The sequence below is a fragment of the Miniopterus natalensis genome, chromosome 2 (genome assembly GCF_054644295.1).
Source record: "Miniopterus natalensis isolate mMinNat1 chromosome 2, mMinNat1.hap1, whole genome shotgun sequence".
Classification (NCBI taxonomy): Eukaryota; Metazoa; Chordata; class Mammalia; order Chiroptera; family Miniopteridae; genus Miniopterus; species Miniopterus natalensis.
The window spans coordinates 28,928,123-30,081,555 of NC_142082.1; the positions used below are offsets into that span (position 1 = coordinate 28,928,123).

General features: G+C 37.5%; 5 protein-coding genes and 1 pseudogene across 7 annotated transcripts in view; 2 read left to right on the top strand and 4 right to left on the bottom strand.

Annotated features, from left to right (window-relative positions):
- MYO16 (myosin XVI) overlaps window positions 1–10,113 on the bottom strand; it is a 385,194-nt gene extending 375,081 nt beyond the window's left edge. Inside the window, exon 1 of the mRNA XM_087814233.1 lies at window positions 9,878–10,113. Coding sequence (XP_087670359.1) covers window positions 9,878–9,905 — 28 coding nt within the window. The 5' untranslated portion in view covers window positions 9,906–10,113. The remainder of the gene's footprint in view (window positions 1–9,877) is intronic.
- A 104,941-nt stretch (window positions 10,114–115,054) lies between these two features.
- Window positions 115,055–115,367, bottom strand: LOC107530157 (ATP synthase F(0) complex subunit g, mitochondrial pseudogene; annotated as a pseudogene).
- Window positions 115,368–202,959: 87,592 nt separating this feature from the next.
- On the bottom strand, window positions 202,960–233,494 carry TNFSF13B (TNF superfamily member 13b). Its single transcript, XM_016203869.2, has 6 exons — window positions 232,977–233,494; window positions 232,787–232,874; window positions 219,360–219,416; window positions 207,683–207,795; window positions 207,445–207,595; window positions 202,960–204,309 (listed from the first exon to the last, which is right to left on the bottom strand). Exons 1-6 carry the CDS (start codon window positions 233,325–233,327, stop codon window positions 204,197–204,199), a joined length of 873 nt encoding a protein of 290 aa, XP_016059355.2. The 5' UTR covers window positions 233,328–233,494; the 3' UTR covers window positions 202,960–204,196.
- Window positions 233,495–254,620: 21,126 nt separating this feature from the next.
- On the bottom strand, window positions 254,621–270,259 carry ABHD13 (abhydrolase domain containing 13). The gene is made up of 2 exons (XM_016203866.2): window positions 270,123–270,259; window positions 254,621–257,963 (listed from the first exon to the last, which is right to left on the bottom strand). Exons 1-2 carry the CDS (start codon window positions 270,136–270,138, stop codon window positions 256,930–256,932), a joined length of 1,050 nt encoding a protein of 349 aa, XP_016059352.1. The 5' UTR covers window positions 270,139–270,259; the 3' UTR covers window positions 254,621–256,929.
- A 390-nt stretch (window positions 270,260–270,649) lies between these two features.
- Window positions 270,650–279,421, top strand: LIG4 (DNA ligase 4). Of its 3 annotated transcripts, XM_016203863.2 has the most exons (3): window positions 272,970–273,046; window positions 273,622–273,723; window positions 276,649–279,421. In XM_016203863.2, exons 2-3 carry the CDS (start codon window positions 273,699–273,701, stop codon window positions 279,408–279,410), a joined length of 2,787 nt encoding a protein of 928 aa, XP_016059349.2. In that variant the 5' UTR covers window positions 272,970–273,046; window positions 273,622–273,698; the 3' UTR covers window positions 279,411–279,421. The 3 variants fall into 3 exon arrangements, with proteins under 3 accessions (XP_016059351.2, XP_016059350.2, XP_016059349.2); XM_016203865.2 differs by lacking the exons at window positions 272,970–273,046; window positions 273,622–273,723 and adding an exon at window positions 270,650–270,666; XM_016203864.2 differs by lacking the exon at window positions 273,622–273,723 and having other exon boundaries at window positions 272,961–273,046.
- Window positions 279,422–443,311: 163,890 nt separating this feature from the next.
- Window positions 443,312–972,635, top strand: NALF1 (NALCN channel auxiliary factor 1). The gene is made up of 3 exons (XM_087814235.1): window positions 443,312–444,295; window positions 939,611–939,782; window positions 972,340–972,635. The coding sequence occupies exons 1-3, from the start codon at window positions 443,423–443,425 to the stop codon at window positions 972,633–972,635; spliced, it is 1,341 nt and encodes a 446-aa protein (XP_087670361.1). The 5' UTR covers window positions 443,312–443,422.
- The last annotated feature ends 180,798 nt before the right edge of the window (window positions 972,636–1,153,433 follow it).

The window sequence follows — 1,153,433 nt, forward strand, 5'->3', positions numbered from 1 at the left end:
TAAAACCCAACAGTTTACGAATCATTTCAATGGACTTTGCAGCTGTATGATGCATTCTCCTTAGAAAGGAAAATATAGTTCAACTGTGGTTTGGAACAGAAGTTTTCAAAGCCTGGTACAAAAGGGTGACTTTATGTGCAATCATTCTTACAATATGATTTAACTGGTACTATTCTCACATGAATTTATTTATGAAAATTGTTAAATACCAATGTTTCTTTTATGTCAATGCTTTCTAAAACTGCACTGTCAGTATCATTGTTGTCATTTTAACTTCTTAAAAAAATGGAAATGTCAGAGATTAAAAGAAAACAGTCCTAAAACATAGCTTTTAATGATGGTGAGTGTGGAAGAATAAATGGGATTGAGTTTTCAAAGATTACGAAGTAGATGCAGTAAATTAAAAACTATGCAAAACTTTACACTTAAAAAAACATTTTTCAGGACCGCATCTCTCTCCAACAATTGATCTTTCTCTCTTTTTCCTTTTATTATTTTTTTCAGTGTATCCACCATTACCATTATTTGCTGCCATAGTCACATCCTTCACAACTCCTAAATTCGTCCCAAAGCCTAAGGTTGCTGGTACTCCAGTCTCCTTCATATTGGTCCACTTTCATCTACTCTCAGATAACTCACCAGAACACACTGCCCTCCACGCAGGTGTGGACTGTCACACGGGCCACCCACCTGGCCTCCCGCACTCCACCGCTGCTCCCTGCACTTGCTCTCCATACTTGATCTTAGTAACATAAGTCTTTGCTGTCCATTCTTTTGTTTTAAATTTTTTTTTATTTTTTTTTATTTTTTTTGAGAGAGAGAGAGGAACATCGATTTGTTGTTCCACTTATTTATGCATTCATTGGTTGCTTCTTGTATGTGCCTTGACTGGGAATCGAACCCATAACCTTGGCATATCAGGATGACACTCTAACCAACCGAGGTACACCCGGCCAGGGCCTTGTTGTCCATTCTCCCAGTTAAGAGATTTTAATGGATTCCAAATGCTCTCAGGAAAAGTCTACACGTGGCGATATGGCCTACAGGCCCTTCACAATCTGGACATCCATGTTTAAGAAGAAAAAGCATAAATTCAGTTTGGATATTCCACGTTTGCAGTGCTGACAGGGTCAGCTTGGGTTTGACAATATGTACCTGGAGATCCTGACAAAAACCCAACCAGAGATATTTTCCTGGAATCTATGTGCAATGATGTCGAAGATGAAGTAATGAGTCTAACGAGGATACGTATTTTTTAAAAAGCAAAGCACAACTTTCTCACTAATCAGACAATAGCGTCCATTCATTCTATCTTATAAACGTCTCTCAAATCAGACCGTGCGTCATCATCCCAACTGCCACCATCCTGATTTAAGCTGTCACCTGGCCTAGCGCCTTGACTACTCCCTTTTCAATCACTCCTGTCATCCATCCTCTACGTTACTACCAGAATGACAGTTCCAAACACAATATTTCCCTCACTCTTTCAAATCACTCAAGTAGCTCCCTCACACGATAAATAACATTTAAAAATCATCATCCTGTCCAAATATCGCATTGCTCCTTCCCCACCAGATGGGGCTCCTTTTGTCTGTTCTCTGAATGTGCCTCTCACTCACCACACTGCTGGTTTTACACACGTCTCTCCTCCCAGGTTCCTCACCCCTTGACCATGAGCAAATGCCTCAGGCTGGCCCAGCTCCCTGCACGCCTTCCCCACTACAGAACGGGGCCCTCCTTCTGCCTTCGCTCATCACAGTGACCTACAGAAACGCACCTAACATGTTTATGCACTCTCCAGTCTCCCCTCTAGACTGTGAATTTCTTGCAGAAAATAAGTCTATTTATACATATAAACTGAGTGTACAGCATAATGTCTGACATGAGGGGATGATTAAAACATTTGAAAATCATGGGTGTAAAAAAGACTAAGCCAAGAACCTGGAAAGGAAGAGTAAGTCGAAAAGATACAAGGACGCTTTTAGAGGAAAGCTAAACGGGAGTGGGAGTCACAAGATAAAGTCACAGTGTTAAACTATGCAAACACAGGAGTGGGCAAAAGGAGGTTTACAGTTGTTCGTATGGAAAGTAATACAATGAAAAATAAATACTAATACACAAATAAACTGTTTCATGTACTCACAACTATAAATCTACTGTTGCCAACCCCTGTATTTTGAGATAAATGGGGAATTAAAAAAGGGAATTTGACATTTCAATACAATAATAGGTAGAGTGGGAGCTAAGATGCAGTCATTGGATAGTAACTGGAATTTGAGAGGCATATATAAACAACTTTTGAAAGAAGTTTAGAAGCAAAAGTAAATGGAGCTATAGAATACAAGTTTGAGTAAAGAGAACATTAAAATAAAAAGTAATATTTACTATGAGTTTGGAAAGTATTAATAAAATAAATATTTAGTTTTAAAAAGCTAAGTTCTGAGAACTTAGATTCTTTAAATTAACATTATGAAACATGCTCATCCCTGCCTCAGGGCCTTTGGACATGCTGTTCCCACTGCTTGTCTTCCACACTTCAATTACTCAGAGGTCACTTCTCAAGAGAGGTCATCCCTTAATAACCTATTTAAAATTACCCCCATCCCATTTTGCTCTCAGGTGGCTCATTAAGTCTTTAAACTCCTTTATTTTCTTCACATCAGTTGCTACTATCAAAAATTTTATCTACATCTCTGCGTCAACTTGTTTACTCTCTGTCTCCCCACTAACATGGAAATTTCAGGATGGGAGGGGTGTTAGCTTGCTTGCTTATCCTTTTAAACCAGTGCTTAGAAAAGAATAGGAGCTCAATAATATATTTTTTAATTAATCAATATGTATATGAATTAATGAGACAGAAGAAAAATGAAATCAACTTAATCCATGTGACTCACTTAAGTTACCATGGCATGTTTATGACCCTTAAGTGACACCAAGTGTAAGCCAACCATTGAAAGCACAAAGATCCCCCTTTCATTCACCAAACAGCCTACAGAAAGAGAGGGTATCATATTAGAATAACAGATGTCAAGTAAGAACATGGGTGTGGAACCCTCCGGATATAATGACAAGCCTTTAATAATGCAATGTCAACACTGTAGCAATACACAGAGATCTATCCCTGGATGGACCATCAGGACAAAAGGAGCCATGACATTCCTAAGAGTCTGTATAAAAGTGAACTATACGAACATCACAGTCAAATCTTGAAAAACAGACATGTACTACAATAATTTTATCACTTTATACATATTCTTCTATTCTGTTTCTTCACTTCACAACTGTTAACACAGGAAGAATAGATATCAATATAATAGATAGAAAGAAAGAAAGAGCTGTCTATGCCCCTCATTAGCACAATTAATTGTTTGTATCATTTTTTAAATTCTGTTAGGTTTATGAGTCCTGGATTTATCACTAGTGTGTGAGCTTTACTTATTTTCTCTTTTATTCTATTAATATTCTATAAAATATGTTTAATACAAAATAGACCCAGAGACATTGAAGCATGCAACAGACTGTTGTATCTCAGAGGGAAGAGGGAAGGTGGGTGGGAGGTGGGAAGAGATTAACCAAAGAATTTATATGCATATATGCATAACCCAAGGACACAGACAATAATGGGGTGAAGGCCTGGGGAGGGGCAGGAGCAGGGTGGAAGGGGTCAATGGGGAGAAAAAATGGGATACCTGTAATACTTTCAACAATAAAGATAAAAATATTAAAATATTCTTATAATTCTTATAAATATATAAAATGCCAAATAATTATCAATACTGTTATAAAGATAAGTTTCATTTTGGAGCAGTTGTGCTATATATTGAAACTAATTTATTTTGTAAAATTATAGGTACTATTGATCTACAGATCTTATTCTAACACATTATTAAGTTTAAATTGTGGGGTAATTTTTTTTTTTTAATATATCTTTATTGATTTCAGAGAGAGGACAGGAGATGGAGAGAGAGAGAGAGAAAAACATCAGTGATAATGATGAGAGGGCCATTGATCAAGCCCGCAACCCGGGCATGTACCCTGACCCGGAATCGAACCCCGATCGCCTGGATCCTAGGTCGATGCTCAACCGCTGAGCCACGCCCGGCTGGGGGGAGGGGTGTAAATTTTTTAAGACCTGACTAGAATTTTTTTTTCATTTAAGACAAGTTCATTTTAGTTTTCAATGGAAACAAATATTTGAGAATATCTAATAATCAGAAGAGATTAAAGTTAATATAAAGCTATAGTCACCAAAACAGTATGGCCATAAACTAGACAAACAGATCAGTGTAACTTAACAGAACCCAGAAATAGATGCAAGTACATTTTGGAATTTAAAATGTAACTAAGCCCAGCTAGGCATGACTCGGTGGTTGAGCGTCGACCTGGGATCCAGGAGATCAGGGTTCGATTCCCAGTCGGGGCACATGCCTCGGTTGCGGGCTCGAGCAATGGCTCTCTCATCATTGACGTTTCTATCTCTCTCTCCCCCTCTCCTTTCCTCTCTCTGAAATCAATAAAGATGCATTTTTTAAAAAATAAATAAACAAATAAATAAATAAATAAATAAATAATAAAATGTTTCTAAAATGGAGTTTCAATTTGGTGGATAGGATTGGTGTATACAGAAACAAAGAGGAGGAAAAAAGTTCCTTCATCTCACATTGTACATACAACTTAATTTTTCAAGGACTAGAATTTAAAATATAATAATAAAGTTTAGAATCATATGTTAAGGACTAATCATTTAGTTTTAGGAATTACAGACAACTCAAAGCAATAATAAAACTAAAATCCATAAAGGAAAAAAAGAGACATCATTTCTATACAATTATTAGAAAATTAGGTGCCAAAAGTTCCCAAAACAAAGACAAAAGAAAAAACATAAAAGTGATATTCAGTGAAAATCACTGTATTTCCAGAAAAATACTGATATTTCCTATAAAAGAATATACAAAATTGATTTTTAAAAGGATAAACAACAATTCATTATAAAAACAATGATGACAGATATAAAGAAACAGGAATAATAAAAATGGGGGAAACCCCTTAATTATTAGTAAAATAAAATTAGGGCCTTGTGAGAAGCTACATTTCAACCATAGAGTCGACAGCATTCGGAGACAGCATCTCAGGCTGGCAGAGACGCAGGGAGGAGCACTGTCTGCTGGTGGTGGGAACCTGAAGTGCTATAGCTTATTGGAGAAGAATCTGGCAGTTGCTATAATACTTAAAACTACATATGCCATTTGATACAGCAATACTGCTTTTGTGAATCAATACTTTAGTAATATAAGCAAAATATAATGCCTATCAAAAAAGAGAAGAGTTTATAAGTAAATGGCTTAATAAAACCATAGAATATTACGTAGCTATCAAAACAAGAATAACTTGATATACCTTTATTGGTCAGAAAAGGTGCCCATGCTGTTATAGGAGACAGGGGGACATCAGAGTTTAAGGTACATATTAGGGAAAATACATATGGCATTTAAAGCCACAGAAATGAATGAGGTCAGCCAGGAATTTGGCAAAGTGTCAGGGCCATGCTCTAAGAAGGAGAGAAAGCCAACCATGAGGCACAGAAAAAGTTGCTAGCAAAATGAGAGAAAAATCCCAAGAATTGTAAAAGAGGAGGCAGTAGCCAAGTGAGAAATTAACCTGAGGAAGGACTCGTATCCATAGGATTTTGCCACATAAAGGTGGTTTTTACTTAAGTGGATTCAGTGGAATGGTGAATGGGGCAGTGTTTTGAGGAATAAAAAGGAAACGAGGGTCGTAGATCATGTGTACACACAGGCAGTTTTCCCAAGGTGAGATCTGGGGTGATGGCCAGGAAGAAATACGAGGTCAAGGGAGACGGATTATGTGAAGGTGGGCACGTCAGGCCATGTGCTTGCGCTGATGGAAACGTGCAGTAGAGAAGAGATTGATGTGCAGGATGAGAGCGCGCTGAAGGCGTGAGGCAACAGGGGACAGAGTCCAGAGCGCACTGCCTTTGGATACAAGGAACAATTCATGGTTACAGAAAGGAAGTGGGCAGAGTTTATATGCAGGCAGCTCTGTAGATTTAATGATAGGAAGACACAGGAGTTATTATCTGATGGATTCTGTTTTCCCAGGGTGGGAGATTTAAGGGGTCTCTGGCATGAACAATCACACCTTCCGGGCAAATGTAAGGAAGGTGAGAGAGAGTTTTGTCTATCTGAAATTAAAGTGAGATTAGTTTGGTTTTGCTCTGAAAGTCTCCTTCAATGATCATCCCTCTGCTCTGGTATAAGGACAGGCAAGTCGGAAAGTTGGGTTCAACCAGTTAGGCACTTGTCCCTTGAGCGTCACAGAGGGAGAGGAGGGCGAGGGAGTGGAATGGCTTCAGTGGTGGACCATGGATCTGGTTTGGGCTAAGAGTGGGGCTAAGGGGGAGTGAAGCAATCGTGGGACCACTGTGTTGGTGTTTCATTGAACTTGCAGACTTGCTGCAGTGGAGTTTTAAACAAATAAACAGCGTGTATAATCTGAGAAAGATAGATGAAGGAATTTTTGTGGGAGTAGCATGATTGAGCATGAGGGATGAGAAAAATATAAGGTGACCTTGGTATTGTAAAGTTTGTTTAATATGAAAAACAGCAGCCTTTCTGGTATAATTCATCCATAGTTGGCTGTGAATGAATTAGCAGTTTTAGAATATATTCATTTTAAATAACTTTAACCTTCATCCTACAGTAAACCATGCTTCCCAACCCCAAACAATTAGAGAAAAATTAATCAAGGAGAGCTGTAGGCCAGGCATAGTTGTGGCAACACTGATTCCCAACACACATAAGGGAACTTAACAGGGCAGCCCTCAAGCTTCTGCCCCAGTTCCTTAAGAGTAAACCAGAAATACAGTTCCAGGTTTTCACACGGCACTAAAACTCCATGAGCCCCTGCTCCCTCGAGTTCCATTTCTCATTTCTGCTTGCGCCTCAGTGAGGCACCCGGCCAAGTTCACATGTCACTCTCACCGGGCACTCAGAGACAGAATCTCACTGCAGATCCATCTGAAGATACTCTCGGCCAGCCACAGAGATACAAAAACATCAGCACTTTTTGTAGCAATGTTCCTAAACTTTCCTGCTACATCTTGCTTCCATGATAAATTTTTATACTCCAGTGTTTAACATGTCTGTACAAGATACATGACACATGCAGAAATAGGCCAGTTTCCAAGGAGTCAGAAAGGTATGTGGGCAGTGATACAAACCTAAGCCATTTCTTTCCCTGAATATTCTCTTACACGTTCTTAAAAGTTTTGTTTTCCTGATTGTAAAAGTAAAACATGCCCACTGGAGACAATTTTGAAAATATAGGGCAGTTAATAAAAGTGACTGATAATTCCATGATTATAACTAATTAAATAATTATATTAAATATCTATTCAGGATTAATAAATATATGAATATTTATATTTTCTATTTATATACAACTAATTGTAATTCATAGAATTGTGTTATATACTCCATAAGCCAAGATTAACTAATGTTGGAATTTGAGTCTAGATCTTTCAGTAGATGTGTACTTGAACAGTAAATAATGACTAGCTCCCTAGATGACTGAAAGTTTTTGTAAGCATTCTTCATTGGTCTCTCAACATTCTGCCAGAGGCTCCCTTACTAGTGTTTCATTGTTGCACGTTTTCAGGTTTTACTCCTGCTCTGGAACCTGCCTGCCCCCTTCCTGCATTGTTGCCTGGCTTGGAAGTGGAAGTAGTGCAGTGACAAGCTAGGGTCACAATGCGGAAGAAAGAAAGAAAGCACAGGTGAGTAAGAACTGGATGCAAATAGTGTGGGCCACTTACTTTGCCAATAGAACAACCCAGTACAAGGGGCAAGGGAAGACACTATGAGGACATCTAACGCATCCGGAACAATTAAACTGTGGATTATGATCCTTAGCAATAAATCCTTCTGATTCTGTCAATGCCCTCACTTTTCATTCTATATTCTATTCATCCTTCAATATCCAGCTCAAGACTATGAAATGGCCCTCGAGGAGTGGCACACGATGAAACGTAATTTCTGAACTCCCTTAGCACATTGTACCATTCCGCCAGAGAAGTGAGCATTCAACAATATTAATGCTTTTTTTCTATTTTACACATATTGCCAAACACAGAGCTTAGATTAGAACATAGTCAGATCTTAGTAACTAATTGGTAGTTACTTTGATAAATTCATAAGAAACATTTTTTCCAGGTATTTGGGGCATCTCGCTAGTCATTCATTTTCGATTTCATCTGGATTGCAATAATTATCTCAAACACTTCCATTTACCAGACATCATCACTTCCTCTAATTTTCTGAAATTCTAAACTCAAGTAATTCAGCTGTTACAAAAATAATATAAGGCAGAAAAAGGCAGCCTCATGTTATATTTGATGATCAAATGTGCCCTGACTCTCCCAAGTTGATGCCACTCTCTGTCCCCTTGTGCTTTCTGCCCATGCTCCATGGCTGCCTTCCACCAGATGTGTTCTCTGCCTGACGAGAGCCCAGGCGCCTGTGGAAATGGTGCAGAGGGTTTCGGAATTTCCTCTGCAGAGGCACAGAAAGGAGAAATAATGACATTCTGCTGGTGCAGTAAAACATGAGGGGCAACGCAAAACCAGCCAAGAACACTCTTACACATATTTCACCAAGATAACAGCCCCAAGATTTCAGGGGTTAAAACAGAAAATTATTCTCATAATTCCTAAATATGCTGCCTGTGACCAATTTCTGTTCATTAAAGAGCCAATTTTCAAACTTACAAGCTGATCAGTAAATTCTTTTTGAGTTAAAATTGTTCTGCAAGCCAAAAGCATGCTTCTTTGGGGTATGCTGAAGAGTAAGCCATTTTTATTTTCTTTAATCAGAGTTTTAATTTCTATATACATCCCCCACAAAGGACAAGAGGAAGGCAAATATTTTCTCAATCATCATTACATTTTTCAGTCTCCTTTAGTGTAAAACTCAAGATCCTTTCAAAACACGTGTTCCCTTTTAACATAGTTAAATGTAACATTATAATGTCCTTTGCTAACAAAATCCTCATTCTAAGAGGAAACCATTTTCTATAAATGTCATGTGTAACTTTGAGATGACATAAATGTACAGAAGTTTTCAGGAGTATTACTGGAAAAAAATGTATATCTAGCAAACCATTTCTGCTATAGACATATCTCCCTCTTTATTAGTACCATCTGGAGAAGGTTTAGATGCCGCTTTTATCTAGCTGTTAAAATTCAGGCACTGAAGAAACCCTTGATGGATCCATCAGAAAAGCCGGCAGCAAACTAGTTTTCACCATCCTAGCATCAGTGTAGAACATTTGGTATAGTACAGATGTCATTCGAGCCCCTGAGCACTGCAAGGTGAATGGTGCAAGGACAAAAGTTTACTGCCAAGGATAATCCTAAAAATCAAGCTTACAAACTGAGCATTTGATGTAGGCACAGTCACTAAAACTTGAGAGTAAAATAGTAACTGAATGGCCTCAGCCATACATAATAAGTTTTTATGCAAACACTTTATTAACATACATTGACACCCAGACATATTCTTATAAATTCCTTTTTTTTATGAATTGCTTTTTTTGAAGAAAAAAAAAAAGCAATGTATGTATCTTTTTCTTAAAAAGCTAAAGTTTTAAAGATTTCTATACTATCAGCATTTGGCTCACCCTGGAATTATTTCAGAACCTGAAATTAAGAGGAAACACATTCAGCATGTAAAACACCCTTCAAAGTCACTGCTCTATGTCATTCACCCAGATGTGGCATACCAGCAGACCTGCCTTAATGTTGGCATCTGCAGAAAATATTTCAAGCAAACCACCACATGAGCAAAATAAGCTTACTTACAGCACTTGATAAAATGATAGTGAGACATCTTTCCATCTCAGAGGGAAATCTTGCTACTACGGGCTCCAGCATTCTCTTCTGCTACAACTGTTGATCGCAGGAAATGCATTATTTAGAGCACTGACTCAGGTAACAGTTCACCTCTGGATGCATGACTGCACGGGGGCTCTGTGCCATGACCATGCAGAAAGCGCCCCACTCATTCACATGCAGCAGCTGGAGTTAAGATAAAGCCTCTCGCCGGCTCTGGAGCTGCCCTGCTGCACGTGCTCTCGGAGCGCCCTTGAGTGACAGGGCTCCTGGTGCCACGGTCCCGGGAATAGTGGGCTCTAATTGGTGCTCCCTCGCAGCCACTCGCAGCCACACTCGGCGGCGAGGAGGTGTGCTGCAGTGCGGCTCTCCCGTTCCTGCCTCTTAATGGCTTTTCAATAGCTTTCAAATGGCAGCAAACTAGATGATGAGTGGGCTGGAGGGAAGCAACTAACGAGGGATCCTAAATCTTATTTGTGCACGTTGTCCGCGAGCCAAATGTGACCAGATTCTTAGCTGGTGGCAGAGCTGATTATTTTTAGTTGCCACCAGTTGCTGTGTGTGAATAGGAAATGGATAGCAGGATCTCAAAATAGCCACTTCTTAGAATCAGGGGTCCTTTGATCTACCTCTAGCAATGAAGGAACTGCATTATATTTCACAACGCATATCTTTAGTTTCCTATGCAGAATGTAAAGCTGAAATTATTCACAGAAAGCTTTCGGTTTGCACAGCTTTACAAATTTAGGATTCCGCTACCTCTGCAGACTGCAATGAATTTCACTATACAACCACGTGAAGTACGTCTGACCAAATTGCCATCAGGAAGAAAGAAACATATGGTTTTTGAGGGTTATTGCAATAAAAATAAAAATCATACTCAATGCAATAGCCATGTTAGCCAAAGGAAAAGGTCACATTTAAGTCCCTTACAAATGCAAAATTCATTTGCCCCCCCAAACTGATACATTTTGATGATCTCTGAAAATGAGTTGACATCGTCTAAAATTATTTGTGCTTCAGATTTTGAGGGCATTGCAGAGGCAGGTATGAACAGCACGCTGAACCTGCATATCATACTACGGTAGAAGCCCAGGTTTTAGATTACCTTACTAAGCAAAACTCAAAGAGTAGTCCCCTTATTAAACACGAAGATTATAAATTTCAAACCTATGCAACAGAGGGTCAGGACTTAAATTTTCACTAAGGAATTACTCTAACAGTGTTAGTAGTATGATGTATACGAGTTCAAGGTTTGGGATCAGAATGGCTTGAGTTCAAATCCAGATTCTACCACTTAACCGAGTAGCGACTTGGAAAGTTATTGAACCTCTGGGAGCCTCAGTTTCCTCATCCACACATGGGAATTACAATTCCCAGTCCTCATCCTGAACATTAGAACGATGCATATAAAAATTTTAGCTTATGTTACTGGTGTTCAATAAAAAAGTTGCTACTAACATTCACAAGGAAAAAACATTTAACATACATTGAATGATTGCAACGAACACTTTAACTTCTTTTTCCAAGGAATAGAATGAGGATTTTCGGCCTTCATCAGTAACCTTCAATTCAGTAACCTTCATTCTTTGCACAATTAACTATTGAGAGTCGTCATTACGCAAGTCACCATTTTAAGTGCTTCTCAGGAATAAAATTATGTCGAAAACACAGCCTTTGTATACAGGAATATCCACTCTAGTATTTAAGACGTGTGTTTGTGTGTTTTGAAATGTTACCTAATAAACTGTAAGACACAACTATTTATGCCTGTTATCCAGAAAGCAAGGGTCTCTCCTTTTACCTCAATACAAGCCCTGCATACATGCATACAGTAACTATGAGTTTATGTGAATGTTGTCCCGTGTCTCTTTAAGGAAGGTGCTATCATCTAGATATCCCTCCCTTAACACACATGTATGTTGTCTACACACCTTTCTTAAATACATGAATTTCTCAGTTTTCTGCAAATTGCATGCCACTATGTAATTACCTCAATAAACATCTAAGACAACTGAGTTCTAAGACACCATTTACTCTTTGAACTGAAAAAAGAAACTATATGAGACACAGAGAAGCATGGTGTGTGCTTGGCAAAAATTTTTAAAAAGTTACTGAAAATATGATTGATCTGTACCCTTAAAATGTTATTAAATGATTAAACCCTGCTCTTGTAAGAACTCTGACCAAAGTCCCCTGTGAGCTCATTACCATATATGTTTATTATTCATTTACTCATTTCTTCCATAAATACTTGACAAGTCGTTATTTTTGCTGTTCTACATGACATACATTAAGAAGGATGACTTTATTCCTGCCCTCACATTGCTTACAGCCTGGTGAAATATGTACAATTAATGAAATTTCCACAGTGAAATGTGCTAGAAATTACAAGTAGGGAAACAAAGACCTCTAAAACAACAGATAGGAGCTAAAGGAAGCTATCCAAAAAAAATTATTCTTAGCTTTATGAATGGATTTAGAATCTGCTTCATATGTGAGAGATGTATATACATGTAATTCCCCAGATTAAGAAGTTCTCTCATCTTTTTGTCTCTAGAAACCATATATTCATGCTCAAAACACTGATAAAACTATGTTTAACCACACAGAAATACATCTTTCTACTTTTCATCATTATCAAATAAAAATTAGTTTAAAATGCAGGCATTAATACAGGTGGAAAATAATTTTGGCTCTATTAACTTCACTCCCTTTATAAAGTATAAAAATAATGGTAACTTAAAATGGATTAAAAAAAATTTTTTTAATATATATCTTTATTGATTTCAGAGAGAGAAAGGGAGAGGGAGAGAGAGAGAGAGAGAGAGAGAAACATCAATGATGACAGAGTCATTGATCGGCCGCCTCCTGCACGCCCCCGACTGGGCATTGAGCCCGCAGCCCGGGCACGTGCCCTGACCAGGAACTGAACCCTGATCGCCTGGATCCTAGGTCGATGCTCAACTGCTGAGGCACGCTCGGCTGAGCTGATTAAAATTTCCTGATCTCTGCCCATCCCTACAAAACTCAACTCAGTGTTAGGACATTACACTGATCATTCCAAAGTTCTTAAAGTCTGAAATGTTAAATAATAACAGAGACTGTAATGAGAGTAGCAATGAAAAACCTAGACTGCATTATATATTGTTAGCAATTCAAGTATTTTGCAGAACATGATCAAGTACAAAATGAAATCATGCATTTGAAAGAAGTGGTTGGTTTCTTTTGTTTTTGTTATTGTTGTTATTTGTTTGTTTAAATCCTCTTCGTAGGACATGCTTAGAGAGAGGAAGGGAGAGAGAGAGAAGCATCGATGTGAGAGGAAACATCAGTTGGTGGCCTTCTGTACATGCCCCAACTTGGGATGAAACCGGCATCCCAGGCATGTGCTCTGACTGGGAATCGAACAGGCAACCTACTGGTGCACAGGATGCTCAGCCCATTGAGCCTCTCTGGCTGGGCAAAGGAGTTGTTTTTAATTGCTATAAAGCTCACATACTAATAAGGCACAAGTATTTTATTATCTCTCAGAATTACTACAATGAAAAATTTTTCTCACTGAATATCACACACAATATTTCAAAAGCAATTTCTAATTATAAAGAAATTCCTTCTTTTATAAACCAAACAGCTGCTTACAATTCAGAGTATTTCTGATAAAAACACGTGATTTTTTCCTTTTAAATGTTAGCATCATGAAGCACCAGATTTCTTCAAATAAGGCTAAATTATTTCCCAGTCAAAAAAAAAAAAGAAACAAATGAGTCCAAAGACAGACAAGTATTTAAGAATTATATACTCACTTATTATTAAGTATCTTTTGAAATTGGATATGTGTAATATATAGCTTCAAAACACTTTTTCTAATGAAAGCTCATAGGTGAGATACTACTCCATTTAGACCTCTATTTGGAGGAATCTATTATTTATGTCAATTTTTCATAAATTACTAAAGCTAACAGTCCTGCATTTTTTCACACTTTATTAAGTGATGGAATTAAAATTCAAGTTTATAAACACCACTAGTTTAGGTGGGGTGCACATACGTAGGTAACTTATATAAAAATTCCAAATGAGGCTATAAATCACATGTACAAATTGTTTATAATACATATTCAAGCTCTGTGACACAAGCCTCTTTGCCTCTACTCTGGGAATAGGTTGGGGTTTCTAAATATTAGACTTTGATGAAGCAAATCACACACAGGTTTAGGGACTTTAAGCCACAGGTGACCCACACAAAATGGATGGAAATTAAATCCACAGATTTAATCACCTCTCACAGATACTGACTGCTTCTCGGTGGATGGAGTCAAGACCCTCTCTCCTGGGAGTAATGCTCTGGTTTAATAATTTAAGGCCCTGTAAGGCTTAAGGGGTCTTTTTCTGATGGCTACAGAGAAGAAAAGATCTGAGTTGTCAAGAAGAAAAAGGCATAAATAAATTCAACTCTTGTTAGAAAACCAGCCTCACTGGTCATCCCCCAGGTACCACAAGATGCTCAAGCCTGCCTTGCCTGACTGCTCAGGTCCCTACTTTTCTGATCATGTCCCCTTGCACTGTCTGCCAACTGCTGGGGCTGATCTCAGGTTTAGCCAGTATATTAAAGCCCTGGCTCTCAGATTCAGTGCTCCTCATCTTCAAACGGCCTCACAAGTCTCCGACCAAAACAAGTGGATATTTAACTTGGTTGTAGTCAATTGTGAAGAGGGTGAAGAGAGAAGAAAACTATAATATAGATCAGCACTGCTAAAAAAAAAAAAATGGATTGATCTCTGTGTCAGCAGAGCAGTGAAGATGCTAACGGGGCTAAATGTAAATATATACTATAAAGGCTGGAAATTACTCATCAGCATTTATACTAATATTTTCACAGACCAGCAATGTAAAGGTAAAAAAAAGCACACTTTTCAAGTTGTTCCAAAAACTATTGAAAATTGCTCTTTATATAATGCAGTACAGCATAATATGACATGTATATTTGTGCACTGATATGGATTCGTATCTACACACACACACAATATGGAATGCTCTGTCATCTGGTTACCCACATTCCCTTTGTGATTTTTCTTCTCCCTAATCAAAATGAAATGGTTTGAATTCTAATGAGTATCAATTAAATTAAGTACCTGGGACAGAAAATTTGCAAAACATTTGCAAATTTATTCACTTGAATGTTAACATCATTTTGAAATATCTCTAGCATATGTGTTAAAACGCTCTGGGATGGCTTTCCCATTTGCAGTTACTGTTTTACCTCCCCCCAGAAACTCTGACCTTGAACAAGAGGTTGTGTATCTTTACTGTAAATAAAAAATGGACAGGATTAGTTTATGTTTGTATGGCTGTACCTAGGGTGTGTGTGTGTGTGTGTGTGTGTGTGTGTGTATGTGTGTGTGAAATATGATACATTATGTAAACCATAAATTAAGTATGGTCTGCCTTGTTCTTCAATCCATTTGAGGGAGTTTTTTAAAAGCTTTATACAACTAATGGGGTAATCAAATAATGAACTGTGATTGACTCTGAAGATGACTGTAGAGATCAGTGATGACCTAACTAAGAGAGAGAGCTGAGACGTAAAGCCCAAATTCTTGTGCAGATCCCTGCACAGCTGTCACCTAGAAGACAATATCTGAGGCACTTTGATGACCTAAACAATAATCTCTATTTTCCTCAAAGGATGAAAGCAATTTTAAGAGAGCTGCATTTGGAGCCTCTCCTTGTCCTTAGCTGCAATTTAACAATCCATGCACTTAACTACATATACACTAGCTGTTTATTCCATTTCTATGCATTCTTTTATATTCATTTAGAGGTCATTTAGCCTACAAACTCTTCTCAACTTAGAGATAGTGATATAGTTCTGGAGAGATTTAGAGAATTTCTGCTCCAGACTCATTGATTTATATTTCTGAGTGATGAAGCTGGCAACTTTCTTCTGTCTTCTATGAAGATTATTTGTTTACGTCATATTTATCCCCCACCCCCCTCTCTCTTTTTCAAAAAAATGGGTAGATGCGCCAAAAGCATAAGAGCTTAGTTTTCTAATTCTGTGCTTCCTCCCCAGTGCCACAACCTGATGCACTGAGAGCGTTACGATCCTATGGTCCCTGTCCTCCCGTGGGGACTGGGCTCAGGAAAGTAGTGCTAGGAAGCTCTGTAAGTAGAAAAGCCTGTTTTCTGATTCATAATCTGTGACCTCATATTTCCTATTAGAAGTTTCCTCTCCTCTCCCCTTCACTCCCTTCCTCCCCTCTTTTCTTATCTGTATCTCTACCTTTCTCTCTCCTTAACACTCGTATGGGTGATTGGAGGAGCTTCTCAGAATGAAGCAATAATCACAGGTAAATTCTGCCTGTATTGAGGGAGGCTAATGAAACCTAGAAGGACGGCACAACCTTTTCATCATCAAGGCTCTTCCAGTGGGTTGCCCTTCTTTAAGTTCACATCAGTGAACATGCTTGGACAGTAATTGTTTCTCTGCCACTCCCTAAAGGTCAGGCTACCTGTCTGAGGTTGAAATTACTCAGATAAAAAATGGAGACACTAATACCTACTGAACAGGATTCTTATTCACAGACTCAACAAGTGTATTTCCAACCATTATTTTAAAAACACTTTATGCGCTCCTAATGTTTTATGGATGTAATACTATTTTTGTATTAGTGAAAATAGTTATGATGTGATTTTCCCTGAATATACCACCAACCTTTGGTACAGCCTTGCATGTATCAATGACATAGAAAACCCATTCACAGTAAATATTTACTCCATGTTTACTATTAAAAACATAACTCCATAAAATTCTATGAACCCTAGAAATAGTTGTGTATTGTGCATACAACAGTCATGAACCAGACTAAACACTGCCTTATGGGGCTTACAAAGGTTATAGACAAGGAAATAGAAATTATGGAAAAGCTATGCATGGTATTATAAATGCATGGTATTATGGGGCAGACAACCAACGCTTGATAATTTGGAGCATGCTCCTGAAGAAGTGGTACCGAAGCAGACACCTGCCTATGAATAAAAAGAAATCAGGTAGCCCAGCCGGGCGTGGCTCAGCAGTTAAGCGTCGACCTAGGATCCAGGCGATCAGGGTTCGATTCCCGGTCAGGGCACATGCCCGGGTTGCGGGCTGCAGCAGATCAATGACTCTCTCATCATTGATGTTTCTATCTCTCTCTCTCCCTTTCCTTTCCTCTCTCTGAAATCAATAAAGATATATTTTTTTTAAAAATTTAAAAAAAAAAAATCTGGTACAGGTGGTAAAGGAAGTAGTCAGAGGGGATACGGGGATGTTCATGACATGCTCAGATACAGAAACCTGTCATGTGGCTAAAGGAGAAGTACATGGAATGGCCAGGTGAGAGGTGAGTCTAGAGAAGTCATCGGAGGCTAGATTGGGGGCGAGGGGGAGGTGGGTCTACTCCTTATCATGTGTCCTAAAGAGACGGGATATCTGAATGCCACAGAGGGAGGTGATTTAAACTCATGAATATCTCTCTGATTGCAGGATGTGACTGGAGAAGGGAACAGGAAGAATGACAGTGTGGTTGGAAGCTGTGGGGAAATCCAAGGCCAGGGCAAAAGCAGCGATAAGAGCAGAGAGCATGTCCTTCTCCAACCAAAATATACCTTCCTCCAATACCTATGTGGAAAACCCCTCCCTGTATTTCTGTTTCCTTCTTTACAAGCTTCATTCCTCAGACCTTTCCCCCAACCCCTTCCCCAGTGTTCACACTCGATCTGATCGAATGTGCTATTTCTTCCACTTATCTCATGTCACCAATCCTCTCTCTTCTCCAGAAGCCCAAATTCCAAAAGTTCCAGACAGAGAGCTGGCATCAGAAGAGTGAGTTCAGGATGCCAGAGAAAGTCACTTGAATGACTCCTCCCTGGTATTTTTCAACACTCCTTCCTTTCTTCCTCAGCGTGGCCTCAGTCTCAAACAGAAACTGAGGCCTAAAATGCAGGTAGTCAGAAAATAAATATATGTACTGCTATTCCCTTTAACACTTCCAGAATACTTGAACATTTTTAAAAAACTATAAATAAACTTCTAAGTGAACAGTTCTAGAAAATTACTTCAAAGCGTTCTTAAGGCTTGACTTTATATAGGAAATAATTAAAAATTGCTTACTATGTGCCAAACATAATCTAATCACTTCAGAGGTATCAAATCACTTAATCCTCGTAAGAGACCTATGCAGTAGGTAGTATTATTTTTTTAAACAAATGAAGAAACTGGGGCACAAAGACTAGGCGAGATGTCCAAGATCACACAGCCACGAAAGCACGTGACCCACCAAGACTTTCAGGCCACAGTGTCCACCATCCTCTTAATCACCTCCTGCTCTGTGGTCATGACTGTTTAAAAAAAAAATTTATTCTTGAGCCTGCCGGGGACCCTCAACCTTAGCACATACTTCTGTCTGGCACATTCTTTCCTGCCTTTCTCAGCCCCCAACCTCCTTTGTCTGACCAACTCCACCCTATACATTACATACAGATGGAGGGAGAGGAGAGGGAAAAGGAAGATGCACTTGGAAAAGACCTATAGGAAAAAGGGGTGCAGCAGGGAAGAAGCTGGGTAAAATGAGGCGGGAAATTGGCACCCAATCATCAAAGGTGAGTAAGCTGCCTCCCCTTCTGGGTCCCCCACCCCCCATGTTCTTTGCTTAGGTGAGCTGCACTGATTTCTTGCTTCAATGCCTCCTGCATCCCATTATGGTTAATTTATGTCCTTTGTGGGCTTCCTCTCAAAATGCTAATATGATGCTAATACAATGATGTTTTACTCTTATGCCCTAGATTATCCATCACGGCAGAGGTTGCAATGTGCAGTGTTAGTCAACCATAAATGTAAAAAGAAGGGAACTTTTAACACAATATTTACAGATAGAAAGTAGGACTTCACAGAAGGAAGACAGATATATTTTTATATATGGAATTTAAGAGGGGTAGAGAGAAATGGAATTTTAGAGTCTCATTAAATAAATTGCTAAGCTATAGCAAATGGAATAGACTTTTTTTTCAATTTAATATATTATAGCTGCTAGCAATCACATGTAAGCTGATAATATTATAGGATCATTTCCAGAGCACAGAGGATGTTGATATACATCTCTAGACCCCAATAGGGAGGTGTTAATTAAGTGATTTAAGGCTGGCTATAGTGTAATTGGCTGTGAAGAAATATCATCGAAATAAAAGTCTTACATGAACCTGATGGGGGATATTTTGAGGCTGTCAAATATATGATTTCATTTGCATGAAATACAAAAGTAGGTAAGACTAATTTATGATTATAGAAGTTTTAAAAAGTGGACTACTGGTGAAAAGGGGGCACAAGGGAACTTTCTGGAATAATGGAAATGTTTCATCTTTTGATTTGGGTGTAGTTACACAAATATAAATATAGAGAGATATATAAAGATTTATTGAAATGTAAGATCTGTGCACTTTACCTTTTCCAAATTATATCTAGCCCTGGCCTGTTTTGCTCAGTGGTTAGAGCATAGGCCACGCACCAAAGGGTCATGGGTTCAGTTCCCAGGAAAGCGCACGTGCCTGGGTTGCAGGTGGATCCCCGCTCTGCTTGGGTCATGAGGGAGGCAACCAATCAATGTGTCTCCCTCACATCGATGTGTCTCTCTCTCCCCCTCTCCTTCCCTCCCTTCTGCTCTCTCTAAAAAAAAAAAAAAAAAAAAAAAAAATCAATGGAAAAAATATCCTCAGGTGAAGGTTAATGAAAACAAAACACAAAAACAAATTATATCTAACTTTTATAGTTTTGCAAAAAGTGACATACTTCCGAAGACAGCAGCAAGAAGCGTAGCAAAAGAAAGATTTCCAAGGTTAATAAAATTAAGGTAGTTCATCCTACAATCATTCATTCACTGACCACTGACCGATGAGCTACGTGGTTTGTGCCAATGTATACATACAAATATGGAACTCTCTGTGCCTTTAGAGTGATTTCCTAACATGGTAAACAGACAATTATAACACAATATAGTCAGTGCAAAGGTAAACTATAAACAGGATATCATGGAAGCATAGAAGAGGTGAAGAAAGACTGTTCCCAGGAGGGGGCACCTCCAGAAAAGGCCTGGTGCATTAAGGTTACTATTAGCCAGTCAGTATTCTGGAAGCTTGTATTGCACTGAGAAGTGCCTAGAGTGGAACTGTAGAGATGGATGGGGTAAATCACAAAGCACATTGTGTCATAAAGAACTTCCTCATCTCTGCCAGGTTTATTTACTCTGGAATCCCGTAAAGTCCTAGAGACTCTCAGGAAAGGGGCTGTAGCTTTTTAGAAGGGTCCCTGACCCAAAAAATTAAGACCTCTCTTGAAGTTAATGGAGAGTGGCTAGCAGATTTTAAACAGATGAGTTAAATCATGGGGCTCTGCAAAGGACAGATTTGAGGAAGGTAAGATGGGCAGCAGGAAGTAAATTAAAAGCTCTTAGAATAGTCTAAGCCAGAGATAATGAGGGCTTGAAATTGGGTACTGGTAGAGAGGACAGAGCAGACTGGATAAATCCTCAGGAAGTGATGACTGTGAGATTGCCAGATGGGAAGTGAGGTGCAAAAGAAGAGGAAAGGGGAGAAACTGACTGGCACCAGATTTTTAAGGCCGTGTGTCTGGTGAGGTCATCCGCAGGATCAGACAGTGGGAGGAAGCAGCAGAGTGGAGGCGAGTGAAGTGGTTTGGGGAAAAAGCAATGTTATTCTTTGGCGATGATAAGCCTAGGTAATGTCCAAAATAGAATTTTTAAAAGTACATACAGGAGACATTCAAAATATCTTGACCTTGGATCCCTATAAAACAATCATTCATTAATTAAACAAATATTTATAATGCTCCTACTGTTCACAGGGCTTCTGTTGGTACTGGAGAGAAGGCAGGATGGCATGGACATGGTTTCTGGTCTCCATTTATTTCTTCTTTTATTTTTCTCAACTCTTTTTATGGAGCCTGTACATGAGGCACATGTTCACCAACTCAAAAGCTCTGTGAACCCCATCCTTTTGATTTTTTATGGGGGCTTTACTACATAGGTATAATTGATTAAATCATTGGTCACTGGCAGTGGATTCAACCCTCCATCCACTCTCCCTTCCCTGAGATCACAGGGGTGGGACTGACAGTTCCAACCCTCCAATCACATGGTTGGTTTCTCTGGCAACCAGCCCCCACCCTGAGGTGCTTTCTAAAAGTCACCCCAATAACATAGCAAAAGACAGCTTTATATATTTCATCACTTGGGAAATTCCAACAGTTTTAGGAGCTCTGTGCCAGAAATGGGAACAAAGACCAATATATATTTCTTATAATAGTCATAATATAACAGCTATGAAAGCCATGGGTGTGGGTAAGATCACCATGAAAAATGTGTCAGTTAGAGAGAGAAAAATGCCCTAGAGGCAAATCTTAGAAGTGGAGATACCACATGTATACAGAGTAGGAAGGACTATACACCAAAAAAGATGGAAGGAGGGAGAAATACTTTTCCAATGCTCAATTAGTTTGTCCTAGTTATCTTAGATCACACACACACCTTTGGTAAAACATAAGTTTAGATTTCTTCATTTTCCTCCACTGAACTATGAATACATGGTTGTGTAATCAATTCATTAATAAAATAACATATATGGTTTACAATTAAGATATAATAGCAGTGGTGTTTTCATTAATAATAAGTCCATTAGCAATACTTTACCTTCCCTGACATCTTCCTGTATTTCCATACCTAATTAAATTATAAGGAGATAACAGATTAGGTCTTCCTAATAGCACTTTTCCTTCTGCATTTTTCTCTTGCATTGAATTACTGATGGATTCTGATCACTTTCTCAAAACAATAAATAATCTCTAAAATAATATGACATGTAATCCTCTTAGGGCAGTAAGTAAGGAATTCAGATCCCACACAAAGAACTTCATACTTCCCTGGAACCACGTATGGCTTCGGGGGACAGAGAGAAAAATCTCTAGCTTAACTCATTGAAAGATTGGTTTACACGAGAACCAGGGGAAAAGTACAGCTGCCTATGGTTGGATCCCCAAGTCATTATCATCATCTAATCCATCACCAAATGGTAAGATTAAGCTAAAAGAGGAAATACAATACATGCTATTCACTAAATGTGTCCTCAACTATCAAAAGCATACACTATAACAGTGAAGACATTAGAATCCTCAGGACAAACTGGAGTTGCAGTTAGTTCAAAACATTTTATTCTGTTCTGAATGCCTGCTAACTGGTTCTGTTCCTTAGATATAAAATACAGATGGTAAACGGGTCTTCTTAATGTCCACTACATCTTCAATTTTCCCTTTAGCATGTTACTCTTCAAATATTCAATTTAATAAGCAGTTAAAGACTATTATGTGAAAAACTGTTTCCCAAAAGTCTAACTAGAGTAGGATGATGAAGGAAAGTGCATGGGTCTCATCTACAAGTAAATATAGTTTCTTGGGGGAAGAAGGGCAGACATGAAAATCTTAGCTAAATTTGGCACAATTGTTATGCCAAATAAAAGTTCTTTACACAGTGCTGTGAAAACACTGAAGAGGGAGTAATTCACATTAATTAGGCATATAAGGGATCCTTCTGAGCTAAGCAAGAAAGACAGGAAGTCCAGATGGCAGAAGGGTATAAACAGGTCAGGAAGAGAGAGGGGCATGCTTTATTTTTATAATAAAATGCCCAGCGTGGAAGTATATAGATATTAATTAGGCTATTTGGAAAATACAACCAGGACAATCTGAATGCCACTGGCCACTAATCTTATTTCTGTCTCTTTGGATTTTCCAATTCTGGACGTTTCATAAAGGGATTCATACCATAAGTGGCCTTTGTGTCTGGCTTCTTTCACTTAGCATAATATTAGCATAATATTTTCAAGGTTCATATGTTTTGTTTGTACAAATCTTACATTTCACTTCTTAATCCTAAATATTTTATTCTTTTTGACACTGTTTATAAACGGAATTATTTTCTTAAATGCATTTTTGCTGGCTTATTGCTATAGAAATCTAGCTGATCTTTGCTTACTGATCTTATATCCTGTAACTTGCAAAGCTCATTTATTAGTGATATTTGTGTGTGAGGAAGGTGGGTTCCTTAGGATCTTCTATATGCAAGATCATGTTATCTAAGAATAAATCATTTTACTTGTTCCTTTGCAATCTCAATCCCGTTTATTTCACTTTCTTGCCTAATTGCCCTGGTTAGAGCCTCCAGGGCAGTTTTGAATTTAGTGATACAGACAGACATTATTGTCTTGTTCCTGATCTTAGGGGGAGATCTTTCAGTCTTTTGTCATTATATATGATTTTAGCTGTGTGTTTTCCATAGATGTACTTTATCAGGTTGAGGAAAGTTTCTTCTATTCCTCATTTGTTGACTGTTTGTATCATGAAAAGTTGTTGAATTTTGTCAAATGTTTTTTCTGAGTCTATTGAAGTAATCATGTGGTCTTTGTCCTCTGTTCCATTAATATAATGTGTCTGTTACACTGATTGATTTTCATTAGTTAAACCAACCTTGCATTCTTGGGGTAAATCCCACTTGGTCCTAGTCTATAATACTTTTTATATGTTTCTGATTTGGTTGGTTAGTATTATATTGACTCCCTTATTTTAATATTCATAAGGGACATTTGTGTATCATCTACTTAGAATGTCTTTATACTTTTAGTATTGGGGCAATCCTGGCTGCATATAATGATTTGGGAATTGTTCCTTCTTCTTCTACCATGACTGTTTTGAGGGTGGTTTGTTACACATCAAAAACTAACTCACATGAGCAGAATCAGCAGGCATGTTAACTAACGATGTCAAGAATTCAAGGCAGAGAAGTAAAGATGAATTTTAGGATGTCTCAAGCATATCCAGAAGTGAGGGCACATTTGGATGCAATTATTCCTTTACATATTTCCAATGTTTTTAAAGAACAGAAAGTTTACATATATTTTTCCAGACATATAAATATCTGTGTATATTTAGAAAAAGCTGAAAACAAGTATTTTCACACGTTCATGAAATTTAATTAAACTTCAGCTATCTTTAGACAATGTATTCCAGTTTGCTTTTTTGACCTCTAAGTGTGTCAATCCCACCTCTCCAAGCTGTAAACATTATTTTATCACTTCCATCAAGTTTACTTACTTGTCCCTTTGATCTCAGCTCCACTCCCTAAATACTACAAGGTGGGGCAAAAGTAGGTTTACAGTTGTGAGTATGCAAAACACAGTTTATTCTTGTATCATTATTAATTATTGTATATTTTTCCATATGAACAACTGTAAACCTAGTTTTCCCCATACTGTATATTACCTTCAATCATTCAGTGCTATTAGTTGCTTCAGAGTCTGTCTTGAAATAATCTTCTCTCCTCATCCTGGCTGTTTCTCCACAAGTTGCATCCTAGTTTAATTTCAAGACCTAGATCAAACAAGAACTAAACTTTCTTGGTGTCTTTTCTCATTCAGGAAGAGAGGGTCTACTAACAGAGGAGCAAGGACATGAAACAGGTGTCATGTCTGATGACCTACACCTGTTCTCACACCTGATAGATGGGGCTCTTTCCTCTGAGCTCCCCGAATGTGATATAGGGACAATCTAAGCATCTGTCACTTAATTCCCATTTATTCGTTTGCCTGGGTATCTTCTGTGAACTCCAAGTGGGAAAAGACCAAGTTTTACTTGGCTTTTTAACACAGTCACAGTACTTGGCACATGTTAAAGATTGAATCAGTAAATAGTGAATTAGTATTCTTAAAACTGAAAATATTCTTCTGTCAAGATTGTGCAGAGAGTAACTAGATGTAACTCATTAGTGTCTACTACCCAAATATGCCATCTCATGGAGAAGCTTATATAGTATCATAATGATCAGTTTCAGTAAAACCTTGTTTATAGCATATTAATACTTCTTTTTCTGGAATCAGCACCTTATTCATGTTTTCTTTTCTTCTTGAACATCCCTTTTTTGGTGCTCACTCAGTTATTGAACAACAATGTGCAGTCTAGAGGGAGCTTCAGAAGAATCAACAAAATAGGCCATTAAAAATTGTAATATTCACATATTATCCATACACTAAAGCTTGCAATTGACTAAAATCTCTACAGAGGTGCACACATGTATGTGTGTGTGTTGAAAGTATATTAAAGCATATACTTTGTCAGCACATCACCTGCCTGTTCTCTAACTCACCTTAATATATAAGGAGAACATGAAAATTTATCAAATAATTTCTGTTGCACACCTCCTGCCTATTTTGTTTCTTGTTATACCCTAAAACCAGCAGTTTATATAATCATGGGTTTCAATTCCATCTTTGAGCTATTTACAGGTAAAATGAGTATGGCCCAGTTGCTTGCCTTCTCCGAGCCTCCATTTGCTCATCTGTTATACATGATAGAAGACTGCTAAACTTTGGTGTGGTTTTGCAGGAGCAGAAGGTCAAATGGAATACTTGAGTGCCTAAATACGGATGCAATTTATCTTTTCAATAATCACTAAGTACTAACTCAATTCCTGGACAAGCACCAACATTCTTTATTCTGGTTTTATGTTCTTTAAATGGCCTTTACAAAAGCTGTCCTCATATAGGAATCTCTAAGGACTGTAGTATTCAAATTTTACAAGGCTCTTCAAGAGGCAGATGGTAAAACATAAAAGTTGTTCTGATTTTAAACTGAACTGAATCCAATACTGGCTACATGTCATTTTGCTAGTAGTTCCAAATTAATTCCTTTCTCATTTGTTTCAGTGTGACTTCCAACTTAGAATTGTTTAAATGATTAATTTGATTCATTGAATAGGTGCTATTTTAAGGTTCTGGTTTTTTTGTCTCTTTACTGTAGTTTAATGCAAGTGAAAACAATAGACAAGGTCCACCACCCAGGTCTGTGAAAGTAGAAGGCTATAAGATGTTATTATGCCAGTGTCTCTTTATAGTTTATGCTGACTTACTCTTCCTTATGTATAACTAAATTAAATAGACTTTTAGATCACTGAAATAATACTTTTTTTAAATTTAGACAGAAGATATGACATTTTCAAAATGATATATGTGATACTTAATGGATATCTTTAATTTTTAAAGATGACGTACGAATTCATCATTCTGAACATCATGGTTTGGGGCCAGTGAGGGCTTTTTGATCATTTTATTATTTTTTTTAAATTTCTCTTTATTGTTGAAAGTATTACAAATGTCCCCCTTCCCCCTCTCTCATTGATCCCCTCCACCCTGAATCCCCCCCCCCCCCCCCGAGGCCTTCCCCATACTATTGGCCGTGTCCATGGGTTATGTATATAAGCATGTAAGTTCTTTGATTAATCTTTCCCACCCACTTCCCACCCTCACCTTCCCTCTGAGATCCCTCAGTCTGTTCTACGCTTCTCTGTCTCTGGATCTGTTCTGTTCATCAGTTTATTTTGTTCATTATATTCCACAAATGAGTGAGATCATGTGATACTTGTCTTTCTCTGACTGGCTTATTTCTCTTAGCATAATACCCTCCTAAAAAGAGTCAGCTTAATTTTTTATTGAAGCATCTAAAAATGAACTTCCAGCAGACCTTTATTTACCTGGAGGAAAATAAAGTAATGCATTCAAGGCGAAAGAAAAGGTGAGTACTCCTTTTTTATTTTTTTCCCAACCATTCTCCAATTCTGTCTACTCAGTCCTCTTAGCTTGTCCCCTCCCTCTGCCTCAAGGTCACCCGTTCCCTGCCAGGCAGCAGCGCTCCGCCCTTTGCTATCAAAGCCTCTGCCAGATCCAACAATACAGAAGCCAAGAGTGAAGGAAATCTAAAAAAAAGGAAAGAAGATTCACTACGAACTGCAGAGTGAATGCAGCTGGAACTTAAATGCTAAGACAATTTCCACATACAGCACCTCCGTCAGCACCTTCCCATCCACATGTGAAATCCTCCTTAGAGCCCCTTTCATAAACCGCTGCCGAGGCCTTATCTGCTTATTCCACCAGGCGAACCAGCATGCAGCAGGATTATAAGAATAAAATAACAGGAAAGTACTCTTCCCCACAAAACACTCAAGGTCTCAACCATTCTGATGAACAGTCCAAAAAAATAAAAAAGAATTCTAGCGCAGCATAATCATTAAAATGGAATCTAAAGCAGACAAATGTCAGTAAATTTGGCACATTGACATAAAAGCCTCAATCTAATACCACCCAAGAGTTAGCAAGCGCATTAAATTCCCACTACACAGGTCCAGTCCCTGTGTGAAGACCTTCCTGTACATTTGCTCTTGTAATCCTCACCAAATCCCTGGGAACCCCATACTATTATTACCTCTATTTTACAGATGAAGAAACAAAGCCTAGAGAGGTTATTGTTCAAGGTCAAACAGAGAGCGGGCCCTGGATATCTGTTGCAGGCATAGCAGTCTGTCCCAGAGCTTGACTTGAACTCCATTCTGCTTAGGCTAAGTCCTTTCCTACTTTCACATACTTCATGAACTACATTAATGACTATTTGTGAGAACGTAGTCAATTCACTGACTATCCACAACGTTCTGGCTTGCTATACAATTTCCCCTCAAGCACAATATTTTTCAGCCTAGCATTCCTTCACATACTGATCATCATTTCCGATTACTGTTAGTGGTATTAATTCTAGCCCATCTGTTTCATGATAGAGTGCAATTTCATGAGATTTCTACTCAAATGAAGATTCATCTTAGAATATCAGCATTCCTACATTTTTTTTTTTTACAGATGGTAGGAGCCATCATGGCCTCTATTAAAAACAGAGAGAGCATTTGTAGCAGATTCAGTTCAGATTTCACACCATTAAAAAAAAAAAAAAAATTAAGGCAAGGCGGGAGGAGTAATATTTCCTTCCTAGCAAACACAGCTGAATCTTGACTTGTTATAATCATTTCAAAGTCCTTCTCTGATCTCCCTCTAGTGTTTTCAGTTTAGTACTGCATTTACTCATCAGCTTAATGATGCCAAAATTGCTCCTTCAGATAATCATTCAACTGACACCCCTGAGCACTTACTGTGGGCTGAGCCACCACACTAGGAGATGTGCCAGTGAACAGAACAGAAGTGGCCCCTGCCCTCGTGGGGGTGGCACCGGTCATCTCACACCACCACAGACATGAAGGACTCAGCCTCCCAGTGACCCCAGAGCGTTCCCCACAATCTTCCCTTGCTCTGAGCTCTCTCTGCCTCTGCCCCCACTTTTAGCACTTTCTCCCCTGTGAAGTGCCTGCCGCCTCTACTATTTACGTTGTAGAATCAGAAAAATGAGCAGGCCTTGCAGGTACAAAGCACCTGGAGACGGACACGTAAGAAAGGGGGGCAGTCCTGAGTGGCTGGCTCCACAGCACTTTGCTGGGGGAAATTCCAGGAGGCAAAGCAAAAAAGAAACAAACAAGAGCATGAGAAGCAGAGTTCGTCCCTGTGGTCAAGACCTACGAGATCAGAGACACAGTTCAGTGTGAGGTTTGACGTCCAGCAAGTGAGGTATACTGAGCCTGCTTCCTGGGAAGATCAGTAAGAACAAGGCAGTAAGGACAAGGGGTTGGGAGGAGTGTGCTAGGAGTCGTCAGTTGGATCCCTTTCTATGTCCTTTAATTAATAAAGATAAAATATGCTTTACACTGAGTACATTTCTCACATTGATTTGGGGTATGAAGATTATCATTTTTTAAATGACATTTCCTGCAGAGAGTGGGCAAATGGGTTCAAGGTTTATTCAGGTTATACACAGATAAGTATGTTTGTAGATAAAATATGTGCAAAACACTATAAAAGTCAGAAATAAGATAACACAAAAATTAAAAAAAGAAGCCACACAAGAAAGTATTATTTCATTGTGGAGGAGGGGGGTTGGCCAGGTTTGGATGAGACGCACAGTGAACAGGTGTCAGCTAAGGTAGAACTCCTGGGAAGAGCGTGAGCCTGGGCTGCTCGTGTCCATCAGGCTGGAAGGATCATGGAAAATTATTAAGAGATGAGCCGGAAAAACAGCCATGAGGTGCAATGGGAGAGGGTGTGGGAGGAGGGTAGGTTAGAGGTCAATCACGCAGGAACTGCAAATACTTGATAATAAGCATCTAATGTATTACAGTAAATACAGGGTCACATTTAAACACTGCCTGAGGCTGCCTTACAGGAATAAAATGTTCATGTGGACCTTCCAAGCCAATGATGAGAACCAACATCAGAGTTTCCAGAAATCTGCAAAACTGAAAGTGATCATTACCACTCGTTAGAATTACCGAGTGCTGTGGGAAAGCGATCCCGACTAGCTGAGAAAGTCAAGGGAAGCTTAATGGTGTTTACACAAGGACCATTGTCAACATTCTGAGATTGAGATGAGGAAGACCTCTAAGGCTCAGAGAACTGAGGAGAAAGGCAGCAGAGAGAAGAAAATGGTGAAGCGCACATGAGGACAGCCAGGAGTTAAAGCCTGGCGAGTAGCATGAAGCTCTGAAGGACAAAGAGGTAACGAGCCGTTGCTGTCGTTGCATTATTGACCAGCGCTGGACAACAGGTGGACGTGTAGAGTTCAGTCCTCAAAAGTTCCACAAGAACAGTGAAGACACGGAGGTTTCTTTCTTTCCACACCAACACCTCCTGTCTAGGAGTTGGGGACCAATCTTCCCCAACAGAGAGATCCTAGCACATCGTGGGGCATTAGAACATTGTAGGGTATTAGAACACTAGAAAGGACCTGTTTTCTTCGCATAAAGTAAGTCAGATGTGGAACATTCCTGCTGGATAAACAAAGGAAACATTCTTAGATATGTTACTAAGACAGGCTCCTTAGAAACATAGGTAATTATGTTCTTGGCACTCATGGCTATAATTTTCACAGGAATCTACATGAGGTCAATGATTCAGTCTTTTAGGAAATGACATTAACATGTAACTATGATAAAGGACTATGACAAAGGGTACAAGGGCTTTGCTTATAACCAGAACCAGATATGGTTTCTTTTCCACAAACAAGTCCACTGATACTACTGGAGTAGAAATGTTTACACACGGATTGCATGTTTCAAAAGTGCACCGTCAGGCTGGGGCATTGTAAACCCACTCATCTATCTAGATGCCAACCAGTCCATCTCTAAACACTACCTTCACTGCCTCAACCTCGTTACTGCATTTTTCTTCCATGTTATAGTTTGTATTTTAATCATCCCCTGGACTCTCAGAAAGGGAGTCTCAGAGTTAGAGCCTTGTTACGGGGACGTTTTTCACCAAAATATCTCTAGTATCCCTTAAACAGCCACACACAGTAGAGGCAGGTACTCAATGCATTCACTTTGTTCTATCACTCAGGGATCACCAGTCATTCAAAAAAAAAAAAAAAACACTTAGAAAAGAGGAATCCATTAAGGTTGTCTTAAAGACAAGAAAATAGTGTAAGAACATATGTTAAATTTAGTCAGATGGTCGATTAACTGCTTTTGTCCTTTTAATCCAGTTAAGTCATAGCCACTGAACTGCAAAATATAGTCGGTGCTGTGAAAAGTAAGCCATTCAAATGAACTTACAGTGAGAGAAAGTTTAAAAATTAATCTGAAGAGGTTAATAGCGTTATTTAAAAGAAAAGAATGATAAGTAGTTTCAACTTAAATTTAAAGATATTGACCAAGAGGTGGAAGAGGGCATAGGAGGGATAAATGGTGATGGGGAAAAAAATAAAATAAAATAAAGAAAAAAATAAAGACATTGACCAATCCAAACATCAATAGAAGATACTGTCATTTGAATATTTTTTAAAATGTGTTTTTATTGATTTCAGAGAGAGGAAGGGAGAGGAAGAGAGATAGAAACATCAATGATGAGAGTCATTGATTGGTTGCCTCCTGGGGATTGAGCCCAAAACCTGGGCATGTGCCCTGACCAAGAATTGAACCCTGACCTCTTGGCTCATGGGTCAACACTCAACCACTGAGCCATGCCAACTGGGCTATTATTCGAATATTTTAAATTAAAGATTCAACATCTAAAACCAGAAAAGAAAAAAAACAAACACCAAAGTTGTATATTAAATAAAAGAGTAATATTTTAGGGTAAGCCCATGAATTTTTGCCACCTTGGCTCAGTTTAGAAATATAACTAATGCTAGAGCAGAAATAAAATATAACTAAGCCTAGACACATTGACCAGTCTGAACACACGCACTGTCTCTATTAGGAAAAGCAGTCCATTTAATGCTTCACAGATTGATTACAACATCGTAAGATGAGGTAACTATGTCCAAAATTTTCTGTAATTAGCAAAACTGGCCATTTGTCCCACTCCTCCATCCCTCATACTATCGTTACATACTTCAAATCGAACTGTCTCAGCTAGTTTTTAAGCAAGATGTTCCATGATCTTGCACAATATCCTCTTAGAGTATATCCTCTAAAATAGAGACAAATCTTTGGTAAGTTACTTTAGACACTGAGCCTAAATTCTCATTTACAAGTGCTTCTGGACATCACTTTTTCCCTTTCAAATCAGGTTTGAGTTAATCAGGGTTTAACTTGCTGTTTGAAAAACATAAAAAGTGAACATTGGGAATCTTTCCAGATTCTTTCTCTGGCAGAATTCCCTCAGTCGAGGGTATTTTGTGGTTTTATCCCCCATAACTATGGTATAGTCTCTCCAGGTTTACCTACAAATTTGACAGAAAGTTTTCAATCAACCATGGAGAGCTGCAGAATACAGGGAAAACAGGTTCCACTGGTGGTGGTTTAAAAATAAAAGTTCTTGCCCAGCCGGGCGTGGCTCAGTGGTTGAGCATCGACCTAGGATCCAGGAGACTGAGGTTCGATTCCCGGTCAGGGCACATGCCTGGGTTGCGGGCTGCAGCCGATCAATGACTCTCTCATCATTGATGTTTCTATCTCTCTCTCTCCCTCTCCTTTCCTCTCTCTGAAATCAATAAAGATATATAAAAAATAAATAAATAAATAAATAAATAAAAATAAAAGTTCTAAAATCATTTCATTATTTTTCTGGCCAAACAAATATATATATCACTCAGTTTTCTCCAGACTGTCATTCAATATTGCAAAGTCAAAACAAATTGATTTCTCAAAAGCTAGACTCTAGGCCCAAGTTACAATATAGCAAGTATTTTTTTTCCATATATGGTGACATTTTAGTGCTTCAGCTTATTAGTGACATGTTCTATGATGATTTCGGTTTTTGAAAAATACTCTTGATTGTGGGAAATTAAATTGTTGCCAAAATATAACAAAATCCCTCTAATATCTTATAATCTAAACACAGTGTTTAAGGTTACAATTACATATACAATGACTAGCAAAAAGCATATCAGAGAGGGGGGAGTTAAAGAAAGCATAACTAGGCTGGAAAGAGGTAGACATCTCAAAGACACTGATGAAATGTTGTACGGCTGTGTGGTACAGAGGATCAAGATCACCAATTTATAAAAAAGGTCACACTCTCCAAAATATGAGAGGTCTGAGAAAATGTTGACTACACTAGAGCTCTTGGTAAACTTCCTCAAAATGACTTATAGGGCAAGTAACCAAACACTAACCAGTGTTAACCTGGTTCCTGCCAGCATTATTCTAAATGGTGTGGGAAATATCAAGGGAAGACTCAGGGCAAAGCCAGGGGAGTGGGATGCAGAAGAATGCACTAAGGCCTGTGGGTCCTTGGATTGCCTCTTAATTTCTCTGGTATACAATCTCCAAATACACATGATACAAAAGAGTTTAGAATCATCTCAAAACTTGAAAAAATTAGTATATTAGTATTATTAACAAATAAATGAATTTTAGATGACCATATGATATAGTTTTATAATTAAGGAAAAGTTATTTTCCCCCCTTTGTCTTTTATACATGTGACAAAAAATGATGCCCTTTCTCATTAAAAAAAACAAAACAGTCTATTGCAATGGAACCTACTGAAAGTTCAAATAATGTATTTTTATGATGGGGTGTAGCTACAATAATTAGCAGAAAATTCTTTAGGGTTTTCGGAAGTTTTCTGATTTTCTACTTTTTCTCGACGCAGTCCATAGTCCATTGGATACTAGTTTCAAACACTTGTAATTCCATTGCCATGCTCCATGGGGTACACATCTCCAAAGGAAAAAGGTATGCTGAATGGAAACTCACATTCACAATTACCCCTGACCTTCCTCTCAGAAAAGTGGGGCTTTTTTAGAAAGGTTTTGATATGGGTCAAAACACCCTACACGCTGAGTTCAAAGTGGTCTAAGAATCACTCAAGCAAAAAGGACCTCTTATTACATTTTTCCCTTCTCCATATTTCTTTCTGCAAAGCAGGAAAAAAATCCTCATGGTGAAAATGTGTCACAGGATCCCAGTGGGTTAAAAAACACACACCAAAAAAACCCTATTTTTAATGAGACCTGCTGGAAAATGTAACACTGAGAAAGCTGATTGACTTATAAAAACCATAGTAAAATGACTAAACTGCCAGCCTTTAAGGCAAGACTGATTTCACGGTCAGAGATGTCATGGGTCACATGTAATAATTGCCCCAAAGCAGCTGTGAAATAAAAGAAAAAAACAGTGCTGTAGTTGAAAAAGTGGTTGCTAAGTTTCAAAGCATTTTCACTTCAAAGTACTAGTATTTCTAACAGAAAGTCAAAGGTCCAGTCATGAGAGTAAGTCTAATGGACCAGTTTTTCCTCTACTGTTCACAATTAGTTTTTCGATTTAGATAGACTCCCTGCTAGCTATTTTTAAATGTCGTAAATTTTATAGTAGCAAAAATTTCTAAAGATGATTGATGGAACTTTACCAAACACAAAGTCTTCTGAATGCAAAGGAGTCAAGAGTAGGAATATAAGTACTACGGTGTTAACAAAAGAATGTTATTGGCTGCTTACTGGGTGCTGGACACTGTCCTACACACCTTACAGAATTATGCTCACAACTCTAGGAGGCAGGTAAAAATGCTATAATTACCCACATTTCATAGGAGGAGGCTGAGGCTTAGAGAAATTCAGCAAATTAACCAATGTCAGATATCAGAGCCAAAACACAGACCCAGTTCTGTCTGACATCATTGCAAACTCTTGAGCAACTTTTGTTCATCAACCCCCCAACCCACTCTCTCAGGGCAGTGCTGCCAAAAATTTTGCATTAGAATCAAAGTTCGAGAAAATGTAGTCCCTAAAAAGTCAAGAATTAGGATAAACAGGAGTAATTAGAGAAGTGCTGACTTTGTTCGCTTGAAAAATTTTGTTTGTAAAAATAGGTACCTGGGAATGCGTCTAGACAGAGGAGACTATGCAAATGGCTGGGCAAAAACTGAGAAAATGTCCCCAAATTTTTTATAAAGTCTGCCGCACTTAAAATGGCTTTTCTTTTGTTGACTTTTCCTTTCATTATGGACAAGGGTATGAAAAATCAAAAAAAGAACCTCATTTCACTATTGGACTCTCCCACTCCCAAGCTGGGAAAGCATGGATAGTTTTGTGAGACAATTAGAAAAGTTTACTGACTGGTGTAAGAAGTCTTGAGCCAAAAGGAAATGTAGTCATTTTAGCCACATACCCCTGGCCCCCCCAAAGGAATTCACAGAAAATATGAGAAAGACCTTTTCCATTTACATCATTGAGTGGGGTTTCATTTCATTTCATTCATTCACCAACTCCAGGCATATTTATTGGGCACTGACTATGTGTTAGATCCTGCTCTATGTGAGATATCTCTAAGATGTGAGTGGGCTCTGAACTATGAGGGACACTTGCATCACAAATTCAGAGCCCAGGTGAACACCTTTGTTATTTTCCCAAGGTACCTGTGAAGAGCAAATGCCTACATGAGGAGCAAATAAGCCACAGGTGAGTTTGTCTTCCAGCTGTTCATACACTGGTTTTGCTCTCAAGGCAGTGGACAGTCAGGCCAGCATGTTGTTTTAGATTCCAGTGAGTAAAAAATGGTGTAAACGGAGATCATAAGTGTCTCTTCATATTACCCATTAAAGCCATTTTTTTCTATGAAATACCACGTTCAGCAACAAAAAAATGGATGCTTTCAACTCATATAAGATAGGAACAGTGAAAAGACAAAATTTTAACAGCCTCAAACTATCACTTTAATAACAGCCTTTAAAAATGCTTATCAACCATGAAAAGACAATTCAACTTTGGTTTGTTATATAAACTTGAAATTTAATTATTTAAAAATTATGCAAACAGAATATTTCCAGACCAATTGATACAAATGAGAATTTTACATCCCAAAGATAAGAAAATTAATATTAGAGTAAAATGATTATTTGTACTTTATCAGCATTCAGTAAAAAAAAAAAAAGGTCACAATTTACAGAAGAGTCTAAACATGCTCTAACATCTCAATGATTATGGGCAGAATCCTAACCTAGGTCTACATACACACACACACACACCCCTCAGTCACTCCAGGGTGTATTTTGTAGAGTGCCACAGAACACCAACACTAGAGTGTCAGCTCCTTGAAGTCAGGGGTCTGTGTCTGATTTATTCTTTGTCCTGTCACAAAGTATCTGGTGCATGGTAGGTGCTCAGTAAATGTTTGCAGGATAAATAAATGAAAGAAACATTGATATTGATCCCTGCCCACCTTTCTCGTTTATCTCACTAACACAGCTATCTCCAAAATGCTAATGACTAGCCTTGCCAGTACTAAAGCAGCAGTGAATAAATACATGGTATTTTCAGAGGAGGAGCATCTGTGTCTCCAGATAAGAGAAATAGTGGACTGCTCAAAAGGAGACTCCACTCTAAAGAATGTAAAGGGCTCGTAAAGAAGAAAGAGTTCCTCTTTTTCACTGCGTTCCTGTTTCTAAACACATTTTTATAGTCATAATGATACCACTGTAATTAGCTAGTTATTAATAATAGAAAAGGAGCAAAAGGAGAGGCCAGATGTTATAAGCATGTCATTTGGGCAGCTTCACCAGGAAACTCAAACTTTGCCCTCCCTAGGAAACCACCTATCCTCTGCAAAACACTGGGGGAAGGGACCCAACAAAGGGAAGGCAGACGCATGCCCAGTAAAGATGGGGTGACACAGGGAAGGTACTTCCCTGTCAGTCACACCTGGGAACAAAGATCATTGGCCAGAATGGGCATGGCCACTGCAAGCATGTAAAAATTTGAGAATACATGATCTCCTAAACAAAGAAGTTCTTCTCTTTTGTGCTTTGGCTCACTCTTGGCTTCCTCGCACTCGCCCATGTTTCCTCCACAGCCATGTGGACTTGTGGACCCCACATGCAATGGACTGATGGACTGTAGTGTGAAACACAAACTAAGCTAGGCTGATGCTGGACTGGACACTGCTCCAACATGGGATGGAAACTCTGGACACAAACTCTGATTTTAGCCCCAGCTACAATTCTATGACCAGGCAAAGAGAAATGGAACTTTGGAAACACAGGGATATATTTCCACAGAAATAAAAATCACTCGTTCTCCCATGCCAGTCTCAAAAAATTCTTTTTCTTGGGCTACCACAAGAATTTCACTCCCACAAGCAACTGGGAAAGACAAGGACCTCTCCCATTAACAATAAGAATATAAATAATAATTGCCATTCCATTTAAAACCATCCCATAGATATGGGAGACAACAATGGTTATAAAATGCAATGTAATTTTGTCCATCTTGACCTCAACCATATGACACTGCCATTTTTGTAGGTCCAAAGCAATCCCATATCAGCAATTCCATATGCGTCAAACTAATCAAAATCAATGTACGGCAGATAGAGATTGGAAAGTGGAGCAGAGAATAGCGGTGCAGGAAAGGGTGGGAGAGCTAAAATACATTTTTTAATGTATTTTAAAAAACGGGGAGTTAAGAAACACTGCTTACCATATTTACCAAGTAATACTTACCATATTGTTCTATGGTAAATAGAACAATAAATACAGGTTTAGGTATGTTTTTGAGGTTACAAAGGTGGCTGAACAAGACAGAAACTAAAAGTAACAATATATGTATATTCAACTAAGGGAGTGAAAGGGAGCCAGATGGCAGATGGCATAAAGGAAGATGCAGGATAAATTTAATCACATACTAGGATATCAATAAACAACATCTAAATAAAGTAACTGCAGCAGTATATTGTTAGGAATCTGGAGGTAACTCCCTAAAGAACTAAAAACAAAAATAAATATGCTTGCCTTTGGGGTGAACACCTAGGTGGACATGCTTTGGGGCAAGAGATAATAGGTTTCCATTATGAGCCCTTCAGAATCATTTGGTTTATTTTAACAATGATATGTACCCCTTTGATATAAATATATTTTAAGGGAGTAACAAAAATGCCTAACTCATGAGTTGGTTGTATGTAGTAAGATGATGCATATAAAAGACTAACAGTGCCTGACATATAGGAAGCGTTAATAAATGGTAGCTATTACTTTTTTAAAAGTCATTGTCAAGGTTGAAAAATTCAGCCAATCTAGATATAATGAAAATACACGATGTTTTGTGAAAACAAATAAAAGTATGTGCAGTTTTAAGTTATATTTTATATATATATATGTATTACACACACACACACACACACACATAACAGAGACATTTAAATGTTTATGTGCACGTGAATAAGAAAACTATTTTGCAGTACAAGCTTCAATCTTAGATTACACATAAGAATTTGCTAAAGCACGTATAACAGAGAAAAATCACCTTCCTTCCTCCTTTGTCTTTTAGAATTTGGCCAGCATTTCTCTTTTTTTAAATGTATGATTCCCTCAGGAAGACTTTAGAATTTAGATATATTTATATTCTTTTAGTTTTCATTAGAGCTAAGATTTTTAAAAAGAATTATTCCATTAAACTAAGCTGAATCTAAAGATCAAACGGCAAAAGCAAAACAAAAACAAAAGAACAGGACAAAGAAAAAGATCTGATAGTAAAATACACACCTTCTAAAGTTCAAATAAGGGAATTAAAATTCATGTGTGGAAAACACAGGGTTAAGTCTGCATGGGTTTCCTCTCCTCTCCTACACGGAAGAGTGAACTAGAGCTGACCCACTTACCACAGTGTGGACGAGAGGCTCTGACCAGAAGGAAAATACAACCTTTGAAATCTCTCCTCTGCGCTGCCTCTAAGTCCCCGCACGCAGATCCCATCCACACTCGAAGTCTGAGGCATCCTTACGCCTCCCCCACCTCCTCCCAGACAGCTGATGGGCCAATTCCTGTAAGTCAAAGCCTGACTTTTTTCCCAAAGTCATTCTGGAAAACAAAGCAGCTCAGGTTGACCTGAAGGCAGCCCCAAATTCAGCTCTTCAGCAGTTGGCCACTATTCTTTTGTGACTTGTAGTGCAGCTCTTTAATTAATAAGAAGGGAAGTCTTAAGTTTAGTCAAGGTAAGAAAAAAAAAACGTAAAACTTAAGTGTGTGAAGAACTCTGACTTGTGCACTACTTTTTTATCTCTAGAAACACTCCAAGTAGCCAGCATGATGAACATCAAAATCAATACAATAAATAAAGTTAAAGGTTTACCAGTAAGACTTGTCACACACAAAGAATTGGAGGGCGAGTTCAGGAAGGGAAGAGGTGTGACAATCAGCAGCTTTATTTATTGGAGGGATCAAAGGCTGCTTAGGGCTAAATCCTTGTTTTGTGTCAAAACACTGCCCAGCAGGTGGAGAGGGGCTTTGACAGCACAGTGATTAGAGAGCCCAGGCTGGCAGAGTATCTGTGGGGAAGCAGCCAGTTGGGGTTGTTAGAGACTGGATTAGCCTTCTACTAACAGAATGTCACCCCCTTAACTGCAGTGGTTGTTTTAATCACTTGGAAATGTTACCATCCATAATATTCAAAACTGTTTTTGAAAAAACAGCAAGCTCTGAGTCTGGCCCCTTATAATACATATTAGATCCAGACTTTTTGCCAGTCATGTAAGGGTGGGGAAATATGACCTGATTCCATTAATTCATTCAATTTTGTAGTATGAATTAAACAAGCCCAATACTCCTATGACAAGATGTAGCAAAGCTAATGAAGACAACTGATTTTCCGATCTGACAGCCCAGGCTTCTGTGACTGGTCACTAAAAAATAAGTATCTCCATGTAAAACAATTAGAGCTCATTAAAAAGGAGAGATGAAATGTACAGAAAGAACAAATTCTCAAGAGAACTCAAGATTTTGACATTTTTATTTCAGAATTTTTCAGGCAGTCAAAATATCCATAAAATATATGGGCTGAATATATTTAAAAGAGTTCAAAGCCTGGAAAGGAATAAATTATTTTTATATATATATGATCCAAAAGTCATCATGGCTTACCTATCAGCAAAAGCAATCTACAACAGATCATAAAAGCTCAAAAAGATTCCTCTTCCTCAATTTCTATGAGTGTAACATCACAGAAATCTTTATTTAGAAGGACGCTCACTAACCACAGATTCAACATCCTTCCCAACACAAGGATCCCATCCAGCATATGACTGAATATTCTTAGGAAGCTCACTACTGTCATATATCAGGCAGGCAGTGTACAGGACCTATCATTTGCTCACCAACACAGGGCTGGTGGGGTCTTTAAGAACTAATCCAGCGGGAGGCCTTACCCAAGGTGTGCAATGAGGTGTGTACACACTGCGTTCCAGAGTTGTCTGAAAGTGTTCAGCTTCCATGTGTCCCAATATGGCACAGGTAATGGGGACTTTCAGCACAGGTAAATTGGAGCCAAGCCTCCAGTGAAGAGATTCAACATATTTGTTTTAAAAGGTGGCAGAGTACTAATCCCCTGGCCAGGGAGGAGTGTGGCTAACAAGAGTAGAGTAAAGGAGCAGGAATTCCAGGAGTGGCTTAATGAGTCAGAGGGTGAGAGAAACAAGGAAGCATGAAGGTGAGAAGACAATGTCAAAGCCCTCGAGCCAAGACCCTCCAGGAACACTCCTGAAGTTGAACAAGTCTGGGAAAGGCTCAGTACAGGTGGGAGAGAAGGCACACCCTGTGGAATTATGGGCATTTCAGTAAGAGGGACTTGTAATAGGATAGGGCCTGCCTTAGGTAATTTTGCAGTGGGTTCCAGGAATGAGGCCTTTTCTCTGGATCATATGATGTCAGAGCACTGGGTTAATTCTATGATTGGGCATCAATAAATCCATCTCTTAGAAGGGAAGACTAGAGTAAGGCTAAAGCTGAAATTGGTCAAGAAGCAACATCACTCATATTGACCAGGATGGGGGTGTTTGGTAACTTCTGTGCCTTGACTAATGGTCATGTTTTTGTCTGTACTCATACAGGATAATGGAGGAATCTCATTGTTGTCTTGACCTACCATAGGCACAGAGCATCTAATGTTAGCGTTTGGCAAAGTTGTTCATGTTTGGCTGAAGAATAGCACAGACTAGCTGTGCATTCCAGGCAGCTCCCAGATAGCAGGGCCTACTCTCCTCAGAGGATAAGTTGGGGTGAAGTACTTCTACTGGACAGGAGGCCCAAGTTGCTGTCCAGGACTTGGGAGCCTTGTGGGAATGCAGCAGACATCTCGGTGCAGAAAAATTCTGAGTGTGACGTTATTACAGGTGTTTGAGGAGGAGTGGTGGCCCCTGACTTTGGGTGGGTCAGTTTATGGGATTCATAGGTAGAGTCCAAGGAAGGCAGGGGGTTGGGCTGGAGTTATCAAATCCCTCACTAGCTAATGCCAGCCCACACTTGTTCACTATTCTAGGTAACAACTTCCCAGTGTCATAGCTCAAAATATACCATTATGTCAAGCATAGTCAGTATTCCTCATTGTCATTAATGATGCCTTGGATATGCCCAGGTCAAGGAAACTGCATTCTCAATAGTAGCTCTGCCCCCAAGTAATTTATTCCCAAAATACTTTGCCAGCACTCCCTGTACTGTTGGATTAACACAACTCCAGCATTCCTTTTTGCACCTGTTATACAGTTTAAATCATACTCATGTTGAATCTTATGTTTTGATCTTAAGCTCCTCTAGAACAGTTCTTTGAGTATTTTAGTTTATCTTAATCTCTCTATATGTTGTGTTGATACTAACTAACTGCTAAAAATTTCCCCCATCAGGAGGAGTTGTCAGTCTACATCTTAAGTATTATAGTCACCTCTAATTAACCACTCTCATTTACTCATAGGTTTCAAGAGAAAACATATTACCCTATTAGGTAACATTAAAATAACAGTACAAGTGTGAATATCCTTATGCTACAAGGGGAAAAATGTTGTATTCCATCCATGTTCACTAGAACTGACAGAAGTTTCATCAAACTCGTCCCATTTAAGCACAACTCTCTAGAGAGTTAGGGTATTTTATTTTGAAGGAATTATAGTTATTATTTATTGTGGAAAAGAGCACAAATGCTTAAAAATTCAAATAAACAAATATTTATGTAAAAGTCTTCTATTTCAAAAGCAGCATACTTTGTTTCTTAATTTACAAACAACCTTTTGCCATCAAATCCTATTGAGAATGACATAGTGTTGAAGACAGAATAAATTCTATGTAGCAAAGGCAGGCAAGTACAGCACTCCAATACACATGACTGCAGGAACTCAGGTCATGCCACCCCGAAAATATGCCACTTTGCTATGTTGACTATTTTGACCTTTAGGTACTTGCAGAACAGTAGAACTCCCCCAATCTGCTTAAGACAGATCCTCCAAAAAGAATTCAATTGTTATAACTAACCAGCTCGACCCCCAACCATGGGTGTTTCATCAACCAGAAAAGATTGACTCTTATCACAGGTAAGGAGACTAGAAGTAGACATCACATCCAAACAAACTTTGTCACAAACTATATTTATTTCGGATTTATATTTCTTCTATTAAAACCCCATCATGGTCAGCTCCTTGTTCTGCCAGAGCAGCAATGTTACCCATGCCCATGGACTAAAAACCTTGGGTAAAATCAAATGATTCATCAGAACAGACTGTGAGCCCAGTTTAGTCATCTTCAAGGCATCTTTTCCTGTTTTTCTAAGGGCTCATTCATCATTCCTAAAACTCTCTTACTCTCTCCTGAGAGACCTACATTCTCCCATCCCTCCCCCTATTAAGATGGTATTTAATCCTGAATTCTAAGTCAGCTTTTTGGGTGACTAATTTTTCCCTGGCGTGCACATGAAGTATACATATTAATCAACTTCTGTTTTTCTGTTATCTGTCTTTACTTTATTACAGGTAAGAACTCAGGGGGGCAGAGGAAAAATTATCTTTCCTCCCCTATGGTAGCTAACTAACAACATGCACAGACACAGACACACACACACACACACACACACACACACACGGTCCCTTAATGATTTGTTAACCTATGTTTCAAAAGCAGGTAAACATCCCTTATTTCTTATTTTTTTCAGTCAAAGGCTTCTTTTCATAGAGTGCAAACATTGGCAGGTTCGCCGCTGTCCCTGAGCTAGGAACTCTCGTGGGTGCAGCAGACAGGAAAAGCTCTTTCTTGTCTTCTCTGCTCTCAGCCATGTTATACTCCAAGTCAGGACCCTTTCCAAATTGGTTAGAAAAAGGCAGAATCAGGAGCCAAATAAAAGCCTATTCCACTTGTTTTTATTTGAAACTTCAAAGTAGGTCATTTACACAGTGAAAAGGACAGGGAAGAAGACAGGGAAAGCAGTTAACATACAAACGAAGGCGACAGCGGGAAAGCCCAAACCCAAAGACACTGCTCGGAGGCGCACTGTCGGGAAGAAGGGGCCGCGCCATTGGTTTTGTTATGTTTCTTTCCAATCATTATGAAAGGCCATTGACTAAGCTAAAAATGGAAAGAGAGAAAAAAATAGCCTAGCACTCCAAGAATGGAGACATTAACCATTTATGAACCTGAATGCCAGGTTTTTCTTTTCTTTTAAAAAGCAATTGAATCGATATTTTTTTGTTGATCTCGATTTACAACCGTATTTTCAAATGCTGGATTTTCTTCCTTTATGTTTAGGAACAACTACTGTTGTTATCAACTAACTACATTTCCTGGGAGACTAACGTCCTGACTCATCTTAAAACTTGTTTCCTTGGCAACAGCAAGGAAGCTCGGGTGTTGGGGGGCCTTGGTGTCCCCTCAAGCCAAGGCTTCTCAAACCGCAAGGTGCACGGGAGTCACCACAGGGGTCCTGCTCAAATCTGGCTGAAGACCTGCCACAGCCTGTCCGACAAGCCCCGGGTTATGCCAACGCCGCCGCCCACACAGCATGAGGAAAGGAAACTAAGTAAAAAATACAGTGACCCATGACCCACCCCCCAAGATTCAGTCAAATGCTTATACAGTAGGCCTGACCCTCGTTATTTTTAATAAATTCAACAAATGAACGTGATGCTCAGCATCAATTTCCCAGGGGGGCCATCACTAAGCGCGGGGTGACTCACAGCAGCAGATCGCTCCCGGTGTCCCCGAGACCAGAAATCTGACTGAGGGTGCCGGCAGGGCCATGCTGGCCCTGGAGGCCCTGGGGGATACGCCTCCTTGCTTCTAGTTTCTGGGGTGGTTGGTCGTCCTTGGTGCTCCTTGGGTGTGGATGCACCACTCCGATCTCCACCTCCAGAGCAACTCGGCCTTCTCGCTTGTGTCTCCTCCGTCTCTGTTGCCACAAGACATTTTCCTCTCTGTCTGTCTCTGTGTCCAAATTTTCCTCTTCTTATAAGGACACCAGTTATTGGACTAGGGCCCACCCTACTCCAGAATGACCTCCTCTCAACTAATTACATCTGCAAAAATCCTATTTCCAAATAAGATCCGAGGGTACTAGGGGTTATGACTTCAGCATAACTTCTTGGGGGACACTACTATATGCACACCAAAAATTGGGATCCACTAAAACTGTGTTTCTCCATACTGATGATTCATTAAAATCGCCTGGGGAAATTTCGAAATTACACCAATGCTGGGCTCCAACCAATTAAATATGACCCTCTAGGAGTGGAACGAGGCACTAGTATTCTTTATAAAATTCTCGGGTAATTCGAATGCATAGCAAGGGTTGAGAGCCACTACACGAGATTCAGATTTTACAGCTCTTTGTAAAAATGTGGATTATTTGGTGGGGAGGGTATCAAGTCACTTTATTTAAAGGAGTGGCACAAATGACAGAACCTAAGTGGATGATTTGGTACAACTTATAGAAAAGGTAAAGGTAACTCCAACATGCACATACTGTTTTGGTGACCGGGGAAGTCACCAAAGCCAGCCTAAGGCTTAGCTCTCTTCACTGTCTCCCAGGGTGTGCTTGTCAAAGAGATACACTTGCCGGGCCAGATTCGGGGGTCCCCATCTTGCACATGTTGGTTATGTGGTCACCCAATTCTTTGATGGACCTGCTCATTCAGGTACTGAGTCTCAATGAAGTTACACAAATGGTGGTCATGTTTTCAGTGGCCAGTTTGTGCAATTCCAGTAGTGACTGATTCACACTTTTTTCCAAGTGTAAAGCACATTCAAGAAATTGTGGAGTATTTTTAAATGAAATGCTTACATTTTTTTCTTAGTATGCATTGGAAAAAATATACTAGTAATTTAGTCTGTGCTAAAAAAATGCTGTCTGGGAAACAGGCATCTATTTTTCAATTACAGTTTACATTCAATATTATTTTGTACTAGTCTCAGGTGTACAAGATAGTGGTTAGACAATCATATACTTTACAGTGTTTCCCTCGATATTTCCAGTATCCACCTGGCACCATACATAGTTATTACAGTATTATTAACTATATTTCCTATGCTGTACTTTACATCCCTGTGACTAATTTGTAACTACCAATCAAAACAGGCATCTTCATAATGGTCTTTAAGAACCCAAAAGTTTCTCATCAATATGATTGCAGATATTTGATAATTTTTCAATGGGCATTATGTAGATTATGAAATATTTACTCCTCTATGTAGCAATTATAGACAATTAGAAATAAAGGTAAAGAATCAAGGAAGAAAGTGTATACGAGAAAATTAAATTAAAGAAATCTGAGCTGGAGAAATTAAACTGAGTAAAATCTTGATATTTTAACACTGTTTTCAAGTCTTGCCCACAGTGATATCTAATTTTACTCCAAAGGGACTATAATTTAGGACTGTATTTAGACCAGTTTTTCTACATTGTCCTCAATTTTTTAGAGTTGTGATTCAAAATACTTGGTAATGGCTTCTAAATGTTTTGAAATAGAAAGAAGCAATTTCTGCATAAAACATAAAAGCAAGGGAAGAAGAGAAAAGAAAGAAAGAGATGTTCAATATATGCAGTCAGACCTGGAGTCCTAGGAAATACTTTGAAAAGCTTACATATTCGGTTTCATTTTCTTTTGGGGGTTGAAGATAATTCTATATTGGTATTTGCAATGTTTTGTTACAGTGATTGCTGGCTAAACTAATAAAAATTGTATGAAATAATAAGTGTCACTGTGTTTATTACAAGTGGTGTAAAGTAAGGAGCTAAAGAAATAACAGTATATTATAATCCACTGGCGAATAAATAGTGTATTAATGAAAACACTAGGAGCTAGTAGTTGAGAGATCTAGCATAATAAAATGTGAGAAGGAAAGTGCTAATATGGAAGTGTACCAACACATATTAATCAGGTTAGTCATAATAAACAAATCAGAAAACCTATTCAATAGGAAAAGGTATAGATAAAGAAGTCAACACGTGGCTTTGTGGAACTATCATCATAATTCATCATCTAAACCAAGACCCTTGAAAGGGAAAGAAGTTACTATTAATAATTATGCAAGGCCAACAGCTACAATCAGGAGCTGTCCCCGAAACCTAGGTCTGGGGTAACTAGAGTTGTACTCCCTCTACCAGTATTCTTTGCTCCACTTTAACTGGGCCTCTACTTTGGCCCTTGAAACACCTTTCTAATGTCTTTTCCATGATCAAACACGAAAGGGTACACATTTAGCCAATATCTATTCCAAAATGTTGTACACGAACCCATAAACACTAAATAACTTAATGAGTAAGAATGGGCTAAATTACACTGTGGTGAAATCAACCGCCAATCTCAGTGGCTGAAAACAACCCAAGTGTCTCTGTCTTTCATGGTACACGGCCTTCAGAGGTGGGCAGGGGGTCTCTATTCAGCTCAGGCCTGAACACTGCCGGTCACTGTGCCAGAGGAAAAAGAGTGGCCAAGGCCTCACACCACAAGTGAATGGCGTTTCCTGGAAAAGACACAGAAACACTTTCTCATCTAATTTGCCCAAACTCGCCACATGGTGCCACCCAACCATGAAAGGCCTAGAAAGTGCAATCAATCCTTCGTTGTGTCTGGAAGAGGTGAAGTGGAACAATTTACAAATATAATTCGTGACTGCCATAGAAATATCTTTATAATTCTATACCGTCTTGAACCTTGCTCTTGTTATAAAGACCTAGTTCTTTCTTTGGGGGGGGGGGGTTGTTCTGAAAGGGAGGCACATTACCCTCTCTCTTTTCTTCAGTATATTTTACTCTCTGATTTCTGTCTTGCTTTGTGTTGTTTTTATAACTTCTAATAAATGTATATAAGTCTGCTCCTGTTACAGACATGCTGCAGAATATGCTATATTCCACTTAAGCCACTTTTTGTACTAGTTATTCTACTTAACACTTGGCAAGCAATGAGGCGTGTCTGCACAGTCTCTGATCAGTATAGCCAGAAAACAGACACATTTTTCAAAATACAAATTAGGAAAATGTCCCTTTCCCAAACAGGCAGAGTGGTGACTGGAACACACAGGTAGTGTTCCTTTCAAGACAAGAATATCTGAGCAGACTGCCTTTAATACTCAGGGATGTAGAGCACACACAGAATCCCATATACAGAATGACCCTACCGTGTTAACTTAATATGTGTGGGTAATATATAAGCTCTGCAGAGGGGCTTCAAAGGTTGTTATTCCTGAGTAATGGTATTACAGGACATTTTTAAAATTACATTTCCTTCTTTAGATTTTTTTCTTTGTTTTCCAGATACCCTGCAATATACTTGTATTTGTTTACATTGTTATATAAGGAAAAATATATACACTTCAGGTCCTGGCAATATGAGGATGCGTTTGTTTCTTCTAGGAAGGCTGACTTAAGGACTAGATGCTAATCTCTGCCTACACGTGCATCATGACTTTAAGCTGTTTGTGAAACACACTTTGATTGTATGGTTATAATAACCTGGTGTTTTAGAAACAGATTGAAGCGCTTTCCAACTTACAAGAGAATTTTAATGTGAAAAGTTGGTTATATATATGAAGTTGCACGGGGGACAAATATTACATATGAACCATTATTCTCAGTGGTGCCAGAATTAGCAAACACTAACTTCATTTTATGCTTCCTCGAGGACACCTTTAGAATCTTAACTCAAATCCCATTCCTAATCTATAGAACAAATTATCTAAATATGATGCTAAAACTTGCTGTTCGATTCAAAATGTATAAAATTTTGAAACACTTGTAACCCTTCTAGCATAACACTGTTTGCTAATTTAAGGTGGTGAAATATCAAATTGCCTTTATAACTAAGAGCCTTAAACAGGACCATAATTTATTAGCTATATAATTTCTATTACTTAAAAAAAAGGGCAGGTGTTCTACTGAAAAAGAACATTTGCAATTTGTTATTTATTTCTAAGGAGGGAGTTGAGAATCAGACTGCATAGAGCCAAATCTCTATTTGCTGTGGTTTTTTTAGTAAATTACTTAATCTCTCTAAGCCTATGGAGTTTTAAGAGTATCCAGCTTATTCTCTTATATTTTTTTTTCTTAACTTAAAATGTTATAAAGATGAGAATATTTTCTAAAATGAAAATATTTTTAAAATAGGTAAGATTTTAGTTTTTAAAAAGTTTATTTCTTCAGTTACAGTGTAAAATGATCATTTATAAAATCATTTCTGTTAATTTTAATTTAGTTCAAATTGATGCATCACTCAAGTTAGTATTTTTTCTAATAAATCTCTTACTATATCTGGGATATGTGTTTGTATGTTTCATGTATGAATCAGATATATAAGTATATAACTTATTATATTTCTTAAATGTAATATTGTTTAAAAGTTAGTGATAATTGAATGCTTACTTTGTGCCAGGATCAACTCTAAAATTTCTATGTTAACTTATCGAATCTTCCAAAAATTTATCCATCTCAATTTATAATCTCAGTTTGTAGGTTGAGTCTTGGGGAATTTAAAACAATTTGCTGAATATTATGCATTATTATAAAGAGAAAAAGAATTATTGCTCACTCCTCCAATTTACAATAATTTTGAGAAAACAATTATTTAGATTTTTATCTAAACATAAACCTAAGCTCAAATATATGTGATTAATTATAACCCTTAGGATATCTTCCCAGTGATTCACTATTACTCTCAGTTCAAAATGATCTACAAGAGAAAATTAATCTCATAACTAAATAACAAATGTATTATACGGCTAAGGAGGGGGGAACCCACTGAACCTCAGACTTCACCTTAAATATATTGATAAACTGTACCTCTCCCAAGAGAGGTACACACCAGAATTCAATTTATTATTACTCTGTAAAAATATAACTTTAAAAACATTAACTTAAGTCATAATAATGATAATTTTTATAGCTGTGAAATAATTTTTTGTCTAAAGTTGCTCTAATAAGCATATACCTGACTTTGAATAATAGTTGATCAGAAATCATAGACAATGCAAAAGTGTTATCTAATTATGTGTATTAAAATTGATTCAGAAATAATTTCAATAAAGCAAATCTCAGAAGTACATTTTTTGCATTAGATCCTTAATTTTTATTCTTTTAAGTTCTTCTCAATACGATTTTAAAGTATTGTTAAATTATATCAAACGACAGCACAATAAATAATGTGAAAAAGCAAGTTGCCAAAGAGTCTGATTCCATTTTTACATAAGGTAATGTGTGCATCTTATATGTAAAATATCTTAACCAAAAAAAAAAAAGGCTGGGTAGGTACCAAAAAGCTAGCAGTTACTGTTTTCTGCCTAGTGATACTGAGCATGGTTTTAATTCCTTCATTTTTCTTATCTTTGTTTTCCAAATCTTCTATGTTGTGCCAGAATCAACTTTATAATTTAGAAAAATTACAGAGCAATACAAAATCCAGAGGTAAGTAAATTATCATCGTTCGTCATTCTAACACTTTGTCAATGGATCCATTTCATTTCATTCAATTCTCTTCCATACTTATCCATACACATGCCATGATACCTGCCACAATTTCATTTAAATTAACTGTAAAATTAGTCTCTGTGAAAAAAATAACAACCAAAAAGATTTACCACCTTTCTAACTATTCAAAAATACTGACATATCACTGGGTTATCCTATTTCAAGTCCACTGTGCTTATATGTGATGTTCATCCTGAAACACAAGGTTCAGATCGGCAGTGTACTAACATTTAAAATTTTAGCAACCCTAAAGAGTATTATAATCATGTATCAGGAAAGCTTTTCGAAGCAAAGCCTCTTCTAGAACCCTCTGCATCTGAATACAGGAATTCCCCATGAATAATGCCTTCAACCCTGTCAGCTTGATGTATGGGTCCTTTTTCCATCTCCGGGATGATTTACGGATGTGTTCCCAAAAGTAGCTCTCATATTATACCCTGAGTACCTCCTTTGATCAAAAAAATGAAGACAATAAATGTGTACAAAAGAAAAATACTGCATATAGCTTTTACAAAGCAGAAATGAAAACAAGACCATCGCTATTGCTCCTTTCATTTTGTTTAAAATATAACAGCCAAAACACATACAATTTTTAAAATCTTCAATTATTACTTCTTTTTGAATGTTTTTTAATATCTAATCTTTACTCATATAAACTTGACCTTTATCATTTTCTGAATCTATAATACCAACATGAAAGCTAAATATTTATAGTAATATTACAATTTAATGTTTTTTAAATGATTTTCAACATATGATCTCCCATTGGGGTGAATGACTGACCCTCTAATCCTGGAGATCAGCAGAAAGAGTAATATTTTCATCATTCTTCACCTGCTAAAGCCATTCATAAACTTTCAGGAGATAACTGCATGCACTGCAGTGTTGCTTCACGCAAGCCTGTCTTCCTCCTGTGGGAAGGGGTCTTCATCCCCTCCCCACCGCCCCACCCCATTCCCACCACGCTCGTATCCTTCCTTTGGTCAATCCCCAGTCATCCCTCAAGAGCCACCTCAGTCTTCACAGGCTGCAACAGCAACTCCAAAACAGTAAACAAGAACGCTTGGCACCTGTCCCTGCTGTCTGTCCCCACAGCACCGTTTCTTAATATTTATATTATGAATTTCAATGTTCCGATTAAATATCGTCCTTTGTACCCTTGACTGGGTTTGAGTGTGTGAGGTGGGTGTCACCTGCTTCTCCTGGTTAAAATATCCTTCTTCTCCTTCAAAAATCCTCAAATTTAGAAATTGTATCGACTTCACTTTGTACTTCCAGTGTCTCTGTAAATGCCTCGTGTGGAATAGGTTTAACATATAATTGTGAGAATGGACAGAAGAGAAGCACACTGAGATCAAGGTCAAGGGTAAGGAAAAGCCCTGGCTGGTGTGGTTCAGGGGGTCGGCGCATCCTCCTGTGCACCAAAAGGCTGCAGGTTCAATTCCGGGTCAGGGCACATACCTAGGTTGCAGGTTGGATCCCAACCCTCTCCCCTCTGGCAACTCTCAGCCTGTTCTCTGTATCTATGAGTCTATTTCTGTTTTGTTTGCCTATATTATTCTGTAGATTCAACATATAACTGAAATTATGCGGTAGTTATCTTTTTCTGACTGACTTATTTCACTCAGCATAATGCCCTCTAAGGTCCATCCATGCTATCTGAGTGTATATCCAAAACACTAATTCAAAAGAATATATTCATCCCCATGTTAACTGAAGCATTATTTACAATAGCCAAGCTATGGAAGCAACCTAGGTTCCCATCAATAGACGAGTGAATAAAAAAACTGTGCTACATTTATACAATGGAATATTACTTAGTCATAAAAAAGAATGAAATCTTGCCATTTGCAACAGCATGAATGGATCTAGAGAGTATTATGCTAGGTGAAATAAGTTAGTCAGAGAAAGATACTAAATTTTTAATTGTTTCTAATTTTAGTTATTTAGTTTGTACCAAATGCAATGGTGATTGGTGGAAAGACTCCCAAGAAACACAGTCAAAATATACAAGCCACATCTACATAAATGAGGACACACAATCTTAATTGCAAATAAATAACTTCACGGAATGTTGACCACCGCTGTGTCCCACAGTGCCCAGCAGCCTATGAGGACCCCACTGGGTCTTCCTCCCCTTACCTCTGTAAAGGGTGGAGTTATATCCATGTGTGCTTTCCTCGCTAGCCACTCATCTCTCACTACTGACTTTTCTAGGCATCATAACTCTGTACTCCCTGCTATAATTCAAACACAGTACGATTTTCTGGGGAAGCACAGCCCTCAGCTCATTCCTGAATGTTCCCTAACATTCCAGACAATAAATCCTCAACTTCTTAGGTATCACAGCTCTACACCCATTTGAGCACAGGTTTTCCTGAGATCCATCTCAGCACTCAACAATATCTAACTCAAGCCTTTTGCTTTGATGACTTTCTTGGATATGATTCACTTTACTCATTAGCACATTTCCTCAGATATGAACCTACTACTATAACCTCCAGTCCTGGTGAAAGATCCTAACCTTTCGTCTCTCCCCAGCTCCACAGAGCATAGCAGGGTAAGAGAATGCCATGAAGCACCCCTGTAGCCCCATGATGCAAATGTAGGGGACAGGAGAGGGTGGGTGTGTCAGTCAGCACCGATCAGGACAGAGCCACACCAATTGGTGTCTCAAGGGAGTCAGATATGAAAAACTGATCATTCAACATCCAAGAACTGAAAAGATAAAAGGGAAATACAAAGGTATCAAACAGAGATAGCTACCGTAAGATGTAACTGTGACCCCTAGAGTGTGGGAGAAGCTATGTAGAGGGTGCTGGAGCTGAAACCGAGGTCTCTAGAGAGAAGACACTGCCTTGCTGATGTTAGCTTGTTGAAAGGAGCATGAAAAAAAACAACCGAAATAATATAATATGCCAGGAAAGAACTGTCAGAGCCAACATTTCTTTTTCAAAATCGACTACATAATTTTTAAAAGAATATTAGTATTTACACTCTAGGACACTCACATGAATGAAATATCTTTGTTTTCAAAAATATAATACCACTAGATTCACTACTGAGTTTTGATTGAAGAACATAAACCCATGGAAACGCAGGTGCAAGGTGACAAACCTACAATGGTGCACCTTCTCTATTCTTCTATGTCCTGCACATTTAAAAATTTTTAAAGATATTTTTTACTCTCAAATATGACTAATGCCAACCTTAAATTATGATTTCCTGCAATGCTTGTGATTAGGTTTTTATTATTTCAGACATTTTTCAAATTAATTTCAATATCATGATGAGAAGTTCTGAATCCTTTGCAGATTTGCCAGCACTTGTTTTATTTTTTCTACTCTCAACAGTTCACCAACCTTGACAATTTTGTCTTTTTTTCCTCCTGGGGCTAATCCCCTTGCTTTCATCTTCACTGGATCCTCTTATGCTTAACCGGTGAGCCAACTCCTACACTTCTATGGTTCACAGAGATTTAGTCATCAAAGAACTATTTTCTTATAGCCTGAAGAAAAAAATAGTGGGAAATGCAGCACCAAGTACTTGTCATTTTATATCTTTTTTCCCTCCTTTTGCCTCAGTAATATTAAAGCTAAAATAATCAGATCTGTACTTAACCATATTTACTTATATCAAAAACCAAAATTATATTAACTTGTCAGTGTTAACTTAGATCTCCAAAAAATGCACTTGATAAATGCTTTGTCTTTAGACCTAATTTAAGTAAGTGCCCAATAGACCCAAGAGATGTTTTAATTCAAAATAATAGTCATCTCAAAGGAAAGCCCTAATCTCAGTAGAGAATCACTGAAGAGCATAGCTGGAAAACAGAATAATAGATACCTTAGACCAGAAAAGAGGCAAATCTTTAGCCACAACCGTAGCTACCATTTATAACCCTAAACAGATTTGGTAATTCTCAATGTATTTTTTTAATTTTCACAGTCCTGAATTAAATAAACCTTCCCTATATTATCTCAGATATATGCATGGACTTGGTGGAACCTACGAAGTATTTCAGATTCTTGTGCTCTGAGTAGACAAACAGTAAAAAAAAAAAAAAAAAAAAAAAAGTCTTAAATGTTAACTTCCCATTGACTGTTAGAGCAAACATTTATGGGAGAATTAATATCAATTTTTCACAAACACTTTCAAAACATGGAAGATGAGGAAATGCTTCTCAATTCATTGTATGAGGCAAGTATTACCAAAACCAGGTAGATACCACACACAAAAAGCTATACACAGGTGTTTTCTAAATATAGATAAGAAAAATCCTCAACAAAATATAAGCATATCAAATCCAGAAACATATAAAAAGATTTATACACCATTACCAAGTAGGATTTATCCCAGGAATGCAAACTTGGTTTAACATATGAAAAGCAATTAATGCAATGCACCACATTAATAGCATAAAGGACAAAAAACACATGGTTATTTCAATAGAAAAATAAAAACATTTGACAACTCAACACCAGGAAGAAAAACAACCCAGTTAAAAAATAGGCAAAGGACTTGAATAGACACTTCTCCAAAGAGGACATAGAGATGGCCAATAGACATGAAAAAATGCTTAAAGTCACTAATCATCAAAAAGATGCAACTTAAAACTACAATGAGATATCACTTCACACCTGTCAGAATGGCTGCAATCAACAAGTCAACAAATGACAAGTGTTGGCGAGGGTGTAGAGGAAAGGGAACCCTCATGCACTGCTGGTGGGAATGCAGACTGGTGTAACCACTGTGGAAAACAGAATGGAGGTTCTTCAAAAAATTAAAAATGGAGCTGCCTTTTGACCCAGCGATCCCAATACTTCTGAGAATATATCCTAAGAAATCCTAAACACTAATTTAAAAGAATATATGCACCCCTATGTTCATTGCAGTGTTATTTACATTAGTCCAGATCTGGAAACAGCCCAAGTGCACATCAGTAGATGAGTGGATAAAAGAGCTGTGGGGCATTTACACCATGGACTACTACTCAATGGTTAAAAAAGGAACTCTCACCTTTTGTGACAGCATGGATGGACCTGGAGATTATTATGCTAAGCAAAATAAGCCAGTTAGGGAAAGATAAATACCATATGATCTCACTTATATATGTAATCTAGTGAATAAAGTAAACTGATGAACAAAATAGAAACAGAGGCATGGATACATGGAACAGACTGACAGCTGTCAGAGGGGAGGGGTTTGAGGACTGGATGAAAGAAGATGAAGGGATTAACCAAAAGAAACATATATACATAAAACACAGACACAGACAATAGTGTGGTGATAGCCAGAGAGAAAAGGGGTGGGGAAGGTGGAGGTAGGCAAAGGAGAGGGAAATGGGGGCAGAAAGAGACTTTCCTTGGGGTGACTGTCACATGATGCAGTATGCAGGTGATAATTTATTGAGTTGTACACTTGAAATCTCCATGGTTTTGCAGACTAATGTTACCCCCAATAAATTTAAAAAACATGTGACAAAATCCAACTGACACTTAAACTGAGAAGGGAACTTTCTCAACTTGATAAAAGGAATCCATTAAGAACTCTTAGCTTACATCATACTCAATGATGAAAACCTGAAAGTTTTCCCTTTAAGATCAGAAGACAAGAATGTCTGCTGGCATCACTGTTATTCGACACTGTAATGGAGGGTCTGGCCAGGACAGTTAGACAGTAAAAAGAAAATAAATAAAAGGAATCCAGATTGGAAAAAAAGAAGTAAAGCTATTTCTATTAACAAAAGACATGATCTTGTATACAGAAAATACTAAGGAATCTACAGGGGGGGAAAATCTACTAGAACTAATAACTGAGTTCAACAAGTTTGGAGGATATAAGATCAACATAAAAAATTAATCATATCTCTAATTACTAACAACGAACTAATCAAAACAAAATTAAGACAATAATTCTATTTTTAATATAAATAAAAATAATAAAATTTGAAATAAACTTAACAAAAGTTTAATACTTGTACACTGAAACCTACAAAGCATTGTTGAAAGAAATTAAAGATTGAAATAAATTGAAAGACATCCCATGTTCATGGATTGAAAGCCTTCTTATGTTAAGATGGCAATATTTCCCCAGAATGATCTACAGATTCTATAAAAACCCTATCAAAATTCCACCTGACTTCTGTGAAGAAATTGGCAAGTTGATCATGAAATTTATATGAAAAGACAGGGGAACAAGACTAGCCTAAACCACCTTAAAAGAAAGAACAGTGATGGAGGGCCATCATTTGCCAATTTTAAAACTTACTGAACAGCTACCGTCATTAAGACAGTGGGATACTAGCATAAGGTTTTTTACATACAGATCAATGGAACAGAAATAATTCCTTACATTTAAGGTGAACTGAATTTGGACAATGGTGCAAACAGATAAAAAAGAGTTTTCCAACAAGTGATGCTGGTACGACTGGGTATCCCCATGCAAAATAATTCAGTTGGATTTCTCCCTTACACATATACAAAAATGATCTCAAATAGATCATAAATTTAAGAAATAGAATAATAAAACTCTTAGAAGAAAACATAGGGGTTAATCTTTGTTGCTTTGGATTTGGCCAGGTTTTTCAGGATATGACAGCAAAAGCACAGGTAGCAAAAAAGCCAAAAACAAAGATAAACTGGACTATAGCAAAACATAAAACTTTTGTTGTGCAGTTGATACCAACAGTAAAGTGAGAAGACAACCTACACAATGATAGAAAAGACTTGTGAAACCTGTTATAAGGGACTTGTATCCAGTATATAAAGAAACTTTACAAGTCAACAATAAACAATAAAATGATAACCCAAGTAAACAATGGGCAAAGGATTTGATTAGATATTTTTCAAAGGAGATATATAAATGACCAATAAGCACATGAACATGAAATGCAAATTACACCCACACAATGGAATACTACTGTTAAAAAAGGAAGGGTGTTCTGATAACAGGCTATAATACTGCAAGAATGAACCTTGAAAACATTATGCTAAGTGGTCATCAGAGCTGGTCATAAAAGGTTACACATGCATGTTTCTATTTATATGAAATGTTTACTATAAGCAAGGAATCTATAAAGAGAAAAAAGTGTTTTAGTTTTTGCCTAGATATGGGGGATAGAATGGTTGGAATTGGGACGGCTAATGGACATGAAGAAGGGAAAGTAATGAAAATCTTCTACAATTCATTGTGGTGATGGTTGTATAATTGTGACAATATTAAAAGTGAATGAACTGTATACTTTAAAGGGGTGAATGTTACAGTTTGTGAATTATATCTTAATATACATGTTAAAGCGAAAATCAACTTAGCCATGTCTTTTCATGTTTTAATATGCTCCATGATTTCAGAATATTATTTAATTCACTAAGTTCTCTTCACTTATTACATAAAGTTTGTAGATGCCGTAAGTACCCTCCTCTGTGGTTCTCCTAGTAGTTTTCAAGTCATCACAACATTTCTTTTTAATCCTCCCCCAAGGATATGTGATTGTTGATTTTTACAGGGAGAGGGAGATGAGGGAGGGAGGCAGGGCGGCAGGGAGGGAGGCTTCAACATGAGAGAGAAATATCAATCTGTTGCCTCTTATACTTGCCCCAACCAGCTATCGAACCCACAACCTAGGGATCTGCCCTGACCAGGAATTGACCCCGCAGCCTTTTGGTGTATGGGACAACACTCCAACCAACTGAGCTACCTCCTGTCAATGACCGAACTGAGTACAGACTGGTAACAAAACAAATTTATAGACCAGCGCTGGCCCAGGTAAGTTTACCAAAATAGTATCACAACTGTCTACAAACCCATTTTTAAATGCTAGTACCCATTTAGGCATTAGCAGATAATTTTCCTTATTATCACTAATAAATTGTCACAAACTTAAAGCCTGCGTCTAATGATGTGCCTGTGTGCATATTGGAAGTGATTTTAAAATGAATAATCCCTTTTTCTATTCTTCCTATCTCTTCTTATGTCCTCTGACAGTTGGATACCTTCTATGAAAAACCTTACATGGGCAAGTAAAACTAGATCTAGCAGAATACAACCCAGATTCAGAAATGCCACAAACACATTAATGAAGTGAGGTTGTATTTAAGGGTATTTTCCTGTCTCCTGAGATTCTGTTTTGAAAAGGCTTACTCCCTTCTTACCAGAAAATATATCATTATTCTAAAAGTGCTTTGTGTTAGAGAATATATTTTATTTACTTGCTTGAGAAGCATGTCGTATTTAGTATTTTGAATACATGTTTTTTTCTTAATTACGGGTATTTACAGCTTTAAATAGGTTTACACATAAGAAACAGGTGATAGCACTTACGTAAGAATGAATACATGTGTGATTCAGATAAAACTGAAGAGCAATTTCATCTACAGCATCATGTTAACGTGCTAGTGCCTCCAAACATCAATGTATGATCACAGTTTTAGGTCATGAACCAACACAGAACACATTTTATAATACCTAACCTCAGTTTTAGTTAAAACATTTGTATCTTGTCACAACAAAAATCAGTGGAAAGTCATAAAAAAAATACTCAGGCAGCATTGCTTTGGTTTAGAGAGTTCCATTTTATCTCCCAAGAAGAAATGCATCCTCAGCAAGAGTTCTGCCAGGATCTGGCAAACGTTGCCCTTGGAAGTCTATGCCACCAGAACAAAAGAGAGTAAATATTGGTTTCTGTTATGTAAACAAGTCATGCTCTTCTGTTCTACAAGTCAAACTAACGGGAAAGTGGACAGCTCTTAGCACATAAGGGTCCCCTGAGATTAGACATCTCCTAATTTCAAATTGATTATGTCTGATAAATATTTTTTGTTAATATAAACTGCATTTAATATTAGAGGCATTTCAGTAGCTACCAGATCACAGATAGATCCTTCTCTGTTCTATACTATTTTCAACAACTTTATGAAAGAGACAAAGCCTAGTATGTGTATTATAAGAAAAGAAACCAAGCAAATCACATCAATTTTATCAGATTACTCAGAATAAACCATTTACCATAAAAGATGACACTGACCAAGTTCAAGACATACTCTGAACCTAGAGCAACACTGTACAGTAATTGCATGCTAAAAATGAGTTCTGGACACAAATAATATGTCATGTGAATAAATTATTTTTAGAGAGCCTGACTGTAGGCTTCTAAAGTATTAAAATATGAAAACGTGTTTAGTTTTTGACTGATTTGTACTACTTATATTTTACACTATTCAATGCAAAATGCAATTTATAAATGTTATTTAAAAATAAAAACATATACATAACAACTTTCATTTGTGTTTCCCTAAAAAGTCATTTCTCTAAACATGTTTGTCTAAAATGAGCAAATAAAAGCAATTTAACATCGAGTACAGAACATAATATCATCTCAAATGTAAAATTCTGCTTTAAATATCCAAATTTAAATGACTGGAAACAAGATCAGTGTTGCCTAAAATAAGTGCAAAGCATACATAAAAAGCACACAATTTCTATAATTCGCTTAATTTTTAAATACTGTTTCACTAGAATATCCAAAGTAAATATATAGTATCACATTCATCACGTCTATGTAAATAAAAATGCAGTTTCCTACCAGAAATTTTATCCTGACAAATTTGGCTTGAGCGTATTCCTGTGTACAACTGAATCAATTTCACACTCACTCACCTCCCTGTGTCTGGGAGGTGGCCCATTCATTGGTTTGATATTGCCATAGCAACTCTGCAACATGCTAACATGCCAGCTAAGCTCTGCTGTTCAGGTCCCAGGATATGGTGAACTGCCTCATGCAAATTGAAACACTGTTCCTTTAGAGACAGGACTTTTCCATTTATTCTTAGCCTGATAGTCTAACACTGATATTTTAATTCCAATCAATAATTCAAGAAAAGCAAATCTAAGGTTAATTGTTTCTGCTAGAGAGTACATTTTGGTGCATGTCTAAAATTTTCTAGAAGCCCTAAAGAAAAAAGCATGTGCTAACAGCATTACCATTGCTCAGGGTGTTAGAGGGCCTGCGGTTTACCTGAACAACGTTTACGTAACCTAATTTCTAGGCTGAATATCTAGTCATAACATTATACTTTCAAATACAAGGTAGTTCTCTAAAATTAAGGCTTTTAATTGACAAAGTACCACAAACTAGGTGGTTTAAATCAACAGAAAACTGTTCTCTCATGATTCTGGACACTAGAAGACCAGAATCAAGGTGTCATCAAGGCCATGGTCTAGGGGAGAATCTGTCCCACGCCCTCCTCTAGCCTCTCGTGGCTGCCACCGGTCCTCAGTGTTCCTGGGTTTGCGTTACCCCAGTTCCTGTCCCTGTCTTCCACATGGCTGTCTTTCCCGTGTCTGTGTCTATGTCTCTTATAAGGACACTGGTCACTTTGAAATAGGACTGCTCTAAAGACTCATCTTAATTAATAACATATGCAAAGAGCCTACTTCCAAACAAGGTCACCTTCAGAGGTGCTGGGGGTTAGGACTTCAACGTGGCTTTTGGGGTGACACAGTTCAACCCACACAGTGCCATTGAGGTGCCATGTATACAAAGTGAAGGAAAATCAGACGTCCCCTCAGTCCACTGTTTCATCCGGCTGCAAGCACTAAGCTGTGCTCACCAATATATGCACACGTGAGAAAGTGGTGGTTCAGTTCACTACCCGGGACCACAGGCGACACCACCCTTGGAGCCTGCACTGTCCTCTCACAGATCACTTCCCTCAAGGGCATTACCAGGGTCTCTGTGGCAGGTCCCCCCTAGGGGGCGGCGGGAGCAGAATGGAGGAAAGAGCTCTGCCAGCCAAGCGGGCAAGCTCCCCGAGGGCACAGGCATTTAGAACCCATTAGCTGAAGCTGGGCTGGGGGTGGCTCTAGCTGCTCAGCAGTGGGAGCCTCCCACTCCTCCTCACTCCCCCCCCACAGGTTTCATCTGCCAGCACCTCCCCTGCGCACTTGTCCCCACAGCTGCAGTTCTCCTTCAAGCGGACCCCTAGGCCCCTCCCTCAGGGTGGTCAGCAGCGCTGCCCTCTGATTCAGAATGGAGCTGGGGGCGCACGACAAGGGACACCTGTGCTCCCGCTAGGCCGGCTCCCAAAGGCGAGGGCAGGCGACGGAGGAGGCTTTTCCTGGGGCAGAACTCAGCAGGAGTCAGGAGCCAGCAGGACGCACGAAAGCCAATTTGACTTCAAAGAAAGATGGACAAACTCGGCACAGTGAGCACCTTGAACAGCAACAGGGAGAACACAGGCATGGGAGCCCCGGCGTGGCCATCTCTGCCAGGCGCATAAATCAAGCTCGCTCTGTGGAAAACTGAAACCTCTTAATTTTTTCATTTTACTGAAAAGCTCCTAATATTTGGAATGCTTCTTTAGGAAAATTGAAAATATGATTTTAATTAAAGATTACCTCAATTATTCTCAGGGGATGCTTGGTGTTGGTCGCTTGGCTCAATCCAATGATCATGTAGCCCCACTATGTGATAACATATGCATGTATCTGTCATCTATCTATTTTTATATGTACATATAATTTATATTTTTTTATCACTATACAAAAATAAATTTAAATGAGAGAAAATGCATGTGTAATACTCAAGTTTTAGTACTCTGCCTTTATAATAGTGCTGTATAAAAATTTCAATTCTTTCTTTTGAATTATTTGCCTATTTTCGCCCATCCTATTTACATAATTGAAAACTTCTTCTCCTCTAAGGTTTTCAAGTAAACATACCATTTCCCACTTTGAGGATAGAAATCAATGACAATTGTCCCCAACTTCAAGTAAGCCACAACAATGCTGTGCAAACTGTGGCTCATGAAACCAATTTAGTGGTTGGCAACCAGCATTGTTTCTAGTCTTCAAATGGGGACCATTTCCTATAGTAAGTTTGTGAAACTTTTGTTTCAGTTACAAGTTATACTTATGTTTCAGTTATAAGTGTGTATATATGTGTGGTGTATAAATATGCTGCACTGTTAAATGTATTACTTAATGTTCATCATGATAAAAGTATCTGAAATCCACTGTCCCTCAGGGACCCTTCCCATTCTTCTTGTCTCTGGCAGACATCATCTGTGTTGAACTTAACTGTGTACTTGTGACTCTACGTGAATTTTAAATGAGTTTTAGCTCACAATGAGCACTCGATAAAAGCTTCTTCAAGGACTGGGAAAAAATTGGTTTAAGGAATACATACATTTAACACGTGTGTATACACACATTTAAGGTCCAAACATTTAACAATCTTCTTTTGAGATTAGCCAACCAATTAAAAACTTATTAAAAGTGATGAACAAGACATCCAAAACATGAACAGGATATTCAATGCTAGCAAATAAAAAAGAATACATACATAAATTAGATTTCTGCATTGTCAGAGAAAGTTGTACTTGTTAGATAATATCCAGATCTCTTCAACATTTATGAGAGACCATCACCAAAAGATGAGTAGAGGCACCTTATTTTCAAGAAAAGATGATAAATATATACTGGAGAAGCTAGTGAAAGTTGGAAAATATTAAAACTTCCCCCTTGACACACACACAAAAAGTAGGTAATAAGAACATGACTAGTACTCAAATCAGATGGCAAAACTTACCATTTAGAACAGGGAGCCAACATCATAACGGGAACAACTAAGGCAAAAATGAACTCTAAGATTGGTGTCTACAGAAAAATTTGGGAGATGAGTTCTGACATTGAGCCAAATAAAAAAGGTCCAAGTGACATGACAGGGCACTATCACAGAGGTCACATAAAAAATTTTTTATAAAGGAAATGTATTAGCATAGTATATAATTTCTGTATTTTGTAGAGAAGTCAAGAGCATTGAATTGTATCCATGAAGAGAGTATAAAATACAGAGAAAATCTGCCCCCAAATGCAGAGAGAGACATCTCCCCAAAGGGCTTCGCACGGTTCATCAAGGAAAACCAATGTCACAGCAACTTTGAAAGAGCAGTGTCTTTGGGGCACTGGAGTGTTTCAGGGATGATGCACCTCGATTTCAGAACTAGCACCTTCAACATAGGGGTGGTTTCAAACTGTGCTGCTTCTCATTTCACGGGGCACTGGAGTCTTAGGCAGCAGGTGACATGAGGAACTGGAGGAAGAACAGAAGTGCAACAACTGCACACTCCCAGGGCAGCTCAGAAGACTGCGCTCTGAACACCATGACATACCCCTGCGGGTGGAAGGGAGGCAGGCCGGCAGGAGGGCGGAGCCAGGCCACCGGGGCCGTCCCAGCGCCCAGCTGCAACGTTCCTATGCAGTGGACATGCACCTGAGGATATTTAATTCTGATGTAAGGAGAAGATACACAAGCATGTTGGACGAACTTATGAAAAGGGTTCAGTGTAAAATGTAGGTGAGCAGGAAGTTCGCGAGATAAAGGCAACACGCGCAGGACCTGTGAACTGCAGGGAACGTGTGAAGGGGAACCTGCGTAACAGGCAGCACTGAGCTGAACGGTAGTGAGCTGTGAGACCTGCCAAAGAGAGAGGAAATAAATAAAAATAAAATATGCTTCAACCAACAAGAGTAAGGTATGTAGTAAAGATGGCAGAACTAAGCCATTATCTTGTCACTCCTGGGCCGACAGCTCTTTCACCCAAATTGAATCACCCACTGGTGACAATATGCTCCCATTCTGGTCCCCCATGTATGCAACCCAAGAAAAGCACAGAAAACCCCTATCTGTTCACCAGGCTAATGATCTAGCGATAGTTGTAGCCAGATAAACTGGCTCTCAGATACAGTAAGCACTTGGCATTGTCCCAAGGTACCTTCTATCCACGGGCTCTTGGCGCAGACCTCATAACAATAAGATCATCATCATCATCATCATCATCATCAGCGTCCCAGGACTTAACCAGGATGGCGTCTGAACCCCCAGTGTCATGATCTTCGCTAGGAGAGTAAATCAAGCTCACTGTGGAAAGCTGAAATCACTTTTTTTGCCATTTTACTGAATAGCTCCTAATATTTGGAATGCTTCTTTAGGAAAACTGAGAATAAGATTTAACTAAAGATTGCCTCAATCATTCTCAGGGGATGCTTGGTGTTGGTTGCTTGGCTCAATCCAATGATCATGTAGCCCCACTATGTGATAACATATGCATGTATCTGTCATCTATTTTTATAAGTATATATAATGTTATATATGCTTTTTATCACTATATAACAATACATTTAAGTGAGAGAAGATGCATGTGTAGTACTCACGTTTTTCTTAGCATAACCTTTTGCCTTTATAATAAATAGTGCTGTATAAAAATTTCAATTCTTTCTTTTGAATTATTTGCCTATTTTCGCCCATCCTATTTACATAACTAAAAACTTCTTCTCCTCGAAGGTTTTCATGTAAACATACCATTTCCCATTTTGAGGTTAGAAACCAATAACAATTGTCCCCAACTTCAAGTAAGCCACAACAATGCTGTGCAAACTGCGGCTCATGAAACCAATTTCGTGGGTGGCAACCAGCATTGTTTCTAGTCTTCAAACAAAGACCATCTGCTATAGTAACTTTTGTGAAACCTTTGTTTCAGTTACAAGTTATACTGATGTTTCAGTTGTAAGTATGTATATGTGTGTGTGGTGTATAAATATGTTGGTTGCAGTGTTAAATGTAGGACTGCTGGAAACACATTTAAAAGACGGCAAGTGGGCAGGGCCAGGTAATGAGAAAATTAAGAATGAAGCATCAGAGCCTTAGCCAGGCAGGGCAGGTTGTTCGTACGTGGAATAAAGCAGGAGTTCAATCTCAGATCTCAGCAGCTACCTGCAGGAAGAGGCCCTCTAGACGGTGGGTAGATCAGTCTGAAACTTACCAAAAAACCATAGGCTGGCATGTAGATAAGGAAGTGATCTGGTAGAACTGCAAGAAGAACCCAAGAGAACATATGAAATTACTCAGGGGGATTGTATGGTGTGAAAACAGATGAAGATGGAACAGATGGATTCTTTACAGAACCCCAACAGTTAAGAAAAGTATAGAGAAAACCAAGCGCGTGAAGGTAAGCAAGGAGTAGATGCTCCATCAAAGGTGACAATGTTCTTTTGGTTACAAAAGCCAAGGAAGTTTTCGTAAAAAGGCACAGGCACAAAGCCAGCGCTACAAAGCATGGACTTCCTGACACTGGTATTTATCAAGTGCATAAAATATTCGGTGCATTTTTTATCATGCCTGTGGTTACAGTATTTCACTTTCAGATGCATTCTCAAAGAGCAAGTTAACATTTCTGGCAAAGAAGAAAAGAGAAATAATGGGATGCATTTCTCCCAAGTGCAATAATTCATTTTCAAAGCATTAGCAGGGACTCAATAAATGTTTTTTAATTGAAAGAGCAAGTTTAGAAGAGAGGAATAGCTTTGCTTAGTATAATAAAATAGAGATAAATGATAATCATTACTTTCCTCTTTCAATTTAGTTTATTTCTATTACAGATCCACAAACATAACTTAAATAATCTCTAAGTGCTATAAATGTTTCAATATTATTTGCCTTAGTTAAAAGTCATGACAGAATACAAACGGCAAATCTAACATCGCCAGCTTGCTTTCTATTTTAAATGTTGTTTGCACTTTAGTAGGTGAGAAGAAAACGATTTTTATAATTTCTTCGAAGAACAAAAGACTCAATTTTCAGGTCCCAGGTGTTAAGTCTTAGTAAAGTGTCAACCTCACTTGGAGGATAATTTTCTGATGTTACCTGAGCATACATGCTCTGTGTCTTTACCCACAAGAGATATTTGAGTTAAAAGCCCAAGGGGACAGTGGGGCTGGACGACCAGGCAACCCCAGAGACTTTCGTGCTTTCCAAGGCCATGTGCACAGCTGCCAAAGGGCCGACGCCACTGGAGGTAGCACCCCCAGCAGCTCTTGTCAAACAGCAGATGGAGAGGAATGCTGTCGCCAGTGGCTAAACTGTCCCCGAGGCTCGCTGTCTCCTCATTGCTCATATGCCCCACTCCTTGCCCACCCGCAATCGAGGTCATGGATGCACAAAGACAGTGAGACTGTGTGCCAGCCAGCTGGCCCCATCGGCATCATGGACATGAAAGAGAGCTGGATTCAGTTCCAAATGCACAGGGAACCATCAAAGACAGAAACCCAGAGTATCTCTTGCCCAGGCTGGGGTGGGAGACTCTGTCCCAAAGTTCACTGCAGGAAATTTCGGCTCATGACTATTCCTTCTACTTTGCATATTACCAAAATCAGCTTCTATTTTAAATCAGATTTGTTAAGATTTTTTTTTTTGAGACTTTATTATTTTTAGAGCAGTTTTAGGTTCATGATAAAATTGAAGGGGTAAGAGATCTCCTATATGTCCCTTACCCCCACAATGCGCAGCCATTATGAACATCCCCCATCAGAGAGGTGCATTCGTTTCAACCGATGAGCCTATGTTGACACGTCATCATGACCAAAGTCCATAGTTTACATTAGGGTTCACTCTTGGTGTTGTACATTCTACTGGTTTGGACAAATGTATAATGACACATATCCACCATTAGAGTATCAGAGAGAGTATTTTCACTGCCCTAAAACTCCCCTATGACTTCCTATTCATCCCTCCCCAAATCCAAATCGTAGCAACCACTGATGTTTTCACTGCGTCCATAACCCTGCCTTTTCCAGGATATCATATATTTGGAATCATATAGTATTGTGGCCTTTTCTGATTGGCTTATGTCGCTTAGTGATATGCATTTAAGGTTCTTCCATATATTCGCATGAGTTAACAGCTCTTTTTTTCTTAAAGCTTCATAACAGTCCCTTGTCTGGATGTACCACTTTTTATCTACCCATTCGCCTACGAAGGCACGTCGTAGTTGCTTCCAAGTTTTGGCAGTCGTGAATAAAGCTGCTATAAACCTTCACTTGCAGATTTTTGTGTGGATAAACAGCAAGGAGCGTGATGACTGGCTATACGGTGAGGGTATGTTTAGTTTTGTGAAAAACAGTCAAACTGTCTTTCAAAGTGGCTGCAGCATTTTGCATTCCCACAGCAAAGAAGGAGAGCTCCTGTTGCTCTGCATCCTAAAATGTTTCTGAACCTTTAAACACGTTCTCATGTCTTCTAGTGCAGTGGGAGTTGGGTTGGAATTTTACTGCCATTTTTAATATTATTTCCATTACTTCAGCAGTCTAAAAGTTTTCAGTCTCAGCATCTACGAGCATCAGTCTTCTTTCCTCTCTCCCAATTCCCATAAACCCACCAATAGGATTTTCCTTCTGTCCCCTAAGGGTGACTTCCCATCAAGACTTCAGTACAAAATCGAACATGCTCCATCATATATATGCTCCATCCTATCTTCCATTTACTTACATATCAAATATTTACTAACTCTCTCCTCTCCATATTTTGTATTGGTTTCCCACTGGTATTATAACAAATTATTACAAACTTGATGTAAAACAACACAAATTAATTATTTTATATTTCTGGAGTGCAGAAGTCCAAAATGGGTTTTACCTGGGGGAGAGGGTCCAGCTGAAACAAGTGTCAGTAGTAGTATGTTCATTCTGGAAGATCCAGAGGAAAAGCTGTTCCCTTGCCTTTCCCAGCTTCTGGAGGCTGCGTGCATTTCTGGCTCTCTGACCCACCTGTCCATCTTCAGAGCCAGCAATACAGCATCCTCTCATCTTTCTCTCACTCTGACACTCCTGCTTTCCTCTTATAAGGACCTTTAGATTAAATTGGGACCACCTCTAATCCAGATAACCTTCCCATCTCAAAATCCTTAATTTAATCACATCTGCAAAGTCCCTCTGCCACGTAAGATGACATATTCACAGGTTCTGGGGATTAGGACATAGACATCTTTGGGGGATATTCCTGCCTGTCACATATGGGAATCTAGTCCTCAGTAAGATAGTCCTCAAATTCTTGCCCCTCAAGAATCATACAGTCCAGTTGGAATATATTGTTGGAATATATATATTCTAATAAAACTGGAATTTTTCAGAAGCATGAAAGTGAAGCCCATAATTCAAGTTGGAAAAAGGGTGGCAGGGTAGTCAGGTCTTTCTGGATAATGGGGTAAACAAACTGATTTTCTATGGACGAACAATAACCAATTGTATAAACAGTGGGGATAAGGAATGAACTGAGGACTGAATAGTTTGTGTGGGAAAACTAGATATAGTCCATCTCTGACGAAATAGAAAGTATGAGGAGGAGGGAAGCCAGAGAGAAGGCTGGACTGTGGCTGAACGATGCCTCTCCTCACTGCGGAGTAAAGAAGCTGGGGTTTTAATTTTTAGGAAATAGAGTCATCGAAGGCTCTGAGCAGGAGAATGGTCTGTCTTTAAAGTAGATAACCTTCGTGGTGGACAAATTTGAAACTAGAAACAGAAAAACTAGTTGGGGAGCTATAGCTATGTCTAGGTACAAGACAAAGATTTGACATAGAAGCTAGACAGTGGGAATAAAGTGAAAAAACACATGTGGGCCTATGTTTGCTCTAAGCTGCTAGCGCTAAGCCAGAGCGCACAAGAGCAACTGGCTTGAGGTGGAGGCTGGCGAGCGCAGTGTGAATGACCCGTGGAAGCCGCGTCAGTACGAGAGCACGCCAAGCCCTTGTCCTGGATGCCAAGGTAAGGTTCAAGTCTCATGAAAACCTCACCAGGCTCATTTGTCTGAGGCTGAATTCAAATTCACTTAGTCTCTCCATGCTTTCCCAGCTCAGCTGTTGCTGCATTTTCTTTATGCCCAGACAACTCTTGTTTTAAAAAAGTTCATATAATGGAAATAATAAGCAATGATGTGACCCACAAATTTTCATAATTTATTGCATTTTCAGAATTAAAATGCTTCATATATCTGCTTCCTGTATCATGGAATAAGCGCCAGCACCTCTGAGTGCACGTAGCGCAGAGAGAATTACACTGGGCACTGAGCATATAAAGAAACATAAGAAATAAATGTTTTTGAGAATTTACAAGGTTTTCAGAGACTAAAAAACCCACTAATTTTGTAAGTAATGAAATTATTGCCTTCAGTTACATTATTAAGCTACAGCTATGATTAAGCATAAAGACATGTTATGGAAATATGCCCTGGAAACAGATCCGGGTTTTGTTTTGTTATGTTTTGTTGTGTTTTTTATTGAAAACAGAGACAAGAAGGCCCACTCTATTGAGTTATTGTGAGAAATAAATGAAATAATATTGAGAACTGTTTGACCCCTAGTACACTCTCAAAATATGATAGTTTTTCTTTCTCTTGTACAAACAGGGAACGCATTGGATTCAAACAGATAATCCAAATGCCTTCAAAGGCCAGGACGGATAAATGGTTAGTAAAAGAACCCAGGGGAAGGGTCAAAGGAAAATAGGGACAGTGGCTGTGCTGAGCTGGGAGAGGCCTGGGCCTTGGGCTGCACCTGGCTGGTGGTCATGCTCATGGGGCAACAGGGGCTTGGGCCCACCTGCTCCGCCAGCGGGTTCAAGGAAGTCAGGCAGAATCACAGAGCTCACGTGGCACCACTTAACTAGAACAGAAGTTTAAGAAACCTTATTCTGAGAAGAACAAAGACATCTGCTAAATCCACCATGAACTGCCAGTTTACAATTTATTTGTAAAATCTGCTCTAAAATTGATTTGTTCAGTGTTCAATATAATAAACTTTACTAAAATGTAAGTAAAGAAAAATTATGAAAATATTTAAGAAGTTGTCTAAAGGTAGAGATGTGCTTGGGAGTGAAACGGTTAGGGAGAGGGAAGACACTTACCTACATCTGCTTTTATTTATTCCACAAATATATTTTCAGTATTCATTATGTGCCACAAATTATAAATAGCACTGGGGATCCAACCATGAACAGAACAAATTTTCTCCTCAGAATATAAATTGTTATGGAGAAAAACAGACCAAAAAATGTACTATGTTTCAGTGGTTCACAAGGTGTGAATGGTGGTTATACACATATATATATACACACATATATACATATATATCCATTCACACCTTTAATATACATATATCTATATATTTATAATTATATATAAATATAACAATAAATTCCCAACCTATATAAGGGAAGTTGTAAAACACTTTTGATGGACATAAAAGTAAACTTGAACTAATGGAAATGCATGTCATGTTCTGAGAATTTTAGTATTTTAAATCCTCTGAGCACTAAAATAGCATTTTAAAAAGTATAAAATTATAGGCTTATTTATATGCTATAAATTATATAAGATAAATACTATTATACTAAAATCATATTATATAAAATATAATCCACCAGAAGTTATCTTCTAACTCAAAAAAATAAAGAAAACTTTCAAGCTGAGATACTTACATTAAGGAAAATGTTTTGTATGTTAAATGTTTTTAAGGTAAGTAGATCAGCCAAAATTCATAATTAGAATATACAGTGTTTATTTTCTTGTTAATAGTTATAGAGTCCCTGGTTGATATGACCCCAGAAACACATCAAATTTATAACCATATACTTTAGACAATATTAGTTTCTCACAAGAGCTCTGACTTCACCAGCAAGCCTGACCATCTGCGTGAGGAGAATGTAAACCCTGGCCAAACAAAAACCAGTTGACAGCAAATAAATTGGAAGCAATAAGTAATCATCATAGCTTATCATTTAATCTTTGTAAGGAAAAGGAGAGACATTCTGGGCCATTCCTAGACCACAAAAACAACCATTTAAAACCCTGATTTCTGTTATAGGGTGTACTTGGCACTGGGATGTACTGTCATAGTGTAACAGTTATTCTGATTTATTACTCTCTTTGCCATTTTCTCCTAAATAAAATGAATCATTGTTGATAAAGTGTATGTATGTGAGGTTGCGCACACGCACACATGGGCACACACACACACGCACGCACCCCACATTCACACATTGCCAACCGAACCTGACAGCACTTGTGGAAATAACAAGAATACAATTCAGTCTTTTAAAAGTTTCTAATGGAAAAAAAATAGTTTTTCAAAATTGTAGTTACATTTTTAAATGAGATTGTAATAGGGAGTGAAAATAAAGCATAATTATTGCATAAAGTATAAATAAAGTTCTTACTTGGTAAGAAAGGCATGTGTAACACTATAGACATATACTGACTACAGATGCTATATAAGCATCCTTCCTCACCTTAGTTTCTTACCCAGGTTCTGTTTATTTAATATTTCATGTGCCTGGCATGGAACTATGTTAGAAATGGTAGGAACAGGATCTATGTAAATATTAGGTAATTCTCTTCTCCTGCAAAACTGTATTTTTCAGTATAGAACAGAATCTCTTTTCAGATCATTCCTTTCCTTTCTTTTTGACCTTATAAAACTATTTACCACACCAAGGATAGCTGAGAAGAGAGAGAAGTAGAGTGGTTGGTAAATCTTCAAATTCTATATGAAATCACTCTGCAGTTGGCCTGGTGCCAGCCAAGCTTCCTCCGAGAAAAAGGAGACTAGGTCCTCAGGAATTGTGTACAAGGAGGAATACATATGTCGGGATCCCTTGCTCCTTTTATTTTACTAATCCATACTAGTGCAACAAGTTATTAATAAATCTGCAAGAAATGGTATTTTCTAAATTTGAACCTAAAACACCAAGTGGGCAGCTGAAATGAGATTATTAAGATCCCCATCATCATCATCACCACTGCTGCCTTCTTTATCAGCAGCACCACCACCATCCCCATCCCCGTCTTTATCACCCACGTCACCATCCACAGCATCATCCCCACCGGCATCCACATCGCCATCAGCATCATCGCCGTCACAGTCGTAGCTGTCAGAGTCGCTGTCACATGCAGCAGCATCCCAGCACGGGACACCTGTAAACCGCTCATTTGAATACACCGTTTTTCCTCAAAGCTTGCAGTGCAGAACACACCTTTTGTAAAGGACGCCTTCATATATTCCAGATACGAAGAAAACATGGGCTCAGGTAAGTGAGGACATTTAGGAACCTGCCCGACACCTGCTGCTTGAAAGTAACAAATCGGCTCGTTAACCTAGACCTCTTGAGGACTCAGTACTTTCTCCTCCAAACCCTGCCGTCTCTTGGAAAGTTTAAACGAAGTGGCATCTGAACTAGAAGGGAAGGTGGCAAGTTCAAAATAATTATCCAGATTAAAAAAGGGCACAGGAACTGCCCTCATGACTCAGTCTGCACACTGAGGATTGCCACTTATTTCAATTCTGCCTATCAGTCAAAAGCGCTGCTCATCCAGCCTTAAGCGGCCTTGCCCGCCTGGGCATTTCCATGGAACCGTCAGACAGCCCGCGTCTGACTGCATCCTAGGCACCGCTTCAGGCTTTTACCAATTCCCAACTTTATTGTTAAGCTCTTAGATGACAGACACTGTACATCCTACTTTATAACTGTGGTAGTACATCGTGCTGCTCTTGAAAATGCCCTAATAAAGATCCAGTGAATGACTCACTGAATATCCAAAAAGGCTGGCTTCCTGGGTGTGGAGAGGGGTGAGAACAGCCACCTTTCACAGGCACTCGAGAGTCACTGGTGCACCTCTCTTCCCACCTGTGTGTGCGGTGACATAGCATCAGTAGCTTGAAACAAGCCAAGGTGGGAACAGTCATACTTTGGAAAACTGGGAAATGCTACTATCACGAGCGCCTCTGCGTATGGACACGGCTGCTTGCAGACACGGGTTGCTGCGAGCCCTGATATGAGCTCACCAGCTCTGATTTCTGTCTTTATCCTGAGGAGGGATAACATTTACCACTTACCAGCCTCACGTGATCATCTCTCCTGAGTGATTTGAAAATCAGTTCTGAAATGTGTACTATAAATACGAAATCCTATTATTTTGATTATACTAAGAAACAAAAATGAGGTTAGAAGGGAAACACAAAGTCCCCACCTCCCCTGGGGGTCTGTGTTGTATCAGTATTGCAATGGGAGGAAAAGAGATTCTAACATTCTTGTACAATTAAGCTCTCTGAGCCTCAGCTATCAGTCAAATGGCATTGCAGAGAGTATTTTCTTTGCTGAACATACAGAAAGCAATGAAGAAAATAAACATTTAGCAACTGATAAAGTGCCAGCCAAGCTTTACAATAAGCTACATGTGGAGCTCAGTGTATACGCGTGTGTTTGTGTGTGCGCACATGCGCGAGAGAGATACTCCTCTGAGATAAATCTATTCTCCAGATATCTTACACTGTCACATTACACAATAAACAGAGATTATTGTAATTAAACTTTAAAGTTCTTCTTTAAACTTTAAAGCACCTTCAAGGTCCTCTTGATATAGTTTCAACATCCTAAAACTAATTGCCCTTGAAAAGCCTATTTTCAGAAGAGCTTCCTAAGAGAGCAGTTTTCTTATAACAAGAAACTAGGATAAAAGATAGGTAGCTTCCTGCTGGGAACCATGTGCTCAAGATGTAGCACCAAGGACTTCTGGCCAGGAACTGCAATAGTTGCTTCTAGAACTCTCAGGCATTTAAATGCCACTACTCTAGGCCACAACTAGGCTGCCTCAGACCTCACTTCTCTCTGCACCCCCATTTTCACATACAGTCAGGACACACTCAGGCCTGGGTAGCTTGTAACTATGAGGGTCTGCTCATGCAGAAAAATGGTAGCACAGCACAGTTAGAAAGAAGTTCTTCCATCATGACCAACAGCCACAATCCCACCAGCATGACAAGCCTTACCAAATGCAGTACAAATGCATGTGAGAGACTACGATGCAGCAGACACTATCCACACTTTCACACATGGTCCTCACAGAACCTATCAGGTAGATATGTACAAAAGCTAAGGTTGTTCAAGCACACAGAAAGTGGATAAACCAGAACCCAAACCCAGTTCTGACTCAACAGGTCCAGGTCTTGGTCACTGCCATGCACCACCCCAAGGTATAACCAACTCCACCTCCTTCCACTGACCCTTTCATCTAAAACATGGCAACATTTCCATTTATTCTCATCTGATCTCTAAGGTGTTACCTGACTGGGAAACCTCTGGAGCCTTATGCCCTCTCGAAGGAAGAGCAATTGAGAATGAGAACTGATGTCCACATTCTTCTAGCAATAAATTAGGTCACAAATTGGAAAATTAATTTAAACATATTAATACACACAAGTGCTTCAAACCATTAAAAATCTAACACTGTATACTACGGGATGTAAAAAAATAAAACTAAGGGATGATTAATATTCTTTTCACACAGTGTATGATAAAACCATTAACCAAATCAAATTTACCTGGTACATTTATTTTCGTCAAATAAGAGAATCTGGCTTCCTGTTTTGCTAAAATAAAAAATCTTATTTTATAAAGGTATATTAACCTTAAAATATGCTGAAATTACTTACTGGGTATTATTGTGCATTTTATAATCACAATAAACACAGATTATTGTAATAAAACTTTAAACACCTGAAAATCTCTCTTTCTTCAAACAAACCTTCCTTAGAAATAATTCTTAATTTTATTCACTAAATAATGAATTTCCTTACTCTTCCCAAATATGCATTTGATACTTTCTATAAGGAGAGGCCTGTGATACTCAATATTGAAAAATGCTTTGTATTAAAACAAGCAAGCATGGTATTTTAGGATAAACTCAAACATCTGATATCTGTGGATACAAAAAAATGTTTTATCCGCACACATCCATCTTCAGGTTGACTTTAATGTACCCATAAAGAAAACGTCACATCTGCTACGTAACAATAAAATCTTATGCGACAATTAATAGCTTGTTTGAAAATTAATTATGGCATAAAATGCAGATGATCTTCACCATAATTTTCCCTGGTTCACTCTAGCTTTAGAAAACTGTCTCTCAAGAATATTAAAAATTATAGGAATAATCAATTTTCTCTCCACTGTTATTATGGAAAATGTTCTGAAACCTTGTCAAAATATCAATAGTAACATTTATATAAATTCCAGTGTGTTTATTACTTTCTGGTAATTTGTAGGTAAGATTTCAAAATGAAGACTTACCCAAGGATAAATACGTGTATTCAACCCATTCCGAGAAATACTACAGGATTTGAGACATTAAGAAAGTGACAGCCCTAGCCTGTTTAGCTCAGTGGTTACAGCATCGACCTGAGGACTGAAGGGTCCTGGGTTCGATTCCTGCCAAGGGCACGTACCTCGGTTGCAGGCTCTATCCCTGGCCCAGGTCAGGGCTCGTGCAGGAGGCAACCAATCAACGTGTCTCTCTCACATCAATGTTTCTCTCTCTCCCTTTCACTCTCTCTGAAAAGCAACGGAAAAAATATCCTCAGATAAGGATTAAAAAAAAAGTGACAAAACCAAAAACCCCAATAACTCTTCTGTTAAGAAAGAAATATTAATTGTTGAAACTAGAAGTATCTAAAGGCTTGCTATACTATTATCTCTATTTTGAAATATGTTGGAAATTTTTTCATGGTAAAATGTTCAAAAAAAGATGAAAGAAAATGTTTAATTCATAACCTTTAAAGTATACATTAAAAAGTATGGAATAAAATAGCTGAGTAGTTAAATCAATTGTCTATTAAATATTACAGTGCATCAAAGAACATAGTCCTTATAGAACACTGTGCATACACCTATACTCATTTAAATATTTACACAAACACCTATGTAAAGATGTATAATAAATAAATATATACCATAGGTTTTTAAAGCCACCTGTAGAAAATACATAAATTTTTGTTTCCCAATTTTTGTTTGAATAATATCATAGCAAACAGCCAACGGTAAGGGGTCACCCAGGGGTACTGAGGAATTTTGAGTGACAAGCATTCACAATAATGCTAACTCTCCTCTGGAAGTCGTGTGGTCTTCTTAGCAAGTAAAGTCTCAGGCTACGTCAACTGAAAACAACATCCTCTCTATCTCAATATTTATCTCACCTAAAATTGTCCCTAACTTTCAAATTTCCACTTATCACGTGTATTTTGAGTAATACAACTAAACTTTATCATTTTAAAATGTGAAAAATTAAACTGTTGCTATAACTTTGTAAGACAGAAGCTCTGTTTGGCTAATTGACTTTGAGGCTACATTCTTGGAAAAGTTCTGCTCCTGGAGAAATACAACTTGACACTTCTGATACAACTTTACTTTCTAAGAGTGGCTCTTCAGAACAGACACCCTACAACATGCCTGTGACGAAGCGTATGGAAACAGGTGAAGAAACAGGAACAGTATATTCCTAACTAAAGTCACACTGCAGCAAAGAAACAATTATTACGTCTCTTTTTGCTAGTGGCAAAAAAACCTCCAGTGTTCTAGCCTTTAACAGAGCTGAGCATTTCAACATAACTGTTTCCAGTCACACAAGTTCTAACTGATTTCTTTCTTGCGGAGAGGAACAGGTACTACTGTTGACTATAACATGTCCTACTGTCCTCCAATCAGTCTCTTGGTCATGTCAGGCTCATTTCTTGTGGATAACACCCTCAAGTACAATTGTTAGCAAAAAGAGGTGTTTTCCAAGTGGACAAAAGAAAAATTTTCCAGTGCCCTTTTTTTACACAGGAGCCATTGCAATTTAATTGTTCTGCAAAATACTTGCTTTGCCACAAAGTAAAATGAATAGAAATACAGCGTTCGAAATTCACATTGCAGACCCCGTGGTACTTCTACCGTTACGTTGACCACTGCCAGCCTATGCATGTTGAATATGACATGAAATAGGTCCCAGCTTTGTCACTTCAGTCTAGTTGATGTAGCGTCTGATTCAGGAATTGTACCAAAGAAGGGCTGGATCGAGCCGTGTAGTTACAGAAAACAAGCTGATAGTTATCCCTAAAACTTGGAATCTTTTTCTTAAGAAGGTTCTGTTGATGATGTTTACTTCCCATTACAAATCTATTAATTTTAACTTTAGGGATAAACACTGTTTGCATAATCTTGGCACGTAGCTCTCATCTTGCAAGGATACAAATGATCTCACAGGCATTCTCCAGCTCTGCACCCCCTTGAAAATTAGGCAAGTATAAGGCCAAACAAAAAGCAAGGAGAACGCGTGTGTATTTCCTCCCCCTAGATTACCAGCGACAAAAGGCAAAATAAAATATTGATCTACTCTTTTCACTGAGCTTTCTGAGTTTTACCACCATCCTCTTCTTAGCTGTGGACAGAATAAAATCAAAAATTGATTAGCACTCACTTCTAGATCTGAGCTTCATGGATCTTCAAAGGCTGACTGGTTAATTAAATACGGTAACAGAATCCCAGATGAGAACTTTCTTCATAAGCATGCCCTTAATAAACCCATTTTTCAATGTGAGAAACATCGGCACGTACCTGCCATAACATTCCTTCTTAACCATAGCATTTCATTCACTATGTGACAGATCATAAGATATTTGACCCACAGGGAGGCAGATCATCAATTCAGAGCTCCTCGTCCTGGTTTACTGGACAAACCATGAAGTTTAATATATGTTTTAGGTCATTCATCATTCATTTGCTCACAGGATGAAATGCCAGTTCTAAGAACTAAAACCCAAAAGAGAAGGGGTCCACACCCGGTCCCTGATGTCCTTGATGATCCAGTTGATTTTACCCAACATTTTCGTCCATGTGCATGAGGAACATTGCTGCTTCCAGAAGAACAAAATATATAAGGAGGTATTGTGCTAACAGTGAAACAAATACAATGCAATACACAATTAATTGGCAGTTAAAGTGTAGGCATCATTAGTGGCTGGTATTAGGGTTTGGAAGTACAGAGGTTATTTCAAGTTAGGGTGAATTAGTAGGAAAATCTTTCTGGAGGTAATAGCATTTAAGTAATGTTTTGAAGGATTTGGAAAGGCAGAAGGGAAAAATATAAGGAGATTTTTTTTTTTTAAATATGGATGCCTGCCCAGCCGGGCGTGGCTCAGTGGTTGAGCATCAACCTAGGATCCAGGCAATCAGGGTTCGATTCCTGGTCAGGGCACATGCCCAGGTTGTGGGCTCGATCAATGACTCTCTCATCATTGATGTTTCTATCTCTCTCTCCCTCTCCTTTCCGCTCTCTGAAATCAATAAAGATATATTTAAAATACATACATATATATATATATATATATATATATATATATATATATATATATATATATATGGTGGCCTCCATGGTGACAAAGAAACAATAATTTGCATGAAGTAAATCCAGCCCTTTGTTCTTCAATTAAGGAAACAGAGAGTGAGACTAGTTAAGTGCACTTCTTGCCCAACTAGTAAGTACACACCTGAAATTAAATCCTGCCTTCCAGACCAAGGATGTATTCATTCTACCATGGTGCTCCGAAGAGCTGGCCCAGCCAGTGCCTTAAAAAAAAAGCAATTCTCTGATTCTGCACTGTTCATCTTCTCTCTGATCTCACAGGTCTCCTGGACTTCAGACATTGATATTGAACCATCTCCTCTGGCTTGGCACCTTAGACGGGTTTAAACCCTTGACTTGTCTTCTTTCCTGTTCACCTCCCCTTCTCTCCCTTTGGTTAAAGTATTACCATTTTTTTATTCCATGTCTTCTGAGAAAAAAAAGTCAAAAGCAGAAAGAAAGAGAGAGAGAGAGAGAGAGAGAGAGAGAGAGAAAGGGAGGAAAAAGAAAGGAGTAAAGAAGGAGGGAGGGAGGGAAGGAGGGAGAAATGAAGGAACAGGGAAGAAAAAAATTAAATAAAATGTAAAAAAAAGAAATAAAAATAAAAATGGAGGAGTCTGTACCGTCTCTTAAACCTAATTTCCTCCTTGCCCATGTCCTACACTCCCAGCCATGAAATATAATTCAAAGAACTAATATTTCCCAGTTAATACAAGAATTTGAATTTAAATCTTGCTGTATTTATTCAAGCAGGATAAATCCACCTCCTCATTATGTTAGTTTCTTGTCTTATTCTTGGCACTGGACTTAATGTTTCTTGTCCCAATTTCCATCCTCAGATCTTGATAAACAGCCTCAAGCAGGGCCATCTGGCCAAGAGGTTAACTGTTTGTAGGGTCTGTCCCTTAGTGGGACTTTGCCCTTCACCTCATTCATCATGCTTTCGCTTAAAATAAAACAACATACTTAAAAAGCTGTCAGATATGGTAAATACATGCGAACTCGGTTCCATGAAACATTAGTAACAACTGCTTAAAGCTTCCCATCTGTAAATGTTTATCACTCCCCTCCTCCTGTTGACGGTAATCCGCTTCCTCGGGCTCAGTGGATGCTTGGGGCTCCCACGGTTACCAGCTTCCCGTGCGCCAAAGCAGAGTGGCCGTCACCGCCTGAAGCATTTGCCCCAGGGTCCGTGGACTACAGAGGAATCCCAGAACAAGGAGCACAGTTTGGAAGCCCCTGGCTAGGTACTAAAATGAACACCCCCGGTTTCAAGGGCCTTGCACGGTGGACCTGTTAACACAGAGACAACCTGATAGACAGGCAAAACAAACAGGATGGTGTCTGAACTAGGATTCCTGTGTCAAGAATCCTTATAATTAGGACGAATAAATTGTGACACTGCCCTCTCACGTTCAAAGAATCCCTTTATTGGTATATGTCAAAACAGCCCCCTACACTGATTGATGGCTCATATACACTATAATTCAAACTGCCAAACAATTCTGAGCACCTAATGGAATCTGTTAATGATTTCTTTAATGAGTGGATATGAAAACAAAAATTTATAAGCCCCATATTCTTTGATTCTTTGAGCCTTTTTACACAAAATTATAACTGAAGCCAGGGGCTGCAAGTCTTAATGAATAGCTTAATAAGAAAGCATAAAAAGAATTGATATTGATAGAGAATGTGATAAAACAAAGCATGCATTTATCTATTACATCATATTAAAGAATAAGAAAAAGGTGTTGAAATTTACTTACTATTTACCATAAAACTCAAGTTGACTCTACACTTAATCTGTAACTTATGCCTGTAAACTTGAATTTCTAGAGCAACTCACTTGGTTTGATTTGGGAAAACTTGTTTTATTATAAATATTGAAAAGTATGTTTAGATAATTCAAATGTTCCAGGGACTGTATTTATGAATGCTTGTTTAATATGCTACATTTGTTAGAAATTTGTCTTTGAAAGCTGTGCTTGTTCACTTAAAGTTATGGGCCATTTTGTCATAGTAGGTTGATTTTTATCAACCAACCTCATCATAATTAACTCACCATCTGCCATCTCAGAGTATTCTGTAACTCCATCCAAATGTAATAACCTGACCTTAATTGTCAGTGAGAGAACAAGATGGCACCTTGTAATGGCTTTTTCCAAGATCAGACTATTGCAGAACAAATTCAAACCCAGGCAGTTTGACAGTAAGTTTGTACTTTTAACCCTGACACTATACCGCTTCTTCATAAAATAAAAAAAATAAAAAAAATAAAGTGATGTACTAGAGAGAAATATTGACAGTCAAATCAGCAGCGTGATGACTAGGAAAGAAAGGCAAAAATAAAACAGAATGTTTACAGAAATATCCAATGGACTAGTTAGGAAAACTATTTGGCCTAAATTAAAATTTAGTGGACCGAGAAGTAAATGGGGAGTGAGAAATTGAAAACTGTATGTAGATTGTATTTTTGAGACTATTAAGGTCCTTCCTTTCAATTATACAATTTAAATTGAAATGCTTTAACTTATATAAGATTTATTAATATTCAATATTATTGCAGTAATGATTCAGTTAGTTTTATCCACCTGAATTTTTTGAAAGGCTCTATTGCAATGCAATTAAACTATTAACTTATCAGCATTTTGGGAGGGGGACTATCTCCCCCAAAATGGTTTCCATGAATTCAGAACATTTTAAGAGTCATTTAAATATTGTTGAGATCATTCTTTTTCAAATCCAGAATAAACAGAAAGATCACCCTTCACCTATCTGAAAGTTTTGTGCTTTTAAGACACGTATGCTTTAATTCTAAGTCAGTATTTTTTTAAGTTTATTTATACATTTGTATTTAACTGAAATTCAAGTACTACCCAAAGTCAGTGAATTTATAAATTTTATACTGGATTTCTGAGGCAATAGCACAGATAATCTAAACTTTTCATCAGATGTGACATCTGTAACAAAGCTTCTAATGTCCAAATCCCCCAAAATTGCAACATATGCTTCCAAGAAAAAGAAAAAAGTATCTGTCCAGTTACTGGTAATCTTAAAAGGGCAGGAACAGCTGCCAAAATCATTAGAGGTTGGTAATCCATGTGTGTCTTTCTTTGAGGGAAACAATCTGTAATTAATTCTGCATTCACCAGCTGGTGTCACTACTGCCCCCTCCCTGTCCCCCAAAAGAAATAAATCACACATAGGAAGATGAAGAGCAGCGTCTATTGCCAAACTTAAAAAAAAAAAAAAAAAAAAATTGGCATCATTTGCTCAAGCAACACACACAGTAGTAGATGTGTAAAATGAGTAAAAAGTAATTAACTCTACATCATTTAAGTTACGTGTAATACACACAGAAGGAATTATAAACGTATGGGGTTTAGTTTCAGGACTCTTGTTAAAGCCCCTTTAATAAGGTAATAAGCCTGCCTGGCATACTCAGCAATTACATGGTGATTCACTGAGTAGGTGTTCCCCACAAAGCGTTTGGTCCTCAACGTAATGAAAACTAAGATAATGAGGTCGATGCTAATATCCAGACCAGTGCTTTGCAACCGGGAGGAATGTTTGCTCCCTATACCTTTTGGCAATGTCTGGAGACGTTTTTAGTTGTCAAGACTGGGGAGGGGAAGGACGCTTCCAGCATCTAGGGTGGAGGTCAGGGAAGATGCTAAACATTCCGCAATGTGCAGGACAGACCCCAAAACAAACAATGATCTGGACCAAAATGTCAATGGTGCCTGAGAAACCCTAATATAGACATCTCCCCCAAAATCGTTACCAGAAACACAGCGCATTTTAAGAGTTATTTAAATATTGTTGAGATCATTCTTTTTCACATCCAACATAAAGAGAAAGATCATTCTTCACTTATCTGAAAGTTTTCTACTCTTAAGACACATGTGCTTTAATTCTAAGTCAGTATTTTTGAAATTTATTTATACATTTGTATTTAACCAAAATTCAAGTACTACCCAAAATTCAAGTACTATCCAAAATTCAGTGAATTAATAAAGTTTATACTTGATTTCTGAGGCAATAAATAGCACATATAATCTAAAATTTTCATCAGATGTGGCATCTGTAACAAAGCGGCTAATGAATTTACCACTTCATATTTTGCTATTGATGCTTCTAAAGAGTCAGAAAACATCAGTTGGATCAGGATGTGCCTAAAAGTTACACAGCCAGCCACCTGACAGCCAGGCCACTATTGTCGGCAGGGAAAATACGAACAATAAAAGGCTACTGTGAAACAGGGACAAAATGCCATTCAAACCTGCATGCAAATGAAATTATAACACATGGCAATTTCTTTCCATGGTCCAAAGACTGAAGGCAGAGCACAACCTTCCCAACATTTGGTAAATGGTATTATTTCATTAATTTAATTATTTCCATTATAAACAAAAAATGCCTGACACCTGATGATTACTTCAAAGTTGGCAGATCCAAGTAATTTAGCTATCACTTTGATTGCCTCCTAACATACATACTAGGTAAGGTTATTTTTGAGGCAATAATTCTCCACTATGGAACATATTCATGAGAAAGGGAAGAAACTGGGGTAGCACCATCTGCACTCATTTATATTTTATCTAATGGCATCCTAAGGTGATTTTGGTTTTTATTCTCAGTGGGACCCAGACATAATGCTTGCTGTGCCTGCTATGTGTGTACTTTTGGTCCCCACACTGAACCCTTCCACTCTAACAGTTATATCACTCCTGAATACAGACCAATCATATCACAGTAGTTTGAGTTTTTAAAATATGGGTTATTAATATAAATCATAGAGTAATCATTTTAACTTGAAATCAGAAATAATATTAAATACTCCAGTTGATTTTTTAAATTTTCATAAATAAATTTTCCATAAACATAAAATTTCAACAAAAACCTTTACATCCAAATTCCACGTACATTTTACATTTTTTTCTCCTATATTCTATTATCATCTCAATCTTTATTTCATCATTTTGCTCATATGTGTCATTTATCCCCTGTCATCATGGCACAGTCCTCAGTTGAGTTGTTATAATCTAAGTGCCACAGTCATTTTCCATAGCAGTGTTCACATCTCAGCCAAGTCTGGATGATGGGACGAACATGGGCAAAGATGTAGGTGTCTCAGAAAAGAAAACATAGCATTGGCATAAATAATGCAGAAGTAAGACAGCACACACACATACACACACATAAACATGAGTCAGCTCTGGAACTGGGGACAGAAGTAAGACATGACCACCTTGCTGAGATGTTGTGAAGGGTTCATGCATGCGATGGGGGGATAAACCAGATGGCTTCTAAAGTCCATTGCCAAGCTGAGATTCTTTAACCCTTCTGAATGTTGACTTGAGCAATGTAGGTTGGGGCTGGGCTGTGAAAAGATATGACTATTGGGGTGAAGGGCCTGAATGAGGCTGGGAGATATTGGAAAGATAATGAAGGTTTTGGGCCTGCAGAGGAACGACCAAGTTGGAAGGAAAGAGATGAATCGGGTAGTGATGTGCAGGATGGGTGATGAAGGGAAGTGAGAAATTAGGGCTATCACTGACTTTCCGGCAGCAAGGCCTGACACTGGGGAGCAGCAGTGAAATGGGAAGGGAGGAGAGGAACACAGTGATTTTGAGAGGAGAGAGGAGACAAGATTCATGGTCTAAATGGAAATGATGGAGGATAGAGATTAATTCCATTGACTCCATTAATAGAATTAGACGATTCAGGAGACGGTACAAGTTTAGTTCGAAAACGGTGTTTCCTTTCAGATAAGTTAAATTTGAGATTTGCATTCGCTGGACGAATTCCAGCACATTCTTCAACTCTCAAACCTACCTCTGCTGTTAAGACCTCCCTGACTTTCCTTAAGCAGACATGAGGCTTCTGTCCTCATTATTACTGCCACACCTGAGACCTCTCTCCACTCTAATATGCATCTTACTAAGTCTCTGTCACAACTCCTATTCTGTATTTAATCTTACCCTCTGTCTAGGTAACTCTTACATAGGAAAGACTGGGGCCTTCTTTGACATTTTTTAAATTGATTGATTTTTGGACAGAGAGATCAATCTGTTGTCCACTTATTTATGCATTCATTGGCTGCTTCTTGCACGTGCCCTGACCCAATACTGAAACTGCAACCCTGCTGTATCGGGGCAACGCTCTAACCAACTGAGCTACCTGGCCAGGGCAGACATTCTTTCTTATGGGTTGAACCATGTCCCTGGCAACACACACACACACACACACACACACAACATATGCTGAAGTACTAATGTTCATTACCTTAGAATTTGACTTTATTTGGAAGTAGGCCCACCGCAATCCAATATGACTAATGTCCTGATAAAAAGAAAAGATGTGGACACTGAGACAGACATGCACAGAGGGGGAACGCCATGTGAAGATGAACACAGGGATCTACAAGCCAAGGAACACCGAAGTAGCAGGCTACCAACCAGGAGCTGGGCGAGAAGTGTGGAGCAGTTTCCCTCCGCACCCTGCAGACACCCTGGTCCTGAACGCCTCGCTCCAACGCTGGGAGACAAGACATTTCTGTGCTGAAGCCGCCCAGCCCTTGGTACTGTGACATCAGCCTTAGCAGAGTGACACCCTCATGAAAAATTACATACTGGTATGTTTTTAGAATTTACAGGATTAAAAAACTGGACTCTCCTGAAATACAATTTTAAATCCATGAGGAAAAGAAGTAACATATCAAATGTAATCTTTTATATATTCATTTGTTCATTCATTCAGTAAACAAGTATGATTTCATTTGCCAGAGGCCCGCCTGCCAGCACATTACTGGCATCACATAATTCATGCATGCCATTGCTTTCTGAATGGGGAAGGATCTGAGAGTCTCCAAAGCCCTGGCGCAGTTCTGGACTACATCAGAGCATATTAAAAAGGCTGTTTTTTCTAATATATAGGTATCTTCAGTAGCTGTGCAAAATAAGTCTCTGTACTTAGGTTTATTTTTTCTTCCTTTCATGACTTCAATTTTGCTTTTATATTTGGAAAATAAGTAATAGCTATTTATTTAGCATTCTTTGTACACAACTCTGTACATATTCCATTGCAAAGAAAGGTTGGAAAAATTGCAAAGAAACATTTCCATAAATCTAAAAAAACATAATATTTATGTTGTTTGAGATGAATAATAATGAAGTTCTGTTTCACATTAATCTAGAACAAAGTAAAAAATGTACATAATAAAAGAAACATTTTCCGGAATGTGTAATGCTCACATTTCTTGTCTTTATTTTTCCACATTCACATTCAGTTGACTAACCACAGGAAGGAAAAACCGTTGTATTTGTAAAACAGATCATTAAATATAATTACGCTTACAAGCAAAACTACTCCAGGTCCCACCTACCAGGCTCAGAGGCAGATTATCTGATATGAGGACAGTCAGAAGTCTGCGGGTGCAGCTTACCAGGCAGCTGCACAGGCGATGCGAGCAAGAAGCATGCGGACACCAAAGATGCTAATACCACGGTCAGTTACGTTTGGGATAGAAGGAACCAAAACACAAGACATTGCTCCTCTAATGGCTGTGTTAGAAATAAACATTATAGGTAATTAAAATAAGTTGGAATCCATTTTAAAACTTTCAAGTGTTTGCTCTATTTGCTACCCAACACTGAATTTCAAAAAGTAGTTAGTATACAACAAAATCTTACCATATAACCTTTACTTTATAATCCACATAGCTTAACTGTATCTGTCCTTCAGGCATGTAAGAGTCACAACACTGCCCGGCCAGGTGTGGCTCAGCGGCTGAGCATCGCCCTAGGATCCAGGAGGTCCTGGTTGGATTCCCACTGGGGGCACATGCCCGGGTTGTGGGCTGGATCCCCAATCGCCAGTCGGGCCTGCAGGAGGCAGCCGACCAATGACGACTCTCTCATCATTGATGTTTCTATCTCTCTCTCTCCCTCTCCCTTCCTCTCTCTCAAATCAATAAAAATATACTAGGAGGAAAAAAAAAAAAAAGATGCACAACATTTCCATGAAATTTCCCCCATCCGCTGCCCCTTTCCTGAATTTCTCTCGCTGGTACTGTTCACCCAGCTCTTGCTGGGTCAGGCTGTCCTCAGGGGCTCGTGCTCTGCCTTGCCTTTTTCCTATGTTTATTTCCCCTCTCTTCCTTTGATGGGAAGTTCCAGAACGTCACAGAACATGTCATGTGCTGTTTCTATCCCCTATCTAGCCCCCGATAAGGACACAGACACTTTGGACAAAAGGGAGAGGGAGGGAGGGAGGGAAGGAGGCAGGGAGGGAGCGAGGGAGGCAGGGAGGGAGGGAGGGAGGGAGGCAGGCAGGCAGGCAGGCAGGCAGGCAGGCAGGCTGGTGTGGGTCCCTGGGTTGAGCGTTGAGCCAGGAGGTCGGCGGCCTGTTCGATGCCAGGCAGGGCACATGCCCACCGCCCAGGTGCGTGCGACTCGATCCCCACTAGGGGGCGTGCAGGAGGCAGCTGATGTTTCTCTCTCATCGATGTTTCTCTCTCTCTCTCTCCCTCTCCCTTCCTCTCTCTCAAATAAAAAAAAAAAAAATTTATAAAAGAAAATGGAGGAAAGGATTAAAGAAGAAAAAAGGGAGAGAAGGAAAAAAGGAGAGGTGGGATGAGGAATGAGGGAGGGAGAGAACATATGCAGAGTAATCTGAGTCCACTGGCCCAAATCCTAACAAACGCCAGTCCCTGCTGACTGGAAGAAGAGTGTCAGAGCATCTGTTGCTAGCTAACACTGGGGGGGAGAGCTCATAGCCACTTGTAATATCTTTATTTCGCATAATACACACTTTTATTCTGTTGAAATCTCATTTCCCTTCTATGTTTTTAAGTTGAATGTCCATATCACAGAGTGTGTTATGTTTATTGACTTAAATGCATCTGAGACTGAAGAGAATCTCTATGTATATTATAATTTAACAGAATTGTAAAAATATAACAGATTGTCAATAGATTTTTACTAGCCAATTTTCTCCTTGACAAATTTCAATTTGTTTAATGGGACTGCCATATTTTATTAATTCAAGATTTCAAGATTATTCTCTCAAACGAGTACTTACTGGCAATACTCTAAAAAACAGAATCTCAAATTCACAATGCAGATATAAAAAACTATTTCTAACATCCAAACAACAGATACAGTCTAATTATATATTTACTCATGCATACAAATTGAATTTTTTCAAGTACAATGATGTATGATTACATTACAATTGTATTGCATTTTTACTGTATGTTACATATATTAGTAATATATATATTGTGTGTATAGAGTACATATCATAATTTTTAAAGTGGCTTTCACATGCATCATTTCATTTGATTCTCACCAAAACTGAAGCAGACCAGGCAGATGTTATGATACTCACTTTATAAATTAGGACACCATTACACTAATAATCAGTGACTTGCTAGGTCATATAAGAGTAGGGAGAGAGGGAAGGAAGAGAGAGAGAAGGAAAGAGCAATGAAAACCCAAAGAAATTTAATATGTTTAAAACTGTATCCTCACTTTTCCACTTCCTCAGTCACATTATATTCAAAATTGTTACCTTGTAAACTGATGTTGAGTTACCATGTCAAGGTATACCTGTATTAAAATATACAAGTACTTAACTCTTGATAACTTGTGCTTTCAGTTAATTCATATAATGCCAGTAACTTCAGTTTCTTTTTTTAGGGAAAGAGGAGACAGGAGAGCCATTACCTAGTACATTTACTTTGAATCTCATGAAAAGCTTTCCTGTTGTTACTTTTACATAATGTCCATTTAGGAGATGGCTTTTGTAAATTCTTAACAAAACATTTGGACTTTGGTTAAAAGTTAGATTTTTTTCCCCTGACATACACTGTGTGTGATATTTTGCATACAACTTATTTTGGCCAAGTATATCTTATTATACTGTTATTTACAGTGTTGAAATCTGTGTATGATATCTAGTCAAGCATAAATTTGCTTATATATGCAGTACTTTTACCCAAACAAGAAAACAACTAAGTGTAGTTAAATCCATCATGAGGGAGGGAGGGAGGGAGGTTGGGGATAAACAGAGTTCTAGCCTACAGAAAAAATCACCAGCTTGTTTTATTTTTATAAAGCAGGTTGCATTGCAAAGAGAGAGCTGGCTTCCTTACATTATCATTGCTGTGTTACAAATTGTTATTGGCCACTGACCTGGAGCCATCTGCTATGCAAGATTAAACTATTCTATGCTCACCTGTATAAAATCTGGACTTCTTGCCTCCGGTAAAATGATCATGATGCAGATTTAAGAAATTTATTATGCTACTGATCTCTTGAGAATACGAAAATATCTAAGCAATTGGATTTCTCTTTTCTATTTTCTTCAACAGTTTTAAAACAGCATGTATTCCAAGATGCTCAGGGATGGTGTTGCTTTTTCTAAGTCTGTCCATTTCAGGACACATCACTAAATTTATGTCCATCCTTTAGCCTGATATTTTTAATTCTATTAAACTGTCTTAGTAAGTTAAAATAATCATTGAATTTGTAAAGCATGTTGAATTCTGATATTCTTTTTTCTCAACAAGAACCCTCTCCACTGTAACTCCTGCTTCTCTAAATCAAGATTGATCTGGGCTAGGTAAGGGAGAGCTCTAAAGAAGGCCACATAATCACTGTGACGTGGTTTTGAACAACTTTATTTTTTACATATCTATCCTTAGAAGTTACTTTTTCCTTTCTTTTGACATTAAACCTTTTCAAATAGTAATTAGCCCGGCCGGGCGTGGCTCAGAGGTTGAGCATGGACCTAGGATCCAGGCAATGGGGGTTCAATTCCAGGTCAGGGCACACGCCTGGGTTTCGGGCTTGATCCCCAGCAGGGGGCATGCAGGAGGCAGCCGATCAATGACTCTCTCATCACTGATGTTTCTATCTCTCTCTCTCCCTCTCCTTTCCTCTCTCTGAAATCAATAAAGATATATTTTTTAAAAAATAGTAATTGTATGGAATGCAGGTGCAACTGTCTAAATCACATTACACGTGGTGAATGGAAGCTATAATTTAGGACTAAGAAATGTCTCTCTGTTCAAGAAGTAGAGAAATGCTTTGAGCAAGAAATTTAAGGTTCCCAGGATTTCCTTGTCTGGGGCTGTGAATTTTTCCTACCTCTCCTGAAAGAGGTATAATGAGAAGACTCTAAAAAGTGATCATCTAAACCCAGGACATCTAGACAACTCCTGTTTTTATTTGAAACTTCTTTGATGGTGAGCTCCCTTTGTCTTAAGATTGTCTTTTCCTTCCCTTAAAATTTTTAGAGCCCAAATTTATATTAAATTATTAAATACATGAAATATGCCTTACTACAGTCTTGTCCCACTCCTCCCAGTGCTTCAAGGTTGACTAGAAAGAGATAAAACAGGTATGATAGTTTTTCTACGTGAAAGGTACAGCATTCTCTCTATGCTTTTCCTGGATAAATCTTCCCCAGGATAAACTTTTCACATTGTTCTTTCTCAGATTTAACCATTCTAGTTTATTTCCTCTGTATATATTCCAGTTTATCAAATCCTTAATTATATATATATATAATTATCTATTATATATATATATATATATATATATACCCACAAAATGAATACACTATTCTAAATGTGAACTCATCTACTTAAGATATTAGACATTAGGTTTCTATTTCAATAGCATATCTTCATTTATTATGGTGAAACTTGGCTTATGATGTTGAGTATTAATCAAACTAACAGCCACATATTTATTTCAAATGTTCCGTTATCAAGACATGTCTTGGACACTCTGAACCTGTACCATTGATATTTTTAATCTAGCAATAGGCTTACAATTCACCCTAATAGATTCCCCCTTCTTATTCTTGGACTAAAATGTCAACCTATTATGAACTTCTAAATGTTGATCTAAATCATACAAAGTATTCATATTCCTGACCCAGCCCTTCCCTCCCAGGTATACCCCATACACACACACACACACACACACACAGACACACACACACACACACACACATCTAGGAGGCAAGCCAGGACTTGACAAAGTAGCATTATTCATAATATACCCAAACTAAAAACTAAGAAACTAAAAACCCACCTGGCTTTCCTGGGACTTCTCGACCTTTATAAACATGTGAGCTAATTCCTGATTTTACAAGTCTCCTCTATCCCAGTGGTTTTGTTTCTTTCAATAACCCTACCTAGCTATACAGTCCACTATCAATAATAAAAAGGGAAAAAAAACCACAAAAGTTCAATAAGAAACCAGAGGACACGGACAACACCATAGACACATTAATCACAGACATATACAAATGTTTCATGGAGCAATAGCAGAATGCACATTTTTCTCACGTGTACATGGAACATTCCCCAGTAGAGGGAACATATGAGGACATGGTAAGCCAGAAAACAAGTTTTATATATTTTAGAAAATTGAAATCATACCAAGTATTTTTTCTGACCACAAAGAAATGAAACTAGAACCAACTGCAGAAGAATAATTGGAAAATTCACCAATATGTGGGTATTAAAAAACACATTCCTGAACAACCAACCAATGGGTCAAAGAAGACATCATAAAGAAAATTAGAAAATACACATACAAATGAAATTGGAAACACAATGTAACAAAACGTATGGGATGTAGTAAAGTAATACCCAGATGGAATTTTGTAGCAGTAAACACCTACATCCAAAAAGAAAGATTTCAAATCAACAACCTAACTTTACACATTAAGGAACTGGAAAAAAATTAAGCCAAAAATTAGCAGAAGGAAGGAAATGATAAAGATTACAGCAAAAGTTAAGTGAAATAGAGAATAGAAAAAAATAAAAAGAATCAAGAAAATCAAGAGTTGGTTTGAAAAGTTTGAGAAAATTGACAAGCCTTTAGCTAGACTAAGAGGGAAAAAAAGAAGAGTCTCATAAATAAATCAGAAATGAAGATGAACTATTACAATGATGTCACAGAAATAAAAGATTGTTAAGAGAGAACTATAAACAATCATATGCTAACAATTTAGATAACCTAGGGAAAAAATGAACAAATTCCTAAAATATATAACACACCAATATTAAAAATAAAAATAAAAACTCTTAGCAGATTTATACCTAGTAAGATTGAATTAGTAATCAAAAACCTTCCAACAAAGAAAAGCCCAGGACCAGATGATTCATTGTTGAATTTTACCAAATATTTTAAGAACAAATACCAATCCTTCTAAAATTCTTCCAAAGAGCTGAAGAAAAAGGAACACCCCCAATCTCATTTTATGATACCGGTATAACCCTGATACCAAGCCAAAAATACTACAAGACCATAGACCAATATCCATGATAAATATTGATTCAAACATCCTTAACAAAATATTAACAAACTGAATTCAACAGCACATTAAAAGCATTATACACCATGACCATGCAGGATTTACCCCTGGGATGAAAGGATATTTCAATATGTGAAAATCAATTCATTTATACACCACATTAACAGAACAAAGACTAATTCATGATTATCTCAATTGACACAGATACAGCACTTGACAAATTTCAACATTTTGTGATAAAAACATTCAGGAAACTAGGAATAAAATAAAATTACCTCAACATAATAAAGACCATATTAAAGGCCACAGCTAACATCATACTAAATGGTGAAAAACTAAAAGCTTTTTCTCTAAGATCAGGAACAAACCAAGTATATCAATTCTTACTACTTCTATCAACACAGTACTGAAAGTCCTAGCCAAGGCAATTAGGCAAGAAAAAAAAAAAAATCAAAGACATCCAAATTGGAAAGAAAGAAGTAAAACCATCTTTTTTCTCTTATATGTAGAAAACACTACATTCAACACACACACAAGAAAAACCTGTTAGAATAGTTGTGTTTATTATACACTATGAATAAACAAAAATCTTAAAAGAAAAAAATTAAGACAATAATCTCATTTACAATACATAGCATCAGAAAAATCAAATATTTAGGAATAAACGTAACTAAGGAAGCAAAATACCTGTATGTTGAAAACCACAAAATATCAATGACAGAAATTAAAGAAGACACAAATAAATGGAAACATGTCCTGTGTTGATGAACTAAAAGACTGAATATTATAAAATACCCATATTACCCAAAGGGATCTATCCAGTGCAATCTCTATCAAAATCACAATGGCTTTCCCACCCCCACCAAAGTAGAGTCTAACCTGAATTCACTTAAAAGAGCTAAATTTTTGTTTTAATTTCTTTGCCTATGTTAAACTTTAATCCAAGATTCTAATTTGTTTTCCTTTTTTTAAACTCATTCTCCTTGATAGAGTGGGAACCAAAATCCTGATGAATACACCCACTTTTACAGCATCTTTACTTTTTATATCATCAGTCCTAAGCAGAAGCTGACCACGGCCTTGCTCTTCTTACTCTAAGTAGGACAAAAACAATCCTGCTTGTTCTGGTTAGCACTTTTTAGTACCTGCATTCTTGATAAGATTCAGTTCTGACATTCTTCTTATGGGTTTACATTACTCTTTTTTTTTCACTTTGCTTGGACACTTGCCTAAATCTTCATCTTCTACACATGTCCTGACTAAATGTCACCTCGCAGGTGGCCCTGGGGAGTGACATGACATTTCTATGTGACCGCAAAGTCATTATTTTGTTTTTAAAGTCTCCCATTTCACTTATGTCATATCTGATTTTACAATTTCTGTCCTCTGGGATAATAATTATCTTTCCTTATAACATTTCAAAACCCACTCTCCTATGAGCTACTAAGGCAGGGTAACAACAGCGGAAGTTGACAGAGCTTCTGCTCAGCAGTAAGGCCTGAGCTAAGCACACACAGACAACTGCACCACATTTAATCCCACATTTAACCTACAAGGCAGGCACTCTGCTCACCCCATCTCACAGATGAGTCCTAGAAAGGGTTTTTTTGTGTGTGTTTTTCATGTATTTGTGCTCCCAGAGATGTATGAAGCAGAACTAGAATTCCAACCCGTGCTTGTCCAGCAGTGCTTGACAAGCTCACCCTTCCATCGACCACTTACACTGCACAATCTCCCTGCACCAGTGCTTCTTCTGTCCATCTGTATTAGGAAAGCTCGGTGCATCACCTTTATTTCAATTCTTACCTATCTGTAGCTTTAGAAAACCCCTTCCTGAGAAATAACATGTCTTAGATTTACTCCAGAAAACTATTGTTTCTTCCTATAGACTGAAATCGCAAGCTAAAACCTATATATTTTCTCAGTATTCTTTTCTACTAAACTTCTTTATTTCTTGTGCCAAAGTTCCTTTGTCTTGCTCTTGCATTTAGTTTGGAATCACTGAAATAAATGTAAAGTTAATGACTTGCCGTTCCAAATCATAAAGATAAAAGGCATATTAATAGACTTTTTGAAAGAAGATTTGGGAGCTCATGAAGCAATTTCTACCCAGGGACTCCCAACCACATATTACTGAGCTGCTTATAACCAAGAATCTAAATTAGAAAGAAAATGAGTGAGCCTGAATAAGACTTTATCATTCTTAAAGGAACTATTTAATATTTTAAATGTGCTCATTAAAGGCATACAGTTCCACATGCTAGAGGCTTTAACCTCCCAAGTTTATTTTTAAAATGCCAACTGATTCCAGTAATAAAAATGAAAAGAGAATGCGCTCAGTGTTTATTTATAAAAAAATAAAATATTCAAATGCCTATGTTTATGTAAAATTCAGTTCAGCTTGTGAGAACTTGGACATCAAACTCACCCTTATCCATATCTTGAAATCACATTTTCTTAACCAAAAATGTCCATAGTAATTTTTATAAAGATTTAACTGATTTATTTTACTTATATAACTTAATACTAATAATGTCTATTACAGTAATTATTTGTGGATAAATGAGAAGCATCAAAAACTTAAGAAATAAATACAAGATATCAACCATCCGAATGACATATGGGCTTTACCTTCATTTTTCTTCTTAAAAATTCAGTATATCTACAACTTATTTTATGTCCAGTTTATTTACCAGTCAGTTTCCACATAAACTGCATTGAACTTCACCTTCAGGTCCCATTGTTTCTTGCTATCAGGCTCAGCAAATACTTTCTGTAAAGGGCAAGACGCTAAATATTTTAAGCAATCAAGGCCGCGGGGTCTAGGTAGGTCACACATTCTTTGTTTTGTTTTTGGTTTGGTTTTGTGTTTAGTATCCTGTAAAAATATGAACATCACAGTTAGCTTACAGGCAGTGCACAAACAGGCTACAGGTTACATTTGTCCCTGGGCTATGGTTTGCTGCCCCAGGCTGCACTGGTATTCTATATTATTCTACATGGCACTTGTTTTAATACACGCACACACCCATACACATATGCATGCACGCACGCACACATTTTTTTTCTCTTAAAAAGAGAGAACCTGGATTTTTGCTCAGTGATAAGAGCACAGGATTAACAATCAGACCTCTATGCAAATCCTGATCTACCCTAAGCTAGCAGTGTAACTTTGAATAAATTATTCAGTCTCTCTGAGTTTTCTTTTCCTTAGCTGTAAATTGAGCACAGGATTTTCATGGGAGGCAGAAGGAAATAGTCAGAGGAATCAATAGAGTAAGATCTGGGGTAATGGGAGAGAGAAGAGATTCAATAAAAAGTGTGGACCCTGAGAAGAAAATTCACTTGATATTGTGGACCATGAGAAAGAAGACACCTACCGAGAAAGGGGCCTGGTGGCTAACTGGGTTCAAATTTGAAAACAGCAGCTGCACATCAGGAGAAGCCTGCACTGAACTCCCCGCCTGCGCTGTGTTCCTGCCATGTGAGCCAGGCCCTATAAAGGAGTTCCTGGAATTGCATTTCAACCGAAAGGATTGAAATAAATTGAAGCTGCAGAGCTATATCCCCATTAGCATCTCCACTGGCCAGTCAGAGTGGCTCCATTCTGACCAATCAGGACAGTGCCTTTGGGGCCAATCAACCTGGGAGGATTTGGAGTCTTCATTTGCATGAGGAGGAACCAATCAGGGGCCAGGGGCGGGGACCTCTCTATATATATTGGCTCCCCACTGGCTCTGGGGGCACCTTTCCCTTCCCACCAAAGATAGAAGACTGGGTTTCCCCTGCTGCAATCAGGGCAGAGCAGGTGGAGAAGAGCAGGGCCTGGCGCAGCGGACACCTGCAGAGCAGAGCAGTTTAGCCAGAGAGGGGCCTCGCCCCGGTGCCACCCCACAGCCCTGCTGTTCCACAGCCGCGCTGCTTCGTAATTGAGCTGTAGCACTATTGAGCTCCTCTGCAGGCGCTGTTCTAGCCCTGCTGTATCACAATTGAGCTGTCTGCACGGAGGAAAGTTTCCTTCTCACACCACCCCAAACTAGGGATTCCTATCAGTGTTAAACTGGCACCAACAACCAACATTTGACAGTGTGAACCCTGAGAAGGAACTGATCTGCTGAGATGGACTCCCCATGGTCAAACAGGGGCCCAAATTTATGACTAATAAGAGTCTAGTGGCCACGTGCTGCCAGGAGATCCTCGCATATTCTGTATGCCGGGAAGAACCTCACACCGAGCCCTCGCTCCCCTCACTGTGCCAGCTGTTCACACAGTCTGCGCCAACCACTGCAGGGAAGCCCTGGTTTCCTCTCTCCACCAACAGACTGAGACCTGCCCTGTGTCATCCAAACTGCACAAACTGCATCTTCGTTTACATCTGTACTGGCAAATGGGAACTGCATAATTTGACAACCTCATTCACATAAAATTGGGCACTTGGGCAGGAACTTTCTCTACAAAAGACAGCCTCCCTTTTGTCTCAGTTAAACGCAATTTACGCTGCTACATGAATCCTGGGCTGCAGCTCCTTTTGCTCAAGTAAATGCCTTTGATTCTTTATTCCAGTCTAAAATTACTTTTGGTTTACAAAAGTGAGGTGAAAGCTCCATGAGGTCACAGTGCAGGGAACTGTGGGGCAAGGATCTCCAAAGGATATTTTTGGGGTCTCTAAAGCTTCTTGTCTTTTACCTATGCAATGCTTATATTCATTCATATAACATCTAACCAGTCTAGACACTTACACAGAAACAAATAAGGAAGTAGTAATTTCAGCACAGGGGAAAGTCAGATATTCAAACACAGCAGGAAATACTAAGAATTAAGCACAAGATGCTTGTGGTATAAAAAGAGATCCAAAGAGGGTCATCTATGGGCCACAGGTGTTTGCGGAAAGATGGTCTGCATTTGACCCCAGCTGAGCAAAGTGAGAAGCAGCACATCCCCAGCCCACAGGAGCACAAATACAGTGTCCACCTTGAGAAATGCTGATTTCCACTGGAGAACTCCAAGCTACTCGGTGCTGTCCAAGGCAGAGATGTAGGTCAGGAGAGCTGAGAGGAGGCGGGAGGGTAGAGTCAAGAAGGACCTGCAGAGGAGCATGCACTGTGTGCTAAGGGTAACAGGAAATCACTGAAGTCTTTTCCACAAGAGGTCTCAGTGCCAAATCTGCATTTAAGATAAATCACTCAGGCAACTGTAAGACTGGATGTGAGGGGAAGACTAGAGCAGGAAGATGAATTAGAAACTGAGCCCTTAACCCTGGCAGGGAGTGATGAAGAGCTGACCCAGGGCAGCCACGAAAGGTCAGGAGAGAGAAGACCAATCTCAGCAGTATTTACAAGATAAATTGTAAAGACTTGATGACTGACATAAGATGGAAAACGGGGGGAAGGGAAAGGAAGAGCAAATACATGAAAAGAGTGTGGATGGTTCTACTACTGGGGCAGGAAAGGAAACAAACAAACAGGAATAACAGAGGGAGACTCAGAGTCAGTAACAGAGATTATGAATCCAGTTTGCATGTATGAAATCAGACTTGGTATGTGTCAAGTCTGCAAGGTAATGTGTCCTGCAAGCAGATTCCGGTCTAAAAATGCAAAAAAAAAAAAAAAAAAAGTGAGCTCTAAAGGAGCAGGTCTAGAGCTCAGCCACAGGCATACAGAGAACAAAGGAGAAACTCAGTGCAATGCCGAAAGCAGGAGAAGCAGGGCCAAAGGAAAGAGCTTGGGAGAACCAATCTGAGGATAAGAGCAACAGCAGCAAAGCCAGAGAAGGGGGCATAAAGGAACCAGGGGCAGTTAAGGGGTCAGATGTCAGCTTTCAAATGCTGTTCAGTGAGAAGACAGAGAGTGAGAAAACAAATTCAGCAGCAGCCTCTGAATAGAAGCTGGGTTACAAAGCCTGAGGAACAAACTCTAATAGTAGAGTGAGTGTCAGCACTCTACCCCCAGCTTCTTTCATATCCACAGAAATAAACACATTACAGGAAATAAAGAGAACCTGTCATTTAAAGTAATTCCTTATACACAACTGTATACAAAGTATTGTATCCTGCGTGGGATATAAAATAAATCAGTTGATATAATGCCGCCACTTAAAGTTTACAATCTATCTGAAAATAACAGCATTTTGTTGATATATAGTTCTAGTTATAGTTAAGATGTGAATCTAAACTTCCTTAGAACCAATGACCTGGTTTATTGTCAAGTCTCCCTAGTAACTATAATCAAACATGAGAATAACCAAGTAGGAAAACCTTTGCAGATTCCTATATAAGGCAGGAAAGAGAGGCGATTCCACCTAGGTGGAGGAGACTAAACGTGAACTCTCGAATGATCATCACGCTGGGCTCTCAAATGCAGTACTTATGAATATCAGTCAGGGCTAGCGGAGGGAGACCCCTATGTCCCACTTCAGGTCTGGGATAGGCTGAGGAAATCCTCCCGTACGAGCAGCTCCAGAGTTAGTAGCCCAGGGAGCACACTGCCCCAGTCCTTACAGATGTATATATAATCTTCTTTTCTAAGTCAAGTTACTGTGAACTTGAACGACTGCTCATTCTCAGGAAATGTCATGACAGAACTGATAATAAATGTTCATCATTTTATCATCTAAAAATTACTGGCACATTCCCTTAAAAAGGCCCATGCTTAAAAGAGGCCAGTTGAATACAAATGCTTGATTTAAAATTAACTCATTACTTCAACATATTCTGAAAGCATCACTGGGTCCTCACCGAGGACCACATCCTGGGCAGGTGATTGGGATATGAAGGTGAAAACACTTGGGATGGTAAACATGCAATGTGATAATCACCTATCTACAGGGGAGCTTCAGAAAAGCATCTAATTTTGCCTGGGAGGGGGTTGTCCATGCAAGGGAGAAGAGAGAGATTTCAGTGATCTGAAATGGGGAATGGAGAATGAATGACCATGCCCACCTGCATCCTTTCAGGGGCAGTTGCGTCAAGGGAGGTCTCAGGTGGAAAAGCAACTTATAAAATGATCAGGTGCGGTTATTTTGAGTTTCTCAGTTTCTAAGGGTAAAGACACTTTACTTCCTAGAACTGTTTCCTCACCTCATTGCACTTCAGGAAAAAATCTTTTTTATGCCTCATTTTTTAAAAAAAATCCACATGGGTAAATTGTATGCATTTTTAATTTTTTCTGTTCTCTTGATAGGCTCACTTTTTGCTCTTTGGAACTCCTACAGAACCTATTATTCCTAGTACAGAGGAAAACAGAACAAAGGAGTGGCCAGAAGAGGGAAGGGTTGTCGAAAAAAGAACCCCAAGGGAAAGGAGTGAGAAGGGGAGAGAGATCACTGTTGAAAAAACTTACCATTTACCAAAGGATTCACCTGTGTGCCTTCCTCTCAGGGACATAACCAAACCCCCTACCTCCCACACATCCAACACTCCCGTTCACAGGAAAGAGTAAGGACCTTGCCAAATCTAGCTCTGTGATCTTGGGGAAAAAAAATGGCCTAAGTCCTCTGGGCCAACCCCCTCATCTGTAGCACGGGGAGCTGGAGCAGGTCACTCTACAAGGTCCTTTTCACACTGACGTTTTCTCATTCTAGGAACGCGTGGTGTGCTGTCATTGGCCCAGATTTGCCCTGGCGATAAGGTCCCCAAAAGGCAGGTGTATTGAACTGAGCATTTGAAGTGCTCAGCTAACCCACCAGGGTCTCGAGTTTAAAGAAGTATCCTTTTCAAATATCCCAATTCCAACGCAGTGTCTCTTCTCACTTATGCAAGTGTTTGGACACAGTTAATGATCTGAAAGATCATTAAATACACAGATACATAAAGATACATTCACATATTATGTGCATTATATGTATAATGCTTTCACTCAATAGATTTTATTTTCTGATTTCTTAAGGAGTAGGACACATTTCTTTAATATCCTTCAAGAAGATCCGTGTTCTGCAGTGGGCTCATATTTATCTTCAGGAATACTGACTTACCCACAGATCACATTCACGGCCTGCCACCATCGCCACTGGAGCTTGCATCTTCAAGCATTCTCAAATCAGAGGGGAAAAATCTTTAAAGCATTCATTGCACGAGCAAAATAAAATACTTCAGCTATTTTACGGAACAAATCATTTCACTCCCCCAGTTCTCATAGGACACAGACAAGCTCAAACATAGCACCATGCCCTCTAGATGAAATTTTATTGATTAATCTTATTTTTCCTTTTGTGAGTAAACATCACATTCTGGATGATTTTTACAGCAACTAATATATCCCTGAGGCATATTAATACTGTTTTCTAAGCAATGCCATATGTTCTGGTTTCGAAAAAGTCCATCAAATATAAACCTCCTGTGCTCACAAAGACTGACTAGGTGTGGTAGGGAACCACGGCTGTTAATGTTAAGGACATGTCACTTCCACGTGTAGAACTGTAATAAACTAAACAACTTCACACAGACAGACAGACACTTTTTGGAGGACCCTCAACCCAGGATGACAAATTACCCTCAAAGCCTTTAACGATATCAGGAGCAACATTTATTTGGGCAGTTGCTCCATCAAGAGGAGTTTGCGGGTCAGGTCGGGGGGCGCAGCTCTGATGTCAGGAGCTCGCAGGTGACCGCGGGGTCTCCGGTTCTCCGCCTCCACTCTACGCAAAATCACTAAGCGATGCACGGAGGGAGCAGGGGCTCCGTACCTACGCCTCCCCCGCCCACGGCAAACACGCGCAAGGCATTGTAACTTTCACCTGAACCGAGACTCCGGACCTTTCACGAAAGCCACGGCGCGGGGGGGGGGCGAGCGCTTTCGGGGCGCGGGCGCCGGGGCGGGGGCGCGCCGCCTTCCGCACCCGCCGGTTCCGCTCACTCGCCCCTCTGCCCAGTTCAGAGCAGCTGAGTTTTCCTTGGCCGGGTTTAGCAAAACCCAGTCCCCCTCCTCCAAGCGCGAAATAATCCCTTCAAGCGGCAAACGGCGCGCACATCGTTACAATGTATCGGCTCGCTCCCCAAAGCGGCTCTGCGCCCCGAGCCGGGATGCAGCTCGCTGCTCAGTGAACCGGCCGACGGCTCTGGGAACTTAACGAAAACCACCCGCACCGCCGCTCAGGGGCGCAAAGGCTCCCGCTGCGCGCAGCACTCGCGCCCCCCGGGCTGGTTCTACCCTGCGGGGCACGGCGAGCGGGGGCCCGGGGCGGGCGCCCAGCAGGGGGCTTGGCCCCACGCGCGGCCGCCGGCTCCGAGACAATGGGGCGGACACTGCCCGGCGGGGTCGCGGCCAGGGGTCAGGGGTTCAGTGTGCGAGGCGGCGGCCAGGGAGCCCCCGCCACCCCTGCATCTTTGTTCTCTGAAGTAGTCGCCCCGATTCATGCCCAAAGGAAAAGAGGAGGCCCCATCCCGCCCCCGCCGCCCAGCCGCGGCTGCAGAGCTGACCACTGCGCCCTCCCACCCCCTCAGCCAGGTCCCTCTAAGCGGCCCGTTCCGCCGGCTCGGTCGGGCCAGACCCGGAGTTCGCACGGCTTCTGCTCCCCGCGCGCACGCACACGCCTCCCCGCGCCCCTTCCCGGGAACCGGACCGCCGGCCTCCCCTCTGTCCAAGCGGGGACGCGGGACGGGCGCCCTGGGCACCCCGCGACGCAGGTGCGAGCGCCCCGCCGCCTCCCGGGTGGTCGGCGCCGCGCGGGGCAGGAGAGCTCGGCGCCCGCCGCCCTCGAGAGCCGGGGGCGAGGCTGCGGCGCCCACTGCCCGCGCCGGGGACCGCGCGGCGCCCCCCTCGCTCCTACCTGCTGGAGGGGCGTCCGCGGGAGCCGGGAGCCGGGAGCCGGGAGCGCGGCCGAGCAGAGGCGGAGCGCGGAGCGCGGAGCGGCGGGTCCTCGGCGTCCGGAGCGGCCCCGCCCGCGGGGGGCTGTGCGCGCTCGGCGCTGGGAGCGGGGCGTCTGCCCGCGCTCTCGCCCCTCCCCGCGCGCCCCGCCGGCCGCGGGGCCGAGCTCCTCCGGCTCCCAGGGGCGCCCGCCGTGGCTCCGCGGCTCCGTCGGCCGCCTCGGCCGGGGCGCGGAGCTCGTCTCCCCGCGCTCGCTCCGGGCGGCCCCTCCAGCCCCCCGCCCCCGCTTCCCACGCTCTCGCGCGCTGCTGGGAACCGCGCCCCGCTCTCCAACTCCAGCCCCCTCGATCTCCCCCTTCGGGTTCTCCCGCCTCTCGCTTCGCTGCGAATCTAAGAACCCGGCTCACTCTCCAAACTTTTCCGCCCAGACTTCTGCAAGCGGGGGAGGGGGAGGGGGAGGAGTGGGGGGCAGACGTGGGTCCTCTGCCCAGCGGCCTGGCGGCTGCGACCTGCGCGGGCAGCCCCCCTGCACCGCCATCCCCCTCGTAGGACCCGACCAGAACAAAGGCCGTCGCGGGGACTGCGGCAGATGAGGGGCCCCCTTTACCCACACGGGGGCCAAACAGTCCTCCCCCCTCCGGTATTGAGAGCCTCTCAGATTCTCCTGAAATCCCCGAAATAGGAACTTCAGCATGGGACAAGAGCAACACGGACAAAGACAAGCCTTGCTCTGGTCTAGGGAACTGTGCTCTGTTGAAATTTCCAAACAAAGTAGAAGGCTTCCACCCCATTCTCCCAAATTTTGTTCTTGGTTGACTCCATAAATATGTTTTACTGTCCACATTTTGCCATGAGGGCCATATGCTATATGAATTCTGGGGTTAATGTGATATAGATTCACACACACACATATAATAGTATATAATAGTAGAGGGCCTTCTATATAACACATACTCAATAGCTGTTTATTCAAATTAGTTTATAGCCATATTAATTATTGGATATATCTAAATAAATCATATGATAGGTATATGAAAAATAAAAGATCTGGCATTCTCTGCATAGACCGTAACTTTCATACTTAAGTGATGTTATACCACTGCATGTTCAGGAATGGGTTAAATAATGATTCTAAGATACTGTTTTAATTTTCTTTTTTTTTTTTTTTTGTGATTGGAAATATATTTTGTGAATTTTAAGATAGGATTAATTAAATGAACTAATTTACCCCATCATTACCATAAGACTATATGGATATGTTTTCTATATGTGATATGACGAGAGTGGAGTCCTAAGTCAAATTTAATTCTTATAAAAACAATTTACAAGATTATTGAATTTATCAAAGCAATTCAACCATGATACTAAAAATAGACTAGTAAGAATGACTATGAAGAATTAAAAGTAAAATAATATTTGGACACCTCATTGTTTTCTTGTTTTATACATTGGCACCAACAAACAGAAATGGCCTGTGAGGAATAGTACATATTTCTATGTTTATTGTATTGCACAATATGTGAAACTATTTCATTTCTCTCTATATTGTAAGATTTGTACGGAAGAAGAACCTCGCACAGATTTACTTTACCAAAAGTCAGCTCTGGTAACCAGCACTTCAACTCCGCAGACATCAAACAGAAGGTGTCTATTAAAATACTAACATGGGTTTTTCAGCAGGAGAGTTCAGGCTTTATATCACTAACTTGCTTATATTTCTCAGTTATAGGTTATATATTTGATATATTTTTTATTTCTATCGTATATCTAAGTTTCTACATTATCAGCTTAAAGTTATTAGAAAACATTCAAAGAAAAAGAAAAAAACCCACACAAAGAAAAAGCCCATAAATCACAAACCACCTCAGGTATGTATTCTAGCCATTCCCATCACATTCTGCTCATGTAGTCATCACGGTGGCTCCAAATACACAAGAGATCCTGATAAGGTTTTAAAAAATGATTATGCTATTCAAGCATATAGGCAATATATTATTAAGAATGTCAATATTGGTTCAGTTCCCAAAGGTAATTTTCTCTTTAAAGTGAGATATAAATGCCGGCTTGCCGTCGTTGAGCACTCTGTTTACATGGAGGCAGCCGATTCTGAAATAGTAATTCTTTTGCTGTGACAGAAGCATGCATTTTCCAGATCCCCCAGCCCCGTAACATACATCGTAGTTAAAGAAGACGGCCTTAATAGAAACCCCAAAGAATGCAGCTACTTTTACATCCTGAATTAAAGTTTAGGTCACTTTTCAGAACATACATGATTAGCTTCATCTTCTGGAAAGGCGTGTGAAATAAATGCTTTCTATTTTATTTCACTCATAATCTAGGGTACCACTTATATACTTTTCTCAAATAAACAGGAAATTTAAACACGGAAATAAAGTAATGTGCCAGTTCTTAACAGTTATTTGGGAAACAGAAACACTCATTCCTCATAAAACAATACTTCTTGGTTAAAGTCGTGTACCTAAAAGGATTGGTTTGTGCCAGAAAACAGAGAATTCCATCTGTATTATTGGGAAACACAGCATCATTTTTTAAAATTGATGCACAGTTATAACTCCCGCTTCACAACTGTTTTAAACGTCTGGTTTCTCTATTTGCTATGGGCTGAATGTTTGTATACCCCCAAAATTCATATGTTGAAATTTCCAACCCCCAATGTGATGTTATTAGGAGGAGGTGCCTTTGATGGGTGATTAGGTCATGAGGGTGGAGCCCTCATGAATGGGATTAGTGCCTTTGGAAGAATATAGCTGCCATGTGAAGATACAAGAAAACAGTCTTCCAGAATCCAGAAGAAGGCCTTTCTCAGCAGGACTGTGCCAGTACCCTGGTCTCAGACTTCCAGGTTCCAGAACTGTGAGAAATAAGCCTGTGTTTTAAAAAGCCCCCCAGCCTGTGTTAATTTGCCATAGCAACCCCAACTAATAACAGGCTATCCCATCAATTACTGAGGGGGGAGGGGAGTGTTGAAATCTCCAACTAAAATTGTGAATGTTTACATTTCTCTGTAGGAGTCTGTCAGTTTCTACTTCATGTGTTTAGAATTTCTGTTTTGGTTGCATAATGTTCAGAATTATGTACTCCTGATTAATTAACCCCTTTCTCATTTTGAAATGATCTTTATTCCTAATAATATTCCTTGAGATCAAATCTGCTTTTTCTAACACTGGTGTGCCTGCCCACTCCTGTTTTGTTTTGTTTTGTTTTTGTTTAGTGTTAGCATGGTATCTCATTCTTTCTTTTCACTTTTAAAATATTTGTGCCTTGCTCAGCTGGCATGGCTCAGCAGTTGAGCATCGACCTATGATCCAGGAGATCACAGTTTGATTCCCAGTCTGGGCACATGCCCGGGTTTGGGACTCCATCCCCAGTGGGGGGTGCGCAGGAAGCAGCCGATCAGTGACTCATCATTGATGTTTCTATCTGTCTCCCTCTCCCTTCCTCTCTCTGAAATCAATAAAGATATATTTTTTAAAAATAAAATATTTGTGTCTTTATATTTAAAGTGTGATTATGCTGGAGGAGGTCATTGAGAGGGTGTGATTGTCAGTGGACCCTCCAGCTGCAATTCCCTGGAATCACCAGGCTCCTCCCCTTCCCCTGTCTTTAGGATATATGTTCAGCCCAGCATTCCCACACGAAGAGCCATTTTCAAGGACACAACCTTGAGGGAGCAGTGGGTTTTTTAGACCATCTGGACTGGAGAAATGACTGCACCTCCGTTCAGTCGTCTCTAAAACGTAAGATTCTGGCAGGCGAGTATGGAGAGGCACTCATCTTGCAGCACCCAGGACAAGCCTCGTATTTAAGTTTCCTTGCTCTCTAGATCTGCCACCTACCCGTCGGGGTGGCCTGCCCATTGCTAGCCCCTCTCCTTGCCCTCCATGTCCTGGAGTCAGTTTCTAATTTCACCCTCAAACTCCTGAGGTCCTGGACCAACATTAGCATGCATTAGTTACCATGGAGACACTAATGTCATTTGTATGCAAAAGCTTATTGACAAAAAGATGAGGTTTAGAAAACTTTAGACATTTATAGTCATTATCAAGATCGCATTTGTGGTGTAAAATCTATTTATAAATCTATGAGTTGTTCACGAAACGTTTACAATTTTATAAATATAAAAGTGATCTGGAAACATTTTACATTTTAAAATATTCTTTCTAGAGGATAATTGTTTTTCTTGTGATTTAAATACACTTGTTCATTTATAACTGCCCATTCTTCTCACCCCTCACTCCTTTTATTTCGAACAGTCAGGGTGGAGTAATAGTAGTGGCCCTGACAACTCCTGAGGCAAAGAAGAGAACACAGGCTTCTGCTAAATTCCCTTATTAGAAGAATGTTCAGCACAGCTACAAAGAATAGGGTACAGTTTACATGAAAACTGTTTCAGTTCCATCAAAGGGTCGAAGACTGAGACCCTTCTACTTTATTAAACAAATGGCAAACTGCTTTCCTAGTGTGAGTATCACGCTGTCAGAGCTGGGGCTCCACTGGTGTGTCTGTCACCCAAGCTCCGCAGCCCAGAGATGTCTCACGAAGCCCCATCAGCTCCTTGTCTTCGCAGGGCCCTTGCTCTGTCCTACACACTCATCTCCTGGGTCTTGTTATCTTAGACTTAGTCCCACTCAGGCTTTATGGCCACATAGACTCTGATTCCAGTTTAATAACTCCCTCAGCTACCACTACTTTTTTATATAAATAGACTTTTTTACATGCTGACCTAAAATAAAATGCACTTTCCAACCAAGACTCTGAGTCCTGTCTTTATTTGTAGTAAAACGTCCTTCCCAGATCAATGCCATCATGTTGAAAGTGATTCTGTTTCCAACTTTACGAATTCTGCTTAAACTGTAACCCTTGGTGCATTTCTGTCCTTACACTGGTATTTTACTTATTATATTACCTACCAACACCAGGCAGCGTGGCTCTTCTGCATCCCTCATTAGTGCTATCTACATATTTTTAAAGATGTGATTAAATGCTAGGATAAGTGAGCAAACAGCCTTATTATAATTCCAACGATTCTTGAGGATTGACATAGGTATATTGGCTTTCTTATTGCAATAAACACTTTCAACTAGCTGAATCCGACAGAGCTAGTGATTTATGTAATTATTACTGTACTTTATGCTAATTAGAAAAGAAAGGTAAGATATTCTAGTGGCCAAAACAGCTTCAGTTTCTTTTATAGGTTTGTTTAAATCTTACATTTATAACTAAGTTCAATAGGACATATTGCTATAATAGATACCATTTTATAATTAAAATTTTGTCTTCTAGAGTTTTACAGGTAAATGGTTTAGATTTTTATTCTTCGATATCTACATGCCTCTTTCATGATCTTAGAGTCTTAGAGGATCTTCGAAGCTCATCCATGATAGTCCATCCAATCTCCTCCCAGGCTCCCCAAATACATAACAGACAGACACGTAAGCTACTGTTGCTGTGCCCTCTGGTCCTGTCGGGTATCCTAGAAGCTGGCAAAGCTGAGGTCCTGAGAGCAGCATGCCAGGAAAGTGACAGCACCTTTGCTCTGTGCCACCAGTGGGAAGCAAAGGCTCCAGGCAGAGGACAGGCTTCTGTAGTTAAACATCTCAGGGGGCTTGGAGAGTGGCGTCAGAGGGTCATTTTAGGAAAGCAGCAGAAGAATGAAAAGTAAGAGGAAGCAACAGGACGGTCTCAGCTGTCTGCTCACAGTCTGGACTTTGCCTCCTCCTTTCTATGGAGCCATGAAACAAGAAGCATGTTCAGTGTCAGGCCGGTCCTAAGTACAATACGGACTTAAGTAAGAATATCATCCACCTCCTATTAAAAAAATTCTTACATTTTTATATTAGCTAAAATTTCTTAAAACAAATTATTTTCTTCCAAAAGTAAAAAGAAAATATTTAGAAACAAAAATGTTTGAGAGCATTGGCGCTGACATACAGCAGGGAGTTTACAATCAGTGTAAACAATAGTACAATTTCTTTTCCATTTGTTGAAGGTCACGAGATACTCTTAAAGAATGTGGAAAAGAAAAGATACCACTGAAGGATGGAAGGGAGCTGAACAAAGGCTAGAGGTTCCCAAAGCCAGTTTTTCTGATTCTATAATTTACTTGTTTCTGCTTAGTCAAGAGATGAGGGAACACAGAAGTTCCCCTTGAAAGCGTTTCACATCTTCAGGACTCTTGGAAAACCAGCCCCTGCCTGAGGGCTGAAGCACCCCAGGCCAGCTTGATTCTCACAAGGTCAGGCCTCTCTGAACTGTGCTTACATCTGAAATGTGAATGCCAGTTTGCAACCGAGACTCCATTTGTTTCATTGTTTGATACTTTTGTAATCAATCATTTTGCTTTGTTTCAAATCAATTGTGTAAATGCCATCACCTCTGGGCATTTTAGATATTTCTTTGTACTAGAATACATTTGCCAGAGAAAATGAGGCATCATTTCAAATATCTCTCTAGAGACCAAAGTGGTTTGTTTTAACCATTAGATTTTCATGGAGTTGTTATAAATTTCTGTTATATTAGAAAATCACTAAGAATAAAAGCAAAAATATCATTGGCTTCTGAAAATGCAATGTTCATTGGCTTCTGAAAATGCAATGTTCAAAACTTGAATTGTTAACAATTACATCTTATCTCTTTAACAATACCAAGTACAATTGATGTTTGATTAATATCTAATTCAACATCCTCAATTTGGTTCCATCATAAAAGGCATTTTAAAATCTACATAATGTGCATGTATAATGTACATATAGATAATGTATATTTATTTCAAACATAACTTGCTTATGAACAGTACTCTGAGATACCGATTTATTTATTTATATTTAGTCTTCTCATCTTTCCAAAAGGATATAAGATAGCTTACAAGAAAAAATATTATAAAGTAAAAACAGATGAATGAGTTTAAAATAGAGGCAAAAGCCAAATAGAAGAAAATCTTTAAGATGAGAGAAGAGAAACAAATGGTGCACAACACTGAATATTGTAAAATCTTATGGGATGGCATCCATAATAATTGATTAATAATATAGTGAGCATGAGTGGCCACTAAAATTGGACCTCATAGTTGTTTCAGTCTAAACAGTAAATGTGAATGTAAATATAATTTTTTCAACATTGGCATTTTTCACAAGATACTTGTGCATTACTTGCTATGGAGAAGCCACACCTTCCTTTCTTATTTTGCTCTGGGAAAAATGCCTTCCACGGGGCAATTCATTCAGAGATACCTATAACCAGGTTGTCTAAAAGGCAGTGTTTCAAGAACGACTGCAGCTAATTTTACCTTTTAGGATACACAGGATTAGAAAATGGCAAGCATTTCAAAACAGAAGCAACAAAAATAACAATTAACATTTGTATATTACTAGACAGCTTACAAATCACTTTTATATTCAATAGGCCTTATAATCTTACCCTTCTATAAAAACAATTATCATCACTCCCATTTTACGTATGAGGCCATTGAGTTTCAAGATTTTGAGCAACTGACCTAATTAAGTGAGGGGGAGATTTAGGGCTCAAACCCAGATCCCATGACTCCAAAGTTTATAATCTTTTTATTTACCTCTCCTGAACTTGAGGCATAAAGTTATACTTTTATTCTAAACTTATCATTTATATTTTTAGTTTACATTGAAAAGGTTTTTCCTGAATTTTGATCAGAGGTATGTATATCTCAATGTATTGGAAAGAATTCATTAGCATAGAAGCTTATCCAAGAAATTCTCTTGAGTATGAAAAGTAAATTGACTATCTCCTATCTACCTAGGTGATTTAAAGACTGTTTCTGAGTCTTTAATTGCCTGGGAATCCTGTGAAAACGCACTCTGCCTCAGTAGACGTGGAGCAGGGCCCGGCTCTAACATCAGCACTTTTTTTCATCATGCTGTGTTGATCTTTGGGGTTCCCCCACTCTGGGCTTGTGTGTAGTTCCTTCCCATTTACAGATTTTCATATAAAGTATCTCCTTTGAGAATTGCCCAGCAACCTCATGTAACGTGTAAGCTTTAGATTGCTATTATTGATCTTATTTTACCAATGAAACTGAATCTTCCAAGAAGGTCAATGGGTGCTCAAAACCATTCAGCGGGCTAGAGTGACAATTACAAGTCACATCAGGGTCTGTTTTCTGATCCCAAAGCTGCTTGCACCGCGTCACCACCACTCCAGAGGAAGGGCTGCTGCAGACAGGGCCTGCCTGGCGCATCTACCCGGGGTCGCCGGGCGTGGGCGCGGGCAGGAGCGGGCAGCCTGGTGCGGGCCCTGCCCCGACGGGCCGGCAGCCTCTCGGAGCCCTGCTGCAGGAACTCCGGCTCGCCCTCTGCGCTGCTTTCTGCGCTGTGCTGTCCCCTGGCCCCCGAGGGCGGTTAGAATTGTGCTAAATCCACCAGAGCCATTGTCCTGAGCCCACTTCCAGTGCATGGCCCCAGCAGCCGCTCTCACTTCACTGCCCACGTGTCCCTCTCCTGTCACTCTTCATTTCGCCTTTATTCAGCTTCATCTCATCCCTCCCTGCCACTTAAGGACACCCTCAGTCCTTCCTCATCTCTTGCCTTCGCTTCCTCTCCCCTCTGTTCAAGCTGTATCAGAGGAAAATGTACTGCATCTGAGCAAAGGGGCTGAAAATCCATTCTTAGGTGCTTATTTTTTTCTTGTGGGGGGGAAAAAAGCAATCTGGCAAGTTTTTTAATGTTTTGTTCTTTAATCTCCTGTTTTAGGTTTTACCACCCATGCGATTTTCTTAGAAGATTGCCCTCATCACGGTCGGAAGAACGTATGACATTTGGCTGACTGACTCGCAGCCAAGCGCTGTACCTCGGGGTCCCATCTTCACACTGCGCGACCCATAAACGTTGAATGATGGTAATGGTGCTTACAGAGTCATTTCGTGGCGAGCTCAGGGGGCGACTGGCAACTGCCTGCAAGAGAAACTCTATAGATTTCAGGGAGAAAGCTGCAATTACACACAACGATAGCAAAATGGTGTCCCAATCCAGAGCAGGAAGGCTCGCAGAAGCCTCCACTGTGAATCTGCTGAGAATCTCGCCATGTTCATAACTAATGTCATGAATGAAATGGGGCTCACGAGTGAGGGCTGTCGCCGCCAAAGACTTAGAAGGGACACTAGATGCTGCAAAACTGTCTTTCTCTTCTCAGATTATGCAACCAGTTAGCACAACAAGCATTGAGGATACAAAAAAGAATAGCACAATTCCCTATCTAAAATAACCTTACCCAGAGTAATTTTATTAAAAGCAAGAGCAACTGCTCTGGCTGGTGTTGCTCAGTGGGTTGGAGTGTCGTCCCACACACCAAAAGTTCTCAGGTTCGATTCCTGGTCGAGGGCACATACCTAGGTTTCAGGTTTGATCCCACAGTTGGGTTGCCTGCAGGAGACAACAGATCGATGTTTCTCTCTCACATCGATGTCTCTGTCTCTGTCTCTCTCTCTCCTCCCCCTTCTTTTCTCACTAAAATCAATAAACATATCCTCAAGAGAGGATTAAAAATAATAATAAAAGTAAGAGAAACTATATACATTTTATATGTGTATATATGTAACTGCATGTATACACACGTATGTATATGCACTTAAGATGTAACAGAGCAACTATATAGATAGTTACACACATATGTGTTTTAAAATATGGATGGTATTATTCAGGTATGGTAAGACCACTATTCAGGAGATGACTCATTGAAAAAAAGAGTTGCTATACTCATAGGTCCTGAGAGGAGGGGGCACGCCATGCCTTGCATGGCCTCATGGGGAGCACCAGGGTCCTTCAGGAGGCAGAAGGAAGGAGGGAAAAACATGGGCAAGAGCCTTTCCCGTGGTTTCTGCAGGAAGGAAGGGACTAGGCAGAGTAAGCAGATTTAGGGTTGGTGAGTCTGAATAATTTCAATGTGCTCTGGGGTGTAGGGATGTTCTTAATTGTCTGGTACCTGGCCCCAGAGTGATTAGGGCAGGGGAATAAAACGGGAGTATGAGAGCCCCATAGAAGAGATGGTTGGGTTATGGGGTCGGATTGGTTGATTTGCATATGAAAGCACACTTATAGACAGAAAGTGAGTCCTTTACTATTTCTAGAAATTGGCTAACCTGTGGGAGGGGCAGTTCCCAAAATTCCAAAGCCGCAAAAATACAGAAAATAAAAAGACATAATCAATACAATATATGATAAATTAAAACATTTATGCAAAAGGTTCTATCTTTCATTGTATGTAGCCACAATAAAAGGTGCTAAAACTTATGACATAAAGCATTTTCACAAATAGTTTCTCACTTAATTGATGCAAAAGCCTGCAATGAAGATAGAGAAGTGTTATCCTAATTTTACAGGGGGAAAAATATCTTTAGAAGTCATCTATGTAGTGCAAAAATGCATTCCAAACAGATTAAGCATAAGATGAAATCATAACAGAACTAGGATAAATTATAGGTGAACGTTTCATAATGTTGAGTTTAAGGATTTCTTAAGATAGCCATTATTTTAGTTATTTATTGATATATAACAAATTGCTCCAAAACTTAGTAGCTTATAAAACAAACAGGTATTGTCTCTGTTTCTGTGGGTCAGGAACTGGGAATGGCTTAGCCTGGTAGGACTCACTCATCTTCTCTCAGGAGGCTGCAATCAAGGCATCAAACAGGCTCAGTTTGGGGACCTCTCCACAGAGCTTCCTCCTGGTTTGAGAGAGAGACACAGAGAGAGAGAGAAAGAGAAAGAGAGAGAGAGAGAGAGAACAGGCCCAGGACAGAAGCCACAATCATTTTGTCACATGATCTGGGAAGTGACAATCCATAATCTTTGCCATGTCCTGTTCAGCAGGAGGGAGCCAGTAGTTCAGTCTACAATCAACAGGGGCCAGGAACAGTGAGTCACCTTAGAGGACACAGATCACGCCGCAAAGTCAGGAAGCATACAGGAAAGGATGAATCTTTACATTACCACTTAAAATGTTATACATCTGCAGGTTAACTGTAGGACACAGACTGAAAAAATAGAACAATTGACAAAGAACATGTTAGTGGCCTAACTATGCAAACAGCTCTTAAAAATTAATAAGAAAATCATTAAATTCAAAAGAAGAGCTCCCAGGAGACTAAAGAGCTGTTCAGGAAAATAGGAATTCATATTTCCACCAAACATATGAGAAAAAATATTCAATCATAGTCACAATTAAAGAAATTCCAATTAAAAAGTGAGAGTATACTTTCAAATATCAAACAGGTAAAAATTAAAACAGAATTAAAGCACCTAGAGAACACGAAGGTCTTTACATATACCACTAATGTCAGTATAGCTTGGTACAGCTTTTCAAAAAAGCAACTTGCCGATGTGCAAGACAAGCTTTAAAAAATGTTCACACACTTTATATTGAAATCCTCATTCTAGGCATCTGAAACAAGAACATATAAAATGTCGATGCAGATTTATCCATTAAGGTATTTATCATACTTGTATTGGCAAGAACATGGAACCATTTTAAATATTTGACATTAGAGGAATTATGCAAATGGAAAAATGACTCCTTCCCCTAAATGAGAAGTGAAAATGGAAGGAGTGAGAGAAAGTTTAAAGAAAGTGCCGCAGCTCAGCTCAGGGACAGACATTGCTGAAAGTGGAGCTGTTTTCTGAAAGTAAAACAGAGAAGCTCAGTTTTGCTCTGGAGAGAAAGGGTCAGAAAAGTGGACAAGCATTCAGAAGTGGAGGGAAAGGAGGAAGGAACCAGACAAGGGCTGAGAAATAAAATATAAAACTGGGGCCTTTAAAAAAATTCCTCAACCAAGAAATATACGCAGAACAGTGATGTCTGATGTTAATACTTGGGTTGTTTGCATAGCAGCAAGGTGGACCCCTCCATCTCCCCAGATCCTCAGTGAGTCATCCATGCATTTGCTTTCTGTGATATTTTTATTAAGGAAAATACCTGAAATTCATATCTGGGTCAGTGTACAGACCAGGAGATCTTCTGTGAGACAGTGAGAAGATTCTAAGTGAGAACTAATTTAATGGAAGCCTGAGCATAGAGTCAGGATTGATGGTGAGAAAATAACACCCTTAGTAATTTACAGAAATCCTGGTAAGGGCATTGAACTTTCTACTATCTATTATATGGGGATTTTGAGCCAATCTTATCTTCGGCTTAGAAAGTAGTGTGACCCCAATTGCTACTTTGATTGTCCAAATCGTAGAATTCCATTCAGCCTCTATAAATGAAGCTTTAGAAGAAAGTGTAATGGCAGGGAAGGGTGTCTAAGCTCTATTGTTTAGGGACTATAGGATAGCTAGTGTTGGGATTCAATCACACACACTTTTTTATACATGGGGGGGAAAAAGACATAAAATATATAGAAATGTTAATAGTGGCTGTAAGTGGGTGGCAGGGTGAAAGTGATTTTTATCTTCTGTGTTCAAAAAACAATAAAAAGCAGTGCTTTTTTTCTGAGGCAATCAGATGTCTAAACCCTTAGTAAGGCTGTCCGTCTGTTTACACGTCTTAGGTCAGGCTCCCAAGAAGCAGAGCCTGAAACAGAGGTCCTTGTTTAAGTGATTTGCGGCCCTTAACCGAGGGGGAGGGAAAAAAGCTCTCTAGGGCAGGTGGAAAATCTAAGCAAGAGGGTTTAGGTGTCCCAGGCATGCAGCCATATTCCCATTTTCCCTTTAAAATTAATTCTTACATGGCTGTTAAACTCCAAAGTTAGAGGAGTTAATTTACAAAATGAATGCACATTCATATTTGGTTTAAACTCTTGGAATATCTTTTTCTGTGAACAGTCATATAAAAACCCACTGCATTATTTCTAGGGTGGGACCCCTTCAGATTCTAGGGTGGGACCCCTTCAGCACTTTGCTCTGCTCGGTGATGTCTGTTTTCCTGCGCTGCAAAGGAAGTCGCTGGCCTGAGATTAGGTTTAATAAAGCAGACGAACATTTTCCCCATAAGAAGTGAAATACCAGGACACAAGGCGTCTCACACCTGCTTCCCATTCGCATTTGCTCAAGGCTGTTGTGCATCACCCTCCAGTGCAGGGCAACCTGCTTTTCCCACTTGCTTGGGGCGCACGCCTGCGAGTCAACCCGGAGCCTGCTTTTAGCTCATGTAACCCGTGGACAAGCGCTGCCGGCTTTCCCTTTAAATCACAGACAGGAGCCACTCGCTTTCTGTTACTTTCAGTAACAAAGATGATGGCTGTCCCCTAGCCCAGGCCATCGTCATCTCTGCCCTGGGTTGTGCTTTAGCCTCCAAAATGGAATCTCTGCCTCTTTTACCCTCATTACAGTCCATTTTCACACAGTAGCTGGAACAATCCTTTTAAAATCCAAGCTGGGTTGTACGTCTCCTTTGCTCAAACCCCTTCAAGCCTTTCATCCACTTGGGGTCTGGCTGTAAAAACAGGCCCTATTCCCGGCCCTCGGTGAGCTGTAAGCGCTGTTCCCTCTGGTGCTTCCATCAGTTCTTCCCCCCCTCACACCCATGTGACGGTCAGTACACTTCAGGACATTCAGTGGGGACCCTCTGGGCGTCTCCTGAACTCTTCTTCTCTAGGGCCCACCCCCGTGAACTCCAGCCCCTGTTGGACCTGACTCTCAGCCGGGTGTCCTGGGTCCCCTCAGGCGCAGGAGCCCGCAGGCTCTGCCTAGAGCACCCCGCACTGCAGCAGGGAGCAGGCTCGCCTTGTTCCGTCTCTCAGGGATCGCTCTCCTTCATTGTCTGATGCTCAGTTTCTGGAAAACCATTCTTTCACATGTTTTGTCCAGTTTTTTTTAGTTGTTTTATGTGAGAGAATATATCCAGTCCCTGTTACAATTTCTTAATTGTAACCAGATTTTGACCTCCTGTAATTTTTCATATTGGCCAATTCTCAGCCCATGTGAACTTTCAATATATTTTCCAAAAGCTCTATTAACTTCTACATTAATACAAGTTTTTTCATTGTAGGACTTTGTAAGTTAAATAATATCTTAGCCATATATATATAATTTGTCTTTAGGATATGAGAAATTCCTTGATTAGCCAAGCTCAATTTCTTTGTGTTTTTTTTTAACCTATCACTTCTATTTATTTTAAGATATAATATATTCTTTAGATCCATGGATGATACTAAATTATAACCTTGTTTAAATATCCATAAGGTATCTTATTTTAGCAAAGATAGATTCTAAAAATCATAAAACCAGATAGATTAATAATGATACACATATCAAAATTAGATTGAAAATAGAGGCCATGGCTCTCATTCACTGTCTTAACATTAAAGATGTTATAAAGAAAAAGAAAAAAACCCACCAAATACCCCAGTCTTTACAGACATAGGTGTTGTCAAAAAGGTCTTTCTCTGATTTGAGCAAAGAGAAACCATCCAAATTTTATTCTGTAGCTACGGATATGCTTTAACTCTAGTACATGGTAATACTATTTCTCTTACTGCAGCAAATTCCAGTTTTCTCAAGGCATTTCCCCCAATGTTTCTGGAAATAAAGTATTGTATTTCCAATCTTCAAATTAAAATGCTATCCTCATAAATATATGTACCAGGTTGGTATATTCACATACATGCTTTCCATTTTCAGGCTTAGCAAAGACGTACATTTAGAGCTGATTAGCATTATTAAAGCGACTGAATATCAAGAGAAATTATGACCTTTCCATGCAGTATTTGGTATAGAAAACAGTGATTTTGACATATCTTTTTGTATTCAATACCATTCTGACCACTCACGGTGCAAGAACATTCAAATAATAAGCCAAAAAGAAACAGATGTTAAAGACTGGCCTCAAACCTCACAGCCAATGATGCCACCACGCTTGCCTAAGATCTCGCCGACATAAGATCACACCTGCACCTCAGTGACCCCCGGACCACGCAGCAGCGCTTCCTTAACGGTGAGCTGTTTGAAGCTGCCGGTTGGAGCACTAGGGACTATTTTTTTCAGCTCTGAATAGCTGTGGGGATCTCAGCAGGGGTTGGAGGAATTGGCTAAACCTTAACATAGTGCCAAAATGTGGCCCATAGAGGCTTTGAATAAGTCACAGAACGTTCACCAGCACCAGGGCCTTCTCTGCGAGGTTATGGACCAGCTGGGCCATGGTGCTGGGATGAAAACTCTGTGGCCCCAAAGGACATGCTGAATGTCACCCCTTATAAGGCAGCATAGCTCAGTTTCAAATTCTTTTTCCCTCATGCCTGGCATTCTTCTCTTCTTCTGATAGAAATGAAAAAGAGAATGAAAGATAGTCACAGAAATCTATAATTCTTCAACAAACATTGTTTTTAAATAATATTTATCATGGCAGTGATTTTCAACCTTTCTCATCTCATGGCACACATAAACTAATTACTACACTTTTGTGGCACACCCAAAAATATGTTTTTTTGACGATCTGACAAAAAAATAGGTATAATTTTGATTCATTCACACCGGGCAGCTATTGTTGTGTCGGCTGTTGTCATTTTTTAAATTTTACAATCTAAGGGAAAAGACGTCAGTGCCCCTAACTAAGTAGTCAGGTATCACATGTTTTAAAAATTATTATGGAACACCAGTTGAAAATCGCAGACCTATGATATAATACATCCTCTCTTGAGTAAGATTTAATTGATCGTGGATTTAATCCGGCTTGTCACCTTTTAATCATGTTGCCTTGATCAGATTATTAAACCTCCAGTTCTCATTTGTGAATTTGCAGAATTCTAGGGATGTTATGAAGAACAAATGAAAGTCCTTTAAAAGTAAAGTGTTATCATATGTAGGACCACTCATATGCTTTTACACTGAGAGAATATAAAATGTGCCCTCTCTAGAGAAGAATCAGAAAATTGCGTCCAAAATACTAAAAGATCTGCTTTTGGGAGGTGCCATAACTCCAAAGCACAAAGCTTGGCGCACAGATCTTACCAACCCACCTCCCCTACCTGCTGAGCGCCCTTGTACAGGGCACAGGGGGTGCAAGTTAACAGGAGTGCAGGCGGCCGGGTGCGGAAGATGCCTCTTGAGAGCGCTCGCATCTGCCTGAGCTGTGTCCTCCCAGCGCTAAGGCCTGTTTCTTCACTAAGCCTCCCTGCCTTCCCTGTGACCTAACTCCCTGAAAGTCTCAGTTTCCTCGATCTTCTGCCTCTTTTCCTCCACTGGCTATTTTCTGTCTACCTGTAAATACACTCAAATATGTCCCAGGAAAACGCAACACTATTGAGTTTTCTCTTTCTGTCATTTTAACTCTTTATAATTTAACTCTGTATATCTCTTACTTTGTTTTCTGTTCACTCCTAAAGACATTGAACTACTGTGCCTGTCTCCACAACTTCATTAAAAACACACTTTCCCCAGGACTATTTTGTAACTACCAACCTATATTTCTCAAGCCTTTCACCTTTTTCACTCAGTCCCCCAACGCCTCCCTCACGTCTCCCAACCATCAGTCTGTTCTCTGTATCTATAGGAAATATAGTCAATAACATTGTAATATCTATGTATGGTGCCAGATGGGAACTGAAAATATCAAGGGGAATACTGTAAAGTGCATGACTGGCTAAGCACTCTGCTGTACGCCTGAAACTAGTATAAAATAATATTGAATGTAAACTGGAAAAAAATTATATGTTAATAAATCCATTTAAGAAAACACAGTTTCCAAGGTTACCAATAATCTCTATGCTGTTAAATCCAAGGGATAGCTATTTTTGCTCATTTTATGTGATCCTCTGTTGCCCTTATGACCAGCAACCCCTTCCTCCTTCCTGAAAGTCCTTCCCCCCCTTAGTAACAGTCCCCTGTCATTATTTCCCTCTTACCTCTCTACCTGCTCATCATATTAATGGACTTCTTTCTCTCTTTCTGTTCATTCTTTAGTACTTATGTTTGCAGGATCTATTCTTAGTCTCCTATTAAATTTATTCCTTGTGTTATCTCACTTTTTCTAAAGTCAGATCAGTATATTCAACTACATATAGTCGTTTTTGGTTCGATACTGTCCCTCTAAAAAAGGGAATTGACCCAAACAGAAATCATTAGCCTCGTCGCTTCCTCTCACACCCACCCCTGAGTGGTCCCCTATGCCCATGAAGGCACCATTACCACGCCAAAATTCACAGCTCTTGTCCATATTCAATTAGTCAACAAATCCAGTTGATTCTGCATCTTAAATATTTCTCAAATCTTTATATTCTGATTCACCCCTTCCTACTGACTTAATTCAGGTTTTTTTTCTATTTATTTAGATTACTGCCATAGTTCCTCATTAGCCTTTCTGTTACCAGTCTTGCCCATGGTCATTCATTTCTTCATTCGAAAGATATTTATTAACTGCCCAGTATGTACCAAATTTCAGTCTCAGTGACGGTCAAACAGACATGGACCCTTCTCTCATGGAGGTTTCATTTTAGTGGGTGCAGGTGGTCACAGCACAAACAAACAAACAAAATAAACAAACAACAAGTTAAGGTGAGTTTCTGGTAAGTTCTATTCAAAGAATTTTAGGTTGTATGGAGAGGGAAAGCTTCTCTAAAGAGATGATACTTGAGATAATATCTAAGTAGCCTGAAGGAATCCACTGTGAAGAAAAGTGGTGAAGGTAGGGCCAAGGCCCTTTAACATTCTATCAGTTATTTTTCTAAAATAAATTTTTGTGCCATATCCCTTAACATGAAACTCTTCATTGCTTGGCTTCTGGTAGAGTTCAGGTCAAGCTTCTCATCTTAGTATATGAAGTCCTATAGACATGGCTCTTGTAGGCTCCTTTGGCCTCATTAGTCTCTGTCTTAGTCTGTTTGGGCTCCTAGAACAAAATGCCACAGACTGGGTGGCTTATAAGCAATAGAAATTTATTTTTCACAGTTCTGGAGGCTGGAAGTCTGAGATAAGGATGGCTGCATGGTCGGGTGAGGGCCCTCTTCCAGGTTAGACTTCCCTCTGTGTCCTCACATGGCTCTGTGGGCTCTCTTTTATAAGGGCATTAATCTCATTTATAGGGTCTTTGCCCTTAAGACATAATTATCTCTTAAAGGCCCTACCTCCTGACACCATCACATTGGTCATTAGGTTTCTTAACACATGAATTATAAGGGGACATAAACATTCTAACCTGAGCAGTCTCTAATGACTGTTCTTTATTTCAGAATAGGCAACTGCTTGCTATTCCTGAAATTCATCTTTAATTATTTTTTCCATTTCTCATGTATTCTCTCTCCCTTCCTTGAAAGTCATTGCCCATTTCCCAAATGTGTAAACATTTACTGAATGACTCAGTGAAGCTGGGAATCACTACAGTTGTATATTACTAATTGTTCCATACTCTGCCCAGAGCCTACTTTAAGTCAAGTCTTTCGTTACCTGAAATGTAGTGGTGATAGGGCCTGTGCCTTCTTAGTGGAGAGTCAATCCAGCTTCTGACTCCTATAGTTCCTGTGAATACTCTAATAAGTATGTCTCACATGAAGACAAATCCAAGTGCAAAACTAAGTTAAAGTTGAAACTCATGCAGGAGAATGTTTAAATTTATATTAATGGACGAAACAAAACAGAATGTAAGCTTGTCCTTTCTTTTGCTCTTATACTTAAATTCCAGTGAAGGTTTAATATTTCTAACACGAACTTGTGTCTACACACAACTACAACATATAGATGGAGAGCTATATTTACAAGGATATTAACCTGTTCAGGTTCACATACTGGATTATCTTGTCTTTATTATACTTAAACTTTGTTTTATCTTCTGGTTGAAATAAAATAAAAACCATGTATCCACTAGAAATGTACTATTTAAGTTTTTGTCCTTAAATATACAAGAGGTAGGATGACTGTTATGGATGAATTGTGCCCCCTCCCCACTCCCTAACCAAATTCATCTGTTGACACCCTAAGCCCCCAGTGTGATTGTATTTAAAGATAGGGCTTTCAGGGAGGTAATTAAGGATAAATGAGGTCATAAGGGTGGAAATCTAATCAGACAGGACTGGTGTCCTTATAAGAATAGAAAGAGGCACCAGAACTCACTCTCTCCACCATTCAAGGACCAGCCAGAAGGCAGCTGTTTGCAAGACAAGAAGGGCATCCTTACCAGAAACCAAAATTTCCAGCACCTTGATCTTGGACTTCTAGCTTCCAGGTCTGTGCAAAAATAATTTGCTTTTTAAGCCATCCAGTGTGTGTTATTTTGTGACAGCAGCCTGAGCAGATTAATGCAACACTATAAACCTACTGGGCAAAGTAAGCTACCATTGAATGGTGACCCTTGCTATATAATCTTCCTGAGTACACGTGGCATTTTCAGCCTTCTTCAGCAATCCCCTCGGCGGGCTTTGGAGGACTGTGTGGGGTGAAAGGGTTAAGTAATGTTTAACCAGTATGTATACTTAGGTTTTTTATCACCCTGAGACTTATTAGCACTCTAAGTATCAATTCACTGGGAATGAATAATACCTTGAATGACATCAGCTTCCGCCAACACGCAGAGGTTACTATGGTAATGGAGAAAGTTTTTCAGAGCACAAAACAAGTACCAGGCTTGATATATTAGTCAGCCAGGGAAAGCAGGCACATATAAGCTGCAGCATTCACTCACTGAATAGTCATTTATGCCCCATGCATGTTAGCAATTCCGCTGCGTTTTTCTGAACATCAAAACTGTGTCAGTCGTATTGAGAATCTTGGCAGATTTACAAAAGTGTTAGCACTCATTTTCAGAGCCTCGTTTTTTCTTTCTGTGTGGGTTTTTTTTTTTTTTCATTCTTTATTTCTTGGAACCCATATTTTCAACAGATTCACAGGATTTCCAATCCGAACACCAAAGTGAAAGTTCTCCACGCGGGCCCAGCTCCACTGTTCACTATAAAATCAGCCATTCTCCCCTCTTATAGTCATTTTAAAATTACTGTTTTGTTGTTAATTACACTTGGCATTTTATAGTACAATGTTTTGTTACATGGCCACTATTTCTACATATTTCCTTAAGATTTTAAGTCCACACAAATAAAATTGTCTGATTTTATTAATTTTTAAATTCCTCTTAATTGCTCTTTTCAAAAAAGGCTATAAAACAAAAGAATGAAAAACTTTTAAAAATACAATAACCAACCTGATGTCATAAGGCCAGATGAAGGTTTTATTTCAATATGTAGAAAATTATCAACTTCTTCCCTGTGAGAAGATTACTTGTAAAAAGGGTAATCCTTAGAAACCAGAACCAACAGATTCTCTAAGACTGAGGCATGCCACACTGACAATACTTCCTTTCTTAATAATGTTATTATACTGAGAGTTCAGGACAAAAACCATACAGCGTTCTCTATTTTAGCAAGGCATTCGGCAGTCTCTCATATGATTTTTGTGCATATAATTCCCCAATCCTAGTTTCAGTAGGAATTCCTTGCTCTGGGACATCCCAAGCAAGTTGATGCCAAGTTTCACAGGGTCCAGGCCATATACTGAGTCTTCAGAAGAACAGAAAGTTAATAATGCCAGCAATCCTGACAGTAAAACCTGGTCACACCTGACAGTGGCAGGAGATGGGCAGGTTGGCAGAGCAAAGCTGGATCTGCCGAAGTCGCTTTATTGAAAGTCCATCTCTCTGCTTTGGACTTTGTGATTGTTCAAAATTTGAGGGAATGCAGAGACATCTCCTTCCCCACCACACTCTCGCTAATGGTTTACTGATGGAGATGAACCAAAAACAAATGTTTCTAGAAAGTCTTAAAAGCACTTCCATTGAGAGGGATATTGCTGGATGAGAGGGAACCACACAGTAAATTTTTCCCCCCCCAGAAATTTATTCAGTTTGCAATTCACCAATTTAAACATTTTGTCAGGAATGAGAAAGGAGCACAGCCTTTAGCCTGCAGTCACACACATACACACACACACACACACACACACACACACACACACTCAGTTAAGTGTAATGAAAGAATTCATACAATTACATGTTTGGACTTCCTAATTTTTAAAAATCAAAATGTAACAACTCTTCTAAAGACATGACCAACTTCCTGTAGTAGTCAGGCTCTTTCTTGTCTCTGGTTGAAGCACCCATAGTGAAGTCAGTTTTGCTTTTATTGATCATTTAATATTTAAAATAGAGCAATTTAAAGGAGATTTGGTGAGGCAATTACTCTGATTTTAATTTCACAATGATAGAGCCCATTATTCTGTATTTATATACAAAAATGCTTTTTAGAATTTGCAATTTGTTGTACTTAAAGATGGAAACAAATGTAGTAGAGTAATATTTTAAAGATATCATCAATGATGTCTGCTAAAGACCTGCCTGATCTTTGTGGTATCAAAACACTTAACTATGTTCAACTCAGAGTGAAAATAAGTAGAAATGGCCTATTATTGAGGCCAAACCACAATGTCTGGTTTCACTTCAAGGACCGGCAACAACATAAACTCAAACTTAGCCATGGTTGCTTCGTGCTATAATCAAACTAGTGAAAATATAGTGCAAAGGGACCCCCCCCCCGCCCAAAAGGATACGTGGCACTGGATGTGAGCTCTCTGTGGCGCTCACCTTTTCACAGATTCTTAATATGCAGAGTAAAGTGCTCAGCCTCTCTGAGTCCATGTTGGCCAAGCCTGCTTTGCTACATGGCCTTCAGGTCAACAGCTTCTGCTTAGTCTTGCATATAGAAATGCTAAGTAATCATTAAAGGTATTCTGCTTGCAGCTTGAGTTTTACAAAAACAGCCCCTTACAAGAAAGTGCCTCTCTCTTGAGGAGATAAGGGAAGTATGTAAAAAATAATGATTGATTATTGAAGATTTGCAGGACTGGACTCACATCAACTAGAATTAACAGACTAATAACAAAGATGTTTCACCATTTTCCTCGGATTGGTGCCCAATGTCTGCTGTCTTCAATAAACCTCAAACACCTCCCATTTTTCTCTTCCTTTGATGTAACACAAGCCTGAATTCTGTACTTTTAAAAGATACTTCTTTAGGATGCTGGTCCTCCATCTTCTCGGATTGTTGGCTTTCTGAATAAACTTCCTTTCCTTGCCCCAACACCTTGTCGCTCGACTTATTAGCTGTCCTAGGGCTAGTGGTATGAGCTTGGACTCAGTAACATTACCTGATACAAGGTAGCACCCGGAGTCCACAGGGAGTAGTTAGCCCCCCAATCCAATGCCCTTTCAGTGCTTTAGCTGAAGTTATGGGGAGACATGGCAGGTGCCAAGCAGCGCTCAGGTGGCTCCCTGCTTACCACATTTGCACAACCTGGTAACTTCTGTAGTTCACTTCTTACTGTGCCTTTAGGCCTATTCTCCTTGTTAAAGAAAAAGGTCTGGCTAGAGCCTCTTATAGGCATAACATTTTGAGAAATACTTCAAACAACTATTAATTTAAAAATTAGGGAATTAGTTAAACTACCAATCATAAAGCTGTCAGGATATAGTAATGGGGCAGACACAGAATAGACTAAATTATGGAGTGGAGGAAAAGCACTATATGAAATTTTCAATTTTCAGAAGAAAAATAAGATATCACAAGAGTCCCATAAATGTCATGATGCCCTTGAAATACTTTGAACAGAGAAATATTCTGGGTTAACCTGTATAAAACCCATGTTTGTAAATGCATGTCTTTAGCTGCAGTGTGCTGGTCATGGGTATTGCTCTATTGTTGCACAGTCCTGCTACTTAAAGTCAGTGTCCTTGTGAAAGTAGTTTGAACACGCTGTGCCTCAGTTTGCTCATCTGTAAAATGGGTATAATAATAGCAACTGCCTTGCAAATTTGTTAAGAGAGCAAATGAATTAATACTTATAACGTCCTCAGAACATGCCTGGTGCAAGTTAAGTACATAAACTAGTATCATCATTACTGCAAGAGTCCTGGCCTCTACAAAATGGCCTTTAAGCTCTATAAGGTCAGTTTGAAGTCCACTGCTATCTAATTATGCATTACAGAAAATGTTTTCATTTTCACTGGAATAGTCTCACTTTCCTTAGCTCTTCCTTTTTAAAATACATATAGGGAGGAAATGACCACTTTCCCCCTCACTATGAGTATTGGCCACCTCAGCCTCTACTGGTACGTGAGGTAACATTAGTGAGCAGGCTCGGCTTTGGGAACCATGAGGCGAGAGAATGTCAACCAGAAATGAGACAGGAAATCCTGGAAGCGAATGCTGAGACAAGGCCATAAATGCAGCTCACCTCATGTGCTCCTTGATCATCTAGTCAGCTCCCCAGGTCAATGGCAACTTCCTAAAGAATAAAATAATAATAATTAATAATAGTCATTGCAGCAAGTGCAGAAGCTGCGACATTAACACATACTGGTTCTGGTGAATTGTACCAACAAAGGTCTGCACTTAACCCTCACACTAGCAGCCGTTATTGCTAATCCCCATTTATAATAGGAAGATGAAAACTGCCCAAGGTCACACAGCTCCAGCCTGGGGTGGTCAAATACCAAGTCCATGTTTTTAAATAATACCCCAAACAGACGCTCAGTAATTACTTGAAATTGAGAGACACAGCAGGAATTTTGTTAGAAATCCTAGAACCACTGATGAAAAGAATCCCAAGATGTGGAGATTCTGTAGACACATTGCTTAGCCTTTTAAAGAGGAAATAATTTGAAAGTGCAACAATTTCCCTGCCAACAATTTCAATGTTTAGTATTTGTTTCATGAAAGGAAATAAAAATAACTATTTGAGAAGTTTAGAATAGACTCTGTATTTCAAAGTCAGAATAATACAATTACACACTTCTGCTTTCTCTATCATTATTACTCTTAAAATATAAGTACTATTATTACCTCAGTAGACTAAGAGGAGCTGTCAGTTTCTGGATCATAAACAATTCTCCCCTGGGATTTAATTTATAATTTCACTCACAGATAAATATGAGGTCTTTGCCTTAGATTACTATTTTTGTTAGAACAAAAAGTGGAACAAAGATTATGTTGTCGAAATCATATACTTCAAAATCAGTTTTCTTTTTCTTGTTACTGAAATTACTTCTCCATTGAAAGGATTAAAATAATCCAGTTATACATGTGATTATCTGAACAGATTTTAATATCACAGACTGCAAACATGATCGTGAATTTCTTCTTTCATAAACAGGTATGTGCTGAGTACCTTAGGACTCATAAGAGATAGACGAGCTGTCTTCATGGATTAAACATCTTAGTGGGGAGAGAAATAAGAAAGAGAGAAAGGAAAGAAAGAGAAAGGAAAGAGAGAAAGGAAAGAAAGAAAGAGAGAGAGAGAGAGAGAGAGAGAGAGAGAGGGAGAGAGAGAAAGAAAGAAAGAAAGAAAGAAAGAAAGAAAGAAAGGAAGGAAGGAAGGAAGGAAGGAAGGAAGGAAGGAAGGAAGGAAGGAAGGAAGGAAGGAAGGAAGGAAGGAAGGAAGGAAGGAAGGAAGGAAGGAAGAAAGAAAGAAAGAAAGAAAGAAAGAAAGAAAGAAAGAAAGAAAGAAAGAAAGAAAGAAAGAAAGAAAGAAAGAAAGAAAGAAATCTTCTGTTTCCTGGGCGTAGTTCAGTTATCATCTGTTGACTTGGTGCATCATTCCGGTTGACAATGACACATGTGTGCTGAGAGATAACGGAAAGTTAAATATTTAATCACTGTGGGACACTTAGAAGATTTAGACAATGTATGCTCTGGGAAAAAAGCAGCTTTAGGCTGCTTTCCAGGCATTTGTATACAGCGAGTTTATTCAGGCTGCTTCTTCAACTGGGCTTATTTATTCCCACATATTCTGAAAAATGTTTATTTCCCTCTCTATTATTCTAAATTATATAAATAATGTAAATAATATAAAGATAAATAATGAATTAATAAAGCATTTGAGAAAAAAATAAAATACAATTGATCTAAATCTAATTTCTTCTTTTCACCTTCAAATATGTTATAAGAATTTTCCTATATATCTAAATATTCCCCAAGAAGGTAAGTTTTAATGGCTTGGTAAATATTTTTAGAATAAAAACCCTGGCTGCAGAATATTCTGTTGTATGAATGGTACCAAAACTTATGTATAACCGCTGTGCCATTGTTGGACATTCTTGCTGTTTCCAAATTTTGCAAGTAGAACAGGAATTGTCATCCTCGTTATATAAAGTTCTTTGTGCAGCTCTAATCATCTCAGGATAAATTTGCAAGTGCGATTGCTGAATTAAAAGTCACAAACGTTATCATGCATTTTAGATGTACAACCAAATTAAAAACGAAACCATAAACGGGTTGTCCCAACTCATCCCCACTGGCCCAGGCTGGGGAGGGTCACCGTCATTATTTCCAGGGTCCTGTTTTCCTTTGCCGGCATTGGAAGGACATGCAGTGTGTGTGGTGAACAGCAAATCTGAATGACATGATACAAACTATAGTAATGTCGTAGAGCTCGTTTCTCTGACTTTTTAGTGAGTCTGTTGATATAAATGCATCTTGATTTTTCCAAATTCCCTAAATTTCCTCAAGTTATTCCTCTGCCTTGGAATTTTCTCTCGCTTGTCACTATTCAAAATCCCTTTTCCCTGCAAGGAACCCCAGAATTTACACCTCCTCTTAGAAGCTCAAGCTCATTTCTCTAACCATCAGTGATCACAGTTCTTTCTGATTCCACAGGCTTTTGTCTTTTAACATAATTTCATCACATTCTATTATTTTCACATGTAACTGCGGTCTCCACTGGCTTGTAAGTTCCTTAAGAGCAGGGTGAATATTGCTTTGCTTTTTATAATCCTCCGGAGTCTGACAGAATTCTTTGCACAAAGTAGGCACTTAATGAACGCTATTTAAATTAAATGATGGGGATTTCAACCTCAGAATCACCAAGTTAATAGGAGATTCTTGATTACAACAATGCTTTCCAGGGCAATGTTTCAGGAACTGTGCTAAGCTTTTCATATGTTAACTCTTTTAATCTTCACAATGATCTTTTGTTTAAGTATAATTAATATCATCATTTTGTAGACCCTCACATGGAGATAAAGTAAATTGCAAAATTGAAAAACATTGTGGTGTTAACCACTGTGCTATATACTTTTGGTGGTTATATATATTGAGAATGCATTTCCCCTGATGCACTGACATGTTGAGCGAGAGAGAGAAAGAATGAACTGTTTCTTTTAGGTAATTTCTATTATTTTAATTTCTACTAATTTAATTTCTATTAATTTCTATTCAGTTTATTTTACCCAAATATGAAAAGATCTTTTTAAGAATCATGGTTCATTTGAGTGAATTAACCATGTCTAGGTGCATATAATGTGTACAATGTAGACAGCCCTGGGCAGCTGGCTCAGTCAGTTGAAGTGTGTCGTGTACGCCCAAAAGGATGCGGGTTTGGTTCCTGGTCAGGGCGCACACCTCGGTTGCAGATTTGATCCCCAGTCAGAGTGCTTCCTGGAGGCAACTGATCAATGTTTCTTCACACTGATATTCCTCTCTCTCCCCTTTCCTCTCTCTCTAAAAATCAGCTTACATGATACATTATCCTAGGTTGCCCTGAATAAAGTAATAACACCCAGCTCCTTAGCTCTGTAGCTGTTTTATTAGCATATTAAAAAATGCCCATTCATTGAATGAATGCCTTGATTGAATACCTTTCTCTACTCTGGGAGCAGATGAGAGAACCAAGACGGTGGCCAGTCTGCTGTACCCCAGAGTGGTGCGGGAGATGTGTCCCTTCAATGGCCCCATTCTCCAGCCCTCTGCAGTGTCCTCCCACTCTCACTCTTGGTTTGTCCACCCGACTTGCTTTGGCTGATGATGTTTAGCAAAGCGACGCAAGCAGGGGTTTGAAAAGCTCAGTGTGTTGAGTCTTGCTCACTTCTTCTGCCACCACCGTGAGCCTGTGCCCAGGCTAGCCTTCTAGGGGACAGGAGACATATGAAATGGAATGGAGTCGATCCTGCTGAGGCCATCCTGGATCGGCCACAGGCATTTGACTTCACACATGAGCAAGGCAAGCTGAGACCAGAAGAAACACCCAGTTGAGATCAGCCTAATTCACCAACCTGCCAACTCAGGAGCTAAATGCATGGTAATTATTTTAAGTCATTATATTTCAGAGTCATTTAACTCAGCAAAGAATAATTCTCTAGAAATTATTTTGCATAGAAGTTGTATATTTCCTTGTGCATCTCACTAGATGGGAAAATCCTTAAAAAATTCCTACTATCCAGTTCACTTTGTAGCCTCAGTGCCTAGCATGTACTAGCTGTTTAATATATTTTTGGAAAATAAATGAATTCATGAATGAATGAGAGAGAAGATATTCTTTGCAAGCTGACAATAGGAAGAGAATTATCTGCTCTCAAGCTGAAAAATAACACTCTCCTTCAGTTGTAGGTCAAGTAGAACAGAGTTGCCGGCCCCTTTTATGGCCTTTTAACACAGATGAATTCCATGTATTCATCATCCACTGTGAACTATTATTTACATTTTCCAGTCTTATTTCATCTGCCTCCCCACACTGAAAGCAAATACCAGACATCATGCCACTTAATCTCTGATAACTTTGTCACCTTCCTAACTTCCAAGTAGATTGCCTCTTATGTGTCTGTACTGGAACAGTGGTTAGAATTAAGGAGCAGAGTGCAGGATGTTTAAAATGTTACATGTACTTTTTTAATATAAAGAACATGCATACAGTGATTTTTTTTCACCCATGCTGCTCTCAAAGGTAACTGAAGCACTACAGAATCTGCTTATTTTAAATCTTAGTTCATTTCACCATGAACAAAGCAATCAGTCAAGTTTTATGTTTGGACCTCACTAACTTGATCAACTTTATTTTAGAACACTTGTAAGCTGAATCTGTTCACCTAAAGTCAAAACCATAAAATAAAGAAGAAACACTCAATAAACTTCTGTTAATAAAGACTGAAGTGGGTAAGTACCTGAGGCTCGTGCAGAGTCAGAGTTCTGGGCTCAGGTCCCAGCTGTACCTACTCTTCAGTACGGAGGTAGCAGCCTCACGACTCACATCCGTGGAAATGCCTGTGTTAATTTGCCAGGGCTGCGACTGCTTAAACGACGAAATTTATTTTCTCACAGTTCTGGAAGAGAGAAGTCAGAGATCAGAGTGATCCTTGGAAAGCTCTTTCCTTGCCTTGTGGGTGGTGGTTTTCCCCCCTGTCCTCACATGGTCTTCCCTCTGTGCGTGTCTGTGTCCTGATCTCCCCCTCTTACAAGGACACCAGTTATGTTGGATTAAGGCCCACTGATACGACCTCATTTTACCTTTTTAAAGAGCTTATCTCCAATTTCATAATTACCTTTTTAAAGAGCCTATCTCCAAATTCAGTCACGATCCAAGGTAGTGAGAGTTAAGTTTCAACATATAAATGGAAAGGGGTACACAATTCGGCGCATAACACTGTCTAGCTGAATGAGCTGTTGTGAGGGTTAAATGAGATAATGTTTACAAAAGTTATGGGTAAATCATAAAGCATTACTCATTATGTGTTTATTATTTGGTCATAATGCATATTTTAACCCACCAGAATTTAATTTTATAAATCAAGTATATTTTGTACTGAACTAGCTGCTTTTGGAATCCTTGCATTTTAAGAATCCATTTTCTTAAAAAGAAATCAAAACTAACACATATTAAATGAAAGGCATATACACTGGCCAGATTTGCAATAGGTTCAATATTGAGTAACCAAGTCCAAAGAAGCGAGCTCTCCAAAAGGGAACAGGATGACACAGGAACAGTGTTTTGAAGGATACTCGGATTTTATATCATGGGATGAAGAAGTGAGAACATATCACTGAAGACGTATTGTCTTCCTGGTATAGAATGATGTCTGGCTAGACTCTAGACTCTGCTAAGAAGTAGCAGAAAATAGTTAAACAGGTAAGACAGGGCCAGATTAAAGGTGGCTTTAAAAATCTGGCAGGTGAGCACTTTGGTGTAGTGAAGAAAATTATGTCTAAGCCTTTGATATAGTTATTTCCATGTGAAATTGTTCATTTTGATTTCACCATTTCCTAGTAGTAAAAACAGACAACTCTAAATAAAGAACACAAAAAAACAGTTATCTCTGGATATGATTTTATTCTCTATATTTTCTGTTTACAGTAATAGTGGGTCATTGTAATTATATACTGCTGTGTAACCAATTACCCTGAAATCTTAGCATCTTAAAACATTTATTTTCTCACACAGTTTCTGAGGGTCATGTACCCAGCAGCAGTTTAACCACATGGTCTGGCTCAGGCCCTCTCATGAGGTCACAGTCGAACTGTCAGATGAGACAGCAATCATCTAAAGTCTCTACTAGGCTGGAGAATGTGCTTCTAAACTCACTCACATGGTTGTGAAGAGGCCTTGGCTCCTCACTAGCTTTGGCCAGGGACCACTGACTGTTTCTTGCCACACAAGTCTCACCATGGGCTGCCACAGTGTACTTACAATGTGACAGCCGGCTTCCACTGGATGGAGTGGTCTAAGAGAGAGTGAGAGAGAGGAAAACTAAGAGAGAGAGAAAGAGAGAGGAAGAGAGAGGGGTGTTCTGTAGACCAACTGGGGGCCATCTTGGTGACTGATTGCCACAGTCAATAATAAGGACATGCTATTGCTGTAAAATATTAGCTTTTGTCAGTATTACATTGAAATTTATTCTTTATATTATCAAGGTAAAATAAGTTTTACCTGTTTCTTTTCATTATAAAAAGAACTCCAGGTTAACCTGGCCGACATGGCTCAGTGGTTGAGGGTCCACCCATAAACCAGTAGACTGAGGTTCGATTCCTGGTCAGGGCACATGCCCGTGTTGCTGGTTTGATCCCCAGTAGTTGGTGTGCAGGAGGCAGCCAATCAATGACTCTCTTTCATCATTGGTGTTTCTCTTTCTCTCCCTTCCTCTCTCTGAAATAAAATATATATATATATATATATATATATATATTAAAAATAATAACTCATGGATAAATTATTTAGGAGTTTTGTTTATTATTCAAATACATTATTTTTAAAATTTTTATTTATTGACTTGAGAGAGAGGATGAGAGAGAGAAACACTGATTTGTTGTTCCACTTATTTATGCATTCATTGGTTGGTTCTTGTATGTGCCCTGACCTGGGATCGAACTCCCAACCTATCAGAACAACATCCTAACCAACTGAGTTACTCATCCAGGGCTCAAATACATTCTTTTGTGGAATTAATTTGGAGTATTTGCATTATCTTGAAGTTTGTCAGCTAAAATTAACTACTTCTGTAATTCTGTAAGTAAAATTTCAGGTATAGAATGAATATGAGATTTACATAGGTGTAGGGATTAAAAGTATACATGGGGAGGAACACACTTTTAGCAGTCCATTACATTAAAAGCAGATGAAGAAAAGACTGGTAAAATACTCATTAATTTTTTACTTTAACAGAACAAGATATAAATAATTATTTAAACACCACTTAGCACACAAATTAAGATATCCAAGGAAATTTTAGCGTAAAATAATAGTCCTTGTAATGCAAGTGATGTTTATTTCTAGCACTGATGGCAGGAGCAATTAAGCTGTGTAGTAAGTGTTTTGGTTACACTGGTAGGAGGTATCCCGAAATGTTAGTTTAAGGGGACAGATGGAGAATTCATGATGCTGTGAAAAGGAATAAAAAATAAAGAATCTGGAGCAATTATCACTTTTAACATTTTGGATATGAGATCTGAATTGGATGTCAGGCAGAAACACAGCTATCCAATAGAAATAAACTAAATATTTTTCATGAGAAAAATTTCTCAAAATATACAAATAAGGAAAGAATAAATTCAAAGTTTTTGATTTGTAAAAATTAAGAAATAAATATGAACACAAAACCATCAGTTCTCTGTCACTGGTGTCCCAGAAAAAGATAAACCATTGGAAGCTCTGGAACAAATGATTTGCCAGCTCCTGTAAACGATCTGCCAGCATAGATAATTCATGAGTCTCATCTTCCTTAGAAAGGTGCAGGTCTTCATACTTAGGGAGAAAAGCATCAGACTCATTGTGACAGTGGCAATATACATTACGAAAAATGGCTGGGGGTGTGTGTGTGTGCAGGTACACACAATAAAGGATCAGCCACGACAATTTTGGGAGTCCCATATGGATACAGGATATAATATAACCACGTAGCCAAATTTTATCTAAATGAATAAAACAAGTTAAGTATTTGCTGTGTTAAAACCCAAACCCTGCAGCTAAATAAACAAAGCAGAAAGACGCATTTATTACAAGGCTTTCAACCTGCAAGCCAGGAAGTTAAGGCCACAGGAGCAAGGAGTTTCAAGTTGCTCACAGAATGAGGGATTTTTATGGGATAAACAGAACTTATTTGGCTTTTTCGGCTGATTGATTGCTGAGTGGTCTTCCCTCTTATGTGGATGAGGGAAGCTGAGTCAGGGGGAAAAGGAAGAACAGAAACAGTGTGAACAGAATTGGCGTTTGGGAATCGGCTGGTGTCCTCTGCTGATTTCTGGGAACAGCTGTAAATTCCTGTAAGGTTAGGCGAAGTTTCTTTTGTGTGCCAGCATTGGCCATCTCCATGTTGTCCTTGACACAACCGACCCCTGGTTGTACAGGCCATTCAGGAAACACGGATGCCTTTCTCCTCTGTTGGTGACAGGCGTGGGGACCCGGGGAGGAGTGCTCAGCATCACAGAGCCATCGAAAGCAAGGGTGCCTTGCTGCACTGGCGAGGAGGCTGAGGCCTGTGTGGGCGAGACGTAAGCCGCTGCACAGGGCCACGGAGTTAGAAGGACCAGGCACTTGGTTCAATGCTGCGGTTACTGCTATGAAATTTGTAATCAGTTTTAAGCAAGGGACCACTTATTTCATTTTGCACTGGGGCCTGAAAACTACGCAGCCATTTGGGGTGCCTGGGTTAATGTTCTTCCTGTGGTTGACATAACAGGGCACTAAGAGCACCTCTAGTTCCATCTGGTGTCTACATGCCTTGGGTGTGTTTCTGAAGCTCTCTGTGCCTCTGTCTACTTATCTGTAAAATGGGGATGGTAACAGGCCACTTCATAGGGTTCCCCTAAACTAATATGGGCAGTGCTCATTCACTATTCCTGGCGTGGAAACAACATGCACATGATAGCTGCTCTTTCTGTTGTTGTTGTTTTTATATTGTTTGGTTGCTATTATTGTGGAACTGTTAAGAAAAAAAATCTAACCCAGGCTGCCAAAAACACTGTCCAATCAACACTCAATTCACCAAGTTGCCTGTGTAAAGTGACAAAAGCAATCAATCAAAGACTCAAGGTCACTTTTTACACTTTCAATGAAATGACTGATTCAACCAGTTGGTTAAATACCTTAGATAAATCACACACACACAGAGGAATATTTAAGGCTCAGCAAACTTAATATTAGTCATATCAGTGGATGATAGGTGTTTGCTCTGTTCAAAACAAATACTAACCAGTGATACTATATTCATTATCCAATTATGGGCTATCCTGAAGATAAGAAGGAATAAGTCTTGGAGTGTTTGGAGGAAGGGGGAGGTAGGCTGTAGGAGGTGACAGGGGCCAGGAAAAGGACAGTTGATAAAAGGCATGTGATGGTGTGAAGATGAAATTGTCCTCTCTACCCTTCAGTAGTAATATTTTTATTCAGTGAAGTCTTAAACCTACTATCCCAGCAAATATCCCCAGGTGAGTAATCTAGGTAGCCCTCTTTGGCTCTCAATTTCAAGATAACATTTTATGGAGATAACCATGTTTTTATGAAATAATAAAACAGTAAGTTTAAAGTCCTCTTAGATACCTATGTAAATTAACAAAGAGTTTATGAGAAAAATTCCATATCCATTGTGAATATATAATAAGGCATTATTTTTTGCTTCTGTGTAAAGGGTAAAGCACATTTAGAGTTCACCTTCTTTAAATCCATTCATTGTCAAGGTGCAGTTTAGTAAAAAATTAAAATATAATAATTAGATACACCATGAATCAATGTGTAGGGAATTGTGAACCCAATTATTATACAAGATTTTTTAAAAATTAACTAATTTGAATCATAATATCAGCCAATTTACACACCCCTAATATGATTCTTTCCTTGCAGAGAGTAACAAAACAGACAACCAACCTAATGAAATGTTGCATGTAATGAAACTCAAGGAGGGTCATGAGTCCCCTGGGTGACAGGTGTTATTAAAATTTGAAAGGCCATTATTGTTACAGTTGGTCAGGGAATTTCAGATATTGGTGTTGTGGGCCATTAAGGCCATCTGTCTTGCACCATGCGCCTAGTGATATTAAAGAAAACAGGAATGAGCCGCTATATATCTGAAATAAGGCAGAATACTTAAACCACTTATCTTGAAACACACGCACTCTCAATATGATGCCATTTTTGAATTTCAGACTCTCATTCTGCCTTTACACAGATTCAACCCACTTTCCTCCTTCCTGTTTACATTCTCCCAATATTTTCAAGTGGTAGTCTCAAATCCAGAGATAGGAATGTAAATCACTTATGCTCTGAGTCTGAATCTATCATTTGCATGCAATTAAACGATTCACATAATATTGTGCTCTTGGAAAACATCCTCTGAAAAAATATCTTCACTATTTTTTTCATCACACATAAAGTATGAGGCTAGAATATTCATGTAGACTCCATTCCTTGAACATATTTTCTAAGTGAATTCTTTCCTTCCTCTGATATTCAACTTCTCAACTCCCTCAAATTTTATCACATCTTTATGACATTGGGTACACCGAATGTTGTAGAGCTTATTTCTGTCTACTTAGAATTCTCCAGCTTCATTGGTATGACAGACGAAAGGATTATATATACGGCAAGCATAATGATTCCTTGGTTATAGCTGGAGTCACACTGGATTTGTCTGCTCTCCAATTGCAAACGCCTATCTATTTTGCAGTCTAACAGGTCTTTTCCAACACTGTTGCTCAAGGCTTTCTAAGCATTTCCCCTGCTGACTGACTGTGATCTGGATTGCTGGTCCCTAGAGCTCTTAACTCATATTATCCAGGCTCAACTTTACCTTATTTTTCCAATGTACATTTTTAACTTCTCTAGTTCTGTTTTAAAAACTAGGTTCTTTTCCTTGGTGGTGTTTACAACGCTTTCCAAATCGGGATCAGTTCATAAATAGCAAAGCGGTTGCTGTTTTTCTTCATTTCCAAACCCAAAATAAAGATGCATAACAAACTGAGTGTGGTATCAATCCCTGTAGGCTTTCCATAGTAACTTGTCTTGAAATCAGTACATCATAATCTGGTTGCATCTGCCAGTGTTTGGTTCTTCCATGCTAAGTAATTGTAAACTAAGTTCAGTTCTTTAACCCACACAGGATAAGGCAGCGTGAAAAGAAGAATTTTGTTTTCACCTGGAAGGGTACTTTGCATCATATTTTTGTGAAAAAGAGTGAATTCAGAGTCTTGACAGATTCCTTTAAAAATTAACAAAGAGCTTACGAGAAAAGTTCTGCACCAAAAAGGTACCAGCTTGACTGACTTCTGTGTTCATTTTTAATGTTTTGCCAAAAAAACAGGTGCTGGGAAGGTGTGTAATTAAGCAAAATATTCAGTGGTCTCCCTAAAGAACCCTGGCCTAATTAGTGTACGCGGGGCTTCTGTTCTGGGCCACTTCACACTGAATTTGACAGGGGGCAATGTGTCTAAAGGAGGGTGGTCCAGCTGCAGAAGTATCTGAAAGGGGGTTTTGCTGGGAAGAGCTGAAGGAAAGGGGGGTGCTTAACGTGGAAGTGGAATCTGAGAGAACCGTAATAATTGCCTTTTATATGTTAACCTGTCATACTATAGAAAAGTGGTGAGGAGCTGTAGTAACTAAAGATAGTGAAACTGGAAGGGACTCCCTTGGCAGGTCTAGAGCTCCCTACCGTGAAAAATCGAGCAGAGACTGTGTGGATGTCACAGAGCTCCTTTTTGTACTGTGTTGCTAAAATGTGTGTCTGTGGGGGGGGGGGGGGGGGCTGTTACTTCTGGGATGATTCTTTATTGTTTTTTCTCAACTGAAGTTTAGAAAATTTTAAATAGACATGGAATCCATCAGAGTAGGAACACCGACAGCGACAAGAAATAGATAATTAACGGAGGAAAAGGAACGGAATGCCCGCTTCTTAATTTTCCCCATGAATTGTTGCATGTTGTGTTCTTGTCATCTGCACTTCAAGTGTGGAGACTCCAGAAATTGTTTCTCAGGGATTACTGTGTATTGAAGGTGGTTCTGATCACCTAATTCCAATGTGTGGAGGGGGGTGTTTCCCCTAAACTACCAAGCAATTCTTGGAGATACCACCTGGGTGTCCTACAGTTCAACTCTATTCTGACACTATCTGGAGATAGCATCAGATTCCACGGGTTAAGGGCTCAGTTCCACAAAACCACCCTCCACTTCAGGTAGCAAGCTCTTATAGTCATCACCTGTGCTTCTGACCAAATGGCTCTTGATTGGAGGTTCCAACAACCCTCTCCTTGGCTTCAATTAATTTGCTATAGCGACACACAACTCAGAGAAACATTTTACTTACTAGGTCAACGTTTTATCATGAAAGGCTACAACTCAGGAACAGCCAGAAAAAAGAGATGCTTAGGGTAAGGTATGGAGAAAGGCATGGAGCAGCTCACCACTCTCCCCAAATCTGCAGGTGTTTATCAACCAGGAAGCTCCACTAATCCAGTCCTTTGGATACTTATGGAGGCTTCATTCATAGGTATGATAAACTCAATGGCCATTGAAGATTAATTCAACCTCCATTCCCTCTCCTCTCCAAGGAAATCAGGGCTTGGGATTGAAAATTCCAACCCTCCATTCCTGGTTGATTCCCTGGCAACCAGCCCCCATCCTTAGGTGCTTTCCAATATTTACCTCATTAACATAACCAAAAAACCCTTTATCTTTTCCATGGCTTAGGAGCTTTGTTCCAGAAACAGGGATAAAGACCAAATACGCATTTCTTATAAATCACAATATCACAGTGTGTCGCAGCCCAGGCATATGTTTATCCCTGCCCAAATTTATTCCCCTTAAACCAGCCCGTGGTTTTAGGTGAGTTGGGGAATGAACCTAAGACTGGCTGAACACATCAATAGGGTGAGCACTGGACTAAGATTCACGGCACCTGTGCAATGAGTATACTTACTATGTATCTGCAAATCTGAGAAAATATTAGTGACTGCATCTACTTTCTAAAGCAGATGCAAATACAGTAACAAACCTTTATCTGTGGTTTCTCTTTCCATGGTTTTACTTTGTGAGGTTTCAATTACCCACATTCAGCCGTGGTTTGCAAAGATTAAATGGAAATTTCCAGAAATACACAATTCCTAAGTTTTAAATTGTGTGCTATTCTGAGTAGCGTGATGAAGTCTTGCACTGTTCTGCACCATCCCACCTGGGACACAAGTCATCCCTTTGTCCAGCACATCTACACTGTAGGTGCTTCTATCCTTCAGTCACTTAGTAACCATCTATTAGCAGATACATTGTCCTGATGGTACAGTGCTTGTGTGCAAGTCACCCTTATTTTACTTAATAATGGCCCCAAAGTTGTAGAGTAGTGATTGGGCAATTCTTATATGTCAAAGAGAAGCCATAAAGTGCTTCTTTTAATTGAAAAGGTGGAAGTTCTCAACTTAAAGTCGTTTTATCATCCCACATCATCACAAGATGAAGGGTGGGTACAATGCAATGAGAGAGAGAAACCACATTTACATAACTTTTATTACAGTATATTATTATAATTATTCTATTTATGAATAGAACTTTTTTGTCTCATTTATGAATTAAACTTTATGTAAGGTTTACTACCCTTTGCCATTTCAGGCATCCAGCGGGGGTCTTGGAATGTAGTCCCCACAGATAAGGGGGCAGGGACCACTGGATCATGACCTTATATACTATTCATTGGTGATAACAAATGGTTTGGTTATAAGAAAAGGGGCCTACAGACAGTTTCTGATGATAACAGCCACTATTAACCCCTCCCCCTCAGCAGATATAGTTCCCTCTGAGGAGCGTGGGTCACAAGGTAGCAGCACCTGGTGACATTTTCTGAGTTGTCAGAACACAAAGGGACCCTTGTCATTTATTAGCCACCCAGCTGGCATAGCCTGTAGTTCAACTCTCATGAAGACACAGACAGTGGAGATCCGAGGTGCCTTTTGGCAAAGCTTTGATGGGGACAATTGCAGAGAGTTTGTTCTGTATCTAGACTGACTCAGTTGCTGCTCAGAGCCCTCTGCATTTGTAGCCTGAAGGCAGCCGCAGACAATACCCAGGCAAATGAGCATGGCTGAGTGCCCACAGCACTGTAGTTGTGGACAGTGGAATTTGAATTTCACAGCAATTTCACGAACATTGAAATATTCCTCCTCTTTTGATATTCCCAACCATTTAAAAATGTACAAACCACTTGCACCTATGGGCCATAAAAAAAACATTGGGATTTGACCTATATAGGCTATAGTTTGACAACCTCTTATCTAGCATGTTAAAAAACAACAACAACAAAACCAAAAAAAATTATTGCCTTATTTTAAAATTATTTTTGGACACAACATGGTCATTCTCCATATTCAGAGAGAATTGTAGTGATTATTATATCTATTATGTATGCTGTTAGAGGGTGATTTTTCAAAGCATAAGCATAGAGCTTATTAGAGGAGTGCCAGGACTGGTCATTGTAATTGCTGTTCAACAGTCAGGCCCAGGACTATAACCTGAGCTTCAGCGTCTCCCCCACAGCCCCAGGCCTGTCGCACAGCCGCCCTGCCCCCTGAAGACCACAGTGCTGAGCTCAAGCACCTGCGCCACGCAGTGCAGAGAAGGCCAGTTCCATTTGGGAGAAGGGACATTTCAAACTTGCAAAGTCCAAATTAATTAGAGGAATGGACTCTAAGCTATATGACAATAAAAAAGCTTTGGTGATCATTTTCAATTTCACACAAAAAAATCTGAGACTAGCTTATCAATCTTCTTTAAACAGAATCGGTGAACAACCGAAGGCAGTGTGAAATGGCACAATTCAGCGTTTATTTTCCTGACATTGGTATAATCCAGGAAGGACAATGGGGGCTTTCACTTACTCATAACTGTTTAGAATTAGGTAATGGAAAGTGACAAGGTTATCTAAATACAAATTCAACGGGGCGCTTAATCTCATTCGGGGATAGTAATAGAAATTTCTGCCAGGAGCTGGTTTACTCGGAAAGACGCCTCCTCCTAGGGCTGTGGCTTCTACTCCCATCTACGATTCAAATAGCAAAGAGACAGAAATGAATAAATAACTACATCTACAATAACACTTTGTTTACAAAATAAAATGCCCTATGTAAAAAAAATGGCAGAACATTGTTGAAAATATAGAACAGCTAACATTTCCAAGCAATATAGAAAAAGTTGTGATATGCTTCCAAGTCAGATAGGGCCCGTAATTCACCTGCCAACAAATCAATGTGGTCCATCGAAGTTTCAGGATATAGATGAAAACTGAACTCATTCACAGGCAATTTATTCAGTGACGATTTAGACCCAAGTCAGTAATTCTCTCTCAAAAGATTTCAGTCTTCCTTACCAACGGCAGAAGTTCAAGTTGAAGAACATCCCATTTCCAATCGCAAAACAGCCTGCTTCAGATAAATGCTTATTAGTTTTTTTCCAGAATGCTTACATTTCTTTTTGTTTTTCGAAATTCTTACCAGAATCTGTTGTCACTGTTATTTACTAACTCTCTTCCTCTTATACTCCTAAATTTTGTGCATCTGTCTACTTTAAATTAAAGCAAAAATGGAAACATAAAAGTTGTACTGCTAAATCAAATGTGGGCTCCCCCCCCCCCGCCCAGAAGCTATTCAATGCAGTGATCAAGGAGAGGATGGGTGAATAAGGCAAGCACAGGAGTATGGTTCGAGGAGTGGGCTCTGTCTTCCAAAAGAGGTATTGAGAGCTGCTTATGCAGCTAGTCAGAGTATATAATATTGAAATAAAAAACCCGGTTCTTATTTTTGTAAGAGAAATATCAAACTGTTTACCTTTGAGTTCAGTTTTCAGTTTGATTAATGGTAAAAATGTAAACCTAAATTTCAGTACTAGGCCATTTACTTGGTTTGTCTGAGCATCAAGTGTTGTGATCAGTCTACATCTGGATTGAATTTCCCATCTTGTGTTTCAATGATGGTTGGAGAAACAAGATTAAAATAATGCATGAGCTCAATAAGGATACCTGCTAAAATTTTATATGCATATAATCAGTAGTTTTCTATATACCAACAATAAGTAAAAAAGTATTTAGCAAAAAAGGCTAAGTTAAAGTAGAATAAAAATAAAATAGAAACAATATTAACATTAAAATGTTTGACTAATACTGTGTGACATGATACATTTTCTTAGAATGAGAATTTATTAGATGTATAAAAGAATATTAAAAATAAAAATATCATTTTATTCCCTACTGAAACCTATACATTTCCAACAATGCCAATAAAAAATACCAGTGTTATTTTTTTCTAAAGTATATGCTATGATTCTAAAGTTCTGAAATAATTCACATGAAAGAAGAGGAAAACATATTAATGAGACACATGCCCTATAAGATGTCAAAAGATATTATAAATATGCAATAATTAAAACCTGGACTAGATCAGATCCTGGATTACTGGAACAGAGGAAATATTCAGGAATAGCTTTGAGCATGTTTACGATTTAGTATATGATAAAAATGTCATTTCAAATTAATAAGAAAAGGATAGGTTATAAACAGAGTTATAAAAACTAGGCCATTTGGGGCAACAATTAGATACTAATATCATCTTTATACCAAAATAATTATAAAACTATCTGAAAAATATATGAGTTAGTATTTATATACCATTTTCATGGGGAAGAGATTATTTGAGCACCATTCAAGCCTGATAGACTTCAATATTTAAAAATTTTAAATCCTTTATCTCTCTCTTATTGCAGAGAAAACCATTAAGAAGCAAATAAAAATATTTACATCATATACAAGGAACAATGAATGAATTCTTTTAATAAATTTAAAGCTCCTTCAAATCAATGAAAAGAGAAAATAAGCAACAATTATCTAAAGAAAAGTATCTGAAGAAAATATAAAAATAGCCAAAAATATATAAAAAATAATAAAAGAAGTCCAATAATGAGATACTATGTCATACTTAAAAAGTGTGAATATTTTTAATATGAGAACACCTAATTGTGAGGACAGCTTGAACACACTGGAATTTTTATACACAACTGAACAATTAGTATTATATTAGTGGAGTAGAATATACATCAAAGACAATTGATTAGTATAATCCTTTTGCTTCAACATTTTATATCTAGAACCTAATGCTAATGAAATGATAAAAACACAAATTTCTAGATATAAGGATGTTCACTGAAAATTTGGAACTAAATTTAATATCCATCCAATTGTTTCCAATTTTCAAATGTGTTACATTTGTAAGACAGACTAGTTTGCAGCACTAAATAATATGGTAACATATTTCCAAGGGAATATTTTATATGGAAAAACTAGGTTCAAAAGCAGTATAAATGGGATCTCCCACAAGCAGACACAGAGATAAAGATTCCTGTGAAAATGTTTTCAGGAAAAAACGGGTGGTGCAATAGGGAATTGGGTCTGGAAGGGAAAGAGGCCAACCAAGGGTGCAGTATTGGGCAGTCACTGAGGGTCCCTGCAGGGCCACCCTGTAGGGAGCTCTAGCACCGTGACAAGGCACTGCGTCATCCCTTTCAGATACAAGGGGACTGCAATGGCTCTGCTTCCCGCCCCTTCAGTCATTAGTTACAGGCTTGCTCTCAGGGAACTTGTAACCCCAGGCATCCATAGTCTCCCAACACACAGGCAAAGCAGCGTCCAGTCAGCTGAGGGCAGTCCTACTCCAGAGAGAAGGGAAGGCTGATTGGGAGCCAGTGAGCAAACACTGGCAAAGGGACAAGAGGGTACATGGACTACGCATTGACAGAGACGGCAAAGCATGTATACCATCCTACGCAATATACATGAAATGTTATATGTGTGTATACACAGTGTCCCAAGAAATGGTTACACGCTTTAACAGCTGATAGCTCAATTTTGAAAGTGAAATGTATTTTAATAAAAACTGCCTTTGTAATTATTCAAAGTGTGTGTATTCATTTTTGGGGACACTCTGTATATATACATACATAAATTTATTGGGTGTCTAGTCTCTGTGAGGCACAGTTGTATGTGTTCTGAATAAATATATTTAAGTGTGATATATAGATATATATATAAGTATATAACTCTTCTCTCACAATATGGTTCTTTATTTGCTTTGCTTTTTAATATATTTTATAGTAAAACTGGTATATTTTAGGGCTACATATATAGATATATGTTCATATATAGATATAGACATATATAAATACAGAGATTTTTTTAAAAAACATTCACTGTTAGAACCAGCGATTTATTTCATTTCTAGGACTTTAGGGAAATTATCAGATTTTTCTTACAAGAATATTCATTGAAGCATTGCTCGTCAAGAAAAAAATTGGAACTAACTTAAGTAACTAATGCTTTGAGTGAGCCTCTTCAATGTGAACACCCCCTTAAGAAAAACCTAAGGAGTACTTTGCTGTTCCTGAAATTAGCCGTTAAACCCACGAAGGCATATGGCTATTTCATGCTTCACTAGATTAAGCCAACTGAGGCCCTTTAGCTTCTACAAGTGTAGAAATACTAGGGAGTTTTTTGAAGGGCAAGCAAATTAGAAATGAAATCCCTGTGTCTCTTATTTCTGCTGCTTAAAACTGCTTACCAGGTCTCCCTCTTCCTCCTTCCCACCCTTGTGCTGAACAACTTAAGCCTAATGTCATCATGTGAACGAAAGCCTAGAATGGGGGGCCGCGGTGGCCCAGAGAGGGCGCTCAGAGCTGGAGTGTGATGGTGGGGCTCAAATGGGAGGGAGCTGTTTGTCCCTGAGTGTCAGAGCTCCAGCAGTGGAAAGAAATGATCTCCCCTGAGTGGTGGCCTGGCCTGGAGGCTGAAGCCCAGGCAGGCTGAGGAGGGCTTTCCTGCAGGGTAGAAGGTAGCCGGAGAGAGGGGAAATTGGCAGTACCATCTCTAGGAGAGTGATCAAAAAATAAATATTTTAAGAATGATCAGAACTGGTGATTTAAATTTTTTTTATTGTCAGAGAAGGGAAAATAAGAAGACTAGGATAAAGCTCTTGTAATGATGGGTTGGAGTTGGATGTATTGGTGTCAACTCATGGTTTTCAATCTACGTAGCTAGATACAGAAACAGATACAAATGCAAATGCATGTGCATGTGTATGTTGTCCTAGCTCTGTCTACTGAGGCATATTGAGAGTAGTGACAACCCAGTAAAATGAGCAGACCTAGCACCCATTTTCTGCTATAAAGAACCACGGCTCTTTGGAGAATTGGTTAGCTTCAGGGCTGGAACCAAAAACTTACATGATCAATGTGCAAAATTTTTGTTTTGACAGAAGGAAAAGAAGAAAAAGGGTTGTGCTTGTTTCAAAGGAAAAAGAAACCCTTCTTTATATTTTGTGTAAGCTTTTCATCTTTCTAAACTTTGCTTCCTTTTGTACAGAAAAAAATAAGATAATGCATATGAAAACTCTTTGCAAACCACAAAGCATTATTGAACACAAGTTATTGCTACACACCATCACCATCACCATCACCATCACCATCATCATCATCATCATGACAACAACAACAATTTACTGCATTAACAATTGTGCTTGTTTCAAAGCAAAAAAGAAACCCTTCTTTATATTTTGTGTAAGTTTTTCATTTTTTCTGAACTTTGCTTCCTTTCGTACAGGCTGAAGAAAAAAATAAGATAATTCTTATGAAAACTCTTTGCAAACCACAAAGCATTACCGAACACAAGTTATTGCTACACACCATCACCATCATCACCATCATCACCATCACCATCACCATCACCATCATCATCATCATCATGACAACAATAATTTACTGCATTAACAAAACCATTGACCCACTAGTCCTTCCACCCGTTCAACAAACAATCAGCAAACACATAATCCATGTCAAGCACTGTGCCGAGTATGGAAATGACAAAAAAAGACACACCGGAGCCTGAAGCACAGGGAGGGAGAGAGGAAATGCAGGGCGTTTCTCCAGCAGTGTATGAGAAGGGCCAGAACCAAGTAAACAAGATGATGGGGGAAGGCCGGGGGAGCACATGAATCAGAGTGTCGTGTCAAGAAAAGGCTCATAAAATCATAATGCTTAGATGGAGTTTTGAAGGATGAGATATAGTTGAAGAAAGGGAAGGAGACCACCCTGGGAATGTTTGATTCCTCAGTGGGGAAACAATGTATCGGGGGTCAGCCGGAAGTACAGTGGGCATGGGGTGAACGGTGCCTGTGGCAGGGAAGGAGGAAGCCTCCCAGGGGATGCGGTGTAGGAACTCGGCATGCAGGGCACCAGGTTCTAAACCAAAATTTAGGTGACTGGATAAAAAGAAATGGTATGAACTGATCTTTTTTAGGAGAATAAAGGTCTTGCATGAAGAGCACTCTGTCTTTTTTTTTTAAGTTGCCTAATTTCCTAGATTTTGCAAAAATCCCCAGCTGGGGTCCTCTGGTTGCAATTTCTTTGGCACAAGCCTCTTTTACTGATTACTTAAAACTTGCCTTTAAAGTCGGGCTTTCCAGAGGCCTGTCCTTCTGGTGGGGTCGCTTTCTTCCTCCAGGCACCGTCTCTTGAGTGGGATCCCTTTTTAGCTAACTCTAAGCCAGCCCCCTCTGCAGTGTCCATATTTGACCCCAGCCGGAAACTCAAACATTTCCTCTCACTGTGAGTATGAGCTGGTCCCCACACAGCCACTTCGCTTTGCTTTTCAAGCATTCAGTTGGCAGCTCCTCTCCCAGCCTCTTGTCTTTAGAATCTGGATGTGAGCCAAATATCAGTTGCTCTGACTCACACTCCAGGGGCATGTGCCAAGTCCCCAAATGATGCTCTTAGAGCCCCTTGTCTTCTAGCCTGATGTTAAGGGACAGAAACCCCACTACCCCCTCACACATGTAGGGGCTCCAATGATTTTCTCACTTTCTAGTATCTTCCATTTCATCTCAGCAAGGTGCATGATGGGCTGGCAGAAAAACCGACAGTCTCTAAGCATTCCTGCTAGCATATGCATGTTCTTGGCAACTGTTATTCCTGTATTATGCTTGGAGTTTAGGGCCTCTGCCAAAACCCAGCAACATCCTGTTACAAGCACACTGACCTAGGCAAGAAATGTCAGCTTGGGGGCTAGTGATTCCAAAGAAAATGCTTGATTCTGAAAAATCATTGTGACATAGTTGTGACAGCTGAACAGTTGGCATTTATCCACGAGTCCTAGAAAGATTCTGTAAGTTGTTTCTCTTATTCTGCCTTCACCTCTGGTTAGCTGCCATCAGGTAATCACCAGCTATCAATGAGCTTAAGGCAAAATCTAATCAGGTTAGGTACCCATATAGTATAGGTAAGCCAAGAAAGGTATAGAAATAGCCCTGCACACACTCACGCACACTTTGCACACTAGGCTCTATGCTATTTTTTAAAACTTTATCTTTACTGTTGACAGTATTATAGATGTCCCCTTTTTTTCCCCATTGACCCTTTCTGCCTGGAACCCAACCCCACCCCAGGCCTTCACCACACTTTTGTCTGTGTCCATGGGTTATGCATATAAGCACATAAGTTCTTTGGTTAATCTCTTCCCACCCCCACCCCCACCTTCCCTCTGAGATTCGTCAGTCTGGTCCGTGCTTCTATGTCTCTGGATCTACTTTGTTCCTCAGTTTATTTTGTTCATTAGATTCCACATGTGAGTGTAGGCTCTATACTCTTATTTGCTTTGCTTCGTCTAAAAACTAAAGGATTTCTGATTCATTTCACTTGACAAGCAAAAACTAAAGAAAGGCTGTGTTTGTCAGCAGAACAACATCACTACTGACACATGAGGCATAAAAAGCCCGGGCCCACGCCTGCCGCTGGCACCAGCTTCCCAGCGCCTCCCTCCTGCACAGGAGCTGATGAGTTATGTTGGTGAAACTCACACGTTGACACAACAAACTGTGAGCTCAGCTCCATCAAGGATTCTAGTTTGCTTTTCCGTAACATGGGAAATGAAGACAAGGAGATTTTTCCCCCCTGAATTTTATTTCGGTTTTATTTTGAAATAGGTTTACACTTTTAGAAAAATTGGAGAACAATACAAAGAACTCCCAAATAATCTTTAGCCAGATCCACCAATTTTTTAACAATTACCACAAATTACATTTGTCTTTTTTTTTTTTTTTTCAGAGTTCCTTGAGGGTTAGACAAATACATGACGCTCCTTCATTGTTTAATATTTTAATGTATATTTCCTAAGAATATGACATCCTCCTGTATAATCACAGGACAAATTCAGAAGATTTAATCCTGATACAATACTTTAATCTAATCAACCAAATACATTCCAGATTTGTCCGATGTCTCAATAATGTTCTTTTGTTTGTTTGCTTGGTTTTTAATAATGTTCTTTATAGAAGCTTTTTGTTTGGTTTTGTTTGTCCTTCTGTAGAGCCCAGTCCTAGACTTGGCCAGTAGAAACCCCATCAGGCATGATTGACATGTCTCCATGGTGTGTGTGTGTTTGTTTTGAGCATTTTCTTCCTTTGTGGTCATATAATTTTTTTTAATAGACTTTACTTGTTTTAGTTAACTATTAGATGTAGAGCAAAACTGAGTGGAAGGTACAGAGATTTTCTACATAACCCCTGCCCCCAGATATAAATAACCTCCTCCATTTAATGACATGCATCCACCATTATAGTGTCATAGAGATAATTTCACTGCCTTAAAAATCCTCTGTGTTCCTCCTATTAATCTCTCCATCTGGCTTACCTCTGGCAACCACTGATCTTTTTACTGTCTCCATGGTTTTGCCTTTTCTAGAATGTCATCACACAGTATGTAGCCTTTTCATCTTGGCTTCTTGTACTTAGTAATACACACTCAAGGTTTTCCCGTACCTTTCATGGCTTGATAGCTCATTTCTGTTTAGAGGTGAAGACTTTTCCATTGTCCGGATGTACCACAGTTTATTCATTCACCTGCTGAAGGACACATCACTTGCTTCCAAGTTTTGGTAATTATGAATAAAGCTGCCATAAACCTCTGTGTGCAGGGTTTTGTGTGTGTATGGACATAAGTATTTAAGTAAATACCAAGGGACACAATTGCTGGATCATATATTAAGAGTATGATTAGTTTTGTAAGAAACAGTCAAACTGTATGTTCTGACATAGCTGTGTCATTTGGCATTCCCGCCAGCAGTGAAGGAGAGTGCCTGCTTCTCCACATCTCCATTGGCATTTGGTGGTGGCAGTGTCCTGGATTTCAGCCATTCCAGCAGGTATTTAGTGGTGTCTCATTATTGCTTTAACTTGTATTTCCCTGATGACATATGATCTGGAGCATCATTTCATAGGCTTATTTGCCATCTGTATACCTTTAGTGAAATGTTTGCTAAGGTTTTTGGCTCGTTTTTTAATTGGGTTTTAAGGTCCTTGGTCCTTAATTTAATTTTTTAAATCTTCCTTCCTTCCTTCCTTCCTTCCTTCCTTCCTTCCTTCCTTCCTTCCTTCCTTCCTTCCTTCCTTCCTTCCTTCCTTCCTTCCTTCCTTCCCTCTCTCCATTTCCCTCCCTCCCTCTCTCTTTCTCTCTCTCTCTATAAGTATATGTGTGTGTATGTGTATATATATTTATATAGCTACCACCCAGATCAAGACATAGATCATTTTCACAACCCAGAAGACTCCTTTGTGCTTCTTCTTAGTTAATATCTGGACCCTGAAGGCAAGCAGGGTTTTAATTTCTATCAATATATATTAATTTTGCCTGATCTTAATCCATCCTACAAAATAGAATTGCTTAGTATATTATCTTTTATGCCTAGTTTTTAATAAAGATTCGATAGGCTTTTTTTGTGTTGATACCCAATGATCCTCTTTGTCAATATTTGAATACTCACTTTTATATAGTTTTATATATTAATTTTTCAGCCAGGCATCTTACTAAATCTTAATATTTCACCTAATACATTCAGTTTATTCTTTTGGATTCCCCTTACTTTTAGCAAATAATATTGTGTGCTCCTGCTTTAAAATTTTATTGCATTTCTTTTCATTTTCTTAAATAAATTACTTTAGCTACTTGCCCCTAAACAATTAAGAGCAATAGTGGTATTGAGTATCCTTGATTTGTCTTTCTGACTTTAATAAAATGTTGCTTATATTTTACTAGTAATCATTATGCTGGATTTGATTTAAGATATACATTTGTAAACTCCTGATTTATTAATAATTTGTGTCAGGAATGATGTAGAATTTTATCAATTTGGTTCTCAGTCTCAATCAGGATGCTGCATTTTTTTTCCCTCTGATATACATGGTGGGGCAAAAGTAGGTTTACAGTTGTGAGTATGCAAAACACAGAGTTTATTCTTGTATTATTATTTGTTAATTATTGTATTATTTTCCATATGAACAATTGTAAACCTAGTTTTGCCCCACCTTGTTTTAATATAATGTGTTAATTTATTTCTAAGAGGAAGCTATTTGCCTATTTTCTTAAAATATTTCTTTGGTACTTTCTTTTTTAGATTTTATGTATTTTCTGAGGTCAACACTAGACATTTCATTTTTCCTAGATAATCAAAGCACTATTAGATAAGCAAGAAAAAAGAGCTCACAGAGAAGAGTTTTGGAATAGTTATCTTTAAAAAAATTGCCTTGCCCCAAATAGATATTATTAATTTCACAGACATTTTCTGAGATTTTAATATGTCCCAAAAACACTTTTCTAGGCACTGAGGACACAGGGGTGAATGAAACAGACAAAATATTTCCTTAAAAATCTTACACTGTCCTGTGAGAGGGCCTGAGCCTGTGTGTGCTGACCCAAGGTGCTGGGACATCCCCAAAGCTTCTCTTACTGCTGACACAGTGCCTGTTACCAGAGAAGGAGATACATTCAGAGGCTCCAGCCCAGCTCTCGAATGACTTTCCTTATCTTAACTTTAATAAACCAAACACATAACAAATCTCCCCTGGACCCACCTTTTTAAAAATATGGTGTTTTCACATTATTTACCACCAGGATAATTATGTGAGCAGACAATTCTGATATAAGTCAAGCCTTCTTATTGTGCATATACACTGGCAACAATGATTATTTTTATGTGGTGAAAAGACTCTCAAGCTCAAATGAACTGCACCACTCACTTATTTTTAGCATTTCTTAAATCGATAACCTTTTGTTGAATTATTACTTAAGCATTTCTTTAAAGTATTCTGTAGCAGGGATTTATCTATACCTATAAACAATTTTTAAAAAATATGTTTTTATTGATTTCAGAGAGAGGAAGGGAGAGGGAGAGAGAGATAGAAACATCAATGATGAGAGTCATTGATCAGCTGCCTCTTGCATGTCCTCTACTGGGGATCGAGCCCCCAACCCAGGCATGTGCCCTGACCATGGGATCAAACCATGACCTCCCGGTTCATAGGTCAACGCTCAACCGCTGAGCTATGAGGGCTGGGCTATAAACAATTTTTTGAGTCAATTTATTAAAAGGGGTGGTTAATACAAGGTAACACCTGATTTTCGACTTTAAAGCTCAGCAGGTTTGTATTGGTCGACACAGGTGGACAAGACCAGGAACAACATACTCACCTTGGCTCCCCTGAGAGACCAAGAAGGCGAGATAGAAAATTCAATAGCCTGTTGTGACCATTATCAATAAATTGCTTGCTTGTAAATCATTTAGAAAACACTGTATTAACACTGTTACATTCCCATATTTAAGGACTTTAACTAGCCAGGCATTTGAAATATTAATTACAAAATAATATAGAAAAATAAAAATAAAACCATAAAAAAGAACACTTTAAACATTAGCATGTTCCTACTACTAGATAAGATATTTCTGGCTTTCTGTTCACTGGAATTTAAACAAGGATTTTAAAGTGTATATAAAACATTCACACATCAAAGCCTAGCTACTGCAATATAATCAGCCCCTTTTACACAGGGACTGATAAGGCTTTTCTTACGTGAAATACATTTTAGTTTAACACTTTGTATAAGCTGCAGACAAAACGGGGATTTTATCATAATCTGTCTGGCTATAGCTATTAGTTTTTGTAACCTTGGATCCAGAATTTAGCATCTATTCTGTCACCTTAAAATAAAAAAAGAAATGATAAGAAGTAAAAAGAAATGTAAATTTGATTTATTGTACAAAAGACAATGATTCCTTTATTTTTATAATGTATTCAAATTCCACATGGAGAGGAAACTAATTTTAGCTAAATTCTTAAAGAAAAGGCTTTTTAAATTAGTAAAAATCCTGCAATATCCAACTTCCCTCTTTAAACAAGAATTGATTGGGCTTATCTGTGTGATAATACCAAATGATCTTCTTTGTCAATATTTGAATACTTTACTTTTTTATATGGTTTTACTCTTGTTTTGCTCACAATTTCCTCTGAATTAAAAGAAAAAAATATTCTTTACCGACCCAGTGGTCATTTCCCGCTATATTATTTATTAAGGCTGAGCATGATCAATTTCTCATAATAGGGGAGAGGCATTTATTCTCAAAAAGACAGAGCTAGCAGGGAAGCCAGTGGTGTTTTCTTCAGGTGTGTGAAGGTCCTTGGGAGGAAAAGATGCAGAGATAAATTCTGCTGGGGAATCTGGAGTCGAAAAGCAAATAAGACAGCACTTTGCCAAAGATTTGAGAGGGGGAGATAGTGAGATAGTGAGATAGTGTAGCAGAGGGAGGGGGTCACATGCAGGTTCCCCTCCCCCCACCTCTGCTCCAGGCCCAGCCAGGCCTGACGGTGCAGCGGCAGACAGAACATACTTTTCTCTTTTAACTTGATGTCATGACTTTATTTAAAATTTGATAACAAGGTTCTGTTTTCTCTGATGCTCTCTTGCCATTAGCACTGTGAAAAATAATATAAATGGAGTCACTTCAAAAGGAAGTCAGAGCTCCCCTTTCAGAGGAATTGACTTATATGTCTTACTCCTCAATCTTTGGAATGTTTGATCTGGACAAAATAGCCTTGGGCCTTGGCAGACCGGCATTGTATTCCAAAGTGTCTGCAAAGCTAACAAGAAAGCAGACCTTGCGACAAGGCTGAGAATTAAAGACATTCTTTAGAATTAGCACCACCATGTATAGCTAGAGAATAATTCAGCTTATTTGCTCCTATAGAAATTCCTTTCTTCTTTTCATGTAATCATTCCCCTCTCCTTTCTCACCAAAGCCCCTTGCCTTCACCTCCTGATCAAACACTCTTTGGGTTTCTGCCTGAATCTGTGTTGCCTGCATAGCTCTGCTTTTGGATCTCAAACGCTTGTTGCCTCTCACTTTGGCCTTTTACTTTTAGGTTAACAGCACATTCACTGTGGTTCAAATTTGACTTGCTTAAATCTGCTTTCTTTACGTGGCCAAGATAAGTTATTAAAATAGTGCATTGTTTCGGTACTTCCTGTGATTTTCACTTTCTCCTCATTTGGAGCAAGCAGCCAGGATTTGTAATTTTTTATAAATCCCTCCTCCCGGGGTTTTGGCTGGGATGAAAGTGAAGGCGGTCTGTCTCTCCCCATCAGTTGTAAAAGCCTAAACCCACTGGAGAGATGACCTTGACTTCTGGAGGGTCCTGGGTAGGAGGAAAGCCTTGAGAGACAGGAAATAGAGTGGAGGGAGTCCGGGAACACCTGGAAGGGAAGGGGGATCTATGTGTCCTGAGAGCAGGCCTCCTAGCCAGGGGCCTGCTGCCACCTTCCCTCCTTGCTTGGCATATGGGACCCTTGCAGGTGGCAAGACTCACGTGGAATCGCATCTGTGTACCTAGGAAGGTGGCAGTGTAGGTCCTCAGCATCCCCTAGCATGCCCACTGGGCTCCTAAGGGCCAGGAAAATGTGTGGGTTGGCATGATTCAGGCAGGCAATGAGTAGAAAGCCTTCCCCGTTGCCTTGATGCTCAGTAAGACACGAAATACACACCCCCTTCAGGGCTGGAAAATAAATAAGGGTGAATTTTCTATTTTCTGCTGGGAGTCAAATTTTTTTCCTATATATTTTACCTTGCTTACCTGATTTGGTAGATTGAGATTCATGCCATAAAAAGTTTAAATTTTGTTGATTTCAATATTCTATTTATACACACTATTTTACTCATAGCTTCTTCCACTTTTTTCAGTGACAGACATCTTTTCTCCCAGAATTATTTTCTTGAATAGAGTTTAATATTCAGTGCTTCTGTCACTGAAAACAGGAAAAGGAACAAGGACCACCAGTGATTTTCATCATTGATCTTGATTAATTTGAATTCACCAAAATATCAAACAGAAGAAATTAATTTATTTTAAACTATTAAAATGATCATTGCAATCATATTATAAAATGGCATCTACTCTTTCTAAGAGGTAACCATGCTTTACAATGGGGTGTATTTTAAAATTTATTTATTTGCATGGGAGCACATATACACTTATTTAGCAGCTTACCCTATATTTACTTAATGCTCATTGGCCATATGTCATGATAGCACACCAGACTCGATTCTTTATTAGCTGCCGATTATTTATTATTGTGTAAAATAATAACTCAATCTCCATAAAATTAACTCAATTGATATATATACAGAATTAAAAGCACCAGGTGGTGTGAATTCAGTCCCAACAGCCATGAGAGGGACAACCTGTGGTTGAAGATGCATTTTGGCAGAGATATTTGATGTGTGCTCTTCCCAAGGCAAGGTGTTTGCTCACCTTTCTGGGTACATGGTCTTGAAAAATTTGAAAATTGAGAAATTTTTATATTTGCTCAGTGCTTAATCATGCATTTAAAAATAATGTCTGAAAGTATTATGCAGCTTTTTCCCCCCAGTATTTTATAGTGGGAATATTGTCTAGCTTTTCGGATTGACCAGATTGTCATATCTGGAAGCCATGTCTTTTACTTTGTTTCTAATGTCACTTTCTATTTAAAAAATTTAAATTTTTATGCAATCAAATTTGTCAATATTTCATCCGGTTACAATTGGTGGCATTTGTATTGGCCAGTGTGATATTTTATAAGACTAGAATTAGAAATTATGGGACCCTGTCCTTATGATTTTCATGTTCTTTGTCATTGGGACTTTGGACTTGAGATAAATGTTGCTTTGTAAGAAGAGGTATGGATTTATAATGTATTTTATATTAAGCAAAAAAGTGTTACAAAAATATTTAAGAATTTGGAGGCCTTCTCTTGGCTTTTTAAAACTAAGTTTCAATATCAGACACTATTGATTGATTTCTTGGTAGAAATTAACATACTTATATTTCTTATAATGATTACCATTCTTCTATTTCTTTCTATGCCCCTCTGTGAAGCTATACTTAATTTTATTGTTCTATTAAGGCTTATAAAAGTTGTTTTTTTCTAATTCAAAAACCATGGTTCTTATAGGTATTCAATTTTAGTTCTATATTTAAACAATTGTTATGGTCACCAGCATTCTTTATCCTTAGTTTCTCTTATTCTGATTTATATCACAATATCTATCTTTATCTCTCCATCCATTGATCCATCTGTTATATCTATTATTACTTGTCTATCTATCTATCTATCTATCTATCTATCTATCTATCTATCTATCTATCTATCATCTATCTATCATCTATCTATCATCTATCTATCTATCATCACCAATCTATTATCTAGAGAAGTAGTTTTCATGTACAATTGGTAGACATGCATTTGCTTGTTTCTCCAGAACTGCTTCTAATTATTATTAAATACTACCTTTTTAATGCTTGGTTATTTTTTCTTTCTAGAATCATGTGCCTTTATTATTTTATTAAATGTTACAAATTCTAAAATGGAGTGTCAAATATCTCACATATTCTCTTTTCAGTATAACTTTCTCGGAGACCTCTGTTCTCTCATTGCTTTCTAAGTCCTTTATGTCCACTACCTATTTGTTATTGTTTATGTTTCTTTATTATTACTCCAAGATGAATTACTATTGCATGTATCAAATTATTGATTACATTTTGAGTGATTACCACTGATTTTCAAATAGTATGTTCTAAAGTAAAGATGAGTAGAAATGAACTTTCTGAGTCCTTGTCATATCAAAATTTTTTATTCTGTAATTTTATTTCACTGAGAGTCTTGCTGTAACAAAATTCTAAGTTAAAAGTTATTACTATGTACAATTCTGAAGGCCCTAATTCTTTGACTTGAAGTTTGTGTTGTTGCTAATGAGAAAATTGGGGGTTTTCTGATTTTTATTCTGGAAATTTTAGAAATCTCCCTTTAAACATACTGTTCTCAATGAGAGAGCCTCAGGTTTTTCCAGCAGAGGGGTAGGGTTGAAAGTAAGAAGTGATTTCTGAATCTGAAACATTGTGTATACAGTCAGCACAGTTCGTGGGCCACACCTGCACCACTTTATTTATATCATATTCATTCTTTGAGATCATTTTAGTGAAAGCTTGGCCAGAAAAGGAGATGACCACCTGTTGTGAGTCTGCCTCGTTTGGGAAACATTTTTCTTTCCCTATTTTATTTTTTGGTAAACATTTGAAGGCTTCTTTTTTCTTTAACCTAATCCATACCTTCAGCTGAATTGGTAATCTTCTACAGTCTTTCTGTGAATCAACAGTAGTGAATTACAGTGGGGAACATTCAATTTTATTACAGGACTGAAATCTGAAGTCAGAGACTTCAGAAATTGTGTCCTTTATATCAAATGGTGCCTGTTGTCTCTGCTTTGGGGATTAACAGTTGGATTAGAGTGAACCTTAGACTGCGGCGAAGATCCAGAGAAAGTAAATTCAGTAATGGCCCTGTTGTTCCTTCTTGCTGGCAGCACTTGGGTTCACCTCAATATTAGATTTCCCTTGATCATGTACAGTGCTTCCCTCCTCACTTGAATCATCTGGTAAAATAATTCTAGATATTTCCTTTTTTGAACGTGGATAATTTTGTCTCATCTTCACGGTTTTAGCATTCTGCACACTGTTTTATCTCTTTTACTCCTATTTGCAAAGCAATTTTCTTATTAAGTAAGCTTTGACACACACTTCTTTTGTGTAAGACCCCTCTTCGTCAGCTCCAAAACTGTCCTCCACACAGGTTTCGTCTTCCTCAGGAATCATCAGCAAATTTCCCATTTTGTTTCCTGTGAGACAATGTTGACGTGACTGTGAGTCTTATGGCGCATTTCGAACTGATTGCTCATCAGCAGACTTCACAAAGACCTCCTATGAACAGCTCTCATTTCAGAATCATCTGTGGCCTGTAAAAGCTGACTCCATCAGTTAAGAAGTCAGGTAACGAGGAATCTTGCCCTTTTTCTTACTCGTCAGTTTTTTTCTTTTTTTAAAAAAAATTGTTGATTTGAGAACAAGAGAGAGAGAGCCAGGGAGAGAGAAGCATTGATGTGTTGTTCCACTTATTTATTATTCATATATGTCTGTTTGCTTGTTTGTATTTTGCCTCCTTGTTCTGTCAAAGTCCAGATAAAATATTAGTTAAGGCTTTGTGTTTCTAATATTTTCAGATATAAATATTTAATGCACTTATTTGGTGCAATAATAAGGTTATATATTGGCTCTCCTGGGTTACGTGTGATCCACAGACATATTTTGTTTGGCACACACAATACTACAAATGTTTTGTGTAACAGCTCCAATAACTATTTGGAGATTCAGTATGAAAAGCCTCACTGGGTACCCCTGAGCTCATATCCTGTCCAGCCCCATCAGCGAGGGCCGATTTCCAGTTTCCCTTTGGGACAGGGTATGTGGGCTTCAGATTGTTACTATCATCTGCACTGCTGATTGTCATTCAGCCATTCACACTACCTCCCTAATATTACCTGTATAATTCTGAGTTTATACTCTTTGGAGTAAAGGTTAATCACTTAAATCTTCATTATAAATTTACTCTTCCATTTTACCTGCTCTTGTATATTTTGTAGAACTTCTTTATAGATCCTATTTGCTGTGTGTGTGTGTGTGTGTGTTGATTTCTATACTAAACTTTCAACAAGAAATATTTGATACACATTGAAAAGTGAGCTTTTGGCCCTGATTTTCTATCCAATCTGAGTTGAATCTTTTCAAATGTACTGCTGGAAAGCAGATGGGTGTGCAAACACCCTGGTTTAATTTGCAGAATCAACATGCAATAGGTTTTGATTTTCTATATCAGGGTCTTCTTTCTTTACCACCCATACACAACCCTCCTAGTCCCTCTGTGGGGAGCTGCTGTGGCCCCAGGCACAGAGGAGCTGCCTGGGTGAGCTGCAGATCTGCTCTCCTGCTCCGTGACCCAGACCTTGAGGCACCAAGGCAGTACTAACTTAGCTTGCAGCCAGAAATTCCAGAAAGGCTTATCATGAAGTTGGCCCCGGCCTGAAGGGTCAAGGGACAGTCAAGCCACATACCAAGCCAAGGACGCAATCCTCCCCAAAAGTTCCCATTAGAAGCTGAGATAAAGATAGTTACCAAAGTCTGAGCTCATGCAGGTGGCAGGGTGTTTACTCTGAAAGAGCATTCATGCGGCCTTGAAGGAATGCGGGGCGGGGTGCTATTCAGCAAAATCAACAGTGTCTGTATACATTGAGCTAGGAAAATAAACTCGGGGCTGCAATCACGAGCTGCAGTCCTCCCCATCCCATCTTTTTTGTGTCTGTCTTTTCTCAATCCTCACCCCTTCCTCAGGACGATTCGACTTTGACAGCGGGCTCCGGCATCCCCCAAACTCCTCCCCACCACTGGGACAGGAAACAGATTGGAGCACATGGAAACAAAGATTTACAGCTGCCCTTGCTGCTAGGCTTCTGCCTGTCTGCCTCTTGTGGGTATTTTTCACTTTGGGGTCCTACACTCGGTAGGATGTTCCACTTGGCATCATTTTCTGTAGATTTGTTAAGTGTTTACAGTGTTTCTAACTTCATTGCTGGTCCTGAGAAGAACTTTGTTATTTTCTCATCATGTCTCTGAATCACAGTTAAGATGTTGCAAATAATAGAAATTATCATCCTACCTTTTCTCAGGTGTTACCTGCTTCCTGAAGAGAAGTCAAAATCTCACATGATTGAATAGGATTTTCCCAACCCTCCATCACCTACCTTATCTTTAGAATTAGTTCCACCCATATTCTAGCATTGAGTGGATAGCCTGTCTCAATTCCCAATGGTGATAAAAGATTTTTACTTTTTTATAGATATTTATTGGTAAGTTGATAGTGGTTACAGACCAAACAAGGGTGGAGGTGATGAGGTAGCTGTGAGGGTGGCAGTGATGTTCATAGTATGAATTAACACTTGCTCTGCACCAAGCGCTGTCCTGAATGTGAACACACCTAGAATCCCCCGTGGAACTCAGGCTCTGTTTCAATTCCCTCGCACATTCATGCATTTCACTTTTTTATGACCATGGTGCTTTGATTCTATTTGGGTTATAGAACTTTGCTTACCCTGAAACATTGCCGAATTGGAATCTGGTTATTTTGTGCCACTTGGAAACTAAAATAGAAATGTGACACTATGCTGAGCACTAAATGTGTCAAGCATCATTCACTATATTCATATTAAAGATTTCATTTAATTCATATAACTTTTCTGAGGAACCCATATTTTCATTTAATCCAAATAATACCAAACACATATGAAGCTGCCTCGCTTAATGCAGGAAACGCATAAGAAATTTCCTTCAAAACATTAAAGTCCGTGTGTGTGTGTGTGTGTGTGTGTGTGTGTGTGTGTGTGTGCGTGCGTGTTCTGAGTGGGAGCTAGATGAGCTAACAGATCCTTTAACCATTTTAAGTGCAGTAAGAGAACTCTGCGAGACACAGAGCAAAGGATGAAGGTTTGTCTCTATCTTTGGTGGCCAAGGGGCTCCCTAAGAGGCACATCTGTCTCAGGTGCTGAAGTTTGGTTATCCCACTTCAAAGATAAAAAAAAACTGATTCAGAGGAGATAAAGAACTTGGTAAAAGCCACGGAGATACAAAGGGATGATCTTATGCTTCTTTTACATTTATTCAAGAGTCACTTCTTACTTTTGCAATTTGGATAGCAATTTTAATACTTTTCACTATTTTAATGTCTCTCATCACTTTTAGAAAACCAAGCCTCCCAAACCACTCCCAGGATATTTTGAGTCATTTTGACTACTTTTTCTTTTCACTCTCATGCAAGTGAAAACCTGTAGCTCTGCTAACAATAATCCATGTCTTCAGTTCATGAATTATTCTAATTATCCCAAACTTAGCACTATCGATTTAATACCCTTCATTGAGTTGGATGTAACAAGGGATATGTGTGTGTGTTATATATAGTGTGTACATTTAATATGTAAGTTCTTATACTACATAGGACACTATGGTGTCTTGTCAACCAGGCATATTTTAATAAGATATGTATGCCATTCTTCTCAAAAAGTTGATTCACGTTTGCAAATAACACTCACTATTAATTTTGCCTATTTGAAATTACTTTTACATAAATATGAAATACAGTAAATTGTTTGGCACTAAGATAAACCCTGTAAAGAATTATTTATGTTTTTATAAAATATGTTATTTATATTCATTTTTGATGATCGATTAGCTTTAAATTATATTAAAAACACATATAAGGAATTTCATTAATTTAAATGAAGCCATTATTCTATATAAACTAATTTGAATTGAATTGCCTTTCTAAAAGCCAAAGTATTCAATTGTAAAATGCCTATTTAATGCATGATATAATTCATTCCTAATATCCAAGTTAGAAAAAGAAGAAAAAACAACTGTGATCTCACATCTTATCCTTGAATGTGGACAGTATGGTAATGAATTAATATAATAGGAAAATGTTGACTTAATTTGTGTAGCTCAATTTCACTTTCATTGTTCTGATTACCCAATAAAAGCTTCACCATAGCTATCTGCTCATCATAGTTGTTTCTGCTTAAAAAAAAAAAAAAAAAATTTTATGAGGAGAAATCGAGCTTCACTAGTGATTGATTGGATTTTTTTGGTCACTCAGACAGGGAGCATCCTTAAGGAAGTGCTAACCTGCTATGATCACCCATTTCCAGTTCTGGTGCTCACTTTTGCAAGCTTAGAAATTTGATTGTTGCCCGGCCGAGCATGGCTCAGCGGTTGAGCGTCAACCTAGGATCCAGGCGATCGGGGTTTGACTCTCGGTCAGGGCACATGCCCGGGTTGTGGGCTTGATCAATGACTCTCTCATCATTGATGTTTCTATCTCTCTCTCCCCCTCCTTTCCTCTCTCTGAAATCAATAAAAGGATATTTAAAAAAAAGGAAAAAAAAGAAATTTGATTGTTAGTGCACTCAGAGGTTATCACATTCTGACAGAAAGACATCATTGAAACTCAATCTTACATAAAAAATATATTTACCAAGTGGGTGGGATACGTGGGTTCCCCAAATATCAGTTTTGCCCCACACATGGAACATCATGGAAGTCAAATTGCAATGAGAGTGGTTAGTTTAGGACCAACGGCCTTGGTCATCATGCAGCGATAATGAACTGAGTCATCTACACTTCCATTACAACCAGGTCACAAACCAGATACTTACATTCATGCGCCACATCCTTTTTTATACACAGTGAAAGGCTTAAATACTTAAATACCTTAATACTTTTAAATACCTCAAATAGTTTTTGTGTGTGTGTGTGTTTTTTTATATATCTTTATTGATTTCAGAGAGAGGAAGGGAGAGGGAGAGAGAGAGACAGAAACATCAATGATGAGAGAGTCATTGATCGGCTGCAGCCCGCATCCCGGGCATGTGCCCTGACGGGGAATTGAACCCCGATTGCCTGGATCCTAGGTTGATGCTTTAACCACTAAGCCATGCCCGGCCGGGCACCTCAAATAGTTTTTAAGGTAATTTGCATAGGCATTCTTGAGTTAGTATTTATTTTTTTATTTAATTCTCAATATTCTTACCACCAATCCTTGCACAGCTTACAAATATGTTGGTTTATACCTCATTGTTCTGTATGAAATCTTTAAGTTAAATAAAAAATAGAAACTCTAAGAAGGATACAGTTTTCATATAAAATAGACATTAAAGCCCAACTGACCAGACTCAGCAGTTGAGCATGGACCTGTGATCCAGGAAATCGAGGTTCAATTCTCTATCAGGGCACATGCCCGGGTTGTGGGCTCCTCTCTCTCTCTCTCTTTCTCTCTCTGAAATCAATAAAGACATAGTTTAATAAATAAATAAAAATAAAAAATAAAAATATACATTAAAAATGGTAAAATCAAGGTGATCTTCTTCCTGGGAGTAGGCCCAAACCTCTTCCTTTTCCACCCTTTCTTCCCCCCAGGTGCAATACCTTTACATTTCTTTCTTACATTTCTTTCTCTTAAGCTCCAAAGGCCCTTCTTTTGCTTCTGTAACTTGTTCCTGAGGCTATACCACCCAGCTGGCTCACTTCTACTACCTCTGTAACTTTCTCGATACATTTCCTCTTATCATTTGAATCTGGCTCTGAATTCTTTCTCAGCCAGAACTCAAGAACCAAGGTCCAACTTCTCCGGTAACAATATTAGACAAGATATAAAATTCCTGTCATTGACAATCTGGGTGCAACCTTAGACCGATTTGATGCGATTGATTTTTCAGACAAGGAAATCAGGGTGTGCAACCTTTGCACTGGGGCAGCCAAGCTTTGGTTCCCTGCTTGTAAACCAGGACCTCTGTCCTTTTCATGATGATACTGAACCAAGGGCAGGCCCTGGGGGCCTGAAGACAAATGTGCCAGTTAAGGACTTGTCCCAGAGACCAGACATTATTGGACCCTTCCTGAATTGTGCCTAGTGATAGAAAATCAAAACACAGTGGTTCTTCCGGAAAGCTTCTGATTGGCGGGTGAGGGAGGGAGGTCTCACCTGAGAGAGCCAAGCAAACAGCAGGATCAGATCTCTAGAAGAGAGAACCCCTTTGCTTCCTAATCATCAGCACTGTGCTATCTGCTGGGGTTGGGAGCTTCCAATCCACCGGGGAATAGAAGAGCAATGGGCTTTCTAACCCTTGACCTGCCTCAGCATGTTTGAGTCTGTGATGGCACAGCCTTCCAGACTGATCCAGAGGCAGCCATTGACCTGCTTGTAACATCATAATACCCTACACACATAAACTCTGAACCCTGAAGTTGCTTCATGAGCCACAAAAATGAATCCTCATGTGTACATGGCCTCGACAGCACTGATGCAGGTGCCAAAATTTAACAGGTGTCCTTGGAGAAACATGAACTCATAGCAGTAGTTTCTATGGTGCTGTGGGCCAGGGAGCCTCAGTCCACAGCAGGGGACACCTAACAACTTGAAACATTTTACTTTGTTAATAATAATAATTAACACTTGTTGGACCATTACTGGTTGACAGTATTCTAAGACTTGTGCATATGTTATCCAAGTCAGCCACACAAGTACACTGTGTGACAGGTGCTATCTCCTTTTTGTATGTGTGAAAACAAGGCACAAAGATGTTTCATAGCTTCCCAAGGTCACACAAGTGCCTGCACCAAGACAGTGTCTCCAGAGGCTGTAGTTTTTGAGCACCAGGACCTCATGCCTCATAAGTATAGTTCTGCCTCTCCCTGCAAAAGTCTAACCCATCTCTAGAAAGAATGCTTATTACATAACCAAATTGTTGTTCATAGTAGTTTTTTCCAATACTGCATAACTGGAAACTGATTGCACCCCTTAATTTCACGTTTTAGTCACTATACCTGGGACTTAGGAGGCAAGCAGCAGAGCTTTCTTGGGCCTGTTTTTCTCTAACAGCTGCAGCTCCATATGTTAAGTGAAATTTGGTCGGATTGCTCTCATGTGAACACTGAGTGCTAAAAACAGTGTAATTGGAAGCTAGAGTTAATTACTAAGACTTGAAAATTTTTTGAAAGGAATGCTGGAAAAAAATGTTTGTTTTTTTTAAAAAAGAGCATTGTTTTATTGTTAGTTGGCCTTAATTTACAGAATTCCTGATCAGCACCAAGACATAATTTCTGGGTAATAATCTAGCTGTGCTTTATAAATAGAATTATTATAAATGTTTTTCAAGAGCTATAATAATCTAGATTAATATAATCTTCTCACAGATAAGTCATAGTAAGCTAGTGTAATATTCAAATTCTCACAGGCCATCTAACATTATATGTTTATCATGATAAAATTGTACATTGTACTTAGCTTTATGTATTCTACCTTCTTGCTTCCAGCCGGGCTAATGATGGGAGAATTGAAGAATAAGCCCCATTTGTTTTATGAATGAAGAAGTCAAGACCAAGAGGCAGGTTGGCCCAAGGTCACACCACTTGTCAGTGACAGAGAATTAGAATAAGGGTGATGTAGAGGCTTCAACACTAGCCCCAACTTGATAAATCAGCAATGAATTGGCGGCCCTGGGGCTGCTTGATGAAGGTCTCTGATGGCATCCCTCGCTGAGGCTGGGGCAGTGATTGATGGGTGCTGTCTGCATGTGCTGGGGTAATGTCTGCATGTGCTGGGGGTAATGTGTGCATGTGCTAGGGGTAATGTCTGCATGTGCTAGGGGTAATGTGTGCATGTGCTGGGGGTAATGTGTGCATGTGCTGGGGTAATGTGTGCATGTGCTGGGGTAATGTGTGCATGTGCTGGGGGTAATGTGTGCATGTGCTGGGGGTAATGTGTGCATGTGCTGGGGTAATGTCTGCATGTGCTGGGGGTAATGTCTGCATGTGCTGGGGTAATGTCTGCATGTGCTGGGGTAATGTCTGCATGTGCTAGGGGTAATGTGTGCATGTGCTAGGGGTAATGTCTGCATGTGCTGGGGTAATGTGTGCATGTGCTAGGGGTAATGTCTGCATGTGCTAGGGGTAATGTGTGCATGTGCTGGGGTAATGTCTGCATGTGCTGGGGGTAATGTGTGCATGTGCTGGGGTAATGTGTGCATGTGCTGGGGTAATGTGTGCATGTGCTAGGGGTAATGTGTGCATGTGCTGGGGTAATGTGTGCATGTGCTGGGGTAATGTCTGCATGTGCTGGGGTAATGTGTGCATGTGCTAGGGGTAATGTGTGCATGTGCTAGGGGTAATGTGTGCATGTGCTGGGGGGAATGTCTGCATGTGCTGGGGGAATGTCTGCATGTGCTGGGGGTGGAGGAGGGATGACTGACCATGTGCACAACCCTACAGTGTGAGGGGCTGGTGGCTTTTTAACAGGGCCCAAGGATATTTCACACCTCCATCACAGGTATGCTGCCAAACATAATCAAAATGTAAATTCCGCTTGCTTACGCTGATGATAGGCTAGCCGAGTTCCCTGAGCCGTCCTGTGAGGCAGCAGGGCCGTCACCGGCTGAGAGCTCGGGGGGCAGAAGCACTGTGGCGCAGAGTGCGCAGAAGGATCGCCCCTTTCCAGGGACATTTCCGAATCGGGCCGTGGGCCTTGCGAGAGAACAACGTGCGGGCACGAAGCAGGTCACCTGAGCAGTGGACACCGTGCCCGGTGGAGAGCGACGGTTTCTGACCTTGAGGGTGTTGCGGAGACTCTTGGGCCCCCTGCTGCAGAGCGCGAGCCGAGGAAGGGAGCCCGCGGCGCCCCTTAGCCCCTGGGGGCCGCGCGGCGTCTGCGCACCTGCGGCATCAGCTCTGAGCGCGGCGGTGCACCCCGCCCGGCCGCAGGGAGCCCCTCTGGGCGGGGGGGGGGGGGGGGGGGGGGGGGGGGGGGGTGTGCATCGGTCTGGGCTGCAGGCAGCAGAAGTGATCGCTGGCCCCTCGTTCCTTGCAGCCGGTAGCAAAATAGGAAACTGGTGGCTCCTCCGGTCCTCATTGCTTGCCCTTGGTGTCAGGGGTTTCTGAAGGACTTTTTTTTCCCTCTTGAAATTGCAGCTCTTGGTTGCTCCTTAAGGTTCTCCACTTATTATTGAGCCATACTTTGCAGTTTTTCAGGTTTACGGTGGCAGCTGTCAATTGCTCCGTGATGCACTAGTTGCCCTTTAATGATCTTTTTTTTTTTTTTTTTTTTTAGGAAAAGTGTGTCTTCATTGGTTTCGAGAGAGGCAGAAGCATCAGTGATGAGGGTCATTGACGGGCTGCAGCCTGCAATCCGGGCATGTGCCCTGAACAGAGTTCAGCCCCGATCTCCTGGATCCTAGGTCTATGCTCAACCGCTGGGCCGCACCTGGCCGGGCCCTTTAGTGATCTTTATGTCTGTATTTATGCCAGGATGATCTTTGTGTGTGTGTGTGTGTGTGTGTGTGCACCAAAGACTTTTTTGGCAACCCCGTCAGGCTTATGGACCCCTTCGTAGAGCAATATTTATAAACATATAAAATGAAATATTACAGAGGAAGTTATGTTAAAATATAGTTATCAAAAATATTAAAAACCAACTTTGTTAAAGAGCAGTATTTTTTATGTATGTATATAGTTATATGTGTGCTTCAAATAACAGGAGCCAAATCTAATAAATTCCCACAACTTCAAAATAGTGATGAGCATAAATTATCTTTTGAGACACCTGTAACAACTGTGCTATAAAAAGTGGATTTTTATTGGTGACAGAGGAACAAACAGTACTGCTAATACTGCTCTGATTATTGCCTACATTCCTAACTGAAGGAAACTAATTAAGAGGTTAGTAGAAGCCCACTCCCACTAGCAACTGGTGGAGACAAGGACCTCTGCCCACCAACAGCACTTGGGGCTGTGCGCTTTGTTTCTGTTTCGGTAATCTGGAGCTATTAAGTACAATTGCTTGCTGTTACTGGCAAGTCAGTGTATCTATTACAGTGTGAATGTCACCTTCACCAAGGTAGGAGAAAGATGAATTATGCTAATAGTGACAAAACCTAGGCAAACTGTCAACATACTATTTACAATTCTGTTAAGGATGATTTCCAAAAAAGAAGTGACCATTTTAGCTGGCGTTTCAGTATAATAAAGGTTTTATATTAATGCCATTTCCCCCATACCATTTAATAAACAACTGTTAAAAAAGAACTGATTAGAATTTTGTATTTTTAAATATATTTAAATTATATTGTAATGGGGAATGCTTTTTGAAATTATGAAAACATTTCTCACTACTAATGAATTAGGTAAGGTTTACGTGGGAATGAAAATGTTAAAATATAATTTACATGGCATTGTTTAAAATATTTTACTTGCTAATAAAAAATTATCATGAAATAAATCATGCTATCGCATTTCAATTATACCTTGAATGTTAAATAGCTCTAGTATGAATGAAAGATTTTGTTACTACCTCAATTGAATAATTCTATTCTCCACTTCAAATCTAACAAAAATAAGTCTGAGTTTACCTAACACACAATAGAAAAGAAAGGAGATAGATTAGTAGTCACTAGTCTCTTTCAGGAAGATGAACAAAGTAAAACAGGGGAAGTAGTGTGCCACAATTATTAAAGACTTCCTGCTGAGGAATCTTTGAAGGATGGAAGCAAGTTCAAAACAATGGGAAGAATAGATTCATTTCATAACTGAATTGCATGAAATTGCAGCACTGAATATGAAGATGTGTGATTCTAAAATAAAATTATTCAAATATTTCCATACAATTCCACAGATAGCTGCTCTATAATTGTCCATTGAGTTCAGCATAAAATAAAAATATCCAGCAACCAGAAAAATAAACTTGTCTGTGCAGAAAAGTAAATATTTTACAGAAAAAATAAATCACAGAACTAAATTTGACACTAATGGGCAACAGATGATTTTCATGTAGTCCATACTTCTAAGAAGATATTAGAAGGTTCAGAAAATTAAATGGCATTGAGATATTTCAATACATCATTTAATATAATTGTCAATGCATTTTGTAGCTCACCTTCATTAAGCTGATTTTAACAAAAATTTTTTGAGACATGATTTTTTATCTTTAGTTTAACAAACTTTGCTTCCAATTTGAAGTCACAAACTCTGTGCAAAGGTAGGTTTCAACTCAGTGCTACCATTATCTAACTCAGTCTCAGCCTGGGAGTATAGTGCTCCTCACCCCTCAAGGGCAACTAGCAATGTCTGGGGATATTTCTGATGGTCATGACTAGAGAAGGAGGGAGGGTGCTACTGGCATCTAATAGGTAGAGAGACCAGGGATGCTGCTAAACATCCTACAATGCAAAGGACATCCGCATGACAAAGAATTATTAGATCCAAAATGTAAATACTGCCACAGTGGAGAAAACTTGATATGCCTTACAAATCTAAATGGAAATATGTAAGATCTTTCAATTTCTTAAAATATAAACTAGTCCTCTAGTTAGTTAATAGGCTACAGCTTACTTAACATACTCTCTAAATACTCTAAATACACTTAGCAAACCAGACAGTAAAGATTTCAAGAGAGAAAATTCTAGGAGAGGATGTGAAAGTTGGGGCAATCAAATTGCACGTGTTTTACATCCAGTTTTCTGGCTCCTATTGTTATGGTAGTTAGCTAAATATTAATGAGGGAAAGGAAGCAAAGGGTGTGGGACATTAAGCCTGTTTCTTTCACCAGGTCAACACCCTGAGCCGTGACTCCCAACACTTTTCTTGGGGTTCAGAGCAGGCCACTCCAGTGGATTATTTTGATTTAAAAACAATGAAGGCTCAGCAGATTCAGGAAGAGCATTTTACCTCCCCCTTAACTGCCTAAAAGAATATAGGTAGGAGGCCTGTACCAGGAAGAGAGCTTTTACCAAAGCTAACTTTTTATATCCGAAAGACTTACCTGCATGAGGTGGCAAGAATTTGTTTACCAAACATCTGATCTCCTTGTCTTCCTATGATTGTCTTTCTTGCCTTTGAGATCCCATACCGTTAGCTCAGGATGGCATATAAGCCTTGAAGGGGAACCCACTTTAGAGATTTAATATGGACCAGCAGTAAAGGTGTCTGGGGAATATTGGAGTCTGTTTAACCTCCTGTGACTGTTTAACTCTCTGTAGCCTCAGGTTTACGTCAGGCCCCCAGGAAGGAGGTTAATGAATACAGAGTGTGGATAACTGCCTGATTTTATCTGTTAACTTAGAAATCCATCGTTCTTTCTGGTGGTCTACATGACTACCCACCTTACCGTTGTACTGTTAACCCCCTATAAGAAAGAGGCCCTGTCTTGGAAGGGATGTGGATTTCTTCCAGGCCAGCCACCGCTGGTAGCAAGCGGTTGCTTTGCCTCTGTATGTAAATTTTTCCCATTAAAGCCCTTATGAATTTAAATAAGGCTACGTGTCAGTTCTTTGGAATTGATCCTAAATTTAGACTTTTGGGGCTTTCCCCCAACAAGCCTCAATTACATGACTGCCGGGGGAGCGTCTCATGTTTTGAGAGGCTCCCGGACATACAAAATTAAATTTGCTCTTTTCCCCTGTTTATCTGTTTTATGCTAATATAATTATTAGGCCAGTCAAAGAACCTAGAAAGAAAGGAGGCCTTTTCCTCCCTAACAGCCTCCTGCGAGTATCCTCAGCTGGTCCTCCCACCTGCCTACTTCACACTATTGCTGGCTTTGCTCCTGCTTAGAAGCCCCATCATTCTATTTCAGATTTTCTCAGCCTTGTGTTCTGTCTGAGAAAGTAGCTGATTATTTTGTTATTGAACACAATTTGCATTAACTCTGTGTACGTTTTCAGAAAAGAAATACAGACTACTCCGTACCTTTCCTCCCAGTAAAGAACCCCAGTTCCCTCCATTGCCCTCCGCCCACGTGCTCTCATAGGATGCATCAAAGTTAGGATTTCAAATACAGCCATTTCCTTCCCTTCCCCTTCCCCTTCCCCTTCCCCTTCCCCTTCCCCTTCCCCTTCCCCTTCCCCTTCCCCTTCCCCTTCCCCTTCCCCTTCCTTTCCTTTCCTTTCCTTTCCTTTTTAATATTTCCGTGCTTCCCCAAGGGTTACCCAATCGATGCTATCAAAGATAGGACCTAATTACTCAAAGTGACAATGACAAGTGATAAAACTTGGCAATCGGAGAGTCTTCCTCAATTATGGGATACGGATTGTTTAAATAAGTTTTAACTATATGCTTGTTTTATTAGTTTAGGGCAAAGGGGGATTTTCAGGTTTGTGAATGACAAGTAAGCAGAGGATATAAGATGGACTAATTATAGCCCAAAAGCCTACATTGCCTTTCTTATGGGACATATGTAAACAGTAAGTCTTAGGCACTCAGCATTTACTACTATCATTACTGTGTTGTTTACTCTTCCTCAACATAAAACTCAAAGATTAACAATAGACTTCCTCCAGATTTACATCCTAAAATTGACAAACCTCTTTGGTCACATCTATGCAGTATCCACCCTTTCTATGAATATTGTTGCTGTAGTTGATGAACCATGACAGGCGGAAAGCAAAGCCTGCATGAAAGTCACTTTCAGGTGATTCAGATGGACTGTGAAATAGCATTGTTCAACTCCTGTCTTGTAAGATGGGGCTGCTAACTGTTAATTGCTCCATTGATGAATCGGTAGCTGCTGGCTGACTCCACAAAAATAAATTGGTCTCTTTAAATCTTTCAAGTACCTTTAAAAACTCTTCTTGGATTACATGGACCCTCAACAATTGAGTGAATAAACACTTTTTTCCCCCAAGAAATAAAATTTTAAAACTTCTAATGCCATAAAGACAGCCTGCTATAGCCATCCAAAGAATAATTTACTTATCTTAGTAAGAGCACAATTATAATCAGTAAATTCATATCTTAATCTAAATTCTACATTTGTAGCATAACTATCTCTACGTCCTAAATTTGGGATTCTCTTTTTAGAGCATCCTCCATATTAAAAAAGTAAAACTGAAACTTGAGATGGGCATATAATTGAATAAATAGCTATTTCTACTGTGGGTGAGAAACATTTCATTATTTATATAATTTGTGTTCTGAACTGGCTTTTGGGGGGGAAATTGTGCAATATGTGTTGGTCTCGAAAACATTATGTTCTACCTCCTTTGTATCTCATTTCTTTAGGTCTCAAGTTGCCAATTATTTTTTGATCTGTGCTGATCCCTTAATTAGAGGGAGGGCTACAGCATTGGGTATGAGTAGTGATACATCTAAACTGCCTCATAGTCCACCATCCGTGAGGAGGACAGCACACTGGGCATTAGGGGTACACCGAACATCCCCCGATGCTGTTGGTCTCAACCTTGGCTACACAGGAGAATCTCCTAGACTGCTTTTGAAAAGTGTTAATGCCTGGATCCCACTCCCAAAGTTTCCAATTGAATTGGTCTGCAGTGTGGCCTGAGCTTCAGGAATGTTAAAATCCCTACAGGTGACACAAATGTGCAGCCAACGGAGAGAACCCCTGCTTATCACACCACCCCTCAGAGACCTGAGTCCCACCCCATGCTGGTACTCCCTCACTTGACTTTCACAGAAGTACTTTCTAGACCCCCAAGTGGATGCCTGAAAGAGGAGATAGTCCCAAACCCTATATGCTATGTTTTTTCCCCCATACGTGCATACCTATGATAAAGGTTAATTTATAAATTAGGCACAATAAGAAATTAACAACAATAATTAATTATAAAATAGAACAATATAACATTAAATTAAAGGTTACTTGAACACAAGCACTGTGACACAGTAGGACAGTCAGTCTGGTAACTGAGATGGCTACTAAGTGACCAATGGCAGGTAGTGTATACAGTGTGCTTACCCTGGACAAAGGGGTGATCCATGTCCCTGCCGGGAGGGAGCAGGACAGTGAGGGGTTTCATTATGCTACTCAGAAGGTGGGGGCTTTAAAACATACGAATTGTTTAATTCTGGACTTTTCCATTAATATTTTAGACCATAGGTAAATGGAACTGTGGAAAGAGAAACTGCCGATGAGGGGAGACTACTATTTTCAGGACCCGTGACATTATCTACTTTCTAACCTAGTGAGAAACTTGGCCGTAGAGTTTGGGTTATGGAGCTGATAGCACAGGGTAGGTGCTGGGAGCCAAATGTTAGGACTCAAGGTGACCCTCTGCCACCCTGCCACACTTGTCCCAGTATGAGAGGGGTGACAGTGAGGGAGGTGTGGTGTGCCCAGCCTTGGCTATAGGTCAACCATCTATTATGGATGAGAGATGAGCTTTACTTTTCACTTTAAGAGCAGTTTTTTAGATGTACTTCTTTATTTTTTTAAATTTATTTTTTATTGTTGACAGTATACAGATATCCCCCATTTTTCCCCACTTTCCCCCTCTCTGTCCGGCCCCCCCACCCCAGGCCTTCACCACACTACTGTCGGTGTCAATGGGCTATGCATATATGCATATAAATTCTTCCATTAATCTCCTCTCGTTCCCCACCACCCCCTCCCCTCTGAGGTCCCTCAGTCCATCCCATGCACCTATGCCTCTGGACCTATTTTGTTCTTCAGCTTATTTTGTTCTTTAGATCCCACATATGAGTGAGATCCCATGATATCTGTCTTTCTCTGACTGGATTATTTTGTTTAGCATAATACTGTCCAGGTCCCTCCATGCTGTTGCAAAGGGTAACAGCTGCATAGTATCCATGGTGTAAATGTCCCACAGCTTTTTTATCCGCTCATCTACTGAGGGGCACTTGGGCTGTGTCCAGATCTCAGCTACTGTAAATTGTGCTGCTATGAGTGTCGGGGTGCATATGTTCTTCCTGGTTGGTTTTTCAATTTTTCTTCTTGTGTGTCGTCATTAACACCAAATCCATTAAAGTCAGGGACAACGCAAACGTGAAGGAGCTCTCAGTGAAAGTCCTTGTCATTGTGTTATTCTGCATCACACCTTTGCCTCAATTAAATACATCACCATTCCAGCAAAATAACATTAGCAGGAATTAGTTCAGTACAAATATAGGGGCGCCCTGCAAAGAGTGCTGTTCTTTTTTTTTAAATCCTCACCTGAGGATATTTTTTTCCATTGCTTTTCAGAAAGAGTGGAAGGGGGAGGGAGAGAGGGAGAGGAACATTGATGCGAGAGAGACACATCGATTGGTTGCCTCCCACACGAGCCCGGACCAGGGCCGGGGATGGAGCCTGCAACCGAGGTATGTGCCCTTGGTCGGATTCGAACCCAGGACCCTTCAGTCCGTGGGCCGACGCTCTAACCACTGAGCCAAACCAGCCAGGGTGAGTGTTATTATTCTTAACTTTTTTGTTGTTGAAATGCCTTCTAAGCATACACTTTTCCAGTTGCCTAATAATGTGCTACATAGGATGTCATTGTCACCTCCATTTAGAGGAAAAAAATAACAGTGTCAGTCTATTTGTGATTTTAAAATCACAGTGTTTTCATTTAAAGGTGCTGACCCTCAGAATGTCGATGACGTTTCTGACCTGCGATTGGTAGGGTTTGTACTGAGAGGCTATCCCATAGGGTGGGTAGATCTGCAGATCACGGCATATAAGTTTCCTTTGCTTCTGTTGTCCTTAGTTTCTACTCCTTCTAATTTGATTTTTAAATTGTATCTCTTAGGTTTACATTTTGAATCTACAAGAATGAATGGCTGATTTGGGGCAAGTACTTTGCCCTGTGTGAGCATAGGTCACCTGACCTATAAAATGTGGAAAATAATACACACTCCAGAGAGTGCGGCGAGGATTAAATGAGATCATGGGTGTGAACGTACCCTGCAATAGGTGCTCAATAAATATTTGAAACTCCTCAATCAGGGCCCAGTTCATCTCAGTAAGGCTGAATTAGGATCATCAGCACCTGTGTGTGCCGTTATGTATTTCACACTCTTATAGATGTAATTTATAAATCTACTTAATATATTTGTCCTATCTTACTGACTTCATATCTATCTCTACTAATTTATGCAATTATGCTACATATATTTGGTTTTCCACTGTCAATTCTTCTAGTGGCACTCAGTTCAGGCACATTACTCATATACTTCATTATATTATAGTATCACTCCATGAGCATTTTTGAAAATAGCCCAGGCTGCATGAAAGGCCTAATTCTGTGGCTTTCATTTCAGTTTCTTAAAAGAAAAAGAAAACCTTTGCGGTGGTGGTAATTAACAACTGACAGTAGGATGGCACTGTTGAAAAGTTTACCCGGAACAGCTGTAGTTTCTGCAATCTATGACCCAGCTGTCTCAGATGGTATTTTTAGCATTACGCTCTCTAAATACACAGGCAGGAGTCAAAATATAGTTAAAGATAATATTATTATGGAAATTCTAGTAAGGGAATTCGGTGTCTTCTCTTTCTTTTCTTTGTTTTAAATTATTGTTTTCTGTAACTAAGTAAACCCTAATAAAACTGACAAGTGTACTTTTATGGAAGGGTCATTAAATAACTACCAAGATACACTTTTGAGAATTGAAATAATGAAATCATGAATGCTCTCAGGAGTCTCATCTCTACTGGAATTCTACAACAATAGTCTAAAATTAGGACTGTGATTACTTCTAATAAAGGAAAAGATCATGATTATAATTTCTATCTCTTAAAGGGAAGTATTTATCAAATTAACAATCTTATAAATTGTGCAAAAAAGATCAGTTCTCTAAAGAAACACAAAAAGCCTTTACTATCTAGTTGGTAATCTAGTAGTAATGAATAAAGCAATTAAGAGAAAAAGAAAATGCTCAATTGTGGGGTAAACAAAGAAAATAGGAGCTCGAGAGGGGGAAAGGGCAAGTGAGGCATGGATTTATCAGTGAAAAATCTGAAATGCTTCTCTGAACATTACAGGTTGACCACACCTCTGCTCAGCTGGTTGGTGTTGTCTTGTGTACCAAAAAGTTGCCGGTTCTTGTGGGCTTGATCCCTGATCCCAAGTAGGGGGTGTGCAGGAGGCAGCTGATTGATGTTACCCTCTCACATCCATGTTTCTCTTTCTTCCCTTCTCCCCTCCTCTCTCTCTAAAAATCAATAAACTATTTTTAACAATCTTACTAATTCTCTACTTGATATCATTCAGTTTCATAGCCTTAAATACTACCTGTTTGTTGATAAGTCTCAAATTTATATCTATAGCTTGGACTTCCGTGAACTCCAGAAACCATATGTTAACCCATCTACTGGTCCCTCTATTTGGAACCATACTAACATTAAAATCTTATGCCCAAAAGCAAATTTCTCTATTCCCAACAATCTGATCTCATCCCATACGCCTTCCCAATCTCATACAATGGCCACTACGTCCTGCAAGCCTTCTTTCTTGGGCAGTCTCCTCCTCTCACACCCTACATTCCTTCTAACAGTATATCATGTTGTCTTTTTTTTCCTTACCTCATGGCCAACTCCTGGCCAAGGTCACCATTAACCTGGGTTTAATTATTGCTCTAACTTTCTGACTTCCTCCCGGCTTCTGCCACAGTTTCTCTATAGTATATTCTCAACACAACCATCAGTATAAACCTATTTAAAATATAAATCATATCTTGTCACTCTTCTATGCTCAACTCTACAAGGGATTCTCATCTCAATACAAACTACAATCCTTTCCATGCTCTACATCGTCCTGCAGTAGTGGACGCCCCATTCAATGCCCGTGTGCCCTCGCCTCCTGGCACCCCCCTTCTCATTCCCTTCACTCCAGGTGCCCAGTTCCCCAAACACTCCGGCACCCTCCCACAGCCCCTTTCCACTTACTGCTCCCTCCCTTCTCTCCCTCCTGTGGGCCACAGGACCAGCTTCCTCACTTCATTCAGTTTCTTAAAAATTAAAAATATATTTTTTTCAATTACAGTTGACATTCAATATTATTTCATATTAGTTGCAGGTGTATAGCATAGTGGTTAAACAATCATACAGGGGTGGGCCAAAAGCAGGTTTACAGTTGTGAGATGGCAACAGTTTATTCTTGTATTATTATTTATTAATAATTATATTATTTTCCATATGAACAACTGTAAACCTCCTTTTGCCCTACCCTGTATACTTTACAAAGTGTTCCCCCCAATATTTTCAGTACCCCCCTGGCAGCATACATAGTTATTACATTGTTGACTCTATTCCCTATGACTATTTTGTAACTACCAATCTGCACTCCTCAGTCCCTTTACCTTTTTCACCCAGTCCCTCACCCCCTCCCCTCTGGCAACCAACAGTCTGCTATGTTTCAAAAATACCTGGAACTTCTATGAGTTTGACTATTTTAGATATCTCTTACAAGTGGAAAGTAGAATGGTGGTTCCTAAGACATGCAAAGGGGGGAAATGAGGAGTTGTTAATGAACATAAAGTTTCAGTTATGCTAGATGAGTTAACTTCTCTTCTATATACATTAGGCTTATAGTTAATACTGTATTATACACTTAAAATGTTGTTGGTAGTAGAACTCAGGTTATTTCTTCTTAACACAATAAAAACAAAAATGTATCTGGACCAAAGAATTACATGGGTTTGCCTCCTGTGACTTTAGAATCACCTTCTCATCAATGAAAGTTCCAAAAAATTATTTGGTTGGTCAGAGAAGCAAAAACACTGCCTTTCCTCAGATGGAGACTGGACATATGAATATCCAGTGTCAGTTCTTAGGACTAACAAAGCATCCCTATAAAATAAAAAGGCACAATGGAGCTGCTCACTGCCAAAAGCCCTAAGATGTAACCATTTCTCAAATGTTTGAAGAAAGTGTTTGGTGACTTTCCTATGAGCGTCTTACTGACTGTTGCTCAGTAAATGTGTGAAATACTAACAATGAGCAGTTGATTGCTGGCACTGGATGTCATCATGCCCTCCTGAGATAAATATTCCCTTCTACATGACCCCTCCTCTGGTTTCACCTGTAGCAGAACAAAATCTTTTTTAAAATTGACTTTTCAGAGAGTGGGTAAGGGAGAGGGAGAGAGACAGAGAGAGAAACATTGATGTGAGAGAGAAACATTGATCGGTTGTCTCTCGTATGTGCTCCAACCGGGGATTGAACCCACAACCTGGGTATGTGCACTGACTGGGCATCAAACCCGCCACCTTTCATTGCTCAATCAAGCAAGCCACACAGGTCAGGTCAAAACAAAATCTAATATAAACATGTGGGGAAGTCAAATAGTACCATAGGAATCACTACCTAGTTGTTAATCAATCCTAATTGAGGAGCTAGATTAAAATTTAATGAATTCCTACCAAGTTCCTTCTGTGGAGATGGAATCTAGCCCCCCACCCCCTCCGCAAAGAGTGACTAACTATTATTTGAAAAGAGGGTCTATGTCTTTTTCATTTTGAATACATGAGTGAAACATATATCTTTCATGCACTCAACAATAATTGTTGATGGGATGAGATGTGAAGCTTTTAGAAAAAACTATTGCATCCTAAATTTCTATTTAATATTTTAAATAAGAGCTGATGTGCCTTCAAGGTAAACCCACTGGAACAAAGCAAGTAAGCAGACGTCACCAGTGTATCTGTCAGCCTTACTTACAATTTTTCATCCAAGAGCTATATTGTTAGGTACCCTGTCAATATTATATTGACGAAGAGGACCCTGAATTCGTCTTCCTGTCTCTTTCTGTTCGGGCTTCAACTCGGTGATTCTTCAATTACCTAAACCCAGTGACAGGACATTTTTTACTACCTTATTTCCTGTACATCAAAGTTCAAAATATGTCAGTTCTTTCCAATGATCTGTCTTCTTTGACATTAGGTAGTTTTGAACATTTATGTACATCACTTTGGACATAAGTGCCTTCCTCACTCAGCTGTGAGAACTGTTAGAATCACCAGCAGAAGGTCAAACGAATCCGTGGCTCTGTTTAGACTTTAAATATAATGGCTTTCAGAGGATTTTCTGAGAAAGAGGTGCACTTAACAAAGATTTTGAGTTCTATTTGCTATCTAACAAATTGCGGAGCCACAATGACATTTTTTCTCCTATGGTAGTCATAGAATTTCAGATTCTTTGAAACACAGCAGAATAAAACTTGGGCTCCTTAAAAAAAGGATTCTAACCCCAAAGGACAAGAGGAAGACCTGTGATAGATGGTAGGGTAGTAGGGTACTGCATTGTTTTTTGATGGAACCACACCAGTGCCTCTGGAGAAAGAATTACACAATCTCACTCAGCAGACAATTGCAACGTACATTGCTCGCTTTCAAGGAAAAATGGAACCTGAATGCTGCATTCTCTGCATCTCTGCTTGTTCTACTGTCTTGTGGCAGTGAAAGCACCCAGCTTTTGCACCTCAGCATTAAAGGTCATCCTTTATTTTCACTCTAGCTTTCCCTTCTCTGACTGAGATAATCCATAGTGACTGCTGGGTCTATATCAAACCAAATGGATAAAAAATTATTATTAACATTATGACCTCAAGAGACTAAAATGTCAATATTAAACACCAGCAATATTCAAAGCTTTCCACCAAAAGTGTGGTTTGTTTAATGGTTTATTTCTCATTATTTCTTCTTCATTTTATTACCAGTTTTTGTATGCTTTTATTTGAAAGATTTCTGTCATCATCTCTCTGTGTACTTGTCCTGTGCTTGCCCTGTCAAATGCTTCTTCTCTTCCTTACAATGCCTAACTTTTTAAATGAATACTAGCCAGCACTTACCTTTCCACAGCTCTTTTTAAAGAAACAGATGCCAATTTGATGAGATCTGAGAATGTTGGAAGATCTTACAACTTACTACCATTTTCTTTTCTGTTTACCATAGTTCTAAAAGTCCACTATTAGATATTTATGAATTTTTCACTTCCTAGCTCTGTGTCTACAGAAAAGTTATTTAATCTTGCTGATAAAATACGGTTTAACAAAATGACTTGAGAATAAAGAATAAAATGAGAATAAATACTCTTATTAGAATAACTGGCACGAAGTATTTACTGAACATAATAATAATAATAATAATAATAGAAAAAGCAGTGATAGAAAATTTAAGAAGAGAAAAACAGCACTGCCTCCTAGACCTTCCAAGCTTATAGTCATGGTATGGTTTGAATACCATAAGGCAGAAATCCTCGTATAACATGAAGACCTTTATTTTCCCTATTGCTTTCATCTTAGTTTATGCTCCGTGTTTTCACAAAGACCTTTTGCATTATGAAGCTTGGACAAACTTGAACTTTAAATTGAATCTAGCCCTTGTTTTGCAAAGGATTTCCACCTCAGCCACCCTCGCCCAACAGCTGTAGGTCTGCACGTCCCAGCTGGGCTTCACCTGCTGCGTCACAACCAGCAGCTGAGCGCAAGCTGCACACAGAACACAGCCCGCAGCTGGCGCCAAGGCCTGTTGACCTAACGCAGTACTTTGATCACATGTGCTCTCTTAGGCTTGGGAACACTCCGGCTTGGGTTTGGAACCACAAGATCTTCAGTTTCCCTTAAGTGAGCACTTTCCGGCACTCCCGAAGGCTACAAACTGGCTACGATGATGAGGAAGAGAGGTCAGTGTGATGAAAGCTGGTTCCAGAAAATGAAAAAGAGCCTCACTTTGGTGTTAGAGAAACTGCCGGTGGCTAAACATAAATTCTGTACTCTTTGGATTACTATAAGTGTAGAACAGGAGAAAACAATCTTGAAACCAGGAATATGTGTATTTGAAATGGATATGGCACTGGAGACGATGACACAGGGTGAAATGGTAACAGGGGCCACGTTTGACTCAGGGGTGAGCCTCCCCATTGGTGAGAGCTCCTCACCTGATTCACAAACCCTTCAGCTTTGCACTTCTTCCCTTCCCACAGCCTCTTGTCTTAGACCTCCCTCACGGTTTAATTTTCTCCCCTCCAACAAATCCTTCATATTCTGCCAACTTTTCCCTAAAACATCTATATGATTATCTTTCTTCTGCTTGATAGAAAAAAAGGGTTCCCTATTTTTCCTGCCAGGCTGAATTTCACACCTCACTTGCCAGCCTTAACCCCTTGTCATTCCCTTTGGCCACATACACACAGACACGCGGGATATTGATGGGACTTTCAGCTCCCGTGGTCTTAAATATTCTTTCATATGGCTGAGCAGTTGTTCCAGCACCATTTGTTAAATAAGCTGACCTTTTCTCACTGAGCTAACATATCACTAATATTTTATCACATGTAAGCTGGGCTGTATTGCTGGATTCTGTCAGGTTAAAATTATTTGGTTTACTATTTGTTTAAACTAATCTACTTACCTATCCCTAAGCCAATACCATACTGAGTTGATTCCACTGGCTTTATAGTATTTGCTGACATCTGCTAAGTAGGTTTTAAAATGAGTTTTCTTGGCTATTCCCAGAGATTTGCATTTTTACATGAATTTTTAGTTAATTTTATCCAATTCCAAATTGGATAAATTCTATTTGACTTTTAGTTGTAAATTTCATTAAATTTACATATTAATATTTAGAGAATTCACTTGTGGTATAAATAATGCTCTTTATTATGATTGGCTTTTTAAAAATGTCAGATGTATTTTAATTTCTTTATTAAAACCCTATTAATTATTTTACAAAAATCACATAACAAATCAAAGTAGCCATTTTGGACATCCCAAAGCTATTTTGCCTTTTTATAGCTCTTTTTGAAAGCAAGAAAGAAAGACAAAGGTTAAAGGGAAATATTTGTGGGGAACCTCTGGGGAACTGAGGCACAGGCAGTCAAAGCTGGAACAATTTAAGTGACAAAATAAAGAAGTTGTGGATTATACCCAAAGTATAAACATCCATTAGTCCATATGGTATAAGTAAATAAGTGAATACATAAATAAATATGGGAGAAACAAATCTCCCATGATGAAGAATTTCAAGTAATTTGCAAATAATTTCATGTAATCTACATACTTTACCCTCAAAGGGCAAAGCATAACTTTCTAGTCCTTGGATGTGGAGTGAACATAGTGCTCTCCTTCCATGAATTTTAAAGTGGAGAAATGTGACAAACTCCACCTTGGCAGGTGATCAAGGTCAGTATCAACAACTATAAATCATGTCCATAATATGGACACTCAATATAATGTGGTAAAATGGCACTTTATGCATAATCTTCCTCCCAGTAACTCATAACCCCAGTCTTATCGTGAAAAATATGTCTGACAAATCCCAGTAGAGAGGCTTCTAAGTTTCCACTAAGGTATTTTTCAGGATTTGTTGCCTGATATGCCTAGGTTTTTTTGGTTTGGGGGGATTTTCTAGGTCCATAATAGATGAGGTAGGAGGTATATTTTGAAAGAACTCCTCCAGAGCAAAGCATGTAACTGCTCGCTTATTTTAAAAGGCTGACTTTATGTGAGGTCATGTCCTAAAAAATGTTCTATTATTGTTGGTGTGTACAGATTTATGAATATTGATGGCTAAGGAATAATTTAGCAATTTAATGAATAATGGGAGGGAAGGCCATTTTTACTGGAATTTCATACTTAATCATGTAATCAGTGGCTTATTTTATAGCAAAACATTAAAATGCCATCCATCTGACTGACTATAAAGAACACTTGGATTGGCAAAATGGAGAGACAGAATTTCATGCTGCTTCAGCCTCGTGGCTCTACTTCCTTCCTCAGACAAGCTTACCGAATGAAGTAAAATGCACTGTGTCCCCAGTGTCCTTGTCTTCCCTGCATTTCTTCATCCACTGCAATCAGCCTCATGCTCTTACAGGACTGATACTGCTCTCAGCCCAGGCAACAGGGACCTACTTGCTGAAACTCGCTGAAAAGTGTTTGTTCTCAACTTAGTCGATCTTGTTACAACAGGGTAGCACTCGCGTCCAAAACACAAGAGCCAGTCAGGACTCAAAGCAGGTGGACATGACGACTGGAACGAAAGGGTACTGAGCTTACTGCAAAACTAGTGAAAAAGCCATGCAGGGGATATAAAGTACAACCAAGGGGCTGGGTGGACACGGTGCCCTCTCGCCTCCTCAGGGCCTCTCAGAAGCCTGCAGGGAGTTCCAGGGTCAGTGCAGCCTGCAAGGACCAGGGAAGCACAGAGCTGCAGACCTAAGACTTTTTCCATCGTAGGCTGGAGGAAGGAACACCACGACTGCACCCGGAGGCTATTCCCATTGTGCAGGTGACATGCCTCTCTTAGTTATTTCTTTGGAGCCGGTGGGCCTGCCTCACCTGACCAAGCCCCACCATTTGCATGCGCTCTGTCTCCTAAGTGTCCTCTCTGCCTGTCCATTCTCTCCCTTCCCCTCCACGCCTGCCCAAGTTCCCTGCCCTTAACCAATTTTCTGTTTCTTCTCTCACCCTGATAAACCAAGGTCTGCAGTGTTGCCAATGTAATCTTACAAGTAAAGCTAACAGTATCATTACCTGTTCAAAAGTAAACTAATTCATTAAATCCCCATTGCCTCCAAGATAAATGTTAAACTTTTTAACTTACCATATGAGGACATAATCTATACAAAGATCTCTATTTTTTTCTGGGAAGATTTAAACACCCCTGTTATTGGATGCCTCCCCTTTGTTCACCTCAACACTTAATCCATTTTAGAAAGTCTCACCACTTTGTACTGGAAATCTCTGCATACAGGAATATAAAAATAACCAATATTTAGGTGTTCGAGTGAATGTTAAAAGGTCTGTAAATTTAATCTTAACATTATTCAATGAATTGTTGGTCAAATTAATCTGAGGCCTCTTGAAAACCATTGTAATTATAGCTGTATTAATAAGAATAACCTCAACAGTAATAGTTATCAAGTACCAATTGTGAGATGCTGTGCTGCTTGCTAGAATAAGATAGAAAACATGAGACCTGCGGCCATCAGGAGATGGCAACAATCTCATCCACATATAAATATCAAATTTCAAATCAAAGGAATGATTTCAATACGTATAATAATAAAAATATCTAATATTTATGATTGGCCATGCTGAAAGGCATTTTACATATTTTATTTCACTTAATCCTCACAATTACTTGAGGTATATATGTGATCAGCCCCATTTTACAGATGTGGTAGCAGGCTTAGGGATCCTAAGTAAATTTCCCAAGTTATGTAGCTAGGAAATGGAGGATCTGGGATTCAGTCCCAAATCTAGTTGATTACAAAGCCTGCCCTTTCAATAGAAGAATTCGCAGCATACTTTTGAAATTGACTCTATAGTTATACCTTGTACATACTTCTAAGGGACACATGGCAAGGAAGGAACACCCAATTTTTTAGTGGATATGTGTACTAAGTTTGATTATTTCTGTTGTAAGTAGTAACACTATGCTAGCTTTTCTGTTCCCATCACAGGGATATTCCTGCCCATGTCCATGTTCTCCCTTGTATTATAGGGCTGAACGTCTAAAAACTACATTTTCTGACTTGCCAGCTGGACATTAGATTCTGTCACTGAGGGACACTCACTGGAGAACTGGAATCAGGCCTTGCAGAGTCCTCATGGTTCCATTAGTAGCAGGCAGATGTATGAGCTTCAACAGCCAATGGAAACTGCTGCTTCCAAGGACATCCCTGCAAATTCCAGAGCTGGTCCTGCAGGTAGCTGAGGTCATCAGTCCTATGTTTTTTCAATCCCTGCCTTTCTCGACTTCCTGAAGCTGCTAGCCACTTGCCTTTCTATTTTTCTCTGCCAGGCTTTCTAATATTTCCATAACCCCAATTCCATGTATTAAGTCTTTTCAACTTGGAGCACTTAGTATGATTTCTGTTTTCCTGACAAAATCCTTGATCCTCAGACCTGTAGTAGTTTTCTGGGGCTGTTGTAACAAAGGACCACAGATTGGGTGACTTGAAGAGCAGGCATTTATTGTCTCAAAGTCCAGGAGGCTGGAAGTCAGAGATTGAGGTGTCTGTTGACAGTATGGGTTCCTTTTGAGGTCTGTGAGGGAGAATCCATTCCATTGCTCTCACCTGGGTTGTAAGATGTTTATCGTTTTCCTCGTATGTGCCTTCATGTGGCATTCTCTGCGTGTTTGTGTATCTGTCTCCAAATTCCCCCTTTCTGTAAGGATGCCAACCCGGCTGGATTAGGGCCTACCTTAACAACCTCATTTTAACTTGGTTACCTCAGTAAAGGCTGTCTCAAAATAAGGTCCCATTCTGAGGTCCTAGGGGATTAGAATTCAACATATGAATTTGGGAAGAAAACACAACTAAACCCAGAAAAATCCAAAATAACGGTGACTTATACAAGATAGAAACTGATTATTCCTCGTATAACCCAGGGATGTTATGTCCACATAACAAAAATACTCAAAAATCCTCCTCAGGTTGGCAGCTCTAATTTCTCAGGTGGGCATGGTCGTCTTTTCTAAATTCACCTCATGGACTAAAACTATTGCTCCAGGACCAGCCATAATGACCGTATTCCAGCTGGCGGGAAGCGGTAATGGACAAAGAAGAAAGTGGCAAAGAGCCCAGGCAAGCCAGAGAAGTTTCCCTAAAGCTGCCCGCATTATTTTTTATTAGAATCTTTTGCCCAGAACTAAGTCAAATGGCCACACCCATCTCTTCAGTGAGATGCTATGTAATGCTTATTCTGAGAAGCAATTGGCCCAAGTGAACACTTCTATAACTAAGAAAGAAAGGGAGAATGGATATTGGAGGTCTACTGGCAAAAGGTTCCATAATGAAAATATTACAGAATTATAGGCTGTGGTTCCTATTTTTTGATTGGATGAAACAGTGAAAAGACAGAGATGTTGCTTAAATAGGTCAATGGAAAAACTGTCACCTGTGTATTACATCGAGCCCTCATTGTTATTTCTTAAAGCAAAATTTCTTCTTTATCAAATATCTTTGGAAGCAGTATATGTGTTGAAAATGTGGCCAAAGGAAGATTCAGAGGCAGAATCACTTAGAAAATGATGTTTTTTTCACAAAGAGTTTAGGAGAGCCAGGCTTCAGAAGGGCTGGCTCACCAAGCAAGAAATGCAACAAATATTTTTAACAATTGCAAATTACCAAGCTTAGTAAGTTTATATTAGTCTGCTCATGGGGGAAAAACAGCAATTCTCAAGCAGTTATCATATTTAAAAAGTGTATGCTGTATCTTCAAACACCAACATATTAAGAATCAGGGATAAAATATTTCTTAGGGCACCGGAACCCATAGGGTAACATGCTATTTTTGGTTTATCCCAAGGTACACAGTATTTTTGTCTGACAGTTGTGGCACTTGAAGTTCTTAGACATCTCAGAAGCAAAGCAAAGTGACATTTCTGTTTGCAGAATATCAACCAAAAATGAAAGTTCCTTCCTGTGTGCTTCTGTTTCCATTTTTCCTTTTCTCTCCTTGGCAGCATCGCCAAGATAGCAGAATAGATCTTCTCTTTAGAGAGTTTAAAGCTCGAGTCTCCCTTCTCTAGCCTTTACATAAATTATTAGGATATTAATATTATATGCCCTCCTATTCTTGAGTTCCAGAATTGCCTGACTCACATGTCAACCACTGTGCTGCCACCACTGGCTACTGTATATTGTAGTCATTTCCTGATGTTTCCCAGAAGGACCAGAAGAGGCAAATGCAGGACAGGGAGGAGCATGGACAGGGCAAAGGGCCAAGAAAAACAGAGAACTGGTCAAACCTGAGGTCCAGCTCTGGCCGGGTAGCTGAGTTGGTTCCAGTGTCATCCCAATATGCCAAGGTTGTGGGTTCTAGCCCTGGTCAGGGCACATACAAGAATCAATCAATGAATGCATAAATAAGTGGAACAATGAATAGATGTTTCTCTCTCTCTCCCTCTTTCCTCCCTCTCTCCCTCTTCCTCTCTCTCTAAAATCAATAAAATTAAAATAAAATTAATAAAAAAACCACGAGGTCAGACTCAATAGAAATTAAACGATTGGTTTCTTATTTTAAAAATATAACTTATAAATTACATGAGCATTATGCAGTTCCTGAGAAGAAAAGCTTTCTATTATTAGCCCCTGAAGAACTGGAGAAGCAGGCATTGTCATTGCACCCCCTCTAGCGGTAGTCACTACAGGAAATGAAGCAGCCTTTTGTGTTCAAAATTAAGGAACAGGATGGGATTGAAGCCACATTTTCTCATGCCTTCAACTGTTATAAATTAAGCCACCTGGAAACTTACATTCACTTTTTTAAGCCATGAGAGTATTATCCAGTGAAAGTTAAGACTGATGCTTAATGAAGAAAAGTAGTTCTTCAAATATTTCAATTCAAGGAGAAATAATTTTCAGTCATTATAGCTCATAATTAGCTTAAGTAAATCATCACTCTCCTTTTATTGAGCCCCTTCCCTCATTTCAGTGGAAGGTGTGTGTAATATAAATTTCTAAAGCTGGAAGTTAGATTTTACGTCAGTAACATTTTACTATTACTAGTGCCTGTATTAAGTGACTTATTGTTGGTCTAGGTGCTGATAAAGGCTTACACTTTTTAAACAAGCAGCAGAATATTGGGAATGTCCTGTAATTTGGAAACTCTTCCTTAATACTGATTTTTTCTAACAAAATTACTCAAGCAACTGATTGATTTATTCCTAAAAACAATCTCTCTGATGAAAAAGAACTCTTGAAGATCACTCCAATTAATTGGTAGGAGCTACACAAAGCACTGTGTTAAAAAATAGATTATGATTAGCCCAAAAGCAATTTAGCCAAAGTAATTCGGCTTAGTGTGTGATGGAATTGAAAGTAAGATGAGCAACAGAAAAGCCTCGTTGAAAATATTTTCCCAAGGATGTTTGTCTTTCAAGTATAGTGCTTCTTAAAATGATTTCTTAAAATATCTAAGAGCTTTTAAGAACTTGCTGCGGGTGGGGGGAAATTTCTTCTTTACTCCTTCCTAATTTACCTTTTTAAAATGTATATTCCTTTATTCCTGCTTTGGTCTCTTTACAATAACAAAAATGTAGAAAACCCCAGATGCCCGCACACTGAGAACTGTGAAGTCTTTATAGTAATTATCTCTGGGTAGTTAATATTATGATGTATTCTTTAGATGGGAATTATTTTATTTTTTTCCTTTAATCTATTAAAAAGAGATAAATATAAAAACGATGAAAAATAAATTGAGGGTATTGATAAAAATCTGAAAATTTGAGGAAAACATTCAAAGATAGAAAGAGTTGAAGAAGTATGATGTACCAAACATATTGCTAATCAAAGATATGTGTGTGTTAATTATCTGTAACATTATTATTTTGACTAAATTGCCCTGAGGCCCAGGTTATACTTGGCTAAACACTATTGATCAAATCACCTATGGATGCCTTGGGCTAGACTCAGGGTTTGGGGCTCAGCTTGGAAGAACAATTAAATTGATCAAGGATGTCAACTTGTACTGGAAGAGGCAACTAAGTTAAACTATTAGGCCAGAGGTGAGAGGGTCAATATGCTTACCCCCTAGAAAACAAATCATATTTCTATAAACAAAGAGAAGAGGTGTGAAGAGCGCATCTCTCAGCATCACGCTGCAGTAAAAATAACAAAGAAATCATGAAGAATTCTTCTAAGCTATAGCCTTTGAGGAAATATTATTTTATTTTAATTTTATTTTATTTGTATTGATTTGAGAGAGAGGGGGAGAGAGAGGGGCATCGATTTGTTATCAGTTTGTCGTTCCACTTACTTATGCATCATCGGTTGCCCAGCCGGGGGATCAAACCTGCAACCTTGATGTATCTGGATGATGCTCTAACCAACTGAGGTACCCAGCCAGGGCTAAGGAAATATAATTTAAACCAAAACCTTCTTCCAACCCAGAAATCCTCTCCACAGTCAGTAAAAAAAAAAAAAAAAAAAGTTGTATTATTAAGCATAACACCGCATGGAACGCCCATCACCTCTCATGGAACAGCCTGTCGCTCACTTCTCGGGATCAGTGCTAACTGGTCCTCGAGTAACGGGCTGGATGGTGCCATCTGTCCCAGAGTCCACCCCAAATCCCTCGGGGAATGGGCTCGACCCCCCCGTCAGCCAACTGGCTTCACACGAAGGAAAAGGAAACTCTAATCTCTATGGCGGGCAATGGTGTCGCTCTGTTTCCTGATGTCACATCTCATAGACATGGCTCCCAGGTCCCGGAGGAAGACTTTCCAGGATTTTGAAACCGGCAAGCTTAGCTTTTAAAAGGACTTACATACATTTTAAGAGAAAGGGAAATAACTTAGCAGTTTTCTAAAGAAAATGCTCTGAGAAGGAAGGGGAGCTGCCTCGTCCCTTGTTTTGAAAAGCAGAGTTAGGCCTCCGGGTTTCCTTCACTTGCCCTCCCGCCTTCTGCTGGTGCTTGCTGTCACCACCACGGCCTGGGGCCCTGGGCCCCGCAGCTGGGCAGCTCTGGAGGCCGTCCCCTCCCGGGGGAGCCGGCTTTCATGGTCCCCCTTCCGCCTGAGATTCCTGCAGCCACGCTCCTCCTCCTCAGTTGTTCTGGCACCGAGCTGCCAGCACTCTGCAAACTGTGAAGTGCTTTAAAATCGCTGCTCTCACATAATTTCACTTGATAATGCTCCCATGCACTCTGTCATTTCCTTTATATACTTGATATACTTCAGTGTAGGCAGAGGGTGGACACGTCGCAAGCTGCCTTTAATTCACAGCAGAGGGAGGAATGTGAGTGAACAATGGGAAAATCGTGAAGCAACGTCCACCGCGGGCAACTGAAAGGCCCTGCTCAGGAGCCCCGTCTTCAGGGGGCATGTCCTTCCGGGAAGGCCGGTCTGTACCTGCACTGGAGCACTGTTCATTAGCATAAGTGATGTTACAAATAACATTTCACTGCTGTGATGTTTACACAATATAGTTGCTAATGAGTGATGTTTACACAATATAGTTGCTAAAATAGCCTTAGTCTAGTGTTAGGCATCTCAACTCTTACATGATCATGAACAAAATCCAGGAGAGAGTAGTTTAATCTCCCAAAACTGTGCCAAAGGTCTACACCTCTGGTTGATTCTGTGACCAACAGCTTAAAAATGTGGCATATCTTCCCTTCAGAACATTGTTAAATTAGGATCTGAGTAAACTTTTCATGCAAACTATTTATTAAAGCACCTAAAATGACAGAGAACTGACTGTATCACTGTATGGCAGAATACAATGCACTCTCTCTCTCTGCAGCAAACCTCTTGGTGGACAATTAGCTGGGGTGCGGGGTGCATACCTGCAATTGTTAGAAACTCCCGATGCCCACCACAAAGACTATGACAATTGTCAATCACCAAATTGACTTATTTCAGTTTCCAACAGATGCATATCTGTCTCAGAAGAATTTTCATTCATTAAATAATAAGACAAATGATTGGATATACCAATACGAGACACTGAAGGTAATAAAACCAAAACCTAGGAGGACTAGTAAAGTTTAATTGTTTCCAGTATAATTATGCTAATAACAAATGAATGAAAAAGTAAATATACAGAGAGAAATAAAAATGATTTCACAAATTTTGAATCTATTAGCAATCTGCATTGAAAATCTAAATATAAATTGGTAGGTTACTTTTTAAATAAGACACTTGGGGTTTTTTTTTGTTTTGTTTTTTAAATATATCTTTATTGATTTCAGATAGAGGAAGGGAGAGAGAGAGAGAAACATCAATGATGAGAGAGTCTTCACTGGCTTCTGAGCCATGCCTGACAGGGCGGCACTTGTTTTTTAAAGAAATATTAAATGAATTGAAAATACCTGAGTCTATAAAATATATAAAATTCTTAATTATAGTTAAATGAGCTTTTCTGATCATTTACCCCCATTTTTCTTATTAAGAGAAAACTGACATACAACAGCATTTATAAGTTCAGGTATATAGACTCACGTATTCCAGTAATTGTGCAAAATCATGTTATCTGAATTTAAACTGCAAATTTAATTTCTTGGGCAGAGGTTCAGGTCTCAGTTCAGATATTTTGCTCTTCACTTATATGCTTGAATCTGTTCTTTGCATGAGGGTCCATCAGAGATGTGGGAAGGTTGATTTTGGACGTCCATCCTTAGACCCTTTCCTTGCATGTTCCCCATTCTCCTCAACAGCCATGTTTTACTCTCTCTTTTCTGATTTCCTAGAGCAGAAAGACTGGATTTTTCCACATGTGCCCACCATCCCCAGAGAAAGCTCCTTACCTAGTTCTGTCTCCCCTTCTCCACAAGGCTCCCACTCCCCTCAGGGTCTGTCTGCTTATGGTCACCCTGCACTACCTTCAGGTAGCTTCTGTACATGTCCCAGTTTTATAGTTCTGTGTGGGGTTTTTTTGTTGTTGTTCTGGGACTTTGTGTGGTAAAGACTTAGCCTATCTTAGTAGAGACAAAATAGAGACTTCTGCAAGCTAAGTTCTCCCACTTTCACTCTAACAGTCAACTCCATCATCATCCAAAATCTCCAAAGGAGATGATGCACCCATGGAAGAGGGAAAAATAAGCCAAGTGCTTATATCCCAAGCTTCTTAATTCAAACAAGTAAACAGTTACAGTTCATAACCTGATAGCTTTTTTCTATGATGTCTGAATCCAAGATCAGAGATGGAAGAAACAACTGTCAATTATTAAATTTACACGAGCATATTAGAAAATAACACATTTAAAAATGGAAGTCACAATCTCTCACAAAGATTATTTATCCCTAATGAAAACAATACCACCTTTACATCAAATCTTTGTAATCTGAAATGTGACTTATCCGGAGTGATTTGATTGTTAGCTTATTGACAAGAAGTGCTACTGAACTGCTGTGGGGATTGTGTCTGCGAGAAACAACACAGGACGGGGAGAAGCAGGATGGCGGCGAAGGTCACAGCTGCACCCGCCGCCTCCCGCAACCACATCAGAATCACAACTAAAACACAGAACCACCGTCACTCAGAGCCTCCTGAGATCTGGCTGAACAGAAGCCCCACAACCAGGGAGCTGAAGGAGCATCGAGACCGGGAGGAAAGGCTCAGACATGGGTGGATCGGGGCTTAATCCCAGAGACATGGCCGCGGGCAGGCCCACACCTGGTGCCGAGGTTCAAACCCCGGAGGGAATCTCGGCGGCGGGGTTTCCCGAAGGAGTGAGGGGTCCCAGCCCCACAGCAGACCCCCAGCCCAGGGCTCCGGGACCGGGAGGAGACGGCCCCACAACTCAGGGGTGTGAAACCAGCGGGGACTGTCCCTGAGGGTCGCGGAGGCTGCGGGAGCCCCAGCAGCTCCTCTAAAGGGCCCGGCACGGACTCACTCGGATGCTCCCTCTGAGCCCAGCGCCGGGCAGCAGCCTGAGAGGACCCGGGACACTCGGGGAGGAACTAACCTGCCTGAGATCCGGGCGAGAGGCGGAGGGGCGGCTTCCTCCCAGGCAGAAGGGCTGGCGGAGGCCATGGCTCCTGTGGCGAGTCCTCCCCGCACACAGCCGGCAGGCAGGCGCCATATTTGAATCGCCAGCACCTGACTCACACCTTTGGCCCCGCCCCGTGATTCCCGGAGGCCCCGCCCCTCCCCACCTGCAGCTCATCCAGGCCCTTTCCAGGGGCTTTTCTGTGCAAGTGGCCTCTCCAGCCTCATGCTTAGGACTTTCCTAAAATCTCTCAAACAAGCAGCAGCGGGCCCCATACAGCTTGATAAGTGGCCCCAGGCCTGGCACTAGCGGCAGCCTGCATTGGTTCACAGCCTGGCCTCTCCTGGACACCTCCAGGCCCAGCACAAGTAGCAGCCAACTACCACTTGCTGTGTGGATCATGCTGGGAGGCCCTGGGCAAGGCACTGGCACAGGCTGACTTTGCACCTCCAGGGAGGCCCCAGAGACAGTGCACCTGGTGGTCAGACTCGACCACGTGGATTACAGCCCTACCACATCCATGAGTGACACTCAAAGGGCGCACTTGGTGAACACCAAGGCTCCACTGAAGTAAATCCTGCTCCATAGGGGTGTCTCCAGCACAGCAGCTCTCTGGCTGTAGTTGCAGCTGATCCTCACAGCTGATTGGCCAGGGGGTCAGATCCTCCCAGTGACACCAACAGGAACCAAGGCTCAACAGGACAGTGCACACAGCCCACACAGGGGAGCACCTAGAAGGCCCAGCTCAGGGAACTGGGGAGGCTGAGCCACTGGACCCTACAGGACACCTACTACACAAAGCTACTCTACCAAGTCCAGGAGACATAGCAGCTCTACCTAATACATAGAAACAAACACCTGGAAGCAGCCAAAATGTGGAGGCAAAGAAACATGTCACAAAGGAAAGAACAGAAGAAATCTCTAGAAGAGGAACTAAATGAAATAGATCCAAGCAAGCTAACAGATACAGAGTTCAGAGTTTTGTTTATAAGGATGCTCAACCATATTAGTAAGAGTTATATGAAAATAACTGAGAAAATCGATGACATAATAAAGCACCAATTTGAAATGAAGGCTACAGGAACTGAAATGAAGAATAATTTACATGGAATCAACAGTAGAGGACGCTGAGAATCAAATCAGCAATTTGGAACATGAAGAAACAAAAAACACCCAGCCGGAAGAGCAAAAAGAAAAAAGAATCCAGAAATATGAAAATAGTATAAGGAGCCTCTGGGACAACTTCAAAAGGCCCAACATTTGTATTATTGGGATGCCAGGAGGAGAGGAAAGAGAACAAGAAATTGAAAACCTATTTGAAAAAATAATTACAGAAAACTTCCCCTACTTGGGGAAAGAAATAGACTTATAAGTCCAGGAAGCACAGAGGGTCCCAAACAAGAGGAACCCAAAGAGGCCCACAGCAAGATACATCATCATTAAAATGCCAAAGGTTAAAGACAAAGAGAATCTTAAAAGCAGCAAGAGAAAAGTAGTCAGTTGCCTACAAGGGAGCACCCATATGACTGTCAGCTGATTTCTCAACAGAAACTTTGCAGGCCAGAAGGGAGTGGCAAGAAATATTCAAAGTGATGGAAAACATGGAACTACAACCAAGATTACTCTACACAGCAAAGCTATCATTTAGAATTGAAGGTCAGATAAAGAGCTTCTCAGACAAGGAAAAGCTAAAGGAGTTCATCACCTTCAAACCAGCACTACAGGAAATGTTGAAGGGTCTTCTTTAAGAAGAAGCTAATGAACAAAAGAATCTGATGAACTAAATAGATCCAGAGACATTGACGCATGTAACAGAGAATCATATTTCAGAGGAAAGAGGGGAGGGGGGGTGGAGGGTGGGAAGAGATTAACCAAAGAAGTTATATGCATATATGCATAACACATGGACACAGACAATGACGGGGTGAAGGCCTGGGAGGGGGTGGAAGTGAGGTGGAGGGGGTTAATGGGGTGGAAAAAATGGGACACCTGTAATACTTTCAACAATAAAGATAAATTAAAAAAAAAAAAAGAAACAACAGGGAATATTGTGGGCATTGTGTCTACAGGAAACAACAGGGAATATTGTGGGCATTGTGTCTACAGGAAACAACAGGGAACACTTCAGTTCTTTGTGGGCATTTCAATTCTATTTACTTGAGATGTAAAAAAGTATTTTACTTCTCTCAATAAGTTCTTACATAATGCATAATAAAAGCGACTCCATCTCTTTACAAACTGGCATAATATATAGAAAGAAGTTGATATAGGTCAAGAGAGTGAAAATTGCACAGCTTCCCAGGTTTTCTTAAGTTAGAGTTTATGAGAGCTTCATTCCTTTAATAATTCATTTCTTCAATCAAGAAACACAAACTGATACCTTTTTTGAGCAAAACACTGTGCTAAGCAATGGAGACAGAAAAGTAAGACAGAGACAGGCTTTACCCTGATCAGCATCAACCCACTGACAGAGACAGACATAAGACAATTACCACACCCACCATGGGCAGGACTTGAGCTATGTGTTTTATAAACTCATTTCTTATTCTCACATCAGCTCTGTACAGATTACTACCCCTTGTTTTACAGATCAAGAGACAGCCCCACAGGAGTCTATTTAGATATGTTAAGAATACATATCTAGAATGAACACAATTGGGATTCCAACCAGTTCCACTGGACTCCAGGTCTCATGTCCCTGTCACAATACCAGCCTGCTTTCCAGCGTAGTATGATAAGACATAAAATATGTAAAAATAAAGTTCTGAGTCAGTTCAGAAGGTTTAAGCAATTCCAAATAGAGAGAGAGATACAAAAGTTTATAGCAAAAAAAGTGAATTTCTAGCAAAACTGGCATACTTATATTCAATTTCTAATCAAGAAAGAGCAAAAGAGCAACAATTCCATCCTGACTGCCATTTTAGTACATATACACACTGCTCCACAATTATTCATTCATAGCTCACAAGTTCAAAGAAAAGTGTGGGTGAAGGTTTACGGACGGTTTTACTTGGTTAGAGTAAAATGTGTATAGTCCTGGAAATACCAAAGAGGCCCTGGGTTGTCCCATTGTTTTGGTCTGGTGCATTAATTTAAAAGAAAAGTGATGATTTGGAACTCCAAGATAAAAATGAATTAACACAATCATTAAAATTATGATATATCTAGATATTAGTAACACAGTTATTAAAAGTTTAGTATTTTACAGTATATTATTAATGCAATTCACAGTACAGATAAATTCATTTATTTCTAGTGATGCATGGCTAGTCCAGTTTAAACAAAAGTAAGTGAAATTCAATGAGGCTGCCTCTAGTTCAGGGTCTATTAAACTTAATTCATTATTAAACTCAAAAGCTAATTAGAAATAAAAAGAAAAGGGGACGTAGATGCATTCTCCACCATGAATTGAATTCGGTTGGTTCAGGAAAAAAATGTGAAGGTTATGATCATTTAAGCCTGAATGGAGCTTCATATCAAGAACTTCAATAGGACTTGCAAGTATTCAATTTAAAGAAAATGTTTGTCAAAGGGAAGACAATGAGGCTGTGAGCAGTTGAGTGTCTCCCAGACTCCTGTGTGGCTCACAGATAGGAGAGTGAGGGTGTTTGGTTGTGGGGTGGGGGTGTCAGGGCTGGGGGAGGTCGGACCAACCTGCCCTCCCACAATTTCTACACATCATTGTGGATAGTGCTGAAACCAGTTATTTCAATCACGTTTTAATATAACTGATCTTATTGTTGCCTTTATTAAACTGTTTGAAAATAGAACCACTAAGTTCTTTAAAAAAGAGGGCCACTGGGATTCGAAATTTTTATGTTGGTTTGATGCTCTCCCCATATTGTTTGTGCCCATGGGTTATGCATTTATGCATATAAGTACTTTGATTAATCTCTCTCCACCCACTCCCCCACTCCCTCCTTCCCTCTGAGATCCCTCAGTCTGTTCTATGCTTCTATGTCTCTGGATCTATTTTGTTCATCAGTTTATTTTGTTCATTAGATTCCACATATGAGTAAGATCATGTGACACTTGTCTTCCTCTGTCTGGCTTACTTCACTTAGCATAATACTCTCCAGTTTTTTTGGATTAAATGGGTTTTGTAGCTCTGTACCTAGATAATTCCCAGGCCAAAGTGATTAAAAATAAGGGTAGTTGACTCCATGTTCTGACTCTTGCAGTCTCACTTTTATTTCCACCAAGGAAAAGACAAACATCCCCTTGTGTACGTTATAGTGGATTTTTATGCAATCTTTCAAGAAACCATTCCATTAGACTCTGACACTGAAAAATCTCCTTTTGGTCTGAATGTAACTTTTTTGAGGCTGGATTTTATTTTATAGTATTTAAAAGTCTATTTTTGAATAATATTGTTAGATCACTGCATTTCTAATGTAAATGGTCTCTGTATCCTCATTGACCTCAATTGAGCTGAAACAGCCCATGGTGCGAAGCTCAGGAGCCCTGAACACAAGGGTGAAGAAGCAGTGACCTCAGCAGATGGCATGAGACCTCAGATGGGATATGTAACATCTCCATGACCCCATTTCCTCATCTTAAAATAGAATTAATCATAGACCTGCATCAGAGAGTTGCTGCAAAGATTAATTTAGATTTAAGAGAATAAAAAGAAATTACAGAGTAGGAAAAAATCTTTGTAAAACATATATAGCTCATAAAGACATGTCAAACATATACAAAGACCTCTTAAAACTCAACAGTAAGAAAAGAAAAACACCCATTACAAAGTGGGTAAAAGATGTGAATGAACACCTCACCAAAGAAGATATACAGGTGGCAAAGAAGCATGTGAAAGATGCTCAGCATCATAAGTTTTGAGGGAAATGCAAATTAAAAGAACAATGTAATAACCTTACTCACCCATTAAATGGCTAAAATATGAAACACTGACAACACCAAGTGCTGACAAGGGCGTGAAGTAACAGGCACTCTCATTCATTGCTGATGGGAATGCAAATGGTGCAGCCACTTTGGAAGACAGTTTGGCAGTTTCTTACAAAGCTAAGCAAAGTCTCACCCTATAACCTAGCAATGTGCTCCTTGGTATTTATCCAAATGAACTGAAAATGTATGTCCACTCAAAAATCTGCACATAGATGTTTACGACAGCTTTATTCATAGTTGCTAAAATTTGGAAGCAACTCAGCTCTCCTTCCAAAGGTAAACAGATAAAAAATGAATCACTTATACAATGGAATATTATCCAGCAGTAAAAAAACACAAGCCCTCAAACTACAAAAAGACACAGAGGGACCTTAAATCATGTTGAAAGTGAAAGAATCCAGTCTACGCACTGTATGATTCCAACTATATGACATTCTGGAAAAGGCAAAACTATGCAGATAATAATAAGATCAGTGGCTGTCACGGGTTTGGGATGAGGAGGGATGAATAAGTGAAGCACAGAGGATTTTTAGAGTAGTAAAAATATTCTGTATGAGACTGCATGACATTCTGCATTTATGAAAACCCATAGAATATGCAACACCAAGAATGAAACCTAATGAAAACTCTGGACTTCAGTTAATAATCATGTTTTAAGATCAACTTATTAATTATAGCAAATTTACCACACTAATACAATATGCTAATAATAGGGGAACTGGGGTTGTGATGATTGAGTACATGGGAACTCCATACTTTCTGTTCAATTTTTTTGCTCTAAAAATAATATATTAATTTTTTAAATTAAAAGTTAGATAATGCATACAAAATCAGTTCAGTACAGTGATATGTAAATAGTTAAAAAATTAAACAGAATTAGACAACATGCTCTATGTGTAGGTATCAGAACATACCACTTAATCATTTGCTGGTGAAAAGCCAGAGATGGGAAGAGATTTCTACAAAGCCTGGACCAAATTAAGATGTAGCCTGTCCTCCAACCTCCCCTCCTCCAGCCTCTCTCTGCCATCATTTATTCCCTTTGCCCCTAACTTTTGGGGAATATAAACTTGCCAAAGTTTCCAGGTTTGTAAACTATTTAGTACAACTCAACAGGAATCAACTTCCATCACATTGGAACACAGAAGAATTGTGATATTGAAAACTTTTATTAGAAGTTTTATTGCATGCTTTGAGGGAACACTAAAAGGGTCTGGTTGGTCTTTTAACATTCTTCTGGTATCTGGTTTTGTCATTTTTACCCATTTAATTGTATTTAAGAATGATGGAGAAGGCTCGTTTTAGTTGTGCGTGTGCTTCCCTCTAGCGGTGATATACACGCACAACATCTCAACACGGCAGAGGCAGGACATCCCTACGCCTCCCAAGCTGACCATTTGGGGGGTTTGCTTCCAAATTAATGTAGCGTGTGCAGTTAAATAATATAGCTACTAGAAAAACTTGTGAGTTTACAAGTGACTTATTGGGAACTTGGGAAACACTACCAGTTCAGATGATCTCTGATTTGATGAGATGAGGGCACTCCATCTCTTCGGTGTTCTTCCCCACAGGTCTAATAACTCCATTCTAACCATGAGAAAAAGATCAGGCAAACCCCGAATGAGGGGCACCCCACAAAACACCTGCTCGATACTCCTCAGAACTGCCAGGGCCATGAAAACAAGAAAAGCCCGAGAACCTGCTGGGAGGGAGGGGGTGATACTAAATGCCACGTGACAGCCTGAATTGGATCCTGGAAAGAAAAAGAATAGTGGAAAAACCTACAAAATCCTAATGAAGTGCAGAGTTCAGTTAGTAGTGATGTTCCAGTTTTCTTCTTGAGGTTGTGACAATGTAATGTAAGTAATGTAGGGTGTTAACAATAGGGGGAGAGGGCGAGGGGTACACAGAACTCTGTGTACAATCTTTGTACCTGTTGTAAATCTAAGTCTATTCTAAATAAAAAGGGCCCTTGAAATATTTTCTCAGAAACATTGGGGTTTTTTTTTTTCATCATTTTAATCTTCGTCTAAGTCTCTCCCCTTCCTTCCTGGGAGTATAATTTCAAGTTTCTAATGTTTTAAGTTAAATTCTGTAACTTTATGCACAACTCTTCAAATTTATTTAAAAAACCCACTCAGTTTTGCACTTTAAATGGGTAAACTTTATCGGATGTAAAAAATGTGTACCTTAATAATGTTATTTTAAAAAGAACAAAGAACAAACTCTGTAGGCTCTTTCCATTGATTCTAATCTTGTCCTCCAGCGTATCGCTGTTTAAAATTGAAAATGTTTCTTCCCTCGCTCCCTTCTGGTCTTCCTCTTCCTCTCTATTTTTAAAATGTCTTTGGAGGGGGGAGAGGGTTCTTTTAAAATTTATTCCTCTTGTATAGAAACTTCTAGTTTCCATTTCATTACTTGACAGCTTCCATATGTTTTGCTTTCAGGTAATGTATTGGGAAACTCAGAGTCTCTTTCACTGCATATGTAAAGGTGGGCGAACAAACTTTCATTTCTTTTTCCCCCCAAACTATAAGAGGACGTTTATTGAGAAAGTCACAGAGGTAGTAGAAGTGAGCCAGCTGGGCTGTATGGGCTCAGGAAACAAGTTACAGAGGAAAAGAAGGGCCCCTGGAGCTTAGGAGAGAGAAAGGCAAAGGTGCTAAGCAGGGGTTGGGGGGATGGGGTGGGAGGACCAGTGCTCCCAAGAGGGAGATCCCGGTGCGATCAACCTTTCTTGAGACAGATGTGGGCTCCTCATTCCCCAAGGTGACACTCAGGCAACAGCTAGAGCTCCAATTACTTATGAGTTTCATACATGAATATGAGCTTCCCCAACACATTCAAGTGGCTGGACATAACCTCCTGGTGATGTACCCACTCAGATAATGTGGGTTAAAAGGAACTTAATGCTAAGTGCTAAATTTCCTCTGGTGGCATGTGTGAAGACAGGTCCCTCGATGCACAGACCGCATCTTCACTCCCTCGAGTAGATGGCAGGCTACCTTCTCTGGAGAGGCTTACTCCCAGGCTGGAGGACAGCCTTTCAAGGTGGTAGAGGGGATTTCTCAGCAGGCAGGATGCTGTTTAGAAATGTCTAGTTCATTTAAACTGTGGTTTTTGGACTCTAATCTGGCAGCCCTGTCAACTCTGAGGTTTACACTTAAGAAAAAAATTAACCAATTTATCTTAACATCCAAGGGAGCCAAAACTGCCATGTATTATGCAATAGACTTATCTGAAATGCAAATTAAAATGTGGCTGTATTTTCGTTCCCACGTGACTCTCTACCACACAGTCCTGTTCATACTGAGTGTGGATCCGATTCTAGTGGGTGACCAGGGGCCCTAACTGAATGCTCCCTCCCTGTCGAGACCGCATAGGTGGATCAATTGTTTCCCAGCACTAGAGGGAGGCTGGGCAGAGCTCCCCCTGCCTACCCCCCCTCCTTCTACCCTCCTTGGCAGTCCCCAGCTTATGCATGCAGGCTGGTCTCATATGGAGAGTCCTTGGCCCAGGAAAGTCTTCCCTCTGGACATTTTCTTTATCATCAAATTCCCTCTTATTCTGTTTTCTTACCACTGCCATCTGATCTCCTGAACCTGGTTCCCTCTCAGGTTAAATTTAGGATGACCTGCTCCCATGCTGAAGTTCTTGCCCCACCTGCCTCTGAAGTCTTGGAAATACCTAGCTTCCTGGGCAGGGTGCAGGAAGGGCTGATGGTTTTCTCTTTCATTTGGATTGCTTGATAGAGGGAAGCACCTGAAGAAGGAAGGGCCAGAATGGTGTTCCTAAACCTAAGGGGCTGCTTCCTCTCCCTTTCTTTGTTGTGGTCTGTTCAAATATTATAAAACTAAACAACCACATCAGGTATTCCTCAATTTCCTGCAAATTTAGCTTTCAAAGCTTTTTGCAAAAATAAAACCAAACAGTGCATGTCTGTTTCCTTTTTTGAATTCCAATTCAAATCCCTCTTCTTATGTGTGTGTCTGAGGATATGGGTATGCGTGTCTTTTAAGCAAAAACATTTAGCCGTTAGAATGTGCCAGACACTATATTGGTTCATTTATTTCTCACAGCAACTCCATGAGTTTATCAGTACAGTACTGTTACCTCCATACCCCAAATTATAAAACTAGTCAACAACTGAACTGGGATTTGAATTCCAAGGGTGTGGCCTTAGAGATGTGCTTTTAGCTGCCATCCTCGATGCCTTCTCTCTAGTATCTTCAAGCAAGACCACTTCATAATGTGTGGGGCCCAGTGCAAAATAAAAATGCAGGGTCTCTGTTGAAAAACTACTATGAATTTCAAGATGGCAACAGCAGGGGGTTAAACTAAAAACAGGGCCTTCCAGAGGGCGGGGCCCTGTGCTACTCCATAGGTGGCACATCCGAGAGACGGGTTTGTCTTCGAATGCTCCTAGTTGCAATGTGAGTGGGGGGGTTTGTGTCCATAGCGGATATCAAGGAGACGGGGTATTCTTCACATTTAAGACCATGTTGTATCAAAGGTACTGTCCTGATTTGGATTCTAGTTCTGTAAGATATTAACATTTGGGGAATAAAAGGGAAGGGTATAAAAGATGTCCTTGTACTCTTTTTTCCCTATATTTTTATAAGCCTGAAGTTATTTCAAAATGAAAAGTCAGAAGTTCTAAAACATTTAAAGCAGGGTGAGTATGTGACCTCGATGGTGCAGAATTCCCTCCCTTTTCTCGTACCTGTACCCACTTCTCCCTGTTATTTGTCCATTCATCACAATCATCTAACCCTGGATGATGACAGTTAACAAGCAGAATCCTCCTTTTTGGCCTCTGATAACCAGAGAGTGGGGTCAGGGCCTCGTTGTGATAGGAGATCGCTGAGGATGAGCTTGCACTCAGAGGCCATATTCATGGTCTTTACAGAACCTTGTCCTCATGGAATTTTATCACCTCATAATTAGCCCCCAAGGAGAATGTTTGACCTGCTATTAGTTTTACCAACATTTTAAAAAACACACAACAGAATTCGTTTTATAAAAAAAACTCTTATAAAATATATGTACCACTATAAAGACAAGCCTAAAGGTAATGATATTACTGTCATAACTAGCTAGCTGATAATAACGGGAAAGGAGCAAAGGGGAGGCCAGGCATACTAAGCATGGTCATATGGGCAGCTTTGCCAAGCAGCTGAAACTTCACACCCCACAGGGAACCATCAGTCCATTCCCTGCAGATCACAGGGGGAACCAAAGGGGGTCCAGCAGAGGGGAAGATGGGCGTATGTGCGACGGAGTCACGGTGATGTAGGGAAGGTGCTTGTCTGTCAGTCCAGCCTGGGAAAAAGGTAACTGGCTAGAGGGGGTAGAGCCACTGCAAGTGCACGACATCCTGAAGGATTCATTGCATAAGCTCCCAGTTAAAATTCGCCAAAGAATTCTCTCTCCTTGCTGCGTGCGCTCCTGTTTCTTGCTTGCTCCATGACCCGCCCTCACCATGCACCTCCACGGCCGTGCGGTTCTAGAGCCCCACGGCCACGGCCACGCGGACCCACATGCAATGGGCTGCGCACAAGCTGAGGCTGCCAGACGCTGGACCGGACTGTGCAAATATGGAGTAGAAGCTCTGGCCAGGGGCCTTGGAAACGCAGGGATTTAATTCCACAGAAATAAAGCTTTCCACTAGGCCTCATTCTCTCCTGGGTACTCTGGGAATTATTATTCCTGTGGCATCCCAAGAAACCCACTTCCACCGGCAACAGGTGGGGCCACGCAGAGCACCCTACAAAAAACAATGATACAACCAGTGTCTTCCTCTAAATGGTCTAAAATGGGTTTTGTGATTTTATCCATTTATCTGTGGAAAGAAAAAACTTTTATGTAGATCAGAAATGTGAGACACGGAAATTAATCAACTTGCACTGCTGCGCACCAGGTATATCATTGCTTTGATCTCATTTGTTTAGCCCTCGAAAATGGCAAATTAATCAGCCTCTGGGTGACCCAAATTGACCGTTCAGTATCATGACACGATCTCAAACATTTCTTCATCACATAGAGCTACTCACTCAACCTCAGCACTCGTGCTGATCTTTGTGATGAGTTTTAAATACAGTGTGTGACTGCAGCAGGACTTAAGAAAACAAGATAAAACAGAAACAAAACAAACGCCTAAAATCTTTTTATGTGCACAAAATTGTGTAGAAAAAGTATTGTAATTCTAAATATATCATTATAAGTGTTGGTAAGGACCATATAAGATTATAAAATAAGTCCAAATAACCAACAAATCTATACTTGTACTCATTGTTAATACACTTCTATACTTTTATTTTATTATTTATTTTCAAAGTGATCTTAAACACAATGTCATTTCATTATTTTTTTAAATAACAGAAGGTGTAGTCAACTTGGATAATGCCGTTGGTGAAGATGAGGCGATCAAAGACCTCAAACCGAGCTTAGAAGAAAACTGCACTCCCTTCTGACGGTCTGGATGTGGCTTCGCAGGGGTCCCACGTTTGGAGTTGCCGACTGCCCCGGGCCAGCCCTTCACTCCCAGGCCTGGCCCACGGGAGAAGAGGAGCCCAGAGAAGCTGCTCTGTCATAAGCAGGGCTAGAGATGTCTAAATCATTATTAATTTGTAAAAGTTAACCAAATTTATACAAATTTACAAGATTAATTTAAAAGTGAATGTGTCCACAGGTAATCTGGAGTAAGCAGTATTTTATAATTCCCAGGAACCCTAGCACAGGGCCAGTCAGATAACAGGTGATATTTCCTAATTCGTAATTCAAATTACAAAAGGATTTATTAAATTCAATAAATAAATTGCTGCATCTATAACAGACCACATTGGGAGGACCTTCTGTTGCACAATGACTTAGGAAGTAGAGCTGATTTCTCCAGGTGCCATTGAGGACAACACATTATTCCACTCTGGGTGTTGCGCAAACTGGTTTATTTCCCACCCAAGGGAACAATTTAATACCCTCAAGTAGTAAGTTAGTCATCACAACTCCTGATGTCAGATTTAAGACATAAGTGTCTGGACTGGATCCATACACTTAAACCTTAGGAATGTTCTGTTATAGGAAACCCCAGTATAACATCTTTTTTTTCCTAAAATAAGTTGGGGGAAGTAGGGCAGGTGCTGCAGTGAAGGTCCCCACATGCACCTAATCTTAATTCTATTTCCTGGTATCTAAATAAACCCTGACTCCACAAAAACTCCAAATCTATAGGACACAGTGAAAGAAGTCCTGAGGGAAGTTCATAGCACTACGAGCGTACCTCACAATACAAGAAAAACTTCTAATAAACTCTCTAACCCTACAACTTAAAAACTTAGAAAGAGAACAAGAAAATTCCAGAGTAAGTAGAAGGAAGGAAATAAAAAAGATCAGAGCAGAAATAAATGACATAGAGGCTAAAAAGCAACATGAAAAATCAATGAAATTAAAGCCACAATGAGGCACCACTTCACATCTGTCAGAATGGCTACCATCAACAAATTAACGAACCACAAGTGCTGGCGAGGGTGTGGAAAAAAGGGAACCTTAGGACACTGCTGGTGGGTGCCGGAGCTGACCAGCAGACCCCGAGTAACTATGAATTACTCATACACAGGATTCTTAGAGAATGAGAGGCTGAGGGACTGAAGGAGTTAGAGATCTTCCAGCCCCAAGCAAGCAGCACACTTGGCATTTATTCACCAAAGTTACACCACTCTCCACCACAAAACATTTTCCAGAATACATAAGATAACATCAGCAGTTCTTTGTTCCTTCTGAGTCAGTGCTTTATGGGCGCTGGAACAGTAACCAACCTCGGGACAACAGACATTCTTCCTCCCATGACTAGCTGACCCACCCGTACTACCTGTTTCCTAACAGGCAATTATTCATTTGCAGCCAAACGTGAATGGACTTACAAGGTTGGGCCGCCTTCAGCCCTTCTTCTAGGCCTCCTCTGTCCTTCAGAGTCAGCTCTACAAGTCCTTTAACCATTGCTGCATCCCTACAGTTGGGAATGCAGACTGGTGCAGCCACTGTGGAAAGCAGTAAGGAGGTTCCTCAAAAAATTAAAAAGTGAACTGCCATTTGACCCAGTGATCCCACTTTTAGTAATATATCCTAAGAAACCCGAAACACCAATCAGAAAGAAGTTATGCACCTTTATGTTCATAGCAGCACAGTTTACAATAGCTAAGATCTGGAAACAGCCCAAGTGCCCATCAGTAGATGAGCGGATGAAAAAGCTGTGGGACATTTACACCATGGAGTACTACGCAGCTGTAAAGAAGAAGAAGCTCGTACCCTTTGGGACAGCATGGAGGGACCTGGAGAGTATTATGCTAAGTGAAATAAGCCAGGCAGAGAAAGATAAGTACCACATGATCTCACTCATATGTGGAATGTAATAAACAAAATAAACTGATGAACAAAATAGATCCAGAGACACAGAAGCATGGAACAGACTGAGGGATCTCAGAGGGAAGGTGGGGGTGGGGATAGTGGGTGGGGAGAGATTAATCAAAGAACTTACATGTTTATAAGCATAACCCATGGACACACATTGATATGGGGAAGGCCTAGGGGTGGGGTGAATGCGGGATGGAGGGGATCAATGGGGGGAAAAGGGGACATCTGTAATACTTTCAACAATAAAGATACTAAATAAGTGAATAAATAAATAAATTTTGACTCAACGAAAGTCTAATACTCCTCACAATTTCACTTACGAGGAAGACAGGGTTCACATTTTAACACTGATTTAAACTGAAAGTAAAATAAGATTTAAGAATATTTTATGTGGTTGAATTCTACATCTGCTGAAAAAATATGCTAGGTCATTTATAAAGAATAATGTTGCAATCTGAAGATTTTAATACCTTAGTGTGCAAGCTTGTGATAATGCAGTATTATCTTTTTAACCTTATTCTCTAAGAAATATTTAATTTATATCCTTTATGTAGTACTGATGTGTACAAATCCTTTTTGAAATATGTAAAATATTCATGATTTCATATACTTTACTGTCATACCCTAACATATTACTTTATAATGTTTTACAATTATGCACCTAATTTTAAAAATGACATTTAGTAGTTATATGGAAAGAAACCAAAAGACGAGTGGCATTAGACAAACTCAATCAGAAAATGAGGCAAAAAAATTACCTTTTTTATTTGGCAATCCAAGTTAGCAACAACACTAAAAAAATTACCTAACCTCCCTCTGGTACTGAAACTCCTATGCTACCTATCACTTCTTTTTCTTGTTTGTTTTGTTGTTGTTGTTAGCCCTCACCCAAGGATTTTTTTTCCCCGTGGATTTTTAGAGAGAGCGAGAGGACCAAGGTGCGGGGGAGAGAGAGGGAGAGAGAGAGAAACATCGATGTGAGACACATTGATTGGCTGCCTCCCGCACCAAGGCCAGGGATCAAACCTACAACCCAGGTAAGTGCCCTTGACTGGGAATTGGACCCACCACGCTCTAACCAGTGAGCAACACCGGCCAGGGCTCACTTCTTTTTAATTATAATACTGTAAAACAAAGTAACTTCAAAATAAAATTTATTGTAACCAAAAAGCCAAAATTATAGAAATTTAGACAAAGTTTAAGTTTACACACAAAAATACAAGTAATTCCTTTTGTTTTGAAAAGTATATCTTTAAAAATACTTCAATACAGACTGGAGAAAATTAATGCTGACCAGGGTCCAGCTACTGTTTGTTTAATGAAGTTAAAACTCTTTTTTAAAAAGGCAAGCAAAACAAAAGGGAAATTGGTGTAAGAAAAGTAAGTATTGTAGCATTTTCGAATATGATTCTTTATGAAATGAAAATTAGGATGATGTCTTCTGGCATATGGTAATCTTTATAAACAGCACATGGCATGCAGCATACTTCAGGATGCCAAGAAGTTTCATTAAACCTCACCTTCAGTAAAGCTAATAACAGGACGGTTTTTCAAAGGCTGAGATATTTGAACTACAATAGCAGCAGTTTAAAACAGAATAGGAAATAAAGGGAAATTTTATCACATTCTTACAAACGTATCCATTAACTTCTGGTGAAGATCTTATTTTTATGTAAGAGTTATAGTTATTTTTTCAATCAATGCTTATATGCATCAATTGAAATTACCCTACATTAAGTTTCTGAAGTAACTGCAGTTAGCTACAAACAATGCACATAAGTGCAGACACATGAGAGAATTATTTTCATTCTGTGAAAAGTGGGAGTGTTCCATTGGGAAATATACATTAGAAATAAAAATTACAAACTTGAAATAAACCAAAAAAGACTTAAATAGTACTGTATCTTGAGTCCAATTGTTTAATATGATGTTTAAATTTAGGCTTTTAATTATTTTTTCATGTAGGAAATACAAGATTTCTTTTTCTTTTACTTTCCTACAATGTTAAGTGAAAAAGGAGAGGGGCGTATTTCACATAAAAATAAAAGATGAATCCTGAGATTTCCCCTAAATGTCTTACTGCCCTATAGATATGGGCTTGTTTCCTAGTAAGTAATGGAATACCGTTTTTTCACAAATCACGATGGCCCCTTTGAGTCCTGAGCTTCCTTAAAGACAAGAAGCTATGACTAAATTGTTCAACATGGCATTATAGTGAAAAAAGTCTTTCTAATTCTATTTTTCCTTAAATAAGCTCTATTTCTTGTAATTCACATGACACCCTTTGGCTGTGGTTGTCTGTTAAATTTCCTGTTTGGTCTAGTTTAGGCAAACCAAAACAAAAAGCTCACAGAAAAGGCTATGGTAACTGCTTTTTTCCTTTTGGTATTTCCAATGAAATGTTTTCTCCCTAGTGGTACATAGAAAGGGAGAAAATTAGCCACAAACAAGGTGTAAGTAGGTCACAGAAGTTTCAATGCACCAAAAAAAGTAGCATCTCCGTCCTGTGATATTTTAGCATCTCCGCGGGGGATAGCAAGTCGGAGTTCATCTCCTTCTTCCAGCTTTGCAATGCCTGGAAAAGAATGGTTTACAAGAACTTTAAGTGGTTGTAAAATGGGAAAGAAAATATAGGAATATCAGATAAAACAATTTTGTTTTGGAAAAAATGTTAACATAGGCATTCACACTTCAAACTATACCAGTGGACTTCTAAACCAGTTGCTATTCTATTAGCCTAAATAAAAAAAGTTAAAAGAAATGAACAGGAGTTCCAGCGGATGTAAATGTATTTGCCACCTATTGCTTATAAAATGGAGACTCTAAACAGGAGCCAAATGTTTAACTTTAAGAAAAAAAACGTTAAGTAAATCTAGCACATCTCTTGATGGAATATTATATAGTTAAAAATGGTTTTGTTTCATTTTATTGACAAGAGAAACTTTTCATACTAATGTTAAATAAAAATACACACACACACATATATATACTTTTAAATGTGTAGATCATTAAAAGTAAAAAACAGGAAATTTATTAACTAAGCACATCTATTACATAGTTTTCTCTAGAGGCACCATTATGGAGTTAGAAGTCATTTGGATTACTTTTATAGCCTTCTATAGTTTGTTTCCTTTAATGATCATATCTGTTTTTATAACCAAAAGTGACAAAATAATTAGCTTCTTGAAACTAACCAATAAATCTGTATGTGCCTAATTACAATGACATATTTTGTGATTCAGAAACACAAAACAATTCAAGAACTACACTCAGTACATCAGGTAATTTCTGACCCCATTAAAAAAATATCTACGTGAAAGGAAAGAAAGAGGAGAAGGGAAGGAGAAAAAAAACCCTAACGAACGAAATAGTCTCTGAATTGTCGACACATCCAACTAACATTTTAAAAAGTAGTTGCACTGCTTCATTAACAGTGAAAATGTACTCACGTGAGCACATCTGTGTTAACATCTATTCTATCAGGGAACCCAAAGCACCCAATTTTCTTGGGCAACAGTTAATCAGTGTTTCTGTGCTAAGCACTTATGCTGCACCAGACACCCTTCTAGACACACAGAACAGTGTGCGTAACACAGGTTTTTTTTCCTCCAAGGATCTTGTTTTTTTTGTAATGGACTAAGACAACAAAAAATAGTTTTAGGTATTCTTAAGGGTAATGTGTACATTTTTCTAAGATTGGCAAAGCATTTAATGACTATAAAATTTCAAAAAATATACTGGAATTTTTTGTTGAATAGTTATTATCATAGAGATTAACGATAATCTAATTTTTATAAAGGCTACAGATCACAGAGCATTAAGTAATATTAATTCTCAAAATAAAGTAGGAGTGACCCCCACACCAAAACATGTTTTATTTTTTATCTTTCTTTAGGAAATTGTCAGGAGTTTTCTCAAGGAGCCAGAATAATATAAAGTCCACAGACTCATTACTCAGTTTCCGTGATTGTTAACCCATTGTCAATTTTGTTTCATCTATAATTTGAAGCAAATTCTAGACATCATATCATTTGAGTGTTTCTACAGGTATCTACACAATTTAACCACAAGAACCAACTACTTTTTAAGGTACATTCTATTTAAAATTCCGACCCTGAGTTATTGACTGCTTCAATTCTTTGAGCTTATAGCAATCTAACCTTTTCTACAATAATCACCTTTAAATTGTAAATGAAATAATGATTAAGATTCTGCTTTGTGTACAAAAGAGATTCTTTGGTATTATGTTGGGTTCTTCCAAAACACCAGTATAATTTTTTTTCAGGTTACTATGGAAGCACTTCAGACACTTACACAGTTATGTATAGTTTTTAATGGTTTTAAACAAATTTGTCCTAGAACAGATAAATATTGCAAACCTGAATTTTCCTACAGAATGGTTCTCATATTTAATACTAAGCTATTAGTACTGAGAAATATCTTTAAGGTCAAATTATTTATTCTTAAAAAATAGGGCACCTACGAAATCTGGTGGAGAAAGTAAATGTGAGAGGAACAGGCTATTAGAGAATCTGAAAGTTTGCTGTTGAGCTGTAAGTACTAATGAATATAAATAAATAGCAGATTGGCATAGCCTCACTGTTTATAAAATTTTGCAACACCAAGATCCTTGTCACCACTGGGTATAGGGAAGCCTTTTTTTATGAAAATTAGGGGATTCCAATGTAACTAACTTCCTCATTGCCCTGTTCAAGCTGTTATGACTGCAGATCCAGAATGGCCATAATCCCTATTACCTAGTGCTATTTCCCTTTCTTTCTAACTGATTTATTGTGCATTCATCAGTAAAGGCCTTTGAAATATGGTACCTCAGGTTGGGCAGCCAATCTCCAATCCTGTGTTTCATACTGCCATTCATGGTAACTGACACTGAAGACATTCCTCAGAGCTCTAAATGGATTTGCCAAAATCACCAGAAAGGAATAAATGTGTTAAGGCAAATACTCTTTTTTTCTAATAACAGCCTTGATTAATTTGGAATTAACCCCCCCCCCCAAACAAAATAAAGGCTTTGTTGGCAATATAGCCAAAACAGGCCTGAAATGAACAAAGCCTGCCCTTTCTCTTTCCTCTCCATGTCTTTACTGCCCCTGAGTTGAAATGCAGACTTACTGCCACACTTTCACATCCCAAGTCACCTGTCTGGTATCCATTACACCAGATGTCATCTGTATGAAAATGAGAGAAGCCACTGGGCAACTTGACCTGACCCCTCACATCAGCCAAGGGAGCGTCTTCCACAGTTTGTTAAGAGGAGTTTCTGGTAGCTCACACTCTGGAATCAAGCTGGCTGGTTTACACCACGTTCTGGAACTTAGTAGCTGCAACCTGAGAGCACGGTGCTGCGGCAGTTCTGTGCCTCGGATTCCACCTCCCTGAAATGGGAGGGTGAGGCGAACAGGCGTGAAGTGCAGACAAGGGCGCCTGGCACAGGGTCACCATCCTCTTACTCTTCTAGTATTGTCACTGTTGTGCTTACAGGTTGAAGAAAACACAGCTTGGAACTGATCTCAATGACGATTACTATGAAGTTACTGCCCTTTCTAAATGCATATAAAAATGATAAAACTAATAGTAATGATTTTATCCGCCTCAATGAAAACAGACTAGTGTATCATTCAAGAGAATAATAAAAACCACAACAGTACACTGAGGAATGTCTTTCTATTTACAGAGGACTATTACTTACCAGCTGAATAACAGGAATTATTCGGTAGTGTTTCAGGCATATTCTGAATACATCGGAACAAAGTCACCAGACTCATCTCGTCCCCAAAGACATGGACTTTTTTCCTCTGTATTAGGTGTCCCATGGCAAAGGTGCTATCGGTGTATAAAACCTGAGAAACAAACCAAAGAACTTTGTCAGAAGTGAGCACGAGATGGGAGGCATCGCACAGTGACAGGAGGATGAGGGTGAGACCCACCTGACCATATATAAAAAAGTAACCGGTTTCCTTGACCAAGATTTTATTTTCTCTTTCTTCTAGGGCTCTTCCTCTTTTAAAGCTGAGAAGCCAAGGAACGTACGTGTAATCTCCTACAACGAAGGGAACAATTTATAAGACAGGAAACTGAGAAAAGCAGTTTCCACTTCTACTTAATTGCTAAACTAAGCCTGAGACACAGAGGAGAATTTTACCTTTAAAAAAAAGAGGGACAGAGGACAGACAAGTCAGAGTACTCCACTGGTTTCTCCACCGTCATCTACATATTCATCCAGGCAACTATCAGACACAGGAACTTGAGAGCACACACTCCACATATTGAAGTGTCTGGGTTTTCTTTCATTCTTCTTCTGTATTTCGGCAATTTTCCTAATAAAGGATGGTCTGGATGGGAGAGTTTGAGGCAAAGGATGTGCAAAATGTATCTGAATTGAGTAGCACACTAACAGAGATTTTTCAGTTTTTCTTTGGTTCCCAGAGAGGGCACGGTTGTTTGTGGAGAGTTTAGCAAAGGTTATCAGGAGGAAGCAAGCCCCTCTTTCCACTGAAGTCATGTGTAAAAACTGGCGATAAAGAGTTTGGCCCTTATTCCTGAGGTCTTTGATTCCTGGGCTATCTGTCATTATCTAGTGTGCCACTGGGGGGTTTTCACTTAAGGAAAGTATTTCTCAGAGACCTTCTTTGGGAACAGCAAATTGGGGTGATCAGGCCTGGCCCCCATTGGGGGGCATTCACTCTGTGACACGTGGCAGAGGAGGTTCCTGGGAGTGCTTACTGGGCCAACAAGAACACCTTTGAAGATCAGTTTAAGGAGAGTCAGGAAAATTGCTAACACGTAATCTCTACTGGGAAATGGTCAGAAACTTTGTGATAATGGTCTGTAATATTCAAGCTGAAGTGGCTCCTGTTCAGTACCATAATTCTCCTCCATGTCCCTCAAGTTTACTTGGGGAGTGACAGGGAAGGCGCTGTGCTCATGAGCCGGATAAAGGAGCAGAGAGAAGACAGCAGCTCCAGAAATGAGTGGGCAGGAGGCACTAAATCACTGAGCAAGACATGGTGCTTTGGGACATCAACACCCATGAGGAAATTATAAACACCCCTTTCCTGTGAATTCAGTGTTAAGTTCACCAGTGCAAATTCTCAGCATTATGTATATATTGGAGCAAACAACGAACCACAAAGCTAGACTGGGAATCCTTTTGGGGGGGGGGGGGCATAAATAAAATGGTATAAAATAAATAGAGATTAAAGAAATGGTAATATCCCTATGTTCACAGCAGTGTTGTTTACAAGAGCCAAGATATGGAAGCAGCCCACAGGCCTACCGGTAGACCAGTGGATAAAAAAGGGGTGGTACATTTATACCAGGTCAGGTGGCCTCAGTTAGACCAATTAAGGATCTAATTGATGGGGGCTGCTGAAATGGACTGGCTCCTTTCAAGGTGACAAATGCAGATGGTCTGGTCGCCGTGCTGAGGAGGAAGTGAAGTCCATATATGTCCATGTAGCAATCATGGAGCCAGGATGTTTGCTGTTGGGTCTTGAGTTGAATTTAGCAACAGGTCAGTGATTTAACAACAGTTCTAAGAACTGAGACACCAGGTGTGCACAGGCCTCACCTCTTCAGTGGCCTCCCTACTCCACTTTAAATGACTCCTTAGCAATGCTTATTGCATTTTATTTTTTCCATTATCACTTGTTGGAAATATTAAAGTGAGTACATCTTTACTTGTTTTTATATGCTGGCTGTATTTTCCCCCATGCACACACATGCACATACACTCACATTCATGCTCACATACAGACATGGATTCTGCTCCATAAGGCCAAGTATATGGCTCTGCTACAGTCATAGTTGCAAACCCAAATGCTAAGAATAAAGCCTAGCACATGTTATGCACTCAATAAATATGTGCTGTTGAGTAAATGTTAAATCCTTAAAGAAAACAAGCTAAACAGTAAATTAAAAGCTAGAATAAATATAAACTTAAGCATAAATATTACAGCATGTTTCTACATCTTAAAACTTACTTAGATTTTTTAGCATGCTAATTGGACTACTGATAGATGCCAATAAGAATATATGCATTAAATGCCTTTTCTGTAGAATGCTTTTCTAAGATAGTACACATCATTACTCATAGTACATATTTAAGAATTTGGAAGTAAATTTCGAGAGTATTAATGCTTATTTTTGTATTAATATTTGTTTTTATTTTATTTTGTGAATAGGAAATTTCCTCCCAAATATTAATAATTCAGTGTTACCTCCCCCAATAACTGAAAATAAGTGCTACAGAGAGCAGGTATTACACATATCACATGTCATAGCTATCACAGTTGGTTACTTCTCTTGATTTTCTAGTTTATTATTTTTAAGATGCTGAAAATAGTTTTAAGAGAGAATATATTGATAATCCTTTTTTTAAAAAATATATTTTTATTGATTTGAGAGAGAGAGAGGGAGGGAGAGGGAGAAAGAAACATTGATGAGGAATCAATTGGCTGTCTCCTGCACACCCTCCCCACAGGGAATTGACCCCACAGTCCAGGCACTTGAGCCCCAGTGGGGAACCTAACCAGTGACCTCCCGGTGCCTGGGGTGATGCTCAACCAACTGAGCCACACCAGCCAGGGCCATTGAAAATACTTTTTAAAAGGTAGGTTAAGTAAACCAATTCAAGAAATAGTGATTTTTTTGTTTTGTTATAAAACAAATATAGTTTGGCATTAAAATCCACAGTTATATATGTTTTATTCTGCAGATGAGGTAGGGCAAGAAAAGTCAACAGAAAGCAAAAGCTAGGGAGGCAAGGCCATGTAGGCTGAGCTATTTGAATGGCAATGGGAGGTCCCTGGAAGGCTGTTAGTGGAGAAAACGATAATTTGTCTGTAGAAATATCACTCAGTGGCTACCAGGTTAAGAAAAAGTGAAAAAAAAAAGAAAAAAAAAGAAAGCCCGGCCAGTATTGCTCAGTGGTTGAGCATTGACCTAGGATCCAGGAGATCGCAGTTCAATTCCCGGTCAGGGCACATGCCCGGGTTGCAGGCTCGATGCCCAGTCGGGGAACTGCAGGAAACAGCCGATCAATGACTCTCTTATCACTGATGTTTCTCTCTCTCTCCCTCTCTCTCCCTCTCCCTTCCTCTCTTTGAAATCAATAAAGATATATTAAAAAAAGAAAAAAGAAAAAAGAAAAAAAAGGTGCCAAACTAGAGGTAAGAAAACCAGCCAGGAAAGAGATGCTAGTAGTGATTTGTGCTAGGATGGTGAGATGGGAATGAAGAGAAATAGATTAATTCTATTTATGAGAAGTAAATGACAGGGTTTTTGAGATTAATGTATAGAGTTAAAGGGAACAGTCAAGAATGACACCCATAATTCTGGATTAAAAAACTGAAAATGTAGTCATCACACTTACTGAAACAGGGAACACTGGAGGAGTAAACTTGGAGAAAAGTTCTAGGATGCCACCAAGATATTCTGGAAGAGATATTAAATAGATAGAGGTATATATAGACTTGGAACTTCTGAAAGTGATTTGGGCTACAGATCTACATTTAAGCCAACAGCATACATACGTTAAATGACAACATAGGAGCGTTTAATGCCAAAGAAATAAGAAGAATGAAAAGAGAATGGAACTATGCCAGAGGTCTAAAGAACATCAATATTGAAGAGATACATTTAAGAGTAATTTGCAGCAGTGTTTAAAAAGGTGTGCCCAAAAAGGTCAGAACATGGTTAGACAAACAAACCAAGAAAAGCATGTGTTTCAAGAAAAAAGACGTCATCAAGTACCAAATTGTATTGAAAGTAAATTTCATCACTGCCTTTATGCAAAATAATTATGTTGCAATGAAATAAACATGAAACTTCCACTATCAACATGATTATGGAAATACGTCTCTCCTTCTTTACCTCCTGTAAGTCATATGAAAGAAACAGACAGATTTATTTTTTCCAAAATAACTGCAAGGGATGCCAAAAGCAAATGACATCACACATCATACTGAGGCTGAGTGTAGAAGTAGAGAGAAGGGAAAAAAAAATGGTGAAAGGGCCTGGCAGTGGCAAACCTCACAAAGAATCAATAAAAATCAACTCCCTAAAGATGAGCAACCCCTAATGTACATACAGAAATCTCTTACAAACAGATAACCCAGGAAATTTCAATGTCAGCTAAAATACTTGGGAAATAAGGAGCTGGGGAAAACTCATTTAAGTGAAAATAAAAGTTTCTGAAGGGAAAAATGGTTTTGCACGAAACAAAGTAGGATGGAAATAAAGAAAAAATTAAGAATTTGGGGGTAAAATGGAGAACAATAGAATATAGAAGACAGGTAAAGAATTACCAGCATATACATAATTGAAACCCTGGAAGGCAAAACAAATAACAAAAGGTCAAGACAGACTGAAAAGGAACTTCATGTGTCAGGAAAAGGTGGTTCATAATAGTTCTATTAGTTTCTTATTGCTGCTGAAACAAATTATCACAAAAGTACTGGCTTACAACAACACACACACATATTATCTCACAATTCTAAACATCGGAAGTATCACTGGGCAAAAATCAAGGTGTTGGTAAGGCTGTTTTTTCCTGGAATCTGGAAAATGCATCCCTTGCGTTTTCCAGCTCTGCAGTCTGCCTGCATTCCTTGGCTCATGGCCTCTTCCCAGGCAGCAAGCACATCATTCTGAAATTGGCTTTCATTACTATATTGCCTTCTCTGACTCTGATCCTGCTAACTCCCTCTATAAGGACCTTGTGATTACATTGGGCCCACTCAAATAAGCCAGAGTAATCTCTCCAAATTCCTGATCTTAATCACACTTACAAAGTCCTTTTTGACCTGTAAGGTAATATACTCACAAGTTTGGGGGATCAGGGTGTGGACATTTATTCTACCTACCGCAATATGCAATTCTGAAATATATATTAAAATAAGTAATACATTTTTAAGGTAAGAAAATTATTCTTTGTGTAACTAGACAAGAAAGTCAAGCCACTTATGAGAAGAAAAATTTCTCTTTAGTTTTCTTCAAAATGCATGTGTCAAAAGATTGCATAAATTTCTACAAGATACTCAAGAAAGGGTAAACTGAGAATTTTATATCTAGCCATCTGTCCTTAAAGTATAAAAACTAAAAAGAAACAGCCTTATCAATGCAAATATGTAGTGACCATTGTCCTCATGAGCTCATTTTGAGGAAACTAGCAGAGAATTAAATCCAGCAAACTAAGACATGAATGAGGAAAACCACAGCAAAAGGACTTGCAACAAGTATTGAATATATTAATCTGTAAAACCAAGACAAAAACACATAAAGAGAACTGCTTGACAGAAAAGAATAAAATAGTTTTATGTCATGACAATGTAGAAATTACATAATTAACAAATATAGAGAAGTAGAAGAGGAAAAATATTAGTAGAAAAATTATCAATTGTCTCATTTGTAAAAGCTGGGGTTCAAAGAATATAAATTAAAATTGACAGACCAAGTAGTAAAAATATGAACATTTTAATAGTAAATAGATAAAAATTAAGAAATATAATATTGCTGTTCAAAGAAAAACTATGGTGAACAGGATAGAGAGAATAAACAGAAATCATATTAATTTTATCACAGACCAGAGTAGACAATCAATAGATATTGTCTAAAGATATAATTATAGATGTCAGAATGATGATATGGAAAATGGCAGAGAAGAAAGCTCAAAAAATAAGGCCCTTCCTTCACTGAAGCAGCAATTCGGCTGGCAAAAACTTAGAGTATTATAGTATTTTTTGCTTATTCATTTACCGTCTTCCATTTTGCAGCTTGGCAGCAGATGTGGAAATAGTGGCCTAAGTCCCAGGTGGCACCTTGCTGGTGCCAGGGAGTGAAATACTTTATTCTCAAAACATCAAGGCTATGCATTTTGACCTGCCTAGAGGCTCCCTTCAGATAGATGCAGCTACCCAGGCTGTTGTCAATGAAAAGCTCTGAAGACGTATACTACCTGTAGCCACTTGGAACAAGGAGCAGCAGATCAGGCAGGAGCAGGCTGATGAAAAGCCTGAGAAGGAGGAAGATACTTAATGGAGTAAGGGCTTTCACGCACTACCATGTACACCAAAGAATCTGTGATGCAACGTGCATGTCCAGAGCCAGAAGCATGCTCAGAAAAGACCTGAAAAAAATGCTAAACCACCTTTAGTTGATATCTTCAATCTCTATACTAGTGGAAGGGGAAGTCTAAGGTAGAGTTGTGGCAGCTGGGCTAAATGTTGGAGTGTCCCAGCTCAGAGCCAATCTGCTAAGAAAAGGAGTATAATTGTTGCTGTTGTTCTTGGTATTTTAGTGAATCTCTGTCAGGATTAGGATTAGAGATTAAAAAACAAAACAAAACTCTGATATATCTCCTTGGGTAAGGAAAACAAAAGAAAAAAGTAAACGGGACTATATCAAACTAAAAAGCTTTTGCACAACAAGAAAAACCATCAACAAAGTGAAAAGTCACTTTGGGAGAAGATATTTGCTAATGATACATAAGATAAGGGGTTAATATCCAAATTTATAAAGAACTCAGACAACTCAACACCAGAAATACAAACAACCCAATTAAAAACTGGGCAGAAGACATGAATAGATACTTTTCCAAAGAACACATACAGATGGCCAATAGATGGAAGAAAAGTTGCTCAACATCACTAATCATCAGAGAGATGCAAATCAAAACCACACTGAGATATCACCTCACACCTGTCAGAATGGATACCATCAATAAATCAACAAACAAGTGTTTGTGACAATGTGAAGAAAAGAGAACACTAGTGCACTGTTGGTAGGAATGCAGATTGGTGCAACTACTATGGAAAACAGTGTGGAGGTTCCTCAAAAAATTAAAAATGAAATGGCCTTTTGATCTAGCGATTCCACTTCTGGGAATATATCCGAAGAAACACAAAACACTAATTTGAATGAATGTATGCATTCCCATGTACACTGCAGCATTATTTACAATAGCCAAGACACAGAAGTAACCCAAATGCCCATCAATAGATGAGTGTATAAAAACGCTGTGGTACATTTAAACAATGGAATACTACTTGGCTGTAAAAAATAATAAAATTTTACCTTTTGCGACAGCATTGGATGGACCTAGAAGGTATTATGCTAAGTGAAATAGGCCAGACAAAGAAAGAAAAATAACAAATAATTTCACTTACATGTGAAATCTGAAGAACAAAATAAATAAGCAAAATATAAACAGATTCATAGGGAACAGACTGAAAGAGGGGAGGGTGGTTGAGGGGCTGGGTTAAAAGGGTAAAGGGATTAAGAGGTAGAAATTAGTAGTTACAGAGTAGTCACAGAGATACAAATTACAGCATAGGGAATATAGTCAATAATATCGTGCTAACTTTGCATGGTACTAGGTGGGTACTTGAAATATTAGGGGACCACTCTATAAAGTACATGATTGTCTAACCACTATACTGTACATATGAAACTAATATAGAATAATATTGAATGTAAACTGTAATTGAAATACCAAAAAAATGAAAAATTATGAATTTAAATAAAAAAAATCAAATTATGCTTTTAAATTTAGATACTTCTATATAAATATCTAAAATAAATACATTGTTTCATTTTTTTTTAAATGTACATATACCTATCATTTTATAATGTGCTTTTCAATCAACATTAAACTATCAAACTATATGTTAATATATGCCCTAATTAGTCTTCACTAATAAATAATTATAAAAAAAAAATCAGGTTGACTGCAAAGATTAAAAAAAAATCAGACTTCAGTGACCACATAGAACAAGAAATAGTCTTTGCAAAAAATATTTTTGGAAAAATGAATGAACAAATGAACAACTGAAGCCCACAACAATCAACAGCAAACCCATGGGATGAGAAAAAATTTAATTTCCAGACTTACCACATTGTAATATTGAAATTGTCCAATTTTCAAAGAAAAATACAAAGCATATAAACAAACAGAAAATTATAGATCATTCACAGGAAAAACCAAACAAAAAAAGAAATTGGCAGAAATCGTTTCAGAGGAAGCCCAGACCTTGTCCTTAATAGACAAAGACTTTTCATCTTTTAAATATGCTTAAAGAACTAAAGGAAACCATGGAAAAAGAACTTAAGAAAACCAGGAGACTTTTGTTTGAATACACAGACACTACCCATAAAGAGATAAAAATTATTTTTTAAAAGGGGGCCAAACAGAACTTGTGGAACTGCAATGTAACATAGCTGAAATAAAATAAAAATAAAAATCACTGGAGAGGTTACATAGCAGACTCAACACACAGAAGACAGGATCAGCAAAACTAAAGATAGAACAATTGAAATTATCCAGTCTGAAGGGCAGAAAGAGAAAGGAATGAAAGGAAGAGAGCATTAGAAAACAGTAGCACATTAGTCACACTAATACATGAATTTTGAGAGTTCTCGAAGGAGAAGAGAAAGGGACACAAAGAATATTTAAAGAAATAATTGTTGAACTCTTCCCAACTCTGAAGAAAAATAAATCTATACATCCAAGAAACTAAATAACTTCCAAGAAGGATAAATGCAAAAAGACCCATACCAAGACACATTAAAATTAATCAGTTGAAAGACAAAGACAGGATAGAATCTTGAAAGTAGCAAGAGACAAGCAACTCCTCAGGTACAAGGGATGTGCGGTAATATTAACAGCTGATTTCTCACTTGAAGCCATGTGGCCAAAGGCAGTAGATTATATATTTAAAGTTCTGAATGAGGGATTATGTCAGCAAGATGGCAAAGTAGAAAGCCTTATACATTACCCCTCCACAGAAACATTGATTTAACAATAATATTGGTACCAAAATACCTTGAAGAGGAATTCAGATTCCAGCTAAGAAGTAGAAGCATCCTAAAGGAACACAAAGAGAGAAGCAGGCATTTTATATGGGTAAGAAGAGCAATTTCAGTGTACCCACATCAGTCCCTCCCCTACACAAGTTTAGCCCACACCCAGAAGACTGCCTCAGCCCATGATTCTCCCATGGAGGGTGGTGAGAGTGCCTTCCATGGAGTTGGTTTCTATCTAGCCTTATACCGAGCACTGAACAACCAAATGAACTTGGTCCCTGATACAGTTAGAAATAACGAAAAGGGGACAGCCAACATTTTTTTTTTTTTTTTTGCATGATTCAGGAAAACCAGAGAACTGATGCTTTTCTTCCAGTAGGGCAGAAAGGAAGCGAAGGGGTCTTGTCCCCAGCCTTAGAGCGGCTAATACCAAGCACTGCTGACCAACAAACATGTCTCCCAGTCAAAATTAGTCCAGGAAGACTGGAGGAGATAGCTGCTTCTTCAAGTGCACAGATAACAAAGCAAATCTACAAGGAATATGAAGAATCGAGAAAGCGCAACATAACTGAAGAAACAAATCTCTAGTAAACAACCTGAAATAAATGGCTGAAATGAGTTGTAAATCACTTTCACTCTAGTGTAAAAGTTAAAAGACAAAAGTATTAAAAAGAGCTGTAACTACAGTAATTGAATAGTTACACAATAAAAAAAGATATAAACTGTCACATCAATAACATAAAGTATGGGGGAGGGAGAAATAAAAGTATAGAGTGGCTGAATGGGTTAAAAAATCCAACCATGTGCTGCCTACAAGAGGCTCACTTTAAGTTTGAGGACACAGAGGGACTTAAACTGAACAGTTAGAGAACAATATTCTAGGCAAACAGTAAACGAAAGAAGTGGCTGTTCTTACATCAGACAAATAGGATAGTAGTCAAAAACTGTCACAAGAAACAAAGTAAGTCATTATATGATGATCATCAAGAGGCTATAACAAATATAAAGATATATGCACTCAACATTGGAGACTCTAAATATGTAAAGAAAATATTAAGAGCTCTTAAAGAAGTAGACAACAATACAGTAACAGTAGAATTCAATACCCCATTTCAAAAATGGATAGATTATCCAAAAGAAAATTAATATGGAAATAGAACACTTAACACTACAGACTAAGTGAACTTAACAGATATACAGAATATTCCTTTCTATAGCAGCAAATTATAGTCTTCTTAAGTACACAAGGAAAATTCTCCAGGACAGATAATATGTTAGGATACAAGCTAAATCTCAACAAATTTAAAAAGACTGAAATCATATCAAGTATCTTTTCCAACCACAACAGCGTGAAACTAGAAGCAATAACAGGAGGAAAACTGGAAAATTCACAAATGCATGGATGTTAAACAACACACTCCTAACAACCAGTGGGTCCAAAAACAAAAAGGTAAATGAAGAAATATCTTGTGACGAATAAAAATGGAAACATAGCATATCGAAACATAAAGCAGTGCTGCTGAAATTTATATGCACACTTACTTACTGTCCAAGGCTTGCTGGCATCATAAGGCCAACCCACGGGCCCAAAGGGCAAAGCACCCAGAGGAGCACCCTGGATCGGTGGAGAGCAGCCACCACACCAAGATCATAACACTGCAATTCACACTCACAATGAAGTGGCAGCTGTATTTTTGTGTGTAGTTTACAGGATTTTTGTTTTCGGCCAGATGTGAGAAACAGATCTTTTCCAAGTTATATTTTTAAAAATTAGGGTCTTTTTCTGGCTTGATTTTAATTCTTAGGAACACAGTTTGCTGCCTATTAAAAAAGTTGCAAACAATGACTTTGGAAAATGTAGAGCAATAAATAATAATAGAATTTCAAATAGTTTAATATTTGTGTTACGTTTAAAATAATTAAAGTCACATAGAAAAATACAGATGCAAGATAGCACTCCCGGGAATCATTACAAAGGCCAATCCAAACTTGTTATCTGGACTTGCTCTTGTTTCTCCATTCCTTGCTCCAGCTTAACCTCCTGACACTTCTGAACTCCCTTTTATGGCTCACAACCCAAACATTCCCTTGCTCCTTGCCTGCTTTATTTTTCTCAACAGTATTTAATTTTATGAATAGCATTTACATTTTACTTATTCATTTCGTTTTCTGTTTCTTCCTCATCAGAAGGTAAATTCCATGAAAGTAAGGAACCATATGTATTTTAGTCGCTATAAGTCCCAGTGCCCACACAGTAATTGTAACACTGGATCAATATAAATCATTATATATAAAATATAAAGCAATAACTTCACATAGAAGATTTATCATAAAAATATTATATTTACTTTTTTGTACATATTATACATTTATTAATAAACTAATTAGTATAAGATGTTTAGATGTTTGGTTTTATCTTCATCCTATGATTTCTACAACCTAATATAATAGGATAATTAATCTTTGTGAAGATGACCTTGGGGCATTTTAGAAGCCAAAATGATTTCTAAATAATAAAAAACTGAATTTGCTTTAGTATTGATTTGTTTTATCATATGCTAATTATTTAAAATTTCTAAGTATCAGTCTCTCTAAGATGATTCTGTTTTTAAATATTAGTTTATATATTTATTCCCTAATTATTTTGAATAAATTTATTATTTTACATCTGACTATAAGAAGTTTTGAGGTAGGGAGTTGATTTGAGCTGAAGTTTGAATATAGTCTTTGGACTTGAAACTTACAAGTGTTTGGACTATACTGAATTCTAAGTAGAGAAAACTACTGGGACTATTTTATTACCTTTTCGTATAGTAGGCATGTCACTGTCTGCAATCAGTTGCAAGCAGTCTTGAATGACTGAAAAGCAAAAATGTATCATTTTAGTTACTTGAATAGAAATAGTAAGGGAACTAAGATGACTTAGAACACAAAGCTACAAACTCATCCTCTAGTATCACGGAATCTATTATACTTTCTACATAGCTTGTATATTGTTCTTAAAATTACTTTATAAAATCTGTCCACAGGTTTTTACTACAACTTGTCCTTGAAATATAATTTGTTATTGAAATTCATGTTTTAGAAAAACTCTATATGCTGCTGAAATACAGTAAGTATGTCATCTTTGTTAACATTTATTGAGCAGATACAGATCCAACCTCACAAAAATTCTGAAAACTGTGTGCTGAGAACTAAGTCTTGGAAAGTGTAAACAACTTGCTCAGGACCTGAGGTGGAAACCACATGTTTCACTCTGGAGCCAAAGTCAGGCTTTCGTCAAAATATCTGAACCAAAAAGAGAAGAGAGAACATCTTCTAAAAATAAAATGGAAGATTTTCCCTGAGACTGCCTAATCAGTAAGGTTTCTGGGAAGCATCATTTCATATCACATATTAGATGTACAGTAAAATATTACAGAGAATATTCAAGGGAATAAATAACTATTCTGTTAAAGACAAATGCCATTGGGTAAAAGCAAAATAAGTAGACAGTAGGAAAAGAAATCAAAACAGTATCTTTGAAAAATATAAAACATAAACCTAAGTGTGCCTATTTTAAATTAAGAAACTATTAGTTTAGATTTGTTATTATTTAGCAAGTGTTTTATTCAGAATTGAAGTAATACTTTAAAACATGCTTCTCAATGTATAAATTTTAAGAGCTTGGCACAGTTGCGAATTTCTGCTTCAGCTGATTAATTGAAAATTTTCTAATATTTAAAACATGGGATAATAGATGTAATAATTACATGATATTCTGAGACTGTGCAAATGCATTGGCCTAAAATAATTCTGTTAAAAGGAGTTATTGCATAAAAAATCTGTTATGAAATTTCCCTTGGCATTTAAAGGCAGAATATAATGTTAAAAACTGCAATTCCTTTAAAACCATGAAACTTTTCTAACACATTTGATAGGAACAGCACTGTTTGGTCTACTTTGTGATTCTTTTAAAACAGGGGTAAAACACGGGTAGCCATGTCTGTGCCATAGGGAAAAGAAGACTCATTAGTACAGTAACTATACTATGGCAGACCCTCTGCCAGGACAATATGAAAAGCATCCTAACAAGCAGAACAGCTGTGAATTAGGCGGCTTTGAAGAAAGAAGTAACAAAACATCCAATGCAACTAAAGTCTGAAGGGCACAATATATAGAGCAGCCACATTAAATCTATTTTAAGTGTGTTTCTATTTTTCTAACAAATACTTCTTAAGAAATTATTACTCGTAAGGCACCATAATTCCTTTGTGAGAGAGGCAAGGGGCAATCAGAGCACCTAAAGCTCTAATCTTTCCTCCACAGAGAGGAAAGAAGAGGGTGTTGACAAAAGTCAAAGTCAAATTTCCATCTTTCTTTTGTCATTATGTGTACCTGTATATTAAAAAGATTAAAAGAGATAATGCACATGAAACATTTAGTACTGTATTCGTAGTAGTGCTAGCATTATTGTTCCTAGAGCAGCACTGCACCAAATAAACTGGGAACGGAATGAAGGACACCGAGAGCATGAAGACCAAGTGAGGCTGATAGAAAAGAGCAAAGAAATGCTACAGTGCACTAATTCCTATTTCAAGTAACCCTTTCCCTGTTTCCCCAAAACTCCTGCAGGAAAAAGAGTTCTACCCAATGAATTTTACCTTGACACTACCAAACTGATATGAAAACATCTGAATTTTAATCTCCACAGCCTAACTAAAACTTGGCTACAACCCACACGCTGAAATACAATGATCTATTCTGTCATGTAGTAGCAGAAATCTGCCTTTTAGAAGGAAACATGCTATGGAGAGAAAATACTCTTCATAGAAATACTCCTCAGAAAAGAAAATGGGGTATCAAAATGGCAGTTCAATAGTAGTGTCTGAGCCATACTTACTGAAGCGAGTGCTCTTCACTAATTTTTTTTTTATTCCAGAGAAAGTCACTGGGCTTTTCAAGGAGAATTGTTGAAAAATAAGAACAGGACTTTCTTCATTAGATGCTGCTCAGGTCCCATCAACCCCATCAGTATTACTTATCTCTTCACATTTCAACTCTTCCTTCTTAAGTTATTTGATATCTACTATAAACTTATCTCCAGTTCAGCCTTTTAGGACTCTCTCCAATTCAACATAGATCTGATCTTAACTACAGTTTATTGTTCACAAAAAGTGGGTAAAAAAAGAGCATAGTATTTTCTGATATCTCCCAATAGCCTAGATATCCAACCACAAAAGTTTTGAATGTAAAACACGATATTGATAACAATTGTAATATTTAATTGATTGTGCTTGGTTTTCATAAGTCTTTCATACATCATTCCCTCTACTACAATTGAAGGGAATTATACAAGAGTTTGGGAATAGTTTATCTTTTTTACTAAGCAAGGCAACAGCAAACATTAAAACCATTATATCTGATGGGGAGACATATTTCTAAATATATATATTTATTATATACATACAATAATGTGTGAAACATGGTTAATTATTATTGTTAAGTACATTTTGACAGCACAAGAAAATTTACTCATATTAAACTTTGTGTAAAATATTTCTAAAAATAAAATATATTGATGACAAAAATAGATTACAAAAGAGAACCCCTAAAATAAGAACTTTTGCAACAAAATAATTTGTTGTCAACATTTGAGAAGGTAGAATCTAACCAACTTCATAATTAAAATAGCATTTAAATATTTTCTATACAAAAAACATTTGGAGTTTGAAAGCTGCCTTCTTAAGTGCAATATTCAAATACCATTTAATCAGGAAAAAGGATTTGAAAGTTTATGGGATTGCTAATATTTGCTGTATTGCTTTCTGTATTGGAACTAAATGCTTTAAAAGTGGAGCCTTGTTTATTATACATTATTTCAACAAGCTAATTCTAATATAAAACCGCTATAACAATGCAACTATTGAAGGTTATGTGTGGACCCCATGAAAAACATCACACATTTGCCCAATCTATATGTTCTACACCTATTAATTCTTCATAGTTCTTCTCACTCATTTGGCTAGGAAAGTTTAATCAGAAGAAATCGCTTAAAGATCTAAATATTGACCTAATGCTAAACATAGATTTATGAAGAAATTTTAAAAAGTATTGCTTTGGGATAAACATTTCTACTGGAATGGAAATACAAGAATTTAGGTGTGGAAAACTGGATTATTAAGTTTTATTTGATCAATGATAAACAATTTGCTTGGGTGGCTACTTATGAAACCAGTAGGAGTTGAGAGAGTTTTAAAAGAATTTCTAGAGAGCTAGATTAAGAAGTATGTACTTGACCTATAAAACAAAACAAAAAATAAGGAATTCTTAATCTTGAGAGAAGCCAGCCTGATACATGCTGATCATCTATGTGCCTATGCATAGAATGAGTTGCCATAAAGGGAGACAAAGGTAGCCATGTTTCAGCTGTTGATTGGTAATAAATATAATATGAGGATAATTTGGTCTAAAATGAAATTATACAAATGAAGCATCCAAGATAAATTGTGAAAAAAATTAAAAGTTTGTGACTAATGACTATATGTGTTTGAGAGAGAATTAAAAACTAATATAGTACTATAATGGCCCTGGGGAACTGAGAAAGAGGAGCTGTTTTTCTGAAGGCTGGAAAGGTGGTAAAATAAAACCGAAATAACTACAGCTGATAGGAGTAATGAAAAATATTTGAATTAATGATTTTTCTCTGTGTGTGTATGTGTAGAGAGTTTTAAGCATTAATTGGGCCTTGTCATGTACCACTCATAATATAATTATGTTCTATGCCTAAAGCAATGTAGGATATGTAAAATGGTAGCCCTTTACATAGCCTCATAAGCATTAAGAGTTAAAAAAAACCCAGAACGAAAAACCACCATCTTCATCTAATGTTGTTTTGTTTTACAATTGATCAAATATTTTAATTTAAAATTACTAATTTTATAGTTGAGTCATCATCTCTACAGGATATGTTTTTTTCTTTTGCCATGACTTCTTTGCATTATTTTAGAATATTTCTTGATTAGTGATGTATATAAACTCAGAAGTCACTGGGTATCAGTAACTTACCAATGAAAAACAATATGTAAACATGTCTGAAAATCAAGGAAATTAAAACCAAAAATAGAAATACACCTGAATGTCCCTAGAAAGTAATAATAAATTGCACAAGCGACTGTTACATCCTCAACTTCTCCCTGGACATTTCTATCTGGATGCCAGTGATTACTCAAGTTCAACATGCCCCGAATCTATTTCCTTTTCTTCTTCACACACCTCTTATTCCTTCTCTTTCCTCTATCTTAATGGATATATAACTGCTCTCTGAGTCGCCAAGCTAGAAACTTCATACACATGCCTTGTTCCTTCCTCCTCAATCTTGAAATTCAACTAATAAGCAAATTCTTTTTTTTTATTATTTAAATATATCTTTATTGATTTCAGAGAGAGGAAAGGAGAAGGAGAGAGAGACAGAAACATCAATGATGAGAGAGTCATTGATCGAGCCCGCAACCCGGGCATGTGCCCTGGCCGGGAATTGAACCCCGATCGCCTGGATCCTAGGCCAACGCTCAACCACTGAGCCACGCCTGGCCAGGCAAGCAAATTCTAATGGCTTAAATTTTTAACTTTTCTTCAGTTTACATTATATTTCTCATTCATCTCATTCAACAATTTTACTGAGTGCTACATTTATGTCATGTGTTGTGCTAGGGATAGCAAAAATGGAGACTCAATTCCTACCCTCATAAAGCTTACAATCTAGTTGGAAGAACAGGCATGAATTAATATGATAAAAACAGAATTAAAGTTGCAGCTCTATGAGAAAGAGACGGTGCCCAGATGTTTAACCCAATCAGGAAAGCTTCTCAGAATGGTGACACTTGAACTAAAATCAGAAGGAAGGAGGGGATAGGAGCATTCCAGACAAAATTAATAGTTATGAGTATATAGAAAGGTTCATTGATGTTGGAGGGACATAGCTATTATGTGTGAAGGGAAGAGAAAGAGAGTGAGAGAGAGAGAATGATAAAAATGGAAAGACAGAGAGCAGGTTACCCTATGTTCAGATTTTTACTCTTATTGTTTTTGACAATTACATTAACCTACCAAGTTACGCCTCTTCTCTTTTCCACAAATCCTAGTTCATCATTTGCATTGCCTCTAAAATTATCTTTCTAAATCTAAATCTTATCTTGTCCTTCTAATGTTTATAATTTCTTCAGTGGTCACTCTTGAACATAAAAACAAAGTCCACTTTCACAGCCTCATGAACTATACACACCCACCTAGTTGTACTTAAACACACATTTTCAGAAAAGGAGGTGATCTTCATGCATCCAGGACTGTATTTGCCATTCCCTCTGCATAAGTATTTCTCACCTTTTCATCTGGTGAAAGCCCATTCATCTTTCAGGACTCAGGTCAAATATCAACTCTTTCCTGATTCTTCTAGCTAAATATTTGTTCCCACTACACTTTATACATATACCTATTGACATACATTTCACTCTACATACTAATGGTTTCTTTAACTGTCTAGACCTTGAGTCACTTGATATTAAGGATCATCATTTACAAATTTGTAGTGTCTGGTTTAGAGCAGACTAAAATAAAAATCTATGGAACAATTTATAGGATAAAAGAGACATCCTAACGTCCAACCTTTCCAAATAATTCTTTAAAAAACCATCCTTATGTCCAAATTCATAATACATTAAATAAATTTAAATTAATGCTTTAGGGAAAATAGGGTCCATATATTTTTTAAAAATGATATCCATAATATCTGGACCCTCTAACAATAAATCTATGGGCCCATGGTTGTATTAATTGTATAACTCAGAATTTATAGTCAATCGATAATTAATTCACTTTTCAAACCAATTAGTTGTTTAATCATGAGACTGACATAATTTGGCATGTTTTCTTTTCTATATAATGAAAATAATATCTATTTCACAGTGTAAGAATCAATTGCAGTCATAATTTACATGTACTTTATAAAAGCTAAAGAGCTTGTTGATTTTATTATCTTAAAACTTACATTAATTTTGTTTAATTTCTCTAACTAAATATTCAGCTTGTTGAGAGGAGGAAATTATTCTGCCTGGGCCTCAATTCTACCATCTAAAATAAAGACAATAATGGCAACCTAATTGAGAGGATAAAAGACACCATAGATCAACAGGGTGTAACCCAGAGCTTACATATGGAACACACCCAATAACTTAGTTTCTCTCTTTTCTGTATATTCCAGAGTGCCTATCTCAAAGCTTTGCATAGTGGCTGTTAACTGTATTTTGAGGAAAATAAGTTTCTTCTCTAACTCTTCAGAAATGCATATATTCTTTAAAAGAAAATCCCACAACAAAGGGGCAGCTGCCCAATGTAGGTCTTTTAAGTAGGACTTGACCTATAAAAAGCATACTTAAACATTAAAACTACTATTATCCATTCCTACATAATTAATCATGAATACACATCCCTCAATATTAGGGAATTTATGTGTAAAATACCTACCCATGTCAGAAATGTGTTTTTTTTTAACTGGAAGTATAAAGAATTATTGAGCTTTCAAGAGAAGATAGACTTACCCTGGCCTCCCTATTTGAAATAGATACATATACTCTTTCTTTTTCCCTGCCCTTAACCCTGCCCTACAATTTTCACTTATTCAATATATTTGCCATTTTCTAGTATTTGAATTTACTCATTGTGTTTATTGATTATTTTCTGTGTCTTTCCACTTCACTGTAATGTAATCTCTGATAGGCAGAAAACTTTTATCTGTTTGTTTTCCAATCAACATTCAACAACCAGAATAATTCTTGGAACTAGCAGCCTTGCAGAATATGTGGAAGAGATACAATATCACTCTTGGCTGCATTGATTGACTTGTTTCCTGGCTCTTCTGTTTCCCAAAACTTTAAACTTGACAAGGCCAGGGTTCAAAGATTTGGTTGTCAGGTCGCTATTTTCATTTTAAATACTTTTTTGGAAATTGAACAGCAGCCTGCTCTTGCAACACTGAAAAAAGAGTCTCTGATTATTGAAGCAAGGGTAAAAAATAACAGTCATGGAAGAATCTGGTCAAAGATCACCATGACTGCGGCCAGCTGTTTCTGTTCTAGGAAAGAAAACACCCTTACTGGGTAAGAGATTCCTGTTAGCCTAATTTTGATACAAACTGGATGGTTGAGTTCTAAATTTTATACTTTCAACATGCATTTTATGCATTTTATACCCTGTAAGTTACAGATGAGCCAGAAATGTCAATGAAACAAAGAGTGTATTTATAGACCTTTCAAACATCCCATCTTTTCCTGGCAAAGGAGATGGACTACGAATTTCAAGAAAGAAGACTCAAAAGTAGTGTTGATATTTTTTCTCTTAACAATTAAAAATGTTTACCCCAGAGAAATAGTTAAGCTACAATATTAGGTGTTAATTTATGTGCACTATATTCAAAATTCTCATTTTAAAATGTTAAATACAATGCTGCATCCTGGATGGTTCCTGAGACATAAAAAGGACATTAGTTGAAAAAAGTGGTGAAATTCAAAGTCTGGAGTTCATTATTAGTTAGGTCCCAATATTGGTTTCTTAGCTGTGACAAAGGTAGCATGGTAATGTAAGATGTTAACATTAGAGGAAACTGGACGAGGGATATATGGCAATTTCCTGAACTATCTTTGCAACTTTTCTATAATTCTGTAAGTTGTCCAAACAAAAATGTTTATTTAAAAATGAAGAAGCCCTGGCTGGTGTGGTTCAGTTGGTTGGAGCGTTGCTAGGTTGCAGGTTTAATCCCCAGTCAGGGCAGTTACAGAAGGCAACCAACTGATGCTCTCTCTCACATCAATGTTTCTCTCACTCTCCTCCCTCTCTCTCTCTAAAAGTCAATAAGCATATCTCTGACTAAAAGTTAATAAGCATATCCTTGGTTGAGGATTTAAAAAATAATAATAATAATGAAGAAAAAGAACAAAGCAGTGTGGTCAAAATCTTATTTAGAAGATGAAATGTAGGCATTTTCATTTTTATATTTCTTTGAATTGTTCATGTTTTCACCACTATTTTATTATTATAGTTAAGACAAGTATAACAAACATTATAAAAATAATTTTTGTATTTCTATAACTTAAAACTTTAAATACCCTTTTGAACAACAAGGGAGAAAATACAAAGGCCACCTGATTTTATTTATAAAGTAATAAAATAATAGCTCGGTAGGAGCCCATTTAAAAGAATTCATTTTCTTGCTGACTCTAAAGATGCTCATCTTTAAGTTTTTAAAAATTAATGGATTTTTATAAATCTAATTTTATAATCAATAAATATAATTAATGATAAAGTTAGGTCAGGGTTCAAAACATGGGTCATCACGATTCCATTTGTGAAGAAATTTTAATGGGTAATAGTTTCAAAGTCATATCACTTTAGTTATTTTTTTTTAAATCAGGAATATCTCCAAATACACTTACGGACTTAAAAGTGAATTTTTGGTTAATATGAGCCATTTGGCAATTCTTTGATCCTGGATTTCCCCACATTTCTGTTTGTTATACTATCATCAGAAGTTATCTTATGAAACACATGAAACACACTTAATAAGACTTTCATTTGAAATATAAAATAAATAAGAAAAACAAAACTGGAGTTAAAGTAGCAAGTTTTAAAATTAAGTAAAAGCAGCATTTACCCCTGGGAGGACTGAAAGAGGTAGCAAGAAGGTGTGTGGGCTGGGCTGATGGTGGTCCCTTCATCTACTGTTGTCAGTTTATGAATATTCACCAACTGCATCCTTAAGATATGTACCCTCTACTATATGTAAGTAATACTTTAATTAAAATAAATACGTTAAATAAAACCAGAAATCCATGAAATTTTAGTTAAAGAGGTTGCTGAATATGGGAGCTACTCTATGACTTTTCAGTTCAAATTGTGTCTACCTGGTGCACCAAGGAGATCTGAGGCAAGGGGTTCCCAAACTCTCCCATGGCTCTAGCCTCATTCTTTGTTTAACTAGCTGCTTTAAATGTCAAGTTTAAAAATTTATAAATTTATAAATCTTTAAATGTCAAGTTTAAAATTTATAAATCTAAGTAAAACATGGGAAAATACCCCCAACAAAATAATGCCATTTTCAAATCATTCTATCTTGCTTCAAATTGGGCCCAAAATCCATCAACAAACATTAACAGGATACCTACTGTGTGCAAGTGTCATGATAAATATACAGAAAAAGAAAAAGGAGCCAGACCACATAAGTGTCTACTCTTTAGTTGTACAGACAGGACATAATACAAATGAACAGACGACAGTGTTCCTAGATGATATGTTAATAAGTACCAAATACTGATGCAGTGCTAGGCTTGCTGTGTGCTGGGAGGTCAGGTTTTCTAGACCAACACACTAAAATTTACTTACAAATTGTATATTTTTATTGTATATTGTATACAATAAAATTGAAGTGGTTGGTGAGATTTGTGTTGGATTTACAAAAAAAAAAAAAATAAGAATAGGTAACATTCTGGTGTGTTATTTGGCAATATCTAGCTATGAACCTTTTTGACACAGTTATAAAATAATGGCACACTGTCATTGAGGAGTGTATGTAGAAAGCAGAGTTCTAGATAAAAATTGAGAATAATAATATAATTCTGTTAAGTATAAATCCATAAGTATGTTGCTATGGCTTAAACATAAGTATGAAATCAAATGCTATATCATTTAGTAAATATTTCTGTATATTTTTTAAACAATTTAACAAGTTCTTTGAAATTGCTAAGACTCCAAAATAGCAACAAAACCTTTTAAAATTAACTTTGAGAAAACAGTGAAACCTATATAAGAAAAACCATGTCTTACTGGGCAATTAAATTCAATATTTAATTGAGAATTAAACATTCTTGAATATATAAATCAAACTGTAAAAATTCAGTTTCTTCCTCAGTTTTAAATTCCAACAAAAATATTAATGGTCCCAAAATGTGTACAGAAAATTAATAAATAAGAACATAAGTGAATGCTTTGAAAGTAAAAGGGACAACCAAAGGTTTTTGAGTCTTCCTGAAAACAAATCAGAACAACTAGAATGGAAACAAAAAACAAAGAAAGCTGCATAGATTCAATCTACATAGAATTTTCTGAGTTCCAGAAAAAAGACCCTACCAAATAACAAAATCAAAGAGTTTCAGACAACATTCTTGGGTGTATACATTAATTTTATAGTAGTACTAAACAAAATAAATTTTCCCTGCACAAAAGGATAGTGACAATAACAACAGTCCAGGTGATTTCATTGATAATGAACAGCATATATTACCTGTCACTAAACTCTCATCTCCAAACCTTCCATCTCGGATCTATGAATGTTATGAGTATACAGAGAGAGATATAGAGATATGCACTATGTACAATATATATACACACATCATATATGTGTATATATCATATATGTACATATATACTGTATATATGTACTATGTACAATATATATACATGATATATACTATATATCTATATGCATATGTACTATACATATATTCTATATACAGGGATGAGTGAAAGTAGGTTTACAGTTGTCAGTACACAAAACAGAGTTTATTCTTGTATTATTATTTACTGTATTATTTTCCAAACAAACAACTCTAAACTACTTTTGCCCAACTCTGTATACTATATTAAAGGTCTATAAAAACTGGAGGTAAAACATGATGACAAGAGTGATTATATCTGGTTTGTGAAAACCGGATAATTTTGATTCACTTAGAATTTTCTGTTATTCTCTAAGCTTTGTAAAAATTGCAAATTATTTGGGGAATTTTCTTCATCAGTATACAATTTTTGGTGCCATAAAAACACAAATATGAAAAAACATGCACATAGGAGGAGTTTTAAAATATTAATAGAGGCCACTTTGGGAAAGTAAAACTCAAGGAGTTACTGATTTATTACTACACTCTTTTCTCTTCTTAAATCTGCTGAGCCTATATCCTCTTTACAATGGTAAAGGTTTATTTTTAAAACTAATATGTAGAGGCAGGGAGATACTAGCACAGAAGGTTGAAGATGACTGAAGCATCCCTGATCAATACTGAAGCTCATTACATCACAAAATTAATTAAAATATTTTATTTACTACAGATAAACAGATTAATAAAACAATAAAAAAGTCTCCAAATACATTCAACTACACATAAGGAACTTAGTATAATACACTAAGCTTTCTATTGCAAACAAGTTAAAAAGTAACCCCTAATAAATGTGGTTGAGATATTTAGCAGCAGTTTGGAAGGAAAAAATAGAAGGGGAAGGTAAAGGTAGTATGACATAGTTATCAAAGTAAACGACAGAAGGATTAATGAGTTAAATAACAAACTAAAACACTAAATTATAAAAAGGTCAAAACAGCAGAGAACAGACTATAGTTTTTAAGAGGCTATGAACAAATACATTTTTAGTTTTGATGTATGAGAGATAATCAAAAGGAAAAGTTTATCACATAAAATAGATGTTAAATCTCTGTACAAGCTTTAAAAAGCAGCAAAATATTGTGAAAATATTAATATCAAAATTTTGATACACAATATGTCTAACATAGAGTTTATTCAAATTATAAAAAAATAGGAGAGACAAATGAGAGAAGTTATAAAGAATAATTAGCAGAATTCATAAAATCAGAAGTTATCAAAATATGGGGAAAGAATTCTTATTTGTAAGCAAGCAACACATTAAATTTGAGATACCGTCTTACAGATACTAAACTAGCCAAAATAAATTTTAAAACAAAATGCTGTAAAACTATGGAGAACTTGTACACTACATTTTAATTGCACTTATAACTCATTTTGAAAGCAATACAGCAAAAGGTAGCAAGGGTGATAAAGATGTTGATCCTCCCTAGCTCAGACATTTCATCTACAGAATTTATATTGAGCATATAATTCCTCATAAACAAAGAGACCTGCACAAAAATTTTGGCATATACCATTACAGAAAAAAAAAAGGAAATAATTATGTTAAATAACTATAATGAAGAAGCTAATATAGATGTGTGAGATTACTCAGCAATAAGGAAAATGCTTAATATATAATAAGTGAACACAAAAATATGCCATAATATAAATGCTATAGTTTTTCAATTACATAGAAAATATAAATGATAAAATGCAAAATGTGAAAATAATTGATATGTTAAAGTTTAGTATGAGTGTTTCCTAGTTTAAAAATATTTAAACCCAATTGTTTCAAAGCTATGATAACCAGATAAAAATATGGTTTTACAAAATAAAAAAAAATTTATGATTACCTTTAGAGAAAAACAAGTTTACAGTCAGAGCACCTAATGTTTGTATGTGTGTGTGACAGAAGAACACCTAGTCTCTATGTCTCTCAAACATTTCTCTTCAGAAGTACAAAGATATATAAATAATTACACAAGTTCTGTTTACCTCACAGTCACTGTGAAGATTAAAGGAAACAGTAGGTGTGACAATACTTATCCTAGTACATTCCTACCTGGCACACTCTAGGTGCTCAAAAAATGTCCTTCCATATAAAGGAGAGTAATGCCAAGGATTTATTAGATTCTGATATTAGTAAATGCAATGCAAAGGTTCTTCTTTATCTTTAAAATGAAGGAACTAAGGTTGAGCATTTTAGGAGGCCCCACCAAATCTGAGGCTTCAGGGGTCTTTAAAATTCTGTGGAACAAGTGGAACATGAAGAAAGGCAGAAACCAAGAATATGTGGATCTCCTGGAAAAGTATACATTAAAGAAAAGCTTTAAAATCAGGATGTGTGTACAAAATAAACTTTGTTTAAAGCAAGAAACAAAACAAAGCACAAACACACACCTACTTCATTTGATTTCACCCTCAGGAAATGTTCGTCTTGAGCTGAACGTCCATGACCCAGGTTGAAAAAATGCAATTCTATACTAACATGTAGTGCTTTTTTCTGGAGCGGTGGACAATGCCTCTAATATAGGAGTGAATGACTGTGTGATGAGAAACATGTGCCCCCTTTTCCTCCTCAACACTTCCATGCACAAAGTCTGCTCATTGGAGGACAACGTGCTGTGCAGCCCATGAAACCTGCCAGTGCTCAGGCTTGCTGTAAAGCCCCATCTGGCTAGATGGTAAATTCTGCAGTTTCTAGATTATGTTCACCTCTCACTCCCCAAACCTGTGGAGGCTGGGATCTCTGGTTCCTAAAGGCTTCTTTCTGTGCCCCAAACGTACCTGTTTCTTCTGGACCCTGAATGGCACGCTTATTCCTGATGCTTTGACTGAAGTTGCTTTTTCCTGAAGCTGGTGGTGCAAAGATCCCCTAAGAGGAGAAAAACCCCAAGTTATGGCAAAGACATCCGAGGTAGGAGAGGCAGCACTGTGGGGAGAACTGTGCCTAGGGCTTCAGCTGCTACAGACTTACTTTCAGTGCAGAGGGGGCTGCTGCAGCCTCACGCACAGCTGCCCTGGGGGCTGCTGCTCCGGCCCGGGGAGAGCCTGGCAGCTGCTCGGCTTGGTGCTCCTGCAGTTCCACCCGGAGGCTGCTCAGCTCCGCTTGCAGGGCAGCCACTCTGCAGAAGGACACCACCGTGAGGCAGCAGGACACCAAGGCCAGCAGCAAGGTCAGGGCCAACAGAATCCCACCTCTGGAGGATCGGACAGAGGGGCTTTCCTTCTGGGGAAGGATGGAGACAGGCTCCTTCAGTTTCATTTCTTCTCTTCGCTTAGGACAAGAAGAAAGGAGTGACTGCTTCCCTTCTGCGAAGTCATTCATTTCACTCCTTACACTTTGAAGGTTTGGGTCTTTAGAATAAGTGACCACAGGGAACAGATCATTTCCTGTTATCTGTGTTTGTTGATGTCCTACATTGACTACTGCAGCCAGCTTGGCTCTTGCCCTCAGGAGAATTCTCCTGAATTTTCTTCTCCCTGCACTGCTGCATCTCTGCCCCTACGTACAATAGGTCTTCCTGGCACTTGCACTTCCAGCCGATTGCTCAATCGGTCTTCCTCATTTCACTTTCAGTTTTTGTAAGAATTTTAATGGCATCTCAAAACATTCATACACAAACGAGTCCCTTAAATCTATTGATCTGACGGAGCTTTGGGTCTGGATCAGCACACTTGAGGGAGCCTCTAAGCGACGCAGGTGTTTAAGGGGCTCCCCCGTTGGCATTGTGAGAGATCTGGGTCTGCTGGGGGCCATGTGGCTCTGCAGGGAAGGGGAAAAACGAACAATGAAGTTCCTGCTCGTGTAATAAAAATAATTAATGTGAAGGTCAGATAAGCTAAGTGCCCTAGCACTGAACCCTACTCAGCTGGAGAGTGATTTATTAACAGCCCTCAAGCAGGAAAGGCAGTATACTCAAAGGAGGCATGGAAGTCCACTGGGGGGTAAGTAGCCTATTATTTTCTTAGCAACATAATAAAAAGAATGTGACTAAAATTTGCAAACCTGTTTAGATTAGATATGATGAGGGTTCTTTTCACGGGAAGGTGATACACTTTTAAAGGGAAACGTGCATCATCTTTTTCCACGCGGGACTCACTGCTAGGGAGTCAGATACTAGACAACTCGTCCTGAGGAGGTGTCCCACCTCTGCCGTTCCCACTTCTGGAGCTGCAAGTACCCTTCAGTCTGACACTGTTCTGAGGAGAATCAGCCTTACTTCCAGCTCCAAATGCCCCAGTCCCACCATTAATTGCTCTTTCCTTAAAACCTTATATACTAGTCCATGTTATGTTGACTTGGCCCCAATCTAACATGTATAGAAAATAACCTGATTCAAACTGGGGTCACTTCAGCTTCATGTGTCTAGTGTTGGACTTGGTGTTGTTACAAGGACACCAATCTTGAATTGTCTTGATAGCCAGCTCCTGGACATTCTGTGGTTTCTGGTTGCCTTGCCCCCAGCACCTGCATATCCTGTAAGGAGCTCCCACTTCAACAACTGAGTTACCAAGCACTTGCAAAGGCCTGGTGAGGAATAAGTCCCCGGGTGCTAAGATTGTGAAGCATCAGCTCTATCTCACTGCACATTTCTATGTCATCTTCAAAAAGACATTTACAAAAAATAAGTAAAGGTGAGTAAGGGCTCCACCCCTTACTCTCCTTAGGCAAAATGTGTAACCTCTCTGTGATTCATTTTCCTCATCTGTTAAATGGGATGATAACTGTCCCTGAGATTTGTAGTGAGGCTTACAGAAATGTAGAACAAACTACATTTTAAGATACTCCCATTTTTCATTCATTTTTATTCATTGCAATCATTCATTACATGAAATATTTTTCATTACAAAGTCCCACAACAGACATCTTGGGGCATGTCTTCTTGTAACATCTGAAAGAGTTTCCCAAGCAAACACCTGCTGAAGAATAGGCACATCTTCACCTTTACCAGATGGCACTGAGTTACCCTCCCATGAGTTCCCGTTTCCTCATTGTCTCACCAAGTGTGACTTCATCAGACTTACTCATTTTTACCTACTGGGACTGTTATTTTTTCCTTCGTGTCCAGGAGTTCCAAGACTTCTTTAATAAAAAACTTAAAAAATTATTTTAATCATTACATGGTCTTCCAAATTAGCTGTTCTCTAGTCTCCCAAATGGAAGTCTTCTGAGTATGCAAATTCTTTTGCATTAGACATCACATAATACAAACCTTCTGTCACGGTCCTGGTTTCCATGTCAATCACGGTGACAACTTAATAAAAGCATTAGTTTGGGAATTATATTAAACAAAGTAATTGAACCTCACTCAGGTTATATGTGTGTATATTAATATTACCTGAAAACGTAGAAACAAAAGAATTCAAGGCAGTGCTAGAAATCAGTTACTCTCTTCTTTCACTCAGGACACCCATAGCCACTGCTTCTTTCTAGGAGTCAACCTCCTTCCATTTATGACTGGCCACTCGTCTCCATATTCTGTTGTGAAAGTTCTGAAGAGAAAGGAAAAAATTAACTGCTTTAGAGAATTCCTCTGCCTCTGTTGGGCAGAGAACTTCACTGACGACCATCTCACGAGAGAGCCACTGACCAGCCTATATGCAGGCCATTTTAAAACATGTAGCCCATCCTGGATCAAGCAGTGGGCAACCCTGAACAAAGAGAGAACTAGTGCTTCCTCCAAAAAAGGCAGCAGGAAGGCCTCCCCCTGACCCAGACATGGTGCAAGCAGTCATTGCCCTTTGCATGTTCACCATAACGATCACACAATTAAATTTCTCTGAAGACAGGTAGAAAACTAAGTGGCATTCATCTGCCTTTGAATCTTATTAGAGGAACAAAAGGAAGTTATTATTCCATAAATTAAGAATGTTTCCTGTAGAGGAAATGGTTTGACAGTAATACAACTGAAATTCTGTTCAACAAACAGCATGTTTATATTCATTGAGTAATACACCAAACCACAAGTTTATTCAGGGAGGAAAAGCTACCGTACCTGAGCCCCAGAGTTCCCTGTCAGTATTTTGCTACTTTTTACTCACTTCTTTTTCTCAACTGGAATGTAAAGCATTTTCCTGTGACATACCTATACCAAATTTAATAAACAAATCGAGATACCAAATTCCTTGTCCCATCCACTCAGGAGTGGGCACTTAGGAACATGTGAGGGTGCATTTGAAAAGAATTTAAGTTATCCAAGGGACTAACCCACAGCATAAAACACACACCCACTCTTTGAATGCTTGCTTCTTATATTGACAACCTCACCAATATTCAAGAAATTTAAAAATAAACTTCTGGCTTAATAGTACTATGAAAAATTAGAGGTTTTAGGAAATCTCTCCTATATTACTCTCTTTGAGGAAAAAGTGTCTTTCATAAGGATTTGGAGCACTCAAGCATGGAGACAAAGTTTTTCTAGATATGCAGATGTACCTAAAAACAGATTTGGGTAAAAATGGCTTCTAACGTCCTCAGAATATGGAAAATAGTTTCATACAAATAATTATTACATTTCAGAAAAAAAAGAGCCATTGTCTGGTAGAAATAGATATACAAGCCTTGGTTTTTATAGTTATAGTGAAAATTGATTTGGAAGGCTAAGTGCTAACCACCTGTACAACTTAATTGCAAAATAATCATATGCTTTAAAAATTGTACAACTCTGGTAATTTCTTATACGAAAAATAATGTTAGTGTCTGACAAGGCTGATTTCTTTCTTAATATTACATTAAAAAGAGAAGTGCACATGCATTTACTGGAGCTTAATTTTTGTCACTGTTAGAAAAAAAATGCACTTTGGTAAGAACTTCACTTTCATTTGTGAATACGTCCTCAATTTGTTGTGTAACTGCTTTCAAATGGAATGCTCTTTAATATTAGGGTTTAAGTGTATTTTAAAGAAATTTCTGTGTATTCAATACTATTTTCAACTAGAGTGCAATTTAGTTGTGTCTTTCCTTACCTTTATAATGATTATATAGGAATATTTTATTAGTATTAAGATGGATATGTGCCAGTGAGTACGATCAGCTCCCTATTTCATACACATGAATTTTTCTAATTTACATAAACAGATATACAGAATACACACTGACACACAAGGACACTCAAATAATACCTGGTCAGATCTGACCACCTCAGAGATGTTGGGAGAAATGATAAAGTAATCCTGCCAATGCAGGAAATACTACTGAAATTCATGCGACCTTTAAAAATTAATAAAGCAGAGTTTTGAAACATTTTTTAGTGTTTCTTTTTTTTAATTGAATTTACTGGGGTAAGACTGGTTAATAAAATTATACGAGTTTCAAGTATACAATTCTACAACACATCATCTGTATATTGTATCATGTGTTTTTAATGATTTATTTGAAATTTCATTTATTGAATGTGAATAGTAAAATGATGGGGATTAGGAGTGCAGACTCTGACATAAGACATGTCTGTACATCCAATTTTGTGCCACCATCTTACCATTATTTCCTGCTCAAAATCTAGAAACTGATTTTGTTTCAATATCCATCTTTGTGTGATGCTGACCAACTGTATGCTTCAGCCCCATTCATTGCAATGCTGTCCTGGTGACTCCACCCACATGGCTACTCATAGCTAAGAGTAAACAAATGAGAGGTTTTTAACAATCAGATATTGTTATTGTGCCTTTTCGAAAGAGGTGACTGATTCTGAGTCCACAAAGAAAAGACAGACCCATTAAATACATCAATGTAAAAAGGGGGCTCATGAAAAAGAGTTCATATCTTTAAAGAGAAACACAAGAAAAACATTCGTCTTGTTCTATCACATACCTACATATAACTTAGAACTGTGCTGGCTGCCCACCAACTGCTGTGAAGCCCAGGCTGCCAGTCTGAGGGTAAGAGCAGGATCATAGAAGAAATCTGGGTCTTTAATGCCACTATTGTGCTGCTGACTTAACTCTTCTTGTTCCCCTACATGGGAACAACTTCTTTTTTTTAATCCTCACCTGAGGATATACTTTTATTGATTTTAGAGAAAGAAGAAGGGAAAGAGAGAGACAAACACTGATGTGAGAGAAACATCAATCGGTTGCCTCCCATATGCATCACGACTGGAGATTGAACCCACAGCCTAGGTATGTGCCCTGACCAGGAATCAAACCTGCAACCTTTTAGTGTATGGGATGATGCTCCAACCAACCACGCCACCTGGTTAGGGCTGGGACTTTCTACTGAATAATACTTTTCCCTTATTCTTTAAGCCAAATTGACACAAGATTAGATGTTAATGTACCCAAAGACATTCCAATTCTGCCAACTTGAGAATATTTATATTTCTACAACTAAAGAACTTTGTACACAACAGTTTTTAATGTTCTTTCAGAATTTTTCCAAATGTCCACATTTTAAAAACTACAATGTAAAAAGAAAAGGTCAGCATCCATTGCTAGAAAAACAAACTCATTCATTAGAAAAGTCTTATTTTCGGTTCTATAACTTTTTGATAACTTCAGTTATTTAGTCGTGTTAGGAAACTTAAGAAAACATCTTTAAAACTGCCATTATGTAGAGCTGTATTTAATGGATCTGCATTTTCTATGGGGATCCAGATAAAATCAGTCCCCTTTCAAAAAGGAAAATATAAAATCAGAATTGTGTGTCTCCTCGTAAGGAGGGAATCACCTCAAATAAAAGAAAAACCAAGAGAAGTCCAGGTTACTCTGAGAAAATGCAACATAAATGCACCTTTCTTCTTCTTCCTACCAACTTTTTAAGTTATCTATCTTTCCTGAGCTAAACTGCAGGGATCTGAGCACCTAGGCTAGAAAAATGTTAGTGAGGCCTTGGGTTCTAATTGGCCCTAGACAGAGAAAAATGACATGAGGCTTTTTCCCCCAAAGTAAGAATTTACAGTATTGTATATGAGACTGGAGTATCAGTGGATCTTGGAATGAATGGGTAAGCAGAAATCTGTGGGCTCCAGGGGTAGTTACCAGGAGCCCATATGAATTTGCCAAGTTTCCTTGACCTCTGAGAGCACACAAAGGAACTAGATGGGTAGAGTTCCTCCTTCTGTCCTTTAGACTAGGAGAATATATGGGGACAAAAGTCTCCCTGAATGCCTCATCAGTAGACTGCAAGTTTCCTTGCAGGTACAAGTCAGTTTATTGGGTTAGAGTCAACTTGATTTCCCACAAGTTGGACAAAAAATGTACCAGCTCAGTGAATAAAGAAAACTAATGAGATATTTTGGAGAGGTAAGTAGTCAAGAAAGAGAAAGCAGAAATCCCCATACACAAACACAAAACAGAGGTTTCAGAGACAACATTAGAAGATTCAATTACAGGAAATTTGGGGGGAACTAAAAAAGAATCTATAATTTTCCAATTAAATAGTTTAACAGATGAATTGGAAGAAAGGATGGTCATTTTTGAGCTCTGAATTACTGGCCTGCAGGCTCAAGTGAAAGTAAAATCTCAAAACACAGAGTATAGACCTAACATGCAAAAAGCAGGAGATGTAAGAAGAGGGGAGGGATAGATTAAAGAGGCAATGATTTAAAAACTTCTAGGGAAAAAAATAACAAACTTTTTTAATTCATGAAAGACGTGAAACTGCACTAAGTGCTTCACCAATTGGGAATTCAGAAAAAGAGACCTAAGAAAGTTCTGATGAAATTCTTGATCAGAGCAAAATTTGTGGGATATGTGAAAAACATCAAAACTTGTGAAATGCATTTAAAGCTGTTTTAGTGAGGAATATGACAGCTTCAACTTCCATATCTTAGAAAAGAAGAATGGATAATAAGGAGTTAAGCATATAGTCCTACAAAATTAAAGAAGTAAAAGCAAATTAAGCTTAAAGATAAAAGAAATATAAAAGAAGACATTAATAAAATAGGTAGCAAGCAAACATACAACAGAGAGGATGAAGAAAGTTGGCTATTTGAAATAATTAGTAAAATTAGTAATTTGGGGGAAGACAAAGAAAAAATAAAGTACAAATGTGCACTAACAAATAAAAAATGGAGCTATTTACAGATGTTAAAAAGATAGTAAGGGTATTATGAACAAATTTTTGCAGTAACAATAGGGCAAGTGGGAGTTTACATAAATATTTTTGTGTATACAACAAAAAATGAAATAATAAAGCAGGGAAAGCAACTGCTAGATGAAGGACATTCGCCATTCACTCCTTCAATAATGTTCTAGCTGGTAGGGATACAAAAAAAAAGAGAGAGAAAGGTTGAAAACTCCTGCTAATGGAGCTTAAATTCTATTGTGTAAGATCATTCATTTCAAATAATTTCAAATCTTATTTTATAGATTTATGCAAAATAGTTTCTTATCATATTTTCAATTTTTTTCTGCATCTGTGGCTTTTTCTTTTAATTGTGTACTTGTGAGTTCTCACTTTGTTTTTGTTTTATTGTCTAAATTATCAGCAGATGGTTTTACTTATCTTTATGATTTAAGTGACTGTATTTCTTTTCTGTGTTCTTTAAATTATTCTGTAGAATGTTTAAACATTCATTTCTTATTTGATATAAATATAGGTTATTAAATTTTCTTTGAGCATTGCTTAGTGAAATTCAATCATATTTGACATGTAATGTTTTCATTATTAATATTTTCAAGAAAATCTGACAATTAGGTTTGGATATCTACTTTGACTCAAAAGTCACTTTAAGAGCTGTCTGTTAATTTGCTTTAATTTCCAGGTATTTCCCCCCATTTTTCTTACAAATTTCTAGTTTATTGTATTGCAGTATTATTTTCTCTTACTATTTCTATTGAGGTAAAATTACAAAGGTTAAAGACAAAGAGAGAATCTTAACGGCAGCAAGAGAGAAACAGTTACCAAGAAGGGAGTTCCCATAAGGCTGTCAACTGATTTCTCAACAGAAACACTTCAGGCCAGAAGGGATTGGCATTAGCATGAAGTATTAAAAGTAATGAAAAGCAAGGACCTGAAACCAACACTACTCTATCCAGAAAGGTCATAATTTAAAATTGAAGGTGAAATAAAGAGCTTCCCAGACAAAAAAAGGCTAAAGGAGTTCACTACCACTAAACCAGCATTGCAGGAAATATAAAGGGACTGCTGTAATAAGAAGTTGAAACAGATGCCTGGGGGGGCGTAGCTCAGCGGTTGAGCATTGACCTAGGATACAGGCGATCGGGGTTCGATTCCTGGTCAGGGCACATGCCCGGGTTGCGGGCTTGATCAATGACTCTCTCATCATTGATGTTTCTATCTCTCTCTCTCCCCTCCTATCCTCTCTCTGAAATCAATAAAGATTTTTTTTTTTTTTAAAGTTGAAATAGAGAGAATGACAAACATAGGCATAAAGAAATAAAATGGCAATAGATAAGTACCTATCAATAATAACTTTAAATGTAAATAGATTAAAAGATACAATAAGAAGATGTAGGATAGCTGAATGGATAAGAAAATATGACCCACATATATGCTGTCTACAAGATCCACCTCAGAATAAAAGATTCAAACAGGCTGAAAGTAAAGGGATGGAAAAAACACTCCATGCAAATGGAAATTAAAAAAAAAAAAGAAAGGTAGGGTAGCACAGTTATATCTAACAAAATAGACTTAAAAACAAAGGCCTTAACAAGAGACAAAGAAGGACACTACATAATGCTAAAGGGATCAATCCAGTAAGAGGATATAGCCCTGGTAAACATATATGCACCCAATATAGGAGCACATAAATATATAAAAAAAACCTCTTGGTGGACTTAAAGGGAGAGATCAACAGCAATACAGTCATAGTAGGGGGTTTTAACACCCCACTGACATCACTGGATAGATCTTGCAGACAAAAATTCAACAAGGAAACAGTGACCTGAAACAACACATTGAACCTGATATATTTAATTGATATTTACAAGACATTTCATCTCAAAGCAGCAGAATATACATTCTTCTCAAGTGCACATGCAACATTCTCAAAGAAAGACCACATTTTAGGACACAACTGAAGTCTTAACAAATTCAAGGAGATTGAAATCATTTCAAGCATCTTCTCAGATCATCATGACATGAAACTAGAGATCAACTACAAAAAAAACGCTCAAATACATTCAAACACATGGGGACTAAATAGCATGTTATTTGAAAATGAATAGATTACCAATAAGATCAAGGACAAAATCAAAAATTTCCTGGAAAGAAATGAAAATGAAACACAACAACCCGAAAGATAGGGGACACGAAGAAAACAGTCCCAAGAGGGAAGTTTATAGTATTACAGGCTTACCTCAAGAAGCAAGAAAAATCTCAAATAAACAATCTCACCTTACACCTAAAAGAAGGAGGAAAAGAACAATAAGGAAAGCCCAGAGTAAGCAGAAGGAAGGAAATAATAAAGATCAGAGCAGAAGCAAATGACACAGAGACTGAAAAAACAATACAAAAGATCAATGAAACCAAGAGCTGATTCTTTGAAAAGATAAACAAGATTGATGGGCCTTTAGCCAGACTCATTAAAACATAGAGAGAGGACCTGAATAAACAAAATAAGAAATGAAAGAGAAGTAACAACTGACATAGTAGAAATACAAAAAATTATAAGAAAATACTATGAGCAACTATATGCCAACAAATTGGACAACCTGGGCAAAATGGACAAATTCCTAAACATACAATCTTCCAAAACTCAACCAGGAAAACCTGAACAGATCTATAACCACCAATGAAATCAAAACAAAAACCAAAAAGCTCCCAGCAAACATAAGCCCTGGACTGGATGGCTTCACAGGTGAATTTTACCAAACATTCAAAGAGCTAACCCCTATCCTCCTCAAACTATTCCAAAAAAATTCAAGAAGAGGGAAGACTTTCAAGCACTTTTTACAAGGCCAGCCAGCCATTATCCTAATTCCAAAACCAGACAAAGAAAGAAAATTATAGGCCAATATCCCTAATGAACATAGATGCTAAAATCTTCATTAAAATATTAGCAAACCAAATCCAGCAATACATTAAAATATCATACATCATGATCAAGTGGGATTTATTCCAGGGATGCAGGTTGGTACAATATTCACAAATCAATAAATGTGATATATCACATAAACAAAATGAGAGATAAAAATCACATAATTATATCAAAATGCAGGAAAAACATTCCATAAAATCCAGCACCCATTTATGATAAAATTTCTCAGCAAAATGGTAGTATAGGGATCATACCTCAACTCAATAAAGGCCATATATGACAAACCAATACTAACATCATACTCAGTGGGCAAAAACTAAAAGCCGAGGGGGATGGGCTGGATGAAGGGGGGAAAAGGGGGGGAAATGAGGAACATCTGCAATAATGTCAACAATTAAAAAAAAAAAGTCAAATCAAATAAAGTATAACCCACACTCTGCTAGAGATTATTAAAATCCATACCACTTCAATACACTGGTCTGAAATCATTAACTGTACATATTTTTTTAGTTTAAAAAAATTGGGTTAAAATACACATCACATAAAATTTCCTGCCTTACCTATTTTTTGGTCACTCTTCAATTTCTCTTTAATATAGCTGACTTTTGCATTTATACTTCTCACCCGGTCTTAGGCAAGGAAACCTATTTCATTTTAGGAAACCTCTGCATGTCGTGGACTTTGCAGCACAAAGAGGACGTGCACGTCATCTCAGGCTTCAGAAGGCAGCAGAGGCTATGGAACAAAGCCCAGCTAGCACTCAGAAAACATGGGTTCTAACTACAGTTTTGTGACTAACATTGGTTGCTTCACCCTCAGGTTTCATCTAATCCATCTGTAGAAGATATTAACTCTTGTTTAAGGTCTCTTCCACTCTAATCAGTGCAGAGAAAGGCAGTGATTCCCAGGACCACCCTAGGCCTGCAATGTCTCCTGGCCCTGGATTTTAAAAATTGTGGTAAAAAAAACACATAGCGTAAAACTTACCATCTTAATGACTTCTAAGTGTACAATTCAGTAGTGTTAAGTACATTCACACTGTTCTGCAACTCTCACCACCACCCATCTCCAGAACGCTTTCATCTTGCAAAACTTAAGCTCAACGCCCATTGAACTAATGACTTCGCCCCTCTCCACCAGTGTCTGGTAGCCACCATTCGACACTGTCTCTGTGATTCTGACTATACTACTTACTCATACATACAAGTGTAATCATGTAGTACTTGTCATTTTGTGACTGGCTTATTCTGTTTAGCATGATGTCCTCAAGATTTATCCATGTGTGGCATGTGTCAGAATTTCCTTCCTTTTCAAGGCCAAATGATATTCTACTTTATGCATGAATACATGTGTATGATTAATGTCTAATCCATTGAGGGTCTGAATAAAACAAAGGGGCTGACCTTCCCTCAAGTAGGAAGGAAGTCCTCCTGCTTGATTGTTGAGTCTGACTTAGGTCTTTTCCTGCCTTCAGGATATATGTATGTGTACATCCTACTAGTTCTGTTTCTCTGGAGAAGCCTGACTAATAAAATACCACGTTTTGTATATCCATTCATCCATCGGTGTTGGATGATGAACTTGGGTTGCTCAGTTATCAACCTGGGTTGCTTCCACATTTTAGCTATTGAGGCCCTGGCTTTCAATTCTTTCAGATATATACACAGAAATGGAATTGCTGAATCATATGGTAATTTTATTTTACATTTTTTGAGGAACATCCATACTGTCATAGTGGCTGCACCATTTTACATTCCCACCAACAGCATTCAAGGGTACCAACTTCTGCACATCCCTGCCAACACTTGTTTTCTGGGTGTGTTTTTCAAAGGAGCCATCCTAAAGGATATTGAGTAATATGCAATTGTAATTTTGATTTCCATTTCCCTGATTAGTGATGAACCATGAACATTTTTAAAAGCTTTTTAAAATATCACTTAAAAATAACACAAATGCTAACTTATTTACAATGTGAAATAAAGCTATAGATATACAGTTCTTATTCATTATTCAGCAAATTTTCTCAAATATGCTTTTAAAGAAACTTCAGGTTTTTTCCCATATATCTCTTTTACTCTCACACTACAACCATACTCACACTTCTGACACCAGGTTTGTGGGGGTTTTCCCCCATCAGCGATTCTATGCAAAATCAGCTAGACATCCTGTAATGAACTCAATTCTGCCATTATCTACATGGAGCTAGTGTCAGGCTCCCATTAAGGACTCAGTCCTACAAGGCTGCCTCAACTCCACACCACTGCAGATACTAATCACAAGTAAAGGTTGTCACCTGTGCTTCTGATGGATTGGCTATAAATCAAAGGTCACCATGACCCCCCTTTTTGGGTTTAATTTGATAGAGCAGCTCACAGAACTCAGGAAAACAGTTTACTTACTGTTTACCAGTTTGTTATAGAAGAATATAACAAAGAATACACATAAATATTCAGATGGAAGAGATGGATAGGGCAAAGTATATGGGAAAGTGTGAGGAGCTTCCATGCCCTCTTCAGGAACCACTCTCCTGAATGAACCTACGTGCATTCACCAACTTAGAAGCTCTCCAAACCCCATGCTTTTGGGATTTTATAAGGGTTCATTAGGCATGATCGATCATTAACTCCATTTCCAGCCCCTCACCCCTCTCTGGAGAATTGAAGGTGAAACATAAAAATACAAACCCCTAATTATGGTTTTATCTTTTTGGTGACCATTACCTCATTAGAACAAAAGACATTGCTACCACCTAGGATATTCCAAGGAATTTACAAACTCTGTATCAGGAACCAGAGTCAAAGACATATATATATATATATATACACACACACACACACACACATATATATACACACACACACATGTTTTTCCTCATTTTTTCCAAATTAATATACATGCTAACATTAACAACATGAAATAAAACTAGTTTTTATTTACTGATCAGCAAATTTTCTCAAATATGCTGATTCACGTGCAAATACACTAGTGAAGCAAAATTAGAAGCACAAGGTTGCTGAGTTGACTAGGAGACTTAGTTGGATTTATTTCATAGTTACTGTTATCAATCCATGTTAGCAAAATAAACTACATCCTCTACAAGAACACACCTGCTCTAACACCCATACTCTCTAGGTCTCCGTCTCCTTGATCATGCAGGAGACTAACCGCCAAACTAGCTTCCATTTTCTAAACCTCCATTCCAGCCCACTCTTTTTTCTAACTGAGACATTGTTTTTTCTTGAACTTTTTAGTCTTCTCCAATGAATCGTTCTACTTTACAAGGTGATTTTGCATACGTTCAATCTACTATAGTCTTTCCTATCATATAAAACATAAAACTCAAGTGCAGTGTACAACCAGATGAAGATCCTGGTTTAAAAAAAAAAAAGCAGCTTCAATGACATTTGGGGAGAAATTGAAAGGAGTTTAACAGTATTAAGTCTTCCAATCCATGAACATGGAATGCCTATTTACTTGTCTTTTTAAAAATTTCTTTCAGCAATGTCTTACAGTTTTCTGTATACAAGTATTTTGCCTACTTGGCTAAGTTTATTCCTAATTATTTTACTCTTTTTAATGTAATAACAGATGGGATGGTTTTCTTAATTATCTTAGGTATAACACTGATATTGTGCTTATGTAGAAATCCCTTATTCTTAGGTAATGCATATTGTAGTATCTGTGGGTAAAGTGTTGTTATACCTGCAAGTTATTTTGAAACAGTTCAATATAAAATAGATACATGATAGATGTAACAGACTGACGAGAAGTGAAGCAAATACGGCAAAAATTAGAAGCAAATTCTGAATCTAAGTGACAAGTGAATGGTTATCAATTATATTATTATTTCAACATCTGTGTATGCATAAAACTTTTGTAACTACCCCAAAATGGAATAAGTTCTGTAGAAAGTACCTGTCAGAGGTGGTACCTCATTCTTTTATCTATGTGCACAACAATCCTTTTTCTAAAAAGTTAAATGATGACATAAAGTTGGTGTAAAAAGCAACTCTCTGATTTGGCCATTACTTCTTGTTATATCACTGCATTTGTGATTGAGTTTTTGGTGTGAGAATAACATAATATATAGAAGCAAAATAAATAACAAAAATAGCACACAGGCAAAAAGTGGGAAAACATAAATATACCATATAAAGGTTCTTAAGTTTTATGTAGAGTTATATTTGAAAATAAACTGAAATTTTAAAAGAATGCTGAGAGAACTTAAAGACAGCCTCAAGATGAATATTTTTAAAATATTAATTTGACCCAAAAGTCCATCAACTTGTAGGCTTTTTAAAGAAAGTAACATTTTTGTTTCAATATTTGCATGAAAATCCAAATGATTAGGATAGTCAAAAAAATCTTGGAAAAAATAATACTGTAGATATGCATTAAATGATTTCAAAACTTTCTATAAAGCTTCAATAAGTAAGAGAGTGGTTCAGAAATAAAAATAGTAAATGAAATAGAATAAAAAGGTCATAAATAGTCTCTCCCTCTCTCCTGCCACAGTAACAGCGGAGTCAATACTATAATAAACTGTCTTGGTCTGCTCTTGGCCAATGAGTGGTAATAGTTCCAAATCTATAAATTTTAAAGTAACACAAATTCTCAATGTGAAAGCCATCATCTCTTTTTCTTACTCTTTTATCTTTATCATAAATATGTTTATTTCTGCCACCTCTAAATCTCCAGTGAAGGAAAAAGAAAATATAGGAATAACTTTGTCACCCTTTTTGTCAACCTAGAGGAGTTCACATTAAGTAAATATAAGTGGTAACCCAATACTTATGAAGATTGTTGATGATGACCCAAATTCGTGAAGAAATCACACGTAACAGAGAAGCAATAAATCCTGAGAACAGGATTACAGGTTAAGATTGCTGTTAAAAGTGTTTCATAAAATGGTGTCTCGCTTCTTTTTACACACAGAGTAAACAGTACTGGACTGCATCTCCTCTTCCCCCTTTAATTCCCGTGGACTCTGCACTGTAATAAAAAGAGCTGTTAGTTGTTATGACACCAATTTGCTAATCTTTTTCACCATACTATATACCAAATGTTATAACCCATGTGTATTTACATAAGCAATTAACACTCAACCTCAGGAGCCCTCTAGTTGAAGATTAAGTTAATTCAATCATCCAAATTCTGAAAAAGGCTACAAACCTTGTCCCAAACTATCAGGTGCCAACTACTCTGCAAAGAGTTGAATAAAACATCTCATTCCCTTTCTTATCTAGGAACATCTCCCATTCTCTAATACTTTAAACGTCCAGATCCCTCAGGTTAGGTCCTAGGTTCTACAGTGCAGAATTGGACCCATAAAAATGCCACTGCTGTTTCTACCCAGAACAGATCCTTGACACTGTAAAACAATTTGCATTCATACATTTGGGAACCTACTGCTAGAACCACAGGTGCTGTGGCTCTGAACTTTGCACCTGGCTGCTACTGCTACTGCTCACTGCTACTGCCCACATTAGCACGGACTTTATATGGCCTTCTTTTTCCCATTAGTAGCCTCCGCCTTGAAGTCTGGTTGACAAAATCTGTGTCATGTACAGAACCTGTATCTTAGCTGTAAGAGGAATATCCCAATACAGGGAAATAGGCTCCAACTCATCAGATGGAAGATTTGTCAAAGCAAAGAGCAAGTGCCAGGGAGCAGAAAAATGTTCATTACATTGTTTTATAGACATGTTAAACTCTTTATGAACTTAATTTGAACTCCTCGTTCAAACTCTCAAAAACTTCTTGTATTCTCCTAATGATCCAGGCATTAAAGGCAGAGATATATACGTTTTCATGCTATATCCTCTTGTACCCCTCCCCAGGAGTTACATCACAAATATCTCTTGAATCCATTCACTTCTCTCCAGATCCACTACTATCATTTAAATCCAATATTTGTTTTACATAGAATATTCCTAAATGCTCTCACCTATTTTAACAGCTTTATTGAGATATAATTTACATGCAACACTGTTCATCCAATTAAAGATACAATTCAATGATTTTTCAGTATTTTCACACAGTTATGATACACACTGATCACAACAATCTATTTTAAAACATTTTCATCACCCCCAAAAGAAACCCCATATATTAGCAGTCACTCTCCATTTCCTCCCAATGCTCCTAAACTTAGGTAACCATGAATCTTTCTGCCTAAATAGAGATGCCTATTTTGGACATTGCAAATGAATGGAATCACATTGTACATAGTCTTTTGTGACTGGCTTCTTGTACTTGTAGTATGTTTTCAAGGTTTATCCGTGTTGTAGCATCTATCAGCATTTCATTTCTTTTCTGAGTAACATTACCCACAAAATGTGGATGCATCACACTTCATGCATTCAACCATGATTCAATAGACATTTGGATTATTTCTACTTTTTTGCTATTCTGAATAATGCTGCTATGAACAATCATGCACAAGTTTTGTATGAACATATATTCTCAATACTTTTGGATATATACCTAGGAGTGGAAATCCTGGGTCATATGCTATCTCCATTTTTATCATTTTAAGAACTGCTAGACTGTTTTTCCAAAGTAACTACTCAATTTCACATTTCCACCAGCAACATGTTCAACATTTCTCCACACTCTCACTGATGCTTGTCCATAGTTTTTATTATATGCATCCTAGTGGAGTGAATATCTCATTGTAGTTTTGATTTGCATTTCTCTTACTACTAATGACACTGAGCATCTTTTTGTGCATATTGGCCATCTGTATATCTTCTCTGAAGAATGTCTATTCAAATCCTTTGCCCATCTATATATTGTTATGTGTTCTTTTTATATTTTAGAAACAAGTACCTTATCAGATGTGATTTGAAAGTATTTTCTACTGTATTGTAGATTTTTTATTTTCTTGATAATGTTCTTTGAGGCACAATTAAAAAAAATTTTTTTACAAGCACAATTTATTTTCACTTTGGTTACTTTTGCTTTTGGTGTTACACCTAAGAAATCATTGCCTATTCCAAGGTCATAAAGATTGAAATTATGTTTTCTCCTAGGTCTTTGCTCCATTTTGTGCTAATTTTTTATATGGTGTGATATATAGGAGTCCAAATCCATTAATTTGCATGTGGATATCCAGTTGACACATGACCATTTGTTGAAAAGACTGTCCTTTCAATAATGAATTGTCTTGGTACTCTTGTCAACAATCAACTAACTGTATGTAAATACATAGGTAATATATGTAACATATAAAGTAAGCTTAAGCTGAGCAAAGAGACAAAAGTGAAAATGCTCTTAAGAGTCAAGAGCACAGAGGGTGGATATGGAACAGAGATCAGATGAGCTCAATAAGCTTAGCAGCAATTAGTTGAACTGGTGTAGGATAAGACAAGAAGAACCTGAATGTCAGGAGGACACATTGATGGAAAACAAAGAACCCCTTGCCATGGGACATATACTGTGGACAACAGTGATTATGTCCCAGCTTTTATTTCATTATATTTTTCCCTGGATACCTGTGGGTCCCCTTTTTAAAAAGTTATCATTATCCTTGTTATTTTTAAACCAATGAGATGTCATAGGCACTTAATGTGACTTACTGGCATTTTCATGACCTTTATTCCCAGGACATATACTTTGAGGTATGAGTTCAAGGTTCCTCTATAGAGATGTGCTAACCTTTAGATCCCTCAAGTGGGAGATTGTCCCCCCTTTATACTGAACAGTAATTTAATCACTTGGGTACCTTCTGATCTTTCTACTCTAATCATTGGTTTTTTGTGTGTTTAATTTCCTTTCCAAGTTTGTTGCTATTCTAGGTCTCAAACTTTAAGAAATACAAAATATTACAGTAATTGACTTTATGCATCTTTTTCCTTCTTAAAGAAGGAAAAGTTTGAACTTTATAGTCGGTGAGCACATTCTACACAGAAAATGTATTTAGCACGATGAGGTGCTTAGCACCATGCCAGGCACTGTGGAAGAAAAGAACCGTATGACAGTCTGCCAGATTTGGTTTACTGCAGTAGCAAGACACAGAAAAGGGAAATAAGACAGTGTGTAATAAAGAACTGAATAGACTGTTGTCAAAGATCAAAATACAAAATGCAGTGAGGATAACAGGTGTTGAAAAAGGGGAGAAACTTGCTGGAGCTACTTTGAATTTGGGTAATGGCTCAGGAGCCTAGTGAGGTGAGAGGACATGCAATGTAGGAGTTAAAGCACTGGGCATGAGTAAACACATGGAAGAGGAATGAGTGTCACTCACGAAAGAGAAAGAATAGATACCTTTTACAACAAGGTTAATTTGTGAAGGACCCTATGGACCAACAAGTCTGACTTTGATCTAGTGAGCAATGCAGTTACTACATGCCCTTCAGTAGGAAAAAGCGTGAAGTTTTTCTGGCAAGTAAAGATCAAGGAGTGGGATCAGTGAAGTTAGAATCCAGGTCAGACTATTCAGTTATCAAGAATAGATGACAAAAAAGAAGTCAGAACAATACCCAGCACGTTATCAGCATTCAGTAAAAAAATGTCAGCTATTATAAAATAACTTCAGGGACTGGCATGGTAGTAGTAGAAAGGTTGGGGAAATAAATCTTATTGGAAAAAGAAACAGCAAGATCAGTTTCAAAAGTATTGGTTTCATTTTATGAGGATCACTCCCAGATTTTTTGAGCCTTGGTTATCTACAAAAGGCTAAGAGGATGAGAAGTCCTCTTAACTTACAGATTTTCCTATAGGAACACGTATTTAACTACTCTGAAAAGTAGTTGTTGATTGTATAATATTCCTAATTTTTTAATTGATAGTCTGTTCTTTGGGAACAGACAGGTCTACTTTTAATTCCATTTCAACATTTTAAATCTATTACCATATGAATAAAAATTGTCCAATTTTTTGAGAAAATGAGGCAATGTCTAGTTCTACATTTAGAACTGGAGACAGATTCAAATCATGGCTCCATTTTGGGTAATCTTGAGCATGTTACTGAACCACTCTGAGCCTTTTTATTATAAAATGGGACTGCAAATTACTCAAAGTTTGTTGTGGGGGTTCAATGACATTAACATATTCTACACTTGGACCTTACACTTGTAGGCACTCAAAAAATTCAAAAATTCTCCCCTTCACCTTAATAAGATAGGAGTTACATCTCTAACCAGATCCAACTGTCTGTGAACTTCAAGATGTAACAGATTGTAAAGCAATGGCTGGAGTGAAATAGGAATGTGAACTTATCTTTTGAAAATAAGAAATAGTTCTAGAAACTGCTTCACCTTGGGTTTTAGGTTGGCGATCTTTCAGGGAAGTACATGAGAGATCCTACTTCCCACCAGATCTACTCATGGAAAGATGGTGTCCGGTATGTGAATTCTTCATCTCTACTTGCAGGGGGCTATTTAAGGTTTGTCATACAGTTCCTATTATCCCACTGGATCTGACACTATTCAAACATACCAGTTTCTTGTTAAGAAAGCAAGCTACAGACTCTATAGAGAATAGACTGACAGCTGTCAGAGGGGAGGGTGGTTGTGGGGCTGGGTGAAAAACGTGAAGGGATTAAGCAAAACACACACACACACACACACACACACACACACAGAGGAAAGCAAGGTACAAACCCCTAAAGATCGAATATCGGGCCTTCTGAAAATCTTCCCAAGCCTTTAATTCAATACTAATGTGTGTGTATGTTGGGGGGGGGGGGGGCGACATCTAAGAAGGCACTTTATAAAATCTGAACTATGAACATTTATTTATTCCTTGATTAATTTAATTGAGCAAATGCTTTGGGACCTATTCATTCACCAGCGATTCATATGCAGAAAATATTTAATATTGGACTAAATGTGAGAGGAAAATATGAAAAAGGGAACATAAATGTCTATTTTTTATCCACACCATCACTACAATAAAAATTTCATTAACTTCAGTACAAATTCAGGAATTTTATTTAACCATTAAGGAAACTTTAATGTCCTACCATATAATTTAGGTTAATAGAAAATATACTTTTAAAAATTAAATACAAACTATCTGAAGACATTAATCAAACTTTTAATGTATCAATTTATTGCATGTCAGTACAGAAAAATAGAAAGTATATCTTAAAAGAAATTTATTGTAAAAAACAAATGTAAATGTTGGCTTGCCATGGTTAGCGTATAATGTACCGTAACATTCAAATTTGAGCTATAAAATTTTATTACTGCTTCAAATAAAATATGGCAAAAATATGATTTACATTAAGAAACTGGATTAACTTATTTTATCCTGAACATACTTGAACAGGTTGAAAGCAACTTGAATTTTTAAGTATATGCTGTACTGACAGAAATTGTTATAAATTAAGTTCAACAACACACACTCATCCCTGTTTCATATATATATACATATGGCACTTTTTGTAAAAAAGTGTCTCTTATCATCTTACTTTTAAACTACATTTTTAAGATACAAAATATAAATGGAGGTACATTTGTACTATTTGGCAAAAACGTGTTGACTACTATAAGGATGAGTGCATTTATTTCATCACACAAATAAAAATACTATTTCTGATTAGCTAAGATGATGTGCCTATATGGTAATATAAATAAATAGGAGTGCTTTTTCTGACCTTTTATTTAAAAAAATAGATGTCTGTGCTTTGTCATTTCCTACTTTACCTGAGTGATATGAAAATACATAAATTTAATTGGATAATCCAAAAGCATATGACTAATTTTTTTCAGTTTTTTGTTGTTGTTGTTCTCCATAATTGTTGTCAAACATAATAGGAAAAACAGAGGGGAGAGGTCAGTGAAGGATTTCAGTATAACTTAATTGTGACTTAATTTTAAAAAGTGACTTCTGTGACATCCTTTTAAAAATTTGTCTATTTACTCTTAACGTCAAGAAAACAAGGGAGTCAATAAAAACTACACTTCTACACTTAAACTCAGCTTGCAAAATAACATATAAAATTGAATGTTATTTTATTCCACCAAATTTATTCCCACCTCAAACCAAATGTTTCAAACTTAAGAAATGAATATGAAAGCATCAGGTAGTATGAATTCTCAGTAAGAAATATTACAACATAATTAATCCAGTGACACATTACCAAAGCTGGAACTTTGGCAATTATCATGTGTCCAGAGCTCATCATAAAAAAATAAATTTAAGCTGCCCTGTAACAAAATCTAGAATTTTAATGAAAATATCTTACAAAGTACTTGCAAAAATATAGTGTAACTGCAATATCAGGTGCTCAAGTCACTTTGTTAGAAATGTCTTGTGTTTAACTGTTGTTTTGCACCCACTGTTGTTTCCTTCTCACCAATCTTATCAGTTACTTATTTCCTAGATCTACATTTAATACATCACCTTTCCCTTTCTAGCTTTCTATTCTATTAGCATATTTTATCTGCTACAAATTATTTTCCCCATATTTTGCAATATCCTTTTTAGGGTCCCTTTTGCCATTTCCTCCCAATAGTCCCTTTTAAAATAATGGATTTTTATCTCAATAAATTGTATCTTGCCATATTTAAAAAAATTCTAGTATTTCCAAATTTACAGTAGCTTAATAGTTTAAAATTAATTCAGAAACTCCTGTAGCTGCCCTTGCATAAGTGAGCCAGAAATTAATACATAAGACAGACACACTTCTATTCCCATTAAACCTATGAGTCCAAAATGAAGTGACTCATTCAGAATTCACATTTTATTAACACCAAATGCTCTGGCGAAAAATTAGACATGTTTTGAAAAACTGATGCCATGGGCTTCAGAGACCCCTGATGCTAAGATTTTGTTTTCTTATCCTTCCTATCTAAGGAACTATTCTCAAATACAGAAATTAAGTACTACAACCCTAGAAACAGCCTCCTCCCTTTGCTGCCAGAAAAAAGGCCCCTTAACCCAAACAAGAGAATGAAGGTAGAGATGGGACACAAGTACTTTACAACTTTTGAAGTCCTGCCCTAAAAAGAAAAAAAAAGATTGTTTATAAACCTGAAGTATTAAAAAAAGCAACATAAAACAAAACACTGATGAAGAAAAAGGTTTTATACTTCATCAGCATATTTACAACTAAATTTGACAAATTCCTCCACAGTGTTGTAGACTAAATGATTACATGAAAACATAAGAAGGTACTTTATAAACTTTAAAGAATGATATGAGCCTAAAGTATGCCATGTAAGCTCATGTCTAAATATACTACATTTTGTTGTAGTAACTTTTTTCCTTTTAATACATTACTATATAATACAGTCATTCTATATAGCCATTATTGACAAGATGAAAAGTAGCCTTTAATTGTAGTGAAATTATACATAGAAAATACACCTTCCATGATATGCATTACCAAATTTGTTTTTAAAAGCATGACTTTTTTTACAATAATTTATAGAAAAACATTAATCATATTCGCTATAATTTACTGTTTTCTAAATACTGACACAAATTGAATGAGAAGAATGTTATGTGGCAAATGTATTTCTAGCCCTATCTCCATGGAAAGAATTTTAAATTAAGGTCAGAATTACTGACCCATTATTTCTCTGTTCTAGCTGCTTGCACAAAGCCAATAAATATAGCCAAAATATTCAAAATATTATATTTCAAAGCTGACATAACAATATACAGAGCTCGATTACATCTAATTTTTGAGTACTGCTTGACACATCTTAGCACATTTATGCCTCATAGCTTACATATAAATTTTAAGGTATATCCTGCAATTTTAAGGAGCTTTTTTAAAGTAAGATTTTTCTTACTTTTCTATATGTCTAAATAATACCTCCCATTGATAGCCATTTAATAGTTAAATGTGGTAATAGGTTCTAAGCTTTAGAGTTCCTTCATCCCCACATTACTACATGTGGAAAATAAATAAGATTTCCTAAAATTGTCTTTTGTTGCAACTGTATTTTGTAACTAAAACATTAAACCAAAGAGCATGGTTTTTCTGCTTTTGTTTTTGTAACTTTTATTTTCAGAAAGTCTAATAAATGATATCTTGGCTTTAATGGGTTAGATATACCTAGATACTGGGACTTAAAAATCAAATGTGGGAATTTCTGTAAAGCCGTATGTACAATTTATGTAATAAGGCTTCCTACTTTTAATTCTTAAACAAGTTATAATCATTTTGACTGCCATTAGTGATTTACCTGTAGACTTATGAAATAGATAAAAGCTAAAATTCTCTTTTGCCACCAAAATTACAAATGTTAAAATGTTCAAATATGCACATCTAAGCTGCAATAAAACTCTAAATTTCTATTTTTTACATGCCATGATCCAGACTGTACCTAACAAAACACAGTACATTTATATTGGAAAGTGGGGTCCCATTTATTTGTAAGAAAAAGCTGAATCCCAGCATTCGCCAGAAAAAAATTCAATAGCAACCTGCACACAGGCCTCAATTTCACTTCTTGCCAAAACCAAAATAGTTTACATAAAAATAGATATAACCCAGGTTACAATATACATCAGTATATGACCAGTGCTATTTACATTAAAAACACTGCATTGCATAATTCAAGAAATAAAATATCATCATGCACTTTATTTTAAGGTGAAAAATGCAGTTACAGAACTAACTTTGTGTACCATGATTGTCCCAATAGTTACTAAGGGAATAATATCCAAAGGTTTCTCATTTACATCTCGCTTCCACACACACCCAGCCATTAATCTTAAGTATCACGTAGAATATACCACTTTAGCAACAAGAAACTTTTGAATATATTCTACTGGCATATTAAACTAAAGATATGGACACATAACCACATTGAAAGGTTTGATGAAAATGTATGAAATAATCCCAACAATTATAGTTTTTCAAATGTAAAAAACTATTTGGATCATCTTAAAGGAGCACTGAAGTCCTTTCAAAGTTTAATGTCACTCTTCAGACAAATACAGATATAACACACTTCTAGAAAGGAACATTCTTTATCATTCTGTACAAATTAAAGTACAGTGCATTAATCAAAAAGAAAAACATTATATAATTGTCACATTAGATGAAGTTTTTGCCATTTCTTCAGGAGAATGACTCTTTATTACTTCTTTGATGAACTGTTCAAGGCTAGTGAAGTAGCCCTGGCACTGCCATGTATCATTATGAGTTCCATCAGGAAAAATGGCTAATCTCTTAGTCCGAGATGGGGAGAGTTCATAAAGTTGCTTCATCATTACTGGTGGAATTAATTGGTCAGAGAGTCCAGAGATGAAAAGAGAAGGCATTCTGCACTGAGAGATTTTTCTGTAGGACAAAAATTTGTTTTTGTAGCACCATAAAGGAAGGTAACGCATCGGAAAGAACGAAAATAAAGTGCTGGCCATATGCGGTATGCTTAAAAATGTGTTCTCCACCATAATGGCTGAAATCCTATGTGAATTTTCAGAAGCCAAATGAATAGCCACTGCTCCTCCCAAAGAACGACCAAAAAGAAAAATTTTTGTTTTGTCAAGGTCAGGTCTAGTCATCACATAGTCTAGCACAGCTTCAGAATCTAAGTAGAGTCCTTCTTCGCTTGCTTCTCCTTCACTTTTTCCATATCCTCGATAATCAACAAGCAAAAGATTAACTTTGAGGTTAACCAACATAAGCAATGCATTTGGTAACCTGTGACCTATGTTGCCTGCATTCCCATGAAAGTAAATTATGGTTGGAGAATAGGGTGAACTGTCTCCAGTATATCTTATCAAAATAAGATTTAGACGCACTCCATCTTTGGTTCTGATGAAAATGTTTTCATGCGGAATACCAGTGGGCATGGGAACATAAAGGCGTGAGGAAGATGGTTGTTCTGGAAAATAGAGCAATACATCCTGGAATTTATACAGAATACCCGCTACTGATATGAATATTAACAAAAGTAAGATAATGCCTCCATACAGATGAAAAGTCACTATTAAAGGTAAAAGAGAAATACGGCAGACAGCCCAAGACCACGAGGCCAAGGCTATTAGCCATCTTTCAACAAAGTTCCACAGCATCCAGGACTTTTCCATTGTAGCTCTCTTTAAGTGTCCTAAAGAGAAAGAGAGAAAGACATTATCAGTAATCCAGCATATATCTCTTATTTTAAAGTTAGATCAATGATATATAAATCATGGTTCTAGATGAATCCTTGGAAGCCTACATCAATCCATCCACAAAACTGGTTACTCTGATTTCCCTTGTCCCTTCTGTTGTTAACAGTCTCCTTTCTCCCTCCAGTGCTATAATAGTCATCATAATTATATTCATTTTTTAAAATATGCTTATTTACCGCCAGGTACTTTCATTCATATATTCTCTTTGATTTGATAGAAAAATAAGTTGATGCCATGTTCCCAATTTTTTATATGAAGGAACAGGGAGGCTCAGGGATACATATAACTGGATTGGCTGTGTTTTTGTTTTCTTCAGATAGTCAGAAGTGGAACTGCTGGATCACACTGCAGTTCTATTTTTAATTTTCTGAGGAACCTTCATACTGTTTTTCTTGGTGGCTATACCAATTTACATTCCCACCAACAGTGAACAATGGTTCCCTTTCTCCACATCCTTACCAACACTTGTTATTTCTTGTCTTTCTGATATTAGCCTTTTTAACAGGTGTGGGGTGATATCTGTTTTGATTTGCATTTTCCTGATGATTAGTGTTATGTACCTATTGGCCATTAATAAGTCTTCTCTGGAAAAATGTCTATTCAGACCTTCTGCCCTTTTTAATTGCATTTTATTTAAGCTATTGAGTTGTATGAGTTCTTTATATATTTTGGATATTAAACCCTTACCAGATATGATTTGCAAATATTTTCTCCCATTTAAAGGTTGTCTTTTCATTTTGTTGATGGTTTCCTTTGCTGTTCAGAAGCATTTTAATTTGATGTAGTCCCACTTGTTTATTTTTGTTTTTGTTGCCTTTGCTTTTAGAGTCAGATTCAAAAAATCATCGCCAAGACTTACATTAAGGAGCTTACTGCTGTTTTCTTTCTAGGAGTTTGGTGGCTTCAGGTCTTACATTAAAGTCTTTAATCCATTTTGAGTTAATTTTTGTGCATGGTAAGACTGTGATCCAGTTTTCCCAACACCATTTATTGAGGAGATTGTCCTTTCCCATTATATACTTGGCTCCTTTGTTGTAAATTAATTGACCATATATGTGTAGGTTTATTTCTGGGCTCCAATTCTGCTCCACTGATTTATGTGCCCATGAAATACTGTTTTGATTACTACAGTTTTGTAATAGTTTGAAGTCAGGGAGCTTGATGCTTCCCACTTTGTTTTCCTTTCTCAAGACTGCTTTGGCTATTTGGGGTCTTTTGTGGTTCCATAGAAATTTTAGGATTATTTGTTCTATCTCTGTGAAAAATGCCATTGGAATTTTGGTACAGATTGCACTGAATCTGTAGATTGCTTTGGAATATTAATTCTTCCAATCCATAAAAATGAAATAGCTTTCCATTTATTTGTGTCTTCTTCAATTTCTTTCATTAATGTCTTACAGTTTTCAGTGTACTGGTCTTTCACCTCCTTGGTTAAATTTATTCTTAGGTATATTATTATTTTTGATGGAAGTGTAAATGGGATTGTTTTCTTAATTTCTCTTTCTGATAGTTTGTTATTAGTGCATAGAAACACAACAGACTTTTGAACTCTACAGCTTTACTGAGATAGGTAGGTTGAGGGCAAATTTGATTAAAGAGGTAGTTAACAGATTCTAATCTATAAAAACCAATCTTACATAATATTGTCAACATTCTTTTTTACATTGTATAAAAAATTATAATTAAACAAATTAGGACAAGAAAGAATAAAATATTTTTCTCTCTACCTGGAGGTTTTTACAGCTAAACTTAAAAAATAATTTATTTAAATTAACCACTAGTTTCTAATATTGTATTAGTTTTAAGAAAAAGTTTAATACTTTGTCTTTCGCATATGATTAAAAAGAAATTCAGATTGCTAATATAACAAAATATGTAAAATCTTTTATACGGTCCTTATTGCAATTTCATACCAGTGAGTCAACACTGATTGCTATCATGTATTGATAAGACCATAAACACTTGGGGGATAAGTGTAAAAGAAACAGAAATTCTATTTGAGAACCAGAGAAAAATGAAAAAAGGTGACTTATTAGAGAGACATTTTTTTAAATACTGCTGAAAAATATAACTGATAAAAATAAAATACAGAAAAAGCTATCAAGTGTCAACTTTTTAAATCAAATTAAAAAAATTGATGCATATTGTCTTAAAATGGGAAGAGGTAAGATATGTTACAATTTTTCATATACAGCAGTCATCTACTTATATATTTACCAAGTTTTAAAAGACATTATCTTTTACTAACAAAACTACCATAAAGAAGTCTCTATTACATTTGATACATAACTGTTAATGACTAATTTTTAAAATTGTACTGTATGCCATAAGCTAATAAATGTGGCATTTTAGTTCATGTTAGGTTTAAATGCTGAAAAAACATAAAATAAAGTTAAATTAGATTGGCTATAAAGATGAGTTAGATGATTTAAAGATTCAATCTTTCACTATTATTTCACCAAACATATTTACCATTTCGTTATACATAGATTTACAAATCTGTATTGTTCAAATGACTCTGCACATAAACAAACAGCATAGCATTTTTCTGAAGTTTCTCTGAAATCAACACTGCCACCCAGTTGTAGCAAGTTTTATTACAATGAGTACTATAATAAGCTAGAGGAAAGTAGGTATTGTATATCAGGCAAACAAAAATCCAAGCCTAAAAACTATAGAAGCAATACCTGAGCACTAGGTGTCAGACCTGGCTAAAAATCAGATTGAAAGAGGCTGTGCTACAGCAGCCAAGTAAACCAATTACAGTATACACTAAATAACTGTTCCAGGTCAAAAATAAAGGCCCTTCACTATCTATGACTGCTATTTATCTGTAGTTTAAATTAATTAGACAAGGCTACTCTATATTCCTTTGTTCTTGTGGATAATTCTCAACAACATATCTGGTCACTTAAATTTTTCATTTAATGTTTACTTAGTTTAATTTTATTTTTTAAAGTATAAGCAATATCTGAGTGATTTTCATATGTACACAGAAGTTGTATTGGGCAAATATGAAAACACATGGCATTAACTTTATTCATCAAAGGAAAATAATTTTGTGTAATGATTAGGATGAACAAGGTTTGGGATATAAGATACAAATATACTTGAACACTATACTATTTCAAAATAAGTTAGTTAATATATTTCTTTAGTGAAAACTTTTATTGTTTTTTTCACAGGCCAATCCGTTGTGAGGGGTATCAGAGAGACAGTCAACTCAAACATCACACATTTGGCAACATAATAGGAAAAACAGCCACTAAAATCCCATCAGTCTTAAAAGTCTGTGCTATCATATACTATTTGCAGAATAATCTTGTGTTTATCACTTATTTCCAGTCTGAATTCTTTTTTCAGTAGAATGTGAACTTAAAAATGCCTACATGTAAGGCTGGTCAGCATTATCAAATGAAAATGTTAAAAGCATTTATAAATGCTATAGATACAACTTTAATTGTTTTTGAGACTAAGTATTTTCACCATGTTCTGCTCAAATTCACATCAAATCAGAATTTACCACACAACTATAAGAAAAGAAAAAATCTAAAAATTTGATAAGGACATGGTAAAGTAGTTCTATTAATCAGGAGTTAATTGACTCAGTTGTCAAATCAAAGTTATTATGTATATATAGAAAACAACAACAAACAAAAAACTATTGCAACACTAGATAAAATATAAAGCTCCTAACACCTAGACAAGGCATATTTTGAAATTCAAACCACACACACACACACACACACACACACTCTAAATCTATATAGTTAAAATTTTCAATTATTCAAATAGAAAAGTAATTGTTTTAAGTAGCCTCTTTAATCTCAACATACAATACTGAATTTAAACCTATTAAACTAGGAACTATGTTTCTCTTTTTCACTACTGTATTCCCCGCTGGGCAGCATAACACTATACACATACTCATGACTAAATTGTTTTAAAAATAAACAACCCAGTAATACATCTGAACTATTAGACTTCTAAGAAAACATAACTGTATTCTAAGCATTGGACATATGTGTTTAAAAGTGGACATCAGGCCTGGCCGGCATGGCTCGGTGGTTGAGTATCAACCTATGATCCAGGAGATCGCAATTTGATTCTTGGTCACGGCACATGCCCGGGTTGTGGGCTTGATCCCCTGTAGGGGGTGTGCAGGAACAATGAGCCGAACAATGACTCTTTCTCATCACTGATGTTTCTATCTCTCTATCCCCTTCCCTTCCTCCCTCTGAAATCAATAAAAACATATTAAAAAAAAGAAAAAACAAGAGTGGACATCAGAAAAATTGCATATTTGAGTCCATTATTGGTTAGGGAAAATAGTTACTCAACTTGCAGTTTTCCACAAAGCATTCCTGAAAAGTCACCTTAACTAAATGACTTTGTGATAAACAAAAGTAATCTTACAACGGACTGTTAAACTGTGAAAGTCAGAATAAAAGCCAATTCATTTTGAGGAACATCAAATGGAAGTGCATTTTAAGGACAGGTTAGTAAAAACTGCTCTGGAGTGTCTGTGTCTTTTCTAATATGTTTATGGCACAATGGTGATCTAGAAAGAGACCTCTACTCAAGGACTGCCTTATTTTTACATAACCCATTTTGCCAATAATTTCTGTTCCCTAGTCTTTATCATAGGAAACTGGAACAAGCAAAGAATTTTTAATTTACTAAATTTGCTGAAACTATCAGCAAAGTATAATTACTGGACCTATCTGCTGAGATTTAAAAACAAGTTCACATAGACAGATGTTATGATAATTAATGTAAATGTATAGTGTCTGATACAGTCCACTGTAGAACCTACAGCTAGCAGTATGCAAGTTTTCCATTTATTTTGTCAATAAATTAACTTGAGTAAAGGGTTAACAAAAACCTTTTCTCTCCATGAAAAAAATTACCTCTGGCTAACCTTCCAGCATGGTTTCCCTGGAAACCTCATAAAGGTAGGATATCAGCTATGTTTCTAAGCAACATTTTGTGTGGTAAACTTGACCACTATTGGTGAGCTAAATCTGGATTGAGCAGACACTGAGCAGGGCTACACATGCTAAGTGAGAAGTATAAAGAGTGGCTTTGCAGAGTGGTACATAATTTGTAACTGGCCTGTCCCTTCTGCTGAATCCTGGATACTATACCCATGTGCTATTACAAAAGATATTTTTTTCTTGTGGAACACAAACAGTTAAATCAGAATGTGCCCACCCATGTGTTATCTTTCCACTAGCCTGACCTATCATTGGGAACAATACACCTGATGCTGATTTCCTGGGGTTTTCTATCTCATTTCTTTCAACAAAGCAGAGAAAGGCTAATGTCAGATATGGCCTATTGGGTCTTGTGAGTGTGAATATCCAATTGAACACAGGACCACTGCAGCTGGTCATGCAAAATAAGCAAGGTGATGAGTTACCCCTTAAAGTCCATCCTATGGGGCAAAATATTTATAAAATGTGTTGCCAAGAGAGATGGGTTATTTGCCAGGTTCTTTTTTATCCTGAAATGCATTTGCTGATAACATCTTAGCATCATAAAACAATCAAGAGGAATGGTGAATTTCACATACTCAAAGTTGAATCGAAGTTTAATACTACTCAGAAGAGTAACTTACAAGGAAAGAACATTAGACCTGTGGAGCATAGAATCTCAGTCAACCAACAAACTCTCATCTCCCATGCTTCTTCTGCATTATTATTATGTGTTTAACCTTATGCCCACATCTCAAATAAATACCTTATTACCATTTCTCACTTCTGCCTTTGCCATGTTACCACACCGGCTCTCACAGGTCAAATGTCTCTAAAACCTATCTTTGACTTTACCTACCTCCAGTAACTTCTTTACTTTTATCTTGAGAATCTGATGCATCAGCTCTTATACTGATCATCAAAAAAAGGAAACCTCACTTGCTAATAAATCTAATGGATTTTTCTCAATCCACACTGCAACACCATACCCCTAAGTGGCACCAGACAATTCTTCCTCAGCTTCCAAGATACTCAAATTCCTGTGTTTTCCCCTCTGACCCACTCCAATTTAGGCATCTTCCAAGGTCCATGAGAAAGTGAATTCATTCTTTCTCATGGCTCCAACTATCATACTTGTGTATGAATTATTTCCATTCTCTATGTCTACTCCCTCCACAACTTCAATTTATCTGTTCCCTGAGTACCTGATGCTTCATCAACATCTTAAATTATCCAAAGCTAAACACTTCCTCATCGAACAGTTTGTATGCTTTACGTTAATTAGGGGAAAAAACACATGTAAACAAATATATTTTTTAAAAAATAGGTTTGATTCTGAGTCTCAATATACAATAACATAAACTAAAATTATGTTACAATATCAAAAATAGGCACATTATTGTAACATGCACAGGTCCTGTATTTGAATTTTTAAGTCAACCTTAAAAATAATTTTTGTGCTTTTTATTTATTTAGATGAAGTAGTTAGAGGTGTCATATTGATATTAGTAAGCAATTCTCAAGAAATAATATATTAAAAGCATGAATAATTTTTATTATAATGTAAAGACAAGTAGATATAATTGTAACTGTTTTCCTTTTAAAAGAATGGTTTTGAAGTACAAGCAACATATTGACGTAGTACATAAGCACTTTGATCATATAAACACAGCTTACAGATCTAGTGATGACCATCTTGAGAATTTTATCATCATTAACTTATTTTATGTTTAGTGCTCCATATGCTTCCTGTCTTTAAATATTAGCCCATTATGACTATATAATAGCCAATTTAAGAATAAAAATATAATTTAAAGCTGTGAAGCTCTCAGAACCAGCATGTTGACTAGTGTTAGCTGAGTGGTAAGTCAACTGAGTGATAGGCACATTCATCTTAATTACCTCATATATATGTACTTGGAGGATCACAAATGGTTTCATTTCTAAGGAAAAATATTTCAATAACTATTCTATAAGCTGATGATTTAAAAATAAAAGAGATCAATACCAAAATTATGCCCAACTACAATGGTATGAGTTCCCAGAATGCAACAGCAAGTCCCCAGGGAGTTCTCAAACCCAGTCTGGATCACTGAAGTGGTCCCAAGGTTGGCTTCCAAGCTTCATCAGATTCCAATTCATTCTACCATACTATTTAAAGACTAAAGGCAATGCTACAAATATGTGTGGATACCTGTTATGTGAATCACAGTGCCTAGGTACTATAAACTATTTCAAAATTATAAATGTACAGTCCTTGCTCTTAAGTATCTCATGATCTACTCAGTAAATCTCGAGTAACTCATGATCTACTCAGGAAACCAGACATGGAGACATATATAACTGTACACGTATAGCATAAGCTTATTTAATTATAGATGACACAAAGAATATCAAAGATAGGGTCACAATTGTCCTTAAATATAGGAAAATAAAAATAAAACCTTGCCCAGCCAGGCATGGCTCAGCAGTTAAGCATCAACCTAGAATCCAGACGATCAGGGTTTGATTCCTGGTCAGGGCACATGCCTGGGTTGTGGGCTCGATCCCCAGTGGGGGCATGCAGGAGGCAGCTGATCAATGACTCTCTCATCATTGATGTTTCTATCTCTCTCTCTCCCTCTCCTTCCCTCTCTCTGAAATCAATAAAGATATATTTAAAAAAATAAAAATAAAAAAAATAAAACCTTAACTATATATCCTTTACAACATAAGTTTAGTAAAGCTAAATTTCATCATGCTTGATTACTTATAGAAACCAAGTGGAAATTTAAGTAAACTTTTAAAAACAGGACAAAGTACAATGCCAGGGTTAAGAATTTCTTTCACGTTCCATCAAACAGCTGTCTATGACACTCATTTTTATTCATTTAGCATAATTACTCACAGGCACTGGAAGTATTCAAGCACAATCTAAATAAAAACTTGGCAAGGACAGTATAGAGAAAATCAGAGCAGTTGAACTAAATGAACTTTATAAACCTGAGATCTTTCTATGCCAGTGGTTCTCAAAAGGTGGTTGCAGACTCCTGCGGGTCCCCAAGATCCTTTCAAGGGGTCTTAAAAATCAAAATTATAATTACACTAAGACACTATTTGCCTTTTCACTGTTTGACATTTGCATTAATGGTGGGAAACCAGTGAGGGGTAAAACTGCTGGTGCCTTAGCAAGAGTGGTAAAAGCCATTCTTTATCACAATGAACTCCAGGAAAGGGGTGGTGAAAACCAGTTTTACTTAAGAATGTCATTGAAGAAGCAGTTAAAATTATTAATTTAATTATATTTCAACCAGTGAGTACACACTTTTTAAACATTTTGTGTGACAAAATGGGGAGGACACATAAAGCACCAGGTGCTGTGTAATGAAATATGAGTTTTGAACTGAGCAAGCTGCTTTTTGTAGGTGGCAACCTTTTGACTTAAAAAGACAATTAACAAGTGGTTACTCAAGCTTAGGTCTCTGGCAGATATTTTCTGGAAAATGAATGAAGCTGCCCATGACTTAGAGACTTTTCTGATTAAATCATCATGATGATATTAACAAACGAGATTCTGAAAACCTATTAAATGTGTCAACATTTCCCAAGAATCTGTTCAACATGGCAAACAATATTTTCCAAATGACCAATGAATGGTGTCAAAATCAAGCATGGGTTAAAAAAACAAATAAACAAACAACAAAAACAATGGATTTTAATGTAACAGAGACAAAAAGTTCTTTAATAGGGGTTTCAGATTCCACAAGGTAACTGACCTTTAAGAAACTATCACCTGTTAAATACTGTAGTATCTGAGAGTACCCACAATTATCTGAAAAGGCATTATATTGCACAGTGTATATTGATTTACTGATTCTGCCAATAGTAAAAGGTCTCTGAAAACTACAAAATATTTTTCTTATATGTGAATATGAATTCTCCAAAAACAATCTGACTAAAGGTTAACTAGTTATATATAAAACAAAATGTCCTAAGTCATAAGTGAACTATTACTTTTAAAGGCCCTTAGAGTCCATCTCAAATTGATAATTTTAGGAACAGCTTTTTAAAAAATAAAAACTGCTCATACATTAAAAAACATACCTACAAGTGACAGAACAAAGTGTAGGTTCAAGTGAAAACTGTAAAAAGTGGTTAAGTAAATTCACATGTGATTGCTAACTTCTACATCACAGGGAAAGAACTGAGTATCCCATGGCGCTCCTTAAGTACTCTGGGAGAATTCACACCTCCCCATCACATTTCAAGTAATCAGAACTCAGATTCATCCTTCCTGACTGAATACATCTCTTCTGCTGCTGAGCACTGGAAAATTAAGAAACCATGCCAGCTGCACAGCTGAAATGGAAACACAAATAGCTGCTCTCAGTCAGTGTGTTGGAGATACCACAGAATAAATTATCTATTTCCCTAATGGTTACCCACATGTCATCAATAATGAAAATGTGTGTTATTAATAGTCCTGTGGGACAAATGAACAATAACTGCTTATGGAAATGTTGGATAGTAATTGAATAGTTTAGAGAGCACTTTAAACTGGGATTTAAATCTGCTTGAGCAGACATGTCAAACGTTATACTAGGCAGCAACACAGTAGCATTTTTGTGCTTTCCCCTTCACTTGAAGCGTGGAAGACTTAGTAAATATAGTCAACTCTGACAGAAAAAACATGACAGAATCTTGTCACTTAGGAAGCCAATCACAATTTATTCAAAGATTATAAATGTCTATAAGAAAGAAAATCGTAAAAAAAAAAATCTACAAGGCTAAAAATGCTTTGAATTAAGACTGAATGAAATTCAGGAAGTTTTCAACTTACGAAAGGGTAATGTTCTAAATACTTTACTATAAACTGCATAGATGAAACTTAGAATTTATTTTCTTATGAAATCAATGTTACAGAAGAAGTAAGACTCTCAGGCCAGCTCATAAATGCATGAAATACCAGTTCATGTCCTGGAGATACTACACCTTTACAATTCCAGTAGAATGTTCTGCTAAAGGAGTTAACACCTATATGAAGCAGTAACATAAAATGTAATAATTTATTAGAAGTCTATCATTTCAGGGAAATTTTTTTTTTTAATGTTTTTATTGATTTCAGAGAAAGGAAGGGAGAGGGAGAGAGAGAGAGAAACATCAACATTAATGAGGGAGAAATATCCATCCACTGCCTCCTGCATGCCCCCTACTAGGGATCAAGTCTACAACCCTGGCATGTGCCCAGACCAGGAATCTAATAGACGGACCTCCTGGTGCCTGGGACAATGCTCAACCAACTGAGTCACACCAGCCAGGCTTGGGCGGGGGGAGGGGGATCTGAATTAGAATAATTAGAAGAACTAGAACTTTCTTTAGGTGTATTCTAAAATGGGTATATAATGGCCTCAGGCATTTTTGAGGTGAATAAATAAGAATTAGAAAAAATTTTACATCTGTAATAATTGAGTTATAAATTAATGAAAAACAGAGAAAGAGAAATAGAGTCCCCTGAGGTAAGTGACAAGAGAGGGGAGAACATAGGAAAATGTTAGGTTAAACAGTTTCCTGTACCTGCCACTAAGTCATATTGTTAACCCAGGACAATTTGGTTAGTAAATCCTTAGAAGGCAAGGGGCCTGAAGTATGACTGGGAAGGCAGGTGATGTGCCAAGATCTGTAGGTACAGATACTCATAGGCTGGCTTGCTTTCATCATTTCAAATTAACTATCAATGGGAGGCAGTGTGGTGCAGTGGAGGGTGCTTTCACCTTGGTCTGTTAATAGCTAGATGGCTTTTGCCAACTCAGCCTCTCTAGGTATGTTTTCTCATGTAAAAGGGGGTGAAACAGGTATCTGCAAAACTGCTGAGACCAAATGTAATACATAGTAGTAATAAATGCAGCTACTTCTATGAGGCAAAATTCAGGGTACTGTCAGTGCAGAGTAAGTGAAAGTAAATACAACCAGAAGTTCTTTCAGACTTGGATTAACTAATGGATAAAACTCACAGGAGAATACCTGAGTATTTGCACACAGGAAAAAATTAGGGCAATGCCTTATTTTTCTGTCAAAACCCAGCTAAGGTAGCAGCTACTTCAGAAAGCCTTCCCTGCACCTCTGCTCCCTACTGCCGATCATTCCACATTCTGTAGTTTTCACAAATTAATTGGTGGCACTTACTATTATAGTGTAACTCCTTTGCTTTCCATAGACTCTGAGTTCCTTGATGAGAGTAACTTCATCCTACTCAACTCTGTATTTTCAGTAGGTAGCAGTGTCTGGCACACACTAAGTCTGTATAACAATGACTGAATTGTGCAGTCTCTGTCTTAAGTAGGGTAATTATGACATAAAACACTTGGACAACCATGAATTCTAATTTAGTGGAATAAAATTTAACCTTTTAGTAAACGATAGGTGATTAAGCATGCACACAAATAAGTATTAATCCATGCCAAAGGAAACCAGAGGAGGATCAATGAAAACCAAACATCGAAAACTTAAGGCCCACGTCCTCTTGTGTATTTCTATTTAGTTACTATCACAAGGTAAACACAAGCAAAAGCTGTGGAACAAAAGCCTTATTCTTGGTTACGAGGCCTTGGGTAATGACACTAGTAACGCAATTCGCAGAAAATAAAATGTTCACAAAAATCTACAGCAAAACTGACTTCAAGTGTATGGGGGTGGCTTCGTACTGTTTCTAAAACTTCCGGCCCTGAAATTCGAAGGTGACGTGCACGGATCAGGGCTACTCCAAGCCTCAGACCTGGCCGCGGGGATTTTCGTTTCACGCTTCGTCTGTGTGGGAGCGCGGGGGTGAGGGGGCGAGTTCTGTGTGTCGGTTTGTACACGTTACTAGGAATGCCTTTGACACAGGATTCTAAGGTACGTCCTCGGCACCAGTCCCAGCGGGGCACCCGAGGGCCTTCGGGAACCCGCGCGCCTCAGTTTCCCCAGCTCGTTCCTCTGGGTTTCTACCCGCCGCTCGCCGACTAGGCTGCGGACTAGGCTCCTTCCGGGGCGAGCGCGGCGGGGATCGCAGCCCCGCACCGCCGAGGCCCCCGCCGGCCACCCCCCTGCGACCCCCACGGAAGGCGCGGACCCGGCGGCTCGGCGAGCCCGCCCCGCACTTACTTAGACCTGCTCGCATGCTGCGCAGTCGGCCACGGACACGCAACCCGGCGCCGCGTAGCAGCGTCCCCGCGCGCCGCTTCCGTCGCTCCTCATCGTCCTCCGCCAGCTGAGAGGCCGCGGCCGTGGCCTCAATCTAGCCCGGAGGTGCTGCGGCGCCGTTCTCGACTCCTCCACTTCCGGCCCACACTCGGTGTCGCCCACAAATATCCCCGGCGGCTGCCACATCACCTGCTCTCCACCTCTCTCCTAGGAGTGGGAACCCGGTTCCCCCTCCTGGGCATGCGCAGAAATCGAGGCCGGGGGAGTCCGGGAGACGGTGGCCCGGACGGACAAGATAGGTCGACGCCTGGCTGCAGGCATTCGGGTGATTCCGAGGGGCCGGTCGGCATCGCGGTGGGCTCGCCGCCTCCCCGTCCCGGGGCACTAGGAGCCCTCGGGTGGGCTTCCCTGTGGTGTGAGAGCTCGAAGCCCACCAGATCTCTCTGCTGGACTCAGTTTTTATAGAAGAAAGTGCCTGCCTTATAGGGTTGTTTGGAGTGTAGAAGTGAGTTTTTTCTCTTTTTGTTTTCTCTCAACCCAGCCCTCTCCTACCTCTCTGTCAGAGTGGACCATCAGGGTCAGATTCAGATTTTTGAGGCCTGAACCTTGCAAGAATTAGGGGGCCCTTTTAAAGAAAAAGAATGCAGACTTACATTTGCAAATTACTAAAGTACAAGACCAAGAGAACATTGCTGGGGCCACTCTCATCTCCTTGGAAGTGGCCATGCAGTTGTCCCCCTGAAGGTGGAGCTTTATTAGCTCCACCGTCCACCTCCCTGGGCACTTAATTGCACTGGATTGTTTATTTACAGATGCCTGTCCCCTGTCATTTGGCCATTCCCTATCCTGGGCACACTGTTTTATATATACAGACTTTGTTGAGTTCTGCTACCAGATCAAGAGCTGCAGGTGAAAGCCAGGCTCTTGATAAACACCCCCTGTTGTTGAGCACCTAATAAGTGCCAGACACTGAGGGAGACTGCTTACATAAATAAACTAATAACCACAGCAATGCTATAAGCTGCTTAATGAAAAACCCTTGATTCTCTTTGAACCAAGCATGGCAAAGGCTAAAATAATAAAATGTCAGTAGAAATCAACAGCTGCTGAAACATAAGGATTGGGTTTGTTTTCATCTTTCAATCCTTCATACCTAGGGCACTTACTGTGTCATAGTAGGTGTTCAATAAAAGTTTGCTAATAGCTTTATTTTGAATCCTTGAACGGATACTAGAATAGTCCATAGTTGGTTTCTGGGTATGCAGCTGTTTATGTCTGTATTATGAATTATATATTATGTATTATTATGAGTTATGTAGTATTTCTGTATTGAGAGACAAGAATGTTACCAGAAAGGAGACCTCGTCCTTCGCAGGTCTCCCTAGGGCTGGCCAGTAATGTGTGGGTTCTTGACTTCATGCAGGAAACATTTCAGGAGTCCAGGTGGATTTTAGAGGACGTTTATTAAAGCTGGGGACTTGATATAAGGAAAGGCCTAGGTCTGGGTGGAGAAATGAGCCTGTGCTGAGCTGTTTCGGTTCACTAAGAAGTCAGAGAAAGGGGCTCTGGGGGCAGGTTCATGGGTTTTGCCCAGAATGAACTGCAGCTGTCCATTGCTGCCCTGGTTGCAAGCCTGGTGGGGTCTCTTAGAGTTTGGGAGATGCTTCCTTGTGGGAGAAAAGAGGGAGAGAGAGGTGAAAGGCAATGTACTACTGGGAGGGAGAGTGCTAGCTGGGACCTTTGATTTAAAGGCTGGGAGTTTAGGGAAGGATCTCAACAGAATATTCATTAGTTTTATGCTGATATGCCAAAATGAGATTTATTTCCTTAATTTCATCTGTCCTTGAGTGTGGTTGGCAAATGGCAGTAATTGGATTTCTGCTGTCTAGGGGAGTAGAGTGACTTAAGCTATTTACCCTCTGGTTGGAGAGAAGTGCAAACCATTAACTCTTTTTTTTTTTTTATTAATTAATTTTTTATTTTTTTATTTTTAAATTTTATTATTGTTTAAAATAATACAGATGTCCCTTTTTCTCCCCAATGACCCATTCCACCCCATTCCTTCCCCTTCCCCAGTCCCTCTCCCCACCATTATCCATGTCCTTGGCAAACCATTAACTCTTTAGTGCCCTTGGTTTGGGGAAGATAGGATTTACTATATGTCTGCATACTGCTTTTTAAGCTGTCTGTCTCAGGTTTTCTGTTCTGATTGTCCTGGCTTGCTAGCCCGTCTCAAGAACTCACATCAAAGTTGTGCCATGATGAAAAACAAATAGGAGCGGACAGCCTTAGACAATACTGCAAAAGCCCATTTTTCTACTTTAATAACAACAGACATTTTGGGAGGGAAGATGCCCTCTTCAACCCACTCGTTCATAACCAACCAGTGAGATGGGAACTGGTACCCCTGTTTACAGACAGGTAACAGAACCGAGAGGCTGTCACTACCTAGCAGGCCAAGCGGAGAGAGGGCTTCATTGTCTAAGACAGGAGCCAGTGCACGAAATGTTCTTGGGTCTTGCTCAGCTATGAAATCAACTCTCATGGGTCAACCTCTTGCAAAAAGCACCTGCTGCTTTGGGAGGCTGTTGGGAGCTGTGTTTGTGGTCACACTGCTACCGCGGATTCCAGGTCCCCCGCAGCCCTGCAAGGTGGTAGGTGGTGGTCCCACTACCCTTCCCCAGTCTCCAGCCTGCCACCAGCAGTCCTGTGACGTCATGGCTCGCGCAGCCTGCTGGAGCCACTGCGCCTGCGCACACCGTTCCCCCGCCGCGCGGCCTCCTCAGCTGGAGGTGACGACGGGGCCGCGCGGGGAGCGGCTGGCAGGACTGGCTTTGGGGGTTCCTGCTTCAGGTTTGGTGGCGGCGCCTGAGGCTTCGCGTCAGGTAGGAGTTTCGTGGGCCGGCGGGTCAGGGAGGGGCCTCGGAGTCCACGGAGCGAACCAGAGGTGAAGTCCGGTCAGGCGGAGGCTGGGCAGCGGTGACCAGAGCAGGAGGGGGCCGTCTCGCGTCCCCGCGGTCCGGCACAGGCTTGAACGCTCGTTTTTCTTCTATCTGGACCAAAGCTTTTCCGTTCAACCGCCGCCTGGACCCGCAGGTGGGAGGCACGGCCGCTTTGGGGACCGCGCCCCCTGGACGCCGGCTCGGCGGCCCGGCGCCTGGACTGGCCCCGCCCCGGGCGCGGGGCCGGAGGGCTCGGGCTTCCCCCGCGCTCGTCTCCCCGGAACCCTGCCGGTGGCTTTAACCGCGTACACTCGGACTCCGAGGCCAGCCTGCCCCCAAGTGGGGACCCTCGCGCTCAGAGAGCCACGGATGTGTCCAGGGCCGGGGATTCCCCGCGGTCCGCCGTCCGCCGGAGGTTTCGTTGGGGGCGGAGGAGCGGGGCGGCCGTGTGTCGGCGGAGTTGGAGGGAGAGGCTGTCGGCTTGGAGGGAATGACCTTGTTTCTCTTCTTACACTTAGTCTTTCATGAGCTTACTGGCTCCCACGGGCTTCTGGCTTTTTCTTACCGCTGATTTCTTTCTGCTGAGATTCTCCCCATGTCATCACACAGTGCTGTGGGAGGTAGGTTCCTTTAAACCCTTTGTCTCACTGGGAAACACGTCGTCTTGTCCAGGGCTGCACGAAGTAACTTGAATTGTGCGAGTCACTTTCTCTCCAGTAAAATAGCATGGAATCATCTTCCATATTCACAAGCTTTGCTGGTGTGTTCTGTTGTGTCACTTCTGGACAATAGAGGCAGCAGCTGAATGGATGATAAGTCGTTGTACTAATTGCTATATATTCATTCTCTTGAAATCTTTGCTTATTGTTATCAAAAAGTGAAGTGCCCCACTTCTTACCTGCTTAGTATTTTGTAATACTTATAATTTTATTTTAACTGTTGCTTGGATCAGCAAACATTATAGTACTGAAATTGACCAGGGACTTACTAAATGGTAGGTACTGTGTTAAGCACCTTAAGTAAATGATCTGATGTCATTGTCATCCTGATTTCTGCAGTTATTAACCCCATTTTACACTTCATGAAACTGAATCCTAGAGAAATTAAGTAGTTGGCCGTATCACACAGCCATTAAGTGTTAGAGTCCACAGTTGAATTCAGATTTATTGGACTCCAGAGCCTGAGCCCCAACCACATATCTTGTTTTATTTTTTCACCAATTGAAAACTTAAGCTAAAATAACCCCAGAATCCAGAAAATAAAATTAGAGAGCATGTAAAAAGCAGTGGAAATCCTAATATTGTATCAAAATACAATTTAAATAAGTAAAAATATTTGTCTATTTATTTTATACTGTTTGAAACCTTGTCATCTACATAGCAGTCTTACATGCATGTGTAGCTATACCCATAACTAGATTTCAACATTAGTATAAAATAATTTGAGTCTTTGGCTGAAACTTGTTGAGGGAAAATGACTTTGAGACCATATAAAATCTACAGATAGATTGGAAACTGTATATATATACTTGAACACTTAAAGAAGTATTTCTTTACATACTTAATGTTAACTTACATTATATAAATTATAAAAATAACATCATATACCAAAATATACTGCCTTGAGGGAGCATGTTTTCAGAGTAGGACAGTTAACATACATAACCAGGTGGTGCATTCAGTTATGCAAATGAGACAGTGAGAGGAAGCAGTTACTATATTCAAAGATAAAAGTCTTAAGACTGTAGTCTCATGAGTTTATTTCTTGATCTAACTACCTCAGTAAAAGTGGGATTTTCTTTGTCAGGAATTAGACTACAAACGTAGCTTTTTTTCCCTATAGGCCAATAAATGGCTATTTTGAACCTTTCCCAGTGCAATAATAGCTTTTGAATGTTTTTAACCTGAGTACCACAGCCGTGTGTGTGTGTGTGTGTGTGTGTGTGTGTGTGTGTCTGTCTGTCTGTCTGTCTGTCTCCTGGCATTCCCTAGTGTGGTTTCCCAGGAACTTAACTCTAGTTATTGAGTAATTCATCCAACAAACAAACCTGTGTCTTGCCAATCATTAGTGGCACAAATCGCAACATGATTTCTGACTTCTAGAGACTGACAGTTTAGTTAATGTGGTACAGTAGTTATCTTGAGCTAGATAATGTAGCCTTGTACTGATAATGTATATGGTGGTTTTTGTTTGCAGGAGTGGGGAATTTTGTGGTCTCTGCACTATAGCAGTTCACCCCATTCCCTGTGACCCTGCTCTGGGCTCTCTGGGCTACATGGAATGTGCCAGGAGGTGTCTGAAACCACTAGATAAAAACAAGAATCTGTATTCCTGGAGCACACATTTTTACTTGAAGTCTCTTTGAAAAATGAGTGTTAGATAGATTAAACTGTATTAAAATAGCCCTGATACCTTATAGATTCTATTAGAACTTACATGTGTATTTAACATGTCAAAAAAAAATCACACTTGGGATGACTGCTTTAAGAAATATTCTAGACCTTAGCACAGCAAGGTACCTGTTATTTCCTCTCTGACTTTAGAAGATACTTCAGTGAAAAGCTCTGTGTCGTGACACTTTGCTGTTTTTATTTTTGTTAAAGCACTTAGCATTTTATAATTAGTTCCCATTATGTCCCTTTTTCTTTATGGGGTGCATGCTCTCTTAAGGCAATTCTATACTGTATTTGCCCACACCACAGTGCCTGGTTCATGTTCAGTCAGTGAATGGTTGGGTGAATTGGGGAGGTAGATGGATAACTGGCAGGGAATATAAACAAAAAAGTGTGCTAATGAATTTAAATTTTTAAAACTGTAAGTAACTATGTTAAAATACAGAGTTAAAAGAGACTGGTCAAGTGAGGATTTCATGGGGAGGGTATTTTGAGGTGAGTTTTGAATTCTGGAGTGATTGGCATAGCTAGCAGTGAAGATGTGGACGCAAACATAGATGTAGGCTTTGTTCATCTGAAAGAAGGAGATACCTATTTTTATTTATTTAATTTATTTATGTATTTATGTTGAAGGGTCCTATCTATGTAGGAGTTCAAACTTCCTACAAAGCTAAATTTCAATTCAGTGAGCAATGATTTGTTGAAAACATCTGTTTTAAGAATTTTGTTTCTAGTATGGTGACAGAAAGAGAGGAGAAATATAAGAACTTCAGAAATACACTGAATTGAGCCTTATTTGTTATTATTAGCAATCATCTTTTGCATTATGTGCTAAATAAGGAATGAAATAGTTCATTTCAATAGAAGCTGCAATTTAGGGAGAAAATTAAAATGATTGATTTTAGTATTATAAATACAGGGAATGGGAGTATTGATACTTTGGATAATAAATACTAAATGTAATTATGATAAAATTGTTGATTATTATTAAATGTAGAGATTGAAAAGAGACATTATTTGTAGCATTTATGGTGCTGATCTGTTTTCAGTTAGCAAGCATTATGAACCAGGTATTCTATGTAAGATCTTTATATTAAATATTTAGTTGAATTTTATCTTTTACTCAAAGTTATTCTCTTTCTGTTTTATTAGCTGAACCAGAGGATTCACCCATTGCTTCTATGGCTACCTCACAAACTTCAGAAACTGTTGCATCTCACGTTCCTTTTGCAGATCTATGTTCAACTTTAGAACGAATACAGATGAGTAAAGGACGTGCAGATAAAACAAGACACTTCAGGGAATTCTTAGATTCTTGGAGAAAATTCCATGATGCCCTTCATAAGAACCAGAAAGATGTCACAGACTCTTTTTATCCAGCAATGAGACTTATTCTTCCTCAGCTAGAAAGAGAGAGAATGGCCTATGGCATCAAAGAAACTATGCTTGCTAAGCTTTATATTGAATTGCTCAGTTTACCTAGAGAAGGAAAAGATGCTCTTAAACTTTTAAATTACAGAACACCTACTGGAACTCGTGGAGATGCTGGAGACTTTGCAATGATTGCATACTTTGTTTTGAAACCAAGATGTTTACAGAAAGGACGTTTAACCATACAGCAAGTAAATGACATTTTAGATTCAATTGCCAGCAATAATTCTGCTAAAAGAAAGGACCTAATAAAGAAGAATCTTCTTCAGCTTATAAGTCAGAGTTCAGCTCTTGAACAAAAGTGGCTTATACGGATGATTGTGAAGGATTTAAAGCTAGGTATTAGTCAGCAAACTATATTTTCTGTTTTTCATGATGATGCTGCTGAGTTGCATAATGTCACCACAGATCTGGAAAAAGTCTGTAGGCAACTACATGATCCTTCAGTAGGACTCAGTGATATTTCTATCACTTTATTCTCTCCCTTTAAACCAATGCTAGCTGCAATAGCAGATATTGAGCGAATTGAGAAGGACATGAAAAACCATAGTTTCTACATTGAAACCAAGCTAGACGGTGAGCGTATGCAAATGCACAAAGATGGGGATGTATATGCATACTTCTCCCGAAATGGATTTAAATATACAGAACAGTTTGGTGCTTCTCCACAGGAAGGTTCTCTTACACCATTCATTCATAATGCATTCAAAACAGATAATCAAATTTGTATCCTTGATGGTGAGATGATGGCCTACAATCCTAGTACACAAACTTTTATGCAGAAGGGGAATAAATTTGATATTAAAAGAATGGTAGAAGATTCTGATCTGCAAACTTGTTACTGTGTTTTTGATGTATTGATGGTCAATAATAAAAAGCTAGGACATGAAACCCTGAGAAAGAGGCATGAAATTCTTACTAGTATTTTTACACCAATACCAGGTAGAATAGAAATAGTGCAAAAAACACAAGCTCATACTAATAAAGAAGTAATTGATGCTCTGAATGAAGCAATAGATAAAAGAGAAGAGGGAATCATGATAAAACAACCGCTATCCATTTATAAGCCAGACAAAAGAGGTGAAGGATGGTTTAAAATTAAACCAGAGTATGTAAATGGACTGATGGATGAACTGGACATCATAATTGTCGGGGGATATTGGGGTAAAGGTTCACGGGGTGGAATGATGTCTCATTTTTTGTGTGCTGTTGCAGAGAAGCCCCCTTCTGGTGAAAAACCATCCATATTTCATACTCTCTCTCGTGTTGGCTCAGGTTACACCATGAAAGAACTGTATGATCTGGGTTTGAAACTGGCTAAACATTGGAAGCCTTTTCATAAAAAAGCTCCACCAAGTAGCATTTTATGTGGAACAGAGAAGCCAGAAGTGTACATTGAGCCTTGTAATTCTGTCATTGTTCAGATTAAAGCAACGGAGATTGTTCCCAGTGACATGTATAAAACTGGCTGCACTTTGCGTTTTCCACGAATTGAAAAGATAAGAGAAGACAAAGAGTGGCATGAATGCATGACTCTGGATGACTTAGAACAACTTCGAGGGAAAGCGTCTGGAAAGCTTGCATCTAAACACCTTTGTGTTGGTGATGATGAACCACAAGTAAAAAAGCGGAAAGCTGCCCCAAAGAGTAAGAAAGTTATTGGAATTATCGAGCACTTAAAAGCACCTAACCTTTCTAAAGTAAACAAAGTTTCCAATATATTTGAAGATGTGGAGTTTTGTGTTATGAGTGGACTAAACAGCCATCCAAAGCATGATCTGGAGAATAGAATTGCAGAATTTGGTGGTTATATAGTACAAAATCCAGGCCCAGACACATACTGTGTTATTGCAGGGTCTGAGAACATACGAGTGAAGAACATAATATCTTCAAATAAACATGATGTTGTCAAACCTGAGTGGCTATTAGAATGTTTTAAGACCAAAAGCTGTGTGCCATGGCAGCCTCGCTTTATGATTCATATGTGCCCATCAACAAAACAACATTTTGCTCGTGAATATGATCGTTATGGTGATAGTTATTTTGTTGATACAGATTTGAATCAACTGAAGGAGGTGTTCTCGGGAATTAAAAATTCTAGTGAACAGACTCCTAAAGAAATGGCTTCTGTGATTGCTGATTTAGAATATCGATATTCCTGGGACTGCTTTCCCATCAGTATGTTTCGACGCCACACCATTTACTTGGACTTGTATACTGTTATTAATAACTTGAATACTAAAATCGAGGGCACAAGATTAGCTATTACAGCCTTAGAGCTTCGATTTCATGGAGCAAAAGTAGTTTCTTGTTTAGCTGAGGGAGTGTCTCATGTAATCATTGGGGAGGATCATAGTCGTGTTGCAGATTTTAAAGCTTTTCGAAGAACTCTTAAGAGAAAGTTTAAAATTCTTCAAGAAGGTTGGGTAACTGATTCAATAGACAAATGTGAGTTACAGGAGGAAAATCAATATTTGGTTTAAAGCTTGTTTTTCTAGTGAGGAAAGTATCTATTTTGGCTGACTTCTAATAGGTGGTAATGATAAAGTATTAAAACAATTTTAATCTATTAAAATCTATGCTTGAACAATATTATTAGATATAAGAAAGCAATAATTTTCACTTTTGAGAGAGAAAAGACACTGAATGGCCCAAAGCCAAGAAAGAAAAAGTTCTTTTAGCAATGTAGTATTTGATGATTTTTATAACCAAGATGAAATAAGCAGTTTAAAGGTATTTATTTAATATCCCTAATGAAATCTAGAAGTTTGACTCAGATATTAATGAAATACATGTAGAAGCTTTTAGAGTCAGAGTATTGACCTAAACAGGATTTTCTGAAGCCATAATAGTTTCTATCTAATAAAAACATTGTAAGAAAAAAGCAGAATTGTTACAGTTTTAAACTGAAGGCTGAATTCTTTTAAATGTGAAATGTTGCAAATAAATTTAAATTTTAATTTTAAGGTAAAGCTCATGAATAAGACCTTGTCAATGATGTCATTAGCTAAATAAGAGGAAGTGGAATGACACTTAATAGTCTAAAAACTTAGAATTAGATCAGTTTGATTAAAACAAATCTCTTGAGATTTTAAAAGTCCTTGGCCCACGTTTAACTTTTTTTCTAAAATAGAGCATGTTTTAAAGAAAGTATTTTATGTGAATTTGTACTCCAGTATAAATGATATTCACAGAGTAATTTTCCTAGATACAGTTAATCTCAAAATGGCATGTGTATTGTAACTTTTATTACAGAGAAATATATTGCTTTGACTTTTAATAAAGTCACTTATCCTTAGGTTATTTAAAGTCAGTGTGTAGAGTATATATTGTGTTTGAATTTATATGCCAAATTGTAGGATATAGCTTATGCGTTTTGAAAAATATGACACCATTGAAATACTTGGAATTTGGTAGCTGAGAAACTGTGTGTAGGTCATTTGCAAGTAATTAGAAATGTTACCTAAACAGTGCAACAAATGCCTTTCAAGATTTTTCTCATCTCTAAAGGCTGGCGAGTTCAGTTTCTTAGTGCTGGGCATATTTATTTTTATTCACTCCATAGGTATTCTCATCCTGTCCCACGGCTTTAAATATGCCGATAATGCCCACAATTTTTAGTTTTGATTTCTTTGCTGAACTCCAGTTCATATATATCTAACAGTGTAATATTGTTATGTATCTTAATTTAAATAAACTATATAGTATTGAAATTATTTCTTATGGTATATTTATTTTAAAATAATAGTTATTTTAGTCAGATGTTATGGTATCAGTATAATTTTTGATTAATTCAAATCAGGTTCCTATTTAAGGTCGTTTGTACTTTATATTCCTTAATGAGCCTTATTTAAAAATTAACCTTGTATATTTTTGTAGAGAAAAATTACAAAAACAGATAAATGAAGTGGGGAAAAATTACATAATTTTACCACCAAATATAATAACATTTACTATTTTAGGTTATTGATGGAATGATTAGTGCAAAACATTTACATTATAATGTAACAAATAAGTATAAAACAAACTAGAAAGCTCTATTTGATCTGCTTTTCTCAATAAATTTTGAGAATAGACCTACACCATTCTTAATTGCAGCACAATATTCCATTGAATGTACTATAATGTATCAAGCTAGCCCACTGTTTGACTTTCAGGTTATTTCGCCATGCCACCCCCTTCCTCTTTCCTACTGAGCATTTATAATAAATATTTTCCATAGTCTGTATACACTAGTCCTGTTCATTTCTTATGCATTCCTAGAGATGGAATTACTGATTCAAAGTTATGTATTTTTTAGTGACTTCCTATGCATTGGAAATCCTGGCATAAATGCCTTTCAAGATTTTTCTCATCTCTAAAGGTTGGCAAGTTCAGTTTCTTAGTGCTGGGCCTATTTATTTTTATTCACTCCATAGGTATTCTCATCCTGTCCCATGGTTTTAAATATGCCGATAATGCCCACAATTTTTAGTTTTGATTTATTTGCTGAACTCCAGTTCATATATATCTAACTAACAGCTCCACATGAAGTCTGGTGGGCCTCTCAAATGTAATGTGTCTAACCATATGTATTCTTTAAAAAGTTTATTAAAATATTAATATTATTATAGAACAGCTTTAAATGCAGAAGGAGAATAGTATAATAAACCTGCATGTGCACATCACCCCGTCTCAACAATTAGCAGTGTTCAACCTTTTTTAATATTTACAGACCTCTGGATTATTTTGAAATAATCATAGTCACATAATTTCATCTACAAATATTCCCTATAGACCTCTTGATTTCTCAAACAAACTTTGGATCTTTTCCAGTGTTCCTTTACTCACTAAACTGTATTCTATTCACCCTCCTGCTCAAGCGAAAAACCAGGGTCCATGGCTCCATCTGTTCTCATACCTCTAGCACTTAGCAAATCTTGGATAGAGCTCCCAAATACATTTAGGATGTAACCTCTCACCACTCTTCCCGATAACCATAGTTCCCCCCCTTATTACTCACTGGGCTATTCTCACACCCTCATAGTGGGCCTTCCTCCTTGTGCTCTGACTCCACTGCTTTCTGTTCTCTGGAAAAAAAAAATTAAAGATGCAAATCAGATCATGTTAATCCCCTGGTAAAGCCACTGAATCCTCATCGTTTGTCACCCCAAAGCCTTTGACGTGATCTGTTAGACACGGCCCACATCATGTGTTGCCTTTCTGACTTCCTTTCCTACCTTTACCCCCCACCCCTTGCTCGCCACACTAGTCACACTGGTTTCATTGCTTTTCCTTTGAACATTGTTCAGATCTCTCGTATTTTCCTTCACCCACATCCCCACTTTATTATAAAATTATTTCCTACCACTAGAGTATGAATTCTGTAAATGAAGACATTTGGTTTGTGTTACTGGCTGTTGTACTATTTTTGGAAGAAATCCTTTGGAGCAGACTGGAAAACCTACTTTGTTCTTATTATCCAAGGCTGTGGTTTCTTGCCACAAAGCAAGATGAACTAACTACTGTTCAAGAACTCCTCCGCCCTTTTCTGCACCCCTGATCACTTAGAACTGTCCTGAAAGAGTTCATTCATGTCATCTGACTCATGGAACCTTCTTGGAAAGTGCAGTGGCTAAATTAGGTGCTTCATACTCATGGGCTTGCCTGGGATAGTAGTGAGGCTGCTTGGACCCTTGAAATCCTCACTTTTGGGGAAATAGGTTGAGTTTAGCTTGAAAACACCTAATATGGAATTCTTTCAGTACTAGAGCTATTCTATAAACAACTGCCACCATTTGTTTTCAACTGATGTATATTATCAAAGAGCATAAGTTCCTACGCTCTTTGATAATTGTTTGGGTAAAAAGATGAATAAGGCAGGCTCTGGCCTCGAACTCACAGTGTACTGAAAGATAAAGATACCTGGAGTACAAATGTCAGGTGCTGTCCTAGCTAGAGGAATAATGGATTGGCCCCAAACCCATGTGGTATAGAAAAAAGTATGAGCTTTAGAATAAAGGCATTCTGGGCCTCACTCCCAGTGCTAACCAAGAATCAGTATTTTTTCAAGCAAATCCCAACCTCTGAACTTTAGTTTCTAAACTTTCAAATGGAAACAATAACTATGTCACCGAGAATGTTTAAGGACAGAAAGTGCCCAGCATATAGAAAGGGGTCTCCAGCTTTTATCTGCTGTTCTTACCTAGGCCCCTCCCATAGGGTTAATAAGTGAGTGGATTCTGGAAAGATAAGTGAAATTTCATTAGTCATAGTGGTATGGAGGGCTTTTCCTGGCAGAGGGAAGATAGATGTTAAGTAAAGACATGAGTACAAAAGTGTGGGAGGATACTTGTAAAATACTCAGATTTAGGTATGAGGGAGAGATATAGGTAAATAGAGTAGGGTAGATTTTAAAAGATCTTAAGTGCCACATTGTAAACTATGAGTCGTATATATCTGGAGCTCAAGAAAAGTGCACTGAAGAATTTTAAGCAAGAGATTTTATGCTCCTCTCTTAAGGATAATTTCCTGATTCCCCCTGTCTTTTGTTCAAGCTGATGTAACAAAAATACCACTGACTGGCTGGCTTAAACAATAAAAATTTATTTCTCATAGTTCTAGAAGCTAGAGGTCCAAGATCAGAGAACCAGTAAGGTAGGTTTCTGGTGTGTGTTCCTGGTTTACAGGTGGCCACCTTGCTGTATCTTCATATGGTGTAGAGAGAGCTCTTGTCTCTTCATATTATAAGGGCACTACTCCTATCACAGGGGCCCCATGACCTCATTACCTCATCTGGACGTAATTACCTCCCAAAGACCTCACCTCTATCATCGCAGTGAGGATTAGGGCTCCAGGGGGACGCACTCAGTCCATAGCACCCTCTTGCCTTTTAAAAATTTAATGGTTCACAAATATGAGTGTCTTGGAAACTGTAGGCACTATTCCAGTACTTGGGCAAACAGCAATAAAAAAAACTTGCAAAAATTCCTGCCTTCATTCAGTTTACACTTTAGTGGGAAGGAGGGAAAGGAGAATACTTAATAATTCCTTCTCTCTCTGGTTTCCTCTTAGATGCTATCTCCCTCGACATTTAAACAAACCTATGTTTCCTTGTTAATTTTTTTTCACATTTAAGCAAAGGGATTGTATGGGTCTCTGAGGGACCCAAGAAAACCAGAAACTACATAAATAGTCAGCAGGTACTTAGTGGAAAACACAGTTGGTCAGAGAAAACAGCACCTGGAACTGGGAGGGATTTTGTTCAATCCAATAACAGGTGGAGGAAAGGAGCCGTAGCTAAATCTGAAGGGTCTGGCGTAGTCTAGACCCTATGAATTCTCAAAACTGAGCCACCATAGGTCCTTTCCAGGCCTGAAGATAAACTACTGGGTGTGAAATAAAAAGTGAGCAACACAGGACAGAGAGAGAGAAAAACAGAAGGTCCAGATAAAGATGAGGAGGGCAATGGTCAAAATTTTAGGAAAGCAAACCATATTTTGGAAAAGTAACCAATAAGAGAGAGTTCTGTGAGATTAGAAAAGTTACTATTAACCACACACACCCTAAATGTTCAGGAAAGTTAATCTCACCTTAAAAACAAGCAACCAGAAAGTGCTGAGGCTCAATGTACAAAGATGTGATGTAAATAAAAGAGAGTAACTGGAAGAATAACGTTTTCACAGAGAGTAAAAGCAGGCAGGAAAGAAATGGCCATAAAACAGATAAAAACTGTAACCTATTTCAAAACGTCCAGAATACATTAAGAAAAATGATACAAGATATGAGAGAACAACATATATCAGAATGAGAAAAATTCAGAAATAAGGTGACAGGACTCAGGAATTGGGTATGAAAGAAAAAAACAAACCCCTTTGTGACTGTAAACTTCAGCTCACAGAAGTCATTGATCTATTTAACTACATAAAAGATGAAACTTTTCTCAGCAAAAGGCACCATAATCACTGGAAAGGGATGTTGCCACCCTCACTTCCTTTATATCTTTGTCTTGGGTTTTTCTTCTTTTACTCTTGTTCCTTTTAAATTTTTTTTGAAGATCCTTCTGGCTTCTATTCTCAGTCTGTGTGCTTTTTCATGCTATCCTCTCCATCCTGACTGACTCACCTGCTCTTACAGCCTCATGTATAGAAATATCACAGATTCTTAATATGAACCCCATAGACTCTGGAGATCCAGGGCCACCCTGCCCTGAAGATTCTACTTGCTTATAGCATGTTGTTTGAGAGCAAGATCTCTGGAGCAGAGCTTTAGGTGGGCAAGGCCTCCCATTCTTTCATTTGAAAATGGAAGTACTTTCCCCAGACGGTTGTTAGGAGGGCTGGATGAGTTAAAATACATTAAACATTTAGAATAAAGCCTGGCACACGTTAGGCCCTATAAAAATGTTAGCTGTTTTTGTTTAATGAGGAATGTATCTTTACTTTTATCTCCACCATTATGACTCTCGTTGCCACTACCCTAATTCAGATAATTACCTGGAATACTACTGTAGCTTTCTACCTGCTGTTCCTGAGTCTAACCTCCCACACTGGAAATGTTAATGAGGTTCAAGAAAGCTGTGAAGAACCAATTAAATCCCTCCGTATCCAATGAGTATAACAGGGAGAGAGGAGATGAAGGGCTGAAAAGAGAAAGAATGCATGCAAGAGGTGATTGGTTGAGAAAATAAGAGAAAGAGAAGAAAAACAATAGAAATTGAAAGATTGAAGAGAACAGAAAAGGAAGCGGCATGGTAGAGATTGTGTTGATTTTGGCAATAAAACCTGCATTCTAACCCCAGATCTGACCCTTTAACCTCCTGCACACTGGTTACTCAAGAGAGCATAACCTCTGATGCCTCCGAGAGCCTAGAGCTCATCTATTAGTGCGCCTTTATTGTTATGATGAGAAGTTGAGCTAGTAGGAGGACTTGTTTGGCAGATGGACTTGGTGGGCAGCTGCTGGGAAGATCCAGGGGAGAAACATGACATTTGATCCAGCAGTGGCTTTTCCAAGGAACGACTTCCCATCTCCATCAATCTTTTGATTTGGACATGAGATTTCTCCATCTTGTGTAAATAAAATTATCTTTCATAGATTTCACCTTTTTTTTTTTAAATCCTAGCCAGAGGATATTTTTTCCACTGCTTTTCAGAGAGAGTGGAAGGGAGAGAGAAACATCAACGTGAGAAAGACATTGATTGGTTGCTTCCCACACTCGCCCCAACCAGGGTCAGGGATCAAGCTTGCAACTGAGGTACGTGCCCTTGGCTGGAATCAAAACCTGGACACTTCAGCCCAAAAGCCGACACTCTAACCACTAAGCCAAACCAGCTAGGGCTAGACTTGACCTTTTTATTTATCTCCAACATCAGTATAAGTATGAACAAACTACCTGCTAAACAAATGCACTTCAAGAGAAGTCATCTTGCCATTCTTCCAACAATATATGCATATTTCTTTCCTATCAGATTACCTTTTCTAAGCCCCTCTTACAGAGAAATTTCTGTATAGAAATTCAGGAGCAGCCACTGCAATTCTAACTTCTGTCAAAATCAGCACAGCATAGTGATTAAAAGCCAAACTTAACATAATCCTGACACAAGATTGTTGCTCAAATAATAGTGGTGTTGTTTTTATAAGTGTTAGTACTTTTTGTTATGAGATAAGACAAATAAATGAGTCAAAACTTATGAATTATTGAGAATCTCAGTCAGTTGAAATTTTGTTATTCAGTTTAATGATTGTAATATTGTCAAAGCTCCCGATAGTCATAATGAATAGCACTACTGTTTGTTAGAATTTTCTACACGCTGCAGGAATCTAGCAGCTACTGCTGGCTAGATTTTAGGTGTACTTTCAGGAAACAAACAAAAAAGTAAATTGAATTCAGTAAGTAATATAGGCCTTCAAATCCTTACAAAATATGTGTCATAACATTTAAGAGTAAAAATACCATTCAGCACTACGCATTCCCTAAATTTCACGCTTTCTATAATTTAAGTAAGGTACATCCCTTATGATGATAATAATGGTTTTTACAATTATTGGAGCAAGAGGTTTTATATGGGGGGGGAAGGGTGTGAGGGGATGGATTTTCATCCCAAAAGTATGAGTAATTCTGCTAATTTTCCCCTTCACTTCATTCTCTAAACTACTTCCTTCCTGCCAAGAATTAGGTATTGTTCATAGCTAGAAGAGGGTGCCCTGAGTCATGTCATTTAGTCTTAAGTGACAACTGGCAATCTGTAGTGTGTTTGGATTTAGGGTAGATCATCATTTTCAACTGATAGTTTAGGGACATCAAGGGTTTACAAAGATATTTAAGTTAGTAACTATTTTGCTATCTTTGGCTTTTCAAATAAATTAATAAGGTAATTAATGTTATAATAAACAAAATAAACTAATGAACAAAGTGGATCCAGTAACATAGAAGCTTGAAACAAACAGGGATCTCAGAAGGAAGGCGGGGGGGGGGGGGGGGCATGTAGGTGGGGAGAGATTAATCAGGGAACTTGTAAGGTTTACAGGCATGGCCCATGGACGTGGACATTGGTGTAGGGAGGGCCTGGGGGTGGGATGGATGTGGGGTGGAGGGTATCAGTGGGGTTAAAAGGGGGACATCTGTAATGGTCTCAACAATAAAGATAAAGAAACATTAAAACTAAATAAATAAAATAAAATACAATAAAGGCATCTGAAAGCCTTTTAAAAGAAGTAAAGTGCAAATTAAGCAAGCACTTGAGCTGAAGACCACTTGCTGATGAGGAGGTTAGGGCCTACATTCAGTTTTAAATTCTTTTTATTCTCAGTCATATATAATTTTGTTTTACTCATAGTATATCTTTAGTTAAGAGAGAAAAAATCAGGTACATTAAGGAAAAGAAAATAAATTAATGTAGAGGATATAAGTAACATTACACATACATATCAATATGATTATCACGAGATAAATAAGTTGTATTCATCTGATCAAAATTCCTGTATATCATTTTGAATTCCAAAGTTCTAGCCATTCCCAAACAATGTTGAACAAAAGATAAACTATACTGACAATTATATCCAATATTCCTTTATTTATTGGTAATATAGCACTATTCATAGCCACAATGTGTTTATTTGTAAAGTAGTGCTTATAAATAATAACTTCAGATGTTTTTTTTTTTGCTAACCACTTAGAAAAAAGCTCAACCAAAAAAAAAATACACATGATTTTTTTTTGAAGTATAATTTTCAAAACTTAAGAGTCATGAAATGGAAGTATTTTTGTATATTCCTGATGCTGAAATAGTTTTTTAGTATGTATATTAATATACAAGAAGTTCCCAAATGGGATATGGTATGCTATTTTTTAATTTCTGCCAACAAATCATGGTTTACTGTCATAATTTATTTAGAGAAAATTAAAATGAGTTTACTTATTAAAAAAATATTGAACTTAGGAATATTGTTCCACTTTCTATTGCTGCATAGCAAATCAATCTAAACCTTAGTGGTATAAAATAACCATTTTAATTCTGCTCAGGTGTTCAGACTGAACACAACAAGGGTGTCTTGTCTTTTTTTTAAGAGAGATTAGGAGGGAGGGAGGGAGGAAAACACTGATGTGAGAGAGACACACATTGATCGGTTGCCTCCTGCTGCAACCCAGGTGCCAGGAATTGAACCCGAGACCCTTCAGTGCATTGGCTGATGCTCTAACCACTGAGAAACACCTGCTGGGGCAAGAGCATCTTGTGTTGATTCCCCTGTGTCTGGAGACTCAGCCGAAAGTCTCTCTCTCTCCCCTTGATGGCTTTGAAGAAGGAAGAGGCCATAAATCCACAGCCTGAAGGAACTGAATACCTGCAACAACTTGAGACTGGGGAAGTGGTGGTTCCCCATTTTATCCTTCCAATGAGAAAGTATCAATAGAAAACTAATACAGATTTTTGGTTCCGCAAGTGGAGTGCTGTTAAACAAATACCTAAAAAGCAGCTTTGGGATGGGTAGTGTGCAGAGTCTGGGAGAAATTTGAAGAGCACAATAGAGAAAGCTGAAATCACCAAGCAGACTGTTAGTAGAAATCTGATTTCAAGGATGCTGTCAATGAGAACTCAAAAGGAAGTGAGGAGCATATTATTGGAAATTGAAGGAAGGGGTATCTTTGTTATGTAACAGCAGAAACTTAATGAAATTGTCTCTTGCAATTATGTAAAAAGACGACTTTGTAGGTGATGAACTTGGTTGTATAGCTAAGGATACCTAAGCAAACTATTAATGATGCCACCTGGTTTCTTGTTGCTTGTAGTAAAATGCAAAAGGATTTAAACAAAATCTGTTTTTGCCTGTTAAAAAGAAACCACAACTTGATGATTTTGAAAATTCTCAGCCTCTCCAGATAGTAAAGCTGCTGAAATTAAGAAATTGCTTCAAAAATGTGGCGTGTAGAAATAGCTGAAGATGTGATTGTGCAAACTTTTGCTCTAAGCTCAGAAATACATATACATCAGATTACTGAACTTCACAAAGGGTTTTTTCAAGAGATCCTCTCAATCAATCTATAGGGCCTGTAGAAAGGTTAGGTATGTTGTTTGTCTCTGCGCCATCTCAGCAGGAGTCCAAAGTAGAGAAGGTCTTATCTTGCACAGATCTGTTGTGTGATTTTTGTCTAGTGGAAAGAACACTAGTAAATCCTCAGGAGACCCATAAAATTCTTGAGAAAATTATTTCAGCAGAAACACTGCCAGCTTGGGCTGAGAGTATACAATGAAAAGAGACTAAGGGAAAACCACCAAAATTCTATTGGCAGGAAGCAGTCTCAGAAGACTACTGAGCTGCAAACATATGCCTTCTTTTATGAAAAAAGGATGACTCAGAGGGCAGAACCATTAGTTCAGAGACTGGAGCCAAGAGCCACAGAAAATTATTTCCAAGCTTTGAAAACTAATCCAGGAACTCTCAACATGTGCTTGGCTGGATTTCAGAACTGCTATGGACCAAAACCCCTTTCTACCTTTCATCTTTCCTCCCTTTTGAAGGGGAAAGTCTACGGCTCTTATTTCATATCTGTTCTACTATTGCATGTTGGGTGTAGATTTGTGTTTTCAGTTTTGCAGGTCCATAGATGGAGAGCTGGACTTAACAGTTTATACCAGGAACCTCATCTACAATGGAACCAGATTTAGATGATGAGTTTTGTACTTTGCTGACATAATGGGATGAGACTCTTGGGAACTTTGAGAGGGGGCAAATGTATTTTGCACATAGGAGGGAGGGGTATCATTGAGGACTGGAAGATGAACTGTGGTGGACAGATTGTAAAGTAGTCCCCAAGATCTCTGCCTCCTGGTGTTCATGCCCTTGTAGAATCCCCTCCATTTCAACCTGGGCAGGACCTGTGATTTGCTTATTAATAGAATAAGACAGTGGTGATAGATGGTGCTCCCCTGATTACATTACATTGTATAAGTCTCCATCTTATTAGCTGACTTGCCCCAATGTGTCTTCTCCCCCTATCTCCCTTTCTCTCCTTCTCCCCTTCTCCCTTCTACTCTTTCCTCCCTCTGCCCGGCAACCTTCCTTGCTAACTTTCATGCAAATAAGCTGTCATGGACCCTATAACTGCGAGAAAATGAATCCTGTCAACAACCACAAGAGCAGGAAAGCAGACGCTTTCCCAGTTGAGCCTACAGGTGAAAACGTAGCAATTGATAACTAAAACACATCTCATCATGCTCTCTTCTTTCCGAAACCTTTCAATGATTAAATAAGGTAATGTATGTCAAAGTGGGCAGCAGTGTTTAGTGCATACAAGGCACACACACAAAAAAAATACTTCTTCTTGTGCTCTGAAGGCCTACTGGAAAAAATACAAATTGATTGTAATACATTTATAACCTGACCTCAAGCTAATTTTTCATCTTATCTCTCTTCTTAGTTAGTTCCAGCCAAACTGACTCCATCCTTTCTATTTCCATGAATATCCTGTTTCATCTATCTGAAATGCCCTCTCTGAGCACTTGCTATAACAATCTTCAAATTTAAAATCCTACTCATCTTTAAAGTCACAGTTCATATGTCATTTTTATTATACAGTCTGCCCCAGTTTCTTGGTCATGATGAATCTCCTTCTCCCTACCACCCAGGAATTCAGAAACTCTGTGTTTCTTGTAATTTTTTGCCTCATAATCTATTTATCTGATATTATCTTTTGGGTTCATTATTTGAGGACATGAACAGTGCTACGTGAATCTTTGATGCTTCAGACTGTCTTACTTTGTTGAGTGGCGCATAAATACATTTGGAGTGCAACTGCACAGAGTGGCCTCGCTCCTTTCGTTTTTAAAACTTTATTCTTTCCTCACCCAGAGTATCACGGCTATATTTTTAGAGATTTTGTATTGGCACATATGAAATTAACAGTGTCCACTACTAAAAAGCCTTCTTTTGGAAAAAATATATGTACTTACATGTATAGCTCAGTGGTTAAGAGTACAAAACACTAATTCAAAAGAATACATGCACTCCTAAGTTCATGTCAAGGTGGTTTACAATGACAAAGGTTTGGAAGCAGCCCAAGTGTCCATCGGTAGATGAGTGGGTGAAAAAACTGTGGTACACTTACACCGTGAAATATTACTCAGCCATAAAAAAGAATGGAATCTTACCCTTTGCGGCAGTATGGATGGACCTGGGAAACACTGTGCTAGGTGAAATAAGCCAGTCAGAGAAACATAAGGACTGTACGATTTCACTCATATCTGGAATGCAATGAACAAAATTAAACAAAATAGAAACAGACTCATCGGTAGAGAACAGACTGACAGCTGTCAGATGGGGGTGGGTTTGTGGGGCTGAGTGAGAACGGTGACAGGATTAAGAAAAAAGAACCTCGTGGACAGAGACAATAGTGTGGTGATTCCCAGAGGGAAAGGGAGTCAGGAGAGGTAGAAGGTATGGGGTGGGAAAATGGTGATGAAAGGAGACCTTCCTTTGGGTGGTAAACATACAGTAAAATATACAGATGATGTGTTATAGAACTGTACACCCGAAACCTATATAATTTTATTAACCAATGTCACCCTAATAAATTCAGTAAAAGGGGGAGGGGAAGAGTATGCACTGGGAAACAAAAGTCCTTGAGTTTGAATCCAGACTTCTCCAGTTGGAGGAGTTATGCAACTTTTCTGTGCCTTTGCCTTTGTTTCCTCTTGTATAAAATGGGATAAAATGGTACCTATTTTATAGGGTTGTTTTGAGTACTAAATGTGTGTGTGGGTATAATTAGAACAATGCTTAGAGCACTGCATCGTATCAGTTATTATTTTTATACATAATATGCGAAGGAAAAATAATAGCTGCCAAGGTTCTGGGATACATAATAAGGGTACAAAGTGAACTGGAGAATAGAACTGCATCTGTCAGGGAAAACCTTGTAACAATTATCAATCTTTGTCTGCCCTTCCTTCTAGACAGTGGTTCGCAACTGGGGATGATTTTTGCCTCCCAGGAATTTGGCAACATCTGGAAACTTTCTGATTGTCGAGGTGGCATCACCTACCCACTAAATGCGTCACACCACCTCATATGCTGTTAAATATCCTACACTGAACAGAAAAGACCTCCACAAATAATTATTCAAACCAAAATGTCAATAGTGCTGAGGTTGGGAAAACTTATTTTAGAATCATCTGAAATGTAATGGGACAAGTTGTTATATTACTAGTGAGTAACTTGTTCAGACCATGCATAATCATAGCTTTATTACAAGTCAGTTTTTCTTTCATAAAACGAATGCTAATTCCTGCTTACTTCCTTTAAAAGGGTTAGTATGTGGGTTAATTAGTGTTTTTGAAGTCCTTTGAAGATGCAAAGTCCTATGTAAATGCTATTTATTATTAATTACCTCTGGAAGGCCTGTGCTGTGATCACACTTGCTCACTAGCACAGTCAAGCCTCAAAGGCCTAAGTGATACTGAATTATTTTTGAAAAGTTGCAACTTTATAATGGAAAAGGTAGGCATCAGGGATCTAAGCCAATTTTAGATAGCAGGGATATGACTGTATATAAATTGGCTCATTAAGATCAAGAAAATTGAGTTTTGCTTTGGGATGAGTTTGCTAAGTTGGAGTAAATTTCTTCCAATTTTGCAACACTATCCAGGGTGTGGCAAAAGCAGGTTTACAGTTGTTCATATGGAAAATAATACAATGATTAATAAATAATAATACAAGAATAAAGTGTTTAGCATACTCAAAAACTGTAATAGTACCCTGTATATAGCAAGGGAAGGTGGTAGAATTCATAATACAACTTTAATTGTTATGAAGAAACAAAAATAACTCATAGGCAAAAAATTCTATTATTTATATTTATAAACTGTTTTTCTCTGGCCCATGAGTCCCTGTGTAATTTGAACTATGTCTGAAAAAAATGAAGACACTAAAATGATTTGCAAAAACCTAAAGAAACCAAGAAACTGGGTAGAGTACAATATATTTTTTTCTCTAGGCATGAAGTGTACATCATGTCCCATAATTATAATTTATTCTTTGACAGTATAAATGTCTTTAAATTTCAATATAGCTCTTGATCTTACATAATGTAACGTTTTCCTCTTAGGGCATAGAGTCTAACCTTTAGATTTATATGACAGTGTTATCTTCAACTCATCAACAATCTGGAAAAAGTATTTGTTGGTGACACACTGGAATGAATATGGGTGGGCTATCCTTGTTGAGGCCTAAGTTCTAGCTGTGGGACTTGGCTTGTCTAATTCTGTTGGGACACATATGTGAACTTCAGTGTTTAATAAAGGTGGTGTTTCACGTCAATGGGGGAAACATGGATCATTTAATAAATAATTTGGAGGCAACTGTGTAGTCATCTAGAAAACAGTCATTTTGAAGCCCTGTTTCATTGCTTAAACCAAATATATTTCACATAAACCAGGTAATGAGAAGTAGGAAAAGAAAGCCATACACATAATGCAAATTTAGAAAATGGTGTTTTAAATATGAAAACAAAAATAGAAACAAGAGAAAATATTGCTAAATTTAATTTATAAAATTTATAAAAATACTCTGCAGTAAACACCATAAATAAGTCAAAGGAAGTGACACAGTAGGAAAAACATTTTTAATGAAATAGAGAAAAATGATATTTTCTTTATTATATCAAGAGCTCTTGTAAGAAAGGCTATCCACTAGATAATAAATAACAAATACAACTGTATATAGAAATGTTTAAAAACATAAAAAGATCTGTCAAAAAGAACAAATGGCTATTAAATTTATAAAAATATATTCTCATCCATGACAAAGACAAACTGAAGTTGCATTTTTCTTTTTGCGATCAAATTTGCAAACCAAAACTTTGATGATATATGTGTTAATATGAGTTAGGGAAAATAGGTATACTGTCAGGCTTTCTTGATGCAAATATTTATATTTATATCATGTATATATTGATTCTGTATGGGGGCAAATGGCAATACCTATTCAAATTTTAAATTTATTTGTACTCTGGCCAAGTTATTTAATTTCCAGGAAATTATCACACAGATGCTGTTACACATATAAAAAAAGATATAATTCCAAAGATAGTCAGTATAAAATTATACTATGGTGAATGAGAATAAATAACTTAAATGTTAACAAAAGTTTGGTTAAATAAATGACAGTATATCAGCCCATGACAATATGAAATTATTAGGGAAAAACAAAGCATTTCCATGTTGTTGTTATTATTTTTTTATTTTAATTTTTTAAATACATATCTTTATTGATTTCAGAGAAGGAGGGAGAGAGAGAGAGAGATAGGAACATCAATGATGTGAGAGTCATTGATCAGCTGCCTCCTGTACGCCCCCTACTGGGGATCGAGCCCGAAACCCAGGCATGTGCCCTGACCGGGGATCGAACTGCGATCTCCTGGATATAGATCGATGCTCAACCTCTGAGCCATGCCAGCCTGGCTGTTGTTTTTTTTAAAATGGAAGCTGCAGGACACTGTGTAGAGTTTCTAACCATTAGTATTTTTTTTAAAAGGAGATATGTGCTGAAATGCTTACACACGCTATCACATCTCTCCAACACTGCACAGGAACTGTCAAAGGGTATCTTCTGGCAAAGACAAGTTAGGGTCTAAGTAAACAGAGGCAAGAAAGAGATTTTTTCTTTTCTTTACACTCATTTGTACCGTCTAGATTTTATACTATGCTTATGTATTACCTATTGAAAACAAGGAAGAACTAAGACATAAAACATCTGTTCACACTAATAACTATAATCACCATAGGCCTTAGCATTTTCCAATATAAATGCCATGACACCACTCAGAGATGTAGGAAATATCATTGCCTTGCGTAGGAACTGTGCAGTGACCATCTTTCTGGTAGAAACAAATATATATCATTTTGTATTGATTTTGGTGTTGAAAAATGACATATTTAGTTATTCAGTACATAGTAATAAAATATTTTTAAATGAAAATGTTTTTGCTTAGTGAAAAAAAATTCTAATGAGCAATGCCACTTTAAACACATTTGTTGGAGTTAAGGATGCCATTGACTACAAACAACCTAGATTAAGAAGCCTTCACCGTTTTCTTGACACATTTTTGTAATGATTAAAACTTACCTGACATCCACATTAGGCATGAGGGACAAGCTAAATTCAAACTATGTTTTGTGTTTGTTTTTCAAGAATAAGCGCTAATTCTAAGAATCTTGTCTAATCGCAACAGACACACACAGCTTTCTTTCCTTGTTATTATTGCATTGACAATGAACATATGTGGACAGTGGTTCTGTAATGGTAAACATGGATAAAAAATAAGACCTGGCTTGTCCAAAATGGATACTCTAGACTCATGATAAGATGGAAAATGAAAGAGCACAGTAATTGCCAAGTGGATTTAGTTTCCACTCAGCAGTGTTATTTTTCTCTGACCAAAATCAGCAGTGGAATAATCTGGAGAAGATAGAGTTTCCTCCTCAAAAATATACACCCAAATGGCTGTTCTCCAGAGTCTCCAGGTTTCCTTTAATGTAAGTTTAATTGAAGGAGTTTCCTTTTTTGTATAGGAAATCCCAAAGTAAATAAAAAGCGATTTATACTTTTTTCAGTAGAGAAATTTGGTGTCGTATTTTTAATAATACTCTCCCTTAGAATAAGTTCATTAGAACATAATCAACAAAGTACTTTTTCAGACAATCTGTTAACAACCAGGCACAAGTGCCGGCCTTGGTAGTAGCAGCTGGGAGACTCATGATTCACTGAACAGGACAATAAATTTCAACCTTATTTGATTTTTTTAATTAGTGTAAGTGAGATCACTGTAGGAGCAGTTGCTAATTATCAGTTACCATCAAATACCTGATGGGAGAGGTGGAGATGTTATGCATAATTTTAGTCATATTTATTTATTTGAACATAGTGAGAAGTTACATTTTTCATGATTCAGTTTTTGGCTAGCATCACTTATTAAAATGGCACTCCATGTTGATGGATGACATATGTGCAAAGATGCTCATCACAATATTGTTCACAATAGAAAATAAAATGGGAAAAACCTAAATGGTTAAGTACAAGAGAGTACTTCATATAATGGTGGATAGAGAGTCACCAAATTATTGAGGGAGAAGATTTAATGACATGCAATGTAGGCAAAATGACATATAAGTTATGCAATCTTTGAAAAGCATATTTTAAATGCAAAGAAAAAATATGACCTATAAATCATATATCAAAATATGAACATCACTTACATGTAAGTGCAGTAATTATGAGTGCCTTCTTTTATGTTTTTCTGAGTTTTTCAGTCCTTTTGTAGTGAGGGAAAAGTTCCAGTAAAATGTAGTCAGTATGAACTTAAAAATGAGACACTGACCACTGAAATCTTATCTTCTTCTCCTTGTGGAATTCAAAAGATCTGTGCATTTTCCCCCTTGCCTAATTTAATTTTTAGGTGTCTATTCCTTTCTAATGATTTCTTCATTTATTTCGCAAATTTTTACTAATGGGAAAACAGGAGTTATGTTTTATTCTAATCTTAAATTGTTAGGTGTAATGTGGTTTGAATTCGCTGATGGTCTTGCCAACACTACACAGAGGCTGGAGCAGCATCATAGACCTGAACTCTGGTCCTTCCTGCGGCGAAGTCTAATGTGAAAATGATGGCCAAACCCAGAATACTGAATATAAAACTATGAGAATGAGCTTTACATACACATTTTTACCTACCTACTTTAAACAAAGAAGCGATTTTGTAGTACAATATATCAGAATCAAGTAAGATAAGAAGTAAAAATTCCCTGGGTGTCCTCTGTGTAAGTGACAGGAATTATAAATTATGATGGTAGCAACATATATCAGATGCATTGTAACTTGCACATGATCCCTGGTTTCTTCAGTCCTCCTTCAGGAGCCTTTAGGATGAGCTGAATGACTAGGCCCAGTTTAGCATTCCTGTGTAAATAAAAAAATCTAGCTCACAGACTGCACCTATTAAGGACAACAAATAAAAGTCAGAAGAGAGAGCATTAGAAAAAGTAATGGCTCGGGACTGATAAACCACAGAATGTCATTTCCAGGTTGTGAAAAACAGACCTATATTTATCAATAATCCCAGCACCCATTCACCATCACCTCCTCTTCAACACTCAAATTATGCTTCAATTTCTCAAAACCAAGGTTTTCTTTAGCCCTGTCTCAAATACAGTCACATTCTAAGATACAAAGGGTTAGGGATTCAAAATATGCATTTTGGGGGGGGGGGCATAATTTAGCCCATACAGGTACTTTCTAAATTTGAGGATTAAACCATATATATTTAAGAATTAGCTTAAGTATTGTGTCAGTTCTACAGCTAAAAAGGAATACATGGTGCTTTCTGCAGTTGTACTGCGTGGAAATCTTGGTTGGAGCATTCAGTCCCCACTTTTCATGAGCACTTGCATTTCCTGGAGGGTGCCTGAGGTCTCCGGTTGGCTTTGGCTGCTCAGCTCCAAATCTTCATACTCAGTATTTTCTTCTTTCCTTCTGTGCGGGAGCTTTTCTCTTCCCTCCCTTTCCTCTTTCATTATATGTTTTATTCTCATCTGATACCTCGCTCCTTGCCTGCATCTGATGCATCTGAAGATGTTCATTTCTCCTCATCCCAGCCCTCTTCTTTTTGACTCCTGAGTTGCAAATATTTTTTTCTACTCCCTTGAAAAGTCAATATGTACTTAAAGAAATGGCTAAAAATTTTATAACATTTTTATGATGATGTAAACCTTTTCCTTTCTATTCTAGGTCTAAATGCCAACTCAAATATTCACTATCACCTATTGTTCGAGTGGGCTCCAAGTAGTATATGGGTGGATTTTTTATGCTCTAACTTTATGGAAATTATAGCTACCAGAGGATGCTTTATAGGAAATATGAAAAGGTCAAACTATTTAAAATAGTAGTAATTTGAACTGAGAAATGTTTTAGTTAAGCTTTAAAATTATGTCATATAAACAAATTATATGAGCTTGAATGAGCTGTAAGATTTCCCTAAACATCTAAAGGATTTTCAAAGAGGGAAGAAGGAGGATGTCTATAACTAAAGTGGTAAGTCTTTAAAGAAGCAGTACTTAAATTATGCAGAAGCTCTTGAAGAACTTGCTGGAAATAAAGATGAGGCAGAGAAGGTATAAATAGGTAATTATATGTATGTACACATATATGGTTTTTTGTTTAGATTGATATACTTTTGAGACATTAAATATCAAACAAAACAACTACAAGTACATTACCCATGAGATGACATTGAATATCTTAGAATCATGGAGTTCTAAGGAGGCTTAGCAATCAGGCAAGTTCTTACTCTCAATGTAATAATAAGAAAACTGAGACTTAAAGAGAATGTATATATTTCTCAATACCAACAAATAATGTTAGCAAATCTAAATGCATTCCATCTTATAAGTACAATAGTCAAGTGAAGCTAAAAGATGAAAATAAATTCAATTTGAATAGCTGACTAATTTTATTGAGAAAAAAATCATTATAAATATTCCAGTTCTTTCTATTCCTCCAAACAAATACACAGACATGCACTGATTCCATAACATTGATTTGTTCTGATATTAGCTAACTGTGGGAGATTCAAGATGGTGACACTGACAGTCCTGTCCAGAGGAAGGGTCTGTTTCTCCTTCCCTGGAACCTTAGCTGGCCTATAAAACTTTGACTAACAGAGTATGGTGACAGTGATGCCATGACAGTGCCATGCCTCTCTTTTAAGAGGGTGGCAGCTTCCACCTGATGTTGAAGCCGGAACCATCAGGTAAGATGTCCAGTTGCCATCTAGAGAGGATCAGAAACCATGCAATGGGAGAGGAGTCCAGATAAGCTCAGCTTTCCAACCATCTCTCTTGAGGCACCAGACAGATGAGTGAAGACACCCGGGACCCTTGAGATCAGACTACCTGCCGGCTGAAAACCACTGGTGACCTCAGGCAATGCCTGCGTCCATTTCTGGCCTACAAAATTGTGAGACATAATGAAATTACTGTTGTTTGAAGCCACTGAAGTTTTGAGATAGTTTGTTATGCAACAATGGATAACAAGAATATGACATTTTGGATTAATCTAGGAAAAGATATAACATTAACTTCAGGAAATGACTGTTTTTACAAAACTTAACATAGTAACTCAGCTAAGTGTATTAAGATAAATCAAAATATAATTAAGAAATACCCATACCCTTAAGATTCAGCCGGTGGCCATCAAATACCTATTAACACACACAGGTACAGGTTATTCTTGTCCTCAAAGTGCTGGATATAATTGCACTCTAGGTGAAATTGTAGTCCACCGTGGTCCAGCACCATGAGCCTCACCCGGGAGCTTGTTAGAAATACAGAATCTCTGGCCACACCTCAGATCTCCTGCATCAGAAGCTGCATTTTAATAAGATCCCTGGGTGTTTCATATGCACTGTAAACATTAAGAAGCGCTGGTCCAAATAGTTTTATTGGAAGGGATGGGAGTTTATATAAGTAAGTGTGGGAGGAATATTCTTTCTTAATTTTATTGCAGAGCGTGCCTGCTTCTAGAATGTTTGGGCTGTGGTTAAATCTAAAGGGAAAATTGTTTGCATTCATTTTCCTTTTTGTTGTTTAATAATAATGGTTTATAGTTTTGGATAACTTTATTTTCTTCCAATATCCAGTTGTGGTTATAGGCAGAATTTCTTCATACCACAAATATTCAAGAATAGGAAAGTATACTTTCAAATTGGAGTGTGTATCATGTATGTATTTAAATTATAGCTTGCCCGGCTGGGCTTGGCTCAGCGGTTGAGCATCGACCTAGGATCCAGGCGATCGGCGTTTGATTCCCGGTCAGGGCACATGCCCGGGTTGCGGGCTGCAGCCGATCAATGACTCTCTCATCACTGATGTTTCTATCTCTCTCCCTCTCCCTTCCTCTCTCTGAAATCAATAAAGATATATTTAAAAAATATTTAAATTATAGCTTAATTATATAAGTAAAATATATAAACCCTTTTATCAGTTCCTTGAAAATAACTATTTTACAAGTTAGGCTATTGGGAAAATAGATTCAACAGAAATATTGCAAGTAGAATAATTAAACCAGTTCTAGTTTCTGGTGCTGAAAAAAAGTGCAGCAAATTTTAAAGGCATCTAGAGAAGAATGACTAAACTTATTAATATAATAAAGTGACTTCCACTGGAAAAACAGGTAGCCCAACTATATGATCCTGACCAAAGTCTTCCTGGTCAGGTCCCAGGAGTCATTCTTTTGCCAGCTTTTCACTGTTGCCACCTACTGGTCAAGCATGCATTTTCTTCTCTTGGTCTTGATGTTTTAATACTCACTGATTTGTATTTTCATCTTTCAGTAATTCTGCAAATATAAATTATGGGCCTGCTATGTGATAGGCCCTAGTGATACAGCAAGAGTCATTGTGCGTGCCTCAAAGAGTTCATAGATTTGTTGAGTAGAAAGACAAAACTAGGCCATGCCAACAAAGGGTACAGAGAAATAGGATGAAATAGCGCATGGGAGGGACACCTAACCCAGTCTTGGAGACCAGGGAAGAATTTTTAAAAAAGAAGTAAAAAGAAATGGTTTAAATTTAGGGTCCTGGGATCACACCTGGGATGGAAGTCCTACTTGTTACTTTGGGGGAAATTCTTAGCCTCTTTCTGACTCAGCTTCCTCACCCATAGAATGGGAGTATTGGGAATGCTCATCTTAAAGGGCATTTGGGAGAAAGAAGAAGAAATACAAGTAAAGGGCTTAGCAATGTGCCTGGTCAGGAAACCAGAAACTGTTACCCCTTAGCCTTGTTCAATAGTATTCTTCCTGGGCTCAGGGCAGAAGATGTCAGCAGTTTAAAAGTCTCCCCCCTAGTTTTGTAGTTGTGCCACACCACAAAAGATCGGGTTTTATCTGCACACTGCCTGCTACACACCTTCTGGTTCAGAAACAGCTTCATCACTCCCTCTTCTAACCTCCTAACTCCTGCATTCTCTACATGGCTTCCTGTCTCTTTAGTGTTTTATCTTCTCTTATCACACCGCAGTTCACCAACTCACTGTGTAGTGCAGACTACAATTTAGCTAGTGCTTGTTAGCTTATTTAAAACACTCATTCAACTGTGTTACTTAGACCCCACCTTGTATTTTATTGGGTTATTGTACATTACTGGGTGCACTACTAGTTGTAAGGAGCAAATGTTTGGGGGTTTTTTCCTTGATTTCCCCCCCCCAAATACCAGAAGGTAGCTAGAGTATGAATAAATATTACTGTTTGCCAAATGTGATTTCTTTCCTTTGGAAACAGGTTTATTGCAACTTTGAGAGTTTCTGCTTATTCAACTTCAGACTTGGGGGCGAGGTCAGAAGTGATAGGTGGCCCGGCCGGGTGTGGCTCAGCAGTTGAGTGTCGACCTGGGATCCAGGCGATCGGGGTTCGATTCCCGGTCAGGGCACATGCCCGGATTGTGGGCTCGATCAATGACTCTCTCATCATTGATGTTTCTGTCTCTCTCTCTCCCTCTCCTTTCCTCTCTCTGAAATCAATAAAGATATATTTAAAAGAAAAAAAGGTGATAGGTGGACGATTATCAGAAGCCTTGCCTTAGGTTAGTTTTCTCTGTGGCAGTCCCGTGTCCCTCTTTTGATACTGACATGGAGTCTGAAGTCCTAGTCACAGAGGTACTAGAATAATTGCTTTGTTTTCGCATCTAGGCACCAACATGTATTTTAGCAGAGAGCGTCTGCCCCTTCTTTCGTGTATTTGATGTACTCAACGAGGAAGGATGACACCAAGAAGAAAGGACAGCTGCATCCCAAAGTTAAATCTTTTGAACAGACTAGAAGGTAAAAGCCCAGAGTCCCACACAGTGTGCTGGGAGGCAGTAAGCTCACCCCGAGGGAGGGTGCGGGGAGTTGGCTGGACCCTGGGATATAGGTTGTTTTTCAGCGATGGGGAGATGCTGAAGCTGTAGGCCCACTGGGAGGTCGCCCAGTCCTAGGCCACTCAAAACTCTTTATAAGAAGGGACTATACAGAAAAAAATAATTAAGGCCACATTGAGTGGTGCCAATAGCAGACCTTCAAAGCTCTCCATACCCCATGAGAAAAAGCATGTGCTGCTCTGTGGGAACAGGGAGCAGGCTTACTCTCTTTGTACTACTTTCCCAGCAGCCAGCCTGAGCGCAGAGATCAATAAATATTTGGAGACTGTCTGACTGACAAGAGGCATGGCCTCACCAAATAATAAGGACCTTGAAACCTGGAGCAAGATCACAGACTAATAGTAGACTCAAGCTAAAAGGTAGGACAGCAACTGCACCAGTAACAACTTTCAAATATACAATGCGAAATAGATATTATTAACTATAGTCACCACACTACACATTACATCCCCATGACTTATTTATTTTATAACTGGAAGCTTGTATTTTTTGACCCCTTTCATCCATTCTGCCCTTCCCACCCCTCCCCATTCCACCTCTGGAAACCACCATTCTGTTCTCTGTATCTTAGAGTCCGGACTTTGTTTGATTGTGTTTTGTGTGTTTTTTTAGATTCCACATATAAGTGAGATCATATGGTATTTGTCTTTCTCTGTCAGACACTTCATTCAGCATAATGCCCTCAAGGTTCATCCATTTTGGCACAAATGGCAATATTTTACTCTGTTTTATGGCTCCATAATATTCCTCTGTGTGTGTGTGTGTATGTGTGTGTGTGTGAACCATATCTTCTTGTTAAGCAATAACTTTGTACAAGGCATGGTGTGGCCGCCAGGGATTACACAGTGATGAAGACAGTGAGAATGCCTGCCTTTATTATTCTTACTGACTTAGGAAAACACAGAAAAATAAACAAGAAATGGTAATAAAGTAGGAAAGTGTTTGGATTGGGAAACAGGTTTGGAGAAGGGTTCCTAGAGGGCGCGGTGTCTAGGAAATGGTGATTAATGGGGATAGGACTTGGGGGTGGAGAAATGCTGTTGAGAATTTTACTTTTACCCTAAGGGCAATGGCAAGTCAATGAGGGATTTTAAAAAGGGAGTGATACAGTCTGGCTTACTAGAAAATTCTGTCTCTATTGTGACAATACACTGAAAAGGAGTAAGAATGAAGACAGGGTTACATGTTTGAAGGCTGCTTGTTGTTTGTCTTTTAGGAAGTAAAATGGAAACGCCCCAGGAGCTGGAAGCTGTGCTGCATGGCATTGCCTGTTTTTCAATTAGTATTTATTCTCCCTATACAGTAACACTCAGTTTTCTTTAAATTTTGTTCCAGTAGTTGAACATTTTTCCTTTTTTCTAACTCTTCGCGCATGTTTAATGAAACGATCATATCTAATACTGTTTAAGCCTCAGTGTGCAAAGTTCTGTGTTCTTATTTGATATTCACAACGATCCTTTGAAGCAGGTGATTTGCATGAATAAAGTTTGAAAAACACTGTTCTAAATCTTTCAAAATCCTATCAGTGATCCCAAAACCTGTGACCCAACTACATCACAATCGCCTGAGGTGCTAGTTAAATAAAATGCAAATTCTCAAGCTCCAAAGAATACATACTGAATGAGAAACCCTGGACATAGGACCTAGACTCTATAGTTCTAGAAGTTCACCAAATAATTCCGATGCTTAGCCACATTTCAACCCTTGATATAGAGAAAGGGAAAACTCCAATGTCTGCTTTAGTTTCTACTTTATTAATTAAGTACCAATAAAATTGTCTTTCTCACAGAATGTCTGGAGTGAAAATGTCATATGGTTAGGTCCCATTTTAGTTCTGATGATTTTTTTTTTAAAGATAGATTTTTTAATTGATTTGAGAGTGAGAACATTGATGAGAGTGAAACATGGATTGACTGTCCCCTGCACGCCCTCTACTGGGGACTGAGTCCAAAACCTGGGCATGTGCCCTGGTTGGGAATCAAACTCACAACCCTCTGGTGCGCAGGATGATGCCAAACCTGTGTGTGTGTGTGTGTGTGTGTGTGTGTGTGTGTGATGGATATGAGAATTTTTCTAAGGAGAGCTTTATAGCTTTCACATGACTTTCACCCGTGCTCTTGACACTCAACATATTAACCACAATGAGGTACAATACCCACAGGATATAGGGTCCTGAGTGGGGCAGAGTTGTACTCAGATACGCAGGCCTCTTCAGCAGGAAAGCTAGGAAGCGAGCTGTCACATTTCCTTACCTGGTTTCCTTAGCCCTAACATGTGCTCCTTCTAGACAAAGAACCAGTATTTAATGATTTACTAAAGGACATGTGTTAATTCACCAATATAACTAACATTTAGAAATGTATCCCAATATTCCACTACTTGGGATTTTTTACCTTTGAGGGACAAGTACTTTATTGTCTTCACTCATAATATGAGAGATCTCACATATTCTAGGATTCTCTTTGGGGTTAAGAAGTTTTAAGTCATGAGCAGTTATATTTTCTAAGCTTTATTTATGAAATTCTCCCATATTATTTTCTGGGCTTCCATATGGATTTATCTTTCACTTTGGTTCAAAGCTTAGCCATAGCATATAACAAAGATACGGCCCCCATTACAGAACCCTAGACTCTGTGGAACAAAAATCTGCCAACTAGTGGAAACTAATAGAAGAATTTTAAAAATATATTTTATCTTTTACTTAACATTCTGAATACAAATTATTGATTTTTATCTCAGTGTCTCCTGTTTATTTAATCATTCTTCTTCATTTTATATGGAGTATTTCTAAATAACAAGAGGAAAATTGTTTTATGATATCAATAATTTAAATTCCTTTTAATTTAAAATACATACAATCTTTTAAATGTCACATCTCACATTCTACTTTTCATTACAATATCCTCTGAAGTGTGCATTTCATAACTGAGAGCCTTTATAGTCATTGTCATAAATATGAGGATGCTCATAATTACATTGACAGTTTTTGGCAGACCACACAGTCTTTCAGAGCATTTTAGTTATTCATAGAGCCACCTAGTGAGAGCAATTGCTCAGATAAATATTAGTTGAATGCATGCTTTGAGTAATATAGTTTACTTTCTTTATTTTGTGTAAATGTGAAATTATATCAAACATGGCAAGGTTCATCACAACCTCAAGCAACGGGGACAATTCCTGAGAAGTCCAGAAGGTGGCAGCATATAATACCTCAAAAGCTCAGAAGAGTCTCAAAAAAAATCTGAGCACCAAAACGCAGGTTCTCTATTTAATGCGACTGGCCTATAATTTTCTTTCTTTGTAGTGTATTTATCTGGTTTGTGGAGGGATTGAGCAAAAAAGGAAAAAAAGAGAAAAATTCACAGATACAGAAAACAGTGTGGTGATTACTAGGGGTGAAGGAGGGTATAGGGGAATAAATGATGGTGGAAAGAGGCTTGACTTGGGGTGCAGTATACAGGTGATGTGCTGTGGAATTCTGCACCTGAAACTTGCATAATTTTTTAAACAGTGTCACCCCAATAAATTCAATAAAAAGGGGGAAATGTGGCTGGGTTCCCTCCCCTCTCTTTAATTTAAAAGTAACATGTCTATATATGCTAACAGTGAAAATAACTTTTCCGTATGGAGATAAAGTATCATACTAAGGTCAATAATAATAATAACTAAAATTTGTTGAAGGCTAAATCTCTGCTTTTCACTCTCGTAAGCAGTCAATATGTATCATTTATTTAATACAAGTCTTGCCCGGCCGGGTGTGGCTCAGCGGTTGAGCGTCGACCTGGGATCCAGGCGATCAGGTTTCGATTCCCGGTCAGGGCACATGCCCGGGTTGCAGACTCAATCAGTGACTCATCATTGATGTTTCTATCTCTCTCTCCCTCTCCTTTCCTCTCTCTGAAATCAATAAAGATATATTTAAATAATAATAATACAAGTCTTTCTGTTGGTATTATTATGCCCATTTTTCCAACAACAAAACTGAAGCAGAGACTAAATTTTCACAACTACTAAGTGGAGGAGGTGGGATTTTAAACCAGGTAGTCTGGCTGCAGTGCCCAGTCTTTCAAATACAATATCATGTTGCTTAACTGCTGTAAATGCAATAACTGAATACAATTGCAAGTATTAGGAAATATATGATGAGTTTTCAGAAGAGAGACCTGAAAGTTAAAGATAATTGTCAAGCAATGGAGAAATTACTAGGTTATTAAAGATTTATCTAGTAAGAAACAAAGAAATTAATGAATAAAACTAGAAGTCATTCAAGTAGGAGAGAAATTGGGATTTCAAGGAGTCCCAGAGTTAAATGGTGCAAAGAAGAGCAGCTTAATGCAAGGCAAAGAAAGATGGCATGTAAGGGCAGGAGAAGGGAAATTTGCGTGGGCACACAAAATCTCAAAGGAGAACACCGGGCTGTGGAGAAGGCGCTGGATCGGGAGCATTATTGAGGGCATCAATCTTTATTGTGTCTCTGTGCTTCCCCAGCTCCAGCCAATTCCAAGATGATTTTTTCAGCCTAGTTGGATCTGTGCTGTAACTAGATTACGTAAGCCCCACGCTCAGGGAATAGAATAGGGCTTACAGAATATTTGCTTTGCACTCACACTTTTTTCTTGGTGTGAACATCAGGAAGAAAAAGCAGATTTACAGGCAGCCTTTTGTTTACTGATTTTACTTAATTATCTACTCACATATCTTCTAAGGTCCCCTCTCCCTGAAACCTCGCTCTCACCGTGGGCTCTCCTCTGAATACATCCCTCACTTTTGTCCTTCTGTCCATTTGATCGCCTTGTTCTCTAAAACCTGGAGAGAGCCCCTCCTTCCCAAGCCCCTTTCAGTTTTGACTACTGGACTAACGTTAATATTGACCGAAGTGGAGGCAGACTGTATAACTAAGAGAAATGAGGAGTGGCGGGTGGAGTGTCAGGGGCTGGGATAAATAGCAGCCTGCATTCAAAAGCACTGTGACACAAAGCCTTCTCCTGGCCTTTCTGTAACAATTCTTTCTCCAACGAGACTGTAAATCCCTCTGGGAGGTGAGGCCCGTTTTATTTAACTTCGAGTCCCTCCCAACCTTATCTATTAATGCCTCACCCGGTACTTTGCACCCAGTAGGAACTCAGGGACCCATTGTGGAGGGCGCAAAGTCCGGCTCCCACCGCACCTGGTTTCTGGCTGGCCCCCAGCGCCTGCCCGGGTTTCTCAGCAGCGGCCAGCGCAGAGGCCGGCCAAGCGGACAGGGAGCCTTTCTGGTTTGAGGGGCAGGAGGAACAGCTGCAGAGTACGGCCGGAGGGCAATGGCCCGTGGTAGGAGTCAGTTTACAAAACAAATGTGCTCAGGAATACTCTGCAGGCTCCTGTCAAAGCCAGGAGGCCCACCCTTCCCTGCCCTTCACAGGCCGGAAGAAAAACTGAAGCTCCTCAAGCATGGGAGGCCTGTCCCCAGGGGCACAGCCTGTGACCCCGGGCTGGTGCAGGAGGCGGGGTGGGCACCAGCATCCCAGGGAAGGATGGCAGGGAGGGCAGCTGCTCCCCACCCACCTCCTAAGGGCATCACAGTGGGGACTAGGGCCTCGACACAGACGCTTGCGGGGCACGAACATCCAGCCCGAGACCCTCGCCATTGGAAAAGCACTGCTTTAAATTCCTTTATATGTCAGGGTCAGACTTGTGGATATTTCCTTTACTCTGCCCTGTTAAATGGTGTCTTATTTTTTCTTTTTACTCATGAGAGTTCTTCCAGGACAGGTGCAGTTTCTCTAACAGCACTCGAATGTCCTGAGATGGATTTATATGTCTCTTAAAACTAAAGAAAAATGCAATTATGACTGAAGGTAAAAACACTAAGCAAAATGAAGAACATAGAAGCCAACAATATCACCTAAAGAGGGCCACGGTGATTATATGTGAGTTACAAAATTGACCATATAGTGTATGTCTATGACAAAGACATTTTTGATTAAAAAAAATTTGTGCTGACAATACCTGGGCCTATTAATATATATAAAATATCACTAAGAGGAGGATAATAGCCCTGGTTGGTGTGACTCATTTGCATGGGTGTGATCTGTGTACCAAAGCATTGCCATTTGGTTCCCGGTCAGGACACATGCCTGGGGGGGCGGGGGGGCATGCAGGAGGCAGCCAATCAATACTGTGCTCTCGCATCAGTGTTTTTTTTCTCTCTCTCCCCCTCCTCTCCTCTCCCTCTAAAAATCAACAAGCTATTCTTTTTTTTTAAAGAGCAGAATAATAAAAATTATCTTAATACTCAACTATTTTTGTCAAAAATTTAAATATAATCAAACCTCTATATCTAACTTTCAATTTACAGAATATACAAGGAGGAGAGGGACAAGTAAAATGATAAGAATGCATTCAGCAAAATTCAGACTATAGGAAATTTCATATAAAAAACAACTCCTGTTTTTTCTTTTTTTCATGATAATGGTTGGCATGTCACAATATGGGATGCTTGTAGCATTAGTGGGGTGGCTGCCATAATAGTGGGGTGCCAGTCACGATAGTGCGGTGCCTGTCGCGGGAGGGGGTGCCTGCTGGATAGTAGCTGCCCCTGGAGACAGCAGCTGCCACCCACTACAGTGCCCAGCCATTTCCAGCACCTCCAGTGTCCCTGTCTAGATTTACCTTTCCAACAATGTATACTATGTGAAATGATGGCCAAGATCAAACTAATTTACCATCCAGCAGCTGAGTTACCATTTTTTGTGAGATGAGATGTACTCGGCAAATTTCAAGTATAGGATATGTTATCATCACCCAAAGTTATCATTTTGTACATTAAGTCTTCGTAACTTATTTATCTTATAATTGAAAGTTTGTGCCTTTTGATCAGTCCCCAAGCCCTCAGCCTCCGATAACCAATATTCTACTCCGTCACAGTGACTTCCACTTCCGTTTTTAGATTCTACATGTACGTGCAGTCATGCAGTATTTGTCTTTCTGTGTTTGGCTTATTTTACTTAACAACACAATGTCCTCCAGGTTCATCCATATTGCTGCAAATGACAGGATTTCCTTCTTTTTTAAGGCTGAATAATATTCCACTATATACATACATGTATATACACAGGTGACTCTTGAGCAACATGAGTTTGAACTGTGTGGGTTCACTTACATTTTTTCCCCAACAAATTCATGTATTATTTTTTGTGATTTTTAAAAAATTTACCTTTATTGTTGAAAGTATTACAGAAGTCCTCATTAACCCCTTCTACCCCCCTCCCCGCCCCCCCCCCCCCAGACCTTCACCACACCATTGTCTGTGTCCATGGGTCATGAATACATGCATATAAAGTTCTTTGGTTAATCCCTTCCCACCCATCCCCGCTTTCCCTCTGAGATTCATCAGTCTTTTCCATGCTTTTATGTCTCTGGATCTATTTTGTTCATCAGTTTATTTTGTTCTTTAGATTCCACATATGAGTGATTCCTCATATGATGTTTGTCTTTCTCTGCCTCGCTTATTTCCCTTAGCCTAATACTCTCCAGGTCCCTCCATGCCGTCCTTCTTTTTTACAGCCGCATAGTACTCCACGGTGTAAATGTGTCACAGCTTTTTTATCCACTCACCTACAGATGGGCACCTGGGCTGTTTCCAGATCTTAGCTATTGTGAATTGCGCTGCTATGAACATAGGGGTGCATATGTTCTTTCTGACTGGTGTTTCAGGTTTCTTAGGATACATTCCTAGAAGTGGGATCACTGGGTCAAATGGCAGTTCCATAAATCCATCTGATCTAGTGGGTCATTTAGCCTTTGCCTGCAGGCAGATTCTTATTCTCAATCTTTTAGTAAGCCTCAAGCTGTAGACCACAGAAAGGCATAAACTCCACAGGGTGGGGCAAGAGGTTTACCAACAGGGTGGGGCAATTGCTTTTCCCCTCTCCCCCAGGCAAAAGCTGCCTGGATGGTAAAGGTCTGCCTGAGAAGGTCCACTGTAGTCTGGGGGAATGACTCAGCACAGGAATCGAGATCCAGCTCCACAGACCCCAGCCCTGGATTCTTCTCACACAACTCTAGTCCACTCTTCCCTCCCTCTGTTGGAGCACAAGGTTACTGGCTGCACATGAAAATTTTGTGTTTTGGCCTTTAAGAGGGTGCCTGCAATTCCAGCCATCTCTCCCTGGCCGACAGAAACCCTGCTGCTTTTCACAGCCAGATGTTATATGGGCACCTTTCCCAGTTCTGGTGCTGTGGGCTGGGGAGCCCAGCATGGGGTTTAAGCCCCAGAGTCCTCAGTGGGAACCCCCCAGCTGAGATCTCCCCCCGGACCTTCAGCTGCTGCCTGTGGGAGCCCAGCCAGCTGTCTGGTGCCTCAGCACTTCCTACCAGTCTCTTTGCCGTCTCCGCTTTACATCTTCGGTTATGAAGGTGCTCTCCAGCTAGCCTTCAATTGATTATTCAGGATGGTTTTTCTACACTTTAGTTGCAGTTCCAGTTTGGTCCTGGGAGAGTGGCAGTGTGGCTTCCACTTATTCTGACGCCGTCTTTGAATCTAGAACTACTTTTTATTATAAGTGAAAATGACATAAAATAGATGGGACATTGTTATAGATTAGATGAGACATCAGCAAAATGCAATGTTTGGATCTCATTTGCATCCAAATTCAAGAAAAAAAATTTTTTACACATTTGAGAAGTTTTGAATATAGACTTGATATTAGATTACATTAAATAATTATTTTTATTCTTATAACAGACATGTTACATTTAAGGGAACATGTCATATTTGCTAGTAAGACATATTGCAGTATTTATAGACAAACTAATATGGTATCTTGCTTTAAAGTATTCCAGCAAATACTTGCGTTTCCAGCTTTGATGGACTAGATTCCAGCAACGTAAACCTGTATCTTCCAAAATTATAAAAGCAACATGTAAAACTTCTCATCTGCCACCCTACCTCCAAAAGCTGTTCAGAGAAATCAGAAAGCACCAGGGCAGCCACAATTTTAGGATTCAAGATCACTGAGAGAAGAGAATATTACTGAGTTGAGCTGACATTCCATGATGTACTTCCTGAGTCATTTGCTGATATTTAAAATAATCTGAACTGGAAGCTGAGAAACCAAAGAGAAATCTGAGGAGAGAACAGTATCTGTGCAGAGTTTATGGTCTGCTCATAGCACCAGGAGAGTAAAATTGAAATTCAGGCTACCAGACCAGTGAGGATTTGGCAGGCCAATTCCTCAGACACTGAGGAGTAAGCAGGGCTTTTGTAAGTTTCATTAGACCAGACAAATGACTTTGAGTTTTGGGGTTGCCAAGGAAGAGGTGTCCTATAAGACATGCCACACTCAGCTGTGATGCCAGAATGCCTGAAGGACTACATCCTTAAAAAAAGTGTAAACCAGAAAAGAACCATGAATTTTAAAGTCTGAAGTCCAAAATCCACCTCAAAACCAGGAGGTATACTCTTGCAGGTGTAGACTGGACAGAAAACAGAATCATATCCACGTGGAAGACATACTTATATACATATATTGCAAAACTTGATTTCAGATTGGATTAGAAGGATCTTTCTCTATTCCAAATGCTTGTCAAAAGCTAAGTGTTCACACAAATACTCAATTATTATATGCTAAATTTCCACCATTTAATCAACGATTACCAGGTATGTCAAGAAGCAAAGGAAAAAAAAACAAAAAACAATAGAAGCTGAACTATAGGTGACTCAGATAATGGACTTATTAGATACAGTCTTTACAATAACTCTAACTGTTAGATCCCAGAAAATAGATGACATCATGGAGAATTTCATCAGAGAATTTAAGTGCATTAAAAAGAATCCATATATAGATGATGCACCATAGAATTGTACACTTGAAGCCTATATAATTTTATTAACCAATGTCACCCCAATAAATTTAATTTAAAAAAAGAATTCAAATAAAATCTTCAGTTGAAAAATACAGTAACTGAAATAAATGGCTTTCATTGCAGATTATATTCAGCTGCAGGGAAGATCTGTCAGAAATATCCAGATAAAAATGTTATAAAATACAGAAAAGTACATAAGATACATAAGACACGATGAAAATGTCTCATATGTAATTGAAGTTAGAAAGGGGAGGAGATAGAATAGGGCAGAAAGAGTATTTGAATAGATAAAGTAAAAATAATATCTGAAGAGATAATGTAAGATAAACTTTAAAAACTAATGAAAACAATATAGCACAGATTAAAGTATACCACAAATGTGAGCAGGATAAATACAGAGAGTCACACACCTAAGTTCATCATAGTAAAAGTGTTAAAGAAAAATAAAACTTCAAAGAGAAAAATCTTAAAGATTGCAGAGGGAAAAGACACGTTCCCTTCATATAGACGGTAAAACTGTCAGTTGATCTCTCAAAAGAAATAACAGAATTTAAAAGGTAACTGGATAACGTATTTGAAGGGCAGAAAGACAAATAATTGCCATGAAGAATTCTATACTGAGTGAAATTATCTTTCAAAAATGGAGGTAAAATAAATACATTTCCAGAAGAGCTAATATTGTGATCATTTGTTGCCTGAAAACTTTATTAGAAGAAATGCTAAGATGAGTTCATCAGGTGCAAGGACAACGATTGCATATATAAGAAAATTATCCCACACAGAAAAATATGTTAAGGAAAAAATAAAGAACAATGAATTCAGCACATATACGAGTAAATCTAAATGAATATTGATTGTACAAAATGATAGTAGTAACATCCATGAAATTTAAAATATATGTAAAATTAAAATGCAGACAATGATTACACAAATGGGAAGAAGAGGGCATACATGGAGTGAAAGTGTGCTAAGGTCCGGGAACTAGTAAAAGTACTCAGTTTTACTAGATTTACTAACTCAAGGGTGTATGCTATAATTTCTAAAACTAAGAAAGGTCAATAGAAGGTATAACTGATAAAATAAAGGAAGAGAAATATGAAATGCTAGAAATGTTTAATTAATCCCCCAACCCTAAAAAAAGGCAAAAGGCAAAGAAACATAGGACAGGCAGGATAAAATTTATAAAACACAAAAACAGTGGTACAGTATATTTAAACCCATACAAATAATGAATTGAAGACTTAATATTGTTAAAATGCTAATATGTCCTAAATTGACACAGATTTTATCTAATCCTTATAAAATCCCACCTGCCTTTTTGCAGAAATTGACAAGCTGATCCTAAAATTCTTATGTAAAAGCAAGATACCAAAAGAGCTAAAACCAATATTCTGTTTTTCAAAAATAGTTTAATATACCTATTATATAGATCTTATCCCTTTGTTGTTAAATTTTTTCCTAAGACTTTTTATAATTTTGCCAATATTATCAATGACATTTTTCCTGTTGTGTCCATTTTTAGGTGCTTATTAATGAAATACACAAAAGTGATAGATTTTCCTTGTTATTCTGTATATATCCATCTTTTCAAGTCCTTATTAATTCTAGTTATTTCATACAAGAGTATTGGATCTTTAGATATGCATTAATGTTATTAGTGAAAAGATATAGTTTAATCAATTAATATAATCCACCACATCAACAGGATTAGGAAGAAAAATCCTCTGATCTTATCAATTGAGGCAGAAGAAAACATTTGAAAAATTCCCAAACTAATTCATGATTTTTAAAAAACTCTCAGAAAATTAAGAATAGGAACTTCCTCAACTTGATAAAGAACGCATACAAAAAAATCCACAGCTAAAATCACACTTGATGAAAAGCAATGAGATCTCATTATTAGAATAGTTAATATCTAAAACAACTGACACCAGAGGTGAGGACCCTCTTCCTGGCGGAGGCAGTGGCCTTCCCTCCAGTACTCTGCCTGCCTTTCCTTAGTGCACACACCTGGAGAGGGAGAAAGCTCTGGAGACTCTTCCTCTTCTTATAGGTCACTAATCCCATCAAGGGGACCCCACCCTCCTGGCATTATCCAAACCTAATTATCTTCCAAGACCCCACCTCCAAATATCATCATATTGAAAACAAGGGCTTCAACATGTGGATTTTAAGTGTACACAAATGTCCTGTCCACAACTGTGTATTTTCAAAATGATAAGTAGTTCATCGTTCCTCTTGAATAAATTGCAGATGAAGAAGAGAGAAAGTAAACGAAAAACTGGGCAATACTCTATCTTCGCAGGCCTTACTACAGAACTCAGATTTTATGAACAAAGTTACGGAAAGCTACAGAAGACTTTTGTGTGGAATGACTATTGGAAAAACGTTTTAGGTTTAATTCAGGTAGTAGTATTGTTGACGGGTAGATGATGATAGTGTCAGGGAGACATGTGGAAAACATATTATGAGAACCTGAACCAAAGCAGCTTTTGGCAATAGGGATGGAAAAGAGAGAACAGTTGTTAGAGGCACAAAGCAAAATCTGCAGGACTTGGAGAAAACATAAGTAAAGGACAGAAAAGAGATGGAGGGTGGACAATTACTCCAGTCTTGGACAGCGGTACTGCACACTCCCCCAGAAAGAGAAATAAGAGCGGGAGAAGAAAATTCAGTCACACAGAAGGTTGATCTGATTGGGGAACAGACATTTAGATTTGTTGAGCAGGCATTTCAATATATATATGGAAGATAGCATGTTTAAGGAGAACATTAGATTGTGTTCAATTCCAGAGAAAATTCAGAAAATATAGGACAAAACATTCAATTTAGCAAATGCATAGTATAATAAATTGGGATACATAAGGTCCTTGCAAAAGTTAACGTTATTTTAAAACATACTCTAACATATAGCCATGGTAAAAGTTCTATATATTTACCCAGAAGTCTATTATCTAGGGGATAATTTACTGAAAATTAAACTGACTTCTCTCTACTTAGAAATATGAATTATTCAGATAATACAAAAGAATCTAGTTATATGATCTTAAACTCACTAGTATATGCTTCCAGTCAAAATTTTTAAGTGTTTGGATTAGTTCAGCTTATCTTTCCCATAATCACTTTTAGCTTTTAACTTTTTAGCTACTCTCATTCTACAATAGATAAAAGCAATGTTCCTTCTAAAAGGTCATGGCTAATATCCATGTGAAGTCTCTAAAGTAGTATAAAATTAATTTATTTTCCATCTAAGCTGCTTTCCTACCTTTGAAAAAATAAAAATAGTAAAATTGAAGTTAATTTAACTATTTTCTTGTTGGTCCTTTCTGGGATTTCTTATTAAAACGCCAAATAAATATCTTTGACTTTTTTTCTCGGAAACTACTTTTCAATTGCCAATTTCCCTCGCCCGCCCAATGTGCATTAACAAACAGTGATCAGTGGAACCTCTGAGTAATTTTACATCAAGGTGCCAAGTAGTTTGAGATGGTAGAGCACCCTACAGAAATGATTTCCTCTGAGGATTTCATCATTCTCAAACTGGAACGGAGTCTGTACAAGAATAGTTGCCCTTTTCTTAGAAAAATATGACTTTCTTTGCTGTTAATATTCTATGTACTTATATTCAATTGGAGCAAAAATATTGTTTTGGCTAATCTGAAAATGCATTTGCTAAAAATTACAGATGGTTTGTATAGAAACATACAGTTCATCCGTATTTACTCAGTTTTGAGATATTTTAGGGCACATGAAAGTGAAGTGTGGTAACTTTGGCTTAATTCATATATACTTTGTGTTTGTTTTTCTTTGAGAATCTATGTTCTCCAGGCTAGGTGTGGTGGGCAATCTAAGATGGGAAAGATGGGAAGGATTTTTACACAATTCTCTTCCCAAAATCTTGGGTTGTGTGTGGGCAACAACAGTGATTATTTTCTCTAAAGCTCATGACAATTTGTAAGAGCATATCCAAGAAGTGTTTAACACTAACAATATCATTTGAATTACAATTTCTAAATTTGTCCAGAAGTGAACATGTTATTTTAAAGTAATGCAGCAGGCATAGCCACAGACTCAGGCGTCAGAGTGCCTAGGTTTGAATCCAGGCTGCACTGCTCACGGGCTGAGGGAATCTGGACAGGTTTCCAAGCCTCTCTGTGCTTATTTCCTCAGTGTCATGATCATATTGTGATTGCTAAGCGGTTCCTAGGAAATTTATAAATGCCCAATATGTTTAGGATTCTTTATTCTTTTTTTTTCTTTATATTGTTTTTATAATTATTATGTTTCAACATCTGCTTTATTAATGTTTAAAAATACTAAGAAAAACTGTAGCAGTCTTAACCTATCTGGAAATATCAAAGAGATATTTCCATTTTATTTGAAAGGAACTGCATTTTTGAAGGTTTAGAAGTAACCACCTTTGTTTTTGCCACGACTGCCCTTGCACAGTGTAGTTTATTTTATGGAAGATCATATAGTTTTAGTTTTCTTATCATATTCGCTGAGCAGAGACCCTAGTATTGTGTCCCAAGTTTATTTATGAGATTGTCCTTCTGATCTCTAACTTCTATTTGGGCTCTAATTTACTTCTTTAGTAATTCAATTAGAGACCAAAAATCTGTTTGGTGCAATGGGAGGTTATTGTTTCTGCTGGAAAGATACCAAGCATTTGTTGAGGGTATACTGAGGACCTAATACTGAGATAACCTGCAAGAATAAAAATGTGAATGAAACAGTTTCTGTCTTCAAGAGGCTCCTAGTCCTAGCGGGTAGAAGGTTGAAACAAGCACAAGTAACCACATGGTAAATCCTTAGACACAAGAATGCATAAAGAGCTGTGGGTAAGAGAGAGATCATCGTTCCATGTTAAAGAGAAGGTGGGCTAAGATAGGCATGAGCATAACCACATGCTGCATTTGAAGATGTCAAAGCAAAAATTGCATCAGATAAAGGTAGACAGGCAAGAAAGACTTTATTTAATGTATCACAACAGGGGAGAGAGGCCAGGTCTTGGTCTGCACTTAACTGTTGAAACACAGGGTGGGAGGGTTTTTAAGCACCATATGAGAGGAAGAACAAGGGCCATCTATGTTGCCAATTGGCTTCACCCAAAGGAAAAGTAAGCTTTCTTGTAGCTTTATGACAGGAGGAAGTTTTACAGCTTGGAACAATTACCCACCAGTCAGGCTCCTACCCTTCAACAGAAACTGGGAGATGGGGACTCTATCTCCCTGATGTTTACACATCAAAGAAATGGCTCGCAGGTCCTTAAGAAAGAGGGTTGGGTTGCAAAATTTGCAAAAGGTTTTTTTTAAAAAGATTTGCATACATCACAAAGGCCTAGTAAGAATTTCCAAGTTTTCTAAAGTAAATGCTCTAAGGAAAGAGAGGTCAGGGCCTAGAGTACGAACAAGCTATAGTTTAGTCATGCTGAGGGGAACAGTCAGGACCTTTAGGGCAAGATCTACATCTGGGAGCATAGGACTGAAAAGCCATAGCTGGGTGACAGCAAGTAAGAAGGTGTTGCAGAGCCAGGTCATGGGTAACCTTGGAAGTCCCGATATAAAGTTCAGGCTTCATTCTGTAATCACTGAAAGAGCTAAAGCCTGGCAATGAAATGATCAAACTTATTAGTTTAAAAAGTATGAAAATTTGTATATTTTTATAAAAGAATTGAAAAGGGTAAGACAAGTCACAGGAAGAAAAAAAAGACGTAAAAGGAATTATCTTGCTTAGTGCTCAAAGCTCTGTGATGTGGTTGTTTATAATTCCCACCTTCACATGAAAAACTGGAGGCCCAAAATGTTTAAGTAACTTTTCCAAATGTTCTATACTTCACAAATGTGGGCAGTTTCAAACCCAGTCTGTCTCTCAACAAGCCCACGAGCTTCCCACTCAGCAGTACGGTTACTGAACCAGTGACCATCAACCAGAAAATGTTGTGGGTTTGCTTTGTGGAATATGGGGTGATATGTGAATGGTGTGTTATAGTAATTTTTGGATTTATGGCACTTGTACAATTATGAAGAACTAAAAAATGAAACAATATCAACGTCAGATGGATTGAGATAGACATCAAATCTTTCTAAAAGCATATTCCTGGGATCTTGGCCAACTGAAGCTTCTTTTGGTTTCCTAGACTGAATGAGATAATACATATAAAACAGCTTTACAAACTGTGAAATCCTAAAAGATGAAGGCTATTCCTTTCACGTTAGAAGAACATAAATTGTTTATAAGTCAGTTTCCATCTTAAGTGCACTAGGGTGGATATGTTCAGTGGAGTCCCATCATGAATTATTTATAAAGTGAGAAATTAATTCCGGATGTGTTACTGAGAATTTTTTTATATTTTGGGGGCTGTCTGTGGATGACTTGAAAACCCTCCTTGAAATCCAAAAATTTGCCTTGGGAAAATATCAATTTAAAAATGCATCAGCTGGAATGTTTTGTGTTGCAAGTATGAAAGACCCAACTTGAACTGTTTTAAACAACAAAATTAATTTACTGAGTTTGAAACTAAAAATCTGGCATGAAGAAAGCATTTATGTAATAACTTAAACAATGCACCCAGGACCATGATTCATCAAAACCCTTCCCTCTGCTTCATTTAATGTTAATTTCATTCTCTCTCTACAGAGATTGCGCAACCATCCACCAGGCTCCCTTCTGGTCACACTCTTCATGATGCAGCAAAATGGCTTTAAGATTCCAGACCTCATTTCTCACATCATATAGTTCAGAAGAGGAGACAGCATCTCTCCAAATATCTTCTGTGGAAAGAAGAGGAAACTTCTCTTTCCTGGAAGACCTTAGCAAATATCTTCCTCACATCTTAACTGTTTTCCTTTGGCTACCGGATTTTCCTTGAACCAACTGTCGTGACCAGGGAGTGGGCTTCACTGACTGGTTTAAGGCAATCGGCCTTTCTTTCCCTTACTCCTACAGCTGAGGTTGGCTTAGTGCCGCCCCAAGCGAGTGGATGGGTAACTGTGCTAGGAAGCTAACGATGACTATTCCCTGCAAATCTCCTTGTAAACTACCTTTGTGGTTGGCTTGGTGTGCTCTTTCGGAAACATCCAAATGTAAATTCAGCCAGTTTCACCAAATAGATCCTTTTCCTTTGGGATTTCTTTTTGAATTACTTTCAAGTTCATTGGATCCTCCCCAACTGGTTTATTGAAGACTCATAATTTTTTCAAAATTATTCTATGGTTTAAACAATAGCTTAGTGTTTTGTTTAACTGAGTTTGGAACTTGTCTGGAATCTGTTTTGGTGTACTGTGCAATGGGGATTCAAGGAGGCTTTTTTATAGGGGTTGGGGCAAATTGTTCTAAGTTCTTACACTCATTATTGAACAGCTTTTCCCTTTCTGAATGCACTGCTTAGGACCTCTCCTGAGGCTTGGACAGGGCCATACGCAAAAGGAGACTTGAGCTTCATTAGGGTCACATCAGTCCTCTGTGAACCAAATCCTACTGAGGCTGTTCATTCCTGTATCTCTCCTCCTCTTCACAATACATATTTTTAGGTCTACTAAATGATTTTCACTGTGATCACTAATTTATGCCCTATTGAATTTATTTTAGGTTTTGGCTAAATAAGCCAGGCTTTATGTTCCTAACTGAATTTTGTTTTTTTCACTCTTCTTTCCATACAATTGGAAAAAGTCAAATACAATTGTGACCAGCCACTTCTCTATACTAGTCAAGATAGAATCTGTGATAGCTATTTTTATTTTTTTTACTAACTCTAGGCATTAAAGGAAACTTCATCAGATAAAATTATATTGTCTTCAGAAGAAAAATATATTTAGGAAAATATATGTAAGGTGAGATTATTCTAAACAAAACAAAAGAACTGTAATCCTTTCTTAAGGAGTAATCAGTTCTTAAGAAAAATGTTATCAGTTCCGAATTGCATTTTAATAATTAGTATACTTTTCCCATAATATGCTTTGTTCTGCTTGTACTTCTTAGTTCTTTCTGACTACATCTTAAACTTGAAAACCTCTAAATTAATTACCTATTGATATCTTTGGGTAGATTAACAAATTTCTGAGGTAAAGGGGAATTTATAAATCATTCACTTATTCAAAAATTCATATATTTCTCATTTTAATGGGAAATTGATTTAGCAGAAACTACCATGTATCCATATAGTGTATATGTATTTTATGTATATTCTTGGTATGAATATACACCTATCATCCTATAATAAGTATGTATAAAACCCACAATGATTTTCTTCTCACCAAGCAATTCTTGATTTCTTTACAATACTTAAATTTGTCTTATTACTTCCTTTTTGTTGAATATTCACTTTTACTCTTTCTCTCTACTTATCCACTTTTGCCTGTTTCAAGATCATATCTGGAAGTAAGTCAATAGGGTCAGTAAGTTCATTATAAGTACAGTAAAAGAGAAAGCTGTAGCTGAGTGGGTGAGGAAAAGGAATGTAATGTAGCTGGACACAACTGCGTCATGGAGGTGAGTGGGCAGAGAGGCCACCTCCTGGAAGGAAGAGCTGGGGCACCATGGTGGGAGCAGAAGAGTCACTGCCCTTACACTTTGTTTGATCGTGAGTAATGCAATCATTCTTTTCTTTTCTTTCTTTCCCCCCCAGGAATTAGACTAACGCACTCAAAGCTTCATCAGAATATAAAAGTAGCAATAGATGGCTTTTTGTTTTAACAGTTGGATTTTAAAAATGGTCTGTAGTAACAATAGCCCTTTCTGTCCTGAGAAGTCCTATGTGTATAATTTCATAGAATCTTTTCAACAAAATTATAAATATTATTATCAGGTCAATTTAACAGATGAAGGAAGAGAGGCTCAGAGAATGTGAATACATTTCCAGGATTCACACAGTGACAGATGCTGTATTCTCATCCAGGTCATCTGATTCCAAGTCATGTTCTCTTAAAAGCTCCACTCTATAGCAACCATTTTATTTGAGTAGTAAAATTTTATAAACTCTAGGAAACCAAAGGACGTTCCATTTGAATTAGCATGATACTTCAATAATAGACAACTAAAAAAAAAAAAATAATGGAGAAAACTAGTCAACAAAGCATCATTGGGTAGTTATATATAGGGTATTTGCTTTATTGAAATGTTAGATTAAATTATCATGAAATGCACATAAAAGATTTAAATAGTTTAAATACTACTTTCATATTTTAGTTTTACTACTTATCAAACTGGACATATATGAAATGTTTACGTATATATTAATGTTCAATTTCTTTAATGTTTATCCACATATACAGAGGTGGACAAAAGTAGATTTACAGTTGTTTGTTCATATGGAAAATAATGCAACAATTAATAAATAATATACAAGAATAAACTCTGTGTTTCATGTACCCATAACTGTAAACCTACTTTTTCCCACCCCTTATATACTTATTTCATATATTTTCTATAATGTACTCTTTCCTGACCTGGCTAACTTGGCTATCTTATGCTGCTTCTCTTTAACATTATGGGGACCTAACTGTGGGGCTATTACTGAAGTTATATAAAGGAATTTGTTTGGGAAGACAGAAATAGAACGCCTAACCACACACAGAGAAGTCTTTGAGAGAAAATAATAACAGCTTTTGCTAAGTTAGCAATTTATAGCCAGCATGCTGGGCACTACTCCTTGCTCTTGTGGTGATATTTCAAACCAACTACTGTAATATATGCAAGTGTCAAAAACTTGACCCACCTTGAAATATTGTAGATATCTGAGAATGATTGCTTTCTTGAGCTAGAAAATACAAATGCTAATTGTATAATGAACATATACATGCTACTGTCCAAGAATGCTCTGCATTATATCAAGATTATACTGAAAGCATAAAATAAAAGGTAAAATTAGTTCTGAGGTCCAACATATGAATAAATATTACCTAAATGCCACATATTTTTGGCCTTGCAATTTAATAAATGCATTTGTAGAAGGGAAATCAAGCAGATGAGGGATTTTTAATACACTTAAATGTTCAATAATGTATTTTTCTTTTGGACAGTAAGTATTTTCCTCAACTAGCTTATGTGAGATCTAATCTGAAGTGTTCTTTTGAGTGTGGGGTCTGCCAGTTGGCAGCTTTGAGGAAATACGTGCCCTTGAAGAGCAAAGTGAGTAGAAATTATAGAGTGAGAGACACCAATAGTGAACACAATCCTGTGCCAGGTTAATGATATAATCATCACTCTACTCATGATAAAAGTATATTCTCAAAATAGCAGAGTCTCTGCAAGTAAATTTTCAGTTCTATAAATTACATTTTATTCACTTACAAGAATGTAGATAGTATCCTGTTGTGTGAAATAACAAACACAAGAAAACATGTTTTGTCATATAGGTCATCTGCTTTAATGGCTTGGTTAAAACATATTTCTAACATCTGTAATTTTTATGATCTCACTTATAATTTCATGATGATTATCATTACTTTAGATATTTCTTTTTAAGAGACCTTGATTACCTATTTGACTATTTTTGCCAGATGTACTTTAAGTCTCATTCCTTAACTCAGGTTTATTCCCTTCAAGTACATACACATTTTATTTAATGTATAGGTGCTTGTAGTTTAACCTTGTTAACTTCTCCACAGGATTACACTATTTCAGAGAAGGACTCATGTGTTTCCAAAGCTCCAAACTTGCTGTTAATTATATCCAATAGGCATCCAATGAATAAACATCAAATAAGCGGAAAACTGAATCCCATATAGCTAACATACTAAGTCCTAAAGTGACATAGCATTAAAAATAGTAGGCATAATAGATAAATGTTAATGATCATGCTTTTCCTGAAATATTAATAGGCCTTTAATCTTGTCATTATCAAGGGCTTTGTGCCCTTTCTAGGGTGAATTAAGCCTTGTTCTTTGTCACAGGATTTGACTAAAACTTTAATTATTGATATAATACAACCCTATTATAACATAGCTCATTATTCAAGTCAGGTCTACTAATATACATTAAGCACCCATTTTCCATTGGAACTATACAAGAAGCTTTGGGGACACAAATTAAAAGCTAAAGACAAAATGTTACATTCTTTGTATTTATTTTAACATATCAAGGAACATGATACTACAAAGACTTCCCCTTGAAACATATAATCACATAATGTAAATTTCTGAAATAATATGGAGAGTTTATAACTGCAGGAGACAGATAAACAGATAATTCTAATACTCTATAGTTTTTTCTCAGTTGATTACCTGCTCAGATGATAGGCAATGGCACTCAGTCCATTCTAGGGTTCAGGAAGATATCACTGGCCAAGCCACACCTTAGCTGCATCTTAACAGAGTTTGCATAAGCAATTAAAGTTTGAAAGACTTTCCTGGAGCAATGCCACATGAGCAAGATGGATATAGCACGTGTATGGATGCAAACCCGTAATTGTTGGATATAGATGAAGGGTAAAATGGTTGTAGATGATGCTAGAAAGTTGAGGATTATCTTAAGTGTATTCATTGACTTTAACTAGGCTTTGTTTTGGTAATGACTTCTAAATACTGATTACCTAACCTACAAGAAGCTGATTTCTTGATCAGGAAAAGTCTGCTAGGTATTGAAGCCACTCACCAGCATTGTTATAGAGTGCAAAACATCACACTGTTATTCCAGGTTTATAACACAAAGAATAGACACCAGACTACAGGACCTTAAAAAAAACAACAAAAAAAGATTTTCTACATGAGACCCATCTTGTGGGAGAGACCTGTCCAGGACACAGAGATTAGAACCCCACAAGGGCCAAAAGAGAGTCCAGTTCCCAAGTCTATTGCAAGGATGGCAGTGAGGAGGCTTATGAACACTAATCACTCCTCTTAACCCAGCACAACCTATTTCCCAGTAGGAGGAAAGGCAGAATTCCTTAAGGACTTGAGATGGGTTTTAAGTCAATTTAACTTGAATTTCAAACTTAGATATCTTGTTACTATTAAGACAATGCTAGATTTGAAGGATCATCTCAGTCAATGCTAGTTTTCTCTTACCCCTAAATACATGGTTGGAGAAGGGAACAGTAATTAGCTGGTGAACTAAAATGACAGTGAGTGACCTTGCGGCACAAGCAAGCTGTGCATCTGATAGTCTAGGTTTTAGGGAGGGGTGCAGCAATTTAGTGCATTGCTTATCAGGCTAAAGTGATTTTTTTCCTTTTGTAGAGGACTGCAACAATTTTTATTCTTAAAATGCATTAAGCACCTATTAATATATTAATATCAACTGTTTACATATTCCATGATTAGGGCTCATATTTTACTAACATAGTTACTAACCTTGTTTGTAACTTTCTCAAATCTAAGAGTCTTGCTTTATATCCATATGTAAAGACACTAATAAAGTAAAGACGCTAACAATATCCCCGAAATCTTTGGGCACGGTGAGGATGATACGTCAGCAAGAATCTTGTTTTGCCTTCTTTATCATTTTAGGTGCTATCATTGTCTTCCTGTTCATTTTACGCCCAGTTTCGGATTATTTTAATAACTCGTCTTTGAAATTAAGAATATCTGGCGACACATGTGAGCTTAGCTTCAGCTCTGCTGTAAAAGAGAGTGGGATGCCGTTCAGCTGTATTTTAATGACACGGTGTGTTAAAAAGACAGCTAAGAAAAAGAAACACAAAAAGAAAATTTTAGCCAAATCCTGAATGGCCCTTAATGAGAACTCTGCCTCTGCAGGACGTTAACATTAGGTAGGTGGCATAGACAATGCAAATGCGGGCCTCGACCTCGTTAGTGAATCAAAGCAAGGGGAAGTGATGTCAGTCACAAGCCGTGGGATGCAGGATGAAAGGCTCATGAAAATGAAGCTGGAGGGAATATCGGGAAAGGGGCAGACAAGCGAGTCTCCACAGCAAAACCAGAGCTAACAGATAAAGCAAATGCCTTTATTTCAGCTGCTTCCCCACATGTGATGATGAATTGGGTATGTTCCGGTCTCATAAAAAGGAAGTCAGTGTTAATTAAAGAGCCTTTAACCAGGGATAATTCAGGGATTAGTAATAATATTAATTTAAGAATCTGTTTATATTTCCAGGTGCATGAGCTGAACATTTTCAACCATCTCTTATCTTTTAGTTTAGAAAGATAACAAACATTTAATGTCTTAATATTTTGGGAATATATCATAATGGTGAAGTGAATTACTCATTATTTTCCCTAAACACGTGGTAAACTTTCATATTTCTGTTCTTATGCAGGTTATGCCTCCTGCCTGCCACATGCCTGTCCTCTAAGTTTCAGTTCAAATGTCACATCTAATCTGGAGCATTCTTTGATCCACCCAGAGAACATGAGTAGCTCGCTCTTCTTACTCACAGGTGTATACATGCCTCTATTATAGTTCTTACTATGGAACATTAGTTAGCAATATGTTTTTTCTTCCTGTGAGGCCCATGGCGGTGGGAATACTGTCTTGTAGTTATTTTGACTTCCCAGTGGTTAGTATGGTGCATATATAAATTAAAAGCTTAAGAAATATTTGATAATCATAAAGGTGAGAAAGTGAAGGTTTTAAACTGGAAAGGGGCCTTAAACTCAGAGCCACAGTGAAACGGTTTTATTTCGGTAACTCTGGGTTGTCTGCTGATTAGATTGACAAATCCTGCGGTTTTGATTTAACCCTGTCAGTCTCCTTTTCCCTTGTCTGAGAGGAGGGTAACCTAAGTTTGGGCTCAGAAATTCAGGTCTTATGGGAGGGCAGTGAACAGAGAGATTTTGGGTTGTCCTTAGTTGTGGAGGGGAAGGGGTTCAGACACAGAGAAAACCCAGCCTTTTCTTGAATCTGTTCCCTCCTAGTATCTTTTCTCAGATGACCCCTGGTTTTGCTGGCCTCTGATAGAAGACTGTCTTAATGATTGTGATCACAGCCCAAGGCAGTACAGCATGCCATAAAATAGATGTTAGGTCCATTATGAATAAAGAGTATGGAACACAAATAAAAGAGAGGACAGCAAATAAAACCACAAGCTTGGTAAAACCACGATTTTTGAGGCATGGGTGGAAAAATATTTAAACAGTCATTGATTTCAGTATGTAAGAGAATTGGAACAGCCTTCTAGGTGTTTACATAATATACTTTTCCTATGATTTGTCAAACAAGAGCAAAACGCTTTTATAATTGTCCAAGTAAACACCCTTGATTTCCTTGGCATTAACATGTATAATGAATATTTGTATGACCTTTAAAAGCTTAAATGAGATTTTTGTTAAAACCAACAATGTTCTCTAGTCACAGAGTGCCTTCATCTCATGAATTTCCAGAGATGCGGGAAAATTACTACTTAAAGCCAGGTTGTATTTCTTATAGCACATTGAAAATATTCACAAAGAAGATATAATTGCTGGGTAAACTGCTTCTTGGTGCAGTAAGGTTATCCGTTCTGTTAAATAACCCCCAGGAATTTGTACTTATGTGGGTTCTAAATTTAAGAAACATTCAAATGTCATTGATTTATCAGACACAAAAGACTACCCACTCTAAGATTCCATTTATATGCCATTCTAGAAAAGGCAAAACTCTAGTGCCAGAAAGCAGAAGAGTGGCTGGGATTGGCTTCCAAATGGCCTGAAGGAACCTGTGGGCGAGATGGGAAAGTTCAATATCATGATTATGGTGGAAGTTAAATGACTATAGGCATTTGGAAAATTCACCAGATTGTGCATTTAATGGTTATTTTTGGTCAAAAGATATATGAAAAGATGTTCAACTTCTCTAGCTATTGGGTAAATGCAAATCAAAACCACAGTGAGATGCCACCTCACACCTGTTAGAATGGCTATTAACAAGACAGGTAATAACAAGTGTTGGAGAGGTTGTGGAAGAAAAGGAACCCTCATTCACTGCTAGTGGGAATGTAAACTGGTACAACCACTATGGAAAACAGTATGGAGGTTCCTCAAAAATTAAGAATAGAGATATCATATGACCCAGCAACCCATCTTCTGGGTATCTACCCCAAAATTTGAAAACACTTATTCACAAAGACATATGCACCCCTATGTTCATTGCAGCATTATTCATGGTGACCACGACATGGAAACAACCAAAGTTGTTGATAGATGATTGAATAAAGATGTGGTACATATATACAGTGGAATACTACTCAGCCATAAGAAAATATGAAATACTGCCATTTGTGATGACATGGATGGACCTTGAGAATATCATGCTAAATGAAATGAATCAGACCAAAAGAAAAAAACATGATTTCACTCATATGTGGGAAATAAAACTGAAAGCAACAAATGAACAAACAAGAAAAACAAACACAACTCACAGGCACAGACAACATATGGTGTTTATCAGAAGGAAGGGGGTTTGGGGAATAGTAAAGGGCGGAGGGGTCAAATATATGGTGATGGAAGATATGATTTTGGGTGGATGGTACACAATGCAATATACAGATCATGTATCATAGAACCTTATAAACCTATGTCACACCAATACATTTAATTTTTAAAAAGTTGGTCATTTTCATTGTAGGTCAATTTTATTTCAATAAAGCTGATAAAATTTGCCTACCAAATGTTGTATGCATTATAACCTATGGTTCTTCTAAGTCATCATCGGAGTTTTCTTCTATTTCAGAGTAATGTTCTGCAGAAATTTAGAAATTCAAGTGTTTCTCACTCTATTATAGACAATTTTATGGGCTATAATTGGGCTAAAAGAAATCGATTCTAGATTAAGTCATTGAAGATGGGAGAGTATAGAAGGAATGAAGGGAGTGGGAGTCCCTTCCTTATTATCTGGGATGAGTTGATGGTATTGTTAGTGCATTACCCTCTGGGGTTACTGAATTCCAAAGCTTTGCTTATTGTATTAATTACTTCATTCTTATTAACACATGGTGCCTGTGTGTGCCTGGATATACATGTGCACACACTCAATCATTCTGATGTAGTGGAAAAAAATTAAAACCAGAGTCTGTGTTTGATCACTTTAGCTGTGTGACTTCGGGCAAATCACTGAGCCTCTACTGATAATGGTCATAATGGAATTAATAACAAAATCCTAACACCCTAACCTTGTAAGAGATTCAAATGATATTGTTACTTTTACTATCATAAGTGGTAATGAAATGAACCAAATCCTATAGGAGTGTATGGCCTTGACATAGAGGTAGCTGCTGAAGTTCATTCTTTTCCAGTGCTCATTAGAACAGGTGGGAGGTGCACCCAGGTGGTGACACTGACATTGTCTGCCTTCTTGTTCTCACAGCTATGACATGTTTTAATAACCTGTTTAATGACTTCAGGTGTTGATCTCCATGAAGTTATACCTTTATCACGCTAGTTCTCTTCAAATAAACAATTATTATTATAGAGGATCATTAAGGACTGTGCCAGTTTTGAACTCCCATGAACAGAGTCACCAAGAGAAAAATCTTAACTTCTCAGAGGTTAATACTTCAATTTGCAGAATACAGTTATAAGAAAGGTAAAAATATAAAATGTACATACTTCTTATTCCTTAACCTAATATCTCAATACATTTTGATATTTTTGGCCTGACGTCCTTCCGTTTTAAGTGGCCCATGTTTGAGACACTGAAATTACTGTTTCTCAGCCATTCCCTTCTTCAACCTAGAATTTCCTTCCTCATATCAGTTTCTGGTAGATAAAAACTTATTCAACCTACAAGCCCAACATTCATGGAACATCTTTCATTAAACTTTCTGTGGTGTGAGTAATTCTAATAAATCCATTTGACTGTTTACTCTTGTATCCTTATTGATACCTCTAGGTATAGCCCTTTTATTGTTTACTTGTATCTTACACTTATTTCTAAACATTGCCTCCTAATTGCAGGTAAAATTTATTACAACCTACTTTTTGCTAAGCACTTTATGTGGATTACTCAGTGAGTTCTCCATATGACCCTATGTGGTAGATAGTAATGTTACCTTAATTTTAAAAATAAGGAAATTGAAGGAAATAGATGTTAAGTATTTTGTCAAAATCTCACAGCTAGTAAATGGAGAAAAGAAGATTGGAAGGATCAAACTGATAGTCCCTTTAACAAGTGAATTTGTTTAAATATCTGTGCCTTTAGGTAAACTTTTTTTAAAACTTGTCCCTTGAGGATGTTTTTTATTGATTTTTAAAGAGAGAGAGAGGAGAGAGAAAGAGAAACATCGATCGATCGGGGATCGAAACCCACAACCTAGGTATATGCCCTGACCAGGAATCGAACCTGCAACCTTTTGGTGTACAGATGACACTCCAACCAACTGAACCACCAGGCTGGGGTGACTTTAGGTCGACTTTAATCCCTCAAAGGGCAAAACATGCTTCTTCTTTGTCTCTCAAGTGCTGAGCATAAGACTTCACTAAACTTTTGATAAGTATTTGTTGAATGACTAAAGGAAAATATATACCTGCAAGTTCTGACAGCCAAAACATATTAGTTTTAATAAGTGGAGAATATTTAGAGCAAATTAACAATAGATTATTAAATTAATAGGAAAAAAAATTAGAGGTTTTCAAAAGAAGTGCAATAAAAAGTGAAAAATTATCAATTTTCGGTGTGTACTTAAAATCAGAAGTCAGATTATGCTAGACGACTATCCTCTCACAAGCGCCTGGCTTTGTAAACAGAGGTAGCACACCTACGTGGTTAAGAACACAGAATCTAGCCTGGCTGGCGAGGCTCAGCAGTTGACCATTGACCTATGATCCAGGAGATCTCGGTTCGATTCCCGGTCAAGGCACAGGCCTGGGATTGGGGCTTGATCCTCAGCAGAGGGCATGCAGGAGGCAGCGGATCAATGACTCTCTCATCATTGATATTTCTGTCTCTCTCCTCCTTTCCTCTCTCTGAAATCAATAAAGATATATTAAATAAATAATAAGAAAAAGAACACAAATTCTTAACTCAGGTTTGCTGGTGTTAATTCCCAGCTCTGTGACTTGTTAATGTCACTAGGCCATATTGTCCTCTTCTGGAAAATGGCGTAGAGATAGTGCTTTCTTCAGAGGGTAGTTCTGAGAATTAAGTGAGCTGATGCTTATGAAGCTTTCATAACATCGACTGGCACTGAGTATGTTATATAAATGCTTGTTAAACACGCAATTCTCATGTTTTTAGGGAAGACAAGCTGGAATCCCATGATTGTTGACTGCCAAGCATGTTTTAGATACATCATATGTTTTTATGTAAGCACAAATTAACAATCCAATTAAGAGATAAAAAAGCTATGCATTCTGTCTGTTTTAAGACTGCAGCCTACCTTCTGCTGTAAATAAAACCCTGTGTTATTCTTTCTTATCTAGCTTTTTTTTTACATTTTAAAAGAAGGCTGTTTCTAGAGAGAAGGGAATGCTGGCCTGGAGCCAGCCACCAAAAATCCACAGTTATCCACAGTAAAACTACAAATTCCTGTTTGGAGAGAGCAATAATGCTGAAAATGAGTAGAGAAAACCTTAGGAAGCGACACTCCCTCAGCACCCCTATCCCTTCTCTTTACTCCAGGGAAAGATGGATTGCCCACACCCCTCCCCTGGTCTCTTTGTTCTACTTTCCCTCTCCCTCCTTATAAACACTTCTGCCTGCACTGAGATCTTAAGATGGGTTTTTGAGGAATGGGAAAAGTCCCCCATCTTCTCGAGGTGCTGGCACTCGAATAAACTTCTTTCCTTTAACCATTTCCTGTCTCATGAGTTTGGTTTTTGTTTCAGCACACAGTAGAATTAGGATTTTCGGTTACATTTACTTTATGTCATCTTCATAGCTTTGAGGTGTGTATTATAAGGCCCTTTTTATAGATGATGAAACCACTGAGCGGAAAGCCAATAATCACTCAGGGCCCATGTTCAATGGAGGAACTAATGTGACTCAGAACTTCATACACTAACATGACACTCTCTTTCAGTGGGCTGTAAGCTTCTTGAAATTAGAAACCTAGAAATGTATTTTTGGTTTTCACACTAAACATCAGATAGTAGTAATTCATGAACTATAATTATTAAAAGTCACTGAAGGAACACATATGGATACAGTACACAAAATAAACTTCCTTAAGAAACTTAAAATGTACTTCAATAAATATAATTTAGGATAATGCTGATGATATAACTAAATCTGGCATAAATGCCAATTGAATGAGAAGTACTTTAAGGAGTTCAGAGACAATCCCTTGCATGCTTATTTAATACTTAATAGGTTTCTATAAAGGCAACTTAGGTCAGTAACTATCTTCTTTCTGTCTCTGGGATACCATAATTTGCTGTATGGACTTCCCTTTGTTATGGTTTCCCAGGATGGTTTTCAAGGATTTACAACATTTTCAATGTTTCTGTCTCTGCATAGATAAAAATAGGATTGATAATATGGCCTTTCATTCACCAATTTTTTTCTTTCACTTCTTCAAATATATTCAATGATATTAGACTCCAGCAGGCTATGTGTCACATGGTGTGAGACAGAACTCCTTTTTGTCTTCTAAGTGTTAGAAGACATGTTCCATACTAAGCAATCTGTTGTCAACTAGCAGGGGAACAATAAGGAAGCAGGTGAGATTCTGGTGTGTTAAAGAGGAAACTATAGGCCCCAAATGGCAACACGGCGCTAAAGTCCGCGATACCAAACCTAGATTTAATAGCTGACCTAATGACTTTTCAACCTCTCCCAGAAATAGAATTTTAATCATCCAGTCTGGAATTTTCTGGTTAACACCAATGAGATTATCTGTCAGGAGGGCCCTTTCCATTGCCCCCATAAAAAGAAGAGGCAATCAACATAATGAAAACCTCTGCTCTTCCTGCTGTTCCCTTCCCCACAAAAGAACATGTCCTCCTCTAAATATAATCCTTTCTTTTCTTTTGCTAATAGCTCCCTTGCCCCACCTTCTTCCTATAAACCCCTTCTATATTTTGTACAGCCCGTTGGAGTGCCCCTTCTAGTCACTAGATGGATAAAGCCAATTAGATCTCCAAATTTACTTGGTAACAGGTGACAGTGAACAATCAAAGTTGATACAGCTCAATTTGAACAACTGCAGTGATGGAAAAGCTGAACAAACAGGGAAAACACAGTGACAGCACCAGTACGTCGTGTCTCCCCGAATATGAACATAGAAGACACATTTGCGATTTCTATGTTCAGGCTGGGAGGGGACCCAAGAATCGTGCAGCAGTTCTCTGTCAGGCAACCATCCTCAGACATTCAGGGGAAGGAGGAATGCATATTTTTTCTTTGCACAAGTATTTCAAAGGCAGCACAAGCTCAGGATTTTAGAACCAAAGGGACATTATAGATCCTCATTCCTCAGAAGAGAAACTGGGGACCCAGAGAGGTAAACTGATGTTCTTAAGTCATACAGTTATAATGCCAGGCCTGGAGCTGAGACATAAAACAGGATCTTAAGGATTAAAATCGTGTATTTATTCTAGATTCTGTACTGGCCCTAATAAACATTATGCTAAGCATAGGGTGTTTTTTTGCTTTTTTTCCCCTTAAACAATCTTTTCTCTCCATTTGTTGTGCATCTACCTGGCCTGCTGCTCCCCAGCCTCCTCCTTGCCACCATCTCCCCCCTTCCCTGTCCCCGTTTCCTCTTCCTGTGGTGCCATTGGCTGGAATCGCAGTATTGAGAATTGAGATACCGGCAGATGAGATAATACTGAAAATGTAATGTGGTGTTTTGGAGACAAAAAACTCTCCTGTATGCAATGAATGGAGCTATGATTTGAAATGACAGTGTGTGGGCTTGCTATTTTAGAGCTACAAGGGGCAACACTGTTACCTGCGGGGATGTGGAAGGTAGAAAATGTACCTAATTTACTGGGTGATTTAGTTGAGGAGATTTCCGGCCAGGGTGTTACAAGTGTTACCCGGTTGCTCCAACTGACGATTATAAAATGTGAGAGGACAGGAATACGGAAAGGAAGGACTTTCAACAAAAATAAATCATGACTTGCTAGTTTGGAAGGCTCCCAGCTCTCCAGATGCCAAACAACACCAAAATTAAAAAAAGGTTTCTGAGCAAATATCTAATCCAGAGCACTGTCAGGAAAGCCTGGTGCAAAGATGAAAATGAGAATGTCATTGTGAAATACTTAATTAAACCTTGGAAAGATCAACCTCCCCTCAAAGGAAGGGCCGGGTAAGACAACCAGGAGTGCACTTAACAGTCCTCCAAATCAGAAATGGGACTTCAAGGCAATTTGAGGGCATTGTCCTTCAGGCATCCAGCAGAAGCCCGCAGGCTTGCTTTTTATGCAATCTGGGTGAAGTGTTGCAGGATTCAGTGACTCGGTTCCCAGCAAGGGTGTTATTCAAGTTGTTAAGTTGTGCAGGGCTGTGCTGGAATGTATTTCTCCCTCTCCTAGACTCCAAGCAGAGAAGGTAGAGCCTGACAAGAATTCTGCAACTGGTTCCCCATGTTCTTCCCTTCTTCCTCCCAGCCAACTCAGGGAAACTCAGCCACTTTGCCCCCTTCAAAAGTCAGCACCGTTTATCTCTTCTTTGCTGTTGTTGAATCTTCTCCATGCCTGGTGTAGAATGGATCCCTATCCTTCCAATTCTTATTGATGCCCAAGAAGAAAAGCGCAGGGTGCTCTTTATTTGTAAATATTTTACTGCCAACCTCAGTGGAGAAAGAGGCAAAGAAACCAAACAAATATAACAGCACAGTTATAAAGGCTTCTAAATTTTACACATTCGTAAGTTGACAGACAGAGTCCTTTCAGTGTCTGATATGCCTGAGTCCCTAAGCAGCATGTCTTAAAGAATATTCTAGGACTTAAGAAAACTTTGTGGACAAGTTCTATGTTAAAGTGTATAAGGTTTATTCTTAGTAACATCTTAGAGTTTTATAAGATAATATTCATAATGTATTTATTTTTTAAAAAGTTAAAATTAGCATACATATCTTACGTGGTTTGAATATATATATATATATTTTTTCAGTGTGTCTGGGTATTACATCAATGTGTGAAAAACAGTTTTGTTTCCACTCGCCAGTAACAACCCTTTGAATATATAAGTTTAAAAGAGTAATAAAAAAGACAAAAAAGGTAAGAGATCCTAAGATCTAGGAGGACAACTAGGAAAAACAATTTTTAAATTGTGTTTTCAATAAAAAAATTTATTTTGAAAGACATCACTGAGTTTTCTTGCTTACCTATATTGAACAAAATATTTCATCAATGAGCATACTTCATAAAGTATACATTTTGCAGATCATTTTATTTTTGTTTGGGCAGCTCTACTATTGAAGAGAAGGGAAAACATCTTTGTATTTAGACAGACTATAAATTCTCTTCAATTCAAATTATTGGTACTAGTTCCAACTTCACAAATTCTAGATTTAGTCTGCTTCTACATTTAAGTAGTGCTATCATGATTCATATTTTTCTCCTTTCTGGCTAAAAATAACCTTCATTTATATAACATAATTTGAGATTATCTTGAATTCTGGCTATTAATCCATCATGTTCATGTGTCTTTTTCTATCTTAACATGCATGCTGAGAACATGACATGACATTCTTGGTGTGCAACTGGCTGCAAATGTAGAGCATTAATTACATATTTTACTCTAGGTAACACATTTCTATCAATTTACTCTTATTAATAAAGATTGGAATTAAACAGCCTACCGTAGCCAAGTTGCCTTGTTGACCCTGCATTCTGGTTTTATCTTCCCTGACCTCACTCTGCTAGAGGACCAATAGTACATTAGAATCACCACTTCCATCTGTGAGAGGAGACTTCATCTCCATGCTTAAGGCTGATATCTTTTGTTCTCAGTTGTCTGTTTTCTACTCCCCCATATCTGTAAACACCCAATAGCTTCAGTGTCCCACACTACAATTTCTCAGTCCAAAAACTGACCTCCCCAGACCCTGATTTTCATTCTTGCACCTTGCTGGGGATGAGACTTCCACTAACTACTTTGGTTGTAGCTCTAATAACCTGCCTGTCCTCTGCTAATCTCTCTCTCCATGTGATCTATACTTCAGACCCCGACTAGGACCTAATTAATACCTCTGGGAGTACATGAAGCTAGGAAATTTTTACCTGTCTGACTGATATACCTCATCACTTCAATCACTGTCTCAGGGCAACATTTTCTGTGGTCTGATGTACATGGCAACTTTTCTTCCCATCTTGCGTCCCCAGGGAGGAATAAAGCTCCATGGATAGTTCAGTGCCCCAGAGTGAATCACTTACCTCTGAGTTCCCATCTTTTCTCTGCCCCTATTTTCCATTTTGTATACACACCCATTGATACCTTAATTCATTAGAGAATCGCCTGTACAACTATATAAGCTTCTTTGGATGGGTAATGATTTTTCTCTTAGTAAGGTCATATGTCAATATAGCTTCACAATTTCATTATGAGAGCCTGTCATCATTCTTGAGTCATTTCCCCCTTTAAAGTCCCTTGCTGTTGGAACATACCTATTCCTGCTCTTGGAAATTTAAAGAAACTCTGAACCTTTCAACCCATTTGATTCAGCCAAAACTACCATTGATACATAAATAAATAACACATTGAGCCTTTGAAGACTCATGCTCATTTAGGTTAGAAAGGCAATGTAAGACGATGCCTTCCACTATAAATTTGTAAGGGCTCTACTGGATGGTCTCAGCAAATGTGTGAGGGAGCAGAAGAAAGATCAGGACAATCTGCATAGTTTTTTGAAAGTAGGTAGACATTTTTCAAGTACAGAATCGTGATGGAGCACTTCCAACAAATGGGGCAGCATAGACAAAAGTGCTGTTGCTTGAAAGAGCATATGTATGCAGAGATACGGGAAGGCATTTTCTTATGACCAAAAGATGGTGTATGATAGGGGAGTGATTAGGAAGGACAGTCTCATTGAACCACAGGTCGTTGGTGAGAAGTCAAATATGAAATTGTAAAATTGATGTAATATTCTAACAGATTTGCGTCAGGTTGGTATGTTGTAGAGCCCTGAATCTTCCCCCAAACCTGACTGTGATATATTCAGTTTTTCCTTCTTGCATGTATGATCGGAGATGAGGGGGACTAGCATTTCAGGTGGAGAAACTGGCTAAACTCATGAACTAACTTAAAGTTCAAACACAAGTTTAAAGATTCCAAAAGGTTTTAGGAAAACATGATTTTCTACCACTTGTGTTTTTCATTGTCTTTTTCTTGGGTATATTTGACTTTGTATATATCCATATACCTTCTGTATGTGCCTGAGTAATGGACCGTGTGAATATTTAACGACTAAGACTATAAAATGAAAGAGTAACCTGTCTGTAAATGAATAGAGTACAGGACAGAAAGACCAGAAATCCTTGTCATCAGGGGCCTCCTTATAATCTGAGTCTTACCCATCTCAAAAACAGCTAATGCTCAATCTTTTTTCTTTTATTCATATACTCAGCATGAATTTAGCACCGAATATTTGTCATAAACTATGCTTAGGGTTGAGTGAAGTTACTTTTCTTCTTAAGTGTATGTTTACCTTTTCAAATTTACATCATCATAAATGTCACATAGTAATTTTTCTTATTGATTGGTTTTGCTACAGGGAAACAGAAAATGTGTAGAGAATGGCGAAGGCGAGATTCAGTCATTTTTACATTAGTGGATAAAACACTGTGTCAACTCAAGAGCAATCTCTTCACCTACCTTGTGTAAAAGCTGCGGGCAGTCAACATATCATTCACAGACTAGGAACTCAGACAGAAGTGGATAATGACAACTTAATCTCTAGAAAGACACTTAAAGGGTACGAAGGCTTGCCTTATGTTTTAATTATGAGAAACAAGGTTCAGAGAAGTTATAGTGATGTGCCCCAAATCATGTGTAGAATTCATATCAAAGTCAAGAACACAGGCATCTTGTTAATTCAGTGTTCTTTCTGCAATAGTGTGTGCTGGTTTGCGTTAGATAGGGGATAGAACCTAAAGAACATATGTGTTCTGTGGCATATGCAATCATAGAGTAGTAATTAATCATGTGACTTTAAGCATTAATAATTATAGGTGCCATTTATTAGGCACTTTTCATATGCAGTGTGCTTTATGTTCATATCTGGCCCGATCTTCCTGGCAACCTCATATGATAGATATTATCATTCATATTTTATGGATAAAGATAATGAGGTTTAGGAAGGTGAATGCCTTTAATTCTGGCCATGCTGCAATTAATCATGGCACTAACACCCTAACCCAAATTTCATCTAATGAAAATTCCCATCCCCTCACAAGTCAGCTATACTCCCTGAGTCAGGCTTAGTTCTGATATAAAGAGATAAAATTAGCCATGTCTAATATACTTTCCTGCTTCAATAATCAGCCATTTGATTCCAGGTACAATTACAGAACTTCCTCTTAAAAAACAAGCATTAAGTAACTTTAAATTAAAAATACTGCGAGGGGGATATAATCTATGGTGAGGAAAGATGATCTGACTTTGGGTGGTGGGCACACGAGGCAACATACAGATCATGATTCATAGAAATGTACAGTTGAAACCTATATAATCTTGTTAACCAAAGCCACTCCAACAAATTCAACTAAAAATACTCTGAATTAAAAGATTTACTTACTCTCCCTCCCCCCGCAATAAAGTAGAGTAAACTGATCTCAAAGCTCTTAGGTATAAAAGAAATCTTTTTAGTTGCCATATGGAGAGCAGTAACTGTTCTAACAGGAAAGCCCTCAAGTCAAACCCCGATCATTTGTCCATTAATATTTTTAACTATTTTTAATTGAAAGTATGATACACCTAAATTTTTCCCTTCTAATTGTACAAGTACCATGCTGACAAACACTGATCTTTTCCAAAATACCAGACATGTATAGCTTTTTAAAAAATACTCTACCTTCTTATTATTTTAGAGGGATAGCCAGATCTCTTTGCAGGGAGCAGGTTACCGAGTTAGCTCGCTTTCCATGCCCCAGTGTTCCTCTGTGCCGTTGTTCTTTCCTCGTGGAAAATGTTGTGCTCATTAACATCACCATTGCACACTGAGGAAAGGCGGAGATGAAAGAGGTTTTCTCCAGCCTGCTTCAAAGCAGCGCAGTAGATAAATAAGCCAAGTAAAACAAGGACCTAAGAGAATATTTGTTGCTTCTATATATTTACACTATTTCTCATCTAGATCAATTTTAGAAACCACTAGTTGAAAATTTAATTTTATCTTCTACAGGTTATATTTTGTGTAAGAAAATCAGAGTGTAGCAGCAGATAATAAAATTATTTTAAGCCTTGATAAAGTAGCTTCTTACCCTTGTTTCCTAGCTTTAAATTTCTCAGTTAAAAATGATTTCTGAGTATTCAATTAAAAGGATTTTGATATTTTTATTAGCTATTATGCTCAAAATCCATATGTGTGTGTGTGTGTGTGTATATATATATATTAATCCTTACCCGAGGACTTACTTAAAGAGAGGAATAGGGTGGGGAGGGGGGAGAGAGAGAGAGAGGAGAGAGAAACATTGATGTGAGAGATAAACATTGATCAATTGCCTTCCATACATGTCCCAACCTGGGATCAAACCTGCAACCCAGGTATGTGCCCTGACTAGGAACTGAACTAGCCACTTTTCAGGGCATGGGCAACCAACTGAGCCACTCTGGCCAAGAGAGAAACATCCATATTTCTTAAAAGGTGATCCAAAATTTCCTACTCGCCCAGGAAACATTCTTAGAGGCCTTCAGGTTTTCCATATTTTCACATTGTGTTTTGACTTTAGCTTTAATTGCACATTTAATATAAACATCTTCTGGATCATGCATTATAGCTTGTAACAGATTCCTAGCTCTTTATTTCTGCTATAATAATTACATTTGTGTTTAACTTTACTGCAGATAAAGACCATATGTAAACATTTGTGGTACACCAATTGTAGGAATGAGGGGTTTGTGATGCTTTGAAAAAAGTAGGGCAGAAATTGGACCATAACACATCTCTCACAGGCAGAGGCTAGGTAAGCTGAAAACCACCTTTGCCATCACACATTGCCACCTTCATATTGCGAGCAGATATATTTGTCAACAGTTCATTGTCAATGAAGACTTTTTATGCACCTGATGGTGGTGGTGATTACAGTGCATGCCCATGAAGTGCAGAATTTAGTAATGCAGCCATGCAAACTTGACATTCATGTAGACAATAGTACAGAATTCACTAGTGAATTCTAATTAAAATCAGCGTAAGAGAATGTCTTAAGGATGCTTCATCAAAGTGAAAAGGCTGATTAGCTCAAGTTGTCATCTTAAATTTATTTATATTTTATAAAACATATCAAACAGGCATTTACTATATTAGTATATCTACGTCAACATGGGAATAAATATTAAAATAGAATTAGACTGAGGGAGAAATCTCCCTTATTACTAAATAAATATTCTTTATTATTAAAGTCATCATTTGAAATTTAATTTCAACAAAATAATCTAGTTGAATAAATATTATTGATTTGAAATAAATTTACTTTTCTAGTTCTGTTTTCATTTATTTTATACCTTCTTTTGATTTTATAGGTGGGTAGGATTATTAAGAGTGAGAAATTTATATCAGGTTGTACAGATTTAAGTGACTACATAATCAAACTACCAGGAAATTTGTATTCTCTATAAAAGGAGGCTATACATTGTAAAAGTCTGAGAATATACTGTCATATGTTTTATCAATAGTAACCACCTGGTAGAAGTTTTTCAATTTCTTGGAATCACAGAACTGAAAGGGACCTTAAGTACCCACCATCTACCCTAATCTAAGACCACTACTGCGGGCAAAGGCAACTCCTTAGAGATCTGCTCCCAGATATGAGCTTAGAGAGCTGCTGGGTGCCCGAGTCCAGGCAGCGGCTCTCGGGGGCCTTGTAACATTGATGCAAATTTGATGTTCACTTAATAAGTTTGCAGAGACAAGAGACGAAGAGAAATCTCCTTTATTACTCTCATCCCTCAGCTCAGAAAGCCATATCCTTTATTAGTACAGCTGCTGCCTGATTCCCCAGCCTAATGATGCTGTTCGATGCTATTCTGTTTCCTCCGTCAGGAGTTTTGGCAAAGAGCTGGGCCTGCAACAACGTTATAAAATCTCTGTTTTACTGCCTCCTCTCCGTGTGTGTGTGTGTGTGTGTGTGTGTGTGTGTGTGTGTGTGTGTGTGCTCATGCTATGGTGGTTGAGGCATAAAGATTTATTTTTTGAAGACTACGCATTTTAAAATCACATATACTAGCTCTTTATGTCCTATTTAATTCTTTCAGCCTGAGCTCTGTGTGATTTGATGTGAACCTTCTATCCGGGCTTCCTTTTCATTTTCTCTGTATGCCCTTGACACCCACTTAACTTTAAACCTTTTCCTGTCACCTTGCTCTGTGGTGTTTTGTAAATAACGGAGAGCTATTTTTGTTTATATAGAGTCTGACATTTATTGTATGTGAGATGACATTTTAACCCATTGACATTTTATATCCTAAGTGCTAAAGTTACTCTAAATCTTTAAGTTGCTCTTATACTTAATAATTATTTTATGGTGTTATTTTCTCTTCTTTTGTGCTTTATTTTCATGACTTGGATAATTTCTTTTCCTTCCCCGCCCACCCCATGAAGTTGGAAGTTCCAGTATGCTTTCTAAACCTTCTTCCTATTTTATAGGAACATATCAATGTTAAATAATTTTTGCATGCCCCCCCCCACATTTACTCACCATCATCTCCCAGTTCTAAGATGAAATCTTAAGAATACTTTGAGTTTTCCCATCTCCTCCTTTCTCCAAGAGAGTCTAAAATTATATATTTCCAAACTACCCTTATTATACATCTCCTGTATTTTAAGAAGCTTAAAATTTTCAAATTCTCATTTTCATTATCATCACCCATTAGTGTTCAACAATGCATTGCAAAATCCATTTTTAAATGGATTCTCCCACTCTTTCTTCCTCTTATTGTTCCCTGAGATATCTGTTCTGTTTCAACGGTTAGTTCTCAGAATACTTAGGATACTGATAGATGGCATATATAGACAATGCATGAGGGTCTTGTCAATGAAATAGAGTCCATGAGAGGCAGTTCCTAGTTGAAAGTCCAATCACAGGAAACTAGTGACAAAAGTGTGGGAAGAGGTGAGGCAGCCCATTGATTAGCAATAGCAGGAAGCAGCTATTTCAATTAGGGCTGAGAGATAAGGGGATGAGGTAGTATTGCCAGAATTGTGGTGGGAGCTGGAACCATAGAAGAGATAGATAGTCAGTGCCAGCCAAGGATGCAACCTGAAGCAGAAAGAAGGAAGGAGAATTATCTCTTTTCTCTTACTTGCCAACCTCCTGTCAGGGTCTCCTATTATTAGAAGCTATTGAAAAGCCAGCTGGCGAGGGGGCCTGGAAAACTTGATTTGAGGACACAGACCCTGGGGGAGGAAAGAGAGTGAGCTCAGAGCCAACAAGCCAAGACCAGCTCAGGCGGAATGCCTCCTGATCTTAGAAATTCCAAGACTATCTTTATTTTTCCTAGCAGATGGATGCTATCTTGTCTTGCCACAGTGTTCTTGGTTCCAGTCCTGGTCTCTCCAAAGTTTATAATATTGTTCCTCTGCAATCTATCTGCCAGGCTTTTTCATAAAGAACTGGATTTCATTTGTATCTTCTCATTTTATTTTCTCCACAAAGTTGCACTGTATTTTCTTTATTCTTGGAATTCGGGAATGACACCAAGAAAGGTCTCCAAATTATCCTGGGATTTGGGGATGCCTTCCAAATGACAGATCCAAGGTGTTTTTTCACCTCTGGCTAATTTTCAATATTATTTGGCCTTTTTTCTCCTTACTAATTTGTCATAACTCATGAGTTATCTCTCCAGTATCTTTCTTCCACGTCTTTTTCATCATTTCCCTCATAATTTTTATTACCAAGTTTTTGCCTTAGAGGTTTTTCCCCACTTGTTTCTCAAAACAAGTAATAGAGTTTCTAGACTAGAATTTCTATGAAGTCATGGTTTCTTTAAACATTTGAACATAGATTAGATTTTTCCCTTTCTCATGAGAATAATACAAAAAGCAAAACAACAAAATGAACTTCCATTTCTATCAAGACCACAGATTCCAAAATATGCTGAAAAGCTGCTAAAAGCAGCTAAGATTGGGTGGAGGCTATGTGGAAGGGGATTAGAAGAGCACAGAGAGAAATAGTACAGTGATATTTACTATCTGACCTCTGAAAGCTTGCACATTTCCTGAAAATGGACTCACCTGAAGTTGAAATACTCTTTCTTCTTTATAATACTGAGAATCAAACCTGAAATGAGTAGAACTATGAAAAAGGTTCTTCTAAACTGAATTTAGTTCAGGATGCTGAGGAGATGGACTATGCTGACTCACACAGATAAACCGTAGTTTCTGGAAGCAACTAGTTCAGTGCCATGACCGCTACTGTGCCATTGATATCCCTTTCCCAATGATCTATGGGAGGGTCCAAAGGTAATGTAAGGCCATGGTTGTCTTTTAGGGAGTCATTGCCACTTAAACAAAGAACAATGACTGTCCCTACCAATCAAATAACACACTCAACCTCCTTGGAGAAGGAGAGGCAGTGGGACAAGAGACTTGGAAGGCTTAGGGGAAATAATTCCACTTGGAAAACAAGACAGAGGGGAATTATCAACTCTTATTACAGTAATTATCATTATTCTTATTTTACTATATTGTTGAATTGGCATTACAACGGCTCTTCTAAGAAGTTTATTTTTCCTGAAATCATGAAAAAAGGGAACTACTATGTTTTGAATACCTGCTAAAGTCAAAATACTTTTGTCTCATTTAATTTTTATCTTAATCCATCTATATTAGGATAAACTAAGCTTTAGACAGTTTCATCTACAAAAATTATAGAGAAATCAAGTGATAATGACAAGAATTTGATTATCACATATACTCCTATACTATTCTATTCCCCATGTTTTTCTGATTCCTTCTTAATTGTGTGAATTAATGGAGTACTTTTATGGTTTCAAGGAAACTAAGCTGCTATCAATTTAAAAGGACACCATTAAGTTATATACCACTAAGAAAGAAAATACACTGCCAACTAAACTCTGATATGCATTAATCATAAGATGCATTTGATTATTGAGATGTTAAAATATGAAAAAAATATTAGAGTTGATTAAAATTTAATATATGTAAGCTAAGAGAAAATTGAAACTAGAAAAACAAATCCCCCAATTTTATATGTGAAAGAAATGATTGGACTTGAATTAAATTTGATTGGTAAAAATACTGTGAATTAGTTTAACCTTTTGGTAATAGTTACTCAAATAATAGCTGATTGCTGATTGCTAATACACAGTGTGATTCAGTTAGTACTGAAAAATAGTTATTTTGTTTATAATAAGAATAAAACAAAAGTTACATGCATAAATAACATCCTCTCCTATCAACTGCAACTCCTAGGTATAAAATGGTTCTTGTTGCCAAATCCTTAATTTCAATCAACATATTTTGAAAATTTGTAATTTTGACTCTTGACTTAATCAACCACTTTTAAGTTCCTGTTGACTAAATTAATTTCACAGGGTCTTCTTAAAAAGGTTAAGACTGTTGTGTTTGCAGGAGATGGTGTGTTAAATACAACTTCCAAGATTCAGTTTCCTGCAGAGAGCACTATGAGAGAGTAAGAAATGGGGGCTTAGGAAGAAGCTGAAGTCAAGTTCTTTTTACCTCATGTGATTCCCTCCTAGTATAAGAAATTTCGTGAATGCAGTCTGGAGGTTTGAGTGGGTAGTCATAATGACACCTTCTCCCTCCCATCATTTCTCAGAAGAATGAAGCCAACCTTAAGTATAATTAATATTTTCTAGAGTTGAAACAACTATGGAAGGATATATAAAGTCATAAGGTATTTTCATAGTTGGCATGACATTATACATTTCCAATTTAAAATCAGTTTAAGTAAATTTAATGTTTGTAAAAGTTGCTGATGTAGTGAAGACTCTGTTTTTCTTTATTTGCAGGTCAGTGTAGAAAGCATCAGATCTCTCTTCTGACAATGAACTTCCCCCATAAGGAGCTAACTCCTTTAGCTCCAAGAAAATTATTCCTTGTTTGTGCCAACAAAATAATTTATATAATGTTTATACAGAACTCAAAATGCTCTTAATTAATTTACCATGTGACATATCCATAGGAAATGAGGACTTATGGACAGCACTTCAGTTCTGAGAGTTGATTCAAGGGCAGTATGGCTATATTTTAAGGTAGTAACTGAGTGGATGTTGCTTCTAGAGAGCATTGTCTTCTCAAGACATTCTGGTACATGTTCCCTCTATTTTGGTAACCCTTTAAGAGGCTTTAAAGGCTTTAGGTGTCTGAAAAAAATGTATATGCCTGTTTATAAAAATGATTGAGGCCTTTCTACTGTCATGCTATCACATAAAAATTACTGAATTTAACAGTTTACTGCTAATTTGGAAAAAATATATTTGGGTTCACTATATTTCACTATAAAATCCTATTCTTATAGAATTTTATTTCTAGAGAGTATCCTAAAGATGATCTACCTCTAGCACAACACCCTGAGTGATCTCCCAGACATTCTGCTGGGTTTACTGCTCACTGTACTACACTGTCTCTGAACTGGACTACACCCAGTAGTGGAGAAAAATTTCCAAGATGCCATCTCACCGAGAAGATTTCATCGGACTGTTACTCTGGAAAACATTCACAGTGCTTCAGAATACCATTAGGAGTTAGCAAAACTAAACAGCCTGCCACTGCTGGTTACCTTCTTCCAAGGGAAGCAGAAACACCATTGAGAGGATTCTTGAGTGTTCTGTCGCCAGCCTGTGGAAGCTCATGCCTGAAACTCTTTCTCCAGACTGCCAGCCCAGGCCCAGAGCTTGTATCCAGGAAGATAAAACTCAGAGGCTATTGCTCTCTCCAAACCAAGGGGGATATTAAATACTGTAAGGCAGATTCAAATGATTTAGCAGGAAGGCTTTTGTATGCAAACACCAAGCAGTTGAAAATCGGAAGAGAAATCTGGACCTTTGAATAGAGTAAACTTTTTCTGTAAGGGGGACTAACTGGAAAGCGCCAACTACTTTAGTTAAAAGCCCCTGTTTTACAGACAAGAACACACAACCATGCAGTGGTTCAGTACGCTCCTGGGATTCAAGCTAACGTAAGATAGTGCACTTGTCTCCTATGGCAATATTAACAGATGAAAACATTAAAAACAATAAACAATGGAGTAAGTTGTCAAAACATGTGCATGCAAGAATCTCTGACCACTTCTTGCTGAAGCCCTGGAACAGGCATAATTAAGATCAGATTGTAAGTCTGATCTGGCATCAGAATGACAGAGGTTGATAAAAAGAAACAGAGTCCATATAAATTGAAAACAGGAGCAAAGGAGATTAGGACCAAGAAGCTAAAATAAAACGCTTGAGCATTCAACATATTTGCCTACTCTTGATGGTCACCATTCTCCTTCCAGGGCCTATGGTAAAGGCTGTGTGCTCCAGCAGGCCCCTCAGAGCTGAGGCTGTAGTGGCCTGAACGGTAGTGGCTATGGGTCAGGGAGATCATAGGTTCTATCTTCAGCCAACACCACACCCTTTCAGGTTACAAACTAAGCCTTCTTGTGTAGGACTCACTTTATGTGGATTAAACAGCTCTGACTCCTCTCCCTGTCTTGTGCCAAAGTGGGGCATACGTGGGAGCTGTTTACAAAAGTCCTGCATCCACCTGGTGTATAGTAATTATCAAACAGATTAGCATTTGACCCAAGAAGGACTGATCAGAATTCCCCACAGTCATCTGCTGGGACAATCGGGGGTGAAGTGATTTTGATTTCCCCAGGCCTGTTCGCCGGGAGGATGATATAAGCAGGAATTTCCTGTCCTCATCTTGGCCACCTCACAAAGGCAGCCGGCCGGAGAAAGAGATTATTCTAACCTCCGGGGACCACAGAGCTCTAGGACTGCCCAGCCGCATCCAACCAACACATTTCTTTTACTTTGTGTAAGCTAATCTGTCTTGGGTTTATGTCACCTGAAACTAAGGAAGTCTCACATAGAAAATAAGATCTGCTAACCACAGTAACTCCATAACCTTGATACTCACTTTTATCTCTTCAGCTTTGTGCACTGTTCTCTTCTTAAACTAGTTTGTTATAGGTTTAGATGATAGATTTCCACTAACCCCTGTTGTGTGGTTATGATGTGAACATCAATCCTATCCTATATTTTATATCTAATCTTGTATATCGAGTGTCTTGAGTTTTCTTTTTTCTTTGGTTTTTAAAAAAAATTTATTTTTCAATTACAATTAACATTCAATATTATTTTACGTTAGTTTCAGGTGTACAGCGCAGTGGGTAGATAATCCTATTTTTTACAAAGTGATCCCCACAATATTTCCAGTACCCATCTGGCACCATACATAGTTATTACAATATTATTGACTATATTCCTTATGCTGTACTTTACATCCCCATGACATTTTTTAACTACCAGTTTGTACTTCTTAATCTCTTCATCATTTTTATGTAGTCTTTCACCACCACCCCCTTTTTGGCAACCATCAGTCTGTTCTTTGTATCTGTGAGTCTGTTTTTATTCTGTTTGTTTGTGTGTTTATTTTGTTCTTTAGGTTTCATTCTTTTTTATGGCTGAGTAATATTCCATTGCATATATGCACTACAATTTTTTTAATCTATTTGTCTATTTATGGGCACTTGGGCTGCTTCCATATCTTGGCTATTGTAAATAATGCTGCAATGAATGTAGGGGTGCATATAATCTTTCAAATTAGTGTTTTTTGTTTCTTCAGATATATTCCCAGAAATGAAATCACTAGGTCATTAAAGAAAATGGACTAATATTTTAGGATCCTCATTAATAAATATATAAATAGAGAAATCTACATGATCCATCCCACTTAGAAGTGGCCATCCATACCTTCCATCATTACACAGCATGCGCATGGCATTGAAACTTGTTAGCTCTCTTTATGCAAGAAAGTATAAAGGTATATAGTTAATGACATTAACAAGAAGAAAAATCATTTTATAAAAGCACACTGAATTGCAGGAATGTTATGTAAGCAGCAAATAAAAACTTTCCTCAGTTTCAAACCAATGGAAATATGTTTTAAAATAAAAGGATAAAACAAATATAAGGGCACAAAGTCAGAATTTTTTATTTTCAAACACTTAAAAGTAAGGAAGAAGGCAAAAATATCTTCAAAGAGGTGACTCTAATAATAAAAATATGACAATGAGAACACTTGAAGAGTCGTTAAGTATTTTCTCATTTTAGAAACATTAAATAATAGATGATGACACAGCCTTGTTAGAGATCTGATAAAGTGTAGACAAAGCCATCTGATGTCAAAAACAACCTCTTGAAAGAACTAGATGTCAGGAGACTGAATTAACCCAAGCCAATTGATGGACCATGGCAGATGAGCTACATGGCAGCAATTTCCTCTGGCTTATTCCAACATAGGTTTGCAGCAAAAAGTTTGTCAATCATGACGCCCTTTGCCATAATTATCCCTGGTCACTATCCCTTGTTCCTTCTATCGGGGACCATTATTGGGCAGAATTTATAGCTCATTAACTTTGAATTATATTTATGGTGAATCTGTGAATCCTTGGGGCTTCATTTCTTAAGATGCTATTATGATTAGAGATTTTAAAACAAGGAAAAAGTTGCATAATGTTATATTTATTGGATGTTTCTTTTTGTCTTTGTCAAACTCAAGTCTACAAACACAAATGGTCACTCTGCATAAGGCACTGCATTTACTGCATCATACAAACAGAAGCAATCGATCACCTCTGTTCACAAGAAGTCTGTGCTTTAAGACATGCACTCTAAGACAGACCATCATCATGTATTGCACATATATTCCATCCATTGTTTAAAGAAAACCCTGGACAACATTTCAACATTGTGAATTTCCACATAAATCTGGGCTTGCAGTTTCTCTTAACTCCCATTGTAAGGGATGCTCAGTATTAAGGGTGCATAGCTCCTCACTCATAGGGTCTTACATTTAGTCAGAGTTTTAAAATTTTGGCTTAACACAAATCTTATGTAACTATTACTAATACAGTGGTACATTTTTTTTTATGAGTATGATGCTAAAATATGAATTTAAAAAAGTCCTTCCCTCAAAGATATTTTTATTGATTTGAGAGAGTTGAGAGACACAGAGAGAGAGACATGATGTGAGAGAAACACTGATCAATTTTCTACTGTATGAGCCCTGACCAGGAATTGAACCTGCAACCTTTTTGGTGTACTGGATGACACTCCAACCAACTGAGCCATCTGGTGGGGTAAATATGAACTTTTATTGTTCTGGTCTTTGGACAGAAGCTCAAGACTTTTTTCTAGAAGTCATTAGTATTCTTAAACAGATTTCATATTAATCATGGCTTTCAAATAGTTTTATTTCAAATAGAGAGCAGTCTGTCATTTATAAAAGAACCAGTTAAATGCACATTTTATGCCTGACACTTGAGAAAGCTTGGTCTGCTAATTTGTTAAGTAATTAGTGGTGGAGGGATTGGCACTTTTCACTTCCACCCTCAGTTATATTTGGAGGAAAGGGTGCTGTTGTTCATCTTATAAAAATTTGACAGATTTTATAGGCTGGAAGAGTCTGCTCTGTTCTTGCACAGTGAATCCAGGTATAAAAATGTCACTTCTAAATCATAACTTACATTTATAGATTTATTTTGCTCCCTAACTCTGAAATCTCATGTTTTTGGATTACAAAGGCCTTTTGATTCAGGATGTAATTCAGGCTTTTAAGTTATTATTATAGGTATTTCCATTTTGCTTAGGTACCAAAATGTCTTAGTCTTTTTGATGTATGACCTATTAGATAAAATTGAAAACCTATAAGAAGTGGTAGAACAGGAATTTAAATGTACTTTATAAGTGTGTATAGATTATACTTGTACTTTATGAAATTGTTCATCTTTTTGTGCTTCTAAAACTTTCATCAAAGTGATGATACAATTAATCAAACTTGAAACAGATCATACATACATAATCAAACAAATTAGATTTGGCATAGAACTTCATTTGAAAGATTCACAAATATATATGACAACTGTTTGCCTAAAAATATGATTAAGTCTCCAAGGACCACTTGAGCCATTTGCAAGGGACTTTGCTTATCAAGAGAGGTTGTGTGGTATAGTAGGAAGAATCTGAAATTTGGAGCCAAAAAGAAACAAATTTGAATTACCTAGAAGTAATGTTATCACTGTAAAATGGTGATAGTAATATTTACGTGTAAAGATTAGACTTAAGAAATGCTGAATGCCTAACACATAGATGGTTTGTCATTTGGGTTCTCTAAGGAGCAGATGCCATGATGGGACTAGATGTGCAAAGAATTTATTAAGGGAAATGTTAGGACAAAAAAAGGAGGAGGGGTCAGAAACAGGCAAACAGCAGGGAAGTCTTCAGATTATGAGTCATGTCAGACCACCATAAAAAGAGAGGGAGATGGGTTGTGTAGGGAGATAGATCACAGCTTCGTAGGTCAGTGGAGAAGCTTTAAGCAAAGGTTACCCATTGAAGGGGTCTGATATCAGTTAGGAATGGACTGGTTCTATTACCTCAGCCATATTCATTGAGTAACCGGTAGCAACCCAGAGAAAGTATGGCCTCAGCACAAACCTGGTCCAAATTCAAAGGGTCAATGGCTGGAGCTGAAAGTCAGTGATACTTCCCACAGCAGCCTCTCTCCTGGAAGCTCTGAGGGCAAGCATCTCTGACCACCTCTGGTAAGGAGACTCAGTAAAGGATAGCTAATATTGTAAAGTAGAATTGATTAGGAGAAAAAATGTTGGATTTTCAGGAAAAAAAGTGATTAGCATTAATTAGTAATTTCAGAATCTATTAAGTCAGTGTATTTAAGGAAAGGTATACTGGCGAATAAAGCAATATAGAGAAACAGATTAGGAGGAAGAAATTGTAGATTGTTTACATTTTGCGTAAGTATGTGCTGTAGAATGAATGTCTGTGTCCCCCCAAAATTCAGATATTGAGACCTAACCCCTAATGTGATGGTATTTAGAAGTGGGACCTTTGGGAGGTGATCAGATCATTAGAGTGAAGCCTTAATGAATGGAATTAGTGCCTTTATAAAAGAAACTCCAGAGAGTCCCTCACTCCTTCTACCACATGAAAATACAGCAAGAAGTGGCTCCCACCAGACACTGAACCTGCTGACACCTTGATCTTGGACTTCCAACTTCCAGAACAGTAAGAAACAAATTTATGTTGTTTATAAGCCACTCAGTCTATGGTATTTTTGTTACAGCAATCCAGACTAGGACAGAGTGAAATTAACCATGAACATTGGTTAATCTGATGGAGCAAAAATATAGTTCAGTTAGATGGAGCTTGGGCTACAACTGTTTATGATAATAATTTTATTGTGAGAAAAATAATATGCAAATAAAATAGTAGTAAATAGGATAGAGAAAAGCATGTGCGCTATATCACTCTAACTAAGGAGAACATTGTGCCCTAGAGTTTACAAAATACAATTTTAAATAATTTAAGGCCACCTATAAATATTATACTACATCAGGTGTAGTGTGAGAAATTCACAGCAGTATATTCCTAATCTCCCTCCCAGTCCCTGTGCCAATTTTGTCATACATTGTACTTTTATGTATGCTACAATCACACTATACATTGTTAATACTAGTCCCTTAACAATAATTTATCTTTTAAAGCTATTAAAATATGATAAAACATTTTTTCCTTCATTTGTTTCATTTCCAAGACTATTTCTTTGTTTAGAGCCAACTTCTGACCTTTTATCACACTCTTTTTGTGTCAGGTCTATTGATGAAAACTGTACAGTTTCTGTGATTATGTTTCTTATTTCTAATATTTTCATTTAACTATCACCTTTTTATTTCTATTATTTTCATTTGACTGTTAGAGATTGTATCTCTCTCTGCTGAAATTACCTTCTGATCTTGCATGTTATCTACTTTCCTTACTTAATAGCCTTTAACATGTTAACCAGAATTATTTTTATATTCCCCATCTGATATCTTCAACAACTATTTCATATCTTTTTTGGTTATAATGACTACTTTAAATCTTTGGACTGTATTTTTCTTGCCCTTTGGTATGCCTCATAATTTGGTGTTAAAAGCTAGACATACTGCCAGGCCAGAGTGGCTCAATGGTGGGATATCGACCTATGATCCAGGAGATTGCTGTTTAATTCTAGGGTAGGGCAAATGCCTAGGTTTTGGGCTTGATCCCCAGCAGGGGGCGTGCAGGAGGGAGCCAATCAATGACTCTAATCATTGATGTTCCTATCTCTCTCCCTCTCCCTGAAATACACACACACACACACACACACACACACACACACACACACACATGTATATTTTTAAAAAGCTGCACATATTGCATATGACAGTAGACACTGAGGCAAGTATTTATTATGGTCCCTCTGCCATGCCTTCAGTATGGGGTTTGTTTTCACCTAGTCAGTATTTGGGCAGGATGTAAAATTTGTTGTCCCTCTAGTTACTAGAGTTGAAATTTGTTGTTATGGGCACCACTGACTTTTCATTCCTCTAGTGATATCTTGCTCTATCTCCCCTGTTGGCCTCATGTGTTTAGTTTGTGTTTCTCCCTGGAGAGAGTTTTCCTTTTGCAGCTCTCCAGCTGTTTCCCCTAATTTTCAACAGGAGGCATGTTGGGGGAGGGGGTGGCTTCATTAATGTATCGTGATTAGAACTGCAGACTTGGAGAAGCCCTGGGAACCTGAATCTTGGGTGTGTCGCTCATGAGATTCCCTGTCCCTCCTACAGGGATAGCACTTCTTCCCCCACCCTTTCTCCTCCACCAGCTGCAGTGTCCTCAGGCTATGGTTTTGGCCCATCTTCTGCAGATTAGCTTTTTGCTATTTGAGGGAGATAAGAAGAATAAGTCTGTGCTGAGTCTCAGTGCGGGCTTCTGTTCCCTCCTCCATCACAGTGGATGTCACCAGTGCCTTCCCCTGCAGATTCAGTCTGTTTTTTTCTCTAGTGGAGAAAGATGGGAAGGGTCTGGGTAGATTTTTCTCAGTGGAGTAGGAAGGGAAGAGAGGATTCTTTCTGATTTTCCTAGAGTGAGCCTGGTGGGTATCCTCGAGCAAAGGCCCATAGGAGTGTGAGAACCTCTCTAGGTCAGTGCTCCCCCCACCCTGCCCCCAGGAGCTTTACACTCTCACACTAGCCCACATTCAGCTTTTAATTTTCTAGTTAAACTTCCTACCAGGTTATGCTACATCCAGATGTGTCTGCTCCTAAGCAAATGTTTAGGTTCTGCTTCTTTTTTCTCTGATGGGCTCAAAAAAAGTTCTTCATTTTCAGTTTGTCCTGCTTTTCTTTCCCTGTAGAATGCGAATAGTATACTTTGTCTATCCTGTACACCTCTGAGGTATCTTCTTGTTATTGATGAAATGACTGAGTGTATTTTAAAATGTTTAATTTTCACGTTGATTAAATAGCTGACTGGGTGTTGCCTCATAGGCACCCATGGTCCTGCTTAATCAAATGTCCCAATTTCCTATAACATCCATTTTGATTTTTTCACCCTCAAATTGAATCTTAAATATAGAATAATTATAATATAATTTTCAGGATATCTTTTACACCTAAAAGAAGCTTGAGGTTTCTTAGAGGGGCCCTGGATAATTGCAAAGATTTATTCTTTCATCCTATAAAAAGAGAGGTTCTGGAAATAATTAGGTTTATTTAGTAGGTTATTATTATAATTGCATGGGCAGACTTGTCAGATTTGAGCCCTGTTGAGAAAAAGTGTTATTACTATAAATATTTCAGAAATTATATATATTTTATAGGAATTTCCTAAATATTTATCAACCCTCTCACTGTTCCAAATAGGTTTCTACTTATCTGAGTTTTGTTGGTGCTTTGCCTGATGATATTAGGTGACATCCTCGCATGTTATCAGCCATATGATTAGTTATTATTTATAATTCTTACTTGGCCATAACCTTACTTATTTAATTTGAATCTAGCATCTTTCAGGCCAGACAGTCTCAATTACTGATGTACATTAGACTTACCATGGATTTTATAAAAATACCAATGGTGGGTCCTGCTCCAGACCTACTTAATCTTTTCATATGATATTCTTGTTATATTTTCCTATTATGTATAATATTGTTATATTATATATGTATAACATAAAATATACATAATACAATTTGTATATTTATGTGTCTCAAGTTATATTTTATATATCGAGATATTTTCTCAATAAAGTATATGTTTATATATTTTTAAAATCAGATGTAAGACTTACAACCTTTTGTGTGAAAACAGTTGTAATAATTATGTTTGTAGATATTTTGTCAATTGTTTCGGTAAGGCTTTATTATTTTGTCTGTCACATTGTTCAATAACCGTTTTGAAACCAAAATCTAACTCCCTGTAATCCCTACTACTAGTTCATTCATTCTTCTATGTGATAGATCTTTTACATATTTGGAAGCAGTGCTTGTTTCTCTTGTATTATTTTTTCTGCCTTTTTGCCCTATTAATAAAATGCGATAATGAATGAAAACCTCTCTGCTTAGTGCCTTGCATTTACTCAGCAGTATTTATAAGAGCATGTATCATCCAAAATTATTGGGGGAAATTTAAATGTGCATATCCATTTTACTGCTTTTTTATCCCTCATTGAATTGCATTACTCATTTATGTTTAGAAGTTAGTGTCAACTTTTTCTTTCCCTTAATCACAGAGACTGCCTCATTAGCATTGGTTTTAAATAATTCTTGCAAATATCTCTTTCTACACACCCTTAATGCATACAAACACAAACCCACAGGTACCCCCCATATTTTTCTAATAGGAATAGGTGTTACTTACTGTAACTATAGTAATACGTACACACATATTTAAAATATTTAATATCACAGTTTTATCATTATATGCCTTTTCAACTAATAAGCACTAAAGTACAGCTTGCATCACTGACATCTGCAAACATTTTGTTAAGTTTAGAAGGTTTTAATAAGAAGGAGTTTTAATATGAATGGAGAAATCAGAAGAGAATTCACTGTTCATGGACAAATGAACATGTCCTCACATCTGCAGAAGCTTCTTCAGTAAGTTATCAAAAGGCTGTGGGTACTTAGATAAAGAAGCCTGGTCACCAGGAGCCAACATGGGCCAGTGGAGAGTTAAGTTTTAAGCAGTTAGCCATTTTCTGCACTCTCATAGCAGCTGGCTCACATCTTTATGTTAATATTTACCACATTATATTGAACATGTTTTTGTTACTTGTGGATTGTGAGTCCGCCTGAGGAGGGACTAGTTCCTGTTTGCTTTTGGGTCCTCAGTGCCTAGAACAAATCAGGTAATACTGTGTTTCCATTTGGAAGTAGTTCAGATAGAAGATAACTGCTTAAACATAATATATGTAAACCATATAAAAATTTGATATAAAAGTACACATGCACACACACACAGAATGTTAAACTTTGCATGAAATCCCCCAATCACTCTTTAGAGCTTTCAAGGATTAAGACAAAATACCCTTTCTGAAGCAAAACTGTCTGTTCGGTTCATCTTCCTTGGGCTCCATGGGGTGTCTGGCATTTTGAAGACAGGGCTGGCCTTCTCTGACTCTCTCGCTTGCATTCCACCCCCTGACCTTTGGTTTCCGCTCTGGCCATTCTGTGCTGCTTGCTGTCACCAATGAACTCTCCCTGCATTTGTATACACCATTTCCTCTGCCCTTCATCCCATTCCCCATAGCCCCCTCCCATTCATTCTTCCAAATTCTGATTAAGGATCCCTTCTCCATGAGTGCTTCCCTACCTCCCTTGGCCTCCCGCCTAATGCGCCTTCTTTGTCCTGCCATTGCCCTTTGCACACTGTTCTTAAAATCGTGATTTACTTGTCTCTCTTTCCCACTAGATACAATTATCTTTGAAAGCAGAGGCCGTGTTTTATTTGACTCTGTGTCACCAGCACTTATTTTAGTTCCTAGCAGCAATATTTGTAGAATTAATGAATTATTTATGAGTGAATAAAGGCAAGAAAGGAAGACATTTGACTTAGAAATCTCTTGCTCCAGTGTCTGAGAAGATAATAATAAGATTAAGATAGGATAAGTGGGTGTAGAAACAAGCTTGGAGAAGAAAAATGAATTCAGGCTATGTTGAACATGAGTAAAACTGTGGAACACTTAAGCAGATAGTTTATAACATTTAAAAAATCTTTGTTCAGAGCCTACAAATTTCCCCGTACAACACCATTCGTTATAAGGGGAGTCGTCTTGCCCAAAGGGTTATGCCCTCAAGCCCTTTCTCTGGCAACTAGGTGAAAGACAGAGGGAGGGGTTCTGAAGGCTAGACAGCTGGTAGGATAACACTGAGGAGCAAGTCATGCTGCAGAGTTGCCCTGGGATCAAACGGAAGCCAGCTTGCAGGTAAGAATGTATTCTTGCTTAGCTCTTTTAACAAAGGAAGTGAGTTTTTTCTGGCTCTTTTATATAATCCTGAGTACAACTGGAATTGCTGTGTATTTTTTTAATTCATGTACTGTTCTGCATCCAAATTTTACATAAAGAACTATTTTAAGAAGTCACTATAAAAAGTTCGCAAAAGGAAAGCAAAATACCTATTCTTTAAGAGTTTATATTCTAAAGAAACACACACCATAAAATACAAGTATCATAAAATTCCAGAAATTATTTAAATAATAAAGCCTTTCAAAGTAGCTTGGAAATAGTGAAACATTTACTAGTCTTGAATGGCATAAATATAGAATACATCCAAACTGACACACACACACACACACACACACACACACACACACACACACACACACTATGGAGACAGTCCACTAAAGATATTTTAAAGTGTAATAAACTAACAAATAAATATTCTTTCCTTCTGTTTTTTCCTTCCTTTTTCTCTCTCTTGCTGTATTGGGTTCATTGAGTAGGCATTAGTAGAATGTATGTACTACTAGAGAGATCAGTGATGTGAAATTCTATTTTTCTTTAAAGCCAAGACTTAGATGGTTTACTTTAACTCTGCATTTATTTAGCACATTTACAAAAATAAGTTCACATGGAAACATTAGGAATAAAATTCACAAGTTTACAGGAAGAGAAGGAAGATTCTTTTTTTCCCTCTCTCTCTAAAGGTCTTGGTAATTAAATTGTGGTTCTCATTTTACTTAGTTCTATTGCTGAACAATTTCATTTAAAGCATTATTAAATAGTGATGATTTGTGCTAACTTAAATATGATTCTTGCAAATATTATCTCTATTTTGACTTATACATGTATTAATAATAGCTAATTTTGTTTTGGTTTTATATATAATTTTTAGCATAATTTTATTATAATTTTGATATGAGAGAAAATTGGGGAAGAAGATAGTTATAAATGGATCATTCTTATACAAATATTGCTGACAGTTTTTAACTATAGGGCCAAATAGGCTCTTTTTATTGCCTTGGCCTTATGTAAACATTTTGCTTATTGTTATATCATGATCATATTTTCTTAACCATCTTAACTTCTCAATTATCATTTTAAATCATTTAAAATCACATCTTACTGAATAGAAATTATTTCTATATTATTAAACAATCATTTTGTTCCTGATTTTTATGTTAAAAATGCTATAAAATATTTCTGCTTTTATGCATTTTTCATATTTAATAGTGCTTCTTTTGAATTGATTACAGGATATGGGGTTACTAAAGAGCATGAAAATTATGTCTCTTAATGAGTACAATCCTAGCATTTTAAATTATCATATGACTTTATCCATTTTTTAACAAAGTTTGAGACAACCAGGGTCACTACTACTCTGTAGACATTAGGCATTTAAATTTTTTTGAGTGTTTTCCCATATATATGTTTATTTCTTTTCTATTTATGTAAGTCATATCCTCATAAATTTTGCAAATTAATCTTCTGAAATTATATTAGCACTTCTTATCAATTTAGATAATCTTTCTATAATTTAAACTTTTAGTTTTCTTCATAGTTTTTTCCTTTTTACTAGGGTTATTTGTAACTGTTTCATGTGTAATCATTTAAAAAACTCTATGTATTGAATTAATCTTTTTTCTCCCATTGTGGTCTTTTCTACAGCATCTAAATTTTATGGTCTTAGTATGAATATAATATACATTCCTTTTGTCAACTCCCTATTTAATAAGTTCTTAGTTTAATTTTTTCTAATTTTAATTTTAAGTGGTGAGATTTTCTTATTGACTAATAAAACAGTAAGTTTTTATTTTGAATGTAGAAAAACAGAAATAATTTAAATTAATTTAAGAATGTTTAATAATTTCATCATTATGTTAGCTTTATCTAAAGGAGCATCAGTAGTCTTTAATCAGTGAAGGATTTTGTTAGCGAATATTTTCAATCCTTGATAAGAGTAAATTGAAACAAAAGTTTCTCAAGGAAGACAAAATGTTCTAAAAATATGTGGACTATTTAATTAAAAATTAGATAGTCTTCAACGTAAGTCTATGGTTCATATGATTTGTTCAGTCTTTGTCATTGCATTACAGATTTTATGAAGCACAGGTTTCCCCAACTAGATAGTTTATTTTAAGGTTATTTCCTTTTATTCAGATTTTTTTCTTGTCAATCATGGAATATTAAAGTGAAAGGAAAAAAAAGAGAGAGAAAGAAGCTTAGAAAAATTCTATATGGAGAGATCAGTTGGTCAAATGTCAATTTATATGATGGAAAAAAGAGGAAATATAAAGATATATCCTAGTGATAGGAGATCTCTCCTAGGAGATATAGTGAACATTATTAAATATATTTTCACTTGAGAAGAATTAAGCATGGAAAAAAACCTAAAAGCAGCAGAATCTCTATTAAAGTGTAGTTGATATTTAAATATTAAAAAACACAGAAAATTCACTTCAGAATAATTCTTTTTAAAAATATTTAACCCAGAATAGCACGTTGAATGGAAGTACTTAAGGTGGACATTCTTGCCTTATTCTTGACCTTATGGAAAGTGCGTTTAATATTGCATGTTCCACTTTAGTTATAGTTTTCCATAAATACCTTTTATCAGATTCAGGAATTCCATTTAATTTTTAGTTTGCTGAGGGTATATTTTAGAGTACTTTATTAGGAAAGGTTGTTTACTTTTATCCAATACTTTTTCTGCATCTTTAGGTAACCATATTTATTGTTTTTTTAATGTGGTGAGTTACATGAATATTTTAATATTAAAGCAAAGTTGCAGGATTTCTTGTTTCCGCTCTTCATGTAAAGATCTTAGAAGTCCTGTTCCTTCGATAAAAAAAGTTAAAAAAAGAAAACTGACTTTTCTTGGGCCCATTAGAGAACTGAGGTCATGGTGAGAATGGCCACCTCAAAATCTAGACAAATAGGCAAATACAGGGAATCAGGGCTGCGATCAGCTTAGCTGGAGCAGAGCCGATTGGAGCCATAAACTGGTAAGAACAGTTAAATGGTAACTGAGCAAATGCTAGAGGTAAAGAGTGGGCTAGCATGAATGCCAGAGACATCTGGGAGCTATAATCTTGGGTTTCCCCCATAATTGCAAGGGTCTTATCCAGAAATCCCACCAGATGATGTAATATATCATACAGGGTAGATATCAATATATCAATATTCACTTTAAATATGAACAGTCTAAATACACCAATTAAAGGCAGAGATTGTGAGAGTGGGATAAAAAAATGACCAAAAATATGTTTGTTGTGTTTACAAGAAATCTACTTAAATTTTTTTTTTTTTTTTTAATCCTCACGCATGGATGTTTTTTCCACTGCTTTTCAGAGAGAGAGTGGACGGGAGAGAGAGAAACATCGATGTGGATTTGCTTGCCTCCAGCATGCACCCCTATCAAGCCTGCCACCGAGGTATGTGCCCTTGCTCGGAATCAAACCTGGAACCCTTCAGTCCAGGGGCCAACTCTCTAACCACTGAGCCGAACTGGCTAGGGCAAAACATACGTAAAATTTAGCGACACACATCAGTTATAAGGGATGAAAACAGACACCAAACAGTAATCAAAAGAAGCCTAGAGATGCTATATTAATTGCAGAAAACATACTTTTGAACAAATTAAATTGTCAGGAATAAGACAGGGGAATTACATAATGACAGAAGAGTCTACTCTCTAAGAAGACAACAATGCTTGATGTGTATGTGCCTAATAAAAGAATGTCAGAACACATGAAACTTTCGCTATTGCAGCAAATACTGTGGGACCTAAAAATATAGTTTATCCATATTTATTTTTCTAATCTATTGATTTGAGAGACATAGATAGATGATAGATAGATGATAGATGATAGATAGGTAGATAGATGATAGATAGATAGATGATAGATAGATAGATAGATAGATAGATAGATAGATAGATGATAGATGATAGATAGATGATAGATAGATAGATAGATAGATAGATAGATAGATAGATAGATAGATAGATAGATAGATAAGCATCCATTTATTGTTCCACCTATTTATGCATTCATTGGTTGCTCTGACTGGGACCGAACCGGTAATCTTGGAGTATTGGGGATGACTACTCTAACCAACTGACTTACCCAGCCGGGGCCACCACATGTTATTTTTTTAAAATGTGATCATCTCATGAGACAACTTTTCTTTATACTTTCGATTTCTTAATTCTGTTTTCCACAAATCAGCTCAACATGAGTACTTCAATGGACAACAATGACAAAAAATTATTGGGCTTTACTTTTAAAGGTGAATGTAATTTTAGAGATATTTTTACTTTAACCTCTGAAATGTAATAACTTTAAATTATATTTTAATTAAGAATATATATTAGTCACCAAGCTAGACAACCTGAATGAAATGGGTAAGTTCCTAGAAAAATACAACCCTTCAAAACTCAACCAGGAAGAATCAGAAAGTCTAAATTGGCCAATAACTGCCGATGAAGTTGAAGCAGTAATCAAAGGGCTCCAAGCACACAAAAGCCCTGGCCCGGATGGCTTCACAGGGGAGTTTTACCAAACATTCAAAGAAGAATTAACACCTATCCTCCTCAGACTATTTTAAAAAATCCAAGAGGAAGGAACACTTTCAAATTCTTTTTACGAGGCCAGCATTAGCCTAATTCCAAAACCAGATAAAGACACTACAAAGAAAGAAAATTACAGGTCAATATCCCTGATGAAAATAGACACTAAAATCCTCAACAAAATATTAGCAAATCAGATCCAGCAATATATTAAAAAGATCATACACCATGACGAAGTGGGATTTATTCCAGGAATGCAAGGCTGTACAATATTTGCAAATCAATAAGCGTGATACATCACATAAACAAACTGAAAGATAAAAATCACATGATCTAATTGATAGATGCAGAAAAATCATTCGATAAAATCCAACATCCATTTTTGATAAAAACTCTCAGCAAAGTGGGAGTACAGGGATCATATCTCAACATAATAAAGGCCATCTATGACAAACCTACAGCCAACATCATACTCAATGGGCAAAAACTAAAACCATTTCCCCTAAGAACAGGAACAAGGCAGGGGTGTCCACTTTCACCACTCTTATTCAACATAGTACTGGAAGTCCTAGCCACAGCGATCAGACAAGAAGAAAACATAAAAGGCATCCAAATTGGAAAAGAGGAAAAAAAACAGTCATTATTTGCAGATCACATGATATTGTATGTACAGAATCCTAAAGACTCCACCAAAAAACTACTAGATTTAATAAATGAATTCAGCAAGGTAGCAGGATATAAAATTAAACTCTGAAATCGATGGCATTTTTATACACCAATAATGAACTCTCAGAATCAGAAACTAAAAAAACCCAATCCCATTTACCATTGCAAATAAAAAATGAAATACCTAGGAATAAACTTAACCAAAGATGTAAAAGACTTTTACTCAGAAAGCTATAGGACACTGAAAAAAAAAAATAGAGGAAGATATCAACAAATGGAAAAATATACCATGTTCATGGAATGGAAGAATTAACATAATTAAAATGTCCATATTACCCAAGGCAATCTATAAATTCAATGCAATCCCTTTTAAAATACCAACAACATATTTCACAGATCTAGAAAAAACACTTCAAAAATTTATCTGGAACCAAAAAACACCTCAAATAGCCACAGCAATCCTGAGAAAGAAGAACAAAATTGGAGGGATCACAATACCAGATATCAAGTTATATTACAAAGCCACTGTGATCAAAACAGCCTGGTATTGGCACAAGAACAGACATATAGATCAGTGGAACGGAACAGAGAGCCTAGAAATTGACCCATGCCATTATGGTCAATTAATATTTGATAAAGGAGTCAAGAACATACCATGGAGTAAAGACAGTTTTTTCAACAAATGGTGTTGGAAAAATTGGACAGATACATGCAAAAAAATGAAACTAGACCACCAACTTACACCATACACAAAAGTAAATTCAAAATGGAGAAAAGACTTAAATGTAAGGTTATGAAACCATAAAAATCCTAGAGGAAAACAGAGGCAGTAAAATCTCAGACATCTCTCATAGCAATGTTTGCTGATACATCCCCTAGGGCAAGAGAAACTAAGGAGAAAATAAACAAATGCAACTGCATCAAAATAAAAAGCTTCTGCACAGCAAAAGAAACCATCAACAAAACGAAAAGGGAGCCCACTGTATAGGAGAACATATTTGTCAATGACACATCAGATAAAGGGTTAATATTCAAAATATATAAGGAACTTATACAATTTAACAAAAGGAAGACAAACAATCCAATTAAAAAATGGGCAAAGGACCTAAATAGACACTTCTCCAAAGAGGACATACAAATACCTAAAAGACATATATGAAAAAATGCTCAACGTTGCTAATCATCAGAGAGATGCAAATTAAAACCACTATGAGGTATCACTTCACACCTGTCAGAACGGCTGCCATTAACAAATCAACGAACTAAAAGTGCTGGCGAGGGTGTGGAGAAAAGGGCACCCTAGTACACTGCTGGTGGGAGTGCAGACTGGTGCAGCCACTGTTGAAAGCAGTATGTAGTTACCTCAAAAGATTAAAAATTGACCTGCCATTTGACCCAGTGATCCCACACCTAGAAATATATCCTAAGGAACCCAAACACCAATCACAAAGAACTTATGCACCCCTGTGTTCATAGCAGTGCAATTTACAATAGCTAAGATTTGGAAACAGCCCAAGTGCCCATCAGTAGATGAGTGGATAAAAAAGCTGTGGCACATTTACACTGTGGAATACTATGCAGCTGTAAAGAGGAAGGACCTTTTAGCCTTTGGCACAGCATGGAGGGAACTAGAAAGCATGCTAAGTGAAATAAGCCAGAGAAAAACAAGTAACAAGTGACCTCACTTATATCTGGAACATAATAAACAAAATAAACTAATGAACAAAGTGGATCCAGAGACATAAAAGCTTGGAACAAATTGAGGGATCTCAGAAGGAAGGTGGGGAAGTAGTGTAGGTTGGGGAGAGATTAATCAGGGAACATGTATGTTTATGGGCATGGTCCATGGATGTGGACATTGGTGTGGAGAGGGCCTGGGGGTGGGATGGATGAGGGGCGGAGGGGATCAGTGGGTAAAAAGGGGGATATCTGTAATGGTCTTAACAGTAAAGATAAAGAAACATTACAAAATAGAAAGAACATACATTAGTAATAAAAAACAAGAAATTCACAATATAAGATTATAATCATTGCAAATATGTAAGACACCAAGGGAAGTTTGTAATCTGATGCCATCGAAGCTTTTGTTTCAATTGAGGGACCTTCTAAAAACTACAATCTGCCAGAAAACCTTGATTTTGGAGTAAACAATAACAGTCAGTGTAAGAAATGTCTATTTTATTTTCATGAAAATGTAAATGTGCCTTAGCATCATTTTTCTCTTGTGGCAAAAAACCCAAGCAAAGTTTGCTTTTGTAAGCTACTGCAAAGTATGTAAGCTTTTAAAGGAAAAATCACCCAAATGTTTTCAAATAACAAAAAAGAACATTTTAAACTAGAAAATAATCCAATTAAGATGTTTTTGAAAATTCCTTAAAGATCATTTTCAGCATAACTTTAGAAAGTAAGTCTTAAAAATGGTAACTTTTTGGAAGGCCCATGCTGTAGGTATGTCTCAATTTATTTGATGGGGCACAGGATAAGCCAGCTGAGATGGGATCTGCACTTCAGCTGCTTCAAAGGATGCATTTTAATGGCTCAAAAGAAAAGAAATGATTAATCAACCTGGACTTTAAAATTACACTTAAATTCAAGCACTGGCTTTTATAATTGCACTATTACATTGGTTTTTATTACTATATTTCTAGCTATGTCTCTGGAGACGTCAGTTCTACATAATTTTTAATAACATAATTTAATTTATTGGCTCAGATATAACCTATTCCAAGAAATGTCCTTTTCTGTCACATTATAATTGAGAGCATTTGAAAACTGGGAAACATTGCAAATATGGAGAGATATATGATGTAATTATTATTATTCGCATTCCAAGATATTTTGCACACAAGTGTAAATTGGTTATTATGGCTTATTTTATTGTCAGAAGTTTAAAATTGATGCAGCTTTGAGTTTTAGAAGCATTGCTAGAAATGTATAGAGTTCAATTGTGGACTACTGCATAAGGAAAATACATACTCCTCCGCCACCCCTCCTGTTTCTGTGCAACATCAATTCTTGTATTATTCCGCTCCTTGTGTACAGGGAACAGTGTGAAAACAAAAGAGACTCACATAATGAATGGAAAACAATCTAGGACTTACTGCCTATGCTCTAAGCCATCAGATATATGTTCAGTCCCCAGCTAGGGACGTCTGCCCTTTTGTTGGCCCTGCTAGAGGTTACATAGTCAAACCCAAATTTTTTCACTGAGTATGTATACATAAGGTTTTTTGTTTGTATAAACACACAAATGTAAACATAGCCATTTATGTATAATGGGTGACCAATTATTTATACTGCACCTACTACAATACAAATTATATGGCTGGTAGGACAGCCTGTTACCTAACACAGTCTGTATGCCATTTAATATTTTAGAATATAAAGATAGTGCCAAGCATCAAGAAAAAAAAAATGGATTGAAAGAAATTCAGTCTGTATGGAGTCAGGTGCCTATTAAATAATTTTTGGCAATTCTACCTAGAATTCTGGTAGCCATGATAATGCTTAAAAGGTATTTGGGAGCAACCTATGTGTCCATCGATAGATGAATGGATAAATAAAATGTGATATATATATATTTCTCAGCAATAAAAAAATACTGACTTGTGACAACACGGATGGACCTAGAGGGTATTTATTATGCTAAGCAAAATAAGTCAGAGAGAGAAAGACAAATACTGTATGAGTTTATTTATATGTGAAATCTAAAAAAAAACACAACACCAAAAAACAAAGGAACAAACAAAACAAAACTGAAACAGAATTATAGGTACAGAAAAGAAATTGATGGTTGCGGGGGATGGGGGGTAGGAGAAAAGTTGAAGGGAATAAGAAGTACAACTTCCAGTTCTAAAATCAATAAGACATGGAATGTGGTGTACAGCACAGGGCACACAGTCAACAATCCTGTAATAACTTTTCATGGTGACAGATGGTTCCTAGACTTATTGGGGTAATCACATCATAAGGTATATAAACGTCGAATAAATATGTTGTAAACCTGAAACTAATATAATATTGTATGTCAACTATTCTTTCATAAAACATTTTTTTAAAAAATGGTATTTGTGGTTTAACCATTTCAGCAAACTCTTCCAATGTAACTCTTATTTTGATATACTGAAGCTAGAATTCACGATTGTATGTTTCCATTTCAAAAAAGTAAGTACAAAAGATTAAATCAATCTCTGGAAACAGGCATCATGTTTAGCAGTCTTCAGGTACTATATAAAATTAATGTGCTTTTTTTCACTTAACAGCTGCTCCAAATCCTCCGTTCTTTAGAAAATGGAAACATGAAGTACAAAACTCCCACGGTAATTACTACAGATAATTGAAAAGGCTTTTCTCACCTGTTTTGTGTGTGTATGTGTGTGCGCTGCTAAAAAAAGCTTGTCTCTAAAATCAATTCGGGAAAAGACCTACAAAGAGCTTCCCTTGAATGCAACACGGATAGTATCCTTTACCCTCCTAATTAACCACTTATGGACTTGGCAGTTTCAGGCTCCTGGTCTATGGGATCTAGTTTTTCAGGATGCTTCTCTGTCATATTTAGTCTATGAAAAATAGGGAAGAGTAGCTCTTTCCTATTGTAATTTTGATTTTATAGTCACTTTTTGATATAGCAAGTCATTGCAACTTTAAATTGTAACATATATTCACAAAGCTTATCACTGATAATAGTGTATGAACATAGGACAGAACACATAATTGCACAGAAACATCACCCTATTCACAATTAACGAGTCATTAACTATTATTTTTCTCTCTCCAATAATGACACTGTGGGAGGCAAAAGATGTATCCAAGCCCCAATGTATCTGGAAAGTATGCAGAAATCTTAAGTAGCTCATTTCTAAAACGCTGAACTCATCGTGACCCCACTTTTCTCCCTGGACACATTTGCAGACAAGACGCTGGGTCTCGGAGTGAAGAACATTCATAGATAGATGGGGTTAAACTAGTCTTCTATTTGTTCTAAACCACGTTATTAAGGAGGAATAAACCCAGGGCAGGTATGGCATAGCTCTTTGCTTGTATGTCCAAACACACAGCAACTCATAAAGACATGGACATCTGCTTGAGTGCTTTCTAGGTTCCAGTCACTATTTTCCAAATACTATCATCTTTTCACAAAGGGTTTATGAAGTAAATGGTCTTACTCTCCCCTATGCAGAACAATAAGAAAACTGAGGCACAAAATGGTTAATTGTTCAAGGACTTGAAAACAACCTGTCTATCCCAGTACACGAATTCCTAACCACCATGTTATGCTGCACCCTCACATTAAAGACGATAAGAGTTTAAACATCATGACAGAAGAAAATAAACTCTTTTCAAGCTTTGGTATCTTAAGACGGAAAATGCCAAATATTCTCCCCAAGGGGAGGGACTAGGGGGAATGAAATAAAAGGCAGAATTACTTTTTCTAAAATAGAAAATGTCTGGACAGTTAGGTCTTAGTTAAAATCCTATTGGAATTTTTATTTAATTGAACTTGTCCTAAAAACGTAAAATTGCCTGCGCAAATTCAAGCCAAAGAAACATCTGTTTTCTTCCCTGTAATGACTTTGCAAGCAAGTATCTTTTCCAACATTTGTGTAGAATTCCTAAGAGCCTTGTAGAGGTATGTTAAGAGCTCACAGGTAACAGGTGGAACACCAGGTAATATTTCATGTTCTGATTACTGCGAAGAAAGCAAGAGGCTCTTTTTGTTGTTTGTTTATTTGTGTATTGAATTTACTGGGGTGACACTGGTTAATAAAATTATATAGATTTCAGGTAAACAATTCTAGAATACATCATCTGTATATTGATTGTATTGTGTGTTCACTTTAGGAGAAAGGAAGGTAAATATAAAAAACTCCTAAGTTTTGGGAGTTTCATGTAAAGTCCAGACATGCTCTAAAACTGGGCGCATATATAAAGTCTTAAAATTTTTGGTCTCAACATTGAAAACATGCAAAAAGACTTGGTATTTTCATTCAGGTTTTCTGGGGAAAAACACAATACTCTGTCAGAGAAGCTAGTTTCCATGATTCAGTCTATCTTTGACCTACTTCTTATGTTATTCACAAACACACACTTTTTATTCTCAGAAAAATGTGCTAAAGATATGTTAGTATAGTACTTTCAAAAGTTTATTATAAGGGAGGGTTTCTTGTTTATTTGTATTAGACCTAACTATAAATACACATAGAACTTTATATAAAGATACATAAAATAATGTATGCATGTAGTAAAACATGCAGTCATGCTTTACTTTACCATCTTTATATTTTTATGTTTGTGTGTCTACATGGCACTATGAAGCAAATGTAAGAAGAGTCAGACTTGAGATTTAAAAAAAAAGAAAAAGAATCACATAATGAATGGAAAATAATCTGGGACTTATTGTCTATGCTCTAAGACATCAGATATATGTTCAGTCCCCAGCTAGGGACGTCTGCCCTTTTGTTGGCCCTGCTAGAGGTAACATAGTCAAACCCAAATTTTTTCACTGAGTATGTATGTATACTAAGGTTTTTTGTGTATATAAATACACAAATGTAAACATAGCCATTTATGTATAATGGGTGACCAATTATTTATACTGCACCCGCTATGATACAAATTATATGGCTGGTAGGACAGTCTGTTACCTAACAAGGTCTGCATGCCATTTAATATTTTAGAATATAAAGACAGTGCCAAGCATCAAGAAAAAAAATGGATTGAAAGAAATTCACTCTGCATGGAGTCAGGTGTAAAAGCCATCTCGAAGAGTTATTGGTGATGATGAGGCTTTTCTAGGTTTGATCAAAGCTGCCCTTGGAAGAAGGTGATGGCTGGGGCTGCATCAGGCTTTGTCGTCTCATACATGGAGAGACGAGGGTTGAGTGTGGGCTCTGGAGCTCGACTACTGGGATCCGGTCCACTCTGCTTTTTCTAGGGCAAGCTACTAATATCTCTGTGCTTTAATTCCTTCTTGTGGAAAGTGTGGTTCCTAATAGTTGCTTACAGACTTCGGATTTACATCTATCTCACTTCACTCATTGTTATTTTCTCCTGCATTAATTTGGGTATTTTCAATATCCACATAGATTACCCCCATGACATCCCAGCCTCTTATTTTCTTGTCCCCTCCCTATTTCAATTATGCACTTGCATGTTTGGATATACAAATACATAGTATTCTTTGTAAAAATAAAACACACTATGACATTAGAGGTGTATGAAAATACTAATTCTGCTAGATACTTTTAGACATAAGAATGATACAGTGATGTTAGAGAAGAAAGAATTGTACAGTTTTTATGTTTTTGAAACCAAAGCAGGATAGGATTGAGGTGAGTTTGGAAGGATTCATACAGAGGAAAATCCCTGAAATAATGGGAAGTGGTTTGTACGACAGATAAACAGGAAAGAATACATATGGATGCAATGTTAAAACAGGTGGCTTGCATCCTGGGAAGGTTTAATTTCTTATGTGTATATTTTTTATAATTTACCAGTAACTACAAATGCTAGTAAAAGTCATGCAGAAAGAGAATTCTTTAGGAATCTGTGAAATATCTGTCTGTGCCTCCATACCTACCGATTGTCAGAGCTTGAGTATGCTAACTTAAAAATTACTGTACAATTTCTGTATAATATTTTAATTTCAAATACATCAAGATGAGCCTAGGTCAAGCCAAATCAAGGCACCGTATTTCTTTGCCATGCAACGCGGTTACTTCTATATTTTTCATTCTGCAGAATGTGAAGACTATAAACTCCTGTTGTTTTGAGCCACCCAGTTGGCACTTAGCGATGGGATCCCTAGAGTACGAATACATTTGGAAATTTAGATTCTTTCTCTCTCCCACTGAAGATTCTCTGCATGGTGTTTTAACTGTGGTTGGTTTTGTGTGTTATATCATCTTCAGGGGTGGTGTTTCCTTGATGGGCAGCATTTTCTGTTCAAAGATGACCATGTTTAGAATATCAGAAAGGAACACGAGTGGTAGTATTTTCTTGCACTTTTTTCTGTAATTCAGTTTTCCTTCTGGTGGCCTGTTCATCTTCACAGGTTTTCTTTTTTCTTTTCTAGGTCATTCTCCATGTCATCTCCCTGTGTTCGTGTCCCTTTCTCACTGCCTTCCTTCTCTTCTTACCCACCCATTTCCTGCTCCTGGTCATCTTCACAGCCAGCTTCCTGGCTTCTCCCTTCTTCACGGGAGTTTCTGTCAGCCTGTGTGGTAGAGGAAGGGTCCGTGGGGTGACTGAGGCATAGACAGAGAGCAAGGAGCAGGTGTAGAGCCTGATTCTTTAGTGTATCCAACCTGTCACTAAATCCACCCATTGCATTTTAAATTTTAGTTACTGTATTTTTTATTTCAACAGGAAGTTCTGTGAATATTTTTTAAATCTGCTTGTTAATTCTTTATAGTTTCTTTGTCCATATATTTTCAAGCTTCTTTTTCAGTTCATTAAGCATATACAGCATAGCTATTTTATAGTCTATCTTTGACAAACAAACATCTTGTTTATTTAATTTCCTTTCTATTAAATCACAGGGCTTTGCTTATGGATGGAGTCTTTTCACCTTGCACTTAGTTATTTTTGTGTCTGGGTTGCATACTTTTCTTGACATTTGTTTGTGGGACTATTGGGGTGGCAGGAATGAGGATGCGTTTCCCAGGGAGGGCCTTCATTTGTATCTGCCAGACGGCTGAGGGATGTGGCAGGCCAAGATCACTCCAAACAGCATTCTAGGCTTTACTTAGTATGGCTCTAAATGCCAATTCACAGGAAAACACCTTGTCTTTCTGTATTTGGAGAGGCAATTTTTCACTTCTGCACAGTTTCAGACAGGTGATTTCCCATGTTTATGTTTCCTCTGAGGAAGTAGCTCTTTCCGGGGGGGGGGGGGGGGGGGTGTCCCAATTTATGGAAGAAGAATCTTCTGTTATATGCCTCACTTAATTTGTCCTGGGGTTAATTTGACTCCAGCACACTGTGAATTCCCACCCACCCCCCACCCCGATTTGGCAAATGCTTTCAGGGCAAATTCAGTTTCTGTGCTCAATTTACCTCTCCGGTTCACCAAGTTTTTTCCATGCTCACCTAGTTTTTTGAACTGGAAAGTTCTACTTTCCCTTCAGGATGAGGGGTGATTCAAGAACACAGCCTGCCATGTTGTTTGTATCAGAAACAAGTTTCTACTGGGCAGCTGAGTAGTTTCATAGGCACAATCTTGTCTTTGTCTTTTCCTCTAGGAAAAGGGAAGTAGAGTTGTTCAGTGGTATTAGATAAACACATGTCATCACATCAGAGGATCAGAACAGACTTCAGATTTATTTTTATTCTTTTTTTTCATGCTTTACTGAATTCTAATTGACAAATAAAATTGTATATATTTATTTAAAGTGTATAATGTGATAAATTGATATATGCATACTTTATGAAATGATTACCACAATCATGTTAATTGGGATAATTCACCTCACATAATTACCTTTTTATTTCTTATAGCGAGAATGCTTAAGATCCACTCCCAGCACATTTCTGGTTCAACTACTATTAGTAACTACTATAGTCACCAGGCCTCCCATTAGGTGCCCAGAGCTTCTTCATCTGATAACTGACGGCTTATTTATACCCTTTGACCAGCATTTCCCCATCTGTGCCACCTTCAGGCCCTGGTAACTACCATTCTACTCTCTGTTGCTAAGAATTCAATATATATATGTATATTTTTGGATTCCACAAATAAGTGAGATCATTCAATATTGGTCTTTCTCCTAGCATGATGTCCTCCAGAGCTATTCATGTTGTCGCTAACGGCAAGATTTCCTTCTGTCCTGCCTGAGCGACATTCCATCACGCACCTACATGCCACATCTTCTCTAGCCACCTGTCTGTTCACAGATCCTTGAGGAGATCCTTTGTCTTGGGCATTGTGCGTAATGTCACAATGAACATAGGAGTGAATATATCTCTCAGTGACTATTTTTAGACTTTTTTAGAAACTTGAATGAGCTAAGCTGTAGCTTCGGGGAGGGCCTCATCCAGGATGAGCAATAGCAGTGGACCAGGTTTGAGGTGAGGTATAAATCTTTTTACTTATCCTCTAAAATGCCCCCTGCCCCGGTGGCAGCCAGTTGGTATCTTTTTCTCTGTCCTCTCAGGTACTCTGCTCTCCACTCTTAAAGGGATTTCTGAAATTCCAGTCCTCTTAGTGTTTGCTCTTCTGGGCCTTCTGATTTGATACGGTCATGTTTATTCTTATCAGATGCAAAGTAAAGAACCAAATGCCTTCTCCAACCCTTTCCAGTCCTGAGGCAGAAGGTTCCAAACGATGAAACGTTTGGTGTTCCAACTCACTGTTTCTTAAAGGGGTGTGGCTGGTGTTTTGGTGCAATGTTTCTATGCAAATTTTGTTCCTGAGCCATTATTACCAGTAAAACAAAACAAAACAAACAAACAAACAATAGAGCAAAACAGACACAAAGATTTCCAAATGCTCTTTGGGGTCAATACCACCTCCAGCTGAAATTACTGTGGTAAAGTATCAATCAATTTACTTTGGAAGTGTTGTTTCCTAATTCACAGAGGGGCTGTCATGTGTCCTGGTACACCTGGCTGTCTGAGGAGTGGGTGAGTTATTTGGGGGAAAAGGAAGTACTATGAAGATGCAATATATGTTTGCGCGGCATGTGGTGGTTTCAGAAAGTAGAAGAGTTTTTGAGGTTTGAGAGATGAATGTGGATGTCCGAGTGTCAGGAACAGCTGCCGTCCCTAGGGAGATGGGGAGCTGGGCTGCAATAAGAAGAGATTTAAATATTTCCCAGCAGTAAGCACATACCATGCTCCTCTTTCCTTGGTAGCCTTTGAAATTGATTAAAAGATTGAAATGCTTTTATTTCCTTTTGATTGATATATGCAATTTGATGTAGGTATTTGAAAGAGGTGGGGGACAAACTGTACCAGGACTCAGCTGCAAGGATATTTGTTAAACAATCTATTGTTATTAAGAACACTAATGCTATTTTCATCACCATTTTTGATATTTTTGAAGAAATGTCTTTGAAATTCAGAAAATCTCATATCATAGCCATGACTTTTTTCTTTTAATTGGATGTCCACTCAAGTAAAAACATGTTGGGAACACATTCCATTTCAGCATTTTCTATACAGACAATATAATGTCTGCATTAGGCAGGATAATTGCTATGAAAATAACTTTGAAGTTAGTTTGACCATTTCAAAAAAATAATTATTTTAGATTTCTTAAAGTCAAAGGAGATGTTAGCACTTTTATTGTATACTATATTTCTATATAATACGCCATGAAGAATTATTTCACTTCTTTGATATAAAATTAAATATTTAAAATTACGTTGTGGTTTTTTAGTAAGATACAAGCAGGCATTGTATTAACATAAAATATTCAGAAATATTGCTTGTGGCATGCCCTGGTATTTTATGAATATTAAAATGGTCATTTTATTTTGCATAATAAGGTTCTGATTTTGTGTCTCACTCTATGTACTGTTGTGATTGATTTAGTAATATGCATAGAAATAGCACTAATAATTCCCTTTGCATAACACAAGGTAGCTGGAGAATGAAGGCTAGAATATGTTGTATTTCGTAGGCTTTAGAATGGGAATGTTTTGGCTCAGATTATATAGGAAATTAAGCTATTAGTTTACAAACTGGTTGATATTAAGAAGCTCCATATGTAATTTGGTTATATTTTTGAAATTTAGTTCAAAATGTATGTATACACTATAAGACTGAGCTTCAGTATCCTTTACCAAAATACATCGACAGGTGCCTATTAGCAACACTTGTACCGGTTTTCATATTTTGGGAGGGTACAGTGACTTATGTTTGTATATAAATGCATAGCATAGTAATAAATATACTGGCTTATAAGGAAGAAGGTGTTTGTCTTTGAATTTTTTATAACACTTTGGAGCTCTGTTAGGAGAAAATCAACAGCTTTGCAGAGAGCAATAGCCTTTCCTTGCTAGGTTCACACCATGTCAGACAGGTCTGTTAAATCACTGGGCAGGAGCACTCTGCAGGAGGAAGTGACAGCTGTGCAGTGTGGATTCACAACATTGAAATTCTAGCTGTTCTCCAAATTTTCATGACAGATTCTAGCAGGGGTGATGTGGAATGAAGCAAAGTGTTTGCCTACAGCTGTGAAAAGAGCTTAAGAGAAAAAAAGCAAACAACTTCAAGCAGTATCATTTCCAGAAAACAGACAGAGGACATTGGGGCTGTCCAACTGCCCACCATCTGCTCATACATGGGCAATCAGGGACCACCTGCTTGCAAAGGGAGACACATGTCAGGCAACAGACAGTGGCAGCCGGGACCTATGGAGAGTGCAAGAAACATACCAAATAAAACAAGCTGCCCACAGCACCATGTCTAACCACCTATTTAAGCAATAAAATAACTTAAGATAAACTTGTGCTTTTACAAGGATACACTTATTGTCATGGTAAAGGTAGAATCCTAAAAGATTGCCTCTGGAAGAAAGAGAATGAACTGGATAATATGGAAATCTGAAAGCACTTTCAAATTTAGTAAATAAATTTTTCTTCAACTTACTTTTTCACATAACCTAATTAAATGACTCCTAATTTTCCACCTTTTTGAAGTAACCCATCCCAAAAGGTACATGTCATATACCGAGACAGTAATTAAAACTATCCATAGCTGTAATTTTGAGAAGTAAATCAATGCTATGTTTCTAAGGCCAAAATTGCATATTGAATTCGCAGGGTAATTGACATGACCATGGAGACTCTTAAGCTCCGAATTTTTTGTGTAGAGAAATATAAAAATATTTTCCTAAGGTTTATTTCTGTAAAGTTTAAGTCTGATATCTTAAAGGTAATTATAAAACAAGTTCTTATAGAATATTTTCTGTTATTGACAAAGGCATAAAATTCATAATATTTAATCCAACTACTTCTATTTTCCAGATGAGAAAATAGCAATTTATTGGTACAGAGTATAAAAAGAGAGTAGAGAAGAAAGTTTAAGTACATTTCTGGGAGAAAATAAAATAATTAAAAGGTAAGAGAGAAAACTGAGCAATTGATCATATTGGAACAGATGATCTAAGAAGCCCTCTGGTACAAGAATTAGAAATAAAATGCCACAAAACCAGCTCTTGGAACTAACAAACTCAAGTTATGCTGAAAAAAATTAGATTGCCAGAGTCTGGAAGAGGAATTAGAGATGAACATGGAAGAAAAATAACTTAATCCAGTGTGAAAAGATAGGTAATCGATTCCATTAAGTAACATAGTTTTTTGCCAAAAGAATGTTTTTACCGATCATCCCAGTTGCCATGAGCCAGTTTTTGTCCAGGGGCCACCTTTAGTACCAAACTGTACCACTTGAGGTGGGTCTGATTGATATTCCCTCCTCACTGGGCTGTCTGGTATGGCACTGACCGCTGCCAAGATAAACTATGCGGGTTGGCTGTGACCTGACACTCTATGTGCTTAGAATCTCTGTATTCATTCAGGAGATACGGTTTTGCTTTAGACAGCTAACAAAATCTGAGGCAGAAAATGTTCCAAATGTAGAGAATGGATTCATTGAATTGTTGGTTTTACTTCTACTCACTCATAGCCCTGTAGACATAAGTCCCAGATGTATTAGAGATGGTCTTTCCTTAATGCTGTTGTTGACCGTGGAGTTTTTAGAATCCTGTGAATCCCTTGTGGATTTCTCAGTCATTGTTTTTATAATCATAAACTGTTACACGAGTCATGATTCAAAAACCAAGCCTCTGAAGATGTGTGATGGAAATGGTGACAAGTACTATGATAAAAACAAGTACAAGTTCAGGCTTCAAAATCTCATGTGGTTCTCAGAAACACATTAGAAATCCAGATGAACCTTTTAAAATGATCATTCAAATGATAATAAAACTAAATAAATTTTCATAAATGACTGATGTTGTTAAAGGAATCCAGCTAGTTACAGAAACATTCACCTAAAAGGTGTCACAGTGTTCTCACATCAGAGATTTCTTTTTTCAATGTTCATATCAGTGTATTATATACAACTGAAGATCACAGTGGATGATGGAGTTACATAATTTTACTGGTTCTTATAACTGATAATCTGGGATACAGAGAATGGATGAACTTTTGGGAACATTCATTAAAAAAATAAAATTTTGAGGACTGTCCACATGAAAAATAAAGGCATTCTCCCAGGCTAGGGAGGAGACAGGAGAGGCATCTCTGCATGCCCTGAGAGCAGAGGGAACCTGTTTCCTGATCTCCACAGAGCCAAGGAAATGAAACAGGACACCAGGAAGAAATGCCCATGTGGTGGTATGTCCATGGACCCTCCCATGTTGCCTCACCAAAGGTTTCTGTGGCCTAAGAACACCAGAGAGAGCTTGACTGGCTGTACCACCAGATACTATGCATAGCTTTTTGCTCATCTGTAGATCACTGATTGAAGATCACATGGTCCGATTGTCCTATCTTGGCATGACATGAGACTTTGGACTGTACCCCAATCCTGTGGGGGAGGGTCCAGGAACAACTGAAAATAGAGTTAGAAATTAGCTTAAACTGTTGAAAGTAATGTATGCTATAGACATGATACTTATCAACATAACGCTATCAAATATCCTGTTTAGAATAGCAAGATATTTGGATGCATGGATTGCCACTGGGGTAACATAGAGCCATTTCCATGAGTTAGTAACTTAGAGTATACTAATTTACTTCTAGTAAAATAAATGTGCATTATCCTTTGATCCTGTTCCTCTACAACCCTAGGTTCAGAGTCCTAGTTTTCACTGTTCCTTAAAGTAAAGGTAGAGTCCAGGAGGTATTGACTTTAGGTAACATCTCACTGCATTTTTCTTTTTGAAAACCAACCAGATGATATTAGGATTATATTATTGTGAGAAAATTTGGGGGAGGGGGGTGTAAGAAAAAACTTAATTACTGATCTGCTGTCCACAAGCTGATCCTTATAATATCTACTAACATAATTGCCCAAGGAATAGGGAGTGTAATAGGACCCAATTTTGTTTCCAAAGAGATTACTGGAAAAAAATTAAAATGCCTTTTTAGTGTCAATAAGGAAATTTTAGTTTAACTGTGGCATGTTTATGCTTAAAGATGGCTTTAAACAATAGACTTCCAAATTAGGGGGCTTGTCATCTGTATCAGACAGGATCAAGTCAAGAGAAGAGAAATCGCAATATATATATTTTTTTTACCAGAAGGAATTTAATACAGCATATTGGTTAAATAGGTATTGGAGAACTGGAATACAAAAAAGAACCTGTGAGATGCCACAGTGAGGTATATTCTAAGAGCTGATGATAAAATGGTAGAGGCTGGTAGTTATCAGAACCTTAAGGAGCCCTGTGAACTGAGACCTAGACATGTGAGCAGGGAGGCTGCTTGACTGGTGTTGGCACTTCACGAGCTTGGGGAAAGCTTCTGTAAGCTGGGACCCAGACCTCTAAGGAAAGGGTGCTGGTGGCCTGCTCACAGAAACATACCCAGACATCCGAGAAGAAGGTGCCTCTAGGCAGGGGCTACTGTTTCTGAAAGTCATGATGATGCTCGTTCTGACAGTGAAGAAAACATTTGGAAATAGAAACGACTTCAGGCTTTGAATATTCAACTGTGCCTGTGTTGATGAAACTCAAAATGGGTTAAAGGCTTAAATGTTAGACCTAAAACCATAAAACTCCTAGAAGAAAAGATAGGCAGTAAACTCTTTTATATTGCTCTTAGCAGTATTTTTTTAGATATACCTCCTTGAGCAAGAGAAACAAAAGAGAAAATAAACAAATGGGACTACATCAAACTAAAATGCCTTTGTAGAGTGAAATAAATTATCAACAAAATGAAAAGACTACGGACTGAATGGGAGAAGATACTCACAAATGATACGTCTGATAAAGGGTGTAAAACCAAAAAATCCAAACAACAGAATTAAAAAACGGGCAAAAGGCTGGGAGGAAACAAGATGGCGCGTAGGTAACAGCTGCACCCGCCACCTCCCGCAACCACATCAAAATTATAACTAAAACACAGAACCACCATCACTCAGAACCTCCTGAAATCTGGCTGAACAGAAGCCCTACAACCAGGGAGCTGAAGAAGCACCGAGACCGGTAGGAGGGGGCGCAGATGCGGGCGGATCAGGGCTAAATTGGAGACGTGGCCATGGGCCCACACCCGGTGCCACGGTTTACACCTGGGAGGGAATCTCGGGGGTGTGGGTTTCCTGGAGGAGTGAGGGGTCCCAGCCCCACAGCAGGCCCCCAACCCAGGGCTCCAGGGCCGGGAAGAGACGTCCCCACAACTTCGGGCTGTGAAACCAGTGGGGACTGTCCCTGAGGGTCGCGGAGGCTGCGGGAGCCCCAGCAGCTCCTCTTAAAGGGCCCGGCACGGACTCACTCGGACGCTCCCTCTGAGCCCAGCGCCGGGCAGCGGCCTGAAAGGACCTGGGACACTCGGGGAGGAACTGACCTGCCTGAAGTTGGGGTGAGAGCTGGAGGGGCGGCTTCCTCCCAGGCGGAAGGGCTGGCGGAGGCCATGGCTCCTTGGGCGAGTCCTCCCCACACACAGCCGGCAGGCAGGCGCCATATTTGAATCCCCAGCACCTGACTCTCACCTTTGGCCCCGCCCCGTGATTCCCGGAGGCCCCGCCCCTCCCCACCTGCAGCTCATCCAGGCCATTTCCAGGGGCTTTTCTGTGCAAGTGGCCTCTCCATCCTCATGCTTAGGACTTTCCTAAAATCTCTCAAATAAGCAGCGTGGGCCCCATACGGCTTGATAAACTGCCCCAGGCCTGGCACTAGCGGCAGCTGCATTGGCTCATAGCTTGGCCTCTCCTGGACAACCCCAACCCCAGCACAAGTAGCAGCCAACTACGGTTTGCTGTGTAGCTCATGCTGGGTGGCCCTGGGCAAGGCACTGGCACAGGCTGACTTTGCACCTCCCCGGAGGCCCCAGAGACAGTGCACCTGGTGGTCATACTCGACCAACCTGGATTACAACCCTACCACACCCATGAGTGACACTCAAGGGGCGCACTTGGTGAACACCAAAGCTCCACTGAAGTAAATCCTGATCCATAAGGGTGTCTCCAGCACAGCAGCTCTTTGGCTGTAGTTGCAGCTGGTCCTCACAGCTGATTGGTCTGGGGGTCAGATCCTCCCAGTGACTCCAACAGCAACCAAGGCTCAACTACAACAGGACAGTGCACACAGCCCACACACGGGAGCACCTAGAAGGCCCAGCTCAGGTGACTGGGGAGGCTGAGCCACTGGACCCTACAGGACACCTACTACACAAAGCCACTCTACAAATTCCAGGAGACATGGCAGCTCTACCTAATACATAGAAACAAACACCAGGAAGCAGCCAAAATGTGGAGAGAAAGAACATGTCACAAAGGAAAGAACAGAAGAAATCTCTAGAAGAGGAACTAAATGAAATAGATCCAAGCAAGCTAACAGATACAGAGTTCAGAATTTTGTTTATAAGAATGCTCAACCATATTAGTAAGAGTTATATGAAAATAACTGAGAAAATCGATAACATAATAAAGTACCAATTTGAAATGAAGACTATGTGAACTGAAATGAAGAATAATTTACAGGGAATGAACAGTAGAGGACGCTGAGAATCAAATCAGCAATTTGGAACATGAAGAAACAAAAAACACCCAACCGGAAGAGCAAAAAGAAAAAAGAATCCAGAAATATGAAAATAGTATAAGGAGCCTCTGGAACAACTTCAAGAGGCCCAACATTTGTATTACTGGGGTGCCAGAAGAAGAAAGAGAGCAAGAAATTGAAAACCTATTTGAAGAAATAATTACAGAAAACTTCCCCTACCTGGGAAAAGAAATAGACTTACAAGTCCAGGAAGCACAGAGGGTCCCAAACAAGAGGAACCCAAAGAGGCCCACAGCAAGACACATCATCATTAAAATGCCAAAGGTTAAAGACAATGAGAGAATCTTAAAAGCAGCAAGAGAAAAGCAATTAGTTACCTACAAGGGAGCACCCATACGGCTGTCAGCTGATTTCTCAACAGAAACTTTGCAGGCCAGAAGGGAGTGGCAAGAAATATTCAAAGTGATGAAAAACATGGAACTACAACCAAGATTGCTCTACCCAGCAAAGCTATCATTTAGAAGTGAAGGTCAGATAAAGAGCTTCTCAGACAAGGAAAAGCTAAAGGAGTTCATCACCACCAGACCAGCACTACAGGAAAAGTTGAAGGGTCTTCTTTAAGAAGCTAATGAATAAAAGAATCTGACGAACTAAATAGACCCAGAGACATTGACACATGTAACAGACGATCATATTTCAGAGGAAAGAGGAAAGGGGGGTGGAGGGTGGGAAGAGATTAACCAAAGAAGTTATATGCATATAAGCATAATGCATGGACACAGTCAATAACAGGGTGAAGGCCTGGGGAGGGGGTGGGAGCAAGGTAGAGGAGTTCAAGTGGGGGGAAAAATGGAACACCTGTAATACTTTCAACAATAAAGATAAATTTTTAAAAATAATAAGCAATGCTCAAATTCATTAGTAATAATGAAATGGGGGGGAAAAAAGACAATGGACCAAAAGTACATAGAGACATATGAAAAAACGCTCAACACTACTATTCACCAGGGGAATGGGAATTAAAATCACAATGAAATATCACCTCACACCTGTCAGAATCACTGTCATCAATAAATCAAAATAACAATTGCTGGCAAGGATGTGGAGAAAAGGGAGTCCTCATACACTGTTGGTAGGACTGTAAGTTAGTGAAGCCAGCATCACAAAAAATATGGAGTTTCCTCAAAAATTAAAGAGAGTTGCCATATGATCTAGCAATTTTACTTCTAGGTATTTATCATAAGAAAACAAAAACACATTTAAAAAGATATGTATACCCCTATGTTTATCGCAGCATTTCTAGTATTAGCCAAAATATAGAAGCAACCTAGATGTCCATCGATAAATGAATGAATAAATAAGACGTGGCATATATAGAATGGAATGATATGCAGCAATAAAAATAATAAAATTTTGCTTTTTGTGACAACATGGATAAACCTAGAGGGTATTACTCTAAGTGAAGTAAGTCAGACAAAGAAAGACAAGTGCCATATAATCTCTTATATGTAGAATTTAAAAGCAAAATAAGTGAGTAAACAAAACAATAGAAATAGACCTACAGATATAGAGAACAAGCTGATGGATGCCAACGTGGAAGGGGTGCAGAGGTGGGAATAAAAAAATAATAAAATAAAATAAGAAAGGTTGTTATGGCTCTGCCCTTACAATTACTATCATCACCACTACCATTTATTTTTTTTTTTAAAAAAAGAAAGAAACTTCATGAGGTTGGGAGAGGAACAATTACTATCATTCTGCTGTAGCTGGACAATTCCCAGAGCCCTGAAGAGCCACAGCAAAGAAACTTCGCTGACCACCAGGGAATTCAGCATTCCTAAGTAAGGGCTGCTCTTGATCCAGGCTAGCAAACTCACAACAAAGGCTCCTCTTCTTTCTCTGAACACATTGCTTGGCACTTATTCTGGCCTTGAAGTGTTTTAAACATGTCACATATATTAACCACCCTTTCTTTAGAACAGCTCAGAGTTAGAAACAATTATCCCCGTTTCATCAGTAAGGAAACAAAGGCACAAATAAGTAAGTACTATGGTTGTCACAAATGAAGCGAGAATTTGCATCCCAATAGGCTGACTCCAAAATCCTTCCTCTTAGCAAATACTTCTCCCCTGCCTGGAAGTAGATATACTGGGATATTAACAATGACCATTTCATTGCAATGGAATAATGTTTTTAAATTTTTTCTGTATTTTCCTTATATGCATTTTTTAATGTTTCTAAAGTGAATATATTCTAATTTTTTAATAAAACATTTATTTTTAGCTCAAAATATAACAGTTATGAAGACTGTATATAGGTACAATCTTTTTAGAAAGCAATTTGGACTAAGAATCTAGAACAAAAATAAGACTTCCTATCTTAGGTAAAGTTGGATCACAGTTTTAAAAAATATGTACTCTATATAAATTTAAAAACTAAGAAAAAGGTAGGATTATAAATAATTTTGAATATTTAAATTTTGCTTCCTGTGCATTTAACATGAATTGTACAAAGTAATATAATAATATTAATTTAACCAAGAAAATTGTTGTTTTTAAGGTCACATTATTTAGCTAGCAAGCTCATTTATAGAAAATTTTAATAATGGATATTTAGGACAGTATTATTTATAATAATAAAACTTCATGTGTAACCTATATGTCAAAAATCACAATTAAGCAATAAACAGTTATGCTCTAGAATATTATGAAGACATTAGTCATATTTTTGAAAGATGTTTAAGGACTTAAAAGTTCAGAATGTTACTAAAAATGAATATATTTGACTGTATACATACTTTGTTTCCAGTTTTGTAAAAATAAATTACAAAGATAAATGCATATCCTTCCACCCACACCCCTCACACATAACATAGGGAGACACCAAGAATGTTAAAAAGTATTTCTACCTGGATAGTGAAACTGGGGTGATGTTAATTTCTTTGTTCTTTTTTTTATTTTCCCAAATTTACCACAAGAAAGATTTTTTTTTTCTTCCATTGACAATTGGTATATATTCCTAAGGCCGAGGCAAAACAGTTAACTCTATTTTGATGTAGCTATCAGGAATTTAGAATGCATGCAGATACATTTTTCTGCTTCCTTGGTGCTTACCAGTGACTTAAGAATGTCAGCTCCCTTATGTAACAACAAAAATTCCAGCTTTCTTTTTTTGCCAACAATTTCATAGGTTTGATTTTGCTATGACTCTCTCAATATTGGGGAGAATATAAAGATTTCTGGTTCATAATAGAACTAGCTAAAAAATAAAAGATGTGTACATTTTAGTTACTCAGCATAAAGTTTTAGGTAATAATTTTTAATCCTCTAAGAAAAATACATTACTAATGTTACCTGGCATTCAACCAGCATAATGAATATGCATTGTTCATATGGTGATGTATGTAAATAAAAGGCCAGCTGGCATTTTTATCAGTATTTGGTTATTTTTCTTCTACATAGTACATTTTCAAAATTGTTTATAGCATTAGTCTTCAGAAAGGTCATATTTGATTGCTATTTTTTGAACCTTATGTTCCAGCTATATTATTTCTCTTTTTCTCTTTCCTCATTTTATTTAAGACAAACTGGTCACTGATTGCTCCCTCCAAAGGTAGAAACTTGGTTAGCAGACATGCCTATTACTTGAACAAAGATAAGAGTAAAATTCTTGGGAGGTAAAAGCAAGTTTTATTTCGGATGGTAGAAACTGAAATTTTGAAAGTCTGAAAATGTTTTGTGTTTGAATCTGAGAAAATGAAGCAAGACTTTTGTGATTTTGGTGGACTATCTGAAGTTTCAAAGATAACTTCGGGGAACATTTTAATAAATATTTGTGATTGAGTTCTTGTCTGCACTGTTAGCTACGGTATATAGTGATGTAACATTCTCTAGATTGCTGTCATATTAATGCAAACTAGCAAATGTTTCACCAGCTAAAGTTTTAAATAGGCTTTATAGGTATAGCTTGTAAGTAGCACAAATCATCTACTTAATTCCAGTTTTGTTTTTATACAAAAGTGATTTCTTTGGGAGTAATCAACACTGTTGTCTCATTTGCAGTATCTCCAATACCTAATAGGGTCTCTGATGCCTGGCAGGCTGCTAGTTGGTAGACTGGGAATAAAAAAAATGACTGTGGGACCACTTTAAAGAAATACAGTTTAGGCTACATGTACTTAATGTCACAATTTCTCAAATGAACAGAAAGCGGAATTTTTCTGTTTTTATCAAGGCTTTTATATTTATGAAGAGCCTGCCTAAAATATTTTTCCATGATATTTCTGGATTTTGGTATTTGAGCTTTCATATTCAATTTTTATATGCAAATAACTGGAATAATATAAATTTAAAATCATATACCTTTCTAATAGGTTAAATTAATATAAAAACATACAACACCAATGGATAAATGGTCTATATTTTAAAAACCAAGAATCAAGATTTAAAATACCTGACCTGGGGTGGGGGTGAGGGGTGGAAGGGGGCCACTGGGGGGGAAAAAAAGGGACATCTGTAATACTTTCAGCAGTAAAACTAACTAAATAAATATCTGATCTGACATTTGTATGTTCTTTGTGGGAAAATAAAGTATTTAGAATAAAGCCTACTTTTGAAAATCAGGATTTTTTCTGTCATACTTAAGTGTTTCTCTTTTGCATTTGCATTAATTACTACCTCATGTAAATTTAATGTGTTAGCAGAACAGTTAACAAAGTCTAGTTAAGTAATGCCGTGTATGACATGCGGTTGAGACACCCTCAGCTGGCTGAGACAATTCAACACTCGGCAGCTGCAAAATGAGAATGCCAAAACAAACAAAAAAAGTCCAAAGAATTTATTTAAGTTATTTTGGGACTAAACATTTTTTAAAGGCAATCAACCAAAGGAGCTAAAAAAAAAACAAAACAAAAAAAACTACCCCAGATTTTATTTATATATGTATATATATGAACATGTTTTTGTGAAATTGAGTCCTGAATTCATTACACTCCCAGGAACAAGGAGGACCTCTTCTCCAACTCTAGAGCTTGGCTTAGGTTTTTTTTTATTTTATTTTATTCAATAGTGAAAGTAAATCTTACTGATTTTATATTTTATATATAGGAAACTATATATTTCAGGTGACCTAGTCCCTGTTTTTAATTTTTATCTCTATTCTTCTACTCTGACCTTTATGAATTAACTATTCACTTTATAGTTTAACATCTAAGCCATTACAGCCTCTTGCTCGAAGTTGTTTTTGTTATCCACCCACACACTACAACATGTTATCCACTAACTGCATGCAGCTATTTAATTTACAACATCTAAAATAACATAAAAAGTTTAAAATCCATTTCTCTGTTGTACTAGCCACGTTTCAAGTGCTCAGTAGCCACATGAATGTAGGGCTATTGCTTTGGACAATGCAAATACAACACATCCCATCATCGCAGAAATTTCTATTGAACAATGCTTATCTAACCTCTCCAAGAAGTGACTTGAACGGAAGACAGAGTGATGAGAGATCAGCCATGCAGAAACTAGGAGAAAGATGAACCCAAAGCAATCCTACAACACTGCCCCCCACCCCAGGGGCACAAGAGAAACAATCATTTTCATGGTTCTAAAATAGAACTGAGTAAGTTAATCATAGGGAGGTTGATAGAATTCCTGGGTTGCAGTGTGGCATGGAAATATTAAATAATTCCCCTCTACTCTGAGTCTCCTCTGTGACTCAGAAAAGGTCACAGGTCCTCTAAGATCCTACAGACAAACCTGAATGATAAATGACCAAAGACTAAAAGAGGCTCAGCAGATGCAAACTGGCCGTATGACATCAATACGTTTTGTGCTTGAATAGGGTACCACTCTACCATCAATTTAGATTCAACCTTTTGGGGTAAAACATGTAAATCCCAACGATGGAGATTACGTTTAGAACTTTATTTGTAGAACTATGGACCAAGTTTTATTTCACGTCATATGCTTAAGTTATAACTGTATTGAATATTTTGTTTACAAGTGAAAATTCAGGATATTTTTCTGTGTGTGTCCCTTTGACTGTCTATATTCAGGCCCCATGTTCTTTTACTTCTTCACTTGTTTATTATCTTTTATCACTTTCAAGAGCATGGAATATTTAAAGAAGTGTTTAAATCTATCTTGGAGCCATTTTTAGATCTTACAATGGCCTGATTGCTAATGTGATTTCTTGGTCTGTTTAAACAACAGCTGTGCACTGGTGTACCATATATTCCTTTTGTATTTTAATGGCTTGGCTACATCCAAAGAAAATGGCAGTACTATTATTGCTGGATTCGGTTACTGATAGGAACACTTGTAACATGAAGATTTGAAATTGTTAATTTGGAATCAAGGTTTCCAGATGCATAAATATTAAAATTAGCAATTAAATTAGTCCCCATGCTACAGCCTCAACTAGTGTAAATAAGTGTACAGAGACAAGTCTCTAGATCAAGGAAATACAAACTTTTTATTTTTTTGACTATAATTCCTCATATACGTTTTGTTCTGGAGTTATGTAATGCATGCGGCCAACTCTTAATAACCCTGCCATTTTCTCTATTTCCTACAGGCAATCCCATGAAGTAGCACCTAAAAGATTGCTTTAAACTCATAGGAGCTAAAGAAGCAGATTACAGTCATAGCTAAAAATCACTGAGGACTTAGTATGTACTAGATACTGTGAAAAGAATTTTCATGTATCAAAATTTTTAATATTTGCAATAAATGTTTTTAATATTCATCCCAATTCATTACGATCATCTGAAGAACTTTCCTTTCTTAAAATGCAGAATCTTGCACCAATCCAAACTCATGGATTTAGAATTCCCAATTGGAAAATATAAATATCCATGTTCTGATTTTTAAAAAATGCTCACCTCATGATTCTGAGGTAATGAAGACTGGTTTTGGTAAACCCTGAGGTCCTGCTTCCACTTTTGGCCTGTAAGCATCTGTGTCCAAATAGTACAAGATTCTTCTCCAGGGTTTTAATATTTATGCCATTCTGGGTTTATTGTTTTTATCCCACTGTCATTTTCTCTTCACTTTGAATATGAACTTTCCTAACCTAATACTAACCAACAGCAAGTTTTCAATACAAGTTATTCAACATAGACAAAAAATTGAGAAGTATTAATGTATCTGTGGAATGTCTTTACTAATACATGACTTGAAGTCTAGTTGCCCCAGGCATTTCATTTGTCTTCAGAAAAAATTAGTAATGTTATTGAGGAAATACAAAAAAAAAGTTTCTGCTGTGAAAAACAGAATTTCGCAACAAAACAATTCACTGTGCAAACCCATTTGTTGTGTGGCTAAAGACTCTTTTTTCTTTCCCTTTTTATAAGCTTTATTTATCAACAACTAAGCCTAGTGCTACATGCTCTTAGAATTCTCCCACAGTGCAGAAAGGATACATTCTTCTGCCTATGACAGTTCAGAAGTAGGCGGTATGACAAGGATTGAATAAAAGAAAAGCTGAGAGACTTGGAAAGGAATCAGAGAGGGAGGAGATGGAGATAGCCTAACATCCTGATGCCCAGAGAAGGGTAGGATATGCTCAACAATTGCTGGCAACATTGAGATGCCTCTTTTGGGATTCTGTATAGCGGCTTCCTCCAAGGCCACACAGCATACCAACCTGGGGAACAATGTCTCCAAGGAACATGAGGCCCTGCAACATGGGCAAGCAGCAGTAGATTTGGGGTATATCTTTCCATACTGTCCTGGTTCCATGTGATATGTCTTGGGGTCAGGCCTCGGGAGCTGAGCGGATGCTTGCCACAGAGAAAGGCGACCATAGGGAGGGATGGGGCCTGTGCTGCTTGGGCAGTGAGAGAGGAGAAATTACAGCCAGATCTTAGAGAAAAGGCAGAGCACCTATGTGAGGTGCAGCAGCCACAGAGGAGCTCCTGGAGCATTTATTAATGTTCATTAGATTCCACTTATAAGTGAGAATATGGGATATTTATTTGTCTTTTTCTGACTGGCTTATTTCACTCAGCATAATGCTCTCCAGGCTCATCCATGCTGTCACAAAGGATGAGAAATTCTCTTTTACAACTGCATAGTATTCCATATGACACCATATATAGGATGTCTCAAAAATGTATACATACTTTGAATGATTATAAAGTCAGTGTTTATTTATGTACAGTTCATTTTCAAAATTTAAAAGAATCTACAGAAATAAATACTTTTTTTTGTCAATACCTGTTTTGTTTTCAAACTGATGACCATTCTGGTCCAGGCACTGCTGTTAATGAGAAGCAGTGGAATCACAAACATCCAGAATCATTTCGTTCAGTATTTGTGCACTCTCAATTGAATAACTGTTGCCAGTTTTGTACAGTAAACTTTGTATTTTATATATCCCCATAAAAAAAGTCCAGTGGATAAATGTTCTTTGTTCAAAGCTTAGTCTGGGCGTCACCTATTATTTAAAATCAGTTAAATCTTTGACAAAGAGTGAAAATTAAGTGAGTTATCAGTTCTTAACCTGTGTATACATTTTTGGGAGGACAGAGGGCGTCCCACTTTGAATAATTATAAAGGCAGTGTTTGTACTTCAACTGCATTTTCAAGCTTCCAGTAGCATTTTAGGATGAATTTCCTTTGTTCAAAGCTTAGTCTGGCTAAAAAGGAAAACATCAATTGAGCTATCAGTTGTTACAGTGCATAACATGATTTTGGGACACCCTGTATAATTATTACAATAGTATTGACTACAGTCCCTATGCTGTACTTTGCATCCCCATGACTATTTTTATAAAGTTATGAGAAGTAAATTTACTATAGTTTTTCCCTTCCTTCTACCCCTAAAACATCTAATTTTAGTTGCCAGGTAGATCCTCATTCTCAGTTTGCAACAGGTTGCTGACTGAACCTTTTGAACATGGGGAAGATTGTTCAATAGCTACTCTGTTATTGATGTTGCATCAACTTAGAAGATATTTATATTGTCTTCTCCACTTGTGTTGTGTATGCTATTGATCTCTAAGATATTTTCAAACCATATGGACCTTGGTTTCTCAACAAGAGATTTCTTTAAAAATGACCACATAGCTATTCCTAAGAACTAAGTAGTGTAACAACACCAATTCTGGCCTCTTTGAATTATTGCTACAAATATCAACAGTTAAAGCCAGTAAATGTAAAAAGGCAGGTGTGAGGGTTTTAAGGGCAAGCTTCATAACAGCTCTTAACACGTGAGCTACGGAATAAAAGTCACTTCAAAAATGGCAAAATTAGATTGTTTCAGCAAAAATGGCTGGTCCCAATAGGCATTTTACAAGGAATATGGTGGTTTACTACCAGTAAGCAAGTTTTTATTTTATTTTATTAACTAAGATTTTCTTCCTGTTTATTATGCAGAACCATGACATAAATGCCCACTGTTCAGCCTCTGAGGACTGAAAGTCAAGATTTATGTCACTAAATAACATTTACTTTAACCCCCTCATTTAACAATTTTATGCCCTCTGAATAAACTAAGCCCTCATTTTTACTTTAAATGGTGTGAGGACATTTTGTCTTTGATGAGTTATTGTCATATGGGTTCTAAAATAATTTTAAGTCACTAAGCATATGAAACTGCCTATAAGAAATAATGAGCAATTACTGTTTTCATTTTTATCTTATTTTATTGTTGATGGTATTACAGATGTCCCCCAATTTCCCCTCCCCTTTACCTCCTTCTTCGCAGCTCCCACCTCACCCCAGGCCTTCACCACACTATTGTGCATGGGTTACGTATATATGTATGTGAGTTGTTTGGTTAATCTCTTCCCATCTCCCCCCACCCCATCCCCACCCCCAAGACAGAGAAATTTTGGTATAAATGCTCTAAATCCTCTCTCCAAATTTAAAATCAAGGACCAATGTTCTAAAGTATTACATAGGTCTTCTTTTATTCTCCAATAGAAATTATCTATGATATTTAAATTTTTCACATCAATTTAGTTTTTGTGTTCTTTTTTTGACTATATAAGGATCACAAACTACTGTGATAAAATTATCTTTATCCATGGTTACAGAATTCAACTTGGACAAAATAACAGAAATGAATATACATATATTTTTTCAAAATAGAGACAACATTTTCAGCCTAGGTTTGTATGAAATTAGTACAAGCACACACATTTCATGTATCTGTACATTATTTGACTGCTGGAGGCTTAGAGACTAAAACAACCTTCTCTTTTAACAGTTAGGGAACTGTAGCCCCCCTCAAGGTCTCGTTACTGCTGTGTGTTGAACTAGGATTGAATCCAGAACCCATGTGCTTCACCACTAAACTTTTCAGCTTGTTAAAAAAATACTTTGTAGAAAGGGTGGCAAAAAAGGAATCTGGAAACCAGTGAATGCCACCATCTTGGCTGTATAGGTATAGAAAAAGATAGGACCAGAAAACTGAGGTTGACACAGGTGTGATTCAACTCCTTGATACTGCAACTTCCGGTGATGCTTGTATTATAACCATATTTTCTACAATGAGTATTCACTGCTGCCAAAAAGAGAGAAATGCAGGGTTTTTATTTTTAAACCATATTTGTATGTCACATGAATTCATTTGGATATTAAAATGTGATTTTCTTTGCTCTGAGTGTTTCCTTCTCTTCTCCATATATGTAGCCAGCATCTTTAGTTCCCCCTGTCTCTGTCTTAATACAAAAGTAATATGTGTTTATAAGCAATGAGAAATCCAAAAATGAAATTAAGAATAAAGTTCCATTCACAATAGCATTAAAAATAATACATGAGTGAATTTAATAAACATAAGTGAAGAGTTATAAATGAAAAATAAAACTTTGTTGAGAGAAATTAAAGAAAATATAAACAAATGGAGATACATTCCATGTTCATGGATTGAGTCAATGATGTTAAGAGGGCAATATTCACCAAAATGATCTGTAGTTTCAATTTAATCACTATCAAAATTACAGTACTTTTTTTTGTTGCAGAAATTAGCAGACTAATTAAAATATTTACATAAATTTTCAAAACACATAGAATAGCCAAAACAATTTGAAAAAGTTGGAGTACTTTCACTAAGTGATTTCAGAATTTAATATAAAGCTCCAGTTATCAAGATAGTAAAGATAGACATATGGCCCAATGAAACAGAATTGAGAATCCAGAAAGAAATAATTACATTTATAATCAGTCTATTTTTTGAAAAGGGTGCCAAGAATATTCACTGGGGGAGAAGACAGCCTGTTCAACAAATGGTGCTAGAACAATTGAATATCAATATATATGCAAAAAGATGAACTTAGACTTATACTACATACCACCCACAAAATTAACTCAAAATGGATCATAGACCTAAATGATATACCTAAAACAATGAAACATGCTGAAAAAAATAGGAGAAAATTGTTGAGACCTTGGGTTAGGCAAATATTTCTTAGTTATGACACTAAAACCACAGTCCATAAAATAAAATAAAAAATGATCACTTGGACCTCACCAAAATTCAAAATTCAGAATTTTCATTTCAAAAATCACCATTAATATACCTATTCGAATGGCCAAAATCTGGAACACTGACACCACCAAATGCTGTAAAAGATGTGGAGCAACAGAAATTCTCCTTCATTGCTTGTGGGAATGCAAAACAGTACAGCTACTTTCAGAGACTGCTTGGTGGTTTCTTACAAAACTAAGCATATTCTTACCATACAATCCTTATGATACTTACCATACAATCCTTACCATATGATCCAGCAATTACACTCTTTGGTATTTATCCAAAGTATTTGAAAATTTATGTGCACACAAAAGCCTGCACACAGATACTTAGGACAACTTTATTCATAGTTGTCAAAATTTGGAAGCAACCAAGATGTCCTTCAATGGGTGAGTGGCTAGATAACCTGAGATATAACCAGACAATGAAATATGCAGCACTAAAAAGAAATGAAGTACCAAGTCATGGTACTGAGAGGGATACACTTCTGTGCCTGGTCTCTAATCGAAGTCATTAGAACTTTCTTCATATGTGATAGAGGCCCATCTTGAATTGTTACTCTCATTGCCTTCAACATCACTTTGTTCTCATTTTTCGAGATTGTAGCTATGCCAGAATGGGACATGGCTGACTGGAGAGCAATAACCATCACTGATTTTCTACCTTCCTAGTTCTTAATCACTTTTCACTTTCATTTCCAGGTCAGTCACTTGATGCAGCCTCTTATTGGCAACATTAGCAGTAGATTGTGTACACTTAGGGGCCATGATGAACAAAACCACACGAGATTAAATCAAGCACAACAGAAAATGATGCAATCAAGAAGTGGTAAACACAAGATGTATGAGGCTGCTGCCGGCAGGACAGAGCATAGTGTCTTACAGCAAACTTTTTTTTTAAGTTGAAAGAGTATACTCTGATAACTTTGTTCTTAGACCTGGGTACAAAAAAAGACACAAATAAGCATTACATCTGTAATACTTTCAACAATAAAGATAAATAAAATAAAAAATAAAATAAAAAGTATAGTGTAGTAAATAAAAGAGTAACGTAGTCATTTATTATCATTATCAAGTATTATATATAACTGTGTGCCCTATACTTTTATACAATTGGTAGTACAGTAGGTTTGTTTACACCAGTATCACCACAAACATATGAGTAACATCTTATGCTATGATATTGCAACCTACTGCTAGACCTCATTAATCAACAGGAATTTTCCAGCTCCATTATAATCTTATGGGACAAGGGTTGTATATGCAGTCTGTCATTGACTAAAACATCTTTATGTGATGCATGTCTGTAATCATTCCGTCTCTCAATAAAGAAACCAAAGTGAATAGGTTGTTCATGCAACAAATTATTGAGGTGATTGGATTTTTAGCATCAAATAGAGGAGGTAGTATTTGCATATCAATCAGCACAAAGCTGATACATTAAAACACACTGCATTTGTAAAATTTCATATCTTTTGTTTGTAGTATTTTTAATAACTGGGGAGACTGTTTCTCTATTCAGCAATGCTGATATCAGAATAGTAAATCAATGAAAAAATAACATGAAAAATTGTCATTTAAGGTCATTTTTGAACTATTTAATATATTATTACTATATATGAAATATACCTAAAATGATGATAATTCATTTTCAAGTCATTTATGTCTTTACAAAGAACATTTACAAGGTAAAGACAAAGTAACCAAAAAATGGACAGGTACTATTCATACACTTCTTGGTGACATTACCTCAAGTTCAAGCAACATCTTCCTAGGAAGAACTGATGATTTGCCAATAGTAAATAAATTAAAAACTGTACTTAACATTTATTATTCTCACTTTCAAGTAAAACTATGAATAAAGGGAAAAGAGTTCATCCATCCTAAGGTAAAGTGGTTATTTAGCCACTCACCCATTGAAAAGATCAATGGTAAATGAAAACTGGGTTCGATAGTGATGAAATACTCACAGAACATGGCAAATCAAACTATGAGGATGGGGCAGGCTTCTTGGTTACAGGACCTATCAGTTACACAGGACCCATGTTCAAAAGGGCCCACACTTGGTTTAATGCTGTTGTTGCCATCTTGATATTCTTAATACTTTTTTAGTAAGGGACTTCACCTTTTTATTTTACAATGGTCCCAGCAAATTAGGTAGCTGATATGGCAAGAAGAAAACAGTATCTAAAGAAAGATGTCATTTTACCATATTAGTCCACTTTAATTGTGTTTATAATTTAATGTTTCCTCTCTATATGCTTAGAGTTAGAGATAAAAATGTGTGCCTTTCTGTGGTTGTATTAAAATAAAAGAAAGAATTCATGCAACTTTCTAACTCAGAATCATTGTTTTGTTCGATTTACTTAATTCTTTGCGGAAATTACAATATAGTAACCCGTTTTTTATTAAAAGACAGAAAAGTTCAGACTGTGGGATCCACTCAGTACTATATCTGTTCTGTCAGCGAGCTCACGGGAGTGACACACTGCCAATGACTTTCCTGAGTGGGAAGAGAACAGCTGTCCAGAGGTTTCATTGCTGGAGGCTGCTCCACTCACAGTTGACACTTTGTGACAGAGAAGAGGAAGTAGAGGTGCCAGACAGGATGAATGGTACTTATTTTGAAACAAAAATCCATAAATTATGCTATATTAAATGTACTTGTGAAAGCAAGCTGGTGTCATCTGCTAATGATGATTTAGCTGCTGTTGAATTACATAAAGGCTATCAATAGTTTTTTTTAGATGAATAAAACATATTCTGAAGAGTTTATATTTTCTAGGAAGCAAAAATTTATTTTCTCTGAGTTTCATGCGAAACAATGCTCTTTTTCTTTTCCTCAACCATGAAATGCTTACCCACTCCATCTCTTTCAGCCCTTCTGAAGGAGTCTCGTGGTAGACTTCCACATTCCCTTTTATTAACACATGGACACACACACACACACACACACCACCCGAATGACTTGTAGAAGAAGCCCCAGTGCTGAGATGCGGACTCATAGCTATGGCCTTGTCAGCAAGAAAATGAGTTGTGATGGATTCTTAACATTGAGGAAGCGATGCTAAGATTATTGCTGGTGTCAATAGCAGATTTAGTTTGGGCATCATTCAGGCATCATGTAATGAAGAAAACCATAAAGTATTTTGTAAGATGTTAAACAAATAAAAATGGGTCTTTTGCACAGTTTTAAATCTACTCCAGTGGTATTTCAATCGCTTGGATATATCATTGCATTGCTTTGTCTTTATTATCCCAATAATTATTTCAGTTTTCTACTTTATATTTTGCATAGAGTTATAGCACATTTTTGTCCAACCAAATTCTATTAGAAAACGGTATGATTCAGCAGTACTTTCTTCATTTTGGTAATAATTTTAAGCATAATATGCTAAAAACGAATGGTTATCAGCAAAATAGCTATGTCATATTAGCTTGAATGATTCTGTGATTAATAGCCATGTTAGCAATCGCTGAAGTCTAGATATACAAAAATCAACAAAAAGGCTGTTGATAATGCCACTCATTCTGTGACTAAGACAAAAATAAAAAAAATGAGTCAAACTGTCCTATATGGTATAATACTTATGCAATTCTGCTAGTTTCAGTAGGAAAAATAAGTAAGTTGTAACTTAAGACTATGGAACTGACTCATACAATGGAAGAGGGTCTGACCCCTAACTTCATTCTTAGACCTGGGTACACCCTTTGTGCTAGCACATTCATTAGTAAGGAAACCAAATGGAAAGTACAATCCAGCCCCAAAGTTAAGCATGAATCAGGAGGAATGACCATCAATTTCCAAAACAGTACTTCAATTCAGTAGATAAAGTTTTCCTAAAGGTGTTTTTATTTATTAGTAGTATGTTATTATGCCTTAAAGTTCTTTAGGATTTGAATTGAAAAGGCCTTTAGTAATCATCTTCATCAAATTTTAATGATAATGATGATGATGATAGATAACAGTTGGTGGGTTTCAGTGTTAGCAATTTAAGACTAGTACCTAAAGGTTTCATTACTTCCCTTTCAAATGCTACACTCTGCAATAAAATCCTCTCCTAAATTTTACTATGTTACATATGTTTCATATGAACATGGTCACAGATGGCTGTATGAAAGATAACCATCTATCCAAACACAACAGCTCCAAGCTAATCATTGTTCTACAAGCTACCCCAGGAAATGTGTGCCCCATAAGGTACTTAAAACTTGATGAAGGCTGGTGGATCCAATCAAAGGCTCATCCCAAAAAGACATTTTCAATTTGGAGAAATAGAAACACTTGGTAGTTGCCAGAAGACTAGAGTTAATGAAAACAAATACATGTAGATTATAATAGGCTCAGCATTATGGCAGGACACCTGTGTTGGAAGAAGGAGACAACTTTTGCTGAGGTGAAAGACATCTTTCTCCCATTATGGCCATACATGCACTGCATCTAGAGTATTCTGTTTGAGGACTGTCTATATCACTATAGTGAGGTTTTCTACCCATGTGGGTACAGCAAACATTGGTACAGCACATTCTTTTTGAATATGGAGGAAGTGAATTCCAAGAAGCCTACCTGAAAATATTTTTCTAATTTTCATGTCTGTCTCTAAAAGTTCTAACATACATGGTAATAAGAAATAAAAATTAGTAAAAAAAAAGTTACATTCTACAAAGAACATGTCCATTTATAAATAAATATATTTAACTATGAATACAAGGTTAATTGTAAGGAAAATAAGTTCAGGCTAAATTTGGTGAAGTTTTCCTTCCACTTAAAATTATACTTCATCAAAATATTTGTTTTTCAAAAATATACATTGTCTTTGTCAACAGATGGTTATTGGCCCCAATTAAACAAAAAGAATCCCCAGTTTAGGATGCAGTGAAAAAGAAAACTTTACTCAGTGTAAAACAGCTCAACTGTGATACAGAGAGGCTGTGAGGCAGCTCTGAGGCCAGGCCTCTGGGTTAGACAGCTCTGTTCTCCTTCATGGTCTGCTTTGCTCTGCTTCTTGCCAGTCTGTTTTCCACTGCACTGGTCTGCTCCATTCTGTGCCAGACTTCTCTGGCCTGCACTGGTTGGCTCTGCTCTGCTGAGACATCTTCAATGTTTCAGCTCAGCCAGTGAAACACAGTCGGCAGTCTTGGGTGGAAAGGGAAAGTGCACTCCCAGAGCCAGAGAGGAGCTGAGTTATATTACTTTATTGCAATACTTGCTTTATTGAGGTGATCTGGGACCTGGAATATCTCTGATGTATGCCTGTATGCGTAATTTCCCCATGCATGTAAAGCACATTAATTACACCAAGTCCATCTTTTGGATGGAAAATGATTTGACTTTGGGTGGTGGGCAAAATGTAACATATAGATTATATATCATAGAAATGTACACTTGAAACCCACATGATCTTTTTAACCAATGTCACCCCAATAAATTTAATAAAAATAAATAAAATAAAAAGCAGTAATATAGCTGTCATATCTTCAATGTTCCACTGCCTATAGTATGTTGTGCATATATCATGAGACCCACTGTATACAAACAGTGATACCTGCATCATTGTTGATAAAGGGTCTACTTGCATGATGCAGGGAGAATATTATGGTTTTAGTATCTGCAGAAACATTCCAAGTATTAGGGCAGCACTATGATCATAGATGATGTAAACTTGTCCAGGTGGGAGAGTTAAAAGAGGACCAACCCTTGGCAATCCTTGGCATTAGCTAAAGGACATTTTCTGGAGGGAACCAAATATATACATATTTGGTCCATCTGTACCATGACTAGGACTCTTGACATTTTGTTGTCTTCTGCCTTCAATTTTAATATGAATTATGCTTTATAACTGGGTCTTATCAGAACTGTTTCCTAATATACTGTACTAACTTCCAAAAAGTACACACCTCAGAGCTGTTAATTAAAAGGGCCCGCTGGTATAAATAAACACATATGCTGCTGATTAGCCACCCTTTAGGGGTCACCAGTGGGAAACTCCTGCTAGGCTTCTGTTAATTGTTGTCCAAAAATCTTAACAGGAACTATCTGATGATCTCGTATGGCTTTGGCCATCTGGTCCTCTGAGTGAGTTCACTTGCCAGTAAATAGCCAACCTTTAGAGAAAGGGAGAAGTATCTCCTGTAAGAGGAATCTCTTATAGGATATAACCTAGACATCCACATGCGCATAAGAATTGATTTACTTTAATTCACTAATCAGACCCTATATATTTCATCTAAATTACCCTTTAGATTTATTCTGATGCTTTAATATTAGTACAAAATGGGTGTTTTGCTTTTTACACAAGCAGCATTAGATGTAATCAGGACTTAGTAGTAATGCATATAATATTTGTGGTCATAAACAATAAAGAATGCAATTAATATTTCTGAATCATATCTGACAATGTTAAGTAGTGATACATGTTTTTCTTCCAGTCAGATACTGTGGAACTGATGACCAAGTGTAAAACCTGGATTATATTCTAAAATAGTTTCAGGATCAGGGTTGGTATTAGTCCTCTCAACATAACAAAGCTGCACAATTAGCTATTTTTTCACTACATTATCCCTCCCATTTTTAGCTGAATGTTACATACTAGAAATAACAGATTTAAAGGTACTAAATAAAGAAGTGTTCATTCATAATAAGACATTATTTTAGAAAATTTGTCTCATTTTAAAACAGATGAAAATCTGGATATAGGGGAAGAGATCTTTCATGTCAAGGTGCATATGTACATGTTTTTCATAGATAATCATGTGTCGAAGAGAAGACTATAACTGGCTGCATTTATTTTCCTATGTTTAATCTGCTAATACACTATGAAATGAGATCTAACAGCACTTTAAATTTACCTAAGCAATTTAATGGAACTTAGTAGGGTAATATTTTTATCTGTATTATTTTATTATCTTGCCTTATATAAAATAAATCCTTTTCTTTCTAAATTTCCAAACTACTCTTTTCCCCAGATAACATATTTTTCACTCAGGGTGTTGATTAATTGGTGAGTATTATTTTAAGGAAAGGAAGTACAGACAGAACAATATACATGGTATTGTTCATGTTGGCATATGACTGACAGTGAAGTAGCATGAATGGTGAAATACAGCCAGCCTGTGACAGTCAGCTCTAAAAACCACCATGTTGCTTTTTAGTTATGGTGCCTTGATTCTGAAAAATAAAAAATAAAAACAAATTCTTTTGAAGGTTTTACAAAGAAACTTTATATGAGGAACAGAATGTCAAAATCATTTATGTTTTGGGTTTTATTCTATTCTCTTTTTTCCATGGCAAATGCTACCAGATGTGAGGGTTGGATGGGAAATGAGGAATCAACTCAACTAATCAGAAAATTTTTCTAGAATACCCTTCACCCTAAAAATCTCCATCAGGACACTTTTCTGTTACAAAATCAAACATTTGTTTCTAGATATGATTAAAAATCAAACAAAGAAACAAACAGAAGAACTCTTGGGTGACTGGGACCCTTTTACCTTTACATCCTTCCAGAATCCAGAACCTAGGCTGTCTGCAATTCTTGTTTTGCTTGTCCTGCCACATCCTGGTTACATTATTGGTAATCTTGGAAAAATCAATGAATCTTCTCAGGTTCTGTTCCTTCCACACGTTTCAAAGACCTGTAGTAATTTTCCAGTGTCTCTCTTCAGTGTGATTGAAATATTTAAGATTTATCCATTTGTCTAAGTATTTTGCCCTTGTCAACAGCAAAGGAAAAAAAAAATACATTTTTAGGGTGTATATTTCTTGCCACATATGTATTCTTTGAGAAAATATGTATCTTTCTGTGTTACATAGAGGGTTTTATAGTTGATTCATAGTGTGGTCATTTCCTCTAGTTCCTTGTTAATTTTGTCTAGTTTTTTCTATCTATTATTGAAAAAGAGGTACTAAAATATACAATTATTATTGTTGAAATATTTGTCCCTTCAATTCTGTCAATGTTTGCTTCATGTATTTTGGGTCTCTTTTGTTTGGTGCATGTTATCTATTCTTGATAAATTGACACTTTTATCAATGTATAATGTCCTTCTTTGACTCTTTGAACAATTTTTCACTTGAAGTCTTTTTATATGATATTAATGTAGCCACTTCAGCTCCCTATTGGGTACTATTTGCATGAAATATATTTTTATGTCATTTTAATTGATTTGTATTTCTAAGTGTAAAGCGAGTCTCTTGTAGAGAGCATTTTTTTTGGATAATTTTTTTCATCTGTTCTGCCAATCCTTGCCCTTTAATTAGAGAGTTTAACCCACTTACATTTAATGTAACTGCTGATAATTTAATTGATTTCTGTTAGTGTACCGTTTTGATTCCCTTTTCATTTCTTTTCCTGTTTTATTTTGTTTTTAGCTATCTTCTGAGTGATTACCCAATGATTACAATTAAAATCTTAAATTTACATGTCAAACTAGTTTGAAACCAACTTAGCTTTGATGATATATAAAATTTCTGCCCCTATGCAGATCCATCCCTCCCCTTTATGCTGTATTTGTCCCATATTACATCTTCAAACATTATATTCCTATTAACACAAATTTATAATTATTGTAAGCATCTAATCAGATCATTGTTATTGAATGAATTGTTTCCTCCTGAAGATACCTCTAATATGGCTTTATTTATAAATGGAGTTTTTACAGATGTAATCAAGTTAAGATGAGTTCCTTGGGGTAGACCCTTATCAAATATGACCGGTGTCCTTATAAGAGAGGAAGATGGCAATATGAAGACACAGGCATATAGAGAAAATGCTATGTGACAACCAAGGCAGAGACTGAAGAGCTATAGCTACCTAGATTGCTAGAAAACCACCAGATATCAGAAAGAGTCAAGAAAGGATTCTCCCCTAAGGTTTTAGAAGAAGCATAACCCTGATGACAACTTGATTTCAGATTTCTGGCCTCCAAACTGACAATAAATTTCTTTATTTATCCAATATGTATATATAACCTACAAAGTACCAGACACTGTTATGGTTTGCTTTAACATTCACAATTTTTGTCATCAACTTCTGTAGGAATTACTATGAAAACATTCAAGAAAAAAGATGTTTTTATTGGACACAAATTATGTCATATATGCAGGAAAATGGAAAAGAATGAACTAAATTCTTGATGGCATCAGAGAAATATTGACAGCAGAGAGAACATTTCATTTAGGAGTGAAATAGTGAGAAATGGTTAACTAAGCAATGGGAAAGAGTTTTAGATGATGGCACTTGTGCCAAGCCATGGAAAGATAAAAATGACATGAACTGTTTTGGAAAGTATGAGTCCAATATTGCAGGATATAGTTTGAGTTGCATATGGGAGGGTGTGTTAGTAATGGCCATCAGATACAAAGATGGAAACTTGCCACAGCTGAATTTAGGGGGAAATAAAGGATTATTTGTACTCATAACTAAAAGGAGTGTGCTTTCTGGAACAGCAATATCCAGGGATTCAAATCACATTATCTGGACTCTTCTTTTGTTTCTATCCCTTGTCTCTCATTTTTTTCTCTGTGTTGGCTTCATTCTCAGTGAGCTGACAAAGATTGTAGCCAACGCTGACAATTTAATCTATCATTTTAGCTAACCTAGAGGATGAGAATTTTTATTGTTGTTGTCATTTCTGTTTTCCTAATGTTATAGTACAAGTTCTGGGTAGGAGGTAAATTGGCTCATTTGGGATCATTATCTCTTTTCTCAACCAATTACATATTCTAAATGTATGGTGTACTCTGACTTACTGTGTTTGATCTCACATTCCCACCTCTGGGGAAGGGCAGAGGGTAGTGCCAACATCCTTCTAGCACATTAAATGAACACAATTATTGCAAAATCATATAGAAGGGATAACCTCCAAAACAGATTATGAGTAGAAAACAAAATAACATAATAAGAGAAAACCAAAAACCAAACAAACAAATACCAACTGCTGAGGGAGTAGAAAATAAGTGTGATGCATGAGCATAACTAGACCATGATATATTATAAAAAGGAAACTTTGTTTTATCCTCTAGAAAATAAAGAGGCATTGAAAAAATGTAAAGGACAGCAACACAACTGCATTTTTATGTTAGAAAAAAAACTGAGAACTATCTGGAAGACACATTAGAGGGGTGAGAATGAGGAACTCTGGGCCCTGCCAAATAATGTGCCTCAAATACAGTTTTGTTCCTCTCTGCATGCATTTTTCTAATACTTTCAATATTTTTCAGAGGCCTTGGTACACACCAGAAAAATACGGGTCCATACTATTCAAATATGATTCAATTGTGAAATACAAATGATATATAAAATACATATTATGTATAATATTATATATTTTTGAGATACTGCATTTTAGAAAAATGCCAATGCCTTGCTTCTGATATGAATATGTCTGTCTTTAGAACATTATTTTCTGTATATACCCATGTGTTTATGCATACATAATGAAAACTGTACTATTTTGTTATACACACTTTTAATGTAAGCATTTTTTATTCTAAAGAAGATATTTTTGACAGCCAAAGTAACATCTTTCTGAAATAATATAGTTTAGAGAAGAGTAAAACCAACCAGAATAACAGTGAATATTTATTATACTAAACATATACTAATATATCACTTACTAAATTTAATTTCTTGATTATTTTTTCTTCCTTTAGTATATATTAAACATTAGCCTGCACTGCTGGCTGCTGCTCTTTCCATAATGAAAGATCACCCATATTCATGCAGGCTCTCACCAATATTTATATTTATTTTAGAGCACTCATCTTATGTAAGTTTTGCATAAAACACACAAGGGAAAAAAAAGCTTCCAACACAGATATCTTGTAGCAGAGTATAAGCATGAAGACCAGCACTTTGAAATTCCTTTGTAAACAGAAAGTCATATAACAGATTCACAAAATATGTCAAGAGAGAGTGCTTGCTTATTTACTTTTATGTTGCATATTACATTGTGCCTTTCCTAAGTTTGTATTTGCATAGTGTTAAGCATGCAGAGAAAGGAGTATGACTATTTGCATTTTTAACATTCAGTATCTTTGGCATTCCCTCAATACCTGTTGGGTGTGTAGAAATAGCCAGGATATGATTTAAACTATTTTCATGCACAGGCTAAAAATCTAGGCTGTTAGTTAAATCTACATCTCAAATGTAATTTTAAAAATGCTGTTATGAAACTATCATGCATTTATTCCTCAGACATCCATCTACCACACCCAAACATTCCATGTTTGTTGATACAAACTTTTCCCTCACTCAATTATCTGTCTCTAACCACAAAGAATGACATCACTTGGAATCTTAAAGCAGGTTTATAATACCTTGATTCATTTAAACTAATCTTCTAAGGCATACAGCAGTCTGAATGCAAACAGGAGAAACAAACAAATATAGTAGTATGTTCTAAAAATCAAAGCCCAAACTGGAGATTACGGTACAATTCATAGACGTGCTAAATGAAAATAGCATAGGTATAAAGTCTTCAGATACAGAACAGTGGGCTGAAATTCCAGTTTTGATGTTTATTGATTGGATTAATTTTGGTGAATGTCTAATTTATTCATTCATTTTAAACCACAAATCATTTATTCAATAAGTATTTAAAACAGCCTATAGAGAACCATGAATTTAATCTGAGTTTCATGTTACCACACTGATCCCATATCTTTGTTTTTACAATTGTATTCAACGTGACATACGTGAAGTACTTAGCACAATGCATGGGATATTGTGGGGATTTGATATATATTTTTGAATAAATGAATGACAACAGCATTAACTAAAAACAAAAGTCATTCTAAAATAAAAGAACTTTAGAACATATGAAAAAATCTTTTTAGCTAAGAACACATTAGATTTCACAGGCTCTTGAAAAGTTTAAAGACAAACCAAATAAAAAAAAAGGTTGTTATTTTCCACTACTCACAATCTTTTATTGTATACACTTTGGTTTCCAAAATAATTGTGTGCCTCAGCTTACAAGCACTATCGCATTATCACCCCCTGGACAACTTTATATAATTTTTTTGTTAGTGTTTTTGAAACACCAAAAAGCATGGTGTAAACATGGTAAACCCATCATAGACTAAAGAATTACAAGATGTCTCAGAATAAAAAAACAACACACCTTCACTGATGTAACTTTTTGGTTATTAGCAATGATGAAAAATTTCCTCTAGCATGTAATTTGTTACTTATAAAAATTTGTATGCTGATGCCCATTAAGCAGAGAAAATTCAGCAATTATAATAAATATTTGGTTTCAAAAATAGGTTGGGAAATATATTGTGTATTAAAACATATATGTGGCAAATATGTAAAATAAAGGATGTAAAACAAATCAGTGGTTGAAGGTGTAGAGGTTCAGTACAAATTGGCACCACAAGTGTGCTTTTCAGGGTGACGCTGGTGTAACTACACACATGTGGAAAAACTCACAACACCTAAAATAGCATGTATACTGTACACTAAAAACAAATAACAGAAACAACAAAAGTGCTTTCACAAGCTAGGAGAAACTGAAACTCTCCTGACCGTTGATTTTGACGCAGGCAAGGCTCCGTTCCACCGCCCCGAGGGCCTTCTGAGGAGGGGCCGTGAAGGCTGCGCAGGGCCAGGAGGACGGGCCAGGCGCTCCCTGGAACAGTCTATAGTCAGAAAGCACCCTGCAGGGCTACGGTGACCTCAGGGCGTTCCCGTAACTGGTGAAAAAGTGATAGGGCTCCCTGACCCTCTCCAGTTTACACCAGGTTTCGGGGGGACGGGCAGCTCCTGGGAATGCTGTGGTCTGAAACACAAAGGTGCATCCAAAAGATCTCCCCAAGCGGGATCCGCCTGGGTTGATCCTAATCCTAGGGCATCAGCATCATGTCTTCCCAGAGCAGGCCTGGAGGCCATTTCCAGCACTTGGGTTTCCCACCTCAAGCCTACTCTGGGCCGGCTTCTGGGGAAACAGGTATGAAACCCAACATCTGTTCCACTCTGGGAATTTCCCCCCAAGTGACTGAGGTGAAGCAGTGACAGGCCCAGAGCCCACGTCTTGAGTCACAGGCCCGAGACACAACAATCCCCATAGTCATATAAACATCAGCACTACGTCAACAAACACAGTTTTTCACAATCCGTTCAAAACCCCAATAACGTCAAAAAGAGACGCCCTGCCACGTCCTAGCCTTGGCACCCCTCAGGCCCCCAGCGGCCGCATCGCCCCACCCCGAGTTTCCCGGCACGCGCAGAGGTTTCTGCGGCGCATGCGCCGACGGCCACCGCGCCTTCCTCCCTGGGCAGGGCAGGGCAGGCCTCCAGGCTGGTTCGGGGCCGGCCCTTCGAGGCCAGTCTACTCTTACCTGGAACACGACCCACCCTGCAGAGTTCCAACCCTCCGTGAGAAACGGCGTTTCTGTGAGAAACCGTGACTTCAGCCCGACCCTGCCCATTTCTCGGCCTCCTGGGTCACATGGCTCCCACAATGCAACACGGCACTGTCTCCCCAGGAAGCGGCGGGAAACCTGAGGAGACAGTTCTTCCAGGAGTGGGCATGCGCAGGCGGTGGTGCCCGCCCACTCCGCCCAAGGCCACGCCCACTGCCGTCGGAAGGGAAAGAGGCAGAAAGGAACCGAGCCACCCCTGGACCTGCAGTAGCGTCCAGCGCTTTCCCGGGTCCACAGGGGATCTCTCTGTGGCTGGAGGCCTGGGGTCTGAGGTCCCTCGGCCTCCATCCAACCCGGCAGTGGACGTTCAGAGGAGCAGCGATAAAGGCCTCGGTGAAGACAGCCTCCCACAGGTGACGGGGTTGAGGTCAGCGCCCAGGTGAGAACTTGGGGGAGAGGAGGAGGGGGGGTGGAGACCACAGGGAAGGAGGCGGGGTGTCGAGTGGGGGCGCTCGGACCCGTGTTGGCCTCGCGGTGTATAGCGGTGCCCCTCGCAGGCCTCTCAGTGTCCCCCGGGAGCGTGCTGGCGGTGCGTGCGGCGGAGGGTTTTGCGCAGAGCTTTGACCCTTGCGCTCCTTGTGATGAATTTAGGGGGTTGGGCGCCCGTCTCAGGGCAGCCATTCTTTGGCCTTATAATACTGCACCTCTGTCCTTGCACTGTGATTTTTCAAAGGCGATCGTCCTCAGTTGTAATGATCTTGCCTTTGAGGTGTGGGGTGAGATTTAGGGTGGAGTTAACGCTGAAGCGGCCGCCAGTTAATTTGTACCGATTGACGGCTTCCCGCCGCTCTGCGCGCCACGCTGAGGCGATGCAGCCGGTGGCCTCCATACAGCAGCGCTGCTGAGCTGAAAGCACAGCGAAACCAATCTCCTTCACTCTGTGCGCCCTCCCGGGTCCTACCTTCCTTCTGCTCTGCGCTGTCCTCCGCAGACTATCAAGCCAGCGGTTTCTGTGGCCTTAGACCCGTCTCACAGGGCTTTGGTTAGATGCGGACCCACCGGTCGCCCTCCGGCTCTTGGCATGGGTGTGAGAGTCCTGCTGCTCCGTCATTCTCGGGAACATCCAGCCCACTGGCTTTGTGTCTTTGACATTCCCTTGTCCGCGACTGATGGATGAAAAGGGGAAGTTAGGCTAGTGACGCTCAGGTGCTGTCTTCTCCAGTAACTATTTTTATCCAAGGACAGTAGTAGTACAATGTCTGTATGCCATTCACTCAGCCTGTTAGACACTCAGACAGTTAGGTTGGTAATGGTCAGATGCTCTCTTCTCCAGTAACTACAGGGAGTCCCCCCAAAATGTATAGCCTCTTTAAATGATTATAAAGTCAGTGTTTATTAACATACAGTTCATTTTCAAAATTTAAAAGAATCTACAGAAAGGAATAATTTTTTTTTTGGTCAATGCCTGTTTTCAAACTGATGATTGTTCTGTCCCAGGCGCTGCTAATAACACAAAGCAGTGGAATCACAAGCATCAAGAATCATTTCATTAGGTATTTGTGTGCCCTCAATTTGTTGACTGTTGCCAGTTTTGGACCATAAACTTTATATATCCTCATAAAAAAAAGTCTAGTGGCACTTTAGGATAAATTTTCTTTGTTCAAAGCTTAGTCTGGTTTCACCCATTATTTCAAATCAGTTAAATCTGAAAAGGATTGAAAATTGAGTTATCAGCTATTAAAGTGTATATACATATTTTGGGATGCTCTATATTTTTATCTTAGAGCAGTAGTAATAAAACGTATGTATGCCATTTATTGAGCATGTTAGACACTCAGACAATTGAGGCAGGAGATGACCCCATCTGCAGTAGCAAAGTGGCACTAGATAAAATCCTCCAGAAGTAGGGAAATCATTTAGGAACTCTGCACAGCTTTGTGCCATCCATTGAAAGACCTAAGAGGATTTGGCTAGAGGTCAATAGGCAGCTACAGGCTTGCATTTCGTAAAGGAAATCTTTTATTTCTAAGAGTAACCAATTAGATAACTTCAATACGAGATTTGTAAATGTCTGTTTTTGTAGAAGAGAAAGATAACATTGTTCTGAAATCTCAGATAAATAATTCAAGATTTTTTCTTTTAGGAATTGTGAATTTGCTTGAAAACTAGGTGCAGATATAAAATGTAATTAAGAACGAGTATGGGAACAAATTGAAGGATCCTAGAACTGAGATGAAGTTCTCAGGTGAGCAAAGTTGGCTCAAAGGATGTTGCATTTTAGAGAAGATGTCCACCCTCAAACAGATTTCACACCCTTAGGTCAGGTTCCTAGTGATATGGAGACCATTACAATGACCTGAGGTGAGCAATCTTCCAGGCTTTTTGGACTGATACAGGACTTGATACAAAACCCTGAAAGCTACACTTCTCTTCAGCATTGAAAAGAGAGCTCTGAAGGCACAGTTGGTTTGATCATGTGAATCATCCTGTTGTCCAGGGTATCCACACAGTATATGCTACCCTCCTGTTAGTCACTTAGCTGTGTAGGTTATCGGCTCGACTGTCTTATGTGCAAGTAACCCTTATTTTACTTAATAATGTCACATTCACATAACTTTTTTACAGTATATTATTATTTGTTCTATTATATTATTAGTTACTGTTGATAATTTCTTACTGTGCCTAATTTATAAATTAAACTTTACCATAGCTCTGCATGTATAGGAAAAACATAGCATATATAGGGCTCAGTACTATCCACAGTTTCAGGCATCCACTGGGAGTCTTGGAATATATCCCCATGGATAAGGGGGGGACTACTATATATAGTAAGCATTGCCCAATCTTTGATCTATTTTTTTGCCAGTGCTCCAGTATCAAGAGACTGGATTCTTATATTTTTGGCATTCAGTTTAACAGCTTCTCCTGCAGACATGACCCTAAATTTCACCATTCTGCCAATAATTATGCAACAAAAATGTCTCAGGGCAATGTGCTGCCTAATTTGTCTAAACTGTGAGCAGACAGCCATGAAAAATGAACACCAAACAATAAAGATTACATATACACACATAGCTCTTATTCACACTGTCATATAAAAACCAATCTGGTCATTCATTCAACAATTGTTAACAATTAATTGTTAATAATTTTGTGACACAAACTCTTTTAGATGCTGGACCATCAGAAAATGTCCCTGACCTCACACAGCTAACACCCTGAGGGCAAAGGCAGACAACAAACAGGTGTGCAATAGGCATCCTCAATCATAATTTTACTAATGATGCCTTAGGATATGACCTCTATCCCCTAAACACATTATGAAGATTACAAGATAAACCTAACATTCAGCAATCTCAGAATATCATGTAGACGTGGAAATATTATCACTTTAGCATAACAAGTCTCGTTTTGTTTTAAATCTTTTTTTTTTTCTGTTAAAACTTTGAGCAGAAACTATTTCATCACCAGACATACACATCCAGGGACAAATGCTCAAAGTGTTTAGCTTCTTTTTATTCTGTCCTTTCCCTTCCACAGGTTTTGGTCCTAAGGGCATGTGTTAATAAACATCCTTCATGCTAAACTCTCTCACAGATTATGCTTCTCAGGAAACCCAAACTGCAATGCATAGGAAATTAAGCTCTGGAAACAGAATGTTTCTTCATAATTGTCTTGAGTTTGACCAAATGGACAGGCCTTTGTAATCTCCTGTCAACCTGCTTTAGGATACCAGCCTCTGAGGAATGGGCATGACCTCAGGCATAATGCATGGCAACTGTAGCCAGTGGGCTGCTATCTCCTGGATGCAGCCCACTAACTCAGGCATCTTTGATCAGTGAGTTAACATCTCTTTTTCTTTTCCTCTTTCCTGGAAGATAGTGGGCATAGGGTTGAAACTGTGGTCTGTGAGATAGCTGCAGGAGAGAAAGAGGGGAGGGAGGAGCCTCAGCAAGATGGTTTCAAAGGTTTTGAGAGAACACCCCATTAATATGTGTGAAACTGAAACCCTTGGTTATGTACATGGAGGAAAAGAAGGAAGTAAAGGAAACATGCAACCAAGCTTCATAATGCCCATCCTGACCCCATCACAAAGTGATTTACAGACCTGTTTACTAGTATCACCTCAGAGATAAAGGAACTTATTCCTCCCAAAGTGATCCATCTTCATCATCTTCATGTAGTGACATTTGTTTTCTTTCATTGTACCATTGAAAATTAGGTAAAAGCATTAAAGTGGACATTTCACATGCAAGTAAAAATGAGTTAAGTAAACAACTTAAGTATCTAATTCTTCCCTCTTTTGAAAATAGGCAGGACTTCTGTAGATGACACTGATCACTAACAAAAAGAATAAAATGGAGTGAAAGAGAGAAACATGAAATAGTAAAAACACAGTTAAACGCGTTTTTAGCTATCTTTATTTTTAAGGAATGCTTTAAAAAAACAAAATGAAGTTAACAGGCATTTTCTGAATCCATACTTCTAATAAGATACTGTTTAAGAATATGAGGACATGAAGATAAGAGGGAGAGATAATAGCTAACTTTATGAATTCAGATGTGGATGAGTCAATAGATAAGTCCACTCTTAATTATTTTATTTTTTAATTTTGTTACTATGGGCATCTGTGAAGGAAACTTTAACTTTTTTTTGATACAAGGTGAGGAATAAATTTAAAAACACAATGAGTGAGCAAATATTCATAATATAATTTGGAAAGTGTCATAAGAGTTCAGTGCATCATGAGAGGTGATCAGATAAGCTACACTGATATATTTGTGATGAATTTTAAGGAGTAAAATAAATGAGATGAATTTTGAGAGCTGTGGAGAGTAGGAGAGCTCTCCACAATGCGTTAGAAAAATATGAAGGCAAGAAAGAGCAGGACATGTCTATAGATAATAGTTTGATTTGATATGTTTTAAGCGAATGGAAGGTATGTCTGCAAGGCTGGTTTGGGGACCATGTTTTAGAAAGCTTTGAAGACAGTATGGGATGTATGATGAATTTGAGCCAGGGACTCCTATCCTTAGAACTATGCTTTAGAAGCATTATCTAGGATCAAAATTTGGGGTGAATTAGAGATAAAAGGTTGACTGAACTGTGAGGAAAAGTAGAATTAGCATTAGAATGAGCATGGAGCTACAAGGTGGCTCCCTGATTTGTAAATATGTGACTCCAGCCGTGCTTCTTACCTAGACTCATTCTTAATTTTCAGTGTCTATAAAGGGAAGCTGAAGTCTCCATCCTTAAGACCCTTAGGATGGAGGGCCTCATTCTCTCTTCCTCCGAGATCACGCCAACAAGCAAGGCAGCGCCTTTTCCTTTCCCTTCTCCCCCTTACCCCCTCCACCAGGCCCATTATTATTAGTTTCCTCACTCCCAAGCTCCAAGGGCCCTTCCTTCTATAACTTGTTTTCTCAGCCCATTTCTTCTAACAAATTACTTCTTCTACCTCTATGATTTACCAAATAAATGTTATTTTATAAAAAATAAAAAATAATAAAAATAAAGGGAAGCCGAATATCTTTTTCACAGTTCATCTAAGTCAACAATAAGGTTTGTAAAATATCTGTAAAATTATTTTCTATAATGAGTAGTTCTACCTGTTCTATCAATCAACTGTCTAGGGTTCTGTCTCTTACAGTATTCTGAAAGTAAAAATATGTGCCATAGAGTGTTAGTGGTGAGGATAAACGGGGAAAAAGAACACGTAAGTATCCTGCCTCCACAATTGTACTCCCAACAGGAAATGATTCATTAAAATAAATGGCAGCTGTCAAATTGTAGCCAATCATCCTTTTTCACCGAAAAGTATTAGAACAGAGAAACTATGATAATTTCATAAAAGACCAATTAATAACCTTTAATATTCCATGTGTTTAACCTTGTTATTTCTTTTTCATGGAAAATTTATGACCAAAATAATTCTGTATATGTAGTTTGATGGACTGAATTGATGCCAAACTTAGGGCTCAAAATGAATTTTGAAGATAATGGGGGAAATTTGATGATTCTGACAACAAGAAACATTCTGATAGTATTTTGGCCATGCATCAAGTGGTTAATCAGAATTCAAGGAGTCATTACCAGGGGAATTCTGTCCTTCCTTTGCAAAGAAAATTGGTCTTTGGTTATGAAATATACCAAGTTTAAACTTTTGCAGGAGAGAGATTGTTTTGAAGCTGTCTGGTTTGTCACCATTTTCACACAATAAAAAACAAATTATCTTCTAAACCTCTTCCTTGAGATGTTTCCAAAAGCTTACAAAAGGAGAGAGGAGAAAGTAGTCAATAGAACAAAGTAACTTCAAAACCACATGGTAGAATTATATAAGAGAATGAAAAATATGGTGGTACCTTGGTTTTCGAATGTCTCCATTGATGAACATTTTAGTTTAGGAACGCCGTAAACCCGGAAGGAAATGTTTCGCTTTTCGAACACAACTCGGAAGTTGAACTCGACACCCGGCTTCCGCTGAGGACAGGATCCTGAGGCCCAGCTATTGGCTGTTGATCCTCAGTTTTCCAAGGTTTCAGAACTCGAACGGTATTCCGGAACCGATTACATTCGAAAACCGAGGTACCTCTGTTATGTGTGTGTGTACATATATATATGATATATATACTTATATAGAAATTCATAAGATAATGGCATATTATTTTATATGTACTATATAACAACAATATATGTATATATATATATCCAACAATATTTTTGCAATATTTTTACACAACCACGCATATACATATGTATACACATACATATGTGTGTGCATGGTTTGTATATAGTTATGCAAGAATTTTGCAAAAATGTTGTTTGAGTTCATACCTAAGCAGAGGATCAACAGGACTAGTAGTGCCAAGGCGTAGGAGGATAATAAATAACTTTAGAATTACTTGGCCCATAAAACTTTTCAGAATTTCAAAGAAATATAAGTTTATTAAAAAAAAAAAAAAGATGAAGAGATTAGCCAAAGAACATATATGCATAGCCCATGGACACAGACAACAGTGTGGTGAAGACCAGGGGAGAGAGGGGTGGGGGCAGTGTGGAGGTGGGCAAAGTGGTAAAATGGGGGATATCTATAATAGTGTCAACAATAAGAAATGAACTATACAAATACAACTGTTACTCAAAGATAGCAACTGTACAATATTGTGATATGTCTATTTTCTTTGAATACATATATAGATTCATAACATAATAGCATATACATTATATATAAAATTCTACCTTGATTTAACATTATAACAATAGCAAAATCATATTAGTATCTGTTTTAGAAAGAAGTGTTTTACAGTTGCTTCATGATATTTTGTTGAGAGACTATATTAACTATTTCTCAGTACTTAGACATTATAATTGTTCCCAGAATTTAACTATTATAAGCAATACTTCATATAATCATGTTTGTTCCCAAAACAAACATTTAAATGGATGTGCTAAGCTACCAAAAGTGGCTATTTTTTAAATAATAGGAAACAGGAAAGATCCAGCTTCCTTATGTTGACCTCAGTTTGCAAAGGGAAGCAGAGTATGTGGTTGCTGCATATCCTCAGAATGGTTAGTGGATAAAGAAAATCTAATAATAAAGAAGAATGAATTATCTGGGTTATTGGGAAGAAACTTTACAGTGATGTTTCACATAATGCTATTACTTAACATTAATTGAGTAGCTAATATGTGCCCGGCAATATTCTAAGCTCTTTATGTGTAAAAACATATTTAATTTCACATAAGCCCTCTGGTAGATACTACCATGTATTCTCATTTTATAGATGAGGAAAATGAGGTACAAAAATATTTTGTAACTTACCCACAGTCACTCCTCTACTAAGTGGAAATGTCAGGATCTAGACCAGTTTGCCTGAAAGCTCTATCTATGCCAAGCACCTATCCTGCAGTGGTGCCAAGCTATTTAATATTGACTGCATTTCAACAAATTGATCATGAATTATATCCTCAGAATTTTATTTGCAGTATTGGAAGCTGGAAGGCAGTGAAATAATATTTATACGAATCTCAGTGGAACAATATTTATAGATTTTTTCAGTTATAGAACTGCCATCCAAGATTATTTACACACCCGAGGAGCAATCCTATGTGAGGGCAAAAGAATGATATAATCAGATGTGCAAGTGCTTAGTAGGTCTACCATCAAATCCAGGGTATCATTCTGAAGGAATTGGCCAAGTAAGTTCACTAACTAAAAGGAAATGGTGTCAAATCAAGATCAAGAGATAAACACAGATAACATGTGCAAGCAAAAAGTGTGTCCAATGAACTTTATGTTCTTACCTAAATTTAAATGGATAGAAATTTGCTCCTACCCATGTTGGAGTAACAAGGACTGGACATAACCTACTGTCATAACTAAAATGGGTAAAATATGTTAAACCGCTGTTTTCAGATACTGGGTAGCAAGAAGCTTCTAACTGATCTTTGAGAGAAAGCAAACAAATGAGGCGAGTTCTATGATTATCATCCAGATTTTTGCCTGGAGGCAGTTTTTGGACCAAAAGCGTAGGTGGGGGCATGGAGACAGAGCCCAGCATTCTCACTGGATTGAGGAGAAGGAGATAGGAAGTTAGAGAGCCTGAGGGGGCTGGTAGTTGTGGGACCAATCTCCTAAGGGGAGTTTCAAGGTAAAAGAGTGCTAGAGATTGGTACAGGAATATCCTGGGGGCATTGTTAAGTACTAGACCATGCATTTAAAGGGTGGACATTAAAAAGACTAGATAAAAAAAGGACATTAAAAAGACTAGGTAAAAAATGACCAACGGATGTTAAGCTGAACACTTCCCAAGCTCATACAAGGTAAAAACACGTTCAAATTATGGCCAGACCAATTAGAGAATTCTCCAGTTCATTGAGGCATTAGACAGAAACCCCAGAAGAGTCATGCCTTATAGAAGAGCAGAACTTTCTCTGGAGTGCAGGCTACTTCATAATCATACTAGCAAAGCATCGAAGTAGACTGCTAAGGAAACACAGTTATTTTCACAAATATTTTTCATAGTGATCTTTAAACAATTTTCCATTTCCTTCTTTACACAATTTTGGAAAAAATAATTGAAATTACCTTCATAAATTAAAAATAAATATCTGAAAGTATATAATTTATAAATATATACTTACATATTGGGTTTATGCTCAAAATTTACTAGAAAAACTGCAACCTGAAAAGTTGTAGACCAGTTGTTCATAATGTAGAAGAGTAGGACTCAGTCTAAAGGTCCAACAATAGTCATCTACTTAAATAAATTAGGTCTATTTATTAGATTACTATAAAATCATTAAATTAATTATTTAATTACATGGAATAAAAATTGTATTTTATAGCAAGTGGAAAAAACAAGCATGACACAGTATGTGGACCTAGATAATTTGATGAATTAAAAGATCTACTTGAGCCTGGCCGGGCGTGGCTCAGCGGTTGATCCAGGAGATCAAGGTTTGATTCCCAGTCAGGGCACATGCCCTGGTTGTGGGCTCAATCCCCAGTGAGAGGGCATGAAGGAGGAAGCCGATCAATGGCTCTCTCATCATTGATGTTTCTATCTCTCTCTCCCTCTGCCTTCCTCTCTCTGAAATCAATAAAGATATATTTAAAAAACAAAAAAAGATCTACTTGATATAATAAATTCTACATCTTGAAAACAATATGCTTTTTTATTAAGTGACTATATGTCCATCCACAAGCTCAAGGAAACTACGGATTGTTGAAGGCATTTTAAATATGACTCTTGTAGCTGTGTGGAAAATTGTCACTTGTCTTGGTTCTTAGACACTAAAATTTATAAATTGCTGCAGACCAGATTGTACAGCCTGAGTCTGTAAGTGATGGATGAAGACTTCTTTAGGTCTGAGGGCACTATTGCCCCAAAGAAATGAATTGCACAGGATATCTTGGTGATTGATGAAGCACACCTGGCCCAGGTAAGATGTCCTCTGGCATGGATTCAGATTTGACTACTAGTAGGATTTCTAACACCTGATATACTAAGTTGAACATACCAGAAATTCTTAAACTTCAAGAAGTTCTAGAGTGACTTTTATTCATTATCATGTCATCAGTCACCTTGCAGCTTTGTTTTCTCCAGTGAGGAATTTTCGGACCAAATATTTACCTTATCTGCAAAAATGAGTGCTTATGGATCTGTACATTTTAGTTAAACACTGATTGATTTACTTGTACCTTATCTACTATTGATTCTTGTCAACAAAGTGACCACTCACCCTTAAATAGTCACAAATAATCGACAAAGAAAACATTGAGCAATTCCAAAAAGAAGAAATAAAAGATACCATTATTTTATCAAAATGTAAGAATGAATGATGACATATAAGAAAATGAAATGTCCTACTATCCAGAATGTGAATACTCTCTTTAAAGACATTTGGTTAAGATGTTTTCATCTTAGATATTTTCACCAGCAGAGAGCTGTGAAATCAGTGCAGTTAAATTATCTGTATTATTAATATTTTCTTGTGTAGAAATGAAAGAAATTTTGATGTAAAAACTTTTCTCCTCCCTGACATCTGAATCTGGTCATTCTAAATCTTGCTCTCAAAACCTTGTAAAAAGTACCAATTAAATAAAAGAGTTGCTAATGAGAGGCAGAAAATCTGTGAATTCTCTAAAATAACAGGATTTCTGGGCTTAAAACAAATGAATCGCAGCCCATTAAACATTTTTAATAAAAGAAGGTGACACATGGAAATAGCATCACAGTAGGCATGAGGAGACTTGGGGTATATACTAGCTCCAATATCCAATGACCATTTGACCTTGAGTAAGTCATGCAACTTTCTGTGAATTTCATTTTCTTCTTTTGTACAAATGGAAGAATTTTTTTTAAGGGAGATCTTTGATATAGTAAGTGGTTTCCCACCAGTGTTTGAAGGATGCTTAAGTAGTAATAAGTTGCACTGTTAAAAGAATAGAGAAAATTTAATACCTTGTGCACCAAAGTAGGTAGACAAAAATTCGTACCACCTCCATTGTTTGTTGATGACTAGGAGGCAAGAACAGAGAACTACCCACATGGCCACCAGATTCTAAAAACTAAGCTCTTAGGAAACTTTCTTTTGCACAGAAAACAAAGCAAACTGTTTTAATACAGAACAGCAACTTAGCCATTTTTCATTATATGTAATCAAACCTCAGTTATATACATAAACAAGAACTAAGCATTAGAAAAATAAATAAATATAATCATATCAACGTGGCTTTGTAAGCCATTACCTAACTTATTTGTCAAGGCATTTACCTTTCCAAATATATTTAGTTTAACTCAATCAGGTATTAACCGCCAGAGCAAATACCCTTTGACAGAGGGCTTTGCCACCTATCTTGAGAGAAAGGAAAATAGTCTGATTAACATGATTTTCCACAAATAATACATTCAAGAAAAAGTATTCTTGTAATTCCTTTCATGCCAAGATTTCTGAAGTTGTTTGAAGTTAACCATTCTTTATTCTCTATGTTTTTTGATTCTTTTATAAAAGTCTTAATTCTTTTATCCAACACTTACTTTAAAACAATGATGAGGGTTCAAGGACAAATAAGGAGTGGTTTCTGCCCTCTGCCCTCAAGGAGATTGTAGTTTAATTGGAGGAGACAAATAAACAGGAAGTATCCTACAGCAAAGTGAGTGTAATGGTATAAATGAAGGATGGTTTGTGGGAGCACGTGTGCATACAAATGTGTTTAAATATATAAACATGGGATAGCCCTTCCTTCCTTTCCTTGTAGATGCCTCAGTGCTCTTGCTGGGTGAATCCATCTGAAATGTATGGTGATATCCCTCATCCTTCATTGCTTCATGTGGTACTGTAAAAACAAAACCAATTTTAGCATCAAAGGATATTTTCAAGCATTTTTCTTTACTAGGCAAGCTGTAAAAACCTTCAGCTGTCTTGTTGCCATGGTGAGTGGAGCTGAAGCAATATTTCTAGTCAGGGAGGACAATCTAGAAAACGAACGCTAATATGAAATAAACTAACAGTCATCACCCTTTACTGCAGTGAAGTTTAAAAGTGAGAGTTATTGCCTCCTCTCAGACAGGAAGAGAACCATGTAATGGTGCATGAAGACTGGTGGGAAGGGTTGCCCATTTGCTCCTCTTTGCAGATTCAGTTTTGAACACATCTTAAGGTAAATATTGTACTTTATTTCGAGAATGGGCTTAAAATTTGATTATAGTGAGAAGATAAATTTTTATGGGGACAGAGGAACTAGGTAGGTTTTAGTCAGAACTTATTACCTCCTATTTGACCCAGATAAATTCATAAATTTGCAGGAGCCCAGTTTCTTCACCTACAAATAGGAAAAAAGAAAATAAAAAAAGAGGAAAACTAATAATCTTTGTTCTTATAGAAATATTTTAGTAGTAAGTAATATAATGCTTTTTAAAACTGTTAGACACTAAACAAACATTTAATTTTAATTTTGTCATGTGGCAGTACAATACACACACAAAGGTGTATTATTGATCACAACATCTGCTATAATTATAGAGTTATAGCTGGTCAGTGAGATTCCCTCACCATTTCAGATAACCCATTTGATGCCTTTTTAAAACAACATAATTTGTGAGATAGCATGGCTTTTTTTAGACTCCTGTAGCTATAACTATATTCAGAAGACCAAACAGGTCTTTTGCCCATTATTTTTGTAGAGGTTTCTTCTTATAATTAAGTTTTAAGAACTAGTTATGTATTCAGGTTGTAAGTCCTGTGTTGTTTGGACACTACAAAAGATATAGAATTGGCTGGTAAGCACTAGAACAGGAGTTCAACTGCATTAGTCATTAGGGAAATGCAAATTAAAACCATAATGACATACTATTTTTTAAAAAATATGTATTGATTTCAGAGAGAGGAAAAGAGAGGGAGAGAAACAGATAGAAATATCACTGATGAGAGTCATTGACTGGCTGCCTCCTGCACCCCCCCCACCCCACTGGGAATTGAACCCACAACCCAGGCAAGCATATGCCCTGACCGGGAATTGAACTGCGATCTGCTGGATCATAGGTCGATGCTCAATCACTGAGCCATGGCCAGTCAGGCCATAATGACATACTATTTCATAACAGTAAAGTGAAATGGTACAATGGTAAATTTTATTGCATTTTCTTTAAAGTTAAATGTACACTTATCATAGTACCCAAAAATTCCATTCCTAGGTATTTTTCTAGAGGAAATAAAAATTTATGTCCAAAAAGTTATACACATATGGCATTTTATTAACTATAACTACAAATGGAAATAATCCAGCAATCCTTCCACAAGTGAATGAATACATAATTTATGGTATATTTATAAAATGAAATACTACTTATCAATGAAAAGTAATAAAATGCTGATTTACAAAATATTGATGAAGCTCAAAAATGTCATGCAACATGAAAGAAGCTAGAAATAGAAGAGTATATACTTTATGATTTGCTTATATGAAGTTCCAGAACAGTGAAATTAATATATAATGATATAGATCAGATAAATCGTTTGGGTAAGAATTAGACTAAGATTGAACTCAAAGAGATGCAAAGAACTTTACGGAATGACAAATATTCTACACCTTGAATAATATGGACGTATACATTTGTCAATATTCATCTGATTATATACATAAAATATGTCCATATTCTATAAAGTATAATTTATAAACTTAACTTTAAATAATAGAGGTAAAATAGTTTTTCAAATAAATGAATATAGAGAAAATTTGTTGACACCTGACCCTACCATAAGAAATGCAAAAGAAAGTTCATCAGGCTGAAAGGAAGTATTACCAGACAAAAATTCAGATCTCCCTGAAAACTTTTATATTTAGTATTCATCTTTTAAAGCTGTTTTTCTTAGAATAGAAGTTTGTGTAATTTTTAGTTTTATGACTTTAACGATGTCATTCATTAACTTGTGTTTCCATTGTTTTTTGTGTGTGTTTTTTTTTTTAAATTTATCTTTATTGTTGAGAGTATTACAGGTATCCCATTTTTCCCCCCAATTGATATCCTCCACTTCATTCCCACCCCCTTCCTAGGCCTTCACCCCGTTATTAGTGTGTCCATGGGTTATGCATATAACTTCTTTGATTAATCTCTTCCCACACTCCATCCCCCCCTTCCCTCTTTCCTGTGAAATATGATCGTCTGTTGCATGCGTCAATGTCTCTGGGTCTATTTAGTTCGTCAGATTCTTTTGTTCATTAGCTTCTTCTTAAAGAAGACTCTTCAACTTTTCCTTTAGTGCTGGTCTGGTGGTGATGAACTCCTTTAGCTTTTTCTTATCTGTGAAGCTCTTTATTTGACCTTCAATTTTAAATGATAGCTTTGCTGAGTAGAGCAATCTTGGTTGTAGTTCCATGTTTTTCATCACTTTGAATATATCTTGCACTCCCTTCTGGCCTGCAAAGTTTCTTTCGAGAAATCAGCTGACAGTCATATGGGTGCTCCCTTGTAGGTAACTAATTGCTTTTCCCTTGCTGCTTTCAAGATTCTCTCTTTGTCTTTAACCTTTGGCATTTTAATGATGATGTGTCTTGCTGTGGGCCTCTTTGGGTTCCTCTTGTTTGGGACCCTCTGTGCTACCTGGACTTGTAAGTCTATTTCTTTCCCCAGATAGGGGAAGTTTTCTGTAATTATTTTTTCAAATAGGTTTTCAATTCCTTGGTCTCTTTCTTCCCTTTCTGTCACACCAATAATATGAATGTTGGGCCTTTTGAAGTTGTCCCAGAGGCTCCTTATACTATTTTCATATTTCTGGATTCTTTTTTCTTTTTGCTCTTTTGGTTGGGTGTTTTTTGTTTCCTCATGTTCCAAATTGCTGATTTGATTCTCAGCATCCTCTACTGTTGATTCATGTAAATTATTCTTCATTTCAGTTCCTGTAGCCTTCATTTCAAATTGGTACTGTATTATGTTATCGATTTTCTCAGTTATTTGCCTAGTAGTCTGCTTAAACATCCTTATAAACAAAATTCTGAACTCTGTATCTGTTAACTTGCTTGGATCTATTTCATTTAGTTCCTCTTCTAGAGATTTCTTCTGTTCTTTCTTTTGTGACATGTTTCTTTGCCTCCACATTTTGGCTGCTTCCAGGTGTGTGTTTCTCTGTATTAGGTAGAGTTGCTATATCTCCTGGAATTTGTAGAGTGGCTTTGTGTAGTAGGTGTCCTGTAGGGTCCAGTGGCTCAGCCTCCCCAGCCACCTGAGCTGGGCCTTCTAGGTGCTCCCTTGGGTGGGCTGCGTGAACTGTCCTGTTTTAGTTGAGCCTTGGTTGCTGTTGGCATCCCTGGGAGGAACTGACCCCCAGGCCAATCAGCTGTGAGGACCAGCTGCAACTACAGCCAAAGAGCTGCTGTGCTGGAGACACCCCTATGGAGCAGGATTTACTTCAGTGGAGCTTTGGTGTTCATCAAGTGCACCCCTTGAGTGTGTCACTCATGGATGTGGTAGGGTTGTAATCCAGCGTGGTCGAGTATGACCACCAGGTGCACTGTCTCTGGGGCCTCCGGGAAGGTGCAAAGTCGGCCTGTGCCAGTGCCTTGCCTGGGGCCACCCAGCATGAGCTACACAGCAAACCGTAGTTGGCTGCTACTTGTGCTGGGGTTGGGGTTGTCCAGGAGAGGCCAAGCTATGAGCCAATGCAGGCTGCCACTAGTGCCAGGCCTGGGGCCATTTATTGAGCTGTATGGGGCCCGCTGCTGCTTGTTTGAGAGATTTTAGGAAAGTCCTAAGCATGAGGCTGGAGAGGCCACTTGCACAGAAAAGCCCCTGGAAATGGCCTGGATGAGCCTGCAGGTGGGGAGGGGCGGGGCCTCCAGGAATCACGGGGCGGGGCCAAAGGTGTGAGTCAGGTGCTGGCGATTCAAATATGGCGCCTGCCTGCCGGCTGTGTGTGGGGAGGACTCGCCCAAGGAGCAATGGCCTCTGCCGGCCCTTCTGCCTGGGAGGAAGCCGCCCCTCCAGCTCTCGCCCGATTTCAGCCAGGTTAGTTCCTCTCGGAGTGTCCCAGATTCCTTTCAGGCTGCTGCCTGGCGCTGGGCTCAGAGGGGGCGCGCCGGAGTGAGTCATGTGCGGGCCCTTTAGGAGGAGTTGCTGGGGCTCCCTCAGCCTCCGGGACCCTCCGAGACAGTCCCCGCTGGTTTCCCAGCCCGGAGTTGTGGGGACATCTCTTCTGGGCCCTGGAGCCCTGGGCTGGGGGCCTGCTGTGGGGCTGGCACCCCTCATTCCTCCAGGAAACCCCCGCCGCAGAGATTCCCTCCTGGGTTTCAACCAGGGCACCGGGTGTGGGCCGTGGCATGTGTCTGATTCAGCTCCGATTCGCCCCGTCTCTGCCCCTCCTACCGCTCTCTTGGTGCTTCTTCAGCTCCCTGGTTTAGGGCTTCTGTTCAGCCAGATTTCAGGTGGTTCTGTATTTAGTTGTAATTTTGATGTGGTTGTGGGAGGCGGCGGGTGCAGCTGTTCCCTAAGCCGCCATCTTGTTTCTCCTCCTCCATCGTTTCTGATGAGATGGCAGCTATCATTCTCACTGCACTTTCCTGCATGTGAAAAGTCATTTTCATCTGTTGCTTTTAAGGTTGTCTTCTTTGTTTTTAGAATTTAGCATTCAACTGGGATATACAGAGATGTGATTTTCAATGTGTTTATCTTTCTTAAGGTTTACAGAATTTATTAAGTTTGTGGGTTGATATCTTTTATCAATTTGATAAACTTTGCCCATTATCTTTTCTGATCTTTTTCTACTTTATTCTTTCCACTCCTGGAAATCCAATTTTATAAATCTTAACTTTATTTGGCTTCTTACAGGTCTAATATTGTGTTTATGTTCTTATCTTTTTCTTCATTTAAAAATTTTTTATTTAAATATTTCTTATTTGCCTTTATTTATGTTCACCAATCATTTCTTATGCTATGTCAAGTGTGTTGCTAATGTTATGCAATAAATATTTCATTTCATATTTTTTATTTTTTAGTCTCAAGTGTCTGTGTAGTTTTAGTTTAGAGCCTTTGTTTCTCTGCTGAAATCCCCATTTATTCATACATTCTAACCATCTTGTCCTATAAATAAATAATCCTTGTCTCCATTAGTCCTTTCGTTTAGTTATTTAATCATTAATGATTTTATCTTATTCTTTAATTCTCACTTCCTAATTCCAACATCTAGGACTATCTTTGTTCTGACCCGATTGACTTTTTTTTTCTTGATTATTGACATTTCCATACTGATCACCTCCATCCCACATCTATCCCACCCCCAGGGCCTCCCCACACCAATGTCCATGTCCATGGTCCATGCCCATAGCTTCATTATAGTAAGCTATCCATTTTGTATAAAGGTTCAGCAGAGACTAATAGATCATTTTGTTTTGTTTAGATTTTCTCCCCTGGAAACATAGGAGCCTAAGTGAAATGGCTAATACTATGAGTGAAACTGAACTGGGGTTGGACAACTGCAAATTTAAATAATTTTACTTTACCTCTGGTTTCAAATGAGCTAACAGGAATCATTATTGCCTTTTCCCCCAACCCTCAACTTCTTACACTGACAGAGGGACTGTTCTCTTTGATCTTTCATATATTACCTGGGACTGAGTGTTTGTTAGTAGCTTTAGTTATGTTACGCTTAGCTCTAAATTTAACTCCAGTGGTGCTATTTTCCTGCTCTCCTCTCCCTCAGTTAAGTTAGCAAAATTCCCGTGGAGATAACTGCCAAGTTAAGATACTCATTTTTTGTGTGTTTGAAACTCTTTCAGTTACCAACCAAATTTTCCAAACAACATTAATAAAAGTGTGGCTTGTTTCCTTTTCTAGAAAGGTCTCTCCAGTTTCAGCTGTAGTGTCCTTCTACTTACCCATGCTTGCTCTGGGCAGCTGGCCCATGTCTACCAGCAGCTGTCTTTCTTTGCCGACCGAAGCACTTCTCCTCTTCAGAATTTAATTTAGATTTGTTCACATTCATTACTCTTTGATAGTATTAAAAAGACGCATGCTTTTATTTTATCTAGTGTTTTCTTGTTTCAGTGGGAGCAAGGACCTTTCACATGAATGAGTAAAGTTACTATTTTTATTTTGCAGTTTGCTTTTCCTTATCTTTAACAGGATACATCTCCCCCTTATCTTCTTCTTTTTTTCTTTGTATTTACTGTTGAGACAATTACAGATGTCACCCTTTTAGCCCCTACTGATCACCTCCACCCCACATCTATCCCACCCCCAGGGCCTCCCCACACCAATGTCCACGTCCATGGGATAAGCCCATAAACACACAAGTTCCCTGATCAATCTCTCCCCACCCACACCCCCCCTCTTGCCTTCCCTCTGAGATCCCTGTTTGTTCCAGGCTTCTATGTTACTGGATCCACATTGTTCATCAGTTTATTTTGTTTATTATATTCCACATATAAGTGAGATCATTTGGTACTTGTCCTCGGACTGGCTCATTTCACTTAGCATAATACTTTCTAGTTCCCTCCACGCTGTACCAAAGGCCAAAAGGTCCTTCCTCTTCACAGCCGCATAGTACTCCATGGTGTAAATGTGCCACAGCTTTTTTATCCACTCATCTTCTGATGGGCACTTCGGCTGTTTCCAAATCTTAGCTATAGTGAATTGCACTGCTATGAACACAGGGGTGCATAAGTTCTTTGCTACTGGTGTTTGGGGTTCCTTAGGATATATTCCTAGAAGTGGGATCACTGAGTCAAATGGCAGGTCAATTTTTAGTCTTTTGAGGAAACTCCATTCTGTTTTCCATAGTGGCTGCACCAGTCTGCATTCCCATCAGCAGTGTACTAGGGTGCCCTTTTCTCCACACCCTCGCCAGCACTTGTAGTTCGTTGACTTGTTGATGGTAGCCATTCTGACAGGTGTGAAGTGATACCTCATTGTGGTTTTAATTTTCATCTCTCTGATGATTAGTGACTGAGCATTTTTTCATATGTCTCTTAACCATTTGTATGTCCTCTTTGGAGAAGTGTCTATTTAGGTCCATTGCCCATTTTTTAATTGGACTGTTTGTCTTCCTTTTGTTAAGTTGTATAAGTTCCTTATATATTTTGGATATTAACCCTTTATCTGATGTGTCCTTGGCAAATATATTCTCCCATACGGTGGGATCCCTTTTCGTTTTGTTGATGGTTTCCTTTGCTGTGCAGAAGCTTTTTATTTTGATGTAGTTCCATTTGTTTATTTTCTCCTTAGTTTCTCTTGCCCTAGGAGATGTATCAGCAAACATATTGCTATGAGAGATGTCTGAGATTTTACTGCCTGTTTTCCTCTAAGATTTTTATGGTTTCATGCCTTACATTTAAATCTTTTATCCATTTTGAATTTACTTTTGTGTATACTGTAAGTTGGTGGTCCAGTTTCATTTTTTTGCATGTATCTGTCCAATTTTTCCAACACCTTTTATTGAAAAGACTATCTTTACTCCATTGTATGTTGTTGCCTCCTTTATCAAATATTAATTGACCATAATGGCATGGGTCAATTTCTGGGTTCTCTGTTCTGTTCCACTGATCGACATGTCTGTTCTTATGCCAGTACCAGGCTGTTTTGATTACAATGGCTTTGTAGCATAACTTGATATCTGGTATTGTGATCCCTCCAACTTTGTTCTTCTTTCTCAAGATTTCCGTGGCTATTCGGGGTGTTTTTTGATTCCAGATAAATTTTCGAAGTGTTTTTCTAGATCTGTGAAATATGCTATTGGTATTTTAATAGGGATTGCATTGAATTGATAGATTGCTTTGGGTAGTATGGACATTCTAATGATGTTAATTCTTCCAATCCATGAACATGGTATATTTTCCATTTGTTTATATCTTCCTCTATTTCTTTTTTTCAGTGTCCTATAGTTTTCTGAGTAAAGGTCTTTTACATCTTTGGTTAAGATTATTCCTAGGTATCTTATTTTTTTAGTTGCAGTGGAAAATGGGATTTTTTTTAGTTTCTGTCTCTGAGAGTTCATTATTGGTGTATAAAAATGCCATCGATTTCTGGGTATTAATTTTATATCCTGCTACCTTGCTGAATTCGTTTACTAAATCTAGTATTTTTTTGCTGAGTCTTTAGGATTTTTTATGTCCAAGATCATGTCATCTGCAAATAATGACAATTTTGTTTCCTACTTTCCAATTTGGATGCCATTTATGTTTTCTTCTTGTCTGATCGCTGTGGCTAGGACTTCCAGTACTATGTTGAGTAAGAGTGGTGAAAGTGGACACCCCTGTCTTGTTCCTGTTCTTAGGAGAAATGGTTTTAGTTTTTGCCCATTGAGTATGATGTTGGCTGTAGGTTTGTCATATATGGCCTTTATTATGTTGAGGTATGATCCCTCTATTCCCACTTTGCTGAGAGTTTTTATCAAAAATGGGTGTTGGATTTTATTGAATGCTTTTTCTGCATCTAATGATAAGATCAATGTGATTTTTATATTTCAATTTGTTTATGTGATGTATCATGTTTATTGATTTGTGACTATTGTACCTGCCTTGCATCCCTGGAATAAATCCCACTTGGTCATGGTGTATGATCTTTTTAATATATTGCTGGATCTGATTTGCTAATATTCTGTTGAGGATTTTAGCGTCTATGTTCATCAGGGATATTGGCCTGTAATTCTCTTTCTTTGTAGTATCTTTATCTGGTATTGGAATTAGGCTAATGCTGGCCTCATAAAGAGAGTTTGGAAGGGTTCCTTCCTCTTGGATTTTTTGAAACAGTTTGAGGCAGGTAGGTGTTAATTCTTCTTTGAATGTTTGGTAAAACTCTCTTGTGAAGCCATCCAGGCCAGGGCTTTTGTGTGCTGGGAGCCCTTGGATTACTGCTTCAACTTCATCAGCAGTTATCAGCCTAATTAAACTTTCTGACTCTTCCTGATTGAGTTTTGAAAGGTTGTATTTTTCTAGGAATTCATCCATTTCATCCAGGTTGTCCAGCTTGGTGGCATATAGTTGTTCATAGTATTTTCTTACAATCCTTTGCATTTCTATTGGGTCAGTTGTTATTTCACCTCTTTTTGTCTCTGATTTTGTTTATTTGGGTCCTTTCTCTTTGTTTCTTGATGAGTCTGGCTAAAGGTTCATTAATCTTGTTTATCTTTTCAAAGAACCAGCTCTTGGTTTCACTTATCTTTTGTATTGTTTTTTTAGTCTCTATATCATTTATTTGTGCTCTAATCTTTATTATTTCTTTCCTTCTACTTACTCTAGGCTTTTCTTGTTGTTCCCTTTCTAAGTTTTTGAGTTGTAGGGTTAAAGAGCCTATTAGAAGTTTTCTTGATTTTTGAGGTAGGTTTGTAGGTAGGTATAAACTTCCCTCTCAGGACTGCTTTCATTGTGTCCCATAGATTTGGAGTTGTTGTGTATTCATTTTCATTTGTTTCCAGGAAGTTTTTGATTTCTTTCTTGATCTCTTTGGTAACCCATTCATTGTATAAAAACATGCTTTTCAGTCTCCATGTGTTTAAATGTCTTTTAGTGTTTTTATTGTAGTTGATTTCTAGTTTCATGCCATTATGATCGGAGAAGATGCTTGATATGATTTCAATCTTCTTGAACTTTTAGAGGCTTGTTTTGTGTCCTAACATGTGGTCTCTCATTGAGAATGTCCCATGTGCAGTTGAGGAGAATGTATATTCTGCAGCTTTGGGGTAGAATATTCTGTAAATGTTGATTAAATCCATCTGATCTAGTGTGTCATTTGGGGTCGCTGTTTCCTTGTTGATTTTTTGTCTGGAAGACCTATCCAGTAAAGTCAGTGGGGTGTTAAAGTCCCCGAATATCACTGTATTGCTGTCCATCTCTCCCTTAAAGTCCTCTAGAAGTTTTTTTATAAATTTAGGCACTTCTATATTGGGTACATATATGTTTATCAGAGTTATATCCTCTTGCTGGATTGATCCGTTTAGTATTATGTAATGACCTTTCTTGTCTCTTGTTATGGTCTTCATTTTGAAGTCTATTTTGTCTGAGATGAGTATTTCTACCCCAGCTTTTTTTTCATTTTCATGTGCATGGAAAATTGTTTTCCATCCCTTCACTCTCATCCATGTGAGTCTTTTGTTCTGAGGTGGGTCTCTTGTAGACCCTGTATATCTGGTTCATGTTTTCTTATCTATTCAGCCACCCTATATCTCTTTATTGGGACATTTAACCCATTTACATTTAAGGTTATTATTGAAAGACACTTTTCTACTGACATTTTGTTTCTTTATAGCTGTTTCTCATTCTCTTTATTTCTACTTCTAATTATAGTAGTCCCTTTAACATTTCCTGTAATGCTGGTTTTGTAGTGATAAAGTCTTTTAAACTTTTTTTTCTTGGAAGCTCTTTATTTCACCACCCAGCTTGATTGATAATCTTGCTGGATAGAGTAGTCTTGGTTTCAGATCCTTCTTTTGCATTACCTTGAATACTTCATGCCATTCCCTTCTGGCCTGTAGAGTTTCCAGTGAGAAGTCAGATGACAGCCTTATGGGAGATCCTTTGTAGGTAACAGTTTGCTTTTCTCTAGCTTCCTTTAAGATTCTCTCTTTGTCTTGGATTTTTGACATTTTAATTATGATGTGTCTGGGTCTGGGTCTCTTTGGATTCTTCTTTCTTGGGACTCTCTGTGCCTCCAGAACCTTTGTGCCTTTTTCGTTGATCAGATTATGGAAGTTTTCTGTCATTATTTCATCAAATAGGTTCTCTAACCCCTGCTTACTTTCAACCTCCTCTGGCACTCCTATAATACAAATATTGTTAGGTTTTATGCCGTACCACAGCTCCCTTAGGCAGCCCTCTCGTTTTTTAATTGCTTTTTGTTTTTGGTTCTCTGACTGAGTGATTTTTTTCTACCCTGTCTTCTAATTCACTGATCCGATCCTCAGCTTCTTCTAATCTGCTGTTTATTCCTTCTAATGTAGTCTTTATTTCTACTATGTCATTCTTCATTTCTCACTGGTCATTTTTCATAGTTTCCAAATCTTTTTTCATGCTATTGAGCTTCCTTACAATCAGTATTCTAAACTCTGTATCTGAGAGGTTGCTTATCTGTTTCATTTAGCTCTTTTTCTGGAGACTTCTCTTGTTCTTTCATTTGGGGCTTGTTTTTTGGTCTCCCCATTTTGGGCTAAATGTTACGTAGATCTGCTAGGATTCTCAGTCTTTTTGGTGGGTCTCTGGTACAGGCCAATGTCAGATGCAGTTTGTGACTGCCCCTGAGAACCCTGTTTGGGGCTGTCAACAACCCCCAGGCTTGAAGTCTCCACTGTAAGGGCTGGATGCATTTGGACAGGTCTGAGATGCACACTAAAGTCTGCTTTTCTAAGGCCCAGGTCCCAAAACAGATGGGCCAAAAACTGAAAGCACCCTGAGGTCTGCCTCAATGTACAGACTTGTTAATCTGATCCTCTTAACAAGCCTAAGGCTTTAGAAACTCTTCTGGGCAGGGCCAGAGGCTCTCCAGCAGGGTGGGGCAGTTGCTTCCCCCCTCAGGCAAAAGCCGGAAGTTCGCCTCACAAGAAAGATGTCCCCCACAGTCTGGGGGAATGACTCTCCCCAAACTCTCCCCACATAGCTCTAGTCCACTCTACTCTCCCTCCTCCAGAGCCCAAGGTGAGTGACTGCACAAGAAATGTTCTGAAATGACTGTGTAAGAGGGTGCCTGCAGTTCCAGTTGCCTCTCCCTGGCAGACAGAAACCTCACTGCTTTTCACAGCCAGATGTTATGTGGGCACCCTTCTCAGTTCTGGTGCTCTTGGCTGGGATACCCAACTTGGGGTTTATGCCCCAGCATCCTCAGTGGGAACCCCCCACAGCTGAGATATCCCTCTGGATCCTCAGCTGCTGCCTGTGGGAGCCCAGCCAGCCCTCTCGAGTCTGCACTTCCTACCAGTCTCCTTGTAGTCTCCACTTTTCCTCTTTGGTTATGAGGGTGCTCTCCAGCTCATTTTCAGTTTTTCAGGATGGTGTTCAGGATGTTTTTTGTATGTTTTAGTTGTGAATCCAGATTAGTCCCGCTAGAGTGTCAGTGTAGCTTCCACTCAGCCCGCTGCTATCTTCCCCCTTATCTTCTTGAAGTGGATAGCTTTCTAGGTTAGTTCATGTAACTGCTTCATTATTTCCAGTGGCTGAATGGTATATCATATTATAACTTTATCAAAATGTATCCAAATCTCTATTGATGGCCATTATATTTCAAATAATCATAAAATGAACAAGCTTGCACATATAAAATATGTATTTATCTCAGACCTTTGTGTGATTGTTTTACTTTGATAAATTCCTAGGATTGAAATTGTTGACTCAAAAGGAACACTAATTTTATTGGCCACAAATATTGCCAGATTATATTTACAAATAAGTGTTATCAATAAATGCTTCAAAATTTGGTAATGACACTTGCTCAATCCCTACCCTGATCACCACTGTATATTTCATTCTTTTAAAATTCTGCCAAATTAATAAGGGCAAATTTCTTTTGTACTCCGACCTTTTAATATTTTATTTTCTTGCTTACTAATAAATTTCATCTTTACCTGTAACTAATAGTTAAACATAATCCTTCGAGGCCATTTACATTTGCCCATTTACATTTACTTTGCCATTGCTTCCCTTTCCTGTTCCCTATTGATTTTGAAGAACTCTTTAGATATTGTCAATATGTAAACATACTTATTGTTAGTTATTAATTATTAGGGAGGGAGCTTCTTGACATTAGGTACAAAATCATATTAACCTTTTTTTATCCAGGAAAATTACAGTTCCTTGCCTAAAGTAGACATTCAAATATTGACTAACTGAATAAAATTGACACAGAGTGCTAATTAATTCTCCCATGTCCTGTTATATAAATAATCAACTAATTAAAATAGGTTCCCATCTAATCTTCCTTCTATTTCAGTAGTTGTGGTCATCAACATGCTTTTTAATTAGCCCCATCATTATAACTTTGCTTTGAGTTCCACTTAGTCATCTGGATTACTAAATGGGTGTAAAAAATTTGCCTATCATTTACTAATGTAATGCTTCACCATTTTCTACCATTTTCTAGTTCATCATTTGTTTTTTCTGACTCAGTAATTGATCTTACTCATAATACAGACATGATATAAGAGCACTTCAAAACTGAGTTTGATCAAGACCTTTCTTTAGAGTTCTGAAAATAAAATTTCAGTTTATTGAACTGAATTAAAAAGAAAAACTCCCTTAAACCAGTATGTGTGTGTGAATATATGTCCCTAATTTATTTATATTTTTGTCATTAAAAACTAATCATGAGACATTTTGATTGGAAAATTCCACTAAGAATGGCAGAGCATAGCAATTGAAGCAGATGTTTTGCTAAAAGAGCATCAGGTGTTGACTTCTGTCATTTTCTACTAGAACAGATTTTCTTAGCAGTCAGGACACACCTGTGTCTTAATCAGTTATTGAACGTGTAGAGAAGATAAAAATCTCAGCATATACTTTCAGTTGTGTAAAAGATGGTGACATTTATGGTTTATAGGGATAAAAAAATGCAAATATTTTGGTGAGGGGCACCTTTCGATCTACTACATACCCTGAATCAGGTTGAAGAGATTCCCATACGTAATAATTTGCTGAGAATCTTTACCACAAATGGGTGTTGAATTTTGTCAAATGCTTTTTCTGGACTTACTGAAATATTTCTATGCTTTTTATCCTTCATTCTGTTAATATATTGAATTACATTTATTGATTCTCAGTTGTTAAACCTTATATTTCATGGATAAACCTACTTGGTCATCCTAGATTATACTTGGGATATACTGTTTGATTTGATTTTCTAATACTTTGTTGTTTATGAGGGGTATTTGTCTGCAGCTCTGTTTTGTTTTACTTGTACTATTATTGTCAGGCTTTGGTAACAATTATGTTATCTTTATAAAATGAGGGAATTGAGTTTCTCCCCTATATTCTGAAAATTTTTTTTTGAAATACTGGTATTATTCTTTTCTTAAATGTTTGGTAGAATTCAACAGTGAAACCATCTGGAACCAGAATTTCCTTTGTAGAATATTGTCTGATTTTGAATTAAATGTCTTTAACAGATAAGAGACTATTCAGACTTTCTATTTCTTTATTGTGTTAGTTTGGGTAAGTTTTGGGTTCCAAGGAATTTGTTAATGTTATCAAAGTTGTCAGATTTATTGTCATAACATTATTCATAATATTTTATGTTATTCTCTAATGACTGTAGAATTGGTAGTGGTACCAGTCTTTCATTCTTGATGTTAGTAATGTTGTTTAATTAATAGCTAACATTTGTTATGTGCCAGGCACTTTCAAAGTATTACTCTCTAATAATAAAAATAATTATTAGGCAATTATTAAGTAGTAAGCACTGCTCTAAGCACTCTTTTTTATCTAAATCTTTCAAAAATACTGTGAAAATGTTGCTTTTATACAAATTTTACAGATGAAAACACTGAAGCACCAGTCTGCTCAATGTCTCATGTCTGGTAGAGACATAGCCAGTGTCTGAGCACACGCTGGCCCAGAGTAGGCACTTTTAAACACTTCACTACAAGCTTCTGTATATATTTCACTTAGTCTGCACAACAACTTTATGAGCAAATACTATTATTGACACCAGTTTTATAGATGAAGACACTGTGTTTCAATGAACTTGAGTTAATTAACTTGCAGTCACAAACATGGTGACCTATGAAGATAGATTTAAACTTAAGTGTAACATCAAAAACTTTATTAAGTATATGAGGCTTGTGTGTGTTATGTTTCAAGGTAGTAAAGGAAGGGGAGATAATGGTAGTGTACAATGACGCTCACTAGCAGGGGTGATAACAGTAACTTGAAACCGTTGTTAAAGGGGTAGATGATGCTTAAGGGAAAACAGTTGGGGCCAAGGCCCACTTTGCATTCTGCATTTCAAATATAAACTATTTGTATTTTTTAAATTGTGTACCCCAGACAAGTGTGAGAGGTGGTCAGGTGTGTATACTGGAAAATTGTGGGGTATCATGTTCTGATTACCTATGGAATGTCAGATCTTTTAGATGTAAGGGACAGAGAAATCTATTCAAACTCTTCTAAGTAAAGAGTCTACTTACTGGCTCAAATAATAGTCAGTTCCAGATATAAGTTTTATTTTGTCCAGTTGAGATTCAAAAATTGTGATGACCTCATGAACACACAGTCCTACATTTTTCACTGTTAGCCTCACTCTCCTCTCCTTGCATCTCCTGTCAGTCATTTCTCTTGCTATGGCAATATGGCCACCAGCAGATCTGTGCTTAACTACTGTTCTCTCTTCCTAGAGTTCTAAAAAATCTACAATTGAACTTGATTGATTCATAAATATATCCATGGGAAAAGCACACATTTCTCTAGAAGATATACCTATAACTGAGTTTCTGAGTCACAGGATATGCATGCTTTTCCATTTAGAAGATAAGGCCCAACTGTTATCCAAAGTATTTCTAAGAGTGTACATTCCTACTGAAAGTATATGAGAATTCCTGTTGCTTTACATCTTCACTTTACTTGATATGGTCACATTTTAAAAAATGTCCATTTGTTGGCATATAATTATTTCAAATTGTCACTGTCGTTAGTATATCTCTGATAAGTGAAGTACCTTATCACATGTTTATTAACCATGTGAATTTTTTTTCTCTGAAGTACTTTTTTATTTTTTTGCACATTCGTGTTGGGTTTTATGTCCTTCTCATCTATATTCTCTCTCTCTTGCTCTCTTTCTCTCCAGATTTAAGTAGTTTTTATAAATTATTATACTAATTCATAGATGCCTAAATTACGTAAATTATGGGTAGTGTTTCTTGTGTCTTACTTAAGCAATTACTTCCTGTCTTTAAGTAAAGAAGTTAGTTCCCTATGTTCTTTGTTTTATAATTTTTACCTTTTATAGCTTATTTTAATTAACTTGCTGTTGAGTTTTGTAAGGTTAGAGTCAACTTTCACTTTTACCACATGCTAATACAATTATCCAATAACCATCTATTTGATATCAATTATAAAATCTTTGTTGAAAAATTTTCAACTGATTTGCATAGCTATGTCTTTCATAAACAAAGCACCCATATTAGAAGGATCTGTTTCTGCTTTTGCACCTTCCATTCTGTCCATTGGGCTTTATGGATATCTGTCACCCAATACTACACTGTATTTCTTATTATAGCTTAATAATTAAAGTGACCATATAATTTATTTTCCAAACTGGGAAAGCTATGAGAGTGAAAGAAGGCAGAAAAAATAAAATTATGTGAATTTCAGAAATATTTATTCATGTGTAATTCAATTCTGTTATATTGGTGAATCTATAGAAAGTCCTGTTCAATATAATTTATTTTATCCTCACCCAAGTATATGTTTTATCGATTTTAGAGAGAGAGGAAGAGAGAAGGAAACATCAATTGGTTGCCTCCCATGCAACTCAATAGGTTGGACTGGGGATCGAACCCACAACCTAGGTATGTGCCCTAACTGGAAATACAACCCAAAACCTTTTGGTGCACCAGATGATGCTCCAACCAACTGAGCCACCCAGCAAAGGCCTATTCAATGTGATTTTTAAAAATAAAAGTACTTCTGAAAAATAAAATAACATTTATATAATATCTACATTGTCTTAGTCTGTTCTAGCTGCTATAACAAAATACCATAGACTGGCTGGCTTATAAACTACAGACATTTATTTCTCATAGTTCTCGAATCTGGGAAGTTCAAAATCAGGGCACCAGCAGATTTAGTCTGGTTAGAGCCAGCTCCTTGTTCCATCCATCACTGTTTTCTGTGTCCAGAAAGGGTGAGGGAGCTCTCTGGGTCATTTTTATAAGCACATTAGTCGTCTCATGTGAAGTCCACACTCATGATCTAATAACTCCTCAAAGACTTGACCTCCAAATATCATTATCTTGGGGTTTAGGTTTCAACATATGAATGTTAGGGAGACACAGACCATCAGTCTATAGCAACATTATATATATAAAAGCAAATCTTTAAAATCTTTTAGCATTAAAAGATAATAAAAGCAGTATACTTAATCTTGGTAATATTAACAAAATAATTTCTTACCTACATCTGTTTGTTTTATTCTGTCACTGGTATTTTTCAGAAGTAAAGTTATTTTTTTCAATATAATCTTATATATAATTTGCTATAAATTTACTGAAATCTCAAAAATTTAATTTGTGGTTAATAATTTTATGCTTGCTGAGGTCTTTGATTGACTTTTCTTTGGGAACCCAAATATTTTTGAGAAAATACTCCTTTTAGGTTTTTAGTTACCTAGTAAGTGCAGAGCAAATTCTGCTTAATGGAGGATTTTCTCGTCACTTTAAAAAGTATTAAATGTGTAATTATTTTACCAAAATGTTTTTCAGGTACTATCTTTTAGTCTGTATTCAAATCATCTTTGTTTGAAAAAAATTTGCAAGAAAAAATTACTTTAACCCAGTCAATTCTATTTATGGTTCTTTTGAATGTTTCACCAAATTTATATGCTGGAAAAATCATAGGCCTTCTCTGTTTCATTTTGTACCAGTCAGAACATAAATGTATCCAATTAAAATAGGAACTTCATCAAAAATTCTTCTCACAATCCAAGATATTCCAAATCACACTTAAATTCAGAATTAAATTCTATATACCATCTGAGCTCTCACTGTTTGATTTGCTCACTTCCTCCCTTGCTTTTGTCGGGATAATTTTCAGTGTCTTTTTGGTCGCAAGATCTATTTTCAATAATTGCTTTCCACCCAGTTATTCAAACGCTGAAGTTTCTTAGCACTATATTCACTGACTACTTGGATTAAAAGATTTTCAGTCACTTTTGAACAAAAGGGGGCTGATTTTTTGAAAACCTGTTTATAAAATAATTCAATAATGCATTATGTGTTTGGTTGAGCCATACCATTTCTGAACTTTGAGAGTTTTGATCTTCCAGATAAATATAAAAGGTTAGATCACAGTTCCATCCACTTTGTGCCTACATGTTTCTGGTGTGTTTTCACAATCTGTCAAAATGTTAATAGGCTATTTTTTTATCTTTCTCCTTGTAATTCTCCTTGTGACTCATGGATTGGACTGTATTCCCTTTGGTCCTTCCATTGCATGAACTGATGAGATAAGGATGCGCTAGGGAGATTTTCTCCATTTCCCTGCTGGCTTGTGGGCTCCTCCTCTGTTGTTTCCCTGAAGGATTCAGAATATGGCCTCACCTCTTTCTGGTAGCCCTTTCTTGGTCTGTCTAAATGGGGTCTCTTTCAGGATGATTTTTTTTCCCTTTTGCTTGAAGCCCCAGCCCCAGGGCTCAGGGGCCTTGCTGCTCAGGTCCAGGGTCTCAGCTGTAGGCATTCTTTTGCTTCCCACTACTTCTTGGACCAGCTTCTCTGGGGCATCTCTCCTTTGGGTCATTTGAATCTTCTCTCAGTCTCACTCCCAGTGTTCCTCAATTTGGATCTTGTCTCTCCAGCTGTTCCTTAGAACAAACCTCCTCTGGAGGAGAGAGTATTTGAGGTATTTCTGAGGCTCACAAAGACTGGCTCTGCCATGGCAGTGTTTGAAACCCTACCTTCTGAATTTTTGAGCTTGCCAGCAACTTGAAGGCTTTGAGGGCTTCCGGTGTGCCTGTGGCTATTTGCCCTCTCAGGCTTTCAAACTAAAAGTTCCATTCTCTCTTTGGGGGTGAATAGAGGTTGGAAATACATTGGTTTCTGCAAGATTTATAGGTTGTGCATTCCAACACATCCTGTCATTCCCACCTCACAGAAACTGATTTGTACTGGTTTGGCCTAACCCAGACATTTGACACTCTTTGTCATCTAGTTTTGTGGAATATGCCATCATTGTTTTTCCTTTCACTATCCTAATTGATTTTTTTGTTTTTCCAGAAAGAATATTTTGGATATTCAAAAAATGTGCTGCCAAAATGATTACATTACTTGAGTTACCTGTGAATTCTAATTAAATAATTCAAAGTAGTTCTCATTATGCCTTTTAATCCTACCCCTCAGAGATAACCACTATTTAGCTTTTATTAGATTTTAAAATATTTTTTATAAACCTAAACAGATATATACTAGTTTCTATGGACTGAATTGTGTCACCTCCAAATTTATATTTTGATACCTTAGCCACCAATGTGGTGGTAGGAGATGGGGCCTTTGGGAAGTAACTGAGGTGGTTTGAGTTCATGAAGGTAGGGTCCTCATGATGAGATTAATGCCCTTGTATCAAGAGACACAAGAGAGTTTGCTTCCTTTCCTTTCTTTATTGATCATGTGAGTACAGAGTGAAAAAGTTACCGTCTGCAAGCCAAGAAGAGTGTCCTCACTGGAGAACCTGATCTTTGCCACTACCATCCCTGCTGATTATTTAAAATCTGAGAACTAGTGATAGAAATATATCACAGCCTTCTCTTCTGTGGATATATATGATAATAATGTATCATTAAATCTGTAGCTAGTGTTACAGATCTATTCTTTGGATAGTATTGTGGGAACAGCACTAGCATTATAATATCTGGGAGTAGCTGTCCAGGTGTGGCACTCCGAGATCTGTCCCTCTGGCTTCACCCATATTCTGGCTGGAGATTTACTGAATGCTGTAGAGAAATGGAAGGGCAAAGGCTGAACCAAATGTTCATTTATACCCCCTGCCTGGCATGCTTTCCTGTTGAGTCCAGTGATGTTGAGCACCAGGAAGGTCAGTTGAAAGTGAGACAGATGTTCCTATGACAGCTGCAAAGTGTTGCAGGAACACATTCAGGAAGGCTTCATTCTAATATCCATTCATGGTTCCAGACAGTCTTTATAACTTTTCAGGTTCTACAAAAAAATTCCTGTTTTTTTTTTAAATTGTTTTAAACAAATCATATTTGTGTCCAAATATAAAGCAAACTCAAATATAACATGTTTTAAGATCATCTCTTTTATTTATTTTTATTTTTTATTGGGGTAACACTGATTAACAAATCTATACAGGTTTTAGGTGCACAATTCTACAACACATCATCTGTATATTTCATTGTTTATATAATATAAAAGCTGAGTAAAAAAACTACTGTACCTTCTAATGCATAAAAAAATTTAGCAATTTAAATAGGATTAAAAGTACAGATTCCCATTAAAATAAGTATAATGAAATAACTTAAGAACTTTGAATTTTTGGAAGTATATAAACATAAATGACACCCTAAACAGTAAACACTGACTATGATAAATGTGTATATCATTTCTGCAATGTTCTCTTATAAAAAGCATATCCTTTGCTATATCCCTCAATATAATGTATTTGCAACTGTGTTCAATTCATCAGCCTTCTGAAATGTGCCTGTGCTATTAAACTTCTCTATGCCATTAGTCACACTCTTAGGTAAAACCTACGCAGGAGTTTCTAGACTCCACAACCTGCTTTTGCTGATAAATGAAACCTACATTCCAGCCAAACTATTTGTTCTTTATTTCCACTGTGCTGCATTTGAATGGAGAAGCTAACAAGAATCAACATTTACTAACCTGGTTAACACCTTCTTTGAATGTATTTCTCATTTTGATTTTAGTGAACAGTGAGGTTCACTAAATGAAAATGAAAATGAACTTTTAACCAATATCTAAATTTCCTCAGTGAATCCCAACCACCTTCAGCAGAGCTGATTTCCTTCACTTACTATGTATTATCGTTTACATGGAACCCCAGCCTTTCTCTCTATTTTCTTTTTGCAGATTCCTCATGTACCCCCTAAACACCCCTGCACACACGCACTCTAGTACAGCCCACTCACTCATAGGTCCTCCAGTGCCTTGGGCCCCTCCTGCAGGCACCACAGTCCTTGAAAATTGAGGGTCTTCTTCAAGAATTCTCTCTAATGTTGCTCAACTCTTAATGCTTAATACCTTGCTATGTGGCCCCTCTCAAAATTGGATTGGAGTTCACCCCTTCCTCAGCTGAAGTTTCCCAAATTGCTAATTCTTGAGCATTTTCCATTGTATTGTGGTTGCTGGCCTAGTTATCTCTTCCCCTTAACTAAGCTTCAAGAGCCTAGAGATGGTCTTTCATCTTAGTCTTCCCATGTTCACTCTAGAATCAATATAGGGCAAACCGACTTGGGATTGGTTGTTGTTGACAATTTACTTTCAGAGGGCCTGTGCCCTTAAAGCTGTCTCATTTTAAAAATTCTGATTCATAGGAACTGTTAGAGGAAGGCAAGGTCCAGATTACTTTAAAATAAATAATTAACTATAGTCTATTGTAGAGAGTATTATTGTCCTAATTATTAAAAAACAGATAAAACACTATTATTTTAATGCAGTATATCAGAGTTTTGCTAAAATCATTGAAATATTTTGTGAGACATAATTTGACTAGATATGAATAATAATTAGATAAAAACAGTAGAGCTCAGTTTTGCTTCTTCACCTTATTTGAGAGGAATGGACCTTTAACTTTTGGTTGTTTCTTTTATTTTCCCTATTCCCAGTCCTCTTTCTGATTTAATCACATGCTTGAAGAAAGAGAGAGATGCTAATGTTCTGAGACACCATTAGAATTTGTGTGTCCCTGATTAAAATTAATAATGCAATAGCTAAGGGAAACTTGCATTGTTATCTAATAAATGTGGATATATACGCTGTCATACTTGCTACGTCAATCTCAATCGGGGATTTATAATATAAAGGAAATGTTGGAGAGATACTACAAAAGGGAAATAGTGACTGTATCTGAATGTTGAGATTATTTATGACTTTTTAAATGCTTATTTGTTTTTGTAATTTTCTCCAATGTCATACATACCTGTATAATAGCCATAGTTTTACTTATATATGAATGCACACATATATTTAGTTTAGTTTATGATATATTGTATTTGAGGGTCCACATAAGAAGTACAGGTAGCCCTGGTTGATGGGGCTCAGTTGGTTGGGCATAGTCCCATGCACCAAAAGGTTGCCAGTTGGAATCCTGGTTAGGGCACATGCCTGGGTTGTGCTTGATTTCCTCCCCTGGTAGGGGGCATGCAGGAGGCAGCTGATCAATGTTTCACTCACATCAATGTTTCTCTCTCATTCTCTCCTTTTCTCTTCCTCTCTCTCTCAAATCAATAAAAAAATCTTTTTTGAAAAAAGTAAAGCAATATGGTTAATAAATAATATTTTAGTCTGAATTATGGAGAAAAATTTTGACATTAATCAGACTTAAATGATAATTGTCAGTTATCCCCCTAACTTTGTATTCGCCAGAGAGGTTAAGGGAGTTTTAAAATTTTGTAGTCTTTTAAAAATATTCTATAATGAGATCATATGATGAGGTGGTGATTCTAGGTGAAGATTTCTTAGATTATAAATTCCCTGGATTTGAGAAAAAGTTATAGCTTTATTTCTGATGCCAGAACTCCCATGCAGATTTGAACAGAACAGTGGTTCTTACCTGGGAGCAAGTTTGCTTCCAGGGGACATTTGGAAATGCTCAGTGACATTTTTAGTTGTCAAAACTGGGGAGACGGCATTGTGTTACTGGTGTCTTGTGAGTAGAGGCTAGGGAGGCTGCTGAAACTCATACAAGATAAAGAACAACCACTCACAACAAAGAATTATCTGACCCCAAATGTCAATAAGGCAGTGCTGTGAAACACTGTCTAGAGAAATTGTAAATAGCTTGATATCATTAGCTCTGCTGGTTTTTAGCTTTAAACCATCCCCTGGTTTAATGAGTCTATCTGTCAATGGCAAGAGTACTCAACAGAGAGCACAACTCTAGACTAGTGGACACGGGATGTGAAGAGTATAAACATGGAGTGATGGGAGTGGGGAAGGGTGTTAGTAAAAAATTGGACTTGGGAGAAGAAAGAATATATATTTTAAGAACAAATGTGATAGTGCATTTCAGCAGAACTTCTGCCACATTCTTTCTTAGAGGAGGAACTTATTAATCACTGTGAATAGGAACAGGTTTGACTTGAGCTGAAAGTCCATATCACCTGGGTTGGAGACACAGGAGGTGCAAAGGAAGCCAGGCTGGGTGGGTGGGTGGGGAGGTTTGTAGACACTTGGGAAGTGGTCACTTATCTAGGCATTCAGTCACTTTGCTCACCTTTCTCCCTTTGGGCTAGTAGAAGGGTTCTGGTGAATTTTTCCTTTTCATATTAAAATTCTTCATATCTTAAGATCATCTTTGTGTTCTGAAGCTTGCTCTAGTCTGCCTGTGAGCTTTCTGTGTGAGTGTCCCTGCTCAGGGGCACCCTGTGGATTTCTCTCGCCAAGGATTTTCTGAGCTTTCTGTCTTACACAGGAGAGATAAAGATAAATATAAACCTATCTAGGCAGCATCTTCAAATAAGGAAGAAATAGGGTGAAGGAAAATGAAGGAGCAGAGGAGAGAAAAAAGTATGAAATGAAATCCTATAACCTAGGTATTAATAACTAAGTCTAAGTAGAGATAGAGATAGATAACAGAAAGAAAAATTCCTTTGAAATATTTTTTAAGATTAAAAAAAATCCCATCCTCAGTTTATTTAAAAAAAGGCTTTGGATTATTACATTTCATCTATACTTTATAACAATGGTTCAACAGGTTCAAAACAAAAGGGAGAGGGAATAACTTCAGGATTTAGAATATGACATGCTCATTTTCATGTAGTGCAAAAACTCTTAAGAAATAGGAATGCAGACTTCTGATATTCCACATTATTTATACAATAAAAAATGCCAGACTTTATGTTCACTTATGTCTATAAGCAGACTTTATATTGTATTTAAATCTGATTTGCATATTAACCCTTTATCCGATGTGTTGTTGGCAGATATGTTCTCCCATACAGTAGGCTCCCTTTTTGTTTTGTTGATGGTTTCCTGTGCTGTGCAGCAGCTTTTTATTTTGATGCAGTCCCATTTGTTTATTTTCTCCTTTGTTTCTCTTGCCCTAAGAGATGTATCAGCAAACATATTGCTATGAGAGATGTCTGAGATTTTGCTGCCTACGTTTTCTTCTAGGATTTTTATGCTTTCATGTGTAACATTTAAGTCTTTTATCCATTTTGAGTTTATTTTTGTGTAAGTGGGTGGTCTAGTTTCATTCTTTTGCATGTACCTGTCCAGTTTTCCCAGCACCATTTATTGAAGAGACTGTATTTACTCCATGGTATGTTCTTGCCTCCTTTGTCAAATATTAATTGAGTGTTAGGGCTTGAGTCAGTTCCTGGGTTTTCTGTTCTGTTCCACTGATCTATATTTCTTTTCTTGTGCCAGTACAAGGCTGTTTTGACACATTTGATAAAGGGTTAATGTCCAAAATATATAAGGAACTCATACAACTTAACAAAAGGAAGACAATCCAATTAAAAAATGGGCAAAGGACCTAAATAGACACTTTTCCAAAGAGGACATACAGATGGCCAAGAGACATGAAAAAATGCTCAGTCACTAATCATCAGAGAGATGCAAATTAAAACCACAATGAGGTATCACTTCACACCTGTCAGAATGGCTCCATCAACAAGTCAACGAACTACAAGTGCTGGTGAGGGTGTGGAGGAAAGGGCACCCTAGTACACTGCTGATGGGAATGCAGACTGGTGCAGCCACCATGGAAAACAGTATGGAGGTTCCTCAGAAATTTAAAAATTGACCTGCCATTTGACCCAATGATCCCATTTCTAGGAACATATCCTAAGAAACTCGAAACACCAATCACCTATGTTCATAGCAGCGCAATTCACAATAGCTAAGACCTGGAAACAGCCCAAGTGCCTATCAGTAGATGAGTGAATAAAAAAATCTGTGGGACATTTACACACATGAAATACTATGCAGCTGTAAAGATGAAGGATCTCTTACCCTTTGGGACAGCATGGAGGGAACTGGAGAGTATTATGCTAAGCAAAACAAGCCAGTCAGAGAAAGACACATACCACATGATCTCACTCATATGTGGAATTTAATAAACAAAATAAACTGATGAACAAAATAAATCCAGAGACATAGAAGCATGGAACAGACTGAGGAATCTCAGAGGGAAGGTGGGGGTGGGGGGAGTGGGTGGGGAGAGAATCAAAGAACCTACATGTTGATAAGCGTAACCTATGGACACAGACATTGGTATGAGGAAGGCCTGAGGGTGGGGGGGACGAGGTTGGAGGGGATCAATGGGGGAGAAAAGGGGACATCTGCAATACTTCCAACAATAAAGATGAATGTCAAAAATCTGATTTGGTTTAAGAAGTTGAAGTTTTAAATTTAAGAAGAGAGTAATCACAAGAAGTGGGTAGAAGGAAAAACAATGCTTTCTAAAATTTTAACAGATTTTCTTTATCCACATTCCTGGTTGAGAAAAGAGTATTTTATTCAATGTCAAAATAGTTTAAACTGCCAAAAGAGAAGAATTGAAGGACTATCTCCTCAGCTTAGGCTGGGTTCAGATACAAAGCTCAGAAAACATTTTTAAAAATTTTCCGCAAAAATCTCAATTTTTGCTTATTTAAAGATGCTTTAAGGTAAGGATGAACCTGCCATAGAAAGCATATCTGTAAATTTCTAGATCTTTTATGTACTTAAAAAATTCAGCACATTGAAACCCAAAGAGCCAGAATGATATACTCACACACACAGTCTTTTAAGACATTAAGAGACACAGATCAACCATCCGTCCAGGGCACCAAGCTTTGATGGTCACTGCATATAGTTTCTGGAACTTGGATTTTGCATGGATAAAATTTATTATACACCGTATTATGCTGCGGACAGAACTAGTTGGTTGAATCCTGCCCATTATGTTTTGCAACTTGACATTTTAAATTCCCACTTCTGCATCCCAACACCCACAGCATCTCTCGAAAATGAGTACCACTATCCATCCCTTTGGTTTCTCAAGATATTTACTTAGAACGTTGGTGCCCTTATATTGCCTATGTGACTGTGCACCCGACAGAGTATTGGGGTCATTAGCAAGCAGCGAAGGGACACAGTGATTGCCCGGTGGAGCAAACCGCCTCCTCGACCCCCGCCAGCAGAGCTCGGGACCAGGCTGCGCTGCGGGGTCACAGGCGGCTCCTGGCACCAGTGCCGCGTCCTGCCCGCGCAGCTCCGGTGGGAGGATGGGAGGGAGGGATAGAGTGGGCAGGGTTCTCGGGTAAAGCCAGACTGATGTTCGCGCACAGCAGCCACGCGCGCGGGCCGGGAGCGTGGGGACCCGTTCCCCGGAGCGGCTGTCGCTTTCTCGGAACTCCGAGAACCAACGCTAAGGGGCACTAGAGGCTTGGACTGCAGCGGCCGCCACCCGGCAGCCCGCCGCCCGCCGCTGCGGAAGTACCGGGGACAGCAAAGCCTAACTCGCTGGGGGCTGCGGTCAAGGGAGCCTGCGGCGCTCCGGGTTCGAGGAGGAACCCTCTGAGGCCACCGCGGTGAACTCCAGGCGGGGGGTGACCCCCTGGTATCCGCGGTGTCACTGTTTTCCTGACTGTATGAGGCCATTTCTTACCTCGTACTTTCGAATAGGAAGCACGTCGCTGTGATCTATACAGCGGCGCGTACAGTTGTAGACACAGCATCCTTTCCACACACAGCACGAAACTCGCTTGACAAAATAATGGAAAGCGCTGGTAGTTGTCGATCTCTAGTTTTAAGGGATCCTGAGGTCCGTGCAGAGAGACCAGATGCCACCTCCTCTCTCCTCTAGACAATTCACCTTCCCTACCCCCCAGCCCCCAACCTTTCATTTGAAGCCGATCATGACTTAGTTAAGAAGGCGCTAGCTACCCGGACCCTCTCCCCGTTAGAAACCTGGAACCGACCGCTTGCAACTCGGACTTTTTCCAGAGGTGGAGAGGGAGTGGGAGGTGAAGAAATTAGCTAGTCCTCGGTCGTGCATCCGCATTCTGACTTTTGTCCGTGCCAACGGAAAGAAAAAGCCAACAGGCGAGGACGGGGGACGCAAAGGAAGGAGCGAGCGCCGGGCAGTCCAGGCGCCCAGTGGGGCCGCGGGCCGCCGCCCCACCCCCTCCCGGCCCGCGCGTCCTCTCCCTCCTCCTCCGCCGGCCCAGCCGGTGCCAATGCGCCAGGATAGAGCTCCGCGCCCGAGGAGATGACGCAAAAGCCAGCGCTCCCCCCAAAAAAGTGTTTCTCCAGGACGAAGATGGCGGCAACTTAGCTGGGGACTGAAGATGACTGTGGCTCTCGGGAGGCCCAGCCCAGGCAATTCGGCCCCGAGGTCCCGGGGAGGCGGTGTCAGCAGCCGGAGCCCGGCGGCGGAGGCGCCCTCGGGCAGACCTGCGACAGCAGCGGCGGCGGCAGTGGGAGCGCGGGGTGGGGGGTGGGGGGGAGGGACAGCCCTGCCGGCGGCCGCCCAGGCTCCGGACTCCGGGAGAGACAGCGAGAAGTAGCAGCCGGAGGAGGAGGAGAGACAGGAGAAGGGGAGGCCGGAGGAGGAAGAGGAGGAGAAGCGGAGAAGCGGCGAAGGCGGAGGAGAGGACCCGGGGCGCACTGGTCGCTGCCAGCGGGCGGCGGAGACGGAGGCGCGGCATGCCCCTGGCCGGGAAGAGCGGGCGGCCCTCGGCGGGGCCATGGGGACCCGCGCGCTGACAATGCCTGGGTGAACGAGCGGCGCCAGCCACCCGCCACCTCCATCACCTCCTGCGCTCAGCGCGCCGCCGGCCACCAGACCCAGCCACCCCCGACCGCCTCTCCCTCCCGCCCTCTCTCTCTCCCCCCACTATTGTTTCCTACTCTACCGAGGATGGGGTCGGCTGACGATTAGGTCGGAAGCAAGTCAGATCTTCCTCCAAAGCCTGGTAATATTTATGTAGGCAAAAAGAGAGAGAGAAGAGAGAGGGGGGAGAGGGGCGCAGGGAGAGAGAGAGAGAAGACGCGGGAGGAGGGCATAAGGAAATTAAACCTTTAAGTCAATGCATATTGTGGAGACACCGGCACAGGAGCCCTCACGGTGGAGTCGGCCCGGGCTGTGCGTTCCCAAAATATGACCAGGGGTGCTTGGATGTGTCGGCAGTATGACGACGGCTTAAAAATCTGGTTGGCAGCACCCCGGGAGAACGAGAAACCGTTCATCGATTCAGAGAGGGCTCAGAAATGGCGACTGTCTCTGGCATCTCTCTTGTTTTTCACAGTCCTGCTCTCTGATCACTTGTGGTTCTGCGCCGAGGCCAAGCTGACCCGGACCCGGGACAAGGAGCAGCAGCAGCAGCGGCAGCAGCGGCAGCGGCAGCAGCGGCAGCGGCAGCAGGAGCCCTCCTGGCCCGCGCTCCCGGCGAGCATGGGGGAGTCCCCGCCCGGCGCCCCGGCACACAGACTCCTCTCCGCCTCCCCGTCCCCCACCCTGCCCCCCTCCCCGGGGGACGGCGGCGGCAAGGGCAGCAGAGGCGGAAACAACCAGAGCAAGGCTCTTTTTCTAGGAAACTCTGCCAAGCCCTTGTGGCGCCTGGAGACTTGTTACCCCCAGGGCGCCTCCTCGGGCCAGTGCTTCACGGTGGAGAGCGCGGACGCCGTGTGCGCCAGGAACTGGAGTCGGGGGGCGGCCGCGGGCGAGCAGCGGCGGGCGAGGGGCGCGCAGCCCGCTCCGCTCTGGAACTTGTCGGATTTTTACCTTTCGTTTTGTAATTCCTACACACTTTGGGAGTTGTTCTCGGGGTTGTCAAGTCCCAACACTTTGAACTGTAGTCTGGATGTGGTGCTCAAGGAGGGCGGCGAGATGACCACCTGCAGGCAGTGCGTCGAGGCTTACCAAGACTACGACCACCACGCTCAGGAGAAATACGAAGAGTTCGAAAGTGTGCTCCATAAGTATTTACAGTCGCAGGAGTACTCGGTGAAGTCCTGTCCGGAGGACTGTAAGGTAGGAACAGCGGACTTCCTTTTTCTTCGGCCCTTCTTGAGCTCTATCATCTGTTTTGCTTGGTTGGGGTGTTTTCTAGGGTTTTGAAATAGTTTTTGGCTCCGGTTTTGTTACTTCAGTCGTCGTCGTTGTGGTTATAAGAGCTTGACTTGGTGCTCGAGTTGGGAAAACTGGTGGATTACTGGTGGACTGGTGCCTTCTTCTGGGAATCCTTGGAAGATCAGGGAACACTCTGGTCTACTGAGATAATAAAGCCGACGCTTAAATGATCTCTTACGGATATGTAATTGTTTCAAACTCTCTTACCTTTTTAGAAAAATGGAATTTGAATGTGGCTTGTTAGGAAGACAATGGTGGGACTGCATCCTGATGACCCTAGCTAAAATCAGAAGAGTCAGAGACAGGCATGTGTGGGTTGGCTTATGGACCTGCACACATGAATTTTCAGATAGTGACATCATTAAGTTGGTTGACCAGGGGGGAAAGAGCAAGTGTTTGTAACTATTTATGTAGGAAGAGCAAAAACACATTTTACCTGTTTTACAGGTATAGTTCTGGTTGTTTGGGAAGTCTGGAGGCCTACCTAAGCATAGTTACCCACAGTAAGTTTTCTGTCTTCTCATAGACATTTGAATAATTATTTATCTCAGACTCAGTATGAGTGGAAAGTTTTAATTAAGTATCTGGTGATCAGTGATCACTGTTAGGTTTTATCAGACACCTTACATAATTAGCTTGAGTTTTCAGCATGTTCTCCAGAAGTACTAAATGGCAAATGCATGACGCTGTGGATGAAAAATACTAAACTCCTTAATAATGTGCGCCATATTCAGGCTCTTTCTGTTTAATATAATAGTGAACATAGTCCTTGCTGACTGACAAAAAGAAAGTGTATGCAAGTTTCTTAAGAAATGGACAATGCAACCTTGGGCGCATGTACTAGTAGAAGTGTCACTGTCCGTGGTGCTGAAATGATACTGCCCAAGGGCTCTCTTGAAGATACTGCAGTGAGTGACAATTTAGTAGGGAAGAAATGATGACAGAACATCAGTAAGCCTTAATGTTTTGTTCCAAGGGTAATTTCTTAAACAATATAATGAAATGGTATTGCTTTTAAAAAGGAATAATATTCTCTCCTTTCCTTTCTCTTCGCTACTCTCTCAACACCACACAGGAACCGAAAAACTGTCCTTCTTTTGCTTTACTTGCTTTGTACTGGGGAAGTGCAATCAAGGGCAGTATGGATAAAAAGGACACGTGATGCTTTGACAAGAGAATGGTCTAAGGGATACCTATTTTAAAAGAACATAGTTCAAGGGCTGTATTTTGCTTTGGATTGATTAGTTGTGCTTTTGACAATTAAGCTAAACTCAAACTAATCTCGTCTTTCAACATTCTTTAAGAGCAGAAACAGATCTTCTTTGAAAAGACTAATATTGAGTTTACAACATTAATTTAGAATGCTTTTTCATAAGATAAGTGGATTTTAAACTTTCCTACATACTTTTCTTAACCATACCACTATAACTAATGCCTGGGGATTGAACTTATTCTTAATAGCAGGAATTAATAATTTATTGCATCATTATTTATTGTGACCAGATATATTGCATCAGAACTAAAAATAAGGAAAGTGGTGTGTCTGCTAATTTTGCTACTCATAAAAAGGTTACAAGCATTTCAGTATATTATTTATGTTTAAAAGTGGTACCTTGTGATAATATGAATTTGCCTGCTTTTCTGAATGTAATTCTCATAGAAATTTCTATTAATTCCAACTCACATAGGTTTAGTATGTAAAAGATAGTCTGCATTATCAATAGACTGCAGTATATTTTCATATAAGCCTGTCAAATATACCTTTGTTCAAATATCCAAATTTTAAATAGAAGTATGTTTATTTTCCTCTTGACCTGAAATAATTCTCAACTCTATAGTTGTAATTATAGCTGTAAGGTATAATGTAGGTGAAATTAATTTGCAACTTTATGAACTATGTCTGGATTGTGTTTTTATATAAAGTGGTAGTTGTTAACTGTGTACACAAAAGCACATTATAAAAATTTAACTTCTTAGGAACATTTCTTCTTCACACTGAAAAGTAAGGACAGCCATTTGAGTCCCTCAACACCACAACACATAATTTATTGCCTGTGATGTCTTGTAGCTATTTTCTTGGTTATGTGACTTTTGTTTGTTTGTCAATTTGAAAATTTTTTTCCATAATAACAGTTTTCAATAATTAGAGTTTCAAATTTAAGGCGCAAGTGTTCCTGGTTGATAACTTACAAATCAATTGGTTAGTTCCTTAATTAAATATATGATTTCTTTATGATTCTGCAAAAGCCACAAACACATCCACATACAAATTATATCACATGGCTTAAAATGCTACTTGTAGTCTTTGACAAATGTGTCTGAATTTCTTCCTAAACACATTTACTTATTTCAAACATACCTATAATTATGAAATTATGACTGTCATCAGGGATGTTGTTCAAGATATACATTCTATGCAAAATTCCATATTTTAAGATAGCCACAAAGTGCTAGGCTATGTTAAAAGCAAATGCGCTATATTTCTGGAATTGGTAATATATTCATGAAAAAATCTAATTTAAGAGTTTGTAAGTATATTTGTAAAAATATAGATATAATATATTTAGTCATATTAGTTATACAAATTATTAAAATTTATATTTTAGGAGAAACATATTAACTTTATCATGCCCATATATATTAAATGATTAATGCAGTAATTTCTAATTATGAAAAGTTAGGACATATTATTACCTTCTAGTTTTATATTTTCCCTCATTTACGAAAAGCCACATCCCATATATGAATAAAAATAAAATTGATTACATTTAATTTTTATTCAACTTCTGTTGAAGAGCTTTTGGACCTCTTGTGCTGGAAACACACACATACATACACACCACAAAACTGTGATATTGATCTAATACAGTCATAGTGCCTTGAGTCCATAGTAATTAGAGATCAAATACAGCTTGACTTTACTTTAGCGAACATTTGTGTTGCAACACACAGTAGAAATCATTTGCACCCAAGAATATTTTTTAATATTCTGAGAAATAGCTGACTTAATTTTTCAAAAGTAGGCATGCACATTTATCTCGTAAGTAATTTATGGAAAAATAAAGAGCACTCGAGCTGCTATATTACATAAATCAAGTAGCAAAAATGATGACAAGAATTCTTTTCTGTAGGTTGCAGTGTTTTTCAAAATTATCATTTTTACACATAATAAGAGTGACACATCTGTAATAATCTTCCAGTTGGTTGGTAATATTTAAATATGCAGTATTTTAAGATACAAAATTACATATGTATATTGCTAACCTGCTTGTTTGTTTTTTTTACTTAACGATTTTTCTCTTGTCCTTCTTTAGCTCTGAAACATACTTGAAGATACATATTATAAAATTAAGATATTTAAGGAATATAAATTTCTTTGTTACTGGTAAACTTTTGATATTGATAGCTTTATGTACTTGCTATACCTTAAATTAAGTCAGGCGATCAGTGAAAAGAGATTTGAGATTAGATTCTAACAAAAATATTGCATCATCTGTATTTTAGTTCTCCCACAATAAATACTAATTTTCATACTCTCAAGAATGTATACATTTCCATATTTTTATTTTTATAACCTAATGTTAAAGCAGATTTTATTGCTTATTCATATTGAACAGATACTGGCCAAAGATGCTCTGCCAATGTTAGGCGTATATAATAATCTTGATATCTGAGGCTTTCTGTATTGTCTGAAGAAATCACTCACAAACATTAACCAGTTTGAGAACATAGAATTTGGGTTACATAATGTACAATTTGAGCCTTTCTTAAGTTCTTAATTTATTTTGGTGTCATGAACTCTAGATTCTTGAAAATACTTATTTAAAATAAAATCAAATATCTAACAATTATTTCCACTTAAACATTGAATATAAAATATTATTTTGCTGTTGATTTGTATTTAATGTGACACCATCTAGGAGTGTGGAATACATATGCAAATAGATCTTTTTTGTATCTTACCACTTTATTATTTTTAAATCATACCTTTATAGTTGAATTGCTTCTCTTCAAAGTCAAATAGTCTAACTGTGCAGATAATCATTTTACCATTATTAAGGCCATTTATAAGGTCAAAACTACTATCATAACCATTTTTATGACCCATATTTTTGTTTGTTATATTTTTGTTTTATATACAACCACTAATTTTATGATCTGTATTTTATTTTTATATGAAAATACCCCAAATTTTGTCTTAATATTAGATGCTTATTGTTTTATAGACTAAAGAATGATTATTTTTACTTTGGACTTATATCTGGGTCAAATTAGTAGCTAAATAGGGCATAGCCAGAAAATTTGAAAAATTGCTATTATATATTGGTTTTAATCGCTTTAATTTCATGAGACCAGTGTCTGTGCAAGGTGAATTAAAATATAAAGGAAAGGAAATCAATAATGCTCTCATTCTCATACTCTCCCACATATAAATTATAATCCATTAAGATATTTTTTCATGCTAGATTGAGTATATTAGAATCAGTATAGAGATAACTATTTCAAATAAAATATTTTAATTTGAATTATTTGGCCTATTGCTTTAATTTCAATCTTCAATTTTCTTTTTAATCTTTATCTTCTGTGTTTAACCTCAGATTGACTAGGCACAAACATTTTGTTGTTTACTTTATATTGATTTACACTTCAAAGATGTTTCTTCATTATCAGTAAATTTTTACTCTAGATCATGATCCTTGGGGTCCCATGGGAATATCCTGAGGATCTTTGAAAAAGCCCTTAGCCCCAAGAGATTTTGATTTCATTCATCTGGCTTATGCCATGATCTTGAGATCTTCCACTTTCCCTGATGATATATGGCCAAGGTTGAGAACCACTCTTTTAGTTGACACTGACAACTAATGTGGTAAGAACTTTTAGCTCCTATGCCTAAGTAATACATAGTCATTTCTTTTGTTCAACCAATGAGAATGGAACTCAGACAAATATTTTTAAAGTGGTAAAGGCAATAGGACATAGCTAGAGGTCAGGGAAGCAAATATGTTGTGACTGGACGGAGGAAATAGATGAGAAGTGAATCAACTGAGTGAAAGGTTTAAAGGATGTTCCAGGAGAGAACGTGGAGAGAAGGAGGTGGATGCCCAAAGGACCAGAGTTTGAAATGTGTAAGGATGGGCCTAGTGGCTGTCAATATACTGCCTTTTAGCCAAAACTGAGCCATTACACTGGTATTCAATAATGGGCCTAGCTCGGGAATGAAGAAATTGAATGATTGTCTGAGACTGATCAACTATTTGATTAGAGGGCCCCAGCCTTATTATTTCTGTCTCAAATTTTAGCCTATATAAGTGTCTGAAACTTTTTCAAAAGTGTATGACTGATTTTTGGAAAAAACAAACAATAAAACTCTGTTGCTTTTTCATAGTATTTTGTGTGAATCAAGTCTATTCTTTTTTCATCTAATCACTTTAGTAGACCTAGGAAATTACTAATTCTTTTTCACTTTTTTTTTATGGTGATGATAAGCCATGTTTTGTTTTTACTTATAACTAGTATAATATGTAGTTTTTTGAAGATGTAAACTGCTAAGTAATCACAGATAATACTAAACTTAATTTTGGAATTAGTTTTAAAATTATCTTATTGCTCTGTTTTTAAGTGCTTGTAATATCAATCATATTTTATTTTTTAACGTTTTAGATTACAAGATGCTGTGAAACACCAAATCTAAGTTTTATCTAATAATAAATTAAATACAGTATTATTACAATCCAAATAATAAAATTTCCTCATGAAATGTTTTATTTTACTCTGATTCTATAAAATTGGAAATAAGAGATGGTTACATTTGTCTTTCTTTGCTAATAAATAATGATTTACACTATGCATTGTAATGGAATGCATGAAAATATTTAATTCTTGGGTGTGTAAAGTGTTAAAAAGTAATAGTTGCTTACCAGCCCCCACCCCTATAGTCTGTTTCTTCATTCAGTCATTTATAAACAAAATGTTATAGAAGCTACCACAGATGGTGGGAAAAATCCTGCAAAAAATAGATTATTATCTGTTTAAATACTGTTGTTCATCTTAGCAGTAGCAGTAGGATAGCCACACATGTGTGATAGGTGAATGCAATGTCTATGGAAATGCATGGAGATTTGTCAGCTTCTCCACCTTGTACAAGAAGGAAAATGGGCTCTAGTTAAAACTGTGACTCTTCACCGTTCTTCCTTTGTGTGCTTTCTTGCTATTATCTGGCTGTGTCCTCTCCTGTCATGTGGAACCTGCATTTTCAGGGGTTGTATCCCATGAGAAATCCAAAGTTCAGAAGTCTTTTCTCTGTATCTCCACTCCCATAAAAAATGATCAGTCTCTTTTTACTGAACTATTACCAACTTAGTTTACTTGAAAAAAAACCCAACCAAGATGTAAATGGGTGATCATGACAATGTATTACCTGTTGCAGAAAATGATTTGAATCACTCAGAAATTTAAATATTAGAACAAGCTTCACTAGTAAGCTAACAAGCTTTGGAGCTTATTAGAAGTCAGAAACTAGTCTACTTCATTTTTTCTTCTTGTCATCTCTGTGAGGTATTATCACAGATTTTACAGATGAGTACAGTGAGGATATAAAGTTAACTATTCCAAGGTCAAACTGCTGGTTAGTGTTAAAGATAAAGTACACTTTATCATTTGAATGAAGAGATTAATATAATAAGCCTACATTTACCTGTCACATATTTACTTTTTATTTTAAATTTATCATTAAAAACATTTTACAGGTGATAAAACAAGCTAAGATTACAGAAATTTAGGAGTCCTGGACAGCTGGGATGGATTGCCAGAAATTCCAGGCTCATCATTTCAAAGGCTTAGGGAGCAGATTTGAAAATGAATAAATCAGCAGAACACTTAGATTTAGAGTTTAACAGATTAAATGATGTGTGTAAAATTTTAGTGGGCAGGAAATAAACTCAGGATATCTGTGATATTTCTTATGCTGAATTTATAAGTTAAATAAGATACATTCACTTTTTATGATTTTAAATCAATGTCCCATTTTTACCTTGTATTAAAAGATGTTTGAGTTTATTAGTTGAGAGTTATCTCTGTATTGCCTTATATCTGTAACAGTTAGAAATCTTAATTTTTATCTAATTTTTATTAGCTCCCTATAGGCTATGTCTCTAAATACAGTCACACTGTGGGTCAAGGCTTCAACATATGAATTTGGGGGGGAATACAATTCCATCCATAACACTGAGTAAGGTATGTGTCAAGAGCTGCAGGAAGTACCACTGGGAAGATGTTAATGCTCAATTGTGAAGGATCGTGTATCCCATTCCAAGGCCTTTGAATTTCATTCCCTGTATGATGAAATATCAGAGAGGGATTTTAATTAAGGAATCACCCTGGATGATTTGTTTTTTCCCCAAAAATTAGCTCTGGCAGCAATGTGGTAATAGGAACAGGGAAACCAATTCAGAATCAGCTGCCTTCCTTTGGAGTAATAGGATGACTCTAAACCAACCTCTCCAACAGAACTTTCTATAGTGACGGAAATGTTTTGTATTTTACCCTTTCCAATGTAGAAGCCACTAGCAATATGTGGCAATCGAGCACTTAAAATGTGGTTAGGGTGAGTTAGGAACTGAATTTAAAATTATAGTTAATTTTAGTTTATGTTTAAATAGCCCTAGTGGCTAGTGGCTACCACATTGGTCAGGAAACTCTAACTGTAGGGCCTATGAAATTGGAGAAGAAAGACAAGAAGATTCAGTAGAGTTTTCTGAGTTCAGATGTACAAATTGCTTTATAGAAAAGGGATATGATTCAAGCTTTATAAAAGGTGAGACTGTGAATGTTGACACCGTCTAATGAGATAGGCAGTGTAGGGGGAATAGCAGTTTGGGATTGAGACTGGTGAAGGAAACACGGAGTTCATTTTTGGAGATAATGATATCAGGAGATGTCTAGTCGGTAGTAGGAGATGCCAGGTGAGAAGGGAGTTTGGATGTGAAGTTCCCTCTCTACATGCTGGTTTTATTTGGGAAGGTTAGGGGAGAGATTAGATGACCTCACACAAACGATGGTAAGTAAAGAATACCAAAGGTGAATCCTAAGAGAGAACAGCACTTAAGGGTTTGGGCAGAAAAGGTACCAAGGAAAGATATTGCAAAGAAACAAGGAATGAGAGTGAGAATGAGAATAAGGGAGAGAGAGGTAGAAAGAGAGAACAAGAGAGAGAGGAGGGAGAGGGAGAGGGAGAGGCAGAGACAGAGGCAAAGGCAAAGGAATTATGAGACTGTGATGACTTGAAAGGCGTACGGGAGGATTTTAAAAAAGATCCAGAATCACTCAGGGGTGTCTGATCTTGTAGAAAGAACATGTAGGATGAAGCCTAGAAATAGGCCACTGAATTTGGCAGTTACATTTGTTGACCTTACAAGAGTAGTTTCAATAGAATGGTAGGAAGAAATGTCAAATTGTGATGAATAAGGAATGAGTTGGAGTTGAGGAAATAACGACTAGTCCAAACTACTCTTCATTAAGTTAGGCAGTGTAAAGAAAATGGAATAGGTGGGAAGATGTGAGTTTAAGCAATAAATATTTTATGATGAAATAAATTTTAGAATATTTGTAGCTTTTGATCTAATGCCCAGATGAGAATAGGAAATTGAAAGTTCCAGACTCCGAAAAAATTAATAATGGCTTCACATCCCAAGGAAGAGGTGATGAGCTCCCATCTATTACTGCCCGTGGGGAGGAGAGGTTGTATCTGTACATTCTGCTGGAGATCTCAATGCCTTTGTTTCAATGTTTATATTAAATAGGAACAGCGCTTTTATTTCAGAAAATAAATGCAATTACCAACTTGAATATGTTCAAATAAAGTAAAAGCTCATTTTCAAATAATATAAATAATTACTGGTTGCAAATATGAAATTATCAACAATTACATAGTACTTGTTACTATATTTTCTTTAGGGCTGTGTTGCTTTGGGATTCAGTGGCATATTTGGAGAACCCACTGAGTTAAATATGGCTATTTCTTTATAGGGTATCTTAAAAAAGTTTATATGTTTGATAGAAAATTTTAAAAGTCGAAATTAATTTTAACCCTAATAAAGATCAGTTAAAGATAGATTGGGTTTAACGCCCAGCATCACTCACCATTTATTAGTTATATGACATTGTCCAAGTTACTTAATATAGTGATTCTAGTGTTTCTTTCACAGGATGGTTATGGGGGAGAAATTGAGACTCCCATGCATATGAAAGTACCTAAGCTATGGCTTTTTATGCCCAATAAATTGTAGCAATTCATTAAAGCCCATGGGAGAAAAGCCATGGGAAACATCAGTAAAACTGATATAGTCTTCACTTGAGACCTCATAAATTTTCTGGTAAACAACACTTACTTTCAAGAAGGTTATAAGCAGACTTCGCATTTTGCATGGTAAAATTCTCTGCTTTATTACATCTACATTCATCTACTTCTCTAAATTAATGAACAACACTGGAATAGAATGGAAGACAACAGTTCAACTCGAGTGAAAATGTTTTGTTCCTAAAGCTTGAATTTTTTCTGTGTTATTTCAGACTCAAATGAACATGTGCTTGGCTTTAAAACAAGTAAATACTCTTAGATTATTCTAAACTGGCTTGAGCACTTTTGTTCACAAACCTCTCTGGGAGGTAAAGTGGAAAAATCATTTGATGATCTCCCATATCCTGGAGAATGATGGGTAAAAATAATCTTGGGGAAAGTTGTGTGTTATACAGTTTGTTAGGCATTGCAAAGTCAGGTGTCCCCAGTTCCATATTAAAACGTGGAGCCCTTTCCCTTGATTTCTAGCTACTTGGCTTTGTATTTTGTTCTGTCGCCTGTTATTTTCTGCTCTGCCCTGCATTTACCTACTCTGCTGTACTTAGTATTTTTATTGATTGGGGCGAGAGAGGAAGTAGGGTCAAGTAGAGCTGGCGGACAAAGCGAACAGGGCAAGTTCCAAGATACAGAAGTCCGAGCGGGGTAGAATAAAAGACTCTAAGCTGTATACCATGCATGGGAATATGATTTTCCTGAGAAAGAGAAGACACGGGGAGTCATAGTAAGGTTCTTTAACTTGATATAAATCGTATGTGTAAGTGGAGTCTTATTACTCAGTACTTCCTTTGGCTCTAGGGGTGAGAATGGGCCTAGAGGTGTTTTAAGAATATCTGTACTCTGTACAGGGCGAGTGTTCTGTTAAAAGCTATAATGGAGAGGCTGCCTGAGAAAATCGGAGTCCATTGCTACAGAGATGTACAAATGGGTTGGGAGCAATCTGCCATGACCCTAGAGGCTTCTTGCCTATGTGTTACAAGTTGACCAGATGATTTTAAATATTCCATCCAGTGTCCTTTGGTATAAAGTGAGGCACCCAGAAATGAAAACTTTGCATTGTGAAATGGTACTTATTGCCAGTACCACCAAAGGAAAAATTCTATTACGCAGAAAATATAAGTGTTTTCTTAGCCAAACACCTTGCTCTTAGTAATTGTACTTTGTTTTTAAAAAGGAAAATCTTGACCACTTTAACTTTAAATTACTTCTCTGATTTGTTATCAGTTTGAATAATTCTGAAAAAAAATGAATCAACTACTTGTGTTTACCCTGAAGATAGATAGGAACCGAGTTAGACTAATTTATAAATACTTTTTTGTTATTACTACCATTAAAAAAATAAATATTCCTCAATCATAAACACATCAATCACTATTATAAAATCTCAAGTAATTCTTTTGAGCAAAGCACGACTCAACAATATGGTCAGACTGGGAAAGAAAAGACGCATATGACCTTTCTCCATTGGTTTCGCAGCACTTCTTTTCACACATGTCATCCCCACATCCAGTTCATTGGGGATATTATCACTGGATAAAATCCCCCACTCTTGTGAAATTGTATTCATCTATTAAATTTTTACAATAAACAAGCCCTATACTGATAACTTTAGCATCCTTCTCTTATTTATTCCCAGTAACAACTCAATATTATGGTCAAAATTAGCTGTCTTCAACAAATGAGGTGACTAAGGCTTAGAAAAGTTAAGAAATGTGCCGAAGTTCACACAGGTAACTGGCATAACCAGAATTCAAACCTAGTAATATCTAGCTCTTAATTTCATGGGCTTGACTTAACTACTACAATATACTGTCCATTCTATCACAAATCATTTCCCATGTCTAGTGTTTTTGTTTTGTTTTGTTTTTTTTAGGGGAGAGAATGTGGGTGGATGACAGCAGGAGTGAATAGAATATAAAGTTCTTTGGCACATAAAATATAACTTCATTCAAATGCTTTTATTGTTGTAACTTCTTGGTGTAGGGGATGAGCCTTGGCCTGAAAGTTAGAAAGGCCTAGTTTCAAATAGTTTTTCCACCAATTCCTGTAAAATGACAATACTTATATCCAGCTTAAGGAGTCCCTGAGAGAAGGAACAGAACAGTGTGTAATCAAATGTAGCTGGCAAGTAGTGGTCCTCTCAGTTCGAACTATTCTTAGAAGAGATAGTCACTTCCCAGTGCACTGCAGCACACTGTACTCTCTCTACTCTTTAGAAACTGAGCTGATAGAAAACATTGACAAGTTTGTCCTCCTGATCCAATAATTGGTTTCTAATCAAACCAGTCCTAGTCTAGATCAACTACCTGACAGAGATTTTCCACTTAGTTTCCATGGAGGCATTTCAAAAAGGCATCGCACGCAGATGTATTTGCCCTCAAAAAATCACAATGATCTTAGATAAAAACTGTGTAGAGAGAAACAAATGTATTAAGAAGATCAGTCTGAATCTTAAACTACTTAAAAACAGGATTTCTCTTTTCCCATAGTGAAAGCTGGACTTGTCGTTATGGGACATGAGCCAAGAAGCTATGGGGCACCTGTGCTTTCTAAGGCAATGGCTTCATGACAAGTCCAGCTGACATAGTGGGGGGGTGGAGACCACATGGACATTCAAATGATCTTGCTGCCAATGGAGTCTACATCTGATCTGCTTTGTGGAAGGTTGGCAAATCTGACAAGTTTCCTACATATTCTATTTGCCCCATGAAATTTCTAAATATATATATTGAAATTGTAGAAATCATTTATGAAAAATAAACCCTTTCATATTATTTCAGTTTAGACTGTTCAAACTTCATTTTTATTCAATTTAAGTGACAATTCAAGTAAAGAGGAGGGGACTTAAATCTGAATGAACAGAGTTTTTGCCAGCATTGTTTGGCTGCATTGATGAATATATATTATTTTGGGTTTTCAACTGTTACGATTGTCAGCTGCTTAGCCATGGAGTTGATTTCTCCATTCAACTAATTGGCCTTTTAAGATTATTAAAATAATTGATTCAATCTTTAGGTATTTTGGTATTTTTTAGTCTTAGGAACAGGCCAAACATGTACAGGGTGTGGCAAAAGTAGGTTTACAGTTGTTAGTATGAAAAACACAGAATTTATTCTTGTATTATTACTTATTAATTATTGTATTATTTTTCATACAAACAACTCTAAACCTACTTTCGTCCACCCAGCATATGCATTTTACCTACAAGGAGTCAAAGAAACTATTTATTTATTTATTTTTGGTAAAAGTAAACATCCTAAAACAATACCTAAACTCTTTTTTAAATTTGTACATTTAGTCTTTGACAAGTAAATTTCTCCTTTCCAAATGACTTCACAATCTGGGAAAAGCTAATAAAATCCATTGACATTTATAAGTCTCAAATTTTTAATTTTACATTTTATATGTGATATTAAGAAATTTAACTTTTTCCTAATAAACATCTGAAAATTTCCTTAAGGCTATGGGGATTAATTTTTGATATCCCTCAACTATTTCATAAAGGTAGAGACATTTAAAAAGGCCCTAAAGCAGGAGTAATTCTTTACATCTACAAAGAGGGGTCAGGCTTTGCCCTAGTCACACTGTCCAGATGGGCAGTACCACAATGTGTTGGCCAAAGAGTTTAGTGTCATTAGGTTCCACTGCTCTTGAATATTAGTAGTGTCCATCAGCTTTTCCTAAGTCACATTTGACTGTGTCCACACAGGAACAGAAAAGTAAGACCAATAAATAACTATAATTGAGACAAATATAAATTTGTGGGGAATTGAAACACTTTTTGTTAATTAACTTCTTTGGCTAATAGTCTTTGTCTGAAATATGGTGCATCACTGTTAAGGAAATGATGTTCATTTCTCCAATATCATATTTTTTTAAACTTTATTTTTATTGTTGACACTACTACAGATGTCCCCTCTTCCCCTTGCCCACCTCAGACAACTCTCATAATAATATTTTTGCTGATATATCTCTTAGGGCAAGGGAAACAAAGAAAAAAAACAAAACACAAATTGGACTACATCAAAATGAAAAGCTTCTGCTCAGCAAAGGAAACCATCAACAAAATGAAAAGGGAACCCACTGCATGAGAGAACATATTTGAGAATGATACATCTGATAATGGGTTTAATTTTTAAAATATATAAAGAACTTATACAACTCAACACCAGGAAGACAAATAATCCAATTAAAAACGGGCAAAGGACATGAATAGACTTTCTCCAAAGTGGACACACAGATGGCCAATAGACATATGAAAAAATACTCAATGTCACTAATCATTAGAGATATGCAAATTTAAACCATAATGCAATATCATCTCACACCTGCCAGAATGGCTACCATCAATAAACCCACAAACAATGAGTGTTGGCGAGAAGGTAGAGAAAAAGGAACCTTAGTGCACTGTTGGTGGGAATGCAGACAGGTGAAGCCACTATGGAAAACAGTACAGAATTTCCTCAAAAAATTAAAAAAGGAGCTTCCTTTTGACCCAGTTATCCCACTTCTGGTAATATATCCTGAAACACCAATTTGAAAGAATATATGCACCCCTATGTTCATAGCAGTGTTACTTACAATAGCCAAGATCTGGAAACAGCCCAAGTGCCCATCAATAGATGAGTGGATAAAAGAGCTGTGGGACATTTACACAGTGGAATACTACGAAGTCCAATATCACTTTAATTGGATGAATTAATACAATCACATTATTCACTATAAAAAGATAAATGCAAAAGCTAAGCCGTGCAAATTTGCATTTCTTTAACAACTTGATTATATAAAATACTAAAATAATGTAGTGAAAGGCACTATGCACACTCAACAATTTCCTTTTTTTTTCATGTCAAGGCTAGAATTGATGAATTGTAGAAAAATTAACTCATGATAGATATGGTTTGGGGAAAAATAATATTTTCATCCAAATGTATTAATTTGTTTTAATAGCCTGATAGTTGAAATACATGGAGAAAGATGAAATAGCTGAATTGATGTAGCAGATAGACCATGAAAAACACATAATGATATTTGAGGGTTCCCATTTTCTACCTTTGATGGATTATAACAATTTACTCTTGTCCACGTAATGCTGTGTCCATCCTGGGCTATTTTGTATGACCCTGAGCCTATTATTATTTTACTATGTTTTTTTTTATACCATGGAAATATATGTGGTTATTAAAGAGAATTTCCTATGGGGCTATTCAACCAAGTTCTTCTGACTTCTCTAAGCAACGATGAAGGGCCATCCTCCAGAGCTGCCACTGTTTGTTGTGGAATGAGCCTTGAACCAGAGGGATCAAAGAAGTATTAGCACCGAAGAGAATCCCTGCGTTTTCTCAGAATGGTCACAGTGATTATTTCCAAAAGATATGATAATTGTAGTCCAGATGCGTTAAAGGATGCTGCATAAAGAATATTTGAACAACTTAATTTGTAATAAGTTCCTCTGGGTATGCATTTTTTCATACTTTTTTTGTGTAGTATATAGGATGAAAACATACTATAGGGACAAATGAATATTACTTTTAAAAGATCGTCAGTGGAAACTGTTCTTGGATAATTTGAGCACTATTATTATATGACAATAATGATTTAGTCACTGAGGTATAAGGTATCATCCCACAGTGCTACTAGTTAAAAAAGAATAAATAATTAGACATCTCATCATGTGTGACTCATGTATGGACATGAAAAATCTGTAAAAAATTTATATGTAAACAGAATGATTATTAAAGCAAGAGGAAGGAAGGGATATGAGGGAAAGACCAGGAGAATATTTACTCTTTTTTTTCCAGATAACCTTTTTAATGAGAATAAGATTAAAAGACATGTGAATCTTTTAATCAAAAAGATGTTGTGCTCATAATCTGTTATTGGAAAAAAACTCCATAACAGATTTTTCCCCCCAAATGGTCCTGCTTTCAACCTGTAAGTAAAAATTTGATTTTACTCAGAGCCTTGGAATCAGGACAGTGCTGCAGTTTCAACCTGAAGTTGTTCCCTCTAACCTGTTTATGAAAAGTTCGTCTTTTCCTTCCTAAAATACAGTAGGCTCTGAATAAAATAATTGCAAAATACCCATTTTATGAAACATGGTGTTTGATATCTTTGTTGCTGAACATCAGAGCTTTTTATATGGAAACATAAACACAGTATTTTACCCATACATGCTTCTTTATGGGTAATTATGGGTATGAAAAGTAATAAACAGCAGGGTAATTATGCCATAGCTTGCGGCTGGGATGTGTGTTTTCTTAATCTGGCCACTTAAAGGAAGAAATAACTGTTCATCATTGAACCTTTCAAGATAAGCGTTTCTTTAAGCCAATGTCATTTCCCAAAATGAGAAGTCTTTAGAAAAATATATCACTGCTTGGTTTTTCTGATTAATTTATGAATGGTAAAAAACTGGAAAGCGACCATAACTTTACTATGTAGTGGACTAACATCTAGAAAAGTTTGAGACTAGTTTTCACTTAACAGAAAAAAGCAAGAGAAACTATTTGACAGCATAGTAGAAACTTTTCCACTAGTTCAGCCATTAGAATAAAAAGTATATATTTTTTATATGCCAATAACTAGCTAGGATATCCAGAGCAACAAATTATATCATCTGAGAAATTAACCTGGAGAGGTCAAGTAGTTTCTAAAGTTCAAATAACTCACAGACAAATGTTTTAAAATATCACTTTTTAAACATTGTCCTGTGTTATATCACATTGTGGAATGAACTAGAGTGATAGTGAATTCCTTTTGTGGAAAATGTGTTACAGAAACTAAATAAATCAGTACTGTGACTCATTGGTCGTTTGAAGAAAGTTTGACCTCAGTCAACAATCCAAGTATAGAAAAAAATAATTGATATAAATCTATATCTCTGTCTTTATAAATTTAAGTGGTTTAAATAAATTTTGCTTATGAACTTTAATTTGATTCATGGACATCTAGAAAAGTTATGCCCAAAGCTAGAGGGCAGTTGTCTTCTTTATTAAGAAAATGATAGTTAACAATTAGAACCTAGTGTTGGTACCAGATCATTTATTTAGTCCTATGAGTAGGTCTGATAATTATCCCCATTTTGTAGATAAGTGAACAAAGGCCTAGGACACAGACCCTTTAACTAAAGCTTTTAACAGCTATTTTATATTTGTCTTCTTTCACACTGCTATGCTATAAAAGCAGTCCTGATGGTTAGAGATTAGATTATTAAAAAGAAAGAAAATAAGAAATCATTGAAAATATTGGCTTGAAGACATTGTCTAAGTACATGTGGCCAGTTTACATGATGAATCTATAAAATGAAATTTGTATATACAGTTGTGAGTACACAAAACATAGTTTATTCTTGTATTTTTTTTTTTTTTTTAAGTTTCTTTATCGTTATTGTTGAAAATATTACAGATGTATCCTTTTTATTCCCATTGAGCCCCTCCACCCCGCATCCATTCCACCCCCAGGCTTTCCCTATACCAATGTCTGTGTCCATGGGTTATGCTTATAAACATATAAGTTCTTCGATTAAACCCCACCCACTTCCCACCCCCACCTTCCCTCTGAGACCCCTCAGTCTGTTCCATGCTTCTGTGTCTCTGGATCCATTTTGTTCATCAATTTATTTTGTTTATTATATTCCACATATAAGTGAGATCATGTGGTATTTATCTTTTTCTGACTGGCTTATTTCACTTAGCATAATACTTTCTAGTTCCCTCCATACTGTGCCAAAGGATAAAAGATCCTTCTTTTTGACAGCTGCATAGTATTCTGTGGTATAAATGTGCCACAGCTTTTTTATCCACTCATCTACTGTTGGGCACTTGGGCTGTTTCCAGATATTGGCTATTGTAAATTGTGCTGCTGTGAACATAGGGGTGCATAAGTTCTTTGCGATTGGTGTTTCGGGTTTCTTAGGATATATTCCTAGAAGTGGGATCACTGGGTCAAATGGCAGGTCAATTTTTAATCTTTTGAGGTAACTGCATACTGCTTTCCATAGTGGCTGCACCAGTCTGCATTCCCACCAGCAGTGTACTAGGGTGCCCTTTTCTCCACACCCTCGTCAGCACTTGTAGTTCGTTGACTTGTTGATGGAGCCATTCTGACAGGTGTGAAGTGATACCTCATTGTGGTTTTAATTTTCATCTTTCTGATGATTAGGTATGTTGAGGATTTTTTCATATATCTCTTAACCATTTGTATGTCCTTTTTGGAGAAGTGTTTATTTAGGTCCTTTGCCCATTTTTTAATTGGATTATTTGTCTTCCTTTTGTTAAGTTGTATGAGTTCCTTATATATTTTGGATATTAACACTTTATCAGACGTGTCCTTGGCTAATATGTTCTCCTATACAGTGGGCTCCCTTTTCGTTTTGCTGATGGTTTTCTTTGCTGTGCAGAAGCTTTTTATTTTGATGCAGTCCCATTTATTTTCTCCTTGGTTCCTCTTGCCCTAGGAGATGTATCAGCAAACATATTGCTACGAGAGATGTCTGAGATTTTGCTGCCTATGTTTTCCTTTAGGATTTTTATGGTTTCATGTCTTACATTTCAGTCTTTTATCCATTTTGAGTTTATTTTTGTGTATGGTGTAAGTTGGTGGTCTAGTTTCATTTTTTTGCATGTACCCGTCCTGTTTTCCCAGCACCATTTATTGAAGAGACTGTCTTTACTTCATGGTATGTTGTTGCCTCCTTTGTCAAATATTAATTGACCATAATGGCATGAGTCAATTTCTGCGTTCTCTGTTCTGTTCCACTGATCTATATGTCTGTTCTTGTGCCAGTACCAGGCTGTTTTGATTACAGTGGCTTTGTAGTATAACTTGATATCTGATATTGTGATCCCTCCTACTTTGTTCTTTCCCAAGATTGCAGTGGCTGTTCGGTGTCTTTTTTGGTCCCTATAAATTTTTGAAGTGTTTTTTCTAGATCTGTGAAATATGCTGTTTTAATAGGGATTACATTGAATTGATAGATTGCTTTGGGTAGTATGGACATTTTAATGATGTTAATTCTTCCAATCCATGAACATGGTATATTTTTCCATTTGTTGATATCTTCCTCTATTTCTTTTTTCAGTGTGCTGTAGTTTTCCAAGTAAAGTTCTTTTACATCTTCGGTTAAGTTTATTCTTAGGTATCTTATTTTTTTATTTGCATGGCAGATGGGATTTTTTTTAGTTTCTCTTTCTGAAAGTTCATTATTGGTGTGTAAAAATGCCATCGATTTCTGAGTGTTAATTTTGTATCCTGCTAACTTGCTGAATTCATTTATTAAATCTAGTAGTTTTTTGGTGGAGTCGTTAGGGGTCTATGTCCAAGATCATGTCATCTGCAAATAATGACAGATTTGTTTTCTCCTTTCCAATTTGGATGCCTTTTATGTTTTCTTCTTGTCTGATTGCTGTGGCTAGGACTTCCAGTACTATGTTGAATAGGAGTGGTGAAAGTGGGCACCCCTGTCTTGTTCCTGTTCTTAGGGGAAATGGTTTTAGTTTTTGCCCATTGAGTATGATGTTGGCTGTAGATTTGTCATATATGGCCTTTATTATGTTGAGGTATGATCCCTCTATTCCCACTTTGCTGAGAGTTTTTATCAAAAATGGGTGTTGGATTTTATTGAATGCTTTTTCTGCATCTAATGATAAGATCATGTGATTTTTATATTTCAGTTTGTTTATGTGATGTATCACGTTTATTGATTTGTGACTATTGTACCTGCCTTGCATCCCTGGAATAAATCCCACTTGGTCATGGTGTATGATCTTTTTAATATATTGCTGGCTCTGATTTGCTAATATTCTGTTGAGGATTTTAGCGTCTATGTTCATCAGGGATATTGGCCTGTAATTTTCTTTGTAGTATCTTTATCTGGTATTGGAATTAGGCTAATGCTGGCCTCATAAAGAGAGTTTGGAAGGGTTCCTTCCTCTTGGATTTTTTGAAACAGTTTGAGGCAGGTAGGTGTTAATTCTTCTTTGAATGTTTGGTAAAACTCTCCTGTGAAGCCATCCAGGCCAGGGCTTTTGTGTGCTGGGAGCCCTTGGATTACTGCTTCAACTTCATCAGCAGTTATCAGCCTATTTAAACTTTCTGACTCTTCCTGATTGAGTTTTGAAAGGTTGTATTTTTCTAGGAATTCATCCATTTCACCCAGGTTGTTCAGCTTGGTGGCATATAGTTGTTCATAGTATTTTCTTACAATCCTTTGTATTTCTATTGGGTCAGTTGTTATTTCACCTCTTTTTGTCTCGGATTTTGTTTATTTGGGTCCTGTCTCTTTGTTTCTTGATGAGTCTGGCTAAAGGTTCATCAATCTTGTTTATCTTTTCAAAGAACCAGCTCTTGGTTTCACTTATCTTTTGTATTGTTTTTTTAGTCTCTATATCATTTATTTGTGCTCTAATCTTTATTATTTCTTTCCTTCTACTTACTCTAGGCTTTTCTTGTTGTTCCCTTTCTAAGTTTTTGAGTTGTAGGGTTAAAGAGCCTATTAGAAGTTTTCTTGATTTTTGAGGCAGGCTTGTAGGTAGGTATAAACTTCCCTCTCAGGACTGCTTTCATTGTGTCCCATAGATTTGGAATTGTTGTGTGTTCATTTTCATTTGTTTCCAGGAAGTTTTTGATTTCTTTCTTGATCTCTTTGGTAACCCATTCATTGTATAAAAACATGCTTTTCAGTCTCCATGTGTTTAAATGTCTTCTAGTGTTTTTATTGTAGTTGATTTCTAGTTTCATGCCATTATGATCGGAGAAGATGCTTGATATGATTTCAGTCTTGAACTTTTAGAGGCTTGTTTTGTGTCCTAACATGTGGTCTCTCATTGAGAACGTCCCATGTGCAGTTGAGAAGAATGTATATTCTGCAGCTTTGGGGTAGAATGTTCTGTAAATATCGATTAAATCCATCTGATCTAGTGTGTCATTTGGGGTCGCTGTTTCCTTGTTGATTTTGTGTCTGGAAGACCTATCCAGTAAAGTCAGTGGGTGTTCAAGTCCCCGAGTATGACTGTATTGCTGTCCATCTCTTTCTTAACATCCTCTAGAAGTTTTTTTTATAAATTTAGGCACTTCTATATTGGGTACTTTTATGATTATCAGGGTTATATCCTCTTGCTGGATTGATCCCTTTAGTATTATGGAATGACCTCTCTTGTCTCTTGTTATGGTCTTCATTTTGAAGTCTATTTTGTCTGAGATGAGTATTTCTACCCTAGCTTTTTTTTTTCATTTTCATTTGCATGGAAATTCGTTTTCTATCCCTTCACTCTCATCCTGTGTGAGTCTTTTGTTCTGAGGTGGGTCTCTTGTAGACACCATATATCTGGGTCATGTTTTCTTATCCATTCAGCCACTCTGTATTCTTTTGTTGGGGCATTTAATCTATTTACATTTGAGGTTGTTATTGAAAGATACTTATCTACTGCCATTTTGTTTTTTTTATGCCTGTTTCTTATTCTCTTTATTTCTACTTCCTGTAATGCTGGTTTTGTAGTGGTAAAGTCTTTTACCCTTTTTTTTTCCTTCTCTTGGAAGCTCTTTATTTCACCACCCAGCTTAATTGATAATCTTGCTGGATAGAGTAGTCTTGGATTTCAGATTCTTGTTTTGCATTACCTTGAATACTTCATGCCATTCCTTTCTGGCCTGTAGAGTTTCTGAGGAGAAGTCATACCACAGCCTTATGGCGGCTCCTTTGTAGGTAACAGATTGCTTTTCTCTAGCTTCCTTTAAGATTCTCCCTTTGTCTTGAATTCTTGGCATTTTTATTATGATGGGTCTTGGCATAGGCCTCTTTGGATTCTTTTTGCTTGGGACTCTCTGTGCCTCCTGAACTTGTATGACTTCTTCCTTGACCAGGTTATGGAAGTTTTCTGTCATTATTTCATCACACAGGTTCTCTAACCCCTGCTTACTTTCAACCTCCTCTGGCATTCCTATAATATGAATATTGTTACATTTCATGCTGTCCCACAGCTCCCTTAGACTGTCCTGTTTTTTAATTGCTTTTTGTTTTTGGTTCTCTGATTGAGTGATTTTTTTCTACCCTGTCTTCTAATTCACTGATCAGATCCTCAGCTTCCTCTAATCTGCTGTTTATTTCTTCCACTGTATTCTTTATTTCTGCTCTCTCATACTTCATTTCTGACTGGTCATTTTTCATAGTTAACATATTTTTTTTCATGCTGCTGAGCATCCTTACAATCAGTATTCTGAACTCTATATCTGAGAGATTGCTTATCTCCATTTCATTTAGCTCTTTTTCTGGAGACTTCTCTTGTTCTTTCATTTGGGGCTTGTTTTTTTGTCTACCCATTTTGGCTACTTTTTTGGGTTTTTAAGTGTTAGGTAGATCTGCTAGGACTCTCAGTCTTCTTGGAGGGTCTCTAGTACAGGCCAGTGTCAGACACAGTTTGTGCCTGGCTCTGAGTACCTTGTTTGGAGCTATCAACAACCCTAGGCTTGAGGCTCTCCACTGATGGCCCTGGGTGCTTTTGGACAGGACCAAAATGCACATCAAAGTCTGCTCTTTTAAGGCCTGGGTCCCAAATCAGATCAGACAAAGACTCAAAGCATCCTGAGGTCTGCCTCTGCCTGCAGATTGATTAATCTGATTCTCTTAATGAGCCTCAGGCTTTAGAAGCTCCACAGGGTGGGGCCACTGGTTGTTATCAGTCTCTTTAGAAGCTTCAGGTTGAAGAAACTCCTCTGGGCAAGGTGAGAGGCTTTCCAGCAGGGTGGGGCAACTGCTTCCCCCCTCAGGCAAAAGTAAAAAATTTGCTGCCTGAGAAAGATGTCCCCCACAGTCCAGAGGAATGACTTGGCACAGGAATCCAGATGGGCGTCCCCTGATCTCACTCGCCAGAGCCCACAACCCCAGAGTCTCCCACATAGCTCCAGTCTACTCCACTCCCCCTCCACTGGAGACCAAGGCTGCACACGAAACGTTGTGCGTTGGCTTTGTAAGAGGGTTCCTGCAGTTCCAGCTGCCTCTCTTTGGCATACAGAAACCCTGCCGCTTTTCACAGCTAGATGTTATGTGGGCACCTTTCTCAGTTCTGGGAAGCCCAGTGTGGGGTTTAGGCCCCAGAGTCCTCAGTGGGACCTCCCCACAGCTGAGATCTCCCCCGGACCTTCAGCTGCTGCCTGTGGGAGCCCAGCCAGCCCTCTTGCATCCACACTTCCTACCAGTCTCTTTGCCATCTCCACCTTTCTTTCTTGGTTATGAGAATACTCTCCAGCTAGTCTTCAGTTGGTTTTCAGGATGGCTTTTCTATGTTTTAGTTGTAAATCCAGATTGGTCCCGGGAGAGTGTCAGTGTAGCTTCCACTCAGTCCTAATCATCTTGGATCTCCTGTTGTACTAATTATTATATTATTTTCCATATGAACCAGTATAAACCTACTTTTGCCCTTGTATATATACTAGTCCATCTGTTTCTTCTATTGGATTTTGATAATACTTTTAAAACTGGGAGATATGTCTTATTTGTTTTTGTCTAATATTTGTAAAGAACAAAAGAAAGAAATTAGGAAAATGAGCTTGTCATGGTTATAAAACATGGAAGCAGATTCTTTGGCACTCCTACTGAGAGGTGCAAACATACCTTCCTTTTGAATCTGGGCATGCTAGTGACTGCTTCATTCAAAAGATTAGGGTGTATGTGATGCCCTGTGGTTTAAAAGGCCATGAAGTTTGCTGGAATATGTATTCTTGAACCTTGAGCTGTCATATAAAATGCTCAGTTAACCCTGGACCACCATACTGTAAGAGAGTCCAAGCCACATAAAGAGGCCATGGACAGGCTTTCTTGTAAACAGTCTCAGGCATCTGACCTGGGACAGATGCCAGACATGTGATTGAAGCCTCCAGGTGAGTCCAACACCTACCCATTTAAGTCTTCAAATCTTCTCAAGGCAATAGATACTTTAGGGGAAAGAAAAGCTACCCCCATTATGTAATGTCTGACTTAACCAAATCCACCGAATTCTAGACTGTAATAAAATGGTTGTTTTAAACTATTTTGGGGTGATTTATTATGTAGCAATAACTAACTAGGAGAGTGTTCAGTAATAATTTGTAGAATGATTCTTTTTTATGTGAGAGGTTCCACTGAATAAAATGAAAATACAGAAAAATTAAAATATAGGAAACCTATGTGGCCTCATATGCTTTATTGAATTCTTTCCCTCTATGGTTAGTAATGTTGGTAAGTAGTTTCTTGAAGCTGTTATTATCACATTACCCACTGCCAGTTCATTTAATTCATTTAGCAGCAAATATTCATGTATTGACTCTTGTGCATAATTCATCATCTGAGGAATTATGAAATATATGATGTTCAGATACGATGCCTATGAACAAGTTGCATACAATATAACTGAAAAGGCACAGTTTGAAGTTGCATATAAACACTGCCATGGAGAGAGATAGCATACTGCTCTGGGAATTTAGGAGAGACAAGTTTCTTACTTCTTTCATTGGATTATACTAATATGTTATACTATGTGCCCATTTGTGGCAAATAAGATGGAAATGAATATAACTGTTCAAACAATTGAAGCATCAATATATTTCTGCTGAAAATTTTAAGGGAAAGTAATTTTAAGGCTGCATTAGCTGGGATATTCAGTTAAAATCCTCATATTTTGAATTTTGTTTTAAATTAAGAAACCATAGTGAACTAGTCCTCTTGAAATTGAATGCTTTATTTTGCAATTATAACTAGCATTTTCAAGCGGGCAGTTATCATGCTATTCTCTCTTAGCTACCCAGTTCTACTATTGTTTAGGAGAAATTAGTTACATTTTCACACACACATTAAAATCATCAGTTCTTTGGTAATGTACTTACTAGCCATATCTTTGGAATGTTCTGAACAGCATTTGCACAGATTCACACCTCAATTTACCTGAAATATTTTGAGAAGAATTAAAAGCAAATATTTATAGAAGTCACAAGAGAAAATGGTTATGGTATAGCCAGAAGCAAGCAGCATTATCTAAACACTGGGTAGAATACAAAGAAGTGAACAATCATCATGAAGGAAAGTGCCAGCCAGTTCTATGAGTGATTTTCTAGACTTTTTATTCAACAGAGTAGTCACTGTTTTTCACAGGTAATTTCAAAAATGGGATAATATTATATTTGACTTGTTTTTGAAGTTTAAATCTAAGTGAAGCTGCTTGAGTTTATCTTTCTTCCTTTGCAAACATCATGTAGAAATCCCGTTGTATTAGTTATCTATTGCTTAGTAACAAATTATCACAGACGTAGATTTTAAAACAATGCAGGTTTATCATCTCACAATATCTGTGGGTCAGAAGTCTGGTTGTGACTTTAAAATGTCTTCAGCAAGGTTATAGTCTATATGTGGGCCAGGCTAGGGTCTCATCTGAGACTCTACTAGGGAAAGATCAGATTCCAAGCTCACATGGTTGTTGGTGGAATTCCTGCTTTGCAGACTGTGGAACCCAGGACCACATATACTTGTTGTCCATTGGCCGGATAATGTCCTTGTTTTTTTGCCATGTGGCCCTCTCTGGAGTAGCTTACACCTGGCAGCTTGCTTTTTAAAAGCCAGCTAAGGGGAAGGTTTATCAGCAAGAAAGATGTTACAATCTTATGTTTGGATATCGTGAAAATGACACCCCTCGCCTTTGCTCTGTTCTCCTTTGGGAGCAAGTCCTGACCACCCTCAAGGGAGAAGGCTATACAAGGACATAAAGACCAGGAAAGGGAATCATGGGGACACCCTAGAGATGATTTACACACCCATTACTTTAAAATGTCCCTCAAAGTTATTATTCTCTAGATAATCAGAGACAATTTCACATATTTTTAATTTTTTCTGAAAAGAATCATGTTTATTTTTGCTTCATCTTGTTACTAAATCAAGAAATATTTGATACATATTTAACTATAAATGTAGAATAACATCAGAATTATTAAATGCAAATGTGTTTTACTGTAGGAACATAGGTAAGTAAAAAAAAATCATTAGACATGATTCTGCATGGGGAAAATAGAATTTTAATTAAAGAAATAGAAAAAGGTCATTTTTCCACCCTTCTTATTTATTCCAAAATTGTTTCTGTATGAAATTAAATTCTAGAGTTTATCTTGAAATATTTTTAAAAATTTAAAAATTTACTCTAATTATGGAATGATAAATATCACATAATGGCTTTAGACAAATACAGTCTGCTTTCTAAAATGTATTTTAGAGTAAATTATTGAATCTTTAGAACCTGTAGTTTCTAAGTGGTGACTTATAATTCTTATAATGAGATTGACTTATTCAGACCAATGCAGTAATCTCATATGCCTATTTAGTCATCCATATATAATCTCATTTGTCTGGAACGCTGCCCATAATGCTAAATTCAGATTAAAGGTTTCAGCAATGGGATTTGAAATAAACATGAAGGCACTTTAGGGCAACTGCCTTTATAAACAGAGATCTGGAAACTCTCTCTTCAACTATTTTGACTCTATTAGAAGAATTCCCTCCCCCCCCACCAATTCCAGAAAGCCAGATATTCTCTAGGAGCTGCATCTTTTGTCTCTAGTCCTTGATCTTTATTAAAGTAATTGCTTAGTATTGAAAATGGAAAACCCAGTTTGGAGACAATGTTCTAATTTATGGATTTATAATTGTCAAGGAACTGGCGTTGTTTGTATGGAGAAGTGGTAAATTATATTGGTGTGTTGGGCAAACAAGGTGAGACTAAAATCTACCCACCTCAACTTCCACCTGTTCTTTGTCATCAGGTAGTTTTATTCCACAGCACAGACTGAGCCTTCCAGTTGCTTAAAGAAGTAGAAATGAGCATAGGACAAACTGGCAAATCTCAGGGGGAAGGTGGGGGTAGGTGAGTGGGTGGGGAGGGACTAACCTAAGAATTTCTATACATATATGCATAACTCAGGGACACAGACAATAGTGTGGTGAAGGCCTGGGGGGAGGGGTTGGGGGATCAAAGCGGGGAAAGGGGGACATCTGTAGTACTTTCAACAATAAAGATAGATTTTTAAAAAATCCGTTTATTGTTTTTAAAAAGAAGTAGAAATGGATCACTATGAATACATCAATGCTATTTGAAAAGTGATTCCATGCATATTCTACTCAATAGCATCCTCTTGGTAGTTGAAGGAGAAAATGGCGTTAGCAATCCTTCATTTGGAGTTGGGTCATGCCAAAGTGATAATTATAATAATAAAAAAACTAGTGCAAAATTTAAAATGAAAAAAAAGTTTTTAGATTTTTTTCCTTTTGCTATAAATAGAATCATCTTCCTGGACATTCTGAACCAAATATTAAGCTGTGTGTGTGTTTTTATTTTTTCCTATGCATAATTAGTGGCTTAGAATTAATGTGCTATGTAAAATTAACTCCAAGACTCATTATTTATCCTTGCCCTACACTTAGAACATAATTGTTCACTAAATATTTGTTGAATAGACAGAATTCATTTGGAGAAAATCTAGTTTTAATTCCATAAACAAAAAGTTTTATTTTGTTGAGTAGCCAAATCTGCTGTAACTCCCAGAAACACTGAACTTTACCCTGTACCTTTGAGGAAATCAGGCACAATTCAGTGATGGCCTTTTTCTGTGTGGTTTTTAGGTGAAGTCATGCTGGATAATAATGTGAAAATCTTATTTGAGTTAGGGAAAAAGAAGTTAAACAAACCCATCTCTTCATTTCAAACTATATTCATTCCATTGTCAAACTATCAGTAGTTATTGGAGTTTTTCAAATCAAAGCATGATTCATATAATTACTGTATTATGATTAGCTTTATTAAAGGTCTGAAGATATTTTAATGGTTTGTGATGAATGAAAAGAAGTCTGAAGAACTAGTCTTCAGTGAGAACTGCAGAATATTGAATTCAGTTATAGTTATTGTTGAATTTTCTTTTAATAAGATAGAATCCAGAGGCAAAACATTGTTTCCCTTAAAACCCCACTAAAGTATACTTTGAGAATGACCTACATAATAATGAATTTTCAAATTCTTACTAACAATCTGAAAAAAACAAACCTGGCATAATGACTTGGCTTTCAGTTTAAATTCATGCTTCTTATTATTAGTTTTCTTCTGGTCATTTCATAAGTTTCTCTTGTATAGTTATTGATTTTCTAGACTTTCTTTAATCTATATTTTATTTGTGGCAAGTTACAACTTGCTACTCAACACCTTGTGCTTATTTCCAGTCATAAATATTAGCATCTAACAGATGCTTCCTATTTAACTTTTGCTGTCAAACAAAAGAGACGGGATATCAGGATAATAAAAATAAAGTTTTTAAAAAAAGGAGCATGTAAAAGCACGAAAAAGACATAGTCTTCCTAAATTGGGCCATGTTTACTGTTTTCTTAAATTTGGTCATGCTTATTGGTTGTCTACTGCAAATTTACTTACTTGTTTGAAGTTATATCTACTATATCTTTCATAAATCTATCCAGTTTACTTTTGGTGAAAAGTTACCTTTCATAAAACCAGTTTACATGTCATAAATTCATCTAGTACCTTTGAATTTTAAGTCATATATTCAAGTATACTATTTTTTATCAGACTAATTTTACAGTTTTTATTTAATGTGTGATCTATCAAAAGCAAATAAAATGAACAGAGAGAAACACACACGTAGTAATGAAGAGAGTAAATTTAATATACTGTGAGATCCATAGTTCAAAATCTATTTTAAAAGTTACTGAGCTTGCCCGGCCGGGCTTGGCTCAGCGGTTGAGCATCGACTTAGGATCCAGGCGATAGGGGTTCGATTCCCGGTCAGCGCACATGCCTGGGTTATGGGCTCGATCAATGGCTCCCTCATCATTGATGTTTCTATCTCTCTCTCTCCCTCTCCCTTCCTCTCTCTAAAATCAATAAAGATATATTAAAAAATAAAAATAAATTAAAAAAAAATAAAAGTTACTGAGTTTTACTTCTCAACTTTAGCCTCCTGGGCATTTTGTTTTCAAATAATTCATTTAAAATATATTCTACACATTTAGCCATTGGGACAGTAAATAAACCATTTTTTTTGTATCATGTTATTTAAAAAATATATTTTACCTGACTTAGATGTATGCCTTTTTCTCTTCATTATTTGAAATGTTAATTATTATCATAAGTTTGGGATATCTTAATGTCAGAAACCTCATTTGGTTAAATAATTGTTTACCATTTATAAAATTTGCCAGGCTCTATTGAGTTGTTTAGATAGAAGTCCACATTTTAGATGAGGAATCTCCTCAGTAGTCAGATTTAGACTGAGAGATTGTTCATGTGTCATGAAAATAATTTAGAAGACCATAATGTACCTGGTATATTTCCATTTTTAGCTTAGTACCTGGTATATTGCCATTTTTAGCTTAGGGCTTCCTACAATGGTTTGGAGTATTTTAAGCTCATTGAAAATAATGAGCTTAATTTTCAATGTAGAAATCTGACAGATAATGAATCATGGGTCTGATAAATTATTGGGCCAGACCATGATGAGACCTTTCGAGTTGTATTTGGATCAAGGTAGCTTTCACTCCTAGTAGTAGAAGACAAGCACTGTGAACATATCAATAGGTTGTCAAGACAGTTGATTTCTTTTATGCCTTCTGGAGATACAAACAAGGTATATGGGGACACATCCACTCACCTGTGGGCTTGCTACCTTTTCTATCTTTAGGCACACCTGCACGGAAATAATTTACACTTTTTACTAATATATAAGTAGGTTAATATGGGATGTAAAGGCCACTTGTACAAGAGATAGAGCCTCCTGTCTTACCTACCCTGGGTTTTGGCCTAGGATATTTCTATTTCCATCCACACAAACTTTTCATGAGCAGGCTTGGCCACAGCTTACTGCTAGTATAGTTTTAACTTTATGTATTGAGGAGATTTCTAATACAATTTAGAGCTATAATGGGAGAAAAGGAGAGTGAAATTCATCAAATGAGGCTCAGAATAACAATTACAAAATTAGAAAATTACATGCATTTGGGCAATTATCCAGGCACTTAAAAAAAAAAATCAAGTAGAAGTTGAAAAAAATATCAAAGCTTTGATTTTCGACCAAGTTTCAGAATTTAAATGATTTTACAAAATTGCCACTTTTATAATCTTAAAGTATTATTTTATTATTATCTTAAATGTAAAATAGTCTTTCAAAAGCTATATGAAAGAGACCAAGATTTCTTTAGATACCCGAGGTTACCCTGTTGTTTATTTTGCAGAGTAAGTTACAGGTGCTTAACCATATTTTACCTGAGGTTATTCAAGAGCAATTCTGCTCAATAGAATCTTCAATAATCATAGAAATGTTCGATATCTTTGCTGTCCAATACAGTAGCCATTAGCCACATGTCTCTATTGAGCACTTGAAATATGACTAGAGAAACTGAGGAACTGAATTTTTAGATTTATCTAAATTTAATTAGTTTATAGTTTAATTTAAGTATCCACATGTGACTACTAGTAGCTAACATATTGAACAGCACAATTCTAGAGAATAGTAGTAATTTTATAAATATCTGTTTACTGAATGGCTTTTTATTTTTCCATGGAAGTACTGGGGTAACTTGCGTATACCCTGTACTCAGTTAATTACTAATAAAGTGAGGAGTAAAGTTCACTTGTGTACCAACCCTTACTAATCATTTTTTTTTTCACTTGAAAGTCAGAATATATAACCTTCAATAAGAAAAACTCAGGACATTGTCAGTTTTTTGATAAAGTTGAATAAGTTTGCGCCAATACTTTAAGATCAATATTATATGATCCACAATTATGTGATAGTGCTACACACCATGAATAGGAAGACTTGGTCATCAGTAAGGTAAGCTTTGAGGAGCTCTTGTCATTTAACAATATCTCCTTCGGTTGAGCGACAGGTCCTAGGGATAATTCTCTAAGTGACACTTGAGTTTTATGGTCAGATTACCTACATTCAAATTTTGTCTCAGCAATTTTGTCTTTAAATTTTATTTTTACAGTTAGCATTCAGTATTATTTTGTGCTAGTTTCAGGTGTATAGCATCGTGGTTAGACAGTCATATACCTTACAAAGTGTTCCCCCCGATATTTCCAGTACCCACCTGGCACCACATCTAGTTATTACAATATTATTAACTATATTCCCTATGCTGTACCTACATCCCTGTGACCATTTTGAAGCTATCAATTTGTACTTCTTAATCCCTTTACCTTTTTTACCCAATTCCCCAACCTCCTGCTCCTCTGGCAACAACCATCAGCTTATTCTCTGTGTCTATGAGTGTGTTTCAATTTAGTTTGTTTATTATATTCTTTAGATTCCACATATAAGTGAAATCATGGTATTTGTCTTTCTCTGATTGGCTTATTTTACTTGGCATAATACCCTCCAGGTCCATCCATGCTGTCACAAATGGTGAGATTTCATTATTTTTTATGGCTGAATAATACTCCATTGCATATATGTACCACCACTTTTTTACCTACTCGTCTACTGATGGGGACTTGGGTTGCTTCCATATCTTGGCTATTGTAAATAATGCTTCATTGAACATAGAGGTGCATAAATCCTTTCAAAATAGTGTTTTAGTTTTCCTCAGATATATACTCAGAAATAAAATTGCTGGGTCAAAATGCAGTTTTTACTGCCATTGTTTTCTTCTAAGAGTTCTGTAGTTTCGGGTCTTATATTTAAACCTTTAAGCTGCTTTGAGTTTATTCTTGTATATGCTATATAGCCTAACTTCTTTGTATGTGTCCATCCAGTTTTCTCAACATTCATTGAATACGCTGTCTTTAGCCCACTGTATGTTTTTGCCTCTCCTGTCAAATACTAATTGACTATATAGAGGTAGATTTACCTCTGGGCTTTCCACTCCATTCTATTGATTTACATTTCTATTTTTATGCCAGTACCATACTGTTCTGATTACTATGGCCTGATAATATAGTTCAATATCATGGCTCTGCAATTTTGAAATGCTGTAACCTTTGGCCATTTGCTCAACTTCTCTGACTCAGTTTTTTTAGCTGTAATAGGGGTAATAATTGCACCTAACTTTTGAGGTTGTTATAGAGACTAAATAAATCTAGATTTAGTAAAGCACTTAGAATAGTGTCAGGCACATTACACATTGATAGTGCTATAGAAGTATTTGTTAGACAGATAAACTATACTTGGCATGTAAAACAAAGTAGCCAGACATCAGTTACCATTGATGGTGTGCTAAACATCATTAATTAGATGTTAAATGTATTTCTACTAACTAGGTAAGTATCAGTGGCTTGGGTAAAATGCACATGGCACTTCCTTAGCTTGTCCAAGAATATCTGAATGATGCTTTTATTGAAGAGAACACACAAAAGCTCATTGGGGGGTGGGGGGAGTGTCCTAGCGATACCTAAATTAAAAGCTGGGAATAAATATCACACTGGCAGATGTCCTTTTCCCAGAGACTTGCCAAGATTATATTAAATCACTGTCAAGTTTCCAAAGAATGTTCTGGGGAATGACTAATTGCTTAGGAGGTTAAGAGATATTGAAAGATAAAGGATTTTGTACTCAAGTATATCTGAGAATTGCTAGCTTTAAAAAATTGTTAATTATATTTTTTATGGCAGGTATACTCAGAGTTTTTGTATATTACTTTGCTTTGTGAATCTCCGAACTCGTTTAATCATGAAGCTCTTTTTAAAGAGACATTGTGAGAGACTTGTGTCTAGGAAAATTTGAGACACTGTAAAATAAATTAAGCAACACTAAAGAGAATTTAAATAAATACTATTATTTGTTGGTAAATGTACAAATATCTACCTTTAATCTTTATATGTAATATACTTTTTATCTACATATTTGATTTTGAAGGAAATTATAATTTTTGCAATTATTCATAATTGTCACCACTTAGTGATTTTAAAAAGGCAATATGCCAGATATCTATAGTAGACATACTATTGTTTGTGACCCTGCACAAGTAATTTGATCTTTCTTAGTTTTGATTTTCTTATCTTAAACTAGGCTTACCTCATTTGCACACAAGTAAATAATAAACTATGTAACTTTTTATTTTTCCCCCAATTATGATATCTATGAGTATATGAATATTGGATCATGTTTACTTTAATGATATATTGGGTATTTTAAATAAAGACAATTATTTATTGTTTGTCTTACTATATATAGTCACATTGGCTACAATGTTTCAAAATGAGATAAAATTTTTCCAAATTATTATATGTATATGAAATGAATATATTTCACCAAGTTATAGATAAGAAAGATTATATAAATATAAGTAGAAAGAAATGCATTCTTAATATAAAACTATTCATTAGTGTTTTATCTATCCGTGTTTTAAAATTATAGAAATTTAAGTATAGATGCATGTTTTTACATGATTTATGAAAAGCATTCTTTTGCAAGAATATTTGAGATTTCAGCATCCAGGAAATATTACAGAAAGGTGAAACAAGCATGCAGTTGACTTTTCCCCCAGAACTTATTAAAACAATAATGCTTTCCCCATGGCAGTGTAAAAGCAGTTTTTGTGAAATGTGGTGTCAAAACCAAAACGAAACAAAGCAAAGTTAGTGCAAGAAAAAATAAAATCATTTGTATTTTTTCTAGTTTGAGCTTTTCAAAATAAATTTTCGCAGAGATTACATCTTGTCTGCTGCATTTCTGTTTTGTATGGTCAATAAAAGCCCCAAGCCATTCTCATAGAGAAAGACCAAGAACTAGTACAAGAGAGAACATCTGTGACCTGTAAAATTTTATAGATCATTTGAATGCTGAGGATTTTTTCTTGTTATTCCTTAAAGCATTTTATTTATTTTTTCTATTTAAATGAAAACATTCCTGAACAGTGCATCCTAATGGCATCTACTCTGCTAAATGGTGGTCTTTGACCAGCTCTCTCCTCTTTGAAATGGTACCTGAAGGTCAACAGAGTCAGGGCCTTTGCTCCATGACAAGCTCCTTGGACAGCAGTTTTGGCAGGAACAGATGGAGGTACAGACATGCCCAGATTGCCTCAATCCATCATTGGATTGTAAAGCCTTAAGTGCTGTTAAACTTTTATTATTTGAAACCTGCTTAAGTGTAGCTGCATAATTTAAAAAATATTTATTGAGCATTTTCTATATGGAAAATAGGGAGGGAAGTCACTCCATTCATGTTTGTTGAGTCCATGATTGAATAAATTCACTGATGACCTCTGCCCCCAAGTAGCATATAATTTAATGGGAGAAACATAATTGTTTAAAACTATATTCCAAGCCAGTATACTGTGAATCACTAGGAAAAGGTGAAGTTCAATAAGGAAGAATTAGGAAAGATTTTGCTTAGGAAGTGTTTTTTAAATTGAACTATAAAGGTTGAGTAGGATCTTGAGTTACACAGAATAGTAATTCTCTCTTTACTGTTTTCTAATAGAAACCTAGTATCCTGAACTTAGTTGCAGTTACATGGGCCACGTGACCAAATACTAGCCAATAAAATGTATGCAGGATTTCAGTTCTGTCCTTCAATGTGGTCATGTTAAAGGGAAAAAGCAGACCTTCACCTTCTACCTTTCCACTTTGCTACCTGGAATGCAAGTGTGATGTGTGATGTTCTCCAGCCCCAGCAGGCATTTTGAACCTTGATGAGGAAAGTCTGGTATCCTAAGGATAGTGCAGTTTAGCCAGGGGACCTGATGAATATTTGGAACCACTCAACCAATGTGGACCAACCAGTGCCAAACTTTCTCCTTTTCAAAGTGAGAAATAAACTACTAGCTTGAAGCCATTATTATTTGGGATTTTACTGTTACATGCAGCATGTGTGAATAAGTGATTGAAGAAATAGTGATATTGCTAAAGCGCTTTATAATCTGTGCTCATTTCTTTTAGTTTCTTTATATTTAGATCTTAGGCTATTTATAGAATCATTTTGTAGATCTCTTTTATTTATGCAAGAACATAGTACATTCATAGTATGTGTCATTTGTAGAGTATTTATGTTTGTGTCTTTGTCTTTGTAAAGGGAGGGGAATGCACATTTAATGCAAATTGAATGCTATATACTATACCATTTCAACACTTTAAATTATGCACAGAATCATCTTAAAGTTACACATAAGACATTAAAAATAATGGCTTTTCATTTTTATTTTCTGCACTTGTTCCTTGTCTTCCAAATTTTTTATGGGTGATGAAGGTTCTTCATCTAAAATGTAAGTAATACTTAAGAGATATTTTTGTCTTTAACATTCACATATTTTTACACTGTGGACCCAGAGATGGATTCCCAATTTTCAATTCTGCTTTCTATATGAGTGACCTAAGGAGAATTTCTTAAACTTTCTTTTCGTTTTCTCATGGGTAAAATGGGGAATAGTAGAACTTACCTTAAAGGTTAAATTGAGTTAATATTTGGAAGGTGCTTGTATGGTACTTGGCACCAATAAACATCACCAAATGATCAATGAAATTTGTAGTGGTGATCCTTTCATGATAAGGTATAGCATTATCCATTTATAAAATAGCAAATGTTTTAATTTGGAAGTGGAAGTGTATTAGATAAGAAAACTGGGATTTTAAGTAGGTTAAAGAGATTGAGCCAGGAAGATGGATTGAAACAAAGATAAAGTAGATATGTTAGATCACCACTTAAATAACAGCTAAGCTTTTACACAAGGTGACTAGAATAGGGACAGTAAGATTGTTTTCATCTCCAGGGCATAAGGATTGTTCAAAGCACTAAATTAGTTAGGCCAACAAATATCAACATTATACTCACAGCCTTATTACAAATCAGGTATTTTTCTCCCATGAGGATGGCAATAATTAACTAATTTCGGGGTGGTGGAGGAGGTAATTATGAATCCTCATTCTTTGGCAGGGCAGGATCCAGAATCAAACACAGAGCTGGAATCTGAATTTTACAGCCAAAGATAAGGTACCTGCAGATTTGTATGTGGGAAGAATCTGCTGTGCTCTCTTTCTGTAAGGAATTCTCCACTGGCTAGACTATGATAATTTTCCACTAATAAAATGAGATAGAATTTGTTTTCATATTATGACTTCCATATTACAGCTTTCATATGTAACAAAACATCCCCAAACTCCTTGCAGATGAGTGATTGTAAAGCTCCGTGTTACCCTCTCACCTGCTCAGGAATATCTGGAACCTCTAACAGCATGTTTGTTTGTTTTTTAAGCCAAGTGAGATCACAAGGATGGGGGAGAGACTGGAGTGGAGGTGTATTTGGCAAGAATTTAAATCATAGCCTGAATAAAAAAGAGCTCTAAAGCACTTTTTACACTCCGTTGTCTTCATTGTTTCTGCTAAGATCTCTTTAATCCATGATATAGCCTAGATGCATATTCATGCAAGCATGCTTCCCATCAATTAGCTTTTATGTGTGACACAATTTGAAATGTCTTTAAGAAATGTGTCCCCAAGTCCCTTTTGAACAGGAAAAACAAAATGACTTCTAAATGTAGGATGCTATGTAAGGTGTAAGCAATTACACACCAAAAAATACTGGAACTGAAAAATAAAAATGAAAACATTCATTGACATTTTACTTTATTGTTTTAGGAAGAAGTATATAGGGATCTCCTGGGGACCCTGTTAAAAGCAGATTTTGATTTGTTTATGGGGTAGGGTCTGAGAGTGCATTTCTATCAAGGTCCCAGATCATGCTGATGGTGCTGGTTTTTTGGATGAGCTCAGAGTAGCAGGGATCTCTGGCTTGATGACACGACTGTGAGAAACAGTCAAAGACAAGCTCTTGAGAACCCCACTCTTTCATGAGTGGTTCTGGTGCTCAGCTTCCATCATTTGGAAGTTCAATCTAAGCACAAGTTGCAGCGACTCCCACGCACATTCTGAGCTCCTAATCTGAATACCTAACCACAGCACATTTCTGAAGGATCAAGTGTCTAGCATGAGTTTTTGGACCTATGTTTGTAAAATATCTGGTTAAGTTAATGCTGGAGGCTCTCTTGTAAGTTACTTATGGCTGGTTTTGCACAGAGGAAACTCAGTGAAATGATCTTTGAGGTTTTCAGGTTATCTTTCTTTGCAGAAAGAACTGGTAAATTAATCATTTGCATCAGATGTCTCTTCTGAAACCAGGGTGGAACTATATCTAGTAAGTGAAAATGTGTAGCATGCTGTATAGCATGGGTGAGTCTGTGCAGCTGGTTGGCATTCAGGGCCTGGAATTCTCCCCAGCCTGTTTGAGGTCATCTGTCTCACTCAAGCTTTGGTATCTCTCTGCTTTCTCAGCATCTTCCCATTAATTTCAGGACCCATTCTGTGCAACACCTCCTGTGCTTACAGAACTCACCCCAAACCCTTCAGAAAGGTAGATGCCTGGAGAAACTTGCGGAGGTGCATTTCACAGTGGGAGGAAAAGGCCCTTTATTGCTACAAACAATTATCATTGCACCAACTTACTTCATTCAGTAAATTGGAACTGGCAACTTTGAGAGTGTGTCCGCTGCTCTTCCTCTTACCTTCTCTTGGTGCCAGCTTCCTTCAGAAAGGAAGCTGTATTTCCCCTGGTAGATAGATGCTCTTTGAGTTTGAGGAGTTTATAAAAAGGGTTGTGAATAACATCTCCCAATGTTAGTAACATTCCTAGGGGGCTTACCATTTACAAAGCTTTTCACATAAATTGTCTTAACAAAAGTAGGGCGACTCACCTGAGGTCACTTTACTAGTGGGGATTTAAAGGAATTCTGAAGCCAAGTCAGGACTTCCATTGCTAGGAAAGTGCAGTTAAATAGCCTTCAAATATAGAGTAATATTTAACACAATAATACAGAATCCTGATTTTCTTATTTTTTTGTTATGATACGTTGCTGGTATTTTTCTAAATAAAACCATTGTATTTTGAAATTTAAAAATATTCCATCTTATGAGTCAGTGGGCTAACATGTTTCTCAGAAATTTCTCATTCTTGATGGTGTCTTTATTGGTATATTTAACAAAAAAAATAACACTATGTAAATGTTCAACTACCTTTATTTTGAGGTATATTATACTCTTCTAAGTGCTTCTTGTACCAAACACAAATAATTCAAGACAGTGTTGCATGCAAAATGTTTTCTAAAGTATGCATTTTGCTTCTGTATTGTGCTTAAAGTTAGGCTGGTTCTCAGTGTCACTGCCTGTGTTTGAATTTTCGTTGTGATGATTAAAATAAGAGTGTGAAGCACATAGCCTGGTAGAGAGTAAGCATGGGTGAATGCTAGCTCTTTTAATCAGTATTGTCATTTCACATATTTTACACCACATTATTTACATACTTCAGAAGTGTATGGCAATACAGTCTAAGTCCTCAGTCACTGGTTGGCCTATTGAACTCATTCCTCCTTTAAAAATTGCTTGAATGGGCTAACTATGTAGTTTTGTGCTTTCCATTGCTTCAAAATCAGTGTTACAAAAGACTCAGGGGCAAAAGTCCCCTATTCTTTCATTCTCAGGGCAGATTCTGCTGATGGAAGGGACAGTCCCAAAGTCAGAGTTTATTCCTCTTGTTTTCAGGGGAGTGAATGGGTGGCTAAAGTGGCCCTTTTCTTTAAAGTAAAATATGCTCATTTGTATCAGCTTCCACAGTGCAGGAAGTTAGGAGAAGAAAGGTGAGGTCAATCTGTCTTTCCACTGTTGAGGGGGAAAGATACCGATGACATGTGTATAGAAATTTTAAGGCTTTTAATTTTTTGTGCATCTAAGAATAGAAACATATTTCTCTGTGCCATTTTATAGGTGAACTTATACTCCTATGTGTTTCCATGACCTTCACTTATGACTTCACATTATATCTGGACAACCACCTTGTAATTCTATGTTACATCAAAGGACAAAATAAGTACTTGACTAGTAATTGACCCAATATCGAACATTATAGATGATATGTTATTATATGTTTTCATGAAAGAAAGAAATAGCAGAAAAAAGTGCTAACTTGTGTATCAAATCCTTAAAGGCTGTCATTTATAGCATGTCTCCCAGAAATTCTCTTCCCTTTCTACCGGGGAGCCATTTGCTGTCGTATTAAACCTGGAATTAGTTTGGCGCTCTTATCTCTCTTTTTTAGAAACCTTTCTGAGTGATTTGTTATACAGGAAATTATCATCCCACAATAAGGGAAGTAACATTACAGATGAATAATGTTTTGACAGAATTTCAAAATTAAATTGCATACCATACCTTAGCAGAGCTAAAATATCATAATGTATATGTTTCTGAGAGAGTTATCTTTTTCATCCAAGTAGGGGGATACGAGGATGAGAAATGATTCCATTTTTCTTAACAAAAATTGGAGAGTAAGCCTTTCTCCAGGCAAATGATCCAGCTGTCTGGGGTACCATTTAGACATAAGATTCAGAATCTCTTTAATTATACCCGATAATTGTTTACCCAGTTAGTGCATCATTAATTGCCACCCTTGTTGGGCCAGTACCCTGATGACTACCATCTCACAGCTTGGCTGATAAGTAGGGAATGATTCATTGCATCCCCCCACTCTCTTGACATCAGTGCTTTACTGCTATTAAAAAAATGTAAAAAAATCAGTCTCATGTTCTCTGACTCATATATATTTAAAAAAAAGGTCTAATTTAATATTATTTTAAAAATTTTTTCCTCAAAGTTGCCAGAGTTAATACATGTGTTAATGAATGGCATTATTAAAAATAAAAGATTATCTTAACTGTGCAAAGTACTGAAATTTAAATATTATGAGAAGAAAGTAAAATGGTATCATGAAACAGTATCTTTTCATGGGAAGCATAATGATGGCATTACATAACAAGGGGGTCAGAATCTTTTTTTATTTTATTGTGGCACGAGCAGAACATGATATCTACCCTTTTAAAATTTTAAGTGCACAATACAGTGTGGTTAACTACAGCACTGTGTTGTAGAGCATGTCTCCAGAATTTATCTTGGAGAGCTGAAACTTTATATCTGTTAAATAGCAATTATCCATTTTCTCCTCTCCCCCAACCCCTGGTCACTACCACGTTACTCTGTTTGTATGAGTTTGACTCTTTCAGGTGCTTTATTACGTGCAGTCTGGCAGGATTTGTCCTTCTGTGAGTGGCTTCTTTCCCTCAGCATAGTGTTCTCCAGGCTCAGCCATACTGATGCACGTGGCAGGGTTTCCTTCTTTGAAAAGGCTGACTGATATTCCTCACATTCTTATGACGAGTATATCACAGTTTCCTTTATCCATTCATCTTTCAGTGGACATCCAGGTTACAGAAATCTTGGCTTTCATTTTGACACTTACTAATTGAGAAATTTTTGACTCATTGTTTAATCTTTCCATCCTTCATTGCTTGCTACATAGAGTATCTTATTTTTAGCATCTTTTCTACGTGAGACAATTGCAAACAATCGCATGAGTCACAATTGCAATCAAACATGAGGAAAAACATGTTTGACTATCGAATATGAGGAAGAAATAAAGTTAAATATGGCACAAAAAACTAAATAGATTTGAAAGCTCATCATGATTGGGAAATTGGAATGTAGACGATTTGTTTTAACATATAGAATTAACTAGTATAAGAGAATGAGCAAGAATAATTTTACCAAAAAAATTCTATAGGAGAAATAATGGGAGAGGAGGTAAGTCTTCATTCGACTATTGCAGTGTACAGCAGAGAGCTTATTTTGACCCTGATATAAAATTAAATATATATATAATATTCATATTTGTATTAAAAACATATCTGTCGTCCTAAGGCCAAATGTGTCAAATTCATAGAGACGGGAAGAATGGTGGTTACTGGCAGCTAGAGGGATGGTGGAATGGGAGCTTTTCATTTAATAGGTACAGAGTTTTAGTTTGGGAAGACAGATAGTTCGGTTTGCACAATCTAAGCTATTCATCTTATCAGTTTTTATACCACACACCGAATCCGACTGATTTGAACATACAAGACAAAGTAGAAAGAGACACGGGCCATGGAGCGGTGGATCAAAGTGTTGTCAGTGTAATTTTCTTACTTATTAGATGAGGGTTCTCAAGGGCAGTGATGGCGTTCCTGCGATCATATGAATGGAGTCTTCTGTGCGTTAGGGTTGGCATAGGTAGTCAGACTATCATGTTACTCCTTGCCAAGCCTTACTGTGACTCATGTCCTTCTCAGCACAGTGACACTAAAAATACAGTTGTTAACTTCAATTGTATTATAATTATTATAATGCCAAAATGCAAAAAGGAGGTTCTGTTGATAACATGACCCCCTAAATGTCAATGCCTTTGTCTGAAAGTGTCTGGAGACCTGGTTTTATGCAACAGCTGCAAGGAAACAAATGACTTGAATTCCAAAAGTTATTTCCTTTCTATTGTGGGCACATATTACATCAACATGAAAATGTCAGGCTCAACACTGTGTTTTTGGTGTAGCAGATTTCTGAAATATGCATGTAATTTTTGAGGTAAATATGGTATACTTTATCAGAGCCACAGGCTTTGACTAACCAATGCTATTAGAAACAGGTTGTTTCCTAGCTAGAGTGTGGAGCAAATGTGGAAGCTAGGATGTAGGGGTAGGTATTTTTATTTCACCTCCTGAGATCCCCCCAAAATCTTCTCTTTGCTTTGAATAAATAATGACATAAATAAAAACAGAAAATCTCTGTCATATTTTTGTGCCTTACATTCTCAGATTTGCCACTATACTTTTATTTGGTCAGCTAGTCTTACCTGTAGAAAAAGAGTGGGCATCTTCATACTTCAGTTGCCTTTGAAAACTCTTCTAAGTTGAGACAATGGGTATAGAGTGTACTGAACTTTGGGCCAAAAAAAATTCTTCACATAATCTAACTGCTTAGAGAAATGTCTTTGACCAGGTAATGATACACACGTAACTAAAATGGTGAAATTGGTACTGTCCCTCCAAGTTGATGTGAAACCATGTTCCTGGTCATATAGATTGAGTTGCTAGTTAAGAAGTGAAATATGAATATACATCTGTCTTAGGTTTTGAATGGGTGACCAGTTGTTAAGCCATTATTTATTTTTTTAAGACATATCTTTATTGATTTCAGGGAGAGGAAGGGAGAGGGAGAGAGAGAGTAGAAACATCATTGATGAGAGAGTCATTGATCGACTGCCTCCTGCAGGCCCCTGACTGGGGGTCGAGCCTGCAACCTGGGCATGTGCCCTGACCCGGAATCCAACCGAAATCTCCTGGATCCTAGGCGGACGCTCAACCACTGAGCCACGCCCGGCTGGGCAAGCCATTATTTATTTATCTGCTTCTCTAAGCAGAAAGAAATCTTCTCTGAAAAGAGAAATTGGATGGGAATGCACCAGAAATGGAAATCATGTTTGTCGTTAGGGGAGATTTTGTATGCTCATGCGTGCGTACATGTGTGTTCTGATGGAATTTAATGTGAATCACTATGTATTCTGAATTTCCTCATAGTATTCTTATCTTTGGGGAAAAAATATCTGTGATTCAGCTCTCAAAAAACAATTTACTTTCTGAGTGATTTGATTCCATCAAATTAAATGCAGTGGGTTATAGAAAAATGTTTGGGCCACACTGAGGTGTGTGGGTGCAGTTGCCAGGGAATCGAACTGCTATCTCCTGGATCCTATGTCCAAGCTCAGTGGCTGAGCCACGCCTGGCCGGACCCTGAGGGCTTTTCACTTCCTGAGCTCACTGCAGTGACGGAAGGTTAGAACCACACACAATGACATGAATATGGGCCATATAGTAATAACAAAATTTGGAAAGCAAACCGTACTTAAGGGGAAACTTAAATCTAATTAATCATAAAAACATTTTTAAAAAGGAAGATAAGATTGCATATTTTAATAAAACTGCTATCAGCATTTTAAAACTAAGCTGAAAATTACCCAAATGAGAAATCATTTGAAATCTAATTCACAGATGCCTTCGGTTTCCTTGGACACTGTAAAATCTCTCTCACCTGCTTAGTGCCTAGCACTCTGAATACACATTGGCGTGGCAAGCTAAATGGCAGTAAGGAGCTGCTCACTGAGGGACAAAACATTTCCTCTCATCCTCTGCTGCAGTTTTGTTCCAATAAAGATATCTACATGGATATTCTTAGAATTATTTATTTTTTTCTGTGTTGAAAGACATATTTTTAATAGCCCTTTAAAAAGTTAGCCAAGTTACATTTTTTTAAATTTATTTTTTAATTGTAGTTGACATACAATATTATATTAGTTCCAGGTGTACAACATAGTGATTAGACATTTATGTGCCTTACGGAGTGATTACCACAATGTCTAGTACCCATCTGGCGACATACATAGTTATTACATATTATTGACTATATTCTCTATGCTGTACTTTACATTCCCTTGACTAACTTTATAACTGGAAGCTTGTACTTTTTAGTCCCCTTAACCTCTTTCACCTATCCCCTCACCTCCTCTCATCGGGCAACCATCAGTTTGTTCTCTGTGTGTATAAGTTTGTTTCTGTTTTGTTCCTTATTTTGTATTTTTAGAATCCACATATAAGTGAAATCATTTGTTATTTCTCTTTCCACGTCTGACTTATTTCACATAGTATAATACCCTCTAGGTCTATCCATGTTGTTGCAAATGGTAAGATTTCATTATTTTTATGGCTGAGTAGTATTCCATTGTATGTATGTACCACATCCTCTTTATCCACATATTGATGGACACTTAGGTTGTTTCCATATCTTGGCTACTGTAAGTAATGTTACAATGAACATAGCAGTATGTGTATCTTTTCGAATTGGTGTTTTTGATTTTTTCAAATACCCAGAAGTGGATTGCTGAGTAATATGGCAATTCTATTTTTAACTTTTTGAGAAATCTCCATACTGTTTACCATAGTGGCTGCACCGGTTTAAATCCCTCCAAAGTCCACGAGGGGCCCTTTTTCCTCACATACTCATCAACACTTATTCTTTGTTGTCTTTTTTGATAATGACCATTCTGACAGGCGTGAGGTGTTATCTCATGTGGTTTTGATCTGCATTTCCCTGATGAGTACTGGGATTGATCATCTATCTTTTTATGTGTCTGTTTGCCTTCTCTATGTCCTCTTTGGAGAAATGTCTGACTGTTTATTTTTTGATGTTGAGTTGTATGAGTTCTTTATATATTTTGGTTATTTACCCCTTATGAAATATATCACTTCAAAATATTTTCTCCCAGTCAGTAGGTTGTGGGCTGCCGTTTTCTTTTGTTGATGGTTTCCTTCATTGTGCTTTTTAGTTTGATGTAGTCCCATTTTCTTTTCTTTTGTTTCTTTGCCCTAGGAGTCACATCCAAAAAATAATGCTAAGACTGACGTTAAAGAGTTTATTGTATCTGTTTTCTCCTGGGAGTTTTATGGTTTTAGGTCTTATATTTAAGTCTTTAGTCCATTTTGAATATATTTTTGTACATGGCTTAAGGAAGTTGGCTAGCTTCATTTTTTTTTCCTTAACATATATCTGCCCAGTTTTCCCAGTGCCATTTCTTGAAAATTTTGTCTTTAACCCATTGTATATTCTTGCTTCCTTTGTCATAGATTGATTTATCAATAATCATGGGTTTATTCCTGGGCTCTCTATTCTGTTCTATTGATCTATGTGTCTGTTTTTGTGCCAGTACCAACCTGTTTTGATTTTATAGCTTTGGAGTATAATTTGAAATCAGGAAGCATGTACTTCTTTCTCAAGTTTAATTTTTTTAAAACTGTAATAATTAATTACAGTATTTTTAAATTACTATACAAAGAAACATTTGATTTATTTCTTTTTCTGTGTATCTGTGGAATATAAAAGAGACTGTTTATAAATAGAATGTTTTTGTGTTGAATAAAATCAGACTATTGCTTTACAGGGTGTCATAGACAGAATGTTTGTGTTTCTCCAATATTCATATTTTGAAACCCAACCCCTAAAGGTGGAAATTGGAGTTTTGAGAGGTTATTAGGTCAGGAGGGCAGCTCCCTCATGAATGGTATTAATGTCCTCATAAAAGAGACCCTAGAAAGCTCTCTTGATCCTTCTGCCATGTGAACCAGGAAACAGGCTCTCACCAGACACCGGATCTGAGGGCACCTTGATCTTTGACAAACCGGCCTCCAGAACTGTGAGAAATAAATTTCTGTTATTTTATAAGACACTCAGTCTATGCTAGTTTGTTATAGCAGCCTGAATGAACTACAACACAGGCAAAGATTATAGCGTAATGTTTGCTGGCCTGTGAAAGTGGGTTTTGGCGGTTGCATTCTAATGCTTCCTTATGATCACGGATCCTTGTAGGAAGACAGTGAGTTTATTTCCTAGGAATAGGTGTGTTCTCAGAGATTCTGCAGCAAACTCTCTGACTCTGCCTGCAACTGAGGCTGGGAGAGTAAAGTATTTTTCCAAGGTCACGTAAATAATAAGATGGAGCAGAATTTTAATTGAAATGTTTCTGAATTCAAAGGCTATTTCCTGTCTAGAGGAAAAGGTTCTCTTCTTTGTGAGCTGACTGTGGTTCTTTCCCCTAGTCTCTTTACCAGCTGTAATGCTAAAAGGACTTTCCTACTCTTGCTGAAACTTGTTTATAAGCTGTCTTCTCTTTTTATAAAAGATAGTTTTTTGTGCTTTACACTTTCAGCCCGGAGTCCCCTTGGCATCTTTTTGTTATAGGTGATGCTTTTTTTGTGCTCTTTCTAGGGCATGCTCTTCTGTTTTAAGCATGCAAATATTATTCCTGCTTTCTCTCTTATGCATGGTCCTCATGCTGTGTTTGACAGCTTTTCCTCTGCTGGCATTCCCGAAGGCACACCCTTTCAGGTTGTGTTGTTGGACGAGTGACTTTGAACTATGGTAAGGGCTACATATGCACACACGCACACATGAACACATAAACACATGCACACAGGAGAAATCTGGCACCTACATAGGAATGGACTAGTGCAGAAAGGCCCCTTTTCAAGGACTTCAGATGAACCTCAGCTCACTTGCTCACTCTTCTCTCTTTCATTTTCTCAATCTAAAATTTTCTACTACAGGCTTCAGAAAGGTAGCTGTATTTAACAGACTATTAGCTGGATCCTTTTACTCTTTAATAGGTTTTCTACGTGTAATCAAAATACAGATACATTATTGGACTTTGATGGAATGGTAACTGCTCATTTAAAAAGGTTATGGTTTCTCTTCTCATAGTTTTTCAGGGGTGAAGAGCTGCTTACATGAGGAAAATGTGAAGTCAATATTTTCTGGAAGTATGTAAATTTGCTTACTTTTAATTGTCCTTTTGGCTTTGATTATTAAATATTTCCAAGAGTTACTCAATTAATGCTCTCTTTGAGTTGTATTTTTAACAAGGTACATAAGGATTAAGGTCTAATTATGGGTTGAGGTAAGAGTTCAGATGAAGGAAAGAGGATTCTGATGAAAGATCATATATCTCAATTTTTTTAAAATTAAAGAGCATCAACAGCTTTTTAAATGTCATATGGCATTTGATATTGAAAAATTGCATTTCAAGGGCTAAATAGCATGCTTCTTTTAGGTTAGGTTAGAGACAAGAAATTATATATAGAGAGATAAGAAATTATAGTTATAAAGCCTTTTAATTATTGAAGATCATCCAACATAAACCAATATCATCATGTTACAGCTGAGGGAATTTTGAGAAGGTAGATTTTAGGCTACTTATCATGAAACAACAAAGCTAGTTAGTAAGATAGGCCAGAAATCCTAACTCTCCCCTTCCCAGGAATATATCCATTATACCCTAGGAAGTGACAATTACATTTTACTTTTGAGAATGATGAGTTTATTATTTTCAATATTGCCTTTCCTTTGTAAACATCCAAAATACTATTGGAATCTAAACAGGCAAGAAAAATAAATAATGACAGTAACGTAACTGCTCGATTTGTTGTTTGGGATTATGTCCTAGTATTCGGGAGAGGGAGGAAGCAATTTATTACTTTATCTTCTACTTTCACATTTCTGATAATAGTCATCGTAGTGGCAAACAGAAATTCATAAGGGCAGTGGTGCAAAGCAAGCATGATTCATGACTACATAGTGATGGAAAGGCCCGATACACACACCCTGGAAAGCGTGTGCACTCACACACTTAACAGGATCCTCATCAGAAATGAACTGCAGTTATGGTCATGACTTCCTTTCCTTGAACTCTGTAATTTCCCTACATTTATGTATGCAGAATGGAAGAATCAACACGAAGAATGGAGTTGGGAGACAAGCAACTTTCTATTTGAATCAGTTACTTTAATCCTTTACTCTGGATTAGTTTAGGTTAGAATTTCCTGTGTAGAATAGCAGACCCATGGGTTTCTAGTCTTCTTTTTATTGTACTTGTGTTCTCAAATCTGAGGAATGTTTCCCAGGCTTTGTATTAATGGAGGGTGAATTCCAGTACAGCCTTTTCAATCCCATGGAGTCACCCAACTGCAAATAGTTAAGGAAATTCTGGGGGAGAAATAGCTGTAAAGCAGTTAATCTATTCACACTTTATTTTCATTTATTTCCTAATTTGGCCACTCATTCAATAAATATTTACTATATGCCTGCCATTGTTAGGTACTGGAGTGAAAGATGACTTTCTGTGGTTCCTACTAGTATCAGCCAGACAATCTAATGGAAAAACAGAATTATGTTTATTTTAATATGAACTAAATATAATAATAGAAATAGCCATTTGTTTATTTAACAAACATTTATTGAAAGCCGGCTATGTACCGTGTTACTCATGGTGAGAAAACAGAAATCTTTCTTGCTTAGAGGAGTGTATAGTCTGATGGGAGGTAACAATAAGGGCAATAATCACATTGGTAATAGTGAGCATTTTCTAGATGCCAGCAGTACAAGACACTTTGCATGTATTAACTCACCGATTCCTCACAATAGCCTTACTGAATAAGCATTACTTTTATTCCTAGTTTATAGAAGAGAGAACTGAGAACAGAGAGGTTAAATAAGTTGTCCAGTATCACACAGCTAGTAAGGAACATAACCAGCATTTAAATTCAGGCTTTATCACTCCAAAATTTATATACTTATTATACAAACATATGTATACTTATTATACAAACATATGTATACAAACATATGTATACTTATTATACAAACATATGTAAAGTGGCATAGGAGAAAGAGCACAGAAGGTCTCTGGAAGGTCATGAAAGGCTTCTCTGAAGATTTAACCTTTGCTCAATTATGTGTTTATTACCACCGAGCATCAATAATGACCCCTGTAGTGATATAACACAGGCATAAATCTAACCGTAGATGGTGCTGTGATGTCGTGTTGATCTCATGTGTTCTTTGATATGATGTGATGAGGGCATTTATTCTCTGTGGTATTCTTTCCAAAAGCTCACAACCCCAGCCTAGTCTTCAGAAAAATATAGACAAATCTGTCTTGGGGACATTCTACAGGATACCTGGCCAATACTCTTCAGACTGTCAAGGTCATAAAAATAAAGAAATATTGAGAAACTGTCACAGACCAGAAGAGGCTGTGGAAACATGAGAACTAATTGCAATGGGGTAGGTTAGGTTAGATTTAATCTTGGAACAGAAAATGGGCACTAATTGGGTAACTGGTGAGATCCAAATAAAGTCACATCATTAACCAATGTTAATAAAAAAGTAAAGTAAAGAAGTGTTTAAACCAACCAGTAGTTGAATAGCAGCATGTAATTCATCAATAAATAAGGAAGAAAATTCTCTTTCTTATAAATATTGTGGTGATAAACTAAAATCTTATAAATTATGTTAACAAATAATTAAAATCATACTTAGGCACAGAAATATTTTTAGTCATTAAACATTTGTTTTCAGTTCTAGAGACATATTTTACATTAAAGAACGTAGGCAGTGATGCATACCTACATATAATGATTGTAGTTTGTGCTTTATATTCCCACTTTTTTATGAAATGCTAAGGGGAAGGAGTATACAAAATAAATGGTATGCACCTTACCCAAATACATGAAAGTGCAAGTAACACAGGCTAATTTTTATCTATAATACCTGGAGTAAATATGGCAGGGGTGTTTTGCTGCCAGGCTTCTAACATTGATTATGAACTACATCATGACATAATGTCATATTTTGCCAAATCAGTGTCCTCTGTGGTTATTAAGCTACAGACTAGAACTGGAAAATCTCTGTAAGCAGCAAGCACTGTGACAGAAATATCAATGTAGTTAGTACTGGGAAACATGTATTTTCTATTAAAATGTGAAGTCCTTCAGCACAAAGATAAAGATTTATATAGTAGATAAAGAGAAATGGATTAACTCTCCCAATATTCACTTGGAAATTTTCGTTTAGGCTTTTGGATTCCCTAAATACCATAAGCTTCTGCCAGGCAGGTTTTGAAAAATATGTTTGTGTGTCAGTACCTTGACAAGGTAGATAGGGAGCTGCAGGTAAAAAGGCCGAGGGCAATTTCAGCCCGCTTCTGTGATGCACTATAAAGAGTCTGGAATAATCCATTCAAAGTAAATGTCAGATCTGTATGTGCATTCAATTTTAAAAACGTGAGTGTGATTCAGGCCATCAGAGTCAGTCATACTCATGAAAATATATGGTTAGCAATGAGTACAGTTTCTGTAAAATTTCTTTGGTAGAATAGGAAATTCTTGCATTCACAAAACATTACTCAATCCATCATTCATGAAACATGCATTTATTGATCTCTTATCCTGTGCAAAACACTGTGTGCCACCATAGATGATGCGAATGATATGTGAGATAAAGAATCTACTCCCAAGAAGTGTATGAGTAAGAGCATAGATGTCTGAATGTCTTTTCAGACCAAAAAGAAGGCGTAGGGTTCTACCAAGCTGGGTTCCATGAAACAGGGCTAGGTGATGAAATAGGAAGCATTGACTTTCAAATCTGAGCAGGAGTTCTGTAATCTGCATTTCAAGGATTTAGGAGTTCTAGATTTCCTGTGAATGAAGCTACTGTTGCTAAAGGAACTGAAAATAAGCTAGAATCAGTTTAGACAACTATATAAACAAATATTGCAAATAAAAAATCCTACAAAATAGACAGTGGTAAGAGCCACAAGAAGATATAGCTTATGGAATATGTTTGAGAGAAGTAGGGTGAAGAAGGGAGGAAGAAAGAGGGATGAAAGAGAGAGAGGAGAGAGAGACAGGTTGGTTGATTTCAAATGGAGACTGTGGATTCATTTCATGGGGATGAAATGTCATAGAACAAGCAATATTCCCCTAAAATGATTTAATTCTAAAGCTTATTTAGTCGCCAGTGGGAAATGATTAATATTTGTAAGTGGTAAAGGAACATAAACAGACTTATACTTTAGAAAGGTTGATTTGGCTACTGTTTATGAAATAGATTTCAGGCGTGTAGAACACTGGGTGTAGTATCTGAGTAGTATGTGCAAAAGATGATGATGTCCTAAGCTCGAGAAAAAAGGCACACAAATGCATGAAACATAATTGAGGTAGAACTGAGAGATGATAACTATTTATAGAATCATTCATGTTTAAAGGTATTTATTGAGTACCTATTCTATTTGTGCCAGTCACTGGGTCAACATTGGAAATTCGGAGTGAACAAAGTAAATATGGTCTCTTACCTCATATACTTATACTCTTCTAGTGGGAAAAGAGACTTAGTTAATTGATTGGAAATCATTTATCCATTTATTCAATGGGTAAATATAGTTTATCCAATATTTATTGAGGACCTACTGTCTATGCTCAGGAGACAGAGCAATAAACCATGAAATTAAGATTAGTGTTACAAAAGTAACAGGGTGAAGAGGGAGTATGCATCAATGAGAGCGTACCCAGTCTAAAGGAAACAGAAGGAAAAGAACTGATTGTGACTTTCAGGGGCCAAGCTATTATTCTGTATAATTCCTCAGCCTTCTCCTCCTGCAAGAACATTGCTGGATGTGTTTACCCTTACCCTAGAAGTCTCAGACTTGCTCGGTTGAATTTCTAGGACCAGTCCTGATCTCAAGAGGAAGACATGGCAACTCTAACTTTACAGTTTCCAGCTTAACACTAAGAATCTATTCTGCCTGTGAGGGGCTCCCTGGGGCTGAGATATATCCAGTGGGAAGAGCAGGCCTGCACCCTACTTACTCCAATGTGGCCAGGGCCCTCCGTCACACATCCAAAATATACTGAGCCCTTGCTCTGAGCAACCCCCATGAACAAGTAACCACAGGCCAAGGTCACTTGACATGCAAGCTCAAAGTATTTTCTTTCTCTCTCCACTTTCATGTCCCCCATCCCTTAAAAAGAGAGAGCAACATGTGGCCTGAGTCCTTCTGGATCATTACTCCTCAGTGTGTCCATTTGAACAAAAAGCAAGCTTATTTCTTCCCAGGATTCCTCCAGGAAATTAATGCCCCCTGACTCTGGCCAGGGGATGCTTATTGATGTTTCTCAGAGACCATCACATGCCAGAGAAGATAGCTTTATAAAAGGGCAGTGTCGATCACCATAGGACTCTCAGAGAATTCAAGGAGCATAGGAATTGAACTTTTATTGCTTGTTTTTCTCTACCACCAAACAGCTCCTTGAGAGCAAAGTGTTTGATATATACATCTTTATTTTCATATCATTGAACAGAGCATCTGACAATCAACAAATATTTGTCAGATGGGTGGATGGATAATGGATGGATGAATGGGCAGATTTAGAAATCTTGAAGTGTTTGGGTGTGCTGCTATAGTACAAACAAAGCCGATGAAAACTCAATTACAAGGGGTTCTGTATGAGGAAGTGTAGCACTCACACAGATTGTTCCCTTCCAAGAAGCTTGTCATTGTCATGGAGAGGGACAGTGTGCAAGGGTGGCACAATGGTGTTAAAGGACTGAGAGAAGCCCTTTAGAATTTGGAGACTTGGGAATGAGTGTAGACTGATGGGATGTTCTATGATTGGTGAAAACAAATTTAAAAATGAGGAGAAATTTTTTAATAGGAAAGAATTGGGAGAGTAGATAGAAGAGATTTATAGGGATAAAATTTTCTATAATCCCACATGGTAAATGTTTTGAAGATAAGAACATTTCTGAAGACAGCATGTTTTTTTTAACATAACTATGGTTGAGTGTCATTAACCTGTTTGTAGATCTAATATCACAGATTTTTGTTTAACTCTACAAATAGTTTTAGAAACAGCATTCTAAATAACATTTACAAAGACTCCACAGATGTTATACATTGTTGTTTCCATATCTCTAATGTGTCATTTAGCACAAATCAGAATACATTCCACAATAATACATTAAATTATAAGATCTTTTATTTTTAGTTCTAAGATGTATTTAAAATTATCTTGTACAAACACTTTAATATTTAATGTACCTATTTACATAGCTTTTAGGCACATGTTTACCTTTTCATTTATTGATACTGGTATTCAGATACAACTATCTTTTTCTCTCTCTTTCTCCTTCCAACCCCCAAAATAGTTAAGTCTTGAAGAAATAACAACATTACAAAAACACTGGTATTATGTTCCCCAAAGAGAATTTCATATGTATAACAGAAGGAAGAAAAGGTGATATAATAAAATGAGATTGGAAATGCCCCCTCATTATTGTATTTGCTGACCAATACTTTTTGCTTTTAAATGGTACTGGCTACTTCTGTACTGGGTAGATAGAAAATTAATTCTATGAATTAGGTGGACACATCCTGCATAAAAATGTAATTCAACATAATTCTGTTCATTGAATTTAAACTTTTTATTTAACTCTGAATAGGTCAACAAGCCTTGTCATATAGACAATCACATATGCTTTGTTGTCAGTTAAAATTTCACGTCATCCAGTTTACCCTTTTAAAGTGTACATTCCAGTGGTGAATACTATATTTATAAAGTTGTGTAACCATCACTACGGTCAATTTTAGAACATGTCCTCCACTCCCAAAAGAAATGCTGTGTCTATTAGCAGGTACTCCCTATTTCTCCTTAATACTTCCAACCCTAGGCAAATCTGCACTCTCTATAGACTTGCTTATTTTGAAATCTTTGTATAAATGAAGTCATGCAATATGTGGTCTTTTGTGAATGGAGTGCTTCACTTAGTGTATGTTTGCATGGTCCATCATGTTGTAGTTTGTATCAGTACTACATTCATTTTTATTGCCCAGTAATACTCCATGGTATAGATATGCCACATATTTCTTATCCACCCACCCACTGATGGGCATTTGAGTTGTTTACACAGCAACAAATGAAGACATAAACAAATAAATAAAATATATGTATTATAAGAGGTAATAATATATAATAAAAGCACCTAATATATAGCCAACTTTGTGAGAATCTATAAAGTCCCACAAATAAACAAACATTAAAACAAATTTGAGTTTCCTAAAATATATATTATGAGCTTTTCAAAATGGAATTAGAAGGAGTTAAATAATTTAGTTTTCTCCAGGTAAGTTCATATGTTTCATGGGTTGTTTACTTAGGTAGTAAGCTTGTTTCTAAACCAGCCACCTTTAAGATCTATAATGCTATTTCAAAATATAATAATCATTTTTGTCAACTTAATTATAGCTTTGGTTTCTTTGTTCATAATGCTAATTTTCTGTGGGCAAATGACACATACAAATAAACATATTTATTCAAGGCTCATAATTCACAGTTTATGAAAATTTGACCATGCTTGTTCCATAATGATTATTTATTAAGAAGCTTGCTAATCTTATCCCAATAAGGCCAAACTTTCTAAAATCTCATAATACTGTGGATAGAAATAATGTAGCATTATTTAGAAATTTACATAATATTATACTTCTTCAAAACAGAAACTTTGGCTTGGAAAAAAAATATTACATACTAACAATAAAGTCATGAAAATCATGAGAAGTTTACATGTCAAATATTAAATGTTGTATAAAGCTCTAGGCGGATCCATGTGTGATAAATAAACATAAATAAGTAGATGTTTGAATATTAATATTATAACACAAACTTTGTAGCCATTAATCAGAAATGCTTTTTCATGGATGTGATTAAAAATCCCATTGTTTATCACACCTAGTATGAGATACGCCAGTGTTGCGTAATCACTGTACCTTAATCAAATGAGCCCATCTCTGCTGGTCTTCTTCACTAACCTAAGTGAACACACCATCTCCAGAATATGAGTGGTGCTCACTGGAAATCAACAAACACTGTTATAATGAAACATTTAATTCATTAAAGCAGGTCACCAGTGTTTATGCTGGCAAAATTCAGTCTGTAGTTATATTTACTTAATGAGAATAAAACTGCATTTATGCTGGCTATTATAGTATCTATTCTACATGCAGGCTTTTTATTAAAATATAGCTAGCTGAAATGAGTGAAATTTTATTCTTTCCTGGGATTTAAGTTTTCATCAGTTTTAAAATCCAACTATTAATAATTATGTTTAAATATGAAACACTATAGTATTCAAAATAAAAATATTTTCCCTTTCTTAAAACCAATTCCTTATGCCTTATGAAAATGTTGAATAGAAACAATTTTCAACTTTTGTGATTTTTTTAGATGTCAGTGCAAACAGTATAAGGTGCAGATATGCAACATTGTAAAGGAATTTAAGTTTTGCTTAAGGAAAAAGCATGTTTTAGACTTTAGGATGCTTTAAAAGTTTAATAAGATGCATTTCGTGTTCTCTGTGAAGTAATTGAAGAGAGGGAATATATATACCCTATGTATAGATGTCAGTCAACATAAAATATAAAAATGTTACAGAGAATTAAAGGTATATAATCAAAGTGAAAGGAACAAGTATTATTGGTACAGAAATCAGGAACACTTACAGACTGTGGCATCTATATTGGGGCCAGATGAGTTAGTAGAATTTTTTAAGTGGACAAAAGGGAGATAACATTTCTTCTAAGGAAACAATGAATAAAAGCTAGTATAAAATCGTACACCATGTTTCAGTGGCAATTAATTTTCTAGTAGGCCTGGAGCTTAGATCATATTCACTAAGGCAATGGGTGTTGGTTTAAGAAAATGAATAGTCGGAAAAGCTCAACTAACAGAAGGCCTGCATTTCATAAGGAGGATTTGGAGTTCTACTTTATAGGTAAATATTTCTAAGTAAAGGTGTGATTTGTTACCATACATCACAGGATATATTTGCTCATTGATTTATGTTATATTACATGTACATTATATATGGACAATATATGATTACATATAAATGATATATATGGACAACTGTACAGAAGTTTATCTGGTTGCAGAGTAGATAGAATGGAGAGGCAGGCAATTGACGGAAGATTAGTTAATATGCTAATGTGACAAACTATGGAGAGACACTGAAGATACAGATAGATCAAAGAATTACATTCAGATGCAAAAGAAAAAAAAGAGAATGGAAGAGATTTTAAACTAAGAATTGATAGGAATTGATGACTGAATGAATGCAGTGAATGTAGGAGAGAAAGGAATCTAAGACAATCATAAGGGCTCGACTCCAATTATGAAAAGACTGTTCATAGCAATGAGCTGGATGATGATGGGAGAAGTTGTTGTTTTCGAAAAATTATAAATTTGTTTAATCTCCCTGCAGCTTGAGACATTATCAGGACATCATGCATAAATGTACAAGAAGCTATTGAAAAATGAATATGCAATTCAGTAGAGATCAGGGCCAAGATATAGATTGGGGATTATTTGCACAGAAGGATTAAATTAAGTTATGGAAGTGAATATATAAAGCATGAAGAGAATGGAAATTATGTCAGTAATCTAGGAGAGATTATTTTTAGGATAGCTTAGCATAGAGAAATAAAGACACTCTGAGATGAATTACCAGTGACATAGAAGGAAAAGCAGTACTGAATCATCATAAAAGGGCAAGGGAAGACATGATTCCATGATTGATCAAAAGTGTCAAATGCTGATCAAAAGTGTCAAATATTGAATAGAGTGCAGACTATGGTTTTGACGTTGGGAAGTGGTTGTTGACCTTGGAGAAGCAATTTCTGCAGAAATGGAGAAGTGGAAAAGAAACCAGTTTGCCCGGCCACCGTGGCTCAGCAGTTGAGCATCGGCCTATGATCCAGACCGAGGTTTGATTTCCTGTCAGGCACATGCCCCTGTTTCGGGCTCGATCCCCAGCGGGGGGCGTGCAGGAGGCAGCTGATCAATGCCTCTCTCTCATCATTGATGTTTCTATCTCTCCTCCCTCTCCCTTCCTCTCTCTGAAATCAATAAAGACATAGTATTTTTTTAAAAAGAAAGTAACCAGTTTGAGCATATTTAGGGCAGAGAATATAGTAAAGTGGAGGTAGTAAATGTAAATTAATTTCTAGGAAACCTTGTCAGGGAAGAGAGTTAGATGGAGTAATAATAATATGTTGTGGACCTCGTAGGTAGAGGAAACATGAACATGTTTAACAAGAGGAGGGAGCAGTAAAAGATATGAGAAAATGATGGACAGGAAAAGATCAAAAGTACAATGAAGGATATCTCCCTTTAGACAGAATGAAGATGATATATGAGGATAAAAGGAAAAATTAAGGTGCAACTGAGAAACGTGGAGGACATTTACATTAATATGAATTCTGTTTCCTAGAGAATTGTACAGGTGGACAGAGGCTGAGAGCCAAGTGTACGAATGTGGACTTTCCACATTTGGGGAGTGAAAGTCCTGCTTGGTATATTCAGTGGGAGGATATCAGTAGGGGTGGTATTCAGATCCCGTATGAGAGAGGTGACTACAGCAAAAGCAAGTCTTTCAGAAAATTGAGGGCATATCTTGTTTTCCTCTAAGATGGTAAAGCCCACCAGCTAAAGCCCACCAAGGACAGAGTTAGCTCTTTTCATTTGCTGTAGAAAGGTAGTACACCCTTATGAACTTGGGTGACTCAGACGCAGAGGAGAAGGGCTTTTTTAAGGTCTGAAAATTTCCTGAATAACTGTAAGAATGTTGTCAGTAAAGCAGCGAATGACTTCAAATGGCATGTTGTCATGAGGCAGAGTCAATTGTTGATCTCAGTAATTGTGCAGGAGGTGGGGGAGCTGAGTGGGGTAGAGATAACTTTGGAAAGAGAGCAGTCAATGCACAAAAAAGGGACATGTGTGGCTTCAGAAGAAAAAATATTTACATGGCCTTGTCCATGTCTAGATAAAAACATCATTTTATGTTCTGTTAGGAAAATCATGGTCTAATTAACAGCAGTATTGAGAAGTGGATTTGGGATTGGAGTTCTGTTTCATTGCAGACTATGTGATTAAAAGAATTGTGGTATGTTGACTCCAAAAGCTCCCAATTTGAGGCTCTGTATCTTATTTTGACATCAAGCTGCTTTGTTTTCCGGGAGGAGATTCCCCCAGTAGATTGATTCTCACTGGTCTGATTTTTACAGCAAATTTTGCCTGATCTATGATTTTGGAAAAGATTTCCTAGCTCTGTTCTTGATGTTAATCGATGAAAGACAAGTTCACAGACCTATTAGTCACCTATTTCCAGCTGTGGGAGTCAGTCCTGAATTGGGCAACCTGGTCACAAAGCATTTTGATTTGGACTTGCCTTAGGAGATTTCTTGACCTTACTCCCAGTTATTTTTTATATTGTGAACAATCTAGGAAATAAATTTTGAAGGATTTCAGGAAATTGCATTCCAAATGCCTTTTCTTTTACTACCTAGTTTTCTACAGTGTTCTCACTAATCTACCCAAGGAGTATTTTTTATCTCTATAATGGGAATTCTGTCACAACTAGAAGGGAAAATGGAAATAGGAAAGACCACTCCCTCTATCAGCTAAGTTTTGTTTTCCTCTGTATTTCTCTGAGTCTTTGTTCATGGCTGATGTTAATAGCAAGGAAATCCATTGAAGCTAAAAACAATGCTGCTGTACAGGAAGTCAGGAGAAAGAGAAAGACGGACTTAAACAAGCCAAAAGAAGGAACAATCTTGGAAGAAACTTCCAAAAACTAAGTGAAGTTTATATTTTCCAGAAAAAAAAAATCAATGGGGAGAGGTTCCTTTAATATGAAAACATCTAAATAAGTATCATAAACATTTCATTGTAAATATTGTTTGATACAATGATTTATATGGTAGTCCTTATAAGGTATTTCCTATGGGTTATATATCTAGGCTGCAAAAGCACTTGGGTCCCATAATACCCTTGCAAATTAGGTGATCGCTATGGTCCCCTTTGATAAATAAACTAAATGAGGCCTAACGAGGAAAAAAGTAACTTTCCTAAATCAGACAGACTGTTAATGAGGGAGGCCTAGAACTTACTAAAAAAAATTTGCTTTCTGCATAAATTATAGTTTGTAGAAGGAACCACATTGAAATCTTGTGAGTTCAGTTATCATTGAGACATTTACTGTTTTATCGAAACATGTAGATAACACAGTATGGAAAGAATAATATAAAATCCACAAGTGCTGCTTTGGTGGGAATAGTGTGCTGGCTCTGAATGATTTTTTGTTTTGGACAAAATCAATGCTTATCAGTTTTGAAAATTTTCATTTCTTTATGTGGCATTTTAGATGTTCGTAGACCATTTATATGAAGTGTTAAACTCTTTGTTTTTATTTATTTGATTTTATCAGCCTTTGCAGAATTAGCCAGGTACAATAGTATTCAATATTTTATCATAATGTATTGCATTGTGATAGTTTGTATTCTGGCTGCATATAGTATACATTATATGTTGAGGATAATATTTTGCCATGATATAAAGTGTTTCATGAAGCTGAATAAGCAGACCCTCCTATCAATGATACCACACTTACATGCTGAATAGTTTATCACTCGGTTTACAAAGAAGAAGCCATGAGGGGATTCATAATTTAAAAAGTACACTGCTATGTTCTTTTGCAAGTACATGTCAGTATTACATATTCTACTGGCTTGATAATTAGAGTTTTAAACACATATTTGGATTCACTAGAATAAGAAATAAGAGTAACCTACCAAAAATTGTTTTAACTTCGAAAAGGAATTATAGAGTGTCTACTAGCAAAGTAATAATTTATAAGAATGATTGTGGTAGAAAAGAAATAAAACATCATACCTATGAGTCAGGAGTTTTTAAGTATGTGTTACTGATTTCTTACATTTATACTCTTGGGGTTGGAAAAGAAGGTATTATTTAAAAAGTCTTTTTTTTTATTACTTGTTCTTTGGAGACATAAGCAAGATAAAATGCAGATATTTTAGATTTATTGGAGGCTATCATAATGGTAGGTCAAAGATTAAAAAGTGACTTCTATAAGAAATATTCTCAGTTAATTTCAGATTTTCTCACCTACTTGGTGTACTGACATTTTTGCTTTTCTGACAAGATGTCACATTTTTAACACCATATTTAATGGTAAATGGGCAATCCATTGCTTTATAAAACTCATAAAATTATATATTGTTACCATTTTAAATTTTATGAAATGATAAAGGGACACAATATATAACTGATTTGAAAAGTTATTTGCTTGCCTCAAGGTTTATTTCTTTTTATAGTTCTTTTCTGAGATAATTTCTTTAATTTGATCTAGAATGTTTTAATGTTTCAGTGTTTTAACATTTTTACAGGTGATAAAACACAATATATTCTATTTCATCTTCCCTCAAATGAAAAGGTCAGTATGAAGCCACATCATCAGTGACTGCATTAAGGAAACACCTAAAGGCACAGGGAACTTTAAAGCTCTTAGTAACAGAACCTGGAGCACAGTGGAATATTTAGTATTAGAAACTAGGTCAGCCCTGTACAAATGCATGCACTTTCCTTTTCTCTCTAGGTCACTTTGAGGTTTATATGCTTAGTTCAAAATACTTGCAGTCTGAAACTGTTACAAAATGGGAGAGGTTTATAAATATTTGTCCATTTTTTTTCTATATAATTCTACAAAATCTATTTACAATATTGAATATCAGTATAAAAGCAATCAACATGTTTTCACTTTATTTCTTAAAACCTGTAGGTGTTTGGACTGGTCCTTTAATTTGGTGCATGAAAGTTTTCCTATGGTTTTATGATCAGCAGCCCTATACACTTCAGGGATCTGGGCCAGAAGAAGCCACAGTCATTAGTTACACTGAAAGTCCATCACTGACAGGAGTTAGAATTGTTACCAATTCATTAAGAATATACTTGCAAAATGCTTATCCAAGATGATAAAAAATGCTTTATTTGTATATAAATTTACTCTTGAGATCACTAATCTTAAGGATTAATGGAACATAGGATTAAATAAAGCATACCATTTCTCCACTAAATGTGTATTTACTCGTGGAGAATAATTTAGAAATTTTGCACTCATGAAATGTCTTCCCCTGCATGGAAATAAAGAAAGGGTCAGAGGTGGATAGATTGCGCAGTCTATTAGAGCTTCTCCCATCTCCCTTCCATGTGTAAGAATAAAAAAGCCCCCTATGAAGGTGGAGAATAAATGAGTTTATTTTAAAATCATCAAAGAGTAGAAGCATGTTGCACATCCTAAAATATTATCTATACCTATGGCCAAGAGCGTACAACTGGAACACTGCAAAGAGAAGCATGTTGAAAATGCTAGTGCTGATGGCACTGATAGGTTTGACTCACTTGAGGGGGAAATTGATGGTGATATATGCACAGGTAAAAGAACTGCTTATAATATATGAGTACGCTCTTAAAAATCTTTAAAAATGTCTCAGTGATCTATAGAATTTACTCACAGTCTGATGTAGTTAATGCTATCTCAAATGTTAGACAATTGAACACATGAAAAGATAAACCAAGAATAATTACACTTCTCTAAACATATTTCAATTACTGTTTTTAGTTGCGTGACTCAAGGGTAATTTGATGTCAGTTGTCTAGGGTCACCCACCAAGTCAATGACATATTCAGTGATTTAAATTATGCTATGTTCATGGAACATAAATTATGATGCAACATTTGCTCTCGCATGTTATTGTACTTAATTCCTTAAGTCCTTAAAATTTAATGTGAAGCAAAAGAATTATGATTGAATATATAAGGCACACAATCATATTAATTTGTTTATACTGACAAGTAGATATAATTTCTTTTTATTTTTTATTCAAGATAGTAAATCCTGCGGGCACATAGTTTTTTTATTCAACTAACTGAACACATGTGTAGCGATTTTCTCCTGTGGTGAGAAAAGAATCTATTAATTTCAACACCTATGTACTGAGGACCCCCAGCCTGGTGGGCTTTGTGAGGGGCTGAGATGGATACTCCCTTTCTTTGGAGAGCTCACTTGCTAGCAGGGATATTCTGCAGATGATGCTGAAGACTGTATACCTGGAGAATATGACACGGCTTTATACTGGGACTCAGAAAGGAAATGGCCTTTAAGCTCTGGAGGACTGGGAAATGGAAAGGAGTGAGAGTAGAACCTGTTGATCCTTTTATGCTGGCCTCCCAGGACCAGAGCAGTGTGTTGGGCTTAAATGATGCTGAAGACATTTTTGGGGGGTTTTTTTGGTATTTTTTTTGTTTTTGATTTTTTCCTTTCTTTTTTAAAATTTATTCTTTTTTCTTTTTAAATGAGCAATCAAGGACGTGCCAGGCTGGAGATGGGCGTGCGCAGGGTCTTGAAGCTAAAGAGGCGCCCTGAGCATGTCCTGAAAGGCGCTATGGCCACGCTGGGGAAGCTGGAGAAGAGCCATGAGTTGGGCGACAGGGATGCAGGGCCTGTATTTCAGTCCGTGCTCTGTTTAGCATTGGAACAGGCATATAGAAGAGGATTTGCGTGATTGTGTTTCTGTTTAGGAAAGGCAATCCTGGGAAAGTAGAGGAGAGGACACAACTGTGACATATTGGGGTGTGACATACTGGGGTGGGGCTTCTTTGTGATGCTTCTGCTGTGATGAGGAAGAAGTCAATGGAAATACCAGGTTTCTGACTTAGGCAATTCACTGAGATGGGAGCCAGGGAAAACAATCACTTTGAAAATAATGGAAGAAGGAAAATATTGGATTTTACACTATATCTGAATCAGTGACATCAGGAGCAGAATGTTCTCCATGGGGGTGTGTGTACAAAGTATATTTTGCAGAAAAACAAGTGTGGAAAAACGAAAACAGATTCCTTTAGTTGCTATAGGCAACTTGTCCATCTGTCTTTGCTCAGACGAGTGATTCCTGAACTTTTACTTTGAAGTTTTCATTGGTGTCTGTAGTCCTAGCCGTGTACTTAAATTAACTTCTCTAAGGGTCAAAAAGCTATGGCCTGGGTAACAAAACACAATCAATTTAGGAGACCTTGGTGCTGTTCATGGGCTAGAAAAGCTAACCCACCTGTAAAATGAGCTACCAGAGCCAAGGAAGATGGTTATTCATTATTAGTAAGCTCTGGGACATAGTGTCCAACAGAGGGAAATAAATGGGTAGGTAAACCCCTCCTTAAAGGAAAGCAATGCATTTTCTGCCCAAATGCTTCCACCTACACATCGTCCACGTGTCCCCATTCTCATTCAGAAAACAGGAACACAGATACAGGACCTGTCTTGCTGACCTTTTTAGCAATGCATTCATGAGATATGTAGCGAGGCATGCATTGAGGAGGAGCAAAGAGAAGATGTCCTCTTGCAGGACTCATGGAATGAATGACAGAGGTAATGAAACATTTAGGGTGGGTGAGGAACATCTAAGCTAACATTAGCCATACTCAGAAAAACTCCTCCTTAGTGTACATTATTTGCACAGACCATCATATTCCAGGTACCTCTGTTTAGTCTCCCTGGATCTCTCCTTATCTGCTAGCATAAAAAAAATCTCATGAAAAATCTAGGTTTCTTCCCCAATCTAACAAAATCTGTCTATTTTTAATATATTTTTAGGCCAAAGCCATTATAAAAGAGACTGTTAAGAAATAAACTACTTTTAGCTTGAAACTTCAAGCACCTCTTCTCTTTTTCCCTGGCTAGTCAGTCAAATCGTCTTCCTCTGTTTTTCAAATTGCCTCACTTTAGTTCAAATCCTCTTTGTACCAAAAGTCTAAAATGATCAATTCATGCCTAAATTAGTCCCAATACTATTTGTTACAGTAGAGAATATACAAGAAATACTGACACCCCTCACTCAGTCATTAGAAAACCTCAGCTATTAGTACCCAACTCATAAACTTTCAGAAAGACCTCTGTGATGACAAAGATCATAAAGGAGTAGTCAGAGCACACTGATTTAGGGGTGACCACTTTGTGCTTCACATTTGGAAAGTTTGTGTATATCCAAGGGATCATTAGTTGACCTGAATTATATAATCAGACCATGGTGCATGGAAAGAGCCCTGTCTGACAACAGGGCAACTATTTGGATCTAGCTCTGCCATTTTCACCTGCAGTTTCTTGGACAAGGTGCTGCCCTCTTACATCCATCATATGTTATTCTGAAGGTTAAATTAATTAATGTAGATGAAAGTGCCCGGTATATAATGGTGCTCATTAAAGACTTGCTCAATTTGTTTTGAGGTAATTTTATTTATAGTTAGTTTAACAAAGCAAAACCATAAACACAAATAAAACTCCCAAATTTCTGATATAACTTTTCTAAGGGAACTTTTAGCATAAAGATTTCCCTACTTGTCTAGAAAATGTATTTCTCTGTGCTTGTAGTCATTATTAAAATATGTAGTTCAAATGTAGTATTTTGAAAATAAATTTTGAGGTAATGCAAAGTTTGCATCAATTATTGCTTAATGGATTTTATCCTGAATAGTACAAAGCTATTAAAGGTCTAAAACCAGATTAGGCCATAAAGTAATAATTTGACTTCATAAAGTTGTTGCTTACTTTTGAACAAATTCTCATTATTGTTTCCTGGAAACAACTAGAATCCTGAGAGAAATATTGACCGAATCATGTCAATTTAAAAACTGTTAAATTTAGATATTTGATGTCACGAAGTTATTGTCATTTTCCCTTGAATTCATATCAACATAATTTGCATATAAAATCCAGTCTCCTCTGGTTTTCTGGGCTGTTCATTTGTTTATTTTGAATAATAGGGACAGTCCTTGTACCTTCTTCTAATTTGAGAGGACAAGGCCTGTTTCTTTCGTGTCTGCAAGGGTTATCCCATCCTACAGCACAATGCTATCACTTACCAAGGGCTTAGTAAATATTTATGAAGAACTATATGCATGATAGAATGACACCAAATTGGTTATTTTCCAGTCAGTTTTTTCTCTTAGTCCATGTAAGACATCTTTCCTTGTCTACATGGAGGGTGTTGATGGCGGCTTGAATATCTAGTGCAATTGAGTTTATTGGCCATTGAATAACTGTTCACTTGAACCCAACTTTCCACTAAGATATTTTACTTTTGCTCTATGAGGCAAATAATCTTTTATACAAATCTTTTCTCTATCTGTGAGAGGAGACATCCAGCAACTAATTTCTTGGTAATAGAGATATTTCTAGTAAAGGGCTTTCCCTATTGAGGTGTTTGATAAAACAGACTTCATGCACTTTTCCATTTAAAAGAATTTTAAAATCATATACCCAACTAAAAACATGGCAAACAAGATGGTGCCTCAAACCACTGATACAGACGTCAACCAGCGAAATGTGCAACAGGCAGAGAGTAATTCACAACCATTTCATTCAGCCAGACAGTGAAGGGGGTGGCAGGAAGGAAGAGAAAAAAGGGGGCAAGTAGGAGGCCTAAGCTGATGCATACAGTCGTAGCTAATTTTAGAGAGCCGACTGAGTCCACTTGGTTCATTCTTATAAAACATTTTGGAAGTTGCTCCCTATCAGTGTTAATTAGGATGTGAAATTAAAATCTGTTCACATTCACTGAATATTATGTCAGCGATATAAGGCACATAGTTATTGGCCCCTGACAGGATTTTAATTTTCTGCAGGCAGTTTCTAGAAAACCTTGCAAAGAATGGAATGTACTGATCTATATTTTCTATTGACAGCTGCCAAGGACCTGCCCAAACCATCTGTCTTATTATTACTACTTTTTACTGGATTTCCTTGGAATTCTTTATATGTAAGAGAAGGATAGCACCAGAGTATCACCTATGACTGCATTTTAAGTGCACTCACTCCCCCTTAGTAACTGCTCATCTGTTCAAAACCTTTCTTGCAGATATTTTAAAACAAATTGACATATCCTTGTATCTGTTAATTTACTCTTCTGAAATATCTGGGAGGTGTCTTATTGCTATGTTTTATATGCATGGGTACCTAGGAAAGAAAATTAGCTATAATGGCAGTGGGGAATAGTTTAATGAAATAATTACATTTAGTCATCTAGAATCACTAGATTTTTGTGACAGCAAATGACACTGTTATAGTTCTAAGTGCTTTTTAAACAAATACCTTAATATTATGTCATATAATGTGCCTTTAATTTTTGTATTAATGTGTAGAAAGGACTGGAGGACTATCAAAGTATGTGAGAGCATACATTATTGAAGGACATTTAAATAGTTTAACTGACAAATTTATAGAACCTGTAACAAGATAAATTATGGAAAGCAATTTCCTTGAAATGTGATTGAGGAACTGGAGTTAGTATAAGATAGTTTGTTGATATCACTGATGTTCTGTTGAATGAATGATAATTCTAGAGCAACCATCAAGGTTTTGCTTCAAATATCTACAGTTTATTGTTCTAGAAAATAAACATAATATTCTAACTCAATCCAAGTGATGCTGAGAGGAAGAGTTGAATGTTATTTCATTTGTAATTTAGAAATTACTTTGACTACTTTTTTAATTGCATAAATACAAGCCACGGGAGAGCTTCTGAAAAAAATAATAATAACACAATAAAGTAATTCAAAAAGATTTTTTACAGATTATCAAATTTGAAAGCCCAATATCTGGAACTTTCTACTTCACTTGAGCATTAATTTTCTTGCCCACAAAATTTAGGCAATGTATAACTTTGAGTGACACCAAAGAAAAAACCTTAGACTGTACATTATTACCTTTAAAAAGATTTTTTTTTTTCCCTATACTTCAGTCAACCAGGAAATAGTATGCTCTTTAAGTGTGGGGATTTCAAAAGAGATATTAGGCGTAGTTTGGTCTTCAAAACAATTGTTAAGTATTCCTTTTTTTCTTTCCTGTATTTCCCCCTTTCTTTCCTTTATTCCTTTCTCCCTTTCATTTCCTCTCTCCTTACATTTTTATTTCTCTGACTTTTTTCAATTTACCTTGTTCTCTCTTATCTCTAACAATTAGTCAAAAAAGATGTTAGATCCCAGGAGTTAGTTACCTGTTGTACTCCTTGCTCTATAAAGTAAAGGGAATCTGAGCAACATTTGGACCTTTAGCCTTGCTCTTTTGCTTTTATCTACTGACCTAATCAAAACACAGTTTTCAGATTTTCAGCATTCTTTTGATGCTCTTTTGCATAAAACATGTTAATGTATGTTCTTATTTTAAAAGCACCCAAAAATCAATCTATAGATCCTCCTAACCTAAGATTTATTACTATAAGCAAAACAAGCCCTGTCATTATCAGGGTAAATAATGAGTCCAAACTTCTAGCTTTTAACATTGATAGTGGTTGGGTTGTAGAAAAGCTGCTAAACATAAAACTCTTTACATTGTTTTCATCATCGCCATGTTTGCACATGCCAGGGACAGGGAGCTGACAATGGGGTTACAGAAAACTAGTATTTACTGTGTATAATGTGGCCCTGCCCTGTGTTGAGCATTGGACATATGTTGCCTCATTTAGAAGCATGTCCCATTCATGTCAGCACTGAGCAGGATCCTCTCTGCAGAGCCAACCCGGGAAAGTGGCTGTAAACAGGGCATGATGAGAGGAGACTGGTGGCAGCTTACTCTAATTCGCTAAAGATTTTGCAGCGCATGGTACACAACATGTTTTCACAATTGCAGTAAATGTCTAAGGCCACAACCACGTGTACAAGGTTTCCCTGATGTGGTGCGAGAAGATTATGCATGGAGTAGAAAGTGTGGATACACAGACGTTAGAGATAAAGAAGAACAGTGGTATTAAAGTTTGCTGTTTTCTGGTTGTGGGACTTGGAATACATATGGCTTTCTGAGGCTGGCCTTTTCTGTAAAATGAGGCCAGTTATGGGAGAGTCATTGTGAGCTTAAAAGAGGAAACATAAAGTTCTCGGCATAGATAACGCTCAAAAGGCCATAATTTATGTTTTTCCAAATTACTACTAATTTGGAAAATGTTGTATTTAGTTCCACAATATTTTTGGGCAGATTGTTTTTGTCTTTATTGCCAGGACTTTATAGACTATGGGCTGCATTCAAAGTCAGACTAGCCAGAAAGACTTAGCTTGGAAAAGAGATATCGTTTTATCTCACACTGGCAAACTTTTTAGAAATGCCTAAAAAGGAACCATAAAATCATTCCAAAGTAAAAGAATCCCTACTCTGGATATACTGTTTCTAATAATTTAAACTGCGCTATCACTTGGCTCATCTGCTTCTTGGGTGTATTTCAAAATTCAAAAGAAAAGATAGGAAGTACACAAATGAAAGAAATGAAGGAAAGAAGGAAAAATATAAGAGATGGAAGGAAGAAGCTTGATCACAATGGTGTTCTCTCAAAGACTATTATAGAATTTTGCAATTATAGTTTCAGAAATTTCTGTTTATTTATTAGGGAACTTGTGCTGTCAATTTAAATAATAATAGTGTCTCATTTCTGAATGAAAATATCTTAATCTCCAGAGGCAAGAACTTAGCATATTTAACTTGCAACATATATTTAATGTTGGTTTTATTTTATTAATTGTGCCCTCTGAAATACAATTTTGCATCCAAAGGACAAGAAAACACACAAAGCTAAAATTGATGGCCATCCACAATTGATGATCTTCACTAATTGTTAGCAAATGGACAGATGCCATTGCATTCCGTATTCATAATGATAAAAGCAGAAAGCATGAATCATGGGGAAAACTGAATATCCTTTCTTAGACACCCACATGTCTCTGTGGTTAAGAATATTGTTTTCCAAAGTGTTGTAATATGCCTTGTTTTTGAAGGACTTCTATAGAATCTGCTGTGATCCAAGCTGAGGAAAATGGGTTTGCTATTTAAAATGCTGCAAGTTGCTTTCAAACTTGTTAAATATAGAAAAAAATAGCCATCTTGGGCGATTTCTATTAAAATGCATTTCATTTGGTCTGTTGAAATACTTTTCATGTGCTCAATAGAAAAAGAACGTAGAAAGTAAGGTGAACCATCATGATGGAAAAGAATATGTGTGTCAGAGGTTTATATTTCCTGCCAAGGAATTACTCTTCTATAATTAGAGAGGTGTCATTGACAAGTTATATTCAAGTAAGTCTAAATGGTAAGTCAAAATCGTACTTTAGAACAATAACTTTGATAGCATCTTGGAGAATAAGTTGGGATTGGGACATCAAACAGACATAGGAAGGGTATTTTATAATTGTCGGCGGGGTGGGGACTGCACTAAATGCATAGAAAAGTAACACCAGTCCTTAGAGAGGTCAAAGAACAACAAACATCAGTAAAAAATACTGAGATCAATACATTCAGAGATTATAAGTAATTATTAGAAGAAATATAGGTTTCATAGAAAATTTAGATGGAGTTGGAATAGCAACATATCTTGGCCAGTGAAAATTGAGATTAAACACATCTCAGGGACTTGTTTATATAAAATAAAAAGAGAATATTTGTAAAATAGTAATGTCAAAGAGAATCCCTTAAATTAAATACAAGCAAACCACTAAACAGTTTTATTAGGCTCGGGAAAAAATTCAATTTAAGAAATATAACTGTGTAATCCCAGAACAGGGAAGGATGAATGTTGACAAATCGGGTGGCATTTGGTGTAACTAAAAACTACACTGAATTTATTGTAGCACCCCCAAAATTAAAAGAAACGAAGCACATAAGATAATTAAAAGGAAATCCAGCATCATGACTTTAAATTTTAAGAAGGAAATATATTTAGTGAGAATTATCAGTCAATGTAATTACTACACACAAAAATATCTTACATAGCATTAAAACAAGTTTTGATGTAAAAATTAAAAATAATTTAACTATCAGTATTTGATGTTTTTAAAAATGGTGGCATAGGAATGTAATAAGACACTCACCAATACTGGCATTGATATATTTTTAAGTCTAGCAGTCCCCAGTCTGGTATGGACTAGCAGGTAAGAAACAAGATGCTTTTTAAGACTGCAGAAGGAGGAGGGGGGGAGGAAAGGAAGAAAAACAAATCTGCAGTGGGTGGCAGTTGTTTCTGGAGAATTTTTTCTCACTTGTACGAACACAGCACAAGAGTACTGAGATGAAAGACAAGAATAATGTCTTTTATTCATGGATGCTATAGTCAATGGAATATTGAAAATGCATGCTAAACTCTCGCTCATTGTTACCTTATGATTATTTGGGTTTACTAATTGCAAGTGCTATATGAAGCATAGTATTATTATGATTAAGAACCGTGGTAATTATCGTGTGTACAGTATTATGCTAAGATAAAGTGATATATTGAAATCATAAAATAACAGAACCTTCCACCTTATGAGCATGGAATGTGTCTGAGGACAATGGCTTCATACAGAAAAACATAAAGGCCCTTTCTTCCAGCATTTTAAACTTCAGATTGTTGAAAGGTAGAGAGATATGTGAGAACAGAGGAAAACCTTAGACTAGAGAGAGATGGACTAGTCCTTTCAGTGAGACTTAATTTGTTGATCCGTGGCTTCTACAAAAGGATGTCTAAATAGATAACTTGCATATGAATGATAAGCCTTGTTAAAGCTTTTCTTTTCTCTAGATCATTGGGAATCAATGGGATTTTTCCTTCTTTCACAAAATGTGCACTGATTTTTATTTTTTTTTACCTGAGAATGAGCGAATTAGATTGACCTAAATATTACTTGACTGTAGTTTATTTTATCCAGAAACACAGACATGGTTTGTAATTACCCCTGAGCTCTGAACAAAAATTTCAAATGGAGAACTCTAACATCACCTTAGCGAATTTTTGCCTGATGTATGTTCTTTTTTTCCACAATTATTTGTATATGCAAATAAACACATTGTGAAATTAATGTGCCTGTTCACTTTGCCTCTTTTACTTTATTTTTGTTTTTCTTTTTGTTCTCATTGTTACACTCTCAGTCCATAAGGCTACTGGGAATACATTAATCCAAAGATCTTTTTTTGCCTCTTCAATACTAAAAGAACTTGTTCGGACAGATTTTTTTCCCTATTGTTTAAGGACTAAAACCAATTATTGGGTTCTGTTTCAATGTAGCTTTAGGCATGAATATATTGTACAAACATTCAAAATATAACTCAAAGGGCACAAGTAAAATAATTATTCAGCGCTTTCTTTGTGACAGAAGTTTGCCTTACGGCACTTTAAACTCTTACAATTATTCTGTAATGAACTCCCCATTATTCCTAATGTCCCACAGGTAGAAAATAGGGATAGTGAGATTTATTTTTCCCCCAATTGTGTAGATTGAAAGAATACTTGGAAACTGACAACACATGTCAGATTTTAGTAGGAGTTTTATTGTTGTTGGACGAAGGAAGTTGTGAAAAATGTTTTTATAATTATTGACATATTTTGTCTTAAGCATTTAACATTTAGCAATAAAAAAAAACTACATGCTACTCTGAATAGAGAGCAAAGACTTTTCCCATTATAATCAGTATTATCAGGTGCTCTGTGTAATGCCGAGGTCCACGCCAATTGTAGTGGTTGCTCAGTGCCAGGGAAGTTCACCTAGATCCGGACAATCTGAAGGGACACTGGAGCTGAAGGAGGGTGAGACATTTCCTTTATTATTTGGCTGTGCAGGCCAAATGTACAAGGTAGACAAACTCACACTCTCTCCCAGTGGCTCCCAGCCTGGCATACTCAGGGGACAAACCCGCACCCCGGGACAACAGCCCACACCTCTGAAAGTCCTGGGCCAGTCTTATAGGTACCAGGACAATGGTGGCTCTCAGTCAACATGAGTCAGACATTAGTCAGCTAACAGGGCATCTGTCATGACTATGCTATATCATGTTTACATGACCTTCTGCTGTGAGAAGGTGTCGAGGAAGCCTAAGTGTTTTCACTTTCCCTACACTGTGCATCTCTATCCAGTTCAGGAGTCTAACAGTTAAAATAGAACTGGGAAAATATGGATACAGAAATTATTCAATAAGGTAGCAGTCACAAGCCTACAGGAAAACGACCATGGCTTAGATTGGGGAGAAAAATAACCAAAAGAGTGACATAACCAAAGGCTTTCAGGCTGAATGAGAGGGTAGCAGGCTTGGTCTTCATTTCCAAGAGCTGCAGTATGGTGAATTTAGGTTGAAGATAGATTGGCTGATAGTTAAATATAAAATGACTGTGGAATAACTTACTTAAAGAAGATATTTAATTTTTTGCCTGGATATATTTAAAAACAGTGAAGATTCTTTCATCTGTTTTGAATGATTTAAGTTAGTTACCATGCTTAAAATGAAGAGTGAATAGGTGAATTAATGAATTTCATATTCAAGCTCATCTTTTTTCCAGATGATTTCCAGCAACTTTTAAAGACTTAAATTAAGAAAAAAACCTGTAATGATTCATTGTCAATTTAAAGACTAAAGAAAGTAAGCTGAAGTGGGTTTATTTGTGTCTGGATACCAGAATTCATTATAGGCTATGTAGGTGGGAGAGACTTTATAACCTAAAATTACAGTAGAAATTGATTCAGAATAACTAAGCCTGACTCAAACGTATGACTCATTAGTGGCAGAAACTTTGTAGGTGAGATTTAGAAATACTAATACTAAAATTTTGACATAAACCCACTTCGTAATAAAAGCAGAATCGGGTATTACTTGCTCTGTGTCAGTTAATGTAGTGTGGGAAAATTATAGAAATAGGTTAATTAAAACATTCAGGATAGCATATGGCACGATATTGGGTAGAGTTATTTTGGTAGATACATTGAGATGGCATTAACTAACCTTAAATTCACACTCTAACTCATATATTAGAACAATTCTTTCACCATAGCTCTAGTGTTTACAGTACAAATTTCCACTGACATTGTGCAATGTATGCACAAATACACACACACAGACACACACAATTTCTTTCTTTTATTTCACTGTTTCCTAACCCTTATTTCTACATTGGGTTCAGTTCAGATGACACTTTGATCTACTTGACTGACAACCCAAGGGAACAGTTAAGTTGGACCATGAGGTCCCTCTGTCACCCCTGGCAGTTTCCTCTCTCCAGTCAGAATGCCATTAGAGGCAGACGCTCAAGTTTCTCTAATCTAATGAGGTCCCATTAACCTAACTAGGCTACACATGCTTGCTTTTTGTTATACTCAACATCTAGGCCAACATTTTCAATAATTAATTAGACATTTCTGCATTTTTATTTACAAAAAATTCCAGTCACTAAATTAGGAGCTGTGACCACCAAGATAAACAGGTCAGCCCCTGCTCTCTCGAGCTCACCTTGTGGTGAGTGGGTGATACCTACAAGTCGACCAGAGCTCAGTAATAACTGTTAGCATGTGGAGCTGTATTCCAGGTACTGCGGAGTCTCGTGGAAGGAGCAGTAGATAGAGCCTGGGCAGGTACAGGAGGCTCGCTGGAATAGGACAGGACTAGAGTGAGTGTGGAAGGGATGGCCATGTGTAGAAAGTGGAGGAGGAGACTTCAAGAGAGGTAATAGCATTCAGAGACGTGCATTCTTTCTACAAGACTCACCCATAGTCACCAGTACAGGAAAAACTGAGAGATGTGGCCATGAATTGCCCAAATCCAAGGATTAAAAATGGAAAACAGCATGATTAAGTTAGCAGTGAAGCACTAGCCTTCAGGCCCAAATAGGGACAATTGATTGATAAGGCCAAAATGAGCTGAGATCATAATTAGGAGACTATCGCAGTGATCCAGCTGAGAAACAAGGGAGGTTTGCTGAGACAGTGATGATGGGAGGGAGGAAAACAGAAAAGTAAAGAGGTAGGATTGAGAGCATTCAAATGTGGAGGGTGGAGAAGGTTTAGATGCTAAGAATGGTACTCAAAGTTCAGATTTACCCAACTGTTTAAATAGTGGTTGCACTGGGCAAACTAAATAAGTAGAGAAGTAGACTCATGGACATACTGGCTTTGAGATGTCCGTCTGATAATGGGAGAGCACAGCGGGTTGGTAGATGCATATCTAAGCTGGAGAGGACATGAATATGGGTTAAAGTTCCATGAGTCACAGTAATGGATGAAACCACCAGGGTCTAAAATAATGAATTAGATCACATAGGAAGATTTAATTAACAGGTACACATTAATAAGTTAAGCAAAAACAATAGAGTGTTCAGAAAAGAGTGGTTTTATTAACTATATTAGCTTGCAAGAGGGTTCAGTTTGGCAGTAATTTATTTCTAAAGAAGCAACTTTGGAAATACTTTACTTACTAACTTACTAGAATGAATGATACACTAGTTATAGTACTATAGCCAGAGTCAGGTAGCTCTGAATCCCGTTCCCTAAAACTCATAAGAAGACATACAAACATTGGCAGTAGCTTTTTATTCTTTTAACATGAGCCACATAACATATGTCTGGTATCATTTTTTTTTTTTTAAATTAATGACATCAACTGTGAATCATAAAGAACCAAAGGCATAATAGGGACTCAACTCATGTGAGTTTGCAATGCCTTTGAGCCTTTAATGAAGTTTGTGAATAAGCCCACATACATAGACATTCCCATTCATAAAATTGTGATGATAATGCTTTCTGCCATATGCAGCTATTGGAAAAATTTAAGGCTGGAATTTTAGAATGGTCAAAATAATTGTTTGCATGCATATGTATGGATTTCTCATCAGCATAAAAATATTTTCTGTTATGGCTAGACAACAGAATTGCTTAAAAGAATTTTTAAAATCCTCAGTAATAAATAGTGACAACAATTTAATACACTAATAAAGAAATAATATTAGATGTACCTAATAGTTTAATACCCAGTAGGTTTAAGTGTAGACCAATAGTAAGCATAGAATGGGAGACAGAATAGTTGTGTGCTATTATTATATTAAGTTTCCAGGATATCTCTATACTGAGTTGGCTTGTTAACCTCTCTGGAGTTCTGTGTTCTTCTCTCTAAAATAAATATGGCAGATACACCACACACCTGTTTGTCATACCAGATCCACCTTCTACCACTGTTCACTCTGCTGTGGGAGGTGCACCCATGATATCTACTTTAAGCTTTATGTCAGTGATGCCCTTGACCATTTGGGTAAGGTAAGTGGTTCCCTCAGGAAAAGATGAGAGGGAGGGAGGAGCCTGTGACTGGGTATTTATTCCTTAGCTCCCTTCCTATGATGTTCATTGTCCTGGCTGGGTCTTCAAGAGGCCTTGATCTTCCAAAGGAGTCCCTTCTGGAACTTTCTCTTCTTTTCCTCCTCTCCCTTTGTCTTTTTGGGCGTTGGTTGTAGAAAAAGCTAGCTAGCCCCTGGCTTTCACACACCGTTATGGTATTTTTACATCTTTCCCACAATTGTCCTTTTGTAAATAAAGCTTCCTTACATTATTCCAATTTGAATTCCATCTATATTCTGTCAGATCCTGAGATACAGTGGTCTCTAGAATTACATCCAGGAAAAGTATTCTTTGTTACTATATGTTTTGAAAACTACTGTCGTCAGAGTAAAACCATTCGCAAGTCTGTCCAGGATTGTAGTCGCTTCTCCCTATCTCGATGCGTGCAGCACCTCTTGTTAATTTCATCTTCCATATTGATCAAAGCAGGCTTTAACCTGCTTCATCTGTGACACTTTTAGACAATCTGAGAAGTTTTCTATTTTATATAAAGGAAGGAAAAGAGTCAATGACAACTAGGAAAACTCTCCCTGACCTGACACATAGGAACAGCTATTCTGGTATTGTGCATGCTTTTGAATAACAGCGCAGGACAGTTGCTGTTTCGATGGTTCCTAGCAGCATGCAATTTCCATATCTCCTTCTGTTTTGATTGCTCAAGACCCCAATTTCTATTTAAGATTCATCATTCAGGGCAATTGTTATTTAGGTCACATCTTCATGGTGATCTATTTTTCTAAAACAAATATATGTAGACCCTAATGTATGTAAGTTTTCCTGATATCTCATGTAGCTTGTCATCTCATATACCATCTGCAGCTGCTGTCACCTGTTTATAACTCATGGGAAGAAAGTTCTCTCAGTTGTTCACCCTGATTGAATGGAGCAGTAGCATGGAATTGGTTTTCTGTAACCCAGACAGGGCCTGCTGGCCTCCTAGAATCTCAGCTCTGTTGGTGTGCTGCATAGGAGAGGGAGTGAGTTCACCTCTAACAGTGCAAGGGTTAGAAAATCATGATTTTCTTATAAAATTGGTCCACAGAAATGTAACTTGGCCTTCTTTACTATTTTTATCATCTACTAAGGAGTAAAAAAATCAAATAAAAAAAGCATGTTTAGCTCATAAGAAGTCAGTTTTGTGCAAAAAAATAATCAGAAATGTGACTATAGAATCATCAGTTGTTTGGTCCATTTATTAATTAAACAAATGTTACTGAGGGTAGGCAGTGAGGATATTATAATGATTAAAACATATGCATACATATATGTTTTGTGTGTGTGTGTGTATATATATATATATATATATAATGATTACAACAAATGCAGGCAACATTCAATTACATAAATAATTAAAATAAAATAATAGAGCATTTAGAGACATAAAAGAGAGGCATCTAACTCAAAATTAGATTCCCAGATGAAGTGCTGTAAAGGAGAGCTGAAGGATGGATTTTGCTTCTGACATGATCTGGTCATCTGGAAAATTTGTGTTTCTATCAATTAACAGGAGTTGCTGATACATTTTAAGTGATTAGACCAAAAACATTACACTCTTAAAAACAATTCAAACATGTAATATTATTAGTGAAGGCGGAACAGATATGGATAGACTCAAGTAGCACCTGGAGTTAGAAAAAGAACAGAGTTTCTATGTGAGGGGTTGGGAGTGAGCTGGATTAAAGTTTTGTACAGATCCAAAGTGTAGATCAGATTTTAAAAAATCAACAAATTACCCAGGCTGTTTCTTCACTTGGATGTTGATTTTTAAATCTCTTAAGGCTTGTGTAATATAGCCTCTTCTCAAGTAGATGTACAGTACTTTCACATAGCACTTTGTTTTGCCTTACAATGATTAATGTGGGAAAATTCATGAAATAAAATATTCAACTTTCTTTTTTTGGTAGAGACATGACTGGTTCCAAAGATATACAGATAAAATTAGATCTTTTGCTTAATACCATTAGTATAGACAATATTAGTTATTTTTTCCCTTGCATGAGATTTGTAGTATTATTACAAGTAAAAAGTGAACTGCAAATCCATCAAAAATTGGATAAATATTTGATATTTCTGCTATGTTCTAGTTTATGTAACTGATAAAATATTTAGTAGGTATTTATTGACTAATTCAATAAATAAGCATCTAAATTGTGAGGGGCAGTATACTAAATGTTAAAAATATAAAAATGACTAAAACCTTGGTCTTCATTCTCCAAGAGCTAAGTTCCTATTATTGAAGGCATTGCAAAAGGTTTTTTTCTTTGTTGGGATATAATTGACATATAATATTGTGTGAGTTTAAGGTGTACAATATAATGATTTCATTCAGGTATATATTGCAAAGTGATTACCACAATAAGGCTAGTTAGCATCCTTAACTTCATATAATTGCCATTTTTGTTGTTGTTATGGTGAGAAAATTTAAGATTTACTCTCTTAGCAATTTTCAAGTATATAATAAAGTATTAATGATAGTCACCATGCTGTACATTAGATCTCCAGAACTTATTCATTTCATAATTGGATATTTGTATTCTTTGACGACCATCTTTTTTCTCCTACACCCTAGCCTCTGGAAATCACTGATCTAATTTCTGTTTCTATGAGTTTGGCTTTTTAAATTCCACATACAATATTTGCCCTTTTTGTCTGACACATTTCACATAGCACAATGTCCTCAAGTTTCATTAATAACACAAATGGCAGGATTTTCTCTTTTCGTATGGATGAAAAATATTCCATTGTGCATATATACCACATTTTCTTTACCCGTTTATCTGTAAACAGATATAGGTTGTTTCTATGTCTGAACTATTATGAATAATACTGCAATGAACATGGGGCGTATATATTTTTATGAGAGTGATTTAATTTCTTTTGGTTAAGTACACAGAAATGGGATTGCAGGATACTGTTTTCCATAATGGCTATACCAATTTATATACTCAGCAACAGTACCCAAAGTTTCCCTTTACTTGACATTTTCACCAGCATTCGTTATCTCTTGTCTTTTTTATAATAGTCAGTGAAATACGGAAAGAAAAATTACTTAAAATATGATAAATGTAGTAATGAAGGTGGTATTAGAGATGGACTTTTCTGTTTCTGAGCAAACATTGGCAAGGTTGAAATAGCCTAAGAGGAAACATGAACTCAGATATTTGAGTGAATTTTATAACAATGCATGTGTGAAGGTGTTTTCATTCTTAAATCAATATGATAAGATGATGGAATATACAGCAGAAAAATGAAAGAAGGCCAGTGAGTCTTTTTATGTATAAAGAAGCATGAAGCTGTGAAAATATTGCACCTTTCTACAATAATTCAGCCAAAATATTTAAAATATGAAATAATGAGGTTCTTAAAATTCCTACTGACCTAAGTAAAAAAAAGAAGCAGAACTTGACATATTGGCTGTAGAGAATGTAAGATCAGGAACAGTTAAATAGTAATACTTTTTTAAGTAAAAAAATACTTGCTACTGGAAAAAATGTAAGAGCTTGTGGCTAAACTATGTAGATTTAGGGGGTGATATTTGGATAATGAGAACTGAAGCTGTTGAGAGCCATTAGTTGTTTAACAAAATAAACTAATGAATGCAATAGAAACAGACTCATAGATTCAGAGAATAGACTGACAGCTGCTAGAGGGGAGGGGAGTTGGGGGGCTGGGTGAAATAGGTGAAGGGATTAAGCAAAAAAAAAAAAAAGCTTCTTAGACACAGACATCAGTATGGTGATTAACAGGGAAGGGGGGATGGGAGAGGTAAGGGGGGTAAAAAGGTCATGGGAGGAGACTAGACACACAATACGATGTACAGATGAATATTGTACACCAGAAACCTATATAATGTTATTAACCAATGTCACCCCAATAAACTCAATAAGAAGATGATAGATAGATAGATAGATAGATGATAGATAGATAGATAGATAGATAGATAGATAGATAGATAGATAGATAAAAGTTCTGAGAAACAGGATGCTGACCAGAGCCCTAGAGAAGGGAGAGGGTTCAGCAAATTGGGGGGGATTTTAGGGTTTGTGGCCTCCATCTCCTGTTTGTACAGAAAATTTATGCTTAGACCCTTGTAGAAATAGGTAATTCACTCTTCCACTAAATATCACATTCCTGTCTTAACCCTGGCCTGAAATCTGCCTTCACCAAACATCTAATCATTGATTCTGGCCAGCCATCAAAAGTCAGTTTCAATTCCTCCTTGACATTCATACCTTGAGCATGTGAATTTAGCAGTGGCACCCCTCCCTCTTGAGGTATTCAGTGCAACAGGTCCAATATTCCCACTTCCTTTAATCACTCCTCACATGGTATCACTTTAACTTTCCACTCTCCTGATTTCCCTCCTCTGGGCACACTCTAATTAATTTCCTTCTTAAAATGTGGTGCCCAGATTTAAACATGATGTTCCAAATACATTCCACACACCGAGGAAATAAAGGAGACAGCTGTTTCCTTTGTTCTGAGTCCTGTGTTTCTGTTCATGCAGCCCAAGTTTGCAGGGGCATTTTTGCAGCCAAGTCTCTCTGTTCACTCCTGTTAAATATGCAATCACCCTAAAAAAGCCCGGGGTGTTTTTAACAAGTTCTTTCATTTGTTCAGGTCTCCTTGGAATGTGGAATCAATTCTTTAAGACTTAAAATGTGCCATTTAAATCTATCCTATTAAATTGTATTATAATTCATCAGCAAATAAATCAGCAGAGAATTTGAACAAGACAAAAATGAACACAATGTCATGTCACAGAGTCATAGGAAGAACATTTCTGGGAATATTTTGTAAAAATGTTTACCAAATTTAATAAACATATGCATTACGTAAGTCTATGTAATATGTTAGGAGCCTTTTAAAGTTTATTTTCTCCACAGTTTAAAATCTCTCTGTGTGCTTCCTTTCCTATAACTTGCGTAAAATTAGATTTCTGTTCTAGAAAGGCATTGGTGGGTACATCTTTCTTTCAGTGCAGCTCTTCCCCAGAGAATGACAGAGCTCAAGAACCAGACTTGTGGCTGCTTCAATTACTGGTTACATGTCTTAGATAAATATTAAATTTTCTCTTAACCTTAGTTTCCTTACATTTAAAATGGGAACACTAGTAATATCTTCCTCATACAGATGCTGTGACAATCATATAATATACCATATGTGAAATTTTGGACAAATTGTCAGACATAGAAAGCCATTAGTAAATAGTAGCTATTTTCATTAGGTCATCACTGAATTGGGAAATTTTCTATATTTTAGTACTAACATCAAAGTACATTTCAAGCATATTTCAAGTGTATGTGTTTACATTTTTGTTTGTTCTAAAATCTGTCATTCCCTTAAGGGAACTGTTTCTAATTCAATTTTGTATTCATAAGCTCAATCACAGCTTCTGGCACACAGTAGGTACTCAATAAATGCTTATGAAAATATATAATGTAATAAATAGATTAATAAATTAAGATATAATGCTGTCTAAGAGCTCATGAGTCAAACTTGACTATTTTTTAATGATAGTGCTCATTATGACATAATACTAGTTACTCATGTGTTAATGACTATATTACTATTACTACTGAAAGCTTACCATATGTCAGAACTATTTATGTACACTTTCTCATTTAATCCTCACTGCAACCCTGTCATACAGGTTCAGTCACTAACCTCTTTCTACAGATGAGGAAACTGAGGAATAGAGGGGTTAAGGCTCTTACCCAAGGTCACCCAGCTTGTGAGTGATGGAGATGGGATTAAAACCCAGGCTGTGTGACTTCAGAACTGAGACAAGTCATCATTTCCCTATATTGCCTCCCACCCTGCTGTGTTTCTCAAGTTCAATATATCTAATGATAATAATGATTATGAAACAAAAAAAAAGGACTTTGCCTCAAATTTAAGTCAATTTGCATGTTTGTTCCGCCCTGACTGCTTTCAGAAACTACAGCTGAGGAACCACAGCACTTCTTTCTTTCTTCCCCCTGGCTGCCAAGGCCAGGAAGTCGTATAGTTGACATGTAAGAAAAACAAGGGCAACTGTCACTTTAGAATAATCTACTATGTCATTGTTAATAAGATACCACTATTGAGCTGTTATAGGCCAGATTCATAAGAGCCAACTTGTTACAGCCTCGCTCAGTCATTTCCTAGCTAACCTCAGAGGTATTGTTCAGCCTCTCCACACTTCAGTTTAACTTTGAAATGGTAGATATGATTCTTTTCAATACTGTTGTGAAGAATAAATGAAATAACATGTGAGAGAACTGAAAATATTGCCTATCTTAGAGTAGAGCTTTGTGTTTCTTACCCAAATGAAATTGGCAAGCCAATGGGAGACTCAGAAGTTTACATCAATAATTGTAGTATGACACAGTCTCTGGGATATATTGTACTAGATGTACATTATATATAGAGAGAGATTTTATAACAAATATTCCTCTTGACTCTGAAAAGAGGAAGAAAGGACTATAAAAATTGGGATTTCTGGCTGGTCCTTGAAGAAAATTTTCAGCTCCATCAGAGCATGGCTATTTTTATAGTGATCCATTCCTATAAATGCCCTGCAGGCAAAGCCAAGAACTGTTTTTCTAAAACTCCAGTCTAACTGCCCAATAGGAAAAGCTTACATATAAGAAGAGCTCAACAAACATTTGTTGGATGAATTAGTAAACAATAGAGAATATAAAAACCAAAGTGATATACTGTGTGTTATGTCAGAAGTATTTTGAACTTCATTTCACTGATGAAAAATTTAGGCTTAGAAAGGTTGTAATCTGGTCAAAATAGTTCATTTAATCAGGATAAAAAAAGAGGAACATAGAATTTCTGACTATAAAATTGGCATATGTAGTTTCTTAGGGGAATAAAATCAAGTGTTCAAGTTTCATTTGGAATCCAGTGGTGACTACATGTGGACTTTATTTTCCTAACTGATTTAAAAGTATATTGAATCTGTTGAGAGTCCCCAATATTTGAGGACAAGAGCTTCCACTAATATTTGCAAACCATTCAGCAAAATTAATGGAATGACATGCAAAATTGGAGCTTTGTAACACATGTATGCACATAAACATAAATACGCACATTTAAATTGAGTCATAATTACTGCTATAAGTTTGAGCCTTCTTAAATACATTGAAAATGTCAAGAGAAATAAATGATTGAAGTGACTGCTCATTTTGCATTCGTTAAGGGGAAAATATTCTAGCTCACTATGTGTAGCATAGTAGACATTCAATTAATGGTTGATGAATACAAGCATAACCGGATGACTTCATTAAGTAATTTAATAATGAACTGTTTAAAGTGCTTGAAATTGGTCACTTAAGGGGAAAAATGTTTTTAGCTGGACTGAAAATATAAAATTATCTTTAGAACCTAGTTGATTTTAAACTAGTACAAAATAGTGACACTTATTATCTTTAACTATGGAAAAGAAAATCAGAGCTTAAAACACAAACATATTTTTATTCAATACAAGAGAAATTTCTTGTAGGTTAATTTTTGTTTAGTTTCAGAAAATTTATTGAGAAATGGAGGAGTATAGTTAGGACAAAAACAAAAAAATCAAGGAAAAATATCTGTAAAAGAAAAATCAAGGCCCTGAGATTTTAAAATAAAATTCTTAGTTTGTTCACCCCCATGGCAAAGTAATAACATGGTTATTTTATTAATAACTTCAATATATAGCCATATAGTAGCTTTAAACAAAGATACTAGTCTATATTAAGCATTATTTTTAAGCTAGTTTATTGATTTATAATGCTGAACTATGATTTATGGTATATATCAAGAGAGTTTCACATTTTCTAGTGCTATCTTTGTTCCAGCTCATGTTTCTGATGAGAGAAATGAAAATAATCCATCAGAAATATGAACAAGCTGGAGTATGTCAAAGACGCGAATAAAATATATATCTCAAGTCAAATAGCTTTTGCAGACACATGGCCAGTATACTGTTAACCTTAATTAAGAACTAGTACTTTTCTTTTATTCTTGGATGAAATTGCGGTCTTTGAAAGTAGGAACTGTGAATTATTCATTCTGAATTTCTTGGGCCTATTTGCAAAGTACATTCTAGATAGCCATTTATTGTTCATTAAATAAAGGAACTATAAGATGTAATAAACCTTTTTTTAAATGAAACAGGTAATAAAGATCTATCCTGAAATTTTCCATTCTATAAAATTTAAACATTAATTTTTAACTGGAAACAAGCACAAATGGTAGAGATTTTGTATGTAAATTTTAAATATCACATTTTTAAAGGAGGGTGTCATAGAATACTGCCTTCAGAGGTTGTTATCAGGTGTTTCTCTCATACAGGGGCCAAACTCTCAGAGATTTTATTATAATAAGCCAATATCCAAGGCCATGGAGCAAGAATAGATATAATTACTGTGTTTCCCATGATTATTCCACCACAGAATTTCTTTTGTCATTGATTATATTTTGAGAAAAGCTGTTGTAAATGATACTTCAAATTTCAGATTACTATGTCCTTTGCTGTTATATTTCCTGCGTTGTTAATAAGGAATTTTTTTTCATATAACATTTCATGTAACACCTCCAAGGCCTCACTGAACTCATGTTTCAGGTTGAATTTGCCTAAAAAAAATGGGGACATACTGACTGTATTATTTGTGCTAGGACAGATTTTTTCCCACCAAGTATGGAAACTCTCCAGAATGCATAATTCGACCTGCCAGTTGGTCCACCTACCACAATATTCATTCACAGCCATTACTAATATATAGGAATATGTTATATATATTGTTAAATAATAAAAATTCAACCAAGTATATTTTAAAGACCTGATTAACTTTATTGAACAGTTCATGAATTGGGCAGCATCCCATCTAGCAAGTAGAAAGGGGTTCCAAAAGGCTACAGAAAGGGAAAGGATTTTATAAGTAGAATAAGGAAATCATAAAAAAACAAAAAAGGAGTATTTCAGTCAAGGTCACCTCCTTTTGGGAGAGAAAAGGGCCATTTAGGAGGGTTCCCTCATTTTCCTTTGGCAGATGGCAAGGCCTATATGGTAGATTACCTCATTGCTGCTGACCAGAAAACTCCAGACTGACCAGTTAAGACTGCTTTCCTGGGGGTGGCTGTAACCGCAGTTAGGTTATATGTTAAGTCTTGGTGGGCTTATCACAAGATTCCAGTTCGCGTCTGCCATTTCTGTGTGTGTGTGTGTGTGTGTGTGTGTGTGTGTGTGTGTGTGTGTGTAATGGCCTCCAATCTACTTGATAGCCATTATATATGATATATATTAATTACAACCATAATTATAGACCTTCTAAAATCTATTTGTATATTCAACCACAATCCAAGTACTTATCATATACTAAAAAAACTTCATATAGAAATATCATCTCAAACCAATCTAGAAATTTGGGATTTGGAAACATAGAAAGTGAAATTAAATGTTAATTTTATATTTTAGTTAGATTTTTTTGAACTTTAATCACTAACGTAATGAAAATCTAAACTGCAACATACATTATTGCGTGTATTATAAGTACATCGTCAAATGAAATTGTTTCATGTCCCTTTGAAACGAAAGCATACACATCAGGTGATTTTATTAAGGCGTTAACCCAAAGTCCCTTAGTCCTCAGAGGGACAAGCAACTACAAGGACTGCTAGAAGTCAAATAAAAGTTAGGCCAAAACCAAGAATGCAGCCAAAGAATTGCCAGAGGCAGTGAAGATACAGTGAAAAAGGAAATCAGCAAGTTCTCTAAAAAGGGAAGAGAAAAATGAAAGTTTAGGTCATTAAAGATTTAATTGACTAGTCAAAGTCTAAGAGAACAAAGCCATCAAAAGAAGTTTCACAATGTTCCCATTGAGATTTCACCCAGGCCATTAACATATCTTCTTAATTACACAAGGCAGCTTTCAGGCAGGCTGTTGGTAAACCTTGCACTTTTAAGAAGCATAATTGGATAATGCCTTGGAACAGATAGAAGGATCATTGGGTGAGAGAGTCTGTATTATTTCCTTCTGAAACCAGGGTGCTTTGAAGCTTATATCAGAAGTTAAAGCCCCTTTATAGATACTTATGAAAAATATATTTACTTAAGATACAGAGCTCTTCTTGAATAAAGAACTAGAATTAGTATTCTATGTATATATAGACAATTTACTTTGCATAAATATTAAATAACTCTTTCATATTTAAACCCTAAGACACACAAAAGCTATCTCATAAATAAAGCTGACCTCTATACTTCATCAACACTTGTCATGCAAAACTAAATGACTTAAGAACAAAGTAACTTCCCCTACTTTTAGGAGCTCCAAACAATAGAAATAATCCAAAGAGCGTCTTAGGTAACTCTGGCTATTGCTGGAGATTATATATAATTATACATATATATGTATGTATGTATATTATATGTAATTATACACACATACACACATACATATAAACTAAAGTAGATATTGAAATTTGAACTATTTAGAGGGTCTACATTGATGAAATTTTCCAAGTAGTGACCATAATCCACTATGGTTTAGGCTCAGGAATAGGAGCTGTGTCCAACTGAAGAAATCATTGACCTAATGGGGGACTCGCTGGCTTAATTAAGGTAATGGAGCAGTTCTTAAGGTTAAGCATGATATTTATTTCTAAACTCAGAAAAATTTGCTCTATTTGCCAATCTGTTACTGTTTTTTAAATTAATTTTATTGGTAGTATGGATTTTAAGAATTTCTGCTCTTCCAATAAAGATTTTATTTTCTTCTACTTTTAAAATTAGGTGTTAGAGATGGAGGGAAATATTATTTAGAAAATGATGCCAATTGTCCATCCCTGTTCTTAATAAATGCTTTTGGAACTCTCAATTAGTAGGAAAAAATGTGTCAATAATTTTGCTTACATCCTAAATGCTTTTGAAACTACTGTGTAATATTAATTTATTGTTTCTCTTCATGTTAGGATACTTCCATAAGTTAGCTCTAATTCTGAAAAGCAGTCCCAGTTATAGGTAGGTATGTTTATTCTTATTTTGTAGAAGAAAAGTGAAGAATCAGAGTAATAAAATAACTTTCTACAATTATGCAGTATTTAGCCCAAGAGACATAATTTTATACATAGACTATTATCCATTATTGAGTGCTTACTATGTATGAGTGTAGGCTAGATAGATACTGTTGAAAGAATTGTATTTGTGTATCTAATGAATGAATCCTATGAGGCATGTTTCATTGACCCCACTTTCAGTTATGGAAAATAAGGTTCAAATAAGTGAAAGGTTCAAGTAATTTGCTCAGAGACATGGGCCTCCTAAATGACAGATGAGATTGGCATTCTGATCAGTCTGCCTCTCTCCCTGCCTGTTGTTGCTTTTTCTGTGGATTAAGTCCCTGGGAAGATTTGCCTGAATGACTGCCCAGTGATGATTCCTGAGGCTCCTTGCTTTCTCAGTGTCTCTCTTCTTATGCATGTCTCCCCACTCTTTAAATGTATCTCCTTATATAGAAGCATGAAAAGGAGAAAAGCACTCTGTAAAGATTTAGCAATGCCTTAAAGTATATACTAGAGCAGGGTAGGCTATCATATGTAAACAGAAAAATTCTATTATAAATGGCATTATGGAGTTATAGATACATACACAAATACATACATACACACATATATGTGTATGTATATATTTACATGATTTATATAAAATGACTTTTAGCAGCACCCATATGACTTACACTGTTACATGAATGCTCATAATACAGTTGATATTCTCCCTCACTGGAAGGTACTAATGCAGTTCTAGGATAGTTCTCAGAAGGAATGCACTTGTCCCTTAATGTATATATAGATATGTGACCTTCTGGCATATTCTGATGTGGACCATGAAACTAAATCTTCTAAGGCATTATGGAGCATTTTAGACACCGGAATAGCACTTAATAATCAGTTACTGCTACAAAACACCAGTGCAGGGCTAGACTCGGCCTCTGCTGCCCAATTGCACTTGGATGTGTAGCGAGGCATGGGGAGGGAATCCTGGGCCCTGGCCTCATTTCCTCTGGCCGTGGAGGCTGATAACAGGAAGGACAAGCCATGTTTATCAGCCAGTCGCCGTGTGATTTTAACCTGAGGAAAACTACCATAGGTGGTCACAGTGGCGTGGATTTCTATCTTGTTACTTTCTGTATCTGTTTCTGCTCCTATGGTATTCATTTTGTTTCAGAGAGAAACACAGCAGGGGGTATGTCTGCATCATTTTCCCCACAGGAATCTCTGTCTAGATTTTTCTCCCTTTCTGTTGCATTTTCCTTCTGCCTCTCTTACTCTTTTGTTCCCTTCCCCCCACATTTCTAATTCTTTCTGTTGTCAGTTGCCTGCTTCCTTTATAGCCATACATCAAAATAAAACAAATAACACTGAGTCACTTTTGACCTTTTCTGTTCTATGAAAATAAAAGTTAATTTGCATATGCTTCTGATGCTTTTAGTTGATTATTATTTTTTTATTATATTTTTTAAAATATATCTTTATTGATTGCAGGGAGAGGAAAAGAGAAGGAGAGAGAGAGAGAGAAACATCAATGATGAGAGAGTCATTGATTGAGCCCGCAACCCGGGCATGTGCCCTGACCGGGAATCGAACCCTGACCACCTGGACCCTAGGTCGACTCTCAACCGCTGAGCCACGCCCTGCCGGGCTAGTTGATTATTTTTATAGACCAGATGCTATTAAAACAAAGAATGGGGCATAAGTCCACTTTCTCTGCCTTTAAATGAACTGTTTCCAAGTCATTACATGAAATAAACATGATAATTTGAAATATAATCTGTTTCATTCAATTTATTTAGTAAAATTGGTCTTATACTTTAAATTGAATCAGCACTGTTTGAACGTTGCTTTAGCACAAAGGTCTCACCCTGGCCAGGTGGCTCTGTTGGTTAGAGTGTCATCTGTACATCAAAAGCTTGCAGGTTCGATTCCCAGCCAGGGCACATACCTGGGCTGTGGGTTTGATACCCAGTTGGGGCACATTCTGGAGGCACCTGATCAGTGTTTCTCTCTCACATCCATGTCCCCCCCACATCCCTTTCTCTCCCTTCCTCTCTCTAAAAATCAATAAACATGTCCTTGGGTAAGGATCAAAACATAATAATAATAAAAAATTAAAAAAACAAAGGTATCAATATTTTCCTAATATGAGAGGCAGTTTTTCTTTTGTTTTACATATACAGATACATATCTTTTCATAGGTTGACAACAATTACAAAATACACTGACGCTCAACCCATCTGCTTAAATACGTATTATTAGACATATTTTCCCAGATAATATCTGAGACAACAAATTAACTGCAGATTTCAATACATATTTTTTCTATTATTATTAATGCTAATAGGTCTGCATTTCTATTCGTTTTGCATTAAAATTTCACTTGAAAGAAAATTAATTTTTAGTGACTTAAGCATGCATTTTCTTGGTCTGATTTTCACTTGATTTCAAAAGGAAATGTTTGGTGAGCACGTTGTTACCTGAGACTTACTCATTTGCAAAGCAGCTTTTCTAACACATCTGTTAAGTCATTGTTTGCTTTAGTGTGAAAGATGTCTCTTTTATTGACTTGATCACTAGGGATGATACAGATTCATCTTCCTAATACTGCTCTCAGCGAGATTTACAAAAGTTCTAGGGTGGCCATTAGCCACCGTCCTCTCATAGTAGAAAGAGAATGGGACTGCAGAAAGGCTCATTACAGCTGCACCTATATCAGATCTCCAATTACACCCACCCCCTAAGATCCAATTACACCCACCCCTAAGATCCAATTACACCCACCTCCTAACTCAACATGAAGGATTATCATCAAATGTAAAGGGTGGTAGCCTCTGATGGAACTATTATGTATGATTGTTGTCTTCTTTTTCTTTTTTTCTTTTTACAATGAACAAAGAAAAAACAGCTAAAATATAGCTTTTTACAATTTTTATTTATTAGTTTTAGATAGAGAGAGGGCAAGGGAGGGAGGAAGAGAGAAAGAGAAAAAAAACCAGAGACAGAGAAGCATTGATTTGTTGTTCCACTTATTTATGCATTCTTTGGTTGCTTCTTGTATGTGCCCTGCCAGGAGATTGAACTCACCTTGGTGTATGGGGACTACACTCTGACCAACTGAGCTATCTGGCCAGGGCTGAAATATAGCTGTTTATTCTAAAAGGACAGTAATGTGACCTACATAAAGAGGAATTTAAAGCAGCTAGTTGATTAGATGCCTAAAAGATGTGTTGTCATAGACATGTTTCGCAAATATTTATAAAGGTTTAATAATAGGTATTCTCTAAATATTTCATTCTTTTGAAAACCCCCCAAATCTAGATAATATTTATTAGTTCAAATATTTATTAATTTAGTAGGCTTAAGTAAACCAAGATGGTATTTTAGGACTGTTCACTGAGACCAGGTTATATAAATGATACAATGAAGACATCTATTTTAATTTATCATGACTATAAAGAGGGAGTGGGCAGGAATTCTGTTTACTAAATGGTCTCATGAGAGACCATTCAACTTAAGTTTTAAATCTGTCCTCATATTTTAAACCTATTTTTATTTTAAAAAATCTATTCTTAGTGTAGCCATGTATGTATATATATACACACACAGGCCTGTACATTTATATATATACACACATAATTGCAACTAAATATTATGTAAATGGGTTTGTAAGTTTCTGTGCTGAGCTCTAATAACTAATCAAGATAAGATGTCACTTTAGTATGCTATTAGTTATATAACAAAACTATACTGTCCCATCCACATTAACCTGACACCGAGCCTTGGAATTTTGTTGTTAGGTAAATATTTTAAGGAGAAATTTAGAAATCCCATTGGACTGGATTCATTTAGAACAGATTCTGGTGATATCCAGCTCTTTGGAAATGGGTATTTATGGCTTGTTGAACATTTGTGGAGCAAGAAAATCTGTAAATTGCAATTAACACAACAAAGCTGAAAAATGAAGTTGTGAGATTTCAGTGCATGTGGCGGTGGGGATTTCTCTGGTATTCTAATCCTAGCAACATATTTTCTTTCCATTCAGTCATAACTCATTCAGAGAAGCGGCACATATATCTACTAGATATCTCTTTCAGTGGGTGAAGAACAGCTCTTGTTTTAGAGAGTGCTTATTAAGGATGCAGTAATTTTTACTGACTTAAAGCAGAGACTAGGTGTCCTCCTTGCATAAACTACTCCCAAGTGGTAGGATAAATCACTTTATAATCTGTATTAGTTCTTTCAGTACAACAGCTGGAAAATTACTAATTAAACTTCTCCAAAAGGCTTGACTTGAGAACATATAGTTGATCTCAACAAAGAGAATATTTTGCTGGAGAAATTATAAACTTGGCTAAAGTATGTCCTATTCCATCACTGAGTATTTTGCACTGTGTCCATTGATTTTACTGATCTAGGTCATCTGATGAATATTTTTATGGTGGAAGACATTTGTCAGTATCAGCTATTGTGTTTTATGTTCGACAACACAGGATGGCCATTTGACATAATCACAGTAATTTTTAGGTGATGGTTCTAAGAAGTCAAATGTACTTGATTTTCCTTTATTTTTCTTACATAACTGTCACCTAGATGAAACAAAGTCCCTTCATTAGAAAGCTGTACCAGACATTGATGTCAAGGTCTCTAGGCCTTTCTGTTTCTCTCTCTCTCTCATAGAGACATAGATAGATAGACAGGTAGGTATATGTATGGATATAGATATATAGATAATAGATATAGACATATTTATAGAATGTATATGTACACATACAATAATATATATAATAATGCTTGGCCTCATGGTGTTGCAGTATTTTGCCATCTATTTTCTCTCCTAACATGCCCAAGTTCTGTAATATTTCCACCTCAACTGAAAGAAATGGGAAATAAAACAGAAGTGTCACCACAGTGGGGAAGTTTGGTTCATGTTATGGTACCTCAACATTAAGCTTCCTGGCAGGCTTTCCCAGAGTTCATGGAACAGAAAGGTTTGAAGACCACATTGAGAAGATGAAATTGCTGAGATTATTATATCCATTTAAATATACAGTGCCAAATAGGAGAAGAAGATGGTAGACAACACACTTAGGATAGGGTGCCAGGGGGTGGGGCAGCCAATAATCAAGTGAGGTGAACCTCTTGGCCTGTACTGCGAAAACTCATTCAGATGGCTGGATGCCTCGCAGTCCTGTCTTTATGTGAGTGTGTATAATATTGATATATTAATTCGGTGATACAAAATAGTAAATATCGTACTAGTAGAATGTGTGTATTTTATTCCTGGTAATATCACCATAACCACAAGTACACACGTCAATGACAATTATCAGTTTCTAAGTTTTTAAACACTTTATTTTCTAGTAATATCTATTTGATATTCTTTTATAAATGTTGCTTGTTTTAGACGATTAGAAACAGGCCTCAGAGCTTTTAGAAATATTTTTGAAGGAAACAAAATGGAAGCAATCTTATCTACTATTTTTCTCTTTAGTGAACTGGGAAGGCCTGTTTTTTTTTTTTTTTTTTGAAATTTCACTATGGAAAATTTCAACATAGATCCCAGATCTTCTGAAAGTACATTATGTGAGCACCAGGGAGTTAGTGTGGAGAAAGTAATAATAGGACAATTAAATAACTATTTAAGGCTATAAGTGGACATTATATGGAAGATGGACTCTAGTGATACTTATTTACTGGAGTTGCTATTTTTATCCGTTGAGGTCTGATCGATGACTGATTCTTGGAGGGGAGGAGAAAGTTTAAGAGAAATTTAACTGGATATTTCTTATTTGTGTAGATATTAATTTTCAGTCCTTCATTTCTGTTGTGTTATGTTCAGAAGATTTTACAAAATATCTGAAAATGTTTTCGAATGATTTATTGGATGCCAGAAAAAAAGTATCAAAACCTTTGCTCATTGTTACTCTTTGCAGTGTCTGCAAAGGCGGATACCCAGAGGTTGGGACATCTGAAATTATTTTTCCTGCCTCAGTTTCCTTTCTGAAAACTTTGTGATTGAACAAGACTTGACTTGGGTTGGTGAACACACAATACAATATACGGATGATGTAGTATAGGGTTCTACACCTGAAACCTATATAATTTTATTAACCACTGTCACGCCAGTGAATTTAAGAAAAAACGCCTTGCAGTAGTTTCTTATTGACCCTCAGATAAGAATGAATCTTTAAGAAAATTTATAAGACATTTTAGAAATAATTATTTTATTTTTCATTGTGGTAAAATTTACCTGCTTAGCCATTTTCAAGTATGCACTTCAGTAGTTTCAAGTATATTCACATTGTTGTACAATAGATCTACAGAACTTTTTCAAAAATTCATTGCAAATTGACACTGTACCCATTAGCCAACTCCTGGTTTCAACCACCATTCTGTGAGACTTTCTTGATTGGCTCCTGCCTGTGCTGTTTCATTTTTCTCTAACCCATCTCAAAACCTGTTCCACAGAGACACACAGAGTCTCTCCATTCCCCATTCACATTCTAATTTCAGGACTTCCTTCTATGTTCTTTCTATATACACTGGTTGAGACACTTGTCCCCCATCCCATTATATGATTAATTGCCAACTCGACTGTTAGATATAGACTTACAAAGTTCCCAGAGTGGGAGATGTACACCTACTATGTGCTCTTGCATGCACCTTATAAAGGGTGGGGGAAAGTGGATTTACAGTTGTTCATATGGAAAATGATACAATTATTAATCATTAATAATACAAGAATAAACTTGTGTACTCACAGCTGTAAACCTACTTTTGCCCTGTCCTGTATTTCCAGCTATCACAATAATTAGCTTAAATTTTTTTTTTCCTGATGGAATGTGAGCCCTTTGAAACTAAGTCACTAACTACATAAATAAGAACATCCAGTCTTGAAAAGCAGGGACTAGATGTTCTCCATGCATAAACTGCTTTCATGTTGTAAGATAAATCACTTTATAACCTGTATTAGTTTTTTCAGTCCAATGGCTGGAAAATTACTAATCAAACATTGCTTTCCAAAGGGCTTGACAACATAGAACTGCTATTTTGGCATAATCATAGTAATTTTAGGTACTGATTTTAAGAAATCAAATGTATTTGATTTTCTCTTTATTTTTCTTACATTATTGTTGCCTAGGTAAGACAAAGCCCCTTCACTAGAATGCTGTGCCAGACATTGATGTTAAGGTCTCTAGGTCTTTCTGTCTCTTTCTTTGTCTCTATGATAGATGATAGACAGATAGATAGATGATAGATAGATAGATAGATAGATAGATAGATAGATAGATAGATAGATAGATAGATAATAGATAGATGATAGATAGATGATAGATAAATATGGATAAAGATATATAGATATATAGATATAGACATTTATAGAATTATGTATAGTAAAGCTTGATCTCATTGTATTACTGGCACCATAGCACACACTAAATAAAAATGCATTGACTGAAGAAATGGGTCAGTGCTCAAAATACCTAAATTTGAATCTTATTTTTTCACCTATTGGTTGTGTGCCCTGGGGTACATAATCATAATTGTGTTGGCAGTAATAATAATTACAACAGTAATGACAGTTGTAGCAAGTTTATTCTTGTATTATTAATTTTTAATTATTGTATTACTTTCCATCACTGACATTTACAGAGCACTTATTATATACTAGGGATTTTTCAGCCCTTACTTATATGAATTCACTTAATTGTCATTATAATTCTATGCAGTAGGTTTATGATTATGCCTATTGTGCTGATGAGTAAATAGGACAGAGATGTCAAGTGATTTATCCAAGGTCACACAGCTCAAAAGAACAAAACTGTCCCTAGAATCAGGCATTTTGAAACCAAAGTCATGTAGAGAAATATATTGCTTGATGTGTTGGGGTCCTATTTCCTTATTTATAATAAGGGTTATTATAACCACCTCAAATATGGATGGTGAGTGTTAAATGTTCTAATCTATGCAGACTTCTTAGCACAGTGCCTGGTATATAGTGAAAATCCAATAATTGACAACCTTTACTATAATATGTGTCAGGTACCTTGCTTAGCGATTCTAATCATGTAGACTTTCAATAAACATTAGCCCCTTCTCTCTCTTCTTTCTTAATTAGAACAAGTCAGAGGCAACTACTAGTGCAAAAGAATTAGGTCAGGAGCATATTTCAGTGGCCACTAAAAATACGAGTTGCAGTTGGTGTAAGCTGTAGAAGAATTGCACAGACTTAAGAAGAAAACAGTGTCCTGTCACTGGAGTGCTAATACTTTGCTGCAATTGTGATAAAAATGTCTGGCGTTTGGGTGGTACTTATAACTTTGAAAGCATGTTCACATTTCTCCTGTTATTTTTATTTCATAGCTGACCTTGATAGAAAGGATAGAACATCACCTTTCACATTTTACAAAGTCACTGCTGAAGATAAGAATAGTTAGGGTACAAAGAATTACTAGAAATTGTATTTTTAGATTGTTTGTTTTGTAAAAAATATAATTTATTATCAAACCAGAACATTTTGAGAGTGGAAGGGGAAATTTAACAAGTCTGTACCACAGACATAAGCAGGGACTTTTCCAGGGCCAACCAAGAGGTACGGTCCCCTTCCTTCTGCTCACATGCTTCCTTCATTTGTTCACCTTTTCTGTTCTCTTGCCCAACAAGCATCATGCTGACTTAAGATATTCCCCCTTCCTGATCTCCAGAGGGTGAGTGTTTCCTCCTCAGGGCTTCCACAGTCCAATTTGCTATGCACACATATATGTGTGAAAATCAAAGGTATGTAATTGAAAAGTGATAAATGTACCTTTAGGTAATGACTATATGCACATGTATGTATATACCTTTAGATGTGTATTTGGGACAATGGCTGAAAGCCTGGCATACTTGATATGGCTTGCTTCTGTGACCTAACTATCCTTTGCTCTGTTGAACCTCCTTTTATTAACTGTATTGCATCATATATTAGTCTCCTAAAACTGCTGTGACAAAGGGTCGCAACGTGGGTAGCTTCAAACAACAGAAATGCATTGTTTCACAGCTCTGAAGGCTAGAAATCCAAAATCAAGTTGTAGGCAGAGTTGATTCTTTCTGAGGGCCCTGAGGGATAACATGTTCGGTCCTTCTCCCAGCTTCTGGCAGTGCCACGTGTCCCTGCCTTGCAGATAGATACATCACTCTGACCCTCTGCCTTCACATGGCATTATCCCTGTGGGTCTGTTTCTTTACATGGCCAACTTTGATGGTCATACTGGATTAGATTCTCACCCTGCTCCAGTATGAGCTCATCTTGACATTACATTTGCAGCAACCCTATTTCCAAATAAGTTCACATTTTGAGGTACTTGGAATTAGAAGTTAAACATATGTTTGGGAGTAGAGGGTGACAGTTTAACCTATAACAAATAGTACCAAGAGTCAAACCCAATCAGATTATAGAAGGATTTGCCAATATTGCACAATTTGTATTGTTCTGTTGTGTTACTTTGTTTTAGTAAAGCAAGAAAATATAGAATTAATTGTGTCTGCTGAAGATACAACCTCATAGTGACCCTGCTTTTTCATTGAATGGAAGATGGTGATGGGATTTAATTGAAAAAAAATATTAAGTTAATTGGGGTGACATTGGTTAATAAGATCATATAGGTTTCAAGTATACATTTCTATGATACATAATCTGTATATTGCATTGTGTGCCCACCACCCAAAGTCAAATAATCTTCCAGAGGTTTAATTTTATAGATAGGAGTTATAAACAGAATTAGCACAAAAATGAACATTTTGCTTAAATTATTTTCTCCACTTGTCATGTTTAAAATATATGAAAATTACTTCCCAAGTTTACAAAAATTATATTAATGTTTTACAGATAATTTTATGTTGATTGTATTCATATTATATTTCTATTTTAGTCATGAATGGGAAATAATTTGGCATTTTAGTAGAATTATAGATTATTATGGAACAGATACTTCCAACTCCAGTTGAAAGAACTTCTTATGTTGAACAAGATGAAGTTTTTATTGTAACCTGCTCTGGTTTTACATAAAATAAATAGCATAGTGGTATCTGGGTAGACTTCTCATTCGCAGCAGAACACAGCTGGAGGAAAGGGCCAATAGGATTGAGGAAAAATATTCTGGTAAGAATAACAGGTTCTCTGGAAGGAGGTTAGCAGTTCCAAGTAACTAAGTCCCAAAGAGAGGGGCAAAAAAAAAAAAAAAAATGCCATTTGAAGGTAGCTAATTGAGCTTCCAAACAGGATAAGTAGAGATGTGAGCAGGCAGGGCAGAAAAAACACAGGTAGAATGCAGGCTAATGGAGTCTGTGAAAGTTGAAGGGTGCGATTGGTACCTACTCTGACAGGCAGCAGTTAAACCAGTGACTTGGACTAGTTGGACTCATGAGAACCAGATTCATGTGCAAGAAATCAGAGGCACATGTAAACCCATTTCCTCTATACATTCTACCAAGATAAAGGGGTATTCTTCAAAGACTGTTGCAGGTAGTTTTCGTGACCTTGCACTTTGCAGTTTTTTCTTAAGCTATTGACTCCTCCACAAAAGATGATCTATAGGTTCCCACCAGGGAGCTGATGGGGAACCTATCATTTGTATAGGTCAGCCTCATCTTTTCTCAGACTGTATAATGTACTGTTACTTCATAGAGTCTTGCAATTTGAATGTTGAGCTTGGGGTTTTGTGGTTCTTTTGAAGTCTGTATTGAGATCCTGAATAAAACAATCTCTACTTAAACACTTTTTTCATTATGCATAAGAAATTATTTTAAGCATGCATTTTGGAGAAAGCCAAAAGTATGGCAAGGATCACCTGCTTTGTATTGACTCAGCAAATAAGTTGCAATAGAAATGAATGTGCTTTTGTATAAAACTTAAAATAACTGAATTGTTTGATAGCTTTGATTGTTTGAGATTTAAGAATAGGATGATGTCCATACATCAGTGGAAAATTATTTATTCTGGAAATTTATAGTTTTGTCAGTAGAAAACCCACACTGATTTATTAATAGCAGTGTAGGAAGGAATGGCATAAATAAGAAGGTACACTCAAACTGAAAATCCTATTGGAATTCTGTTGATCTTTAACCCATTTCTCGGTCAGATGTTTTGCTTGCATTGCCTAAATAACACAAAAGAGGGGCTACATTTTGATCTTACTTCCTCTTGTCATTTTTTTAGAGTGATGATGGGGAAATGTCACTATCAATTGGACATATAAATAGAATGGCCAAATAAAGAGGTAAATAATATATCTGCCTTATCAGTCTCCAAACAAGTGATAGTGGAAAATAATGCTATTCATAATGTTCAAGGTAAGAGGCTATTCATGAGATATTATCATTAAAATGACATCCAAAACTTAAGATGATTTTACAGAATTTTTCAAATTGTTTAAATCATTTTTAAGCATCGGGTTTGAAAAAACTTCAAAATAGTCAAGTGATTCATTTGACAGATGCTTGATTTTACTGATCAATAAATAACACTCCTAAAAATTTATCGTTAGGTCTTAGAACCTGGCTCTCCTTCATTGAGAAAACCAAGATTTAATCAATTTCATAAGGGAAATGTGTATGCGTGTGTGTGTGTGTGTGTGTGTACACACAAATATATATTCACCTCACTTTTTCAAAACATTGAGATACTTTGGGAGTTGATATGAACAACTCCTTTTATCTGCATTGACAAAAGTCAAAGTTTTTCAGTGGTCAGGCCAACATTTTTGCAGATCTCTAGCTCCCTATTGTTCAGATAGACTTTCAGTAGTATTGGCTTAGTGAATGATAACCGAGGCTAATGTTAACTGGAAATGAAACTGTCGTAATATCCCCCTTCATTTCCACCACACTGCTATTTCTCCCCAGTGAAGCTTCGGTTGGGGATGCCCAGCCTCCCCTAAGTGTCCACCCTTCTTCCCAGCAGGCAGGTCTTCCCTACCGCTGGTACAGAGGAGCTCGCCTCGTCAACTGGATGTCGCAGGATAAACACCACATCCTGTGTTTATCTCTCTTTCTTCCACACCAGCACATGCTGCCCCAGCACAGCCTTGCTCCCTGTTTCAAGTCACGGACATGCCTCGAATCGCCACAAAGCTTATGTAGGGCAAGGCATTTGTGTTAACGTTTCTTCAGTCCACAGTCACATCTCCCACATTTTTGTTTCTTTACAAATTATCTCTGATGAGGGACAACTGGAAGTTAAGATGTACATGCCAGTTTGTAGCCTTAAATATGAACTTATTAACTAAAACTCATGGCAATAATGCATCAAAGAATTTATGAGCCTTATTGTGAAGATTTGTGTGACAAGTATATCTAATGTCATTACAACAGAATCAGATCCTTAAACCTTTGTATGGGAAGAAACAATTAAGTTCACGATGCAGGGAGTCTTCTGTCCTTGTTTATCGTGTGAAAGGGGAACTGTGGATCTTCTGTCCGAGGATAATTGTTGCTCTCGCAGCTCACACACCCTCTTTCCTTGCACTCCTTTTGGATTGCCTCTGACCCATGACGTACTTGTGAAAATTGGTATTCATGGTTTATGAGCCACAAGGAATAATTTAACTGGTGACAAATCCCTGGAGGTGTTAAATATAGTTAAGCATGCATGTTGAATAAAGGATAAAACTTTTATAATAGTTTAAGGATACAAATACTTAGGCTAAAATTTATTTTATTTTATGTTACAATGTGGAGCCTCCATCATGATTTTGTATGTATGTTTTATATTCATTGATATTAAACCAGTTTAATATTTAGTTATGATTGATTCAGATACTAGTCTATACATCTTTGCTTCTTAAAGTGTAGCTCATTGACCAGCAGCATTGTCATCACCTAGGGGAGCTCGCTAAAAATGCAGAGGTCAGGTGCCACCCTAAACTACTGAGTCAAACTTGTATTTTAACAAGAAACTTCATCCAGATGTTTTCTATGCACATTGAAGTTTGAGTGCTGTCTTTCATCTCTATAACATGTCCACTCTTTGTAGACTTGAATTAGCATTTTGTTTTGAAAGATTGCCATTATTTTTGAAAAGTTAAAGACCCTAGAAAAAAATACTATTTTTCATAAAAAAGTCTTCTCTTCCAGCTCCTACCTGGAAGGTGGAGATTTTATTTGGGATGCCACACAAATGCAAGGAAACATTACAAGGAAACATTAACACAGTGTTGTTAGAAACTGAAAAAATTTCATTAGACATTCTGTGTATAATGGGCCTAAATATCGCTGAAAGTAATTTTTTTCATTAGTGAGCTATTTATCCTTACTTGGCACATCTATATTGCAAGTAGAAATCTATAGGATTGCCATAGAATTGTATAGAAATTAAAATTTTGGCCAGGTGAATTTGCTGCATCTGATTTCCTCTGTTCCTTAAGCAACAGCTCCTGGTTGTACTGCTCAAGATTTTATGTTGTGAAACAAATACCATCAGCTAAAACTTTGGGTCCATTCTAGGTCTTCAGCAGACTGTGACTTTCCCTTACATGTACATACATATTTGTGCACACACATGCACTCAAGCATATTTAGAATTAATTTTCTGAAGCTCCGGTAGTTTTGTCTGTGAACCTAAGGTCATTATTGGAGTTGTAGCAGTTACAGAGATGAGTAGAGAATAATTTTGCATCTGGGCATTTATAATCTAGTATACAAAATAAATCGAACAGAAATCACTTCAATATGAAATGCCACAAAAGAGCTCCTGATTACTTTTGGATGGGGTAGTCAAAAAGACATTTTTGATGAACTGAACTGATATTTAATTGAATCTTGAAAGATATGTGGCACTTCAACATGTAGAAGAAGGCAAGAGCATTTTAAATGGAAGCAACAGTGCAAACAAAACTAAGAAAATCAAATATGATAAAGCATGGAGAGAAACTGCAAAAATCCCAGAAAAAAATGAAAAGCTTGGAAAGGACTACCAAAAATGGAAGAAAGAGAACTCTGTTTGCCACTACTCTACAATACCTATATCTTCTCACCTTTCTAACAGCTGAGGTATATAAATGCATTATTCTTGTTAATATTGGTAGATGAAAATACTCAAGTGAATTTAGAAGACAAATGTGAAAAGACACTTCTTAAAATAGTTAACTAAAAATCATGTGGTGTGAGAATGAAAACATTGAGCACCATCTTCTCCAACTTTCGTATAAAGGACAGAAATCCTTTTGATCTCATTTCTGGTTTCCATTAAGGTTTTGATTAAATTCACTTATTTACAGACTTCTTCACTGAAATTTTCAAAGCAGCTTTTGTTGAGCTTTTTTTTTTCTTCAGTTGATTGTAAATCAGAAGAAAACTATTCAGTGTTTTACTTGTTTGCCCATCCTTGATCCCAAATTAAGAAATTGGGAACACATTCTTTCCTTCTGTTTAGACATTTGGTATTTTTCTAAGTTAAACACTTAGATTCTTCAGATGTTCCATATGTAATATTATATATATAGGTATATATGTATATATGTGTGTGTATATATATGTGTGTGTATATATATATGTGTGTGTGTACATATATATTATAAATACACACACACACTATGTCTGTGTGTATCTGTGTGTGTGTGTGTGTGTAAAATTTCTAAAGTACTTCGTATCCCTCTTTTAGACTAGTTCCAAGGCTTTTGAATCTAATGGACTGGTAATTTTAAATCAGATCAAAGGTTGTCAAATAATTACATTAAAAAATATCACTGTCATGTATTTAATTTTACCTCTATTGCATAAATAAAAATATAAATTTTACTTAAAATGTAAGAAGAAAAATAATCACAGATTAAAACAACCCCTATCTGACAACTAAATTTAATCATACATAGCAATATTATGTACAATATAGTCTCTATTTTTCTCACTTTTTTTTAACAAGGATTAGAGAAAATTTATGGTCTGCAGACAAACATTTTGAAAGCATTCTTCTATGTGATATATTTTTTTTCCATATATGTTTTTAAAATGTCATATCAGAATTGAACACAGTACTCTCAAATGTAGTCGTCTCCTTTGAAGAAGGAATTTGGGCATGTCCTAGGTGTAAATGCAGTTGATATTTTTGTCAGTGTTAACATTCTGTTTGCTCATCTTGGACTCTAAGTATTGTCTCAGACCCATCACTCCACATCTTTATTTGTGCAATTAGCTTTTGAACCTAAAGGCAACACTTTGTATTCACCGTTGTTCAACTATATACCTTGTCAGTTTAGGCTCAGTATTACATTCTGTTCAGAACTTTAAAAATGGTGATGTATCTCTAGAAAGTTTATTTTCACTGTCTTCAGGCTGTCAAAAAAATTGAGCAGGAAAATTATATAAAACTTCTCACAGAATGCATTCTGTGTATCAGTAGTATGTCATATTTCTTTTGCCTTGACATAAGTAAACATTGAAATGTGCTTTAAAAATATTCTGCCAGGTTGAAGTTTTGTAAAACATAGCTTTGTATTTCATCACCTGTTTAACATTCTTTATAATGAGTTTTTCAAATAGAAACTGTATATATTTAAGGTATATAACATGTTGATTTTATATATTTATAGTGAAATGATTACTACAGTCAAACTAATTAACATACTTCACAGTAACCATTTTTTGGTGTGTGATAAGTGTATCTGAAATCTATTCTCTTAGATATTAATTATAGTTATCACGCCTATACTTTAGATACCTAGACATTCATCCTGCATAAGTGCACCCTACCCTTTGACCAACATCTCCCCATTCCCCCGGCACCCACCCTAACCCCTCACAACTACTGTTTTACTCTCTGCTTCTATGAGTTTGACATTTAAAAAAAATTACATATAAATGAGATCGTATAGTATTTGTCTTTCTCTGTCTGACTTTTTTAACTTAGCAGGCATCCAGGTTGTCTCAAATAGCAGGATTTCCTTCTTTCTTATGGATGAATGATATTCCATTGTGGGTGTATATCTTCTTTATCCATTCATCGTTAGTGGACCTATTCTTAGGTTGTTTTCATATCTTGGCTATTATGAATAGTACTGAGATGAAAATGGGTATATAGATATTTCTTTGAGATATTGATTTTGTATCCTCTGGGTAAATATGCAGAAGCGGGATCACTGGATCATATGGTAGTTCTATTTTTAATTTTTCAAGGAATCTCCATACTGTTTTCCATAATGGATGTAGTTACATTCTCACCAATAGTGCACGAAGGTTTCCTTTTGTTTATATCTTCTCCAACATTTGTTATCTTTTGTCTTTTTCATAATAGCCATCCTAACAGATAGAGATGATATCTCATTGTGGCTTTGATTTACATTTGCCTGATAATTATTAATGTTGAGAGTCTTTTCATATGTCCATTTGAATGTCTTTTGAGAAATATCTTTTAAGGTCCTTAGCCCACTTAATTGGGTTATTTGTTTTCTTGCTATTGAGTTGTTTGAGTTCCTTATAAATTTTGGATATTAACCCCTTACTAGGTGTATGGTTTGCAAATGTTATCTCATCACTCTGATTAATATATCTATATATCTATATATAGATATATAGATATATAGATATTAAGTTTGATGCAATAGCATTTGTCTGTTTTTGTTTTGTTGCTTATGCTTTGGAATCACATCAAAAAAGTCATTGCCCAGATGGAGGTTAAAAAAAAGAAAAATTTCTATTTTCTTTTTCTAATTGTTTTATTGTGTCAGGTTTTACATTTCAATCTTTAATCCATTTTGAGTTGATTTTCGAATATGGAGTGAGATGAGTCCAATTTAATTCTTCTGTCTGTGGAAAAGCACTTATTAAAGAGACTGTCCTTTCCCCATCGTATGTTCTTGGCACCTTTGTTGAAGATCAATTGACCATAAAAGTATGAATTTTTGAAGTTTTGGCAAACACAACTTTGTATTTCTTCATCATCTGTTCAACATTTTCGAGAAATGGTTACATTGTTTTTGTCATGTTCAAATTAAAACATCAACAAAAAAGATTTATTGTTTTGTTGCTAAGAACTTTAACAACTAATTTGGGGTCAGGAATTTAGCCAGGGGCTAAAGTTCATTGACAATGTCAGAAAATATGAATGGATCTGGGCTCTTTTACAAGATAAATGAAAGTACATATAAGCATAAGCCAGTTAAAAAGAAAAGAAATGGCTATACGTACTTAGAAAAATAATGACTTGAAGTTAGAAATGTGTCAAGATACTGGCAAAGGCCTTGGATAAAAGGACAAATATCCAAAGCAAAGGCAGATTGCCAAAGAGAGACCTAGGGCTAAAAGGAGCATTACAGAAGAAAGCCGTTTTCTTCTTGTATTGACTGTTAATTTGAAAAATGATGAGTTTACTATGAACAAATTGTTAAGATTCTGAAGTCTGATTTGGAAGGATTTAGAACATAAACTGATTGACTTCAAAAAGCAAATATGAATCTCATAAAAATCTGCTTTTATCTTATTAAACCATGATATTTATGTTATGGCCAAAGTCTAAATAGTGGCTAATGTGTTGGTGAAAAATAATTAGAAAATTAATACATTGTCAATCTATTGTAGAAGAAAAAAAATATATAGTGTTGTGTAATTTGTGTAATGAATAGAATATAACATTGGACAGGTAGTAAAAATATCTGGCATACCTTTAATTACTAAATTTAGATCATTTAAAATTTTTGTCTCATTGTGTATCAGATAACAGTGATTGAGTCCTATATATACTGGTGTTTTTTTAAAAGTTGACATTGATAAAAGAGTAAAAGTGAATATACTTTGCAAAATTTTAAATTAATATTTTTCTTATCCTATGCAAAATTTCAAAGTGCCTTGATTACATGAATTTCATTTTATATCAATTTAAATTATAAATGGCAATATATAGTATATAAATATGTGTTATATATGTATAATGTGCTTATAGTAGATAATAAAGCGTTGATTAAGTTTGGGTTTCTTTTAAGTCTGTTTTGGGGCAGCCAGCCACTTATAGAGTGCAATGTCTGAATTTCTGCACTATATTTCTCCTCATAATTTACCATTGGAGACACAACTATTTTACAGGGCAGTTTCTTAATAGGATTTGAATTTGTACACATTCAATACCATTCACCAGGTGATATACACAGTAGAAAAGTCAGTACAATTTAATTAGGTCTGTTTTAAATAATAATTACTATTGATCCCGTTTGAACTGTGTGGGCCCACTTATATGTGGATTTTTCTCAATAGATATACAGTTGGACTTCCATATACCCAGGTTCCACTTCTGAGGAATCAACCAACTGTATTTTTCATCCATGCTTAGAAATCTGGGAATGGGGAGGGACGACTGAACGCATCACTGTACCCCATTTTATATAAAGGACTTGTGCACCCTTGGATTTAGTATCCATGGGGGTCCTGGAACCAATTCTCTGAGGATACCGAGGGGCTGAAGTTACGTTTTGGAGGAGTCAAAAGTTATGAACAGTTTTTTGACAGAGTGGGGAGTTGACACCCCTAACTCCAGCATTGTTCAAAGGTCAGCTTTATTTATTTTGTTTCAGTAAACTGCACATATGAGTTGATCTTAGTTTGTAACTGATAAATCTAAATATATTCTTTTAAAGAAAAATAGTCAATCCAGTTAACATTTTGTGTTTAATCCAAAGAGAAGTTGTTGGGCATCATATATCTACTATTAATACTATTTTTTAATCTCAGTAATTTTCTCCAACATTTTACAAAACAGATATTCTTCAGGGTCTGTTTCCCATTATATTTAAACTGAAAGAAGGCCTCCATAAACATACAGATGAACTTCTGTTCCCTCTGTGTTGGGCAAAGCAATGTGAAGTATTATTGGAACATAGTCTGCTATTTTGCTATGAGCCTTACAATAATTTACACGCTCCAGAAAGGTTAAGACATGTCATCCAGCTGAAACCTCCTAAGTCTACAAAATAGATTAATTTATGGTAAAGCAGCTTTCCTTTCTAAGTATGCTTTGCCCTGGAGGAAATGAAGTTGCTGCTTTAGAATGCTTAATAGCACATTCCACTCAGCGTTATAGCTCACAGAGATAAATCAATTTCTGCTCTGTTTTATCACTCACTCAAGAGGCTACCAGATTAAGGTTGCCACCTGGTAGACTTTCACCTATGCACTCTAGGATGTAGTCTTTAAAGGAGGTTTTCTATGTTGTTTTTTTTTGGTTGTCCTGTATTATGGAAAGATATAAAATTAATCCATTTAAAATTTAACACCATTTAGTTTACTAAATTAAAAAAAGTTACTTAAGGAAGTTTATTTCCAAATTTTTAATATTTTATGACATTTTAGTATAGTTGACTTTCATGGTAACATTTGAGAAAATATCATTTAAGATATTGATTGTTTATTGGAATTGTCAAATAAGTGAGTACAATATAAGTAGTATTTTAGCAGAAAGCTAATATCTAGTAAAAAGTATTTTTACCTGTTACTATAACATCACTACTTGTGGGTTTGTTTTGTCTATTGCTTATTTTTGTTTTCTTTTCTTCTTCATGTTAAAGAAATTCAAAATAATATTGCAGTGGCTAGGCATTTACCCCAAAGAATAATTTTTATTCTTTTATTTTTCTTTCTATAAAGGTAAGGATTCATGTTATCTAGCTTCATTCTAAAACACATCCAGATATAAAATTTCAAATAGATTAAATTTATGATGAGACTTCTAAAAATGTGATATGGCTCAATTTAGTATGAGTTAAATATTGGCCAAATAATTTTCTCTTCTTTGAGAAATTAGATTCTCGTGGTTACTTTATGAAAGACCTGTTGGAAAGCTTGAAGGTCTTATTGCATTTTCTAGTCTTGATGGATGATGTCATTGTCATGAGTTGGCTCTATTTTTGGGCAGACGATGTGCTGAACCTTTAGGCCTATGCTCTCTGATGTGGCAGCCATTGGCCACATATTGATATTGAGCACATAAAATGGGGTCAGTGAGATTGAAGGAATGCTTTTTACCAGTTTACTTAATTTTAATCAATTTAACTTTAAAAACTGATGGAGTATAAAATAAATTTATATTAAGCTTATCTTTGTTTTGCTAGAACTGTATTTAACCTTTGAAATTTTAGCATCCAAGATATGTTGCAAATATAAAATACAAGATTTCAAAGATATCAAATGGAAAAAAGGAAATAGAATATTTCAGGAATAATTTTTATTTTGATTACATGCTGAAATGATGAGATTTTAGATATATCTAAATAAATGTGTGAAATAAAATGTACTTTAAAATTACTTTTACATGCTTCTTTTATGTTTTTTAATGTGGCCACCAGAATGGTTAAAATTACTTGTGTGGTTTACATGATATTTCTATTATACAGTGCAGCTCTGGCAGTTCAGGCGGAGGGAGTGGTAGTTCTCTACATAGAGGTGAACTTGGCAATAAGTTCCCACAAAATTTAACATTTCTACTTCATTACAGATTCTTTCATCTTAAATTTATTAAGAGAAAATCATCATAAAAGAGATTTCCAAAAATATGTTGACAAATGTTAAAGATTTCTTAGGGTTTAACATGCCATGTGCCAAATACAATGACCATTATACCTTAAAGCGTTTACCAAATTGACTTCTAATGAGCATCTCTCAAGAACAGCATGCTATGGGCCAGATGATCATATGTTGGGAAGTATAGTAACGGTTATGCAGGCCATCATTTTGCTCATTTTTTATTCTAATGTCCCCAACCCCCGTGCCCCTGTAGCATATTACACATCCATTTAGTGTTATTGTACACTTTCCCCTATGGATAAATGACCTTTTCCAGCTGTATAACTTTAGATTTCTTACATAGCTCCATTCTTTCCCTCATCTTCAGACTCATTCTTTGTGGGTAAAAGAACAAATAACTATGTTAATCAAACTGTGTGTGTGAAATCCCTACCCCAGTGTTTAGCACATATATTTTCACATGCTAAATATTTCTAATTTTTATCACTAGCTTCAATTAAATATTTAAGACATTAAGTTAAATATCACAAGGCATTCAATGCTATCGATACAAAATTATTCATGTTTAATGAGAATTTTTAGGTCAGTTCATAAATATTTATTGAGGGATTCCATTGTGCAAGGAACTGTGCTGTCAGCACTGGAGATTCAGCAATAATACACATGCATGATATTTAATAATCTGACCTCACAGAGAATAATTGTATCAGTAAATAAATGCCATATATTTAGCAAAAATAGTGAATGATGGCATAGTATAAAGACTTAGTCATTTATTATTATATGAAATTTTCTTTTTATGTTAAATAAGATATCTTATGTGGAATATTTTATATGCTTTATATAAACAAGATGCCTTATGTCAAAATATTTTTTTATGCTTTATGCTAATAAATATAAAATTATCTACTGAAAAAGCAGATGGAACATTACATGATAGAATCTTGCTTTTCATTTTCTCATGTCTTTCCCTCTTTACAGTGTGATTTAACATTTCACATTGCATTTGATCCCTGAACAGGAGAGGAAAACTGGTAATGTTTTCATCATGCTGAAGAAGAGCAGTTAAATCACTGTAGTTGAAATTCAACTTTATCATTTTGTTAAAATTGAAACCATTGCTTACAGAAATGCATGGCTTCTTTCAATTGATAACCGGTTCGCTTTAGATGTTCCTCATTAGTAATCAGTACAGGGAAAGTATTTGGTTAGACATAACATAATTTTATGAAATCTACCACTGATTGTATGCAGGAAATAAATCAATAATAATTAAATTTATAATTAAATATTTTACCTTAAGGCTTTAAACATTTTTTATACTCTCAGTACAAAGTCACATATACATCTTAACAGTGATTTTTTAGATTAAAAAATGAAGTCCCAAATTTTCCTGAACAACACAACTGTATCCAGAAGAGTTATTATCCAGATGAGGAGATTTTTACATGGCAGAATTTTCGTTATCTGTGTCTGACAAAAGCGAATGACATAATAACTGTGGATTATAGAATTTGGGCATATAAGACTCTCCACTAGTTTCCAAGACTACCTTTCAAATCTTAGATTTGTACCAGAGTTTGGCCATTTTGCAGAAGTGTGATCTTATTGGAAAAGAAATTCATTGAGCGAGGCATTTGAGGCAATAGAGAGATAGAGTGGATAGAATTTGGAGCTGTGTTAGCTGAGATGGAGGCAAGTTGTGTGACCCTGAAGCCAGCTTTCTCTGAGATAAAAGTCCTGATGAGATTCAGGTAGTTCATGAAACTACTTCGCACAAAACTCTTCAATTTTTAAAACCATTCTCAAGTATGAAGTTTATTTAGATTATTAAATAGAAAAGTTTACTTGTTTATTGAATCATTTGATTCAAAATGTAAATGGCCTTGGCAAGTTTAAGTGGGGATTGCTTTACACGTCAGTAAGAGTATGTTCAACCAATTTTCTTCTTCCCATCCAAATTCACTGCAATTCACCAGAAAGATTTAATAATTTTAGCATTGTATGCAATGAAAAAAAAGACTAACATGGTAACAATGCAAAATACTACAGAAATGTCCTAACATAATGAGAGATTGCAACATACCTTTTTGAATTAAGTTGAACAAGTGAAAAATAAGCAAAGAAGAAGATTCGACCAACCTAATAAAAAAGTCTGACTTATTGAAACTTGAGAAAACCAAAGGAAACATACATATACTTTAAAAAATTATATGTTGTTCATTAATTTTTAAAAATCATCTACAAAGCCATACATAAAGCAAGTCTCAACAATTTTTAATTTTCAAGACTACATGTCATAGAATAACACAGTGAGGCAGTAGAGTCTAGTGATTGAGAGTATGGGCTCTTGAGCCTCACTGCCTGATCTCAAATCTTGGGTTCTTCATCTGCGAAAGAGTTTGGGAACATGTATATATATTTTTATACCTCGGTTTCCTCAACTATAAATAGAGATAATAATAGTACTGATTTTTTTAGAGTTATTGTGAATATTCAATAAATCGATATGTGAAAAGTACTTGGCAAAGTATTTGGAACATAGTCAGATGATCTAAGAATTTGCTAATTTTGGAAATAAATAGTAGTTCTGGATAGTCCAGGAGCAGTGAGGAAGGAAATAGTGTTTCAGAGCAAGGCGAGACTTCTCCAGCTGTCGGGCTAGAGATCCAGAATGGGAGTAGGGGACACAAGAGAATGTGAAAGGTAAAGAGCAAAAGGGAGCCCGGTAACTGGGAGGAGAGAGGGGATGGGAAAGTGAAGATGGAAAAAAAGAAAAATCTCCTCCGTTTTGTGTTGAGTGTATTGGGTAACAGCAATGAATATCAGACACTGGCTAGGGCACGTTGTTGGCCCTGGTTTTGTCCCTGGCAGCTCCAGAAATATCTTTACAAGTGCTAGGTGTTGGTGCTTCGGGGGGTACTGGCATGGGCATCTCAGTAGACCCCCTTCTTACCATTTTTGTCACATCACAGGTTGCGAGCCCAAACTTTACTCTGTGGTTACCGAGCAATGGAGCTCATGTACCTTGTACATTATTAAACACAACCTGGTACTGTATATTCTTGGGTAATTTCAATTTCACTGCTGATTTCTGGTGAGGACCAAAAATTGTGCCTTTGGGTTTGGATCTTGGAATATGAATATGTTCATAAACCTTTTGATAGAAAGTAAAAGCCATGGTCTTCCTTTATCTGTGTTTATTATGATAGAAACTTGTTTTGCCTCAGAATGATAGCAAAGGCCTGCCTGAAGAAGGAACATTTAATCTTCAATCTGATTAGTAGAATATATATGAGTGCTTGCTTGAAAGGCCCTATTTAAAGAGTTATTACACCAAGTTTCCTTTCCAATTAACACTGAGAAGAAGCTTAAAAATTTTATGCAGCAAAGATGTAGACAATAACTAAAAATACAGATTTTTTTTTTTATAGTAAAATTTCTAGGTAAGTAGAAAATAACTGCTAATTTTCAGTCGTGGATGAATTAAAGAACAAGCGACCTCAAAATGTCTATGCTAAAACAAAGTGCTAAACAGTGAAAGATCAAGGTCTATAACAAAATGCTACCCGTAATGTCTTGAAAGGAAACTTGATTTTTTCCCCCCAACAGATTATCTATTTCCTTTAGATACACATAGAGGCATCAATATTTAGGCACCCTAAGGTGAGCTCAGGATCCGAGTTATTGTTCTGCCTTGCTGGCTAAAATAAATAATAAATATCGGTGCTGTGTTTGAGAACAGGAATTCCCTGATTTGAGGGTGTTTTTAATTAGAAAAATAGACATAGGTTACAATAAATATTTTATTATTTTTTATTAGTTACCTATGTGAAATCCATTATGAAATAAAAAGAAAGTAAGAAATAAGATTGGACCCATGTTGCCTAAGGAGCAATAGCAGTTTGAGGAGGGTTGTAGAATTTTAAGAGACTTTCATAATCATCTAATTCAACATTCTCATGAACATTTATTGAAACTGAGTGATCGTGAGTGTCAGCAGTTTGACTAATACCACACAACTAACATATAACAGAAGTGAGAGCAGATTTCGCTCCTGGTTTCTTCCCTCTCAACTAGTGCTCTTCTCACTGTATCAGGAAAAAAACTTACCTTCAGTCTTGTTCTGTATAACATTCTATAGGTGGGAAGAAAACTTTGCTTCAGAAGTTATTTTTAGAAATAATAAAATCATTGGTTATCTTGTTCATATTTTGTTTGAGTTTTGGTTGCAATGAAAAGGAAGTGTTGGTATTCCTTTGACTCTAGGTACTTCATGCTAAAGGCCTTTTCCATCATGGATTGATTGTTGTTGTGTTTGTTAAGACTTTTATTGAAGTTGATAATGGATCCAACTTACTTGTTGCAGCTGATTATTAATATAAATGAAATAGAATAAAAAAAGCTGTATAGTTGAATCATTTATTCAGGAGTGTAGAGGGCTACCATGTGCCAGGCACTGTGAGAGGAAAGAGATATGTAAATAAACAGATATTTCTTGATAAATTCTTCTCAGCGTAGAATTTAATCTTAGGATTTGTATTCTTAGAAACTTGTATTTGTCTTGGTGGGTGTGTTAGTTTATATTTATTTTTTAAAAATTATTTTTTTCAATTACAGTTGACATACAATACAACCCAGTGATTAGGCATTATATAACTTACTGAGTGATCATCCTGATAAATCTAGTACCATCTAACATCATACATAGTTATTACAATATTATTGACTATATTCCCTTGCAGCACTTTACATCCTGTGACTGTTCTGTAACTACCAATTTGTGCTTCTTAATCCCTTCACCCCTTTCACCCATCTCCCAAACCCCCTTTTCATCGGATTGTTCTCTGTATCAATGAGTCTGCTTCTGTCCTGCTCCTTTGTTTACTTTGTTTTTTAGGTTCCACATATAAGTGAAATTATATGGCATTTGTCCTTCTCTGTCTGACTTATTTCACTCAGGACATTACCCTCTAGGTCCATTCATGTTGTTTCAGATGGCAAGATTTTGTCATTTAAAGGAACTGTTGATACATATGTGTTTATTGCCATTTTATTATTCATATTCATTTTTTAGTTTTTTCTTCTTTTCTTCTTAAAGAAAACCCTTTAACATTTCTTGTAATACTGGTTTTGTGGTGATGAACTCTTTCAGCTTTTTCTTGTCTGGGGAGCTCTTTTTCTGTCCTTTTATTCTAAATGGCAGCATTGCTGGGTAGAGTAACCTTGATTGCAGGTCCTTGCTTTTCATCACTTTGAATATTTCTTGCCAATCCCTTTGGCCTCAAAAGTTTCTGTTGAGAAATTAGCTTACAGTCTTTTGGGAGCTGCCTTGTAGATAGCTAACTGCTTTTCTCTTGTTGCTTTTAAGATTCTCTCTTTGGTTTTAACTTTTGCATTTTAATTATGATGTGTGTTGTTGTGGACCTCTTTGGGTTCAACTTGTCTGGGACTCTCTGTGCTTCCTGAACTGGTAGGTCTATATCCTTCACCAGGTAAGGGAAGTGTTCCATGATTATTTTTTCACATAGGTTTTTCAATTTTTTTGCTCTCTCTTTTCTCCTTCTGGCACCCCCACGATGCATATGTTCATACCCTTAAAGTTGGGTTAATGCTCAGAGAGATACTGAGATTCAGTTTTCTGGGAATCTGTAAGACCTTGTTGTGTGTGTCTGCTAGAGGGAAAGAAGCTGGGGTATTTATTTCTTAAATTCTCTTTGGTACTGGCTGAGGATTATACTCAGATAAAGTTAATTTTCCAGCTCTCCCAACCTGGCCATCTCAGAGTGAGCCAGTCAAGCAGCAAGAGGAAGCAAGCCTGGTGTGCCTGGGAAATGTGTGTGTATAGAGAAACAGGTATGGGTAAGACTGACTGTGTCTGCCCTATGCTTTCAGGGCAAAACCTTGTGGATTTATCAGTACAGTGACCCTTGAATAACAGGGGTTTGAACAGCATAGGTCTACTTATATGCTTTTTTTTTCTTTTCAACAAATACCTATTCTGTTTAGATCTGAAGTTGGGAGTCTGTGGATACAGAGGGCCAACTGTATGCGTTGATCTGTGACATTTTTATAGTGTACAGAATTTGAATATCCACAGATATTGCTATTCCAGGGAGGCCCTGGAACCAGTCCCCTGCAGACACTCAAGGACAACTTAAGTTTTGGGTGAGTCAAAAGTTATACATGTTTTTTGACTGTGAGGGGTTGGTGCCCTTAGCCCCTGTGTTGTTCAATGCTCAACTGCACTTAAAAATCAATTATATGTAATTTATAATGAGTTTTTGAACTTACATAGCATCTATCATTGGGTTATTATTCAGTACTAATCTTTCATATTCATGGGCAAAGTATAATACAATCAATACATGTAATTATAAAGCAAAAATTGTTTGCATATCAGTTTCATCTATTTTTCCATAAATCGAATTGTTAGTAACCTGGCAAATTCCCAGATATTAGTGAACGTGCTCACTTTATCTACATTAACGTTTCTAAATAGCCAATATTTGTATGCATCACTGGTCCAAGAACAGTTTGTCATATGGGTAGAACATTCTACCAATTAATTTCTGCCAAGTTTCTTGGGGATAAGAAAAGCAGAATTACACTGGACTCTTCAGAGTGAGGGGTAAAGCATATGCTTCAGAATAGAGACAAGAGAAAGTAAATTTTTTCTGTGGCTTAAAGGTGAGGGTGTATGATTGGAGATGAAGGTAATAGAGACCATCTTCAATTATCATTAAGTTCAAGAGCTAGAGTGGCAGTGACATGATGTTCATTCATTCATTATATACACATTTAATATGTTTCTACTATATGTCAAGAATAGCCCTGAATCTTCTGTCTGATATGAGTGGTGTTTTGTTAGTTGTAATACAACAAAATCAAACTGATATTAAGATAATTCATTTGTGGCAATATATATGGACTTACCAATGGTGTAGTTGATATGCAATTCCAAGATCTATTATTTACATTAGGTTCTGGTGCTCATTGGATTCTGGATTTCCATAAACTATTGTGACTTTATCTGAGTGTTGGTTTCCCAAATAACAAATATGGCAAAGAAGATTTCCTATCTGTTTCACAGGAAAACCTTAATAAATAGTAATTATACAATGAAAAATAATTTAACCTCTTCTAGGAGAAATATTTCCAAAAGCATAAATTGATCAAGGAAATGATCAGTTTATTATTAATTTACATATTGTTTTGTTAATAAAGGCAAAAAGATAAATGCTTTTTCATTATTAATAAGAAACAATTATTGAGCACCTACCTTAAATGCTTTTATAAAGTCATTTTGAGAGACAATTTTATTGAATTCATATACCTAAAATATTATATAATTGGAAAAGTGCTTTAGATAAATAACTCATATTAAATATAAGACAGCCATATTAAATCATGTTCACCAGCACATTCCTCAATCCTAAAGCAGTACTACCTGGATTTTAAAAATATGCTCTTGGTGTAGTTTTTGCTTCTTTAACTTAGCTGGCGGCAAACAAATTTTGCCTGCAGGTGTCCCTTAAGCAATGTGCACAGATGCTATCTCACTGTTTATTTCTTTCCTTGTTTACTGACTCTATGTGTAAACTCTGTATGAGCAGCACTGACATCTATCTTGTTAGTGGATATATCCACAATCCCTAGCATAGAGACTGGCATCTAACGGATACTAGATAGACAGTTTTAGATGTATGAACCAATGAATGAATGACATCATGCTAAGAATTATGGGCACTATGAAGGATGTACAGTTGATGACGCCTTCTATTTTCACTTAATTGCCTTTCCATAGTAAAACAGTGCTAAGTGCAGAGAACAGGATTTTTAAATGTTTTAATGTTGTGCCTTAGTACCAAACTGACTGAACTGGAACCATGTTTACCACTTCTTGTATGCTTGTATTTATGACTGTGCAGACGTTTTATATTTCCAAATGACTTCACATGTTTTTGTTTTCCTCCACCCAAATCATACATGGATGCATTTTTGTATTCTTCAGAAAGGGCATTCTGATCTCTATGTTAAAGGAAGAAAGTTGTTTCCGTTAGGCATACAGACTCCCAGACAGCAGTGTGTGGTCCAGTACAGTGGACCATTTGCAGGACTTTCCTGGATAACTGGTACCCTCATAGAGAATGAGAAAAGAAGCCTACAAATAATTAGGAAATTTGTTTCTACAGTAGTTCCTTCGGCTCTGCTGGAAGTCATTTATGCAGGAGTATACAGTGAAACCAAATAACATTTAGTGTTCTATTTTGATTCCTTGTCCCAGAAACCAGCAAATATTTTTAGGATTAAGGAAAAATAATGATTATCATATAGAAAATATAAGTGGCAGTAAACATGGAAAAGGGTTACCTATCATTATCAAAGTTGTATAGATTTTGAAAATAGTGATCTTCCAATTTTCCCCATCAATAGTTTAAAAAATAAAATAATTTTAAAATTAAAATATCTGATGCTATTTAAGATTCAGTGAATGGGAATTCTGCATTGCCCTAGGATGTTGGTAAAACCTATTTCAAAAATAATTTGAAATAGGTTTATAAATATAAACCTATATTTATAAATATTCATCACTTTTGACCTAAGGATTTCATATATTGTTAATTTTACAATAGAAGCAGCAACAACAAACTGCCGAGAAACGGTTTCACGAAACCATTAATACTGTGATAATCATGAAATCTGGAAATTGCATTATGGCTAACGAAGAGGTTACTTGTGCTTCTGTATGATATACTCTTATGCAGCTTTTAACAATGTTTTTTATAAAGATTTAATAATAGTGTTTTAATATTTAGAATAAAGGAAGATGGTGGAAAAGTTGATGTGATTCTCAGCTGGCTTCCAAACTGGTTGAATAGATGAAACATGTTTTAATTTATGGAAATATGTGTAATTAGAAACGCAGACCTACTCCAGCGGTTGGCAGGCCATTAGTATTTCTTCACTGCCTGGGAATCCCCTGCCAAGTCAGTGTGGGAATATATTAATATAGAGGAGTGGCTTTTGTTTTGTTTTACATTGTAGAGAAGAGTGTTGCTGGCCTTCCCTCTGGCACTTCTTTCTGAGCCTTTATTTTTCTCATTTCTCATTGCCTCTTCACAGTTGAAATTAGCTACCAGTCTTTAATTCGCTCTGGTTTATCTCGTAACTTTTTAACTAAAAGCAGTAAATTAAATGGCTAGGATTTATAGTAGCAGGATTGAGCTGGAAAAAAAAAAAAAAAGAGAGGCCATTTAAAACCCCTAACATTTGAATGGTGATCTAACACCTGAGCTGAACGTGGGGCCCTGCTCTATATTTGGGAGTTCTTTAGAGAGCTAACAGTAGGTGCATTTTACAGGGATTCATAGCTCAGCACAAAGGAGTGAGTAGGTTTGCTGTTTGTTTGTGCAGATTTATTCCCGACTGTGAATTGCAGCATCTTATTTTCAGGGAAGCCTACTGACAGCAGCAGTAGCAGGGGTGTAATCAACCTGCGTGAACAATCCACAAGAGAACTCCAACAAGGAAACATTACATAACCTAATATTTACCGCTGCCACAGCCGCCACCACCCTCTAATGAAGGTGTCCAGATTCCTCACAGAGTGCAACTGGTTAGATAGAGCTTATTAGACGTGTGTGTGTGTGTGTGTGTGTGTGTGTGTGTGTGTGTGTGTCTTGGTGTGACTGTCGGAGAAGCCATCAAATATCATGTTTGTTCTTTTACATCCCATTGGGCTGTAAGTCACATCATATAACCAGACAGCACAGGGTTATTGTCAATATGCAGGGATTGTCCCTGCCCTCAGGGTCTTTATAGTCTAGTAGGGAAATAAGATTAACATAAAAATAACTTTGATACAAGATAAAATGAGATAAGTTAAGGTAGAGAAAAATTATTAAAAAGGGCCAGGAGTTCAAGCACACACAGTAGTCATTCTGAGGCAAGACTATGTTAATGCCTTATCTATTTGCTGTGATAATGCAGTTTTCAAGTTCCAGGGCTTGTTATGTTTCTATGTTATCCTCATACCATGAACAGTTTGTGGTTAAGGGGATGCTGGAAGAGAATCCTGTCTTCTTTTGACAATAACCTTTTAATTGTGTGAATTCAAATCTAGAAGGCTATAGCTCTTTGTACAATATCTAATATTTTTACTAATGATTAAATATTTTAGTTAAAAAATGGTTTCATGATCAGGACTTCTAAAGGGATCTGAGGGAGTGCAGGTAAGCCATTTTTTCTTTCCTCTTTTGCCACTTACTTCTTTCCCAACTTAATCTAAGAGTAAAGAAAAATTAAACATATGTGTCTTTAGATGGGGAATTTGGAGAGGTGAGCTTTCTGACTTCATAGTATCTTCCTGACTAAAGTGGGCTAGTGAGTATTTCAAAGTCAGGAGAAGCGGCAAGCTGCCAACACTCATATTGGCTGAAAACATTTGGCCATTCTCTGCAAATTATTTTATTCATCCAAGCATGTCATATTCCTGATCACTTGTTATCTAGAAATGCCCATTACTTAGTCTGCCACAAAGGCTTATTGTCTTTGGTATGCCTTTATTGCTTAGGTTTAGTTGTATGTGGAGCTAAAATTTAATAAAACCAAAATGTATTATTATAATCCTTTCTTGGGGAGTCTGATGAGAATATGTGGCCTTGGTTACTATTTTTCACCAGGGGTTCATGCATCTGGATCGTCTTTACCAGTTTTCTGAGCTGTCAGCCCTCCAGGTTTCCTGGTGAAAAATTGGTTTCATGATGGGTGGGCAGGCTCTCCCATGTGTATCTGTAGTTTTTGCTCCCAAGGCTGATAGCTTTTGATCCCATGGATACCCAGGTAGGGTTTAGTTCACCAGTCAGCTACTCTTTCACTTCCCCTACAGAGGGGAATTTGGAGCAACGTCTAAACTTTGGCCTCTAATGGTTCCTGGAGTGTAGTGGGGGAGGGAAGCAGAAGGAAACTCATTTTGGAGGATCTAAGGTAATATAATTTATACAAGCCACTAGCATACAGCGAGAGTACTGTGAATTGTCGTTCTCACCATCATTATTAGTAATGTGAACCCATTGCATATCTTACTCTATTTCATCCTATTAATATTCTTATGAGATTAGCATTGTCATCCATATTATAAGTCTGAGAAAACCGAGGCTAGCATCTTATCCAAGTCACCAATCTTTTGGAAAGAAGAGCTAAAATTGCATCTTTCTGGTTCCATTAGGCCACAGATTTTACTATGTAATGCAGCTTAAAAAAATAATGACTTTATAAGAGCACTGGTTTTACAGCAGAACAGTAAATATATTTTTTACTGTCCTGTATCTAGCTATTGGCTCCTTCCTTAATTCCACTGTGATGTTTTTTAAAGCACAGAAAAGATCCATGGGTTTTCTCTTGCCTCACAGTTCAAAAATCATAGATGTTCTTTAGCTATGACCTTTTCCAAAATTATATTGTAGGAGTCACCAGTGGCTGGTACTACTACTATATGTACTAATATAATTAAGTGATGAGAGTCAAGACCAAACTCCTCTTTGTATATCTTCTATTCTTTTGTCTTCCTCTTCTCGGAGGTAGATATGAACTGTATCCTAGGAACAACTTTTTAAAAAAATTCATCTTTATTGTTGAAATATTACAGATGTCCCCCTTTTCCCCCATTGATCCCCTCCACCCCACATCTACCCCACCCCTAGGCCTTCCCCATACCAATGTCTGTGTCCATAGTTTATGCATATAAGCATATAAGTTCTTTGATTACTCTCTCCCCACTCATTCCCCCATTCCCTCCTTCACTCTGAGATCCCTCAGTCTGTTCCATGCTTCTGTGTCTGGATCTATTTTGTTCATCAGTTTATTTTGTTTATTATATTCCGTATATGAGTGCGATCACGTGATATTTGTCTTTCTCTGACTGGCTTGTTTCACTTAGCATAATACTCTCCAGGTCCATCCATGCTGTCTCAAAGGGCAGGAGATCCTTCATTTAACAGGTGCATAGTATTCCATGGTGTAAATGTGCCACAGCTTTTCTATCCACTCATCTCCTGATGGGCACTTGGGCTGTTTCCAGATCTCAGCTATTACAAATTGTGCTGCTATGAACATAGGGGTGCATAAGTTCCTTCTAATTAGTGTTTCAGGTTTCTTAGGGTATAGTCCTAGAAGTGAGATCACTGGGTCAAATGGCAGTTCCATTTTTATTTTTTGAGGAACCTCCATACTGCTTTCCATAGTGGCTGCACCAGTATGCATTCCCACCAGCAGTGTACTAGGGTGCCCTTTTCTCCACACCCTTGCCAGCACTTGTTTGTGGATTTGTTGATGGAGCCATTCTGACAGGTGTGGAGTAATACCTCATTGTGGTTTTAATTTTCATTTCCCTGATAATTAGTGACTGAACGTTTTTTCATATGTCTCTCGGCCATCTACATGTCCTCTTTGGAGAAGTGTTTATTTAGGTCCTTTTCCCATTTTTTAATTGGGTTGTTTGTCTTCCCTTTGTTAACTTATATGACATCTGATAAAGGGTTAATATACAAAATATACTAGGAACAACTTTTGATGTCACATGATATCTGAAGTTAATTATGTATGTAAATTAAGCTTTACTAATCACCCTGGTGGCTTTTAATCTCATGTTATTTCTATTTTTTTTGTCATTGATCTATTTTCATTATGGATTTAGGAATTAGTAAAACTGCTTTTCTTGGTTTGAAGCGAATACAAATATATCCTTGTTTTAGGTTGATACTATCATATGCCTTTGCTTTTTAAAAAATACTAGTAGATCTAAGATAGGGTGTCTATTTTTGTAATTTTTCTTTTTAAAGACACATCTAGATATAGTAAAATGTACAGTGTAAGTTTTTGAAATCTTCTGTGTGACCAAAATTCTGTCCGTGCCTGGGGAAATTCAACAAGAAAACGAAATAAGATTTAAGCCATTCTGAATAAACAGAAGCCTTCAAAGTTGTTATAGTATAAATTTACTCTCCTTATCGTGGTGATATGGGAACATCTGCAGTAAAACACAGGTCTATCCCGGGAGGTTCCTGATGGCAAAGTGACTTGCAACCTGCTTCTGCAAAGTCTGTAGCACACCCCGGGTCACTTAGGCTGATAGGGACTAGATATCGGTTTAATTTTTACAAAGTGTCATAAGGCATGAATGACTAATGGCTGAACATTCCAGACATTCTTTTATCCTAAAAGAATAATTTATTAACCCACAGAAATGCCCAATATTTCTAGAGGACTTGAGTGAAGGTGCTATTGGTCAGGAATTACTCCTATTCTCCAGGGTGCTGCCTTACTTCATGAATTTCCATATAATTCCATTAAATTAACACAATGTATTTTCAAGCCGTGGTGTCCTCACTCCTTGCCTTTATCTGAACTCTAAAAATAACGCGCAGAACACCAAGTTTCTACCGAGCGTGGGTGAGCTACATACACACCTGCCTGCATAGAGCTTTATGGAGGAAGGAGAAAGACGGAGGGAAGAGGCGCTGCTTGGGGCCTGGTGCGTGTGCTCTCCCATGTGTTTCCATGTTTTCTGTAATAGATTTATATACTGTGCACATCTGTCTATCAGGACAGCAAAAGTTGGCGACAGATGAGGAGAAGCCACGACTCACCGTTGAGAAGAGCAGGTTGGAATGAATGAATCCCTGGGGCCCAGGTTCCCCTCCTCCTCTCATCCCATGGACTCAGGAGGAGCTGCTTGCACTTTCATGGAGACACGCCCTAGACACTAGAAATAAGGACATGTCGCCTGGCAGGGTGCCGAGGCCGGGAGGGGACGGTAGCCTCTTCAGGGCGGTGGAAGGAGGCGGGGAGGCCGCTCTAGACCCAGTGCACCCCCTTCCCGAGGCTGGCCGAGCCCCTCCCACACAGCGCCATGTGCGGGCCAGCACAAGGGGGGGCCCACGCGGCTTTACAGGTGTCCCTATGGAAAATGATACAATCATTGATTAATCATAATACAAGAATAAATTCGGTTTTGAATGCTCACAGCTGTAAATCTACTTTGCCCCAGCCTTCTATGTATTCACATTTATAGTATATATAGTACAGTGTGCAAAATCAAGTTAAAACAATTCAGAAAAGATTCACGAAGAAAGATAAATGAAACTGCTCCCCAGGTGGCTAAGTAAGAGTCAACAGTCACTAGGAATAAGGAAATATGTGAGAAGTTAACCTGTGAGGAGTATGTCAGTTTAGACAGCAGTAAATTCCTAATTCCTATGTTCCTTTGCTTGTTCTGTATCATAAAGATTTCTACAGTACCAAATAGGCCCAAGGAAAATTATAGGGCAAAGGAAGCAAGAGCCAAAGGTTTTAAGGACTTTTAAAATTTACTATAGCATAAATGAATATGTGGATCCTCAAGTACACTTTCTCAACTATTACCCCAAAGGGATAATGTTTTTATTGAGATTTCACATATGCTTTAAAGGCTGCTGTTGAGAGTGAATCATGCTATTCTTGTTGTAGTAATTTAGGGATAAAATTTTCTTACAGTACACAGGGATATAATTCAAATCATCTCCTGCGAAGATACAGGCTGCTACCTGCACTTCTGTGCAAATATTCCTTCCACAATTTGTTTTCTGGAAAGCTAGTCAGCACACTAACTTCCTAAGGAAGACCTCAGCAAAAATAATCACGTAATTCTCTAGTAATACCCATTTCTGTAATTTATGCTGGAGGAACAGCTCTCATGCTCTCCTAGCATTTTGGGCATGCGGGTCCTGCTCTCGGATGGGTATCCATTAGCATACAGGTGGTGTGTGGTGCTAAGCACTTCATCACTGGCCTGAAGCTGAAAACCCACAGGTAATTAATTCACAGTGTTTTTATGCTATGGTGTCTCTAATTGTTCACAGACTCTGAAACCAAGCATTTCAGTTCATGTTAGCCTACAGAGAAGAATGTTCCTTGGTTATTACCGTGTCACTAGCACCTACTTTAGACTCTATTACTCAATTGCTGACTTGCAGTAAAAGGTAAATAAATGGTGGCAAGTCATTCTGAGATAGTTACCTGATTTTATGCAACATTACCTGGTACCCAAAATCATTAAAGAAATATGGCATTTTTATTGAAAAACACATTGAAAATGATTTCCATAGGACATCTTAAAAATTGTTTCTGTAATATCAGAGATTAATTCAAGGTAATACTGTGTGCTTCTTAAGGAAGGTAAGTATTAGATCGGAATACTAGGAATTACTAGACTCATTTTCAACTCCAGCCAATGAATTAATTCAACTAGTACAGAAATACTGGGAAAACACTAAATCAAATTAAAGTCCCAAGTTGAATTTATGTCATGGCTAAAGTTTACAAAACAAAACAAAACAAAACAAAAAACCACACAACTCAGCAGCTAATGTCAGTCACAGCAAAAATGAAAACCAATTCAGGAAACAGACTCCTGTTTAATTTTTATATTATGGAGGATATGGCTCAGTTATTATAGAGGAGAGTATTGGTTGAACCTGAATCCCCTATGATATGCAAAATGTGTGAAAAACATTTATGTATCAGCAACATTTTCAGTAACTCATTTGTGCTGACTTTTGTGAAGAGAAATCACTTTACTCAAAGAAAAATAATAACAAAAAGAAGATTCTTGACTGTAGGTCTGTATGTAGAAGCCTACTTCATGAATGTGCTCTCTTCATTTTTCCTGGAATAGACAGGTGTTTGATTTTTCCTGTAGCAATTTTAGTAGCAGACTTAGAAAATAGGTGCTGTAGAGATTACATTATTGATAATCAATAGGAATGGCTTTTGTTATATTGATCAAGAGTTTTATGGATCTAGGAAATTTGATATATTTTGAGTACATTGCACGGAGTAGGAAATCAATGAATACTTTTGCTAGATTGAGTCAGTTCTTCTAGGCGTATACCTATGTCCATCTACTAACATGGCCAAAGGGAGTTGCACAGTTCCAGCAGTTTGATTTATTTTAAACTCATTTGCAAAATTAAAAATACATTAATACCTAACATTTTAAGAGCATCATTATATATTACCTTTCCTCATTTATTTTTTCTTCGTAGCAATGTAATGTATCACAAATAGCATTGATGAGGCACAAAAGGAGATTTAAGATAGGTCAAATAATGGCTTAGGTCGAGGATTGATGGACTTTTCTGTGAAGGGCAGGGTAGTAAATGTTTTAGGCTTTAGGCTTTGCAGTCAATATACAGTTTCTATCACGTATTCTTCTTTGTGTTATTTTTTTTTAGCAACTATTTAAAAATGTAAAAATTTTCTTAGATAATTGCAATACAAAACAGATGCATTTGTATACTGGACTGTAGTTTGTCAACTCAGTCAAATTCAGTGTGTAGTTGGTGGCCCAGAGAGTAAATGCCTTTTTCTCAAAGTTCTGAAAACCCTCAGCCTGTGGAACTCTCATGAGAAGTGCCACAAGACCCAGAATATTTTTCATGGCAAACTTTTGTAACAACTCATACAAAGTCAAATAGATAGAGAAATAATGAATCTAACCATTTTAACCTCTTAGATGGAAGTTTTACAAAATCATTTTAGTTTTTTTCTTTATGCATATTATCACTTTTTTTTTTCATGGCAAGCTGTGCCTCTGTACTTCCTTTTAGCAAAAAACACACTGGTCCCAAGTCTGTGCCTCAAAACATCTCCTTTCCTTTGCTGTTATGAGCAGTCTTGTTTGTGTGTGTGTGTTTTTCTTTGTGTGAATTTTCTGCTCTGCCATGCTGATATTTTAGGAATGTATAGTTTACACCATGAGGCAGGCATGAATCCCAAATTAAGAAAAATAAAAATGATGGATTGATAAAAGCATAAAATGCCAAGAAGATAATAACAGCTAAGATAATAACATCTCTTAGAAAAGAACATCAAGGCAGAACTCTTTGGAAATTGGGAGTCCGAAATAGTCTTGGGTTTCTCCTAAAAAAAATAAACCTCACTTTTTCCTCTTTAGTTTTCTGTGTTTTCTTTATAAGCAATAGTATATCTTTGCAAATTAATTTGAAACCACCTATTTTCCTATGAAAAAGAAATCTCTTATTTTTCAACTTCAATTATGCAGTTTAACATTTAGCTTTGAATACATCCATATCAATATAAAATTCTAATGGACAAATAAGGAATATTGATAAATACAATAATACATAAGAGCATGTTGAGTCTTCATACAGATTTTCTTATTAAAGTTAGATAAAACAGTAAAAGTTACTACTAGAAAACATGTATCAAAGGTAAAATATTAAAAAGGACACATAAATTTCTGATCCAGATGACAAATACGTATGCCTTTCTGAAGCACAATAAAAATGAGAGTTTGCTGAGGGAAACCAAAGGAAAATCACAAACCAGATGTAAATACACTTTAAAGAATCTTTTGTGAAGCCCAGTTGGATAGTTGGAGTTGTTGTATAAATAATTCAATAAATCAGCCACTAAACTAATCCCACTTAATGCTTAATTGCTTCAGGTGGAATTTCTCTCCTGAAATTATGCAATTGATACTCTTTTCGGTTTCACCGTGCTCGCTTAACAACCTTCTTAGCTATGTTGGACCAAGTTTTGTCTTCCTTCCCCACAGGTCTACTCTGTACAGGAGCCTCAAGGGCCCATTTAAAACATTTTTCACTGGGCCCTATTGATTTTGAAATTTGAATGCACTTGCCCTCCCTACATTTGTGGGTACTGTATAATTAAAATATGAATTTATGGAAGATAGTAAAAATCTTAACTTTTGGACAGTCCATAAGAAATTATCAAGGGACATTATTATATTACATGTATTTTATGTAATAGCTATCAATGTGGTATATTACATAGTATATGTTTACATATAATATAATATAATACAATATAATATAATGTATTTGTAAAGTATATTTTTAATGTATATAAACTACAGCCATACATTATATATAGTACATAGCATACAAATTATTTTAGCATATATCATATGTAATATGTACTTAACTATAGCAGTTTCAAGTGGTCATAACTTATATAATTATTTAACTAAGCACTAATTAGTTAATTTAAATTTTAAGAAGTTATATACCCAATTCCAGTGGCCTGGTGTATCTCTGCAGACTTGAGTTGATAAATTCAAAACTTAATTTGCAAATTATCATTAGATTTGTAAGCTTCCAAGATTTGCTGAAGAAGATCCTATTAAGTAGACATTATATATCTTTGGTACCATTCTATTCTTGCGTGCCCACTGTCTCATCCAGGCCCTTTTTTTTTGGTTTGTTTTTTTTAATCCTCCCCCAAGGATACTTTTTCCATTGATTCTTTTAGAGAGAGTGGAGGGGAAGGATGGAGGAGGAGAGAAAAACATCAATGTGAGGAGACACACCCACTGGTTACCTCCTGCCCTCCGCCTGACTGGGGCCGGGATCTAACCTGCAACCCAGGTACATGCCCTTGACTGGGAATCAAACCCATGACCCTTTGGTGCATGGACCGGTGCTCTAACTACTGAGCAACACTGGCTGGCCAGGGCCACATCTTTTGTGACCATTAATTGGGTGTTATTTTCCAAGTGTTGGCTGAAAAGGGTTAACACTAGAGTATTTCTGTTCCAATCGAGAACTCTATAGAAATGAAAGAGATAGTAGCAAGACTGTGTAATTTCTGGACAGAGAGATCTGCCCCATTCTCTAACAGGGCAGTGTTAGGTGTGGCTATGGACTCCATCTCATAGTCATGTCCTTATAGTCAGAGATAAAGGGTATCAAAGGCAGTGTATTTCAGCCTTTCCTATATGAAAAAGTAAGACTTCAATGAATTGATAATTTAATAATTCCCAAGCACAAAGGAACTTTTTAAAATGAGTTGATTTTATGGAAGACAATTTAATTTGATACAAATGCAAGTTAATTTTTGTCTGTGGTTTAGCTTAAAAAAATATAAAACCTTGTATGTGCCATTCTGTTTTCTATAATTCAACCACACCAAACCAGGTCTTCTTTAATAAAAGTAAAATAAGAACAAGCCCCTCACCCACCCCCCAAATTTCCACAGGATGCTTGTAGTATATAACTCTGTGAATTGAATCAGCATATAAGCGTGTATTACCTGCAACTTGATTATGTGCGTAATGGCCTAACCTGCTTTATAAGAGAGATTTAGCTCTGTTTTGAATGTGTAACATCAAATTTTAATATATGGATAAAATCTTTAATTAATTGCTTCTTTCGCTAATGACCAAGACATGCATTATATCAGAAATATATTGACATTACACAATCTAAAATGAGTTTGGGGGAGGTGGGCGCAAATATGGTGGGAAGAGAGATACAATGTAACTTTAGCATCATTGCATATATCTTTTATGTTTAATGGACAATATTATTCAATTGGAACACTGATTAATTGAGAGGTTTCTTGGTTTTGTATTTAATGAGTCAGCAATGTGGAGCTAAGAATTATAAATCTTCATTTTAGAGCCCCAGGATTAGATATCAGAAGAATAATGCAGGCCCAATAATCTATACCACTAGAAATTTCACTCTGTCTTTGAAATCATATTTTGTAAGCCTGTGGCTTCTGAACCTGACTAGCCCTAGCTCTAACCTCAATATAGGAAGCAATTCTGTAATTTTCCAGTGGTTAGGGTAGCTAGGATTTACCCAATTCTTTACAAAGTAGAAATATCTGCTCCAAAAATTTGGGGAGAGAGCACTTTGGTAAAGACAACTGGAGTAAGAAAGATTGCCTTGGATGGCAAAATTTTAATTCCAAAACAGGTGATATTTATTACCTTTTGATTAATTGATCAGTTAATTAGCTATTTCTGATATGTGCAAAAGCTGTAGGGAAGAGACAGTTGGAGAAGCTTTTCATGACAGGACCCAACAAAATGATTAAAGTTGGATACTTGAATTTAGAAATGCTCTTCACAGGTGAGATCTCAGGCTTAATAGCTAAAAGTCTCTTTCTTGTTTTGGAAGTAAGGGAGTTGAAATATTTTGCAGGATTCAAAATGCAGCAGGCACCATACTGAATAAATAGCAATATGAATGCTTAGCTTTTGGATGTGATTTTCTTCTATGCTTTCATTAGGGATATTTCACTTTCAATTTACATCCAACCTATAATACTGACTGACATATATAATCCCTAGAGAAAATTCTAGAGTTTTCCATTTTCCACATCAACATTGTGCTTTTTGTGTCTGTTGTTCATTCAGTAACTCAAGGAAATGCATTTCCCGTCTCATGTGTTTGGTCCACCTTTTACTGTGCAGTTAAGACCTAGCATGCGCAAAAGTTGACCAACCCAGTCTAACCTATCTTATTATAATATTCTCCTGGAACCCTTTATTCTTATCACTAAATTTATGTGGGTGTTAATGTGTGTATGTACACACGCACACACACACACAGTTCATTGAGGACAGGGACTGGGTCTTGTACCTGTTATGTAACAGGCGTTCAGTAGCTGCTTGCTGAGTGAATGAGAGCACATGGTGTTGAAAGAGTGTTTCACACCAAGTGTAAGTGATTACCAGACTGAACTTTGGGCGTGAAGAGGAGGGAACAGCGGTTACAGTACAGAGTAACCACCAAGTAGCCGAATGCAGCCGCAGGAAATAAGGTGCATGGTACCGGAACAGCTGGGAGCAGTTTCATTCATTCATTCATTCATTCATTCATTCATTCATTCATTCATTCATATATTTATTATTTATTTATTTATTTATTTATTTATTTATTATTTATTTAAAAAAATTTTTAATTGATTTCAGAGAGAGGAAGGGAGAGAAAGAGATAGAAACACCAATGATGAGAGAGGGTCACTGATGGGCTGCCTCCTGCACGCCCCCTGCTGGGGATCGAGCCCACAACCTGGGCATGTGCCCTGACCTGGAATCAAACCCCAATCTCCTGGATCCTAGGTCGATGCTCAACCGCTGAGCCACGCTGGCCAGTGCAGGAGTTTTATTTTTAACAATGTCATTTGAGGTGCTTTGAACGTGTTTAAGTTCTCTTGCTATCATATAAAAAGACCGAGAAGAAACAGCACTTGTCACAATTCAAAAATGTGGGATGTTGTTTTTTTTTTGAGGTTTAAGTGGATCGTATCGTTTACCCTTCCACCAAGATATCATTTGTTTTGAATTATACGTGGTGATCCACACGTAGAAAGGTTTCATAGCAGGTCATTGGACATTACCTTCAAAGAGCAGGGAGGATGCCCTTGTGCCTATAGTCCCTCACTGTTGCCAGTAAAACGCCTTGCGCATAGGCGATATGGAGGGTCTGTTCAGTTTCCTGTGTCCATCTTTTAGAATTTCTCAGCTGTATTTGCTCCAGCTTTGAGGCATGTCTAAGAAATTTAATATTTATTTTATATATTATGAGAAATGAATTTTTTGAACTAGTACACTAGACTGTGAGTTTTCAGGGCCGGGAAGATACCTAAATATCTAACAATGGGAATTTCAGGACAAAAGATGCGTAGAAAAATCAGAGACCACAAAAGCAACCAGTCCTTCTGGACTGGGAAATTCATAAAGGAGTAACCCAGGAGTCACATGCCTCACTTCAGATTTATTATCTTCTTGGGTACACAACAAATTGCCTCAATTTTGTGAATGAATGCAATAATTAATCAGGATCATTGCACAAGGAATTCCAGCTATGGGTGTGACTTCTAACTAGATGGCTTGTAAGGCTTTTTAAAACTTTGAAAATCCGTGACAAATAAATGCATAGAAAATCCTAACTTGTTTGATTATTATAATAGCCACCCTTTAGGATTTGCCCCAGATGTGGGATCAGAGCAACCATGTTGTTTTTCCAAGGGTGAAAATACAACCTGAAATCCATCCCAGACTGTAACAATCTGACCTGACTGGGCTGAAGGCTTAAATGCATTATCTGAGATTGTCACAGCAACCCTGAAAATGGTATTTTATTACTTCCATTTCACAGAAGAAAATAAGGGTTAGGGAGGTTTAGTGAGCTGCTCAGTGGATATTGTTAGCTATACCTGGGTTTGCTCTCAGGTCTGTCTGGATGCAAAGCCTTCTTCCCACACTCTGCTGCTAGAGCTAGAGGCAGACATTTGAAGCAGGGAAATAGCAGTGTCCGAAGGGGAACTGCGGGAAGGCTCCACAGGAAATCACTCCTGAGTCAAAAGGCGCTACTTTTGAACCTTTAGTTCTGGAATACTCGTCAGGCAGCCAGGCAAGAAAGGATGCGGCTGAGCTTACTCCTAAATTCCTGTTACATGAACCACCAATCATCCCGTTTCAGAGCCTCTTGCTTTGTTTCCATCAATCTGGGCTCTCTGAATACAGAAAGGATATGGGTACCATACTTCATTTTATAATAAGATCATATAGTGAATTATTTAATGTTCTCTTTCTTCCTCCTTTTCTTCCTCCCTCCCCCCTCTTCCTCCCTTCCTTTTTTCCTTTGTGTGTCTGTCTGTCTGTCTCTATCTCTGTGTAGGTCGTGATGTACATATAATTTCACCATAATGCCTTTGCTTCTTAACCTGCTGAATGTTCATTTTGACTTTAATGACCTTAAACTCAAAGGCTGAAATAAAAAGCACTCACTGATGACTTCTGTAATTTATCATTAGCCAGACTGTGTGGATAAGCAGAGCATAGCAGAAGCCTAATGAATGCATATGTAGTTAGAGAAAGTTTAAAAATGTTCATGAAATGATGATAGGATGTATATGAGAGAGCCACAGTCTCCAGAATGCCCCTCCTGAAGAGGTTCTCCTCTCTAGCAGGGGAGACCAGGGAGGATATTATATATTCTGTTTGCACTGCACTAGGCAGTAAGATTAGTATAATGAGAAGTGAAAATGCAGATTGAGGTAATCTCTGGAGTCCATCACTCCCCGGAGTTAGATGTTTGGATTCTGCCAGAGGAGCAGTCATTGAACATTGTGGGCAGAGCTCAGAAGTGGGTGGATGGGAGAGCCTACTGCAATTTCCTGTAGCACAGGGCCATGCAGGGAGGGGCCAGGCCATGGTTTCTCACATGTTTAGGCAGAGAGAGAAAGATGAATTTGCACCTCACTGTAAAGAGCTGTATTTTGCATATTTTTTCAGGAACTTTTAGAACTTGAAATATTAAACCTGCTCTATTCGAAATACCATTTAGCATTGAAAATGACCAAGGTTGTAGTATGGACTTGGCCTGCCTGCGCGGCTTACTTCTCTAAATGCGCAACAGTTTGTTTTCACTGCACTGCTGAAGGCCTGCCAGGGCCTCTGGGCTGGACCGTGGAGGACTGTATTTTCCTTTCGTTGTGGGTGCTCGTGGTAGACGATGAGGCACCAGCTCACTGGCAGAAATAGAAGCCTCAGCACAGACACCTTCGCTGTTTACTGTATCCCCTAAGAAGCTGCATGATTTTCACGTGTTAATGTCATGCAATTTGGTGTGCAATATCCAGAGCATTTACCATCCTGTCCTTGAATCCTATTCCAGAAATGAAAGTTAAGATGATTGTGTTATATATTCTTTTACATATGTTGAAATTCAGTGAAAAACCAGTTTTAAACTAACTCAAGGTTAACATTCACATTACACACATGATGAAATGCCCACGAGGAGCACTATCATTATATAGATATAAAACGATTGAGAAAATAATGTCTCCTGTTATATCAGAGTTCAGTTCAGATTTGCTTGTACACAAATAGAGCTGCAGTAGTCTCCTTGCATGGAAAAAACAAACAAACATATATGTAACCTTTGGTGTAAACAGATGTGTTTCAACCTGTGTTTACCCAGAAGATGGAGGGAATCACTACTCTCGGCCCAGCATGATTTTGCTCCAAAGTGATCAGTCATTAAAAGGACACAGATTAGAACAGCAGTGCAGGCAGATGGGTAATGCTTGGGAAAATAACAAACTCTCTGGTTCCCCAGCCAAATATCTTCCATCATTCGATTTGGCTAATTTGCTGCTTGCAATCTTTAAGGTGGTCAAATGCAGAACTTAAAAATTCAATTCAACAGGCATTACTGGGCTCTTAATACTCAAGGATGATGCTTGGAGTTGTAGCTGCTACAAAATTGATTAGAGCACATGATTGTCTTCAAGGAGATTGCATAATGCAGATAAACCCTGTGCAGGCCTAAAGGGTGACAAGTTCATAGCGAGGAGGGCACCAGAGTGCTCTGGGATTAAAATTATATCTAGCTGGAAGTGAGCAGGGGGGCTCCATGCCATTGGTGACAAATGAGAGAAACTACAAAGGTGGGATGAGTTTGGAGCGGGGATGGGGAGGGCATTCCAAACAAAGAGACATGAACAAAGGGAGTGGGTACATCACTGGGGAGCCACAGAGCAACATTACCCCTCGGTACTCAGAGAAATCAGTTATGAAGCCATATATGCAGTAAATTTGGATGAGGGGGCCCCAGAACATCCCCAAAGTGAGCCATTTTATTAGTCTGGGTTGGAGGTGATAAAGGATTGAGTGGGGCAGAAGCGAATGAATAAATGTTGGGAAAAGGGAAAAAAAGAGTAAAATATGACTATGGCCTTTCAAGCCTGAATCCCCCCAAAAACATTCTGTTACCAGCAATGAAACATTCATTTGGATGGGAGGGGGTGGATTTAGTTAGAGGTGAGAGAAGGTGAGCAGCTAGATGTTAATTTTGTTAATGTGAGTTTATTTGCTCAAACACCTAGTACAGATGTCCAGTAGGCAGGTACAAGTGTGGATTTGGAGCAAAGAAAATGATCAGGATAGGATATATTTTGGCAACATGTTTTAAAAGCAACAAATGATCCAAGTGCTAAGCATGAGTATATCAAAGAAAAAGAGAAAATCAGAGAGGAATGGATATTTAAATTTATGGGAGATGAAATAAAAGAGACTTTAGACATAATTCCAAGGGCAATTATGGAAGCAGTGGGCAAACAGGACAAAGCTGTGTTGAAACAGCTAAGATAATAATATTTCACAGAGATTGAAGGGCTCAGCAGGGTTAAATATTAGAAAATTCAAGGAACTCTGATAATTTGGAAACTAAGAGGATACTGCTAACATCTGTAGACAGCAGATTTCAAGTAGTTACAGAGAGTCGGTATGAGAAAATAGAAACAATAGCTCCCTCAAAATGTTTTTGATGGAGAACAGAAGAAAAAAATTGGTCATGCGAAATGTGATCATGATAATACCATTCACTGAGTACCTACTAGGGGTTGGCAGCATATGTAATTTGTCCGTTTAATTCCAACACAGACAAGCATCATTGCAGACTTGGAGTAAAAGAGGGATATGAAGGCAGGACGGGTACAACCTCCCCCTCCCCTTGTTTCCGCAGTTTGAAGAAGGGTTAAGGCAGAATATAAAATGCTATTTTCTTTCTGAGAACCAGTCCTCATCTGTCTGTTCAGCCTCAGCCATCCTCGTCACTTCTTGGTTATAACTGCAGTGCTTTGGGCACTGGACAGCATCCCCCGGCTACTTTGATGAGTATAGTCTGTTCCCTCCTGATTTCACACCTCACAGGTTTCTTAGCTTCTCTTCTTCCTTTTAAGGGTTTTCTAGCTCAGTTCTCAAATCTCAGTGTGTATCGTAATCACTTACAGTTTGTTAAACAAGCGCTTGCTGGTTCCAGCTCAGAGTTTCTGACTCAGTAGGTTTATGGTGAGACCTGAGATTTTCGTTTCTAGTAAGTTCCAAGGTGATGCTTATATTACTGGTGAATGCACTGTACTGGGGGATTTTGTAAATTAAGTATATATTGGGTTGACTCTGGAGAGCGTGACTGACTGATTCAAATATCTATATAGTTGTCAGTTAGAGGAGGGATTCTGTTCATGTTTAATCCCAGTGGAGACAACTAGAATTAATGAGCAGAGGATACTGGAAAATCTTGCAGGCACACGTAGGAAGAACTGAGCTCAGCTGAAAGGGTGCGCTGATGTGGTATATGTGGGCAATGTGAGTGAGCTTCGAGGACAACTGCTGAGGACACTAGCAGTTTCCAGCAAAGATAAGCAACTGGAACAGATGACCTTTAAGCTTCCCTTTGACACTGAGATTCAGTGATTTTGATTCTCCTAAGTTCAACATTTTTATTTGGAGTAAGCCTGGACCCTTTTTCCCTTCCAAAACTCACCTTCCCATTAAAATAAACAGTCAAAATTTATGTAAAAATGAGTTTCTCCTCACAGCTCCACTCTTCAACCCACCACTGCTTACTAAGAGAGTTGATATCTGAACTCTCTTCCTACCAGACTTAACATTCACTGTACTTTCTGATGAGGCATGTGACCCATGTAAGGTCTTATTAGCCATTCAAGAAATGTCATCTGAAAACAAATCCGTGTTCAGATACAGTCACCTCCCTTATGTCCAGCTAAGCTGACCACTGCACCTCCCTTATGTCCAGCTAAGCTGACCATCCACTTTGGGGAAGGAGGCATTTCCAGTGTCATGTCCTGTAAAGATTTCAAAATATGTCCTCTGACTGACTATATAGCAAGTGAAGAGAAATCAGATTTTCCAAATAATTTGTACCTTAAGTGCAGAGTTTCTCTCCCGGTTCAAGCCGTGACCTGGATGCACTGAGACTGAGACTGGGAGGAAAAAGTACTCAAGCTGTTCTCTCTCCTGTACCCAGCATGGAGTGCTGATAAAGCCTTTGCCCTGAGGATGGAGGAAAACACGGTGCAGTGAAACATAATACACTGTGACTCTTTCCCCCTGGGTGGATTTTACACCTGGCTGAAATCAGGGAGCACTATTCTGGAGTGATTGAAAGTTTTCTTTTCCAAATGCAAGGACTCCGATGGATGAATTTCGAACCTTTCAGCACTTTCTTATCCTTGGTAATAACTCCGGCTAAGAAGTGTAAATGTGTCTGACGCCTTTGAGAACATCTCAATGGTCTTGATGGAAGCATTGATAGGGCGAACTGGGGTATTAATGTTGCCTTGATGGGTTTGACATAAATGGATTTGAATTACTGCCTGAGAGATGGGCACCCTAATTTTTACAGGTATCATCAGTCTTGTAGCTTCCCAAAGTTAACTATGTTCCATGCATTGAACTTGGCAAACTTTGATAAAGCAAGGTCAGAAAAAAAATTCAGGATGCCATATTCTTTACACATCCGGTTACTTTTCTTTGGAGTGATTCTTACAATTGCAGGAAAAAAATTCAGTTCCCTTTCAGGAAGCCCTGCATGTCAATCTTTTGAGCTTTTATTTTCATTTAAAAATATCAAAGTCACTCACTGCTAATTCAGCAAACTGACCAAGCTCAGTGGTGAGCAGACGCTAGAGGCCTCCATGGCGAAGTGCATGCCGTAGAGCAGTGCTTTGCAAACTGTGTCTGCTGGAGCACTCAATCCTCTTGCATCATAATGCGTGGGAGTTTCCTGTACATGACTGTCAAAGGTCATGCCACACAGCCCATCCCATCTGTAAGTCTCAAAACAAACACTCCAGATAGGTGGTACCCTATTCAACAATGTGACTCCCCTAATCCTTGTTATAAAAGTTTCAGAACCCTCTCAATTTCTATGCTTACCTTGCTATGGACTACAACTAATTGTCTATGACCTTGCTTGGAGCAGCACTGCTTTTTATAGAAGAACCTGGTTAATTTTTAAAAAATATATCTTTATTGATTTCAGAGAGAGGAAGAGAGAGGGGGAGAGAGAGAGAAATATCAGTGATGAGAGAGAGTAATTGATTGGCTGACTCCTGCACTCTCCCTGCTGGGGATTGAGCTGGCAACCCGGGCATGTGCCCTGACCTGGAATTGAACCAGGATCTCCTGGATCATAGGTCAGTGCTCAACTGCTGAGCCATGCTGGCTGAACAAACCTGGTTAATTTTTGAGACATTTCATGATATGAAACCCTTCAGGCACAAAAACCATAGGCATAGAGTGTTGCCATGGACACCATCCCTAGATTCTTAGAATTTAAAGTAAGAAATATTGACACAGATATATCTATATCAAATTCATAGGAGGTAAAATCAGAATTTCAAAACAGCAAATGAGATAGATGTTCTGTTCAGATTAAGAAACTGCCCAAATAGTGAGGAAAAAACAATCCAGGCAGTTTCAGGGTGACTGCTGCCGTCATGGGAAGGAGCTTGGAGAAGTTTCTAAAAGAAGCTTTGGAACTTGCTGATTACAAGCTTTTCATGTATGTTCTCATCATCACATCTCATGATCAATGATTAACACAATGTTAGCCATGAAATGGATTCTTCATATTAACATTTGTAATCACCAAATTAAAAGCTGCAAGAGGCTTTAGTGATAATCTGTTCCTTACATAAAGTCGATTTAAATCTATAGAGTTGAAGTAAGTTGTGCCAGGCCCCAGTGGTAGTAAACACTTAAGTAGGGCCCTTGTCTAGGGCTTCTGACTTCAACTATGAGATCTTTTCCTATATCCTGTTCTATCTCTTTCCATCTTAATTTTCATTCTCTTCACTTAATTATTTAAAAACACTTCTCTCCTTTCACCTATACAACATGTTGTCCATTTTGCAATTATTGTTTTCTTTAAATTCAGTGACCCTGTTTCTTACCATGCAGGACCAAACTTGAACATAGGAAGGGTTAAGGTGTTGGGACATGCTGTCATTTGACCCTTTCTTTAAAAATGTTGATGCAGAAAAATCACTGGTAGAGAATCCACAGACTGTATATGCTGGTCAACTTAAACTCTCCATTTTATCATGCTATTGCTTCCTTACTTTGTTGTTTACTAAGTAATAGGGGATAGGCTGACAAACTGAGGTGTGATATAGCACATAGTCTAGTGGTGTGATTTCAGATGATGTATTTAATCTCTTTAGCCTACTGTGCCTTGTTTATAGGATGTACATCATAACAGTTTCTACCATACAGTCCCATTGTGAGCGTGATATGTGCACATCTATTAATGCACTTGGCACATCCCTAGCATGCAGTAGACAAGCTATAAATATCACCCTTGTCATTATAAGTTTATATTTTTATATTCAGTAGAAAAATATCAGAGTACTTAGAAAGAGTAGAGAGGGAAAGCATGTGATGAATTAAGAAAGGAACAATGACCAGTTTTATTGTTGTGCTCTGAGAGAGTAAAACCCATTTAGTTGCATTCATTTCCCTCAAAGGACAATCAATATTTGAAATTTTCTGCTTTCTGAAGAAACAGATAAATTAGAAGAACATAATGAAATTAAGCAATACATTTAGGAGTACCATTCTTGGGAACATTAGATGCTGCCTTGCAGTGGCTGTCCTATGTGTGGCCACAGTCTGACCAGCAGATTTGGGTCAGGAAGGCCTTACTGTACCTGCAGGGACACTGTAGCTCTTAATAACCTGCTCAGGAGCAGAAAACAAGGTCTCGCATCACAGCGCAGGATAACATACCAGACGGGTCCATCTCCAGATGGAAGCGAAGCCTGGGTGGACCTCAGGACTCAGTGTCTGTTTGGTTAGTGGGTTAGCAAGTCAGTTCTGTCTTTGATAGCATACAAGATAAAGTCTTTTGAGTTTAAGGAATCAAACCACTGCAGCTGTTATGAGGCAACAATTTGAAAAGCTTTTGTAGTCTGTGTGCTGAAAGACAGCTCTGTACCTTTTCATACAAGCCTTTCACACTGCGTGACATTTTCAGTGCTTTCATTTTTTTTTTTTTTTATCCTTTTAGGACATGCCACAGTAAAATTACAAGTCCTCCATCTGGCAGGATTCATTCTCCCTGAAACAAAGCTGGGGCTGTGAAAGATGCTTTGTATTCCACATTTCTGCTTTTCTACATCTGTATCACTCTGTGTTATCTTTTCTAATTGTTAATCAAATCTTGAAAAAGAACCTTCTAAATTAATTTCTATGGCTCTCAAAGCCTCAGTGCATCATCCTGGATCTCAGCTTAATCCAGAACCTCTGAACTTACTTTGTGTTTATGGTTCACATCTAACACATTTTTTAGTCTCTGTATTGCCCTGGCCTCCGTTTTATTGCTGCTATTTCCATCTGTTTGTTTAGGGTTCATTTCTTCTGTTTTTTTAAAAAAATCTTTTTTGGGAATGTCACTGCTTAATATCTCTTCCAAGGGAGAGCAATAAAAGAAAGAATTCTCCAAATGCAAATGTAACATCTGAGTTTAATGGAGTCACCAATTTGGACATAATTTTTAGATCCTTATTATCAAATCTAGGCATAATTTGTAGCATGTGTGTATTGTAGGATTAAAAGATAAAGTATATATGGATTTAGATAATTTAATTAAGGTAAAAGTTCAAAGGACTTTTTATTTTTTGACATGGAAGGGATTGATATAACTAGGGTCTTATTTGTGTATTCTGGCTGGGGACTTTTGTGTGACTTTAGGTAGTCCATTTAAAAATCTGTTTCTCTTGCTGTAAAGATAATCTAAAATTGTCTCACGTCAATTAATTTTTATTAAGAGTCTTATGTTCTATCAAGAGGAAGAAACTGATTGGAAAGAACAGAAATAAAAGCTGGACTTCTTTGCATTTACCTTGTTTTGTAGATTGAAGGAACCATCGATTATTTTATATAATTATAAAAATAAAATTAAAAGACAAAAACGCAATATGTAATACTGAAAGCAAAATTTAAAAAAAGATAAAGAAGTTAACTATGCATACAATTGTTAGCATAATCACATTGTGAAGAACTAAGCCCAAAATAACAGGATTCTTTGGGCACCTTTGGAGGATGTTAGAGAATTTACTCATTTTGAAAACTAGTAAATGAAAGGAAGTAAGCATTGATCCTGCCCTTTCTATACAAACTGTGCTTCAGGATAAACAAATAATTGATGAGGGCACTTTTCTTTTTATAGTATTTCAACTATTAGAAGAAGAAATGGTAAAATTAGAATATAATCATTTTAGAACTTTTAATGAATTAATGGATTTAGGCAATGATGATCAGTGGTTGCAGATATTTCAGAAAGAAAGACAACCAGACTCTGCATGCTCCCTGATGGAGGGACTCTGAAGGGGGCTTCCCCAAAACTGATCTGAATCTAATGAAGTATAGAGGGGAGCAGGTGGGGAGATGGGTTAAAAGGGGAAGGAGATTAAGAAGTGCAACAAAATAAACTGATGAACAAGATAGATACAGAGATAGAGAACCATGGCACAGCTGGACAAATTGCAGAGGAAGGTGGGGATGCGGAGTGGGGGGGAGATTAATCCAAGGACTTAGATGCATATATACATGACCTATGGGCACAGACTATAGTGTGGAGAAGGCCTGAGGGGAGGGGCAGGGGCGGATGCCTGGTGGAGGGGTTCAATTGGGAGAGGAAAGGGGGGACATCTGTAATACTTTCAACAATAAAGAAAAGCAGTACAAACTTCCAGTTATAAAATAAGTCACGGAGATGTAACATACTGTATGGAGAATTATACTGGGGTTGACAAAAGTAGGTTTACAGTTGTGAGTGTGTGAAACACAGTTTATTCTTGTATTATTTTTAATTTTTATATTTATTTGTATTTCAACTGTATTCCTACTTTTGCCCACCCCTGTATTGTATTAACTAGGTATAGTGACCGATTGTTACTAGACTTACTGTGTGATCACTTCGTAAGGTATATAAATGTTGAATAACTATGTTGCACCTCTGAAACTAATATTTTATGTTAGCTATAATTAAAATTAAATTTTAAAAGCTGCCAAAAAATTTTTTTTTGTTTCAAGCAGCAGACTTAAAGTATTGCTTTATTAGAAATATTCGCCAAGCACATTTTCTGTTAACTGGAAGTAAAAGATCAATAGTTATAGCAAAAATATGCTCTTCTAGCTTGTCTGTTTGTTTCTATAGGAAGTGGTATTTAGAAGTACTCTTGAGAATGCTGTTTGAAATTCTTGCTGAACATCCTGAGGTTTGGTGTAGATTAATAAGATATTTCTTCTTTTTACAAAAGCCACCATACAAACCCTCATGGAACACAGATATCCCCAAGATGAAAAGAATAGCTTTGATAACATATTCATGGACTTTTTCCTGGGTACTTATACAACCAACTGCTTTTTCCTTCATGAATACATATACATCATGCTAGGTTAAAGGGAACACTATAAAAGAAGAATTGCAAGTTTGGTGTAGTGTGACAATATAATACATAATTCAGTTCCATAAACACTTCTGGAGTATATATTGAGAGAAGGGCATTCTTTTAGTTCCTGCAGGTAACACCATGCTGTGCAAGACACAGCCTCTTCTCTCAAGTTGCTTTTAATGTAGTCTGGAAATGAGGTAAATATATAACAGCTATGTCTATGAGTGGTAAGGTACTGGGCATTTCAGAAGAAGAAATCATGTTATTTGGAGGGACAACAAAAAAGTATAGAATAAGTAAGTGTTATTTGAGGTGGTCCTTTATAAAGTAATTACTAACGTAGATTTAATTATTCCCAAGCAAGTAAGACCCACAGAAATATAGTATCTAATATAAGTTATTATATATAGTACTCTTCCACATAAGATAGATACCAGAGGGAATTATCCATGCTGATTTTCATAGAAACACATTGATGCCATAAAGCTTAAATTCATATCCAAAGAATCAGATGTGGGTTGTCTGCAAAGCATCTTGGGTTAACTGATATTCTACCCATCTCGCCTTTGGATGCCTAAGGTGTCCAAATGAATAACCAAGACTTTATATACATTTATAAATGTCCCTTCTATAATTTTATATATGAAACCAAAGAGAATTAGTGAGAAAAAACTTTCTCTTCATTTCTTATGGTAACATTATAAATGTTTCATCATGAAAAGAAAATTTATAAAATAGCCATATTGTTTTTATTCTAAACAGCAAATGTTGAAAGAGTGGAAAGTGACATCATGAAAAATATTTTGTAGCCCTCTCTAAAATTACATTCTCAGCAATAGTCCACTAAACTTTCATTGTCCAATATAAAAGCCAGTATCCATGTTTTGCTATTTAAAATTAAATTCAAGTTAATTAATTAAAGAAAATAGAAATTATTTTCTCAGTTCTGCTGGCCACATTTCAACGCTCAAAAGCTATATGTGGGTAGTGACTTCTGTATTGGACAGTTCAGATATACATTTCCATCATTGCACAAAATTTTATTAGATAGCATTATGCTTAAGTTCTTTTGGGGGCAGAGCCATACTTTTTCATTGCTTAGGGGTTTAAACAAATATTTTTGAATAACTAATTGAAAGAGCTCTAATCTAGAACTTTTCGTCTCCTGAGGATTCCTTTTGGGCTTTGAAAGTCCCTGTCTTTGGTTAAAGGTAAACGCTAAACTATACTGAGCCATTGTTGCCAACTCTTCAAACAGGAAATGGATATCTAGAGGTTTGGTATGTCTGTGATGAGATGCAGGTGCTATTACTTACATTGAGGCCTTTTCAATCCTATTTGATGTCTTGTCAGAGCTCCTATTAGAGCTGTTCTGTATTTGGGACTGAGCGTTATGGAATGGACCTGGAATGTGTTGAAATGTGCCACTGTGGAACAGCAGTACCTGACTGGGATTGGCATATGTTGTACCTGTTTTAGATGGTGTAGGGAAAGGGTTCTTGAATGTTTATTCTGAGCTGCTTAAAGGGTGGAATGGCTCAGAAGAACTTCTAAACTCCATATGCATGTTAAAGGTACTGATCCATTTCTAGCTGCTGACTATTAGAAACCAATTTCACAGGAGACTGATGAATAAGCCAGAATTTTCAAAAGGATTTTACCTTAAAGAAGACATTTTCTTGGAGACTATGGTGATACATTGGCAATCTAGATTGTCTCTTTTCCAGTACAAGTTGCACACAAGAAGCACTTCTTTGGTGAGCTAGGTGCTTGGTTAGCATGTATTCAGGGTTAAAGGCTTTCATACTCACTTGATCTAGAGACCTGACAGAAAATGTCATAAGTCACCCCTATTACTGCAGAGCACACCTCGCCTGGTAACCAGAAAGACACTGGGCATTTATCTCTTTTGAGATAATTAAAGTATGTCTTTTATTAATGTTATTTAATACTAAGCCTACCCTCGAGATTATACTATAGGTTTCTTGAAGACAAAGACTGTCACTTAGTTGTTTTTCCTTCCGTTCAACATTTTATGTGATGTCCACGATAGCAGTGCTCTTGATTGTGCATATGTTAGGGATAGAGACTCTTTCAGATTAAGTTGAAGTAACTGAGGGAGTACCTGTAAAATACACTTTTAGCCAAAAGAAAGAAAGTGACTTAAGGGTAGTTGTAGTCTCAAATAAAAAGTGTGGTTTTCCACTAGCAAGAGTACCCTTCTTCTGGGTGTAATGAAGAAAAGTGAAAGCAATATCTTTTTACCTAAGGGAAGACCATTCCCTAGAAGCAAATTTTATTATGACTTTTAAAGGTTTCCATCATTATCTTGATATAAAAACTTATATGAGCATTTTCTAGGTGGCAGCAAATGGTCTCTATTCATATTTGCTGCCACCCAAAAGACGCACCTATCCATGCAATAATTTGGGGAAGGTTAAAATTAACTGTATTAGAATAACATGCATTTCCCAAATGAAGGATCATTGTAACTTCTTGATCTAAAACTTCCCAAGCTGAAAAATTAGAGCAAACAGAAAACATAGAGTATCAGAATTCTTATTTGCAAGCAACAGACATTAGCCAATTATGTGCCTAATTTAAATATAAAAGTAAATTGCATTTAAGGCTATTGGGGAGCTAAGGAAAACTCTAAGAAAGCCTGCTAACCCAGCTGGAAGGCTATATAGCTATGGACAACGCAACCCATCCCCCAAATATCTATCCAGAGAAAGATGTCACCATAACCATCTGCGGGACAGTGAGCTCTGCGGCTGTTGCAAACCCTCCCCAGGACAGGCTCTGTGCCTTTCTTCTTGCCTTGCATCATTAGTTTCCTGTTCAGAGTAGGGAGTGAGTGCTTGGGCTTGGCAGAGCCAAAGTCCTGTGCCTGCGTCCTAGCTGTGGAGCAGAAGAGAAAGTGAGTATCTGGAATTTTCAACTTGATGGTGAGGATGAGCTCTGGCTGAAGAGGCATCGTGTGTGTCAAATGGTGAAAGGGGATTTTGAAATGAAGGAACCACGCATGGTGAAAAACCCCTATTAGTCATAAAATCTAGTTACAGCTCTTATCACTGACATCAGATGCATCATTTTTATGATTCAAGAAAGCAAGGAAATTAAATTTTGCCAGATTATTAGACTTACTTCAGCCTACCTGAATGGCCAAGTGACAGAGTATTCATACCACTGCACTTAATTTAAAAACTGCTGGACAAAATTCTCTCCTCAGGTACTTTAAACAAGTAAGCAATTGCTTTAAACTACTAATGAAATTAAAGCTATCAAGAGAGAAACATATTCTTGTTAATGTTTTAGATTAGAAGATAGGAAGTTTAAGGTCAAAGAATTGAAGACCATCAGTATATCCATCTTACCTGCCTGAGGACAGGCACGCATACTAGGACAGCCTGCTCCCTGTGAGGGCGGGCTGGGGTTATATTCTCTCCATTTACAAAATCCATTCTTTTGCTCTTCTGGATGACACTTTTGCTCAGGACTAATCCTGCTTTCAAGTTAACAAATAAAATAGACTGCATTAAATATTAAATATGAATTTGCATTAAGAAAAGCTCTTGCAGGAGCAGTAGCATAAAGAAATAATATGACAACAGAATCTTGTCAAGATAAAACTCATCTTCTTCAAAGAATACATGTGAGAAATCTAAGTGTAATAGGAACCCTTATTAGGCTTAATGAAGTAACTGCCGATGCAATCTGTCTCGAAGAGCTGCTTGTCCTTGCACTCTGCACATCATGTATTTCTTGAAAAAGACATATAGGATGAAAGAAGAAATTTATAAGTCTAGAAGGGAGCAGAGTTCTGACCACCTTGCTGGCTAATAATTTGACTTTTCCTCCTGCGTAGAGAGTAAGGAGAAAGCATTTTTTTGAAGGGATTTAATTGCCACTAAAGATTGAATCTTATTGTCTCAGAATACTGCAGACATCCAGCTTTCTCTTTCTCTGCAGTTTAGCAGGATGTTAAGAATGTGTCCTTAAACTGAATAACTTGTCATTTATCCAGATGTCTATGTTACAGTCATTGGTGTTGCTGGAGTTAAAACTCAGACTCCCTGTTGAGTTAAGCTTTTGACAGCTCCTTCAGTGTTTCAGCCATTGCAGCACTAAGCAGCCTCCCGCCTCTTCCCTCCCTCCTCCCTCCCCCCTTACACATCCGCAGTGTGTATCAGCTGGAACCATAACTGGCCACCTCCTGTCTCGCTACTGCAAATCTATGACCAAATAAAAGCTCTCAATGGAAATAATAATAATGAAAAATGCCTCGCAATTTCGTACAAAAATTTTCACTAAAGCACGTATTTGTTTTCTTCTGCTGAAAGGCATTGTAGTTTCCATCTGTCCTCAGCAGAGGTTGGTAGCTAATTCAACCATTTTTTTTTTAATAGTAGAGCCTTGGCTTTGGAATAAATTGTAAAGGCAATTACATTACTTTCACACTTTTTTTTCTCAGTGTTTTACTTCTGTTTGATAACGCTTCTATAGTGATCAATGCCAAATTCTGTGTTGTTTATACTTATGCAACACGATCCAATTCAGATTACAAATGTAAATAGATATGTATGCATACACACATATGTATATATGTATATATGTGTATGTACAACACACACTGCTATCATCTTGTGGACTTGGCACATCAACTTTCTGCAGCTCACTCCCTTAGGCTTCCTAACGTGCCAATGTTGCAAAAGGGAGTACATTCTCCTGTGTTGCATACGCATCTCACAGGCACTTTCCTGAGCTTAATGTACTGGGTTTGAATTTATTTAAAGTCAAGTTTCTTAAAAAAAAACAAACCAACCAGCACCAATGCCCACAACATACACAGGGAGCCGCCAAGGCAAGGCGTGTGCGTTCCCCCTCTGCGGGAAGCAGCGCAGCGTAACGGCTGACGGCATCAGCTTCCTAGTTGGACAAGCGGGGTTTGGGTCTCGCCATCACCATTTTAGAGTGTCCTGCCCTGGGGAATAGACCTCTTTTTCCTTGCCTAGAAAAGACAGTAATATGTGCACCTCTTCCATATGAACTTTAAATGAGACAATGCCTTTTAAAGCTGGGCACATAGCACAGGCAAGGAGGCCGGAACGCGGAGGAACCAGTTTCCCTGAGCTCTGCAGGCCGGGCTGAGGCTGGTAATAGGAAGGCCGATCGCAAGCCTGTTTGTGCATTAATTAGGCCCGCGGGTAGGGAACTAAACGGCCAAGGAGCAGTCTTCTCTTCTTCCCTCCCCTCTCCATGGATTCTCTGCTGTAAGCCAGCCAGAGAAGCTAAGGGTCAGGGCATCTCCATTCTAGAGTAAAGTTTAGAAATAAAAACACAGTGAGTGGGGAGGGGGGAGCTGGGTGGAAAAAGTCAATGGGGTGGGGAAGGGCACATCTGTAATACTTTCAGCAATAAAGATTAAACCTATTTTTTTAAAAAGACACACGTACACATAAAACACAGCACAAGGAGTATATCACATTCTACACCGAATGGTGTGGTTCCTGTCTTCTTAGCATTTTACCTGAGAATTCCTGTAGGCATGTGGCTATTTCCCGAGGCTGGAGATAATAAAATCTGCCTTGGATAAACCCAATAATCCCAAACAAAAGACAGTGACACTAGGATCTAGGAGCCCACAACAAATACAACTGGCTCAGGATAAATGTCTGCATTCTGAGATAAAATAGGATAGTATGTCAAAATAAATTGTCAGAAAACTGAAACAGAGCTCTTGGAAATTAGAAATATAAGCTCTGAAGATAATTAACAGAATTCTGGACTAAAGTTGAGGGTATTTTCCCCAAAAGTGCAATGGAAAGGAAAGGGATAGATAATGGTATAAAAAAGATTAGTAAATGAGATAAAATAATTCAGGAACTTTTCTATCTAACTATTTTGAATCTCGGAAAGGGACAACAAAGGAAAATAAATGGAATATTATCACAGAAAGAAGTATTTTTTTTATATATTCCAGAATTAGAGAACACAGATCTTCAGATTTAAAAGATCACCATGCAAGCAGAATAATAGATGGAGGAAAACTCTAGCTAAGGTACACCATCATACAATTTCAGGCTGCCAAACATAATATAAAGAACCAACAATGTTTAAAGAAGAAAGTTTAATGCAAATGCATCAAGTTTAATTAAATATCTTAAGAGCCACACTAGAAGCTAGAAGACAGAATAATCAATGCCTTTCAATTTCTGAAGGAAAAATATTATTTTACTGGAGTTATATAGCCAGCCAAACTGTCAATAAGAGAGACAAATAAAGACATTTTTGGACGTAAAATTCTCAATTTTTTTTCCTTCTTTCTAATATTGATCACGAAGCTAGAGAGCCTATGAAAGAAAAGGGACAAGATCTAGGACATAGGAGATTTAATAGAAAAGAGAGGAAAAAGATGTTCTCTATGGGGCAGGACTAGAAAAGCTCCAGGGTGAAGGACTCCAGAAAGAAAAAAAGAAAGGAAGGAAGGAAGAAAAAAAAAAGAATTGATAGGTTATCTGGTGCATTTGAAAATAAGTGGATTAGATTGATAGGGCTTTTACAGGTGCATGGGATATTTTCACAATGGATATGTAAAAAAAAAAAGCAAGTGAGATGCAAACCATTTTTTAACTCTAAGAAAAGCAAAATTTGTACAAAGAACACATACACATTATAATGTTTGGGGCCAGCAGGGAACAATGTTTAAATAGTCATATAATGTATAAGCTAATTAATAATTTAAGATATTGCTTGAGACTGCAGAATATCCATCCACTGTAATGGAAAATGAATAAGAAATTTCTAAAATGTATAACTCAAGAATTAATATTTAATGGCTATTTTTTAAGAAATATAACTTTAAATACTAAAAGAAACAACTTAAGTAGGTAATGGTGGCTGCTTCTGAGAAGCAAACTTAGTGAGTCAGAAGGGATGGATAGGGCACCCTTATAACAAGCTTTGTAATAGAAATTGATGTTTTAAACTTTCTGTTGCCTGTATTAATTATAGTAGCTGCTGCTCACATCATTACTTTTACAGAATGAAACTAAAAGTCAAGAAAATTGAGTAAGCTTGCTAATGTCATTCAGACAGTAAGTGAAAATGCCATAATTTAAATCAAATCTGCCTGACTTCAAAACTCCTTATTCTCGACATTAACGTAGTGTCATTGACAATTCCGTACTGTATGGATCCCCTTAACTCTTTTCCTGCTTTAATAAATAATGCAGTGCGCTTTGCTTTCAGACAAACACTTGACTAGTTGAGTTGGTCAGTGTGTGCCTTTAATTATAGTTCCTAGCCAGTTGTGATTTCCTTACCTATTTGCTCCAGGTGGCTGCGTAGTTTTAGGAACCCTCCCCTGCCCAGCCAAAGGGAGCCCATTGAATTGAGCATGCTTTAACACCCATTTTAATTGGGCATAAGAAAACAATGATTTTTCCTAATGTGCTCTCATCCTGTTCTTCCTCCCCTCACACGAGGACGAGGTACTTACATGGTTCATGATAGTTCTTGCTTAGCATGAATGTGGCTGGAGGGGACCATGACCTTTCTTTTGCCTATTTAAAAAGTGTTTAGACAGAAATTATCCAAGGTAATTCAGAATAATTGAGTTTTATACTGTGGGGCACCCATCTCCTAATCAAGATTCAGGGCTCTGTATGGGTTTTGTCCCCTCCACCGAAACAGTCCAATTTTCAGTAATGCACTTGCTCCACGTAACTTCTTTTTTTGGCCTTGAGTGCAATGACAGATTCATTCAAGGGGGTTTTCAATTACTACTGGCTCAATAAGACAAACACCAGTAATACCCCAAGCCAGAAAGGTCACATTAACATTACTTCCATAAAATATTTATCATAATTCTTGACTTCCTAATTGAATGAAAAATTGCTTGTCTCTGCATATGCTTAGGAAGAGATATTCACTGTAATATATGTTCAGTTATGAATTGCAGAGACTTGAAATGACAGACACCTCAAACAAGACTGAATTATTTTTTATCTCTGTTGTCAAATTTCAAACTCTTAAAGCAGCACTGCCCCATGAGGTCATGAGGATCCTGGGCTCGTTCTCTCTTGTTGCTCTGCCATCGTAAATCCTCATAGTTCCAGATGTTCACCACCACTGTCTTAACATTGCAGTTAGCAGGAAGGAAAAGTACAGGCGCACCCTCCCTTCGTAGCCAAGACCCAGAAGGTGGCTGCTGTTGGCTCATATTTCATTAGACTCAGCGCCACACCAAAGCTATAAAGAGGGTTGGGAAATGTATCCCTTTTCTGCAAACTCCTTTGTCTAACTAAAAATCCTAACTACTATGGATGGGGGCATACAACTTGTGGACTTGAGCTCAGAGAATGAAGTTTTATAATTTTTAATGTTTTTGGAAAGATTTTCATCATAAAGCAAATAAGTAAACATTTAGTAGAAAATATATCCTGGCTTAAATATATATTTGGGGTATTTAATGGTTTATATGGGAGTAGGTAGGAGACAGCTGTGGGCAGAGGAAACAGCTTCTGACGAACAGAAAAGTGACCCTAGTCACTGCCTACTGTGGTGGGCAGTTAGAGAATTTTTCCTGACAACCAGGGTGGACAAGATAGGAAGTAGAGGAATGAAGAGTGGTTGTAATTGCTGTTGGATGTTTAAACTGGCACAACCCCTTTGGAGGGTAATTTGGCACCATCTTCTGAATTTATATAGTATGGACATACTACACATTTGAGAAATTAAATATATCCAAGGATATTTATTACATCACCTTTTTTTTGTAGTAAGTTAAAAATAGGAAACAACCTAAATTCCTATCATCAGGAGACTGGTTAAATAAATCATGGATGCATTTATATAATGGAATAGCAAGTAATTGCTATTTTAAAAAGGAATGAAGATGGTCGTTATGAATTGATTTGTAGAGATTTCCAAACGAAATCATTAAGAAAGACAAACAAAATAGAAACAGAGGCATGGAGACATGGAACAGACTGACAGCTGTCAGAGGGGAGGGAGAAGGGGGACTGGATGAGAGTAGGTGAAGGGATTAGCCAAAGAACTATGTGCATGACACATAGATACAGAGAACAGTGTTGGGATGGCTAGAGGGAAGGGGGAGAGGGGGCTGGGTGGAGGTGAGCAAAAGCGAGGAAAATAGGAACATTTGTAATAATGTCAACAATAAAAACAAAGTTAAAAAAATTCCCTCTCTGCACAGTTCATAGCCCACACTAACAGCAATAGGTAATGAAAATATGAATACAGTCACAGCATAAAAGAAAACCAAACCACAAAGAAAGAGAGAGAAAACCAAAAAAATAAAATGCAGAACAGTCTGTATGCTGTTGATAATATTTGTATCAAAAGGATGAAGATTTTCTATATACAGCTGATTTGCATCCGAATTATACACAGGAAAGTAGGAAAATGGCAGGATGAGATCAGAATGGAGAGAACTTCTCACATTTATATTTTGAGATTTCAAATCTGCTTTTATGTGAAAGACACTTTAGAGAAGAGTGGATTTGTTTGCTAAGAGGTTCAAATAGTGTAGGTCACAAAGTAGTAAGAAATAAAATGCAAGGAAAACAGGTTTTCAATTCAAATGCTAGTTCAGTTTGTAATAATTTGTAGCTAATGATTTTATTTTTACATCTGTGTCTAAACACTCCTTCCTCCTCAATAGAAATATGGTGAGTGCTTACTTGATAAATAAAAGGCATTTAAAACCAATAAAATGTTCAGAACAGGGCAGTAGCAACTGATTTTTAATTAAGAATATTTATCTAATGCCTGAAAAATAAATATGCTCAAGATAGAAAAATAATAATAGGTGAAAAACATGGCCCAACTCAGCAATACAAATAAACTGTCACTACACTAAGGTACAAAGTTCAAAATGACATTTTCTGACTTAATCTATGAATGCAAGATTGAAAATTAACATTTCCAGTTAAAGTTCATTATGAGTCTTAGAACTGTTTTGTTTTTCTTTTTTTAGCTGTTTCACTGATTTCTTTATTTTGTATCTTGCATTCAACTTTTTTTTTTTTAATTTATCTTTATTGTTGAAAGTATTACAGGTGTCCCATTCCCCCCCCCCAATTGACCCCCTCCACCTCGATCCCACTCCCTCCCCAGGCCTTCACCCCATCATTGTCTGTGCCCATGGGTTATGCATATATGCATATAGCTTCTTTGGTTAATCTCTTCCCACCCTCCACCCCCCTTCCCTCTTCCCTCTGAAATATGATCGTCTGTTGCATGCGTCAATGTCTCTGGATCTATTTAGTTCATCAGATTCTTTTGTTCATTAGCTTCTTCTTAAAGAAGACCCTTCCACTTTTCCTGTGCTGGTCTGGTGGTGATGAACCCCTGTAGCTTTTCCTTGTCTGAGAAGCTCTTTATCTGACCTTCAATTCTAAATGATAGCTTTGCTGGGTAGAATGAGATCCTTGGTAAGTCAGTGTCTTCACATAAGGTATCCTTAACAAATCCAGTGCTATTAAGAATTATTCAGTAGTCCAAGATAAAACATACCAGAAGGCTTTTTATAAATCTAGGGTGTCCTAAAAAATGTATACACACACTTTGAATAATTATAAAGGCAGTGTTGATTAAAATACGTTTCATTTTCAAAATTGAGCTATCAGCTTTTAAAGTGTGTACCTTTGTTTGGGACACCCTGTATTTGTCCTAATTCTTCTGAAGTGTTAGGTACTGGATAAATTAGTTTACATTTCCAATTTTAGTTTCCATAGCCTTAATATGTAGCTTTAGTCTGGTAACTTACCTTCTAGGTAATCATTATTAATCATTCTCTAAAACTCATGAAAATTGCCTCAGTAGACCAAATTATTTATCCTTACTTTATCCCTTATTATTGATCATTGTACATATTAACTTCATGCTCATACAAGGAAAGAAAATAAAAAAGCTAACGTGGAATGGAAATATAAGATAGAGAAAGAATGTACATAATATATAGAAAGCAAGTAGAGGTAGGATGCAGGCAGGGACACAATAGTTAAAATATAAAACCAGGCCAATTAGAAAAATAAAACCATGCAAAATATGGAAATAATTCTCAATGTAAATACCATATAAATTAGAAAAATTAAATAATAGCTGTTATTTATTGAACATTTTGTATAACAAACACTATGGGTATTTTATGTAATCATCTAATTTAAATTCCCAAGCATTTCTATGAGATATCATTAATTCTGGTTTCTTGGTTGCATATGACATACATATATATATATATATATATATATATATACACACACACACAGACATATATACACACACGCAAATATATATATATACACATAGGTATATCTAACAGAAATAACACTATATATGTATGCATATACACACCCACAAATGTTATGTACACACACACACATATAATCACACACATACAAAAGTTCACGCACACATGCACACGTACACACACATGTGTGCCTGAAGTCCTGGAGATGTGAAGTATTTTGCCCACACACTGAGTAGGAAGTAGAGCTGGCATTTAAATTGAGTGTGTCTGACTCCCAAGTCCATTATACTACCCCCTTTTGTCTGTGTTCATTCTGTTTCCATTTGCGTGAAGTTCTCAGTTGTGAAATGGAAATCAGATTTTGAATCACACATTATCAAATGGGTGTCCACCATGATTAACATTTGCAAGGGGTGGGAAGTTTTGAAATGTAAATTATGCACAGCATAACTTTTACCAGGACCACTCTTGTACTTCCTACTGTGTTGTCTCAGAGACCCAAATATGACTAATAAAGACTTGTACTAAGAGCAATTTATAGATGAGCAAACGTACATAATATTTTCTATCATAAGATGACACTAATTTATTCAACAAAAAGTTATTGAACCAGGAAGTGTGTTGAAAATTGCATCTTATTTTTGTTTTTAATGAAAGAGGGCTTAATTGTATAGGTTTCCTAAATAAAACAATATATCAGGAGGGCACTGGAATTACAAACCAAGGATGCACAGGGTAATAGAAAGAATACTCAACTAGAAACTAAGAGAACTATATGCTGTGCTCATTACTGTCTGTCTGTATAATTTTTAGTATCCAATAATCTTAATTCTTTCATTAAAAAATCTCTCTATTTAAAATAAGAACTTATTCTGGGCTTTGAGTAAGCACAGATTAGATAGGAGTGTTAGTTGAAGGAATAAGCAAAATTAGTTGGATACAGAACCATGCATCTGTCACTTAAGTGCTATTTTAACTTGTAAGAAGAGAATTCTGAGAGTTCTCTTGTGCCAGGATGACCCCTACCTGATAGATTCGTTTTAATGCCTGTGTCTTCTACAAAGCTGAAATATGGTATAAAAAGTATCCTAACCTTACTTAGATATCCAAATTCATGATGGCTTTCTCATATCAACTATCAAGATATACTAATTTCTCTCTGAGTTTAAGACATGTGGTAGGTAGGTACCTTTGTATTTTCATTTCCTTTTATCTTAAAGGTGGTTATTACTGGTCCTGTATCACATGTGAGAAAACAGGTTTGGAGAGTAAGGAGCTTCCTTAAATTCAAGTAAGATAGGGAGCTGGGAACTATATCCAACTCCAAATTAATGTCATAAAAGCAGAGAATTTGCAGAGGGGGGAAAATAACTATTTTCTAAATAAGTTTTGATTACACAGATTTGTTTTTGTTGTTGAAGAAATTAAGAATACTTTGATGTAATTTAAACAGAGTCTGACACTGAGCAAGAAAATTGCAAAAATTAGCAAAATGACTTTCACAAACATGAATAAATTGTTAGAAATTTGGTGCTACCTAAGAAGTTTGTCGGGGGGCATCTCAGTCTCTGCTACATGCAGATCTTCTCATCCCCCCAACCCCTCTCTGCATGTGCAGGAGGCAGAAAGGCAACGTGAAAACTGATTTTAAAAGGAGAATTGAGGCTGAGAAGTTCATTTCCTGAGCTCATAGGATTTGAGACAGTATCTCCAGCATCTCCTAATCCTTTCCAGCTTCAACATCTGCTTGAAAAACCCCCTGTCGGTGTCATTAACAAGTGCTGCTCCAGTGCAGGTTAGTGACGGGTTCTACCCACAGCGCAAAGCCTTTCTCCACCTAGTCCTGCCTTTCAGTGGTGAGGCACAGAGCAGCCGGGCGCTGAGATAAAGTGGGCATCACCGCCACTTCTGTGACCTTGCATGGGATTCGGTCTTTTTCCTCTTCAGTTTCCTCGTCTGTATATGAAGGTGGTAATTTCTACCCAGTGAGCTTTTTGCATGGATACAAGTGGTAAGTGTATGACACTAGCCCAGTACTCAGAAAAGGCTGTGGCTCTTCAGTCTAAGAGTCACATTTGATTATATTCTATATATACATTTATAACATCTTTTTTGGGGGGGGCTCTTATATTACCTTCATATGGTAAAAGTCAGTGACAATTAGAATGGCACTATGGCAGAAAGTACTCAATAAACAATTATTCAACTGATGTACTAGGTGCAATTAATTATCCCTTTACCCCTATTATAAGGAAAAAAGAAAAGAAAAATGACTTTCTAAAAGAACGTTGCCTCGTATATAAAATAATGGTGATTTCCTTGCAACTCTTCATTGAAAGATGTGTTTCCTGCTGTGTTTATTCCAGAAGTGTACTGTTCTTTCCCATATCAACTCAGAAATTGTATTAAAGCTCATCTAAGAACTGCTATTTTTCAATTTTAGCACATAGTGAATGGGTAGATGCCAAGCCATACTTCTATGGTAAGCAGATATCATTCGTTTGGCATAGCCAAAAATATAAGTCAAATTAAGAAGATTATTTCCAATTATGTTAGCTACACAGTATTTTGTCAGGCTTGTGAGAAAATTTTTACTTCTATTGGATAGTTTGGCTTTAGTCTCACCACAGTGTTATTTGGTTTTAATCGAGACCCCAGAGGAGACTGTTAAGAATCTCATAGTCTGGGTTTCCATAGCAAGCATAACACTTTAATGAATAGCCAGAATTAAAGTAATCTCTGTATTACTTCAAACGGGGTTGGATTTGCATAACACAAGATCAATTCAGATTTGAGTTCTCAAGAAAATTGAGATTTTAAATGAAAACAGTGTTTGTGTTTGTTTACATTGGATATTTTATCAAAATACATAATACCCAATACATCACCTTACCAAATTCACGCTTTGCACCATACCAATATGTATTTGGAAATATTATCATCACATTTATCTATTTTTGAACTTTCTATAAGTCAAAACCACCAGTTGAATGATTTAAAATAATATGAATTACCTATAAACCTCAACATTTCTACTTGTCTCTTTTCGTGTAAACAGCTATGGCTCGTGTCGTAGTGCTCAGTTGTTCCTAAGATTTTATCCTGTTTCATGTTTCTACTTTACAGACTTGCTTGAGAAACATTTACTGTCTATGCACAATGTGCTAAAAACTGCTTGTAGGTGAAGATAAAAGAAGTAGATATGCCATTGTTCTGTTCTCAGTTTATCCACAAAATAATGCGATAGGATATTGTGGTTTACATTTTTTAAAAAGAAATAGATTTTTACCAAATCTTGTTCAGACTCTCTTTAGCTATGTTCGTTTCATACCTATACCATTTTTGTTATTTTTACATTTGTGGACTATATCACAAACTGCCCAACGAAGCATAACACTCATGTGCACTATTTGAGAATATATTGTACAGTATAAATGGATTTCAGACACTTGCATCTCTCAGTATTCCATGGTTAACTTGTTGCTGCATTGCTTGCCTCTGAAAAAGCATGCTTTTCGGAAAAACGGGGGTTTTATTCATGAGAGACAGAAGATGAGCTCTTCGGGTTACTTTGATTCTGACCTCAAAAGCAAAGTGTGTGCGGGTCACGCCTTTAGGATCTGATGAGCTTTCTACAGAAGCAGGACGAGGAAGGATTCTGGGGATGCTTTATTAGTCTGCTCGGGCAACCACAAACCAAGTACCACAATCTGGGAAGCCTGATGACAGAAGCTGTCTCATCATTTGGGAGCCTGGAAGTCCTTCCAGGTGTGGGCAGGTTTGTTCCTTCTGAAGGCGTGAGGGAGAACCGGCTCCCGGTGGCTGCTGACAGTCTTTGGCATTTTCTGGCTTCTGCTGCATCACCCCAATCTCTGCCTTCATCTTTCCATGACGTTCTCCCTGCATGTGCATCTGTGTCCAAAGTTCCCCTTTCTATAAGGACATCAGTCATATTAGATTAAGGGTCCACCCTCATGATCTCATCTTAACTTGACTAACTGCATTTGCAATTACCCTGTTTTCACAAAAGGGTACTCGAGGTTAGGACTGCAACATATGAATTTTGAGGGAACGCAGTTCAGCTCCTAACAGATAATGAATTCTTGGCTGAGATTTCCATAAAACCGAACGGATTTTCCAAATCTCCACAAGGATTCGTGTTCTTACCATCACCCTGTTCATGTGCCTCCTTCATGACTGGTGGAAATGTCACAGTTTTTACAGCATGAATGATTAAATGTCTACCTCTCCTTGTTTCTTCACCCTTTCAACTGCAGCATTTGATTCCTTGTTAAGAGGCTATTCTAAGTGGCATCAATCAGCCACCCTCCCTCAAAGTGTTTGTTCCGACATACGTGGTGGCCCGGTGCAGAACAGTTTCCCCCCACTACTACTCTACCCCGCTCTGAGGTTGTAAGATGAGCGCTCTCAGGGTAAACAGTTTATGTGTTCCACTTAATCAAAACATCTTTAATTTTGAATGTTTTCTTTAGATTAAATCACTCACTAATTTCCCAGGAGACAATGCAAAAATCACTTTAGCTTCTCAGAAAAACACACTTAAAAGCTGTCGTTAACAAACGTCCTACATTGAATTCTCCCCAGGGAAATCAAATCCTGGAAACTTTTAAATGCTGTTGAACCTGGGAACTGCATCTTAAGAATATGGCATCCCCTGACTTATATCCTGTCCCTCTTGGGGGAGCACTGTGTATCTTTTCTTGCCCTGCGAGGATTCTCCTTGGAAGCTTTGATTGCTTTAACCCTTAAAGCATAGAGTGCGCCAAGCCTGGATCTGGGACCACAGCAAAACTGAATTTGAATCTCTGTTCAGATTTTACTTTGTTTTTACCTGTGTCTTAAACTCCCCTTTTCTCACATTCTTCATCTGTAATCTGGGGATGGTAATGGGTGCTAAATCGGCTAACACAACAGCAACAGGCATTGGATAGGGTTAGTTCCTTTTTTAAGCTTTCCTTGGCATATTTTTTCACTTTTATCTATTCAAATGCTAAATTTAACTAATAGATGCTTTTAAAAGGATGTAGGTTAAGACGTAGTCATATCTACAGGAAGCTATCGTGTTTAATTACTTAAATGATAAAATATATACCGTTCTAGCCCTAGCCAGTTTGGCCTGGCAACTGAAGGGCCTTGAGTTTGATTCCAGACAAGGGCACATGGGCTCAATCCCTGCCCTGGTCAGGGCAAAGGCTGGAGGCAACCAATCAGTGTGTCTCTCTCACATCGATGTTTCGCTCTCTCCCCGCCCCACCACTCTCTGAAAAGCAGAAAAAATATCCACAGGTGAGTATTAAAAATAAATAAATAAATGAAATAAAATATAGATTGTTCTAGATGTGACCTTTGATGCAGAGCTAAATAAGTAATATTAAGTTGAAAGGCAGACCTAGAATGATTTCAGAGTTGCCATAACTTATTCATTTACACGTATAAAAATTTGAAGACTCTTTCTAGAAAAAATATATTTTTCTTTCCACTACTCTTGCATTCTTGGATTTGCAAGGATAATTCTAAATCCACCTCCACCCAACTAAATTTTTAAAAATATCTGACATGCCTCTCTGATGTCTGGTTTTCTAATTAAACTAAATCTTTCAACATTAATTTCAGAGTTCCAGTTTAGGCTGAAGTGGCCATCTCTTAACATTGTGTTTTGGCAGAGGTCTGTAAAACCAAGTTACATTCTTTTTAGTTATCAACCTAGCACCCAACTAGTTTCAATTTCACTTATTAAGAAATTGCTGCAAAATTCAACTCCAGCGTGATTCTTTATTTACTGTGACCCTAAAACAAAGAATAGTTAAGGAATGTGAATTGTTTTATATCAGTTATAAAAAAAAAAAAAAGTCTTCCTGAAAAAGTAGTAGGACTGAGTAAGACAGAGGAGGGGAGAGAAAGGAGAAAGAGAAGGCAAGATAGCTGGAGGAGGGAGGGCGGACCAAGGATAGGAGATAGGAGATACGATGGAAGAGGTGAGACAGCAGAGCTGGGTTGGGGGGAGCTGTGAATTGAAAACCCGACTCCTGGAGAGCGCAGGCAGATGTCCTGCATCACTGTGATTCTTGGCAGGGTGACTTCTCTCTGGATGTTTTCAAGGGAACTACAGAGAAACTATCCCCAGGGAAGCAAGCTGTCTGATCAACCTTCCTGCCCAATCCAATGACAGAAGATTCTAGGCTTTTCCGGCTGTGTCTTTGTTCTGTGTCATTTGTCCTTCTACTTCATTTAAAATATGCCTCTTGCTTCTCCTCATTACCATCATCCTCACCTATGACCTCAATCGAGAGATTCTTGTCTGCCTCACTTTGGTGACATTTTCATTAGGTAATGTAGTTATGTCACCAGACCCAAGAGCCACATTCTGCCAGCCTCGGCCTCTGACCTCTGAATTCTCTGAGCAGATTCCCCCCGGGGCTCAGGGAGCAGGACCCCGGCCTTTGCCGCTGGGGTTGCCTGGGCAGGAGCTGTACAGTGAGTGACGCAGAGAAATGCCGCCTCTGCCTCTGACGCTGGGTTTTTTTCCTGTAAAATCTTAGGCAGAAAAAAAAAAAAAAGGTCTGATTTTATTTGATTTGAATAACCCCTTAGATTGTTATCTTCATTATTTTTGTTCTTTAAACTCTAAAAACAATTGACTGGAGCTTTGCTATGGATTCCTAAGGTATTTTATACTATTCAAAACATAGTTATATATTTTCCTATAGCTGGCAAGTCTGGGATTATTTACTACTCATCTTAGTTAACAGAAATAGCATATAATTTAAATTTCCTAACGTGAAGCTTGTTGTCCTTGGGGCGAGATCTTACCTTATGTCTGTGTGAAAGATAAACTCTGGGCAGTGCAGGTGGGAGGATGGGTTGCAGGGCAGGAGCCTGGTGTTAGGAGCCTGGGCTGCGGTGCGTGGTGCGTGGTGCTGCTGCTCCGCTGCTTCCTGCCCGGTAGCCTTGGGGAAGGGAATGAAGGGCTGCAAGCCAGGCTCGCGGCCCTGAGATGCACTGTTACTGTAGCGGTGCCTATATCCTTAGATTTTAATCAAAACGATACGAGAATGTGGTTAAGACGTTTAGCAGAGCATCTGCCACATAGAAAGCAATTAAAAGTCGTCAGCTGTTCTTACTGTTGTTGTTTTTTGTTAGTAGCAGTGTCTGGAATTGTCATATTAGTATACTTTACTTCAAAAAAGTTAAAATGGTATAGCAGGGGTCTTAGAAGGGGGTTGCTATTTTTAAAGTTATATTTCTTTCCTGCTTGATCATTGGTTTGGGGATTGCAGCTCTTCTTCCCAGTGCTGTTCAACAGACCTCTCCGCAACCTTGGAACAGTCTGAGAGCTACAGAATCACGCGCTACGTGTGATTATTGAGCGATTGACATATGGCTAGTGCAGTTGACAATTGGAATTTCTAATTATATTTAATTTTAAATAGTTTTAATTTTAATAGCCTAGGATGGCCAGCTTTAGCAAAAGAAAACACAGGGCATCCAGTTCAATTTTAACTTCAGAGAAATAACAAATACATTTCCATATAACTATTTCTCAAATACTTCATGTGGCATATTTATACTAAGTATTCTATCTGCGAATATAAAATAGCTACATGCCACTAGTGCCTACAGTATTGGACAGTTGGCTCTAGGAAAACGTGTTTTTTTAAGTAGATACAATTACCATACTCATCTAACAGAAACCCATAAGATGTATCATTCATTAATCAATCCCCCACTGCATTTTGTGACCCATCATCTACAATCAAAATACATAGTTTCTTGATGACATTATGGAAAGATTCAGGGACTTTCAATAATGTTAAGTTGAACCTTAGCTCTTTATAATTTATTACAAAAGATAAGCCAAATAAGTGAAATAGCAGGTAACTTTAAGAAATCAGTTGGTTTCTTTGAGTCAAGTAGAATGAATATGGGGCTTAAATAGCGTATAGGGTAACGTGGAGCACAGGAGGGATAGGAAGACCTGGGCCATGAGGTAGAGACTGAGCAAGCAAGGGTTACACCTTTACATAATGTAATATTAGTTTCTTATTTGTACCCATATATAAGTCCCAAGCATGAGGAATTTGAGATACAAACAAACATTTGCTCTCAATACAGACGGCAGTAGTGATTTGAAATAAAACTGAAGGGAGGAAGAGTTGTGTGTTTCTGATCACTCTCCTCTGTAGAATATCTTCTGTAATTTCTCAATCTTTAGAAAAAGTCACTGACATTCATAATTACCATTATCAAATACATAATTACTTGAAGTCTAGTACATTTTATGTTCTGAGAATAAAAAATTAGTTAAAATGACCCTAAGCCTGCCTCCTGAATGTCCATGAGCAGAAATGACACAGAGACTCTTCTAGAGGCCATACCAGTGGCAAGGGAAGGTTACTTTACCATGGACAGTTTAAAGGGATGGCAGAAAGTCAAAATAAAATTGAGCTTTCTTACATCACTGATTATGTTTATTCAATTTACAGTTTACATATGGTATCAATTTCAAAAAGTTAAATAAAAAAAGTGAATAGTTACTAAAATTAACCCTAAATATATAATTTAATTCAAAACATATAATTTTGGGGGAAAACATACTTTGGAAAGAGTTCGGGCCATCCCCGCAGCGGTGGTGAACTGGAAAGCACTCTGGACTTGGATGAAGAGCACCTGCCATGTGCGTCCCAGCCTTTCTTACCTGTGCGGGATGCAGCACGGACTCGTGGGGACTCTGCTAAGTAGATGCACCGAGGGACACGGCAAATGGTGTGGCCCTCACAGACCTCATGGTCCAGTGTGAGTAGCAGACGTTACATAAGTTATCTCTTCTTTATGCAGATGACTACATGTCTCTTAGCCTGTTGTGAGAGGGAATAACCCGGAGCTGATAGAGCGCAGAAGGACGCCTGGCGCTGGCTGGAGGCTCGGGGCCTCCCCGGGCTGAAGCATTTGGGCGGAGCACTGATGGGTGTCGCACTTGGGGAAGCTCAGTCCCCACAGAAGGAACAGGATGCAGAGGCGCTGACGCAGGAGGGGGCGAGCATGGCCTGTCTGAGAACTGGAAGAAGGGCGGCAGGATGAGGGCAGGGAGGGCAGGCCCAGGGTCCCCGCATGGGCCAGGTACGCACGTGGGAGGTCTCCCCCCCACCGCCCGCCGTAGACGACATCGTTCTTACTAGCTGTTCTTTCACTTCTGAAAACACATTTTACTACCTGTCTTTCCTTTTATCTTCAGAATGGAGACAATAACATGCGATCTCCATCCCAGAACTGTTAGGGGGTTAAGGGATAAATGCACACACGTAGAACAGTTGGTGCAAGGCGAGGACATGACAGAGGCTAGAGACGGTAGTTGAATCTGAGCTTATATCGAGTTTTTGAAAGTTTGAGGTGAACATTGACAAACCCTATAACATATTCTCAAATTGCCTTTTTTCCATTGGTTTCAGATGCATTGTTTAGCCATGCCTGTGAGTGAAATGCCCAGGTGGTCTTTGGGGTACCCCATGATTGGAGGGTTTTAGCAATAGTCCAGGATGCACATACTCTAAGATGGGCGATGATGGAGGGGGACTTGGGACCTCTCTCAATGGTCCTGGAGAGGAGCCGTGAATCAGGCCACTGTATCGTTTCTGCTCCTCTCTTGCTGCTTCCCAGATTCCAGTATCTATAAATAGTCAAGGCTTCTGGGACAAGCAGGTTCAGGGCTGAGAACAGGAGAAGCAGCAGGGAATTTGCGGCACTTTGGGATCCTTAGAAGGGATGGCCTCCCATAGACACCACAGGGTAGTGCAGGATCCAGATGGCAACATTAAGTGTCACAAGATTGCACCAGCCTGTGGGGTTATGGGCAATTTGTTCCTGCATTTCCTCTGGCTCAGCCAATCCTGCTCACCCCAGGGGCCATCCTGTCTCTCCTTCCTGTCTTCAGGATGGTATCTAATGATCGATTTTAGAGAATAACTGGGCATAGAGATTGTGTAAAATAGTGATTCGTTTTCCAAACTTTTCTCCCTGGAAGCAGTGTTCCTTAATGTAACATGGGCTTTTTAGAGAGTGAGGGATTAGATACGGTGGCCTGTCCCCAACTCTAAAGTCATATATTAGACTTTATGACATATTTCATTTGAAGTCGGTATGGTCAATCTTATCATGCATACATACATACATACATACATACATACATACACACATCCCAATGTCTGCTAGGCAAACACATTCAGATGTACACTGTCCCCCTAAGTAGGGAATTATGCTTCCTTCTCACGGTAAGGGAGCAAAAGCAGAGTAGCAAAAATGTGTTTTGCTTCTCAGAAATGGAACTGAACATAGTTAGTAGCTTCAAATACACCCCAGTGCAGAGTATTCAGGCTTTGCTTAAGAAGTCTGATTCTTAAACTGAGATGCCTGCGAATTCCACTAATAGTTATCTGGGTGTAGCTTCAATGTGAAGGCTAATTTTCTCCCCTTAGAGGTTCTTTAGTACTATGACAACTCACAGAAGCCAGGTGAAACCAGGGCATTTGAGGGTATAGAACCATGTGGCTCCCAAGGGCGTGGAGTGCCATGGTGACAGAGCTCTGACATGAGCAAGGAAGGACCTGTGGGAGTCTCTGAAGTGGGGGCATGCATTCTGTCAGGGCACAGACCCCTCTCCGTGGCCTTCTGCTCCCCTCCACCCAATGAGTTGACTCACAAAAGTTGCATTTCATAATCTTTATCATAATTCTAAACAGCTTTTACCTTTATAACACATTGAGAGTGAAAGTCATCTGCACAGTGAGTTCTGACACTGTAACCACCCGTCTTTCTACCCAGTCCCAGGTTCTATCCCTCAGCAGGGCACAGAGACTTATTCCGGCAACAACTATTTATCGAGCAATTATTATATGCTAAGCATTAAGTATCCCAAAGGGGGAATTAATAAAGAAAAATAAAAAATGCTAGGCTTCTATCCTAGGATCATTTGTAGTTAATGACTATAGTTTCCAATAAACTTAAGAAAGTCTGAAAAGGCTTATTTTTCTACTATAAATTTATGTGAAAAAACTGACTAGCTTATAAAAAATCAAATATTCAATTCTTGATCTAATAAATTAACATTTTTGAACATGTTTTAAAACTATAGGAAGTTGAGACTATCATAGAATATATAAAATGTATAGGCCCAGAGATAAAAGTCAGATAAATGGTGTGTGAGTGAAAATCACAGCTCACAATCATCATGTATGTTGTCTTAAAGATATTCCCAGAAAAGGGAACAATCGTGTATCAAACACCAATTATTTGCCAAATCTTGTGCCTCATGAGGTACAAGAGGTGATGCCAATTACAAAGAGGTTAGTGACTTGCTTGAAGTCACAGAGATTTGGCTTTGTGGAGGACAGCCTAGGACAGGGCGCTATTTTAGGAAACCTCCCTGGCCACTTCTCAGGTGCTGTGGAAACATTTATCTAAAGTGAATGGATCATTCTAGAATATTTTTGAAGTGGAAATCCAGAGATTTTCTCCCCACACCCCCTCCTCTTCCATGTACTCACCACACCTTCCCTCCTTCCCAGCAGCTGAACACTAGGTGCACAATTAATTTGTGGCATTTGGAATGTCCTCTAGTGCATCAAGTTCCTTGGTAGGAAGGAGAAATCTGTTTAAAGTGTAAACTGAATGTGTAAACCCTGTGGCTCTGTAAGTGCTTCAAAGAAGGTCACCGGCTTCAAAAACAGTCTAGCCAGGAATATTTTTCATTTTGACACACACACACACATACACATACACACACACAACGGACTATGATTTCTGTAATTGTTTATTCCCTGGTTATTAAGAAATCAAAAAATTCATGATTCCACTGAAAATATAGTCAAGCTGTTGCTATATATAGACATTTTCCAGTTTCCTGTGGTGGAAACACACCTGAAAAGTTTAAAAAATGAGAAATGTCTCTCTAAACACACGTATGGAAAATGTCCTAGAAAATTCAGTTCAGACCTCTCCCAAGCATCTGAATCAAAGGTTGCTACTGTTTGGTTTTGTTTGCTTGGTCGTTTCTGCCTCCATTATCTCACATTTCACATTTTAATTCTTTATAATCACAGAGTTGGATGTGTGGACTGAAAAATGTGATTAAAATCAGTAAGTGAATAACATGATTAGAAAGCCTTTTAAGCAATATTTTGATCGTACTTTATGTTGTTTGGTGACTTGCATTTTTCACTGAACAATTTGTTATATCTTTACATATTCTTTAAGAAATAGTTTTGTCTACATAGTATTCCCTTATATGAATTTGCCGTGAAGAAATATTTCACTATTCTCCTGTTGTCAAACATGGAATTTGCTTTTGATTTGTAAATACTCTAAATAATACTGTTGTTAACATGATTGATTATGCATCTTTGTACCCACCTTTGATTATTTCCATTGTCACAGTTTTAGAAGAGTTACTAAAGCAATGTTTAACTCTTTAAAGGATCTTGGTAAAAATTGTTGTATTTTCCCCTGCTTATACCAATTTACATATTCCTGGACTCCTGTATTCAATTTACTCTATCTAGTCATATGTGATTCTGTCCCCCAAATTCAGGCAACATCTTATATCATCTGTAGGGTGTTTTAATAACTAGATATTTAATATCCTATAGGAATTTTTGAATCATTTTGGTATTTTTATTCCTCCCCCCTTTCTTTGCTTTATTAAAGTAATTTTCATGATTTTAAAAGTCTAATAATTTTAGTCTTATAACAAAATAAACATAAGCATTGTTTATACATTTTTTAAAATGTGTACATATGTATACACATATGCATATATGTGTATATTTCAATGTGAGATATATATATATAATTATGCATATATATTTGTCACCTATATTAAGATATTAAGTATATACATATATATACTTATTTACATATATTTTCATATATATTCCAAATATAAATATTTTCCCTTTAAGTTCCTCTAAACGGTAGCTAAAATGATATTCCTAAGAGATACTGATGTAACTCCCCTCATTTGAAAATGCTGTGGTAACTACATCTTGAGGACACAACAGAGGGCAGGGTCTTCAACATGGCATCACAGCCCTTCCAAGAAAGCCCAGTGCACCTGGTCAGCCCTGACGGATCGTTTTACAGTTTTCAAATACCCCACATATTTTTACCTTGTCTACTATGCCCAAATTAAGCACACTCTGGATTTTTTCTTTTCACTCTTCTGCAGTTAAATCTAAGACTGTTGAAAGATTGGCTCTTCAAGCAAGAATTCCCAGAAAGCTGACTGCCCATCTCCATCCACAGACACTGGATCCTGCTCAGTCTCTATTCCTCTGGTCCCTAAATCAGGAACTTTTCCCTGGTCCCTAAATCAGGAAATCCCTTCAGTCTTCTATGCTTTTGAGCATCTTGTTTTATGGGCTTATTATATTTAAAGCAACATTTTTCATTGTCCCTCCAGGCTTCTGCCTTATTTGTATATACATGCGTTATAAGACATATGGTAGAATTGTAATTGCTTTCTTTATCAGTCTTTCTCCAGTCTCCAGTTTAAGCCCCTTGAGGACATAAGCACAAGGCCCACCACACTGCATAATGTGTATGGACCAAATAAATACCGTTTGGGGAAAAATTAAGAATGCATGAATAAGTGCTGACTATTCCAATAGAAATAAGTTGAACAAAGGATAGAATTCAGAGGGAACAGTGTGAACAGAAGCTTCTGCTGGTGAAAGGACATTATAAATAATAGTATGTGCTCTAGGGTGAGATGGAAAACGGGGCTGCGATGTTTGCATCAATGAAGATGGTGGATAGCAGGCTTGTGCTTCTGAAAAGAGAATTTGCCATAATGCACGTTTTGGAAAAGGAAAGTAACATGCTGTCTTCCGATGGTAGGTCATGTTCAGATTGCAGTGCAGGGTAGTGAGATAGCAGGGAATGGAGGCAGTGACTCTGTGCAGGTTTTTGGCACTTGTCCTTTGTTTTTGAATCTTGCCACGGGTCACACCAGGACTAAGGAGCATGCAATGCCAGGAAACCAGATTAGACACTGAGTTCCATGCTGAAACTAAAGGTGAAAATTAAGTGATGGATTGGTGTTGCCTCTTGTCCCTGTAGAAACGCTTTGGATGACATTTACTAGCTGCTGCCCATTTGATAGCACTGGCCCCCTCTGTGGGAGAACACATGTCCTCATGCTTCCTACCTCCCCACGTGGATCGGCGCCAGCAGGTACACCTGAGTGACTTCTGCTGTGGCTGCCGACTCATTTTCTCCGTCGGCATGTTTGTTTATTCTAGTTGATAAACACTGGGATCTTGTGCTCACAAATCCCTTTCCCCAACTTGGCAAAAAGATTGTCGATCCTGAGAGGACAGGACCAGCAGGATCGCCACACTCCTGTGGTTTACCCACCTCCCTCCACCCTCTAGGAATAGAATAGGATTGATTCCACCGGACAAGCCCCACCTCTGGCTATAAGAGGGGCCAAGAGAGATGGGCTAGTTTTACGTTTTTTCCTACTAATTTTGTTATAGATTTTCCGAGAACTAAAATACTTTAAACTAACAATAGAGCAGGAAGGGAAGAAAGGGCAGGAGAAGGGGGAGAAGGAAGTCTGAAAATGAGGCCGCCGAAGTCTCCAGCAGATTCGAGAAAAGCCCACACAGGTGGCAGCACTGATGGCAAAAGGAGAGGAAGCATAGTGACATTTTGGGGTTGACGCCCTAGTCATCTTTGAGACCAGGTATGGATGTGTAGTTGCTGTTAGCACGATTGGGTTAGAAGTGACAGTCTAGAGTTTGTGAAATAGATATATCACCACATGAAGGTTCACAAGAAGACTCAGTGAAGGAAGAGTGGGGATGAAGGGCAGGGAGAGGAAAGGGGGTGATGAGGTGCTGAGATATGTCAGATATTGGTGAGCGAGCATTGGGAGGGTAACAGTCTACCACTAGCAGGTCAATGAAGACCTTGGAGAAAGTGTTCTGTGGAGAATTTTAAATCAGCCTTAGCACACCAGACTTTAGTTAGTGAGTTTGTGAAGGAATGAAAGTATTGATGGAAATACTGTTCTGATATCAGTGACAATGGATGTAAGAAAAAAAGTAGAGATATTTGAAGTAATGAGACAGAGAATAATATAAAAGAACCGTAGATTTAAAAAAGGCAATAATTTCCAATTCCAATTCACTTAGGTATTATATCACATATAAGCAATTGCCCCAGCAGGGTGACCTTGGCTCTGTTCTTGACCTGTATCCTCTCTCTGGTTATCTGTTTTCTACAAAATGTTATTAAGAATAATTCTGTCCTATCCTAAGCATCTATTCCACACCATTCCCTATGCTGGATGCTTAGTGTAAGCCCTAAACCAGAGCCCTACCTTTCAGGATAAGGCATGCCATGTTATTTTCTAAGAGGTAAAGGGCTGGACACATATGTAAAAGATACCTTAGACTGATAGTAAAATAACTATATTAACAAATCTTTCTCAATTTTAGCAAACCACTTGCGAAAGTCTCATGACCCCCTTATGGACATATCAGAGAAAGGACTAGATGATATATTTAATGATAATTCACAGCTGGTTAGCAGACTCAAGAGTGTTCATTGGTGAATGCATGGCCGGTGGAGACTGGAGCCCTAAGGAGAGGGAGAGTGTCTCACACTGTCTGAATGTCTACCCTGCCAGGCACCATGTTTGGGTTTCACAGGCTTGATTTGATTTGAATTTTTATAAACCTACAAGGTCTGTATCTTCAATACAGTTTTACCTATTTTTTTTTTTTAAAAAAAAGAAGCTTAGAAAATTATAAGAAAACACACAAAACATTTCCCATCACACAGTAAGAAACACTATTAATATTTCGGTGCACATTCTTCCAGACATGTGACTATCTCTTGGACAGGAAATATTGTACCATATTAACTTCTATTCTTTGATTATTAAAGAGTTTGGGCACACTTGTCAAGTATTTATTGGTCATTGGTTGTTTAATTTTTGTGGGTTTTTCTTAATAAATCTAAGACCATTTAAAGATGATTATCTGATTTGTACAAAGGTGAATCTATTATATAAAAGGATGGAATGAGACAGGCATCAACAAGGTTAATTTAAATAAAATTCTGAAACACACCTAAAGAGAGCATGGTTTAGTGACTAGCAAAACAGTCATATCCCTCAAACAACAGCAAAGCAGCAAGGTTATGTAACTAGTCACCGTTAGAAGCTCCTACTTTGTAGCAGAAGCAATGTTGGGCATTTTATGTACATCAGTTCATTTAATATAGAAATAGCCCCACAAGAAGGAAATCATTACCCTATTTTACATGAGAAAAACAGGTTGAGTTGTAGCTCCATCCTTCTTAGAGACCTTACTAAAGTCCCTTACCTCATGTTCACTTATAGTATCTTGAAAATGACAGGATAAATGAGAGAATGACCCTTCCTAGGCTCTTGTGTGTGTGTGTGTGTGTGTGAGAGAGAGAGAGAGAGAATATCTTTAGGAGTATGAGTACTAAGACCATGTCCTCTTTAGGTACAGTTCAAAATTTTATTTAAATTCATTATTGTTTCTGTTTGTCTCAGTCCATCCTTCTATAAAATGCATTTTCCTTTATGCAAACAAGCCAATAGTCTTCAGATAGTCTTAGATTTGCTAAACTTTCGGGGCAGTTTTAATAAGTGACTCTACACTGGCAGCATAAACCTATTGCTGTGCACCGGCATCTGGTGAAGTACAAAGGATTCATTTGCTAAAGCAACTATTTTCTCCTAATCATTAAAAATCATAGAATGAGACCAAATAATTCCAAACATCATTTAAGTTGAGCCAAGCTTTCATCTCTGAGAATTTGCAGCCCCATTATCAGTACGGTTTCACGACCTTGAGAGAATACTAAACTGTGCAGTGCCAGCGAGTGGGAGGCTGGATGCTGCAATGAGACTCCTGGATAATCCTTGTATTTGCTCTCGCTTGCATTATATCCCAAAGCACTTTTGCTTTTCCTCACCAGCTTTTCTCCAAAAAAGAACCAATAATTGCTGTTTTAGCTACTGGAGCCTACACCGAGTGCACGAACATTAGCAGAAAACACTGTTGAAATGACAGAGACAAATATGCCGCTGTGCAGTTCATCTCTAAAAAAACGTGGCTGTGTTGGTAAACCTTTGTGATGAGCTCACACAAGCTCTGCTTGTAAACCTGTTGTAAATAACAGATGTTCGATTGTTCATGCGGCAGCTCTGTGCTCTTTCAGGGAATCTGATACTTCAGCAGCCCCTGCGAGTCATTCACCTGGTATTGAATTTGTTTGCTCCGTTAAGGCCCTGTGCTCCCATCACGTGGCCCTGTTTGTATTTATTTGGATGAAAGGCTGGACTCAAGTAAATATATATAAAGCAGTTTTAAAGTAGCATTCAAAATCGGACATTTAGTAATTTTTAAGTATTTTCTGCGTTATAACCTTTTCTCTACAATCTTTTCAACAGTGACTAATATTACGGGCTAGTACTCAAAAAAATTAGCAAGTAAATGCAAATTAAAATGGAAAAACCATGCATAAGCAGAGGCATCACTAACATTTCCCATTATACTGAGCATCTCCTGAAAGCTAGAGTCAGGTCTTTCTCCTTTCTTTCTTGTGGATATTGGGCGTAGGACAGTGACAATATATGATAGGGTCTCACAAAGTGTTTACTGATTGTGTAAGTGAATTTGCAATTACAAGCATAAGAAAAATTCAAACTTAACATCAACACCACATAATTAAGTTTTCCAAAGAAGTATTTTCGTTTATAAATGTGAAAAGGAAAGTGTAAAAGTATTTCTGATTTTGAAGCTATTAGAACTTTTTAAAAAGTTTGTTATCGGAAAGTGAAAACTCAGGAGATCATTCTAATATTTAGCACACTATTTATGGACTGTCTGTCTTCTAAGAAGCTCATAGTATCCTCTAGACTCAATCTCATTAAATTTCATGCTATTCCTCTGAGGTAGGTGATGAGCCATGGCTAAATTATAAATGAAAAGCAGTTAGATTTATAATAAAGTATTTCATGCGTGGAGTCTCAAAGGGCAGAGAGGCCTAGACTCTCCATGAGCACAACTCAGATGTCACAGACAGAGCTGCTCCTGATTCCAGTGTCCTCAGTCATGTTAGTCCTAGGGTGGGGAAGAGAGGAATGAATAATTGCTGTCATTAATTCAGGAACCCCCACCAAGTGTAATCACTCCTCCTGAATGTTGCAACCATGGAAACAAACCAACAAAGCTCCATTTAGTTAGGTAATCTAGGTATCAGATACTCAGAACTAAATAACTTTGGGGGGTAGGAGAGTTTCCTAAGGAAGTTGGGGCCCAACCTCACAACAGCACAAGCTCCCCTGCACCCCCACCCCATATTTTTATTTATTTATTGATCATATTGATAAAAACATTTAGGGCAATTTAAAAAACACAAACAACATGACAAGATGAGATAAAACACAAATAAGTATAAAAATAATGTAGGAGAGCAGAATACAGTAAGGTATTGCATTGCAGGTTATACTTAGTTCTTAGAGTTGGGGCAGGGAGAGGGAAATATATTTTCTGAAGAATTAGAAGCCATGAATTACTTTATGCTTGCTAGAAGTGGTCCGGAAAGTTTTTAAGTTTCATTGTAGCCAAAGCTGATACAGAAACATGTCCATTACAATATTAGTTGTACACAAATAGTGAAAAACAAAACTTTTGCTCAAGAAAAAGAACTGTAATTATAGTAATAGCATATTTCTTCAGTTATCTGTCTTTAGAAATAACCTCCAGAGTCTTGGAGTAAATGCAATGATAAATCTCACCATTTGCTTGTTATGATCGTTGTTTTTATAAGTGAAGAAAATTAGCGTTAAGTATGAGGGAGATAACTTGGAGTACAGATGTCTCTTTTCACTTTCTGTTTCACTTGTCCACTGTTATTCCACTTTGCCTGAGTTGTCTATGTGGTCACATGGTAAAACCAACGTGCCAATGTGTAGAAGGAGGCAGAATCACCTGGGCAGACAGACTTCAGATTGAAGGTGCCCTTGGGAAACTGCAACAGTGCTTACAGAAAAAATGCTGGGTCAAGTTAAATAAGAATGAATACAGACTGTCACACTGGATTAAAAGAATACAATGTCGATCCTTTATGTATGGTGCCAGGTAGGTACTTGAATGATTGGGGGGATCACTTTGGAAATTACATAATTGTGTAACCACTATGTTGTATACCTGAAACTAATATAAAAGAATATTGAATAGCAACTATAATAGAAAAATCAGAAAAGGGAAAAAGAAAGAATACAGTGAAGAAAATAAGAGCTGTGGGTGCCACAACTCCATCTAATATATCCAGGGGAACTATTTTCTTGTGTTTCTATTTGTAGTAAAGTATATAAAATCATCCATGAATTAGAGATGAGTGGGGTAGGAGAGAAGTTGGTTTGGGGAAGAAGAGTAATAGGAAAGAAGTGATAGGAAAGATTTTGGGTTGAAGAGTCGTGGGGAAAGCACATCAAATAAGGCCTTGCAGGTGGTCATTGTGATGCTGGCTTTTCCTCTGAATGTGGTGAGAAATAACTGAGGGTTTTGTTCACCAGGGGCCATGATCTGACTATATTGGCTACTATGACGACAGTAGACTTTGGGAGGTTGGCAGGTGTGCAAGTGAAGATTAGTTAGAAGGCTAATGTGATGACCCAAGTGAGACCTGAGAGGGGCTAGGACAAGATGGCAAAGGGGATGAAGAGTGGGTGGGTTGTGAGTATAATTGGAATGTAGAACCAACAGAGTGGATATGGGGACAGATGAGATATGTGTGAGAGAAAGGAGAATGGGAGTCTGAAAACTGGAAGAAGGGAATCCCTTCTAACTCCAGTGAAGAAGACTCTGCCCGTCAGGACCCAGTCATGGATGTGCCTTTCTGAGATGTATATGAGACATGAAGTAGGCCCTTAATGTATGGATTTGGTCTTCAGCGGGGATTTCTGAACTGTAGATATGAATTGGGAATCATCAGCCTACGGAGGACATTTAAAGCGATGGTGTTGGGTGGGGTCAAAAAAGAATGAGTATATAGAGAAAGAAGAGGTCCAAGGATGGAGCCTGGGCCACTACAACACAAAGAAGACTGGGAGTTGAGGAGAAGCCAGAAATGGAGAAGAGTAGGAATGCTGGACAGTGTGGTGTCCAAGAGGCCAAATGAAGAAAGTATTTAAGGAACACTGTGCAAATGCGGAGAGCTCCTAGTAAGAAAATTGAGAATTTACAGTTACATTTGATAATGAGGAGGTTACTGATGCCATTGTCAAGACTAGTTTTTATAAAAAGACGAAGACAAAAGCTTGACTGAAATGTCTTGCAGAATGTTATATTTTTAAAATCTTTTAGATTTTCTATAATAAAATATTGCAATTCTTTCTAAATATTTGAAACAAACTTTAATGTGTTTCCTAAGCTAATGATACTGAAAATTTAACGTGTGACTGTAGTTAAACTGTGGTATAAGGTATCAAGTTCTACATTTAAAAAAGGGGCTAATATCTTAACAGTTTTTTTTAGAGTTTTCTGCTCTGAAGATCATTAAAAATTGACTAGGTTCTCATTTGCTGAAGATAGGTTAATTGTGTGTTTTACTGTGGTTGTGGTATCCACTACACACCTTTTGAATATCATTTTTGGCTTTCCGATAAAACAATGTCACTTCATCAGTTTTCCATTCTGGGCTCTTATTTTTGTACAGAGAAAGGAAAATGTGTTTCTTAAGGAACTGATGAATGAATTTTATGTGCTAAGGTATGAAAAGAATCACTAAATTTATCACCTCCAAACACAGTTGGACACTCTTGTTCAAGTATGAAATACCACATTAGTCTAAGGGCTTATTACTCTGAGACTGAGATGATACCTGTATAACACCAGCATAATTTGTTTTTCAGTGACAGGGATTCATTCAAACTGAATAGTGAGTGTCTCAGTAAGTGGGAGAAGAATGTATATTTTATTAATTTAGATGAATTAATTATTTAAGCTTCCATATTTAGACATTAAAGTGAATAAATATACACATATCCAAAAATTTAAAAATGAAATTGAATTCTGAATTAATTGTACATTAATAACTTATGTTTAATTTCTGAAATCTTTAAAATATACTTACCCTGAAAATTCAGCCATAGTTTAGTTGAGCTAAACCTGCTTTTAATTTTATACGTGATCATTGAGCCCCTAAAAAATGAGATTATCATTTTACAACTAATAATAGTATTCATTATCATTTAATTAGAATACATTCATAAGTGCAGGTCCCTTTTTCTTTTATTTCTTAAAAACAAAATTTTGGGTAATAACATCTTACATAACAATTTCTTGTTATTTTACTAATTTAAACTTTTAGAATCTTTAAAATCATAGAATTTAATGAAAGATAATTGTGACATTAATTCTATTTTCAAATTATTTTTATGGGCATGATGCTTGAGAACTGCATGAGACACATCTGTAGGAAATCATATTATGATGACTAAAAACAAACCTGATTTTCAAAAAAGATTAGTCTCATATGTTTCCTATGGTGTTTAAAAAGTGATTGTTGAGTTAATTTTTCATATTAAAATGCTATTAGTGCTCTCAGTAATTTTAAAAGTCTGCTAAGCAGAATATAGAGGTTGCCGATACATCTCCTAGGGCAAGGGAAACAAAAGAAAAAAAAAACAAAACAAATGGGGCTACATCAAACTACAAATCTTCTGCACAACAAATGAAACCATCAACAGAATGAAAAGGCCACCCACTGTATGGAAGAACATATTTGCCAATGAGTCGTCTGATAAGGGGATAATTTCCGAAATATATAAAGGACATATACAACTCAACACCAGGAAGACAAACAATCCAATTTGAAAGGACCTGAATAGAGACTTCTGCAAAGGGGACATACAGATGGCCAATAGACATATGAAAAAATGTTCGATGTCACTAATCATCAGAGAGATGCAAATTAAAACAACAATGAAATAGCACCTCGTATCTGCCAGAATGGCTACCAACAATAAATCAACAAACGGCAAGTGCTAGCATGGATATGGAGAAAAGGAGACCCGAAGGCACTGTTGGTGGGAGTGCAGACTGGTGAAACCACTGTGGAAAACAGTATGGAGTTTCCTCAAAAAATTAAAAACACAGCTGCCTTTTAACCCAGCAATCCCACTTCTGGGAATATATCCTAAGAATCCTGAAACACCAATTCAACAGAATATATGCACCCCTATGTTCATAGCAGTGTTCTTTACAATAGCCAAGATCTGGAAACAGCCCAAGTGCCCATCAATGAGCAGATGAGTGGATAAAAAAGCTGTGTTACATTCACTCAGTGGAATACTATGGGGACGTAGTAAAGAAGAAGGAACCCTTACCTTTTATGACAGCATGGATGGACATGGAAGTTATTATGCTGAGTGAAATAAGCCAGTCAGAGAAAGACAAGCACCATATGATCTCACTTATCTGTGGAATCTAACGAACAAAATAAACTGACAAAACAGAAACAGAGCCATGGATACATGGGACAGACTGACAGCTGTCACAAGGGAGGGGCTGAGGGGAACTGAATGAAGAAAGTGAAGAGATTAGTCTAAGAACATATGTGGGTAACCCATAGACACACAACAGTGCAGCGATGGTCAAAGAGAAGAGGGGGCGGGGCTGAGCGGAGGTGGGCAAAGGAGGGGAACATGTGGACATCTGTAATAGTGGAAATAAATTTTTTTTAAAAAAGGGAGGTTTAGTAAATGATATACTTTATTTGCTGTTTTAGCCTGTCACAGAGACATATCCTGGAAGTATTTTCACTGGCAACTGGTCAAATTTAGTGCCCAGGATACCATATGTATGTTTTCTGGTATAACTTGCAACCATGGTTACCTTCAGCACGTTCATCACCAGCCCTGGCCAGGCTATCATGACCAGACCGTGGGACATAGAGCGAGTGAAGCGAGTGGTTGCCAGTGTGGGAGAGGAGAGAAAACATGAGTCAGAAGACTTCCATGCCCAAAAATATCAGGAGAAAGGATTAGATTTTAGTGGAATGATAGAAGATTTGTTCTATACCCCCACCACCATCCCTTTTCTACCTAACGGTGATTCTCTAATTTAGCCCTTCCTGGAACAACAACAACAAAAAGCTAATAATTTCTTCAGACAATTTTTCAAACTGTTATGTCCATAGAAATATCCAAAATCATAAAATTATACATTAGGTTGAAGAATTGAGAAAATTCCTTTTTCCCCCCTTCTGGATAAGGCTTTAACAAGGTTAAGTATCAGGCTTAAAATATGTATAAAATTAGTATTGTAGGATATATTTACTCCTTGACATTTCTTATTAGCTAGGCATAATTGCCTCAATGTGAATTGGGCTGGGGAACCCATGATTTTCCCAGCGATGATGGATGACAGGATGTTATCTCAAACTGTGAGATGGGAGGTAATTCAGTTTTCACAGAACATTTATGTAATGCTAATTGAATTAACCCTTGAGTTATGTGGCATGTCTTATTTAAGGTATTATATGCTTAGTGCTTTTATTTGTTAGAAAACTTCTCCATCATGCATTTCATCTTTAGTTCTGTAGTCCTAGTTCAACGGGTCTCTTGCAAAAGATAACTGCGATTTGGTTGTTGGGCACCCTGTGGGCGTCGTTCCTCAAATAAGTCATGAATAGCAGATGCAAAAGTAAAAACAAATTAAAAAAAACTGTTTTCCCCAAGCTAACAAACGTTTATACTTTACAGAGTAAATTGAAGAGTAAATGCTATAGGAGAGAGGAGGTAGAGAAGGTTTCTAGGAATAAATTAAATGTTGATAGTTTGAGGGGTAAGGAGGGTGATATTTTAAGGTTTTCATCCACATGACTTTTTTTTTTTAATGCCAAGAGACACTCCACAGGGTACCAAAGAAAGGAAGATAAAATGTGCAGAAGTGTGAGGAAGCTTCCATGAGGTCCAAGGATGGTATAGTTGGAGTAAAGAAATCTGAGTCTAGGAAAATAGAAATCTCTACTGATAAGGCACCAGCAGTCTAGTGGGGGGAAAATAAATACAATGGGTTACACGGAAATGATAGGCTAGCAGTACCAATGGAATGGTATGCAGCACAAAGGATTGACTCTCGGTTCACCCTGGGAGGTGGGGTTGGCTTTCCAGGGGAAGTAACACTTCGGGGGATTCTTATATGAGGAGTAGGAGTTAATTAAGAGGAAAAGTGTGTGTGTGTGTGTGTGTGTGTGTGTGTGTGTGCGCACGCGCACTCAAGCATGCATGTGCATATGCATGTGAGTGCACGTGCACACATGCACGTGCATGGTGAGTTGTGGCTAGTTGAGGAGGGCATTCCAAATAGAATACTTAACAAGAAAGGATATAGAGAAATGGGAAAATACTGGTGTACACTGGGAACTTACAAAGTTCAGTTTGCACACATGGAGCATGAAGGAGCACATGGACAAGAAGAGCCGGAGCTGTCTTCCAGTTTTAAACAGTAGATACTATTAAGGAAGGTGATGGGGGCCATGAAAATGGAAAAGCAGACGAAGAGGTCAAGAATGTGAAATAGAGATCAAGAGGCATGGGTGGTGGGCAGATAGGCCCTTGCATGAGATAGTGGAAGTTATTCCAGAGAGGAGAGAGAATTGGCAGGAGACAAAATTCAAAGGTAGATGAGAACTTTGCAGAATCAATAAAACCCAGCAATCCTCATATTCCGTGGGCTCTCCAAATCCCAACAGTGATAAGTGAAAAGATATTCACACCTAGATACATCATAATAAAACTACTAAACAAAGGAGGGGCAGGGGAGAGGGAAGGAGGGATGGAGGGAAGAAGGGAGGGAAGAAAAGAGGAGCGGGAAGGAGAGAGATGCTATTTTTCAGACTAATGTTGTATATTCATTTTTTACTTTGAGTTGAGGAGGGATGACAATGCTGCTTTCTGAATTATGAATGAAATAAGAAATTTTTGAGGACCTTATTGATATATTCTACCTTTATTACCTTTGTCACATAGGAATTTTTCTCGTTCACTTGGGATCCCAAAATATCTCCTCTTTGACTGAAGGACCTACTTATTGGTGACTGTGTAGCCCCTGGTAGTTGTCAGCCCATGATCTTCAATTTCTTTTCACATTTTGAAATACATATGCATAGAGTATAGATCAAGGCACAGGATACCCATCAGATGTGACCTACAGAACTTCAGGAAGGTGGAATTACCTTATTTTCCCTGCTGTCTTGTCCTGAGACTGCCCTTCCTGCCTCCCACAGACAGGTGACGAAACTAGTCAGCTGCTGTCTGCAGGCCAGTCACAGTATCAGCACCCAGAGGGGGAAAGAGACTTTCACTTTCAGATCTTTCTCACTTTCATATGCAATGTCAGGGAGAAGTTGGGCTGACATGAAAATGGGCACTCATATTTTTCACTTGCTTGAATTTTTTATTTTTATTTACAATTTCCCTCCTCAATGTGTATGTGCATGTGTGTGAGCGGTGGGTAATAAGAGGCAAGTAAGTTTGACCTCGAAAATCCCTCCATGGTTGTTTCCAGTTGAGCAGTTGTGGTGGTTGCTAGGAATCTAGGTGTTGGTGGTTATTTTTAATGAATTCCTGTTTCTATGTATACTGTGGGTAAAGTAGAGAGAACATATTTTACTTGGGAATGGTCAAGCTGTATGAAAAGCTCTGAATGCCCTGGAAGTAATAAATGGAGCTAATGACTTAGTTGACAGATTCCAACACTTCTATACCTTAATTCCTAATTAAAAAAAAAAAAAAGAAAATTATTTTATGCTAAGAACAACAATGGCTTGATCATATTTATCAGTGTTAGATGACTAGGGACTAAAATAAATGATACCTCAATACAAAAATAAGTAGATAATTATAGATAATTTCTCCCATCACCTAATTCATTTAATTTTCTCTCTCAACAGACAGGAAACTTTTAGTGAATTGGCTTCCCAATTGGATAATTCCTAGTTAGCTTTTCCCCCTACAAAAAATATATATGGAAAAAGGTGGTATATGTGTTAGCTAATAGGCTAACAACTCAATAAACAAAATTTATACATTTAATTATTTGAATTACTACATTCAGAGGACATTTACTACTTAAATACATGATGATTTTTTTTAATGCAGATCAAAAACTCATTTTCTGTAATGCAAAATCCCTAATTTATCCTTGCCCCCCTATATGTGGTTTATTTGATCTACACATGTACCCTTTCAACAAATACGGATTGAGGCTTGACTGTGTACAATTGATGTTCTAGGAGTTGGGGATACAACAGTAAGTGGATATAGTCTTCCCTTCACCAATGGTTAGCCTACAGGCAAAATAAATCAGTAAATAAGCAATAACATAAAGAACAGTTTGTGCTAAAGTAGAGGAAACCCTGGCAATGTAGAGTGTCTTCTTTTGCTCCACGCTGAGGGAATATGTGTATGCATCCCTGTCCTTAATTTCAGAGCATATGGAAAAGATTCAAGTTGCATAATGCAAGCAATAGGTATATTATAAAATCCAAAAAGGAAGAGATTTGGGTGCTTAATTTCTGTTAGCTAAAGTATATTTACTGATAGCTATTTAAATTTTAATATTTTCTTTGTAACAGAATACATACATATTATATAAACTGTCATCGTAAAATAATCATGAATATTATTGTTTATGTATAGCAATACTTATTTCTTTTAAAATGTATTTACTAACTCCAACATCTATGTGTATCCAAATATTACATTGCCACTAGCATCCTTCTCATGTTTGTGATAAAAGTGGAAATGAAATTAGAAAGCTATAGGGTTGCTATATATATGCAATAATTTTGCAATTTAAATAAATTTAACTGGCGTAGTCTAAGATACCATGCAAATGAAATGCTATTTTGTAACAACATCAGCACTCCGAGTAGATACTCGAATTGCACAGTATATCTAAGTAAGCTTCATTTATTTAAAAGGCTCATGCAAAGTTCCCTGGATTTTTCAAATTATTATGTTTCAAAATACTAACAGTTGACATTAATACATTCTGATGGAGGAATGTAGTAGGCACAATAAGAGCATATTGCACCTAATTTTTTAGGGCTTTTTCTTTTTTACATTACTAAATATGCTTCTATATTTAATTTAGTGCTATAATTTCTGCAAATTATGTTTGAATCATAGTAAACACCTGATTTTTCATTTAGAACATTAACGAACTTAGCCTTGACCAAACAATGACATTTTACTCAGACTAAAAGTTATTTGATTTTCACCCATCTTTTTTGTTCTTATTTCCATTTTATTACATCTATCTTATTCCCATTGGTACCACATCTTTCTATTTATAGCATTTGAAGTTAGAGGTTGCTTTTCAGTAATCTGACTACTGAATCTTTGTTGAAGTATTTACAGGGTCATATGAATATTGCATTTATTTTTCATAACCTGTACCATTCTCTTGCTTCTTCGATCCCTACCACACATCACTCCCACACACATTTACACAAGTAACAGAATAAATGAATAGCAGGCCTGTACCAAGAGTGCTTTGAAATATATGTGAAGTTTTCCATTCATTAAAAAGGTACTTATTTCACCCAGCAGTCTGATTTTCAGAGAGATAGCAACTGAAAATTAGGGAGACAAAGGTTACGAAAATTATATGGTGCTAGTATTAAGCCCAAAGAAGTGCTGCATTTTTCTTTATTTTTCTTATCGAGCAAAATCAGAAGCATATACACATTTTATTATGTCTTACATTAGCTTCAGGAAAAAAAATTATGAAACGAAGCTGATAAAACTTAAAAAGTAAATTATTCTAATTTCTTCTAACTTATAATTCATGTGATTGGTTGGCTGATGAAAGTTATCATAACGGCTGAGAGTATTAGATGATTAGATTTGTGATGATGAGATCGAGATCGAGGCTGGTGAAGGCTACACTTACCACTCAAGTAGCTCCAGAGTGTTGAATATTAATCTATTCTCTCCCAAATAATAGAGAACCCTTTATTTTCATTAAAGATAAATGAAATTTTTTTTTTTTTTTAATATCTTTATTGATTTCAGAGAGAGGAAGGGAGAGGGGGAGAGAGAGAGAAACATCAATGATGAGAGAGTCATTGATCGGCTGCAGCCTGCAACCTGGGCATGTGCCCTGACCGGGAACCGAACCCCGATCGCCTGGATCCTAGGTCGACGCTCAACCGCTGAGCCACGCCCGGCCGGGCTAAAGATAAATGAAATTTTCTGATGCCATTTTTTAAAAGGAAAGATCTTTGTTTTAAAGAGATTGAATTTCATCCAGCATATTTGCTTCTAGAAATTCTACAAAATAATCATTAACAACATAGAAAAATCACAGTACAAGAATCTAAGTGTGAAGAAAAATGTTATGGAGGAGTTTCCACCAGCCTAAGAAACTGAGTTTTCTGAATTTCTTGACAAGGTGTTTGGCACTCTATGTCTAATTTTTATTAGGTTTTCTAGAATCAAGTAGAGGGTTACCAATCTTGACTGCTACATTGTAATGCTCCTTTTCCCACTATGAGATAGTCTTAGTTGAAAATTTTTTTCTTCCTTTATACTTAAATTTTCCATAATAGCAATTATATCTGAGTCAGATGGCTGAAGCATTCTTTACACATTCCAATTATTTATTTTTGAGCTTCTACAACAACACAGAGATGCAATACAGTGATTCTGTTGAATAATCTCTTGGGGGGTCCACCGTAGAGGTGACCTTAATTTTCAGCTAAAAATGCTACTAGCAGCAAGGTTTGCATCCTCCCTACTCCCCTCCCCAAATGCTATTGTATTGGAGTTTTATTTCCTGACAAGTAAGGGGCAAGGGAATGTCATAGTTATTTACCAATATGGAATCTTTAGAGAATAAAGTTTCCTTTAACCTGCATTTATCTCTGTTAAAACATAGTTGGCAGAAGTCATGAAAAAAAAATGTGAACCCAGTGGACACAGTACAAGCTGTGGGTGATGATCGGAGGCACTGAACGGTACAGAGCTTCTAACTATTGGTGTTTTCCATATTGTGAAAAGGGGACAGTCAGTAAGTGATTCCAAGGTTAAGGTCCTTTATTGACAATGGGAGGATGATAAATTTATCAAGACAGGAACAGGCAGAAAAAATGGCAGCAGAATATACTCCTGGAATGTTCCAAGGGACATGACCTGAAAGTTTCAACACTTTAAAAAACAACAAAAAGCAAAAAATGCCTTTGTGAGCATTATGTTCTCTGCACACACATATGCTTCCTGAGGAGAGTTTAAAAATCCCAAATTCATTTATCAATTTAATTATATGAAAAAACATAACCATTCTGTTTCTATTTGATACATTGTTTCTTATTAAATTTTTTATATTTTTCGTTCTTACCTGTTCAATAGCATTAGGTTGAAAAATGCTTTAAAGTCAAGTAAGAGTTTGATTTGACTGGTAGATTCCCCAGACTTCAGGTAAAGTAAGTAATAAAAAAAAAATACAGTATTCTAGTATTCTGCAATATAACTCAAATTTTTTTCAGGAAAGCATAATAAAGCTATTTATAGAGGTGCTCATACCTGTATCAATACATATATATATATGTGTGTGTGTGTGTATATATATATATACACATATATATATATATATATAAATCACATTATGTCTTTTTCTTTTTTATAATCTCACATTCATTAAAACGGAAAACTTCCATGTTTAAGATTAGATTTGCTGTGCGCACAGAGGGCAATCCCCACAGTCTTGTTTGGACATCTGAACATCAGGCTGGAAAGATGCATCTTTCTTCCTTTTCTGTCTTTCATTGTACCCTGAATCTAATTTCAATAACACTAGATAGTAGTTCTGGAGATTTAGTAATCTCCAACTGCATAGTATTTAACACACAGCATTGTGAAAGAGTTCCTTAGGAACTCGTGCAGTAAGCGGAGCTTCCAGCTGTGTTCATTCAGGCAGCTAAAGTGCTGGAAGGTGACTGTGTGGCTAGGACTTGTGTTTCCTCCCCGAGCAGGCCCAATGTCTTCTCCATTTCAAAAGTAGTTAATATGTGGCTCGAATGAGCAGGCTAGTTTTAACAGTTTTGTTTAATACTGTGTCCATCAAAGTTTTCATTATTGTTATTCCAGGTACAGTTTCAATATTTTAAGATGCAGGTTTCGTTTGGTTTAGGGATATCCCTCCCCTCTGCCGATACACACCCACACAGAAGCAAATCAAGTCTCTAAGACAGTGATTTTCAACTTTTTTCATCTCTTGGCCCATACAAACTAATTACTAAATTTCTGTGGCACACCCAAAAATATATTTTTTCCGATCTGACAAAAAATAGGTATAATTCTGATTTGTTTACACTGGATGGCTATTGTATTGGCTGTTGTCATTTTTTAATTTGACAGTCTAAGGGAAAAGAGGTCAGTGCCCCTGACTAAATAGTCAGGTATCACATGTTTCAAAAATTCTTGCAGCACACCAGTGTGTCTGCCACAGCACACTGGTTGAAAATCGCTGCTCTGAGATATCAAAATACTTATGAAAATCTGAGATATTCGTTCAAATGAGATGATACAAGAATTGAAATGGATGACTCATCACTTTGGCATTGAAGAGTTACTACAGTGAAATGTTTTAAAGTATCCCTGATATGATCTGTCGCCATTGCTTTCTAGTTATTGCCTCTCACAAATAAAGAGTGAGAATGAGAGGAGCCCTGGACCAAAAGTCTGAAGCCATAGGTAGTGTATTGTGTGACCCGGGGCAAGTCCCTTACTCTCTCTCACCACATACAAGGTAGGGATGACCACTCATTTTCCCCCTCTCTCCCAAGTGTTTAGGATCAAATAAGGTAATGGATTTAAATTATTTGCGTAAGCAGGTATTACTACTCAAATGCAGTATTTGCCAAGAATCATTTGATTTTGTTAGAGACTCTAAACTACCACCACTAGGTGGCATAACCTCATTGCACTCTCCCCCTGGGCCAGTTCTAGACTGCCAGACAGATTTGCTGACTTCATTGAAGCTAAAGTGACCTTCTTTTACATATATATGTTATTATTAACTCGGGAGGCATCTGTGTCTGCTTCATCTTACCAGATAAAGAGTGTACTATTAATAATCGTGCAGGGTGTGCTCCAAGTGGCACAAACTCCTCCAATCTAGACTCAATGACCAACTTTTACAGTACTCATTTTAAAAATGGAGGGATCAGCAGAGCAAACATAATCTCTTTAAAATTTAGAATACATTATGAAGTAAGCTTTTAAATCTGTGATTCTTCTTTTAAATTCTATAATTTAATGGCCAAAGTAACTTACAACATAGAATGATGTTTTTAAATGGCAAGATGACTTCCAGGAGCCAGGGCCTGACCTGTGCCTATATGATTGTGATGAGGATCATCTTTTTAGTACTGACTCCAGGACACAGCACATCACAAAAGACAAAGTTTCCTTAAAAAAAAATCTGTTTTATAAAAGTTGAATCTTCTGTGCTCTCTCAGTTATATTATAGCTTTCCTTTTAACTACTATCGAACACAGCATGACTTTTTTTTTTTTTTCCCCAATAATTCTCCAGGATACTTTTTCCCTGTGAATGATCAACTTCTTATGTGAAAAGTTTTATTTGCACTTAAAGAGAATTGGATAAGCATTGTTTAGTAAATATGCATCATATGCAAAGTAATGTATATGAAATAACACTATAACCCGGGACTCAAATATAAATACTCCGCAAAGCAAACATCTGATTTAATCATTTTGAACAAAAACATAACTTGTGGGGAAAACGCATTACTGCACTGTCAGTACATTATAAAAAATTATTTATGTAAATTTTATTTTATAGTGTATAACACCAGAGAATAATCTTTAAGAATGTTTTTGGTGTAAACAGAGCACAGCACTATATATTCATGTTTCTTGATGATTTAACATCCAGATTCAAGAAATCAAAATTTTTATGTGAGAATCTGAATGCCTATGTAAACAAACAAACAGACACGCAAAGAAAAGTTCCCATGTAGTGCAATGGAAAGTAAATTAACAAAGTTCATTCATAGTATAACTGATAATATAATTTTTAAAAACATTTTAAAATAGTGCTACTTAGAGAAAGAGAAAACAAGGCATAGACTGGGAGAAATATTTACAAAACACCTAACTCTCAAAGACTTGAATCCAAAACATACAAAGAATTCTAAGAAAACAAACAGCCTAATCAAAGAATGGACAAAAGATGGGAACAGGCTCCTCAGCAAAGATATTCAGAGGGCAAATAGGTATGTGTAAAGATGCTCATCATATGTCCTTAGGGAACTATAAATTAACATAAGATACCACTACATACCTCTTAGAATGGCTAAAATTCCAAACACTGACAACACCAAATGCTGGCAAGGATGTGAAAAACAGGAACTCTCATTCATTACTGGTGGGAATGCAAACTGGCCCAGCTACTTTGGAAGATAATTTGGCAGTTTTACAAAACTAAGCATGCATCTACCATATGATCCAGCTATCACTCTCCTTGATATTTACCTAAAAGAACTGAAAACATATCCACACAAAAATCAGCACCGGAATGTTTATAGCAAGCTTATTCATAATTGCCTAAACTTGGCAGCAACCTAAATATCCTACAATAGGGCAGTGGATAAACAAACTTTGGTTCATCCATACAGTGCGATATTATTTAGTACTGAAAAGAAAGAGCTATCAAACCACAAAAAGACATGGAATAGCATTAAATACAGACTAAAAAGGCTATATACTGTATGATTCCAACCATATGACATTCTGGAAAAGGCAATACCGTGGAGACAGTCAAAAGGGCAGTGGTTGCCAAAATTATTTTTTTATTTTTTTGTTTCTTTTGTTTTTGGTGGATGGTGCAGAGTAGGTGGAGCACAGGGGATACTTAGGGAAGTGAAATTATTCTGTATAATACTGTAAAGGTGGATACATGACATAAAACATTTATGAAAACCTAGAATGAACAGAAAGTGAAAGTTAATGTAAACCTCATACTTTAATCATAGTGTAACATGTTGGCTTATCAATTGCAATGAATATACCAATGCAATATGTTAATAATAAGGGACACTTTGGAGGGAGAGTCATATGGGACTCTGTGCATTCTGCTCAATTTTTCAGTAAACCTAAAATTGCTCTATACAGTAGTCTATTATTTTTTTAAAAAAATGCTAATTATTTTTATCATTGATAGCTTGGTATAATATACATAATTTAGAAAACAAATTATTATATTTTCTAACCATCAAGTACATTTTACAGTAGGCCTTTTTAGGTTGCTAAGCTTTCTACAATTAATTTCTAGGTAAATAAGTTTTAAAATATTTTTTCATTTTAACATCTGATGAAGCTCAGTGACTTAAACTTTGAAGAATGTCATATTTAATACCATTGCATTATATAACACTACCTTCCTATAACATAAATATTCCTAGGTTATATTTAAAGTAATCTGATTTTTATATGTTTTTCTCTAACTTATTTCTGACAAATTTAATTCAGAGTCAGCAGCGAGTTGCTCAGGACAGATTCCTTTATCACTGATAGAGCCTTCTGACCCTGAAGCCCATGTTTCTGCTATAATAAAAGGTAGTTTGTTTAAAATAGTATCTTACTTATGTTATTAAGTTATTAAAGCTTTTATGAGGGATGTGTTAAGATTGCAATTCTGCTTTTATAGAAGCAATCTATATGTTTATTAGTAGGGAGATATTTAATAAGCTTTTTAAAAAGATGTCATAGAACACTATGCAACAATTTAAAAGGAATAAACTAGAGTTGCATGTATTCTATTTTAATTAAATAAAATGTTTTTATTGAAAATGTAGCATGCTAAAAAAATAGTATTGAAGAGCACATAATAAAAAAGTTAGACTCTCAATTTGGGAGATGGGTGGTGGAGATTTGTTCAGCTTCTTATATATTTTTCTGGGGAGTGTCCCAATTCTTTCATTCCTTTCCTTTTAATTTTATTTTTTTTTCATTTACCAATATATTTTAATGATTGTTCATGTTATCACATATAAAATTATCTCAATCCTTACAGTGAATCACTGAACACATTTAACAAAATTTAACCAGTCCTTATTAATGTGTCTTTAGGATATTTCCAAACTTTTGACTTATTAATAAAGTTACAGTAATCATTCTAGTATATATGTCTGTCCATATGAACCAATATATCTGCAGAGTAAATTCCTATAAATGGAATTGCTTGACCAGCATTTGAGTCCATTTACATTTTTATTAGTAATGTTGCCAAATCTTGAAAGAGATTATGTAAATGCCCATCATTGGTTTTAGAAGAATAAAAAAGTTACTACACATTTTTTAAAGCCACTGAGGTCATTCAAATGCAAGCTAATGAATTAATGAATGAACGTCATGAATTCTGACAAGGGCTTATATATAGCTGCCAATATAAAAAGATTTATATTATACTAATGTCATTGTTAAATAAAACTAAGTGTAGGAATCTCATCAAATTGATTTATATGTAGCATTACTTAATTTTTATTGGAAATCAAACATATATTAATAGAGAAATAATTCACATAAAAGTCAAAAATTACTCAGTAATTAAGTATAAAGAAATAATCTAGGTCATCTGATCAACAAATCATCGGGCATTTTAACTGAGGGGAATACAGTACAAGAGGAAAAGCAGTCGGATAGACAGATAAAGATGGCCTTCAAAGAATTTATTTTAGGGGAGCAGCTTCTCTATGGTGGGAAAGATCACAATGCCATTTTGTCCCATTATTTTACTACCTCGTTATGAAAATACTCCTGCTATTACCTGAGACTCTTGAAAGGCTCTTACCCATCTACATCTTTTCTGTTACTTTGTTTTATCATAAGTACCTGGCAGTTTTCCAGGGAGTATGTGTGAAACAGGGGAGGGGATGCTAATATTTTCCCTTTATAAAATAAAATGCTCTCCCAGTTGTGATGGACTGGGTTGTAGGTGACCGATGCTACTGAGAACAAGTAGAAAAGTCAGGTCATGTTTGTAAAAAGGTTTGAGAGCACCAGACAGCTGCCGGAGCCGTCACAACTAGAAGGGCCAGTGCAGTCAGGTTCCTGGTAGGGTTATCTGCTGATTGCTGATGCGGGGCAGGTGACCAAGAACTCATGTTGAGAGCAGCTGCTGAGGGCCAGAGGAAGTACTAGAGTTTCCTGCAGCCTCTTGGAATCTGGGAGACAAAACTTGGCATTGAATTTTGCCATGAGGCCCAGGAATGAGGAGCCCAACAGGAAGAGAGGCACACAATTGTGTTTTGAATTATTTGCTAATTAAGCTCCTCAGGGCAACTTAAGTAGAAGCGTATAGTTGCTCTAAATATCTTTTCATAGACTTTTTCCCCCTTGGTCTACGGTGCTGAAGTAAACTAGAAGAATTCCTTCAGTAGGCTCAGTGCGGGGTGGTTGAATAAGCACATGCTTTAAAGTTAATTAGACATGGTTTCAAGTCCAGTGTCTGGCATTTAGCATTTGGCAAAAAATTTTACTTCAGTTTCTGTGTATATAAACAGAGGGAAATAATATCAAACCTGATGGCCTATTAGGAAAATTGGAAATAATAGAAGCACAGTTCTGAGTATGTATCAGCACTCTATGGATTAGCGGAAGCTATTACACAGTTGTGGAAACCTGTCATTAAAAATTCATCTGAAATTCAGTGGCAGGAGGAGTTTCCATCTCCTGACTATGAATTCTCTCTATTTCTCAATGCAAAATCCAGCTTTCAGGCAGGCCAGGGGTCCCTGCCTCTTAAGCCTGGGATCCCACACCCCCAGGCTACACAGGAAGTGAATTATCAGAAGTTGTTGAGTGAGCAGGAAAGGCAGCAATGGGATTTAGTTATAAGTCAAAGGTTTTGTGGCATCAGGCACAATGCTACTTTCTCTGTGGTTCAAAAAACCCTCTTTCCTTTTAGAATTGAAAATGTATTTTTCTCATTATGAAAGATAGTATATTAAAATTTGAGATTTGGAAATAAAGAAAATCATAGAGAAGAACATAAAATTACTCACTTTTCTGTCCCCTTTTATTGATTGGTTATTTCTACAAATAACCTCTTCCTATTTTTCTCAGATTTATTGAGGCATAATTGACACATACAGATTGTGTATATTTAAGGTGTACAACCTGGTGGTTTGATATAAATATACACTATGAAATGATTCCCACAATCAAGCTAATTAACCTATCTATTACCTCACACAATTATCTTTTGTCTCTGCGGTGAGAACACTTAAGATCTACTCTCTTAGCACATTTCAATATACAATACATCATTACTAACTATAGTCACTGTATTTTAAATTCTATTCCCTTCCTTCCATTCTTCCCCTCCCCCACACACTATATATGGAGATTTCTATATCCCAAGTTTTTCTTATCTTATTCTATTGGAAACCTTTCTTATAATTTACATATTCTTTGAAAACATAACTATGAATAACTGTATCATCTTCATTTTTTAATGGAAATAGTTTATTAAACCAGAACCTGTTGGTTTGTTAACCCTCATTTCTGACTTTTTATAGTTATGCTAATACTAATTTTCTTTTCTGGTTATGCCAATTCATTAATTAAAACAACTAAAACTAAATAAAACTTTCATCTCTGTTACCATTCAGTTGGCTGCCCCACCCCTGGAAATGACATCTGAATAGGAACATTCATTATTCATGTTTTGTATATTACATTTAATGGGACTATTTTCTTTCTTTCTTTTTTTTTGAGGAAGGTTATCACCAGCCCATAAAATATCATCATGGGAATTGAAACAAGTAACCCCATCTTTATGGCAGACCACACCCATGGCTCAAAGTTAGATAGGTGAATGCAGCCCCTCCTATCCCTTTGGCTGGGTGCACTGAACAGAGCATAAACTTCAATATTTTGTGACATAGTAGTACTCTTGATCCAACAGTCTGCTGTGCTATATGCCATCTTCTGCCTTATGCTTTGAGATACACTATCTGCTTCTACATGCTATGACTCTCATACATGTGACATTGTAACAAGACAGAAACTCCAACAGGTCTCCACATAAGCTCCTTTTCTTGAAAGGCACGTAATTCAAGAGCAGAACACATAGCTATATTCAAGTCAGTTAAAAGGGCTCCTGAGTGAAATAAGTAAAATATAATGGGAATAAGGAACTAGGGCATTGATTAATGATAAATGTCATGCTATGGCTGTCTTGCATGTTAGGCATTGGCTCATATCTTCAACTCTCATATCGCCTTTGCAGCAGCATCTTCTAATTTGGTCTTTGTCATCTGTTTCCCCACAAATCCCTCCTTAATGTGCTGGTATGTCTTTCCACAGAAAGTGTTCACATTTCAGATATAAATAAATACGGGTTTATCTAGGACAAATTTCATTCATATTTTCAGGAGATGTATGCTGATATTCATGGATAAATATTATGTTGTGAAAGATCAGAACAGGTGAATTTCAGCTCAACAGCATGCAATGTGCATCATGATCACTATCTTATATCTTGGGCATGTAAATTCCCTATTTCATTTATTGGGAAACTGAAAATCTACCATGTCTGACAGTGCTGGACACATGGTATTGACCTGATAAATATGTGTTGATAAATGCAAAACGCTGACTTCAAAGCAGATATTTTTTTATTGTGCAGAAAAAGTTACTGTTTAAATTTGGTTAACTGAATCACAGAGAAATAAAACAAGTGAAATATTTACTTTCAGTGAAAATATAACCCCATGAGTTACGGCATTCAATTCTTACTAGCCCCGGTATGTGTGTAAAACAGTGCTTCTCCCCTTTCACTGTGCATAAGCATCACCTGGGGATTCTGAAGATTCTGATCCAGTAGTTCTGGGGGATGTTTGCATTTCTAACAAGCTGCCAGGCAATGTTGGTGCCGCTGGTCCCAGGAACCCACTTGTTCTCAGCACTCTGTTTGTCATACTTGGCTGCACATTGGCATTGCCTGGGAAGCTAGAACAGCTACTGATGCTGAATCCCACTCCTGAGGTATCTGGATTCCACTAGTGTGCCAGGAGAACTGGGTATCGAGGTTTCTAGTGTCCCCCAGGTGCCTATAGCATATGGATTGTGTGTGGAGCACTGTGTGGGCAGAACCAGTCATAAACCTGTCCTAGATTATTTATTCCCCTCAGCTCAGTCCAGGATGTGATGTCTGATGAAGTACTCTCATCCATGAACTTGTAAAATTGAGACTCTGTGACTCTGGTTATTGCCTAACACAGAATGCAGAGCAAAGTCAATCTGGGCAGTGGCTATTTTCTGACATTTGAGAAATAGAAGTATCAGTCTGCACAGAGACTGAAAAATGAAGTCATACTCAATAAGAATTGAGGAGATCTTGGGGCCCTGGATTTTGCTTCCTGTCTTTTGAGATTCAGCTACACTTACTGTCTTTAGCCTCCATGAACTATTTCTGCATCTTTGACAGAACTCCCTTTTGGAGGTTAGCTTGCTGCTATCAAATGGTTATTGACTAAGACAATAACTGATGAATTTAAGCAACAGATTTTGAAAATCCCACTGATTAGTACATTACAAATGAGTACATATGCTTACATAATTTTCATAGACGCATACTGCCAAAATAGCATCTTTGCTGAAAAAATAATAGGAGAATGAATATATGTAGGAGGAAAGATGCTAAGAGAAGGGGCAGCCACATCTTTCCTAATGCCCCCTGACCATTTTTATCTTATCGCTTTAGTGGATTCTCAGCTTTTGTTGAAGCCTCACCAAAGAGACTGCAAGTGCAGATAAAAGTTAAATGAAAAACAAAGGATATGTTTATAAAGCCCACAGTTCTACTTCATTTGGCTCTCTTCATTCTCATGCTAGAAAGGGACATTGCATGGCCAGATTTCCCTAAAGAAGCATGTTCATGCCAAAGTAGCTGAGGATACCTGGAAAATTAAAGCTTATGCATGAGAGTTGTTACTGTGAACTAATTTTTAAATAATTAGGCATTGATTATATTCTTAGCACTATGGTATATAATTTGCAGAGGCAAAAATACTATATACCCATGGTCCCTACCTTTTGAGGAGCTTCTGGTTTCTTTCATGCACCATTTTACAGGTACTGACGTAATGGACAGTAATTAATTATAGCTCTGCCACTTTTTTGTTGTGTAACCCTGGGCATCCATTTCTGTATGTACAAAGCAGGGATAATAAAGGTGTTCACTGGTGGATGTTGACAGGATTAAATGATTAAATGATTTTAAATCAAGAGCTTGGAATAGCACCTTAGCTATAGTGGTACATAATCAGTCCCTTTTAGCCACTATTGCTAACATTGCTCTCCCTGCTATCTTATCCCCTAACCTATATTCCTTTTCCCCTACTGCAGTGCTGACTCTTTAAAGATAGGCTTTAATGCCTTTTAATCTTTCACATCTTATCACAGGGCTTCATACTGATCTCAAGGTCCAGGGCGGCATAATTCTGTTGTTAACTAATAGCATTTGGGGGATCTTTCATTATTATTGTTATTAGGTCTCACCCAGAATGGTATAACACATGTGTCTAATGTATTTATTTCTCTAAAGCATTATTTTTAGAAGAATATTTATGCAAATGAAGGCTTCAGGGGGAAAAATACCTTGTAGAAATATTTTCACAAATACTCTTTGCTTGCTGATAAATAGTCTCTTGAAGTGATGGATCAAAGTGAACTCTGAACAATACCTATTCTAAAGATTATTGTTTCAGTTTCATATTTATAAATCCCAAATCTTATGAAGAAAACTGACGTGAGATTAAAGATAATGAGAATGCTGCCAGGAAATTTGCCTAAAATAGCTTGAATGCATTCCTACTTTATCATAAAAGTATTATATTAAAATGAATAAAACCAAATAAGCTGGTCTACCCAGAAATATTTCATTTTAAATTATATTCTAAAATTCCATGCCTTTTTAAATCCAAAGTTTAATTGCACTACTGCATAAACAAGCCATGTTCTCATCAGTTTAGCTGTAAGCTATGTCATCAAGGGCAGGTTATAATTTTTATTGTGTTCCTCTTTCTAATGCTGTGGTTAAGGCATAGAATTTTTTTATAGCCTTCAACATTGTGTAAACTCGCTTTTTTCTTCTTTGGCAGAAGAATCTTCTGATTATAATTTTAAATGATTTCCTTTGCACTCACCAAAGCAATATCATAACAATAAGAATGCAAGGTAAACAATTAATATTTAAAGTATTATATACTTCTAGTCCATTTGAATAGAAGATTTTTCCATGATTTATCATGTATTTGCTTAGATGGTGTTGGTTGTAAAGATTGGCTCAAAACACGCATAAAATAAATTGATCGGTACTTCTCAAATATTTATGTAGTCAACAAACATTTAGTAAGTGCCAACTACCTTTTTCAGGTGTTGGGAGTATGAACATAAGCAGGACATAGTCCCACTTATATTTGTAGGTTGCTACGTGCATGAAAATGAGGATGTGAAGCTGAGCATGTTATTTCCACTTGGGGGATGAGACATGATGTCAAAGAGTAGATAACTTTTGATTGGCTAAAGAAAGCTTATTTACTTTTAACTATTTAATGAATACTGTATGGCAGAATTTGTTCCTAGGTGCTAGGGATATAAAGATGTATATACTCAAAACCTGTGCCTGGAGGAAGCCTGTGATCTGGTGAGGGGAATCTACATTCCTAAACAAACAATAGTGCTAAAAAATATGCATAGGCTACAGTGAGGATATGGGGAGGAGGGGGAGGGAGGGGAGGGAGACAGTTAGTACAGGCTGGGCAGTTAGTGCAGTTTCTTAGGTGAATTGTCACCTAAGCTGATTTTTTAAAGCAAGAGTTGCAGGCATAGAGAAAGGACACTACAGGTAGAGGAAATACTATGAGCAAATGCAAAGATGACATGTGGTGTCTGCGGAACTATAAATTTATTTGTCTGCACCACTGGAAGAGAAAGGAAGGTGACTTTGTTGATGAATATATTTGAAGAAGTAGACAAGGGTCAGATCATGCAGGGTCTCGTGTTCCAGGTCAGGGCAGTTGGGCTGCATTCTATGGAAGAGCAGAGGGAGTCATGACATTAGACTTTGCCTTGTTAGTCAGTCTGGCTGCCATAGAGGATGGATTAGAAGTAATCCACTTGGCCTCCAGCAAAATAAATAGCTTATATTAGGTAAATTATCTCTTCCCCCGGACAGCTATCTTTTTCATTATTTCTCTCAGGAGAACAATTTGCTTTTACTGGGTATGCACTGTGATCCATCAGCTATTCTAACAATAATCTATCAGCAACTCTTCACTGGTCTCCTGGTAATGAAAAGCATTTCACATGTCATATGTGTATATAGAAGCCAGATGTTAGCCACGTGGGTGTCCCTAATCGCTATAGGGCCTGACCTCTCTTAAATTTGTGATTTCATCACCGATGTCTTTTCCCGTAGCTCATGCTTCTGCAGTCTCACCAGCCTTCTGCAGTTCTATCAAATCACGTCCCAGGGTCCTTGCCCATTCCTTCTGCCTGGAGGGCTTTTCTCCAAAACCTTCAAATGGCTGTCTTCTGGCTCATTTAGGTTCTAGCTCTTCAGATCTGTTTCCTGACTGTGGCATAAAAACTCCATCAGCTACCCCCTTATTTTATTGCCCCATTTTCTCGCCTTTGAATTTTATGTAATTCTCTGAAATGATCTTATTCAGTGGTTATTTCATTTGTTGTTACCTGGCACCCTCATCTTCCTCTGCCCATCGCAGTTTGTAGCCTCATTAAAGCAGGGACCACTTCTGACTCACTCACTGCTGTATCTCCAGCACTTTAAACACATAGTTTAAAGTCTTGCACATAGTAAGCATTCAATAAACGTGTTGAATGAATTCTCATGAGAATACAACAAAGTTAATGAGTCAACTTTGCCTCATATATTATGTATCTGTGAGAAAAGTAAGATTTATGAATACCAGGAGGTTTTTAAAAAAAAGAAAATAACTGGAATATTGAACAAAAGATACCCAGAGACTACTAATTAAGTAAATTTGTGAAGTTAAGACTAACTTAAAGATTACTATAATTTTGTATTTTAAAACATATTTCCCCTTACCATACAGAATTATTTAAATTAATAAAAGAGAAGCCGCCACTATTCAAGAAGCAAAACAAAATGATGCATGATAAAAAAAATACATTCTAAATTATCGCTGAGTTATGAAGGCATTTCATTCTATGGGAGTTAGAAGTATAGAAAAGGGTTCATCCTTTACTATTTTCTCTGCAAATCAATAGTTAAATGTATGGTAGCCTTTTTAATAAACCTCTATATTGAGCAGGCACAAGGCACAATTCAATCTTTTAAGTAACATGCAAGGAAGCAGTGCTTTGGTTCAACTTGCGAGTTCTATAGAATTGGCACCAGGCAATTTCAAACAATTATGTTTGTTTTAAAGCTTTTAATAGATGGGTGTGTGAGCAAATTCATCCATATTTTATTTTGGTTTATTTCTTATTTGCCATCTTTGATTTTTGATCAATGTATGCTGGTTAATGGATCAAATAATTCAGCTGTTTGATCTAGTGAGCGTTTGTGCTTCTCAGCCATGCAGGAGGAACTGGACTAACCTTCTGCCCTATGCTTCCTTTGGTGCAGGTTCAAACTGCACTAATTAGGGCACTCGTTCTTTGAATTGGTAGAGTCTCCCACTTATTTTCCCTTTCATACCTTCAAAAAAAAAGTCTTCATTTACATCTCATTTGTGTGATTTTTCTTCCTGGACATCTCTCAATCAGGTTGAGGGTCGCAGGTTTAATAACTGAGTGAGTGAGAGGGGGATAACAAATCATATTTGTAAATTTGAGAATAAGCTTTTGTCTCCTATTCAAGCCAATCATGTAACTGTGTAATTAATAAGTTTTGCTTTGATTTGGGCTGCTTCTAATAATTACAATTAATATTAGATAGTAGGCATGTGGCATTCACAGAGTTACGTGTTCTCTGAGCATGGTTACATTCAGTTCTTCAAAGAAATGTACCAGTTTATTAAAGTTATTACCATTCCTATTTTATGAATGGGAGAATTAAAATTTAGAGTGGCTAATTGAGTTGTCCAAGGATAAGCAGCCAGTAAGTAGTGGACTGAAGGCAGAGGACACTTTAAAAAACTCCCATTAGCCTCAAGTGGTAATCATCCAGACATGAAAGAATTTGAGTCTGCAGGTGTGTGCAAGTCAACAGCCCACAGTCTGTAGAAGGGACTCTAATTGTTAAGACATTCATATATTCATATTTGGCCAAAACATTTTAATGATTGCTTGTATGTGTTAATAATTGTAATTTGGATAATATGAACTAGGAAATAAAAGTTAATTTACAAATATAATACTCTTTTCTTTGTTTAGATAACCATATTCTTACACTGCTTCTAGGGTTTGTTCCTCGAATGTTCCTGAAACAGTGCTCTTTATAGTTAATTATAGCTCTCTTGTTCTATCTCACGTCCATTGCTAACATTTTTCTCTGTAATGCTGCAGTAGCCTTTGGTAGACACTGTAACACACTGAATATCATCCCTTTGGTCTGCCTCTCTCCTGCTTTGATGAGAGTCATTGACTTTTTTCATTCTCTCAACATTTTTCACTTTGATTTTTCTCGTGATCTTTACCATCCTTCTCTTCCTAGAAAGGAGGAGAGGGAGAAGGAGAGGGGGAGGGAGGGGAAGAAGGAGAGGGGGAGGGAAGGGGAGAGGGGGGAGGAAAAAAGAAAATAAAAGATGAGAAGAGAAAAAATAAAGAAGAGGAAAGAAAGAAGGAAAAATAAAAGAAAGAAAAAAGAGAAGAAGAGAAAAGAAAAAAAGAAAAGAAAAAAAGAAAAGAAAAGAAAAGAAAAGAAAAGAAAAGAAAAGAAAAGAAAAGAAAAGAAAAGAAAAGAAAAAAGAAAAAGACAAGACTGCCTCTGGGTCTCTTTTCCTATCGTTTTCTCGCCTCTGTGTGTTTTCCTCCTCTTTGGTTATCTAACTCTTTCACAATTTAGTTGAAGTCCTACCTCTGAAAAATAAGTCCTTTATCTCACTCCAAGCTCTACAGTTTTCTTCTTTCTCTAAACTTCTGATGCAGCATCACATATTTTAGAGAGAAATTTGTTCTCTGATTCGTTCACATATATTAATGACATTTTTCCAGGTGAGATATGATATGTATAAGAGAAGGGAAAGCAAATCAGCATTTTAGTTACTCATTGTCTCCCCACAATCCGTACCTATCTTCCCAGAGGTTATTTACTAAAAATAACTTGTGTAGATAGTAAATGTTTGTTAATTAACCAGTTATAGTCCCCTACTTGGAGTCAGCCCTATAATTCTAAACAGTGTCATGAAGGAACAGAGCTAGTACATCTTGATTTGAAAAAAAATATTGTTAAAACCCATATAATTATCTGAGCATAGACAAATAATGAGAAACCAATGGACTCATCTTGTGATATATATATCTCACAAATATATATATTAAATTTAAAATATATATTAAAACAGGTCAAATGTTTGCATGGTAGACTTACAAGAAAATTTTCTGGGTTTGTTTTTATACTATTATTCAATGTATTAATACGGAAGAAATAAGAAAAGAGGTTTAACAAGGTGGAAATGGATATTTATGAGGTCAGGTCATCAAGTATCACAAAGATCAGGGGAGTGTCAGTCTCAAAAACAAAAGCCAATTACTTTACTAGCAAAATGAATTGATTTGTGAATAGAAGAGAATTGCAATCTGGGACATGCAAGCTATGGTGAGACATAGGCAAGTCCTAAGAGACAAAGAGAAGGTTAGCTTTCAGGAGGTTTTAGGAGGAGATTGGGGAGGGCTGTTTTAAACAAAAGTTTATTGGAGAAGTTTCAGGTTGTAGCACTTTCTCCTTGTCTGTAATTGGTGGTCAGTGCATTGTTGCTGGGACACAGAGACATTTTCCTTCTTTTTATTCAAAACAAGAGATAAAATTCCTGTGGGGGGGAAATGTCTTTCCTTGTGAAAAGAATTCTTATCTTGCTTCTTCCTGTTGGTTTTGTAGGATTGGAGAAGTGTGTGAGAGCTCCCCCTTCCAGGGCTTCCTGACCCCATTTTAAATGAGATTTCTTGTATTTATTTCCACAGGAGGGGGACGAATGGATTGGGTGAAAGTAATGATAGTGACAGGCCAATATTTCAGCATTAACAATATAGAATGATCATTTCACAAGGATTGAATTATAAAATGATGCATTATGATAGAATGAAGGAACTTGAAATGACCTCAGAAATTACCTATTTTCACCATATTCTAGATATGATGACTGAAGAGAAAAGGGTTGTATGATTTGGTGAGTGTCAGCATAGATCTTATGAGTTCTTATGCCCTGATCTAATTTTCTTTACATTTGACATTATTTTTTTCATAATTTCTAATATCTATATTTTATTTGTGTGTGTTTTATATACATGGAAGGCTTTAAACATTTATTTTTTGAAATTTCACTAACTTTGGAAATTGTCTGCCTTTATGGCAAACTATACATATCTGTGCATCTGAATATGCTATTCAAACATTCTTGGCTTAAAAGTAAAGCCTATTCACTCTTCCCCTAATTTTTTAAACTAAGGCATGGTTTTAGAATCACCAGATATCCCTGTCTAAATATACACACATGCCTTATTATGCATGGCAGTTCTCACTAAACACAGGTGCTAATTTTAAAAAGAGTTGCACTAATCGAAATCTGTCAGTGATGTCTACACACCTGCATTTTCATGTTTTCTTCATGAAGCTTGTTATAAAAGTTTCTGCTTTTATTTTCACTTTTCTGGCCTTTTTTTTTTTTCCTCTCTGAAGAGCACATGATATAATACTCCTATTCCATTTATTTCCTTATTTATTTTGAATATAATGTTAATGCTCAATTTGTCTTAAAGTATATATAAACTACTATGAAATTTAGCCTTTAAGACTTCTGGATGGAAACAGCTAAGAATGAAAACTTTCTCACCCTCTGTTATTGTGTTTGGTGAGAGAGTTTGGGGCAAGTGACATCAGCCTGGAGAGACAGCTGAAGATATGGTGAAAAAGACGTCATTAAAAGACGGAAGACAAAGCCCTGGCTGGTGTGGGTCAGCTGGTTAGAGCATCATTCCGTGTACTGACGGGTCTCAGGTTCAATTTCCAGTCTAGATACGTAATCAGGTTGTGGATTTGATCCCTGATCGGGGCACATACGGGAGACAGCCGATCAATATTTCTCTCTCTCCCTCCCTCTCTCTCTAAAAGTTGATGAAAAACATGCTCTCAGGTGAGGATTAAGAAGAAGAAAAGATGGAAGACAAAGAAAAAGTAAGAGAGGGTCAATGATCTTGGAGTGCACCCATGTGTGGAAAACCACAGAAGTTTGTATTGCTAGGAAGGTGGGCTCCTAGGGAAAGGAAGAGAGCAGAGGGCAGTGAAGTCACAGAAAGGGATCTTCTGAAGATGTCAGCCAAGGCCAGGCCTTTCCAGCCCCCCCTCATTTATACTTCCTCCAGGAACCAGAGTTAGAAGGGCCATACCAAGGTGTGACTAACCCAAGGAGATAAACCAATCAGGTGTATGTGTGTGTGTGTGTGTGTGTGTGTGTATGTACGTGTTCACGCAGGTGAAAGGATAGATGGAGATAGATAAATACATTGATACAGGGAGAAAGATGCGTAGACACAAGATAGATACAAAGATAGATATACAGTAGTATTAATTGCCAGAACATTGAAAATATGTACTTCCTATTACAGACTCTTATAATACCCCAGTGTGGTACATTAGACCTAGTTTTAATTAAATAGTATATGCAAATATGTCTTGACAGTCACACATGCAATGCAAATAATAGCTATCTTATACTGCTATTAATATATAAATTTTATACCCATAATATGAAATGTGGAGAACTGACCTGGGTTATTCTCACTTCTGATGTAGGAGTATCATCTTTTCTAAACCTTTAAAGGGAAAACCAAAGGGGACAAAGACAGAAAAAGGAGAGAGAGAGGTGAGGATGTATGTAGCTGAACCATTGTTTTCTTGGGTTGCCTTTGAAAAATAAAAGGAAACTCATGTGAAATATTTTTCATATTTCTGTCTCTATATAATCTGCATCAGATAAAATGTCCCTTAATTTCATGTCAGCAAAAATATGTGGGGGCTTATGACAAAGAAAACAAATCATTTGCTACTTAAGATCCTGGCAAGTCTGTGCATGAATGAAGTCAGTGTGATCCTCCAGCCTGGTGACTCTCAGGCACGAGTCCTGCTGTGCATTCTACTTGCTCAGAGCCAGCTTTGTGGAATAGAGGACTCTGAAGGTGGCCCGCAGCCTAAATTCTAGGTGTTCAGTTATCTCAGTGGCATTGCTTCTGTTAGGTTTGTTAAATTTCAAAAGGAATTTTCTCTTATTTTAACTAAAAAATCAACATTAAGATGATTATTCAACTGCTGCCTTAAAAGATAGTATTTTTTCCCCTCTTAGCAATGTTTTTCTCATTAGGAAAATATAATACGTTCAGATTCTGGTCCACATTTGTAAAATAATGAAGCAGTACCTACATGGAAGGAGTGGGGAGGGGGCACGTGTAAGCCCCCAACACAGTGGGGCACAGAGCAGGTGGCACACACGGCAGGGTCTGTGATGACATGCTCATGACAGACTATTCGAAGGCACAGCATACAAAATAAGCTGTTTTGCCAACATAAGGAATATTCCCAGAATAGCGTTATATTTAAACATTCAGGTCTCTAGCTTCAAAAGCTGAGGGTTTTGAGTTGAATTACCGAGGTAATTGCCTCAGCTTCCTGCTGGATGAACATGAATCTTCATCTTTTCTGTTTAATAACTGATCTGTCAATCACCTCATAGATGAGAATTTTAAAAATATGTTATAACATAACTAACCATACATGTTTTATAAATCATATGTCAGAATTCCTTTTTGTCTCAAAAATTTGCCTTTTTATGCCAAACTTAGGTAATACTTGTATATGCAAAATAACATCTAAACCAGCTATTAAGAAGAAGAACAAAAAATAAATTTTGTCCCAATCATTCATTCAACAGATATATTTTGAGAGCTTACGCTATGGCAGGGACAGCAGGTGGAAAGATGATAAAAACAGTATCCCTGCTTTTAGGGCCTCTAATGGGTGAGAATGATACATTAATTTTTTGTACAGCAATGACTTTCTAGTACTCTGAGAGAAGCCTGTATTTTAATGCTATTTTTGGGACAGAAGGTGATATTTGAGGGTTTTTTCCATTCATATCTGGATGTTGAAGGAATTTAGGAAGAAAAATGAACTAAAGAAAAGGCCCTAAAGTCAGAGAATTCATGATCTATAGAGGGGTGATGAATGACCCAGGATGACTGACTCCCTGGGGTTGTGCGATAAACTCAAAGGTATGGGGGTGGAAAGAGGTGGGAGTGGACAGGCAACCCAGCAAAATTTAGAGTACCTCTGTGTAAGAGAATGGACTTAACCCAGTTAGGAAAGGGAACTTATCAAAGCCATAGATAAATAGATAAATATGTAGATAGATAGATAGATAGATAGATAGATAGATAGATAGATAGATAGATAGATAGATGATAGATAGATAGATAGATGATAGATAGATGATAGATAGATAGATAGATAGATAGATAGATAGATAGATAGATAGATAGATAGATAGATAGATAGATAGATGATAGATAGATAGATGATAGATAGGAAGATAAATATGTACATAGATAATCTACTTCAGTGGATGGCTGTGTGTGTATTCTCGTATATTTTTCAATGAAAATCACTTCATTACTCTCTGGATTAGTTTAACAGCTTCCTAACTAGTATCTTTGTTTCCCAGATCTTCTTACTCCTGCCAGTCAAGATACCTTTTCTAAAATATCTATATCTCTATCAATCATCATCTATATCTATCATCTATCATAGGTCTGTAATGAATATATCAATCTATCATTATTTCTGAAGTAGAAGTTACAGGAGTTGGGGATCAGTTGAAAATGAGTGCAGTAAGAAGAGTTGTTGAGAATGACCTCAATGTTTGTTAGCTTAGTAACTTGATGAATGAGGCCATTGTCAATCAAGATGGAGAGACAGAGTAACCGGGAGAATGAGGGGAAATACTGCGTTTTGGACTGATTTTGACAAAACATGTCCATTAATCAAGAGATGATATCCAGTAGACAATAAAAAAATATGGATCTGAAACTCCAGAGAAAAATCAGAGTTGAAGCCTGATAAGATTATGTAAATCAAAAAGAGTACTTTAATTGAATTATGTAATTGCCAAAAACCTCAAGCACAGTTTTCAGTGATATTATTTCATGCCTTAGAGCACAATATTGTAAATCCCTTACAGATAATTGTAAAAGAATATTTTAAATATTTTTCTGAATAAACATATGTATAATGGATAAGAGTAGAATGATATATTAATGATTGCAATAATGTTATTATTGTTTTCAAAAATAGCATCCTAGAGTCAGTGGTCACGTAGATAAACCAATTATGATTATCGATGAAAACATGAGGATTGGCCTTTAATTATATGTCCAGAATCTTTCTTTCTTTAGTGCCCATTAGTCTTAAGGAATTAAATTCAGTTCTGGGTGGGGTTCATGAGAGATAGAAAAGAAAGTAGGAAATACAACTTCTCCCAAGTAACTGTTACTTGTAACAACAGTACAAGTAAAAGGAATGTCCTGAAACACATGAAATTTAATTGGAAAAACTTCACAGAGAAAGAGCACAGTAACCTCACTTCTTAGCCCAAGGTTAAATATATCTGTCATAGTAGCACTTTGATGTCTCAGTGTCCTGATTATTAAAAATTGCCCAAGTGTTAACTGTTTTATAGTAAAAATATCAATAATAATTTTAAAATGTATATGCCATTTGGCATTCCATATAAAAAATAATCAGGGTTTGTTTGTTTAGTTTTTCTTAAGTAACATTTTTGCCAGTAGGCACTATCACTTTAGACAATGGCTCCTTTCCTAAATAAGGAAAAAATTGAATCTGAAAAATTACAAGATATTACTTAAAATTCTGATAGTCTCTTATTCTAAAAGAGTATTGAGAATTACCTCAAGCAACTGAAAACCCAAGTTACCTTTTGATATGCAAACCACTTGAGCAAACTTATTTTAGCTAATTACCTATTCCGTTTGCTATATAATTGTGAGCACATTGAATCAATACACCTTTTGATAATGTGAAACATATTTTATGAAATGTTAAAATGCTAAAGCACTTCTCAGACATTTGTGCGACACAAAAGGAGATGAATTAAAGGGTAGGCTGCTTTGAATGAAACGTGTGCCTCTAACAATTTTGCCAGTGGCCTCTGTTTCTAACTGTGGGCCACAAAACAGCAAGAGATCAATTAATATACTCACTTGACATTCTGCTTGAAAAAAATAATGACACAGGGGGTAGCCTAGTGAAAGGAAAGTGGGACTTGGGGATGTATAATGTCCATTACACAGAAAGGGCTTAGGGTTTGCCTTAAATCAGCTGCAATGCACTGCAAAAATGCAAAGTGAAGCAGTCAGACTGTCTGATGATTTATAACACCAAATGATCAGAGCATGAATCTTGGCTGTCTTTTTAAATGAAATGCCTTGCTTTGGGAAGATGTCAAGTGTCTCTTACATGGGTAGTAGGCCTTCAGGATGGTTTATTAAAAACACACAAACAAGCATAAAGGATCAATCATGTGGGTGAGGGGGGTGTCCATGCCACTGAAGCAGTATAAATCTGATTTGTGTGATAGCTTGTACACTTTGAGAAAGATGAGTGAATGATTTTACCCTCCTAACATTTATACTTTCTATATAGACATTTCCAAGAAATGAAAGTAGAATTACATTCATTGCTCATATATATACATGTTTTTAGTTTTCTACTTTCAATGCAGATAAAAACCTTTACAGTTGCATTCCTTTGTCTAAATGAGCTGGGCTTCAGAGCTAATCCAAGATGACCACTACTCTTGAGTTTAAGGGAAATTAAGACAGCCTGTGGAAAGTACTCATTAATATAGAATGCATGCAATTTGTACTTTTCCTCTGGAAAGCAGGGCATTGTTAGAATTAAGCTGAAAATCAGTCATAATAAAAGATGGGAAGAGAACATAGAGCCTGTTGAGGGGGAAATTTTTCTCTTCTACCCTCCTAGGTTCTTCTAAGAATTAAATTGATGTGAGACAGATTCACAGGAGAAGATAAAAGTTAATTTCGTACATATATGGGCTCCATAAGAATCTAAAGCCCAGAGGCAATCAGGTGATCAAGGCTTATATGGTCTTCTGAGCCAAGGAGAAGGGCCTAAGGGTCTGGGGCATCAAAGGGGAAGAAAACCATTTATAGGAAGGTGGAAAAACAAATGTGTGTGGTGCCAGGCAGAGCCAATGAGATACAGAAAGGACTTTAAACAACAAAAAAAACTTTGCTAAATTTCTCCCAGTCTACTAACCCAGCTCTTATTCTTTATAGTTTTCTCTGGTGAGAGTTCTCTCCTGGGCCAGGCTCCCTATCTAATTGTTTTAAAGCAATTTAGGGTGAGATAAAAAAAGCCCTTCTCAAATCTTTTGGGCCTCAGTTGTCTTCAGCTCAGATAATCTATGTGCCAAAGGGGCACCTTCTGGGGAGACTTGTTCGGAACTCCTACAAGTCCATAGTTACAGTTCTTCCTCGATAGCGATTTTTTACTTGATTCTATTTTCCAAGTTGATTTCTAAGTGACATTTTTCTTTAACCCTTATTTGTAGGCTTTAAAATATAAGTTAGGCAATTGCATTCCTAGGCTGATAGGAGTGTCCTGGTTGCTGACATTCAGGTAGCTTTCATGAGAGAAAATGTAAATACAAAAGAGACAACTTCATTAATGTTTCATTGCCACCTATTGAAAGACAACTTCCCCCTCATCCGTGGTAAATCACACTGAAAGGAATACAATTCTCTGTTATATCATGGACTCCATTAAAGGCTGTTCTCATAATAATCATAAAGAAAAGAAATCTGTTCATTTTCATAATACAGGGCCTGATAAATTAGGACGATGGTTTCAAGCTGCTGCAGTGCTGAAGTTCACAAGGTACTCATTTTCTTTCATAAGTTTATGAAAACCACTCTCTAATTTCCATATCCCAGGGCAAATAATAATGTATTTTCTAGGTAATTAAAACTTTCTCAAGTTCACTGGTACAGAGAGCAACAATTAAATTAGTTTGATTAAAAATATTTTTCAACATGGGACAAAAATCACCTTCTTTAGGTTTTGATTCCATTTCTTTGGTGTCACACCCTGTTGAAATTGACTCAACTTTCAGAATTGCTCCTTGTGATCTTGTGGGGAAACACGAGAAACTGTTGTCACTGAGAAACTGACTCAGCATTTGGAATTCATCCTTGCCCTGGGTGGAAGAGGAAAATGAGAAGCAGAATGTGCCTTCGCTCAGTTGACCACTCTCTTATTTTAGAGATTTTTTAAGTGGAATAAAGTTTCCACTTTTGAGTTATAAATAATAATACAGGGAGCACCGTTGCATATAACTCCTTTACAGTGTCTGTAATTTTGATAGATTTATAGAAGTGGGAGCTCAGTATATTTTTGAAGATTTTGATTTCTTTTATCTCATCAGTTATTAATGATATCTGCTCTCAACTTCCATTACCATTTTTTTCCAGTTTCATGTAGTGCGCAAGATTAACAAGTTTTAAAAAATCTTTTTACAATCTACATAGTGAATACTTCTAAAATAGTTGTTATTGAACCAAATAAATAGTCTAGGTGTTGAGTGAATCACTGTACAATTTTTCTGCCTTGAATACGGAACCTCTCATGTATCATTCATACACTAAATTGACTAAGCTGGTGTCTACATTGCCAAAACAACCTGTCAGTTCAGAGAAAATAATCAGTCAAAACAGTTTTTTGGTGTCAGGTAGGAATGAATTTTCTCTTTTCAACAGGTTTTGTTGGTGTCGTAGCTCAGACTAGAAAGCACATTTGTTCCAGAAATATCATCCTTTCTGGGAAACTGTAACATTTTCCTGGCCTGGACAACAGATGAAAGGCTGTGCATTAGGGGAAAGATGAAGAGGAAATGAACATCGGGACTAAATGGAGCAAAAGAGACCCAGTCTTTTTTTTTCTCCAGTGTGTCAGTTTTAAACTTTACTTATTAGAAATACTGTGTATAGACAACCAGTGCCTCACATTCAGTCCATCACTAACGTGTAGAAAGGAAAGATGGGAAATTATGTTTTTTTTGCAATATCTCTAAGATACTCTTTAGCGTGCTCTGCTATACAGTACCTTAAATAATAGCTTTTACATTAAATAGTTGAATCACTTAAGATGTAGCTAATTATTTGGAGTGGGTGATTCATATCTGTGTGCTGTTTTCTGCTAAATGCAAAAAAGTCAACATGTTTTCTGAATCATTAGGATGCTCTCCTTTTGGCCCTTTTTATCAAAAACATTGATCCATGTGGTTTTTTTTCCAGTCATGTTGCCTTTGAGTGAAGATGAATCTAATTCTGTATCTACATAAAGCTGCAGGTAGAGATAGTTTAGGAACAAGTTATCAGACGGCAGTGGAAATTTATCTTTAAAAGGCAAGAAAAAGTGATACTCTGTGTGGGAGTTCTGTGCCTACATCATGTTGTTGGTAATTCTTCAGCACAAATGACTCTGGATCCTAACGGGCAAGTGAAATCATATGCCTAAGTGGTTAATGCATGCTGGGGAAGCCGGGGGTTATGCAGAAGAATTTACATGTTAAAAGTAGAGATTTGTGAAGGTCTGTGGTTTAGCGCATTTGAGTGTTATTTTAACTGTGGCCTGAAAAGACAGCCTAACATTTACCATGAAAATGTGGAACTTGAGCGTTTGGTCATCCTGCCTCCCTCTCGCCTCCTTTACTGAGAAGTCAAGGAGGACAGTGGTGATGGTGAGCCAGCAAAGAGCAGGATGATGAAAAGAGAAACTGAGGCAGGGTTGGGAGCTAACCCTCAAAGGCCACAGATACAGGTAACTTCAGCTTTACAGTTAACTGTGTCTGTTCTGCAGTTCACTATTGGAATTTTCATAGTAGAGATTAGAAAGAACCTAAGCACCCATCCATAAACACCCACACACCGACATACTCTGCAGCTATTGAAAAAAAGGACATTGATTGTATTGATTATAAAGTGTCTCAGGATAGTTGACATTTTAAAACAGTGCGAAATAATGTGTCTAGTGTGCTACCTTTTATGTAGTAAAGAGGGAAGTGAAGGTGTGTGCGCATATTTGTGTATGTGTGTAGGGGGGGCATGTGTGTGTATGTGTGTGTGTGTTTGTGTGTACGAAACAGTCTGGAGGGATACACACCATGAGGTGAAAAGTGGTTGGTGTGAAGGTTGGAGACAACAGACATCAGAATAAGAGCAATAATTTTTATTTTATAATTATTGAATCATTTCGCTTTCTATAAGTGATTGTGGATGAATTATTATTCAAAATAATAAATTCACTTTTAAAAAGAGAATGTTTATGCCATCTTTAAAAATTATATTAAAACAAATTATAACTTTCTTGTAGAAAGTATTACATAGATGACTTCCTATATTCCTTCCCCAGAACTACATATTGAGGGAAGTCTGATTTCTCAAGAATTTTTGCTAAGAAACTCTTGCCTTCTGTAGTGTCCTGGAGTTTCTTAGCAAAAATTCTCAAGATATCAGAACTTTAATAATTGTCTCCTGTATTTTTTCTGAATCTTTGTTTTCCAATAGCCATGTATAATATGTACTTATATTTTTTATAAACCACACAAGGGCTTAGTAGAAGAGCATTAGATAGTAAATAAGACAAAATTTGCATACTATATGTACCACTTTCTTATAAGTACCTTTCAGTAATTAACTAACATTTCTGAACCTTTATTTCTTTGTTTGTGAAATGAAGATGATTATTCCTCTATTATTGAGTTACTTTTCATCAAGGAGTTAATCCTATAATATTCAAAAACCTTTTACAAATGTTAAAGTACTATGCAAGTGGAAATTGATGATATTTGGTTATTTTGTTATGCCTCAATCAACCACATCTATCTGTTGACATTGTAGTCACATCCTTATATATGTTTTCATTAATTGTCTTGATTTAAAATGCTTCTGTATGTCATTTTCTCTCTATCTAGAAATTACTTGCTCATTATTTGCCTCAAACCAATTTTTTCCTTCTATTCTCTAATTAAATATTATCTGGTCCAAAAAGTCTTTCCTAATTAATATTGTCTTCTATATGTAACCATTTCATTTGCTTAATTAATGGATATTTATGAGCATTTACTATGTTTTAGAATTCTCAAGAGACATTGGGGAACCCAGAGAACAACCTCATCTCATTCTTTTTACTCCACAGCAAGCTTGCCCTAGCTCTGCATTTTTAAAAAATTATATTTTAACATTTATAGTTGAGGGTATTATAGTTGTGCTCCCTTTTTTTCTCCCATTGCCCCCGGTTCCCACCCCACCCCAGACCTTCACCACCCTGTTGTCTGTGTGTCTATGGGCAATGCATTTATGCATATAAGTTCTTTGGTTAATCTCTTCCCACCTTTCCCTCCTTCTTCCATCTGAGATTCATCAGTCTGTTCTATGTTTCCATGCTTCTGGTTCTATTTTGTTCGTCAGTTTATTTTATAGAGGTTTTGTGCAGTTGAGTCAAACTTCCTGTTGAGTCAAACAGAAAGAAACAGTGGTGCAGATACTACATTTACTTATATTTAATTTAAGACTAGAATATTTTAGCATTTAAAATTCTAAAACATTCAAAACATTTCCAAGAATAACTGTAATGGTATGGCTCCAGGGGAATTAAATTATTTTCTAATTCCTTTACTTTATTTCAAAGCTTGGAAATGGTTTCTTTATGATGAATATAGACTTGTAACCTAAACACCTGATCATGCATGAAAAACAATATTTTCCTGAAAAAATGCATATAAAATAAAAATGCTATATATGTATTTCTTTGAATGCAGGCTAAAAAAAAAGTCACGATAAGAGATGTTAAAACAGAACAATATTTATAAACTGTCTCAATTATATTAATAAGAACTTGAAAAAAGACTAATCCTAGATAATACAGAGTTGACTATGTGTGTGTGTTTTATAATTTATGCTATCTGTGAATTCTCATAAGGAAATAATAGGCCCTGGTGACTCAAGGTGCCTGATCAAGCTTGGAATAGAGCTTATTGCATAACCTTAAGAGCCTGTCCTTGGCAACAGCGGCAACCTATTATAGAAGTTCTTTTTTTTTCCATTTAAAAATAATTTATTAAGATATTTTCCATCTCTATTGAGCTATCATTACATAAAATTATGTAAATTTATGGTATATAATATGTTGATACGATACACTTAACTATTGCAAAATAATTACCACCATAGTGTTAGCTAACATCTCCATCATAATTACCATTTCTTTTTTGAGGAAAAAAAATTTAAGATCTACTGTCCTAACAACTTTCAAGTATATAATACAATATTAATAACTATAATCACCATGCTGTGCATTAGATCCTCAGAACTTGTTCCTCTTATAATTGGGAGTTTGGACCCTTTGACCAACATCCCTCCATTTCTCCCACCCTGGCAACCATCATTCTGCTTTCTGTTTCTATGAGTTTGCTTTTCTGCTTCCACATATAAGTGATATCACACAGTGTTTGTCTTTGATATGCTGGCATACTGTACATTTTGCTGGTCAAATGAGGTTTATTTGATGATCTCTACAGTTTTGCATGATGCACTGAGTCTCTTTTTCAGATGTTCATGGTCTCATATCAATGTGGTTTTCTCATTTTGATAGAAAACCACCAGAGATGGTATCAGTCACTCTCAATTTCACTGCTATTACTAGCTTTAGTAATAGTTTCTGAAAACCATGCCCTACAGGGTGCACTGTCTAAAGGAAAAAAGTAATGACTTAACCTGAGTTGGATCAGAAATGGAATGATTTTTGCTGGTGAATAGTGATGTGTTCATTGACTAATCATTGATATTCCACCCAGTCAGACTGATTTTTGAATCCCTGTGGTGAAAGCAACCCCAGGGTTTTAAATAGTATATTTTTCTTTTTTCTGAAGCTTACCTTTGAGATAAGCAGGTGGAATTCATCTGAGACAGAGGATCAGTGAAATAGAGTAATCATTCTTGGAAAAATTCTCTGATGGGCATATTTCAGATATCATTCCATGAATCACAGCATCACCTCCTATGTAGAGGGCAATTTTATTCCCGGTTACACATGGTAGAACTGACTCTTGTAGGAAAGAGGGAGACAGAGGCTTAGGTGACTCGGTTCTTCAGGATAACACTTGGATCAGAACCCCAGGGATTGGACTCAGGGTGATTTTTGTTTAAGAGATCAGAGCCTGGTCTAGGCCTTTATTATAGATAGCCTCAGTTAGGTAATGTGCCTCAGTTTTTCCCCTGAATTTTGAGTGTTCAGTATGTGAATGGAGGTGTTAAGTCAGATTGTCATGCATTACATTTAGGCATGTCTGGGTTTTAAATGTATATCGTCCCTGTGTAGCAAGAATACCTAGAAGCAGAAAACAATGTCCTAACAAGTATAAGAAAGGAAAAAACAATTCAACCATTTGAAAGTGAGAGCCTGCTAGCAGTAGCACATAATGGGGACAACAGGCATTGCAAACGCGATTATCTTTGCTAGGACTGTACTTCTGATGACTTGGCAATCCTCCCTCTGTAATTTTATGTGTGTCTAATTTAGTTTAAAAGTTCACTAAACAGGATTCTTTTACTTTCTTGTTTCTCGTGGTTCACAACTTCTTGATAGAGATTAGAAAGTTCAGCATTGTCAGTAATAAAAGATATATACCCTTATGTTTGTACAATTTTTTAGCCTTAGGAATCGTAATAATACTAGAAAATATTTATCAAATTAAGAAATATAATAAGAAAATACTCTTACTGACCTTGAAATATGCAAATATACAAACAGTGGACTGCTGTATTAACATTGTAATTTAGGACAGGAAGAATTTGATGAAATTTCAAGGACAGTTAATACAGATGTAATTACTAACTTAAAGATCAACCAGAACACTACATAACTTCCATGATGGGGTGGGTCTGCAGCAGAACCTTCAAGATCATGAGTTGGTCTGATCTTAATCCCATGTTCTACTTGGCAGAATGGTGCCCCCTGGGACTTTCAGTGAGTGAGGTGTACATTGTATTTGTAAGCTCTCAGCAAGCTAGATACCATGAAAGCTATGAAAGGGTGAATGGCATGAGCCATTCATATCTCTACTGAAGTTGGAGATAGATAAGATATATATGTAGATAGAGAGATAATTAGATGATAGATAGATGATAGATACATAGATAGATAGATAGATAGATAGATAGATAGATAGATAGATAGATGATAGATAGATGATAGATACATAGATAGATAGATAGATAGATAGATAGATAGATAGATAGATAGATAGATATAGATAGATAGACAGATAGATAGATGATAGGAGAGAGAGAATGAGCTTGAAAAAAAAGGATTACTTCCAGTACCGGGGACTAAATTTTCTCTTCAAACAAACCAAAGACACTTAGGAAAACTTTGAAACACAGAAATGGTAACTAATTGGTTGAGGGGAAGCTTTGAGTTAGGATAGGCAAGTATCCATCATGCCTTCTCTGCACAGAAATTTCCATATTTCTCTACCACGTAGTCCTATAGGAATGTAAAATCAAAGGAAAAATATGGTTGAGTTGGAAATTCACTTAAATTTAGAAGCCTACATATTTGGTAAGATTTGTTGGTTGAGTGTTATCATGTACTAAATATATATATATATATCAATTGCCATTTTATCCCCTTAACTTGCCTAAGAGTGGAAAAGAAATCATGTCTACCAGGTTCTTACTGCTGTGACCAAGTCATTTTATGCAATAGTATCAAAAACCTCTGCCCATCTACCAGGGAATCCATGGGTGGGGAGACATCCTGTGGTTGATGAAGGTGAGAAATATGGCAGATAAAGGGTCTAGCTGGAAAAGAATCCTGCTAAAGATCTGTGAATATTCAGTTATAGAATTGCAAGGCTGGAGCCTTTTCTGTTCCTCTTAGAATTTCCAGAGGACACACAAAATTAGAGCTTAGCCTATCTATTAAAACAATAGCACATTATTCCACACATAGATGACCTGTATTAGTGTCTGATGGCTCTTTGTGGCTCAGGTATTGATAACTTTGAATTACAAGGGTATTTCTCAGTTGATCAAATCAGCATCATGCTTTAAAATCCCTTTTCTGGCCCATCATCCAATTGTGGTTCTAATGTGTACTTTGGACTTCGATGATAAGCTTCTTGGCTAAGGATTCGTGGCTTTCTTTTTTCTCTTCTAGAGAGTTTTTTTTTTTTTTAAACAGATTTCAAATATCACAATTAGGGATTATTCACTTTTAAAGGCCCTGAAAAGCCAACTGGAAAATGCCAGGAAAAAAATGTTCAGCTGCTGTGTGCCAGATTACTTAATAATGAACCCACAGAAAGAAGGATACCTGTTTCTTTCCAACCCTCTAATTATCTATGATATGGGAAATTAGTAGGAAAACAGAATGCCCGGGCATGAGAGACTCTGAAATTTTGGTATTGGCCTCCTCCTCGCCAAAAATAGCTTTGGCGACTGTTGTTTTGGTTAAACCTTATCATGGTCACATTGGAAGTCTTAATGATGGTGCTAAGAATGAGAGCTGCTCCTGTCCCAGTTCTGCCTTTAGCGAGTTGTTTACCTTGAGACACATCAAGTCATTCACTCGCTTAAGTCAGATGGCAGGACTCAGTGATCCCTGAGTGACTTCTAGGTCAAACAGTGTGTGATTTTCTATAAAACTGGGATTCATCAGATGCTGAATATTTTCTTACTGTTACAAATTTGACTTTAGTAAAATGTTGTATATTTGGCCCTGTTCTAATGAAGAAAAGTGCAGTGTGCAAAAGATTTTATATTCTGAGGTAACCCAGTCTGAATTTCCTGTCATAAAGTGACATTCCTTCCAAACCCCCATTGATTTCCAGGCTTAATTAGGGACATTGTTTTGCTGTGAGGTAATAAGATATTTGATGATGGGGGATCACTCCTGGTGTCCTTCCAGAAACCATATGAGGAGGATCTCCTAGAGCAGCAATACTGGAGATAAAGAGGAAGGGACGGATGTAAGAAGTATTTAGAAATAAATCAGCAAGCCTTTGCCATTGTTGCCACATCTTAGCCCATGTCCAAACTGTAAATGTTGTTTCCTTCCCGCCCCATACACTCTAATCTTCAAACTTCGTCCCCAACACATGAGAAGTCCACCAGCCAGTCCTACAAAATGAATCTCAAATCCAGCCACTCCTCTCTCTCTACTGCCAACATCCTGCACCTTCTGCCATCATCTCTCTCACCTGGATATCTGCAAAAGCACTCAAAGTGGGCTCTTGTCTTTCACTCTTGTCTGGACTCTAATTCATTTTCCACATATTGGCCAAATTATCATTTTAATGTATAAGTTAAAATACACACTTCCATTTGAAACTCAAAAGTCTTTCAAAGGAAAGACTGTTATGACAAAAAACTTATGACAAAACATGACCCACTGGCCCTATGACCCAATGGTCCACAGTACTCCAGCCCCTATCTTCCTTTGGCTTCTCTGATGATGTTTGGCCCACACTCTGAATGTCTGGTTTCTTCTGGCTTCATCCAATCTCAGCTGAAATCTTTCTTCAAAGAGGCTTTTCTTGATTGTTTTACTTTAGAACCTCCTGTATTTACTATCTCAGCACCCTGCCTATAAGCTCTGTAGCACTTTTCACCAACTACAAGTTGCTTTTAATATATCTGTGTGGTGTTTTTTGTTTGTTTGTTTGTTTTTTTATGATTTGCTTGATGAGAGCAAGGATCATGCTTGACCTATTCAGTGTGGAATATTCTAACAAATATGTGTCGAATGAATGAATGAATGAACAAAACCCATTTATCAGTTTATTTTAGTTACCTGCACCAAGCACTTCTAAGAATGAGATACAGCAAAATTTTGACAAGGGAAAGTGATCACAAAAGTCCTGGGCCATGCAAGTTGTTCACAGGGGCAAATTACAGGCGATGGGGGAAGCATGAAAACACCAGGGGCCAGAGTACTATGGGAATGCTAAAAAGCAAATCGAAAGGGAGAAATGAAAACAATATCAGGACACCTAAAACAAGTACCTACCCACACCCACATAGTTTTGCATTTCCTTTTTTTTAAAAAATATGTCTTTATTGATTTCACAGAGAGGAAAGGATAGGAAGAGAGATAGAAACATCAATGATGAGAGAGAGTCATTGATGGGCTGCCTCCTGCATACCTCCTACTGGGGATGGAGCCCTCAACCAGGGCATGAGCCCTGTGTCCTGACCGGGATTCAAACCGTGACCTCCTGTATCATAGGTCCATGTTCAGCCGCTGAGCCACATCCAGCTGGGCTAGTTTTGCCTTTTCAGTGGACTTCTTTCCATTTGTCATTCTTCTGCTGCTTTACCTATCCCAGGTTTTCCTTCCTTGCCTTATTTTTTTAATCAATTGGTGGCAATTTCCTTATTTTTTGCCTTCTCTAACCCAGGGAGGTCCCCAGGTTCTTTCTTTGTGGTTCCTCTTTTTCGGAGTTCTTTTTGACAGGCCATTTACCACCCACTGTGGTGATGGTCAGACTATTGTTAATTCTTGAGAATTTTTCTTTTCTTCTCTCTCATACAGGTAAATAAAACCAAAATATTCATTCAGCTTCTGATAAGCTGCTATTCAAACAACTCGTTGTAGGAAGCATTGTGTTCTTCCTTATTGATGCAAACAGGAAAACTATTGAGTCCTTTCACAGAATGATTGTAACTAATGGTGCTCTGGTAAGACAGGTCAATGCAATCAGGGGATTGTAAATTAAGTGATTCCTTTCACCAGGCATTTCAAAAAAAGCTCCATGTCTCAGGGTATACCTCAAATGGAAGCCAGGTCTTGTCAAATTTTCATGATTAAATTTAGAAGGACACAAATAGGTTCAAATTTAAAGAAACAAGATTTAAAATATAAAATACCTTATATTTTTATTTGGACTATTAAATCTCATGACAAATTGAATGTATTTGTCAAGAATTTACCTTGCTGCAAGTGCACTTGCTTATACGTACTGGAGAAATCCTATTTTGTTTTATGGGGTGGCATTTCTATGTTAAAATAATTCTTAGGAATGATTAAGTTGGATGCTATACATATAAAAACAATAATGAAGAGTTCTTCACTTTTCCGTACCTTGATGTTTTAATTCTGTTTCTATCTGTGGATGGCATTTGACTGCAAATCCAGCTTTGTTGCAGTCCAGGAAGAGGTGAACACAGCAAATCCGCTGTAGTGGGGAGTTTCTGGCAGCAGGGCCCTGGCTTGTCCTTTTGCTCCTCTCACTATTCCTGATGACCCAGAGCACTGCATATCTTCTCATAGGTCAGCTCGCCTGGCATTTGTTCTACAGAGGAGGGATGAAACAGCAGGCACTGACATTTGCTTTGGACAAAAGGAGAGAGAGTAAGCATCTGGTTATCTGAGCTCAGTCTTGTAACAGGTTTTTAGAAGGCTCCCCTGAATTGTTTCAAAACCAAATTTATATTTCCCTTTTAGTTCTCCCATTTTTCATCAAAAAGAGAAGGAGATCGATGGCTTTGGAAGAATGATTTTAAAAAGATCTGATTATAACATATATGACATCAAAAGGCTTAACACGTGTTAAGCCAAAACTGGCAAATTGCTCTTGGATTATTACTAAGTGGGGTGACGTCGGCGTGACTGGGAGGTTGCTCCCAAAGAACAGGCCAACTGTCAGGTTCATTTAAAGAAATCAGTTCCTAAACATCAGGTGTCCACTTTAAACCTAAGCATGTTGTGTGTATTTTAGAATTTTAGAGCTTTTATTTTTAAAATAGATATTTATTTCCCCAAAAGTTTGTATTTTTTGATGCAGGAATTAACTTTCACATCACCCTTTTATCTTCACCATCAGTAGAGAAATTACATGAGTGAGCAGCTTCATTTACTGAGCATCTACCATGTGACAGGCACTTTAGACTCATTTACTTCAAACTCAACAGTCCTTTGCAGACTGTATTGGTTGTATCCACTTTACAGGTTAGGTCTTTACACACTGGGCATTATAAAATTACAAGGGATCATGGAGCTTTAAAATGGCAAAGATGGCATTATAAACTGAGACTGCAAGTATTTTGTAGAAACTCCCCAGTAGCTGTAGACAAAATATAAGAAGACTTAGCCTTCAGAGCAACACAGAGGGAATTACTTCCAGTTACAAATGGACTGAGGCAGAGCGAAGTTCAAATAGTGCCCTTGTTAACTGAGCCAAGTTACATTGCTATGAAATAAAAAACAAATCAAGCCTAATAAATTTGTTCACTTTGCAGGACAGGTAAAATTTATTTTAAAGGCACCTAAATCATCAGTGCCCCAGAGAAAGATCTTAACTAAGAAAATATGGAACCAACCAACCATTCAGCTTGGAAACAAGATTTGTGTTACTAAATTAATAGTTTTATCTTGTATTTTGTTTTTATCACTATATTTTAAATGTTTCTTCTCAAAAGATGTTAAGAAATACAAAATTGACAGGAAGATAAAGACTGTTACCTTGGGGAGTATAGTACTGATTAATTTGGTGATTATGACTACTAGGCCATTGTCGTAAGTATAGCAAGGATTACAAAATGCTCATTTGGGGGCTTTTTAATGCACATGTGAATTTAAAAAGTAGGAAACACATTTTTCTCAAATTGTGCATTTTTATCTGCAGGGTAGATATGAATGAAGAATTATATTCTTTAGGGTATGTCAGGAAATCTATTGGAGATTCGACTATTGAGTAGTAAATTCAAACATCCCCAGGTTGTCTCCCGTGATGGGTTATGATTTGAATGATACAGCCTGGCTGGGTCTACATGTGTTTTTGGAAGGAATTAGCTGGTGCCTAAGAGGTGAGACATTAGCTTCTCAGCATGGGAACAAGTTGTCTACTAAAAAATATTGCAGTATTTTCTTCAACTAATGTGTTTCACTGTATGGAGGGGATATTTCCCAGCAGCAGTGACTCCATCCACTCTGCTTAATCAGAAACACCCTTGACTAGCTCTCTAGAAACACACTATATGGGAACATAAGACATATTTTTAGCCTGTGGAACATTGCAGGGTCATATGCACATGGGTGGAAATTTTCAAGAAAAACCAAGTTAGTGTTCTTCTGTTACTAGTAAAAGAGTCTCATTTTCTTAAAAAAACATATTTTTTATGAAACCTGTAACAAAAGTACCCATTGCAAAAGCTAAAGGATGAAAATATTAAAAGCAAAAGCATGATCATATACAATTAAGTAATGGGCCTAATAATGAGGTTATTGTTGAATCTGTTATAAATCTGCACAGCCGAGGCCTAAATCAGTTAACAGGGAAGTTGAAGAATGTCTTTACTTCTTTTGGGAACAGTTGGCTATGTTGCCTAGTTAAGTGGGAAAGGGAGCAGGAAGATGTGTTATTGTTACATATTTAATGCCATGAACGTAGTTTAAAATATTTTGCTAGAAGAGAAGCACATCAAATTCTTAGAATTTTAATTTAAGGAAAACACACGATGCTATTAGATGTGATTATATGAAATTATAAACTTTTCACCAAAGAAAGCTATGCTTTGACTAACACTTTCTTTAAATTGTCCCTTTGGGGGTAGCAGGGCAGAGCAGCCCAGAACCCATCTCTAGAGACAACTGCGTTAAACTCCGGAATGCAGTCATCCTGCAACCTTCTGCGAATGATGAAACTTCTCAGTTTTTTCATCTGTAAACAGGAACAATACTGTAGGTACTTTAGAGTACACTTTTTAAAAGGGAGAGACTGCGTGTAAAGTGCTCAGCATAGGGTCTGGCACATAGAAAGGGAAAGTCATTCTGTCTGTAAAATATCAATAACCTGACAGGTAATGAAAAGTCAACATTGTCTGTCCTTGGTTGTTACCTGTTGCATACCCATGGGTATTGTATAGGAGACTCTCGTATTATCTAAAAAAGCTTAAATTTGATTGCTGCAAGCCTTTCTTCCAAATGTCATTGTAACATATAATCTTCAACCTTGATGTCACAGTGATTTTCTTATCTATAATATTTCCTAGAGAGATGAATTTCCTACAGTTTCTTAACCAGAGATAAGAATGTGATTTGTCATAATTAACCATCAGGTGATAAGGAACTGAGACACTGGTCTACAATTTTTGTGATTATATTTCATAAGATATGATGGTCTCATTTGAGTAATAATACTGTATTATATTGGAGTTAAGCTGTATAATGGGAAAATCTTTAATTATTTAAATTTTCTTATTTGCACGCAGATATTTTTATAATCTACTTAATTATCCAAGGGCTTAACAATTGCCTGCAGGTATGTAGATATAATTACCCTAACCTGCATTATACAAGTTATTTAAATAAAGAAACCAAGTCATATTTCTTTATTCGATTTCTGTTTAAAAATTAGCATTTGTTAGCTTCTTATCTCATTATGCCAGATAAAACTGACACGTAAAGACGGCTAGGAAAAAAACACCCACAAGAACACTTAAAATCATGTTCAACCTTATTAATAATTTGGAAATTAAAGTAAAAAATAGAATAAAATGGCTTTATATATCCATCAGATTTACAGAAATTTAAATATCTGGCAGTGACAAACATTGGCTGGGATGTGGAAAAATGAGAAATCAGACTTCTGGCCTGGCCGGGCGTGGCTCAGCAGTTGAGCGTCAGCCTAGGATCCAGGAGATGAGGGTTCGATTCCTAGTCAGGGCACATGCCCAGGTTGCGGGCTTGCAGCTGATCAATGACTCTCTTATCATTGATGTTTCTCTTTCTCTCTCCCTCTCCTTTCCTCTCTCTGAAATTAATAAAGATATACTTTAAAAAAAAAGAAATCAAGCTCCCGGAGGGGGTGAAAAATTTTGTACTTTGGGGGGGCAATTTGACAATAGTCTAAAAAATGACACCAGATACACTACAATCTAATACTGTTATGTTTAGGTATAATCTAGAGATGCTGTCTGACACATTCTCAGAATCATGCCTAACAATGTTCTTTGAAGCATTTTTTGTTGTGAAAATGTATAAACAACACAGATGTTCATCAGGAAAATAAGTTGTGACAAACTCATACTATAGGATATCATAAATCAAATAAAATGATTTCATTAATTTGAAAATTAATTCTTTTGCACTATGTACTCCTTTAGTCTCTGATAAAAGAACAGCAAAAAACAACCAAACAAACCACAGAAGTCCTAAATATCATTTGGCTTTGCAATCAGGGAAGACAAATTATGTCAGATCAAAAGTGAGAGGAAAAATAAGCTCCAGTAAGAAAGTAATGATAGTGGACAAGAAGACTGTTATCTCAGGATGATCAAGTAAGGCCTTTATATAAACTGATATTTGATCAAAGACCTGAAGTAGGGTAGAGGAAGAAGGTCCCATGCAGAACATCCAGCAAATAAATTTCAAAGCATGTATATCAGAGGAGCCATTGTTTGCAATTCCTGACCAGAGAAAGTGGAATAATAGAATTTTTGTTTTGCTTATATGATATGGACAAGATTGAGGAAAGAGCGTTCTGGAGATTAAGAAGAATCAATATTTGGGATTTGGCATATTAAATATGATATGCACATTGGCATCCAGGAAATGATATTGTCTGGGCAATTGTGTGTATGAAGCTGTGCTCATGGGGAACGTTCAGCACTAGAGGTCTATAGGTGTGAAACTTTCGTCTGTAAGTTGATTTGAAACTGTGGAACTGGCTGTGATTACCTGAAACAGGAGCATCCACATTTAAGGATTGGGCCTTGGGTTACTTAACTATTTCCTGATTGGAAGATAAGAAGATTAAGCTGAAAAGATAATAGAAAATGGTTATAAAGATGAAGGCAGAGATCCAAGAGTTAGTGGTGCACATACTATAAAAATAAGTAAAAAAGAATTTGCACATCAATGAAAAATTGTGTGTGTGTATTTTTGTGTATGTGTGTGTGTGTGTGTGTGTGTGTCCATAAAACACTATCTGAACAGATAGCAAAATAGAAATATTAGTTATCATCATCTAGGTGATAGGACTTTGGGTTTTGGATATTTTTTACTTAATTTTTAAAATTTTTACTATATTGGTTGATTTTTTAAAAATAACTATGTATAATTTTTACAGTGAGAAACAAAAGCTCTTTTTATTTAAAAAACCAGACAGGTTTTTCAGTCTCAGGATAAATTTCCACTCTTGTTTACCATTCTATTGAACTACCTGACATTGACTATTTTTCTTTTGTAAGCTTTTGTGATTTTTTTTCCCTAGAAGCAAGCCATTGGCACAATTCAATACCCTTTATGTTACCTCTATTATTTATAAGAACAAAAGCCCTGGAAAGAAAGCATTTTCATGGGTATGAGATTGATAGTCTCAGCTGGACCTAAAATGTACAAACTAAAATTCAAGTATTTTCACCCTCTTTATTATATGAAAGAAAGTCTGGAAATGAATGGTGTGGAAGATGGGATGCTAGCTAGGAGAACTTACTGTAGAAGTTTCCTAAATCTTATACCAAAAGCATAATTTAAACCATCTTTGCCTTAATTCACCTTGTCTACATGTGCGGGAGTGCCATGTATATATGTGAATGTGTGCGTGTGTGTGTGTGCATTAGTTATATAAGTCACAAGGCTTTAAGGCAATTATGTGCTGCTTTGTGTTAGTATCTTCCATAATAGGTAGAATTTTTCAAAGATTGTCTTCAAGAATCTGACAGTCTCAGAGAACAAATATGAAAAGTAGCCCCCTCAATATATGCAAAATATCATTTAAGGTTCGTCTCAATTTAAATATAGATCAAAATATCTCAAGCAAATGCCAGATTTAAACAGAGCAATAGAGTCACATACCTAATAGAACAAATCATCTGTTACTTTAAGTGAAGGGAGATAACTTAAAAAATTCAGCTTCTTAAAGGGACAGGCACAATGTCTTTCCCTAAGATAAGTATTACATTGAGCATAAAGAAAATTGCCTTTTCCTATGAGGAGGCACTTAAAGTTCTTTAGAGGATTTGGCATAGCATGGTTATTCTCCAGACGTGAGGTTGACAGAGACCTTAATATTGCAGGACATCTGTGACCTTATATTTGTCTAGATGCTTTCTCTTAAATGACTTCTCCTCCATGAAGATTTCTTCTCTTATCGCCTTCACAGTCTGATGCCCCCCCCACACACACACATGCACCCCACATACACATGCACAGAGGCTGCATTTTAGCAGTTTCCACCCTACAGTCTTCCACATTATTCTTTTTACCTATCATCTCAGTGGCTAATGGCCAAATATCTAAACTGGAGTCACAGAAATATCCAAAAAATGAGCACAAAAGCCAGATGGTGCACTATACTAATAATAAGGGAAGAATTTCAGAAAATGATGGCAGGCAGGTCATCTGACCATCTGTAGAGTAGAGCTTTCCTACTCTTTGTGTTAAAGTATGTCAGACTCTTTAAAGATTGATTTCTCAACTTTCTGGAATTGTTCTGCATTTTCTCTCACACATCGCTCATGTCAGAGATGATGCCTATCATAGCTCTCTCAGGCTGGACATGTTCATCAGAGGTTTGCATTCACCTTCTTAAGAAGTATCACCTGGGAGATAAGGCAGTTAGAGGGCATGCATTAGAAATAAGCTTAGCCCGGCCGGGCATGGCCTAGCGGTTGAGCGTCGACCTAGGATCCAGGTGATCGGGGTTCGATTCCCAGTCAGGGTACATGCCCGGGTTGTGGGCTCAATCCCCCGTCGGGGCGTGCACGAGGCAGCTGATCATGACTTTCCTCATTGATGTTTCTGTCTCTCTCTCTCCCTCTCTCTGAAATCAATAAAGATATATGTAAAAAAGAAATGTCTATTTTTTCTTATCTAAAATAAAATAATCCATGGGACTGCACTTATTTACTACCAACTATTTTGGGCGTCATGAAATAGAGTTAGTGAAGATGGTGGGCTACGGAAAGCAAGCATATCCCGGCGATAATAGAAAAGCTTTCCTCAGCACTCTCTCCCGTGGCTGTTTCCAATGCAGTCAATAAAAGTATGAGACACCTCCTTCTAAAATTTTTAATATACTGAAGTTTGTGAACAAGAAGGAGAAATGCCCTGAATTTGTTCTTGTAGTTTAGAGTGTTTTGTGCAAGAATCATTTTTCTTAAGACCACATTATGTTCTCATTATGTCCTAGATTCAATGTACTCCAATTACAAGGAAACATTTTGCCCTGGATATTAGCAATGTGATGATTTTTAAATGACTAGGTTACAGTTTGATTTAAAAAGGCTGAAGGATTTCTGTTCCTTTTACTGTGACACTAAAATACCTTAGAGTCAGGAGTGGTGGCCTTGGTTGCTCATGTTCCTGGAATGTTTTCTAACTCTGTGTGTGTGCGTGTGTAAGTTTTAAAATAATAATAACAGGTTAATTAGCTTATGGAACATCTAATGTTTGAAATTATATCATTGTAAAACATGATAAGCTAATGCCCTGAAAGCGTAAAAAAAGTTCAATGCCTACTTTTAATTTTTGCCAAGATTTTCTAACTTTTAACAGAGTTGTTATTGAGAAAGCACCAGTTCAACATGTTCTTTAAAGGGGAAAAACAGCAATATTAATTTTACCTTTATTTTTCAAGTTACAGAGATAATGTCATAGTTGTTTTGAGTCACTCAAATATTATTGTGTTTTTGTGCTTTAAATACAAACATGAATATAAGCAATTATTTTGGTTATGATTTTCATCTCTGCTCTCATAAATTAGACTCTAATGGGTAGAACTTTTTAGGATTACTTTCATGGCAGTAAAAGTAAGATTCTTTGATAATATGCCAAACTGGTTAATTTAGAAGAAAACACAGGAAAACACACAGGAATTAAAAAGAGACTGGAAGCAGAGGAAGAAGAAGGTGAGAGATTGGTTGTATTAAAGCCACAGAATGATTGACTTGTTCACTCAAATGAAAATTGTTACTCATGTGTCATTTACTCAAGCTGTGGGAGGGAAGAGGTCTCTGGAATATTTGCATCCATTCCTCATCTCATTCTCAGTTCCATCTTATCCAGTTCCTTTATATATTCAGTATGAAGTATAATTTTATTAGGTTGTCTATGTAAATATATTCTGGTTATATAAAAAATAATTGGGAACCATTGAAATATTGAATTACCCGTATGGGATCTGTTGTTTTCATTCTTATTAGTTCCATTAGGCATTTGGCCCACAGGTTGGTCTGTTCCCTCAGCTGCCTCTCAGTTTCACACTTACATATTCTTCCTGTCCATAAGTTTTGTCATAGTCTTTATAAACTCTGCAATACAGTTTATAATAGTTTGATAATTGTGTGGTTAAAAAATAGTCAACGAACCCTATGATGTCATAGTTTTTCAGTCAATTCTAGGTAATATACAGGGATTTCCAAGTGCCTGTAAGGTAAAAGCATATTACAGAAGGTGGCAGTGAAAGTTTGGGGACTGTGATGGAGCAGGGGGGCTACAACACTTCACATGAAGAATGCACTGGGTTTATTTGCATTCTCAATGTGACAAGACAAAAATGGCCTAAATTGGTACTCATATACCAATTTAAAGTGTTACCCATGTAATTTATCTACCAAAAGACAGAGAAATTCACAACCAATAGATGTATAAATGGTAAAAGAAAAGTGTTAGGTATGGTTGAGGCTTGTTCCTAATCTCTGAGAAAGACTCCACCTATTTTAAACAACAAACAACAATATTTTCTTCGTTCAAAATATTTCTTTGATGTCACCAAATATACAAAATATTTAGTTGTGTTGTGTGCTGTTTTAAACCGGAAAAGCACTTTTTGTTATTACGATTAATAAGGAAGGTTTATTCATGACAAATGTCCCCTTTTTCCCCCATTGAGCCCTTTTACCTCGCAGGCAACTTTATTTTCTTTCAACCAATGAACAGACTATTTATTTAGTACATGATATTTAAGGCAATAAAAGGCCACACAGTACAATATTTATCCTGAATGTCATACACAACACTGTTTTTCCTAAACAGCATTAAGATATTTTAGAAATCTTGAGGTTAATGAACTCATTTCTGTCCCTTAAAAGAAGAAATCTTACAAATATACTTCTCACCTTAAAAGCCAGATGTTGACTGTTTTAATTTTTGTAGAATTGTTACCATTTAAAATTTTTGAATATTTTCATTTATCTTTACATGACAAATAAGTATCAGACATTTTCTATCTGTATAATGGTTAGTATTTTTTATGATAAGAATATTTGTCAAAACAGTGCTTAACAGCTATTATAATTACAGTCTTGATGCATCTCTAGTGTCTTTTATGCCAACAAGGAACAGAAATAGAAAATTCATTTAATTCCATTCAAGTAAAAACTAAAGATTAGCCTGTTAACTGTATAAGTAGAAGTGACTAATTGCCTCCCACTCCCTGCTTTCAGCTGAGATGTCACTGATCCAGCTAGTCTAGATATGTAATCTGTTTGGCCATCCTGACTGATGTTACAAGTTTTAGCAAATATTGCAAGCCCAATCACAGCATATAATCACTGCCTCAGGGGAATTTTCAAAAATCAGGCAATCAAAGAAGAAAGTAGTTTACTAGATAATCTACTTCCTTAATCAGTATCTAATTACACATGAATTGTTGTTGTGGAAATATTGTGCTTTAATGTTTCATTTCACAATTGTAGCCTAATTACACAGAATTTAGAGAAAGTTATATTAAATGTTTTAAAGCTAAGCGATAGCAGATGTATTCTAATAACATCAATGTAATGTTTAGAGGTAAATACAAGTTATTCTCTACCTCACAGGAAAAAGAAAATCTTGAAGAGGTCATTTACCCTAAAACCATTGATAATTGTTTGACTATTGAAGCAAACTCATAAAACAAAATTTTTAAACTTCCACAAACCTAACTAAATATGCCATTCATTTAATGTACTTGTAAAATTACATGCTGTTTCAGGAATTATTTCCCTAAATGAATTTGTTATAATAGAAAGTATTTTAATTGATATTTAGTAAAAAAAACAACCCAAATTCAGACAGCTGGAATTTGCTTTCGGCTTCTCCTGTAACCTGGAAAAGTCACCAAAAGTTTAATGCTATTGAAAATAGTACATGTAAATTTGTCTTCATCTTGATTTTTCTAGCCACTGCTAGTGAGCCAGTATTTATAAAAATGTTTAAATGTAGGAAAAGGGAAACATACAAGATAAACAACAACTTGGATAATCCACAAATTAACATTTATTGGACTCTTGAGTTCTTGAGAATTCATTATATGCTACCACATTGTACACTACCATAAAAATATTAGAAAAACCATGAACAAAAACAATGGTCCAAAATATCTTGGCAGTAACCTGTTTGCTATTTTCTGTCCTGAATATTTTAGACAAATTTTCAATTAAAATGGATTGTAATTAAATTATTTTGGGCAGAAATGCACCTTGGCCTTTGATTAAGTGGATAATTTCAGCATTTTAAATGCTTAATCAATTTCTTAAAATGACATCAACTTATGATATTGCCATTTATGGAGGTTCACATGCTCTGGATGCATTTAAAGATTTGGCTCTTTCTCTTTTTTTCATTACTCTTGGAAAATGTGATTGATTCAGTTTTATACACATGCAGAATGCCATCAACATGGTGCCAAGTATACCCTATTCAGAAAAAAAAATAAAACATTTCTTTTTCTGCAGTAGCCAAAATTATGCAGATGTAGAAATTAAAAATCCTAAGACTACATGCCAGAAATTGTTCAAGGGAAATTTACTTATGTTGTTTTCTTGTTTCAATTTACAAACAGCAGATTTATAAATACCAAAGTAGACTTCATTAAAACAATGTAATGAGCAAAGTGGTCCTTTAATGACTCCACTCTCTTTTCCAGTTGTGCCCAAACCATCATATATTGGGCCCCCTTTTCATGCCCAATTAGGGGCTGTCTTGTTTTTTCAGATGTGCTTAATTGGTTCAGTTATCTAGGGCTTTCCTTATGGCCTCCAGACATCGAAGGCTGTCATGGCCATGCTTCTCAAATCACTCTTTCCAGATCCTGGTACTATCCTGTGTCAAATTACATCTAGTCAGAGATTCAGAATTGCCTAAAGTGATATGGGCCATTAACTTATTTGACAAACTAATTTCTGTTAAGGCTCTTTGGACCTTAATTCTCAGCCAAAATGTGTGTATGTCAATAGTGGCCTACCTCTCACACTCCACTTTTAGAAGCTCTTGGGTAATACCACCATGAAAATAAAGGAAGATATTTATGAAGTGCTCACTTTAGGTGGGCATTGTGGAAATAGCCCTTGATGGGCAGACCATGATAGCTTAATTAAATGAGCCTCTGGGAATAAAGGCTCTTGTTAAAGCAAGAAAACCTTTACAAGCCATTCAATCAGGCATTCACCCATTTATTCATTTATTCCACACATTCTGTTGGGCAGGGTGGGTGGACTACGATAGCTTAATTAAATAAGTCTCTAGGAATAAAACTCATGTTAAAGCATGGAAACCTTTACAAGCCATTCAATCATGCATTCACCCATGTATTCATTTATTCCTCACATCTTATTGTGCAGAAAATACAGAAGAGAGGAATATAGACCTTGTATCCTCCCGTGGTTTACATTCCAGCAGGGTGCACTCAGATGACAGAAATCAATGCACGGTGTGTATTCAACACCCCTGAGCCCAGGTGAAAGTAAAAAATAGACACAGTAGTGCTAATGGCAATAATGATAAAAGTTACCACTTAGGTGTTGACTGGGAGCTCTACACGTACCTCCCGTTCATGCCCAGACAAAGCTGTGACGAAATCGGAATCTCAGACATTTTCTTCACTTTTTATCACTTTGGCAGTCCTTTCCCCCCATATCAGATGGAAATGTATCACTTTTTCAAAGCCACTTATAAAATGGCCTGTTTTTATCCATTCTTACTCTCTCATTTCTTCTTACCTCCTCTGCTGCTCAGATGCAACAACTGAATTGAGCTTTTCGCAACAATTACCATCTCAAAAGTGACAGTGATATTGAAATTGTATTTTCTCTACAGAGAAATAGAGATTAAAAAACAAAGCATAATTGAAATAGGGAATGATTACCCTGAAAGATATAGGTCAGAAGTATGTATATTTTGTAAGTTAGTAAACTTATCTTCCTAAGAGAGTGATTCCTGACTTTTGAACTGCAGTGTTTGAGACATTCGCTTCTAAAGCATCCACAGTTGGCTGAGAAAAGACCTCAATCCCTGCAATCATAGGTAGAAACGATTATCAGTCTTGCTGCATGTCTGTCTCCATCACACTCCTGCTCTCCTGAGCCTCAAAACCATGGGGGAAGCCTATTAACTTTCAGTAGCTTCAATTATCCAGACACTAGATAACACTCTGGGTATAGTTACAGGTAGGTCTCTTTTTCTAACCCTGGAGCAAGAAGCAAATACTCATGAGTACTGGTCCCAAAACGAATGACATGTTTAAGACTTCTATCTCAAGGGAAAAGTTTCATGAGATGTATCCATTCTGCAGCTAATTCACGGCTTTATAGAAGTATCTTAGGATAATGATTCATGGCAAATATAACAAGCTTAATGTTTCTCTTTTGCCCACAACACCTTAGTTCTTTCTCTTTGATTATTATGCATGTTTTTTCTCTGTACATAAATCTTAAAACCCAAAGGTAACCAAGGCAGACCGTTGAGAATAATAGAATGTAAGAGTGGCAGACTTTTGGTGATGTTCCTTACTTTGGAAATGCTGTTTGTTCTAAAGCATGTTGTAAACTTATTCCTAGCAAAAATCAGCTTAGAAGAACTTTAAATAAAGTCGCGACCTCTGAGGGATTGCTTTCTGAAAATATATTTCTAAAATACAAGTTAAATAATTTACTTCACATGGATAAATTCATCTTTTTATTTTAATAACCAACAAAATAATTGTAAATGGGCCCATAACACACTGGTATTCTAGTTGGAGCAATTGCTTTCATTGTTTGAAACCACAGGCAATTGCAGGTCCCTATGACGTTGGAACTGTAGATGCAAACATCTTTAAGCCACATGGACCACTGGGATTCTCATTAGTAAAGGATAGTAAGACTGCATCTTTTAGGGCTGTACTCTCTCCATAAACACTCTGCATAGCAGGTAGGATGGCTATGGACCTCACTTTATAAATTTGGAAACTGAGATTAAGACTCCTTGGAGCTGCAAATTAGAACTGGCTCTTTCTTCCCTACAGTGCTTTTTTCAGAGCACCACAATGTCACCAGGTGCCTTGAATTTCCTTTCCTTTATAATTTTTATTTTCAGTTACAGTTGACATACATTATTATATTAGTTTCAAGGGTGCACCCCAGTGATTAGACGTTACATAACTTAATAAATGATCGTCCTGATAAATCTCGCACCCATCTGACACCATACATAGTTATTAGACTATTATCGACTATATTCCCTATGCCGTACTTTACGTCTCCATGACTGTTCCTTTCTTGTCCTTTTTTTGTTTCCTTCACATACAGCCTTCAATACTCAGTAAGTGTAAAATAAATTTTATTGCTTGACTACATTTTGTCACCTGCTGAGGTGACAAGCATTCTTCCAGAGCTTAAGTTTTCACAGTAGATGTCTTAGAGCAGCAATTTTTTAACAGGTATGCAGCAAGAATTTTTAAAACACGCGAGACCTGACTGTTTAGTCAGGAGCACTGACCCCTTTTCCCTTAGACTGTCAAATAAAAAAATGACAATAGCCAACACAACAATAGCTGTCTCATGTGAGTGAATCAAAATTATACCTATTTTTTTTGTCAAATTGGCAAAAAATATATTTTTTGCTGTGCCTCAGAATTTTAGTAATTAGTTTATGCGTACCATGGATGAGAAAGGTTGAAAACCTCTGTCTGAGAGTACTAGCTTTGAATCCTATCTCTGTCATATGCAAATAGTCCAGTGCTAAACATATGGTCAAAAGTAATTAAATACAGACTTTGTGTGAAATTTCAGAGAATTGATATTTTCCCCCAAAAGAAAGAATTTTGTGAAACAAGTGATTAAATTAATGAGATACCATACAGCGTGTTTATGAGGCTGGTATGTGGTAATGGGGAGGGGGGATGAACACAAAGAGCATTGCTTTGTTGTTCTGAGGCACTTATTGTTCCTGAGTAAGATCCAAGGACAGATGGCAGTCTGTCAGCTGCGTTGTGAGGCCCCAGCCTGCAGGAAGTAGGTGATGATAAATGATTGGTAATTTCCTACAGTGGAGCAACTATACAGAAGGCTCGGCCAAAACGAATAGATGCTGTGCTAAAACATCATCTATGGAATCTTGTCCAATACTTTATCTTTTTTTTTTTTTTCTGTAAGAAAAGAAAATTCAGAAGTCTTGTCTTTGCCTTCTGTAATCTTTTTCAGAACACTGACAGTAATTGTTTGCTCCTGAAATAAAATTATCAGCCTCATCTAAGAGGTGAGAAACTTCATGTTTCTTGCAAGATTAGTTGGGTTTTGCTTTCCCTCTGTAAGCAGTTGGGTTTGCCAAATACTTCTTGTTTGCTCACCTTTGCCAGGCTAGCCACGATTGGTTTATCCCACTGGTTAAAAAGTGGGTCTAGTAATTTCCCAAATTTATATATATTGACTTTTCAGGGGAAGGGACAGAAGAGATTCTTTATTTGATATGTTTAAATAATTGACTATTAACAATTTATTTTGAAGGGAAATCAGTGCCTAATGTAATAAAACAGTTAGGTCTCCAAAATCAGAGTAAGTCTGAATTGCAATTATATAGCATTCTACCTTTGTGTCTATAGTCAGTAACTTTATCTTTCGGGACTTCTATTAATCATCTGCAAAATGAAAAAAATCTCGCCCAAAGCTACTGCAAGGATAAATTATAGTAGCTAATGGGCACTTAAGAAATGGTAGCCTGATATTACACATTAGTAATAGCTGTACTACTACTACTAATAATATTGAAAACACAATGTACTGGAAGAAAGAAGCATCAAAGCAGGAGGAATGTGAGAAGCACCAGCCTGCAGGCTTCAAATGGAGCGATGCCTGACACAGAGACTTTCCATCTGAGCAGCTACGAAAATGAGAGTGAGACCTACCTGCTATCAGAAATGAACCTCTCCATTTATCACAAATGAAAGGTCCAAACCAACTAAAAGCATGTGGCATTTCAGTTCATATTTCTGTTTTGTTTAATATTATTTACTTCAGTGATAAAAAATGAGAACCATTTTGATACTTGACATTCGCTCAAGAAGCAATAATTTAAAAGCCTCTTCTAACTGTTGTTCCTGACATATCGATCACTGCTTCTTCGAGGTTGAATTTATTGTGTTAAACCGCAGGTATGAACTGATAAATGAATGCAGAAAACAGTGAGTTCTTCGCATCCAAGATTTAGCAGAAAATAGCTCATTTCCTTAAAGAGCCATGCATTAAAATATTTTCAATGGTCCTGCTTCAAAAGTGTCTTGCTCATAAGTGGTAGCTTTAGACTATCTGACATTCCAAATCACAGTTCCTATTAAAACTCTTAAATAACTCTGGTATGTATCTAGTTCTTTTCTGTATGTGATGCATATTAATCTTGTGTTCATTTGACTGACTCCCTTGTGCTTATGAGCTATTCATTCAAGAAAATGCATGTATTCCTTTTAGAAATAGGAAAGGGAGAGTTGTTTATGGCAGAGCCCATAGGCCATTGCACGCCTTTCAATAATTTTCTGTAAATTAAAACTGTAGGTTCTATATGTTCAGTTACCAGGTACATTTATTTATTTATTTATTTATTTATTTATATCATTAAAATTTTTATTTGAAAATCAGTACATTTTAAATTACTGCTCTGTATGAAAATTAAATACAGGCACTCATTTTCAAAATATTGAAAGTATAGTAAAGATAAAATATGCTTTTGAAAGGTACCTTTGATTTTTTTCAATTTTAATGAGAACTATCATTTTCTACATTGAAAAGATATAATATTCTAATTAAATGACTATTCTAAAAAGCATAGTTTTTGTGTCTTAAACTTTTGACATTTCAAAATTTTTGAAGAAATTTGAAACATCACCTCTAGCCTGTAGTACGAGCAGCCTGTAATAACAGTTTTAAAAAGCTTTCTGAACTATTGGGGTTTTTTTGTGTGTTTTTAAAAAATTTATCTTTATTGTTGAAAGTATTACAAGTGTCCCATTTTTCCCCCCAGTTGATCCCCTTCACCTTGCTTGCCCCCCTCCCCAGGCCTTCACCCCATCATTGTCTGTGTCCATGGGTTATGCATATATGCATATAACTTCTTTGGTTAATCTCTTCCCACCCTCCACCCCCCTTTCCTCTTCCCTCTGAAATATGATTGTCTGTTACATGCATCAATGTCTCTGGATCTATTTAGTTCATCAGATTCTTTTGTTCATTAGCTTCTTGTTAAAGAAGACCCTTCAACATTTCCTGTAGTGCTGGTCTGGTGGTAATGAACTCCTTTAGCTTTTCCTTGTCTGAGAAACTCTTTATCTGACCTTCAGATCTAAATGATAGCTTTGCTGGGTAGAGTAATCTTGGTTGTAGTTCCATGTTTTTCATCACTTTGAATATTTCTTGCCAGTCCCTTCTGGCCTGCAAGGTTTCTGTTGAGAAATCAGCTGACAGTCGTATGGGGGCTCCCATGTAGGTAATTAACTGCTTTTCTCCTGCTGCTGTTAAGATTCTCTCTTTGTCTTTAACCTTTGGCATTTTAATGATGATGTGTCTTGCTGTGGGCCTCTTTGGGTTCCTCTTGTTTGGGATCCTCTGTGCTTCCTGGACTTGTAAGTCTATTTCTTTCCTCAGGTAGGGGAAGTTTTCTGTAATTATTTTTTCAAATAGGTTTTCAATTTCTTGTTCTCTTTCCTCTCCTCCTGGCACCCCAATAATACGAATGTTGGGCTCTCGAAGTTGTCCCAGAGGCTCCTCATACTATTTTCATATTTCTGGATTCTTTTTTCTTTCTGCTCTTCCGGTTGGGTGTTTTTTGTTTCTTCATGTTCCAAATTGCTGATTTGATTCTCAGCTTCCTCTACTTTACTGTTGATTCCCTGTAAATTATTCTTCATTTCAGTTCGTGTAGCCTTCATTTCAAATTGGTCCTTTATCGTGTCATCGATTTTCTCAGTTATTTTCATATAACTCTTACTAATATGGTTGAGCATCCCTATAAACAAAATTCTGAACTCTGCATCTGTTAGCTTGCTTGGATCTATTTCATTTAGTTCCTCTTCTAGAGATTTCTTCTGTTCTTTCCTTTGTGACATGTTTCTTTGCCTCCACATTTTGGCTGCTTCCAGGTGTTTGTTTCTGTGTATTAGGTAGAGCTGCTGTGTCTCCTGGAATTGGTAGAGTGGCTTTGTGTAGTAGGTGTCCTGTAGGGTGCAGTGGCTCAGCCTCCCAGTCACCTGAGCTGGGCCTTCTAGGTGCTCCCCTGTGTGGGCTGTGTGCACTGTCCTGTTGTAGTTGAACCTTGGTTGCTCTTGGCATCCCTGGGAGGATCTGACCCCCAGACCAATCAGCTGTGAGGACCAGCTGCAACTACAGCCAGAGAGCTGCTGTGCTGGAGACACCCCTATGGAGCAGGATTTACTTCAGTGGAGCTTTGGTGTTCCCCAAGTGCGCCCCTTGAGTGTGTCACTCATGGATGTGGTAGGGTTGTAGTCCAGCGTGGTCGAGTATGACCACCAGGTGCACTGTCTCTTGGGCCTCCTTGGAGGTGCAAAGTAATCCTCTGCCGGTGCTTGCCCAGGGCCACCCAGCATGAGCTGCACAGCAAACCGTAGTTGGCTGCTACTTGTGCTGGGCTGGGAGGTGTTCAGGAGAGGCCAGGCTGTGAGCCAGTGCAGGCTGCCGCTAGTGCCAGGCCTGAGGCCACTTATCAAGCTGTATGGGGCCCGTGCTGCTTGTTTGAGAGATTTTAGGAAAGTCCTAAGCATGAGGCTGGAGAGGCCACTTGCACAGAAAAGCCCCTGGAAATGGCCTGGATGAGCTGCAGGTGGGGAGGGGCGGGGCCTCCGGGAATCACGGGGCGGGGCCAAAGGTGAGAGTCAGGTGCTGGCGATTCAAATATGGCGCCTGCCTGCGGGCTGTGTGCGGGGAGGACTCGCCCAAGGAGCCATGGCCTCCGCCAGCCCTTCTGCCCGGGAGGAAGCCGCCCTCCGCCTCTCGCCCGGATCTCAGGCAGGTTAGTTCCCCCCCGAGTGTTCCGGGTCCTTTCATCTGCTGCCCGGCGCTGGGCCCAGAGGGAGCGTCCGAGTGAGTCCGTGCCGGGCCCTTTAGAGGAGCTGCTGGGGCTCCCGCAGCCTCCGCGACCCTCAGCCACAGTCCCCGCTGGTTTCACACCCCTGAGTTGTGGGGCCGTCTCTTCCCTGCCCTGGAGCCCTGGGCCGGGGGCCTGCTGTGGGGCTGGGACCCCTCACTCCTTCGGGAAACCCTGCCGCCGAGATTCCCTCCCGGGTTTCAACCGCGGCACTGGGTGTGGGCCCGCGGCCGCGTCTCTGGGATTCAGCCCCGATCCACCCGCGTCTCTGCCCCTCCTACCCGGTCTTGGTGCTGCTTCAGTTCCCTGGTTGTGGGGCTTCTGTGCAGCCAGATTTCAGGAGGCTCTGAGTGATGGTGGTTCTGTATTTAGTTGTAATTTTGATGTGGTTCCCAATGGTGTCTGACGAGGGAATAATCACCATGGCATGGAATTGTTAGGAGTGAGAACAGTTGTCATTATTGTGGATTCATATAAGATGATGGGGATCGTCACAGAAGGTTGGACACTATTTAAGGTGAATTGTTGTGCATCTGAGTTGGTGTGGGTGTAGAAAAATGCAACTTGCTAATGAAGGATGACTCAGTAGGACTCAAGGACATACTTGTAAGGTTACATCTATTTTCTAGACATTTGTTGGAATATACGTTCATTTTGTCTCATTAAAACTTTGCTCCAATTCGAACTAGAACTATCTGTTTACTTTTATTCATAATTCAGTTACCTCTTTCATTATGCAATTTTCTTGTACTACGCAAGGTTTTCTGGGTTAGTTTTTTGTTGTTGCTGTTTAAACATGGTTTTATTGATATTAGAGAGAGAGGAAGGAAGAGAGAGAAAGAGAGAGAAACATCAATGAGAGAGAAATATCAACATCGATTGGTTGCCTCCTGCACACTCCCTGCTGGGGGTCAAGCCCACAACCCAGGCATGTGCCCTGACCAAGAATGGAACCAGTGACCTCATGGTGCATGGGTTGTCGCTCAACCACTGAGCTACACCAGCTGGGCTCAGGTGTAAGATTTTATTAAATTAGTAAGACCATTGATTTTTAAAGCACATTGCTCTCTTCTGGTTGCTTCACTCTAGATGGAATAAGTAGACATTATCTTAAACCTTAAAACATATATAATAATTAAGATAGATGTAAAGTGGGAAACCCAAAAGGTTTAAATCAGAAACAGCTCTGTACACCAAGTTACAGAGCTTTGCTCTGTTGATTCTGCTCCCCTTTTTTCAGCTCAAAGTATATTTTCATATATGAAAAAAATAGCACATGTTCCAATTCAAGTAATACCAAGAAGAAATAATAACACAGCAATTACCCAGCCTTTGACAAATGCTGTCCTGAATCAGTGGTTAGTTTGCCATAGGCTAATTGAAATGCCTCTAGGGAATAAACAATGCAAACAAAACAGAAGGAACTCTATTTTTCTTGGAAAAAAAAATCATTTCCAAGTCTTGGTTTTCACTGCCAGAGCCTTTTACTTAGCTCTTATCTGGGTTTACCATGTTTTGACCATTTTCCTCTGGTCTATGTCTCATTTAATGCCTCTCGACTCCTGTTCGGGTGGACACAGTGAGGAACAGTTTTTCTGCTACTGTTACAATGACTTTCTCTTTCCTTTTGTTCTTCAGCTGGTTTTTCTTTGACTTCTGAACTCCACCAAGCCTCTGTCCTCACTGGTCAAAAGTTGGCACCCTTTCCCTCTGCTGTTAAAATATTTAGTTGTAATTCAGAAAAAGGTGAAAATCTGTGCATTAGACATGATTCCCCAGGGTTTTCAGCTTCTTCTTCCAAACTCAGAAAGAATATATACTTATAGTTTTATGTATTTGGGAAACATTGATTGATTGCCTTCTGTATGCTAGGCACAGTTACAAACTGAAGAAATACAGGGTGTCCCAAATATATATATATGCTTTGAATGATTATAAAGCCAATGTTTACTAACATACAGTTCATTTTCAAAATTAAAAAGAATCTCCAGAAATGAATAATTTGTTTTCCAATGCCTGTTTTCAAACTGATTACCATTCTGGTTAAGACACTGTTGATAATGCGAAGCAATAGAATCACAAACATCAAAAATTATTTTGTTTGGTATTTGTGTTCCCTTAGTTTGTCTACTATTGCCTATTTTGTGTCATTAAATTTATCTTTTATGTATCCCCATTAAAAAGTCTAGTGTCACTTTAGGATAAATTTTCTTTGTTCAAAGCTTAGCCTGGCTTCACCCATTATTTCAAATCAGTTAAACCTGAAAAGGAGTGAAAATTAAGTAGTTATCAACTGTTAAAGCGTGTATATATTTTTGGGGACAACCTATCGAACAACCCTCAAGGAAAATTTCCTTCTGTCATAAAACATATTCTTAAAGGGAAACACATAGAAATTGAACAGATAAACAATGATATGATTTGAGAGAATGAACAGGATATGAAGGAAATGAAAGAAGGTCATGTAATGAAGAGCATCTAGGGCAGTGTTATATTGGAACAACCAGCCACGGCAGACCTCTCAGAGAGGTGTCATCGGAGCTGAGACATGAGTGATAGAAAGGACCCAACTATACACAGAATAAAGGCAGAGCATTCCAAGAAATGAATGAAACAGATGAAAAATCTCTGGGTAGGAACCAAGCAGAAGTGTTAGGGAGCAAAGAGAGGACCATCTTGGCACATGGTATTCTAAAAGAAAGGTAAATACTGAATGGATATTCAAATAGAAATGTGACAGGATATGGATTATGGGGTCTCAGCATGGAAGCTAAATGACCATTTAGTAAGTTATGGTAGTCATTCAGACAAGATATACGAATGACTTTGGTCACATTAATAGTAGTTGAGAAGGTGTGCAGTAGAAGTAACAGGACTTGCTAATGGATTAGATGTGGAAGATAGGGGGAAAGGAAAAATCTAACATTAGGCCAGTTTTTGGCTTGAGGCTCTAACATGTACAAACATAGCAATCTATTTAAGAAATAAAATGTAAATCAGCTAAGGCAATAATAAGATTATTAATAGTATATATCTGAACATCTACACATACAGTTTCATCCCTCAGAATTTAGGTACTACTTACACAATTAGCAAGTATTTATTATGTGTATACTAGGGATAACTCATTTTATTACATGCTTTGGAACACAGAACAATAAAATAAATATGATTCATTTCATAATGAGATAACAATTTAGTCCATAAGCTAATATATATGATTTTCGTTTATTAAAAGTAACAAGGAAATATATGATTTGTGTGAATTAAATGCCAAAATGTTTACCTGCCCTGAAATTGTTGTGGAAGAGGCCATAGAAAAAAGCTTTGAGATAGACTTCAAAGCTAAAATAAATAAATAAAATGTGTTCCATTCAAATAAGCTTAAGAGAGGAAAGCAGACCCGGTAGACAAAAGGATCACAAGAAAGGATGAAAAACTATTCAGTGCTAAATGGAATGGAATGAAATGAAGAGTGTTAGGAATCAAAGAGGCTAGTTCAAAATTAGTAAGTTTAACTAAACAAGGCATGACTGATATCAAAGAAACCACTTAGGACACTCGTACATGAGGGGGTATTAGGTACTATGTAAGGGTAGAAGCAGCCAGAAGAGATACAAGTTGACTGACTTGGGAGTAATTTGAAAGGAAAAGATGATGTGGCTTGTCAACAACTTGGATAATAAAAGCAAATAAATGGAAGGAGTCAGAAACTCAGATTTGAAGTTTCATTGACTGAAGAATGGACACCCGATGAGTAAAAGGTGGAGGCAAGAATTGGAAGAGGGGTAGCATCAACCCAGTGTCACACTCATGGAATTTTAGGTCTTGGTGAAATCTGCAAGAGATATTTTTAAATGAATGGAGATTCAAAGAGTTTTAGGCTGGGTTTATACATCTAAAGACAAAGTATTAGAAGTGATACTTAATGATGAATAGAGGGATGATACTAATGAAAGACAAATGTCTTCTAACAAGATAGGCAAGGACAAAAGCAGGAACTCAAGGCTTGAAGGAAGAGGAAAACCAAAAAGGACATAAAGAGATGGGGGTTGAACTTGAAGAGATTGGGCCTAATACAACATTCCAGAAGCTAATGGGGTTGGGGTGGGAGAGTTTCAAGAGCACGGTGGTTTTTTACAGCATCAGACACTATAAAGTGTTTGAGGGAGAGAAAATGAGAAAGAAAATCTATACAAACATCCAACAAAATTTTCACAATAGACACAAGAATATTTAAGTAAATTTTTTAAATCACAAAGGTAATAAATTGAGAGAGGAGCAACATGGTGTATCCCTTAACTTGGTAAAAGAATTATGAATATATGTTTCCCAGATCACAGATTGTTTCATTTGGAAGTGTTATGACTTTAATAGTTTTTAGTATTACACATGGCTAATCTTCTCCTCCCAATTCATTTCCCCTTTCTTCCTGGGTCTGCAGCTGACCAGCCAAAACATGCATCACACTCTCCTTGCAGCTAGGTGCGCCCTTGTGGTTTGCTGGTCTGGTTTGCCCACTCCCAGCCTCTTGCATGAAAGAGAAACAAACTTTTATATTATTTAGGCCATAGAAGAGTAGGCACATTTTTGTTATGAAAGTTTTGCCACCCTCTAACTTATATTAGGGATATAGCTCAGAGTTCATGTAACCCCTGTCCATGTAGGGCTGGCTGCTACATACTCACTCTCATGAGAACACACATCCACAGAAGATTTCAACAGAGTATGAACAATTGCTAGGTCTATCTAAAATTGAGAGTAGGAAATATATATATATATTTTATTTCTGTCCTAAATTTCTTGTTATTTCTCATTTTTAATACATAGCATACCATCCCACACCCCCCTCCCACTGTATAGATTATATTCTCTTCCTAGAATGGTCCTACCCATTCTTTGCCTGACTGTTTCACCCAATTCTATAAGATCCAGAACATGAAACCTTCCCTGAATTAATCAGAAAATTAATTATTATCTTCTTTGGCCTATATATAGGTGACCTATATGTAGGAATTTGTACATAGTCTTACTATAGCATATCACATTGTGTTTTAATTTTATTTTTACATTAGCTTCCTTCACTAGATTATGAAGTCCTTGTTGAGTAAGTAGCATGATTTATTTGTCTTTATTTTTTCATTGTCACCCATTAGAGTTTCTAACACATAGAAGGCTTCACTTAGTTCAAGCAAATAATTCTCAAGACAATAGAGAAAGAAAAATTTTCTCCCCTCCGGGGTGATAATTGTTTCACTCTTGGGAATTTTAGAGCTGGAAAGGAAGGATGTTAATGAATATGTATAAATTACTAATTCTACAGTTATTCTCTGAAATGAACTTTTTAATGCATTTAAATCTGGTCTAAAAAGAGCTGAATTTTTTTATCTGCAATAAGGCCTGTCAGAGAGATTCCCTTTCATCATTAAATTAAAAGTTGGACAGCAGATTGCACTCTCATATCCTGATTCGAGTAGGACAGAGAAATGAATCAGGTCTGATCCTGTCACTGTTTTATTTATGTCCTTGCTCTTGATTAGGGGTCAGGCACTAAATGTGTTAAATGTGAACACACACACACACACGCACACACACAGACCTTTCCAAATATACATTCATGTACTTTGTTTTATACTCAAACTATTTTTCATGTCAATATCAACTGGAGTTCAGAGTCCAAAGCTTATGTTACAGAAGGAAAGCAAAAGCACCTTAAATGCTATGATTTTGGTAACACTGAAAAATCTGTTATTTTCACAAATATTGCCTCACCACAGGCAGATGGCTGAAAGTGATAGTCAAGTGTCCATCTTTAATCAAAGGAAAACAAGAGAGAAAAGAGATCCTGAGGCACTCAAAGGGGGTGGACGAAACAGTCCATATCCACAAGGGGAAATGGCATAAGGCAGATGACAACAGCAAATTCTTTATATCAAGAAATATAAGCCACTTCTTGTCATTTCCAAGCATATCAGCCATGTCCGTGGACTCTTGCTGTGCTGCTGGCCTTAGTACTGTATTTTGAGGTGATTTTGTTCTCTGGGATGTTTGAAGGAATCAGGTAGAGCCTCAGGAAGTCCGTGCTGAAGTTACATAGTAGAATGGAGTTCCTGAGATGGTGCCAGGAAAAGGCAGATCATCTTAGACTGAGTACTGGTCCTGGTTCTTAACTGGCCTGATTGGCCTTGGACTCCTCTCTCCATCTCTTTGCTCCTCAGTCTTCTCAAAGCAAAATGAATTCATGGATTCCACCAGATGACCTTGAAGTTCATTTGAATCTAAGATTTTGTTCATTTGTTCCCTAGACTCTAGTAAGTTTTTTTAATCTGAAAAAAAGCAGTAAAGTCCTAAGGTTCCATTCTATGACAAATCATTTTCTATTTTCAAGTAATTTTCTATGGCTAGTGGAAAATAGAATTTCACAGTGGGCCTTGTCCACTTAGGCCTCAAGTTTTCCCTTACTCCTAATATAGCAAAAAAGGGTTAGATCCCCTTTCTCAGTCCCAAGAACAGTATTCATAAAGTATATGTGCAAATTACTTCATGTAAGAATAACTTTTGGTCACTCTACTCTCTGAGTTGTCAAGAACTTCTCCTGTACTTACCCTGGATCATACTGGCTTTTTTCCCAGCCTTTTCTTCTACTTAGAGTGCCAGTTTCAATTTGTAATTCAAAGTAACATCTTTGCTAAAGAAGGGCTATTCATTGATATGCAGACTGAAGAATCAGTGTGCCCTATAGGAGTTTCAAGCTGTGGAATCAAGTACAGGCCTGCTGAATAATAGGGCCATGGAGCCTTTTACATTATGAGACTTTGATCTCCTACCAACAAGTCACTAACTTTTATCTATGAGTCTCACTTCTCATGAAACAGCAAAGTTTGATCTCTAGTAAGTGATTCTAATGCAGAAGTTTGGTCTTGGTGTCAAATAAAAAGTCTTTTCTTTATATCTTTATAGCACATGATCTATTGTAAAAAAAAAAAAAAAAGAATGATTCATTGAATTTTTAAATTCACTCATATATTTAACAAATATTTATTGAGTGCTTGTTTTTGTAGGTGCTAGGAATAGACCAATTCCCAAGTAAGACCATCTGTTCTCATGGACTTTGTATTCTGGTTGTGGCGAGGGGGGGAAGAAAGAGGCAAAAACAAACAAATGATAAAGACATCACATCAGGGGACAAGTGATAGAAGAAAAATGTTGTAGGATGAGAGAACAGGGAATGATGGGCTGTGGAAGGGAATTGGTTTGCCAATTATATCGGTCTATTTGATCAAATCTCTGAGCACTGCTCATTTAGGATCAGGTATTGATGCATACAATGGAAACTCCAAAATAACACTGCTTGAACAGGACCAAAATTTGTTTCTCTCTAATGCAGTAGTGATGGTGCTGTAATTTAGCACAGTTATTAATCATTGGAAAGGAGCAAGGAGAAGGCCAACTACTATAATGCATTCATTTGTGCAGCTTTGCCAGGAAGCCGCAGTTTAATGCTCTCCAGGAAGCCGCACTGATCTCGGGAGTGGACTGGGCAGAGGGAGAATGGATGCATGCCCCGGAAAGTACAGGTGACATTAGGAGGGTACGTGCTTATCAGTCACACCTGGGAACAGGTCGTTGGCCAGAGTAGGCAAAGCTGCTGCAAGGGCAGGAAGATTCGAGATACTTAATCCTCTAAAGGAAGGAGTTCGAGCTCTTGCTCTCTTGTGTTTTCAGGACTCTTGGGACTCTGGTTGCAAGGGGTGTATTCTCTTGGCTCCCCTGCATTCACCCACATAGCTCATGGCCATGTGGACCCCACACGATGGACTAATGGCCTGCAACTAGTCTAATACTGTATCAGACCCAGCTCCACCATGGAAAGGAAACTTTGGACTCGGCTTCTGCTTCTAGCTTTACTGAAGGGATGTAATTCTATGGAAATAAAGCTTCTTACCACATCTCATCCACGCACCCATGGGGGCCTCTGAAAATGCTTGTTCCAGCGGTACCTGAAGAACCCCATTCCCACTAGCAACAGAGAAAGACCATGCACACTTTTCTTCGATAACAGTAGGAGTACAGAGGCAGACAGTTCAGAGCTGTTATATCAGGAACCTAAGTGACTACCTTTGTGGTCTGCCATCCTAACAAGTAACTTCTGTCCTCAACATCATCTAATGGATGCAGAAGCTCAAGCCCTCATGTCCACATATCAGGCAACAGAAAGCATGCAAGACTGGCTAAATGCTCACTGCGTAGCCTTCCTAGACTTTACCTACAAGTTCTGTTTACACCTTGTGAACCAGAACTTAGTCACATTTCCATACCTGGATGCCAGAGTGACTGGGAATAGCAGTCTCTTAGCTGAGGACATTGACAAAATGAGGAGGGGTATATTTGGGACAGAAAATTCCTGCCTCAGACATCAACTATGTGCTGAGTACTGTAGATGTTCTGATTACCCAGATCAGTTATTTCTCCTACCCTGTACCTTAGCCAGGTAAGAACAGACCCCAGCAGCACTGGGGGCCTTCGGCTATCTCAGCCCAAACTCGAGACCTTGCACCTGAGCCATTGCTCTCAGTGTGGTCATTAAAGTTCAGAAAGATTTGGCTGTGGCTACAGCGACTTCCACACCTCTGTTTCTGGGATGGACTGTATTTATGTTCACATGTGTTATTGCACAAATCTGCAGTGTGTGAAATGCTGTGAGTGCACCTCATTTCCAATAGAACATGCTCTGCCCAAGCCTTCTGCAAAATCCTTCCTTGCCTGTAAACTTGTGACTATCTTTTATTAAATGCCTCTCATAAAATCCTCACTATTGCCCTGAATAAGATGGGTGTTTTTATGGCAATTCTTGACTTTGGGTGAGAAAATATCTTCTCAGCTTAATGCTGCTGAGAAAAAATTTCCTTTCACTTAGAAGTTCTCCATATAACAATTTCCTCTCAATAAGGAAGCCTACATAAAAATAAATTATAATTCATGTATACAGTAACTTAAAATATTATTTTCCTCTGTCTAGAAAAATAGAATTGCCTTTTCTTGGAAAGTTAGGCCTTAGTCATATGTTAGGTTACTTTTGAGACTGAGAAAAGTTGTTTCTGCCTTGGAAAGAAATTTAAGTGTTTGAAAAATTTTCCTGTAAAGTTACAACTAGAGGTAGCTAGTGAAATCAATTGCAAAGTATTGTAGAAAAATTCAAAATTTTGCCTGGGCAAAGTATTATAAACCCATCAATTTCAAGAACAATCAGATTAAGGAGAGAAGTCCAACTATTCTCATATTGGAAGACATAGAAGCCTCAAGAGGTTATAAATTACAAAAAAGAAAGAAAGAGATAAAAGAATGGGTACTACATTTGTCAGGGTGATCACTTCCTAAGTTATATAAATGTCTAATCACTATATTGTACACCTGAAACTAATATAATATTGTATGTCAACTGTAATTGAATTTTTTTAAATTTTAAAATCATAAATGAATGTATTTCACAGCTCAAAAAAGAGAACAGGCCATGTCCCCATCCTGATACACATGCATCCACACTCATGCACATAGTGCATACATACATGCATAAATATACACACAAATGCCTGCACACACATGCACATTATTTAGCATCATGATAACTATTTTGTTTGACAGATGAGGAAATAAAAGCCAATGGCGAGTCATTACTTGCTTGGGTCACAGAATGAATCTGTGGCAAATTTAGGCCCAGAAAGATTTTCCAGCTTCCAAGAATGCTTTCTTTTTTAAATATCCTGCGCCTCTTCTCTAGTCCATTTAACTGGGGATTCTGTTTTATTTTGTTTTGTTTTTATTTGAACATTACTTCCTTCTTGGCGTATTTTATCACATTCCTAGAGTTCCTATTGTATTACACCCCTTTGTTTCAACAATTTCTTTAACTTGGCCATTATTCTGTTTCTGTTTCTTCTTCTTGTAAGACACTATGCGTTTTAACTCTGTGTTGGGTTCTTGTGTTTGATTTTGCTCATTTTCATCTCCCTCTGAGCTGTGTTAGCTTTTCCTCAGCTATTACTCCACATTTCCCTATGTTTCTGCATTTGTTCACCATCCTTTGTTCCTGCCTTCACCTCTCCCCTACCTGTATTTCCAGTTACCGTGATTCACCTGTATCTTTTTCTTGAGTCCATGGCATTTATTCTTTTTCTGCCTCTTCCTCTTCCACTGGTTCTCCTACTTCATGAATGACACACTTCCTTATAACATGTTTTCCTCTCAATATAACCAGTTTCACCTGCCAGTTCTTCCCTCATTTAGACATGACTCCATGTAAAATGAAAACCAAGGAAAATGTCTTTTTTTGTAGGCATTTGCATTCATCTATAATTGCACTGGCCAATGTAAAAGTTAAAATCACATTTATGCTTTTATATATATAACTCTGCTCCCAAAATACATCTGTAATTCTCCTTGGGATTTTGGAACAGGTGGGAATTCTTGTAGTGGGTTGTTATGCATTATCTCCTTAGAAGCAAAGTCAACTCTGCCTTGTACACCTTGTAAGTCTTGTCACAGCCTTATCTATATGGAGGTTTGGGGCTCAGAATACTAATGACTGATTTAGGTGCAAAGAATAAAGAGACCCTGCTGCCCCTAGCTGGACTGTAGTTTAAGAAAACTGACCAAAGGAAGTCTTGTCCCCTTGCCCCCAACATCCCTCCAGTCCTAGAGCAGAACATGCTTTAGGCTGATTCAGAGCCAGTGGTCCCTTCTAGGACATCCTCTCTCATGAGAGACGTGTAGAGGCTCCGGCAGTGTCAGTGTGCAGTGTTCATGTGGCTTCAGATGTGGGGTGATTATCTGAACTGCTCTGAAAAGAAGCAAGGTCCAGCCTCCAGGAATGAAGTTGTAGGAACAAGGTTCCTGGGACCCTAGGGTTAGTTTGTGCTCTACTGGGGGTGTGAAGGAGCAACCAGGATGAACTCAGAAAGGTTGGGTCACATAGATCATCCTCACTGTTGAAAGGGCATGGTTTAATGGTTACTCCAGGACACATTGGTCAGAAGGCAGGGAGGGACCTTGAAGTGTGACTGGCAGCTGCTCCTCTTGCATGAAGATTCACAGTTCAAGGAAGTCAGATGTTTTGATGAACCAGTCTATCATCCATCCATCTATCTATCTATCTATCTATCTATCTATCTATCTATCTATCTATCTATCTATCTATCTATCTATCTATCATCTATCTATCTATCATCTATCTATCATCTATCTATCATCTATCTATCATCTATCTATCTATCATCTATCTATCTATCTATCTATCTATCTATCTATCTATCTATCTATCTATCTATCTACCTATCATCTATCTATCATCTATCATCTATCTATCATCTATCTATCTATCATCTATCTATCTATCTATCTATCTATCTATCTATCTATCTATCTATCATCTATCTATCTATCATCTATCATCTATCTATCATCTATCTATCATCTATCATCTATCTATCATCTATCATCTATCTATCATCTATCTAATCTATCATCTATCTATCTATATCTATCTATCTATCTATCTATCATCTATCTATCTATCTATCTATCTATCTATCTATCTATCTATCTATCTATCATCTATCATCTATCATCTATCTATCTATCATCTATCATCTATCATCTATCTATCTATCATCTATCTATCTATCATCTATCTATCTATCTATCTATCTATCTATCTATCTATCTATCTATCTATCATCTATCTCTCTATCATCTATCTATCTATCTATCTATCTATCTATCTATCTATCTATCATCTATCTATCTATCTATCATCTATCATCTATCTATCATCTATCATCTATCTATCATCTATCATCTATCTATCTATCTATCTATCTATCTATCTATCTATCTATCATCTATCATCTATCTATCTATCTATCATCTATCATCTATCTATCATCTATCTATCTATCTATCTATCTATCATCTATCTATCTATCTATCTATCTATCTATCTATCTATCTATCATCTATCATCTATCTATCATCTATCATCTATCTATCTATCTATCATCTATCATCTATCTATCATCTATCATCTATCTATCATCTATCATCTATCTATCTATCTATCTATCTATCTATCTATCTATCTATCTATCTATCATCTATCTATATATCATCTATCTATCTATCTATCTATCTATCTATCTATCTATCTATCATCTATCTATCTATTATCTATCTATCTATCTATCTATCTATCTATCTATCTATCATCTATCTATCTATCTATCTATCATCTATCTATCTCTCTATCATCTATCTATCTATCATCTATCATCTATCTATAATCTATCTATCTATCTATCATCTATCATCTATCTATCATCTATCTATCTATCTATCATCTATCTATCTATCTATCTATCATCTATCTATCTATCTATCTATCTATCTATCTATCTATCTATCTATCACCTATCTATCTATCTATCATCTATCTATCTATCACCTATCTATCTATCTATCTATCTATCTATCTATCTATCTATCTATCTATCTATCACCTATCTATCTATCTATCTATCACCTATCTATCTATCTATCATCTATCTATCTATCTATCTATCTATCTATCTATCTATCTATCTATCTATCTATCATCATCTATCTATCATCTATCACCTATCTATCATCTATCAATCATCATCATCTATCTATCATCTATATCTATCATCTATCTATCTATCTATCTATCTATCTATCTATCATCTATCATCTATCTACCTACCTATCATCTATCTCTATCTCTGTCTCTCCCACACACATTCACGCTTTCACCACTGCTTTATGTTATAATATGTATTTTTAAAACCTTTGAAATCCAACAAAAAATAAATTTAGAATCACTGGGCATTAGAACTAATAAGGCCTTATAATTGATTAATTCCATAATTAAATTTGAGAGATGAGCCTTTGAGGTGCAGAAATAGAGGTCTCATTACCCAGCCTTCTTTAGGGTGGAGCATTATCTCCATTCTTTCAATAGCTCCTTCTTTCCTGGCCTTCTTTCCCAGTATATCCCATATATCCCACAGTATGCTAAGCACTGGGAAAGTTTGGAATATACTGTTTTGATGAACAATAATGGGTCAAATATGAGATATACTATAAATGTTTAGAGATCTTTGAGAAGGTATTTTGATAAGGTTATCAAGAATTGGTAAATAACATTTAATTCTCTCGTATTTTAAAATGGTTATGTGCCTGACATATTCATAGTGGATTAATTTATGCTTTTTATTTGGCCCCGGATGGATAAACTAAATAGAATTAAAATTATACAAGTAAATGTTATTTCAAACCCTCCAGTAGCAGGAAATAGCTTTATAACAAAATTACATAACAGCTGGTGCTGCTGCCGGTGACCAGAATGGTAATGTTTTCTTTTGATTCCCTTGCAACTGCACAGGGTTATTCAGCTGCACTGTCTTCAAAGACTTTTGACAAAGGGGCAGAGCTAAGGGATACGAGAGCTTTATAGGAAAAAATAAATAATATGTTGTAGTATACGGTGCCTTCTCCTCCTGCGAAATCAACTTTGCAAATGAATGTCACCATTTTAAATGTAAATAAAAGAATGGCATTGCTTAAATGTGCTTCCCCAGCATTAATGTGTATCCAAGTCACCTAAGAGACATGTTAAAATGCAGGTTCTCATTCCTAGTCCTGGGCTGGTCCTGAGATGCTGCTTTTCTAACCAGCTCTTGAATGATTTTAATGGCCCTTGACCTGCTCTTTCAGGAGCAGGAGCCCACACCACTGATTGTCTTTGTCAAAAGTCATCGGAGCTGTCTGGCCTGTAAGTCTACAGATCTGGGAGGGGTGATTTTTGAGGTAGGGGCTTGTGATTTTAATCAGCAGCTGAGGTTCACATATAGTTTTCATCTTCCTCAGTTCACTGGTCTCCTCCAGGCAAGGACTGTGTTGCGTTCAGTGTTTTTACTTTTCAAATCTCAAGTAATGTGCCTTAAATTAACCTCTTGCTCAGTTAATGTTTTTAAAAAATCAGATTTCAATAAACACTGGTAAAAACTCATTAAACACATTTTCACTTACATTAACGTATTTGTTTGAAGAAGACTTCTGAACTCTGAGTTGAGAATGCCGGCCCATCTGAGTTCTCCATAGAGCCAGCTCCAAAATTTCATAAGTGCGCATTGACAGTTTTGAAGTGGAGCAGAAAGGAAACTAGACGTGGGAACTGGGTGGGCTCTAGTTGGCCAGGAATTAAAACTTTCTCAGCACCCACTTTTGTTCCATCAGGTTATTGCACATTTGTCCTTCTGGGCAGGGACCAACTTAGCTTGTCCTTGTAGCCTCCTTCAGCCTAGAGCACCCTGGATGGCCATAAATGTCTTTGTGAATTCATATCTTGGAAACAAATGTCATTCAGATTCTGTGCTTCACATTTGTTGGCTGATACCCGGAGACCGTACACAGGAGATATGATTTTAAAGATCCACTAGACGCCTAGCACTTAACTAATTTTTTTCAGAGCAAAATAAAATGGAAACTTTTGTGTTTATCTCAGATATCTTCACAAAGCCCATGCTGCAGCTGCTGTGGGTCGCATACAAAGCGGAAGAGGCACAGCGGGGGTAGAATCTGTGCAATACAACAACTCAAAGTTTACAGTCTCCCAGCTTCCAGAACCTTCATGCAGCCAGAAGCTGAGTGGCAGATAGGGCTGGAATACACAAATTACACATACGCCTCTGACTGTCATTTCTCTGAGAAATAAAACGGCACAGATGCTAGCATAAGACTCATTCAAAATAGCATGTGTTGCAGAATGACAATGAAAGTTAAATGTATGCCAAGATATACTAGTTTCAGAGGTTTTATACCATTCTGAGAAAGTGTATCCATGTCTTCAAGCCATATAGTGCAATGGGCCCTGAAGTAGATGACATTTCTTATTTCCCAGATTTCAAGGCAAAACCAAAATAGCAAAATCTCTTTTTTATTATCTGATAGTCAATTAGGCAGTTGTTCTTAGACTTTGTTAAATATCCTTAAATTCAAGGAATTGCAAAATGGGCTCCATTTTGCATCTTGTCTTGTTAATGTAAAATGGCAAACCTTGGAGTATTTCTTTCAGCAAACTATAAGTTTCTTAATAATAGTGTAACTAATTCACAAGATGAGAAATAAGTGCTGGTAATATGCTGTCCCTGCCTTTGAAAAGTAGATAGAGGGAGGAGAGACAATTCCTAAAGCACATACTTGCAATGGGCACTGCAGCTGGGACCGGCACAGGCTCTGCACAGAAGAAAAAGTAGTTAGCTGCGTCTGGGGCTGGTGAAAATTTTACACAGAAAAGATGCTAATCTCAAAAAATAATGAGGGATTCACAAACTAAAAATCTGACAAGGAGCAAAGTATTTATATGTTCTCCAAGTTTCTCCCTACAAATTACTTACTAGTTAAAGGGAGAAGTGCTAATTGCAGTGAAAATATTAGAAAACCTTGACTGAGAATTTAAGATGAACATGACCAGGGGCAGTAGACGGACACTGAGTGCCTTCAAATTTGATAGCCCAAGAATCACAGCTATATATTATTCTGGTGGTGATACATCAGACAAAAAAACATTCTATAAAATAACTTGCCTTTGGTCTTAAAACGTCAGTTATGAAAAACTAGGTAAAGTTAAATAGCTGTTAATATTAAAAGGAGACTCAGAAACATGGAAACTAAATATAGTATGTAATCCTAGACTGAATTCTGTATCAGAACCGGCACATGTTATAAAGGACATCATTGGGTTTGTCAAAGTTGCAATATGGAATGTGTATTAGAAGAAACTATGGTATCAGTATTATATTAAGTAACTTCAATAGCTCTGTTGTTAATATATAAGAGAAGATCTTTGTTCTTAGGAAAAAACCATAAATGCGTATAAAGGGTAAAAGGGGCATTATATATATATATTTCTCTCAAATAGTTCAGGAAAAAATCTGGCAAGTCATTCAACACTTAGAACACATGTAATGACACAAAATAATGAACTTACATAAAGTCCTTTAAAAAAATAAAATGCTGTTCTCAAAACGAAGGTTTAGTGGTGGGTGGTGTTAGGAAATAAGCCTCAAAAAAGGTATGTTGAGAACAAGTAATTACTTTCTTTCAACCGTAATGGGGAGTTTATCCTGTGTCCATAATGTTTGCAGTGAAGACTTTCAAACTATATTTTTACAAAAGTTGTTTTTGTGCCTTAGCAAATATAAAGACATGAACATTTAAAAATGACTGGTGTTGTCTGAGCAACAATAGGTATGGAGAGCACCGAGTGCAGGAGCCTGTGTGTGTGTGTGTGTGTGTGTGTGTGTGTGTGTGTGTGTGTGTGTGTGTGAATTTACTATATTATGAAGACATGAGTGGAAAGAATGCACTAATAATCACGCAGTTTGGGGAAATTCCTCTTCATTTAAAATAACATAAATTGTAAGCCTACTTTATACCATATTAAAAATACATTTAAAGACTAAATTAAACAGTAAAAGTACTGAAAGAAAATATAAAATGTAATTAATCTGGTAGTGAAGGCCTTTCCAAGTAGTACAGAATGTCATGTCAGTATCTATTTTGCCTTTTTATTTGCAGTGTCCTTGAAAGAAAATCATCAGACAAATCCTTGAGTATTAGTTCTCTTCAGAGGTTTCTCTTTCCTTTTTCGAGATCTCCAAACCTCCTCCTAATACCCCTCCAGCCCCATCCTTTCTACCCTGCAACAGACCCCTTGTCCTTTCTGTCTGAAGTTTTGTTTTGTTTGTTTTTTTACTATCTTTTACAGCACATCCCTTTACCAATTTCAAAAGCATGTTCCAGAAGCCTACAGATTTGATTAAGTCTGCTTCAAAATTCTATTGGCTTTTCAAACTCAACATGTCCCAACCAACTCATTTTCTCCATTCTCTCCTTGCCACAATCCTAAGTAATGTGCTCATTTCCCTGGTGTTGCTTCGTGGGATCTCATTGTTCATTGTTACAGAGGGAAACCTTGCAATGATCTGATGTCAGACCTTCCTCAGCTAATTGCATGTCCATCACTACTGATCCCATGTCTGCAGTGTCTCTCCTTTTCCTTTTTTTCTCTCTCACCAATATTGATTTATTTCACATTATTTTTATCACTTCCCCTTGTACAAAAACATTTATCTTAATTTTAGCTTTTAATTTAAAATTTACCATTAGTGAACATTGACCAGTGATACAACTAGCAGGCCTGTAGATTCTGTTCTTTTCTGCACAGATATAATGCTGAACATGGTTCTTTACATGATCTTTCTGTCCCCCATGAAGAGTCTTGATTTTCATGAGTAGCTCTTCCTCCTCTGGACAACTTAACACTGCACACAGTTAGTGTGTATCACCTCTCAGACACTATGATTTCCAAGTCTGACACTGTTATCAGCCTGAAAGAATTATTCCTTACCTACACTGTTCTCTCTGTCCAGTCCCCATTCACACTATGCAAGTTTCGGGGTCACTCACCAAAGCCTTTTGTACCACACTTTCTTAAACAACGCAGGCTATTCTTGAATGCAACGTATCCTCTCTGCTTTTCTGCATTTGCTTCTGCAATTTGGGTTGTCTCTTATCTATATAGTCCTTCTGAATGCCGGCACCTTTCCAATATGAATGGCCACTGTGACAAAGACACATCCCACAAAAACATGAACCCACAGATACAGTATTGACAGCAGGCACTTTTGATAAAATTAATTTTTTTCAATAAAGAAAATTAGAGTCATTGTGGCACCTCTTTTCTATTCATCAAATGCAGGTGTTTCCGTTGTTTGTTTTTTATTTTCATTTTCTTGCAAGGTGTGGTTTGGTAGAAAGTATATTGAAATGTAATTTGGGAACCCAAAATTTTGTGTCTTATGAAAAATGCCTAAATTTTCTGTGCCCAAGTGTTCTGTTCTACAAAATGTGTTTTCTTCCATCTCAAAAAAGGCCATGTTTCTGAGAAATCAAAATAATTAAAGGAAGAATTACTATCATTTATTTTCCAGGGTTGCTGTGACATTAGAGCCAGGAAGGGCCCCATTGTTTGGGGTAGGCAGCACAAATAAAGTGTCTAGTGTCTCTTATTGTGGCAGAGGTGTCCTGTTAGTTCAGCTATGTGTTAGGGCACTGTTTAGAAATTATTTGGGCCATATTACATTACCACTTCTCAATTCTGTTTCTCAAGATTTTTAGGCAATTTCAGAACATTTATTTTCTTCTGTAATCAGCCAAAACCCATTTCTGTTGCTTTAAAAGTTGGAGCTCTGCCTAATGCAGACAACTTATATGATCCACAATCTATAGAAAAGATTTGTAATAAAATTAGACCAAGAATGATTGAACCTTTAATGTTTAAAGCTGCAGAAAATCTCATGGTCTATAGTTAATAATACTAATATTACTATTGCTAATAAAAAGTAACCTTAGGAATTCACTATATGTTAGGAGCTGTATTAGGCCTTTCCATGCATTATTTTCTATAAGTCATAGAAGATATAGAAATTCAAATCTGGGAAAAATGAGCCAGATAGAAAGACATGCCTGCAATTTAGTGCATGATGATGATGATGATGAGTGAAGAGAATCACAGTTGGTCTCAAAGCCGTATATTACTGAGTTTGCTTGAAGTGCCCTGAGTCCTACTAACTCTATTGGCAATAACCCCAATTCCAAGTAATTTCCTTCATGTTCAAAAGGTAAGAGATTTATATAATGTTGATTGCAGGAATAGCCTCTTTGTCTCCTGGAATTAGCCTCAATTTAGTGATAAGCGTACCCCTTGACAAATCCTTTAAAATTTCCACTTCTATTGAATTTATTTGTAGAGTGGTTAATCTCTACCAATGGTTAATGTTTACATCAAAGGGATCATTTGAACAAGGACAGCAGTAGCTCAGTCCCAGCACACCAGCATGATCTTTGTGGCTTTACCCACTAGAGGGAAGGGCATCATCCATGGCCCCTTGAGTTTCAATGTGAAAATAAAAAATGAGAACAAGTTTTAATCCAAATACTTCTAAGGCTTCTCCATATACATGCAAAAACATCGCTTGGTGCATTTTGAAGATAAGCAAACATTACTATTGTCAGTCTACATCTGTGGCCAATATAATCTTTTCCTTTCCTTCTCTCTCCTCGTTTCCCCTGCTCCTCTCTTTTATTAATAAATTGGTATGTATCCCATAGACCTTGTATGTATAAGAATTTGGGTGAATTCTCTTCAGCTAAAACAAGTTTTGCTTAAATATAAAACCAGAATAACCTTTAAGAGAAGAATGTTTCCTACTTTTTTTGAAGATATAATATACTCTTAGACTAATCTTTAAAATAAGTTCATTGATTTAGAGTTTGAGAATATTCATTAATAGTTTGTGTAAAAAAAAGTTATTTTTAAATATTCCCAAACTAAATTATTGTAAGTAACATTGAAATATTTGTTTTGATTTCAACAATATTCTCAACATATATAATTTTTACTCAGTCGTTAAAAGAGACCTGAATAACTATTGGTGGAAACATAAAGCAGTACAGCCACTATGGAAAACAATATAAAAACTCAAGAAATTAAAACTAGAACTACCATGATCCAGCAATTACACTTCTCGGTATGTATTCATAGGAGATGAAATCAAGATCTCAGAGATATCTGCACTCCACTGCAGATATTGTTCACTGCAGCATTATTCAAAATATCCAAAATATGTAAACAAACTTAGTGTCCATTGACAGATGAATGGATAAAGAAAACTGATATATACATACAATGGAATATCATTCACCCTTACAAAAGAAGGAAATCCTGCCAAATGCCACAATGTGGATGAACTTTAAAGACATTATCTGAAGGGAAATAAGCCAGTCACAAGAGGACAAATACTGCATGATTTCACCACTTATATGAGGTATTTAAACTGGTCAAACTCTCTGATGCAGAAAGTAGACTGGTGGTTGCCAGGGTTTGGGGGGAGAGGGATATGGTGGTTGCTATTTAGTGGGCAAAAAGTTTCTGTTATGCAGGATGCTTAAGTTCTAGAGATCTGCTGCACAACACCGTGCCCATAGTTAGCAATACCGTTGTGTATGCTTAAGAATTTTTGGGGAAGGTAGATCTCATATTATGTGGTTTTTGCACAATAAAGCAAACAAAAAGAAAGAGATCTATATCAATTGTATCTGATAATATATTTTGCTAACTACTAATTTTTATATAACCTTATAAGCTGTGGGTAGGAAAACTGAATTTCTTCTAGAATTATTCTATAAAGCCTACTTTTTTCTAATTTAAACAAGCTTCCCCCAATTATTTACAGTTTTTTTTTATTGTTAGGGAGAATACCTGATGAATGATACGTTAAGAAACAATAAGGCAATTTGTATAAACAGAGAAAAGTTAATGATTGTTATCCAAAGTGAAATTGGGTTTCTAGAGAGCTTCCTAAATTTGTTTTACTACAATCAAACATTTTTTCCTCTCACATAAAAAACTTGGAGTGATAATTTGCATGAAGAAATTTGTATTATCCTGTTCCAGAGGGGTTGTGAATCACAATATAATTAAACAGCCTGCTAAATGATCGATTGTATTATTTTGGTTGCTGCCAACTGGAATAATTAGAGAGCTGCAATAATTGCTCAAATGAGAGTGATTGTTTTACAGCGCAACCTGTTTTTTTTTGTTTTTTTTTACCTGAAACATTTAGGAGAGAGTAGACATCTTTCAGTGGCAGCCTCCCTGGGTAATTTGGGCTCACAGCCTTTTCTGGGCTGTTGGTGGGTCCCATCCTTGCAGGGCTCACTGCATAGCCAGAGAGCTCCTTGGCATTTCTCCCACCTGCATGCCAGTTCCTCCCTACTCAGGCATTCCCCACAGTCCTCCCTGGGCATGGCACGCTGGTGTCCCATCCCTGCGAGCCAGCCTGACTGCGCATCTCACAGAGGGGAAGGCCTTCCCTCCACTGAAGGAGATATTTGTCATCATGGCTCAGTGGCTGCTGGAGGAGAATTACAGACACAATACAAAACAGGGCAGCAGATGTGAGTGGTGAGCCACTACCAGAGGCTATTAGAAATGAAGAGTGCATTTCAAACTCTGAAGTCAAAACGTGTGTAAATATATGTCCAATTTGACGGGGCCACAGCCTATTTTGACAACTCCCCACTGGCTTTCACATCTCACCTTCTGCTCCCTCGGAGTGTCCATGGGCCCTACTGCCACTGCCACCCGGGTACTGTCTGAGGAAGTGTCATCTCTGCCAAGGGGCAGGCCTCCTACAAAGGCTCTTAGTGACTAATTGCACTACCTTCCCTCAGCCCTCCCTTGGCTGGAGGCACTCTGTGTTCAGTGCATGAATGCTCAGCTGTGCAGTGGATTTCTTCACCACCTCTTTGAAGCAACAAACCCTCTGACTCAGGACTCACAAAATCTATCCCCAAAAGGGTATTTTTAGCTTTTCTTTGTAACCTTTTCGCCTGGACCTATCACCAAGACCATGGAACTGGACAGAAGAACAGACACTGTTCTATCCTCTCAATCGACAGAAAGCTGAAAACAAAGCTTCCTGCAAAGAGAAGCTTAGGCTCCGCTAGCTGCCCCCTCTGACACAGCCCGCCTGGCTCAGGCCCTGAATTTGGCTCAGATCTACCATACATCAGGAGACCCTACCTGGTGGTGGGTGCTTTCCAAGTCACCCAGCCACCGGCACAACTGTGTGAGCTTTTAAAACAGAGCAGGGATGCAGAAAGCATGTTGACTCTTCAAGGTTGTAACATCCTCAGTCATGCTTTCTTATACTTAAAGCAGAGTTGAAAGCACCTCTATTTGGTATAATTTTGGTGAGTTACTCATTATTTGCTCTAATTATATCAATAAGATATGTATTAATTAATGAAACTTAAATAACTTATTCATATTAATTAAATGGCAAATCAGTGAACATTGTGATCACTGAGGTTTTATTGATAGAACAATTCAGCTTGGGCCTGAAGAATAGAAAATTATCAAAATTTGTAGATAAATTTCAAATAAGAGTAATCTGTAGTAAACCATAAGCTTAACTCCAGGAGCAATTGCATGTTTTTTACAAAGATTAGATTATGCACATAAAGGGTCTCTTATAATTCCTGTAACATAATAAATACTGTGTAAAGTTAGCTTAAAAATGTATTTATATTCTAAGAGCAGTGCAACTCTTAACAGGTCTACCATCAAGAATAGTGGGTTATGGCTATGGGTTAGGGTTAGGGTTAGGGTGCTGTGGTCATGTCATGAGATATAATTATTGATAATTGTCCAAAGCACCCTAACTAAAATGTTAGGTTTTTTTGGAAAAGTGAAGTACATTAATTAAATGGGTTTTCTTACATATGTTATAAAACAGTTTTATGCAAAGATTTGGTAATGAGTTCCTAGCTTTTATAGGCCAGGAAACACTTCTTATCTTTAAACATAAGGTAGAGTTTTCTCTCAGAGCCATTTCTGTCTTTTTCTTGGTCTGTGTTGCTCCCTGTTTAACTAAATATTGATGCTGTTGAAGATCCATCTGTTTGTATTAATGAGAACTGAGACTCTCAACATTTTACAATTAAATGAGGGTCACTGAATATTTCGTTTTAATTCATTGATTTACTAGAGAACAATTCAGAGTTTTTGATTCAATGGGTCATATCCTTTAAACTCTATTTAATATTAGTGTGTACTATATTTTGATATTATATAATGGAAGTATGTCACTGGCAAAGCATGTAACTTTAAACTCCTAAAAACATGATAAACTCTATAAATATTCTGAACACCCTAAGATTAAAATGCAATCTGAAAACTTGAACTGCTTAATGCAAAACTATAACATAATTATCCATCTTTTTCAGATGTTCTTTCCTTTTGTAGTACAACCAGGATCAGTACAGATACACATAGTTCCTTGAATGTTCTACAGCAGGGAAGAACTGAAATTTAGAAAGACTGAAGTTGGGAGTATTCTTGTGGTCCCTGTAAGAGATGTTCTCCACATCCTCTGTTTATGAGAAAGCAATATACAATAATAAGCCCGTTTATGTCTGTAGCGTCATGATTCTCAGAAAAGGCTTTAAAATCACTAAATTCTTCCTGCAAAGGAAGAGATTCTATCAAATCATCTGTATGTTTTCCTGATATATAAATTAACTTGTTAACATATAATTTTCCCAGTGCATTAATTTAATTAAATACCTAGGTGTTTTTTTGAGTCTCACAAGTGTCGATAGTCTCACAGAACACTTAGTGGCACTGCTAGTGTGTTATGGAACTAAAAGAGGAATGGGAACTGGGCCCAGAGGAGTCAGGAGGGCTGTTAGACACCTGTAAGGGAGTCTGGATGGTGAAGGAAGAGGAAGCATTATGTCACCCAGAGATGGGGAAGGGATTTCTAGACAGTGCTAACAATGGTCAGGATGGGCCACCTACTATTTAGTTTTTCCCAGTAGAACCTTTTCTGTTCTATAATTACTTGTCCTACCGTCTCCCTGCAGGTGGTCTTACAGACACAGCTCTTCTATCTAGATTTTTTAAATATTGTTTTGTTTTACTAATGGTCTTACGGATTTTAAGCTAGATCAATACATTTCAATTTAAGACAAGTGTGTATTTACCACTCTGTTAAAATCTGTGTTAGTAGTCCTAGATGAAATTGCTCTAATGTGGGCCCCAGTGTTGAACACTCAGGATAATCAATAGAGGGGACAGTGTGTGTAGGTGAGAAACATAAGCTCTGGAGCCACAGGTCTCACTTTAAACCTGGCTCTGCCATTAGCAACCTGTGTCACACTGGCAAGTCATACCTCAGTGATCTCATCTGTAAATTGGGGATAATGATAGCTTCCATCTTAGAGAGCTATAGTAAGGCTTAATTAAGAGAATCTATGTAACATACTTTGCATAGTACCTGGCCAGTGGTAAATACACAATAATCGTTAACTATGTTGTTATTCAACAACTGTTAACAAACTAACTTGGTAACTTATGCATGGCATTTACTACAGACTGTCTTAAATTCCAAAATAATTGAAACTGATGTTATTCTAGTAAGTACTGTAAAATGGAAGTATCTAGGATTCCATATCAGAAGTCAGCTTTTCTGGATTTCAGTTTCAGTGAGCATTTCTCTTTAGGGAATACACAATCCCTTCACCACCTTTCCCCTTCAAGTCACATAAGTATTAAAAACCATATTATTATACATCTGAGTTACTTTCCTGATGCCATCAAAATATAATTTACAATGCAATTCTGTTTATAAATCATGATTATTATTAATAACTACCATTTATTGGAGAGTCTCCAAGTGTCAGGCACTGAGCAAGGAGCTCTATAAATACTTTATCATTTAATTTTCATAACAAAACTATGAGGCAGGTATTATTATGCCCACCTGCCAAGAAGAAGCCTGAGATGATAAGAAAGATTAAGTGATTTAGTAACTGTCACACAGCTAATTTTGGAGTTAGAATTAGAAAAACCCCTGCCAGGGTTTTTATGCAAATCCTTTTACCATGTTTCCTTCCTATACAATAAGTTATCCTAACCATATTTCCTCCCTATACAATAACATAACAAATATTATATTAGGTACCCAATTACACTGAGTGCTTGCAGAAAGTGCAACTTGGATACATAAAGCAATATAGAATGGGTATAGCTATAGCTCTATATGCTATTTTTATATATGTAAATATTACATATATTTTATATTTATCTTGGATATCATCTATCACATTTCTATTTTTTCTTATAGGAGTATTAGTATATTTGATAACATTTTTACTCTTTACTAAAAGAGGTTTTTACTTACATGCTATATCAGGGGGATTTTATCTTTTTAATTTAATATTGGTCTTAAGAGTTTTACTTAGGCATAGTGAGGCTAGATGGCTAGCTTGTAGAAAGCTAGCCAACAGAAGGAGAAAGAGAGAAACAACAACTACGTGATTAAACTTGCCTCACAGTGAAGCATTACCAATTTGTATTTGCGGTGCTTGAGGTTGCAGCTAGAGCACTTTTGCCCCCTGGAAGTGCAAATAAAAAGGTCAATACAGAACAGGAATTTACAAATGAATACAGTATTTAGGAGAGCTGATCCTAGTTTAAAATGAAATAATTCAGGCCACTTCTCACCGGTGAGGCAAATGAAGAAGAAACACGTAAGAGATTTTCTGAGGAAACCTGTGATAGGAAAGACTGAAAAACCATAGTGCAGTATGTTTGTGTTTTCTACTTAATTCCTTCTGCCTTGTGGACAAACACAGTAGGTATCTGTTAAGAGCACTAAGTTCAAGTGGCACTTTCCCTCTCTACATAGGCCGGCCTGCAGAGCAGCAGAGTGGATAAATCACAATGGCCTTCACAGGCACTGTGGCCCCCGGACCACCCAGGAGGCCAAGTGGGAGATTACAAGTGTTACTGGGTTGTTGGCTGTAACTCTTCAGGAAGAAGGCAGATCCAGCAGCTTCTGACTTCCTGTGGGGACTCTGGGGAAAGCAAAAAGATATTCTCAGGTGCTTGACCTGGAGACCATGAACACCTACCTCAATGTCAAGGAAGCTCCCGTTTTTATTTGCCTGCAAAAATGCAACATTATTTTTTTTCCAGAAAGATATTTGCTATTGGGAAGAAGCCATACTATTAGAGGCAAACTGAGGGGAGAAAAAGCTCTACATAGAGGTGATTATAGAGGCAGAGGTTCTGTAGTGGCCATTGCTGGTGAGCGCACATGTTGGCATTGTGGCCTGTTTGACCAAAATACATATTGTCAGACTCTCAATTGTCTGAAGTTTAGCCGCAAAATGGATTAGAAGAAACTGGAATTCTGACTTTGGAAATTGCTTCTGCTTCTATTTTGCCTTGGAGACACTTTGTTTATTGTAGTGGGGGGAAATTGAGGAAAACTGCTGTTTTTCTTCATTTATAGCTACACTCATTTGAAGTAAGGAAGCCTCCAAGCTGGGAATCTGGAGCGTGTTAAAATAACATCACAAATGACAAGACTTTCTAACTAAGGATTTGGTGAAGTAAAAATGTTATTCTCTGTGGATGCCTCAGAGGTCACTTAGCTAAAAGCACATGTCAGCCCACCTCCTTTAAGTTAGCAAGTTGCTATTAGTTTGCTTGGAATGGCTTTTCATAATTTAGCTTGCTCTGCGTTAGCTCGCTATTATCATGTTTGCATACTTCGATTATCTGACTAATTCTAGCAGAAGGGTGCATTCTGCTGTATTTGGGTTTCAAGATACTTTGGTTGTATTTTGACTTCAGTTTTTTTTTTTCCCCTGACTGGAAATACCACCCACTGTTAGATTTTTAAAAAGCATACTTGGCCATATATATTGACAATACATATGTTTTATCATTCATAGGTAGTTTACCATTTTAAATTTCCACTATGGTTCTATTATTTCACTTCTAGCTTTCTTTGCAACTCTGAAGTGCTATTCAGGTTGAGAACTCTAAAATGTGCCATAATAATCTTTCTTTAGGAAGATACCTTGTAAATAAAGATCTCTGATGACTGAATGGATTATACCTGCCTTTTCATATGAAAGGTTTTAAGCATATTTGGGCCATTTCCCCCAGAATAGGTCTGCATAGTATCTTAGTTCTGAGACTTGAATTCATGATACGTAGTTTTTGTTTTGTGTTTGTTGTTATTTTAAACTAAGTGAGCTGAAATCGAATCATAACATATCATGATCATGAAGCATTAGTTTCAGGTTTTAATGCTAAACAAACCTTAAGTTATATTTATTCAATTTGGTATCTGATATAGGAACTATTCATTTTTAAGTTAAGAACAGAATTTGTCCTGAGAAATAACAATGCTTGTTCTGTGTTTCAAAGTATATAAGCTTAGTAATAGCCCTGTTAAATATGAATACTGTAGCTATACAATAATTAAATATATTTCTAGTGTGCAGTTCACTTTTTCAAAAGACAATAATTTCACTTTTATATTAATATTCAGCAAGTCTGTTAAATATTTTTTCTCAGAGTACATGTGGGGTGATTTCAACTGATATCTGTAACTGGATGAGTTATTTTTTTTGGAAAATGGAGATGAGAAACTTAATATTTACTAAAGTGATGGATAGACCAGTGATTACTACAAATTGTGAGGAGAAAGGTGGTTAAATAGATGGTGGGATTAAGAAAGTTTACATAAATTATCAAGGAATATAAACTACTTGAATGCCATGACTTCTAATGTTTTCAAAACATGAATTAAGATGATAAGTGATAGCATCATTTAATGGTCCAAATCTATAATAATTTAGCATAATTTCTAAGAAATATTTGTTTAATAATTTGATCTTGATTTTTTATTTTTTGAAAAGCCCTATAGAATTATCAGTGTGTACTCTAGCAACAGAATGTATAGAATAACTTATATTTTGCTTTGTTTTTATTTTCACATATGGTATATTTAAAATCTCTGGCCTTGGACTTCATACTAAATGACATATAAAATAAATAGATTTGAAATATTGATATTAAAGGTGTTTTTTTTCTTTTCTAAAGTGAACACCATTGGGCCAAATCTAATTCAACTACTTATTAAAGAAACCAGATTTATAGAGATAGGATTCACATACTATACAATTCACCTATTTAAAGTATAGCATTCAGTGCTATTTAGGGTATTCATAGATATGTGCAGTCATCACCACAGTTAATTTTAGAACATTTTCATCAACACGAAGAGAAACTTGTACCCTTTAGCTATTACCCCTTTTTGCCACCATTTCAAACCAGCCCCCACTACCCCTGAGTAATCACTAAGTTATTTCTATGTCTATAGATTTGTCTATTCTAGACATTTTATGAAAACTGAATCTTAAAGGACAGGATCTTTTGTGACTAGCTTCTTTTACTTAGCATAATGTCTTCAAGGTTCACCCATATTATTGTATGTGTCAGTACTTTATTTCCTTTTCAGTGTTGAATAATATTTCATAATATAGATAAAGGTCAATTTGTTTTTTCCTTCACCTTTTGATGGGCTTTGGGGTTATTTTCATCTTTCAGGTATTTTCCATAGTGTTGCTATGAATGTTTGTATACAAATTTTTGTTTGTACACGTTTTAAATTCTTTGGCATATATACCCAGAAGAAGAATTGCTGGCTCATATGGTAACTGTGTTTAAACTATTGAGGAACTGCCAAGCTATTTTCCAAAGTAGCTGTGACATTTTACATTCCCAACCAACTGTGTGCGCTCTGATTTCTCCACATCCTCACCTTTGTTACTATCTGACTTTTAATTCTAGTCATTACTAGAGCATGTAAGGCGGTGTCTCATTATGGGTTTGATTTACATTTCCCTCATGACTAATAACGGTGACCATCTTTTTCTGTATTTATTGCCATTTGTATATATTCATTGGAGAAATATCTGTTCAAAGCCTTTGCATATTTATTAATTGGGTTTATTCATCTTATTTTTAACTTTGGTGATTTTAACTCCTGCTCATAACTTCAAATCTCAATAGCAAGATTTTTCTATCAAAGAAAGCAAGAAAAACTCTCCTTCATCTCACCCCCTTCTTGCTCTCTCCTTTCTTTCAGAGCCTCCACATATACACCTCTGTTCGCATGTCTCAGGTCTCAGTTGAATGTCACTTCCTCTGATTCTTCCAAACTGGGGCAGGCAACCCTATCATGTACTCCCAAGGGAGGGTGTGCTTGTCTTTGTAGGACATTTATTCAGCACTATATGTCAGATATATATATCTCCAACTATCCTGTATGCACTTTCTTATTCAACCCTTATATGACTGTGAGGCTAAGTAACTTGCCCAAGAACTCACATCTATCAAGTGGATGATCCAGGATTCAAGCCCTGATATCAGAAACCAGAGCTCAAGTTCTTAATATCTACAGGTTCATTTTACTTATTGTTACTATATTTAATTATTATGTTTTCAGCTTAAATGTAGCACTGACCCTGAAGACACACAAAGGTAGACACCAAGTCTCTGTTCCCCACAGTATCCTTAACCCTTGTTACAGAGTAGGTGCTGGTTATGTCTTCTCCCCAAGATTGGAGAAAGCCCTGCACCCCTCACTTCCTTTGCTTAACTTTCAAAACACAGATCAGACACAATCTCCTCTGGAGGTTGACCCACTGAAAGCAGATCATGTGCCCATGTGAGTGTAGAGGAAAGTACATATGTTCCCCTAAAACCATAGTATTTATTTCACTATAATTTAACTCTTGTTTTGACTGACTCTCATAATAAACTGAGTTTTGGGGGAGCAGACAGTACAGAGAGGAATAAACTCTTTGTGCCTGTAGTACATCCCACAGTGCATGTTTGTTGAATGAATGGATTTGTCTGAACTCTATATATCTCAGCCATGGCCTAGCTGTGTATCCACTAATATCCGTAATTGCACTCAAGTAAATATTTGCATTATAGCTACATAGAATTAATAAACCAATATGAAGTATTACCTATAAAGTCAGGCTCTTTGGCTTTTGAATAATATGCCAGCTACTAATGCAGTAGGATTTCTAATTCATCTCCAGTTTGGAAAAATTCCATTCATTGTTGCCATAAAGGTGATAGGTAGACATCCTTCTTGTTCTCATGGGTAGAGAAACTGAGTTCATGATGGTTTATGATGCTTCGGCCCAGAAGTCTGATGACTGACAGGCTTGGTGACATAAGGCCATCTCTGAACTCTGGCTTCACATTCATTCAAAATTTTTTTCCTGCTTTTTCATTCAAAAATATATATAATAAGTATAAAAAGCACTTGGTATATAGTAATTATTTTATAGTCACTTTTCTGGAGTGTCTCTATTCTTATTTATCAAGGGATCCTTCTGATTTCTTGCTAAAATATAAGCAGCACTGCAGGGTGGTGACACACTTAAGTTAGTTCTTTGAGCTACACTGCCTTCAAATGTCATTGAGGCAAAGCAGTCATCCAGGGATAGAGGTTTGGTGAATGAGTACAGTAGAGTCCATTGCTTTTCCTCATCCTGTGAAAACATTTAACATTTTCCCTTTATATATCTTTTGTTCCTTGTTTATATTTCAAGGCTGTCATGTTACTACTACTAAAGGCTGTGGCTGAAATTTGAAGATAAAACCCACCTGAAGAACTCTTTACTGTCAAGCCATTCATTTAATAAGATCACATTTGTTCTACCTAGCCTTTTATCTGTAACATTCACATCTATTGCTTCAAATTATATATATGCACCTCTGAAATAAAAAATGAAGTGCATAGTGGAGGTTTAAGCTATGTATAATTTAAGTGTAGGGATTTAGTGTGGTCCAAAGGGAACATAAATCTTTTTCTCTCTCTCTAAATGTCAAGAGGTTAGTCATTTAGAGGTCTTGAGTTTAGAATTAAAGCTATTCCTTTCTTCTGCTTAAATGTTCCTTTTGATCTAGATAATGAAGGAGCAGAAAGGGTACTTCTGCAGATGCACACATTCTAAATTAATATCCTGAAGCCATAAGAGAGTTATATCACAAATACCATCTGAGCTGTAGCAGCCTCTTCAAGAGCAAGGTTAGAACAGCACTCCAGTAACCAGCCTCATGTTTGAAATGCCAAGAAGGCCTCCTTCAAACATGCATATAATGATCCTGGCTTTTCATTCTATGACAGTTGTATAATTAATTGCAATATATTTGTAAGATTATTAAAAGCTTTGGATTGGGTGGAGAAAAGTAAGAAGCCTAATTTTCTTTTCATTTTTTGTTTATTATAAGTGGTTGTCATGGTTGTTTTTAATTCATTTAATATTCTTAATAACAAGTCTAATTAAGAAATCCATTAGAAGTCTGTAAAGTTAATGTAACAAGGAAATCCTAATGGAGTGTTATTGAAATTGTTCTTTTTTAAATTAACTTCATTGGAGTGACATTGATTAATAAGATCATATAGGTGTTAAGTGTACGTTTCTATGATACATGATCATATATATTGCATTGTGTGCCCACTACCCAACCTCAAATCATCTTCCTTCATTTAGCCCTCCTATCCTTTACTACCCCCCACCTACTTCCCTCTGGTAAACAGCATATTAGTGCCTGTGTCTATGAGTTTCAGTTTTATATCCCACATATGAGTGAAGTCATATGGTTCTTAGCTTTTTCTGCCTGACTTACTTTGTTTAGCATAATATTCTCAAGGTCCATTCATGCTGTCCCAAATGGCCACCATGAATAATGCTGCAGTGAACACAGAGGCGCATATACCTTTGCAAATAAATGTTTTTGAGTTTTTCTGGCACATACTTAGAAGAGGGATTACTGGATCATATGGTAACTCTAATCTTAATATTTTGAGGAACCTCCATACATTTTTCCACAGTGACTGTGCCAGTTTACAATCCCACCAGCAGTGAATAAGGGTTCCTTTTTCTCCACAACCTCTCCAACACTTGTCATTACTTTCTTGTGGATAATACCCATTCTAAAAGGTGTGAGGTGGGGTCTCATTGTAATATTGATTTGCATTTCCCTAACAGCTAGTGGAGCTGAGCATCTTTTCTTCTATCTGTTGGCCATTTGTATGTCTTCTTGGGAGAAGTGTCTGTTCATGACCTCTATTTTTTATTTGGATTGTTTGATTATCTGGTGTTAGTTGTACGAGTTCTTTATATATTTTGGATATTAACCCCTTGTGGGAGCTGTCATTTGCAGATATCATCTCTCATTCGGTTGGTTGCCTGTTTGTTTTGTTGTCATTTTCTTTTGCTGTGCAGAAGCTTTTTAGTTTGATATAGTCCCGTGCATCCATTTTTGCCTTTACTTCCCTTGCCTTTGGGGTCAAATTCATAAAATGCTTTCTATGACCAAAGTCCATAAGTTTAGTACTTATGTTTTATTCTATGTAGTTTATTGTTTCAGATCTTATATGTCTGGTCCACTTTGAATTAATTTGTGTACATGAGGGAAAACTGTAATTTAGTTGCATTCTTTTGCATGTGGCTTTCCAAATTTCCCAGCATCATTTATTGAAGAGGCCTTCTTTTTTCCATTGTGTGTTTTTAGCTCCTTTGTCAAAAATTATTTGTGCATATACATGTGGTTTTATTTCTGGACTCACAGTTCTCTTTCACTGACCTCTGTGTTTGTTTTTCTGCTACTACCATGCTGTTTTGATTATTGTAGCGCTGTAGTATAATTTGATGTGGGGTATAAAAAGAATGCCACAGGCTTTCATGGATTCTTAATCAGAATCTATTATTTTATTATTTATTAAGATAATAAATATTTATTATTACCTAAATTAGTTCATGTTGTTAAGCTGGCATATTTTAAGACTTTTATTGTTTGAGTATATCTCAAAATATTTTTGGTATATGTTGTATATGTCCCCGAGTAGTTACATTTCCTGACGTTAGTGGTTGCTATGTTGTCTGAAGTTTGGAAATAGGATGACTTTAGTTTATATAAACTGTTGTGACTATAAGGAAGATTAATTGATTTTTACCCCTAATGAATTCAGAATCTGAAAATTCAGTGATCAGCAGTTACTTTGGAAACTGACACCCAAGCTTTCAATCAATGCTGCTTTACAAAAGCAAATTGTTCACTTCTCTAAAATACATTTTTTACCTCTCAGTCAACATATATACACAAATATAAAATATCCATTTTAGGAAATTAAGACTGTAACTTTAGGACACATGATACTGTTTTTTTGATCACGATAGATGTTATTTATGTAGTATACTGAAAAGCAGTTAAATCAAAACTCAGAGGCAATCTTTTTAGGTTTATCAAATTTAACAATACTTTTTATATGTTAGGTTTCTGCAGCTTTAGCAGATGCTGAAGTTGTTGCATAACTTAAGAACACTTTAATTCTCATTGGGCTAACAAAAACTGGTGGCTATCTGTTTTTGTCTCTTTTTTTGTTGTTATTTTTAAAGGTATTTTAAGAAACTATTTATTAACTAGAACTCTTTAAAATTATGCTATCATTAGAAACTTAAAAACCCCCATACTTTGTAAGTTTACACGTCTCAGTAATATAAAGCAAGGCCAATGTATCATGGTAGTTAAGAATATCTTCTTTGGAATCAGAAAGAACTGGGTTTGAGTCTCAGCTTTACCATTTATGATGCAGACACAAAATCATAGCAGCTACACTTAGGAACATATATGTCATGTGATTTAAAACACTTCAAAGAGCCAAATGGAAGAAATAGACTACAAAGAGCACATAGGGAGGCATTTATTAAATGGCTTAATTGGAAGATAAGTCAGTCAGATGTAGAAAACCAATAGATTGTGAGTCAGCTGTGGTCCTGAGACATATTTGTAACCCTCTCACTCATTCACATTGGCTGGTTGGTCCCTGGGGGGCTTTCCATCTAGCCATTCTGATGTAGGATACCAATAACACCATCTTAAACATGAGTCTATAAAATACTGTTGAGAAGGCAGAGTGGAAAATAATCCCCTGGTATTGTAGAAATCAGATGTTAAGTGAATGCTGGTTCCATTAAAATGCTCAAGTGGAATGATGAAAAATGTGTTCCAGTCACTAAGTAAACAAGTTAGAATAATAAATCCAGAGCTTAATCAAATGTCACGATTCAGTTATGACACAGATCACATGTGCAAGGGGAATACATGTTCAGGTTAGTTTCCAAATTGGGTTAACTAATTACATGCAAAGCACTTGTATAAAAAGCTCATCTGGATGGCTAAAGGCCCTGAAGTAAAGAATTAGAAGATGAGGCAGAAATTCTGAAGTAAACACATTTGTGGTTCTCAAACTTGAGTGTATATCAGAACCATCCAGAGGGCTTGTAAAAACAATCTCCTGGACCCCACACACAGAGCTTCAGATTTAATAGGCCTGGGCAGGGCCCCATAACATGTATTTCTCACAAGTTTTCAAGCTTGCAGATGATGCTGAATCACACTTGAGATTTCCCTCTCACATTCTATTCCCCCCTTTCATTCTCTCTCCACTGTGCAAAGGACTCCTTCTTGTAGCCCTTTGTCTAGTAGGGTATTTAGTTCCTTGGTTCTCCCCAGTCAACAATAGACCTCTTTCTTTATTCCTTTCTCCTCCCCATTGTCCAATAAAATCAACTCATTAGGTCATCAGACAGTTTGTAGACCCGATTTTACATCTTGCTATCCAATGACATATGAAGACACTTCCTTCGAGATATTAAGCATTTATTAAGTCCTTAACTGAAGTCATGATCTCCGATTGTGCCCTTCCAGGTACCATAGAGCTGTATGAAATACGGGAGGGATTTGGGGTGTTTGTTTTATTTGGGGAGCTTGTTTTGTTTTCTTTTTCAAAGGAAGACCTTTCTAATACTCCCTCAAATTCTAATTCAGAAGATATATGAGCACATATTAGAGAAACAATGCTATAATCACAAATGTGCCATTGTGCATTTCAAATGCTTAAATGTCTCTAAAGATTTCTGTCACTTTACAAACAGTCGAAATATAGAAAGAGAAAAAAAGAGATTGGCAAAGCTGAGCCTCTTTAAAAGTTATGGTTACAACCTTATATTTTAGTGAGAATATATATGTTTGGGTAAAATGATTAAGAGTTTTAATTCAAAGGATAGGCAACAATTGGATTTCATCAAAACAACCCAGTTTCTAAAATGTTAAGTTTCAGCATTGTATTTATACTTTGTTTTCATGTAATTTTTAATATTTTGTAGCTATTATTTTAATGTAGCTTCTCTAGTAGTTCTGCCACTGAAGCTAACGTAATTTTTGATGCCTATCTAGGGGCCAACATTTTGTCTTTGGTCAATATAATCGCAATTTTTTTTTAGCAACCAGCACAAAAAAAATACAATTATATTTCTAAATTTCTATCTTTTTAGAGGTTTATATTTTTTCTAAATTTAAGTCCTTGAGAATGTTATTAATATCCAAGGCTAGCCATATAAATGGACTAGGCTTATGAGACAGAAAAATTCATGTTGGAATATGATAAATAATCAAATGTTTTTGATAACTCATCAAAAGATATGGGTATATAAAAACTTCATGTAATGCATTTTGACTGATCTTTCAATAGTCTATGAAGTGTGAGTTTTAACTATATCATACCAAAAATCTGATACATAACCTAAACTCTTAATATTTAATAAAATAAAATTTATGTTTATTGCTGAGAATGCACATCACTAGAATAAACACTTGTTTAGAGAAACATGGTAGTAAAGAGAAAATATTAATTTTTTTTGTTATTGTTGTATTTATTTATTATTGAATTTATTGGGGTGATCTTGAAACAGTGGTATTTATTCATCAAGAAAGTAAATAACAAAATAGTTCATAATGATAGTATTTCCATAGAAAATAAAAATCATTGAGAATTCTTAATGGATTCTTCAAGACATATCTCACATTGGAGGAATTCATAATATTTCAAAAGACCTGATGCAATTTTAAATTAAAAATTTATTCCAGCAAACATTTTTAATTTAAAATGTAGTTTTTCAGATTCTACTTCTTTTTAATTTCTTCTATTTTGCTTTCATTTTGTTCTTCGTTGACTACAAGACATTTTGTTCAGACTTAAGCACTTAAAAGGATTTAGTGTATAATAAAATGGCTTGTAAATTAGTTAGGAAATAAAGCATTTTTCAACAAATGCTTCTCGGTAACTAGCTAACTATTTGAGAGAGAGGAAAAATTAAATTAGATCAGTATACTAAATCTGTTGTATTAAAGACTTAATTATGAAAAAATATGTCTTACTCCCCTAGAAAACAAATGCATGAATATCGAATTGCAAAATGACAGAGAACTTTGTAAGCATAAATGTAATGAAGAAAATCAAAGGAGAATATCAAATCTTTATAAAACACAAAACTTTGGCATGTCCAGAAGCACCATAAAATTACACTGTAAATGAGAACATAAATGTCTGTTAAATTCAGACCAAGATGAGCATGCCAATAGAAGAATGGAAAAAGGTACATATGAACAGACAAGTCATAAAAGAAGAAAATAGAAATCTTCAATGTAAATTTAACCAAAAAATCTTCCTAGAGGGCTGTATTTAAAAAATTATATATATACACATACATTTTTTGATTCAGTAATTCCTCTTACAGAAATGTACCTTAATATATTTCAGGTACAACACAAATATTTGTTAATAAGAATGTTCAGCGGAGGTTTACTTAAATGAGTGCCGAGGACAGAGTTCAATCTTTTTTTAAAATTATTTGAGAGAAACAAACATTTGTTGCTCCACTTATTTATGCATTCATTGGCTGATTCTTATAAGTGCCCTGACCAGAGATCAAATCTGCATCCTTAGTGTATTGTGATGATGCTCTAACCAACTGAGCTACCTGACCAGGACCAGAGTTCTATCTTTTTAGGAGATTTCACACAACTAAAATGTCTTCACTAAAAATTGCAATAAAAATTGGGAGTATTTTTTTGCATAGGGCCAGATGCTCATCTGAGCCCAATAATTTCATAGGATAAAAAGGAAACAAAGGTTCCAGGGACTCAGATAGTGAATTCCTGTTTAATTGGACATTTTTAAATTATAAAAGCATATGATTCCACTAAAGGTTATAAGTAACTAATATGTCACATTTTAGACTATATGTATATGTATATGTATATGTATATGTATATGTATACGTATACGTATACGTATACATATACATATACATATACATATACATATACATATACATATACATATACATATACATATACATATACATATATATATATACTTGGAGTGTATGGTTTTACTTATTTTTAATATGACATAAATGTAGAATTTCTATTTACTTTATTATGTAAATGAGCAAATTGGCCCCACTGTGAAAACTAATCAGTAAAAACATGTTCATGTTTTTTCATTGCTATTACAAACATGCAAATTATGTATTATTGTCTAGTTTAATTACAAAGAACATTTTTAAGCTTTCTCACATAATTTGCTGTTTAAGAATATTTATATTTATATACACTTGCATTTTTTAATTAGTAGATGTTCTTTCAATTTTATTAGTAGTCACCACATTTATTTTAAAGGATCAATTATGTTTGTATTCATCTGTAGCAAACTAAATACTTTTTAAATACAGTAAATCTTATTTTTTAAAGGAGAAAAATGAAGACAAGATCTAACTGCCCAGAGGTTTTCAAATTGTGGCAAAATAAATTCTGTATTTAATTTTAAGTTGTAAAAAAAAAGTATGTGCGTGTACATGCACACACATGCCTATGCGTGTGTGTGATTCAAAGTAACAATTATTGGGGGGTGGGGGGTGGGAGAAGATTAACCAAAGAACTTATGTGCATATATGCATAGCCCACATAGCCGGTCAACACAGACAATGGCGAGGTTAAGGCCTGGAGTGGGGCAGGAGCAGGGTGGAGGAGGGCAGAGGGGGAGAATGGAGGACACCTGTAATACTCTCAACAATAAAAATAAATTTAAAAAATAAAATATAATAAAACGAGGAAAAAAAGTAACAGTATTTCAAGTAACTGAAAGTTAAAGATTTCTACTTCCAAAATGAAACATGTCTATGTGAGCTCTTAGAACATTATTTTTTTTTTTTGACTTATCAAAGTTTCTCTGTTCCTGTTCCCACAGATACCCCCTGAACCTTTTGCAAATGTTAACATTATATCACAAAGGAGCCAAGTTAAGCATGGAGGTGTATAAGCACAAATCCCTTCATCCTTCTGCACTTCAAAGCGATTCCCCATGACAGCGGGTCAGCAGCTGCAATTCCCCAAGTAAAGATCAGCACATCATAGTCCCACCTGACACTGCTTTTTATTCTCACCACTTAAGGCAATAGAAAAATCATGTTTGAGATTTCACTGGGGTTAATTAGAAAACTCCAGAAGGAAGACACATTGCAAGTGTTGTGGCTTAGACACATCCTGCCTGGCCTAATTTTTCAGTGCTGTTATTCAAGAGTCTCAGTGGATCTCCTGCAGATCAATTGGGTCATAACTAGGTTAGACTAAACTTGTTCTCAATTTAATTTCATCTTGTCACTTAATAGACAAACACTTCCCAAGCTGTCTTATGTTTGAAAGTGTTTTCTTGGTTCACTTTTTTTCTGAGCAGCAGATGCTGTTTCTTAGAGACTGATAGATATCTATTGGCTTTGAATGTCTTTAGTTCACTGCTCTCTAAACACAGCAGCATAAGCTTCATTTCTTCATAGGGTTAATCCCAGGCCTGTAATTTCAGATTATCTTTTGTTTTGACCTTTAAATCATATCAATTATATTGGTAACATAGCAGTTCCTATCACTCCTTTCGACTTCCCTTGCTAAACATAATTTTTTACTGTTTATCTTACTACAATAAACTTATTTGTAGTTGGAATGTAACTCAATGTTCAAAAATTGTCAGGTTTACCATATTGCTTGGAAAATAATGCATGAAGTGAATAATGAATATTAAATTGTTCACACAAATAACCACCCTGTACAAAGGACTCCTCATTTTCTCTGCTAGGGGATAAGCAGATAACATAAAACAATCAATTGAAACAGAGTTAAGAGATAAAGACATCAGTAAATGAAATGTTAGTTGCTGCCAGGAAAAGCTTTTAGTAGATGAACACTCACAGAAGGATGAGCTCAGAGTAATGCTTGTAGGCATAGCTAAAAGGTCAGATTATCTTAAAAACGTACTTCAGTTTAGCTAAACACATAGGTGCTCTAGAGAAAACATGGAGACAGAGAATCAGTACCATTAGATGGAAACTTAAATGAAAAATGACATGATAAAAAAAGAAAAGAAATGCAAAGCTTTTCCTTTGTGAATGAAAGTTGAAGAGTGAAAAGAAAATACAAACTGCATGGAGGGGTAATATTTGCAAAGCAGAACTTGTATAGAGAGTATACAAAGGACACTTAAAACCGATAATATAAAAAGCAAATGACTCAATTAAAAAATGGGAAGAAAAAATGTCTAGACACATTGTCAAAGAGGATATATGGACAGTAATGAAACACTTTACAAGATGTTAAACATCTTTAGGCATTACAGAAATGCAAACTAAAACCACTATAAGATACCATAACCTATTATAATGACTAACATTAAAGATATACACACACACATATGTGTGTGTGTGTGTGTGTGTATATACACACACATATACATATACACACACAATATCAAGATGTGCCAGTGAGGGTGCAGAGCATCTGGAGCTCTGGAAAACACTTTTCAATTTTTTATAAAATTAAATATATACTTACTATATGACCCCCAAATTCCATTCTATCTTTTGAAATAATCTTGGGTATTTATGCAGGTAAAAATATAAACGTATATTCAAACAAGTTTATACATAAATGTTTATTGAGACTCTATTCATAATGGCCTCAAAAGGTTACATACTATATGATTTCATTGATACTACATTCTGGAAAAGAGAAAGCTCTGTAGAGATAAAAGCAGATTAGTGCTGGCTGGAGGCTAGGAGTGAGAGGGTTGTGTGACTTTAAAGGACTAGTACAAGGGAAGTTTTAGGGGTGATGGGACTAATCTGTAATCTGATTATGGCGGTTGTTACAGGAATCTGCACATGTGTTAAAAAGTATAGGATTGTACACAAAAAAAAAATCTATTTGACTCTATATTAATTTAAACTGTAAAACTCTTTTCAAAGGAGGTTCGCAAAGCCTCTTGACATGTTCAAGATTTGCTGACTCATCTGTAGATTAAGCTCTCCAAAGCCCCACGTGTTAGAAAACAAAGTCAGAAATGGTGGGTTGAACTTTCAATGCTTGGCAGCTCTCTGTGTCTCCTGGGGTTTTTGTTTTCTGAGAACTTCCTCAGCTGTTATACTGAAATGTTTAAATTCACAGCTTTTACACTGCAGCTGCTGAACTATGGCTCTGCAAATCATCTGAACTGAGAATGTGTAAATATTATACATACAGTAATTCAGAAGAGAGTCAACATTTCCTTCCTTAACCCAAGGTTTTGAGTTCCTGAAATTGCCAAGGTGGAGCAAACTCTTAAGCCATTCATCTTATTTTGTTTTATCCAAGTCTTCCTATTGAATGACTCTCTCCATACCAAGGACATTCTAAACTTCAAATGATGAGACTGCAAAGTGCTTTGAGGCTTGGGATACAGAATGATTTGTGTGCTAGTGATTATTAGGTTGTATTCTTAAAACAAAACAAAACAAAACCTCGCTAACTTGCCTCCTGTTATACTGCTCTCTTATTTTCCAGCTACTTTGCTGACCGTTCCATTCTAACTTTTTTTATATATAGATCTCCTTTTTCTTACCCTTCAAATGTTGACATTTTGTTAATAAAGAAATTTGGATTTATCAGTCCTTTTCTCCCCACACACTTTTTTCTTTGAAAAGTTACATTAATTTTCTTTGCTTCTTCTAACCATGGAAGTAGCTTCCAAACTTGTATTTCCTTCTCTGATCTCCTTACTGAACTCCAGACATCCATTGCATAGTCTCTGCTTAGCTTTTCAACAACATCTTAAACTTTCTTTATTTAAAAAATCCTATTATTGCTGAGGGTTGGAATAGAAACTCTCATGTTATAGATGAAAATTAAAACTGGAGGAAATTTTGTAATGCAAATTGTGAATAGGTATCCAACATTTCCACTGCATGCCCTTTCACCCGGTAGTCCCACTGTTGGAATAAAAAACATGTGCAGATATGTATAATCAAGGCTCATCATTGTTTAAAGCAAAGACACTGAAAAAATTTCAGTATGCATCAGTTGGGAATTGTCTAAATAACTTAAGGTAATTTCATGTAATGCACTTCTGTATAGCCATTGCAGGTTACATTTATTGATATAAAATATACTCACATTATATTAATAAATGAAGCTATGAGGGTATAACATAACATAATTGCTTCTTTTTAATATTGATTTTTCTTGGATTAATTATATGTTTTTATAATTAGAAAAAATATTTTCTCATTTTAAGGATAAATTTTTTAAAAATTAGCTTTTATCTTAACTGTAATGATTATTCTGATTGACCTTATTTCCATTGAGAGGAACCACCAATCCTCCTGACACTCAGGCTTGAAAGCTAAAGGCAGTGACTCTGAGAATACAATCTCTTCTGCTCTTTCACACCATTGACAAGTCTTGACACCAGGGACTGACTCTGCAACAGTGATTATCAAGAGAAATTGGGGAAGGGTCTGTATAGAAAAATTTCCTTTGTGGAGTGGTGGACAGGGGCACTTTTGCAACTCAGATTCAGAAATACCTGTGAACTGCTCACCTGTGCCTCTTGGGAACCATTCTGTACATCGCAGGCTGTAACTGACAGCGGTGTTTTGCCACCTGTGAATGATCTGCAACAATAACAGATGTTGAGAAACTCAGCTCTGTATTCCCTCCCTTCTTCACCATTCCTATTCAGTTCCTTTCTCTGGATAATTTTAAGAATAATGTCATCATTTTTTCTCCTTTGTTTCTTTCTGATATCCACTTTGTTTTTCCAACCTTCAACCAACTTAGGCACTTTCTGTGATCAATGTTACCAAAGTACAGGTTGAGATGAGGAAACACCTGATGCATTCAGTTTTTGACATGCTAAGCTTATGACTCCATATTTCCAGATTTCTCCAACTTGTCAACTTTCCAGAACTTCTTTTGAAAGAATTTGGATTTTGAAAATCTCCTAGTGAAATGAACATTCTTTAATGTTCTCTCAACAGGAAGATGTGAACTGAAAGTGAAAGTTTATCAAAAACTGAACCTAGTTGGTGCTCTATAAAGAACCTCAAATAAAATGCCATAAATAAATAAATAGTGTAAAATATTAAGAAAAAGATGAACAGATGTCACTGAAGCCTTAAGAATGGGCAAATCCTTTAAAGGGTAGAAGTAGAGAGAGAAGATAAGAGAAGTAGGCTTGAAAGAAGAGAAACTGACATTAAGTGGTGGTCTAAGATGAGAATGATACTTTGTCAGCTGATAAATCTATTTCCTTCTCCTTGAATTCAAAATGTTCTTGTGATACATTCAGAGGAAGATTTGCATTCTCACCTGTACCAGTATTTCTAATTGTCTTTTTCTTTTGTTCCCTGGAAGGTTTGGAGAAAGAAACATAATAAGATTCAGGGTATTTGAGAGATATGCCCTTTTTCTGTATGTATGAAGTGGAAGACCACTGATTGTGAAAAGAAAGATGGAAAGGAGAATCAGTCTCTCTGTCTCTGTCCACGTTCTTGAACAGATCAGTTTTAGGAAGGTGCAGATTTAGAAGTGATCTATGCCCTTTGTAAACCACAAGAAATTGGAATTAAGTGCCCTAAGAAGTTTTCATCTCTTTTTGAGAATTTCAAATACAAAAATTCTTTTTGGAGACCAATATGAATAATAATTATACTTTATCTGTAATTGGTGATTGCTTATAAACAAACATTACAAGCCATTACCTAATGAGTTTTGTCAGGTATTAGCCAAAGCTCTCCAAAGCCACATTGTAAATTATGCAAATTAAAGTTTCTACCAGAAGCTGTGCTTTTTTTTTCCCTTCAGGACAGCTTTTGGTTTTTATCTGTCTGGATATTTGTTTAAGGATGGGAAAAAAATTTCAAAGCACAATGGATTGTTCATTTTCTTAATATTTTCAGTTATTTTTCCCCTTTTTATTGAATTTATTGGGGTGACACTGGTTATCAAAATTATACAATTTTCAGGTGCACAGTTCCACAGCACATCATCTGTACACTGTATTGTCTGTTCACCACCCCAAGTCAAGTCTCCTTCCATCACCATATATCCCGCCATACCCTCCTCCACCTCCTCCCACACTCCTCCCCCTGGCAAATCACCACACTGTTATCTGTGTCCATGAGTTTTTCTTCCTTTTTTATTTTCTTTTTTGCTCAACCTCTCTACCCAACCGCCTAAACCAACCCTGACAGCTCTCAGCCTGCTCTCTATGAGTCTGTCTCTATTTTGCTTGTTAGTTCATTTTGTTCATTAGATTCCACATGTGAGTGAAATCATATGGTCCATGTCTCTCTCTGACTGGCTTATTTCACTCAGCATAATGCTCTCCAGGTCCATCCATGCTGTTGCAAAAGGTAAGATTTCCTTCTTTTTTTATGGCCAAGTATAAATATACCACAGCTTTTTTATACTCGTCTACCAATGGCCACTTGGACTGCTTCCAAATCTTGGCTATTGTAAATAATACTGCAGTGCATTTGGGTGTTGATCTAGGTATATGTTTGCTTTATCGTTTTTCTTTCAACCTCATTCCAATTTGCTTTCCCTTGGTGTTTCAATTCTATTTTCATTTCTCCCATGAATCACTCTGGCCTTATCTTGTATGGTTCCATTTCAAATTTACTTTCTCAGTAAATCATCATAGTGCTGAAACGTTCTCAAGTTTTTAAAAAAATATTCCTTCTGAAAATCATCATGCCTGTTTAAGAACACCAAAAGAAGGAAATGTAGAATTTCAGGCTAACTCAGATATCCTATTTTATTCTCCTTTAGCATAAAGTGATAGCAGGAGCCAATCTTGTCTATGATCTGCTTGTTGAAACCTGTACTCAGCCAACTTGCCCCAGTACTCATGAGCTTCTCACCTGGCTCTACTTTTAATTTTTCTTCTAAAGTAGTTATAACTTTCCAATATACCATACATTTACTCACTTCCATGTTTATATTAATCTTTTGTCTTTCTCCACAAAGGTGTATGCTCCAAGAGGACAGGTAACTTGCTTTGTAACTTGAAATATCCCAAGTGCCTGGAAAACTGACAGGCACACAAAGCAACCAGTAAATATTTGTGGAATGAATGAATGAATGAATGAATGAATGAATGAATGAATGAATGCATCAGTGAAAAACATATTTGTATATATGGAGAAAATTAAGAAAATTACATGCATAATCTAATATTGTATCTAATTAGGAAACAAAATTACTATTCAGTTTTTAGAGTAGCATCCCACCAAAGTTACATTTATGAATTGCTGAACTGTATGATGTATATTTTTAATTCCCCGTTCACTCTGCTTAGGCCTTCATTGCCCTTCTGTTACTATCATACCTTCTGTAGAACCACCAGCCTTAGGCCATTTCTCGGTAATTTAGAGAGCTCCTGTCTTCCCAAGTACATATATGAGAACCTCAAATTTCACAAAACTGTTCTCACTGTGCCAACTCCTAGATACTCCCAAATTTCTAACATTTGAGTTTGCTTTATAGAAAATGTGTAAACAATTAAATGGAAGCCATGTATAGGTATAGCCCCCATAAAATTTATCTAGTTTACATTTAATCATTTGGGGACAATTTTGATCTTATCTACTCTACTTCCTTCTATGCGAACATTTAATTCTTTGACTTGATAATAAAGAATAAAAATAATAACATACAGGAGAGAGAAAATTTAAAAACTATTTTTCTCACATTTGATAAAATCATTTTATTTCACAATTCTTCCTAACATTAAGACTCTTTAATTCCAATGCATCACGTCTTCTCAGCTTTTATCTGTCTCATTCTACGTGTATGCAGGGTTCCTGGGTTACTTCTGTCTGTATTACGGCCTACCTTATCTAAACTACTCTTTTGAGCTTACATTAAGTTTTAATTAAAAAAAAATTTTTTTTTTGTTACTTTAAAAAAATTTGTTCGCTAATTTAGGAATAAGTTAACTCTGGGTAGCATTGGCCAATATCACCAATATTTTACTTTCTATTTTTTTCCTTTAGTTTCAAATATGTATTTTTTATTTTATAAAGTTTTTGATCTTTTCAGTTCTGCTTTCAACATGTTTAAAATTTGTGCTAAACAGGGCAGAGTATTTTTCTGAACATTACAAAGAGCATTGGGAGTAGAATCCAAGACACATGCATATGTACACACTCAAACACACACACATACATGCACATACTGATATACACACTATACATATACACAACACATATACATACACACATATTCAGGCATATATACACAGACACATACAAATACATGCAAAAAGATTTTACTTAAAATTGACATAACGAGTAAAGAAGGAACAGAGACATTGTGAGGAATATCTTTCTATGTCATACTAAAGGATGAAGTGTTTTCACATTGTAGCTAGTCACCATCCTTCATCTTCACCCATTAATGTCAGTATGATAATCCCTTTATTAATCCAATCTAAGATTATTCAAAATATTGAAATGTAGCAGCTTTGAAATATGTTTACTAGAGACCCATGCTCATTTTGTAAATTGACAAAACACAAATTTTAATGTTTATTTTGGAATACATCAGTAAATGTCCTAATATTTAGTCAAACTCTCATTAGCTGATCTGAAATCATAGCAGACGGTGCTTCAGGAAAATTCTGTGTGGTGTGCAATTCAAAGTGGGAATGGGACTGTGCCGATCATTCCTACATGCCGATCATTCACTAATTTTTTAGAAATAATAGACACCATAAAAGAGTAGCCACTACCATGGAAAAGTCTTTTTTTTTTCCTAAATGAGAATGCTAACCACTGCAAGACTGCTTAAATGATTTTGTTTATTACTTTACACACAATCTGAAGACTCACAATAAGTTGAGAAAGAAGTATATATCAATAAAACTGAGAAAAACTAAATTTAGTTATCAAATTCCTTTGTTTATATCATGGCATGTGTTTGTGTTAAAAGATAGTTTCTCTACACTTAGCATAATGTTCGTTACTTTTTTTAATGGTGTGTTTAATGGGGATGGAACAGTAAGAAGATAACATACTCTTCTTTCACACACTGTCTTCTGCCACATTAATGGGTTAGCTCATATTGTCTCTGCTCTGGAATCTGCAGGGTGTTTTTTTTTCTCTCCACTTAGGAGTCCTCAAACACAGACTCTGCTCGCTGTCATCTTTGTCTTCTGTCATTTTAAAAAGCTGGATGGGGACTTTTTATTGCTTGTGGGTCAATTGTCAGCCTTTTTCTCCTTAAAACTGTGAAGGTCATGCCCAGTTGCTTCAACTCACAGAATGAATGCTCTCAGAAGCACTGAGTGGGGCCAGCCTGGAAATGTGTCACTCTCTTCCCATGTTCACTTAGCCCGAAATAGTCAATTCAGTCTCCTCTTTCTGAGGGCTTCTCGGTTCCTTTTATGCCCCAGTCAATGCCTGAGATACAGTTTCCTTCTAAATCAATGGAGCTGCCTGTTCTCCCATCTGCTGAGACTGGAAATCATTCATCCTTCCTTAAATCTGTCTTAATTCAGTTGGTAAAATAGGGTCACTTCCATTACCATTCAGCTCCAGAAGTGTGTGACAGAGGAGCTATCCCAGGGCCTGGAAGGTCAGCATGCAGTCCACAGACTGGGAGGAAGGTGAGGAGGAGGCTGTGGAATAAATATCTCAGACTCACAGTTTGAAGGCTTGTATTGCAGTAAACATGTCTGTGTTCAGGACCTGATTATTGTTAGTAATAGTAATGGATATGAATATGGGCTTTATTCCTGGGCCAAACACAACTGGTTTCAAACCTAGAATTTATTACGAAATGGTCTGACTTGAGGCAGTTCTCTCTGGTTTAGGAAGAATGTTTCCTTTCCTGTTTCATGGAAATGATGGCAATACCTACCGTGGAAAGTTGTCATAAGGATGCAATGGTTTAAGTGATGTGAAGGGCTTTGCATGATGTTTGACACATGGTTAACAATCTGTATACTGATATTTAATACTCAATATACTATAAGCCTGAAATTTTAAGAAAAAATATGATCCTTAATCTTTCTCTCTTTCTACCAAACCATCTCTCACCCTAACCTTTTCATTCTTAATGTCAACACAACAGTTCAGGTACCAGGTACCATCCGATTGTTTGTAAGATCATACTATCTCATTTGGAGTAGTTCCTATAATAATCATAGTGCATTTTTACAAAAGCAGTGCCTTTTATCCTCAAAACTTTTATTCAGAGGGTATACTTATTTCTCATATTCTGTAAGTGAACAAACTGTTGCTCAGATGAATGAAATAACCTGCTTATGGCCACAGAGCTGGCAGCTCACATAACCAGCATAATCTCCCTGGAGCTCTTTGAGAACAGGCTCTATTTCTATTTATCATAGGGATTATATGATTAATAGCTGTTACATAAACAAAGGTCAAATCTCACCACATTGTCCATTGCCTACCAATGAACTACAATTCCTTAGCCTGACTACTCTACTTTTATATCTTGTTGTCTACCAGTGATTCTGCCAAACTGGAGTGAACAGCACAGTGGGGAGATTTGGGGCTTTAGATCAGACAGACCCAGTGTTTGAGTACAGGTTTAACCATTCACTTGCTCTGTGAGCTTGAGCAAATCCCTTAAAGCTCTCTGAGCAAACAAAGGCAAGATTTAGTAAATAAAAATAATGTGTACTACTTTATCCCACACTGCCACATGGAAGGTGCAAATCATTCTCAAACAATTCATGTGTGCAAGAAAAGTTAGCTTACATTTATTTAAAACAAATCTGACCCGTAAGTTTGGTCTTCAACTTTGTAGCTGGCCTAGAGGCTCCCCAACCCTGAGATCATTCAAAGAACTCAAGGTTGTTATGCTGAACAAAAAAATAGAAGCAGCTCCTCAAACCATAGGTCAAATAGTCACTAAAACCACCATTGTCTGCTGAAGTGTATTCCATAAAATCTGATGTTCTGGGTCTTCCAACTGCCTTGGGTCCAATTCTCTATCTGGTAGCATCTCTTGATGGACCTTCAGCCATTCCCCAGATGATCCACCACTTCCAGGAGGACACCGGGGCAATGTGAGGAAGAGAACCTGGAATCTTCCATACACATGCATCTCCACCATTTACCTAGGCTTGAGGCAGTACTTCTGTTTTCTATAATTCTACCATCATCCTTCAAAGGCTCTTCTCCCATCTATTACAGTAGCAATAATCTTTTAATTAGTTCAGATATCAGAGGGGAAAATCCAGGATGCTCTAGTCTCCAACAACTGCAACTCTTCTTTCCCCACAATACAAACCTCCTCTAAGGCAGGGAAATACATAAATTTCACAAAGGCTTCGGAATTGGAAAATGAGAAAGATTCATATTCATAACCTAAGAGCAACACACAAAATATCGTTTAGGCAACTTTCTTATAGTTTTAAATTTTTTTCAAAATAGAAAAAAATGACTTAGTTTTTGTCTTAACCAAATTAATAGTTTAATAAATTAGTTTACCACAAAGCACCTGGGAAAGTGATTTATGGTAAGCATGTAGTAATCAGCAGCTACCTTGTATGCTCAAACATCAAGGAAAGCTTTATTTCTCCTAAAAATTATTCCTCAAAATAGTTGGTGTTGTCTTATATTTGAGTCCTTATGAAGTCCTTTATACTATGATGTATTATTTTAAATACTTATTTTGAAATTACTGTTATGGGAAGATGTATTGGTGTGAAATAAACTCAAGCACTACTGTTTTGATGTCTATTATAATAGGTCACCAAATGATGTTTATAAATCAAAAAAATTTAATGCAGGTCTAATATTTACTCCTTGGGGGTATGTTTCCACAGTGGTAAGCTTTAGATACTGAAGTAAACAAGCTTTGTCTAAAGAGTATTTTGGAAAGTTAATGCAGTATGTGGGTCAGATATATAACTCCAAAGGGATATGAGAACAAGTAGCATTGTAAGAATGTTTCTGTGGTTTGGCATTTTACTTTCAAGAAAGTCATCAAGGAGACCACTGCCTTTTAGATATTTGGAATGTGACAGTGATGTGCTTTGGGTAATCACTTTAGATAGAAAACTATCCAACATGCAGGCACTAGATGCAGGTAAAGACATGAATCACTGTTTCCTGAAATACTTTTAAAATGACTATATTATTTTATCCAGTTTCCAATTTATGGAAAAATAAATAAATTAAATCTTACAGGTAGATGTGCAATTATTTTGTCTCTTGTTCTAAAGTTTGCATCCTGTCATGGTGCATTTACCAGTGCCAAGATGTTTAACTTCTTGGTACCTTAATTCCTCCATTCGTAAAATCTAATAAAATAATTATCTGACTCATGGTGGTGTCGTGAGAAACATGTTAATCCCTGTAAGGCACTTAAGACTGCTCACTATCAGGCTTATTAACTCATCGCTTCGTCGGAGTTGGTCAGAATTTGGGCATTTGGGGCATTATCATAACATTTCTTACTCATTTCCACCTCTGCACATTGTTGGATGAATTTTGTTTGCCGACTCCTCCCACCCACTCTGTGTGATGTTTTGTGTGCCCTCCAATTGTCTATAAATCTGTATTTGAGATTCTCATGATTCCAATAACATGCCATATGTTCTAAAGTTATACAGAATAAATCTGGGGCCACAGTGATGTAGTCACAACAAAGTTCAGGTAATAGAAGACAAGAGTTTAAGACCTGCTTCTGTTGATTAAAATATCTATCCTTTGATAAAGTCATTTAAAATTATTTCACTTGTATCTGGAATATAAAACAAAAAAGTATCTATCAAATAAACCAAAACAAATTCATAGATAAAGACAGCAGAATGGTGGTTACCAGAGGGGAACAGAGTAGAGGGAGGGAAAGTTGGGTAAATATGGTAAGGGAAGGAAACTAAACTTTTGGTGGTAAGCACACAAGAGGGTATACAGATATCAAAATATAATGTTATACGCCTGAAATTCATATAATGTTATTAACCAATATTACCTTAATGCATTTAGAAAATAAAACAACAAACTTCCTGAGTTTTACTGTGTCAATGCCCACCAGTACTGGAGGCCTTGACTACCACCAGCACACACCAGTAGTGAAACCAGTTGGAATATACCTCGCTGCAGTGAGGGAGAACATGCCCTGGGGACTCGTGGACATCTCAGCAGGAGGGTGTTCGGGCCTGTGTTAGGTGATTCAGGGAAGGCTTAAGAAGTGGTGCTTTGCTCTGGATACTGTCAAGAAGCAGGATGCAGGACAGGGATGGGGGATTCTATGACAGGAGATTTTTTTTAATTTTATTTTTCAATTACAGTTTACATTCAATATTATTTTGCATTAGTTTCAGGTGTACAACAGAGTGGTTAGACAATCATATACTTTGCACAGTGCTACACCAATATTCCAAGTACTCACCTGGCACCATACATAGTTATTACAAAATTATTGACTATATTCCCTGTGCTGTACCTTATGTCCCCATGACTATTTTGTAACTACCAACTAGTGCCTCTTAATCCCTTCACCTTTTTCACCCTGGCCCCCAAGCTCCCTCCCCTCTGGTAACCATCAGTCTGTTCTCTGAATTTTGAGTCTGTTTCTGTTTTGTTTTGGAGAGCTTAATAAATCTTATCTAGGAGGAGGGAAAACCAGAGTGAGACTGCAACCTGTAAGAATGTAGCAGTGACTCCTATTAGGATAGAGGGGTGTTTGACCATCTGTGTTTTGCACAGTGTTCATATTTTGTTTGAGTTCAGACGTGATTGCAGAGTGCTCTTGGTCTGTCATGGTCACACAGTGGCCTTGTCTGGTGTCGATGTTCTGTCAGATTATTTTGTGTTCGCTAGCAGAATGCCAAGGCCTGGCCGTGATTGATGCCAAACTCCAGGATGCCAGAGGTGACTTATGTCTTTCTCAACTATTTTGTCATTTATAAATTGGGCATGATAATATTGAGGCTGCAGGATTATAGTAGGGATTAAAATAAATAGATTTTAAAGTAGTTAACATAATGTCTGAAAAATATTAAGTACTTGAGAAAGTTTAGTTTTATTTTGGTGTTATTTTGGAAATCGCCAGGACACAGGGCACGATCGACCTCTGCTGTGATTCTGTCTTTGATTTTCCTTGATTTTTCATTGAAAAGCAATGAAATAAAAACCCTCTGATGTAGGCTCACATGGGGGAACATTTCTCTTCTCTTCTGCTCACAACCTTTATTGGGCGGTTGCCCTTGAGAATCATGCTGCCAACCAGGTTTAATTGCTGATTCTCCCCGAATTAATAAGAGGAGGACATGGGAATTAGGTGAGAAAACATCAGTGAAACTGAATGTTGTCACTTAAATAACACCATCATAATCACAAACATAGTTGAGCTTTGATTAGGTGTCATAAAGAATGTAAATTTTATTGAGGGGAAACAATAGCAAGCTCAAAGTTTAGTTAAACAGTTTTTAAAAAGAATTTCGAAGAAGAGTCCACTTAAAATCATTTTTGCTTAATGGTTATAAGGAAAACTTTTGAAGTCGCTAATGGTTATTGTTGCCAATTTGCAATGATGAAATTAATGTGCATCTAACAAGAAATGTTGAAATTTTGAAAAAAAATTGGAAGTAATAATGTGAAAATGACATTGTGCAAAGTTCATAGGGTTCAAGGACGATCCAGCAAGCACCTGTTTTAGAAGCATGAATATTCCACAATTGCAATACCCCACTGTTCTAATCCCCAATATCAATATTAAATTTGTTTCTCAAAAATTCTTTCCTACTGGAATCTTTGTTGTGAGGGTCTGGTTACAGTAAACCTAGTCAACAGTTCCCTAGTTATTAATTTGCTTCTTAATTATTATTTAGATTTCCTGGAGTTAAAGCACTAAAAAGGGAAAAAGGAGGGCAAGCAGTTCAATCTGATAAATGTGGAATAAGATCCCCTAAAGTGCCTGGTATGTTGGTGTATGACTATGTGTGTATGTGTACAACACTGTAAGACACTATGTAAATTGTACATATAAAATTACTAAATATAAATATACACACCAATGGTATAATCTAATAAATCAGTTCTGCAACAGTACGCTATATTTGTATATTTTGTATATTTTCAACCAATTTCTGTTTGAAACAGAATCTGATAAAAAATAAAAATTATATATGCAAAAATTTTATTATTAATATAAATGTATTTATGTATCTCAAAATATTAATTGCATTTATTAACTAATGGAGCTTTGTTAACATATAATTTGCAAATAATAATTTATTTGGTGTTATACCCATTTTCATGTTTGCATACTCTAACAAAAGAAAAAAAATTCTCAAATCTGAATTTTAAATTGTAAGCATGAAAAATGTCTTATTTTCTTGCTTGCTTGTTTGTTTGCTTTTAACAAGTAAAAAAATTGTTTAGCTCTGCTCTCCATTTATGAGATTTATTTGATTGGCTATTTCTTTGTGATTTTGCATCAGTTATGATATGGGAGTTGTCTATGTGTAGTTCAACCCTGTGATAATACACAGCTGGACTTTTCCTTCAGATGTTTATTTTTGGTGTTGCTTTTCAGCAACCTGCTCAAGGAAAAATCATAATGGGTTTGAAAGATGATGGCGGAGTCAGATGACCTAGAACTGTATTTCATTGTCAACGTTTGAAAGTTAATGTATCCCTCTTTGTATTACAGATGAAAATGCAAAGTTTAGGAGAGATTAAGTAACTTGCTCAAGAGTCACACCTGTTTAGTCATACAGCATCTACCAGGCAAGCAGCTCAGTTCTCATTTTGCTTTCAGATTTCCTTATTTTCACTAATACTACTCATCAATGATTACAGTCACCATATATTAACCCAATATATATAATATGTAGTTAATATTATTAATTATATAATATAGTGCCATATTATAGTACTATAATTAATATACCTGAATATGAATATATTAGCATAATATATGTTAGTAAGCTCCTTATGTTACTTATTTGATTAAAGCACTTAAGACTAACCTCAGAAATCCAAATATTTGTACTATAGAAGGTAAGATAAAGAGCTGAATCAATGTTTTTAAGATTTTCTGAATCAAGCAGAATTCCCACAAATGCTTACCACCTTGAACATTATAAAGCAACAATAATGAATACTTCTTTTCACCCCTATATTAAGAGCGAATAATGAATAATGGTTTCCTATGAATGTTTCTAATTGTCAGAGGTCATGATAGATACATTTTTTATTTTTTATTTTTTTTATTTTTTAAAATATATCTTTATTGATTTCAGAGAGAGGAAAGGAGAGGGAGAGAGAGAGAAACATCAATGATGAGAGATTCATTGCTCGAGCCTGCAACCCGGGCATGTAACCTGATAGGGAATCGAACCCCGATCGCCTGGATCCCAGGTCGATGCTCAACCGCTGAGCCACGCCTGGCCGGGCAATAGATACATTTTTTAAAGAGATGGTCCAGTACAATTTATTACTATTTTTTTTTCTAATTAATGAGTCTAACCCATTTTTATGAAGACGGTTGAATTTCAGAGAAGAATGGTCCAGCAGGAACACGTGGGTGAGCGAAGGCTCAGACTTGGCCGTCCAGCCATCTCATTCTGGGAGCACCCAGTTAATTGAGCAATTTTTGGTCTACTGATAAGCAGAGCTATCCATTTTTTTTCTTTTAACTTAGACTTTTCATTTGTCTCTTCAAATATCTGTTTAACGGCGAGTGCTAGTGATTCCCTACTATTTTGAAAATATAGCATATATGGTTTGAAGGAACCCCAATATCAGGAGGGCAAGACCATTTCAGATACCTAGAACCAAAACTCCTGATTTCAAAGCAACTTCACCACACTAGAAAAAGTGGCTGCTTGAGAGCTACATGAACTGAACTGTCTTGAGTGTTTCTGCTCTTGCTTTCTTTATGGGGGGTGGGAAACTAGTACATATTGAGACAACTTTAAAATTAAAAAAAAAGGAGGTGACTTGGACTTTTAAACATACATAAAAGCAGGTTTGTTAACCCTTGGTTGCCTCAGTTGCTTTTTGTCTCATGTAACTTTTTTTCTTCAGCCATTTAGAAATACTAGCACATAAAATACATGTATATCCTTTGGAGCCACTTAAAAACAAATGTCCTACATTCTAAGTTAATGAAGTTAATGAAGGCAAGTAAATTTGAAGAAAACCTATCTTCCTCTTACATTTTGCTGCCATTTTCATAGTTAAAAATCTGCAATTACCTCAGAACCCGCTGACTAGGAAATCCCTAATATAATGCTTAAACTAGGCCAGCTTAACATAAAATTCTATTTATGAAGCTCTGTTACAATCTGAATAATGGTTTCCTCCCTGGGAAATAGCTTAGTATTTTCATGGGCATCCATTCAATGCTGATTGAGGAATACACGTATTTTGTATGTGCTCCATGAAAGAACTTCCAATTTAATTAGAAATTAACAATATCTCAGAAAGTCAGTATTCTCTTTCATAGTTTACCAATAAATTTTTTTCTGATAATTTCAAGTTAGTTTCTGAATTGTGTAAGAGTTTAAAATAGATTTTTAGAAAGATGTTATTACCCACAAGTATACTCCTGATTATATACTCAAGAAAAATAAAAATATATGTCCACTCAGTTGTGCATGAATGCTCATACCAGTTTTATTCTCAATAACCAAAATGAGAAAACAACTCCATTTTTCATCAAATGATGAATGGATAAATAAAAGGTGGTTATACATAAAATGAAATTTTATTCAGTAGAAATGAAGTTCCCAGATGAGATTACATAGTATTCTTCTTCCATTTATATGAGATTTCCAAAATAAAAAATACAAATAGACAAAAGTAGAACAGTGGTTACCTTGAATTGGCATGGATGACTGCTCACAGCTGCAGGTTTTCTTTGGGGGTAATAAGGATGTTCTAAAATTAGATTGTGGTGGTAAAGTTATACAGCTCTGTGACTGTACAAAATCATTAAAATGGTGAACAAATAGGTGAACTGTATACTTTGTGAATTATGTCTCAATGAAGCCGTTTAATTAAAATATATGCTATTTTATTTTTAAATCTAGTATATTTTTAAATCAATTTAATTGAGGCATGATTGTTATGTAGAAAGTTGTACATATTTAATAGATACAGCTTACAGGACCATGAAGGCCATAGACATATCCATCATCTCCCAAACTTCCCTCTCAACCTATTATTATTACTATCATTATTATTATTGTTTAGTACATGTGAGTGTTAAGAACACTTAACATAAGATCTACCCTCTTAGCAAATTTTAAATATACAGTATAGTACAGTTAGCTACAGGCACTATGCTGTATAGCAGTTCTCCACATCTTATGTGGGTATCTTTATATTGCTCATGGTCTTAGAGGAAAAGCTTTCAGTTTTTTACTGAGGAGTATGATGTTAGCTGTGGGCTTGCCGTGGCCTTTTTTATACTGAGATAAAATCTAGTGTATTTAAAAAGAATGGTATTGCAGTAAAAGAGTAGGAGTAGATATGGAATGGTTTGACTTAAGGAAAAAATAATTAAATTTGACTTCATTTACTTAAATCAATGTTTCTTGAAGGTCTTTCTGGCCTAAATGGAATCTTTAATTTTTCACCTATTGTGATGTCATAAATTAACAATAATAACCAAAAGCATGTCTATATTTGAAAATTGGCATCATAAGCTATTTTACATCATAATTATTAATAAATAATGTCAATGGGACAACATTTAACACGTCTTCTTGAAAGACTTCAGAATTGGTCTTTTGAACAAAATTTATTATGTATCAACCACCTACATTTTAAATGTTATTTTCATTGGGTTAGCCAATATCTATTGAACCTTCGCTATATATCCAATTGCATTTATATGTCACTATGCAAACCACTCAGAAGATAATGCCCTCTCTCCAATGAGTTTTTGTTATGGTGAGAAAACAAACTTTTATATGTAATCAAGATACTAAGACTAAAAAATTCTCACAATAGTACGGATGTATCAAAGCTAATTAGTCCCAAATTTATATATCCAGCTCTGGGAATTCAAGATTTACACATTTAATGATGTACTAAAAATTTCCACTGGCAGTCGCCATTTGGATGCATCATACGAACCCAAAGGTAGTCTAACTCTCTGCTCCCCACCAAACTCACTCTCCCTCAGTGTTCTCCAGCTCTTCTCCATTCCTAGCTGTCATGTCTCACACATGAAAGTCATGTGTGACTTAGTCTTTCTTTCTCCTCACATCCAGTCCAGTCCGTTAGCCAATCTGGCATCCTGTCTTCCACACAGACCAGATTCTGACCAGCTCCTCCCAGCTGCCCTCATCTCTTACCTGGACCGCGGCCAGAAGTCATCGCGGAGCACCCTGATCCTTTTGAGAGCCTCCTGCCCAGCACCTGGAGGCATTTTTTTTAACAATGGATCCTATCATGCCATTCCTTGTTCAGCCCTCCTCAGCTTTCCTCTCCACTTGGAATAAAGTCCACTCTTTACCGTGGGCCCTGAAGACTGCCTCCCCTCACTCATTGCACTTGTGCCTCCCCAAGGCCCTCATCATTTCTCACAAATGCTTTATTTTCTCTGCCCTACTTTTGATTTTGCTGTACTGTCTGCTTGGGACATTCTTCTACATAGTCAAGGGGCACTGCCCTCACCCCAGGCTTTCCTCTGCTCCCCACTGTCACTTGTGCAGAACTCTTTCTGAGTTCTTACACTCTCCATGCCTTTGCCCATATAATTCTCCATAGTCCTCAGAGCTTCCTGCAGGACTATGTAGATTTATCTATGTATTATCTGTTTCCCCTGCCTAAAGCATAAACTCTGCAGCAGAGACCTTTGCTTTGTTGAACACTGTGTTTCCGGATCCAAAAGCAGGGTCCTGGCCTATGTATCATCCACTAAGTATTTGTTGAATAAACACATGTATAGGGAGGGAGTAACTAGACCTGGGGGCTCAAAGTAACTTTACCCAGGATCACTTCTTTTCCTAGACATGAAGGATGGCAGTAGAGGGACAGTTAGAATGGGTTAGATGTAGTGATAGTAACTGAAGGCAAAATAGAAAGCCCAGAGTGAAAAGATATGTACTACTTAAGAAAATACGAGATTTGGGATAAGGTTAGTGCATAGTATAAAATAAAAAACAACTCTGCTAAGGTCATATTTTGGAGAGGTGGTCAATATCAGTATCAAGAGCTTTGGACTTTAGGTTATAAATAATGTAAACCCATTAAGCCATGTGCAACTCAATTAGTGATATAATTGGGGCATATTTTGATAATAAAATGTTACCTTTTTAAAAATTTATGAGCCCAGCTGGGCGTGGCTGAACAGTTGAGCATCCACCTATGATCCAGGAGATCCCGGTTCAAGTCCCAGTCAGGGCACATGCCCAGGTTGCGGGCTAGATCTCTAGTCAGGGGTGTGCAGGAGGCACCTGGCCAATGACTCTCTCATCATTGATGTTTCTCTCTCTCTCTCTCTCTCTCTGAAATAAATAAAGATATATTTTTAAACAATTACAATAAGCAATAATAGCCACTGGAGGGTCTATTAAAAATTTGGTCTATTCTTTCTTATCACATCTGCCTTCTGTTGAAGTCCACAATTTAATACCTGTAAGGATGGACTATTCAGGAAAGCTAAATGAATGAGCTGGCCTGGCTGGAGGGCTCCCTGTGGAAGAGGCTGAGAGAGGCTTTGCCTCAGCTAAAGACATATTCAGTTTTATATTGTTGAACTTGAAGTCAGACTGTACCAGTGTGCTGGTAGGATTCAGCCTGAGGGCTCTGAGCCTGCAACATATTCTCCACACTGAAATCAACTAACCCCTGGGCCACCCCTGGGGCTGGATGCACCTTCAGAGCATGAGACTGTGTTCAGTCGACCCTTAAATGCTTATTTTCACAAATAAGAAATGAGCAAGCTGTATCTTCATTTTTATGAATCTTTTTTTTTAAATAAAAAATACTCATTAAATAACAATACCAATATTAATTTTTAGCTACATTTTCTGAAAGCTTTTAGGAAGTCAAATATCATAAAGCACAAATATAAAGGAGGAGGGCTACACTTAACCAAGTGTCTGCTTTCACTTTTATCTCATTGTGAGAAAATATTTCTGACATTCTAGAATGTATTGTTTAAATGGTCATAAGAAGCATAATACCCAACAGATAGACTTTAAAAAAGAGGGGCACATCCAGAGTCCCAAGGTGCCATGGGAAGTGACAGGCAGTGATGGAATCAGGTGGGTTCCCATTAAGATGGCTTCTCATCAAGGTCATTGAATTTCTCATTTGTTTTATGATCTTAGATGAATACCTTTTATGCAGCTTGCTGTTCTAAATAACAACTGAGCTGTACAATATGTATGTCTTTAAATAAAAATCTTCCAAGGGATTTAACTCAGAAAAATATACGGGGGATTTAGGCTGTTTACTGAAGAATAGAGTGCTAGAGGGATGAATGGAGGCTGGAAAGCTCAAACATCTCTTAAAGGTCTTTTCTGAAAAACAAAAATTGATATTAACTATATTTTTCTAATTTTCACACTGTATGAAGCATTCTCAAAAGGTTTTTCTCATATTTATATTTTCACAAGAATCGCCAAAATATTAAAAATGAGGGAAGCCTTATTTATTATTCAAGATTATGCATTCTTTGCATACTTGACCTTATGAAGTAGGTACTCAGTAGTAGAAACAGATTGCTCTGCTAACAGAAATAATCTGTCTTGCTCTAGGTCAAATATAGTCTGCAAATGAGGAGATATTTATTCAGTCATTTTTAATTTGAGGGAATTCTTACTGCCTCCTCCAAAAGAAAGCTCTGAACTATAACTTTTTTTGCATTTGTTCATATGAAAAGCAATGAAATGGCCTTCTGAAGTTCCATCTTTTCAGTTGGATAAATGGTTAGTTCCTATTGTACATCAAAAACTCTTATTCACATTAAAAGGAATGCCTGAAGTCATATATTTCATAAGATGAAAGGATGCAAAAATAATGTGCTTCTCTTTTATTTTTTAGTAAATCACTATTTCATTTATTTTCTTTAAACTACCACATTCAACAGAAACTAGAATTCTGTTCCCGTCAGTGGCCAGCTTAAGCAATTTGCACAACTATGCTTAAATTTGTATGAGAAAATCTGCTCTAGCTGGGTGGTTCAGTTAGTTGGAGTGTCATCCCGTACACCAAAAAGTTTTGGGTTCAATTCCCAGTCAGGGCACATACCTAGGTTGTATGTTCAATTCCTGGGAAGCAACTGAGCTGTTTCTCTCTCACATAGATGTTTCTCCCTCTCTCTCTCAAATCAATAAACGTATCCTCAGGTGAGAATTAAAAAAAAATTGCGTGAGGAAATCAACTTGGTAAATGCATGAAGTCACATCTACCTGATATGTTGGACACTCTGAAAATGGAGTTTCTCTTTAAATACTTAGATTTATTGAGTCACTATAGAAAATATGTGCTGTTTCACCAGCTTGTTCTTAGCATACTGAGATAGGAGATGACATGATGGAAATGACAAAAAATGTTTAATACAATGGAAGATATAAGAGTTTCAGCAAAATGATGTTAAGCATAAAATGACATTTTAAGACATAATTTTTACAACCACAAAAACAAAATGGTGGGGCATTTTTTGTATCCCTAATTAATATATGTTAGACTGTCAAGCCTTCCCATACTCTTGCTGACAAGCTCAATTGAAACTTCTAATTTCGTACATAATAATTGATACAGGTGAGGTGACCTATAAACTGTGTGTGATCTGTTTTGATGGTATACATAATTTTGATTCTAATTTTATATCTGACCTTTAAAATGGAATCTTAGGATGAATTTTAAAGATAATGAGTTGTCTCAGAAACAAAAGAGTTGTCTATCATCATATTATTTAAATCACAAATAAAAATTACACTAGATAATGTAGACAAAAAGTAAATAAAAGTCTCAGTGGTTTATAGCTCAAGGAAAAGAGAAAATATCCCATATAAAAGAAATGTAGAATAATTAGAGAATTATATGACAAACTAAGAATAGCAGGAAAGACAAGCCAAGGGCATAAGGAAATCATTGTTTGATTAATTTTTTTTTGTCCTCTAAATCTCAGTCTTCTATGCAGTGTCCTCAGTTTTCAGAACTGTACTATAAGAAACACACATTATTAAAATAGTGTGAAATAGTGACTGAATCAAGATGACGCACGTGGTAGGAAACCTAGAATTTCCAACTGAAAAGTAGAATTTTCATTGCTTCTGAGACAAAATGACTCAAAAACACTACTGTGTATAACCTTTGGATTTAAGAAACAGTGATTAAATTGTAATAGTTTGTGAACTCTGCAGATCTGTAATTCTCAAAATGTTTGGAAAAATACTTTCAGTGTTTGAAGAATTGCCCTTCAAGTGGTCTATTAATAAGTTTTATTAAGTGACCATATATGAGGTGTTTTTTTTTCCTTCCGGCATTAATTTACTGGCTAAAATAATTAAGATAATTAAAAATCAGTCATAATCTCAGTTTTATGTTCCAGTGTGTTTCTTTTTGCTTGCTGAAGTATAGTAGTCATTAGGGCTGCATCACAGGTGTATGTGGGTAAGCGGGTGTATATTCACATATGATAGATATATACACATATATACACTTGTATGATGAACCCCTAATAACACTTTTAAAATTCATTACCATTATTCTTCCTACATTTATTTATTCTCCTTCCACTTTCTGAATGAAAACTGCTTCTAACTGCCCTCCCAAAGATTTTTTGGGGGCGATTAACCTGAAAGCATCTCTTCTAGTCCCTTACTGTGTGACAATTGTCAGGTCTGCTCTTTTTATTTCTCTGGTTGAAGAAACTTGAACTCATTGTTAAAATGACAAAAGCAACAAGAACAAGTAACAAACTAATGTTTAATTTTTTCATGATCTGTGTGTACCCGTTCATTTTCTTTCCCTTTATAATTGAGATAGTCTCATTCTCAAGGCATCTCCCAGGTTTGAAATCATTTCTTAATTCCACTTTGTTCTCCTAATGTCTTCTTCCCACCATTTTCTTTTAAAATTGCAGCAGTAAATCTTACCCTTTGATCATTAGTCATCATCTTCCCTTATCTCTTTCTGCACAAAACTTGCTTACTCTCTGAAATCACTGCCCAAATTCAATTGACTTTTAGAAACCCGAAGCCATTTTTAACAATGATCAGGAAGCAGACATCTCTAGGGCTTTCTTGTTTTCTCCGACATAAATTGTTTTATTGTCCCACGGTTCTCTCCCAAGACCATCAAATTCTTCTGTAGCATCCTGCTGTGCACCCAACAATAGGGATTTTCCTTTGAGCTTTCGACAGTCTGACACATTTATCCTCTTGACTCCTTTGCCATGTCATTAATACTTTCTCAGCCTCTCTTTTGATGTAGGAATAAATCCATAAACAGAGATAGCTTTCTTAATTCTTTTTTGTTTTTTAAACATAGATTCTGTGTCCAGGATTATTTTATGTGATATCTCTTTAATTAGGGAATCAATATCCCATCTATCTAACATCAAACTAATAAATAAAATATCAAATCTAATTGGCTTTATCTTAATTTTGGGGGACAACAGTCAGACCTTGGGAGGCAATCAAGCAAGATGGTTATAAATAAAACAGTAGAATAAAACAGTATGCTAGTCTTATAAAGGCAAGGCGCTGGTGATCAGGAAACAAAGTTTACAATTATTGAATGTATCTGTATGCATGTCCTTGATCTGCTGTTTTGTGATTTAGTTGTTTCTTCCCATTAATTATCAGATGCAACAAAGACACATTTAATCATCATTAATTAAAGGACTAGACCTAGGAGAAATGCTGTAAGAATGTGAAGATACCTTAGGCCAAGCATCTGACCCTGGACTATCTATACTTGATGGGGAAGATTTGCATGCACACAAATGTCTATAATACCAGTCCATCATAGTAAGCTATATGCAAAGTGCTGTGGGGAAACAGTTATTCATTTTCACTGCTCTGATTCCAAAAGTCTTTATTGATAGACTACTATTGGATATGGATCTTACATCATCTAGAAATAAGGTATACATCATGTTGAGGGAGTGACCTGTTTTAAGAGCCACAGACGACCTTGGTGATCAGAGTGACCACTTGTGTAGGGAGACCACCTAGGATGCAGCTATACCACTAAGACAGAAACAAGACAGCATTCTGTATCATCAGGGATTCTACACATATATTGTTGCTTTAACAGAATTACAAAACATTGAAGTGATATATTATTTTGTATTATTTATTTTTCTGTTATATAAATGCTATTATTTAAATAAAACAATAGGAGTACTTAACAGTGTCAATAGTATTTAAATGGTAGGGCTAATCAATCAAATATATATGATAAAAATATAACAATATTTGTGTGACATTTCTTTCTGTTCTTACACATACAGTAATTTATTTTAACTTTTTGTTAAACTAGTAGATGTTTAAAATTTGTAGGTTATATTATTATGCTTTCTTAACATTCATAAGTGTGAGAATTCTAGAAAGGAAAATATGTAAAAATAAGACTAATTAATTAGATGTTGTTTATATTTAATCAAAATAACACTAACTTGTTGCTTTCTGTTCCATAGTACAGTAGGGTATTTTTATTCTTTGTTTTCTTCTCCAATACTTTCCTGGACTTCCTGCAGCCTTAAGGACGCCTTTCTTTTCTTTTGTGTGATGGTAAAATTGAATACAGTCAAACATAAATTTTGTTTGGACTTGCAATTCTGCTCTTATCAGACTTGTATGACACTGATTCCTCATGTCAGTCTTATGTGATGACATCAAGCTAAATATCCCCTCTACAAAGGCATTGGAGCAAGGGATACTTAGCATTTTACTTAGAGTAACAGCAGGTTTTAGACTTGTAGGATCAATTTCCAGCTTTCTAAAAATGCACATCCAATTTGGACCCACAGGCTTGTGTTGGTGGTCCAGCTATTTTTCTATTAGGTCCTTTGTGTCTATAAGTTCATCATACCAGCTATCTGAACCTAAAATATTAGACACTTAAAAATACTCTAAAGCACATTGGATGTTATCATAAGTAAAACAACTCTTTCTCGTAATGTGTTTTTATTTTTTATTTTTTAACTTATTTTTTTCCATCACCATTTATCACCTCTCTGCCCTCTTCCACTCCCCTCCCCCACTACTCCCCCCTGCAAAAGCAAAAGATATTTTGAATTTGTGAAATCAAAGTTGGTTTCCAAATAAGTTACAATTTTAGTAAATAAATTGAGAAATAACTGTTAAATTTTTTAGCCCTTTTCTGGTAACATATGTATTTTTAATTTTTAAGCAGTCCTGTTTCAAAAACATAAGGTGTTTTTTAGTTTGTTTGATTTTTGCTGTTGTTTGTTATTTGCTTTTGAGGTTTTGTCGTAGCTTACTCATAGTGTTGAACAACCCGGGCATAGTCAGTTCACCCCTTTCTAGGTGCCTTCTGGCCTCTTCAAAGTCATTAGTTTTGGAGAAGCAGAATATATATTTCTGTTTTATTGTAATCTCTCCATTCTCATTCTCAGTGAACTTCCAAATTAGTAAAGGACATTCTTTTTCCCCCACACTTTGAAAGTATAATCTTACAGCAGGTGAACATTTCAACACCTTTTCTATGGCTCGCAACAATACACCACCTTGTCTGTGAGCTCTATCTCCTTCCGTAGCTCTGAATGTTAAAAAATCTTAAGTGCTTTTGTATTTTTTGAGGCAACTGAAGACTAACCAAAACTTTTATGATGAAAGCCTTAGTGTCACAGGGATGCAAATCACACCCCATTTAGCAGTGTTGTATACAAGCCATACAGGGCATTCATTTGGAAGGTAATTTATTGGGGTAGAAGAGGGGTAAGAGTTTTGAGTTTATAGTCTGAATGGAATTTCCAAAAATTTGTATTTGTGCTTTCTGCCACATATGCAGATAGATGAACAAAGTCTAGTTTGCCTTTAGACAAGGTATCAACAACCAACAATTTTTGTTTGTGTTTTCTGTGCTTTCATTAAAATTTTTATAGAAATCAAGATGACAATTCAAAACTCAGTTTTATAGAGCAAAATATTTAAGAGCCATGAAGACCATTTTTGACTTTATTGTTGCTGTGATTGGACACATCATCTGATATATTCCAGAAAGCATGATTGTTAGTAACATCTGACAAAATCAGTTTTATGCTGTAAGGGTCAACACATCTGTTGTCAAAATTCTCGCTTTGCTCACTAATGGAACATTTCAGTTGCAACCTCTGATTCAGGAAATGTTACTTGTCTACTTGGTTTCACTGAACCATCAAGAGAATGAATGGTATGATAGCATGCATTTGAATGATGGGATAATGTTTGTTTTTGCTCTGTGATAATGTATTTTCATTTGTGCAGTACACACAAACCAATTCAGTAGCTGCTATGTTTCACTGAGCAGTTGTGTCTTTTGAGGAGACAAAATCATTTGATTGACTTAAAAAAACATGTCTGTCTTACTCTGACTTGGGAGATGCAGTCTTCCTATGTGCTTGTACATCCCCTTCTCCTCATGCCCAAAGCAAATTCTATTGTGAAATATGCTCTCTTTGGGTTATTTACCTCCATAATCCAGTTTTATGTGTTCTTCCATCTGTCATTAAAATAACACTGTCATTTAGTTTTCTTTTCAGTAATGTCTGGGTCATGTTGCTTTGGGAGTAATCATTTTTACTTTCACCATGTGAACTGTTAGGAAATATGGTCACAATATTAATCATGTTATAGGTAAACTAGCACTCTAAGCCATCGGCAAAGCAGACAAACTGTTAAGACTGATGATTACCATACACTTAAGTTGTATCACTGAGAGTGCAGCTAGGGGTGATCCAACACTGTGAACCACAATTATGGTTGCCAACATCAGCTGTTAGGGGTGGGGGGAGCAACAGACACCATGGAAGGTGAATCATCGACATCATACCCATTTGAAACTAAAATCAGTGTTGCTTTCAACCTCAATTTTTTGGACTGACATTGGGGTTCTGTACTTTCCCTCAGCCATCAGTACTCATTGCCAAAGATTAGCTTTTTGAGCTTTGCATACTGGAGGTATTGACTGGGATATAGGACTCCCCAGGTAGAACAGGATGCTTGGCTTGGTCAACCTAACAATTTGTACATTTTGATTATTTGCGAGTGGAAAAGTACACCAGCAGTTTGAAGTCCCACAAATAAATATTTGTCCTTTTAGCTTAAGTCTCTGCTAAAGTGCAAATGTTACAAAAAGATAAAAATATGAGGACTACTGGATGTTCACCCTCATTATGAATGAGTTGGCCAGAGAATAAAGCATGAGATTGCAGGAGCTCTTTAATGGCCTGGTTTATGGGATGGATTGAGCAAATCAGCCGTACCTCTAGAAAGGGGATCTGGGAGTATGACAGACAAATATCCCAACCTCAAACTGTTGCCCATGGTTCTTTTCCTTCTAAGGGCCCTTAATGTTTTCTGGCTTTATTTTTCTTTAGAAGGAAATGTTAGCATAAAGAAAGGAAGGCTGACTCTCTAGCAAAGAGAAGCTGGCTTTAGGAATAGGCATGCTGTTTTTTAAAGTCAAGTGTTAACTAGGAGGTTAGAACAAATTTCAGCTTCTGTCCTAGTCAGGAATGACTAGTGAAGATAAAGTCCACAGTTAAGATTTGGTTCTTCTCCTCATGAAGCTTATAGTCCATTACAGGGAGGCAAGTATTATTCAAAGAACAACACCCAGAGCATTGGACATTCCAGATGAAATAAGTGTTGCAGGGGAGAAGTGCATAGTTTTGTGAGTAAAAGGCAATTGATCTGGTCAGAGAGATCAAGGGAGGCTTATCTGGGTAGAAGACCACTGAGCTTATACATGAAGAAAGGAGCTATTTAGACCAGAGAATGCTATTTAGGCAACAGGAACCACATGTGCAAAGGCTCTGAGGTGAGAAGCAGTATACTGTTTTAGAGGAATTGAAAAAAGACTAGTGTTATAATAGAGAAAAAGTGGGCATGGTGCAAAAAGAGGCTGGTGGCTACACGGAAGTTAGGTCTCTGTCCTTAGTTGAAACTTGGGGTGTGTTCTTTTATTCTGTTTTTCCCCCTTTGTAAAGAAAGTCAACAGGTTTCTCTTTACATGGAGAGAGTCATAACACCACTGACCTGCTATCTACCTACTGTTGCTGCTAGCTACCCTAGTCATGGAATCTACTGTCAAAAACAGATTATTTTGTCTATCCAGATTCTTGGGGTCACTTTCTCCCATTGGCTTTACCATGGCAAGGGGTAAATGCTGGTTCTGTGCATCCTATTCACCTCTTTTAAAAAGTAAATCTAGAATCATATCAATTTTCATAACTGTAGTCATCAGACCTATTTGTAGACAAGCAAAATAGTTAAATACCGATGGAACCGAGCAATTAGTCTGCTGCCTAGTCCATAGTGTCCACTAATATTTTTGTTTTATTCTTATGTGTTCTTTTCCCCCAACCCCCAAAACACTTATATTTCCAAATGTTCCTTCCTGTGCATTTTGCTGCAGTCAATATTGGTGCAGGTGGAATAAAAGTACCAGTTCCTTCTGTAAAAACAAGGTGATGCGCTTTCACCCATTCGGACTCCATCCAAACCAATTACTCTAACACAGCAGCAAACTAAAGAGAGCCTGACTTACCGATGTCTAAGAATCTAAACGATGAGAGTAAAAGACTCCAAATAAATTTTACTTTTCATCATTTCTTTCCAGGAATGCCTTTTCTAGCCATTCATTGCCATTTTTGTTTGTTCTACAGCACTGAGCCTCAGCTCAGGAATACTTCTTTATCAATATTTTAATTTTCCTCATATAGAAAATAGAAATGATGGTATTTTTCCTGCATATCATGAGAAGATAAACCATGAAGGTAGAATGCTGGTTATGAAAACATGTCAAACAATTTTAAAGATTATAAAATGGTGGATGATCCTCTAGTACATAAAATTTCAGTGATAAATTCTAATTCATTTGTTTTTAATAACAGATTGCCCCATTTGTTTTCATAGTTATTCCACATATTAATATCATTGTGAAGTCATTTCAATAGCTGTATCTTTTTGGTTATAGATGTATTACCCTCAAAGAAAATAATATTGTGTACTTTCCCCCCCGTAATTTTGATTGAGCCAGTTTTGAATCTAAATAACTGCAGAAATAGCTATTGTTGCTTATTTGTGAAGTACACCCATTAGCCAAATCTTACAAAATATTTTTCAACATACTTTCGTCCTTTGTTATATGAGAAAACGCCCTATTTGTAGATAGCCAGGAACTGATAGACAAGTAGGAGAGAGACAAATAAACAGCCAATTATAAAAACACTGTGGAATTGCTGTTCTAGAGCTATGGGTAAGATATAACAAGGCATTGGGGAAGCTAGTGAAGGCATCTTTGAGAAGGTGACCCATGAAGTGAGGTTTTATAGAAGGAGAAATTTAAGGAGGCAGTAGTGAGAGAGAAGGCACAAGAAAACCTGTGGAGGCAAGACTAGGTAATTGTGTTTTTTGTTTTTTAAATTTTATTTTTGTTTAAAATATTACAGATGTCCCTTTTTCTCCCCAATGACCCTTCCCACCCTGTCCTATTCCTCTCCCCAGGCCCTCTCCCCACCATTGTCCGTGTCCTTGGGTTGTGCATATATGCATATAAATTCTTTGGTTACTCTCTCCCCCTCCACCCACCCACCCTCCTCCATCCCTCTAACATTCGTCAGTCTCATCTATGCTTCCATGTCATTGACTTTTTAAACCATCAGTCTGGTACTGTTTCTGGTGCCATCAGTCCTCCGAGACAGCGTAAGTTTAAGACAGGCCTGTGAAAATAAGGCCAAAACATATTTGCAGCCTAGCAGACTGCCTCAGAGGATGTATGTTCTCAGACATCACTTATCAGTATAAATATAACAGCAATAATAATAATTATTATCATTTAAAATAATTGATTCTATCATTTGTTTAGCCCATTATCTTTGTCTTCAGTGTTTTCCTCTTTTATCCTTTCTACAATAATTTTTATAAGAATGAATTAAATGTGCACTATGTCTGTTTCATGTTTACTAAAAATTTATTGAGTATTCTAAAAGAGAGTATGTGTGTCTAGGGGATGGGAGTAAGTGAGAATGTTAAATGTGGGGTAAACTAGAAATAAATGAGAGGTATTAGCAATGGTTTTTTATGGGGTTATTTTGATGATTTTTAAATTACAGTTATTATTTCTGTCTTCTACAGTTGCATCCTTAATCTTTGCAGGAGTAGAGGATAGGGCCAACTTAACTCACGTGGAACCTTTTGGTACCTGGATCAAGGATCCCCTTTTACTGGACTGAGCCCCAGGTGGCTGGCCCTCATCTCCCTCCGGCTGGCTTGGCAGGGCAACCTGGACCCTCTAAAACTGTAAAATTAACTATAAATGCAGCACTCTATACTCTTCTGGAATCTGTGCCTTCTCTGCAGATATCATTCACTTTTTCCCTTTTCTTTCTCAGATCTCAAGTCAATCACCTAGAGGGGTTTCTTGCAATGTCTGTCACTTACAACTGACAAAGTCATTTGTATATGACCCTCCAGGGGGAGACAGCAATCCTTCAAGCCTGTATAAATGTTCTGAATCGTTACTCCCCATTTGCCACCTCCACTCTACACAACATCCTTGAGAGGGTTAGTTCCCTCTCAGATGGGTGCTCCACTGTGCTATGAATTGACTCAGGACATTTTCTCTGCCTCAGATTTGTTTTTTCTTTCTTCTTAAAACAAATATCATCAGCTGTAACCCACTGACTTTTTAGATATTAGGCATTTGTTATATATGACTTTAAGGTAGAGAGTTGTGTTGCCTCTTTAAGTTGAGTATGTAAGACACTTGGCTTAATTTTGCTGAGATAAAACATTAAGTTGGGGAAGGGATGTGGGTGTCCTTGTTTCTGGAAACATAGGTGTCTTCTCAACACTTCAGGGTTTCTTTGCAGAATAACTAAGAGTTTAGTTGAATTGATTAAACATTTTATTAGTCTCTCAAGTACGTTATATTATCATTTATCATTTTGTTATGCTACAATGTGTTTCTACGTAATAAATTTGAAGAGAAAACCCCATGTGGGTGAGGCTTATATAGATAATAGTACCCTTTTTTTAAATGAAACATCTTGTGGAGCAATAATAAAATGTTATGCAGATTTATCACCAAGTAGATATAGATTTTTAACACCAAAGTTTCTCCACATGACATAACTGCGTGCTGAACAAATAAAATTGTTCTTTAAGTATGCAAAGTTTTCATACCATTGGTCATAAATCCCCTATTTTTTCACAGAGGCGACTATTTATTTGTAAGTACCTTATCCACAATATATAAACTGTCCAGACATAGCCAGATACCTGGAAACTTACTTCCCAAGTCTATGGAAAATTGCCTGTGAAAATTACCAGTGATTTGTTGTCTTGGTTATCCCTAGATAATTTTCCATTATCAATATTTTTTGTTCAGAATTGAAAGTCTATGCATTTAAAATTAAGCTTTTTTAAAAAAAATGTACCTTAATTGATTTCAGAAAGAGGAAGGGAGAGGGAGAGGGAAACATCAATGATGAGAGAGAGTCATTGAACAGCTGCCTCCTGCACACCCCCAACTGGGGATCGAGCTTGCAACCCTGGCATGTGCCCTGACCAGGAATCAAACCTCGATCTCCTGGATCCTAGGTTGATGCTCAACTGCTGAGCCACGCCTGGCTGGCCTAAGCCCTTTTTTTGAGCTGCCACAACATGTTGGGGGGGGTGTAAGAGTAGGTAGCAGATGATACTTCTTCATCCACAGGTGATTTCAGGCTAATCAAATGCTGATGAGAATAGTCTTCATGGTTGGCCTTGGGAGCACAGCAGGAAGCACATAGACAGGGTTATTGCACTTGAGGAATTTATCTTCTGTCTTTACATTATTTTCTACTTTATATATGATAAGTTCTCCTTATAAGTTGGTACAGGTCTTGCTAAAATTAGGATTTAGAATGTTTATGCATAGATGTATTTTAGGTCCTTATGGCAAGTTTACTCTTCACATGGGACATATTAAAATAGTTATAATATTTCTCAAAAAGTTTAACTACTAGGAAAACATAATAAAAAAAGTTTCAGCCCCCCCCCCCTTAGGTATCCAAAGACACTGAGTTATAATATAATATGATAAGGAAGGAATGGGAGAGGTAGAGAAAATGCTGCATTCATCCACTTTTTTCCCCCTTTAAGAAAATTCAGATTGGACAGAGGACATGAAATAGTCAAAAATAAACTCTTGGGTTTACCTTCTGTGCCTGGGCTTCCCCTATGGACCTCGGGTAGCTCTTCCCAGGTCAATTGCAAGCAGCTAGATTTACTAACACCAGGCCAGGAAACATCTCAAAACACAGAAAGGAGCTGACTTCTCTTTGCCACTCTCCCACGAGTCCAGCCTGCTCTCTAGTCTAGAGATATGGGGATCGACAGCATGGGTAAATTTTGATCATTGCTTAATAAACATGCAGCTTCCATCTAGAGTGCTGTGTCCCCATTCTCTTACGGAGGGCTCTTCCTGTAATCTTTCCCCAGTAATTACTCTCTACTCCTATTACCTTTAGTCTGTGTTTTAACAACTGAAAACTAAACATTCTTTCCTCATATCAGTTTCTAATTATTAGATAAGTCTAGCTAACTAATACATCAGATCAAAGCCTAAAGAAAAGGCTTATTTGTCCAGTGAGTTTAGCTCCTTTCCAATCCATGGGGGCAGAGGGTCATCTTGCATATGTGTTTTGGAGAAGAGGGAACTGAGCCTTCTCACAATGATAAATATATTGTGCATTCAACTTTATGCTTGACATGGACCTAGATTCTGAGATAAACTAGGATTAAAAACATGGGAGCTGCATGATTTGGCTGGGTGGGTGTAGAGGAAGAGATATACATAGAACAGGCAATGATTTCACAAATTTATGGGACATTATAACTGATTTAAGTGCTCTGAGAGCATATAACAGGAAATCCTTTTATAATCTAGGGATTTGGTAATGTTCCTTTAAGGCTGTAATTTATCTTGGCAGTTAACTATAAGAGGTGATGGGGAGGCAGGATGAGATCGTTTGCTATTGCAGAGCTTCCTCCATACTTTGCAAAACAGCATAGTGTTCTACGAACCGAGAAAAGGCCCCATATCCCAAAACCCTGAATGTATGTTAAGGGTTTTGGACTTCAGTTAAATTTTAGGTGAACATCATAGAAAGTGGTTTACAGCAGCCATGTACAGATGCATCCATATTTCTATTAGAGCAATCGTTCATTTGTGCATTCAGTGAATAGTTATTGAAAGTCCTCTGCAAACTTGTTTGTCTACTGGATGCTAGGAATACAGATGTGTCTGAGACTGAACCTCTTGTTGATCTCAGGCAGTTCAGTCTCTAAAGTATTTATGATTTTTGTCTTTTTTAAAATTTTTCAAATTTTTAAAGTTATAGTTTACATTTAATAGTATTTTGTATTAGTTTCAGGTGTACAGCATAGTGATTAAGCAATCATATACTTTACCAAGTGTTCTCCCTGATGTTTCCAGTACCCACCTAGTACCATACAATATTATTGACTATATTTCCTTTGCTGTACTTTACATTCCCATGACTATTTTGTAACTACCAATCTGTACTTCTCAATTCTGTCACCTTTTTCACCAATTTTGTCTTTGAATATCTGACTATAAATACGGGAAATATATGCAGGTAAGATGAAGGAAAGTGGACCCCTTGTTTAAAAGGCCATAATATCTATTTAGATGTTTGCCTTTCAATAAACTGCTTTGTACTTGTGGGTCAGCCTTTACAAAACAAGAGGACTGATGTTATTGCAGATGTCTGAAGCTTTAGAACGCTGGGAAATGCAAAAAGAACTATTGGGATCCAAGTACTGAGCTTGCTGAAGCTCCAGCGGAAAGGCCAGTAAAGTGTCTAATTAATTGTTACTAATTGGCAATCACTGAGAGAGGCAGCAGTGAAATGCACTGCCTTCATCTCCAAAAGGAACACAGACACAGTACAACTGTCAAAGCTTTCATTACTGGGAGGGTGGCAATTACCCATGAAACCCTACTTGATAACACTTATACCAGAGCTGCACATTTAGGAGATTTGCTGAAAAATAAAGATATTTTTAAGGCCTGCAGGAGTGTTTATGAGGCTAGCAAGTCCTGTGAGGTATAAACAGAAACAGAATTTTAGATTCCATCATGTCCCACTAGTCAAGTGCTTTGATCTTTGGAAACACCCTAAAGACAAATACTCTACAAGGCTATCCCTCTGTGATGCTTTCAAACTAAAGATGAATTATTATGGTTGTGAACTCCAGTTTCTCTAAAGACTTTCTCTGCTTAAATGTCCATGGAGTTCTGATTCAAAGTATAATGATTGCCTTCTGCTGCTCTTAAGAAAGCTGCTCTTAGGACTTCATTGCACCCTTCTTCTACCGTTGAGGACTCTGTCCAAACACCTCCTGGTGAATCTCAGCAGACAGTCTTGTTTATTGCTCTCGTCTTTTCCTGCCAGCTACCAAAGCGCGCTGCATGGCATGCAGGACGGTAATGAGAGCTGCGAGTGGGTTAGAAACGTCTACTCGAAGGGGCGTTCGTTCAACAAATATTTATTACCTGGCATGGGAAGTCCTTAAGTGGTAGTAAGGAGCCCCCTCAGAGCTCTCCTTGTTCTCCATTTAACCTTGATGAGGGAAAAGAAAAACAGAGAAAGAAGAAAGTCCTTCTCAGTCCATCGTGCACACCCCCTCCTGCCAAAACCCCGGTTCTCCTTGCCAAGGTCTTAGGGGGATTTCAAAATACCAAAGAGTAATTTAAGTTTCAGACATCTAATGTGTTCCTGTGATTGAAAATATGACCATTCCCTAAAGTAATTTTCCAGAAAGTGTTTATAAAGCAAGAGAGTCACAAATGGACGCAAAATGAGTTCAAGTCGACACCGAATATAGAATACGTAGGAAAAAGTAGATAATTCATTTTTTCTAGAAGTGCTGTAATATATGGGCATATCGTACACATATTTGTTTCAATTATTTGTCTACTGTCTGTGAGCTATAATGAATGATGGATTTCTCATTTTGTTTCTGACCTTCTAGACTATGCTGTAGTGGTTTTGGGGAGAGGAGTGAGATTTTAGAGTTTGGAAATTTGCATTTAATGTTGACTTTTCCATTTATTTGCTGTGAGACTGGATAAAACATTTAACCTCCAAATTTGAGAAAAGATGGACTATTAATAATAATAATGATGACAGCAGTAGTACCTATTCCTTAGAATGTTTGTTAGAATGTTTATATATACATATGTGTGAATATGTATATATATGTGTTCTTTTAAAAAACCTTCTTTAACTCTAAAGGTTATCTATTATATTTATGTAGCCCTAGCTGGTATTGCTCAGTGGTTAGACCATCGGCCCATGGACTGAAGGGTCTCAGGTTCAATTCCTGCCAGGGGCACATACTTCCATTGCAGGCTCAGTCCTATTGGGCATGTGCAGGAGGCAGCCAGTTGATGTGTTTCTCTCACATCGATGTTTCTCTCTCTCTCTCTCCTCCCCTCTCTCTTTCTCTCTCTCTCTCCCCTTCCACTCTCTCTGAAGAGCAATGGATAAACTATCCTCAGGTGAGGATTATAAATATATATATATATATATATATATATGTGTGTGTGTGTGTGTGTATGTATGTATATATAATATTTATGTAAAATATTTATAAAATTGCTGTTTTTTAATAAATGCTTATAGTGTTGTAATGTAACAAGTATGAGTTTAAAAATTAGGTTCCATGAAGCTTCAATTCTCTGTATAATCTCATCCTGATCTAATATAATAATCTGTTCCAAGTTCTTTCAACCAAAATGGCATGGTTTAAAAAATTGTCACAGTTCTCAAATAATCTGATTTATTTTGTCTAGTGGTTCCTTTGAAGTCCTATATTTGTGTCTGTAGATAAAAAAGGTAAGAAATACTTTGAACAATTTCTGCTTTAGTTGCTTTAATGAAACAGATGTCTATGTTACAAGTGAAAATCTGATTAAATAAAGACCAAACATACTTTGCATTTCTTCAAATCCAACATGTCATTAATTATAAGAGTAAGAAAAGAAACCAAGATAATTAAAATACAATAAGTCACAAATTTTACTACATGACTAGATTTCAGAAATGTTATGACACAATGGGTAAAGTTGTCTTAGAATCAAAGAAATGTGGGACATGGAGTGGGATTTATATGCATTTTACCTAAGTTAGCTAAAGCATTCATTATGTCGATTATAGGATATTCACCATTTATTCATTATTTGATAGATATTGGCCATGCATGCTATGCACAGTCATGAGGGTCAGTGAATAAAAATAGACACAGTGAGTGTGCTGTGTTGTACAGGGGAGCCCATGAGCTCCTTGGGAGATAGACACTAATCAATAATTTCACCAATAAATGTGAATCCCTGATACTCCAGACCTATTTAGAAGGGGAGGGTGTTGAGTAGGGATTATACCCTGCATGAATTAGGGAAGGCCTCTCTGGGAGACTTGTGTGGTGCTGAGGCCAGGAGGTTGACAAAATATTAATTGGGAACGGGAAGAAGGAGATCATGATTTATGTTTTCAAATTACTATTTATAATGAACTTTGACACTGTGGCTAGGGAAGTGCTTTGGGACTGGTTTTGCTCATATTCTGCTTCTTGTTTGTGGAAGTCCCAGAGCTTATCGTCCACGTAGGACCACTGTCCATTCCCCATGTTGATCTTGTTCAAAATACATCTCTGTTTTCCCAGGATAATTATTCTAGATCACTTTCTAAGCTCTTGCTGAATCTTCACATAACATTTTTATTAACTATTATGCTTAAAAGACTTATTTCTCATACGTTCTGCAAAATGTGGGTGCCCACTTTACTTAAAAAACTCAATGCAGTTTCTCATTCTTTACCCATTCCCTTTTTCTTGTTCCAGTGCTCTCTGTCCTATATTTAAGTGTTCTGCTACAGTGATAAAAGGATATCATAAAACTTCTTTTGTTGAAAAATCACTTCTTTATTAGGGTCCTTGCATGTAGTAGTAGTAGTCATGGTTCTCTAGAGAAAGAGACAGTTAATATGGTGTGTGTGTGTGGATAGATAGATAGATAGATAGATAGATAGATAGATAGATAGATAGATAGATAGATAGATAGATGATAGATAGATGATAGATAGACAAATGGACAGAGGGGAAGAGATTTATTTTAAGAAATTGGCTCATGCAGTTGTAGGGATTGGCAAGTCCAAAATCTGCTGTACATCCTGGTAGACTGGAGACCATGGAAATGTTGATATTGCAACCTTGAGTCCAAAGATAATCTGCCAGCAGAATTCCCTCTTCCTTGGGGTACCTCAGCCTTTTTGTCTTAAGACAGTCAACTGATGTGATAAAGCCCATCCACATTATGGAACTAGCATCATCTCCTTTGCCCAAAGACTACTGATTCGAAGATTAATGTCATGTATCAAATGCCTTCATAGCAATATCTAGAATGGTGTTTGACCAAATATCTGGGTACCATAGCCTGCCCAAGCTGACACATAAAATTCACCACACTAAGACCGTCAATTTTATGCAGATGGCAGAAATAAAGACAATTAAACACTTTCTGTGTGGCCTAAGTCAACATCCTCTACTTCCACTAAAGCTCAAGGTACTTCAATGACTTGGCGACGCAGGACCAGTTAAAATCACAATGCCATGGAGCCCGGGGCTCCTTTCAATCCCTTGGTCCTCCAAGGCCCCTCTCAGATATCACCTTTTCCAAGAAGTGTTGCTTATGCTGTTAATTAGGCCCATCCAGTCCTTTCTTTAACCCCCACAGCACTTCACACATTCTCGCCCTTGGATTTTCACTCTGCTGCTTCACCTGAAACTCCTAAACTGAAGGCAGGCTGTCTTCTGATCCTCTGCCTCCCACCTAGTAGATGCTTAATAGATAATCTTAATTAAATTACAAGATCAGCTAAAAGGTTAACTTTAAAATATAGATTTACATGCTTTAGAGAGAAATAACAAACAATGGTTAGTTCAGTATGATTGCTTTTGCATGACAATACCCTATTTTTAACAGAAAAGAAAATATCACTAGGCTTTATTTTTTATTATTCTGTTAGAGTTTGAAAGGACAATAGGAAAAGCTCTTAGAGTATTAAATCATTTTGGAGATTGTCACATACCACTGTGACAAAGATTTACTTGCAGCAATCCATTTCAAGATAGCCTTTCATTTACTAGGAATTTTATATATGGCCAATTTCCACTCTTGAAAAGTTTCATGATATGAAGCCCATTCAGCTCTGTGTGGAATAACACTTTCATTCAGTAGCTTTCTCTTGGTCTCAATGACATAATAATGCAATTACTCTCTAATACATTAATCAAACTCTTAGCAATCAATCCAGTGGTTGTATGTTTGTCACATCAGTTTAAATGTAATTAGTAAAAGAGAAAATCTTCAGCCTCAAAGAACTAGATGCTGCCTCAGAATTTCTTCCTCTGGTTAAAAGAACTTACATATTCAGATAGTGATCTTCAGTAATATCAAGGGGTTCTTCAGTAGCAAATGATCAAAACATTTTCCCCCTTGTTTGTTTCACTTTGGAATGCTTTTAAAGAATGTACTAGAATTAATAGATATTAATCAAAGGCCATAAGAATGCCTTCATCAGTATATTATGTTTAAAATTAGAGATTTAATAGCAATCTCATTTTTATGAATACTTAGAGCCAAAAAGTTTAGCTTATCTCATATAATCTCCCTTCAAGTTCTAAAATACTTCACTTTGGATCAGAGTAAGAAGCACAGTAGACTTTTAGTATAAAGAGACTTAATTATTCTATAAAGACCCCAAAGATACATGATATAGCAATTTGGAATTTTACTGAAGAATAAATTTGAGTCAAAATACTACGAGGCAGATATGCTAGAATGATTTAGCTAATAGATGGCTTATCAAATGAACGACCTAGCCAATGAATGATTTAGCTAATGAGTAAGCTTAACCTCCACAGAGGCAAAATTAGTGTTATTAAAAGAGAGTCTGTGAAGTCAGCATGCCTGGTTTCAAGTTCAGTTCCTACTCACCACCGATATGTTCTTGGCCCATCTGTTTAACCTCACTGAGCCTCGCTGGCCTCCACAGTAAAGTGGGAAAATGCCAGCAGAAGTACTCCTAAAAGGAGTTAGCTTTCAGTAACTCAATTCAGTTTTGAAGTTCTGTCTCCATGTTATGAGTAAAATAATTCCCCTCCACTAATTAGTATATTGGGTTCTTTATGAAAACCAAACCCTTTGAAACAGTTTTTCCCCTGCCCTACATTAAGCCAGAAATTATTTAAATTGCTCATGTTCCTGAGGTTCAATCTCATACTTAGTGTTGCAACACTTTTCATGAAGGTGAAATTTAGAGGGGGGAGGGGGGGAGAAAGGGGAAGAGAGAAAGAAGTTGAATGGAAATAATTGTGTATGACTATAAAAAAATGATTTATTCTTTCCACAATGTTAATCAGCCCTAGAGCTCTTGAAAAATGATCCACTTTGACTTTTAAAAAGTTGCCAGCAGGTTTCAAATACATGACTGCCACATTTCATGTGTCTAAATATTTTTCAATAGGCTAAAACTGTAGCAGCATAAGATTCTCCTTGAGAGCCAGGATATTAATGAAAGATGAGTATAATTAGAAAGGAAGCATTAGTTATTTCATTTCCATTTTTTGGAGCATATCTCACTTAAAACCTCACCTAACACTTTAATTCAATTTAGAAATTAACTATTTAGCAATTTTAATCACCAAAGTCACAATTATGAAAGTGGATACATATAGAATATATGCCAGTGACAAATGTATCTATAAAAATAGCTAGTATGGAGGAGAGCAGAATTAGAATGGGTCTCCTTTGACACATAGGTAAAAGTAATAAAAATATTTCAAAGTATAAGAAATTGATATAAAATTGATATTACTTTAATATGACTATAAAACTAAAAGAAGACAGAGATATTATGAAGCTAATATTTTCCTAACATACTAATATTTATGGTATCAGGAATTCTGAAATTCCCCGAAAGCAGATATTGATTATATAACAGGCATCTTGAGGATTTTGCACTGCCAGTTTAGGTAGCCAAATATCTAGGATACTTTGAAACACTAGAGGGCCAGGGCAGGGAGGGAGGAAACAGACCAGGAAGTGGGGTGGCTGGTCCTCATCTGAATACTGACTTGAATGGCATCTTTTACAGAACCCTAGAACTGACAGTATAAGTGACTTTTTTGGCACTCAGAACTCGTTTGAATAAAAAAGTGGCTTTGATATGAAGAATTTTTACTTCACTTGTTTTGCCAGATGCTCTACATGATGAAACTCTAGAAAAACCTTTGAAGTGTAACTTTAATGAAAAGTCATAAATTATTTCATTTTAGGATCTGGAACACGAAATTTGTTTCTAAAGATCCTGTATATTAATCAAATACATATTTTTAATACTTAATATAACTGCATAAGATACTTATATAACGGAGTTTTTTTTGTGATGCCTGTCACTTATTTAATAAATAATGGCAAATACTATTACTTATAAACTCAGACAGTTGTGCTTTACTTTGCTTGATACATTATATTTTTAAATAATTTAATTTGAAGTATAAGTTGTGCATCATTCCCAAATATTTATTTATTGAGTTGATAATGAATTAGATTTTGATGAGTTCCCTGAGGAAGAGAATAATGTCCAACTAAAAATAAAAATTATATTTAGGAATCTTAACCTTCCTTTCAGCAAGCATGCTTGAGTTTTGCATTAAACTCAAGAATGTTTGAATTGTGCATTTTGAAAAATGTATATTTTGGGAGTGAGAAAATGAATAAAAGACCATGCAAAACAAACACTGAACCTGTCAAAATTAAACAGACCAGTATGACTTATTTCTAGGCTACTGAATAGGGGAGAGAGGCTGGGCCCCAATCTGAGCTCAACTCTGCTGAAATAAAGGACTAAAATGTTTTATGAGCTAGAGCGCTGGGATCATAGGCTATCTGGGTTTGCTGATTGTCCTTACTCAGAGGAAAAGTAAGCTTTCCATAAGAGGAGATACTGTTAAAACCTGTAGCTACTCAGAGTTAGGCCCCTCCCCTCGCACAGAGACAAGGAGATGATGCTATCCCCTTTGCTTATTAGTTTCAAAGGGATGGGTCGCAGATCCTCGAGGAAGATATTCCTGGATTTAAAAGTGGCAAGAGACATTTACAAAGATTACATCTCAAAGGGGCAGAGAAATTACTTAAAATTGTAAGTTTTCTAAAGTGACTGACGCCTGGCGGGTGGTGTGCATAGCTCAGCAGTTGAATTTCGACCTGTGAATCAGGAGATCAGGGTTCGATTCCAGGTCAAGGCCCATGCGTGGGGTTGTGGGCTCTATCCCCAGTAGGGGCTGTACAGGAGGCAGCTGATCAATAATTCTCTCTCATCATTGATGTTTCTCTCTCTCTCTCCCTCTCTCTTTCTCTCTCTGAAATCAATAAAAACATATTTTTAAAAAATAAATAAAGTGAATGACATAAGGCAAGGAAGGCTCTAGGGGTCTAGAATCAGAAAGAAGCCTATCTGAAGTTTTGTCCCAAGGAGGAAACATTAAAGCTGTCTTGGTCCAGCACCCAAGAAACTCCCGGCCGACCAAAGTTCAGCTCATAACCTCCACTAAACGAGAGCACTTGACAAAGTCTTTCAAAAGGGGGACACATGAATTATGTTTATGGACTTTTGAGGTCTTAAGTGAGTTGCTGGGATCTGATTGGAACTGGGCCAAATTCATGATACTGTGGTTTAGGATTGGGGGACCCAGAACAGTTGTTTGATTAGACTGTGTTTCATCAGTCTATTGGTTGGGGAAAAGTTCCTGAAACAAACAATTAAGTCATTTACTGGTTTTTGGCCTTTCTTGAACAAGAATTTCCTGGAGCAAATACTAAAGTCGTGTTGATGTAGAAGCCCTTAATCTTAGTCCTGGTAATTAAATTATTGGATGCCTTGAGGTCAGTTCTCAGCAGTTAACTGAACATTCAACTGCACAAGTGTATATACATATTTTTTAGAAATTGAAGTAGAAGACAAAGATGACTTTCATGCCACTTGGATTTGTTTCTTGACTCAGTTTCCTTGACTATACATGTCATTAGTGAATCTTTAAGCTCCACATGAAAATACTATTTAAAGTCCTATTAACATGATTGTATTTTTTAAAAAATTACTGTCCATTTAAAAGGTCTAGTTACTCTCCTAAATTGTTTGTTGACTTACAAATTAATTTATACCTGAGTTTCTAAATACCTCTTGGCTCATTATAGGAACACTTGTATTAATTGACCCAGCAGAGGGTCTCTGTGGTTGTTTCTGCTGCCAGAGAATTTCTACCAGGTGAATCCATTTAGGGATCCCAAGGTAAATCTATCATAGCCTGATGAGATTAAATGCAAAACTCCCAACTCCACTTGCCTAATTAGAGGTGTTCTTATAAACAGAATTAATAAAATGACCAAAAGTTAGCCATACTTTATTCATTGCTATATGAAAGATTAAATGTTTTGGATGGCGTGATACTCTCTAAATATCAAAGGAATACGTTAGAGTTCTAACTCTGAGAATGATCATCACTTTGCTTAATATATTAATCTAATATATTAAAATTAGATTAATTTAATATTATCACTATTTCAAAGGCAGGATTATATACTTTTGCAACCAAAATTTAATTGAACTTAATTTCCTCCTGCATGTTATGCATGAGAAAAAAAATGCTGAAATGGCCAGATAGTTGATGAGAAATAAGAAATTCTGAACCTGTGTATCATAGCTCTTTATACCATATAGCTTGCAAACTCAGAGTATCTCATTTTATAGTCACTCTTTTTGATAAGTGGTTTATATTTCAAAGTTCAGAGCTCAGGACAGGTAATTTGTGTCCATAAAATGTCAAATCAGACATAAAGTGGCCTGTAAGGACAAAACTTTCTTTATAACTCAATGTCACTCCCAAAAGAAATTATATTAATCCTATAATTTCCTTTTGAAATATCTATTTCTTGTACAAACTTAATATGTAGTCTGAGTACTGAATCATTTACGAAAAGAATGTGGTTGTCTGCAGACCTAGAATCTTCTCTTATCAATAAGTGTGTCTCCAGAGGCATCCTGGGCCAGGGATTTATGGGAAATATTGTATTTTTGTTCTGGGTGAAGGCCGTGGGTATGTGTCTGTCTGTATGTGAGTTCCTACACAGTATTGATTGAACAACTCTCAATAAAGAGCTCTGTGAGGAAATAATTTTCCCCTCAAGTTCCATTACTTTCTGATTTAATTGTGTCCATTTCATTGAGCTGAAAGAGACAATAATTTCTCTGAGAATTTCTTTAGCAGTTTCTAAAATAAAATTAGGTTATAATTATACTTATTTTCATTAGTCTATTATGTGTCTCTTCAGGGCATCTTTAAAATATTGAAGAGTAAATTCTTATTATCCTCAGAATCTCCAATAAACCCATTGTCAAGAGCATTAGGTATTTGATCATTTTATGGTAATTAAGACCTGTGTGAAAACAAAATGCTATATGAGGAACCCTACAGAGGAGTAGCTTCCCCATGTATTCAATGAGTGATAGCTGAATTTGCATGTAAATTTCAAAGAGTTGTGGCCTATTAGACCTTGTTTGCCTCAGTTTCAGATCTTCTAGTCTCTCTCAAAATCCAGTACCCTACCTAGTTCTCTAATGAGAATCTTTTGTTCCATTTTTCTGGATGGTCCCAATTTCAAATTTGTGCTGAGACCCATGGGTTTGTCTTTCAACATCTCCAAGTAGGATGGCTAGTTTTATCAGCAAGGTTTAGATAAAACTGCTTAACTTGAATGATATATTCAAAGACTTTACGTTTAGCTCACATTGGAAAATAATAAATGGACTATAAAGTAGAATATTTCATGGAAGAGGAAGAACTTAGAATACATTTTTCATCATTGTGATTTTTAAAAGTAGGATAGATTATTTTAAATCACATTAAAAAACAAATTGGGTATATTTTTGAAAGTAAGACCTCAGTGAGTTTGGGAGAAATCAAAATACATATCTTCTGGTAAAAATTTTCTTGAGGAACTGAGCTCAAAATTCAACAAAAGATGTCATCTTTTATATATTTTTAACTATAATCACACTTTTGTGTATTTATTGAAGACTCATCAAATGGATTCATTTTCAATAGCTAATTGTGCATGTTAGTATGTGTATTTTAATTCAACATTATACAAATATAATTAGAAAGTAATTATTTGCTTTCACTATTAGTATTTCCTCCCTTCTTTGTTTCTAAACTGCTTTGCTCATGTTCCCATTCTCCAACTTATCCATTATTATAATTGTGTTTACACATTTGATTCCTCCCCTATTTCATAAGTTATTTAATAAAATGTGTCTGTTATATGTTTGTTTTGTTCAGTTCTAGGTGTTCTGTATTTGACGTTATAGAACCATACCTATTCAAACCTGTTGCTAAAAATAGACATCTATTCATATCTTTTTTCATTTTTTCTTATATTTTTCTGATAATGACTAGTGCTAATATGAGGAAACTTGGGCACAAACTTTTAAGTGGCTTCACCACACTTAACCAGTTTCACAGATAGTGAGTTGAGGCTGTAAATATTTATAGCAGAACAGTCTCAGCATTTATTTCATTCTGCCATATACTAGGGCTGTGTTACTGTCTCTTTCTTTTTTTGGTACCTGTAAATATTTGTTGAATGGAATCAAACTTTTTGGCATAGTGGCCTCTATTTCCCTCCGGTAATTGCAAGTAAATTTTAATAAGTTAGGGTCGGATTAAATTGAAGCAAAAATTTCTGCAGCTCACTAGAGTGTTGAGCACATTTTTTCTTTGAATTGTAAAACACATCAACAATTTGTTTCTTGTTTGCATTAATCAGGTGAATTTCCATTCTACAAGACAGAGGTGAAAAATAGTCCTATGACTTTTCTTACCTGACAGTTATTGACTTCAGCAGTTCCTGAATATTGATTTCTAAATCACATGAAGATTTTACTAATGGTTTAAAGTATTTCAATGATCTTATTTCTTCTCCTATAGCTATTTCCCCTGCTATATGCAATATTGATAACATAAAAATCTTAATTAGTACTTTATGTACATCAATCATAAAAAATATGCCATAAGAATTAGAGAAGGTAATGGGATTTTTATTGTGGATTTCAGTATCTTGATCTCATAGCAACACTCAAGAACAGCAAATAGGATTGAATGTGCTGCTATCCTTTTGTAGTTAGTGAAAATGTAATGTGTCTTATATAGAAATGGGAGGACATGGAGTAGTAATAGTTTGTTTAGAGCACTGAGGACAGTTTTACCTTAGTTTTTCAGTAATGAAACTATATATCTATGGCAGGTACTAAAATTATAGATTTTAGCAATACTTACTATTTTCATTTGTAATAAAACTGTCACCAGGATTCACTTACTTCTATATCAGTATGGAAAGATGTGGCCTGCTCTGTAAATTCAATTAGCCAAGAACATATACTGTATATAAAAGAGTTGCACACGTGTTTGAAGAACATGGTGAAATAATACCTAAAAAATATTCCTGAGAAAGACAAAGTGGTCAAAAATTTTATGTGAAGTAAGAGAGGGAGTCATATCTGTAAGTAATTACTATGCAGGATCATCAGTTAAATGCAATACAAGATGAAACTCAGCATAAAGTCGATAGTCTTTTGAAAGAAACAACAAGCAGATTTCTGTATCCTCCCCGTCTGCACATTGCCCCAATAGCCCCCAAACAGAGGGGAAAGTGAGAAAACACCTGAAAAGGAAAAAAAATGCTTTACAAGAAGTTCCCTAAAACCTGAAGATATAAAGAGATTTTCCCCAATTCTAAGCCTCTTTCTAGCTTAACCCAGTGGTGTTTCCTATCGCATCTCAAAGAATGTGCTTTTGAACCATTAAATAACCTGAAGTTTAAAGGACTAGACAACTCAAAATCTGAAAACTTTAAAAGCTATTCAAGTGCTCTAGCCCCCGAGGCAGAGGCAATCATCGGGCTACCTGTTAGCAAGAAGTTTCTGCCCCATTCTCTCTAGACCCCGATTCTGAGATGCTTGGCGACCATCCCCCCAGAGCCCTCCATCTCCTGCCCTGCTCTCCTCCCCGGCCACTCCTGTCCTTGTTTTCCTGCCCATTACACTCCTGACCTCACTCCCCAGTGCTCCATCTGATCACCAGCCTGGGCACTGTTCGAGGGGAGGGATAAGATCCCGCTTCCCATTTTGGTTGGTGAAGCCAGAGGCTCGTTAGCTGAAGCTGGTGGCATGGGGAAGGCATCAGCAGGGCAGACAAGCCGGGCAGGCAATGGACTGATAGCTCTTCCCCCATCACTTCCCTTATCACAATCTTCTGCGAGAAAGCTCCCCACAGGCCACAGAGCACCAGGCATGCGGCAGATATGTGTGACAAGGACTTGAACTGGAGGTGTACAGGAAGATTCAAAGGAAATTTGGAGCCCTGGCCTGTCGGACTCAGTGTTTAGAGCATTGTCCTATGGACTGAAGGGCCTTGGGCTCGATTCTGGCCAAGGGCAGGTACCTTGGTTGAAGGCTTGTCCCCAGCCCCAGTCTGGGCACGGCCGGGAGGCAGACAATCAATGATGTGTCTCTTTCACGTTGGTGTCTCTCTCTCTCTCTCTCTCCATCCCCCCGCCCCGAAAAGCAATGAAAAAAATATCCTCGGGTGAGAATTAAGAAATAATAATAAAAATTAAAATAAAGGAAAATTGGGAAAACCTTAAAGTTTAAAAAGCATGCTAAAAAATAGTAAATGGAAAGACATTTAAATAACTATACCACTTGATTAATGATATAGATTAATATGGAAATATTTAATAAAGCAAGGAAACCAAGATGCCGCATGTCATTTTATTTTTTATTTTAAAAAAAGTATCTAAATTGAAGACTTCTGTGATCTTACCCAAAGTTCCAAATGCTTTTAATGATAGAAGCTATACATTTTTTTAAAAATCATAAATCTGACTTGTGATTTTATGCTATAAATAAAAATGTAAAAGTTCAAAGTAAAGTTAGTATACTAATATGTAAATTTAATTTTAAAAAGTCAAAGTGAGACCTATAGGGTAACACTTTTGTGAAAAACAAAATTAAAAACCACCTTATAATGACTGCATAAGAGAGAAGATCAGATAATTCTTGGATTATTTTACTCATTCAAAATTTCACATTGCATTTATTTAAATAAACCATGTCCTGATTTCTCAAAACATAAAAATTCAAAGTAAGTCTCATAAGAATTCAGAACTCACAGCATGTTACATTCTTTTAGTGACTTAGTTTTGTCACTTCAAGTTCACTTTGACTCTTCTTTCGTCTAATAATGCATGCCATTGTCAAAATTTTCATTTAAATTTTACTTATTCTCCTGGAATATTAGTAATAGCCAAATGTCACTTACTTATGGTTGTGTCTCAGTTACTTTAATATCTCAGTTTTTATGTAAATTGGTAAATAAAGGTATCTATATCTTATTGGTAATAGATACTTATAGGAAGGACTTTAGTAACATGTCTGAGATAACAAAGCTCAGTGAATTGCAGAGTTGGAATCTAAGCCACACCCTTCTGAATGTGAACTTGGGTTTTGAGGTCAGATAGGTGGGTTGAAACATAGAAAGTCTGCCTTACTATTCTGAGCTTAAGTAGTACGTCCTTTTCCCAAAGTTGATAGCACATTGTTCATAGCTCTTTTCTTATAATGACCAATGATTGAAATGATTTGTTTACAGAGTAATTTTCTACAACTAGATTATGAGCTCCCCAAGGGCAAGAAACTGAGCCTCACTTATTATTACGCCAGCAGCAAGCACAGTTTCTGGTTTGATGTAAGAGCTCATTAACTATTTTTCCTGTTTTGATTTTTTTTTAATTCCTTTTCCACTTCTTCCCCTCTCCCCTTGCCTGTGAAAATACAATTCGTGCCTCTTTCCTTCCCTACTGAATGTTGTTTAACCCATGATGGTTTTCTGCTCTCTACCACCCTGCCTCCATTTGGAGCCTCTGGAACACTGTTTTGTCATGTGAGATAAGTACCTTATTTTCAATCACATGATCTTAGGATACTGTACATCTGTTTTATCTTACACTTGTAATTTGTGCTTCTCAGTTTATAAATTTTTGAAGGTAAACCAAAAAAATCATTCTCTTTCAAATTATTTAATATCTCCATATCATCTACAGAGTAAAGTTCAAAATTTGGCATACATGCTTTTTTGTCCAGCATCACCCTGTTCTCTCACTCTCTTCCATACCCTTTCCCAGTGGTTACAGTTCCCTCAGCAGATCATGTGGGATGAAGCCTCCATGCCCCAAGGATAGTAAAAACACATGGACTTTGTAGTCTAGCAGACCTATCTTGAAATCTCACACCCATTTCCTCTCTCTATGTTTTCCTCATTAGCAAAATGAAGATGACAGTTCCTACATACCAGGACACTGTGAAGATTGAATGAAATTATTGATGTAAAATCATGAAGCATCTTTTCTGGTATGAGTAGATAGTCAGAAATAAGAGTCCCCTTCCATTCTTTTTCAAGATTCTAATCACACATCTCTTTCTGTTTGAAGTCATCCCTGAGTCTCTATGGAGAACTGTGTCTCCTTTTGTGCTTCCATCCACCCGTATGCATATCCTGACCAGGGGTCCCCAGACTACACTGTTTGATGATTCACTAGCAGGACTCACAGGACTCAGAAAAGCTATTATGCTCATAGTCATGGTTTCTTACAGTGAAAGGCTAAGATTAAAATGAACGAACAGACAAGGTACATTGGGTGCAGTCCTGAAGAAACCAGGTTCCAGCTTCTAGGTGTCCTCAGCCAGTGAAGTCCTACAGAAACTTTCCTTCTCACAGCAAGGATGGACCAGCACCTGTGAAGTCCCGGAAACTCACCCAGGCTTGGGATTCAGAGTTTTATTGGGGCCTAGTTAAAGGCATGTAGCACTGAAGTAACTGACCTTAGCTACTCAATCCCCAGCCCTCGAGAGGTCAAACCACTTAGTGGCCCAGGACCTCACGCATACAAAAAAAGGGCACTTACTCTAAGTTACATTGTAAACATGAACTATCTGGTCACATCACTGCTATTCGTGAGACAGAGCCTCAGAGATGCCCAAACACTGTTATCAGGCAGGACCTTCTAAGGGCTGAGAAGTTATTCCCCAGGAGCCAGTCAAGGGCCAGTCTGGGGATTGAACTTGCCACCTTTCATTGTATAGGTTGATGCCACAACCAATTTAGCCACACTGGCCAGGGCTAACCTTTTGCATTTTTAACTCAGTCTTTGAGATGATTGGAAAGGACTGGCATCTGAGACCAAGGCTAAAGGAGGGAGAGGAAAAGTCCAGGCTACTTCACTCAGTTCAATTTAGTATTTCATTGGATCTTAAGAGCATCATTCAAAAACCATGTTTTAAAAACATCTAGGGTATACTTAGTGAATGCTGAAATGGGTAAAGAAAAAGAAAAAAAAATATGTATTAATTTTTTAAAAAATGTTTCTGACTTAGCTGCAGACAAAATATGCATGCAAGAAAATGATACATTTTTTATTCTTTCTCCTTCATGGTAGGATGGGAATGTCTAGAGTTTTTATATAGAACACAGGGTTTTGGAAATTCAATACAGAGATAAAGAAATGTTTCTAAAAACATTTTTTTAGATCTTATTTTCTTCAACTGGACAATGAATCCAATATTCCTTACACCTACTAGTTCATAAATGACATTATAATGCGAATCTTTAAACAAATCACAGCATGATTTCACCCAATTTTAATTACTTCCTATTAATAATTTTCATTAATACAAGGGTATTTACAATTAATGTTTATTTTTTCTATTCAATAAGACTATAAATTTCTCAAAAAAACCCAAATTTTATTAGATCTATTTTTTAACAAAAACACACAATATAAATTATTGCTACTTTTTAAAAAGTTGATAAATCTTAGACTTTGGGGCCTAATCCATAGCTTTGGCCTTTATATAACCTTCAAGTTTTTGCAGCATGGGCCTGTTTAACAAAACGATCCTCTAAATTTTGGTATTTTAAGTGGTCAGTTAAAATCAAGGCCGTATGCTCTGATTTTATACTCTATATTTTATTATGTGGCTTTAAGTCTCACATTAAATATTAAAAGATGTGTCCTCATGTACCAACTGATTCCTTTTGAAAAAATAGGATTATGTTGAAGACAACCTTCTAAAACCCATGATTAGATTTTACTGCCATTGGTCAAAGTTGTTCTTGCATTTAAGGGCTAAATTTGATATATAGTCTGTAAAGAATTTTAGGAAGAAAAATAATTTGTAAAATAATTTTGCCTAGAGAAATATGAGTTTGGACAAAAGCAAATCACATTCAGAAGGCCTATGGTAATTTTTTATTATCATTTTATACAGTCTGCTATATAGAATACCAAATACAACTGTAATATCTGTAAAGTTTCAGACCTGTAAATGTGCCACCTTGCAAAACATAGCATCGTATAAAAATCTATTGTGAGATTGGCCAGGTACAAAACAGATCAATGCTTTGCTTCATCACAGAATTCTGTGTACCTTTTGCAGAAATTGAATTTGACGCCCAGCCTAGAAAAAAGTAAGCATATTGGAACAGAGCCCACCTACTCCTCACACAGAATAATACTCTGAATGTCAGTTGTTAGTTCCTAATATTAGAGGTAGGTGCCAAGTCTCTGAATTTTGAGATGTGTTTAAATTAGAAAAATAATTGGATGTATGTAAAGCGTCAATAACCCTGGTTGCTGCACTCCCATCTATGGTCCCTCTGGGTGCAGAGTCTGGCTGGGGGGATGCATAGCTGTGCTTCTTGGGGATAAATGTGGAGGTTGTGAATCCCTGGAGATGTCCGGGCTTTTTAATTTATCATCTTGTCACCTCCTACTCTTGCCTCTTTGGGGTTGAGATGAAAGAAGTGAGATATAAAGGAATATTCATTTCACTTTTTAATTAAACATTTGGTTTGGTTCCAAAATATAAGACTTCAGCTCACAGGCACAGAAAAGATGTCATAAAAAAAATGGTAAAAAAAATGAAGCCTTGAAAGGATATTCTTACACACAGGGGACTTTTGCTTTCGCTTCAGCAGCAAAACTCTGCTTGCAGGGCTAGGAAAGCTTCCATATACGCAGTCTTGGAGTGAGCCTATTCCTTGAACTCTGTAAGTGAAAATAAGTGCAATGTACCATAAAAATGTACATCATATGGTCTCTGATGAAAAATGGTTCTTGTTTTTACATGTGTGCAGCACAATTTATCAATCTGTTGCTTTACTGTGTCTTCTTTAGGTTGAGGACACCTTTTCTCATTGTGTGTTAACAAAATAATCTATATTTACTTCAGTGTTTTACTTTAAAAGCTTTTTATCAATTTACAGTTATTAGCTCTGTGGTGTGACGTGAAAATATTTCTTTTAAAAATAATTTACACTTATTTTTCATCTGCATATCTTCTTTGGTGAAATGTCTGTTCAGAACTTTGCCCATTTTTTAATTGGGTTCCTTGTTTCCTTTGTTGAGTTTTATAAGTTCTTTGTATATCTTGGATACCTTTTTCTGATACATGTTTTGGAAACATTTCCTCCTAGTCTGTGGCTTGTCTGTTCATTCTCTTAACAGTTTCTGCACAGAAGTTTTTAATGTTAATAAAATCCAGCTTATCAATTTTTCCCTCCCTGGCCCATGCCTCTGTTGTTTTATCTAAATTGTTTTTTAAAATGGTTTATTAATTTTTAAAAAATGGGATAGCAACACATATTAAACAATCCCTCTCTTTACATTTTGTCATAGACCAGAACGAAAACTTAGCCCAGGGCTTTCTATTATTTATCTCCATATGATTGTTTTGCCCCATTGGTACACCTGTGAAACCATTACCATAATCTGTCACAAGCTTATCCACCACCTCTAAAAGTTTTCTCCTACTCTCATTTACTTATTATGCTTTGGATAAGAACACTTAACATACACCTACCCTCTTAGCAAATTTTAAGATTACAATACGGTTTTCTTCATTATAGGCATTACGCTGTATAGTAGCTCTCTCGGACTTACTCATCTTATAGAACTGACCCTCTGGACCCTTTGACTAATACTGCCCCATTTTCCTTTTCTCTCCACCCCTGGCAGCCACCATTCCACTAGTTACTCTATGAGTTTGGCTGCTTTAGATTCATCATGTAAGTGGAATCTTAAAGTATTATCCTTCTGTGAGTGGCTTATTTTACTTAGCATAAATGACCTGAAGATTCATCCATGTTGTCACAAGTGGAGATCCCCTCCCTCCCTCCCTCCCTCCCTCCCTCCCTCCCTCCCTCCCTCCCTCCCTCCCTCCCTCCCTCCCTCCCTCTTTTTTTCTTTTTCTTTTGGAAGTTTTTTCAGCTTTATTGAGGTATAATTGACAACACAGACAATAGTGTAGTGAAGGCCGGGGGGGGGGGGGCGCTGAGTGGGAGTGGGCAAGGGAGGGGATGGGGGGGACATCTGTAATACTGTCAACAATACAAAAATTATTTCTTTTTCAAATCTGAATAATATTCCATTGTATATATGTACTGGTGTCAGTGGACATTTAGGTGACTTTTATGTCTTGGATACTGTGAATAAAGCTACAGTGAACATGGGAGTGCAGATATCTCTTTGAGTTCCTGATATCAATCCCTTTGGATAAATATCCAGAAGTGGGATTGCTGGGTCATACGATAGTTCTATTTTGGGGTTTGTTTTTGCGTGTGTGTGTTTTGTTTTTGTTTTTTTAGGAGCCACGATACCATTTTCCATAAAGGTTGCTCCATTTTATATTCCCAGCAACAATGCACAAGGATTCCCTTTACATCCACACCAACATTTGTTATCTTTTTTTAATTTTTATAATAAAAGCCATCTTAACAGATGCAAATGGTAACAAATATGTGAAAATGTGCTCAACATCACTAATCATGAGGAAAATGCAAATCAAAACCACAAGATATTGCTTCTTTCTGTTCACTCTTGCCCAGGTCAAGTATTATTTCTGCCAGAAGTTTTCTCTGTTCCTCTTTACCCAATAGTGTTCTTTATCTCTCCTGCTGTGGTGACTCTATAATGTTCATTATGCCACATGTGAGGACTAGTCATTTATTTATCCTCTGACATGGATATGCTTTCTTTTTGTTTTCCTGATAATATGTCTAGCATGAAATCAGAATTAACTAGATGTGTTTTGAACAAAAAAACAAATGAACAAATGCATAAATGAAGAAAGGTTTCCCCTGTATTATTTTCTTCCTGCTACTTTGGTTTTTGAGAGCTGTAAAAAGATAAGGATATAGGGCATGGGAGATTAGAATAGTGCTTCAGAGTATTTTTCAGTTAAACAGTGTGGCCTGAACAACATAGAAAAGAATTAACAAGCCCTGTCTGGTGTGGCTCTGTGTTTAGAGCGCTGGCCTGTGTACCGAAGGGCACTCTCCCCCCCCCCCCCCCCCCCGAAAAGCAGTGGGAAAAAATATCCTCCTGTGGGGATTTAAAAAAATTTAAAAAATTAAAAATAATAAAAAAGAATTAACGACAAAAAAAAAAAAAAAATAGAAAAGGTGCCAACCTTTCTGTGTTTGCATTTGGGAATGTCTCTTAAGAGTACCACAGTTTGCAGTTTCATGAGTGGAAAAATAAATGTGAACAAAGTTGCTAAAGATAAATTAAAAAATAAAGCCATAGAAACATGCTTTGAAAGTGTTTATTTGTTGGACTTTCTTAATCCAAGCAAATGTTAGAGTATTTGTTTTAAAAGATTACCTTAGATTTCTGTTTGCCTCTCTTACTGTCTTCAATTGGCCATTTAGCTTTGAACAATAAATAAATTGCAGAATGTTCAAAACCACCGATATGCTTTTATGTTATCTTAGCCTATAAAGATGTAGTTACCAGGATAGCAAGTGAAATATTAAGCATTCTCTAAGTCTAAACCATAAAATTTTATTTTAGTAATTGTTCAAGTTAAAGAACAGGATCCATTCCTGCTTCTCTCCTGCCTGCCTCACATTGCCAGGCCTCAGCGCAGTGTTTGCAAATGAACAACACATTATCTCATGACTTAGATCAATGACAGTATTAGTTCCAAACGTCTGAAAGTCTCCATGTTCTTCCACGGTTTCCTGATTTTGCATGCGGTGTTTCTCAAAGGTCCAGTAAGGATACTAGTTTTGGTGGGGGCCATCACTGGTTAATGGGGTGATCATGGCTAAACCATTGTAAGTTTTAGCTTTTTACCAGTAAAATGAAGCATTTAGATCAAATGTATTGAATGTCCCTCCCAATACTACTCTTTGGATATCTTAAATGTGTCATTGCCTCATGGGGGGGGGGGGGTTTACTTTAAATCATAACATCAGACTGTTGGAATGTAAACTTCTTTAGCATTAAAGCAGGATTTATTGAACTTTAATGGGAAAATTAAGTATGAAGACATTCATTCTAGTGATATGATCATTGATTTTTCTACAAATCTCCTTCCTTCTTATGGTGGTCTTATGTTCTCACATGATGCCATGTAAATGCTAATTTAAACTCTTGGACCACCCAGCCGGCATGGCTCAGCCGTTGAGCATGATCTCTGAGACTGAGGTTCGATTCCCGGTCAGGGCACATGCCCGGGTTGTGGGGTTGATCCCCAGTAGGGGGCATGCAGGAGGCGGCCGATCAATGACTCTCTCATCATTGATGTTTCAATCTCTCTCTCCCCTTCTCCCTTCAGCTCTTTGAAATCAATAAACACATATTAAAAAAAAAAAAAAAGAACAAAAAGAACAGAAAGCTTTAAAAAAAACAACAAGGCTCCTAGACCAAATAAAGACAGTAATTCTTACAGCTTCTTAGTGGGGCAGGGGATATATCTAATCTCATTTTTATGACATTTTTGGAAGAAGATTCACATCTATCACATCTCATCTTTTAAATGCAATGATACTCTTTCCTAGAACTTATCATGATTTTAAATATCATTTAAAAAAAAAAAACCCACACGAGAGGAGACTTCTCACATGCTATCCATGTAGAGTTGCCTAGAGATAACAACTCCTGAGCACGGAGAAGTTTTGCTTCCAAGTTTTGGCAATAATGAATAAAGTTTCTATAAACCTTTCTTGGGTAGCTTTTTGAGCAGACATACGTTTTCAACTCATTTGGGTAAATACCTAAAAGCATGCATGCTGGATTGGCTCACCTTGTTTCTTTAATGCTCTCTTTTGGACTGAAGCATTGTCAAAAGGCAAGATAATGGTTTAGGGAACCTGTGGGGACCTTCTTCATTGCCACAGACAGTAAAAAAATCCATTCCAGGGTGGAAGGGCAGCCTAGAGTTGGAATTTGTACAAGGGTAGGAGTTTCTCTCACCTAACACACAGTCCCTGTTTATTGTAAAAACAAAAACGTTATTTTCCCTCTAAAGTGCAACACATAAAAGGGAAAGCAACGGTGAACAGTTAGAACACATAGTTACCCAGATTTATGTCACTGTGACACTTATCATTACTTTTTCAGAATTTATTTCTTATTTGAATAGTCTTCTGTCTAACAACTTAAGAAGTCATTGCTTGGGATCAGTGGGAATCACCTAAATAAATCATACCACATCTACATGAAACTCTCCCTGGCCCGGTCAATTTAATAAAATGTTTAGGGCTTTTAAACCATATTTCCTAGCTCTCCATCAGGCTTTCCTTAGTGTACAAATAGGGAAATTCTTTCTACCATTTGTGATTTCACAGTAGGAGTTGTCCTTTTTTCAATGATTATATATAATGTCTTGTGAGATTTGATCTCCTTCTGTTGTCTCAATTTTCTTACTGCTTTTATTTAAGTAGATAGCAACCAAGATGCCCTTTAGTAGGTGAATGGGTAAATAAACATCCAGATATCTGAATATTATTCAGAGCTAAAAAGAAATTAGTTATGAAACTATGAAAAGATATGGAAAAATCTAAAATACATAGATGAAAGAAGTCAGTCTGAAAAGACTGTGTGATTCCAACTTTGTAACATTTGAAAAAGGCAAAACTATGGTGACAGTAAAAGGATCAGTGGTTGCCAGGGGTTAGGAAGGAGATATGAATAGGTCGAGTGCAGAGGCTTTTAGGGTACTTAAACTATGCTGTGTGATACTATAATGGTGGATAGATGCCGTTATACATCTATAGAAACCCAAAGAAAATAAACACCAAGAGTGAACCCTCATGTAAAGTCTGGGCTTTGGATGATGATGATGTATCAGTGGAGGCTCATCAGTTGTGGCAAATGTGTCACTCTGGGGGGAATATTGAGAATGGTGGAGGCTATGCATATGTGGGTGCACATGGTATATGGGAAATGTCTGTACTTCCCACTTGATATTGCTGTGAACCTAAAACTCTTCTAAAAATAAGTCTTTTTTGAAAATAAAGCAATAGTTACGTTCAATTATAAATTTCTTGAGGTGTCTCATTTATGATTCTTAATAAACACTAACATTTAAATACTTAATATAACTAGGAGACAATATGTTATATTGCTGAGTAAACAAAAAATGGATTATTAAAAACTCCCATTTCACTTTGATTTGATTTGATAGTGAAATATTTTTCACTATCCAGACCCAATATATTACTAATAATACATAAGTATCTTTCATTTGGATACTGACAAAAAGACTTAACTCCTGGAAAACAACAATAACAAAAACAACAGTGGTCACAAAGAGAAAGGGCCTGTGGGGCCCAGGGAATGGTCTGATGGTAGACTGCCTCCAGGAGGGAGCTCAGGGGTGAGCTGTGGAGATCAGGTCCCATCCAGCAGGATGCTGTGCAGCTGGTAGTCTGGACTTTCCACATTTTCAATGGAAAACCTCCCAATTCAAAAATTGTGCCCCAGTGTGAAGGGCAACTTGTCAGGCCCAAACAAGCACATCTGCAAGACCAATGTGGCCTGTGGGTCACTAGTGTGTTACCTTCTAGAGCAAGAGAAATGGGTGTAAAAAAGAGGCTATGGAGGAGTCCTGGGCTAAGAGCAAATAGCTGAGTGAGGAAACATAGGAGGAGATAGTAGAAGAAAGGCAGCAAGGAAGTCAACAAAATGAAATACATTTATGCATGATAGATAGAAAGGTATGGGCATGATGCAGGAGGGGCGAGCCCTTACTGGAGACTCCAGCCCTGAGCCAAGAGGATTCTTGGCTTCACTCAGGAAAGAATTCAAGACTGGAGCCAGACAAGAGGCTAAAGTGGAAAGACAGATTTTAATAAACAGAGAGGACAAGCAGGAAAAGCCACTCCATAGACAGAGTGGTGGACTCTCCTCATGAAAAAAGGAAGGGAGACTCCATCTCTAGAGGTTGAGCTAATATCTGTTTGTAGTTTCTGTGGAAAATTGTTGGTATTGGGAAATAGAGAGCAGAAAAATGTTTAACTTTGACCTTTACAAAATATATTTTGTGGCCTCGTGGTTTCTTTTTATGGCAGGGGTAAACAGTAAGGCAGGGGTGAGTAGCCATTAATTGATCTTGGCAGGAATTTTCTTGGTCCAGAGGCTCCTTGTGGTCTGCTGCATTTCCACAGGTCAGCTGAGTTGCATGTCAGGCAGCAGGTAGCGGCTGGACTTAACTTTGTTTGACTTGAGTTGATTTGCATAGTTTTCATGCCCCTCTCCTATATTAAGCAGGTAGGAGAAAGGGGGGTGGGGGGAGAGAAAGAGAGAGAGAGAGAGACAGGAAGACAGACAGAGACAGAGAGAGATCAGGGAAACCAATAAAGTGGAAACAAGCAAGCAAGCAGGAGAGTGAAATTCATATCCTGCTTCTGCAGTTAGCTCACCAAAGGAAAGCTGAAAACAATCTACTTTGTTGGACCAGTAAGTTTACTTTTGACTTTTGACACTTTGATATTAGTTGAGCATTAGAATATCACTTAAGGAGGGGGAATACAAAGATGGAGGGAAACTGGCAGGAGCGCACAACTTATTCAAGAAAGAAATTGATCAGAAACCAGGGAGATAAAGTCAAGTCAATATAGAGAAATAATTTTTCTGGGTAAGGAAGATCTGTTCAAGTGTAAAACAGAAGTGAGAAAACCAGCGAGGAGGACAGTGAATAAAAATGCTGGAGGAAAAGAGAAAATGGGCTAAAATACCTTGAGTATTTATTCACATATGCTCCGTTATACCTATTTTTAAAATGACACCATGCCCTGTCATCCTGTAAAGCCCACATAGCTCGCTCTCTATTTCACACACTCAGGGCTTAATAAGTGCTGTCAGTTCTGAGGATTATAACCCCTAAGCGATCAGGACACAATATATTATTATAAACCTTTCAATTCACCTAATCTAGTATATGTGCTTCAAAAGAAGATATCTTTAGACACCACAATATAATCAATAGGAGGGGAGATCAGGAGAGCCTAATTAACTCACAGCCATACCAGACCTGCTCCCGAGACCGATGAGTCTGCAGGGTTATATAAATCTCATGCAGGGGTCTTTATATCTGGCTTCTGCATTCTGGCATAAGGAGAAGACAGGCATTTCCACCTGTCGGCGCTGGCAGGATGCTGTCATCCCTGGTGTCCTGCCACAGAGCTCTGACCCAGCCTGTGTCCCTTGCTCACAGCCTGCTCAGTGGAGCAGTTGTCCTAATTGCCTCCCTTTGGGTTTTCATTTCATCTACAGGGCAACTGGTTTCAGAAGGTTCACATCCTTTGTGTAAGCAAAATAATGTGAAATCCAGTGTTATTTCCTGTGCTGTGACTCACACCCCATCTGGTACGGCCAGGAACTGAAACATCGTCTCTAGGGCACAAAGTACTTAAAATTTAGCTCGTCGCTTGAGATTTTTACAGCCAATTCAAAGCCTATATTTTTCGTTAGTTAAATATTTAGTATTGGCAACATGAATTTGGATTCTTTCATCTTCTTGCAAATTATCTGTTTATAACTATTAGTGCTGCCTAATGAGATTGGCAACAAATGGGGTTCCTCTGCAGTGCCTGGCCCCACTTCATTTCTCAATTTCAAACCAGTTCAGGCCACAGAGCCTGAGGAATTTACCAGTGGCATCTCGAAGATGCCTTACACGTGGTGGCCTTTTTGACTTCTATAGCCCTCTCTTTGCATTAAAAATACTGTGTCACCCGGCCCTTGTGGCTCAGAGGTTGAGAGTCAACTCAGGAACCAAGAAATTTTGGTTCAATTCCCAGTCAGGGCACATGCCTGGGTTGCGGGCTTGATCCCCAGTAGGGGGTGTGCAGGAGGCAGCCGATCGATGATGTTTTTCTCTCATCGATGTTTCTATCTCTTTATCGCTCTCCCTTCCTCTCTCTCTAAAAATCAATAAATACATATTTTAAAAATATGTAAAAATAATACTGATCATTCCCGCACCCAGATTACCTTGGGAAGCAGTCTAAACTTAATGCTTCCTTCATCTAATCTTACTCCTGTTCTTCATCCCCTTGCAGTTGGGTTTCCTGAGTCACACTGCAGAAAGGGCTCTATTAAAATCTGTCTACAAATCAAATCTTTCAAATGCCTATTTCAAATGCCTGTATTTTGACTTCTATAACCCTCTCTCTGCATTAAAAATACTGTGTCACCCGGCCCTTGTGGCTCAGAGGTTGAGAGTCAGCTCAGGAACCAAGAAATCTTGGTTCGATACCCTGTCAGAGCACATGCCGGGGTTGCGGACTTGATCCCCAGCAGGGGGAGTGCAGGAGGCTATTAGTATTAAACACAGCTTTGCTAGTTAACTTACATTTCTAGCACTTATCTCTCTTCTAAGCCGCAGGACCAGATTGATGTCATGACCTCATGTTCCCCAAGCACTCCCAACCCTCACCCCCTTTCTTCCCACTCAGACATTGGCCATAGTCACCTCTTCCCCCTGGGCACTCTCGGTCCCTGGGCGCTGTGAGTGGCCTGTCTTACTTCTCCACATCCTTTCTGATTAGTCCTCCCCTGTCCTCCATCGTTTTGCTCTCAGCAGTCCTTCAAATGTAGGTGCTCTTTAAGATTTATCTTCTGGCTACGCCCTCTTCATGATGCCACCTCTCACGCTACATCTGAGAATGAACTCTTAGGGGTAGGTCCTGTTAGAATGTTGCTAACTAGAATATAGCAACTGGGCTTGGAATCCAGGGGGACAAATGGGAGAAAGCATGTCATTTTTATGTCATCTTTTAAGCTCTTTTACCTTATTTATGTCACCCCACCAGCCATCAGTCTCTCTCAGCCCCTACCTCCTCCTGGACGAACACTTTAAAGGAAACTGTTGGTGCCAAGTGGCCAAGATACCACAGTGAATAGAGAGTGGCCAGGGGAGGCAGCATGTGCTCTGCCTACTTACTGGTTGTGGAATTCTAGGCAAGGCACCTCCATGTGCCTCTGTTTATGTGCGTGCAAAATTTGAAATATAATGAGATCTGCCGTATAGGTTGTTGTGATGATAAAATTAGTTACGATATTTAAAGGACTAAGAATAGCGTCTGACACATAGTAAGAACTGTGTGGATTTTGGCTATTAGTATTAAACACAGCTTTGCTAGTTAACTTACATTTCTAGCACTCATCTCTCTTCTAAGCTGCAGGACCAGATTGATGTCATGACCTCATGTTCCCCAAGCACTTGACCACAGGTTGAAAATCAATTTTCTCTTTTTCTACTTCTGCAAACCTGCTTGAGCATTACCTGCCTAGACTTTTTTTAAAAAAAATCATTGTTCCATGTTACCAGCCTTCTTGCTTGAAACTCCTCGGCCACCTTTAATTCCTTTATCTCTTTCGCCCTCTAATACACCCTTGGCAATGCTACCTCTTCCTTTCTTATCCATTTTATTCTTTATACTTCATTGTCAATAATCTAGGCCAGGCTTTCGTCCTTAATTTGGACAATAAGGAAATCTCCCAACCAGTTCTTGTTCCACTTTCCCTTGCTGCCCAACCCAACCTCCGGTCCTGCCCACTGTCCCTGTGATGTTCTAACAGGGCAGTTCTGCTCTGCGGATGTTCAGGCGAAATTCAGAGGACAGCCAGGAAGAGCCCTGCAGCTCCTATCACAATGCCTATGTGAACCCCAAGTAGGACATGATTGTATTATTTCCTTGGAACTCTAACATGGAAGTCTGCTGTGTCACTTTCAGACATGTAATTTTCAGAAACAATCCCAGGGCTGCTTATATACACAAGTATGGGCCCATTATAGAGTCTTAAATGCCTTGTCACCTAAAACAGCTCATTGTATGTTTCTCCAATGATTGAATGAATCTGCAATGCATACAAAAGTACATAAAGAAAATGCAAATATGTACACATGCATGTGACCACCAGTCTACATGACCCATCTTGGACACTACCCCTCCCATTCTTCCATGTAAATATTGATATTCTATTTCTCACTTCCATGGGCAATACCAAATCTACGCTGAGGTAGAGTAAAATGATCCATGGTGCTAACTGTCAGAAATTATCTCCTCTACTTCTATATCATGTGACTAAAATTCCTGATACTGGGATTTCTCCTTGGGCTAAAGTACAGGAAAGAGAAGAACACTGTTAAAAATTCACATTTCCCCTTTAACATATCTGCATGATTTTTTGCTTTTTAAAATCACCTTAGTTCCAATCATCGTCACACAGTGAATGGACATTAGTTGACAGAGACTTGGCCCTGTGACAAGGTGGAGCTGGTTATGTATAAGGTGGGGCCAAGACATATAGTGACTCAGGGAAGAGCAGGAAGGCTGACTGGCGGTCAGGAGCTGGGCTAATGAAAACTGTTTGAGAAAGGAAGGGAGCAGATTCAAGCCCAGGAGAAGTGGCAGGAGGTAAGCAGAAGGTAGAGGGTGAAAATCTCCCTGTGCTTGAAAGAGCAGTCACTAGGTCCCCAGAACCAAAAGATAGATAAGAAGTCTTTTAAATGCTCCTGGCTGCAACAGGAGCATAGAAAGGTCTCCTAAGTGCAGCCCAGGCAAGGTCAAGTGCAGGGAGCCCACTGCACTTTAACAATGGCTGCACTTGCTAGGTCCTGATGCTGCAGGCTCTGTGGCTAGAAGAACTTAGTAGCTGTGGGCTCTGACACTGGATGGATGATGTTCTTTAGACTCCATTTATTCTCTAGTCAGAAGAATGACAGGATATGAAATTGCCTTTTTTATAATATAACCTCTCAATTGACAGCCATTAAAACATTTCATACAATGTGAAATAAAATATGTTGTTTAGCATCCTATTTCCCAAATGGTTTGTTTTTGCTTGCTATTTTCCTAGAATGTAGATAACAATAATAAATGGAGTTTATTGGGTATTTAGTAAAATATCTGCATGGTAAACGTATTTATTATATTATCTAGTCCTCATAGCCAACTGAGAATTGGGTATGATCCTTCCTTTACAGATGAGAAAACTGAGTTTTAGAGTTGCCACACACTAGTAAGCTGCATTGATAAGAACCAACGCCCGAGTGGGTTTAACATTACTCCACATTGATCCACAGTTCAGTATCATGAACTAAGGTAGATTTGGAAAAGATTACTGCCTAGGTGAGCAAGTCTTGATGCCTTAATTTCAAAATAAATAATTGGAGTGAAACTTATTAGGTGTCCTCAGGGATCTTTTGCTTAAGAGATGTTAAGGCTCAGTTAAGAAATGGTTGGGGCAGTAGGAGGAGGAAAGGAGATGAGGGGTGGATGCGGAGATTTCTATGGTGGCAATATCGACAGAATTTGACAATTGATTTCTTTAAGTTCTCCAAAAAAATAGGAGATAGAATGGATATCATGGATGAGGACTCTTTACTGCTGAGAGAAATGGAAAAATTACTTAATATCTATATTTCTGCTCTCTTCATCTCTGCTTCCTGCTTTTCTTTTTATTGATTTCAGAGAGAGGAAGGGAGAGGGGGAGAGAAAGATGGAAACATCAATGATGAGAGAGAATCATCGATGGGACACCCCCTACTGGGGATGGAGCCCAAAATCTGACCAGGAATCAAACCATGACCTCCTGGTTCCTGGTTTGATGCTCAACCACTGAGCCACACCGGCCAGGCTGCATCCTGCGTTTCATGTTAAATGAACCATGCGCTATAGTAGCTGACTTGTGGCTCTTGTACAAGGCTGCAACTGGGGCTCTTAGAGTGGCAGAAACTGACTCAGAGGGATGTTTGTATCTTTCCTAAGGATTGAGCCCCAACCCTACACTGGTTCCCCTATTTGCTGAGTCAAGCAAGATGTGCTTTTCTCATTCTTGTATGACATTGTTTGTGTTAAGCAATTTGCATAGGAAACAAGGAAGGTAATGAAAATTGGCCAATAGTAAATTGGTATAAAGCTCCTAATTTCATATACAAATCGAAACCATGGCATTCATTGACTACTCTAAGATATCTTTGCATGTTAACAAAGTAATCTTCAAATTCAATATAGAATGGGATAATCTGACATTAAAACCATACATCTTATTCAGAAAATGACATACATAGTTCTGGAATTCTAAAATTGGATATGCAATTGGTCAGTTTCCTTTGTTTTCAGTATTTTAGTAAGGCAGGGATATTAGGCTCCTGGCTCTCACGACATTTTCTTGATGCTCCAGCACACCCTCCTCATTCAATGGACGAGTAATTGGCTCCCATTTTCTAGTCTTAAGTGGACAAGGCTTGTTGGCCATGTGATCACATGCCCTCCTCCCACGCATAGAGATCTGCCAGTTCCCAAGTGTTTATCTCACATCAGCTGGCAAATAGGCTTCTTGTGTGTTTCTTGAGATGTGTCTCTCTATTTCAGCAGAGCATCTGGGACTCTATTTAACCTTATACAGTAAATGGAATATGATCTCTAGGGAAATCTTTTCCTTTCCCTTCTCTGAGAATTTTTGATAGTATATAATCAGTGATCATAGTGTTTCCATCGTGACACAAAATGAACCATTTTTAACTGAAGAAATGGGAAGTGTTCTTCCAGGAAAAAGAACTAATTATCTCTTTAAATCTCCTTTCCATAATCTGTAACACAAGCAGCAGACTAATTTAGGATAGAATGGGCAAATTACCCTTGAAACCAAGTCTGTGACCAGTTAAGAAGATGTGGATCAGACAATTTAAGATAATTGTATTTCTAGAAGAAATAGTTAATCTAACCTTAGAATACTATTAGCAACCATTTTTTTAATATAATATTTTTTTTATTATATTATTTAATATAATATTTTTTATTATAGTTTTGATAGCTCAGTTGATCTTTCTTTTCACATTTAACCCAATTCACATTGGAATTAATAATTGTTCAAAATGTGTATACATTTTTGGGACACCCTGTATTATGTAGCAACTGTATTATTTTTCAGCATCAATTTGTTATGTTGTATGATAAAATAAATTTATTTATTTTTAATTTATTTATTAAGTATAAAGTGAGCATTTTATCATAGTAGCAACTGGTACCAGAATTCTTTTTTTTTTTTTAAAGCATGTCTTTAGTGAGTTCAGAGAGAGGAAAGGAGAGTTATAAACATTAAGTCATTGACCAGCTGCCTCCTGCATCTCCCCAACTGGGGATTGAGCCTGCAACCCAGGCATGTGCCCTGATGGGGAATCAAACTGCAATCTCCTGGATCATAGGTCAATGCTCAACCACTGAGCCATGTCAGCTGTGCAATATCAGAATTCTTCATAGGGTCAGGCTGTTTTTGAGAAAATACCTCCCTGATTTGCTTAAAAGTGAAGGTAAGCATTAGGAAATAGTTGTCTACTTGTGACAAAACAGTAAGATATTTCTCTGTAAGATCAGACATGAATTTATCTTGACATAGAAATGAAAGAAAAGATCAAGAGGTGAGTGAGGGGGTGGGAGGAGTGTAAGAAGGTTTAAACTTGAGGACTCCATGGGACGAGGTGCAGCATCTTTGTGATGAGGTGACTTAAGAAAATTTTAGGAGATGAATGTCTAATTTGTGATTATTTGGTATTTGCTTCCATAAATATAAATTTCTCCCCCATTGTCCAAAACAATAATTAAATCATTCATAATCTGAACTCATTTGAATGGGCAAATTATTGAAATATCAAAGAAAAACTGAAAACAGAACATGTAGTTGACAGAACTTGAATGCAGAGGTGACCATAAGACCCAAAGGGAGTTGAAGAATTTTGAGGGTTTCAATATGCATAGGCAAGGAATTTTGGATTCCTGCCCATCTATCTAGTGGTATAAGGTTGGAGTGCCTTTGACAACTGCCTTTCTCACACATTTTTTTATTCACAGAAGTAGTTCTCAACCTTGATTGCATATTGAAATATCCTTGGACAACTTTTAACACCTGCTAATGTCAGCCCCCACTCCAGAAAGCCTGATTTTTAGTGTGTAACTTGAAAATCACTATTATTTTCAAGCTCCTCCAGATACTTCTAGCATACAGCCAAGATGGAAAAGCACTGAATTTTGTGAAAACTGAGAATACAATGCTGAAAATGTCATGCAACCAAGGAATTCGGAATGAGGTTCCTCATTTGAACTATAGAACATCCAAAATTCTTTTAGTAACTGCTTTTTTTTATTTCCTTCAGGATTCATTTAACTCTTGCTATCCTCAATGCATATGGCTGCCTTAGGGCCTTAGGGCTCAGTTCTCTCACTGAACCTCAGCTAAGGAAATCTGGTAGAGAGAATAGGCGGTGGGGACATTACGGGGAGTGAAAACTGCATGTACAGAGGTGTAAATATTTGGGAATATATTGCATGGTTTTGAGATGGACACTCCTGTGCCCATTAAGGACATGGCTATGTATTTGTGGCACTCTTACAAGTTGAGCCAAGGCTCTACCACACAAGCCTACTTAACATTTTCTCCTATTAGCAGCGAATATCCTGTCAATTTAAGTTATGTTATGCATATAAACCTAATGGCATCATGGTGCTAGTCAAAGTGACCAAATTTCTTATTTTCCAACCTGGGACAGTGTGGGCATGTATGTGTTTTGGGAGACACCATTAATGGTTAAACTGACCCATTAGGCATCAACTGGGACCTCCTCAAGCACACCAGGAGGCCAACTGATCCTAGTGTTGGACAATAAGGAGTGTTATTGGGAGGGAGATTCACTTGGCCAACAAGAAGAGGATCACATTATGAGGAGGAGAGTAGCAGAGTGACTAAAGGATGTGCTTTGGAGTCAGACAGAGAACTGTGTTTGATTAGGAACTTCAGCATCTATTAGCTCCTTGGCTTTTTTATGTCCAATTCTGGTTATTTGAATAATCTGTCTTGATCAATATCATATTCCATTATCACATTATCTAATAACTTTTTATTTTTTCCTTTTTTGTTGTTGTTACATAATCAACTTTTTAAAATTAAATTTATTGAGGAGACATTGGCTAATAAAATTATATGTTTCAAGTATCTGATTCTATGATGCATCATCTGTATATGCATCGTGTGCCTGCTGTCCACAGTCAAATCTTCCATCACCATACATTTGACCCCCTTTAGTACCCCCCAGCCCCTTCCCTCTGGTAAGCACCATACTGTTGTCTGTGAGTTTTTGTGTGTTTTTGTGTGTTTTCCTTGTTTTGTCATTTGTTGCTTTTAGTTTTATCTCTTACAATATGAGTGAAATCATATGGTTCTTGACTTTTTCTGTCTGACTGATTTCACTTAGCATGGTATTCTGAAGATCTATCCATGTTGTCACAAAAGGCAGTATTTCAACTTTTCTTATGGTTGAGCAGTATTCCATTGTATATATTTATCCAATCACGTATGGATGACACTTCAGTTGTCTCCATGTCCTGGCCATTGTGAATAATGCTATAATAAACATAAGGGGGTGCATATATCTTTATGAATAAGTATTTTCAATTTTGGGTGGTAGATACCCAAAGAAGGGTTGCTGGGTCATATGATTATAGCTTTTCAATAAGTATATTTGAATGTGTGAACAATTGAATGAATAAATATATTTCAAAATCTCTCTTCATTTGATTTGCCCTGCTATGAATGTATTCTGTAGAAATTGATGTCTCAATATTAGGGCTCAGAACTGAACACCTAAGTCTAAATGTGATCACTCAGCTCTCATATAGGAAAGTTAAGCAGTCTAATACTTTATGTGTTTAACAATTTTATCAAGTGTTGTTCTTATTAAGCTGAGATGTATAAAATCCCCCCAGGTCTTTTGTACATGAAGTTGCTTTAATAATGCCTTCAAAACTGTCCGTGTGTATTTGTTAGATTGAATTTAGGATTTTTACATTTATCCCTGTTAAATTTAACTCAGGTATTTTAGTTCTATGTTTCCCCAACATTTGATTGCTTTAAAATGTTATTCCATTTTTATTATCTATTGTTCCCATCAGCTTGGAAGCACTGCAAATTAGTAAGGAGTCTTAAGTCATTGATAACAATATTGCATAAGAAGAAAAGGGAAGAACACAATGCCCTTCGCTGTGGACTCTTTTTTTTGTGCCCTTCACTGTGGACTCTTTTTTTTTTGACATTAGTTCATTTAGGAACACTAATGAGTATGGTTCTCCGGTTGTCAACAACCCAACAGTGCCATCACCCCACACTGATTTCACCATATTATCTAAACAGAATGGTAGGGTAGCATTAGATGGCTTCTGCATTCTCCTTCAATTATTTTAGCAATTGGTGTTCTACCTAGAAATGATATTAATTTATATTTAGCAGGTAAGCATAATACACACATGGAAAACATGTTAACTACTTTATAATCCTTTTGTTTTAAAGATCTGAACGGTCCCGACTGCAAGCATTTCAGAGACACAATTATACAATTAAAACCCTATATAACACCTGGTCCATATTAAGCACTCAATAACCATGCTGAAGAATTTATCTTTAAATGTGTAATGATTTCCTTACACCCTTGTAAAGAGGATTCTTTAAATAGTGAAAACACTAGGATTTTTATTAGCAGAATTGATGTTAAGTTGCTACAAAATGTACATAGTTTGTTAAAGTAAGAGACCAAGCAAACACCATGAAAAATTAATTAATAAAATATATAGCTTAAAACTTCCTCAAAGGCATTAAAGTTTGAACAGATAAAAGTAAAGATGTTTTTAAAATATATTTGCTTAGAACTTTGAGAATCCAGAATTTTACAACACACCACTATGTCACTCTGTTCTCACATTTCCCATTATTTTGCTGCTCAGCACCTTTTCTTGGGCTGTTTGCTGATTCTGGTATTCTCTGTTCTCAGATTTTTAGAGCTGAAAAGAGCATAAAAATAATCCAGTCTCAAATACCTCTCAAGTTTTAGGTGATAAAAATGAGATCTTGAAAATGACTTTGGACACCAAGCTGTCAGTAACCCACATTTCCCAATTTCCACGACAGTGGGCAGTCTAGATAGTGGTAAAGATCCCAGATTCTGGGTCCATATTGCCAGAGTCCTGATTATGGTTAGGTCGTTTATAGAAGGTGTGTGATCTCTGCCAAATTACTTGTAACTTCTTAACCTCAGTTTCTTCATCTCTAAAACGAGATAATGTATTACTGACCTCATTGGGCTGTTACAAGGATTAGTCTGAGCTAACAGATATGAAAGGCTAGTAGAGGGCCCAGCTCATGGGGAGTGCTATATATTAGCTAGATCTAGTCAGCTTTGCTGATTAATATCACTCTACCATACTTCAGAGGTCAGCTCATGCACCCCTCTTCTAAGAAACATTTCCAACCAATTTCACCTGTTTCTTCTCCAGTAATTCTGTTTGTCAATTATTTTATTCTGGGTGTCTTTCTCCCTAGGCAAGGTTGTTTGACCTATAGGACTAATACAGTGCTTCAAATATTTCCAATTAACCACATGCTTGTTGACTTGAAGTACATTTTCCTTCCAGATACTGAATTTTAGAGATAGCTTTATCTTCTTTCCCATCTTTAATAGTATTTAGATGGAGAATTGGTATTCCTGGAACAGAGCTCTCAGTCAGGTTATGAGCAACTCTTTTGAGGCCACTCCAAAGAGGAAGCTCATAATTGGATCTGAGAAAAAAACTCTGTTCCCTGTCTAATTGCTCCAGCTCTGAGCATACCCAAGAGAAAGCGCAAGGCAGGCATTTTGCTTGCTTTATTATTTATTTATTTATTATTTATTTTTACTTAAGAGAGGAAGGATGTCACAAAACTTCCTTCAAATCTCCTTTTTTCTCGCTCTTTTTTGCCACTGTCATCTTTTTTCTTTCCTTCTGTCCAAAGTTGACTCATTTGAAATATTATTTAAGAACTTAAAATCTAAAGCAATCACTAGACAGCTCAGATCTAGTTCCCTGAATATTCATCCTGTTCTTTAAGAAGTTTATCTTTTAATAAGTGAAATTCAAAGAAATATGTGTTTTTATACTTCAGGTAGTATGTCTCTTGGCTAAATCAAATTCCCCAAACGGTCAAAAAGAACTATGATAATCCCTTAAAAAATTATATTAGACTGCTTTTTAAAATTTCAGATAAAATGTTCTCCTTGTTATACTCTGAAGCTAAAAATATTTTGGAAGAAATGCACTGAGTATTAAAAAAGTGAACAAAAACCACAAGTATTTTAAGATATCAGGTTCTAAAAAACAATGGAATATAGTGTAATTATGTATATGAAATGGAATAAAATAATTATCTAATGAAAAATTTCAACTATCATTTGTGAGTTTCTATTTTAAATGTCAACATCTTTATTTTTTACATTATAAAAAATTACCTATTAACATACCATCTTGATATCACTGAAAAATTTTAGTTTTGCTTACTAATTTCCTCTACATGTAAATTTAGAATATATAATAATAATTAAAGATATTGGCTAACATTATTTAGGTTATATAATATGCTAGGTGATTATTTCACATAACATGAGAGATATCTTAATTTTATAATCCTTATAATTAGTTTTAATAACTGTATTTTATTTCATTCCATTATATCAAGAGTCTAAAATCTGAATTATTTTATGAGTCAAAGTAGCTTAATATTGTGCAAGCTTTCCCAAGAAGTAAGCTGCTGTGGGGTAAAGAATGAGAAACTATGTCTCCAGAAGCAATCTGATGAAAACCATTGATCTGTGTGTTTGAAGATAGTGCTTAGTTGGTTGGAAAAATCTGGAAATTCTGAAGCTGTGTTACCACTTCAAGGACAGAACTGGGTTATACAAAGGCAGCTATGATGGACAAACTCTAATTTCTCTCAAGACCACGTGATTAGACCTTTTACAAGTTGCTCATGTGTTTTTCAAATTTCTGTATATTCAATGATTCATTGTGAAAATATGAGAAAAAAAATCATCCCAAATACACTTAGGCATTTCCAAGATGGTGGGGGAACTTGAGCATTCCTAAATGCTGAAAATCCCATAGACCCTAATGGTGGTCAGGAAAAGGTTGAGGCATCTGTACTGTCTGTAGGTTTCTAAAACATTGCACCACATTTACTCATTTATTCAACAATTCCTGTTCTCTTGGAGCTTAACCTAGAGCATCCCTCTTCTAAGGAGAAGAGTAGGCTGAGTGGTTGACAGGATTGAGTGATTGAGTGGGAAAGTGCCTAATATTTTCTGGTACAGAACTATTCAATATGTTCTTTCCACAAATAATAAATAAATAAAAATCTGTGTTAGAAGGAAGTCAAACTTTTTCTGATAAAGTATTCTTAATTTGGCCATCCCCTTTTCTTCTCATTTTATACTACTTATATTAAGTATAAGTAGTATAAAATACTGTATGTACTCTCTATGATATTTTGCAAATGCTTTTACAATGTGAGCTTGATTCACTGATGAGGTTTTTCTCTTTTGAAGTGCATGTTGTGTGTGGCAAATTACTGACCAACAGGAAGAATATATCTAAATCGTCACCCACATTTTATTTGCAGTTAGGCACACTGCTTCAACCAGTAATGCTTCAAATTTCTCTGTCTTTGGTAAAAAGCATTCTTGTCTCTAAATTTACTCTTGGCTGGCAATTTGGAGCTTGTTCCAATCCACTTTCTTACTGTTGCCAGTAGGGGGAATTAGGAGCAAAATGCAACTTTGATTTTCTAGAGAAGAGTTGGTTTGTCTAACAGGGCAAGCTTCTGAGAGCAGGCACTCCTTTCTCATTGAACAGGAAGAATGAGGACCTTTGTAACCAACAAGTGAAAAGATGTGTATTTTGCTTCCCATTTATAGGGAATACTAAGACTAGAGAGGTGTATGCCTAGCAGTCTTATTTTGTCATGTAAAATACCAAAGCACTTGTAAATGAACATTTTAGTGACCTGTTAATAACTCATTGCTTGGGAAATCTTAAAATTCCTTGGAGAAGCTCTGCAAATCAAGTGACCTTTAACAAAAGTCACTAAAGTTGAAATCAATAGGAAACTGAACAGAAAGATTGTATATTATCAATGGTACACTTCTAAGTAAAATTTGAAATGTTTTAGTTTCTCCCCAACAATGACATTAATGACTTTACCAAAACGAATTATTTTGTTCAAGAGGGATGAGGTACATAAATTGGCTTTTATAGGGTCATCAACAATCATTTAAATTAAACTATTATTCTGTTAACAATATGCAAAAGCAGCCTACTAACACATGGTATGTCAGAACTGCACGTGAGAAGACAGCTTATTTCCAGATGGAGGAAAGAATCTCAGATCACTTTGGAGAGCTCTCCAAGAGTCAGCTATACCAGTTCACATGATGTGTAGCTAGTACTGGATAAGGTCTGACAATAAAAGCATGCATTCAAAAAAATTGAAATGTGAAACAGTTAAAGAATTCTATTAGAATTAGAAAGACTATTTCTCAAGATCTAGATGAATGCTGACAGATATAAATGACTGTTTGGTTAATAATTTGATATTCTTTAAAAGTAACTTGCTAAATTACATGACCTATTCATTCATCTAAGATTGGTAGTCTCAGGAAATTTTCAAACAAAAGAAATTGGCCCTGAGCTTCTGGAGGCATTGGTGTATTCGTGCTTGCTTTGTGGTTACTGAGGTAGTCCAGTTCTGGTTCTGAAATCAGTGAAGGTCAAGTGTTTCTGTCTCTAATTTATTAATCCTTCATTTTTATTAATCCTGACAAACCTTTAAAGAAAATGCTTGTTACTCAGTATAGCAAAATGATTATAAACAGATTTTAAAATAAGTAAGTCTGGGATCAAGTCCTGGCTTGACGACTTAAATATATCTGTGACTTAGGGAAACCTGTCTTAGAGCTTTACGCCACAGCCTATCTGCAAAGTGGAGATAGTCTTAGTAACTCTTCAATGGCTGGATGTGAGTATTCAATGCTCGCAGAGTCTGTTATTGAATACTGCTCAATAAATAGGCACCGTTTTAATCAGCAGAAAAAAAAGATATGAGACAGCTCTTTTTAGCCCTTTTATGATATTTTTAACATTCTGTATAAGTTGAAAAAACAATTCTTAAATAATGGATGACAATATTTGAAACCTACAGGGATGGCATTCTCTCTGCCCAGTTGGCATTCTCTTCAGGGATGTGGTTTGGACAGTGTATGGAGGTGAGTTTTATGGAGTCAGGTTGCTTTGACTCTCATGGCCAGTGAGACATTTACATGGGTTTCTGAAACCATTTTTGCCTTGCCATCTTGTCTTTGTAGTAGGAACGATAAGTGCATATCTCATACTGTGGTTGGGAGATTTAAATGAAATACTGTGCATATAGCCATGAGAGTATCCATGGTATACAGTGAGCACCAGGTACATGTTAGCTGTGATTATCTACAAAGAAAAGCACCTGTTAGACAAATGAGAAAAGGCCACTAGCCTACTGCTTATTGAGTGTTGGTGGAGATGGGTAAATACTATTAACCCCACAATATAAGCTGGGGGGAGGGGTCTCAATCCAGTGATTTCAAATTTGTTTTTCCTTTTAAGGGAGAAGTTTTCTTTTGATTATCTGTAGTGAAAGACAAAGAATTTAATCTCTGCTAATATTTTTGTCTCTGAAGTATTAGGAAAGGTTCATAGGTGGTTGAAAGAAAGGAAATGGATAGATTGGGAGAAGGCAGATAAATAGGACCAATGATGTCGCGTGTATCTGCGTACCAGAAGATAAATCCCAAATATCTCTCCAGTGCTTGTTAGAAGTTAGCCAGGATTTTCAACTAGAAAGTTGGAATGTGTTCATTTTCTAAGCATTGCTACTGCTCTCCTTCTTACCCCGCTTCCCCTTCTCTTTCCCTTTCTTGTCCTCCACCTGTATCATCTTCTATCATCTGTTCTTATGTGCACTGTTATCATGATTCGTAACAGCAGAAGGAGGTATATATCCAGCTACTATGTTTGGAAGTAGAAATGCCGGTATCTTAGCCCTCCCCCATGACATAGTACAGGGATTTTAAGGGGGATTAATAGCTGTGTCTTCTTCATTTCAGTAAAATTACTGTTAATATATACAGAAGGGATGATTGAAATAGAAAAATCACCATTTCACAAAATTCTCAGTAATAATTATTTCAGACAATTAGCGTCAATGGATACTAAATTAAATAGCTTTCAGTATAATGAGAAAACAGATTTTTGCATAGTTTCATAAGATATTTATTAATTGCAAAAGAGAAAATCATAACTGTACAGTGGAGAAATCTGACAGACATCACATTAACCAAGTAATCAAAGTGAATATCACCAGTAATGAGACATGTCAACATCCTGTGTCTCCTGGTATGATGCGAAGAGCAGGGCACAGCACCATTTCTGTGATATTGTTGCCCAAATAAGGCATACTCTGAATTTAATCACGATGAAACATTAGACAAATGCAATTGAGACTCATTCTAAAAGTAAAAATAATTGTTCTGGGGACTACTTAAACATTTCGTCCAAAGCATATAATACAATCTTGCTCTATGGTAAAAAATCTTAATTTGAAGATTTATGTTCAGCATATGAAATTTTTCTAAAGCTTTTGGCAGATATACAGGATTGTTCATATGTCTTAACTAAATTCATAATAATAACTTCTTGCCTTCCCAGAGCAATTTCAAACCTAGATATGTTATTAGGTCTCCAAGATTTATTTTGTTTTTCACGTGAGCTGAAAATATTCAACATGAGAATATTACAGAAATTTTTAGTCAAAAGAAACAGTAGTGAGATATACCAGGGAAGCTTAATGCAGGGTTTATTTGCATATTTTCTCTCTCTTGTGTGTTTTTTCTTTCTGTCATTTCAGAAGAAAATAAGGAAAAATGTATTTTCTTCAAGTTGTTCCTCTTTTTGAGATATTTGCTGTTTGTGAAAAGAGCTTCTCTTTCAGAGCACTGGTTTTCCCACTAGTAACCATGGAACATTCTAGAAAGAATGACCAGTGCAATAACCCAGATTACAGAACATGAGCCGACAAGCACCTCTACACAGAGCTCCCTTTCCTGCTTCTGGTTCCTTGTTCTACTAACTACATCTCAGACTTCCTAGACCTAGGAACTTCTGCTCCAAATTATCTGTCCCTTTTTATCTGTCCTAATTTACCTAAACCCTGCTATTCTGAATCTATTCTCAAATAACTACATTACTATTTCCAAATTGGGTTTCCATTTCAAGTCAGTAGTGAAAAGAAATGCATCAGTATGTTGCTGTCTCCTAAGGTAGGAGTGGACATATTCATATCCAGGTATGAACACAACTGATGTATTTCAGAGTCAGTACATTATCACTGTATTAGTTTCCTATCACTGCCGTAACAAATCGTCACTAATTTAGTGACTTAAAACAACACAACTCAATCATCTTACAGTTCTGGAGGTCAAAAGACCAAAATTGCCTCCACTAGGCTAACATCAAGATGTCCACAGGATTGCATTTCTTCGGGGGAAGTATTCATTTCCTTCCCTCTCCAGCTTCTACAGGCTGCTCACATTCCTTGGCTCCTGGTCCCCAGGCAGAAATCACATCACTCTGACCTCAGCTTCTACTGTCCCACCTTCCTCTAACACCCCTGCCTCTCTCTTTGCCTTATAAGGACTCTTGTGATTACATTGGGTCCACCAAATAGTCCATAATAACTTCTCCACCTCAAGATCCCTAACTTATTATTATCTGCATATATCCATCCCCATGTTCTAGAGATTAGGAAAAAGGCATTTGAGAAAGAAGGCTTCTCTGTCTATTATACTCAACTTGCCACCATTATGCAGGAAGGACAATATAAAGCAGGAATTTGAAGATGGGAACAATTTACCCTAATAAGGCCCATTGATGTGCTGAATGCGATTATTACTATTTATGCCGTAATTTTTAAGCTTTGTTCCATGGGACACTAAGGTGTCATGAAATAGCTCTCCAGCTAGTTTAAAATAAAGAATGCTCATGGTCAGTGGATGGTTTGCTCATTTAAACCCTTCCTCATCATATTCATGCACTAAGGTAAAATGCATGACAACAGTTGAGGTCCTAAGGCTTAGAAACAATACAGAATATATTTTAACGTCAACCTTATCAGTATTGAATGCTAAACTCCTATTGGGAGGAGAATCAGTTTAATATTTTAGTATGATGCCTAGCATAGTCATGTATAGAGAGGAATTGGTGTTTTCATAAGACTGACTGTAACCTTGATGACCAATGGGAACAGTAGTACTTCCTCTAAGAAGTGACCTATAAATGACATGGAATACATTCCAGGGACAAGATTCTAAAAGTGACATGGAAGGAACCGTTACCTCCCAAGGAACAGAATGCCTAAGGAGAATCTCATGCCTTATTGACTATTGCCTTCAGAAAACACAATTCATGTTGTTCTGCTTCTAAATCCTCAATGTTGTCAGCTTGCCTTTTCCAAAGTTGTGCCTTAGTCATGGATTTGGTGAAGATGGGGCTGAAAACCAGCAACACAGTGACCTTTTATACCACCCAGCACCGTTCTTTCAATGTTTACAGAAAAGGGAGAAGGCCACTGAATGAACAGGGCAAGCTGGTGGTGATGCTCACTGAAGTGGCTCCTCAGCTCTCCCTCCACGACTGCTGAGGTGGCATCATGGAGTCCACCCTGCTGCACTTGTGACGTCTCTCAGGGTAAAAGGGCTCAAAGGAACATAGATATAAACACGGGTATAACTATATTCATGTCCATATTTCTGGCTCTTTATAGAAAGAAGATGTACTTGGCATACTTTGTTTTCTCTCTCATTTATAATTTACTGTTTTCTGAATCACAATTACAATGCCCTCCTTTACTAAGTAGCTATTTTATATCCCTAAATAGCACAGCATATTCCCAGTAAACAAATATAATACTATGACTGTCTGGAAAGTAACACATACTGGCAGTTAAAATTCTCCTTTTCAATTATTTTTGGGATGTAAATGTAAAGGAAGCATCAGAGAAAATGCAGTACAAATCTGTAATTAAGAAGATTAAAGATCATCGGAGATCCAAGAGGACTGTGTAAGATTACACCAGTCGTGGGGTTTGGTGAAATTGTTAAACTTCCATTTTCTCTGCTTGAATTAAGTATGCATTGCTGAAAAGTGGGTATTTCAAGATAAGAGTGATATTTCCTTCCATTTTTTTTAATTTTAATTTTTATTCATTGACTTTAGAGAAAGAGAGAGAAGGAAGGGAGGGAGAGAGAAACATCTATTTGTTATTCCACTAATCCATGAACTCATTGGTTGCCTCTTGTATGTGCCTTGACCCAGGATCACACCCACAACTTTGGTGTATCAGGACAATGTTCCAACCAACTGAGCTACCCAGCCAGGGCTCCTTCCATGTTTAAAGCCACTTTAGTTTTGTATGCTGATGGAATAGAAACCAATTACAACTTCTCTTTATGACCTTTTATTTGTGGTGTTTAGAAAATAGTTAAGGAAACCCCTAAAATAAAAATAGTAAGGAAACAACAACAGGGGACTACTGGATAAAATGCCTAGAGAAATGCAGAAATGCACACACACACACACACACACAAACACAAGGTAGGAAGTTATAAAATGTTTCCTAGCTAATGAAAATAAGGCACATAAAAAATGCAAATACATCCATGTACACCTGTATGTGTGGCTGACTTTTCCTAGATTAATCTATTGAATGGATTCCATTAGAAACCCTAAGGAGACAATATCATTTCTGAAATGAAAGCCACATATGTAGCTATCATCACTTTTAAACGATTGCCACTATGCTCTCATTTGTTAGCTGTAACTTCTCTAAGAATCTCATCAAAGACACATGAGCACCAACAAAAATTAATTATTCTCAGCTAGAAATAGATACCTGACTTAATAAAAAAATAAAACATGTAATTTTTTGTTTCCCCTTATATATAATTATTTTATTAATTCCCTTCAAGAAAAGAAGGAATACATTTTTATGATGTCAAGTTATCAATGTATGAAAAATTTATCTTAGAGAAACCATTTAAATAAAATAAGTATGGCTTAAAAACAGTTGAATGATTGCATTCACTTGTTTTTCTAGGGTATTTTTGTTTGTTTGTTTTTTCTAAATCGCAGCTCAAAACTATCAGTTTGAAGCAGTGTTTGCCTTTTAATTTTCTTTGGTTAACAAAGAAGTCGAAATCTATACCTATAGCGTCCTATCATTAGTAAGAGGCCTTGTGCCTTTCTAGAGTGCAAACTCAAACTCACTTCCATTTTTTTTAACTCTTTTTCAGTTTTGCAGTTTTGCAAATATATTGAGACTGATTCTATCAGTACCAGACATGCAACACATAAATAAAGTGCTATTCCAACACTCCATAGCAAGCTGTGTCCATGAGCACCAGTGTGACCGGAACCCAAGAGTCCTGGAGAGGTGGAGTCAGTTCAACAGCAGGTCCTCAGAGGCAGAAAGGAATGATTTCTTCCTTGAAGCATGTTTTGAATAAAGTCAAGTTGAGACAAGACAATGCAAGCATAGAAATAGTATAAATAAATATGCAAATACTGGTGCAAGGAACATATATTTGGGAAGGTAAATAGGAGACCAAGTACAAAGTAGCTGCAGAAAACACTGGGGGGGTCCAGCTTTCATTCCAAGTAGGTCTTAGATGTCAGGTAATAAATCTCATCTACAATCTAAAGTTTATGTTCCCAAGTAGAATTTCTTGATGTTGTAGTTAGGAACTGGAAAACCACTAAGGTGCCATTTCACATTGGAATACACAACTTGGATATGTCTATCAAAAAAAATCTTACAAATGATTTTAAATGAAAAGTAAAATGCAAAATTGGATGCCATTCTACATTAACAGATACCACATGATGTGATCATGCAATTTAATTTTCCACATATTCAGAGTAAACTGCCTGTTACAGCAACAATAATTAATTTGGGTGAAATGTCATAAATATTTTTCTACTGCTTTAGAAAGTTTCAAGGCTTTTTTTTTTTTTCCTTCAGGATAATGAAATCTGCTATGTTGTCAGCAAGATTCATATGAAGGAAAACTTGCCAGTTTTCGCCCACCACTCATCCTAAATCTGTTTCAATCTAGGTAGTACAGCATGTACTGCTGTTTCCAAGCAGAGGGCACTTTGTTTTGCACAGAAAAAAAATCATTTTGGTCCTTGTTTCTTTCCTTAGGATGTTGGGCATTTGAAAGTGGACGTAAAATCCAATAAAGTTTTACTCCCTCAGAGTCAATATGTCCTTTGATTAATCTTTTTACTCTTTTAATTCAATGGTCCTTCATCCTCATAATTAAAAAATTAAGACACTTGTTTATGAAGAAAGGATATGTACTAAGCAGAGAGAATTTCATAACTACACTTCCTATATCCAAATATGTAGTAAAATCAGTTCACTTTGAGGATAGTGTTTATTGATTATGAGAGAGAGAGGGGAAGGGAGAGAGAGTTGGATGTGAGAAAACTACCCATCGGTTCCCTCCCTTACTCGCCCCAACAGGGATGGAACCTGCAACCTAGGCATGTGCCCCACCAGGAATCGAGCCTGCACCGTTTTTGGTGTATGGCACTATACTCCAACCAACTGCGCCACCCGGCCAGAGTAAAAATGGATGTTTTTGCTAGAAAATACCTTCATACAAACATATTTCTTTTACTGTTAAAAATGAAGAGTCTGCTAGTTCATATAGTATAAAATCCATTTTTTTCATTTTTAAGATGACTTCATTATGCCAGATGCTCTCTTGTGGTAAAGCTATAACTAGAGTCATAACATTGTGCTGCATTGGTTAATGTGTTAATGGGTGAATGCATTCTCTTGATAGTATAGTTTTGCAAATATTCTCAGAACATCATCTGACTGAATAATTGTCTTATGCTATGATGCAGGCATAACATTATGTGACAGTGATATGCAAAACACATTAAATGCAATATGAATTCAGCAATTGTGAAATTGTAACTTGCTGCAGGGGACACAGACACAGCAAGCAATATGCTGCTAGTCTCCTTTATGAAAATACATGGCGCTGCTGAAGATAGTATATCTGCCAGTCTATGAGTTTAATGATAATACTGCAATGGCAGCAACAAGTCCACATTATAATATGGAATGATCAAAGTAATGGCTGTCCTGGAGGCAGCAGATGTAATGCATACCAAAACAGGATGATCATTTACTAATTTTTTGCAATCTGGGCAAACTTTTTTCTTGCCCAGAAATATTCAAGTTTTTATCGATTAACTGAAAATAGTAATCGTCCCTGTTCCATAGCATTATGCTAAAGATTAAATGGACGATTTCTGAGCTATGTTTAGCAAGGTGCTTGATATAAACAAATATTTAATAAGTGTTGGCCACTGTTGCTGTTATTTCAGAGAAAACTGAGTTTCACCTGGGCAAATGTCATTTAATTGTGTGGAAATCTGGACCTTATGGTGTTTCTGTCCCTGTCACTTGGAGTCACAGCTCATTTATCTGGGAAATTGTGGGTTGAACAGATCCTAATAATCTGTGGCTTGTCGGGTTTTTAAAAGTGCACATCAGATCATGTCAGTGGCTTCTCATTGTTCTTAGGACAAAACAGAAAAGAGACGTAGACCTTTGGCAACCTCCCTGGCCTCAACTCCAGCTACTCCCTTTTCCACACCACTCCCCTCCCCCCATCCCCACACCTCCCTCCCCACACCCTTCTTTCTCTGAACCTTCAGAGGTGTTCCAGATGATCTTCTTGCTGTCACTCTGTTGTATTTTGCCTGGACCTTCTCTCAGGCTGTCTTCTCTTCCTAGAATGGCCCCTCTATTCCCATCCTGTTAACTGCCTAGCTGTCCCCATCCTTTAAAAGTGACTTCTTCTGGGAAGTCCCCCTGATGCCTTCCTATGTCAGTGCAGCAGTGTGGCGTTTAAGGCAGTCTCATGTGTGGGGGCAAGTGAGGGTGTGTCCTCGTAGCTTATTGTAAGTGCTCAGGAAATGCAGTAAGTCTACAAATTTGTCACTGTTCTTTCTTTCTCTTGACTCCCTAATATTTCCTGCTCTTCTTGGTGATGCGCCTCATCGTTGTTGTCACGTGGCTTCCTTGCCACAGAGAAGCACCATGAAGGGTGGGCGAGTGCTGCTTTCCATTGCTCCATCTGCAGGCACAGCGCTTGGCCTGCAGTAAGAGCTGAACACCTGAGTGTCTAAATGGGGAATAAATTTGTGATTTCAAGTCAACTTCAGATTTTATATTTTACCTTCAGCCTGTGGGGAGGTTTGCAACAAAGCATTCCCAGAAGAAATGTGTCATGACCCTGCACCAAAGGAAAATCCACAACCTTCTTTAAGTGCCTTTACATTTCTCTGAGTTTCACATCCCTTTCAACAGTTCCTTGTGCATGAGACTTAGCTCAAATCATCCCTAGGATTGTAATAGTTTAAATGTAACTTCGTTATTAAAGGAAATGTATTTCTTGCACATTCTAAAAACGCAGCCAAAACTAATTGGATGCTCAGTTCCAAACATTTCTGTTGGGTGGGATTTAAGGTTACTTTTATTATGACAATGATATATTTTCATGTCTGTGTCTTGTAGAAATATCTGTAAATAAACTTTTATAGTTTTAAATTTTTATTTACTACACCCTGATAAAACCCAAATAAAAACAACTGTTCATACTGACGAATCTGTAGCCTTTTATGTTATCCAATTCAAGAGATTAGGGTGTACTAGTAATTCTTCCCTTTTATTCCTTTTTTACAGACCAAAAACATCTTATGACCATTTTATAATAAAATAACATGTGGTTATATTATGTGCTTTATGTAACATAAAGTAAATATAAGATTCTGTTAGTTCCAATAAAAAAGTAAAAAGTAACTTAAAAGTCGTATAATTTCAATCGTAAATACAGGGTGTGGCAAAAGTAGGTTTACAATTGTTATTATGGAAAATAATAGAATAATTAATAAATAATAATACAAGAATAAACTCTGTGCTCTGCATACTCACAATTGTAAACCTACTTTTACCCTACTCTGTATAATATTCTCAATGAGCCAAGTCATTACTTTTCTTTGATCTTTGGTGGGGAAAAGATATTGGATTTCCTTATGGAAGAATTCACCTTCAGTGCTTAGCATTTATTAAAACTATGGAGCACTCTTTTTACTGTTTTGCAGGATTGATTTAGTGACTTGCTTAAGTATTGCACTGGGTGTTCCATATACATTATGAAAAAGGCATTCTTTCTCATCTTCAGAGCATGCTTAAAATGTTGCATTATGCATTTGAAAGACCAAATAAACAGAAGCTGCTAAGGCTTAACACTTGGGGCAATAAATTGTGCTGAAAATGATGAATCAGTAGTATGGCAGGATGGCAGAGTGGCCAGAAATAAGGAAAATATCTTAAATTTATGGATTATATTTTTTAGAATTTTAATAGTGATGATTTCAGATAACCTGTTAAGTGAATACACAATCACTTCATATACTTCCTATAACCCTCTGAAGTAAGAATAATATCTCTTTTAGAGGTGAGAAAACTGAGGCCACAGGAATTTAAATTCTTTGCATAAACACTCAGATTTCACATTCAGCTCTGTTTGACTTCAAAGTCTGTACTCTTCTGTGTCTCTCAAGGAAAATGTGGTTGAAACATACATCTATTTGAAATATTTATGAGCAAGCCATTAATGACTTATAAAACCCATATACAACCAGGGTATATTGTCAAGTACTGTATTAGTTATCTATTGCTGTACAACAAATTACGATAATTAAGCGCCTTAAAACAACACTCATCTATTTTCTCACATTATTAATGATCAGATGCCCAGGAGCAGCTTAGCTGGCTTCTGTGTTCTGGGTACCTCCAGGACTGCATTCAAAGTCATGGGCAGGGCTGAGGCCTCATCTGAAGCTTGACTGTAGAATGATCTGTTTCCACGCTCATGTGGTTGTTGGCTCCATTCAAGTTCTAAGCATTGTTGAACTAAGCACTTTAGTTCCTTACTGGCTGCAGGCCCTGCTCAGTTCCTGACTGCAGGGACCTCTCCAGCTGGGCTGCTTGCTTCAGTAGAGCCAGCAAAGCAGAAGAGTGCGTTAATAAGGGTGAAATCACTGCCTGATGAAACTTTGGCATGGAAGGGAGATCGCATCAGCTTTGGTAGGCCAGCCCACATTCAGAGGGAGAGGATTACACATGGACATGAATACCAGGACAGTGGGGGTCACTGTGGGCCATCTGAGAGTCTGCCTTCAACAGGTACAGAGATTAAAATGCCTTTTTATAAGAAATGCTAAAATAAATAAACAAAAAATTAAATTAATTCAAAAATAATTAAAAAGTCAAATTGTTTGTAAAAAGTCCCTGTTCACTCCAAGCTGTTCAATGTGGGTTTGATTATGACTTTACCCTACTTTAAATGTATTGTGCAATCATTTAACTCCAGTCAAATACCAGTAGAACTGTTTGGCAATTATTATAACAGGAAAAGAAGCTCCACATTGTTTTTCAAAGTGACATTTCTTTCAGTTGGGTGATGATAATTTAAAAATACTCTGTTTATTTTAGTGAGGCACAAATATTTTTTCCCTTTGACATGGAAATGAGCAACTCTAGAGAAAAGCTTGTCATACAAAAAGCAGTTGACAAAATAATAATTTGCTTTAATTTATCTGCAGTATTTGTTGTGATAGAGATGTTTCAGATATTATTTTAAAAGAGACTGCATAGTTATTAGAGAGCTAGTAGACAAGAAAATGAAATTCTTTTATCATCCCAGGTTTGACCTTAGGTGATCTGTGTTCAACCAGGATTTACATGTTGGCCAAATCAGAATATACATATAATTAAAACTTTATTTACTCTGCAGAGTTCTTGTAGCCCATCTCAATGGGATTGAGTTAATCAGATATCTAAATAATTTTATTGGGAAGGAGTGGCTATGTGGGCTCTTATCTAAATTGGCCCAGTCATTTACTTTTGAGCCCAGTGACATATCAAGGTTTATTTTATAAACTATGCCACTACAAAAGACTAAGAGATTTCTAAGGATTAAAAGTAAAATTGATTATTAACATCAGTTAATGAAAGCAAATTTAAATTTATATTATTTTTTTTACTAGAGTGCTAAGGACAATTCAGAAAAAAGATAAAATACATTTTAGAAAAATTATAGAGAGATATAGTAAAATTTGATCACCCATATAATTTGTTGCCCAACTGCAATAATTTTGAACATAAAAGAGGATGTTAGTCCGGCCAGTGTGGCTCAGTGGTTAAGCATCAACCCAGGAACCAAGAGGTCAGGGTTCGATTCCCAGTCAGGGCACATGCCCGGGTTACAGGCTCAGTAGTCAGTAGGTGGCATGTAGGAGGCAGCCACTCAATGATGTTTCTCTGTCTTCAATGCTGCTCTCTCTCTATCCCTCTCCCTTTCTCTCTCTAAAAATCAATACAAACATATTTTTAAAAAGAGGATGTTAGATACTTGTAATTTAAAAAAATGTATGCACGGACCAATATGTATGCATATTGTTTTTTTATTTTGGTGGCTTGTAAAAGAGTTAGATACAAAAAGCATTCTTAATGAAATTTCTTTCAAAAAATAAATATAACAAAATCCACACGTATTAAAACAAAACAACTCCTCAAAAAAAACTTATGTTAATTATATGAATATTAAGCAGTAACACAAACAAAAAATTATAATTAGTGATACATTTGCATATATTTTAAATTACCATATTGAGAACATTTCTCCCAAATACTATGCCCCTGGTATTTTCCAGAAGACTGCTTTTTAAAATATAGTCTTAATTTAAAATATATATATAACTGGCTGTGATCTTCATCAGAGATGCATTTTACATTTTTCTTGCTTTATGTTCACAAAATTTGAAAATATCAACATTTTAAATGCACTCTGACCATGCTATACTATTTTTAATTGAGGGAAAAATTGCTTACAGGTGCTGAGTTCTCTGGAAAATTCAAAGCAAATTTGGTTCATTGAAATTTATGCTCAATATAACTTTGTAAATGAATAAATATTTGAGTGCAAACACTATCTCTTTTTTAGGTTTAAGCCATACTATCTTTGAAAAAAATTTTTTTTGTGTGACAGAACCTAACAATTTGTTGCTATTTATTATTATTATTTTATATATTTTCACAATTTCAGTTGCTTCAAAACTGTAAGCTTTCCAAATTCCATGCAATTCTGATATAAAGTGTAAGTTCATCCAGTTAAAAATAGGAGTTCCTCAGAACTGTAATCCAATGAGTAGGGATATCCCAAGGCTCTATACTAGAATATCAAAATTAACTCTTGAACACTGAACTCTTATCACATTATTTTGTTCAGGCTTAATTTGTTCGGTACCTCCCTTGCTTTTATAAAGATGTAGTTCTTTTTTTTTTTTACACACTGTGCTTTCAAATGCTAAAAATACTAAAAATTACCCCCAAAAATGAAAAGCTGAAGTATTTTCAGTACTTTATTTATTGACTATGTTGCTTTAAATTTCCCATTTTATTTTAAACAAATACAGCGTATAGGCTTTATTTTTAAAACAGTTCAATAGCATTACTATACTTGGAATAATTTATAAAGTAGTTCTTCAAAAGTTGAAAATTTGATCTATAGGTAACTTCCCAAAAGGTACCTTAATATTAGAATTGAAAACAGATGAACTTCATTTAAAAGAATAAGAATAAGAGACATTTCACTATTTACAGAATTAATTTCCAAAGACTCACTTTGATTTCATGAATTTGTTGAAAAAAAATTAACATATTATTGGAATTTAACTGATTTTTATTTTATTATTATTTTTTTAACCCTCACCGAAGGATACTTTTTCCATTGCTTTTTCAGAGAGAGTAGAAGGGGGGAGAGAGAGAGAGAGAGAAACATTGACATGAGAGAGATACATCAATTGGTTGCCTTCTGCTCACGCCTGGACTGGCAGAGCCTGCAACCGAGGTCCTTGCCCTTGGCCGGAACCAAAGCCTGGACCCTTCAGTCTGAGGCCGACGCTCTAACCACTAACTGCTGATTTTTAATTTGAGATATCTGATGATACTGGAGTTGTCTGTAACTGCTAGTGATCTATACTTTGGAACTTCAGCATTATCAATTACCCTGAGCCTAACCTTGTCCTAAGGAAGTACTCAGAGTGAGGAACTCAGACCAGCAACATTAGTACCAACCAGAAACTTAGAAAAACAGTTTCTCAGGCCCCAACCCATACCTCCTAAGTCAGGAGTCTACCAATCAGTGTTATTACAAGTCTTCCAGATGTTTTCGATGCGTGATGAATTTTGAAAACCTCTGCCAAAAAGCATAGTTGAAGGTCATCTTCTTCCTGTTGATATTTATGCTGTGGATGCAAATTTTTCTTAAAGTTTACATAATTATACAGAAAAAATAGCCTCTGAGTAAATTGTTTACTATTAAAAAAACTTAGTTACTCTGTTGAATAATCTATACCTCAATTTGCATAACTAATTGATAATAGGCTAAACTCATATATGTTAATATGCCTAATTATGTTTGAAAAGCTAGAAAATTAGTTGATTTGTGAATCAGTTATTAAATGATTAACATGCATGAGACACAGTATGCAATCCTGAGGTAGAGATATAAAATAAATGTAGTATTAAGTGAATGTGACCATACACAATTAGCAAAATTTTAATTCTGTCATTTTTATTATATATTATGGTCTTGTAAAATTGTTTAAAATGAATTATTATAATTGAAAAAAGAATCATTATGCAATGACTTTAGTTGACATCATTTTATATAAATAATTCACCTCTGCAGCAATAGTTACACAAAATGATATAATTATTGCATAACTTACTGTTCTTTTCTGCTTTCAATTTTGTTTTTGTTTGTCCATTTTTGTATGTTCATGAAGAAAGAATCAGTTATATAAACAGTCTAATAAAAACTCAAGCTGGGATTTAGGGCATTGTCCTGTTTTTTTTCTCTTGGTAATACATCCCAAGATTTCCCCATTACTTGAAACTCTGAGGGTATTGGTGGGGTGTGAAGATCTGAGTTCTTCCATGAAGTGAGAAGCCAGGGACTTTGAATTAACCAGGGTTCTGCAGGTTAAATATGCAGTGAGGATATGTTATGATGGTGACATGGCCAGAGCCATGGAATTTAGAGGAGCACTGAGGCTGAGCAGACAGGTGAGGGGAACCTTTCTCTTTCACCAGCTGGACGAATTTCTTTTCTCAAGTGTTTTGTATGTGTATGCGTGTTTTGTTTTGCTTTGATTTTCAGTTATTTATTTTAGGGAAGTACAGTGCAGGTTAGATAATTATGAATGTTGAACATTTCACTATATTGTGGGTGTTCTGTTGTGTAAGCCAAAGTAAGTGTTCATTTATCTGAATACACATACCCATGCACACACACAGATGTGAGCAAACACACACCCATGCATGCACACACACAGTTATAAGTTCTCAACTATATGCTGAGGAATGTATTAGTGATCGAGACACTTGTAGGTATCAAATAATTTAATCTGTATTAACATGTCAAATTTGCATGTCATCAATAACATATGGACATAATTTGTACCATAGAAAGTAATAAATAGAGAAAAGTAAATAAATGTCCAATGAAGCAAAACCAGCAATAATCTGTATTTATTCCACACAAGAACAGTACGGTAAGAACCACCATTTTTAAATGCTTCCACTTAGTTTCAAGAAGTATCCGTGAGATGACATGCATGTTCTTAAACATTACTGTCCACAAAGTTCATTTATTCTGTATTATTTGGGATTTTGGGGGCATTTTTTTTAATGAATGAATTGGTCACAACTGCCAACATTTAAAATTCCATGGTTTTTATTCTGAGTTGAGGATGAAATCTCCCCTCTCTGAATCCATTGGATAACCAGAAGAAATGTGAATCTTGCCAATTTTAACCTTTTGTGGTCATTGTTTTGGAGAGCTGAAATAATAAGAAAATATGTAAAAAGAATCATTTTGCAAAGAGATGCACTCCATACTTGTTCCTTCAAAATGGATTTTAACGGTGGGACTTGTAACCGTTATCATGGAGTTTAGAGAAAAAATACCAAATTCTTATTGTGAGGAGGACAAGCAAGGTGAAATATGAATTGCCCATTATTTCTCTACTTCCAGAACCTTGTCAGGCTGGTGGAGGGGAATGAATAACTATCAGGCAAATTCATCTATAACAGCATCAATTATGTAGCAGTATATTAGCCACTCCAATTTTAACCACTTTTCATGATGGCCATCATTTATATCATAAGCCGTGTGTGCCAATCCCTGGGTTACTTTTAGGATGTTGGAATTTTCTATATATAGGAAGATATATTAATATTAAACACCAAAGTAACTTTTTGATTCCCCTCCTTTCCATGACCACCAATTACATGTACTCCAGCCAGGGATTAGGTTCCAAGGGCTTAAAGTTGGAGACTGTAATAGGTTATTCTACTTGACAAATATGGAGCAAAGTGATGAATCTAAGGCTGTATTTCTGGGGAGCGCTAAAAATCAAAGTGTAGGAAGCCAATTGTTAATACCAAGTATTGTTTAAATACAGACTGAAACTCTGGCAGACTGGGGGTTAGCTTACGCACAATGAGAGTAGAATCCTGGGTGACCGACTCCAGTGACATAGGAGTGCCTGGGAATTATTTTCGTTCATTGATATGTGCATGCAACTAACGGGTATACCAGTCCAAGTTAGACATTCAGGTTTGGTACAATGAGTTTGCAAAGCATTTCAAAGTCCTCATCAGGGTTTCTTGTCATTCCTCATACCTTAATATCAGGAACACACAGAACAAAGGAAAAGCCTTGGATTATCTCTCATTCATTTTTCCTCCTCTCGCCATCTCTCAGAATAGAGAAGCAAAAATAAGGGTCAGGGAGAAGGCAATCAGCTATGGGCACGGCATGGAGTTAGCAGTACAAGTAGACAACTATGGACAGATTCAAACAGTGGACTTCAGGAATGGCCCTCATGCAGTCCTAAAGTAGGTTTTCTACTTGGGTGGCTGGCCCAGTGTTTAGAGCCAGCCAACAGATGTGTGTGGTATAGGGGGAATGCAAACCAGAACCTTGACCTGCAGTCCCAGGTGTCAGAACTTCCATAAAGGGTAGTGGTCTATCCTTCAAATATGTCCCTGGGGTCACCTTGCTTCCTTTAGTATTTGCCATTACCTTCAGTGATTTTATATATGTTTATGTGAACACACTCAAACTCACACACAGTCTGCTTAATATCAATAAACTAGTATTTATAATTTCCTACTTTATAACCTTCACCCAAAAGTCATTTTTCACATACACACACATACATACACATACACATTTCACAGAACTTTAGAAGTGAGGGTGTGAGCAGGATACACTCTGCTGAGAAACCCAACTCCACTACAGTATAAGCGACCTGTACTAAGTCTTCTGTTATGTAACTTAAAACAAGGATGGTACTAGAGCATGTTATTCCAATTCTCTCATTAAGTGCCAATGATGGGATTTTTTAGAATATTTTAGAAATAAATAAATAAAGCCTGTACATGTTCTTCTTGGTAGCACAGCTGGAGCACCAATATTGGGGAGCTTCCCTGAGTGTTTTATTTTGCACTATGTTGTTTTATCTAGCCTTACCTGTGATGCTTGTCTCCATGACATCTTGCAGTCTATTTATTGCCATAATAGTCATTTTCTGTCATTTTTTTCTAATAGTCAGCCATAGCAGCTTGGTGTCCTTAAATGCTTTAAGCACTGGAATGGGATATTGAGATGTCTCCTGATTGAAAAAAAAAAATAAATAAAGCCTGTACATGTTCTTCTTGGTAGCACAGCTGGAGCACCAATATTGGGGAGCTTCCCTGAGTGTTTTCTTTTGCACTCCTCCAAAACTGAAGGTGGAAGTGGCCATAGGAGAGTTCTTTTGATAACAGAATATTGCCATTATGGGTTGACCTGTGCCCCCAAAATTTGTATGTTGAAGTCTGCTGTGGACTGAATTTTGTACCCCAAAGTTCATGTATTGAAGCCCTAACGCTCTCAATATGACTATATTTGGAGATACCACCTCTGAGGGGGTGACAAAGGCTATGCAAGGTCAGAAGAATGGAGCCCTAATCTGATGGGTCTGGTGAACTTATAAGAAAAGGAAGAGATACTCTTTATATATGCCATGTGAGGACACAGGGAGACAGTGTTTACAACCTGAGAGAGTTCTTACCAGACACCAAACAGGCTGGCACCTTGATCTTGGACTTCTAGACTCCAGTACTATGAAAAAATAAATTTCAATTGTTTAAGCCACCCAGTCTAAAGTATTTTTATGGCATCTGAGCTCATTAAGACAGTCTTAACCCCACCCCCACCTCCCGCCATACCTCAGAATATGACTGGTTTTGGAAATAGGATCTTTAAAGAGCTAATTAAGTTAAAATGAGGTCGTTAGAGGGGGCCCTATTCCAATGCCCTTCCTGTTCTCATAAGAGGAAATCTGGGAACAGTCACAGAGGAAAAACCATGTGAAGACACAAGGAGAGGGTGACCATTCACAAGCTTTGGAGAGAGGCTACAGAAGAAACCAACCTTGCCAACACTTTGATTTCTGATTTCTAGGCTCCAGAACTGTGAGACACTGAATTTCTGTAATTTAAGCCACCCACGATAGTACTTTCTTATGACAGCCCTAGCAAACTAATGTTTCAGAGAAAATTACAAACTTGCTGACCAACGGAAGAATCATAACATAAAGAGGTAAACCTCAGAAAGACATGTCTGTGAGTTCATGGTGACTAATCTCAGAGACCTATAGTCCTTGGACCTCAAAAGGAAGTAGGGGGAGGTGCTGATTTGCTTGCACCTCCCTAGAAAACTAAGTAGTTACTGGGAGGTTTCCTGTGGCCTTCAGTCTATGACCTTCAGTGAGGCTATTATTGACTTTGGTGTTGCACAGGCGTTGACTTCTTAGTGTCACCCCGGGGCTGACCAAGTGAGCATGGCCATCAGTCAGCTCAACAGCCACTACAGAAGGTAAAAGAGCAGTGGAATCAACTCCTTTAGTGTGCTCGATAAGATTATCTCAATTTTTAAAAATGTCTTTTCAACTGACTGCTGCCATGAACACAAAGGCAATCAACTTGACTAATTAGATTAGTTTTTCTTGTCACGTAAAAGCTGGTCTTCTTGGAAAACATTAACATTCTCATTTTTCATGTAGCTCCTCAACAGACTATTAATTTCTTTAGTGGGGGGAGGGATCTATGCCTTATATTTTTGTATCACTTCTAGCAACTAGCACATAAACTCAAAAATATGTTAATTTAATGAAGCAGAACATACCTGGATGTCCCCATTGGAATGCCCCATTTATCCCATCCCTGCCACTTTGCCAGTCCCAGTAAAATGTTGGAAATATTGCTAGTTCGCTTTGCTTTCCTCCCTCTTTCCCTTTTTCTTGCTTTTCTTTCTGCTGCTCCCATATTCCCTTTCAGGCCTGTGTTTGGTGGCTGATGTCCATTTAGCATGGCCCATACATTTCTGGGTGATGTCTTCTGGTCCACAATTAATGCAGTGTTTTACTCCATTATGAAAATCTCAGGTTAACTTAGGTTTTTTCATAGCAAAAAGTCTCTAATAATGGCACTTGCCCTGAAGTTTCAGTGATTTTAACAATTTATTATCTCTCTCTTCAGGTACATTTTTAGTTCAAAAACAGATGCTTAAAAAAACACTTCCATACTGAAGTTAGTCTCTGCCCTATTACCAACCGTACTCCCTGGTAATCAGATAGGTTGTGTATACGTTGATCTTTGATGGACCCAGTTTACACCTTTGTCTCAGCTGAACTGTTAATATCTTCTCTTTCATTCTCAAAAGTGTCTCATTTTGAATGGTGTAGTATGTGGTCTCTTCACATGGAGTTTATGCATTTATAAGGGCAGTTTTGACACACAAAAAAACACATTATTTTAAGTTCTCGTTTATTTTAAGTTGTTGAGGTTTTCTCAAGTACATTAGTTGCTCATTGCCAGAGTTGGTCTGAAAGCTGTGGAAATATTTCCCAATATAATCTTAATAAGTTATTGAACAAGTGACTTCTAGTAAAATGGAATTTACTAGTTTTAATTAATAGCCTCATGTGAGCATTCACTAAAATAGTAACTTATTAAATTGACTGCTAATAAGGAACAGGGTGATACAATTTACTAAAGGCCTTAGTACAATTCCAAAAAGCGTGAAGTTATTTGTATGTTATATTCTTACCAGGTTTTCTCTAGTCCTGGCTACAATTACTCACTTCCTAGACATTTTAATGCTATTTCTCACCTATCAACCTCTACATTTATTATGTAACATTTTACTTTTTATTTTAGTTCAATATCTTGGAAAGTGCCTCTTCTTCATTGCTTTGTCATCTGTGATATGCAAAATCTAATGGAGTTATATTTTGTAAGTTTTTTTCCATTTCTATCAATTTTGATTTAAAATTCACATACTTATGTACAGATATGATTTTATACTAGGGGAAAAAAACACAGGGGAAAAAAACCCCAAGTCATTTGGACTGAATTCCATTGTTGAATTTTTTGAAATGCCCTGTCAAAGGATTATATTCTTTAATTTAATCATCAGTTACATTTGCCGGCTGATATAAACATAATCCCCATTTTTTAGCTATTTTATTTAATTGTCTCTGTTCTTTCTCTCCCATTGGCAGAGGAAGCCATGGGCCCATTAAGCTGGAAAGTTATTGAAAATTAAATAGCATCTCCTTCCCCGGAAGGAAAGGGTCTCCTATAGAAGGTAGACATTTGCTTCAGGTCACCTAGCAATTAACTGCTCCCACCTCATGACAAAGACCTTTACAGTCCCACTGCTTCCATCAAGTATTGATAAGTTTGAAAAAGTTTATAACACCTGGGCAAATTGCCATGAAGCCAAATGGCTAAATCAGTGACTTAAGATAGTGGGAAGGTAACCTCCTTCATCTTCTCTTCCGCCTCCTCCCTCCTCTTCTTAACAAAATGACTCACATTGAAAAATCATTCTAGAACTTTTGAAAGCTGGATACGATATAAGTCAAAGTTAATGGGTCTTCTTCATCCCCATGTAACTCATTATGGTAATAAAATATCAGAGTAACTTTAAATCTCTTCAATGAATTATTAAGTTAACATGAATAACATAATTTTACAATGTGCTTTCCTTCCCTCCCTCTGGTCATTTCTTCCTTTATTTCTTCCTCTGGACTTTGCTATACTCAGCCACACACTGATATTCTTTCTGTTCCTAAAATGAGCCATTATTTGTCCCCTCAGGATTGCCCTCCACGCCACCACCCTGCCATGACCATGACTCCTCCATGGATTGTTTGTCCTCTCTGGCTAGATCCTTCTTGCAATCTTGGTATAACAGGATGTTAAAATGGAACTGTTTCACTCTGGATTCTTCCAAGGCCCAAGATGGTAGATGCCATCTTCTAAACTGAGACTGTAGGCCATGCACACAGACAGACAGAAACGCATGTCCCCTTTACCCCTGGAAAATCTGACCAGCGAGAGCCTGTCCAGCCTCTTCTGGAAACAGTGAAGAAAAATTGCTGCATGGTGGGACTGTCTCTATCTGACATCCATCCTGTCAACTATCAGAATTGGACAGGAAAAAGGGTGCATGAATGTTTAGCATGGCTTGTGCCGGAGACAGCAAGCAAAGAATTGCTTTCAATCCTATCAAATGTGTAATGAAAAGAAGCTGGAGGTGCTGTCAGAAGCCCAGCCAGGGTGGGTGGATGAGGGGAACCTGCATTTCTTGCTGTTCAATTCTCAAAATGTTTTCTCTCGTAGATTGGAATGATCTTGCTACCCTTACACCATGGTTTCCCTGATTCTAGCCATTTATAGGCTCTGATGTTCGGCCTCTTTCTTTCCTCCACAACATGCTATGTGCACTATGATGAAGGTATAGAGAAGCAGGCCCATTCCCTTTCATCTGTTTCACTTGATGAAGAGCACTGTATTTAAAAGGACTTCATTGTAGAACCTGCACTTTCTCTACCCAGGGCAAGAGTTTCTCCCTAAGGTTGCAAACTGCATCTGATTTGTTCGCATGGCACCAGGATATCTTTTTCATTCTTTCCAATTTCTGAATTATTTCAACAAAGGTAGTGTTAGGACAAACATCTGTATAAGAATATCACACAGATTTAAGCGTGAGCATAGCAGCTTAGCCCCCTGTAGTTTTATAGATTTCCAAATATTTGAGAATAGAGACGTTAGCACAGGAAATTTTGAAAAATGGAGATCTTATAGGCTTTTGTATCTTGATACAATAGCCTGATCAATAGACATTAAGTATTCTGGGTAATAAAATACATGTGACTTTATTTTCTGTTGCATGAGATCAGAGTTGAAAAAAACCCGATTTCTGTAGATTTAAAATGATGAATATTACGAATGATTAAGCACTATAAGAGAAATTTGAGAGCATTATATTATACCTCTGATTCTTTACTAGACCAAAGATCAGCACCTGTTTATTTCTAAGAGTCAGTGGGTAGAGGGGTTGGGGGAGTGAAGACAGAGGCTGGTGTTGCTGACATGCTGTAGGCATTAGCAGAAGGGAGGAGACAGTGAGAGAAAGTCCACGGTGAGAGGCGCACAGTAGAGGTGTAACACATGCTTTCCAAATGAGCGCCAATGCAAAGAGCAAGAGAAAAAGACAAAAGAGAGACAAACATTGTTGAGAAGATCCATGACAACACCTCTACGATGAGGTAAGGGCACCAAGACTTCTGTTTTAATCATGCTGAAGGATGACTTAGCTTTTTCAAAAAGTGCAAGTACCTATGAACTTCAGCCAATTTTATGCAAAATATGGGCTGCTGCTCTACCGATTGTCAACTTCCCAGACTTGTGAATTTGGCACCTTTTGCCCTGTACACATTCTCAGTCCACACTTCAGCTGACTGTTTGGGGGAAAGCTTAACCTCTCATGACAGGAGCTATATAAATCTCATCTCAAATCAAAACTTATCTCTGAAATCATATCACGTTCAGGAGGTTCAGCTTTCCTGACGTTGAGCAGTTCCTGTGCTCGATCCCAGAAATCTTCCTTTTAATCTAGCAGCGTGCTTTCAATTGAACAAGACAGCAGTAGACAGGCAAGCAGCGAGTCCCAATCAGTCAGCTGACACTAACCCATTAAAGGTGTGAAGATAAGTCACATCTTGTTCTGGAGACTTCAGCTTTGTGAGGTAATGAAGGGACCTGCTGCCCTATGTGGGTGGAACCTGGGACAGAAACTCTCTGTCAAACATCCCCCCACCTGTGGTCACAAAACTAGACAAATCCATTCAGACAAGGAGTAATACACATTTCCAAAATGCCTCTGAGTTTCCAAAGTTCACATTTGGATCACTTCCAGAGAATAACTTAATTTCTGTCAGATTTGTCCAAATCTCTAAGACATTTTAAATGCCTGAAATGCCCTTTATCAACTGTTTTTCTCCTCTCTCCCAGGGATGTATCCATCTATCATTGTCTTACTTATTCGAAGCAGCTACCGACACTGTCTAAAGGTGTTTTTTTGGGTGGGATAGAATCTAATACATAAAGTGAAGTCTTTTTAGACTGTGGAAAGGAGCCAGTCTTTAATCTGTGATGCCAGCTACCACTCGAGAAACCTGTCTGCAGCTCTCTTTTTAACATGCCACTTTCACTTAAAGGATAACTTTGTCTTTATCCCTTCCCTGGAATACCCATCATCTTATATTATTTCCTTTTGACCTCTAAGGTCCCTGCATTAAAACCTAAGTGATTTCTGAGATACAGGTGAGAACAGCTGAAGAGATAACTTCAACTTCTCGGATAACTTTAGGGAGTGGCCAATGAAAAATGTGTGGTCATATTTACAATAGAGTCATCAGAACTTCATTAGAATATTAAAATGTTGAGGCCATCAAGCCATTTTTCTCATTTCACAGAATTCAGGTGATTGTAAAGGATCACATAGTTAAATTCTATGAAATAAGGGCCGGAGCTCTTATCCCAAAATCAAGAGCTATTTAGACTTAGGGATGCAGGAAAATCTTCCGAAGCAAGGTGACAGTTCAGTGGCATTATAGAGAATGAATAGTTAGAAGAGTGTTAGGAATTAAAAGTGTGTGTCTCCCTCGAAATTTGTATGTTGAAATCCTAACTGCTCATATGAGGGTATTAGGAGAGTGGAGCCCTCATAATGGGATCAGGGACCTCAGAGAGCTCTCTGGCCCCCTTCTGCCTTGTGAGGTTACACTGAGAAGTCAGCAGCCCGCAGACAGATAGAGGACACTGCCCTCACCAGAGTCAGACGATGCTGGCACCCTGATCTTGAACTGGCATTCTCCAGAACTGTGAGAAGTCAGTCCTGTTGTCTGTGAGCCACCCAGTCTGTGGCACATTGTTATAGAGACCCAAGTGGACTATGGCAAAGAGGAAATATGGAGAGGTTTTCCAAGTAGTAGACATGGTTGTATAAAAGCCTAGTTAGGAGAGAAAGAGCAGATTGCTCACAAATTTCAGAAGAAATATCCACACAATTTTTTCACTCTTACAACAGAAGTGGCTGAACATTAATCAAGATATATCAGTTTGATTTAGAGAGCACCAACCCAAGAGGTTTTTGTCTATAAGCGTTGCCTTTTGACACTTTACTTTGTAAGTAATCTAGAAATTACTTCAACATAATTTTGGAAAGGTATTTTGAATGAAGATATCTATCTTTGAATTATAATGTATCCACTGGCCTCAATGCCAAGCTTAATAATCCGTTCTCACGGAGAAGACTGAACATATAAAGAAATAATAACCTTCTGTTCATTAGCATCTATAAAAAGTGTTATTTTTCTGTCATTTAAAGGTGAAAGTTGTTCTCTATTTCAATCCTAAAAATTGATAAGTGTCTGGTTTTAGAATTTAAGGCATCCTTACCCATCTCAGGGCTCCATGTTGGAACATACTGTTTTAATTTTGCAATTGTGAGCTAATGTACTGTTTGTATTCTAAAAGTTATTATTTCTTTCTAATTCTCTATCTGGATTGAACTAAAAAAGGTCCTTTCTGTTCATCTTAAGTATCATTAATTAGTGAGAACAGAATTTTAAAATACGCTATGAAATAGCACTTTCTATAAATGGAGCTAGAATGTGGAAATAAGGAATTTTCTCATTTAACATTATTTTCTAAGAATTGGCATATACGGATTGCAAACTATTAAAAACCAAAAGCTTGTCCTCCAAGTAGCATGTAAACCAGTTATTTTAAGATACTGTCAGTGCAGTTCATTTCCAAGAGCTTGAGAACATTGGCTTTACCTCTCCTCATAGACATGCTTTTGAGCTAAATAAAGGAATTTCTTATTTAGCAAAGAAAAATAAAACAAAGGAGGGGGAGAGTATTTCAACTGAATTTGAAAAGATGAGACTTTTTTTAACTTTGGAGATTTTTGAAATAATAAAAGTGAGAATAATTGGTAACATTTAATTTCTAATATATGCTAGAACTATGCAAACCACTTTGCTTCAATTAGGTAAATTAATATTTATAACTATATAAAGTAGGTACGGATATTATCATCTGCTTTCTACAGATGGAGAAACAGATTTACAGGGAGTAATTTGCTTGCTTAAAGTCCCACCGCAGAATGTAGAGCTGAGATTCAAACCCAGGCAGTCTGACTCCGATTCGAAAGGCATAATCACTGGGGGAGTAAACTACTTGTTACATGAGGCCTTAGTAATCAAAATCAACATATTTTCCATATGGAATTTTTATCCATTTATTTTGTTTATTCTTATTTTTTAATCATATAAATGAAGTCAGGTCTTACATAACTTTTCTTTCACCACCGTGATTCAGCTTGTTTTGTTTTTAATATAATTACCTTCAGAGAGAGGGAAGTTAATTGAAAAAAATCAATATAGGATACTGACAAAGATTCATATTTTACCTGTGCCTGATTAGTTTCACTAATATATGCCTTGCTTAGTTTCACTTATTTAAATTATAATTGATTCACTTAAAATTTGAGCAAAATATTATTTCATTTTAGTCACTATAAATATATAAGTTATAGGAAAAATAAATAACAAATTGCTCTCACTTCAAATAAAAATCCACGAGAATAACTTGCTTTCTCAAAAATGTAATAATTATTAATAGCTCTGGTACTAAATTCCCAGGCTTTCTAAAAAGTAGAGTGAGAAGCCAGATCTTGTCTTCTGCAGAGGCACATGGACATTTGAGGTGTAAATGTGCTGGTTTAATAAAGTGTTTTTAATTTTTGTTTCATTTAACTTGAATTTCTAAGGCAAATAATACCTAATTATAGTAAGAGTGTATTCAAAATGAACCAGCAATTTATTTTTCAGATAATTAAATAATCTATTTGCAGTTTTTTAAATTGGTTTTTAATTTTCCAAGTTACTCATTTTTCAAAGGCCTTTTTCCCCCATTTCTTAAACTTGACTCCATTTAAATACCATGGACTTGCTGTCTCAGGAAAAAAACAACAAATTTTGTTAGGTGAATTGTTCCTTTAGTGCAAGAGAATGGAAATTTTATCCCACATTCTGATTGTTATCCCCCTCGAATGTTTTTAAGCACAACAAGGGGATAAACATAGACTATTACCTACAAAGAGAATTTTTTTTTAACATGTAGAACTTTGGAGTGTTGATCTTCAAAGTTTGATTGTTTTAGGAGAATTTTTTTTTAAAGGTCAAAAGTCAACTACTTTTACGTGTTAAATACACAGAGTGAATATGTACACAGAGACTGGTTTATGTAAACCAAATTAGCATGTCAAATTCTAACCAGGTTAGTAGAACACCACCACATGGAGTTTTTGTTTGCAAATGAGGTGAAATCATATAACAGTTACTATTAATAGGTTAAATTTGACTAGCTCAATTGCAGGTTAATATAAGCAACAACTATTTTTAGAAGAAAGGGGTCACAAAATTGTTTTGCTATTTTAATACTGAAGTCATGTGTTAAATAGCAGGAATCATATAATATCCCCAGCAAGAGTTGCTTATTTCTGAGGTAGATTGATTTTTAAAACTGCAGACATCTTACAGACATGTGCTAAAAAAAAACAACAACCTCTTACAGTGTAATGAGTTCATGAAATTTTCAAAATATACCCCAATAATAAGCTGTAGTATTTAAACGTTTAGGAAACCTGTGAAGAACTTAGATTTCTATCTATCAATCCTAGTGTTGCACTTCGCCTCTCCCTGGTGGCTGCAGCTCTGAGCTTTGGGGCCGTGATCTCTGGGTATCTTGTAATCACTTCACACTGTCCCAGCTCTCGGCTGTCTGTTTCACACTCGTGTTTGTTCTCTAAAGCAGAGCCAACAGTAGCCACTTAGCCAAAAGATGATGAATCATGTTAGAGCAGAAGAGTTCAGACGGGGGAAAAAGTTGAACTCAACACCAGATGACACTCTTCTTAGTGCCCACTGTCAAACACGGACATTCTGCAAAACAACTGGCCATTACTCTCCAAATGCATCAATGTCATGAAGACAAAGGAAGACAGTGGAATAGTCACCATTTGGAGGACTCTTAAGAGTCAGGACAGCTAGAGCAATGTGGAATCTTGAATGCATTCCTGACATAACAGAGACATTTGAGGGAAAACTGAGGGTGGTTGTTTAGTTAATAGCATTGTATTGATGTTAATTTCTTAGTTCTGATAATTATACCATGATTACATAAGACGTTAACATTAAGAGAGGCGAGGTGAAGGAAATACAGGAATTCTTTGTACTATTTATTTGCAACGCTTCCACAAGTCTAAAATTATTTCAAAATAACAAGTATAAAAATTAAGAAGTAAAACACATTAAAAAGGATAAGGCTTGTATGACTCCAGAATATTAATAAGTGCTGTAGATTTAGTGCGTCTCCTGGAAATTCATAAGTTGAAATTAACCCCGAAGGTGATGGTTTTAGGAAGTGAACCCTTTGGGAGGTGCGTAGGCTATGAGGGTGGAGCCCTCATGAATGGGATTCATACTTATATAAAAGAGACCCCAGCAGGCTTTTTCATCCCTTCTGCCCTATGAGGACACAAGGAAAGACCATCAACCAGAAAGGGGGGTGGACATCTACTCTGCCTATGTCTTGATCTTGGGCTTCCCAGCCTCCAGAACTTTGAGAAATAAATTTCTGTTTATAAGTCACCTGGTCTATGGTATTCCGTTAAAGCAACCCAAACAGGCAGGGACAAAACAAATATTTGGCCAAATCCCTTTTAGTACTGGGTTGTTAATACAACTATTCAAACACAATGTTTACCTTGAAGCCATCATTTATATGCCACCATACATTATGACCCTGTATAAATATCATGCATGTACTATGTACATATTACATATATGCCACCCTGTATACACCAGCAAGGTCATCGTTTCACAGATGGCTTCACACTTGTGCACATTAAATGTTATAAATTTGAAAATCATGTTCAGTAAATATCACGTTTCAAGTCCTAACCCACTTCCTTTGCCTGGGAACATGTAGCCTACAGAATTTATGAAGCCAACCAAGTAAAAAAATAATTCTGAGTTTACCTAGCGTACCTAATGAATGCCTCATATTTACATCACTAGCTGATGATTTTAAGAACCCAAGATTATAAGTCATTAATTACAAATCATAGGGAGTGAGGATATTAATATTGTTAAGTGAATTTTTTAGTAGCATAAAGTAGTATCGGGTATTATTATTTTGTAACTTTCATGAATTCACTCCTCTTTTAGCCAAGAAAATACTATCATGAATATAGTTGTTAAGTTACAGTTTTATTCATTAAATTATTTTTTTCAAATTATTGGAAAATTCCAGTTGCATAATTCATTTGACAGAACTCCATTTTTTTTTAACCTCTCATGATTCGGAAGGACTCTGATTTAAGATTAGCTATTTGTGTGGTCATTCAGTTTATTTTTCAAATTGGCCAAATAGAAAATATTTCTCATGGGGTCGGAGGGAGGAGAATCAGAGGCTCCCACACGTGCGTCTAGGCACCGTACCATTACTTTATTTTTATTCACTTTCCCAACAACTATTTGTGGCGCTCCTACTTTGTCCCAGGCACTGTTCTAGACTCTGAGAATACCCTTGGCAAACAGATGAGGTTCCTGCCCTTATAGATGTTATATTCCAATAGGAGAGCTAGAAATTAATAAGTAAATAAATATCCAGTGTAATTTCAAGAAGCACTAAGAACTATGAAATAAATAAAGTAGGGTGAGAAGTTAATTGTAAATAGGGGCAGGCCATTTTAAGTACAGTGGTCCAAGAAGGCCAGTTTAAAGAAATGACCTTTGCCTAAGAAATCAAAATGTAAAAATAATTTTAGGTGGTGAGAATGGCAAGTGCAATGGTCTTGAGGAAGGAAGAAATGAGTTGGTGTATTTGAGAACCAGCAGGAAGACCAGTGTGGCTACAGGGGAATGAACATGGCTGAGATAAATTGGAGATGACCTTGAAGAATCAGGAAGGGCCTAGAGTATTAGGGTCTCGTAACCACTGTGAAAAGGTTGCATTTAATTGTGAATGCAGCGGAAGCCACTGGAGGGTATTGATCTGATTAGTGTAGGTTTGGGGTAGGTGCCTTAAGCTGCTTTGAGAAGAAAATACTCTGGATAGGATAGAGCGGACACAGGGAATTTGGTGAGGAGACTGTCACAGAAGCTCAGTAAGAGATTGTAATGGCTAGAGCGAGGCCGGTAGGAGGGCCATCGTGAGACGCCAAAATAACCTACCAGGATGGGTGAGAGGGAGGAGGAGAGAGAGAAGGCACAGGTGACTCCGACGTTCTGTCGCCTGTGCAGCAGGGTGAATGGTGGTTGCTATCTTCTGAGAGGAAAAATATTAGGGGAGAAACAACAGCCAGCGGTGGGGAGTGCAGTTCCAACGGTAAGGAGCCACGGAAGCTGGGGAAGGGTTCGAGGGCGGGGACCTCAGGGGCACTCGTGCACCAGGGCTGGCTAACGGGCCTTGACGCAGTGCGGAGTGTACACACCAGAAAGGGCGAAGACTTAGGGCCAGGATAGTGGCCTTCCCCCCGTGCCTGCTCCGTCAGGCTTCGGCAGCCGGAGCCTGCCTGGGAAGCAGCCTGCGAAGGCCCCTTGCTTTTAGATACCCCACAAGCTAGTCAGGGGTCCCACTCTCCGTCACACCAGCCCTTCCATTTAGAACTTACTCTTGGAGAGGTAGAAAGAGCTAAAATTCCCTTTTTTCTTTCTTCATCTTTTTTTCTTTTTCAGGTTTCATTCTTCTCTATAATAAAACCTGTTTTAAAAAAATAATATATAGGAAATGAAGGCAAATCAGTACTAATAAAACATGTCCACTTTTTAGTGTCTGTCTTTTGACAAAATCTTTTTTACGCAGAAATGGAATAGTGTGTGTGTGTGTGTGTGTGTGTGTGTGTGTGTGTGTGTGTGTGTTTGGTAAATATTCCCTCAAAAAAATTACAACCTATGTCTATTGTACTGAAAGAGGCATGTGGAAAATCTCAGGGGAAGAGCTCAGAATGGCACATCCTATTTAAAGTCTCAGAACGGCCTTAAATTAATACGTGTGTGTCTCCTTGCCCCACAAATATGCACCCAAGTTTTGCATTTCTTTGGTTAAGGCCATAAAGTACTCCATCCTCATATAAGATTTTTTTCCTTGTTTATTTAGCTGTATATTTTATTTTGTAATCATTGTCACAGAAATAAATAACCAGAGGGTTGTTCTTTGTTTGTTTTAAAGAAAAATACAACCCTAAAGAAGACATAGTTTTTGAGCATGCAACAATCTGGCAAAGGCTGGGAAATTTGGAATTTTCTAGGCTATGATGATTTAAATTGCAAAACTGGAAACATTAAAAATACTAATGCTTTTAAAAATTCTTATTTTAGTAGGTCTATTCAATTAATGACTCATAAATACTGCAAATGATGACAAATGAGTACTGAATGTACCAATATTATAACTATAAAGGATTCTATTACTTTTTCAGTGTCATAGAGGAAAAAAAAAAAAAAGGCCTATCTGCCACTTAAAAAAATCTTGGTACATGTATCACTTTGTTTTCTTGAAACTTAAAATGAGTTCATAATGAATTTACAGGTGAGTGTGAGTCTTTAGAAGAGAGCATTTATTCACCTCTGCCTTGGAATTTGGGCATCTCCACAATCTTTTGAGCTTAGAGACGTTTCGTCTCAGCCTTGAGTATCAGCCTCATATGATCTTTTCAGTTGATCATTTCTCTCTAAATAGAAGTGTATTCTCTGACAGGTTGTCTGAAGGCGTGTCATTTGTCGGAGCTTAATTAGTTGAATAAAGGACTGGGCTGAGGTGCAGTTAATCAGACAAGGTTTCCCGGATGAGGGGCGGTAGAGAGGAAAGAGAGAATTCTTAGGTGAGGTTACAGGGGGTCGGAGTGAAAATGACGAACAGATAGCGAGGCTGCGCTGGTGGCGGGAACGCTCCCTAAAAGGGGCAGAAGTTCCTGAAGATCCCAGTGTGGGTCTGAAGCTCCACTCCCTCTGTTGCATATCCCGTTGCTTTTCCCCAAAGTGCTTCTCAGACTTGAGCTTCTCCCATGGACTCTGAAAGACGTTCAGAGTGGGCAACACCATATTTGTAAATTATCATTTGGGCTTTATGGGAACACAGAAATTTTAGACCGTTTTGAGAAACTAACAGAGTTACTATAGCAATAACCAAATCGGGCCCGGGTTGGGACTGGCACATTTAGAGTCCCCGTGGTGATTTGTTTTTGGCCCTGTTCCTTGTAATAAGAGAAGCTATAATTAATTAACAGCCTACTACTATGGTTATTTCTGGGTTATCACTAAACAGAACATAAAGTGATTTTTTGAGCTACATAAGAAATGCAACCTTCCAACCCTATTTAAAAGAATTAGTAACATGCAAGGTGGTCTATAAAGATAAAACATTTTCTGGAAGAGGCCCTATAAATTACCTTGCACAATAATTATTCTTTCGTGATACAATGAGGAGTTGTGTTAGCAGTGACTTATCAACCCACATGGCGATCATTACTCTGGTCAAAATGCTACAAAGGATAAAAGCATCCTAAATTGATGTGATCTTAATTTTATTTTGCATTTACAATATCAAGCCCTGATTTTCCTGTGTTTTAAGGTAATCAATATACCATCTGTTTTTCTGTCAAACAACCTGCATTTAAAAAAAAAAAAAAAAAAAAGAGTAAATGCATATATAGCTTATTTTACAACAATAATATTAAAAATTTTGAAAAAAAACAACAACAACAAAAATCCTGTTGTATTACCTAAGGTTTCTTGCAGGGTTAATTGTTTATTTTCTTACCTATATTTTTCAATGTGAGCACTGTCAATAAGTCAAATGAAATGCCAGGTTTTTAAATACTCAGCTAAATATTTTTATCACATGGAACCAGAATTTGTGCTAATTTCTCAGTGTTTATCTCTAGAAAAAAAAAAAAGTGAACGCTCTTCAGAGAAAGTTTATTCTCAGAATAAGTTTAGAAATGGATTTTTATTTCACAGTGTTCAAAAGTACTTGGCGAGGTATGTCTTTGTGTGTTTAATCTGACCATGTAGTTACCAATCAAAATTGGCCATATTAAAAATATATCCACATATATTTATAGATTTCCAAATTATTAACCTGGGAAGGAGCTGTTGCAGGTACCATTCAGTGCTCACATATATCTCAGGCATACAAATCCAGTATTTCTTCACAGTATTCAAATTCGTAAGCACCTCTTGTCTACTCTTGGGAGAAATGCCTTTGTAACAGACTTTTTCTAGCATTGTAGAGAATGCGAAATAGAACTTTCAGACAACTCCGGGGCACCCAGAGTTTATCGTCTTACATTTTAAATTGCTACTCTTTCAACTCTGAGGTGGCCACAAAACAGAAGCAGGAAGAGGGAGGAGATGGCTATTGTGCAGGGAAATCGGTGTCTGATTAAAGCTACATAAGAAATGCAACCAGAGATGAGAAAGAAGAAAAGGCTGTTTTGGGAAGGAGTTATTGACACAAATAAAGTGTGTCCAGCAGTTACATTCAGTTCTCACTTAAATTTAGAGTCAGAAGTGATTTATTATTAGATTATTTTCAAAACAAATCGATGCCTATCTCTCAGGTCATCTTATGCTTTGTCATGCAAATTCGAGAAACAACAGAATATGGGCAGGGACCCAGGGCCTTGAGCCGAGGAAAGGACCTTGGCTTTCTCCCGGTCGCTTTCTGCCTCCTTTCTCTTCTTTGTGAACCTCTGAAAGTCCTTTCCTTTCTGTGACCCACTGATGACGCCCCTGTAAAGTGAAAGAAGTGAAATGCGATCCTCCAGTTTCTCCACCACTTCAGGAGATGCAGGCACGGGGCTGAGTGACCTTGTGACTCCGGAAAAAAGTTGGTGACTGAGCCTCTCCCAAGTGCCAGGCACAGAGCTGGTTCCTTGTCATGCTAGAATCCATGAAGTCGCCACACAGCCCTGGCTCCAGGGCTCATCCAAGCCCTCCGTTAGGAGGAAGGACAGCCCTGAGGACAGGTGACAGGTCCAGCCCAGGCCCTGAGGAGGTGGGAAGAGGGTGGGTAACGGTGCCAGGTGGGGCTGCTTTCTGATCAGAACAGGACAGGACAAGTGGGCTTGCTACGCGGCGAGTGAGTTGCCTTCCATGGTTTTTGTCTTCTTTGCTGGACAGGAGGTAAAGTGACCTAATAGACTGGGAGGGACGACAGAGAGGTCAGCTGGGAGAGTAAAGGAGGCTTTCGGGCCCTCGCCGAGCTGGACAGGAGGGAGCTGACAAGAGGGACACAACAATCGCTGGGCGTTTGGAGGGCCTGGCTGAGCTCAGTGAGCCTGAGTGCACAGCGCAATCAATACTCCTGGTTCTACACTTCTCTTCACTGTCGCCTAGACCATATGGGATAAAGTGGGTAAATTTGCACCCTGCTTTCTTTGGGGCAGGTGTGCTTTACAGCTTTATCACTGATCAGTGAACTGCCTTTTTCAGGATTTTGAAACATTTGATGTATTTATGTAGCGCACCTTGTTATACAGATCAGAGCCAAGGTATTTTTGAAATAGTGGATATAATTTGCAGACTGTTCCATCACAGTGTCCAGGAGCTCCATGAAGAGCAAGCATAGTCGATTTCATTTGCAGGGCCTTCCAGTCATTTTCATGTAGGACCGGCTGCATACTTTTAATTGAAAACGATTACTCGCTGAGTTTATTTAACAGACATTTATTAAAAGCCTATTACGTGCCAGGTACTTTTCCAGGCATGGGGGTGCGGAGTTAGACAAGATAGGCAAAGTAGCTGCTTTTGTGATGCTTACGTGAATACATGCTAATTGTCTAAAGTCAGGAAAGAAAATATACAGAAAATAAAATAAAAGTTACTCTCTGTGTTTGGTTTATTTGGGGAGGGGCATGCCCATGAGGGGGTGAATATCACTGGGTCATGTTGGAGCGCAGCTATCACACCCGTTTCCCAGTTTCCCAATTCCACTCCCGCACCTGGTGTGGTTGGTATAACGTTTCTAAATGTTCTCTAGAATATTCTTTTTCATTGCAAATGTCCATCAGGAGAAGGGAGTAATGATTTGTGTGGACCTTTTTCTAAATCTCGGAGCTACTTCTTTGTTCTAGTCCTTCTTTTCTTTATAGAAGATATTAAACCATTAAAAATTCTAAATTGAAGCTTAAATTAATTTGCACATTAGGATTCTGTAATTTTTTCTTAATTGATGATAGAAAATTTGCAGCATGAAGCTGTTAATCACTGTAGTTGGACAAAATGCAAAGATGAGTTATTTTCTAATTATCTACATGATAGACATTTTCTGGAGTGAGTTTTCTTCTTTGATATACATTTTCGTAAGTAATGATATTTTTGTGGAATGTGACCAAGCATTTCCTAGAGTTAGTCTATGAGAACATAGGAAATACTAAAAGAATTTCCAATTTGTCTTCATTGGCTGGATCAAACAGAAAATGGTGTCACTTCCACATGTTTCATCGATATGATTAGATAAGAAGAATGTATTTTCGAAACCACATATTTGAAAGCTTAACACACATACAAGCACATACACACGTGATATCACAACTCACCCCATTTGTATAGTTTACTCATTTTTATTCCTTGAATCGTAATTGCTAAAATTCAAAATGTGCTACATTTATTCTATCAAAAATCATGCAATTGGATTTATACACGTACTTTTTTTCCCCCCTGTAGAGCCAAAGAAAACATAACTAAGTCATTTATGTAATTAGAAGCTATACAAGGAGAATTTTTTAAATTCCAGCTTTCGGTGGAGCATATCATTTTATCTCACAAAAGTGTACATCTTTGCCAAGCCTACCTAAAAACAATCAGATGACATTTCTCGTCTCATCAACATGAGTTGTCAGTCAAATGACCACAGAGAAAAAATGACCAAAAACTTGAGACAATGAATTCTCTTTCTCTGTTTGCTGTTGACCTTCTGAGATTAGGTCAGAGCCCCAGCTTCTCTGTCCAAACGATCGGGTAAGTGTTAGTGTCTCACACAGGATTTCCTCAGGCAGTTCTGTGATGATTAGAAAATGCTTTTCTCAAGTGAAAGCTGCTTAATGATATTTAAGTTGTCATTTTTAAATACTGCTTAGCCTGTAATATAAAACCTGAAACATTAAGAAATAAATTATATTCCAAAATTTGATAGGCAATCTACTTTTGATCTGTTGTATTGAAAACTAGCCCAATGAAGATGGTCAGTGTCGTCCAGAATCAGAGTGGACGAATTCTTCTCTGAGATAGCCCCATGTTCTTGACAGAGAATTGTTCCGCACAGAGTGCGTATTGCCACGGGGAGGACAATCCGAGCAGAGGTATGTTGGGAAAGCATGATGCGATCATGGGAAGATAAGTTTCAGTTTGACTGAAGCAGAAGGATCTGCATAGGAAAGCGGGAGATAAGGGGACCCTGATGGATTTTGTAATATGCATTCTTTATTATTATAAACTAACATGGAAAACATGCTAATCAAAGAAACATAGGAAAGGTCAATATTTTCATATTACTAATATTACTTGATAATTTTCACTGAGAAGGAAACATCCTAAATGTCATTTTTTAAGTGCTGAGAGGAAGAACCATGTTTCATTTTAAGGAATATTAAGTAAGTATGTTGTTAAAACTATTGATCAGCATCTACAATCTATTTTCATAAATATTTTTAAATGAATGAAAACATATATATAAAATAAGTTGTTTTGACTGATAGATAACAAGTTGAATGTATGAGTTTCGTATGGGGAATCAGACTAAATCTCGTGTTTATAAAAATTTTAAGAAGGTGGTAGTGTTGCCCTCTGGTGGCTGCTTCAAAGACCAGGTTTAAAAGGCCTGATGCTTTAAAAGGCCTGATTTGAGGAGCATCTTTTACAGTCAGAAGAGTTATCTCTGGGAATTTGGACAGCCTTTTCCTTTGGTCTGGCTTAGGAAAATGACTGGAGCATGACCCGGTTGCGGACCCCTGTTCCCGTAGCTGTCGGGGCTGCAGGGTAACCCAAAGCGAGCAGGGGGGTTGGGATTAGGATCCCAGCTCCCACACGCATCTTGATTGAGTCAACTGTCTAGTCCCTTAAAAACTGGGATTTCAACTCATTGACGTAGAGCTCTATTCCATTTTGGGACTTCAGTCTGTCCTGCGGTCTGTTCCCCGCCCCAACGTCCCCATCATCTGTTACTCAAAGTGAAGTCGACTGTGAACCCCGAGCCAGCTGGCAAGAATGCCAGGTGCTAGTCTCAGGCCTGCTTTTCACGTGCGATCCTTAAAAAGTTACTTTCCTGGTGGGTCTTATTCCTCTTCACTAAACAATAAAAGGGGAACCAGCGTGTTGAGCCCCTAGCAAGAACCGTGCCCTCCACTAGGTGCCCCGTGTGCCTGATGTGGATGCATCATTATTACTCATGTGATGATTGTGTAACTCAGAAATTATAGGAGCTAATCCCTAAGAAACCAAAGTATCCATTAGTATCCCCAGGCTACAGACGAAGAAATTGAGGCTCAGAGAAATGACATGACCTCATTGAGTTAGGAGAGGCTAGCAGTGGAGGAATTGGGATCCAATCCCAATGTATCTGATCCTTAGGTAGTAGTTATTATAGAGCGTAAACAAGTTATATTAGTGGTTGTTTCTGTTCGGCAAATGCTGAGGGGAACAAAGTTAAGCAGATTTTCTTCAGAGTTCCTTCTGGCCTTGGATATCTAAACGCCCACAGTGACGCGCTGTCCAACCTTCCCAAACATACTTGGTCACAGCTTAGTGCTCTGAAGGGCACACTGAAGCCCTGATGGACGCCCACAGGTTGTTTTCCAGCATCTTGTCTTATCAGACATCTTCCCTGATTAATTACTACATCTGTCAGAACTTAGGTTTTAATTCATGTTTCTTTCTATGGTTTCCTTTCATGATACATATCGTATGACTTATTTGAGTGTTGTAATCCCATTAAATATTTCTTCTCTGCTAAATTTCAAATTCCTAGATGTCAGAAATTAGCTTGGAGATAAGGATTATGCCTTTTAATGAATAGGCGCTCAGTAAATAGTTGTGGCACAGGAGAATAAAGTGCCCTGGTTATGCAAATTACAAGGTATGTTTAAGTTTGCCTGAGGTGTTCATGGCTGGCATGTCATGTGTCCCTGTCAAGTTATTATTGTTTCAACAGAGGCGCCACCCAGAAGGTGTCAAAAATAGAAATCTCAGGCATCGTGGCACTGTCAGGGAAGGATTTGAGCGAAAGGAGATTTCCAGTTCTTTAAATCACATGCACATTGTTAAAACCTTAGCATTAGAAGGGGTTATATGAGTCTGAAAGATGAAAGAAAGAGAGACTTGAGTTCATCTGTAATAATTTATTTTTCCAACATCTCTCCTACTCTGGGTGCGTTTGCTGCTGAGACTTCCCTGAGCTTTGGGGAATCGAAGCAGTTCACTCAGCCGTCCCCTTTGGAGCTCAGAGAACACATACGCAGTCACAGAATTTTGGGGCTGGAAGAGCTTTTAGAGGTCATCTTGGCAGGTTATTTTCCAACTCTGTAGGAAACAGAGTTACCTGACAGGGAGTCAGGGAAAGTTTGATTATGTTTCTATTGCACAAGGTATGTTTAAATGTTTTAACATACCAAATGCCTCTTATCCTTTGACAAGTGCTGCAAGTTTTTAACTTCTGCTCTTTCTACCTGATTAAAAATATCCTGGATTGGGAGGTTAATTACTAATTTTTTTAATCACGATTTCACAGGTTCAATACAATCACAAGAACATAAGTTGGATAGTAAGACCCACGTAAAACCGCAACCCTCAACCATAACTACTAATTTCAAAAAGACATCTTTGCTCTGGCTGAATTGACTTTCTCATGATTAAAGGTTTAGGAACAATCAATCTCATGACACCTGCTTGCTCTAATAAGGAATCGCCTTTGCTGGTTTACATGTTGAGTTTTTCCTGTGGTGGTGTCTCAAAGCTCTTGTTTCAGAACTTTCCCCTAGGTTTGCCTGGAGGAAACTCATGTCCAGATAATAGGAATTAACTAAAATCAGGATCTCTCAACTCCGAGTTTGTTGCTTTGTTTTCTAATAATAAACTCTGCATGTCGTGGTGGCTGAGGAGGAAGTTGTTTAATAGCCGAAAAATTAAAAATTATGAAGCTTTCATTTTTTTTTTCTTTACATGAAATCCCTTTTAGATCTACTTCAATCTGATTGATTGAAATCTGTGTTGATCTGAGTGCATTATGGCCACCAAGGATAGACTTTGGCTTGCCAATGTTGCCACCAGCTGCTGATTTGGCCATTGTGAGTGTTTTGAGATTGCTCATTTTGAGACCCCAAGGTGATAGACAGGCCTTTGCAAGATTGTTAGGATTCTCCTTAGGAACTCAGGAACCTGAGTTTCTCCCAGAGTGAGGCGAGAAGCAGGTGGTGGTGGAAAGAGGGTGCTTGCCTCCGCCAGGGCTGACATCTCCCAGGGTGCGGTAAACCTGGGTGGGGTTCCCCAGTGATCCCTTCCAGACAGGTATTTGCAGCAAACATAACCTTCCCCCAAACTAACATTTGCAAGGCGGAACATGAAACTGGATTTCATTTTTATTCTTTGACTTGCACGTTCACAGACTTGCATATTCTGTGCCTCCAGTTAATAGACATTTCACTTTCGAAAATAAAATGTGTATGTTTCAGAAGAATGGCATTCTATCTACAGGCTTTCCATGATCGCTCTTTCTCCTGCAGGACTATTCATGTTCATTTGAATTCCCTTAAAAAATAAAAATTCATGATAGCTTGTTTATTTTCTCTCTTCCTTTGGTTTAGTATATGAATGAAAGAGATGTTTTTAGTGAGACCTGAATTGTCTTCTCACATTTATCCCAAGACCATCTTTAGAAAGGCACCACACTTAAGAGTGTGGAGAAAACATACTGTCTCTTACTATATTTTAGAGCATCATAAAGAAGAGATACATTCAAGAATAAACTAGTTTCATAATATCCACTATCCAGAAGAATTTCTTCTACTTCTATTCTTAAAAATTGTATACAACTTGGATAGTAATTAAACTCCTTTTAATAAAGTTTTTTAAATAACTCTTGAGGAACCCAAGCGGAGGCCCATGTTTAGGCCATATTAATGACTTCTCCAAACCTTTTATTCTGTGACTGTTTCAGCTCTCTTTAGGTGGTAGTTTTTAATTTTTTAATTCATCAGTTCATTAATTCATTCAACAGATACTTATCAAGCATATACTATGTTTTAGCAAGATGAAACTTGTACAGAATGATTTGATTTTAATGGCTTCACACACTGAAAAATGTATATTAGAAAGATATACATCAATTAAATGTTTCTTAGTTTTATCTAAAATGGTAGAGTTACACACAATTCTAATTTTTCTATTTCTTGTTTATTTAGATAATCTAAATGCCCTTATAAAATAAGAAAAAGTTATTGAAAAATTTGATGGAGCACCTAAGAAAAACTATCATATTCCAGATATTGAAACATAAATACAATGATGAATCTTGTCATTCTGTGGTGGAGGAACCAGTCAGATGAGGGAATTTGTTAATAAATATTAAAATGCATCATGATAATCAGTCTAATATAGTTGTGCCTTAGGTGCTAGAGAAGTTCAGAGGAAGAGCACATGGAGGCAGTGATTGGGAATGTGGGGCAGATAATGCGTCGGAGGTCACAAGCTGGACAAGAAAGAGAACTGCATTTCATGCAGAGGGAACAGAATGCGCAAATGCACCAAGCTGTGGGAATAACTGACACTATTGGATAAGGGTGAGCCGATAGGGGGACATTGCAGGAAATGAAGTTAAATTGTACCCAGGGAGAAACGCCATAGAGTGTAGTGGGATGAACAGTGCCCCTTCTCAAATGTATATCCACGCCCTAGTCCCCAGAACCCGTTAATGTTGCCTTATTTGTTAAAAGGAACTTTGTAAATATAACCAAGGAATTTGAGATAAAGAAATCATTCTAGATGAGCCCTATATTCCAACCTCAAGTGTCTTTATAGGAGACGTAAACAGAAGAGAAGACACAGTAGAAGGCCATGTGAAAACAGGGTGAAGTGGCTACAAGCAAAGAACTCCAAGGATTGCCTTCAACGGCTAAAAATTAGAAGAGACAAATAATCTCTCCTAGAACGTCTGGAGGGAGGATGGCTCTACCAGTACCTCAGTTTTAGACTTCTTACCTCCAGAACTATGAGAGTATACAATTCTGTTGTTTTTAAGCCACCAAGTTTGTGGTCATTTGTTCCAGCAGCCACAGGAAACTAATAAAGGTCATTATGTTGTCATATAATGAAGAGCTTTATATGGACTTTGGGAGGGAAGCCACTATATTTGTGTCATAACTCTGAGTATAGGAAAATGCTCCTTAGTGACCTACACCCAAGGACTCATGAGTTTTTCTAAGCATTACAATTAAGCATAAAAAGCCAATTTGTTTGTTTCTGAACGTACCTCAAGTACACAGAACCACATATTTTATATACATAGGATTAAATGCTCAATAATTTAGCACTTTTCATAGGGACCACAGTCCTCAGTATAATGGTTGCACTGAAACCAAATATAGCACCTTTAGAAAGATATCCCTTTTAAAACAAAGATTATGTATATAAATGCATACGTTTTGAACAGTGAAGTAGTCTACTTGAGTTCCTTAAGCCCCATGCGGATTTGAGTACTTTTCTGAGCCTACTAATGTTTGCCTAGTAGTTTATCAGTGGATAATGATGTTTTCCCTCGTTGCCTTTCATGGTAGTATTGAATATGAAAATGAAACACTAGAGTATTTCACTGTTTTGCACAAGGAGATGTGAATCTGGATGTGAGAAGGTGTGCCCCTGAGGGTACACTCCTAACCATAATAATGATGTGGTGCTAGGGAAATGTGCTAGATGGCTTGTCCCACAGGCGGATGAAGCTCCTAATGAAGCCACAGACTTCATGTGTGTCCCCCCTCCAGGTGGAGCAAAATTCAGACCACCATTGTAGTTAATTCCTCTCCAAGTTTGGTTTTCTTCTGCCAGCCAGGAGAGATGCCAATCGAGTAGGAAACTCACTATCAATATATACAAACAGGAAATGCGGACAAGACTCTGTCCTTCAGCTTCCCTATCTGCAGTAAGACTGCAGGACGGTGCGAATTCTGGAACAACACCCAGGTCAGCCTAATTCAGGACTGAGCAACCTGTGTACCCTTAATAAGCATCAACGGATGGGGCGCAGGCCTAGGATAAGGCAGAGAGTGATCTATGGCTCTCTCTAAAATACTGGCTTTACAGCTCAGTCTTTTATTATCATATTCACTCCTGAATTGCATATTTATGATGAAGATGGAGTGTGTGGTAAGAAGGATTATCCTTACAGTGTTTTCTAATTAATTTCTAAATTTAAAAATATACACCTTAGTTGTAGTGTTTCGTTTCTTGCCTAAACTTTCTTTTTTTTATTAAATTAAAGTTATTGGGATGACATTGGTTAATACATTATATAAATTTCAATAAATTTCAAAATTCTATAGTGCATGGTGTGCTCACCACCCAAAGTCTAATCTCCTTTCATCACCATATATTTGGTCCCCTTTACCTTGCTCCTCTTAACATTCAGTTTCTCTCTCTTGCCTTTTCACTTTTAATCCTTTAGTTAAATATGTTTTTATTGATTGTTTTTAGAGAGAGAGGAAGGGAGAAGGGAGGAGAAAGAGAGAGAGAGGGAGAGAGAGAGGGAGAGAGAGAGGAGGACATCAATTGGTTGCCTCTTGTACACATCCCAACCGGGGATTGAACCCACAACCTGGGTATATGCCCTGACCGGGAATCAAAATGGAAATGGTGACCTGTTAGGGCATGGTACTACACTCAACCAACTGAGCCACACAGGCTAGGGCTCACTTTTTTTCCTGAGTATGAGACCAGTTGTCTCCAACATTCATTCCTCTTTTCCCCCAGAGGTTTGCCATGCCCCTGAGACACTCAGAATAAAGGCCTCATTTCCCATGTAACAAAGTTCTGGATAGTGAGTTATAAATATAAGAGATTTATAGAATATCCAAGAAGTATCTTAAAGGGAGGTTCACGTTTCTGCCATTTCTTCCTTTTTGGAAGCTCCAATATGGATGTGATGCCTTGATGTGGAAACTGTATATTGAGGACAACAGAGCAACAGGAGAGAGCGAGCGAGCTGTGATTCATTGACAGAGAGAGAAGCTTCTGTATTGCTTAAGCCACTGTTACTTTTGACTTTTTATACCACAGCTTAATCTCTCTTCCAAAGCAGAATTCATTTGACAGAGTTAAAGGTGTGGTCCACGTGATCTGTACTGACAGTGTGTCACTGGAGAAATAAAGAGGAAATAATGGCTACCCTAAGGATCTGTTGCATGAAGAATAAGTTGGCCCAGGACCTTTGTATATTCATAGGAACTTACTCATTCCACACGTGCAGACCTCGTTTGGATTGCAGGTTCAGAGCAGGCTTTGCATTAGGGAACCTAGTAGGGGGCAGAGACCAAAAGTGAAAACAAGGGAAATAGGACAGAAAGTCCAATAATTATAATTTCCCCTTCAAATTCATATATTTGAAGTCATTTTTTAACTTAAGGAGAGATCAGTCTCTGTGTGTAACTAGCTTTTTTGTGTGTATTAAGATCATAGCACACTTTCTGCTTCACACTTCTGTATATGTGAACCTAGATTTTATAGAAACCATTAGACTTAGAGAAGTCCTTCCTGAATGAAGCTGTCACACCAGCTCTTTCTGGATTGAGCCTCTGAACATGCTAAGAATCACCTTGTTGATTCCATAAAAATAAATTGTGAAAGATTATCACTCTACGTGTATCTGTGTGCATTTGGATGCTATCTATATTTGTTGTGTAATATTTTATTGCATTCAGCTCACAGAGAAATGTAGAGCAGAACCACAGTAGCTTTATAATCCCATTGTTGCTTGCTAATTGAATGTCCAATTTTATCATATTGTAGCCAAATAGCAAGGTGCTTGATATGTAGCGAGCTCGGACATAGTCTAGCGGGGACTGGTCATGCTGAACAATGAACAAAAGTAGAGAAAAATATATAAGTGCATAGTTTGAGGGGTAATTTGGTGCTCCAAAGAGGCTGTAGCTCAGGGGAGCTATTAAATTAGTGATGTTTGCAGAGGAGGATCCTGCTGGTTGGATTTAAACAGCCTGTTTACTGTCTGACTTCAGGCCACAAATGAGGCTCGGAGATTTCCTTCTCTTTGTTCACCAGAATGCCTCTGCAAGGGGAAGGCAACCTTTCCAGCAACTGGACTGCAGCCTGGGCGTCAATAAGCACCGTCAGAACGAGAAAGGACCATAAGTATGGCATCGACGCATCTATTGCTCTTTTCTGCTTCTCTACTTTTTGCCACATTTCCCCAGGTCAAAACGTCTAGAGAGAAAGCTGTGAAGTAGAGGAAGAAGATTGAAGTGAGAGCTGTATATCTGTGGTCTGAAGTTCCTTTGTACATGTGCCAGAGGAAAACGTTAGAGCAACGAGAGCTTTGAGAGAATAATTTTGAACCGTGGAAAATAATGAAGGTCCTTTGGTAAGAGGAGAGTAGCAAACGGTCAGCTCACATTCGCCCCGACACCTGGTAAAGCACTCGTCGCTGGCAGAGAAGTATTTTTTGCAGCTACGATTTTTCTGTGCCTCTTCAAATTTGGTCTGTCTACTTTCACGATAAAAGCATGTCCATGATAGCACATGGTGTTTTCAAATAAACACACTACTAGTCTCTTTTTGAGGCAAAATTAGGGAGAAAAGAAAAAAACTTGAATGATGAAAAGTAGCATCGGTCTGTCTCAGGGTCAACACCACTTCGCCCTGGACCTGGCTGCCAGGCTGTCGGGGACAAGGGTCGATGGACTTGTGACCGCCGCATGTGTCCTGCCGTGTTTCCACATTCGCGTTAAGATCCTGACTGCCTTTAAGATGAAATAGAAAGAAACTGTTGACTTTTTTTGGTAAACCTCATTTTACTGTCTGATCACTTGTTCTTCTGTTCAACAATATGTGGCATAACAGAGCTAGTCCTGGTACCGAGAGCAGAGCAGCCTGGCCTTTCCCTCCTCAAGGAAAGTGAGAGCAGGACCTGATCCTCTGGTCTGGACGGTGTGGGCTCCAGTGTGAGGATGGGCAGATGCCAACCCACGTGTTTGCCACTGGGTGTTTTAGCAAATGTTAGTTACATCATTACTGTTCTCACAGTTTTTTACGTGAGCACGTTAAGCACGTAGAGACGTTTATATTCGATGTATGACACCGCAACTTACATTTCACATCCACAAAATGATGGCTCTCCATCTCCTGTGCTTTTTGAAGATTCTGAAAGGTAAAGCGGTTGGCATTTCCCACCCAGATTCGTAACAAAAGCTTGTATGGAAGCTCTTGACCTCTCTATGTCAAAATTAATTTGAATGCACAAAGAAACACATCATACAATTTTTAAGCATTGTAAGCTATTTAAATTGTTTAATAAACCAAGATATGTTAAAATAGTACCACGTAGCTCTTGTTTCTCAGTGAAAAGAGAAATATTTCAACTATGATGTTATGAGTGATACTCAAAAAACTCTTATTATTTAGAGACTCATTAGATTGTTCAGAGAGTACAATTATGAAAACTGGCCTATCTAGTTTTCACTTGTGCCTGTTTCTACTCTTACTCAAGTATATATTGTCAGAGAAAAGCCTCCTGTCAGTGGGATTCCCAGGTTACCTACTGTCATGCCTCAAGGAGGCTAAGAAACAACCTGAATTAGGTGTCACTGAATCCTCTCTTTGAAATAAAATAATTTTTTTTTACAACTTTATTTATAACACCATTGAGAAATTTATAATCCAAGAAATATTTAGGCCCAATTTATTTATAATGCTGAAGCCAATTTTATAATTTTTTTTAAATCTTTATCTGAGGATATTTTTTCCACTGATTTTCAGAGAGAGAGTGGAAGGGGGAGAGAGAGAGAGAGAGAGAGAGAAACATTGATGGGAGAGACCCATGGATTGGTTGCCTTCTGCATTCAACCTGGGGCCAGAGCCTGCAATAGAAGCCATTTTAGAACAAACCAAAACTTCCCTCATTTATTGTGGATCTTAAACACAAGCAAGCCAAATATAAAATTATACATTATTGTGAACAAATTTTATAAGCCATACTTATCAACTTCATCCAGGATAAACACTGTACTGAATAAGACTGTAGGCAATCCTTTTTCATGATTCGTAAATTGCTGAGATTAGCACTTGGTGGGAATACTAAGATTTTTAGAGGACTAGCTGACTATCTGCTGGTTTCCATAGGAATGGACAAACTAAATACAAATGCTTGACTTACGGATTTTGGAACATACACAGCATTAAAAGATTTGACTGTTCTAGTAGAAGTTCAGGTGTTGTACATGTGTTTTATTGTTTTCTGGATAAGATTTATATTATCACTTTATGATATCAATTGATATACGATAAGCCTCTGAAGTTTTGGAATATCATGATTATATGAAAGACAGTGTAAGGTAAAGTTTCTACCTGTATCATGAACATAAGAATATGTATAGATAACAAAAACATTTCACCTACTGCGGATATGCCATGTGGACACACATTTGGACACTCATGGGGAATTCCTACCAGATCACTTGGTGCTTTGCAGGGGCATAGGAGCTCCACATTCTCCAAAAACTGTTGTTTTGGGTTGAATACATCCCCCAAACAAGGTATTTTGAAGTCCTGATCCCCAGAATGGGTGAAAATGACCTTTGGAAATAAGGTCTTTGCATGTGTAATCAAATTAAGATGAAGTCATTAGAATGGATCCTAATCCAATGTAGCTAATGTCCTTAGAAGAAGAACACACCATGTGAAGTCAGGCGCACACCGGGATAACACTATGTGATGGCAGAGAGAGGGATCGCACTGATACAGCTGCAAACCAGAGGACATGAAGGATTGCTGGCCAAGACCATAAGCTAGGACGGATTCTCCCCTGCAGGTTTCAGAGGGAGCACAGCCCTGACAACATCTGAGTTCAGACTATTAGTCTCCAGAACTGTAAGACAATACATTTCTGTTGTTTAAAGCCACCCAGTTGGTGGTACTTTCTTAAGACAAGGTTAGAAACGTCATGCAACTGAATGTCATAATCAAAGTCATCACCTGACCGGGCTTTCCCCCGCCATCAGGCAGCCTCGTCAGTCATCACTAGTTAAAAGCAACTTCAAATTTTCCGTGCCTTAAGAAAATACAGGTTTAATTCTCTCTTGCCTGCATGTGGAATGCAAGTCAGTAGTGGGACCCCTGTGTGTCACTGTTTCTCAGGAACCCAGTTCACGACTGTGCCACCTCAAAACAAGGATTTAGGAGTTTAGATAGTAGAAGAGGGCCTGAAAAAATCATTCACCAGTTTTTAAATGCTTCAAGCCAGAGTGACATCAGAATTCACTCACATCCTATCGCCCCAAAGCAAGTCATTTGGCCCGACTAACACCCAGGAAGCGAGGAAGCGGCCCAGAAGCAGAAGCAGCAGAGCCCAGCGGTGGCCGCCGGCCGCGTCTCCCACGCTTGCTAATTGCTTGGCCTCATTTTCTTACTTACAAATGGGGAGCTTCATACCTTATTTTGTTGTTGTGAGGTTTAAATGAAAGCTTGCAGACTCACAGTAAATATTAATTCCTTCCTGGTTCCCCCTGCGCCTAGCTCTTTATCAACTTCGCCCTCTGCTGTCTCGTCCCCTAACCTGAGCACTTTCCTCCTGTTCTTTTCCTTCCCTAGCTCTTCGTCTCCCTCGGCTCCATCCTCAAGCTCTTACCTTTTCTCTTGACTCATGGTCCCCTTCCAAACTCTCAAACCCAGGCTCTTTCCAATGCCTTCTTTTTTCCAGTGTACTTTCTCCTTGACTGATGTCCACATGGGCTACTGTATCTATTGTCTTTATGCAGATATCTCTGGTCTTTAACTCCCCCTGAACAGCAGAACCAAATTTCCTACCGCCTACTCTTTACAGTCCCCTGAGCCAGCCACATTACTTGGTTCTTCCATTGGGCTTTTTGCAGCAGCCGCCACTAGAAGGCTTCAAAACTCACATCAAAAGTCGCTTCCTTCCATAGGCATTGCCTTAATTTCTCCAGCCTATGCATATACGATAGTTAAGTAATAAGTACTTTTTGTTTACTTATCTTAGCAGATACTCATGATAATGGAAGGCTGGGGTTAAATTGGAAAGTAAGGAAAGCAAGTTTTTGGTTGACAAAATAAAATTGTTAACATGTAAATACGTAATACTTGGCCCAAAAATGAAAACAGAAACTGATCAAGCCTGTAGTTTTAACTACCAATTTACAGAAAGTGTGGAAGAAAGAACATATTAAATAATCCCACTGGTATACAATCAGTGAATTGAGACTATAGGAAATGCTACAGGAAAAAAATGAGAGCTTATTAACCAAAAATATTGTAAGAAAAGAGACAGAGAGGGAGAGATGAAGAAAGACAGTGAAAGATAACTATAGATTAGAACAACTTTCAAAAGTCAACCTGTTAGAATAGTTGCATTCTGATTTGAACACACTATTACAAATTAGGGAATAATAAGAACATTTTAATTACATTAAGGTTAATTTTTGGTGTGATAATGGTGCTGAAGTTAAGTTTTAAAAGCATGTTTTAAATACATTTTAAAAAATAAAATATATTACTATAATATTGGTATTCAAATGATGGGGATATAGATCGATTATAGTTTGGCATGAGTTGAAGCTGAGTGACGGTATATGGGAATTCATTTATTATTATTTTTCTATATGTTTAAAAATTTCATAATAAAAAAGATTGGCTGAAGCTGGTAAAAAATAATTAAGCCTCCAACAATTTTCATGTTGTAAAAAGGGTGAGATATCTCAGCAGTTTAGCTCCAAATGGATTTGATGATTCCAATGGGGTTTTGATGTGGAAGTGAAGAGGAAAGCCAGTTTGGGGCCTGAATTCTTTTGGGCCCTAAATCTTTTGGAATCTGAGACCCATAGTTTAGTGGAAATTGTGTTGCAATTCAAATCAACTTTGGGTTCTAATACACTATAGAGTAAAAAAATAACTAGCAATTTTACATAACTTTTTTGGCTCTGATTAATTTTACTTCCAATGCAATTTGTTGACTTGTGAATGCATACAAGTGCCTACTTTTATTGTCTATTAGTGGCATAGCAGCCAGCCATCATCAGAGTAATTATTTTCATTGCCATGCATTTAATTTTAACTTGTCTCTTGCATGTTGCTACAAGTCATTTGCAAAATCTCACATCTATGCAATAGCATAACCACATGTGTGACTGTCAACTTTAAAAATCAATTTCTCCCTTGTGCCCATAGTGAAAATGATTACAGGTTATACAAATGCAAGTTTTATCATGACAGTGGAGCAGAACTGATGTGGCATACTAATTTATTCATTAAAGTGCAAATAAACAAATTATAATCAAAGGTGGTTGCATAGTTTCCTTCTGCCACTGTTGTCTGCGAACACATGCTCCATTCAGATGGTAGACTAACAATTGGAGCCCTTAAGAGCACTTTGATTTCGACCCCACTGAAAAGTGTTTAAAGTGCCCCATTGTAGAGGCAGCAAGATTTTTTATTTGGTTCCTAAAGTGGAGGGATATTGTCATAAAGGAAGGAAGGAAGGAAGGAAGGAAGGAAGGAAGGAAGGAAGGAAGGAAGGAAGGAAGGAAGGAAGGAAGGAAGGAAGGAAGGAAGGAAGGAAGGAAGGAAGGAAGGGCGTTTTAGGAAGTAGAACTTCATAATTTTTATCAAAATGGCATTCAATACTTCTTTAATATTAATTAAATTGGCCACTTGTAAAGGGGTATTCTGTTTGTGGATTTTATAAAGTGACAGCACAACAGTTATTCAACAACTCTTTTGTTGTTGTTGTTATAACAAGCCTAGTTAGTTATAGATCTAACGATATCACACATGCTTCCATTTTAAACACTGAAGTATAGGAAGGCAGAGTCTACACTAATTCAGATCTTTGGAATTAAGTAAAAGAGACAGGACAATCACAAAATACATCAATTAGCAACACACAGCAAATCAATGGAACACTATAATTATGTTGCAAATCAATGAGATAGTTTAATTATGTTAAGATGAGGATGTTCACTGTGGGTTAGAGAATCGAGGGCGAAATCTCTGCAAATGAGAGGCGGCTGAGAAAGAAAAAGGGGAATCATCTGATCTGTGAGAAGAGAGAATGAATTTTAACAATGAGAGAACAGTGAGCACAATTTCAGGGAAGGGAATGTTCAGAGCACATTTTGAGGGATTATTAGCCTGGCTAGAACAGAGAGCGTAAAATTAAAGTGAGATTTGGCAAAATTGTTCAGGATCTCCAACAGGACTTTAAGCAGCTTTTAAAACCAGTAATTAACACAAAGTTAATTTTAAGAACTTTTCAAACTGTGTGTTCTTGTGGTTGAAATGCTGATAAAAAGTAGCTGCAATGTGAATATTCTTTCCCTGCTACTCTGTCGTTGCACCTGGTTCCAAAAAAACCCTGCGTGTAAATAGAAAAAAATACATGTTACTCCCCCAAATCAACATTTCAATTATGCATGTTGTCGTGGTTTTCAAGCTTGTACAGGAGCATAAATCCCACTTTGGGGATGTTGACTTAATTCCCTTGCATAATATATTGTGTTCAGTGATGCAGGGGCCACACATATGGTTTAATCTCCTGGTGATGGCAGAAGACAGTGTATTCTTAATTTCTGACTAGGTGTTTCTTTGGATATTTTAAAAAGACATACTCTGGGAGTTTCTTCTTCAGGACTCCTTAATCAAGGAGGCCTAGTGTTCAAGTTTAATTAGCTTTCTATATCTCTTAGAGTGTGGTTGAGTTGACTACATAGGCAGTCACTGGAGTTAGTATTTTGGGGGGATCCTGTTTTCTAGCATTTACTAAATGCCATGCACTGCAGTGTGCTTCTCATCTTTATCTCACTGAAGCTCAAATAATTTGTGTGACAGTTATCATTGTTCTCTTCTTTTGGCAATTGGAGACACTAAAACTCACAAAAGTTAGGTAATTTTCTAAAGGTAACAAAGCAAGCGATGAAGCCAGGAATCAAATTCTCGTTGTCTATACTCCAGAGCCTGCATTCATGACAACTATTGTGTGTGCGTGTATATATATATATATATGTGTATGTAATATATGCATATATTATCATATAATATAGTATTTTCTTTTATATATATTATATAACTACAACATTCTATTTTATATATAATCTATAATCATAATAATATAACTATAGCATATATGTATGTATATGTAAGTAATAATTCTATTGAATTCTTAATAAATTTGATAATAGTATATAAAATAGGTAAGTAGATAAACACACATGTGTATATGTATAGATATACAGAAACATATTTATATATACATATGTATACGCATACATTACATATAATCCATCTATCTGTTTTTGTTCACTGTGGGTTTTATTTTATTTTATTTAAAGTTAAATTCATTTTTCTTTCTTATTACAAATGCATGTTTTTGTGTACAGCCCAAATGACCTGCTGAAAACTATATCTAATTAAACTAAATTATATTGTCCATGCAAATAAGAGCCAATGGAGATCCTCACAGTGACCCCTAATATATCAGTGATCTGTGCTGTGTTGTTTATTTGAAAGCTCCTTAAGAAATAATCCATTAAACTAAGTTCTCTAATTTATGCCCATATGTTACTGAATTGCTCTGCAAGAGAAATGTGGAATTATTTGTCATTATTATTTTCAGATTATGTCTCAGGACTCTGGTGGTAACATTTATTTTTTTGTCAGAGTGAATGAAATACTCTAGGGAAACGAATATGGATCCGCCCCTTGAAATGCTTCTTCATTCATCTGTGCAAATTCTTTACAGCTACTTCTTTTGTGACGTTTTCCTTGGTCTTTCAACCAGAAATTGTCTTTCCCTCTCCAAAGGCATGCCACAACATTAAAAAAAAAATCTCTCTCTACTTTCTACATTGTATTATAGTTATTCTTGTACATCTCTTATTTTCCCTATTAGATTTCATGCCACTTTATGTTAGATTCAGCTTCCTGTCTCTCGCTTTGCATTTATGAGTAGGGCACTATGATTCACCAAATATTTGTTTAGACAGTGCGATTGTAACTTAGAAAAGCCTCAAGTAAAGCAGAATCAGTGAATTTTGCTTGGTTAGCATTTTTTTTTTCTTTTTTAAAAATGTTTTTATATATTGATTTGAGAGAGAGAGGAAAGGAGAGAGAGAGGGACATCGATTTGTTGTTCCACTCATTTATTCATTCGTTGGTTGCTTCTTGTATGTGCCCTGACCAGAGATGGAACCCACAACCTTGGCATATCAGGTCGATGCTCTAACCAACTGAGCTACCCAGCTAAGGCTGGTGTTTGTTTTTCAAACTGTTGTTTAAAGGTAAACTGAAATTTCTTGCGGTGAGCTTGACAGTGAAATTTGTTGGCCTTTATTGATCTGACCGCAGAATATGTTCCTATCCAGCATTGCTAACAAGAGAATTTTATTTTAACAGGAGTTTTTTATTTACCTTTGTTTGTTTGATCATGAACTTTAAAAAAAAAAAAAAAACCCACACAGCTGCCAGTTATTATTGGAAGTCATTTCATTTCTAAAGCTTTGCCCCCGTGGAATGAATTGCACAATCTCATTATTTATGTCATCCTTCCTGATCCTGAGCTCTAAGCACTTAGGAGGACAGGGAATGAGTAGAGGTGTCAGCAGGCTACAGAGCAAATGCACGCTAGAAAAATAGGATAAATGGTGTTAACTTGGAAACAGTAAAGACAACCCAAATTGTAATTTTGCTTTCCAAGCAAATTAAGGTTCCTTGGTAGATAAATAATAATTTACGAGAACCTAAGTTAGGAAACCACTGCGGCACTGAGCTCACTGGAGACCTCAACTCCTGTTCTGTTGTGGACCCTTGACATTTTGAAACTTAATTAACTGAGCATCCCCGTGCTGTAGTGGACTGCATTTTCATTAAATACCCCCCTGTCTAAAATATCTAATGTAGATTATCTTTATTAAATTGCAAACATGAGCCAGTACTAAAATATAGTTACATATATAGAGCTTCACAGAAAATTTGTGAAGTTACTGAGGCTTTAAACGGTGCTAACTCCACCTGTGTTAGGAGCACTGCATCTGCTTGTGTGTTTTTTAAAGGAGTGGGTACCCAGGGCCCCATATTACAGGTTTTCAGAAAGATAATAATTTGTCACAGTAAAAGGGCCTTTAGTTAGATAGAGGGTGTTTAGCCACCAATCCTAGATTTTCATTGGATTTTTTTAGGTGCCAGAAATCTGAATGATTAAATGCACTCACATACCTTGCTCAAGAAACAGATGTCCTACAATATTAAAATCTTTCAATTTTAATTTTTTTCCATTTCTAATGAGCGTTTTTTTTTTTTTGTACATCTTCTTCAGAAAAATCTGGAATCAATATATTCTAGAACCTTTCATCATCTTGCCAAAATTAATGATCGCCAAGACCAATGTTTCTCACCCTGAAGTTAGACACCGATTGCCATCCATGGCCCCGCCTGGAGCACCTCGTAACCTGATTGACCCCCCTTTCCTGTTCTGCTTTTCTCTGCCTCAGAAACTCCTTGTGCTCAACTACTCCTTCCCTTAAGATGACGTACTGATAAGCTCGAGGTGACAAATCTAGTTACGCGGGGTCTAGTGTTTTGTTACCTCATTTAACAAGGAGCCGCAAAAGCACTCTGGAAGCAGGGCCGGCGCCTTTGCCCTTGACCGCTCGCGAAGGGAGAGCCGCCGCCTGAAACACGGGAGGCTTTGCGAGAGCAAATGGGAACGAGCAGGACACGAAGGGTGCGCAGCGGACTCCGTCGGCTTTCACCCAGGGACGGTCCAGTGATCTAAAAACAGCATTCCACGCGTATTTCTTAAAAAGCCACCATTAAAATAATCAATGTCTGCTCCCTTTAAATTATATATGACTAGTCACCATATGAAATAAGTGAACACTCCCCATTAATGACTAAGAAAGGGATGTTTATTATATGCATTTAAAATTTCCCCAGTAGACTTGACACATTTCTTATCTGTTGAAGGGTTAAAATTGCTCCTGATTAGACTTACCCTTTCAATGTCAATGAAATGCTTCTTTAAAAAGTCTGATAATTCATAATTGATATGCATTAAATGAACTTATTTGATCCATAAACTGCACAAGTATAATTTTCTTCTGAAAATGCCCCTGACAAATCAATCATCCAATCAAATATCGAGCAGCTCTTTTATGTTTTCTACAGAAGTGAAACAAAATAAGCAACCTTCAAAACTAGTTCCAGGCCGTGTAAAAACAGTTGAGAAATATTTCTAGATAATTAGGGTTAACCGATAGAATAACTGTAATATTCTGAAATGGGTGTCTCAGGAAGAAGGTCAGTGGTGCCGACACCTTTTAGAATCAGAAGGGGGGGTGCTGTCCCTCCTCCTTAAGCTGTGAGGTATAAACCAGCAAGGCCAGTTCGGGCCCCATGTAGAGTAACTGCTGGTTTGGGGAGTGCACTCTCTGCTGCATTTGCGTCATAACAACCATGCATCTTAAAAGCGTGGAACACTTCATGGACAATCAACAATTCACTCCCATCATTGTAACATATGATGTTTAAGCAGACATCGAAGTTTAAGTTTTATACATTGTTATTAGCAGCCACTTACTGAGATATGGTTGATAATTACAAAGTCATTTTCTTTTCATTTGACTCAAAAAAGCAGACTTTTCTATCTGCACTCTATTATTAACCAACAGCCCAGAAGTAAGGACAGACCCCTCGATTCAGGGTCAGACATTCTATGCTCATCATTTGACCTGGCTCAATAGTCTGCCCGTGAAAGAGATGATGGAATTTTAAAGTAGATTAAGTTGTAGCTGCGTAAGTAGAGCTTGTCATGGGCTGGTAATTACATAGACTGTTTTGTGTGCCCTATTCCATAACTCAAAACCTGTGTTTGTTCTTCTGGGAGCCAGAGTTTAAATTTTGTATACACTTGAAGTTTCAGGTGCCAAAGGATGCTTGATTTATCAGGTGGTATGAGGTATAGAAACGAAAGGGCATCAGATGGTTGGCGGTCCCCTAGACAAGCAGGAAGCCCCAGATGTCCAGCTTAAAGTGATGAGGGTGACTCCACAGGCAGGTAGAGCAGGCTGTCCCCGGAGGTCAAGGCAGTTAGCAGCCCTGAAATCTGAGAGCAGGGCCATAGCCCAGCCGTCAGTAGAGGCTCCCTGGAGACAAGTCTGGTAACACTAAAGAGAGGTGTTCACTCCCAGGTCCACACTATGGCTTTTGTGGGCTCCTCCCCTCATAAACAAATATGAAAAATTATATGTTATTACTGCATTAGTAGAAAGATGAATGCAATCCAGGCTGGATTAAATTCACCTTTTTTCCCATTGGCTTTTTTTTTTTTTTTTTGTATGTGTTTTTTAAACTTGTGCCCCTAATGGAAACAGATTTAACACAATTAACCTAATCCTGAACTCCTGAACGTAAGGACAGTTTGGAAGACCCCACTGGTAAAATTGTGATTTTTCCCTCCTTAAATTCTTAGAAGGAAGAAAAATAAGCAGTTCTCCCAAAGTACATAATCCTGGAAATGGAGTTGGATGTATCTCAGATTTTATCACAGTCTTAAATCTGTGACCATTAAAATCTCAGAAAATGTTTCTCAAAATTAACAATTTCAGAGGAAAACCATCAACATTAGACATGTAACTATGCCCTAATCTACCAAATTTTTTACAACTGTCTTTCAGTATGGTTTGTTTATTCACAAGCATTTAAAAATTATTGCAAAAATAAAAATAGCACTTTCCATTTCAGTTGTAAAGCCTAAGTAATTTTACTGCATACCATTTATACTTTATTTTATTTAGCAAACACATAGTATGCTTATATGGTAACATCTTTGCCTAAACTTTTTACAAATGTCAATACCCATTTAATCTTTACAACCATTCATTGTGGGTTGAATTGCATATCCTCCAAAAAAGATATTTTGAAGTCCTAAGCCCCAGGGCCTGTGAATGTGACCTTATTTGGAAATAAGGTCTTTGCAGATATAATCAAGTTAAAATGAACTCATACAGGGGGAGTGTGGGTCCTAAGTTCAGTATGGCTGGTGTTCTTATAAAAAGAAGTCACATTATGTGTTTTTTAACCACAATAAAATACAAGCCTCAAATATGTGGTAACAGTTAAAGGGATAGATCTACTACCTACAGTACATGAGAAAAATCGAAGTTAATACTTTATAGTTAACGACAAACAAGAATTTTAAAAGTATAGAATGGCACATCCCACGGAAAGGCTTCATAGAAATTGGGCTATAATATCTTCCATAAAATTGAGACATCAAGGGTAGTGGCTGGGGGAAGGCCATCTTTCAAAGTGAGCAATTAGCTGCTGTGAACATACTCTTCTTGTGTAAAATCATGTCTTGTCAACCCAGCCTGCTCCAGGGGGACTATTTTTCTGGATGGTGCATTCTCAGCAAAAATTTTGAACTGTGAAGATAGGGACTTACAAGTATTTTTCTATAGCAATGTCGGAAGATGGCCTTCAGCCAGATCTTAACAAGAGAACAAAACCTTACTGGATAAATGACTAAATTCCCAGTCTTAAGTTGTGAAAAGTGTGGACTCAGAAACATTTGAATTCCAGCTCTGCTCCTCTCACTTGTGGGACCTTGGGAAGGTCATCTACTCTCAGTGCCTCAATTTCCTCTGCAGAAGGGAGATAATAACAATATCTGCCTCCCAAGTGGTGTATTAGTTTCCTTGGGCTGCCACAACAATATATCCCAACGGGGGCTAAAAACAACAGAAATGTATCTTTTCAACAGTGCAAGAGCCAAAAGTCTGAAATAAGGGTTCCTTCTTGGGGTTTCAGAGGAAGAATCTGCCCTAGATTGTGGTGGTTGCTTGTAACCATTGCCACTTATTGGTTTGCAGTTAGTTGCATCACTCCAGTCTCTTCTTCCATTGTCATATGGGTGTCTTCCTTCTGTGTTTTTGTTTCTGTGCCATATATATATTTGCACCAAGAGATGGCAGGTTTGATTCCTGGCCAGGGCACATACCCAGGTTGCTGGTTTGATCCTTGGTCGGGGTGTGGGCGGGAGACAGACAACCTATGGATGTTTCCCTCTCACATAGATCTCTCTCTCACACACACACACACACAAACACACACAAATCAATTTTTTTAAATGGACTTAACCTCTTATAGAAAGGGACTCTACCCCATGGGGGTTGTTAGAAGAAGTAGGCCAAATAATCAATGCAAGGAGCTTAGTATTCAACACATAGTAAGAGCTCAAATTTAGCAAAGATTTTTCATTATTATATTAAGCAGATAAAATACTGTATTTCATAGAATTTAAGAAGTTTTTATAGCTAAGAAACATCCTCGTATCAGAGATGTGAAAAAACATGCATCTCTTAATGGAGAAAATATGACACTCTACACATATTAGGTTGTCTATCAGTGCTGAAAGTCGGATTCTTCCAGAATAATATAGCTGCTACAAAATTTTACATTGTTATTATGTGTGTGATGGGGTGGTTGGTATGTATATTTATTTTAATTTTCTCAACAATCTGCTATAGCACTATTATTTCATTGTGCACATAAGACAGTTGAGCCTTAGAGATATTAAACAACTCATTCAAAATCAGACCATTAAGTGGGAGAGTCCAGAGGGCTATTCAGTTCCTCTGACTCTAGTTGTTAACTCTACCACAATATGGTGCATCCACAATCCCAAATCCCTGGATACTTTCTTTAACTTTTTGCTCTGTGCAAGTATTTCTGCTCTTAGATTGTGACTTTTTCCCAGAGGAAATTGCAGTAGCAATGGCCTCAAAGAGCTTTCCCAGGACCAAAGGAGAGAAAGGACATCATGACAGGCATGATACAAAGACAAAGCTTTTCTCGCCTCTTCTTTCTCAGTATTAATTTCACTCAGGAAATACATTACACATCAACAAACTTTAGCATTTAAGTGAGGTGTCTCAATATACATCTCAACTCTTGAGAATTCAAGGATACACAATAAATTAAAATAAATGAGGGTACATTTGAAAGTCATACAGATATAACCCTAGGTTTTAGTCCGTAAATATTTACCCAGTAAGTTTTGCTCTGCTGCAAAGTAATCACTCTATCATTAAATTTAAAGAAATAGTAGAATTATGATTTCTGTATTTCACTAGTGTTCAAGATAGGTGCATCAAAACCTGGCATTTTAACGGATCAGGCCTTCTGTCCGACCACCCAGACACTTGCATTTTCCAAGTTATCGCCCACACCATGATAGGTGTCATGCCCAGAATAGGCCCTTTTCTTTCAACATAGTTTTTGTAGCTAACAAAAGGAAATATTTTCTTCTTAGGACAACCTTTGGTCTAGGATAAAAGAGGAATAACACTGGTCTCTTTCCCTTTAATTGGTCATTATGCATGAATTCATTAATATTGATGAGAAACAGCCGCTCCAAAGGTGTTCTTAATTTTCTGTCTGGGTCCTGTTGTCTCTGCGAAATAGAGTAAGTGCAAACAAAAGGACTCGCAGACACTTCAAATCAAGCTCAACTATAAACCTAAATTTATTGTTTTCCATTCAGAAGAGTCTTGCCTGAATTAGGCTGCTCGGGGAAAAACATAAACCTGTTCAGCAATAAATTATTTTCAGGGTTGTTTCATAATAGGAAAAGAAAAAACTACTACTGTTACAGATAATGGGCTTCACTCACAGTTTCAGGCTCCACGGAATTACTGTTCATGTACATTAATGCAGAAGAAAAAATGTGGCCTTGTAGGTGGATAGTGTGTGATGAATTGTTGCAACTTGTCGTCCTGACAATAAGTTAGAAAACAGAGGTTGCGTCCTCTATACAATGCCAGCAAATGACTTTACAACCTCAGTGCCTGTTGCACTGGCAGCAACCCACAAATTAAATATATAATAATTCAATTATTTTAATATTTGTACTGTGGAGATTCTAGAATATCACTTTCCCACTCATTAGCTTATGAGTAGATTTTAAATGCTAATATACTAATTTTCCAAGAAAGAGGAAGACTATAAAAAAAAAAAATCCATCACCACTCCCCAAACTTCCATCTATTCTGCAGTTCTCTGCCACACTAACTTACTGGTTTAATTAAAAGTGCATTTCTTAAAACTGAAAGATGCAATTAATAAAACGAAAACAAGAGCTAGTTAAAATTTGGAATTTATATCTTTATTAATTAAGAAAAGACGATTGTGTGATGGTTGGAGAGATAAAAAATAAGTGTGACTTGCTTGAGGTTTAAAGAAACAATCAATTCTATTTCTCAATAGCTAAGATTTTGAGATAGCCACAAAGAAGTCATAAACATGCCTCATGGTTGGGATTTTAAAATTACTTTTAAAGTGGAAGAAAATTAAAAGGAAATGTTTACTTGCAGATGAAAGAAGGAAAAAGGTCATTGCTCTGTGAGATTTAATAGGAGGCTTTAAATGTGCTTCCTCTGGCACCTTCTGAAGACTGGTGGAGACTGCTTATAGCTTCAAACACTCGATCTGTTTTATTTGTAGTACATGTAATACGGGACATTCAGGAGCTGTTGTTATAGTAACAGTGCCCAACAAAACTTGTCAGCTATCATTTAATACAAAGTCCTCAGGTATTTAATGTTCTCTTATAGCCAAAGCCACTAATTTTAATTTCCAGGAGATTTAAGATGGAAATTACTCAGTTCCATCTGTTTTTCTCTCTTTAGCCGAAGATAGTCTTTCTAGCATTTTTGTGGTGGTTGTTCTGCTTTGTTTTTTTTTATCACATTCATGCTGGCTTTGAGGCAGCCGGGTGGGCACAGTGTCCTCTCCAGATCCCTGCCTCTAAGCCTCAGCCTGACTGCCACTGAGATTTGCAGAGGCTCTGGGAAGTGAGCCCTGGAGATTTCCTCATCTTTTCCATTTCCTTGACTGCAACTCTCAAAATCTTGAAACCAAAACAACAAAAACACCACCACCAATAATAAGCAGCAATATGTCTCCATCCCAAATACTGCCCAAGACTAGAAATGTTGCTTTTGTTTCACCCAGCAAAACAAAACATCGCAAAGCTGATAGGCTCAACAACAGCTTAATAAACAAACCCAGCATTTTGTTCCCCATTCCTGTATTTAGATACTTCATTATTTTCTCCAGTAGGAAGGTAATTGCTTTCCATATGTGTAAAGAACCATTTAAGAAGTTCAGCAACACTCAGAGCCCTAAATGTAAAGAAAAGCTCCATTTCTTGTATGAATTGCAAAATTTAAATACAATTTTCCCCCAGCTTTCATTGTTCAAGGTTAAAAAACATCCTGAAGTCTTTCTCTAAGGAGGTGACAGAGCCTTCTGGAAGAGTGTGTAAACCAAGGAAGATGTAAAGAAACTTTCTACAGAACCAGAGCTCATCTGACAGGGTGCCTATGAGGGAGACATTGGAAAAGTCTCCAAATACAAAAGTGAGGATCGAGCTGGGGAGTTGAAGCTTGGTTGTGGGTCCAATAGACCACATGTTCTCAACTGAAAGATCAAGTCACATGACCAGATTAATCAATGAAGCATTTTTCAAAATATACATAGTCTGGGGTTTCTATTTGGGGAAAATCTCCCCAGGTAATAATGATAGCACTCTATGCCAATCTTAAAACATCAGCACTATATTAAATTAAAATTTGTTGGATATTGATTTCCTTGAATTTGATCTGCCATCACATGAATTAAAACATACCAAGAATATTGAACAAATGCTCAGTTTCCTTTACAATGTGGGTTTTTAAATTTGCTGAGGCTTCTTAACTTCTAAACATAACTTCATGAATGAAACACTGACGTGAGTGAACAGAATCCATTCCTTTTGTTTAAGGGAAACTCAGAAGAAAAGAAATATACAAAAATAAAAATACACCCTTTTTTCTCAATTATTCATGTGAGGAATTCCGAAACTTGCAAATCACAAGAAGTTTTTGAATAGCAAGGAAAATACAACCCAAATCAACCAACAGAAGCAAAAGCAATCCCTTCTATAGATTGGAAGCATCCATTGTCCTGGTAGGAAAAGAAGGGAGGGGCAGCTAATTGCTCCCGTGTTGATGTTCACTTGCTCTGCCTTTTATCACACTGTGTATTAGTAAGCATTTTATGAAGCAACCCATTTAGAAGATCTCAAGTATTTGAGTATTTGGTGTCCCTCTTTAAGTTCTGCCAATTTTAATTCTTCATTGGTACCCTATTTGCAAACTAACCTATTTTTTAACATTTATTTGTAACCCCCCTCCTCGATATTTGGGGTACTTTCATGGTCATTCAGGGACATGCTCAAAGCAGTGAAACATTTGAGTTGCCCAAGGAGCTCATTCCTAGCAGAGGTCACACAGACAATGCTCCACCTTCTTGTTTCATCTCATTTTGTGGTGTATTTAGTACTATGTTTTTTACATTTCTAATGCTTTTTGGTGGTGATTTTGCTATCTACAGTGGCTTGAGAGCATAGTGCTAAGATGCTGCTAGTGTTGCTCAGTGCATTAGAAGGCTGTGACGTGCCTTACAGGGAAAATACACCTGTTAGAGAAGCTTCCATTCAGCCACAAGTTACAGTGTTGTTGGCCCTGAGGTCAATGTTATTGAATCAACAATATACATTAAATAAACTGTCTTTAAACAGAAACATACATAAAACAAATTGATGTATTGATTGGTTGATGAAACATACATAAAACAAATTGATGTATTGATTGGTTCTGCCCAGAAGCTTGCAGTAACCCAACTCTGTGTTCCCCCTAGGAGCAATGGTTCAGTCTTCTCTAATTCAGTTTGTCGCATCTTAATAGGACAAATCTACTATAAATTACTTTACAGTTTATTTTAAAATTTCATCAGGTATAGAATTGCATTAATCTTTTATTGTTTTTAAATCATTTTTTAATACCGATAGGAATTCAGTTTCAGCCATGGGTTCTCATAGAAATAGACTAACTTAGTGGTTCTTCAGTTTGACCATGAGTGGAAAAACCAGTATTTGTATTCTGGTCATCTGGCCCCACACCTTTGGTGATGAAAGGGGCTTGCTTTGCTTCTCTGTGTAGCTCTGAGAAAGGCCATCTGTCATGGTAGGTGGAAAGGATGCCCTCTGGTTGTGTTTTTCTACTCCTGCTGCTCCTCTGCAAATTTTTTTCCCCACTGTTTAAACAGTTTTGATTTAATTCCCTCCCATGTTTAAATTCTCTATCTGTATGCCAGGTGGCACTATGGCTAAATGTGGTTTTGTTCCTTCTGCAAAGTGCGTAATTTGTACAGGGCAGGAAGGGTCATTCCACAGTTGTTATGGAACTAATAAATGAATATTTTTTCAAAGTAGGCTGTTTATTGTTACTTTAACAAAATCTGTGTATTCAAAGGCAGATTGTTTTATATACAGAACGTGGTTATTTGCACAGGGCCAATTCCAGGAAGTAAGGATTAATATCCTTATCAAGGAATTACTCTTTCATTGCAATTTAATTTAAATACTGGCAATTTTCTTTGGAAAGGAAATATTTTACAAATAATTTTTTAAAATAAAGAATAGAAATAGAATGCTTAATGAGTTTTGCCCTTGTTTTCTCACTGGCTATGTTGATATCCTTTGAAACATTCTGTTCTTTAACCCTGAGAGTCAGCATTCAAGGATATATGAAATTGAATGTCTTATGAAAAAATTTATACACATTTTGATTTTCTTTTCTAAGTGCCTGACCCTTTCTGAGTATTTAAAATAGTCACAATAATTTTCTCTATTAGTTGAAAGAAAAATTGTGTCTATTATGTAAAAATTGCATCATGTTCTAATGAACAGTTATCAAAAAGTTATTGTAATATTATGATAAAGTAGAGGAAAAGCCTAGAATATCCATCAGGAGAACAAGGTTTTGGTACTAACCCTGTTACTAATTCACTATTCAAACTTCTTTAAGTTACTTGACTTTTCTGGGCCTCAGTTTTCCCAGTTGTGAAATGAGGTATTGAGACTGGGCTTCCTCTCTGGTTCATGTCTTCTGGGGGAAAATGTGAGCATATGCACACGGTAAACATTCATAATGCCACAGAACTTTGTCTTGATATCTTAGGCCACTTTTATTCGTTATGAACCAATTGTTTTTCAATCTTCACAAAAGATTGAACAACTGTCCTATATCTTCAAAATATTACTTTACTGAGAAAGGTATCAGGAAAGAAGTTAGGCTTGAAATTCCTCTAAATGTTAAGAAAAATAAAAATAATATACAGACATTTTTGTTCAATAGTATAAAACTAAAGTTGACTTGAAACACTTTAGAAAAAGTGAACATTTAAAACCAATAGTGCCTTCTTTTCTTCTATAGCTCTCTTTCCACCCTGTTCTATATCATCGTAATTATTACATGTTTTATGTGAGTTCTGGGCTATCTTACATTTTTCTATTTCATGATACAGTTGACAGTCAGGCATTAAAGTGATTCATTATATAAGTAGAGAATGGAAAGATGTAGATGTAGAAAAGGCTATAGCTCAAGGAATAAGTTGATAGAATCATTTTCCTGTATTTGAAAGAATTTTGTTAGCATGAGTCTTCATTTTTACCCTTCTTTGAAGCATCCTATGGTGTTCTTCATGACAGATTTGAATTTAGACTGATCGCATTCAAAATTGAAAGATGCAGTTCAGCTGTTTGTACACAAATATGAAACAATTATTGCTGGAAGCACATTTATCCAGTATCCCTGGGTAACCATGGTGACACAGCCCCATGGCTTGAAAAATTGCACAGAACCTGCATTTATGAAAAAGCCTCATGCTGTAATTCTGGATTTGAGAGATCAGTTGAGAGAAGAGGGTGAAGGCAGGATATCCTTAAACCCCAGAATATATAGCACTTTTTTTTTTAATGCTTTCTCATTTAGGGTTATAAATATAAACTACTCTTATTATAGTAACTTTCATGTATTTTTAACCCCAATGTAAATCAAAGGAGAATTAGTTTGATTCAGGGTGTTATTCCCTTAAATTTCATCATAATAACAAAGATATAGATAAAAAATGAAATACGCTGTCAGTGTTAATAGATACTGAATATCAGGCATCATGGAGAAATTGTGTCTTATGTATTTGTCAACATTTTTTTCCTTCTGTGACCAAGTAGACCAAGCTTCACATCCTTCATCTTCAGAGTCAGTATAACCAGATCACCTCCTCTTACTTCTGAGGCCTAAAGTCTCCTGCGTTTGTACCGTGATGCATATTTCAGTCACATATACTGTAGTTTTGACAAGGGCTACTGTCTTGAAATGCGTGCCTAGGATTTTGGTCAATGTAGCTAATCAATGCAGCCGACCTCCAGCTCCCCTCACCCTCCCTCAGGAAGCCTGAGGCTAGAGCCTACACTGGTCAAAAGTACCTGGACGCTTCCCTCTGAGCTTCCTGTCCTTGAGTTCCTCAGAACCAAAGGCACCTCTCAAGCAAAAAGCAAATGTCTTATTTTCAGACTTCACTTCTCCAAGTCATAGGGCCTTGTCTTAACCAGTTCAGGCTGCTGTAACAAAATGCCACAGACTGGGGAGCTTACACAACAGGCATTTATTTCTTACCATTCCGAAGGCTGGAAGTCTGAGATCAGGGTGCCTATGTGGGTAATTTCTGGTGAGGGCTCTCTTCCAGGTTGCAGACAACTGCCTTCTTGCTTTATTCTCACATGGCAGGGGGAGGGGTGCGCAAGCTCTCTGATGTCTCTTGTTCTAAGGGCACTGATCCTACCATGAGGACCCCACTCCTCATGACCTCATCTAGTGACTTCCCAAGGGCCCCACCTCCTAATACTATCACTTTGGAGATTAGGGCTTCAACATATGAACGGGGAAGGAGGGAAGCAAACATTTAGTCTATAATACACCCTAAGTAAAAGTGGGGAGGAAAGAAATCATCTAAAATTTTAAAAGGTGAAGTTAGGCAATAAGGCCTGTGGGGACCATTTCTTTTTCTCAAAAAGTAAAGAGTCAAGCTAAAATTTCTCAGGAAAGTAGTTATTAGATACTTGAAAATTATATTTGTTGGAAAACACTTACCTAGGTCAGGACATGATGTTTCCTGGATTCTTGACAACAGATTGCATTTACTAAGGTGAAATGCCCTTTTTCACATCATTTGGTTATTAAATTGCTAAATGGATTTCCAGAAAAATGTTCCATACTTCCTTGCATTGAAAATTCTCTCTCTTTTATCAAACCCAAATTTAATGTCTACTAAGATTTTATTCTTAGATTGTGCTTTTCTAAATTCCACAAGGCACATTTTCAGTTCCTAAGAACACTTGCTGTTTAAAACAGTATTTTAAGGATACTTAGCATTTATGGTACACTTTTGGTCTTGAACATTACATATCTCATGATCTTGATAATCTAACCTTATCGAGAAACTGTACCTCATTTAAAAATATGCATATTTTAAATGTCACACTAGTGAAAAATCTCTAATTTTGCATCTCTGATTTAAAACCGAGTTAATATTTTTTTGTAGATAAATTGGCTTAATCTGCTTGCCCCTGAAACTCCTTTTGACTTGCACTGGAATTGCACTTGCTTGAGATTCTGCAAAGGAGGTAAATTTCTGGTTAAGACAAGCACAGTGTAGATGAGTCCAGTGAGCATGAGGGTTTCTCATTTATTTCTTACTGTGAATTAGAGGCTTAGGCTGTGGGTTGCACGCTTATCCCTCTATTTCTTCCTTTAAAACAATGAAATGAGAAAATTGTTTTCCCAGAATGTGTATAAAATTATTTAGGAGGCATTATGCTGTTCATTTAGAAAGACATTTTATTCCTCCAAACACTTGTGTATTCTTGGAAGTAAAAGAGGAGAGCAGAGAAACTAAAGGTTATGTAAAAGCCATTCCTTTCAAGTGCCCTGTATAACTGATTGACAGAAGGAAAATGCTCTATGTGATGGCTTCTGATATCAGGTTGGATTCTTGAGTTTAAGATGAGATAAATTAGATAATTATAAAAAACAGTTTGTACAAACTTTAAGAAAAGTTTGTTTTAAACTCTTAAAGCATGCCAGGCACTGGGAGTACAAGTCTAGGGAGGAAATTACAAGTTGCCGTGAGAGACTGTAACAGTTTGAGCTGAACCAGAGAGTGTGTTGGGGAGCAGGGGCTGGGGTAGGGGGATGGGGAGTTGAAAGAAGGAGAAGGGTTATTAGGAAAGAGAAAGTTACAGAAAGATAGCCTGGAACTGGGTGGAGGGATGCCACACTGTCAAGACAGAATGACAGGGGCAGGGGCGTGTACCTAGTAACCTGTACCATCACCAGTCACATAAAAGTAACCATCACACCCTTAATATCTGATGGTGGTTGAAGCTAATTACCAAGAAGGAACTATCAGATTAGAGAAAGAGAAATGGTCATCCTCAGTGAGATGTGAAAACTTCTGAAAAGTACTGCTATCATCATGTTTCATCAACCTGAAATTATTCTCAAGTTTGATATATTACCATATCTAGGACACTCAGGGACATTTGATTAAGTGGTAATTATACCAAAGCCTGATAATAGGAAAGAATGTATTAAAGTATATGAATGACAACCTATTAGACTATTACCCGTTATAGAATAGTTCGGACATGGCGACTTCATTCATATTGCATTTGTTTCATAAAATGAGTTCTCTTGAAATGAGTACAGTTCAACAGAGCTTTGAGTTGGACAGAAGGCAGGATCCAACACCTTCCCTCTTACAGATCAGCAGACACGGCCTTTCAGCCGTCAAAATCATTTCTACTGCCACAAATTTAAAAATATTGTTTGAAATGTGCATATTTTTTTCTGATGACTTTATGCTAAATGAAATGATTTGATGACAAATAGGATTATTTTCTTAAAAACTAGCAGTTACTATAGGATAAAATGTTAGAAGTCAAAGGGGAAAAATTTACTTCAAAAGTGCCTTCTGCTCTTCGCTCTGAAACCGACGGATTTTCAACAAGTTATTATTTTCCATGAATTTCTTTTCATTGGTCAAATCAAGACTATAAAATATGTCTCACAGGATTGTCCAGAAGATTAATTAAGAAATAATAGTGAAGGTACTTATTAAAAACATAAACACGTGAAAAGGCATCTCATTACTATGCATTCTACTTTCAGGCCATAATATTACGTCATTTGACTTATTTTATTTTTATTTCTACTGTACTACATTATGCCACTTTGAATAATAATATGCACATGGGCTTTTCAAATTATATAGTGCTCATTAAGTACCATGAAAACTGTTAGGACATGGAAAATAAATCATATTGTCAACAGAGTATTTCTAGATCTGTAAAGAAGCCACTGATGAGTTCAAGATAGTCTTTGATTAAAGGGACTAACTTTGGCAGGATGGAATGATTGCAGTAGTCATCTTTAGAACTAACTCAATTGCTTTAGCAAATCCATTTTGTGGCAATAAACATAAATCATTTAAAATCATTAGAGTGGGCGGATTGGCTCTTCCAGGTTTTGTTAGTATCGTAGTTCAAGAACGGCCTATATGGCATTTAATAATATATGTTGAGTTCTTTGACAGTAGATATTTTTGCATAGCTGTCCAGTATCAATGCATTTAGCATTACCTCTTCTCCAGTGAATAACAATTTCTTTAGAAATAATATGAACTATTGAAAAATGGAAAATATTTCAGGAAAATTTGGCCCTGTTTCATGAGGTTACACATACATCTATTGCTCTCTCTCTCTCTCTTTCACACACACACACACACACACACACACACACACACACACACACACACACAGATATACAGTGTACCCCAAACTCATCTGCAATGTACCATGAGTTAATGTATAAGTGGGTGAAGAAGTGGGATGCTTTGATTAACTGAAACACCTTTATGCAATGCTATCATCTAGCATAAGGTACTTTCTTGGAATTTAGGAATCTTCTTATAGAAATTTGCCTCAGAATATGCACAGATGTCCTGAATACTGTTTAAAACTTTTTTTTGTTGGCTTCTTTGTATTTTAAAAATGTTATACTTTAATTTGTTACCAGCAAGTTCACTACAAGGTCAGTCACTTTGAAATTGACCCAGAAATGCAAATTTGAAACTCTCTCCAGTGGGTTTAGGTAAATATATTAAGTCTAAGGGGAAAAAAGGTTAAAATGAGTTTTAAAAGGCTTTTCATAGATAAAAAGCAAAATGTTTTAAAATGTAGTCATTTTGAGATAAACCTTTTATTTAAAATATAAGATACTATGAATTAGAAAAATAATAGGCAGTCCTGGAAAATATTTGTCAAAATGTTGGGACAATAATAAAAATGAACCTTCTTTAAAGCCAGTTTTGTCTCTCCTGGGGATGAAAGTATCTAGATTGCCTAGAAAGGACATACACATCCTAATCATCTTTCTGTGTAAGTTCACATTTAAAACAAAAAATTAGATATAATGTGCCAGAGGCTCCCAGTAAGTGTCCTCAGTCAGCCTACTCCCTCTCTGCCTCCATAAAAGAGTAGAATTTGACCCAACATATTACCTCACCCTTTGTACCTCTACAGAAATCCTTTCATCCAGAGATTTCAAAATGTTTTTACAAATGTAAATTAACAACCCTCATCATTACTTCTCACCATAGAGATGGTCCATTTAAGTAACACAGAAATCTACCTAAATGGCCTATTCACGCTCACCTGAGAAGTTCTTTTTTATAATCTGGAAATGGATACTTAAAGTGTACAAATACCTTGCAGCCTCATTGCAAGTCCAAATTCATTGCATCCTTTAGCAAATACAACTGGAGGAATGAATCTTTAATCTTTTTTTTTTAATATATCTTTATTGATTTCAGAGAGAGGAAAGGAGAGGGAGAGAGAGAGAAAATCTGGAAATGGATACTTAAAGTGTACAAATACCTTGCAGCCTCATTGCAAGTGCAAATTCATTGGATCCTTTGGCAAATACCACTGGAGGAATGAATCTTTAATCTTTTTTTTTTTTTTTTAAATATATCTTTATTGATTTCAGAGAGAGGAAAGGAGAGGGAGAGAGAGAGAAACATCAATGATGAGAGAGTCACTGATCGAGCCCGCAACCAGGGCATGTGCCCTGACCGGGAATCGAACCCCGATCTCCTGGATCCCAGGTCGACGCTCAACCGCTGAGCCACGCCCAGCCGGGCTATAATCTTTAATCTTTAAAGCAAGGCTCCTATCAGTTGGCCTTTCATCAGCTTCATCAAACACCCGCATACCTGGAAACCCAGACGTCAGCCCTCCTCTTTCCTATCTTATCTGTCCAAAAGCTGACTGAGGACAGAACATGGCTGTGTTGGTTTTTTTTAATTTTTTAAAAATTAAATTTATTGGGGTGACATTGGCTAATAGGATCACATAGGTTTCAAGTGTGCATTTCTATGATACATGATCTGTATAGTGCATTGTGTGCCCACCACCCAAAGTCAAATCATCTTTCATCACCATATATTCGCCCCCTTTACCCTTGACTACCCCCACCCCCTCCCTCTGGTAATCACCATAGCGCTGTCCGTGTCTATGAGTTTCAGTTTTACCTTCCACATGTGAGTGAAATCATATGGTTCTTAGCTTTTTCTGACTGGCTTATTTTGCTGAGCATGATATTCTCAAGGTCTATCCCTGTAAGAAGATGACTTTTTTAAGATGTTTTTATGAATCATTTTGATTAAATAAGTAGTTGGCCATATCTTCTTTTGTTCTCAAAACTCCTTTTTTTTTTTTTTTATGGTAAATCCTCCCTCGAAGATATTTTTCCATTGACTTTCAGAGCGAGTGTGAGAAAGAGAGGGGGGAGAGAGAGGAGAAACATCAATGTGGAGAGACCCTTCGGCGTGCAGGCCGGTGCTCTAACCAACAGGCAACACCAGCCAGGGCTCAAAACTCTTTTTTTCATTTGGTCAACAAATATTTCCTAAATGCTTATTTTGTTGCCATTCAGTGTGCTAGACGTGGGGAAGGCTGCAGTCACATGCTCCTTCCTTGATGGGAAAGACAGACAGTAAACAAGAACCAGACACGCGGTGAGCGCTGTGACGGTGACAAAGGCAATGGCTGGGTCGGGGAGGCCCCTCTAAGCAGACGGCGTTTCAGCTGAGACCTGAAGCATGAGGACAAGTCAGACTTTTTCTCCCTGCCTTTTCTTTTATAATCATTATTGTTGTTGTTATTGTTGGCATTGTACAGATTTTTATTGCTAATAAAGTCAATATCAATCTGTTGTAACCCACATAAACAAAAAACTCTTCGGGGCCTTATTTTTTTCTTTGGTCTTGAGACCAAAATGTGAGAAAACCACTGCGGTGTATCCCCAGTTGTGACTGGTCCTTTTCTTGCTCGGACCCCATAAGGTGCCCTTGTGACGGAATTACAAACAGCTCCTCTCTAAGGCCCTGGCTGGGCAAACTCGGGAGCTAATGCAGAGGTTAATAAGACAACCCTTCCCTGCTCTTCCCCAACCCAAAAGAGCAATAAGGTATAATGCCGGAAATTTGGAACAATGAGGATGGATTTTTCTGAAAATTTGAAAGTGGTGATCTGAAGATTAAAACCTCAAGTGAAGCAAGATTGTTACGTGTCCCAAAATCAGAGTGGAACTTTTAAAGCTGCTCAATAGATCCAGGGAATTTACAGATATAATATTCTTTAATTGAACTATTTTAAAGCTAATCGCAATTGTGTGGCGTGAAGACATTTGCGATTTTGTTGGGAGATAGGTCTGAATCCTGCGGCTGGAAGTTTGGAAAGGGGAGGGATCACAGGACAGCAACATCCTGTCTTTGCTTGTTTGGGGCATTGACAAAACTTTCTTCATGAAAATATGAGCACCCTGAAAAGCGGCGAAACAGCTCTTTTTAATTTTATGTGGAAAAAGCAAGTGAAATCAGTGGTGGTAAAATAAATCTTAGCATTCATGCAGAAACCAGGGACTAGGCTGGAGGCACCAGAAAATTACAGATAGAATATTATTTCTAAACTTCAAAGGAAGACCAAAGGAATTAGGTAACAGATAGCATAACAGATCCATAGTTGCTTCCTCAGATTCAGTGATTGGTTTGCGTTTGCTTGAAAAACAAGAAGTCATTATAAGAATGCAAAATCAGTTAAAGCTAATCTGATGCCAGTGATTATTTTTTAGGGATTCTTTATTGTTTTCAAGGAGGGATTTAACTAAATGTTTTATGACAGCCTTTTAGATAAGATATAGATAAATAGGTTTACCTATTGTGTGGGTAGGTGAGATGATAACTATTTGAAATTGCTTCTGGAGACTGTTAGGAGTAAAAGGCCAATCTGAAAGGAGCAAGGTACTATGTGGCTTAAATAAAGGAAGGTTGGATTGGTATGACAACTGATTGAAAATAATGATCATATTAAGGGTAAATATGGAGCTTATGATTGGGTTCAGATAAAATCTTCACCAATGCAATACGAGGATGCGCGGTTTAACAAGAAGTCTGTATTCAGTATAAGCCAATAGGGTGGGTGGTGTGGCTCCTAAAAAATAATAATAATAAGGCATCAAGCTCCATTAATACAGAAAAGGAGAAAAAAAAATCTCACTTCACCAGAATTGACTATGTCAGAAATATATGACTTTAGAAGTCGTATTTCAAACAGGGATATTGACAAAAGTATAATTAGAAAAGTGTTAACAGGTAGAAAGTCTGTAGAAGCATCTGAAAGGGTGTGTTTTTAAAAAATCACAGGCAAAGTCCATGTACTTCTAGATGCAGCTCTGGGAACAACCCACAAAAATTAATGAAAACCCGAGTTCAGTTCCAGATGAGCACAACCTGTTTAGCCCTTGGAGTTGCCTAAAAATGAAATTGGCTGTTTTTCCAGAAAGAAAAAGTTGGTGAAGGTGCTGATCCTCAGAAAGTCATCTCACTAATTATTCTGGAAGTCAGGATTTAAACACTTGGAACAAACTTGCTACGTGTAGCTTTTTCTTCAGTTCACAAACCAAATTTAATATTTCCAGTGGAGTTCGAGATGTTCTTGTACAAGTGAAAATTGCACAAACTGCAGGGAAAATGATTAATACTCATTATCAATCACTGGCAGTGTTCTCATATTTTAGTCTCAATATTCAAAAAAATAAAATTGCTTGTTCTGTTCTTTTAGCCAGCCTGTTCCCTTCCACTCATTAATTTATCTCGGAAACTGCACTTTTCAAATTTAAAGGCCCATAATTAGAATGTTTAATATTGATGGAAAAAGTAAAATGAATATATTACCAACAACAAAAAAAATGCTTGTCATCCATTTAAATGTCTTCTAGATTTGCTTCATCCATTGTAATATTGCTATTTATCTTAAAGTACAGTGTGCAATAATATTGTAAATGTCTCCAAGTTTTGAACACCCTTGACCTACAAAGTCACATAAAATATTTTTATGAATATTGATAGGATATAAGATTCTTAAAAGTACAATAGCTCCTGTTGAGACAATGTCATCGTTAATTATTCATAGAGATTCACAGCCAGGAAGAACATCAAAGATCTTACAACTATCCTTTCAGTATAAGATGAAGACTTGCAATCAACAGAGGAGACATGAATAGGCTTGTCCTGTCACTGATCATTTGCCCAAGATAAATAGCGCAGTAAATGTTCATTAAGCCTCAGCTCCTTACTCAAAGAAACTTTAATTCTTGCAATATTAAACAATTATTTATTAATAATGGAAGGCTTGTAGAAATAATTCCTGATTGTCTCAAGATTTGTTCCCCAGTACTGATATTTTAGTATCCTTCCCAGACCCTGAATGGCTCTCAATTTACCTCCTTTTCAGTCCCTTGACTTCATTCTGTGCAACTAAGGAGTCGATTTGGGGAAGTAGGGAAGTGCCGTAAAGGTCTGGAAGATGGGTTTTACTAAGTAGCATCAGGGTGGGTCAGGAGAAGGTGATCTTCTTTGGTTGGTTGGTTTTCTTTGCGGTTTTGTCTCTGTGCGGTGAGAAGACCTGAGGAAAAAAATACCAAAGGAAATGCTACAGAAAGATGTTTTTCTTCCCCATCATACAGTTTTCAGGTTCCTCTTAAAGGACTAAAATGGCCATGTTTTCCTACTGCCAGTCAACATCTGTTTGTTTTAAATACACATATTTGAAAGACTCATCCTGGAGAAATCTATGCATAACGTTACACAGGACAGACCCAAACTCACTGCTTTCCTCTTTTAGGAAACACTTCCATGCCTGTATGCTCATGGGCTGTAGACTTGCCAACAAGGCTTGAGATTTGTATCCGGAGTTCTTTTCTCTTCTCTAAGCTCCTGCTAAAGGTCTCAACTTGGATGTATCACATACATTTCAAATTTAAACTCTAAGTTGGTGCCCGGATCTCACCTTTCAATCCGGCTTCTCCTGCACTCCCAATGTCAGATTAGTGGTGGCTCTTTTCACCCATTTACCCATGTTGTACTCTTGGCATCATCTTAGCAGTTCAGAGTCATCCGAGTAGCATGAGGGGAAGAGGGTGGTCGTCAAAATTTATACACAGTGGTGTTCAACTGCTTTGGTTAGTGATTCTGGGCCCGTCGTTTACCGACTGCATAACATGACATTGGAATAGTTACTTAAGTCTAATACTGCCGCCATTTATCATCTATATAATAAAGAGTATTGTTAGAAGCTACCTTATATAGCTGTTATGAGTGTTTAATGAATTAATATTTATTATTTTATATTTGTATTTTATATTATACATCTCTAAGAGCAATGCATGACATATCATAAGCACTTGTTTTGTTTTTTTTTTCACATCTACCTAATCACCAACTGTTAGCAAGTATGCTCCTGAAAATTCCTCTTCGCCCATTCCATCTTGTCTATCTGGCTGCCAATGCTTACAGCTGGGCCCTCGGCATCTCTCCCTAAAATACTGCAATTGTCATTTTATTAACCTTCCCACCTTTGTTCCTAACTTGAAACCATTCTTTATGTTTCTGGCCGTGAGTGTCCAATATGGGAATCTAATCGTCAGAGCATTCTGTTCAATATCTGTCACTTCGCTATTCTTCTGTTACTCATCGTTTTAACACCTAAACCCCACTTTTTTATGAGTCCATTCATGAATAGCCCATCTGCCAGTTTGTCCAGCCTTATCTTGTGGCACTTTCTTCCTCACATCTTTCTGTCAATACTGATCAATGCCTTGCCTCTGTCCTCTGGCATCTTGTTAAGCTCTTAGGACTGGGATGGTTTAGCAAGCTGAGTTTCCTTTACTGCGCTGCTTAACCTCTGTCTTCTAGACAAATGTAAATCTATGTGGAAATATATATAAATCTATGTAGTAATATATATAAGCCTATGTAGGAAGATACACACACACACACACACACACACACACACACACACACACATCTTACCATAGGCTAATTGATATAAACAAGAATTACATTACTACAACATATTTCTGGTGACAAAACATCACCAAACTTATAAATAAAGACCTAAAGCATTTAGAATGGCAAACATTGAAATAAATTTAGAAAGATTAATAAAAATGAGTGAGAGGACTATTTTCCCAACTGCTTATCCCAGTTCAGGGTGGAGGGTGGCCAGAGCCTAGCCAGGCAGCTTAGGACGTAAGGCAGGAACCCATCCCTGGCAGGACTCCCTTCCATTCCAGGCACCCTCACACCCATCCCCACACTGATCCAGACACTGGGACAATTTAGACGCATCGATTCACCTAATATGCACATCTTTGGGATGTGGGAGGAAACTGGAGCATGTAGAGAATAGCCATGCAGACTGGAGAGAATGTGCGAACTCCACACAAGCAGTGGCCCCCTGATAACAAATGATGGTGAATGCAATGCTGTTATTTGAGGACTTGCAATATTTAAATAGGCAAGTGTTCCTGTCTCGATGAAGGATATTATGCATGGGCTGACAAAATCAAGAAAATGGTCATTATCCTATTAGCTTATCTGCAAATAATCACACTGTACTTCCAAATAATCTTTTATTTTGCTAAATAAGTTGTCAAAGTTGATTTAAAAAATTGAATATTAAACCATGTATCATTTTAATTGTAAAATCAGTTACAATCTTCATTGATAATTTTTCTATTATAATGTTAGAGAAGTTTCATATCTATAAAGGAGCAACCTGCTTTTCTCTTTCTAGAAAATATCTCTTTTACATTACTAAAGATAAAATAAAAACTAAGATGTTTATTTTTGTAATTGTTTCGGTACTTTCCACTTATCCTGTATTGTGATAGTTACAGCGATGACTTAATGAAAGATTTAAGTGTTACTTTAAAACTTTTTAAACTTCAATTTGATTTGTCATTTTTATTGGGAAAAGAAGATGCTCATTTTTACTACTTTAGGAAGAATAAGCCAAAAGCAAAAATTTCAAGCAAATAAATATGCTGTAGACTTTTTTAAACACCACTAAACAAAAATAGAGGCTCAAGTTGTATATATATGGAAAAGATCTCCAAAGTTTTCATAGTTAACTTTTGATAAGTTTGGAAGACCTGCTAAACTTGAATTTCAAAGATAGAAAACACTTATTCAAAAGTAAATCTGAAAAGAAAAAAAAAGTAACAAAGTACACTGAAAATTGCATTTGCTCAGTGCCAGTAGGAAATTGCCTGTAATGTTTTATTTTATATTATGTGACAAAGTAAGTAACTAAGAGACAGCAGTCAAGGTAAGATTATGGAAGGCTTTTCAAGTCAGACAGGAAACTTCCATGCAACAGGAATACATTAATTCATAAGTACAAAAAATTCTCAGTGAGAAGCAGTGTGAATTTGTCAACATCATTCACTATGGGTACGTGAAGGAGTCACGAAGCTAACGAACACTGCAGGGTCTGGCTTGGAGGGATGTTCATGAAGTTGGGAGAATCTGAGATATTTTTAAGAAAACATGAAGAACTTTTTACTGAGTGTCTGTACAAACAAACAAAAAAGAATTATTGAACTCTTTCACATTTTCTATTTTGATACACAGAAAGGGTATTGAGAAAAGAGCCAACTTGAAAGAAAAGATGACATTTTTAGCTTTATTCAAGTTGGCGGTAAGATGAGGGCAAGGAATTCTTATGGAAGAGTCCAATTACTTGAAGAATGTGTGGCAATTCACAGGATAACCACATCAAGAGCATCTGAATTGACATTATTATGGAAAAATGAAGGAGCACAGTGAAAGTATTTTCAGACTAGTTATCTTTCTCTACCATTTGGCAATTATTTTGCTTTGATTCCGTTATTTGAATTTCATCAGTGTTTTTCACTTTTGTTTCTTAATTCAGCTAATATTTTTAAGTGTTTACTAAGTGTTTTGCATTGTTCTATGCACTGGAGATGTTAACAGAAATATAAACAAGGTTCCTTCTGGGTGGATAGTCTATTGGGAATTATAAACAAGTAAAAGACAATAAAAACCCAAGGGATAAGTTCAATGTCAAACACAGTGTTTCCCTAACCAAGACTAGGCAGATAGGAGGTTTTCGAGAGACAGTGGTATTAAAGCTGAGATATTTGGGACAAGACCAGGTACAGAGGAAGAATGAAAGTATTTTCTAGTCAAGGGAAGATCATGTGTGAAAGGATGGGAATGGAAAACTAGAAATTTACTCAATGTAAGACCTAATGAAAATTCAGTCTTTCTGGAGAATTAAAATGAAGATGTAATTAGTGTTGGCGGTGAAATGGCACCAGAATGTTAGCAGTGATTGGACTCAGTTCAACAACCTCAGTACTTGAGTTCTGGCTAAGAAAGAATTCAGATTCAAGACTCAAATACAAGCAAAGGTTTATTTAGAAAGTCACATAGATAGAAGTGAGCAGAGGAAGAAGTGAGCCAGCTGGGCTGCATAGGCTCGGGAAACAAATTACCGAGGCAAAAGCATAGCCTTTGGAGCTTAGGAGAAAGAAATGCAACGAAAATGTTCCTGGGAGAATGAGAGGAGAAAAGGAATGGGTGTGCTCAGAGAAAGAGTTCCCTGAGTCCTCTATCCTAAGGGCTTTTAAGAGTGGGAATTTTAGGGAAGGTCCCAGGCAAGGATCTCAACAGAGTATTCATCAGCTTTCTAGGTGTGTCCTTTCACGGTCTTGGTCTCCACTGATTGATTGGCGCCTGGACAGGGGGTTATTAGTCATTAAAGCTGGTCCTGATGTCAACGGTGGTGTCACCCCCTCTCCCCCAGCCTTGCTGGGCCAGAAGCTTTTCTGGGCCTGGAGCTGAAACACAACTGAGGTCTAGATGTTATTTCTAGTTTGACCAAAACTCTGTCTCTGTGGTCAACAGACCCAAGGCTTTGTTCCTAAGATTATTTGATGTGGGTCAGAACCTCATTCTCTTGAGGGCTTAATGCTTAAGGGAGTGGTAGTGCAAGGGCTTGTATGGGAGTCAGATGGGGCTATTCTCTGGCCACCTTGTTCCTCCTCTAAGGGGGCCTACCACATGACTAGAGACATGCCAGGGAAGGAAATATCAGGGAAGGGTCTGAACCACATGACCAGCAACTTGCTAAGGGAGGAAAGGTCACCCTGGGGATGACATCCCATCTTACAACTATCTTTTGCTAGGCACCTTGGGCTTTCTGTCCTGGTGACATTCCATATCTGGCCTAGTGTCCCTACTCTGCTCATGCCTGTCTAACTGGCTACTGCAACTAGGAGGAGAGAAATGGAGTTTAGAGAGTGGTGCAAAATAAAGCAAAAAAGGCCTAAATCGGGGCACATCATGCAGAGTCTCATTAAAGAAATTAGTACACTATCCTGAGGCAATGAGTAGATGAAACGTTTTGCATTTGTAGAGGATTATTCAGACTATCTGGTGGAAAGTGGATTCTAGGAGGCCAGCTGGAGGACAAAGGCCTAATTAGAAGACAAAGTATTCTAGAACAGGAAGGATGATCGCCCTTATTGGGTTATGGAAGCGGGGCTCAAGAGAAAGTGAATAGACTTATGAGTTATTTAGAAGATGGTCAAACTTAGAAAATTATGAAACAGTGATTTCCAGTTGTACTTTTTTTTCATAGTCTAAGTTTTATTTAAGCTTATTGAGGTTGTAGTTATGATTAGTCTTTATTTTTAAACTATTTTAATTTTAATTTTATTTTATTGACTTTAGAGAGACAGAGGGAGAGAGAGAGATATCAATTTGTTGTTCACTTACTTAAGCATTCATTGGTTGATTCTTCTATGTACCAGACTGGGAATCAAACCCGAAACCTTGGTGCATTGGAACAATGCTCTATCCAACAGAGCTACCAGCCAGGGCATGATTAGCTTTTTCTTTTTTTTTTTTCTTCTTTTTTTAAATTTAAAAAATATATATATATCTTTATTGATTTCAGAGAGAGGAAAGGAGAGGGAGAGAGGGAGATAGAAACATCAATGATGAGAGAGTCATTGATAGGCTGCAGCCCACAACCCGGGTATGTGCCCTGACCGGGAATCGAACCCCGATCGCCTGGATCCTAGGTGGATGCTCAACCGCTGAGCCATGCCCAGCCAGGCATGATTAGCTTTTTCAACCTGGAAACACATGTCTTAAGTCCTGGAAAATACATTTATATTGTTTTAAAAACATTCCTGTCTTTTATTATCTATGTTCTATATTTCAAGGAACTTTCATTAGTTACTTATTTATGCCTGTTCTCGATCCTACACTTGGCCATATTTCTGCTCCCTTCTTTTGTGGTTTCTTTGTTACTTCCTAGAGATTTCCTCATTTTATCTTTCAAACTTCATATTAATTTAATTCCAGCTATAATATTTTAATTTTCCAAGACGTCTTTTTTCTTCATACTTAGTTCGTATGTCATGAATGCAGCCTTTCTTCTTTTGTTTCTGTGAAAATAACAATTCTTATAATACTAGCATTTTCTTCTGCTCTGTGTATTATGACAGTTTTTCCAAGTTTTCCCTTTTGGGCTTGTTTTGGTTTTAATTTTCTTAAGTAAGGAACTTTCTCAAATATTTTGTGAAATTTAATTTTGGTGTGTGTGTGTAGATTAGAAGCGAGACACTTAAAAGGCTGAGTGGATAACCTCTTCTTGATGCTAAGAATTTTGGCATTATTGCAGAGTTCTCTGTGCTAACCACTTCTCTGTTTGCTTTCATTTTTTATTGAATAGATTGCAATTCTGGGTTTTAGATGTTCCTGAGTTTTGTAAAAGATTGTTTCTGCTCTGACTCTCCTTAATTTTATTTTTATGACTTCTAAGTGCAGAAAGCAGGTTTAGAAATATCTGAATTTTGTCGTCTTAAAACCAGAAGTCTGCCATTTAATTGTTTCAGTTTTTATTGAGCTCTTATTGGGAAACTGAATCAGGGTGAATTTACTTTGAGATTATTATAATTTAATGAACAATTAAATGTAGTGCATTCTTAAGAAAACTCTTTTTTGACTAATGTGCTACAATGTTCACTTTTAAGCCAGTAAAACTAATGAATACCAAATAAGTAGATGTTTTACTAATTAGAAAGTTTGTAGATTATAAGATATATGTTTTAAGATCTGATGATTTTCAGATTAAAGCAGTAACATCAACCATTTTACTCTTCTGATGATTCTTTTGAAATTGGCATACTTTCTATTATAGTTTAAAGTTGGATGATAAACATGCTTATCTTTAAAAGAAGCATGCTGGGAGGTAACAGGAGCTATCTTTCTGAACTAGACCTCTTCTCCCGCTCCTTTTTCACTGAGACTGTAGATGAAGTACCTTCAAGCAAAAATAATATATACAGTACTGATAGTGATGATTAGAGCACTATCTTATTTCTTAGGGAGAAAAAAATGTGTTATAACGTCATTCAGGATATTTAGCTGGTTCTGAATGGTTTTCTTATCTGATTCATACCTTATTTTTTTATTTTCTTGGGCCACATTTTCTAATTTCACACTAGTCTTTTCACTCATATATGGTCTTTAATAATCACAGATAATTTTATTGTGTTTTATGATAAGGTGGTTTACAAACCAGTATAAAAAGAAAATCAGGGTTTGTTTTGTCCTTATTTCAGCTTTCTTTTCATGTCAGGAGAGCTACCTTTCTCCTTTATATTTGATGAAATGAAATTTATGGTGATATTTTCATATAAAGACACATCACTGGTGAGAAGCAAAGAAAATGTATTTCCTTTTCCAATATTTTAGTAGAAATCACAGAATTGGGAATGATCACACAAAAATGGGCTGATTCTTTCTATAAGGACCAACCTCCACATTATGTTTAAGTGACATTGGCTCATAATTAAATATGATTTCCCTTTTCTGCACCTTACTGGGGACTTGTGTGTGGACCTCTTATCAGGGCTATGCCAGTTTATTAAATGTCAGCTCATGCTTTCCTGACTCAGATAAACTCTGCCTTCTCTTGTCAATGTCTGAGTCTTATTTGACTTGAGATTTCTCTTAGAATTTTAAGAAACATAAAATGGTAGCTATCATGCTCTTTGGCATTTAGAAGCAGGAATATTTCTGGGCATAATTCAAGTGGTCAAAGAAAAGGCAGTAATGAATCCCCACACACATGTCATCCAACTTCCACAGTTCTGCCATTCTAATTTCATCAATACCTCCACCCACTCTCTAACCCCCAAACTTGATTTGGTACTGTTTTTACAGTTTTTAAGGTAAAAATTACAGACACCAAAATGCATACATCTTAGCAGTACAGTTTTGACAAATGGATATACCTGTGTAATCTATACCTTTTCACAGCACAGACCATTTTATCTTCCAAAATATTTTCCCCTTCTTACTTCCCAGTCAGTCCCCAACCTCCAGAGGCAGCCACTGCTCTGCTTATTTGATTATATTGCCTTTTACTAGAATTTCAGTTATAAAAAATATGTGTCTGGCTTCTTTTGCTCAACGTAAAATCTGTAAGATTCTTCAATGTTTCTCCAAGTATGAGCTTTCTGTGTTTTTTCATGGCTGTGTGCTATTCAGTGGGGCATATGGTTGATTTGGCAACTCAGTGATATCATTATGGATCTAGCCTCCTTTCCGCCAACCTCACTATATCAGAGTTGTAATTTTTCATGGACACAAACTTGTCCTCTCATGACAACATCTAAAGCATGTGAAGGGAATAAGTTTAAAAGGCTGAAGTTTTTAAACTTAACCCAAATAAATAAAGTTAGCACCTGGAAAATAAATGAAGGATGTGGGTATAAGTATGTCATTTGCTTTAGAAACCCCATTTACCTGTAAGCAACCAGCTATTAAATTTTATTTTTACACCAAAACAATTGATACTCTGAAGTACTTTCTAGATAAATATGAGATTTTATGATTATGCTGTTGTTTTTAATACAAATAACCTAAAGAAAGTAAAGAAAAAGAATTCTTATGCTTCTTTTTGGCCTCTAAAGCAAAGTTCTGGACACACTGTAGAGACACTTAAGTGTTTTTAACTTGGCAATGAGAGATAATATGATTTGCTGACTTATGACCAGCTAATTGATGAGCACAGGGCTGTGACTTGGAATAGTGGTCATAGAGTTGAGTGGGAGTGTTACTTTTGTTCAGTACACTGTTAGTTTGAAAACTACTGGCTGCATATCTTTAAATAGCCTATCATCACTGTGCATGAAGGACCTCATCTGAGTTCTTATTATTTTGTATTCAGAAAAGGGCTCCAGTAAGACCTTGGAAGACTCCTGCATTTATTTTCCAGGAGCTAGCCTGTGCTCATAATTACCTAATGGTCTTTAGTACACTCATGGAATCATAACAACAGTGATAAATATGAGAAAACATTTGCATAGGGTTACAAGTTGACCAAGACTCGACCTCTCTACAGCAATTGATATTCTTATCACCACCATCTCGTTGGCACTGGGTTCCCTTGGCTCACCAGCATGGTGTGGATCTCCTGCCTCACTCTACTCTGTCTTCTTTAATTGGATTTTCTGAAGTGTAATTATTCAAGGTTCTTAAGGAGCAATAGACTAAGAATGAGAAATTAAGAATTCTAACCTTGAACCCACATTTTAAACATTTACAGTGGATGTCATTAAATCTCTAAAGATGCATTTCCTTCAGCTGTACAATGGGCATTTTTATATTTTCTTTGTTAATTCTGAGGACTGTTGTCACCATCAATAGAGGTAATGGGTTCAACCCTCTGAATACTTAAAGTTCTTTCAAGTACCTTGCAAGTTTAAGGCACTGACATTACTCTGCTCTCTGTATAGTCTCAGTAAATTCATCTCTTTCCACAATTCCATTTCTCATCTATTTATTGATGATTCCCAAATTCAAAACTGTATTTTCTATTTTGGGCCTAAATTTTAATTCTTTATGTCTAAAACTCATATTTTAATGTTCATTAGTACCTCAAATTCAGTGTTGAGGCATCAGTTGTACTAGTAAGAATGAATGTGGTCAAATATGAACATAACATGTCTAACTTTAGAAGGATGTGTATATGCAATGTTAAACATGATTTTTAAATTTATAATTACTCATTTCTATCTCTCCTGAATCATGTGGAATAAAATTATATGGTCAAAAAATGATGTCATCATAAGAAGCTGTGAATATAGCTCTAATTATTGGTAATCTTGAATGAAACTAAACCCAGAGGAAGAGGTTGTGTTTAGATTTATTTTCAAAAGGATTCTGACAATGAAAGTAAAATAAAGAAATACGTTAACATGTAATTACTTAAAATATAATAATATTTAGACTAACTATCCAAATATCTCCTGGAAAAAAATCTCAGTCTGCTAAATGATGGTATCTGCTCTGTTTTTGAGTTGCCTTTTTCCAAGTTCTTTTGTTTGGGATGAAAAATAATTATTGAAGAGAACAGCTAATCTTTCATGAATTTGGAACATTAAGAAATGCTTAGTGTAGTAATGGGTTATGTAATTGTGTAGCAGAAATGGAAATTTTGGAAAAAGAAACTACATTAATTCAGGTTTGTAACAGCTAAGAGAAAGAATGCTTCTGAGTCCAGGAGAATTGTGGCTTTTAGGATCTTGAGAAATTTGAGTTAAACAATTCAGACATTTTTGATTCTATAACTATAATAACAAGTGTCTCAAATATAAAGAAAGTGGAAAATGAAGATAATTCCACACTATGGCACAGATATGTGAATGTTTTTATTTATTAACCTATTTATTTTTAGTTCAATTATAATATACCTGCAGAAAAAGGCATAAAACCTTGTTGTGTAGTTTCATGAGTTTTCTCTCTTGATTTTTGGTTTTTGACCTTGTCACACTATTTATGTCTGAATTTTATTATAAGAATTTAATATCCACACTATATTAGGAATTTCCACAATGCAACAACAAAAAGACAAACAAAAATGGGTGAAGGACTTTATTAGACATTTCCCTAAAGAAAATAGTGTCCAATGAAACAACACTCAGCATCATCAATCATTAGGGAAATGCGAGCATCAAAACCACAATGAAGTCTCACTTCATACCCACTTGATGGCTATACTAAAATGAACAGCAGCTACCAAAAAATGTTTGTCAAGGATGTGGGGAATGTTATGTATGTTTAATTCATGAAGAAAGAAAAAGAAGATGACTTGAGGCTCTAGATCAGAAGAGCCTGTGGCCCAAATCTGTCCAAAGCACACTTTTGTCCATTATTTACCCACAATACACCACAGTTTGTAAGTCATCAAATGCTTCAAAGCGAAAATGGACAAGAAAGAAACTTTTAAATAAAGGGTCCGCTTCTGTGTCAACCATCTTTCTAAGATGGTGGGCTCTCAACTTCTCACATCCACGGTAACTCCCTAAAAATGCAAACCGACTTTCCTCTTAGCCTTTTCAGTTGTTCTTGCTTATAGGGTTGATCTCTTACAAGCTAGTCCATGGCTGGTAGGATGTGAAATCCTTTGTTTCCCTTTTGTTGTTATATTTGTGTGTGTTTTTTACCATGCAAAATATGTTAGAATAACTAATGTTAAATAGAGACTATAATAATAGTCACCAAAAATGTACTGTAAGAATGAGCTAGAGCCCGGCCAGGCGTGGCTCAGCGGTTGAGCGTCGACCTAGGATCCAGGTGATCAGGGTTCGATTCCCGGTCAGGGCACATGCCCAGGTTGTGGGCTGCAGCCGATCAATGACTCTCTCATCATTGATGTTTCTATCCCTCTCTCTCCCTCTCCTTTCCTCTCTCTGAAATCAATAAAGATATATTTAAAAAAAAAAGAATGAGCTAGAGAACAAAAGTGCTATAAAATAACTTGTAGGAAATAACTTCATTCTAAGAAGTAGTTATATAAGATAAGTATATAACTTAATATAACTTAAGTGATAATTTCATAGAGTCTAATAGTATTCTCATTTTCAGATGAGAAAATAAGTGACCCTTTCAAATTCACATAATAAGTAATATCAAAGGTAAATCCACGGCAGAATGTTTTACAGTGCTTATTTGGGTCTGTGTTTGGAGGATGCTATTGATGCTACCGATTATGTCATATTTCAGTAATTTTTACATTTGTTTTATATATCCTAGTGGATTGGAAGCATTGCTTTATGTGTGTTTTAATTTTTCACTTTTTAATTCTTCACATCACAGTGGTCTTCTCAATGAATTAGTGAACACATGACCAAATGCATGGATGGATGTTGAACAGGCTAGAACTGCAATGGAGCAGCAAAGTCTCCACAAATTTAGTTTCATTATGAAGATGGGGAACTAAACCTAGCAGCCTTGGTTAAATTTTATAGATAGTCTGTATGTATATAAGGAAAAAATAATTTACAACACATGCATAAAAATAACATGCAACAACATGTATAGAAAAGTAGAATAACACAGGGAAGTCCCAAACTGAATGCTGGCATCCCATTTTATAATAGTTTACCTGATAGATTTAAGAATATGTAAGAAAGATTTGTTACATAATATGAACTTAAGATATTTAACATGCATCGGAATTTTGACTGCTCTAGATACGCCTTCTTCTAGCTTTTGGGGATTTATTGAAATAAATGAAGACCCAAACAGTTCATCTGCTCCTCTTGGTAAGACCATATTTTAGCTAAAACTTTTGAAACTGTCAGTGGGAGGTAAACCACTCTGAATATTAGGCATTTTAACAAGCTATTAAGTCAACTGAATTGTTTTTCCTTGTGATTTAGAAATAATACTTTCAAATTTTATTACAGGATCCATCAGTAAAGGCCATGGCAACTGTTAAAATACATAGCATGAAATTTTTGCTCATAGTTGAAATTTAAGATGAAGATATAATATTTTTCAAATTTTATCTATCAGCAAAATGGTTGATTTTAAGGTTAGAACAGGCAAACTATCAGGCAAGCCTGAAACTTTGGGCATATTCTCTCTTCTGTGGTAGTATTCCAAATCTGAATCTAAGTACAAGAAAATATCAGGCAAACCCAAACCCATTCTACAAAATAACTGACCAATACTCATAAACAGTGTAAAGATCGTGGAAGATAGGAAAGAGTGAGAACTTCCACAGATTAAAGGACAATAAGAAGAGACAATAATTAAATGCATTGTTGGATCCTGGGTTGGATCCTAGAGCAGAGAAAAAGGGCAATGGGGAAAAAAACCTGGCAAAATTTTAATAAACTCTAATATTTATTTAAGTGTACTATATCAAAGTTAATTAATTTCCTGGTTTTGAGAATTGTACTATAGTTGTGTTAGTTGTCATCATTAGGAAAAGCTGAATGGACAGTATATGGGAAATCTCTGTACTATTTTTGTAACTTTTCTACAAGCCTAAAGTTTGTTGAAAGGAAAATAAATAAATGTCTACGTGTGTGTGTGTGTGTGTGTGTGTGTGTGTGTGTGTGTTCATTAACTCATTATAACCCAAACCTAATCTATTAAATTTGCCCAGTGTTCAGTGCATAACATAGAAAAGATTATGGCTACAGTTTGAGACGTATTTTGAGTGGATGACTAGAGGTTTTTACAGTAATAAGTGCTTCCTTTAATTGTTCAAGAGTTCCTCAGAGAACTGGGTAACATTATTTGACCTGTGTTAATTCATGGGGGTATTTAGAAATGTGCCTGTTTCTTATTTTGCTCCTAATGTATGCACAGTTCAGATCCATGTGGCTGTAATCCATTCAGCAGTAATTCATTAAGTTTGCTCCATGTTGCCATCTGTTAAATAACTTCCAAAGTAGTTAAAATATAAAAATAAGCCGGGTTATTAAAGTATGCAATTATGCAGTAAATGGGTTTAACCCAAGTGTGAATTCTATCTGCCAGGTTAGACCTGCTCTCAAGTTTTCATCAGTTACTCTGATAGTCCTTACCTTTCTCCAGAAGTTCTGAGATCCTTTGACTTTTCTTCCTTTCTCGTTGTGAGTTACATTTTCTGAAAGCTAGCCTTTTGGAAATAACTGACTGCCCTCTAGAGTAAAATGCAAAGGTAAAGTTGCCCCTTCATTTTAATATATGGAGGTCAGATATCCTACCCTCCTCTATAAGTTTCAGACATAGAAGTTATTTCATGGATACCTGATTTTAGAGACAGTAGATGACTCAGTGAGACTCAGACAAGTAGATGAATTGCGCAAGATCTCAATGATTTTACTGGTAATTTGGAAAAAATTATTTTTTCATTATCAAAGCAGTCATTAAAACATTCGGCAAACATTCATTTTGTGTTACTACGTCTTCTGCAGGTAAAAACAGTGAAAAGACACGAGCTTTCCATTTAGTGAGAAAGGGAGGAAAGTCAACAGCTAAAAAAGAACCCAAAAAGAGATTCACAATAAAATCCCGGGGGAGAGGCCCAGCGTGCAGACAGAGAGGGTTAGAGATACTCAACAGGAATTTCATTTGTATTTTCTATTATAGCTCTATTAATCAATGAAAAAACAAAACAAAACTGTGGTCTGTGTGGGTCTGAGTGGTGACTAATAATGTGGCATAAATTTTCCAACTTTTCCATGCATCTTTGCCTGAGGGTTAACTTAATCCCCAGTCACTGGTGTGGGTGCGTCCACCTTGACACTGGATGGGGCAGAGCTGTGACCCTCAGGGCTTCATTCTCCCTTGGAACCTAATCTGCAAACACTTTCAGTCACATGACTTTGTTTTGATCACCTCTTTCCACTCTCCCAGATTATATTTTTTTTCACTTGTTACCTGGTAGTTTTCTATCTCCCCCATAAGGATTTTGACATTGGTACCCTGCTGTAACCTAGAAGATTTCCTGATGAGTCACTCCTTAAAAAAGATTTGTTAAAAGAATGAAATCTAGGGATCAGCTGATACCATTACTTGTCAGTTTAAAGTGAAATGCTTTCTCTTAAAGAGTTCCTCAGTGTAGAACAGACTGACAATTGTTAGAGGGGAGGGGGGTTGGGGGGCTGGGTGAAAAAGGTGAAGGGATTAAGCAAAAAAAAAACCCCACAAATTTATAGACACAGACAACAGTCTGGTGGTTGCTAGAGGGAAAGGGGGGCTGCGGGGTGGCAGAAGGGGGTACAGGGAGATAAATGGTGATGGAAGATGACTTGGGATGGTGAACACACAATACAATATAGAGATGACGTATTATAGAATTGTACACTGAACCTGTATAATTCTATTAACCAATGTCACCCTAATAAATTCAATAAAAATGATAATAATAATTAACTGAAATTTAAAAAGTTCCTCAGCGTCGCTGAAACTAACAATGTGAAGTCCTTCAATGCAATTGTTTTTTCCTAAGGCAATGCTGGCTCCCAAGTTAGCAACTAAAGCCTGCCGGCCTTTGCTCGGGCTCCCTCCGAGTCACCCTGCAGGCAGTGTATACTTGCATAGCTTCTGGGTTTCGCTGATGAAAAGTCACTAGGTCTTCTTTTAAAAGGTAGCCAGTCTCACAAAATAAGCTACGAACAAATTTAACTGGTGTTTACTAGTGCTGGCTTAGTGTGTCTTCTAGTTATTCTTCTGATACATTTAAAGTAAATTAAAAAATAAACCCTATAATGGATTACAACTGACTATGCATTTGGATGCAATACAACTGCTCGCTTGGCAGTGTTTATTTTTGGCAGAGGAAATACAGTTTGGGGCAGTGCTATTAATTTGACGATACTGTGCAAATTCTCGTTTTTCATTAATTTGTCTTATTAAATTAGATAAGGAAATGTACATAAAATTGAAATAGAGCCAAATTGGCAATGGTTTTTTTTAAATGTTTTGAATGTTCCATGTAACAATTTCCAGAATATATTTTGCAAAGCCTTTTTTTTTTTTTTTTTTTTTTTTTTTTAAGTTCTTTAAACTCTTAGATGTCAAAGGAATTCAGTCAGAATTTGTTTCAGAATTTACACGGACAGTTCAAAATGCCAACCCTGAGATAACAAGTAGTTTCTGTGAGTACTTCTGAGAAACTTTCAAAACAGTGTTTCTTAATTAGATTTTGACAGATGAGGGTGAATTTCGTGCCCATAGAGTTTAGTTCTAAAATAAAATAATAAAATTTGATTTTAAAAAATTAATAGTTTAGTTTAAAATCGCAGTAATTCAGTACTTCTATTTTGAAACCAAGCAAGAGCCTCCTTCTGCCCTGTTGTCTTCTCTTCCCCCCTCCCTCTCCCCTCCCCTCTCCCCCTCCCCACTCTCCCTCCTGTTTTCATAATTTGGGAGAGGCTTTAAAGAATAGAGAGCCCGAGAGCCTCGGTAGCATTGAGAAGGAACTCCAGCTGTCTCTTTCTAAGGGTGAAAAAGGCGGTGGGTTGTGTTTTGAGGAAGGACACGGAGCAGGATGGTACCTGAGCCACTGACCTCCAAGGGCGGGGAGGGGGCCTGAAGAGATGTCGCTGAGGAAGCGCAGTGCAGGGGATGGCGGCAACCAAGGTTCTCACACACCAGAAGCTAAGGGCAAGGCCTGCTGTGAGTACTCTTAGGAAATGGTACATTGTCTCAATCCTTACGGTTAGTGTGAGTTAGGTGTCATTCTCACACCCTTAACTTAAAAGAAGTTAGGGACACTGAGAAGCAGAATAAAGAAGCACTTAGGAGCGTGGGCATGGCCGATGGAATTCTCAGCTCTGTCACTTCTCAGCTTTCTGACCTTAGCCAGACTTCTTGAACTCTTGTTGCCTCAGTTTCCACATCTTTAAGATGGGCATGAATAACAGTACAACCTTGATGGCTTTGTTGTGGATTATAGGAGTCAGGACGTGGGAAGTTCTCGGAAGAGTACTCAGCACCTGTTAGGCACTAAATAAATATTTGTGAAATGAATGCATTTTTCAATAAATGCTAGCTATTATTTTTCTTGTTGTTACTGCTATTATTAAGTAGTTCTCCAAAGTTCCATAGCTAGCATGTGGTAGAGATCTGAGTTTGAATGTGGAACCTGGTATTTTATAATTATCTGACCATGAACAAGTTATGTAGAGTAAGGTTCAGTTTCACTATACTGAATGGAAAAACAACACTACCCCTCAAAGGTTATAAGAATTAAATAAAATAATGAATGTCAACAGGAAGAAACTGTCTGAGATTGAAATACTTTTCCTAGTTGAATGATTTTTCTCCTTTGCCGATTTCTTCCCTATGTTCTGTGACTGGACGGTCGCAAACGGTGAAACTGGCAGTGGCAATTTCTCGGGTCAGCTAGACAGCCACACAGCTGAGCAACCATCCCAGACACTGCTAGAGTGCTTTCCAAACATACCTGCAAAGTTCATCTCAGAGTGAAAGAAAGTTAAGCAAGTCTTTGCAGCACCTAGGGATGTAACCATAGTGATAGCAGAGGAGCTTAAACCCTCTTATTTTCTGTTTTAAATATATGCTAAACGCGCTTCCTATGCATAAAATATCTGTGTTTATTTTAATAAAAAATAATTAAGCTTCATCGTCCAAGTCTTTAAATAAAATTGCCTTTCCAACCAGATGCTTTCTGTTCTCTGGGTTTGTTTGGGTTTGTTTCCCCTGAATTCTGTTTCTCTAAATAACCTTGGGTTCCCCTCCAGCAACTCTGAGGGCCACGCCGAGGAATTTGACCAAGTGGGCCCTATATGAGAATACCTCCGTATTAATTACCACTCTATGCATAAAGTTGAATTCTTTCTCTCCCAGAGGCCTTTTGCTGGCTGCTAGGAGGGAGATCAAATTTCATTGAAGGAGAAGCAGGGAAATGAGAGCTGTAATACCCAGGAAAGTTTCCCATGGCCTTTGCTTTATGGTGAAATAAACTATATATAGCATTTTCTATTTTCAGGGCAAATTCTAAGAAAATAATAAAACCAATGCATACTTTTCAAAGAATCATACTCTAATAGGTACAGAATAGCTATGGTGAGATGTTAGGTTTCATTTATATATTTCTGTGTTCTTACTTGTTGAATTATGTAAGAAGTTAAAATGTTCCATGACTGTGTTCTATTTGGAAATTACATCAGTTTAGAATATGTACTAATTATTCACATAAAATATATAAAATATCTTCAGGTAAAACATTTATTTGAAAAATGTTTTCATTACTTTTCTTTAAAATAATTTCTGGGTACTCATCCAGAAATGAGTAATTTTAAATCTTTGGTTTTGGAGATAATTTCAGGTTATCCTTTATTAATATAAACCAAATAAGGGAGAAGTTTTATTTCTTATTATCACTTAGTGATTAAGATCATGAACTAGAACACACTAAATCATTGTTGTTCACATCAACATAGTTAATGGTAGTGAAATGGCTTCCAGAATAAAGATGGACATTAGAGAAGAGGTTTTACACATTTGATTGTGTATATATATATATATTTTTTATTATATATATATATAGTATATATATATAGTATATATATATATTTTTAATATATCTTTATTGATTTCAGAGAAAGGAAGGGAGAGGGAAGGAGAGATAGAAACATCAGTGATCAGAGAGTCATTGATCGGCTGCCTCCTGCACGCTCCCTACTGGGAATTGAGCCCGCAACCCAGGCATGTGCCCCGGCCGGGAATCCAACTGGGATCTGGATCATAGGTCGATGCTCAACCTCTGAGCCACACCGGCTGGGCTTGATTGTATATTTGAACTAGTTATTAAGGATAATCAAAATACAAAACATGTCACATTAGATAGAGTGCCTAAGGAGAGACAATGATAAAAGTACAGTGTGGTTAATGAAGGGTAAGCTTTAGCCAACCAGGGGCAAGCAAAAGCCTTTGTTTTCCTGGAATTTTCCTCACAATTTCAAGTGAGTACTATAGAACTTGCTACACCTTCTTGCCACTATATTTCCTTTTATTCAATAAGTTCCAACTTTGAAGATAAACTCAAAAATTTATGTCAGCCTATAAAAAACTATAAATGATATTTACATAAAGATATATATGTATACATGCATATATGTGGGACATAAAGGCATTTCTCAATATCAATTAATTCACTTAAATTAATTTTATTTTACTATAAAATACTGATACAAGAAATACATTTTTTCTCTTATTCCTATTTTTTAAGGGAAGAGGGAATTACACTGGTTACTTACATCACTAAAAAAAGTTTCCTGGTATAAACTCATCCACCATAATTTGTAGCAAAAAGTATTTTAGCTTTCTCTTGCTAGGGGTGGTGCAGGGGTTTCTGAGATAGGGGATACTTAGAATTTCCAAAGCTTGACAAAGGAATTCTACCAATGAAGACTACTGAAGTCCAAGTGTCCTCTGAATTGTGCCCTTATCCTATTAGAAGATGGAAATGTCAACATCCTGTTACCTGCCACCCTCATTCCCCTGAATGTCTCCGGCCAAGCTCATAGCCAACACTTGGCCACATTTGAACAAGCTCATTACTGTGGCTGCTGGCCCTAAGAAATGACTTGTCTTTTCAATTCACTTATTCTTCAATACCTATTCATTTGCACTTTTTGACTCATAGGAATGACCATACTTTTTAATGTTCTTTTAGTCATTGAAGCATCTATATTCCAAGCTATTCTGGTAGAATGCTGGTGATGAATTCATCCAGGAAATAGCTTGTTTTAGCCACAAATGGCTCTCAGTTGGATGACTGCAGATGGAGACTGATGGATTTGCATGTGTACACTCAGATGTTTACACTCCCTGAAAGGGTCAGCAAATTTGAATCTGATTATCTTCTTGTTCATTGGTGTCTAAACCATCAGTAAACAGGTTGAAGACATCTCTCCAATAGGTGTGTATGTGTCTGTGTGTTTTTGTGTGCCTATAAATATGTAGTATGTCGTATCATAACATATATATATGTATATTATAAAAGCAGACCATGGTATACCTCTATAATGTATTATTTACATTATAAAACAAAAAATAGAATATTTAAGAGATGTCATTTATCAATTCTTTCAGTGAGCATTTATTGAGCATTTATTTTGTGCCAGGCACTATTCTAAGTGATGAGGATTCACCAGTGAACAGGATGAACTTTGATGTGGCATGGAGCATGTATTTTAGTGGGTAGATAAATAATAAAAACTTAATATATAATTCAGTGTTGGTGGTAAGTATTTTGAGGAAAAGACATGGCATGTTGTTCAGAAAGTGATGGGAACTGAGGGGGTATTATTTTATTTATTTATTTATTTGTAATCCTCACCTGGGGATATTTTTTCCATTGCTTTTCAGAAAGAGCAAAAGGCAGAGAGAGAGAGAGAGACATTGATGTGAGAGAGACACATCGGTTGGTTGCCTCCCACACTCACCCCAACCAGGGCTGAGCCTACGACTGAGGTACGTGCCCTTGGCCAAAATCGAACCTGGGACCCTTCAGTCCTCGGGCTGACACTCTAACCACTGAGCCAAACTGGTCAGGGCAAGGGGGTATTATTTTATCTAGGGCTGTCAGCAACACTTGCTCAAAAACCTCAATAAAGAGAGAGAATGAAGAAAGTATTTAAAGTAGAGGGAATAAAAAGTGCAAAGTGCCTGGAGACCATGGCAGTTGGATAAAGAGAAACAGAACTTTTTTATTAGCAGTTAATGAGACACTGCTATAGAGAATGAGGGCATTGCTTCCTTTCACATGGTCTTTTTAATATTTTTTATTTTTTTGAGCTGTTTGTCTTATCTGATGGGTTTGTTGTTATTTTAATTCTAAAATGCAGCTAACAGAGAACTTGTACCAGGAATAAGAAAGTATAAGCTATGCAACTGTTCTTCTTCTTTTTTTTAATCTACACATAAAAAATACTTTCTGTATTTTCTACTAAGACATAAGACTGGTCTGCTATTAAATATGGTTTCAAATCTTTTAAATAACAGCTGTGAATTTTGATAAGACAGGGTTTTATGATAAAAACATAGAGTCAGTTATTAAAATTTTATAGTTGGTATTTTGTTATCCTTTATTGATAGAGAAAGACTTAGAAGGCAAGGATCAAGTCTTCTGAAGTATCTATATATCACAGCGAAAATACAAAACCAGAAACACACAAGATCTTAAATTTATAAATAATGGCCTTGTACAATTTGAGCAAATTTCAGATCATTTAGGCTAGGATACAAATCTCATATTTGATTATCAGGATTCCATATAATGTAATAAACCTATCTTCAGAAAAAGCTCTGTGAGTTCTGGAAGAAATCTGAATTGCTTACTGTTTGACCTGTTTAGAGTATAAGAGTATCAAACAAAATAATAAAAACAACCCAAACTTCTAAGACAGCACTCAAGAGGTGTATGTAGCAACACACTAGCTTATATTATGTATGATTTGTGTACATTACTGCAGAATGGGAAAAATCTGAACTTTCTATAACACACTCATAAACAGAGGGGGCCATGGTGTTGTGTTTGCTGTAATGTGTCAGTGACAAAGACTGAATCTATTTGTACCAGAACAGTTTTCCAAACAGTGTATGTTGAAGGACGACAGTAGAGATGGAGTGAAGACTATAGTTATCATGTATTTTCAGTCACTAGAAGCTCTTATCAGTTCTGCAGCAAGGTCATCTTTGCACTCCTTCTAGGAATATGGATCATGAGTCTATTTTTAAATTAATTCATTGAAGTGAAATTTACATAACATAAAATTAACTAATTTAAAGCGAACAATTCCTTCATTGGCATTTAGTATATTCACAATGTTGCACAACCACCACCTCGATGTAGTTCTAAAATATTTTCATCACTCCGAAGTAACACCCCTCACATTAATCAAATTTTCGCTATTCCCTCTCCCCCTAGCCCCTGGCAACCACCAATCTAAGTTCTGTCTCTGGATTTATCTATTGTGGATATTTTGTATAAATGGAATCATACAATATGTGATCTTCTGTGTCTGATTTCTTTCCCTTAGCATAATGTTTTCAAAGTTCATTCGTGTTATAACATGTAATAGTACTTCATTCTTTTTATGACTGAGTAACATTCCATTGTATACATATTTAAATAAATAAGTTGTGATATATATGTGTATATATATATATATATATATATATATTCTCACAATTCATTTATGCATTCATCAATTCATGGGCATTTGGGCTCTTTCACCTTTTGGCTATTGTCAATAGTACTGCTATGAATGTATGAGTACATGCACCATGTGTTTGAGTACCTGTTTTCCATTCTTTTATTGTGTGGTCACATGGTAATTCTATGTTTAATTTTTAGAGGAATGGCCAAACTGTTTTTCATAGCAACTGAACCACTTTATATTCCTGTCAGTAACATATAAGATTCTCTATTTTTCTTTCGCTTTCAGCACTTTGATTATGAAGGGTCTCAATGTGGGTCTCTTTGCATTTATCCTACTTGGAATTCTTAGAGCTTCTGGGATGCATATATTGATTAATGTCAACAAATTTAAGAAGTTTTTATTTTTTCTTCTGGTTTTTTTCCCCCCCTCTCTTCTCTCCTGAGACTCCCAGGCTTTACTTTAGTGAAAGCATTATGTATTTTACTTATCCTTTCTGTCCATTCTCTCTATTATAACCCTAATCCAGGCCTTACTACAGTGAAAGCATTATAGATTTTACTTAAAGCACCTAGCACAGAAGCTGGTGGCACTGGTGATTACTCACTCCATTGTTTGCCATATGACTTAAGTCTGACCTCAGAAGGCTTGTCTGGAATGGAATATTGGTGTTAATGATGACAAATTGGAGTTGAGACAGAGTTTGCTCAAATCAGCAGTGTCAGGTTTATGTTACACCAAGTAAAGTTACAGCCGAGAGAGAGCCTGCACTTCCCGATTCTTCCCTCTTCTTTCACTGAGATGCACCAGCTCAGTGGACCTCAGTCAGTGCAGAGTGAGAGGCTCCTGGGTCAGTCAGGTGAAAGGAAGTCAAGACTGTGGACCCACTGCCTTCATAGGCCAGGAGAGATTCCTCATCACCACTCAAGTGTTTAATTGCTGTCACTTTTAGCAGTCCTTTCTCTGTCTCTATGTTCTTTCTTTCTATCATAAGCAGTAACATAGACACTCTGAAATGTCCTCTTTGCCTCTTCTCATTTTGTTTCCTTTAATTGAAATATTTCCCCTCATGTCCACATTATACCAATTGTTATACCACATTATACCAATTGATTGGCTCAAGTTCCACATTTCTGTGATGCCTTTCTTGTTCCTTCCTGCTGTGAAAAGACCCTCATTATTTCAAGAACTCCCATGGCATTTCATCTGTAATGTTCTTATGGGACATATCACGCTCAACCTTTTATCGCAGCTATTTGTGTATATTTCCTATGTTCTCTGTTATATTAGGAGTCCCTTAAGAGCAGAATTTTAGTCTAATTTATCTTTATATTTTCAAAGCACCTGCAGTATTTTGCATGCAGCAATTACTCAATAGATATTTTTGGAATGAATTAAAATATTAACCAATGAATATTTGTAAGGGTACAGCCCCTAACATAGATCTTTATATTTACATTGTATAGGATTATAAAAAGATGGACATGCATCATAGAATATTTCATAGAAAATATTAAATTAACTAAGCAAATATAAAGCTCTGTTCTAGCCAACTATTAATGCAAAGGGCTGTAATGATCCGTTTTGATCATATGCTTTTTCTTAGCTGATTAGAGAAACTAGAGACATAGTTTCCCATTGTGAGACATTCCAGTCTGGCATACAAATTCATATTCTCACAATTCCCATAGACAAGTAGTACAAAAGACAGACTACAAACTATTCTTTTTTTTTTTTTTTTTGTCCTTGACAATTTAGGGAATAAAGTTTCTTACGATTCTTCAGTTTGCATCAAAATAAAGACATACAAATTTGTTTGAAGAAATTTTATCTTAAGAATAATTTGCTATCAAGCGATAAAGGCATTTACACTATAAGTTACCTTCTGGTTGTACATCATGTGATTATATTTTGGAAGTTAATCAATTAACAAATGTTCACATTTATTATTCAGTCAGTCGGCACCTTCTTTGTGGTTAAACATGGGACACTCCTGGGTGCTTAATGGGACCTTAATTATACAATGTTGGTGCATTGATAAAAAAGATATATAAAGCTTGCTATCCCTCATGCAGTTCACTATGTCAGCAAGTGAGATGTAGCATCTATACCAGTAACTAATAACATAATTGAAGGTTTTTAAGAGAGTATAACTGAGAGACTTGAAATTTCAGAGTAGTGAAGGATCATTTTCATCCAATAAAAGCATTTGAGTTTTACATGGTAAAGAGGGAAATTGAACAGTTGAAGATTGTCAGTGGGAGAATCCCAAGATTTAGAGGCACAAAGTACAGTATTGGTCATGTAACAGTGCAGTCTGTCTGGAGAATGCAAAGTTTATAGGTGGATACACTAGTTACTGTAGAAGACAGAAGAGTAAGAATTGAGAAAAGGCCATCTTAATGGGCATTTGGAAAGTAACTGCTGGCCTTGGGAAGCAGCAATTTCTATTAAATTATGGGAGTAGATTGCAAGTCATTACTGAGCAAGTGGAGAGGAAATTAAGGTAGCAAGTGGAGACTGTGGGGAGTGATGATATAAAAGGGGGAAGAGATAAGACTGCATGTTTCGAAGATGCAAGATTGAAGGTAGAATTTTTAGAACAAGGAAGCATTTTGTAAGCAGAGTTGAGTGGGTAGAGATGGAGAGATTAAAGACAAAGCTGATGAGATAATTGATGGTGCAAGGTCTGGGAAGAGGAGATTTCAAGAGCCTCTCTGGGTGATTTTACATTAGAAAAGATTAAAGAATGGGGCAGCTATTTCTTCCTCTGTGTCTGGGTGCAATAAAGAGTAGGTGAGTGTTTTGAGGAAAAAGAGAAGGAAAATTGAGAGAGTTCAATTTATGACGACCTTTATCTCAGTCCAGTTAGAGGCCAATGTAGAAATTGGGGGGTTGAGAGAGGACAAATGATTTGTAAAAAAAAAAAGTCCTGAAAAAAACACACAATAGGCAGATGGACAGTTAAAAACAAATGGCATTCATTTACCTTGGATTTGATCAGTGTTATTGCCTGCCTTTCTCTAGTAACCTTGCTGCAGTGTGGAAAGGGAAACTTTGTGTAACATGGAAAGTTTAGCAGAATATTTAAAGCATATGGCACATTTCAATGTACTCTATAAAACATTATTCAAAATGTTCGAAGGCTAATGGTCTTTTTTTAGTAATTCTGCTTCACAGCCAGTCATTTGTAGCTAAATAGGATTAGGTAAAAATACTGTTATTACCAAGATTCAAAAAAACAACCACCCAGCAACTCAAGTCTTGTAATTAGTTGGTAAGTGGTTTCGTTTTACATAAACAAGGATCAGCATACAAATTTAGCTAATGTGTTCAGAATTTATGGCATTCTTTTTTTACTCTATGATCTTAGATTATGAGAAACATTGTAGGCTCATCCACTCACTTTTCACTCATTCACTTATTCACATTTCTGGTACTACTGAATGTTAAATATTGTAGAAGTATGGGAAAGAAAGAGGAGGAAAAGACTCACAATTCCTAATTCCAGGAAGGTTATCGTCTAATGTCTTATTCTATCGATCAGTCTATCAATCTATCCATCCATTCATTCTGCATGAACAAGTATCAAATAACATGGACTTCTCAGCAGTGATTCTTAAATGTTTGAAAAATCTGCTTTGGCAGACAACGGTAAAAATTGAGTCCAGAGTCATTTTGAGAATGATTGGTATCAAAATACATGAAACAATCTAGCTAGTAACCAACTCTTCCCTTTACGAAATACCCTCAGAACAACGCATATGCCCAAATAGTGAGTTGATCACTAACGTGACCTATGATTAACTCAGTAACCCACATTTCATGACACATTTTTAAACATCTTGCAAAAACTATGTTCTTAGCCGTAAGTGATGGTGTAAAATAGAAACACATCAGCTGTTTGGGGCCACTTTCCCCCCTCAGTTATTAAATCAGCAATGTCAAAGGCATAGAGAGAATAATAATATATAGTAAAAGTTTTACACACTCTAAGTGGAACAAACAACATCTAATAAAAAGGATTCATGGGAATGCTCCCTGACAATGGTGTGGGGCAGAATATGTAAAACACTTACAGTGCCCATCACATCAGTTTCATTTGTTAAACTCTCACTATCCTGTTTTAAACTCATTTTGGATTGATGTTACAGTTAAGAATCAATTCCATAAGCTTTCTCACTGACACTTTGTGAAATAACAGGTGAGTAGAAGGAATGCTAGGAATTGGTTAATGGGGGGCGAGGGGGTGGGGAGTCGAAGCTGGGGACATAGGAAACACAATTACATCTTTTAGTGACTGGCTTGAAAAGCCAATTTTATTAGCAGGGTGAGTGACTTCAAGTAGCCTTTTTTACCAGTGCAATGCTAATGAGAACCTGACAGCCATGACCCAAATTTAGATACTGATAATGGCTCTTCTTGGCCTGTAGATAAAACAGCTAAATTTTGGCCTAGAGGAGGAATAGACAGCTTTCTTTCTGGGTAGGTGAGTTTTTAGAGGAAATTGCCTAAAGTAGAAATGAATATGTCATTATTCCTTTCCTGAGAGGAAAAAAAAATGAGGCAAAGTTAAGAATAATACATATTATCTATCTCTGAAAGTTGTATGGTGTTTGCTAACTGGACCCCCAACAGGGTAATTTGTTGTGCAGCAAGACAGCATCTAGCTTTTTATGTGCCTGTCTCTTTAGGGTAGAACATGGCCTATTACTTTGGAGATGGGAGAGATATATAATTTACACTTAAACACTTGACCGAAACACAGCGTCTGAGATACAACTTTCATAGACCCATTAGAGAAATGTTTGGAAAAAATATATAAATACTTTTGAAATATGAGTTTTTAAAATAATACACCTCTTTAAAAAAACTGTGACAGTCAGACATTAGTAGAATGATGCCTAAAGAGTGTTTGCTGGCACTCGCCATTTCAAAGCAAATAAAAGGTTTTATACAACTTTTGAAACTGTGCATAGTTTATACCTATGGTCCCCTTGCTGAAGTCAAAGATTTCATACTGTAAGTGAGACACTTCACACCGATCCATCAAAAACACAACTTCATCAGGAAAGCGACATTTTTGAGTTGTCTCCCTTCCCTCCCTTTCTATCTATCACTAGGTGCTGTTATGCCATTCTTTGTGGCATAATCCTTCCCTTTGCTCTTCTCATTTTTCCTGCCCACCAGATAAAGCCTTTATCAATTCTATCTGTTCCACTACCGTAAACTTCTGACTGTCCTCTCTGCCAATGTTCTCTTACATACTCAGAGCAACTCCATATGCCAGTATCCATCCATCCTTCTCAAATATTACAATCATCATGCTACTTCCATAGTCTCAAAGTTTTGCTTGCTTCCCATACCAAGAGAATGGGTAGAACACATGTTGAACTAGAAGTAATGCCTTCTGAAAGTGTCACTCTAAGTCTCTTGTTTGTTTGTGCTGTTTTACCACACTATATTCTTCCATTGTATGGATATTACCAAATTATTTGCAATATACTGGTTGTAGGTGTTTCACAGAAGAAAATGGCTCTGTTGTTACCAATGTGTGAAATGTAACATATCTTCACTAATTTGGATAATCACCATGTGCAGAAACAAGGGCAGACACAGGTTTTGTGGGCATCTATTTGAAAATCAAAATCACCAGTACAAAATTTTGTATGAAAGTAGAAAAAAATTAAAACAGGTCACTGGATCTCTGAAGAATCAGGTCCTTTTGAAATTTTTTTATATCATTGACTTCTTGAGAAACTATTAGCATGATAATTCCTCCCCCCAGCAAAATACAGGGGTCCACACCCATGCAAATTTGCAGTTGAGGGTATTCTTAAAACTCCACTCCACCTCTCTGACCCTGGGAGGCTTCAAGATACCTCAGCATCTCCGCTTTGAGAAATGCCCTGTTTTCTCCCAGAGAAACTAACCCTGTACTATACGATGTATCCCAGCTAAAACGAGGTTATTTCCCCAGGAAATCTGTTTGCCATTCTTTTTCATAATTCTTGGTTCTTCATAAAAATTTTCTTCTGTCAATCTGCACCCCAAAAGACAGAAAATATGGTGTCCCAACTCAATATTTGCAGATGTAATGAAATTAAAGTCTATCCTAATGATATCACATGCTAATTCTCAGTTAAATTTTTATATACTTTTTCATTATATGCTAAGTTTTCAAAACTTCATCTTTGTATAATGTGGAAATAAATCTTTCCTAGATTTATTTGCCTAGATTTATCTGCTCTAGATGGGCAGATAAATGTGTCAGTGGTTTCTTTTGTCCTGTCTAGTGAGTAAAAATATGGAGACAAAGAACAGTGTTCGATGTAATTTTGACTTTGTGTGGTGCTGTAAGAATGATTTATTGATCCAATGGTGGAAATTTCACAGTAAATCTAATAACTGGAGCTGCATAAATAAAAGGACATTTTAAATCTATTGAAATTAAGAATATGACATTTATTTACAAAGCTATTTCCACTCAATTAATGTTTTCAGCACATCAGTGTTAGCAGGTCCTGATGTTCTACTAATGAGAATTTTGTTTGGCTGCAAGTTACAAAGACCTATACCATAGTGCATTGATCAAAACAGGAATTTATTACTCTCTCAGTTAAATATAGTGGGCATAGCAATTGGGACTTTATGGTATCAGAGACTGCAGCTCCCCCTACAGAACGGGGGCCCCTCGTGTACTTTCCACCATGTGCATGTTCCAAGATGGCTCTAGTATGTCCAGCTGTTATATCCACTTGCAAAGCAGCTAAAAGAAAGTAAAGGCAAAAGAAGGCACACCCTATTCCTATGGGGACATTTCAGTTTTCTTGCCTGTCTCTCATTGGGAATACCTTAAAACCATTGTATATCAAGCTGCAAGAAATGACAGAGAATGTGATCTGTGAGCTGCAAGAAATATACCCAGTTAAAACTGATTATATCATATACACCTTATGTATATGACTGTAGTGATTATTTACTTAATGTCTATCTCAAGGTCAATCTCATTATAGATATTTTAAAAATATTTTATGACTGAGGAAAAGAAATGCAGCTGAAGCCATGCAGTACTGAGATATTCCTGATATGTGTGTGTGTCTGTATGTGTGTGCATTTGACAAATTCATAAATACTTTTCAAAAGAAAAAAGAGAGAAGCACAACTTGGGCAATAAATGGTTTCTTGAAATCAAAGGGATGCAATACAGCCAGAAGCTTACCAAAGAATAAAATAGCTCTGCCTGCAAGTGACCAAGCAAACAATATTTGAACTCAATACTGACTTCATCATAATTAACTTTAATTGTAAATTAATGTAAAATAAGTATATTTTTCATTTACAAGAAAAACAAGCTTTTAGAAAAGGCACCTGTTTTATATACTGATACTACAAATCCTAAAGTGAAGCTTTTGTTCATAATACTGAAGTACAGTTTATGGACACTTCACTCAGCTAAGAAAACATCCTGGTGCCTAATATATCACAAAGTTAACACCAGCCAAATAAGTAAGCACCTTCTGTTCCATGGTATACAATATGTTGAAAATTGGTCAAAACTTTGGATATAATTTGTTTAGAAGAATTAAGAGATGACTATAATTTTAAAATTTCCATTTTGTTATTTACCAAATCAATTACTGAAAAGAAGAAATGAATAAAAAGCCTCTAAAAAGTCATAACTTTACTAAATCCAGACTGTCTTTGTGGCTCAATTATTTTTAGATAGTTCAGAATATATGAGTAGTTGTTTTTAGTGTCACTGTTGTGTGTTTGCAAAGTTAGCTCTCTGAAGACATTGCCATCTATCTGAAGGAACTGTAATAGCTTGGAATAACTCTGTTCTATGTTGTGTCGTAAAAGCTCATTACTATTTTCTGGCTATAGATATAAGTGCTGTTGGCAGAGATGTTTGCTACTTGCATTTTGCCACATCTGTCTCATGGGATACTGCATGTCCTTCTCAATACAGTAGTCCATTTCTGATGACTGCATGCCAATTTGTTCTTTAAAATGCAGTATTTCTCTGTCTCTCGTTGTACTTATATGTTTTCAACACTTTTTCTGAAGAAACAATATTTCTTCTCACAATGTAAAGTCAGCTCCTTCTATGTTCTGTTTAGTGTCTAAATACATACTGTTTCTCTCATCCATCTACCTCTCTTATGTATGTTATATATGTTATAGGTGATTTTATTTAAAATGGCCATTCAATCATCAAGAACAACAATAAGAAAAACGCCTCCTAAGAACCTCTTCTGGGGTAGGCTCTGGTGATGGTCGGATTCTTGGCATGGTTTCTGATCATCTTTGGCCATCATTTAAAGGAAGCTAATTTTGAGAATAATGTTAATAAAATGACTTTAACATAGACAGTGGTACATAAAAACAATCCAAAGCTTTTTGAGAAAACATTAAATGATGTCATGAACTTCACATGCAGTGTGAAAACGTGCTCATGCCATATACTTTCTCACTGATAAAAGTACACGTATACATACGCATACATACATATGCCCCCTTGTTCTTACTTCTATATTGTAGCTAATATATGGTCAGTGTGTATTACTTAGCTATTTTATGTCAGTGTTAATTTTCATCTCTGAAATGATAGTCATCTTTCTTTATTGTCTCTATCAGGATTTGCTTAGTTTAGGAAGCCACAACTTTAGCTTCTCTTAATTTTAACAGTACTACAAATATGTTGAGATTTCAAAGCAGCCTGTGATTTATAGCATTTTTTCCCTTGCTTGAAAGTTTTCTCAAAGGCTTTTAATGGTTTTGATAGTCTATTAAATGGATAAAACGCTTGAAGGACTAAAAATTTACTTTTATACTGATTTATAGCTTCCTGATGAACCTTCAACATCATTGCATGAGCTAAGTTATACAAGACAAGAATTATTAAACAGACTAACTTACTTACAGTTGTAAAAATGTGTACAAAATTGTGTAGGGAATCTTCAAATGTGACTGAACAGATATCCCCCCAAAATACTGGCAATGAATTTCATTTTCTTGGGAATTTCTGGGGTCTGCTTATTGGTCAGCAAACATGTTAATTTTATGTGTGTTCATTTGGGTACATATCTGTTATATATACGTGTGTGTATGAATATTATATTATGTTGGCATAATTGCGTTGCATCTTTGAGTAATGTGCTATTACCTCCTTAGGGCACTACATATAAAAAAGGAAAAAGGACACTCAATTATTATGTTTCAGAACATGACTCTGAGAACTATGGAATGATTTGCTACACAGCAATCAACTTACAGAAATAGAACTAAATTCAAACTTTTACACACAGACCTATTAAAAATACTATAGGAATGCTCACCTCCAAAGCCTTTCCAAAAATTGATCTTACTATATAACCCTTTGACCCAGGCCTTTTGTGAGGTGTTTCTGGCTTTAGTAAATAACATTACTATCAACTCAGCAAGACATAAATTTATCCAGTCAATTACCAAGTCCATTTCTTTACTGCCTAAATATATCCTGAGTCCATCTATTTTCTCCATCCATATTGCCATCAATTTGTTGGGTACTTGTAGCCTTTCATTATTGCTATAGCTTTTCAAGTACTCTCTTCCCACTCACCGTTTCCCCAATCTCTAATCCAATCTACACTTACAACCAGAGTGATAATGGAAAAACACTCATCTAATCCTATCACTCTTCTCCTTAAAACAGATTACCCTTGGTAAAAAGTAAAAAACAAAGCAAAAAGAATACTTATTATGACTTCAATGTCCCCAAAAATCTGGCTTCTTGCTTGCTCTTGAGACTCACATTGAGTCACCCCTTCTTGCTCTCTGCTTTAGCCAGACTGGCCTTTTCTTAGTGTCTTCAGCCAGTTAAGCTTTCCTGCCTCAGGGCCTTTGAATATACTACAGTGGTACCTCGGTTTTCGAATGTAATTGGTTCCAGAAGACCTTTCGAGTTCTGAAACCTTGGAAAACTGAGGGATCAACAGCCGACAGCTAGGCCTCAGGACCTTGCCCTCAGCGGAAGCCATATGGCATGTTTGACTTCCAAGGCGTGATCAAAAACCAAAGCATTTATGGTGTTCGTAAACCGTAATGTTCGTCAATGGAGATGTTCGAAAATCGAGGGACCCGCTGTACTTCTTTTTTCTGAAATACCATCCCTTTGACCCACACTTCTCATTCATCTAACTCGTCTTCTGGGTCTTAGTTTAAAATGATTTCTTTAAGAAGGTTGCCTGATTCACCAGTCTATATTAGTAAACCCCTCCCTCCCATTTTTATCGAACTTTTTATTGAGATTCACATGCAGTTGTAAAAGTAACGCAGAGAGATCCCATGTACCTTTTACCCAGTTTCCCATAATGGAATTATCTTGCAACACTAGTCCAATATCACAACCAGGATACTAATGATGACACAATCCGTCAATCCTAGTCACGTTTCTCCATGTTTACTTGTGCTTATTTGTGTGAGCATGTGTGTTTTTATTTGTATATAATTTAATATTTGTGAGTTTGTGTATACACAACCACAGACAAAGTACAATTTGATCACTACAAGAATCTTTCATAGGACCTTTTTATAGCCATTCCCACCTCCCTCTATTCCCTCTTTAATCCTGGCAACCACCTTTCTGTTCTGCAGTTTTCCTTTTTCTTCCCTCCCTTATCAAGTTGTGCTTCTGGCATCACTTTGCATGGTTGTATCTTAACTGTTAATTTTTATTTGGTATCAAATCTACATCCCCAGCTAGACTGTAACCTTTTTATTTTCAGCTTCTATCATGTTGCTTGGCACAAAATGAGTAACCAACAAGTATTTGTTGACTGACTGATGTATTCTAAGGGAAAACAATATAAAACATGGTGGAGGGAGGCTGGCTAGGAAACAAGTGATTTGGGGGAAAACTTGATTCTAAGACTGGCCCCACAGTGAAACACTTGACTCAGGGACCTCAGTTAAGCCTTGTGTAAAATGAGGCAGGACAGGGCTTGAAGAGCACTTGTTCTGTAACCATCGGTGCAGGAATTGAATTGGCTGGGCTCTGGGTCACTACCTGCTGGGTTGTGCTGCACACACCATGTCAGAAATGAAGGAGCCAATGCTTCAGTCATGCATCTCTCCGGTCAATGATGTTCAGTTTACCTGTGGTGCTAGAATCTAACCCAATGGAGAAAAACAAAATGCTATCATTGAGCAATAGAAGGGAATTTTGTTAATAACTCACATAGCTGATTTGGAGCATAATCATGTTTCATGGTGTTTTTTGTGTTTTTTTTTAAAGAACAGTTAGAAATTGCATCCTGATGTGCTGTGACTTTGGCCAACTTCTATGATGTGTTTTTCCCATGACACTGTACTTCTGTATTCATAGTTTAAAAATAGATATATAAAGTCACAGGTATTGGATATTCCCACAGATGAAGGCCAAACATAAGAGGGTGGGAAACTTAGAGCAATGGGAGTAATAAGCTGAGTAAGAAGAAATCAATGCCAACAAAGAAAACAGATGTTTGTGTCACAGTGTGAAATCTTGCTAATCAGCAATAGGGGTAGCCATCTATTTGCCAGAATCGTGTACACAAAGCACTATGTTAACTTGCAATGAACAACCTTGTGTCCTTTTGTGCAATAAAAAGGGTAATTTATTTAATTTTAGGAGAAGAAAATAATAAGGGCAGTTTTTCACTTAAATTTAAAAAACCACAAAACATGTCTGAGTATTTATTACCCATGCGAAAGTCACCCTGGGACTAACCAGGTGGCTAAAAACCTGTCAGTGTGATAGGAAAGGGTACTTTGAATGGAAAAAGGAAAATTCATACAGCAATTCAACTTGCTAATAGAATTTGTAGGTTACCTTGTATAGGTCACTGGAACTTTATTTTTGCTGGATTGTTTTGCAGCACCATTTAACCTTTCTTTGTCTCACTTGCTAGTTTTAAGAAATAGATCATAACTCTTGACACCACTTCCAGGAAGAAGATAAATGAGAGAGAACCTGAAATAATGATCTCTCAGCACCTTAGAGAAAACCCAAATATTATTCATTCTATATTTTTATAATTCCGACACTGAAACTACACTGCTGATTTCTTTATTAAGATATACTTCAGAAATAGTTGCGTATTTAGTCTACACTGATATTACTTCCTTGTGAAAAAGTGACCAGATTTCCAAGATATTAATCGCATGGAAAAATAATCACATATTCATAAACCAAAGTCATTGTGATAATTTCAATGAAAGTTTCATTTTAAAAAAATGTAACTTCTACGGCATTCCTTAAAATTAATGTTTAAAAAAGTTTTGACATTTAGCAGTTGAATTAATGTTCTAAAAAACACAATGAACTAAAGTCATATGTTAATATTAATAATAACCAAATTTAGTATTGTGGCTAGATGGAGAACAATACAGAAAAAAGTTCAATAAATCAATGAGGAAAAAACCAGCAACTCAGTAGAAAGTTGGGAAAAGTATAGGCCGTTCATGGAAAAAAAATAATTGGTCAAAAATATAAAATATTTATGCCCGGCTGGGCATGGCTCAGCAGTTGAGCATCGACCTAGAATCCAGGAGATCGTGGTTCGATTCCTGGGCAGAGCACATGCCGGGGTTGCGGGCTCGATCCCCCATTGAGGGGAGCAAGAGGCAGTCGATCAGTGATGACTCTCTCATCATTGATGTCTCTGTCTCTCTCTCCATCTCCCTTCCTCTCTCTGAAATCAATAAAGATATAGTTTTTAAAAGTTAATCTTATTATAATCAGAAAAATATATTATGGCCAGGATTGAATACTTCTTAAAATCAAGCAACTGGTAAAATAAAAAAGTGGATGGTATCTACCTCTTCCTACAAGGTGTGTTGGACAGCATTTCTCAAAAGGTAAAATGCCTTCTCACCCGCTATGTAATCTTTAAGAAATCATTCCTATAGAAATACTTCTTGAATTGCATAAAAATTTATGTGCAAGTTTATGTAGTGCAATGGTGTTTGAAAGGGTGTAAGATTAGAAAGTACCCAAGTGCCCGGATGTGGTTAATTAAATTACAAAGCATACATACAGCCATTAAAATGACTTAACATCTAAGACAGCATTAATCAAAAAATCAAATTGAACAATAGAATAGTAACATACAATGTTATTCTATTTATATATTTAAAATGATAATTGCAAAATATTTCAGTAGCCACACAGATGCATACAAATATAAGTGCATAGCAAAACAATGGGAAAAATACACATCAAATTAGTCACAGTTGTTTCTTTTGCAGTAGGGTTATGGGGATTGATGCTGGGTTGGGGTAGAGGTTGCTGCAAAGGACACTTTCGTTCTTTTTAAAAAATCATATATACTTCCATATTTATAAAAATATTTTAAAAGGAAGGTGACATCATGTGCTATTTTTTATAATTAACAAATAAAGCTACATTGGCCCATTGGGTGATGGAGTGGATAAAGTTTCCAATAGTAGTGATGATCAGGAGCAAAACATCCAAGTATTTCCCCATCTCTCCCTAGTAAAGTACATCCCTTGTGCAAGATAGGCCCTTAGGTTTATCTCAATTGGCTAACTCATTTATAAACAAAATTTGATAATTATTTCAATTTAGTCAAAGAACCATATGCTTTTCCCAATGGGTTTCTAATAGAAACCTGTTAAATGAATTCAATCTTTAAAATGAGATGAGAAACAAATCATTTGTGTATATAAACTAATGATTATAAACCAATTTTTGGCAGCAGTTGATGAAAAAATTTATATTAATTTACAACTGAAAAAATGTTTATTAGGCATTAGAGAAAATAATTATAAAAACAACAGCATGTTCTCACATTTTGGGATTTGAGTATCATGAGTGGAGAAAAAAATAAATGCACATTTTCCCTTAAATCGATTTTGTATCTGAATCTGCCAAAAGTACTCTCTACTTTCATCAAATTAAAATCTGGACATCACTTTCTAAGGAATGGTCAACCACATCGCTAACTCAACCAAAGGATTTGCATCAGCTATTGCCATGAGGTGGCCGGGAGTACTAGTTAAGTATAAAGTGAAGTTCTAAGCCCTGATCACTTGTTCCCATCCAAAGAAAGACCTAGAATAATTTTTACAATAGCGAGATATAATAAGGTGGATTCTATGGACCATTAACAAATAAATGGAGTATAGTAGCCATAAAAAGGTTTGGTAGTCTGCATGCTCAGGGACTATAATGAAATCAAGATGGATCTATAATAATAAAGCACAGAGCCACAGACATATTTGCTGTGAGCCCATTGATACAGATGCGTGTGTATGTATATACAAGTATACGGTCAATCCTTGGATAACACAGGTTTGAACTGCTCAGGTTCACTTGTTCCAAGATTTTGTTCAATAAATACAGTGGACCCTCTATATCCAAGTGTTTCCAGTCTTGCAGATTCAACAGACCACAGATCAAAAAACTGTATTTTTGATATGTGATGGGAATCCGAGGGCTGACCTTTTGCATTGTTCTGTGCCATTTTATATAAGGGGCTTGAGTAACCATGGACTTTGGTTTCTGTGAGGGGTTCTGGAACCAATCTCCCATGAGAAGTTAAGTTTTGGGGGAGTCAATAATTATACATGGATTTTTGACCACACAGAGGTTAGTGCCCCTAAATCTTCCATTGTTCAAGTGTCAACTGTATATGTATACACACACCCACCACACACACACACACACATACATGTGCTTATGGACATATATGTATATGTGTGTATATGGTGTTATTGTCATTGTGTAGGGTCATTGCTCCTGCTATTAAACAAAACACTTGATGGAAGAGTCTGCATCTCCCCCATATGAGCATCAAATCTGTAATTCTCTTTATTTTGTCCAAATACTCACACGTTGGGCACCACATGCAGACAGCACGATTATGGCCGCTATTGTCCCGCAGCTTGCCATTTTCATTTTCATGATGTATTGAGGTCATCCATGTATAATGAAATTATCTTGCCCAAGAGTGAGAGTCTCCAAGGCTATGCAAATTAGTAGAGTCTTTTGGTATGTTTTTCCCCTGATAATACTGGAAATATTTAAGAGTCAGGGGCATCCACCCAGTCAGATAGCCTAAGTGATGTAGTTTTATAAACAATAGTTATTCATATCATAGTGTAGAATTTCACCATGTGAAAAAATCTGGTTTGCATTCTTTAGGGGGGAAAGATCGTATGGAAGGGACTGCTGTTTATCTAAAGGAAATACTTTATCTTTCATATGCTCCTCATAGTAGCTTTATTTGTTATAATAATAGGTAGAAGGTTGCTTACTTTTTTTTTTTTAATCTTCACCCAAGGATATATTTCTTTTCAGAGGGAGTGGAAGGGAGAGAGAGAGGGAAGGAGGGAGGGAGGGAGGGAGGGAGGGAGGGAGGGAGGGAGGGAGGGAGGGAGGGAGGGAGGGAGGGAGAAACATCGATGTGAGAGAGACACACCAATTGGTAGCCTGCCGCACCCTCCCTGACCTGGGCCAGGGGATCAAGCCTGCAACCAAGGTACGTGCCCTTGGCCAGAACTGAATCTGGGACCCTTCAGTCCACAGGCTTACGCTCTAACCATTGAGCAAACCGGCTAGGGCAAAGCTTACTCACTTTTATTTATTTATTCCTTAATGTGAGTCCTAATGTGTGGGCACATAAGGAAATAACAAATAAATTCATAAGTGTGATTTGTTAAGTCACATTGTTAGTGCATTGAAATAAACAAATATTGCTTTTTGTTTTACTTGAAAATTCATTTATAAAATGCAAAGTCAGATCTGACACAGTGAATATAAAATGAATTAAGATATAGTTGAACTCTCGGGAGCATTAATCCAGGTTTCAGAGGTTAATGATCTAGCTGTAGACAAATGATCCCAGAACTGCTTTGGAAAGATACACGTGGCTAGACAGATTTCTATGCCATGATATTTTGTTGAAATGAAGACATTTTTTAAAAAGGAAAGCCCTTATGCCTATAAAACTGTGCCTTAAAATTTCCAATTTAAAATTGCAATGGTTAAGATATTTTTCCTCCGATGTATTTACTACCTCTTTGTTAAATAAGAAGGGTTTTAGTTGGTCAAGGGACTGGAATCCTGGAGACTGTTCAGTCTCTGAGGTCAACTTAATCCAGTGGCTCATGCCGTATTCTCTGGATTCCCCATCATTTCCTCGGGTGTTACCTCCCTATGTGTTGGCTCAGGGGCATCTTGTTCCTTTCCCTTAATTCTAGATTTCCTCTTTGTATTCCCTTGGACCTTCTAGCTCTGGTTCCCAACAGTGACTTACAGTATATAACTACGTACGTTTCATTGCTTTTGCCCCGTTCTCCCACTTTTTGTTTTTGTTATTATTTGTTTGTTTTTCAAATTTCTTTGTGTGGCTTCCTGACCTCAACTTTTGCACAACCTGCGTTAGAATCCAATTTCCTTGCTATGATGATCTCTGGATCTTGACATGTGAGTAGGAGTTTATAAAGTTCCAGGCTTGATATTTGGAAAGGGACAGAATCCTTTCTATTCCACGTCTTGAGGCTCTAAATTCCTCAGCAAAATGATCATCTAGTTTCTGCCTAAATCCTTTTAGAGGTGGAGAGCTCAGAGCCAAGTGTAGCAACACTTTCTACTTCAGAGAGCTTTCCCGTGAGTTCTTTTTTCACCTTTAAGCTAAAAGTTAACTCCATGAAAGTAGCATCTGGTATTTTAATTTTGTATTATGGAGCCACACATCCTGATTCACCATTGATATCCTTCAAATATTGAAAAGCAGCTTAGACTTCTTTCTGTGTCTGTGCCATCCAAACATTCTTCATTCTGTAACCTATTCAGAAACATATGCATTTCTTTTTATAGACCATTTTTCATTCTAGTCCTCTTGTCTCTGGAAGCTTTTCACTTGGTCAATATAGGATGAAAACTGAACATAACACTCTTTGTGTGGTATCACTAGTGCAAAATAAATCTATGCTGTTATCTTACCCTGGTAATGTGCCCTTCCCAAGAACTGCAAGATCAAACTGGCATATTGTTGTCCATGTCACCTTGATGGATCATATCAAGCTGATGCAATTAGCTGTGGATAAATCACACCTCAGTACTTATACAGTTAGGTTTCAGACTGGTAAGGACTTTGTATTTATCCTAATTAAATTTCACCATCGTCGGTTTGACCAATCTATCAAGCTAATTATGATATTTTGACTCTAGGCTATATATTGGCTCTCTCTGTTGCTAGAGGAATGAAACATAGCAACATAAAACATTTTGATTTACTCGGATTTTAAATGTTTGGGGAGGCAATGGGAGTGGGAGGTCTGTACTATTCAAACTGAAGCAAACAAACAGGAGCAATGTTCATCATGCCTAGTACTGATTAAGCAACCTAAAATTAAAAAAATTAAAAAATAAAAGCCTAAAATGAAAAATAATGCTGACATATAATTTATCAGAAGTTATTAAATTGTCATTTAATTTCTATAAATTTTACCTAAGATAAGAACCAAGCTTTCTTAGCATTCTTGTGCTATTACCAAATGATATGCCAGGTTGTTTCACAAAAGTATATTCTCATGGGAAACAGATCATCTTACTCATAAAACGACCCCAGCTCAGTTTGAACTACACTAGACTCATTTACATATTTAATATACATTCACTATTTATTGATTGCTACAGAAGTATATTTCCTTTTGAAAAGGAGCTCTGTAACTTGCTAAATGCTTCCTGCAAAGTGTGGGTTATTTAAAGCCGAGCTCTCCCTTCTGTTTCAGTCCTGGTAGGAGACAGGCTTGCAGAGCCCCAGGGAGGGCTCAGCGGCTCTTCTCCACGTTGCATTACCCCTCCCCAGCCCTCAGCAGCCCTGCAGCCTCCCAGAGCCAGGCCTTCTGCAAGTCACGTGACTCAGCTGCAAAGGCTGCCTCTGCAGAGCTGGCTGCCCAACTTCTGGCCACCTCAGGGCATTGAGTGCTGGGAAATAGGTCACAGGCCTCTTCACAGATGGAGAGCTCCCTGCTGCAGCTTCTCAAGATCAAAGAGAAAAACGCATTTCAGTGACGCTCTGGGCTCTTTATAACTATCCCAGTGATTTCTGCTAGAGCCTGTATGAGATTAAATCTAAATCAAGAAAAAAATGTGGAAACAATGATTTTCAAGTCTCATGAGTACTCATGAGAGCTCTTTTACACACTGGTATTATAAGTATATGTCTGGTAGATCAAGTATTTTAAATTTCCTATCATAAGTTGAACAGTTCTATGCTCCATGGGAAAGGAGATCCCAAGTGTTTTATTTACTGCCATACTGGTAAATGGTCAACAGCAGATTCAGAGGCGCATGACAGGTATATGTACCTAGGTTTATAATACATTTTACTGATATAGTGGATGTGTAGCACATAATTTACAAAAATAAAAATATATACTACTCTTTGTTATCAATTCTTTTTAGCCAATTGCTGCTTACAGAATACTTTTGCTGATTTTTGCACTCTTGTGTATGCAGACAAACTATGGTTGCAACTGACAAACGATTATAATCCCAACGTGAATGTTGGTTGATATTTTCAGTTACATTAACTAGTAAGAAGACAGTGATACAGTGATGACATAAATTAAACCTTCAGTCATTTTGTCAATGCAGTGATATGAGAGCAACTTCTTTTCTGGATTGGATGGTAGCTTTTGAACCCTGGAAGAATATTTCTTAATTTTGTGCTGTTCACAACGTGACAATTATGCATGAAGCACTTTTAAGTTCTATTTGATTTATTAATTTTCTCCATCACTTTCTTAAGACTAGGCAATCAACAAAACAATAAATCAAGCTAGCTGTAATTTATATTGTTTACCTATTTCTGTGGTGTAAACACTCATATCATGGCCTATCTTAAGATGCCAATATGACATCACTGAACATGGAGTTGAGAAGAGATACACAGTAACACCCCATTAGCAGCATTTTCACCATCCAATGTAAATAATGTCAAGAACACAGATAATAGTAAAATACTTAAGAAGTGATGCATTTTGAGTATTTATTCTCTCTGTTATAAATAAAGCTTATTTAATTGTAAATTTACATAATTTAACTTTTAATAATATCTGTTTTGACAACTAGTTTGAAAAACTCCTAAAAATTTAACATTGGGCACAAACTGGGTCCACAGACCACTGACTATACCTATTGTCCAGTGAGCATGTTTTGGCACTAAGCATGCACTGTCAAATAATGTTGGTCATTACTGCCTGTGCCAATATCTGATTTCTCAAATTCCTGAAGATATTGATAATACCTCCCTCTATTAGGTGGCCAGTAAATGTATTGATCAATTGATAAGATCCTGCTTCTTTATTTGAACAGTAAAGAAAAGTGATTAAAGAGATGGCTTTAGACAAACTATGTTTAACCCTTGGGTCTGTCGCTCACTAGGAGTGCAGAAAGAAAGGAAGGCTCCATGCTGCTTCAAGTTATAAAATGGTGATGACAGCAATAACAATATCACAGGATGTTGTAATGAGCATTAGACACTGCATATAACATAGGTGCTTTGCATATATTAAGAAGTTGAAAAATGTTACTTATTGTCAGTCTCGGATTAGTCCTCCCAGTATCTTTAAGTACCAGTTGAATTTGTGCATCTATAAAACAGAGTTAATTACTCCCGCCTTCCCCAGGCTGTCAGCCAATGACTCAGTAAGGCTGTGACTGTCACTGTTACTCAGAGAGCCAGGAGCCCATCATGGGTTTGCCTCTTACTTTGTGTAGCACATATTGCGGAGAAGTTGAGTATTAACCCACACTCTACCCAAAAAGTTAGAAATAGAAAAACATCGAGGGATGAACAGAAAAGAAAGGTTTTGGGGGTGAGAATGAAGAACAACATAAACATTTTATCGATAAAACAGCAGAGACGTAGAAAACTACGGTGAAGTTCACTGTCTTGCCAGCACGCCATCAGTCAGAGGGAATATGCAGCCTTGGAAAGATTTGTCTGTTTTTCCTGCCTTGAAAAGGGAATTGCAGGTCCCTGAATGAAATAGATATTTCCAAAGAGCTACTTCTCTTCCCTGCGGAGCAGAAGCCGGTGAAGGGTGTTTGGGAAACATCTGTGAGGAGGAAATTGAAGTAAACTGACTCTGTCCTCGGTTTAGCAATCTTATCTTTTTTAAGAAACAAACTAATTTTAAAAGGAAACAATTAAGCATACATGGCTTCCATAGGTCCAGTTACATCTATTTACTACTACTGTGTATGTTTTCCTTGAGTTAATATAATTAAACCAGATATTTGAAGGTTATAAACCAATATGCTAAAAACAATAACTAGAATTATGGTATTTGCTTGATTAAATTATACAAGACAAATATACTTTTCTCAAAATTCTGGATACATTGGGGAGGTTGAAATCAATAGTGATAAAAAAAGTTCTAGTGATGATTATAATCTAAAAAAAAAGCCTCATTGCGCAGGTTACGTCATAGCCCCTTAGGCAGCGTATTAACTTTCGGACTAGTCTGGCAGGGGTGGTAGTCGGGCCTACAGATAAAACGGTTCCTCACTCTGATGATAATTTTTAGACTATGCTGTTAGAAACTTTTGCTCAGCTTTTTCCACTACTTTTCTGTCCTACATTTATCCCCAGCTCTGTCTTGCAATATGCACACTCTCCTCCAGCTCCCTGATCTGTCTAATTTCTACTTAATACTCAACACTCAGCCTAGGTCTTATTTCCCATGTGCCGCTTTTCAGTCTAGTGTAAGGCTAATAGTGTGAGCTGTCAGTGGGACCCCCTGAGTTCAAATCCTGGCTCTGTTCATCTCTAGCTGTGTTCCCTTGACAGGCTCATGCGTCCCATCTCTGTTCTGTAAAATGAGGAGAAGAGCCACCTCTCCCTCACAAACCTACCATGGGGGTTAAATAGCTGGCACAGATAGTGTCCCAAACTTTGCCTGCGTACACTTGGCATTCAGCGACTGTTATCTTATTCTTACCAAGTTCTTTTGCGCTTACGGTTTCAGTCAACACATTTAATACTTACCGATTAAGCATCTGTGATTTGCAAATACTATTTGGGCCACTGGGGATACGGTGGTGATGAACAGAACAAAATCCTTGCCATCACAAGGTCTATGTTATAGTGGAAGAGACACACAATAAACAAGTAAACGCAAGATTATATTATACGATGGCAGGTGTACAGGCTCTGAAGGATCTAGAGACAGCGTGGGGCATTTAGAGGGGAAGCTGCTCTGAGGACGTATCACTGAAGCAGAAAATTAAATGACATATGAAGATCTTGGAGAGGGAATGATGAGGGGAAGGGAGCTGACGCGCAAAGGTGTTGAGTCAGGAATGCGCTTGCTGTGTTCAGAGAGATGCTGAAGGTCCTGTGTGACTGGAGAGAAATAACCAAGACAGTGACAGGAGATTAGGTTATAGGAATAGATGGGAGTGCTGAGGAATTAGTGTTTCATAAGTCAGTTTATACGCCACGCTATAGAATTAGTATTTTAGAATATGATCTGATTACATCATGTAAACAAGCATTAGAGTTGCCGAGAACACAAACTTGGTTGAAAAGGGGGAGGAGAAGCTGCTTCCTGCCAGTTTAGTGTGCGACTCAGGACTTACTGAAGGGAGGAAGGTGGCTCTCTGCTGGTGTCATGGTATCTTGAGGAGATGTGAGCATCTGAAAACAGTCCCAATTTTGCCTGCCGTCTAAGGAGCACCAGCCATCAGTCACTTAGTGTCTATTTTGATTTATAAGTGAATGGATCTAGAAACAGCCTGCTGAGCGACTAACTTGTTGCTAACAAGACATGCTCCAGGGTCTGTTCCCAAAACAAAGTTATCACTTGATAAATGGAAATAAAGAATTCTGAAAGGAGATAAGAAAAATATCAAACAAGGGGAAAAGGGATCGATACAAAAAAGAGAATGAAAGACTCATTATTTCAAAGGTCTTAGCAAATATGAATTAGTTCAAACCTGCCTTTAAAAATTACATGTACTGGGTTGAAAAATCATACAATAATACAGTTAAGATATTTAGAGGAAACCATTCTAAACATCATTGTTTAATAGAATACACAATCTTTGTTCTCTCAAAATCCGACTATGTAACTCCCAAACATATGTGAGTAGAAAAAGTCCCTCTTAGTAGCAGGATACAAATAAAGCGATATATCCTTCCAACACACTTTATCTTACATTGCATCCAGTTTTTTTTCCCCCGTGTTTTTTTTAAGCCACATCAAAGTCTGTAATCTCTTATTCCAGAGTGGGTCCTGAGACCACTGCCCATTGGCTGTGTTTATCTCTAAGGAGAGTGCTTAGAGCATTTAGCATATTTGGGGAAGACTGCAAGTATGCATAAGCAAATTTTCTGTTTCCCTTTTACAAAATTTGTGTCTTTTTAAACTGAGACAACATGGAGAACAATGTCTTGTTTTATTCTTCTAATGCCATGACTTTCTTCTGATTGCCCAGAGATATAACTTTCTTGGACTTTCTGGATTTGCTGCTTTCTGAATTTACTCTAATTGTTATCATGGGGTATCCTCTGCATCCCCACTTGTTACTTGTGGAAGTGGAGCTCTTGGGGTGTCAGGGGACAAGAATTTCCTGAGGCTCCCACGGGAGGGTGCAGTAATGTGGAAAGCTTATTGATAATGTAACATTAAGGGAGCTCCCCTCCAAGGTCCCATTTTCCTTTGTTTCACCTTGAAAAAAGTCCAGTTGTGTCTTCAGTAGGTGTAGGATTAAAGCCACTACCCAGAGTTTCCGCTTCATATTAAAGCACAGTCCAGTCCAGCATCAGGCTGGCTTAGCTTGTGTTCCAAGCTGCAGTCCATTGCATGTGGGGTCCACATGGCTATGGAGGGAGGATGGGTGAGTGCAGGTCATGAAGCAAGCAAGAAACCAGAGAGCAAGAGCAAGCAAGCAAGGGGAATGAAAGAGCAAGAACTCCTTTGTCTTGGGGTTATAACTAGAAGCTTAATTAATTAATCCTTCAGGATTTCACGTGCTTGCAGTGGTTCCACTCCCCTAGCCAATTATCTTTGTTTCCTAGGCTAGACTGACAGGAAAGCACCTTCCCTACATTATCCCCACTTCACTGCGCATGTGCCCATTTCCCCCTTTGTTGGATCCCTTCCCCCAGTGATTTGCAGAGAATGGACTAGTGATTCCCTGGGGAGTGTAAAGTTGCAGCTTCCTGGTGAAGCTACCCAGATTGACCATGCTTATAATGTCTGGCATCCCCTTCGCTCTCTTCTTATTATTAATATTAACTAGCTAGTTATGATGGTAACATTACAAGGTTGAAATACAGGCTTTCGTTGGAGAACAAATTCAGCTGCACAATGGACCCCAACTAATGAAAAATGGTATTTTACATTTTCCTATCCTCTCTGAAAGTTATAGCACAAGATGTTAGTGAAAAGAAAAATGGGCGATATTTCTATCATGCCAACCAAGTCTAATATTACTACTGTCCAAAATGCTGCTAAAATAACATGTGAGATAAGATACAGTCATCCTTGTTCTTTTGTCATTCTCTTGTCTAACTTCATAGTTTTTTGTGTGTTTTTTAAAAAGTATATTAAAATTCTTGTTACTATTTTTGAGGCTCATTTTTAAATTCTTTTCTTCTCATATGAATATGCTGAATACCTTTTTTGTTAATAACAGATAATAGAATTTAGCTAATTTCAATTATGTAAGTATACTTCTCTATGTTATATCTCTTAAATACATTGGTTATATTTTCTGATGTATAACCAGAATTACATCTAATTCTAATTTAGGGTAACCAGCATTAGTGAAGAATTTATCTCATCCATACTCCTCAACCCTGGCTGCACAGTAATGTTAACTAGGGAGCTTGGGTGGGGGGAAACCAAAAAAAAAAGAAAAGTGCCCTAGATAATCCCTACAGAATCTGTTATAATTGTTCTGATTAGGAGGCAAAGCATATTCTACATTCAGACTCCCCCAAAGGATGCTAATGAGCATCCAGGGTTGAGAAGCAGTGATTTATAACAGAAAGAATGTCCCTAAAAAGCAGGTGTGTGTTTATAAAGTGAGTAATTGGTTTGCATTTACTTCATCCACATGAAAATCCAACATTATGATTAAGTGAACAAATGTAATTCCAGAAGCAAAACTTCTATAAAACAAAACTTTTAGACAAAAACTAAAGGACAACGTGATTTGTTCATATATCTTTTAAGAGGTGTTTGCTAAAAAGGGAGGGAGGGAGGAGGAGGGAGGGAGGGAGGGGGGAGGGGGTAGAAACAGAGGGAAGTAGAGAGAGAAGGAGGAAAATAAGAAAAGAAAGAGAGAGAAGGAAATGATTACAACACAAAATAAAAATCTCACTTAGCTGTGGCATATTAAAATTATAATTTTGGCCATGTCCCTACATCTATATTCAAAATTGATATAGTTTGCCTCTTTTGACTCTAAAAGTAAAAACAAAGCATTTATACATGAATAACCATTTAAGAAGGAGTTTGACTACCCTTCAGGTTGTGTCTTAAGTATCTGACCACATTTTATACAAAAACTACCCAACCTACAGTTATTTGCTAAATATATTTCGGCTCCCCAAAGTTGGTATTTTCATTAGAATAAGAGCTTTAATTGGAATTGGTTCAGTTCCCTAGCATTCTTCTTGTGCAGTTTCATTTGTCTGAATTTTACAATCCAATTGGGATGTGATGTTTTTAAAAGTAATCTTTATGTGCGTGCGTTCCTCTAGATCCATTCCTCAACAAGGAAACAAAATTCTCAATTATCTCCATTTAATCTAGGTTTCCTTGCCCTAAATCATCACAAAATCTTGCTGTAAATCTGTAACTGAATATATAATTATCTTCCTATCATATCTTTGTCATTAAAATCTCAAAAGATAAATTTGTTTTGGTAGTATCTGAGTAGTTTTCTGGCATTTTGTACAAATATTAAGTATTTCTGTATTAAATATAGTAGGAATCATACTCTGAATAGATTGAAGACTAAGTGGAAGGATGCAAATTCTGGAATCAGGAAATTTTCTGAGATTTTTTTTTTTAACATGTTTCAATCAACTTGAAACCTGTCATTGTTGTTTTAAAAATACATATTTTGCTTTGAAAATATATGCTTATATGTTCATGTAAGCAAATCACATTTCTGTGTTATATATTTGTCTTCTTTAAATCAACCTTCCAGAAAGAGTTTTAAAAGTTTTTGTGTTTATTAGGATGTCTTTATCCATATGCATCAATGTAAACATTATTCACTTAGAAATTGCCTATTTCTGCACTCCACATCGTGAGGATAAAAGACTGTACATTGCTCTGTACATTCCAAGTACCCATATTATAAAAGTGTTATAGTGAGCTCTACAACAGTACTTGTCCATTAAAACTTCTTTCAAGGATGGAAATGTTCTGTATCTGTGCTGTCCCATATGTACACATGTGGCTATAAAGAACTTGAAATGTGGCTAGCGCCATTGAAAAACTACATTTTACATTTGATTTAATTTTAATTAATTTAAATTTAAAAAGCCACACATCGCCGCTGGCTGCCATATTGGAAAGTGTGCTCCAGAAAAAAAATTAGAAAAGTTAGACAGATTTTATTTAACTTTAGCTTTACTGTTAGATTTTCCTTTGGCTACAGGGAATTTTGAAAGTCTTGACTTGCCAAATTTTTGCAAGAATTTAGGTTCGTGAATAGATTACTTTCAATGGTTGTCTACAGTACCTAAGAGTAAGCCATAATCAGTCGGATAACTAAACTAGCAAGACCTCAGCAGGAAATGATAGGTTGTAGCCTGAATGCTAAGTGTGGTATTCTTGCTACAGAAAGCACCTGGGTATTTATTGTACCGTAGAAACTTCTGCATAAAATTTCACTCCAGGTTTCACCGGATACTTGAGTCTTTTTTCCCTTCACTCCATGTTCTTTTGTTTTGTGACAGTCCCCTATCCCATGCCCTAGTGAAGAGCCTATATTTTTCTGTCTTCATGCCCTCCTTTTATCTTTCCCTCTCTAAATAATTTTCCTCACCCATTCATTGTTGCTACAGCAAAGTGGTGGTAATGTTAATAATGTTAATATACTTGGTAGGGTACCTTTTCATCTGAGGCGATTAAAGCTCTCCTGTCAATGTGAATTATCCCCAAGAGGCTTGATAATTGTCAGTGATCTTTTCTATGCCTTTAAATCTCGTCACTAGGCTATTGTGATGGGCTAGACAGAAACAAAATGCCCAGGTGTGACCTGTTCAGCGTTTGTATAAGGGCACACAGATTCATATTCGACACATTTCTATTACAGAAGTCAGGCAGATTCAGCCACTGGAGGGATTTTGTTGCTGTTATTTGTTTCTGCCTCTATGAATTCAAAAATCCCACAGTCATTTCTTAAGATTCATGCCTTCCCATCTTCGATTCTAATCTGATTCCACCACTGTTACTTTTTGTTTTCTACATCAAATTTATTAAATTCCATTTCAATCAAAATAACATATATTCCCAGGTCTCCCTTGAGCAGTACACAGCTCTTATAAGTATATGGGATTCTACCATACATTTAACTTGCAATCTTAGTGTATAATATTATTTTCGTTCCTAAAATCTGAGGCAGTTCTTTCATTTATTTCCCATTAGACTTCTTTACACAAAGGACTCTTAAAAGTTGCTTTTATATCAGAATTTTGTTTAAAAATAAGCAAATCGTATTCTCTGTTTCTCATTTGCTTTGATTGTTTATGTAAATCAAATTAATTTTGGGGTCTATCATGGAGATTATTGATTATCCTTGTCTGTCAAGATAATGCAAGTAAACAGATTTTTGTTTATCACTATCTTGCCAGGAATTTTATTTCAATGGATGACACTAGATAAAACTTGAAAATACATAAAATAATCATTCTAGATACTTAAAATTTACTCCTGTCAATATCAAAGAAGAAAAAATCACATGTTCAGCAGTGCCATATAACATTTTGTTATTATTTGTTTTAACCAGTAGATTATTGGTAGCATTAATCTAGATCCCCTGTAACATTTCCGACTGTTTCCTTTTCCTCCTTCATGTTAATTCAAGGAGATAAAAAGGCCAAACTAATTAAAAATTAAATTGGGTAAGAAGAACTTATTCCCTGTCTACGAAATGTTCATTTGCAGCTCTGAGTAAATTTTTACAGATGAAAAATAAATCCTTGCAAATAAGTTTTGTGATGGAAACACTAAAATTCTTAAATGAAAGTAGGCCAGTAGAAACTCTCATAAATGTGTACAAGAACTGACATAGAAATGTTCTTTTAATCCAGAAAGTTATCATGTAATTCATTGTTTGTAATTTTGGGAACTACCACTGGAAGGTGAAACTCTCCCTTCTTCTTACCTACATCCAAGCATAAGCATGATGTTTGGATGTTTGGTAACTTATCATTAAGAATAATCTCCAAGGTAGCATTTTCTTCCAGAGCAAACATAAACCATTGTTTTCTTATTTTTTAAATATAGTCTTGTTTGGTCTTCAGATTTCCTGAGGCAAAAGACTCTGGCAAAATAATCCTGAATGGAAAAATAGTTTTTGGTCAGAAATTATCATCTTCAGCAGATATTCACGAGGGATCAAAATATGTAAATACAGTTGAAAAGTCTTTGTGAAAGTCATACATTTTACCCCATGAGAATTCTATGTAACTTCTCACCATGCTCTGAAAAACAAACAAGTATTTGTAAACAACAACAATAACAATTTGATCTTTGAAAGAGAAAGCAAAGGAGATGAAAAGATAAAAAATATCCTACATTCTCTAACCAGATTGCAAGCTTTTAGTATTTGTTATACCAGTAGGATTCTAACTGCCTGCTTTGTTCACTTAAAAAAAAAAAAAAAAAAGATTGTTAAATATAACAAAATCCCAACTTAATGTAGAATGTAAAACAAATAGTTCTAAGCTATGGACTGGAGGTAATCTGGGAGAGAGCTGGCCTTGGAAGGTAAAGAAAATGATTTTTGTGTTTGTCGTAAGGAATTCTCAGACCTGCAAGTAAAATATTTCAGACTGCTTGAAACGTGTATTCAAATGAATTTTTTAAAATGCACCGATGAAGAGTGTACATAAAGCTCTATTTACAGAGAAGTAGAAATATTGCTGTTTGTGCAGAATGAGACAAAGGCACGTGGCTGGAGTGAGGAGACAGGCCAGGTACCCGCAAAATTAGCAGAGGCAGAGGGAAGGAAATGCTGGTTTGAGGAGGAAGGGGGTGAATTCTGTTTTCTCTGTGCTGAGTTCAAGTTTGGGGTGACACTTGCTCCTCCCAGACGAAATGCCTATGCTCCATTCACATGTGGGCCAGATCTCACAAGAAAGGTAGTGTTAGGCATAGAGGTATGGATTTGGGAATCATCCTCATTGAAGTGACAACACATCTCTAAAACTTACTTTGGGCTGAATGTCCCAGAAAGAATTCCCTTATTTTAAATGATTTGAGAGAAAATTCTTTTGGAAAGAGTATTGAAAACATTATTTTTTTCAATTGATGTGATTTCAGCCTCTTTCTTGTGGCAAACATTTCTAGGTAAAAAAATACAGAGGAGAAAATCAGGACAAAGAATATACAAGTAATCAATACATAAAATGGTTAAAATGATTTTCTTAGGATTTATTTCACAGGAAAGATAAGACAAACTATTATTAAATGTATTGACTTAGAAATCAGAGCTATTTCTCGGTGAGATGTGGCTCTGAACAAGTTATATTAGTTACAGGAGGTGTAAATGCAGATGACAGTTATGATCCAGTGCACAAGAATCTCTTGTGTTTAACTTTTAAAAAACTTAATGAAATAAAACTGTAGTCTCATTTCACTATGTACTACAAATATAATGAAGAGAAAATTTTAAAATTTCAACAAATTCATGATGATGAATGGTTTTATTTATATAAGAAACTCGGGTGGAAAAAAACAGCTATTTTTCCTTTAACAGATGCTTAAATGGAATACCTTTATAATTTTAGAAACAGACTTTTAATGTCACAAAGCCACAGTGAACAGCAGTATTATCCCATGCTGTCAACTTCAACGTATCTCTTTGATTTTAGTATTGTATCTCAAAATTAAAGAGCTAATTATAGCTATTATACTACCTGCTTTATAAATTAGTGTTAGGTTGTGAAATAATCATATTTTTGTTCAGCTAACACACTATAAATTGCCCTTGGTGATGCCATTGGCTCTTAGTTAAATAAATAATAGGAAAGGAATACTTATCTATTTGCCATCTGCTGATTATCAGTTAGATCAGATGATAACGCTAAGCCACTACTGAAACTAAACAAAATAGGTAAGCAAAGATTGACCATGTCTTTTCCTCTGACTTTTTAACAACAGCTTATGTTTGGAAATAGTTTTATATTTTATTAATTGGTTTCTCATACATTACCCACACATGTTCAGTATTTTCAATCATAGCACTATGAGGTAGGAAGAGAGATATTATTTTACTCCATGAGGACTTTGTTTGGGTCAACTATGGAAAAAGGACTGCTCGGACTAAAGGAAGGGATAAATGAGAGATTAGGCTAAAAAAAAATGTGTAAGTACCAGATCATGGAAGTTCCCCAAACACTGGAATAATTTGACCATTGATCTGAAGAATGCGTATCAGAGGGATAAACACACCTACCAATAAAGGAAAACAAATCAGTCTTCTTAGGACTAAAATTCGTATTTGCTTTCCTTTTCTTTCAGGGAGACAAGAAATCTAATCTTGAAAGATGCTGGGTCACTACGCTAAAGCTCAGATAGTATTTAAATAATAAATAGTGGCATGAACACACATCTATAGTGACAGTACATACTAAATTGATTGTGTACTTATTTGATGATCAGAAATTACAAGAAACATCTTTTCCCAAGCAAAATCACCATAGCAGTTAATATTTATTTTACTCACATCCTAACATTATTCTGGCTCAGGTTTTTTGCAGTGTCATTGCACAGAGTCAATATGAACAGTGGAATAATTTATTGCAGGATTTGAAATGACTCCTGTTAAGGAAAAATTATAGCAAATTTTGACACAAAATGATGGCACAGATTGCTTCAAAGTCCTTGCTATGCCTTTTAATTGATAGGTTCAATACAAAAGTCAACTTTCTTATAGTCCACAAGGCTAACCTGATATTTGTGACTTCAGAGGCTTTGGCACCGCTTTATCCTGTATTTTTCCTCAGTGATTGGATTAGGGAGGGAGGAAAGGAGGCAAATGGGAAATACCCTTCAACCGCACAGCATTTCTTGGGCTAAGCTGAATGCCTCACAGAACTCAAAGCATGGGAGCCAAATGGGGATATCACGTCTTTCTCTCATTTCCAGCTGCCTCCCGGAGCCACAACAGAGTATCTTTCAGTTTACTGATGCTTGACTGTCAGCCCTGCTTACATGTACAGCACTGTTCATCCAATCCTATAGGTGAAAGCAATAAAAATAAAGCTTTAAAACAAATAAGTAGAGTAGAAGGGGAGGTAGCATTAAATACCTGAAGGCCCTTCTCTAGATCTTCCTACGCATAGATGCACAGCTCATTTATTTGTCTGTTGATTACTTTAAAAATACTTAGTGAGTTTCTACCACATTCCAAGCATTCCGTTCAACGCTGGGCAACAAATGAAGACTGATATGGCCCTAGAAGGCTCAGGATTTTGATGGGGACACATGGTAATCAAGTATATGCAGACATAACCTGCACACATTGTGGTAAGTCCCATAGAGGAAACCACAGGGACAGGAAACAATGGGAGTGAGAATTGGGGCCAAGTTGAAATCATTTGAGTGGGAGTTCTCTCTAAGGAGATGTCATTTACTGAAATCAGAAAAAAAAAGGAAAAGAAGGAATAGGTGGGGGACAGGGCAGGTGGCGTTCCAGCAGAAAGGTACAGAAAGAGCTTAATCTGTTTAAAGATATCAAATAACCACAAAGTGGTGGACTTAAGGGAGAGAGACCCAAGAAAATGGCAGAGAGCTAGGCAGTGGTCAGATCATGCAAGGTCTTAGACATGAGACATAGGGTGTACTTAATTCCCAGGGCAGTGAGAGGGCAGCAAAGGATCGGAATCAGGGAGTGATGAAATTTGGGTCATACTCCCTGCCCACTGTGTGAAGATGCATTGTGTTGGAGCCAGAATGTAACTGGGTGGCTAAAATGGAGGGTGGCTTGGCCTAGGGAGGAAAGGGACAACTTAGAGGTATTCTAGAGATTCTTTGGAGTTATGAATGATGACAGGTAAGAATATTAGTCTTTTTGCTAATAGAGCAGAAAATGAAAGACAGTTGAGAGATCATCTGCCAAAAAAATGCAATTTATTTTATTTTTTAATATTTTTTTATTGATTTTAGAGAGAGAAGAAGGGAGAGGGAAAGAGAGAAACATCGATGTGAGAGAGAAATATCAATTGGTTGCCTCTTGTATACATCCCAACTAGGGATTGAACCTGCAACCTGGGTATGTGCCCTAACTGGGAATCAAACCAGCGACATTTTGGTGCACAGGATGACAACCAACTGAGCCACACGGGCCAAGGCCAAATTCAACTTATTTAGAAGAAGATCCAGGGAGTTTATATAACCTACTTAAATTTCACAGATTTTTATAAGCCGTGTCTTCTTACTGCAGTACTGTTTCCATAATGCCACACTGCAAAAGAAATCTTTACATAAACAGAAATGTAAATAATGTGTACATGGCTATAACTTTAAATTATTTATGAATCCTGTGTTAATTAATGTTGATCAATTAATTAAAATAAATGTTAATTAATTCCAAGCACATTATCCACAACTTGGTCAAATATTATGAAAGAAATATAATTTACCATTGGCAAAAAACAACATGTTACTTTATTCTGTAAAATAACTAAAAGATAACTCTTTGTACCAAATGTGTCTAGCTGTTCTTCCATATTTCTCTTCCATTCCTTCTTGCTGTCTGAGCCTGACAGCTCCTGCTGGGTGCTCACCTGGAGCAGGGCATGGAAGAGAAAGACTGAAGGACCTTCCCAGCAGGAGTCCTCCTTGCCCTATACAGTTTCCATCACCAAGGCAGTGAGGACACCAGGCTGCTTGCAAGAATGTGTGGAGAAGGGAGAGGCAGAAAGGCCAATTCCATGCTTAGAGCCAGAAAGTCTTTGATCAAGGATCATTTCCTAGTCATATAAGACCCTCTTTGAAGATGTGTTTACATAATTTTCTGAGCTGAGACTATAAGTTAAGAAGTGGCCTCTAAATGACAATTTTTTTAAAAAATTTTATTTTTGTTTAAAGTATTACAGATGTCCCTTTTTCTCCCCAATGACCCGTTCCCCCCCCGTTCCTTCCCCCTCCCCAGTCACTCTCCCCACCATTGTCCATGTCCTTGGGTTGTGCATATATGCATATAAATTCTTTGGTTACTCTCTCCCCCTCCACCCCCCTGCCCCCCTCCATCCCTCTGACATTTCGTCGGTCTCATCTATGCTTCCATGTCATTGAATCTATTCTGCTCATCAGTTTATTAAGTTCTTTAGATTCCACGTATAAGCGAGATCATGTGATATTTTTTTTAAGCCAACTTAAAAAGTAGGGGTGAGTGACTAAGTGTCTGTTCATCCAAGGGTTTAAGAAGTTGGAGGTTTTTCAACAGCTAGAGCAGTGCTAATTGGAAAATAAGATTTTCCAAGATCTTGCAGAGTCAGCAGGCCCTTCCACATGTACTAGCCAAGGTACTTTCTTGATATGCTTTACTACTTCCTTGGGAAAAGTTATATGTGATGAGTCTTCTGAGAAAAAGAAGGGAACTGCTTTTTGCCAACTCTGCTAATCACTGCTTGATTACACTTCACATTTATGATTTTCATATTACCAATTTCAGTAAAACCTGTGAAATATATTCCCATTCTGCAGACAAACTGAGTGTTAGAGTAATTAAATGACTTATAGGATTATACACACAGTAACAGACCATGGATTTGTGAAAGCTTTGCAAACAACATCAAAATACATGCCTATTGTATGCCAGACACTTTTAAGGACTTTTCTTCTATTAATCATTAAATCCTCACAACAATCAATGAGCTGAATATTATTAATATCCAACTTTTACACATAGGAAGAAACTGAGGTGCAGAGGGTCTTAGTTATATGCTCATGATTACAAAGTTAATGAGTGGCTCAAAAGAATTCATGTGCTTATCAAGTAGGCTTCACTACATTTATTAAAACTTCAGGCAATAATTTTGAACCAATATCAAGTATTTTAGCTCCCTTTATTATTTTATCTCAAGATGTTGGAGATGCTATAACTGGATAGAGATCAGCCAGGACATCAATGGCACTTTTCAGTTCCGCTGGTCTTAAAAACATTGATATCAAAAACATTGGGAATTAGCACGGTTTATGACAACCATGCTTTTAGCTCTACTGATGGCACATTTCGATCAACTGGAGAATATCTCCCACAGGGACTCTTCCATTTTGTAAGCTTTTGGTGTTTTTGATACCACAGACTCAAGAACATGTGGTTTGGATCCACACACTGCAGCAAAAAGCAATTGTGGCCACTGCTGCATTTTCTTCTCTTAGTCTTTTTTTTCTTTTCATTTTACCTTGAAAACCCTATGATGAAATAGTCCAAAATGAAATATGAAATTTTGCTGAAAGATGAGACTCCCAGGTCAGACAACATTCAAACTGTTACTGGGGAAGAACAGAGAACAAGTATGAAGAGCATGGTTGTTAATGACACAACTACACCCAAACTGGAAAGACGCTTAGTGCTGGATGTGCACACAGGTGAAAGGAAAGGACGATGCTCCACCACACGGACAATTGCATGAGGCATGAACCAAGGTAAACTGGAAACTGTAAAGCAAGAAATGGAACATCTAACAGTTGCAGTGCCTGGTGTTAGTGAACTAAGATGGATTGAAGTGGGACATTTCCAGTCAGGCAACTACAGGGTGCTCTACTCTGGAAATGACAAACCCAAAAGAAATAGATGGCTTTAATACTGAGGCAAGATGTAGCACAGGCAGTTAGGTGGTATCATGCTAGGTCTGACTTCTAGGAAACCCTATTAACATAACCATCATTCAAGTCTAGGCTACAGAGGCTGAAAAAGATGAAGCTGAAAGCTTTTACACAAGCATCCAAGAAGAAGTTGGTCATACACCAAAACAAGACATGCTGATAATTACAGGTGATTGGAATGCAAAAGTAGGAAATAAAGCCGAGTCAAATGTCCTTGGAAAATTTGGACTAAGGATCAGGAATGAAGTGGGAGATTGGCTCATGCATTTCTATGACACCAACAACTTGTCCATCACAAACACATGCTTCGAACAACCAGATGACTGTATACATGGGCATCACCAGATAGCCAATACAGAAATCAAATAGACTATGTAATTGGAAACAGGACGTAGAGAAGTTGTATTCTCTCTGCAAAACCAGACCAGGAGCAGACTGTGGTACTGACCGTGAACTGTTAACATCAAACATGAGAGTAAAGCTGAAGAAGAACACCGCCGAAAGAGCCAAATATATAACGTAAATAACATTCCTGATGAATGTAAGGTCCACATGAGAAACAGATTTGCATCCTTAAACTTAATTACCAGGAACCAAAAGAACTGTGGGTTAAAACCAGCAATATTATTAGGGAAGAAAGGGAAAAGACAATGCCAGAAGTAAAAAAGGAAAGAAAAATCAGATGAATGACAGAAGAAACATTAAAAATTGTTAAAGACAGGTGAGAGGCAAAAGTGAAAGGTGACAAAAGTAGGGTTAGAATCCTGAACGCAGTCTTTCAAGGCCTATCACGTAGAGATAGACAACTATTACATAGTCAGTGCAAGGAGATGGAGAACACCAAAAAAGGAAAAACAAGAGACCCCTCCCAGAAGATTCAAAATATAAAAGGGAAATTCAAACCTGGGCTAGGAATGCTGAACGGCCAACAAGGAAGCTTATTATCCGACCAGGAGAAAATAAAGGGAGGGCGGAAACAGTATATTGAACATCTATACAGAAGAGAAAGAAGGATGGCAGACACCTCTGAACCAGACCCCTACGAGGGAGAACCTGTAATTCTAGAAAGTAGAGTAAGCTTCCTTGAAAGTATTAGGAAAAAATAAATCACCCAGGGTAGATGGGATAACCATAGAATTTTTTCACACCACAGAGACTGAATCTGTCAAATCCTAACAAAGGGTCTATCAGCAAATGTGGAAAACAAATGAATGGCCTACAGACTGGAAGTATTCAATGTGCTGTGTGGGGGGCGGGGGGGGAGGGGTAACATCTCCCATAGGAGACACATAAACATTTATTATCTCGAATCTGGAAGATTATAAAAAGTATAGGTAACAGTGTAAAATAAGGCTCCTTTTCCAAGATGGAGCTAACCATGCACGAGAGGGGCCCTACCTGTTCATTAGATACGATTTGTTGCCAGGGTCATAATCATAAAACGTAGACCCAGCACGGGTCAGTGTAACACATCGAGGATCTGAAATCACGGCTCATCAACCAGATGGCCTTAAAAAAGTCATTTAACTCTTAAAACCACATCTTCCTTTCAGAATTAGATGAGGAGCCCTCCGAATACTATCCACTCAGTCAATTCTGTTTGAAAGATGAGAAGGACATGGGTGTGGTGGCTTTTTCCTCAGATGGGTGGCTGGCATGTTCGCGAGTATGGCAGCCATTCAGGTGAGCACAGTTTCATTGGGCGCCGCCAGCTCGGAAGGCACTGTGCTGCTCGGCGATGGCTCCCGCCAAGAAAGAGTGCCCAGGCCACCGGGCGTACAGCCGGAACAACGGCGATTTCCATATAAGGAGCTGTGGGAGCACATGTGTCTAGGTGTGTGCAAATTCAAGGTCTCTCTGTGGAGATGACGGCTTCTGAGCTAAATCTGGGGCGATGAGTATGTATTAGTCCAGGGAATCAAGAAGAAAAGGGACTTCCAGACAGATGGCACAACAGCAACACTAAGAGCCATGGAACAATGTGTTTTTGTGTAGGCAGAACATCAAGCAATTTGCTGTTCTTGTAAATTGCAGGGCAGGCAGCGGGTGCCATGAAAACCAGCAGTCATGGAAACAGGCCTTATAAGTCATCCCAAAAAACTTAGACTTCATCCTGTATTTGAAGAAAACCTACAGAATGACACGGGATTGTAAGAAAGGTGGAGCCTTAGGCAGAATTGTTTTAGTTAGTTTTAACAGTTGTGTGAAGGATGGATCGGAATGGAGCAAGAGCATAGAAAGAGAATATAACCTGTAATATTCAGAAAGAGAAATAATGAAGGCCTGAACCAGGGGAATGGCATAAGAATGGAAAGAAGGAGATGGTTTGGGGAGTTTGCAGAACAAAACATAGGACAAGCATGGGACAAAAGTGATTGATTGAATGTGAAAAAGAAAAGAAAAAGAAAAGGATTTTTAGATTGAGTTTTGTATCAGTTTCCTAGGCCTGTTGTAACAAAGGTCCACAACTGGGTGGCTTAAAAACAACAGGAATTTATTCTTTCACACCTCTGGAGACTGAAGTCCAGAATCAAGGTACTGGCAGAGTCATGCAGTCTTCAAGGCTCTAGGGGAAACTGTCCCAGGCCTTTCTCTTGGCTCCTAGTGTCGCTGGCAGCACATCACTCATGGCCTTCTCCCTGTATCTCTGTGTCCTTAAGTGACACTTGCTGTTTTCATAAAAACCAGTCGTATTAAATTAGGGTACACTCTAGTGACTTCACCTTAACCTGATTTTATCTACAAAGACCTTGTTTCCAAATAAGGTCACATTCACAAGTACTTAGAACTTCAAACTAGGTTTTTAGGAAACGCAAGTCAACCCATAGCAAGTATCAGCCTTCTAGCTTAGATAAGTTAGTGCCATTTATTCTAAAACAGTATTAAAGCATAGTTTTGGAAGGAAGCAAATGAGTTTATTAGGTCATATTGGGTGAAAAAAGTTAATAGGTAGTTGGACACACTGGTTTAGGGGTCAGGAGAGAGACTAGGGTTTAAAATATAAATCCCAGGGCCATTAACACACACAAATATGTGCATTTCCCTAGTAGCCAGGAAGGGAGAGAACAGTAGCATAGGCCTTTGGGAAACGTGCGTATGAAGCAGAAAGAAAAAGAGCTGATGGAGAGTGGTCATGAGATGACAGCCATAGGAAGGCACTGCGGTTGATTTCTAAGTTTCTGAACTTGAGAGCTCTGTTAAGGCAAATCGGGTAAGAAAGTTAATTTGTTTCTAGAAAATATAACTTAGAAGTTGCTCTAGGTCAAAATGAAGGGTTAATGTAACAATGTTGTAAGGGGTTGAATTGTATCTCCCCCAAATTTATATTTGGGTTAAAACCCTAACACTTAGTACTTCCAAATGTGACTGTATTTGGAAATAGGGCCTTTAATGTGATTCAGTTAAAAGGAGGTCAATAGGGTAGGGTCTAATCCATTATGACTTGTGTCCTTATAAGACTAGAAAATTAGAGCACAGATAGGGACAGAGGGAAGACCATGTAAGGACACAAGCTAAAGATGGCCAACTGTAAACCAAAAAGAAACTAAGCCTCCTGACACCTTAACCTTGGACTTCTAGTCTCTAGAATTGTGAGAAAATAAGTTTCTGCTGTATAAACTAGCCATCTGTGATCCTTTGTTATAGCAGCCTTCTTGAACCAATAAATATGGTTTCTACAAAAAATAAAAATAAAAACAATGCCCATGGTTGATGGAAATTAAACGATAAATTAAAAGAACAATTTCAAGATAATGAAACTTCCATTCATTCATGGAATAATTACTTTTTGAATTCCTACTATGTGCTACATAGAAGGGGGATATAACTTCATAAAGTTAATAGGATAATAGAAAAATAGCCATTAAACAAGTGTCATAATTGTTTGAAATACTGGGATAAACAATTACAGAACCCTGCTAATGTGTCCAGGCACAATTCTGGGTGTTTTTCATGCATTGTTTTATTTCATTCTCCCGATACAAAGAGGCTGTGCGGTCTATCATGCTGAAGAGGGCCTGGGCCCCTGAGTTTTAGGCCAGCTGTGCCACTCACTGTGTATATGACCTTGGACAGGTTACTTTCTTTATCTCAATCTCCGTTTCCTAAACTATAAAAGAGAGATAATAATAATTGTGGGATGGTTATATTTATAGGAGTTCATACCTTCAGAGGATGTATTTATTAAATGCCTATCTATTGTCTTCTGGATTACAAAGGAGGAAGGAGGTATAGAAATATCTGGGCACTTCATTCAGACTTCACAGTGCCTCTTCCTTCTCTGAATCCAGCTTGAACATCTGGCATTTCTTGCTCCATATAAGGTCAAAGCCTTTGTTGTATCACCTTGAGCATCACTTTACTCGAGTGGGAAACTGAAGCAATGTTCTTATAGTTACTGTACTCCCTGGCATTTCCTTTCTTGAAAATTAGGATGTACAGGGGTGAGAAAAAGTAGGTTTACAGTTGTTCATATGGAAAATAATTTAATAATTGATAAATACAAGAATAAACTCTATGTTCAGCAAACTCACAACCATAAACCTATTTTTGCCCCACCCTGTATATGTCCTAAGTACTTGTGAATGTGATTTTATTTGGAAATAGGGTCTTTATAGATAAAATCAAGTTAAGATGAAATCATTAGGGTGGGCCCTAATCCAATAGGACCAGTATCCTTACAGAAACAAGCAAGTACCGCATGAGAAGGACTCAGAGACACAGGAAGGCCAAGAGTGATGTGCTGCCAGGAACGCTAGAATCATTCATATATATATATGTATACATATATATGTGTGTGTGTGTGTGTGTGTGTGTGTGTGTGTGTGATTTAAAGGATATAATTGAGATTATTACAACAAAGTTAGGATATAGTATTTATAAATATTTTTATATTTTTCTTCACATTAAGCCTTAATGTCCTACATACTTATATTCTAAATGTGTGCTTTAGAACTCACTATTCACAGAGTTTAACTTTCTTCATACCTATCTTCAACCTTTCTTATTAAATAAATATTCTGATTTTTGTAATTTTAAATTAATTAACTAGGTAATCTAAATTATTGGTAATGGATAAATGTGCGTGTTTATCATAATATCTCATAAAATAATCGAGGACAGAAAAATGAAAGAGGGGGAACTAAATTTTTATGTGTAATGTATACTATGTGCCGGGAATATACTTATATTGGTCAAATATAATTTAACTACTAAATGGAGAGATAAGACTTACAGTTGATGTTGCACTAATTTGATGTGTGGCATTGAGAACACACCACTTGATATCTGTGTCCCATTTTTTAAAATGAAGAGATGAGTTCTGGGAGCTCTCCTCACCCAGGAATTCACAGCTCTGCTATCTCCTCTCTGTCCCAGGCAAAACAGCCATGCTTTTCTTCTCCTTTATCTTGACAAGAGCCTTGCACATTACCAGAAGAGATTGACCTCTGGCTAAATACATCTACCCTAGAACATCATAGTTCTATGGAGGCCGCCTGCTTTATAAGCCTGAGACATTCTGATAGTTCTCTGGACCTTTATTTCCATGCCATGCCCTTTCTCTGTGTCTGTTTGCAGACAGCATGTCCGAGACCGGCCAGAATGCTGTGACCTGGCACAAACCCCAGCGCAAAGCAGAGAGCACCCACCAGCAGCAGGCCGTGGAGATGTCAGCCTTTGCCACCTTTCCCGCCCCCTTGAGCAGATGGCACTGCAAGAGGTCAGAGGGGCAGAAAGAGGCAGCAGGCCTGGGCACCTGCTGCAAACCGCTCTCAGGCACTATTAGGAGGCAGCAAGCAGTTGAATTTATTTGTGAGACATGCTCTTTTCTTTTGGAGCGTTTTCTCCGTCAAATGGCATCAGTAGTCATGATATTATTTACAAGGGAAGAAAATTTGGAAGATAATATTAACAGAAGCCTTTCATGTAGTAAACCCACACTAAGTATTAAGTGAACTGAATAGAATAATATTAATCTCTACCATTCACTTTGTATAATTCTGTCACAATTCGTTGAAAAACATTTGATTTCACATGTTCTTAAAAATGGTATTTCTTTCAATCATAAAAACAAATTACTCTGCATTGGATGCAATGCCTTTTTTCAAAATCTGTGTTCACAAACCGAGTTATTTTCATGTTACTGTTTAGGTAGTAGAAAATGTTCATAGGGTGGGATTAGTCATAAATATATAATAATTAACTACTTTCAGGGATTATTTGAAAAATAGGAAGACATTGCAGTTTGATAATATCACTTGTTTTATTGATTTCTAATAAGATACATAGTAGATTGTAAAATGATTAATGATATCACGGTGTATTAGTCAAAGTTATTGAAGACGAAGGATACAAAGAATGTAGAAAATAAAACACAGATGTTAGGGGGAGATTTCTAGGTTTCCACATTCAGAGGAAGGATAAGTGGGGATTCATCTGATATGAAAATCATTAGGATGAAGGAAGTGTAGAGGAAGGGGGGCCTGGGAGCTGCACTGCGGCTCATTAGCATTCAAGAAAGCAGAGCATTAGGATTATCATGTCAAGTCTGTCTGAAGTCTGAGGAAGGGATTCTGGGTGTCAATCAGTCAAACTGTAATTACCCAAAATAGAGATGTCATAGACCATTTCTTAGGAATAACCATGCTGGAAGGCATTTTAAATTTTAAAGCAAAGGAATAAAACTTAATGTCGTCTGATTTTTTTGCTGAGTTTCTGCCTAGATACAGTAGTAAGGACTCGGGGGAAGTCACTGGCAGTGGCTCTTAGCAAGGCCGAATAGGGCCTCGATGAAGGAGAACAGATGATGTTGGAGGAGTCTGCTCTGCTGCTTTTCCACATGACCCAGTACCCTGCCCGGCACAGGGCTGGCTGGCCGGCTGGCGGAAACTCTCTGCCTTGCCAGGCTGGCTGTCCAGCCTGTCTTTGATGTTGATAAAATTGGCATCCTCATTAAAGCAGAGAACACAAAAGACTCCCGCCTCGAGGATGTCACCCCGTGTGAAAGGGTGATCAGGTCACCCTTGGCACAGACTTGACAGGTGGTGCTGACTTGTACCTGAAGATAAGGCAAAGTCTCCAGGTTTCCTTAGTGAGGGGGGCTCCAGGGAAAGTTTCCTTTTTCCTTTGATTTCAACCAGATGCAAATTTGCTTAATTTAAAAATACGAAGAGGAAAGATACAGAGCATTTGGAAGAGCATGTCAATTTATCTGCCTGTAAAAAATGGAGCATACAAAAATCCCCACTTAATTGTGCTGGATCTATTTAAAATATAACATTGGCCCTAGTGTCTAATTTTTCATTGGCGTCTCTGACTACTGGAATTCATGCTCTGTCCATACCACTGGAAAATTAATTTTTCCATCAATGTACTTATTTATTTCTATTGCTGTTCTGTTTGTCATGTAATTTGTATAGTAATGTAATAATTCAAATAATGTAATAAAAGGAATGCAGTAATAGAATAAGCTCGTGTGGTACAAGATAATAGTATCACGTCATCTAGAACTTGCATTCTTTGTCATTTTACAAATAGACTGTAGATTCTTAATCACGGTATCTTTTTTCACTTAATTTGAGAATGAACAAGAACTTTTCAGAGTAATTTGTTAGTTGCCTTATGCATATTTTATGAGTTATACTCTTCCTAATTATGATTATTTTACTCATTGTTGCATTTTGAAATACCTATGCAGTCATTTTTCCCTTGGCATCAGAAAAGTATGCATTTTTAAATGACAAATAATTTTTAGACGAAGACTTTCAAGAAAAAAGATGCAGGAGAAGTTATTTTTTCATCTGGCCGATGGTTGGATGCAAAGTAGATTCTCAAATGAAAACTATGATTCTATAATTGCATTTGAATAATAAAATAATTTTTAAATGTAAGGGGATAAAATTATGGTTCTCTTCATTATTTGACAATTTATATCAGGAATAAAACAGCACTTTGTGTGTTATTTTAAGCTGTTGCTCCCAGCCCCCCTCCCCCCTTCTCTCTTTCTTTTCATGTGGCCTTGTGTGGTAAATGTAGTTGTTCAGGCACTAAATTCAATTTAGCTGGTATTGATTGTTGCTCAGCTCTTCCTGCCTAAGATCTGCTTATGTAACACGCAGCAGAGCCAGACAGAAACATGCCTTTGTAACTCTGGAAGCAAACCGCTCACGGCCATTGTTGTCCTTTTTTATGCCCCCAAATTTTGGCTGCAGTTGTCTGTTGGGGATGTTTTCCACTCAGATATCTATTTCGATGCCCACAAAGGTCCTTTAATTCAAGATTTTATGAGGGCTAAATGGGTTGAGGATTAGTGGACTCACCCTGTGGAGTGTGACTGCTGTGCCTTTATACCTTCTTCTAGATGGTTAGTTGTTTCCCTGGCCGGTGTGGCCCAGTGGTTAGAGTGCCGGCCCTTGGACTGGAGGGTCTCGGGTTTGATTCCAGTCAAGGGCTTGCAGGGACCTCGGTTGCAGTCTCTGTCCCAGCCCTGGCTGGGGCTCGAGCGGGGAGGCAGCCAATGGATGTTTCTCTTTCAGTGTTTCTATCTCCCTCTCTCTCTCCCTTCCACTCTCTCTGACAAGCAATGGAAAAAATATCCTCTGGTGAGGATTTAAAAAAAAAAAGATGGTTAATTGTTTTTAGATATAGAAACTACAAACGCTTCTCTTTTAATTTGTCATTTTTCTCACTAGAAAAAGATGTTACCATACCTGCAGGTGGCTATGAAACCCTCTTGTGTGGTCTTCTAGCTGTGTCCCACCTTTGTCATTGTTTCTCACCTCCCCCTGGGTTTCCAGGTTTCGTCCTGGTCTGTGCTCATCTTCCTGATGTGAGGTTACAAATAGAACGAGGAGAAGAATCTGTCTTTACATTTATTCATGTTTAAAATTCAGAATTAAAGCAGATCGCTTTTCCACTTAACTATTTTAGTTATTTACTGTCAATTCTTAATGGCACAGAACCAAAAAGCTTCCCTTTTAACTTAAAACGCTCTCTAAAATAGAAGCAGTAGATCAGAGCAGAGAAGAACATGGGTTCTGAAGCCAGCCTGTTTCCGTTCAAAGTCTTGCTCCGCCGCCAGATTCCTGTGTGATCTTCGGCAAGTTACTGAACTTCTCTGAGCCTCAGTTCTTTTCTCTGCAAAGATGGCGATGCAACAGCAGCCTACTACATGGAATTATTTGGAGGATCACATGAGCCACAGCATAAAATGTAGAACAATAACTAGAAAAAAGTAAGTGCTCAAAAAATGTAGGCTCTTTTTATTGCCCGTATTACTAGTTTTCCAGGAGCTATGCACACAATCTTCTTCTTGGGGCTTTAGCTCTCTGTCTCTAAGTACTCCACATCCAGCCCAAGCCAGTGCCTTTATCATCTCAGCCTAGATCTCTGATGAAGCGAGAAACATTATTAAAATAATGCAATTTCCTAAATTTTAACTACACATCTAAGCATCATGAGCCTATCAGATCGGTCGGTGCCGTGAAGGAGAGTCCCTTTGTGACTCTTCCAAGCACCGGGTAAGGCCCTCTGTGAATGGAATGATGCATCCCGTTGATTTCTAGGTCTGTCGCTTGTGTTCGGTGAAACAGCGGAGAATCTGAGAAATAAAAGGAGTTTGTAAGATTCCATCATTTCCCTGTTCTCCCCTATTTGAGATCTCTAGTACTCTGAAACATTGAAGATGATATCTCCCTACCAAGATGATTACGATCGGAGACAGTCTTTCCATTACCGATAGTCTGACTGATTAGCTCCATTGTTTCCCTTATTGTGAACTCTCCATTTGTTCATTCTCTGAACTCAGTGACAGGCACCACAGCAGGAGTAACAGGGCATGCCCTTACCCACCTAATGACCTTGGCTTTATTTCCCAGCGCTTACGTAAATGGTGACTGCAAAGGAGGAAATGGCCATGATTTGTAAGATTGACTTACTTATCTCTCCACCCTTCCCAGACGTAATTTGCGAATGCTTAAATTTAGATCGGAGTGCTCCATGGAGCTTGCTTAATAAAAGTTCCTTAACTGCCGTCACTGTCTCGACACACTTCTCGACACCCACCCGTTTTGAACTCTGTTATTAGGAAATAAAAAGAGATAGATTAAAATTGCTTTAAACTGTTAGACTACTTTCCCATAAGATGAGACATCAAAACTTTTCTGCTGCCAGGGATCCTGTCTGCAGTCATCAGTTAAGAAGACAACTGAGAAGACTTTTGAAAGGCATCTAATATTTTTAGACCTCTCTCCCCTTAACCTTGATGCCATCTCATATGTCTCTGGGTTATGCTTTTAAATGCACAAGTCAGGATTGGTTCTCAAAATCACAAAAAATTAACAGCTCTTTCTTAAGGGAAAATAACTTTCTGCACGGCTCAAAGACTGCTTTTTTGTATTTTATAGCCAGAAGACCATAAAAAAGAGCTCCCTGTAAGACCAAAATGGAGCTGTTTGGTAGCAGTGCTGAGATGCAAAGAGGTAAAAAATACAGGGCACTGATTTCTTATGTGGAACCTCTCCGTGTAAAGGCCATTTTTCTAGTCTAAAATTAATGTAACTTCAAATATGCACAGTTATTCAGAGCACAGGGAAAAAGAAAGAAAACACTGATCGTGCAAACCACGAGGAGAGTCACAATCTGGGAGACTTTACTCTCCAATAAATTATACGTTTGTAATGTTTGAAATCATTAATATTATAGAAGACATTTGACACAACAATATGCCCAGAACTGAGGAACTGTGAAGGTTTTTACATAAAGATTTTTGTGTCGTGTGGACAGTCTTAGATCTCATTCATTCTTCTTTGCCTTGCCCTAGACAAATATTTTTATAACACCTATGTTGGCTAATTTTCCATTTCATTATGGAATGCTACTTAGCTTTCCTTTGATAAATTGCAAGCCCTTGAATCTAGAACAACCCACTGCTGTCGCTGGGTTTTCAATATCTGACGTACCCACAGTGGTTCGTTCTCTCTACTGCACAGCCCCTCTGACTGCTTTTCTCTCTTATTTCCTCTCATCCAGCTCTTCCTGCAGCTCCCTTCCATTTTTCCCCATCATGTCATCTTTGTGCTTCTCACAATACCTGTTAGGCAAGCAAGAAATATGTATTATCTTGAAGTTTGTAATTTTCCTACTTGATGCCACTGTTCCTTACAGATGGAAGGGCAAAGGAAAAAAATACCAAAGACTGGATGCAGGAGCATATGGAAGTAAATGCAATAATGACAGTATATTCACACAATGAAAGGCATTCACACAAAGGCATTTTCACCCCAAAGGCAACCGAAGATAAAGCAGCTGACATTCTGGGCCTCTAGTCCCGACACGTAGATATAGGCATGCTTTGGAAATTCAAGGGCATGTAGAGTTGGAGGAAAAAATAAAGTCTTCCTAAATTTTGTGAGTATATTTTTTCTTCTTGTGTAAAATCTAGAGTTTCTGGTTTATTAGATTGGACCATAAGAGGCTGCGATTTTTTTTAGATCAAAATGGTGGACAATCAGGAATTTCTTATGGCTCAACTTAATAAAATTAATGTACTCATGAAATAACCATTTTAGTTCAGAAATGCTTCTATCCATAAAGTCTGTGTCTCCGCGACAAGTTAACTGCAGGCAGTTAGAAGCGACTAACACATTATTTCACCATAATTCTAATTATCTTCCTTCTCAAGGGCAAAATTCTGTGAGGAAGGACTTCTCTACAATGTGCAAATCTTCCGTCACAGAATGAAACAGAGTTTTGTTTTGTTTTTCCTTTTTCTCTTTTGCTTGCCTGCACTTGATGCCTAGACTGAAATCTGAGGCAAGAAAAGAAAAATAGTTTTGCTGAGGCAGCAATGGGAAGATAAGAGAACCTGGAAAACCCCTACCTGGCAAATGAGCTTTCCTGAGCCCAGGGAGACTTTAATTAATGTTAATGGAGAAACCTCCTTCAAAACCCAATTAAGCACTTAAATGTGTTCTTAATGATCTCTGCTCCCAGAGTCAGGGTGGAGAGAGGGGAATTGATTTAACACCAAGAATGAAACTATAAATGTTCCTGGGCCCGATGCTTTTTTGGGGGAAGCTTTGCTTTCTCGGTAAACAAGCTTTCCCCCAGATTCCTCACGTGCTCTGAATCTCCCGTGGACTCCTTGCCCTGCTCTCTTGAACTATGCTGTGGAAAAGGTTAGTGGCTGAGCCAGAGGCATCCCTTGATGCATAATAACAGTTATATAAAGCACTTTTGAAATACAAACAGACTCTGAGTGCCTAATTATGCTGCAGGTGTTGAGAGTCCCCTGCATGAGAAATGATCCTGACACTCTCTTTATTATCACAGGGCTGACATATTGAGAATACCCTGTCCTCGGAGAGAATGCCCGTCTCCTGCAGCCCTCGGTCCCCAGCATCATGATTGCTATTGATTTTAGATTAGCATGTATTTCCCATGATATATTTTCTTATTAAAAATTTTAAATGAAATCCAAAATGAATATGCTCACCTAAGTTTACGACTACTTCAAAACAGCTGAGTAGTTGTGTCTAAAATACGGGTTCATATTTTATCTGAGCGATCTCTTGTCCAAATAGTATTATGCTGGGAGCTAAAGGCAAAACAATATTAGAAAATACCATAAAACATTCACATTACATAGCGTCTACGAAGCTGGGAGATAATTTTCTGAAGAGAACCTTAATAACTGAAATGGAGGGTTTTTCATGCAGGCAAGTAGAAGCATCATCAACCAAGAATCTCTAAAACCCTTCAAACTGTATATTAACATCTGTGTTTGACGTTGTGCCAAAGAACAATATAAACATCTCAAAAGGACTGAACTCTTTTTGGCATATATAAATGTGACAACATAGCATATGATTTATGTCATAGCTTTGCCCTCTCCCCCATCCTCTGCCTCCCCCAAAAGAGGTATCCATTTAACTTCTGGGCCTCTTTTCCCTGTGATGATGGGATTGCATTTTCTTTCCTGCTTTCTCTTATTTCCCTTCTTTCCTAACACTGAATTATTTTCACCCGCCCATCTCTTTGAGCTGTAGGAACTCCTATCATAAAAGACGTGTTTGATGGTGTGATTTCACTGAATTAAATTGTCATCTTGGTAATAAGGAGACCTTTTCAGTAAAATGATAGGAGGCATGTCTATAATTCCATACTACCACATTACCTTTGATTATATATTTCTCAAACAGACAAGGTAGTAGTCCCCCCTTATCTGTGAGGGATATGTTCCAAGATGCCCAGTGAATGCCTGAAACCACAGATAATAACAAACCCTACATATATTATGATTTTTTTGATACATTTATACGTATGAGAAAGTTTAATCTATAAACTAGGCACAGTAAGAGATCAACAACAACTAATAATAAAATAGAACAATTATAACAATATATTGTAATAAAAGTTGTGTGGATGTGGCATCATTAAGTAAATAAAATAAGGGTTACTTGAACGCAAGCACTACAATGCCCTGACAGTCTGTTCGATAACTGAGACGGCCACTGAGTGACTAACGGACGGGGGATGTATACAGCGTGGATGAAGGGACAAAGGAACAATTCACATCTGGGGCAGGATGGAGCAGGAAGGCATGAGATATAAAACTTATGAATTGTTTATTTCTTAAATTTCCCATTTAGTATTTTTGGGCCTTGGTTGATGATGGGTAACTGAAACCGTGGGAAGTGGAACTCCAGATAAGGGTGACTACTACCATGGATTGTAGATACTATTAATCTTCTTTGAGATAGATTAACCTTCATTGATATCACTGTTTATGTAAATTAATAAAAAAATACATGTAGATCCACAACGGCACCACTTCTTTTGCCTATGTATCTGTCAGGTTCTCTTCAGATACTTAGTAAATGTTGGTGGAATGAGTAAGTTAACAAAAGGCAATTTATTATTTCTACCCATATGTGTTGTACATAAGGAGCTCACATTTTGAAATATGGGTCTTTGCCAACACAAATCATTAGCATAGACTTATTAGACTTAATTATATTTTATTTTCCCTCACATATATATGGTCATTTTATCTTCCAGTTTTTTGAACTAAAAGGCAAATAAATAAGCTAAGTGCAAATAAATGCACTTCTTTAACACATTACCAGTAATAAATGGCTTCCTAGGGATCTTTCTCACTTGAAGGCCTCTTATCTCACCATTATGTACTCTTTTCCATTTATTGTCAGTTTCTTCCTGTAAAACTGGCATATATCAGGGGGGTTTAATTGGTTTAGCCCTGCTTGCTTTCTTGTCTATCAAGACATGAAAATCACCAGTATGATGAAATCTTGAATTACTTAATGGAGAAGATGTTTCAGAAAATCAGTTTGCTAGAATTTAAACTTAAAGTAATTACCAAGAATATTTTATCAGAAGGTTTGAATTCATCGTTTTGATGTTTAAAAGCCCTCTACACACATGGTGTTTATCCAACATTTCCCTTAGAAGGAGTTTTACACACTTTGTGTTTTGAACATCCTTAGCAGCTTGCGATAATCAAACCCATTCAATAGCTCTTCGTAGATCAAGGCACAGTGCTAGACATGGAGGTTCTCTAGAATTATCAAAGTGTTGTCTTAATGACGGGTCTAGTAGGTGATGATCTGCCTTAACACTCCCATTTTCAAAGGAGAAATTAAGGCAACCGAAAAGCAGATATCACATAATTCACACACACTCTGAACTGCGGGATTTAGAGGCATGTAAATTGCTTGCCTGAGAATAACTGAAGATGGTCATACTCTTTTTCTACAAAAAATATTGGGAAACATTTTATACACAGTACCTATGTTTTATAAAATGGAAGGTGTGTAGAGAGGGATTGGAGCTTTGAGTTAAATAAGAAGAGAGCTGTAGGAGATGAGTTGTGCACGGCCTCAAAGAATATTCTATGCTGCTCTGATGGTGTGTTGAGTTGCCCAACACTTTTTTTAAAAATATGTCTTTATTGATTTCAGAGAGAGGAAGGGAGAGGGAGGGAGAGATAGAAACATCAATAATGAGAGAGTCATTGATTGGCTGCCTCCTGCACGCCCCCCACTGGGGATCAAGCCCACAACCCGGGCATGTGTCCTGACTGGGAGTCGAACCATGATCTCCTGGATCCTAGATCGATGCTCAACCATTGGGCCACAACCAGCCAGGCAACACTTTTAATCGACTTGGCCAAAATGAAATCTGAAATGATGTAACTCAAGAATGTCTACATACAACATATATAGTGAAAAATGGACCACATACTTACGTGAATGTAAAATATCTAGCAGTCATCATGGGTGCCATGTAAGCCGTGGCTGAGTGCATGGGATCTGGGAACAGACAGCCTGGGTTCTAAATTCTGGCTCCTCAGCTTAGCTCGGTCACCTCAGTTAGGGATTTAAACTTTCTGGACCTCATTTTTCACATGCACAAAAAAGAAGCAATGCTACTCTCTACTTTAGAGGTTTGCTGTGAGAACCAAATGAGCTACTACATGTAATGCTTTTGTCCACACTATCTGGCACATAGCAAGTGCTAGGTAAGTCTTAGCGGTTACCATCCTTGCTTTCACTCAACATCACCCATTTGCTGTAATCATCATTATATTGCTTCAGACTGATAGTGATTAAGAACAGTCAGGAAAGTGATGTTAAAATCTCTTAGACTATAGGTTTATGAAATTTAAGCCCCAGTATCTTTTGCTATTTACCATTTTGAATAACCACTTACATGTGTACTACATACAAAAAATAGGTTATTGAATAATTTTTTCATTGTAAAAGGAACCATTTCCATGTAAATGATTATACATTCCAATGATGTGCAACTAAAATTATTTTACCCTTGTGACAGAAATGTAAAAGACATTTTGTGACTGAACTGATTTTAAATAATAGAGAGCATCTTAAGTTCTAAGGAATAAATTAATTCCCAGATTTTCTGATTTCTCCAGTCTGTGCGCTGGATACTCTGTTGCTCCTGCAGTGGTGTGTGTTTAAACTCGAGCACTCGCTACGGCCAGTCTTTCTCCTTTCAGCTCGCTGACCTTCAAGGAAACCACCTTTGTGAGATGGACTACATTCTGTAAAGACTATTGGAAGCACAGTTCTACCCATAAAAAAAAAAAAAAAAAGCTGTAAGAACGTTCATAAATGTGGAAAGTAGTATGGTGTTTTTATTTTTAACTCGTTTGGCATAGCTCAGTTCCAGTTCCAGAGTAAGCCGAACAGGCAGAAGGTATTTTTTCCTTGACGTGATAATGGAATCTGACCAACAGTAAAGAAAAGCGTGTGTGTGTGTGTGTGTGTGTGTGTGTGTGTGTGTAGTGAGAGTATGGAGAAAATGATTGTTCCTCGATTTGTGTCTGCAGTCTCTCTATGATAACTTCACTTTGTTATTTGGGTTTCAGAATAGGTACTTCTAAGCACCTTAATAAATTATTTTTACTCAATTTCAAATAATGTGGTTTAAAGATTCTTTTAATCAACAGAAATGAGAAAGTTCCATGGCTTAGTGCTGGCAGTGAAAAAAGAAATGGTTTTTTTTAATACACAAACTCCAAATTAAGTTTTGGTTAAAAAAAACAAGACATGAGTTATTGCAAGTTTATCACTATCTCAATAGGAGAGAATTCATAACTAATAATTGTTATTCTATATGATTTCTCAGTGGAAAACTGCAACAACGTAAAGAATAAATGGAAATAAAACAAAACAAACAGCAATTTTATATCAAAGTGGGAAGATTTAAGTAACATTTAAACTGCCTGGAGCCACTTAACAAGAGGTAGGGGGTGTGCAGAGGCCAGATGCTGCTTGTTTGAGAGATTTTAGGAAAGTCCAAAGCATGAGGCAAGAGAGGCCGGTTCTATGGAAAAGGCCCTGGAAACGGCCTGGATGGGCCCGAAAGCTGGGTGAGGCAGGGCCTCAGGGAGTCAGCATGCCGGGCGGACAGCGGGAGCCAGGCTCATAGAGACTCAGATGTGGCGCCTGTCTGTCGGCTCAGTGCGGGGAGGTCTCAGAAAAGGAACAGTGGCCTCTGCCAGCACTTTTGTCTGGTAGAAAGCTGCCCCCCCGGCTCTCACCCTGATGCCAGGCGCTTCGGCTCCTCTTCCTGTGTCCCTGGTGCCTTTCGCCCTGCTGGCCCAGCGCTGGAGCCCCGAGGGGATCCATCTGAGAAGCCTGTGCACGGGCCCTTTAACAGGGGCTGCCTGCGACTCCAGCAGCCTCGGCCTCGCTCAGCCACAGTCCCCGCAGGTTTTTCCCTGCTGGTTTTTACAGCCAGAAGTTGTGGGGACTTGTCTTCTAGCACAGGAACCCTGGGCTGGGGGGTGTCTGGTATGGGGCTGAGACCCCTCACTTCTCAGGGCGAACCTCTGCAGCCAACATATCCCTCCCGATTTTTACCTGCCGCACGTGGGTGTGGGACCAGCCCGTCCCCCGTCCCTGCCCTTCCTGCGGGTCTCATTTCATTTCATGCAGCTAGATTTCAGGTGGTTGTGAATGACGGTTGTTCTGTAGTTTGGTTGTACTTTCGATGTGGCTGTGGCAGGAGCTGAGTAGCGTGTTTATCTATGCCACCATCTTGACCCGAAAGTTCAACTAAGTATCTTGACTGAATTCAACAAATGATTTCATTTTCTTTAGTTTCACAAGATGCCAATAAATTTAGTATTAGTAGTTACATATTTAAGCTAAGTCTGCTAAAGCCACACCACCCAGAACAAAGGAATAGTAGCTTTAATCCTGACATTGCTAGTAAAAGTCAGCACCATTATTGCTTATCCAAATTGTACTTATTAGCCCAACTTCTATTGCTTGCCTTTTAAAAAAGGTTCCTCAGAAGATATGGATGCCCTTCATTTCTAGTTTTTAAAAAATAAAATAATAATAATAAGTTGGTCAAGAAATTAATCTAACTAAGTAGAACGGGAGAGATCTGCATCGATCTGCTTCACTGGCCCTGGCCATTTAGATTCACCTTCAGCTTGTGTTACACCCACTCATTCTATGCAAGAAATAATAACGGTCCTTCAGAGGTCAGGTCCTCCCACTGGTGAAGTATTGGCTGATGAGTGAAGACATACCAGGTTTTTGTCTTCATGATTTTTGTTTTTTGTCTAGTTGGTTCGATAATAGTTATTTAAACTCGCTTGCATAATTCAAGCAAGTGCTCAATTTTCAATGTCTGCAACACAAATTCACAACTTACCTGATTTTTTTTCAGTAGTTAAAAAGTTTACAATTTCTTTTTAACTTTCCAGGCTTCTTATAAGTGGGGTCTGCACACCCAGGGCATACGCAAGATCATCCATTGGAGTGTGAAAAGAAAATATTTAAATTCTCTCTACAGTTATAATTTACCCTATACTTTGCAGTTACTTATGTTTTGTGTATGTTTTGTATGTGAACATGATATAATAATTTATGTGCATGCTTTAAAAATAAGTATTTCTGTAAGGGAAATATGCTAACATTTTAAATGGATGGAGTAAAAATTATTTAGAAGTATTGCTTACAAGATATACAATTGAGTATTAGTTCTGTATAATTTAATAGTTGAATAAGTGTTTATGTGAGAAATAACCAGGCAGACTGAGGGAGAAAGAGAAAGAGAGGAGGAGTGGAGAAGAGAGCATGAGAGGGGGAAAGGAGGAGAGGGAAGGGGAGACAGAAAGAGAGAGAGAGAGAGTTTAAGACCCAGACTAGAACAGCTTTCTTATTAGTGGTGGCTATTAGTTCTAGTATTAGGCAATTATTTTCAGACATTATTCTGGCTCTTTCCTCATTAACAATAGTATTACTTGTGTCACCAATGCGTGGAGTTTCAAGTATGTGTTAATAGGATACAAACACTGTGATCCTTTGCGGAATTTAAAATCTTTCACTGTAGAGTAAAATGCATAGCAGTTGCTTAAATATCTTACTGAGATATGAAACAAACTATGAAGTGTTGAAAATGTTTGACTCTCTGAAGCTTACCCCTAAAAGAAATGTTTCTCATACCCAGGAGCAACTTTATGTAAAATACCAGAACTTAGTATTTCTTTACACTAGACTGTCTCTGGTGTACAGTGAAACACGTTTAGATGTGGGGTGCAGTTGCAGGGTAAAATGACCTGAATTAGCCCGGTTCTGCTGTGTTCTGCTGAAATTCTCTTAGCTTTCACCTTTGTGAAACTGGAATAACTGCAGTCGCCTCACATAGGTAATGCATTGAAAATACCTAACGGAATTACTAAGTATCTTAGATATCGAACTATCGGCTTCCTTCTTTCCTATCTTTCTCCCACCCTTCGCCCCTCCCTCTTTTCTTTCCTGTATCACAGGTGCATTAACCTCCACTCTTTCCTCTCTTTGACCTGCCATGTCACTCTTTTTCATGGCCTATCCCCTTCTCTTCTCCAGAAACCCCCTCCACCCTCAGTCATCACTGATTTCTGCTTTCTCCAAACTATAGCGCCCTGATAGTAACACACCTCCAAGCACATCTCGCCTTGCCTCCTTTAATTTGAAGACATGATTTCTGATGCCAGGGAAAATACCTTATAATGACATTTTTAACCTGCCCTCCATTCCTGCTCCCAAGAATACATATCTGCTGTCAGGCCCAGAGCTGGCTCTTAATAAATAATTTTGGATTAACAGATAGATTGAATGATACCTATGAAGCCAATGTTCACAGAAATCAATTCGTTTCTTCTGTTTAATGATAGCAGGCTACAGCTCTATATTCTAATTAGAGCTTTGGCATGTTCACTCTGTGATTTTTTTAAAGCTATAAATTCTAATAGGACCAGTGTCACTTTCCTGAGAGTCCACACAGACCACTTTTAAATAAAGAGCATGTTTCTGGAGCCGTGTGGCATGTAACACTGCTTGCTGCCTTCCCCGGGCGCTGGTCTGCTCATCGCCTACAAAAGGAACTGTCACCTCATCCTGTCCCTGCTCCTTGCAAGCAGGACACACGAGGATAAAGTAGAAAACTGTAGCGATCGCATGGGGTCAGCCCCTAGTTGTTGAGCAGTGATTCTGTGATGATAAAACCAGAAACGCTCACCTCCATGGGGAAAACGAAGAACGCGGAGCCTACTCAACCAAGGGGCAGCCGCACCTTCCTTGAACGAAGATAGATTATTGCTTTAATTGGAAACCCTCACGAATCTGATATTGGTAAAGTAGGATTGCGGTCATGCATTATTAGTATAAAAATGGCCTGACAATATTGTAAAGAAGTAGAAAATTTAGATATATACCCAAAGCATTTTATATTCTAGTTCTACAAGGTCTGCTGCTATGTAAAAGTATCATAGTGTTAGGTGACTAATTTTACTTTATTATTTCAGATTTTCCATATTTTACATTGGATTCTATGACAAAGCTATGAATGAACTTTCTTTAGACCTTTTTTGTGTGTTTATGAAGTGAGGCAGTTATAGTAAGTCCCATTCTATTTAGTTTTATGATAAAAATGAATACACCTCCAGTTTTTAGTGAATTTACTTATTACTTATTATAGTTCTGCATTGGCATTTTCTAAATATATTCTAGAATCTGGATTATAACACTCATTCATTTGTTAATTATCAAGTGCTCCTTGGATTCCTGCGTGAGTGCTACAAAATAGGGGCAGTCTCTCATGGTCACACTTCTCCTTTCCTTGGTGAATATACTATCCCTTTATATGCTTAATGCTAATTTCAGATTTCTTATCTACAGACTCTCACTTCTCTTTCTTTACTAATTTCCCTCTTCTTAAGTCCTTTTCAGCATTCTCAACTTGCTTAAGACATGGAGCTCAAAACTAAATTTATATTGAACTGTTCACATGCTGCCTTTTTAAAAGATATAAATTCTAATAGGACCACTGGCACTTTTATGATTATTGGCACAGACCAGGTAAATACCTAGTATGTTTAGAGGACCATATGACATGTAATATTTCTGCACTTAAAAGTATTGATTGACTGATAGTCCACAAAAGAAACTTTCATTTATTCTTGTTCTTTCCCTACTTTGGAAAAAGCTATTGAGGACAGCAGTTATGTCCATCCATGGCCAATACTCAGAAGCGGCCTCCATGGAAGATCTCCCCTCCCTTCCTGTGCTTACTAGCAGAGTCCCGGCCATCTTTGTCCTTAAAATGATAACCCAGCGAAGGTAGCTCATTCAAAGACATCTTTCTTGACATCAAAAGAAATGGTTATTTACTAACTGTGAGCTTAGTTCACCTGTTACTATTATTTTTAATATTCATTTCTGGACGTACAATAGAACTCTTCTGGAAAGGTATGAGTTAGCATAATCTGTCTGCCCGACACCTTTTGCCATAATCTCGGCCTAAGAAGTTTGCCCATTTTAAATAACAAGTGCCTTCAGTCATGAACAAGTTCAGTTATCCAGATGAGTGACAGTAATGGCTGGAATGATGATAGTGTCAATAGAAATCAAGAGATTTGAACAGGTATTAGAGACACTGCGGAGGTAGGCTCATAAGACTTGGTGATTAAACAGTTGTGGAAGGGAGCACAAGGAGGTGTCGAGGATGGCTGCCAGCTTTCTCACATCTTGCTTCTTTCTGAAGAGAAGATGCTGAATTCCACTCTGGACGTGTACAAATTGAGATGTTAAAGAGAGACATATGGGAGATAGTTTACAGGTGGGTCAGATGTGTGTGTGAAAGAGAAAGAGAGAGAGGAGATATGCATTGAAATAGAGGTTTAGGCTTCACACAATCAAAGGTGACAATTGAATCATGAGAGTAGACGATTGCCCTGAAAGAATGTGCAGAAGAAGTTTAAAACAGAAGCCTAAGGAGTATCAACATTTTGGATAATAGCAGAGGAAACAAACGATAATAACAACACATGAAGACAGAGATGAGTGGCCGAAAAGTAAGAGGAAAACCAGGATAAATGGCATCCTGTAATCAGAGGGGCTGGCATTTCAAGAAGGAGTTTCATCAACAGTGTTCAATGCTCCCAAGAGGTCAAATGGGAAAATAACTAATTGTAGCAGCTGGATTTATCATTAGAGAGGCCAAGTGGCTTAGAAAGAACAGTTTCTGTGGAACAAACAGTTCAGTTCAGGCTGACTCCAACTCAGAGTGAGATGGGGTTGGACAGGGAGATGAAAGAAGGAAGGCATTGAGCATATACAGTACAAGATGTACATTAATCATGAAAAGAGGAAAAGAAGAAACTAATCTGGCTTTGTATTACTTGGATAGAGACACACTGAAAAATTTCTCTAGTTTCCCTTTTTACTAAGCCTTACTCAGATCATCTGTGAATGGGAACATTCTCTATTCAAGAGCGCTCAGGAGAGTTGATTTATTTTTGTCCTATTTGCTATCATTGATCCGTGGACTGCCAAGATACCACATCTGACTAGCAGGTGGACCCGGACTGGCCTTGACTATTTACAGACGAATCCCCTCTCCTGTATGGATTGAGCCTGGGGTTATACCATGATATTGAGAATGGTTTGGGTGGACTTGAAAATATAGGGCAGTTCCAAGAAGCCAGGGGAGTTCTGAAGTTCAGGGGACCAAGTGTTATAACAGGACCCCAGAAGTGGGTCATCAACAGAAAATAGGAAGACATTGGCATTTTATTTAAGAAATGGAGCCAAGACACAGCCCTGGAGGACATGGTCTGCTGGCTTTGTAAGTCTTTGATGGATCGAGGAGCCTGGTTCTCAGTATACTGTTCATCTCTTAATATCCTTCCACAGATGACTTGGCCCTTCCTGAGGCAAGGATTTTATTTTCTTGTTTTTGTCTTATAATGCATCAGTATTTTCAATTTCTGGGTGCAGTGTGCCTTAACCAGACACTGGCACATATAGAAGAAAGAAGACATTCAGAAATTGAATGTGAAAATTTATTTTGACTTTCACCTCCACTTATAATTGTAACATGTGTTATGCATCAAAAAGCCTTAGCCTGAGGCAGTTGCTCTAGCAGACTATTGCCTACATAACCAATTATTTCACCCCACGCACTCAAAACTCAGGCCACTAACACATGAAAGCTGACAGAAAAGGCTCTCATGAATTGTATCAACACACACTATAAATGTAAAAAGAGTCAGCCTTTGCCAGTACTTGGGGGGGAGGGAAGGGAAGTCAACAATGGCAATGACAGCCATTTTCCATAACTGACATTTCTCTTAATAATAAAAAATTGTAACCGACATGATCTTTTTCAGCAGGCTAATGTCCATTTGTAACATAAATCTGCTTCCTAGCTCTAAAACATAGATATAGATTCTGAGGAGGGAGGCAAATATATCTAAAATAAATGAGAATCTAAGCCTCTATTGGAAAAATGTCAACCTTAGGCGTTTTTTTGAAAGGCCATCCACAAGATTAACCGCAGTCATGTGGAATGTCCAGAACCAAGAGAGGTAATGAGAGCCTGACACAGGACATACAGAAGGTCACTTATAATGGTAATTCTGATAACCATGATTATTCAGGGCACCGGGGTAACTTCTAATGAACAAAATGGTATTTCAGGTTGGTCCTCCAGCCATATGAAGCCATGCTTGTGCCATTACAACCAAAGCCTTGCTAAACACTGAAAGTCATAATAAAAAAAAACAAAACACAGTCTTCATCGAGAGTCTGGAAAGGAGGTCAGTAGACCACAGGTCCCTGGGATTACCCCTCCTCTCCTCGCCCTCTGCTGTCCCCGCCCACATTTTCCTGTAAACCTGTGTCGCTGTCACCAAGGGAATGTGCGCGCAGAGAGGACCCAGAGGTCAGCCCGAGGGCCGAGCGGGGGTGGTGGCGCCTTAGAGCCCACGGCGCAGGATCATGGAGGGGTTATAAAGGGCAGCCTGAAACGAAGTGACTTTCAATGACAACAAAAGTATAGGTTAGGAAGCCTGATACTCAGATGATGCCTTCCAAATAATGGGGTGCACTATTAAAACAATGGCCTGGGCACCAGGTTTGGGATTGCCATCAAGTGTAGTCTTCCAAGCTCCCAGTTCCCACTGAACATGAGAGGCTCGGCTTGACAGCCTCTAGGACCTTCCCACTCCGAGCATCACGCCTCGGAGACTCCAGAGATCCAGGCTCTTTTGTACAGTCCTCACTTTCTCTCTTTCTTTCTAAACTATTTTTTACAGTTGATTTTAGAAAGGGGAAGGGGTATATGGAGAGAGAAATATATGTTGGTTGCCTGCCTCAGGCACCCAGACTGGGCATCCAAATGCAACCTTGGCATATGCCCTGACCGGGAATCGAACCCACCACCTTCTGGTGTATAAGCGACACCGCAGCCGCCTGAGCCACACAGGCCAGGGCTGTGCAGTCATCCCTTTCTACACCCTGCTCCGGGGTCAGCTACCAGAGTTCCCAGCGCACGGTGTTCATCAGCTGTCAGACTTCACTTGTTTGCTACTGTAATCTCTCTGCAACGGATTTTTCACTTCTAAAATATTTCCCAAGCCCACCTCAAGGATTTCATGAGGAAGAATAACCAATGAGAAAATGCTTTGAGAGAAAAGGGAAAATGTTACCCAAGTCTTACGTAAAAACAATGTTCTCATTTAGGCCACCTTAATAATTTAGCCTGTTCCTTTCCTGGACTGTAACTTGAGGATATCCTCTGATACTGTAAGATGAACAGCTGCCCGAGCAAAGCTTTCGTGTGGCCAGTAGCCGTTCCCAAGGGGCGCCGTGCAGAGGCGAGAGCTGGGGGGTTGATGGTACATTTGAAGTGTCCTTCATGAGCACCATTACCCGGCAAACACAACCTCTTCTACAGGAAGAAAGTGGTACAAGCCCTTAATGAAGAGTGTGAGTAGATGTAGGTTAGCCATTACCTTACACACATTTTTGATCCTTCCCAAAATAATTGTTTAACGTCTTATAATCATTTACACTATTCAGTGACACCTAGAAAAGCAAGTGCCTACTATTTCTCTCTATAGGTTAAGGCTAAGCCATTATAAAGTAGATTTCTGAACTTCTTTATTATTACCAAGTTCTTATAGAAGAAAACTAGTATATTCATTTCTCATCATGTGTTTTTTTAATTTGAAAATCCTTTAGTACTTTTAAAAACTAATTATCTTGTTTCTTTAGTGTTGTGCCAATGCAAAACAACTACCTTTCTCAACCTCCCTCCCTCAAAAACTTCCAAAAGGACACTGGAAATTATATCAGAACCATTTGTTCTCTCACGCTCCTCACAGTCTTCCTCACGGCACATTGGCAAGAGTTATCTAAACTCTATTTGAATTTTTCCAGTTACAGAGAACTCAGGACCTCACGAGGCAGCCCATTTCATTTCTGTACATCTCTTGTGGCAAGAAAGCTCTTCTTCACACCAATATTTACCTATTTTGTCTCTTGTCTTTGTCTTCTAATTTCACATCTGAAAAGCTCTCAACATGCGCACATAGCAACAAGTCCCTCAGATACCAAAGGCAACAATAAGCAGCTCGCTTTTCTTTTTCTGCCCACGAAGTTTCCCCTGATTGCTCTCAGATATAGTGCATCCCTTGAATTAAAATTTTAGAAAATATTCCAGACTCAAATGAGGAACATTCTATTGCATTTCAGGAGTCTAGGACTTGGGTGAAAAGAACTGATGATGCAGTGAAACCTGGCCGGAGAGGTTGTTACGGCCCCGTGGAAGGTCCAGAATTCTGCTGGTGGCTCTGCAAATCACAATCACTTTCTTCATGACTACTACCTGATGTTTATAAAGACTGCCTTGCTGACTTGCTTCTTTAAGTCAAAAATCTGCAAAGGAAATAGAGCTGACATAGCATTTAAGGACCCAGAATAAAAATGGATCTGTTGCAACTGGACAATGCTAAGGAGACTGACTGAAAAGAAGATGCTTATACATCCCAAGGGACTTCAATATGTGATCCCCCATCATCTGCGAGAGAGGAGAGGTTGTTTCTTAAGATAGAGTTTACGGGTGACTTCATAGCCAGAAACCATTTTAATCAGAACAATTGTGCAAAATCGAACTGGGAGGAGAAAAGGAGAGAAGTCTAGCCCATAAAAAATACATACACGCAATTTTCTGGAATTACACAGGGCTATTCTCCAAGAGAAAAGAGATGACTGTAATCTTTAGAATCCCATAAATGCACAGAATGTAAGCTTTCTTTGTAATGGAGTTATATTGTTGTTAGAACTGTATACATAAACATACTCAACTTCCTCTCGTACTTAAGAAAGAAAACCTAAACCAGGAATCACAAAGTAGACACTGACCATTCTTAGATTACAGCTTAGTTTGTACCATAGGTGCCGTATATCATATTGCATATTATGTCACATTGCACAAATACCAATGGTATTTTGAAAAGTATCTTCAACTTCCCCAGAGTGCAGTTAGGAAACCATGGCATCTCTCTTTCCTTCTGTTCTGAGACTGGTGCTTTTAGCCCCTTGCTGAGGGCATGGCGAGACAGCACAGCCACCTTTCCATGTCCCTCACCCACACTCCATGCCACTTCCCGGCTGAAATTTAAGAAACCTTAGGGGTTTCCTCAGCTACTGTAGTATTATTTCTAGTGCAGTTTCCAATGCATACTTTTATGTTATGATCTGTTCAAAAGACCTCTAAGAATACTAACTATCCGTATGTTTTTCTATCAGGTTATATGATGATTATGAACCATTGCTGACAGCAAATAAAATTACTTTTAGTTATCTAAAATCATATCTGAATTTCACATGCATCCTATTTTATCCCCACTGAGGCTCCTTTGATAAAATAAGAAAGCTTCATTTTTATCAAATCAATAAAAACTTATAAATAAAAATTCAGTACAATCTTTTGTATGCCAAATGGACATTGACGGGGCACATGCAATTCAGTGCTGCTTTCGGTGCTGCTAGGGAATCTGAAAATTCCCTAGCAATTTCTTAAGTTCTTCTTAAAAAAACCTGTTTCTAATTGAACATAACATGATTATGAAGAGTGCAGGATTTGGAATCCTACAGAATGTGGGTTTGAATTCTGAATCTTCCACTTACTTCCAGGACTAATTATCATTCGTATGCAAAATGTGACTAATAGCTATCGTCTGTGTGTGCACTGAGAATTACATGGGGAAAAAGTCTCTGAGTTGCTTAGAGCAGAATATGAACTTGATAAGTGCTAGCTATTATTCTTGCTATTATTGTCAAGTCTCTGATCTCTTCGTGTACATTTAACTGTAAACCATTCACTTGGCTGGTAGGACATAACTGACAGAAATCTTACCTGAATACTATTAACCTTAGGAACAGTTAAACGGAAGCCACCGGTGCCAAGGATTCTGGAAATCCCTGAATCACAGTGATCTACACTGTAGATGGGTTACTTTGTCATTTTTTTCATTCGCGTTTACGTCCCGCTTAATTTCTTCTATTAGAAAAAAAGCATTTTTGTCACTATTTTTTCCTGACTGCCTATGAAACACAAAGAGATAAGTGAAGTTCTAATTGCACGTTTTATTAAATTCAATAAGTAACAAACATTCATGTGGATCACACAGGCTCTCAGAAGTCCGGCTTCGGGTTCTGGTGAGGTTTCCTTCCCGTAGCGCCCACCACGCCCCGGGCGCTGTGGCTGAGCTGGGGGTGCCCGCGGGCTCTCGGGGGACCGGCTGTTCAATGCACTTGCTGCGCGTCCTGAATGTCAATACCCAGCTGCGGGCCCTGCGCCCCGGGACCCGCCGGCCGGCGCTGTCGGGGGCCCAGCGCCATCTAGCGGCGGCCGGGGGCACAGCGGGAGGGAGCGCGCGCTCGGAGCCCCCTGGACGCCGGGCTGCAGGCAAGACCCACGTGTCGCAGGGCCCGGGTTCTCCTTTCCCTTCGGTGTCACTGGGTTTCGAAAACTCCAGGTCCTGCTGAAGTCCACTGTTTTTCAAACGGGCTCCCTCAGATCAAACGCCGTATTACCTTTTGTGTTCTCTTCGGGGGTTAAGTAAACAACGTTTTGCTCCGCTGCGGACGCGTTGCTATGTTTTTATCGCTCGCAGCTGACACTGTGCAAATAGGTTTGCTGGAGATGAGTTTTCTTATGATCCACTTGAAGCCACAGGATGCGTCTCCCAGTACAGCGTGTTCTTCATTAGAGTCAGAACTGTGCTCAGCCCTCCCTATATTTGATTCTGCTTTTTTTTTTTCTTTTTCCCAGATTGTCTACAAAGCCTGGCTGTGTTCCCAGTACTTTGAAGTCGCACAGTTCAACTGCAGAAAGACAATTCCTTGCAAGCAATACTGTTTGGAGGTTCAGACGAGGTGTCCGTTTATATTGCCCGACAACGATGAAGTCATCTACGGGGGACTCTCCAGTTTCATCTGTACAGGTACAGTGCCCGGCTGGTCCTGTCACCCAGCCTCTCGGGTGGCTCTGCTTACTTAGGGGACGTTTGTCTGCTCGCCACTGGTGTAACCTTGAAGAGGCGGCTGGTAGTTTTCCATGCTTTCCTTCACAGAAGCCCTGAGGGGACTTGATTTGGAGATGCTGCCCTATCTACCGTCTACCTGTGACCACAATCATTAATCTCGTAAAAGGACAATTCTGAGGGCAAAATGTCAGCAGTCATTAGATACGCTCCCGTTTGACTTGGGATGGGTTGGGTTCTGCCTACATTGCTTTTATGTCACCTAAGAACAGAGGTTGTGATAGGGCCAGTCAGTCAAATCATGTTCCTGCAAATTGCCTTCAAGTTTATGTGCCACAGCTATTTTCTGAGACGTGTTACCTTAAATAAGTATCAAGAGCATAAACACGTGTCCACCTGTTATCCCTGTGTGTGTGCATGTGTATTAGAGCCAGACAATAAAGGCCAGATCGAATTTTATCTTATATTCCCCATGAACAGTGTTTACTTCTTGCAGCAAGTGATTCAGACTGGGCAAATATCAGCATTCGGTGTCCGCATACCTTATAAGCATTGCGTGACTTAGACACAGGATCAGATGTCAGGGATACGACTAGTAGCTGCTTTTTGGGATCGGTGGTGAGTGGACAGGCGCGGACAAGACACTCTGCCTGGTCTGTGATCTGCAGAGCGGCTGCCCTGCGTCCTCTTGGTAAGAAAGTGCTGTGCATATCCTTGTAGCTAGATGGTTCCATCAGACCTCGTTTAGTTTTCAAGTTTCAGGAATAAAACATTCCATTAAAAGTATCACAAAACATGAAACCCCTCTTCTTACATCAGACTTTCTATAACCCCCCTAAGACAGGGTGACAAATTGATATGCTCCACATGAGAACTTAACAAATTATTTCTAGATCACTATTTACATGCCTACTAACCGTACAGTTCTAAGTGATGAGCTATCAAGAAATAGTCCACCAAAGTTCTCCAGCAAGGACCTGCCTAAAAGCTGGATGAATATTTCTTAAGCCACCCAATGTTGGGGGAAGAGCGTGTGACTGGAGGTTAGGAGCATGCACTTTTGTCCTGTTTCTACTACGCACTCTCTGAGGCACCCTTCATACATGATTGCTATGAAGGTTACAGATAAGGGAGGAACACAAGGAATGTCGTCAATAGCCATAGCTATTGTACATGAGAAAGTGATTTGTGAAATGTAAAATGATTTACCAGTAATTTTTGTTGTTCCATAGATTTGATGCTGAGATCATTCTTCATGTAGTTCCTCTCTGCTGGGGCACAGAGGGAAAGCAAGAGAGGGAGAGGGAGAGTAGGGGGGAGAGAGAATGAAATAAAGGGGGAGGGAGGGGGGAAGGAAGGAAGGAAGGAAGGAAGGAAGGAAGGAAGGAAGGAAGGAAGGAAGGAAGGAAGGAAGGAAGGAAGGAAGGAAGGAAGGAAGGAAGGGTATTAATATCTTCTTTCTTTGAATCTCAGCCAAGATTCACCAGACACAGGCTATTAATTCATTTGACGTTCGCATGAAATTTTCAATAAAGGGTCATCTAGTTAAGGCCTTCAACTCAATGATAATTTTAGGATGTTGGGGAAACTCATGGGATATTATGTAAAGGTTGTATGTTTGCTTGTTCACATGCAAATAGATGTTTTCCCAGAGAAGGTCAGCAGCTTTCCCAGCTTCTCCAAGGAGACTATGGCCTCAAATGAAGGCTGAGGTAGCTGTCTTTCTCCGTCTTCTCCTGTTTCCCGACCTTGTGTCTGTCTGTGTGAATTCCGAATATAGGTTTGAATGTTCATCACCTCTCCTTGTACGCTGTCAAGGCCATCAGAAAGCTAAAGACGAGGCTTAATCTCTTTCTGCACAGCAGGAACAGAAAGCCCCAGTATATTTTCAACTGTCTTTGAATTTTGTTAAAATCAGCTTTCCCAGCCATAGCTATAGCCCATCTTTTTTCAAAGACAGGAGAAGAGATTTGTCACTGGGTCCAGAGGAAAATGCTGTTGCCATTAGAAGCTGTGGGGAAGAATCTCGTCGCTGAATTCTTGGGAACCTCAGTCTTCTTTCACTACAGTCTGTTGGACTCATGTGCCTTTAACTAAACTTCTCAAAAATGTATAGAAAAAATTCTGAAGGTATTTTCCTCCTGACATTCTGAGAAACTTTTCAGCAATAAAAGGACAAATTTTCAGATTGATCCCCTTTTCTGAGGTGTGACCGAGACCTCCTTGAAGAATTGTTATTTAGCTCGATAACTAGCAGACAGCACTATGCACTCAGGTCTCAGATGTCTCTTGAGTGTTGCTGCTGTGCCTGAACAAGGAAGAGATTTTTACCGATGCTAATTATTTTCTGCCTTATCACTACTAATGAGGGTCCCCCAAAGAGGCCCCGAATAGTCTCCGTCTGGGAAGAAGTTTGCTGGAGAACAGTTCCCAGGGCCCACTGGTTAGATCTATGGAGCCAAGTGACTGGTCACGTTTCTAGGGAAACTAGTAGGACTTTTATGTTTGTTTCCAAACATTATCCCACAATTTTTGAGGTTCATCCCTTACAGATAGACATGAATATCCAAATAACTTGCCTTTTAGATAAGTTTAGAGTGAATGTGAGTCGTTTCAGGTGACTTTATGCATTTTGAATGAAATATCTTCTGTACTCAGGAACAATAAGATAAGTAAAGTAGAGAAATAGGAGTATTTTTCCTAGTGTCCCAGTTGGTTCCAGACAACCTAAAACCACCTGGGATGGCAGACTCAGGGCAACTTGTCATGTTCACATACAATAGCAGATCTGCCGGACTTCTTTCTCATTGCAAAAAGGTATAATGACACTCACTAACCACAGTCCTGTTCAAAGGAATTCACCAAGTACGCTGGTCTTAATCTTGCCTCCAGTAATTCCTCTCAGTAAAAAATTAATAAATGTATTTATTTCCATTCTATATGCTGAAAAATATAATCATTGATCATCAAGAGTTGAAAGAATAGATGGAGTTTCCTTCAAATTCAATATATTTAATTACAGTGATTTCCTTAATACTTGGAAATACATCCAATTTACAGCTTTCAGAAGGATGGAGATTCCCGCGAAGAAACAGCCTCAACAAAGTAGTCAGCAGGCACATAACTGCACATGCCTGGTTGCCAGATGTTGTCCAAGTGAAGGCCAGTTTTCTCCAAGGTGCTTCTCCAAGGTAACAAGCCAGTGGCCTGGTGATGCCTTTTCCTCAGAGGCTCAGCCTCGAGCCTTTCAGGGATGTGGAATTCAGTTCTTCCTCCCCTAGAGGCCTTTACTAGATACATACTCATGTTCAGGAATCTTACCATCCACAAAAGAAAGGCCATCTCTGCCCTTGGAATCAGCGAACCAGTTAGAAGATTCAGAACACACAAAACTTCTTTAAATAATCCAGAGTTGTTTCTAATTTCGGTAACAGTTATCGGATTCAGCATTTAGGCAATCATTTCTTCCTAAGGCTTGCATTACTCACCCGTGTGCTAAACTTGAATGTTTTGAATTTTCATGTTCTGATGTCCGCTGGCTCACGTGCCGGTGGCCTCAGGGAGCCCCTGCCCAAGGGGAGCCCGAAGCGCCCGAGCGCGCCCGCCCTGGCTCTGCAGGGCTGAGGGCGTGGCGGAGGGTCAGGGCCCAGCGCCCTAACCGCGCCTAGACGACAGGAAGGGCCCCTCGGGGGTGTCATTCTGCTTTCACTTGAGGAGAAAACCAAAGACACCCTGCCCGAGATCTCTTAGTTTTTCTGTGAAAGGATAAAACCGACGCATTGCTGAAGGAGCGTTTTAAGACTTCATCGGGGAGGAATTCTGAGGCACTGTCAGGGGAAACCCGTCGCTGGGCGTCAGTCGTCACCGAGCTGAATTTTCTCAGGGTGGGCTGTGCTCTCAAACTCCGTGCACGAAATGCACCGCGGGCTTGGAAACTCGGCGTCCTCGCCTGACGGGGGCGGGGCGGCGGATCCCGGCTGTCACCCGCCCCCCTGCGGACTGCAGGGCTCCCTCCTGCACGCCCCGCCCCTCGTCTGGGGGCCCCTGGAGAAACCCCGCACCGCTCCCCTGCGGCAGGCCGGCCGCGTTGGGAAGACAGAAGCGGCGGAGTGTCGCAGGCTGTGGGTGCTGTGGTCGCAAACGTGATGAAAATCACCCTTCATTTCTCACAGGAAAATTATCGAGAGGAAGAGAGGAAGAGCTGATCTGCTGGGGGTTACTGACAACGGAAATGAAACATATTTTGATAATTCTAGGTGAATTCTGCATTTCCTTTTTAAGCTGTGACAAGAAGAAGGTTAGTGTCTGCCTCTTGGGAAAATACCGGGGGCCGCGGCTGGTTACCCCGCGGAGCTGCTGCCGCTGCGACGGAGGACGCGCGCCCCCTCGTGGCACCGCGCGCGCCACTGCACAGGATCCTAAGGGGATATTGCCCACAGGCAAGAGAAAGCATCCTCGGAGAGAAAAAGAAAGGAGAAAATACTTTAACATGCGTGTTGATCAAATTAGAAAGGAATTTTTGTTTAATGTTTGCTGTCTCATAATTCACATGAGAGAGTTTGCAACCATGAAAGGTCATTTCCAGAATCCACTTTTGACATGACTACGCAGTTGATCAAGAATTGTAAAAGATAACATAAAAGATTTTCTCATTAAAGGAGTATTTTAGTAGAAAGAGAAAAAAAATACTACCCATAGATTTAAATTTGTACATCTAGGCTATTTTTAATTTAGGTATTTTTCCCAGTGTGTGAATATGTTTATTATTTTCTAAAATGAGGGTGGTTCTGAAGGAAAGATGAAATGATACTGCCGTTATAGCACAATTGGGTGTCATACAAAATCTTTTCATAAATAAATTAAAATTTTAGGCAAAAAGACAACTGCGAAGGGAGATGGTAGGATAAGAATAAAATGAAGAAATATGAAAATAGGTTATTGGGGGGAAAAACAAGTAGAATGTAGTAACTTCAAGGGCTTGGGACATTTTGACCCATGAAAACACCGTCCCTTTTTGGGTTTTTTTCAAGTTCACATATTTAGACCTGAGTTCAGCCCATTCATACTCAGGATGGTCTCCCGATTCCATCGCCAGAGGCACTCGTAACAGCTCGAGTCTGCCATGGGCAAGGGGCCATAATGTAGGGAAAGAGCTCTGGGGTAAAAATTAGATAGTCTGGATTCTGCCAGTAGCTAGGACTTTTGGAAAAGTCACACCCAGTAGCAGCTTTTCATTCTCTTGTCTCGACAAGTGGCTAACAGTGCTGAGCCTCTGGAATACTCAGTCCGCTAGGTCGCTGAGAGCAGAATCCTCGGTGAAACGGGACCCTCTCGGCCCAGCATGCGGCACCTGTGGAGGGACAGAGTGCGGGGGCTCCAGATGCATGCAGGTGCCGAACTGGCCTGGGTTCTGGTGGGCAGCCGCCTGGCTTTAAGTCATCCTGAGTGATCTTTGCTGCAGAGCCAAGAAGAGTTTGTGTATAAACTTATCTGCCTCCAGGGCTGCTTGGTAATGTGGGCCATACCGTTCGAGGCCTGTACCCCTAGACAAACACTGGGGAAATCCTAACACATAGTCCAGGGCGCCTTTCTTCCTTTCCTCTCTATACTCAATCTAGAGGAGACATGAAAGGGATTAGAACACAGAGAGTTGAGAGAATCTGCCTGGGGCACTTGTATGGCCTAGAGTGGAATCAGCTCCAAAAAAATGTCCAGTGTTGATCACAGAGAGCCCTGAGCTTGCTGTTCCCTTGGGACTGTGATGGGCCGAGCCCGGGGCCATTTCCTGGCTTGTCACCTGGTAAGTGAGCACTGCAGAGAAGGATCCTAGTAACATGGGCTCACAGTTGCCTGTTAACCTGCAGCAGAAGCGACACTTACTTTGTGCGACGCACATGTCCAGTGAACTATCTAGGATGGACAGCCACCCTTTGCTCAAGCCAGAACCACCGGACGCCACCCTAGCAGAGGAGCGGTGCAGGGCCCCCTGGGCCTCGAGTTAGTCAGTCTTTGCTTAGGTGAAAACTGAACCAAAACATTTAGGGATCTCCTCTGAGCAGAGGAATGGATGAGATTCGCATCCTTGTATCATCACATCATATGTCATTACGTAAGTCCCCCAGCCCGCAGTCTGACTGATAAGGCTCGGAAGTGTTTACAGGTGACAAGGTAGCAGGTGAAATAATAAGCCAAAGGGAGAATTCTCACTGTGGAATTTCAGTTTAAGGAGAACAATCTAGGCAAAGAGGGATTTCCCGGAACAGGTGAAATATTACGCGATAAAAGTATTTACCTACTTTTTCTACAGTTACACACCTCAGTGAAGCCTTTATTCCCACCTTGTAGCTGTTTGGAAATGCTTTGGACACGGCGAATCCCTCGCATGGTTACAGGTTCAGAAGTACAGAAGTCATCTAGTGTGATGTTGCTTTATCACAGGGTTAAACAGCGCCTCCTCCCCACCCCCAACCTGTTATTGCAGAAACAAGAATAGATTCCCATTTCCTGGCTATTAGTCCAGCGTTTGAATCACCAGTGGAACAGGAAATGACCAGTCAGTCCATCCTGAAATTAGCCAGTAAGCAAATGTTTCCAGGCTGCAGAACAGCTGGAGCAAGGCCGCCAGTTGGTGAGAGAAGGTGACCCACAGCCTGCAGCCTGCGCGGTGCTGTCTTCGACAGCTCAGCACCGTGTCCTGGGGTCAGGATGTCACATTAAAAAGGAAAGTGACAAGCGTTTCCTACCTAGACCACTTTTTCTGGTTAAAGAAAGGAGAGCTGTCTGGCTCGTTATTGTCTGGAAAACGTGCTTAGATGGGTAACTTTTTCAGATCAGTTAGTGAGGAAGTCATTTAGATTCCTTACAAACATACTAGTGTGAAGGGTAAAGACAAAGAACCACAGTTTTTAACTGTTTGTGTGAATAATATTGTGAATTTTAATGACCTTCTGATTTGTGTTCAGCCATAGATGTATGTTTGTGTCCTGTGGGGAAACAGTACATTTGATAAATTTTAAAATAGAAAATTAGCCAATTATTCTCAATTTTGAAATCTTGTCTTTTTGATGGTTTGGCTTGAAATTACCCGATGAGATTGTTATCGTTCGTCATTATTTCTAATTTATCAGATAATCATAATGTCCACTTTTTACAAGAAGGATATGAGCACATGTCTTTAGTGTGAAGTTTTCTCCAAATCAGTAAAATTTAGAAACTCGGTTTTTGTACCCGTGATGCACTCATTGTTCAAAATAAGTTTTGAAAGTTTCTTTGGGAATCATTTTCTATTCTTCAGCATTTTCTTTGTGCTTTGGGAGATTTATCTGAGTGAGAGTGTGTGTGTGTGTGTGTGTGTGTGTGTGTACATACACAGAGACATACAGCCATATATATTATATTATATTATATTATATTATATTATATTATATTATATTATATTATATTATAAATTATATTATATTATAATTATAGAGTTAACTTATAGATAAGCTCACATATAATAGTTTACTTATATATAATTAATATAGTTAAATTTCACAAATAATGTAGGTAATTCTAAGAGGAAATAGTTTAGGTTAAAAAATTTAAATCAGTTTTCAAGTGTGGCTTTAAAATTAACTTTAAAGACAGTTTCAAAAGAGCAACAACAAAAGGAGTAAACCCAATTTAGGAAAAGCAGCATAGATGGAAATTAATTAGTAACCTCCCCCAATAAAAGCCTGAAAACACAAAGCCCAGCTGAAGATGAAATTTCTAGAATGCTATTTTTAAGACAACCGTTTTGTTGCCTTTTTTACCTTATGGGCTGTGTCACCTTTCCAATGTGATACATTATCCCTTTAGTGACCATTTGTCTGTCACAGGATGACCAAAGCAGGCCCAGAGAGCCTGAGAACAGACCTTACCACAGGCACCGACTTCTCCTAGTCAGTGTAGGTTCCCGGTAGCCTTCACGGCTGTCCCCTCCTTTACCAAGCGCTTCACCTTCAGAGGGCCAAGAAAGCTTTGCTGGGCATGTGCCGTGAGTCAGTCTTTCTATGTGTATGTGGGCTTGGAAAGCCCCGGGATGTCCAACTTCTTCCTTCCAACGTTGGGAACAAACATTGCAAGGGAAATTAGAGTAGCTCCAACCCCAAGGGACATAATTGTTCCTAGGTAGGATCTGTTTCTTATTGCGCAATGAATTCTTCTTGCAGAGATCCAGTAAAAATGTAGAGTCCCTTTGTAAACTGTGAAGAGCCAAAGACAGTTATCTCTGATCTCTTCTAAAGTCTGTTATATGTGCATGTAAGTCAATAAATCAACATTTCTACCAACAATAACACATTTAAAGGCCGGTTTTTAGGAACTGGGTACAAAGCCAAGATAGTTCTCAACAACCATCTTTTCTCTTGAATGTAATGTCTCCAATATGTTTGATAGGTTTTTGTCACTGCTTGAGCATTTATTTTAACTGTGCCCCAAACTCCCTTCCAACTTCACTGCTTTTCTATCTTAGTTTGAAAATAGAGTTTTCATCATCAGCATACACGAAGAGAGCTAAATCACATGACACACTAATGTCACTGGGACGAAAGCAACTGATATTACATGGTGATGCAAAAACAGGCTTACAGTTGTGAGTACTCAAAACATAGTTTATTCTTGTATTATCATTTATTAATTATTGTATTAGTTCCCATACAAACAACTGTAAACCTACTTTTGCCCTGCCCTGTATAAACACTTGAAATAAATAAATTGGATTTACTGCCCGGCCAGGCTTGGCTCAGCTGTTGACAATCGAGCTCGGATCCAGGAGATCGAAGTTCGATTCCCGGTCAGGGCACATGCCTGGGTTGTGGGCTCGATCAATGACTCTCTCATCATTAATGTTTCCATCTCTCTCTCTCTTTCTCCCTTCCTCTCTCTGAAATCAATAAAGATATATTCAAAAAATAAAAAATATATAAGTTGGATTTACTTATTTTTGAATTGGTGATACATACACATGGCACAAAATTTGAAAGATAGTAAAGCATGAAAGTTAAGCCAGCTCTTTCCCCTCTCCATCGGGCAGTTATTGGTTGGAGATTTATGGCAGTTTAATCAGTTACTAACTGTAAGTATTTCAGTGATTTCCAATCTTCAGGTATTCAGTCCAGTTCAGTAGGGATCATTTCCTACATTTGTGATATCATCTGGAAGATAAATGTGGTACCAAGAAGTGGAAGCGGACTAGCTGAATCAAAGAGTTGGTGCATTTAGGGTTTGGGAGGTATTTGCCACACAGCCCATTCTGGGCATGGATCACGTCCCTTTCTCAGAGTCCTAATGTCCTTAGGAGGGTCCCTAAGCTCCTTCATGGGGCTAGATCTGACCCCATTTTCTCCATCCCCTGCCAGCCATCACCATTTCCCTTTTGAAACCCAGCACTTCAGTTGCCCCCCAATATGTTAGTTCCCTCTGCCTGGCATGCTCTTCCTTCAAGCCTTCACCTGGCTAATCCTTCAGCAACTGGCATCCCATTAGGAGGGCTTCCTGGACACCCCAGGTCTGGGTTGGGAGCGCACGTGCCCACAACATCCAGTGCTTCCAGCCCCACGGCACTTACTGTGCTGCACAGCACTTGCTTCCAATGCAGCCGGCCCATCTCCTCTTTACAGTGAGCTGGGTTAGGGTGAGATCCCAGGTTGCTTATGGCTGTATCCCCAGCGCCCACAAGAGTGTCTGACACAAAGTTAGGGCTCAATAAACAAGTATGGAATGAATTGATTCGTGGGTGACAACCTGAAGGAATCCGCAGAGGTCCTTGTTCTAAGTGAGAAGAGGCCCCCCGAGGCCGGGGAGAGGCCTCAGGAAGGCCGGGGGTGTCGGTGATGCCCTGCAGGGCCTCCAGGTGCTGTCTGCCTATATCCATTTTCCAGGGATATTATAAAGATTCACACAAAAAGAGGCTGATGGTTAGACTCACTGTAACAAGCTTTCCCCCTTTGGAGTTGGCAAGAATATTAGTATTTCATTTTAAAGCCGTCTTGTCCCTCACATTCCATTCTCTTGTCACATGAATTATACTTACTTGTGTTAAATCGAGTTCAAACCATCCTTCTGCACGTTGCCTACTCACCTGGAATATAGGGACTTACGAAAAAAACTAAGAAACAATGTGGCATCTCACCTTACGGAGTTTCCATTTTAAATGGGCATCCCAAATTGAATGGTATGGGTAGAATTGTGGCGCCTGCCCCCCCAGTTCATATGTTGAAGTCCAAACCCCCCAGTGCCTCAGATTGTGTTCTTATCTGAAAATTGGGATTTTATGGAGACAATGAAGTTAAAAGGAGGTCATTAGGGTGGACTCTAATCCAGTACCAATTAATGTGTGTATCAATGTATAAGGCTGCCATAATAAAACACCCCAGGTTGGGTGGTTTCAACAACAGAAATTATTGCTTTACAGCTCTGGAGGTCAGAAGGCCAAGATCAAAGTGTTGGCAGTTTGTTTCTCTGGAGGCTTCTCTCCTGTGCCTCCTTCTTGCTGTGTCTCACATGGTCTCCCCTTTGTGTGTGTGCCACTGGTATCTACAGGTCTGTTCAAATTTCCTCTTTCTATAAGGACACCAATCAGATTGGAGTAGGGTCCGCCCTAAAGGCCTCATTTTAACTCAGTCACTTCTTTAATGACCTTATCTCCAAATATGGTCACATTTTGAGGTACTTTGAAGAAGTTGGGGCTTCAAGAGATCTATTTTAGGGAACACAATTCATCCCACAACAGTGTACTTATAAAAAGGAGAAATTTGGGCACACAGACACACAGAGGGAAGACAACGTGAAGAGACACTGGGGGGGAAATGCCTGTCCATCAGCCACCCTTACCAACATCCTGATCTTGGACTTCCAGCTCCAGAGCCATGAGATCATACATTCCTGTTGTTTAAGCCACTCAGTCTGTTGTGCTTTATTGCAGCAGCTCTGAGCAACGCCTAGCTAATTTGGAATAAAACAGATATATTCAATTTGTTTGTTTAAGAATAGAATAATGTCCAGCTCTTATATGAAGACAAGTTTTCCATACTTCAAAAGTTTTAAAGGATTAGAGGAGAGAAAGCAATAAAAGGGAATTATAAGGGCAACAAGAGAGCTCAGCCAAGAGGATTTAGAGGATAATAATTATGTAGAGAGAGTAATAAGGAGGAGGAAAGAGTATTAACCCATACAGATCATTTTTAATTGTAAAATAAAATTATTTTTGTATATTTCATGACTCTCCTTTTGAAGGCACTTAGAACCACAGTCAATTTGTAATGCTGTCATGTGTGCTGTGCCCAAGTTTTCATGCTTCAGTAATTAGAAGATTTTAAACCTGAGTCAGAGAACCCTTCATCTCAAGAAACTGCAGTTACTGAATTTTAATTTGGGAAAATCTGGCAACTCTTTGTACTTTCTGTTCAATATTGCTGTGAACTTAAAACTTCTCTAAAGAAATCAATTCTATTGAGGGTGGAGGGGAGGTTTTCAAAAAAGCAAGCCAAATAAACTGTCTATCTCTAGATAAATTGTGTTTTATTTGAGAATGTTTTTCTTCTAATCATTTCTAGCCTACTCTTATAGTATTAGAAGGAAATATAGCCTAATAGTTTTATATAACTGTTTTCTGAAATTTGTGCAGAGCTTTCAAATTCCAAATTTTGATCCTTATAAAAAGAATTATTTGTTTCTCTGTTCATTTCTGTTATTTTTTCCACAAAGCGATAACTTTTAAAAGCATGGAGAAACTTTTATCGATAAAAACATCAAATTTATTAAATGTCATGATCTCCATCAATTAGCACAGAAAGAAGCAAATGGGAACATATAATGAGGGGAAATTTCATACGTACAGCCATGGAGCTTTAGATCGGAAAGGACCCAAGTTGTTATCCAGCTCTCTTGGGTGGGCTTCCCATTGGCTCCATGGACTACTGGGCCTGGACCGCTATGAAGAATTGAGATGTCTTGGACCGGTTCCTTGAGAATGGATATGGTGGCCACCTAAAAATGTCTGCAGGAATAAAGAAGCAAGCAGGGCTTTCTTGACTCATATCTGCCCAACATGATTGCTCAATAATACATTTAGTAGATAAGAAAACTAAAGATAGGTAAGTTAAGTAGCTTCTCCAAGTTCACATGAAGGCCAGCAGTAGAAGCCAACACATGTGACTTCCTGTCTAACATGGGTCATTGGTCTTCTGTACTCTACACCAGAACCTGATGTAACTGGAGTAGCCTACCTTCTCTTAATGGTGACTTTCTCATTTCTCAAGCTTGAATCCAGAGCGTCATAAATTCCTCCTGCTCTTATTATAAAATGTTTGCTATACTAGGGAGAAATGTCTAAGAATAAGGATGGTGGATGTATATAAAATTGTGTGTTCTGTGTTCTTTCCCCTAAGTATTTTCTCTTGCATTTTCAGTCATTCAACAAAAATTTGCTGAAAGCCCCCTGCATTTGTTTTCTATCACTGCCTGAATAAACTGCCACATACTTAGCGGCTTAAAACAACACAAATGCATTATCTCAGAATTCGGTAGGCCATAGGTCGGGCATGGATCTCACCAGGCTGAAATCAAGGCGCCCACAGACTGTGTTTCTTCTGGAGGCTCCAGGAGAAGATCTGGTTCCTGATCATCCAGATTGTCCGCAGAATTCAGTTCCTTTCTGTTGTTCCTTTCTGTAGGACCATGTTTCCTTGCTGGCTGTCCACCAAGGATATCCCCAGCTTCTGGAAGTCCCCGCATTCCTTGGCTTGCGGTTCTCTTTCCCCACGTTCAAAGTCAGCAATGGAGGAACTAGATGCTCACATATCACATCGCTCTTACCCAGGATTTGGCCTCCCTCTTCCCTTTTTAAGAACTCATGTGATTAGATTAGTCTCATTTCCAAAATCTTGGATCCATCTGCATCCTTAATTCTTGCTTGTCATGTTACAAGATACTCACAGTTTCTGGGGATGAGGCTGGGGACATCTTGGGAGCTATCATTTTGCCTACCACAGCTATTATGAACCACTGTGCTAGATGATGGTGGTAGACACAGGATTAATAGACATGGTTCATAGCCTAAGAAACATGTGTTCATCTGCAGAAATAAACAAACTAAATAAATGCTGGACTGGAGGCATTACATGTCAAGTGTTAACAAGTATAGAGGAGGAGGGGAACACATCACTATATCTTCATAACTTTTCTGGGATGTAACTATGGAGAGTGGTGTTATTATCACAAATCTACAGGTGAAAATGAAATATAGAGAAACTATGTTTTCCCAGGTTTAAACAGATTAATTCCCAAACTAAGATAAAATCCATGATGAAGATTTAATTCATAGCCTCTAGACTACCTTACTATGTATATGTACCATGACCACTATTATTATAACTACTCCAGCGTTATTACTGGCTACTAATTGTGAGGGCTTAGTTTGCACAAGACATTCAGCCAAGCACTTAAGATACACTGTCTCATTAAATCTTCACAATGTCTCTGTGAGGAGAGCATATGTGCTGGTGATGACTCTTGCAAGTGGTAGAAACCTAACTAAAACCTACTTAAGCAAAAAGAGAATTCATTGATTCATATCATTGAAATGTCCAGAGATAATTTTCAAGGTATATTATTCATAGATATAGATAGATAGATGATAGATAGATAGATAGATAGATAGATAGATAGATAGATAGATAGATAGATAGATAGATGATAGATAGATGATAGATAGATAGATGATAGATAGATGATAGATAGATAGATAGATGATAGATAGATAGATAGATAGATAGATAGATAGATAGATAGATAGATGATAGATAGATAGATGATAGATAGATAGATGATAGATGATAGATAGATGATAGATAGATGATAGATGATAGATAGATAGATAGATAGATAGATAGATAGATAGATAGATGATAGATAGATGATAGATGATAGGTGATAGATAGATGATAGGTGATAGATAGATAGATGATAGATAGATAGATAGATAGATAGATAGATAGATAGATAGATAGATGATAGATGATAGATAGATAGATAGATAGATAGATAGATAGATAGATAGATAGATGATAGATAGATAGATGATAGACAGATAATAGATAGATAATGTATTGACACATGTAGTTATAGTTATACAGAAATACACGGGGATATTAGCTATAGATATGAAAATATATCTCTAGTTCTATCCCCAACTCTGGCTTTAGCTCTTTTTCTCCCATTTCTAAGCTCTGCTTTTCTCTTTGTTAGTTGATTTCACCAGCAGCTAATGATTTATAACCTCTCAGTTTAGAAATTGGAGCAAGAAGAGACCACCTCATTCCCAATAATTTTAGAGAAAGCCCTGCCTTGGAGCCATGCAGTCTTGACTTAAGTGGTATGCCCACACTAGAGCAATCCCTGTAGTAGGGGGATGGGATGCCCTGGTCAGACAGGTTAGTCACGGGCCCTTCTGCATGTGGAGGGGCTAGAGCAGGCCCACCTGCACTGCATCTAGCAAGTGGGGGAGGACTGTTCCCCCAAATAAAATCTGGGTGCTACTCCCAGAAGAAACAGTAGATATTCCCTAAACTAAACAACAGTTGCCCACTGTACTACATGCCTATGTCACCAAAGAGACCAAGGAAGCCCAAGTGAATTTCCAGGCAGGGCTCTGGTGGTAACTGCGCAATGAGAGCCCAAAGCAGCCTCACCTTAAACACGGCTTACTGTTCCTGGGCCACCAAGTATATTAAGGAAAAGGTGGACCTCCTTGACGGCCTAACCATTTTGGTCAAATATAATAAAAACCTATAAGATACTTTCTGCAAAGTAATATTTATTGTTATATTTATATTAGTAAATGTATGCTTAATCATTTTTAAACATTTTGTATGTGCACATAAGCAAAAAGAAAATAATTAGAAAAACCATAATCTACTACCAAGGGAAAATCATTTTATACCATGAGTAGTGTTTCAAATTATTAAATATACTCATACAGCACAATGTGATATTTTTATAATAGTATAGTGTAAGAGTATAATGTAAATTACTTGTCTTACTAACTGTAGAACAGTTTTTTCATTTATACGTTTTTGCTCTATAAAAATGCTGCTATGATCATACATGCATACTTACTTCCATTTGCTTCTGATTTATTTCCTTAAACTCGTCGAATTGGACTTGGAAGGTAAAAGCGCACAAAGAACGTTTAGGCTTTTGATATTTATTGCCCACAACTCAGAACGTTTAAAGCAACGTAGCTTCTCCCCAGCAGCGTATCCCACCACTCATTCCCCTTTCCTTTGTGGACACGGTATTATAAGGAGTATTTCTCTTTTTTTAATCCTCACTCAAGGATATGTTTATTGATTTTTAGAGAGAGGAAGGAGGAGAAAGAGAGAGAGGGAAACATCGATGTGAGGGAGAAACATGGATCGGTTGCCTTCCGTACACGCCCTGACCAGGGTTCGAACCTGCAAGCCAGGTACGTGCCCTGACCAGGAATCGAATCCACAGATTTTTTGTGTACAGGACAACACTCCAACCAACTGAGCCACCCGGTCAGAGCTCCAATGAGTATTTCTCTGCTATAAGTAAAATATTACACATCATTACTTTTTCAATCCTTTAAATACTAGCATTAGAACATTTGTACATCTGTCCTTTTCATTTCTCCTTTATACTGGCCCATATTGTGTAATTCTTAATTTAATACATGATCTTTGCTTCCTTCACGTTCACCCATGCACGTTTACCTTTGCCAACATCTTTGTTTACTGTAGGAAATAGAATTTTAAAGAAGGCTGTTTTATTCACGTGGAGTCCATGGTTCACGTATCAAACACTGTCAATGTCCAGTGGAGGGGACCCAAGGAGCCCAACTGTTCACTCTACACATTGCTTTATATTAATTATATTGCCTCTGGGAGACATAAACTTCAAAAATCATGTTTTGAATCAATTATTCTTCATAGATATTTTCTCAGTTTAATAGGTCTTGCTAAACACACACCTGCACACACACAAGCACACACGCACACACAAATGTAATCAGGGGAAGACGGTAGATATCTAAACAATTGAAGGAATGACTTTTTGTCATTATAAAGAACAGATATTCTAGATATCTCAAATAAGAATTGTAACTGAGTGTTAAATTATGTTATTTGTCCCAAAAAAGAGAGAGAATAATTTCCTTGTATTGTATCTCTATCACTTTAAACTCATTCTTTGACAAATTAGCGACCATCGTCAGATTCCTTTGCATTGTGTTAAAACTTGAGTGTCATGTGTTCAATGGCACATGTAAACCAATGACACCAGAGATCAAAAGTCAGGAAGAAAAACATAAAGATAGCTCAAGGTTCCACCGGATATAATGCCACTCTACCTGGCCTTGTAACTAGGGAAATAAACAATATGTTGCTGCCTGAGACATTCTTTGATAACCGAGGTGCCAGATTCTCAATCAGTGGAAAATTTATGTGACTATAAGATACAACTTTATTTTTAATGGAAGTATGCATTCTAATGAGTGATATATTCTTCAAATGGTCCTACATTCTACCCCACAAACCCCTACCTACTTGCCATTAACGTCCCTGCTTCCAATGATTTAATTTCTTTTTGTTATATTACTTTATTTTCATTTGAATGTCCTACTTCAAATGTTGAAACTACTGGAAGTCAATTCAATTCAAATCTAACTAATAAAGGTGGCTAGTCATTCTAGTTAGCATTCTCTTTGTTAGATTTAATACTACTTTAAAATATTATGACTGGTTTTCTTATCTGTTCCACAAAACATTCTAGAATATTTGCTTTTCATTAGAGTCAGTGTATTGCCAACTTAAGTTTTGGCATTTGTTTTGAGTAAAAACATTTTGATTCAAATCACAACTGTTTTTGTTCCCATTTAATGTTTCAAAAACTGGTGCATCAAATTAGGAAAATGATTTTCCCTTAACTCATTGAAAAGAAAGCATGTTTCTGAAGTCAGGGCCTATTTATGAGGTGTTTACATGCCTTGAAGCCATTAGCCTGTGTCTACGTATGCATGAGTATACACAGACGTTGGGATAATTTTGTATGTATTCTGTGATTACAATGAAAGTCTGGTTTTCTCTTTAGAAAGAAAAGCAGGAAATGTTGTTCGTACCCTAAATACATTGATGGATCAAAGCATTAGCAAAACTGTCTCTTCAATCACAGCTCATGGTTTGAGATACTGCAGCCACAGAATTATTTACATAGTTTCCTGTTTTCAAGGATATTTCCTTTACAGACTCACAGTTACCAAGGATTTCCAAATTTTTTAAAAAACTGGGATATACTAAGCAATGACACTGATTTACAATATGTGAGCCCCACTGAGCCATTTCCAGGAAAAAAAATAACAAAAATAAAGAGAAATAGGACGTAATAGGCACTGTTCTTAACAAGGAACATGCAGTTTTCTTCATGTGGCTTCTTGAGCAACGATGCTGAACTAGCCATGGCTCAACAGGAAGTCACAGAAACATCCCAGGAGAGAGATCCAATTTTTTCACTTCCTCCTGTCATATAGATTCATATGACACACTTCAACAAATTTCTGTGAACCCTTGAACGTACTTTGTGAAATTCACTTAAACACGCTTTCTCCTTGTGAGAGCAACCCAAGCAGAAAAGTGAAAGCATCTCGCAACAGTGCTTTGTTCCCAGTGACAGAGGAGGAGTTGAGATTTTGTATTCCTTTCCCACGTGTCCCTTACCAGACCCGCCTGGAGTCCCCGGTACTTGGGAGCTGATCAGAACAGAAGAAGGGTGAGTCTTTCTGTCCACCAGGCCCCAGTGCCTTGAGCCGTGCATCGTTTTGATGCTGGTGCAGATGCGGGCAGGGGCCCTCGAGCGGGCCAGCCTTTCCTGCAGCAATCCCTGTGGCTTTCCTCCACGCCACCCTATAAGGTCTTCATGAAGACAGCCCCCCAGGACTCATTAGGGATGGCGTGGAAAATTAAATGATATATTTGGCCAATGTGTATTGTCTTTGTTCATTAACTGTTTTTCTTTTCTAGTTTCTTACAATAAATTTTTCATAATTAAAAAAAAAATCACCATAAGCATTTTGGGGAAAATAACAACGTGAAATATGATATTTAACAGCATTTGTTAGGTTTCTGTTTAAACTGTATTTTCTCTGGCTGCAGACAGTCTTTGTTCTAGTAAAATCCTGGAAAAATTTTGGACGTGTTGTTGAGGAAATTCTTTGCTTAGCTTTAGGGTATTTCTAATGTCTAATGTGTTAATCAACTTAGCTTATAGTTTTAAAGGATGAGTGAATTCTCTATAGAATGTCTCTGCCATTTTCATGTGGACCTTTGATTTTAATTCCAATTAGTATAATTTTCAGTTATAGTTAACTTTCAGCTCTGATTGGCCTTTATGCAGCCAGGTATTTGTATGGCCTGTTATTGAGAGTCGGTGCCACTTTTCTTTGTGATATGTGTAGTTATATTTTACTATTAGGTTACATTGGTTTGCTTTGTAATCTAATATATTCAGTTGAAACATTCTCTTATAACTCGAGGTATTAGTGACTGCATTATTCCTTGGCTCCTCTCCTCATTATACAAATATTTAATGTTCTTTTGGAGATGAGCAGCCTGCTAGGTGCTGAGAGTTTCAGGGTGGAGTGAATGAGTGATCCTCACTCTCAACAATGTCAACTAGAAGAAAAGTAACATAATGCTATTAATATTAGATATAAAGGTGATGGTAGACTTTATTCCTCACACATATCTGATATACCTGCCCCTAAACCCCTAAAAACTAATCCTTTTAAAATCTATACCTTAATTACTTAAAACCTGCCCTTGCTTAAAAATAATATTCTATAAATATGTAGACATTCATAAGTCTAATTCTTTTTGCAGATGGTCACTATGATTTAGAAATTTTTTTCTATTTTTTTTTTTTTTTACTTGAACTCTGTATTGTTTTACCGGCCCAATTATAAAATAACCCTAGAAAATTAGCAAATCTCTAGACATCACTCATTTTGTTATCTTTACCTTTAAAAAAAAGTGAACACAATTTTGATACCAGTGCTGACTTTGTATTTCTGTAAGTTATTTTTAAATAAATCCTAGGTAACAGGTATGTGAAATCACTATTGTAGCAAATATAAAATGAAGCGATATTAAAGTTGGAACACTAATTTAAAAACTTTTCTGCAACACTAATAATTTACATGATGCAAAAATATTGTCTTGGTAATGAGTGCACCATTGCATGTGAGTGTGAGTGGGCTTCTGGTTCAAACTGTCCAGCTGAAGCCAAACTTTTACTTGCTGTCTGTCTCTAAACCTATTGAAATTGAAGTAAAAGCTACAAAATAAGATACATTCATAGAAGTGATAAATCCTAGAAAATGGGACATTTTTAAAACAGAGAGTTAAAAAAATATGTAGACAAGAAAAGGCCGATGCAGCACTTTAGAACACTGCCAGCACTGGGAGAGCCTTCTGAGCAGGCTCTCAAGAAAGGCCACAGCAGAGGCGGGACCTGCTCTTCCAGCAGGACCCTTTCATGGCCTCGATTTGTTTACGGGGAAGTTCAGCGCGCAGGAGTACAAAGTCACCGGCAACTCCCTGACGGATGAAAGACTGTTGGCAGACACCTGAGCCCACTGGTCATCCCCGTTCCTACAAATACCACAATCTGCTTTCTAAAGACATGGAATGAGCTACTGAGATGGGTGTCAGGAAGCCTTCTTACGGATGACTTTTGGAAGCCATAGGAAAGGAGCTGCAATCTGTCTGCTTTATCGCCATTCACTCGCCCTCAGGAGAACTCTGCCTCTTGGACAAAACTTTAAATTGAAGGTGACGAGAGATTAAAATGTTATGTGGAAGGACCGGTATCTACCGAATATAAACCTTATGGAAAACAAACAAACAAACAAACAAACAAAAACACGCACACACAAAACAAGACAAAAAAAAGAAACCAAGGCGGAAGTGGAGGAAATGGTTAATTATGAAAACAATTCTTAAAGGAATTTCTCCAGTGAAGAAGAAAACCATGGTTTCAGATCAAAAGCATCCAGCAAAAGAAGCTATAAAGAAATCCTATGTAGACATGCCTTTTTGAAATTTTAGAGTACAACAGGTACACAGAGAGTATTCAAAGAGGTTTCACAGAGGATAACAAACATAAGCCCTTGATGAAATGCGCACGTGAACATCAGTGTGGTAGGCAGGATTTTGGCCCCCATGCTCTCCCTTGATATTATGCTTATGAACATGCTATATCACATGGCAAAAGGGACTTTGCACATGGGATTAAGGTTGCTAATCAGCTGGCCTTAAAGTAGGGAGATGATCCTGGATTATCCAAGTGAACCCAATGTAATCAGAGAACACAGAAGGGTTGGCCAGAAAGATGAAGCAGAAAGGAGATCGGAGAATTGAAGGCATGGGAGGAACTCAACCCACTGTTGCTAGATTTTCAGGCGGAGAAAAGGCCACGAGCCAGGGAATGCAGGTAGCCTCCAGAAGCCGAGAACCTCCAGTCAACAGCCAGCATGAAAACAGGCACCTCATTTCCACCACCACATGAAACTGAATTCTGTTATTCATTACCAGCCTTGATAATCAAGGTCAACACCTTCATTTAGCTTCAGGAAGCCCAGAGTAGAGAAACCAGTCAAACCAACCCAGGCTTCTGACCTACAGAACTATGAAATAATAAATGGATGCCAATTTAAGCCACTGTGTCTGTGACCATTTTTTATAGCAGCTATGGAAAATGAATACGGATTTTGGTACTAGAAGTTGAGTGCTGCTGTAACAAATGCCTAGAAATGTGGAAGTGCCGTGGAACCAGGCAGTGGGGGAAGATGGAAGAATTTTGAGAAGTGTGATAGAAAAAGCCCAGATTTCCTTGAACAGGATGCTTGTAGAAATAGGGATAGTAAAGGCTGCTGGTGAGGGCTCAAGAAGAAATGAGAAATGTGTTCGTGGAAATTGGAAACATGATATATAGCGTAAGAAAGCTTAGTAGAATTGTGTCCTGCAGTTATATGGAAAGCAGAGCTGGTAAGTGATGAATTTGGCTCTATAAACTGAGATTTCCCAGCACAGTGTTTAAAGTGTGACCTTGCTCCTTATAGCACAACGCAGAAGGAGAAAGATAAATGGAGAGAACTGTGAAACAATAAGAATTCATGACTTGATGATTTGGGAAAATTACAGTCTACCAAGATGGTGAGAGATTTTAAAAATTGCTGTCAGGAAAGCATGTTCTAGAGAAAACAAAACACCTGGGGATGTGGTTGTACAACCATTCTGATACCTCAGAAAGTTTGAAAGGGCAGAGTGTTCACTTAGACAAAGAGCTTCTGAGGAGATTAAAGATCCCCTCAGCCATCTGAGCAGTAGCCAAAAATAGAGAAATGATTATCTAGGAAAGATCTTTAGAGGAGCTTCTTATCTAATGGAGTGAATCCCTGTGACATAGACAAGATTCTCACAAAGTTATTGAGAATTTTATACCAGCAAAAATACTGCCAGCTTGGACTAAAAGAAACAGAGACAGGATGAAATGAAGAAAGGCTGTTGGACGTCTCAAGTTCTCAAGAAACATGCTAATGAAACTACTCAGCTGCACGTATATACTACCCTTCATAAAAAAGGAAGGCTGAATCGGGGAGGAAAGCTCGGAGGCCAGAGGGTGGAGCTGAGAACCACAGAGGATCTTTCCCAGGCCTGGAAACTTAATGGAGTTTGTGCAGCTGGATTTCAAAATTGACTTGGACTCCTTTTTTCTTCCATTTTCTCCTGTTTTGAAGCAGAATGTCTGCAACAATTAGCCTACACCTGTCTCACCATTTGTATGTTGGGAGCAGATAACTTGCTCTCTGGTTTCACAGATGGAAAGAAATTTTGTCCCTGGATGGATTATGCCGAGTCACATTCATGCCTAATTTAGATGATTTAGATAATGAGATTTGGGGATTTAAAACTGATGAGATTTAGAGGAGATTTCTACACTTTGAGTTGATGCTGTATTCGGCGGAGACTTGGGGGACCTTGGATTGGGTGAATGTGTTTTGCATGTAGCGTGGATGTGAATCTTTGAGGGCCAGAGGGTGGAGCATGGTAGGCTGAATAATGCCACCTTCAAAAGATGGCCATGAGCTAATCCCCAGAACCAGTGAATGCATTACATAGCAAAAAGGACTTTGTAGATATGATTAAGATTATAGAGCTTGAGATGGGGAGACCATCCTGGATTGTCTGATTGGCCCAATCTAAATGCACAGGCCCTGAAAAACACAGAACACAGAAAAGTTAGCCAGAGAGACACCATATAAGGGGAAAGATATGGCATAAGGAGAGATCAGAGAGACTGGAAGCATGAGAAAGACCCCATGTGCCATTGCTGGCTTTGAAGATGGAGAAAGGGGCCATGATCCAAGGAGTGGGGACACAGGAGCTCTAGAAGCTGAGAACAACCCCGGCCAAGAGCATGCAAGGAAATTGGAACCTGAGTCCTGCATGTACGGGGAACCGAATTCTAACAAACCGGATGAGCCTTGAAGTGAACCATTCCTTATAGGTTCTAGAAAGGAACTCAGTCCTACCAACATCTTGATTTTGGATTTGTGAATACAGAGTAGAGAAACCAGTCAACCCATCTAACTTCTGACCTACAGAACTGTGAGTAAATAATTGAGTGCTCTTTTAAGCTACTTAATTTGTGGTAATTTGTTACAACATCAATAGGAAACAAATACAGTCAGAATTTCACACATAACACTGGACACTAAGTAACAATGAAGTAATGTTGCCAAAGTTATTAGAAGAAAAAGATTACGAATGTAGGATACTATACCCTGACAAAATATCTTTGAAACAGAATAAAGTTTGTTAAAATTAAATATATATACTCTTGAAGGTTTACTTCTATATATCCCACCTGAAAAATTAAAGTTTTACTGTAGTAGAACAAAAAAGTAATAAAAGAAAGAGGATAGTATAGAATCTCAAGTTGACGATACAGTAATAATAAGACATAAGATAATATCTGTGCAACAAACGTAACCTGCTCATATTACAACATTGAAATTGGTATAGTTATGGAACTGGATTAGTTAGTGATATAAGGATGAAGATTATATTTTTTCTGGTTACATGAAAAATAAAAGACAACTAGAACCTCCAAAAAATGTGCAAAGGAATCATGATTCAAATGTAAATCTAAAATTTTCATAAATTTTATGAATTAATAAAATATAAAAGTGATTATCTACTTTGCTTAATACATATTTTAAAACCTTGAATATTATTATTGTAATTAAATGGGATTAAATTAACTCTAAGGAATTTTTTTTTACTTTAAATTTTTAAAATTAACATATAGAACAAAAAACAGGAAAATGTAACTGTAGCTTTAGAACAAAATCAATGACTAGCCAAATTTAGGGATTAAGAGTGAATTATAGGGTAAGGGTGAATTATAGGGACACAATTAGCACTGTTATCTAAATTGTGTCCACTTTTCCTTAAAGGTAAAAGAAACAAAATGAGTGACCTCTAGAGAATCTGCTAATTTTCTAGGGTTATTTTATAATTGAGCTGGTAAAACAATATAAAATTAGAGGTCAATAATACATCATGACCAACTGGGGTTTATTCCAGGGATACAAGGATGGTTCAACATATGAAGATCAATCAATGTAATACACCACATTAACAAAACAAGGGATAAAAATCATATTATCTTATCAATAGATGCAGAAAAAGCATTTGATAAGATACAACATCCATTTATGATTAAAACACTTAATTAAAATGAGTATAGGAGGAAAGTATCCCAACATGATAAAGTCCATATATGACAAGTCCTCGGCCAGTATCATACTCAATGGTGAAAAACTGAAAGCTCTTCCTCTAAAATCAGGAACAAGACAAGGACGCCCACTCTCACCACTCTAATTCAACATAGTTCTGCGAGTCCTAGGCAGAGTAATAAGGCAAATGAAAGAAATAAAAGGCATCCAAATTAGGAATGAAGAAGAAAAAGTGTCTCTCTTTGCAGATGGCATGATTCTGTATATAGGAAATCCTAAAGACTCCACCAAAAAACTCTCAGAAACACTAAACAAATACCTTAAAGTTGCAGGATATAAAATCAATGTACAAAAATCCACTGCTTTCCTGTATACTAACAATGAAACTTCAGAAAAAGAAATGAAAATAATTACTTTTGCAATAGTAACCAAAATAATAAAATACCTAGGAATAAACTTAAAGGAGGAGAAGGACCTATATACTGGAAACTACAAAACATTATTTTAAAAGATTGAAAAAGACACAATGAAATGGAAAGACATCATATGTTCATGGATTGGAAGATTCAACATAGTTAAAATTATCATATTATCTGAAGTAATATACAGATTTAATGCACTCTCCATCAAAACCCCAATGTCATTTTTTAAAGAACTAGAACAAAAAAAAATCATCAGATTTTTGTGGAACCACAAAAGACCCCTAGTAGTGAAAGCAATCCTGAGGAAATAGAAAGAAGACAAAGGTATCTGAAGTCACTCCCTGACTTCAAATCATATTACAGAGCTCTGGTAATCAAAACAGCATGGTACTGGCAATAAAACAGACACACAAATTAATGGAGCAGAACTGAAAACGCCGTAATAAAACCAAATGCATATGCAGAAATAATTTTTGACAAAGGACCCAAAAACATACAATGGGAAAAAAGAAAGCCTCTTCAATAAATGGTACTGGGAAAGTTGGAAGGCCACATGCAAAATAATGAAACTGGATTGCAGTTTGTCCCCAAATACAAAAAATATTCAAAATGGATCAAAGACCTACATATAAGATCTGAAACAATAAAGTACATAAAAGAAAACATAGGTACCAAACTTATGGACCTGATCTTGGAGAAGATTTTATGAATTTGACCCAAAAAACAAGAGAAATAAAGGTTAAATTAAATAAATGGAAATATATCAAAATGTTTCTGCACAGCAGAGGAAACCAGCACAAAACAAAAAGGCAACCAACTGAATGGGAGATGATATTTGCTAACAACAGCTCCAACGAAGGGTTAATATCCAAATTATTTAAACAACTCAAACGACTCAACACCAAACAAACACACAACCCAATTAAAAAATGGGCAGAGGACCTGAACAGACACCTCTCCCAAGAAGACATACAAACGACCAACAGATAGATGAAAAGATGCTCGACTTCAGTAGCTATCAGGAAAATGCAAATCAAAACTCCAGTTGATACCACTTCACACCTGTTAGAATGGCCATGCTCAATAAGACAGGTAATAACAGGTGAGGGAGAGGTTGCAGGGAAAACAAACCCTCCCTCGCTGCTGGTAGGAAACTGGTACGGTCGTCACGGAAAGCAGCATGGCAGTTCCTCAGAAAATTAAGAATCGAGTTACCACATGACCTAGCAACCCCTCATCTAAGTATCCACCCGAAAAACTCAAAAGCATTTATTCGCTAAGATATTTGCACCCCTGTGTTCAGTGCAGCATTATTCACAGTGGCCAAGACATGGACACAACCGAAGCATCTTTTGCTAGATGACTGGGTGAAGGGCAGCCCATACATACAGTGGGGCGCTTACTGCTCAGCCACAAGAAAAGATGAGACTCAGCCGTTGCAGCGACGTGGACGGACCTTGAGTATATTATGTTAAGCAAATAAGTCAATCAGAAAAAGCTAAGAGCCATATGATTTCATTCATATGTGGAATATAAAACTGAAACTCATAGACACAAACAACAGTAGGGTGGTTCCCAGGGGGACACGGGGCTAGGGGGTGGGAGATAAAGGGGGCCAAATATATGGTGATGGAAGATGATGTGTCTTTGGGAGATGGGCACACAGTGCAATATACAGATCATGTGTCAGACATGTGCACTTGAAACCTATATAATCCTATTAACCAATGTCACCCCAATGAAATTAATAAAAAATAAAATAACAAAGAGGAAGATAATAGAAAAAATTTAAGTTTTAAAATGAGACAATATTATGTATAACTCTACATTAATAAATGTAAAACTCTCAATAAAACCATTTATTTTTAGAGAAATATGAATGCTTGACGTTGACACAAAACAGCCTTGACAGATTAATAGCCCTGAGAGAAACTGTAAAATTATAAAAATTACTTTAAAGAAATTATGTCTAGGAAGTTTCATAAATTCCAAGCCATATGAACTGTTCTGGCATTTCCAAATTTCTGTAACTATATATATAGGGTGTCCCCCAAAAATGCATACACGCTTTAACAGCTGATAACTCACTTAATATTCACACCTTTTCAGGTTTAACGGATTTGAAATAATGGGTGAAGCCAGACTAAGCTTTGAACAAAGAAAATTTATCCACTAGACTTTTATGGGGATACATAAAAGATAAAGTTTATGGTAAAAAGCCAACAATGAATTGAGGGCACACAAATACCAAATAAAATGATTCTTGGTGTTTGCGATTCCTCTGCTTCACATTACCAGCAGTGCCTGGGCCAGAATGGTCACCAATTTGAAAATAGGCATTGCCAAAAAAAAAAAAATTCATTTCTGTAGATTCTTTTAAATTTTGAAAATAAACTATGTTTTTAAACACTGACTTTATAATCATTCAAAGTGTGCATATATTTTGGGGGACATCCTATATGCATGTATACACATACATACACTTTATATATGTAAAAAACTTTGATATACATGCAAAATACAAAATAAGTGTAAACAAAGAAGAACAGTGTAAAGTATAGTCTCAAATGCTAAATATAATTTTATATTTGAAATCTATATATTATATGTATGTCTGTATTACTTTAAAAATGGTAAAAACAAATTCCAACCATTTCTTCTTTTTTTTTTTCATCCTAACAAATTCAGATTTAGGCTGATTTTTCTCCTTTTCACTTCACGGTTTTCTAAACTTTTGCATCCAAAAAATATATTACATTATATTATTAGTTCAAATATTTGAAAAATTAGTCTCAAATATCCTTGGACTTAAAGATGGTAAAAGGTAAATTGCTGAGATAATGAAGGATTATATTTAAATAATATAATGTGTTTATTCTAAGGATTTCCTGAGACTATTTGACTTTCCTATACTTAACTAATATTTACAATGACCATACTAGAATAGAATAATTGTGTGGAGTAGTGAAAAATAAGGTGTTTCTGTGAGTGAGTTAGACTAATTGAAAACAGTAAAAGAATTTTAATCAGATGTTTTTCAAATCCCTTCCTAATTTATAATAGGAATAACTAATATTATGCGAGATTTTACTATCTGCCAGCCACTGTTCTAAATAGTTTATGTGTATTATTTAATCCTCAAAAAAAAAACCTCCATGAGGTTGGTATTATAAGATTGAGCCATAATTGCTCTAATTATTATTATTCAATGTCAAATAGCAGGCAATGATTCATTATATATTGCAAACAGAACATTTTGTAAGCAAAATATATCAGAACAACATTCCATTAACTGAAAATGTGCTTTTTTTAAAACCCCGAATCACGTCTATATTTGTGCAATGAGATTATTGTTTAAGAAATTATTTCTTTTCGTTTGGGAAAATGCTCTTATAGTTCTTTTGTTCGATGAGGAAGAGTTGGCCCCTAGCGGCAGGCTTCCCAGGCAGCACGTCTGTGTGCCGGTGGCTTACTGGGGAGGCCACTGGGAACTCTACTTGGGGGGCCGTCGGGGAGGGTGGCTTCGGGACAGGGCAGAGGCCTGAGGCTGGCATGGCCATTCCCAGGCGCCCTGATTCCCGGAGGCAGCAACCCAGGGCCGAGAAACTTAGGAAAGGCTGCTCTCCTCCTGCAAGAGTGGCTTCTGCGGAGACACTGAGGCAGCACTCCCAAAGGGAAGGGCAAGCGTCCGTGTCCAGGGGGACCTCTGGGTGATGCACCCCACCCCCTGTCGCATAAAGAAAGCCACACTGAATTTAGCAAGCTGTAGGTCCCTGTTGATTCCGAAACGAATCTAACAGAGAAACAGACATCTGCCAGAGTTCCAGGCGGAGCAGAAGGTTGTCGAGAAAAGAGCAGGAGCATTTTCTAGGCAGACCCAACAGAAAAGAAAGCGTTTTGAGGCATAAACCCAAAGAAATAAAAGGAGGGAGAAGGAGAGAGTAACCAAACACCTCTTAAAAACGTTGGTGCGTGCTCAAGGATTTGCGGAAGGCTAGACGCAGCAGAGAGGAGGCCAGGAGTCAACCGGGCCTGCAAACTGCAGATCCGCGAATTCCAACACTCTCCGGGCGCAGGAACTGAAAGCATAAGCTGTTTGGAGGCGGCCGCAGAGTGAGAAAGCCTTGGTGGGAATCTGTTTAAGAAGCTGTCAGATCTCCACAGCCCGTGCCCCCCTCCCCAACCTAGCAATTTCCCTGTCCTCACCTTAGAGAAAAGACTTGGACTGTTTGTTTGTGGCATGGGAGCTATACTTTAGAGACACGTGCAGAAGGCGGTTGTGCTGGGTGACACTGGAAGGAGCTAAGGTAGGGGAGCAATGTGGGGATTGAGTGAATGCCGCATACACCCCCATCCCAGGGCTTCTCCCATCTAGCTCTCGGGAAACTGGCTGCCTGGCTTTCGCACTCCTAAAGAGATATTGGATATTTATAATCCAAACAACCTAAGGAAAGGATTTAAAAAATTTCCCCATCGAAACAGTTGAGACAGGTCATCCTACAGTGTAGCTCACAGCTCACCATCCCCCTTAGCTGCCCAGATTTCAATACTTTTTAATGTAGGCAGACTCGAGAATGTGAAGACTTCCCACGTAAAAAAATAAGAGACACGCGAAGAAAAAGGTGATTTGGAAAAAACAGAGCCCATGCAGAGAGGAAATAAAACACAGACAAATAAAAGAGCTGCAAATATCTGAGAGCAATAAAAGAATATATTGCAACTATGAAATGAGAACACTTAAAAAAACACCTTCAAAACCTAACATTGAGAGCACGTAAAAGTGCTCTTGGAAATTAAAATGTGGTAAGGGGTAAAAAGAGAAAAACTCATAAAGTTATTACACGATAAAGCTCACCAAATCCTCTAGAAAGGAAAGCAAGGGATGAAGTGATATAAAATAGGAGAGATAAGAAAATTAGATTCCAGGGACCCAGAAACTAAATATGGGAGTGATGCTCGAATGCATTGAAGGATACAATTTCCTAAACCAGAATTCCATACTCAGCCAAACCATCAATTAAATATGAGGCAAAATAAACACATGTTTAGGCATCCAGCATCTTGGAAATTTACTCCCACGAGCTTTTCCTTATGAAGACACTAGATGCCGTGGTCCTCCAAAACGAGAAAGGAGGCCTGTATAGGATACAGGAAACGGGAAGGCCACAGGAGAGAGCCAGCGACACCCCCAAGAGGGTGGCTGCTTAGGGTTTTCAGGCCGGGAGCTATGCACTGGGCATAAAATCAGCCGGTCTGGATGGTAAAAGGCTCCAGGAGATATTCCTTCAGGGAGAGAGAACTGATAGAACACCTGACTCCACTGAAACAATGGTAAAGTATTTGGGATTGAATTAGTAAGTACATAGGAAACTGTAAGATACTAGCTCTAGGAAAAACAAAGTAGTTTAGGAATGGAAAACTAAAGTTTACTACTTGGCTGAGTTAAGAATTGTGTTTACAACATTGTAATAAAACAATGACTGTGGAGCTCACTACCAGCACGGAATGGGGGCAGGATGGTATGAAGGGGATCGTAGGGCCCGGAGGAGGCGAAAGAATGAATGTTTTATCCCCACCTGCGAAATGAAAACTAAAGAAAAGCACAAAGCAGGTTAGTTATAAAAGTGGAGCTAAATACAGAAACAGCTAAAAGGGTCGCAAATAATTGCTTCTGAGAAGAAGGAACTCAGGATGGGGGAGGTGGAGGAATTTTATTTTTATTCTTTTGTATAATGTCTTGTGGAATTATTTGCTTATGAAGATACATGCATGTGTAAGTCTGAATAAAAACTCTTATTAAAAAGATGTACAGCAGAAATAGATTATTCATTCTGTCAGTCAAATAGAAGACTACATATATTGGCCTGAAGGAACAGCCTTATCCTTTCTGAAATGACTTTAGTTATAAATCAGCAATGTAGCTGTTGAGCAAACCTGGAAGAGGGTCTTATTTGGGTGACATTGTTAAACATTTCCTGACTGTTGACATTCTAAAATGTTGATCTAACTGACCTTTAGATTTATATTCTTATAATCTTAACTATAAACTCTCTTTTTCATAGAATATAATTTTGGAAAGCTTATGCTTCAATAAATGATTAATCTACCAGGGAATTATCTTATATAAGAAAATATCATACAATAAAAATGTCACAGCTGCAGACCTCATTAATTCAGTTTTTTTTCCATATTCTATCTAGGCGAAGGTGAAGTTTACCTTTGAATGCCTAAGAAGAAATGAATATTGTAAGCATCATTACAAGGATATCTTGGTCATTTTTTTCAAAGAAACTGAATATTGCAGTGTATAATATATCATTTAATAGATTCTTTTTTATCAAATAAATATATATTGAGTTTATTCATGTAATAAATGCTTGTTAAGTATCTGTTTTGTTCAGGTATTCTGCAACACATGGGAAAAGAACACAAAGCTGAAAATACATAGTTCTTGCTTTTAGGTTGACAGACGAGTAAGGAAATTGACATGAAAATGAGCAATTGCGAGTAAAAGAAATAATAATAGTTGCTCTATTGAAGTCTCAGAAAATGCATTCGCAGCCCAGGCAGGCTCCACACTGGGAATTTCCTGTGAGCTTAACTTGAAGGATAAATGAGAGTAGGTGTATGAGTTGATGGAGAATGTCCCAGGAAGGAAAAGCAGCTTGGACGGTGATACAGACGTGGGTGAACCTACCGCGTGTTCTAGAAGAGGCAGGAGTTCAGGATAGCTGGATGGGTGAGCAATGAGCCTGGAGACAGAGGAAAGAATGTTTTAGATTTTATTATTTATGTGGAGTCATGAGCCGCTATTAATAACTATTATTATTAACAGTAGCCAAATTTTTAAGTTATATTTCTGTGCAAGGCACTGAGCCAAGCACTTTACATAAAAAATATTATTTAACCCTTCTAATTACTCCATCCTGTTTTCAGTTTTTTCAAGCTTGAGTGTAATATAATAAAATTTGTGTAGAAATTTCACTCTTACACTTTGAAAAAATGTTTGTCAAGTGGAAAAAGATGAGATACAAAATGGCTTATGCAACAACATAAAAACATTGTATATATGTATAGCATAGCAGGGTTGCTTTATTCTTTTTTTTAAATCCTAACCCAAGGATATGTTTCTGTTGATTTGAGAGAGAGAAGGAGAGAGAGAGAAACACTCATGTGACTGAAACATCAGTTGGTTGCCTCCCTTAGGTGCCCCGTCTGGGGATGGAACCGGGCCCCTAGGTGTGCCCTGGCTGGGAGCCGGGCCCTCACCCTCTCCTGTGCACCAGACAACGCTCCAACCGGCTGAGCCTCCTGGCAGTGCACCAGCTGTTCTATTCTTTTCACCACTTTGAAAGTTTTAGAGCTATTCATCTATCAATTTTAAAATAAGAACAGTGTGTCCTTTTAGAGGAAGAAGGAGAAGGAGAAGGGAGAAAGAGAGATGCTCTCCTGGAGGGACTAAAAAAGAGAGATAGTGCGAGAGCGAGGGTGTGAGGTAGACAGGTATTCGCTGAAAGGCGGTGCCAGAGGGAGAAGAGGCTGGAAGGGGACACCACCAGAAACAGAGAGACTTGCCCATGTAGTGGTCCAGGCAAAAGGCACTAAGTGCATTTATATTACTCATCTCATTTAAGCCTCAGATGGTCCCATTAGGCAGCCATCCACAGAATAGCAGGTGGAAGAATAAAAGAAATATTTAGAAAATAAAAGGAAATGGTCACCCGTTGGATGTATAGATGGTTATGCCCCCCCCCCCCCCCCCCCACGGGGATAGAAGGCATGGCGAGGCTCAGGAGAGGAAGTGATTTGGAAACATGGTTCCTAGAGCTGTGATATTTTGAGCGGTTGGTTACTTCCTTTAGCGTAACTAGTTGATGTTACTTTATGAATTATATTAAGTAATCATGTTCCTGTTAAAGAAAAAGGCCGGTTGCATGTCCCCGGTCACCACGTTGATGCAGAACCTCCGGTTCTGATTCTGACCTAAATGACCTCTTTTATTCTATATTGCTCACCACCCAGAGCTTTCGTGGTGTGACCCCCAGGGATATAAAAAGAACGCAGGGGCTTAAAGGCCCGGCTTGAGAGGATGGCTGGCTGCTCACCCAGACTGCCTGCACTTTCCTTCCCTTTACCACTGAGGAACCGCTCGCTCGGTCACAGTGGGGATCAGAGCAGCTAGAGCACAGCCTCTGCCACGCGCTCGCCCCGCGCCCGCCTTGCCCGCTAACCCTGCGCTCTCTTGGTCCCGCAGGGCTCTACGAGACCTTCCTCCGCAGTGACAGAGACGAGCCAGAATGCTGTGACGTCAGGAGGGGACCGCAGTCTCGCCGCCCACCCCCAGGCACGGTGGGGGGCGGGGGCTCCTGCCACAGGACGTCGCTCGCGGTCTCCTCGGCCCCAAGGCTGTGCCACGGCAGACTCAGGCTGTGCGTGCTGGTTCTCATGCTCTTGCACACGGTCCTCACGGCCTCGGCGGCGCAGAACAGCTCGGCGCTGGGCCTGGGCGGCCTGCGCGCGCTGGAGGACGGCTCGCCCCGCGAGGAGTGAGGCGCGGGCCGGGCGCCCCCCGCGCCCCGGGCGCCCCCGCGCCGCAGGCCGGGTGCTTGACCCTCGGACCGCTCCTCGCAAGGCCTGCAGGGCGGCGCTGGAAACCACGGGCCCGAGCCCCCACCAGGACCCCCACACGGCTTTTTACCGACCGAAAGGCTGCCCAGGGACTTCGGTTTCTCACACCATTTTATACACTGTGTTTTACTGTTTGGAGGTTTCATTTGCTTTGGTTTGGGTTTGGGTTGATATGTTCGTTTATTTTATTTTATTTTTTTGCACTTGTTGATACAGGATTTGTTTGGGGGGATGCTTTCTCAGAGGTAAACTGAGTCTTTCCCTGTCTCTCTCTATTTCTAGTCATCGTGTGTGTTCATCAGATAGCTCTGTCTCTATGTCCTGTCAGTTTCTATTAGAGGAATGATTGCTATGACCTCATGGTGTAGCAAAAAACAAACAAAAAAAATCATAAAAAAGACAAAAAAAAGAAAAAAAGGAAACAAAAAATTTACAAAAAAAAAATCCCCGGACTTTCCTCGCAGCCTCGGGCAGCGGCGCCCTCCGGCCCCTCCCGCCCCGCCCGCCCCCACCGCGTCCCCGCTTCTGTCCCGCAGCCACCGGAGCCGCCGCCGACCCGCAGGGGAGCGGACCGGGGTCCTTCCCCGCGGACAAACCGGGCTCCCCACGCCAGGCGGAATCAGACCGTTTAACACATTTTTATGTTGAAAACAAAATAAAAGCAAAGCAAACCACCACGCACTATGTTGCTCCAGCTCCCATCCCCCAGGGCCCCCCAGCCCTCCCTCCCTGGTCTGGGGGCTCCCGCGGCCGCCTGGACCCAGAAAGAGAAGGGGCAGAGAGCCCCCCTGCAGGGCGGGCCTCCCCCCGACTCCGTCCTGGCCTTTGCAGCGGGAGCAGGCAGGTGGAGAGCAGGGATCCGGGCTCCCGGGGAAGCCCCCCTTCATTGTGGGGGGACAGCAGAGATGCTGCAGCTCCCGCAGCAGGCGAACAGCCACAGTTTTACTCCAGTATCTCCCCAACATGCGGTTTTAAATTATCCCAGGTATAAAGTATATGCAATCCTGCATTCTCACCCAAAAAAGGAACCTTTAAAGAGAAAATAGGTTAGCCATTTCCATTCCAGTGCAAAAACTGTGTCACTCTCACATGCTCTAGGTAGTTGACGGAAAGAGGGGAAATCTGATTGCTCTGTTTGTATTTTTTCTTTTTTGTGGGAACATTTCACCCGCTGAGTGTCTATGAATTTGCTTTATAAAAAAAAAAAAAGGCTTTTATGAGTTTACAGTAGAATCAGTGGAAGGAAGAGTTAATAAGGGCTGTTTTTAAAAAAACAAACAAACAAAACAAATAATTAAAAAAAAAAACACTTTACATTCCTTCCTATTCTCTAACTACACTCGGGAAGTGCACTTCAGATATGTTTGCTGTGTAGCTGGGAGATGAAGGAAAACCATAGAAGAGGTCCCCTTAGCGAACAAAATTTAGTTATTAACTTTATAGCTATGAAATTCCCCCAGGCATTTGTTTTCGTTCAAACAAACTTTAATCTCTGCATCATACTTAACCCTGCGACATGCGTACAGTATGCATATTTTGTTTTGAATAAAAAAATGTTTTGTTCCAGTCTGTTAAGAGTATTCAAAAATAATAAAGGTATTGCTTAATAAAATTGCTAGAATTGTTTAGCAGTACATGCACAAATATTTTACTAGCTTCTTTGTTTTAATAGTGTTTTGTTGAGACTGAAAATCCTAAAATGGTCTGCGCAAATACAAAAAGAAACCACCAAAAATGCAAAATTTTCTAGTTTTTGTTCCTTTTTAAAAATTATTTTTATACAAATGCAAACACATTCACGTGTGCACACACATCACAGATGCACACACATACAAAAACATGATAGTTTTGATTTAAGAAATATGGTGTTATTTCTAGGGACACAAGTGGGTGGGAAGTGGCTGGGAGTGGGCTTTAAATTCTCACCAATGTAGAAATGAACATTTTTAAAAGCCTAACTAGAGGTGGAATATAGGTTTCAGTGGAGTTCGGGGAGGAGGAAAGTGAGGGGGGCAATGGAATGAAGGGCGAAGGCGTGAGTGATTGTTACTGGAGAATTGCATGGTGGAATTTCTCCATTGCTAGTGGGAGTGGGGTTCTTATGATATCTTGAGAAAAAGAATTTTCTAAGACTCACAAGAGAGAATGAGTGATTTTTATTTGTGTAGAGTTATATTCCTGGGTTTGAAAAGTCCCATTTCCCTCAGACCGTTCCTGACAAATGTGCAGCTGTGGATTCAGCAGAGCTAGAAGCAAAACTAGTGCCCAGAGTTCCCGTTCCGTGGTGGAATTAAGTCCAGCCGAGCATCAGGCTAGTTGTAGCCCACTAGTCCATCGTGTGGGGTCCCCGTGGATGTGGGCCATGTGGCGAGGACAGCGTGAGAGCACCCCCCCAGAAACGAGAGTCCCAAGAGAGCAAGAGAGAGGAATTCTTTTGTTTGGAAGTTTCAGTATCAGATCTTTCCAGGCTTGCAGTGGCCACACCTACTCTGGCCAATGACTTGTTCCCAGGTATGACCGACAGGTAAGCATCTAATGTCCAGCCTTTCCTCTACTCCTTTCAAGTTAATTAATGACCAGGTTATTACAATAGTATCAAGGTGACTCATGAGGAAGATCTTAGTAGGTGAGCTCTTGTTCAACTGACCTCTTAAGGACTTTAAGTCATATGGCCAAGAAGAAGTTTGTTATGACCTTTATCTGCCTCTGCTGTGCAAACGCCACTTTGAAGTGTATTTTTCAATGTCCCTTATGCTTCTGTTGTGCTGAGACATTTCCATTCTTTCAGAAAACTGACACATCAACACGTGTACAAGTCCCACCTACTCATGATAAGACATTGGGCAAAACAATGAAAACCCGCATTCCTTAACAAACAAGGTTTCGTTTTCTCTTAATATCTTTTACAACTGGTTAAAGCTCTTTTCCAATATAAGAGGACTGGGAGGTTCCACTTAGCACGTTTTAGCTTTAATTTGGGAAGGATGGCCACCAAAAGAGGGAAAACAAAAACCACCGCTGCTTTACATGAGAAGTAAGCTCTCCAAAAGACCATTTCAAGACCTGGGAGAAACAATAGTGTTCATTATAAATAAACTATAATTTAAGTGAGGAACCAACCTCGAGAGAGAAGGGAAATGAGTTCTTTCTCTCCAACAAGTCAGCCAGCGTTGGAACAGTCTGTAACTCCGGCAGGATATTTTTCCTGTCATATACATGTATTCTTCTAATGTGAGGATGGTCTCACTGCCTAGTACTTATTGTCAAAAATGTGGAAGCACGCCTCTGTATTTCCCTGGCACACTGAGCTAAAGCAGCTTTTCCTGGGGTCAGCTAAAGGATCCAAATAGGCAATGACTCCTTTACAAAGTCAAGGAACAGCCACTGAAGATGTAAATCTCATCACCCTCAATTGATCTTTGTAGCCGTTTTCCTACTTGATAACACGCTTGATGTACATATATTAATCCTCACGAAAAAAATTAGGCCCTGCATCTTTGTAAACACCATCCTGTTCCATTTTTCTCATGATGGATAGTCATTGCATCCTGGGTAATGAATTATGATATTAAAACAATTATTTTTTTAAATATATTTTTAGAGATAGAGGAAGGGAGAGGGATAGAAAGACAGAAACATCGATGAAAGACAAACATCATTGAATGGCTGCCTCCTGCATGCCCCACTGGGGGTCGAGCCGGAAACCCAGGCATGTGCCCTGACCAGGAATCAAATCACGGCCGCTTGGTTCCACTAATTTATTACAGTGACTCACACAGAAATATTCTTTTCTAAATGACAGGAAAACTGTCCAATGGAGAAAAGTACTAGGATAAATACTCTTATAAGAGTACATTTAAAGATGCAGCCCTGGCAGGTGTGGCCACTTGGTTGGACTTTGTCCTGTGCACTGGGAGGTGGTGAGTTCAATGCCTGGCCAGGGCACGTGCCCAGGGCTTGGGCTCGGCCGCGGGTAGGTGTGTGCAGGAGGCCGCAGATTGATGTTTCCTTCTCACATTGATGTTTCTCTCTCTCTCTCCCTCTCCCTTCTTCTCTCTCTAAAAATCAATAAAACATCTTTTTTGAAAAAGGTGCAAATTATGACGGCTTTTTTTAGAACTAGAAGTTTGGATTTACACATATTGTAATAAAATATAGAAAATTGACTTTCAAATTTTTATTTTTTAAAAAGTCATACATTTCCACTGAAATAAAAATTTAACCACCACAGAAATCCAATTTTATTGCACATGTGTCTTTAAAGAATTCTTGAGACATTTTTATTTTTATATTTTTATGGAGAAATACCATCTTAATAAGGCTCTAGCTGTCCTTCTCAATACCCACAACACCCTACAACACCACTGATTTTGTGTTTATCTGAATACTTTGAAAACTATACAATTGCAGCACTACTGCTTTAAATGGGCAGGTATATTTTAAAAGATCTAAGGCTAAAGAAAATACATCCTTTTCTTGAATTTTATATACCAGTGCCATTACAAATAGCTAAACCCAGCAAAATATTTACCATGTCAAATCAGCATGGGATTTCATTCATAGAAACAGATAAACATCAGTTTTTTTTCCTTCTTTTCCTTGTGAAGATAGCCAAACAATTTATCTTCTATTTATCCCTAGGGTTTCCTGAAAGGTGAGTATAAAGTGAAATTTATTTTTCTGCAACATTAGAGGAAAAATGATGAAGCTTGGGTACAATATTATTTGTATCCCTGTCACAACATCCCGGGTACTCTCAGTGCGCGTCATGTGAGAAGGCAACACTCCATCTGCAACACTCCATCCCTTCGATGGCTTTACCCTGATTGCTGAAGCTCTTCTCCTGGAGAGGGTTCAGCATCATCCTGAAGCTGCAATCAAGCTCAACTCAGCACAAGAGGTGGCGGAGCGGGACGACGTTTCTCTTTTAAATCACATGATGAACACCAATAAAATGTCTGGGTAATAAAAATGTGTTTTATGGTATTCAAAGGTATCATTATATACATTTATTTTCTTTTTTATTTATTGTCATTTTCAGAAAGTGGGGGGGAAAGCTGAAGATTAAAATCAACACCTGCCCGGCCGGTGTGGTTCAGTGGTTGAGTATTGACCTATGAACCAGAAGGTCATGGTTTGATTCCTGCTCAGGGCACATGCCCGGGTTGTGGGTTTGATCCCCAGTAGGGGGAGCTTGCAGGAGGCAGCCGATCGATATTTCTCTTTCACCACTGATGTTTCTCTTTCTTTCTCCCTCTCTTTTCCTCTCTCTGAAATCAATAAAAACATATTTTTAAGTAAATAAATAAATAAAATCAACACCTAATGCTTTTCCTTTGAGATTATGTATATCTCACATTCCATTATTAGTTTATATAAAACAGATATATAAACTGCCTACATTCGTGAGTTTCTTTCATTTATTGGAAAAAAATTTACTGAGAAACCTCCATGTCACTGGAACTAAGCTAGGCTTTGGAGAAACATACAAAAGAAGTGTTTTTGGTCTTTCAGGAGTTCCTTAGACCATTATGGGATATACTATTATAATGCAGAGAGATAAGTCAAGAGCATGGCACATTTAGAGTACTCTTGAAGCATTTAACTCTAATTGGCAGAAGTTAAAGTTTCACAGATAAAGTGACATCTTAATAATCACATAGGAGTTCAGCAAGCAAAAGACAGACAGAAATCGTGGCCATGTGCAAAGACACAGAAGTCAAAGGGACCCTCGTGCAGTTCACAGAGAATTGCAGAGAGCCTCATGGCTGGAGAGAGAAGAGGCTGGTCCCCCAACCCGGCTAGAAATTTGGATTTGACCCTCAAAGTAAGAGAAAGCCATTAGAGGAATTTTTAAAAAAATAATACTGCATAACGGACTTTATGCATTTTAAATTTTTCCCGTGGCCGCAGTACAGAGCACAGGTGAAGGAAGTAAGGCACGAAAGGATTGTAATGCTGGTGAGAAATAATGAGAATCTGAACAAATGCAGCAGCAAACGACACAGAGAAAAAGGGTGAATTTGAGCAATGTTATGATGTAAAATTAATGGGGCTTGAAATTTTTCTGAACATGAGTGATAAAGACAAGGAAAGAACAAAGATACATAAAAGGGAATTTCAGTCTTCCAGCGTGGCCATTCATCAAACCAAGAACCCAGGAAGAACAGAGCTGGGACCGTGGACAACCTGTGCCATTTAGAAATACGAGCAGGCATCCTGGGGAACTACCTCAAGACAGTGTGATATATTCTTTCAGCTTGGATCACACTAGCTGTTCTAAAAAATAGACAACAAAGTGTCAACAGCTTAGCACAACGGATGTTTACTTTTCTCTCTCTAACATCCTGTGGGTGCCTCTCCTGCAGTTAATTCAAACACCCTGGGCCCTGTCTGTGTCTGTATCAGTGCAGATGAAGGGAGAGTGTGGGAAAGGTACATCAGCTTTCTAAATATGACAATGAATAAAGCTTTGGAAAATAAGCTGTCTGGTGGAAGATGAGTAATGTGGGATCCGTATTGCTTAGAAGAACAAAGAAGGCTAAAGGGAGACATCACTTTTCTATAAGCATCTGTCAGGGTCAGGCACTTTCACAATTAATTTCTGGTTCTTACAACAAACCTGCATAAAAGCTGTGTTTTTTGTTTGTTTGTTTGTTTGTATTTTTATTCTCACCCGAGGATATTTTTTCTATTGCTTTTTCAGAGAGATTGGAAGGGAGAGAGAGAGAGAGAAAGAGAGAGAGAGAAAGATCGATGAGAGAGAGACACATCGATTGGTTGCCTCCCGCACTCAACCTGACCATGGGCCAGGGATTGAGCCTGCAACCTAAAAGCCGTTTTTAACCTCAATTTTTGGAGGAAGTGCAAGCCTCAGAGAGAGTGTGACCAACTCTGATTGGCAGGTGTTCAAGTTTTACAGATAAAGTGACATCTTAATAATCAAATAAGAGTTCAGCAAACAAAGGACAGACAGAAATTGCCGTCATGTGCAAAGACGCAGAAGCCAAAGGGATCTTCTTGCAGTGTGTGGAGAACTGCAGAGAGCCTCGTGGCTGGAGAGAGGAGAGGCAACTTCACACAAGCAGGAAACACCTTTGCTCGGATGCAAGTGAGATTTTTCTAATGCCAGGACTGTTCTTATTCCCCTTACAGGAAATTTAATACAATCCTGCTTGCCTGAATCTGGGTAGAGACCAGAATAAATACAATTTCTTAAAATTCAATGTTAGCCTTACATAACAGAAAGAAATTGCATTGTGACTTGTTGAAAATATAAGAGAAATGCAGTAAAATTGTCTGGGGTTGCCATTTTTCCATTCTTGGTTTTTTGGTCCTAAAAGTTAGTGGTTTTAAAAAGTGTTCTATCCACAGATTGATAGTTACCAAACTCTTAGAATAAAAGTTTGGGTTCAATACTGAGTAAGTATGATCATATCACATGGCTGTGGAATTCCCAAGAAAATCAGGTGACATGAATTGAAATACACCACCATGGCCCCGGCCAGTGTGGCTCAGTTGGTTTAGCATCGTCCCGTGCACCGAGACTTCACCGGCTCCATTCATATCAGGGCACATGCCCAGGTTGCCCACTACATCCCCGGTAGGGGGCTTGCAGGAGGCAATCAATTAATGTTTCACTCTCTCATCAATGCTTCTCTGTCTCCCTCTCCCTTTCTCTCTCTCTCAAATCAATAAAAACATATATTTTTGAAAAAGAAAGAAATACACCACCATAGTGCTTAGGAGGGGGGGATTAGAGGACATCTGTAATACAGTCAACAATTAAAACAAAACAAACAAATAGAAAGCTCCAAAGACATCAAAAATAAAGGGCAATTATACCAAAATTCCTTTTTTTCAACCTAATGAATAATGGCTGGATAGGTCAATATTGATTAATATTTCTGTATATGAGCCTCTCAATAAAAGACCAAACAAACCAAAAAGAATAATCATTAATTTATGTGTATACAAATGTGGATATACCTGTATAATTTATGTTGAATGACTAAAGTAGCCTGATTAAGTTAAATCTGTATAAAGAGCATTTAAATATGTATGTATACCGCTCTTTTATTTCCTGTACAATTTCATAAGGCACAAGATAGGCTTTCTAACTATAAACACTGATTTATGTTGTTTCTTTGGCAAATAGTGGTACTAATTATGGACACTATATAGTATAATTATATGTAATATATATCATGAACATGTATATAGAAATGTATTTATTTATAAATTTCTAAAGCATAATTTCCTAGAGATGCAAATTAATCTGAAATTACTTGAATTAAATACCTTATTGACTTGAACAAGGAGCTTGACATTTTAATTTATTTCAACACTTTTCAGAGTGAAATAATATGCATTTAATTAATTGTTTGTTTTTTCATAAGAGTTCTAATTGCTCCTCCCATTTTCACCCTAGATAGTGGTGCTTGTAAGTTTTTTGTTTTGTATTGTAGTTATTTGGAAATATAGACATCTTCTCAGGAAAGCTAACACAATACTTCAATAATAATAAGTGCTCAATAAGTGGGGATTTTTTTTTTTCCTAATTTTTATTTTTACAAGCAAAGAAAGTATCTTTTTAGTAAATTGAGCTATTAAGACAGACGCCCAGAAGATGGTGCTGTATGAGCCTCAAATAGTGAACTTAGCTCAAACTTCAAACAGGAGAAAATAACTGAGCTATTTAATTCCACAATTTTGATTATTGGTTTTTAAGAGGGCAAATCCCCTACACTCCCACCCTCACACAAAGAATTTCTCCCATGAATAAATCTATATTAATTTCCTAGGGCTGCCGAAACAAAGTACAGCAAACTAAACGGTTTAAAAGAACAAAAATTTATTCTTTCACTGTTCAGGCTGTCAGTCCAAAATCAAGGTGTGGACAGGGCCGTGCTCCCTCTGAAACCGCTAAGGGGGGATCCTTCCTTGCTTCTCCCAGCTTCTGGGAGCCCCAGGAGTTCCTGGCTTGTGGTAGCGTAACTCCAATCTCTGCCTCTGTCGTCACATGGTCATCTTTCTCCCTTGTGTCTTTGTGTCTGCACATGGTGCTCTTGTCCCTGTGTCTCTCCTCTACTTATAAGGGCACCAGTCATTTTGGATTAGGGACTATCCTAATGACCTCTTTTGAACTTGAGTGTATCTGCAAAGACCGATTGCCAAATAGGTCATATTCGTAGGTTCTGGGGGTAGAATTTCAACATATCTTTTTGGAAGACTCAGTTCAACCCATAGCAAATAATAGCATTGCCTGCAGGATCAATACTGTTTACTATTAATAAATGGATCAAGCACTTTGTGCAATTTTCTAGTAAAAGAATTTGGATTTGTACTATTTCCTCTCTCATTCTCCTGTGCAAATTTGTGCATTGTCTGATTGGTCTCTGAGACTTAATCTAAAGAGCACTTTTTCATATATAGGAACAAGATCTACACACTAGCTCTCATTAGCAATGTAATTTAGTCCTGACTCAATCAGTTAATTATTCAAATGCTCACTATCAAATACTTAGTATACGTAGGCCATGTAATAGAAAGGGTGTCCATATTTATTTAAAAAAATAAGTCAATACCATTTGAGTCATGGGGTGACTGCTTCATATATAAATATGATTATCTTATAAATATGATTATCTTAGTCAAAACTTAAGAGAATCTAACCTAATATTATGGCCCGTTTTTAAAGACTATATCCTAAAATTCATACTTACGTCCATCAGTATTTGGTATCATAAATAATTGACTACAGTTGAAGCTCCTGTCTTATGAGTTACACACCTAGTTAAGTTAGGTAACGAAGCATTACTTTTTTTAAATGAAGCTGTAGTTCTAGTAAATACAATTTGGCATTGCTACTAGTAGCCTCAAATAACAAACAGGAAGTGATACCGAAATCAAAGCATTACCAGAGCAATTTACAACTTAAGGAATTTCAGGAAATACAGTAAATATTAAAAATTGTAAGGGTATTATGAAAGCATAAAGACTTATTTGTGAGTCTGAATCCAGGACAAAACATCAGCAAATTCTGAGCTGAAAAGTGAACAATCCATTCAAGCTATTAAGTGAATTATTTCCGTGATATGAAAAAAATTTCACCTAACCTAAAAGATGACAATAGCTACAAACTAAATTTTTGGTTCTTCTTAAAAACTAACATTTTTCTATGTGAAATTCAAATTTTGGTTTCCATAAATAAAGTTTTTTTGAACACAGCCACACTCATGTATTTCTGTGACTGCTTCCACATTATAATGGCACCTTTGAGTGTTTGCAACAGAGATTGATGGGCTGCAAAGCCTAAAGTATGTACTGTTTACACCTTTATGGATAAAGTTTGCGAACCTCTAGAACAGGTAAAGCACAGAAGTTTAGGGGGAAAGTGGAAAAACTGATGAGGTAGGCAGGAGATAAGTTATAGGAGGTAGTTAACAAACAGTAGGTTGTCAATAAATGCTCATTATAATCATGTTAGAAATTTAACCACAACTTGTATCATTTCATCTATGGGGAAACGTATTAAATATTAAACAACTTTAATATCAACTTTTGGATCATAACCAATTCTCTTTCCAAAAATTTAAGAATTTCTTTATTTAAAAAATAATTCTAGTTAAAAAACAAATTTACAAAAAATAACGAGCATCTCTTCATGTTTCTTGTTCTACCTAGAGAATAATTAGCTGCCCAGTGGTGAAGAGAGATAATGTTATTAGCAAAGGTTGGAACAGTTATTTTCCTACTCTAAATGTAAAGTCAATTGCACTGCTATGTTGTGAGATTATGAGCCAAAAGAAATACTAGACTAAGCCAAATGGATCATTTTGTTCCAGGTTTCTCAAATTGGAAGGGACACATCTTGGAAACACAATAAAGCAAATTAGTTAAGAGGATATTTTCAAAATAGGGAACACCTTAATCACTGATGAGTCGGTCAATTATGTTTTTTATACCAATACTGCTTTGAAATTACAATCAACAGTTAATTTTCCATGCTAATGAGAAAAAAAGAAGTAAAGATGTTGCAAAAGCATGGAAAACCCCAAGTGGTTTTGGTTGGCTTTGATATGTACTCCATGGGGTTTTGGCATCTGATTCATCTTAACAATTTCATCTGTTTAATATTAAAAATTGTATTTCCTGGGCACTAATAAATGATGGCAGGGAGAAGTCACATAGAAATACCTTGAAAGAAGTTGTTCCTGAATTTTTAAAATGTTCTGTAATATTATATCAGAGCAGATAATCTCAGGAAAATTTTTAAAAGTAAAATATTGATAGCCGCCAATATTTATCACATGAAAAGGGCACCAGCTTGGCCACAAAGGAAAATCTTCTGAATTCCATCGGGGAGTTTTTCTTGCTGAGTACTACAAAATTTCATGTGTCCTAAATTTCCCCATGGCATCTCCATGTGCCAATTCTGAACTCATGTCCTGATTTTCTTGCCTTCCTAGGGTCTTCATGCATCTAAAGCTGAAGCAGGAACTTTCTTGACAGTAGAAACTATATAATGGGGTGTAGGAAAAAGAAAGCTAAAAAAACCTAGTCTGTTCAATTAGCTATGATGGGGTAACATTTAGTTGTATTTTTCTTTAAAGGGACCAAGTAACAAAAAATGGAACCTTGATAGTCTGGCTTATGGAATATGTGTGTGTGTGTGTGTGTGTGTGTGTGTGTGTGTGTGTATAACCTAACCATTTCCCCCTAAGTGGAAAACAAAAGACCATTCAAAAAGGGAAAGTGTAGTGGAAATACTCTTAAGGTAGCCACATCTGATCCCTGTCCCTTGTTTCACTGTCTGGGTTATCTTCTCCCTTGAGTGTATGTGGAGGCGGGGAGGGGTTCTGTAACTGACTCCTACGTATAGAAAAGGGAAAGGTGATGGATAAGCGTGTTTATGCGTAGGCAGTTACATAATTGTGTTATGTTAGGTGGCAGTGACCCTGTGAGTTCCTCCCATGCTGGCTTTGAAGAAGCTACATGTTGAGGTTGCCTTATGTTGGGGGGCCCACATGGTGAGGAACTGAAGGCAGTCTCTAGGAGCTGAGGGTAGCTTTTGACTAGCAGTTAAACAAAAAAAAAAAAAAAAAAAAAAAAAGCCCTTAGTCTTACAATCTCAAGGACCTGAGTTCTGCATCTTTCTCCAGTTGAGCCACAGATGGTGCTGTGACCCTGAGAAACACCCAACTGAGATCATGTGAGAACCTAAGAGTAGACCCAGCTAAGACATTTCTGGACTCCTGACCCACAGAAACTGTGAAAAAAATCTATGTGGATTTTTTAAAGAAGCTAAGTTTATGATAAGTTGTTACACAGAATAGAAAAATAATACAGGAAGAAATCATAAGAATTTAATCCAGGTAATCCAGGTACATTGAAGGGGGCTAGACAAGACACTAGGACTTAGAGTAGCATTTTCAAAGTATGTTCTGAGGAACACTACTTCAATGAGATTGTCTGGGGGAAAAGATTCTTTATATACCTTACATTTAATATACAAAAGTTTTGAGAACATTTGCAGCAGAGAAATCTGCTTAATATTTAAAGTTAGAAGGTCCCAAATGTATTTATTAAAAGTAGCTTTGTATGTATTAATATACCAAGAGAGATTTTTACCTATGGTTGACGTATTGGTGAGATACTAGTATATAAAGTGCGTGTTCCATCTGAATATCACAGTATGTGTGCATTTATGATGAGCACAACTAGTGTGGGCTGGAATTTCTATTTCTGAGTACGAGGGAATCTTTTTTTTTTTTTACTTTTTAAATTTATCTTTATTGTTGAGAGTATTACAGGTATACCATCCCCCCCCCCAATTGATCCCCTCCACTTCCCTCTCACCCCCTTCCCAGGCCTTCACCCCATTATTAACTGTGTCCGTGGGTTATACATATAACTTCTTTGGTTAATCCCTTCCCACCCTCCACCCCCTTCCCTCTTTCCTCTGAAATATGATCGTCTGTTACATGTGTCAATGTCTCTGGATCTATTTAGTTCATCAGATTCTTTTGTTCATTAGCTTCTTGTTAAAGAAGACCCTTCAACATTTCCTGTAGTGCTGGTCTGGTGGTGACGAACTCCTTTAGCTTTTCCTTGTCTGAGAAGCTCTTTATCTGACCTTCAATTCTAAATGATAGCTTTGCTGGGTAGAGCAATCTTGGTTGTAGTTCCATGTTTTTCATCACTTTGAATATTTCTTGCCAGTCCCTTCTGTTCTGCAAAGTTTCTGTTGAGAAATCAGCTGACAGTTGTATGGGTGCTCCCTTGTAGGTAACTAACTGCTTTTCTCTTGCTGCTTTTAAGATTCTCTCTTTGTCTTTAACCTTTGGGATTTTAATTATGATGTGTCTTGCTGTGGGCCTCTTTGGGTTCCTCTTGTTTGGGACCCTCTGTGCTTCCCAGACTTGTAAATCGATTTTTTTTCCCCAGGTAGGGGAAGTTTTCTGTAATTATTTTTTCAAATAGGTTTTCAATTCCTTGGTCTCTTTCTTCCCCTTCTGGCATCCCAATAATACAAATGTTGGGCCTCTTGAAGTTGTCCCAGAGGCTTCTTATACTACTTTCATATTTCTGGATTCTTTTTTCTTTTTGCTCTTCCGGTTGGGTGTTTTTTGTTTCCTCATGTTCCAAATTGCTGATTTGATTCTCAGCGTCCTCTACTCTGCTGTTGATTCCTTGTAAATTATTCTTCATTTCAGTTCCTGTAGCCTTCATTTCAAATTGGTACTTTATTATCAATTTTCTCAGTTATTTGCCTAGTAGTCTGCTTAAACATCCTTATAACCAAAATTCTGAACTCTCTATCTGTTAGCTTGCTTGGATCTATTTCATTTAGTTCCTCTTCTAGAGATTTCTTCTGTTGTTTCCTTTGTGACATCTTTCTTTGCCTCCGCATTTTGGCTGCTTTCAGGTGTTTGTTTCTATGTATTAGGTAGAGCTGCCATGTCTCCTGGAATTTGTAGAGTGGCTTTGTGTAGTAGGTGTCCTGTAGGGCCCAGTGGCTCAGCCTCCCCAGTCACCTGAGCTGGGCCTTCTAGGTGCTCCCCTGTGTGGGCTGTGTGCACTGTCCTGTTGTAATTGAGCCTTGGGTGCTGTTGGCATCACTGGGAGGAACTGATCCCCAGACCAATCAGCTGTGAGGACCAGCTGCAACTACAGCCAAAGAGCTGCCGTGCTGGAGACACCCCTATAGAGCAGGATTTACTTCAGTGGAGCTTTGGTGTTCACCAAGTGCGCCCCTTGAGTGTGTCACTCGTGGATGTGGTAGGGTTGTAATCCAGTGTGGTCGAGTCTGACCACCAGGTGCACTGTCTCTGGGGCCTCCTGGGAGGTGCAAAGTCAGCCTCTGCCAGTGTCTTGCCCAGGGCCACCCAGCATGAGCTGCACAGCAAATGGTAGTTGGCTGCTCCTTGTGCTGGGCTTGGAGGTGCCCAGGAGAGGTCAAGCTATGAGCCAATGCAGGCTGCTGCTAGTGCCAGGCCTGTGGCCACTTATCAAGATGTATGGGGCCCGCTGCTGCTTATTTGAGAGATGTTAGGAAAGTCCTAAGCATGAGGCTTGAGAGGCCACTTGCATAGAAAAGCCCCTGGAAATGGCCTGGATGAGCTGCAGGTGGGGAGGGGCGGGGCCTCCGGGAATCACGGGGCGGGGCCAAAGGTTCGAGTCAGGTGCTGGCGACTCAAACATGGCGCCTGCCTGCGGGCTGTGTGCGGGGAGGACTCGCCACAGGAGCCATGGCCTCTGCTGGCTCTTCTGCCTGGGGGGAAGCCGCCCCTCCAGCTCTCGCCCGGATCTCAGGCAGGTTAGTTCCCCCCGAGTGTCCCGGGTCCTTTCATCTGCTGCCCGGTGCTGGCTCAGAGGGAGCGTCCGAGTGAGTCCGTGCCGGGCCCTTTAGGAGGAGCTGCTGGGGCTCCCGCAGCCTCCGCGACCCTCAGGGACAGTCCCCGCTGGTTTCACAGCCTGGAGTTCTGGGGACGTCTCTTCCCGGCCCTGGAGCCCTGGGCTGGGGGCCTGCTGTGGGGCTGGGACCCCTCCCTCCTCCGGGAAACCCACACCCCTGAGATTCCCTCCCGGGTTTCAACTGCGGCACCGGGTGTGGGCCCGCGGCACATCTGTGTGATTCAGCCCCGATCCGCCCGCGTCTCCGCCCCTCCTCCTGGTCTCGATGCTCCTTCAGCTCCCTGGTTGTGGGGCTTCTGTGCAGCCAGATCTCAGGAGGCTCTGAGTGACGGTGGTTCTGTATTTAGTTGTAATTTTGATGTGGTTGCTGGAGGAGGCGGGTGCAGCTGTGACCTACGCGCCATCTTGTTGTTCCTAATCAGGAGAGAATGTTAAAGAAAAGGAGAGGACAGGGCTTTAAACTCCCAACTCAATTTATAGTCAAAGAACTAGTGGCTTTAAAAATGTCTTATTTCTGCCCAGCTAGCATTGACCTATGAACAAGGTTGAGCATTGACCTATGAACAAGGAGGTCACAGTTGAGCATTGACCTATGAACAAGGAGGTCACAGTTCCATTCTCAGTGGTCTGGGCACATGTCCCGTCTAGGGGTTCAGTCTCCAGTAGGGGGCGTGCAGGAGGCAGCCAATCAATGACTCTCACTCATCCTTGATGTTTCTCTCTCTCTCCTTCTCCATTCCTCTCTGAAATCAATTTTTTAAAAAAATTTTTAATGTTTTATTTCTGGTAGCCACAATGTAGTTTAGCAAAACACTCCAACCAAATATGAAATTATTCGGGTTGTATATTTATGAAGCAAGTTGAATTCACACCATTGCCAAATTTCTTAAGTGAGGTAAGGAAAGGATTAGAAATGAATAGGACCCAGGGATTTTGGACTAAGATGAAAATGAAAATGTTGTATGCCAAATCCTGTTGAGCCACCTCTTGCCAGCAGATGCGTCCCTCTTCCCTGTCTGAGAGAAGTCTCACCTTTCGTAAAGCCCATGTGAAATTTCACCTGAGACAGTTCTGTTACATGAGGTGACCACCAATACGTCTTCCTCTAGACTCAAATACAATCATCTTCCAGCAGATTTTGAATGGGAGTATTATAAAATTTTATTTTGGAAGGCACAACTTGTACACACAAATCATTGCTAGATCGTGCCAATTTATATTGGCAGAAAAGTAGCATATATGTGTGGGAATGAAATTTAAGATTTTTAGCCCAACAAGACCAATATAATGTTGGACCAGATCAAATTTATTTTTTGGGGTACACTTTCCTGAGAATCTAAATTTAATGTGTTAGTTCAAGCAGCTGAAAGTGGATGAAACAGTTTACTGGTGTGACTGAACCACCGACTGAATTTATTATGGTTGAATTTCCAGAACTGACATAATATAAAGAAAGGAATCAAAAGTCTTGGGGAAATGGCAATGTTGGGATAGATTATTATATGCAAATAGTTTACCTACTTCTTCACTATGTCAGAAAACACTCATTTGCTAAGTTGTTAGAAATTGCATAGGTGAGAGAAATATTAGCACCCTTGGAAAGCTCTTGGGTAGCTATTGTGCACTGTTTCATAGCTGGGTGAAGAGTAGGAGGTGCATCCTTTGAAATGGGCATCTTAATTTTAGTAGAAGTAATGAGCTCTGAGAGACGGAGGCCATATGGAAGTGCTTAAATGCTAGAGACAAGGGGTAAATTATGGAGATGGGAAGCAGGCACAGTGTAGATCACTGTGTTTTGCTCCAAAGCCATAGGTGGAGGTGGTTAATGGGTCATATTGGGCCTAGGAATTAAATTGATGGGTAGTGTACTAAAGTATTAATTGATTTCTTTAACTCCCAAATCTCTCAAACCTGATATGAATCCCTGCAATGGGAACTTATGTCATCACTCTGACTTGACAGAATTAACTCTGCTCACAGGCCCGGATCTTCTTGGATGAATGTAAGATGTCCTTGAGGAAGTTTCCTTTAACATAGACATGATAAATATATGTTATAAGTCTTCCTCCTTGGTCTTTTTGTGGTTGTTAGAATGGCTGTACACTGGAGAAGGGAAAATATGCAGACTTAAGGATAATATTTGACACTGGTTCTGAGTCACCCAATTTGTAGTTCTTTCTTACAGCAGCCACAGGAAACTAATACAGGTTGGGAACACAAGAGTCTGGATTCTGGATCCCCCATTGCCTTGTGAGCCTCTGGCAGGGAGCCTAGGCCGAGTCTCCTAGCTTCTTCCTTCACTCTATCTTCATGTTCAAAATCTTTCTTCCACTGCCCTTCTCCTCCAGATACACTAAGTTAATCCCTACAAAGGCTAAGGTTTCCTACAGAAGACAGAAAATGTGTTGAATTCAAGTTACTTTTGTTTTTCTCTAGGAAGTATATTGCAAAGCTTGGGCCATCAGCCTAAAATGAAAGAAATAGAGAGAGTATAAGAAATTAACTTTTAAATAAATCATCCTGCCACACATTCTAAATCTACATAGACATTAATAGAGAAAAAATGCAGACACTTGGGCAAATATACAAACATCAAAATAATGTACATTTGAGTTCAGTAGATAAAATAAATGGATTAAGTACCAGCGATGGGTACTCATGGAGTGATGAAGAAAAGTTCTGTGGTGTGGGGAGGAGATAACCTGGAGGAGAGGAGAGAGGAGAGAAGACCCTTCAGTCCTCTGGAGCACTGGATCCTGAAGCAGGCTGGAGCCGGGGAAGGGAAAAATATAGAATACCCTTTGAATTTAAAATTGTGATTGTCAATTGAGAATGAGTGTTTTAAACACTTCAAAACTGTGTTTAGAATATGAAATGGCTCTAGGATTCTCTATTACCTACAAGTGAGCAAAAAAGGCAGGGGGCATGCAAGAGTTTTCACTCAGGGGCAGGAAAATATTTATACCCTACTTTATAAAATTTACAGAGATGGGAAGCAGAAAGAAAGTTAAATTTGTGGCCCAAACTTTCAAGTTAAGCACTTTTTTTTTTTTTTTTTTAAATACCAGTTACATACATATTATTTTACTTCAGTGGGACCTGCCATCAGGGAGGGGCTTCCACTCCAGGCACATCCCTGTGAGGCCCACCTTGAACATATTTCTTTGCTCACCCAGTTTAAATTCTATGACTATGTGTTGTCTACACCGTTAACAACTCAGATTCTCTCCATTACACTTCCCAGTGAAAACCCCATTCTTAATGAATGTTTCCCCACATTTTTACCCAGGATGCTGAGAGTGCCAGAAGAAAAAATATATAGCAAAGCTGTTTGATGCCGTTACAAATACAGAATGCCTGACCATGACGACAACGCTACTACTGTGCCAGCTATGCTTTCTCTCTCCTGTTCTCTGCCGTCGTTATTTCAGATAGTCTTTTCCCTTCTCAGACCACTGACTTTCCTATTACCCGCTGAATTCCCACACTGACCTCACCTTCCACTTCTCAGACAAAAGACAAGCTGTCACAGAAGACCATTTCACTTTCCCTCACTTCTGCTTCCTATCTCTGTAAATTTTATAAAGTAAGGTGTAAATATTTTCCTGCCCTAGTGAAAACTCTTGCATGCCCCCTGCCTTTTTTGCTTACTTGTAGGTAATAGAGAATTCTATAGCCATTTCATATTCTAAACACAGTTTTGGCCACTTGTACCCAAACACATATGCCATACATGTTGACTCCTCCCCTGCTTGCCATGGAAGCTGTATCTGTCCCTGCCGAGAACGATCCCTCTACCTGCACTCAGGCCACTGCCTCCTGCTGACTTCTTCAGGGCCTTTTCTCTCCTAATAATTTTTTTCCCTTGTGTCTTTAGCCTTTCTCTCTCTATTGGCTTCTTTTAAGCACTGCTTAAACGTTCTCTATCCCTCATCTTAAAATAAACACTTGACCCCACTAGCTATAGCTCTCTTTCCTCCACTTTAACTAACTTTGCCAAAGACTTGTTTATATTTGCTATCTCTGCCTCTTCACCTTCCTGCCCTTTTTCAGCCTCTAAAACCTACCACCTGCCCTTCTGCCTCAATGTAAGGCCTCTCACTGAGGTCACCAATGGTTTCCTTGTCAATAAACCCAGTGGACACACTTAGCTTTATCTTTCCTGACCTTCTGCAGCTTGTGGTCACTCCCTGCTTCTCTAGCTGTTTCCTCTCACTGCTTCCAGGACTTCGAACCCTTCTGATTGCCCTCCTGCCTTCCTTAACCAGCCCTCCTCCTTTCCTGCTCCCTCCATCTCCTCAGCCCATCTCAGATTCCTGTCCTAACCCCTCCTCTCTGTCGCTGTGCCCCTTGGTGAGCACATCCTCTGTGTGACTTCAGTGACAAGCCACAAGTTGGTAACTTTTAGTCTTATTTAAATCCAACCTGAATGTCCCCATTGTGCTTCATATTCTTGTAACAAACATCCCAACTGAAGCTCTTCATCGAGATGTCCTTTTGGCCTCTCAAACTCAAAATGTCCAAAATTGAAAACATCGTCTCACTTACAGGCCTCAGACTTCTGTTTCTATCCTGCAAGATGGTTCTAACCTCCAGCTGAATTATTCAAAAAGATGAGACTCTTCACTGACCCCCTTCTTCCCTCCAATCAAACCTAGAGTCCTGTTGATTCTACCTCTTGGGTGTCTCCTTGTGTGCTGAATGTTTTTCCTTCCCACAGTTTCCTAGTATGATACTAACTTTTCTAGTAAATTGTTACAAGAGCTTTCTAAAGGATCTCTGTGCTCTAGTCTTGTTTCTCCTAAATCCCTTACGCACACTGGCATCATGACTTTTCGAAAAGACACAAATCCGATTATCTTTTCTCCTTGTATAATGTTATTTTTATATTTCTTGGTCATACATAGGTGAAAATCTAAGCCTAACATGCCTGCCAAGGGCCTTAACAAATCCTCTAATTCACTGACCAGATAATTTTTCCCCATTCATCAGTTTCCTCTTTTTTCTATTTATGACTGTGTTTCATTGAAATCACAGGATTAAGCATTGCATCTAGAAGAACTGTCACACAGGGGTTTCTAACACAGCCTCTGGATTCTGACTGCTACGTTTTGATCCCAGGCTCTCTCACTTACTGGCTTAGACATGTTATTTAACCTCCTTGTGTCTTAGTTTCCTCACCTATAAAATGGGGATGCTAGTAGTAATAATTCCTACCTCACAGTATCATTGTAAGTGCTGAATGGGTAATGCATGCAAAGTGTTTAAAACAAAGCTTAGCACATAGTAAGTGCTCAATACTTTTATTTCCTTGCAATTAATCTGACTTCCTTAATATTTCTCCTAAGACCTTTGCTGGTCAAACCCTAACACAGGAAAACATTCAAGCATATACATCTCTGGCCTGTCGCATCTAAAAAATAGTTGCTGATCCCTCAGCCCACAAATAGTTTCCAATGGTCCTGTGATGCTATCTAACAAAATGACAGGTTTTCTAGTCAGATACATTTTTGCCCTTTTTCAAAAATTATTTGATAACTCTTTTCAATTTTCAAATCTCTAGTAACCTCCTTCCCACAAATCCTGTCTCGTGTTCAATTGAGAGACTAGGAAACTTCAGACTGAAACCTTGTGATCTTCTCACCTCAAGTCTAAAGCCTACCTGAGTCAGCTCCCTCTTCCTCCTGCCCTGTCAAAGAAAGGAGCGTCCCGTCTCTTATCAGAGAACCAAACAGTCCAGGGTCACACCCCCTTGTACCTGCTTAGGGATCTGCCCCTCCTGCCTCTTTCTACTTTGCACTCCGTGGATTATTCTCATCAACATCCCTGAGATTCCTCCCAGCACATCTCTTATCTACATCTCTGCAACTATGGCCCTATTTCTCTGCTCTCCTAACAGCCAGGCCTCTCACCATTTTCTATACCAGGTCTTTCTGCTGCTGCTTGTTTTCCTCACTCCCAACTGAACTCTGCGCACGTGAAAGTTTTAGATCTGCCTTAACCAACTTATCTTGCTCATATTTCCTTTTTTATGTTCACCCAAAGGTGACATGTGATTTTAAAAACCTGTGTCTAAATGTATCCAGAATAACATCTTTTGATAAGTATAAATAGAGATTCTAATTAAAGGAGAGCTTTGGTTTATAGTTTAATTAACCACATTTTTTTTAGTGGAACATATAATATCAATGTGTCTTATAATCAGCACATCTGAGATGAGATAAAACCCGGCACCACCGACTCACAGCGGCCTCCACTGATCTCTCCATAATTCCCTGTTATTCTCTCTCAACAGGAACCCTCTTCTTTCTTCCTCCAGGTGCTTACTCCAGTTGTAAATTTGTCTCTTGATCTAATGTATAACTATTTCCACGACTGGGGTCTTTGAAGGTAAAGCCACATCTATTGGGCTCACTCCAGTATATACTCTGCCAACAGAGAGACGGGTTCTCGATAGGACTTCAGGACATATTTCTGGGTTTACTGAACCAGTGGATGAAGACTTCCCTTGGGAGTCCCTGTGTGTAACAGAATGTTAGTTGCTATGGGCTACAATGAGGTAAAAGACAGTCCTCTTTGATTTTCACCCTAGACTTTGGTTATTAAGTACTAAAACAAACTTACTATGAAACACTTTAACAGGAGAACACTCTAGGGCTTTATAAACTAAGACACATAAAAAGCAATAGGTTTTTATTTAACGGTACAATTAGGGTAAGGCTTTAAGATTTGGTCATTGCACTACCCAGCTGAATCCTATTAATGAAATGGCCCAAAGGTACAGGCAGGAATATCCTTCTGCAAGTTTAGTTGCAGACCCTAAAGTTGTGAGGTTTCCATAAGACAAAAAATAAAAAACATAAACAAGACCTGAAAATTTCTTGCACAAATACAAAGCAAATAGTTCCGGTCTGTATTTTCTTTGATAAAGCCACAGAGAGAAATCAGAGTATAGCCATCATTCTGAAATGCCTGGAGTCCTAAAGCAAAGGAGAAATGAATTTTTCTCATCTGGATACAAAAATAAGAAGTAAACTCTGATTTTGAACAGGAGTGGGTCAATGCTTAAGTGTATCATAAATTATAATTAAATAGAAATGATGCCTTACCTCACCTTTGGATCTAAGTTTTTCATTTTAAAGATAAGATGAAATGGTGGAAATCCCTCACCAGATTAGGTTTCATTGGAAAAGGCGTAGTTGACCCTTTGATTGTGGATGGGGATCAGTATCATTCCTAGAGACTTTATCATTTATTTACACATACTTAGGCACTGTCTTTTGCTGGTACTGAATGGTGGAAAAAAACCCATAGCTGAATCACAAAAGCATGCAAATTAGATGTCTACACTTGCATTTGAAAAATCAATTATAAACTGAAACAACAGACCTAAGAAGTTGAACAAATAAAATATAATGATTTACTTCCTCCTGGGGATAATGTGAGACTAAATGAGAAAACACATATTAAATGCTCTTTGAAAATGTCTTGTGAATGCATGACACTAACAGCGATCGTTATTTTTCCTACATTTTCTGGCTCATTAATTTATATCTGGATTTCACAAGATTTTTACACCACTTTTAATTTTAAAAAATCACATGAAATAATTATTTTAAAATAGATTAGGTATAAATTCACAAAGACAAATAAATGCTCATTTCCATTGCGTAAAATTATTTTTTAAATTGGTATCCTGTTAAAATCCTTTCTAGAAACGTTATATCAAAATGGACCAGAGGAGGGCAGTAATGCTTCATATTTTAACATCTGCTGTTAGATTTGACAGAAATAGTCATTTCAATTTTTCACTGCAAATCAAAGCGTAATTATAAGCTAATGTCCTATCGTGCCACCAGCCTCAAAGGTCATTGGAATATGTTCTATAAATGAAAAGAAATTGTTAGTTCTAATTACATGTAAAATTAGTATTGTATGCTCTGAAAGTGCTTGTTTCTTCTTAGTTTTATTCTTCATCTTTAAATTAATGAGATACCACAGGGGAGACAAAGAGTAGCTATGGATATCCTTCATGGATTAAATTCTATGCATTGTAGTTTAACTCAAATATCTGATTTATTATCCCCATAATTTAAATCACTTCAATCTAAATTCCTGTGTTTTTGTACCTCTGAATCTCTCACCAAAGACACTTACATTGACTTAAATGAAATAAAAATCAACAAAACGAACAAATTTAGGGGATTTTTTGTAAACTAGACATTTTTCTTACTGTTTTATGTATCTAAGAAAACCAAAAATAGTGGATTTGGTGTAGGTCTTTACCAGCTGAGTGGGTGAAGGTGATCACATGTGCATTTGAAACATGCCTCTCAGTGTTGGAAATGGAGTGCAGTTGATTTCAACATCAGATATAGATGTACGAGGTAGAAGGAACAACATTCTTACTGACCTCTGACAGCAGTAGAGCCCAGGGCAAAATTCTCAAGTGGACAGTAAGCTTGGGGCACTCTGATCCATTTGGTCACTAACACCCCTTAATTCAAGTCAAATTCAAGTAGATTTCAAGTCACCTCAGATATAGGTTGGAACCACTGGATGGAATAACAATTTACATGAGAAATGAAATTCCAGTGAACTTCAAACATAGACAATTAGTGATTAAAGGCTGAAATAGTAATGAAGTTTGATCAAGTGGTCTTCAAAATGAGTCTGCAAATCCAGCCTGATATAAAGTCGACACTTTCGAGCAAAACTATGTACACATTGCTGCCTCTGTGGACCCCTAGTGCCTTCATCATGTCCCAGATTCTACTTTGGTGCCATTCAAGAGTCAATGTTTGAAGAGATAATCAAAGGGCTTTCCCCTATCCTTTCAAACTTTAACTGGCCCGTAGTTCTGAACACTGCTGGTTTCTGAATTTCATAAATAAGTATAAGCTATAACAAAGGAAAGTGTAGACTAGTTGCTCTTTGTTTCATTTTCTCAGGTGACTTCAGGTGAGTCAGTGTCATCAGAAGTTGACTAAAGATGCTAAACAGTCTCCCTGTATTGCACCCCAGCTATATGCCCAACCCATTTTCAAATATCCTGGAGTTCTCCTGTATAGTTCTCTTTCCTCCGAAATGCAAACATCTATTTTCTCATGATGTACAAGCTCCTCATTGTGAGCAAGAAATGCCAGGCTGTGACTATTGCAACTGCCTCTTGTTTGGGGCTCAGGAGTGGAGCCTCACTTCATCTCACCTCTCTGCCCAACCTGCTCCCCGATTCAGGGGTTTTTTACTAAAGTTGCTTCTCATTGTTTGTCAGTGTCTATTGGGTTTCCTATCTCGAGATCCCACTGTCTTTGAGGGTCTTCAGCAGTTTTATTTTAGTCCCCATGTCCATCACTTTGGGGTGCAGGCCAGACCCCCTAAAGAGCTTGCCAAATGGCCTTTTAGACATCCTCCTGGTAGATATTTGGCAGCTACTACATTAAGCACTTGATATGTACCTGGTCTCCAGGTAAACAAAGCTTTAAATAAGTTATTTCATTTAATAGTCACAACAACCCTCTGAAGTTAAGTATGAGAATTAATTAGTGATAAATATGAGGAAGCCTAACCACCAAATCTGGCCTGGGAACAAAGCCTGCCACATCCCACACCAATTTGGTTGGACAACTACAAATGGAAAGCAAATATTGTATTTAGCAGCCAAAATGTTTAGTAGCTGGTAAATTAGCCTAGACTCAATTTGCTTAATTTACTAAAATTGGTGAAGGAAAATGAAAAAGTCCAAACTTTTAGTTTGGACTTGATCCAAACCAATATTGCAATCAATTCTAGTCCCCCAATTTAGTTTAAAAATGCAGACATGTTTTTCTGTTACTGAGGATATGCTTACCGATTTTAGAAAGGAAAGAAGAGAGAGAGAGGAGAGAGAGAAGGAGAATCATTGATTGGTTGTTGCCTCCCTACGTATGCCCCTGGGGGATCAAACCTGCAACCTAGGTAAGTACCCTGACAGGAAACTGAACCCACAACATTTCGGTGAAAGGGACAACACTCCAACCACTGAGCCATCCACACAGGGCAATTTTCATATTCTTAAGAGGTATAACAAAGAGGTCCTTGGCATGCCTTTTTTCGTTTCATTGTACTGTGCATCTTTGGGGACTCTGTCTCTTTCACGGCAAGGACGTAGGAGCACGTTGATTCTCTTAGGGGAAGGGTGGTCAACCTGACATTTTAAAAGACTGTCTATCTAAGATCTTTTTAAAATCTACAATTAATAAAATAATTGTTTAACCATTAACATGAGGTTTTTTTCTCCTTGAAAATTAGAGGTTAGCGTTGGCTGTGGCGAAGGAAGCAGCTAATTGTTCCCTAAGCCCAACCTCCAAACTGTTTCACCATATCGTATAGTGAATTGATTTTTCTTGTATCTGGGGTTGTGCATGTATAGCTATAAAAGAGTGGTCTGGCCCGGCCGGGCGTGGCTCAGCGGTTGAGCGTTGACCTAGGATCCAGGCGATTGGGGTTCGATTCCTGGTCAGGGCACATGCCCAGGTTGCGGGCTCGATCAATGACTCTCTCATCATTGATGTTTCTATCTCTCTCTCTCCTTCTCCTTTCCTCTCTCTGAAATCAATAAAGATATATTAAAAAAAAAAAAAAAAAAAAGAGTGGTCTGTGTTGGAATGAAAGTGCATAGTGTGGTCACAACAACATATTGTCACTAGAATTGCCTGGTTAATGCTTAATTTTGTAAAGAGCAAAATGAAAGAAGGTTTTCTTATTAACTAGGCTTAAGCAAATTCATATGTACTTTGAAGTATTAATAATTACTGATATTAAAGTATATTAATTTTTGACAGCTATGCTATATATTCTTTTCTGATCTTTTAAATGCAATATTAACCAGCATCTGTACTTTAGCTCCAGCTGAGGAATCAAAACTACAGTTTCTGAGGAAGCATATTGGGTGTTTTTTGTCTACCACTGACTCATTATGTACATTTTGGAAACTTCCCCACCATTCCCATCTCCACCTCAACATATAAGAATTCCAGATTTGTTAATTCCTAAATGAGAATTAAATTTTGCAATATAAAAAAATGAATGTAAAATCTTTTCATTTAAAAAATTAAATTGGAGTGTATATGGTCTTACTGGGAACAAGAACTTACATTCTTGTCAATAAAATTTAGAATGTCGTTTTGTTTATCCCCTGAACACTTCTAAATTTCCTAGTTAATTGTTTGATGCACTAGTAAAATCTACAAAGTTACTTTACAAAAGCTTGCTCTGAACGGAATGGCTGCATTGAATTGTGCTTGGTTTTACCAGCCTTTTCTGTCTCACACATTTCTTTGTCAAACTTTCACCCACTGTGTAGTAGAGTTAAGATTTATGGTAACCAACATTTATTGTCTATTATTTGCAGACACTCTGTTAAGTGTTTGTGTTTGCTAATTCTCCTAGAGCCCCGTGAAGTAAGGATTACTATTATCTCCAGTATAGAGATTTGAAGATTGAGACAAAGAGATATGAAACAGCTGGTAAATGGCAGATGTGAGATTTTCAGCCCAGAGCCTTCACCTCTGAAGTTTCACTAAGTGTTTTGCTTGCATACTAGTTATGTGAAAATTAATTTCCTGCTATATAGAAAAAGTTAGATTACATATAAACCAAAACATATATATAATATAATTAGTTTCAAAATACTGGTATTTACTAAGGCAGAGAGGGAAGATTTCACTTACATTAAGTACCTATTATATGTCATCCACCATTCTGGACACTTTGCATATATTATCTCATTTAGTGATTAAATGAAAATTTTCAGGGAGCAATTATCATCCCATCTAGAAATACAGGGAAATAATCAGTCTCAGGAGCAGTGGCAGGGGGTAGATGGCCAGAGAACAGGTTTCTGGTTGGTGAGATACGAGTTTAACTGATACTGAGCTCGTCAGAGCCTGGCCCTTACAAGCTTGTGTCTGCTCTTTCTCCCCTCCCTCCTCTGCCAGTTGGAAGCAGAGCGTCTTCAGGGTGAACTCTAAGTCACAGGGCCCAGTGGAGCCACCACATGGAAGAAGCCCCTGGTCTCTGATCAATGGCAGGAGGAACAAATAATCCTGCATGGCGCTAAACCACTGAGGGGTGGAGACTGTTGCCACTTATCCTAAGTACATACAATGTGGGTTTAATTTTAGTCAGGGAAGCAGTATGTGTTTCAAACATGACTGAGGTGTTCACTGCTTGGCATGAACTGACACTTGTGACAAATCACAGGGTGAAATCATGAAAGTTCTGAGGTTCTTCCAATTTAAGTAGCAAATATTAGTTTATGCCATTTTGGGACTACTTGCCAATTCTTGTTGAAACAATTTCTAACTGGCTCAAAAAAACCCCCTATGAATAGACCAGAAAGGACCTTGAGTATTCTTGTAGAACACCAGCTCTCAAATTTAGCTTGTGGAGTAATCGCCTGGGGGAAAATTCAGATTTTAATTCACAAGGTTTGAAGATTAATATTTTCCCCTTCTAACAATCATCCAATTGATTGTGATACAGATGGTGGAGGGCAAACCCTATTTTAAGAAAAGCTACCTAAGCTCTAAACTATTGAGGAAGCCCAGACTTTATGAGACTAAATATGAGAATATGAAGTAACTCCACTCAACCTGCCCTTCAAAGGACTACGCAGAACCTGTGGAAATGACATAAGCACAGTGCTAAGGATTCGACCTCAGTGGAATGCTGTAAACTGATGCTTAACTCACCTTTGTTTACCCAGCAGAGATTCCTCCGTATGCCTCCTGACATTTCATTACAGCTGCCAAATAAACAGAAAGTTGAGCATAGGCCTCAGCTGCTTCTCCAGTCCATACAGCTCTTGTTACCTCTAGTATGGACCAATAGGATATAAATCATTTAAATGGTGCTGCATGTGAAATACATACTAGAATTTATTTCTGAAATCAAGATTCCATAATGAGAGGCAAAAGCCATTTTTAATAAATGTGAGTTACCTCTGGGTGTTTGTCACTGCAAACTGACCACCAGAAAACTTAAAATATAAATCTACATCCCTGTTCTTGCTCCTTGATGAACTTATTTAAATAAAGATGACGGCCTTTCTCCCTGGCAAGCTCACCATTGCGCCTGCCTCTGCTCTCTCCCCTTTAAGGTGACAGGATGGAGCAGGTTCCATTACATTCCATCTCGACTTAATCCCTTGCTGTTACCAGAAGTGGAAAATGCAATTAAATGCCCTTCTGAAACCTTCCCCCAGAGTGCTGTTTACAATATTGCCGGCATTAAACAGGCCGAGCGCGGGGAGGCGGCCACTCTTCTTTGCATCTGGTGGCTTTATGAAGCTTTGGGAAACCCGTTTGTAAATTAAAGCGTTCAATCAGCAGCTCTAAGAATAAATCCCAGTTTGTTATAAAAGAATATCGTTTAAATAAACACTGTTTGCGAGTTTTATTTGGTACAGGCTTTCAGAGTGAGCGGGCGAGCGGGAGATTCCACGGGGCTGAAGAAAGGCTCCATTTTGTCTAGAACCTGCCAGTGGAATTTCAACGTTCACAGGCCTTAAACTTACCTTAAAGTAGGATGCTAAGCCAAGCAGGACTTTTTCTTTCTCACCTTAAATGTTAACTTATTACTTAGATAAGCAGAAGCCACCATGAAAGCTGCCTATTTCTTTAACTGAAAGAGGCTACATTTTTGTCTGATCCTTTGTTTCGTTTGCGTCTCTCGTAAGAAAGATTGTGAAGTAACAGGCGACCAGGAGTCAAAGGAAGATGAAACGTGTTCCTGGGCCCACCTAAGACTTGGTGGGTGGCCGTAATCGGGGCTTCTAGCCTTTTCCAGGGATGCCACTGGCCTATCCAAATAGATGTCATCGGCTGGAGGATGTGGGCGCCTTTTCCTTCACAATGAGCAAACATTTCTTCAGCATATTCCCTAAAATGGTGATCAACCTTCATCCCACCACTTCCTTCTGAATATACCTTCTCCCCCTTAGGGAAGAAAACCCACAACAAACTGTTTTCCCTTTCCATCAATCAATTACCATATCCCCAGGATCCGTCATCGATGGGCCTGGCCTGTTCTGGAGATAGTGTCCGACCTTGGGTGGTCTTTTACTGTCTTCTTCCCAGGCTCTATACTCTCTTTCTTTCATTTTCACTGTTAATACCATCTGCCTTTTAATCCAGAATAATGAAGAGCTACGTCTCTGCCATACACATCTCACTCTAATGTAAGCAGTTTTAAAGCAGACATTTCACGTCCATCGTTTTCTGTTGCTTCGTCTCCTCTGCCCCTCTGCCTCCCTGCCCTCCAGGCCATTGCTCTTCTCTAAGTGCGTTAAGTAAACACAAGATGACTTGTGATCCTCTTCAGTAGCAGTAACAAATGTGTTGAGAGGCTGATATAAGTCAAAAACAGTGATAAGTGCTCGGGATCAAAAGAGGCATCATAGAAGGACATTGGTCCCTGTCTTCCCCAGATCCTCTTATCAGTGAGCATTTTCAGCTCCAACAAATAGGTTTAGCCCCACTGATTCACAGGCAAAATTGACCAAGGCAGCTTGTGTGTCAATCTTCTCAGACACACTAGCCCATGGGTCTTGCAGTTCCAGGAGGATTAGAAACCCATGTGCTCACAAAATCACAGGACTCCCCACAGCCCTGCTGCACTGGACTAGTCTATGTAAATAGATTTCTGGCTGTTTTCAGTCTGATATTCTTTTTCCTTCCTGGGATTAAGGTATTATATGACCCCAAGCCATCACACCTGCCGTCACACCTACATCTCATCAGCTCCACTTTCTATGCTTGAACTTGAACTGCCTCCTGAAGCAAGGTGCTGAGCACCCTCCAGTGTCCCACCTGACCCTGGATATTCTGCACATGCACTGTCTGTGGGTGTGCTCTCAACCAAAATGGAAACTGTGTGTGTTTACAAGCACTTGCCAGAAGGAAACTGGAGTGAACTTCTGGTCACCCTCCCCAAGGGCATGCTCTAGCTTTGCTCTTCCCTACCCTCTGTCCCTTTAGGCCTGACCGCTCTCTCCCTATCCCATTAGTGCTTTGTATTCCTAAATTTGGATGTCCCTTAACTCCTTCCACCTCAATCCTAACAATGGAGCTCTTACCCAGAGAAGTTGGGGCTATAATGCGGTTATAAAGACATATATTTGGCAAAATATAAATAACAATAAGAGTCGGTTATGTTTATAATATTGCTACAAACAATAAATCTCATAAGAAGGGAGTAGAGAACATGAGAAAGTACAAAAACTCATAAAAGATTCATAGAGGAAAAGGTTTTGAGGTGGCCTATTAAAGAATACAAAGTAGGGAGAGGAGATAGTATTCAGGAACTCAGACTAAAATTAAAATGCAAAGATGGGAAATAGAACATTTTCCAGAACTGTAGGTTCATTTAAGATGGTAATAGGAGATCTTTAGAGACTTCACTGAGGTCAGACAGCTGTGTATGAGAGGCGAAAAAGTAAAAAAAAAAACCAAAAATGTTTGTATTAACAGCCAAGAGACTTCAATTATAATTATAATTCCAACTCTGCTGTGGGGAGGGTATATGATTTTAGGCATGTTATTTATCCTTTAATGACCTTATTTAATCCATGTGTTAGTTGTTAAGCCATGTGTGGATGGGTGATCAGTGAAGATTTTTGTGATGAAACATTATGTAATAAGGTGAATCGATGACATACTCTAATGAGTGACTCCTTAAAAGTTCTGAAGGAACTGTGGAGTTAGGAAAATGATTAAGAAGTGCACCATATCATGAGCAAGAGGGCAAAAATGGGAAAATTAATTGAAGGATGTTTATAATTACAATGCAGACTAGTGAAAGGGGTATGAGAAAGAACAGAAAATGAGAGACTTTAAAAAGAAATGAATTTACTGAATGTTCTTGTGATTAGAAATAGCAGAGGTGAAAGAATCATGATGACGGCCCCCCGGGCATGGCTTAGAGGTTGAGCATCGACCTAGGATCCAGGCGATCAGGGTTCGATTCTGGGTCAGGGCACATGCCCGGGTTGCGGGCTCGATCCCCAGTCTGGGGCGTGCAGGAGGCAGCCGATCAATGACTCTCTCATCATTGATGTTTCTCTCTCTCTCTCTCCCTCTCCCTTCCTCTCTCTGAAATCAATAAAGATATAATTAAAAAAAAGAGTCATGATGACAAATAGTTTTTAATTGAGTTACAGCAAGTACATTAGTGCCATCACTCAAAATAAAGAAATCTGGAATAGGGGTAAGATCTGGGTTTGCAAACTTTTTCTGTAAAAGGCCAGATAATAAATATTTTTTACGGCCATGTTGTCTCTGTTGGGACTTCTTAATTCTGCTGTTATAGCACAAAAGTAGCCGTAAACAATATGGAAACAAATAGTCATGGCTGAGTTTCATTAAAACTTTATTTATAAAAGCAGGCAGCATGCCAGATTTAGCCCCTTTTAACAGGAGTATGCTGACCCCCTAAGCTAAATGAGTTGATATTTGCAAAGTTGATTTTTGAGAGATCACAGGCTTAACTGCCTGCAGTGTCTGCCAGTTAACACAAGTGTGTGGAACATTTTAATATAAATAATAGAGAGGTAGAGTCTGCAGCAAAATGAAGAGTGTACATTATACACAACGAGATAAATTCAAAACATTAAAAAAAGTTGAATCAGCTAATGAAAAGAAACAGCAGGCATGAGAAGAGGGTATCCAGGTGGTGATATTCTGAAGTGAACATATTACAAGCGAATAATACGGAGTTATCTATACAAACGTGATGACTCATTCTATGAGGCAGAGTTGTCAAGGGAGAAACTCAAAGGAAGAAGAACAAATTTCAGGGTTAAGTCCCGGAACATGCCCACTTTAAGAAACAGAAGAATGTGGAAGTCACAATAGGGGTGACCAAGAAACAAGAAGATAATAAAGAAGAAAAATGTTTTCTTAGTTGCTAAAGACAGAGGGGTTGGGAGAAGGAACAGCCAGGTCTAAGGATGCCATGCTGCGCAGCCATCACAGAAACAACAACTGATAGGAGGCCAATTGGTTTGGAATTTGAGGGGCATTGGTGTCCTTGGAGAGGCTGTTTCAGTGAAGAAATGTGAGCAGAAATGTTAGGATTATATTGTGGGACTGAGAAGCGAGTAGGTGGGGAAGAAACGGGACAGCACAATACTGTAGACCGAAGGTTGGATGTAGCAACGGACAAGCCTGGGTTCAACTCTCTGCTCTGATACTTTCTGGCTACTTGGGTAATCTTGTTATAGTTATTTAATCTCTTTGAGATTCAATTTTGTCATTTGTAACACGAGGAAATTAATATCCATCTTCAATATTGGGATAGAAATGGAAATGAGACTGATTTATGTACATGGTGGTGCAGTACCTGGCAAGTATTAGCCTCTCAAACATTCATCTTCCTCTCCCCACACCTCCCAAACCTCTCGGGATGCAGATTTCAGTTTTATGAAGTACGGTGGTAAACACTTTGTTATATCCTGGTCTAAATCAACCACAAGTTCTTGTCCACGTGACAAATTAAAGGGTCAAGTTGAAGGCATGAAATGGTCCATTTCCTTGTGGGAGGAACTGTACCAGCAAGAACAGAAGCTTACTTATATGCCTGCTTGGCCAGTTGTGACTCAATGCAATGTTGGTTTTTTGGGTTTTTTTTTCCCCACTCTAGGTATTTTTATGCTAAAAAGGAAGAAAGCAGAAAAATTTTTAGATGTTAAATAATTATATTACTATTGTATAAAGACAAAGTATTTTTATTTCAAAATTAATAATAGGGAAAGAAAAAGAATTCTACCCTATGATTAAATCAATAGGAATAAAAGGCAATCGTGAACTTTTTGTCCTAACTGTGTAGCACTTAAATTAAAACTTCAGTTTTAAAAAAATAATGGTAAAAATTATTCCAGTTGCTCTAGCATCATTTCACCCTACACACAAAATTTTAAAGACTTTTTTATAAAAATATTTTTGATCCCATATTTAATGTAATTTGTAATGAAATTAATGCATGTTTTAGACTCCTTGGTAGAGTTTTGATATCTTAGCCTAATCTGAATAACATGTCACAGCAGTTTTGATTCATACTTTATTAAGTATCACCCCCCCCCAACTTTTAAGATAAACTTTATAAATCTATATTTCAGATAAGGAGATTGATTTCACAATGGTTAATTGTTTAACACAAAGTTTTCAGCTTTTTTCTACCCACTCTCGTCTCTGCTTCTCTTTGCGTCGGAGAAGTATCCACTTCTTCAGAAAGCCCTATAAAGTTTGCAAACTACTGTGGAAACTTGGATTTACATCCCCAGCCTCACTGGAGGCAGATTCAGATCCAAGAATAATTCTCCATGTTCTCTAGAGTGAAACGCTGTGATGGTTAGAAAATATGAATAAATCAGGCAGGGTTAGGGGTTAATAACTACAGAACTGAGGCCCAAGGTGGGTGACCAGCAGTCCAAATTACAATTTCCCAAGTTATAGCACAAAACAAATTTTAGTCTGTGTTTCCTCCGACACATGAGAAGACTGATCTGGCAGATGGGCACGATAGGAGGAATCTTATCCATCAGGCTTCTAGGAGACTTAGTACCTTAGCAACGGGAAATAGAGAGAGTTTGTGAGGAAGATTCCTCTGAGAAAGTTGACTGTAAAGAGAAGCATACAATGGAAGTGGGGTCCTTTTTGGGGGGATGGAGAGACTTAATGCATTCTCTCACTCATTGACCTGATAATTGTCATACGCTCTGTAGTAGATGAAATGCTAGGCATGGGGCAGAGAATGAACAAGGCACAATCACCCTTCTCCAAGATCATTTCTCCAGACACAGTGTTGTGGTTTGAAGCAGTGAGTGGCTGGGGAGATGGGCAACAATCCAGTTGCTGAAGAGAAGGACTTGGCCAGCTCAACCTAAGCCAGCTGGAATCCAGGGCAGAATTTCATTCTCAGAAGGGAGTAATGGTACAAGACAGGAAACCAAGACAAACATTCAGCCCCAGACTAAACAAACACAGTGGAGTAGAGGGGCGAGATTATAACCTGATGAACAGAGAGCGTGCGGGGACTCTGCACGGGGCTCTACACAGGCTCCAGGGAGGGCAGTCCTGAGCAGAGACTCGCTTTAGGCCCCACCCACTGGGAAATGGACCTGCCGACTGATGAGCCTCTGTAGCAGGGTGGGACTTAGCGGAGATGAACTGACAAATAGCCTCTTAAAGGACAAACGTCATATGGTGTCTCGGAAACAGACAACATTTTCGTGTGTATTTTCGAAAATTAGCTTTATTTCTGAAACTTTCACATTTCCTCTGTCCAAAAATTAAATTACCATGAATGGTAGAAAAGAAGTCCAAGTTGGTTGTATCTTCCAACAAAATAAAAATAATGATTTTGTTTTTAGTATATTCACTTCACTGAATAAACGTCCTCAGTATCATCCTCTTGGATGTAAAAGAAAGATTAAACTTTATCTGAAGTTTGTAAACTTAAAGTTAGAATTTGACCATGTCTAGATAATACTCAAATATGTAATCAAGTCTATCAAATATCCTGGATTTAAAGTGAAATCTTTCAAACTATTTGTTGATTTGTGGCAAAATAGTTCACAAATTGAAATTTTTAGATTGAGCATCAGAATAATACCATTTTCTGAGTATTCCAAGTTTTTTCTAATTTTCATGATTTTTATAGTATAAATTACTAAAGCAATACATATTTTAAAGACACTATATAAAGGTCATTACCTGCAGGTATTGCTGGTGAAGATTATGGTTTTAGTTCTCTTGTACCCTAAGTACCTGAAACTCTGCTGGAAATGTTAGCAGTTGCTAACAAAAATTATTTGATTTGTATTTTATGTAACTAGGAGCTAACCTGATATTTTTATCTATTGGATATAGTGTGCCTTGTGTAGTGCCCTGCCAGAAAAACACCACCAAGATGGCCATAGGCTACCCTGAAAGACTGAGCTGAAAGGTCTCCATGGTCATGAAAATATCTATTCTGGCATCATTACTGAAATGTTTGGAATACTTAGATAGGTAAAGCATGTTTTTGAAGTACACATTGATCAGCAGTGAGTCAGGACTGAGTGTTCATTCAACAAATATTTATTGAGCACCTGTTCCTTGCCCTGTACAGTGTAGGCTGGAAATACAGAGAAGCCCAACTAAAGGCTCTAAGCTCCCTTTAATGGGGAAGAGAGAAAAATGAATAAGGAATATAAATGAGCACTTTCCCTGATTGAGAGCAGCAATCAAATAGCTAGCACATTTAAAGGAATTAAAACCCAGCAACAATCTTTGAAATTAATGCAAATATTATTAGCTCCTTCCTTTAAAATATTTTTGCAATCATTACATCCCACTTCATTCATTCATTCATTCATTCATTCATTCATTCATTCATTCATTCATCAAACTGCCTGTTGAGTGCCTAGTGTGATACATTCTCCTAGGTCCTATGATCACAAAGATTAACTTGAGAAATGTCTGCCTTTGAGGAATGAAGCATGTAAACAAACATTACTGACTGTGTTAAGATACATATATCACTACAGGGGTTCACAAGAAAGAGTGCTCAATTTTGTTTGCAGGATGTAAGAAAGGCTGCTAAGAAGAACTGTTTCACTGGAGTTGACCAGAAGTTCCATCAGCAATGAAGAACTTAAGGAAGCTCTCGCAGTTACAGGGACAGCTAGGATGAAGGCAGAAATATTTTGGAAATCGCAAGTAATGTGGCTGAGCCAACAAATTTTGGCCACAGCCTGAATGTGGCCTCATGGCGGTGGGAAGAAAGATGGGTTGTATGACACTCCAAGATAGTCAAGTAGGTAGTGAAAGGCTCTGCAAATTTTGTTATTTAAATAGCATATTTCATTTGATAGGATCCTCATCCATTTATCTACATGCAAGTACTAGAAATCCTGCCTCTGTGTTTTCCTATATTTATCCTCATAGAATTTCAAGTTGCAGAAAATAACCATGTACATAACCTTAGGAGATAATTATTTATTACTATATTATAATCTGCATCGAGTGGTTATTAGCAGTCACTCTTCTCAGCCATAAAAGATCATTAATAAGGTGAAGGATCTAGATCTATAGTGTGAGGGATTTGTTTCAGGGTTTTATCTCAATGATGAAGAATACAATATAAATCTTATTTTGGTGAGGACAAACTGTGCGGTAGCAAATCTAAGTGTCATACATCACAAAGAGGATTTTACATTATATTTCGTTTGGCTGACACAAAACTATAAACATCTCACAGTCTCAGCCTGGCTACATAAATCTGGTGTCAATTTTACTGCCATTTTGTTAATGAATTAAATGTATTACAATGAAGCTGTGAAATAAATAGTATTCCACGTCTCTGGCCTTAAAGAAAACAGGGTGGAATTAATAATAATCAGATGCTGAGCCCAATTAGAAAAAAAAAAAAAGAGCAAAAGCCTATAAAAGTAATCTAATGTATGTTTTCTACCTTTTTTCAGTCCAAATTTAGATTTACTGGGAATCTATATTGAGATAAGTCTGTGGGAACTTCTTAGAGACAAGAATGATTGTTTGATTTTTTAAAAATGTTATTGAATATGGCAAACCAAAGCAAGTACTTTGATTGGTTTCATGACAACACACAGAAGTAAAAGAGTCAAATAATAGAGCCCTGCCCTGTGAGATGATGACGCTGCAAGCTATGTGATGTTCAGGAATGGCAACACACCCAGCCAGTTTCAATCACAAGTATTTATTTATCTCCAACTCTGTTCCAGGCATTGTGCTGGTAAACTGCCTCATCACAAATTGCCTCATTATACTTTTTCTCAGGCTTTCAACATAATTTCTACCTTTATTCCCAACCCCTTCTCTACAGAATAACTGATATTAGGAAGGTGACCAATATGGTAGATCTTAGGAGGAACAGAAATGACCTGGAAAAGCCCCAACCCAACCAGATTTCTGAGTTTACAGGGGACTAGATAAGTATTTTATCTAATAAGTATTTTAAACTTATCAATAAAGATCAGATAAAGTTTCAGGGATGTGAGGAAAAAACCCCATGACAGACATTTGGATCAATAATAGGACTTTAAACCAGTATTCCAGCCAGAACTTCCTAATGATTGGTACAATATGAGATTGAAAATAATGTTAATATAAATTGTATTTCGACTTAAAGAAAACAGAAATATATGTAAACAGGGTAAATGCATTTGATAGAGGCTAAGGCTTGATTTTCTCTAGCCCTGAGTTTATTCTAGTATTGAGTGAATCAGTTCTCAGCTTATCTAACTGTTGCAGAAGCAATGAGACCCGTTCATCAGATTCTGGCTTAGAAAATTATGCCTACTAAGAATTCCATTTCAGTTCAATTTACTCTCAGCTATATAGAGAATCAGAAGTGGGAACAATATAAAGGCATCAGGAGAACTTCAAGAATGAAAGAGGAGAATTGGGTGTGCTCAGGTGGGTGCACTGAAGTGTTTAGCACTAAGTAAAATGCTTTTGCTGTGTAAATGTGTGTTTTTTAATAGCAAACAAACCAATAGCACTTGTTTATTTTCTTCCATTTTGATCTGTGTATCATCTGTTTTCTCAACATTTTTCCCCACCACAAAAGTAAAATAAGTTTTTTTCTTTTAAGATTTATTTATATGTGGGAACAAGACTCTGAAACAACTTTAATTTTCCTCCAATGCAGTATTCTGTATCCAGACAACAAGCATTATTGAGAAAAGACTTAGAGCCTAGCAGTGGGCTGGCTCCTGCCCACCCTCCCATAATACACATTAATTAGAAGGATCTGTTAATAATGGAACTCAGATCATTGTAGAAACAAAAAGAAAAGTTCTAAAGAATTCTTGAAAACTTTTAATTATTAATTAAGTTGATAATAAATAGGAAGGACAGGGTAACTTCCCCACAAGTAAAAAACAAAAGCATTATTTATATAATTTAAACCGCTTTTCCAGCATGAATTCTGTTTGCTATAGAAACTGGACAATGCTGAGATGAGTATCTAGCCTTTGTATTCAAAACATTCCCAGCAGTTTGCTATTTATTATGTGGGTCTCCATATTTTACAGCCATTCTGCCTGGGACATTAGACTCTACATAAATATTTGTAATTCATTTTCTTTCTATCTCACTGAGAGAAGATCAAAAGGTTTTATGATTTATGTTAACTTGGCAAAGAACTAGTCAAATGTCTACCTGCAAAGGTGAGCAATAAAGATTTCTTCTTATCTTGTTTACTGCATGCTTGGAACAGTAGAATTCTAAAGGCTCGGAACACTAATCACAATGTATTTTCTGAGCAGGATTTATTATTAGTGAATATTATTTTGTCTTTGGTCACCTTACAATTTACTTTGTTGATAACAAAGACATAAAGAATAAAGCCCTTGCTGCTTATCCACAGACCCCACCATTATTCCTTATCATATCTGCATTTGAACCTATCATCAAGGCCTCCTTCATGAGTGTGATATATATGCACTGACTAATCAGTTACCTTGGTGCCTCTACTCTCAAAATCAGTGTCCCCCAATTGGAAGGGATATTTTCCCCTAAGTCTGCAATAACACTGGAGTAAACTTTATCCTCAATTCTATTGTGCTTTAAGCACATTCTGAATTCTGCTTTCACTAATGGGCTGGAGCTTTTGTTCTTAATTATCATCTACACACAGGCACCAAGGGGTCTCTGTGCTGAAATAGGTTCCTCCGGGCTGAGGTTTTCGTTGTGATAACCTAGCCATTCAAGGCTTTGCCCTTTAGGTAGCCCCTTCAGACTGTGTAATGAAGCGAAGAGCTGGAAAAGGACTTTGTTTTCTCAGTGCCTTTTCCACTGTTTGAAACCACATTGTTTTATAACACATTGATAGAACATTTTTTGTAAGATTCATCTACAGTAAGTGCATTTTAAGAAATTCACATAATGCTTGGGAGAACAAGAGAGTCAGAAATACAAGGAGAAACGTTTCAATGATTGAATTTCAAAAGCAGATCATATGATTGGATGTTACAAAGCAGCCTGCCCAATTTCCAAAATACCAGATTTCAATATTCACGTGAAGAATAAAGCCATGATTGATTTAACAAAAGTGCTTCACTTGCAAACTAAGAAGGTAAAGAAGCAAAATGTAGTCCGATTATGGGTAAAGGATCCCCTTCCAGGCACATAAGCTGAAGTTCTAGGTTAGCTATGCTACGTGGTCCTGCGGGTCCTGAAGGGTGCATTGGAAAACACCACGATCCCCAGTGAAGGACTCTTGATAAATACAAAGTGCTATTATCATCTTGACAGTATGAAATACTCTTAACAGCAATCATTAAAAAAAAACACTTTCACAACCAAAATATTACACAATTAACCTTTTGGAGAATTGCAAAGCAGTTATACATTATTGGGAAAGAAGAACAATTTAAGGGAGCTTTCAGAAGCTCTACATTCTCACCAGAATGAGGTTGATGAAGATTGTGTGTCTAAGGTGGAAACAGAATACTAAATTCCACCATCCTTAGTGCATCCTTTCTGTTCCCCAAGAAGCAGGCATTTCAGAGAATAGAGTCTGTGATTTGTCTTCTCCAGGGGCAATGGGACTTCTTTTCTTACCTATATGTACATGTCTTAGTGCACATGCCAGGGGCCTTAAAAGAGGTGGGGAGAGGATAACTCCTTCTAGAACAGATCCAACCCTGTTAGAAATTGCAGACTTTTTTTTAAGAATTAGTTGCCAGTAGCAATTAATATACCTTATCAAATAACACACAATTTTGTTGCTTAATATGACCTAATTGACAAAGAGATAATAACACTTTATTGGGGTTAAGAGGACCTGGATTCATATCCCAAGTCTTCCCATATCTAGTTGTGTGCTCTGAGTTAAGTTATTGAACATTATTAGGCTGTTTGTCAGCTGTCATATGGAAAATATTGGACAAGGTGACAATTGAAATAAATACTGAAGACTCCATGTTTAAAAGTAAATATACCTAAGATTTAGCTCAATATATCTATTATCTTTTCACAACCTTTTCAGTTTATAAAACCCTGTGGACAAGATTCCCACAACAGTGGAAAAGTGGAAATAATGGAAATAGATATTAATAGATACTGGGGAAATCACAACTTCGTTAGCATTTTCAAAGTTGCAACATGAAAATAAAATCATTGGCTATAAAGACAAGAAAACAAAAATTTTAATTAAAAAAAAAATGTGATCAATATGTCTCTAGTGATGTCCAGGCAAGAGGATAGATACATTGTGCCAGGCATTGGCCTGGGGACTGACATAAAATAAGAAGCCTGACTTAACCTCCATGCTCAGTCTAGTTGGAAAGGTGTGCAAATAAATTCAGTGTGATCAATATTATGACAAAGATTTCCTCTTAATATTTCTGTATTTGTTTTCATAGCCATAAAACACAGTTCTACATTTGCTGAGCTGATAGTCCATACTATGACTAACACTGACACAATGTCACAAGCTTTAATAGCTTTCTGTTCAAAAACTTAACTTTTTATGTGCCTCATTGGCTCTCACTTTTAGACCTGTGTCTGGAACAATCCTTCCTTGGCCTCAAGGTCCTCCTACCTCCATTTGTCTAACTTAACCTTACACATCCTTCAGGGTGGCCTCCTGCTATAAAGAATTATCTGGCCCAAAATGTCAATATTGCCAAGCACGAGAAATCCTGGTCTATATAAGTGATTCTGAAATCCTCTGATATTTAAAGCCCTTCATCAAGTACTTAACTTCCACACACCACCAAAGTCTTTCAAAAATTGTCCCTAATTTCCTCATCATACATTATCTCTTGCCAATGTAATTTTAACAGTTTGTAGGACCTGAATCAAACATTATAACAATTTATTAGACATAAAATCTTTCTTCTCCTAAATATTCCCTAAGACTGAGGTCCAGGCTATAGCTCAAGGTCTTTATAATGACAGAATGTCTAAAACAGAGAGGATGAACTTCCAGATCCAGCAGAATTCCCTGTAAGGAGTGATGCTTTTATTCTTTATAGTGAAGAGGACAATGCTAGCTCAGCTGTCCCCAAGGTTAGGACATCAATGATTCTTTTTCTTTCCTAGGATGATTCATTGTGGAGAGGTAAATGAGAATACAGGCAATTCTCCCCTTTAAATCTCAATTTCTCCAACTGTGAAGGGAGAGGCTTGGACAAGATTAGCAGCGGCTTGCATTTGGAAGATATTTCAAGAAGTACCTTTTACACACATGGCTGACATGATGAATTAACAGGGCACTTTCTACCACTGAGTCTAGACAGAATTTCAGACTTTTCTTAACACAACACAGAGTGTCAGTGATTGGGTTGGTGGCTACTATCAAACATTTAAAGATGACCTGGGAGTTGAAGCTTGTTTCTCGTTCCCTGAGAAAATCTCAAAGGTCCATCCATACTAGCCCTTCAATGCCTCTGGGTCCTTAAATGATCTCTGAGCAATGTGTTTACATTAATCCGACCAACTACCTAACTCACAGAGTGTTAACTCCAAAAGAAGCATCAGGAGCACCCAGTTGGTAGGTTATAAGCAGTGGCTTCCCTGAATGGAACAAACCAGCTATTCCTGCCACTATAGTGGCAGCAATATATTCAGCCATTAATTCTGTAGATCTGTAGGGGGTCAAACCACTCAGGGTTGCCTCTCACCATGACCTACACAAGACAGGTAACAGCAGAGTTCCTTATGGTGACTGTGATACCAAAGACAACTTCAGGAGACTTGTCTAAAGGCTGCATGACTAGAGACCCAGCCATGTCTCACACTTTCTAGGATTACCTTCCCAGGTGCACGATTTCCTTTGCTCTCCATGGAATGGGGCTACAGAAAAAACTTACCTTTCTTTGCAGTGACATAGGTACGTTTCAGGAGAATGTGGCAAACCCACAAGTCCTACTCCAAGAAGCATGGGTGCACACACGACATTCGAATCCTAGGTAGGTATGCACATTCAACTTGATTGTTAATCCTGGGTTCTAGAAATTATATGGTGCAAATATGTAATTAGGTGCTGGTAATAATGGCTTCAGAGCAAAAACGTAAGTGCTGACGTAGTTAGGACAAAGAGGACAGTTATTGGCTGTCTATTAAGTTAAAACTTTACTGGGTGTAAAGGATTTAGTGGGATCGCCATGTGAAAGGGTTGGGTTCTCAAGATTACATGTCCAGAAGGTTGATTTTTGTCATATACTTAGAAGTGTAGAGGTTTGGAGGATTAATTTACACTGACAATTTACAATAGATTAATGTATAAGCCAGCATTTCCAGTTACAATATTAAAGGGGAGAAGCATGTTTTAGAGAGATCAAAACACTTGAATGTACTATGCAGAATTTACAGTTTTACTGTGCAGTTTTCAGGGAACACAAGGATAGGTAGGAATCAGAGTGAGAGTTCAATAATGTTAATAAATAATTTCCCCAGATAATATAAAAACCCAATGAGTTCTGTAGGTTTTGAAATTGAGCACACTGCCCTGGTGATAAGATTTCTCTCTTTTAATGTATACTATAATTTTGCATTTTCTGACTTCTGCTCTTTCTGAACTCTGCAAATGTACCCTCTTTGGTTGATACTGACCCTTTTTCATGTGATCGATACTCTAATTATATCACAGAAAACCTACAGTTAATCATTATAGCATTAAATTTTCATCTGCTTTTCTGATTTTCACTGAAACATGACGTCTGCTATCGCTCAATGTAAGTGAGCTTTCACTAGATTATTTAATAAGGATTTAATTTATCTGTAATTTCTAGGGTCATTTTGCTATAAATCAATATTCACTGAACTCAAATCGGATAAGACCATTATTTCTGCTGATTTGTGCTCTGTATAACATCTAGCTCAGTACTAACCCTTAGACAACTTAATAGACAACATTCAAATAAGAAGTGACTACTAAGGACAATAACCTATTTTTGGTGTACCCAATGCTAAATGTCAAGTCATACTAAATTTTTCTCATAGAATTAACTAGCTTGACTGAACTTTCTAACCAAAAGACATACAGTATTACTCAAAAATTAATTTCTGTTGCTTATACGTTAAATAACTATTTTAACATTTTCTTTATGAAATTGACTATTTGAATTATTGAGCATTGCCCCCCTTACACTTAGCGATAGGCATGGAGTGTACCTTTCTGAGAAGTTCGGGATCAACCATTGGCAGTCGCAGAGCCTCCTTTCACACCTCACCACTCTCTGAGCCCAAGAGTTCTCATATTCCCCTTGAAAACATTCTTTTCCCTTCTTCCCCACAACCACATGCTTTAAAAGCAATCCCCTAGAACAGCGATTTTCAACCTTTTCATCTTACGACACACATAAAGTAATTACTAAAATCTGTGGCACACCAAAAAATATATTTTTTGCCAATCTGACAAAACAATAGGTGTAATTTCGACTCATTCACACCAGATGGCTATTGTAGTGTTAGCTGTTGTCATTTTGTAATTTGACAATCTCAAGTAAAGAGGTCAGTGCCCCTGACTAAGTAGTCAGGTACCACATGTTTTAAACAATCTTGCAGCACACCAGTGTGCCTGCCACAGCACACCAGTTGAAAAATCATTGCTCTAAAAGGTAGAAAAGTACAAGACTTATCCAGAGGAATCACCGCCACCAATTATTCTGTGCCTTCAGTGTTCAGCATCCTGCCAGAAGTCAAGTCTCAGAAAGGAAAACAGCACTTTAAAAAGGCTTGGGGATTGGTAACGAGGTGCACCTAGTTCCATTCTTTCTGGTTCACATCTGCTGTCATTAAGCAGGCATTTGAGGCTATTTCGATGTTTTTTCAACCTTATAAGAAATCTCCCACGCGTCCCTAAATGAGCTGCCTTTCAGGTGAACAAATACCGTGGAGGCATCCTAAATGCAGAAGGCTAGGTCTGCAAGTTGAAGCTACAGCCCAGTGCTGCTGAGAGGTCCAACACACTCTGATTACCCTCTCTTCATATAAATGGCCCATTCTGGGGAAGGCCAGAATTTTACCTGCTTGCAAAACCTCAGTTATGCTGTTGAGGAAATCTGAGGGAGTGCTGACGGTTTAGTACAAACCTTTATTTGAAAGACACACCAACCATAAATCTGTTGAAGGTGAATGAATTGTATCAATATCATCAGCTAGTGAGTGTTGCACAGGATGTGGCAGTGGATAAATAATACACATATTTAAAGTGTCTTAGCCCAGCCTGTGTGGCTCAGCGGTTGAGCATCAACCTAGGATCCAGGAGATCCCAGTTCACTTCCCGGTCAGGGCACATGCCCGGGTTAAGGGGCTCGACCCGAGTGAGGGGCGTGCAGGAAGCAGCCGATCAATGACTCTCTCATCATTGATGTTTCTCTCTCTCTCTCTCTCTCTCTCTCTCTCTCTCTCTCTCTCTCCCTCTCCCTTCCTCTCTCTCAGATCAATAAAGATATATTTAAAAAATAGATAAATAAATAAATAAAGTGTCATAGTCCTTTGGTTTGAAAATAGGTAAGAATAGCTACAATGACCTATTCCAGTTCTGTGACTTTCTGAAAGTCAATGCTAGTGGTGATAATTTTAGATAAGTAAAACCTTCATTGATCCTAAGCACTTGGACATTAGTCTTTCCTAAGAATTATTCACCCACTATAGCAAAGTGTGTGATTTAGCATCTTCTGTTACCAGGACTTCATCTTCCTTGACGGCATACAAAGTTTTATACTTAAATCTTTCTATAATTCTAAAGTGTGTAATGAATGGCTTAAAACCTAACTAAAATGGGTAAAAAATGCATTTGTACTATTCTTATATAAATTATATCTATGAGAAAGAAAATATGTTAAATATCTAGAAATATTGTTTATAGGTGAAATAAAAGTGACACATTTGATACTAGACACTTAAAAATTGCTTCTTTTGATATTCACTCATGAACTTGACTATTATTATATCTCACATTCTTGTTGTTTTTCCTTAGCAGAAAATAAATATTTAAGAAATTTGAGTAATGTTGGGGCTGACTGGGATATCATGCCAATAAATTTTTAAAAACCAGTTAACAGCAGAGTACTGAAAAATGCAATGTTACTTCATCATTGCAGAAAGAAAAATACGTGTTCAATTTTTCATGTCGTTTAACCATCCTTTCCTGAACTCAATGAATCTAAAATATATAGTTTGACAAAAGTAATTATAGTGTGGACATTTTGAGTTATTTTGATATTTGAAATGAGAGCTTGTCTACTGTACCATTCCTCATCGATCAAACTTATTTTTTTAACTTGAAGTGACCTTAAAGTTACTTAGACATAGTAACCTTGAAGGCCAGTTCTGAAACCCTGATAAGCATCCCTTCTTTATTTCAGTGAGATTTCCTTGACAGGTAAAATAAGATCTCAGGCTCATTCATTTTCACTGGAAACTAAGGACATTGAGAGAGATCTGGGCTTTGCACAAAAGCCGCTTGTCCTCAAAGGCAGTTCTTTCATGGGTCATATAGATATAACCAAGTGGTTGCCTAACTGCTGGTTCCAGAAACAGGCTGCAAAAGCTACATTGTTCTTGAAATAATATATGTGATCTTACCTCATGAGAACCTTCTTTAGAAGTGGTGCACTAGGAACTCTTGTGACATGTCCATGGCATATTTATAATATCCTATCTTCTTCCAAGTTGCTAGTCTGAAGCTATTCCAATAGCAATAACACTACTCAAATTATTTTGATTGCCAAATTATTGACATATCAATTTTAAGCAAAATGCAATGCTGGATCGATCATACAAGTATGTAAAACATACTTATAATTGCATATATATGAATCTTTAGTTCAAAAATAAAAGATAGCTTCTATATTAAAGAACTGAATTTACTTTCTTCTACAGCAGTGGTTCTCAAATTGTGGTCTCCAGACCAGCAGCAGCACCTGGAAACTTATTAGAAGCTCTTTTGGTGGGGCCCAACAATCTGCATTTTAATAAGCCCTGCCAGTGATTTTGATGCAAACTAAGGTTTGAAAACCACAGTTCTACCACAGCCTTTTTCAAAATATGGCTCCAGGGCCCTGGGTATCCTTGAGACTTTTTCAGGCTGCAAAGTCAACTAATCTTAAAATAATACTAAGGTGCTACTTGCCTTTTATGCTGTATTAACTTTTGCCCTCTTGATAGAAAAGTAAGGATGAATGACGGGGCCGATCAATTAGTCAGTCCCCCTGAACAGCACCAGAGCTAAACCAGTGGGGTCAGGCCAGACCTGGGCTCAGCAATCTCGGTATTTGAGTTCTGGTTAGGAAAGAATTCAGAGTCAAGACTCAAACTATAAGAGAACATTTATTTATAAAATCATAGGTGTGGAAGAAGTAATTCATAGAAGAAATGGGCTTAGGAAACAAGTTATGGAATCAAAGGAAGGGCCCTTGGAGCTTAGAAATGAGGAAGATAAAGGTGAAGTGCCTTGTGAGAGGGAGAGGGGAAGAAGGAGGGAAAAGGCAAACTCACAGACAACCTCTCTGGGTCCTCGATCCTAAGGGGTTTTTTGTTTGTTTTGTTTTGTTTTTGTTTTTTGTTGTTGTTTTTTTTAAACATATCTTTATTGATCTCAGAGAGAGGAAATGAGAGAGAGAGAAATATCAGGATAATGATTAGAGAGTCATTGATCCGCTGGCCCGCCACCCGGGCATGTGCCCTGACCGGGAATCGAACCCCAATTGCCTGGATCCTAGGTCGACGCTCAACCGCTAAGCCACGCCCTGCCGGGCTGGTTTGTTTTTAATTTATCTTTATTGTTGAAAGAATTACAGATGTCCCCTTTTCCCCCCCATTGACCCCTTCTACCCTGCACCCACCCCCACCCCAAGGCCTTTACCACACTATTTTCTGTGTCCATGGGTTATGCATTTATGTATATAAATTCTTTGGTTAGTCTCCCCCCACCCCACTCACCTTCTCCCTGAGATTATGCAATGCAGCTGTAAAGAAGAAGGCTCTCTTACCCTTTGGGACAGTACGGATGGACTTGGAGAATATTATGCTAAGTGAAATAAGCCAGGCAGGGAAAGACAAACATCACATGATCTCACTTATATGTGGAATCTAAAGAACAAAATAAACTGATGGACAAAATAGATCCAGTGACATCCTAAGGATTTTAAAGGTAGAGATTTTAGGGGAGGTCCCTGGGGAAGATCTCAGTAGAATATTCAGCAGCTTTCCAGGTGTGTTCTTTCAGGATCTAGGTCTCCACTGATTGATTGGCCAGCACCAGGGCAGGGGGTCATATGTAATGCAGCTGGTCCTGAGGTCAGCCATGGCGTTGCTCATCTGGTTTTGCTGCTTTTCTGAGCCTGGGACTGAAATACAACTGGGGCCTAGATAGTATCTCTAGGGAGGAAAAGTCAGGGGGTCCAAACCACATGACCAGCAACATACTAGAGGAGGAAAGGTCACCCCATAATTGTCCTTTGCTAGGCACCCAGGGCTTTCTGCCCGGATGACTTTCTATACCTGGCCCATAGTCCTTGCTCTGCTCATGTCTGTCTGCCTACCACAAATACATTTTTTACCAGAGCAGGCATGCAATGTTTTTTTGAAATGCTAATTTTACTTAAATATGTTCTTGATTACACATTAAAAACTTTTTATTAAAACTTGACCCTTAAGTAGGTACTTCTTATTATTCTGGGTGATGAAATGAGAAGTATGCATGAAGTACTTCTGTTGCAAATCAAAATAAGATGATTGTCTGAAGGAAAAGTAGTAATGATACTGAGTTGCAAGCTGAACTAATAGCTTTTTTTTTTTTCATGAAACAGTATTTTTACTTGAAAAAGCAGCTGACAGGCAATCTATGGCTATTTAGTGTGGGTATCTGGCAGATATTTTCTCCAAAATGAATAAAGTGAATTCATCATCATCTCACACACACACACGTGCACGCACACACAATTGACAGTATTTGTTGCCAAATGTTGAGTTTAGAGCAAAAATTAAAACTTTGGACAATCGGTATTTACCATTATGAGCTTAACAGTTTTCCAATAATTAAAGAGTTTTCTGATTAGATCAGTGTGGATAATAACAAATGTAATTTTTAAAATATCACCTATGAATATGTGTTAACTACATTATTTTTCAAATTATACTCCAGTAAAATATCCAACCAAAGTGCAAACTAGACCAACGATTTTTAAAGTAATAACACATGGAAAGTGCAATGAGGTGATTTCAGGTTCCATGTTTCACCCGACCTTTCCAAAACAAGCTTTGTTGAATCCTGCTGAAGAGCTGAAGAAGAACGTGGAGAATTATCTGAAAAGGCTGTTATAGTACTCTTCTCTTCTTAAAACTCATATCTGTGTGAGGCCAGACATTTTCCCTCATACTTAAGCCAAAACAATAGATCACAATAGCGTGAATACAAAAGCAGATATGAGAGCTCAGCTGTCTTTCATTAAGCCAGACATTAAAGAGATTTGCAAAACCTCTTTAATGTCACGATTCTCACATTTTTATGTGTTGGAAAATATGGTTGTTTTCATCCATATACTTTGTTTATCTTAACATATAATGATTTCATTATTGTTACTCTTTAAAGAATTAATAAGTGAATATATTAATAATTTTTAGCTTTTAAAGCCCGACCTTATAAATATCCATAGTTGTAACCCACATAAACAAAAGTTCTTTGGGCACCCCGGTAAATTTCACCTTCTTCCAAAAAGTGCTCCCCTGTCTGGCGATACCATTGCTGACATCACACTCCTTAGTTTGCAACGTAGAAAAGCCTCTCACAATTTTCAAGGTCCAGCCACCAGGTCATTCTCTTTGGAAAGACTACCTTCTCCTGTCTCCTACCAAAACTGTTCAGATTCTTCTTAAGACTTCTGCTACAACAGAACAAACCCTTATTTTTTTTAGACCATTGTTAGTAAAACTTGCTGGCCTTGAAATTAAAATCCTTCTTTATTAACAAAGCATTTGTTTTTCTTCCATAAAAGGGGTACAGAATCTGTGGTCCAGAGTGGGCAGGTGCACACAACGTCATCGGGACACAGCATCTTTCCTCTTCCTTCTTCCAGAGCCTTAGTTTTCATATTTAGGATCACAAGGAGGCCTCTGGAACTTTCAGGCAGCACGTAAATATCCCAGGAAGCAGTAAGGAGATGGTAATGGACCTTGTTCTGCAAGATTTTCCCTCTTCTTTGAAACAGGATGCCTTCTCCATGGACTTCTATTTGTCCCTTGCTGGCCAGAACTGGGCCATGTGACTATCCCAGGCTGCAAAGAAGTCTCAACTATTAAGGATGTTACTTTCCCAGGCATTTCAGGAGAGGAGAGTACAAGGGAAAGATTTTAAATCATTTTCAGAAAGCAAATTCATAGTCTGACACACGCATCTTTTAGCACACCTATCATTCCCTCTTCTACTTCTTTCACATTGCCCCATGTCCCCCTCGGCAATAAAGAGCTGGGTAACTTCCCATCTTTATCCTTGAGCCTAGTTCAGTGCCTGGCTACATTGTCTTAGGGAGTCTCTCCACAAATACCCTATTTTATTTTATCTTTCCATTTGAGACCATATTGTATTTTCCCCTTATTACCTATCATGGAAATGGCCGTGTAGATTGCTCTCTCGACATAGGCCCTGCAGCTGCCTCTCTCGATAGTGGCCGCCTCTCGGGGTGGTGCCCAGCTGGGAAGCTGCCTCTCAGGATAGTATCTGCCTGTTGCTATATAACCTGCCAGGATATTGTATGGCCCAGTAGTGGCCACTCGTGTTACTGTCCATTCTCTATTTAAAAAGTAGAACATTATTATTACCACCTTTGGCCCTCTCTACCTTTTTCCTTCCTTAATATTTTTCCAATAGTTAACATCTAACATACTTTAAATATACATATACAAATACAAACAGAGGAGAGAGTTCATTCCCCATCCACACCCACTGTAATACCAGCTCAATGCAGAAATCTTTTCTCCTTGATTTACTGCTGTATCCTCAGTATCTAGCACAACGTACAACATGCAGTAGGAGCTCCATAAATAAATGAATAAATGGCTGCTCTTAATGTTTGTGGAAGGCAAGAAGCAAATGAAGGGAAGACAGAGGAGAAAGAAGGCAGTTTCATAGAAACCTATCACTTTTCTCCAACCCAATATTTTTTAAACAATTATTGACAGAAAATAATTGTATAGAGGATCAGAAGTGTGAAGCTGCCTTCAACTTATTGTCAACTTGTGAATGAATTACATAGTGTTCCTTTGTATTGCTGCCTTTTGAATACAATGTCCCACTAACTTTCAGAGGCTTACAACTAAATGAGGTTATATGACTCAATATGTATTCTTTAGAATAAATATTACATAAGTTCAAGATGTTATTATAATTATTTTATTTTGCTTACATTACTTTGAATCATGCTATGCAAGCAATTGACACTTTGTAATGGCTCATCACAAAGCAATAAGCCATTTTTTGAAATCTAAACAATGTGTTTTCTCAAAAATATACATTTCTGGAAAAAAACTTCATAAGACTTTTGCCCTTTGAAATTTTGGTAACTGACAGAGACCTCACACAGGCTCAATTTGCTATTTTTTATAGAAAAAAACCTTCTGAGGATATGATAGCTACTTTCGGAATGAAGAGTAATTATATAATACTTCATGTTTATAATACAGAATTGCTGTTTTGTCATTTAGACATGCAACACTGCTGTTCTACACAGTGCAATGCATCAGAAAAGATGTACTAATCATTTCTTAATATTCATTGTGACTGACAATAGACTGTAGGGTGTGATTATTGAAAAAATTCCAGGAAGTGATAGTTTCAATTCTACATTCTTTTAAATAAATAAAATACATAAGACTGCTCAATAGTTAGAATGAACCTTATGCAAAAAAATTCCAAATGCCAAGCAAATGTTCTTTCATTAATCGTTATAACCAGGTGGCAGGCAGATAATCTCATTTCACTGTTCAAGATGGGAAAACAAAAAGCCAAAGACGTTCAAATATGGAGCCAATAATAGATCAGCAATGATGTCACCTGATGCTTACATGTAAAGTTCTATTTTGAAAACCCTTTACACAATTTAGTTGGAATGGTTCTGACTTTTCAAATCATTATAACCGGTAATTATTTTTACAAACTTCCAAAGGAGTCATCATCCCATGCCCCTCAAAGATCTGGCCCCAAAATGCTCAAAAGACTTTGAACTCAGACTAGGAAACAGAAGCTAACTTGCTTTTAGTTTTATGATTCTGTGAAATCTTAAAAATAAAATTCCACACTGATTTTTTAATCTACTTTTAAGAAAATGGAATGTTTAATTTATGATTTTCCCCATTTCTATTCATGTTTGGTAAAATGTGAGGCAACAGCTAGTCACCATGGGCCCTTTAGGATATTGGGGCTTAATTATGTGTGTTGTATCAATCAACAGGCTAATGGTGGAGCCAGGTGACACCATTTATGTGAGAAACTCAGTTTTTTAAAATAGTTTCCAGGACCGACTGTGGCATAAATATGTATGTATAACTCAGGACCAGTATCAATACTAATTTTGAGGATAAGAAGGCCATTTCTTATGGGGGTAAAAGCTGGAAAAGAGATAGGGCCAAACAAAGAACTCATCTGAATAGCTGCCCAAGTCTCTACATCAAAGTCAACAGGAGGATTTTGTTACAACACCGGAAGGGGCACCAGCTTCGCATGAGCCACGCGAGAGGGGAAGGGCAGCAGGAACTGCTTGTTTCCATGCATAATGTGTTTAACTCTTGGGCTGACACAGGCCTGAGGAAGCCCTAGTGATTTGCCATTCAAAACAGAGGGATGGAGGAGGGACGCGCTGGTGCTAAGGTTTCCTTCGAGGCTTTGAAAGCTGGAATGAGGCAATCTCCTGTGGAGACCCTCTGATCTCTGATATCCTGGAACATGTGTGGGTCCTGATTTTCAACCTTGCCTGGCTTTCACTAAATGTTGAACACAGGCCAGTGTGGCTGCTGTTGTGTCCAAGTGGCGTGAGCAGGTCACAGCCTCCTTGAATTCATTTGTAATATATGAGGGCTGAGTCCCACAGGCTGAGTCCCACAGGGACTTCTGCCAGGGCCCCCGGCTTGTTCTACCCGAATCCTGGTGCAAACGGGAGGATCCAGATGCCTCATTGTGGACACTCAGAACTTCTACTGTTCACTGTCAAATGGGCGAAGAAAGCTTTGTGAATGTTCCACTGTAATATCCGCGCTCCAAGAGAGGGGGCCCGTGGCTGTGTTCTAATGTATCATCTCAGCTGGCATCTCATTTCCAGGACTGGTAAGTATTTATTGCGTACGAATGAGAATGGGGGGCACATGCTATTAAAAGTAGGCTTCCTTTAATTAGAAATTTTTATACTCGAGTCTCCCAGTTTATGAAGTCTTGTGATGGATGTAACTTCTTTCAGATAATTGCTTGGAATGAGTGAATACCCCAATATTTATTTAGCAAGGGTGTCGATGAATTATGAATAGAAGCAAATAGTTCCATTGGGCAAGCACTCTAATTAATAAAGCTAGGTTCCCATGGTTTCTTGTGTGCAAGAGCAGTGCCAGTGCTCTGCAGCAATGTAACTGAGGCCCGGAACAGATGTTAGAGGTATTCCTAGAAAAAGAACAAGGCGTGGGAGGAGAGCTGGCTGGGCTCTGGAACAGCCCTTTTATTTTCTGTAAGTCCCTTCTCCCTTCCCCACCATAAAGACCTGGACCATATCGATTTATTTGTACAAAAAAGCCTTTCCTTTTCCTCAAGGTCTGATAGTTTAATCTCTAGCATTTACTGATAATGGCTTAACAGATTACCTCTCCTGGGAATTCTCTTGGGAGGTACAAATTCTTAAACTACAAACAGGACCCGTCTACAGCTAGTATGCGCTTGTTGCATTACCAATTGATAAAAATACCCAAACATCTCCATGCTTGTTTGTAAATAGCAACTGCTCATAAGCCCTCCACTTTACCCAAAGGTCATGGAACCTCATCACTATCCAGTAACTGAAGACTTAATGTCTGACCCCACAGAGAGTTTTCAGGTCCAGCTCCAGATATCAGACTGGCCCGTGTTTTATTGGAAATTTCTTGTGCCTTACTGATTGTTAAATATTTGATGTGTGACTTCTGGGTACCCCACTCCCACCCCAGAACTTAAATGCTTAAATTTTACCCACAATGATACAGACTAGAATGCTATTTGTGGGCTGCAGAAATGCCGTGATATCCTCTCATCCCCACAGAGGCATCCATCTACCTGGGCAGTCCTGAGAGGGAGAGCTGAAGGCAGGGTACCACTGTGGCCTTGAACTATATTAAGTTTGGGTGCAGCAGGGATATGAAGCAATACTAAGTCCCTCAGTAGGTTCAGTTTTTTAGTGTGTTGGTTTTTTTGATAGGTTACACTGAGCGTGACCATGTCTCTAAGTGCTTGGATAAGTGTTTGCTTTATGTCACCTAATCCTAAAAACACTCACATGAGTTAAGGTATCATGACACCCATTTCACAGATGAATATAATAGTTTTATCACTTAAATGGAACATAGGATGTCATCTCTCTTCTAAGATGGTTCCAAGATTGCTGCCCCATCGTGTACACACCATATGTATTCTGATTCCTTTGAGCATAGGCTAGACATGTGAATATACTGAAACAGCACTCTAATGTCATTAGATTACATTTTATTATAAAAAAGATTTGCAGATGTCATTAAGGTCTCTAATGTGTTGACTTTAATCAAAAGAGAGATTATTGTGAATGTGTCTGACCTAATCAGGTAAACACTTCAAAAGAGAATCTAGAGGTGAGAGTCTAAAGGAGTCAGACTCAAAGCAGCAGCCAACAGTCTCCTAATGGTCTTGAAGAAGGAAACTGCCATAGTGAGGTGAGGGCCATGTGGTAGAGAATGATATATGGCCTCTAGGAACTGAGGACACAGTCTTATAACTGCTGAGAACCAAATTTTGCCAACTGGTGAACCTGGACAAGGACCTGGAACCTTGGATGAGATCACAGTCTCATGATTCTCACCCTGATGAGAACTGGAGATGGGGACCCAAGTAACCTTCTCCATACTACAGAGAAAATAAATGTGTTGTTTTAAATGCTAAATTTGTGGTCATTTGTTATGTGGCAATAGGTAGATAATTAGGCCTCTGGGCATCTCAAAGGTTGTCCATATGAAGATTATACATAAATACTAAAAGGCAGTTCATAGGAAATACATGAGGTAATCATTAACCTGCCTAATGGTAGAAAACCTGTATTAGCTCAATGTTCAATACATACTAGGTGTTGGTTAATTAATAGGCTAATGGATACCAGCATTTAACCTAAATGCTAATCAGCAGAAGCTCAGGCTTAAATCCAATCGGCAAATATTTGATGTCTACTACATGTTCATCACTGGCATCCTAGACCCCAGCCCACAGTGATTGTCCTACATGTATATCACCATCAGTGTCCTCTCCCACCCACAGAGTCCCCTCATTCTCAGCTGGTGACTTTTCCTCCTACTCACAGGAGTGTAGAGCCCCACCTGGAATCCGTCCTCAGTTTCCATTCCTTCTACTAGAATAAAACATTGTTCAGAATGAAACCTTATGTCTTTCCCTCTGGTCAGGAAGCAAAGCACCACTTGTCTTCTCCTAGAGTAACGCCCTTTTTTCATTTTTTCCATCGAATATCTGTTGATTTTTCTCCACTGTCCCAGGTGCTTTAAATACAAAATACCTCTACACCGAGGGAACTTCTAGAACTTTGGAAAAGAGAAGCTGCAAAAAAAGATACAATGCAGAGACATAAGTCCTGTGATGGGTGTAAGTGCAGAATACAATGGAAGCATTTCTTCTCTACACCTAAAATATAATTTTTAATCAAGTGACCTAGAGCCTCTTCTCTAAGCTGCTCCACCAATTAGCTCCTTTTTGTCCTTTATTCATTTCATTTTATTTTATTTCATTATTCTCTCATTAAAAACTTGATGCATACTTAGTATCTTAGAATATATAAATCAGAAAAATATCCCAACTTCAGAGGTTAACCCATGTGTTTTACATTTGGTGTGTATCCTGCCAGCCTGCCTCTAGGGGTAGATAAATATTTTTAATGGAATCACACAAAGCACTCAGTCTTAAAACCTTTTTCTTTTGCCTAATACCATATCTTTTATGTCATTATATAAACTTCCTTCACACATTGTACGTGCGTGCTAAATTATTTAATCTTATTGTTATATAGTTAGTTGCTTTTCAGGTTTTTGCTAATGAAAACGACACTGATGAAAGCCTATCCCTGTCTGCAAATCTTCACATCTCTGACGGTTTCCTTGGGGATTTCTGGATTCACATGTACAAGCAGTTTTAATGATCATAACTCATATGGCTAAATATTCATGCAAAACAATTTTTAGCAATTTATTCTCTCAAAAGCAGTTTAAAGACTATTCTCGTTTAGTCGAAAGGAAACTATTCAATTTATTAAGTACTAGGGAGGGGGTGGGAGTATTATAAAGATACCCAGGAAAGGAAGCGTAGAAAAAACACAATCATTAGACAACAGAAAGGGTGGGGACCATAAAGAGACCATTCTCAATGATCCTAAAAATTAGAATCGGAAGTGTGTATGTGTTCCTGGATTTTCATTCGAGGTCTCCACCACGGCTATGACCTTGCACCTCTCTGCAGGCTCTTGGGAGGACAGTGTGGCTGCGGCCGAGGGGAGGCGGCTGCTGTGAGATGAGGAAGGAGGGTCGGCCACGTGGCGGATCCTAGCTGCCAGGGCCACGCAGGAAAACAGGAGGCCGAGGCTTCATTACCTGTCACTTGTTTGCTGTGTGCCTCTGCTCTAGAATGTCAGCCCTGTGAGGACAGAAAACCATACTCCTAGTCTGGCATCGGGCAGTGCTATCTCCATATTCGTTGAATGGCTGACCTAATGGATGACGTTGGACCTGGCAGGATTTCCAGAGCTCTGTTTCAATGTTTAAAGATGAGATGCTTGTCAGAAACTCAATGGAGATAATAAAATCTGAAGGGTACTGAGTACAACAGGTCCTTGAATGACATCTTTCTGTTCAGTGCCATTTCATTATAACGTAGATGAGATGCCTTAGGAACTTAACTCTTGTTTATATCAATGAGCCTAAGGTAACACTGGTTTCATTACATCTCTTCTCACTTAAAGTCACAATATCTATCAATGACATTAAGTGAAGGGTTACTTAACTTACTCTGGACCAAGCATTCTGGCCCTTCATACTTACATGGATGTGCCTGAGTTCATATTATCAACAGAGTTTAGGCTCCCATGCAAAGACCTCTATAACCAATTCTTTTTTTCTTTAATATATCTTTATTGATTTCAGAGAGAGGAAAGGAAAGGGAAAGAGAGAGATAGAAACATCAATGATGAGAGAGTCATTGATCTGCTTCCTCCTGCACGCCCCCGACTGGGGATTGAGCCCGCAACCCGGGCATGTGCCCTGACAGGGAATCGAACCCCGATCGCCTGGGTCCTAGGTAGATGCTCAACTGCTGAGCCAAGCCCGGCTGGACTATAACCAATTCTTGAGGGAATAAAAAAGCAAAGGTAGATATGGTTTCAGTCAGCTATTTATTTTTTGAGTATATAAGTGCCTATTTATGTTACTTCCTTTTTATTTGCTTCCTCCATATCTAAGCAGTATTGGTAACTTAAGAAGATATATCTGAAAGTGTGCTGCTAAAAGAAAGGGTACAAAAAATAAGGGATAAAATATATTCACAAGGCTGGGGCCATTAAAATCTCTCCAGCTTTTCAGAGGCTGGTGAATTGGGGTATGGAGGGTCATTTCAAAGTGCTGGGGAGGATGTGGAGAAAAGGGGACCCTAGTGCATTGCTGGTGGGAATGCAGACTGGGGCAGCCACTATGGAAAGCAGTATGGAGGTTCCTTAAAAGATTAAAAATTGACCTGCCATTTGGCCCAGTGATCCCACTTCTAGGAATATATCCTAAGGAACCTGAAACACTGATCACAAAGAACTTATGCACCCCTATGTTCATAGCAGCACAATTCACAATAGTTAAGATCTGGAAACGGCCCAGTGCCCATCAGGTGAGTGGATAAAAAAGCTGTGGCACATTTACACCATGGAGTACTATGCAGCTGTAAAGAGGAAGGATCTCTTATCCTCTGGGACAACATGGAGGGAACTAGAAAGTATTATGCTAAGTGAAATAAGCCAGTCAGAAAAAGACAAGTACCACATGACTGCACTTATATCTGGAATATAATAAACAAAATAAACTGATGAACAAAATGGATCCAGAGACACAGAAGCATGGAACAGACTGAGGGATCTCAGAGGGATGATGGGGGTAAGGTGGGTGGGGAGAGATTAATCAAAGAACTTACTTGTTTATAAGCATAACTCATGGAAACAGACACTGGTCTGGGGAAGGCCTGGGGGTGGGATAGATGCAGGGTGGAAGAGATCAAAGAAACTTAAAAAGAGAGAGAGAAAAAAGAAAGAAAGAATTGAGACAAAGCATCTCACTAACCAAGGGCATTTATCTGTTAGACATTGCTTGGGTAAATCCAGAGTGTACTCCAGGATACATCTTATAAACCACTCACTTTATAAATCTCCCCTTCCAGAAATAAATAATAAACCTTTCCTTCCTTCAAGTCCCCTTCCTTGGAAATTACCATGTAAGAATTTCCACTGGAAAAAGCAATCCTTTCCCCTTGAGGAAAACATTATCTTTGCCTCCCGCCTCCAGAACACCTCACTCCCTACCCTCATTAAAACAGATATCCTCAAAGCCTGCAATAAGAAGTGAGATCTGTAATTACATGTCTTCAAAATAATAGCTTGATAAAAATGACAGATTTGGCCACTTCATTCTGTTGTTTTGTCTACATGACACCCAACAGCCCTGTTGGCTAATATTTTCGCTGACTTAATTGATCACACCTGTTACAAAATGTCAGGCGTGCCCTGGCTTTGCAATGCTCCATCCCAGGCAGCCTTGAAGAGGGTCGCAGGGGTGGCAGACTGGTCTCCGTTTAAAGTTATCACCCCAGAAGGGCTGCGATGTCCCTAAGTTCCTTAGTGTTGCTGCTCAATGACTGATAACTGATTAGAATACTTTATTCCACCTTCAAGTTAAAATGCAGGAAATTATTTTCATGCAGCATGAGGTAAAACTAAAGACAACAGCCCCTTCTTCCCGACTCTCCCACCTTTTCCAAATTCTCGCCAAACCCCATATCCACTTAATTCCCAGCTCCTCCTAGAACAACCCCCCCAAATATGTCTTCATTGATCTCTTTTTTCCTTCATATTTCTTGCTCTATTTTCAAAATCGCTTCTTGTGCCAATACTCAAATGCTGCCTTGTGTTAACAGTTTTATGTATATTATTTTTCTCAGTAATCTTGATTGTAGAAATCATGATTTAGATTTAGCTGGGGTTACTATCCTCTCTGCCTGTCTTGTCTTATGCCATGCAACCCCCACAAAATAGTAAATATTCAATAAATAATTGATTAAATTATGGCTCTTTATATTGATAGTTTGCACTTAGTCCTTGTGTTGTATAATTACCAAAAGATGTATGTCTTTCAATAAAATGTGATTTCTCTCCACTTCCTACAATTTTTAAATGGAATTTTTCCAATTCCTAAAATTCACCTGATAGATTCTCCTCTTCAAGATCCTATTTCCAAACTGTTACTGGAATTTCAACAAAGAGTAAACTTAAGAATCTTCAAGCTCCAGCACACTACGTTTATTTTCCTTAACTCTGTGTGCATTACGACTTCATCACATAATTCTGATCTTCTTGAAATATATACATTCTACATGAATTACATTCTTTTGACCTTTGGCTCACCTTTGATGAAAAGTTGTTTTAGAAAACTCTTTTTATGTTAACCACATCTGCACCCCATACTGTTGGTTCTATGGAAATGATAACATTTATTAAACTTTTCATTAAATTTTCATCTTATTTGTATTTTTATGTGTATTTACCATTAAGGTAATTATCCTTAAATTTCTCAGAATTCTTCATTGGTGAGTCTCCACTATGCCCATTTGCAAGAAGTCTCAGTTTATTATAAATATCTGTGGTCTGGCTAATGATTTTTTCACTGGGCTCGGTTCTCTGTCCTAGTTAAAAATCCTGCTATGTTTCTTCTTAACATCAGTTGACTTGACCATTGGTTCAGTTTGACTCTAAACACAAGTTCAGCTACTAACTCACTCTAAACAATGGGCTAGATTTCTAATAGTGGTGCTTAACCCAAGATCTTTATATTCCTTAGAAATTGTAAACAGAATTCTGTACAAGTGGATATGTTATTTTTCTGGTTGAGGGATCATAGTTTTATCAGATTCCCAGAAAGGTTTATGACTCCAAAGTATGATGAGTATTATAGAAACAGATGCTGAACCAAGAACAGAAGCAGGGAAAGCTCCAAGAGTTTTGAAATTTATATTGATATTTTCACCTTGTGCGTTGATAGATCGGGCCTGCATTAGGTGATACTATATAATTATCTAATTTTTAAGTAAGAACATATATGGTTATTTCAGAGGGTTTAGGGAGACAACTTTGATCCCTCATGGTGCATGTTACGTTGGGGTACAGAGGAATAGAAAGAAAGAAGGTTGGAGTTAAGTATAGACAGTGATCAAAATAAGAAATCTGAACCACTTCCATTAAGTTTACATTCTAACATTAGGATGGTCCTAGGGCTGTAGCTTCATTCTTTAACACTGTGAATTTCTCAGACATCATGCATTCACATGTAAAATGAAAAAAATTTTAAAATATGTAGTCTTCCTTTTATCTGCCTTTCCCACCCCAATATCAAGTGTAATTAAAAGTTGACTCTCAAAGAAGACATCATACAGACAAAAACAAACAAAAAATATTGAAAGCCCTTGAGGAGAAAGCAAAGAGAAACACAAAATTATCCTCCTTAAAATCTTTTAACCTCATTGGGACTCAGACCCACATTTTATCCCAGAAGAGGGGATTAAGTTAAATGTTCTCTACGGTCCCTTTCAACTCTAAAATCCTTGGATTTCTGTGATCTTGTGGTTTCATTATTTTTATTTCCAGTTTCAATAAGCAATTTCACCCTCAGCCTGCTGAAAAATTCTAAGCCTGCATTCCCCTGCCATATCACCATGGGGCCTGTGTACTATGAAGACAGACCCCTGAGGGACACCTCCCCCTTTGCTAGCTCAGACCCACCAATGGATACATTTCATGAGTAGGGTTTGCAAACAAACACACACACACCGAAGAAGCCTCCCTGTGCTATGGCTAAGTGGCTGCAGGTGTGTGTCTCCCCCACCTCCCATCTAGGTGGTTAAAACCAGCAGGAGTGGAGTACAGGGTTTAGCACAGTGATTGGAAAATGAAAGGCATGCACAAGTGCCCGTCTTGGGAATAACGTGATTCTGGAGCAGCCGAGAATTGTCTAGCAACCTGACATGACAAGACACGTAAGTGCAGCCTGGAGATCCATGCTTGCCAATTAAGTCGGCAATTACTGAAGTTGTTTTCTCCTGTCTGGATATGAAGTGATCACAAGAGACACATACAGGGTGAAAGTGGAAAAGCTTGTTCAAAAACATAGGTTTTAATTTGGGGAAATCAGACAAGCAATTTAGAAAGTATCCCTTTGCCCTATAGTGATGCAAAAATAAATGAACATAAAGGAAATGCTCCCCCACCCCAATTATTGTAGCTTCCCTAGGAATTCACAGAATACTTATGCCTGCCTTTAAAAGATAGTCCAAGTCCTACCGGGGTTATTAGTGTTGCTGGGGAAATAGTGGTTGATAAATGGTTTGCATCCAGAAAAAAAGTGCCTGGATTCCATTTCTCTCAGTCCTAGTTACAATGTTATAGGAGGGAAGACAAATATTTATAGGAAAAGCACTGGTTTTCTTATGTAATAAGAAACTAGAAAGTGGTGGATGGCAGAATATAAGGGAATTAGACTTCCCAGGAGAAAAAAACTAATTTGCAACAATAAAAGGCAATGCATTGCTCTCCTGCCTAAACTAGTTTGAACCTCACCAAGTCGTTTAACTTCCTTCTGGCTCTGCTCCCTTGCACATAAAATGGGAGTAATAATGTTGACCACTCCTTAATCTTTTACAGGAGTGTTATGAAAAATATAAATTATTCAACAACTACAAAGGTATTTAAGATTCACAAGTGACTATCCCCTTTGGGTTATTAATGAAAGTGGCTCTTCCATCCCAGGGTGAATACTAATGAGGAATCACAGCCTGGTGCAGTGCCTCCTGGAACTGGACACCTTGAATGGAAGCTTAGGCTAATTAAACTTGTTTCCCACTCAGGAAAAGGAGAATATTCTCCCATAACCAGTCTTCTCGCCTCCAACGTCAGCTTTCTAGATATGGGAAGATTCTTTCTACACATGTAGGCTAAGAAAGCAGTGTGAATGGAAGATGTATAATAAAGAAGCATTTGGGTATGATTATATTTTATTTCTAAGATTATAGTATATGCCTTCTGAGTTGATCTCTCTACATTTGTAGTGGCCATTTGCACTGATGATAATAAGTTTGTGTCAATTCCCTTATAACCTTACAATTAATTGTCAGTGCTTCCTGGGACACTGTTGAGGAGAATTCTGAGTCTGTGCGACTTTGCAAAGGCTCCCCATGTTATTCTGCTGAGCAGGCAAATTCTGAGGGACACTTTCGCCTGAGTAAACTCAGTGAATCAGTTAGAAAAGGCGAAGATGAATGAAGGCAGCAACCATAAGAAGAGCATTTCACGAACCCTACCGATAGGGAGCCATATCAATAAATGTGAAGTATAAGACTAGGAAACTCTTACAAACAATGTTTTTTTAAAAGTTCAACTCACTTATTATTTTAAAGCTTCCCTTTACTATCAAGAATGACTCATCATTACTTTTGAAGGCCTTGAGCCTACTGGGCCTAAATAATATTAGCTGACCATTTGGACTTTCATTTAACACATCTCTCAGATTCTCATTAGCATTTACAACCATGAAATACATTTAATTCATTTTGTTCCACAAGAAAGAGTGTATAATTTAAAGGTTTGTTTTGCTACTAAAATAATTATCTACCAATTACCAGTGGGGAGTGGGAACGGGTTGGGGGAGAAAGGAAAAGACAAATGATGCATTCCATTTAGGAGTTAATTATCTTGCCAGAAGTTGCCATGCAATGCCCCTGTCAACATGAATTTGTATACCAGAGTATGACATGCCCTCATCCATTTCACAGCACCAGAGAACCACATACCAAAGAATGGGCTTTTTGTCAAAACTACTTTATCTAAAGAAAATAGTTATACTAGAATCTGAAGTCTTCAGTTTTCCCAGATGAGTGTCGAAAATACTGTTTATCTCATACCCATTTTTCTCAGTATCTAATATTTTTAAAAGTAGAACCTATAGACAATTATTATTGTGCATAGATTATTTTCATATGGAAAATTTTATTTCTCCACTGATGGGCATTTTTAAGAAGTAATTTAAGGCATATGGGTGAGGCCTTGGAGGTCTCTCCCTCCCCAGCTCTGACCAGCCACCTCAGCTGCTATCTTTTAAAATTGAGTCTGTTTTATTTTATTATTTTTTTAATTATTGATATATAACTGACACACTATCAACTGTGCATATGTGAAGTGTAAATACTGATAACTTTAGCTTATGTATATAGTCATAAAACTGTCACTACAATTGGGCTAATTCAGTGACATAGAAGCATGGAACAGGCTGACAAATCTCAGAGGGAAGGTAGGGGTGGGTGCGAGGGGAGAGATTAACCAAAGAATTTACATGCATATGTACATAACCCATAGACACAAACAATAGTGTGGTGAAGGCCTGGGATGAGGAGTGGGTGTCGAGTGGAAGGGGTCAAGGGGGTAAAAAGGGGACATCTGTAATATTCTCAACAATAAAGATAAAATAAAAATAAAAAGAAAGATAACCAGCATATTCATAACCTCCAAATTTCCTCTTGCCCTTTTGCAACCCTCATTTCTGTCACTTCTTGTGATGGTTAATTGTGACAACTTGTCTGGGCCCTGGTGCCCAGATATTTGGTCAAACATTATTCTGGGTATTTCTGTGATGGCGTTTTTTTCAGATGAGCAATATTTAAATCAGCAGACATTGAGTAAAGCAGATTGCCCAGTATAATGTGGGTGGGCCTCATCTAGTCAGTTGAAGACCTTAAGAGAAAAATCTAAGACCCTCCAAGGGAGAAAGAATTCTGCCAGCAGATGGCTCTTCCCTCCAGATTTTAGACTCATACTCCACAATCATGTGAGATAAATCCTTAAAATAGATTGACACACCATGTTGGTTCTATTTCTCTAAAGCAGTGATTTTCAACCTTTTTCATCTCATAAACAAATTACTAAAATTCTGCGGCACACCAAAAAATATATTAATTTTTTGTTGATCTGGCAAAAAAATAGATACAATTTGATTCATTCACATTGGGTAGCTATTGTGTTGGCTATGGTCATTCTTTAAATTTGACAATATTAAAATTAAATGAGAAAAGAGATCATTGCCCCTGACTAAATGGTAAGGTATTGCATGTTTTAAAATTTTTTACACACCAGTTGAAAATCACTGTTCTAGAGAACCATGACTAGTATACATCCCGATCCCCGCTGTCCCACCCCACACCCCAGGTAAACACTAATTGGCTTTTTGTGACTATATATTGTTCAGATTTTTTGAACTTCATGCAAATGATATAATACTGTATGTGCTCTTTTATTGTCTGACTTCTTTCATTCATTGTAATTCATTTGAGATTTATCAATATCATTATATATATCCATAATTGGTCTTTTTATTGCTGAGTCATGTAGCATAGTGTGTGTGTGTGTGTGTGTATATATATATATATATATATATATATATATATATATATATCACAATTTTTTTATCCATTCATGGACATTGGAGTAGCTTCCAATTTTTGGCTATTCCAAATAAATATCCTAACAATATTTACATATGGAAATATGTTTTCATTTCTCTTGGGTAAATGCCTAAGGGTAGAATGGCTGTAGGGTCATATGTTGTTAATAAGCTTGTAACTCTGTGCTGTTCTCTATTATACAATAGAGAGGTCAGAGCCCAATTTATCATTCTCCTATAAATCCTAGCTATGAAATGTGATTTATTTCATCCTTAGAGTTCAGCTCAACTTTTTGAATGACTGTTTACAGGTGTGCCTTTGAAAGTCCAAGGGAAATAAATCTGACCTTTCAAGTTCTAAAAAATAAACTCATTTTAGTTAAAAACAGGATTGCTTTACATTTTTTACATTTAACTATAATCAATGAAGAAGAGAGTTCTAAGCTTTTTGTAGGTGTCCAAAAGTCTAGCCCAGCCGGGCGTGGCTCAGCAGTTGAGCATCGACCTAGGATCCAGGAGATAGAACCTTGTTCAATAGCTGGTCAGGGCACATGATGGGGTTGCAGGCTCGATCCCCAGTCAGGGGTGTGCAGGAGGCAGCCGATCAATGACGACTTTCTCATCATTGACATTTCTATCTCTCTCTCTCCCTCTCCCTTCATCTCTCTGAAATCAATGAAGATATTTTTTTAAAAAGCTTAAATTTTTTATGCCTCAGTCTAAAAAATAAATGCAGTTTTTTCCCCCCATTATAGAGTAGTTTGCAGTTCAATGTAGGACTGGGTTTAGCAGACCAAACCAGCATTTATTTAGAAAAATGCCAAGCTCTTATCATTGAAAAAGAGTTGCATGGACATGTACCAAATTACCTGGAAACTGACAATTAGGTAGACTTGCTGACTGACTAATTGTACCAAAGTATTTGCCTTTCTGCTTTTCTTAGATTCAGATTTGTTTGCTATGATCTATATCAGGGGACTTTGTCACCAAGCGATGTTTTCACCATCAGTAAGTTTATTGTTCAGAATCTTCCTTCTTGGTAAATGTAGTGACTCAGATGGAAAAACATATTAAGCTCTTGGACACTAAGGGAAACATTATTTGAAGTGGTATTATCATTGCTCTATAAGTGAATTCTTGGCTTATCTTTAGCATCAGAAAGATAATTTTAAAATAAATAAAGTCAATTAGTTATTGAGCCCTAAGGCACCATCAGATAGGAATAGTAATAAATCAGGCTGATAGCCTTAAAACAGTGCCTGATTTTTCTTACTAATCAAATGAGATCAGAACCTAGCTATCACTGCAGGAGAAAAGCCAAATTTAATTAGCTTATCCAACAGTGTCATTTAGTAAATCAAAAGCCTTTGAAAGGTCAATGAATCTTGCCCTTATCATCTCATTATCTTCTATCACTAACGAGGTATCATTAAGCAGCCCCACAGCAACAGTTATTTTAGTGTCATACAATAGCTTGCTATGGTTAGTGACACATTGCTACTTCAAAAATAGCAGTGTGTGGAAAAGTCTCTCTTACTTCCAGTTCTGTTTTAACACTTCAACTTCTCTATGATTGTGATGGAAATAGTATTTTTCCTCCCTTACATAATAAATTTTAAATAGTAAAGATGCATAAAATTCATCAATGTTGATACTCCAAACACAGTAACTTAAGTAAAACCTTACTACTGGTTATTTTATTTACTCGGTAATTACTGAGCACCTACTATGTGGCAAGCATTCTGTGAGACACCCATAATATCCATGTCCCTTCTTAAGGGACTAATTCACTCTTTTTATTATTATTATTATTTATTTTGGCTACAGGAATGAGCTACATTAAAATGATGCCTTGCAAAGTGCCCATCAAGGAGATGAGTGGATAAAAAAGCTCTGGTACATTTACACCATGGAGTACTATGAAGCTATAAAAAAGAAGGATTTCTTACCCTTTGAGACATCATGGAAGGACCTGGAGAGTATTATGCTAAGCAAAATAAGCCAGGCAGAGAAAGACAAGTATCACATGATCTCATATGTGGAATCTAAAGAACAAAATAAACTGATAAAATAGATCCAGAGACAGAGCAGCATGGAACAGGCTGATGAATTTCAGAGGGAAAGGGGGAGGGAAGGTAGGAAAAGATTAACCAAAGAACTTATATGCACATATGCATAACCCATGGGCACAGTGCGATGAAGGCCTAGTGGGGTAGGACGTGGGAGGAGGGGGTCAATGGGGAGAAAAAGGGACATCTATAATACTTTCAACAATAAAGATAATTTTTTAAAAAAATGATGCATTGAACACATACTATTTGAATGTCTTCTCTGTATGCTTAGGATTTACTGGTTCTATGAAACTGCTGATGAGTAGAACATCGGGTCATATAAGCAAGGACTGGCCTTCAACGGTGCTTAAATTATTTATAAGGGACAAGACATACCACTGGGAACTCTGGTGATAGCCTCAGAAGTGTTGGATTACAGTTGACCAAGTAAACTGTCAGTGAGGTGGGAATTCAGAGGAGGGAGAGCCAGACTGCTGGGATCAAAGACAGAGTGGGTTGGTGGAGGAGTTGGCTCTTGAATGAGTGCGAGTATGTTAGGAAAGAGAGGAAACGTCAGAGGAAGTTAGCGCAGGAGCAAAGGCACAGATGCAGGAATCTGTACAGGGACTTTCAGAGAACAGCACAAAAAACCAACATTGCAGCTACTCAGCAGCAATGGTTCTCAAACATTTTTTGACCACAGATGCCTTTAAGCCTATAATGATATGATGGTGACAATCACAACCCTAACAACAATATCAGTAGTAATATAAACAGTATCACATATAATTTCAATGTGCCTTGCATTGTTTTTCATTTAAGTGCTTTTTACTAACTAGTTTAATCCTCACAACCCCATGAGGTTTCATGGTCAAATTCTCCCTTTACTGATGACAAAACTGATATGCAAATGATTTAAAGGCCACTAGGTAAGATGGGTGAGCTGGAACTTGGGCTCAACATCACGCTCTCTCTCCAACTGACACTCCCCTTTTTCTAGAAAAAGATGCACTTTATATTTCCCATACAATTCCAAGAAGGTTTGTGAACTTTGTGGGTTCTCACAGCTTTAGGTTAAACAGTTTTTATCTATGGAGTAGCTGCTAAAAGTGTTGGATTCACTGTGGTATATAACCTCAAGTGCCAAAATAAGGTGCTTTCTGTGGGAAACAATTAACCTGAATATTTCTAAGGAGAGAATGAGATAGAAAAGCAGTTTAAAAAGCATGAAGAGAAAGTAAGGATTTTTCATTGGTTAGTGTATTTGAGATACTGTGGCAGGCACTTTCACATAGTATTATGTCATGTAATTCTCCCAAGAGCATTGTATTTTTATGTAACCCACCTACACATACACATTTTTTTCCTTACAGGTAGGGAGTATAGTCTTCTGAGAGTGTAATTTTGCCAAGATCAGCCCCGCAGGCAGAGTTTGTGCCCACCCCACCCCTCTGCAGGTAACATAGCGTCTGTCCTTCACCAGTTCCGTGCATCGTTCTCCCAGCTTCTGTGAACTGCCCACTAATGGCTCACATCAGCCCCCTTCAGAGACTGGTTTGGCACCTGGTTCACTGCCCAGCTGGTAAAGAGAGCCAGAGGTCCCCTCAATCACCACCAGCAGCAGCTCAGGGCAAATGGCTAGAGTGGAAATAGAAACACCCAGGACTTGGCTCGAGTATGGACATGCTCTCCAGAGCCCCTGCAGAATCCTGTGGAGTCTGGGTCTTCACCTGAAGTCTTGACTTAGCCTGGCTTCACCCCCATCTCTGCACTGTTTTACCTGCTCCTTGGAGAATGTTCTAATAAGTTGCTTATACTCAGATGCTTGTCTCAGGTACTGCTCCTGAGAGAACCCAAACTTAGAAGGTCATATCCTCAGTAAACTTCAAAACTAAAAGATTACCAAGTTTAGACTGGATCTGCTTTTTCTGGCTTCATTACTTCACGATACAGATTGGAGTTATAATAGCTTTCACAAAAAACCAGCTTCTAGAAACTAATTATTTATGTGTAGCTTTATTTTGACAAACTAATTCTATGGCCTGTTATAAGCAGCAATTTTGTTAAAAACATGTGAAGGTAAAATTAAGAGCACAAATTATTACACATTATTTTCAATATAATTCCTAATGACTTGATTTTTATGTGTGTGGATTACAAATATGTGGATTACATAGATCATTACTAAAGCAAGGTGCATATGCTCCCACAGGCTTTTAACACCAGCCTAAAGGTGAGAACTCTTGAGTGAACCTCAATATTATGAATGAGGGCAACTCTGAAGCAAATGTGATAGGCAACTGTACCAATGATGCACAATTAGCAGGTCCTGTTAGCTGGTTTCATATGATGTAGATTTTGGAAGGTGTATGTCTCCTCATCCTGTCCCTGATCCATGGACGGAGACCTCCATACACCCCAACTTTGCCACCTATGGTAATGGCTTGTGGAAGCTGTGATGTGGCAAGGTGGCAGTGATCAATGGACTGTGGGTCACTGCCGATGTGAGGAGCGTAGCCAACTGGTGGTAATAATATAATGTGAAGAGGCAGCAGGTATATGGGACAGGTCCAGAGGTGTATTCTCATGGACCATGGTCTTGTGCATTTAATTTTTTTAAAGAAAAAAGTACTTAAATTATATTGAATTAAAGTCTTGTAAAACACAGGGTTTGAAGAAAGCAGCAAGGTTGATCATCATAATTTAATATGTGGCAGTTTTTTCCTTCAATAAATCATGGATATGAGTTTATTTTAAATATTTTTTCTCTAGATCACTCACTGAGACAAAGATATTCCTATTTTTGAAGAGATATTTTCCTTTCCCTTCAGGAAACCTCTGTTCAACATGATTTTTAAAAAAATACCATTTACCTTGGGGAAAGTTATTTTCTTAGTAGTAGACAAGAACAAAATAAATAGGACTCTACCCTTTGGTAGTACTTTTCACATTTTTATGTCACAATATTTTATAGTCTTTTAAATTATGTACTGTATTTCTCCCTTAGGTACATATATTGGATTTTAAAATACTTTTTATATTTGTGAAACAAAGGAATCTCTCAGAATAAGAATTCAGTGTAACAGAATAAAACCCCCACAAAGCAGAGAACCCAGAGTGTGGATGCAGTGATCCAGTGAGTAGCGCCTCTCTGGATAAAGCTGCTTCCTTTCCCAATTGAATGGAGTTGCTCTTGCCAATCATGGACCCTTCTGCAGTGAGAGGAGAACCCACTCTGAAATAGCATGACTGTAGCCAAAGTACGTGGTGCTTTTTTACACAAATAATCAGATGGAGAATCCCAGTGGAGAAAGGAAAAATCTTGAAACATACACAGTAGCAAGAAGAGGGAGAAGTTGTAAGAAAGCATATGTGCTTTTCAGAACATTTCTCGTTTTAAAGGAAGCAATGAGCCTTTTACTAAAACATTCATAGAGTAGTTACCCATAGTTTGTTTCTTTGTGATGCATTAAGCATTTCTGGTTTCATCTTTCACTTTCCTGGACTTTGTTTGACCAGAATCTCTAGAAATGTACTTGTGGGAACTGTCAAGTGCCTGAATGACAGTGTGAAAGAATGTTTGGAGATGGAGAAAATCAGGGCATATGGGAGTTGAGTGACAGCCTCTTAAGGGAAACCTAAAAAAGGAGGTTTCTAGCCAAAATGCTTAATTACCACTTAATCAAGACAGACCAAGCCATCTGTTGGCTGGAATCTTGTCCCCACCTTTGGGGAGTGCCTGGTGATTGGTTGGCCATGTGTGAGAGAGCCATCTCTTACTGACATCTGTCATCTGTCATCCTCCCAACTGTAATGATGAGCGAAGTTGCTATCTGCTGTCAATGGGCCATATGGACTGGTGAGTAAACAAACAGACTGCAACCACATCACAGATTCAGGGTGTTTAAACAGGAAACCCAGCATGCAACTCACTAGCCACTTCAGCCTGGATTGCAGCCCTGGATTCCATTCTGCAAAGGAAGGTGAAGGAAGTGGGGTGAAGGCATGCATTAGAAGTCATTTTGTCTTAAATCTTTACTGAAAACTTGAATGGAATAAATAAGTAAATAAGTTCATAAATAAGTCAATCAATAATTATTCAATGTGTATTTTTGAAGGTAGAACAATAGTAAATCTACACACAGAGATCTGCTAATATCACAGATATTAGCCCCAGGAGTACCATCAGTAAGGAAAAGTCTGTCTTTGTTGGTAAGTTTGAAAACTAAGGCAAAAAGTTATGTACGTGAGGCTTCAATACTGTCTCTGTTTTGTGGAGCCCCATGTAGACAAGCAATCATTGAGGGAGAACATTTTGGTCTATTATATATACTTATATAATAGAACACTCAAACTTGGTAAGACTGCGATCTTATCATCATAACCCATTAGACTTTCCCAGCAGCCTTGTACAAGGTGTTCTGTGTTACTTCAAGATTTATTCAAGAGGATTTATCACAGTGAGTTACCTAAGCTAAAGAGCTATCACATAGCCTTTAAACTATGGAATGCATTCATAGTACCTAAATTAAATTAGAAGTTGATATGGAACCCAAGACAGTAATCGTTTCTAGAACTAGAGTTCAGAGCAAGTAGATGGTAGCACCTTTTTATATCTGAGGAGTCAACTTGCAATCCCCAATTTTTCAGTCCCGTTTATTTGTGGACATAGTGAATTTCAATTAGTGGTTCTTAATCTTCGCTACACATTAGACCAATTAAACAAATAGTATAGAGAGTAGCACTCTGATATAAAAATATATTTTAAATGTTATCTATCATTTAAATGTAAAGTTGAAGGGGCAGTTATTTATAAATTCAGTTCAACTGAATTTTGAGCGTAACCTAATGAAGCCTGGAGGACACTATGAGATCCAGACCCACCTCAAACCAACTGAAGGTTGAAACAAATTGGCTTTGCCTTGCGTTTAGTAGCCAGAGTGCCTGGAGTGAGCCAGGACCCCTGGTGCACAGTGAGGTTCAGCCTTTTCCCAGCACTTCCTGTGCACATTCATTTAATACAGATTGTTTTCTACATGAATATTCCGTCAGCACTCTAGTTCTATCCAAGACCAAAGCTCCTTTCTGCTTCCCCACCTATCTTCACATTCCTTTGCTGTACAAAATGAATGCTCTGGGATCACAATAATGTCACCTGTTCAGATCTGACCAGCTTCATAGGAAATATGAGGTAAGAATTAAGGTAAGAATTATTATCACCAGTTTGAAGATAAAAGACAAATAAAGCTTGAAGAGGTCAAATAATTTGGTTGTGCAATTGCAGTGCTAGATTTTATTCCAGAACTCTTTGACTCCAAAGCCTACATCTGTTCAGTTTAACCACTAACATAGACCTACAGCTCCCTTCCCTCAAATTTGGATCTATCTTTGCTAACGTGAGGTCAGTTCTGCAGCCCTCTCCCCACCCACCTCCAGTCAGTTTCATTGGCCCCCTCTTTCCCATTAAACAACATTTATGGATCCTAGCCAATCACTAGCTGAGCTATAAAAGGTCGAAATCCACACACTATCTTATCTTCTCATTTACCACTGACCAGTTGAGGCTCCTTTGCCCTGTCTACACTTTGGATTTTCCTTTTCATGACTGTCAGAATATCTCCCTGTACATACTATGTTAAGTGCTTCATGTTTGATCAATAAAATAGCCTAATAAATGCATTGCCTGCTCTCTTACCTGGTGTGATATTTTTTTCTTATTGAATCTTGATAAATTTTATTAAAAATGTTTATTTTTCTTCAAATAAAAAAATAATTTTGGATTAAACATTAATATTAATTAAATTTACTCAAAAGTAATGAAACTCTAAATTCAAAGTAAATAGGGTATTTGAATTTTTTATTTAAAAAGCGAAAGAATAGAAAACACAATAGACTGAAAAACCACTTCATTTCTTTTTAAGTTTGAGCACTTTCTGGAGTTGGGTTACAATACTCTAAATGAAGGCATTCTAGATATTTATTTGGTAATTTTAATAATTTATTTGCTTTAAGTGATGCATTATACTTTTGTTTTAAAAACAGTAGATGCTCATACTATAAAATTTTGAAAAGTAAAGAAGAGAATAATCATGAGGAAAAAACTGTTGCTATTTTAATTAAAGTATTATATTTGGTACTTTATGACTCAGCAATTCCATTTTTGGGTATTTATCTGAAGAAATCCAAAACACTAATTCAAAAAGATACATGCACCCCTATGTTCATTGCAGCATTAAGTAGAATAGCCAAGATATTGAAATAAGCTAAGTGCCCATCCACAGACAATTGGGTAAAGAAGATATGGTACATATATACAATGGAATATTACTTGGCCATAAAAAAAACAAAGTCTTACCATTTGTGACAACATGGACGGACCTAAAGAGTATTATGTTAAGTGAAATAAGTCAGACAGAGAAAGGCAAATTCCATATGACTTCACTTACATGTGGAATCTAAAAGACAAAATAAATGAACAAACAAAACAGAAACAGATTCATAGATGCAGAGAACAAACTGATGGTTGCCAGATGGGAGGGAGTTGGGGGAACTAGGTGAAAAAGGTGAAAGAATTAAGCAGTACAAATTGGCAGTCACAAAATAATCAAGGGCATGTGAAGTACAGCATAGGGAATATAATCAATAATATTGCAATAACTACGTATGGTGCCAGGTGGGTACTAGATGTATCAGGGGGATCACTTCGTAAATTATATAAAGATTTAACTACTATGCTGTACACCTGAAACTAATATAAAATAATATTGAATGTCAACTGTAATTGAAAATTTTTAAAAAAATAAAAATAAAAATAATAAAATAATAAAAAAGGGACTTAAATAATCCATTAAAAAGTATTATATTTGGTTTTACTCAATTTACTGGGGGAAAAAAAACCTGTAGAACTTGCTGAACTTAAAAATTTTCTCACAATGAGGTGTACAAATTCTTAGATTGCTATTAAATTTAAATTTTTCCAAAAACTTTAGAAAGTTGGCCTTTATATAAAAAGTGATAAATCACTCTGTAGAAAAGAAAATCATGGTAAAGTAATTATGGCTTGTGGCTATCATAAATCCACGGTGATTATACCTGAATTGAGAATATCAGTCAGCCCTCCCTTTTCCTATGAATTACCCTAATGATGTTTGTTTGACTTTGTTATTTGAAAAGACACTGCTCTTTAAACTTCATCAATTGCTAAAAAACTATGTCAGTATTTCATTTAGGGATCATGGCTTATTTTCATCTTGTTTTTTTAACCTCGCTTTGTAATTGCTTTTTGTTTCTTGATAGAAAAGGTGATCACTCATTTTGCATGACACTGTCTATTTTCCTCATGAAGCCCATTTCGTGGAGCCCTCAGACTTCATGTTCTAATTTGGAAGGATTATTTCTTTGCCAGCAGTAAAGGAGTCTGTCTGAGATTCATCTTTTTCCCCAGTCATTCATTAGTTTCGCCTTTCTTGAAACTCATCTCCTCTTCCTCCTCAGGTTTCCTTTTGAATTTTTTTATTGGATTTTTTTTCTTTTACTGCTAACATGATTTCTCTCATATCATTATTGCTCCAGTGATGTTAAACATTAGATTTTGCTAATGCAAATTCTAGTGTTTGTTTAACATGCGTTGCTTTTGAAAAAAAGACAGTTTAGACTCTTTCTCTCTCTAAGGAGTTCTGCAATGCACACCAGCCTATATCTACACGTGAGATGTTCTTCTGCTTTTCAGAAATTCCTCAAGGTTTCAGTTTGCTAACAACCCCTTTCCTTTTTTCTAGTCAGTTCCATTTTTGTAATTATTAATGTTAAGGAATATGTCCACGCTCCATCTTGAACTAGCATTTCATACTTGCTCTCTCTTTTGGCACTAAATATTCTAGGAAACACAAACATTCATTGGTAGGACAACCCTTGTTATCCACAAGGATATAAAACATGCAAACAAATAAATGCAATACAAGGCATTCATGGCACTTACTATTAAGTGCCTTGTATTTAAATTCTTAAGTGATAGGACGTCTGAAGAGAAAATAAACCCTTCCACTTGAATAATGAAGAAAGGCTGTGTAAAGAAAAAATAGCGTTTGAGTAGAACACATAGGGACTGAAGTGGTAGAAAAGGGTCCAGCCTAGATGGCTGTGAGGGAAGGAAGAGAGATTGGTGGGGAGAAGTGACTAGATGGGGCCACCACAGTACATATTCTTGGGGCAGAGACTAGACTAATTCAGTGGAATTGAAATGCTTGTGTGAGGAATCGGTGGGACATATAAATTGGGAGGGGAGTTTCAGTTACTCACTGAAAGCCTGACTCCCTATGACAAGGCAGTCAACAAACAAGCACGGAGGAAGCGGGTTAGACGCGCCCTCTGAGATCCAAGCCTCTGGGGAGTTCAGTGAAGTGAAATTTAATATATATGTACACGCTTACAAGGTGACACACATTTGTATGTAAACATATGCAAAATGTATTAACTTTATATAATATATCATGGTAAGCATATATCTATTTACATCTATCTATACATGGAATATGATATGGGTCATAAAAGGATTTATTTTCTCTGGAAGTGGGTCAGGAGTTGGGGCTAAGTTGTAGAATCTCACCCTTCACTGCAAAGCTATAAAGATGCTGGACCTAACTCGGTAGGAAATGGATGTCATTGAAGCCTTTGATCCTGGCAAAGGTGATATAAAACACGTTGTATAAACCTAAAGCGTATGCTAGTTTACGGGATGTGACAAAGAAGAAAAAACACAAAAACCGGTGAGCTAATGAAGATGCTCTTGCAGAGGTCTATTTGAGAAATCCAAGAGTAAATAAAAAAGAAAGGAAGGGGCAAATGCAAAAGTTGGGTTAGCAGGACAGGTAGACATTGGCACCTGAGGGTAAGCTGGCAAGGAGTCGGGGAGGAGAACACAGGGAGTGAGTATGGTTTGAAAAAAATACAGACTTTTAACCTTAGGAACTGGGAGATAATGATGACACTTTAAAAAGAAACTCAAAATACATCATGATAGGGAGAGAAGCACAAAGGCTTTGCACATGACTGGTCTAAATTAAGACATGTTTCTGTCTCTAACTGTTTGTTTTTTTTAAAATATATCTTTATTGATTTCAGAGAGAGGAAGGGAGAGGGAGAGAGAGAGAAACATCAACGATGAGAGAGTCATTGATCAGCTGCCTCTTGCACAGCCCCTGCTGGGGATCGAGCCCACAACCAGGGCATGTGCCCTGACCAGGAATCGAACCCCGATCTCCTGGATCCTAGGTCAATGCTCAACTGCTGAGCCACACTGGCCAGACCTGCCTCTAACTTTTATGGAAACTTTGGTGAGTCCCTACAGTTCTCTAGGTCTCATTTTCTTCATCTATAAAATGGGTTTATGGTAGGATATATATTTTTAAAATTTCAGATTAAACCTATATAATTTTGGTTTATACATTAGTTTTTGTGTCATTTCTTCAGTATTTTTGTCCCATATATTCATAAAGCAACACACAAACTCTACTGTATATGAGCAATGATGCTAATCTCCTACCTGCACATCTTACCTTTGGAAGGGTTATTTTTTAAACATCCCTTCAAATGCCAGAGCAGGAGATCAAGTAGAAGAATTTTAATGTGGATTTCAGTTTTATATATAAATCATCCTGTCATTTTTAGCACTGCAGCTGAGTTTCCTCATATTAGTTGGAGAAGATCATGAATAAATTTGCAGCATGCTGCACAGGGGATTATGTGTACATGAAATAATTCTTATTGGCAATTGCTTTTACAATTCACTGCACAGAAAATTTAACACGAGGGCACAGAATCCCATTTCTCACACTAGAGAGAAAACTGAGAACCACAAACACAGATGTTGAACAATAGTAGCTATCCTGATGAACCTATCTTTTCTGCAAACCTGATCAGTTAACCTAAATCAACACCAGGAGTGCACATCGTTCTTGGCCATGACCTTCAGTGACATCCCTTAGCTCTCACATAATATCGTGAGCTTTCAATCCCATAATTAAGATCTGCCACACTCTGACTCTGATTCATTCCATAACCTTATCCCTAATTTGGAATGTTCTTGTGCAGGAATGGTGAACATGTGATGCATGTGTTGACCTCTGTCCCATGACCATGGAAGGTACCATCACTTGACTGTGGCGTTTTCCCCACACTGAGTAGTAACACATCTTCTTAGTATCGTGCTCCAGGCAGCAGCCAACAATTGATCAGAGTGGACATACAAGTTTAAATGTATCTGCTGTTCTGGGTGTCTTCCCCTTATTTTCCAATCCTTGTGGCTAGAACTACTTAACTTCTACCTCTAGTTCAGCTCTAATCCTACTGCTGAGGCAACCTTTTCCAGGAAAGATCAAAGTTTAAGAAACCTCAGGTAGTACTTTAGAGGTTCAAAAACAAGAGTGCCTCTTTACTGATTTCACTCTGACCTTATATTTTAGTTCAGTTCACTGGGCTTTTGACTTGTTTCTTGGGATCCTTTGTATGTGGTGTCAGCTAAGTTTATATCTCGGTTACCTGCTGAAGATATATCATTTCTTTGGGATTTAGGTGTTCCCTTGCTCTTAGTAGTCTCTCTGTGTGGCCAGACTCCTTTCCCTGGATGCCAACTACTTGCATAACTGCCTATTTACCAGGAATTTAAATAGCTTTCCTAGCTCTCTGCTGTTACTGGGACACCCTTGGATGACCTTGGACTCGAGCATTATCTCCTGCAAGACTTCCTGACATTTCACTTGCTGATTTAAGTCTCCTGGTGAAAATAAAATTAATACTTGGTACTAGTAGAGTATTTCCTAGTTGACCCCAAATCTCTTTTCCCATCAGCTATATCACACTGTAACTCACTGAGCCCAGTTTTATTACAATTCTACATGAAGCTTAGCTTTAGTCAAATTTATCTCTGATTTTTCCCCCTCTTCTGCAGATTTCCTCAGGTCATTCTCCCAATCCTGAATATCTTCCCAAGTCCTCCACAAATATTTCCCTCCCTTATTCAGCCCAGTTACCTTAAGCCCTCTCACCTTTATTGAAATTTACTTTTTAGAGTCAGTACCACAATTAGTTTTATAGCTTAATAATTCTTGGTACTTTGTCGTACAAAATCAGAAGTTTCCAGGTTTTGGAAGGATACTGAAGACCAAGTACTTAAAATAACAACCTGCCATGATGTATGAGCTCCCTCCACAAATCTCCACCAAGTATAAACCAAGGCCACCTTTGACCATGTAAGGAACAAGGAACTCAACATCTCTTCCATCTTTGTCAATATTTAACCATAAAATAATTTCCTTCTCAATTATATTAAGTTTACTCTTAGTCCTAATTTTACTCAAGATGGAAACAATAACTTCACCACAAAATAATAGTCTCTTAAGTATTTAAGACAACTCTGTGTTCTTCAGCCCATGAGTGTTTAGTCATCTATTCTCAGTTATAGCTCCTCCTTCTGGAATAGCCTCTGCTCTTGGGCCAGATAGCTTCCTGCTCAGATAGCTTCCTTTTATAATGCCTTTCTTCTTAGAATATTTCCTCAGTGCCTTTCCCTGCCTACAGGTGTCTGGGGACTACCTGCTGGCCTCTCCTTGATAGTTTCACCCAGCCTGCTCTTGTCAACAGTGCCCACTGTTCTAAAGTAATGTCTTCCTCTAAGAACTAACCTACAGGGAGATTTCAAAATCAGTGTACCTGACATTTTGGTCTCAAGTGATTAACTTCTCTGCTAGAATTTAGCAAATAGGAACCTGGAAGGCTACCTCTTGCAAAGCACTGATGGCCCTGCATGATGAAGAATAGTCCCAACTCCCTCACATCTTCCCAGGTCCCACAGGACATTCATGTGGAGAAGAAAACCTTGTTGATAATTATTCGTTCCTAAAAACAATTTGTTTAATTGTGAATGAAGATTACTTTTTTGTACAATTTTAATATAAATAATATTTCCCAACAGTACAACTGCATATAAATTGAGGAAAGATCTTAACTTTCTTCCTGTAGTTTCCAAAAATTAGTCACAATTTTAGAAAATCCCTTGATGTTGTCCATGGTATTAACATCACCATCATGAAACATCTCAGGCAGTCTGCATTTGTATCCGCTGTTTTCAGGAAGAGTCTACACAAACGGGGAGGGTCTATTTTATTTTTTAAAGTAGCCTTTACTTCAGAGAGTAAAGCCTTTACTCTCTGAAATGTGTATTACTTTATTTTAAATCACTTTGCTTTTGTTTCTGTTTATACTATAATAAGGACATTTAAAAATTAAGTATCTTATTTTAGGTTACATGATCTATGATTTCATTTCAAGGTAACAAATGGAGCATTGCAAAACTATTTATGGTTTTAAAAGGGGGTGATTGGATCTGAGAGCACTGAGAGCCACTGCTCCTCACATTTCTATATCCCTAGCTGGATTAATTACACTAGAAGCCCAGAGAAGAGCAAACAATTATATTAATCCAACTGAAGATTCAAACACCTCAGGCTGTTCATATTTGTTTTTATTTTATTAATAGTAATCTCAGTCTTCAGTTTCTGTGTTGTCCAGGCATCAAACTGCATTTCATGTATCATCTCATATAATCCCTACCATAAACGCAATGGTAGGTAACACCACCTCCCTTTTACAGATGAGTTCAGTGAGCCTGTATATTATATGGTGGAGTCAGGACTGGGGCCAAGTTCATCTGACTCAAAGCGCCTGTCTTGCTATCACACAACCTCCCTCCTCTCTTTTCAAGACAAAGTATCTCAATCCAAATAGACACAGACGTCTGGTTGGCAGAATTTCTTGCAGCAGCACACAGTGAAAGGACATTCTTTTTGCACTGTGAGAGAAATATTTGGGAGCAGACTGCCTCACAGCACTGCAGCGATCGACTCACAAAACCTTCCTCTTAGTGATGACTGCTGATTACATGAACCTCAAGTGACATTTTCCCCCCTCTCCCTTCAGTCACATGGCCGAAGTTAGGCCAGGCTAAAGGGGATCACTGTGGAAAGTCCCATAAGAGCCTAAGGAGGAAATAAAGGAGTTAAATTCTTCTCTCAAAAATAAGAACTGCTTATTATTTAAGGAAAAGAATCAGATTATTATAATTAGTGCTTCAGAGAACTCCAAACATCTCATTAGAATCACAGACATTTTTCCATTTAAAAATTCTGTTTGTTCATTTTTTTTAAAAAATTGAGGATAGTGAGTGGATTCACACAGAAAAGCTTTAGTATATTTTGATGGTATTAGTGTTGAGAAAAATTAGTCCAGAAACCTTCAATCCTCCAAATGTCAGTGTGAAGTGACACGATTATATAAGCAAAGTACAAGGTTGTCATATGTCCCTTTGCCAATACAGAGCATGGGTTTCATTCAGCCACAAATTCTTGCTCTGCTGCGTTAATGAAATGTTATTTACAGTCTGTGCCAAATTTATCTTCTTTGGCACTTCTTAACATTTTTGTCTATTGGTTTTAAAATAAGAATGTTTTTTACCATCAATTATTTAAAATCTATGCTTGTGTTTGATTCATAAACCTATCTTAGTATTGCAATGTACTGAATATTCAGATGACTAGCTAGATTGCAAGACTATTTATATGAGCGTTATATCATTTATACAAATTTGATTTTAATTCAGCACTGGTTAATGGGCCATAAAAATAAAGGTGAGCCAACAACAAAAGGAATGTGGTTTATTGCCTCAAGAATGCCTTGGGATTGTGGTTGCTTGATAAGTTAATAACAGCAAAACATTAACTTCCCCAGGGCCTTTGTCAGTTTGTGTGATACCCATTTATAAAAGTGCACTTAAAATATACAGTTTAAAGGAAAGAAAATATAAAATGCAGGGAAATTGGGTGGTTTCCTGCCTGAACAATGAAGCTGAGAGTTCAGGTGTATTCTAATATACTGAAGAATGTTCTCTCACCAGCTGCCTGGTATGGGTTCCTCTCCATTTCCATTTGATGGAAAATACTAGCTGGAGATGGAGTTTTAGACAGATGCATTGGCCACAAAATATAAGAAAAGACAATAAAATCTGTTCCATATTTCAAGAACACAATAACCATGCTTGTCACCAATCTAGTTTAATTTTCTGTTTTTAAAAAACAGACCATTATCCCCAAAAGGGTAAGATCACAATGGGAACATTGCTGAGTGTGATCTACTCAGTTCTCCTACTGACCTGACCTTAAGGGTACAGGTGGAGATCAAAACGCTGGGTGGGGTGGAGGTTCTCTTCTTCCTCCAAACTACGTAACACTGAAAAATGTGTCCTCTGATTGAGACTGAAGGATTTTTCCCTATAATTTTATTCTTAAAAACAGGAAATTTTAGAATAATGAGCAGAGAAGCAAAATAAAATACTACTTTTAAAAATTCCTGACATTATTATTTAAGTGGCATCTGACCGAGACCAGAGGCAAAGAAGACTGTGGCAGCAAGTGGAAATTTTGGGTGAAAGCATTTCCAAAATCCAGAGATTTGAGGATGAATTATTAGATGCAGCATTCAACACAAAGCTACAAAAGTGGATGGAAAGCAAATGCATGCAATTTGATTCTGGATGGAAATTATTTAAAAAGAGAAAAACAATTTGAAATTAAAATTGTACCTTAAAGATCCTCTTTGAATGTAAAGGTGCCTTTAAAATATTTACATTTTGCAAAGGCTCATTTATTGTGTAAGATGGTAGGAATAGCCCTGGGACTGTGTGATAGCACCATTGCTATATAGCAACAATGTTCCTATCATGCAAATGTAGAAACTGAAAGATAAAAATTCACTTTTCACTGAAATTCTTCAAGATATAAAAAACAGCTTCTAGCACCATTACTAAGCTGGAGATTTTTGTGATGGATCTTTTGGGTTCAAAGTAATATGCAATTATTTTTAATATGCTTATCATCTGGGATAAAGCAAAACTCTAGAACAGTTGCATGCAATGGTCCAAAGTATCAACCCTTTCCTGCTCTGATGTTTGATTGTGAGGAGAACCCGCATAACAAGGTGGAGACGCCAGCCGCACACGGGAAGCTGGAAGTGAACCAAGGCAAGGAGGGGACCTTGTAGGAGAGCAGCCCAGGGCAGGGAGCCCGAGACCATGTGGAGGCAGGACAGCATTCACCCGAGGAAACGATGAGGTCCAGGGAGAGGGTGGAAGGTTGGGCAAGGTGAAGAGGGCTTCCTTGTGTTTGTTGGCCCAGCAGGGGGTGTCACAGCCTATGTGGGGAAGAGACAGTGACTGCAATAGAAGATTGGCTACAAAAAGGGAATTGATAATATAAGTAAATAAGTAAAGATTTCCTCAGGTAGTTTCCTCACTGTTGGAAGAAAATGATTAAAAATATGAATAAAAGGAAAATTGGAAAGAATCCTGTGCAGTTGCATTAGGAACGAATATCAGAGTGAAAACATCATTTTCAAATAAAGAAAACAATATAAAATAATTCAGATGCAAAGGTACATATACATTTATATTTCTCTTCTCCCAGTAGTGAGAATGTTATCTCATATCTTCCTTAATTTATTTACTTACTTCTGTCCACCAAGAGAGGCCTAAGATTAGTGACGCCACAGAAACAACCAGCACAATTTGTACCCAGGTCTTGGCTTCTAAATCTATTCTTTCTTCTGTGCAAGGAGCCAAGGTTTCTGGAAGAAATGGTTGATTCCAAAACCAGGGCAAGGAGAGTACACAATGAGGGCCTCGGACATCTTATGCTGGAAAGTGAAGAAATGCCCTTAAAAATTGTGGGAACATGTCAGAATGACACAGAAGTCATTTAACAAGGCTCCCACTGGCCATATCTGGGACAAATTGGGCATTAAAATAATAATGATAATAACATTTTTGCCCATTGAGTAAAAGGAATCTATGTGTTCACACTGTATTATGTATATATGAATACATTGACAGTTTGATGAGAAATAAGATTTTCATATAATCTTGCCCCCCCCACACACACAATAACTATCAATTACCAAGGGGAAATGACTTTTTAGAGTAGAGAAGTTTCATAGAACACAATATGCTCTGACCTATTCTTGCCAAATTCATATAACTTGAATTCAATCATGAGGAAACCTCAACAAACCCAAACTGAGGAATGTTCTTCAAAACCAATGATCTGTAATCTTCAAAACTTTCACGATCTTGAAAGTCAAAGAAGGACTGGGGAACCCTTCCAGAGTCAATAAACTGAAGGACAATAACAATGAAATGCATGGATGATCCTGAAATGAAATATTTTGCTCCACTAGGACATTTTTGGAACAACTGGAAAGAACTTGAACGGGGTCTGAGGACTGGATGGTTGTGCAGCATGAACAGTACTTTCCCCTTTTTGATGCCTGCATTGTGATTATATAGGGATGTCTTTGTTTATAGGAAATACATGCTACAGTGTTAGGGAGCAATGGGGCATCTTATTGGCAGCGTAGTCTCAAACAGCTCAGGGGAGAAAATGTTTCTATGCACTGTATTTGAAAAGATTGTTTCAAAATTTAAAAATTAAAATTAAAGAAAAATCATAGAAGAGAAACTCAATTGTATGGTGTTTTCTCTTTCAGCTCAGCTCAAAAATCTGACAATCCAGAGAATTTGATTTGGGGAAGGGGAGGGGAAACCCAAACACTTCACAGCTTCTAATTTCATGGTTTTTAAAGTAAGATTGTATTGCTCTTACAATGTATGTTTTGTAATCTCCTTTACCTATTGTCAGGAACAAGTTGGTGCTTCCTAAAATTCGTGGTGGTCACATCTCAGTATTAGCTCGAATCACTTTATCTTTTAGGATTCCCAGTGGGAATTAAGGTTACTATATGAATTGAACAATTTAAGAGACAAGCTACTACATTTACATTTCTGCATGTCCACAGGGCATTATGCAAACTTTGGGATCAGTTCAGCCTGTTCCTAAGAGTGTTGTCATAAAGCGAGGAGCCCTTTTCATGCCTGAAACTCCAGTTTCAGAGGGAAAAAAATTCTTTGGATCAGAGCATTCAGTCTCCAGTATTCCTTCTTTTGGGTAGGTGCTGTCTGTTCTGCATTGTCCCACTATCCCGAGATCATTCCTTGCTCCCTCTTGCCCTACTCTGTGTCTCAGGAGAGTGGCCTCTAAACCCCCTGGGCTCACCGGTCCTCTGACTTCTTGTGGGTTGGATCTATTGGAGCCTCCTCCATGGTTTTAGTTCTCATGGTGGCTGAATTATTTGTTCCCGTTACTATTGAGGCTCCAGAAATATGGTCCATACCTTTACCAGAGTGGCAACACCTTCCCATGAGAGTCAGCTCCTCGTCCCTTCCCCCTTCACTGGCTCCCCTAACCCCGCCTCTCCCTCTGCGGAGTTCCTTTATAAAACTCACCTCAATGAAACTCTTTGAGTGTACCAACTGTCTCTTTCAGAGCCCTGGCTAAACCATTATATGCAAACTCATATTTTAAATTACTTTTTCTTAGAGTATCAGTTAACAAAATGTGAAATTTGGAAATTAGAAACTGAGGGAAGGGTCATAAGAAGGAAAATTTTCTACGGCATTAGGCACGATTGGGAAAGTGGGGGTGCGTTCCAGATGGTAGAGTAGGGCTGAGCTTGGATTACAACGTCAGGGTGAATTGTGTCCTTAGCATAGAAGAGAGGGTGAGAGAAAAAGAATAGATATATGAAAGCTAAAAAGGAAAATCAATTTGACTATACCAACAGCACAGGTAAAAATGAACATGGGAGGGTAGCCAGTAGTTTCATTTCAGCATCAGCTTGGGTAGTGAACATATTTCATTAACATATGTGTCCACTCACCATACATTGAAACCGGAGAGTTACTATTTTAAGAATGTGTTTGCTGAAAACTGTTTGCATTGTGTTGAAAATGCCCTCCAGTTGGCGCAAATCAAGCTAGAGTACGGAACATAACTTCTGACCTCCTTCAAAAATTTTCATAGCCCTTCTCTTTGCTAAAATAAAAGTATTATATATTTTGTTTCTAAGTTTATTTTAAAGTTGTATCTGGAGATGCTAGCCTCTATCTGAACTTCCTAAGGATGGATTTGCCGCTGTCAATAATAGTGCACTGTTTTATTCCCGAACTGTGCTAGAAGATTTTTAAAGAGAAAAAAAAATGTGAGGGAAACGTAGTCTTTTGAAGCAACCATCGTTCTGAGCTGGAAATTAAGATGTGGGTCAGAACTTCATAAAGGAAGGTCATGTAGAAATGAGCAGGAAAGCCAACCAGCTACCAGAGATTCTTCTTAAAACCTTCTCAGAAAATAGCCCTTAAATTGGGTTCAGGTAGGAAAAATGAAGACACATAGTCAATACTGATATTTTATATCTTCTATGATACTATGATATTTCAGAATTACTAACAATTTAGTTTAGATGTATAAACTAAATCTTTTAAATAAACATAATTTTTTGAAACAGCTTTAGCCTGTAAGTTATTTGTCTGGATTCAATACTTACAGAATAAAGAAATAAACAGGATTAATTTGACAAATAAACATAATTTTTTATACAAAATTATTAGATGACTTGGCAGTAGGGATGTTTGACTCCTCCACCCCATCTTTTCAGAAAGAAGGAGTTTGGTGCTTTTAGAGGTCAGGTGCTTTGCCAAGAACCCAGGGTGCCGGTGGTCAAGCAGGGATTGGAAAGTGTGGGCGGATCTGCCTGTAATTCGTAGGCCTCGGTCCTGATGTCGCCACATGGGAGTGGCGTGGTCATAGTTCACGCAAGCCTTCAAACTCCCATGCATTCATTTCCTCTTCTGTAAAACAAGGATTTATAATAATCCCTCATATGGTTTCTGTATTAAATCAGTAGTGTATGTGGAGGCACTTTCTAAACCACTAAATGCGTTACCAATTATGTTACTATTTTTATTATGATATTGCATAATGCTGTCCATTAAAGATCACTTGGGAGGTTATTAAAGAATTGGGCCTTCATTCCAGGATATGTGCTTTCCATTCTGCTGATGGTTTACTTCAAAATCACATTTTTGTCCTTCTGAGAAGTAGAGTCAATTATTTTTCTTGTTATTTTTGATGACTATTACTAGGCTCATCTCTCCTAAGCCTACAACCCCTATCATGCCTCCTTTCTGAGTCCTGCAACATGCCTTCCACTAATAGACAGTAACCCTAAACACACACTATATATATATATATATATATATATATATATATGGCTAATTCCTATATTTGAATATTTTTTCTGTAGTTGTCAGCTTCCTCTCCATGATATTCCCGATACAAACTTAGACAACAGAAGTAGGCAAACTAATTTACACAGCATCTAGAAGAGCTTCACCCACAGAGAAGGGTGTTCAAAGGTTTAGTGATGCTATCTGTGGTTATAATGGCTATAAAGATTGTCTCTCTTTTGCAGATATTAATGTAGTTCATGAAGTGTCATAATATATTAAAAAATATTATAAATACCTAAGCAACTATATAATAATGGAAGAACTTCAAATGTTCAGCAATCTTAAATATTACATGTCACCTAGCATGGTTAATTGGATGTAATCTAAACTCGCCTTTATTCAGTGTCCCAGATAATATAAGTAAGTTATAAGCATCACAGTATGTACAATACAGTATATTAAATATTCCTCAAATATATTTGTCAACATAAAATAGATTTGCCTGTCTTTTATGCCTTCATTTTAGTTATTAATAAGTATTGTGAGAAAGACAGATCTAAGGACAGGAGAATGTTAACGCTGGAACTCTGTAGTGGCCTCAGATATTTAATCAGCGATGGAATCCTGACACTGACTCTGATAGTTCCTATATCTCCTGTTCCTTCAACATTTCAATATCACAGCCCGTCGGATGCAAGAGTAACCATCAAGGGCATCAGGCATGTATGAAACATGTGCTTAGTAATCCTAATGAAAAATTTTAAATTTCTCAGGTCTGGGATGGCATGCTCTTTGCAAACCAAGAATTACCAGAGTCTTTTATAAATACTCATAGAAATACTCTAAATACTCTAAATCCACTGAAAAAAGTTAATTGCGTATTTTGGCCAATAGTCTATAGTTTCTGAAGATTTGCAGTGTATGCCAGTCTTCAGTCAAAACAAACAAACAAACAAACAAATCAAAAAAATCCCTTAATGTTTTTCTGAAATTACACAATTTATATAACATATTTGGGCATAATTTTCACACATATAGAGCTCTAAATTTATTTAAACCAGTAGGTTTTGTTTTAAATAGTCCTACCCTTTACAGTTTAGGACCATTCTCAGTTGAAGGCACTAAAGTCAAATGAAATTTGCACAGTTTTGCCTTTGGCCAACATTACATCATATTTCCCAAGGCCTATGCCTTTTTTGTTCTTGTAGCTTCAAACAAATAAAGCTCTATTTTTTGTCTAGCTTTTTTCATGAACTTCATTTGTCATCGGTTTAAACCTTTCCTGACATTGTTCTTGCAGACTTGTTTCATGCCTTCCTCCTGTTTCCATTTCATTGTGCGTGCATACACCCCACTTGCAGAGGATAAGCGTTTCGGGTGACTCATCAGGAGTTTAGTCATAGTTGAGTAAAATCAAGCGAGCACAACAGAAGTGAAATTGTTACATGACTGGCATGTCTGAAGACCAACACACACAATTTTCCAGCATCCCATTTCCTAATGTTTTTCACTTCTTTCTTCTTGCAGGATTCAGGCCTCAGGAAAGCCTTCCTGGGAAAGTTCCCGGCAGTGGCTCTGCTCACTCCAGTGTGGGAAGGCCCTAGAGTCCCCTGAAACACCTCCCAACGTCACCCCTTTTAGCTGGTGGAGTGTTTAAGAAACGTCCAGTGTTTCACAGAGGGAGCGATATGAACTGGGCCTTCATTCATTTGTTCATTCATTTATTCAACAAATATTTATTGAGTGCCTACTATGGGCAGGGCATCGTTCTAGGTGCTTGAACCACCTCAGGGAACAGACAACAAAAACCCTGCTCTCCTGCAGCTTGACATTGTAGACATTCTCTTCAGTCTTGAAGGATGAACAGACAGAGAAGAGAAAGTTTGGGCAGAAGCAATAGTACATGCTAAAGCTGAGTCAGAGAATAGCCTCGAAGGTTACAGGAAATAACTGCACATTCTTCAAAAACGCTGGGACGTAATGTGCACAGTGGAGAGCAGCTGGGGATCCGCAGAGATGGAGACGGGTCCTGCCAAGAAGGCTCAGGGTATTCCTGAGTCTGCCAAAGTTCCTACATAGAATGGTCGAGTATTGTTGAAATGAAGTAAAAAAGCTATGACATGCAGTTTCAGTTTTATTTTGAGCAATACGATTGTTTTATTAAAATGGTGAGTATATGGGAATTTGGTATATTTTTGATAAGTAAATAAATGAAGGAAGGAATGAGTAACATAAGGACTTAGAACAGAGTCAGAATTGCATTTTGGAAAGATAATTACTGTATCAGTTTAGAAAGTAGATTTAGATGAGAAAAGCCAGAAAGGGGGCGACCAGATGAAAGAGTAGCAAGAACCCCAGGAAGGAATCATGAGGATGAGAATCTGTGCTCCAACGCTGCCCCTGGGGCTCCCCTCAAGCGAATCCAAGGGAACCAACCATTCACTGGGGCACATACGAACACTGCCCCCTGGAGTTGTGCAGTGAATCAGCCTTTGCATGAACTATGGCAGAAACAATGGGAATGAAAAGTGGGAGCATGATAAAATATATTTAGGTAATAAAAGAGAATTGGATTTGCTGACTGCTTGGATTTTTTAAGTTTATGGCAAATGACAGAAGTCCTGAAACTTGTAGTTTTTTCTTAACTTTTATTTGAGTGACTATAGTATCCATTCTTAGGGTAACATTAACAAACGTAGAATATAGATAACTATTTTGAAAAATTGAAACAACATTTTTTTCACTTGTTATTTACTAAAAGTCTAATAAACATGAAGTTTATTGCTCTATCTCCATATACCAGCTGAATCCATTGCACACTTCATTTCCTTCAGGAAAATTTTCAGTCTACCATGATATCCCCCCAGCAGTTCGCACTGTCCTTTCTTCACCTAGACACGTGCCCTATCAAACACTTCAACATACTAACATGTTGACAGACTTAATACTTGACCATATATTGCTTTCTAATTATTTCTTTCTTGATACTGTAAAGTATCTGATACTTATAATTGCCATGAGGGGAAACTCCTATTCAATAGTTGGAGGTGGGTAAATGTAAGATGGAGTAATGGAATGAATTTAATGTAATTAAATCTCATCATTCAAGTTTTGCCAAAGCAAAGCCTCCCTCCTAAGAAAAATGTTTAATGTTTTAAATTTAATATTTTCAGTCAAGTGATTTTTGAAATGTCTTCATATAAAAATTAATGTGTTAGAAGAGATAGTAAATGTCTTGGCATCTTAGCATTAGAATGATTAAAAGTCACCGTTCTGTTTTTCTGGGGGGCCATTTAATTTTTTCATTTCAAAAGTTTATTGCAAGTTTGTAGGATTTCATGTTTCTCAGTTTCTATTTCCAATGTGTGGATGTTATTTCTATATTTGTTAAAAATGTGTCTGCATTTTGCACATTTCTAAGATGATCTTCAGGTGTGAAGTTTCTGTTCAGATTTTTAAGTAACTTGGTTTTTAAAATCTTGTCTTTACATTAGAAACTCTCATGTTCTGGGATCTGATTTATTATTCAGAAGACAGGCTTGATTATTAATGTGTCTTTTATTTTAAAAGTAAATTAAAATTGTTTATAAAAAGCCGGGCTAATAAAAATTTGTTGCTGTTCTTCGGGTCATAATTTGGGACCTTTAGCAAGATGAAGAGACTGTAAACCAGGTGGCACAATAAATTTGGTTAGAAATAAAAGAAGATTGTTTATTTTCTAGCCATTACTAAGAGTTTTGGGAAAGATAATTTTGGAGCAGGCAGGGATACAGTTTGCTGTAAACTGACTCTACACTTGAACTCTGTGCAGTATGACTTTAGATTTAGGTTTCATCAACGAGTCCCAGACAACAAGCAAAAAGGTTAAGTTTAGATCGTGAACTTATAGAGATTATCTGACTGCAATATCCGTCACAGCAGAATCAGTGCACTTAACTTCCTGGTAAGCAAGGTCTTCCTTCCTCACTGCCCAGTGTGCTCTCCTGAAAATACACATGCAATAAACACACACAAGCCAAAACAATTTGGTCAAGAATATTTAAATAGCTCTGCAACTCCACTAGACTAAGTCCAAGGCAGAGTTATGCACAAATTTTGATTTCATGCCCAGAATCACTCAGTTAACCCAACTGCATTGGACTGATAAAGCAGAGGCAGAAACCAAGACAGCAGGAAAGAAACTGGGAGTCAGACAATACATCTCAGTTTAGCTTCAGTCATGTTGACTTATAGTGTTGACCTTTCTGATCTCTGCTTCCTTACCCTGAAAACCAGCCAGCCACTGTGGTTCAGGGAAGAGGTCAAGACCAAAAATCACTGGCAAGTATTCATAATCTATAAGCAATTTAAAAAGCCACTTCATGAGCTTCATCTGTAATGAGACTTCTTTGTATTCTTGGTGATTCTCTTATTTGATGGTGAACTCCTTGAGGACGTTATCACCTGGCTCTGTTGTGATCATCCATAAAACTGTCGTTTTTGCCTCACATGTAGAATAGGAAAATCATAGAACCTTACGAAGACCCCAACACTGTCAGTCACCCATCAGGTTCTTAAAATTTTACTACATTCTTGTCTAATGATCATTGTGCTGGTTCATTTTACCTGTCAATTTGGTTAGGCTATGGTACCAAATTTTTAGTCAAACACTAGTGTGTTACTGTTACTGTGAGGGTGCTGCTGTGAAGGTATTTTTAGATAAGATTAACATTTAAATCAGTGGGCTTTGAGTAAGGCAGATTACTCTCTATAATATAATCAGTTGAAAATCTTAAGAGAAAAGACTGAGATCCCCTGAGGAAGAGGAAATTTTACCTCTAGATTGTCTTCAGACTCTAACTGCAACATCAACTCTTTCTGGGTCTCCAGCCTACCTGCCTACTCCATAGATTTTGGTTTTGCCAGGCCCCATAATTGCATAAGTCAATGCCTTAAAATCGTATAAGTCAATTCTAAAAAATTTCTCTCTCTCTCTTCCCCATGTATCTATCATGTATGTATGTACTATCTATCTATTGGCTCTGTTTCTCTGGAAAATTCTGCCTAATATAACTATCTAGACATTTCTCAAGTATTTTCAAGTGATCAGGAGTGTTTTTGAGACTGGCCCCTATAACAATACAATTTTGGGATTGAGTTCTACCTCAAGAAGTTACTGTCATTTTGAGCAAATTACTAGACCTTTCTGAGCCTACCTCCTCACCTGTGAAATAGGTATAGTAACAACTACTTATACAGAATATATTGGAAATTCTAGATGATATGTATAAAGCACCTATATAGCATAGCTAGTTCTTGGTAAGTGGTAGTCACCAGTTTTCTTAAATGAACTAAATATGAGTAAGTCCACCTATCCATATACTGGTACCTAATGGCATAGCTAGTTTGGACATCTCAAATGAATTCATCTTTCTTGGTTAGAAATTGACTATGTACTTCATATTTTACGATTATCTTTTGTTGCAATGTTGTCATGCAGGTTTCAAAGCGATACCTCTAGAATTGAGTTTTGTTTTCTCTGAGGCAGTAAAGGAAGACTGCTCAGCGGACAGCTCTCCATGGCTAGTACGTGCAATGGCTGCTTAGCAGAACCACAACTGCTTGACCAAGAAATTGAGAGAGAATGGTTTGAGCCTATGGAACTTGACTTAAAAACTAACAGTGTAAGAATTCAAAAGAGAATCTTTCTAAGGATAAGTTCCTGACCATTAATTAGATTCCCAAATGAATCAGATTTTTTAAAAGTAATAATCACTAACTTTAATGTGTATTGATAGTATAAAATATTTTTTATATGTGAGGATTCATATTTTTTTCTAATGATCATAACTATTGAGTAGGTAATTGTTTTCTAAGTGTAAACATTAGGGGTTTCAAAAGCATATTAGCATTAGAACTGATATTTGGGATATGAAGTCAAAATTATCGAAGATATTTGTATTTATTTTTATTTATTTATTTATTTATTTATTTATTTATTTATTTATTTATTTATTTATTTATTTTAATCCTCACCTGAGGACATTCCCATTGATTTTAGTGAGAGAGGGAGAGGAAGGGGAGGAGAAAGAGAGAGAAACATCAATGCAGGGGAGAAACATTGATCAGCTGCCTTGACTGGGGCTCGAATCCACAACTTAGAGATGTACCCTGATCAGGAATTGAACCTGTCCCCTTTTGGTGTACAGTGCACAGGACGAAGGTTCAACCAACTAGTCACCCAACCAGGGCTGAAGATATTTAAAAAAAAAAAAAAAAAGAAACTTGTTAAGACTTTGAATGCTTACATTTTATATTTAATTTGATGTTCTGATGGTTTTAGAAATCCAGTGTAACCTCACTAAGTTTATGCTGTAGCAACTTGTACAACTGTTTTTCAGTTCTAGGTCCCAAACTGTGTCAAACAGGACAATTGGACTTTTTCATTTATTAATCAGTATCTAAATTCATTATTTTCAAGAATAGACTCAAGAACAGCTTTCAAGGAATATTTGTCTCCTCTTAAAACACATTTCAATTTGTGCTATTTGCAATACCATGTTATCAATTTGAAATGTGTTTTAGATCATCTAACCACTATGCTGCACACCTGAAAGTAGAACAAAGTAGTACTGAATGTAAACTGTAATTGCAAACTTTTAAAAAATGTTCAAAAAATAAAAAAGAATCAAGATAAGCAGGCATGACTTTAAAATGAGAGTCGGAAAGCACAAAACCTCCTATCTAAGGATAATTTGATTACACAATGTAGACATAGCCAGAGAGTTACCTCCTAAGCAGTATTGAAATTATTAGTGAGAACCTAGTAGATGTCCAGCTCTGTGCCAGGTGTCATTCCTCAAGCAACAGAAGCTGGTTGTCAGGAGCTCTTGGCCCACAGCCTGTGGCAGCCTAAATCAAACAAGAGCAGAAATCACCAGAGACTCTCAATCCAAAACCTAGAATGTTGACTGCAGCTCCAGTGACAAGATGTTTGCTGAAATCAAGAAACAAGCATGGGAGCCCCAGATGAATGGCTCAGTTGGCTGAAGCACAGTCCCCTGCACCAAAAAAGTTTCAGGTTCAGTTCCCAAATCAGGGTGTGTATGGGAGAAAACCAATCAATGTTTCTCCCCCCTCCCCCTTCTTTTCTCTCTAAAATCAATTTAAAAAGACACGTATGCTCAGGTAAGGACTTAAGAAAAGAAAACCCCCAAAACAAGCATAGGAGGATCAGCCAGAACTTGTCTGAAGTGCTCTGGAAACAATGCATGAGTGAGGGTATCATTTAGGGAATTTTAATAGTATTTTTGGGGGGGAACAAATATAAAATACTGATAAAAGCTTATATTTAGCTACTACATATATTTCTTTGCTTTTTCTTTTTTTAAAAATATATCTTTATTGCTTTCAGAGAGAGGAAAGGAGAGGGAGAGAGAGAGATAGAAATATCAATGATGAGAGAGTCATTGATCAAGCCCACAACCCCGGCATGTGCCCTGACCGGGAATCGAACCCGGATCGCCTGGATCCCAGGTCGAGGCTCAACCGCTGAGCCATGCCCGGCCGGGCTACATATATTTCTTAAGTCTGTCACTTCTGGGGGGAAGTTGTGAGAAATTACATCATTTTCCTTTGGTCTTCAAAAATAACTAGAAACTTTTCCATAAATGACTTTCACATCCATCACTGGAAGAGTTTATTCAACATTAGCATTTATCATTTTATCTCCTTCCTGTTTATTTTGTCATTTAGCATTACTTATTTAGGGACTTTCTTTTTTTCTTTTTGATTTGTCAACAACATGGGATAAGACTCTTTGTTTCTCTGTGACCCTGTGAGAAAGTTCATAGGATCAGGATATAGATATGTAGCCACAAGAATAAAAACCTTGTTCTCTAGATTGACCGTAAGCAACCAATTTAATATGATTTCTTTCTATGACCTCTGATTATTCAGGAACAAAATTATCTCTCATTGCTTAGATGTGTAAGGCATTTGACGTGTTGACTTTGCTCTCTCTGTCCTTTGAAGCCCATGTTATCTGCCTATTCGTGGGAGCTGTCTTAGCAGTTAGCTCTCATTTTAGGGAAAAAGAAAGAAATTGTGAAGTAATATTTCATTTTGTCATCACAGATAATAGATAATGAAACAATTATAGCTTCATAATGTACTAAAAGAGACTAGTTCTTAAAGACGCTCATTTAAAAATAATGCTAAAAAGAGAAAAGCAAGCTCTCTTAATTAGTGATTTTGAGAATGACTAGCTCTTGCTTCTATATGAGTTTAGAAAAATTATATTGTCAAGTAAATATTTTCTATCAATATTCTAGACAGTCTTCAATTTTATTAAAATTCAAAATAGATAAGAAGTTAGATTCAAATTTTTTAACTTTCACTTTTGCAGCCTGTGCTCTCTGTTTCATTATGCTCTATAAGGTGAATTTCTAAATCTACATTTACTTCCCAGCTCTGCTGTTCCCTCTGTGAACACACTTGGTTTGAAAGCTCCTCCTCATGTTCCTTGTGTTCTAGGTTCTAGTTGGTGAAGCAGGAAGATGGACAACATATTTACCAGTAGGAGTTTTAATGAGATGAACACAGATCATTGCAAGAATGCTTTTAAAGGCTATTTCTATGTGGGAACAGTATAGTGAGGTGCTTGGAAGGATTTTGGAAGATAAATAGAACTGTGTTTGTGCCTGGATTCTGCTAAATGCAAAGAATGTGGCCTTGAGGAAATTGTAACTTAGCCTCTCCAAAACTAACTACCTATCTATAAAATTAGGGTAACAACCATACCTCCACATAGAGTTGTCACAAGAAGTATATGAAATATGAATAGGAACAGGTCCTCAACACACATTCTGGATCTCAGGACTCAACTGACATTGACGGCCATTTATTAGTGCATGAATAACAAAGTTGATGAGTCTATTTTCATTAATTAAAATCTATTTTCTTTAAGTTGAAAAGAGGGACTGATTCTCGTCTCACTCACGTTTCTTAGAATTAGGTGGTTTATCTGGTGGGCAGCTGGAAATACAGCCTGGGATCTTTGGTGATGATTCTTAGCTAGACATTGCATTTAAAGTCATCAGTCATTGCGTAGTAATTGAAGCTACACATATGGATGAAATCACCTAGTAGAATACAGAGAGAGATGGAGAGAGAGAAAAGAGGAAAAATTCACAGGGAACACGTAAAGGTCAGGAAGAAGACAAAGAAAATATATTTTCCCCTGAAACGCTGGGTATAGATACATGTTTAATAATCTCTACTTTCTCTGAGGCAGGTTTTGAGGTAAATAATTGTAAATAAGGAAAGAATAGAAGTAGGGGCAGTCAATGAACCAGTTTCAGTGATAACTATAATTGAATATAATTCATAAGAAAATAGAAGACAAGGTTAGACATGGGGCCAATCAGAAAGGATCTTAGCTGTTAGAAGAACATTCATCTTTCCTCACTGAGGGAAATGACAAGATTAGGACAAAAGCTTCAGAAACTTAAATTGACTGTAGAGTGCAGGATCAACCATAGGGGAAGAACCAGAGTCATGGAAACCAGCTGGCAGGCTGTCGCGATAGTGTGGTATGGGGCTACTTGCTGGGGGTGGAATATTCTAAATGGCCTGACCCTTCTGGTCATCCCTCAGCCACTCCACCGCCTTGGACCCCAACAGTTATCCACTTCCACACATGGTTAGAGACTCATTATCCTTCCATTTTCAAGGAAAGCTCACCTTTTCAGGGACGCTCACCTTACACCTGGTCTGATCTTAATGTTCCCCCTCAGTATTTCCAGAGCACTCTGTCAAGAAACTTATCACACAGGTTCATCTACTTGCCTTTCATCCCCAAACTGCAATCTCCCTAAAGATGGAAACCATGTCTTCTTATTCCCTGGCATTTAGGGCATAACCAAAAACACTGTCAAAATTCAATGACAGTGAGTGAATGAATGAAAGAATGCTTACATGTATGCAGGAGCTAACTATTATTAATATAAATAGCAAAATCATAAGTGAAACATGGACATCGTATATGTAATAGCGAACTATGTGAAAATGGGCCTTCTAAGAAAATGAAGGGTAATTTTTTTGCAGTGAAGGTCAATAAATTCTTGTTAAGCCGTTGTAGCCATGATTTGCATTCAAACAATAAGTGTGCTCCTCACACTTGCTTCCAAGTTGTTCTGTGAAGCACTTAACAGATGCGTTAAGCCTTTCCTTGTCAGCTGAGAGCCAAGGGGTGAGGAAGTAATGAAAGCGCTTTGCTTTTAATGTGTTCTTGAACAGGCTTTTCTGTTACAGAACTGAATTAGTCTGACCTTCCCTGCAACTAGTGATGTTTTACAGTATTTAAAAAAAATAACCACCACACAAAAAGCAGTGCTTTTTCTATAGTGGGGCTATGCCTGTAGTCACACCACATCAATGGTTTGACAAAATTGGTCTGCTAATAACTTGTCAGAGCTTAGATACGGTCTGCCAAAGATGATTAGGCAGGAAACTCTTGTGCCTTTTCTCTAAGCCTAGGAAAAAAATGAAATATCCTAACTCTAAAAGCGTAATTTATTTTAGTATTCTTCTACATCAGTGTTTTTCAAACCTTTTTAACAAGTACCCATGTGATGATGACAGTCACTGTACACATATGTGTAGCCAAAGTTTTATGAATTTTCTCTCTCACTTCGTCACTTAAGTGTCTTTCTAGTCTATTTATTTTTTAAAAGCCCACTCCAATTCATAAAATTTTTTAAAAATATTAATGCGCCTCAGTCAGAGTTTGAGAAACACTGTTTTGATAATCACCCATGGCTATAACATGAAGGCATAAAATTAGAGCCTGCAGAGTAAACTTTATTGTTTCAGCATTATACATTTTTACTATTTTTCCTAATTTATTTAACCTAGGTGCCCAATTCAGTCAAATTTCAGACCTGTTTTATCTGGGAGTAAGTTTTATCTGTCAACTTCTTTTTTTGGTCTTTGTTTGCTTTGTATGTGTGTTGGGAAGGATGATGGAGAGAATGGGAGAACCCAGACCATTGTGAGCTTTGTCTTGGGATAAAAAGTAAATTTGGGGAAGTATAAAAGGTAAATGAGTCTTTAATGTCAACTAGCCTAACATTCTTCAAACTTTGCCATAATTTTTGACTCACTCATGCATCCATTCAACAAATATTTTGTAGCACTGTCAGGTTCTATGCTAGGCAACTGAGATTCAAAGATGAAATACAGGTTTCTGCCAAAAATATGTTTATACTCAAGGAAGGAGAGAGATGTGGGGAAAATTATGAAGTAATTATTTTGAAAAATCAATCTATTCTCTAGGTCTCAGTTTCCCCTGAGTTACACTGATATCTCATCTCAGTTCAATAAACTATTATAAAAAATATTGTAGTGATAATTAAATTCTCTTTGATAGAAAAATAAATCTTTAGGCCAAGTAGTTGCACTATTTGGGCATAAAGTTGATTTGAACTTAAATTATTCCCTTTCCTGAACTAGTCAAGTCTTCCTTCAAACCATTCTCTCCATCTTAATTTTAAGCCCTCACCTCTTTAGAAGAACAATTAAAGATTCTTCTTGCTCTGTGCCTGTGAGAATGTGATCCCTTATTAAATCCATTCTGCTAATCTTAGTGCATATACTGCTATATACTTGGTCTTGGACTTACTTCTACATTGTTAAATAATAGTAATGAGTAAAAGACTGAAGAAAGTTAAATATGTAGCCCAGGTTGGTGTGGCTCAGTTGGTTGGAGCATCATCCCATACACTAAAAGGTGGAGGGGTCGATTACTGATCAGGGCACATACACAGGTTGTGGGTTCAATCCCCAGTTGGGGCGCATGAGGGAGGCAGCAGATCCATGTTTCTTTCTCTCTCTCTCTCTTCTTCTCTCTAAGATCAGTTTCAAAAATAAAGGAAGGAAGGAAAGAAAAAAGGAAGGGAGGGAGGGAGGGAGGGAGGGAGGGAGGGAGGGAGGGAGGGAGGGAGGGAGGGAGAGAGAGAGAGAGAGAAAGAAAGAAAGAAAGAAAGAAAGAAAGAAAGAAAGAAAGAAAGAAAGAAGGAAGGAAGGAAGGAAGGAAGGAAGGAAGGAAGGAAGGAAGGAAGGAAGGAAGAAAGAAAGAAAGAAAGAAAGAAAGAAAGAAAGAAAGAAAGAAAGAAAGAAAGAAAGAAAGAAAGAAAGAAAGAAAGAAAGAAAGAAAGAAAGAAAGAAAGCCAATGTAAGAAAGAAAGAAAGAAAGAAAGAAAGAAAGAAAGAAAGAAAGAAAGAAAGAAAGAAAGAAAGAAAGAAAGAAAGAAAGAAAGAAAGAAAGAAAGAAAGGAAGGAAGGAAGGAAGGAAGGAAGGAAGGAAGGAAGAAAGAAAGAAAGAAAGAAAGAAAGAAAGAAAGAAAGAAAGAAAGAAAGAAAGAAAGAAAGAAAGAAAGAAAGAAAGCCAATGTGTAGATAACTTAAAGTATAATTTAGTGCATATATGTTTTTTTCCCTCCTGTGGATAGCTAATAGTGATATAAAAATGCACATTGGTAGAGAGAAATCCAAAAGCATGAATAGCCCTTAATTATTTTCACACACAAAAATATATAACTAGACCTCTTGCTGGGGAAAGATTTACATTTTACCTTATAAGTCATTTTAATGACTCATGTTTGAACTGAAATATGAGATATCTAAACTAGTGACTAAAAATACATAGGAAGTTCCTACCAGAACAGGAAAATTTATCAGGGAAAATAACAGGCAGTAAGAACAGATATAAAGCATGGTTTGATTTTTACTTGCTTTTCAAGTTAAAACTGGCCAAACCAACTGCATCGAGATTCTCAATGACCATTGTCCACTTTGTGTTCAGTTTCTGATATCTACTCCTAGGGACTCCGCTCTGAGACTGCTGTGCCCAGGGGGACAGAAAGCTGTACTTGGTTGTATTGTTTTTAAACCCTGTGATCCTCAACAGGGCACTCTACCTTTCTCATCCTCAGGTTCTTCCTGCACTGGGTGTGAGGTTTTAAAGCCTATCTTACAAGATTATCCCAATGATTACAGGAGATCACACAAATCCTGGTGTACAGTATGAACTGAAATGGCATTTGCATTAAATTTAAATCTGAATCTATTCTTTCTATCCTCTCTTCATTGACTATATTATCCAGTCCCAAGACTTTACCTATTGTCTTTATACAAAATATTATCAAACCCTTTCTCTACAGCCCTAAATTCTCTTCTCACTTGCATTGTTTGCTGAGTATTTTCTCTTGGATAGAATGCCCTCACTTCTAACTCAGCATGTTTAAATTGTTATATTGCCCCCAAACCAGCTTTATGTCCCATTGTCTCTTTTCTCTAAATGATAGAATTATCCTCTTAAGTTGCCTAAGATCAAAACACTGGTGTTACCTTCAGTTTCATCCTTTCATTCATTCATCCCACACCTCCTCACTTTCTACACCATGTCAGGCCCTGTGTTAGCGCTGAGACACACGGTGGTCAATAATCCAGGCTTTTCGACTCCTCAAACTGCTATCGGTGAAATTGGGGTGTCCTCTTCCCCACTGGGTGCCGAGGGCAGAGTCGGCAGAGTCCTTAATATATCTCGAGAAAAAGAATTTTCTGAGACTTGCACAGTAGGAAGAGTGAATTTTATTTGTGTGAAATTATATTCCTGGGTTTCCAAAGCCCCATTCCAGTCATAGAAGTGTAGCTGGGGTTTCAGTAGAACCAGAAGGAAGCCAGTGTCCAGAGTTTCCGTTCCACATTGCAGCTGGGTCCAGTTCAGCATCAGTCTAGTTACAGACCATTAGTTCATTATGTGGGGGGGTCCACAAGGCCATGGGCCATGTGGGCAAATGCCAGAAAGCAGGGGCGAGAAGAGCCCCACAAGCCAGGAGTCAAGTGCAACGTGCCAAGAGCGCACGAGAGGTAACTCCTTTGTTTAGGGTATTAAATATCCCAAATTTCATACAGTTGCCAATGGCTTGTTCCCAGGTGTGACTGACAAGCAAGTGCCTTCCCGATGTCACCCCACCTTTGCTGGGCATAGGTCTATTCTCCTCCCTGGCCAGTCCCTCCCTCCAGTGACCTGCAGGGAATAGACGGGTGGTTCCCTGGGGAGGGTAAAGCTTTAGCTTCCTGGTGGAGCTGCCCAAATGACAGGTCTATAGTATGTGGTGTTCTCTTTGCTCCTTTGCTGTTATTAATAACCAGTTAATTACAAAGGTATTAAAACCACACCTTCCCGATTGTTTCCCTCCACTGTGCTTCTATCACTCAACTTTCTCCTTACCGTCCACGGCCATCACATAGTTCAAGCCTCAAGAGGAGTAGGAGCTAAAGTAAGCCTTTCCCTACCTCAGTGCATCTGCACAGTCCTGCCAGACAGCTTCATTGAAGCCACATCCTAATGCAGGAATTTTGAATGCTTCCTCTCGCCTCTAGCAGTGAGCATGAACTCCTTCACCCTCTCTACTGGGCTTTTTATTCATTTGTTTTGACTCAAATCTCTTCCCTCAACCCCTAAACAGAAAGGAACTTTCTTTTCACCACTCTTGAAAACTTAGCCCATCTTTAAGACAAGCTCTGTTATGGTTTCTTCCCTAAAGCCAAGGAGAACACGGCCCCTAGTTCTCTCATTCTGACCTATGCTTTATTTTATGAGAAAAAAAACACCTTGGGATTTTCTTCCTTATCAGTTAGCACTTTTCAAAGTTCAAAGTCCATTCCTTTTTTTTCTTAGCTTTAGTGCAAAATTTTGAATAAATTGTACAGTGCTCCTTACTGTTCATCTCTCTCTCCATATATATATATATTTGTATATTTTACATATATTTATATATAAATATACATCTATATTTTATATATGTATCGACTGATCAATAGATAGAATTCAGAGCATTATCCTGCTTATATAAAAAACACAATATAATTCAGAAGTTTTATATCATGCACTATGTTTGCATGTAAATAATGACTTGTAAAATCTAAGTAAAAATGATTTGCCTCCATAACCTTCAACAATACACCACCAAGACAGCTGAGATATGCAGATAACAGATAGGACTCCAAAGAAATCTATAATCCTTGAGTGAAGATGGTCTTTGGTCCTTGCAGTAGTTAGCTCAGTTCTTAAATTCACTGAAATTTCACACTGAATGATTTTTCTTTTCTGTAGCTACTTTGTGAGTGATTTTTCTCAACACAAACAGCAGTAGGTTAGGGAATTAATTAAGGGAAACCTAAAATGTCTTCTTCACTTCACTTTACTTACAGTGCCTGTTGGGCAGGTGGAGGCAGTACTGGTAAGGAGGCTATTTCTTCTTAGTGTGTGTAGAATAGAACAAATGTTGTAATTAACAGGCCTAGGGGATTTATATTGAGAAAAGGCTCAATTATGACCTAACCACTAAAGAGTATTTGAAGAAATCAATAGCAGTTAATCCTTCTAACTGGTAAAATAAATACCTCAATTTTTTTTAAAAACCTAAAATTAAAAAAAATAGAGAACTACACCAAATGTAGTCTGAAAAAAATGTCATAAAACTAACACATTTAGAGATACAAATTTATAATTTTACATGAGATAAGTTACCCTCTGATACTTTCATACATTTCTTTGAAGTGGATCTGTTCCTGAAAAAGTTTGCATTGCAAATATTTGTAAATTTAGATATGTTTTTAAATGCCCTAAGGCACTGCTAGAAGGCTGTTTTGGTGGGTAGACATATCTTTAAGTAAAGCTTTTTTTTCAAACATTCATATAGTGCATCTTAATATATGTGGTGTATAAGTTTATAGTCACTTGTTTTTTGTTCTTTGAAGCAAAAAATGTTTGCTTTTTAAAATATTAAAATGTTTAAAATTGCTTTTTCAAGGTCATTAAAATACAAGTTCTAAAACTCCTTCCTGGATTGCACCTTCTCCTTTTCAGCCATTAAATATGCTGACCATCATTTCTGCCCATCTCAAGTCTCTCTCCCGAACTCAATGCGTTTTGACTCAATTGCTGGCTTACTTCCCATGCAAAATAATTTATGACTTGATTAATATCTGTTTCTATCATCACATAGTTTGTTTTTGGTGTGCGGATCATGTTGTCCAACCTTGATAGTCAAGTTCATGTCTATGTTTCCAACTGAAGTTTGAATGAAGCTCATGAAAAACGGGGAAAGGGAAAGGTGAAGGAAGGTTTCTCTTTCTTTCAGATTCAAACACCCTGAAGTACTACCTTACAGTGCTGCCTGGCCTTGATACATTAACCTAAGTCTAGTTAAAAGTAGTATTTTGAAAATATCAAAACAAAGCTTTTAAATATGTTTTGCAAGGCCCTTCACGACCTGGCCTCTGTTCCTTTCTCACCAGCATCTCTCTGAAATGTGCGTCTTGCACGCCTGACTTTCCCCAGCACCGTAAAGGTGTCATGTCCTCTCTCCATTTGTGCTCTTTGCAGTTGCTTTTCATTCTGTCTCAAGCTGTCTTCAGTATTTTTTCATCTTTTTTATTCATACCGAGGGGTCATCATGTTTGTCATCTCCTGCAGAATGTGAGTAAAGACCCTCCCACCCTAGCTCCCTCCATATCCTCGAGACTCTACAGATGTTTTTTAATCTTCACCTGAGGATATGTTTTTATTGACTTGAGAGAGAGAGGAAGGGAGAGAAAGGGAGAGAGGAAGGGAGAGAGAGAAACACTGATGTGAGCAACACCTATGGGTTACCTCCAACATGCTCCTTGACCTGGAATTGACCCGCAAATTTTGGTGCACAGGACGATGCTCTAACCAACTGAGCCATCCAGCCAGGGCTTTAACGAATTTTAATTGTCTATTTAATTGCTTAATCCTTTGTCCACATCTGCCTTGAAACCCCAGAACCTAGACTGGCACCTGACATTGAAAAAGTACTCACAAGCACTTTTTGAATGAAATAATAAATGAATCGCATGTGTAAGTGGTTAGAGCTATAAAGGAAGGCCCCTCTGGGCCCACGTGGATTATACTGCACTTCCCTCTTCACGCAGGAGCACATAGCCTCTGACTGCATGTACTTTGGCTATGGAAAGAAGGGTTATATATTGAGTTCCATTCTTAAGAACGCCCCTCTTGTGTGTCTTGCAGCTGTAAGCGTGGTACCACAGAGGGACACATAGACTAAGATGTCAGGCGACGCCGGGAGTCAGGTTCTGCAGAGCCGGCCCTTGTCCTCGCCTGGTTTCTGAGAAGCCCGTTTCCTCGGCTTCCTTCCTAAACAGCAGCGAGCTTTGGGTGCATCCTGGCCCTTGCTGGCTTGTCTCCAGGGTGAGAGCGAGGAGCGGGGGGAAACTGTCCCATGGCTGCCACACGGCCCTCTGCACCAGAGGCTCTTAATATTTCAGAGCGTCAGTGCCTCACTTTCGAGAAGTTAAGAATACTATCTGTGTCCTTAGATAGAAGGAACGTGCTCAAGGATTTCATTGAACTCTTTAATCAGTGAGGAAGCCGGGAAGATGGTAAAACTGGATCCAAGAGTAGTGAAGGAAGAGAAGTTTGGATATATCCTTAGGAAATTCATTTTAAAAACCAGAATATTAGAATGAGATGTGGGTCAGTTAAATACAAAGCTGATTTATGTCCTATAGGACATCCTACAAAATAGCTGATATTTCTTTCTCAAAACTGTCAAGGGCATCAAAAATGTGTCTAAGAAACTAGCCACGAGGAGCCTAAAGACACATGACAGTTTAGTGCAAGGTGGCCGCCTGGAAAGGAACCTGGAACAGAAGAACATCAGGCCAAAACTAAGGCACTCTAAATAGGCTGTGGGCTTCAGTCAATAATAATATATGAATGTTGGTTCATTAATTGGAACAAATACACCATACTAACGAATATAGTTATAACAGGGGAAACTGGGTGAGAGGTGCATGGGAACTTTCTTTTATATTTTTCTGCTATCCTAAAACTGTTTTAAAAAGTAAAGTTGATTTTAAAAAGTAAGAGCTTGTATACAAGAGCACATATTTTCCCTGTCATTGGCTTAATCCCCAGCTCACTCAACTGGAAGGTCCGAATGTTCTGTATACTCATTTCATGACGGTAGATGTCTTCCCACTGAATTTGTGTTAGGATTTCTCCCCAGAAACAGCCCTAAATCTGTAAAAATATGACAGCATTCTATGATTTTGAATGGCCAAATCTCTCAATAAATTGGTATTTTATTTTAAAAAGCAGTCATCGTCATCTACAAAGAAGAAACAATTTCAAATTTAGTAGCCATAAAATGATACTTTAAAAAAACAGTGTTGGGAATTTTATTTTAAAAATTAAAAATAATTATACTCTAATGAAAAAATGCCATAAGAAAAATATCAATGACACAGTGTTACACAACTTAGTAGGTTTTTAAATCTCTCCTGCAAATCACTTCTACAGAATTTACTCCAAATATGATTCCAAAGAACCATATTGACTGAGAGGGCACTTACTTTCCACATTTTCTTCACATAGAAATTTGTATATTTTGTGAATACTTCTGGAAAAAAATAGCTTTGTACATTTTCCTAATATCTAATAGGATGGATGCTCAATAAATACTTTGCATTCACTTTGTTGCCTATTAATTAATATTGTCTGGCTCTTACCTCTTCACTCTCCAAAGTCTATATTCCAATTTCTAATTTTTTTCACGTAGAAATACACAAGCACTTCAGCCTCAGTGTTTTTCACAGGCATTGCCTTTATGCCTCTATTCAGATTAGCTTTATTCAGCCAGTATTTTGTCACTAAATGCTGTTTGTTGTTCCTTCTTTCTAAATATTTTATATGTACATACAACCCGATCTTGTACTTGTTCTCACATCTCATTCTTGGTAATATTCTTTTGATCATTTAGAAAATAGTCTTCCTGCCTTAACATAATTTGGAATTTGTTCATCTTTCTAACCAGTGAAATGTACCTCACAATATAACAGACTTCAGCAAAAGTAATTATAGGAGGAACCAAAATTTTGACCAAAATCTGTTAGAAGAACAGTTACAATAATAAAACTGGGGTTAATAAAATGAGGCTTGCTACAATGTGGAGGAACCTCAAAAACACTGTGCTCACTCAGGGAAGTCAGATGCAAAAGACCATATATTGTATAATTCCACTGACATAGAATGTCCCTAAGTACAGATATATGTACAAAGAAAGGGGGCATAGAGGGGATAAATGGTGTTGTAAAAAAAGAAAAGAAAAGAACCCCTCCTCTCAAAAAGGGGGGTAAAAAGGGAGCTTGACTGTATATAAGTGCAGAGAATCTTTTTGAATGACAAAAATATTCTAAACCTGGGTTATGGTAATGTTTGTTTAACTCCGTAAATTTACTGAAATTCATTGAGTTCTACAATTAAAACGGTGAATTTTATGGTATGTGAATTGCACCTCAATAAAGCTGTTTTCTAAATGATGCTTGTCAGCAGGCTGTGCAGGGAGCTCAGCTCAGCCAGTGGGGCTGACGGAGGTGAGTTTCTGAGCTTGGGGCTTATTACAGTCACTTTGCTTCTGAATCTGCTCAGAGGCAGTGCGGGATTTCGCAGGAGGCAAGCTGCAGTCCCAGCGTAGGAACAAACGGGTGCGGGCCCCTAAGACCCGGTGGAAACTGTGCAAAGCGCTTTACAATGAATAAGCTCAGCCGAGAATTGAAGAAGTCGATTATTCTGGATCTTATAATTACTTTCTTTTATTCCTGCCATTACCCCTTCACATCTATCATTCCTGTTTGACAACTTTGAAAAAATAACCCCTTATCTTTCTTCTTTTTATAGTCTCGTGTCAGCTGGAATTGTAGATGCCCCTTTTCATTAACGCAGACTTCCTTTCTTTTTCTACACGAAACTACCAAGTTCAAGCAATTAGTTGTGGGAAAAGCTATGAAAATTTTTATATTTCCAACTGAACCGAAGCTCTTAACCTGTGAATAAAGACATGCCACGGATAGGTCAGAAATCAATAAAGAAAAGCCACAAGGAAAGGCTGTGTTGCAAGAACAGGCGCTCTTCAGCGACCCTTCATTTCTGGATGTTTATGGAAAGCATTCATGGTGTGAAGCGGGGACGTCACTAGCGTCTTTGAATGATTGGGGAAAAGGAACAGAAATGAGACAGTTAAGAAAAAAAATCAGAAGTCCAGTGGTGAGAAATTGAACATATCAACCATGAAACTGTGTTAATTTGATAATTAAAGTGTCTTAGTTCAAATGTAGATCCTGGACACCTAACGAAATGGTGACAAAATAGTTAGGAGTGAGAGCATTTAATACGCACATTCACAGGCCAAACGAATGAAGCGTAAAGCTCCCTTCAGGGGAACGCTTTTTGAACAGCACAGAGAAACTATGCATCAGCCTTGTATTAGTTCACCATTCAGAGAGGGTCTGGGAAGAAAGACAAGCTTTTCTCGTACCGTTGAGCTCTGAAGGGCACAATCAGAAACAGAGGAACGAAGATGAGGGGCAGGAAGGAGGGACATGGAAGCTGACCAGCGAAGGAGGCTGGGCACAGCCCTGCGCCCGGCTTGGCCGCTCTCGCTTAGAATTTCCTCCCTCTCTTTGCTGTGACTCTCTCCCCTCACCTTTATTCTTTCAGGTTTTTCATCCCCTTATAAGGTTTTCTCCAGTCTCTTTGTATATTTCATCTTCATCTTTTTCTTTCCTCTCTCCTCATAAAAACATTCATTAAGGCAAGAAAACTCTTGAGAAAAATGAAAATGAATGGTTTAATTTTTGTACCGAATTCAAGAGGTGGAAGTGAGGAAAGGAAACCATGCGTCATTTCTTTATAGCTCAGACGGGATGGCAACCTTAGGAGAAAATAGCAAACCGGGGGATAGAGAGAGAGGGCTTTCGTGAAAAAGAGGTAATTCATTACAATACCTATTGTTCTGAGGCTGGCTGTGCGAACTGATATTTGTACAGTCGCAGCTGGGTAATTGGGTTCCCTTGCTTTGTCTCTCTCCCTTGAGGAGTTTAAATTTTTCCTTTTATAACTATAATGCAAAGATGAGTCAGTGGCCCAGTTTTTGAAAAAGTAGGTTTTTTTAAAGCACAGTTTACAGTATAGTTAGAAATGAAATGGCTCCCGTTGGTGCCAGGGTCTTCTCTTGCGCATGAAGCATCCAGGGAATGCATTTAACTGCTGCTTTTGACTAACAGGGGAGAAAAAGCTAACTAATGTTACATTACGTGTAATGCTCTAATAGTACATTACACATCAAAGCAGCACTCATCAAGTCGTTTTATATCATCAGAGCAGTCATTTCACTTATTGTCCTACAGCAATTCCTGTTACTCGCTATTATTATTTGTTATTAGTGTTATGGCATTTATTATTATTTTATTAAGTGTATAAAGCAATTCAAGTTAAATCATTTTTGCTGGGTCATTCATGTTATATTTATACCTGAAAAGATCAATTATTTCATCTTGCCAAAGAGAAGTGGAGGTGCAGAGAAATTAAGCACCCCGCTTAAGTTACATTACTAAGTAGGAGTGAACTTGAAAGTAGAACTCAGGCTGCTAGAGTTCTCTGGCTGCTAGATCAGGCTACCGTTTTTTAATCTCATAATGATCCATCAGCATGGAAATAGGGCTATTTTATATGTTTGCCTTCTTTTCAACTAGGTTAGGAAGCAGAGAACTCTTGGATGGCCTTGGCTAATACCAGAGACATCATAAGATTATAAAGGTAAGGTAGAGGTGGTAATTCAAGGCCAACCTTAGGCCATACCAAAACACTCCCAATATTTCAGTAATTGTGAAAATTTGTCAGGACAGCAATTAGTAACAGATACTAGGTAAGAAATCTCAAAGTAGGTTCCATCACTCCTGTCTCAGAGCAATTGCTGAACTCTTCATTTAATCTTCTCATTCCCTTTTAGAATCAGATTTATTTCAAAGCAGGGGGCCTCAAGAATTACCCTTTATATTTTTTAAAAAGAGAAGATTACATTCTCATATCTTGTCCAAGTAGTCCATTTAGACTGTGAGGCAGGCAGTGGACATTTGTCTAACTTTTTTTCATTGCTCATGCCTGAATGTGAGTGAAAGTCACAAATATGGTCCCCAAAATAAAAAAGAGCAAGTTTTTATTAATATTTATTATAATAAATCTTCATATTCAGAGGTTTTTTATTTATCTGATGCTTCCAAGACAAAACTCAGGATACATTGCATTAAGGTTGATTTTCTAAGAAAAGTGTTTATTGCTTCCCTCTGGTGGCTTCAGGCAAGGAATCTACCTCTCTGTGCCTCAGTTTCTTCTTCTGTTAAATGAGGTTATCAATAGTGCTTACTCCAAAGGCTGGTTGTGAGGATTAAATGAGTCAAAATCCAAAACCCTTAAAGTAGTAACTAGTGCACAATCAGCCCCCCAAAACAGCTGTTAACTATTTTTTCCTGGAATAATATTAAAGTTGTATATTAACCATCATATAGTCTTTAGAATAATTTTTCTTGGTTAGCCATGGACAATGGGCAAACAATTGATCATAAGAAACCAGGCAGCCTTCCACACCCCCAGTGTGTTACATGCTAATTTTCAGTCTTGTGTGCACAGGACTTCATCACCAATAATGGAGGTATTTGAACTCAGATCTTTCCCTTTTAATCTCAGCACTCAATCTGAAACTCCAGGGGGTTTGTGGCTTTAATGTTTAAAACCAATGCTCCTTGGAAATACTTAACATTTCAGGGGTTACCTTTATTATGGAAATTAATACTCTCACTGTTTTATTCATTAATATTTTAATATGTTTATGATGAGACTCAACCTAAGCCAATTTCCAAATCAAATCTGTCCCTCAGTAATTTGATTTGTCAGAACAGAGAACAAAAGCATTACCGACAGGGTACTTTGAATGAAATTATAATTAACTAAGCATATGAATGCACTAACTAATTTTGGATGAGTAATTAGATGACTAATTATGTTGAAAACAGAACTGTGTGCTTAATGAGATGACCATGGCCAATACTACCCACAGAGAATTTTTTCTATTAGTTAAACTTTTGATTGCTTTTGATAATCCAGGGTCACCTGTTGCACAAAACAAAGATTTGTAGAGGTGTGATCTGAGCCTGTTTTTACTTGTAATTTCCATTATACACCCACAATTAAGGCCTCTTTTCAAAACATGTGTTCCACGACTATACTTTGCAGATTTATTGATATTCCATCTCCTTCCCACCCTTCACACACACACACCTTCCCACCACCACCTAAATCCTAAGATAATTGCTTGAAGTTACTAAATATAGCTATAATTTATTATTTCTGCTTAAGTTGGGGATTTGCACAGTGATGAATTAAACAAAAAGAGAAATAACACCATTGATTGGACTATAGATAAATCTTAATCCATCCTGGAGAAATATCTGAACTGGCAGTTTCCCCTTTGAAAAGGCTCTGCCTGAGACCAGCTCAGATCATAGGCAACCTTGAAGCATTCAGCAGTTCCGCTTCGGGCAGCTGGTTCTAACTAGCACCTATTTGGCAGAAAGCTACACTCAGGATTTCTGGTTTTAAGTTTAAACCAATATTTCATAGCAATTGTGTTGTCAGAATTCAGGTCAGGAAGATGGCAGATGTTAATTTAAACCAAAGGAGCAAAACAAACTCTTTTCACTTTTTCTTTTTTTATCATCGAATTGGCAGCTCTGCAGAAATTGTGAACGTAAAACAAACTGCGAGTGGGTTAGAGACGCACAGAGTAGAGGGGACTTTAGGTATTTTGGTGTCTGGTACATACCGAAGCAGTTCTAAAATCAGACAAATCATATAATGGTGGGAAAAGTGACAGCCTTTGACAGAAAATAACATTGTTGATTTTCTTTATTCTAAAGAGCAAACTGAAAATCATAATGCTTTTAGTTTTATGAAAATGCTTTTCCTTGTCCATATTATCCAGTGAGCCAGACTTTAAGGTCAGTCCCCAGAGAAAAAACATTAACCCTAGTCTCTTCTTTTTCCCTAGACTTCAAAAGTCTCCCTTTTCAGAAAGTGTCCCATCTACAAGAAAAAGCATAATACCTACATAGAGTCAAGTTGACTCTTTGGTTAAAATTTAAGATTCCTCACCCTTTTACGGTAAATACAAAATTGAGGAAACAGCCTATGAATCTGCTTTAATCTATCTGTATATGGGCACTTGTATGTGTGTAACTAGCTGTACTTTCCTCTTCTTATGCATCTGTTTTTTTAGTTTCATAAGGCAAAGAAAGACCTACCACTAAATATATCCTTGATAAAGATTTCTATCTTAAAAGAGAATTATCCATCTACCATAAAATCATTTTGAGTTACCAATTCATCATTCTTCATATACTTCAGGGTACTATGTACTTAAATTGTGACTTTAGTCCCCCCCACACCACAGCAATTATTAAAAAATTACCTGTTGTTTTCTTTAAATCAGTCAGCAGTTATTTGGCCAGTGTTTGAAGATTATCAAGTGGAATTACCTGTCTGATCAATATTTTGTTTCCATGATACCAGTAAACTATGTGCTCCCCTGATTCCTTTTATGGCTCACTGTTGACCGAACATTTTCACAGAGATTGATTGTCACCACCGAGTAGTTCTTATATCTGTTATGTGATAATCTTATCTGGTTTGCTGTTTTATTTTGGTGATTTTTGCTGACCTTTACCTTGCCCAAGAAAGCTTTCAGGAATGTGGGTTTTCTACCTGAAGATATTGAAACATTATTTACCTTAGATTAGGCACTTTTGGAAGGCCTTGCTTAAGAGGACATCATGCTTCCACATCCTGACTGGAAAAGATCACTTTGGATGCCACAGGTTGCACAGCACTTGTTTCCAGGAGGATGTTGTTACACTTCAGGAAAATAGAGACTCTTTGTTTCTGCCACTTTAACCCAGAGAGCGAAAATAGAAGCCTTATTGAAGGTTGGTTTATTCCTCAATGTGAAAAAATAAAAAGAAAGCTTGGAAAGGGAAATATAGGGTCTACAAAGTTCTTTATGTGAAAATGTAGACCAAATTTGGAAATTCACACAACAAAACCCTAATAATTGTTTTAGCTTGCCCTTTTTTCCCAACTTTTCCCCAGGTTCAGCAAAACGATGCACTCTCCTTTAGTTGTTAGGAATCTTAACAATTCTACCCACTTCCAGAAGGCTCAGCGTTGTTTGTTTTGTGAATTAGAAACATATTAGAAAAGCTGATACTGTGTCAGAAAAGCTGAAAATATGAACATACAAAGGAGTTAAAAAATAGTCATTTGCTTTTGTTTTTTAAAGATGTAACTTTAGGAGCCACCAGTTGGCACACTTTTACAACTTTAGGAGGTTCTGTGCACTGTACCTGTGTGTTGTGTGTTAAACATACTATGGGAGACAGGGAAAAATGTTTGACACTGAAAATTTTTGACTGAGTCCAGTCCACTACTGCCAATTTATATGGCTTTCCATAAATCAAGGAGTTTGTACTTAGCCCTGAACTCATCCAAGTTAACAAACATTGATTGAAAGTCCTTAGTATGTGTTGGTCCTACAAGACAAAAAATACCAGCAATTCAGGAGAAAAAAATATAATTTGCAATTTATTATTTACCAAAAGTTAACTTAAGACTAACCTATTTTGGTATGTAAAGCTATGCCTTGTGTATATGTGTGTTTATGTGTGTGTACCTGTGTATGTGTGCAGTTGCGTGTACATTTGTGTGTATGTGCACATGTATATACATGTATATGTGTCCTTGTTTGCTGAAAGCATATACTTTTTAAAATACGTACAATTCAGTTTGGTGTCTTTTTTCAAAACTAAAGCTAAAATACTTCTTTAGAATTCTTATGCCTGGTTTGATCCTTTCTATATCTGACTTCATGTGTTGTTAATTATAGAATTCTACTTGGTACTGTCATCTGAATTGAGAAATCTATTTTCCTGGATTTTTTATATGATGCAGTACATATTTTTGCCAATGTTCATGCATCAATCACATAAAACAGATTTTAAATTCTGGCCTTAGCTAACTAACTGGGTTGACTATATTTGTTTGGCCTTGTTAATATCTACTTTTTGGTCCTTTCCAGAAAGGACATAAATTTATATTGGCCACAGGAATTAGTGTTCCAATAGAGTTACTTCTGTACATAGCATTCCTTGATTCAGAATGCAAAATCCATCTTCACTGCAGGTGATTTATAGGGACATCCCCTGCAGTCAGTGTTCTAACGACAATGGAATTCCTTAGGCAAGTTACATTTCAATATACTTTCATGAAAGAGGTAAGCTTTGAAAAAATGAGTTGAAAAGTCAAGATAAGGATATTACATTTTGTTCTTTACCAAAAGTTCTCAGACATAGTTGGCCAGTGAATTCTATCATTTCTAAAATTATTTTTAAAGAGTAGAATGACATTATTATGTTTTATTGCTTTATAGTTTGTGGGGATATGATAAAAAGGCCATTAAAACTATACATGGGTAAATTCCTTCTCATAACTTATTAACTACTCTCCAATTAAGCTAACATAGACCTAAGAGGCTGGGAAGTAGGAAACAGGTCTCAGATCACTTTTATCCTGCACAAGACCCAGAATTGTCACTCTAGTGTCAGATGCACTATGGGAAGGTGCTGAGTGGTACTCTGGGGTGGATGCTACCCAAAACAAAGATGTCATGGTTTCTCCAAATAAAATTTAAAAAACAGTAAATGGCTATACAATTCATGAATTGAAATATCTAAGGGTCAATAGGCAATTCAAAACTAACTATGAAGAAATAGAGAATAAAATGTCAGGCCGGTTCCTGCTTTCCAGTGTTGGTTCTCTATAGACCTTGACAAGGCACATCCTTTCGCATCGCGTGTATCAGAGGAGGATTAGCATCACCACCGCGATTGTGTTTTGCATACCCCATCTCTGTCCATGCATGAGAGCCTCTAAGAAGGACTTGGTCCAAGGTCAAGTGTAAATTCAGCTGCAGAAGTTCTTCCAAGAAGGTAAAATTATGATTACTTCAAGATGGCTTAAGCTCCTTCATTAGCGGAGGCTGAGAGCACATGCAGCTGTGTCACAGCTGGGACAGCACCTGGCTTCCCACCATCGAGAGCTGAGCCCGCACAGGCTCCGGAGCCTCCTACCCTTCCTGGCGGGTGAGACGGAGAGGAAAGCTGGAAACAAATTTCAGAAGTTGAACCCTTCCCTCCACACCAGGTGGCTACATAACAGATACCATCCTACGTAGATCTAAAGTATTCATTTTTCAACAGGAATTCTTCAAAGCAGTGGTATGTAATGCTGCTTCCAAAAGTTAAAAAAAATTCCATATATTGTGAATGCATTCAAAATAGTTAAAAATGACTGATTTACGAAAGTGAAATCTTACTCATTGCCTTTGTCGGTTGAAATGCAGAATTAAATCCTGTATTTTAAATAACAATTTTTAATAATGTTTTGTAAAAGCAGAAACAGTAACAGTATATGACTTAAATATTTATTTATTACCCTGTATGCACTTAGCCAAGAAACTTGAAAGAATCTGAAGTACCAAGGCTACAGTATGGATCAGAAATTGGGCCTTCTGATGACATTTCTTTACTGTTGGTCAACATGAAAATTAAAGGAATTAAGTAAATTCTGAAAAGATAAATCACGGAGAAGTCTGAGATCAATCTATACCAGGCCTGGAAATAAATGGCATAGACGCACGTTAGAACTGAGAATCCCAGGAAGACTTGGAATGGCAAAAAATAGGCAGTTCCTTCCCTCAAATAAGCAAACAATCTAAGATGGAAAAAAAAAATAGTGTACATAAGTAATATAACAAATAGAGAGGAACTAGTATTCATCAAAGTGTTGTCTGAGCTGAGGATAATAGTATCTGTGTCACTAATGAATAATTATGTTAAATAACAGTTAATAATTCAAATTGAAATACTGGCATATGTCTTTAATACTCTACTTATGCCTTTAAAATAGAACCATATTGCTGCCTTTTGCACTGGTTTCATTTATTGAATTGTGTGAAAATTTTACCACAAACCAACTGTGAGATAACGGAATGATTATTGCCGTCCCCAGTTTTCAGGTGAAGGTGCTGAGGAACCACAGAAGCACAGCAGCTGTGTTACATACTCCCAGAGGGCACCGTTCCTCGTGTAGTTGTCACAAGGCTTTCTTCAGACACCAGAGATGGCGAATGACAGCGAGGTCTTTTTGGTCAAGTTTCAGAACATGGGCATTTTTACCCAGCTGAGTGGCCTTGGTGTTGATGTTTATTATTATTATCAACATTTATTTTCTTCGTGCTTCGGTTTCCTAATCTTTGAAATGGGGTAGCAGTGCCTGGCTGGTGTGGCTTAATGGTTCAAGTGTCAGCCTATGCGCCAAAGGGTGGTGAATTCCTTTTCTGGTCAAGGGCCTGTACCTGGGTTGCAGGTTCGATCCCTGGGCCCAGGTGGGGGCTCTTGCAGAGGTAACCAAATGATGTTGTTTCTCTCACATCTATGTTTCTCTCTGTCTCTGTCTCTCTGTCTCTGTCTCTCTCTGTCTCTCTTCTCTCTCTCTCCTCCTTCCCTCCCTTTCACTCTCTAAAAAAAAAAAAAAAATCAATGTAAAAAATATCCTCAGGTGAAGATTAACAAACAAACAAAAAATGGGATAGTAGTATTTGTTTTACACCTGTGTTGGGAGGATTAATGAGGTATATATACAAAGCACTTAGTACAAAACAGACATTCTATAAATAGTTCCAGTTACATAAATGTTATTATATAAGAACTAATGTCTTGATTTCTAGATGAGAACTCATTCTAATACATCAAGCTGCTTTTTTTTTGACATGGACTGATTATATATTGCTCTATCATTTAAACAAATATTTTATGTGTAAAACACACCCAGATGCACACACACATAATAAACACATAATAAATTTACACAAACTCAAATATACATAACTTTTAAAAAAATATATGAGAGTTTGCCCAGATGGAATTTGCATGGAAATATTTACTTAATAACAAAAACTTTGCTGTTCTAATAGCTTCGATATTATTCCATTTTTTGAAATAGTCTGGTTATGGGTTAGTTAAGTTTCTTTTATCAAAGTATGTCAGAGCTAAAATGTGTAACAAGCATCTGAATTAGTGTGTAAAAACATATTTTCTTCCAGAACTACGTGACAATGGTTTTAGCTTTGTTTAGAAAATTCCTTCAAGTTTAATCTACTTAAATAAGATAATAAAAAGTAATAAAAATGTTAACTTCCAATAGGCAAAAATAATCATTATCAGGGCTGGGGGAAAAGAGGAAGTTTCATCTTTAAGATGTGACTCTTAGCTTTGATATTATAAGTTTTCAATAAATAATCTTTTCCAAAAGAAGTTCAATCAGATGAAAAAGAACCCAAGATGTGTATGATTAAAAAGTATCAGCAGCCTAATCCATCAATGTGTATTCGGGATATTTCTAATACACCCATATGTAAATCCTTTCCAGATTTTCTACGTTCTTCCTATTTGCTAAAGAGCACAGCATTTTTTCATTCTTTTATTTTTCCTTTATTTATGTATTTGTTTAGTCAGTCAAAAAATATTTATTGAGCAAATAGTAATAACAATATGCACCAGGGCCTGGGAAAGATATGTCCTTGCTTTGGAGGATTTTAATATATGTGTAAGTTAAGACACGTAAATAGGCCAGAAACAAGGTACAACATGGTATCAATAAGTCTTGGGAAAGGGAAAGAACTTCCAGCAGGTGTCATCTAGGAAGCTTGATGGAGAAGGAGCAGCTGGACTGAGTGGGACAGGCAAAGATGGGTGGCAGGGCATTCCAGGTGCAGGAGAGATGAAGCCCTTTAAAGGGAGCCATACTGTGGGGAATAGAAAATAAGATTACAAAGGTTTTTGAGAACAGAATTTAGATATATTTGTTATAAATCATTCATTCTGCCAATATTTGAGGGTGCCAGGCATTGCTCTCTGCACTGACAGTGCAACCCTACCTAAAATCCTTGCCTTCATAGGATTTACATGCTGCAGCGGTGGTGGAAGGAGAGGCAACAAAGTCAATACATAATATTTGTTCTATATGTATGTAGTATGCGATATGAGGGTTGAATATTTTAAACAGGGTGTCAGGGATGGGCTCACTAAAGTGATATTTGTATAACAGTCAACCAGCAAGAAGTGAGGTAGCAAGCCCTAATGACAGATGAGAAAAGAACATTCTAGGTGAAAAGGTGACAAGTACAAAGGCCTTGAGCTGGGAGCATGCCTGGAGTGTTGGAAGAACAGCAAGGGGGCCTGTAGAGCTGGAGACAAGAGAGCAAGAGCCAGAGGGGAAGGGGATGTGGTCAGAAACGTGGAGGCGCTGGAAGCAGGACTGCAGAGGCCGACCGTTGGAGGCTCTGGCTTTAACTTGAGTTGGTACAGGAAGTCCCCGAGGATTGAGCAGAGGCGACTTTGCCTGGGTAACGGAGGTAATAACCATCATCTGGCTCATCTATCGAGTGTGCATTCTAGAGCCAGGAGACTATCAGAATGTCTAGCTAGTGATCATGGTGGCTGGGACCGCAGTAGTATGAACGAGGTGATGAGTGATCAGGTCCTGGATACGGTGAAGGTCAAGTTGACAGGATCTGCTGATGAGGTGTGAGGCAAACAGAGACATAAAGATGACTCCATGGTGTTCAACTGAAGTACCTGAAAAGAAGTTGTTGTTAATTGGAATGGGAGGACTGTGGAAGGAGCAGTTCTTAAGAGGGGTGGGTGAGTGGTCAGAGATATAGCTGTTTTTATTGCTTAGTTGATTCGATTTAGTCATTCATTATTTCAGAATTATTTATTAATCTGCTTAATAATTATGCTTTTATACTGGGATAAAGTCACACCTACAAAATAAGACTGCCTCATAAACTGATAGTTAGGAGCTTTACTTCTTTAAAGAACCCAATGTTGTCAGTGTTAACGACTGTATTTCACGCCGGTTGTTTTCTTTTTAGCATGGCATAGAAGTGATTAAAAGAGTTGGGCAACAGAGATGGGTATATACATAAAGATAAGCTATTCGGGCAAAGCCGTCTAAGGGAACTCCATGATGCCAATTCAATAAGAGGAGTTCCCAAAGGATGTAGTCAGATGTCGGAATAGACAAAATGCCCCTTCAAACTCCTGCATGTCCAAAGCTACCCTAACCTGGAGGAGAAAGAGGGCCTTCAAGTGAGAAAAAGAAACTATCCACCCCTCTCCATCCACACCCAAGAGTACCTTAAGTATCAATTCTGATTCCAATATTTCAAACTATGGCAACATAAGTTAGGATGGACGGCCCTGAAATTTCATAACATTACATATTACAATAAAGAGCTCCCCCATTAATATCAACAACTGAGAATAAGTGAAGAAACCTGCCAAGCACAGAAATCTGAAGGGTGAGACATCATACCATACTTTCTGTGCTAATCTACACTAAATGGTTTTAAATGCCTATGTTTTCAGTTTTATAAGTGGTCAAGTGTTTAATTAATGGCTTACTTTTTAGCCAGTGTTGAACTTACATAAACAAATGTGCATGTGTGCTTCTAGAAGAAAACTTTACAATATTTGATGGTCAATTTTTTAAAGAATGCAACTAAAACCTTCACTTTGGAGAGTTGAATTTACTAGTGTTACAGTAACTATTATCACCTATGTCTCATGTACCCTCAGGTTGGTTCTATGAAACATCTGAAACAATGCTTATTTAAAACATCATATGCCCTCTTTTTAAATTTAACATGCTTAATTCTTTTATTCCTTAAACTTCCATCTTTTATTAGGAAATAATTATTTAATTCATATTCAACATCTTACATATAGGGCTTTTCTAAATTAAAAATAGAAAATTACAAATTCAGGTAAAGTTGGACGAAGGTCTGTCTAAAGCCCATTTGTCATTAAATGGGTTTGCCATCAGGAAAAATGAAAACAAAATAGATTTTAGTCCATTCATTGCAAATTGTTGATGCCAGTAGTAGCTTAAAGTTACAAAGTGGTTTCAGAAAGAGAAAGAAGGAAAGAGAAAGAAAGAAAAAGAAAGAAAGAAACAGAGAGAGAGAGAGAGAGAGAGAGAGAGAGAGAGAGAGAGAGAGAGAGAGAGAGAGAGAGAGAAAGAGAGAGAGAGAGAAAGAAAGAAAGAAAGAAAGAAAGAAAGAAAGAAAGAAAGAAAGAAAGAGAGAAAGAAAGAGGGAAAAGGGGAAAAGGGGAGGGGAAAAAAGAAGAAGGAAGGAAGTAAGGAGGGAAGGAAAGGGGAGAAAATGAAAAAAGAAAATTACAAAGAAAAAAATGGAAATCAAACCAAGGTAATTATTTTTAAATCAAAATGGAGCGATGCCATGGGTGAACGGAGTCCCAAGTCCAGGAGTACTTTCTTTCTTGCTTTTGGTTTTGCTTTTGGTTTCCCCCACCCCAATCCATATGCTGAAGACCTAACCTCCAACCTAACCCCCTAACCTCCTGATGGTATCAGGAGGCAGGGCCTTTGGGAGGTAGGTAGGGTTAGGTAAGGTCATGAGGATGGGGCCTCTGTGATAGAGGTAGTGCCCTTATAAGAAGAGGAAGAGAGATCACAGATCTTTCTCTTTACCATGTGAATACACAGTGGGGAGGTAGCTATCGACAAGCTAGGGAGAGGACACTAACCAGAACCCAACCACGCTGGTGCCATGATCTCAGACTTCCGCCTTCCAGACTAGGGGAAGTAATTGTTTGCTGTTTATGTCCCTCCCAGTCTATGATATTTTGTTACAACAGCCTGAATAACTAAGATATTTTCCTTGACCACACCTACACATTACCGTATCTGAAGGCCTACTCCACTGTGCCCAGCGGTTGCTGTGCTGTGTGTGGAATTTAAAAGGGCTGCATTCTGACATCAGAGTATCCAGATCAGGCACTGGGAGGAGTGTGTTTTATTTACTCTTGCTGTTTTATTTATTGTATCTGCTCATATAGCACAGAAAAGTATGCCAAAATAAAGCCTCATAAGGAAAACAAGAAGGCCAAAGAAAGCTATTTTATCCAACATCCTTCCTGCAAAGGTCAAACAGTAGGTGGTTAGTTTACCAATCTTTAGAGTGGTCTCCTGAAATAAACCATTAAATGAACATTCTTCACATTCTGCATTGCTGCTTGGACTGTGTATTAATTGTTTCTACCAAACAAAACTTGACATTAAGTATTTATTTTCATCATGAATCCTAAGCTCTGTGCTTGTAACTCTAAGCATTAATTCCCAAGTATGTTCTTAAGTAAAGCATTTCACCCTCCAAAGCTTTGCTGTCAACCTGGGCAGCTTTAGTTTTGGATATCTGTGTTTTAAACTACAGTAGTCACAATCCAGACATATCGCTTGTGTTAGGCTAAATAAGAGTAATTGCAGAAAATAGGCATATTCCTCTTATGAAAAATTGAATGGCTGTTATGACCTTACTTACACAATCTTGATCCCATGAGAGTGACATTATAAGACAGTTGTATTTATCTGGTAGTTTTTTGATATCGAAAACACATGTTGCTTTTGTAATTTGATATTTTAAAAATACTTAAAAATAATCTGTTGAATAGAACTAAACTTATACTGTATTATATATAAAAAGGTATGCTTAAGAGTTTCTATAAATGTAAACGAATATATCCATCAATTTCTTTTCACACAAGTTATGGTAAAAATCAGGGGCTGAATCAGGTTTTGTATAGCCTGAAGCTTAACAATTTTTTATACCTTCTTTAATGAAAAAAATACAAAATGATAAATATCACATTGCTAGGGCTCTTGCAGGGCCTTGAATGGGGTCTCATGCAAGATATACAACCTGAGGCATGATCATTAGCTACACAGTGATTTGCACACCCCTGAAAGAGGTCATAGTCAAGAAAATGTAGCTGGCATGGTTGGGATCTATTTTTCTTCAGTGTCAGCATTCTGATCCCATTGTCCACACACATCTCACAGCAACAGTGGAGAGACTGGTTAACTGCTGGCTCCGATGCTATATCCTCACTGCACATACCTCAGTCTCTCTTTGCAGTGCTCCAAGCGCAGTCACTGCTGTTGAATTTGTTTTTCTGTTCCTAACTGATTTCATATATCCACGCAAGCCTGTCCCATGGACAAGTGGCAGTTACAGTCTTGTTGAACACTCCATCACATATAACGTGATCGGTGACTTGCCCTGGAGGCAGGCTGTTCTCTTGATTTCTGTGTTTCCCTACCCTCTTGGATTTCCACCTGTTACTGTCTTTCTCCTTTGCTAGTGTAATTTCCTTAATTTGTGCATTTTAAAGACATGTTCTGGTTTAATCCCATGACTTACACAAACTCCCTGACCTACTTTCCACCCAGACGTCTCTCCTGAGTTCTAGACCCAGCTATATAATTGGAACATTTTGCTCATGTCACACAGGTTCCTCAAGCTTGATGTGCCCAAATCTGAACTCCTAATCCCCTCCTCAAAACCTAGTGAAGGGTACTTCCATTGATGCGTTTGCTCAACTCAGACCCAGGGGAATCAATTCAACAACGCTGCCTCCACTGCCCCCTTTTCCAGTCACCAAGTGCATACTGAGGCTTCTCCTGAATTTGTTCATGTCTCTGCACCCTCCTGATCTCACACTAGTCTAGGTTTTGATTCTCATGTTGACTGATTCTTTAAAACACTGTCTTTTTGTGCTTTACCCAGTGCTCCTTTGGCTTTTTCTTAGATTTGAACAGGAATGGAAGGCTTTTCAAGGCCGAATGCTGTCTCTTGCATTCAACTATAATTAGTTTTGGGCTCTCAACAGATAACTTTGTAATCTTTCAGACAGAAAATGATGCCATTAAGGAAGAGATGAACACTTTCGACATCCAAGGACAAAGCCGTAAACTTGCTCGCCTCTGAACCCATTTTTAGATTTTCACTTTGTTGCATCAGCAGTTAAGCCCCACTCTGAAGCAGGACTCCTCCAGTGGTCTGGATCCCATCCCTTCCTTCCTTCCTTTTCTGGCACCTTTACTGATTGGTCAGCATCTCCAACTCTACCAATACAATAACGGTTCACCATAATTATCTTTTCCACCATTAAAATCATTCCCCCCTCACTGAATCTCCTTATGACTTCAGTTTTAAATTTCCTCTAACTAGCAGAGCCTGTCACTTGAATATCTGCCAGGTCTAACTCCAATATTCCTAAATAAGCTCATCCCCTTTCCTTTCCCTTGATCCCAAATTTTGGTGACAGGCACCACCATCTACCAAGATGCTCAAGCAAGATTCCTTTCTAATCAAATTCCTATCAATTATACCACCTAAATGTTTTCTGAGCTTGTCTTTTCTTACCATGTCCATCACGACAGCCCTACTGTTCACTGTTACCTCCCACCAGTATTCCTGCAAGTGTTCCAAGTTGCTCTCTCCAGCATTTCTTCCGTCTCATGCATTCTCCACATTGCAGTGGGATCCCCTTTCAATGCAAATCTGACCCTGCCAGTCTTCTGCTTAAAACCTTACAATGGGAAAAACAAATAAACAAACAAAACCCTTACAATGGCTCCCCGTGGCTCTTAGAGTAAAATGCAAACTACTTAAAGCATCTAGTGAGGCCAGTCAAGCCTGGCTCCTGCCACCCCTCCAGCCTCATTCTGCATCATTTCCCCCTCACACTGAATGCTACAGCCACCCCGACCCCTTTACACACCTGAGACACTCCAGGTCACTCCCTCCCATGCACAGTCCTCCTCAAAAGCTCTTCCTTACCCTCAGGGCTCAGGTTAGCAGTAAATTGTGATGAACTCTGAAGTCTAAGTTAGTTATGCCTCTTTATAGCATCTTTCACAACCTCTATCAATGCTTATTACTATAGTGTGCTATATTCCCTATTTGTTTATTTGTAGGCTATAAATGCCTTAAGGACAGGGCCAAAGATTTCACTGTTTAATTTGCATTCTTAGTGCTGAGTTCAGTGTCTATCTTCTATTAGATGGGCAAGTTATTTGTTATGCCCCTGAATTCTAAAATTGAGATAATGATGATACCTACCTCCTTGAGGATTGAGTAAACTGTTACCTATAAAGCACTTGGAATAACACCTAGCACATAGTACATGCTCAATAAATGTTAGTGATTGTGATTCAATGAATGAGCAAGTAATTGCTCTGATTAAAGGAACCTCTTGCTCTGGGACTCAATTTTGCTCAATATTCCCCATATGGACAAAAACTATAAATATTGAGTATTAGTGGAGTTTTTTTAAATATTTCTTTATTGATTTCAGAAAGAGGAAGGGAGAGGGAGAGAGAGAGATAGAAACATCAATGATGAGGGAGAGTCATTGATCAGCTGCCCCCTGCAGGCCGCCTACTGGGGATCAAGCCCGTAGCCCAGGCATGTGCCCTGACTGGGAATCCAACCTCGATCTCCTGGATCCTAGGTCGAGGTTCAACCACTGAGCCATGCCTGGCCGGGCGAGTATTAGTGTTTTTAACTGAACTAATATTGAGTCGCATAGACTGTTCTATGAGAGGTGGGAAACTAGACAAATTGGAGGTGGAAGATGAACAGCACAATATCCAAGACCTCAGCACATTTCACACATTCAGTCTAATATAATGTAGGGAACACTAAGCATAAAAATAGTTGTGAGGATTGCTATGGAAATCCTCGGGAAGAAAGGCTTTTAGCAAAGGTCAGGTCAGATATTGGTGAATGTATCAAAAGTTTAAATTTAAGAGAAAAACATTGTAATCAAAATGGGCTTCACCCAGAAAAGATAAAGCACATCAAGTTACTTTACAAATCCATCAGGATAATTGATTACTGTATTGAAAAATTAACATTTCCATAGAAAGCATACATTACCGTAGGGGCTACCTAAGGTGTAAATCACATTGAGAGCAATAGAAAAACCATACAGTCTGAAATTTGAGAATGCGTTGGTAAATTTATATTTAAAAAAATAAGATGCAGTAGAGCTTTACACAAAGCTTTCTCTCTCTGAAATTGCAATTAATGCTGCTTAAAAGGATTACAGTTTGTATCAACCTTGAATGATATCAGTTGTAATACCTATAGTCCGCATCGTAGAAACCAGCACTCGAGATTCATAGCTGGGTTAATATGTTTTACTTGTGTGGGTTTAACTGAGAACCTAACTTAAAGAACTTCTGACAGTTTCTCAGCTCTTCTTTTTAAGTGTGTCAGTGAGAAATACAGAGATAAATATATTAGTATGTACCATTGTGTTTTTTTCGTAATACATTCTACACTCCACTGATTAGGACAGGTTGTTTCAGACCATAAATGCCTGAGGACAGGTACTAAATCCGACACTTATGTACAGCAATGCACACAGGAGAGCACTTAATTGCCATCATTGATGATAATAATGGTTAACATCAGGGGTTTTCAACTCCGCACTATTGACATTTTGGGCCGGATAATTCTTTGATGTGGGGGGCTGTCCTGTGCATTGTAGAATATTGATAGCATCCCTGACCTCTATCCTCTGTATGCCAGTTACAAGTCTCCCAGTTTTGGCAACCAAAAATATCTTCTGACATTGCCAAATGTCTCCTGGGAGGCAAAATCACCCCCAGTTGAGAACAACTGCTTTAAATAAATACAGGCACAGTAGCTTGACATAAAGGAAACCATAGCAAGGAAAGGATGCAGGCCCATATCACATTTTATATAATCTTGGTGTGCCTGGACTGTGAGGTCAGGAAGAGGTATACGCAAGCCATAGATTCTACCTAGAATCTGAAAAATTACTCACCGGATTCAAAATTATTAAGCAGCCTTCTATTTTCAAAACTTCTACAAGAGGGCAATTGAGAATTCATGTCCCAGTGGTACTAGATATAAAAGAGCCTTGTGAGGTCATAGGTATATTAAGCTTTTTATAAATCAACAGTGTTATGGGACTGACGGCCAAACCAAAGCCAATTGATCTTCATCTGCACTAAGAGTTGCGTAATGTATTAAATGATGGATTTAATTGTCTGTACTTTAAGATGATTTTTGGAATATCTTGAGGATATATTTTAAGAATATCTAGGTATGTACTGGGAATGCTCAAGGACTTATAAACTATCAGAGAAATTAGTTATCTCAATATAGAGATTTGAGATGCCTCAATAATACTGGAACTCAAGCATATACCTAAAAACCACTGATAAGGATATTATAGAAAACCTTAAGTTTCATATGAACAATTAAACTTGAATATTGACTCTCCTTCTAATCCTGAGGCCTGTGATTCCTTAAACTAATAATTCCTTTTCTCTCTCTCTCTCTTGCCTATTTAAGACCAGGACATAAAAGGTGAGGGAGGTGGGCCTTCTTAGCCTCCAGTGGAGAATGAACCATAATTGCACTTTGTATTTAGGTTTCTTATGCATATGAATAACTCACTATTCCTTTACAAACTTCTAGTCATGGTTTATACTCCTAAAAACAGGATGAATATCAAGCCCTTTGGTTTATAAAAGTTGGCTTCTGCAGATATGAAGAATGTTTTCCTAACCAAATAAATTATTAACTATTCTGTTCTAATACCACAGAATTTATCCTTTCTAAACAGCTTTAATCTTTGTTACTAGCACATCATTATTTGTATAGCTTGGGTTTATCCACGAGAAGGTCACCGCTGAGTGTGTGATTGCACAGAATTGAAGTTTCTATCAATAAAGCTGTTCTAATTCAGGTGACTTGTGAAGACACTCTCAATGAGTAATTTCACAATTATCTCCTAACTTGCATTCCCTTTTTTTAGAGTCAACTTAGGCACAAACAGAGTCTTCTTACTCATTTATATCTTAAGCATTAAGCTTAATTCACTTGTGATCTCCAAGTGGCTCAATGCCGTAGAGTTAGTGGGTCCCTGTTGTAGGATATAATTTCAGGATATGATCTTAAAAATGTAACCTTTTATTTGTTTCTGATTCAATCTGAAAAAAATTTCAGGAAATGATGTTAAAAATGTAAACTTTTATTTGTTTTTGATAACTTTTTATTTGTTTGTGCTAACATGCACAGGTCAATATTTCTCTCAGAAAACAATACTTTCTAAATCTTTGAAATTCCATTCTGTTTAAATATCACCCATGTTCTTTTGCATAAGCCCAACTTTTACATTCTTAAACAGGTTATTTCTCTACCACATAAAATATCAAGTTTCCTCTCACTCCAAAGCCAAACACAATTTGAGGGCAAAAATATACTACAAATAAAATTATCTGAGATTAGTCTGCTACAAATGGGTCCCATTAGTTTTTTAGATGGACCCATTATTGTGATCATTTTCATTGATCCTTCTCAGGAAATTCCTTCACTTTGTCTTATATGAAAGGATTTCCTTGTTTGAGTCAGTACTTTTGTTGAATTTTTTAAGTAGTGTTGAAGTTGTAAATCAGGATATTTATTTTCGTCATCATCACAAACTGTGAATCCTTCTATTTCTGTCTCAGATGTTTCCTACCTGTAAAGTGAACTCTCTGGTCCAAGAGAGGACATGGTTAGGATCAGTAAGTACATATCTATGAGTTTTCAAAGATACTAGACAAATAGTGACACAATTATATTTGCTTTCATAACTTAACATAAAGCCCTAGAAATCTGAAGGTTATGAATTCAGGAGCTAATAAAAGCCTGTGAAAATATAAAAAACACGTAAGCATGATCTTTTTAATTCTCTGAGGCAGTGGGAAAGATGTCTTATTGTTTTCTCCTATCTCTAGAATGCATACATATGCAGTTGTAAATCTGCTTATAGATCTGCATTTCTTTAAGCTATGACCCTCTGAAGAGGTCACTATCAGCCTGGGTGGGAGGAAGAGATTCAGGAAATGTATCCCTCTTGGTTCATCACAAGATGTTAGTTAAACCTGATTCATCCATCCATTCAAGACATTCTCCCAGGCTGTCATTCATTCCTCAGTCAGTCTTCAATCCATTCAACAAGTACTTACTGAAGATTAATCAGACACCATCCTCCCCACGCCACACCACCTCTGCTCAACTCTGGCTTCAACTGCATTTAGATGGACAGATCACTGCTTGCTGACAGCTTCCCACCTGAACCAGCCCTATGTAACTCAGCTTTTTTGTCTCTGGGCTTTCTCCAAAGCCTGGAAGCTCACTCAGCCTGGGCATTCAAGAAGTGGTGGAGTACTCATTACCAGGATAACCATCACCAGGCAGTAGAGAGATGGGTAGATCACTTCAGTTCAATAAACTTTTATTGGCTAATAATTCTTTTATAAGAAATGCTCTAGGGTTTAAAGAAGCAATGCAACTACACATTATCCTGCTCTCAATTATAGCCTTTTAAAAAAATGTTTGACACATCATCACAATAGAATATTATAGTTACTTTAATAATAGCATGCCCAAAGGTTTATGGGAGCTCGGAGGAGGGAACAACAAATTCTTTGTGGGGTGGGAGAAGTAGAAAGGGAGCCTGTCCTGAAAAGCTTCCAGAAGAGGTGTTTAAACTGAATGTTAGATGCATCAAACAATAGTGTGCTACATGATAACCAAAGGAAAAGCAGAAGGAATCTGAACAAAGACAAAAAGCATGAAATAACCCGGGACGGTGTGGCTCAGTGGGTTGGAGCATCTTCCAGTACACCCAAAGTTTGCAGGATCAATTCCTTGTCAGGGAGCTTACTGTAGGCAGCCAATCAATGTTTCTCCCTCACATCGATGTTTCTCTCTCTCTCTCTCTCTCACCCTTCCCCTCTCTCTAAACTCAACACATCCTCAGGTAAGGATTAAAATAAATAAACAAACAAACAAACAAATAAATAAAATGAAAGTGTGAAATGTTTATTCCTTCAGCCTGAGGCACAGAGTGCTCACTACATGCCATGTCTCCTGCTGGGCAGTGGAACATGTCACTGAAGGCAGCAGCGCTTTGTAGGAAGTTTTGTCAGGACTTACCATTGCACAGGATGACAAATACTTCATTGACTTTCCGCTATAGTGTGAACATTCAGGCAACAGGGACTACATTTGGTTGTGTTTTTTCTTCTTCTTTCCTTTAATCCTCACTGAAGGGGTGAAGATATTGTTTTCCATTGACTTTTAGAGAGAGTGGAAGGGAGGGGAAAGGAGGAGAGAGAGAGAGAGAGAAACATGGATGTAACAGAGACATTGATTGGTTGCCTCCCCCACTGGCCCTAACCAAGGGTGTGGATCGGATCTGGAACCCAGGCACGGCCCTCGAGCGGGCCAGCCCTCTAACCACTGAGCCATGCCAGCCAGCACATGTTGCTTTTTAAAATTTCACCCAGAATTTATGAAAACCTTCCATTTCTAAAGTTTCACTCTATTTATACATCATTTTTAAGCAGCCAAATTTCTTGAGCCATTTTGAGGAGTGACTTGATGCAAAGATGAAGGCATTCACAAAGATGTGTCTGAGGAGCTTACCATTCTTTGGTCGTCTTGGGCTCACATTTCTAAAATAAACTGAAAATGTTGGGGTCCAAAACTTCCCCTCAGTTTCTCAACCCATACTGCTCTCAGCCTTGAAACGAGAGAGTGTGCTAAACACTAGGCTGAATGACGACTTTACCCACCGATAATCACTCAGGAAATTTTGGTCTGTAAACCTGACTTGGAGTCATTTAGAAAACCAGCTACGAGACCTTCGTCTGGAAAACTCTGTCACTGTGATGGAATCAAAAGTGGGAACAAAGGTGCAAAGGGGCACAACTGGCTCCCAACTTAATGAAATACACAGCCATCTATGTCTGTAGGGACAGATTTATTTCCTGCTAAAACATGTATTTCCTGTCTCATAAACACAACTTGAGTACACCTTTTCCAACACCCAAGGAGAGACAAAGCCATAGGGCGGGCGGGGTGGCAACCGGCAGGACTAACTCACACTGAGCTCATTTTCAGCCCTGGAAGGTCACGTTTCTCACTCTAAATTTAGCATCTACCTACCTCACTCCCAGCCCAGCACCCAGTCTCTATTTTTAAATGATGATCCCGGTTTCTTAGCTCAGTAAACTGCCTTGTTTAAATATTCCTCTCATCTATTTTTTTCCTCCTCTGGGGAGCAAAGTATTTCCTGACATCTGTTTTGAATTTGTTTTTCTTTTAATTTCTGTGTATGCCTCTTTTTCCTATCATCTGCACTGAATTGAAAATAGCATGTTGGGCTGAAGGGGAGTTGGCCATTTTAGAATAATATTATCTTTCACTTCAGGAAACTCCTAAAGGGCATTTGTGCTACCTGCACATGGGTCATGTAGCCTTTCAATGCAGCCACTTCTATGTAGAGGACAGACGGATACAAAGATGCGTGTCTCTAAAAATCTCCCACCAAGCTGTTCTGTAAACCTGGAATTCTTACAGAACTTGAACTATGGGCAGCCTCTGTTATGGACTGAACCTTTGTGTCCCCCCCTAAATTCATAAAATGAAGCCCTAACCCCAAAGTATTTGGAGGTGGGATCTTAGGGGGGGCAATTAAGGTTTGGTAAGGTCGAAGGGTGGAGTTCTCATGATGGGATTAGTGACTTTGTAAGAAGAGACACCAGATCCAGTGTTCTCCCCCTCTCGCTCTCTCTGTGTCTCCCCCACTGTGAGGACACAGCAATAAGGCAGCTGTCTGTAAGTCAGGAGGAGAGCTCACTTCAGAACGTGACTATGCTGGCACCTCAGATTTCCTACTTCCAGTCTCCAGGAATGTGAGGAAAAAAGTCAGTTTGGGCTGTTTAAGCCACACGGTGTACGTGCCATAAACCTCTTGTAGAGATGCAGTTGTGGATATCTCCTGCATCTGAGACCATATTGATAGAATCCTATGAATTCCCTAAACTCTGGCAACTCATGACTAGGGCAAAAACTCTGTCACTCTCATATACAATAATGTTATTTGGGGCTTGTTTTTAGCATCTTCATTGTAGACTTTTGGGAGAATAAATGGAAATAGAAACTGAATTACCTTTAAGCCCACCACCCTGTGATAAATAACAAATATGTGTTGCTAAGATTACTTCCAGTCTTTTTTATATCCATATCTATGCTTAAACTGAAGTACATATATTCTGTTTGCGTGTGTATATGCATGTATCATCATTATACTCATGTGTATTATATGAGTCTATTTAGTGAATGTGTATGTATATGTGTGTGTACTCTCTGAGTGATCTTATATCTGCATGTGTGTGTGTGTGTGTGTATATATGTATATATATATGCACATACACAAATACAAACACTATATCTATGATCCTATGATACAAACAAACAATATTGCCAACCTAGATTCTTTATGATTCAGAATCTGGAGAATGGGTAAACAATTGTTAAGTGGAGAAAGGGAGTTCTTCAGAAGTGTTTCTGAAAATTAGAAAATGGATTTCCTTCAGTGTTATTTGAAAAATGAAGGTAAAAATTAGAGTAACTTCTTATTTGCTGCTTGGAAGCTGAGCTCCTCTTTTGAATGCCATTCCATGCAAAGACTATACCCTGTGGCTTCCTGCCTTTTATTTAGGATAATATAAAAATGTCAGCAAATTGGGTTCGTCAGTTCCATCCAGCCTGTGTCATTTTCCAAAGGATGTCGCAGTTTCCTCAGTGAGCTTCTCTTTAAAGAAAATATTTTATGAATAGGCCCATTTTAAAGTAAAGCAGTACATAAATATGAAATGTTGCTCTTAAAAGTAATGGGGGAAAACTCAGAAATCAAAGGCAAAAGTGGATGAAAGGGGAAATAAAATTATGATTTCCCTCCTCCCATTGCCTCCACCAAGGCTGCAATGAAAACTGCACTAAAAAAAAGTGAACAGGATGGCCAATGTGTTCATAAAAGACTCACCAGCAGCTCCAAAGGCAGCTGAGTTATGAGACAGAGGGTGGCTCTGCCATCCCTGAGTGACCACTGGGAGTCCTTTCACAGTCTCATGTCCACTGGCCACTTGCCATCTGCATTTGGAGATGTTCACAGAGGACTGGGAAAATATTTTCTTCTCATCTGCAGCAGGAAATCATTCCTGCAAGTGACTGACTAAACAGTCCTCATTCTAGAATTCACATTTACTTAAACGGGCATCTCCTCTAATAACATGGAATCTCTGGTTAGACTGTCCCACGAGTTCAATTCTCATGATCTTCCATGACCTTGGAAAGGAAAGCCCGGGATTAGAGTGCCTTGCTGGGGTATGGTGTTCCTTAACTGTCGATTACGAACTGCCACAATTACTAAGGTAAAGAAAATATCAGCATCTTTTCTAAAGGTCCCCACTCAGTCCTTTTGTAAGTTCAATATGTGGCATTACGATGAAACGTTAAGACGTAAGTGATGATTTTTAAACATCTATGAGAGATTTCTCCAAATTACATGATTACGAGACTCTTTTTTAAAAAGGCACCCAGGTATTAGGTTTCTTTACAAGTTACCTGAAAAATGACTTCCTGAGGCTCGTTACTATTTTGTGTCAACTCTAAAGGAAGCGGGGCATCCAGATTGGGCGAGGAGGGGAAAAAGCAGCAGAGAGTGTGAGATCAAAGCAGGTACCCTAGAGGAGAAACGGCTTTTTCTCCGTGGCTTTGAAAGTCTCTGTTTAAAGGGATCCCCTCCCCACCTACGCCGGGGTTTGGCATATGGTGTGTGGTACAGATGGATGCGCAGCAATACAGCTGCTAAGTATCTGGCACTGGAGCTCGGCTGCGCTCCCTGCCAGCTGGCCCGCAGCAGCCCGGGCTTGCGGAATGAGCTGATTCCTCCCAGCTGTTAGGCAAGGGAAAGTAGAGAAATGCTGTTGCTCACCAGTTTCCTTTCTAAGCCGTTTAGATTAAGCTAAACAACAACAAGGAGCAGGCCTCATCCAGGTTACGCGTAAGTGATTGTGACCGTGAGGTTCCATTAAGGTTAGAGACGGCAGAAGCACTTGCGACAGCAACCGTGCATGGTGCATGAAAGGAGAAATCCGAGCCCGGTGCGGGGGGGGGGGGGGGGGGGCGTTTGCAGGGCTGCCCGAGCACCACCAACACCCGACTCAGCCCACCTAGAGAGGCGGCCAGGAACTTCATCTCATTTGGAGACACACGGAAGACCCAACAGAGGAGGTCACTTTATTCAGTAGCTTGTTTCTGGCAGGAAAAAAGGCACCAAATAATATTTACAGTAATAGCTAAAAGAAAAAGAAAAATCCAGAAAATAGTCTGCCCATTTGGAAAGACTGAAGGTGTTAGGAGAGCAAGGCTATCTGGAAGGCTGGTGATGCAGGGAAAAGGTGATGTGACAAAGGCTTCCAGGGCAGTCCTCAGCTCATCCTCTTACCAAGTGCAAAGGTCACACAGCCTTGTAGAAATGTGAGATAACGTTTTAAATGTTCTCAATGAAGATGAATGCATTTTGTCTGTTCATTTTTTTTATGTTTTGAATTCACGTTTTTCTTTTTAAGGGTGATTTGTTACCTACTGTTGAATGTACACCAGAAAAGAGAATGGTTTGCTGTAGGACCCCTCCTGCTCTACCCAGAAACTTACCAGATACCCTTGCCCACTCCAGTTCCAAATCATTCATCATGGGGCATTTGTCCTTCTGCCTTACCAATCCTGGCAGTTCTATGAAGTGGGGAGGAAAATCGTTGACTGGAAAATGGGATGTTTGCAAGATTCTCAAGGACAGGTCTGAGGTGCTGCCAAGGCTGGTAGATGAACTGACTCCTTGGCTTCTGAGCAACAGTAAAGGAGTAAACACAGGGCATATATGGATGTAGTGCCTTTGCCAGAAAGGCACAGGCCACCAAGAAAACCTCTCTTTTGCTCCCTATAATTGCTTTCTGAGATATACACCACTTAAGCTCCCAAATTCAGCATGCATGGCAAAAACCAAGAATCATTAAGTCTTGAGCAAGTTCACCTGAGAAAACAGAAGGCACTACTAGAGAACTCTATGGGATTCCAATAATATATTGTGATTCGTTAGCCCTTAATTTCTTGAGATTTGACAGGCCCTTTTATCTTTCCCCAAGTGCAACAAGAAGCTATCAGAAAACTTAGAGATGCTGCCCATGACGGGGGAGAATGCAGTGTTACATTATAGAACCTGAATTGAAAAACAGGTAAGAAACAAATAGGTAATTTGTAAACATCAGGAGCTAGTTGTTAAAAGGAAAGAGGAGAGTAAATGAATGAATGTTGATTTCCCTCTTAATATCATAACTGAGAAATGTTTTCATTAAACAGAATTGGAGGAAAGGTAATTAATATTTTTAAAGAGTATTTTTCTAAGGCATCAAGTTGAAATTAAGGAACAGAATTTCTCATGTAATACACACTGTATTTCTGCAATTCATCTAGGACCCATGGATAAAACATGTTCAAACACTCTCTTTATCTCCCCTGGCTGCCAACTTTATCACAAGTGAAAGCAGTGCTTTAGGAAATAACAGCACATTGGCTAATAAACACTGTCTGATTCAGTGATTTATTTTCTTCAGAAGTTATAGCTGTGTTCAGAATGATACCCAGTGAAGTGTCACACATTAATTTAAAACTATTTCAACAGGAAAATTTATCTATGAACTTTGTGAAGCCACCACATTGCTGTAAAACACTCTTTCATTTTTCCCCCTCTATTGGCAGCAATAATAGCAACAACATACCGCACAAATACTCAACAAGGCACATATGTTAACTACATATGTGTTCAGAGTACTGTAGAAGGCAATATGGCAGGGCAGGGATGGTGGTGGGAGGCAGAAGACAGAGAAGGAACAGGAAAATCTATTTTAAGGAGCAGAGTCTACTACTGATCATTTCAGAGAGCAAAATGCTTTCATTGCTCAAAGAACCTGTTGATATAACTAAAGCTTTGGGGGGTGGGGGGGAGGAGAGGAACTTCCACTAAGTCTTTCAGACTAGACAGGCTTAGATGAAGAGGAATAAAGATAGAAAGAAGGGTAGAAGTAAGTTATGTTTTTATGCCTCATGGCTAGTAAATTTATGAAAACATTGGAAGAAATAAGCCCTGTCTTATTATTTTAATGATAAAAAGTCATGGATATTCCAAAAGAAAATTTTCAAAAGTTGAGTTACTTGGTTTAAGATATCATTTCTCATACAGTGGTCAAATGTATACTGGTCATTGGACAGACTGTATTATTTTGGTAAGGTTGAAGGATTTGGGATTATCATAGATGATCATTTAATCTCCTGCCTTCCAGGCACAATGCTCCTTCCCTTAAGATGTGTTTTGGTAACTTCTCTTTCTCATCTGCCCAAACCCAGGAACAACTTGCTGTGCTCTTACTCGAGAATAGTGGTCATGGAAATAAACTTTATAATGTAGGAGACCTTAGGAATATAATTAGAAGACACACCCAAATAATCTCCAGGGCAGAAGGGAAATAGGAGTTGCCAACCTTGCCTTTTATCATGGTACATGTGCCTTCTTTCTAAATTAATTTTACTTACTTTGAAAAACAAATTCTTAGTGCTTACTAAAATTAATCACTATTTACCAAAATCATTGCAAACATCTCTCAATCCAAGAGCCTCTCTTTAATAATACCTTAAGTGCTCTTTGAATTGAGTATCATGTATGACAAGAAAGTTGAGATTACTGGAACACTATAATGAAGCATATTAAGCAGTATTACTAAAGAATAAATATATGTGAAACAAGCGATAAGAAATGAGCAGCCACTAATGAAATCCTCAGTTTTAAGAATATCTTTCCTATTGTTTTGGTTCCACTATTAGTTCTCAGTAGCCTGTGACTTGGCCAGATTCTTTAGCAAGGGTGGATGTATTCATTGCAGATGGCACTCAGTCTGTTTTCCATCTCAAAGTTGTCTTCAAATTATTGGTTTCATCTACTGATTTTTAGTCATTTCAGCACTTTCTCCTCCTAATTGCTTTTTCACATTATTCTTTATATGCCAGAAAAAAAAACAGTCTTCTCTAATATTTAATGCCCTCTGAAAAAATATTTGTTGTAAAAAGATGGTGAAAATGTGTGAGAGAGCCCTGGCTAGTGTGGCTCAGCTGGTTGAAGTGTCTTGAGTATGATTCCCCATTGGGGCACGTATCCAGATTGTGGGTCCAATCCCCGGTCGGGGCACGTACAGGAGGCGGCCTGTGTAAATTTCTCTGTCACATCAATGTTTCTCTCTCTCCCTCCCTCTCCATTCGTCTCTCTCTAAAATCAATAGAACGTATATCCTTGGGTGATATATGTTAAAAAAACTATATATATATATATATATATATATATATATATACACACACACACACACACACGCATATATATATATATATATATGTATGTATGTGTGTATATATATATATACACAAACACACACACACACACACATATATATGTATGGAAAATTTTATAGAATTATCTGGCTTGGGTAAAGACAGAATAATCCCTCGGTAGAGTCTTAAATGGAAAGGTTCCCTAATTGAAGACTTTCATCTATGATTGTTTTCTGTACCCCTTCCAGTTTTAAGAATTCCTTTCTCCCACTGCAGTATCTGTGGTTAAAAGAGGGAATTTTGCGACTTCACTGGAATTTGTCTGTGTATTTAAGTATGTGAATTTCACCGAAATTTAGTAAAGCCTATCTTAAATATAATTTATGTTCATTCATTCATTTTTCTCCCAACAAACATTTATTTGGCAACCGCTCTGTATCAGGCACTGTCCCTGGTCTAGGAAGATAGCGGCAAACAAAACGGACAAAAATCTCTGCTCCAATAGAACTTTATTTGACTGGAGAGAGACAGGCAATAAGATGAAAAGTAATTGAATGCTATTCAGACATTCCTAAATGCTAAGGAGTAAAAATGAATATGGAATACCCCGCTGGGGACTGAGGTGACATTTTAGATAAGATGGCCTGAGGAATAAGAACAAGGAACATGGGTAGTCAAGGATGACACTGTGGTATTTGGCCTGAGCAGCGGAATGAATAGAGTTTAGTGCCTAAAAGAAGTAGAATCAACTATCAAAATATATCAGGAGGTTTTGGACTTATTACCGATTTTCAGTATGAAAGTCAAGTAGGAATGTCAAGAAGCTAGTTGAACACTTGAGTCTGGAGGGAGAAGCCTGTAGCAGAGATGTAAGTCTGGGAAGCAACCTCTGTGTGAGAGTTAAAGTATTAAGTCTGGATAAGATCACCCAGGGCATGAACAGGAAGAACTGTATAAGGCTGAGCCTTGCAGTGGTCAGAGAGATGGAGAAGTCTGCAGAGGAGCCCAGGGAGGAACAGCTGGGAAGTTGGGAGGAAACCCAGACAATATGGCATCCTGAAAATCAAGAAAAGAAAATGTCTTGAGGCAGGGTATCATCTCTATCAATAGCCACTGATGTGAAAATAACACACGGAGTCAGAAATGGTCACTGGATTTGCCTCTGAGGTGGATGTTGGTGGTAGGAAACCAAACTGCAGTGAACTCAGGGTAAAAGGGAAGAAATACATTGGCTTCTTAAGTACCAGGCTTTTTCCCCCAAACCGTTTTTTATTGAGTGGGTTGGCAATAAGAACTTTATTTTTACCAGAGGGAAAAAATGGGTTGTTTTCTTGCAAAAATTTTTGAAAGACACAGGGACACTTGTTTAGCTGAGGTGTTACTTGAGCAGCTTGGCAGACGCTGTCTCATTTACAGCAAAACTAGTGGCAAAGTTCCTTCAGTCAGGATGTTCCAAAACAACACTCACATTAGCTTTCAATCCAAAAAGCTTGAGACGTTTTTTTGTCTTGAAAACTGTAGTCAGAGTACGATTACTAAGAAATACTGGAAAGCCTGCATTTTTTTTTTTTCTTTACTTTTTTTTTTTTTTTTTAAAGGAATAATCTCCTAAAAGCTTTTTCTTGTGTATAAGTACCAAATACCAAAGTAGACATTATTATTATTATTATTTTTTTAGTTGCCATAGCCTTTCATGGAAAATATTTCTTTACCTAAGAGCAACTCAGATTTGCACTCTGGAAAAATAAAGGCTACTTAATCCTTAAGCACGATAGAGGGAAAAGTTAGAAAACATATTTTTAAAGTAGTAGATATTAGGCTCAATGATTAGCATTGGGCCAAAAGGAATATAACATACTCTGGGCTCTATACCTGGAAAGGTAGAAATATCAGGGGACTCTCATCTTTGCCCTGTTATACAATTAAAGGAATCATATTGCATTAAATATATTAATAAAATCTCACTAGTGACTGCCACGACTGGGTTTCTGATAATAACTCGTTCCCTTTTCAATGAATATGAAGCACATGGGAGCATGCCACAGTGCACTGCAATCAATTTCTGACTGCTAGGAAGGTTCTTTTGCGTGGGAGGGAAGATGAAAACATGAGCTTTGCAGTAGAATTCTGATACATTTAAGAAAGCATAGATCTGATACTGGTTAACTCCTGAAACACCAACCAATGTTATTAGAAGTTAGGCATCAATATAAGAAACAGGGTCCTCTATTCAATCATCATTTGAAATCCACATGGGCAACACCTTTGTAACTTGGATTGTCATCCATCAGCCCGACTGTGATCAAGGAGCCCCAATTCAACGTTGAGTTTCTGAAGTCTAATATTTACCAAATGTGCAGCCTTGATCCCTTGCAATCCTCTTTACAAGTTAGAAAATGGAGACCATTGGCTTCCTCAAAGCCTTGCAGTGACTAGAGATTACAACCGAACACACCTCCGAGTCCCCCCAGCTGCCACTGTTTTTCTTGTTCTACAAAACTGCATCATGTTCTAACCCTCTTTAAGCAAAGCTAAATCAGTTTCTTCGTTTAACACTGTAGCGCTGGCCTTAATTTGGGGGGCACTATTTTTGAAAGGAGTTTTATGAAAACAATTGACTTCATAATAAACTAAAAGTGATCATCCCAAATTTGCAGCATTATTATTTAAAATTCAAAATCACCTCAAATTTTATTTACATTTTCAGAAATCTTAGAAACTTTAATATAGTCATAGACACTACATGTTTTTCCATTAAAAGGGTAATTTGCTTAATGGAAAAGATTACACTTTGGGGAAGAACAAATAATCTATGAACTAACTTTTTATGACTCAGTGTAGGGTTTCCAAAGTTAGCAAACTTATTCATGTGATATACTTATACTGAAAAGCTCTTTGCTGTTTATCTTAAAGTCAAATTTAACTGGGTGTTCTGTAACTTATCTGGCAACCCAGAGAAGCATCACAAAAACAAACAAAATACATGAACAGCATTTATGTGTTTTGTTTCTGGAATAGCAGAAGGAAAAGTCTTTATTTTAGACAGCACTACTGTTTTAAAACATGATACAAAACTGTTTCCAAGCTGCACTTAGAAGCAGCAGTTACGTAGAGCAGTGGTTCTCAGCTGAGTCTGGGACCCGCAGCATTAGTGTTACTGGCATATTGTTAGAAATGCTGCTCTCAGGTCCCTCCAGATACAGAATCAAAAATCCTGGCAGTGGGGCCAGCAATCTGTGTTTCAGCAATGCTCACCCCACCCTCCAGCTCTGATGCAGGTTTGAGATCCACTGTGCAGGGAACTGTTTTTGCTTGCATTAACATCTAAAGTTAACCAGAGAGCTGTACAGTATTCCATGGTGTAAATGTACCACAGCTTTTCTATCCACTCATCTATTGATGGGCACTTGGGCTGTTTCTAGGTCTTAGCTATTGTAAACTGCACTGCTCTGAACATAGGGGTGCATAGATTCTTTCTGATTGGTGTTTTGGGTTTCTTAGGATATATTACTAGAAGTGGGGTCACTGGGTCAAATGGCAGTTCCATATTTAATTTTTTTAGGAAACTCCACACTGTTTTCCATAGTGGCACATTCATACCGTGGAGTACTATGCAGCTGTAAAAAAGAAGGATCTCTTACCTTTTGAGACAGCATGGAGGGACCTAGAGAGTATTATGCTAAGCAGAATAATCCAGGCAGAGAAATACAAGTATCACATGATCTCATGCATATGTGGAATCTAAAGAACATAAAAACTGATGAACAAAATAGATCCAGAGACATAGAAGCATGGAACAGACTGATGAATCTCAGAAGGAAGGTGGGGGTGGGTTGGTGGGTGGGAAGAGATTAACCAAAGAATTTACGTGCATATATGCATAAGCCATGGACTCAGACAACAGTGTGGTGGAGGCCTGGGGTCGGGGGAGGGTGCAGGGTAGAAGGGGTCCATGGGGAAAGAAAGGGGACATCTGTAATGCTTTCAACAATAAAGATAAATTTTAAAAAATAAATGAATAAAATAAATAAAATCAACCAGAGGACAGTTGTAAACTCAAGAACCTGGGTTTTGATTGCTGTTGGTTTGGGTTTTGTTTGTTTGTTTTTTATTATAGATTTAGAGAACTTGAGTCCTCAATTAAATAATGAGGATGTGGATATGGGGAAGGAGGCGGTGCAAAAAGAAAGGATTTCTCCTTTTATTTTGTACAGCCCTTCATTGAAGGGCTGGCCTAAGATAGTTTCCTTAGCACCAAGATATTTATTAACTACAACCGAAAGCCATTTAACCAAAGCAGTTCCACTGTAAGGTCACTTTTGCAGATAGCAGAGCCTGCTACTTTATCTAAACAATGAATGATAATGGTTCCTAAGTAATATCAGGTAATGAACATTTGGAAGCTGCTGTTGAAATGCTGGATATAATCCTTTTGCTTTTCACAAAAAAGTCTGCATCTAAGATGTAAACCAAGAGATGTTGTAACAAAGTATTTCTTAAGTGTCTAATGATCTATAAACTACAGTCTTATGCTTTGGGAGAGTTTAGTTGGATACCATATCATTTCAATTACATTAACAGGGAATCAATATCCACGGGCTTGACATATATATTTCATGTGTTCTAATGAAATTAAATTAAAATTATATTACCTGATTACAAAAAGATATCTAACTGAAATCAATGACTTTTGAAATACCTTTTTTGTCTTGGTCTAAGGCTTTTGGTCAAATAAGCACATGTTTTGTTTGTTTTTATAAATAAACCAATGAATATAAATTAGCTTTGATGCTATTAATCTTGGTCATTTATTCCTTTTTGAGTTTTTTCTCTTAGATTCTAAATGGATGACTAAGGAGTTGATAGGATGTAATTGTCACCCTTTCCAATATAACATATCCTTATTTAAAGAGATTTAATTAAATGCTTAATTAAATATTTTTTATTTTAAAGAGGCATAATACATATAAATACAAATACAGATGTGTATAACTATATTTACAATATGTATGTATGAACATATACATTACATAAATACCACATCTGTCAACATTTAAATATAATGGTAATGATCTAGATGATGTTGTAGTTCCCTACCCCAAGTATGCACAGTGACCCTGGAACTATTCAGTAAACACTTTGGTTGCTACCACAGGAAGCCTTAAGGAAGCTGATGTGTACTATGATGTCAGAGGAGCTTACTCATGGGATCCTGATGACAAATACACTGACGAATGAGTAATTCACAAATGATGAAAAATTTCCCTAAAACATAATATGACAAACATTATCAATCACAATTTGGTTCAATAACTAATAGAAACTCTTGGACTGAAACCTGAAATACCAAATATGGTATCTAACCTTGACAAGTGGGTATGTGCATGAATTAGAAGATGATCAGTTCTCCCAAGATTTGTCAATTCTTCCAGGAAAACTCCAGTTCTAATAAAAACTTTGCAAATCTTATCTGGCTTTTAAGAATGTGAATATACAGTGAAACTTGGTTGGTAGGACAACTGACTAAGAAGATGACAGTCAATAATCAAGGCCTCAAATAAGCTAATCAGGTGCTGATGGCATTTGCATTAAGAGGAGTTTGGGTTAATCTTATTGTAAAATTTGAAAAGTTTAAAACATAGAATGGTGGCTAATGTGCATAAAGCTGTTAATTTCACTCAGAAGGAAAAAAAGAAAATATTTCCCTTCAGTTATACACTGACTTTAGCTTAAAATAACATGGAAAGTAATAAACTATATCTGTTTAAAAATACAATTTCCTAATTCTATCATCCCCCCAGGCAGAAACAGCTGTGACAAATAATTATCTTTGTGCTAGTCAAGCATGAAGAGCCCGACATTGTTTTGAAAACTTATTCCAGCTAACCTCAAGGAGAGTTCCCTAAATTCCCTTGATTCTGAATACATTACTCTTCTATTCTAAGGCAGAGGAAGAGAAAGTATTCTAGAAGATTCAAGTCATATTTGCTTCTTACAACTAGTTTCTTTGTATCCAAAGGATTTCATCTATATGACAAATCAATTCATTAGTGTTTTTTATGACTCAACAAGTCAAGACACACTTTTGTAGATAACATTAAAGCAAAAGAACTTGATTTATTTTATTAAATATGTGCTTCATATTTGCAAAAACAATTGTTGCTAGACCTAAAAATGCTTCTCCTGAACAAATAAAACTGAGAATCATAAAAAATGAAATCATTCCATATTAATTCTAATGTTTGATTCATGTTTAAAAAGTTCTTCAGTGAAAATGTTCAGATAGTGTAAATTGCTATTTCTTGCCAAATTGAATTGAAAAGCACACAATGCATTTCTTTGATGATATAGGGTTTCTATACAATTTCTTGTAGCCCTGTTTTCGTAACCAGTGTTCACAGCTACTGTGATACTGTGATAGTTTGACTAAAAATGCTCACATGACTCAAGTCTATTTTACATGGCTAAGTACATTTTGGATGGTGTGTCATTTCATTTTTGTTCAAGAGAAAATAGTTTGAATATGAAGACTGAGCAGAAAATTGAATCTCAAGTTGTAAAATGTAGCATGAAATGCTATGAAATTAAGATATAAAATCAACTCATCACAGCTTTTCTAAGAAATTGGAAGGAAAAATGTTCAATTGGACTGAGCTCCTTTTTTCTTAAAATTTATATGCTGGTGTATCAAGGAGGAGATGTATGTACAAGAGGAAGAGCCATGTTTAGATGAGGAGGAATCCTGAGCCCAGAAGACAGTGGGCCTGAGCCTTCCTAGAACCAAATTTACATTCCTGAAAACTCTGGTTCCTTTCAGTTCACTAAACCTGCTTTCAAGCTGCCACTCTGGTCAAGCAAATGTCCCAGGTATGGCAAGAATTGCAAAGAAGAGCAAAAATGCTCTTGGATCTTGCAGCCTACTAAGGATCATAAACATATGCCTAGAATATAGGCCACAGGTGCCCAAGGTATTCAAGTGAAAGGACACAGTGTCCAGTGGAGTAAAAGGTAGCAAGAAAGATGAGCCCTACAGTAAGAATTTGGGAATGAAAATTTAGATTAAAGCAAAGATAGGAAGAATTCAAGCAATGACCTTTCTCATAGGATGTCTGTAGAAAAGGGGGAGAAATAAACCAGAGGAAGTCATTTGGGTTTCAGTGCGGATGGTGACAAAAGCCATTCAGAGGAATGTTAGGTATTATTAGTAGCCGTACTGACAAACCCTTGCTTCTCAAGTATAAGAATTCCCTGGAGATCCTGTCACAATGTGTTCAACCTGGGGCCTGGACTGAGAGTCTGCATTTTTAAAGTTCCCAGCAGATACTGACAATGCTGATGGTTCACAGAACACACCTTGAGCACTGAAATGTTAAAATACTTTCATTTTGCATTATGCATCACAGGGGAAGTGGTTGGAAATGGGGTGGAAATAAATGCAATATGCATGAAAGTAGCATTAAAATAGTAATGATAATAATAATGTGTTACATTTATTTCCTGTGTTACAGTATAACCCTTATGCTAAATGAAAGAAGCCAGTAACAGAAGACCACATATTACATGATTAATTTATGTGAAATATCCAGCATAGGCAAATTTCAATGAAGCTTTAAAAAAGCATGAAAGTGGTGTTTACTTATAAGAGTCAACATAAAACAGCCCTTGAATATACCACTGAGTGGTTAAGAAGACAGTCTTTGTAATCAGGTAGACTTGGGTTCAAGTCTTGTTTTGTCATTATTTGCCAAGTGACCATAAATAAGTGTGTCTGGGTGTATGTTTCATCTGTACATTAAGAATATGGATGGCTACATCTTGGGATAGTCATAGGATTATATGTAATAGCAACTATAAAATGGAAAGCAAGGACAAAATACTACTCAATAAATAGTAGTTATTATAGACATTAAGTTTCAAATTATCAAGTGGTTATTTCCTGCTTTCTATAATTTTAAACATCTCTCTCATTTTTTATTTTAAAAAAGCATTTCCCAAACTGAATCAGCTTAACCTTGTAATGATTCTTACTTGGAGAAAAGCCATGTGTACTAAATCTAGTTATGTCATCCGAGCACGACAAGTTTCCTGTTTAGTATCATGTTCTCCTTGACCCTTAAGTTAAGATTCCAAGAATTTCATCTAGAATTCCCCGGTTCCTTTTCCCCACACCTCCCCAGTAGCTCATTTTAATGTAGATATAAAGATACCTTTGTAAAACTACAAATAGTTATGTATATATTGACATAAATGGTAGTTTTATCAATAGAAATTTTTTCTTGTATATTTTAATCTCTCTCTCTCTCACCACAGCACTGAATCCTCAAAGACGGGGAGTGTATTTTCTAACACCATGAAACTTCTTATAGTCATAGTACAGACTTTTGTATGAGAAGATTTATTGTGGCCCAAATGACTGGTTTGGAGTGAAGGCAAAGCCCCCAAACCTGTTGGAGGGGTCTGACCAGGCAAACATTGCCGTAAAGCTCCCACTAAAATAAGAGACTCTTGGACTCCACTCTAGACCAATACAACTGCACACTCAACTCATGTCAATGTGTCTAGACAATTTCAATATTTGCCTTTTTGTTCACATGATTATCCACACGCACACAAATAATAAGCCCTATTTTTTACTTACCCTTTTCTTGTTCCCAAGAACAGGTTAATGCACACAATATGACAAAATAAAGTTAATATAGGTAATAAAAATAATCTAAAGGTAACATAAGAAGTTGAAAAGTAAAATAGAATCTGGAGTGAAGTTAGATTTCAAAATGAGGCCATAAGTTCCTCTGCGCCTTTCTGGAGCTAGATCACAAATCTAGATTAAAGTGTTTTAGTGTCAGAAAGATAGGAAGAAATGATCAGATGTAGGAGCTACAGTGTTCTTCAGTTATAAGCAAAGCAAGTGGGTATCTTCCTAATACTAAAAACAGAAAGAAATTTCTCCTGTGGGTTTCATGTGATGAAGGTAATTCTCTAAGTAACAAAATGAATTAAAGAATGACATTATTTCAAAACTGCTCCTCATTAACTCATTTGAGAAATATACCAGCATGTTGCAATAAAGGTGATAGTCTAAGGAACAACAGCATTCACGTATCCATATAGTTTTCTGCTTCTCTGGTATATGATGATATGTCATTCACCTCTTTGACAGCGTCCGTGACGCTGGTATATGAATGAGAGACATTTTATGTGCAGAAATAAATGCAATTGAATTATATTGTCACATGCTACATCCTTCCATTCTCTTTCTCATTATATCAAAAAAGTGATTTTTAAAGCACTTAATCTTAATTTTGGTTTTCTTTGAAAAACATTTTATCCATCAATAGATATGAATTTAAAAATGCTTTCCATTAAGGAAAGATTGCATTGGTTTTTTTCCTTTAACATACAAAAATATTTATAATAGATACCATCATGTTGACCAAATGCTTGTCATACTGGATTCATGGTAATACAATAATAAAGGAATTCAGGGAACAGATTCTAAATTAATTGGCAATTTGAACTTTGAATGCTGATTGCTTTGTGCCTGCTTGGGAAACATGATTGCTGGGCTTAGAGATGGATAAAGACAAACTGCTTTGCTCTGACAAACCATTCTTCTGAGAAAATTGAACTGCTCTTTTTCCAACAGGGTAAAGATACCTAATCCATCGAGATGTAAAAACTCTATAAAAAGGCCTCTTTACAGAGCACTCTGGTCAGCCGGTTAAAGAAAGTGAGCAGGGTTCTTAATGGAAGATAAATGGTTGCCCTATAGGGTTTTATCTGTCACACTAATCTCAAAAAGCATCTCATATAAAACTGGAGTTAAAAAGACTGTCAAGGCGGGCTGCACCACTCTGTAAACGAAAACCTGGTGCTTAGTGCCCAAGCCCTGCACACGTGAAATGTTTAAAATATTTGGAAGAAAGCTTTCCCCTCCACATTAGTCTAGGCATACTCAGTGAACCCGATGTGAGATAATCCAAAACAATTCAGGTTCAACAAAGGTTGGGAAAATATTGTAGTAGACATAAAGCTTTGATGGAGAACTGCTTTGATCTGAAGATTATAAAATACACAGTTTCTAATCTGACAAATTTTGAGCAGCAAAGCATAGTATCTAAACATTCCTTTTTTGTCATAACAGTTTAATCCCTTAAGAATGTGATTTAAACCACCGGGGAGCAAAGGTCACCATGCAATTTGTATGAAAGAGGAAAACTGCCTCAGACACCTTGATAGAAGTATGTGAGGGTCATTCAATTATGTAACAGAATGCTGCTTACCACTGGCTCTGCCAGGTCACCTTCAGTTCAAGGGGTGCCGAGTGCCCATTTCTTTTCAATGCAATTAGGTAAAAGATGAAACAAGTGTGTCTCTCCCGCCTCCCTCTCTCTCTCTTTCTCTTCCTCCCTGCTTCTACTTTTATCTCTACCCTTGCATTTCTTTTTTCTTTAGTTGAAGATTTAAATTTCCTTGATGACATAAAACTAGTGTCTGTAGATTCCCCAGAACCTACAACTAAACTCTTAATAAAAATGCCACAGAGTTGTAATTGCAGGCTTTCCATACATAACTGTTTTAAACAAAAATGAACATATAATATTTTAATCAGTATTGCCCCAGATTAAACGCCAGAATGGCCATTAATACTGACAAAACAGAGACATTTGTTTTTCATGTAGGGCCAAGTGAAATTTAAAATACTTGGTGTCACCAAGTGTACTTTCTCATTTCCTTTGATAGGAGTTTTATGCCTGTGAACACATGAAGACAAAAGCATATTAACTGTGCCTGGCCCGCATGGCACCAGGAGATCGAGGTTTGATTCCTGGTCAGGGTACATTCCCTGGGTTTCGGGTTTGATCCCCAGCAGGGGGTGGGCAGGAGGCAGCTGATCAATGATTCATCATTGATGGTTCTATCTCTCTCTCCCTCTCCTTCCCTCTCTCTGAAATCAACAAAAACATATTTTTTAAAAAAGCATATTAACCATAGTTACCTTAACTCTCTCAAACTACTAAGACATACAGGAGTGTTTTCTAAGTATGCTAAACATATACAGTGACTGTCTCAACATTGATCATTAGGAACTTGGGTATAATTGATGCATCCCCATGTGATAAATGCCCCCTCTGATATTTTAATATAAATAGATTATCAATAATGTGCTCACTTGGGCAGCAGAAGCATTATAGAAGTGGTATTTGGTGTTTAAACTTTAAGACATATATTACACCTCTCTTCTACCTATCACCTTTGCTATGAAAATGGAGAGGGGGTAGTTTGGCTTCAGCAGAAAGATTTGGAGCTTTATTCAGTATGTTGTCTCTCACCCCTTCAACTCCAGATGGTTTGGAAAGCCTAGAAAACATGCATTCTATTTCTCCCAGAAATATAGAGTTAGGAGGAATCTTGCAACATAATCTGCTCCAAGTAGCCAGATTTATGTATGTAAATGTCTATATGCTTCAGGAAACAGATATTCTTTTCTTAAATATTTTATAAGCAAATTAACCTATAAACTGAGCTTGCCAGATGACTAGTTCAGCATCTATTTTTCAGGAATAGTGCCAGAAGACACAGATATATAAATCTGAATCTGAAGGCCCTGTACTTCTGATTTTTATCCATGCAGTGGTTGCAAACCACCTTGAAATTACACGGAAATACACACACCTCACTGCAGGTCCAAGCCCTTCATTAGGCTGAACCAGAGAGGTTCATGAAAATGTAAAAAGAGTTCTGTACTAAATTCCATCCCCACTGTGAGTATGAACACAGTGTTGATTTCAAGGCGGAACATCTGAGAGCCTCTTAATAAAAGTTGGAAAGAACCTACATCTCCCAGAGGGCACGATAAGGCCACAGGGTCACCTGGGCCAACCCCAAGCAGATCTGTCCTCCAACACTGTGCAGTTGCTCATTCAGCACTGATTAAATGTCCCGGGGCTCTTGCAGAAACATTGTCTCTGCTCTCAGAGAGCTCACAGTCCCTTTTGCTAACACCTAGATGTCAGTTCTAGTTCTGATGTGCTGAGCCAACTCTTGCCAAGCGCCTGGTCTTCCCTATGGGTCCCATGTATTCGCAATTCTGGTTGAAATTTTGGTAGAAGTGACAAGTGCTGTTCATTTTTTGCATTCATTGTGGGAATGAGCACAAAATTGGAATGCCACTATTTGAATATAATGTACTGTTTATATAAGAAAAAAATAGAAATTGCATTTAGTGGAACTTTCCTGTCAAAACTTGGTTGGTGTTCTCTTATCAGAACCAAATAGGTCCCTGTAAGGAAATGGTTTTCTACCTTTACCTGTTAGTTATGTTCCCTTCTTGCTTTCTTCCACTTAAAAATATTTTAAAAGAATTGATTTGTTGAAATGCATGAAACTAGTAGATTAGTATGTCAGGGAACTAGACTGAAATATTCATCAGATGACCGGCTATTATTTTAAGAATTCATAGAGGACACTGGTGAAGCGCTAGAGGACTTAAAAAGGACAAACGTAGTGTCTATATTTAAAAATGGGATGAACAATGATCCTGGAACTACAGGCGTCAGCTTATTTTTCTTACCTGGAAAAACCAGAACAAATCATCCAAAAATCAATTTGCAAGCACCGAGGAGAGCACATAGTGCTAGATAATAATTCACAGGCCATCGTGAAGCAAAATGTTGTCAAAGTTTTATAATTTCTTCCTATGATGATGGCCTGGTAAATTAGAGGGCAGAAATGGCATCATATTTCTTCACTAATAAAGTTTATTGTTTGCTATAACATTTCCCTATAATCTGAGTTAATATGAACTAGGACTGGAGGTCATAATAAAGGAACATGAGTACAGACATAATTGTGGTGTTTCAATGAAGTATTAATCAATGAACAATTACATTTCAATTTTATAACTTAATAAAGTGTTATTTTGTAAGCAGTCCACTTGGGATCTGGTATGACTAAATATTTTCAACTTTACCACATAGATAATAGGCTCTACACCTATTAAATAAACCAACAATAATTTAAGATGTAATTATCACCCTTAGCAATAGTATTAGAATTCAAAATAACACTGAAATAATAAACACAGTAAAGTATAGCAGCAGAGGAAAAGATAGAAGAATACTTTTTGATTGTTGAATATCAAGAAGAGAAATTTACAAAGAAAGGACTATGGTGGAATTTCCAAGTATAAGTAAAAAAATTTTTAAAAGATCTAAGATTTGAACTGGAATACATGTGGATAATTATTTAACAGAATAATCATAGAAACAGACTGGGGGGGGGGGTGTGTAAAAGCATTTTTAAGTGATTAGATTTGTTACTTACCTTTAAAAACAATTATTTAACAAAAAAGGCTTCCAACAAAATTACAGAGGGTTGAAATTAGCTAGCACCTGATTCAGCAGATCTTCAGCATAGACTGTGAGTCCCTATGGGTGGGAAGTGGGTCTTCCTCATTGTGATGGCCTCGCCAGGGACAGTGTGTTGCTTTTCCCTGGCAGACTCTCACTGAACATGACAGGGTTGGACCGAAGGCCTCCCCACTCAGAGAGTTTATACATATGCCAGCTTTTCAGTGCTAAGATGCAGGTCCAAAACCGCTACCTGTCTTTGACTAGACAGGTGCTGAAATTGAGAGTAACCATTTAGAAATGTTTAGAACACTTCGACAGGCTGATTTTATGCCCTTGAATCAGCAATAAAAAAGCGAGGCTTGTATTTTATATACTTTTTTCTTTCTTGCTATGTTTCTATTACTTTACTTCTTTTGTATTTTTCGTGAAAAACATGGTTTTGCCACGAGTTGGAAATTTAAGTACCTGGCTTCTCACCACAAATAGTTTGAGAAAATTTGATCTAGGACACATAGGAAGATTCAAAGTTGTGAATATGATTTAAATGTAAGAAATATAAGACCAATAAATCTATGGTCATAAAATAATCTCTATAAATATCTTTGTTTTGTGATAAAACCTTTCTAATTCTTGAGGATCCTTTTTAAAATGCCCTCTTCTCTTTCAGAATACTTAAAGCAAGCATATTTATTTTAGTGTTAATAGTCATGCTAATAATGCTTTTCAAAGTCCTCATTTTAATAGATTATTTATTAAACTATTGGGCGATTTTGGTGCTGGCATTGTTTACTTCTGAGGTCAGTGCAGAATCAGTTGCTAGGTGCTATCTGTGATCAAAAGCCTTAAATCCACACAGATTGCCTATTTGTTTCCCCTTATCTATACCCCTATCACTCCATCACAGAACACAGTTAAAACGGTCTGACAGAGGAACTGGAGTGATCCCTCACACCTTATTTCTCTAGGTTTAGGCCTGATTGACACCCTCTTTTATCTATCAAGGGGGCACGTTTCATCAAAACCCACATCTCCCACATGTCACTTCACAATAATACATAATGAAAGGTTTTCCACATGCTAGAGATAATGAAAACTCTATTTTAAAAACACCCAAAAGGTTAATAGCCTGATGGACAAAAGTTCATCTCATCTTTTTCTTCTACCATTTTCATAACACTCTGTCCTTTGACTTTCTCAGAGGATGACAAGGGGACGCATTAACAATAGTGAGTTAACATGAAAATTACATTGGTGTTGCTAATTGAAATGTACACACAAACCTAAATGAGCCATGTGGATGGCCAGGCATTTGTCAGTAAGACCCCGTTTATAACACTGTTGTATAGACTCTGTTGAGATGGGTCTTTTCTCCTCTGTTAGGACCAGTCTTGATGAGTTTTTCAGTGACCGCCCACAGAACAATCATGTAGGTCTGACTATCTGAAGAACAGAACACTCTCTTAATCAAGGAGCCAAGACCTCATTCATATCTGACTCCTGTCTGACTACTTCAGAGGAAACCATTTGGTTCCCCCTCAAAGGCTCCAGACCAGAAGACTTACGCAAAACCTGCAGCCCAGTATTCAAGGACCTTGCCATTGTATAACTATAGCATCCAGCCCACCCAGATACTTAAAAACTGCTGTGTCCAATCTTATTGAATGCCTTTGGCTCTAACACCAGTATCAGCCTTCACTAACAGTATCCTACCCATCCATCAAGGCCCACCAGCTTCATGTTTTCTATGAAACGTTCCTGGTGAGGGCCAGGCCAAGTCAAAGTCCTTTCTACACACTCCTATCATATTGTGCTTACGTATCTCTGTGGTGTTGTTTACCTCCATGACCCCACAACAAACTTAGCTCTTTCACAGGCTAGAGCAGTGATTTTCAACCCATGTGCCTGAAGAAATTTTAAAACATGCAATACCTGATTATTTAGTCAGGGGCACTAACATCTTTTCCCTTAGATTATCAAATAGAAAAATGACAACAGCCAACACAATGATAATGGTCTGGTGTGAATTCCCTGACTTGAACCATAAATATAGGCCACATAGTAGAGTTGCCTTATTGGTCCCAAGGTTGCATCTGATTGGCTAATTCTTGGCACCAGACAGAAATCCTTATATGCAAGTATAGGCACCTGAATTTTTAAAAAGTCACTTTGGAGCAAAAAGTGTAGGTAATTAATATTATTATCATTATTTTTTTTTTGTAAATAAGTCAAAATTATACCTTTTTTTGTCAGGTCAGCAAACAATAAGGCATATTTTTTGTTGTGCCACAGAATTTTAGTAATTAGTTTATGTGTGCCATGACATTAAAAAGGTTGAAAATCACTGGGCTAGAGCAATGTCCTTTGTCTTCATCGTCACAGGGACTGGCACTCACAGATGTTGAGCACAGCCTCCTTAGTTTCTGGCCTGAACACATCAAATGAAGATGCCTGTGAGTGGTCAACTTCTATAAAGAAATTCCATCAGAACCAGAGGGACAACTAACTGTCCCATGCCCCATGAGCTTATCATCCTTACCTACTTACCAAAATGTAACTGTCATTGTTCATTAGTTCTCTCCTGAGGACAGTCATTTAAACTATCACTCTTTAGTTCTCTTTGCTTCACCTACTCCTCTTTGCTTTAGTGCTTTCTCTTTGCTGCTGTCCTCTCAAAGATGTCCTCCCTTCCTAGAGTTTTGTTGCCTCCTTTGGGAGGCTTATTTCCTTGCATTGTCTTCTTCCTGGCCATATCCAGAAACAACATCCCTCACAGCCCATCGAGGAATCAAGCAATGAGGTAAACATTTTGTCCTAATATTGCCTCCATATCTTGTTCCTTCACTTCTTATGTAACATTTCTGTTCACTCAAATGTCCTGAGTGTTAGAGCCATCTCCAATGCTCTTGGTTGTCTATCCAGTTATTGAAGGTTTTGTCATAAGGGGGACTCTATATGCCAACTTCCACCAGCATCATGAAGTTCTTTGATATCCACATGGAGTTTCCATGTTCATGGTCACTTACAACCACCTTCACTTCCTTTCAGATTCATTTATCATCACTGACAACTGGAGTCTGCAGCATCTTATCACCCAGAACTCCTTCCCATCATATTATCAACTCTGGTGTTTCAGCCTCTGACCAACAGTCTCCTGGTCTATCAGTTTTCACTCCCTTGTACCTATTCTACCTTCTCCTGAGCCTCCACGCTCTGCAGTCATCATTTTTTTGGTCATTTATTGGATCTTCTCACCTTCACCTACTTCTCCACCTGGTTTAGTCTCTGCACGATCACCTGAGCTACCTTCTCACCAGAAGCCTTAGTTTTCTTGAACCTCCTCTTCTATCCACACACCCCTCTAACAAAATCCCAATTCTAGTTCACAGAGGATCTTAAAGCAAAGCACCTAGAGCCAAGTGACCCATGCGTTGAGAAACAAAAGTAAGAATTTTAAGAAGGTTCCATCAATATGGCATCAGATGTCCAACAAAGATGTGCTAACCATCTACTGTGTGTAGAAAGCAGGCCACACTCACTGCATCTCATTAACCCTGTCATGTTCTTTTTTGGGCCTTTATTTCTTCAGAAAGATTATATGGGTACTAAAATACATGAGTATTTTAAACATATTCTTTCTATCTTTCTGTACATTCCCTTTTTCCAAAAAATCTCTTTTTTTTAAATGAAATCTTATTAAGTAACCCTCAAATATAAAAAAATAGATGAAAGTGATAAAATGGAACCTTTAGGTAGTATACATTTTGTAGTTTAGCAAAAATAACTATTTAATTTTTATTGCCCCAGAAACACTTGTGTGTAGCCCAATGTTGTACAGAGCTCATTTTGAAAACTGGTGTGCTCCACACCTTTGGGCTACAGCTTTATTATAAAATAAAAAGGCAAATTTTATAGGAGTATATTTAGTATAGCTCCATTTATACTTATATACATATATAAATATATATATATGAACACATATGTATGCATACATATATATGTATATATACACATATATATTCTTGGATAAATACATAGAATATTTCAGGAGGAACAAATATAAAATTTAACAGTGATTTCCTCCAAAGACCAAGAATAGTGTATGAGAAAGAAATTTTATTCTTCAATACAGTTAAATTTATCTTTTTACCATAAACATGTGTTATTTTCATCATTCTAAATAAAAGAAAAGGAAATTATGAGACTTAAAGTATTCTAAAGTACCTTTTAGCTCTAAGGTTCTGTGATTTTGTTTCCTATAATCCATGAATCAATCTCCCTTCTTTTCCAGTAGTGGCACACATCAAAAATTACATGTGAAAAGGGCTGCTCTAAAAATCAACAGAGTTGTTTCTAGAAAGGTATTCTCCATTAGAACCTATGAGGATTGAACTGTGTCCCCCTGAAAAGATGTGTGGAAGTCTTATGCCCCAGTGCCTCAGAAAGTGACCTAATTTGTAGTTAATGTCATTGCAGTTATAGTTAGCTTAAGATGAGGTCCTACTGCAGTAGGGTAGGTCTCTAATCCAATATAACTGGAGTTCTTATAAGAAGAAGAGAGGGGCACACAGAAAAACTGGCCATGTCAGGACACAGAGATCCAGGGAGAACACCATGTGAGTACAGAAGCAGAGATCAGATGACCCAGTTACCAGCCAAGGAATGTCTAGGATTGATGGCCATCAACAGAAGCTGAGAAGAGGCAAAGAAGGATCCTATTCAGAACCCTTAGAAGGAACCAACCCTGCCAAGATCTTGATTTGAAAGAACACTAAGAAAGTGTCCAGAACACTAAGGAAATGAAATTCTGTTGTTTTAACTCACCCAGTGTGTGGTACTTTGTTACCGCAACTCTAGGAAGCCAATACACAAGCCCACTCAATTAATGGCATAGCTCCATATATTTACTATTTCCCACTTGGCTGACTACTCTAATCACATGCTGAACAGTTATAATAAATCCTATAAAGAAGACATAGCAAGTGGTCTTTTGTTTTCAGTGACCCTTAGATTCAAATTCAAGAGGAAGAATTAAATTTAAGAATCAAATAATATATTTTTTAAATCCTCACCCCAGGATTATTTTTCATTGCTTTTCAGAGAGATTGGAAGGGAGAGAGAGGAAACATCTATGTGAGAGAGACACATCCGTTGGTTGCCTTCCACACTTGTCCAGGGATCAAGCCTGCAACTGAGACAGGTGCACTTGACCACTGAGCAAAATCGGCCAGGGAGAGAATCAAATAATTTTAAGTCTGGTATTGAGCCATGTGATGTATGATAATATAGCAATTACAAATGGAATTATATTGATCACATTGCTTTATTAAAGATCAAACTGAATCCATAGTGAGTTATTGATTAGATTTCCCCTTAACTCTCGGTAAAGAATGGAAATAAACCATGAATATTTTACATCAAGAAACCATCATTTCAGAAAGAGCTTCCAAAACCAAACATGTAACGAAACTCTGGAGTCATTCCTCTAAGATAAGTGCATAAGATTTACTTTAATTTTAAACTTTTGTCCATATAATTCTTGGGCAACATTATTTTCCCACTAAAATATATTTCTAGTATTAGACTATACTCTATTCCAGTTCATCACTGGGAATAAAATAACACTACAAATGAGAGAATTTTAAGGATAGCTTCATGTGCAGTTAGACACCCACAAAACTGACCTAGAAATATCTCTAATGTTGTTAACAATAGCTGTCTTTGAACTTAGCCAAAAAAACCCTCATAATTTCCTCTCCAAAAAAAAAAAAAAAAAATCTCAGCTTGGTCTCTGGATCCTAGAATTAGTCAGTTTTCAGATAGATTTAATCTTTGTGTTAGAAATTCCTCTCTCTAGAAATATTTTAAACTTCTGGTGTAAAGCATGTGAAGTGTGAAATGACCTCTGACCCAAACAAAGGTATTCACAATTAATGCATTTAATGAGCTCCTACTGTATACAAAACATTTTAATCTTCATGGTTTAAAATGCAAAAGAAAAATAAATACAATCCTTTATTTTATCAAAGTTTACCAATTGTACAGATAAATCCAAAATAAAAATGTCAGCTCCTGTCCTAGCCATAGACCCATCCTTGAGATTACAATGATCTGTTCATTTATGGATTCAACTCTTACTCTGAAACCATTAACTGGTTAGTTATCAGTTGTGCATCATTCACACTTAATAAATGGTGTGCTTCAACCTTGCCTGACATGAATAAAGATGCCAATCACACCATGTAGATGAACTGCATCACCCACCTCCCCATCCCCACATTTAAAACCTTCACTTATTTTGGTCACCTCTTCCCCACCCCTCCCCTGGTGACTGAATGGGTTCTGTGAGCTTTGGTGAGCTAGATTTCAGACAATTATTCCCTGCTCTTTTTACCTGCATGTTGCTCCCTAGTGTCAGTATGGGTGGGGAGGTAAAGAGGAAGGAAAAGAAAATACAGAAGTGCAGTAAAAAATTGAAACTAGAAAGGTAGATAAGAGATAAGTTGTAAAAGACATTAAGGAACAACTGAGGCAGAATGATGTGATTAGTTCTTTCTTTTAAAACAATTGCTCATGTCCAAGATACTGCTAACACTCTGATGTGTGCCACCATTTTTATGGCAGAATGTCACAGTACCAAATTTTGTAAATGATTTAGTTGCCATATAAATTAAAGTGCAATCAATATTATTCCCACAATAATAGAGTTTCTCAAACTTTATATGAAGTCCAAAAAAAAAAAGGAAAGAAACTTCATTCCCTCAGGGATATCCATGTCCTATTTTTCAGAACCTGTTACTATTACCTTGTATAATATTATCTTCCAATTTTAAACTATAGATAATTTCGGAGAACAAATAGGGGTTTAAAATGTCCATTAAAAGGCATTTGCTTCTGCATTGTACCTGGTTAGATTAATTCTATAACTATATCTATCACGCTAACAAAATCAAAGGTAAAGTCATTTATGTGAAATCGGCAATATTGTATCTATATTACAAATAATATGCTAAACTTACGTAAATTCAAGTATATATCTTTTTAAAATAAAGATTTGTGTTATCATTGTTTAACAGTATATACTTGCATTTAAAAAATTTATAAATACATGTTAATAAGATTTGAAAAAAGCTCAAGATTATGTTTTAAATATTTTTATTATAAAATATAAATACAAACACAAAAAAGCACATAAAACTTAATTGCATATTTGAGAATTACTTTTTACATAAAATTATTTTGTTAAAATATATGCTTGACCAGACAGATCCACACATATAAGGAAGAGTGATATACGACAGCTATGGCATGACAAATCAGTAGAAATATGATGGGCTACTCAAAATATATACGAAGACCATAAATCATTAATTGGCAAAATTAAATCCTATCTCAACCACATGTATACCCACACATGCCCACACACTCTCATTTGGATTAAGATTATTAATACAAAATAAACTTTAAAATTTAGAAGAAAATATAAAATATATGTTGTTGTTGAGCAGCTTTTCTTAAGTAAAGCTTATACACACAAAAAATGAAATACTAAAGACTGATAAATTTGGCATAATTAAAATTAAAAATTCAAACAAATGACTGTCAACAAACAACATAAAGTGAAAACAACTATAAACTGAAATAAAATATTTGTAATCTATATATTCCATATACCTATAAGAGACTGGAATATAGAATGTGTTATGAGCTAATGAAAAAAAAAATCACAAACAATTCAATAAAAGAGTAAGAAAAGTTGTAATTATTCTGTTATTTATAGAAAAAAAAATAAGAATAGCCAATAAACATAAATATATTCCTGGAACATCATTAAGAATCAGGGAACTGCCCTGGCCAGTGTGGTCCAGTGGTTAGAGTGTCGATCCAAGCGCCAAAGGGTCGAAGGTTTGGTTTCCAGTCAAGGGCATGTACTTGCATTGCAGTCTGACCCATGCCCAGTGGAGCTCTTGCGGGAGGCAACCAATTTGTGTGCCTCTCTCATATCCATGTCTTTCTTTCCCTCCCTGTCTCCCTCCCTCCCTCCCTCCCTCCCTCCCTCCCTCCCTCCCTCCCTCCCTCCCTCCCTCCCTCCCTCCCTCCCTCCTTCCCCTCTATCTAAAATCAATGAAAAAATATCCTCCAGTGAGAATTAACCAAAAAAAAAGAATCAGGGAATTGCAAATTCAACCAATGGTGAAATTCCATTTCAACTTAAAGATTGGAAAAACTTGGTCTGTGAGTGACAATGAGGAGGGAGAGAACTGGCATAAGATGCTTCTGGGTGAGCAACTTATTAGTTCCTAGTAAAGCTAAAGATGTGAATTACTAAAATGTAGGGGTTCCAGTTCTACGTAGCAGTGTCTCTGTGCTCGAGACCATGAGGTCTGCCACGTGTGCATAAGGATATTCACAAGGCTTTTTATTACAGTAGTCCTTATAACAGTGAAATAATGATCAAACTAGGACAAAATCACTGTCCTTCTATAGGGGAATATATAACTAAATGAGTTTATTCAGATACTGGAATCCCATAAGAAGATTGATTAAATGAACTATATCAACATGTATCAGCGCATATGTTGACAATAAAAAGTCAGGTGCAAATGGGTAAATATTGTGTGATACAATTTAAATAACAATTTAAACAACAGTAAAATAAATTGCTTATCAGTATAAACATACATAGGATGCAAACATATGCACAATGATACACAAAGCTTCAGCCTCTAGAAAGGCAGAGAAGGGATATGGATGGACGCCCAGTTTTAGTTGTATCTTTTTCTCCTTAAAAACAAAGAAGGGAACTCTGAAGCCAGAGTAGCAAAATGTTAACAGCTGTTAAATCTGGGTGGTCCATACATGGATTTCTGTTATGTTATTTTCATTGATTTTTGGTATGTTTGAATTATTTCATATAAAAATAAAAAGTGTTTAAAATCAAAATTGCTAATTTATTTATTTTTCCAGTTAAATGATATTTTTTAAATCTTCAAATGGCTGGTTTCATTACTTTCATGGTTTTAAAATATTTTAATGACTATCACACCCCAAAAAGCAGCGGTAATGTATTTGCTTTGTTTCTGCATACAGTCGTGGGGAGAGAGGGTGAATATCTGGCTATGTCCAGGTGGGTGTGTTGTGTATGTGAAAGTCACAGCACGTGAAAGACTGAGAACCTTGGGCAGAAAAAAATAACAGAGCAGAACCCAGGATGGAAAGAAATAGAGACTGGAAGCAAAGAGATTAGTTGCAGCAGACCTAATGAAATTATCAAGTCCTAGTAGCGGAGAGAGTATAAAATTGAAGGTTAAAAAAATACAGCTTAATAACAAATTCAACATGATCTGATAATTAAATTAATGTAAAGGAAAGTATAAAACATCACCCTGATATTTTATATCTCAGTGGAAGTGACATTAAGAAACGAGAAACATAGTTCTTTTAAATGGAGAAGATGGTGAGTCCTGCTTTGGACCTGCTGGATTTCTTGTGACTTAGTTAAAATCACAAAATGGTCTTCTAATGTGATTAAATGTCACCATAAGCACCTAGGATTTAGGTTGCTAGTGGGTCAGAAATACGCTATCTCCCACAGGAAGATGGGGGTGGCAGTTAGGAGACACTGAGGTCAGCAGCAGTAAGGGGGGGATGGGCTCCCCTAGAAGCTTTGCTGCTTGATATGATCCCTTCTCCCCACTTATTTTCTTCTTTGCCCATGTCCCTTCCTCCCCTACATTACTGAATATGTAATATATTTCTAATAGTGCCTATTGCATAAGAGTACAAGGGTCCTTTTCATGTTTTTATAAAAAGTGAAGCAAACTATATTTTTTACTTTGAAATACACTATGCACAGTATGAAATGACATTTCTGTGGCTTGTTTTGTTGGCTTGGGAGTCTTGGCTGATCTCTTTTTGGGGGTTTATTGCCATTTAAGAATGAACCCACACTTCCCTAAGTGTTTCTATACCATCACCAAAACAAGGTACACCCACCCCTGAGTCTCAGGATGCAGGGAATCTAACCATTGTCATACACAGCCCAGCCAGGTTTAGCCTCCCCAGACATCCATATTCCCCAGGAGAATTTCTCCTGACCCGATCTAGGAGAGAACATTCCAATCTACAGAATTTCAATTGCCTTACGATATTCTGTTCTTTGTCAAGGATGTACAGAACATCCCTATAAATCTCTTTTATAACACACACTGTAATGGAGAGGAATTTTATTTCTCCTAGCATTCTAGCTTGAAGTTTTTCCTACCTATGTTCAACTCTTAACAACAGGAATGTGGAAACATTATTTTGGCCCAGAATTATTTACACAATAAGTAGTAATGTTACAAGAACTAGACGTTAAAACATAGTAATAAATTTTAAATGATTAAGAATTTGTGTCCTTATAGGATTTATACTTTTTTGGAGCATAGAGTATTAACAATATATAAGTAAAATGTTGAGCAGATAACTAAAATAAAGCAAGAAAAGATAGTAGGTATTCAGCAGTACTTACAGTTTTAAATGGAGTTCTTCAGGGAAGGACTCACTTAGAACATAAGAACATATAACCAGGCAAAGACCTCTGGGATGTAAGGAAGTTTACATAAAGCTAATTCGGAGATAAGTGTTTCATGAAGAAAGTGCAGCACATGCAAAGGCCCTGAGGTAAGGATTCCTGGAGGGTTGGTGAACAGCAGAGAGGCCATGTAGGTCTTCAGCAGGGTGGCAAGAGATCCTTTAGTATTTTGTCTCCTTTGTGGCCAGAGGTAAAGACTGGCCTCCGCAATCTTTCCTGCTGTTGTTCAGTGACTCTCCTCATCTCTTGTAATTATCTCCTAGACAGAAGTACATGTACACCTGCGTGAGTACACACACACACACACACACACACACACACACACACACACACACATCCCTGGGACAAACAACAATTTTTCAAACACAGTTCCATCTCCATTTGTAGGAAAAATAACATTCCTCTAAATACAGGAGGTAAGAACTGCATGAAAATTTATATATATATGCATATATATATTTTTAAATATATCTTTATTGATTTCAGAGAGAGGAAAGGGGAGGGAGAGAGAGAGACAGAAACATCAATGATGAGAGTCATTGATTGGCTGCAGCCCGCAGCCCGGGCATGTGCCCTGACTGGGAATCGAACCCGGATCGCCTGGATCCTAGGTCGACGCTCAACTGCTGAGCCACGCCTGGCCGGGGCAGACAATTTATGTTTTTAAAAAGATAACACTTAGAGTATTGGTCTAAAGCAAGTTACCCCCAGAACTCCTCAGTAGGTCCATGTTTCATTCCTGCTAGATTCCAAAGCTCACTAAGAGCCTCCTCACAGAATAAAGGGTGAGCACCCCAAACAAGTTCCTGCTCGGGCCTCTGAATGCAGGAAGTGTTTACTGTTATACTAATTTAAAAGGCAGTTTTCCACCTTAACCAACTTTAAGTTTTATTCTACATCAAGTACTCTTTATGTGAACAACCAGACTAAAAATATTTTTCAAAGCACAACCAAATTACTTTATTCAATATAATAACTTAACGCTAATACTAGTTGGGACTCAACATAGGTGGAAGCTGAGGATGCGTTTAGATACTGAAAGAGAGCTAACCGCAATTCAAACACTGAAGTGAATTTGAAGTTTATTATTTCAAACCTTGTCTGTAACAGGGATTTGAAAAGAGTTTCACTCAAGATTTTCTGCCTCCTTGAGATTCTCTTCACCTTCTTGCTGTTGGTCGGGATGGAGTGGTCCCTTCTGGGGCCTCCCAGCCCCTGGTTCCTTCCTGCTTTCCTTGTTTTTGAGATAAAATATAAGAGCAGAGCTCCATGCCTCTCCATTCCTAGTGATACTTCTAATGTCTTAATCTTTTTTCAAATGCTACTTTTAATTTCTTCTAAAAAGGTAATGAGTATAAAGGCTTTTACATTTTCTACACAATAAGGCTTTGCTATACTTTCCCAAGGTCATATAGCTCTGAAAGTTGACCTTGATTTTTTTATATTCTATTATCTCCTTGGTGACATACTTTTCAGAGAATGACCTTTTATTAAAACAAGATAAAACAAAATGGAGCACACAGTCTATTCTATTTAAATATATTTTGGAAATTAATTGTTAACAATTGGCATATAAGTGTCCTATAACTATCTCAACAAGATTTAATTGATTTTAGTGTCAAGCAGGGACATCTCTCATTTTTGTGTTTGGTTCTAGGTTTTCATTCTTCCTTGTAGGGCTAGGTGATGTTTGACCTGACAGATTCTCATTTCATCATAACTTGTGGTCAGCTTAAAGCATTTTATGGGTGCCATATGAATTGGGAGAAAGAGGGAAGGAGAAAGAGGAGAGTGTTAGTCAGCTTTCTCCAGAAAAAAAGACAGAATAGGCTATGTATAAAGCATAGAAAGTGACTTATTTTAAGGAACTAGCTCATGTGATTATGGAAGCTAGCATGTTCAAAATCTGCAAAATGGGCTACTAGGCTGGAGACCTAAGGAAGACCTTATGTTACAGTCCAAGTCCAAAGGCCACCAGGCTGAATAATTTGCCTCTGGCTTGAGGGTGGTCAATCTTTTCAGTCTTTCAACTGATTAGATGTGGTCCTCCCACATTATGGAAAGTAACCCCCATGGGTTTAAATGCTAATCTCATTCAAAAATGCCCTCACAGAAACATTCAGAAAGTAACCCCCACGGGTTTAAATGCTAATCTCATTCAAAAATACCCTCACAGAAACATTCAGAATGATGTTCGACCATATAGCTGGCATAGTGGCCAGCCAAGCTGACACATAAAATTACCCATCATAAAAAAGAAAAATGAAAATGAGAGATATGGAAGAGGGTGGAATATGTCTGTATGCAGAAGTTGCGTCCTGTTGCGGAGTGTGGGCAAGGCCTGGGAGTCCTAAGGACACACATGAAGCATGATCAATATGCTAAAATAAATCAATGAAGCGTAATATTATTTTAGGTGTTAAATTAGCTTGAAGACTGAGATAAAAGTAGAATTTCTCCCTACCTGAATCTCTGTAGATGCTATAGAAATGTACGATTGCTAGATTAACTTTCCACAGCATGTAGAGAAATACTTTTGTTGAGGTTTTTTAGAACACACATACTTTCTATCTTATGTCTATGCAAAATAAAAATATTTTTGTTATCTTAACAGGTCATGAAAATTTCTGTGGGAAGGGTTCAGCTATGATAACCATCCAGGCCTTGCTCCAGTACCCGGTCATATACTGGCATGGCTCATGTGGCTTTAAAATACTCTTTAAGCTATATTTAGAGCTTCTCAGAATATAAAAAATTGATCATACATTCCTTTATTTTTACACTTAATTTCCCACTAAATCCCCTCTCACTTCCCACTTCAACTAATACCTCCTGTCAGATGTCTGTGTATCTAAAGCTTTCCTCCCTTGCCCTTGGAGGCGGTGAGGGATCCCCCATTAAAATTCACCTTAAACCATTCTCCTTTCTTCACGTCACTTTGACTGATCCATAAGAACTCAAGTTGTTACAAAGAGGAGGAAAATGCCTTAGTTTTGTAATCTCTACACCCTAGGGACTTCCTGGAATCGAGGAGATGATTGAAAGGTGAACTAAATGTCTACATTTCCACAGAGCCAAGGGAACCACTTGGAATTTTTTCAAAAGAAAATTGGGAAAGTAATCGTTTATGTGGGCAAGTTTCCTATACCCAGATTGAGACTTTTTTAGGAAAGGATGTCTTAAAGTAGCATATGTGGGAGGTAAAATAGTTTTGGAAACAGGAAGTTATTTAAGATAAGTTAAATGAGCACACTTCCTGTAGCCCCAGTCATAAGGTGCTTATCAAAGTGATCAGGACAATATATGACCTCCGAAAAGATCAACAGTCCAGTGTTCTTAATTTGCTTTATTTTTTCAAACTCAGGAGAATATTTCACTTTTCTTTGATTCAAGACTCTGGGATAGCCAATGAGAAGGAAAGATGAAAATGAAATTAAAACTGTATAAAGAGGTTTTCACAGAGGCCTAAGAAAAAAGAGCCTGTGTGAGTATAGATAACTCTTAGACCGATGGAGGAGACGGACTCAATTACTTAAATAACATCTTTTCTAACTGATGAGAAAGGGCATTCTGCCAATTTCTACTTGAGACTTTAGGGGGAAATGATCTTTCTTATTCAATGTAATCATTTTCGAGATTTCTTGATGATGCAGAAAAGTTTCTGAAAGATTAAAATAAAAATAGAGACCTTTTAAAGATATAAAATACATGAGTTGATAGCTGAATTGTTCTTAGTCTTTCCACCTTCATTGTTCTGGAAAGCAGTGCTAAAAATGTGAATGTGAATGAATCTATCTATCTACTGGGGGGGGGGGGAATGCCAAGAAATTGCTATCAAAATCCCAAAATTTTAATTAAAAAAAGAATTAACTGTCTTGAAGTATTTTATTTCAATGTGCCTCCTTTAAGTGGAATTATATGTACATTATTGAGATTCAGAATATTTTTTGCTAAATTCACAAAAATCTAATAAATCATCAAAACTCATGACATCTGGCCCCATGATAATTGTGGAAACAATATCAAATGATTCTCAGGTACAGAAATTAAAGAAAAACATGATCATGAATGATAATTTGCCTTCTCATAGATTTGCCTCCAGTACTGCTAAGGAGCTCAGCATATAGGTACCAGAGCCATGTTTGCAGGAACCCCAGGGTTTTTGCCTCTTGTTTGATTTGTCTGGTCAAGGTTAGTCATAGTTTCCTTTGCATTTATTCTCTGGCTTCTTTCATGGATGGACTGGGATTAATAACTGCATCTTCATTTATCTCCGAATTGTTCAACTGGAGAAAGAAAGAAGTTCTTTTCATTGCATCAAAAGTAGCCCCCAGTCCTACTGGTAAAAAGTGACATAAAAATGATGTAGAAATAATTTTTGCAAACTTCACTAGATCTTTGTTGCTAATGAGCAAATCAATGCAATAGTCTCTCCCTCCCTCTCTCTCTCTTTCTCTGTCTCTCTCTCTTTCTCTGTCCCTTTTCCTGCCCCACCACTTACTCATGTTTTTTAGTAAATAGTTGGCTCAGTCTTTGGCCTTACACAGGAAAGAAATCACTTCTCAGCTAATAAATAGCTATTGGCAGCAATTTCCCTTCAGGAGAGGGAAAGTTCTCTTAAACCAATAGCAAAGGGGAAAATATAACTTAGCATTTTAATTACCTGACTTCCTCTGATGCTCTCTTTTTGGCATATATCCACGTATCACAGATTCTTTTCTAAATTCATAGCTCAGCTCCCATTTTCTCATTTTATATAACTAATATCTTCACATTATCTCAAGTACTCTTCACTCTCTCAGTCATTTCCGGTGGGGGAGATTATGGCAAAAAGGAGAGTATTCTTTAAGGAAACTAATCAGTTAGACAGTGAAGAAATTTAAAAGCAAACTTAAGGACATAGAAAGTAAGGGAAAAGAAGAAATCTTTACAAAGAGATAATTGCAGTGTAATGTTTTAAAGTGCTAAATCGAATTAAAGAAGTGGATTAAGCAGTAGAGTGCATTAAACAGAACCAACTAACATGTTTTCTTGTCTGAGGATAAATTAAAAATAAAAGCTGCAAGGCCAATCTTTATTTGTTTGGAGAGTTTCAAACTAAGGAGGGACAACTGTAAAAACATCTGCAGTCAGCTGGAACTACATTTCCATCACCACAGGGCAGCTGACATTCATCCAACCATCTCTTCTAGGACATCAAAAAAAGATGAGCCTAATCGCTTTAGCCTTGGCTGGTTAAATAGTTAAGTACAGGGCTGTGTGTCTTACTGTGTGTGATGGAAAATAAACGATCTTGTGATGAGACTGAAGAATAGCATCTTGATAGGACTTCCCTTTCCAGCCCTTCCTGGCTGTGCAGCTTGAAAGAGGGTCAACAAGATATTCCCCTTTTCTCTCTTCTGCCTCACAGCAAGCAGGAGAGGCTTTTATGAACTGTGAAGAAGAAACTTATTTTTCTAAATGAGAAGACTAACCCTTCTGGGGGGAAATGAAGCTTCTAGACTGAAGCTGGGTAGCAATTTTTTGAATTAGAACTGAACAAAGTACCATCTCATGAGACAAATTAGCTCCATCATAAATGTAAAATTGACTGATCTTCCTTATTTTGCTAGAAATGAGTCCCTACTACCTCATTGACCTTTTCTATTCCACTTTTTCTTCCTCGAGGTTTTCACAGTTGTAATTATAGTGGTAGCCATGCAGTGCATGCTATCTTACACTTTATTCCTTTCGGTTTCCTCACATGATGCCCCTCTGTGGTTCCTTTCCTAGTACAGTGGCCCATTTTGAAGAGGCGCCTGTATGACTCTATGTCAGGAATTTGGAGCAGCCATGATCATTGAAGAAAAAACACTTTACCTCACACCACTCATTTCCTCAAACCTGTTAACCCCCTCCCAGGGTATTTGTTCACTCTTTTATAATGTTATTAAATTATTTCCTTATAAGATGCAGCATTGTATTTACTGTAGGTGATTTGAACTTTCTACCTGCCTCAGTATGATTATGTCATACTAACGCTATTTTTCTTGTTCTTTTTTCTGATTACAATGATTTATTTCAATTATTTCACCCTACCAATATTCCCATAAAAGAAAAAGAAAAACACTATTTATTATTTGTTCATTTCAGATAAATACTCCTCTCTTTATCACAGATGGAATGGAGCATAAGGATGTAACTAATTTTCTTGGACACAAAGGTAAAGTTTACTGTGAAGGATTTTGAATAAATCCAGAAGAGAGAAAAAAGAAAAAATTTTCAATTTTCCATTAATAGGAGATAAAGTAGTTACATAAATAGCATCTCTAAAGCAGACGGTACTTGGACCCAGGGATGACTTTAGGATTTCTAAAGGCCCTAAATTGAAAGGTAAAATCCACTATTCACATACATTTGCTACAAAAATCTTTCATCAGATTCTAAAATAATGTGAAAAAATTAAAAGTAACTGTAGGGGGAAAACTGATTCAATCTATTATTTTAAAGAACTACAATTTAACCCTGAAGAGAATCTGGGAATACATAATTATACCAGTATATCCTACATCCCTCCATGACACACACATACAGTCAGTTACATGCAGAAGGGTTGGGATGGCAAAGGCTCCTGGTATGAATTACCCATGAAAAAGTTGCCAGAGTCCTATTTGTGTGGCTTCTTGAGAGAAGTAGAGAAGACACTTTGAGGGTGACCTATCCCACAACTATGGAAGTTTAAAACTCTAATAAACTAAGAGTAGGACAGCACTGTCATAAAACTCTACAGGAGACAAGAGAAGGCCGGACACGTGGACATACAGGCTGCCCCCACATGGACGATGAACCAGAAGATATTTGGGATGGCTAGACCTTCTCCTTGGATATGATTCTGTGTGTTCTAAAAACGCATGTTGGTTGTGCTCTAAATCTTTCTATTCAATCCCATGAGAACTGTTCCTAAATTCTTTAGGAAATTTGTGGGTTGCAAGAAAAGAGATTGTGACAAACAGGGGGAGGACCATGTGAGCCATGTAGTGATTTGATAATCTACACTTTAATGTAAAAATTGTTTGGAGAAAAGCTTTCCCCTCTTGTCAATGATACAGGGGGAGGAAGGCGAAAGAGAAGAAACTATAAAGGGAAAATACATTGGCAAGACTCCTTTCTGAGTCTGAAAAATCCGAAAGCAGTGTGAGTTACATCGAGACCCCAGGTGGCAGAATAAAGTATGATCTCTGTGGTAAAATTGCTTGTAAGAAAAATAAGAAAGTAAAATCCTAAGTAAGGAAAAGGGCCAAAATATTCTCTGGGTGGGATTTCAGAGCCTGACACTGTAAACCTCACATTCTTTCTTATTACTCTGACCATGGTGTGGGCAGACAAGGATTACAAAGAGAGGGAGGGAAATATGGATGGATATATGATCTCACTAGGCAAAATATGCACTGATAGAAACCCATATATTTTAACATATTTACATGTACATAAGCACTAATGAATAAGCAATTACATTTATGACTAGTCCAATTTCTAATTCAAATGTATAGAACATATGCTGTGAATGAATTAACCAGTTGATGGTAACTGGAAGCTAAAAATATATATTCATAGTTTCTCAAAAAAGAAATTTGTCCAGCCTTTATGTACAACAAACAGAATACACCTCAGAGGAAGGGTTTTGAACAGAGATAAACTGGATTTAGCTAAGGTAAAAGGAAGAGAAAGGGAGAAAGCAAATAAAGCTTGTTTTTTCTCCCCAGATTTGCCCACTCATAGAACATTCCTGAGTGGAGGTTTCCACATGTATCTCTTAGGTCAGGTGAAAGCCAGTGTGGAGCAGCTGTGACCTGAGGAATTCACTGCTAATGACAGCTTTCTTTGTCATTTTTATGCTGTAAGTTCTCTGTGATACTGTGACTATTCTCCCGGGGCCCTAAGGTAGAACCGGGTCCCAGCCTCATGTACTGTGGACACATTTTTAAAGTTAGTGTATTGTTTGTGACAAAATCCAAGTTTTTACTTGCTACTTATACTTAAAAGGATTATATTTAAGAAAGAATATATTGTAGTTAAGAGAGAAAATATTATTAATACATTGCTGATAACTGTGACAAATAAACTAGTTAACCACAAAAACAATTAGGTTAGCAAGCTCAAGGTTTAGGTTTCCATTAAGACTATCTGTCTTTTTTCAAAACACATTCCTTGGATAAAATAATAATAATAGTAATAATAATGATGATGATTGATTACTAACAACATCACTAGTGATAAGAACCAAAGGAAACCCACCAGGACCCATTGATTTAAGATGTTGCATAATTTTCATGGGACCAGAGTTGGACACAGAAAGAAAGATGTCTCCAAATCCACTTGGGCAATCCCAGTGAGCTGTCTAGCCAAGGGATGATGGTAGTGCCCTGGTGACGACAGAAGAGGTTAGCCATGTCTCCTGGTGGGAAAAAAGACAAAAAGGCTCCAGGTCCTGATAAAACTAAAGGAAACTGAGCGAGGAATGGGAGAAGTCCACGTTGCTCCTGCAAGGGGATCTTATCACAGCCTAAAATAACTCCTTGGCATCATCCCCCAACAGCAAAAAAATTATAAATATTGAAAGTTTTAGTTAAATTTATTTAAAGTTTTAATTTATTTGAATTTTTTATTTGGCCTACTGTTAGCATCTTATTATTCTTAAATAAGAGCAATCAGGTTTCTATTTATTAGTTTAAAGCACAATGCTAATTACTTGTCACCTCACAAAGTCCAGCTAGTATGAAAAACACCCTTAAGGTGCAAATAGCCTGATTATGTCTAACACGCTCCCCCAGGGGTTCACTTTGCTGGCTTTGCATTATTAACCATTCTAAAAATATCTCTCTTAAACACCAAATAGTGACTGTGAGATCTTAATATTTTGGGTGAAGGATATGGGGTGGCAATGTCTGAATATCTGGATAGAAATGACAAAGTCAGATCAGCTTATTAGAAAGGTGACAGGCCCTGACTGGGTGGCACATTTGGTTAGGGGGTCATCCCATGCACCAAAAGGCCGTGGGTTCAATTCCTGGTCAAGGCACATACCTAGGTTGCAGTTTCAATCCTTGGTAGGGGTGCATACGGGAGGCAACCACTAGATGTTTCTTTCTCTCTGTCTCTCCCTTTCTCTCTAAAAAAAGATGTGAAGTGGAGAGGATCAATGGGGGGAAAAGAGGGACATCTGTAATACTTTCAACAATAAAGATAAATATAAAATCACTGTCGTATAAGTTATTTTAAGTTAGTCTGAGGGGCTGACTACCTCAACTTCTCTATGTTAGACATTTAGGGTTAGAAATTCCTTATTATAACTTTAATTATAAAATTTTTGATACATACCAGACACAGTGCCATTTTCCAGATGAGAAATTTTGGCTTTGTAGAAGTTAAATAAAGATTCAAACTTGGACCTCACTGATTCCAAATTAATTTTTCTCTTCACAGCTAAGCTATTGCTCTTTAGGATTCACCATGTTTTTAGTTTTGCTTGGGTTCCATCAAATGGTCTAAAAATTCTGGTATCAGCATTTTTAGGCACTCCAAATTAAGGTTCCCCAGTTTGGTCTGACATCTGTTTTGTCTATATAATACCATCAAGAACAAGGATACATTCACTGTGGAAGGAGATTATTTGTATTACATTAAAGTTTAATGAAGAGATAACATTTTTACAGAATACGGTGGTGAGTGTGACCTGACCTTTGCTCCTGTGAAGGTTTTATAATATGCTGGAGAAGACACATGAAAATGGGTAATTCTTTTGATGCAAAAGACTGTCGTGGAGTTCTGTATATGTTCATAGAGAAACAAGTAGAAAGTAAGGTAGAAAAGCAGAACATAGAAAACAAGTGTGGGCCATGCTGACTGCTTGAGGACATTTGGGAAAGTTTGATAAAAGAGTGAGCATTTATACCGAATCTTGAAAAGACAGGAATGTTACCCTGGAAGAAATGTGGGAAAACAGAAAACAGCCCCCCCCCCCCCACACACACACAGGAATGAAGATAAGTAATAATAATTATAGCTATTATTATATAATTATAATTATTCTGAACTAGACCCTCTTCTAAGGACTTTAAATATTTCCTTATTTAATGCTCCCAACAACACAGCAAGGCAAGTACTATTTACTCCACTTTAAAGACAAGAAAACTTGGAGAAATGTAAAGTAACTTGTCCTAATTTACAAAACTTTTAAGTAGTGAATGGGAAATTTGACCTATGTTGACACTCTACAGGGCCCATACAATGTGTTTAATGAGCTACAAGTTGGCATGATCAGAAATTAGATATATATATAAAGAAAGGGTATGACCAGATTCATAAAGAGACTTGTATGATATGCCATGTCTCATCTTCCAAGTTAAGGACTTTGGAGCTGATCCAAATGTAGTTGATGAAGAGCCATTAAAGAATTTTAAATCAAGAGAATTAAATGTGGTTTGTTTGTTTTTTTTAAAATTGTGCTGGTGACATATATAGATTGGATCAAAGGAGGGCGAGAAATTAGAGAGCAATTGCAATGGAGAAGTCAAGAGGACATGTGTTAAAAATAATCCCCTAAAATTCATCAAGCCCAATTATCTCCTTTGTACAGTGAGTGGGACCAAGGAGCCAGAGCTTCAGGAGGGCATATCCTGTGGTTGTGCCATTGAGAACTCGGATGAGATATCTGGGCTGGAAATAAGACTGTCACAGAGGGTTGGTGATTGTGTTGATTAAAAACCAAGAAGTGAGAAGAGAAAAATATCCTCTCTCTCTCCCTCCCTCTCTCTCTCCCCCCTCAATGTCTATGCATCCCCAAAATAAAAAAGCAAAAATCTCTTTGACTCCATATCGTTTTCTAGCTCCCACCCTTTTAGCTTTCTTTCTCTTCTCAGCCAAGTTGCTTGAAAATGATAAAAGTGACATATTCATTCCCTTCCTTCCCATCCTCACCTCCCATGCATTTTTCTACCAACTACCATCTGCTCTCTGCCTCCAGGACTCCACAGAAATGACTCTGGCAAAGGGTAGCAGAGATGTCTTTATTGCCAGAGCTCCTAAACACTTTCCAATCTTTATCTTCCTGGATCTCTCTGATCACTCAATATTTTAGAAGTTTCCTTGGCCAAATATCAAGGGGGAGCCCCTTCTCCTTCCAAAGTACACATGTATTAGTTTGTTTATTTTTAATTAAGGCAGTGATGGATTGATTCTAAAGCTGCAAAGAGAGATCTCAAACAGAAAAGTTTTGTTCATTTGTTTTTTAGCCAGTTCCATATATTTCATGGAAATACTTACATGCTTACAGTTTTCTCTGTCCTTTGCTGATGATGGAGCTGTCCTTGAACTAATTTATAATTTAGGTGGAAAAAAAGCTACCTGAGAAAAGAAATTCATCCTGAGTCAGCCTCCACAACACAGCCTAATAAATGATCTCTCCTCATGAGGCCACCAGCCTCCCTCTTTCATTTTTTAGATTATTCACAATGATGTGATGGTGTTGCAACCACTTTTGTGTGTTTTCTGGGGTCCTAAGAGGGGAGTTTCCTGTATAATTTAACAAAATAGTATAAAGAAACAGCATGCAAAAAATTCTCAAGGCTAGACCAATAGATGCAAGAACATCCCTAAGTGTGTAGCTCCTTCCTAATGTACAATTGATATGAATTGTTTATGCAAAAGATAATGGATTAAACCTCAGACCCTATAATTCTTCTAGCCAGTTTATCAATTCCTAATGAAGTTCCTCGTTAAAGACACACTGTTCCATAAAAAAATGTCTTCCTGAGTCAAGATTATACAAGGATTCACCGAAGTAATTTCTACTACACTATTCTCTTATGATTCTACATCGGTTTTCCCCATCGCTCCACTCCACACCCTTAAAGTTGGTGTTCCTTGTGGTATTTTCCTTGGCCCAATGGTCTCCTTTCTCTCACCTCCCTGAGGGTATCTTGTCTTTGATTCCTAAATTTCACTATAAAAGAATTCCCCCCACTCCACCCCCGCCAGAAAAAAAGAGAACAGTATCATTGAACAAACATTTAGGAAAGTAGGAAAAAGCGTTTGCCTCACATCCAGATGACTTGTTTCAGAGATAGAAATAGGGTTTAATTGCATACATGATATCTGCGAGTTTCAGTTTCCAAATCAGTAAAATAGATATGTGTATGTCTGTAACTTATCTGATCTGAGCACCTATTTTCGATTTGGCTAATTCCACGAAGTGTAAATATTTGAAATGATTTAATGAAACCCAAACACTGCGCGTACTGCCCATTGTTGATGCAAATGAACAGAATTTAGTTTTCAACTGACCAAAATCATTAATTCACTCATTAGTTCTATAAATCAGCCATCAATTTTCCCAGGGAGAAATGACTCACACTGTACAGTTATAATTCTGAAACAGAAATTGAATTTCATCCCCATAGATTCATCTCTTTTGACAACTCTGACTGAGTTCCCTTGGTAAAGTCTCCATAAATTTACATCTTTCTCTCTATGGCCTCTGAAATCTTCTAAGCTGAAGAAAAAAGAAAAGAACCAAAGGACCCAAAGCGTCTTTTACACATAAATGCCTCTGTGGGCTTGTAGCTGTGGTTGTGGGACTGGCTTCATCTGTCAACTACTTACTGCAGGAGGTTTTCTAATTGATAATGAGCTCCTTGGGGGAACATGATTTCAGAGTATAAATTAATAATCATTTTCCGAAGACAGCACCTGATTTTTAATAAGGTATCCACTACATTGCGTGTTACATCTCGCAGTAAGGTAATCCTTAAAAGGAAAATTTACAAAAAGAAAATAACTTTGAGTTTGATGGTACACGTGGAAAAAGCAAATCAACAATTCTGGTGCCCCGCTTTTCTAAAATACCAAGCATGCATCTGTGTTTTCTAAGACAACTTGTTGAGTTTAAAGTATTTCAAACTGAGAACTGAGTTTATGTAGGGCAGGTGTCTCTTAAACCCTAAACTCACTGGGATATATGCTGAAGTTTGCACTGAAGAGCTTAAGAGGGTGTTTAGTGAAACTCAAAATAGTAACATAAAGGTTGACTCTTTTTTTTTTTTTGAAGAGGCTTTTAGGTCTCGTGACTCATCCCAAATGAGTTTTTGGTATTTTTTATAACCTATATTTAGGGTGGTGGATGATGCACTGGCGATAAAGCTTTTTATTAATAAATAATTCAGTAGCCAGAGAGTGTAAAAACATCATTTGTATTGGAGCTGAGTGTTTTGTTTTCTAATTACGAAGCCACTGGAAGGCCTGCCGCTCCAGGGCTGAGTGATTTCACCAGGTTTGTTCTGTGGTTCCCCATTGTTGCCCTTGAAAAGAATATTCCCACCGAGCTGGCTGGAAAGACAATAAACATGGTAAGTAAAAAGAAATGACATAATATTCAGATTCAGCACTGATAAGGGGAACTTTTCCCAGGGGCTGCGTGGGACTGTGGTGGGAGGGTCTCCTGGCTGCTGTCTGAGTTGGGTGCCTGGAAGGAAGTGTCCACAAGGGAGGTTTACTGGGGCCTGGGGCAGGCTCCGCACAAAGAGCCCAGAAGTAGGTTGGTCCCTCCCTGCCTCTGTGAAAATCAATCCAAGGAAGTCTGATGCCATGGAGCAGTTTCCTGTCCACTGTGTGGGAAATTTAACTGAGTGCAAACGGCAGGCAACAATGGGACAATATATTATAATAAACAGGAAAAATAGCATTGGCCACGGAAATCAATGGCTGGAGTTCATGAGGCATTCATAAGATTGACAAGTGAATAAATTAAAACCAAAAGGTTAGGACACTGAAAGAGAAGTTAATTTTATGTCTGCCCCGGAGCTCCTTTTTTCAGACTCAAATTAAGACTGTGTATAATAAAATGAACATAAAGTCTTAGATGTACAAAAAGGGCTTCGTTAAGACCTACATCGCCAGAAAACCAGAGATTCTTTTATAAAGGTCCCCATGCATGTATAGTCGTTGCTCATGGTGCATTAATAACCTCCTCGACAGCGTGACCAAAGACTCATTTAAACGAGTTTCTTGCTTTAAATAAACCTGCTCTCAGCAACCAACTGTTCATCCAGGAAGTGATGTGACACCCCAATACACTGAAGAAGTTTACTCAACCAGAACCGAATGGGGATGTGTGCAGCGCAGCTATTTAATTTCAAGAACTCGAGGAAAAGTGAGACTCCTCCAAACCCCCAAATAATTACAAACAACAGAACATTACTAACTCTAAAACAGACTTCGGTTAAATAAACAATGATCCATCCATTTCCGTGCCATAGTAGCTTCCCTTTTTAAAGTTTTAAAATTTGAAGTTTGTTTTTTTAAAATAAGAAAATGACTTTAATTAGAATTCACCACTGAAACTTGGTTTTGCGATAACGTGTCTGACACACCAAATTCCTTCTCCTAATTATTATTAAAGTTGGAGTGTTGTTCAGTAGACAAAGCAATAGCTGAGGATTTTGAGATAATTAATTCTTACCCAGGCTTTGCAGCTAACTTTCACTCCATCAGAGCTCCTTTGACAATTAAGCGTGAATCCACTCCACAGCTGATGAACATTTGTTTTAAGTTGTTACAAAGCGTGAAATGCTCTGGTGAGGTTGTTAGTTAGCAATTCCACAGAAGCCAATATTTAGAAACTATATCTCGTGTGCCTTGCAAATCTTGTTTGGGCTTCAAAGATACGTCTCTTTGATTTTGGACTTAGATGCTTTCTTAACGTCAAGGGTTGCTGAGAGGGTCTAATATTTTTGGAAAGTTATATGATTCAGTCTCTGATAAGCAAAATTAATAAAGAATTTCTAGTCTCTTAAGAACAGTCTTAAGCACACTCCAGCAGAAAGATAATATTGAGAGTCAAACTGTTTTTACTTTAAGATAAAATGTCCACTGTATTTTTAGTATGCTCTGCGAAGGTTAAGAAATAACATTCTTCGATCTATTATTTTTAAACCCAGTAAGAACCTAGTTTTTTTTGTTTTGTTTTAATTTTTCCCGGAAGGAGGAAAAATAAAGTCGAATTTATTTATTTGTTTAAACTAATCCGAACTCATTCTTAAACATTCAGCTCAGTGGCTGGTAAAACACAATGGAAGTGGCCAGTAGAGGGCAGTATATAACAGTAGAAATAGCCTGTTTATTTGAAAGATACATCCTATTAGTTCTACCAGACCAAAAGGAAAGAAGAAAAATTATAGTTTTACATAAAGCAATTTCTAACCGAAAAAAAAAAAAAACCCAAAAAATTCTGGCATAGAAGTATCTGTTAAAATGCAGTAGGAAGACTTCAGGGCTTTCTGGAAAATCCACTGGGTGTTGGTGAGATTGCTCAAGAAGCCCCCACCTCACACTCCTGACTCCATTTTGCCTCTAAGCGGGCCAAAAATAGCCATTGACTGCTTCATCTCAGCTTTTTGTTTAATTTAGATTCGATCCCACTGAGCAGCAAGAATGTCCACGATTATGTTCTTCAGAGAACCCAGAGTGCGTTCAATTAATGTTCACAAGCATTGGCGGGGGCCTGCTGCCAGAGCCCCGCTGGCCAGGGAGAGGGGCCGGCTCTGCTCCCCACAGAGGCTCCTGGCCTGACTTTCCATCTTTGTCCCTGCAGGAGCCTGTAACCTGGTCTGTCCCCCCACCCCCGGGTGCATTCTTCCTCTTATCTCTCTTCGCCTTTCTTCCTTCCCCATGCTTTGGGTTTCACATCTCCATTCGCCTATCCAAAATCACTAGAATTTGCTGAGTGGTAGGAAAAGATTAGCAGGAAAACCCCAATCCTCAAGGGGTATCTCCAGGTTGGTCCTCTGGGTCCCGTGCATCTTTTAATAGAGTCATTGAAATTAAAAATAGAATGCTTTCAGTTGGAACTCAGGCGTTGGCCCTCCTGTCTCTCCTCCTTCAATGTGTCCAAGGCCGCATTTTCCTGGGTTCCCCTCCCACACCAGCCTCACCCTTCCTTCAACCTCTCTCCACCCCCAATACAATCACCACCACCAACACCACTCCCTTTTCCCCTTCATATCCTTAGACCCTGTAATAATCATAGTGGCCTACTGGGCACTGACTTTTCATAGGTTCCTCTGTGACCTATCCCCAGCACTCGCCTAGCTGCTTACTCTCCTATTCATATATCATATTTCTTATTGCTCACTTTTTTTTAATTTTTTGTTTTTTTTCCTTAGGAAAGCAAAGAACAAAGGCAAAGGCAGACTATTAAAAATAATCTGCATACACTACCAGTGTCTGAACTAAAAGTTGGCCCGGCCCTTACGTAACTCCCAGAACTCCAGTCAATCAATCTCACTTGGGTGAGTAAGACCTCGGTAATTTGAGCAATGAGTGGGCTCACTTTTTAAAATTCATTGTATTATGAAAAGAAAGAAAAAATTGAATTCCTAAGCAGCTGCATCTCCCACTGAATTCGACATGAACTGTTAGTGCTTAACTCAAAGGTGTTTCCTTCCTCTCTCAAGAGATTTTAGAACTTTTCTCGTTACATACAGAACATGAATTTGCTAGATAGCACATTGGTTTGTACTAAGAGATGAAATATGCCCAGCACTTTCAAATATTTCAAATTATTTAAAAAAAAGTAAGAATTTATATTTTCAAAGAAATACATGTTGCCATCTGGGTCATTCATGTTGAATTATAAAGGAAAGAATATTTTAAAAAGCTAATTAAGGATCATATGATTTCCAAGGGTAATACAGAACCTTAACGGTTCCTGCATCCCACTGTCCCTGTCACAACTCAGTTGAACTTGACTCAGTCTTAGCAGAAACATTTGACTTTGGAAAAGGAGATTCTACAGTCCATAAACAGATGCTACCTTACGGTGGAAAAAAATTCTCTGTTGAGAATAGCATTTCCCCTGTTTATCTCCAAAACAAAGAGCTTAAATTTACATTCAATCGTATCCAATGTGATATTGCAAATCATTATATCACTACCAACATTTTCTACTCTGATCAATGTTCAGAGGCTGGTTATTTTAATTTTTAAAATTTTTATTGCTTTATTTTCATCCATCTCAGTGAAAACATGCTGCTTCTCAATGTTGAGTCTGGGATTTATGGGTGGAGACCTTAGGAAATGTCTGGCCCTAGCTCAGGGAACTGACCTTAAGGCCAGCCTCTAAAGAAATCCCATCAACAGGATCTCTGGCAAGCCTTCATTCTTCATTTCAAAACACCCCAGTGATGAAGACCTCACTACCTGGGAGGGAGGTTCATTCCATTTTTAGAGAGTCGAATGGTAAGACAATTCATCCTTATATTAAATCCAACTTTCTCTGCTCATAATTTCTATTCATTGACCCTAATTCTAACTTCTGAGCACACACAGTGGAAAAAATCGAAACATTGCTCTGCATTGTACTTGAATATAATTCTCTTGTCTTCTTGAAAATTCTCTAGGCCAAACAATGCTGTCTCCTCTACCATTATGCATAGAGCATCACAGCATACCTCATGAGCATCCCAGTCTCATTTCTCAGGATGTATGTTCATAAAAGGTAGCACTAGAAAATGAACACTGTCTGTTGGATGGCCTGACCAGCACTTGGTGGATGTCTTGTTTTTCTTTATCTGCAATTCTTTAACTTTTGTGTGTACAAGAATTATCTAGAGAACTTATTGGAAATGGGCACTCTAAACCCTCTAAACCCGTCTGAGACATTCAAGTTTCCGGGGGCCCAGAAAGCTACATTAAAAAAAAAAAAAAAAAAAAAAGCAGCCCAGGTTTTATGAAGAGATATTTCTCAGCCTATATATATTGAGAAACATTGCCTTAGGGGATCAATTTTCTTTTTTAATCTGGCCTCGGATCTTATTTTTTTAAACTACACTATAGACTCATATTAATATTACAATGAGCCTAAACAATAAGTTTTCTCACACAAACCCCTATCAGAGTTCTCCATCCTGCTATTGTATAACTAAGTTTTAAGGCCCACATTCATGAAAATGCATTTATCCCTATGTAGCGTTGCCAAATGAAACACAGGAAGCCCAGTTAAATTTTAATTTCAGATAAACAACAAATAATTTCTTAGGGATATTCTTATACTTAATAATTATTTTCTATCTGAAATTCAGATTTAACTTGGTGTCCTGTACTATTATTTACTAAATCTGATAATCCTAATCTTATCAGACTTTACTGTGGTTAAATTTGATTTTTCTAGTTTTGCCTGCTGTAACCATTTTGGATCCTAATTGTCTTCAAATATTTTTGGTCCTCACAAATACTGTTCCTGTTTCTGACTGTCAAGTTATACTCCCTGTTTATGTAGATTCCCAGGGACAGGCTCAGAGTTGATGTTTGGTCACCCATTGTAAAAAAAACAAAGATCCAGGCTGTAAAAAAGGAGCTTCTACCCTCTGAGACAGCATGGATGAGCCTGGAGACTATTATGCTAAGCGAAATAAGCCAGTTAGAGAGAGAAAGCTATCACATGATCTCACATACATGTGGAATCTAAATAAACTGACAAATAAAATAGGTCCAGAGATATGGATGCATGGAACAGAATAACAGATCTCAGTCTGTGTGTGTCGAGGAGTGGGGGTGAGGAAGAGATTAACCAAAGAACATATATGCATATATGCATAACCCAGAACACAGGCAATAGTGTGGGGAAGGCTTTGGGTGGGGAGGGATTGGGTAGAGGGGGGCAAAAAGGGAGAAAATGGGAGACATTTGTAATACTGTCAACAATTAAAAAAAAAAAGATCTGGGCACTGTATCTCACACAAATGATTATGTACAAAGTTTCCATCTTTCTTCACTATCTCCAACCTTCCCCAAAGTCTGTGATGGCTAGTTTGTTTTCAGCTAGAGCATAAATAAAAGCACACAGAGTTTAAAATCAGAAGGCTTGAGTTCAAATTCTGACTCTTCCTTTTATGAGCTGTGTAAACTCAGGCAATTAATAGACTTCTCTGAATCTCAATTTCTTCATTTGTAAAATGGATATTCTTAGTATCTTTATGATAAGTTAATAAGATGATGCAGAAAAAGTCTCCAGGTATATACTTAATAATTCCTCAAAAATTAATTCTTCATTCATCAATCTTTTCATTCATCAGTTTTTAACTAGTTATGAGAGCTTTGAGTTCAAATGGGCAGAAATAAGCTCATCAATCACTTCCCATATTTCATGAAGTCATCAGAAGTATAAACAGAAATAAACCCATAACTATGAAGAAAAAAAGAGACATATCATATCAGATGGGTACTAGACCTACCAGGATGATCACTTAATAAGGTATTTACATGCCTAATCACTGTGTTGTAGCCCTGAAACTAATGTAATATTGTATGTTAACTGTAATTGAAAAATAAATTTAAAAAAAATTAGATATAATTATCACTTAAAAAAACTAGGGAAATGAAGAGAAAAAAAGAGAGGAAGTCATCGTGAGATGAGTTACTAGAAAACAGAAAGCCAAGCCTCTGGGCCTATGAAACAGAAATAAGGGAACACAGCCCAGAATACACTCCCCTGTGAAGGGGCCCCGGGGAGGGGGGAGCAGTTCTGTGCATCTGCACCCAGAGGCTGTGAAAAAATAGAAAATTGGCAGGAACAGAAAGGAATGAGCAAAAACGGCATGGCTCACAACAGGGGAACATGTGGGCATCTTCTTTCACTGAAGCTCTTCCATGCTTAGGTCACCAGGGAATTATTATCAGTAAAGCAAGAGGAGAAACAATGCGGGCACTGGCTGTGCAAAGCAAAGCTCGACTGGTGCTGACGTTTTCTTCGGGGTGGCAGGAGAAGCTCGCAGCTTTCAGCAGGCTCTCTGCCCACCTAGGCTAAAGAGGAAACAGGCTGCTCGCAGGTTTAAGGGGTTCCCCTTAAGGCCACCTCGCAAAGGGAGAAGCCTGAGAGTGTGTATGTGGAGGTGGGCTTTCTTGTACTGAAGCAGAGAAAATCCCACCCTGCTCCCCAGCCTTTCAGCCTTAACAAGGAGCCAACTGCCAAGGAGGAGCCTCATCAAAACAAGACAGAGAAAAAACAAACAGAAAAACTGAACCCAGAAAGAAAGACGCAGTTCAGAGAATAAAGACACCTTAAAAAGAAAAAACTTCCCATTGATAAAATCAGAGAGATCTGAGAAAGCATTCTGTTTCTTAACTAGAAACAGAATTCTATGAAATAAATTACAGTGAGAACAGGAGAGGAATTTTATATCATTGATGAAACTGAAAAAAAATAAAAATACACCAATAAAAGAGACAGAAAATAAAATCTAGGAAATCTTCCAGAATGTGGGACAACATAACAGGAATATAAAATATAAAAGAACCTATGCAGCGTAGAGGACAAATTCAGGTGTTATAATGTTAAAATAATTCATCTCATGAACTGAGAAAAGAAAATAATGGAGATGGGATTATAAAGATATAATAGCAAAAGAATTCTCCAGTTCTCAAAAAGTCACCCATCTTCAGATCAGAAGGATCCAATGAGTATAAAACAAAATATGGGATGTCCCAAAAAATGTATACACACTTTGAATGATTACAAAGTCAGTGTTTATTAACATACAATTCATTTTCAAAATTGAGTTATCAGCAGTTAAAGTATGTATACATTTTTGGGGGACACCCTATAGATGCAAAAAAAAAGTATACTGAGGTATATAGTCTCATGCATTTTCACAACCACACAGTTAAAAGTCTTAAATGCGTCTGTAAGGAGCACAAGATCAAGCATGAAACTGCTGTCAGATACCTTATCAGCAACACTGGTGAAACAGGAGACAGTGGAGAAATGCTCTTAAAACCTAATGGGAAATTATTTGGGCCTCAAATTACAAACCAAATGTGAAAATACCTTTTCAAATGTTCAGAGACCCATAATTTTTTTTTTCAAATGTATCTTTATTGATTTCAAAGAGAGGAAGGGAGAGGGAGAGAGAGGTAGAAATATCAGTGATGAGAGAGGCATTGATGGGCTGCCTCCTGCACACCCCCAACTGGGGATCAAGCCCGCGACCTGGGCATGTGCCCTGACTGGGAATCGAACTGTGATCTCCTGGATCATAGCTTGATGCTCAACTGCTGAGCCACGCCAGCAGGGCAGAGACCCATAAACTTTACCTCTCTTAGGCCCTTCTCTGAAAATTCTTGCAAATATAAACCAGCAAAAGCCGATGTGGAAAAGAAACACCAAAGGATAAATTGTGCAATTCAGGAAACAATGGATCCAAACCAAGAGAAGGTAAAGAAGTCTTAGGATGAGAGTAGGGAAGTGTGGAGCAGATCTAGAAAGCAAATGGTCCAGACTGAACTATTAAGAGAAAGACTGTGAATTATAGACTTCAGGGCAAGGAAAAAACCCTGTAAGTGAACAATGGTCCAATTAGAAAACAAAGTTACAACAACAGCAAATATGTGTATAAAGCTTACTATGTACCAAACACTTTTAAATCATTTTGTGTACATTAATTAATCATCCCGTACAAATAAATGAGCATCATCCATATTTTAGAGATGAACTAAAGCATAAACACTTTAAGTAACTTGACAAAGTCCCAAAGCTAATGTGTGGCAAGGCTGGGCCCCAGCCCCGGCAATAGGAACTCCAAATTATATGCCCTTCACCCCTGTGTTCTATTGACTATCTAAAGCGGATGATGTCTATATTGATTTTTAACTAAGTGATCATTTCTCTACAATGGGAATATATTTAAAAGTCAGTGAAAATGATCCTAGAGAAAAAGAGTAAGATGTCAGAGAGTAGAGTTCAGAGGATAAATGGGCAGGTTGCCTTACTGTGTCAGGAAGAAGGGAAGATGGAGGGAACAGAATTGAAGGTAGGTTTGTTTGCATGTTTTCCAGAAGATGATAGCATCTCCATCTGATTGCTAGTTTTTCCTTTGTGAGTAGTAAATGAGGTCATTGGCCAGGAGTGTAGGACCAAATGTGCTCAGAGATTTATGGAAACTGGAAAGACGTTGAAAGCATTCTCTTGTGCAGAGCAGAGTAATGGTTGACTAAAGGAATCTGGTAGGATTGCCAAGCAGCATTGCAGGTTACCGCTATGAATTTAAAGTAGATCCGCTCTCCCCTAATATGTGGCTTTCTCCAGAAGCACTCAATAGCATACGTGCAAATGGAGAAGAAAGAGATACTTGGGTCTTTCTAAGCTGGGGTTTTTGTCAGAGCAGTTGGTGGGAAAAAGGCAAGAGGGTTTTGGGTGTTGACAAGGACTGTTCAAAAGATGTATCATTCAATGTAAGTTGAATGATCAGAGAAGTGGAAAGAGAAGGCTGATGGAGAAAAAAATAGGTCAGTGGGTAGAAGTCTCAGCAAGATACGAGAAACATGGTGGTGGGACCTGTTTAACAAGTTAGCAGAAGATTTTTGGAGGTGTTTTCAGTTATGTTTCGTAGCAAGCTTGTCAGCCTGACTTGGGAGTGACAAGCAGGGCGAAGGTTGACAGAGGTGAGAAAGTCAAAGATGGATAAGTGCCCACAGGTACACAAGTTACCCACACTGATTAGGCCCTGGGGGAAAGAAAAGACTCTAGGTCATGTGCAAAATCTATATTTTTAAGGTTAGAAAACAGATAAAAGCAATAGGGAGAAGAGAGAGTGATTTTGGTGAAAGGTTTTGTGCTTTAAAAAAAGCACAGTTTTGTCATGGCTTGCTTTGTTTTTACAGTTGGAGAAGTAAAGAACTTGTGATATGAAGGCAGCAGTGGGGAGCCAAGAGAAAGCCAGTGCCTTGCTCTGTATCTGAAGTACATGAAGCGTGAGAAAATACACAGCAACTATTTGTGGACTGCAGGGGAGATTATGGTTCCAGGCGAGAAGCAGGTAATACTGCAAAAAGCTGGAGAGAACAGAAGAACTTAGAGGACACAAGGCATTTGCATTAAAGAAGACTTTGGGAGGTGGACAGAAGTTGGAAAGCTGGGCACAAAGGAAGTGGAGGCCAAGGGAAGAAGATGCCCAGGGCTTCACCTAAGGCACTGACCAAGGAAGACAAGGGAAAGAAGTGCAGTGGGTTTTGGTCGCAGCAGACTGATTTGGGTGGATTCTGGGCTTGGTATGTCAAGTCAAAGGAAAAAAAAAAATACATCCTTTCACCTACAGTGCTCTGAATTGGCACAACTTCCAAATTTGTGAAGTGTTAATTTATGAGATTTTGTAATAATGCAAGATAAAGTACAATAATCGTGGAGAAAAGGGACATAAGAAAAGGCTCAGCTAGAAAAATAGAAAGTCAATTGAAGAAATCAGTGATTCAAATTATCCAAGTAAAATGAAAGGGATGACATCAAAATACAAGTATTTAAAAGAAATATGGAACCTTCTATTAAACTGAGAGCAAAAAGTATATTATTACTTTAATGACGACAAAAAACTAATAGGAAAGTCAAAGGTAATGATTAGTATATTAATCTG

Bases quoted from the DNA above. Each gene is read 5' to 3' on its own strand.
- NALF1 (XM_087814235.1), top strand. From the start codon at position 443,423: ATGACCAGGGGTGCTTGGATGTGTCGGCAGTATGACGACGGCTTAAAA. The intron at 444,296-939,610 runs GTAGGAACAGCG...TCTTTTTCCCAG, and splicing joins CCTGTCCGGAGGACTGTAAG to ATTGTCTACAAAGCCTGGCT. The intron at 939,783-972,339 runs GTACAGTGCCCG...TTGGTCCCGCAG, and splicing joins CTCCAGTTTCATCTGTACAG to GGCTCTACGAGACCTTCCTC.
- TNFSF13B (XM_016203869.2), bottom strand. From the start codon at position 233,327: ATGAATGACTTCGCAGAAGGGAAGCAGTCACTCCTTTCTTCTTGTCCT. The intron at 232,875-232,976 runs GTAAGTCTGTAG...TTCTCCTCTTAG, and splicing joins CAGCCCCCTCTGCACTGAAA to GGGATCTTTGCACCACCAGC. The intron at 204,310-207,444 runs GTAAGTAATAGT...ATTCTTTTCCAG, and splicing joins TAATTCCTGTTATTCAGCTG to GCATTGCAAAGCTGGAAGAA.
- LIG4 (XM_016203863.2), top strand. From the start codon at position 273,699: ATGTCATCACACAGTGCTGTGGGAG. The intron at 273,724-276,648 runs GTAGGTTCCTTT...CTGTTTTATTAG, and splicing joins ATCACACAGTGCTGTGGGAG to CTGAACCAGAGGATTCACCC.